Raw genomic sequence first — 1,065,046 nt, 5'->3', positions numbered from 1 at the left:
CAACTAAATTTCGCGCGCTCCTCGAGTTCCTCGAATTTTCTCGATTCGCAAAATTCGCGAAAATTAAGGTCTCGCGAAATTAAAAGGGCAATCCACGTGAGACGACCAAGTGCTTCGGAGCGATAGAGCTGATTGGTGTAGGTGCTAATCTGTTGACCAGATAGATCGCTTTCCAACCCAGATAAGGCGAAGCTCGCGTCATTTCTGCGCTCGGAAATTGCGTACTTCTTGTTTCGGCTCATTTGCATAGCGACATTCAGCGTCGGACATTTCAACACACGTGCGCGTTTAAGAATTTCTTAAACATGGAATGGCTTTCGACAATGAATATCTTCCGTTCTGCTATCCCGTTTTTACGCGAAATCCCTTAATTAAAGAATTAATGAATTTGAGGTAATTAATGAACTCAAAAGCGGCATCTATTTCGTTCCGCTATTTTTTAAACAAAAATTTTGTGACGAATAAGAAAAAAACACCCTGTATATGGATAATGACCAGTGCTATGGTGTTGGTGGATGACCGGCAACAACCTGCAAGAATTGAATGACAACAAGAGATAAACTGATGTTCTGAGGCTGGAACAACATAGAAGGGACACATACACATACACATCTTTCATCGTTGAATGACAAGTTTTCCTGGAGTTGTGCCTCCAGGGTCGACTATGAAACGAAACCCTAAAGCATAAACAGCATATCAGGGGATGGAATTGTTACTGCTAAAAACACCACAAATGAAGCCTGGAACCTAAGATGAAAGAAAAACAAACAAAATATTAGGTATGGGAGATATTCGTTTATAGAAAGTGTATCAAAATGGGCACATTACACAGCCGCGCCGATTTTTCAACATCGGCGGCGGCGGCGGCGGCGCGCCGACAGTTTTGGTACGGCGGCGACGGCGAGGTCCCGACCTCCGGCGGCGGCGCTTCGGCGCGGCGGCGCACACCTCTAAGCTGGCGTAGCCTAGCCTAGCGGTGCGACAACCAGTCCGAACACACGAACAGGCCAACAGCGGATGACAGGCTTCGGAGTATGCGCCTTTATTTGCATTGGCAGTATAGTGTTGATAGTGTGCTTCATCGTAGTAGATGGCCGTTATTTTTATTTCATGCATCAAGCACGGCAAAGGCGGCAAAGCGTGTGGCGACGTATACAAACGGATGTGACCGCTGAATTGGTGAATAACCTAGCACCTAGCCAGGACGGACCTTATCTTTTACTCAGGGCTTTTCCCAGCAAATGAGAACGAATGCACGAATGTGAAAACATTCTAGGATTCTACCCTGCTGCTTCTAGACAATCGGATTGATGGCACACCGTTCGCGGTGAGCCGTCTGTCGGACATCCAACCCACCTTTCTTTCGTGCTCGGTATAAGAACACTAGATGGCGGCACACTGTCAGGAGCGCTAAAATCGGAGAGGGAGAATAAGTCTGAGAGGTGGTAGTGGCGTGGAAAAGCATCGTGCAGGAAAGGTAGACCAGTAGGTTTGTAGTGGATGTGGCTGAAACTTTCTCGTTTCTTTTTTTTTTTGTTTAATTTAATTGCAGTTGTCGCGCGACGTAAAGCCTCGAATTATTTTTTTTATTTCGCGACCTTGACTCTAAGGTATAGTTCTTCTTCGGTAGACATTTACGGCAACAACAGACGGACACAAATTAATAACGAACGTTCATACTTGCGGTTTATTGCGAATATGCTACGCAAGTATGTCAGCGCAGCTCCTAAGTTCCCTTTCTCCCATATTGCACGTGGAGCGACCTCACTACCCCCTCCCCAAATATGAGGGCTACACTTGAAGGTGCACATACTTTCTTGTGCGGACCCATGCCGGTGTACGAGTACGAGCCGGTGTACGCCATAGGATCAATTTTCAATGAAGGAGACTGCAAACACTGCGTGGCAAATGAGATGTAAACGACGAAAATTTGCAATAGGCCGCCATAGGAGCAATTTTCAATGAAGGTAATTGCATAGGCGCGAACTCTGCATGGCAAATGAGACGTAAACTATGGAAATTTGTAATAGGAGCAATTTTCAATGAAGGTGATTGCATTGGCATGAACCCTCTGTGGCAAATGAGACGTAAACTATGGAAATTTGTACTAGACCCCATAGGAGCCATTTTCAATGATTGTGATTGCATTGGCGTGAACCCTACATGGCGAAACGATGGGAATTTGTAATAGACCGCCAAAGGAGCAATTTTCAATGAAGGTGATTACATTGTTGTGAACCGTCCGTGGCAAATGAGACGTAAACTATGGAAATCTGTAATAGACCCCACAGGAGCAATTTTCAATGATGGTGATTGCATTCGCGTGAACCCTGCATGGCGAATGAGATGTAAACGATGAAAATTTGTAATAAACCGCAATAGGAGCAATTTTCAATGAAGATGATTGCATTGGCGTGAACCGTCCGTGGCAAATGAGACGTAAACGATGGAAATTTGCAATAGACTCCATAGGAACAATTTTCAATGATGGCGATTGCATTGGCGTGAACCCTGCATGGCGACTGAGATGTTGACGATGGAAATTTGTAATAGACCGCCATAGGAGCAATTTTCAATTATGGTGATTGCATTGGCGTGAACCCTCCGTGGTAAATGAGACGTAAACTATGGAAATTTGTAATAGACCCCATAGGAGCAATTTTGAATGATGATGATTGCATTGGCGTGAACCCTGCATGGCGAATGAGATGTAAACGATGAAAATTTGTAATAAACCGCCATAGGAGCAATTTTCAATGAAGGTGATTGCATTGTCGTGAACCCTGCATGGCGAATGAGATGTAAACGATGGAAATTTGTAATAGACCGCAATAGGAGCAATTTTCAATGATGATGATTGCACTGGCGTGAACCGTCCGTGGCAAATGAGACGTAAACGATGGAAATTTGCAATAGACTCTATAGGAACAATTTTCAATGATGGTGATTGCATTGGCGTGAACCCTGCATGGCGACTGAGATGTTAACGATGGAAATTTGTAATAGACCGCCATAGGAGCAATTTTCAATGAAGGTGATTGCATTGGCGTGAACCCTCCGTGGCAAATGAGACGTAAACTATGGAAATTTGTAATAGACCCCACAGGAGCAATTTTCAATGATGGTGATTACATAGGCGTGAACCCTGCATGGCAAATGAGCGCCACAGGAGCAATTTTCAATGAAGGTTTTTGCATTGGTGTGAGCCCTGCATTACGTAGTAGCACCATTTGTTGCCGGAACGTTGTGGTAATGTTTTACTCAAACGCTGCAAAAGTGTGGCTAATGTCCTTTTGCAAATATTTTGCAGCACGTTACTGGAAAAAGTTTCTGCAACATTGTGATAGCAGTAACTATGTTTCCCCAACAAAAATACATGAGGCAACATCTCCGTCATGTTTTGTCAATGTGCAATGCAATGCAATGTGCATGTTTTGTCAATGTGTGTGTGTTTGTCAATGCAACATGTGTACACAACACTGCACAAAAATTTACACATTTTTCAACGAGTGGGAAGCCAGACGCATGGCTGACTACGTAAGTACCGTGCCCCTCCCGCCTGGATGGGGAAGAGCTGTATTGTCATCAAGCAGGAGAGCTACCTATGGAGGTACACTCCGCTGGGGAAACCACTTGGGCATCCCACTGGGGTACACACGCAAACACAAACTGTTGGGGTACTTAAGAGTAGTGGGGTGTGAAACACTTACAACGGTGACGATGATGAATCCTTGCAATTAACCCAAGTACCTACAACGAGTCAAGTATAGGCAAAAAAAGCTCCTCACATCCCTTCCTGTGAAGTACCATGTTTTTAAGTCATACGCATGTGCTACGTGGGATATTAACTGAGAGGAATGCACGAGACCTCCTCACTAAGTCTGACACATTACGAATATGTTGCCTGAAATGTCGTATTTTTGTTCCAAGAAACATCGCTGTAACGCTGTCTAAATGTTGCAGAAATACAACGCAAATGTTGCCTCCAAATTGTATTTGTGTTTGAGAAATATGGGTGTAACGCTGTCTCTACGTTGCAGAAACATAACACAAATGTTGTCTCCATATTGCATTCGCGTTGAAGAGAGATGGCTGTGACGCTGTCTCAATGTTGTACAAACATAACGAAAATGTCGCCTCCATATTTTATTTGCATTGAAGGAATGTGGTTGGCACGCTGTCTCAATGTTGCAGCAATTTTCTCCAGCATCGTTGCTGGAAAAAAATTTCAAGGGGACTTTACCCACGTTCGCGCAATGTGTGAGGCAACATTTCCACAACGGTCTTGCATATAACTATATAGGGCACGGTCAGGTGCTTAGATGAGAAATGTTGCTCGAAGGTGGCGGAGGAACTTTCTGACACTGTTCCCTGGCAACACCGGAGAAACATTGCACTGTCACGTTGCAGGAACATCGTAAAATGGACAGTAACGCTGTTGTAAACGAATGTTGCAAAACGTTGCTCCACATTGGACAACATTCGCAATGTTGCTTCAACGTCAATGTGTCCCACTAGGGTCAAGTCCTGCATGACCCGCGACAGGGATGGGCATAAATACATTTTTTGAGTATCTAAATATAAATACAAAATACTTTGTTGAAGAGGGTATTTAGATACTCTTGTTAAATATTTTAAATACCGTAACTACTACTATAGATACTGTGAAGAAGATGTCATTTGGAATTACAGAAATAACGAGGATCATAACAACAAATCAGCAAGGAACAATAGCATTTATTTTCTAGATTATCGTGGCGGTCTTAGTATTATAAGTTTCTCGAAGACACTGCATCTTTTAAGCATCTTCTGTTCGGCCGTACAATCGGATTTGCAAAGGAGAACAGCATCTCCACAGGTGCCGATGAACAAATGTATGTGTATTAAATTCAAAGATGTTTCATACAACACGGTAATCGGGTAATCGCGACGTTGTCCGCAACAACAGTGAAAAACTCGCCATCTAAAATGGCTTGTCGCATTGCGCATGCTAGCGCAAACACGGCATAACTGCGCCCCAAACTTGCCCTTCTTCCCGAAAGGTCAAATGTAGGGAAACTTTAGATATGAGTTAGTATATTCTGTATTAGGAGCATTTAAAAATTCGTGTTTAAATACAATTATAAATACATTTTTCCAGACTGTACTTTATATATAAATACATGCATTTATATTTTAAATAGTATTTTAATTAAAATGTATTTAAATACTGCCCATCCCTGCCCACGAATAACCGCCGACGTCATGCGCAGTTTCGGGAAGCATGATGGCAGTCGAAAAAAAGGAAGGTAGTTTCCCGAATTGGGAGCACGTCTGTGTTTTGCTTACAAGCGCACCCCCCGAACTAATTAGAAGTACCGTCAATACTATTCTGCCAGCGCCAGCCGCCCGGTGGATCGCGCGCTCAACAGGAAATATGTCACGCTTCACGCCCCAACCGCTTGTCGCCTGCTTCGGTGGCTTTCGGAACGCGAAAATCTAGTTGGTCTCCTATGTGCGTCATCGGCGCATGTGTCAAGAACATGAAGAGACCCCCGACAAATCTGAGTTATCGCTGGAGAATGACTCTCAAGGATGTCTTTTGTTTGAAATATGTCCTATCTTTTCCATTCAACGCGCGCGCGCAATTCACGAAAAATAAATAAATGTAGCAGACGACGAAAAGACGATTAAGGCACATCTCGCGACGTAGAGCACGGGCACAGGGTTCGAGATTGAAGACTGATTTGGTCGGTTGGTTGATTAAAGGACTCCTACTGATACCCGTTACAATTTGGTGGCAGCGGTGGGATATGAATACGCCGGCTGCCCAGAGCAATCCCCTTGCTCCCGCCTCGGTCTCCCAGCACCACCCAGTCGTTCTCCCAGCACCGTATGACGGTTCCACAGACTTCCAGGAATGGATTCTACAATTCGACGCGTGCGCCACTGCGAATGCTTGGACTGACCCTCAGCGCACAGCGTTCCTCCCGACATGTCTTCGTGGTAGGGCCTTCCGCGCCTTTACTCATCTTGCTGCCGAAGACAAACCCGACTACGCTTCCCTGAAGAAATCGCTCGCCGCTAAGTGCACGTCACCTGCGACTCGAGATTTGGCGTCTATTAGCTTCCGCAGCCGGACGTTCCTCCCCGGCGAGCCTTTCGACGCATACGCTTATGATCTGTTGGATCTCTTTGCAAAAGCTTATCCAGATGTGCCCAAAGAGGCCGGAGACGCGATGACGCGGGACCAGTTTGTCATCGGGCTTCCGCCGCCGCTACGAGAGAAGGTACTACTGTCGAAGCCTAAGACGCTTGAAGACGCGCTGGAGCTCGCTGTTCGAGTGTCTTCTCTGTGCCACGCTTCAGCCGCTACTGTTTCGGCCACAGAGTCTGCACAGTCTCTACGCCCTACACCCACACTTGAAGCACGTGTGGATGACCTAGCCACCAGACTAGATACCTTGGCTAACAAGGTCGACGATGTCCTTTCAAGATGCTTTAACTGCGGGGCATCCGGCCACTTCGCTCGTGACTGTCCAACCGGCCGCTATGGTAGCCGTCGCTACGGTTATCGGGCATCAGCACGACGGGGAAACTAGAGCGTGTTATCCGCCCTGGCCCTCGGATAACACGGCACGAAGACAACACACGGGCCTCCCCCGCATCACCTCCATTTCATCGACACGTCCCCGACACATCCGGTCCACACATCCCCGACACGTTTCTGTCGTACCCGCAGCATTACGGGCATCCGCTTCCCACTGTGCCGGGCCTTATACAGGGTAATCCGGTGACTATGCTCGTTGATACCGGTTCGGCTGTCACCATCCTGGGATACTCACGGTGGGCCACCCTGCCCGGAGATCGATGCCCAGCTCTGTTGGAGCCCGACGGATACCACCACACTGCCGAGAAGTCGTCCAAGGGAAAATAAACGATATGTTAGACATGGGCGTCATTCGACCCTCTTGTAGCCCGTGGGCCGCCCCGATTGTGCTGGTAAAAAAAAAAGACGGCACTCAAAGATTCTGTGTCGATTACAGACGACTCAACGCTGTAACCTCCAAGGACGCTTTCCCCCTGCCCCGTATTGACGACACGCTTGAGCTCCTCTCCGGTGCAACATGCTTCACCACGCTGGACCTCGCGTCAGGATACTGGCAGGTGGAAATGGATCCTGCATCAAGAGCACACACAGCATTCACGACGCATTATGGGCTGTATGAGTTCGACGTCCTTCCGTTCGGACTCTGCAATGCCCCCGCCACTTTCCAGCGACTCATCCAACAAGTTCTTGCTGACCTCCCCTTCTGCATTTGCTACCTTGATGATATTATCATATTCAGCACGTCAGAAGCCGCGCACCTCGACCATTTGCAGACCGTTCTCCAACGCCTTCGTGCAGCAAATTTGAAGTTAAAGATCTCTAAGTGCCGCTTCTTTTGTGACAAGGTATTGTACCTTGGTCACGAAGTGTCCCGCCACGGGGTGTCCGCTGACCCGGCTAAGATAGAGAAGGTCTTGACGTGGCCCGCCCCTCGCAACATCGCAGACCTCCGCTCTTTCTTAGGGCTGGCGTCCTACTACCGCAAGTTCGTTCCGGGATTCGCTGCTGTAACCGCTCCTCTCAACAGGCTACTCACCAAGGGAACCGCCTTCACTTGGAACGAAAGCTGCGACAACGCCTTTAGTGAGCTCAAGCGTCTCCTGACCTCGCCTCCTGTGTTGGCATATCCAGACTTCACTCTACCCTTCATCCTGGACACCGACGCCAGTGACGCCGGCATCGGTGCAGTTCTTGCCCAAGCTCAGGATGGTGTTGAGAGAGTGATCTCATACGGCAGTCGAGCGTTGACAAAAGCAGAACGCAAGTACAGCGTGACTAGAAAGGAAATGCTTGCTCTCGTTCATTTTACACGGTACTTCCGCCACTACCTTCTCGGCCACGAATTCATTTGTAGAACTGACCATAGTGCCCTCCAGTGGCTTCGTAGCTTCAACGAACCGGAAGGCCAGTTAGCCCGGTGGATAGAATCGTTGGAGGAGTTCGACTTCAAGGTCGTCCACCGTCCGGGCCGGCAGCACTCGAACGCTGATGCGTTGTCGAGGTATCCCACATGGGTCAAATGCAACGCATCCACAGTCAATCACACAACTTTGGCACCCGAGCTCACCCACGAACAACTTCGCGCGGAGCAGCGCACCGATCCCGTACTTGGAAATGTGATCCGCATCTGTTCTCACGAAATTGCCACTACACCCCCGCTTGAACCACCAGTACACTCTCTGCTTAGACACCGAAGGAACCTGCTCCTCAAACATGGTTGCCTCGCTTGGAGCCCTAAAGGAGCCCAAAGGCCAGTTCCTGTATTGCCCGCTTCAATGGTCGCTGACGCACTGCGTAGGGCTCACGACGCCCCCGACGGCGGGCATTTTGGCGTCAGGAAAACGTTGGAGAAGGCCCGCCAGAGGTGGTTCTGGGTCGGCATGAAACATGATGTACAACGGTGGTGCTCCGATTGCATCCTGTGCGCTGCAAGGAAAGGACCTCCGTCGAAACCCCGAGCTCCTCTTGTCACCGAATCGGCCACAAACCCGTTCGAGAGACTCGCTGTCGATATCGTCGGCCCTCTCCCAGAGACTTCGCTAGGATACAAATATATACTTGTCATGAGCGATTACTTTACACGGTGGCCCGAAGCATTTCCGCTACGTACGAAGGAAGCCCGTGAAGTGGCGGACTGTCTAATCACAAATGTGTTCAGTCGGTATGGTTTGCCGTCCGCCCTACATTCCGATCAAGGGCGGTCATTCGAGAGTAACGTCTTTAAGGAAATGTGTTCTGTCCTGGGGATCAACAAAACAAGAACTTCTCCTTACCACCCCCAGTCAGACGGCCTGGTAGAAAGACTCAATCGGACCCTCATTAACGTGCTGAGCCTTTACGTTTGTGATGAAGGGACAGACTGGGACGTGCGGCTACCGCTCGCGCTGATGGCGTATCGTTCGAGCGTCCACGAGTCGACCGGGGTCACTCCGCACTTTCTTCTCTTCGGCAGGGAAATGACCACCACGCAAGACTTACTTTTAGATACCTTCGAGCACGTTCATCGTAGTGATCCACACACCAGGCATCTCCGCAACCTTACCAAGGCACACCGCACCGCGCTAGCCAACGACCAGCGAGCGAAGCAAACCCAGAAATCCTACTACGACCGCCGTGTTTCGGAGTACCTATACGACGTCGGTGACCTGGTCCTACTTCACTCGCCGGCTATTAAGCGAGGGACGTGCCGTAAATTCCACCTGCCGTGGCAGGGACCGTACAAGATCATCGAGAAGCTACCCAATGCAGTGTTCCGTGTCCAAGACCAGCGAAACCAGCGGAAGCGGATCGTTGTCCATCACAACCGCTTAAAGCCGTTAAACACCGGCCGCATGTGGGAGGCACACAGCGCGAACCACGGACATCACAGCGACTACAGCACACCACCTTCCGCGTCGGACGACACGTACGAACACGTCATAAGTTTACCCGCGCACTCGGAGACAGAGGGCGACAGTGTCATCCGCGGAAGCTTGTCCCCTGACTGTAGCTCGTCCTCCGAACGTAGCGTCCAAGTAGCGAACAGACTAGGTCACTCTGTGCAGCCTTTGGACGGCGTTGATGTTTCGCCTACTACGACGTCTGGAGAGGATGGGAAATGCACTAGCCCCGGTGAAACGTCCAGTAGTGAGTCCCCGAGTGGTGACGTCGATGAGTCCCCGTTCAACACAAGAAGTTCAACTGATGACTCTCCAACTAACACACCCTCCGGCGTCCCGTCACCTTCGCCTCCACCTTCTCCAGATGTACCTCGACGCTATAACCTCCGGCCCCGATCGTTGCTTCGCAAACCTGCGCGTTACCTGGATGATGGCAACACACTCTAATTTCCGTGGAGGAACTATTCCTTTTGTCAAAAGGGGGGATAGTGTAGCAGACGACGAAAAGACGATTAAGGCACATCTCGCGACGTAGAGCACGGGCACAGGGTTCGAGATTGAAGACTGATTTGGTCGGTTGGTTGATTAAAGGACTCCTACTGATACCCGTTACATAAATAAATAAATAATATAAATAAAAAAGCATCGTGATACCACCCGAAACGACCCCAACAAGCTGCCTGATGTCATTTTCATCAGTTGCCCAGTCCAATGTTGCACCAAGCCAGTACGCAACGGGGAAGATCGCTTCCTGCTGACGTCACATCTAGCTTCTCTGCCGCGCCGGTAACGGTGAGGTCGCTTCAGTCACCTTTTGGTCGTTAATTCTAACCATCCACTCATACCTCACATGGTGAATGTACTATAGCGGCCAGGAATTCAGCATACGAATATGCATCCAGAGGTTTTGACGGTCTCTTCGAAGCAGTGGCGGATATCCGACGGGGGCAGTTGGGCGATCGCCCCCCCCCCCCCCACTAAAACGTCAGTTTATACATTCCCTTCTCACCTCCCCCACTACGCCCCCCCCTCTCCAAACCGGTGGTCTGGATGCGCCCCTCGTTCCTGAGGGCCCATGCTGAAGGTCAGAGTCAATGCAAGGCTTCAACCTCTGTTCCACTTGCTCGTTATTAGTCGTTACAAAAGCACACGCGGTATCGCGTTGAATAAACAAGACCTCGTTATGCGTATAGGAACTGTTTATGGCATATCTTTTTTCGTGCATGACTTTTTTTTAGAATAGGGACACGAGTGAATCGAATCGTTTCACGAATATTTCATAATGTACCCCTTGAGATAAGGGCAGTGCTGGACACGGTAGGAGTCGTTCAAGACCAGTTCTTTGGCTCCAATTTCGACAGTTGACGGATCCGACATTGTGTACTTCGGCCAGGGCTTTCCTTGTACCATCGGCAACTCTCTAGAGGACAAACACATGGTTAATGTACAAGACTGTACACACCTATCCAAAGCAAAGCAAGAATGGACATTCCTGGACACCATCGGACTTCGATCGTTATTGTGAAGGGGCTCATTATTTCATTCCCCAGATCCCCACCAGCAATGGGGTAGAGTATCGCTTCTGGGGATGAACCTCCCCACTCCCCATCTCAAAATAAAGTAGTTGTTTCTCGAACGACGATTCTCGAAGGTAATATGAGTGATTCCTGAATTGTCTAGGGATCTTTGTACAGCTCCAGTCAAATAATAACACTGAAAAAAGTTCGGTCTCATTTCCGGACCTCATAACAGTCACCCTGGGGCACTGAGGAAATGTTAGGTGAACAATATCCTTGCGTTAAACTAACACAATTTTGTTCAGTTAAGATTTCGTTATGTCCCCAAGGGTTGTTGTAATCGCGCTTGGGAACGAGACCATATTTTTTCAGTGTTATTATTAAAGTTGACAGGAGCTGTACAGTCCCTGCTGTGTGTAGACCCAGTACAGAGCCGACTGAAATTCACACGGAGAAGTTTGACCACCTATATATTCGTACCCCGTCTTTGCAAAGTTGCTGAAAAGGTCTATTGTGCGGCGAGTCAATTCGTGTTCTTGTATTGTGGCCCCAGAGCCTTCCAGAAGTGGAGTGCCAAACACGAAGGCCAGGTCATCGTACTGGGTGGGACCGAACCCTTCCAGCGCCCAGGGCCCAAAGGAAGGCTTGTGCGTCCACACGTACTTGTAGGCAAAACTTCCGTGTTCGGCTAAGTGTGCGGCCAGGTACTGCACACACAAGGCAAAAGTCAGGGTTCAGCGGAAAAGCTGGCGGATTATCCGTACGGCCGCAGTGAATTAGGTTGGGAAATCGATCTGTGTAGGCCAGTAAGATTGAGCAGCTTATCATAGGCACAGAGTGTAAGAGACCTTCTACAAATATTTAACTGATGTTCGAACCTGTACTGGGCAGTTGAAGAAGGCGTCGCCGAAAAGCTCCTTGGCGGCGTCGCCGCCCGAGTTACTGTTCCAGATGGTGTCATTGGCATACTCCTGTCGAGCAGAATCAAACTTCTCCACACCTGCTGCCAGCAGTTCCTCCCTCACGATCAAAGTAATCATTGGTTCGGCGATTATGTTTACACCTTGTCGCAGTCGCAACATGAGAACATGAGTCAGGAAACTGGCTTCGTCCAAGACATTGCCAAGTAAAACCTGCGTACATGTGGTACGTTCTTGTAGCTTGGGACAAAAGTATACGGAACACGGCAATGGCGTATTTCTTTATCGGAAGGGCCCCTGCCTATCAGGAAGAGAACACGGGTAGCAAGTTATCAATTTCTCAGTACGTGTGTCCGCTCCCTGTTTGATGCTAGGGTGTCCAGACACTCCAGTGTTCCATAAACTTTTGTCTCAAGACGTACAGCGCCGTCCCAGCAGAAACTCCCACGCATGTAACGGTTCTATAACAGAGCGGCTAACTAACGCTGTCGGGAAGCATTAGCTCAGTTCGCCGAATTCCAGTAGAATGTTTCCCGCCTGCCCACTTCCATGCCACGTTTTCAGGTGGCTTTAGAACGCAGTTACCACGTCAAGTCACATCATCAGTCACATCAAGCAATAGCTTTCACGCTGCCTAGTACTGTCACGGTAATGTAATAAAATTGAGTCCCGGCTCCGACTAGTATCTCACAACCGGCAGGGACCGCTCCCTCTTATTGCATCGCACAGCACTTTGAATCGTCACACTTCTCAACTTCCCATTATTACCATACCTGCTTGTTTGCTATGGGGGTTGTTCTCAGCAACCGATGAGGGTGCTCTGGCAGGTACTTCGAGTGGAAATAAGGACCGAAGTGAAAAGCCCGGTAGAAGCTGGGCGTCCTATACTCCTCTGTATTCATGTTCCTTAGGCACGCCCATCCAGTACTTGGGCATCCGAGAATGCCGACCAGGTATGACATGGACGTGTTATTCTTCAAGTATACATGCGGACGCGGACCGTGAGAGTGAGTACAAGCACATGATGGCATTGGTATGGCTTCGCATTGACAAGCAGTGATATATTGATAGCGATATCGTCTGCCACACTTGAGTCATCGCAGTCTTGTGTCACCCTGTATAGCAGTGGCGTCACTATAGAGTATGCGTCACCCAGTGGGGGAGCTCAATCCCTCCCTATAATGGATACCTTCTAAGAACAGGCGGTACTTGACACATTGTCATATCACAGGCAGACAAAAAATCACGTGCACGTAGAGGACTGCTCTTGCCGCGGAGAAAGAACTAATTTGGTGCGGAGCGTCACCCCCTTCCATGGAGTCACCCAGTGAGGACTCCACCCCCTATCCCCCTAGTGACGTCACTGCCCTGTGGTCTGATGCCACTACCGCTACAGCAGAGGTGAGTACTACACACACCCTGTACAGCTGGAAAGGCGATCCACTCTGCAGTATTAGCCTTGAAGTGTTCTTCACCCAGTGCTGATGGGGAGACACCATATGGTACCCGATTGACACAGCACCGGACTCGTAGCCATGTAGAACAATGGACGATATGTTGCCTCCAAAAGCCTCTATATTCTCTCGGACCCAGTCCAGCGCCAGCAGCTGGTCGTACAGCGCCAAGTTGCCCGGATTGTCCTCTGTGCCATCTCCTGCAATAGTTAGCCTTCACCATTCCTACTTCATCATCCGTTTGATGGTATCTTAGTCTAGGTTCGACCAGGCGGTAAACGTAACCTTACTAGGGCGTTCACCTGCACCAGGAACTGCACCAGGAACTGCACCCCAGGGAAGCAGCACTATCACGATCCGACCACAGGTGCCGCTGTTTTTCGCTACATCGCTACCGGATCTGCCATTCATATATACGACCACTTCTCGCAACAATTCACCGATCGCCTGCTGCCTATTACTATGCAACCCAAAGTTGCTGGTATGTACGCTGAATGTTGATGGAACGGCAAAGCATTTTGACGACTGTAGAACAGTGAAGTAAATGTGTTTTCGTGGCTAGCACGGCGATTCTGCTGCTGCCACACACGTCCCGTCCTATTAAGTCAGCAAACAGAAAGCCGGCAGCGCCCCTGGTTGATCGCATTTGTTCTTACCCAGAAATCCCAATGCATGAAGTCTGTAGTTGGGCACGACGACGACGATGTCTCCCAGCGCGCTGAGTGGCGTGGCATTGTAATCGTTGTTGGAGCCCCACTTGAAAGCAATGCTGTAGAGGAACACAAGCACGGTCTTGGGATTGGAGCCACGAGAAGGAAGCGACGGTGTCCATACGTTGAGGTACAGGCACTCTTCGGATGTTTCAGCAGACGACTGTGTTTCCTCCTGTAATATAGTAGTACTGTAGTGGCAAGAGAGGAGACAGGGGTGGTGCATGTATTGTTGCTATGTGAACGACGCAAGAGCCAACGGTGACGTCACCTATACTCTTGGAGAGTTCGAAACAGTAGAGTTCTGAGGCTTCTTTGAAAATATCGTCGAAGCGCGTGATGTCTACTGAGGGCATTCATATTTCGCGTAGCGTAGGAGTCTTTGAGTGAGGTTAATTTATAACACGAACTAAATTAAATGTTTTTTTAGTCCATAGTGACAGCTTGAATGCTGATGGAATGTCTGAAATGACTAGAGCTTGCAACTATCGGAAATTTACCGAATCACTAAACTATGTGGCCCCTTCTTGCACTCACCTTCTGGCCAACATTGAGCACGAGAGGTGCCTGGTTACACGAGGGCTTAGCCCTTGTGGCGTCGTGCTGGAGAACTTCGGGAGCCTGCACCGCTTGAGGCTTTCGGAATCGTCGTTGGCCCGACATGTCCGCGCCGAACGGGATACCCATGAATGTGAACACCGGCCGCCCATCGAAGTTTCCTTGGGTGCCCCGGTAGGTACTCCACTTTGCTTCGACCGTTACCCTATTGGAGTCGGATGATAGAAGCAAGTGGTAGAGGAGTGCCAAGAGGGAGATTATTAGAAGGAGGACGACGATCAGGATTTTGCTGAAGTGGAAGAAAACGGGAGTAAATGAATCACTAATGAAACCGGGACGAGCACAGGAGGTTAGAGCAAGCTTTGTTTAAATGCGAGACGAGATATCAACCATCCGTGACAGCGGCGGAGAGAGAGAGGGGGAGAGAGGAAAAGGAAGCCACAATGGCACCGAAATGAGCCTGGGTTCCCGAAGATGGCTCCAAAAGCTATCGCATGACAGAATGCCCAAAGACGCTGCCAGTTATTTGTAACATCACCGAATTTTATACCGGCAATATCTGCAGACATCAGACGTCCCTACGTGGGGTCGCTAGTAGGGAAAAAATACCTGAAGAACACTCTGTGAACATCCTGAAATTCAGCTGTTTTTTTTTTTTTTTTTTTTTTTTTGCGTCGAAGCAGCGTAAAGCGCAAAAGGTGTCTGCAGGTTACATCAAACGTATTATGGTACTGTTCTGCTATACGAGGTCAGATAGCATTATCCGGTGAAAACTAGAGGTACAGTGCTGAACAAAAGTTTACGGAACATGCTCCGACGAATTCCTTCGTTAAAGTGACACGCCACAAGCGGATGGACTTACGGACAGCGAAGGGACCGTACTGACTTGCAAACAGATGACTGGGTCACCTAAATACATGTCTCGAAGTCCGCACGGTCCCATTCGCTGCCAGCGTGCAACTCTGACTCTGGAGCGTGTTCCGTAAGCTTTTGTCCAGCACTGTTCTACAACTGCATAGACAACTTCTAGCGTGGAGTGCGGTAGGCACGACTCTGATCATCAAATGCTACTGATATATTCATTGGTCACACTTGCTCTGCATACCCTGCAAGCGGGGTCGACGTCCCGGCGCCGCTACGCGGAAGGGGCCCAAGATTCTGTAACTTGGTTGTGCTGCCTCTAGGTTGAGAAATGGTTCGCACACGGCTGGAGTCTTCGAAAGCAGCTTGAGCAGCTGACACCCGCTCTAAAGCATCTTCAAGAGAGTCGGAATTGCGTTCCCAGAGTGAGCTGCGGTGGCCCGTTCTGGTGGCTCCACTACGCATGGTTTCGCCCGGTGAGCTAGGACGACGAGATAACCTGCTGCTTCTCCGGGATTTCTTTGTGGAATAAAACGTAGAATTACACGTAACATACGAAGCTGTTGCTTTCACCGTCCTATACCAAGCGCGTTAAAACATCCCTTTGGGCTTGTTGGTGATAGACTTCCATAACGTAAAAGCGCTAAAAACCAGGACGAACACAGACACACACACAACATCGAGCGCTCACTTTCAACAACTTTACTGACATGTCACATGGCAAGTGCTTATATTCATTGCAACAGGAACTCCGAGCGCTCGATGTTGTGTGTGTCTGTGTTCGTCCTGGTTTTAGCGCTTTTACGTTATGGAAGATACCAAGCGCGGCATCTCTAGCAAGTGTGCGCAGGAACTACAGAGTGGCAGAGTACTGTCGCGTGATTGCTGAACTACATGGAACTACGAACATTACATGGTGTAGAGTGAAGAATCCGTTGAAACGCGTTGCTCTCTGCAGGTTTTGCGACATCCTGATTCAGGGGAATGTGACTGACGTCGTGAGATCACGTGTATATTACACGCAAGTTTTTGATAGTGGACTTGGTAATGTTATAAAAACGTGAAGTAGATATAGAAACTGAATGTGAACTTACAACTGAAGGCGGCTCGTCAGTCATTTCAGATGGAGCAGCACGCGTGACTCGACTTGCTTTGCTTGACCTCCTGGAATATACCTCATGGGGCTGTAGAAAAGGGTGAAAGAACAGCTACTTTTACCCAAAGGTTTTCCTTATTTATATTTTATAGCATTGGCATAAAAAATAGTAAATGAGATAACGCGAGACGAAGACCAGAAAATGTACGGACAGGAGATGGCGGCCCGCGAGTCGATTCAGCGGAAGCGCCATGAGCGACTCGACTTGCTTTGCTTGATCTCCTGGAATAAGCCTTCTTGGGCTACAGATGTAATTGAAGCAACGGTAACTTCTACTCCAATAGCTCTACTTTCAATAGCTCTAAGTTCCAACACAACCTGGAAAGAAGAACCGACCTGGAAAGAAGAACGGAATGCGTACTCACAGGTGACGATGTCCCGCCAACAGTTTCACTAGAAGCGGTACGAACGAAATGACTTGACCTCCTAGAAGGGTCCTTCTTGGGCTATAAAAGTATAAAAAATAAATGTTACTTCAACTCAAGTGTATAGGTTACTTATTTTCGCCCAATTACAATTCTGTAACTCTCCCTCGTCAAAAACGCCTACAGAACCGCGTAGAAACGTATTTCTGGTGTCAATGACGTGTCAAATCCATAAGCAGCCGAAACATGTGAACTGTGTGTTGAGGGTAGACAAGCTACCATTAATAAGTCTCAGATCAGCGTGATTAACTCGTTGATCGCAGTGCCTGCCCTTGAGAAAGAAACGGTTCACCCACTCTAGTGTCGGTTCCAGAGTCCATGGTTCGGCGAGTTCTTCTTATGGCTGATGTGCCAGAACAGCTTCCACACTGAAAGAGAATACGAACGAACACTGCTAACACGGGTGGGCTCGTGAATTGGTGACGCCCGAGACCATCGACATTATATTTCTTCTTCTCTGAGGCAGACAACGGCAAGCACTTTCAGAAGCACCTCCACCACAACTGTTTTCTTTCATTTTTTTTCAGATAATAGTTAGTTACTTATTTAAACCGTCACCACAATATGAACACAGGTGTCATCTGACGTATGTATGACGTATGTGCGTGCACATGTGTGTATGTATGTATATGGGTATGCGTGTACGTGTGAGTGGTGGAGAGAATGAAGAGATGTCTAGAAGCGGTTCGAGAGAAGGATGCCATCGTTTGATTGGTGGAAGAAGAAGAAGGAGATCTGCTGCCACGGACCTGTTGCACAGCGCGATATGGAGAAGCTAAACAGACGAGGGCTTCCAATAAACGCAGCTGTACAGATAGGCGTGTGACGGAGTTGATTGTAAAGAGGGCAGAGGAGCACGAAGGGTTGGGCCGTTCTATCCCAGCCACAGTGGGAGCATAGAGGGGACGAAGAGCGACCAGCACAGTGGAGGTAAAAATTTCGGGGTAGTGCCAGGCATCGGGCTCACGTCAACCAGACTTCTTGTCTGTCTTGAGTTGCAGTGGTTAGGGTTCCACGAGAAGGAGGGATGCTCATAGGGGGTCGCTCGGGACAGGCTTGTGGGTCTTCTATACCTGGCAACGGAAGTACGTTCAAGAACAGGGTGGAGATCCAATACATATATATATCGCCAGAGAGGAACATTTTAGCGAGAGTGTCAGTTAAGGGTGAGTTGACGGTGACCAGGAATCCACCTAATGATAATATCGCTAATATGCCGCTGGACAAGATGTACCAAGATTGACAACAAGGACTCTAAGGGCGGCACCAGATCCTAGGAGGACGCAAAAGCAGAAAAGGCGGAAGAGAGATAGTTCGATAGGGGGAGAAGCTTTTCAAAGGAGGAGGGGATTCTCCTGATATTTACTTCTTCTCTGCAAAGTGAAACAAGAAGATCTTTCTTCTTTCGAAAACAGGAGGATGGGACAAAGCGCAATGTTTGACCTCACTTGATCATCTTCTTCTTCCAACACTAACCTTCACCTACCAAGGAAGGTTTTAATGGCGTCACTCATCCTACATCCTCTCATTCGCCCACCCATATCGATGCCTAATACCCCTAGACCGTAATGTGCTTCTTCCTGAGACTCGGGCCGTCATCCATCAACATCAACTTCATTGTGAGATGATGAACGGGAAGTTTCATCGCCAGGGTCGATACTCTACCCCATTGCTGCTGGTGATGCAGGGAATGAAATAATGAGCCCCTTCACAATAAGGATCGAAATCCTATGGTATCCAGAAGGGTCAAGAGAGCTTTGAGGGTGGAGCGTTGGTCATACATCAAGAGATGTCGGTGGTGATGGAGCATGGAACTGCTTGCTGTAGTAGGCCACGCCCAGGCAGGCAACGTCACGACTATCGCAGGGGGCCTCGTACGTCCTGGGACAACTTCACAGGGAACTGTGTCGACATTTGTTGAGGGAAAACACCCAGACAGCATAGCCGGTCACCTCCACGGACCACGGACCTCGGGGGGGGGGGGGGTATGTTTATTGAAAACCCGGGTAACCTCCGCGACCAAGGGAGATTGGCCAAGTGTAAGCTTCTACTACTTCTTCTTCCACCTCAGACGCTAGCCATTATCCATCAAGGGGAGATTGGCCAAGGAGCTAAGAAGGCAAGGCAAGGCAAGGCAAGGTAAGGTAAGGTAAGGTAAGGTAAGCTGTGTGGCGCTATAGTGGCACGAAGTAGAAGGAGGAGGAGCTTCTGTTCTTCATCTTCCTCTTCACAGGTACTGGCAGTGGTCCACAAAGTGAGATTGACCACAGCTATTTACATACTGGGCGCAGTTGTTGTCATTGACATTGTATTATTGTACTATTCTTTCGCACACGCAGCATACTCTTCTGTTATTGTACTGTATTCTTTTTCCTTTAACGGAACGGAAGAGAAACATCATGGGAGGATGGCCCTATACACGCGGAATATTGGCAGCACGGGCAACGAAGAAGAAGAAGAAGAAACGTTCGACGGGTCGGGTTTGACCTGACCAGTGTGTAGCTCTCTGAAAATTTACTTTAGAGGCTTCAAGTCTACAGGCTGCTATAACAATGGTAAATATCGAATATCCTTACGGGCTGTACTATAGCAGTGGGACTGGTGGCTTTTAGAAGTTGGTGAGTGTGTTTAAAAGTGAAATAATGCATGGAAGTGAGAGAAGACCATATACCGAGTCTAAAAATATAGTAATTATAAAATTATATGGTCTGGAACCTTTTTTATATGCATTTCATTAACACCATCTGAAGCACAGAAAAACACGGCCACGCTAAGCCTAACGGCTTCGGATGGGTGATGTTGCGAAAGGTATGAGCCTTGGTTTAGGTCAGGTAAGCGCATTATAGTTAGGTTAGGTCAGGATAGGTTACACAGATCGGGGGGGGGGGGGGGGGTCTGGGCGGAAATCGGCGGAAATAGTTACGTTTTTCTGCAAGGTACAACATTGCAAAAGAATGAACATGGTGGTTTCCGTGGTGTTCGAAGGAATCAACGACCTCAAGAAAAGTGATAGGTCTGTTTGCTAGTAGTTGCAGTAAGCCAGATATCGTCAGTTATCATCTCGATATGCCTCCAATAGTTTATTCACATGACGTCATCCGCAGGAGAGCGCCACTGTCGCTAGCAGATTTGCCGCCATAATGTAGGTCCTCGGGTTTGGATTGCCTAGGACTTTGCACACATCGCATTCACCGTACGTTTGGTGTTTCAAAGTTATTGTACAGTGTGAATACTATTTGCACCACATCAAAGTATTTTTATGTTTTCAACGTTAACCCATTCTGGGCCAATGACTCCTACAGGAATCATAATAAAGTTTCGTCTATCAAGCCTCGCGAACGAAACCGAAACTATTGTTCTCCGTGGCCAAAGCTCGCGGAAGGATAATACTTCATAATTCCACGCATAGACGGCACTGGAGCGTAGTCTTCGTCTTCCTCGGAGCTGATTGGGTCAGCGAAGCGCACGTTTTTTGCATGTGCCCTCGAGGGCCAAAATATCTCTGATTAGGACAGGTAACAGTGATTTTTGTGTGGAATAAAATTTAGGGTTTTGGCCATAAGACTGGACTAGCAGTGAATGCAGTGTGCCTCAATTAGTCGGTTCGTCTATTTTATGGAGGGGAGCACATTTTTTGGCCAATGACTTCCACAGGAATCATATGTCAATTCGCTATAATGAACAGCGCAAAACTTTTGTCATGTATTCCTTATGTCTTGGGAAGCCCAGAAACAAAATTCTGAATTTTTCCCTCGCTGTAAAAAAAAAAAAAAAAAAATCGGCCCAGAATGGGTTAATAGTCCTCTGAACAGCATATGGCAGCGAACGAAAACTGGAACCAAACTTAGAGGGACCTACGGATATCATGGCGGCGATTTCGCCTCTTCGAAGCTAGTGCCCCCTGGAGGGGTGATGTCAGTGAATAAACTCGGGTCGGGCGAAGTTTGGTTCCGTTCGCAGCCACGTGCAATTTACAATACTGACGTTGGAAACATGGAAGCTACTGAGACATCGCACAAATGCTATTCACACAGCAGAAGGACTTAAGAGAAACACCAGATTGACGCTGAATACGATGAGGTTAAACTGTCCTATACACCGTTTTCCCGTGCACGCCGCCATATTGAAGCGCGGCGCCGTCTAGCTGGGGGAGCACGTCGAAAACTGTTTACCGCACAAGCCAGAGAGAAGGAAAGCACACCTGCCGTATGCTTCCTCCCTTGTATCGCTTTCCTCCTTGCTGGAGTGTGCTGCGTACGAAAGCGCTGGGTGTGAGGCTGGCTGGAAAACGGTGTGTAGGATCGCCGTTCCTTAGCTACATGATAATCGTGAGGGCAGAGCTGTTAAAAGTGTTGTGCCAGTCGTCAGGTAAAGGTGCTCATCGGAGCACCGTCCGCCTTCGGCTGAACGATATTTTTCTCAATTGGTTGGACGCAGACACCCCCTGTACAAGAGCTTGAAGTGGTCGGAGTGAGTGACCTGTACGAGGCAGTGCTCGGTACCAGCGTCGCTACTTTGCTGATGCACCCCGTGGATATTGCTCGTACTCGCATCGCCGTGCAGAACGAGACGTGGCGACTGAGGGGTCAGTTCAAGGTCTTGTATCGAGGCAACTTGCAAGCTCTGCTACTCATACGTCGCTACGACGGCTTTCTGAGTCTCTACAAAGGCATCGTGCCGGGTCTCTTGTACTGTCAGGTCACACACGGCGTTCGCCTAGGCTTGTTCCAGGTCAGTGGTCCTATAGTTTGCGGATGAAGCGTGGTCGGGCTGCAGGAATCCGCGGCAAACAGCCGACCGCGTCATATACTTCGTTATATGCTGTCTCTGGCGGTGACCACGGCCCCGATGACAACAGCAATCTCGTCTTAGCTTTGTCCGTGTAACTTATTCGACTATGTGGCTATATGACTATATGGGACTATACGACTATGGGGCGAGCAGGGTTGCAGTGTAGAAGGCATAACAGGGGATGATGTATCATCAGGCATGAAGGACGGCTGGAAGGGCATTCAACAGAGCGTAGAGGTAGAAACTATCTCTTCCACCATATCACGATTAGAATATACCAATGCTGGTGGGGGAGCCTGCGTGCCAGAACCTTTGGCTCGTTGTTGTTCTCCTCTGCGGCGTTTAACATCCCTGGCATATGCCAGTTGAGGTGACACCGCGGCCTATGTCGGCCTGAGAGCACCCTTGGTGGAAACAGGGTCCTCTACCGAGCTCCGAGAGCCTTAAGAATAGCATGAACCAGACGAACTTCGCGAGAGGACCTGTCACGTTTATAAAACCACCCCACCATGTTATGGCTATTCACAGCGACTGTCCTCGATGTCAGTACATAGCTACAACGCGAGCGACTCGTGCTTGCGGTAACAACAGTGTGAGAGAGGGTTGAGACACTGACATGACATGTTTACATTTCGTAGCAAGAAAATACGGCACTTCTAGTGTCGCATCAGGGACTTACAACGTCAGTTTGTAATGTTAACTATCATGGAGATTAGTGGCCACCGATCAATAGCGGATGTTAACTATATAATCACATGCACTGCAATTCGTTCTATGTGCAGTGTTTGCAGGAGTTCAGCTCGTTGTTGTGCCAGCGCGTTTACAGTAAGGCGCTTGTTGCCGTTGGGCTTGACAGACAAACTGCGATAACTGATGGCTCTACATCGCGAGACAACTAGGACCTTTCAGAAACTGCGAGGAGGACTATGCCAAAGAAAAATAAAACTCGTTCCTTCATAACGCCAGATTTACATGACAGAGCTAAAGAATACTGTACCTTGACTATGCACACGTGTTACATGATGACTGATGTATCTTCCGCAGTTTTTTGAGGACTTGGGGCTGACCCTCGATGAGAACTTGGAACCCAGCGTGAACCTAAGTTTTATCTCGGGAGCCGTTTGTGGAGCCGTTGGTTCGTTTCTAGGAAGTCCCCTGAACTTGGCTAAGTGCAAACTTCAGATCAGGTCTTCGCCCGTCATCGCCGTCGGCCATCAGCACGGTTACACCAACACGTTGGGCTGCCTGAGCGGGGTGAGGAATCGAAAACTGCTCTGGTCGAGCCGTGGGAGCAGCGAGAGGTGGGCAAGGGGGGCGTGACCCCCTCCCTGCAGATCCAAGGTCACTTGTGAAAATTGTGCGCTCCTTATTTATAGGATATGTCTTTATCTGAACCTCTGAGCACCCGCACAGCCCACAGCGTACGTCTCCAGGAGAAAAGGTGAAGGGGGACCCCCTCTTGGGGGCGCTGTTTACCCCCCCCCCCCCGGAAAGATCTTGGCAACGGCCATTGATCAAACGTAAATCGGGATTTATGGTCCCCAAAGCAAATAACCGAGGGCAAACAAGCTTCCCTGAACATGAAACGGGCATGGCAGTGCAATGGCACAACAAATGGCACCACATGCTGCTGCTGCTTTAGCTGCAGTAATATGTTGTAGCCCTTCCATCAGCTTGATCGGTTTACATTGGTTTACTGTGCTTTGGGGAACCACGGCCGTTGTTCCTGCAGCAACTAACACATACTGTTTTAGACGTGCGCTGTGAACAGGATAGATACTCGTGAGCTGTCTTCTGCTTAGCAGATTCTTTTCTGTAACTATTTGTTACACGCAATATTAAAAAATTGCTGCATATTTGGGCACTGTGCCCAACACGTTCAAATGCGGTAGCTCGATACAACCATTGTGGTGGTAAACTTCTGTGGTCACGTGGTCTTATAGAGCTTCGGACGGACCTACGCAGTATATTGCAAAAGCAGAACGTGTTCATGAACATTGTCATTGGAATCTCTTCATACGGACGCGCTCAATCTTGGCACCTTATTAATTACAATACCATAAGTTGATTGGTAGCAGCAATGTGGTAAGGCCTCACTACATACCGATATACTAAAGCTGCGTTTACATGAATACGACGCAAGCGTACCGTATCTAGTTGTCGAGTCGGATCCGCCCATGTAAACTGGCCAATTCATTGGGAGAGCGTATTCAGTCCGCTGAACACATGTCACACAGGTGGATCGCGACGGTGGATGCGTTTTCAGAAAGTGCGTGTAAACAGAAGATGCGCATCGAAGATGGAAGAAGAGATGATTATTAGAAGGGCCATTCGCCGCGGGTCGGCTGCGTTGTCTACTACTGCTAGTCGGGTTGACGTGATGGCGATATTAGGGAGTTCCCAGCCACGCTCAGTTTGTGTAGGTCAGTCTACACGGACAGGAGCAGCAGGGCTAAGGGCTTGCACCCGTACAGCAGGGACCATTCTGAAGTATACGCGTGAGAATGTCGCATAGACGCTACGTTTTCGACGTTTTGACTTTCGGTGTTAATGTGGCGGGACACCGGAAAAGGCGCAATCTTCGCCCTGGACCTGTATCCATGTAAACGGTGGCACATAGTGTTTCCGGTTTCGACTCGATTCGATACGCTGCTGTCGAATTCATGTAAACGCGGCATATCTCTAGCTAGAATCTAGCGTTTATCCTAGGCTCCACACCGCTGTTTGTGGAAATACAGCACAAGCTCAAACTCTGTTCTCTCTAACACGTCCAAAGGTCTACCATTCACATGGTCTACGACGTGGCCTGTGGCGCGCCGCAACTGGAAACATCATTCGCGTGGCCATGGGCTCAGGCGTGCAGATGGCCTCCTTTGTCCAGTTCAAACGTATGGCTACCTCGACGGGAAGTGAGGGAACAGATGAACTCTTCGCCGTCGTCGTAGCCTCGCTGGCGTCTAGCGCTGCCAGCGCCCCTTTTAGCTCAGCCCTGGACATGATCAAGACGCGGATGTACCTCCAACCCGTGGACAGGCGGGGTCGAGGCATCTACTATTCCGGCTTCATCGACTGTATTTTGAAGGTGTATCGCAATGATGGACTGCGTAGCTACATGAGGGGATGGTCCGTGGCCTTCACGTATACTTTATTCAATTCTCTCATCACCTTGATTTCGTGGGAGGAACTCAAACGATTCGGTAGCCATGCAAAGAGCACCACCGATCGTTACATGACTGATATATATTACCGGAAATAACTGCGAAGCGCTATTCGTAGAAGTGTCATATCGTATCGCCGACGACTTTACCGAATGAACGAACTCCTGTAGAAAAGCTCCGTCTGCCTAAGCTATCTCGCTATACTTCCATCGCTGAGCCGGTTGGAGCTGCTGAGCGCGCGTGATAGCCTTCGGGGATTTTATCTAGGGGAGCTGCTATTATATGAATTTCAATAAGATTGCAATTAACACTCCCCAATGCGTTATAATTATGCTGTAGTACAGTATAGTATGTCGTATAAGTAGTCTCACAATTTGTCACAGAATACTACAACGTCAGATGCAAGAGTCACAAGCGTAGTCTGTCATAACCACTATGCACCTGCATTAGCATTGTAACATTGTCTATGAATTATGATATTGCAACGAACACTCCCAAAGGTGTTATAATTCTGCCAGTATGGTGTAAATAGTATTTGTCTGGTATGAAATTTGTCACGGTATCCTATAGTGATGTCAGATGCAAAAGAGTCAAAAGCGTAGCCTTTTTATTCAGTTATACCACGGTGGTTATACCTCTAACCGGCAACCACCACCACAACATCATCTAACCGACCATAACGACCATCTATAACTCACGCGCCTTCAGCAGACAAAACCCGAAAAATAGACACTGCCGCCATCGGTATGCACTACGACACAGCCCGACCGTCAATATGCACTTTTAAAACCTGTTTTTTCTCTTTCCGTGCCTATCGACGTTCCTAAAGAAGCCACAAAGCTGCTGCTGCCTAAATAATGTGCACGACAAAAAGAAGATACGACCATGAAGTACATATTTTATGGAAATCGCGCTGAAAATGTAGACGACGCCTGGCGTATGCCCACATCTTTTGTCTTTTGAGGTCCTTCCTCATGCACGGTGTATAGAAATATAATAAATACCGGCGCATCTCATGTTGCTGGTGCGGGCGGAGCGAAAGAGAAGCAGGCTCCACTCGTGTGTTATGGAATGTGGGATAAAGCGCTTCGTTTTTCTTCTTTTTTCTTTCAGATTTTTACCCAACTGGAGGGAAGTATGGGAGCGTTGAGCGTATGTAATATCCTCCGTATAGCAACATTTATCAGATCCAAACTGAGGAATATAGCGAATATAGCCAGGTATGCAGTCCCTTTGACAAACGAGGCACGAGAATTTTCGGTGAGAATCATTACGCGTGAGTTGACCCTTTAGAAGGGATTGCAAAGATCTGTTACGGAGTTTCCGGGAACCCGCATGCTACATATACGGTCGATCCAGGGGTTTATCCAGAATCCCAAGCACGGAGGGGTGTTGGGGGAAAATGGGTGGGGGGTGTCTTTATTATAGTCACGTCATTACAGCTTAACATATCATTAACGACATCTATCTAAAGGTGTTGAGACTTCCGTCCAGCACAACAGTTGTTTGAAGAGTGCGTCTTACGTAATCTCACACTCCCAGACAACGCTGATCCTCGTCAGGCAGCAATTCTCATCATGGAAGACGACGAAAGGAGGAAACTCATCTACGAGTGAGATTCCCATCAAAGACAACGAGGGATACCAAACATCGGAAGAATACGAATCATCAGAAGATGAACATCACGATGAACGAGTTTCACGAATACCAAGTCTTATGAAAACCTGTACGGATAAATCGCTGGTCGATCGGGCGGCCGCTATGTGGCTGAGCGGCAAGGAACCGGTCAGAGCCAGGCCGGGAACTGGAAGAACAAACCGCGCACGTAAGGGTATCTCACTACTAGCACCCTAGCACGTGGGCGATAGTCATCCAAACTCTATCGATAGTATACGTACTATCGATGATTAGGACGACTACTCATTTGATTCCCGATAGTTTTGCTCAAAACTATCGATAGTTTGAGCTATCGATATCCGCTGGACACAGTCGAAAACCCGCTTGCTGCAAAAATGTAGAAGTCGCTGCTCCCAGTTGTATTATCAGTCTTATCATATACTTCTATTTATATTGCACAGTACTGATATTTTTGAAACAGTTGCGGACCGTTAGCATGAAAACAAAAACCGATTACATAAAACAAAGGACCTGTTCCGAAAAATAGACGCTGTCCTTTGTGCTGCTTAAACAAACAAAGCAGAAAGAGATTTCCTGGATTGTTTTGCGCTATGCGTATGGTTAACATTAATCAGATCAGTCGCATACGCTGTCAAACTATCAGTAGTTCGTCACTGTCACGGTAATACGGGTTTGTGAGAATGCCCACTTTATAGCAGTGTAGACGTACAGGGTTTTACCCTATAAAAGTCTACCCGCGCCGACATGCCGTGCTTGCCAATTACTCAATGCAGGCGGCAAATTGTATTGTCTACATATAAAGCTCATAAAGGCATTTAATCATGGTAAATTTCGAAGTGATTGAGCCCAGCAGCGCAAAGTTATAACACAAAAGGTGCGATTGCCAAAACAAGGTCAAAACAACCAAGACGGAGGCGTTGCGAAGCGCAGTAGACACTCTGCTCCCCAGAGAAAGACCTGTCAGCTGTCGCTTTGGCAGAGACGTCTCCGCGTTAGGTTATTTCACTGTCGTTCAGTTAGCAGACGACATCCCATTTGGCTGTCTTCTGCTAGTTACGGCTGCAATTTCCTTCCCCACGTTGCTCATTTCGGGAGCAAAATGCGACAGTCACACGAAAGCGAAATGAAAACCGCAGTTCCACCCGGCTGGCAGCATATGCGATACGCCGCCGTATGGGGAGCAGCGTCTCAACTGCGCCATCTTGACTGTTTTGACTACGGGAATCGCATGCTTCGCGTTATAACTTTGCGCTACAGTGCTCAGTAACTTCGAAATTTACCATGATTGAATGTACTTATACTTTATATGTAGGCAACGGGTAGACTTTTATAGGGTAAGACCCTGTATAATACTCCGATATTTCATATTTCATGAACTTCACAATTTATTTCTTTTGCTTTCTTTCCCCGCCTCCCCGGGAGGAACCAATCAAGAGCGATCGTCGAACTACAACTAGGTAGAAAACAGAGAACTACAGAACTACAGAGAAGGTTTCGTCTCTGACTAAACTATCGATGGTTTGCATGAGCGAAACGCAAATTCAGTTGGTTTCGTTTTTAAACAAAACATGACTAAATTTTTCAATTCTTAGTGAACAAGCTATTTAGAGTTTGCAGGAGCGAAAAGCGAATTCAGAAGGGTTTCTTTTTCAAAAGAAACATGCTAACATTTTCAATTCGCAGTGAGCGAACTATTGATAGTTTGCAGGAGGGGAACGCGAATTCAGAAGGTTTCACTTTCAAAAGAAAGTAAGGAAAGAAAGTAAAGTCCCTTAAGGGATCTTTGGAGGTATATTGAAATAAATAGATAAATAAAAGAAACATGTTGAAATTATAAATTCGGAGTGAACAAAGTATTGGTAGTTTGCAGGAGCGAAACGCGACTTCAGAAGGGTGCGCTGATTGGCTTGGCTCAAGTGACGTGAAGCTCTGTGAAGTGCACCACCTACATGTCGCGATACTATGGATAGTCCGAAAAACTATCGCGATACTATCGAAATTTCGGTTCACTCGATAGTTGGACAGTCGATAATCAAAAACAATCGATAGTATCGCCCATCTCTAGTGCAGGCTTCCGAGCGTCATTTCCCTAACAGAATGGCGTAAATGCGGGCTAGCTGGTGGATAAATTCCATGGGAGGCAAGCCTGAGCGATGGGCAAGACACGTAAAGAAACACAAACACGAAGGCTAAAAAAAAAAGGTCAAAAAGGTCATTTCCCTGGTTCTCAGGGGAACGTTCCGGAAGCCGAGTGCTCCGCGCGCTCTATGTGTTGATCTTTCTTCTGTCGTCTGCATTCTGCCAACATGATGAACGCAGGGAAAATGAAACCGCCATTCTAGCCCGTCGAACGGAGCATACCCCGGGACGTGCGTCACGGGCAGCGTTACTTAGATACAGAAGACCCGCTTATTGCCTCCTCTCCCTCTTTCGGTACGTGGACATATGAAGTCAGAATTCGTCTGCTGCCGCGATTGGTCGTTCTGCAAAACTCGCAAATGATTGCAGCTAACTTCGCAAATTTGAACCTGTAGACTAAACGTGCCACACGCTTTAATTACTCTTGAGGAAAATATGGGACCATGTTGCGCTTTATTTTGCTTCCCCATTTAGTACGGGGGACGTTTAGTCGCAGACGACAGTTGCTGCCCATGAAGCCGCGGTGACTGGTCGGCGAGACGGCTCAACGCTCGCTATTCCTTTGCCTGCCAGTACTTTGTTGGAGTTCCGAGGTTTCTCCGCGGAGCAAGGAAGAGCGCTCCGTCGCGGATCGAGTTGGCCAGACACGAGCAGTGAAACACGCATTCTCCGCCAGGGAGCAAACAAAGCTGCTTCATATCGACTAGTTAAATTCGCCAAAAGTTCAACGGTTCCTTTAAAGCCCAGTATCATTCGCGGATATCCGCAGGGAACTTGCGGGTTCGGATGAAACGTGGACGCTTGTTGTGACCTGCGGGTCGGTTGCGGATGACGCCGGATCAGGAGCGGATTTGGATGCGGTTGTTAATGGAGCGGATTGGCGACGGATAGGATGCGGGTAAACCGCGAGGTTACGCCACCAAATTTTTTCGCACTAGGCACCGACTACAAGGTGGTGGGACCTCTGCCGTCCGGAGTCGAGGTGCGCGTTCCGAGCCCTCGCAATAAACTCGCAATAAACCTTACCAACTCCGTTTGTTGCAAAATCTGTGCTTGGTGCCGTGTATTCTTTCGTGGCAGCTAAGTCTGTGCTTGCTGTTGTGTATCCTTTGGTGGCATCATGGTGGCATCATGTGTGGTCGAAGTTCGGTGACAGCAGTTTTTGTTATCCCTTTTTTTTTTCCTGTTCTATTTTGCAATAAAGTGTATTTCCTGGGAAATTAGCTAGATATATAGAGCCTAGAAGGTGAACCATCTCAGCGTCCCGTGGAAACGCGGATTTTGCGGGTCGGATGCGGATCTCAAAGAGCTCATCCACGCAGGGCTTTAGCTTCCTTTGCTAGTGCCTTTCTACACCAAGAACAACAACATGTCGGCACACCGGACTTCCTTACATACAGAGGTCTCGGAGACACAAACGAAACTGCTCTCCGGCATCTGTGTGCTCTGAACAGACTTGACAATCGATACTTCAAGGAGTACAAGCTGTTGAGCGTGTGACATCAATATTCACATTTGTGCGCGCAGCATTCTCTAGGTGGATCACAATGCTTTTCAAGACATCTGGGGCTGCGGGTTCTTACATTGAAGGCGCCAATGGGCTTTTTATCCAAATTTCTCTTCTTGCCGCCCAACACGCCGCAGCCTAATATATTACTCAAAATACGTGCAAGCGAGACCCTTAAATTTAAAGCTCTGATTATTAGCATGTGAACACCATTATGTTCACTCTTATTGCCGAATCCAGCACGGCATAAATTTGTGGCTATTCATCATTTAGCTACCTCTGCCAATCCGGGGATTTTCCTCGTACCGGTCTCGCGCGAGAATTACAGGCTTTCGTATACGTTCATTCGTATCGTTCATTCCTCTGTATCACTGGCCACTGTTTATGATGCGTAAACCTCTAGCCTCGAAGCCGGAACCGGAAACTCCTTCATACCCTCATTTCCTACCGGGCTGGCTTTCGTCGTGAATAATGCCATGCTCTTGCTTCGTCGCTGCATCCGCGAATGAGGTACGAAGGTCTGAAAAGGAAAGGGAAAATGAAAGGAAAAGGGGATCGAACACGTTTCAGCAGTCGATGGGAAACACAAGTAGGAGAATATCCGTCCTTCGGCACCGGAAGTGGAAAGCAAAGTATGACGCTATATGTCCTTGCTGTTTCCGGTCCTCTTACACGCTGTAGTGTGAAAACATAGCAAAGGCATATTTGCATACCATAACGAAACCATAGCAAAAACCTTACTTTCGTTTGTAGCTCTTACCTAGTCTTGTAGTACAAGTTGTAATACCTGTATGTATATGTATACAATGTAACCCAACTGGAAACTAGTAGCTTGAAAAGACGGCTAAGAAGCAAGCGCGCTGGTGAAGTTGATGCATAAATTTAGGGTTCCGAGTTTTCGGTTTTATTCGAAAAACACCGAAAAACATACGCCGGGTAAATTTTGCCTCATTCGGTTTTAATCGAAAAACACCGAATACAGAACACGACATGACGTGACAGAGATAAATTGCTGCACATGTCCTGCAAGGTGTTGATGCAGAAGAGAAAACCATAGAGAAATACGATGGTCGTGAAAAATGTCTGTTTATTTTTTTTGTTAGCAGTAAAACGCCACCGCAGCGAACGACGCCATGTTTAATTAGCGTCGTGCAGAAATTACATTTTGATTTCTATTCGCCGATAACTGTCAGGTAAACAATGTACACGCAAGGAAAAGCATCGAAAAACGCCGATTTCATGAAAATGAATGAACATTCGAAAAACATACGCCGAATCCGCCCAAAAATAAAAACCGAAAACGCCCCCGGTATTATGGAACACGAAGGGACAGACGTGTTGTGTCTCTGTCCGTGTTGGGTCTGTCCCTTCGTGTTCCCTGTAGTCTCGGGGTTTTACATTATGCACTAATTGCTTATTATTTATTATCACTTCCATAATAACCGTTCTTTGCCCGAGCGCAAACTGCAAATAACAAAGCGCTTATTGCCCCCTCAAGTCCTCAGTGTTGATGTTCATGTATAGCACCACCTTTATGTTCTGCAAATAACTATACATGACGCAAGCCCACCGAACCGCGTAGTATCTGTCAAGCTTAACTTCTGCTGTACGCACACTTCCCAAGATGCTAAGTCTCCCTGTTCCTTTTCTTTTCAGCGTCATGTTGGTGGCAGAAACTGGCACGCTTGAGATTTGCGTATGGACTTACTTGGCCGATATACCCGCTGTAACTTCTTCCCCCGCAGGGAGAAGATATAGCGGCAGCTGCGATTTATTTGTTGTCCCTCGTATTACGCGACTCCTTGCTTTCATATGAAGGGTAAACTTTCAGTGACTTTTTTTTTTGCTTTTTGTCCGAGAGCGCGTGAAAGCATTCTCGTCACAGCTATACTTCAGCTAGTATAGCTTGTATTGCTGATTAGTCCTTAACACGTGCAGTCTAAGAAAAAGGACAAAAAGGAGCAAAACTGGGAGTAATTAGTCACCTAGACTGCAATTACTCCCAATTTTGGTCCCCTGGTCCCGAAATTTACTCCCCAGGACTGCAAATAGCCACTGAATTTCGCAAATGGTGTCGTGTTGGTCGTCGACATCCATATAGGGCATAATTTTCCACCCACACAGAGGAAAAAAAAATAGTTAGCGGTTTTCTTTCTTTCGAAATTATGCCCTATGGATGTCGCAAGATTTTATATCACTCGACATATCACGGTTGACGGTTTGATTCGAAGTATGACGGTTTGATTCGGTTGTTGTTTCTGCGCGACGTATTGGATGTCTTTCGATCACGGTAATTATTTTTATCCGATAAGCTCACTGTAAAACGCGCAGTTTTGCACATAAGGCCTCGTACTGTTGATGACTTCCAAAGATGTGACGACGACCGCGAGTTATAAGACTCACTGAGCCGATGCGATGTACTTAAACTAAGGAGAAATGGGCTACCATGTTGCGGAAGAAGCACCGCATAGTCCACGCTGGCAAAATACGTTCATTGTCTTGGCGTTATGACGACGGAAATATGTCGGTAAGCGGCAAAACGACGTATAAACAAAGTCACATGACATCAAAATGACGTTTTCTATGACGTGCGACCAGGACAAGATGGCAGTTTTGCCAAAAGCACCCGCTTGAGGGTAGTTACAACAATAGCGGGTTTGTGTCACCCCCGTGATCCAAGCAAACAATCGCTAAGTACCAATCCAAGAATGCCGAAAGTTGCAAACGGGATAATGGCACAACCCCCAGTGCCATCTAGAAGTGTACAACGCCAGTTCATTGTCCTGAGCACGTGCAAGCACATCGTAGGTAAGTCAAAAGCATATATATTTCTCGATGACAATCGTATATACACAGCAGACTGTGTGCCCCTTCCTGTGGGCAGACGCTGTGGGTGGTACTACCTTAGGAAGTATAGGGCTCCATTGATAGTATGACTGACGCTGTAAGGCATCTGACGGATAAACGTTGCCTTCTCGATGAAATCTTTTTTCTTTCACGAATACGATGACACAGTGGAGCGTACTCGATGCAGGGTCGACGCTTGGGCGTGCTTCTTTGAGAAGCAGCAGGTCATCCTGGCTTGAAAAGCTGCACTGAAGTTTTCCTGCAAAAGCAAAGTAAGGGTATTTTGCAGGCTTGTCTGTCTCTGTTTCCTTCTACGATATAGTTGTACTCGTTCAACTCGCACAATGGCGCAATACGGTTCTAAAAAAGATATACTAGAAGCAGTCTTGCGCAAGTGATAGGCGCTCGGCTTGGATTAAGCGTTGAGAGGGCCGTTCATGCAAACTCTAGCTACACCGTCAAAGCTGAGGTGATGACAAAACCTTGACGTCTGACGTTTTCCCGGCCGCTCCATATGTAGGTTCCCTTCAAATACGCGTACTAATCTGCTTCTTCTTCTTCTTCCTCTCAAAAATGATGGCCTCAGCGTTGTTGGCACGTCTCGAGCACATCCGTGCGATACCGATGTGCAAAGTTTTGGAACTTGTCTCAGTTGTTGACACTGGGATACGGGGAGATACGGTTAAGTTGAGTACACAATCTTTAGTGAACAACAATACAAGAATTACAGAACGGTTACGATTGTGTAACACGAATTACAGCGGTATAGCTGTTGTGTGTGGATGTGGGCACACTTTATTGCTGATATATGCGCAACTGTTTTAGAGTGACGAGTACCTGTGGTCTGTGGCTCGTGGTCTGTGAAGTGGGTGGGGATGTGTATAGAGCTGGGATTAGGGGGAGAAAAATATTACTAAAATTGGGACAAAAGCCGGACAGGAAAGGCTGAAAAATCGGGACACTTTCCTGGACGACGTACCCATCTCTGAATATGTCAAAACTGCTCGTATTAACTTTAGAATATTTTAACTTGTTTTGCATCGTTGAAACCGACACTGAGGGTCTTGTGATACCGCCACAACGATTTTCCGAGACCTTCCTGTTATGACAGGAAAGTTTCGGACAGGAACAACAGGAAGGTCTCTTCCGCTGTAAAGATATGGCCGTGAGCCACTAAGCTCTGAACTTGGCCGGGATTGGTGTACTATTCTCTCGCCAGATGAATGCCGTAAGCTAAGGAGAAATGGCCGAGGCAGACCACACAATTAAGGACGATACGACATGTAAGCTTCAAACGCCCACAAATTAACGAACTCAAACAATTCAGGGAAAACGCATCTTCTTCATTTTTAGGAGGACCGCAGTGTTTTTGGAGCGCGATGTGGTCAAGTATTGCAACTTGTCCCGTTCTTCAGGTAGCAATACAAGGTTCCCTCTACACTTGATGACAATACACACTTCATAATTGCGACTTGCTCCATCCTCCAGGTAGCAATACAACAATACACACGGAGTCGATCGAGTCCGCGCGCGCGGCTTCCGCTGTGATGCTCAACTGTGTAATGCAACAACATGGGGAACGCACAGCACCATAAACCTGCTCTTTATTGTAGGGCAAGAGCAGTATGCTTTTTTGAAGTCGATATGGTCAGGGATTGCGTAATGGCGGGAGAATTTTCCAGTCTTTGATAAAAATTTATAGAGCTGGCTTGCTGAGCATAGCAATAGGAGGCAAGCAAGCTGGTGTGTACGACCAGCAGCATCTCTCCTTGATTTTGAGTTGCACGTTATAACGCACGGACGGAGGACGAAAGGCTAAAACGACGCAGACAGACTCAAAGGAAAGCCCAGCCATGACCACCAAAGACAGATTTATCGACTCGCGGACACAGGGTCTGAGTCAAACTCTAAGCCAAGTCTGAGCTGGTTGTGGGCCTGTGGGTATGGTGAGCTAGAATGCTGTGGGCAGGGCCGGTGCTAGGGGTGTGCGGGGCCTTAGGCAAAGGCACATCGTGGAGCCTGTTTTGTATGGGCTAATACCCCTGCCACACGGGCAGTTTTCAATGATCACTGAATTCAATGGTCATTGAATACGCGCGTTGCGCCACCAAGCGTATAACGTGCAAATTCGCAAAAAGCACTGGATCCAATGCACCCTGAAAGATCGACACGTTAGGCCCTATATGGCGCTACGCGCGTGTTCAATGACGATTGGTTTCAATGATCATTGAAAAGTGCAGGTGTGGCAAGGGCATAACGTTAAGATGATGGCGGTGGCGTCGAGGAGAAGCATAGCAACGCGCCATTACTCAGAGCTATCACAAAGGACAGAACGGTGACATATTCCTTATCATTTCGTCGTTAGAAACGGGCTTTCGTTCATACGCGGTTATAAAATGACGAAACTGCCCTCTCTTCGAGGCCAATGACGTTTCCTCTGCAGACCTTCCGGAGTTCGGTCTCCTTAGCTACACCCTGCCCTCTTTCCTTCCCCCCGACACTTTATCTCGGTTTCGCAGCAACCAGCATCGCAGAAACAATCCCTTATTTGTGCAGGTAGCCTGCCGTTGCTCTTTAAAATATTTGCTTTAAGTTCTCCCGATATACTTCTTATTGGATTCCGGAGTACCTTCACAGACGACATGCAGCTATGATGCAGCTCTAACAGATGATGTTCTTGCTCTATCATATTGTAGTTTGAACTGTGTATCTTACTTCCCAAGCTTTGCTGCATGCCGGCGAGGAAGATGGCTCGTTTCCGCTCGAAAGAGCCGTTTTTCAGTCAACTTTCTCGGATGATGTGCTCTGTACATGCCCCCAGTTCCACATAATCCCTGCAAGCTAGCTTAAAAAAAATAAGGGAGATACAATGGAAGGGTCGCTTGGCAGAAACACGCTATCTTCCTTTCCCAGCAGAAGAGGAAACGCACTTCATATTTCCAAACGTGTGCGGCTATATCGACCGCCGTGGTATACATTTATATCGTGTATTTGTTGGACCCCCCCATGTAGTGCACTCGAAAACGTGACGTGTACATTGCGCTCGAAACATAAAAGCTTGGAAGGAAGTCCTAGCGTAACAGAATACACCACTTGTACGAGCGGAAGCTGCGAGAAATAATCCAGTATCCTCTCGGACGCTCCACGTGCGATAAGTATAGCTTCTCTCGCCAGGGTGTGAAGACCACTGATTCGTTGCGATTGCGTTTTTCTGACTTTATGCGCCTAACCTTTCTCACCTCTTTTCGCTTTCTTTGGTAACAGAAAGAATGCGCTGCGAATGAAGTGCTGAAACGTGTGCTGCGAATGGCTGAATGAAGTGCGCTTTCTGTAATTTCCACTGGGCTTTCCGCAAACGTTTAGCAGTTCCTTATGAAGTTAGCCCGCGACGCAGGAAATCCATGAGAAGCACTTGCTACATACATGTACTGTGACGGCGACGACAGAGAATACCGGAAGAAAATGGAAATAAAAAAAATCGGGAGGGCCGCAGAACTCGAAGATTCGATATCGTCAGTTTGGAACAGCAGTGTTCCACACGTGTCTGTGGTACGTAGCAGGGGAAGTGAACGTTTAAAAATTCGAGAAATAAGAACGAGGGCGAGGCACAGGAGACAACGAGAGCGGGCAAGAATATAACGGCCCACTTTGTATTCCACGCCCGCAGAAACACGCCACCGGCGACTACTCAAGGGTCTAGAGGGACGAAGAAGAAAAGAAGGAAAGATCGATTCCCACAACGTGGTACAAACTATGCACACGATCTCTACTTCCCGACCTTGAAGGACGGACGGGCGAACGAACGGACAGACACAGATACACTGAAGCAAGCTGTTTAGAGCATGTAAAGGTGGTTACTAGAAGTGAGCGCGGATAAGGTGACAGTATCCGCAACTGCGTTAGTCGAAAATATGTGTATCCGTATCCGCGCGTACATGCTGAGTGTTTCGCACATCCGCGGCCATTGCATTTCTAGGAAAACGTTTGCGCGACAAAAATGTTACGTTGCAAACGTTTTTACTTTTCAGCATACAAACGTTCCCGGGAACATTATGCCATCGGTAGTTGTCCAATAAGAGCAGTCAAAGTCGCAATAGCACACTTCGACGCCATTTTTGATTCACTGCGTGCCCTGGAGCGACGTGCTCTCAATTGTGGCTCTCCCCAGGGGACGTCGGCAGATACAGTAAATCACTAATGCTTATTTGCTGATGATTTGCTTGAACAATGCGGAATCCGCGCGCACCGCTGGTTTTATCCGTACTTTATCCGCGCGGACTTCTGAACGCTTTCTTCCTACCGCAAATAAGTATGCCGCGGGGTTCCCCGAGTATTATCGCGCCTGCGCAAACCTCTAGGCTTGGCTGTTCACGTGTGTAGTCACTATGGTGCCGGTTTGTAACCGGTTTTGAGTTATTGTTCTGTGGTGTGCGAAAATACCAACAATCCACAACGAACGCAAAATATTAAGCAAAATAAAGATACATCGGAAGAGGGAAAAGAATCCCAGAAAACAAAGGAAGTTTTCTATGGGCTAATACCCATGCCACACGGGCAGTTTTCAATGATCATTGAATTCAATGGTCACAGAACACGCGCGTGGCGCCACCAAGCGTGTAACGTGTCAGCTTCGCAGAAAGCATTGGATCCAATGCTCCCTGAAAGGTTGACACGTTACACCCTAGGTGGCGCTACGCGCGTGTTCAATGACGATTGGTTTCAATGATCATTGAAGAGTGCACGTGTGGCAGGGGTATTAACCTTTTAAGATGATTGCGGTGGCGTCGAGGAGAAGCATAGCAACGCGCCATTACTCAAAGCTATCACAAAGGACACAATGTTGACATATTCCTTATCGCTATCGCTTTTGCGTACGTAACGCATAGCGTTGATGGGTCGGCGCACTGTGCGAGGCTCTCTTTCTGTTATGGGCGTGTGCAGAACCATCAACGCTATCCCTTATGTCCGCAAAGGCGATAGCGTACGACGCACTAAAACTCTCTAATGTCAAACGGTTAGAGGCAATTAAAAACGAAACTCTCGTATATCGTCTCGTTTTCAACGAACCTTGCTTGCTCCCACCCACTTAAGATTACGTTCCAAAATAAAGACGCAAGTGCTTCTACACGTGTCTCAGACATGCATGACGCAGATATCGAAGAAACAAATTGCCGAAAGAAGAGGAAGCGAACTCTCTATACCGTTCTCTTCATTTGCGGTAATGGCGCAACGTCAAGAAAACGAGCCCGTTTGCAAATCAGGTTCTTCAGAATGAGAAAAATGAAAGGAACACTGTCTCCCTTTGAGGATGGTACAAAGAAGGAAAACGAGAGCGTTTAAATTTCAATGGCAGCACTTCCTCTTGGCATGATCGTGCTGCTTGTGATACGTATTGATGTTGGTTAGCCAGTGCCAAACGACCGAGAACGTTTGGAAAGACGGATCCGCGTACGCTATACTGAAAGTTGGGGGGGGGGGGGGGGTAAAATATCGTTTTCCCTCCATGGTTCTGCCAGCTGCCTCTTTCAGTTCAATTAACTATACAATTTGTACGATACATATACGTATATACATACGGCATAATTAAGGCAAAAAATAACCGAAGTGCTTGCTCCGGATCTGAACGCGGGAAAACTTTATTCCCGCGCACACGTTTCTGCGCGGTTTATTTTTTCTTGAGGAAAAGTTATACGTGTGCTGCATTGAGCGGTAAGATTTTTAAGTGTGGGGTAGTCTGCTGTCTATTTTTTTATGTTGGGCACGCCCATGAGTTGGATATAACAATTTGTCGGACTTACTGCTGCATATACCTTGTAGTATTTTTTTTTCTACGGAAAGCCAGGATTTTCAATCCAGAATTCGTTGGCTAAATGTTGTTTTAGTTTTCCATTTTTGATGCGAAATGCATTTTAACCATATGAGTGACTGGAGTTCGGAGTTCCTGTTGCGTAACGTGGAATGCATTTTACAGGATGCATTTAACGTGGAATTCATTTAACGGAATTCACTTAACGTAGAATACATTTAACGTGGAATGCAATTGACGGAATGCATTTGACGTGGAATTCGTTTAACGGAATGCATTCAACGTGGAATGTATTAAATCATTTGACGTGGAATTCATTTAACGGAATGCATGCAATGTGGAATGCGTTTAACGTGGAATGCATTTAACGTGGAATGCATTTAACGTGGAATGCATTTAACGTGGAAAGCGTTTAACGTAGAAAGCGTATAACGTAGAAAGCGTATAACGTGGAATGTATTAAATCATTTGACGTGGAATTCATTCAACGGAATGCATGCAATGTGGAATGCATTTAACGTGGAATGCATTAATGCATTTGACAGTGAATTCATTTAACGGAATCCATTTAACATGGAATTCATTTAACAGAATGCATTTAACGGAATGCATTTAACGTGCATTTAATTTTTAATTTAATTGCGTTTAATTTAATTTAAAGTGCATTTAGTTTAATTTAAAGTGCATTTAATTTAATTTAAAGTGCATTTAATGTGGAATGCCTTAATGCATTTGACGTGGAATTCATTAAACGAAATGCGTTTAATGTGGAATGCATTAATGCATTTGACATAGAATGCATTAATACATTTGATGTGGAATTCATTTAACGGAATGCATTTAATGTGGAATGCATTAATGTATTTGACGTGGAATTCATTTAACGGAATGCGTTTAATGTGGAATGCATTAATGTATTTGACGTGGAATTCATTTAACGGAATGCGTTTAATGTGGAATGCACTAATGCATTTGACGTAGAATCCATTTAACGGAATGCATTTAACGTAGAATCCATTTAACGGAATGCATTTAACGTAGAATGCACTTAACGCGGTATGTATTTAACGTGAATTCAAATAACGTGTCAAGGAATGCACCGTGATGCACGTCCGCGGAGAGCACACTTAGTGCGCGCTTTCTTTCAGTTCAGGGCCAACCTTCGTCGATTCGTTCGCTTCTGGTGTAAGGTAAATGCGTATGGGCGCACAAATAATGCATACATAGAGTGGTACAATGACGCTGCAACTACTCACAGAATACGTTCTGCATTCGAGGGATTTTATCTGTAGGACGAAAGGTAGCTCGGTGCAATCTTCGTTACAGTGATGTCGCAAGCTAGCAGACGTTGGCTTTAGAACTCGGGTATAAAAGAACGAGAGCCCCGCCCCTCGTTAGCTCGCGGGCGGTGGAAGCGATTAAGCTCCTGCTAGAGCAAGGCACATAGCTGACCATCTGCCCCGTTCCTTTTCTGCACATGTTTTTCTTCCCTTCTTCTTCTTCTTTTTTCCAGCGCTATCTGGTAGTCCTTCGGCTTCCCGAGCAAACAAAACGGGCTGGAGAGCAGCGGTGGGGACGTGTAGCAACCTTCGCGATATATTCGGCAACAATAACTGCCTTGCGACTAGCGGTGTTTCTCTAAAGGATTGCACAGCCCTTCGTGCCATTATTGATAGTATATGTTTCTCAGCCGAACAAGCAAACGTCCACAGCTATGGCGGTGATACGCGGGATATATAATCCGGGCTCTCAACGTTCCTGGAAAAGCTTCGCGTTACGTTTGCACAGAGTCAACCATGGCTGCAGGGGCGCCGTCACGGAGGAAGGGGCACTTGCACCCCTGCCTTCAGCAAGCAAACATTGCCGTTGCAACGCAATCCCAAATTATGGTTCATTTTTCCTCTCTCTCTCTCTCTCTGCGTACCAGAACGAAGCCAAGACAATGTAGTTGTGGGAGCAGTCGACGCACAGAATCAGATGCAGATCCCGTACCGTGAAAAACACCACTCCATTCATTCTGCCCTGCACCCCCACCCCCTCCCCCTCCGGAAAAAAATCCTGGCGGAGCCCATGCATGGCTGTACAATTGTTATGAAGTTTTACTCACGCTATAGATGGCGTAGATGAAAGGATTGTAGCACGAGTTGCTCATGGCCAACCAGTGGCAGGAAAACCAGATCACGTTGATGTAGCGATACCTGCAAGACGAGTGCAAATGAGTGGTTTAATGAAGGCTATTATTGTATTGACTACAAGGTATTGATTACGAGGTAGCGCCAGGGCCCACCGCTATACACCGAGGCAACTCAACAGCTACAGTCACAGAGGCCTAACCTAACATGCGGACCAGTGGAGAATGTGGTCCGTACTCCGTACATTGAGAGTGAGGCATACGATACGGTGACGGACGCAAGGCAGACGGGGAGGCCGATTCGCATGTTGCGTTAACGTTCTGCGTGCTCGGTTTAAAAATTGAAGGAGCAATGAGGTGACATTTAACATGACTCGAAACGCTGTTTCATCCGTCAAGCTGCGCATCGGGAGCCACCATGCAAAATGTTTTCGCTCTGCAGTATCGTGTCTTTTTTAATTTTTTTGTGCAATCAAATTTACAAAAACAATCTGAGATAGCCCGCTTCGGACGGCCGACACGATCCTCGCCCGACGCAGGGAAGCCCCGTGCCCTTTTTTGCTTGTTTGTTTCTTGGTGGGGTTGGGTGATGTACCGCATTCGCTTTCCGCGCCGGCGACGCCGTTCGGTGTCCGCGATTGGTCCGATTGTGGCAGGTGATTTCTCCTTCCAAGAATGCGCCGTCCATGTTGAGTCCTCTCCATCCAAAACCGGTTTCCTCGGTTGCGAGCTGACTCGACTGCGCGCTGTTCTCCGGCGGAGAAGGGAGATATTGACTAGAGTCACTAAATAAGCTTCGCTTCAGAGTATCGACACTGAGTTCCAAGAGCGAGCACACGCCATCTTGTTTCCGCGCCAGGGCAGCCACGCACACTTCAGAGCCTGGCGTCTTCAGTCTATCGTGCGCGGGTGAAATGTTCCTTTCACTTGCAAGCAGCTCATCGAGGTTGACGTCCTTGACATCCTCAGGTGGACAATACATGGATTATCGCGCAACAATCATACACGCTTCTCTATCCCACAGCGAGCATTATACTACCCGTCTTTGATCCTCAACTGGGGATAATACCGGTGTGGTGCGGAAACAAGATGGCGCTTCTGCACTTCCTTGGACCTCAGCGTCGATACTCTGAAGCGAAGCTTATTTAGTGACCCTTAAGACTGGCGTCCCATTGCTAGGCGACGCAGCCGCGCCGGACCCAATATGGCTGTCTCGCTCGCCGGCGTGGCTCAGTGTCGCTGCTCTGTTCCCTATTTAGCGACTCTATAGGTCTGGTCAGCCTGCTCTGAAGTGGCGGCTCGGTGCGCCCAGGGGAGGGAGAAGATGAGAGGGAAAAGATGATGGCACTAGAGTCACTAAATAGGGAGCAGAGTAGCGACACTGAGCCACGCCGACGAGCGAGACCGCCATCTTGGGTCCGGCGTGGCTGCGTCGCCTAGCAACGGGACGCCAATCTCGCCCTGTTCCGCCGGAGAACAGCGCGCAGTCGAGTCAGCTCGCAACCGAGGAAACCGGTTCTGGATGGAGGGGGCTCAACATGGACGGCGCGTTCTTGGAAGGAGAAACCACGTGACACGATCGGCCCAATCGCGGACACCGAACGGCGGCTCCGGCGCCGAAAAGGAATACGATACTCTGTACCCCATTTAGTGACTGACTCTAGGTGGCTTGTTTCTTCTTAACTCTCGCGTCGCTTATACCTGCTTGAGCTGTGCCGCCCTACGGCACGAGTCACGTGCACAGAGACCAGGTTACGTCACGACGTTTCCTCGTTCTCGATACGCTCTTTTCACGAGTGGACGATTTTTAAAGGTGTGCGGAACAGAAGCCTCGCCTGCACTCTGTAGGTCACCCGCACTCGTATTTCTCTCGCAGGAGCTCACTTTTATTCGGTGCAGAACACGCCGCAGCGAAAGAACAATATAATTTTTGTGCTACTTCGGTGCTCCTTTAAGAGCCTGCAAATGTGCCTCAACTATGCCGCTTTCGACGAGTGTCTTTGCAACACGATTAGTGTACAAGCAACAGCATCCGGGCGCACTGCGTTGTGATACGGAAGCGTCATACGCACGCCTATGCGAAGCAAAGAACTCTTTATGCTTGCGTTTGACCCGCAGGAGTAGACTTGCCCCGAAGTGTAAACAACTTGATCAATCCCCGTGTAAGCCACTTTCCTGACAGCCTCAGCGACCTTTACGTCTATACCATGATGCCACAGAGTACAGAGATGCGTTGCGATGTAGTGAACAACGAGGTGGCTGCTGAATAATACATATTCCTCACGCGACACTATTCATCCAACACATGTACTGGCAGCCAATGGCACTGGAGACTGGCAACCGAAGTCCGCGTTTCTTTTTTTCCCCTCCATACAGTGCCCCTACCTTACTTGCTAAAACAACGATATGGGTTTTTCACGGTGACTGATCACGCTGTATACGTACTCCTTGTATCTCTGATGTAATGAGTACTATCAGAATAGTATCAATACTATAATGAGTGCGGAGGGAGTTATAATTACTGAACGTGCGTAACAGATTTTGATATAACAAAAGAATATAAACGAGTTAGCTTGTACAGAGAATATTACAAAAAAAAAAAAAGTAAGTGTGCCGCGCAGAAAATCAACACTGACCTGCCGCACACTTTCTACAAGGGCTATTCGACTTATTCGACTTATCCATGTTTATGTGCCTGGTACAGTGGAGTAGCCAAGGAAAAGGGTTTCGGGGGTTCAACACCCTCCGCTCCCACATCCAGTAATCGCACCCTTGGTAGTGTGTTTGAGAAAGGGAGACCTGCGTGAAATGCCTCCATGCCTCCATGTAAGGTGCCCATTTTTTCTCCTACATCACTGTCCTTTTAACACTTTTTACAAACGGAAAGTGTGTTTCGATACGGGTGATAAGGTTTGCTTTGGGAAAGAAGAAAAATGTAGGAAGGTTGTTTCTCACTGGTTGATCTCCGGGTAGAGTTCTTGGAGAACGTTGTACGTTTGGTAGGGTAACCAGCAGAAGGCGAATGTTGCTACCACTACGAGGGTCATTTTGGTCACCTACAGAGAAAGGAAACAGCAATAAGGCATATTGTAGTGTCTTTTTCTATTTTTTTGCCAAGCAGTACACTCTATACGGAAAGTTTAGACTGCAACACAAACCTTCAAACGTGAAAAAAAAAAAAAAAAAAAAAACATCTTGAGGCGAGTTCCTTGTCCTCGTGTATGTCTCTCTCTCTACACGGTACGAAACGCGTGCGTGTCACCGTGCTCTTCTTTTTCACCGCGATGCGCCAGGTTGCATGCACATATCGTATTTTTCCGTGTGGGATAACCGCGTATTAACTTGTACTGCTTTTGGCTTAGTGCAAGACAACTTTTATCGCACTGCAGTAAATGTAAATAAATGCATGTAACTAGTTACTCGACCAATAAAGTAACTATAACCGTAACTTAGTTACCATTTTTTACAGATAAACTGTAACTGTAACTCAGTTACTTTTTAGAAGTAACTTACCCAAGACTGCCTGGTACATTATTGGGCAAATGCAGTTCGCGTAAAATCCATGCTTCCAAAGAACCGTATGCCGTGACAGCTAAACATTTTACAAAATCCTCATGGCAGTCAGTTCAACACGTGATCGCGAAAACACATTTTTCAAATGCACTGATATTGCACAAGTACGTAATGTTCACTGTAAACCTGTCCCCGACGAAATGGGATTTCACCCGATGGGTTCGAAACGGTGCAAAACTTTGAAATTCGGAGTAATCTTGATTGATCCCTCATTAGTCACGACATCAAATATTACGTCTTCACGATGTTCGCAGTATGGTGCAACCTGCGCAGGAATAATTCACTCGCAGATTTCTCGCTTTTCTTTTTTCTTTTCTTTTTTTTTTTGTTGGCTCGACTTTACTCGGAATCACGTCGGACAGGGAAAAAGGGGACTGGACTATAAGTCCTTAGCTCCCCATTTAAATCCCCATTTTTCCCCTTCTCTATCACGTCACAGGACATCCATAACTCATATCTCACTAAGCCATTAATCCGCGCTTTTAGTGGCACGTAATAGCGTGTGTCGAAGGCTTATGCAGTTGACGCAGCAAGAAGTGTCCCGGCGACTATATAAGACCGGGGTTTATAGCCAAGCCCCTTCATTAAATGTCGCCGCTGTTGTAATACATACCGCTAATTGCAGGAATACACAGAGTGCTGCTCATTACGAGAACTTTAAGAGAAGAAGCGTAATCAGAAAATCCAAGTTGAAGCAGGAGTTTCAGCCGGGAACAGCAGATATTTTTGAAACAGACACTGATGATGATGATGATGATGATCATGATGACGACGGTAGGAGAAAAAAAAATATGGTGATCTGAGCCCAGACACTGTTCTCTTGTACTCAGCCCTGGACTTTGGCCTTTTATGTGTTAGAGGAAGTAATGTGGAAGACTAAGTAATTCTTATGCTGTGTGGTAGGCAGCACGAACGGAAATATTTTTGACCCAGTTTTATAAAGCAGCACAGCTTACGTTTCATGCCGCTTTTGTTACTTCGGGTGTTTTACTCTCGGGCTTTACTTTACTTTACGGGCTAATTCATTATTCCTGACTGGCAGTGCTCAGGTACAAGGTCCGTCCAGTTGTGCACAGGAAGTAATGGATCAATTTCTGAATGAACACACATACATAGTATATGGGAAGATACGCCAGCTAGTCTGAACCACTTTATCGAAAGCTGCGAGAAAACCGGAGTCCTTCTCGCGTTTAATCCTTCATTTGTCCCCTCTGTGTTGCCTGCAGGTGTTAATTTCCGCAATTCCACCGAAATTTGTAATTCAGTTGATGATAATGATGATTGAAGGAAAAAATTGAGACATTTTAGCATTTACTCATGAACGTAGGTAAGACACCCGGTCACTGGAAAAAAAAAAAAAAGTAAGATGTGATGTGATGTGATGTGATGTGAGAAAAAAAAGTAAGAAAATGGATTCTTCCGAGCAGTTGTTTAAGTTATAAGGGGTTAAGTTACTTATTTAAGTTATTCAAGGCATTATGCCCTTGTCAAGTAGTTGTTTTACTACTTTTAGGTAATTTCCGGCATTGTCACTTGAAGTTGACCTACTATAACCATATTAGGTCCACCAGTGACCAGTTAGATTGACCAGTGATTTTTGCTGCAGGTGACCATGTTGATTGCATCTTTTAACATTTGGAATTAGCCATATTGACGTAAAGTGGCTTCTTCAGGCTTAGATTTGCAAAAGTGTGTGGTATTTAAACGCGCTATTTGTGTAAATGCGGGAAAATACTCTTCTTGTGTGCAGTCTTTACTATCTCCATAATGGCCGGCCTACAATCAGTAATTCCTCGCAAAGTGTCGTTTTCCGTGTATGCAGATGACGTCGCCCTTTGGACAATCGGAAGATCACGCCCAGCCATACAGAACACCGCGGAAAGAAAAGAAAGAAAAATGAAAGCAAAGATAACTCATCGAAGCTCACGGGCCAGGCAAGAACTCATTTGAAGTATAAGGGACCCTTTACATAGTTTGAAGGACTCCTTACGGAAAGGATTGATTGATTGATTTTTAAAAGACAAAAATGGAGATGTTAGTCTTGAGCTACTCGGGACTAACATCTCCATTTTTTACTCCAGCTACTCGGGACTGGCTAGTCCAGGACGCGTTATTGAGAAAAGAGAGGACTACAAAAGAGTTTGCGCCGCAAACATTTCTTTCTCAGAAGATGAGGAATGTTGGGTTTCATCGCCAGGGGGCGATACTCTACCCCGTCGCTGGTGGTGATGTGGGGAATGAAATAATGAGTCCCTTCACAATAAGGATCGAAGTCCTTTACTGCCCCAAAAAGGTCCAAAAAAAGCTTCGAATTTCTAATTTCAGTTCTATACATACCAGCGATTATTATCGAACAACCTAATAAGCACATATATGCGCATTTCATTCAAATAGTTCAGCAGCTGTATTTGAAAGCTGCAGCAGTATTCAGCATTGTGTCGGAAATGCGGTGGATACTGACGACCTTCGTGCGAGGTGTTACTGAATTATTATTGTATTAAAAATTGCTCGTATTAATGGCGCGACGAGGATCTCACAAGTTTATAAAACTGTTTTAACGATGCACAAAAAAAAAAAAAAAAAAAAAAAAAAACGGAAGAGAAAAACGCAACACTATGCATTTTCGTCTGCCATTTCAGTGACAAAGGGGAAGGTCCGACCTCCTCTTCCGAGAGGTGTGGGTACCCAAAGGAAAATTTTCCGTTTCCCTATGCCAGTGAGTACCAACGCCGTTCGGATATACCCAAGCAGCACAGTATCTTAGCCAAATGTTGGCTAGACATTGGCAAAGCTGGGCCTATATTGGCCCGATATTGCCAATAATAATCATCCAATATTGGGCCGGTATAATGTGCTGCTACGGTAGACGTCCTTTTCTTGAAAGGTCTTTATGGTCCCCGCTTCTGTAGTAGCTCCGAGAATTGGGGGGAGGGGGGGATATGTTTATCAAAAATAAAGAAAGGGGGGAAAGGTCAGACAGGCCAAGGCCGAGAAATGCAGAAAAATATAACTGACTGCCAGTGACCGCTTACTCGTTATATTCAGTTATCACGAAAGTGTTATTCCCTGCAGGGTCTATTCATGCGCAGTGAGCCATACATATGTAGAGACACACAAAGACAGGTTTGTCGTACAAATTAGTCCGCGTGGTGAATATACATTTCGAATTCGGGGTCTTATGATTTACTTTTTGCTATTACTGCTCTGCTTCGCCAAAGCCCCGACGCAGGCTGCCCGTAATTTGACATAATTTACAGACCGACAGTGCAGCCGGCTGGAAGGTGCGTGATGGAGCAGTTTCACTAATGAAATTCCCCACTCTCTCCACAGCGCGTTCCGCGGACTTCGCACTCGGCATCGACCGTATGTCCTGTCTGTTCCAGCTCGAAGGTATGTTTCCATTTTCTCTCCTTCTGTATTGACTCTGTGCGTGTAATTCAATGAAGTGCATTCCAATGAAATTCACTTTGCCGGCGAACGGAGTGCGTCTTGTTGGATTAAAACTGGCGAAAGTGGAAATATTTGTCACTCGGTTTTCTTATCCAGAACGTTTATGCAACTTGGTGATGTTTATGTACATGTTTATGCTCCTCTATCGGCTGTTCACGTTATCGCACTTTTACGAGTCCGTGGGTCGACAATGGAGTATTAGAATAGGGTGCGTTCCCGCACACGGCTTACAGTCTTACGCAGTAGGGAGGTTTAGTGTACTGTACGCTATCGCCTCTACGTACGTAAAGGATAGCGTGGTGGTTCCTGCGCACAGCGCGAAGCCCTCGTTATGGTTTGCGCGTGCGCAGAAACACCAATGCTATCCCTTACGTACGCAAAGGCGATAGCGTACGGTACACTAAAACTCTCTATTACGGTTATGATAAAACGCAGAGCAGTTCACTTGTATTCCTCACTGCCAGCCTATACTGCTATTGGTGAGCAACGAAGACTTACCAAAAAAAAAAAAAAAAAGAAAGAAAGGAAAAGAAAAAGAAACAAGCAATGACTCATCTGTTGTAAACATAGTATGCTGTTGATTGTAAACATAGTGAGTAAAAATAGATGGTGTGGTAAACCAATACTTTGTTTTGTCAGTGTGTTCAGTTGTTTGCAGACGACACGCACACGCAGATTCTCGCCGTCCACGAGAGCGACTGTAGCCAGTTTTGGGACCCTACGTTGTTTTCGAAAAGTGGCCCGCGCACCCAAAACATTGGGTTGAAAGCGTAGTGGCGACGACGCTATTTCTTTGGGACCACAAAGCGCTTGAATAAGGCAAAAAGGAGATGTACTTTTCAGTTCGTGAGCAGGCTGTGAAACGCTCATTTGCAAGCAATCATTGCAGACGACAGTTGTTAAGCGAAGTCTGCCGCCGCACTCAATCACAAACGACGTGCATTGGAGAGTTTTAAAATAGGGCCACAAAGCTATTTCCATCACCTATTCTCAAAATCTTTAATGCCTGTCGTCGTCAGGCAGCGGTGAGAGACTTCCACTGTACGGCTGTCATGTGCACTGATTGCGTGAGACCAGACATGTACAAGAAACTCAAAAATGTATTTAAGAAAAGATAATAAATACTAAAGTTATAATGTAATTCAGATAGAGTATAAATACATAAAATTAAAGTAATTAAGATAGAGTACAAAATACTTCAAAAAGTATTTGAAATACAATTAAGATACTATTTACCGTTGAACGCAAAAAGTCACCGGTCACTGGTCAATGCGGCAAGTCGTCGTTATGTCACACGTATCACCAATGAATCATCTAAACCCCGCGCACTACGCTAGCCGCCGCTGTGTGATAGGAGTCATCTAAACACAAGTCCCAAAAAGATGACAAAGAGATACCACATAACTCCACTAAGTATATGTTAGAGTCACTAAATAGGGAGCAGTCAAAGCGAACAAGTATGTATGTTTGTGCGTGCGCGTAAGAAGATGAGACAAGCTGACTCTCCCAGATGCAGTCAATGCGGTGATCTGGAAGATCTAGAGCACCCTCCCCCCCCCCCCTTTTTACTGTTCACACTACCAACCTTTCCGAACTACGCTTTCTGGGTCTCCCAATCAGCCTGGGCTCTCGCCCCCTCTCGTTGTCAAAATTGCTTGTTCCATGGCCGAACACAGCCCATCAACGCTCTTCCCTCAAAGCCCTTCTGACCTTCTTGGACACCGTATGGGACTTATCTCCTCACAGTGAGGCGACTAGTTGTTACATTTCCCCCATTACCACCAGCAATGGGCTAGGGTATCGCTACGTAAAAACAGCGCAGTTCCGTCTCTGCACTGTTTTTACGTATAGTCACATATGTACCAACTTGCCCAAATCTCCGCCTTAACTTAGGGTATCGCCCCTGGCAATGAAACTCCCCAATTATCATAATCAGATAAAGTTGTTGTTGTTGTTTGAGAAAGATAGCTATTAAAATGATATAAATTCCAATGAAAATAAAATTGTGGATGGGACCGCGATGTCCATACCAAATTTCACCGGAGCTCCAATCGCTCGTCATCTTTGCTCAACTGGTCAAGTGAACGAAGATCCAGTCGAAACGAGCTCTGCAAAGCGAGATGCGTTCGATATTTTCTGCTTCGCCGCACGTACTGCAATGGGGCGAATTCACGCGACCGAGAAGTGTGTCCAGTTGAAGACGATGCATAAAAAGATTCAGTTGCACGCGACTTACGGGAATCGACTCCGCACCAACCAAACCGTTTGTGTGCGTGCTCACATACAATTTGACGGATAGTCTCTTGGCTTTCTTCTTAGGATTTGATTCGATATAATTCATTCTCATCCGCGGAAACTTCCACTACGTTTGTTGACAACATTTCAGCGAAGATATCAATCGAGTCACGGTGATGTAAGCTTGTACGTTATGGTTCTCTGTAGAATCATGCCATTAAGGAAATTCCAATAACGGAACTTTGGCATAAAGAAGACAACATTACAGTGTATGGTCGAAAAAAGACAGAGCTTAATATTTCCCAGTTTTCTTCCGCATCATGACACAGCAGGTCAGTACATAACATTGATGCATTCTACAAATAAAGTAAAATATCAGTTTAAATCGTTCCGATTTGGTGTATCGCAAAAATGGAGCTCTTGCGATGACTTCGAATGCCTGTTTTCAGAAACCGCAAACCTTGCGTTCCCGTGGAAGCTGCAGTCAAGAAGAAGCAGGATTATGCAGGACAACAAATGACAAGCAAACGCAAAGGATTTGTAAACAACATTTTTTGAAGGATCGTTCTCGACCCAGTGGCGACTGGCACCCGTCGGGGATTGTTACAAAGATTTATTTGTCAACATTTTCGTTGACTTTTGCTCCATGTCATCTCGAGTATTTTTAACGACGTGTTTTACGATGCGTTTTTTTTGACGTGGTTGTTTTGTTTTGTCAGTATTCTTTTATTTTATTTTGTGAAATTTCGCTGTAGTTTCGCCCTTTAGGTTCGAGCTGTCGTCATGCAAGCGCCCGAACAACAATAAAAGAATGGATCAATAAAAATATGACAGCACGTGATACGCTCCCTAATGTGCAGTTTGTCGTTCCTGGATTTATGTTTTGCGAAGAGTGGTTGTATCCTCAGTACCGTACTGTACCTATATGCGAAGTATACTGCCTTTCTCTCCAGCAGCGCACCACGGTGACGAAACCTGCTGACGTATCAAAACCTGCTCGTACAAACGACGTCTCTCAGTGTCATTCTATTTAGGGTTCCGAGTTTTCGGTTTTAATCGAAAAACACCGAAAAACATACGCCGGGTATATTTTCCCACATTCGGTTTTAATCGAAAAACGCCGAATACAGAGGGAGATTCCAGGACATGACAGAGGTAAGTTGCTGCACATGCCCAGCGAGTTGTTGATGCAGATCAGAGAACCATACAGAAATACGATGGTTGTGAAAAATGTCCGCTTATTTTTTCATTAGCCGTAAAACGCCACCGCAGCGAACAACGCCATGTTGAATGAGCGTAGTGCGGAAATTACACTGATTTCTATTCGCCGATAACTGTCGGGTAAACCATGTACATTCCAGGAAAAACATCGGAAAACGCCGATTTCGTAAAAATCAATGAATGTTGAAAAGCGTACACCGAATCCCCCAAAAATAAAAACCGCAAACACGGAACCCTCTTCTATAATTTATATAGCGAAACACTGAGATCCATGCGGAAGGTCTTACCTCGCATGACCGAGTTGTTCCCTGCGTCTTCTACTCAGTCGGCTACCCAATCAAGAATTCAGTTTAGCATCTGTTATACAACCCTCTTTAAGTGCTTCTTTCACAGGCACTGAACTGAATTCTTAGCAGTCGCAGTCTTAAAAGCGGAGAGGCTCCTTCAAGAAGGCTATAAGGATTCTGTTCTACGAGATGCAAAAGAAACCTCTGAGAGGAAGACTCCTCAATCATTTACGGGCCTTATCTGTAGCAGAACGTAAAAGATGACTCGTATGCTGTAAACGTATTTTTATTCGCGATGCATTAATTTTCGCGAATCGCGCATTCAGTCATTTGCGAAATTATTCGCGAGTACTTAATTTCGCGATTCCAGCGCCGTTTCCTTTCGCGGGACAAACGTCAAGCTTTGTTCGCGAGTACAATTTTGCACGATTTTTTTAGCGGTCGCCAAATTCGCGAAAATTAATACGTCGCGAATCAAAATACGTTTACTATATAAGGTGCTGGAAAACGAAAGCTTGAAAAATAAATTTCTCCAACTGGATCAGGTTTCAGGCTGCGCGAGTTTCTCCAACATGTAGCTTTTACTGAAAACAACCGTACTATGTGCTGCTACAAGGACAGTAATCAGTAAGACAGTAACAGCGCACACTGACATACGCACGCACTGATTACATGCTGTGAAGCTAGTGTTGTACACAGGTCATCGGACGTATGCGAATCGACGCCTGTATAATTTATTATTGTCTTCCTATGATGCTGTTGCAATTCCACTCCACTTGCGACAACTTGGCCACCCTGCTCGGCCCAGTCCTGCACAACCAGAGGGCAGCTACGACTACCCTCTTGAGCTTCCTCCGTGCCACCGGCCTCTCGACCAGCCTCTAAGGCACTTTTGTGTGTGTCTGTGTGTGTGTCTTTCCTTTCTTTCTTTTTCGTTTTCTTTTTATGGAAGGAATAGCAAGTCTGCCTATGCCTGACTAACCTTTCCTCGCTTTTTTATCCAATAAACATACTCCCACTTCAATACACACAACAAGAGGTAAATTGTTCTCAAAGGCGCGACGATGCTAGACACGTGATTTCTTTCCTGTGTGTAGCCCTGTGTCTCACCCGTGCACAACGTGGCATTTCCATTCTCTGCCTTATTAGAGATTTAAAATTATGCATTACAAAGGATGGTGTGAGAAACAAAGAAACGCTAACGATGGGGGGGGGGGGGGGAGGTGACAGCACTCTAGACAACGTCGCGTCTACAGGGTGTCCCAAAAAAACGTGCCATTGAATTATGATTAAAAAACTACACACCTAGAACCTTGCGGTCAACCGCATTTGTTCTTACTAGGTTTTTGCCACCTCCCGATGTAAATGTCGTGTAACGTAAGTTTAATTATGTAAATTTTTGCGAACTGAAGTCCGAAATTTACCGAAAGAGACCTTTACTTTGCAAATTTCCGTGTTTAGTTCGCAAATATTTACATAGTTAGACTTGCGATACATAACATTCGCATCAGGAGGTGGAAAAAACCTACTAAGAACAAATGCCGTTGATCACATGATTCTAGGTTGCGTAGCTTTTTAATTACAATTCAATGACACGTTTTCTGGGGCACCCTGTATAGAGAAAACACAGAAGCACAGGAGCCTTTTAGCATAACATACTATGCCATGTCCACCCGTTCGCATAACACATGGAAGAAGAATCTTACTTTCAAACTTCTCAATTTTTTTCTTTTCCATTCACTCACTCACTCACTCATCCACTATCTCTCGGGATAAAAATAAAGACCAACACAAAGACAGTTCTTTTTCCTTTTTTTTTTTTTCGCTTCATAAGATTGTCCTCGAGCGCTCAAGATAGCTGCTTCGTGTTTTTACTTTTTTGAGCCCATTCAACCGTAACGGGGTAACTAACAGCAACTCAATTATAGTTCAAGCTTCACTGCGCTCCATACGAAAGCTTGAGAGCAGAGGATAAAGTGATATATTTGTCCGACAGACTATGGACGCACTGCACAAAGCCGAACAAGCAAACTGTATGGTGGCGAGTCAGCAGTGATGAAGAGGAGTATTTATTCCGCACGCAAGCCAGTTCGTATATACGGGACGCGTCAGCGACAGCTGGGGTACAGCCGACAAATTTGTCAGCGTTTTTAGAGGTAACCTTTTCTATCTTCGTTACGTAAAGGTCTAGGCGAACACTTACGATGTAAACGAGAACACACGTAGGACACGGACTTCTCGAGCAAAGACTGATGAGGACGTTATATATTGCAGCGGAGCAATCTGGGCTAGTTGGCTACATAGCATGCTGGCGAAGCGCGAAACAGGAACACGGACACGCGGTAATAAATCACTGGACGTATAGCGGTGTACATACAGCAGCACTAAAAGCAAGCACCTGCCGAAGGCAAGCCAGACTCCATTCACAAAATCCCTCCCAATTAACATCAAGGAAAGCGACTCCCAGATCTGATAACTAGATCCCGGATTTTTAGGCACGAAAGAAAAAAAAAAAAAGACTTGTAGCCTTCTTCTAGGCGTCTATAAAAGGCGCTAAAAATCCCGATTGAGACACTAAAAATTATAGGCACTATAAATTGTTAACTTTTTGTTTTCCTATGTAGCTCTGAAAGTGCAAAAACAAAGTGAATAAATCAGTTTCGTAAGAACGATACCGCACAAGGGGGTTGTGACTGGTTTTCGAATCTTTTTGCTGCGCGAAATGCAAAACTTATCCATCCAACTACGGTCACAAGGCTTCTAACCATTGCCACCGGTGCCACGACAATTCGCATAAGGACTTGTCGCGGGTAGCATACTGGCGATATGGGCTTCGAGCATCGGAGGCTTTAGTCTAACGCGCACATTTCTTAGTCGTCGAATTTTTTAAGCTTCGACTTCTAGATTTCGTTTTCGGCATTACCACAGGGCTCGCCACAGTAGGCAAACATGGGGGATCAAGTCTGCTCACACTGGACGCGGCGTCACGTTCGCTCGTGCACCTTCCTGGCACTGACTGCCCGCGAGGAGGGCAGCTTCCTTAGGTTGCCAAACTGTAGAAATTGTACCGGGTCTGTACCCACTTTCGTACGTCACACGCCCTCCCCAGCATTGTACCGTGCGTCAAATTCGTTGTACGAAGAAAAAAAAAAAAAAGAAACTGAAAACCTTCGGGGACTCTTTTAGATGTAAACAGGCAATAGCGCTGCGAGTTCTAGATTGCGACAAAACCGTTACCAAACGTGCCTATATTTTATAATAACGACCCACGAAACACAATGCTGCAAGGAACGGAAGGAACGAGTAAGCGACTGCACCGAGTAACCGCTTTTGAATTCTCAGCTTTCATACCAGTACCTTTGAGATACTCGCTTCTTTTAAGCGATCGATGACTTCAAAAGGACGTGCGACGTATAACCGATATCAATTTTATCTGCACAACGGAGTTTCGCCACCGCTTAAATCCCAGCTTTAGGCATCTATACACCAAGATATGTACAAACGCCGGAATACGCATTCGTGGGCACTATGAAATCGATGAAGGAGATTCCCCAGCACACAATTCGTGCTCTTGTATTGAATAGGCATTTTTAGAGCCACACGAAAAAAGTAGGCATTTGTCTAGGAATCCGGGGCCTACTGATAACAAAACAGATGGGCATCAACAGATATATTCTGATCATGAAGTGGGGAGGTTTTCCACTCTAGGAGTGGAGCGGTACCCCATAGCTAGGGGTCTAATATGAGTGGTGTCAATGATGAGTGATGACGATGATGAGTGATGACGATGAGAGATGACGGGAATGATCGGAGCGGCGATGATCGTGATCGTGATGGTGGGAATGTCCGAGAGCGCTGTTGGGGTCCTTTGAGTCCTTTAGGCCTGTCGCCTAAAAAAAAAGTCAACTACATGACGTATAAGGCCGCCCTGGAGTGGGCCGCGGTATCCCAAGGGCCGAGGATGCTCGACAAGTTGAAGGGGCGGCAAGCCAAGGGTGGCAAGCTGTGACTGCAGTGTACGCTTCTCGTTGACATAGGTCCGACAGCGGAGGAGTATTTGTTCTACGTTGGCAAGTACACCACACTCGTTGCACATAGGGCTAGCCTCACAGCCGAGCTGGTAGCGATAGAACGGAGTGAAGGCCACATTCAGACGTTGCCCGTGGATGAGCGACTTCAGAGGACGAGGAAGCTTTGCAACAGATGGGCAACTTACGCAAGCGTTACCCGATATTGATATATGTTAGGTGCCGCTTCGACTATCTCTCGGCGGGACTTCCTCGCGGTGTCCGAACAGGATCGTTATTTCCTAAGAAAAATAAAATAACAAAATAAATTGGGGGAAAAGAAAGAACGCCCTGTTGGTTGCACGTGTTTTTGTATAACCAGGATTTTTTTCAGCGTCTAAATTGTGGATATTCTCAATAACGATACCATCGCCGAATTCAATAGTAAGCCTCTGAGACTCCGATCTAGGCCCCCTTCTTCAACGTTTCGGTACTCCTATACATGTTCGCAGAGTGCAGCGCGTATTTTTCGAGAAAATGTGACGAAAATGGGAAAGAGCGCGGCATCATGCATTTCCGAATGCAGCAAAAGGATCCGTAATGATTACGTTCTGGCTCTTTGCCCGTTGCCACCAGTGTAGGGGGGCGCTGAATAAATCCATGCTTTGTTGGACTCGGACGCACAAGGAACATATTTCGAAAGTCGTCAGCGAGTAGTAATGAGGTTTTGACTTCTTTGTCTGATCCCTAATGGCGCTGCCAGACGCACGGCCATTCTGCAGCTTCGCTTCGTTCACCAAGAGCCGCATGCGCGAAGGCCACCATCCGCGCCTTATGATGGGTTCATTCAGCTCAGGCGTTGTCACGACATTATCAATGTGTGCACAGGATCAACATGGTTCGAGGTTTATATATTATGTATTATGCATTGACGCATTTCAATTGTTCGCCAGGGCAAAAGACTCGTCCTGTTTGTTTCCTCGTTTTCAGGATTTCTCTTTAATCAGCTTCTACGTGACAACAACAACTTTATTTGATGATGATGACGATGATGAATGGGGAATTTCATCGCCAGGGGCGATACCCTACCTCATTGCTGGTGGTGTGATAGAATAGCTTCTGTGTAACGGTTCTGCAACGCATATGGAAACACGACGTGGAAGCTGTCTCTAAGGCGCCGTGTTTTTTAAATTCTGCGAGTTGTAACTATGCATAAAAATGTCCGCATTACATGCTCGGTGCACTGCGTTTCTACTTTTTCTACCTTATCTGCATGGAGGAGCACGGATAAAACAGGTACATAGCACGAGGCTGAAAACACCAGAACCACCATACAGAGCGATATTTCTTTTTTTCCCCAACCATTCCAACGCATTATCGTGGAGAATCCATCCCACGCGCTTGCAGAAACGTAAGCATTGTTAACGTCGGCGCCATTTGGAGGGCTAATTGCCTTTCGCTGTCAAAGGGAAGAAAGTAATTAGTGTAGGTGTTCCATGTTGCAGTAGCATCGGGTATACGGTAAGGCTACTTTTCCTGAGAATGATACCCATACTTTCGCCACGAAACGTGGCTGTTTCACCACGAAACAACTGACTGAAGAACGCGTACTCGCCCTCTTTGTTACTCATTAGGGGGGATATTTTTATTTAAAAAAGAATGGGAGGAAGGGTTAGTCAGGCGAAGGGCGACTGATTTCGCTTATTTGATCAGGAACCGGAACGGAAATATTTTCACTTATTCTTTCTTCCGCCTCCCCCCCCCTCTCTCTCTCTCTCTCTCTCTCTCTCGGCTCAACCGCCAGGACCGCCAGGGACCGAGACGCCTAGCTTCCATTTTTGTCTCTTCTGATATCGCGGTCTATGCGAGACAGAAAAATCTGTGTGCTGCAGTGCTTGCTTCCATCTTTTCTAAATGAGATGGAGCTGCAGGCGCCCTTAGGGCAGCCACCTTGCTCCAAGTCCTTCGCCCCTTCTTTTTTTCTCTTTTGCCTCTTCTGATCTTTCTGGTTGGCTTCGGGTGAAGCTTCAGCACAGCAAGCTTGAGTGGGTCGTTCCATGCGTCTCCAACACCCTCGGTGCTCGTAAGTGTGTGTGGGGTTGGCCCAGCAACAGTGCTGAACAAAAGTTTACGGAACACACTCTGGAGCATTCCTTCTTCAGAGCGACATGTTAGCAGTGAGTGGCATACCGTACGGACTTACAGACATGTGCCTAGGTAACCCAGTCACTTGTTTGCAAGTCCGTATGGTACCACTCGCTGCAAGCGTGTCGCTCTCAGGATGTACTGCAGCGGACCATGAACGATGACACCGTGCCGTTGTCGTCGCGCGCCATAGCACACGCTCTTCAGTTGTATCGCCCAAGTCCTGAAGTTCATTGATCGATTGATTTGTTGTTTAATGGCGCAACAACAAAAGCCCCGAAGAGAGGCAGTGGGTTCCGAATGTCCGTCCTTCCGGGACATGTCATCACCGTAGAGGGACACACCTTTGATGGGCGGAACCGTTTCGTCACTGCGTTGAAGAGTAGTTTACGCAAGGTTTAGGCGAAATCTCGAAATAGCCTTTGGAACCTGAGCGCAAGTAAACAGTGACATCGAGCTTCGAGACCAGGGGTTCCCATTTCGGTACAGGATCGATCAGATTGAAATTGTATAGGTCGTTATAAGGTGCTTGGTGTATATTTTTCCGAGGACCTATCCCGGGAGTGCCACATATCCCATGTAAAGGTCAAAATATCAAGATGGATATTTTCTTATATAGGACTTTTTCTTATATAGGACTTTTTTTTATATGGGGCTTTTGAACCGTCTGCGTCATTTCTTGCCTTTGAGGGTGAAATTACTTGTATACAATTTACTAATTTATTCTGTCTTGCGCTATTGCCTTTTAGTCTGGGGCACTGGAGCGCTGAGAGACAGTAACTAGTTTACTGACCTTACAGAAACTGGCGGTTCGTATAATAGATGTACCTTACGATGCGCACACACAGCCTTTGTTCACCACTTTCAAGATAATGAAGATAACCAGTATGTACAACTACCATATGTTCAAGTCTTTTCTAGTTGCTACACGACAAAATAATAACGCCATGTTATCCTCGTTTGCGTTACGACACTTGTCACAACGTATACTTGTCACTGTGACAAATGGACAATACCCAGGTTTAGGACTAACTATACGGCCATCAGTCCCTCTCTTATACCCTTCCGTGTGGTTTGAACAGTTTTCATACCCAGAAGGTGTACATCAATGACCTCTCCTTTTCTTCCTTAAGATCGTTGTTTATTTAATTTGATATTCGGGATATAGCGGCTCAATTTCTTGTTACTTTGTACACAATGCCATTATAGTATTCTGTCATGGTTGTGTTAGTTTTAAAGGTCTATTTTTATGTCAAATAGCGTTCCATATTTCGCACTAAAGAGATTATCTTGTGCATTTGCTGCATGCCGTCGCGACGATCATGTTAAAGGGGTAATGCCCTTGTCAATGCAGCCTGGTGCTGCATTTTGGCTTCCCCCTGATTGTGTTTTTCTCTGGAAGTTGCAATAAAGCATAGTTTATGGTATCGTTATCGTATCGTTAATGTCGGCTCGCCCTTGGGGTTCAGTTCTTAATCAACGCACTTTACTCTAAGGGCTCGCATTACATTTACATCACCTGGCATCTCCTCAGAGTAAGGTCGCATGCAAGTTTACACAGCGCGTTACACGGTAAACAATGTCGATGATCGTTTCTTTGACCTTAAGGTGGTTTGATGTTTTTTGGCGCAATAACATCAGAGGTCATAACCTTAAGGTGGTGGCAGGGACAGAAACACAACTACTTGCAAGAACTCGCTCTCTTTTTTGCATTAGCTCCGCGAAGCAACTGTTGCTATGAGCGGCGTACAAGTATGGATGGAGAGAGGACAGCAGGAGGGAGTGGAGGACAGGCGGGGTAGTGTGCGTCCTGGGTCGACTTCGGGGGGGGGGACTGTGCCGACATTCGTCTGAAATCGTTCATCACCTCATCATCAGGACACATCTCATCCTGCCCCATTGTGCCTTGGGGTAGTGGGCCGCACCTTACGGTGCGAATTTCCCCATTCATTATCATTAATTTATTTGTTGTTGTTGTTGTTTCGTCTGGAAAGTCTTCAGAAAACTCAGGGAACAGAACAGAACCTGCTGTAAGGAAGTTCTCCACATCCCTGTATCATGCTTGGATCGAAGCTACGTCTGAGCAAGAATATAGGCGTACATACTTTGGGTAGGAATATTGAACATTCAGCGGGACGTTGCAAAGCCTCTTTATTCGCTGTCCCGCGTACCGGAATTTATATTGCCCTATCGCTTCACTAGCAGAAACAACTGGGTCGGTTGGTATATATTCTTTGCTAGCGACAGGACGAACATACCGCGACTATTCGAGACAATGTGCGACTGTGCGACTATTCGTTTTCTTTCGTGTATTAGTCCCTACGTTCGTCCTGTCGCCCGCTTCACAAGCGACAGAAAGGATGGTTGCCGAGTGCTTGCTTTTTGTTAGCTGTCGCACAGAATAAAGTAAAAGCATAAAAATGGCAAGAGCGAGACAGTGACCCGAATAAAGATCGATGTCTAAGCAACAGCAAATTGCTGTCTTCGGAGTCAAGTGATGACGAAATCCGCGTTGCGGCGAAAGTCTCCATGCAGAAAGAAACTTAAGAGTCTGGCACTGGTTAAGAAAGTGTTTCGGAAGAGGCTCATGAAAGATATTGGCTTACCATCACGTTTCCTAACGAGAAACGTGCTGTGGTTCTGGCGGGGTGCTCCGGTTCAATTTACGGAGTCTTTCCTGGACATTGTTGCAAGCATCACTTTAAGCGGCCTGAAGTAGCGGACCATCAGGTGTAAAAGCCCACACTTTATTTTTCTTTTCTTTTTTTACTATGACAGCTCCTTACCTCCTACTATAGTAGCTATGCTGCACTGCAGCTAGTACCCACCAGTTACTATAGTGTCTGCCCTGCTGTTCCTGTCGTCGCATACTACGGGAAATGTTACCCACACGAAGGGTTGGTTACCGAAAATAATGGCGTTTCGGATTATGTTTCCGGTACGTAAAAAAGTCGTTTCTGTTTCCGTTTCCGAAGCATAATTTCCTTTCTGTTTCTGAGCTATTTTCGTTATTTCCGCTATTTCGGTTTCGTTGAGATTGTTACGTGTGTTCACGACATTACAATGTTCCTTCTATCCTGAGGCGGATTTAAGGGGGAGGGGGGCGGCCGCCCCCCCCCTCCCCCATGACAGACCCTTAAATCCGGCCCTGCTTCTATCGACTCCCGGATCTTGTAGCAACACGGTGTAAACAGACTGACAGTACTGTTGAACGCAAACACTGAGGAGTTAATGCAACGTCCATCAGGGATCTAAATACATTAACTTAAACTAAAATTTTAAAAGAGAGGGAGGAGGAGGGTAACGTTCTGTTAATTCGGTTTCCGTTATCGTTACCAGCCTTGAATTTCGTTTCCGTGTCGATTTCTGGTATTGGAAAGGAAAATAATTGTTCCTATGTTTTCATTCTCGTTTCCTGCAGAATTCAGGTAGTTAACGTTTCCCGTTGCCGCTACAGTTTCCGGTAACCAACCCTGCCCGTACAACTCCCTCATACCATTTGCATTCTGTTCATATGTTTCCATTTTTTTTTTAACATTCAGATCAAATTCAAAACTTTTATTCGTCTTTTGAAGCAGCGCCACGTGTCCTGCTATACGAAGAAACTGTAGCCATACGAATAATTAGTTACCAAAAACAAATTTTCGGACTTCGTATTCTAGTGACATTTCACATAAAATCTATCTAAAATATATTATTATGTCTGTACGATGACTATTAAGCGACTTTTTCTGCCACGTGGAAGTCGCGACAAAATGGTCCTAGAACACGCAAAATATCACGATGGCGCCTAAGCACGACAACAGGACGACGTGCACGAATCCCTCGCTTCAGAGACTCCACTTGTTCATTCTTTTTCGTTTTTTTACATTTTATTGTATTTTATTTGTCGCTTTATAGGCTGCAAGCTTTCCAGCACCCTTCTATCATAAGCAGTTCGGTGACGACAATGGATAGCTTCTCGTAATGCAAACATGTTGACGTACCGACGACGTTTCTCCAACGCTCCTTTCTTACGCGACATCCTCCCGGCATCTCCTCGGCTTCTTTTTATTGCCCAATGCTCATTCCCTTCACTTTCTCACGTCTGACCGCTCATCCGTATAGTATCCTACGATCACAGAGGAAGCTGGAGAGGTCGTTCTATTTCCAGTGTCTCACCCCGGAAGAATTTTTGCACATGTGCTTTGAACGTTTTGGGGAGGATGGGCGATATGAAGCAATCATGTACTTTCGTACATTCAACTTTTCATGCTGAGAGCAGAAAGTGCCGAGTGGTTAGAAAAAGTCGTCCGGATAGCCCGTACGGTATCTGCCACATTACAGTCGTGGGTAAATTACTTTTAAAAAGTAACTGAGTTACAGTTACAGTTAGAGTTACTTTCTTGGTCGAGTAACTAGCTACAGTTACTGAGAGAAAGTAACTTAGTTACGTTACAGTTACTTTTAATAAAAATGATGACTATGAGAGGGTGATACAATTGTTAAAAACATACATTTATTTACATTTACTGAAGTGCGATAAAAGCTGTCTTGCACTAAACCAGAAGCAGTACAAGTTAATACGCGGTTATCCCACACGGAAAAATACGACTTGTGCATGCAACCTGGCGCATCGCGGTGAAAAAGAAAAGCACGGTAACACGCACGCGTTTCGTACCGTGTAGAGAGAGAGAGACATACACAAGGACAAGGAACTCGCCTCAAGATGCTTTTTCAGGTTTGAAGTTTACGTCCTGTTTGCCGAGTACGTCTTATTCCATAGCGTGCACTTTGCAATTAAATTATTCTCGCCCTTCCATGATAAAAACTCGAAGCTTGCTTCATAGAGCGGCCACGGAAGCTTGTCATAGCAACAACCGGCCGGATTAGCCATTGCACTGGTCGGAGCGCAAGTGAGCTGACCGGGGAGTTTCTCTTTGTGCATAATCATTCCCTTGTCCATATCCACAGGAGGCAGGATCCCGTGCAAGGGCAGTGACACTGTTACTCACTATTCACTCACTATTACTATGGCTCACTCCGACCGTCGAGGGTCACTAACTTCAACTAATTTCTGTTCGCAAAGCTGGAATTCCCTGCTTGGTATAGAACCCAAGGCACGGGGCACATACCGATTACGGATAAAAGGAAGGAAGACACTGTTAGGGGGAAGTAGGTGGAAGGTAGGTCGAAAGGAACGGTCATGTATTCGAGTAACTAGTTACATTTTGCAGTCACATTCACAGAAATAGTAACTAGTTACAGTTAAAAGCTACTTCTCTGGAAATGTAACTAGTTACCCCCGAGAGTAACTAGTTACAGTTACAAGTTAAAAGTAATTTAGTTACTACCCAAGACTGTGCAGCCACAATCACGAAATGCAGTTTGCTAACAGCAGCAACAATTTCCCGGCTGCGGTCTGGCGATGAAACCCCCCATTCATTCTCTTAAGAATAAAGTTGTTGTTATTGCAATTTCGCGGAAGCTGCTCCGGGTGTAGAGCTCTGCAGATGAAGATTTAATTTCAAGTTTCAAGGTGCAGGAAATACGCTTCCAAGTGCCTCTCTCAAATTTCGACTTGGGAACTGTTCAGTACTTGCGGAGGTACTTCCTTTTCTTTTTTTCAATTACTTTTCGTGCGCTAGAGGTGTTAAGCGATGTGTCTGTTTCAGCCCTTGTCTTATTGTCTGATCTAAATAAGAAATCGCGTGAAGCCCGCAGCGAGTGTCGCATAAGTACAAGATAAGCTCTTGCGCAACTCTGAACCACTTCAACTCTCCATCTTGCGGCCGTTACGAAACGCCCCTAAAGTCTTAAAGTCTTAAGACTTCAAAAGCTTTAGTTGCGACGTCGGTTGAGAAATCTAGAATTTATGAACTACCACATTTCATTTGCAAATATCGAAGGAGTACATCACATACGATCACAATGCAGTCGCACTGTAAGTTAGAAACGCTCGAAAGGTTACTCCTCCTTCAGTTTACCAACCACAAAGAGATTGCTCTTTTTTGTTGTTGTTGTTGTTTATGCTTTTCTTTTTTTACACAAACACTTATGCGGTTGAAGGTTGGTAAAATAAATCGCAATAAACGTCGGTAGGAGTCATTGCGGTTCTATAATGCCCAAGTAGCCTTTTCTCGTGCCACTTGATTTCACACGAACTTATTCACACACATACACACACTATCTCGGTCCGCACGTATGCATGATATATACCGTTCCAAATAAACTTCTGAAGAGTGACACATGTACAGCTTGGGACAAAAGTTTACACAACACCGGTAGTGTCGCATTTCACACATTGGAGCGGCACCCTAGCAGCAAACAGGCGGGGGACACACATACTGAGAGATGAATAGAATAGCCGGTCACTCGTTTCTTATTCGATCTCTTGCTGATAGCTAGCAGGAGGGTGGCTCCGACGAAGAAATACAACAGTGTTGCGTTCCTTGAACTTTTGTCTCAAGCTGTACCTTCGCTTAGCACCCGCCGAAAAAACATGTACCCCATATACCACGTGTACCAGAAGGAGAGCAAAGGTAATAGGCCCCCGCAAAAGTGGATGATACCAACCTTCCTCTTGTTGCGAGTGATGGTCGCGTCCCGCGTCCTCTCCGCGTTACCAGGCGTCTTGCAGTCTTTCATCGCCCGCCAAATCATCCCGTACGTGTAACTAATAACGCACAGGGGCAAGAAATACTGCAGTCCCACAAGCACGTGATTGTATATCTTCCACGAGAACGGCGGCAGCACCGCATTGATGCAGAACGGCCTGGACACGTCTCCGGACCTTGTGTCGAACACCAAGGTCACACGTAACGCGACAGCGTACGGCAGGGCGACCACGGACGATGCTATCCACACGATGCCGATGAAAACTTTCGCGTTGAACTTTGAACAACACCGCGCTCTCAACGGAGACGTTATGGCGCGGTAGCGGTCAAGCGCTATGGCCGTTAGCGTGAAGATGGACACGTTCACGGAGAGTACCTGGACGAAAGGGCAGAACGCGCACATGAACTCCGGCAACTCCCAGCGTTGTAGGAGAGCCGCTTGGAATTGAAACGGGATAGAAAATAAACCGATGATGACGTCAGCTACGGCGAGGTTGGCAATGAAGAAGTTAGTGACGGTTTTCATTCGCCTGCAAGAGGCCACAATCCACAAGACGATGATGTTCCCGATGACGGAGACGAGGGAGATGAACCCATAGCAGACCGAGAGGAGGACAATGATCTCGACGGGGACCTGGTAGAGTTGACTGTCGAACGGGAGTGATCTGTTGAAGAAGACCGTGAAGTTGACGTCGAGAAGTGCGGCACTGTCGTTGGGATACATCGCGCGCAAGCGAAGGCCGCGCGGCTGTGTGATCCGCGCGGGAGTTTGCCCGCATGTGAGTGCGTGTCAGGGGCGCCGGTTGGACTGCGCGCGCGGAGGTCGAGCATGAGCGCTTGCGCGAGGCTCCGAGTCTTTGGAGTCGCGTTTCCTCCGGGTCGCTCCCGCGCAGAGTAGCTTCAGCGTAATCGCTTTAACCGAGACAATTTATCGCTTTACCTGCCCAGCTACTATCATGAGCGGACTGGGCGCAACAGGTTATTTTGTTGTTATTATCTGGTTGTTCGATAGCCAGCAAACTAATGTTTCCAAAATGATTTTTTGGAGCGAATTTACTTTTGTGCGAAAAATTACGAACATTTTCCGAGAGCAACTCCACGGTTTGATTTATGTTGAAACAGTTTTAGCTTAAAGGAGGCCGCTCGCTCTAAATTTAGGCTACGTCATTGTGAAAGCGAAATGACGGATTTTGAAATAAAAGGCAGTGATCCGAGACCTTCCTACCATATAAATCATCGTCCACTTACAGACAATTTGACTGCGTCGAACTAAAAAAAGAAAAACATTCCCTTGTGGTTGAACGCCGTTGTGCGTCTCTGTGTTTATCAAAACTGGAAAGGGGACACCAAGGTTCTTCTCGGGGCAAGGGGAGGGGAAAGGAACCGTAAAGCGTGCTTCTCCGCGTGCATCAATGTGTTAGGTGAAAGCCACCTTACAACTTTCTGCGTGCGCAGCAGGCACATTGCGCAAATAGGCAAATACTGCTAATAAAAAAAGTTGTTTTACAGCACTGTTCGTTCATATAACTATGTGAGAGTGCATTGTCAGAGTACGCTACTCGGTTAAGTGGGATAATGCACACTACTGCCTTTTATTGTCGCTTCGGAAAGGGGCCAAGTTGCCTGTGTAGTGTAACCAGTGGGTTCTGAGATACAGATTGGAGGATTTATATGTTGCAGTCGCGGGAAAACTCAGACAGCGGCAGGAATCGAACGCGTAACTCTCGATTTCCGATCGAGTGCGCTGATCATTGCGCAACACTGGTACCGTTCCACGGACAGGAAACGCGCTCAGTCCGTTCACATGATGTGTTGAGAATCTACAGCAAGAAGTAATGCCCTGGCACAATATCATAGACTCAATAATTTGGAAATCAAGGGCGTCCCAAAGGAGGTTTTCGATCCTGTTAACATTGTCAAGAAAATAGCACATCAAGTGGGCGTAGAACTTCAACTGACTGACATTGATATATGCCACCGAGTCCCTACGCGGAAACGACATCAATAAACAACAACAACATATGTATTCTGATGATGAAGTGGGGAACGACATCAAGAAAACATCATTATCCGCGTGCTTTCTCGTACAAAAAGAAATGAGCTGCTCCAAAAGCTGCTCCTGCTTTGTGTGTGTGTGCTCCGAAAGTCCAGGAAACATAGACTAACTTGTTCATCTCTGGGTCTAGATGGTGAAGATGCCAAGATCTTTGTAAACGAGCACTTGTCACCAACTAACGAACAGTTAATGGGTGCAGCAGTTACGCACAAGAAAGAAAAAGAACTAGAAGTATCTTTGGACAAACAAAGGCAAAATATAGGTCCGAAAATCTGACGACGCCCCAGTTCTTCGGGTTAAAACAAAAGAAGATATTCTCCTCATGTCATAGCGCAAGATTGGCGAGATTTATTGTCAGAACAGCCCGCAGTGCTTCTGCTTCTTATGTAGATCCGCAAGAGCTAGACCTGAGTCGTCTACATTCTGCCTTTTCGTTTTTTTTTTTTTTTTTGTTTTTTTTTCACATAAACATACGCAGCACAAATAAACCTTATGATGAGTTATTGACTTTAATTGCTTCTTTAGGAAAGAAAGTGACATTTTTTTACCTTTCTGAAACTTTTTTAAATAACGAGACTGAACGATATTACTCATTTTGTGGATATGACCATGACTTTTCCAATCGAACACTAGGTATTCATGGCGGAGTAGGTCTTCTAATTGTCTCCTCTGTACCGTATCAGTTGAGGAACGATCTTTCTTAAGTGGTGACCTTTGAGATTTCACATACCCATTTCAAGAGGGACTCCCTCCTTCACAACCCCATCGACCCCTCATCGACCCCAACTGCACCTACTGCCTCCCATCGAAGATGCCAAGGCCGTCAGAGTCCGTCATCCATCGCCTGCGACTCAACGTCTCGTTCACTGCAGCATTCGTTCATAAGATAGGTTTCGTTGGATCGCCGAACTGTTCAACTTTCGGAACTGTGGAGGACACGGAGCACGTGCTGGTCACCTGCCGACGCTTCGACTCTAGCCGGCGAACACTGAAGAACGCCCTCGCAAAACTTGACAACCGACCATTTAGTGTTGAGAAGGCACTGGGGAGCTGGCCAAGGCAGCACCTAGCAACCTGCGCTGTGTGCACCGACGACCTACCTCAAGGACATACGTGCTGGTATAATCTTTTAATTCATTCAGTGCTTCCACACTTCAAGCGTCCTGGAACAGCTGTTCGCACCAGTGCAACCTACGTTTCCATTTTTTTTCTATTTTTATTCTATTCTATTCCTTCGCAAAGGTACAACTTCTGAAAAAATGTTAAATGTTAAAAATGGTAATTTTGGTAATGGTAAAAAATGGTAAAAATAAAAATGGTAATTTTGGTAATGGTAAAAAATGGTAAAAATAAAAATGGTAAAAAAATGTTAAATGGTAAAAATGTTATTGTGGGTGTCATATATACGTCACCTATGAATGACATTCGGGAATTCACAGAAAAGTTTCTTGAGTGACATTTTGCGAAAACATTATGTCATAATCATGGGTGATATGAATATTAATATACGTAACGTTAATTCATGAAGTGACTATATACATACTTTGCTCGCGAATGGCTTTGATCAATGGATCCAGTTGCCCATTCGCGGTGGCCACACTGGTACTCTAATAGACCACTGTCTCAATGATGATGAATTTCTTGCTGGTATTATCTCGTGTGACATTACAGTTCATGACATTATCTTTGTGAATGAAAATAAGCCGAATCACGTGAAAAAACCATCAGAACGACAGGTCAGCCACCGAAAAGTTTACAAGATTTTATCAGATACTTGTCAACAGTTTAGATAAAACATGTAGGATCGTTTCTCGTTCTAAGCGGCAGTCCATATACGTGAACCCTGTATTACTGTAGGTCTATTACAGTCAATCAAACGTAGATCCAATATGTATAAAAAGGTTCGACAAAACCCCGAGAACACAAATTTAAGAGAGAAATACATAAAATATCGCAAATATGACAACTAAGCTATTGCGAGTAGAAAAGAAGAATTATTTCCATCAGAAATTCCATGAAACATTTTGGGACGCGCGGGAGTCATGGAACCTTGTAAACTGTGCCTTTAAGGGAAAACAAAGCCAACCAGTGAAATATCAACGATAATGGACGATACGTGCACTCGAACAACGAATTGCAAAGTGATAGGTAATGTATTGAACAAATACTTCTTATGTTCCGCTTCTACACAATCAATTGGCGGGGAGATAAGTCAACTTGAAATATTGCCACCTCGGAACATGCATACGTGTTTTCCCTCACACCCTTGGTCCCAGGAGGTCGAATCAGTTATACAGGGATTGAATAACACAAGTGTAGTTGGATACGATAATATAAGTATAGCATTCCTAAAAACAGTTATATCTTCTCCTCTGCCATCAATTATCAACGCGCTGTTTAATGAAGGGACGTCCCCAAGACGAGCTGAAGATTTCCAAAATTGTTCCTGTTTACGAAAAAGGTAATCGACTTCTCCCAGAAACCTACAGACCTATTGCAATTCTTTCTACAGTGAGTAAGGTGTTTGTACGGTTATTATTAACCAGACTAGAGGATTTTTTTTAGAAACAGTCTTTTATCTGATTATCAGACCGGATTCTGGAAAGATAAGTCAACGGAACTAGTGGTACTCTCAATTTGTGAACTTCTGAAAAAGTAATAACAAAACTATTAACTATTGGGATATTTGTGGACTTGCGGAAGGCCTTTGATGTTTTAAACCACTCAATATTGTGTAAGAAACTTGAACGCTACGGTATTAGAGGTAAAGCCCTCAAGCTGCTCACTAATTGTTTACAAAATCGAAAACAGTTCGTGCAAGTTGCTGGCACCTCCTCTTATCCAGGTAATGTTTCCACAGGCATTCCGCAAGGATCAATTCTTGGGCCTTTCTTATTTTTAGCTTATATAAACGACTATTGGTACCATTTCTTGATATGCCGACAATTTTATATGCTGATGACGTTATTTCTTCAAAGCTGTATATTGAGGATTTGTTTCAGAAGGCGAACAGTATATTAGCGAAACTGAGTGCTTGTCTTAACTATAATAAATTGTTAGTGAGCTCATCTAAGTCATCGTACATTATATTTAGACCACCGCAGATCCCCACAATTACATATACTCGGGATGTGCTTCTTGGCTCTGACATCATTCACAGTCGTTCGTCTGTTAAAATATTAGGGGTTCTACTCGATGAGCACTTGCAGTGGCATGAACATATTTCTTACGTCTGTGAAAAAATCTATCCTAGCACTTATGCAATAGCCAAGTTAAAATTTCTTTTCCCCTTGCATACTCTTAGAACAATCTACATATAAGCCAAAGCCATATTTCTCATGGCATACGAAGTTTCGCATTAACATATGAATCCATGCACAATAAAACCGTTGCATGTTGCGCAGAGGAAAGCACTACGTACTATGTTATCACTGCGGAACCACGAGAGCGTTACATTTGCATTTACACTTATGAATATCCCTATACAGGAACTATTCTATTATGAAACTATTTCGTTCCAGGTTATGTACAATTGTATATAAGTTAACACGTAAACTATATCGTGCCATTGTGCTATCGTGCCATTCATAACCTTGACTAAACGTGAAGTTACAGCCTCAATACGAAATTATGGGGGGGGGGGGGCAAAAAAAGGCAAGCAGAAAGGAAAGGTCAGCCAGACAGAAGTCGACTTGTTATTCCTTGTAGAAAAAAGAAAAAAAAAGGAAAGGCGAAAGAAGGCGACAATAACAGAAACAGAAAAGGAAAAAGACGCAAGCGGCACATGGGCAGCAGGGAGGCATGAGTGCGCGATCGCTCAGAGGCAGTCTAGGAGTCCAGAGTTACCCAGGAAGCATATTAGCGGTAATAGCATGGTAACAGCCCATTGCTTCTGCCCTACAGGGCCCAGTAGGCTGGCCAAAGAGAGGTCTCTGTGCCCCAGGGCAGATAGGCGGTGCGTGAGTGCAGCCCGATGAGCGGCATATCTTGGAATTTATGGGCCATATACACTTTGTCTACAAAAAATATACAAACTATGGACATTTTTCATTTCAGTACTTTGCAGTTAAACTATGGAATTCACTGCATGAGTCTATTCAGTGCTCTAAGTCACTATTTATATTTACAAAACAAGTAAGAAATTATTTCAAATCTCAAAGTTGATGATTTGTAAAACCACACGAAATTAGTGTTCTTATTATTACAGCATATCTAGCTCTTGTAGTAAAGCTTGAGATATGTGCAATGTGCGTAAATATGTTCAGTGATAGTACGATGTTTGTGTACCTGCCTTATATGTATTTTTTCTTGTTGTCATGTTGTTATGACGGGGATCAGTGACACGCCGCTGGCGTTTGATCCCTTTCATGTTTTGTCACTGTTCTCAGATTTTATTACTCAACCTGCGAAGTTGGCAATATGTAATGTAAAAAAATAAACAATTTCCTTCCTTTCCTATAAGGTACAGCTCCGGTCAACCTTAATAATAACAATGGAAAAAATGCTGTCTCGTTCACGAACGCAATTACAGCAACCCTTGGGACCATGAGGAAATCTTAATTGAACAGAAATTATCGTGTTAGTCTAACACAACGATTTTGTTCCGCCAGTGTCCCAAGGGTGACTGTTATCCCGCTGAGAAATGAGACAGATTTGTTTTCCAGTGTTATTATTAAGGTTGACCGGAGCTGTACATTCGTGTATCTTACCACTAGAGGCGTGACAATGTTTCCTTCCCAGGAAGCTTCTGAATCTTTCCGTTTCATACAATCAGTGTTGGACCACTTTGGAGAACCGTACAAAGTTAGACGCCCTCAAAAGTGTGGATGCTTCAAGAAGGGGCGTCTTATGATGCAATAAGGCTTCTATTGTTAACCCCGTGCTGTACACTTTGACAAGCCAGACGCTGACCGACGCAGCGAAAGACGACGATTCCCCGGGGGATGATATCTTTCTCCTGCGGCGCTGGTAGGTTTAGAGGAATGTCGTAAAACATCGCTACGACGAGAAATAAAAGCAAGTTTGTGACATCTTAGTTGGAAACAGTTTGTCGTCGTTCCTTCACGACGGCTGCTCGACACCGTGTGGTGTGTCTAGATGTGCTCCATGAGGAACGCAATATTTTTCCGGGAGAAGTTGACGAGAAAAGAAAACACGTTTGCCGCCGTGAAGAAGCACTCGAGGGAATCGACGTCGATACTATTTTTAAGCCTTTCCCTTTTCTTTGTCTCCCAGGCTAGGTTTCTGAGTGTTTTGACCCCACTCGTACGGCACATCGCCATCGCCTTCTTCTGCGTTGAAGGAGCATGGAGGCTCACTGGAGGCGTCACGACTGTCGGCCAATAGCAAGGTGACAGCCTCTCTCTTTTTTTTTTTTTTCCTTTCTTCCTTTCTTTCTCTTTGCGGTTGTATCTGGCGCCGCCCGCCTCGCGTCTCACAGTCGAGTGAGTCGCCCTGTCGCCCTGCTTCCTTTCGCGCCAATAAAAGTGCTCCGCTGACCTGACGTCACGACACGAGAGAAGGAGCTGCGAGAGATCGCAGTTCGAGATCGGCTTTCTCAGACCATGTGGCTGAGCGACGACATTCAAAACACATTCCTTGCACGAATCGATCTACCCCAAACGCACTTATCGTTCCTCCTCTAAAGATGCCACGATCCTCAGAGCCCGTAACTCACCGTCTGAGGCGCAGTCTTTCGCTAGCAGCACTCTTGAAGGGTGCCCCGGAGGGGCTGGACCGCCGGCCGTTCAACGTGGAGAGGGTTCTAGGGCCGGATCAGCAAAGCAGCTAAGGCCGGATCAGCAAAGACAAACCCGCACTTTGCGCCTTTGTGATCTTTCTGATAGACAGAGGTTCTGCTACCGTCTTTGAGACACAAGGCTCAGAATATCCGAAGAGAGTGATTAACGCCCTGATATAACATCCACAAAGTGTTCTCTTTTTTTAAATTCCGTGTAAGCGCTGCGAAGCAACTGTGGCTTTGAGCGGCGTACAGACGTGGACAAAGGACAGCAGGAAGGAGTGGGCGACAGAGGGGTTAGTATGCGTCCTGAACCGACTTCACCAAGAGCTGTGCCGACATTCGCCTGGAAAGACTTCGGAAAACCCATGGAAAACCTCAGACAGCACAGCCGGTGACAGGATTCGAACCCGTGTCACCTCCCAGTCTCGGCGTGCAAAGCGGCCATCGTAACCGCTATGCCACGGGAGCTGGTACGAAGTGTTCTGGAGGTTGTGGTGGTGGTGACGAGACTGGCTTGCCGTTGTTGGCCTCACTTATGTGGGCAGCGTCACGACTGTAGCGAGGTTGAGATGAGATAATATGATATGATAACAGATGTTGTAATGATGACGGCCGAAAGTTAAGACGTAGGCCGGTCACTGCCAGGAATGGTAAGAGGTCTGAGCAAGTGTGTCTGGAGTATGTACCTGGCAGCTCCTTCTTCTCTCTCTCTAGCAGTCTTTGCCGTAGGTTTTTGTCCTAAATTACATAAACTATTACGTGATCTCGCATCATGGAGTCTTCTAAGGTGGAGGACCATCATGCCTTTACGTTGATCCCCCAAGTAGTGGTATAGGAAGAATCAAAAGTCTCACCGTGCTCTTGTATCTTTCGTACGTCTCGTTCTTGTTCGGGGTGCAATGCTCTCCGAATAGTTGGGGTGCTCTCTCAAACGTGCCGCCCATAGGCAGACTGTAGGTCTATAGTAGGCATCCTGTGCCTCTGCTCCTGCGATGCGGAAGAGCAAGACTGACAGGGGTCCTCAAGTACAAAGCGCTTGTGTATCTGTGGCTCTCTCGTCTTGTCCTTGTTAGAAGTAGCGCTCGTGCGATATTTCCTCGTTGCTTATGTACAAAGTTCACCTTGAACCCTGTTTCGACAGTTCCAGATATGACGTCACAACTAGGATAGCACGTGCCAAGCCTGAAAGCAAAACTGAACTTCCAAATTGCCGTTTTACTAACGAAACGAGGGGAACGCGGCGCAGCTTTCATGCGTGCACGTCGTGGTTTATACTTATACGTAATATTCTAACCTTTTTCTAAGTTAAACATATCACAACACAAAGAAGACGGTTGAGAGCATCTAAATTTAAATGAGACGAGACCTTTATGCAGAAGGCTGTACTTCAGGTCAGACTTAAAGAAGCTTTCCAGCCTTCTGCACGGAAGTCTCGTCTCGTCTCATTAAAATTTAGATTATTCTTTCTGCTGTGAATCTCTATTGCCGGATATCACAACGCTCACATGAGCGATGCGAATGACTGGGTATCTACGTCCAAGAATGCAATGACAGTTTTGGCAGTACTTCACGTGACCTGTTCAGGACCTTCTCGTATCCCATTGGAACTAGGTCACATTTATTTTTAGGTTTGTTGGTATAATATATTAAGTAAAGCAGTTGAGTGCAAGGAAAACGGGACAGGGTATACGGCACAAAGCTTGCTCGTATCAGCAAGATACCACTCAACCTAGCTGCACCCATCAGCCCCTATGAAGATCCTGCGCTCCATCATCGGGTTCATCACCTGTCCATAGACTTCCTTTCATCCACTAGGTTGCTCCGGACGGCTAGTGTATTCTCGTGTTTTTATCTTTCCCTCATCATCTTCATATAATGTTCCACGTGCAATGGGATAGGGTACCGCACCGCCGCGTTGGAACACCCCCATCTCGTCGTTAACATCTATTGTTGTTGTTGTTGTTGTTAGCACAAAGCACTCTGAGTACATTGAGTGCTTTGTCCCGTCTACTCCGTCCCTGTTCCGTTTTACTTGCACCAAGTTGTTTTCCCCCTAGAACACTGGACGAGAATGGCATAAAGGAAATGGTGGTGCGCCAACTTAATCCGCACAAAAAACAAAAACAAAAAGTAAATAAATAAAAGTAAATAAAAAAGTAATTTGCACAGGTGTGATCGTTTTTTCTCACACGGCTGGTTCGTGTGTGAGAAGGCACTAGAAAATAAATAAACAAATGAATACATAATATTCACCTGCCGACCCACGGATTCCTGTACGCTCCGCTGCCTTCCTGCCATCGATTTTTTTCCATCAGACACCGCCCCGCTTCCGGACCAACGATTCCGGTATTCCCGATCGAATCTTCGCAACCTAGAGCGCTCTGTGACGGACGACACGACCACGAGCAGCCATCCGCCGATCGGTCGGCCCGCCCGCGCGTGCTGCGAGAAACCTGCGGCGTTCCATATTTCTTCGTTGCACGTAGAGCCCAGTTCGCCTCAGTGGAGAATATGCGGTCATCAGAACGTGAGCAAAACATCGCATAACGTTCCCTTCGATCAATACTGCGTGCGAGAGAAAACCGTAGGAAAACACTCGATGTCGTTTGTGTATACGTGCGACTGGTGTTCCCGCAGCTGAGAACGGTGCCCGCGCCTTTCCCCGGAGCTTAGTCAGTGATGGGCGAAGGTACCTCAAAACTGTACTGAAGTACCAAGTACTTCGCACCTGTTGTACTTTATGTACAGTACAAAAAAGCCGGAGGTAAATACGACGTGGACGTTGTTTTCAGAAGAAAAAAAAAAGAAAGGGTTGAGATCTTTAATCAAGAGAGTAAATCAGGAGAGGGTGGTTGGATGTATGATCAAACATGAAAAAAAGTTTATAGAATGTAGAGTGAGGGCGGTTTATTGCATACCTCTGAAATATGGGCGCGAATATATTGGGCAGACATCACGGTGTATCAACAAGAGATTGAAGGAACATCAATATTCCGTGAATAGGGGATATGGTACGTTGGTAGACCATTTGAGGGTTTGTCAGGGTTGTGTTGCAAAATTGGGAGAAACAAAAACTATCTATAAAGGAAGGAAAATGTGCGCTTTATTGTTCCGTGAAGCGATGGAGATAAAGAAAGCTGGTTTGAAATGTGTCAGCTTGCCGTCAATTCATCTATCGGACCGGGTTCGGCGGTTTCTTGATGGTGATAAAGAACATACTGCTACTGATAGGGAGGAATAACGGGATATTGTAAGAACACGGGATCAGGGAGACCAGTTGGAGGAGGGGCAACCTTGAGACGAAGGCGGATCTAATTACAAGTAGATCAGGATTTAAGCGAATTTGTAAAGACCATGAAGTTTCTTGGTGCGCCAGTAGGTGCAACGTGTCTGTGTCCTGTCTTTTTAGCTCCTCGGCGCCGGGGTATTAGCGCTTTTAATCATGTTCCACCGAACAGCCCAATTTTTAACCCTCACAGGAACTGAAATGTAAAAGTACCGAGAAATGTACTTCAAGTACTTCCCGTCACTAATACCCCTGTCACACGGGCATTTTCGATCCTGCTCGACCGAACCTGCTTGAACCCAATGCAGATCGGATGGTGCTACACGGCCGCTTCCAAGCAGGATCGAACTTTGATCCTGCTTGACTCAAGACAGTTCCCATAACAGGATTGAGAATTTCAAGACGGCTCGACGGCCGCCATTTGCATCCTCGACCCCGGTGAACTGTCATAACTTAAGACGGACATGCGCGCGAAGCTACAAATGATGCTTACATCGATATACGATAAATTACCACTAATATCGCTGTTATATAGGAAACGCGAAATTAATGAGTTCCGTTTATTCATTTGCACAGGTCAACCATTCAATGCGCATTGAAAGTGGCCGTGTAGCAGCGTCAAAACTCGAGCGTGCTCGGGAAGTTCGATGCAGATCGGATTCGAGAAGGATCGAAATGCCCGTGTGACAGGGGTATAAGCTTAGTCTTCGTCTCTGACCAGGTCCCAAGCGAAAGACTTCATTAACCTGCGTTACTCCGTAAACAATTTCTATCAAGGGTCAAAGGCAAGGTGTAATATGTTTAGGAACCACGATAGCAATGGGGTGTGCTTCCTCTGCGGAGGCAGCTTCCCCAGAGGTCTCATGCTTCTACGCGACACGTGTCAGCCTTATAGTGGCCGTCCAGGAGAACATTGGTCGCATTAACAGGCTCGCTACGGCCCCTGTGGTAAACAATATCGGTGACCGAAATGAAAATGGATGTACTGTTTCTGTGGTGCGTGGGCCTCAACCGAAGCGCTCTGCTGACAGCACTGCAACAGGGATGGGCAGTGTTTAAATACGCTGTATTTAAAATACCATTAAAACTATTAATACATGAGTTTATATCTCATATTTAAATATAGTCAAGAAAAATGCGTTTATATTTTATTTAAATGCTGTTTATGAGTATTTATTTGCTGAAATACGTTGTAAACACACGTAAATACATCAAATCCGCATATTCCAAATTGCGCAGCTGCATACTGTCGTGACTGTAGCTTTGCTGAGAGGCTAGAGGTTATTCACCTGGTTTGATGGAGTAGTACAAATTTGGAGGTTTCTTTTAGACATACAAGCTCCAGGACTGATGTCTAGATGTTACAGGACCTTTTGGATGCGCATATATTGTTCTGCAGACCGTCTGGTGAGGTTCGTTTGCTTCACGAACCAAACGTCTCTGATCAGGCAGGTGCTGCAATGACGACGACATAGTCGTCTAATGTAATCATGAAGGAACCTTGTTACTTCATAACGGTCTACATGAATGCTTATTTAAACAGCTGCTCAGTCTAAACTTATCTTAGTTATTTGCTCATTCGGTGTATCTATGAAAGTATTTAGGATATCTAAATACTGTATTTAGGAAGGGAGTTGCCTCAGGACAGAAGCCGCCAATATTTCGAACAGAGACTGTTCTTCTTCTGGGCACCGTCCTCATCATTGGCATGGTATTTAAAGGGTTAGGTGTGACGTGTTTAAAGGTTCATGCGAATTGTGGGTCAACAGCCCTCTGTTCGAAATATCGGCGGCTTCTGTCCTGAGGCAACTCCCTTCCTACATCTCTACCGGTTCGCTGGATTTCTACCCACCTAAATACTGTATTTATATTTCGTGTTTAAATACTGAACATACAAAGTAGTTATACGAAGTATTTAAACAAGTATTTTGCATTTATATTTAAATACATCCAAAATGTATTCACGCCCATGACTGGACTGCAATATGCGACTTGAATGGATGTACGCATTCGTTTAGTTTAGGTTATCCATTTCATATCGTCATTTCAACGTAAGCATTCGATATGAGAGTGCCGTCTCACATCCCCTGCTAGATTTTGCAATCAACGGAGAAACGCTAGCAGGGATGGGCATAAATACATTTCTTGAGTATTTAAATATAAATACAAAATACTTTGTTGAAAGGGGTATTTAAATACTCTTCACAAATAGTTTTCAACACGAGTATTTAAATACGAAATATAAATACCGTGTTTAAATAACGCAACTACTACCATAAATACTGTTAGGAAGATGTCATCTGGAATTACAGAAATAACGACGATCGTAGGAATAAATCAGCAAGGAACAATAGCATTTATATCTTAGATTATCGTGGCGATTTTAATATAAGAAATTTCTCGAAGACTGCTTCTTTTATTCATCTTCTGTTCGACCGTACAATCAGATTCGCAAAGGAGACCAGCTTCTCCACAGGTGCCGATGAACAAATGCTTGTATTAAATTTGACGAAGATGCTTCGTAGAACAATGTAATCGGGTAGTCGCGAGCCATACCGTCTGGCTGACCACTCTAAACCCATAATAAGGAAGGAAGGGTAGTCGCGACCGTTGTCCGCAACAACAGTGAAAAACTCGCCATATAAAATGGCTTGTCGCATGCGCATGCTTGCGCAAACAGGGCATAATTGCGTGCCAAACTCGCCGTTCTTCCCGAAAGGTCAAATGCCGTGCAACTTTAAGATATGAGTCAGTATATTCTGTATTTAAGAGTATCTATAAAGTATTCACAAGAATAAATACCCGAAAATTGGTATTTAAATATAACTATAAATACATTTTCCGAGTCTGTATTTAAATGCAAAATATAAATACGCGTATTTATATTTTAAATAGTATTTTAATTACAATGTATTTAAATACTGGGGCGTAGGGATGTCACGAATTACGTTTCTATGGTAAACACGTCACCTTGCAGCTCAGCAAGAGTGGGCAGTAGTAGTAGTAATGCTTTGTATTATTTATTTTATTTCTCAGTACTACAGCCTCCGTTTTGTGGCCAGGTAGGAGTGGGACTCATACAGAGCGATGAATAAAAAAAATGCATCCATGTATGTATACATACTTATATACATTGGTAAACAATGTGTGCATGATACGTCAAGAATAACACATCAACATCATCAACACAGTAATGCTATCAGCATCAGCGTTTTTGCATAATACTTTCGAGAATGCATCGACAGAGGTTGCGGCAACGACTTCGTCGCGGGCAGTGCGTTCCATTCGGCTATTGTGTGCGGAAATAAAGAATAGTTGAGTCCGTCTACGCGCGCGCTAAACTACTTCCTTTTTTTTTTTAATTGTTAAAGCGCAGACTTCGCTGTAAAAAAGGCTGGACATATAAACTATGATTGCTCCTAACACAATTACTTGCGTACATGTATACAATAGCCTCAAACGATGCGCTCTCCATCGTGTTTGTAAAAAGTGGATTTCCACTTTTGCATACAAGTTCTTAATATGTGTGCTCGGCCCGTACAGACTGAAAATGAAACGTAGTGCGCGGGTCTGGACAGCCTCCATTTTCCTGATATTCTCAACCGTGAAGGGATCCCATACAACATCAGCGTACTCTACCAAGGACCGCGCACATCATTTATAGGCTTGAAGTCTCGTAGTCAAAGCGGCATGTTTTAAATTTCGCTTTAAATAATATAATTTCCCAAAGACAAAACGCGTAACATGGTCAATATGCTGGTTCCATCGTAAATTGTTAGAAATAATGACACCAAGGTACTTAAACGAATTCACTGTAGATAGGTCGTGGCCCCCAATTTGATAATTGTAGTTGAGTATTGTTTTCCTTCTTGTTATATGCGTACACACACACTTCTGGACGTTTAGCTATCCATTTGCCAGGATTCGCATCAAGTGACTATACGCTAAAGAGACATTACGTCTATCGTCCGTCGACTTCGTTTGAACGTCGCATTCACCCCATACTTCCGCCACAAAACTGAGTTACAGTAGCACAATGCTATGCCATTGCTGTAATACTCCAAGTACTCTCCAGCACATTCCCATCGACTGTCAGAAGTATTTCACTGAGCGACGCGTCCTCCAGCGCCAACTTGAAGCCACTGGGACACCCTCACTTGCCCTTCCTCATCTGCTTGGGCCTCCGGTCAATCCTGCGCATCAGCTACGAGCTCTTCGAGCCCTCATCACGTTCTCAGCAGCAACAGGGCTCCTGCGTGAACTCTGAACATTCATCATCATTCACCATCTTCTCCCCCTCAAGCAATGGGATAGGATGCCGCCTCAGCGGCGACACATCCCACTACATCACTATTACTTATTCGTTGTTGTTGTTGTTGTTGAAGAGACTGATTCAATTTTTCTTGATCACATATGAATTTTGGATATCGCAATACAACATGCAGTCATCTGCAAACAACCGACACCGAACAGGGAGGTCTTTACAGATATCATTGATAAAGATAAAAAACAAAAGCGGTCCTAACACAGAGCCCTGAGGCACTCCAGATGCAACCGCTTCGAGTGGAGAATTGCAGCCATTGACTCGCACAAATTATTACCTATTCGTGAGGTTGGAGCGCAGCCACTCCAGTAGATCCGTAGCCGGAAACGTGGCTTCCAATTTATGCATTAGTTCTGAATGACTCACTTTGTCGAACGCTCGAGATAAATCCAGGAAGATTATATCTGTCTGCCTCTGGGCATTTACCTATACAGAAAGATCGTGAACAGCCTCAACGAGTTGCGTGACTGTGGATACACCTTCCATTCATTTCATTTCCTCATAATTTCCTTTGTGGGAGTAGCAGAACTCGTCAAGTGACAAATTCAATATCTTCCGTTGTTTTCTTTCTTTTTTTCCTATAATCGAACTCAAACTCAACACCCTTCCTAAGTCCATGCTGGAAGGAACTGAAAAAAATTTTGCTCCTCAAGCCGTACGCCTCCCGTTTTCAACAAATCAGGGTAAATAACGACATCATTCGAGATGATGGTTGGCTGGGAGCGTGCTATGCAGTGAAGTTCATTTCTAAGAGTGTATAGGAGTAGCAGGCGACGCAACTAGCTCGCAGCCGAACGCCGCTTCCCATAATCCTCTCTTCCTCCCTCGATGCGCATCGTCTGTTTACATGCACAATCTGAATGCGCACCCACCGTGTCGATCCACCTCTGCTTAGTGAATTGAATACGATACGCTGTCCTAGCGAATTGACCCGTTTACATGGGTTGATTCGATTCGACAACTGGATACGATACGCCTGTGTCTTATTCATGTAAACGCGGCTAATAAAGGTCACACACCCTCCTCTAGCAGTCCGGTCACAGCGACCAATATTGTACGAAGGAGGTATTAGAGAGTCTTAGCAGACCGTTGATAACGTGGCTAGCGTCTCATCAACCGGGACCAATCAGTGGATAAGATTCTGAGTCACGCATGAGTGCGATTGGTTCCGATATAGACGATAACGTTATCAACGGTATAATAAAACTCACTATTATTTCGGAATTACGGATACTGTCGTGTAGCCATGTTTCCGTTACAACCACAATGTCCGGGTCAAGGGTTAGCAATAAGGCTTCAATATCAGTTACCTTGTTAAGTATGCTACGAGCGTTCACATTCAGTAATTTAATATTTCTGTAGGAGCTTTGCGATTGCCAGTTTAAGCGGCTACTTCTCCGCTCAGATCCCAAAGGTACTAGCTTATTGTGCTCGCCGCTCCATACGAACAGTTCATCATTTACCTTTAGCTTTGTGAAGGATATTACAATACTAATACTGTAACACTTTAGTATTTGTGTCATGTATTATAATATTCATTCTCAGTATGTATTTGTGTACCTGCGTTCATATACAAAAAAGTTGAAGTGTTTGGTGCAGTACTTACTCATTGGCCGCAAGTCTGACCTACAGAGTTCACCGGTGCACAATTATCTGCAATTTTTCCTGTGTCCCACAGACTCTTGGGTACACACACAAGGTCCCTTGTATTCCCTCACCCCAAATTCTCCCAAAGAAAGTGACCTCAGCACCTCAGGACCAGAGGACACTATAGCTGATCAGAACTGCCGTTTGGGCGTGTTGGTGACTGAGTGGAGGCCCTCCTGCATTCCTTCTAGTTCAGTATCTCTACAAGGATGAGTCATCCCGTTTACAATGCATTTGTCTTCACTCTTGTAAGCAGTTGCACCATGAATGGTGACGCCATTTTAGACATTCCATTTTTCATCGTCCGCATTGAATGTATTCAAGACTCTTCCGCACTGAGAGCAAGATGTCAGAATGTTCTCGAAATTTATCACCGCTACCTCATCGGATCGTTGTGGCTTTTCTCATTTGTCAGCCTTCTTCTATAAGAACGAATAGGCATATACACTATAGAGGACTATCCATTATAATGCTGATTTGTGGGAAGTATTATGTACTTGTATTATGTCAGCAAAAATTATTGTTGTTGTAATTATAATACAAAACGTGAGTTTGAGGGAAACGAAACCACAGGACAGGAAGGACACACGACAGACTCACGATGAGTCTGTCGTTGTGACTCACGCACTTGGGGAATGTGCGTCCTGGGCCGACTTCTAAGGGAACTGTGCCGACATGTGCGCCCGTTTCTGTGGCCCTCGTATATAGTATATCCTAAGAGGCGCGTTCTTCCAACACCACCTAGATAGGGAAAGCCTGCTTACTCGTCACCATGACGTAACAATTAAGAGTCAGCCAATAAGGGTCGTGTTTTCAGCGGCCGTAGCCAATCACGAACGTGCTTTCAGCGGTCGTGGCCATGAAGACCAACCACCGTCGTCTGCGAGTAGTGATTGCACGTCACCGCGTACTAAATGGGAAAACTGGAAAATAAATGGGAAAACTGGAAAATAAATGGGAAAACTGGAAAATAAATGGGAAAACTGGAAAATAAATGGGAAAAAGGTCTCAATCTTTCTCAAAACTGATTTTCTAGAAAGCGTCTTGCAATGTTTGTCTAAATATTTAGGTCTGCATGTTCCATGTGAGCTGCAATCATTTGCGGGTCCTCGAATTCGCAGAACGGTGAATCGCAGGAGCAGACGAATTCGGACTTTATATGTCCTCGTATAGGGCAAGAGGGAGAGAAGGCAATAAACAGGCATTCTTTATCAAGGTGGCGTTGGCTCTTCCCACAACATTAATGAACGTAAACACGACCATTTGGCCTCTCGTTTCACCGAATTCGCCCCCCAACCCCTCGTATACAGCACAGACGTACGCATGCCGTGACGTGACATTTCACACGATAGAATAGAAACCTCATCTATTCTACCCCTGCGTTTTCTGAGCCAACTCCGGTAATCCATCGAAATCCCGCTAGAGTTGTGTTATGATATCGCGAAGACTTGGGTACTTTTAAAGCTTCTCACGTCCATCCTGGTCACTTCCGCAGGCGAATTGATTCCTGCACTCAATTCGCACTTACGTATGATACTTGCGTTGTTCGTCGTTTCTGTCACATTCTGCTGTATACCATCGCTCAACTCCACGTGTATGAAGTAGAACTGATGAAAAATGGTCGGCGTGACCCGAAGCCGCAACGAACTGTCCCTAAGGCAAGAAACGGTCGCACTCAGGAAGTCCGTCGAGCTACGCGAAATATTGTCGTATTCTTGGAAGAATGCGAGAGCTTCAGCGTTGTCAGAAGCTAAAGGGGATGACGTCTGCGTGAAAATAACTTTGGCAGCTAAAAATGGCATCATAAAAATATGGGCAGCTTCGCCTAACGGCGAGCACGAAATCTAAAGGTTCGAAGCCAAAGCAATACGGAGAAGGGAAATGGGATGAGAGCAATGGCCTCCCGCATGGATCAAAATCATGCCCACGTATAGTGCTTTGGCGGTATAGCGTTTTACGATTCCACATTTCGCTCGTAAATCGTAACGTGTATGTTTCAGGGGAAACGTTTCGTCCGGAACGTCGTGTCAGTTGCGTGCCCCGATAAAAGGTGGGTTTCATTGTAAGTAGAAACGCACCCTTCACAAAGCTGCCGTTGTGTGTAGCATATCCCATTGTATACAGGGTGTCCCAGAAAAAACGTGTCATGGAATTATAATTAAAAAAACTACACCACCTAGAGTCATGCGGTCAATGGCATTTGTTCTTACTGGGTTTTTGCCACCTCCCCATGTGACTGTCGTGTAACGTAGGTTTAATTAAGTAAATTTTTGCGAGCTTAATAAGTCGGAAATTTGCCTAGTAAAGGTCACTTTTTTACCCCACCAATGTGAAGAGCGTGTCTAGTTTAGTCAAATTAATGATAATTGACAGGGATGTTCAGGAGCTATCCCATCGGAAAAAATAGCCGAACATCATGCTCTACGGAGGTCGCACAGAATAGCGCACGGTGAATTTTTCAGCGCAATCTTTGTCAGTCCGACGAAAGGAGGTTGGAAACCCAGCCCTCCCCGACATCGCAGAAAGAGATAAAACAGGAACGGCTTATCACGTCCGACTTTCGCTGAGATAATGCTTTCCCTCTCCCAATTTTAGGAACTGTTACTTTTTCTATTATCACTCTGTGGGCTGGCTTCGGAACCTCCTTTCGTCGCACTGAGAGCGATTACGCTCAAAAAGTCATCGCGCGCTATGGTTCGGTGCTCCGAAAAGCATGATATTCGGCTATTTTTTCCGATGGGATAGCTTGTGAATATCACTGCGAGTTATCATGAATTTGAGTGAACTCGGCACGCTCTTCATATTGGTGGGGTAAAAAAGTGACCTATACTTGGCAAATGTCCGAGTTCAGTTCGCAAATATTTACATAATTAAACTTGGAGTACATGACATTCACATTAGGAGGTGGCAAAAACCTAATAAGAACAAATGCTGTTGACCGCATGATTCTAGGTGGCGTAGTTTTTTTATTATAATTCAATGACACGTTTTCTGGGACACCCTGTATATATAGTCCCATTTAATCCAACTGTATATACATATTCCCCACATAGTAAGCGTGGTAGATACGCGTAATCTATTAACGATGGAACTGCAATAAAGGCCTTCGACCTGCGGCTGACGATACGGCTACTCTGGATTGGACAGCGAGATAACACAACAACACGCTTCAATTCTTTCCTATATCCAACACAGCGTACGTCATACGACGTACGCATGATGACGCACGCTGTGTTGGATATAGGAATGAAACGAAGCGTGTTTTTCTTTTATCTCGCTGTCTAACAAAGTAGGCGGTCTGTCAGTTGCAGGTCGAAGGCCTTGACTGCAGTTCCCTCGTTAATAGATTACGCGTATCTGCCATGCTTACTATGTAACAAATATGGTGTAATTCAAAAGTATATACAACTGGATTAAATGGGACTACACTGTGATATGCTACACACAACGGCAGCTTTGAGAAGGGTGCGTTTCTACTTGTACGAGTCCTACATAGCGGTATATCACAAACATTCCAGCAGACGTTCAATGTTGCTGACGCAGACGCTGAATGTTCTCACATGTGGTAGCCATTTCTGTACACATACAAAAAAAAAGTTGCAATAATACGTTGCAGCATGAACTTCTCGGCGAATATTTCAGTATTTTGCCATATCCGCTACTTTTGTGGCTCGAGACCTCGAGCCTCTACAACCTATCCGTTGTCGTGGATCACAGCCAGTGAGCGGGATAAAGATGAGGTTGATGATGATTGATTGATTATTTAAAAGAAAACCAGGGAGAAATTGAACTTGTCTCCTAAAAAGATGGGGTTATTGAGTGCGTGCAGAGTCTTTCCTTTTCGTAGAACCCTAACCTCTGCAGCTCCAGGCACGCGAGCTCGATGCCTGGCGCTACCGTTAAATTTTTACCCTCACCGTGTTGGACGCTCTTTGTCCTCTGTTTGCTCCCATTGTGGCCGGGATGAAACAACTGAACACTTTTTGCTCCTCTGCCCTCATTTTGGCCAACTTCGCCGGAGGTATATCTGCACCCCTTTGCGTTTGTTGGGAGCCCCACTTTCGTTAGCGTCAGTGCTGTCTCTCGGAGCATCCCATACTACGCTCTGTAATAGGCCTGTTGTAGCAGGTCTCGCGTAGTACAGTGTGCTCTCGAACCGCGTCTAGGCACTTTCTCGCTCCTCTCATACATTTTCAGGTACGCACATTCCTACATACATACATACTCACTTGTCCATGCATAGTCGTCATACGTCATATATACAGGGTGTCCCAGCTAAATGCGAATTAGATGAAATCAATTGCAATATAGCATATGCTGAAGGGCACACCTTAGGAGGGCATTAGCGAACTCCTAAGGCAATGTCCCAATTAACTTTCAATAATCAACTTTTTAATTATAAAAGCTACGAAGTTGTCCCAATGAGAACATCTGGTCCCTTGGGTCACCTGATACTGGAGTCGTTTTCAGAACAAAAATCCGTTCGATGAATCGTCCGCAAAACAAAAATCGTGAAGGAACACCATTTTTTTCTTTATTTTGTTCATTGCGCATCTTGGGAGATGCGTCTTTCCTTCACCCCTAATGTGAGAGGGTGAAGGAGGACTGTGCCGGCTCATGCGTCGAAGATGAGCTTGCGGAAACAAAACAAAAACAAATGTATCCGGTGACTTTATCGGAACTGCCCTTATCTTGGGTTACATTTTCTGTTCTCTTTTAATCTTTTTCCAGGACGCATTGGCCAATCTCCCTTGGTGGATAACAGCTAATGACTGAGGAAGAAAACACAAACAAAGAGCAGAAGAAGAAGAAAGCCGATCTCCTCTCATAGCCCTGGCCGATCTCCCTTGGGGCTAATGGCCATTCTCCGCGGGACGAAGAAGAAGAAGAAAGAGACTGTCGCAGGAGCCACACAACGTTCCGAGGATGATACACAGGAAATCGGAATCTAGCAGCGACGAGACTTGGGTACCTCTGGAGACTGCAAAGTCGAACGAGGCGCTGCGTGGCGCTGATCTTCAGATTGTCCTTAGTAACTCCACATCAAGTGGAACAGGGATGCGCCCTAAACCCACGAAGTTGCACATCACCTTAGAGGAAGAAAGCACACCTTCAGCTACGGATAACGACGGTACGCACGAACAGCGGATGGTAGAAGAAAGCCGACCTGCAAGTGCAGCAGGTCGAAAAAGGGTCACGTTTCGAGATTGGTCGTCCATTGTTCCCCGCGATGAAGATGAAACATTACTCACTTCATTCGCAGGAGGTGTACCGTTAGGTCAACTGGATGATACAGAAAGTTTGCCGGGCAACTCCTTCTACGCCAAACTCGAATCCACCATCAACAAGCTGCCAAAGCTGATGGCATCGCTGGAAAGCGATCGTTTCAAAGATGCTTCCAGAAGAAAATCCCGTAGTGCCGCAGGCGAACGGCACCACACTAGGACTGAGACACCTAAGAGGGCGGCTCCTATGGCGGTACGAGCACTAGTTACTGAAGATGCAGCGTCAAGTAGCGACGACTCCTGGACCTCAAGCGATGAATATTACTCAGCTGAACTTTCTAGAGGTCGTCCGGCTACTTCGCGCACAATGTCAAAGGCTTATGCCCCGTATAAGAAAGCTCACCGGTCAGCTGATAAGCAAGTAACATGTCCGGAGTCGCCGGCATTGCGAAAATGGCTTATAGAAGACAGAGAGCTTCCTTACGAAAGCAGCAGCTGGGACAGTCGTGACATCCTTCCGGTACACCTTGTAGATGTTGAAGATGAGACGTCGTCGTCCAGCTGGAGCGAATCACCATCCCTGACCTCTGCATCAGCTTCCGCCTATACCGTTGTGCCTGATGAAGTGTTAAGCGCGATGTCTTCAACGAGCGGGTACTCGCAGACAGAGTCCGACATCCAGCTGCCTCCAAGTACTGTGGAAGAAAGCGACGACGACGAGGATATGTATCCTGAAGTCGGAGACTTCTCACTGAAACGCGGCAAGAGGACGAAGTCCTCAGCAAGACGGCGTCGCGGAACAATCTTGCCAGTCGTACTTGATGATGACGAAATAATGTACTCTCGGATCTTGAAGAAACCACGAGAGACGTACTTGTACTATGTGAAGGAAGTCATCCAAACAGACGTCAATAACAGCAACGTTCAAGATGAAAGGCTGAGTACTCCTGCTACACGTCATCACAGTGCCAGGAAGTCGATAAGTGTGAATGCGACGCCTACAGTTCCCGATAAAGCACTTAATAGGAATGAATGCACGGCTGGAGCAACGGAGAAGTCACAGCTTAAGCTCGCCGTACCTACAATGTCTTGTCCACTCCCCACAACGCTACCTTCAACGCAAGCGTTAAGCTTCCCCAAAGACCCTTCACATGCAGTGGAGCCACTTGAGAACGATGACCACTACAGGGTTCACGCCTCAGATCTTCTACTAGCAGAGAGAGATGGCACGCTCCACTCTTCCGAAGAAAGGGTATTGAACACCTTACGTACCTTCACGGCTTGCAAACTAATCGCGTACCCATCACTTGTGCTGGCTGTCGCTGTCTTAACTATAGGCTTGATTTTTGTCTTTCTTCCTGCGCACCATGAATTGGATCATATTGTCACTGATCGTCGCCAACACTCCAGTAACGACACAAAACCACATGTGGAACCCACACCAACGACGAGTGATGCTCCCACGAAGCTCATCAGCGTTTGTCAGTCAGACCGCTGTCGACGAGACGGGGCTTATATCAAGAACCTGTTATCATGGGATATAGATCCCTGCGAGAACTTTTATCAATTCGTCTGCAATAAATGGAGGAGCACAATACCAGGTCGAGACGATCGTAGCTCTACGAGTGCTTCGGGTGATTTGGTGCATTTTCTCGAGAGCCGACTGTTAGCGCTGTTCAAGCGACCCGGCACCTCGGACGGACTCCAACCAATTAAATTGATTTTTGGCGAATGCATGAACACGGAGCAGCTTGAAATCGATGGATGGAACGATATTCAGGAGCTGCTGTGGCTGGTAAACCTTGATGGGTTCCCTTTCGAGTCCGCGTCCGGGAAGATGCCTTCTATCTGGAAAGTTTCGGCCAGAGTCCTTCGGATGACGGGTACAGAGACATTGCTCAGCGCTCGCACGGATTCCCACCCAATCAAAAGGAACAGCACCATAATCGTAATAGGCCTTCCCCTTATATTGTCTCACCGTCGAAACAACACTGAACAAATAACGCTGATTTACAACGAAAGCGCACAGGCAGCCATCAAAGCACTGAAGCCCCGTAGCAACTCATTCGTGTTATCTAGTAAGATCTCGCATTTTGCTGCGACACTTGAGGCATCAAACATTAACCACACGTTATCTTGCGACTCCAGGGGGCTGCGCACGCTGAAGTCCCACCCTGATCTCAATACCTTCATGTCAGAGATCTTCACAACCGGCGACATTACTGTAGCACATGCGGAAGTGGTACTGGAATGCCGTACTTACATCGAATGGCTTCAAGCCATTCTCCGCCGAACGGCACCAGATGTCATACTCAATTTTATCAGCGTCCGTCTTCTTATTGAAATGTCTGCGTTCTCTGCCAAAGCAGGACAGCCTTTGGTGAACGCATTAGTACAGCAGATGTATGGTAGTCCACGACCACGTCTGCCACGGTGGAAGCTCTGCGTGCGGGTCGCCGAGCGAGCTGCCCCAATGCTCTTTCTGCACGCTGCACGATTGGCACTGAAGTCGGATTTTGCCATGGACTCAATAGAACGTTATGTGAAGGCGCTCGTCGAAAGTTTGATCAAAGCTCTCCGCTACTCACCAATACTAAACGACAATACAAAAGAGGAAGCGGAGCAGTTGTTACGCCAAACGAAAATTCACCTGTTTCAGCCACCGTGGTTTCATGACCAAAGGAGATGGAAGGGATATCTGAGGGAGCTTCCCAGTGTCGTTGAGGGACAAGGACTGCGTTCCTTCTATAAGCTCCGTGGTCATAGCTTTTCAACAGCTTTGCAACAGGACACACCGATGCAATGGCGTGGATCGGCTTTCGACACCGCTTGTCAAGCGAGTGGAAGGATTATCAACATTCCGCCACTGATGTTCAACCTGTCCCTCCTGAACTTCGGAGGCGACGATGCCCTCCAACTCCCGCATTCGGGACCACCGCTCGTGCGTTGCCTCCTTCGTGTACTGTTTGACGGGGCAAACATCAAGAGGAACGCTGCCGAAGAGAACCGCGTGTGGCCCGATTTGGGCCACTCGTATCTGGGAAGCTCAAAGCTTTGCTTCGATCAATATGCCGTCGGAGGTGCAGACTCTATGGTACTGCTGGAATTGTCCGCCTCTCTCAGACCCGTCATCGACCTTTATTTATACGAGAGAAAATTTAAGGTCTATTTCGAGGCGCTGAAAAATTATAGCGCCGAGCACTTGTTTTTCGTGTATTATGCGCTATCGTACTGCGACACTACGTCGACAAGCAGTCAACCGTCTCTTGCGGCTCCTCTGGTCAATGTGCCGCTCTGGAATAGCCAGCTGTTTCAGGAGACCTTTAGGTGCGCCGTGGGTTCTCCTATGAATCCCGCCAAGAAATGCCCGTTGTGGGAAAACGCAGCGCCGCTAATTATAAATAAATAGGTCAATAAATAATGTTCCTGTACTAATATGCTTGTCTCTTCGTGACGCCTCTTTTCGCTTTGTTTCGTTTCATACAACGTGTACTGAGCAGCACTAACAACGAAAGAAGGTAATATTGGCGGTAAACCGCACTATACCTTAACGCTACTACAGGAGTACACAAGGGCACGCTCCAATTTCGAAACCTAATGGCAAGGCAGATGCTGACACTGCACTCGACAAAACTGCAACGACAATACTAAATGAAATTACCGCAACGACACTTTCATTGTATTGATCGGCGCTGCAGTTCGTAGCTGCTAATGTAGACTGCTGTGTCGCGTTTGTGTAATGCAGCACTATTTGCATAATGCAATAACGCTGTTACCCACTTTTCGCTTATCCTTTTCGATGATACAAACTTTTCGAGTATCCCAGCGAAGACAAATGGTTTCGTTGCGGCTGGGCCGTCTTCATGTTGAACAATGGTCCCTACGTTCGTAACATTGTTTACTTCACGGTTTGAAGAGATGGCTTTTAACCGCGCGCCCCCTTTCAAGTCAACGAAATGTGCCATGACTCGGTTTCATCGCTCAGCTCGACGGATCGTTGCCTCCGATCTATGACGGAACCCGTGAAGCAACGAATCATTTTCTTTTATTGGTGGCTACGAAACGAAAGGGGGGGGGGGGAAGCTTGTTTACCGATTTGAGAGCAGTACGTTTCGCTTATTTCGAGGCGTGGTCCTGGAAATTCGGTTTGCTTCTATGGCGTGCGGCGTCGCAAGAAGATATCAAAACTGAAAAGTTACTTCTAATGTGCCTTTTTTCGAAAACGGGTGGCGTACGTTCATTTAGTGACGGGTGAAACGATCAAGAGAAATTTCGCAGCGTCCGCTAATGGATTCTTTCCCAAGTTGACTTCTTTGCGACATGATCTTGATATACTTTGCGGGAGAAACGTGACGTTTTAAGCGGTTATATTTTCAACGAGAAGTTTTAGACGCTCATTAAGACGTCGTGTACTAATGACAGCGGCATGTGGAAGGTTACCTAATACAGTACCTCAACATTGTGACCTACTGCATGCATCTCATTATATTTGGGTGGCACGTAATTTCAGCAGCTTTACGCAAAGCCAGATAGAGTATGCTGTCATTTTCTGCCAAAATTCACGGTATTTGACACCGGAAAATATCCAGAGTTCTGTATAAAACGCTGGTTTCGCCAATTAACTGATTCGCGTCTAGTAACCGATTGCACTTAACCGGTGTGCGACGACCTGAAACCGAGCGCTGATACTAGATCAGGCATTCAAGTCAGTGATTTTTGTAAAACACCTTGTGACACTCATTCAGCTATACTGATTTAGCGTCTGAAACTTATGTCGAAAAGTAATGGAAGACGAACGCTTGAAACGCGAAAGTGCAAGAACAAGAATGCGTCCAAGATTACCACGTGATAACTCAATTAATTTACGATAATAATAATTACGTAACCAGCGTGAAGTTTATCTTCGTCGTATTTCACTTTAGATTACAAATATAATCACGCAGATACAGGAGAGCTAGTGGATGAGGAGCCCCATAGTGAAAAAGTCCGAGCGTGAACAAAAGCACATAGACAACACGAACACAACCAGCTACGTTGCTATTAAAAATGCCGTCTGCCTCGGTTTGTTCGTCTGCGTGTGAATGTGAGCGTGCATGGAAGAAAATGTAAGGGATAATGGGCCAGAGGGAGTGTGTCCTTGTCTTCATGTTAAAGAAAGCGCCATGCCAGCGTAGTCTAATTAGTAGTACACGTAACCGGCACTCATGTAAAATGTACATTTATGTATATATATATATACCTAATAATGTAAATAATGTAATGCATTTATAAAGTAAAAGTATAAGGTGCCCTGGATGAATATTAATTGGAAGCAAAGAAAGGATCTCATGAGGAGATTTGCGTCTATGCCGACGTGTCCTCTGTTAAGTAGTAGTTCCTTAGCTGCGTAATTTGGCTCATTAGCTGAGCAATTACCTGATAGGCTCTGACGCAAGTCTCTTCCTGAGATCCTTGCCTTGCTCCCAATTAGCATTCATGCAGGGCACCTCATATTTTTACTCATGCATTATAAATTTTATTACGCGCGTTATGCTTTCAGTGCGACGTTCTTGCGGGGTTACGCCTTGTGACGCGGCAGCAGTGATACTTGAGACAGTTTGTCGCCTAAGAGCTCACGCGTTCCTACGTAAACGACCGCAGGCTGGAGGTGATCGAATTATGGATCTGCAGGAGGAAAGAAGAGGTATAGGACCAAGATCAATGCGGGAGCAGTTCTTGTGGGTGATGCTTTCTTTCTGATCTTGTTTTTCTTCTCCTACGCGTTCTCGAGGCGAATGCCCCAGGAGGTGGAATCGTTTTCACTTCCGTCTGCCGTTGAGGAGAGTGCATGTTCGACGGCTTTGATTAAGGAATGGCTGCAGATGAAAGGGCGCTCAGCAGCGTTATGGTCGTAGTTCGTCCTTCTATGCTACTAGCACGTTACGCAGCCTTCTTTGATACTGATCGGAATATATTTTATCATACAAGCAACGCAATTAATGTAACTATACCTTCCCTTTACTTTATTACTTTCATAATCGTAACTACTTCAGTTACTTTAGCAAGCAATTTTAACGCGCTCGAAGTTACTTTTAGCATGTTAATTTGGGATTCAACTTCATTTTAAAACTAGGATTATTTTCATAACGTCCGAGGTTTTTAGTAACTCGTGAAAGAAGAACGTAGAGAGTTTAGTCAAGGTCCGCTGAAGAAAGGCATCGCAAAGATAACAAGCCATATTTTGAGATTTATGTGGCATGTATTTCCTCCTTTTTTTTTTTTTATTCTTTACCTTCTCTCTTTTGGGTGTTCACATGTCTGTCATGCGAATGTATATTTCTGTCTATCTGAAACGCTGCCTGATTTGTGCCTGACGGAACGCAGACCACTACACGAATGCCTGTACCTAGTAAAAGAAAGCTTCAATGCTTTATTCTTGTGTTGTCTTCACTCACGAAAGGCAAGATTATCATGACCGCCGCAACGCGGCAGTGTGAGCGATTTGGGGGCATGTTCTAATAGTAGGAGACTCGCCTTCGCATGCCGCACGCACATAAAACATTAATATTTCCCATATTTGTACATTGGTAGCAATGTTCACTGGTACATTTGCACAACGTATCAGATTTGTGCCAGTGGGGTAGAGTATCGCCTGTGGCGACAGGAAAAACGCCACTCATTATAACAGATATATATATATTTTTACATGAGCATTTCCATATCACTGCCGCGTCCCTCGCAAAACAATACCAAATTTACAAGTCAAAATTATATATTGAAACGAATGTCGCTCCGCGTGGCTCAATTACTTTTCACAGTAACTGTAACAATCGAGGAATGTAGAAACTTTGTCAAGTGCGGTCAACACAAGTGATAAAAAGAAGATAAAGGCACTGAAATTACTGTTTATTAGCGTAGAAGCCCAGTAGTCTGCAATTTGTCAGGTACGAAATTGCACTTTTTGCACCTGACTAAATGCGGACTACTGCAAGAAAGGTTGTACGTCGGTAAACATTAGTTTTAGTGTATCTTTTTATCACAGTAACTGAGTTACAATTTTGACTTTTTCGTTGTAACAGTAAGTTACTTTCATGAGCATGTAGTAAAACTATAAAACTCTTTAATGTAACATGTGCGGGTGTACTATTAATGCAACGTTCATTCTACAAATACAGAGTTTAGCCAGACATATCCCGTACATCCGCCTGTGGGAGTCTCCTGTAAAGCGTGCTTTCACTGCACCGTCTCAGTGTTCGCGGGAGAAGCAATATAGCAGTATGTCTCTCTCGCGCACCCAGAGAGCTCAATCTATCGTTTTTTTCTCTCTCAAGTATCATCAGGAAATCCTTTTGGGCAGTGCACGCCAACGCAACAATTGCGAATACGTGATCTTCTAACGACAAATATTGTATTTGCGAATGAATTGCGACTGTTGTGCGACTAAAATTCCGTCGCACAGAATACATTTACCGGTTTTACTCGGCCCACCGGCCCACGCTGCACACTTCTGTTGAGAGACAAAAGCCCTCAGTTTTGAAAAGTTAATCCAGAAACCGGCCACTGGGGCAACGCCATGCACAGCCAATAGCCCATACGCAAAGCAATAACCAAAGCAAATAAGGAAATAATATACACGATGTCCACGCTAAATATAGACGGATTTATATATATATATATATATATATATATATATATATATATAAGCACACACCTTCATGGGAGAAACAAACGCTGCAGCGCTGTAAAAAGCGCGCGCGCGCGCAACAAGAATTACCATCACATTCTCGTTATTTCGGGGCTGTTTCCCCGAGCTATACTGGCCTCAAGTATTCTTTTCAAAACCGCAGCGGCATCCGCGCACCGACATAAAAGGATTTTGCATTCGCGCCGAGCTTCTATCTTCAACAATTCAAAAGTTAATTAATGAAACCTTAATAATACATCGACTTCGGAAGTTGCAGCTGCCTTCATGAAGTGCGGCTTTTTGCGAAGAACGTATTGTCATCGCTTATAAATGCGAAAAAATAATTTCTCCAGATATGAAAAATCTGTCTGTATAGTTAGCGTGGATACCCTCTATAATAAATAATAACAATAATAGTAAATAAATAATTAAAGTAATAACCGCAATATATACTGAACTCACACTTCCGATACGTCATACTTGTCTCATAACGTAAAATGCGAAATTACAAAGTAGCAGTAAATTATGATCGCACGAAGGGTAACCCAGTATATTAGGTTTCGACCAGGAAATAGACTGTTTCTATTCGTGCGTCTTCGATTCACCGTCCAGGCGAAGTAAACGCTGCTACGCTCTTCCTCAGAAGCGACCTTGTAAACGTGTTAAAGATCGTCCGACACGTACAGAAAGGCGATTGGTCACGCGAACCGCAGTTGTCGCGATAGTTACGGTAACAGAAAGCTTTCAGGGATTCGTTTTACTTGTGTACAGTACTTCACTTTCGTGGCTACAAATCGATGGATATAAGAGAAAAGAGTGTGCTATCGGATGCACTCAGCTGCAGAGTGTCCCGTGCGGGGTGCGTTAGCGCTTTTCGCGGACAGGCTTAGTAACCGCGTTCAATTCATCTTCGTTTGTAGCCGTGCTAATGTCGCCAGAGCATGAAAGTTGGCCGTATAGTGCCCTTTGGGGTTCCTCGAAACAGTGAAAGATATGTGTTTCTGCGTTTTCTATACTAGTGTAATTTGTACTGATGTACGGCATGTACGAATGGTGAGTGCGTGCATGCATGCAGTCCATCTGAACATTAAAGGGGTCGCAACACTTTTATTTATTTATTTGACGAGCCATTAATTTTATTTATTTGTAATATGTATTGCACTTCGATAAATGTGTGCCATTATATCGAATTATTTTTCTTCGTGTCGTACTTGGCCAGCTGTAAACATTCGAATACACGTACTCGTCAAACTCTGACGTCAGAAAGAACGGGCGCTACGGCCATTCCCACTGGTAGTTGTAAGCGCGTGACCCCTCTCGCGCTGCTCCACTGGCGGAGTGACGTCACAATGCCGTAAAATTTGGAATGCAGGTTCACATCGATACAAACAATTGTATTTTACATTTATGCAAAGAAATTTGGGACGAAGTGTCACAGCTCCTTCAGCAAACGCGTGGTACAATGGGTTTTGAGACATGTATTTTTATAACCAATTATGCGTAATAGAGAAGCATCCCTGGATAGCCAATCTTCCGACGTGCTCCAAAATCTACACACGAGGAAACACGATGCTTGTGGGAATAACTTAAACGAGTATCGACTAGTCATCCCACGTTATCCCAGATTATCGTAAAAGACTGTTCTTTACAGCGATGTGAACCTGCATTGAACGTTTCACAGCGAAGAGCGTAACAGAAGCGGAGAAAAAGAGCATCGCGAATACCGAAACTCATGCGGCTCTGACATCACAGCCCTCGCCGCCGCCAATGAGGCAGCGCGCTAGAAGTCACGGCGGCCAATAGGAATGGGCGCAGCTCTGAGCTCTGTGACATCTGCGCTTTGCTGGGAGTGTGTTCGGTGGCTCGTATCTCGCTAAGTACGACAGGTAGAAGAGTAATTATTTTTTCCTCGGTATTCTGCCGTTCCAGTACAATGCGTCCATGAGTTAATGTGTCCCAAGCCCTTTAACCAAAATTATTGACTCGCGCTACTCAAATATGAACGAGAACGAACTTGCTCGACTGGAAATTAATAGACTAGACACTGCTATCGCGTCTAACCGTCATTAATAATATGCGCTCCAAAAAGATGTTCTTGCGAATATAATCGCTATAACATTCAACAAATAAAACAAACAGATCAACAGCTACGACGCTGCCTTGTACGCTTCCTTCATAGCTATGTCTCACGTTTCAGCGGATGAATAGGTGCGACACACATACACATGCGTCATTACTCTTGCGTGTTTTCGGCGACATCTTTGGACATAACAATCACAGGATACCGAAGAAAAAGAACCCCCGTGAGCTGTAACACAATCGAGGTCGCGTTTGCAACATTGTAATGTATTAATGTAAATGTATAAATGTATAATCTAAAACTAAAACAACCTTATTTTGATATGATGAATGGCGAGTTTCACCGCCAGGGGCGATACGCCACCCTAGTGCTGATGGTGACGTGGGGAATGACATAATTAGCCCCTTCACACGAATCTCTGAAGCAAGCCATCAAATCCCGCGTCTAGCCGTTTCGGTGCCTTTATGGCATCTCGCTTGGCTTCGCGAGATGTGACCCTGCGACATGCTTCGTCGGTGACTTCCTAATAACAAAGCTCGAATTCTGCGATGAAAGTAGGCATGGAAAGTTTACTGCATGACGGCGCTGAACTTTAAAGGAAAGAGAGGGAAGGAGAAACGAGACACGAGAGAGCAATATAATCTGAAACTGTATGTTTTGAAACTAATCATCTATGTTTTGCACGTGCGCAGAACCAGCAACGTTATCATTTACGTACGCAAACGCGGCTGCGTACGACGCACTCAATCTCACAATTATTGAAACGTTTACAGATCTATTTCAAAAGCAACGGAACAATGCGCATTCTAAATTAGAGCTCTGTCGATTAAAAGAAGGGAATAAAAGCGCAAGACAAAAGTGCTTCTTATGCTAAATGGTACATTACATAATGCACAAATCACCTCTCCCCAGACGTTGCAGTCAAGGTCGGTGTGTGTAATGTACTCGAGAAACATTGGTACAAGCAGTATAGCAGAGGATACTCTACATCATGTCCCGTTTCTTATCCATTTAACACGAGACTCTGTAACGGAGCTTTGAAAGATGCCGTTTGGCTGAATACATTCGTGAAACCGGCACAATGCAACACAAGACGATATCACGAAATATATTTTTGCCACTTGTCGGTCACGTACAATTCTTGTCACTTTAGCCCGTTAAAAACGTCTCGGTATTAGATTTTACCACGAAGCAGAAGTCGTCGTGAATCGCGACCGTATCTCTACTTGCAAATGATTTGGAAACTGGAAACACCGATTTCGGAAGGGGCCCTTCTCATTGAAAAATGGGCGCTATACGGATGCTGAGGATCTGCTCCACTGCATCGCGGCACGGCTCCAAAAAAAGGGGGGGAAACCATTTTTCTCCACATTTACCCCGTGCTCAACGATGTGTGCCTCCGGAGCTGATTTCGTTTTTGTTCTTCGTACCGTCGTCTTCGGAGATTCTTTTCACGTTCCAGTTTCTCCTTCTAAGGAGGAAAATTCGTTCCAAGCAGGGAATCGTATAACAAAGACGGACTCATTTACATTAAAATAAAGATTCAAATAAAGACTAAAAAATGAGTAAATTTGGGAGCAGTGTGCAGCTTCTATAGTCGCGTTCAACGTAAGAAGGAAGAGAAATGTAGTCCGTCAGCTCTAAAAATATTGCAGCGCCGCAGATAGGATGGCTGGGCACAAAGATGTCACTCTCCCTCCTCCGCCAGATAATGTAATCCATCACACCCACTCTGCTTCCGTATTGGCTGTTCAGACTGGCCGCATGACACTAGGCGAGTACTTCTCCTTATCTCCAACGGCGTATGTAGATGACGGACTTAATTTCTTTTCCTTCTCGAAGGTGCATTGAGGTGACCCCCACTTTTTTTTTTTTTTCGTTGTTCTTTTTCGGTGTTCTCCAACGAATAAAATGAGTTCCCGCGAAAGAACGATGAGCGTAGGTGACCTACAGAGCGAGCGCCATAGGGCTCTGTTCCGTGCACCTTTGAAAAATCCTCCTCCTCGTGTAAAGAGCGCATCGCAGAAGGAGAGGACGTCGTGACGTACGCTGCGCTACTCCCCTCACGTGACCAATGACGTACAGCGGGACAGCTCAAGCACGTACAAGCGGCGCGCGTGCGGAGAAGAAACAGGGCGCAGAGCCTTCACCACGTCACGAGCGCATCGTGTCGGCCGTCGGCGGCCGCTTTCTCCGAATGTTTTTTTTTAGTTTGATTGCATAGCTATAACGCATCACAGAAGGAAAATATTTTGCATGGTGACTCCTGGTGGACAGCTTGACAGATGAAGCAGGATTTCGAGCGATGGTAAATGTCACCTCATTGCTCCTTTAAGCTACTATAGTAGCTACAATATAATAGCTATACGACTATAGTCCACAAGGTTGCGGTTACTCCACCATTTTAGTGAGTAAGTGTAAGGAATTGGGTTGGTTGGTACATACTAAAATCGCTAGAATACCCCAGTGCCGGGTAAAAACACTTAAAACAAGGACAAAATGAAGGACACAACAGAAGCGCTGAACTTCAACCAAGTGACGATGTCTTTTATTGATTCTGTTTTAGATATATATACACCCTGTCGGTGACACGGAACGCGCCTAGCCAGTTTTTACCTCATCCGGAAACTTCCGTACACAATCTGGAAGATCGACAGAACGCACGTGTCGCCTATCAATTGTGCCTCCTCGTACAATAAACCTTCCTTTCCGTTGTCATGGGACATTGCTTCCGTATTTTGCATTTTGAAATACGGAAGTAACGTTCCGTGACAAAGGCAAGGGAGGTTTACTGTACAAGGAGGCAGCGTTCCTTCTGTCGATGTTCCAGATTGTGTAAAGATGTTTTCGGATGAGGTAAAAACTGGCTAGGCGGCGTGGGTAGGTTCCAGGCGACAGGGTGTATATGTACTTGTACCGAGTCAATAAAAGAAATCATCACTTGGTTGAAGTTCAGTGCTTGATGTAGTGTCCTTCATTTTGTTCTTGTTTTAAGTGTTAGTTACCCGGCATTCGGGTATTTTAGCGCTTTTAGTCACGTGTCCCTGAAATTTACTCCCCTGCACGGAAACTATAGTCCGAAAGCTAATTTTAGTCGCCAAGAGGACTAAAATTACTCTCTTTTTTTGTTTCTTACTAATGAAATTCGCACGAGGAAAATAAATTCTAACGACGTTAAACGCAATGAAGAAACAAGAAAGTCCGTCTTTTTGGGAAGGCTAAGCAATATCCCGTATGTGCTGGCTCTGCCCACGCCTGTCAGTGCTGGCTGCGCGTGAGGCAGCAAATCCTTCGCCTTTTCTCCTTTCTGTCGTTGGTGCAGTGTAGTCCCACGTTGTAGTGCTTTACTGTGCTGTTCTTATCGTGGCGCGTGTCAGATGCATATCCTTTTCCTCAGCAATGCCAGACGTAGTAACCTTTCTCTTCACGAATTCCCCACAAGATGCCTAACGCGCAGTGTGGCTAATGTTATGGACCTTGAAATACAGTATTCTTGTGGCGTACAAGACGTGGACTATACTGGCACAGTTATTCTATCGTACATGGTACGGAGTCAGTGCTATCCTTTTTGATCATTGTCTCGTCCATTATGTGCGGGGTGTCGAACCGAAAAATTCACGGCTTCGGTTCAGAGATTTCGGTTCGGTACCGAAGCGAAGAAATAACGCTTCAAACCGGTTCGAACCGGTTTATTCGGGTTCAGCGCACTGCAGAAAAAGATGTGCCAACATTTTCTGCTAATAGGCTATAGAGTGCACGGAACAGGATGCAAGCTTTCCCAAGAACCCATTAAATCAAGAGCATTTTGACAGCAAGCATTGATTTATTTAAGGTACGCACGATCAGTTGATGACAACTGGTGACAGCAGAAATGGTGAGAAAATGCTACTAAAAAAATGAGTACATCTTTCATTACGCCAACCAAGGCGGCAAAGAAACGAAAATATGTTCTGTACTACAAAGTAGAGCGGATATAGGTTGATTCAAGTCCAAGATGGATGTAGAACACTGAAGACAATGACACAAGCTTTCTAAGATTAATATGTACTGAGGGGAATCCCAGCTGGGGCCTTAGCCAAACAGAAAGACAGAAAACGCATCACCACAAGGACTACGGGCACCGTGTATGACATTCGCGTGTAGATGGAATTTATTTTGGATAACATTTGCAGCATACGAGGCAGTTTTAACCCTCGACTAGGTGCCCCTCATACTTTTCGTATCATCCTTGTCCGAGCACCTTACGAAATAATAATAATAATAGCAACAACAACTCTGAACCGTTTCCCGAACCTATTCGGAACAGAACTTTTCATTAGTTCATGTTCAGTTCAGTTCAGTTCAGTTCAACACTGTGATGTATAGCGGGCGCTGTGGTCCCTTACTCTAGCGACTGTTGTGCTACGTAAAGCACCGAGGCTCATTGATTTGTTGCCACACTACTTGAGTATACTTGGGAAAATCAGGACAATACGAAGAGATTGATTGGCTGAAAGCGGGCGCGTGATGTACTCCCTGCAAATTGGTGAAACCCGAAACCAAAGCAACGGCCCTGTCACCGACACCCAACGAATAGGCCGTCCATCATCCAATGAGAGACCACTAAAAGAGAGTGTTGTTTTTCTGGCGTTGACATTCGCTCCGTGTGGCACGTGGCTCTTGGCATGATCATAGTTGTCTCGCGACTCCTGGTAGTTCTTTATGTACTTGAAAATGAGGTTCACATGACACGATGTTGCGTATGTAAAGGCTTGGACGTTACAAGCAGCGAATGCTCATATAACCATCGAAATTATAACAAGAAGGGCTGTTTCATGCCTTGGTACCCGCACGTCGTTCAAAGAACAATAGCAAGCCAAGACTGGCCGCTGCAAAAGAAGGAGAAGTAAAAAAGACTGACTTGCTAGGCACAAGCTTTCTCGAGACACTACGTTCCTCGCGGTTGATGGATGGCACGTCCGGGCCTACCAGATCGCTTCGGCATTCTGCCGCGCGGTGCGCAGCGGTCTTGCGCATGCGCTGTACACATTTTTTGGGAAAGGCGGATTACAAACGACTCCAAGTTATGGACAAAGGAGCGATGTAATACCTCACATTTTGCACGCAAAATTCCGCATGCAAAATTCCAAGCAAAAAACTGCGACAACTAGCATAGTCCACCGATAAAAGACAGTTCATCTTCAGCATTTAACGCCCATTGTAGGGCTTCTGAAACAAGGAGACGAACGTTCTTACCCGGGGGCGTGGTCCAGAAGATGAGATGCCGATCTTCCAGGACAGGGAGAAAGGTGCAGGATGGCGGAGTATGCCTCCCGGAACTTCGTTGCCGAAATCACTGAACTAAGATTCTGCTGAAGACATCATGCAGGAGAAGAAGACTGTATGAAATAGTCGCCACGCCGCTTCCTAATCTCAGGCGGCTCAACTGCCTGTTCCGATGTCTCGATCAGCAGATCCATTGAAGCACAATGTCGCGGACAGGTATTATAGCGTTACCCACTCTCCGCTTGACCACATCGAGGACACAACTGCAGATGAGCTGACCACAGTATGGCTGAGGGAGAACACGCTGTCTTCCACGGTTCTTTGAGGGTACGAAGCATCGAAAACAATGCGATCAAAAGTTCACGGGTAAACTGGTAGCCAAAGGTTGCTTTTTCGTGTCAGCTGAACGAAGTGAAGCACCGCGCTGATTAAAGGCTAATCCACACTGCCGCGTTTACGGTTGCGCTTGCGTGTTACGTCTGCGGACAACGAATCACTGCAACGGAACGTCCTTCAAGATAGAACGAAGGTACACGTAAGAAGCCGTACGCAGCCGTAAACGCTGCAATGTGAAGCAGCCTGCCAGCCACCTTCACGCGTTCGAACATTCAGAGGGCGGTATGAAAACGACGATAGAATTTATCAGCCTCAAGGAACGGCACAGAGAATACGGGTCTCTGGTGGCCTTCACTCTTCTACCGATAATGAAGAGATACCATCAGATAAAATGTGGTGGCTCCGGAATTTGAAAAACGGGTGACAGCATTGGGGCTTCTGAGCGTGAACTACGTGCCATGTTCTTCGAGGTGGCCTTACAGGGCAACAAAGATGTTGACAGTATTGCTCTACAGAGGGTAGGCGTTGCATCGTACGCTGTCGCCTCTGCGTACGTAAGGAATAGCGTTGATGGTTCTGCGCATGCGCAAGACACAAGTAGAGCTTTGCGCATTGCTCAGAACAACCACGCTATCCCTTACGTGGTGGGTGGGGTCAGCTCTGGAGTGCGGCTGGGTGCATCCAGAGGAGGGTGAAAGTGGGAAGGAAGAGATGATGGTGGCACAGCAGAGGGAGAGGTGTGCTGACCCTCTTGCTCTGGGATTTGGGTGGTGCAAGAGAACTACCCACCACAGAAAACATTCAAGCATCCCTCAGTAGTCTTCATTGGGATGCTCCCTGTACCATGGTAACTACCAGGATTATTGGCGAAGTAACTCCATCGTGCTATCCTTGCGTACGCAAGGGATATAGCGTTGGTGGTTCTCCGCACTGTCCGAAGCTCTCTTTCTGTTATGGGCGTGCGCAGCCGAATGATCTTTTTTTTTTTAAATTACGTGTTAGCGCCGCGATACAACTGTGGCTATGAGCGGCGTACAGACGTAGACAGATGGAGAGACGACAGCAGGAAGGAGTAGGGGAAAGGAGGGGCTAGTATGCGTCCTGGGCTGACAGTTGTCTGGAACGTCTGCTGGAGAACCCCAGACAGCACAGCTGGTACGGGGATTCGAACTCGCATCACCTCCCAGTCTCGGCTTGGAAAGCGGCCATCCTAACCACTATCATGAAATTAAAAGCGCTAAAACCAGATGAAGAGACAAAGACACGCAGAAAGAGCGTATGTCCCAGTTCGACGTTCTACATGGCGAACCACTATGGCACGGGAGCCGGTGAACGATAAACACCATACTATAAAAAGCCTGAACGTGGGCACACGAAAAAAATACCACACAACATTGACGACTCCAGCAAAACATTTCATTCCCTCACCAAAAAAGGAGGACGAAAAGATCTCAAAGAAATAAGAGAGCAAAAACGGCACAGATAACGCAGTCCTCCTAGCAGGCGCTTCACTCAAAGCCGGCCCGAGGCGAATATCCACCTGGGGCGAACAAACGTGACACCCCCCACCCCCTCCTTCCAGGGCCACGGTCTCAAAATTGTCACATGCCCCCGAAAAAGTTTATCTTCAGAGCTCTAAGGATTCCTTGGGGCTCGGTTTGCTCAACTGAGTTCCTGGGATGTGGCGTCCGGCGCCCCCTCTAAGGAAGGTGCCCGGGGCGGCTGCCCCCCCCCCCCCCCCACTCCTCGGAACGGCTGTGGTTTCAGTTATATAAGAATTGAACAAACAAGTTCTTCAGAACTGAAGAAAACCGCTATAGGCAGAAGCTTTTTGGCTGAGGGTGAGGCCTCAGGCTTTCACCACAAAACTACCTGCAGCGGACTGCTCGTTTTCGAAGTGTGTGAGAAGTTTCTCAAACTCCCGTTTTGTTGCTTTGAGTCGTTTGCGTTGTATTTTTCGTGTGGCCACGCCCAAGCTTTTTATAGTGTGGAGAACCACATATGTGGGCGCCTGTTACCGAGATGTCTCGTGAAAAAAAAAGCTAGCTTCCGTTTTTGATGCCATGGTTCGCGCGATGATCGCGGCCTTCGGTATATCGTGCTGGGCTGATCCCTATTCCCTAGCACGGCTCTGATTCCTAGGGCGCGAAAAGGAGGGCGAACTCCGCGGCGACAACAAGTGGAGGGAGACGAACGCGGCTATGTACGTTGTACTGAGTTGCGATGTTCCCGATCTGGAAATGACATATTCCACCGGATAGAACAAACTGCTGCCCCCCCCCCTCCCCCCCCCGGTCGCTACGGCTCTGCGCATAAGTTATGCCACAAGTAATACCACATCATGTCCCTAGCACATGATTTTTGTTGTTGTTGTTGTTGCTCAAGCTGCTCACTACGCTAATGCTATATGTCATGGTGTGGTTTCTGGGTGTTTTGTAAATTAAGTTGCCCAGTGACAAGACACTGCTGAGCAAAAATATCTTGTATGGTGGCTTTTGATTTAGTGAATGGAGTAGAGATTCAAGCAATGCTAAATGCCATTCCAATGCTCCTTTAAGAATGTTCCTGTCTGGCTTTATGTAGGGGATGTCTCTAGCACTCCTCTAGAGATTATTCGAACTTTTCAGGCTTTTATTCAATACGGAAAATTCTACACGTATGTACACTATTAAGTATCTTTGCCATCAATCACACGACTGCTAAAGCCATATGTACATTTTTCAGTCATACAAAACAAGTAACTTTCTCTCATTTCAAAATCTGGGAGGCATGCAAGATCAAAGCAATTTTTTCTGATGTTTCTTTTTCTTTCTCACAATGGTATTTGGCAGTTACAGTTGGGATAGCTGCACAGAATACCGGGGACAGAAAAAAAAAATCACATCCTCTAGCGCTGTGCCGAACAGCCTGTTCCAGAGGGCATAAACCATTTCGAAGACCTACTCCAGTAGGGGAAGGTTGGCAAAACTGGGCGCTTGGAAGGAAATGTAATAATTTGTCACTCAAAATAAAAACTAAAAAGGTTCAGTTGGTATCATGCAAGCACCGTATTGTTTGCCTTCCTGCATAAAAAAATGTGGCCACCAGATCAAAACGAGGTTCCAATGTGGTGCAGAACAGATGTGTCTTTATCTCATATAAGTAGGGGCCAAAGTGTCTGTAGCCTTCATTGGCTTGTTGTCACCTTTTCCTTTGAATGCAGGCTTTCTGGTCCCTATGGTAACCAAAGATTCGTGCCAGAATGCTACACACCATACAGAGCGTACGCCCTACCTTCTACTGGGAGCAGGCCCATATGCCTCATCACAGCATTTTTACTATGCAAACGTTCTTTGTAGCCATTGTTTCCAGATGTGCGAAGATCACATAAACTCAAACATAGTATTTTAATGCCTACAGCATTAACCTGAGATGGGTAGAAGGTAAAACTACCAATAAATGGCTAGAATGGGATGAAAGTAAGAAAAAAAGCCTTTAAAAAAAGTACTATGCAAGGCACTGATCACATGAGGGACTGAGGCTCGTCACCAAGAGGCTATGGTGTTCATCAGCGTGCTTTTTCTACATAGCACTGTCAGCTACTCGTCATTTTGAGAACTTTTGCGAGATGCTTTGTGGTGTATGTATGTTCTTTTTCCTTTTAGATCTGGGGGCAAAAGTTGTGTTTTATTTGGTTATTATTATTACAGTCAAACTCCTTTACAACGAAACTCAGGGGACAGCAAAAAAAAATTCGCAGTAAAGGTATTTTCGTTAAAAAGGATGTCCATTATTGGACCTATAGGGCTCCAGCGGGACAGCAAAAAAATTTGCTCTAGTGGTATTTTCGTTAAAAAGGTGTTCGCTATAAAGGAGTTTGACTGTATTTCTCTTTTCGCTTGAATGTGAGATAACCCATTATTCACAACTGCAGAGCCTTGAAATGTCCAAGAAGGGTCACTGTCTTCTGCAAGAACTTTGATCAGATTGCAAGTTATGGGCCTGTTTCACGACGTTTGGGGGACATTCTGAACCATATCCCGCAGCCGGAGGTTTTTCCGTACACACGCATATATCGCCTACACTGCAGTTCTGAAAAATCGTGGCGCAAGGATTTCCACAAAAGGGATGACGTTCCCATTCCCGGTACAGTGGTAAGGCGGGAAACATGCTGGACAGGACAGTCTAGTAAGGGCATTCTACACTAGACAAGTACAGGCCTATGGGAGGTCAGTATTAAAGCGAATACGGCATATACTGCAGTCGTGAACAAAGCAAATGCATGTCCCTAGCAAGCTCGTTACTTTGTGCTGAAAGGAAGCTTTTTTGTCTACCTCTTTTTATAAGTCATCTTGGAACATAACAGGTTTGAGCAAACGAAAGAACTTTGACTCAGAATCACATCATTCTGTAAGTACACCCAGATTGTACCGGATAAGCTAAATAGGCCAGTCTGATCATCAATTTCTTTACTCGTTACGCCACTGAGAGTGGATGTGCTTCAGTCGGGAAACATAAAAAAAATGCCACTCTCTACCGGTGTGCTGCCTCGGCACACCACGGGCAGGTCCTCATAGAATATATAGTCACTTCTGTAGTTCTTCCACAAGAGTGAAGCACTCTAGCAGATGGATGTAGTACTGTACTCAATGCCAAATTGTGCACAAACTTGTCGCGCAGGTTGTCTATTAGCTCTTGTAGGAGCACTAGCCACAGGTGTCGCAGTTTTGGACGAAGTTTCCTTCCGAAGAAGAGTAGCTACGGCGCTGCAAAGAAACCTGCTCACCACGCACTTTTGTTCTTAGCATCACGATATCCTGACTGTACGGATGTCTTCGTAACAGTTTTCAACAGCACGTGGGCGGCCGTTCCTGTGTCCGTTCTCGGTCATTTCTCCCGGTTTAGGTTGGTTCTCACCTCCAACATTCTGCAAGCGAAAAAGACAAAGTCGATGAATTAATCCCTCGTGTATCACCACTCAAAATTTGTGCCCAGTATCAAGAGTTCATGGTATGTTCAAACACACTTAATTGTACAGTATCACAGATGTGAATGTGTAGCAGGTGCGTCTTGTATCAATGATTCCAACTCTTACAATTATGCTTACTTCATGTGCTGAAACGGATTGTGAAAATGAGATGCCTACCAAAGGACAACCCCCACTGATTCGTACTGAAAAAGCCAGAGTCTGGCTACAGGGGAAAACCATGGCAAGATACAAATGTTCGAACATACGAAAAGTTTGAGTCTTCTGTGTCTTGTCGTCAGTTTTTCTCATGCCCAGACTGCGGCTCTTTCAGCATGGAGTACCTCCACCAACTGTGCTCACTAAGTTTTGTAACTTGTTACAGGATGTCTCTGAAGCATATTTATGTCCGCTTGTCAATCCTACGCGTTCTCACAGGTTTTGTGACTACACAGAGTTTTTATTCGACGACACTGCTTGTAGAAAATTTGTGGATATAAGGAAACTATATCTGCGATTCCTTTTGCGATGCTCTTAATGGACTACATTTAGCTGTGTTTCAGATACAAGTCGCAAGTTAAATATGGTCTTTCTTCCTTACTTGCATAGTGACTCCATCCTTAAGGTATGTAGGGTTTTCAAACGAAACCCCAGAAGCAGGTACTCTTCTTCTCCATTGCTTCCAATAGAACACAGCAAGCACTCCAACAAGAACCAACAGCAGAGCGGTCACTACCAGGCCAATGGTAATCTGAGCCCCAACCTTCAATCCGCCCACAGAAGCATGCAGAGCACCTGGAATGTGTTTATGAAGCAGATTCAATAGCTGTACCATCCCATATATAGCATTATTTACATATTACTAACCAAATACAGAGAAATCCCCAAAATGCCATAGTATGGCATGGTTGCCAGATACAGTAGGGTTTACAGTTATCTCGTATAGAACCTCTTTATAGTTAGGGCCTGACTTTTTCGGGTTTTATTTTTGGCCAAATCCGGGGGGTAAATATCAGGTGATATTTTTCATTTGGAAATTCGGGTGTATTCGGGTTAAATCCCGTTACGGCATATTCTGTCGTCAGGAATTCGGGTGTATTCCGGTGATTTTTTTTTGTTTAATAAAAATTTGTCTTAACATGGAACGAATGTATAGCAATGTTATCAAACTTTATTTTAATGCATGCTTATGAGTGTGACACGCGACCCAGATGTTTTCGGGTAGATTCGGGTTAGACCCGAATTTTACAGATTTCATTCGGGGGGTAAATATCGGGCGGATACGGGTTTAACCCTAAAAAGTCAGGCCCTATTTATAGTAAAGTTGATAGGACCACTAAAAAACCTTCACTATATCAGTAACTCATGGTTGAAGTTTTATGACATGGGACTGCGGATTAACTTCACTACATCCATATATTCACAATATGCGGGTTCACTATACGTAGAGATTTGGAGAAAATAAAAAATAAGGGATGCATTATGAAAGACAAGGACCAGAAAGAACCATACATAAGTTATACTTAGAGCCTGAAGCTTTAGTTTCTAACCCGATTCTTCCTCAAATTTGCACGCCGAATTGAAGGTTGTCTCTTTTGGGTGAAACCCGATTTTTTACCTGCCAAATTACCCTCACTGAGATGTCTGTAGGAATGTGCACTAACTTGTTTGGCAGCAAATGCATTTACATCACTGTTTGTGCCAAACCAGTACAGTTAGTTTGAGCAACTGAGCAAGGTTTCTCCCCGAATATAACATACTGGAAGTTTTTTCACCCAAATTTGCATGAATTTCGAGCACACATTTATTTACCCAATTTTTACTCCCCTGACTTCAAAAAAAAATATTTCCCAAGAACTTCTATGTATACTGGCTCTATTAGAGCTTCTGTAGAGCTCTACCAAGGCTCTATTTACTGTAAACATATTTTTATTTGCGATGTACTAATTTTCACAAATTTCACGTCTGCTGAAAAATCGCGAAAAATTGTACTCAGAAACACAGCTTGACATTGATCCTGCGGAAGGAAGCAGACCTGGTATCGCGAAATTAAATACTCGCGAATAACTTCCCGAATGCGATTCGCAAAAATTAATACACTGCGAATAAAAATATGTTTACAGTATACTGTGGAGGACCCGATGACCATTTTTGAGGTGGAAATTAGTGTCAGGTACAAACTGTACTCACCGGTAGTTTGGACTATCACTGGTGGTGTGTGTGCACTAAGGCCATAGTGGTTACCAGCCTTGATTGCTATTTCATAAATAAGGCCTTCCTGCAGATCTCCTAAGTGGAAGACTGCACCATTCGTTTGATTCTGCAAGTGCAGAGCCAACATGAGTACTGCTAGATCGTAAGAGGCTGTGAAACACCTCTCAGCGGTCCGGAAATAAATTTTTCGGAACTATACCCACCCTGTTGAGTGCCTGTGACCCGACCGTGCGCCAAATGATTCGGTACCACTGCACTGACTCGGGATTCTTGACTGGAGGATCCCAGTGCACCTCAACGGAGTTTGGTGAAAGCCGGGCCACTCGTACGTTCTGCGGTGGTCCTGGCAGCATGGCTGAAAGAGAGCATATGGGACAATGTATCTGTATGCAATTGAAAGGCACTAACTAGCTGTAATCTTCTGGCACTCTCTGTAGAAGAATGAATGCATCATAGTACACGTAAAATACAAAGGTGAAGAAGTGGTGTGCGTGACCTATGAATTGTGAAAATATGTACCAAATGCAGCGAAACCCGCGTATAACGATATTGACGGTAATCGCGAATTCCATCGTTATACAGGGTACATCGTTAAACGAGGGTTGACCTAAATAGCGCGTCCCAGAAAAGTCGCGCGCCACCCCGCGTGTAGAAAAAGAAAAAGAAACAGATGCTAAAAAAAACGCGAAACTGTGTGACATCGCACTGGCTTGGGAAAACAGCGACCAGAACTCGTGGAGGGAACGGACAACTTCTGGCAACACTACACGTCACCATTCCGCAAGTCGGCTTCACCTAAAGCCTGCGTGCTTTAGGAGAAGCCCGCTTTAGAACACTGTCGCGCGACGCGGGTGGAAAGCACGTGCTGGGCCTTTTGAATCATCTCGCGAATTTGAGCAGCATTGGCCAAATACGGAGACACAAAACCGTTACCACCGACCTCTTTCACTGACAGTATTGGAAAATGAACAGTCGCTGTCTATTTTCTTGCCTCAATTTTTATTTTGGTTTAATTCTTTTGATACGAATTTCGGATGATACGAATTTTTCCCGCTACCCTGTGAGATGCGTATCATCGAGATTGTACTGTATCTTATCGCGGCGATTTTCGCCGCGAGCTTACGCGCACGGGACAGCGTTCAACATCGTTATACGAGTACTCAAACCGCGGTCTCCATCGCTGTGCGCGGGTCGTTTACCCATAGAAACAATGTATATTTTGACGATAAAATCATAAACCATTGTTGTACGAGGTATATCGTTATATGCGATATCGCTATTCGCGGGTCTTACTGCATCAATTCTACAAGGGGAGTTGCATAAAAGAGTTATGCAAATTATAGAATTTTCGGTACTTGCAGATTGTTGCTTATACACGGTGTTGTGCAATGCTTTTCGTAACTGCAGTCCATTACAGTCATACCACATAGGACCCTGTGTTTTCCGGTTTTACCCTAACTGATGATGCAAATTGGAGGTTAAAAACGGGTTTTACCCTAAAACACAGGGCCTTACACATAGATAGCCAGCTACACGGTACAGTGAAATTCTTCACAAGACTAGTTGGGTGTCAACTGAATTTTCTCTTCTGTTTCTCTGTTTCTTTTCTGCACCAAGTCATTGCTTTAGGGCACCATGTGCACTATCACCATACAGAACATCACCTTCAAACATGCTTCACCTGCAGACCACTGCAATCCAAAAGCTGTTGCATCTAATGAGGCTTGGGTGACATAAGAGACCCTAAACTGATATTATCTGTCTGCACTCCTGTTGATGTGCACTAGTCATGCTTGCTTACACCTTCGTGAAATGACTATTGATGATGATGACTATATATTTTACCTTTGCCTTCTTCAAAGCAAGATACAATTTCCTTGGCAGCAGCCAATGCACACTGGCCAGCCTGGATCACGCTCCTACCCACACACCAATGAAGGCAGCTTGAAGGCACTTTTTTGTTTCGGCAACACTTGCGATGATCACTTCCATCTGCAAAACACGTTGTATAGAATTAAATGTCGACAAAGCGTAAAACCAATTCAAAAATAATGTTTTAAGATGTGTAAAGCCCAGAAAAAGTCAGAGATGGTCAACAGACTGGTCCATCTGAATGCTGTTGGTAACTAACCTAGATACCACTATTCAATTTGATTCTTACGTCTTTCCAATCACACATGCACTGCTCAAACCAATCGTTAAACAACATAGTGTTCTCTGTAACCCGCAGTTGACAAAATTTATCCTTTAGGATTACAAGGGCAAGATTAGCAAATTATTTAAAAGCCCATCATATGTGGAGCAAACATTAGTTCCTGGACAGGTTTTTGCTTTTTGTGTTCCATATCTGTTCAAAGTGCCAGCACACAGCAAAAGAACAAGTAACAAGCAAAAGTGGTACATGAAACTTTTAGACTGTAGCTCTCACGCAGAAGTTCTGACAGAGATGTGGCTATAGAATGTGTGTAGCCCACAACTGAATCATGGGCACATGTGTTTGAATTATTTAGTCAACTCACAATGTTACGCTGTCCAAATATGCACTACAAAACAAAATTGCAATGCTGAGTTCACTTTGTCACTAACACTTGCGCACTGTTTGAAAACCGCATGACCAACATTCCTTCAGTGCAGGGGCAGTGGAAGGGTGGTGGGTTACGGGCGTTACTGTAGACCCCTGAACTTGTGAAGGGGCACAAAATTCCCATGGAGTTGAGGCACCAAAGTGTTATTTTAGGTGACGTACACCCTTTTCCATTGCCTTTTTGGGACCCCGGCATGAATGGGACCCCGGTGGGAATCTGGGGTCCCCCCGAATTAAGGACACTGCACCCTTGCTTCAGTGCACACTGCGAATGTCTCACAACAAATGACAAAAGCAATAAAGTAGCTGAGCAAGTCTTCAGCTAGATTAGTTTTTGAGAGCGCCCAAGTGTAAGCACAAGTCACATGCCTAGGATAGCTATGTCTCACCTGCAGCACAGTGCATCAGTTTGTCCAAGTCCTGAATACACTGTGGCCTATTGATGGCGAACTGGATATCGATATCAAAACTGCACGCACTCATACAGTACTTAGAGACGCCCGCGTCTTTGCAGCAACCTAGGATTTAAAAACACTTGTAGTACCACGACACAAATAAATATACGTCTAACGGATATTCACGGTAATTCACTAACTCGAAGTATTCCGTGCAGTACGGTCCATAACAGACAGATCGATGTACGCAGACATTTTTCCATGGTGATTCTCAGCTGTACAGTAGTAAGGTCCAGCATCGTCTTTTGAAACATTGTTTATGAGAAGATAGGAGACGTAACTATGCGGCACCAATGGGTCAGGCATCGACTGCAGCTCGAGACGTTCGGTGGGCCGCAGCGGTTCTCGCATCGAAGTATCCCTGAACCACAGGAACCGTGGCTCAGGGTGGCCAGACACTTCACAGGCCAGTCTTGCTGTGGCTCCATTTTCATAGAAGACTTTCTTCAGTGGGACTACAATGTTTGGACTAGCTGAAAATACAACATCGAAGCCTGATATAGAACCTTTTGTCTCTTTTCTCTCTTCTTCTTTTTTTTTTTTTTGTAAAGAAACAACAACATATGTTGAATATGAATATGTTGGTATTTGTTTGTCATGTTATATCGAAAATTAGGTGATGCACGTATAGCCTATGCAGACATGTTTTATAAGAGAGGGTCCGTAAGAGATGTCGCTCTTCACGGGAACCTGAATGCGCGAGAGATGAAGATGACAATAACGGTGCTGATGAGATTTCAGTCTGGCACTCTGCATTTTTTTACATCATCGAGGGAGCTGGAAATTGTATCTGTCCCCTCTATGTTGTTCCAGCCTCAGAACTTCAGTTTCTCTCTTGTTCAACAGGTGCCGCTTGCGTCGATTTCCGTCGTATGAATGTGTGTATGAGTGAGCAAAAAAAGTGTAAGAGTGAAAGGAGGGTGAGTGAGAGTGAGTGGCTGGTTTGTCGTCCCTTCAGATGACGCACCCCGAAAGTCGCTGGAGAGGCGTGTTAGCTTAGCTCAATTTGGTAGAGCCCTGAACCGGTAATCCAGAAGATGTGGGTTCGATCCCTACAGCTGGCTAACCTTTTCAGTGACTTTCATCTTTCATCGTCTGCTATGCTTCTCTACATGTCAAATAATTTAAACTTCCGCATTCAAATTTTAAAAAGCAAATGACACTAACAAAGCTGAATTATATAGAGAGCCTGAAGTTTTTGGGAGATATTTTTTTCTAAATTCGGGGTAAAAATCGGGTAAATGAACATGTGCACTAAATTCATGCGAATTCGGGTGAAAATACTTCCATTACGCTAAAATCGGGGAGAAATCGGGCTCAGTTATTCAAGCTAACTGTAGCGGTTTGGTACAAACAGCGATGTAACTGCATTTTTCTGCCAAACAAGTAAGTTGGTGCATTCCTACAGACATCCCAGAGAGGGCAAATTTGCCTGCTAAAAATCGGGTTTCACCCTAAAGAGGCAACCTTCAATTCGGGGTGCAAATTCGGGGAAGAATCGGGTAAAACCCTAGAACTTCAGGCTCTAATTATATATTCTGAACTCGACCGAAATTTCAGCCAGCACTTACCAATGATGTGGATATCCATTGAACTGTGCGCACCGTGCCCATACCCGTTGCTTGCAAAGCACGACACCTTTGTCACATTTCGGGACACTCTCGGCACCGTCACGGCAATGTGGTGCTGTGGTAGCTGTGCCATCATCACCCCGTTCACGTAGACCGACACTGTCGGCGTAGGTACGCCCACAGCTATGCACATGACGGTCATGTTGACGCCTTCCATGATTGGTCCAGCAGGTATCACCAACGGCAAATTCACGAATGCCGGTATGGCCGCGTCCGTCCACGCCAGCGCCACCTCTGAAGGCGTGCTGCTCATGTTCTTTGCCATGGCACTCACGGTGAAGGCATATTGGGTGTTGAACGTGAGGTTGTTCACTAGGATCTCGCTGAACTTGGTTGTGATGGTCGACCATTCGCTGGAGGTGACGTTGGTGGTGTTGACTGCGGAAAAGCGGACGACGTAGGCAAGGTTGGCGTCTGCTGGAACATGGAGCGGAGGGAGCCACTTGAGCGCAATGTGGTTCACCGAACTGTGCGTGACTTCGAGGCCGTAAGGCGGACTGATGGTGCCTAGAAACGGAAATGCGCATTAGTTGTTTTCATTGTTTTGCTCATAGTTCCCAAGCATTTACAGTGATCGGGGAAACGGAAACCTGGATAGTCCAAACCTACGCTGCGGTGATATGTACTTTCGGTTAAAAGACCAAACAGAGCTATGCCCGGTGACTGGAAACATAAAAAACTGGCAACAACAAAAACGAGACATACCGTAAACAATCCGAGAATTCTTCCTCACTGACTTTCTTTCCCCCAACAACTGAATAATTTTCCTGAGACACGTCACCCCATCGTGAATAGAGTCCTGTGTTTTTAGGGTAAAACCCGGTAAAATCCGTTTTACCCCGCGATGTGCTTCATCGTCACTTAGGGCCCGAAAAAGGACTTGGCAAAGTGCTAACCACCAATACAGGCACTGGAGGGCATTACGCACTGGACACTCAGCAAAGCTGTTCCACATCTAATGTTCATCTAAAATGCAAGAACATTTTTTTACCAGAAGTTCTACTTTTCTGCTCGATATCACCCGATTTTACCCTGTGTTACGGCTCCTGAAATAAAACCCAATTCTTACCCCCAGATTTTCAAAAATCGTAAAACCCCAAAACGCAGGGCCCAAATTATGAAGTATGCGTACCCCTGCACTTGTGTAAAGGAGTTGGCTCGCAAGTAGATTTTTTTTTACAATCACAACAATGAAGATTATGATAGTATTGACTCTGCCTGTCACAAGTGGTGTATTGCACTTTCATGCTGGCAACACGACGCATGAATGTGAGAAAATGGACCGTGACCAGGTGGCAGCAATGAAAAATACAAAACTTTTACAGTTCAAATAATCTGTTGGCAACTGTATCCCCTGCCCCCTGCTGCCATGTAGCATGACTTATAGCTTCACAATGTTGCCAATAACTGTCTTAGCTATCTGTATGACAAAACCTGGTCTAGACTGCAACAGTTCCTTTAATGTTCTCTGTGTTTTGCCTAAGATATATACCTGCTCTGTTTTCTGCACTAAAAAAAAAGGATGTTTCAGACTTACTTTGAACAGCTCTGTCGTCGACCCCTTTTTCGGGAGTGGAGATCACCAGAATAAGAGAAGGCATGGAAGCTCCTTGCTCGTTCATAGCAACCACGTAGAAACTGTATTTTGCTTTGGGCTTCAATTTGTCGACAATTGACATGGTTGTGGTGACATTGACAACCTGTAACGTCCCCAATGTCCAATAAAACAAAATGAACAAGCGGTAAAAAAAAAAATCAAGGAAGACAACATGTATTTCTATTATTTTTCCTTTCGCATCAAACGCACACAAAAATTCACAAAAATTTGTTGAAGGGGTTTACAACATCATGTTTTAATAGAGGACTCCGTTGGTGGAAAGGTGAAGGGAAGACGTCTTGCTTACCTAGACTCTCATATAATCACCTCGCCAGATGTCACAACTTAACGATAATTTAGACCAAGTGGTATCTCACCTTTGAATATTCTTCAGGATGTGGAGGCACGGAGTCATTAACTTCTTCGTATCTGATTTGGTACTGCTCTACAGACACATTGTTGGATGGGGGAGTCCAAACAAGATGTACCGACGTAGGGGTCACAAATGACAGATGGAACTCCTCCGGTGGTGTAGGTATGATATCTTTCTCTTGTTGCATGCACTGCAGCAAAACATAACAGTCATGCATTTAGAAAATCAGCAAAATATTCATAAAAGATGCCACACGCAGCAAAAAAAAAAAAGTTTCCCAAGCAACCTCACCAGGAGAACAGCACCCAAGTCACGAGAGCAGATGAGTGCTGTGAGGTCATAGCGGTTCAAAGACAACGATCCAGCACAGATAGGCAAGCAGTCTTCTTTAACTCCGTAGCGTTGGCAACATGGACGGTGATCCCTGCCTCCGGAACCACACCGGAGCAAAGTGTGCATGTCATCAATGCACAGGGGGCTTAGGTATTGGAGATCGGTCAGCCTCATCTATAATACAGACACAGGTTGCAGGCGTGCTGAAATACGTGACTGAATCATTATTTGCATACCTTGTAGGAACATAATGGCATGCAAAGATCCTTCACCCCAGCATTGGTACAACAGGCAGTCTCATTGTATCCCGTGTTATTAGTCGGGGGATCCGGGATCACATCTTGAGTCTTGAAAGCAACCCTTTCTGAGCCCTCGCTTGTTCCATATTTGTTTTCAGCTGCAACAAAAACCTCATACCTGAAAGTATAAGATATAGTGGTAGGTATAGCTATAATGAAAGATGAATGATGATGATGATGTGTAATTTTACACGGCCATAAGACACTCAATCCAATCAATGCACAAAGTCGTTTATGAAACAAGTTTGGTTGCTTACGCACGTAATCTGCTAGAGAAGGAATACGTACAGTTCGTACTATCATGCAGAATTTCACCAAGCACATATTATAGTCAAGTAAAACGCTTCTATTATAGTAAGAGGAACAGTAAAACAATACTAACTCAACTCCAGGGTGCAACCTATCCATCAAATATGGAGATTTTACATTCGAGACAGCAAAATAAGGTTCGTAGTCGTCACCAAGGCGTCTGTAGTACAGGGCGTACTTGGTAACTGTTTCCGGAAGCTTCCTGCAAAGAAATTATATGTTTAAATATGTTGCGAATACATTCTCGTGTAATTTTGCTAATTTTGGTTAGTGATAATGCGCAGCCTTGCATCAGCAACACATACTTCGGAGGATTCCACTTCAGAACGGCCCATGTCCTGCTGGCTGAACTGACTGTCAAATCCTGAGGGTTCCCCGGTAGGACTCCATAGTGTTCAAGCAAGCAGCTACCGTAAAAAGGCATGTACTCTAAGCAGCGGAAATGTCTGTAATCCACACGCATCAAGGTGCCTTTGCAGAAGTCCAGGCATGCCTCGGGTAAACCGCGTCTACGACAGCAACTTGTGTGGTCTGAGCCGTCTGCCATGCAGGCAAACGTTACATTGGCCCATGGTGCACAAATCATCACGTCGGTCAGACTGAAAATGGAGAAAGAAATATTGAACCCAATATCAAATTCATACTCGCACAAAAAGCATAAACTAGTATCCTTATCAGGTAGTATTGCAAGCAAATCACACAGATGGCCTGAGAGTTCTAGGGTTGGTAATGTAAAGAACAAAACCTACAGGCCACTAACTTTTGTACACTGACTATTCTGCTGTTTAGTGGATGATGATTATGATGACAGATAGAAGAAATAAAAATGGGGAGGTTGGTCATGACTAAGTCGGACTGACTACCCCAGTACACCTCAAGGGTAACTGCACTAGTTCTTCACAACCCCGAGTACTTATTCCATTAGTACTAATGTGCATGTTATGCTTCACAAATAAGTTGAAGTTGCAGTGCAGTGCAGTGCTACAATGCTACAGTGTGGGTCACATAGTATAATGAAAATAGAGGGAATCACGGAAGTCGTGGGGAATGATAGTATTATAGAATACTTCCTTATGTTCCAGAAACTGAAGCAAAGCTACTTTATCTGTAAACAAGGAGAAATGGCCGATGCAGACCACACAATTGGGGACGACACGGCTTTATCTGGTCTTCTGGGCAATCTTTCAATTTGATGCAAGCTTTTACAGCTCGCAGGTACGTTCCCAGTTTCTAGCTACCTGAGTTGCATACTCCAAAACACATCCAGAGATAACGTCGATGTCCTTACGTGGTCTCATCGGCCCTGCTGGGATCGCACATGGTACGCAGGCACCTCTCTTGTTTGACGCCATTTTTCACGCAGCAAGAACGGATGTCTGGCAACTTCGGCAGCATATCATCGGTGTCGTTTGTTGTGGCGTTTGAAGACGGAATGATGGTCATTTCTGTGTTTAATGTGAGAGTTCGCAAGGCATAGCTTGGCAAGCTGGACCCGTGACGATTTTCGGACGTAACTGTCACTTCGTACATGGTTACTGGCTTTAGACCACGCAGGTGAAATGTTGTTTGATTGGAATCAACCTGAAAGTGTTGAGATGCAAGGTACACAACCAAACTTGAGCCTTCGCAGACAAATCTGTACAGCGCATACTAGACGCAAAGAAGAAACAGAGAGACACAGAACAAGAACGAAAGGAACGGCATGAACAATTTATTTCCCTTTTTTGTTTCGTGTCTCTCGGTTTCTTATTTACGTCTACGATGTACCAGATGTGTGCGCCTTCTCCCTTCTGGAGAGCACGTACCTTTACTGAGAAGGCCTGCATTGTCCCCACCGTTCCCACTTCATCTTTGAATCCCGACTAAAACAGAAAAGAAAAGAAAAGAAAGAGATCATGCCACAGTGATAGCTGCATTTTTATGTTTCATGAGTTTAATGCAGTCAGTTAATGTTGTCAGATGTTATCAGACAGTAATGTTGCCTGATTGATATTATGTGTCAAATATTAAGTCAGCTGCTAGAGTTAACACACAACATAAATAGACCCTGATGTTTTAGGGTTAAACCCGATTTTTCCACGAATTTGCACCCCGAATTGAGGTCTACCTATCTAGGGTTAAACCCGATTTCTACCTGCAAAACTGCACCTAGGCTAGGCACCTCAAGGCATCGACATACTAGTTTCTCACAAAATATGCGACTGGCCCCTTACTTCTGGGACTCTGGATAAACGGTACAGTGAACGTTTATTCTACAATAATGCCCGATTTCTCCCCGAACTCAGTCTGATGGTAATTTTTCTGCCCGAATTTGCATGAATTTTCTACATCAATTTATTGACCCGATTTCTACCCCCCTGAATTTGGAAAAATATAAAACCCGAAAACTTCAGGGTCTAAACATAAAGCACATAAATATAGCAGGCATACATCATTTTTCTTTGACTTCAGTGCAGGATCGAAACTGTCCAGTTCGGTAACGTTTATCCTGAAGTGTGTTATGTCGATCTTCTGACGTGGCAGGGACCATTTAATGAGAAGCTCAGTGGGGGAGAGTGGTTCCACTTCTACTTCTGTAGGAGGCCCGGGTAGTAACTCTAGGAAAGGATGTGGACACAAATTTTTAAAATTCATAGCAAAATAAAGTACATGTTTACCACAGGGGTACATAACGGTGTGTACGCTTACCAACGCCATTTGCAATACATGCAAGCGTGGTCATCGTGTAGTCCATGCAGGTGTAGTGCTCTGCGACTGTGGAGAGGCTGTAGTCTCCAACACAGACTGCTCTGCAAGTCTCGGGTATCTTTTGATCTACGCAACATGGCATATGGTTCCTTCCATCTAGGAATGTAAGAAAATTAATATTGCTGATGAGCGGAGGTTAATTTTTGAGAGTCAAATAAACATGGAATAAATACAGTATCCGATAAGATTGTTGCCTTCGAGCTTTACGAACGCAGCACTTTGAAAATGAGAAAACCACCTCGAAACAGATGGATGAAGTAGATTAAGGGTCAGACATCTCAAGGCAGTGAGTCTTCATGAAGAGTTAGGTCTCCCTCTGGTAAATTTACACCGTAATTCATGAAGACACATTCGAGATGCATTGGTTCTCACGTTGGCTGACCTATCAACAGGACCTCGACAATACAAAATACATTCACAATGTGAAATAAAAAAAAGTGTGAAAACAATTTTTGCCTTGAGTGGGAAAAATAAGATCTCTTGGTTGTACTCTTTATTTTTTTACATTTAGTAATATCCAGCAATTGCATGTCTACTCCCATGAAGAGGTACCCATAAGCCATGCATACTCCATATGTTGGAATGTACTTGAAGCACTAAAACTGTGTCAGTAGAAGATATGCACCTGTTAGGCATTGTGTGAGTATTCCGATGTACTCCAAGCAAGTCCGAGGGCTGTTGTGTCTCCCCGATACTATTCCTTGAAGGGTGCAATAGCCAAAGCATTCCATAGGAATGCCTCTTTCACTGCAACATTCTGAATGAAACAAGCATACAGGACTTAGCCAAACAACATGCTATGCTTTGTGACCGCACACACGTAAAAACTGATACAACAAACTTTGGGAAAGAACCGACATCTCACCCGTGTAATTGTGCGTGAGAAGAAATGGTGTCGGATTGCCATCATCGACAACTGGTGAAAACAGAAATGCACACAATTCATTAAACAAGAAAATCACTGCAAAGCGTATATGTGTACCTGTTAGTAGCCGGGTGATCTTTTGAGGTGGGGTGGTGTTGAGTTCGCAGGTGTATCTACCAGAGTCCGCGGCTACCACTTTGCTGATCCGCAGAACCCAATTGTTATGATCTGTTGGAACATTGACAGTGGAAGGAATGTTACTTGCTTGGATATGTCAAAATTACTGAGTAAATACTTCGAGATGGAGAAAAATATAACTTCCCTATGAGCACACGTATCAGTTACGTACCTGCATTATGTAACACAGCTATACGAGGATCTGCTGCTACTTTAATAGCTCCAGCTGTTAATACACTCCCTTTGTCATCTGCCAATACTCGTCTCCATAGCACCTGATGAAAACGTTTTCATGTTACTTGCATAGTCCATGACACAATCACGAAATCGCGCAACCACAACACTTCCTAGGCTTCAAGTGTGTTAACTGCACTTTCCTTGCAGTGTAAAAAACATGCCACACATGAAGGAATTCTGCATTTGATGCACTTTCCTTGATGCTATTTTTGCTTAGCATATTGTTATTACTAGTACAAAGTCCACTGCATATGACAACAATCACACAAACAAATCCATTCCGTATCTCTACTAATAATTAGTAGCTGCTACCACAGTGGGATATTTGTATGCTAACAGAGATGCCCATAAATATCTATATTACTATTGAGATGGACCGACATTGCAAATCGTTGGCACAAGCTAGGAAGTCATATGTTCTGTTACTCACTGTGTAATTCCCCTGATCTTTGACTACACAATCAATCAATGCGTCTTCTCCTGCTGTTGCAAGCACTGGCTCTAGAGGTGTGTCTTGTAAACTGGGGACTGAAAATACGTTGTTAGTCGGTATTTATTGTAATGCCATCATTTTCAGGAACATTATGGTAAGGTCTATCAAACTTGTGTCAGGCAAGAATAAGTAACATGGGAAACACACTGTCATTGAAACAATAAAGACTGACACTTTATTATACGCTAAAATAGCGCCACAGTAAGCTTCCTCAACTAATTATAAACTTTAAATGTTGTCTCTAAGTTGTTGTTGTTTTTTAAGTTTGCTGATTCTTATCGCTGTTTGTGTTCGTATTGTTTCTTCTTTCAAGTCCATAATCAGCTTTAATGTCAAGCGGAATATTTCCCGGTGGTGCCACAAAATATCCTTCTACAGTCTTTTTCGCGTTTTTGAGAATATCTTCAGCAGAGCACTGCACGGCAACATCATCACGCAATCGCAACGGGACGTTCTCCAATGGCGTGATCATCGGTTCCACATTTGTAGTGTCCACAGCCAATATAGCACTTGCAAAGTTTATTGCTTCTTCAAGTCGCACCACAGCTTCAGCGTTGCTGAAATCAACCAGTGACAAACGTTCCAAAAGTTCTACGGTGTCCTGGTCGAGCTTCACCGGTTCTGCGTCTGCGGTCGCTTGGGCTACTGGCGAGGAGGGCACAGCAGATTTTCCAGTCTCTCTTGCAAGCTTTGATTGCGCAGCAGAAACATGGCGGCCAACCGTGCTGAGGCATCTTCGGAACATTTTGACGATTAAGATTCACTGTTATATAGTAAGTGAGCACACAAAACCACAGAACTTCACAGCACGCTTCAAACACTTTCTGGAGATCAGCTCATGGATCGGCTTGTCTTCGTTTTGCACGGCTCGACCTATGGCTCGACCAGTGGGCTCGACTACGTCTCGGCTTGGATATTCGGCTATTTTAGTCGCTGTGTACAGGGTGGCCAGACAATGAAGTCAGAACATCAGTTCTTTAATGAAGTTGTAGTCGGGACGGTCCGGCGGGTTCTGCTTCCTACCATAGAAAAGTGGATTTGATCTCGGTGTTGCCTCCTGAGCGTTCTTGGAATGCCTTCGTTAAACCCCTACAACAAAATTACAATATATGTCGTGTTGCCATCCTCGCGTTAAATGAAGAGGTTCTCCACTCTACAAGATGCTGAGAAAACATATATTCTAGCATGCTTTCGATCAGAGTGGAACACTTGTAACGTTCAACAAATGTATTCCGCGCTCTTGATTGGACAACAGTTCAGCGCAAGGGGTGATTTCCTTTGACGCCCCCGCGCAGGTTTTGAGTTCGTAAAGAAGGTACTTTACCTGCTGCTCTAATTGGATGTAAAATGAATGTGGCCACCAATAAGGTATGTAGTACGCCGTGCATAGCTGGATCCCACACAATCAATGGTATCAATCTAATGGCATCCGTGACTCGTGTTGTCCTGCCGCGTCGCACCTGCAACAAGAACACACTCCTTAGTGCAACCCAGGCAAATATGATGTGGAAAAAACGTTGCGCAGGCATACAAGCCAAACAGCAAGACAGCTCAAAGTGGAGAAAATGTGAAAGACGATTTTAAAAGACGCGCGCGGCAAAAAGCACTGTAGGGACTTTGAGGGACATTGCATCTGTCGTCTGCTTCGGTTATGGTTTACCCCGGCTGCTGTTGCTGCGCACACTGGAAATGTTGTTGGTCTTCCTCTACCTCCGCCTGTAGCCATCTTGTGGTGGTGGTGGTGGTGGTGGTAGCGATAGGGCTTGCCGTTGTCGGCCTCACGTATGTGGACAACGTCACGACTCACGCCCTGGGGGAATGTGCGTCCTGGGCCGACTTCTAAGGGAACTGTGCCGACATATGTCTGAAAGCGTCTGAGGAAAATCGTATCTTGTAATATGCTTTGAGGCGCTCTAAGTTCCAATGAGCACTTGCGTGCCGCAAACTCTCCTAGAGAGCGTGATGTGGGCAAGCTAACGCTTGTCCCATCCTACAGTTAGCAATACAAACTCTCCTAGAGAGTGTTGTTATCTACAGTTGGCAATACGAGTGTTGTTATCTAGCTTGTAGGACTGTAACGTAAAGTTAGTGTCTGTCCAAAGGGGACTACCTCCATAGGTAGCTCTCCTGCTTGATGACAATACACACTCGGTCTGAAATATTTTGGTTGCTAATGATGCCTGAGAATTTGTTTGTCACCTTCTCCGTTTTCCTGTATCATGGCTCTATATTCCATGTGTGGAAGGCATCGGTGACTACGGCGTTTCTGTGGACTTTTGGGCAAAAGGCAAACAGAAACAAACGAAACAAACCAAAAAGAAAGAAATGGGATTATTCGCGACCCAGACACGGAGAGGGACGTTAGACAGTCGTATATCGCTTCCGAAGTCTCTCACTAAAAGTCAGTGTCCGATGCAACTCAAGCATACGTATGTATTTTGAAATTCAAAAGGGTCCAAAAATATCGCCGCATTATATGTAGTTTTTCATATTTTGCGTCCCAACTCAATTCAACAACCCAACCAATTGAGGTTTCCACGCTTTATGCGCCGTCGACGTGCTACATATATACGCTTCGTTCAAAGTACAATGGCTCGTATATATGGTTCAGTAAAATCACCGAGAAAGCGCCTGTCGGCGGTAATTGGCGGGGGCGCCGCAATTCGCACATTTCTTTGGTAACGTTATTTACCCCGTAGCTTAAAATAGCTCCACCACAGGCTGTCACAAATAAGGGCTGAGCGAAAGTACACATGCCAGGGAATTAAAATAGAAAGAAAGCGAGGCAAAAAAAAAAAGTATAGAAACGGTTCACGCTCGGTTTCTCATGTTGGTCAAACGAAGCCCAGTCCAGTGGCATTGTCATGTGGCAAGGGAGGAAACAGATCGAGCGACAACGGTGTGTGGCCTGCGAGCCATGACTCGGTGGACGCCTGCCATTCTTTGCACGACCGAGTCGTGGGCGGATACCACACACGCATGCCTTGAGTATAGCGTTTGACTGGGTATCAGCGTATCCGCACGAGCGACTTTACCGGGCGAGGTATCGGCAGAGGCGCGAGTATGAAAAGAGCAACCTCAGCAGTAGAGCCCAGGACCAGTAATCCAGAGGACGCGGGTTCGAGTCCTGGAGCTGGAAAACATTTTCAGTGCGTTCTTCCCCCAAAGGAGCAAGATTACTCTCTTTATGGGGGTAAGACCGTTCTGCTGCGCTGCATGATGCGTAGGGGTACCGTAACAGGTGGCATTCGTCCTTGTGATGATTTTGCGCCATCCAAGGAGACAGATATACAGCGCGCGTTATTTATTGCCGTCGAACATTATGTGGATCTCGTCCAGCAACGCCTATGATTACATTTGCCTCGTGGAAGCGTGGGAATTTTAGTAATTACTATATCTATATGCCCATACATCACGTATTGCCACGAGCATGTCGAGGCCTAAAATGTACGCTTCTCCATCAACGCTTATCATGACGGGCGCCATACGTCTCCTGCGCAGGTCCCCATACAGAAGCACATAACCTTATTATATGTTGAGGATAAAATAAAAAACCACCCGTGCGAACCGGACGTTAATTACGGGAACTACCGCGGCAACAGTGCGTATACTTGCCTTGAGATTGTCGCGCTCAGCCCGCGGGAGTTTTCTCGATACTCACCCGAAGGCGAAAGCTTTGGTCAGCGAGTCTGCTGTGGCCACGTCTGGCCTACAGCCAAGGACGCTATTACGTGTTCGGAGCCTGTTGCTCCGTGCACCTTGCAGTGCGCTATATCACTCCGGGACATCGATCCAAAAACCGCTGTCGGTTCCTGGTTACATTGGAGTTTTTTCCTCACGATTTCTGACGATTAATAAATGGGGTTATACCGGTAGCTAAATGAATTAGAGAAAGCTGTCTACTTATACGTGCTGTTAACACGCAACAGCCATGAACCCATTTAACACCAACCCACCAACGCTCTTTTGACATTTTTGGACACCGTAGGACTTCGATCCTTATTGTGAAGGGGCTCATTATTTCATTCCCCGCATCACCACCAGCAATGGGATAGAGTATCGCCTCCGGCGTAAAACTCCCATTCATCATCTCAAAATAAAGTTGTTCCTTTAACATTTGCCTATACCGGTCCGCTGGATCTTCTACCTTTCTATATCGATTAGCTGTTCAAGAATGTTGCCCGATGTCATCCCTATAGGCGTCTCAGTGACATAGGCTATATCTTTAGGGTTTTAAGAGACTGTTTTTGGAGGCTCGTACCGGCTATATCTTTTTAATCGTTTCCCGATACTGTTTCCTGAAAGTAATGCTCGTGGCGGTATAGAGGTTCCCGCGTGTGACAACCATCGTTTCTTCTCTAGTTCTGACCGTTGCCTTCCACCGTACAACGAGAAAACAATCTTCTTCTTCTTCTTTTTTTACGTAGAACTTAGGTCTCCCTGATCTTTAATGGCCTGATGACACATAAGGAACTTCATGTAGCGTATAGGGTTAAATTAATGAAATTGATGCAATCAGTTTAATTGAGTTATTATGATGATTAATACGATGTAATTAATAATTTAACATAGATTAAAAGTCACCGAACTATCTACGTCCAAAACGTCATGGACCTCACCAATGGAGACAGCTCCCATATTTTTCTTTTCTCTTTTTCTTTTTTTTGGTAGAACTCCCCTGCTCGTAAAATGCAGGTAATTGTATTAAAATTTTGCAAGTATGCGTCAGCATCTGGTAGTAACGCAGGCTTGAGTTATTACGTTATTCATCCAGTCTTTCCGACTGCGCCTCTCTGAAGCCCGCCCGCTCCGACAAGGGGGGAGGGGGATATATTTATTAGAACAGATAAAGAAAGGAAAAGGAGGAAAGATTAGCCAAACGGTATGTCGGCTTGCTATTCCGCAAAAAAATAAAAATAAAATAAAAAAACAAGGAGGCTGTGACGACAACGGTTGGGTTTATGAATACATTCACGAGAAATATGAGCGGCCACAAAAGCGCACCGAAACACGCATCGTATATATCAGAGACGCCGAGCACGTTCGGAGTCCTTCTAACCCCACACAAGGCACTTTCTCATGTGCCTCATCTTTCCTATAACCAAGGATGCTTTCGTGCGAAGCATATTAATGAGGTGGCTTTTATTTTATTTTATTTTTTTCTTCTTCCTCTTTCACTTTCTGTCTCGTCATGAAGGGCCAGCAGGTGCAAGAGCTCGATCTGCTCCTATCGGACATGTAACCCTATGGCACGTCCCTCCCCATTTCGTTAGCTTTGCCTTCCGACAAGTGCCCCAGGCTTAAGACCGGTCCTGCTAAATTGTCTCACGATTGCAAGGTAGAGGGTCCAGTGACGGGGTCAATAGAAAGAGCGAGGTAGGTTGAAGGAGGCTTCGAGAACATCAGGATCCGTGGGACAGAAGGTTAGAAAGGTCCATATACACAGAATGAATCTGGTTCTGAAGTGTACCGTACGATATCGTCAGCAAAACTCATCGCCATCGTCAACCGTTCAGAGCCAACATCTTGCGTTCCCATTACTTGGAACGGTATGCATCACCATCAAATAAAGTTGTTGTTGTTGTTGTTGAAACGTTGTTCGAATTCAGAAATACGGAAGCCTTTCTGTGATACTGTGGCCAGGATGGAAGTTGTGAAAGTCAGAGTGGATTAGGGTGAGCCACGTGCTTGTCTGTGCCTTAGGTTGTCCCTAGGTTGCCCTATAGGTCGAAAACCTGTTGGGAAGCTCCGGAAGAAAACATTATGGATTCGATCCCGAGTTACCCCCAGAAAGGGTGGATGTATTTATGTGGTAACTTCGCAATGGTAACACGTAAATAGTGCACGTGCCACGACATGAATCATGTCCACGGCCTGCGCGCACACAAAACTCCTATAGAAAAGGCTGACAGTGAACTTGGCAGGTCACATGGAATTCTGCCAGGTATGCACGAGTCCCCGTATGTTTTTCTTCTCCGATCCCGCAACCAATCGCGCAAGGTCAGACACACATTCTGCGCACTAAATGCTACGTAAGAAGGTACGTGCATACTACTAAGGTAAAGGAGTTCCGTCGGTGTAGTCACAGTGCAGTGATGGGAAGTACTACTTGAAGTACCAAGTGCTCCAGTATTACTTTAACTACATTTCTCAGTACTTGCACTTTACTTAAAGTACATTTCAATTTGTGTACTTTGCACACAAATGCTAGCTAACAGCTTCCCAAAGAAAACAGTCGAAACATAATTACCTCACGTTTTATCACTACCAAGTGTTGAAACGTCCTGAGATACGATCTAAATTTGTAACGTACTTGATGAGTACTTTAAGTACTTTGCAAAGGACTTTGTACTTTACTTTAAGTACATTTGTAGTATGGTACACTGTGGTGTACTTAAAGTACAATTTTGAGGTACTGAGTGCGACACTGTTGTCTGGATCCGCCTGTCAGTAGTTCTGCAGCCCACATTTCCTTGATTGCCCTCGGAAATGTTGTTCCAATATTGTATTTCAAGAAAGGCCATATGCTGCACGTGTTTATTACTAAGAATAAACGAACTTGCAAAACCTGGAGATTCGAGATGCGATAATTAAACCACGTGGTGCTCATTTCAGACAAGCACGTCACAAGTCCGTTACTGGCACGTATAGCATAACGACACGTAACCACGCACACCATAACACGTATAAACACAAACGCTATTATGTCCTCTTTCAGAAAATAAACTTTCTGAACGCCGTAAATTTTGGGGTACCAACTACACAGAAGTGGATGTGCGGAGGATCCAAGGCAAAAAAGAAAAAAAAAAGGGAAAGAAGGTTTTCATATATGAAGAGTTCCCAGGGTGTCAGGAATAGAGAGAAGAACCATTGACATCAAGTAAGCCTTTGACAAACATCCAGTTCCAGCAGCATTGCCCGAGCGCGGCACTGGAGCTAGGCATATACGCATGAGCTCACCCCTGAAGAACAGGCATTTAGCAAAACTCGTTTGTTTGCCTCCACCGTCAACTTACGTCAAAATACCCCCGAGAACAATTTAACCCCTTCTCAGTAATCCGAGCCTTTTCCCTCTCATGTCTCTTTCCTTAATTATACATGCACGCTAAGAAGCGTGGATATAAAAGGACGGTCTTGAGGACAAGCGAGGACGTGAGAGACATGCTTAATTAAGAGGGATAACCGCCACTTGCCCCGCGGCCGCTCAAACCACCGCGACACGTGATTGGCTATGTCATGGAGGTTTGCATGCTCGAAGATGTCCCTCTCATCAGCAGCGAAGCGTTCGGTTGCTACGCGAGCGGGTATGGGACAAGAAAAAAAGACACAGCCAGACTCTGTTCCAAGAGGTTCGAGGAAAGTGAAAGCGCTTTCCCTGTTATTTTTCGTGCATTTCCTCCCAACCTGTTGTCCTTGGTTGCGAAGAGCAGCTTCTGCATGGAAAAGATAAAAGTATCTTGCGAGAATTGGACATTAATGTAAGCAGCACTGCTGTTTTATTCTCTCTCGCGAATACCGACATCCTTGTGTGGAGAGAGTAGCCTTAACCTTCGTGACACGCATCGTGCACAGACGATATATTTGCGCTCTCTTCCGTTATATAATTCAAGGTGAGGGATATGTTTATTGGGACATTCTAAGAATGAAAAAAAAAAAAAAAGAAGAAGAATTTTAGTCATTTTGAGGCGCCAATGCATTGCCACAACCATTAGTGCCTTCAGGTACTAAATGCACGGGGTTTATACGAAGTTTATGAACTGTTTGCGGTGCTGGCAAGTATAAATTTGAAGGTCAGGGGACTAAAATTTGGAGTAACTGCAATCTATAGGGGACTAAAAGCTGCAACTGCTTCCCGATTTCCTACTATTTTTTTTATTGTATAAAAAAAGGTTAGCCAGACTATACGGTCGACTTGATATTCCTTTAAAAACAGAAAAAGAAAAAACATGACGGTGCAAGAATGCGCGCATGGAGAAACCGTTGGTCACTGTTCACTCGCTGTTGGCTGGTCACACAAGTACCCACAGTTCGTTACCCAACATCGGCAAGCAGGTTTTTCGTCACCACCACCAGCACCACCACCACCACAGTTCGCTAGACCTGTGTCAGTTAGAAAGTTCGCAGGAGGGCTGCTGCGACGCCGCCATTTTGTGTAGGGCCCAGTAGGGTTCGCAGCGTAAGGTCAGTATATCCCAAGCGACCAAGAGCGAAGCCTGAGAGTGTCGCGATACGTCCTGCATTTCGCCGACAGTATACGTTGAAGGTAGAGCATGCAGATGCATGGCGCGTGTCAAGCAGGCACATTTCAAACAAAAGGGATGTGGTACGCATCCTCCATAGCTCGCGTGGCTGGGTGATTAGCGTGCTGGCCATGTCACGTCGAGACTGGAAGGTACCCGGGTTCGAATCCTGGTGCCAGCTATGCTGTCTGGGGTTTTCCTCAGACGCTGTCAGACATATGTCGGCAGAGTTCCCTTAGAAGTCGGCCCACGACACACATTCCCCCAGAGCGTTAATCGTGACGTTGCCCACCTCTGTGGGTCCGACATCGGAGCTCTTTCATTAGCACCACCATGCACGTAAGACGCATCGGATCGCATCGAATGCGTAAGACCACCGTTGTAAGACGCGTCCGATGGAGAACAAAAAATGTGAGGTTTCTACTTCATAGCGTTTATGTAGCCATTAACTCGCCATGTTAATCTGAAATCGTCTGTATGCTCAGAATCGATCTCGCTGATCGGAAGCTATCGCTGCTCGTGCCACTGATGTTGCTGAAACACTAGGATTCTTAAAGCATATTTAAGGGGGGAAAAACACTGTAATTACTAAGGGACACCGGTGCTATCTATATTACTATCGAAAGGAATACCGGATGCAGCGCCCTTGATATTGCTGATAACATACGCCATAATACCACCTATTGCGGTACTTCAAGGGTTTTTTTGGCAAATGCTGCACCAATGTCAGCCACATGGATAGTCTATTTTCTTATCCTCATTTTCTTATTACGTGTGGACAAGCATATGGGCTTTAGACGATGTCGATGGCTTAAATGCAAATTCTGTTCCCGGGCTTTTGCTTGATTCCCCTTAAAGATCTCGGGTAGCAGAGTGCTTGCGCGCGAAGTTCTCGCCTTGGGTTCTGCCAGGACCCCTTTATCAGTTCCCTGGTAGCTATTAACATGTTTGAGGCATTTCCATGTCAAGATGAGATATTTGAACTATACATAGTACATGAGCAGAAAGAAAGAAAGAACAAATCGCAGAACAGAAACCAACTGCAGCCTTCAATACGCAAGTTGCATAAAATTAGAAGTGAACAACGGCACGCACGGGGAAAATTACCCCTCGTATCCTTATGAATGAGTCCCTGTGTGAAGTAGTCTGCAGTCATTGCCTTTTCCAGCGCGAAGATGTATGCATTCGGGTCACAATTTTTGGTTCAACAAGACCTGCGAGAAATCCAGCCGGTCAAAGCTAACGACTCTCAAGTGAAACGCTTACATGTGTGTAATGTTGTGGCGGGTGAAACCGGGCGGCGCAGGGCGCCCTTTACAAATTTTGTAAGGTGGTGAAAGGTCGCCCATAGAAAATACGAGACAAGCAGCCACAGAAAAACATCGCGTGTCCCGCATATCACAACTTGGCGGGCTAATGGTACTGTTTCTGTATTATTAGAGAGCCAGTAATAGTAAATCGATGTCTCATGCTCAGGTGTGATAAGCTGCAGGGCCTTTTAGCGTACTTGGGCGTTGTCTCGTTTCATTTCTCCCTGTCATGTACACGGTCAAGGGCGCCGAATTCAGGTGAGGTGAGGTTTAAGTTTTTTTTTATTCCGTGTTAGCGCCGCGAAGCAACTGTGGCTATGTGCGGCGTACAGATGTGGACAGATGGAGAGAGGAATGCAGGAAGGAGTGGGGAACAGAGGGGTTAGCAATATGCGTGCTGGGCCGACTTCAGGGGGAACTGTGCCGACATTCGTCTGAAAAGTCTTCGGAAACCCCAAGGGAAACCCACCATCTCCCAGTATTCAGCACAACCTTGGCGACCTTAACCCGCTCAGCCATGCCGCTGGTGGTTTAGGTTATGTTGGGTTAGGTTGGGGGGGGGGGGGGGGTAGGTGTAGGTTCGTTCTATTCCACGGTTTAACTCTTCATGTTTACAATGAGAGACACCCATTACCTTGTAAGAGCGTGCTACTGCATCACATACATATCGCTTCACACTCCCACAAAGCATTGAGTGGGGGAGGGCGACTCAAATGCTACTTCGTATAGCCTTCTCTCATCACAGGGATCAAAGCACAAACGCCTAATAACTCAATACAATGCCACATACACTGGTCGATTTTTGCTTCCGTTCGTTGAGGTTTATGTCCGTCGAAGCATTCGATGAAAACGTAGCTTGACTGACTGAAACTTAAAGCCCAAGGCCAAATGCTCATGCGGAGTGCGCGAGCACAACGGAGCGTAATGAACAGTGAAGTAACACAATGACAAAGCTATGCCACAACGTTGGCTTTGTCTAAGATCTGTGGCGCTCAAGACGTTGCATGTGCGCAGTTGACTGTCGAAATACATTTTTGCGCAGAAAAAAAATGGGAAACGAATTATGTCATCCAGAATGTTATCGACACCCATTAGCACTTTGTTTACGTCCACAGCTGGCCTTGCGAAGTGCGAATTCAACTACGCAACTACGCGTTTTCGCAAAGTGTCTTCGCAGTCTCCTACTTCCACACGAAAAGGACAAAGCTTTATTGTGGAGAACAATCGAATACACGCTCGAAGGCACTCCATACCTCCAAGTGAAGCAAAGTCACCAAACGGCAGCAGAATCTCACATTCAGGGACAACTTCCCCCTTACGCAACGGGTATTGACATGCTCATGTTGCGCCATAACACAGAAACCCCACAGGATCAACGAGCTTGTTACGCCTATGGATGTTTCGTGAGAGAAATCTTAAATCGTGTCCTTACCTCCGACGTAACGAAATAGCCTTTAGTTTTATTATTTTTCTGCAGGAACTGGGAAATCTCCAAAGTCGTTTGGCGCTTCTGCGCTTAATGTCCTCATCCGCCATCAGGAGGGCTTCATTATGGAGGACATCTCATCCGCAACAATTTCCTCAAACTACGTACCACAAAGAAAAGATTGGTGTCAATCGTGGCATCATTAGCGCCGTGTATTGTGTGTGGGAGTTTCTGAAGCAATAGAGAGAATTCGGCGAAGAGGTCAGTGGTCCCACAAGAAGCGGAAAGGTTACGTAACTTCGACTGTAAGCCCCGACATATTTTTTGTTAGCGCCACGTTTGAAGACACACCGCACCAATCCGTGAATTAGTGGTATAGTGTTAAGACTGACCCAAGACGTACATGACTCACTAATACAGCATATAAAGTCATCGGAAAAAGTATGGTGGTATTGTATATAGGCGACAAGACTTGGTGCTGCCGCTTATATGGATTCAAGTTTCAAGTGCTGGGCACCGTGATTGTTTTACGCAGAAGTTACGTCTTACGTTGTTTACGTGGCTGGCACGTAAGGAATTATATGCAACGTTTTGATGTAAAACATAGCACAGTGTGTCCGAGATCGCAGAACCAGAAAATCTGAAAGCAACAATCGACGTCAACGGGTCCTCCACCCACTTCGTCTCCGGCCGTCAAGGTATGTCGTCTGCGAGAGGTTATTCAGCTGTTTCAGGACTGTCAACCAGTGCCGTAACTTGCCAGTCAAAGTCATCAACCCATTAACACAATTAACGTCACCAATACATCCAAATTCTAGTTTTTATACATCAATCAATCAATCAGTCCAAACCGTCGCGAACATCTCCAGCGGAGAGAGACCCGCCCTTTTTCTGTTTTGTCTGCAGCATCGTGCTAGTACACGTGCAGTTTAAAAGGAACTTTGGAATATTAGTCAGTAATAATAATAATAATAGTAGGCGATTTTCAGCAGCATCATTAGTCAGTACACGCAAATGCACGACCGCAGATTTCAACTTCGAGACACCTTTTGGGAAATGGAACGCATATTGATTCCTAATCCATGAAGTGCACCATCACCACGTCACCCCCAGCAATGGGATAGAGTTTCGCCTCTGGCGATGAAAGTACCCATTCATCATCATAAACAATAAAGTTGTTGTTGCGCCAGAGACTGGAAGGTTTTGTTCTGGCGAGAACGTATGCACGAATATTAATTTCGATGATGCAGCACAAGTCGCTATCCAAGAAATATTTCTTTAAACAAGTAGCCTCAAGCATACGGTGAAGCATGGAGCTTGTATAACGTAAACGTCTAGAGTAGACGATTATTCTAAACAGTTCCTTGGATCACCGAGAATTAGCCGAGGCAGGCCATAAACATAGACAACACAAACACGTAAACCTCCACGTTAGCTCCTTCATCTCCCAGCATGTATAGGCATATTTTCAGTGTGTGCGGATACTATACGGGGCATTATTTTGTGAGAATTGCTGTTTTTTGTAGCAATTATATTTACTATGTATTGCACGTAATTTTCATGCAAATATGCTTGTTTGTTAACTAATCTAGCTGTGCAAGTTGGTTTCCTTTTGCTTTTTGGTCATACTAGCCATAAAGGAAATGTTACCTAAGCATGAAGTGGGTTTATCGACTCCAGATATGCAAAAGAAGAACGTAACATATGAAAGATTCAGTGTTAGCGTCGCGAAGCCACTGATTGATTGATTGATTGATTGATTGATTGATTGAAAGAAAGAAAAAAAAATGCCACTGTTGCACGAGCTACTGTTGCACGAGCGGTGTATATACAGACGTAGACAGATGGAGAGACGACAGCAGGAATGATTGGTTGGGTGAACTACACGAAAAAAAAAAAAAAACCCGAGTATGCCGAAAATACGAGTTCAAAGCTATGCAACGTGAAAAAACAACAACAAAAAAACTGTAATTGATCAGAGATACCTGATCGACCCGTCGTACGAGACACCTGGGTGCAGAACAAAGGATTTGTGAAGAGCATCACCATATTGGTCGGATGTGCTCTATGAGGGTGTCGTGCGACGCAGCGAAGCGAAACGTTCATCAAAACAACGAACGACAGCCCTGTTTGCTTTTTTTGCGGTTGTTGACGCCGACGTAACGACTGGATGCGACAGTTGCATCTGTGGAGAGCGTCCACTCTCGATAAAGGGGGGGGGGGGAGAATATGAATATTTATTAAAGAAAAAGGAAAGATCAGCGAGCTTGCTATTCCAAAAAAGGGAAGGAAGGAAAGAAAGAAAGAAGGAAAGAAAGAGAAAACTGAAAAATCACACATACACGGTCACAACGACCGCTATAGGCAGGCAGACCGCTCCTCTACCCAACGTAACCCCCCCACCCCCCCCCCCCACACACACACACGGTCACAGCGAACTCGTTGGTAGCATTGCGTCCCTCTTTCTTTTACTTTTTGTATATTTCCCTACGTGTTTATTATTTTTTCCTGTGACAATGGCAAGGAAATAGTAATAGTAATGATATAGCTGAAGATCTGAAGCGTCCAGGCGCCGGGCCACCAAAAAGTGCTCTACTTCCGGGATTAGCGAACCTCTCCGTACAACTATTACGCAGGACTTTCTCCGTGCTCCCACTGACAATGAGCTACGACTCCCGATATCTCATCATCACAGCAGCTTTGAAATATAATTTCTCCCTGAGCGTGACAAAAATTGATAAGTGCGAACAGAATGCTGTTCTATCGGGTGCATCCCTTTCTCTGTATTTGTGTTTTCCAAACAGTTTTGCGGGAGACGGTACTTCGTGATCCTTGGGCCGGCTTCCTAAGGTACAGCACTAATAATATGACTCAGGGCACCTGCGAAATACCTAGGAAAAACAGCAGGTAGCACAGCCGACAGTGGACAACCAGACATCATGATAGTTACAACCATGCTTAAGAGTACATTTCTTTAATATATCGCCCGGCAACAGTGATAATAATCGAGTGTCTTAATTTGTGGCGTGTACTTAATCGCCTTGCTTCCGCAAGAAAATAACGTGTTCACTCTGCGCACGCGCTGTACATGGCTTTGCGGTATGTAAAGCCATGTACAGAGCATGTAAAGTACGCTTTTCAGCTGTTTCCTTGCGTACGCAACGTCACTGCGTACGGAGTACTAAAACCCATAATGTTCCCACAAGAAAAGAAAGAGTGTTGTTTTTCGCTTTCCACATTAACAAACTCATTGAAAAAATAAATAAAAAGTTATACTAGGAAAAGTATACGTACGTCATCGATCATTTAAAAAATAATAATAGAAAAAAGACCACAGGAATGTTGCCTAAACACGATTCACACGCCGGCCTGGACAAAACTATCTCCAGCTTGCTTCCTCCTCACAAATAAGAGTAAAACTTCAATAGGTCGCGCCATCGAAGTTCCCAATCTGCGGCCGTCACAGCACACCACGAAGTCCAGATAGGAGCAACGCCGTCGACAGCATGACACGTATGTCGGAGACAATGTATACCTAACGGTTCGGAACAAAGAAAACTAACTACGCGATATGGTGGCCAGGTCACCTCGTGCGGGAAAGTCTTTACAAGTCCGTGCGATCAAGAAGAATAAAGAGATATCAAAATGAGAAGGGGGTCCAGATGGAATCTGCTCGGACAAGGAATATGTGGGTCAGCATCTCCCATAGTCAATCTGCGGAAGATCTAACGTCTTTCGTGTGAGACTCTTAATATGTTTATGTTTACGTAACGGGGTCGCGTGAGGAGAATGAGAAGCCTCGGAGGCCGAGAAGTCGCATAATTTCGTGCCTACAATTGCGCGAATATAGGGTTTACTGTGGGTCCCTGTAGGTCCCCCGCCTTTTTGTAGGTCCCTCGAAGTTATGTTCCCGCATTTCGTTCGTTGCCATATGCTTTTTGGATGACTATTAACGCCGAAAACATTGAAGTTGCTTGGATATGTTACAAATGTTAAGAGTGCGAAATGTTTTTTCTACAGAGGTCGAATGCAACGAGATATTGGACGAGATCAAGTAAGAACCTCTATACCCAGATATCAGTCGGAAAACGAAAACAAGCGAGTCGCCTGAACTGAACCGCCGTGAAATAAAAATTAAGGGCACCGAAATAGCCGAAGCGTGCGGTAACCTCGTACAGTTACACGACACGGTAGCGCCAAGTGCGGATGAGAATTCCACAACACGTATTGTTTGCACGGATTCGTCATGCTGATGCTGCACAGCACACGTGCCACTTCCAGGAACGAAAAAGAGAGAAAAAAAAAAAAAGCGTCATACTTCAAACCCCGTATGAAGTTACTGCGAGCTGTCTATTCTTGTCGTGTCAATAGCGCATGACGTTTCTGTCTATGATCCCGATACGGCTGAAGCCCCGACTCCAGCTTTTAATTCACCACCCATGATTATTGCGAAGGCAGTGCGGGTGAAAGGCAAAAAAGACTGAAGGGCGAAAAAGAGACAGAAATGATCGTGGCAGAAAATGAGTATCAAGACGAGTGTGTAACCCACTTTGAAGAGGTTCTGTGGCTTACATGCGTCCCTCCAAGCAGGCAGGTGCGGAAGTTGTCAGATAAAGGATTCGTGACGGACGGGATGTTAAAGAGCTGCTCAAGTTGAACACCGGAATTGCTCTGCCCAGAATTTACGGCCGCGCAGTAACTTTCACATACAGCGAAATGCGATGCATTTCCGGTGTGCAGCGGGGATCCTTCAAAGTTAGAGGGGGCTTAAAAAATATTTGATGGACAACGTGCACAAGGGAGACTCCTGCAGCGCCCTACTCTACTGGACGAGAGCGGCTGGCTGCGCTTACCACGTGAACCAAAGAGGGAGCTACCCTGAACTATACGTGGGCTGGCTGTGTGAGATTCTCCTTTACGCTTTTTCTATTACGTGTTAGCGCCGCGAAGCAACTGTGGCTATGAGCAGGAAGGACAGCGGGAAAGAGTGGGGGAGTTAGTATGCGTCCTGGGCCGACTTCAGGGGGAACTGTGCCGACATTCGTCTGGAAAGTCTTCGAAAAACGCAGGGAAAACCTCAGACGGCATAGCCGGTGGTGGAATTCGAACCCGTCACCTCCCAGTCTTCAGCACGACCTTGGCTATACCATCAACAAGCGGGACTTTACACTTTTTTTCACCATCGCGCCTCTTGTACAGGGCAAAGTACGGAACACAGTTTTGTTGGACAGTTTTGTTACAAACGAAGGAGCCGCGGATGGTACAATCGAATTTTCGCGTTTGTCACCCTTACAACGACTATAGGGGTGTATTGTGGTTACTCGGCATGCAGCGCACGTATATAACAGGGTGTTCCACTATTTGTGTGTCTCCCGGCGACTTTACATTATAATGGGCGACACGTACCATTATATATGTATAGTAAATGTGGGTCACGCGAGACCATGAGATACATTGAGCGTATATATGCGGCCCGTACGACCGCGTGCATATACTTGTATGCTAATTTCTGCTACGAAAGCCCTTGAAAACAACTTTTCTTTCACCGCTCTGCTTGAGAACTGTGGAAGGGATCAATTCTCAAGCGTGCACGAGCTCGCCAACTTCGTTTGGAGTTAACAAGGCAACAATCTCGCAGCCCGAAGCCGTAGACAGTTACGCGTGTGAAGTCACAGGTTCTGGTATCGTCCAGCAAATTATAATGTGCGTTCAATTTCACGTGCGGCCACCAATACGTCAGAACCTAACGGCTGTATACCGTCGTTCTTTAAGCAGTAACGCTGGCTTCATGCACCACCTGAGCCGTAGACCGTGCAGCCCACCACAATGAGCTTGACCTGCGTCAACTTTTTCTGCTGCCTGTCGCACGCCCAACGACGCATGACTTCTTACATCAAAAGAGAGAAGAAGAAAAAAAAAAGAAAAATAACGAAGTAAAACTAACTCGGACAAGGCTTCTTCTGCGGTATCCCTCCTTTTCAGATCTCCTTGGACCTCTGCCCGTCTTCAAAGCTACCGTCTGCCTCCTCCGCGCGTCACGGTTTATGCACCATTGTGATGCTCACCGTTGCAGCAGACACACCGGAAGCGACAGCATGCTGACATGTCTGTTCGCCGGAAGTATATTTTTCGCCCCAACGCATAGACGGTATGTTATATCGCGTCGTTACCCTGTCCCCACCGAATGGCAGGGCTGGTGATGGTGAAGCCACCATTTCATGCTGTCGTTGTTGCCTTTGTACAACGTAAGAAAGTTGCTCGTTAACATGTTTTTTTTTTTTGCTCCTTCTTCTTCTTCTTACAAACGAAGAAACAAACATCCTCTCTCGAAAGAAACGGGAACGAGGAAGGGGCAGACAAAGAATTGTAGCAATTCTAGTGGCAATTCTGAGTTTGAATAAAATGGGACACCTCGCGATTATGTTGATGAGCCGGGCCCGTCATTTGCATTCGCCCTCCGCATAATCACAATTTTCTGCCGTGCCTCATTCAGAGAGGTATAATACAGTGGATACGCGACGTGGTTCCGAGATAAGGAAATGCATTGTAAAAATAATAATAATAATAAGTCCTCAGTGTGGTAGACTTTCGAGGTATAGATATGGTGAACAAGAACGAGAGACTGAATTAGGACGATTTTTCTGTTCGAAGAGTGAAATAAGCAGGAAAGGCGTGTTTGCTGTTGAAATATAAGTATTGGGTCTTGTACTTCTTTTCTGCGCGCCATATTTAAATTATTATTATTATTCGTAATGCGGCGTCATAAGAAAATTCATTAACATCACCGATGTGGCTGGTTGCGTTGCTGGGATTGTCTCTACTCCAATGCAATACATGCTATACAATAACTATACAATAGCTCCACAATGCTTTACACTAAAGCTTATGTACATAACTGCAAGATTAGATATGCGTAAGGCATGTAGGTATGTGTATGTGCTGATATCGTAGTGTTATTCGAATCACGCATTGGTTATGTGCTTGCAGAGCTTGCCACACCCCAGCTACGATCCTCCATGTCATCGAGGACTCTGACCGGTACACGTGTGAACGCCGGGTGTTTCGACGCCAACTTGAGCTCCTTGACCATAGACCATTCAGCTTGCCCAAAGTACTTGACCCATGGAGCTCCCCTGCGCATCAGTGCCGGACTCTTCGATCCCTTCTTGCTTTCTCGCAAGCCACTGGACTCCACGAAGAGCTCTAAACAGAACTCCGAGCTGTCGTCGCTTCGCGTTCACCATAATTCATCCTCTGAAGTGGGGTGAGGTCCTGTGACTACCACGGGAAAACATCCCATGTCATCATCACTTCTCCTTCATTTATTGTTGTTGTTTGTTTTCGGTTCAAAGTGAATGTTCCGAATGTTCAACTTCAAACGACTGGGAAGAAATGACAAAGAACGTGAGCGAAATTCTGCAAATTACACCTTTTTCTTCGAATATCGCGTGATCCATAAAACTGGCTGACTCAGTACGCGTCGACAAGGAAAAACAAAGTCGAAATATATGTGACTTTCAGAAGAACGCTCCGCCTTCCTATACACATGGAAATGCATTTGTTCCGACGAAGAAACACATAAAGTGAAAGAATAACGACCTTCTTTACAGGAGGTAAATTTCGTGGTGCCGAGAACGAATCTTCTTCATCTGACGCCACAGGGAGTAACTCAAGGTGAAGCGTTTCATCGTAGAACATCGCTGTCTACCTACCATATCATCGTGACAAGGTCGCGGCGCACGGGCGTTGGACTGGGCTTGCGCAAAACAGCCACCGAAAAGAATGCTTCTGTGAAGTGGGAATCTCTGGTCTCGTTGGAAAGGATACAAGGGCACATCTGCCAACTGCCCACTTATACTCGTACGCGGTAATTATGGGAGGAAGGATTCAATGTGCATGCGTCTGATGTTTGTCTGAGTTCTCACGGCACTCGCAAGGTGTTCTTCGACTGCAGTCGTTGGACGTTTTCGAAGTAATTATTTGGCATCAATTTCGTTGTGACACAAAAGCGTTCACGGAGTAGGCGCCGTCGTTCAACTTACACCGAGGATTTTTACTGAACAGAATATTTATTTCGCTTGTTTACGAAATGTTCACAACGCGCGGACTTCTCCACACTGGCGTGCTGGCTTGCGGAGCTCAAGATCGCAAACAAATCGAAGTATACTACACGTGCATAATGAGACCCTAGAAGATGTCAGAGTTCTTAAGTCCCACACACCGAGTGTCACCGGTGTACTTTATCGGTACTTTTCCCAAGCCCGTATTCGACAAACATTTGGTCACACACACACAAAAAAAGGCACTAACTGCAGTCAAAATAAAACGTAATTGAGGAACGACTGTCTCACGTATACATTTAAATTGTGTATATTTGTATGTTGTATTTCCCTTTTGTTGATAACCCGTGCGTTACACAGATACATTAGTATATTATCTAGTACTAGAATACCTCACGATCAAAGTATTACAGTTGTATTTCCTGTATACGTTTTGTATTTTCTGACTTCTGGTAAGTATTCGTATAAAAAACAAAACACGAATCTTGTTGCCCACCCCTGATATTCAGGCAAAGGCCACAAGTCCGCCTCCGAGTGTCCGCTGTATGCCTCTTCCACATAACCCGACTGTATTTTCGAATCGAAACTGCATCTCCGTGCCGCAGGTATGTAGCAAATGACTGGATTGAGTTCAGCGTCTAGAGAAAGTTCCACGGTGTGTTTGCCCGCCAAGCGCACACAATCGAAGTGAGGTCAGTCGCATTCCTAGTTATGAGATGCATATCTCGTGAACCTATCGCATTCGTAATGGTCGTCGGCCTCTTTTAAGGCGGAGCCCATAATCTATATTTTAAGTAGAAACTGACCGGTCACAATGCAAGGACAACAAAGCGTGCTGAGGAAAATGAACGGGCCATCCTTCATCTCGAATGGACGAGGAGAATAGACGAACTGACGTACGTGGTACAGAGATGAGTTGATTGAAAGGAGGCGACACGTGGACGAGATGGATGACAATAGTTCATAATGGCCTCACGTGAATAAATATTAAGGGTATTGTTAACAGCAGGTAGGAAACGTAGAAATGCGTAAGATGATGGGACGTGTAGTGTGCTTAACCACTGGTGTGAGAGATTAGATGAGTGATAGGAAAATTAAGTAGGAATGAGTGATGTACTCCACGAAGCGACTGATGCACTCCCAAGTGCACGGCTGCGCAGCATATACAAGGCCCAGTATTGGACCAGTATTGGGCCAGTATTGAACATATATTGGGCCAGTATTGACAATATTGGTCCAATATTGGGCCAAGATGTTGTGTTGCTTCGGATGCAGCACTGAGCAGAGAAATACTGTAAACGCATTTTTATTCGCGATGTATTAATTTTCGCGAATCGCGCACTCAGTCATTTGCGAAGTCATTCGCGCGTATTCTTTCGTCAAGCTATGTTTGCGAGTACAATTTTTCGCGATTTTCAGCGGTCGCGAAATTCGCGAAAATTAATACATCGCGAATAAAAATACGTTTACAGTACTTCGTTTACCGTGCGTATAGCAACCTATAAATAAAGAAAGAAAAGTCACGTAATAATATAGCGCTGGTAAAAGGACGGGTTTTATCCGAAACAGTGAGGCTACGGTATGGACTGGTCAAGCAATGACTGTGTTTGCGGAAAATACTTAAGTCAAGTAATGGAAACGTAATGGAAAGTAATGGAAACGTTTCGTCCAAAAATCCTTCTTTAGCAGTCAAGCAAGACCTTGCAAACACTTTCTTGTTTCCGCAAAATCCACAAGCATAAGTACAGAGAGCACTTCCGAATTTGCGACACAAATTTGTCGTTTTCTTTCCCTGCCCGTTTATTACGTCATATCACCTCCTTCCTGCGTAGACTGCGCCTCAATGTGGCTTTCACCCCACAATTCAAGTGCATGATCAGATGCTGTTACACGGGCCTCTTTTCCACCTGCGGTGTCGTGGCGAACACCCAGCACATTCTTATGGAATGCGCACTCTACTGTCCGCAAAGGCGGATACTGTGTGATGAGCTCGCCCGCATCAGCAAGAGGCCGCTCAATTTAGCTGCACTCATTGGCCCCTATGAAGATCCTGTGCTCCATCGTCCAGTTCATGGACTTCCTGTCGTCCACTGGATCGCTCCAGACGCTCTAATTCTTTCTCGTATTTTGATCCTTCCTTCATCAACTTCATATAATGTTCCACGTGCAATGGGGTAGGGAACCACAGCACCGCGATGACACACCCCATCTCATCGTCATCATCTATTGTTGTTGTTGTTGCGCTTTCGATGATGATGATGATGATTCGGGTTTTCCTGGCACACGAGCGACGAAGGCCAGAAGCTTCCGATGACGACACACCCTTACAAACGCCTCGTACAATTAAAAGGTGAGGAAGAACTACGTGCACAGGAAAAAGAAATAGCCGTAAGCGGAAGTTTGACAACCTCGCCCTCCTCCAGAGACAAACAGCTGTCAAAGATGACAGCTTCGAAGGAACCAAGTGCGTTCAAACTTCGGCTGCACCACCCTTTATTAAGCAGAACCGGTAGCCTACGAAGTGTGGGATATATACGATGATAAGGATAATGCGCATTCCTACCTAACACACATTTTTTTATATATTCTAAAAATAAAGAAAGAAAAGCGGAACGAACGGAAAGCTATTTCATGAGAAAGAGGTCAGCGACGTCTGTGTTGAGCTGGTCGTAACTCAACGCAACGAATCCATTGTCTTTTCTCGATGGGCGGAACTCAAAGGGGGGCGGCTATCTTACGTGGCGTTACACACCTCGCAAGCTTGCCACCGAATTCAACGCCAATACGTGTACCAGGATACCGGTGTATATCGATGGGTTGCGCAACTTCGCGACTGGACGGAGCTCACCGTTTGAGGAAATTTTGCGAGGTAAAATTTCGAGACGGCGAGAAGGCCATAACTAGGGCTGCGCGAATATTCGTTTTTTTTTTTTTTTTCGAATACCGAAGTGAATAATTGTGCATTCGATTGGAATTCGGAATCTAATATATCGAATTCGGTACTCGAAATTCGAGATGTCTCTTCCAGACCGAATATATTCCCCTATACAGTCAAACTCCTTTATAGCGAACACCTTTTTAACGAAAATTCCACTACAGCAAATTTTTTTTGCGGTCCCGCTGGAGCCCTATAGGTCCAATAATGGACATCCTTTTTAAGGAAGATACCTTTACCGCGAATTTTTTTTGCTGTCCCCTGAGTTTCGTTGTAAAGGAGTTTGACTGTAGTTCCGAAGCGCGTACGCGTAAGGTCGAACACCAAGAGAAGGTACAGAAGTGAGTGTTATTACATATTCTGATCCGCATGTGTATTTGGTTCGTTTATGCAACTTCTCGCTTCGTAACCCGGTTCCATAATGTAACTATTCGCTTCGTATGTACCTACTCGCTATCCGCACAGGCATAGTCATAACACGTGATGATAATCCGTTGTTCAAAATTCTGTTTGAGCCACGCGGCGCAGCACTTCGTGCGAGGCATTGCGAGAAAATATGCACGGAGTACGTGAGACGTCATCCAACTTTTGCATTGCCACTATTTTACGTTTTTTTTTTTTCTTCTTCTTCTTTCGGATGAGAGTCTGATATTAGAGTATCGAATACAAAACTATCAAACTTATACAACGTGTCACAGCTATAACGGTGCAGAGGATTGAGAGTGTCGTGGCCCAGTGCCGTGAAGAGTTCGTATGATTCGCTTCATCTCATTAGGAAGGCATTCGTTACGCGTCACCGCCTTTAAAAGCAGTACGTTGAATACTGTATACTAATTAGACCCGCACGCTTAACAATACTGTCGACGGTGATGATGGGTAGTTTTTATGGCACACAGGCAACTGGGACTACAGTGCATTAAATCTGTGCTTAACATTACTTTCAAGTATTTTTTTTTAACTACACGATCTCAGGTTTCGCGTCAGTCAGTGCATGTTTTTTTTTTTCTTCTTCTAATTGGCGGTACTAGAGCTACAGATAACTAGGGTATGCTTCCATCTCGTTTCAAGGGAATTCCCATATGAAGTTCTTAATTAAAGACGGAAATATTCTCGAGGAAATTTTTCAGCTGGTCAAGTTTCCACAAGCACTGCTCCTCCAGAGCACCGTAGCACATCGCCTACTTTGATATTTTTTCTCCTTCATTTATTTGTTTATTTATTTATTTATTTTGTAGCTTTAGAACGGAATCTATATACTTCGTTTTCGGTATATTCTTTATTCAATCTGCATAACACAAGATTTCTGAATGTCTTCTCACTGCTATCGTAACTGACTGGTTGATTGAGATATAAAAAAATATGGAAATGTGAGACCAGACAAAGTCGGGTCAGGCTACTGCAGTACTCCTGCATAGAAAAGAAAATAGAAAAACCAACCTGAAGATGACTAAGAGGCATAAAGAAAATAAGAAGAAACAAAAAGAACAAGCAGGGTCCACCTGATAAATGAATCCAGTAAATGAAATAAGAGCTCAAATGAACGTAGACTAAATACACCAATGGCGTTCATCACACTGCAGCAGCACATAATATAATACACACAGCATACAATACAGTATATAATCTCTTCTCTCTTTTTTTCTTCTTTTTTGACAACATCAACATCAGGAGCACATATCTTCCTCTTTTGTCTGCTAGGTTGCGTCACGGACATCTCATAGTTCACGTACCATCATACAAAAAAAAATAACATCACGGGGTCATTCATCTCATTACATCACATAGGGTTACATGTCCCTCATTTTAGTGCAGGCGCGCCATGACAATAGTTCGAACGGCCAGGCGCAGCACTGCTGCACACAAGACATAGACAATAGCGAGTCCATTAGTGAGCTGGGATACATACGGGGTTCCGCAGTGCATACACGACACACATATACAATAGTCCGAACGGATGACGGCGGCACAAAATAGCGACTACTGTTCTCTTCTCTTATTTTCCTTCGCTATTTTAACTCTTGGAGGAATGAGGAAACACTATATCTCATTAAAATGCGCCACCCGAAACCGGTCGTCCGATATCGCGCATGTCATGCGAAAAATGTTTGTGATCGGACATACACAATGCAACGACACAGGATCTTTCTGCGCCCCGGAGAGTTCAATAAGTCTTTTATATAACTATATACATGCATATTGGAGCGTACAAGCGATAACGGGTGACCGAATATAGACTCGCCTCGAGCATATGTTGCTGTGCCATATCGCTAAATCAGCAGATATGTCGCCGATATAGGTATCGAGACTCCACCGCCTTATGGGGAGGCGGAAGGAAAGGATGTTGGATGAAGCCACAAGCACCGTACTTATTTCTATCCTATCAAGAGAACGGTAATTATGCATACTGAGAGACACCACTGCATTCCTATACGATCCGTAAAGTCTCGCGAAGTCGCACTTAACATTACGTGATCCTATAATTAAAAATAAAGGATATTACCCTAATAGGTAGTTGTTCGTCAATCAGTCATCATCACGTGGTCGTCAGTCATCGTTCCCCTGTTTCTCGTTGTTCTGCTTTACCCCTCCCTACATGTAGTGTAGTTCTTAAGCACTAGTGAACTTCATAGAGTGAGCTGCAGAATGAGTGCAGTTCTTTTTCTTTTTTCTTTTTTTGCGTATCTTTATATGTTATACGTTGCCAATATGCTCCGCTTTTATTCCTCTGTTTTTGTTGGTACACAGCGTGTCTCAATCAGTTTTTCCCCGAACCAATTCGACTTCTTCGTCCTGTCAGAGAAGTCATAAACGCTTCGCAGCTTCCCAACATCATAGGTCGGGTCCTTCTGAGGTTCTAGAGGATCATCCACCGAACATGGCGCATTTCCAGACTTTTTTCGTGAGTGGGTCATCCGTAGACATCCTCCACCCCACCCCAACAACTGCCACAAAAAAATAAAATAAAAAGTTAAAAAGGAGAAAGCAGGTAATGAAGCAAACATAATCCGTGTCGAATGCTTCCGACTTCCATACATCCATACCAGCACCCTTTTCCCGCCTTTCCTGTCACACTTTCACTCCCGTGTGTCACAACACGCCCTCACTGCGTGATGTCGATGTGTGAGAGCGCAAGTCTTTTCCGCGTTCCGATATTTACATGCAGAGTGGTGCGACTCCGTTTCGTGATGACGGCCTGGTCACGGTGTCGAAAAGAGCTCGCATGAAGTACTAAACAGGATTGCAGACCTTGTTGCGTCCATTGCGAACATGGCAACGCTGTCAGCATTCTGTGAGGTGTATGGTTCGTTGGTATCTTCGTTTATAGGAAACGTCGGCGGAATATGTCGGTGATTAATTCGAGACAGCCACGTGTGGATCCTTCCTAACCCTCCATTTATTTTGCACGTGTGTGGGATTGCATTTTTCTTTTTCAGTATTCTCCCAACTTAATTCCCTACGTTTTTCTTTTTTCATAAGAGTTCCAATCGGTTATATAATTGTCGTTCTGGTATCAAACCTTCTGACGTTAATAACTAAATCTGCATTGATCGGGCTTCGGTGTTTCTATCACTTTGTAAATCGCGATACTGACATCGACTGCGTCACCTCTGAGTACGCAATCTCACACTACACGTTTTTAAAAAAAGAAGCAAGTTGGGGAGTACGTAATTACAACTTCTAGTTCCCTAGATTACAATTACTCCTCAATGTTACTCCCTGACCACTAAATGTACTCCCCAGCACTGCAAACAGTCCCTAAATTTCGAAAAAGTTTTCATGCATCTAGTTTCAAAAAGGAATAATGGTTGTGGCAATGCATAGTCCTCAAAAGGACTACAGTTTCTTTTTTTTTTTTTTTTTAGGGGTGGGGTGCACTGTATACGTAGCAAGAGCTTCTGAACAGGCATGCCCGTTTATCGAAGCATCTGCCTTGGCACTTGAACGACAACAACCACCAAGCAATCCTTGTCAAGTTTCCAAAGATACCTACGCTAGCATCACTTTACGCTCATCAGGCACACATATTGGCAAAAGATTCGAGCGGCAACGAAAACACAGCTGGCTCTATACGTGTATGCAGGACGGTATGGCGTCCCTCTTAGCACAGAGGGTTTATCCTTTGATTTGCTGCCAAACAGATTCAAGGAGTGTGCCCACACGCAGGGGGAAGAAGAAAAAAAAATCACTTAGGCGAGGAAGACTTTAGATGGCGAAGGCCGCCATTTCTGCAAGTTGGACGTCGATTGCATAACAATTGCGGGCTCGTGAAATGACCTCGGAGCGAAGATTCCATCTGACTTCGCGCGAAGCTGAGTAATTGATGCGGAGAAAGGACAGCGAGGCAAAAGGAACGCTCGCGGAGGAGGTTATCGGCAGGATGGGCCGTTCCCGTAATGAGCCGCGAACGTTGACGTAACCCTCGGATGATGCTGGGGACAAAGGAGGGAGACGGTTGCTGAGGCGGGCTACGTGCATGAGAAGAGGATATAACAACAACCGTGTGTTTTTGTGCCAGTGTGGGCAGGGATAGGATAACGGATGAATATGGCGTGTATGAGATGCGGCGAATATGAGAGCGCGCTGCCGTATCTTGTGTTGTTAAATAATGCGCGAAGGTTGCAACATGATGACGCTGCGTGAACAAGGAAACGATTCTCTCCCTTCCTTTTTTTTTAAAATGACAATAACGCGAAGGGCTCCGGATATCTGGGTCAAAACCGGAGGAGTTAATGAAGTGCTTTCCATTGATAATGGCGTTCTCCTTCAACCATAATTATACTTTTAAAAAGCCAACTGTATTTTACGCGGACTTGTAAATTCCGTAGATTGATGATGATAATAACGATAATAAGGACGAGAAAAAAAATTAGCTCTGATCCAGCGACTACGATGGTGCGTAAAATGGCCCTGACTCACTTTTGGCCGCATGTTAGGCTGCCTGAGCAAAATAAGACGGTTCAGTGACAAAATATGCATAGTAAATGTTTTAATTAAGAGAAGAAAAAAAATAACGGCAACTTTGTTTTGATGATGATGACTGCCGTGTTTCACCACCACAAGAGATACGCTTCGACACTGCTCAATGTAATTTGGTGAAAATATAACGACAAGTAATTTTGTCATAGCGACAGGACGAGAGTCCAACTGACTTAGAGACAGTTTGGTCCTGAAAAGTTACTCGTGCGGGCAATGGTGACGGACGTGTTCCAGATTTTCCAAGTCACCACAGTTCCCAGGGGAAACGGCTTACGCGAGCGTAGCCCGCATTCGTGTTGGCTGATTCAGCCAATTAAAAGCTCTTCGGGTGCTAGTTTTGTAGGAAGCCTCTGGTATATATTAACGACAAGGAGAGAGAACCGTTTGACAAAGGTAATCCACCAGACGAAGTGAAAGAGAGCGAGTGTTTATAATGGCAGACTCCAGACAACTCTGCTATCGGTTTGCATGGGACCGTTCGAATTTACGTTCCCTGCGAAGCCGGCCCAGGACGCACGGTCCCCCCCTTGCCCGCCTAAGCGTGGCCGAGTTCCATCATTATCATCATCATCACCACCTTCACCTCCACCACCGCTATAAAAACTTAATTGCACAGAAATAACGCAACGCTTTCAACGCAGAAGACATCGGTTTTTCCTGGGTTTTCCTCAGACGCTGTCAGACATATGTCGGCACAATTCCCTCAGAAGTCGGCCCATGGCGCACATTCCCCCAAAGCGTTATTCGTGACGTTGCCCACCTCTGTGAGGCCGACAACGACGAGACCTTTCAGCGCAGTACCGGTACCAGAAGACATCGGCCAAAGCAAAGCAAAACAAGCCAATGAAAGCCAAGCAAAAGAAAGCCAATGGCACGTCTCTACTCGTCTGGAAAAGCAAAAATTAAGTTGGGCAGAGCACGCTCCGTTTCTACACCCTGAGGCACGAGAGAAAGTCGGTTTCCTCTTGACAGAGAAAAGCTGTGTGTGTGTGTGTGTGTGTGTGAGCTTATGGAGCTGGGAGCAGGAACCAGTTCCACGCTGTCCCACCTATACAAAGTCTTCCTGATTCGCTTGTGTCGTAATCGACATCGTATACTCCTAAAATACAACTCGTGTTGCACCTTCCCGTGTCCGTGTTCTGCTTGTCCGCGATCGTGACTCGTGATGTATAGGGGTTCCATGTAGTTCTGCGGAACCCAAATGAGCCTTTGTCGCTGATCGATTTCACACGCCAGGTGGGAAAGGATGTACAACGAAATGATTCGGAAAGGTTCGCGAGTCAATACGCATAATGGGAGTATTGAGATACATATATTCGTTTTGAAGTATAACACATGATAATTAACAGTATTCAGCCTGGTATTACAACACAAGTCACGTCATCCTGCAGGTGAGCAATGGGACACTGCTTAGCGTGTAGTTAGACCCTCGTGTTTTCGGGATTTATGTTTCTCGAAAATCGGGAGCGCAGATCGGGTTTTATTTCGGGAGATATAAAATCAGGTGAGAATGAGCGATATTCGGTGGAGAAGCAGATTTTCGTGTGTACAATAAAGGTGAGATGCCGAGCGACTGTAACGAATGCACAGTGATTAGCGTCCTCCACTGCCTGCATAGGCGGCTGAATTTACACTCTGACAAGTCCGTTTTCGGGGTTTTTCGGGGTTTACCCCAAGCGGCGATGATAGAAATCAAAGGCAAAAAGATGTTTCATCCGCACCCTACAACACGAGTCGAGGCCCTACAAGTAAGTGCTGCTTGTCGTCAGGCTCAAGTTGCTTCGCGGCGTTAATACGGAAACAAACAAACAACAAATCGTCAGGCACAGCGGTGTCTTCTCTGCATGCATTCGAATGTCGCCGGTTTTGCGGAATAAATCCCTTCGAATACCCGGCATATCACAGAGCCATGTATACAATGTCCGCGTATATTTCTTCATATTATCTCTTCATTTAATTCAATTAATTGAAGACTACGGTAGTCGCTCTCCCCTACTCAGGACGGCACCTTTAGTGCTGTAGCGCTCTTTTCTGGAATGTACTTTTAAATTATTTTCTTAGTAAAAAAAAAACAAAAAAAAAAACACTGTAGCGTTCACAAATGTCACGCTACGTTTTGTCTTCCAGCGAAAGAGCTCTGTTCTTGGATTGAACGTACGTGGCAATGTATGTCGTACTGCAACACGTGCAACGTCATTTTGCCAATTCAAGGTTATGGACACGCCGCAAGGTATGGCGGCATGACTTAATGACCGCTTGTCGTTATGCACGAGTAGGAATAGAATTGCTTCCCCTCGAAGAAAAAAAAACACCGTACAAAACTGTAGCCGCCACCCCGAGCAATACCAGGGATCTTTATAGTTGCTAACCCTATCTGCATCGGTACAGGCCAAACCACGGTCGTGCCACACAACCGGTCATGACGGAAACATTATCCTTTATGTGGTCACAGCAGTCGAGAGAGCTTATTACTATATTATAGCGAGAACAATTTGCGCGTTCAAACAATTACGGTGTGAACCCTGCATATTCCGCAGATATCGTGGAACCCAGATTCAGATTGTCACGAAAGTTCCAGACGGTCGCCCTCATCCGTTATCACGCACGCTCCGTCACGCTTGGCACAAAAAATAAAAATAAATAAATGAAAAACTACCCTCTCTCGCGTAGCGTGACGTACTGTATGTAAATGTTACCTCCTATTATGGTACGGGGCACATATCCTGATACTAGTCACTCCCCCAAAAACGTACAACCGAAGAGCTTATGACGTCGTAGTGGGAGATACTAACTACACCGTAAGATAGCAAAAAAAGACGAAGTAAATTGGAGAGCAATTGCAGCTTCTAGCCCCCTGTCCCCGAAATTTACCCCTCAGACCCTTCAAGCACCCCATATATAGGCTTCGTATAAACTTCCGCGCATTTAGTCTCGAAAAGGAGTAATATTGTTTTGGTTATGCATCTGATCTCCAAAAAGAAACCAAAAACTACTCTCTTTTTTTTGTTTTTTTTTTAATTAGACTGTACGGCTCACGTCAAAGTTAACTTGAACACCTATCCAGCCTGCGAAACGGGAACAGAGCCACCCTGGCAGTGCCTTGCAGAAAACAACGCCTCCACAACGAGGGTCACTCCTCTAAGTGTAAATACATGACCAAAACACCCTCCACCGTTATTTCTACTAAGCAGCACCAGGGTTCGCAGGCCGGAATGGCGTTCAATTTAACTCTGATGCGAACTGTACTAGTGCGCTTTAGGACACCGGAAGGACTCCGCTAAAGCGATACGACAAAGGGTGCTGTCAAATACACGAGCTGCAATGCGATGTCGGTGAGCTGGCTTATCATGAGCTCGGTTCGTTTAATCGAAACCGTTATCGTGAGCACCTTCCGATCTATACTAAAACTCATTACCATGAAGCGTTACTGAAGCCAAAACCTCCATTTTATTTTTCTTAAAATCGAATCAAATCAAATCAAATTAATCGTTACCATGGGTACGAAAAAGAAAAAGGAATTTGCCGAAGCTATACGAAAGAATGGCCTCCTACGCAAAATAAAGTCTGCTTTGATTTCTTCTTCTGTTGACGACAGCGATGAGTGATGAGCCCACGCGGAGGCCTGCCGAAAGCCGATTGCGATCGTCTACCAAATAAAGAAAGAAAGATTGCGTCGGCGGTTTAACGTATGACGACCAATACCCTTAGTCTTCGAAGAATTTTCATTCCGAGGTCGCACGGGCGTTCACGTCTTACCAGATTGTCGTAACGAAATTTTTTGTTTACATGATCTTATCCGGCGTCCAAACACGTGACGATGCTGCGAACAGCATTCTGCGTGCGCAGCAGAGGCGGGTGTACACTGTTATAAATGGCCTTCATTAATGAAGCGCTCTCCGCTGCGCCTCAATTGTTTTGAGAGACTCACTAGTGCCTACACCAGACACGAAATATTTTTTTGAAGATGATCGTTCACTTACGTAATTGGCGTGACGGCATACTCGCGAGTAAATTTGCAAGAACTGGACTGAACGGGAAGAACGGGAATGACGCGATACAAATGTTAATAAACACAGAAAAATAACGATAATTAGCTAAGTTAAACGGCTACGAAATCGTTTTTAACGCACAACAACAACAACATATTGGCTGATCGCGTGGGAGCCAGAAATAGTCGCTCATGCTAGAAACGAAACTACGTCAAAACCAGAATCTCGCTCGAAGTGGCGGCAGAACTTCTTTTTCACCTTATAAAACATCTCACAAAAACGGAAATGCAGACAAGAATAAATTGCTCAATAGACACACTCACCGGATTGTCCAATCTGCGTCAAGCGCACGTTAGATAGTATGCATCCACCAGTAGCAGACGACAACACGAGTGCGCAAGTTCAGAAGCAGCAATTCCTTCAGCACGGACCGCACTTCACAGAACACACCACGGTCTACAAGAATATGTGCGCAAAAAAATCCTTTGAGGTCCTGAAACGGGATCGGTTTCGGCTGTGGCTTGCGTAGTTGAAGCTTGCTTGAGGTCGCACACACCTCTCAACCTGAATGACACAGCGCGTCTACCTGAGTGCGCCGTTGCGTTTGAATTGCTACGGCCGGTTGCTGAGATCCAACGCTTGAGGGGGTTGCGATCAAACGGCGACGGCGGTTGTTGCGGCAGTGGTTTCGCTCTTTCGCGTATGCGCTGGATGCGGTAAGCAGTCTCGCGTACAGACAACAGCGCTACATACGTCCGACGAGAAGGTCGTGGTGAAAGAAACAGGAAGCAGACGGAATCAGCGATACTTGCAGTGTTTTAAAGTCTTCGTTTGCTTGATATAGAAACGAAGTCCATAAAGCATGCACACCGTCCTCGTTAAAGAGTGTATTGGCATCAAAATGGAGGGTCGACCACAGGGGCCGGCTTCCTGTAGCATCTCAAGCAGACTCGAAACACATTCTGAATACCAACTCTCGCCCAGCGACTAGGCTCTTCAAAGATTGCTATACGTGTCAGTTTCGCCATGCAACAGTCCATGAACAGTCCATGCGACAGTTTGCCGGTGTGTTGGCATCAAAATGGAAGGCCGATCACAGGGGCCGGCTTCCTGGAACATCTCAAACAGACAGTTTGTGTGTATTGTCATCAAGCAGGCGAGCTACCTATGGAGGTAGTCCCCTTTGCATGCAGTTTGCTGGTGCCACTGTTCATGTTCCCAAGGATAAAAGGATAAAACGCCACATAACGAGCAATTTTTTAGACGTGTACCACACGTGCAGAACTTACGGTGTGCAAAGTTCGGGAACTCTCCGAGTAGCTATTACATTGTCAGAACGATATAATCTCAAATTCAAATACTGTCGCGTAAAGCTGGAGTTGCTCCGCGGTGGTAGCATCTGTCCAGCTTTGTTACGCAGAACATCTGCATGCAGACAACCAGCTTTTTGTCAGACAATCGACCCCCAGACACTCTCATCACTGTTCTCCCCAGACCGATGAAAAGTATTTTGAGAAAACCTAGCTGGTGATCGACGTAGTACAACGTTGATAATGGAACTGTTTTCACCGTGTTGCGGAAATATACTACTGTCCGTACGTAATTACGAAAGCACAAGTACATCGCACGTCAGTCGCACTGTCGTTGAGTGCGTGGAGATAATGACCATGTATAGTAAGGCTCGCGTGATTCCATTATTCGAGAAAACCTCTATTCAAACGAACTCTACAATGCATCGACAAGCCATAGCCACTTATCGTCTAAGATCACGTTTGACGAGTTAAATACTCGGTATACCGTATACGCCTCATTATAGCGAATTCCGCAACAATACGCTTCAAGCTTAGCACAACCGGGAGGCACACTTCAACAGTAAAGAAAAATGCAAAACAGAAAAATACTTTCCTCGCAGACATTTGATCACCTATCTATAAGCTTGCAAGGCGGCAGGAGATTGCTCAACGTCCATTTCTTTCAGACACTCGTGAGAGCTACCTGTATTTTCACCAATCATCATTACGTTACCAAAGGCGTAATAGCATTTGAGGTCAAAACCCTATAATTGCTCACCTCATACACGCGCTTTCCTTATACTAATTCAAGGTCGTTCCACGGCGTGTTTATGAACAGCAACTCGGATTACAGGTGACATCATGCGAGGTGAGCTTTAATGACCCGGAAACGGTTCTATACGACTGAAAAATAAAAAAAAATACAAAAGCGGCTGCAACCAAGGGAAAGTTCTGTACTTTCCTCCTCAAGACCTGACTCCCTTCTTCGGGGCAGGTTAAGCAGATTGTTGGCTAGATTGTGATTCCACGTGCTCTACCTTTTATGGGACATCTGACTTTGTAGAGGATGCGAAAGCGAAGGGACAGGGATAGCAATGAAGGGACAGGGATAGCAATCCGCCGACATCTTTCCTCCAGATGCCAGATATTTTCAAGCTTGTTAAAGGCATCGTTGGTCACCGCCTTCCGCATAGAGGTCTGTCTGTTGTGAAAGGCCACAGGCGGCGCTCACTTCAGTTGAGACTTTTGCCTAAACCACCCTAAAAACTTCTTTTTTCTTCTTCTTTTTGTCGGGCTGTCCGGGATCTAGTGAAGAGTGTACCTCGAAATAGAGTGATCGCCCCGTTGCAAAGTAAACTACTGTAAATAAACGTTATCTGACTATAAAATGCACATCCGCGCGCGGGAAACTGCCAACGGAGAACCTAGACAAACCTGGACATCGAAATGCAAACACCGACCTTGAACTAACCTAATAACAAACTAACCAGCATGCTGCGCTCCGGCGTGTCCGCCCTGTTAAGCCTCACGGCTGCCAAAATGTGGCTTGGGTTCGCTAATACGACTTGGAGAGACATCGAAACCCGTGAATTTGAGTGGTTAAATAGTGATGTTATGTTCTCTAACACTGCATATCGATCATCTTACGAAGAAGTCCTTGTTTCGAGAACGGGAAATTTGAGATCGGGGATTTCGCGACTGGGAATATCGAGGTCCTAGTGGGCCTCGTGGACACTCCAATCCACCCTGATCCACCAAGGCCGGCGATTCACACGGAAAGTACGAGCTCCTTTCTTTAATAAAGAAAAAAATGCAGGTGATGACTTGAAGGGCGTGCGCCTTCATAAATGACTGCCGTTCTTCTGTTTTCATGCCATCAGTTCCCTCTCTATCATTTCGTGCCATTTTGTGTGTGTACACACACACACAGTGGATGGTGCGAACCGGTTCGGCGGAAAATACCGCGACGACCTTGAATCGCTTTATGATTTTCGTTTTGATATATCCCAGGTGGGAGCTTTCACTTATAGGTCCTCGGTGGAAATCCTCGATAAGGCTGCATCTACCCTTGATGAAGCAATCGCCGGTGTCAGCCGCAGACATCGCCAGAATGGCAGTGTTGTCTAACGCCGTTCAGGGAAGAAAAACCCCGGGAAAGAGACACTTCCTCGAACGTACATGATGTTCCGTGAGCGTTCCTCTCGATGCTCGTATTTGGCGGAAAAACCGGCTGTTCTTTGGATGCACAGTGCGGTAACATTATACAGTCGCGTGTATACAAGCTGACGGCCTGACACCTGCGTCGCTGAGGGCGATTGAAGATTCAGCCCCCTCCCTTACGCCTTGCCGTGGCTGCTATGACAGATAAACAGCAACAAAAGGGAACGAGTACCATAAGGGGATGAAGTATATAGGAGGAGGGTACGAAAAGAGAATCGCGATATATCGATTGCTCTAGCGACGGGTTTGACAGGGGACATCTGGCTTGTTAAGAAAAGCAGTAGGCTGATGTGAAGATACACAGTGTCCATACAAGAAATAAAAGGAAATGAGTTTAGCTGTCGCATCTCCAGGATAAAATGTTCAGAAATATATTCAGAAATAGAGGCATAGTCTAAACGAAGGTGTGGGGTATACGCAATTGCACCTGCCTTCAGTTATTCCATCTGCGTATGGTTGCCACTCTTTGTGTTTCAGGGCCAGTTTCAAGGTGTTTCGAGTCTATGCTGCCTTCGCTATACATTAAAATTATTAGAAGAAATTTATTTCTTGCTTCATGCTTCAATTAACGCATCAGACAGACGTTACAGAGATCAAAATGGAAGCCTGGCCTATTGTTGCGGCTTCCGACGTTTTGACAAGAGCTGATGCCCAAAGAATCCGAGAATACATTATCCTCTACACACTTAGCTTGTTCGCCACTTGATATTAAAGGTTCATCCCATCCAGAGGCAAAGGTGGAGTATATACCAGGAGTGGAGGGGAGCAGCAATATTTTATCGCACTTATATATCGATCCCTTCGGGCTCCTTCACTTTTGTAGGACACCTTACCAACACTCTTGTGCTCGCTTTCCTCGCAGACTAATCCGGTTCTGCCGAAGTAAGCATTTCCCGCGTACATTTGAAATTTTTCAATAGAAGACAGCAGGATGGGTCACAGGAGATTTCTCTACTGGGCAGTAGCAAGCACCGACTCAGTATCTCTTGTTCACCTGTTCGGTTATAGGAACACTTTCAGGCCATGTCGTCGTGAGTTCTACCGCATCAATCGACAAAGACTCGACTATATGCTGGCAAGGGTTAAAACGTTTATAACAGCATCGAGATTGCATTGCCTAAATTGATACACTGCGTTTAAAACTCGAATCCAGCTATCGCACTGTGTGACCAGCTTCGCTGTACTCATTCAACCTTGACCACAGCAGATACACGATGATTGCCTATCTCCACGTGCGACCTCAAGTCCATTGGACGACCTTGTTGAGCAGAAACTTTCCCTACAGCCGCTCTGCTTTCCACTCTTGGGAATTCCCACTGTCAACATGCCCGTACCGATGGATGTCCATTCGCGTGTAACCGTGCGAACATACCGAGAAGCGTAAAGAAGGGAAAGAGTCACACGCGAAAAAAAAAAAAAAAAGAAGAACAAGAAGAAGCCTAATGGCGAATTCCGATGGACTTATACACTACAAGAGTGCAACCCGAGCTCTACGGCTGCTCGAGCCAGTGCAAGTTGCACTGGCTCGGGCGTGCATGTTACACTGGTCGCTTCAATCCACCCAAGCAGCACATCATCTTGGCCCAATATTGGGCCACGATGTTGTGCTGCTTGGGCCATATGCATCGCGTTCATTGGTCGTTCACTGCGCGTGAAGTGTGCCCCAGTCGAACAGTGTTTTATTATTATTATTATAAATGTGACGATGCCCACCCGTGTGTAGCCAGCAACGGCGAGCTATTTCGGCGATAACAACGAAGAGCCAATTCACGTTCGTCGTCGGCGTATGGTTGGCTGCCAGTTCTATCGCGCATCCTATAGTTTCAGGACAGAACGTATCTATGTGACAACTTAAAACAATCTACAATTACGTATTTTAAAAATGCAATGAGAGCTTCAACTTCAAGTTACCGAGTCGCGTGGCTGACTGGTTATAGCGTGCTGATCATGTCACGTCGGGACTGGGAGGCACCAGTTTTCGAATCGGCTGTGCTGTCTGAGGTTTCTTCTGGGTCTTCCTCAGACGCCGTCACACATATATCGGCACGGTTCCCTTAGAAGTCGGCCCAGGACGCACACTCCCCCAGCGCGTTAGTAGTGACGTTGCTCACCACAGTGAGGCCGACCACGGAGAGTTCTTTCAGCACTACCACCTACACCCTTCTGTAAAAAAACGCCCTTTTTCACTGTCTATACTTTTATGTTTCTTTATGTATACTTTTATGTATGTTGTTTTATGTTTCTGCTAAGTATCAAGCAGATTTCCCCAGCAATTCTAAGGTAGTATACTACCAAGCATTGTACACCACTACCACTAGACATTTTCCTGTCCTTCGTCTAGTCTAGTTCTCTGTCTTGTCATTACATCGTAGAACGTGAAGAAAAACAATGTGCAAGTTTCCGGCGATGCAGAATCAAAAATAACCTGAAGAAGTGCAGCCTACTGCACGAAAGTCTTGTTTTTAATGTATATAGTAAACAGCTGATGCTCTTAACCGTCTTTGTTATTTTTGATTGTCATTACATGTACAATAAGGCAATATATATTTATTGAAATGAATGTAATTCAGTGAAACTCAACTACTTTCTATAGTAACTTGTAGTTGTAATTGGGTTACAATTTGTGATTGTAATTTAATTACGTTTATCAAAATGTAGTTTTAATCGTAATTCACTATCATTTGAAAAGTAACTTTGAGAGGTCTGGCGGCATCAACGTCCTTTTCACGTGGGAAGGGGTAGGGAAGGAGGGGATATGTCTTCAAATCCGGCCATTTGGTCTGCCACTAACGTCGGCACTGTTTTGCGTGAAGTCGTCCCAGGGAACGCTATAAACCAGAAAAACACGGCGGAAGCTACGAGCAAGCACCTGGCGGGACTGCAGGTCGAAGGCCTTCCTGTCTCCCGAAAGCTATTGAACCTGATTGGACCAGTGCACGGAATTTTTCAAGGTTGGATACACATGAATTCGTTCCAAGGCCGATCCTGGTAAAAGAGCCATGCGCGACTAACGTTGACACGCTGCCCGATTGCTACACGAAAATAGACCTCTTGGGCAGATTACGATGCGGTGTCTAAGCGCACGCTGTAGGGACATACGTGCTGGACATACTGGACGAAACATGGATCACCCACGTCGCGTTCTCAGTACAGGGACACGAGCAATGGATATAGTGGTGGTCAAATGTCTTTTGTCTGCCTGGAGGATGACGGGATGAGTGCCTATGGATTTCAGAAATTTAAAGTGGGACTCCGCAACAAAATCACCACAACGATTGTGACATAGCAGTAACTCTTGCGGTGTCAGGAACATACATACGAAATATCGTGTTCCCAGAGTGCGCAGATTTTATTCGAACGAATTATTACGAAGTGAACGCTTCGCCTCTGTGAAACAAGAGGGCGCTGAAAGCAACACTGCCGACGTCATCCTGCATGGAAGAATGTAAGCTTCCTAGCAGACGACAATGCCGGGTGACGTCACAGTATCTTCCACCGGGCGAACCGCTGTGCGCTTTGCACGCTGGTTTCGGTTTGGCGAATGTTGTATTCGGTATCAAGGGAGCGGTCCGTGTTCGGCATCATGCTCACTTAATTTTTTTCGAGTCCTTCCGAAGTCTCCCTTTAAGGGAGGGAACGTTATCTCGCTCTCCTCCCCTCGGCCAGAAATTGTTGTAATACTGGACCGGCATTCCACAAACAGATGATGTTTTCCTTGGCTATACAAAGAAGGTTATACGTGTGGGGAGTTCACAATTTCTCACACGCCTGTGCATCGGCTACGCACAATTTTTTTTCTTTTTATGAATTGAAACACGGTAGTCGTCGAAAAAGTCAGACAGCGCTGCAGGACTTTCCATCCTCCTTTTTATGACATAAGTTTGTGTTTATGACACCATGAAGCTCCCGCACCGCTAGTCGCGCTCGGTAGTTCATATGTGTTCGATAGTTCATCGAAAAACCTTGCACAGAAGCAAGCAGAACTCAAACGTGGATAAGAAAAATGTTTAGTAGAACGTTCCAGTGACTTTACATTTTGTCTCGCGACGTAAAACCACGAGCGTAGCGGCAGCGTGATGCCTTTCACCTTCACGCGCTCTAATATACTTCAGTGACACACATGAATGAACTGGTTGCTCCGAAAAGACGACACAACCCAAGCAAGCAATGGCAAATGGCCGGCAGTTGGCATAAAGTTGGATGCCTCTTTGGTCAGCCAACGTTGGCACAACGTTGCATAGCGGTACAGGCAGTACGAGGGATGGCAGCAAGTTGGTCAAAGTGCTTGGGACAAGGTGACCAACGACTAATAGGCCTCTCCCGGTTTGTAAACAAATGACGTCGTAATGTTTGACAGCACCACCAATTTGGTAGAGTTGAACTATGCTCGAAACTAGGGGCGAACGAGGTATAGAGCCCGAAAGCCACGGTCTTGATGGGATTACGATGGTCCCTGAAACGGACGCGACCTTCAGTCCTACTTTTCTTTCAATGGGAGGCAACGAACAAGTTCCCATTCGTGGAACTCAGCCTTGGCCTGCCCGTTTGTCTCGGTTTCAGTCTGCCTACCAACGTCATGATGACGTTTCTCGGGTAGAGGTCAATTTATTGCATGCTCCTGTTTGATCACATACTTCATCCAAAGACCGACACGACCCCATCAGACGTACATATGCTATTTTGATGTCCCCGAAACACTGCGCTGCGCTTAGTACATCACACGAAGAAATAAAAAACTGCACTGGACAGCGCACAAGCTTTGCAATGTATACAATATTTGCCAGTTGCTGTGCGGGATTTACGAGGACTTGAACCATATGCAAGACCTTTGTAAAGTGACCCATTGTAGCATGACCTCACTTTTCAACGCTTCCTGTGGCCTTCGTTAGGCGCTACCCAGGCAAGTAATGGCCAATGATGGGCATAAGATTGGATGGCTCTTGGCCAGCCAATGGACCTTTTTCACATACGCGTCGTATCCTGGCGGCGCTCCAGCGAACTATGCTCGGCGCGCGTCAAAACAAATCAACGTGGGTAGCACAAAGAACCAAAACCGGTCCAGAGTTGGACCGACCACCTCGCGCCGTTCGTGCGGTCTCCCCACCGGTGCCAGCTTTTGTCGTCCCCAGCGCCATCTAGTGAAGACGGACATCGCCCTCTCCGGTGCCTCAAGGTCATACGCATGCGCATAGGTCCATGGCGAAAAAGGTCCATTGTGGTGCAATGTTGCGCCGTGCTAAGCACACACACGCTTGGTAGCTGGTTGGCCGACATACGGGCGCGGCGACCAGAGTACCTGTTCCGTGCAGGTCGTGAGATGTAGAAATGGAAATACACGGCATCACGACTAGCTGCGGCACCCTCCTGCTCAGCCATGCCACCTCATGCATATTTTCCGGGCAAATGTCGCAGTGCAGTGCCCGTTGAAGTCTGCCGAGGATGCACACTAACCCCCTCTGCCCCCACTCCTTCCTGCTGTGTATGTACGCTTCTCGTAGCCACAGTTGCTTCACGGCGCTAACACAGAGTGGACACCTGTCTGGGCATTATGTCCTGGTAAAAGGAATAAAATTAGACCAATAATGTTAGATTTTAGTATAACTTGGCACAATGCAGGCTGGCCAATGCTTGGCAAGTTCTTGGCCAGGGTAGAGATGCGTGCCAAGAAACAAGCTTGTTGGCTGAGCAAGTCTTGTCAGCTTGGTGGCCAAGCCTTGCAAGGCCAGGTCGGACTGCCATGCAAAATCCAAGCATGGCACAATCTCTGAATGTCGCTTTTGCAAGGGTGTACCCACGCGTGCAACATCCCCAAGAATCTTCTAGTGGGAGAAAATGCAACACATTGCTCCCCAGTCAGAAGTTCTGCCACGTGTCAGGTTTTTTTAGCACTCGCATGGTGTCAAAAGATCGAGAGTGGCATACCGTGCATTTAGCGAACAACACGTGGTTTCCCGTCGTCTGCTGTGGGATGTCTCGTAACTGTGCCGTAGGATATTCCCTGCGGTTAGCAGCACACAGAAGTATGTGACGTTGATTTTCGATGTAGCAGAAAGTTTACATTTTCGCGTCTTCCGCAGAAGTAATCTTAGGAACACTCCTCCTGTAAATACACTGTAGTGTGGACCAGAGTACCGCATATTCAGGGAGACTTATGCTCATGTTCAACAGCTCGCTAATAACTGAAGCCCCATAGTGAGAAAACTGTTACAGTGGAAGAGTTTCGTCAATCTTGTAACAAAGCTCAGCATTAGGTTCTAGCTTAACCTGGACCAAAAAGGCCCTGCTGAGGGACACTGACTTTTTCGAATGTTCTTCTGGTGGCCATGAAAATCCGAAACGTTAGATCACAGTATGTTGTGTATTTCACACAATTTGTGAGTAATCGATTCACAGACATCAAGAGAGAGAGAGAGAAAACACCACAGCTCCTCCTAGAAGCAAACACAGGAAACAGTAATGCTTGCTGTACCACGCTACCAAGCACGGAGTTAACATGTCATCCCATCTTTTGACATATATGTGTGTCTGCGAAGAGTGCTTCCTGAACTGGCCATATGAGAACATTACAGACAAAAACTTACACAGCAACAAAAAAGGGCTGTACTACAATCACACGTACGGTAATAAAATAATAGAAAGGGCAACAAATTTATTCACAGACAAATGGGACATATGGCACACCGTAAAATGTCCAGTCGGCCCGACAGTCAATGTGGGGATGGGTGGATGCATGATAAAAACATGTGGTACATGTGGGAACGGCAGACGTGACTCAAGCCTTTTGCTTCTTCCCAGTGCTTTTCCCCCCTTTTGGTGTTCCCTTGGGAGACTGCTTTGGAGTCTGAAACTTCTGCTTTGGCAGGGGACTCTTGGCTGGACTGACGTTCTTGAATGTCTTCGGGGATTTACTTGGACTTGGAGTCTTGGTGGCAGGTCCTCGCTTCTCAGGTGTTTTCGCCTTTGGGCTTTTCCGTCCCTTGCCTACAGGTGTAGCAGGCACCGCTTTTCCCCCTGGAGTGGTGGGGACCTTTTTCCCTGAGGGAGTGGTGGGTACCTTTTTTCCTGCAGGGGTGGTGGGTGCCTTTTTTCCTGCGGGGGTGGTGGGTACCTTTTTCCCTGCTGGGGTGGTGGGTACCTTTTTCCCTGTGGGAGAAGTGCTCGGTGCCTTGGTCACAGACGCTTCCTTTCCAGGCGTTTTGGCCTTCGGTTTTCTCTGTCTCTTAGGTCTTTTGCCAGCTGGGGTAGTCTGACTGCTTTTGACTTTAGGAATATCGGGTACTTTCTCATCCTCGGCCTCAGCGTCCTTTATTTTTTTAACTGCGTTAAATGGCGATGCATAGGTTACATAAAAATTTGAAGACGATTAGTGTAACTCATGTGATGACAATGCACTGGCATTAGACATTTGGCTTACTTCTGATTGAACCCTTGTATGCAATAACGGCAATAGCCAAAAAATCCCAAACACAGAAATGGGGCCCGATCTGCTTGTCCGTTCCATTGACACGCATGCATTTCCCGTCTCTCACCCTCATGTAGTGGGCTAATAAATTGCGATGCTGTCCTAAATTTTCTTTGGCAGGTACATACTGGTATGTAGATGTCCTCGCAGCAAAAATAGTAAAACGGGGAATAAGTCGACTTATCCCCTTATAGCATACTGAGGTTCAATTGCTTCTCATACAGAATGCATGTCCAGACCACACCACACCATGCCACATGTCGAGAGGCGAGGCGCAACTGACGATGGCTCAAGCTTCAGCTACCACATATGTTATATGTTTGTATATATGTATTGGGCCCCAGCGTCCAACACAACAAAATCTGAAGGAAAAGATTTACACTTCAGGAGTTCTTTTACAAAAAATTATTGTTCCACATGAGATATAAGGAGCTCTAACTGCACTTTTGCCTACACCGAAACAAGAAGCTGTTATGTCGTCAAGCGACCATTATTATTATTTCTTTACTCCATGTCCTTTTATTATTTGTCGCATTGTTCTTCTTGGCGTCGAGAGAGAAAAAAAAAAGGAAAAAAAAGAGAGAAACGGTCGCTGTTGGAAATATTGCGACTCCCACTGCGAGGCCCCGCCGTTTGACCTTTCCATATCTTCCTTGGCTGGTTTCGTTTGTGTTGACCCAAAGCCTTTATATCACCCTTCCCCACCCGATCCGCCTTCCTTTGTACGGCTGGTAAACAAGGACGATCGGCCAAAACAAAAAGGAAGGTCCCTGTAACTGGGGATTCTCCACTGACATCATTTTTCTGGGGCTGGTGTAATGTGAAAGAAAACGAAGGGAAAATAGGGGGGGGGAAGGAGTATCTAAAATATATTACTCAAATTTCTGGGTAATAATAAGCAGTGTATGTTGCGACGGAAATTTTGAAAAGTATCTTGCACCAACGCCTCGAAAATGAGTTCGGATATCTGGTAATACTTACTTTCCAGGAATATATTACCCCAAAATGTCATTTTGTGCACGAATAATAGCGGTATTATCAAGGTAAATTGAGTTGGAGAGGCGAATAAGACAAATAGTCCTCACGCAGTTCAATTGTCATTTTCAAATTCCTGGGTATTCAAGGGCTTCAAGGGCTAGTGGGGACCATGCAAACGCCACAAATATGTCACGACATTGGCTTTGTGATGCTGACCACTAGTGTACCACAATCCCCTTCCCAAAAAGTGCTCAGCAACTGAAAAATGTAATGTAAAAAAAGAGGGAGCGAGTGCAGGAATAAAACAGTGCTTCGAGGGATCTTGTCTAGATGAGACAGCATCTGACTTGGCTTGAAAAAAATATTTTTCGAACACCAATTGGTGTGGTTAAATGAAATTCACTTTCAGAACTTGGCGTCGAAATAGCAGTGATAAGTTTGAGACGATAGTATCAAGTAAACATTCATACGCGGACACGCGTGTGAATGTTTACTGTAACTGTATGTAACTGTAGCAAGAGCGAGACAGGAGGTTGTGATATGGTATGGTACTATCCAAAAATTGGTAAACACAAATAAAGACTTACCCCTCACAAAACCGTAACTAAACTGAAGCTTCGTGTCTCCTACCATATGGCATTTGGGATTCTTGATGGCATTCACGAGGGCTTTCCGATTTTTGAAGCTCAGCCTTGCAAACCTGCAAAGGTAGGTTCAAACCCAAAATACACGACCCAATCCCAGAATGCCACAGCATAGTTCCTACGTTACAAAATATACAATGCTGTTACCTGCCGAGCCATTTCATTATTCTCGCGCCGGGAAAGAGAGGCCCCACTTGGTCCCTTTTGAAGCCCTTTGGAAAATTGCGCACATCAATGATATTCTCACGGAACAGGAGTCCTTCATTTTTGTCCACATCAACACGGAATTCGGCCTTGAGAGCTGTACCGTACAGCTTTGTTTTCTCGAGGGCCCCAATCGCAGCCCGAGCGTCTTCAGGTGTTTGATATACTGCAAACACGGCCCTAGAAAAGTGACAACATATGTAGCATGGAACACAAGAATGCATCTACAGGCACAAATGAGTGTGATAAAAAAAAAAAAAAAAAGGAAATGTATCCAGGATGCACAAACAATGAAACCAAAATCCTAATGAAATGCATGACACTCTTCCTCATTGTGCACATCTGGAAGCAGTCCACCACTCCTTCTGTCCTGCTTAAAGATCTGTGACAGTCTGCCCCCCAACTAATGTTAAAAAGCTGCATAAGATGGTGCACCAATTTTAGGGTACAGCACAAGTTTTACTTCAAGGGAGGTGATAGACGTGTTAGACCTGTTGGTGTCTGCCTGACCTGAATTATAGTTCTCATAATCCTAATCTCTGCTCCTCCTGACATATTCCATTCGAGCACTTCCATTGTCCTTTGAGAGGATTATCATCACAGTGCATAGGTGAGTCGTCAAGTTGTATTTTTTCATATTCCACAGTGTTTGTTTGACAAACAGAAAAACGGCATGTGTTAAGTCCCAAACGTCCCCACATCAGCACTGGACAGATGTTTCGGCATTATTGTCAGCAGTGCGCAGGTGGGCGACGTTTGCGAGAGTGGTGTCAGAAGGTCACGTGGAACGTGATGTCCTCCCGTCACGGTGAGAGACCCATCTCTGAAAGTCCAGTGCAAAGCCAGTGAAGCATTCAGAGAAGAGAAGTAGCCGAAGCTCTTTGACTGAACGTTCAACATGTGCTTATATGTCCCAAACGTCGTCACACTTCCCTTAATAGATCACTGCCTCTGAACTGGGCTCTCAGACGTCAGTCTCTCACCCTGACGGAAGGACGTCACATTCCATGTCACCTTCCTGCGCCACTCACTAAAGCGTCGCCCACCTGCGCACTGCTGACAAGGGTCCAATAGGGCCACAACAGCTGCCGAGTGCTGGAGTGGCGACATTTTGGACTTATAAACACATGTGCAGCCAAAGAGTTTTGGCTACTTTCCTTCCTAGAAAAACTGCATCATGGTAGTCAGCATGTCAGAAACAACTCAGTCTCATGGTTCAAAGACTAAAATGGTGGTTAGCTACTTTAACTGGCTAACTGAACAGAATATAGAAGTACTACCTGAGCAAGACAACTAAAAACACGGTCCCAATTGCTTCATCCTCCAATTGGCACTAGTTATATAGAGTACCATGTAAAAAGTATTATGCAGCAGGCAGGACAGCCAGCAATGGTCGAAAACCACTGACCTCACTAGTGGACAGCGAACACTCAGTGTAATCTGTTACTGACAGATGATCAAAATGACACTGTGGAAAGTGGGGAAAGAGGAACTAGGTTATGTTGCGAAGTGGTTCCTCGCCTGCACACAAGTGTAGACTGAGATTTATCCCCGCAAACATACTGTATGCCACCATGCTCTTCGGTGTTCAATCAGTGAGCACCAACTGTTACAACACCATGTGTGGCAATATAAGACTTCCAAGAGTTCCCTAAAGAGCCCAACAAACTTTGTAGCTTTCGCTTCTTCAAGAGCAGGTTTTGTTACCGAGAGCTGTGCCGTACGTCTCCTAGCAACAGCGCATGCCTCAGCACCCCACCCAACATTGCAAAACTGCAAACAGCTCTGGTAAGGACACAGAAGTCAACAATCGATGATCAAGGTTTGCAGGCGCATGGGAGATTGAGAACCACACGTGAATTGCCACGGCATTAATGTGTTAAAAATCTGAAGACGAGATTCAGTCCGTAGTTGCGGTTTAAGGTACTAGGAGTCACAACACCACCAGGTATGGGATAACGTCGGCTACCATACCAAACTGTCTTTCAACCACTTCTAATAGTACAAAAAGAAAGGGTTCTACACAACATGATAAGGCTTCCTTCAAAAGATTAACAATTGCTTCTGCATTTTTCTTGTTTCCAGCGACAAACATTTTCACCCTACTGGAATATAAGTAGGGTTACACATTTTCAATTTTTATTTTTCGGCGGATTCGGCTTATGATTTTCGGTGTTTATTGATTTTCACTAAATCGGCATTTCTCTATGTTTTTCCTGGCCATTTCCCCACGATGCTCATTGAACATGGCGTTGTTAGCTGGGGGAACGTTTTACGGCTAACGAAAACGTAAATGGACATTTTTCACGACCATCATACTTATATGTGGTTTTCTGATCTGCATCAACCTGGGTATTCAAGGGCTAGTGGGGACGATGCAAACGCCACAAATATGCCACGACATTGGTTTTGTGATGCTGACCACTAGTGTATCACAATCCCCTTCCCAAAATGTGCTCAGCAATTGAAAAAATGTGATGTAAAAAAAGAGCGAGAGAGAGGGAGGGAGAGGGAGAGAGATACATACGACAATGGAGACTTTTTTCGTCCATGTACGTTGACAGCTCCTTTGCAAAGCTTCTCGACTTCCTCGAACTTAACAGACTCGTGAAAGTTTGTGAGGCAGAGGGTACGCTTGTCACGCTCTCCTAAGAAGCAACAGAAATAGAGCAATGTTTCACGGTAGACATTGCATATTACGGAAGCACATGTTACAATACGGACCACCAGATAATATACTGTATAAGTGGTTAAATTTGCGGGCTCAATAATTCACGAATTTTTGAGAAGCCAGGATTAGGCTATTATTCGCGGAACCTTAAATTCGCGGTACTCTGGTTCATCGGCCCTGTCTTTTTGGGACCCTCCACCTTGAATTTCCTGGAAGAAGCTAATAAAAGGTATCACAACTGGGTAACTCGTTCAAATTGTCTTCCTTTTGAGAACTTCTGAATGAAAGGGCTGTGATTAGGGGGTCCTACTCAGCTTGCATCTGTGGCATTGCCGAATTGCCTTGTCTCCCGTCATTCTTGTCATCGCATCGCGCAGGTGCGATTGGCACTCGATAGTGATGCGGCAACTTCTACAAAGGCCTATCCGCGTAGCGGAGTGCATACACGCTTGATGGAAGATCCAGGCTTACAAGGAACTGGAATCACGGGACGCCTGCATTCGCGCGGGATTCGTACGTGGAGGCTGGACTACTGTCTCCAGTTGCAGCGGCAAACTGAACACTTTGTGAGGCAATGCAGTCAAATAGCGTAAGAAACCTCGTGTACATAAGTTGCCTCAACATCCTGGATAAAATTTCTTACATATTTCGTTCTCGTATTTTTCTGTCACTGTTTCGAATATTTCGCGGGACTTTAAATTCGCGAAAAAAAGGGGCGTTCGCGAATTATGCGGACAACAGGTCCTCGCGAAAATTACTACTTATACAGTAACAATAAGCACCACAGGAGTATTTAGCACAAAGAAACCCGAAAACGTTAGTACGGCCGACAATGCAACGGTGATTGTGCAAGGCTCTAAGTGGGAAAGGTTTCAGATTATGTGCCTTGCAGGTTATTGAGTTTACCTGTGCCATCACGGAAAAGCATATATAGGGTTGCATATCATGACTTATTCACGATGGAAACTTATGTTCCGAGGCTGGCCTTCTTAGATGTCTTATTCATTCAACTGATACGATACCATGAAATTGGTAAATTGTTATGCAAATTAAGACAAAATCTTGTGACTTTTGAAAAATGGTAAAGCCATGTACTATTGATAAAACTAGAGAAGCCGCACAATGGTATACGTAGATTTCGGAAAATTGTGAAGATCCACGACACAAGAAAATGACGCAGAGGTGAGGACAGGCAGAAGGTCACGCTTGGTTAGACCCTTGGTTTATGTCCTAACTGTGCTCGTATCTGCGTAGTTTTCTTGTGTCATGGAGAAAAGCTTTATTCATCCCTTGGCTGCACAAAAAACTAATATTGGAAAAGAATCTGAAAAGCAAGAATCGAAACATCAGTGGGGAAAAACACAAAAAAAAACTCACTGTAGTCAAAGACCTGCTCTGCTGGAATGTAATCTGTTGGAAGAAGCATTCAGTTAGGTGACAGCAATGGAAGGAACTATGCTTGAACTACACTCTGCATGGTTTCGACTGTTGATACTGCGTTATACAAGCTATTTTCAAAGCAATCGCACACCTTCTAATCGAGCACGCTTAGCTGGAGAAGTCGCGCTTTCTTCAGCCTTTCGCTTGGTTGGAGTCTTTTGTGGCATTTCTCGCTGGCCTTTCGGTGAGGGTGCTATTTGTTCCTCCTCTGAAACAATATAAAAAACGTTACCCCAGAAAGGAATAATGGGAAAAAAGAAAGCCCACCTTCGTTCACACCTTCACCGAGCTCCTGCTCGACTGATCCTTCATCATCATCCAACTCCTCGTCCGCTGCATATAAAAGCGTTTAAAAATGTGAACTCACTAAGCAGTGTTCTTAAGTACAATGTAGTTGCAAAAATTCATGTGAATGTTGAGTGCCATTGCCAATTTTCTTAAACTGCGACGTTCAACGAGCAATTCTCACATCAACCACGTGGGGGATCGAGAAACAGAGCATTAATACCTTCGTCTAATTCCGAGTCGTCCTCGAATTCCAAGTCCTCGTCATCATCTTCGTCCAGTTCAAGATCATCTTCAGCTACGTTCTTCTTGGGTGTCTAGTTAGGGAAAATGCACTGTTTTAGTATCTTGCCTAATTTTCACCACGTGGTCTCGTTATAAACACCGGCATCAACCACTTAAGCAGACTGAAGTGCTTACAGGTACATGTTTCTGTGCTCCACGTGAGGTCTTGTTTCCTCCTTGTGATTTCTTAACCACCATGATCACCAAATACCTAGCTAACAACTACAAGAAAACAGAAATCTACACAGTAGCACTGAACGACGAGGGCAGACACACACAGCTCGTACCGTACTGCGCGCCGCCACCGGTCACTTCGCACTTTTTTTTGCTCTTTTTTGCTTTCTGTTATGGCGGCTACTTTCTGCTGTCGCCGACGTCTGTTAACCGCAGCGCCATTGGCGGTTGAATGAACTTTTAACATTTCCATTTACAAAACTACAGAAAGCAAATGGAAATGTAACCACAATTTAATATTCCTGTAAAAATGTTGTTGTTACTGTTGATTCTACGTACCAAACTGTACCAAACCGAACTGAGATTTCATGTGTCAGATGTGGAGAAATGTACCTTGCGTGTTTTCGATAGAAGCGGACGGTTTCGGTTTTGCTTATCCGCTTCGCTTACTCACGAAGGGCAGCGCTCCTAGTCAAACTGCCCTTAGATGGACGCGTGTTCCTCATATGTCTCCTACTAGCCAAATACATGAGTGGTCGTGGCGAAATCCTGTACGTGCAATCGTGTTTCCGGAAAAATATAGTATGGTAGTGCGGAAAAGTTACAGTAGACAGTTCCTGCTGTTACATCAAGCACAAATAAAATGTTTTCATTATTCAACGAGTTCCGGACTTTAGGGAAAAGGAATCAGTGGATGAACAACTTTATGCAATCAAGAGCACTTGTACGGATTCTTTGGCTACCTGGAAGAGCACAGAGAGAAAAGGAAGAGCGAAATCGCTCTAAGCGGACGATAGATATATCATTTGAAAGGAAAACAGTGATCGAATTGGAACGAGAGATTCTGATTGGCATGCAGCACCGTTATCGCCAAAATCCATGGTGCTAGCTCACTAGCAAGTCACCTACTTACCAGTGAATATTAATGAATGTAAGATATGCTTAATTACCGGTAACTAAATATTTAGGAATGCATGACCACTTTCTTCTTCTAACTTAGTCAATGGCCACCTGTTGTCCACCAAGGGCCAAGATTAAACTACATTACCTATAGATACGAATGATGAAAAACATGGTGATGGAACAGGCAACCAAAATTTATTGTGCAAAGCCCAGACAACATGGAAATGGATGAGTGATAAAAAAAAAAAAAAAAAAGAATCATCCAGAGATGTTGAATGAATGTTTCTTGGGAACAGAATCAAGCCTTCTGCTTTTTCCCTGTGCTTTTTCTACCTTTGGGTGCTCCCTTAGGCGACTGCCTGGGAGTCTGAAACTTCTGTTTTGGCAGGGGACTCTTCGTGGTGCCTACAGGCTGGAACGTTTTGGGACTATTGCTAGAACTTGCAGACTTGGCGACAGCTCCTTGCTTATTGGGTCTTTTGCCCTGCAGACGTCTCTTTCCTTCGCTTGCAGGAGCTGTGGCAACCTTCTTGCCAGTCAGAGGAGTGGGAACTTCCTTTGCCACAGTTTTAAGTTGTCTTTTTCCTTGTACTGCATTAAAATAGAATTCAAAGGTTACTCTAAAGAAAAAAAGTCCTATGTTACATATGGGTGATCACACGTTCTGGACAGACAACTATGACAGGGTATTGGTCCAGGAAAGCAGGGCAGTGTTAGGACTTGTACTAAACATGACATATGTTCCTCAATCAACTGGGGGTGTGGTTGTTTTGTAAAGGTTCACAATTGTATGCAATATCATTGCAGACTAATTTTAAGACTGAAATCCAACCTCTCACATATTTAGGATTGTTGTACTACCGTAGGTGTATACAAGACTAAAATTCTACTGCAGTTACCTACACTAAAGGGAAATGACGTCTGGTTGCTTCATAGTAATCAAGCATGAACTAGGACAAAAACAAAAATACGGCTCAATTGCTGCATTTGGCTCACTCAAGCTGCACTTACACCATTTTATCTAGCCTAGTTACCTCACACCCAGACGCCTAATACAATATAATCAATCCATTCCTTCAATAAAAAGAACAGATCAAACTAGAATAGGGTGCTCCTTCACAAGCGCAAGATTAGGCTGGAATTTTGCACATGACAAATGTATAAAATAGATTATCTATGAAAGAATAGCGGCACCATTAGGGATGGCTCAAATTATCCCTAAGTTCAAATTAATGAGCTGTCATGGTATTGTATTCAGCAATGTAGTGAATATTACATCCAGCTACAATAAGCACCCTTTGGCTTACGAAGTGACATACAACATTCAGAAAAAGCATACATATTGTAACAATCATAAAAAATCGTAAAAGTCCTCACCCTGTGTCTGTTTCTTGAATCGAAAAGCAAACATAAGCTTTGTACCTCCTATTTGATGGCACTGCGGATTCTCGATGGCACTCTTGAGGTCACTTATACTTTCAAACCTCAGCCTTGCCCAGCCAAATCTAAGCAAAGCCAAAGTACATGTTAGAAGGGCCAAATGTCACACCATGGTGTCCACACTGTGGAAAAAACAAAAATACATAGCACTTACTTGGGAAGCCATTTCGCTACTTTCAAACCAGGAAACAGGGCCCTGAGCTCTGACCTCGAGGTAGCCTTCGGAATATTGTGCACATTAAGGGCACGAATATTACGCCCTCCCCTCCTTCTTTGTGGTCCTCCCTCTTTATGCACAGCCGCACAGCACTCAACCTCAAGAGCTTTTCCCTTTAACTTAAATTTCTGGAGTTTCTTGACTGCAGCGTTGGCATCCTGTGGTGTTGGATATGTCACAAAGAGCACCCTATAAAGACAACAGCATATGTAGCGCAGAACACAAAAATTGACCTACACTTGCAAGGGGCAGTAAAAATTACGAAATTGCGCAAGGAACTAAATAAGCATCGCTCCCACTTAATTTTGGAACAAAAATCTGAGAGTCTTTCAAGGACCTTTTTAAGGCTTAGCCATCATTTTGTCTTGGGATCAGTTTATGACCAGGGCTTCAATATTTCGCAAACATATCATTCAGCTACAGGTATCGCGTGTAGAGAAATGTGAAAGGTCTTTATTGTAAAATAGGTCGTAGGACAGAAAGAAATATGTATTAATATCATAATGGAGAGTACAGTTAATTCCTTGATGCTGATCCCTCTTGCAAGGAGTGCGTTAAAGGTAAACACCTGTAGAACCGTGTAAATATGGTATCGATACTGCAAGCTGGGAGAGGTAATGTTGCGAAGTGGTTCCTCGCCAACACACAGGTGTGGACTGAGATATATCCTCGCAAATATACTGTTTGCCACAATGCTACTTGATGTCCAATTTGTGAACGTAAGTGCTGCAGCACGTGTGGCCACTTCACCAAACTCAGTGCCAATGCAGGATGAAGTAACAGCAGCCATAGACCTACAACTTCAATGACTCTGTAGGCCTAATATATTTCTATGCCACGACGTTTGCATGTGACAGTATTCCTCCGACCCCGAGGCAGGACATCTGTCTGCATAGCGTGCATATCAAATAAATTAAAATGGGGTTAAAAATATCAAAATGTATTTAGTTTAGTGTGTCTTCGTGCTTCGAACTTCCTTTACGGCATTATCGGCGGCGGCACAATAACTGATTACATGAAAGCGATGCTGACACGAGAAACTGATTATGGCGAGAAATTTCTGCTGCTTATGTACCAGGCCACGTCAGCCTGTGTGCCTGTATTACTGTGTGCACTTACAAAAACTAACATGCAGTTTGCAAAAGGAGTACGTACGATAATGGACTCTTTCTGCGTCCACGCATCTCGACAGCTCCCCTGCAAACCTTCTCGACGTCCTCAAACTTAACAGAGGTGTGGAAATTCTTGAGGCACAGTGTACGCGTGTCGCGCTCGTCTAAGAAATGAAATAAAATGAAAGCAGTAAAATAAGTGGAAATCTACTGGCAAGGGAACTACTGCAGCTGGTTTAATCCAAGCGCAGGTACCAATAGGGCCAAAACCAAATACATCTATTGCATAAAGCACTTCATATACTGTTCAAATTAAACACCAACAAGCAGGAATTCATACAAACGGTTACAGCGCAAAAGTATTCAGAATGAAGAAGTTGTGTGATCACTAAAGGGGATAATGTGCCTGATGCAGTGCTTTCCTGGGAAGCAAATTCCCTCTTCCCTCATGAGAGAGAGAGTTTCAGGTGTATAGGTGGCTGCGCAATTCACTACATAAATTTTCACTTCCTCGTATGTCTGCCTTTCTGGTAAAGGTCTTCGAAATGTAGGTGATGAACAAAAGACATTGGTGCAAAGGAAATAATAACAATACCTTAACATGGGCAATAGTATGAGAATATGGGAAAGGTAGGGAAAGTGTAAACTTTTAGTGTCTGCTTCATTGGTCTGATAGCCAAGAAATAGCTCGGACCAGGTCGAGAAATTTAGAAATTATTCAGGCATGGGCCAGGTATGCAGTCACTGGACCACACCGGGATGGGTAAATCAGAGGAAAGCCTTGCCTGGGTCTAAGAATGCTGACTGTGCAGTCTAAAGACATCAAGCAGCATGCAATCGGATCAACTACGGTGTGCTTCCGAATAGCAAGCCGTGAATGTGTACTAAGGCGAACTATAGTAGTAACGTAACTTATACTTATCTACTCGAGTTTCCGATATCAATAAATACATTTAGGCTACAGTACTTTTAAAGTTCAATTCCCAAAAGAAAACTGAAGAAACAGCACCAAAGCATCATAGTTGAGAGAACTTACTGTAGTCCAGAACTTGTGAAGCCGGGATATAGTCTGGTGGAAGGAACGTTCTGTTAGGTGACAACAACCAAACAACCCATGACTGCACTAGTCACAGTTCAAGCCTTTGAAGCAAGTGACTTTCAAGACAAGCTCACACCTTCCAGTTTAACACGCTTGGCTCGAGATGGTGTGTTTCCTACAGCCTTTCGCTTGGTTCGGGTCTTTTGTGGCCCTTCTTGCTTGACCTTAGGAGGTGATACTTTTTGCTTGGTGTTGGGAGAAGATGCCACTTCTTCCTCCGCCTCCTCTGCAAATATGCAGAAAAACGTTGTTGCCCACATGGAATAAAGAAAAAAGCCCACCTTCGTCCAAATCTTCATCCTCTTCTTCATCGAGTGATTCTTCTTCATCCAATTCTTTATCTGTTGTAATCAAGAAAAAATAAATAAACAGGGCCACCAAAAAGTGCGAGCAAAATCTCGAGCATTTGCATTTTGTGCAGTGGTGATGTTCAGCCAGCAATGCATACATCAACTGTATGGAGAAAGAAAAGGAGCCTCCAGTACAAACGAGTTCAAAGACAAGGGAATAAACACAACAAACAACACAGGATGAAACCACAAGGCGTGTCCTTCGCATTGTTCCATGCTGTACATTTGTCTGTTCTTTCCTTATCTAAATCCGAAACATTATCACGATAAATGGCACAAATGCAGGCTTGCTCGCGGATAAGCGCCATACTAATGGGTGTTGTATACGTATCTTCGATGTGCTGAATTTTTCCGAGGTTCAACATTGTTTAGTATGGACTTCATACAAACCTTCGTCTAATTCAGAATCGTCTTCAAATTCCAAGTCCTCGTCATCGTCAAATTCGATTACCTCTTGAGCTGCATTCTTTTTTGGTATCTGTATTTAAGAAAAAGGCATGTTAGAATGGTCTCTCGCCTGCAAATGCTTTTGTCCACGTGGTCTCAATGAACACTGACATGCGCGATTTTAAAGCCCTTACAGGTTTCAATGCACCACGTTGGGTCTTGCTTCCTCCTTGTGACTTTCTCCTCACCATGGTTTCAAATCGACGAAGCCTGCCTATGAAACTATGAACGCACTCAATCACTCAACTCAACAACATGCGTTGCAGTCTTCAAGAAGGTTTCGTTTTTGAACTTTTCTACTCAAGTGCTCCTTGCTGCCGCCAGTGGTTGCCGCCGCGCCGCCGCCGCTTCATCGTTTGCTTTATCCTCCTCGCCGCCGCCTGCACTGGCGAATGCCTCTTGATCTCGGATCCATTTGCTGCACTCCATGCTCCTATATCTTTTAGCCCCCTATAGTTCACTGACAGCTTCTCCTAGAAACCTTTTCACACCAGAAAGTGGGGAAACACCTTCCGCATTCAAAAGAGACGAACTCCACTGCCACCGCAGCTGGCTCGAACTCCAGATTCTCACTCGAACTGCACTCAGCATGGGAGAGTTAAGTTCTCTGCGAGGACTAGTCACAACACTAAAGTAAAGTCCCAACCCCACCGCCAGGACATATGGCATGACAATGCGTATTACTGGTGGTGGCGTATTATCCAACCCAGCAGTAGCATGGCCAGAAAAAAATGTTTCGGGAGGGGCTGGGGACTTACATGGGGTTTCCCTCTCCCAAGTGCTATGCCACTGCAACGCAGTATCATGCAGAACACCAGAGAGAGTACTTGCTACATCGTGCGTCAAACATGCGAATCACGTGGCACCACCGGCCTATTTGTCGTAGCGTTTGAAGTCGTGATTGCAAGCAAGTCATGGAGCCAAGATTCTGAGGCTAGCAATGTATATATTTACTTATAACTTATGACGCGGTTATATGATCATAATATTGACCCATTAGCATATAAATAAGAGAGGCATCACCCGCACTGGAAAGCAGGGGACATAGAAGTGATACACCAACGAACTGCTCAAGACCAGACTGCCAGCTCGATCCTTACATCCTTCGAGGATCTCGTGGCAAATCACGTGATCTAGTCGCCCTGGGAGATATTATCCCAACGTGCTCAGGTAATGTCTTTTGAAGATACCTTTTGTAGTCCAGTTCTTCAAGTTCCTTCATGGTGTTGACTAGCGGCTGTGACCGTATCTGCGGCAGCGGTACCAGGGCCAACTCGGCAAATAACATTAAGAATGTCAACACTGCCATGGTAATATGTGGCGATACGCTGGTGTGCGGAGCCGTCAGTGCTGTGGCCGCTGCTCCTCCCAGTCCACCGAAGTAGTATGCGGTGCAGACACCTACGCTCCGCATTACGGTCGGAAACAACTCAGCGGTGTAGATGTGGTTGACGGCCACGGCAACATGTACTGCTCCTCTGGCCAGTACCACAATGATGTTGGTGAAATGCAAGGCAGCAGTGGGATAGTCCACCGTCAACACGGTGCTAGAAAAGCCGATGAATCCCAAGGTTAGAGCCAGCGTAGTCTTTCTGCCCCGTCTGTTTATGGCGTAGTAGCCCAGAACAATGAGCGGCCCCTGAGCAGCTGCACTGGCAACGTCCGCCCACCTTGCTTCCTCTTCTGCGACGGTAGTCATTTTAAGCGCGTAGTAGGAAAACGACACGGAAAACCAGCAGATGAAGAGCAGACTACTGCGGGAACGCAGAACCGGGTTGGTGAACAGAGTGAGCGCCGATATTTTTAAACACTCCGAATTTCTGAGTATGAACATCTTCAGCTTCGAGTACAGCATTCGAACCCTGTCCTGTGGTACTCCATTCATCCTGGCTGCTGAAAGGATCACTTTTTTTGCCTGCCTGAAATTACAGGTTGCGAGCAGCCAGCGCGGGGATTCCTGAACGACGTAAAAGGTGCTGACGAGGAGGCAGGTGATCGCCATGAAAATTGCCTGGAAAACGCGCCACGGTGCGGTAAACACGCTTAGTACAGCGATTAGGATGCCCGCCACGACGACCCCCAGTGATGCAGACACCATGCAATAAAGCGCACGGTGTTCAACGCTTGTCACTTCCAGTAGGAGGATGAATATGGTGACAAAGATGGTACTGGCGCATCCTGACACTATGCAGCGGGCGCAGACGAACAGTACGAAATTGGAAGCAAAACAGGTTCCGAACCCAGAGAGCAGAAGAACGCTGACGGCTATGCAGATGACAGGCCGACGCCCGATCTGATCGGCTGCCATGCCCATAAGTGGCACAGCGATCACAGCGCCCATCGTGTACATGACTGAAGCAAACCATATGAGCCATTCCCTGCTGCACACGAGGTCCCAAGTGCTGATGATGGTAACCGAAGGAGTGTCGTATTCCCATGCCGTGCATGGTATTGATGTCTTATTCAGTGCAAATGGATCGTCGTAGACATTGCAACGACTATAACTGCCGTCCGGTTCTAAAGGGATACCGACGTTCCTCCAGTCGGAAACGCTGAGGTTTTGAGAGAGCGCGGGCCGTTCGCACCAGAAGTCAACGCTGCGTGCAATGAGTTTAAAGGCGAGACCATGGCATTGAAGAACCACCAAAGACAAGACGCTGCAGAAAAGAATCATGCGCTGGAAGCAGCCGTGGCCGTAGATGGTAGTTTGACTGATTTCTTGTTCGTCGAATTCTTCAGCTCGTACACTGGAGACTGTGCTTACGGTACGATGCTGAGAAGTGCGATGGGCTGATCTCCCCGTTGTCTCTTCGCTCATGGGTGACAGATCTGTGGGACCTTTCCAAGCAATAGCAAGCCTTTCGGTCGCTGCTGGTAGAGCTGGTAGAGCTGGTGACGACTGCGACGAACGTGGCGCCCTTTTGTTGGAGGTTGTACTCTGCTTAGACTGGACAGTTGACGCTGATGCGCTGCGTTGTAGGACGTTACCAATACTCCCGTGCAGCGGCTTGGAGGGAAAAGAGCGTGATGGTTCCGAAATCGAACGCTCTGATGTTGGGCGACTGGACGATCTTGATGCCCGCTCAGAGTAACCTTGCGGGCTAAGTACGTTGTGAACATCAGGCAGACTTGGCCGCTTCGATGACATGGAAGAGGAAGGTTTAGTCGCTCGTGATTTTTTTTAACGACTTACACGAGGTACCACTGCGTGCAAGGCACCCGTTGTCATCCTCTTTCTCGTGTTTAACCCGTGGAGTGCAGCTACGGACAAATCTTGTTTGTTTATTTGGCGTTTATTTTTATTGATGCATATGTCTTATAATAGGCCATCAGAGCAGCACAGGTGCTGTTGTCGCAGGCTGATTATACAGCCAGGCAGGCATTCTGCTAATTACCTAATGCGAGATACCAAAATTGGTGTAAGCCTATTTAATGTCACTCCAGTTTTAAATAATCTTGAAACAAACACGTACTTCGATGTATCCGTTGCCGAATTTTGACTGTCCAACGTGCCCAAAACCGAAACCATTCGCCCCAAAGCACGTGGTCCTCAAAGTCCCGCGGTCGAGACGAGTTGGTTTCGGTTTCTTTTTTAAACGGACGGTCGCATCCGGAAATCCATCTACGAAACCGAAACCACTATGTTCGGCATCGGGCGACAACCTACCCGGCTGCGGTTCCCGCGGCGCTCAATATATCGACGCTGTCAACATGCTGCAGACTGCGCGGGTAGCCGGGAGAAAACAAGATTGTGACGCAATCTCCGTTGACCACATGATCTGACGAAGATGCGGGGCATGCCGCTAAAAATAGTGCATTGCGCTGACGAGGAAAAGCCCACGAAGGCGGCTTCTCCCGCACTGCGGCAAGAAGGTACGCGGCCTGACCACTGATCTCGATTGTAAAAGGCTGGATCGCGGATAGGGAGCGCGATCGTGCGGCAACCGGCCGCCATCTTACTGTACCCAAAACAGTCGCCGCAGCGATCATGTCAACTTCTTGCAATTACGGTCGTACCAACCGTACCGGCAATGATACCGGGCCGAAATTTCTACAGGTGAGTCATTCTTTATCAAGGAATAAATAGGCGTCCATTCTGTACATTTATTTGACAATTATGAAGTGTTTTTTTGTCCAAAACCAGCACTGGGTGCAAGTTGTTTGATCGCTCTTCCGAGGTTCAATCGAACCCACTTGCATTTTACCCGCCGGCAAATACAGTTTGAGTGCATAACATGCTGGAGAGAACATGTTACACTACACTGATAGTGGTGTCATCCATATGTGCGAGCACTCGAGCGCTTTTCTGCATGCATTGCTAGCACGGTACCAAGTGTTCTCTACGGAAGCAAGTGCACAGTCATTTCTTTGAACCACCTTCGCGTATAAGTTCAGTATTACGTCATAATAAGACAAAGATAGTCACCCTTTTTCTTGTATTGGTATTATTTTGTGCCTTGGTTTGATTTGTGACAAAGAATTCTACGTAACGGTGGTGTGGTGTGACTTGGATACCGCCTTTGTGTCTGAGCTATGTTGTCAGCTTGTTGCGATAATAATAATTTGTATCTTGTCGTGTTATTTGCAGCAGTGTGGTCCCTCAATACAGGTTTCCTCACGGGGGCTACCCAGAGGATCGTCTGTGTCATCGAGCATCACCTGTGTCATCGAGCATCACCTGTGTCATCGTCTGATGCGATCGAGCTTACAGATAAGTATCATGTTCCTCATTCACGGGTTCCTACTGTACGAGGAGGAACCACCCCAGTGCACGCACTGTGGTGAGCCTGTCTCAATTTTGTACATTCTCTTTACATGTTCACATCATGGAACACATCACTTCAAAGAGCTTTATATACACCTTAGACCCCTTCACCCAGCATTGTGTCTTAGTGATGAAGCTATAATTTCTTTTACAACAGCGTTTAAACGTTGAAATTTTTAAAAGATATCAAGATTGTAAACCCTGTTTTAAACTGATGTTTTAAACATTTATGCGATGCTTTTACTAAACAACATATTTATTTTTAACTAGTTGCAACCTAACAAATGTTCTCTCCTTCACAGCTGCCTCGACATACGCAAGAAATGGGTGCAAAACCTGAGCAGTGCCCACAAACTTCGATCACCGCAGCACCTCCAAAAAGTAAAAGCATATGTGTCACATGAGATTTTTAAAGGTATTCATAGCAGTGATGGCCAGTAGTTAACTACATGTAGTTAAACTACCTGATTGTAGTTAAAAAGTAGTTATCAACTACTTGCAGAAATGTAGTGTGCAACTACTAGTTAAACTACTATTTCGAGTAGTTGGCTACAGTAGTTAGGTTACTGCAGGCGCCAACTACTTCCGATTTTGCCGCAAGCTTTACGGCATGGCTGTGCTTCCGATTTTTACCTTGAGCTACTTGTTTGATGAGAACGGAGGTGCAGAGCAATTGTGCCGTGCATGTGTACTAAATTTTCACTTTTATCACTGCTTGTGATTCATATTTAGGGGTCTTAGAACGCTATAGAATGGGATTGGTGTTGATGGACAACATTAAGTAGTTATAGATGTAGTTAAACTACACTGCAGTAGTTAAAGAAGTAGTTTTAACTACCCTGCCTGAAAAGTAGTTGAACTACTAGTTAAACTACTCCATTGCAAAGTAGTTAGTAGTTATAGTAGAAGTACTTAGTGGCCATCACTGATTCATAGTATATAATACCTTGTATTAACTGTTGTAGATCTAACCCACCTCTACAGTGTACACCCTCAGGAATTAAAACTCGTTGCGGAACTGTGGTCATTGTTTCAGTTACTAGGCATGCACATATATGCTATAAGAAGAAAATTATTTCTTGAGAATGCACTACTGTTGATCAAACTCATGCAGCTGTAGGTTTACCTTCGGCCTCTTGGAACTCTCTGTAGTTGCCTTAGCTGCAGGAGGAGTGTCCTCCAGCATGTAAACTACTTGCAAAAATATTGACGTATTTAAGGTTATGACACAGTTTGAAGGGTTTCAATTCATGAAATTTGCAGTGGCAGGGCCTGCCAGAGTGAAACCTACTGAATATTTATGGTGTCGAAGGGGCGGTTCCTTCAGGACAGGAATATCTTGGATGGGAGCAAAAAGCTTGAAATTAACAAAGTGTTGTTTGCATTACGCAATTTGTAATACACTGAACACATAGGCAGAAAAACAAAAATTTAAAATTCAGCATGTATGAAAATTGGGTGCAACAAATTTACATAGTGTACCTGTACGTTGTCATTTCTGTGATATATATATTGTCATTGCAGGGAGGTCACAAAACAATAAATGTATTGTTTTGTCACTTCCCTGCGCATTCATTGTATCTTGAAATGCGTATATGCCAGAATAAATGCTGAACTTGAAAAATGTATATTTTCTTTATTCATAGAGCATAACATCACTTATCTTTACAAAAGCATATCGTGTTAATCTTTGTCACTCAGAATGCACAACCAAGAAAGCCATCTTCCACTAAACACCACGTTTGACAAGATTCAGTTGGTATCATTTCATACACAGGGAACACCAGGGCTCCAGTTTCAAGCTCCAAATCGTCATGTTGCAGTTGGGAAACCGTACATGTGTAGTGCAAGAGAGCCCTCGCACATGAAAATGTAAGATGGGAGTCACTGTTAATGCAAAGTGACTCCTATGAGAGAGACTGACGCTGAAGAAAAGTGTGCAAACTGCGGAAAGTGCCATAGAGGGTTTTCAGAAATCGTGCCTGGTTTTACAGCAGTGCTACCACATTCCCTTTTAGATGACGATGATAATGATTGGAGTTTCAGATGTGCAGCTGCATTTTTTGCAACGTGCTCCACATAACTAGCATGACAAAGTCAGCAGTGGATGGCAGGCCCCCATCCTTACGCAGCTTTGTTCACGCTGCAGTTCTATTCAGCAAAAGCATGTGAGTACGCGAGAAGGACATTCAATTTCACCTGCAAATAATCAGAGCAAATGAAGGAAGAAGAAAAAAGAAGTGCTGTACTTCAAAAGGATATAAGTCTTGTGTCTCAAGGAGGTGTTACCACTTACTAAATAACTTTATTAAGTTTACATCAACACCTAGATTAACTGGCCTAAGCGTAATCTAATTGCGTGCAGTAATTGTTTGGGATGCTTCGGTGTGTTCATATTTGCGAGGCATTACATCGAAGACACCACTGTCGTTCACTAAAAGACCCTTTCTTGCTTGATATCAATCAAATTAAACGCATACGCCTGTTTGAAACAACGGCTGTGATTCTACGGGGCGATTTCTTTCTACCATGCGGGTATCCCCTCTGGGACCGTTCTTTGTGGAACAATTTTTGTCCAGAACGCAGCACGGGATATTATATACATGGTTGTTGTTAACCTCACATCGTTTCTTATTGAAATATTGGCTGGGAAACGTGCTGTAGTACAATTCCCAGCGCTGCACTGCAGTGACGGTCTAGTTTCGGAATGCAAAACATAACGTTATTAAGAATCGAAATGCAGGGCACCTGCGAAACACTGTTAGGATACATCAGTATACTGGCACCTTACAAAATCGCGTGACGACAAACAATGATCAACGCCTGTAGCGCAATAAATACTCACAATCTCTGTTGCCTCCCATTGTTTCCAATGGGCACACGCAGCGTTTTAGGGCCCACCAACATGGCGGCCCGAATGCGTGCCTCTCTCCCACGAGCCCCTCTCCCATACGCGATCCAGCCTTTATACATAGAGATCAGTGGGCCTGACTGGAAGGCATGCCGCAGCGGGGCTCCCGTTTTTCAACAGGCGAATTTTTCAAGGAAATAAAATGAATTTACTGTCTGCACCTTAGAGCATTGAATTAAAATTACTTTATTGTCCGACATCGGAATAAAATTCGGGATAAGGTTGTGTTCACATGACGTCAACCGAACGCGTTTGCCGCACCATGTGGTGATCACCTTTTTGGCGTTATTTTAACTCCAAAACGCTTCGTCATTGACGTTCGCGCATTTTCTTTTGCGAAAACTACGGTTGCCGCATTGAAAAATCGCGCAGTTTGTCATCGTAGTCTTCCAGTGCCGAGCTACCACGAAAAGTGACCACCAGTGAGAGGAGCTTACGCGCATGCCACGTCACGATGTGACGTTCACAAGAAAATGCGCCATCGAGTGAACCCAAAGTCTGCGTTTCTTGTGTATACGATGTTGATTTCTAAAAAGCTCAGATGTGAGAACGATAAGATTCACGCTGGTGGGTACGGGTCCGCGCCCTCATTGGCTCTTGGTGACGCTATCTCGTTTTTCCAGAAAGGGAATTTCGGCATAGTCTCAACAACCGACGTCTGCTCTTGTCGTGTATTCAGTCGAATAACACTCAAACTACGTCACTGTTTCGCGTAGGATTTTCGACACCGTGGTCAGTGGCCCAGGAGGAATAAAATGACTCTAGTATATTTTCGAAATCGAACCAAGCAGCACAACATCTTGGTCCAATATTGGACCAATATTGGCAACGTCGGCCCAACATTGGTGCAATATTGGGCCAAGATGTTGTGCTGCTTGGGGACAGCAGTCATTTTAACACCCTGTTTTCTTTCTCTAAAACTATGAATTAACAAATTTGCTGAGGTGCGGCGGGTTGTGGAGGCACCAACAAAAGTTATGACTGGTAGAAGCTGTGTTGATGGTCTGCAGTCTCTCCCATCTCCTATGCAGAGCCTCCATTAATAGTGGTACACATTAGCTCAATGTAGCAAAATTTGTAGCAGTGATACCACAGGCAGCCATAACCCTCATTTCTGTGCACAAAACAGGCCAGAAGAGGGAAGGGAGGGTGGTACCAAGAACAAACCCACTTTCATGCAGACAGACATGCAACGGAGTTAAACCTGCCTGACACATTTTTGAGATTGAGAGAATGTTTTAATATCACCTTGTACTGCTATGAGGAAACTTCCCAGTATTTGAAAAATGGAATGCTGTAATGGCTACCATAAAATATTCAAGATTTCATACTATCGTCTTGCATTGTCACACTGGTTCAAACAGCGTTCATGTTTTACCCATGATTAACATGTAAATAGTATGAGTACACAGCAAAAGCCATGAAACTTCTAGTTTTACCAAGCAATCACATGTTTGAAGGATCTCCATGACAGGGAAGAAAATGGCTAATTGCAGCGTTTACACTTTAAATGTGTTCAGCGTCTTTAAGCTAAAGTACCTTCACGTCTGGCATCATGAACTGTTAAGCTAAAATAGCAGTTATATACCCTTTGCATAACACTAGCAAACGTGCCCACTACAGCTTGCTGAATCATTTCGCACCCTTGGAAGGTCATTAAATGTGGCTGGCTCAGGGAATCTGTTAGCAAGGGTTACATGAGAGTTTATCATCTGGGAAAAGGAACAATATACATACTGCTAAAAACGCAGTGGTTTCACCCAGCATAAAAAAAGCACCACATGGCCTACGTGCCAAAGAAGAACTCCGAAACAAAAAAATATTTGCAAGTATCGTTGCTGGACCTTGAAAAATATGCCAAAAAGACACTTTGTTTTCAGCTCAAAAATGTCAACTAACCCATTTAAAATTTAAAAAGACACATGTCTCTATCAAGACATATGCCAGTAGCAACTGAAACATAAATAATAACGAGTGAAACGACACAAAGCCTAAAGTGACTGATTGCCAAGGATCATATTTACACCAACCTCGAATAACAGTATGTATTCTCGCATGCACTATGGACGTATGAAGCTTTTGCACATTGTGCAAGTGCTGCATGGTACAAAGCTTTAGTTGCTCAGTTGAGAATCTCTAGGTAGGCGACTGGAACTTTCCCTCTCTGTAGTCCACGTTCCCCTATCATCCAGTCGGCATCTGGGGTATCTGACTGTGTGATAGTTATAACCTGCAAGATGAATTTCAAAGACTGTAGAAGCCATTCCACCAAGCCTGCTGCAAAATTTTAATAAACAGGTGAGATACAAAACTGTATCTCACCTGTAACTGTGTAGGGTCTGACTTTCTTGGATTAGGCCCTATCGCTCCCAGTTATTCCACCCTGAATCAGTTTGAGAACAATCTGGATTAAACCTGATTTGTCTCCAAACGACGTACCGTGCTGTGTCATGTACATAGAGCCTGAAGTTTTCGCGAAATAATTTTTTTTTCTAAATTCGGGGAGTAAAAATCGGGTAAATAAACAGCATAAACGCTGCAAAATCAGTGCATCTATCCCACGAAGCATCATATGTAGACCCTGAAGTTTTCGGGTTTTATTTTTTTCCAAATTCGGGGGGTACAATTAAGGTCAATCACTTGATGTCAAAAATTCATGCAAATTCGGGCAGAAAAATTACCACCAGACTGAATTTGTGGATAAATCGGGCTCCATTGTCGAACAAACGTTCGTTGTACAGCCTATCCAGAGTATCAGACGTTGAGATCAACCGTGTATTTTGTGAAAAATTAGTATGTCATTGCCGTGAGGTGCCTAGCTTAGGTGCAGTTTTGCGGGTAGAAAACGGGTTTAACCCTAAACCGGTGAACCTAGATTCGGGGTGCAAATTCGGGGAAAAATCGGGTTCAACCCTAAAACTTCAGGGTATAATCATATGTAAAGAAGGTGCTTGTAAGCAGGGCCGGCGATAGGGGAGGGGGCCAGTAAGGCGACCGCCTCAGGACCCCGCGCACGAAGCCATCAACCAGGGACTACTTTTTTTTTTATTAAATATCAAGTGTGCACTTAATCGTGTGAAACAGGCCCTGCGATGTGCCTTTTCCTTCAGGCCACGCACACCCCTAGCACCGGCGCTGCTTGTAAGGTAAAAGCTACCTTCGTAGACAAGCACTACAAACCTCATCAGCTATTAGGGAAAGTTCAGAATTGTCATGAGCGTCGTAGTCGTAGAGTACACGAGCCTTCTTGCGATTCGATGTGGCTGGGGTGATGATGTCACCGCCAGTTGGTGAGGATGGGGAAAACATGCTTTGGAATGCGCTGGAGTTGCCGCCGCTCCCGCCGCCGACAGCTATGGACATGCTACAATGAAAGAACAGAAATAAAAAGAGAAGAGAGTTAATGCTTCTACGTACTTTTGAAAATGTTGCACAATAAGAATGTGAAATTTGTACGCACTAAATATCTAACGGGAAAACACTATTTAATTTCGTAGGGATAAATAAATCTCATAGGGATAAAAAATTTCATAAATATCTAAGGGGGAAACACTATTTTATTTCACTCTCCAATGCTGATCTTCAGGTGACAAAAACCTAAACTATACTATATATAGCGCCTCAAGTTTTAGGGTTTTTGCCTGATTCTTCCCTGAATTTGCACCCCGAATTGAAGGTTGCATCTTTAGGGTGAAACCCGATTTTTACCTGGCAAACTGCCCTCACTGGGATGTCTGTAGGAATGCTCTAACTAACTTGTTTGGCAGAAAAATGCAGTTACATCACCATTTGTACCAAACCGCTACAATTAGTTTGAATAACTGAGCCTGATTTCTCCCCAAATTTAGCATACTGGAAGTTCTTTCACCCGAATTTGTATGAATTTAGTGCACAGGTTTGTTTACCCGATTTTTACCCCCCGAATGTAGGAAAACATATTTCCCAAAAACTTCAGGCTCTAACTATATAGTATGTGCACTATGAAACATTTTGGCAGCTTTTGCTAACTTGCTAACTGTTTCAATTATATACTTCTCTGCATGAAACACGAGAGCTCTCATTTTCTTCCCACTGCCCATAGGCACAGCTGCGCACACAACAACAACAACAACAACAACAGGTGTGCTACCAATCACACTACGCCGACATATTTTGTCGTCTATCAGATCATCGCTTAGGCGTTGGTGAGGCTTAAGTGTTGTGTTTGTCATAACTGTTTGTTCAGCCTCTGCAATTTACTTTACATGTGTTTTGTTTGAATCAGTGGATCTTTCAGCATGCAACTGCATGAAAGTTGCATTTTCTGCACACTATTTCCAGTTGGGTATGGTGTGTTCAGTAGATGAAGCTGTAACTAGCATCAGCGAATATGGTCAGTTTGGTTGACAGGAAAATTACGGTTTAATTACCCGGCTAACTCTTTCTGTAGGTCTGCCATGTATTGCTGGCACTGTGCATAGTACGTCATTTGAGCATCGACGAAGTCACTCAGACACTGAAGATGGTTGGCCTGCGAAGAATTTAAAAATTGTCAAGGTGCACAAAGTAGTACTATGTTTACACATGCTTTCACCCTAAGAAGGGCTTTGTGTGAAAAATATTTTTCGTTCACTAATTAACCTGACTGAAAGAAGAAGGGAGGGGGGAGAGAGAGAGAGAGAGAGAGAGAAAGAAAAAAAAGCTGAGAGGATGGGGGAAGAAATATGAGGAAAGAGCATGAGTGCAGTGCACTGCCCAAGAGTACTTCACCGATCATGTTTCTGTTTCAAAAGCAGCGTTTCTTCACAAGTGATTTGGATGTCCTTGTGCGCGCACATTTTAGGAGTAATGTAGCTTTGGAAGAAGCAGGGAACACCCTCATATAACAGTAAACAGAAACCAACAGTTTCCAACCAACAGTAACAGAAACCAAAAATTGCAGACATGCCAATGGGAGTCTTAGCTACTATGGAACATGTGGTGTGTCTGATACAAGTATATATTTCTCTAGACGAAAACTTGCTTGTTTACCTAGGAAATAAAAGCAGTTCTAGAAGCTCTGTGGTTTGGCTAGTGCAGCACAAACTTTCACCCTTGTACTTGAAATGTTAAATTTTAATGATTTTATGCAGGAAAAACCAGTAACCTTGGTACTGCCAACAATAATAATAAAGTGCCACAACATGCGTTCACAACCATTGCATAGTGCCGTACTCCATTAGAAATAAACAGGGACAGAACAAACATGCAAGTAAGATACAAGAATGACATTCAAAACTTGTGAATGTATCTTATATGGAGCAACCAAGCAATGTTTATCATTCACAATACTAACACAACATTCTCTGTATTTGGTGAAGCGTGAAACGAACATCTTGCCCATTTCAACAAATGCAAAAATTGCAAAACCTTACATGTGTGCTTGAAATGCCCTCTAGAAGCAGCCTTGTGATTTCAGCTTGGCGGTCGAATTCAGCTTGACACATTCGTACATCTTTATCAGCCTTCAATAAATGAAATGGTAGGACTGAGTATTAATAAATGCTGTTCATAAAGTTCTTACACCTCAAAAACAAGCTACAATTCTTTGTTGAAAGGTGGCTACACTCACCGCAATCCTCAGCACCTCACAAAATTTAGCTTGTGTGTACGTACACACAAATATATATATGGGAATACGTGCGTTACTACTTTGCATGCTGTTGCAATAAAAAATTGTCTACTAAATGCTGAATGTACTGTGACATTCGCACAGGAAAGGTGGTGTAGCTTTTACCTGTTGTATTTCTTTCTCTATAACCTCGGGAGAGACTTTTGCAGCCAGTAAGCAGCAGTGGAAGATAACAACATGTGCACGCATATAGTGATATGCAATATTATGAACACTACTACAATTGAACATCCGACAAACTACTACAAACAACATGGCTTCGGAATATGACGTCATACAAAACAGCAGCACCCTCACTTGATGGTCTGTTGACTTTGCTTTGCGTAGTCTGTTTTTTGCTGCATCAAGATCCAGCCTTTTGTTTTCAAGCAGACGGCGTTCTCTCTGAAGACAAACAGAACAGCCAAGTCACCCATTTTAGAAGAAGAAAAGAGTACTTTTGGGGGGAAGTTCACTACAGTGAAGGCCATCTGCAGTCATCCTGCTTATAGTGCGACGACTGTACAGTACTTCTACCTACTTCTATGTTGGGTTCCAATTTTCCCCCATGTAATGAATGCAGCCCCTCAATGGCGCGATGCTTTTGTGCAAAAAATGTGAGTCTTATACGCGAGTAAATAGAGTATTTACAATTAAACATTACAGCAAAACATCAGTTACACATACAGTGAAACAGTCTATGTAACATCACTGTTTTATGCCATCAAAGTTTAACTAGTACATAGTGAACAACTATGCAGCTGTAGTACATTTGACTATGAGTGGTCTTCACTGCAGAAACACAAAACACACACTAGTGGCTGGGGCTGTGAAAATATTTGTATATCTTATATACAGAAGCAAACACTTGCATATTCAATTTGAATTCTGAACCAAACTCAACTTCCGAATTGAATACGGAATTCTATATTCAAATTGGATCAATGTTTGTGCCAAAGTGGATATATCTGATTACCTCCAAGGCCGTACATGTAAGGCCAGAAACAGCACAAGAGAGGTCTATCCGAGCGCTATCTATTTCTGATGTCTATGTCCGTATGCATGCTGTGCAAGCATTTTGTTCGGTCTACAACTATTCAATTCAAATTTAGTTTGGCTGTATAACTACTCTCTCCATATTTGCTTTGGCTACGTATGTATATTTGTTTCATGTTTCCTTTGGTTTCAAAACAACTATTTGCACAGGCCCACTAGGGTTCCCAAAAATGAAAAGGAAACTTAAAAGCCATGAATAAGCACATATGTGTTTCTGAACACGTCTTCCACAGTATGTGCAAACCCTTACTAGGATTGTCTTCATATCGCCTTCGAGGAATTTTGCCAGCGGCTGAGCAAAGTTGGTGTGCACGGACCTTCCAAAATCCCTTTCTGCTCGGCCTAGTCTTTGCTGTGCCTGTCCAACCTTGATCAGGGCGCTGCCTGCAAATGATTATTGGGAACAACTAAGTACAGCACACTGTCAGGTAACAAAATTTACAGAGAAAATATGAAAGTGACATGCTTATCACCGTATGAAGTCCCGGGCCCAAATTCAGTCCCAGCGTCTATCATATCCTGCCCCAACAGCTCAGTATTGTTGTGACGTTCCCTCTTCTTGTCAAGTTTCTCGAATAGGTAGTCTTCCACTCGAACATCTGCAACAAAATATGTAATTTTGAAGAGACAGTGCAGCGACTGACAGCAGGACTGGTTTGCACTTGAATCGTCCACTGATACAGGACGGAGGAAATTATTATTATTTGTTATTATTTTTATATTTATTGTTTTTATAGCAAATTGCTACGACTTGGTCATCATAACTCCTTTTCCAGCAATGAACTGCTGAAAACTGCTTCGTCTCAAAGCAGGCACTATATTCCATCACGCATGGTTACAAAGCTAAGACACTATACAACACCTTACAAATGAACATTTCCAAAATAAGGCAAGTCATATTTTTCTGAATCGATTGTGCACGCACTGCTTAACTCACTTCCCAGACTTTGCGTTTCGTGCCGTAATTACGAGCAGACAGAGTGCTTTGGGGCACTCTCGCATTCTGGAAATCAGCTCTTCAAAACGTATATCGGCTAATAAGCCCACATTTGCTATAACCAGCATGCTTTGAAAACGCAAAAAAAATCCTCACTTGGATTTGGCTGGATAACAGCTTCAGTCTTACTAAGCAATCGCTCCGTCCAAAATTTGGTACGATCTGAGCGCTGTGCCAGAGTCTCAAAGTGGGCATCCAGTTCTGTCCTGTCTGAAGTGCCCAGCTTCTCTTCTGTGTACTTGCAAAAACGATAGACAAAGTAGAGAAAAAGTTAGCATCATCAACATCAGACACTATGTGGCAGTGGTTCCAAAAGCAGATGACCTCCGAGGACAGTGATAATATGCTTGATAAGGCAATTGTTCGCTGATAAAAACTGATGACCATGAAATTAAATCATATCCAATCTACAAACAAACAAACTTTGCAGTGCAAAATCCTTCCAAATCAAAACCTATACATAATTCCACCAGCAAATAAGTATTTGCTTGCTTTTTGTTCTCGCTACAAATCTCCACAGACAAACTAGAAATTTTAGGTTCACAGTGCATGTCACTTTTCGTCGGTGCAGACATGAACTAAAGGTCTACAACACGGCTTGAAGGGAAGGCTATAAGAAGAGAAAGGTGTACTTTAACCAGCATCATCTCAAACTAAAGGACAGTGTGCTTGTATAATTGAGAAAAATGCTGACACTTATTTGCATAGGTAGTTCACCAGTAATTAGCATATTACCTGTGTTGTCCACGATATTGCTCGAAACAAATCCTTTCTAAACTTTTCTAAGCTCATACTGCAGCCACTACAGTAACGTTTCGATGTGCATCGTTGTCCAATATGCGCATAAGGGTGCAACGTTCTATCATAGTGTACATCCTGCTATAAATCATTCTTTGCCTGCACAGGTTCGAAGTCCGCGCGGTTACCCCTGTTTGCACAACATGAACGTGCACACAAACCATTTTACGTGGGGTGACTCATCCCTTATGCACACATGTCGACAGTGGACCAGAGTGCTATAAATGGTGTCTTCAAACGTTCTCTTAGCCGAATCGATGTGTGTTTACTACGTATGCTGTCAAAAGCTACAGCACAAATTCACGCAGATGTTGCTGAATTCTACGCCGCTCTGGCAGATGCTACATACGGTCAGCACCAATAATGCACTGAAGAGAAGCATGCATTACAGATTTTTCGCGACAAGCAGTGGATGTTGTTCAATCAAAATTAACCCAATCATACCTGAATTAAAGTATTTTTACAATTTCCCGCAGCCCATCACGAAGCAATAAGACGCTTCTTGTCTGTATAAGCATTGAATCGAATGGCCTATCATCTCCGACAGAAGGTCACGGGAAATAGCTTGTCGAAACACAAAGAAGAAAGCCCCCTAAAGGTGTCTCTCTCAAAAAAGTAGTTGCGCCGCTATTAAATGTGTTGTTTTTGTCGTAAATCACCTGAACAGCTCGTGTGAAGACCGTAGCAGCTTCAGAAGCGAGGCCCTTGAAAGATTTGACGCTGAAATCCATCGCTAACTAATGCCACAATTGGTGACGAATGCCCGCAGCTTAAGAGTATTTTTCTTGCTTAATTACACATAGCCGAAATCAAAGGAGCCTTTCCGTCCCTCTGGCACACCACTTGACTGATAAATCGCACAAGCAAAACAAAACTACACAAGACACTTTTCTGTTTCTTTTTGTTATCATGGTTGCTGCTTTTCTCAGGCGTTCCCGACAATCTTTGGGAGGGGGGAACACTGTATCAAGGAGATACTAAAATTATGAAATGCAGTGGATTTGAATTTGTATTGTATAGTTTTCGTACCCAAGCTAGAACAAGCAAGGTGATGTCATTATGATACTCAATTCGCATTAAAGGAATTTTCACAGCTTGAGAATCCAGAACTAAACCCGCCATGTCCGATTGTATGCCGCTCTCGTTCATCCATCACCATCGATAATACAGTGTACGCGCCTATGCGGGATGTGGACTCCTGCATTGTACATCGACTATATTCCCGACAAAATGAGATAACGTGAATTAACGTAAATGCTACCTACCTTTCCAACAAACTGAGAGAGGTATGCAAGTGCCCATCGCAGTTTTCTGTATGGAATTCGGATGTTACACTTCCATGCAATTTGACTCGGTGCTTTAATGCAACGCAACAGTGAGAACTGACACATTGCAAAGCACCGGGGTGTAATCCAAGGGATGTTGAAATTTACTCGACGAAAGTTTGATCGTGCGTTACTCTGCTTCATGCACAACATTTTGAGTGTCTGCCTATCTCGCCGCGATTTTGTGTCAAGAGTTTGAAAACACTGCGAAAGCCGTAAAACTGAATGTCTTGTCAAATGATTACCAACGAAACCAACATTAACTATGGCGTACACAGAGTTGTAAAACTTGACACTTGTGCTCTGCCCTGAGCATCTGCTTATACATTTCATTTCCTTGCAGCTATGGAAAGTTCGGATTCCCCCGCACCGGGGAAATCTTGGGAAGCACCCGACAAGTCGTTCTCAAGGGTAATCATTCAAGAAGGCTACAGTTTCAACATGCCCCTGCAAGGCTCAACATGCCGTCTATCCATACTGAGTGACGACGAGAAAATCATTCCTTTGCCAGAAGGACAGGAATTCAAGACTGTGATCATAGGTGACATTAGCTCGGAGATTGAATTTGTGCTTGAACGATGCTTGTGGACTATGAAAGAAGGCGAGATCTGTGATCTCTCGTTTGTTCTTCCGCTCAGAGTTCCTCCACCGTACGTTCCCAGAGCAGATTACCTCATGGATGGCAAGAAGAAAAATAATCCTACTGATCACGCTCCTGAAAGTCCCTCGGGGCCAGGTCAACCCGAGAATGCCTTGCAGGAGGTGTCACCAAATGGGACTGGTGACGCAGAAAGAAAAGAGGACAATGGAAAATCTTACAAAGTGAGGGTGCAGCTAGTGAGCTTCACTCGTGAGCCAGCAATATTTGAAATGAGCATCACTGAGAAGTGGAGAAGGGCTTGCTGGCATCGGGAAAGGGGGGTGACGCTATTCAATGAGAACAAACTCCGTTGGGCTTTCACGCATTTCAGCACGGCATTCAAGTACATTGTGTCACTCGAGCACGACATTCCGGTCGAGGACCAGTCCGAAGAGATTGGAATGGACATAAAGGGCCTGAAGCTAAACTGTTTCCTCAATCTCGCAGCTTGTCAGTTGAAGAATGGAACGTATCATTACGTGGTTGCCAACTGCACGCGAGCTCTGGAGATCGATCCAAGCAGTGCCAAGGCCTTGTACAGGAGGGGGGCAGCACTGATTCAACTGCAGGACTATGAGAGGGCTAAAGCGGACCTGGAGAGAGCGGCCGAGATCCAACCAAAGAATCCCGCGCTCGAGAAACAAATGGCTTTGCTGAAGGAGCGCATGCAGAAACTTGACAAATACTTTGCTACAGCTATGAAAAAAATGTTTGAATGAGTAGGCCAGAGAAAAAGTTAGGCAAATGATTGCCTGTGCAGGTAGAGCAACTACAAACATAAAAGCTTTTTTTCATTTTGCTCATTTTGTTCCATGACCATTGCTTTGCTTATTGCAGTGCAAAATTTTCTCAAGTGAACAAATTTTTGTCTGTTGTAGTCCTCAAACTAGTGGAGGTGATCTGTCTGATAGGTCTTTCGTGGAAGGTGTCCCAGGACAAAATTAGACCACTACAGACCAATAAAACCAGTATTGCAACATTGATAAACACTGGATGCAAGTTCCCAAAATTTGAGGCGTTTTTTTTTAGCTAGCCGATGTAGCTACTGCACTTGATAGTTACATATTTAATGTGCCAATTTGCACAATTCAAAGTTGAAATTAATCTTTGCACAAAAGAAATTGTAGTCTTGCACTTACGGAAAGATTACATTTGGAAATTTGTAGTATTTAAAATTTGAATTTCATGTAACTAGCAAGACTGAATTGTGCAGTATGTTAAAAAAATAGGCTAGTTTATAGTACTAATGTACTCTTTGAGAATCAACATTCATTTGATAAATTTTGCAGTACACACAAACTTCAACATGGTGGTAGTACTTGCTTATGTACTGCTTACATATGTACTGAACTACACAAACATGAGTCCTACATGGACCTTTCCCTTGCAATATCCCTTTTAGTGTTTCACGTAGTTGCAAACCATTTCAGATTCCGCAAGCATTATATGAGTAGTGGAATAGATGCAACACGTTGGTACATAATACAAGTGCATGCTGGGTACAGTAGACACGGGACAAAACACATCTGACGCATACAAGCACTGCCAAGTGCTTGTACGTGCATCACTTGTGTTTGGTCCCATGTCTTCTGCACTTAGCACGGATAAGCATTATTATACGCATAAAAAAAAAGCACACAAGATGGTCAGATACTTCCTGCTGCAGAGATAACGAAAGCAATTCGCTGCAACAGCTGTCAGTATGATCCTGCTGAACTACTGCCACTGCATGTCAGCTTTAGCACTGTTACTTTTCACGGCCTTTGAAGTTTTGCATATTTTTGTAATGCTGCTAGTCAATATAATGTAGTCCAATCCCTTCCACTATAAAAGCAAAGTACGAAACATATAGGAACAAACATTCTATGTCCTCTGCATGGAACAAATTAATTTGCTCGTTCATCCAGCCATAAAGTGGATTTGTGCCTAATACATTTTTTTTAGCAATATGATGCAAAGACGATCAACTGCATTTTAAGTGTAAAAAAAATTCATACTATAGCTATTCAAATGAAAACATTCTTCAAAGTCTGGTTATTGACTACAGCTGCAAGACTACTTACTCATTTTCAAGATTGTGCCTGATTCCCATTGGATGCAGATTTCCAAGCTTGTACAAATTTTTGCTTACATATTGTCTTTCTTTGGAGTAGACTCCACCGTGAGACAGCTTTTGGTCCAAACTTTTATGCACATGGTACTCTGTCTGCATTCCATAACAGTTCACTCTTTATCCAGTACAGTCTCGTGCAAATAAGTAGGTTCAGCCAGCACTCAAAGGTGCACTAAAAATGAATAAACATTTACTCTTGTGCACAGCTAAGTAGAGAGTATAATGTGCACCCTCGCTACAGCAATAAAAAATAAAGGTAATCGAAAACACTTGTCTTGTTATCTCATTTGAGCAGGTGCCCGATGCTGAACTGAGAGTAACTTTTTTTTTTAAACACTGGCGGCCTCCAAATGAAACATGAATGACGACACATGGAAACTATTTTGGTGTGCGGGAATTCTAAATAAATGTTGCGGATGGTCTTCACGTGGGAGCTTGTGTGCTGCCAGCCATTAAGGAAATCTAAAATCTGCTATTACTTAGTGCTTAGCTTAAAATTACGAAAGAGTGACTGCATCAGGAATGCAGTCCCTTAACAATGAGCCGTGCCATGTTGCAACAATGGACAATTCCTGTAATGAACAGTGAATCCCCTACTGCATGCGAGGGTAAAAGGGTACTCTGTATGGAAATGGAGATGACAGGAGATAAATGGTGGAACAAGGATATATTTTGTTAAAAAATATGTACATTGCACCAGAGTTGTCTACTAAAAAAAATTCTGAATTAAAAGCACAAGGACGAGACAATAATACATGACAGAGAAGGGCAGTGCAGTCAAATGTGTGGCAAGATAACGGGACATCATGAGTGAGGGGAAAACGAAAAAGTTCCTCACTGCGGGCTCTGCTTTAACGCACAACTCTCAATCACAAAATACCCTAACCTAACCCTAAAAGGGAACTACTATTAAATGTGATAGTGATAGAAAACTATAAAGGGGTACAACATTTACCTAGATCCAGTTGACCAGCAAGTCCAGAGTGTCAGGGAGAGCTAACCCTTTGAATTTGCCCTTGGCATTCAAAGTTTGTGAAAGTACTGTGCTTGAGAGTCTGTGGAATGAATGATATCTCCAAACCCACATTCTGACCTACATGTTGACTGCTGTGACGGTGCTTGTGAACACACAGTGCGAGTTGAGCACGAAAAGAAGAGAAAAAAAGTTTCCTAAAAATGCAGTATTTACACCTAGACATTACAAACAGTTCACAACAAGACAGGGCTTCATTTTTTCTCCGGTTTGGGATCTTTGTTGCGAAGCACGTTCAGGTTTCCTCTGGTCTGCTTCAGCACCATCTTTGTCTTGTTCACTACAAAGATGGCAGTAAAAAAGGGTTTTATTTCGCATTGTAAAGAACCAACGGGGGTTGAAGAACCAAAGGTAAAGAAACCAAGGGGTAAAGAACCAAAGGTAAAGAAACCAAGGGGTAAAGAACCAACGGTTTCAGACGTAAAAGATACGTACACTGTCTCGATATTGCGCGTTCCATGCCTTCTTTCTTCTCTTTGAAGGTCTACAGAGAGAGAAAGCAATATATCCCTGGCTTAAACTTAACTTAGGAGTGTGATTAATATAGAGGTACATACATAATCTGTATACTGCAACAGAAACAGTGGGTTCCTAATTATTTTGTCCAGAAGCAAGTCTAGCTGTTACAACCAGAGACAAAGACGTACATTCCGAAAGGAGAGCAAAAACATGAAACACAAAAGCAACAGTAGACGAGCATGGATCAATCACATTTTTGTGTTTTCGCTCTCCGTTAGGTATGTATGACAAACAACTAGCCCAACTTTCCTCTCTAGAGTCAAAGACAGCTTGTCATTTACAACACTAGAAAACACTTGGAACTACTCTGTGTAGACTGGGTACAAATTTGCAACTGGATGTACATACAGCCTTGTGTTTGTTTGGTTTTACATTTTAAAAATCTGTTTTTTTTTTTTCAGGAACTGTAAAACAGGGTGAAATCAGGTAATACTGCGTAAAAAAAATTCATGACCATAAGAAAGTGCTGAGAGACATATGTTGGAATCCAGTGCTCTCGCGACTTGAAATGGGACAGCAATCCACAGTAAAGAATGACAAAATCTGGACAGGTTTAATCAAAACCCAATTTTTTCATCCGGTAAAAATTCCAGCATAGCATGCCATAGCAGCAAAACAGATTTTATACCATTTCGAAGGCAGGCTTTAATGTTGTCCATAAATATAATGTGTCCAAAAAAATCACATAAACTTCAGCATAACACTGCAACTGGAGTCCCAATGAATGATAAGCTGCTACGACTAGTGCAGTTAGTAATGGATATATTATGGTAACATATTATAGCTTCAGGCAGTCAGTGATCTGTAGCATTTCTGCAGTATGGGCCCATGGACAGTTAAACGTAATGCAGAAACGTTGGTACATAGTCAACAGACCTGTGGGTGCCTTCTGTTGTTGCCCGAAATAGGAGTCTTATAACTACTACCACAAATACACATCAATTAGCAGAAGCTCTACAAAAACTCACTTAAATTGTAGCCAATATGCACCATAGTTATTATCCTAACTGAGACTATAATCCAAAGGCATCCATCAAATACTCACAGATATTTGATCTAGGGCATTCTGCAGCTCAGTAGACTGCTTGGAGTGCTTCTCACTGAGACTGGTGAGCTCATCTTTTAACTGCTTGTTCTGCAAAGAAAAGTGGAAACAACGTTGCCTTCCAATGCTACAGACTATGGCCAGCCACCGACGAACCTCGTAGCAGCAGCGTTGATGACATTCGTCCTTGGCATCTGGGATGGGAGAAATTGTGAAGCTGCAGATGAGCCGGAAGCTCTCTACCAAGCAGATCCTGATGCTGCGACAGCCAGTCAAGGCATCTTGCAACAGTCCCTTGCTGTTTGAAGCCTGAAAATGTGAGTGAAATGTCAAGCTCACAAGAGAAAGATTCTTTTTGAGGCGTACCTCATCAAACTGTGGTGCGAGCTCCATTAAGACATCCAGCAACTGCTGCACAGTCCCCTCGAGTCGACGTACGAGACAAATGCTCTCGTCTACTCGCTTCTTGAGCAGCTCGTGGTCCATCAGCTCAACAACAGCACACATGCGCATGCCAGTCATTGAAGGTGCAGAGCAGATGGAAGGAAATATGTTCTTAGATGCTGCAACAAAGAAATTGAGTCTTACGATACAAATATGCATAAAGCTATGCTTCAGAGCAACAAACTTCACTTGGACTTTGTACTTCAAAGCGCATCGTTTAACACCAACTTCGGAATCACGCCACGTCACAGGTCATCATTCAACACCACATCATTCTCAATTATGTGCTAGCATGTACTTTCAGATTAGCTGAGAACACTTGAGGGATTAGACACCAGATCAAGGATTTGTGCATGGTTTTCATCTCGAAGGAGCGGTAGAATGCCGTATAAGGTGGTGTGGGACCCATACCTTCTGTCTCTGTGAATGTTTTGTAGCAGATATATTGGGATGTTACAAGATTTTGGGTAATACTTTGCTAACTAAGGGTGTGTGCATGTGTTGGGGGGGGGGGGGGGGGAAGGAAGGTCTAGAAAATCTGTGGATGAGACAAAGGCAGTCAGGATTGTAGAAGAAGAAATGCTCCAGTGACGAGATGGTCATGTGACCAAGAGAAGAGAAGAAAAGGACCCACGACCCAGAACGATGACAGTTTGGGTGCATGCTTGCTTGGGCCTTCTGACCATGAAAAAAAAAAAGGTTTCTTGCTTGAAATGGACCTGGATTCTCGACTATGCCAAACCACCAGGCCTCACTTTGCAGCACAAACAGGCAGACGTTTGTGTGCCAAGACATATAGAAAGAAGAAGAAGAAAACAAAAGGGCAAGATAAAATAAACCCAAGAGGAGTGTGAAGCAAGGCCCAGCTCAACTCACGTGACTCATCCACGAGGTGGTCCAATGCTTCTCCAGCAAAGGTCCAGTTGAGTCTGCCTTTTGCAGAGTTTTCAGGTGCCCCTTGCTGCTGGCACAGTGGACAGGCGCCGACCGCTTCAGGTGCTGACTGAACGGAAGTGACTGACCAGTTCGCACCCATACGATGCTGCCAGTGCTCTTCGAAGCCACCGGCAATGGGAGCAGATTCATTTCCGTCCTCACGTTCTGGCGTTGGATCAGAGTCAATTCCGAGGTCAGGTGATGTGTGGTGTGATCTTGATTGGCACAAGGATCCTCCTTCTTGAATGCTAGGCGCATTGCTGTGGGCTTGGTGACCATCAAGTTCATGAGACGATCGCGGAGGTGACCTGCTGTAACGTCCTGGAAGAAGGCAGTGATGGCAATAATGTCCAGCATTATGAGAAGTAACTATAGAAGAACTGTGCATACAGTACTGACTGGAATTGTGGGGAATAACCTTCACAAGATCGTAATGTTGTCAGCCAAACATGTTTCTCTGCAAAACCAGGTAACCAGGTAAAACTTTTGCACCGCATTCGAGATTTAAAATAATGTTGATACATGGTTTGGATTTTTCGTGACTTTCTTCTTTTATTATTGTTACTTACTATTACTTACTTACTACTACTTCTTACTATTGTTATTGTGCATTTATTCTGTAGACTAGAGATGTGCAAATATTCAAAATTTTGAATATGAAACGAATTACTGATGGTATTCGAATACTATCCGCAATTTACGTCAGGTCACCACTGTCAGTCATGCGTCATGACTGCGGTTGGGATTAGTGTTAAGCGTGGGTGCTTCGGTCGCGGCTAGCACGTAGCACGTCTGATACATCGAATTATGGATATATCGAACCATTTTGCGATCCCCTTCGAGTTTAATATATGTGGGTACATGACAAGTAAAATCGTTCAGGGGGATAGAACTGTACCTAATAGGCTTCGAGAATGCATGTGGTCGTGAAGGGACTTTTCCAGGGAGCTCAATCTGCTGTGATGGCAGACTTGATCTACTTTGGCACGAAGATCCATCACTTGGCTCTGAAGGCTGCATGTTAACGGAACGGATTTTTTGTGTTAGCTCAAACATTCAATCGAGGAAGAAAGAGGTCATGTTAGGCACTCACCTTCTATTCTGATCCTCCAGCTCCTGAAATGCCATCACGTGCTTCCGCTCCAGTCCCCTGTTTGCACCCTGCTGAATGAGAGTTTGCTGCAGATCACGATTTGATACTTCTACCGCTCTCAGCTGGTCAGACTTTGACTCTAGCAACATCTGGAGTTCTCTGTTGGTTGAAACAAGTTGCTGCTGGGTCTCGTTTGAGCAGCTCAACTCCTTCTCCAGCCTCGCACACCTGGTGTCCATTTCTTCTAATTTTGACCTGGTCCCCTGAAGTTCCCTCTTAAGCTCTTCCGCCATTTGTTCAAACTCTTCCGCTCGTTTGGTTGCGTTCCATTCTTTCTCCTGTGCTTCCCTGCATTCAGCTTCCAACTGTTGCTGGTCTGCCCGCAGCTCTTCGGCCTCAGCCTCGAGCTCCTCCACCTGTGTTGTCAGTCTCAGCACTTTTGTGCTCAAATTCTCCGTTTCCTCTTTTAAGGCTGCCTCAGAGCATCGCGATTCCTCCGTTGCCTTACGCAGCAGCTGGACCTCACGCACAACTTGCTGGAGTTTATCTTGCAGGGGAATTTCTTGATTCGTAGAGAGGTTCAGACCACTGTGGTCTGCTTCAACAAGATCTAAGCCTTCCAGTTCCTCGTGCAATGCATCCAGTTTCGAAACAGCTATATCCAACTTTGCTTGCAGCGCAGCATTAGCTTCTTTCAGTGAACGGATTTCATCGAGCTGGTTTTTGTTTTGGACAGAGAGTGGACCAAGCTTCATCACCAGTTCAGAAATCTTATTGCTTGACGATTCAAGTAGCACCTCGTGATCCCTGTGCGTTGCCTCTAGTTTATGAGAGAGCATCATTTTTTCGCTACGCAAGTGATTAATTTCCTCGTGCAGAGCTCTGACGGTACAACTTATTTCCTCAATCTCATTAACACGATCCTTGAGCATGGCTTTGAGCTCGTCCGTTTCATTGTGGCTTCCAGAACCTTTGAGATTCTCTACCTCTTTAGTGGCAAACTCCAGCTGGATATTCTTCTCCTGAAGATCTGCAGTAAGTTCGGCATACTGTGCCTGCAGTTTTTTCAAGACTGCCTCGAGCTCGCAGGCACGATGCGACTTTTCTTCGTTCTCTTTCTGAAGCCTGAGGTTCCAGTCTTGAACTTCGCGCAGCGTAGCCTGCAGGTGAGTATCAAATCCAGTGCTGGGCATTGTACCGTACTGCTTGAAGCTCTCTTCCAGCTTGGAATGAGCATCGTGCAGCGTTTGTAGCTCCTTGTGACTCTCAAGAAGTTCTTTTTCAAGCTGGAGCTTCGCTGCCTGCTCATTGGCGATTGCCCGTTTCAGGATCTCCTCTCTTCGCTCTTTGCATTCAAGTTCTTTACTATACTGTTGAAGCTTTTGGGCAGCTTCTGCTTCAGGACTGCTTGCACTGGTCGATACCATTTCAGTTTTGATTATACTTCCAGATTCTGAAGAAAAGACAGAGGACAAATTACTATTAAACTACGTTACTTATAGGGCCTTGTGCTTTGAGGTAAAGCTCGGTTTTGCTCCCTGATTTGCATCATTGTCCCTTGGGGTAAATCCAGAAAAAACCTCCAAAATCGAACTTGGCAAAGTGCCAATTCAGCTACTGAATCAAGACCCGGAGGATGCTGAGCGTTACATATCCAGCATGGCTGTTCTGCATCACATTTCATCTAAAGCGTGGGAAGCACTTTATTTCACCTGAAAATGGCTTTTTCACCCAATATTGCTTGATTTTACACTGCTTTTTTACGGCTGCTGAAACAAAACCCAATTTCCAAAGAACATAAAACTCGAAAACACAAGGCCCTATACCGCAAGTCAAGGCAAAAAATCACAAGGAGCAAGATGTACTAGAAGGAAAGAAAAAAAAAACGGGCAGTAACACCCTTCCACATTTTCGAGTGTTGGAAGAATACCTCTTCCTCGTCATGCCTGTGCCTGAAGTATGTAATTTTTCGATGTGTCAAGAACAACAAGACAGATGCTACCTACCAACACGCTCTGTCAAGATTTCTCGAAGCAGTTCGTTATTGATGACTGTCTCCTCCAACTTGAATTGTAGCTTTCTCATGGTTTGAATGTGCGCGTCAATGAGCTCCGATGAGGGAAGCTGCACTTGTTCGACAGACTCCTGAAGCAGAAAATTAATAAAGCAGAAGTTGCACAATCAAATGGTACGGAATGTAAAGAGTGTACTACTACAGCGATTGTGACACATGCATGCTATCTGGGCCAGTAGCAACGAAGCTGTTTCTTGCCCCCATTCTCCAATGCATGCCACGCCATGCAAATTTCTAAACTGTGCTTTCACAGCTTTGAAGTGATATGAGGAGAACCAACCCGAGAAGTGTCAGAGTTGCCGTAGTCCAACATTTTCTGGCACAGTTCCTTATGTGAGGTGAGCACATCTTCCAACTTTGCACTGCACCCTTGCATTCGACGCAAGAGCTTTTCCAACCTCCGGAGCTGGCAGCGGGCTGATTGTGGAGTTTTCTTGCTTCGGCCTGTGTCAAAGAGCATCAGTAAACTGTAACTTTTGGAGGCTTCTTATATAACCACCGTATACACCACCACATCATATAACCACTACTATACTACTAGTTATTATGATTACATCCATAAATGCAAGATCTACATAGTAGTAGTCCCGCACCAACTGAGATAGTAATCGGAGAATCATTTAAGAGAAAGAACTGGCAGGTGTACAAGCGCCAGCGAGCTAAAATGTGGAGTGGTTGACGTGTTGGTACAATCTTGTAAAGAACCAAATTAGCTCAAATTTCTAGCCTAGGCCATTATTTCTACCTCTTTAGTGTCACTTGTTTATGTTTATTTGACTCTCTAGTGCTTGTATGAATGCCAATGCCCTTATCCTCTTTCCTTAAACATATTTTGCTATTTTAATATATACTACTGTCTGAAGCCAGTTTACTTTGATTTGATATGTTTCATCGCCATCTGAAGTTAGCTTTTTAATATCACATACCATATACTCATATAGCAGCACTCATATTTGCTTTATAAAAGCTGCCCTTATACAGCACAGTTGCATATTTAGCAAAAGCAAAAGGTATAAGTTGCAGGTCAGTTCAAACAAGACAGAGCATCAGCAGTGAGGTACAACTGGTTACTTTATATGATATATCAACTTATAATGCCTCACCAAGAGCCTCTTTCTTGAATGGCATGACCTGTCCATGACCTGGGTTCTCAGTCAACAAATGATGAAACAAATGCCAAAAACACTACTAGAGGCACGACTAACTTGTACTACAGTAGTTTAATTCATGCACACAAGAGCCCTCTAGACTGTTACATGTGCAATAAACAAACACATGCACTAATATTTCATCAATGAATTAAACAAAGCATGTGGAAAAACAAAGAAACAAAAACAAAAAAAGCACACTGCCGGATAGTGATTAGCTTGCTTACATAGTACCTGCTTATTCAATATCTATCATATACTAATACGGTAGTTCCTAGATTGTAATGGGCGCTCAAATTTACAAGAACCAATCCGAGCATAACATTCTTTACGTAATAGTTAACGTAAGTGTCTTTGGTTCTACGAAACCCCAACAAGTACGGTTTTCACAAACTCTCACAGTGGATCAGCGACTTTTGGTTTTGTACCTCCTGCATCTCCTACTATGTGTGTCCCTTGTTATAACTTAATACACGGAAACTGGTGGCAATGTTTAGTGAGTCCTGCACAGTTTGAAAATGATAGAATCAATGCACAGTTAATTCTCCAAAGCAGAAGAATTAAGGTGACTATTCTCACTTTCTTCTTCGAGCGGCAATAACTCGTAGAAATACGGTTACATTAGTGAACTGCAACACTCCATTACGTAAGCTCCTCCCTCTAACCAAACCATGGCTTTCAAGCCATGCCTGACCAATTCTTGTTTATTACTGATTCTCAAACTCAAGTTCATATTGCCCATTTCATCCCAATGCCAGCTTCCATGTTGTCTGCTACTCATAGTCTCAAACAAATCTTGCAGTGAAGCCTAATTATACAAGCTAAATTACCTGGGATATGTTTACATTTATTAATATTATGCACCTGCATATTCCTCTGTAGGCTTCCAATGAATGCCAGGTGTAATAAAAAAAAAAACTCGAATTAAATAAATAAAAAAGAACGAAAGATGACATGCACCAGCTAACTACAGTGCACAGCAGCCATTCACAGGAATGCTTTGTGTCATCATGCAGGGTGCCTTTTACCAGACTCTGTGCTCCGCCAAGATGCGTCCCTTGTTGGAATGCCTTTCCGCTCCGTTTCACTCTCTTCTTCTCTCTCAGTCCTCGTCACTCCTCCGCTCGCCTTTCTAGGAGTCTTTGGCGACCTCCGCAGGTGCTTGCTCCAACCGCTACACGAAATACCTCCCATCCTCTGTTCGGATACGCTCCTGTCGGGCTCCGACCAAATGTCGGAATCTGACGAATAACACTGGAACCTTCCAATGGATGGAAGAACACTCTCTTTGCCCTCCGCGACTCTCTTTCGACAAGCGGGCGTCGACGACGACGACGACTCGTCCGCGTCCTCGTCTTCAGCGTGAGCTGTATCCGTCAAAGTTCGGCTTGCCGGCGGGGGCTGCTTCCCCGAAGCGTCGAGCTGTGCATCCGGCTCTGAAACTTTGTTTTGCAACGATTTCTTTTCCCAGGTGCTGCGAAAGTACACATTTTCTGGTAGCCCACGTTCGTTGAGGAGCAAGAGTATGTCGTCACTATCGCTCGCTTGTACGACCACAACCTGGTCCTGGTAGCGCCATGAGGCATCAGTGGCGTCATCGTCGTCGTAGTGGGAAGCTGGGGTACCAGGATGCTTCCTGGACTGTGGAGATGGAGGAGAGAGTAACGTACCTTCGGAAGTGTTGGGTGCGTGGGAGGCGCCACTGGTGTCTTTGTTCAGGCGCTTGGACAGCTCGAAGATCTCTTCTTGTTGCTGTTCCACTTGGTCACGAAGCCTGAAAAGATACAATGGGAGACACACGTTACATTCTTTAATTAATTAATTGCAGAAATAAATTAATAACAGAAATAAAAATAATTAATAATTATTAATAATAATAAGAGAAATTAAGTAATTATATTTAGAGCCTGAAGTTTTACGGTTTAACCCGATTCTTCCCTGATTTTGCACACCGAATTGAAGGTTCCTCTCTTTAGGGTGAAACCCGATTTTTACCCAGCAAATTTCCCTCGCTGAGACATCTGTACGAATGCACACTAACTTGTTTGGCAGCAAACGCAGTTACATCACCATTTGTACCGAAGCGGTTCAGTTTGTTTGAGTAACTGAGTCCGATTTCTCCCCAAATTTAGCATACTGGAAGTCTTTTCACCCTAATTTGCATTAATTTAGAGCACATGTTTATTTACCCGATTTTTACTCCCCCAAATTTAGAAAAAAATATTTCCCGAAAACTTCAGGCCGTAATTATGTTATATTCTTTTTTACATTGAAAACAAAGTATAAGAGTGAAATGAACATACCTAGCGAGCTCCTCTTCCATGAAGACCACATCTTCATCCTGTGGTGGTATGTCTTTGGGGTCAAACTTCTTTGTAGTTTTTTTCTCGCTGACACTTTCACTGTAACAGACGAAATTAAGCCCTCGATGAAATAACCATATATAAATGTTAAGTAAGCTCTCAGTAATGCCAAAAACACTTACACTTTAGCGGGTGCAGATGACTGCAATTCTTTCTGGGCAGAGGCCTTGAAGACAGAGTGTTCACTCAGTATACTTCCAGTATCCGACCCACCTAATAAAGCAAAAGCATACTGTGATGCACATACAATAATGATTGAGTCACTTAGGTGTATGCAAGACATTACCCACCAAGGATACTCTGGGACACAGACAGAGAGAAGTCTCGACTGTCTGCCACCAGTTGGCGCATGCGAGCAACTGTGTCTGGTGGCAAAGAGATAGATCCAAAAGCTCCAGATTCATCAAACTGAAGCAGCTGTTCCAAGAAAGCAGCAAGCTCTTCTAGTCTGCACAGCAGCACAGTGGAAGCCTCTTGCATGTCCTGCACCTGCTGTTCTAAAGCCTCACAGCGTGCCTGCAGTGCCTTCGCCTTTGGCTCAGCTGCAGGGGGCGCTTGCGACTTCTGTCAATTATGAGAAATTAGAGTCAATTTTAAAATGGATAAGAAACCCCAGTGCGGGGTAACACTTAGGAAGGACGACACAAACACAGAACTGACTGACAAACGAAGAGCTTATTCAATGCAATGACAAGTGCCTATACCCCTTTCTCTATCTCCATCTTCTTTTGATGCAACTGCTATCTGCAATTTTTGATATGTAGGGCCTCCTGATATAATAACACTCTAATCTTCCTGCTTTTGTACAGAATCGTTCTCTCTTTGAAAATTGGTTCACAATCTCTGCATTGTCTGAGATGTTCTGCTAACCTACTATACATTAATCCTTTTTTTTGGGGGGGCATTACGTTCCTTTCATCTTTAGAGTCAATTCGCTCAGCAGACTGAAGTGACACACAGCATAGAAAGCGGGTACCTCGGAATGCTCATGGGGCACAGCCGATGTCCCACGTCCCAGCTGCCGTTCGAGGTCCTCAATTCGAAGTACCAGGAAAAAGATTTCTTCCTGCAGCTCAAAGACGTTTTCCGACAATCCAAACTCAGACATCTTCTGGTTGGTCAGCTGCTTGCGCCATCGCCTATTGGCAGATTTGTTCGGGCTACCCTCGGGGACAGGACGATTTTGGTCGATCTCAATCAGTGGCTTGTTGCTATCTGTCATTCTGACTGAAAAGGACTCCTTCAAAGATTTCTGTAGGAACTTCACCTAGAATGAGAAACAGGCTCAGGCAGTGTGATACAGCTATGGCTGTTACTGAGAAATATACGGTGATACACTCACCTGAGCCCGAGATTTGTTGAGTTCATTTCTCAACTGCTCAAGCTCTTCAGCTGCCGCAGCATCTTCAGTCTGTTGACCAACATCCTAAAAATACACACAGATGGCCGTTATGTTCAATAAGCTATCACAGTGAAGGATGCAGTCAAAAGTTTACAAATCACAATCTACCTTAGCAAATTCAATCGCCATGTTGCATCGTATCTGTTATGTCACAGTTTGCTACATATGAACACAAAAAGTGAAGAAGTTACCACAGATTATGACTAGAGCCTGAAGTTTTAGGGTTTTACCCGATTCTTCCCCGAATCTTCACCCCGAATTGAAGGTTGCCTCTTTAGGGTGAAACCCGATTTTTAACAGGCAAATTGCCCTCTCTGGGATGTCTGTAGGAATGTACCAACTTACTTGTTTGGCAGAAAAATGCAGTTACATCACCGTTTGTACCAAACCGCTACAGTTAGTTTGAATAACTGAGCCCGATTTCTCCCAGATTTTAGCGTAATGGAAGTTTTTTCACCCGAATTCGCATGAACTTAGTGCACATGTTCATTTACCAGATTTTTACCCCCCCCAATTTAGAAAAAAATATTTCCCGAAAATTTCAGGCTCTAATTATGACATGTAAGCATCAGTCCTGTACCATCTCAATCCATGTTTCATATAGGGCCGTGTGTTTGCGGGTTATGTTTTTTTTTTTGAAGTTGGGGAGTAAAAAAACTGGTTTTATTTCAGGAGCTGTAAAAACACTGTAAAATCGATGGAAAAGCAGATGGACAATAGAAAGAAAAACGCGTCTCGCATTTTAGATGAACATGAGATGCAGAACAGCTGTGCTGGGTGTCCAGTGCTTAGCATTCTCTAGTGCTCGTATTGGTGGCTGAATTGGTAAAAACTGGTTTTACCCTAAAACACATGGCCCTACTCGTACTGCATTTTGGAAAGACATTTTTTTCTCTCTATGTGATTTGGAAGTATCAAAATTTATGAGAAGCATAAACCAGCCATCTGCCTCTCAACACCGTTCCTTCGAGACCCATGTTCCCGGTCGTATTGAAATTCCCTGTTGATTCCTCACTTTCCAGGTTGGTAGATGCCCTGTTAGAGGCATTCTGAGGTAGCAAGTTACTCACCTTAGCATGAACAGCTTCCCTGCAGGCCCCAGGTTCAGGGGAAGGCACAGCACTTTCGGGAACTGGCACAAGCCTTCCCGATTCATCTACCATGTACACGAGCTCCTCAATGCTGGCGCTCTTCTTATCACACCTGTCCTGTTTCTCACCTGTAGACACGCTCATAGTATCCACTTCGCCATGCAAGAAATTAACACACTCCAAGACAGGGGCCAGCTCTCTCAAAATTTCTTCCTTGAGATCTGAAAACTCCGTTCCCACTCCCTGCTCGCTGCTCTTCACTTTCGTTATGGCTGCTATTGAATCCAATAAGCGTTCCCGGAGAACCTTGTTCTCCCTCAACTGGGCCATTTCTTTCTCTTGAACTGCATGGCTCTGAGAGAGCTCACTGCCATTGCTTCTGATCTTTTGAAGGAACGAGTCAAGATGTGCAAGCAAATCTCTGACATGCCATCCACTAGATGATTCTGCTGTCGGCTCAATTGATAACACAGTGAGTATCTCCTGCAGCTTTTCCGAGACTGCTGGATCCAGCTGATCACCTCCGCATATCTGCAAGTTTCTGATTTTGTTGTCAGTCCCTCCCCTGGTGGCAACCGTGCTGCCACTACTCTCACACAAACCGTCCTCTGACCTCGTCACGAGGGCAAACCCTCTTTCGCAAACGTGCTGAAGCGTTGACTTGAGCTCTCTCACAAAGTTGAGCCGCAGCTCGCTCGAGCACTCCGCTTGTGGCACCGTAGGCGCCTTCACCTCCGGTAGAACTTCAGCATCTTGACTCGCTTTGCACAATATTTCGTAGAACTCACTGAGCTCTTCTATCAGGTCTCTATCTATTGGTAGCAATTTTGAGGACGAGCCCCTGTCGAGGGCGTCAAGGCTCTCGGTATCGGGTTTTGCAGAGTCTTGAGGTTTCTGAATGGAGGCTTCTCCGGCGGACAGTTCAATTAGGTTGAACGATCCTGCCTCTTTAGGGTCTTCCTGGTGATGAGGAGACTTGAGGGTCGTAGGGTCCAGAAGACTGCATTCGCTCGGAGAGGCAATCGCGGAGTAGTGAGCCTCGACGTCTGCTCCATTGAGTTTAGTCTGAAGCACTTCAATGTGTTCATCTTTCTGTCTCATAGAGTGGATGAGTTCTTGGAAAGATTTCTCAGTGTCAAATGCTGCCCTGTTGCGTTCAGTCAACAGCTCCTACGAATGTTAAAAAAGTGTCTCCTATAGAGTTTTTTTTAGGATGCCGCGCCAAATTTTGCAAGCGCAGACTTACTTCGATGAAGTTGTCCTTTTCGTGGAGGGCAGCATGAAGGGAGTTGCACTCTCTTTCCAGAGCAGACTGACGAGTCTTCAAGGTCTGTACTTCCTAGAAAGATGGTATTTGGCAACTGTACCATTTATGGAAGCATAAATGAAATGAACAAAAAAAGAAGTACGTTCTGACAATGTTGAACACAAGATGTACATTCTGAAATCGCACTTCCAACGGATTTCATAAATATGCAATCTCTGTTTGAGTACAGACTGGCTGGCTGAGCAACACAAATGAAAAATATAGTGGAAGTCAATTAGTAAATGAGGCTATAGTTTTATAATCAGTTGTTTTATCATACTGGAAGAATCTTAAAATTCTTTATATAGGGTATAAAAGGACAGTAAAAATGAATGGAAAGTTTACCTGGCCAAGAACAAAAATTATAATTGTGGAGAAGTCACCTTTACTACTGGATTAGAAAACCTTGCTTGGAAGTTTTATAACACATGTACTTTCTGCTTTTGACGAAGACCTACCACACTCAGGAAAGTCCATAATGGTTAACACACACACAAAGGCTGGTTCTCAATTTAGCAACCAGTGAAAAAAATACAGTCCTAAGCATGCAGCGAGACGACAATTAGCAAGCTTCGCTAAAGCTTCTTTTTATTCCTGGAGTGGTTGAATTCCTGAAGCTCAGTGTCATACAAATGACCGTTATGATTGCGACCATTCCAAATAATTTTTTAAACAATAACCAGTATCCTCAGTTCTTAGTGCTTTACTATTTCCCAACATTAAGCTGTAGGAGGATGGTATAGCCATTCAGTCGGGACCAATGCTTGCTTTCACAAGCACTCAGTGCTAAAAGTGGAGTTACAATAACGGGGTTAGGAAGTACATATAGGGAGAAGCAGTTGTACAAGCAACGAACAGTAATATTTTCTGTTTCATTTTTGAAATATGTCATAGCAGACAGCACTATAATGTACAAGTTTTGAGAAACAGCGTCTCCACCTGCACATTTTCCTGCAGCTGGTGGACCCTGTTCTGCAGGGTCTCTAGAAGCTTGTCCTTCTCCGCACATATCCTCATGTGCACCTGCGTGGACCTTTCCATTTCGCCCTCAAGGTCGCCGCACTGTTCCTGGCTCGCTCTCAGGGCAGACTTCAACCGAGACATTTCGGTGTCCATGCTCTGTAACACGTTTGCTTAACATGAAAACACATGATGCTCTTTCTCAAACATTGAGCTCTCAATTTTGTCCTCTGTCTGACCTCAATAGCAGCTTCTTTCATTTTGAGTTCAGCTTCCAAGCTGCAAACTTGTTCTTTTAATGCTGACATGGCGACAGATGACACAGGAGAAGCATCTGATGAGTTCTTCTTTCGGTTTGTGATCTTACAGAACAACAGAGTCAGACAACAAACTGTCAATAGCGAAAATTTGTACGTGTAATTGGCATTGCAAGAAAAATGATTTGAGGGTCACAAATTATCCCTCCTATAAGGTACATCAGCAATCAAAGTTGTGCTTTGCTTCTCCCCATACTTGCTTGCCCTGATGAACAACATTTTTTTTTTGTAGTTGTTACGTGTTTTCTGGTTTCCAATTTTTGTGGAAACATTGTGAAAGGTACTGCATTTGTGATTGAAATGGTGTGTTGTGGACATGGGCTTTCTAATTAACACAAAAAACGTTAACCTTCCTTGTCAAATTCTTGAGTTCAATTAAGCTAATTAGACTAATTAATGAGGTGCACTCTTAGATAAAATGGTTAAAAGCGAGCTGGTGGCTAAGATCCATGACGAAAACCCGAGACTGGGAAAAAGACGAAAAACAGACGACACAACACAAAGTGGAGCTGTGTTTGAGACTTAGTGTTGTGTCGTCTGTTTTTCGTCTTTTTCCCAGTCTCGGGTTTTCGTCATGGCACTCATAGAGAACACCTGTTGGAGTGGCAAAAACCTCCACAAGTGTCGTGCACAAAGTTTCCCATTTTTAGCTCACATAGATTTATTTTAATAATTAGGGGCCACTCTCATGTGCACACCCTGTATGCATATTGTAAAACATGCGTCCAGGAGCAGACAGATCTGCAGATAATCTCATCTGAGTGAGACAAACTTTTCAAATCAATCAAACATAAATACGTAACGATAATATTCAAGTTGCACAGTAAATTTAAGCCGTTCATGCACGGAAAGTGAAGCACATATATACGTATCTGATGGTCCCACAACAAATACTGTTACAACACCGCACTGAAATGGTTTACTCACGAAACTGAAGTCGTGCCTGAATTGGTCCCTTGCGGCAACAGCGCTATCTACATCAGAGCTGGCAAGCGATCTGTCTAGGCGTTCCAGAAAGGTGTCTGTTAGGGGCTGAGTAGAGGAAAGCACGGACATCTGCGATTCCAGCTTTGCGATGGCCTTGTCTTTCTTTACAACTTGCACCGTCAAACCCTGAATTGCTATGTTACGCTTGTCGATTTCCTTGCGCATGCCAGGGATATCGCGTTCTTCCAGTTCTCCTAAGCGCTTTCGTAATGCCTGCATGGAGGATTTCAAGAATATGACATGTCTGGTAGGGATTAATACAGAAGGTAAAGAGCATGTTGGTTGTCACTAAACATGGTGAAACACAGTGGAAACATAAGGGGAAGACACAGACAGTGTTCGCTGAACGTTGTCCATTCCTTTACCATGTTTATATTTTGAACATTTATAGCAAATTCTTTTATAACAAATGTAGTGGTACAGCAAAATCGTTTTCTGGGCTGTACTGGTAAATGTACAAAGTTCAGCAGCAGAACAGTCAACGATTTACCGTAATTTGGAGTTTTGAGTTTCCGCCAGGATCAAATTAACAGAAGTTTACTGTATGAGTGATCTCCTCGACTTTAGGAGACAGAGAAATTGAGTGTACGTTGCAAAGGCCCAGGAAGAAATGTGGACCTTAGGTTGCAAATGGAGATGGTAGCAATGGGGTAAACATCGAAATAACTTCAATAGCAGGCACAACAAGATATGCCCCTAATATATTATTGTCCATGTCATTTTTTTAAATCAAGAAACCAGTGGACTGCTTCAGCTTGCTCTCATGTTCAGCTGTTCAGCATGTTCAGGCTGAACACTAGGAATAGCGGCGGAAGAGGTCCTCTGACTCTTAAATATGACACGGTGCGGCATCACCTTCTGGCCTAGCATCACGTATATTCATGAAAAATGGAGATGTATCGATTTCATTCCAAGTGTGACTGGTTATGATACGCTTCGGTCACATTCATGTAAATGTGGGTATTGCCAGTAAGGGTACAATTTGGAAAGTAATGCGAAAAGTTTTGCCCAATGAAACGGAGTGTAAGCATCAAAGTAACCGAATTCACCACAACCACTGACTACCTGCAACACAGGTCCACCATACCTTCATGTCTTGTTCAAGCTGTTTCTTCTGTTGCTCCAGTTCTGATATCATGTTTGCCATCTTTTGGTGGTCCTTATTTGCTCCTTCAGCAAGAAGCGCTTTCTGCGTAAAATACGGACACTGAGACACCCTTGATGCTTGGCGTAACTATATAATTACATCTACACAAATAATTAAGAAGAATAACTCCTGATGGCACACACACACACCTTTAGCATGACACCGTGGAATGATTGGTACCACAATGTGGCGCTAATTTGCATTAGCACAACAGAGGATAGCATAGGACAGGAGACTACTTGCATCGTCTCGTTTGCATGGATCATCAAATGATGTCAGATTCCAAAAGACCAGAAAATTACAAAATAGCGAAACACTATCGGGATGCATTAGCATTCAGTTGAAAATTTGCATTTTAATTGTAGGAAATTTAAGAATGTTTATCTACACATTCCTGGAAATATCAGGTCATGAACAAGCTTGATCATTTAATGTTTCAGAAGTGTTCAAAAATGTGTGTGCACCCTTTGTATTACAGGTTCTTACAGTTTGCAAAGTGAAAAGTTCCTTCTCTGCAGCAAGCTTTTCTTCAGTAAGTTTTTCAATAGCTTCATGTTGTTGTTCGATTGTCACCCTATGGAAGAGAAAAGTAACGACAACATGGAACTAGGATGGGGGACTAGCAAACGTCACAGCTGTTAATGTTGCAACAGGCATTAAACGTACAATAAAAAATTAGGGTGGGGAGTGTATTGGTGTATTATATCACAGTTGCGGGGTAAGTCGTTACTCTAACAAGCTACTTTTTTCAACAACTTTAAACTTAACTTGTTGCTTTTCAACACCAGTAACTTCTGGGGGAACTAATTCGTTTTTTAGCTGACTTCTTCAAAGGAACTTGGGGTGACTTCGAAGTTCCTTTTGTTTGATTCTGGTCCACAAACATCTGGTCCACAGACCTCCCTCTCTAATGAGATGACAGCGCGTCTGTCTCTGCTCCCCCGTTGTTGCGTGGTGAACGCTACAAATTCTGTTTCGACCGTAAGTTAGGAGGCTCGGGTGACATCCAGCATAGCAACGAGCAATGTATTTAGAATGACAGAGGGCACTGTGTAGCAAGATTAAAACTTGGTGCGGATCAACGAGATGTGTGTGGAGGACAACCCCACCTAAACCTAACCTCCAATGCCTGCTTCATGCGCCGTTGAAGGACCTTATTAGGAGATATCATCAAACGCCTCCCAATAGTAATACATAAAGGCACACTTCCCTTCGTCATATCAATTCAATGTTTGTCTCTCATGGGTGAGTTTTGCTATACACAGAAGTATAACAAATGTGTACAGCACTTACCAGTTTTTTTGTATGAGAGCATTTCGCTTGTCGACCTCGTTGACTAATGTCTTCATGTCATTTTGAACTTGTTGTACCTAAAGGAAGTGTTGCTTTGATCAACATCACAGCCCTGCTCAAGAGTTTGTTGCGAGCCTCAAGACAAAAGAGGTGTGACATACGAATGCTTCATATTCTCCTCCAGTGCTGACAGAACAGTGCCTGCCTTTCCCTTGTTCCAGGAAAAACATCCGCAGCCTCAAGTGAAGGTTCTCTTTCCTCAATACGTTCAGTTGCTAGAGCAGGGAGGAGTAATGTAAGCGACTCCATCAAACAGACTTGCAAATTATGCAACACTGTGTGCAAAATGTGTGCATTATCATTTGTGAGTAGCAGAACAAACGAACTACCTGTTCATAGTCCCTCATAGTCCTAACCTTGGCTGGCATCATCAGTCCAAAGCTCCCTAGAGTGAGACACAAGTTACAAATTGCTTTTCACATGTCACACACACACACAAAGGAAGAAGTGATTCAACGTACTGTCTTTCACTCTCAGGTCTACATCATTCATGGATGAGTCAGCATCAGTTCTGAAAGACGTAACAGTGCAAAAGCTATGACCACCGTTCAGCATTAATTCTACAAAATACGAAACACTGTTAGGTGAGAAAATGAGCATTCAGCCATTTTCACTTTTTTTTTCTCCCTTAGGAACTGGAAATAACAGAAAGTAGCTACTGGTTCAAAGTTACCCAGCTGTGCATGGGAATAAACGGTACTCAGGGTTTTACTGAACAAGAGGAACACTTCTGTATTACGTGCACTATATCCTTAGAGGAACAGCATTCACTACGCATCTATCTATGGTGTAGTCAGAGACTCACATGCAGTGGTGTCAGTGTCAACTTTACGCAAAAGTCTCCAGTACCTGCTCTGCATTGCTGATACAGCATCAATGCACGATGATCTTAGGCACGCCTCAAACCCGAACAGGATCACCACAGGACCGCATGTAATCCGCTATCTTCGGTGAGGGTGGTCGAATATGCTATGTCGCGCAACAGATATGGCTTCACTCAGCTTCGGTGAGACCCGTGGAACGCGATGAGCTGATTGTGCAATTAACAAGCGCAGTGAAAAAAACAACAAACAAGATCATCTGACACTAGGGAAAATATGTTCACCATATTACGCGTTAGGTCTCAGTCTATGTCCAGTCCCCTCGTTCGAGCGAACACGTCAACACCTACTGACTTCCTCGCGGGGTTCCGCCAAAACGAGTCCTGTTTGTTTTCCTTTGGAGCAAATAAAGTGAACGGGAAACAACGAATGATGTCAGGGTTAGCACGCACGCACGGCGATCTATTTCTGCACAACGATATGAGACGTATATCGCAATTTCAGAGGCCCACATAATGACGGTTCAACAGCTTGCACAAGTATCTCCGTACAAATACAAGAGCCCGTTGCCGAATACACAGCACTATCTCCGAGGACTTCATGACGACATTTCCCCCCAAGTCGCATTTAAGCAGACGCGATGAGTTTAGTTTCGGAAGATGCGGAGCAGCCGGAGATGGATGTGGATGGATATCATACCTTGCGGCTTACCGTTTCCGGGCATCTTCTGCGCACGCGCAGAAACAATTTCTGCTCGTCTGTTTCGATCACAGTTTCATATTCCATTTTCACTTAAAATAAGTGAGGTGCTAACAACAAAAAACAAAAACTCGCTCTCGAACATGATAAAATATAAATCTGCAAATGGTTTAGGTACCCGTGGAGGTAAACGCGTTGGTACAATAGCGATTGGGCGGAACGGTGTTACTCAATGAACCAGTTTAAATATCGTGGTTCAGATTTCCTTTTTCCTTTTCTTATTGGAATGCAGAAGCCTGGAAAGCTCGTCTCTGGGACGCAAGTGCGACACTCTGGAGTGGCTGCACTGCGTCGCGCATCACGTTACATCATGGTAAAGAAACTACACGGATGACTACGATAACCATATGCAATATGACAGCATGAGGCCACTTACCAACCAGCAAGGCTGCACTACAACTTCGATCTTCAAACGACAGGGTTTTCGTTCCCCACATAGGATTGTGAACCTTATAGTACGGTGGCCTCCGCAGAATCAGAAAACCCTCCCATGTTTACGTTGTGTGGCTCACTGCAGGACATTTAACAGCAGACCCACCGAGTAAAGGAAGGTAAATGCCCCTCCATAAGTACGAGGAGGGGGGCACAGTGCTCACTGCAACACCTACAGGTATTCGCAGAGCCAGCTAAATGCCATGCACGGTGCTGTCTCCTCCATGGTATATGTTCCTTAATTCGGAACGAATTCATAATAGAGCATGCTTCATTATAACGCAGCACAGTCGTAAGTTAAGCAGACAAGTCTGAAAATGTAAACATCTGTGACATAGCACAGGGAACGTGGCAATAAAGAACTGAAATGAATGGCAATCACATACGAAATGCCTCCTCGAACTGACCCTAAATCTTCGGCGCTGGAAATAAGATTCTCGCGCTTAATTTGTTTCCATATTGTTCTATGACTCACACTGAGAATGTCAACCACACAATGAGGATTTTCACTATTTAACAAACGGAAAGCAATGCTGATATTTTCGTCGGGTATGTGGGCGCCGTCAACGGCTAACGGTCAACAGTTGAAAATGCAGTGTAAAAAGAACAGTCCACACTTACAAGTTGCTGGGGTCCAGGAATGAGCTCTCTTCTAGGACTGACGCATCCATATTCAAGCTTTGTTGTAGTTCACCAATTTCACAACATGTCACATCACACATAAACCGACATCCAACTGTTCAAAATTCCGCTGGATTTATTATGAAGCATTATAATACTGAAACAGCACAAAACGAAATGAAGCAGGAGCAATATACTAGAAAATACATATAATTCACGTAAATTATAATTATTTAGTACGCAAATAAACTGATCAAGACAAAATTACTCTAACTTTGTATTTTCAACGTGCCACGTTGAACAAATATCCGTCAGTTTGTCTCGGGTTTTTACAAATCCAACATGGAAGCGCCCATGTGCGCAGTGAGTTCTGTGTTTGCCTTTTCGCTTTAATGCAGTCATAATCGCTGTGTACATTTCTCACCCGAGCTGTTTTTATGCTACATTTTCATCAAACTGCGTAAATGTCGTCTACAATAATAGCCGCAGGACTGGCTCTTGCTGCCGTTGGTTTTACAGGCAGATACGTATTGCGGTCTTCTAGGGCATGGACGAAGACCTTTCAGGAGCACATGAAAGCATTCCCTACAGCAGACACGTTAGTCGGTTCAAAATACTATAAAGGTGGATTTGAAATGAAGATGAGTAAGCGAGAGGCTGGTCTCATTCTGGGCATCAGCCCATCGGCGAGCAAGTTGAAATTGAAAGAGGCGCATCGAAGAATTATGCTTCTGAACCATCCGGACCGTGGAGGTTCACCTTATCTTGCTGCCAAGATAAACGAAGCGAAGGACCTGCTAGAAGGTGGAAAGACCAGGTAGACAAAGCAGAAGCCCTCCGTGTGACGATCGAAGTAGAAAAGGATTGATTTGCCAAGAGTTCTGTTGTTTCTGGGACCTTCCGAATAGCTTGTGTACAGAAAGCTCTCCACGTTCACACTGTCACGGAATTGAAGCGAAGCAGCGAAAACATTACAACGGTTCACTTTGTGAAGACAGAAGGTCAGAGAAGTGTGAAGGCAGTTCCTTGGCCCCAGGCTCAGGGCATTATAGCACGCCTCAGCAAAATGAGGAAGTTCCATCCATGGAATGTTAGCCCTTTTGTCTTGTGCAGCACTAGGTCTTGGACTCTGGTGAGAGGTGGACACAACGTGGATAGTACTTAATCATTTTGAGCATTAAAATATGATTTAGTTTAGCTTAGTTTAGTTTAGTCTGCTTCTTGAGTGGTATTGTGGAGCTGGTCGAGTATTCAAGGCATTTCCCTTGAATGAAAGCGGATCTGCATTTGAAATAGTGTGAAAGAATTTACCAATATTACTTATGCAAACATTGGATTCATCTCCTTGAGAATGACAACATATACGTGGAACTACAATACTAATACACGATGATGTACATAAATGTCCCACGTATATGTATGCCCTCATTTTCAAGAAAATAAATCGTATGTCTGTGTTACACCAGCTTGCTTTCCTAATTCTTCTATCTGCATTACTTACCTCATAATGCATCAGTGGGCTATGGTCATCAAAAGCTACAAGCACTTCCTCGTGCTACACCAGAAATGGTAGAACAATCCACTTATGTGGCCTCAGTGCAGAAGCATAGCAGATATGAAAACACTAAAAAATATTGAGCAAATGAAACTGTGTAGTGTTCACTGAAGAGCCAGTATCCCCTAGCTCAATGGGGACTATATAACTCTCTGTGATTCTGTCATGCCTGGGCATATTTATCAAGTGCTATGCAACCGCAAACAGAGAGAGTGTATTGGCATCAAATGGAAGGCCGGCCACAGGGGCAACCGCAAACTCTGAGACAACCGGACAGGACGAGCCCTGCCCTAATTTTGAATAATAAGTTTAGTCTGGTAGAAACGTGGCTGAAGCTAACACAGGTGGTGGCTCCGGGGCCACGACTGGGAGGAAAAGCTTGCCTGCATGGCAGGGTTGCATGTCTAGCTTTGTGAACAGTGTCATGTGGTTTTGCACTACGTATCTACTCAGCAACTTGCGCTTGTCCCTTCCGTGTGATTATGTGCTCGTGCTTCTCATTGGTGTCACTTAAAGGGACGACTTCACGAGGATTCGACAAAAATGAGGTGAACATCATACCGAACACAAACCACCCTCTCGTTACCGAATGCCACATTTGCATTCATTTTGTGTCAGTAATTAATTCGTAAGTGATGACTGCAGCAAACCGAAACCAAAATGCGAAGAGCAGGAAACAACACCATACAACGGCAGTTCGCCAGGAAGAAGATTCCCTGACATCGCCCAGCATTGTCCTCTGCTTCCAAGCCTGCATTCTTTCTCCCTTGCCGGTTGACAGATGATGTCAGCAGCGTGTAAGGGACTTTAGCAGCGTATTGCTTGCAGCGCCCTCTCGCTTTACAGAGGCGAAGCGCTCGCCTGGTAATAATTCGTTTGAGTAAAATGTGCGCAGTTTTGGAACGAGATATTTCGTACAGATGTTCCTGACATCTCAAAGATTACAGATATATCACGAACTTTGTGGTGATTTTGTTCCAGAGTACCATTTTAAGCCAATGAACTGTCACCAGCTAGCTTTGTTTCGTATGTTGGTGCAATGGACCTTTTTCACAACGCTTCTGCGCATGCTCTGTGACCCAGACGGCGCCTTAAAAGGTTCCCTACATATTCAATAGGTGGCGCCTGCTGTAGCTCTGCTGTCTGCATGCCGCCCTCTTACTCCTCCGTTCAGGGAGTGACGTCACCCCGCCGCAGCTTCTGCGGCCGCGGAAGCAGCGCTGATCTTTAAAATTTGTTCATTTAATATCTAAACACTTTTTTAGACGAAAGAATTAGCCGGATATATTGTCAGCCAATGTCCAACATAGTGGTGACGAGGAGAGCACCTGCCGCTCCTTTTCCGTTTCCACTTCCCTCGTTTTCTGGAATACTCTACTCAATTTCAGTTTGCGCATCAAACTGCGCACATATCGGTAAGAAACATCGAAACACCGGCCCAGTCGCCGACACCGAACGGCGGATCCAGCACAAAAATGAATGCGATACTCTGTACCCTTATAGACCTCTCCCTGTTTGTAAACAAATGACGTCATAGTGGTCGGCAGTGCCACCAGTTTGGTAGAGTTGAACTACGCTCGAAGCTAGAGGCGAACAAGGTCGCACTCAAGAGCCGCGGTCTTGAGGGGATTATGATGGTCTCTGAAAGGCAGGCGACCTTCGGTCCTACTTTTCTTTTAATAGGAAGAGGCAGCGATCAAGTGCCCGTTCGCGCAGCCCAGTCCTCCCCTTCCAATTTGTTTCGGTTTCAGTCTGTCTACCAACGTCAAGATGACGTTTCCCGGATAGCGCACCAGGAGAAATACTGCAGCGCCACCGTGCGCCATCAGTAGGGGAGCGCACTTTCTGCTGCAGCGTAGTGTCATATACGGCCAACAGCCAATTCGGAAGCAGGGTGAGTATGATAGATTACATTATCTGGCGCAGGGAGAGAGCGTGACGTCTCTGCGTCCAGCCATCCTATCTGCGGCGCAGTAATATTTTGCAGGCTGACGGGCTAGATCCCCCCCCCCCCCCCCCTCTTAACATGGCTATATACATGCGTTGCAGAAGATTGATGTGTAGAATACTGGCTGCACATTTCGTTGTATCATATCTGAAGTGTTGCTTATCTTTGTTGTTTGAAACGCCAAATAGACCTCTACCGGAGAAACGACATCATGACGTTGGTAGACAGACTGAAACCGAAACAAATCGGAAGGGGAGGGCTGGGTTCCACGAATGGGCACTTGCTCGCTGCCTCCTTTTGAAAGAAAAGTAGGACCGAAGGTCGCGTCCCTTTCAGGGCCCAGCGTAATCCCCTCAGGGCCGTGGCTTTCGTGCGCGACCTTGTTGGCCCCTAGCTTCTAGCGTAGTTCAGGTCTACCAAATTGGTGGCGCTGTCGAACACTATGACATCACTTGTTTACAAATAGGGAGAGGTCCATTGACCGCCCTGAAACGGAACATTTCTCACAGCAAAAGATCGCGATTTCAAAGCGCGTGCAAAACCAAACATGCACGAAGTGTCACGAAAACTAAACATTGCCTTAAGAAAAGTGCGTGCGAAGTATTTGTTAAAGTAACGTACTTCTTTAGGGGGCAGGCGTTCCCTGACGAACTCCTCTTGCTTGTCCTTTCAACCAGGATTTATAAACTATTGCTTTGCTCCAATAGGGCGAAACTAAAATTTCAGGCCGGAAGTTCGAAGTCCCAGCATGCCGAGGGCCACCTCTCAACTTGAAAGCACTTGAAAGCCTTCCATTCACTAATGGAATTTAAAGTGCGCCGCAAAAAGCGACCGTGCCCGACAGTGGTGGTGAACAGTACGATCCTCTGAACTTGCGCTGATGTCATATTGTCAGCGCTCGCTGACTGGTTTTGATAAATATCGTCTGCTAGTCAGCTGTTCAGGGCTCTGAAGCAGCATTGCCCCCGGGGAAACTCCGGCGGGACAATGAAATCCTCCATGCGCACGGTTACCCTTTCACTCCCGAATCGCCCCGAGGTTTATGGACTACAAAAGGAGAAAGCCCTCACGACAAAAAGAAAAAGACAGGCGCTGGTGGTGGTGGTGGTGGTGGTGGTGGTGGTGGTGATAGGGCTTGCCGTTGTCGGCCTCACGTATGTGAGACAGGCGCTGACCTCGACTGTATACGACTAACCAGCGAACAGGAACGCGCTGACATTATGCCGTCATCGGTCACGTGCGCACCGTCCTTCTCCTCCTCGTTACACTCCGCGGAGCGAGTCGAGAGTGAACGCGCGCGGCTGTATTGTAAGTTTTGCATAAAAGTTTGCAAAAAAATTGCATACGTCAAAACCGTTTGTGCTATTCGGCAAATTGACGCACATACTTTTATCCGCCGTCTTAAACTGAAAATATTTTTGATGACCCTCTGCATGGTAAGGTTTGCCTCACGGTTACGTCAGGAAAACGTCACGCGGTAAATGTTTTTTTTTTTTCTGTTTTGTTGGACAGCTACCACCATGTAGGAGACTGCTAGGAACAGACACCAAGTGACCTTTATACAAAAATATACCATATGAATTATCATGTAAAATACATATCCTGCACTTAGATTATCGGTTACTTTTGTTTTCATTGAAATTCCTTCGTTAATAAGACATACATTTGCCCCTTTCGTGGCCTTGCTGCAGGTGTCCTGCAGAGTGACGATTCCAGCGCAACACTAAAAACTTACACAACACAAGCTCTGACAAAAAAAAAAAAAGAAAAACTGTTCAGTGTTCACTGGAACATCGCTTTCCACAGAGTACAAAGATGAAAAGTAACACATCTTGTACACTGGCATTCGATTTGTGCAACTCAAAAACCAACTTCGTTGGCATCAGAAGTCCACTGTGCTCTTCTCGGGCATTTGTTGCAGAGAGAGAATGGCTTTGGGTAGAAGAACGAAGTGTAATACTAGCATGCTTGAGCCTTCCCATTTTGACATCCCTGGTTGTCTGCCTCAAGTTCCACATTTCCAAATGAAGGATTGTATTTTCCAGTGCCCTTCTCTTCATCCGCATGAGATGTATTCTTCTTGAATATTTCTGAAATAAGCAGACATTCTCATGAGTGCAATGACCAACGTGAACACAATTGATCTGGTGTAATGAGCCAAGACGAATGTATTCGGTGGTCAGTTTATTTATTTATTTATGACATTTATAGTTCCCGTCGTCTGCTATGCTATGTGCGCACTACGTCACTCACGACATTTTCTCAACATTGTAGTGCCATGCGAACGATCAACGTTAGAAGCTGCTGAACTTCCGCCCCATGAACACTCTCCTTTTTTACGTCTTACGTTTCTTTCCACAAGAATATTTCGTTGGCGTTTCGCTCCTGTGCATACACGCTTAGTGGCTATAAGATGATAGCCTATCCAAGCCGAGAATGCGAGGTGACCCCTGTTTACTCCGGTTCCATGCTGCCATATCGGTAGGAGCAGCACAGCTACAAGTTGCGCTGGCAACAACACACGCCTAGTATATATTTTCAGTGAGGTTTCGGAATCGTTCGATCTGTGCTAGACGGTCCCTGCAGTGAAATCACAGTTAGGATTGCTTGGTCTCCTTAATTTTCAACCATGCAGTCTATCAACAGAGATCACACAAGGTATTTTAGCCGAATGTTGTCGTGTCACTGCGCAATTCGATTTACAAAAACGTTTCGAAGGATCAGCCTTGTACGGAGCGACCCGATCTGCTTGCATGACGTATGAAGAATACAATGTGACGTAGGAGTGGCGTAGTGAGCAGGCGTCAGAGATTGGCACTCCCATATAGTGAAGCCCTACAGGGAAATGCGTACCTTTGAGATCACTTGAAGATTGATCTATGGTAGGAGTGTCAGCAAACACTGCCTCATCCTTGCACTTGGAGCATAATCTTTTAACTATGTTGTAGATACTGCTGACAACGAAGCAAAAGATCACCATGCTGATGCCATATAATAACGGGAACGTGAGCGCAGCCTTTTGAAGCTGAAAAAGTAATACATAGTAATGACCACGCATTCTGTACAGTTCAGAAGGGGAGCAGCACGTAAACTCCATCATAGAGTAAGCTGTTTTATTTCTGGTTACATGACCACTCCTGCATTGAATTATGGAAAGGAACTTCTAAAGGGTCAACTTTCATTCGTTTTGAAACATTGGGCTACGTTCACACGCACCAACTTTGCCCCCCCCCCATCACCCCACGCCAATTCAATCGTTGGATATCGGCCGACCGAGGAGCGAAAATGATCTGACTAGTTAGTGCCTCTGGCCAATCACCGCCGAGGAGAACACGTGACACCTCTCTTCCGTCTCCGCTTTCCTCTTCGGTCGTCTGCTTCCATAATCGCCTCTCAAACTGTGCACATACGCATAAGAAACAACTTTTACAATAATATGTACTGAAATAATGAGGTATTCGGCGATATTTCAATGAAAAATCGCGTATGTTGGTGAAAAATGCGATATGAAATTGTTCATGGACGTTAATGCGTGTGAGCAAGAGCAAGTATACGCCGGCGGTATAGAATGTCCACCATGATAAGTTGGTCGGGGCTTTGTCCAGAAAGTTGGCCGTTGTACACGTTAAGGGTAAGCTGACTTACAGAATTTCAATATTGATGAAATGTTTGCTGTGAAGATCTTCGCAAACTACGAGGAAGAAAAGCTGTTAGTCTCTGCTTAGTTCGCGACGTAGGAATCGCAGTATGGCAGCTGCCATCGAGCTTATTGAGGGAAAGGAGCGTAAACAATGGTAAACGTAACTTGCAATCTTTGTCTCGAATCGGTGGCAGACAAAAAAAAAAAAAAAAAAAGAAGTAGTAGTGGAAGAAAGCTAACAGTGACGGCATTGCAGCGAAAACGTTTACTATAAAGTCGAATTATAAATAATTTGGCTGCGAATTTAATTGAAGTAGTTTCACGGTGATTGTGAGCAAAGAACGCGACGTCTTGCCACGTCATGGTAGCAGGTGCGGAAAACAGAGTTGTATGAAATGCATACCTCGAAGGTGAAGGAAAGTGCTATGACAGTAATGGCTGTGCCAATATTTTGCACACCAGACTCTATGGCGATGGTGCGTCGTACTGGGTCTGGCCTGCCTAGAACCCAACTGAAGGCGTAGCCCACTAGCATGCCCGCTGCTGGGAGAAGTGCGACGGCCAGATACAGGGACCGCGGTGCGGACCTGAAGATGTCCGGGAAGATGAACACCTCCATAGTTTGGGCTGTCACAATCAATAGGAAGCCCAAGATGCTCCCCGCCTGCGATTGGTAGGTCCATTATGAGCAAGTACAATACTTCACCTTCTAATTGTTGGGTGATCCAGAATCACGGTCATTTTTACTTTTGCTGTTTGGTTAATTTTGCTTTGAGGCACTAATTGCCTCAAATTATATTCAATATTAGCGTCGTCAAGTGGTCAATACAACGGTCAATAACACAGAGTCTCGCTGATGTCGAACACCTGATATCATTCCGACTGTATAATCGGTATCGGTGCCGATAAGATCCTACGATATCCAAAAGTACCTCTACGGAGAACGAAGCTCTAAAATCTTCCCGCGAGCCCTGCTCAGAATATAACCATAAAGTAAATGTGAACCGAAAAATCAGTCTTGGGTACTAACTAAGTTACAAGTAACTGTAACTAGGTACTTTCCCGCGAACGTATCTTGTAACTGTAACTAGTTACTTTTCCGCAAAAGTATCTTGTAACTGTAACTAGTTACTTTTACGCGAAAGTATATTGCAACTATTTGAAATGTATGCGTAAAAAATGGATGCCGAAAAATCGGCGGCTATAATAGAAAGGACTATATGGAGGGGAGAGCAGCTTGGTAGGAGGACACTGAGAACGCCAACAATTTAATTTTCTTTGTGGGAGTGTTCCACGTCTACATCAACCATCTTGAATCACTGATCAAAGTGTTACAGAGGAAGACTTTTTCCTCAACCACCTCCACCACCATCACCAATAAGTGACGGCACTGCGCGCTCTTGTCGACTTCCTCACCGCTTCGAACCTTAGCTCAGACGGTAACGTGCTGGCTTGGTGAGCTGCAGCTGAAGATCCCGGGTTCGATCCCGGTCGAGGGCGGTAGCAATGTGGGGGAGGTTTCCGGCGCACGTCAAAAGAACCCCAGGTGGTCAAAATTACCTGCAGTCCTACCCTGCGGAGCGTGCAACCATGTCGCCGCACTGCGCAGACAAACCTTACGTGTAACCATCACAGTACCATTACCATTATTACCTGCTTGACACTCTGTGACAACTTATGTGACACTGTGTTCGGGCGGTGCCTAAGGTAGCCCCCTTTCCTTTTCCCCTTTTTTTTCTTTTATGCTTTCTTCTGCTTGACCCACTCTACCTCTCTTTCCTGTTTGTCTACCTCTTTCCGGAGTATAGCCAGCCCCGAATGGGTCGCCGACTAACATCTCCATATTTTTCTTTCGTTTCCAATTCCAATTCCTGGACTAGCAGCTCCGCACCGCGATATTTCCCGCATTCCACCGGAAAAACGAGGTGTGTAGGAAAAACGGAAATGTGTTCGACATGAAGTGAGAAGGCGCAGACAAGCTGGTGCATACTGAAGGCTGGAACCGGAGACACGGAAGAAAAAGAATTTTCTCTGACAGAGAAAAAAATCTCCAGAGAACAGTCTTCGGTCGGAGAAAATTCTTTTTCTTCTGTGCCTCCGGTTCCAGCCTTTGGAAATGTGATGCTCCGGAGAAAAAGTGCAGTCGGGTACAGGCACCTTCGCGCCATATGCACGAGTATAATTCGGAGTTTTTCGGAGCGTGCCGAATTACAAAAAAAAAAAAAAAAAATCTGCGGCTGTTTTTCGGCAAATTTCGAAAACGCGGAACCCTGTAACATAACTATGCTTGGACAGTAGAAGTGCTCAAACAATTTTCTCTGGAGTGAGATTTATTAGTTTCCCTTTACCTCAAAAGTAACTGGAACGTCACCAAGTTACTTTAACGTGGTACACTGCAGCTGCAACTAATTTCAAAAAGATTAACAGTAATTCAGTTATTTGCGCAGACTAACTAACTATAGTTACTTTTTTCAGTAAATTACCCGTGACTTCCACAAATAATAATTGGGAGTGCAGGCTCGCACTTAAGGTAAGCCAGCGTATATACAAAGTATATACATATACTTTCCTAATATATATATATACCATATAGCCATATATATGTGGCTACATGCTGCACGTGCCGCAGGGTACACATTAAAACACGTGATTCAAGGCATGGGCGCCGCCATTGGTGCTGCCACCCCGTGGTAGTCACAGGAACTGTGCACGTGTGGACTGCCGTTTGCAGAGTTCTTTCACTGTCCTGTATGTGTGTGTGTTCATTCATTCAGCACTCCTCACGTGGACAACTGTGCATATCGCGCGCGGAAGCAAAAGCAATCTTCTGTTTCCTTATTGATCCTTGGAACATTGATACACTACTCAGATCATTGCCGGATGACTAGTTCTATAGAATGTTGACGTTATCGTCAGTCATACTCATTAAAGACGGCGGCCACCAGTATTCATCCCAACGGGAAGAGGCGATTTCGGCAGTCCAGCCCTATTGTGTCGTCGCTGGGAACGAGGCTAAGGAGCGCACGGAGACTGGTGGTTTGAGAGTAACACGACAAGTTCTACGGTACTGGAAGCAACGTTTACCTCCCCCGCACTGTTTCCGTCTTCGGCAAGGATCTAAGCCGCGATCTTGAGTCCAGTAAACAATAACTGAGTAGTTTGCATGTCCTTGTGGGGACTCTCGGGCCGCAACTTACCTTGGTGATGTAGGGTGCAGGCCTGGGGAACTTCCAGTTGAACAGCATTCCGAAGCAGGCAGGAATGCTGACGATAAATAGACTCGTGGCGATCTTCACGTACGGAACGACGACACTACCTGTATCGATGAACTGCCCATAGAACAGAATGTTGAGTGGCATCATTGCCATAGCCAGGATGGTCGAGGATACCGTCATCACGATACTGGCAGAGAAAAAGACAAAACGTGTTGCCGTTGACTTTTTTTTTCTTTTTTTTTTCGAGGCGCTGAATAGTACATATACTACATCTCTATAGAACCATATTGCTGATATATATATATATATTTTATTTCGTGTTAGTCCCGCAAAGCAACTGAGCGGCGTATACTTGGAGAAAGGACAGCAGGAAGGAGTGGGGGACAGAAGGGTTAGTATGCGTCCTGGGCCGACTTCTGGGGAAACTGGGCCGACATTCGTTTGGAAAGTCTTCGGAAAGTGCACGGAAAACCTCAGACAGCACAGCAAGTGGTAGGACTCGAACCCACCACCTACCAGTCTTCAGCACGACCTTGGCTACCACCAACGAGCCAGACACCGTAGAGTCACTAAATAGGGGTCCCCTATATGACCCTATTTAGTGACTCTAGGACTCCTTAACCCGCTCGGCCAAGCCGCTGGTCATTGCTCATATAATAACTCGAGCAAGGCCGAGGCGCAAAACTGGTAACGTACGCTTGGGCAACAGACTGGAAGTACACGGAACACGTGCTGGTCAACCGCCGACGCTTCGACTCTAGTCGGCAAACGCTGAAGAACGCCCTTGCTAAAGTTGACAACCGACCTTTTTAGTGTCGAGAAGGTACTGGGGAATCTGGCCAAAACAGCACCAACAACCTGCGCTGTGTGCCCTGGCGAACTATGTCAAGGACATAAGTGCTGAAGTAATCCTTTAAATCACTCAATGCTTTCACACATCAAGCGCCATGGAACAGCTGGTCACACCGGCGCAACCTACGTTTCCATTCCTTTATTTCATGCTTCTAATCTTATCTAATCTAATCTGCAGCTTCTGAGGCTGTTAGGAGTTACTATGTTGCCGCGCTCCTGCTCCCCCAAGCAGCACAATGTACCGAAAGTCGAGTGCAATAGGGGTGGACGGGTAGGTGGAAGGCCTTGAACAGACTCGTCAAACTGAACAACATTGATAAGCCACATACCGTCCACCCCTATTGCACTCGACGTTCAGTACATTGTGCTGCTTGGGCAGTATTCTCCAAACAACAGCTTATAATGCTACACTTCTGTTATCTGCCATCACGAGTCACGATCATAGCTCGGCGCGATCATGATCGCGGCAGCCTTGCCAGTGCTTCGTGATCACACTCATGATCGCGATCATCAGACTTTGATAAGGCATTGCGATCATGATTGCGCCGAGCTATGGTCACGATAGCACGATGGGCACTGGAGCCGCGTTCGAGGTTTGCCCGAATAGGTATCGATGCAGGTGGCGCTGGCAGCGTTTGATCCTAAATATACGTACCCGATTGTGTTCGTTTATCAGAGATGCATTTGACTTTTGCCCTCATTTCGCTGCACGGCCACTGTTTTAAAGAGTGAATTGGATAGGGCTGAGAGCGTACAAATTAATTTCGTAGACTGAAGGAAGAGCACTAGGTTGAGAGCGGCCGATATTTCGCTCAGAGGCTGTTCCTCTATACTGGGCATCGTGCTCATCATTGGCAAGTGTATATAAAGGGTCGGGGATTAAAGGCTAAAAAAGTGTAGGGAGTCAACTCTTTGCTTTGACGAAGCTCCCGTCGAGCTGAGGCATTTTGCTTTAGTCTCCTTCGCCGGATCACGGGATTTTCCACTCCACTGGTCGAAATTAATTTCGTAGCTTTTCAACGCATCTTTGAACTTTTAATTTACTTGTTCGGTCTCACGACAAAAAACGAAAACAAAAAGGGTTTTTTGAATAACAAAAAATAATGGTTGATTGACCGTTTATCTGAAGCGTCGAATGGGGAGTATGTTCACCCGTCGCATGGAAGCAGTTATGCGCGGTCCGTAGATAGTGTGATGTTGAAACTGAACTGACACAGCAGTACTCAGGGAATGCACAAGAATGTGTATGGGAAATGTTCACCTTCGTACGCGCCTGTCAAAAGATGGGCAGCTTTGGTACAATCATGTTATGAAGCCATTTGGAAGATGGACCCACAAGAATGTCGTCCAGTTGAAGAGCTATGCATGTAAACCCCGTACATTGTTTTGACCATCCTATACTTTCGAAAATACGAGCTCGGAATTAACTTCGGACGATGACAGCAGAGCGGAATATATCCCGATAACTCGAATATCCCGGTTTCGGATAACTCTATCCCACTAATAATCACATCTATAGCGCACGCGCGTGAGCCTCTACGGCGAAGGTGAACAGGCGGAAGCTAGCATTAAAATAAGCTGACGTTGCACAGACCATATAGCAGCAGCACAGTCATTAATGGGGTGTTTTCACATGACGTCTGTCGTTCTTTCTCCTGATTTGTTGAAAACGGGAGTCTTACCCCTTTTTTGGGACACTTGTGCAGTTCATACTTGTCACAAAAATGGCGTAACCCTCCAGTTTCCAACAAATCAGGGGAGAGAACGAGGTCATTCGAGATGATGGTTGGCTAGGAGCGTGTTATGCGGTCAAGTTCAGTTTTAAGAGTGTAGTGGAGGTCACTTTCTCGGCGCAGCTGCAGAGATTATCTAGCACTTGTACGAAAACGAAGCCTTGAATGGTGTTTTGAAATCCGGTCGCGTCCGTACCCTTCTTTTATCCCGAAGACCACTTCGTTAACGTCGTTCTCACATTTTCTTTTGTGAAAGCTATGGTTGTCGCATTGAAAAGTAGCGCATTATAGTTTGTCATCTTTCAATGCCGCTAGCACGAAAAGTGACCACCACTGGGAGGAGCTTATGAGCATACCATGTCACAATGTGACGTAGGTGAAAACTCCCTATGCAATATCTACGCATCCGCAGCCAATCGTACACCATGCCGCAGCGAGATCCGGGACCGGACGGGAAGTCTTCAGCGTAAGTTCGCCGACGTATGCCCTTGAACGGAAGCGAACGGTCTTCTCGGTGCTACATGCAATACGCTACACAACACCCGATTGCCACAAGCTTTCCTTCCTTGATCCGAGGGTTTCGTGATGGTTACATAGATAGAGTCGCTCTGTAGACTTGTCTAGAGGGTGATGATGCATGCAGAAACACTTGTTACACGCTGTCCCCTAATGATGAAGAACAGCGAGGAGCCATTAGGTTGGTCGACGTTCTCCGTGCACGTTAGTGTCACGCATGGACGGGTGCAAAGCGTAACAAGCTTAATGAATGCCTTCATAATGACAATGTTCATGTTCCCCTTGCGTGATATCTCTCATTCCTATGTTCGATGTGTGTCCACCCCTTTCCAACCCCTATCTTATAGCCAGTGTTGCCAGTATAGCCAGTATAGCCGTATCTTATAGCCAGTTTGAAGAGCTTGGCTTCAGAAGTACTATACGTTTCGTAATACATGCATGCGAAGGCACATTACGAAGTGCTTCAGGTTGGTAAGTAGGTTTATATCAGTCCAACGAGATCCATAATCAGTTCTGAATTCTGAAGGGTCCATACAGCACCTAAGATGAATGATTTTGGATGACACGGTGAATTGTATATGGTCTGGCCGCTTGCTTTGCGTAGAATTCTTGCTAGTTCACGCGTTAACAGTAAATTGCCCATAATGACGATTATACCAAAGTTTGGATACATCAATGCGCTCTTCTTTATCACTACCCGTACCATCCGCCTTCATGCAGCATACTGCTTAAGAACAGCTCCCAAAAGCCATACACAGTTCTGCATTGCAATTGTAATGATGCTCTCTAAAAAATGTGGCAAATTGTCACAAGTAATGATCCCGAAAACAAACGATAAACATATTAATTAGATTAATGTCATTCAATTAAACGAATTAAACGAAATTAAACAAGTGGAACGAATGAAATAAATGCCGTAGCTTTATAGACGATCCTCTGTTTATACATATGCAACGTCACGAGAAGACCGGTTCGAGGTTATATTTTGCTGTGGCGGGCAAGAAGCGGGAAGAACGCGTCGGCTGATATGCTGATAAGGCTGGCAGTTCCCCACCAGCATGCTTTGCGCGGTGGCGTTACGTAATCGATGACGTGTGGGATCATCGTTGGCGGGAGTTTGTCGTCACGTGGTCCTATGAGGCTACTGACGGACCTACACGGTGGTTGGCCGACTATCTTTTAAGGCTGTCGCTTTATAATATCGCTTTAAAAGATAGCCGACTTCGAAGCTTTTGTTCTAGTAGATCGGAACGCGCTTACGATAACCGTTCCGAAAATATGATAAGCCAATCGCCCTGTTTTTTAGAAGTGGGATGACATTACATTGCTAAGCCCTGGTTTGACAACCTCCTCTATCGTAACGTTTCGGTTTCGCTGTTGTATGGCACAATATGATAAAGGAAGTTATCAAATCCAGGCATGTTTTCAGAACCGTTATCGTGAGTACCTTCCGACCTAGGAGATCGGGAGGTGCGCACAATAGCGGTTACGAAAAGGCGATAAGTCAATCACCTTATTCCTTTGTCTCGGCCCTTATCACGTTGGTGAGCTTTGACTTGACAGCTTTCTTGATCGTAGCGTTTTTGTGGAGTGCTTCTGATTCGCTAAGAGTACCCATTCACTCAATTCGGTGAAGTAGAATTGCTTACCTCAGTGGAACGTCCCCGTCGCAAAAGTAGGCAAAGATATTAGACGTTGCTCCGCCTGGAGAACAGGAGAGGATGAGCATACCCACGGCGTACAGGCCGTCCAGCTTCAAAACGCTGAGCAGCGCAAAGGAGATGAGAGGCAGGAGGATGAATTGGCTCAGCATGCCCACTAGGATGCTCATGGGTCGTTTCAGGTGGTGCCAGAGCTGCACATGCGCATGCTCTTTGGTGACAAAAGCTGGACAGGGCGACGGATTATTTGAAACCAAGTCACGTTACGTTACTACGGGTGTACAGGTTTTGCAGGCGTCTGCAGTACAACTGCATGTGTGTATGCAACCGGGAATAAGGATGCGAATATTCACGGGGGTAAACAAGCTCAAAATCCATGCAAAGAACTTATGCCTTCATGTAAAGTACGTTAATATGAACGTGTTTTTGTATGTATCGGTTAACCTAATGAAACTATAATACGCAAGAGAGAGAGAGAGAGAGAGGGGGGGGGGCTGCCGCATGATAGGTTAAGTACGAAAAAGAACAATTCTATCCATATCACTTTAAAAAGGAAAAGCAGGGAAAAGTCAGAAAGCCAGTGGTGGTGGTGATGGTGAAATGGCATGCCGTTGTCGGCCTCACGTATGTGGGCAACGTCACGACTGACGCCCTGGGGGAATGTGCGTCCTGGGCCGACTTCTAAGGGAACTGTGCCGACATATGTCTGGGAGCGTCTGAGGAAAACCCAGGAAAAACCCCAGACAGCACAGCCGGCACCGGGATTCAAACCGGGGTACCTCCCAGTACCAGACCAGTACCAGGTACCAGAAAGCCAGTCTGGTTGCTGTCCCGGTATACGTGACCGTATATAAGCGCTCATTCCGATGAACGTGACGTGTTTTTGCGTCCGTGCCGAAGGAACGCGAAAACCGCCACACACGTGTGAATGAAGAACGTTTCCGAGCATCCAATGCACTTGCACCCGAGCACTCGCATGTCTTTTCCTCAACGTGCCATGCGGTAAGTTTCTTGGGACGGGCACGTGTCAAAAATTAAAACAAGAAGGAAAATACCGACTGTATGAACAATACTATAGCCATAGAAAAAAAAAAAGAAAAACGGTAGAGAGTTTTTAGTTAAGGCGTACGCCAATTGTCTTTCATACACAGTACTAAAACTTCCTTTCGCTTTGTAACGGCCCTAAAGGCTCCTTTCAACATAGAAAGAAGATGGCACGACAACGCTGTCATCACAATAGGCACATGTTTACCAGTTCTTTACAATGAAATCATATCGAGCTCGTCTCTGACGTGTCCCGGGCTGCTTATCGTTCACCTGAAGCGATCCTTCGCTCCCGACTGTATATGCAGAGGACACACTGTAGTAGTAGGGACAAATTCAACTGGTTGTTGTAATATAGAAAATCCGTTCCGTTCGCTGTTCGTTAGTTCAACCCGGCTGTTCTATTGCTCAACCCGCACCGCGTCACGCTACCTTGCGCCGCACCCGCAAAATTTGCGATAGAACACTGCTCGTTCCCCCGAAACGACCTCCTATTTTGTTTTCAACTGGTGTTCCCTTCCCTTCTGTTTGTATATATTTCTTGTTTGTGAAGTAAAATTTTCAGCTGTGTTTGAGACTTCGTGTTGTGTCTGTCCCTTCGTGTTTCCTAGTCTCGAGGTTTTTTACATTATGCATCATCTTCACCAGCTCGCTTGCTTCCTAGCCACTTTTTTCATTAGAAGACCGGATTGATAAGGGTTGTGAAAATGCGATATGCCCATCGGGCTATTCTATTTCTCTGAAGTGGATGATGTCACATTGCTTAGCCTGGATTCGACAGCTTCTTTGTTCGTATGTTTTTCGTTGCATGCTTCTGATCTCCTAAAAGTCGCTACTTGCACGTATTAGCTTACTCTACTCAAGTTACTCTAGCTTAAATACATTTGGTAGCAACTTGGTGATATCTGAGCATAGCGTTGCGTCTCCGCACGAGCGCTGAGTATGCAGCCCATAAACAAATTCTAAAATACCTTTTGAGGTTGAACAACAACGAACAACAACTACTACTTTACTTTTAAGATGAGGAATGCATGGGGAGTTAAGGCTGAGTGCTTAGCATTCCACATAATTACTTTTTTTGCCTGGGACTCAGTAACTTAATTTAAACACATTTTCTGAGTATTTTGCATGAACTTTCGGAAGAATCATGCGATGGAGCTTTGTTGCTACTATACATAGATTCACGCGCAAAAGCAAGCAAATGCCGAAGATTCACATGTATATACGGAGCATAACGATATGGGATCGGCCATGACGATGAAATTCCCCGATCCTCGTCATTATAATAAAGCTGTTGTTGCATAATGTAAAACCCCGAGGCTAGGGAACACGAAGGGACAGACACAACACGAAGTCTTCGGAGACTGCTGTCCCTTCGTGTTCCCTAGCCTCGGGGTTTTACATTATGCATCACCTTCACCAGCTCGCTTGCTTCCTAGCCATTTTCTCAAAGCCGTTGTTGCTGTATTGTTATGGGTACATTGAACCTTCAGAAGTTTCTTGTTACAAACACACTTCACGAGACGTTTCCACACAGGAATTACGCAGAACTTCGCAAATCGCAGGCAAATTATACGTTCAAATTGGCACACCAGCCGCACGTCTCACAACAAAGCGCCACTTGTGCAACTGCGAGCGTCTATGCATGCAGTTGTGTGCCAGGCTGCACCGTTTCACCTCGAATTGTTATCGTGGCAATTTACCAGGTGCGGCACGGACCTAAACGTGTCGACACAATGGTACGGTGAAGTGCAAGCGTGGTCAACGGAACCCCGTCAATGTTGCTTTAAGACAAGGATAACGCTGGTAATAATTCGCGGCTCTATACGTCGCGTGACTTTAGGAAGACGCATCGCAATTGGGGGCACAGTAGTTAAGATATTATAAGCGACCTTGGTTACGGAGTTTTTTGTTGGTTGTGGTGGTGTCGTCTGTTCGAAAGGCCTTCAGGGAGTTCCGGCTAACTATTTGCTTCGTCTTCTTCGTCGTTTGTTGTATTTCTCGGACATAGTACAGCTCGGGTCAACCTTAATAATAACACCGGAAAAAATGTGGTCTAGTTCCCGAGCGTGATTACAGCAACCCTTGGGTCCATCAGGAAATCTTAATTGAACAAAATTATTCTGTTAGTTTTACGCAAGGATTTTGTTCACTTAATATACCCCTAGTGCCCCAAGGGTGGCTCTTATTGCGCTTGGAAACGAGATCGAATTTTTTCCAGTGTTATCGTTAAGGTTGACCGGAGCTGTACCAGTGCATAAATAGTATCAACACTGATTTTCTTCTCGTACTTTGCTATCCCTCATTGCCATAAGATATGCACGTTTTTAGTTAAGGGTAGGGGAAGTATAGTGCCAAGAGTCGAACATCTCTACGGATTTCTGTAGATTCATCATTTCGTCGTACTAGCTTAGAAGAGACTCCAGCTGAGCCTGTGTTGTTCATTATTATAAACGGTGCTTTGTAACGGTGCATTTGGTGTCGTCGACGCTCCGCGCAATCTGTGCGCCCTTATTTGGCATGTGGGAAACAAGGTGCACCGCAGTTATTACACACGGGTCGCTTGTTGGTCGAAAGGCTCGCCTTTAAATGTGTCATGACACTTTGATATGTGTGGGACATTACATCACGCATTTATTGTACTGCACGCCGGTGCCACCGAGGGAAAAGGAATTATCTTTCTACGTGTCGTAGCTGGCTGGTATAGAGATGTAAGATAAGATACTGTAGTAAAAAGAATTCAAAGAGGAGCGATTGGATGAGGAAATAGGCAGAGGCCTACCAGTGTTGTCAGCGGAGCAAAACAGCCTGAAGCTACAACTTTTTTTACGGATAAGAAAAAAAAATCCACCAGTCACATTCAACCGTAATTTGCAAGGTTTCGGTTTCGTTTTCGGTTCAGAGGTTGCGGTTTCATATTCGCACGCGGTACGACCATGTCGGTACAGGCGTACCATACAAGAACAATACGTTCAATTTATGAGCTACATGCCAGTGCAGGCGCGATTAATCATTATCATTAGTCATACACACCGACTGCAAGAGGGCATGAGCCCCCCCCCCCCCCCCGAACTTTTCCAAAAGGGGGGGGGGGGCAAGGCCTCCTCCCAGTAGTCTACCCAGCCGATACTCATGCTGAACGTTTCGAAGGACATCTTAAGAATCGCGTGCCTCATGCGAGTGAACACGAAAACCCCATATTTTGTAAGGAAAATTTTCCTAATAACAGTGAATTGCAGGCAGTCTACCCGATCTATGTGCATGAATGTGGGGGAGGGGTACCCAGTAGCCTAAAGAGTTTGCACTAGAAGGGGATACTGTGCCCCAGCTCCCTTCCTATAGATCGAAGTCGCCCAGCTTATATGTCCTCAGTCCTATCCCTGCATCATGCATACAGCGCACTCACGGGGGACGAACGACATGGGAAACTATAATACGCATATTTTGTATATTACTTTGGCCCGTCGAAGTGAATTACCAACGTGGAGATATCTACATCCAATGCCGTTCTCCGGTTGAGCACGGGTGATAAGAGGATATATAAAGCACCAACACTGGTCGCGGGATTAGTAGTGCACCGTCAGCAGCTGTAACGGCCGTTCACTTGTACCGTCGCGAGACTGAGGATAAACATGCCTATTTCCTCCTTTCCTTTTGCTCTGGACCCTGTCCTAGATCTCTGCGTCGGCGAGAGACAAATCCTTGAACAAACTTCGGCGGCGAATTCTGACGTCAGAGAAGCCGGAGCCTCAACTATTCTTATTGGTGGTCACTTGACCTTTCCCGCACCCTCAGCAGGATGTGGAAGATGGTCCAAGGTAGACAAGGTTAAGGACAGCACCACAGGCGTTTTCAGTCCAAGGTTTAAAATGGAAATGAATGACACTCCTCGTGCCATCAAAGTCGAACCAACAAACCAGTAATAGTGGTCTTTTTTGTCCGGCAGTTTCTGTCTCTTGTATCGCACCGTTGGTAACACAGTCCCACCGATGGGCTTAGCTTAGTTCTATAGTCGCGTTCAAATTAAGAAGGTAAAGAAATATAGTCCGTCAGCTCTCAAAAATATTACTGCGCCACAAATAGGATGTCTGGACACGGAGAGGTCACGCTCTCTCGATGCGCCAACAGTATTGGATGCTATGACTGGCCGCGTGGCACTGCCCTGCGGCAGAAAGTGCTCTCCGGATTCAGGTTCAGGCTCGCTTAACCACTTTCAAAACAAGACGGGCACCTTGAGGTACCACAGGCGAAGAGTAAAACGCACTAGTGAAAGAAAAAGCACAAACAGGTCCCCGGATGCTGGCGCTGCAGTATTTCTTCTCCAGCGCTATTGCTTCTCCTCATCTCTAACGCCGTATGTAGATGATGCCGGACTAGATTTCTTCCCTTCCTTAAGTTAAACTTAAACATGAGTATAGGCGCCGTGCGCGAGAGTTTTCTTTCGATGTCAGCGCCCCCTTGCGGAAAAACGTGGTGCGAACGCTTGGTACCAGTTCGTTATATACATTGATTTTTTTATAAATTCTGCGTTAACGCCGTGAAGTAACTGTGGCTATGAGCGGCGTATAGACGTGGACAGATGGAGAGAGGGCAGCAGGAAGGAGTGGGGTGACAGGGGGGTTAGTATGAGTCCTGGGCCGACTTCAAAGGGAACTGTGCCGACATTCGTCTGGAAAGTCTGCCGGAAAACCCAGGGAAAACTTCAGGGTGCGGGGATTCGAACCCGCGTCACCTCCTAGTCTCGGCGTGGAAAGTGATCATGCTTACCACTATGCCACGTTAGCTTGGTGTAGATCAACTACTCCGTGACTTCGTACTTCTTAAATTAGAAACTAGTCATTTTTTTTTACAGGCGGGTTGCGAGGCCTGGCTCACATACTGTAGGAAATGCGCGTGCAACGACTGGACGGCTAATTACCTAAATTTCATTCATTAACTTTTTAATATGTTGTTGTGGAAATTGCGAGACAGCAGAATCGAAGTCAAACCGTATTTGAATCCACGTACCCTCTTTTTTTACAGCGGTAGCTGTTACCGGGAAGGTATCGGGGAAATCGCTGTGGCTGTCACAAAACCGTCCTCTTCTTCTCTGTCTCCTTCTGTTTCCTTCTTCTGTCTGTTGACTGTCGGTTTCGGTGATGCAAAACAAGTTAAAATAACCGAAAGCTAATAAAAGCAGTTTTGACATACTCAGAAGTGGGTACGTCTTACCAAAAAGTGCCCGATTTTGCGGCGTTTCCTGTCCCGCTTTTGTCCCGCTTTTAGTAATATTTTTGTCCCGCTAATCCCAGCTCTACACATCACCACTCACTTCACAGATCACAAGGCAGTACTCGTCACTCTAAAGTAGTTGTGCATACATCAGTAATAAAAGTGTCAACATCCCCGCGCAACAGCTACTGCTGAAATTCGCGTTACGCAATCGCAACCGTCCTGGACCTTTTTTTTTGAAAAAAGTCCAGAAATGAGCACGTACTTTGAGATAAATAAATAAATAAATATAAATGAACAATAATTTCTTATGCAAATTAGCAGAAACTAGAACTACGCATTTCTCGAACGCAGAAACAACATCGCTTCGATTTATCGGGACCGGAGATCGGTACATTTGGGACCACCAAATCAACGCCTGCACCAATCAGCTCCATCGCTACAAAACACGCGGCGCTCCGACGCGAGCGGCCTTCAGTGCTCGAGAAGTTTGGAGATTTATATCTCAAAGTACATGCAGGGTATTTAAAAAAATAGGGTAGAATTAAACAATGATAATATAATTACATAAGTTCAGTAGTTACATACGCTTTCCGACAGGATGTCTGCCAAGCCGTATGACCCACCTGCGAAAACCGTACTTCGGTGGCTCTCATAGTTTTAACTTTTTTTTTTTTTTTAATAGAAGAGGTCATGGGAGGCCTGAGATATGAAGAAGTCATGCAAAGGAAGGTTGTCACCTGTGGACTGGTGGTGTCTACAAAAAACATACAGGACGGTTACGACTGTGAAACGCGAATTTCAGCGGTAGCTGTTGGGTGTGGGTGTTGACACTTTTGTTGCTGAGAGTGACGAGTGTTGCCTTGTAATCTGTGAAGTGAGTGGTGATGTGTATAGAGCTGGGATTAGCGGGACAAAAGCGGGAAAGGAAACATTGAAAAATCGGAACACTTTCCGAGGCAACGTACCCATCAGTGAGTATATGTCAAAACTACTTTGTTTATCTCTACTTGTTTTGCATCACCGAAACCGCCTGTCAACAGACAGAAGAAGACAGGGAAGAAGAAGAAGAAGAGAAGAAGCGGAGGGGGGGGGAGGGATATGTTTCGTTAAGAAAAAAAAGGAAGGAAAGTTTAGCCATGCAAAGAGCCAGCTTGCTATTCCGAAAAAAAAGGAAAAAGGGGGGAAGGGGAAAAAGAAAAAGCATGAAAAAGAAGAAGGGGGAATCGAAAGAAAGGAAGGAAAGAAAAAGAAAAACGGGGGAAAGAAAAAAAAAGGGGGGAGTTTTGTGATACAGCCACAGCGATTGCCCCAGACCTTCCCGTTAACAGCTAGCGCTGTAAAAAAAAAAAAAAAGAAAAAAAAGAGAAGAGAAAGGAAAGGAAAACGCTCTATACAGAGAAACAATATCTTGGGAGCATAAAGGTATGAGACGCGTAGGCTGCTAGGAAATTCGGTAGGATTCCGAAGCCTTTTAGCCCGCTGTGGCACCTCAGACGTATGAGGCGATCCTTTTCGAACAACGAGTTTTCTTTAAAGTACCCACCTCCATGACCTTGATATGACATCCCATGGAAAACATGATGCTGACGAGAATTCCCAGCACTAGACCGTCGTGAACTTTCTTCAGGAGAGGTATTTCACCAGCTGTTGTGCTGTTCGTCCAATTCGCCGCGTGCACCGTGTAGTTCTCCGTTTCATTAAAAGACGCCATCTTCGCCTGATATTACGATTGACCGAAGTTGCTGCCGATAATATGCAGCGTACACTGGGCCTTCACAAGGAGCCGCTACAGAGCATTATCTTTCATCCGAGGAAACGTGACCTGAGGAGAGCAAAATGACGTGATAGCAATAATACAAAAGTACTTCATAGAAACGCTTACCAGAACAATGCGCTCGGGAACCCTTCTGGCGTATCGTGCGTCTGGAGAGCGTATTGACCTAAAGAGATGCTCAATCACCTTTTGGACACCTCAAAGATAGTCAACGCAAGTAACACGCCCATACGATAAAGAACGTGTTTTGAGAAATGCATTTCTTGTGGCAAGATTTGTTAGCTAAGGAGATTATAATTGAACCTCTGTATTGAATAAGGGAATAAGTCTGAATCACACGTGCAGTGCATGGTCCACTTTCAAATACAATATTGACACAACGCTTTCAAGCGCAACAGAGGCAATATGGGACGGCGAAGTACTAACCGGCGATTTTAGCTAACCGTGTCCCCAACAGCACCTGCCAAAGAAAATTTAAAACCGTATTGCTGTGGATTGGCCCGTTCCAGGAGGGTAAGTCCTGGTGTCAATCTTTGATCGTTGATCTTGTGTTGTGTATGTTACGTGTGTGTTGTGCTTGTTGTATAGTACCATGTGAAATCCGTCTAATAAATCTCTCCCACACACAAAACCTAGTAAGAACAAATGCCGTTGACCGCATGATTCTAGGTGTTGTTGTTTTTATTATAATTCAATGACCCGTTTTCAGGGAGACCCTCTATAAATAAATAAATAGTAATATTAATAATAATCATTATTATTATTATATATAATGTACAAGTAAGCCTGTGGAAGCTCTCTGGCAGCACGTGAGATATATGTTCGTATGTTAAGTGTGTCACAATCCCATGGACGGCCGTTTCGACCTCGTTGGATCTCATATATACAGCGCGTGTGCACATCGGTCTCATCTGTGCTGATGAGACCCAACAAGGTCGAAACGACCGTCCACAGCTGGGATTGTGGCACGCTTGACATATACACATCGATGGAAATTTGTGTGCTGAGGCTGGAACGCCGAAGACACAAAGCCCCAAGTGCCTAAGATCACTGAATGAAGAAAGAGTAGGAAGTCACTGGAAAGGTTAGCCAGTTGCAGAACTCAAACATATAGTAAACGTATAGTATATATGTAGTATAAACAAGCAAACACAATTCTAATTCTTTAGAAACATTTAACCAAACATATAAAATAGTGAGACTCAGCATAGGCATATATATAAACCAAGAGCTCATTATGCGTTCATATAAAACTATATAATCAACATGCAGCCCTGGTTAACGCATATAAATGTGGTAGCGTCCAGCAGAGAGTGGTGTTATAAGCAAATTTTTACAAGGGCCAATTTATTACATTGCAGTAATCTATGTTGTGAAACTTTCGTCGGGTGCTGTTTATTTGTCATGCACTCAAGGATATCTGTATGAATATTATATATAAAAAAGGGATAAATAACGCAAGTCTGTGTACAGCACTTATTTGTTGCTAATGTTACCACAAAACGGCCGGAGGACCTACAGTTGTATGCGATCAAAGTTCCAGTCAACGCACGACTTCGTGACAAAGGACCTGACCTCGGTTGTCGCCTCACAGTACATTTTCTGCACTAAACGGTATGCATAGATTTCGTTTGCGTGAAGAATACAGAGACTCTTAAAATAAGTCTCAGTATGATCGTATTTTGATAATCCATTTATAAATCCAATCATACGTTTTTGTAGTAGTAAAAGCTTTTGCCATTTTTTTCCTGATTCACTGCACCATACTATAGCACACAATAAACCAACCTCAAATCAACAATTGCAGAGTAAAGACAATGCTTCACAAAACTGGGCAGACAGGGACTAAATCTTTGCAACAATACTATTTCTCTTGATAACTCAATACGCAGGCAATCGACATGATAATTCCAGGTTGCATTTTTGGTGAAGACATATACCAAAAAACTTAATCTGTATATAACTCATTTCAAAGCGACACCATCGAAGCGCAAAGCAGGTTAATATGCCACTGTTTTATTAGGCAGACGAAGTATCATGTATTTGTTTTGTTCTTTTACGTTCAGACGGCGGTGATTTGACGACAACTATTTGCCTTAACATCCAAATTTCCAGCACAGGTTCACGCTTTTCTGTTTTGAAATCGTGAAATTCGGAACGCCATCACTAACTTTAAATAAAGTTGTTGTTTCGGAACGCCAACCTTTTGGTATTGATATCGGTTGCTCAAAATAGAAGAAGAAGAAGAAGAAGAAAAAAAAAAAAGAAACATAGCTTCATTTCACGCAACTCTCTTGATCAGACGCCTTGGCAGCTCAAAGCAGTTGGTACCCATCCCAAAATTAAATAAAGGCCTACGTACCTACGTAGAGAAAATTGCATCCTTTTCAAGTCCCGCTGCCAACGCTGTCACGCTAGCAAGTCATACCGCCAACGCTGTGATGAGGAAGTGGCACACATGAATCGTATTCAGTGTGGCCTTCGTATCCGTTACTGCTTCGGAAATCGTACCTTCCAGCAAAGTGGCCGATGGCCAATGCACTCGCCTTGCGCCTCCTCGCCCGTCTTTGTCTCTCTCTCTCTCTCTCTCTAAAATGATAATAGGATGCAGACGATGGTTCAGAATGGGCGTCACGTGGTCTCTGCACGCAGCGTGGTGGGATACCGGCTCAATGTCGGTGATTTTGCTGTGCAGGATATGAGCTATTTTGAGGGTGAATTACGTGGTTATTTGGATGCCGTGACACGAATTTAGCTCTCTCGCGAGGCTGACGTGTTTGCGTAAGTTCGTGATAACTGGTTGGTTCACTTTTGAAGCAAAGCCACGAATTCTTATACGCATGCACATAACTGATCTTCTTGTGTTTCCTCACGCATGGTCTACAGTCACAAAATGTTGAACGCAACACATGCCGAGGTCGTAGTAATATTGCTAGGACTAACTACCGAGGTAGGATCGCGAGGTCATGTTGTTTAACCTGTGAAAATCGACTGCCTGTGGACATGGTGCCAAACGGTGTGCTGATCGCCTCTACATTTTTTTTTTCTTGGCGGGAGTGGGGGGGGGGGGGGGTGCATCTCGGGCCTAGCACCTAGCAGTCCCTATCTAACAGTTTATATACATATTGACGGAAGAAAAAATAAAACGAACTTCCAAACATTAATGATCATGATCTGGTGTTTTGCGGCGCAGCCCTACACGAAGACTCGTAGTACTGAGATCGACTGACGAAAGAAGGATCGGATGTTTTTCCGTTATCGATACTAAATACTGATAAACAACACCGGGATGAACATATCAGACAAGCAATCAGTCCCTTATAGCTGAGGCTTTTGCGAACACAAACGATAAAACACACACACACACACTCACATAACATTGTGCCTTACGCGCGCTCTCATGTCTAAAACTCTCTAAATCTAAAACTCTCGTTAGAGAGTTTTAGATTTAGAAACTCTCTTTAGAGAGTTTTAGTGCATCGCACACACTCACATAACATTGTGCCTTACGCGCACTCTCATGTCTAAAACTCTCTAAAGAGAGTTTTAGTGCATCGTACGCTACCGCCTTTGCGTACATAAGGGACAGCGTTTGTGGTTCTGCGCACTGCGCGAAGCCCTCTTTATGTTTTGCGCGCGCGCAGAACCACCAACGCTATATCTTACGTACAAAAAGACGATAACCGTACGGTACGCAAGAACTTACTCTTCTCATGCTCAGCGAAACGGTTATCTTCCGGTGGTGTACCACGGATGCAGTTCAGATTGAGTAGACCCGACGCCCTTGAATAAACATTGGCTTATCGCGATCAGTTGTGGAAGTACACAATAAAAACAGAACTGCACCGCACAGCACTCTGTGTGCCAGCTATTGCCACAGATGATAGGGTTATCACTTGTGGTTCGATGAGAGAGGGAGGCGTACGCCGTGCTATGCAGTGAAGTTCAGTCTTTTTCGTGTACTTCACCCGCGTCAAAGTCACGAGAAGCTCACTTTGAAACGAAAAATGATATCCATTCTCACAATGGCGTGACAACACGTCGAGGAGAATTGCGAGGAGAAAGTGCTAATGTGACGCTCTTGGACTTCAGCGCAGAGCCGGCGCCTACGGGAGGGGCAGGGGGGGAAATGCCCCCCCCCTCCCCAGACGTCCGCCGAGGGGGCGCAAAAATGATGGCCGAATTACTGGGAGTTCACGGTGTCTGGCGGCTCACAAACCGATGACAGTGGAGGAAATGGAAATGAAAAAGAAAAATATGGAGATGTTAGCCCCGACCCAGCCAGGACTGGCTACTCCACTGGATCATAAAATGCACGCTGTTCTAAACCAACGTGTACGTATGTGGCGCATGAAGTAAAAATTTTCGTTCTATCGACCCACATTGACAGCCTACAATTTGTAGCTTTCGCCTGTATACCACCTTCTCAGGATGTTTTGCTATTGCATGCTACTCGCGCCGCGGCCACCACTACTATTGTTTCGGAATACAACCATCGTCGCAACCAGACGGCGTCTCGGCGGCGCCTGGACGATTGCACTCTTCAGTCTGGCATTGCACAACAATAAATTCGCGTCTGCCTGTCTCACTGTCAAGTGCTGCTGCTCCTACTACTGTACTTTGGCACGTGGTTAACGCATTGTGTACAAGCCTGTCATTTCAATAGAATCGAATATATCAAAGGTTCCATGGATGCCGTATGGCACGCTTTTCATTCGCTCCGTTGTGCCGTGTTTCGTTTCGGGGCGTCATGTGCTAGGGATCACCCACAGAACGCACGGCCAAAGAAGTTTGTGGTACGGGCGGGGGGGGGGGGGGAGGGCGCAAATCTCTGAGTGTTCCCCCAGGACCAAAAAGCAGACGCCGGCCCTGCTTCAGCGTCGACAATAGGACTCGTAAAAACTGCGTTTCGTCTGAAACAACAACAACAACAAATACACTAATGATGATAATTTTCTCGTCTAAGATAAGTGGTGATCTTTGGGTTTGTTGGTGATACACAAAGTAACCGAGAAGTGGTCACCGAAGAGACACAAGGGACTAGCACAACATATGTTGGATGTAGCGCTTGTCCCTTGTCTGCCTGTATACGACCTTCCCTCTTCGGCGAGCCCTTCTCGGTTACAAGTGGTAATTTTCGCGAGTCTCGCGAATATCGAGCGAGGTACTGTTTATGATGGCAGGAAAGTAGATAAAAATTGCGAATACAGTCCAGCGAAACATTCCCCAAACGTCCCGCCTATAGCGAATTCGCGAGTTATGGAGCGCGCGAAATTAAAGTGTCCACTGCGCACTAAATATTATATTTATTTTACTTCTTATTATAAATTACTTAGTCGCAACTCACCCATCCATTTTTTTTCTATCCGTCATCATCATCATCGTATAATAAATAAAACCTCGCTCAAAACCTCTGCGCGCAAAATATAAAATGCCGTCGCGCTTTCCATGAATTTTAAAAAGAAACGGTAAAACTTCATACAGCGCACGTCTCCGCACTCTGCTCCACGTTAGAAGACTGTCCAGAAGCTGCGATGAGGGAACGGAAATTCACCTTGGAGGAGCATTGTTGTCAGATCCTCTCTTAGACTGGGCCACCCCGTGATGCTATATGCTTCTCAAAACCAGAAATTAATTATACAATACTTCAGCGTCACATAGTGAAGCAATCTTTCGTTTGTATGCTCCCGAAAGATTGCTTCACACTATACTGTATACAGTACACCTCTACTGTATACAGTATACAGTAGTATACCTATACTGTGTACAGTATACAGTAGGATTCCTATACTGTGTACAGTATACAGTAGGATACCTATATTGTATACATTATACCTATACCATATACCGCACTATACCTGTACAGTATAGTGTGAGACATATCGGGAACGCAGTGACGTAAATTCTGCGCCCTTTAGTCCGTGGTGGCACTTTGCACTGTGTGAAACCATAACCTTACCTTTTCCCGCTCCTTCACGAGAAGAAATCCTTCCTGTCTCCGCACCATTCACACCTAAAGTAACCTCGCAGCGGTGTCAAGGACGTGTCGGACGCAGTCACGAAGAAAAGTGTGGCGGTGATTTTGAAACTAATGTTTAGTTGCTGCTCTCAACGCGTGGATACGCACGGTTAGGCAAGGATGTCGGGGCGCCTGTGCTGCTGGGAGGCAATGGTCGCCGAAGTCGCAGCGAGGGGAAGCCTCTTAGAGCATTGGAAGAATAAAAATAAATAAAACAGAAACACGTCAATAGGAAACTAGGAGGGAGATGATTCTTACGTCATTTAGTCAGGAAATAAATAACGCGTCACCTTGCGTTCATTGCCCCGCACGGACTGCTGTCCTTCGTCGTGTACTAGGATCACGTGACTTAGATGCAGCACGTCCGTTTTCTTTTGAGTTTTCAGCATGGTTGCTGAGACGATCGCCGAAAATCCGTTGTTATTGGTGCTGTGCGAATGTTAGAATTTTTTCAAAAACCGAAACTAGTAATTGCGTATTAGATTCGAATTCCGAATCGAATATGTTCGCATCCCAGCTTCTTCCAAACAGAATATTTTCGAATAGTTCCCAACCTGCGCTCGCAAGCCCAAAAAACGCCAGGAAGGAGGGTACAAAATCAACAACAACAACTACATGACTGATTATAGGATGAGGTGATTCACCGCAACAATTGCTGTACCATACCTCAGTGCGTGTGGGTTAGTATATGAGTGGGATGACGGTGGAAAAGGTGAGACATGCACACTCGCGCACACACATGAGTGCTGCTTCACGGAAGATCCGTATGCGCACTTCCAGTTACATAACTATTCGCTTCATGTTCGCTTGGGTTCTAAAATTACTATTCGCACAGCCCTTGTTGTTATACAGGAAGCAACACTGCCATTGCACTTAAAAACACAGGGCGTTAACTACGAAGCTCATGCAAATTTCTTTTAATTGACTTGATAAGTTGAGAATCATTACAGACGCAAACCGTGTTGCCTGTTGCGCTCCGAGCACGGCATCAAATGGACATGCCTCCCCCGAAGTCGCACTTTTGATACTGCGTTTGGGAGAGGGTAACGAGGGTGAAATCCTCTTCCCCCATGTAAAGTACCCATAGAACCACTCGCCTTGCTAGAGAAGAACGTATAGCTTGGTAACTTGTAACTTGACTCAGTACTTTTGCGCTGTGGTGACCTTCAGAGGAACTCGTTTCTTTTTCAGGTAACTTTACCAAAATAACTTAAGCTAAGTTCCAAGTTACTTTTAATTCGCTTTTCACTCACATCCACTTATTTTCTTGCTTTCTCTCCGGTTCTTTCATGGCATTTTATGCCATAAAACGTGATATTCAATCAATGACAGTATTCTATTCAGGAAGTAAGGACCGCTGCCATTGAAATGAAGCTGAACCATTGTGCGCCCACAGCGACTAAGATGCAAAGCGTTCAAATTGTTGGGCATAAACGAAAACGATCTAAGCATGTTGCACTCCTCCGCAGGCAACTCAAGGTCGAACTCAACTGCTCACGCGCCCAGCACCTGTGTGGTGCTATTTTGTGTACGAAGTAACCTGAGAGTAACTCTTTCCTTTTTTAAAGTAACTCTGTAACTGCGAGTTACATTTCAGTCTGAAGAACTTCGCTATTAACTTATTTACGGGTAACTTCTCGATCTATGGAAAATACGGCCGCCGTTTCCGAAGTGTTAAGGCAAAATGCATTGAAGACAACTATTCGTCAGAAAATATGACAATGCTGAAGGCGTATGTTTAAGATTTATTTTTGTCTATTTGTTTATTTATCGAAAGCGAAGTAGAAATGTCTACGGTACGGGCTCAATCTCGTTTGCTAGTAAAACACTTAATTAGCACAGAGCAACATGCATCGATAGACACATTGAGCCCATATGCCCAGCAATTCGGGACAAAACGTAAAGCGGGCTTCACCTGAAACTGACTCGCTAGAAGCCATGTAATAGGAATGGAAAAAACTCGTGCAGCACGTTCCGTTGATACCGCTTTGCATTGGTTCGCTAATGGAACATTGCCTGTGTCATAGCGAAACATTTGATCCGAGTTTCGTTGGCGATTATTGGAGTCCTCGAGGTTCGGTTTTGGTTCCAAATTTCCAACCCGTAAAGGAGGCTTCACGCGATGCATTGAAGCGCTGGTTCAAGCCCCCGACCTGGTGAGTTAACATAAATTCACCATGCATTTTGCAAGAAACGCGTGAGTTGACTGTTTCGTACGGATTCTCAAACATCGTACAGGAAGACAAGTCCGCAGATTTGTTGCGCACGCAAAAAACAGGCATCTTGCTGTCGCGAGACTGTCGCACGCAGCTTGTGAGCAAGTTGGCCAGTGGAGCGCAGGCAAGGAATATCGCGATAAACAAGTACAGAGGGCGATATTAGTTGATTTCTTTTGCCTCCTAAGAGGTTGGGACTAAACGTAAAGCAGATATCACCAACCTACCGCCGTGGGATGCGCGCATTGAAAATTGAAGACCGCTTTAGACTCATTGCGACATTGTTGCTCTTATGGTGATGCTTTTTAATACAGATTTGTGGCTGAATTTTGCGAGGCTCCTTTGAAGTTCCCAGCTTTTCGGCTCGACTTGTTGAGGAAGCTACAGTTGGGTGCCCGAGCGTGGGGTTCCACTGTACGCTTCAGCATGAACTTGGCATGCTCCAAATCCTGCTTGCGTGAATTTGAAGTACGAAACAGATCCAGCTGCTCCTACAACACTAAGTCCTGGATAAGCTGTGAAAATGACAAGGTAAATCAGATAAGAAGAGGACGTTCTGAAGGTAATGATAACATCCCAGCCAAAAACATCTGTTTCCAATGTCCCGAACGCACAGAACAGCCTCGCCACCTTTAATGTTCTCTAGGATTCGTCCCTGAAACAGCTGATTTATGCGCATATTTGCGCATGTATGACGTTTTGCTGACTACGGCCGTTTCGGGTCGTTTTTCCTTTGGTTGGTTGGTAACATGTAATACCCAACATTTATTTGTGTCCTTCGTCATCCATTGTCCATCCACCCATCTCATTTTGTACAAGCCTAACATTCGGCTGCTGCACATAAATGAAATGAAAAGAATAGAAAAGAAACGAAAGGAGGAAAGCATTTCAGACATAGTGTGCCTAACTGGTGCAACAAGCGGAAGACCAACTGTCCAGCACCGGAGCAGAATCCATAAAAGTGAAGCACAACTCCCTTTGTTGGGTGTTTTTTTGATTGCGTGTTAGCACCGCGAAGCAACTGTGGCTATGAGCGGCGTACAGATGTGGACAGACGGAGAGAGGACAGCAGGAAGGAGTGGGGGACAGGGGGATTAGTATGCGTCCTGGGCCGACTTCAGGGGGAACTGTGCCGACATTCGTCTGGAAAGTCTTCGGAAAACCCAGGGAAAACCTCAGACAGCACAGCCGGCGGTAGGATTCGAACCCACCACCTCCGAGTCTACAGCACGACCTTGGCCGCCTTAGACGCCTTAGCCCACTCGGCCATGCCGCTGGTCCCTTTGTTGGGTGTGACGGTCATCAGAGTCCAGCGCACACTTGCACTTCTCGCACTTATTTGGTGCACTTCTTCGCTGAAGCATCTCCCTGCACAAGGCTGACATCAATACCTTTTACAGCACCCTGCTGTGTGCTGTCAAGAGGCTCCAGGAGCTCATAAAACGTGTCGTAACCTAAGCACGTCATCTTTACTTCAGCAGTAAGATATCAATGAGAAAACATACAACTCGACGGTGCAGTTATCGCTTATCGGTACTTCCTAGACACATAAGTGGGAAGCTACGCTGCCAAAGACATGCCAAAATCGCACAATATCTTGTCCTCAGGTTGATCGAACCACAGTCCGCAGCACACGGCTCAGGCAATTTAAACTATTGTTTGCCAGTCATTGTTTGCACGAGTTGCTCTTCAAGTTGTTTGCATTGTCGTGAGAGTACGGAATTGCTTTTGCGTAGAGAGCTTCCAATCGCGCAGAACGTTCTCGCCAGAACGGTGTCTGTGCAGGACGTCGGCGACGAACGCCCTGCTGTGTCATTCCAAGATAGATAACCAACACGGCGATAACTATGGTTCCCTCCGAGGAGGCGTTCCCGTAGCCCGCTCTCATTCTGTTGTTATTTTGATTTCGTCATACAGATCCCCTACCGCAGCCAACCGAAATCTTCCGTACGTACGGAAAGAAAAATTGGACTTAAGCTGGATTCACACATGCGTTTTTTGAGCGCGTTTCGCGTTCGCGGCGCCGCGAAACGCGAGCCGCGGAGCGTTTCCGGCCGCTTTTCGAGAACCGCTCCGTGCTGCAGCTTAGGAGGGAAGAAACGCGAACGCTTTTCATCCAGCCAATCGGAGCGCTCGGAGGGGTGGAGGTGGCTTCTCTTTGGCGCCGGCGGGCAACGGCGGGCCTCCCGATACCGCGCTGGGATCTTTTGTCATTTGTACGTGTGTGTGTCTTTGGTGCTGCCGCAGGAGTAAATTCATTGTCAGCAATAGCTGTTTGGTGTCTGAGCTGTCAACGATGAGCTGGGAATTTGCGCAAACCACGGAATCGACGAAAATAATTAAGACTTGTGTGTGACCGCGTGTTGGTCGTCGGTAGATAAATACGTGTCTCGCTTCTTCTGCCGTTCTTTCTCTGCTATTGTGTCACGTCTGTCATTCCAACGATTGATGATTCCAGCAGAAATGCTTCACTATAACTATAAAATGGATAACATGCTTCACAATGTAAATTTTGAGGAAGGGAGCTGGAAGTGTCTGTACGATCTTCACGTAGCAACAACAACGAAGCGCGTTTCCAGGATGGCGGCTCGGCTATGTGTGACAGACAGGCCCCTCTCAGCGGCGCCGCGAACGCTGAGGCGGCGCCGCTTTTGAAACACATGTGTGAATGAGCCGGCGTATATATGCCCTTTCTTCTCCTCTTTTCATAATCGAAGTGTATGTGCTGTTCTTGGGGTGCTCCCTAAACGAATTTGTATGTGAAGGAGGCGTGAGCGACTGAATGCTTTCGCTCCTCGGTATATTTTCTTTATTATACATACTATGCGTGATTAAAGTCGGGAGTCCGCTTTCAAACTGTCACGCCAACACGAAGCTACGACGAACGTCGAACGACAACGCCGAACGCCGAACGTCGCACGGAACTCGAGGCAAACAGTGTAGTGACACCTTCGAAGGACATAGGGCAACTGTGGCAAATGTTGCGGTCTACGTTTATCAACTGACTTTGACCCTATCCCCCATTTCTTGGTTCAACTTCTTGTACTTCTCTGTCTCAATGATCCGCAACTGGACTGACTGCGAAAGTCAACGTGGACAGAACGTCGCATCCAGAATCTGAACCGAAAATATCATTTTTGTTCCGACGTTCTTCACATATCTTCTTTGTGCTGCATAGGTCATCCTTCTGGCATTGAAGCTTGATCTTCCTTGTCATTTTCGCAGCTTATTCAGCACTTGGTGTTGTAGGAGTAGTTACATCTGTTTCGTATTTCAAGTTCACGCAAGTGGTATTTCGAGCACGCGAAACCATTGTCTCGTCTCGTCTACTTGTGCTTTGTGTCTCTGTCCCGACCACCTCCTCCAAGCTCAAAGAAATCATACCCTCCACACTCTTAACTATGTTATTTATGATCAGTGGCATCCTCACAGGGGAGGAAAGAGGGTTTCGGGTGCTCAAACCCCTTTAACTTGTCGTACCTTTGGTAGTGCATTTGGGAAAGGGGAAAAAAAGGCAGTACCTCTCTCCCATGTAAAGTTCGCGCTGCACGCGATTTTTGCAAAAGAGCCCCCACACTGGGGCACCCAAGTGTACCGTCCTCAACAAGTCGAGCTGAAAAGCTCGGGACTTCAAAGGAGCCTCACAGAATTCAGCCACAAATGTACATTTAAAAGCATCACCATAAGAAACACAACACACTGCTATCCAATGAAGGGCAGTGGCAGCAAAACGTACTACACGCGCTCTTCGATTTTCAACGCGCGCATCCCACGGCGGCAGGTTGATGGTATGTGCCTTATATTTAGTTCCTCTTAGGAGGCAAAAGAAATCAACTAATATCGCCTTCTGTGCTGGATTACCACAATATTCTTTGCCTGCGTGCCACTGGCCAATTTTCCCACAAGCTGCGTCCATCGAAGCAAGAGTGTCGCGACACCAAGATATATTTTTTTATTTTTTGCATGCGGGAAAAATCTGATGCGAACTTGTCTTCCTGTTTACAACAATATTCCTTGCGTGCGCGCCACTGGCCAATTTTCTCACAAGCTGCGTGCATGATATGCGGGAAACTCAACAGGGGAGCCGTCTTTAACATTCACAAGCTTTCATGTATAGTAGTCTACATTCCTTCAGGTGAAGAAATGTAGGCAACTACACCAAAGCTTGTTAATATTAAACAAGGTTTCATTGTTGGATTTCCTGCATATCATTACTATTCTGGATGCTGGTTGCTTTCTTCACTTTCATAAGCTGCGTGCATGGAAGAAGGAGTCTCGCGACAGGAATATATTTATTTTATTTTATTTATTTATTTATTTTTGCATGCACGACAAAACTGCGAACGTCTTCCTGTACGGTGTTTGAGAAGCCGTACAGAACAGTCATCTCACGCGTTTCTTGCAAAATGCATGGTGCAGTTACGTTAGCACACCAGGCCGTGGGCTTGAACCAACGCTTCAGTGCATCGCGTGAAGCCTCCTTTACCGGTGGGAAATTTGGAACCAAAATGGAACCGCGAAGACCCCATATTCGCCAACGAAACTTAAACGAAATGTTTCCCTATGACACAGGCAACGCCCCACTAGCTTTTCTTTTTATTTATTTTATTCCTCTTTCATTTACTTTTCTTTTTTCTTTGCGGAATAGCCAGCCGATGTCCCGTTTGGCTGACTTTTGCCTCCTTTTTTTCTCCTTTGGTCTAACAAATATACCCCTCTCCCCCACTAGCGAACGTATGCAAAGCGGTATCTACAGAACATACTGCACGCGATTTTCTATTCCTAATACGTGGCTTCTACGGGATCAGAGCCTCTCACGTGAAGCCTGCCTTACGTTTTGTCCCGGATTGTTGCGCATAATAGACGGGTGCGCGGAATATATAGCCTTTTATCTTCCTGAAAAAGCGGTTGCTATTTTGTCTCTATAGCGCCGAAGAATTCCAAAGCTCGGCAACAAACTCGGTCGATACAAAAAGCGCCTGTTGACGAAGAAGCTCTCGTTTTGTTTTTCATTATATCTCTCGAACATAGCATTACTAAACGGAAAGTTCCTTGTTGAGACTGAATGGATCGGCCGGATACGCCGTTCACCAACGAGATCATGAAGCAGCAACAAGCTTATTCAATTTACGAAAGAGCTCAATGGAGTAAGCTCGACTGCTCCAAACGTTGTTGGTCTCGGAGATTCTTTCTGTATAGTTTAAACGAACATTCAAGGTATTATGTGCACGTGTTACCCCACGGAGTAACACGGTACACCTAAATGTGATTGGACGTCGTAAGATATGCCAAGGGAAATTTTGAAGTTTTAAATTGTAGCATTTCTATGTATATTTCATCAGCTTGCTTTACATGAGCTATATATGATGAGTAGAATACCTTTCTTATAACACGGAACACATGTACAAACAAACGTGATAATTGGTGATATTCCCTACGTGAAATTGTGTGAACGTGATATGATAGGATATGTACCCCACGTAATATCCGTTGATTTTAGTGACTGAAGTATAGAAAACTTACGAAAATAGGAAATTTTGTTTGTTTTGAAACAGGGGGCCTTCGGGAGGTCGGGGAATATCGCAACTGGAGGTATCGAGGGCCCGGTGAAAGAAGCCATTATTTTTTTCTTGTACAGGTTGGGACAAAAGTTTACGAAACACGCGAATGGCGCACTTTTTCTTCGTTGCGACACCATAGCGGCCCCCGGAAGCAGGTGAGTTCATTGTCTCGGAAAGGTGGAAGGGTACGCTGTTAGCGACACACAGCGGTAGCTTCCCTCCCAGTGACACCCAAGCAACACCGGAACTACCACTGTGTGTCGCTAACAGTGAACCCTTCCATCCCTCCGAAAAACAGTGAACTCACCCGCTTCCGGCAGCCGATGGTAATCAAGGGTAGCGCACCGAAGACAAAGTACGTCGCTCGCGTTTTCCGTAAACTTTTGTTCCAACCTGATGTACGTACTTTTTTTTTTAATTTTCGCTGTTAGCGCAGCGAAGCAATTGTGGCTATGAGCGGCGTACAGACGTGGACAGATGGAGAGAGGACAGCAGGAAGGAGCGGGGGACAGGGGGGGTTAGTGTGCGTCCTGGGCCGACTTCAGGAGGAACTGTGCCGACATTCGTCTCGAAAGTCTTCGGAAAACCCAGGGAAAACCTCAGACAACACAGCCGGTGACAGGATTCGAACCCGTGTCACGTCCCAGTCTCGGCGTGGAAAGCGATCATCCTAACCATATGCCACGGGAGCTGGTCCTGTACATACTAATGCCCCTGCAAGTCGTAGACATCACCTGCAAGACTTCATCCGTGCTATATACATAGTCAGATTTCCGGAGTCATGATGTTTGCATAAAAATAGAAAATATTAGTACTGCCTGCACAATCCCATTGCGTGCGTAAGTACCGCGTGTACACTTCGTCCGCCCCAAACGTTGCTTTGCGCGCGTGCGCAGTGTGAGCATGACATTTTCTAGCGTACGCAACGTGATTGCGCACGTTACTAGAACACTCTACCATATCCTTGGTAGCGTGTATGTATGCGCGCTGTACGCGCTCCAACGAACCCAACGTTACAAATTCGGCATATAGTTACCTTTTAGGTTATTAGTCCAGTTTTTGGTCCGCGCTGTATGTAGTATTCTAGCAGGCGAGCGACGACTACAACGCGGTAGATTCCATGTCTTGCGTGCGCTTCAGCAGCTGCGGTTGACGCGCTGTGGGAGCAACGTGCTAGGGCTTCAAGGGCGAGGAGACCCCCGGCGTTCGTATTAACCTTGGTTCCACCGCCTGCGAATGCTGCACGTGTCCACCGCCTCCACTCAATAGCGTTTCCGCTTATTGGATGCCGTGTTGATGATAACGTATCCGGAACCACGATAAGGTCACCCCTCGGTGTTGTTTCCGTGGTTTGAAGTTTCAGTTTGGCAGCTTCCTTTATCGTATCGTTTTCCTGTTGCCCTTTCGACCTCCAGTTCTCCAACCCAGTTCCGATCTCTTGTCTTAAATGCTATAGCATTTATGAGCGGACCCACCGAGTTTTCTTGAGGTTGCGTGTGTCGCAGCGTATAAGCGCTGCACTCATTGGCTGCTGCTTGGAGATCACGTGTGGTGATGACGCCGAAACGTTCCCCGGGCGATATATGCGAGTTTTGGCAAACCGTTACTACAGTTATCGTTGCCATCGGAGCCAATCGCACCAAGCAGCGCAATGTACTGAAAGTCGAGTGCAATAGGGATGGGTGGGTAGGGGGAAGGCCTTGAACAGACTCGTGAAACTAAGCAACATTGATAAGACACATGCGGTCCACTCCCAGTGCACTCGACTTTCAGTACATTGTGTTGCTTGGGCCAGTCGTATGTGACTCAGAATCTTATCCACTGATTGCTTCCGTTTGATACGGTTCGACGCAAGCCACGTTATCAACGGTCTGCTAAAACTCAGTTGTAAACGTGGCCACGAAAACGAAACGTGGAAAAACTCCCTCGCAGGGGCCGTTAAATTGGTTGAATCAAGACCCATTAGATTATAACGACCATGTCATTGGCATCCCTCCCCAGCGCCGCATTTGGAAGCTAGTGGCGTCGCTACTCATCGGCTCGGTTATTGCTTCCTCAATTTCTGTAGCACTTTGTACTTGAGCTTACCTTAGTGTTTCTGTACATGCGGTGGATGTCCCCGGCACGGGAGATGATTCTTTCTAAAGTTGATTATCGTCATCATTCTGCGCGTTTTCATAAGAGCTGTTGCTGTCGTCTGCTACGGTAGTCGTACCTCCGCTTCTGCGCGTCCAAAATTCAAATTTCCATTGTCCAATCATGATGCAGATCTCGCGGGCCGATGAGTAGCGCCCCTAGCGGATCGTAAGGACGGGCTCCTCATAGGGGATGCCGATTATGACGTGGTCGTTATAATCTAGTCGGTCGTGGGTTGAATACGGCAGCGCCAGCAGCGCGAAGGAGAGAGAGAAAAAAACTAGCAGATATGATGCATTACAGCGGCATCAAATCAACGACAGCGACAGAACTCTTTATGTGCTCGTGACGTCTCCTTCGAAGTGAAGCGGTGAAGCCACACGCGCATTGGTAGACACTCTTCGTCATAGAAATCATAAAGGGAGAGGCTAGAAGAAAAGCTGGGAGAGAGGGTGATGGGGGAGAGCAAGGGAGCTGTACGAAGGCGAGACCTTCTCTAAGTGTCGAAGTCCGGGAGGCGCCATGATCGAGATTCTGGATTGGGCCACAGCCTATCCACCCGTGAAGGCCAGGCGCATTCGGCACCCTGGTATCCAGTCCAATGCAAGTCGTGCTTCCTTGCGCCATTCGTAATACGCTAGGCCTACAGTATCTATCGTGTCGACTCGCTTGTTGAGATGCCCCTCCTTGGCTGGCTTAGTTTCTAGTTTATAATGAGAGTTCTATGCTCTTCGTCAAGGCTGATGCGGCTCTCCTTTCATCCTGTTGGAGACATCGCGGTTGCAAGTGGTCAACGAGAAACGAGATAACAGATCTGTCTTTGTAAAATAACTCGTGATATCTGTTATCTCGTTTCGTCGCTTTATCTCGCTGGGTTTTCGGCGATGCGACGTACGGGACAGTATCCTTCACGAAATTGAGCCCTTAACGGCTGTCGCTGTAAAACAAGAGACAAGACGCAGCAGAAGGATTGGCCCCTTTCACAACAGCAACATTACGTAGAGCAGACAGGGGACCGTGCACGGTTCAACTATACGGCAAATTGCCTGTAAGCAAATTATGATGTTTGTTGTTCGCTAACTCGTACGTTGCTTGTGTTCTCTCGGACTGCGGCTGTGGTCAGATAGGTGGGCCTGGGAACCACGTGGGATTTTGGGGTGGAAATTCTTACACGTGTTTAAGCGCGGCTACAAAACCGTCATGAGAGAGGGCCCGCTTTCGGATGTCACACCGCGGACGCAACGACGCCGCAAGCAGTTGTCGGTGGACGAACTTCTCCAGTTCAAACGTAAGCGTGTCGAGGAACAGAGACAACTGCGTGCGAGGGAGACTTCAGACCAACACAAAAGCGGGTTTTAGTAAAATGCGACAAGTTGAGCGGACGAGAATGTCTCGTGAAAACGATGAAGAGCATCAACTTCCTCTACTGTGCAAACAGGACGCACGCCAGCTACCTATCCTAGCGCAGTTTCTTTCCATCATGTCTGCCTACTACTCTGGAGATTTCCGAAAACATGGTGCAGCGGGCTATAGGGTCAATGACAACATGTGGGCCCTTAACGTGCAGAGCCTCAATGCACACGTTACCGACGTAACGACTGACACGGTACTGGCCAGAGTGCAACGTCTTCGCCCTCTCGGAGACCTGCAGCACCTACCATCAACCTGCCTCAACATATGGAACATATGGAAGGCTTGTGATGCGTTTGCCTTGCCAACCGAGAAGACAACCGAAGTGCCGGTGCCGCCACCTACTCGAGAAATGACGAAATTATCTTAGCAACAAAGATAGTCGTTCTTAAAGTATAGACAAGGTATAACACACCCTAGCCGCTGCAGAAGAAGTTGGTGACGTGTGGTATGCGTCGTAGAGAAGGGGGGAATGATGTTTTGGGGACACTCGCATGCAACCGAAACCCACCGGCTACATGACAACAACAACAACAACAACAACAACAACAACAACAACAGTGAAGACCGCGAAGTCTTACGGTGTCCAAACAAGGTCAGAAGAGCTTTGAGCGCAGAGCGTTCGTGGGCTGGATTCGGCCATGGACCAAGCAATTTTGAGAGAGAGAGAGAGAGAGAGGGAGAGAGAGTCCAGCTGATGAAGAGAACCGGAAAGTGTGGTTCGGGAAGGTTGGTAGTGTGAGCAATGAAGAAGAATGTCCCACGCCACGGTAATGCCAGTGAGCTGTAAAAGCCACGTTGAGCCGCGTCCGATGAACTAATGCACCGTCTTGACGAAAGGTGTTTCGTGGCACCCGTAAAGCGAGGTTGGATCAACTATTGAGTTGGCTATACCAGTTTTCTATTAAAGGGGCACTAAAATGCAAAAACAAGTTCATTTCAAATGACGTACTTGCTATCGTAATTCAAAACTTTGATTCCGTTACGGTGCTACAATCGAAATTATACCGGACTCTTTCTTGCTGCGGCGCTAAGCAGTGAATGTCGTCTCACCCCGCAAGCAGTTCCATCACCACCTCGGAGGTGGTGGGTTCGAATCCTACCATTGGCTGTGCTGCCCGAGGTTTTCCCTGGGTTTTCTGGCAGACCTTCTAGACTAATGTCCAAAACTTACCAGACGGTACAGTCTCATAACGTCGACCAAGGACGCACACTAACCCCCTACCCTTCTTGCTGTCCTCTCTGCATGACTGGACTCTGCTCATAGCCACAGTTGCTTTGTAGCGAAAAAAAAAAAAAGTAATGAAAAGAAAGCGTTCTTGCTTGTTGCAGCCAGTCTGATCCTACTATTTTTTATGTGTCACTTTAACCCTGTCACAGAAAAAATACTGGACAAACCGAAAAATAAAAAAAAGCGAAAGAAGGAAAGTATCGGCAAAAAAAAAAAAAAAATAAAATCAAATAAAAACCATTCGAGCAACGTGCACGGGCACTGCAAGTTCTGGTGCGGTTCATTCGTGCCGCTACACTTGCGGACCACATGTGGCGGCTGTAATCTGGCAGCGGACCCAATGGGCTCACAGTGGAAGCTATGCCGTGGTTGAACTTAGCTGGGTATATGCGTGCCATGCGTATTCTAATGCTCAGCGTAACGTGTGCGTATCTGGAGGCGCTGCAGCGCTCACTTACCGTTGTCGAGATCACGTTAGTGGGTGACGTCATGATTTGTGCGAAGAGAATAGATGCTCGTGGTAAATTACTGAACTCTATAGGGCATGCTAAAAAAATTAAAAGAGTGTAATTTTAGTCCACTTGGCCTGGGACTACCCAGATGCATCGCCACAACCGATAGTTAGAGGTGAGCACGGATAAGATAGATAATATCCGCACTCGTACGGTACCCGCGCATGTAAGATCCGCGACCGCATCCGCAGTGACTATTAGCAGTAAAAAGTTCACATAACAAATGTTATCTTACAAAGGTTTTTCACTTTTCGGCATGCAAGCCAAGGTCATTAGGTCATCCAGAATTGTCCAGTAAAATGCCAGTTAAAGGGATGGCAATGCAAAGTATGACGCACTCCGACACCATTTTGGATTCTTTGTGTCAATTGTGGCTCCACCTGGGGGACGTCTACTAAGACACTAATGCCTATTTGCGGCTAAAATGAATATCCGCGTGGATTTCGAAACGTTACATTTCTATCCGCAAACCACGATATAGCACGGATATCCGCCCGGATCCACGGGTATAACAGCACCCGCCGCACACCTGTACCGATAGTCTCTTTCAGTGCTAAGTCCACGGAAGCGAAATTTGAACCGGCGTTTCTGCCCTTTTTTCTTTGTTTTTGTTCAGGATATTGCTTCACGGAGGCCTCACGGATGAGGCACACTACTGAACAACCTGAAGAAGTGCAGCCTCTTGCACGAAATTTCTCGTTCGAATAAACCTTAATTGCTCCTAACCGTTTTAATATCACGTTTCTGATTCCCTCATCGCTTGGCTCCTTGACAACGATGACCCACCATGTCATGTGTGTGTGTGTCCTTGATCGTGTGTGTTTTCTTTTTGTTTCCCATTTCGACGTACTGAACATATCGAAGACACATGAACCACTGAATAAATTGAAACCACATTTATGTCACCGTTTTTTTTAGTAACAACAAAAAGCATGGTACACTGAACAAGTTTTTTTTTAATTATTTCTCTCTGTTTTACACTAAAAGCCACGGAACGCATTCCACAGAAGCACACGGCGGTCACCAGACCTCGAATTTGCGTAACTGCCAAATGTCATGGCACTCCTTGTCAATATTGCTAACATTACACTATAGCAGGTTTAAACTCAACACTGTACAATGACAACAATCAAGAAACAAAAGGTTGCACGAGAAGCTCTGTGAGAGTGATCATTAGGGACCCTGGAAAGGCTTCATTCAATGGGGACTGAAAAAAAAAAAAAAAAGAAAAAAGAAAGAAAAGAGAGAAGGCGCTGAGAGTAACAATTTCCAAAAACTTTCATGGTGTTTGTCTTCCCATGCACACTGCATCAGCAAATATGTCAACTCCTGCGTTGGTCTATATCATTGCTTTGGATAGGAAGTGCGTTTTAACACGTACCGGATGTAAAACAACATGATGATAGCCGTGGGTATATATTTCAATATACATAACACACGTTTCTCATATTTACATGGTAATATCTACATACAAAAATAAATAAATATTTTGTATTTTATTCTTATGCATATTACACTGTGTTCACAATGAAATACACCATAGCCACAGCGGTAAATGTGCACCAAATAATAACCCAGGTGACCAAGAAACGAACCAACGAAACACATGCATAGCGATTGCACACATGAAAGCAACCCAAAGAAAAAGAAGAAGAAAAGAAAAAGAAACTGTACATGTTCCGTTTCACTTCGTTCCGTCTTTACCAACAATTCTGCTATGACGAGTGTTTCTTTTTTTGATCTACTCTAAAGGTTTCTTCGCTTTCATGTAAAGCGTGGTATATTGTCAAAAATGAGATCTGCAGCATTATCTAATACTTTCAACATCGATAACGTTTTTCTACTTATCTTCAAAGGTACTACCAGCTCGTCGAGGAATCACCGTTAATACTGTACAATGGGGGTCGAACTTTCCTGTACAAGCAATATCGAAATACTACGGACTAATTTAGACAACAGCTCCGAGGATCAGCGTCCTGTATACAACAGTATAAAGCATATACAACTTCGGTCTCTGCATATACATATATTTATATAACACATATATGTATGTATAGATAACATAGCTTTCTTTCTTATGCCGTCATGTTGGATCGTGTATTCACATAACACCACGAAGACTCTTACCCACTTTCGGATTGTGTCCGTCTGTGTTCACGCACACTTAAAACGCATATACTTGAGCAAGTATAAATGTTTTACTATAGCAAGAAATGAAGCAGGTCATTTGAACGTTGACATTCACATTCATGGTAACCTACATAGCACACACATGCTATGTGTATATGCAACATCCAGTATACTTTTCATTGGTATGCTACTGCTTGGCAAAGAGTGTTCTTTGGTACGTAGTAATGTGCATATTTCATGTTACGTCTCCTGAAAAAATCGTAAAAAATTGCATTTCATGAAGATTCTCTGGGAGTACCTTGGGTTATGAGATGCCATTTTGTACTGAAATAATAGTGATTCCGTCAAATAGATTTGGAATGAGGCTGAGAGGGGTTTTTAAAAGACACAACAATCAAATGTAATGTGCAATATTTTTACGTCAAGTTAAGCATGCAAAGGACAAAGCAGAATGGGTGCTAAAAAAAGTTTCATTCTGTTGGGTTCTAGTAGTTAGAGCAAAATAAGATGCACATATGTGTTTACATAGCAGTAGGGCTGTGTGCTTGTATCGATAGCATGAAACAGCCATCCGTTGCCAAGAACGGCTGACAAAAAAGAAAGAAAAGGAGTAAGATAAAACTAAGGAAAATCCGGGAAGCTCTTTCGAAATCGGCTAGTCACATGTGATAAGTGCTCGAAATAAACTGAGTGTGCTGATTATTTGATAAACCGGGCATAGCTGGTGATGAAGTGAGATTGCAAATATTTCATGGTCAGCTTTCGAAACCCGCTAGGGGTGGGGGGCAAAGAATATTAAAGCGAGTACTTTCCATGTCTATCCCAGACGTAGTGCGCGATTTACCATCCTCGAAACGGATACAAGTTTATGCGTCGGTCCGGTTCACGAATGGAGGCATCACATTTGTCACGGCGTACGGTCACGCACGGGAGGTGGTGATACGATAAACGCCATTTGCTTCTTATGCAGGATACAGCCGTTTGAAAATAAAGCCGTTAGGGTATTTCGTTAGGACACACTCGCAATTATTTTCTGCTGGTGACACAATGAAAGAGAATGAAATTCTACGTTGGCTTAAAGGAGTTCTGCACAGAGAGACCTTAACTCTTCTAACGTTGTGTGAAGGTATTTTGCCCCTGGACGAGAGCCGCCGATATTTCGAACTGTTCGAAATATCGGCGGCTCCCGTCCTGAGGCGAATTCCCTCCATACTTCCTTACCGGTTCGGTGGATTTCTACCCGTCTATCTTCTATTGTCTAAGGTCTATCATGTTTGCGTGAACTCAAAGCTCATAGCCCGCCACTATTGCTTTCTGTGCTTGTTACACAACACAGGAATTAACTGCGTTTAACCGTTCGGTTTTCGTTTCGCTGATGCAAGAGAAGCTCCGTTTTCGTGTGTATGATGACGTCATCCCTCAATGCCAGTCGCCCGGGGAAGTGAGGGTAGCAGGGCTGCAAGGCCATTTCGCGGGAGAATGTCGCGCAGTCGCAGTCGCAGCGGAGCCAAATAGCCGGATGTGGCCGAATGCGAAGACAGCAGCTTCCGTTCGCTCGAAAATGAGCGATTACGTCACAGAATAGGTTACTTACAGTGGAGAAGCCAGCGAGTTTTTACATAAGGTGGGAATGCACATGGGGATCGTTTTAAAATATGTTTGCGTCTACTAAATGGTCAATGAAAAGATGGCTAAGAAGCAAGCGAGCTGGTGAAGTTGACGCAGAATCTAAAAGCCCGACTAGAGAACACGAAGGGACAGACACAACATGAAGTCTCAAACACAGCTGAAAATTGTACTTCACAGACTATAAATATATACCTACAGACAGTAGGAAAAACAAACAGTTGAGGTCACAGTGTCAGTGACCCAACCGTAACTTTCGGTCCGCTCTTAAGCAGACTGCTCGTTCTCCCGAATTGATCTCTTATTTTGTCCTCAACTGTGTCTTTTCCCTTCTCTCTGTGTGTATATACTTGTGGTCCGTGAAGTGAAGTTTTCAGCTGTGTTTGACACTTCGTGTTGTGTCTGTCACTTCGTGTTCTCTAGTCTCGGAGGGAGTATGTTTATTAAGGAAAAAAGAAAGGAAAGGTTAGCCAGGCAAAGACCCGGCTTGCTATTCCAAAAAAAGAAAGAAAGGAAGAAGAAGGAAAGAAAGGAAAGTCGTTTTTTGCATTATTTGCAGAGTCGTTCTCCTTCGGGGACTTTATCAGATGCATACAACAGACACACTGTTTTTCGGACTGTGCAAAACTCCTTTAAAATTTGCAAAAATTTAACTAAATTCTTGGTTGCTTGGTTGAGTGCATTCTTTAACGAAAGGAAACGTGGTCTTGGGACATTAATGTTATGCAGCTACAGTACCTCCCCATCGTTTACGGGATAAAATATTTGGCTATACCTCTTGGACTTGCTACAGCCGTGTTATCGTACTGCAACCGCCCATCTTCCTTTATCTACATACTTGCACCGTATGTTTCCTAAGCAGCCGACAACAGAAAAGGGAAGCGGAGAAGATTGACGAGGCACGCGAGGAATTACGCAGACAGACTCGTGGAAGTGCACCTGTCTGAACTTTGTTTCTTCCGTGCCTTGGCGTGCAGGCAAGACCGAGTGCCAAGGTATATATACATACTGTATACGAAAGCGATGTTCTCCTAACGCAGTTTCTCTCCCTCTCTGCGCATACAGTATGGCGCTGCCAATATGAACGTACGGGAGACTATTTGGAAGGCAGGGTAAACCTGGTGGAACTTGTATTCCGCCGTGGTGATACCAACAATGACGTGCTTTGATGAACGATGGGAGCTCTGTGTGTGGGAAAGTTTCCATGGGGCATAATACTGTCTGACACATCGTAGCGTGTGTGTATACCGCATATGAGGGTGTACATGGTGTATATACGTGCGGGGACATGAGGAAATGTCTTATGACAGTGGGTGATGGTCGGATATCTATAGAAAGCCTGCTGTTCTACGCCTGATTTTCAATATACGATGGAAAGTACGCAAATCGGAGAAAAATGGTCCAACACTATTCGACTTCATAGCGTAGTACACGGCTAACTGCGTTGAGAAAAAAATATTTACTCTTTTACGTCGCGTCATGTGATCTTTGAACGTATAACGTACTAACACTTGTTTCTTTTTTTTTTTTCGCTGTATGCGAGAGTAATTATGTACTCCGTTTTTTTGTATATTTTTTGTTACTAGCCATTACTTTTTTTTTGCTAAATTTTGCTCAATGAGCCAGTAATTGTTGGACCAGTTTGCTCCTGTTCTGGTCACTGTCGCGGTGTACTGTCCGCGATGGTACGACACGAAGCATATGCAAAAAGCGGCGGTATCAGAGTCGAAGCGTCGAAGGGCGACATTGGGCTATTAAGCTAGACGAAAAATCGTCGACATTTGTGTGCATATACGCATAGCGACATTTGCGTGCCGAGATTCCTCCCCTATTGGAAAAAGGGAGAGGGAAGTATGGTCCACCTCGAAAATCGGGGAGGGGGAGGGTTCGCGTACGTCAATAGTGAGTTTTAGTATATCGTACACTGTCGCCTTTGCGTACGTAAGGGATAGCGTGGTGGTTCTGCGCAATGCGCATGCCCTGTTGATGTATTGCGCGTGCGCAGCAGGACAAAACGCTACCCCTTGCGTACGCAAAGGCGATAGCGTATGACCATACTAAAACTCACTATTATCCCGTAACCGGTGGCTAAGGGCTACCGTTGTGTGAAGGCAGGAGTCTCTCTTTGCAAAGTAGGTTTAACAGGCAAAGTTTAGAAGTAGTAAGCCATACACTTGGCTGACCACTCTCACCACATATCGAGCTAGCAAGCAAGGCTGTAGTGGGATGTTATCTAGGAAGCTATGCCACTCAAACTGATGAACACTGATACCAGTTCCACATAATCGCGGACAGTACACAGCGATGCAGTGCAGACGGGCTCGTTTTTTTTTTAACCACTACCGTTATCTACTATGCATTAAAATGTCAGATTGGCGTGATTGACGCTGTGATGGTTGATATGTTGGCAATAAGGCATTCATGTTTCCAACTCTTCCCCGTTGCAAACTAAGCCAGGAAGTACACAACTCTATTCTCAAAAAGCAGCACAGACATTGACAGGTATTTGGAGCCAGAACACTTTGTTGCAGTGAGTTCAGGAAGTACATCACAGGGAAGGAAGATTAAGGCTCTTGACAACAAACTTTCAGTCAGGAACGATAAACAACTATCATAAACATGGACAGACAAAGAGCGTGTATTAAATCTAGCATGTTCAATCAAAGTCGCTTCCTGGAAGTTCCATCCTTGTAAAGAAAGCCTGTTGCTTAGCTACTACATGATGTAGGATCAAAGTCTAGTAGATATAATATTCTTTTAATGAACTAACCCATTCGTAAACTGCGATATGGGACACCGTCCTGTGACTCAATACAAGCGGGAAGCCGAGGAAGAGCAATATCAGTCGTGCACTGCAGCACAAGGAACCATTGTGAAGGAATGCGCTATACAGGTCTTCCACGCGCATCAGTTTTTGAATGGACGCAGACACTTAAGGAACACGCGTACAGGGTTAGAAGAAAAAGAAAGATAACCAAATAGTTTCAGCACCTTTATATTAAATAAATAACGCGGCGGTCTTGAGATTACTGCTCTCCAACATTTAAAAAGCTACCGTATATAGCAGGAGAAGCTCTAATTTGTACTTGGGCATGGCATTAAAAGGAACAGATGGCACGAAAACAAAACTTTCGCATTCCAAAACGTACGCCAACGTGATGCACACCAAGACAATACGAAAAGACATTTAGACTTCCGGTATATATTTTCATCATCGACTACGTTTCATTCACCTTGCACGCGAGCCTCCTTACTCTTTTCGTGCATGTGGGCCTATGAGCACGCAGATGATTTTTTCTTTTAACTTCGAGCCCGCTTTACGTCACAAACGAAAGTAAAGTAAAGTAAAGAACACCCCATTTCTCTGCGTAGAAATTCTGCGAGAGTTTCAGTGGTATATGGCTGAACGATTTAAGATGAGCACATTTCTTTGACCGGCGCATTCTGCATGTCGGAGAGAAACGATGGCGCAACAACGAGGCGCGCGCGCACACATGTTTTACAGGTTATTGTGCGGACTGGGCGGTGGGCTAGAGCCTACGCTCTTGCCCAGACCCGAGTCCGAGCTCGCAGAGTGTGTGTGGTCCTTGTGGAGCCCTCCGCGCTTGGGCGAAGCAGACCGGCAGCTTGGCAACAGAAGCGGTGCTTGAGGAACAGGCGATGCGGTGGCGCTACGGCTTGGTCGAGGGTCCGGTCGAAGACGACTGCCCTCCTGTTCGAGGGCAAGCATGTAGGGCAAATAGGGCGAGGGTGTTAGTGGTGTTAGACTAACGGGAGGGAAATTTAGGGCAATCAACCGAGTTATCCCTTGTGAAAAATTAATTTTCGAAAGTCACGAGTTTTTATTTTCATGCAACTAACAGCGAACTACAATCCGTTTGAAGTGACACTGCCGGAATAAGTCTCGTGCGTTCAGAATCTTAACGGAATTTACAGTGTACATGTAGGTTTATTCGTTTCGCGTAAATTATTTTGTTTACTTTTATAGTTCTGCTACCAACAGCCAGGTTTCCTCGCGCAACGCAAAGGACAGGGTCGCTGCGTCAGATGTGCGATTTTATTCTCGCATTCGCTACTTGTTTACATTTTATGTTTCCTTGTTTACATTTACCTTGGAACTTATGCCACTACAATCTCCGTGTCTCACATTGTAGTCTCCCAAAATATTGTTTCTCTATGTGAAGTGGAAGTATCATAAAATTAGTTTCTAATTGTGGGACGTATGACGTTATAAGGGTGTGCAATCTGCAACGCGTCGAGCAACACTCCGTCTCCTCATCACAGCTGCCTGCAGTCTTGCAACGTAGGGCAAGGGCGGAGACGTTCGCGCTTTTGCTAGAAGAGAGACGCCAGTGCTCCCGATGACTTCAGCTACTCGTTCAGAAGTTCGTAGGAGCGTACAACGTTCACTGAAGGCATTTATATTTGACGTATACTGTGTCTATGGTCAAAATGACGGTCAAAATAACTATATTTGTTTCTTTTTTTTGGAGGGGGGGGGGGTCGTAGTGGCACTTTAATGCGAGGAAACCAGGGACTCTCTGCTTACAGGGACCGAGGGCGACTTTGCAGCCTTAACCGGAAACATGCGTTATATATTAGCGTGCAGTTCGAGCATTATTGTGTTAGCTACCTGAAAGCCAGGTGAGAGGAAGGCGGATCCAAAAGACGGGGCAGTGAGCAGAGGCTGAGGCGACGGGAGAGAAGGCGTTGGCACTCGCCGTTCGCAGGGGGAATTGCCCGTGAGGCAGCTGAAGGAAATGCGGTAGATACGAAGTGGCTTCGCACCGTCGTTCGACCCCGTGCTGCCAGTAGCTGCAAAAGAGCTCAACATATTCTGCATATTTTCTAAGCAACATACACCAGCTTATTTGCTCGCATAATTAGTGCACCTTTTTACCTAAAAATGTGGGGCCATGGAGGGCGTGCGTCAATTATGTGAGGGAAAACTCAACACTGAAAGAGCACTACACGTTTTCCCTCTTATTAATTAGCTTTCCCTCTTTTTCTCTTGTCTTTTGTTATTTGTAGCTTTTGTACCTACGTGTATGGATACATGTAGTGTCATTCAAAGGAAAATTAATGAAGTCTAAACTACAGTTCTGTACTTTTTGGCTCCTGCAAGTGACTTGCAGTAACTCGCTCCGTAGATGTAGGAGCCAACCTAATTTTTATTACGGTATTTTCCAGTGTATAACGCGCGCGGTATACAGTAAAAAAGTGCTCTGAAGAGCTCCTGAACGTTATCTAACGGTGCGCGTTATACATGGAAATGTTTTCCTGCAGTGTTCTTTCTCAGGTCGGTGACGTACAAATTCTAGCCTCTTCCAGGCTGGGCCGTGACTTTCTCCCAAATCTCTTAGGGTCAGTTGACAAAACCGGCAAAATGGCAATTCATTTCAGAAGGCCTGCGTGATTCAGAAGGGACGCGATACCGAAAGCAGAGAGGCGACTGAAGTATACCATATTACACTGACTCTGTTGCATCGGAGTTTAACGTCCTTGACTACATGTGCTTCAAATAATGCATATGCATGTATGATACACCGCCTTGGTTTATTGTGTACACTGGTGGCAGCACAGAAGCTTGTAGCAACATTGCGGTGCGCGTTATACATGGAACTTTTTTTTTCAAATTCGGCCCGTTTTTAGGGGTGCGCGTTATACACCGGAAAATACGGTACTACACGCCTAACCTAACCATTGTCTATGCACGACCATTTGCAACAACCTGCCGTTGTTTGAAAGTACGACACACGACTCTTACAGTGCGGTGAGGAAGGTGGAGATACGCTGGGGTCCCGTTCCATCCGGTCCTCCTTCACCCGTTCCTTGCGCACTTGGAAAAATTCCGGTGCTGTGCTCACGAAGAAAATGTCGCTCTGAAACATTGACTCTAACGTTACACACATCACTGGAAGTGGAAAAAAGGAAGGCGGGAAAAAGGAAGGGGGAAAAGTAAGGGGAAAGGAAGGGGGAAAGGTAGGAGATAATAGGAGAGGGAAAAGAAGGGGGAAAAGGAGGGGGAAAAGGGAGAGGGAAAAGGAAGGGGGGAAAAGGAATGTGCCGTACCTTGGAGGTAATGAGCTTCAGTTTTGGCATCACCATGTTGTGCACTAGGTTGCCGTTGATGATGAGGCGGATTTCTATGCTGTCATACGTGAATGCCATGATGTACGGGAACACGCACACTAGTGACAGGAAGAAACGGGATTTAAGGGATTCATTTTTTTGTAGCCGCGCATTTGCAGTACTCACCGATATTCTCTGGAATCGCATTCCATTGGAAATCGAACTCTGTCGTATTCTCATCGCTCAGCTTTTGAAAATGTGTTGTGTCTAGAGAGAGAGAGGATGAAAAACGTGAGCATATAATTTCTCATAATTTCCACAGTGTACAAATGCACCTGAATATGAAAACTTTGGGCCTTCAGAATAACAATGCGGCACTGAGCAAGCTTAGGGACGTGGTTAGCTATAAACGAGCTGTGAAATGCCCCTGTATGAAGTTTTCGTGTTTTGGTTACGGCGTGTTGGGCAACCAATAACATGAGCTCTTGCAAAGGAACGACGAAGGTAGCTGACCTGCAGCGCGTGAGAGATGCCTCTGACCTACACACCCTCTAGAAACCCTCCAATCTTTCAAAGAGTGTGCAGGTGAACGAGAGAAGCGCACGTCACTTCGTGACGTTCACGGTCCCGACGCGAGGGCCAATCAGATGACCCGTGACTTTGCCCGGCTCGGCCGAAGCGCCGTAGCAGTGGCAGACGAATTTTTAGTAGCCAACGGGAGCTTACGACTGCTCATAGGTTCGCTGAAGTCACACAAAGAGATCAGGCCGGGCCCATACGTCTGCCTCATGAATGAAACGGGGTTACGAACCATGTTAAATGTCACTTGCTTGCTTATTTCAGATTGCAGGGAAGGGGGGGGGGGGGGTTAAGGTAGGCAAACTGAAAGGGGACGCTGTCGGAAAACACGTCTAATGCACCTCTCAGACGGTATTCTAAATGATAGTTAACATCAAAGGCCGTTCCAATTTGAAATGACCTCTATGGAGTAGCTCCTCTCAGACGAGCCGTTAAGGAGCACCTTGTTGCCGGCTTCTGACGCCATCTAGTTCATTGTTTCCTTCTGTGCCTCCCGCACTACAGTTGTCATCTTACCAGAACCTTGCCACCGTGGTTATAATTTAGATCCGGACTCCTTTTGTCACGTTTAAATGTTTCTTTCATATTTCACTTGAGCGTTGTTGCGTGTTAGCATCGCGAAGCAACTGTGGCTATGAGCGCACTTGAGCGTTGTGAGAAGCCATGTGGTCGGGTGCTGTTGTCGAGAGTACTCCGGTTTGAATCGTAAAGGCCGTTGGGGAGCGCCGTTGGGGAGCGCCGCTGGGGAGCTCCGTTGGGCGTAAAGGGAGATTTTAAAAAAGGTCTTTTATGCTGTCGTCTGACAGGGTTGTCAAAGGTCATTTATCGGAAAGGCCTTTATTCCCCAAAGGGTATTATACTGAATCAGTCCCTGTATGTGTAGTATGTGTGCCGCGTAAATGTCAATTTTTCGTTCATGCACATGTAAATAGAGGCGGTAGTGTATAGCGTACGATTGTAGCATAGGAGAAGCTCTGCCTCGTCGTCTTCGTAGATATCGACCGCCGCCACGAGATGCACTTTGGCGGCATCGACAGCGTGCAGCCTACTCGATTCGCCAGTCTTCTCGTTAACGAGGTCGAATTGATGCCGGTATCCCACACAGATGTGGTTGTCGCCGCAGGCAGAAGGGCTGTCCACGAGGGTCACGACCACCGGAGCTTCCGCAACCATTATCTCCTAGCGTACACAGAAACGATATTTGTCAGTGCAAAACCACAATCTACTAGATTATAGCGACCACGTCATAATCGGCAACCCCTATGTCAAGAGCCCGTCCACACGGTCCGCTATAGGATCGCTGCACATCGGCCGCGCGAGATCTACATCGTGATTGGACAATGGAAATTTGAATTTTGAACCAATGAGAGAGAGAGAGAGAGAGAGAGAGAGAGAGAGAGAGAGAGAGAGGGAAATAGAGAAATAAACCGGCATCCAAATTTGAAGCCACACTGGATGGCGCCATGTTGGCCTCACCTTGCCTTGTTCGCAAATGGCGGACATTGGGGACTCGTGCGGTGTAAGTCTTTCCGCGCGTACGCTTCGAACTTCCGTGGCGTTCATTGGTTCCGTAATGCCGCCAGCGATTTAAGGAACCGGCTTTATAGCGAACTCAGCTGGTTGCTTTAGCGCAGAAAAAGTTGCACTGGCTCGAGCGTGCGCGTCCCACGGCCGCTTGAACCCACTCGCGTTTCATTGGTCCTTCGGTTCACTCTTCGTCCGTTTTTGCCTTGAACGAAGGAGTGCGAGAGGTAAACGCCGGGCGGTTGCGCGCTCTATGTATCTCTACCTCGTTGTTTTGAACGCGGATGAGGACGTATGGCTACCGTAGCAGACGATAACAACAGCTCTTATGAAAACGCGTAGAATGATGATGATAATAAACTTTAGAAAGAAGTATATCCCGTGGGGCAACCACAGCTTGTAAAATGCTAAGGTAAGCTGAAGTACAAAGTATCGTAGAAATTGAGAAAGTAATAACCGGGCCGATGAGCAGCGCCACCGCTAGCCTCCAAATGCGGCGCTGGGAAGGGGTCCATATGACATGGTCGCTATGATACAGTAGGTCGTGGTGCTAAATCACACCAAATGCGGACGTAACAGCGGATACTTCTTGCTATTATTGGCTATTGCTATGGCTATTATCCCTATTGGCTTCACACTAGTGAAGCCAAAATCTCCATTTTATATTTTCTTAAAATCAAATCAAGTCAATCAATTGCTATTTACCCGAACAAACTGAAAACCGTCAACCGTGTCCGTGTCGGAAGCGGCGCACCACGTGGTCCAAGCGGCCGAATGCCGCCACTGCAAAACCAGCAGCTTCCGGCCTACGGCCACGACCATGCGAAGGTGACTGCCTCCGGGACGGCTTATTCCATAGATGTGACAGCCTGTGCACATTCGTGAGGGCCCAGTGAATATGCAGCAGGGGAAACACAGAAAATTCACATTGAAGGCACTCGTGAAAGCAGAAAGTGCTTAAAGGGAGAATTTGCTCTCTAAGCATGAAATCCATTGATATTTCTTCACGCGGGTAGTTGATTCCCTTGATTTGCCGAGTCCCTTTCTCACTTTTCTCTAGGTCACGTGATAGGGTCACAAATATTCTTCTTCGCCGTCACTTCGCTAATTCGAGCTACAATTTATTATCGGCATTATAAATAACTGGAATCCGCAAGAGGTTTGGAATTCGCGCGCACAATGGCGTATGCGCGACGTCAGTGTGACGACATGTGGGCGTTCCCTTTGCGCCTGGTCACGTTCGCTCCTGTTGCAACAACTTCACAACTTTATTTTGATGATGATGATGATGACTGTTGGGATGTTCCACTGGTCTTGCAGCAGAATTTTTTGCGTCACGCTGAGGAGAATACATGGGGAGGTGGCGTGGAAGAGTGATCACGTGATCGTCCTCGCGAGCACGTCACGCGAGCCGATGGGGAGATTCTCCCGCTAGCTCCTCCACGCACGTGCGGGTTCACTTCCAGCTATCAGGAGAAAGTTCGAATAAATGGAAATATGTCGATTTCGAGCGCAGTGACTCTCAGAACAGTAGTTCGGAGTCATATGCTTCAGCCAGGAGATAGTTATTTCAACATCGTCAGCGCGCGCATATAGTCTTTAAAAATAGGAAGCCTTTGTTTTGCAAACGGACAGGAATATCATAGAAAACGCGAATTACGGTACATATAAAAGCGGAAGGTAGGTATATGCGGAACAATTTGCCAAGGTGACGTAACCTCACGTGCCTAAAAAAAAAGGGGGGGGGGGTAAAACTCGGTCGGGCTGGTAACTCATAATTAAAATAGACCTGACATACCTTTCGTGCGCTCCAGTTTATGCTCCCTGAGATCAGATCTGTTTCGAACGCCATTGTTGGCTTCACCTTCAAAGTCAGTTAGCCGGAATACATGTATTCTGCTGTCTCTTCCTGTAAATCGAAAGGAAACACCGTGCGAATCGTTAACGCACTGTTGAAATGAAACACGTCACCATCTGTGATGTACAGACAGATCACGTACCTCTGTCTGTCCTGAATAATAGTATGCCGTGAGCTTCAACAACGCTGATCTGTCTCACTGGAACTGTCTTGTCCAGCACTAGCCTGTGGGCAAGACCTTCTTCAACCAGATACGTTCCCGACTCTGTTCCCAGGATCAGCTTGTTGTCACCTGCATCACGTGAGGTGAGGCGCGGCGGGCAGAGTAAAACACATAAAATAATTAATGCGAACAGTAAAACAATTTAACAATTCAAATAATAATAAAAAAAACATTAAGTGCGAAATGTAATGTTTGTGAAACGGCGGAAGTACAAACGCACCCCAAGAATCTCCGCAGACAATTTCGTACGGAAAGTCTGGATAGAAACATTGAGGCTCCCAGGGCTGGAAATAGTAGATTTATTAGTGGGAAACAAGCGACGAGGCGACAATGAGAAAGGCATCATAAAAGGCATCTTACTTCACGCTTGAAAAGACTCGTCGTGGCTAAGCTGGTAGGAGCATCTCCTTTTACTATGGTGTCTAGTTTCAGAGCCTGAAAAGGAGTTTGAGAAACAGTCATCCTTTAATCGCTCCCCCAAAACTTGCTGTTTCCCACAGCACGGTGGAGAGAACGTGAAAAAGTCGTCAAAATACAGCGTCATAATGGAAGAAGTAAAGCGTGCTTCACTGCAGGAAGACGCATACTGTGGCAGAGTACCCTTTACAGGTGACACAATGCCAGTTGGTGTCTCGTTGTTCCTACACTCTTAAAAATGAACTTCACCGCATCGCACGCTCCTAGCCAACCATCACCTCGAATGATACCGTTATCTGTCCTGATTTGTTGGAAACGGGAGGCGTACGCCTTTTCTGTGACACTTATGCTGTTCATAATTGTCACAGAAAAGGCGTACGCCTTCCGTTTTCAACAAATCAGGGCAGATAACGATATCATTCGAGGTGATGGTTGGCTAGGAGCGTGCTATGCGGTGAAGTTCATTTTTAAGAGTGTACGTGTCGCACTTTGCGGCGGCTCATTACGTTCATTACGTTCGTAACTCACAAGTGAAGACATTAATTTTTTTTTGAATACCATGCTCATGGACACACATGGTCACGTGATAGGCATCACAAATATTTTTTTTTTTCGCCGTCACTTCTGAACATGAACCAACAGCGTCCTTGCAAACGTAAGTGGGATAACCATCCCGTTTCTGCATGGCCGACCGACAAGACAAACTACGTGTCGTTTTCCTAATTCTCCTCCCATTATGTGTGTCGCTGCCGCCACTACAAAGCGGTTTGTTCAGTGGCGTCGTTCCCTCCAGAGGGCACTAGCTTCGCAAAGGCGAGACCGCCACCATGACGTACGTCCAGCCAAGTTTGGTTTCGAAAGAACGGTGAATGCGATGAGGGATGCGCGGCGGCAACTCCGCTAGCGACAGTGGCGCTCTCCCTTCGAGTGACGCCATAGATATAAACGCTACACATATAGCGTTGAATAAGTGGTCTGATGTTCAACCTTAACTATAGGCTTCTTTTCAGCTCTCTGCTAATGGAGCGGAAGTGCAGGGAAACCCACTCTATTTTGTAACATTATAACGTGAAACGTTGCATGCGGGAATTGAACTTGCACGTTGAACTGACGCAAGAACGGCATCTCACGTTGCGCTTTAAAACAGTCCGAATTTTCGTACACGGTTCAAGAATGCAGGGTTTCTTCCAAACAGGAAATCCACGTACGCATTATACTATCGAATATTCTTTGACGGTCCTACAGGAAAGACACTCGGCACGAAGTTCGCTATGAAAACGAAGTCACAAGCGTGCAATTATGCCAACGGACAAAGAGCGCAGAGAGGCCGAAATGCAATACGCAGCACATGCAGGAAACCACGAAATGAAAACACTCTATCGTGTCAGCCGGAATGTCACATATATGATAGCAGACGTGACCAGCATACACACTGCCGCCTTGCTGCTCGAAATCTGTAGTAAGAAAGATAAAGGACAAGAAAGTTCTCTTTCTCCAAAGCGGATTTTCTAAGCAAACACATTCCAAGAACAAATAGTACGGGCACTTTATCGCGAAAAGAGAGAAACAGATCACAATGCCGAACACGATAGAAGAAGGGGGCACACGAAGAGCCGAGCTTACAGCCCGTGTATTCGTTTAAATAAAGGTTCTCTGCTATAGCTTAGAATGGTTGGGAGACGCGGAGCGTATGTGGATAGACTTACACTTCGCAAGGATTTTGTTCCGGGACGAACATGGATTTGGAGCACGTGTGGCTTTTTTAATTCTTGGTCTTTTAAGATCGCTGCACACGGGCGTGAAGTATTAAGCGGAGAGATGGCAAAGTCCGAGACGAGAGTTCAATGAATATAGACATTGATAGTATGAAGCGGAATGGAACAGGAAAACGAAGCAACGACCCAGAAAAGTTTAGGCAAGCGAAACCGATTGAGAAAGAGAACAGGAAGGAGCATTATTGTAAATGAAAACATTAATAAAAAAAACGTAATTTTTTTAAAAGCCGAAAATATATATACGTTATCTCCTATCTCCTAATTTAAACCTAACCTAACTTAAACTGTCTGACTGCATCTTGTTGGTGCTGCAGCCCGCTAAAAGCGCTTTTGTTGATAGCGCGTTAGCTGCGTGTTTTCGTCTTCTTGTCTTCACTTTTCTAGGACGTGTTTCTAGTACGACGCTTATTTCCTAAGCGTATCTATATAAAGGGGCTATATCAACAGCCGAATGTATGAGTGAAATCGCCTGATAGCAAACTTTTTTTTTTTTTTGCTCTTCGGTTGACGAAGGCTTCGACAACAATTTTTCACGCTGTCTCTTGGCCAGCTACCGTTCTACCTATCTCAGCAAAATAGTGCTACAAAACTCGGCATTTCCTAGTGCACTGCGCACAGCCACTGTACCCCAACATCTGCCCAAGAATGATGCACGTGACATAAAGCACGTTACGAAGCTCAACTCAAATGATCATGCTTCATTACAAACTAAGATACGTAGTGCCGAGTGCGGATAACGTTGTGGCGATGTATAATATTATGGACGCCAATTGGAAGGATCTATTTATTTTGGCGGGAGAAGCAGCCATAAAAGACGGCTTGCTATTCCTTATTGTTCCGAAAGTAGCCAAAGTCAGTCACCGCCGACCCACACGCGATGTCACTGGCTGCTGAGGAGAGCGTTATCCCGCGATGGACACTAATGCTTATTTGCGGATCTCACGGCTCGTTAGGTTTTTATCCGCACACCCGGACGTCGCGCGGATTCGCGGATGTAGCCGCACCCGCGCATACCTCTAAATATTAATGGATGTGTCAACGTACGGACCTTTCGAATAACGAAGTGAATAATTGTAGTGTATATATTTGTATTGAATTTTATAGTCTGGTATGGAAGCGATCAACACCAGATACTATATTCGAATACCTCTGAAGCTGCATTCAGAAATTCCATAACGCCAGTAGAGAGGGTGGGTATTAAACAATTCAACAGTTGAAGAAGCCTGAGCTTGAGCACTAGGAAAAACGACAAACATGGGAGCTCGCCATGTGTGTCTCTGTTGTTCATCCTGTAGAGCCCAAGCTCAGGCTTCTTCAACAATATAATTTATTCACCAGCTTGCCTGCGCTTATGCTGCAGTATAAAACTGAGCTATATCTATATAAATAGCTCAGTATATATGAGCTATATGTATAGCTGAGCTATAAAACTATTACGCTGTAGTATAAAACTAAAACCGCGAACGGTTCTGCCGGTGCCCAATCAGAAGATCCTACTCAGTGTCACACCCTCGTCGCATTGGCCCTCTTCGAAATCGTTCGCGAGCCGGTTGAGTGAAAACGTCTCACTACAACCCTCTAAGGCAAGTGCACAAAAACAAAGTTTATTCAGGTTATTATTTAAAGCTCAGCTCTCGTCAGTCTTTCCTTCAACTTGACAAAACAGAAAAAAAAAAGAAAAGAGAAAAAGTGAAGAATAAAAAAGAAAAGAGAGTCCCTTCCCAGATGTGCAGTACGCTTATATCCCTTTCGCAGGAACGCAAACACCCCACCTTTCTGCTCTCGAACATCAAAACCGTCGCTGCCCTTCCCTGCAGCGCCAGCTTATCAGGCGCGGGTTTCCTTGTTTGTTATCGAGTCCCGACAGCTTATGCAACTATTCACTTCGTATTCGACTCAGTTTTCACATTACTATTAGTGCTGGGCTATAACGAACGCTTCTTTGTTCAGGTGTTAGATGTTTTAGGCGTAATCCCACCTGTCCAATGCGGACGAATTCCACCTGCCTCGCCTCTTCTTTCCTCCGAGAACCTCGTGGTGTCTCAGGTAGAACGTCGCTGAACGCCCGGCGATTGAGCATCGTCTGCGAGGTATACCGAGTGTTAAGCTTTCCAACACACGTGAGAGAGAAAGAGAAAAAGAGAAAAAGTCTTCCTTACCCCTCTACTGTCAGCCATGTGCTCATTGTAGAGGTCCTTTATGAGCATGTCCAAAGTCCTTTCTCTCTTTTGGGCAAATATGGGTGTGTTGAAGGCAGCTTTCTCGCCGTTGATGACTGTAAAGATAGATTAGCGACGTATCTAATGAGCATCTCGTTAGAAATAAAGCGCAGCATCTAGCTCTCAAATGAAGGCAGCGAAGTTAATCAAGTTAATTTCCGGGGTTAATTAACCGCCGTCGTTGTTCCGTTATTCGGTGGCCCCTCCTTCAATGGATACTGGGAGAGAAAAAGAACCTCTACGACATGCGCTTTGCGAAGTATTCTGCAGCGGTGTTTTCGTCAGCCTGTCCGCGTATTTTTTCTGAATGAAGTTTCCAGAGAGAGAGAGAGAAAAAACGAGCTCAGAATGAATAAACGAAACGACGTGTTGTTTGTCGAGCAACCTTGAAACGGATGGGGGTAGGTGGTCTCTTCTGGAATGAGCGAGCAATGTGATAGGTTCAATATTTAAACGGCTTTCCACAACGAAAACAACATGAATTAGCCCAGGCAGGCTTCATACACGGGCGACGCAAACACGTAAGCTTCTAACGCCCACAATCAATGAAAGCAAACAACTGAGGAAAAATTTCATTTGGCTTTCAACGATTTTGGTTTTTTGGTCTCAGTGGACCGAAGGACATCTATGATGTAAAAAGTACTATTATTAGAAAGAAGAAAAGAGAAGTAAGACGTAAATAAGTAAGAAGTAAGCAAGAAGTAAAGAAGTAAAGAAGTAAGCAAGAAGTAAATAAGTAAGAAGTAAATGTAAAAGGCAGTATTAGAAGAAAGAGAAAAAAAGAAGACATCACGGCGACATTTAGCGACTCCTATTTTTAAGGTACAGACGACTTGAGGCATAACGTCATTGATTACGTAAGGCCGCCGCGCAAAGCATGCCGGTGGGCACTATCAGCTTTATCAGCCTATCAACCGAGGGTTTTTTCCCGCTTCTTGCCTACCACAGGAAAATATAACCTCGCAGCAGCCTTCTCGTGACGTCACATATTCGTAAACAGAGGCTCGTCTACAGACGACCTGAGTCCCTACGTCATCGATTACGTAACGCCGCCGCGCTAATATGACCTATCAGTATCGCCTAGCACCCTTATCAGACGACGCGTTCTTCCCGCTTCTTGCCCACCACAGGAAAATATAACCTCGAACCGATCTTCTCGTGACGTCACATGTTTGTAAACAGAGGGCCGTCTACATCGTAGAGGTGTTAAAGGAGCACTGAAGTGCAAAAATTTATTTCCGCTGAACAAAATATGCCGTTACTTTGACAGCAATGCAAAAGGGAGATTCATCCGTCGCGTCATTAGTGATCAAAGCCGAAGGGAACGAAGGGAACCACAATTTCACGCTTTCCTTCTTTCCTTCTCGAGATGCGCGACACAGCGGTTCGGGTAGGGTATCCTATCATCACGGGAAATCGTTTGCAGATATGCAATCCAATCCAATCCAATCCAATCCAATCCAATGGGAGGCCGCACTGTATTGGGCGCGTTAAACAGGCTCTTGAGCGCTCTTTCCCGGGTTCTCATGGGAACGTACCCTTGGTGTCTCCACTTAACGGTGCTTTTTTGAGCCCATCCGGAAGCAGGGGAGCATGCGCGTGCGCGCCACATATAGAGCCAAAAGCGGTACCGCTTTTCCCTAGCATGATACAAGGGGCGCGCAGGGTGCACCCGGGAACGTACACCGGAAGTTACTTTAGATCCCGGGAAAGAGGGAACGTTCACGAAGCACCAACTTAACGCGCCCATTGTCGCGCCTCTCGAGTAAGAGAGAACAGGAAAGGCGTAGATTGCGGCCTCTTTCGCACACTTATACAGGGTGTTTGCTCTAACGTGTCCAGAAATTACAGGTAAAGCGAGTGATAAAAGAAAAGCAAGTGGTACTTTTCTGCTACTTCAGTAAGAAACAGGTACTGCTTCACTAGTAGCACCTGTTTCTTAGTCAAGTAGCTGAAAAGTAGCGCTCGTTTCTCTTTTATCGCTCGCTTTAAATAAAATTTCTGGACACGTTAGAGCAAACACCCAGTATAACCAACGAACCGACGAATGTTCCTCCTGTATTGCTGAACGGCATCGCGCGATGAGGATCTTTGCAATTGAGTGTCCCTTTAACGAAGCTCTAACATTCACGTCTGGTAATGGAGTAAAGTATCACCTGTGGCGATGGAACACACCAATCATCATCAACATCATCATCAAAATTTTGTTAGACAAGCTTTGTTGATCAAAATAATGTTTTTGCTTGGTCTAGCATCTGGCTGCACCGGTAGAGGAATTCAGATAAAAGCGTTCGCATGTGCCCGTAAGTTACGTATATAAGCATCAGCCAAATGGAAAGAACGACATTATTCCGTTGTTTCTTTTTAATTTTTAGATGACCTCGTTACAGTACTTACTTGACGTTGTGGTATTTTCCATTTGCGCGCTAATCCACCTCGAAAGACTCAAGTCCCAAAATCACTCGGCTTATCGTCCCTTAGGACGCAAATGGCTTGTAACATTTTTCGAGTGCTTAGTTCTCATTTTCTAAAACACAAATTTCTATCGCGAGTGGGAGTCATTAAGAAAAAAAAAAAAAAAAGACACTACGACTGCCACGTGCCCAGTTAAAAGAAAAGGAATACGCAAAAAGTAATAAAACTAATGTGTCACTAATGGACTTTATGGTATTGAATCCCGAGAAAACGTCATTTGCCGGAGAAAATGCACTCGACGAGACGATTAGGCGACCAAAAGAAAGAAAGAAGAGACGGTGAAGATAGAAGAGAAACCACAACACCGTTTCTATATATTATTTTTCTAACAAGAAGGAAAAAAAAAATCTCTCCGTTACTCTATAGAAGAGGGAAGTTCTTTTTCTTGGATATTTAGAAGCAGATCGCGGTTTCCGGCGTTTTGGAAGGCGAGGGGGACCGAAATCCAATTTCGAGGTAGGATTGGCGAGTGTTTGAAAGTGAACATTCGAGAGTTCAGCATTTCTTTGCAGTTTTCATGAAAATGTGAAGTGGCTACGTACACTAAGCGCGTATGAATTGAACTGAAGTAGGAGCGTTTCGGGCAGTCTATGTACTATTTAGGCAGCTGAGGCCTTCGCTGCTGGCTTCGCTTGGCTGGTGAAAGTTACAACGTTTACACTTTTTTTCTTCCTAATCTATGTCTAAGGTAATCTCTGAGGCCTTCGCGATGAATTCTGTGCAAAGCGCGGCACGTCAGAGTAAAAGTGTGCGGTAATTCCGAACTTCATTTCTAAGGCATGATGACGTTAAAAGGCTTTTAATCTTAACGTTGGTAACGTATCAGAAGCTAGCAAGCGTGGTCACTCTATAGGATGCCCTATTCAGAGATTCTAGAAAATCACACACAAAAATAATGAATGATGCGGTATTGAGTTTGTCTCATCAGGACCAGCTCCAATACACCATAACCCAGTTAAACTTATCTCATCTTATCACAAGATCCGGGCATTGCATAGGACCGTTCCTCGTAGTTCCTCTTCTAAAATGGTCATCATGGTCCAAGGTTAATTGAACCTCTGTATACAATAAGGGGGTAGGTCGACTCATACTCTTTTTACTATTTTTGCTGCAATGCCATCTACATACCAGTATGTATCTGCCAAAGAAAAATATAGCAATTTATTGGCCCGCTACCGGAGGGTAAGAAACGGGAAATGCATGTGTGTCAATGGGACGGACAATGAGATCAGGCCCCTTTTCTCGGTTCGGGATTTTTGGACGTATCCCCTTGTTGCATACAGAGGTCCAATTATTCGCCGTGAACCACATATCCATTAGCAAATTCAACAATCACGCTGAAATTGCACCCTGCGTACGTGTAGCACACCTTGTACGCGAAAAGGCTTAAACAGTTCCTTCAGGTTACGTCTGATTCATTAGTGCAACTAAATGCCAATTGGTTACGAGAGGTACTTACGCTTGACGAGAAGGAACTCCCTGAACTCCTGGTGGTTGTGGAACACCGGAGGACAAGGCAAGGTTGGACCAAAAAGCGGAACGGATTCCTCAGAGAAGACAGAAAGTCTGTAAAAGATCGCTCATTTGGAATGTGGACCTCATGCAACGTGCTACCCTTCCTACCTGTACGCATCCTCTTCCCGGATGTAGGATATTACGGCGAAAATATCTTCGAACCGGTCAAGGCAAAAACAACAATGGAAACATTGCAGCGGAGATGAGCATAACTGGGGCACGGCTGCGAGTGCCATGTGCATAAAAACACTCGCACTTTACATATATGTCCGTACATGTGCTTAATGTGTATCCGGTTCGGACACACAACTATTCGCTTCGGCGTTAAAATGACTGTAACTTACTGTAAACTTATTTTTATTCGCGATGTATTAATTTTCGCGAATCGCGCATTCAGTTATTATTTGCGAAGTTATTCGCGAGTATCTAATTTCACGATTCCAGAGCCTGTTTTATTTCGCGGGAGAATCGCTAGGCTGTATTCGCGAGCACAATTTTTCGCGATCTTTTAGCGGTCACGAAATTCGCGAAAATTAAAACATCGCGAATAAAAATATGTGTAGAGCATTATAAACTTCGGTTTCGCCTCGAGGACCACAGCTACAGTTCCAGTTCTTTCTGCAGCTAAAGATATTACATATTTTGTTCATCGCGTTCATGTTATGTACAGCTCTGAATAAGATAAACGAAAATAACATGGTCAGAAAAGGATACGAGTGAACTGAGACTTGATCATAGATGGCTTGAAGTTGCAGTGATCCTCATAGCTTCCGTTTAGAAAAATAATATTCACAATGTCGTTTCCTATATGCCGCTTCCTTTCAACCTGAACCAGAAGAAGAAATAAGAGTTACACAAGGGCAACGAGAGGCCAAATAAATTAAAAATGCTCACCTGTTGCTTGTTATCTTTGGAGTATGGCAACAATGTGGACACGTGGAAGATAATCTCATGACCCTCGTATATTGTGTACATCGAGTGTCTACCCGTCATATCACCTTAGTGAGAAACACACCCACTGATAAGAACTGTGCTTGGCTAACAAAGAGAAGTCACATGAACGTGAACATGATTCACACCTTTGACATCGAGGCCTCCTCTGTATTTGTCCCATCCTTTGAGCCGGACCTTCTCGCCTAAGAGGTTGATAAACCTGTCGAATTCTCGGCTCCCAGTCTCTGCAAGCCAAGATGGAAACTTAGTTCTATGTCAGATGGCCTCATGCACTCTAAGAAAAAAAAAGGAGTAATTTTAATCCTTTTAGGGAATAAATGCATTGCCACAAAGAAATTGTCAGTTCGGGGAGTAACTGCACGGCACTAAATAAATGTCACAGAGTGGGGACCTCATTCACGCTCTGTTCTAATAGTCCTAGGTACATAATTCGTGTGCATGAATGAAGGTACTTTGAATTAAACTGTCAACCGTGATATGTCCAGTTACATACAATCTTGCGACACGCATAGCGCACAATTTCGCATAGAAAGAACCTCTAACTATTTTTTCCTCTGTGTGGATGGAAAATTGCTAAGTTGGCTAAGTTACGCAGCCTTATTCCATCAAATTCACGGAGAACACGTATTTACGTAGTCTGTTGCATTCTGGCGATCATTTGCGAAGTTCAGTGACTATTTGCAGTCCTGGGGACTAAATTTCGGGGTTAGGGGACTAAAATAGGGAGTAATTGCAAAGTAGGGGACTAAAATGGGGAGTAATTGCAATGTAGGGGACCAGAAGCTGCAATTACTCCCGTTTTACTGCTTATTTTTTTCTTACAGTGATGGAACAAGGAAGGCGTCGTGACCATGGTTACATTTAAAAGAGTTGGGCTAAACAATATTTTTATCAAAGATGGTGAGCATTTGAAATCATCAGATGTTAAAATTAAGCACGTACTAAATACTAGATGAATACTGGGAGAATGCCTGCATGTACTCACCGTTACTGAACATTTCGTCGTCCGTTGCCTGTCCGGCTTCGGCGTAGAGTATGCCAAATTTGAAGTTTACGGAGCCCTGAAACGGTATTCGACGTTGTAACAGATCATTTTCCTCTCCTTCTAAGTAGCATTATTGCTAGTTAAACAGGAACTGTTAAAATTATGAATTAGTTATGTGGAAGATAAAATTCACATTTCGTGAGCCCACTTCAGATATCCTTACCTCCTGTTCTTCCAACAGGAGCAGGTCCTGAAAACGAAAAGGAACCAATTGCAGCAACAACTTCCTCATATCCTTCCTTATATCCTTTGCGGATTTTAGACATAAAAATCTGCAAGGAACTATTGTACCATTTTAGATTTGCTACTTTCATAGCTAATTTAAAATCGCAAAACAGCATAAAAACGTATGTCGCCACGACAGATTTTCACATTCTTCAGCCCCAGACATTTATCACTCAACTGTTCATTAAAGGAACTGTAAAGCGTGATGGTGATGTGATCAAGAAAACTGTAATGCAAATCTGTAGTAACTATGTACTCTTCTGAAAGCTCGTAACTCGGATACTTCAAATACGTAACAACTCTGCTGTACGTTGAGCATTTTTTCAGAAATTTCGAAGATTGCTGCGCCAAGAAAAACTTGCGGACTCCCAAGACCCGCCAACTTTGAGGCGAATCGCGCGCCATCTATTAAAAACGAAGGCAACTAAGCGAGCCATCTGGTAGGTCGTGGCGTTTCGTTGCCAAATGTGCACGGTTTGTGCATCACGAAACACAAGAACGTAAACCAGACGCCCGTAGAAATCGCTTGGATGGGTAATAGCGGAGCAGCAGACAACAGCGAGACGCGGAGAGAGAGAGAGAAAGGCCAACAGATGGCGCTCGTCGCGCACACCTTTCTCAAAGGGATTCAAACTTCTAAAAAGTTGCTGTTCTTCTTCAAAATAGGTCTAATATATATAATAATTAGGGACCTGTCTCGAATGCATTACTTAGTACATCAATATCACGTGATATCTTGTCCGCCAATCCGGGATCGACTCGTACTTTGTCGTCGTCGAACGTAGAAGGTCGTCATCGTTCAGTTTTTATAAGTGTTCAAAATTAATTAGCGCGAAAAGTATGAATCACTTTACAGTTCCTTTAAAGAATGCACACGCTTCCGTACCAATCAATGAACTAAAGCTGGAGTATGAGACACGGACGCAGAACACACGAGAAGACACTTGCTCCACCATCAACTGATTTATTTGTAAAGCGAACGTTATTACAAAAATTTATTTGTAAAGCAAGCTCCAGTTTTAATTCAGTCACGTACCAACAGGCCCATTCCGCCATTTTGGGGGTACCAATCAAGTTTAGCTGCTCCGGTGTGAGTTTCCGGGCTGGAGAAATTCGCTGGCATCTCATTCCCCCATTTGATCAGTGCAACTCGGTACAAACAAAGTCGCGGCAGACGCGAGGGGATTGGAAGGACGGCAACCTTACCTTCTGGATATCCGGCGAGAAGATTTCCTTGGGGCCCTTTTCCAGTCGGTCCAGAGTTTCAAAATTACTGCGAAGCGGAAACAGTTGGTCGAATGAAAAATGGATGCAGTCACGCCTGCGCGGAGGCACACTGCACTATCGCGTATCCGTCGTCTGGCCTTCCGGGCTACTAAATTCAATTCTTAGCTTACACTCTTAAATAAAAAAGGGTGTACTTTCACTCCTTTTTCTTGCCACACATATATCACTCCCTTTTGGAGAGTACAGTTCAGTAAGGAGTCTCCTCTTTAGGGGGTGGGGTTACGCTCTAACTCCCTACTGGAGAGTAAGATTACTCTCCGGTAGGGAATAAGGGAGTAATGTTACTCCGTTGAGGGAGTGAGGTGACTCCTTTTTAAGAGTATTTGTACTATCAAAAAGGGAGTGATATATGTGGCAAGAAAAAGGAGCTAAAGTACACCTTTTTTTAAGGGTGTACAAGCTTTCCTTTTTTCGGGATTTGCGTGCCTCCGGAGAAATGTTTCATGTGGGAGCCTATTTAAAAGTGGGGCGCTCGAAGCACGCCCTTTAAAGAAGTCTTTTGAAGGTAACAGGGTGCTTCTTACAATGCTGCCTTTTGACATCCTAATTGCGCGTACAAGGTATTGAAAGGAAAGTAGGGGTGGCTTAAAAGCGCAACCATTCTAGTGCGGCAGCGGACGTTTTCATTCAGTATTTAAGCAAGTGAATAGAGATGTCTTCAGGGACATTTAAGCAGATTTTAAATGTATAAAATAGAGAGCAAATTATCTTCCTTCATATCTGGCGAAAAATCATTACTTTTTCGCTGCGCTGAGTGGTACTCACTAGTGTTTCGTGCTTATTGATATGTATCTATATGTATGTACCGCAAAGAAAGGGGAATTCGAGCAGTCACGGATTATGTATTCGTAGTTATACATGCAGCTGTACTTCATTAAGGCAGACTACCTGAGTTACTGCGACTTAGTCGAAGAAGCAGTAATGTAAACAGAATCTTGATGTCTCGTACAAAAAATATTCACAGAAAATAAATTGGATATGAAACGTTTTCGAAGCACTGCCCCAACGACACAAGGTTGTCCTATGGATATCTGTGATATGTCCGAAACCGGATATTCGGATATCCTATGGATAATGCGCGTCGTCCGTAATATGTACGATCAGAGGTCCAAGTGAGAGAAACAAGGAGTCCGCAGAGATGTCCGACGGATATCCGCAGGGACGATGTGGTGACGAGGGATTTTTTATGTGCGCGGTCGACCATGGAGGCTCTCGTGTGCAGCACACACGAACCAATTCGGCATTCCCAGGAATATTCGTGCAGGACGTTATACGGATATTGTATCGTCATCCGCATTGGATGTCAGAAGGATATCTATCGGACGTGCGAATCCCACCATGGACGTTAGGACATTAGTCATACATCCACGGGATATTCGGTGTTGTTGGGGAGTATACGTTGTCAAGGCGTGAAACGCAAAACTCTTAGGAAAACCCGCGTTAAAAAAAAAAAAAAAAAATGTCCGTTTCCTGTCTACGTCTGCTGTGCGCGTTCTGTATATTTTGTTTCCTACAAGAACGACCGAGAGAAAAGACGAACGCCACGACACTTGGAGCGAACGGTCGAGGATCAGCAAAATCGCGTGGTGGGATTAGCCACCAAGCTTCACTGAGCACAATGCGTCACCCATTGGGAACGCAAGCGCTTGAAGGCAAAGCCAACAAACCGTTGGGAGTGAGTGCCACTCGTCACAGCGGAAGAGGCCCTGGATGAGCCCACGACATTTTGAACTATAAGCCTCGCGCCATTCTGCGCTATTACCGGCTGCCAAAGCCTTCGGAATCAGAGAGTCGCTCGTTCGTGCCATATTGAAGGAAAACAGTTTGCGAGGAGAACGCATAACACGAACGGGAATGGCTTACTGAACTTCGCGGGGATTGGAGTGCACGCGGGAACTTCTGGCAACATCTAAATATGACTCGGCGTCGTTGAACAACAGTACTCCAGTTCGATGGGCACATAATGGTCGTTTGCGTTGATTCTAGGTCGTATTTGAACTGTTAGCGGTTTCTTTTGTTTTCCTTCCCTCTTCATCCTTTCATGTGAACTTTTTTGGAGTGGGGTAGAGTCCTGCACCAAACGCAGGGGAAGCATCCCACATCATCATCATCATCCATTCATCTATGTTGTTGTTGTTGAAAATGAATCAAACACCAGGTGTATGTACGTGACAACAACCGGCGGCATGTACGAGCGGGTAAGAGCATGCGCTCGTTGGTGGGAGCCAAGGTCGTGCCGAAGACCGGGAGGTGGTGGGTTCGAATCCTACCATCAGCGTGTGCTGTCCGAGGTTTTCGTTGGGTTTTCCGGCAGACTTTCCAGACCAATGTTGGCACAGTTCCCCCTGAAGTCGGCCCAGGACACACAATAACCCCTCCTGTCCCCCACTCCCTCCTGTTGCCGTCTCTCCATCTGTCCACGTATGTACTCCGCTAACAGCCACAGTTGCTTCGCGGCGCTAACACAGAATCAAACAAATAGACGCGACAAGAATTTGATTTGGCGGGCAATTCAAACGTCCTGTGCGGCGGGGTATCAGGTCGTCGGTATCTCAACTGGAGCCGATGAAGTGCCGATGATACGTCGTTGAAACGTCGTCGTGTTTTTAGAGCTGTGCGCATTTTCGCTAGCCTTGTTGCAGTGACAGGAACAGTTATGTATAGCCTATGCCGTGCAAAGTAAAAGGTGCAATAAATGGTAAACTGGACATTAAATGCGTTCACGGAGCTCCAGAAAGTGAAGCAAAGGATTGAATGTGAAGAAGTTGTAAGACGTCGCAGTAAAATGCGTGAGCAAAAAGAGATGGTGTAAAAAAAAAAGGCTTTTGCGGCACCTATTCTGCGTAGATCTTTTTCATGGATGCAACCTTCTTCTACGATTCTGGACTATTCCTGAAATTAAACGGCACTCTCGTCTTTGGATTTATCACAGCCACAAATGTCCAATGCTTTCCGAAAGGTAGTTTAAATTGCAGCTAGCAGGAGTATACTTCCACCTTTTTCTTTTTCGTCTAATCTAATATAATTAGGAGTACACCGAGGAATAGTTGCCTGTAGACAGAGCACATTTGCCGGGAGTCGACTTCGATAAGGTTACGTGGACAACGACGCCGAATCATCATGCAACCATCGACCTATCTTCGTCACGCCTATTGGCGCTTCGCGCATTCATATTTTCACGAGCACACCGTGGTCTATCCGTCGGCACTGTAATCCATCACGAGTTGCACTATCGGTAACATTTGAGTTGAGACACACAGACAACAACACAATGATTTTTCCGTCTTCCTGTGTGTGTCTGATGGAATGATGGATCGCGTTCTTTATCATATGATGGAAAGCAAAGGTTCTAAGACAGGAACACACAAACATATTGAAATATTGCTGTCGTAAAAAAAAAATCGTATTGTGGCAGTGATTCGCCCCGCACCATTTGATTGCCGGTCAAGTGCTCTAACAACAACAACAACAACAACAACAACAACAAATGAAGGAGAAGTGATGATGACATGGGATGTTTCCCCATGGTAGCCACTGGACCTTACCCCACTTCACAGAGGTTACTATGAGAGGATGAATTAATGGTGAGCGTGAAGGCGACGGCAACATGCTCTAAACATTACGCTACACTGGCTTTTTTCAATGACTTCCGCATACGGTTTTCATTATTTCTCCTCAGCGGAGGCAAGTGTTGGTCAAAAAGCTAGCGTACAATCGCTAACAGTAGCAAATCGTTTCATGGGATGCTTTCCGGACGAGTATCTGATTCGTTTTTTTTTTTTTTTTTGTATCTGGGGTATCTGGTAAGCCGACGTGGCAATGCCGACCAACCTGATTTGCATCCTCACACGTGGCTGTACAAACGGGAAAACTGAAAAATGTCCACACATCACTGTGAGCGTCAGATAAGCGGTGTAGCTATCTGTTCTTATACATTCTCGAATGAGGGTGGTACCGTATGGCTAAACGGCAGTCCGTTGCAAGCACTGGGAAAGCGAAATCAACTATAAGAAAAAGAGAGAAGAGAGTCGATAAAGAACTCTCGTACGGGTGGGAGGATGATGAGCGACACCTTAAAAGGTCTCGCGTGGAACGGCAGCCAACGCTGTCGGCACTCTGCACTTAGCCCGCGAACCTTTTTCACGTAAGTCGTACATTGTGCGAGCTTTCATCCATCATTTGACTAACAGTCTCATGCCTCCTGCGTTACCTTCTATTGTGTGCTCTCAAAGGTTAAGTGCTGAACGTTTCTGCTTCGCTAGGAAAACTCAAATGTCAGTTCTCATTATGTAATGAGAGAATGTAAAACGACGTTGCTTCCTTAATCGCAAGTGTTCAGTTTATTTATTTCTTATGTCGTCCGCGTCGAACAGTGAGAATGCCCCGTTAGTTTAGTTTCAGTTACATTTTTTTCCCCATTTTCCGTGTAAATGTTGACTTACCTAAGGATGGACTTCACAGTTAAAGGCTTGCTAGGCGTGTGGGACAGGCATATCTTCTGTGCTCCCTGTGAGACCGAAATGAGGTGTTGGAACAAACGGAGCAAACGAGAGGTAGAAACACACCCACAAGGGGGGAGGGGAGGGGGTAAAAATAATGCGACATGCCTACGGGGATGACCCGTTATTCAACATCGTTTGGAAATGGAAAGCATCGAAATGACAGAAGATGATGGGAGAGAAAAAAAGGTTTCGTACCGTCTTCTTCCACAGAATGGCCCTGTACTGCTGGAGACCCTGTGTGTTGGAATCCGTCAGGACCACAGACAAGAAGAACGGTGTCTTTTCACAGTCAGCACCCACGTAGTTTTGGTGCACTGCAGGAAATACACGAGGCGGAAAATTAATTGGCAGCACTTAGACTCTCAAGGTTATCATGCAGGTCGTTACATAGAAGGAACAACAACAACATAAATGAATGGATGATGATGATGATGTGGGATCATGTGGGATGTTGTGGGATCATGTGGGATGTTGTGGGATGTTGCGGGATGTGGTGGGATAGGAGGAATCGGAAGATCTCGTTATGGTTTTTGCATCAAAGTGGTATCTCGCTTCCCCAGCAGTCCTGAATTCAATAAAGAAATCAGCGACATCAAAAGCATAAACACATTTAATTCATCCCCCCCCCCTCTTTTTTCTGGCTCTATTGTTCCACCCACAAACGCGTTTTGGAGTAGCCAGTCCTGACTGCATGGGTTGGGACTAACCTCTCCATATTTTTCTTTCATTTCCAATCCAATCCAATGCGATCCGTAAACGCAGACCTAAGACGTACAGCTCCCGTCAACCTTAATAATAACACTGGACAAAAATTCGATCTCCTTCCGATTGCGATAAAAGCCACCCTGGGGGCTCTGCACTTGCGTTGAAACTAACACAATAAATTTGTTCAATTAAGATTTCCTCATGCCCCCAGGGGTTGCTGTAATCGCGCTCGCGAGCGAGACGATATTTTTTTCGGTGTCATTACTAATGTTGACGTGAGATGTACAAAGTAACAGAAGGTAAGTGGAAGGTAAGGTAAGTAAGTAAGGAAACAACGTGGTGTGTTGATGAAATCGACAAAGTACAGCGAGTCTCTGTGTCCAGTTCGTTTTGTCCGTGCCCTTTGTCGTTCCGCCTGCTCAAGGGAATATTGCGTGTTTCACCTAATAAGGTGTTATGTTTTTTTTTTAAATTAAATCATTGAGTTCTACAAAAGCCTTTTTTTTTGTAGTTCCACTGCAATCAAACCATGTTGATAAATCAATAATAACTCGCCGTGTTTCTGACAACATAACCTCGCCAAACACTGCACGCAACGCGAACACGCAAATTAGAGCCCCCAAACGATGACAGAAATATTCCATACGCAACGGCGGTTCAGTGAACGCATCCTCCATTACGTACTGTATCAACGCAGACGACACCGTGTATCCTGTCGTCCCCCCCCCCCCCTCGACACGTAATTTCTACGAAGTACGTGCGTCGGCAATTTCGGGGTGTCTCTCGTCGGGAAACCCTAGAGATGGAAGCTGTTAGCAGATGACAAGAGGCGGGGGCAGCACCTGCGACGGACGTCCCGTGATTGCGATGGATGAACTTACGTCTGACATCGTAAAGACAGACCCCCGACGAGAAAAAGGCATCGAGAGGCAGACGCTTTCATTGATCTCCTATCGTGGCTGGGGTAGTGCAGATGGGATGGGTATCGATTCCCAGTGGGTAGATCGACGGTTATTCATGCAGGACCGGACTGACTGCTCGAGATAGGACTTCCTTTCCTGGTGATGCCCGTCTCTCCTCGTCCTTATTTGCAGTCGGAACTGCCGAAATCACGGCAACGCCAATGGAGTTTCCGATATATGCTGTACGACCTTCTTTTTCTTATTCCTTTTTTTTTTGTGGTAATGTGGTCGTTCTACAGATATCGTTCTCGTGGAATCACTCCTTTCCTCGGTTTCATCTTTCTCAGTAAAGAGGAGCTTATTCTATCTATTATCAACGAAGCAATCATGTGCGATATCAGCGATATAGGGCAATGCCCTCGTAATGTCAGTGCTTGTTCTGCTCCCGAAATAGCATGCATTTGTGGATTTAACCTTTCCTTTTTTTCTTTTTTTTTAGCAAGACCTTTTGACCATTGTGGTCCTAATGGACGGGGGAAAGAAGCCGAAAAAGGAAATGGCAGATGCTCTGTGCACACTCAGCGTGCTGACAAACGGTCATCATTTTCGATTTTTGATGCGGCTCTTACCGTATACTGTGATTTGCCGCACATGATGTTCCGAACGAAAATGAAACGTGAATGTGCGGAGAGAGTGTGAAGAGGATTTATTATGGAGGTCGTACCTTTGTTTGCCGCACTACCGCTCAGCACAGAAGGCTGTACGTATCTGTGCCCACCCAAGAAAAACACTGAACGTTTCCCTTTCGTAAAACTGAAATAGTAGCCAACAGCAAAATGCTCCTTTTCGCTCGCCAGGCAGAAAAGCCATATAAGAAGGTCATTACGAGAAATGGAGCGCAAAGTAACGGCTGCAATAGCATTAAAGGGACGATCGCATCCGTGCCAGCCGATTTCGAAACTATCGTGTCATTTTATTCCTCCTGGAACACTGACCACAATATCGAAAATCCAACGCGAAATAGTGAAGCAGTTTGACTTGTTATTCGACGAAATACAAGACAAGAGCAGACGCTGAATGTTGAGAGTATGCCGGAATTCCCTCTCCGGAAGAACGCGAATACGTCACTCCCCCCAAAACCAATGAGGTGCGCGAGCTTGAGAAAAGGAATGCCGCGGCCGTGCGCGCGTTTCACCGCCTCTGAGCGCCCGCCCTTTCACGCCTCCTCTTAGGGAGTGACGTCACGCTGACGGAGCTTCTGCAGCCACCGAAGAAGCGCCGATCTTTAAAATTCGTTCATTTAATATCTAAGCACTTTCTAAGAAGAAAAAGAATATAAAAAAAGAAAGAGAAAAGGTTGCAGGTAGATTGTCGGCCGACGCCGAACGTAGTGGTATCGGTTTCATAAGTGCGTTTTCCGGATGGGTTTTCCGTCCTTTACTGAGCCAGAGTACGTGTGGGAATTAGCTCCTTGTTCGCTCAGAAATAAGAAAAGTGACCTCAGGTGAGGAACATATCTTGATCTATTTCTACAATAGCTACGCCTGTGAAAGCAAGCTTGTCGTACGACGTTATCTAGCTCTCTCGGCCAGTCATTGGAATGTTGTAGTCATTCTACCGTGACCGAAGCGGATGTTGGGGTGTTAGATAACGGGGAAGTTTACTGATATAGCGCCAATATTTACTGTGTCTTTATCGGACGCTGCACAAAGAAATGTCACTCACACAGCGGATCAATAATAAACCTCTACTCGAGAAACGTCATCATGACGTTGGTAGACAGACTGACACCGAAACAGATCGGAAGGGGAGAGCTGGGTTCCACGAATAAGCACTTGTTCGCTGCCTCCTACTGAAAGAAAAGTAGGACCGAAGGTCGCGTTCCTTTCAGGGACCATCGTAATCCCTTCAAGACCGTGGCTTTCGGCCGCGACCTTGTTGGCCCCATAGCGTCGAGCATAGTTCAACTCTACCAAACCGGTGGCGCTGTCGAAAACTATGACGTCATTTTTTTACAAATAGGGAGTGGTCTACTGTATGCACATTTCCTTGCATGTGTGCATGCTCCGCAAGGTGTCACTCTTACTAAGTACTCCGCAGTGCCGTGTATTAAAAGGGAGTCTGGCCATTAAAGGAACCTGCCAATACCTGACGCTCCACCCACGTTTTGAGGTATCCAGCCAATCACAGGCCGAAATACAGTTCCCTATTATTACAGGCCATCCAGTACTTCCACCTCACCCTTATTTACTCAATGCCGTCTGCATGGAGAGAGGCATGTCGGGAAGGCTCAGAACTGCAGAAATGGTTATAGCGATGAATATAGAAATGAAATAGCGATTGAGCATCGTAGTGCAAAGTTCTAACGCAAAATGTACGGATCCCGCGATACAATCAAGATCCACATCCCCCGAACATCCGAACTTTTTCTTTATCACTTCACCATCACAATCAAGATGGAGGTATTGCGAAGAGAAGTTAAGAAGGTAAGTATGTACACTCTTAGAAATGAACTTCACCGCATAGCACGCTCCTATAGCTAACCATAATCTCGAATGATATCGTTATATACCCGTATTTGTTGAAAATGGGATGCGTATACGCCTTTTTTCTGACACTTATGAACAGCATAAGTTTCACAAAAAAAGGCGTACGTCTCACGTTTTCAACAAATCAGGGGGGGGGGATATATTTATTAGACGAAAAGGAAAAAACCGGGGAAAGGCCAGCCAAACGGGACGTCGGCTTGCTATTCCAGAAATAAGAAATCATAATAAAAAAATAAAAATAAATAAAAAAATTAAGAAATAAGAAATAAAGAAAAAGAAAAAGAATTAGGAAATACCGAAAAACTAACAAATGATGAAAGAAGGATGAGGTAGATTAAAGACAAAGATGAAAAAAAAAGATGGCTAACAATCGGTGAAAGAATGATGATACAAATCAGGGGAGATAATGGTATCATTCGAGATTATGGTTGGCTATAGGAGCGTGCTATGCGGTGAAGTTCATTTTTAAGAGTGAACATACGGAGACGTACACGTTCCGTGTGCGTAAGAGGGTCCCTGTAGTACATGTAGTGCGCATTACAATGTCAAGCGCAGAACATATCGCGTACTGCTTGCGACACACTTGTCAGAAATCTCGAGCCGCTCCGGCTGTGCCGCCAGTGTAGAGCTGGGGCTCTCAGGGGGAAGCCGGTACGCTGTACACAGGCGCAGACAGAGTACGGACAATGCTATATGCGGCAGGGTGATTATATTGTAACCGCCTACAGTGTAGTAACTAGCCTCCGCTTGCATTTTACTCTTTTGGCAGGCGACGCAGCCGATAAAGGATATCTGCAGAGGGACCGCGAGATTTCAGACAAATGTATAGCAAGCTTCAAAGCTTTCGTTCCTAGAACACTACAAAGAAGCTATATGCGGCACGTACTGTGCTAGAAGAAAGAGCGCACTCGTTCGAGCTTCGTGAGAAATAAAAAGGCGAAACGTTACATGACGGTAAGAATACGGAGATACACATTGTTGATCTCCACTTTTTTCTTTTCCCAATCAATCAATCACTCAATCAAAGTTCCGAAGGATACCATTGCCTGTCAGCGTTAGACTCAAATGATTGTAAGACTGACCTGAAAACAGCCTCGAACAATTCTACTTTATGCGAAAGGCTGCACGCCGACCCAAGTTTATGCAGTGTGGGACCTCCTATACTAACTCCGACACCTATCACGGTTTAAGTCGCCTTAGAGACGGATCGATGTCGGAACCAAGTTTCTTCATAAACTTGCCTTAGTAACCTTTATGTCACGCGTGATGAGCGGCTTAGTTACGATGTCAGCTTCCTTTGAACTGGAAGTCGAATTTTCGAAGCCGAAATAATCGCGTTAAAGGATGCTTACACTCGGAGCATGCAAACGAGCTTATTGTATAGGAGTGTCGTGTGGACGTAAGAAAAGCATGAAGAGTTATGTTGTCGCGGAGTAAGTGGAAGTATAAGTCACATTTCTGATGTCACGCAAATAAACTAAGAACATTTCGCCCGTGCAAAAAGAGACCGAAAATTATATTTTAAAGGAGCACTGAAGCGCAAAAATTTCTCCTCGCCGAATGAAAGACGGCAGTGCAAAAGGAACAGGACTTCTCCGTTGCGCCGTTGATTAGACAACACGCTAAATCAATCTTTACAGACTTTACTGACAGTTTACTAACTGTCATTTAGTAGAAAAGACCTTTTGTGTCCGTGTCGCATGGCAGTGGAACTTGTCTCTAGCAATTACTGGCATTTCCGGCAAACGGAGCCCGCTAACGGCCTTTAGAGCATAAGCGGCGTAGCCTCGTTGGCAGAGCGCTCGCATGTACCTTCGAACCATTAGATGGCTTACGGTTTGGGCGGAAACGATCTCCGTTTGTATTTTGCTTGTGCTCGACGTTCGCTTGGCTTTATTCGTTGTTTTACATTCCCGTAGACATTATTTCCCAACAAATTGTAACTATTCTTTGCTTGTATTTACAAATAATTGTGTTTCATAACCTTTGCGTGTGTCTGTTCTCGTCGTCCCTTATAGTTTCAGGTTCTCTACCATCATGTACTTGTCCATCTTGAACGTCACGGATGACCCAGCTGTGAATTACGCAATTACTGATCGTTAAAATATAACTATTATAAAATATGATATATATATATATATTAATAATATTAGTATATTATAATATATATAATATGATATAAAATATAATATTGGTGACAACATTTTGAAAATTTAGGAGGTGCTACCCAGCAACTCTCGGGCCGCGTCAAGCTGCACACCAGCAGCTTTTTGCCTGGCCTCCCCACCAATTTGTTTGGGAAATAAGGAATTGAATTGAATTGAATTAAACTTTCGCCTTCTTTATGATAAACAACAAAAACAAAATAACACATCGGCAAAGTAACGTATCAGCAGTGACCCCCTTTTTGCTGAGCGTTGGAATGTGCAATCTACCCCTCATCGCGGCCCCGAGCTTGGATCTCCTTTCACGGTCACCACACGCAATCATAATAAAGGCCGCCGACAGGGCTATCTAAGACTTCCAGTGGCATGTCCTTTTCTGCTTCGTTTTGCTCTATTGCGTGGAACCCATAATGGCTTTCACCCCCGACAGCCGCTTTCGCAAATAGCTTTGTGCAGCTTTGATTTCGTCACTGGTGTCGCGCGCTAGGGAAACCATTAGCCAAGCAGCGTAAGGCGATCTGCTCGTTAACCGCAACTCCTTTGGCGAACTCCTTTCGGTGGGCCAGGCTCAGCAATGACCGTCCGGGGGGGGGGGGGGCGGGAGAACCAATAATGGGGCTATACGCTCCACTTGGCACCGAGGTGAGACTTGCGTCGTTGCCAGCTATAACAAGAGTCATGAAACTGGATGAAGTTGGAATCCTGGCCCATGAAAAGCCCAGCCCAACGCAACTTACGCTGGGAAACGTTTAGCTTTTTTTTTTAAATCGTTTGTTTCCCGGCAAGGTTTTTTTTATCGCTTTGAAAGTTTTCTTTATGTATGTCGTGGCCTCCAGTCGGGATCAGTACTGCTGAACATGTTCTGTGGGCGGGTTTGTAGCTAAGGCAGGTTTCGTGCTGCAACTGCTGAAACGCTGAAAGGTACCTCACGTACCGATAGACACTCTGTTATACAGATATATATATATATATATATAAAGAAACTTCTTTTCGCTAAACCATACACAAGGAGCGACAGCAAGTTAAACTTCACCAGGACAGACAAGATGTAGCCGCTTATTTCTTGTTCAACTCGAACAAGCTGCGCAGTATTTTCTATGCATAGTCGCCAGAATGGATATTGCGATCATAGTTTCTCGTTAGCGTATGCACCAAACGCTCCTGTCTTTCCAAACCAAGTTAAAGTGGTCAATTCCTATCGACCCGTCTCCTTCCCGTGCTGTCTTGCAAAACTCAGACAGCTTGCTGCTCAGAACCTTATGCCACCCGAGGGACAAAGCCGTCCCTTAAATGACCCGCATTAGAGCGCGCACTTAAGTGGAGTGGACACACTACTGAACTTCGTCTCCGACGTCGGTCTTGCCACAAGGTGCAAAAAGGGGACCGCGGCGGTGTCCGCCTACACCAGGTGTGCATTGGACTCCGTGTTTATTAGCACGCTGGTGCAGGCGCTTTCGCAGTGATCGTTTCCTCAGAGCGCTACTGGAAACGACACTCAGCTCGCACACACATCAGACATTTTGCTTTCCCAGAGATGTGTCCTCAGTCTCGTCAGAACCGACAGGTCTTCCGAGGTCCTTACCGAGTACTTTACCGGAACTAAACCGTAGTGTTTATGCCGACGACATGTCCATGAACAGTGCACAGCACAGCCGGCATTCAAAACCAGGTTTACAGAAGACCTTCACATTCACAGACCTTTTGGACAGCTTTTTTTTAAAGGGACAGTCGCATCTGGAAACCCATCTATGAAATTGATACCACTATGCAGAGGCTGCGGCGGCGTGACGTCACTCCCTAAGAGGAGGAGTGAGAGGGCGGTGCTCAGATGAGACAGGCGCCGTCCAGACGCCCGGTAACTCTATGAGACACCCGCACGGCCGCGGCATTCCCTTTCTCAAGATCTCGCCTCCCATTGGTTGTTAGGAAGTGACGTTTCCTCGTTTTTCCAGAGAGGGAGTTCCGGCATACTCTCAACATCCGGCGTCTGCTCTTGTCATGTATTCCATCGAATATCAGTCAAACTATGCCTCTGTTTCGCGTAGGGTTTTCGAAACCTTGGTCAGTCGTCCACGGGGAATAAAGTGACACTATAGTTTCGAAATGGACTGGAAGGGATGCGAGCGTCACTTTAAGGCGGTCTCACTTCTTAAGAAAGTCTGTGGGGGATTTTTGTTCGCAGGGTTCTCGTAAACCTCGCTAAATTTCTGCACGGAACAAGTGGAGGCGTGTTCCCCTCTAGTTTATCTAGGGAATGACGTATTTTTGAAGGCCTCACGCGATCTATACGGATTTTTGGTTAATTAAAGTTTGCTAAATTTTCAATGCATGAGAGTCTACGGGAGATGCAACAAAATCGCTTCTCTCGGCACGCACGCCCGCCCGCGATATTTGGGCCAAAATGATTTCATTCCCTACAGTAACAGTCCGAGAGTTGATTGCAATCAACAAATTCGAGAAGGTTACTGCAGTTTTCCACATCCCTGCGAATGAAAATAATGGCTTTGTCGTTTGCTAGCATGTTTTGCACGCTCTCGCCCATTAGTTACTTCCTTCAAGCGGGCGAGGGAAGTAAAGCCAAGAAAAGAATTTTGCGACTGTGCAGCCAACTCTCTCCGGAAGCGAACGTTCATAAGACCGCATGAGTCCGCCTTAAGAAATAAAATGTCGAGTGCTTGTACGAACAACACCCCACCCCATGCGCACCACGCAAGCACAACCCATTCGACAGTCTACGAGCTCGGTGCGATACAGGCAACCTTTTTTTCCCTGGTATTTTTGTCGGAGGCACGGTTATGGGGGAAAACATTTTGGTAGTATTATGGGAAATGTTATACTTACGTTTTCCAAGGAAGTACTTGAAATACCACCGTGTTTGGTACTCAGGATTTTCAAGTACAGGTGTACTAGGCGACCCGAAAAGCTGCACGAAAGGTAACATAGTAGTCAGCATGATTAAATCAACACATTTATCACCGGCCAGCGAAGCTTCTACCAACGCAGCCCCGGTGCAACAAAAGATGAGACGAAAGATTAGCTTAATTGATAGCGTAGATAGCGCGACATATAACCCGTTGGTATCCTTTGCTGTGTACAGCGTGAATGCGACAAGAGGACTATTGTTGTCCACGGTTGACTTTCAGAGCAACAGCGTTAGTAGTCTCCCTTCCCTCGGTAGACGGGAGGTTTTTTTTTTTTTTTACTATCATTCGGACACTTGTTTTTCCCCTGTGAACTTCCCTTTCAGAGCGATAAATTCGGTAGCTGCGAATTCTGGATGAACGCTTAAACGCTTGTTCGATAATGCTAAAACGACGTTTAATGGTTAATTACGAGCGTTTCATTATTCTCGTTACCCATTGAGGCTGACATTCACCAGATTACGAGATAACGCCACAATTCACGACGTAACAACTGTAATCATGAGCGATGCCGCAGTGGCTGGCCGGCGGATTAATTTTGCCCATCTGAGCGTCCCTCAGTAGCGTAGTCGAAATCTCAGCACTCGACACACCGTATTTGTGATCCCTCGCGGAAAGCTGGGCAACTTGCACCGTGAGACCCAAGTTGCCCATGGCGTGTCAACCTTAGGATCATTAGACAAGAGCAATCATGCCGCCGTCCGGAAGGTAGATCGATCGGAAAACATCAGATTCCGATAGAAAGACAGAGCGCCATACACACCAACAAACTGAAACGGTGCAGTACCTCGTGACCTGGCGTAATAACTATAAATTGGATATTATATACAGCTAGGTAGTAGGGAATGCACTCGAGGTCTGGTGCTCTGTCACGTGTGTTCCGCTCTGCACTGCCGATATTCGCGGTGTAGCGAGGGAGACCGGGTACAATAGAATACAATAGTAGTAGAAAGAAAAAAAAATGTGTTGGCATTAAATCTTGTAAACCCTTTGGGAATTCCCCTTCACAACGTTACACAACCCTTCACTCAAGCCTACACAACGCTAACGCAAGACAGCATCCTCAGCTAAACGAGCCTTTCGGGTTTCTTCCGATTCAGCTTGGCCGGCGCCGTCTCGCAGTCAAGCTTCTCTCGCTGCCGCTCCTCCGCACAGCTTTCATAACCCATTGCGCGTCCAGACAGACACGTCTGAACCTGTCGACCACCGCAGCCGCACTGCACTGCACTGCTGGTTGCCCGCGCCGCGCTATCCACGCGCCCTCTCCCTTTCTCCTTCCCTCTGCACTCATCGCGCATGCGCGCCGAGCCGGGGCTACAGACAGACCACGCCGCGAGCCTTGCGTACCGAGGACTTTAATGCTAACGCGTTCAAATATGGATACACTGGTGTTAAAACTCGCCAACATGGGTGGTTCTAGAACTACCCGTTAAACGCGACGCGCGTTGTACTAGTGTAACATGCACATCACTCTAGCCGTTGTATAAGCTGTTCTATACTACAGCAGCGCAGGGGAATTCGCTATTAGATGCGGTCGTGTACGACGCCGAAATATCTTATTTGCACGATCGTAAAGTGACCAGCAGGCAGCTGAGAAATTGCGTAATATTCGACATCTGTTACAAACTGCAGTTTCTGTTACAATATATACTGCAGTTTTCTTTCTCTCTCTTGACACCTGTTTTCCAGCATTCTAATCCGCAATACGAAGATGTCTGGGAGCCGATATAACATCAAGGTTCCAGCAAATGAGGTCTTAACGAGGTATTCAACACATTTCAGCTTATCGGTCTCATGGGATAATGAGCCATCCCGTTTATGGCTCATGGCATGGCAGGCACACGTTACTCAACGTATACGTGAGCAGAAAAAAAAAGAAAAAGAAAAATGGCCTCGCGGCTAATTTTTCTATCATCATGAATACTCCTGCTAATGAACGATAACCCAGAGGCTGCAAGAACCGCGCTATTTCTGTCGGCATACGGATACAGTCAATTCAAAGAAAAGGAAATGAGCACTGCGACAGAAATTTGTTTCAAGATGGGTTTATGATTTCACGTTTGGAAAGAGGAATTTGAGTAAACCTTTACTACCGAGGCAGCCGACTACGTTTTCCGCAATCTTCGAAGACAATCTTTGCACCTCAATTTATATTCATCGCGAGCAAACAGTAAGCAAGCAAGCGTCCACAACAACAAATACAGGTCATATACAGCCCACATGAATAACACGAAACGGAAGAGCAAATCGTATACGCAGGCAGACTGAGTCAATATGCAAACTAACTACTGTGTGGTTCTATACACTGCAGCTACACCAGCTACGAGGAACTGCTATTCTAGTGCAGCGGACCATGCAGAATAACGCTTTAGGTTTTGTGCTCGTGCAAGTGTTGCCACACTCCCTTTCCATCATCCTGCGACTTCTGAAAAACATGTTTTGAGCGCTTGACAGTAAAGCACCTTTTCATATTGCAAGATTTATGCGCGACGACAATGTCAGCTCCACGGTGAATAATGACTTCTCTGTGCAACGCCATAGGCGGAATTCCTGTTCGCATACTGGTTACAGAAGAAAAAAAAACAAAAAAACATCCGTTTAATTCAACTTGTAGTTGCCGGGGAGTAACAATCATAATATAAATTTCGATTTATGTTAAGCCTTCTTCTTTGTTTTTTTTTTTAGGAAAGGGAATTTTTATAGGTATTTAAGGCACTTAAAAAGTGCAAATAAAGAGTAGTGAAAGCAACGCTTGCATTGAATCAGTACTCCATGGTTCAGTAAGAGATGTAAAATAGATAGGCCTGTGGCTTATACACAGAGGTAATATGACTCATAAAATACTTTTTTTTTCTTTTTCTTTTCCGTTAAGCGAGCCAACTTTGCAAGTGGGCAACACTGTGCACGCTAGCAACAGAGACAGGTGACTTTACTTTGAGGGCTTCTTCCGTCGGAACTCGACTGAGACGGTTCACGGGGCACTTGCAGAGAGTAGAGGAAGCATAAAGGAAACAAAGAAATGGAATACACAGTCACACCCTCTCTTCACCAACCTTTCACAGAGCCTGTACAACATAATGAATTTCCGCGCATCTAACGCGAAACGCTTGCACAGAATATTCGCGTGACGTATGTCCGACGCTCATTACAAGTTCGCAAACACCATCCGTGCAAACGCTACCACATGGATTGCAAGCATGGAACGGGACCAAGTGTCAACATACGAGCTGTTTGTTCGTCATTAGCATTCATCGATGCGTTAGCGGAGGTTTGTTTACGATGGACTAACATAGTATGATTGGGAAGCGAAAATTTCTACATTTCCTTTTAGATACTAGACGAGAAACACGGAGGCTTTAGAGGGCGTCGGGAAGAGGTCACGTGATTGCAAAAACTATATAACTGCGTGTATGGCCGGTACTTGCTGACAGCAGATACTTGCAGCCACATATTGTAAACCTCAAAACCACCTGAATGGAATAGAGTTGCAGGCGCCCTCAGGGCAGTCACCCGGCTCCAGGTCTTTCCTCCTTCCTTCATCCCCTTCCCTTTTTGTTTTTTTAGCAGTTCATTACTACTACTTGCCACTGATTACTGCTACTAATTACCACAGGCCAGCATCCAAGAACTTTTTCATATTTCGAAATTTTGCGTCTCTCAAACAATCAACCTCATCGTCATTTTTTTTTCTTCTTGCTTTCATCATCGTCGTCGAAAGGTGTTAGTTTGGTTTGTTGGGCGTTTAGAGGAGACGTGAGCCTGAACTAGCTGGCTCACTCACGATTGGATGTGTTGGGAAGTCGGTGTTGTAGAATACTGCACGTCATTGTTTCGTTGGACACGGCATTTGGACTGTAATAGGCGGCGAGATGGCGATCGTTCCTGGTGTTCTCTTTGTTGACATACTTGCGTAAATTATCTTTTCAGATGGAACAAGAGGGGGGTGAGCTAAACGGAACTAGAAAATTCCACAACGAGACGCTTCTAGAAATGACTACGGCAAGAACGTAAGCAAAAAAAAAAAAAAAAGAAGAAGTAAGATCTATAACCTGCTCGTTCGCTTGGTCATTGTTATCATCGTACGTTCGTCCTGACGCGTCGTGTCCTTTTCCCATAACGCGAGGCACACGTGCGGCCAGCAGAAATATCGCCAACACTCCCTTGGCCTGTTCTCTAGCAGAAAAAAAAAAGGAAAAGAAAGAGAGAAGAAAGAAAGGTAGACTACAAGGTAAACTACAGCGTGATGTATGTTGTACTCTTTACGACGACGCAACACCAAATAATGGTTTCATTACAGGTTGTAAACTGAGAGTAAATACATTCTGACAAAGCCACTTGAAAATTAGCACACAAAGTGGGTTCCACCCGAACGTCAATCTAGCTATTCAAGCGAAAAGGAAGAAAACGAGGGTAAAATTCTCTCATAGCCTAATTCTCCGGGGAGCCGCCGTCCACCATGATATCCTGTTCCACGCCCACTCAGCCCACACAGTGACGACAGTTTTCAATCAGTTTTAAAAAGACGCAAATTCTTCCAATTTTCTACTCAAGTTTTCCCCCAGAGAACGCGCGCAGTCCACAGAGCCTATAATGTCGGAAAAAAAAAAAATCGGTCAGGGATAACGTTGCACGTTTCCAGGCCTGGTGTGTCGCAATCACGAGCAAAGGAAGAAAAAATAAAAATTCTGCATGATAAACAGTGCTTGATTCGCTCTTTCATGCGCATGCGGCTGTATGGCACGGCTCTGTGCCGTGAAGTGTTCCCGCATGATAAGGCAACGCACCTTAGTCAAAACAAAGAGCTTATATGTAATTTGCGAGCGAATGCTTATTAAAAGGGTTAAAGGGGGCGAAAAGAAAGCTGACGTTGTGCGGAGAATAATCGGAGCTCATACCCGGCGTGATTGGAAGCGCGAAAATTACGAGGGTTGGAATATTAAGTGAGATGCGGGTTACGAAAACGATTATTGCGCATAGAGTTTTCGCGCTTTTATATTTGTCAGAGGGGAATTGTTAGGAGCGAGTTTATGGAAAGATTACGTGGAATAAGTAATGGGAAGTTAATCGGATGACGATCGTTAATGGCAGCAATGTTTTTCAACATATCATGTATTTCTTTTTTTTTTTTTTTGCGTATAATTGCTTCCTCTTTATTTTTGCAAAGACGGAGGGCCAATCGACGTCGGTGCTACGCGCGACTAGTGTGTTGCTATTACTCTAAGGTTGTGTGCCGTTTCTTCCCACGTTGGACTCTATGATACCCCTATGAGGTATTTACTGGACACACATCGTAACCTTATGTGCTACTTTGTAGTGTGTGTAGTGTTTGATATGTTGCAGGACCATCGTTGCAACACTCACAGTATTATGCTGTCCTAATATTTTTTTATATGTATGTAGTGTAGCTAGCTTCCTATGCATGTCTGTATGCTAGATTGGAACGTTATATATGTACTCTAGGGGACACGGTTGTCTAAAATCAGCACTCTGTCGTTTATCTCATCTCAAATCTCCAGGTGTCGCAAGGCCATCTCTTTCGAGTAATAAACAAACACACGCAGCAAATGGTCCACTTTCAAATACAATATTGGCACAACGCTTTCAAGTGCAACCGAGGTAATATGGGACGGCGAAGTACTGGCAGGCGAGTTTAGCTAACCGTGTCCACAGCAGTATATACACGTATTTGTATTTTTACTTTTTGTGTGTACGTGTAAATATAATAACAATAATAACAGTAACGACCATTACTATTAATTTTCAAGCGAGCGTTTGGCTCGCAGTATACAACTATCCTCTTGGGACAAAGCTCAAGTTTCACGTTTTTCGCCTCCGCTCATCTCACTGTCGTTTTATGGGAAAACTGACATGTCGCGATACCTGGTTCAGTCAGATATTTCAAGGATATTGCAAGGCGCGTCTCAGAAATCACAAGTAGAGCTAGGAAACCTGTAAACAATCAAATGGGTGTCCACCTACCTCTTCTTTGTCGGAGCGCTCCCCAGTCTCGACCCGAAATCTTCGGACAATGTTTTCAGAGTCTCCGTCACAGGACGCCAGCTGCAACGAAGAACCAACATAAGCAACAAAGAACCAACCAAGAACCAACGAAGAACCAACATAAAAATCAATAATTTTTTTACCATAAAAGTAGGATGCCAGCGAGCAGCCGATACAGGAGGGGGGGGGGGGTTATGACGTTGAATAAGAATAATAACAATAATAATAATAAGAAGAAGAAAGAAGGAAGTGAGGTGGTCATGATGTGGAGATGATGACATTCCTTGAGATTGACGAAGACAACGACGAACTTGTCCGGCTGTTGCTTCTTGTTCGTCGTTTTCTTTCTTCAGTCTCAAGGATTGTCATCAGCCCATCATCTCCAAATCAAGCATTGCTTGCCATTAACAACTATCATAGGGCGATATGGACATGGTTTTAGTGCAGAGGAAGGGCAGAGAGACAGCAGTAGTCCGCACAGGATATATAGTGGCACAAATGGGGCCCATGGAATTAGGTGACGGTTTTGAATGTCAATAAATTGCACTGTAACCGATAACCACGTTAAAAGAAAAGTGGAGTGGGAAGTCAATACCTGAACGCTGATTAGGCAAGGAAGAAACCTTGTGTAGATAGGAAGTAAAAGATTTATAGCATTTAGGCGCTTCAGAATCTTGGAAAACAGACTGATCGTGTGATATTGGATCAGATTATAGACGTCCGTAAAGATATCAGAAAGAAATTGGTCTTCAGACATTCCCCATTCCATAATAATACGGAGAAAGTGGCTCCATCTACCTGGACGGGGCTAGTTCACGCCCACGGCTCAAGCGACGTTATCGTCCAGATGCTGCTCTACGAGTATGTAGTTTGCTAACATTCGTTCAAGTTAACAAAGTACTGCGGAAAAGTAGCGCACAGTGAATGGCATATTAAGCATACAAATACTTACTTCATACAAATGCACTATAGTGTACAGTAGTTCCCAGAGAGAGATAGAAAGAAAACAGGTATTGACGCTGAGTGGAACGGCGCGAGTGTGTTACGGACGTTACGTGGCGCAGGATAAGTGCTGAGACATGTACCCCTCCACTGGTCATCATGTAGCAAAAGCGCGCTCTGTGTTGAAAGTTACCATGAAAACCACGTACGTGACGCGGGCGCTTAATCCCTGTAGTAAAATGCACGGGGCGCACCTAAAAGTCATGGTGCTTCAAAAGGGACAACGAGTAAACAAAAATAACTTAATCGTAACGTTTCACAGTTGAGCGTACACTCCAGCGACACATTCTTACAACAATATTTAACAGGTTTCTCGCCCCCCATGTACCCCACGCCTCCCTGCTGTCCTCTCTCCATCTATCCACTTCTATACGCCGCTCATAGCCACAGTTGCTTCGCGGCGCTAACGTGCAATCAAAAAGACAAAAAAAAGAAAGGTTTCTCGCACCGAAATAGAGGGAGGTGGTGGTCGTGGTCGTGGTGGCGGTGGTGGGGTGACGCCGATATAGCTTGCCGTTGTTGGTCGCACACGAGTGGGCGTAAATGGAGTTTTGATACGTAGAAACCACACTGACGAATAGCAGAAGCGTATTTTCGCGGAAAAATGGAAATCGCAGGTCGGTTTCTTTTTATTTATTTTTTTTTCGTCTGCGTCGCATGAGTGTGAGGCGAAATATAATCTGCTACGAGTATGTGGCTATTGCTTCTAGTCTTCTCCTTTCGCAGATCAGCATTCGATTTAACATGATCTCAGTTTTTCATTTTTGAATGAATCTAAGTTAGAACAAAACTGAATTGAAAAGATAAACGCCAACGTGTTTCAGCCTTGTTCAACTACAGCAAGGCGTTGGTGTTCCTAACGAAGATGATTTTTTTTTTACTGCCTTTCAAGCAGTCCCTCCAAGTCAATGAGCTTATTTTGGTGCTTTAATCCCAGTCTCAGCCACCGGAAATTACGCGCAGCGCGGGAGTATACTCCCGTTGCGAGAAAATTTTGAACAGACACGGCGCGAGAAAGGCAGTGTCAGAATTTGAAGTGTACTAAAATAGTGAGGCAGCCAAGGAACACGGAAATACGGGATGTCACCGTATGACAGCCGATAGAAAAAGAAGTGTCTAGACGGTGGATTACCCGTTGTGGCATCCCATCCCCAAAAAGGATTGTGTCCTTGGCAAAGTACACCTGCTGCAGACAACGAACGGGAACAAAGGGTTCCGGGCAGACGGCTGCGAGCGTCCACCCTTTATAAGACGGACCCAAGGTCGGCAGCAGGCAGCTTGCGCTTGGACTTCGTCGGAGAAGCCGGTTCAATGCTCATTCTCATCCTCATGTTGTATTCTCTGTTTTTCCTGTGCATAAATGTTGTTTGTTGTTGCCCAGTTGCAATCACCTCCTTCCTCATCATAAGGGAAACTTCACTGGCGCAGTCGGCAGGATTGCAACATTCACCATCATCGGCGGCGCAGACACGTGCAGCACGGAAGCGGACGGTACAGCGGGAGAGAGGACGAGTCAAAGCAACATCTTTGTGAGAAGCTTTGGGAGCTACGGCTCGAAGGAACAGCATCTTCGGAGCGGCATCTGTGCTGGAAGCTTCGAAGGAGAAAATTGTGTAAGACGGCACCTAAGTGGGAGGTCTTACGTGAGCTGCGGCTGGGAAGCGGCACCTAAGTGGGAGGCTTCAAGAGCTACAGTGAGACGGAGTGGCACCTAAGTGGGAGGCTCCGAGGACCACGGTCACCAGGCACAACACGTCACGGAAGACAACAAAGCAGGTAGGACTCGGTTCCGTTTTCTCTGAGGTCCACCATGTCTGTAACAACAAGGTCAGGGGATAAAAAGGTCCAGACTCCCGCAGAAGTTGTTGTAGACGAAAGTGGGACTAAAAGTGGTCAAAAAGAAACGGATGTCAGGATAAAGGAGAAAGAAATGGAACTCCATGCGTTGCAGCTTCAAATTGAGCTGGAGAAGCTAAAGTTAGCGCGAGTGCAAGCGGGTGACGTGGCTGACGTACGCACGAACGGGACGCGGCTAGGGGAATACGCGAAGGAACTGCGTGCCGCATTGGCGCCCATGCCGACGTCCGACGCCATGGTGCCCGCATGGTTTAAGAACGCAGATACGTTGTTCGAGGCACTCCAAATTCCTGAGGCGGTTCGAGGTACGATCATCTTGCCTTTTCTCAATGAGAAAGTTAGAACGTTTGTCGCTAGTCAGTCGGATGGAAGCATAATGCTTTATAGGGAGCTAAAGGAGGTTGTCTTGAAAGAGCTCAAACTGACAGCGAATGAGTATAAGAGGCGTTTCAACACGGCTAGGAAGAGCGACGGAGAGTCATGGAACCAATTTGCGACGACACTAGAGACGTTTTTCGCATATTATGTACAGAGCCGACAAATAGAAACAATGGGCGACCTGAAACAGTTAGTCACTGCAGACAGAATGAAACAAGTAATGTCAGATGACATGCGTAGTTACATTGTCCAGAACGAAACCAACTCTTGGCTAAGACCTAAAGAAATCGCAGAACTCGCGGAAAACTATGAAGAGAGCCGTCTGAGCCATAGGGCATCAAAGCGAGAAAATGCGGCGCCAGTTAAGAGTGTAAGTGAGCGAGAAATGAATCCAGCTAGCACTGCGGTGAACAAACCGAACAAAGGAGACCGGAAACCTGTGAAATGTTTCAATTGTGGCGGTGTGGGTCACATGATGAGGGACTGCCCGCAGCCGAAGCGTAGGAAAGCGCATGAAAGGGCAGCAGAAATCAAGGAAGATGCGTCGAAGCTCGTCGCTAGGGTATCGTGGTTAACTCCGACAGAACCAGATTACGCGAGTAACAGGACAGAAACAAAGGTTGTACACCTTGCGATTGGCAACAGTGCTATCGAGGCGCGGATAGACTCGGGCGCAGATATTACGGTAATCAGGCCGGACCACCTTCCAGAGGATTATGTATCAGACAGTAGTGGCACGGTCAAGTTGAGGGGCGCATTCGGTCCTGCGATCACGGCAGATTTGGTGTATGTCCCACTCAGTCTAATGGGAAGGCAGGGAAACGTGAACCAACAAGTGATCACGCTATGTGCGGTTACTGAGCAGTTGACAAAAGGTGTCGGCGCGCTGTTAACCCCCGAGGACTATGAAGAGCTCAGTAAACTAGAGAAAGAACAAGAAAGCGACGCGCAAGAAATTGTAAACCTGGAACAGGAAGCAGAGGCGGAGTGCGTGAGAGAACCCAATGTCGTTGGCTGCATAGAACTGGAAGAGGAATATGAGGACGAGGCAGGTACAGTTGCCGTTGTGACAGTCGAAGCTGAAGAAAGTAAGGATGTAGGGCAAGCATGCTCCGATTTTAGGACAGAGCAAAAGAGCGACCCCACATTAGCGGACGTCTGGGCACAGGGAAAAGTCGGGACCCATGGAATAGTGATCGAGGACGATCTACTGTTCCACTTAGATGAAATTAATGGCCGGAAGGAGAAACAGCTAGTACTCCCCAAGTCACGAAGGGAGGAGGTGCTGCGCCTTGCGCATGACATGCCATGCGGAGGGCATTTTGCAGAAAGAAAAACGAAACAGCGCATTCGATGCGGGTTGTATTGGCCATCAATGACAGCTGACATAAAATCCTATTGCCAGAGTTGTCATTCCTGTCAGGTGTCATCTATTCCGAGAGCAAATGATCGAGTCCCAATCACACCGCTAACGAGGCCGCAAGTGCCCTTTCAAATAGTCTACATGGATTGTATTGGGCCATTAGAACCTCCTTCCTCACGAGGCCATCGCTATGCTCTTTGTGTAATTGACCTGTGTACACGGTGGGCTGAGGTGGTACCGCTACGGACGCTTACGGCGAAAATGACCTGTCAGGCACTCGTAGATATCTTCGCGCGATATGGAACTCCTGAGATGATATGCTCAGATCAAGGTACAAACTTCGTAGCGAAAGTGACCGTGGAACTCCACAAATGTCTAGGCATAGAAGTACGGTTCTCCACGCCCGAACACCCTCAAAGCAACGGGATCGTTGAGCGCTGGAACGGCACGTTTAAGTCAATGCTAAGACATGTGATTGCCACCCATAAAAGAGAATGGGATCGCTACATACCTTGCCTATTATGGGCCTACCGTGAGGTACCACATGACGTAACGGGAATGTCTCCCTTTGAACTGATGTACGGGCGGAGCCCAAATGGCCCCTTAAGCATCTTACAGAAATCATGGACAGGGCAGTGGACGCCGCCGGACGGTCTAAACACGTCGCCCACACAATACCTAAGGGAATTGCGGGACAGAATGGTAGAAGCCGCGCGTGTCGTAGACGAAAGGTCAGAACGGGTCCAAAGACAGTACACAGAACGGTACAACCTCAGGACTAAAGATAAAACGTTCGAGGTCGGGGATGAAGTGCTTATCCTAGAGACAGGGCTCACCGGAAAAATGACGCCGAAATGGCTCGGGCCGATGAAAGTGAAAGAAAGACGTCGCGAAAACAGTTATGTTATTCAGCAACCGGATGGTACTGAGAAATGGGTACACGCGAATAGGCTTAGACGCTATTATGCTAGGATCAACAGTGTCGGGGTGATATTCGACAACGACGATGAGTTCGGAGAAGTATTAAGCACCCCGAATGTGAAACACACGAAGGTAGGCATAGATGTGAAAAACATTGAGAGTGCGCATCTCAACCCCAATCAGAGCGAAAGGTTAAGACAGGTTGTCGGGAAGTTCGCCCAATGTTTCTCAGAGAAACCGGGCAGATGCAGGGTGGGTTCGCATAAGATAACTTTGATGCCTGGCCAGAAACCTAAGCCTACGTATCCGTACAAGGTGCCTATCGCGCTTAGAGACGAAGTGGAGCGGCAGATAGAGCAACTTCTCGAGTGGGACTTCATATACCCAACAGAGAGTGTATACGCGCACCCTATAGTATGCGTCGCGAAACGGGATGGGTCCGTCCGAATGTGTATCGATTATAGGCAATTGAACACATTCACGGAACCTGATAGTTTTCCCATGGAGAACACCACTGAACTATTGTACGAGGTAGCTAAAGCGCGTTACATCACCACTCTGGATCTAACGCGTGGGTACTGGCAGATTGCACTTGATAAGGAATCTCAGAGGCTGTCGGCTTTTGCGTCCCCGCGCGGTCTCTATGCCTGGAAGGTCATGCCATATGGGTTGAGGAACTCCGCGGCGACGTTTCAGCGCGTCATGAACGAAGTCCTCCGGAAACATAGGGGTTATGCAACGGCCTATATTGACGATGTGGCCGTGTATTCGGAAACCTGGGAGGCACACCTCGAGCACCTCGAAAACGTTCTAGAGACAATTGCGGAGGTCGGGTTGGTGATTAATCCGTCGAAGTGCAACTTTGCTCAACCGAGTGTTAAATACCTCGGACATGTTGTAGGATCGGGCACGCACTCACCGGATCCGGAGAGAGTAAAGGCAATACTGAATCTAGAGCCGCCTAAGACTAAAACGGAATTGCGCAGTGCCCTCGGGTTATGCAACTACTATCGGGACTACATCCCTCACTACTCAGAAGTGGTTCGACCACTTACGAATCTGACTAACAAAAGGGTGCCGAATAATATACCTTGGGACAAGGAAGCGGACAACGCGTTCCGCAAAATGAAAACGGCGCTCGCGACGGTCCCGAAGCTGGCGGCACCCGACCCAAACAGGGGGTATGTACTAGCCACCGATGCGTCTGAGCAAGCTGTCGGGGCGTGTCTCTCCCAGACAGTAGACAGCAAAGATGTGCCGATCGCATTTCTCAGCAAAAAGCTCACGCCGACACGATCACGATGGTCGACGATAGAACGTGAAGCGTATGCGATCGTGTGGGCATTGAGTCGTCTGGACACGTGGTTGTTTGGGGCCAAAACCAAGGTGTTAACTGACCACAACCCTCTCACGTATCTGTGTGGCTCAGCATCCTCGAGTGCACGTTTAACACGTTGGGCGCTTGCCTTGCAAAAATACGATATTGAGATCGTACATATTCGGGGCAAATTGAATAAGTGTGCCGATGCATTGTCCAGGTTAAACGCTACTTCCGAAGGAGCGATTGGGCCAACTTAGAGGGTACATACATTGTTGTATATAATGGTAAATTGCCGGTATAGCAAATAGTCTGTGAAATGGCCTGGTGGGCCTTAGAACGTACTGGACTGGGTCCTATCCTGTGTGTGCTGTGAATGTGGCTCCGCTGCGACAGACGTTGCAAGCGGTGCAGTGTGACAAATTCTGGATTTTTGTGGATTTTTAATGTCCCGCGACATCAAGTGTCTAGTGACATTCTTGGCAGGGAGGTGTCAGAATTTGAAGTGTACTAAAATAGTGAGGCAGCCAAGGAACACGGAAATACGGGATGTCACCGTATGACAGCCGATAGAAAAAGAAGTGTCTAGACGGTGGATTACCCGTTGTGGCATCCCATCCCCAAAAAGGATTGTGTCCTTGGCAAAGTACACCTGCTGCAGACAACGAACGGGAACAAAGGGTTCCGGGCAGACGGCTGCGAGCGTCCACCCTTTATAAGACGGACCCAAGGTCGGCAGCAGGCAGCTTGCGCTTGGACTTCGTCGGAGAAGCCGGTTCAATGCTCATTCTCATCCTCATGTTGTATTCTCTGTTTTTCCTGTGCATAAATGTTGTTTGTTGTTGCCCAGTTGCAATCACCTCCTTCCTCATCATAAGGGAAACTTCACTGGCAGAAAGGAAGCATGCTGACGAGGAAATTCAAGAACGATACTGTTCTGTATACTGAAGTGCGTAGATGGAGCCAGTATTGTATTTTTTCCACAGTCTTCGCCAAGATAAGACTGCAAGGGCGAATAATCTTACTTATAGTTAGTATAACGACGGTATAACGCTGCTTCCGTCACTATATATACAGAGTGTGATAATGGTTAATTGGAGACCTACGCCTCCAAATATGTTGGTGTTAATGAAAATGATGTTCACCTTTATTACGGCTTTCGTTTGTTTCTTTCGAGAATCGATGGATGCTGGGCAATCGCACGTGCTAACAATCAGACGCGAATAAACAGAGAAATCACGGCTACACGCAAAGGACTACCATTTGGAGCACGCCTTCATAAACGTTACTCTTTCAAACGTTTTACATTGAAAAAAATGATCAGAACCTTTCGCGCGGTAAATACGTTTTTGAACCCATCCTTCTTCATTGTTCCTTCACTATTAATGTCTACCGGTCTTGGGTCATAATACATAACCCATGAACTGCGCCTAATCTCTATTTGATTTGAAAAACGAAGCATCACAAATACATGGCACATGTTCGCTTGTGTACATGTCTTCAAAGGCGCCTGGAAAGCAGCTAGGTTGTCCCGTACAGGATCACCAAGACAAATGGTGCGGATTCTTCTATCGATGAGTCAGCCACGTCAATAACTTAGTCGATTGATCGGTAACACGCGGCAAGCTGAAGGCACTCGTGCAGTTGCGTTATGCTTCAGACAAATATGCCCTCAAGGGTCGCGGAATTGTCGAAGCGTGATAGGGAAGGTTTATCCCCGTTTCAATAGCCCGGTTTCTCTTTTCTAATCGTTCGGCGGGTGTCAGGATATTCGGCGAAGCTTTACTGCCACCTCACTGTAACTTATGGAAATATTTCAAAGTCGTCAATCCACAGTTTCTATTATAAAAAAATATCGGGAAATATTCGGATCTTCTCATTAAGCTATTGTTTGGAAAGGATACCCTGACCCTTGAGAGGGGGAAACTCACGTTTTATCGTCAAATATCGTCGCGTACAATTTATATAGCTCACGATGTAGTTTGACATTAGGTTAGCGCAACGAACACATGTGCAATACGGAACGCACTCGGTGTATGCTGCGCCAGTACGGCGCGTATTGCGCGGCTAATCTTTTCGCGAAAACTCAGGAAGGCCATGCGACCGTTCATCTTTGCCCACCTGCTATGAGAAGCTCATACTGGTTCCCAGAATACGTCCCTCATCTGTCATATAGGACTAGGGAAAGCCAACCGGGATGACTGAGATGAGGAAAGTCTACAGAGTTAGGTAAATAACGGCTGCAGATTGGGAACCCTGCGGTTCCTATAGCTGCGGTTTCTATGGACACGGATGTCTTTCGCGCTTCTGAGGAATGCAAACGAATTTGCTCGCAGTGCGTATAATGTTTTCAGGCAACTTTTGCGGCGTGTGTATAGCATTATATTGTTAGATAATACTGTAGACGGCAATAATAGGACAACACTACTGCTTATGCTACGTTCACACTACATCATCGAAAGCCGCAAACGCGGTGAACTCATTCGCCGCTTTTACAGCATTCGCGACCTTCTCGTTCAGGCTGTGTTCCGAACGCCGGGAATGCCGGCACTACTGTACTCCGCTACAAGCACTGATACGTTTCATTCTTCGAACTGTACTCAAGCTCCACACGTGTAATACGTAAAATGTCGTTGTGATAAATCAGAATCAAATACGTATTTATTGCGTTTTATACAGCAACCTGTAAAGCGACGCCCGATTCGAACAGCAGACGACGTGCATCTACAACTCACACACGTGGTGGTGGTGGTGGTGGTGATGGTGATGGTGAAAGGGCTTGCCGTTGTCGGCCTCACGTATGTGGGCAACGTCACGACTCACGCCCTGGGGAAATGTGCGTCCTGGGCCGACTTCTAGGGGAACTGTGCCGACATATGTCTGAAAGCGTCTGAGGAAAACCCAGGAAAAACCCCAGACAGCACAGCCGGCACCGGGATTCGAACCCGGGTACCTCCCAGTCTCGACATGACACGGCTAGCTCACACACGTCGTTGACACACGCCTCAACACAGTCGACACACTTATACTTCCTCGTCTTCTTTCAGCGGCCGCTATGATGCGGTCTTCATATCTATGTTTCCGCTCCTCTTGCGTTTGCTGTCGTGGAACATTTAGCGCTACCTTGGAGTCTTCATTAGAATATCGTAGACCAGGTTACGCATCCGCCATGTTTGCTGTCATGCCGCTGTTCTCCCGTACCAGCAGTACCAGCATTCTCGCTCACGGAGCGCGCTCATTGGTCCAGACTCGCGTCTTTCCCGGCACTCCCGTCAAAAGTAGAAGCAATGTCTACTCTCGCGCTGCGGCTTTCGGCACCTTCGCGGCGCCCGCGGGATTCACGGATTGCTGTGGGAACGTGACAAGTTCACCGGCATCTCCGTCGTTCGCGACATTCGCGGCGTTCACTGACGTAGTGTGAACGTAGCATTAGACTAATACCTGAAAGGGGATGCTGCTATGCTATCGCTTTGCCATCTTTTTGGAACAGCATTCTAGGTGCGGAACAACATTGTGTCCCGGTCTAGAAATACGGAACAGCTTGACTGTGAAACACTTGGAAAAAAAAAAAAAGAAGAAGAAAATGAGACGTTTGCCTACTCCAACTTATTATATTTAGAAACGTTTGTCCAAATTTACCCTCACCATGTGGTGACGAGGGGCACGACGAGGGGCACGACCAAGGGCAAGGCAAAAAGTTGTCCTATATTGTGGCAGGGCCCCAACCCAATGCGTGTCTACGAGCATGTGTAACATGTCTCCATATATGTCGATTCGCTGTAACGGTTCCGTTAGAGGCGTAAGTCTGGCTACTTCTTACTGCGTTACTCTTCACCGTGACATCCATAATCAATAGTTGCGAATTGTGTTGATCGCGTACGCGGCATGGTGAATACCACCACATAATGTTTTTATTGAATTTTATTTTTGTTTTCATTTCGTTATGCAAGCGGGTGTAATATATTTGTTGCGAACATGTCTCCCGGCTTCTGGTCTATTTTCATAATATTTATTAGAAAAAACCCAGAAAACCGTGTTCCGAAGAACGCACCCATGCTAGGGCAATAAATCTAAAGCATAACAACAATGAAATCTGAGCTGCTCGTGTTCAGTTATCTATTTTTCGCTGCAGACGAAACCTGTACGATTAAAGACCTCTTTAGAATGAAAGCCCGCGGAAGAAACGTGACATTCCCTGGATGTCGAACCCTCTCGAATCCGCTTCCAAGCCTCGTTATAAACGTCTTCGTTGCGAGGAACATGCATACGTAACGAAGTGCAGCGCACTGCTTTCGTTACCGTTCAAGCGCCGCAGAACGTGCCCTATACAGAGCAATCCAATTTGTGTTTCGTACAAATGTGTCTGATAACGAAGGGCCGAGATTAGATTTTCCCATCGACAAAGGCACTGGAGTGAAATAAGGTACGGAAACGTAAGACATCAGAACGAAGACATGCCCACACGTCACAACTGAGTCGGGCATATTACTTCGTATGCAACGTCAAACTGCTACGTGAAGCTCCACAGTCCATTCGAAGGTCTTAATGTAGTTTCTGAGGACGGTGATTGTACTTGAGCTTCGAACCATGTCAGCGAACATGGACCCGGTCATGATAAACACTAAGTGACAGTCTCTCACTCAAGTTTCACGTTATTTCTATTGGCTCTTGGGACGTGTTAATTAATTTAGTTTAGCAAAAAGAAAAAGAAAAGAAGACACCATCGCAGAAGGTGCACCTTGTTTCTTTCCCCATTAGCCAACAGGAGACTCGCGCGAATGCTAACGTGTTCTTACTCTATTCGGTTCATTATTTCCCTAACGCATTTTACGCGTCAGACCTTAGATTGTCTGTGACCTTTCAATTACCCGTGTCAAAATGCCGATCCCACATACGAGAACGTACTATAGGTTTGCCTTTGAGCGGCGGCCTCATGCTGCTCGCTATCTGAACGTTCCTCCATGTTAATGGTGCGATTAGTCTCTGTAAAAGGCCTCGTTGAGGAGTCTACATTTTTTTACCGTGCTCCCTTTACTGCCATAATGGGCTTTGAAGTTTCAGGTTTAATGACGTATGCCTGAATGGAATCTCTTTGTTTTCCGCTTCTGCAACGTTGCTAAAACGTCCTTACGGACGTCTAACCTAAAGACCAAGCAAACGATTATCGCTCTGTGAAAACGAGGCACTGAGAAATAATGAAGCACTAAGGCAAACACTGGTCTATCATTGGGATATCAATGTCTTAACTGGAAGCTACTAAGAACAATCGGTTTTTTGCGATGTTGATAGCATTTTGTTTACATTACCATTCCCTTATGTTTCATTTTATTATCCGAACTTCGTCTGCGTGTATGTCGTAACCTTGTTTCACACACAATCCGGCAGCAATTCTCTAGCAAAAACGAGAACTCAGATCCGGCTGAACAAACGTGGCAGTATACATACTTTGCCTTCCCCAAATTACTTTGTCTCCTTCTTTCCTATAGCTACACTTCTAGCTTCTCTCCGCAAGACCTCGATGGCGTCGGGTACTGTGTTTGCTCTGCCGGTTTGTTTCCATGGCAAGTATCCGTGTATTCATACGAATGACATTCCTACGAAATATTTTAGTGAAAGAAAAAGCAAAAAAAAAAAAAAACACTGCCCAGATGGCAGAAGCTCCGCCGCGTGTTACGCTGAGCATTCGCACTGTGCCGGAAAATCGGGGGTGGTGTATACTGCGCACTAGCAGACGACACCGTCTATTCCTGTCGTCTGCTACGGAATATCTTGTGACTGAGCCGCCGGATATTCTTCACTGTTGGCATGACTGTTGGCACATGACGCCGAACGCTCGCGCTTAGGTGGGAACAGAAAGTTACGACGTTTTTCGCATCTGCCACTGGAGTATTCTGAGGAATGTCGCTTGTGTGAATATGTTAATACTATTGGATTTTGAAGAATCAGACTCATGGTGGCGCATAGGGTTTCCTCGCAGGTCTGGTACGTTTCCGTCTCTGAGAACGGCCCTTGCAAAAAAGAGAGAAAAAGGTAAAGGGAAAAGGAAAGTAGAGTGAAGTTGACGTACGTTTACTGGAGAAAGTTCATTCAGTATAGACACAAGGGTTGCAATAAAATGAGGTCTCTTTGCCTAGCGCGAAGTATCCTTATTCCGTAATCACGCTCGCGAAAATTGATAGTTCAGGCTACAATCATAAAGCACCACCGAGAGTCACGTACCCTAAAGGAAAACCTTGCGAGAAAGTAAGAAAATCACTTCATTCCTACGAACGGCGAGAAATCACCAGTGGAAACACCCTCGAATGTTATACGTTTTCAAAGGCCCTTTTCACATGCCATTCCTCTAAAGCAAGCGATCGTCTCTTCTCTATGACATCGTCCGTTGCTCGAAGGAAAGACTCGAAGAGTAGGAAATGTTGACGACGGATGCCACCATCCTATACGAGCGTAAATAAAAGAAAGAAAGAGAAAAAAAAGAAAACGAAGGGAAACGCTTGAAAGAAGATCGTGCCAGAATTGGAAATGAGGCTGCGATGGTGGAAGTTTACCCTTCCTCGAGCTTCACTTTTATGGTGGCGTTTCCACAGCAAATGATGTCGCTCAAAAGGCACGCATTTTCTTCGCTGTATTTGTGCTGCCATGCAGCTGCGCTCTTTCAAATAGACCCCTTTTTTGATTGCGCGTTAACGCCGCGAAGCAACTGTGGCCATGAGCGGCGCGTACAGATGTGGACAGACGGAGAGAGGACAGCAGGAAGGAGTGGGGGGACAGGGAGGATTAGGATGCGTCCTAGGCTGACTTCAGGGGGTACTGTGCCAACATTCGTCTGGAAAGTATTCGGAAATCCCAGGAAAAACCTCAGGCATTAGGGTTCGAACCTCGGCATTAGGATTCGAACCCACCACCTCCGAGTCTACAGCACGACCTTGGTTACCACCAACGAACGGACGCCTTAGCGCACTCGGCCATGCCGCTGGTTTTCAAATAGATCTGACACTTTCTCAGATATAACGACATGAACTGCGGAAAGTGCTTTCAGTAAAAAAAAAAAAAAAAAAAAAAAAATATTAATAATAATTAGCTTTTTCCGCACCACGTAATTCGTCTCTTGCAGTTATAATTCTTCTTTTTTTTTTTTTTTTTCACAAACTCTTCGACATGTTCTCATCGTTTTCTCCGTAAGTTACGCCCCTTGGTAACAAATCGATAAACTACATGATGTCACTTATGAACTACTTTCAGAAACTAAACTCGAAAGTAACCAAAGTAACACACCGCGACAGACAATAAGTGGCGGCGACAGTAGCATCCGGCCATGTCAAGTCCTCTGCGCTTTTCTGTCCCAACTCCCACCCACGAGAGTGGTGAATAAAGTTTATTATTATTATTATTATTATTATTATATTAATAATATAATTAATATTATTATATTAATAATAATAATAATAATAATAATTATTATTATTATTATTATTATTATTATCATGATCTCGCTGAGATTCAGGAGTTCGGAAACAATGACGAAAAAGACGAGGAAACAGCGAACAGCGACCTGAAGACAAGTTCCATGTGCTGTTGCTGCATGCCATGCATTCACTAAACAACAACAACTAGACAATGGTGATAACACGGGGCGTTACACTGCGGTATTCACACACACACACACACATATACACACAAAAGGCGCAAACCGAGATCGCAAAGGAACACTCCACATTGACGGACAGCAAGTAAGTGGTCATGTAAGTTGGCAATAGCGGACTGGGATTGCATTCTCTCACATCCAGCGGAGAAACAAATCGAGAAATGCCGAGTCATTGTCAGACAGATTGAAGCACAATATAAAGTGCAGATTCTTGTTTTCATTCTGCTCGACCCGTTCGGCGAGAAAGCCTTTGAGACACAACTTGAGCCCAACTTGCGCTGGAAATACTTGGCTTTGTCCTCCATCGATTGCTTTAAACAAAAGTGGCTGTCGCGAAAGAGCCTCTAGGAAACGAACTCGGATACGCTCCGGATAAAGGATCTAACAAAAGAGAGATAGGGGAATATAAAGGTGGACAAAATCCCGCGAAAGGAGGCTGCCGTTTGCGGAATCGTCCTCGAGCGCTGCGTTAATTAAGAGCCAAAAAGGCAGTAAACACCATGATAAACGGCCCGAAGAAACCATCGTTCTTCTTCCAACGAAAGGCTGCGTACATGCAATACATATAAGAATGAAAAGAAGCGAAACCATCGGTAATACTACGGCAGTAATATGTATGCGTTTGGAGGTGGGGGGGAGCCGAACGCTTGTAAACAAAAGAGTGCCTCCGATTCGTGAGGGGAGCTATTTCGGGAACTTGATGACGTGGGTGTTTGCTTTGCGCAAGTATTTGGGAAATGGGACTATGTTTACAGATGTTTTATTCCGTCCCCATATAGCTTTGTGTTACTCTGTCGCTTGCGCGGGGAGGGGGGTTCTGCCATCGGCGAGTGGGTGTGTGTGTGTGTGTGGGGGGGGGGGGGGGGTGCTTAGCTGTCTCTATTGCTGACTCCCTTTCACTGACAGAGGTCCGTGTGATGTACACAGGCAATTTCGAAAAGCTACTACGGGGTGCTGGGCATTACAATACAATACCCCTGGCTTCAATTTAAACTGCCACTATGGAATCAATCTCGTGTCTTTAGAATCTTATCGAATTTGTGCACTTACAGTTCACGTGTAGCACACTGTATATTCTTCCAACCCGATCCCGTCGAGACTCCATCAGGAATTCTAATGGTCCATCAGAATATTTTGATGGACCATCAAGCCAACTTGACGGAAAGAAATGACACTGACAGTGCCTTCCTAAGTGAGCTTTTCGGACTTAAGTTCTGCGGAGTTTTTAGTTTTTTGCTTCGGTGTTTGCTGTTCAAAACGCCGCGCGCATTGTCCATTATGAAAAGTCCGGGAATCAAAAACAAGAAGAACAAGAGAAAATAAAATGTGTTATGACAGCGGTTGAAAAAAAAAAAAAGAAGATAGGAAAAGGCAGTAAAAAAGAAGAGAAGAAAGAGGAGCTCTACTAAAAACGTGCGTTTCGTGTTGTGGAGCTCCCAGCAAGCCAATACACCCTAAGGTCCTAATGGTCCCATCAGACCGCTAAACCGATAGTCCTATTGGAAGTGTCTGAAATTACGGCTCTGGTGGATTTTTCGATCGGGTCAAGATATCGTTCCCCCGTGTGATGCGAAATATGATAAAATTAGTGTCTAGTTTTGGGAAGTATGACGCCATAGTGTGGCGCAACGTGCACCCGTCTAGCTTCATTACTTCTCCGAGGCACACTTCCGTCTCCAAACTACAGTAAACTGATCGCGGTCTTTCAACGCATAGGGGGGGGGGGGGGGGGGAGCGGAGACCGGGAAGGTGAGCGCGCTGTTGCAAGAAGACAGACGGCAGAACGCTCGATGACGTCACCTGCCCTTGAAGAATCCGAAACTTGGGAATTTTGCGAGTTCTTTTGGAAAATTCGTGAAAACTTGATGTCGCTTTTGTTTTGGTTGATTTACAATACGTAATAAATTAAATGTTTCTTTTTTTAGACCGTAATGGGAATGACACTCTCTAAACAGATACAGGAGAAAGACTTACTAAGAAGGTCAGATAACTCTCACACATGATGGTGGGTGGCGTACTTACTTACATCATATCATAACTGAGTTGCGCAGAGCAGAAAATGGCGGCCGCGCATAACAGTCTCATGAAACGTAAGGACATGAACACAATACCACATTATGCCTATTCATGTCAAAGAAATAGAGAAATGAAGGTTAGGGTGATAACAATCAATTGTGATGGTGTAACACATTTGCAGTAACCCCGCACGACAAAAAAAAAAAAAAAAAAAGAAAATAAGAGATGGCATTGCAAAAGAATAGATTAGTGTTTCGTTCTCTAAACCTAATGACCGAGACCTTGCAGAAGTGATCGCTTCTTACTCTGTACCTAAGAGCGCAAGGCTGAGGCACTATTTACTGGACGTCCTAGCTGTCCAAGAACGGCCTGCCTGGTTCGGTGTGTATAGCCATTCGATCGAACAGCTATTTGTATAGGCTTAGTATGACCCCGATAAATTGCTATTACACTTAATGATACCGTTAGTCAGGAACGGATTACATCCACATAAGAAGGCAGGAGACGCTCGAACTAATGGGCTGTGATGGTCGGTCAGACCTTTCTAATTAAAGCTGCAATTAGCGTGAATTCCTGGGCGTCATCAGTCCGAACATCGCGGGTTGTTGGAAATTGCATTGTACGTTTACATTCTGTCTCGTACCACCTGCCGTACGGTACCAGTTGTGCGTAGCAGGTGCTTTCTCGTCAATAACGGGAATACGGCCCTTTCCTACGCGCCCTAAGGAGTTGAGGAAACGTATATACGGCGCAGACGCTGGCAGTCTTTGTACGGTACTTGCCCACAGTGATAAACGGAATGCAAAATTCGGACGCGTTGCGCAAACATGAGATCACTCGTCCTCTATGACAAAATTACTTTGTCCGTTGTTAAATCCAACCCACTAACGCTCACCCATAAAACACGTCTATCTGTCAAGCTTGACTACAAGGCGCAGAAATTTGGTCAACAATTTGCTGTGCAACGCTCGCAGAAATACAACATAACCAAATTCGGAATCCACTTGCAAATCGTGTGGCAGATCCCAAAAAGTAAAAAGGAAGAAGAAGAAGAAGAAGAAAATAACTGTCTTACAACTGTTCGTATAGGAAACACCTTTACTGTAAAATATTAACAACTGTTTGTGTGACACTTCATGAATTCCGGCGCGATGTGTTTTAGAGTGAGGTATGCGCAAGAAATGGCGTTTAATCGATAAATTTTACACGTGTTCTACGCGCTTTATCCTGCAGTTCAGCAAAATGTCGCTTCGCAGACGATATAATTATGCGTCTTTCAGAACTGTCGTCTGCTTCGTCGTCGGCCGCCTGTCGCGAAGTCAGACTCGCTCGAATATGGAAACACGTCGTACGTATAAAACCATTTTTTTTCTCTCTCTCTTTCTCTATAATTGCATTTTCTCGCAGCGCGTGGCATCGGAGAAAGTGTAGAAGCAAATTTCGAGTATTCGTTCGTGTCCCGTTGAAGAGCGCTGCCAGCTGCTCGCATTTTGAACGTTCCCACATCCAGCAACGGTTTCGGAATTCAGATATGACTTGTGCGCAGCGATACGTGTGGTCACAAATGTTATGAGCTTGCCATACAAGCACAGTTCAATGCACAACCGCCTCCTGCTTGGGGTTTCCGAACGTCGAAATGCAAGCATATTCCTGAGCCGCCTTGCTCTTGATCTTCAACTTGTATACGTCATTGGTGCTTTGTACATAGTAGTGCGGAGTAGCGGTGCCAACCTCAGGAGATTGCAGGTCGTGTCACCATGCACGCGGAAGAATGGTTGCCTAGTGTTGCGACGCACCGCACAACGTATGGTGTCATGTCACCGACAACTACTCTTTCGCGGGAAGTTGTTTCACGAAACAGTTTCCACTCCGTTCTGTTTGGTATACCCGCAGCGAAGACGGCACGTTATGTAACCGGGCGCCCATGTGCGGAGGCGGACCCGAAGGGCAGAGAGCTCCCTGTTTTCTGCGTATGTAGGTCAGAAAAGTTTTCAGACGAACCGATCTCTGGAAGCAGCATGGAACAGGAATTTTGTTGTTGTTCCCTGACCCCTGTCTGACTGCCTCCGGCACGAATGATCCGGACCCAGGATCACAACTCTAGTTAGACAGTCGTATTGCCAACTGTAGGACGGGAAAAGCGAAAACTTGCCCACATCACACTTCAAAAATAGTACAGCGTTCGCCCTAAAAACGAAAAGCAGGATCAACTACTGCTGGGCAGTTAGAGAGTCGCTGTGAATAGACCTCGTATTGCCAACTGTAGGATGGGACAAGACAAGCCTAAGCTTTCCCACATCACGAAGCGCCACCTGTGGCACGAAGGGCACGCAAGGGCTCACGGGAACTTGGAGGACATTAGAGGGGTACAAGACGGCCTGAAGCGGAGGTAGAGGAAGAGCAACAACATTCCCGCTGTGCGCAGCAGCAGCGTGAGCTGGGGAAACCATAACCGAAGTAGACGACGGAGCACTGTATCTCAAAGTTCCCATATGCTGCTTTGCGCCGCGCACTTGGTGGCGCGCGCATCTTTGTAAAATCGTCTGTTGTTCAGAAGCTCAATGTACTCTTGGGAGAAGCTTACCATTTCGACGGAGCCATAGTGGCGTCTGCTGAAGACCCCTCTCCTTGCAGCAAGGTCAGTCGATGAGGAACTGTGAAAGAAGAAATAAAAAAAAGGTCAACTCGTGTTTCGACTACGTCTATTGTGAGAGCGCAGTATGTCTAACATTCGCTATTCCCCGCCAAACGCTCCAAATGCCTCTCCGTGTTTTTTGAATGTGGGGTCAACGCACACGTTATGGCGTATTGCAAATGGCCACGATTTCGTCAGCTGAGACGTTTTATAGTACAAATTAAAGAAGAGACAGAAATTGAAATTAGTACTCTGTTTTTCTTTACTCTTGAAACAGAGATTCGCCGCATAGCACGCTCCTAGCTGACCATCATCCAGAATGTCGCCGTTCTCTTTACCTCATTCGCTAAAAAACAGGTTGCGTACGTCTTTTTATGACACTTGCACATCTTTGAAGACAATGACCATCGCACATGTGCGTAGCGCCATCTGGCGTGTAACGTGTGAACCCGTTGGGGAACATTGGCTCCAATACTCACTCAGAGGTTGACACGTTACACGCTAGGTGGCGCTACAAGCACGTCGAATGTTTCAACGATAATTGAAGACTGCCCATGTGATAAGTGTAGGTGACGAGGTTGCGTGAATTCTCGAACAAGGCAAACGACCCTCGCTTATCACAAATCAGGCTATCATTCTGTTCAGTGGTTACCCGCCCTCAGCGTGTTACGTGGTGAAGTTTCGTTTCACAAAGGATGCATTAGCTATATTTTTTTTTTCCCTGCGCGATAATCACGGTGATACTATGCTCCCAAAATATAATTTGGAGCAATGTTTGGAGCATCGAAATATGCATTATGAAGCACTTCACAGGGGAACACAGATGTAACTTGTCGGAGTACTTCAGTACTAGTACGACCAACAACAACAACTTTATTTTTGACCTCGGAGAGTGGGGAGTTTAATCGCCACAGGCGATACTCTACCCCATTGCTGGTGGGAATGGGGGGAATAAAATAACGAGCCCCTTCACAATAACGATCGAAGTCCGATGGTGTCCAGAAATGTCAGAAGAGCTTTGAGCGCAGAGCGTTGCTGGGCTGGATTGGGCCAGGGACCAAGCAATTTCGATAGGGAGAAAGGGCGAGAGTCCAGCTGACGAAGAGACTCGGAGAGTGTGGTTCGGGAAGGTTGGTAGTGAGGGCAATGAAGAAGAATATGCTCCAGATCCTCAAGAGCACCACAGTGGCAGCAGGCGGGAGAGTCAACTTGTCTCAAACGGTAACGCCACTGAGCTGTAAAGGCCACATCGAGGCGCATTCGGTGGATTAATGCAGCATCTTGACGAGAGGTGTTTCGTGGCATGCGGAAAGCGAGCGTTGGATCAACTCTGCTCAACATAGAGGGGGGAAGAATGTCGGTTGTCCGTTGGCGGGAAGCCAGGGGTGTCACTAGGCGTCGCAGAATTGAGTGGCGGTCTCCTTGTACGGTGTAGTTGAACGGTGTAGTACGACAAAGCCTTGCTTTGGCTTCGCATAACCTCAAACGTCTCCATTTCCCTTCCAGCAGGCACACTTATAGGTCCCGCTTTGTAACTGCTGTGCGGCAATTGCCGTTTGAAATAAAATCACGTGGAATTACGCTTGGAGAAGATTCTCAGCAGCACAGGAACGCACCCGGAGATGACTGATGACGAAGTGAGATTACTTCGTGGGACCGCGTTACGCGCGAAAAAGTTTCGCGCCAGAGTGTGCTCACGCCTGGTTACAATGCGAAACTTCCCGATGCGAAAAAAAAAAAAAAAAAGAAGGAAAGGAAAAAGTAAGGAAACAGAAAAAAAAAAAAAAAACGTCGACATAGAGGTGGCTGGATGCGTTTCATGCGAATTTCCCAATTTTCTGGCGGAACAAAGCTACGCGCGATCCGACCGATGCATGTGTGCTTGAAGTTGCGAGAACGTAATCTGCACAACCGTTGCAAACGGAAAGCTCCAATTTGCGACCTGCATTCTAGTGCACAACACTCGTTACCTGCAAATCGGCAACTTCTCGCCGCCAGGTTTAGAGCAGTTTGGCGCAATATCGCAGATTTCTATCGGGATGGCGCAATAAATCTCATTTGGCGTAAAACGGCGCATTCTGCGCAGGAGATGGAATCACTGGCTGTTCCAACTTCGAATTTTTCCCACAGCCGTTCATAGCTTGTCGGTGAGGCGATCTTGGAATAATTGATGCATTAGCGTCGCATGCGGCGTATTACCGGTATCAGATGCGCTGTTTCGTATCCCGGTCTCATTATGGATTGCACCGCATGTCCCACGCCCGTGTACCTCTTCAATGACTGAGGCCGCAAACGCAGTCACGATGACAACGCTCAACCGAAACTTGCGGTGGGAGGGAAGATAAGAGGGACAGCGTATGTGGGGCCACGTTTCCAAGCGTAATTCAGCGAGACGAACGTGATCGAAGCGCAGGTATTGCCCTCGAGCAGGTCCTGTCGTTTCCGGCGCTCGTTCGTGGTACGCTGAATGTGAGCGCGGCATATTATAGAGCATGATCGGGCTGCGAGCGAAAGAAAGAAAGAAAGAAGGAAAATTACCCTTAGCAGAGGTCTCGAAAGGGATATGCGGCCTCTGACTCTGTATACCTGTTTTCGCTTGAGAGACAGAGATAGAGAAAGAAAGCAATTCATACCAGAGTGCGCATAAAATGTCTTATACCTGACAGAGGTACCTGCCTGTCAAGGTTCACCGAAATGACGTATATCAAGCTCCCGGTAATTTTATGTTCCTACCAGAAACTCAAATAGAACTTGGTGCACCAAACACACTATAGAAGTTTGAAAGATACTGCACGCACGCACGCACACGTCGACGACGACTTTGATCGGACACGTGAAAACAAATACCGATGAATCGAAAGTGAGAAAAATGAATAAATAATAGACAGAATCGCTGCGAGGAAAATCTAGATTTTCGAGACTGTTGCTCGCGGTAAACATTTCCGGCGAATCTTCGTATTATTGTGAACACAAGCACTGCGTACTTTCGAGAAGAGAAATAGGGAACGAGAAAGGGGGCGAAGAAGGAAATTACACTTAGCAGATGTCTCGAAACTGATCTGTGATCTCTGTATACCTCTTTTTGCTTGAGAGACAGAGATAGAGAATGTATATACAGATGTTTTACAGAGGCAATATTGCAGAATGCAGCACGGGAGGATATGTTAGCCGTTTTTGTTTTCCTAAGCGATCTTGAGTAGCCGGCTCTCGTAATGCATGCCTCTTGCTCCATTGTTTTCTTTGCTTATCAACACAACTCGTACTGGGTGTTACATGCGCAATGGAGGAGGGGATATGTTTATTAAGAAAAAAAAAAAAGGAAAGTAAAAGCCTAGGTAAAGAGCCGGCGCGCTAAAGAAAACGTAATAAAGAAGACGTAAAAAAAACGGAAAAGAAGAAAACGAAAGAAAGAAAGAAAGAAACACTATGACAACGTCACGTGCAGTTCATTTTAGGGATGGAGGGACATATTGTGTGAGGTATAGACTACTTTATAAAAGCGATAAAAATACACATGGCGCACACAACGAATTAAAATTTAACAACAGACATTGACGTTTCGGAGCCTATGCAGATCACTTCATCAGAATGAAGCAGGAGGCGGTTACCCGGTACTATTTTTACCCCGGTATTTTTACCCCGGTACTATTTTTTACCCCGGTTTAATTCGTTGTGTACGTCGTGTGTATTTTTATCGCTCTTATAAACATGTGTGTTCCCGGCGTTTATTCAATCTTCAGTATAGACTACTATGCGCACATTCTTTCAAATGCGTATCGTACAAGGCAGAATGACAAAGAAGAATAATTATCCTAATACATCTAGTAGCTGACGATGTACTGAAAGGAAAATAATAATATTCGACGCGGTGCCAGTACAGGTCATTCGAACAATGGCTATTAAGTGGGACAATGCACCGGTAAATGTTTCCAAGAACAACAACAACAAATAATGATGCTGTAGGGTGTGTCGCCGCTGAAGCTGCGGTAGCCTATGCCATTGCCCATGGGTTGCAATGAATGATGTGAGGGTACGTGGAATGTACAGGGATAATAGTGCGAGGGATTCATGTTCTAAATGTTCCCGAATACTTCGGTGTATTAATTTATAAGCACTTGCACAGTGGTTAACACTTCAACCTGCATCTTTCCAATAGGCGCGTTTACATGACAGCGATAAAAGTCAACTGGACGAGACAAGCCGAGATATCCTCGGCATGTAAACCGGCGTACATCCACTTAAAATAGAAGTCGACACAAGCCGCTACAATGATGTGGTTCAGACGACAGCTGTCCACTGAAACTGGTCATGCAACTTTTCCAGCAGGTTCCCCTAAACTTCAGTCAAGCGCTGTGCGACAGTCCCAGCCGACTGTCATGTAAACCCTCGCCATCCGACGTTGGCGATTGGTCGACTGGGGCTTTCAGTCGATATATCAGTCCACGTAAACGCAGTTTATTGTCTAGTTATCTTACCGCAGTTCCGTTTTGCACCGCAACAATTTTGCGGTTCTTTTTCAGTTTCGTGACAGCTAATCCTTCCTGAAACTCAGAAGACTTTACGAAAGTCGCACCTTCACGTTCGCGGAACGCTGTACAGCGTCGATTAAGTGCGGTTGTGCTGAGCAAGGTATCCGAGAGGGCCGCGAAGGATTTTCGATCCACGGCCGTACATCTCGACGCAGTCTTATTCCTGGGGCTCTCAACCCGATCGAAGTGAAATACCGGCTGCAGGGTTGGGAGGAGCGTTCAAACAAACGGCGCAAAGTAATCGATGGATCTTTCTTGTGCACCACTTTCTCCCCTCCTTCTCCGCATCATCACCTTTTATTCATCGCTGGTGGTTTTCATGTGTCGAATGGAAGTCATCGTTCGGATGCGAAGGAGTAATACTATATTGCACCGAGGAATAGCATGCCCAGCAGTAAGCGAAGCAATTCGAAAGAGGAGGTAGCGTGAACGCGCGCGTTCTCGGCGTTAAATGGGAGCTCTCTGCCGAGCGAGTCTGCATAATTTGTGAGTTGCGTTAAATATTACAGTGTGTTGAGTAGGTGCGAAAGTAAGCGAATCCAAGTTAATTGCGTTGTAGAGGTACGACAGATTATTACAGTGGAGAATCCCCGCGTCGGCCAAGTGCGCTCATTTCCAAGCGCGTGCGCTTCTCGGGAGCGAATTTAAGCGAATAGACCTCTCCCTGTTTGTAAATAAATTACGTCATAGTGTTCAACAGCGCCACCAGTTTGGTAGAGTTGAACTACGCTCAAAGCTAGGGGGGCGAACAAGGTCGCTACCGAAAGCTACGGTCTTGAGGGGATTACGAAGGTCCCTGAAAAGGACGCGACCTTCGGTCCTACTTTTCTTTCAATAGGAGGCAGCGAACAAGTGCCCATTCGTGGAACCCAGCCATCCCCTTCCGATTTGTTTCGGTGTCAGTCTGTCTACCAGCGTCATGATGGCGTTTCTCGGGTGGAGGTCTATTTGATGGGATGTGGATGGCGAGTCTACGAGAGAGAATATGATGTCCAGTAGGACTGTGGAGATTTTCTAATGATTTTGCAACCGCTACGCGAAACTGAGTTGTAGACATAGCTCCATTTTGTTTACTTTTTTTACCAACCCAAATTGCCAGTTGTAGACATACGAAGTTGCTTCGTTTCGTATCAGTCGAATAAAAAACGTCATCTGCATTTGGAGCTTAATATAGTTCTTCTCGTCTGAGAAATGTCGTTCCCCCGAAAGGTCTTTTTTTTTTTGCTGGTTAGTGCACATTTAGGCTGTCAGAGTTATTATGAAAGATATCTTTATTCGTAGACGTGCGCAGAATGCTGGAAGAAAAAAGGGAAGCGACTATACTTCGTCGGCGCGCGCAGAACCACATTAGACACAAAAAATAACAACGAACCAAGTTGTATGACCTGTACTACTTAACTAAATAAGTCTAACATACAGTAACAGATGTCGGCGGCCGGTTACGAAATTTGTTCGCGACGAACGTTCCAGCGCATGTCAGAAATAACGCACGCGCCATTCATCACACAAACTCAGCGCAACGCGGACGTGATCAGTCCCTACGTCACCCCCCCCCCCCCTTTTGCGGACGTGATTTCAAGACCATATTTTTTTATTGTTTTCGAAATCATAAAATACGAGCACTATATTAATGTAACCCAGAAAACGAACCAAATAGTGAGTGTATATACATGGAAAAATCGCAATTCCACCCACGGTTCGCGTTGCAGTTCTTTTACTATATAGAAAAATTATTCTGTAAAGAATCGCGACATTCACCAATTCTATTCTTGAGGTCTTTTGCAACCATTAATCTTGTCCGTAAAGAAGAAGTACTCTCTGACAACGGACATGAACAATCGGGAACGTCTTAGTCGTCCGCAATTTCAACTACACATTCAGGGAGAGGAGAATGTGGAACTACACAGCGTGCAATTTAAGCGTATATAGCATGCCGAGCCGAACCAGTCTCCGGGGTCGCTTCGTAAGATTAGACACTCGGGGGGAAAAACCTTTCGAGGATAGTATTACTGCTGCATTCACCGGCCGCAATCTTACCTCGTTCGATTGGGTTGCTTGGGGATTTCGAAAGTTTGCAATTTCGTGAGATCAAAGACCATGATCCGCACGAGTAAAATACACAGTATGACTTCTCGGGAAGCAGAGTTCGGCGGTTTCTTAGAGAAGAATATGCTCCATCAATCCTTATGAGGTCCAAGGAGAATGGAGGAACGTTGTTATGCGATATAACGACAGTCTTGTTATTATTATTATTGTTGTTGTTGTTGTTGTAGACCTTTGTTCGCCGTGTACGCGACGCAAGATGAATGTTAGAGAAAGCATACTGTTTTGGGAACATAATGTGACGTTCATCGACAATTCCTATTTTAGGATTAGGTGCTGTGAGAGAGCGGACAATTTGGTTTGTTGTTGAAGTCTTGAAGACATCACAAGGACTGCTAAGATGCAGGTTAAAATTTTGAGTAGTGTAAAATAAAGGGGACACTTGAGGCGGATTCACGCGACCTAGTTACGTTCGCTTCTGGCGGGGGATGGCGGCACCGTCGGAAAATTGTTTTCTGTGTTCGGCTTTCCTCCCGTGCGCTAAGGAAGTTTCGCTGTTTACAAACAGAAGGCACAACCGGAAGCTGTCTAGGGTTCTCAGAGTCAGCGGCTACATGTGGCGCCACGCCCGTCACTCATTTGAGTTAAACCCTTTCACTATTTGTAAACAGTGAAAGGGTTTAACTGAAATGAGTGACACGGCGTGGCGCCACATGTAGCTGCTGACGATGGGAACCCTAGCAAGCTACCGGTTGTTCCTTCTGTTTGTAAACAACGAAATGGTGGGTGTCAGCGTGCATAACATGCTAGCAAACGACAAAACCATTATTTTCATACGCAGGGATCTGGAAAACTGCAGTAAGTCTGTCGAATTCGTTGATTGCAATCAATTCCTAGGCTGTTACTGTAGCGAATGACGTCATTTTGGCCCAGATATCGCGGCCGTGCGTGCCGAGCACGACCTACTAGATTATAACGACCACGTCACAATCAGAAAACCCTATGAGGAGCCTGTCCGCACGATCCGCCAGGGGCGCTACTGATCGGCACAACACGATTGGACGATGGAAATTTGAATTCTGAACGCGCAGAAGCGTGCGTACGACTACCGTAGCAGACGACAGCGATAGCCCCTATGAAAACGCGTAGAATGATGATGATAATCAACCTCAGAATGAAACATCTGTGGAACGTCCACCGCTTGTACAGAAATACTAAGGTAAGCTGAAGTACAAAGTATTGTAGAAGTTGAGGAAGCAATAACTGGGGCGATTAGAAGCGCCACCGCTACCTTCCAAAAATGCGGCGCATAGAAGGGGTGCGCCTGACATGGTCGTTATAATCTAGTAGGTCGTGGTGCCGAGGGAAGGGATTTTACTTAAGTTCCCCCCCAAAAAAGAAAAGAAAATCAGTGAATCAAAAATGTGTCATTAATCTAGATTGTCTAGAACTTCCCTAGAACTCATTCAGCATTTAGCATTCCCTAAAACTCGAGAGGAACACGCCTGTACCTTCTTTCTTAAGAACTTGCTTAAGAAGTGAGTCCGTCTGTAAAATAAGAAAACAAAGAAACGCAAGCAGTTGGTGTCGAACCTACCATGGCTTTGACCTAGCTACAAACAGAAATAAAATTGCTGAGGCAGCCACCACGAAGGGACTTCTAGCCTCGAGGTGTTCGTTTCCCCTCGGTGGTACTCGCCTCAGCAATTAGTCCTCCTTTTGTAAATTAGGTTGTCCCTCCACAGTCCCCACATACATACCACTGTATGCCCCACGCATGCAAGCTAAAACCCAGCTTGAACCAGTGCGTGAATGTTATATATATATAGGTCCAGGAAAGTACAAAAAGAAAACAAAAATCAAACGGCCACGAGGTTTTACAGTTGTGGAAGGAAAAAGGCGCGGACAACAGATTTTAGGGAAGTTATTAGGAACACTAGTTTATTTTATAGGGAGAAATTAAAAGTTAAATGAAAGAGTGTCGACATTTCGACAGTGACACAGTCTTCATCAGGACAAAAGCTGCACAGCGGTTACAGATTGCTTAAATAGGTTTGGTACATGACGTCATAATCGGTACAAGTGCGCCACGCTAATCTGTTGTCCGTGCCTTTTCCCTTCCACACACATATATATATCCTAAACCACACAAAAAAGACAGTTGAACGCTGTCCTTGAAAACCACCGCCCGCATCTCAGATTTCTGAGCAAAGCACGTCTTCAAACTCCCACGAAAAGACAGTAAGAGGGCGTGCGCCGTTAGAAAAGTAAAAGGGCCAAAGGAACACTGTCTTGAACGTCTATAAATAACCCGAAAAAGCTGATGCGGCTTGTCTGTCAGGGAGCGGCGCTTCTTGTTGGCCCCATAGGAGAGCATTAATATCAACCGCCTCTGCTTCCATAGACAGACGGACAGTAGAAAAAAAAAAGACATTAAAACAGATGGCGAAACGCAACGAGGATTGAAAGCAATCAAATAATATGGAAGAAGAAAAGGAACCTCCTTCTAAACATTGACCACTTTTCGTCAGCGACATACCGGACAAAAGACAGAGTCGGTGAAAGGACAGGGCAGAGAAATTATGCAGCTGAGGCACTCCTGCGACTAATAGCAACAAAAATAATACAAAAGAGGACATGAGGGTGAAACGCCTAAACTATAGTGATGAGGAGAACAGACGTACACACAGACGAAGTCCCAAAGTTTGAGACTTTGTCTGTTCGCGTCTAGTCTCGGGGGGGGGGGGGGGGGGTTTACAAGCCATCATGTATTCTAGTCACGAGCTCGTTTGCATTTAGCAATTCTCTCAGAAAATGAGAGTCGAATGCGATGGATAAAGACCGCGTAAAGAACGTAAATATTTTGGCGGGTTTAAAACTCTGACGGCGTCGAGGAAAGAGGAAAATTACACCTGCTAAATAGTAATACGAGAGCGGAGGCTGTTTGTTTTTACTTTAAATTTCGTGTTAGGGCCGCGAAGCAACTGTGGCTATGAGCGGCGTTCAGAGAGAAGACAGCAGGAAGGAGTGCGGTGACAAGAAAGGGGGGGTTAGTATTCGTCCTGGGCCGACTTCAAGGGGAACTGTGCCGACATTCGTAGGGGAAGTCTGCCGAAAAATGCAGGAAAAACCCCCAGACAGCGCAGCCGGTGCGGGGATTCGATCCTGCGTCACCTCCGAGTCTCGGCGTGGTAAGCACTAACCACGCCTAACCACTACGCCACGGGATAGGTAATAGGGAATGGTAAGTGCTTTGCGCTTAATATGCGAGTCGATGCAGGAATAAAGATCTAGCTTTGACCGATGGAACGGTGCGACTGATCACAACTTCCACAGTCGATTGCTGATTGGATTGGATTGGATTGGATTGGATTTGAGTTAAGAGCGATTGTGGCTCCGCAAGCGTCGACATAAGCTGGAAGTGTGACGAAGCCGGCTATATACTCCAGCTCACTTAGCTCACTTGTACCACTAAGGGGTAGTTAATAACACAGACCATCAATTGGGTTGATGGGGTTGATTATGATGTAACGAAAGCATAACGAATAAACCGATGAAATATGATTATGAAATGGTTAAAGCAGCACATGGGCGTGCAAGATTTCAATAGGACACCGCTATGGTTCAGTGTTCTATGTTCCGGAAATATTTTACCACAGTCCCGAACCCCAATCCAATCCCTTTACCTGGGTGTCCCACAGTCCGAGTGTACTAGGAACACACAAAGGCCGGGAGGATATGTTTATTAAAAAAAATAAAAGGAAAGGTTAGCCAGGCTGGCTGTTCAGTGCTGCCAACTCCGACTGCATTTAGCTGTAACTATACATATCCCCCTAATGTTGCGGTTCGCGAATTTAAAACGGTCCAGTCTGTATCGGCGAACTTAACTTCGAGTCAACTTAAGTGCACACGCATTTAGCCATCATCATTTTGAATGATACCATTATCTGCCCCGATTTGTTGAAAACGGGAGGCGTACGCCTTTTTTGTGACAATTATGAACGGCATAAGTGTCATAAAAAAAGGCGTACGCCTCCAGTTTTTAACAAATCGGCGTAGATAACGATACCATTCGAGATGATGGTTTGCTATAGGAGCGTGCTCTGCGGTGAAGTTCATTTTTAAGAGTGTAGGTGGTAATTATAGAAGTTACCACCTTTTCACAGTGCAGCATGTAGTTTCCTCCTTACCTCCGTGGACACTCCCACAGGCAAGGAGAGAGTGCCGACAGCTATATATAGCTGTCGGCACTCTCTCCTTCTCAGAGAACGACGGTTTTGAACATGCTGAACAAAATTGTCGAGCTGCCCGTTAAAGGCTCAAATCTCCACATTTTCTCTTATGATGATGATGATGATGATCACCATCATCATCATCTCTGATAGGCTTATGGCTTTGTTACTTTTGTGTCTTTCTACGGATGCCTACTAATTTCCTCCTGCCTTCCGAGGAACATTATTGAACGTTTGTTTCCCCTTGTGTAGGAGCAGTTCACTAAATAATTCCGAGCGTTCGTGCGGCTCAGCGTGTATACTGGCTCTCAACATGCTGTCGTTCATTGCAACCGGCTTCCCGACAAAATAAGGCACAGTCATCTCACCATCGTCAAGAAACCCGTTAACAGAAGCAATGTGGGCGAGGGTACATTCGTGCGACAGGGTTCCGCCTAGCACAGGGTCACAAGACGGATAGGCACTTCATTATTTAGAACGGGAGCGACGTCGGACGTATCTGACGTTGCAGAGGCATTAGCCATTCAATGCATTTACGCATGCCTTATTAAGGAAGGCAGCCCTTCCATTATTGAGTATTCTGTCTCGAAGAGAGAGTATGAGGGCAAAGGCGTATGCGGTAAAAAAGTATACGGAGCATTATGGAACGAGTTACACCTGGTACTTTTTTTCAAATGCAGAAGCTTTGGCTTCGATCGATGCATTCGCAGCATAGTGGAGCACGACAAGAAGCTTGAAATTTGGTGCACGTCGTGGATTGAACTAAAAAATAATACGCGTGTCATGCTTTCGCGTGACGCATAAAATAGTGTAACAATATAAGTACCAGGCAACAAGAACTAACAACTACATGTCATGACGATGAGTGAGGAAATTTACCACAGCACCTAATTTATTAGTGCCAGATGCAAATCATAAGGATTCCTAAGACTCGCTTTATTCGACGAGGCGTTTCTTACGAGAGCGGAGCGACTGCAACTTTCCAGTACCTTCCCATTGGCAGCTGTGAGCGTACGGTATCAAGCGATTCAGCGTATCCGAAGATTTTGTTGCACTATACGTAAGCTGCTGTTTTTGTTGCCAGATTATATTGAAAGCGAGGCTAGTCAAGCTGCTGCTTGCAACAGCTTTTTTTCTCGCCCTACATGTATGCGTTTTTATACCTTTGTCAGTCAATAAGCTCAAACTGAAACTGAAACTCAAAATACGGGCAACGATAGAACCATTCCGGAGCCGCTTCGAGCAGACCCCATCTTGTACATTTGCGACGTGGTCGAAATGTCGAATGATTGCGAAATTCACTCTGTACATACATATTACATATACGCGCAAGTCGAAGTGACGACCGCGCAAGAAAAAAAAAGGAAAAAAAGTAGGACTCCTTGCGCGGCTTTGATCGCGACAAAGAACTCGGCCCCAAAGCAGAACATGGCGGCACGTGTGATGCTGGACTCCCCGCCAGCGAAAGCGAATATATAGTCTGAGAGGCTGCCAACATTATTAATGTTTCTTTTGTAGACACACAGAGCGGGGAGCAGAATGCGATATGGAGACCGCCTGGTTGCTGCCTATATAGCGTTAGCATGTACTCGAGTGCTCGCTCCATGGAGTGCGCACCCAATTTAGAAGTGTGGGAACAGCTGCAAGAGCTTCGACTGGACACCAGCCTCGCCTGCAGATTCCGGGCACGCAACGGGCTCCGAGACTGGAGCACGCACGAGCTCGCACATCCGTTCTTTTCAGCGGTGCGGCCACTGCGCGCGCCGTGCATCATGTGCGTCACACGGGGAACGCGACACGAAATTGCGGGAACCTGATATTATTCCCAAGAGGAATGGTAGCTTAATTGACTACGGAGGAAGAAAAGAGACAACGTTTCCAACGGTAATTACTTGCTGGAACAGAACAGGAAACGGTGTGCTATGGACTACGCGATGATACCGAAGATGCCGCTTAGGCCGGTTTCATATACGACAGTTTGTGTCGTCCGTCGACTTCAAGAATAGAACAATAAAGGCAATCGAGCTCTGTAGGTTCCAATGGGTCAAGTTTAGGCTCCGTTAAAAACATGGATGAAAAATACGCCCGTGTGAAACCGTCCTTAAGCGAAGAGCATGTCCCAAGCAGCACATCTTGGCCCATTATCGGCTGAACACTGGCAATACCGGCCCAATATTGGATCAGTATTGCCGATATATAGCCAATATTATCAATCTTGGACCAGTATTGCCGATATATAGCCAATATTATCAATCTTGGACCAGTATTGCCGATATATAGCCAATATCATCAATCTTGGACCAGTATTGCCTACATATGGCCAATATTGGACCAATATATTTTGCTGCTTGGGCGTCTAAAGCAGGGGAATTCGTTTCATTCTGTGATTACACAAAGTGGCGTGCAAACGTGCTCATCCCGGTGCGCGCCGATACCAAAATCATAACCACAAAGCCGATGACATGTCCTATATGGAACTGCCTCCAGATCCAGATATCCAAGCCAATGACGATTTAAAGTATAATTCCCATTATTATAGCGCATGACATATTCGAGACGCAGTAGCATTCGCCATAGACGACCCTCTGTTTACAAACATGTGACGTCTGGAGAAGACCAGTTCGAGCTTATATTTTGCTGTGGTGGGCAAGAAGCAAGAAAACCGCGTCGGCTGATAAAGCTGATAGTGTCCACCAGCATGCTTTGCGCGGCGGCGTTACGTAATCAATGACGTTGGGGTGCGGGTCGTCTATCGACAACACACCAATGGCTTACACGTGTGTTGGGAGAGAGATCCTACACTGTTAAAGTAGAACTTCACCACATAGCACGCTCTTAGCCAACCACCATACCGATATGATATCATTCTGTGTCATGATTTGTTCAAAACAGGGGGAGGAGCCTATCTGGGACAAGCATAATTTGTCCGAGATAGGCGCCTCCTCCCATTTTCCGTAGATAAGGACACATAATGATGTCATTCGGAATGACGGTTGGCTAGGAGCGTGCTATGTGGTGAATTCTGTGAAGTCGGCCCAGGACGCACATTTCCCCAGGGCGTGAGTCGTGACGTTGCCCACATACGTGAGGCCGACAACGGCAAGCCCTATCACCATCACCACCACCACCTGTTTTAACAGTGTACTGAAGAGGATAAGTACCCATCGACGTGCACAGAAAAGCATTCGCAGTGAATCCAATCCGCGCGCCACTTTGATCGCCAAAAAAAAAAAAAAAAAGAAGAAAGAGAAAAGAAAGAAAGAACGAAAGACGTGACACGCCCACGAATCCTTTGCAGCAAGACGTCGCCCATAAACGCGAGCCTTCTCCAAAGCATACCCGCCGTCGAGGCATCTAATCGTGTATCTCAATATAAGGAAGGACAGTTAAACAGAAACGAAACCAAGATAGCGCTGATAGAGTGTCGGAGCGAGCAGAAACGTGGAGCGCGTCGAATAACAGAGACAGCTGGTTTGCGGCACCGTTGACACTTCCCCGCTGCTATACCTCAGATATCGCATTCCACTCCGTGCCCGATTTGCGAGGCTGTCGCGCCTGGCTTGGCCGCTATAGCCATATCTCGGCGCGGCGCTGAAATTAATAACGTTTCGTCACAGTTATTACAGCCGTTGGGAGAGATTTCATGCGATGGCACGATTGCATGAGCGTTTTGTTGACAGCACACGTACACCCTCTTTTCGGTTCGTTTTTCCTTCCCTGGATCAATTATATGCACTTTTTAGTTGTTGTTGTTGTCAGATGCATGATGGCGAATAGCAGCAAGAAGACAAGGACATAGGTAGAGGTAGACAGGACAACTGCAGAGTCTCAACTGAGGTTTAATGAAAGAAAACAGCATCTTAAAATACCTATACCAACCAAATACATATTCCAACTACCCCGAATTGTTCCTTTAAGATGCTGTTTTTTCTGATTAAACCTCATTTGATTTTGATTTGATTTGATTTGACTTTACTGGCGCAAGGATATCAAAGATCATGCTGCGCCGAATAATTTTGTTGAGTTACTCTACATTAGGTCCACTTCAGTCAGGTATTTGCATTATCAGAGACTATGAATTTCCTATGCCCATTGTCAGATCTGAGACTGTGTATGTTCTCATCATGCTGCAGAGCCCACATCATTTGAGAGTCCGCAGTCGTCCCGTCTACTTCTGCCTATGCCCTTGTCTTCTTGCTGCTATTCGCCATCACGAACCTATACCAACTACCCCGGATTATTCCCACTGTCAGATGCACCTTGCCCTTCTTACCTCAGTGTGTTGTACGGTTTTTACGTAATATTAATAGGGCTGTGCGAATATTCAGATACAGAAACGAATATCGAAATCTGTATTCGAATTTCGAATTGAACCAATGGTGTTGCTTTATACGAACATCGGTGCGCATGTATTACGGACATTTACAGTGTGGGGCAGTATGACACATGCTGCATATCCGTAGAATTGCTGCATATGTCCTGTGACGTAGCGCAGCCAGTGGAGGAAAGCTCAATTGTTGTGCTTGTGCAATTCAATTCAATTGTATTTCATCTTTACGATGTTATGATGAAAAAAAAGCTGTAGGACAGCTTGACAAGTCCCATCCCCAAAGTTTACACTTGGAACTAGCACAATAAGAAAGAAGAAACAAGAAACAACGCCCGGTTATCATACGCTCTGCTCATAAAAAAACACGTTATCACAATCCATGCCATTTCAAAGAATCTATTTAAGATAAATGCTAGACTGTACGAGAATGATTGTTGGCCATAATTTCTACGTAAACGCCGAAGCCTCGATTTTTGTTTTTGACACTTCATTCTCATATCTCACATCTAATGTTTTTCGCGTGTAATGGGGTAGTGTACTGATCTCCAGCAGTGAATCACCCTATGTCATAGTCACGACTTATTTCAGTTGTTCGGTTCGGTTGTTTGTAACTATTATTACTATTCACTTTGTATTCCCTTTGGTTACACAATTATTCGCTTCGCATTTCCCTCGAATATGTAACTATTCGTCTATAGTATACTTACTATAGTTAGTTAGTTTGTCGTTACTATATCGCCTAGAGTAACTATAGTTACTACTCGCACAGCCATACCAAGTTTATCCGCAGCATCGTCTTCGAGGCACCTGTTGCCCATGATGTAATAAATGAAGCAGGTACACACCTAGCAAGTTAGTATGTAGATTCATATTATGTCTCCTATGCAGCCTTTTGTTTTGGTTTTCTCGACGGTGCTGATTTCGTAAGGTGCAGTGACTTCAACAGATATTTGCGCACGCTCAAAGAAGAATGAAATGTACAGGCGTCACAAGTTGCCGCTGTGCAGTCGTTGCCGTTAAAACTCAAAGACGGGTTCCCAATGGCGCAAGAGTGCTCGACAGAGAAAGAGAGAGAGAGAGAGAGAGAGACAAGGACGCACGCCCTTAATTGACTTTCGGCAACCGACAGACTGTGCGCATTTTGGGAATTGAAGTCGTTCGTGCTCTTCGAACTGTGTTCGGGTCTGTGACGCTAACTGTGGAACCTTGAGTCTACTTCGTGCAATGTTTGCCCCCCTTAGGAGGATCCGTATTACTTACTGGTCGCGAAACAGCTCCCCGGGCCGCCGTCAAGATATTTTAGAGATAAGGCGCCGAGTGAAGCCGACTATTTTATGAATTGATTGATTGAAAAAAGAAAGAAAGAAAGAAAGAGAGAGAGAGAAGGAAGGAAAGAAGGAAGGAAGGAAAGAAAGAAAGAAAGACAGAAAGACAGACAGACAGACAGAAAGTGGAGATGTCAGTCCAAAAGCACTCGAGAGTGGCTACACTCCAGGACGCGTTAATTAGTGTTCACTATTCTATAGATTCATTAAGAGGATTATCAGTTGACTTGTGAGTCGCTTTTAATTTCCCTGTATGCCACATAACACAGATACCACCGAAATCGGGGCAGCCGCCTGTATTGTAAATGAAAAAAGAACAAATAATACAATGCGGTATGCGGGTACAAGACAATTCCCACAAAAAAATCGAAGACATGGTTGTCGCTCTCGCCCTGAATTCTTATTTTATATGTTTTATTTCGTGGTAGTGCCGCAAACACTCCCCCCCCCCTCCCCCCAACAAAACTTTACCGAGCAGTGTGGAGATGGGTGGGTACATGTTTATTAAGAACGAAAAAAAGGACAGGAAAGGTTAGCCAGGCAAAGCGGCGGCTTGCTATTCCAAAAAAAGAAGGGGAGCAAGGAAAAAGACAAAAAAAAAAACGGAAAAGAAAAAGAATGAAAGAAAGGAAAAAGAAAGGAAGAAAAAAAGAGACACTATGTAGTACAACGTCACATGCAGTTCACGAGTCCAGCCCAGCAGTGTGGGCTACTCATTGTGCCAATGAGCTATCATCGATTGGCCGGTCCCTAATTTTATCTCCTCCCGAGGGAGGCGCTGGCAGTCATTTCTTTGTGGGCGACTGCTTGTCGAAGCGATGCACGCAGCTGAACAAATGTTTCCTATTCGTCAGGTGACGAAGGCACGCGACGCTGGCAGCAGGTGCACAGACGGGCGAAGTAACGGGCACGAAAGGTTAATGGGATGGTTAATGATCGGGAACGCAAGTGGAGATAGCTGGACAGTATAGGATTGGGTTAGGCGGAGCTTCAACGTGTCAGACAGCACTTCTAGAAAAAGAGGGCATTCATTCTGCTGATAAATGCTGAAGGCTGATTGAGATGGAAAATATACGAAAGTTTGCATGCAGTTCAGAGGCAGTAGCCGGCCTTGAATAAGGAGACGGGTGAAGTCTCTTTTAGTTGCACGTGCAAAGTTGCAGTATGTCAGTGTAGCGACGGCTGCCAAGGAGCCTCGAATGCCCCTGCTTGCGATACAGTGTATAGGGCTGCTTTGGAATCCGTATAGATCACCCAGGTGCGGGGTTGAAAGTGACGCTCCAATAGCTTTTCGTGAAAAAGAGAATAGCGTAGAGCTCCGCACAGGTGGATGACGTGCGGTGCGAAAGCTTATACCCGCAAGACAGGGACTCCTCTGGTACAAAAAGGGTTAAAAATTGGGCTGTTCGGTTTTCTAGAATCATGATTAAAAGCGTTAAAACCCCAGTGCCGGGGAGCTAAAAAGACAGACACAGACACATTGCACTGCAATATGTCTGTGTCTGTCTTTTTAGCTCCCCGGCAATGGCGTTCTAACGCTTTTAATCATGATCCTCTGGTACGACGAAAGCGGAGGATGAACCTTCTTGAGTGGAAGGCCCGTCGGTGAAGACAGCAGAATGAGTTGTGTATACCGCGTCCATCATTTCTAGTGTAGCTTGCCTCAAAACAGAAACTGGGGCTTCCTTTTTTCTTGTTTTTGATCCCGGGGACAGAGGTCGCGATTGCCTGTGGGAGTGTCCACAGAGGTAAGGAGGAAACTACATGCTGCACTGTGAAACGAGAGAGGTGTTGATGCACTTCACGGACACATACGGAGACTTTGCTGTTTCTTCGCATCTTTCTGAAACATCCAGTGAAGTAGAGAAAATGATAAGTCGAGGCGTGAAAATGAAAAGAAAATAGCGGTCGCGTGCACATACGTCACATGATTGTTGAGGCCATCATGCTTTGTACAGTGCCCCTTTGTTTACATTTAGATCCACAAAGAGCGACATTGGAAGTACATGCATGTACGGTGCTGCCTGCGGTTGCGACGACGGGAATGATCCTAGTGATGTAGAAGTACAGCTGACGACGCGGAATAACAGACACATGTATTTTACATATGAACGTTAATCCAGCAGACCAATACGTCTATCTGCGATACGAAAGAAAGCATTACGTAATACGTAACAGGGGAATCTCTCGAACCGCTCTCAGGTTGTAAACATTAATAATCATGTATCTCCTTCTGCAACGACTAATCAAAGTCCCTTTTAGTCAAAGTCAGTTTTAAGTCAAAGTCAGTTTCAATGTTGAAGTACAAAGTTTCTTTTAGTCGAAGTCAAGTTTTATCAAAGTCCCTTATCTTAGGTCCCCCATTATATCTAACCTACAAAAATTATCTCCCTATATCCGTCTGTCACTCAAAATGCATTCTGTATGCTGATGACGCCATGATTTACTTATCTCAAAAACATATTGAATCATTGCATCACTTACAGCCGACCTAGTCAATGTAGCGAACTGGTGCACTAACAATAGTAAGACAAGTAAGACTTGTAACAGTGAGAAAATTGAGTTAATCGTATTTCACAGTCCTCAAAAGAAAATACTGACGATGCCCAGCTTCATATTAAGTGATCATGTTGTAACACATACGGACCATGTTACTTTCTTGGGTATAAAAATCAGTCGTTATCTCAACTTCTCCCCACACATTTCTCGTATCTCTCGTTGTATATCAGGGAAGGACAGTTTCTATCGCAATCGACCCAATCCCGAACACACGGACTTATCGCTAAGGGAGAACAGAGATACCGCAGCGTCGAAGCCCAGCTCCAAAAGAAGGGAACGAAGACGCAAGGGAAGGCAGGTCCTGGGACCAGGGATCGTAAGGATAAGGAGCAGCAACCCCTTCAGCGCTGAGCCCCGCGGAAAATCGATCCCCTCAGGCGGAGGACGGGGTGAACGGTTTATCCAGTCTGGCCCTTCAAAGGAAAAATGGATTTTCGGCAAAGTCCTCGGAAAGACTTAGCGTTGTGGCGGAGAGTTTCCGTAATTAAATGAACTCTTCCGTACAGAAGACAAATAAAGGATAGAAATGCCTGCGGTGCGGCTTCTAGCGGGGACGTTGCCACAGTGTTTGTGCCTCATCGACGGTCTTTATCGACGGTCACGTGTCGTTCGCAGATTAATTTCGAATCAGTGCGCCATATTGCGTAACAGTAAAACACATATGATGGTAAAAATAATACGATAAAAGAAGGTGGAGCGCAAGTAACATTTTTTTTTGTTGGTGGGGGGGGGGGGATGCGTTTATTAAGAAAGAAAAAAGAGAAAAGGAAAGGTCAGCCAGACGGAGGTCGGCTTGCTATTCCAAAAAAAAGGAAGGGGAAGAGAAGAAAAGGGAAAGAAAAGGAAGGAAAGGAGAGGAAAAGAAAAAGAAGAAACAAACAAACATCTTGGGTTGCACAGAGTCGCGACACGAGAACTGTGTTCCGTTCCTGAACGCATACACAGAAAAAGTCCGGGGAGCTTCCTATCACACAGAAAAATAACCGGTCCTCGAGAGTTCTTCATGGTGCAAGAACCTTTCTCTGAACCTTCCCTATTCGAGAATGAAGAAATGGCTAAGGATCTCCTACTTTTGAAGGTGAAAAATACGGGCAAGCGGAATAACTTCAAACGGTTCTTTCTCGAGCGGTTATTTTTCTGTGTGTAATGAAGATGACGAGGTTTTGTGAATATCATCTGATCAGGCCTCCTCGTGGTAAAGTTGTTCATGCATTTGCTGTGCAGGTTCCTCTTACTTAAGTGGAAGTGTTTATGTTTACCCTTAGCAAGAAGGGCGGTCACGTCCTGTGACCATACCTCGGCAAAACTGACTCATCCGTGCTCCCTCGTGCTCAGTGTGGCGAATCAACTGAGCATGAGTGAGCAAACTGAGAGCTGAGAAGGGAGTGAGTGAGCATGAGTGAGCAAGAGCTGAGAATGGAGTGAGTGAGCATGAGTGAGCAACCGGAGAGCTTAGAGGGAAGTAAGCGAACATGAGTGAGCAAACTGAGAGCTGAGAGGGGAGTGAGCGAACATGAGTGAGCAAACGGAGAGCTGAGAGGGGAGTGAGCGAACATGAGTGAGCAAGAGCTGAGAGGGGAGTGAGCGAGCATGAATGAGCAAGAGCTGAGAGGAGAGTGAGCGAGCATGAATGAGCAAGAGCTGAGAGGAGAGTGAGCGAGCATGACAGAGCAAAGGGAGAGTTGAGCAGAGAGTGAGCGCGCATGAGTGAGCAAACGTAGAGCCCAGACAGCACAGCCCGCACCGGGGTTCGAACTCAGATACCTCTCAGTCTCGACGTGACATGGCCAGCACGCTAGCCACTACGTCACTGCGAATCGTGTCCTCGTATACTCACACCTCATAGGTGTTGTGTTCCTTCTCTAAATGAGGCTCATTAGAAAGAGGAGCGCGATGTTACGTCTGACTAAATTTTTAATAAGGCACTTCCACAAAGCGATCAATGTTTGACTATAGCGAGGTAATGCAACTAGATATGCGGTCGTAGGTGGCAATTAGCCGGACAGTAATCGCGCAAGATCGATGATACGACACTCGAACGTTGCTCGCATACCTTTATCGTCCAGTGGACAGGAAAATTGGTCCGGCAACGCTATGCTGAGAGCTTCGCTATGTAGCAACATCGAAGCGTTTCTCTGCGCGCTACAGGAACAGAAAAATAGCGACGATAACCTCAGTTTAACTGTTTCTTGATGGGCTGGACTCTCAAGATTCAAAAATCGCACGTAGCAGTTGTCGCGAAGTGGTATGCGTAGTAATATACTAATGTAAACCTGAAAGCGGCAGAGGATGTCGTTCGAATGCTGCAATGCTGGAAATCGTGTACGTATACACGTTTATCGTATCGTACGTATTTGCCATAATTGCCGTAATCGTGCGTAATTGCCACAAAAATTACGTACGCCCCCCCCCCCTCCCCCCCCCCCCCCGTCTTCATCAAATCAAGGGAAAGAACATTGTCACTCGCAATGACGGTTGGCTAGGAGCGTGCTATGAAGTTCACTTACAACGGAAAGCCGGTCTCGTCACCACCACCACCACCATCATTTTAGAGTGTATAGCTCCTAGTCGTCCATATGGGACAAAATGCAGACCGGTACAAACAAAAGTTTATATAATTCTGTAAAACTTTTTCACCGCGGCAGCCACTGTCGAGTGCATTCCACGCTTTAAAACACAACTTTAAAACACTGTGAACCGTGTAACAGTGTAAACAGTGCTGTGGAATATATATTTCCACAATCTTTACTGAATTTCTCCGTAACAACTTTCAGCCGCTTTTTCGTTTTAAAAAAATTGTTACCCCAACGTCTGCCCGTCTATACGAAACGAATGCTATAAGACTTTTTTTGCCCCACATTTCGAGGTGGCATCAGTCATTTCTGAAAGCATCTTATTTTAACGGATCGTAATACGTTTATATATATATATATAAATGCCGACACTAACAGTACATACGTATAAAACTGAGAAGAAAAAAAAAAAAAACATTCGTCACGCCCTTGTTACTTCCGTTACCGTTATTTACGAGGTTGCCTTCGTCAATCTGCGTTAATGTTGTCTTGAAACTCTCGTAAGGAGTGCGTTACGAGAGAGCTTTCGCTTGTGTCAGCGATGGTGTTGAAGAGGCATCAATGTCGAGGCTAGAGGTGGCGCTAGCCATCTGCCCGTTTGATCATTAATTCTTGAATTGCTATATATACTCAAGCTTACTTTAGAATTTTCATACAATCGGTGTGTATCGGGTGAGACATGGGTTCTTGCAAAAATAGTACATTGATTATATCATCATTTCACGCGTCTTAATGGGTTTCGATGTTTCGAAATGCGCCTCCCGTTGCTGTCGTCTGCTACCACTGTGTGTCGTCTGCGCTATCGTCTGCTGTCGTCTATGTGTCGTCTGCTACCGCTTCTGCGACTTCTTCGCGTTCAAAATTCGAATTTTCCATCTCCAATCAGGAAAAAGGTCTAGCGTGCCGATGCATGGCGCACCAAACGGGTCGTGCGGACGGATTCTGCATGTGAGTTGCTCTTTACGACATGGTCGTTATAATCTAATACAGGTTGTGGGCTGGATACATCCTCATAGGGTGTCTCAATACGAACTCCCTCTGTATAGGGTGAAGACAACCGCGTCGTCTGCTACTAATTTCCGCCATCTTGACTCCCACGCATAGCTCGCGATGCGCTCACGAAAATGTATATAGCTACACGCTTAGCGACACACTCCATTTTGGAGTTGAGTAAATACGTAGCAGAGGAGGTTTGAAAGAGTTGGTGAAAACAGTACACAGCATTCATGCACGGTAAGCGTGGGCGTCAACATGGCGGCTTTGCGGCATTCGCTTCTACAAAGGGTGACTCCACCCCACATCCTTATGATACGTTGCGCCGCCTAGCGATGAAACAGATCAAAGTATAGATGATATCTTGCAATGTTTAACTGCATATTCGCTAAAGAATATGCAAGCTTATGTGCACGTTGGTTTGAAACAGCATACTGAGCGCGACCAAAGCAACCCGCATGTTCTACAGAGAGTTGAAGCGTATCACGTTCGAGATTGAATATGGTATGCGGTCGTGGCTAGATCGCAAGATCCAATAGAGATCGTGTACGTACTTATTGTGAATCCAAGTTTTTCTGGGGATCGAATTATATGTATGATTATATGTATTTTCCTTCAGGAGAGTTCATTAAGCCGGGCGATTATTACGTAAGCTGCACGAATCTGTAAACACCAAAGGTGATGCGCACTTGCCATTTACCGTTGTAGATGGTTCCCTGTATATATATATAAATATATATATATAATATATATATATATATAAAGACTCCATTTTAATGATGATGAATGGGGAGTTTCATAGCCAGGGGCGATATTCCACCCCATTGCTGGCGGTAATGTGGCGGTATTCAGTCGCCTCACAGTGGGAAAGTCCTGCGGTGTCCAAAAAGCTCAGAAATGCTTTTACGGCAGGGCGTTGGTCGGCTGGAACAAAATAGCAACAGATAAATCATGGTTATGGCACGGGGTAATTCACCGCTGGAGAGCAGTACCCTACCCCATTACACGTGGAACATTTCTTTACTTATTCATTTCCATCGGGTGGATGGGAACCGAGGCAAAAAAAAAACACAAAAAAAACATATAAGATAATGAAGTTAAATGAGCCGTGTAGAAGTCGTTTTAGAAACAATTAAGCTGTTCTCTGCTGGCTGTGCTAAGCCGCGAACAAAAGAAGTTGAAGGGGAAAAAATACAGAGCATGATGGATTGGCTGGGGGATATATTAGAACAAAGGAAAAAAAAGGGAGGAAATGTCAGCCAAACGGGACGTTGGCTTGCTTTTCCGCAAAAAAAGTAATAATAAATAAAAGGAGAATAAAATAAATAAAAAGAGAAAAAGGAATTAGGAAATAAAGGTAGGATAAAGTAACAACGGTGAAAGAAGGATGAGATGGATTAAAGAAGAAGAAAAAAAAAAGACTTAAAAAACAAATGAGGTTGATGCGTTGAGGGTGAGAGTGGGGCACTGAAGAATGAGATGGCATGACTTGGATTGGCTGGATTTGGCCATCGACCAAGCAATTTTGAGACGGTGAAAGGGCGCGAGTACAGCCGATTTAGAGACACTGAAAGTGTGTGGCTGTGAAAGGTTGGTAGTGCGGGCAATGGAGGAGGATGTGTTCGAGATCTTCAACCTGCTTCAACTTTCACTTAGGGATCATTACCGTTATATTTAAAATTTATTTAAAGTACGCGCGCTCCAAAGGCGCTCTGATAGGCTCGCGCGAGAGCTCGTGGCGACTCACGGGCCGAAGGCGGGCTTTCAGACACATGTCGGCACAGTTCCCTTAGAAGTCGGCCCAGCACGCACATTCCCCCAGGGCGTCAGTCGTGACGTTGCCCACCTCTGTGAGGCCGACAACGGCGAGCCCTTTCACCACGTCCCCATTTCTTCTTGTCGTCGTCACCACCACCACCACCATCATCATCATCACCTTCATCACCGTCATCATAATTATCAGTAAAACGTTCGAATGCTCAATAAGAACGACAATAACGGAATAACCTCTAGCGCATCTCCTGTGCGTCAATCGAACGCGCGACAGTTGTACTCTCGCTTGCCTTGCCTCTGCACACAATGACGCGGTGTCGCAAAACCAGCAAACATTGCACCCCCCCCCCCCCAAAAAAAAAGAAGAAGATTCGATTGGACAGAGAATCAATCGCGTTTCGCGCAATGACAAGCCATCACCAATTTCGTTAGCTCGCAATATCGGAAATCAATAGGCACCAGACGCATCCTTTCAAGCGGTCATGCAATAACCTCATACGTGTCAGAGACAAAGGCCGCGACGACAAAAGGAGGCGGAAATTGGCCAAAGAACGGCCTTAGAGCGGAACATCGTGTCCCTTCTCCTGCGGGATCAAGAACGATAAATGAGCGACGTCAGGCAAGACAGCCTTTATGATGTGCAATCAATATAAAAAGGTGCAACACCAAGAACAAATAAGGATGAGCCGCACAAACTGTCATCCCATGTCTGTACATAACCGACGCGCATTTCTTCTTTGCGGGACTTCCTCTTCAAATAGACGAGACACTAAAGTTTAGAAAGGAGAAACACCAGCTGCATCTCGGCGTCAACTGACGTTCCTAAAAATGCGTCACGGTGTCACCATATCTCGGATGATAGCGGTAGAGTTAGTTTTTATTATGATGCCCCGCACGATGTCGATCATAAAATTAAAAGTATAAAGAAAGCATGCCTTATTTTGAATAAGACGAATTGTCGGCTGTTATGGATTTTTTTAAATTTTCTTTTTCGCTGTTCATGCTTGGTTCTGACATGTGACAGAAACTCAGTGGCGCAGGATTTTGTTGTGGATAGATAGCTGGATGTCTGTGAAAGAAGATAAAAAAAGGTTTGGGCGCTGGTAAGTCTGAGATGGTGCTACTGATATACGGGGCTAGAATTTGAACCGAACGAAATGCGATCGATTTTACGGCTGTATCGAGCGGAGAGTAGCTTCCGTTTATTACCTTCTCGTATTGTAAATACGGGAACAGCCCGTATTAGAGAGCTCTAAGGACGCTGTACTGATGAAGATGTTATCGCTTGCCCGACATTGACTCAATGCTGGTATTCTACTGACAGTGACAATTTTAGTGTGCATAAAACCGCTTTCTACTGCACAGCACAATGCGATGTGATAAATTTGAGTTTTCTCGAACCGGGGGGGGGGGGGGGGCAATAATGTTTAACAGAAAAAAAAAGAGGAAAATGTCAACCAGGCTGACGCCGGCTTGCTATTACACAAATAAAAAATTCAGATAAAAGAAACGTAACATGAACATTAAAATCCGGCTCGCAAATACGTTAACTGACCATGTTATTCATAGATTATATATATATATTATTACTTATACTTTAGTTAGTGAGTGGGCCGCATCGACATCATAGTGTTTAACGGAATTAGAAAATGACGTGAGGCACGAGCTTCGTCAGTAATATAATTCGAGACTTGAATGCCACTAGACGATAATGTAATTTTGCTTTCCCGTGTGGCTAAGTACTCTGCCTTGTTATCTAGCTTGTAGGAGTGTAACGTAAAGTTAGTGTCTGTCCAAAGGGGACTACTTCCATAGGTAGCTCTCCTGCTTGATGACAATACACACACTCTGCCTTCACACCTCTCACCCATCGCACTGTAATCAACAAAAAGTAGGAGTTCCTTGATGTTCAACGAGTGTCATTTCAAGAATTTTTCCTACCTCGCGCGTCTGTGGCAATGGAACCTTCTCTCCTACTCTCTCACCTCAATCATCGACCGTGAGTTAGTGTTATTACGCATTATTACCCACGTACTTCTGTTCCCACAGGTTGCGTCATAAACCGACTTCCCCCCACCCCCATAATGCTTAACGGCCCTGGGGGTATATAAATATAAAAATATAAAATAAAGCCGACCCTCGAATTACAAATTTTCTCGTTTTATGAACGGTGCCCACTGGGACAAGACACTTCCCTACCTCATTCCAAACCTCCATTTATGAACGATTTTTCCACGATCGTTAACCGCTTATAGATCGAGGGTTGACTGTATATAAATAATATTGATCAGAAAGTCTGCAACGGACATCGTATAAATACACACAAAAAGAAAAGAAACAGTTACTTCAAACCGGGATTTGAGCGCTCTTGAACGTAACCGTAAAAAAAAAATATCTCCCCTTTCTCTTTTTCTTTTTTGTCTGTACCGTACTCGTATTTGAAAGTATAACAGGACGTGGTGTTGGACACTTACGTCAGCTCCTTACAGCGCTACCTAACGTCAACTCTCATGTTCTGCCCGTGGGAAGAACCACCAACGCTATCGCTTACGTACGCTATGACATTTGCTTACGTAAGGGATAGCGTGACAGTTCTGCGCAATGCGCGAAGATCTCTGTGTTTTGCGCGTGCGCCGATCCCTTACGTACGCAAATGCGATAGCGTACGATGCCCTATAACTCTCCATTAACTTGGAACCCGTGCAACGATTTTTTTTCTTTCTTTCTTTCGTTGAACAGAGAATAGATTACAATAACTCATTCTGGAAGAACCACACGGTAAACACAAACACCGAACACCACATATAGGCCGAGATTAAAGTGCCACTAACGACTAAAGAAATATATATTTTGTTTCGCGTTATAAATCGTCACGCCACTTCGCACCTCGAACAGAACAGGTGACGTCATTGAGAGTTTTAGTTTAGTTTATCATGTACCGGCAGACTTACTATTCCTTAAAAAAAGAAAGGAGAAAGAATATACGCATTTGTATTCTGCGTGACGCACTCATGTGACGCACACGTGCGCGAACAGCAATAGTGAGTTGTTGTAGTACACCACGCTAGCGCCGTTGCGTACGCAAGGAATAGCGTGGTGGGTCTGCGCACGCGCAAAACATAAAGAGTGATTCGCGCACTCCGCAGAACTATCACACTATCCCTTACGTACGCAAAGGCTCCAGCGTATACGATGCACTCACTCTTTCATAAGGGCAGACACAACCCTTCTTTCTCCGTCCCCCGCATAGCAGTGTATATAGAAACCGTTTCGCACGAAATGTTGCGTCGTGGGATAAGGCAAACTTTCCGTTTGGAGCATCTTGATTGGCTGAAAATCACAGACGCCGTACAACACACTCGAAAAAAAAAAAAAAAAACACAAACCGAGTGCTCAACGAAATTAGAGGAACTTTCCTCAGCCGCGTAATTAAATTTTTCACGTTCGCTTTCTGTAGCTGCTGGCTGCGATGCAAAAACCTTCCCGCCTATATCGAGGCAGGCACTTTATTCTGCTGTCAGATGATATCCCACCCGCTTTCCATGCGAACAAAAGCGCTAACAGAATCAACTTGCAATGCGATAACGCAGAAAGCCGCCGTTCCGTTAACGAGTCACGCATGCTTGTTTCACTGCACTTTCCTTCTTGTTCATATACGAATGCGCAGAGAAGCGTTGATAGGATCCCGCTTATGGGGTTTCAACTGCGATACTGAAAAGATTCTGGATAGGATCACAACTTCATTACTGAACTGTTGGCGAAACAAAGAAAAACAAGAACAGATTCGAAAAACGTTTTCTTTGTCTTAATGAAAAAAGAGTGTCCTGCGGCCCTATACTGTGAAGGCTTACGTCTTTTCGCTTTTCGATAGGAGTTTTACACCATAAACTTTCCCATGATATACACTTTCGGGGGTATTCGTGAACGCCCTACACAAGGGTGCTCATGTGGACACCCTTTCACAAAGGGGTGTTATATCGAAAAAACACCTTGGGGTTTTTCCGCAACATATGGGGAGATATACTAATAATAATTGGAGCAGAATTACACGCGACGTGCTATATCAGACCACCTGGGGTTCCTGAGGTGCGAAAGGAAATCTCCTCAGTCGGGATCGAACGATCTTGAGATCGGCAACAACAACAACAACAACAAATAAGTTAATGACAATGAATGGGGAAATTCGCCACTTGAGGTGCGGCCCACTACCCCAAGGCAAACCAACACGTTACCTCTCCAAAACCTGTATGTGGATGCCAGTGATTATAGGATACGTATTTAGGTGCTACCGGCGAATTGGTACCAAATTACCAGGGAAATAGCGTGTAAGAAGGGCAGCACAGGTGAACTGGTGCATCGTAATCCACTGGAACAATCGTGGGAATTCAGACACCCGCAGTCAGCGCTTTCATAGGGTGTTTTTAGCGTGTGTTCGTCATGTATACCCATTTTACACTCATAGGGCACCCTCGTAGTTCTCGTAAAAATAAAGCAACAACGTAAACTGTCCGAGTATCAAGCCAGCGTGTCAATGAGTCGTGAGTGGCAATCTGCCAATGTGTTGCAGCGTGTATTCATTTATTTCCTGCTGGTCGAACCTGGCACTTGTCCGCAATTTTCACCGTTCGGTTGGTAACACATAGTAGATACGATCAACGTTTTGCACAACAAAAGCCAGTTCTGAAGTAAGAAAGTCAAATTCTGTATATAGACAGCAAAGAACCAATTGTTTCTGTTTGTTTCCCCCTGTCTTTTTCTTTCTCTCTTTTCTACTCCCTTCCCATTTCCCCATCATCATTTTTCGCTATACGTATTTTTCTTTTGTGTTATGTCAAGTGTATACGTACACCCGTAGTGTCTTTAAGTGAGCACGTGCCATCGAGCAGCTGGTCTCCATGTATATGGAGCCAATTTTCTCATTTTTTCTTATATCAATCAATTAATCAATCAATGAAGAAAATAGCCTCAGCTTTATGAAAGAACGTCGCGCTTTCTCGACATTTACAGATATAAACAGTTCAAGAAAAGTGAATTTATCGTGAAAACCCACTTCATATGACGTTAGTAACAGTCAAATCGTTATCGTCTAACCCGTCCAAAATGTTTGCGTCTGTGTTATACTTTCCTCCGTTATCCCGGACAATGGAGAATTCCAACGTGTCAGCAACACTTCAAAGCGATTGCACATATTTTTACACGCAGCAGTCGCAATACAGAGGGCACGGATACGTGCGGAATTCGTTTTGACCGTACCACGCGGACGCCGGTTGAAAACATCGACAGTTACGAATATGGAAATTCAACACACGAGGCGGCGTCGTGCACTTTTCATATAAATTATGCATGCGAAAGCCACAGCGCCAAAGAATATTAGGCAGATCGCGTATTGATTCGTAAAGCAGACGCCCTCAAAAATAGAGAGAGAGAGAGAGAGAGGAAAAAAGAGAGAACAGAAACGGCACCGTGCTGACTACATCATCGGGTGGCCTGTTTGTCAAACAAAGCAAAGCAAAGTAAAGCAATGTTGCGGTGGACGCCCGATTTCATCACTTTGTATCCACACAGTGTCTTAAAAAGAAGAAAAAAAGGATATTGACCCTAGAAACCGTGCAGACTTCAGAATCGTTTGGAAAACGTTTGTTTGTTTTTCTCTTTTTTTTTTCTCTATTGTCCCACCCACAAACGCGTTTTGGAGTAGCCAGGCCTGACTGGATCGGGCTAACATCTCCATATTTTTCTTTCATTTCCAATGCAATGCAATCCAAGATGATGCCACTGCATTTTTACGTACAGGGGTACGTTATATGCTAAAAGGAGCTGCCGACAGTTTTTAAGATTATTTGCATCGGGCCCGTAAGTTATGTGTAGATGTCAAATGCTAAATTGCATCCAACAGAGAGCGTCGGTTGTAATTTTTTAAACATGGAAGACGAACACATCAGATTTCGGTTATACGGTGACGTATGCATGAGCTCACGCAGCGCCACCTATAGAAGATACGGAAGGCCTGCTTAATGCCTCCTCTCACTCCTTCGCACGTAGCATTTCAAGTCAGGATGTCAGTCAATCACTGCAGACGACTTCAAACACAGGCTTTCTATGGCTACCGGCGACTGATTGCGGTTCGCCTCCACAGATAAAGCCGCCGAAAGCAAGATCCTGATTCGCGGGCTATTAATTATTACGTCACGTCGTTTACGCGACCGGACATTGTTCGTATGTGGTGTTCGCTCTCGCGCTTGAACCCCCCATCGAGATCGCAGTGGTTGAGGACTGTTTTGAGACAACGGTGCAACGTAACCAACGAGTTCCGTCACGTATCGGCGTCTTGTTTGCCCGGCAGAACAGGAAGCGGAAGTTACTGACAATGACGTCGCGGCAGCGAAAGTGTGTAGTTGGTTGCGAATCTAATTTAAATATTTTGCGGGGTGACTCTGAGGATCACGAGAAACCTCATGACAACGGGTTGCTTCGCTGTGACCGGATCCGGACTGAACACTGTAGACCTATTTCGGTTTCTGCACTGGTGGTCACCTGGAGGGAGCGGGATGCAACTGTGATGAGATCGCTCTTTCCCTGTAGAAAACGCAGTGAGAGCAAAGTTTACGGGGCTGTTTCTTTTTTCCTAAAAGGGGAGTGGTGCAAGAAAATGAAAAGCCACAGTCAAGCCGAGATCGAGTCAAACACTGCGTAAGCCACAACACAGTGTCTCGGCTGTCGACCACAGTCAACGCAATACACCTGTAGTTCTAATGTATAAAACTCACAAGGCAAACGTGTACACGGATTGTTCGTACAGTGAACTGAGGGACCACTGGAGCCACGGCGCGACTTCACTCGTGAATTCGATATTTATATTGCGTATTTATATATTGCGTATTTACGGCTTTGAAGATGCAGACATCGAAAAGCACATTGGACAGCGATACGGCCAAGAAAATTCTTCCCTGTCGAGTTTCGATGTCACGGTCACGCGATTTGGGCCGCACTTCTATGAAAGGATGGAAACATGGCGAGACCAATTGCATCAGGATGTTGTTTCAAAGTGCAAGTTTCATTATCCCTCAGAGGTCCACGGAAGAGACAATTACTAATCTTGTATCCCATTGTGTGTGAGTCACCCCGCATCCATCCAACATTTCACCATCGGCATTATCTGATTATCGGGGATGATTCACGTGCGTTATCGAAATGTTAATTCAAGACGCGTGTCAAACGGGCCGATAGCTACGTCCATCACGCGGCAGTGATTGAAATTTTAGTCATTCCTTCCTTAAAATTACGTGTTAGCGCCGCGAAGCAACTGTGGATGTGAGCGGCGTACGAACGAGGACAGGCGGAGAGAGGACAGCAGGAAGGAGTGGTAGGCAGGGGAGGTTAGTACGCGTCCTGTACCGACATTCGTCTAGAAAGGCCATCTTAAACCACGATGCCATACACTCAAAGAAAAAAAGGAGTACTTTTACTCCTTTTGGGGACTAAATGCATTGCCACAAAAAATAGTCCCTTTCGGGAGTAAATGCATGGGAGTAAATGAATGTCACAGAGTAGAGACTGCATTTAACGCGCTGTTTTGAGAGTCCCAGGTACATAATTCGTGTGCATGCATGAAAATATGTTGAAGCAAACCGTCAACCGTGGTATACCGAGTTATATAAAATCTTGCGCCATACATAGGGCGCAGTTTGCGAAGAAAGATGCGCTAACTGTTTCTTACTCTGTGTGGCTGGAAAATTGCTGTGTTGGCTGAGTTATACAGCCTTATGCCATCAGACTGACCAAGGGCACATATTTACGTAGACTGTTGCATTCAGAAGACAATTCGCGAAGTTCAGTGGCAATTTGCAGTCCAGGGGAGTAAATGTCGGGACTAAATGCCGGGTTTGGGGAGTAAAATGGGGAGTAATTGCAGTCCAGGGGGAGTATAAGCTGCAATTACTCCCCGTTTTCCTCCTTGTTTTCTTAGAGTGCACGGGAGCTTTTCTTTTTTCTTTTTTCATTTTTATTGTGGTTCATGGTGCTACGTACAAGAATGACATGAGCGAAGTCACGGGGGCTGGTCAATCATATCGTGGTTATTGATACTCAAGTTAGGCCAAATGAAACACACGGGTATTGAAGTTCTTCCACTCCGTAAACTGCAGTAAATATACTACTACATTGTACGTACCCCAGGATGCCGACCACTGGTTCCTATTTCATTCCATTGATCTATACGAAGTTTGTGCGCGATAGACATATCGTTTCGCGGTAGAGAAACCGTAGGACTCGCGTGATTTTCATTCAGGGCTCAGCTTATAGTGGACGACGATTGTTTCACAAACATGAAGTCACCTTGAGAAGCGGGCCCAGGGTCAACATTTTTACGGGACCTCAGTGGTCCGAGCTGTCTACGCTGGGCATACTTTCGTCTTTCGTCTTTCTTTGTCACAATTGGAATCGTTCCAGGAAACGCACTCGGAATCGCGGAGATGATCTCAGTCACGAATACACATGCAGGGTTATGAGGGCGCCACTTTTATGACTGTACAATTCATGACGGACAGAATAAACCGGAAGTGATGACGATGACAGAGAAAAGCAAACATAGAAACAAGAAATTATCAACAGCTCAGGAATCAAAAATAGCACCACTCCGTTCGGCATAGCTCACCTGACGAGTCATAATCTGTAGCTACGGTTCACCAGAACAGCAATCATCTGTGACTAAGAATTGACGTAAACTCTATAAGCTTTGTGACAAAAGATGAACGAGAAAGAAGTGCAGCGTGAGCACTCACCAATAAAGTGCCTTCAGCAGGATTTGTAGTGGCATCAACGAAATTTCTGACGCAATGGAGTGAGTACGATTCTCCATGTGCACACATGAAACACGTCAGGGGATCGTCACTCTTTTAGATTCCTGTTATTGAACAAGTTACGTTGTCCTTACTGGTGCGCTTTATATGGGCTTCGATAAGGTTTGTCAGATAACACCTGACGCGGCGTCTTATCTGCCACCGGTGCCCAGAGGGCATTGTTGGTATCCAGGGGAGAAAATGTACGAGGAGACAAACAAGTATGCTGCTCAAACGAAGTTAATGTGGAAAGGGGAGCTTGCTATTGAGCTGTGCCTCCCGACTTTGTCGTATATTGTGTCCAGGCACTTGTACTCGGCAGTAATGCAACCATTACCGGCTCATTTATCGACGCGTACCGACCTGCACGGGCCCCGGTACACACTGACGTCCATGCGTCAAGCAAGGCCGTTCAAAAGCAAAATGAGTTGGTCCCAGTGATTTATCCAGCCCCCCGTACACCCCCCTCACCCCCCCCCCCCCAATGTTCAGTGACAGCTCCTAACTTTTTCACATGTGTACCCCCTACAGGGGGTGCCCTTGCGATTTCAGCTTTAGACACATGTCGGTAAATGTAATGGCGTAACAATAATAATGACCCCCCCCCATTTTTTCCAACACCCTACATGCTTCGGATTCTGGATAAACCACTCGTTGATCCGTACGGTCGGTCCATAAGATCACACACACAATATATGTATGTGTTATTCACACCAATAGTCTGTGGGCAACAAATTGAAAGGGCGCAATCGGGCTGCTGTACGTTACACATTCGGATGGATTCATGACGTACAAGTGCAAACCAGGGAACAAGGACACACACAACATTTCGGTGGAACAACGTTATTTGGTATAGAGCCAACACTTGCTTGAGTGTAAGGAACACACATACAAAAGTCATCTTTGTATTTGTATACCTGTTTTTAAGACCCAGAGGTGTGGCACCCCTTTCGGAACGGTAGCACACCCCTCTGCTTGAGGAAAGTTGATTAACAGACCGTTGATAATGTGGCTTTCGAAGTAGCGGTGGCGGGACCGGCTTGCCGTTGTCGAAGTGCCATATCTACCGCACCCGGTCAACGAATGAGATTCTTAGTCACGCACGCAACCGTTGGTCATGACAACTTCCCGGAGACATTACCAACAGCCTATTAATAACACTCACACACACACAGACACTCGCTTTATCATATCCCATCGCATCACATCACGTCAACACCTTAAGCAAAGTTAGCCGATGCCGTCTATGACAAATGACGTCAAAAAAACACCACCACTGTTTCCCCATTGTTTCCCGAAACCCTCTACGCACTGTATTCGTCGATTACAGGCACCTCGCATAAAAGGTCACTTAAGCACGTGGGGGTCCGCATGAGATGTCGGTTTGCTGTGTGCATTCTGGGGAAAGAATTCGTGTTATGGCACGCACAGCGGTGTCAAAGCATATAGCACAGTATGATGGCTCTTTGAAAAGACAGATGTAATGGCAGCTCATCCAGGAAGATGTCGGGGACACTTTTACGGCGGCGGGGCGAGAGGTTTGTTTATGCGGTATTGGGCTAGAGGCTCCGCTGTAACTATGCGGTTGTGATCCCAGTTCGAGTCTCTCGCGGTTCGCGTTAGATAAGCCATCGTGATATAAGTGGTTTTACGTGCTTGCTGCTGAATGCAAGAGCTTAAGGAAATGGTACGCACTTTCAGAGCGATTTGGGGAAAATGATGCGGTTGTATAGGTTGGGGATAATCTGGCGACAGTTCTTGTGAAAAAAATAAAATAAATAAAAACAAATATAAATTCGCACGTTAATGTCACTAACTGTTCGAACTGTAATGTCAGCAGTGTAGATAAAAGAAATGTGCAGTGATATTTTATAGCATGATACATTCGGGTATTATCGGGTTATTATGTTTTGATTTCTGCCCAGCAAGCCGTCCGCTGTTAAAGGGCATATATTAGGGTGCATGCTGCATATAGTGGGATATGCATAGTGCATATATTGGTCAAACATAGCTATCTCGCGATTTATAGGAACCAGCACCCACATGTTGTGACGTCAAATCACACATTCATATAAACTGCTAGTAAATAGTGCACGTGATGCAACCTGACACGTGATTGGAATCCGCGGAGAAACCGCGTTTAACCCGAATTGGTCATAAACTGATTCGGGAGGAAATAATCGGGCGGAATATGGGATTAACCCGAAAAAGCCAAACCCTAGATGTAATGGATGCCGCACTGAACTACCGTTGGCTCCAAACGCTCTATTTTTATCGTGTAAGTTTCCCGGACAACAACGCCCCGGGCTTAATTCCTCTCCTACCTGTTTGCCTTCTTTTTGCTAACGCGGGAATCCGGGGATTCCCCTTGATCTAATTAACGTTTTCCGCTCGGTTCAGGTTCCCACAACAATGGCTAACCTTCTCCCCTGATACACGCACCTCTTTCTCACTCACATTATGCGAGGCGTTTCTCTCTATACTGCGCTCGATGCTAACACCAATACCGACAGGCCCCATTGCAGGAAATGTAATTAGGTTATGCTTAATTGCGTTTCGCCCAGCAGCTTCACGGCCTAGTCAGAAGTGACTGATTGATATGTGGTGGGCCCGTATTTACGCCAGAGTGCCGTGATGAAATTATAGGTAATGCAACATTATCGACGCTTTATCCTTTATCACTAGCCGTCGGACGGCACGTAGCGTCGTCGATCGGTTGCAGCAATGGTGTCGATATGCGTATTTTTTTTTTAATTCCGTGTTAGTGCCGCGAAGCAACTGTGACTGTGAGCGGCGTACAGATGTGGACGGATGGAGAGAGGACAGCAGGAAGGAGTGGGAGGCAGGGGGGGTTAGCATGCGTCCTGGGCCGACTTCATGGGGGAACTGCGCCGACATTCGTCTGGAAAGTATTCGGGAAAACCCAGGGAAAACCTCGTACGGCACAGCCGGTGGCAGGATTCGAACCCACCACCTCGCAGTCTTCAGCACGACCTTGGCTACCACCAACGATCGTGGGACGCCTTAATCCGCTCGGTCGCTGGTCGATATATGTGTGTGCGAACTGAGGGGGGCATTAATCACGCAGGCGCGGGAGGTACGTGATCTGTACGGCTAGGAAGGCATTGCACATTTTTATCATAACTCTGCTCGGTATGAGGTCAAAAAATCGCGGGCAATCGCCGACCCTGCTTTCCGAAAGCGTCTTCTTCCCCGGGCCATATAAAAGAAGAGGAGACTGTATTCTAACGCAATACCAATGTATTCAGAGTCGGGGGGGGGGGGGGGGATTTATTGGCAGAAAAAGAAAAAAGAAAAAGAAAGTGGAAAGGTCAGCACGCCGGCTTGCTATTCCCTAACAAAACAAAAACAAAGCAAAAAAGGAAAATATAAACTAAAAAGAAAAAGAACTGACAAAAAGACAAATCAATAAATGGACAAATAAAAACAAGAAAGAAAAAGACACTCGGCTCACAGGGAGCTCAGGAGGCCCGTATCGGAAAGGAGGGGGGGGGGGGGGTTATGTAAAGGGGCGAGTGTCGTTCCGAATTTAGAAATTTTCGAACTGGGAAATTCGCATTCTGTACGTGAATGGTTATCGGACACCCTGCAGACATATTACTGCGTGGATATCATGAAATGTCGAGCGCTGATAGGTGGGAGCGACCGAACGAAAACGAATAATGGATTTCGTATTCCCGTTTCAAAATTGACCTCGCCTACCGATTGCGAGGTCAAACAAACCGTGGCTAAGCCGTTTTATTGAAGATCCTTTTTCAAAAAGGGTTCTTTGTGTACGACGACGAGTAAGGGGAAAGTATATATAACCCAACCTAACGCTTTGTACATCTGGTCGGGTTCTCTCTTCCTCCACGAATATCATCTCAAAATAGATAAAAGATAAGGCAGACGGCTTCCGATATATTTGTTCCTGCCACCATTTATGAAATCACGCGGCCGAGGAGCCTTGATCGATACAGCATATCTCGGCAAAAGTATATTTGCTCAAGGCGCTTCGTCCCGTCTCTCGCTGATAAATTCTAAATATCCCCAGGAAATCGATTGAAGGGTATCCCAAAACAAAAAAGTCGGCCAGATGAGCACACACACTTTTCCAATACGTTATACGTTACCTCCTTTTTATATATTGTTTTAATAGATACACCCCCCACAACCAACCCAGGGCACACCTCCACAATGCCTGCTTAAGCTTGTACAAGATAGTCACCAAAAGCATTTAAGTTACTGAGTACCGGGCAAAAAAAAAAAAAAAAAAACTAATTGAGGTAAAACTAAAACAGGTAAAACTAAACAAATATCCCCAGCACTAAATACCCAAGCTCAAAAAGTATTTAAGTTTGAGTATAAATAGATACCTTGACGTCATCGTTGGAATTCGTTAGCAAAGAAATACGAAGAGCGTGAAGTTAAAATGGCATTGCGAAAAAGCGTTTTATTAGCTCGCAGGAACAACTGCTTTTCAAAATTACTTGACTGACTTAGGCAGAAACCCGTCACAGTATCTATGAGAAAAAGTTGTGCCATCACAACTACTTCGGGGGAGCAAGTAGCTTGTCCCTTAGAACACACCATTTTGGAGTAAAACTTATACCCTCCAGGGGGGATTCCACTTTACTCCATTTCCCACCGGGAGTAACAATGACAACAGTTACAGGCATCGTGCTAACACCATGAAACGGGTTTATGCCAGTACCTCTGCAGCTGCTTCGGAGTCCTGTCTGAAATTTCTGAGTTTCGAATATCTGTGTATCCGCTTATAAGCAGTTCGTCGTGTAGGCTACATACTCGATGAGAATGGGAAAAGTTGTGCGCGAAAGAGAAAGGTCATGGTAGTGTACAAAAGGTAGGGGTGCGATACCTTCTTCTAGGAAATTTGAGTAGCCCCACGAACTACTCTGCAAAAAAAAAAAAAAAAAAAAGGCATCCGAGCTTCCCTCAGCAACCCTCATTGGGAAGCGCTCCCGAACCCGGTAAACTCAGGGATTAGCATGCGACGTAATTAGTGTGTCAAAAGGTAACATATCACGATATGTCCTCTCCTAATGGTGACACCACCATCATCTGAGAGTCTTAATGCAAAACCATGGAATATATAGCAAAAATGATACTATACATATGTATGGCTGCACTGCATATAGCACACAAGTTGAAAGTCACCGTACTAGAAGGAGAGTGATGTCACACATCACTTGTTCATTAAAATTTGAAGGGCAAGAGGAAGTACCTATTTGCAGTGATGGAGTTATATGGTACATGCAGGAAGAAATAGTGAAATAGGGAGTAAGCGACTGAGAGGGGGAGTGAAAATGGAGTAAGAGTGGGAAGCTACTCCCCCGTTACACATTTTTTTGTCAGTGCTTGGCTCGGCTATGAAATGAATCGACATGGAATCCAACATGATGGGAATTCGGTTCGATGACCGGAGGATCTTTTCATCTTTCTTTTTCCTTCCATTTCAGGTCTGGTGACGAATTCAATATCTTCCGTTTATATATATATATATATATATATATAATCAAACTCGAACTCAATGATGGAAATTGATATTCTGAGGCTGGAACATCGCTTTCATCATGGAATCAGGCTTTCATCAAAGGCTTTCAATGGAACAGGCTTTCATCATGGAATCCAAGCCGGCATCAGCCTGGTTGACATTTCCTCTTTTCGTTCTATTAAACATACCCCCCTCCCCCGCCCACACACATAAAAACACACGCACTCGTTGACTTCCATTCTACGGTCGATGCCCAAGCACTCCGACGAACCTCTATAACCTGCGTTAATTATCTCCAACGAGGCACACCAATTACATCTCCGATTACTGGAACCCACGGGGGTGTAACTTCAAACAGAGCGGTACCAGTCATGGCGTCTCAAAGCTCGTATAAGACGTTGTGTCGAAAAAGTGCAATCGAGTCACGAGTCGAGTCGTCCATAGCGGAACGTACGATCCACAGGTCTTCGCTCCATAGGGATACCTCATCAACAACCAGAGCTTTATAAGTTACACAGAGGAGGTAATTAAGCTCCAGTTAAATGGCTCAGCGAAATTTAGCTGTAGGAAAAGTTACCGAAATCGAAACGTACAAAAACGTCGAAAACGTCGAAAGTTAGTTACTCACGGAATATAGTTGAAGTAGTCTTGAGTTAGTTCAGGCGATGTTTGTTTAAAGAGGCTAGATGCTACAACGTATCCAACGACATATTTGAAAATAACACTGCTCACGGCAGAACTTCATAGTTTACACAACGAACTAGATTACACAAATATGCATGTCAACAATGAAACTTGTTATGCAGGCGAGAAACACCTGAACAAACACAAGTCGCTTCATGGCACTTGACGTGGTACTCATCAGTAACAACAAACACTACATGAATGACGATGAGATGAGGTGTTTCACGGCAACAATTGCGGTACCACACCACGATAAATATTAAAAAATCAACATGATACGCTGGGTATGACGGATGTTCACATACCTTATTCGAGCATATGATTTAATTAAATGAATGCTCAAACCAGCGCAAGACCACTAGCTATATAAGCAAAATGAAAAACCGTTTTCCTGAGTTGCTTGAATTCATGGAAAACCCTCGCAGTAGAAAAACCTGTGCCTGTCGAAAGTGAACAGTACTGGCGACAAAATTTACGACAGAATCGTTTAAACCACAGGCGAAAGTAACTGTCCCTCGAGTGCAAGTTACAGATGAAATATAATTAAATTACAGTTACTCATTTTCGAAAGTAATTATGCAAAATAATTAATTACAGTGACTCAATCACACGTGAATGATTATTTCACCGCCCTGACGACATTTTATTGCATTGCTCGTAGTCGTTGGGTTCAGCCAGCAGTGCGCTCGATTGGTTTCTCATACCGAAACATACAACAGACGGTCCCTCCTCTGACGTGACATCTTAACATAAAGTGCACAGCCACTGCTTACGTAAGCCAATGCTGGACACCTGGATCAGTATAGGGGTGGAGTGAGGATAACAGGTGTTTTTGACAGGTCGACATGTGCCACAGAGCGGACTGAGTTCAGAAAAGTTATACGCAAAAGTGTGAGATGGGGGGTTATATCATGCGGCACGAAGGCGGGTCTAGCCCACGGAGAACTGGAACGCAGTATGCGGTGTAACTAAGTATTCCGTGCTGCGGCGAACGGTATATGGAGCCAGTTACCGTGTAGGTGTAGTTCCAAGTCTTTACAGGGCCACGTCACGTCACACGATTGTGCGGTACGCTTGAGAATGTACAGTCACCACGCAGTACCCACAGTACCCACGCAGTACCCACAGTACCCACGCAACAAAAATAATTAATTTCACAAAACGGCAAACGGCTCTCAATAAAAATTTAATAGCATTTCAAAAAGAGTTTCGCCAAGAATTTATCGTCAACGATGGCCCGATAACGTTACCGTATTTTCACGCATTTGACACAATTCCCAAAGATGTAGCCAGCTTTTATACTTGCCCACACCAGCGATGAGAAACAAACATGTCATCGTCATCATTCAATTCCTGTAATCGTCATCACCTTTTTGTTGTCGTTCCTCTGACCACACTTCGGAGAAGAACAGTCTCTGTACGAAATATCGGAGGGTCCCATCTTGAGGATCCTGCCTCAACGTTCGTATATTATTGCGGATTGAGGTGTAACTGCCAGTGAACTATGCAGTTGAAGCATATAAAATGCACAATTTTCTTTCGAGGCTCTTTGAATAAATACGGAAGAAGAAATGATAATAGAGATGACACGAGACGGAGTTCTGCGCCCGAGGACACAAAGTCATACAAGTATAATGGCACCAACTGAGATAAGGAAACAAACCTAGGAATCAAGTACAGTAATACGAAATAAGCGAAATGCCCAGTGGAGGGAATGGATGGGGGCAAAAATTTCGTGACGATATAGGGCCTCAAGAGGGCCGTTACTCTGTGTCCATAAGAAAGGATTTCGTTTCCTTTTCTTCTTCTTTTAAAGTGCCGTATTAATGACCAAAAAAGGGCTCGCCGCATCAAAACTCCAGTTTCGGATCGGCCATAAACGAGATATAGTAGGACGACTTTAACGCTTCGTAATACGCTACACTCGTTATTCTTTAAAAAAAAAAGTGTCTGAGCGCTTTAAGGCGTTTGCCGCGTGGCAGCATTTTAAGTAGCATTGCTCGCACTGCCGGGGAGACACTTAATTCGGCGTCGAGCAGTCTCACAAATCGCACCGAGGATTAGGAAAGTTTACGGCGTACTCGACGTTGAGAACCCTCGTGCGAGCTTTCCCCCCCGAGATATAATGTGAAAGTGACGTCTCCAGATGCGATACAGATGTGATACTCCAGATGAAGCATTTGCACGCGCTGTATGCGTTCAGGGACTTAAGACTCGGAACGTTGGATAGAAGCAAGGAAAATTCACCTACCGCACTACATGCACCTTTGAGGCACCTATCGTGTCCTGTTGAACGGTATACTGTAAACGTATTTTTGTTCGCGATGTATGAATTTTTGCGAATCGCGCATTTAGTCATTTGCGAAGTTATTCGCGAGCATTTAATTTCGCGATTCCAGGACCTATACTTCCTTCCGCAGGATAAACGTCAAGCTGTGTTCGCGAGCACAATTTTTCGCGATTTTTTAGCGGTCGCGAAATTCGCGAAAATTAATAAATCGCGAATAAAAATACTATTACACTAATCCTGAAAGGATGCCGAGGTACTAAATGCGGACATGCCTTTCTAGCATGCGAGGTTGGTGATTCTTTCACAGCGAAACTTCCTCCATTCCGGAAGTGGTCGTTCCGGGGTCTGCGATGTCTGTCCACCGGAAGCAGAATCGTTTTGTTCAAAATGTTGTTTTATTACGCGCTACAGGGGTGGTATGGAACATGTAAGGAGGAGAACAAGGAGGAGGAGGAAGAGGTGAGTTTGGAAGAACAGGCTGGGGAATAAACACGTTTTACCGAACTTGCCTGCATGTATATAACGCACGTGAAGTGCGACAAAACGGGCGAAGATATATATATTTGGTGATCGACATCGCTCCGACATTTTCTCACGCATTCGTGACATTAGCACCGCCACCACCACAACAAATAAATAATGATGTAGTGGGATGTTTCGCCCCACATGCACCACAGCACCATATGTAAGGTGCTTTCGAGCTAAATTCTTTGTCATATATAGCAGAGAGGAAATCGTTGGCGCTAGAGAGAGAGAGAGAGAGAGAGAGAGAGAGCACAAAGAAATGCGGCGAATAAATAATATCTGAGTACCGTGGATCTGTTTCTGAAGGTTTGCTGCATACTGAACAAAAAAAAAAAACAGATAGAGAGAGATGAGAAAGAAGAAGAGAAAACAGTGTTCATCGTACGTATTCAGCAAGCGTCGTATCTTCAATTCTATGATTGAGAAGGCTCTGTTTCTTTTGTGTACCTTTTTCCGTCAATGGGGCCTGGAAACTGATTGTACCTGGTTCAATCAGTGGCACGCGGAACGAGGTATACAATTTTCTGTTCTTTACAACATACGTAAAAGGGATGTTCTTCGAAATAAACAACAATTTTGTTTTCTCAGGCTCAAATGAAAGGTGAACTAACAGCGATAGAAAAGGCGTTTGCAAGCCCGTATGAGCCAGTGTTTTAAATGAAACACACTTTCCTGAAAACGTGTTTTCTACAGAATGTCTCCTTCGAAATGGTGCTTTTTGAAGAATAAACCATTTAGAAGGGCGTTTTACCTGGCAGCCTTCTGCATGGCGCTAAACGTACACCGCAAAGGTGTGCCATATGGGTGAACACACTTACACCTGAAAGGCGTAACAAATTACTATGTCATGATTGCGTCACAGGTTGCCGTTGCTGCTCTCATAATGAAACACGGAACTAGAGCACTGTACGGCCTCCAGCCTTGCCCAAGGCTGGGTAAAGCTTTCTTTCGGTGGGCCTGGGTCGAGCTCAGGTTTTACACTGACGGGCCTATACATCGGGCTTGTGTTACGCCAGTGTTAGTTAGCCACGGTCAACGTTTATAGCCCGCTGCTGTGGAGTTGACGGGCCGGGAGAAATTCCTCGGGCTCGGGCTCGGGCTCGGGCTCGGGTAAGGAAACCTAGAAATCCTTCGGACTCGAGCCAGCAGAAACAGGTAGGGAACCATTGGGGCTGGCACCGATGGGTAAATCAAAAGAAAGCTTAGCTCGCAGGGACCCGGGCAATAAAAAAATCGTGCAGTGTTCTACAGAGAACAACCAACGATCATAAAAGCCGTGCAACTCGTGCAGCCTGCTGTATACTTATCAACGCGTTCACCTGCATGATTAAACGAGAGGCATTGAAACATAGGGTGTCTACGTCACTTCAGCTATGGCACGTTATATATATATATATATATATATATATATATATGCATTACCATAAGGAAAAAAACAACAACAAACCACCAACCATTATTATGCGCCATCGAAAGAAGCGAGGAAAGATAACTAACGAATAAAGAACGCCCCAGAATCCTGGATAACGACGGGCACAACAATGCAGGCCAGCGTTATAAGTGACCGATATAGAAGTTGTGCTTTTTGTCCATTGTATGCATAATGGTGGCGAGCATCTTCCAAGAACTCCCGCGCCCGCCGAGCACACAGCCTCGGTCGTTGAGTACGGGGCACACGCACATGGCCCTTGCTTACGGGTACGTCCCCGAAAATGACTGTTCTGGGACTGCAAAACCATCAGAGCACGCCCCCGTGATCGTTAAAAACGAATTCTCGGAGCATGCAGGGAGCGCGGACTCGTGAAAAGTCGAGTCACGCAAGCTGGCGCAGAAAATGCAACGGTGCAAGAAGAGCAATAACATCGGAAAGCAAATGCAACATTTATGAGACAGGTCGGAGGGCAGTAATAAGGTTACTTACTTATTGAGGTGTCCACCAACTTCATAGATGTTCTTGGAAAACGGTAATGACAACCGCGACCTCAGTAATCCTGATAAAGAAAAAGTACTGCCTCTCCTCTCTTGTGGGGCTCCACTGAAACACCGCAACAGTAAACAAAGACCGTCTAATTGAAAAATATAGGAGGCTCTCTCCCCTGGAAAGGTCCGCGATGTATCGGTCGGAGAATTAACTTAGGTGACGTTTAATCTAAGTCGGTCTACTTTGTTAACAACTAAACATAATTTCATTAATGTAAGCCTACCCGAAAGAGAACGTCACACGGAATTTGTGTCAGCCACGTAAAAACGACGAAAGCTCTACACCAAAAATGGCACACATCTATACGGTGCAGGAAATTAGCTTTTTAAATATCGCATTGCTTTTGATTCTAATAGATATGCTCATTTTCGCTTCGCTCGCGATATAAACTCACGTGTAAACGCGCAGACTGTTTGTTTTTTCTTCCATTTTTGTTTTTCACTCGCAGAAAGTATGAAAGACCTTCTGATTTTTAAAATATATATTTTGAATACGTCTATAAAGTCATCTACCAGCGGCATGGTCGCGGGAGTCTCGTGGGCGTCCCGCCCGATGGCCGCTCGTTGGGCGTCCTGCTCGTTGCTTCGCGGCGCTAACACGAAATAAAAAAAAAGTTATCCGTCATGCTGACACGAAGATCTTAGCAGGCTCCCAGTGTGCACATGCACTGACCTCATGGTGGCGACCTCCGATACAAGGACTTGCAGCACCGGACCTTTAAAGCACCTCCCTTGGTGCGATGCACGTCGGGAAGTCTGCTATGCATACAAAGAAGTTATTTGTCGAAGGGCTCGGAAAGAATCGGGAAGAAGTAAGAAATCCGCGACGGTTACAAAACTACCATCTGCAGCCATTGATCAGGGTGAATGTTTGCGAGACTGCACCGCGATTATTTAATTAGACGGATTCCCTCTCGTCGCTTGCACGCGAGGGACAAAGATCCGCTGAACAATAAAGATTTCCTTTTCATCTGGCCTCCGCGCACAAATTCTACCCACAGAAGGTAAAAAGAGCCACTGAATAGGATACACGCTTTACGCAATACACAAGACGGCGCCTGTTTACCGCACTGTTCGAGCCTGAGCTGTTTGACTGAAAAATTCCTCTGCTGGGACAAATGTTCTTTATGAAGCCTGAATACGAGAGCATAAAATGTTGCAGTAAGCGGAAAATAGAGCTCTTGCGACGGAGGACAGGAGACGACAGAGCCGTGATTTTCTTTTTATGAAACGAACGTGGATCGACGTTCTTTTACCTGCATGGGCGTCGAAAGAGCGAAACTATTTATGGTTATCCAGTCCCGTCCAATCCAGTGCGGGAAATGACGGCGAAAATCGAGAGGAAACGTCTGGCGGTAGAGGTCGCGCGTGTGTATAATAATAATTATGGCTGTGCGAATATAGGGATTTTTACTGTACCGAAGCGGATAATTGCATATTTCATTCGAATTGAGAATCCAGCACGGAATTCGATATTCGAATTCTGCCGATATTTGAATTTTGAATCGAATATGGAATTCGATATTCGAATTCCGCCGATATTCGAATTTTGAATGGAATTTTGAAGCGAACATGGAATTCGATATTCGAATTCCGCCGACATTCGAATTTTAAATCGAACATGGAATTCGATATTCGAATTTTGAATCGAACATGGAATTTGACATTCGAATTCCGCCGATATTCGAATTTTGAATCACACATGGAATTCGATATTCGAATTTGGAATCGAACATGGAATTCGATATTCGTATACGGAATTCGATATTTGAATAGAAACGGTGTCTCTTCTAAACCGAATTTTTCGAGCAGCTCCGAAGCAGCACTCGTAAGCCCAAAAACGCCACAAGGTGTAGTAGTAATTCTTGATAATATTTTCAGAGTGGCAGGGGTGTTTTGTAGCATCTTTGTTGTAACGCTTCGCAAATATCAAACTCATCAATCAGAAACTCGGCGCCGAATGAACTTTCCAAAGGTACAGCTGAGCGTCTCTTCCGGCGGCATTCACGTGTTTGTGTCTCACACGTGGTTTCACAGGAATTACTTGGGGGGAAAAAAGTATCCCTTTTCAAGATGTGAGTTATACAATCTGACGCTTCTGAAGTGTAGCGGAATACAAGCATGAGGAATAATTTGCGCACGCAATTTTAGCGGCACGTTCTTGTGGAGCTTTTCATAGTCACGATTTATTTGTTGTTGATGCTGTTGTTTTCTTACGCCTACTGCACGTAGTAGTGGTTCATTTATCGGTTTGTGTTGGATGAGATAGGAACAAAACTACAAAAGCAGCATGAGTAAGACACATTCCGGCCAGCTATATTCCGTCAAATAACAATAAAAACAGCAAGGGAAGAAGCAGAGAAGCAAGAGAAAGAAAGATTGGACAGCGAAAATGAATGCATGCAGATCATGGAAAGCACACATTTCAGCAAGGTTCGCAATAAAGTGCAGACTGAATTGTCTTTTAAACTTTTCCATGCATCCACAGGCAGATGGACTTACGTGTACTTTTGGGATACGGAATACTTTTATTCGTGATGAAATACATAGGTCGTTAATTAAAAAGTGGGAGGGAAACCGAATACATGATGGATGAACATCTAAAAGGAAAAAAAAAAGAAAAGAAAAGTTCCATAACCCGCCGGCTGCCTCTGTACAGGAACAATATACGCCACTCAATATTCCATTGTCCGCACTGCCTTTGTACGGCTCTGATAGTTGACATTCAATCTCTGACGTCTTATAACTCAACAAAGAATCGGAACTTGACACCATCGTGTGCTTCGACAAAACGACTAATTGCCGGCTGCTCAACGAGCACTGCCGGTCTTTATCTGATAAAAAGTATGGAACATCAGCGAACTGGAAATCCTATGCTTTCAGGTCAGAAAAAGAGCTTCATGACTGGTCCGCGATAACAACAATTGATTTTGAAATTCAAGAAGGCAAGGCCAGATTTCCGAACAACACAAGAGAAGATGTCGTTACCGAGACCCGAGTATGACAGAGCATGTTTATGGTCACGTGTAGGGTGTCATGCACACATTATTCCTTATTGTTCCTGCGTTCGGATCAGCTTCCTCAAACGACGTAATGGTGCGCATGAATGATGTCGGCACGCACATCGTATTTACGCGGGATATTTCTGTAGGGTCGTCCCTTATCAGACGATATATGAGCTTGAGAGACGCAGCGAATTGTATGATCATATGCGAACGGTGCTTAGGTCTGAGAGCGTTCGTATAATTCTCGTCTTTATTCAGGTTCGCAGACGTGCCTGTTCAATAATGAAGCTGAATGACACCGTGTCGAAATGTTCTATTAAGATGCTGTGAGATATTGTCAGACTTAAAATCGGTAAAACAGTGCAATAATACTAAAAACGACTGTTTCTGGTATTATTAGACAATGGTTCTTAGTATTAGTGCACTGCTTTACCGATTTCAATGATGAGTACCCACCAGGCCTAAGTTGCTGCATTATTGTCAGATATCGCGAGACGAGGCAAGTGTCAAAAAGACACGTGCAACAATTTTATTATTTATTATTTATTGATTTATATATTGATATATTTTATTGATATTATTATTATATTTTATTATTTATTATTTAAATGATGGTGAGTGGGGATCTTCAACGTCAGGGGCGATACCGTGGTGAGATGGAATATTGAGTCACCTCAAAGTGAGGACCGAAATCCTATACAGTGTCCAAAAACTTTAGAAGAGCTTCTAGGGCAGAGCGTAGGTGGGCTTGATTTGACCAACCAATTTTGACATAGCAAGAAGGCGAGAGTCCAGCTGATTTAGAGACACTGAAAGTGTAGATAGGAAAGGTTGGTATAATGCGGACAGTGAAGAAGGATGTGCTTTAGATCTTCCAAATCACCGCAATGGCGGCATTTAAAAGATTCAATTTGCCGCAAGCGGTAACGACACTGAGCTGTAAAACCCATATTGATTTTTTTTTAAATTCTGTGTTACTGCCGCGAAGTAACTGTGCCTATGAGCCGCGTACAGTTGTGGGCAGATGGAGAGAGGGCAGCAGGCAGGGGTTAATACGCGTCAAGGGACGGCTTCAGGGGCAACCGTGCAGACATTGGTCTGGAAAGTCTTCAAGAAATCCAGTGAAAACCTCAGACCGTGTCCGTGTCAGGGTTTCGAAGCAACTATGGCTTTGATCGTCGTACAGGTGTGGACACATGGAGAGAGGACAGCAGGAAGGAGTGGGGGACAAGGGGGTTAGTATGCGTCCTGGGCCGACTTCAGGGGGAACTGTGCAAATATTCGTCTGGCACGTCTTCAGAAAACCCAGGGAAAACCTAAGACAGCACAGCCAGCGCAAGGGCCCAAACCCAGCACCTCCCAGTCTTTAGCACGACCATGGCTATAGCACCAACCGCTCGGCCGTGCCGCTGCTAAAAGCCACATTGAATCACATCCGACGAATTAATGCAGCGCGAAATTGTTCCGTTCGCGTATCGACGTACATTTATTCAGCGACCGACGTCTGCTCCTAGCAGATTTATGCCTCCTTCCAGTGCGACGAAGCGTCGGAGCAAAGGGTCCCGGGAAGAAAGAATCCGGCAGGTTGCCGAATAAGACTCCCGCGCTAAACGCTGTAGATCACGCCGTGTTCACCACTGTTACCAAGGCGTGCGGCACGTCTTAGGTTCCTCAGGTTTGCGCCTGCAATCCGCTAAATGAAGCAATTAGGAAGGCCTGCCGCGGCGGTCCCAAATTGAGCACCCGAACAGGCGAACGGATGCGAAGAAAGAACCGCTCGTTACAGTCAGCTGCAACAAAGAGTGAAACGCTCTGAGACGTGCTTTTTTTCTCCTTGCGTGGCGGAAAACAAAAAAATGCTGATAGGTGGATCCAATTTGGCGGCTCCTTTAATTGGGTGCAAACAGCACCCTTGTTGCGCCCGCAGCTGTTAGCGAAGTGTGCGAGGGTGCAGTTATTCTTGGGCAGCAAGGGAGAGGAATGTTTGAAGAAACACTGGTCGACGTGTGGTAAAAAGGGGGCCACAGTTTACGTGACTATATAAACAATTGCAGTGGTGGCTGTTACTTTGTGTAAAGCGGACTGTTGGTGGACATGCCAGCGTTGTGCGGTGTTACAATGTTTTCCAGCAAAGCAAACTTTCGAGCAGTAAATGAGCTGAAACACACAGAGACGTGTGTCTCGTTTCTCGCTGTGTGTGTGTTTTTTTAGCGCTTTTAGTACAAGCTGAATATCCAACATGCCCAGTTTCGACGTCTAAGGCAAACCTTGTGCTCGAAATAACTGCATTCATTCGTGAAAGAACTGATGTTCTGAGGCTGGAACAACATAGAAGGGACAAATACATACAAGGCCTCAATTTGCCTAAGAAATTAACGATGAAAGATGAAAGTCACTGAAAAGGTTAGCCAGCTGTAGGACTCGAACCCACATCTTCTGGATTGCCGGACTTGCTGGATTGCCAATCCAGAAGATGTGGGTTCGAGTACTACAGCTGGTTAACCTTTTCAGTGACTTTCATCTTTCATCGTTGCATTCATTCGATTGTTTTGGATTGGAATTGATGTACATGTACCAACTACCCCACCTGCTACGCTTGTGTATAGCATACGTGCACCTTGTAATGTCACCATGTCACTCTCGTTCTCTCTTTAAATCGTCTCAAATGCGTAGTTCGTGCTTGAGATAAGTTATGTGAACCATTAACATCTGATTTCTACGTCACACTCGGGCACCCGCAGTCTTGAACACATCAGGCACACTCGCACAGCTTCACAGACAGGTGTCAATGGTTCGTTATTACTATTATATGGTGGTATTACTATTATATGGTGGTATTACTATTTATAGCCATACGTTGCTCTCTTCTTAGAAAAGTTACATGCCTGTTCATTTTACTGCGTAACAAAATGCGCACATTATTACGGCTGAAACACACACACACACACACACACAAAAGAAAAAAAAGGAAAAGGAAGGAATAACGCTGTAGGAGAAACATGCTCGCATCCCAATACTATTCTCCACATTAGGACCATCAGTAACATCAATCGTCAGGTGGTTCCACAGAGACCCACTTCAGTTTGTATACAGGAGGGCGCATCTGCGCATGCGCATAGAACAGACGTGGCTGGTAGAAAAAGGGTAGTAGGAAACCGCATGGTATGTACGGCGTATTTGGCCTTTCTGTGCAGCACATGCAATAGCTACACCACTTTGCAGCATGCCTTTAATAGCGGCCGAAAACGCACAGTGACTTGATGATTGCGCGATTTTTACCCACCAAAAGAACCCACCAAACAGCAGCGCCGCCGCATCGCTATGACGTCACGCATTGAAGTGAGTGCATAGCTGTAACAAGAGTCTCAACTCAGAACTCAGAAAAGCTAATGCATAAACAGGCACCCCGCCCAAAAGTCAACGCTTAATGGCACATTCGCTGAAACAGGTCAGGTTTGCAGCCTGGCATGGGTTCATCAGAATACGTATAAAAGGCCCACGTTTTAGCAAACATTTACCGCGTGCTCATTAGCGCAACTGCAGTCAGGTATGGCAAGTTCTAAATTAGCCTGATCGTTAAGTGATAGATTATTAAGGCTTCAGCGCATATTGCCAGAACCAGACAGACACCCACGTCAGCAGCAGGTGCTGTAAAACGAGGTAGAAATTACGTTGTGTCTCCTTCCAATACGTGTTCCTGATTACCTGCATGCACACGTTTTCTGACAGAGTACCGTATTTCGGGTGGCGAATCAAGTGTGAGTTGGTTACATATGTATAGTCACCCCAAGGAAATCTTCATAATTATTAGTTTAGACGATCTTCACCAAGACAGGTGCGCCGTTAGAGTACCATCACATGTGGTTGTCACTCAGCGCACGAAATATTATTGTAGCGCCTTAATTGTTTGACGGCACAAGCAGCTTTCACAGCGCGTTATGTAATACAGATAGAACACTATGGTTTTAAACTGCTCTGCTTCTAATGGTGGAGGTTTACAAGTCCGCAGCGCGAGCACCCGTGTTGCATAAGGGCATCGCCTGTTGCTGCAAAGCAAAGCCTGCCCAAAATTCAGCGGATATTCCAATGCCTATCCCAAGGAATAACAACAAGGGTACATAAAAGATTGAAATAGGCTTGAGTCGTGTTTGCTATTTGTTCCTGTCTCAGAACTTTCAATCAGATACGACAGAGCCTGGGAATAGATGTTTAGGCGATACGCTTGAACTGTTAAAGAGTTTTTATGCATATGTGTAGTTCAAGGTTTTTTTTTGGGCATAAGGGCTACTTTTTTAAAGAGTTATGCTTCATACTATCCTTAGAAAGCTAAGCCCAGCGCTGCTATCTGTCCCCGTTCGTTAGCGCACTTTAAAGCAAAGATAAAGATTGTGATTGCAATTTTGTTTGCACTATATGAATGCGAGTGAGGCAAGAGGCGAAAACCCTGTAGGCTTGCGTATCTAACATATCAATAACTTACATATAAGGTATACAGTATTGCATATAATATATAAGATATATTAAACTACGTCTATAAGATATTGCATATCTGATGAGCTACCGTTGTCACAAAGCAGTCCCTATCACAGTATACAGTAGGATCTACGATTATCTGCTCCAATGACAGCTCATATCGCGGTTGAAAGGGTCAGACGACTTACCCCTGCGCGTAGCATGCCTGTACGGTGAGCCGATCTCCAGGACCCGTAGCTGAACATCTTCGACCCAGTGTTACAGCGCGGGCGACTGCAGGTGGACTCCGCGCTATCAGCGGAGGCAGGCGGTCAACGCAAAGCGACCGTGACCTATCGCGCTTCGGTGGCATGGTCACTTTCACACTGGGCACTGCCGACGCAGCTGACAACCCAAGTCGAAGTGGTAGCTTCTTGCGCCGTTCCATCGTCGAGTCCTTGATATTAGGTTTTTTCTCGTGTCTTCTCTGTCTTCAACGCTCTCACTTATTATTTAACTGATAACGCACTAATAGCGTAAAATACGATAGTGAACCAAACACGATACCCAGAATCTTTCGCTATGAAGGGCAGCACAAGACATGATTCACGAAGGAAGTTACGATAGTTTTTGTACGGGGTCGTCAGCGGTATACAGTGAGCTCCTTGCGGGGACAACGTTGAGTGGAGAGAGTTAGTTTTCACGAGACAACGGCGTGATTCTGCATGGACAGAGGATGTCTTTGAGCAGAAATGGTCGATTCGGATCGTGACGGTATTGTGACGGAGTGATATGGAAGCCTGTAGAGCACAGTCTCGAGGCAGGATTACTTGCGTGAAATGTCAAAAAGGCGGCAAAGTGATATGTTGGTGGACAGTGGATGGAAGTAGCGAGTGTTATCTTAATCAGAAGACGATATACTGGTGAGCATCGTTTCGTTTTAGTGAAAAGGAGTACTCTACGTGTTCGAAAGGACGAACCTACACGATATTATCACGGATATTATCACGTACGGGCACGAGATAGAAAGCTGAACTTCTTTAAAAAAATTGTATTTATCGACTAGCTTTGCGCGAGAGACGCGCTTGCATATACTTGTTCTTTGGGTATAAAAATAAGGAGAAAGCGATAGAGCACACAGTACGGACTGGCTAAGGTCACGTTCGGTAGAAAAAAACGGCAATGGAATACGCAGAGCGCGAAACCCGTTCGTATCTAAACGTCTACCACAAGATATGTTGACAAGTTTGAACGCGAATTATTTCTGTTGTTTTGCTTCTAAGGTACGTCTGCTAGCTAAGCGCGCTGAAGGTTTGATCACACGTTGAAACACTATTTGAGACACGGGAGGGGTTAAAAGGTCTATCACGTCGTGCTAGGAAGTACCGGTTCGAATCGGAAGCGAAACTGCATGCACCACATGACTCACGAAGCAGTAGGTAACAGAGCAGTGCGCGTGACGCTGTCTCGTCGATCACAATCAAAAGACACAGGTTTCATACGGGTGTCCCGAACGGAGGCTACGGCACATGTAGAAAGCGCGTGAAAAGAACAGAAGAAGCCGCGGACTGCTTCGGCTGCAACAGACACACACATAACCAGCGTCCGCGCGAGGGCGCTCTGCGGCCCCGAATGAGAGAGCAGACGACAGAGCTGCGCGGGCCGCGCTCACTGCGCAAGGCACGCGAAAAGGGGAAGTGACGCAGCTGTGACGCAGTACACGGTATCTTCCTGTGCTCGCGATTGGCCACTGGTTGCTTGTGGGGGTTCAATATTGGAACGCTACAAGGGGCATTTGCTCTTAGCTTGCAGATTAGGTTCGATGCTTTCTTTTGTCCATCCTTTTCTCCGCGATGACTGACAGGTGCGTCAGATACCTTTTGTCGCACAAGTGCTGTCGTCACCCGTCCGTGTGTCAGAGCATTCCTTCATCATCTTGCTTCACATAATGGTGATGATGATAAAGAAGAAAAAATGGGGACGTAAAGTTGATGCTAGCCGGCGCCTTGTCCCCTCTTCCCATGTAATATTTTTTCTCTCTCTCACTGTGTGTTTATTCTTCGCTCCCACCTTTGTCGCTCGTATTGGGCACCTTTTTGTAGCCTATGTAAGTAGCATTTTCAGGAATACACCAGGTCAAGACCAGTGAAAGACTGAAAAAAAAAAAAAAAAAAAGGGTGCGCATGCCGAGGAATGCTGTGCAAAACGACAGCGACGGTGCATACACCAATACGACGACGACGACGACGACGATCGGAGACGATAGCAAATCGCTGTCGTTTTGCACAGCATTTCCCGGCAGGCTTTGCGGTGGTTTGTTCCAAGCCAAACGGCTAACGTATCAGAGCAAATATAACTTGTGCAGAGCGTCGTACATTTACGGAACTGCGAGAAGATTTAGAGCGTGTTGGTTAAGTAACGTGGTGATGAACGCAAGGAAAACACGGACGGTCAGAGGACGAGCAACAAAAACACAAATTTACAGACGTTTCAGCATTTGGCCGTTTGGACGTTCTTGTGTCATTTACAACACAGTGCGTTTGTGCTCATTTAGCGGCGTTTCTCTCAGTTTCTAAACATCAGTTTCTCTCCCATTACACATTATCCCGTCCGCGTAATAGGTGAATGACTTGTGAAAGATGACGAACACGAGTAGAGCAGAATGACGTAGAAATCGTTCTTTAAAACGAGGAAAGCAGATTCCGTATTGTGTTTGACGCTTGAACTTTATGTGAGAATGACAAACATTATGACAAAGGCAGCAGAAAGCTATATTTGTCAACGAAATGCAGGTTGTAGGACATATAATTCATTGACATTGATGGAAGAAAGAAAAGCAGAAATGCAAAAGCCTTGGTTGGGAAAGCCTGTCCCCTCAATTAGTTCATGTAGAATTTTTGTTTCTGGTATTTCCGTTCATCGCTCTTACACAGGAAGGCAAAAGAAAGAAGCTCAGAAATGAAAGAAAAAATACAAGCGCTCGAACCTGACAATGGAAAATACTCGTGCAGCACTTTAAGATAACCATCACACAAATACGTCATAGTTAACGATATTAGATAAAATCTTACAGCATCATCATGGCCAATATATTTTATCTTCGCTCATGAAGGCTTTGCGAGGTTCTAGTAAATATACATATATAAAAAAAGACGTGCCCTCCCTGATTAACGAGCCGCTCTCCTCTTTATCGTGTCACGGCAGGATGGGTCACGTGATAAGGTGAGCTTAAGTATGGAAGTATGAGGGGCTAAAATGTGAAAACATATGATCTTCATTTTTATCCTACTTACAACGTTGAACCGCACTTTAGGTCACCTTCGATAGGGGGTCACCATAACGTTATTGTCTGTACCGCCAATCAACTTTTTTTTTTACTTCCGCGTTGGCGCCCCGAAGCAACTGTGGCAATGAGCGGCGTACAGATGTGGACAGATGGAGGGAGGACAGCAGGAAGGAGTGGGAGACAGGGTGGATTAGTATGCGTCCTGGGCCGACTTCAAGGGGCACTGTGCCGAAATTCGTCTAGAAGGCCCCCGGAAAACCCAGGGAAAACCTCAGACAGCACAGCCGGTGGTAGGATTCGAAACCACCGCCTCCCAGTCTTCAGCACGACCTTGGCTACGACTATACCCACTCAACTATATACTCAGCTCAGCTATGCACTGTACACTCAACTATATACTCAACCATACCCACATTTTGGTTCAGGTGTGTGAGGTTTAATGACAACAGGTTGGAGAGCACGGAAAAATCCCGAGCTTCATCAGCAAGATGGGCAGGTGACTATATGTGATGAATGACACGGGTGACGATTTGACGATGCCGCAGGCTCCGTTATTTCGGATATTTAGTGAGTGGCCTCAAGGATACGCCTTGGTGTGCCCGAACTACAATCTTGGCACTTCGAAGGAGGAAAGGCAGAAATAAGGCTCTCCCAGATAAAAGAAAGAAAAAAAGAAAAAGTAAAAGAGAGAGAGAGAGAGAGAGAGAGAGAGAGAGAGAAATGAAAGAGAAGTCACACGGCAAACTAAATGTCATTCCCAGCGAATGACAGTCGCACCGAATGTAATTCGTTTGTCATACATCGAGCTACACGAGGAAACGATGTCATTCGCAAATGATGGTAGTGTCGATAATTAAGACACCATCAGGGCCGAACATATGAAGCATTATACAGGTACATTAGTTATATTTTTATTTCTTTTGCTCGAGACTAGCGAAACATTGGATTATTTCACAAAATCGTTGCTTTTTTCCAAGACACTATAATTGGCTAAGTACCGCAAGCAAAGACAACTAAGAAGCCTATCTGCACCGCACTTGGCAACGTGGCGATTGGGAACGAGAGTAGTTCTCCGAAAAACAGTGTTTGGCCTTCCTTTTCGTAAACAAGTGAAATAAATATTCTATTCAACTTAGCCAACTTAGCAATTTTCTACCGACACAGAGTATAAGAAACAGTTCTTCGCAAATTGTGCCCTCTATGTATGTCGCAAAATTTTATTTAACTCGATATATCACGGTTGACGGTTTGATTCAAAGTATACTCAGGCATGCACACGAATCATGCACCTGGGACTCTTAGAACAGAGCGTGAAAATGCAGCCCACACTCTGTGACATTCATTTACTCCCGCGCATTTAGTCCCGAAAGGGTCTAATTTTTGTTGCAGTGCATTTAGTCTCCAAAAGGAGTAAAATTACTGCTTTTTTTATCTTAGAGTGTACGATAGGGGTATAACTTGAACGTCACGTCGCAATGCTTCAAAGTAAAAAAAAAGTTCCCCAGAGGGAAAGTTCCGCAACCCCTACGGGTATTGTTTTCCCAAAATACGCCCCTCGTCAGAGCTGTGCATATTCAATTAGCGCGGGCTTAACGAGACCAGCATACAAGGTACGCGATGCCGACCAACACATGGAGTGCACGCCTTGGATCTTTGAGTGACTCTGAACCAATCCAATCTCTGTCCAGGAAAACCTAATTAAGTCTCGTATTAGGCTTAACCGAAAGCTCATCGAGCGGGTGCTATTACGGAAAAGTCCGACGTTGTCCGCATGACCGGACTTTAGAGAGGAAAGATAATAGAAGATCGAAAAGGAGAAATCCGCTTTCTCGATCCTCAGTCCATCGAGCTGTATAGTCGTTGAGGACAAGAGTACCTCTCAATCGCATTTGGCGAGAGCTGAGAACTTACTTTCAAAAGATGGCGCCAGCATCGCGTCGCTCTGGAGGTATCTCAGTGCTATAGTCATGTTGATTGCGTGGCTTAGAGCGACAAGCCGGCAGACGTCGACTGGTTTTGATGTCAGAGTTGTGTTGAACTGGGGGATTACGCGTTACCGTTAACCTTATAGACCTTGTCACGTTACTCTCAAACCACCAGTCTCGGTGCGCTCCTTAGCCCCGTTCCCAGCGACGACACAACAGGGGTGGACTGCCACTGGGATGAATACTGGTGCCCGCAGTCTTTAATGAGTATGACTGACGATAACGTAACATTCCATATAACTAGTCATCCGGTAAACATCTGAGTAGCGTATCAGCGTTCGAAGGATCAAGGAAAAAGAAGATTGCTTGCTTTCGCGTGCGATATGCACAGTTGTTCACGTGAGGAGTGCTGGCCGATGCGATATCTTACCGGTTCCCGAGCGGGAAAAAATGAACGGGGACGAAATGAACACGAACGGACACGAAAATGAACCTGCGTTCGACTGAGATAAAGGAAAATTTAGGGCCGTTCTGAGATATGATAAAACGCAATCTGCGAGCTTTGTCCGGAATCGGTATATACGGCCTGGATGGAAAAATCCGAAATGACGTCAGGGCTGTCAGATGATCGTCTAAAAAACTGAATTGAATTGAATTTATTCCCAGCAACGCACTGGTGGACTATGGTACAAAAGGCCATCAGGCCTAACAAGGTCAGAATCCCCCCAAAATATTTTTAGTCAATTACCAGTAATTGTACGAGTAAATATTGTCCACGTTGACCCTTAGTTTAAAAAACAAACAAAAAGAAATAGTGTGACAGTGTTTTCGGATGTAGAAGCGACGCCATCTTGTGGAAAAAAGAAGAATCGGCTAAGAAATAGTTGTCGAGGTGCCCAATTTCGGACATATATTAACAGTCCCCGTATGTGTCTGTGTGGTACTTCATCCTACGTTTGAGGACTACCTGCTTTTATTCAGACATCATTATTATGCGCGCTTCATGTTGCTCGCACTCTCTGATTAGTTCGGTTATATGAAAGAAAACCGATGGCGTTGTGCAGAAAGTCACGTGAACAGTTGCCATTAATTTTCCGACTCGTGTTGACCTATAGCTCATCATTTGACATCTACGCGTTACCCCCATCACGAACAGAGAACACGTTGCTACACTGGTGAAACTTATGAGACGTACATAAAATGAAATGAAAACACGTAAACGATCCCTCGAACTTTGTCTTTCAGGCCGGCTATCGCATCGGCCCCTCCTTCACATCAAGTGTTGTACCCTGCTGCTGTAATAACATCACGGCTTCACCGATGGTTTTGCAATTTAACGCAAATAAATGCTTAAGAAAACACAACTACATTCAAAGAAAACAAATATCGCGATGGTAGATGTTTTGACACGACTGTGTTCGTGCTCGGCATTTTTAATGTCCCATATCGCATCCGTATTTCAGGGGGCATATCGCATTCTGTCCTCCTGTTCCAGGCCATCAATTGCCTTTGTTTCAAAGAGAGGAGTACTTTCTGGGTGCGGATGGCAATACGTTTGTTGTTCCGTTCTTTTCAACAAAATGCCCGTTAACGGATAAAATTGTTCCCATTGGTAAATACAACTGTATCAACGTGTATGACTCTAGTATGCAGTAACCCTAACTGGGATCCACATCTCCATTTTTAATGGAGATTATCATCATCATCATCATCAACAACAACAACATCAACATCAACACCTAACACCCACCAATACGCCATTTTCGATAGTAAGGCATTCTCACGCGGCCCAAGACGCGAGCAGTTAAAACAGAATTAGTGTCCAGGCATTTTGTAGCGTTGCATTATAAAAAAAAATGTTGCTTGCAAATTCTGAACTCGTAATGAATTCATTTTTGTAAACGTAAGGCAGACATCGTGTGGTCCATTTTCACACGTGAGTACCAGAGATGTGCTGTAATTACTTTTTTAGTATTTTAACTATAACTGCTAACTACTATGTCAAATTGTAGTTTAACTACTAGTGTAATTACATAACAGCCGCACTAGTTAAAAGTACTTTGCAACCACTTCGTTGTAGTTGGTTTACTCTGGTACGTATCTTGTGCGCGTCGTTATATGATCGCTTAGCCGTAGAAATAGCGCGTGAGTGCGTGGGGAGCGAGAAGATAGTGAACTCGCAACAATCATAGCACAGCACTAGCCCCTCCATACAATACTGATGTAGTGATATGTCAGGCAATGATAAAGTCACGACCTCAAATCTGACGACGGAGGGGCCGTAAGTTTTTTTGAATGTAATCTGTGTGTCGATCGTTACGTATTCTGATTAACACAAAGGGCGTACTTTCTGCTCATGTGCGGTAGCATTTCTGTACGCAAACTTGACAATGAATCTCTCCATTCTGCGCCTAACTAGTCTAATTCGACCAATGCTCCGACAGCCAATGGTCCTGTTCCAACACGTTGGATACTGTCCTGATTCCTGACTCCCCGTCGAAAAAAATAAAAAAATTGCGACGTAGTTTCTAATAAGTGGTTTCTAACTAATTTTTAGCTACCATGCGGTAGTTTAACTACAAGCAGTTAACTACTGCACATCCCCGGTGAAAACGTACCACACCCACACTTACATCCGGTACCCCCTAGACGCCTCTCATTTTAGATGTTGAAAGGTGCCTGCACAGCGCATTATAAAACGAAATGTTCCTGATCCTCTGACATATACGGTTGCGTCAAATTTGATAAAGGCATGTAGCACGATAGTAACAGAGACTGGAATGCTCACCTACGCGGGCATGTTCCTGATGTGAAGCGTCGTGTTTTATATAAAAACACCGTTGCAATGTGGAATTCAGTGCTACGAAGACAATTCGTAGAACTTTCACCCCTCCCCTCCTCCACTCCCCAATTTAAGTACCGAATTGGATACTGTTACATCAGCCTATGCTCCAAATGTGGCGTCGTGGCGAACATTGAGCACGTCCGAACAGAATGTGAGCTTTACGAAACGGAGAGGCGGCAACTCTGTGCTCAGTTGAATACTGCTAGCAGACCGGCATTGAACCTGGCTGCAATTATTGGCCCATGCCAGAACCACGTGCAACGCCGTTGATGTCTTCAAACGTTCTTGGAGTTCTTCGTGACTACCGGTTTGCTCCAGATGCTGTAGTATCATGCTCTGTATCCCAATGACCATTGGTGCTTCTTTCGCGTTTTTTTTCTCTCTCTCTCTCTCTCGTTTCTTTCTTGCTCTTCCGTTTGATCGGCGTAGCGCAGCCTGCGGAGGACATCTCAGTTGTTGTATATAACTTTACCTTCATTCTCATATCTCACGTCTGATGTTTCGCGTTTAATGGGATAGTGTACTGCTCTCCAGCGGTGAATCACCCCATTTCATAGTCACGATTTATTTGTTGTTGCAGTCTGTACGACGATTGCGAGGGAGCAGGACAACGTAAAAGGCTCGATTGAATAAAGTTTTGCATTGCCAAACCACCAGGTCAATAACGGACTAACGAGAATAAGACATCGCGAAGCCATGATATGCTGGTTTCCCGCCTGCTGCCATCATCTTTGCTCTGTGACCCTACCGACATTCTATATTAAAGACATCTTTCCCCTTCTCCAGTCCCCCATGTCGCAAGTAACGAACATACACCGTCCGCTAAAGGTGAAGGGCAGCCTCGGTTTTGTAGCTTCTTTTTTTGTTACTACTGCTTTCGTGGCGTTACGAAGTCAGACGGAGAGGAAATATCACTCCCGCCATCGTCACCTCTACCTGGGGAGGCTTACCGAGCGGGTGATTGATACGGTTGCTAGTGGTAATGAAGTGTGCCCCACCACATCATATACGGGACCAGCAATCCTTTTGCGTTGAAGAGGGAGCCACTGGTATAGCACTTGTTTATTTATCTCTGTTTCTGATATTCTCGGTGGGGCGTATATGTGTGTGCATGGAGCGTACCGATGAGCACGGGTATATTTGATGGATTGCTTCTGCCACTGCTCTCCTGCAAGCAGGAAAATAGGAACGGAGTTGATTGAATGGTGTTGTGTGTCCTTTTGGGCTTACGGGAAGGGGCGCTTGTCCACGCAGCATTGTGTTTGTTCACCAGCAAAACACCCCATATGTGGCTCTAGACGTACCCTTATACTCTTTGAAATACATTCATTGAATAACTAACAAGTATCTAATTATCAACAAGTAACAGCAGAGGGAAGTGAAGAAAACAGCCAGCGTCCAGAACAGTAATGGCATGCAGAAAATCCAATAGTGAAGCAAATCAGTTTTAAATAATTTTAAGTAATTAACAAGTAATTAAGTTTTTCCGTTTCATCTTCAGCTTCCCATTTTCCAATTTCACAAATGGAGGGACAGTAGACAAAAAGTGAAAAGACTTCCACTTGACAAAGCTTTGGCCCCTACCATATAAGACACTTTCACTTTTCTTTTGAAGAAGAGGTATATTAATAGATTAGTAAACTCATTACTGACCGAATTATTCCAAGCATTTTTAACACCCAAGAAGGTTTTCTAGTAAGCGCCACAATTTGTGTATCATTTAATAAGTACATAAAGCATCAATAAAGCCATCAATTAATGAAGCGCTGGCGTAATGGATTAGCGCACATGACTGGTAATCAATGAATAAAACTATCTAATAAAAATAAAACTGAATTATTAATTTTTACCTTCACCGCATAATAGAAAATTATTCGGGGGCTAAACTTGGACTGGCTGGTGTTCCACGTCTAAAACCCGTAATCTAGTGTAGTCCGGTATTGAGGGATACACTGAATTCCGCAGATTTTTTAAAAATTATAGCTCTTTCGCCACGTTGGCTATCATGTAGATCGTGCTCCTTTATTTTCAATTAACTATTATTCATACGTTATTAATTTCTGCCAGTCAAAGAAAAAGTGTCATTTTGACATGAGAGTAATTTAAATTAAGATGTTATAATACTGTTTTATGTAGACTTCTCAAAGCGCTGCTCACCGAAGGACGTTCGAGGTTGCGGTCGGACATGCCAACGTCAGACAGCTCCACCTGCAACTGCGAACGGCAACGCAGCTGGCAGGTAAGATCAATACATCTTTTTCTCCTGCGTAGCGAGAGAGAGAGAGAGAGAGAGAGAGAGCAGACTAGAGAGAAAGAGTGACGACAAGAGTCCTCTGCCACCTAGAGGTCGATAACTAAAGCTCTAGTTCGCTTCGTGTCCAGTAGGGGGCCCTGGGTGTCCGAGCACTACGTACAGCGGGAAGCCGATTGAGACACGCAGAGTGGAAGATCGTAATCTGCACATGTGCGAACAATGACAACGATTAAATGATGAACGACGATGTGCACATGTGCGAACTCAAAATAGATGCGCGAAAAAATTTCAGGGTGTACAGTCTCTATTGTTTTAGTGTATTGCATACTGTTTATTCGCTGCGGAGACGTGACACATATATATATGTCACGTCATATACGTATATATGTATGTATATGTACATACGTATACGTATCTAGTAATATGTGCTGCCGGCTTTATTTCAATTACATTACTCCATCTAAATTCGCCATAAACTTACAGAAGAACCTCATTTCAGAGCTGCCTGTACATCGTGCTTTGCCACACAAAGCGACATGATGAGGCAAAGCCGACTCTACGAACACTACGACATGCGCTGTCATATCCACTGCGCTAAGGAACTGCTCGCTTTTTTTAAAATCCCTTTCACACTGCGCAGAATACAGTTCCGCGTTGCTTTATGTTGTCACCGTGCAACCATCAGCTGAAGTATAACACTTCCTGTGTAATCGGGGGGAAAATGTACGAAAGCTGACGTTGTCAGAAAATGACAAAAAACTTCAAAAGTCTTGATTTTCGATGTATTTATAATATATTCTGGTTTTGAAAGTTTGCTTTCGATTGGAGCTTGCTGTTTATGTTTTCTTTTTATTAAGGTGAAATATGAAGATGCGCAGGGTGAATGAAGGTGGGGAACGGAACTCAATTTATTATTGTTCCTTGAGAGAACCAAACTTAACCGCACCGATCTTGTACATGATTCGCTAACTTCTGGTGGATGTTTATGACAAAGGAGTGAAGTCCCTTAAAGGGGTGGTGACGCTTTGATAGGTGTAAACGCTTGATATGTGTAGTTTATTGCATCATGCATGCAATTTAACTACATGCCACATTATTCTTATAGGTGTCGCTATTGGCAAGATACACACCCTCAACGAAACTTCAGCATCACGCTTCCACTCCGACACCGGAGGAGCCTCAGCCTTTCCTACTGGTTCTCGAAAGCACGTGACCTCGCCCGCTGCCACCTCATTGGCGGGGATACCTGCCGTGATATGAGAGCCGGAGGAGGTTCAGTATTCACAGTGCTGATTTTCAGCGCTCTATCACCCTATCTGCTGTACAGTTTTGGGCGCAAGTGCACTCCGACGCATGTAGCCGCCTCTCATATTTATCCTGGATAGCATGGGAGCGAAGCGTCACAACTAGGGTGACAGCGCCGAAACGGAAACACTCGCTTTCTTTCCACGCATCTGAAAAAACACGTCTACCCTTTTCGTTTTTTTTTTTTTTTTTTTGTAAGCGCAGCATCAGCTCCACATCACCGACACGATTTCCCATTGAAACAAGGGATGCGAAAAACGCGGGCGAGGAAATTGTGCGCCTCGTGCAACTCGTGTAAGAACGACGAGGCGTTTCCGCGAAATCAATAACCCTCCGGGATCTTGGTAGGCCTAGCATAATCGGAGGCAGCGGAGAGATGCGTCCCGAGACATGCAAATTGGCCGGTCATTATGACTGAGACGCTGACTTCAAAGTTCCTCTCAAGTCGAGACAAAAGGTTCCCTAGCGGTCCATAAATGCGGAGATAGGGTAGGCGATAACGTCTCGCTTAACTCATCCACTGCAAAATGGAGAGTACCTCAATGACTTGCAAATGAGGGACCCCCTTCAAAAAAGAGCTTCTCGTCGTGGTATGATTGTCTCTTCGAAGAAAGCGATGATGACACGGATTCTCTGAAAGCACGGGGAGCTTCCTTTTCGCACGGTGCTTGGTCTTGACTGCGATGTTGCAGTCAGTTTCATGGGACTAGTCATTAGTACAGGTTGCTAGGAAACGTACACTGGGAGTTTGGCTCTCAAGTCTTGTCTTCTACAGATGTGCGAGCGGTGTAGAGATGTGGAATAATTTCGTGGTATGTATTGGGTGATAACCAGTTCCATTTGCACTTTGGTTGCAATTAGGTAAATTTCTGCTTCAGCTAAAAGCTACACAACAAAACATTATAAGGAGGGAGCGAAACGTTCAGGAAGCTGCGAAGACTCAATGAATGCACCCAAGAAGGTTTTTCTTAAAATACTTCTTTTAAAAATTCGTTGTTAGCGCCGCGAAGCAGCTGTGGCTATGAGCGGCGTATAGACGTGGACAGATGGAGAGAGGACAGCAGGAAGGAGTGGGGGACAGGAGTGTTGGTATGCGTCCTGGGCCGACGTCAGGTGGAACTGTGCCGACATTCGTCCTGAAAGTCTTTGGAAAACCCAGGGAAAACCTCAGACAGCACAGCCGGTGGTAGGATTCGAACCTACCACCTTTCTTACAAGTGACACACGATTTTTTGACACATCTGGGTTTTCCGAAGACTTTCCAGGCGAATGTCGGCACAGTACCCCGTGAAGTCGGCCCAAGACGCATACTAACCCCCTTGTCCCCCACTCTTCTCCTGCTGTCCTCTCTCCACCTGTCCACATCTGTACGCCGCTCATAGTCAAAGTTGCTTCGCGGCGCTAACACAGAACTAAAAAAAGACACACTTCACTTAATACTTATCACTTAATACGTATCACTTAATACGTATCACTTAATACTTATCACTTAATACGTATCACTTAATACTTATCACTTAATACTTATCACTTAATACTTATCACTTAATATCGTATCACTTAATACTTATCACTTAATACTTATCACTTAATACGTATCACTTAATACTTAATCGATCTAATTCGCGTTGTTCACCGGAAATGTACCGACCGGAATCTTTCTGTCTTTCCTAATTTGATGCATCCTCAATGGATTATCGGTAATTTTTAACCGTCGATTTTTTGATTAAATAGGATTAAAGGTGGTGTTTTCTACTTTTTACCACGCAGACAACGTGACGCGTGAAACGCCACTCATATCAATCTAACCCAATCAGAGTACGCAACGACATCGCTATCGGTTATTGCCTCCGATGATCCTTTCTTTCTTTCTTTCTTTCTTTTTTCTTAGTAAATATATACCCCCCTTTTTTTACCGTCCATAAGTATGGCAGTCATGCAGGAGCGTTTATGTGTTATCCGCGCGATATCGTGAAGTGGTAATATTGAGCACTGTCCGCCATATTGGTTATGTTGGAAGCGGACGAGAAACGATATAGCGAGTCGGGGCTAGGACCTGTAATGAAGCCGGGGCTGACCTTTCCCCCGTTTTTGTTTTCCTTTTCGTCTAATAAATATATCCCCCTCCCGGGGCCGCCATCATGGACATTGACACATAGCGACACATCATAGTGGGCAGGTTGGAATTCGTCGTTAGATAATCCTGCTTATATGTATCACCTTATGAAACTCTATGTTCGTTTCTCTTATCGAGTTGCTTGCGAGGGAATAGCAAGAGATGCACGTGACACGTAACAACAAAGATATCACACGCAAAAAAGGAAAAAATGCCGACCCGGTATTAGCCGTATCATAGAGGAATATTGACTGTGCATTATTTTGTAGCGGGGAGAGGGTGGGGGACTGAAAGAAAACGGCGTGTTTTCACGTATTTCAGATGTAATGATGTATGAAGAACTCGTTAATGCATGCTCATTGTAACGATGTTTTTGTTTCTTCTTCTTCTATTTAATGTCGGTAATCCAGCGCCGTATTCAACACCAAGATGTACGCAGAGCACAGTTTCTCGGCCCTTGTCAGAAACGTATTCTTCTGGCTAGCCGGAAGGAAACATAAAATTATGCATTTCCGCTCTCTTTGTAAGATCAACATCAGGATATCCTTAAAATATTGCAGCAGTCAAAGACGAAGGCGACGAAGACTGTCCCGTGCTTAAGTTCATTACACTGATTTGTTGCCTATGTGTCTCCTATGTAATACAGGGTGTTAGAAGTCGGCCCAGGACGCACATTCCCCCAGGGCGTGAGTCGTGACGTTGCCCACATACGTGAGGCCGACAACGGCAAGCCCTATCACCACCACCACCACCACCACCACCAGGGTGTTCAACAGGGCTTTCAGACATATGTCGGCACAGTTCCCTTAGAAGTCGGCCCAGGACGCACATTCCCCCAGGGCGTGAGTCGTGACGTTGCCCACATACGTGAGGCCGACAACGGCAAGCCCTATCACCACCACCACAACCACCATCAGGGTGTTCAAAATTAAGCTTTCACTAGCACTTTATAAATAGGCGAACAAAAGAAAAAGTGGTGCTATTTTTTCTGTTCCTTGACTAAGAAACAGGTGCTACATAATTAGCAGCACCTGTTTCTTACACAAGTAGCGTAAAGTTATCGTCCGGTTTCCCTGTCATCGCTGTGTTTGCGTAGCGCTCGTGAAAGCTTAATTTTGAACGCCCTGTATAATGGACGAAACAGCTGACATTCGTCCGGAAAGTCTCCGGAAAAACCCAGGGTAAACCTCAGACAGCGCAACCGGTGACAGGGTTCGAACCCGCGTCACCTCCTAGTCTCGGCGTGGAAAGCGATCATCCTAACCACTATGCCATGGGAGCTGGTCGTACCGCTTCGTAAGCAGACCTTTTGCCTGCTTACCAGACCTCAAAAGTAAGCACGACGCGGAGACGCAAAAAAAAAGAAGAAAAAAAAAAGAGGCATCGTTCCTAGTACATAAGGATGACAATAATCTTAAGGTCTTCATAGTCTTAGTGTTAGCACACAAAAACAAAAAAACAACAAAAAAAACTACAGTAGAATATAGTTTTCCAGACAAGCGTGGACGAAATAGCAGGCTCACACATAAATGAATGCCACACATAAAAACATCACATAAAATGGCTTTCCAGCAATACTGGAAAAAGTACACAAGACGAAGCTATACTACAGAATGGGCTGCGTGTTTGTGTGTACGTTTACAGGAAAGGAAATATTGCGAAGTAGTGTCTATGCAGTGAATTCCACAGAGAAACCTTGAAGGAATTGGTGCGGGAGTCAAAGAGGTCGACATGGGAATGGACGGTATATATTTGTGGCTCACTGAATTCCTGACACGGGGTTAAGTGGTGCGTAGTGGGACGTACACAAAATATTCGGGTGCGTCGTGACTTTAGTAGGGATCACAGTACGATATTGACCTAGTAGGGAAGACGTGTCCACAACACTATGTGTGATCTTGTATAGCAGAACATAACGTAATGGAGAAGACTGCGTATAAAAAGTGGCTTGATATGGAGGAATGACAGTATATATACACTCTAAATAAAATGTGCTTTCGCAAGAGGAAGTTGGGAATACTATGTAGGAATTCCTTCTGTACAGCTTCAGTAAGTGAGGTGCCAGTACTGGGAAGGGAATTCCACACTGTTGAGGCATAGTCCAGCCGTGGAAGGACATATGAGCGATAGAGGTGAAGAAAAAAACATCCGAATAGAGAAAACTTTGCAGATGTATGTAAGTAAACCAAGGAGTTTCAAAGTAACAAGGAACATGAAAGCACAGCCGGGAATCAAAGCTGCCGCCGAGATCTTTGATAACAGTGGCACGGGCAACTGGACCAGGGCAAAAGTACGCGCTGTATAGTATGTTCGCTTTGCGCGTATAAGCAACACAATTAAATGTTTTTTTAAATTTATGGATACTCAAAAATCCCTGTAATGGGCGACACTTTCCGTTTTAGAAGTGTTAATCATCAGCCCATTTCTTGCGCACCAACCTCCAACGGATGATATATCTTCCGTTATATAACTTGGAAGTTTACGAACGCCTTCAGGAGCACTAATTTCTTTAAATATTTTAACGTCATCGGCGCACTGAAGCACATGAGAGGGTTCATATGCATCACTAAGTCATTTACAAAGATATTGAAAAGCAGGGGTCCAGGTATTGAACGCTGAGGTACGCCCGATGGAGGACAGTATGGGGAGGATGAAGAGCGTTGTATCTTATCTACAGGCTGTAAGAATGTAAGAGAAGACACGGCCGTGCGCATCGCTGACTGCGTGCTAAGTGAAGGAACGAGAAGCAGCGCGAGCGTCGCTGCAGCCAGCTGCACCAGACACCAAGAGGAAGATGAAGATGATGAGTGTGACGTGATTATCAGCCGGGGTGAACTTATGGCAACAACACAGGCAACGTCTGTTGTTTAGAAAGGAACGAAAGAAAGAGATAAGGTCGTTCCCCACGCCAAAGGTTTTCAGCTTCCGCAGTAAGATTGGGTGGTCTAATGAGATCAAAAGCTTTATAAATGTCAAAATATACGGCATCCACTTGTTCTCGTGTAGAAACAGAGGGCGCTACAATGGCCATAAATGATCCAAGATTGGTAACGGTAAATCTTCTCGGTACGAAGCCGTGCCGTTGTTGAGATATTTGTCGTTTAAGAAATAATGCGTGCATAATAATAATAATAATAGAGGTCGAGCTTTGTGACGTTGTGAAGAACTGCGTCAAAACTTATGCGTCTTACAGTTTATTTAGTAGCGTAATGCAGTCGCATAACGGATGCATCTCATCCCGGTTAGCTCACACAGCATTTGTCATTCCGGTAGAGCGCGTCCAAATACTCCTTAAATGTTTGAAGCGCGCAAACCGAATCAGCACGTAGCCCCAGCGGTTGCTCAAGGCCTGTAGAAACAGACCATGCCTTGGTGCATTTCGTAGTATATCGATAGCGTCAGTGTACAGGGTTGTTGTTCTTGTTTTAATTTGGTGTTCACGCCGCGATGCAACTGTGGCTATAAGCGGCAATGTGTATAGGGTTGACGTGCAAGTAGTTATTTGTACCACATTTCAAGTAACCGGATAACGTTCGAGTGTGTTTCCACTGTCAACGACGCCTGTAGTAGAGATGAATCTAAGAGTGATTACGTTGGCCGTAGCCCGCGTTTCAAGCAAAATATAAAGTGTGTGCTAGTATAACGGGATGATTTTCTGTCTCAACGCGCGTTCCGTATAGAAAAATAGAACATGTGAGAAACACAAAATCCTTCGTTTCTCTTTTTAGGAAACTTCAGCGCAACGATCCAAGCGATCATGCTGTCCCGTTAAAGCCAATGTTAGGCAGTAGCCATAGAAGATATTTATGTAAAACTTCGTGCAAGTCCATTAGTGAAATCATGAAGAAAAACACGTAATTTTATCCACACATGTTTTTTTTTAACATGCTTGTATATTTAACACCCAAACAGGATAATTTCGTGGCAGTTTCTTTATTTAACCTTACCCAAAAGGCTGAGCACTTTCAGCATGTTATTCTATTATCCTCCATGACAGCGAATGTCTTCCCATGTAGCATGATGCTAAAGCAAAGAAATTCCCCGTTACACGAACCTGTATAAACAGTACATGATTTTAAGTGTTCCCAACACTGTTTTCTTCTTTCTTTTTCTTTTTCTTAATCAATCATTCAATCAATCCCAACACTTTGTGCAAGCATAGATGACCGTATAACGTGAAAAGAAGGGGAGAAAAATGTGCACCAAAAACATCCAAATGTCGACACCGGATCCAGTGCGTGGGGGGTGGAATAAGGCTAGGGTGCAGTCTTTTTCCCAATAAATGAACCGTCGAAGATTAATCGACATGCAATGCAAATAGCGGCCACTGGATTTGGCTGTGGATGGCTGTGGATGGATGCAGATTTTTCCGCAATGCCAGTTCTTGTTGAGAAGCCATGACGCGACAAGGCCCGTGCTCTGCTTTCGGATGCCCACAGTGGAGAAACAGGAACGGAGGAGCATAGACTGTCCAGTCACAGCATCCAATAATAGCCAAAGCAGCAAGACAGCGCAGCCAATAAACGACTGCCCAGTCACAGGCGATGCAAGGCGCAGGCTTCAGCAAGCCGTGGAGCAGCAAGCCCACAGGCGCGGCTGACCACCCCAAACTCGTGGAGATAGTGCATCCCTGTGCCAACCTCCAGGGTAGGAAACCCGTCCAGGGATCTCTGCTCAGCTTCATGAAGGCCGTCGACATTAAATGGTGGATGTAAGACCATAAAGCTAATAAGCAAATAAATTAATGGGCCTCACTCTCCCTCTCACTTCCCTTTCTTCATGCACGCCTTTCGCAGCAAGACGTGCCCGTCATAATTCACTTACTCCGTCACTCCGCCTTACAACACCATGACATCGACATTTTCGCTCCTTCTCGTGATTTTCTTACTAGTATTAGTGCCATTGTTTCTATTTAACTTCGTTTTTTTCACCGTTAACCTTGTTGGCTTTTTGTATATTTTACTGTCTTTGTTCACATGTATAACCTTGTGTGGTGCACCAATTAGTAGACCCTAGTGGTTGTTTTTGGGTACCATAACAAAAATAAAGTTATTATTATTATTATTATTATAATGCACTTGACTGTTTCATACACGCTTACACGCAACTAACCTTGTCACGATGAAAGTCTAGCCTGAAAATTTCATATTATGTTTGAGTGTATGAATGTTTGTATTCTTATCTGTTTGAATCGCAAAGTAATATCATCGTACTAACAGGATCTTATATCCGTCTCAGAACTCTGCTTTCTCTCTATTTTTTCCATCTTCATCTGTTTCGGTTCCTTTGTACGAACGCCGCACTCTATTTCCGAAACATTCGATTCACATGCCATAAGTGTAGCGAGAGAATTCAAGAAAAATAGCGAAAGAAAGCAGACGACATAAACACCACGGGAACAAAAACAGCCCATGACGCGTACGAGATATTCGCGAAAGCCTGCTGTTCCGACAAACCAGGAAAGAGGAAAATGGCGCTCAGTTTTCTACTTCTTCATTGCAAATCTTCCCTGAAAGTCATAACAGAGACAGAAACAAAAAAAAGTTCAGCGAGAATCTCCCACAGAAATTACACAGACAGGAAATACAGAGAGATAAACGGAAAACAAGAAAAGGAACGATTTAAATCACGCGAGACAGCGCGCGAGCTCAATCCCTTCTTCCCTTGCTTCAATAATAACCATCTAACAATGGAAGAAGCCATTGGCGCGAGATTAAAAACTGGGACCGAGTGGGAATAACGGTCCCGTACACCCACGCACACTTCGACAACTTTCTCTTTGATGTCTTCTCTGCATTTCAAGAACGGAGCGAAGGGGGAACGCGAAATGAACGATAAAATACACACAAAAAAAGAAAAAGTATCACCAATGTAACTGTGACTGAGCCAGTCATCTAGAATAATAAGATAGGAGAAGCCGATAAAATCGGGATCGAAGCGAAGCAATTTTGGGGGAGACCAACCTTAATTTCGGTTCTGATCACTCAGACTCGCCAGAGAAGGGCGGCGACAGAAAAGAGGAAGAAAATAGTGTCTAAAAATGACTCGCGTCAAACAACTCGTACAATTCTTTTCTCGCAAGTTTTGAGTCAGGTTGCTTTCGTTTCGCGGTTCAGGCGAAACAGCGAGGATTTTTTTTTTACTGGTTGGTTTAACCGAGAAGGTGCAGCACGCGCAACAGACAGCTAGAAGTACGAATGCTTTGCTGGCAACTAAGACGCTTAGCAACGCCCCGATCACCTTGCATAGTTACGTCTAGGTCCAACCATCGTAGAAACGTGCTTTCGTTACTTTTACAGTGGTACAGAGACAACAAACTCCGGTGCACAGCAATACATGTGGAGTTGCTCTTATCTCGGTTTTCACGAGGTCGTTGTATGTACCCTGGCAACCCTTTGAGAAACAAACCCCGACTAAATGAAAGTGGCTTAAATGGAGCGCTATGCCTGAAAACGAAAATACAGGAGGAACAAAGGTAGTTATTTATCCCTTCTACAAAAGCGTGCATTCAAAATGTAGATATGAGCAATTCCTCTTGCACAGATTGTTCTCTTCAAACACAAGTTCCTTTACTTGCCGGTATTGTTACCATAAATTGTCATCTTTTTTTTTCATCATTCTCATTCTTTTTGGTCCGTAATTGCACAAATGCGAATCGCACAATGGAGTGCGGAACACAATACTGCAATGCTGTGCAGTTCGATGAAGTCGGAAAGGAAATTTACAAAGGCGCCGTTTAGAATAGCTTTTCAGATATGCAGAGGAAATGTATCGTCTGGAGCGCTGTGATTTGTACCTCTCTTTTGGCCTCCATAGAATCCACTCTCATTAATGATCAATACCGCTCGCAGGTTTCGTTCAGGTATGATTTGCCATGCACGCTTGTGCCGTCAATCAAAGTTCACAATTCAGGTATCAAAAATTCATATTTCAGGCGTCGTGTTAAGAATCAAGCGGCACCTATCGATGCCCACTGAGGCGAAATAGAAATGACATAGCAGAGGGCCTTGGCTGTCTTCTGCTGGGTCAGTGCCCTATAGTTTCCGGGCCTTAACTTGGTGCTACCTTCGCTGCGTTCAAGAACATAAAGCGACCGAAGACTACAGGCATCTTCACCTCTCGTTTAGTTGAATAGCCACTATATATTCCGCAACTTGGAGCTAAACGGGTCCGGAATGACTTCGCTGAATGTCAGCGCCACCGCAGGCAGGGACGAGTTCAACGCTAACAGCAAAGTTCGATGACGTCAAGACCTGTTCCACTTAATCATAAACTTTACACCTATTTGTTCGCCTCGGATGGGATACCTGCCACAGTGAGGAACGGATTTCCAGAGCACCGACAGAGTTCTCGTCTGCTTTAGAAGTTAGTTGCGGCCCTTGATAGTGTTTTAGAGCGATCAAAAAGATTGCGTATGTCAGAAATCGTGTCACTTTATGAGAAAATGGAATCACAACGTGTTCCTACCATAAAAGAACAAAACACGTCTTTGTATCGAGCGTGACTATAAAAAAATTCGTGAACAATCCAGAAGGTTACGCATAGACCTATACTCATATACTTATCATAGATAGGTAGATAGAGATAGATATTGTTATATATATATCACATCATTTGTTTAAGTCATGCATAGAAACTGTGAAGTCACAGGCGAAGTTAACTATTCCCTTGTCCTCCAGGTGGCGGCGCGCTCTACAGCCTTTCTCCACAGGCAGAGGGAAAGAGAGAAACAGAAAACATAAGCGGGAATATTGCTGCAGAACTTAGTGACGCTTCACGAATCACAGACTACGGACGGACAAGCAGACGAGAACAAAAACACGAACAGTGATCGCAAGATCAATCTGGTTCGGACTCACGAACAACTTTGAGAAAACAACCCTGACCAGGTGCGCGAAAAGGCGGCATAGTAGTCTAAGAACAACACGGCCAGTATTACTGAAAGCTCAAGAAGCGCTGAGGGGAGAAAAAAAAAAAAAAACAACAGAGAGATTGGTATTGAGCGCTAGGTGGCACTGCAAAGAAAAACTCCAGCAAGGGTGAGGAGAAAGAAAAACAGTCATTTTGGAAGCAACAAAGTGCCCACACCACTTGGTTAAGGTTGACAGATTGTTGAACGAAAGATGAGAGATTGATGGACCCACGGCCAAGGACCTTTTCTCTGCCACTCAACCTTGAATCTTTGGATAGCACGCTGGGCCAACTATGTAGTCTCTGCTCGCTTCACATCCTGCAAATGAATGATAAGCAGGAACGCTGCGCTTAAGAACGCGTGTCGATATTCACTCGGTTGGACATCGTCTTCCAAGGTGGCAGGGTGCGCGCGTGTTGTGATGTGCGCGGGGGCGCGGTTCCTATCAATCGAGCACTGTGGCTGCGCGCATCTGTTTTCTTCTAAGCGCCCGCACGCGTCAGCTGCACGTTTTGCAATATGCCACACTGACAGTTATGCCGATATCCTCTAGCAGAGGTTATTAGATCGCGCTACGCGCTTCCGCGTCAACTTTCGTGATGCAATTTGTTTGGTGGGTGGATGGATATTTGAAGAAAATATGGATATGGTAGTTGTTGATCCGTCTACTCCATGATAGTTACAGCTAAAGCTGAACGCTCCCCGACCGCTACAGATTGCGGAAGAAATGAAGGAAAACGCAAAGTGCGAACGAGGAAGACAACAGAGAAGGTAATGAAAGACTGGAATTACTGTCGCACGAGCGCGCGAGAATGGAGTGACGGAACGAAAATGCAAAGCAACGTGATGAGCTCGACAGTTCTGCACCGAGGTACCTAAGCTCTAGAACTTTGTGTCCGCGTCCTACTTTTGTTGAATTAGCTAGCAACGCGAACGAAGTACCACCAGCAAGCACAGAGCCTTCGGGATCGATACGCCATCACAATGGAATGTCGTTCTAACAACGACATAACTGACACCAGTGCAGAGATACTGAATGTTTAATGTTCCTCGATCGAGGAGCCGTGGTGGTGCGTATAGAATAGGCATATCACACAGACGTTGTATTTCCCATAGGCGCCATCAGCACCAAAAAGGACCAATCTATCAGAAGCGTTATTTTTTCTTTAGGTACTGAACGGTGATAACGTCAAGAGTCTGAAATTCAGCAGGCTTTAAATATGTACAGACGATTATATATAAGATGACATTTATTTATTGATACCCTCAAGGTAAAGCACTACAGAGGGGAGTGGTGAACACATAGAATATACGCTAAAAACATGTTAGTGTCCATGCTAAGTATAGTGCCCCAGTAAGATGGTTCTAATCCACACTTGTATAAGGTATAAACGAAGAAAAAATCTGCGTTTGTCCTGCAATGGGGGATGCCAGCTTTGTAATGATGGTCAATACGAGATGAAGTATACGATGTTCTTTTTATTTTTTTTACATTCTGTGTCAGCGCCGCGAAGCAACTGTGCCTATGAGCGGCGTACAAACGTGTACAGATGGAGAGAGGACAGCAGGAAGGAGTGGGGGACAGAGGGGTTAGTATGCGTCCTGGGTCGACTTCAGGGGAAACTGTGCCGACATTCGTCTGGAAGGTCTTCGGAAAACCCAGGGAAAACCTCAGACGGCACAGTCGGTGACAGGATTCGAACCCACGTCACCTCCCAGTCTCGGCGTGGAAAGCGATGGGGGTATTAGAAGCTGTTGCTTTCGGACAGCGTTGTGAAAGGATGTGGAGTAGAAAAGACACAGCCTGCGGTGTTTGCGGCATAAAGCTAGTGGTTCTAATGATAATGAGGATTTCATGGATGAGGTGCTCGCTGTTCGATGAAAGTTGGGAAGAATAAATCGAGCCGCGCGGTTCTCAACGTTTTCTAGCTGATCAATTAGCGAGGTATGACTCGGACCCCAGATGGCAGAGGCGTGTTCTAATTTTGGTCGGAGTAATGTCTTGAAGAGGCGGAGCTTTAAGTCCATAGGGGCCACATAGGACTTTCGTCTGATGTAACCAAGTGTGCGAGAAACATTAGCAACATTAGGGTGTACACGTCCTTTTCCTTTTTTTTTAATTCTTACTTTGACGGTATTATTACGCGAACGGGGTACTTTGGTGTCTCTGAATGGTTATTAAATATATTCTGATCAGCTATGACCCTAGTATGCAACAGATAAGAGATTGTGCAATGCTCCTTCGATTATGTAAAGGAAAAAAGCACTTTTCAGAACGAGACTAGCGTGTGTGCGTCTGCAGCTGACTGATCCTTATGCGGTCTTCCTCGCATGCAGAGCATGTGCACCATTGGCTGCAGCGAGGAAGATAAACTATCATACTGGTTGCTTGATTGGTTGGTGGCGGTGTTCTGCAGGGAGACCGCTCGGTTGGAGCATGGTTAAAACTCTAACGTGGCCGACCACGGCGAGCAGCTTCACCACCAACATCACCACCGTCACTACAACCACCCGCCACCACAACAGCGCTTCCAGCTAGACATACGAGGTAAATACGAGGCGAATAATTATAAAATCAAATCGAATATGAGGCAAATAGTTGTATAACCGGGCCGGATATGTATGCAACACATGTACAAATGTAAACACTGTCCAGCATGTACACGCGATATATTCATACGGATCAGGATCATAGGATGCGGATCATACGAATTAAGTAGCGCTCAGTTTCTTTTATGCCCTCTCTTATTGCGCGCTTTTTTTTTTTTCGCATTACGCAGCTTTGGAACTAATCGAATATCTTCGGTTTGGAAGAAACACATATTCGATTCGAAATTCGAATATAGAATTTCGTATTCGATTCGGAAATCGAACGAAAACGGAAGCTCTCGCTTCGGTATTCGAAAAATTAGAATATAATTCGCACAGGCCTACTTCCCATCAACCAGCAGTGACGTTCTCTTATCAAGCGGTCTGCCTGTCTATATGGCGGCACGTTGCTCGACGGAGAAGGATCATGTCTCCTGGGCCTACTTCACGGGGAACTTTGGCGACATTTGCCCTTATAGCGGCTGAAGGAAAAACAGGAGAAAACACCCACAGAGCAGCGAAAAAAGAAAAAAAGAGGACACTACTGGCTCTCCATCTGCCTAATCTCACTCTCTTTCTCTCGCATAACGCCTTACTGGTATGCGTCGAGCTCCTCTCCTATCACGGAGCCCCTATCACGTTTTCCGACATGTTTGTGGCGCCTCAGCGAGGCAGTTCCGTTCAATTATGCGGGTTGCTCATTTCAGGCCCATAATTAGTCTAAACAAGGAAAGTTGCACCACCATGGCTGGTCGCGTACAATAAATACAGAGAATAATAGAGGGAAGGAGCGAGAAGTGAAACGAAAATGGGAGCGTTTCGCACTTTCCGAACCCTAGACGAAGAAGAAGCGGAACAGGACAAAACTGGAACAGGATGTGCAAACCAGTAACAGACAGGAACAAATTAAGGATCGAGAAAATTGTACGAGCTACTATACCGCATGTAGTATATGGCACACAGCGTGCACAGTCTTGATTGGTATTGTTAATATCTTGTTATAAATTTTATTGTTTAATAAAAGCCTTGCATACCTCACGACATAAAGTATCATGGAAATTCTGGAACAAGCGAAACGAAATGAAATGAAATTCCAACAGCCGAACAGGCCAAATCGCAACCGTATATCTCTGTATACTATATACCATGGATATATTTGCAACGTATGTGTTCCATTCGGTGTTCCACAACCGTCATAATGAGATTGCAATATTGTCATTCTGTTTATCGAAAGTAAACGCTTCGTTGCGTGATGAAGCTCATTTCCGCACGAACGCAACACAACACCCAGAGCCTATCGGATTTTCAAAAGAGCTCGTCTTTGGAATCAGTTCCGCATGCATCAGTTCTAGCGATCCAATCAAAGATACTGGTATTTACATAGTCCACCAAAAAGAAATTATGCGCTGCATTTCAGAGAAATTGCTTGTGGCGCGCCTGCTTCTGTATCGCGTGTTATCTCCGTAGATTTTTTCTTCCACATGTCTCGCACTCGAATGTATACGCGCGAACCAATTTGCCCGTCTCCGTGTTTTCCTTTAAAAATACCTCTTCGTCCACATTTTCTTCTTCTTCTGCAGTCTTTTCGAAAGGCGTCTTATAGGGATTGGAAAAAGCCCGACGGATCACGCATGTGGATTTTTTGAAGTTTTTATCATATACAGCTGCATCGCAGTTTGAATAGGACGATGTTACATACAGAGTGTGTTTGCTTCCTCGTCTTCCGGACGTTTCTTTGCGTGCATCTAATTTTATTTTTGTAATATAACCAAACTCGAGAAACAAAACAAGAAAGGAAAGCGAAAGGCAGCATCGTTTTCAATGCGCGCAATATCGTTTGCTAAGGACGGAGTCGTGCGCCGTGCGTTTTAGAACCGACATCATCCGCCGACACCATAGCAAGAGGGGTGCATTCATTAACGGGGACATGTTTTCCAGGGATATGTTGATCTGAAATTACGGCGGAGAGTTCAGTGCGAGTAAATGCATGAGGTTCGACTAATTCCTTTTGGAACTGTTTACAAAGCTGCCTGACGGTATATACTCGGGCGCGTTCTGTGTCGCTGCAGCTCAATGTTCTATTCTGTTCAAAACACACATAGTATTCCATAATAGCTTGGTCTAAATACAGGGCGTGTGCAGGTACACTTAAGTGGCATTTTCACACGTAACTCCTTGTCTACTTAACTGACGAACTTCCGGTAGCGCACCACGGCGTATTTATGCGTGCGAAGGCTACAGAAAAATCGTGGAACTCAATCAGCATCAAACTAAATAAATAAATAAATAAATAAACAAACAGGGCAATGAAAACATCGACTTCTATGCATTAGAATAGGGCAACATGGCGGTCTCAGGAAAGTTGTGTGCAGGTACCGCTAGGGGCACTACCGATGAGCATCCATATGGACAATTGATATGGGACATCATTTCAGTTTCTGCACCGACAGTTCCCCTAGCGGTGCCTGAATACAACACTCCTGAGACTGCCATGTTGCCCTATTCTAACGCACGGAAGCCGATGTATTCGTCACTCTGTTTATTTTTTTACGGCGAGTATGACTTACACGATTTTTCTGTAGTTTTCGCACGCATAAATTGGCCATGGTGCGCCACCGGAAGTTTGTCAGTGAAGCAGACAACGAGTTACGTGTGAAAATGCCACTTAGGTTTATCTGCACACACACACTTAACAGAAAACCGTTAGTGATACAAACGTTAATAGAGTGCCTTAGTTTAGTACAAAAATATGTTTGGCGTTGTCCTCTAAGGTTTAAAATAATCAGAAAAATAGATACAAAGTTTTGTCATACTTCGAATGTAGACGTTGACACCGCACCAGAGTGCACGAAGTGAAAAGAAATAAAACAATCATTAAAAAGTAAAGTAAATAAAAATGAAAACAAATAGGATTGTAAACGCTTGCACACACAAATGCATATTTACCGAGATGGTGTTATGGAATCGTGTCACGTTTTTTTGTTTGCTGATAGCTATTGCGGCGTTCCATGGACAACGACTAAGTCATCAAGCTAGGGACACACAAATAAGTTTCAGTGCTATCGGCAGAACAACATCTCCTCCACACTCTCATCGTAACGCGACAAAAAAAAAAAAATTAAGATATATACTTTCATCCTCGTACATTTCAGTATCATGTGTGCTATTCTGCTGTTAATGTCATTACAGACACAATTCTGCGAATCTAAAAGATGCTGAGTAGACTAGAGTATATACGCTGCTTGCTTTGCACCATGCTTGTAAACAGTATTGATCCTCTCTTAGGTCCAGGGTGCGCGAGAAAAACATCAAAGATCAACACATATAGCGACAGGAACTATGACACCAGCAGCATCTAGCATGCATAGGGCGTGTAGTACCTTCAGTTGTACCGCTGTACGGCTTCAGTTGTACCGCTTTAGTACCGATGAATGTTCCCGTGCCATCATTCGGTGAAGTAAGGTATTAGTGCCGAAGCGAAAAGTAGCCAGCTGGCATTCCTGAGAGTACCTTCAGTGTTGACTTCACCTGATTTTGCCGCGACGCCGGTGGCTGAGGCTGTGTTCCTGCACAGAGGATAGGATTCGTACCGACTCAAAGTAGTTTCAGGAAAACCTAGCCAAGAGTCGGTACAAATCGTATCCAGTGTACGTATAGGCTCCATCTTCGCGCTGCTCCACTTGCAAGGTTACACAGGATATCCGAGAGAGAGAGAGGGCCCAAGGAGTCAAATTGGAGAAGAGGTAGGGGGGGGGGGTATGCAAAGTTAACACAGAAGTTGTTTGGGGAAGACTATCTCGACACGGTTTAACCGAATGCCATTTTAGTGACATGATCTTTACGTTCTGAGAATCGTTGCAGCATGCGAAAGGAATATGTGCATACGTTTAGTCACATAACATTAAACGGCAGCTCAAGCAGTCTCTTTTGCCATTCTGAGTTCAGCTAACGAAGTTCAGTCGACGTTAATAATATGTGCTGTTGTGGAGAGCGAGACAAAAAAAAAAAAAAAAAAGAAAGAGAAAACGGAGGGAATATTAAATTTCGTCATGCTTTGTATTTTCTACGAATAAAAGCTGTTTGTAGTTTTTAGGATGTTCCACGAGAGGATGTCACTAAATTCAAAAAAAAAAAAAAAAAAAAGGTTTTACTTAAAAAATATAAAACTACTTGGAATACACTCATACAGACTTTTGCTACAGATTGAGGCCGTTATTGCATTCGTGGTGCGCATTAATTAAGCTAATTTGCATAATTAACCGCGCAAAGTTGCCAAACAAAGGCAGCATTTTTCTTCCTGAATTCGGAAGCATATGGCCATAACACACTGTTCCAACCAAAATCTCGGAGTTTTTCAAAAAAATTTTTCGACAAAAATTTGACAGCCGAAAATCAGTCGCTGGGTGAAGCGCGCTCGCTGATACGTTTGCGGAACTGTTGGCACCGTCCAAATAACCTCCCTCCTATGCAAGAAGAAAAGAAACCACGCCACAATCACACCTTTCGCCTTTATCAACGTGTCCGTCATCAGCTGCCAGCCACTGATAATGACGGGCTGCGCGACAAGGCCCTCGATCGGAATCAAGCTGTGTCGCTTCCTTTCGACTTCGCCTCGATAAAGGCAGAGCCAAGGGTTCCGCAAACGCAAATTTCACAAGGAATGCTTCGCTCAGCGACTAATTTTCGGCTGTCAAATTCTTGGATGTTCTCGTGGAACACCCTGTATATGCGCTGACTAACACAACTAAACTTCACTGCTCTGTTTCGTCCTCATTCCCTATTCCTTCACAAGCCACGCATTTTCTCTGTCGTTTTACCTGCAAAAGAATGGATTGCCGCCGACGCCAACACATTTACACAACGGCGACGCTTTCGTTCGAGGACTCTGCTTTTAAAAACGTGCCATGTGCAAGGACGCTGACATCGGAAAAAAATCCTACGTGCTTAAGGGGTCAAACAGCGGAACGGATGGCACAGCTCACAACAAAAACAAACGAGACAAAAGCTAGAGTTAAACATAACCCAGCTTTTGAAGAAGGAAAGGCGCTGTTGAACGTGAGGTGGACGGACGACGATAACTAGAAGCGTCAGATAAAGTGGCGCAGCCCATGGCGCCATTGCAGCCGTGCACATAGTGCGCGGTTCTTCTTCCTCGCTGATGATACGCATAACAGTTGCATCCCATTTTGGAGAGGCATAAAAGCATTGCGATGCATGCCGCTTGCATAGCAATGAGCGTGCTCTTTTGTTTCTGGCTTAATTCCCCTTCGCTCTGGCGCTGCAAACATTTTCAGTTGGATTGTGCCGAGCGCTTCTCGCGTTGATTCTTATGTGACGCTATGTGCAGAATGGTGACGCCTGGAGGAGATGAGAGGCACTGAATACGAAGCGCTGTTTCATATGCTCTCATCGATCATAAACAGGGGTGTGCAGATGTGAAGATAGCCAAGAAACATAATGATTGGCTCATTCAAGCAAAGGCTTTACACGTTGGAGTGCAGTTTTTGTTTTCTCCTTACGCTGTATTGCAGATGGTTGCAGTTCTTTTTCCTTGTCTGTGTAGTGTTTCGAGCTTTTCCATCATGAACGGTTTTCGATGTAATGCACGTATGGTCATAAAACAGTCTACAGCAACGTCTCCAGTGCATTTTTTTTTTTACTAAACCAGGTAACAGGTTACCATGAGAATAGCTGCACAGTAATGATGAGATTTTTTTAATATCTTCAATAATGACACGCGCCATGCCACAATACAGTAACGGCGCACTCGCTCTTTTCTCTCCCCCCCCCCCCCCCCCCTCCGAATCACAGCTTTCTCCTACTATGTAATAGACAAGAATTAGAAGCGAGTGTATTCCGAGTGCACTGCTAGCACAACCGTTGGCCTGAATTTGCCGAAGACAGGTAACTCAAAATAACCACCTGGTATTATCAAATTTAAGTGAAAGGGCGCGGACTATCACACATAACAATCTAGATGCGAGATCGCTGTACCGGCTTAACCCACGTCGGGTGAAAGAACACGAATATCTTGCAAGTACTTAGCGAGAATACACGAAAAGGGCGATACTCAGGTAGTCCATTGCAGCGCGCATGCTCAGTACACGCGGAGCTACAACTTTAATGATTACGCGCAAGAGGCTTCAGCAGGATCTATATGTAACCAAGGGAAACCACACAGGCGAAAGACACTTTCTAATTTATGGCGAGCGAACCCGATGCAAGATCATCCTCCTCTATGTGGTCTCTCGAGGTCGGTGTCTGCTTCGGCGCAGGGTTATGCAGGATGATATAATACTTCGTCGCTTCTGATCAATGGGCTTTGATTCGTTTTACGCCATTACAAAAGTTTCTCCATCTCTTAATTAGGTCTGCCTATTTTTTATTGTAATTGCCAATCAATACAAAAAATAGTGGCGTAGAATCTGTAGTGGCGTAGAATCAGTAGAGTGGCCAGCGTCAAAGACACTGCAGTGTTCAGCACCGTTCTTGTCGAAGCTTTTGTAGATGAGATGGTGTTCCTCTATACATGGTGTTCAAAATTAAGCTTTCACGAGCGCTACGCAAACACAGCGATGACAGGAAACCGGATGATAACCTTACGCTACTTGTATAAGAAACAGGTGCTGCTAATTATGTAGCACCTGTTTCTTACTCAAGGAACGTCAAAAATAGCACCATTTTTCTTTTGTTCACCTATTTATAAAGTGCTAGTGAAAGCTTAATTTTGAACACCCTATATAGGTCCTGATGGACGGTGCAGGCAGCTACTTATCGTCTGGAGTCTTTTATCACCAATTAAGTTTATGTGTCGAGTTCTCTTTTGCGTCCAGCGTGGGCACGACATGAGAGAGAGAGAGAAAAAAAAGAGAGGCGAAAAGCAGAAATAGAGTTCAAATATCAGAAGCCATCGCGAGCACTTTAACACAGAACATAAACTCGAATGTAACAGCAAACGAGACACACAGGAAATCAAAAACAAACAAACAAACAAGACCACAAACATCAGACAAGGTAAACAATGAAACGATGGCTAAGAAGCAAGCGAGCTGGCGAAGTTGATGCATAATGTAAAACCCCGAGACTAGGGAACACGAACGGACATACACAACAAAGACGAAGAAGAGAAAATGAACATTACACACAATTCTTTTTCCTGCACGCTAAGCAGGATCAACTTGCTTTCTTTCTCTTTGTCTATGGAATTGTTTCAACGAAACAACCAGTACCAACAATGTGATTAAATCACAGATAGATTTGAAAAGAAGAGACGCAAGAAGAAGCGAACACATTCTCTCTCGAATCTCCTGGATCCTTTTTCAAAGTAAGGACGCAGACAAGCACCCAATTTAGGGACAGTTTCACCGCCGCGCTGTTTCACTGCAGTGCTGTGGAGCGTTAATCGTACCGTCATGAGATAACGAATACGGAACGACGGGCAACAAAAGCGCGCCATTCTTCCCGCGGAAGTACATCAGTGGGTGGGTGCCATATGGACGCAACCAGCTGTTCGCTTCTCATGCGAGCGATAAAGCGGCCGTTTCCAACACGTTCAACCGGAGAACGTGTGCTGGCGGGTCCCGCTTGCCTGGTTCGCGACGCTTTCAGTCGTGCCTCTGATATGGAAGCTGTTTCGTTGCTGATCAATACGTCTTTTGTGAACGAGGATTCGTGTTTATTGACCGATTGACCGATTGACAGGAGTGGCCAAACTGGACTTTGGGAAGACGTCTAACGCTATAGTCGTGTTCAACGTCAGAACGGCACGTTTGAGTCCTGCCCTATACGCGTGTTCCTATTGGCTGCAATGCCTACTCGCGTCTCGCGCCACACTACGTGGCGACAAGTAGTGCGCCATGCAGTGCGCGGACACCGGTGGTTGTGGTTGTGGTGCTAATGAAAGAGCTCGCCGTTGTCGGCTTCACAGAGGGCAACAGAGGGCAACTAGTCGTGGGCAACTTCACGACTAACGCTCTGAGGAAATGTGCGTCCTGGGCAGACTTCTAAGAGAACTGTGCCGACATCTGCCTGACAGCACCTGTCTGAGGAAAGCCCAGGAAAGCCCTCAGACAGCACAACCGGCACCGGAATTCGAACCCGGGTACCTCCCAGTCTCGACGTGATATGGCCAGCATGCCATGTCACGTCGAGACTGGGAGGTACCCGGGTTCGAATCCCGGTGCTGTCTGTGCTGTCAGGGGTTTTTCCTTGGTTTTCCTCAGACACGGAAACCGGAACTATAGGTTGTGTTCGTTTACTGAGCTCATCCTATGTCATCGACTGCAGCGTCCCGTCATCGAGAGAAGAGTCGCTGGGAGTCAACTCTCGAGCGCCCTGGCGTTGAATTCTCGAACTTTAGAACGGGAGTCGCTACCACGGGGATGCATGAGAGCAGCGCCGCGGTATTTTCGTCCGCCAGGGGTCGACTCTCTCAACCTTCGAGTTTCCCGAGTCCAATAAACGAACAAAATCGTAGGTAAACAAGTGCGCACGTGCAGTTATAACCTCGGATCCGCGCGGATTTCTGCGCAATATCCTCATTTGAAGATTGAAATATAACGTCTCGATAACCGCGCGGATAAAGTACGGATAAAACTCCGCGCCTATGCGGTGGCCGCGAACATCCGCATTCTGTCTGCAAATCAGCACTAGTGTCTCAGCCGACGTCCACTGGGAAGCGCGATAATTGAGAGCACGGTAGGGTGCCTGAATACTAGCTCCCTCTGTGTACGGTGGAGTCACCCTTTGTAAAAAGGAATGCTGCAAAGCAGCCATATTGACTCCCACGCTTACCATGCATGAATGCTGTGTACCGATTTCACCAACTTTGTCGGACCTTATCTGCTACGTATTTAGTCAACTCTAAGATGTAGTGCGTCGCTAGCGTATAGCTACACTATAGCGCCATGTGCGGATATACTCGATAACCGCGCGAATTTCCGGGTGAGGATAAACCTATTCCAACTAGCGCAGTTGTGGATGCGGTCGCGGATACTATACGTATGCGGATACTGCCAATCGTCTCCCGCGCTCACGTCTTATAGGAGCGGTGCAGCTGCAGTGTAATCTATCCAGGCGCAGATATCCTATTAGAGCTGACGTACTACACTTCGTGGTAGAGCACGCGGGAGGGGGGGGGGGATATATGTTTATTGTGAAAACAAAAAAAAAAAAAAACGAGAGAGGGGAAGGTTAGCCTGCTCTATGGCGGCTTGCTATTCCCAGCAAATTCCCGTGTTTCTATGCTGCTCATAATCGTCTCCACGTGTAATCCGAAGTGATTCTTAAAAACAGCAAATGCGGCACCGCTGGAAGGGAAATGGCGACGTTTGCCGATTTGAAAAAGATGCCCGCGCGCCACCAATCGCGCGGGGCAAAGCAGCATGGGAACTCTGGGGGACGCCGCTACGTCGTCTGCTGCTGCGCACACCGGGAATGTTGTTGTTGTTCTTCTACCTCCGCCTCTGGTCGTCTCGTAATGCTCTGAGGTCCGGCTTCATCAACTCAGGTGAAGATTTACAGTGAGATTTGAAGCGTGATGCCAATACACAGCCAATACAGGGGGTGATGACAATACACAGCGTGATGTGGGCAAGCTTACGCTTGTCCCATCCTACAGTTGGCAATACGAGATTAACGTAACTAAAGGGTGTTATTGTCACTGAAATTTTCATCACGTCAGCAACTAAAGTTTGTAAAAATAATTAAGTGCTAACTTCAAGTTTTAGCAACCCTTAATCTCGGATCAAAGTTAACCAGCGTTGGTGAAACCGACCCTAAGACGCTCTAGGTTCCCATGAGCCCTTGCGTGCTACAGGTGGCGCTTGCTTGCATAATTGTATGCGCAAAAGTGTTCGAAAAGGCCTATTTTCCGTGAGGCAAAAATTGCTCCAAATCGCGTCGTTGGAGTAGCGTCACTGTACTCCGCCGCAAGGACACTGACAGCAAAACGTTAATAATAACACTTGAGTGAGCATCTATTGGGAAAGCATGATGAGAATGATTGCGTAAGCATCTACAGCTGTTGCTGTCGTACTTACATGCCCAATTTATACGGGGGTAGACGCCATGCTGCTGCCAGCTATCCGTCTTCAGGAATAGGGTGACTGGCATAAAACTATGGCCTCACGGGCTTTCTCTCTCTTTTTTTTTTTGTTACCAAGGTAAATCTAACAATATTGATAGTCACATGCGTACATCCGTCTTGACCAGCGGCGCTCTCTACAAATGCGCCGGAATCACTGAACACTCTCGAGCTGTGGAAGATGACACAGGACAGAAACTCACCTGTAAAGAAACAAAAACAGAAAAAAAGAGATGTTAGGCACGTCGTAATATCGACGAGTTCTGCTCGTTCTCGAGCGAACAGTTTGCGAGTACGATTACACGTTAACGTTTCACTAGAAATGTTTTACCAGCTGCGAACGAATGCTTCAATGAACTATATACGGAATGAACTGCAACGGTACCCTTTCAGCCTGGGTCGTCGAACCAGAACGTGATGACCAGTGAGGGCGAATAAGATGGCATTTTTCAACTGAACCACACAATACATCAATACAGAGAGCTCGCTGAACTATTTTGGAGTGAAGGAAGAAAAACTGTGCATTGCGCGCGACCTTGCATAAAAGCGTGTCGCAGCTGCTAGGGTTTGAAAACAAAAGCGGGTCAGCACGCGTCACCGTTCAACCTTGCTCCATCAACCTGATGGGTTATAGAAGATATATGTACGAAGCCCAATTCCTAAAGGTTGGTTGATATTGCTTCGTTCACGTTTGCGCTAACGCGTTGCACGCGCGTACGGCGGAAGTCATCTGCTGAATCGAATACGAGAAGTGGGCGCTGTTACGCTAGCGAGCAGAGAAGCGGAGATTTCATTGGAGGAACGCAAGGGCGTAAGAACGTAAAAATGTGAACGGGGCGACGTGGGCGAAAGCGTCAGCCCGTTGTGTGAGGAAACGCCCGTAAACGCAAACCGCTGCATGCAGCTGTTTGCAAGCTTAAACGCAGCAATGTGAACCAACCTCTAAAGTTGCTAAGCGCAGTCGCTTGACTTCCTTGCTTTACGTGAACGGGATAATAGTGAGTTTTAGTATAACGTCACCTTTGCGTACGTGGGATACGCTATCCCTTACGTACGCAAAGGCGACACCATACGTTATTTCGCAGTAGAAGCTTGGAAGCTAGAAGAAGAGAATATGCAGAAAAGAAGGCGAAGAGATGGAATAGAAGAAGGAAGAAGTTACAATGGCGCCAACATCGACAGCTGTGTAGGTCCGTTCGTAAGAGTTGTTTCACGTGGCCTGTCACGTGCCACCGCCACGTGATCGCCAGGCTGTGTTTGCGGTGCGCTGAAACAGCGTAACCGCCGCAAGAAAATATGCAAAAATTAAGCGATTTAACAAAACGTTAAAAGGCTTTAAATAAAAACGTAACAGCCTTTCCCTAATAACAGTTCCCCAATAACTCGCTAAAAATTGCCAAACAAGGACGGACCTACACGGAACTACCGCATTTAAACGCGTTTGTAACAGTGCCAAAAGATGCAGCCCATTTTATTCACGTGAAATATTTTTTGAATGGTTTCAGTGTGGAGGGGAGGATGTGCTTAAAGATGATAAAAAAAAAGGAAACGGAAAGGTTAGCCACGATGAAGCCTTGCTATTTCCAAAGGCAATGACAAACAAATAAAAAGGAATAAGTGGAAAGAGAGACACAGAAAATTATGGAGAAATACAGAAAAAGAGCTCCTTCACTAATCGCTGTGCGCTGGCAACCATGTAGGAGGTATCAGAGAGTGGGTTCAGAGAGCAGGTCGCAACGTTGAGTCGTGTCGATCTGCTCGGTTCCTGTCAAAAGCATGCGCACACTGGAAGTATACTGGAAGCAGAATTGCCGAAGAAGAAGAAGAAGAAAAAGAAAACAGTGAAGAAAACGAACTTTGAGAAAACGCGGCGTTTCTTGACCACCAAAATCAGGCAAGAGATACCGGGGAAAGAAGACGGCGAATACAAAAATTTAGGAGAAGCAAAATGATCTCTACGCGCGTTATAATACTGGTAAAAATAAGATAAGCCCACCGGGTGTGATGTTTACGATAGCAGAGCTCTCTCAAGTCGACACGAATACGAGACACCCCCAGATACGGAGCAAGAGATACATAGAACAGGGTAGGCCATAAACTTGGTTAGGGCTTCCGTTCCGATGTACACTTCCCATTTATTCAATTTGGGGTTTTAACCGAGTGCTCGGAAGCTGAGCTGACGTTCCACGAGGCAGGCAGTTGCAGCGCCATTATTCTTCGGTATTCGCACTTTCTCTCTCACTTGTTTTTCTGCGTAAAATTCCGACGAAGAAAGGCATTCTATGCTTGCGCGCTTACACTCCAACATTGTAATTTATTTATTTATTTATTTGTTTATTTATGTATTTAAACATACTGTTGTCCCCAAGAGTCTGTTACAGGGACGGAACATAAAGGTAAAGCACAAAGACACAACTGTCAACAGAAAGAATGTATACCTTGTAGCATACAATTGGGTAATGGACAACATTCTGAACAGAATCAAGTACACAACACCTGGCGACAGTTCATTGCAAAAGAATTGAGTGCACGTATACAGTAACGAAATTACATCAAGTGGACTATTGTTTGAGAGCAGTGACAAAAGCGTTCATTATTTCCTGTCCAGAGCCGTTCCAGTCAATTATGGTTCTAGGAAAAAATATTTGAATGTCGCATTGTTATTATGAGCAAAGTGCTTAAAGGACACAGAATGAAAGCTTCGCAGTTGTCGTGGGAGGTTTGGAACGAGATACTTGTTCTTGTGAAAGTTGAACGCGTTGTTTAGTGCGGGCACGTTTGAACTCCTTTACAGAAAGGGACGCATAACGCAAAAGGCGTTGCACGTGACGTGTCACACGGCAAAGGAGAATCTCCTTTTACGAAGTGGCACTTTTGGGAAGTTGAGATCGGCAATCTCCCTTTCATCTGTAAAGGCGTATGGCGTAGTCCAGAGCGCAGGGCGATACGAAGCCAATACTCTCGAACGAAGGCTAGACCGTGTTTTCATTTTTCAAATCCTCGAAGTCTGCGTGCAGATATTGCAGCTGCAGTACGTATTTTGAATTCATTGGTCGTATTGTTATCTAGCTACCTTACTGTTATATCTTTCGGTATATTTTTCAAACGAATCACCAAAAGAAGTGAATTCATGCGCCAGTAGGGCTAAAAATGAAGCGTAACGCATTTTTTTGTACACTTTCTAGTCTTGTCATGAGATGCCTATGACGAACTTTACAGAATTCAGTCATGGTGCAGTTTCTGCAGATGCCCAGGATTTGAACCATCAGTGAATTCTGCAAAGTGCATCATTTAAAATTTGATTCATTATCGGAGTTCATTTCTTTGTATAACAGACAGTCGTCTGCAATTAAGCGTATGGTAATAGGGAGGTCGGCCACGAGATCATTGATAAGGACTTGGAAGAAAAAAAAAAAGGAGAAGAGGTCCCAGGACAGGTCGTTGTAGTACACTAGACTTCACTTGGACAGTGGCATATTTGATATTCTTAATTTCAATAAACTGAGTATGCCGAGATAAGTAATCGTGAAACCACTTACATAATGAGGGTGACTTTAGTATGGCCCTGAGTTCGATCATGAGTTTTGAATGTCAGAATTTGTCAAAAGCCCTGGAGAAATCCTGGAACACTAATACCCCAGCCACACGGGCACGAAAAATTACATTAATTAAGTGCGTAATGAGTTAAGTCTTACTGTCATTCGCGCCGTGCTCTACGGAGATATTTAATGGCATTCGTCTGAATGACATTTTCCGGGTAATGAGATCGCGACAACTCACTCGTCCTAGAAATGCGTACCAATCGCACCCATTGTCTGAGCATGAAAGCAATTTAAAACTTCCATAAAGCTACTCTGTACTGCGCAAACGCGCAATTATTTTATGAATTACACGAAAACAAGCATTATTTTCGGCAAAATGCTTGGCGTTGATAACTATTGCTTTTTTGTCTATTTGCATTTGGCGTAGACTGCCACCCGGCAGGCAATATGACAACAGCTTTCCGGCATAGTACAGACCATCGATTATGAAATAAAGCCAATTTTCCTATTTTGTGGGGTATTATGGGTAGTTTCAATCTCTTTGACCACGTCTACGCTCTTCAAGTATCGCTTCTCTTCATCTTCTCTTCCCCTTCTTCTACCCTTCATCTAATCTTCTCTTCTTCTCTTCAAGTATCGCTTCTCTTGCTCGGCAAGTGGGAGACCCGCATCGACATTATCGCGTTTAATGTGGTTCTAATCTGACGTGTAGCACGACTATCGTAAGAAATGACATTCGGGACCCGACTGAGATTACACGCTAATGCCAGTTTTTCCGCCCGTGTGGCACGGCTAACAACAACAACCACTATGTCATTTTGAGATGATGAATGGGAAGTTTCATCGTCAGGAACGATACTCTACCCCACTGCGGGTGGTGATGTGGGAAATGAAATAATGAATCACTTCACAATAACGGCCGAAGTCACAGCTGTAAGTCAATCTGTTAAGGTGTTTGTTGTAATTTAACGAGAAAGATAGGTCGTGAGTTGCCTCGGTAAGCTAGGTAACCGTAGCTAAACTAAGCGGAACCTGTGTTGAAAAGGGGAGAGGTTTTGAAAGTAACTGAGGCTAATTAAAGGTTAATTAAATGAACATACATGTAGTAATTCAAAGTGTCGAACCGTAAGTCAAGTATAGACCGGAAGTGGACAACCCGAAGTCAGGTTAGACCGGAAGTGAATACCGGAAGTGGTCAACCGGAAGTCGGGTATGCACCGGAAGTGGATACCCGGATGTCAAGTATAGACCGGAAAAGGCGCTTAAGAATAACGCATTTCTGTGGCATTTACCGCTAAATCGCCACTGAATTTTTTTTACTCTAGCTATGTTCCCCAACAGAGCGGTGACGACATCTGCGGAGTGCGCTGTTAGCGCCCTCAAGTGGCGACGCGCTCGCAGCGGTGTACCCGACACAATGGCTAATGCTTCTATTCATCGGAGATAATCCGTATAATAGGGCCTTCATGATAAACAACACCCAAATTTTTGCCCCACTTTACCGCCCCGGTAAGAACTTAGCTGTTTTCTGGTGTGCGCGATAACTCAAAGCGGGGGGATATGTTTTATGACGATAAAAAAAAATAAGGAAGGGAAAGGTTAGCCATGATGGAGGCTTGCTATTCCCAAAAGCAAAGAGAAACAAACAAAGAAGAAGAAGAGAAACAGAGACACAGCAAGTTATGGGCTACCTCAAAGAAGACACGGCCCTCTTCGTTTAATCCACCGTCAGATGTGACAGAAGCCCAGCACTATTATTCATTCATTAACCGCTCCCTTACGCTGGACCCAAGCCACCTGACCAACCTATCCTGAAACTGGAGACGCTCGACACTTATCTTCGAAAAGTTTCTTACCGTTATTTTTTTTTATGCCCGACAATAAATGAGACTGTGACTGTATCTGCAGTCCAATTCATTTGTAAGCACCGATACACCGGAAGAACTCTTCCTTATACTTTGAGGGGAACCTCTTCGATCGAGCAGGAGCAAAAAGACGAGAAAGAAATCTTTCTCTCGCTGACAGATTCCCTTGGGTAACTGTGCAGCCGAAAAGTGGAAAGCAGAGTCCCTTTATTTTAATCGAGGAAGCCAAATTAAAATAGCGGGATTATGCCTTTCCATATTTCTAACGTGTTATGCCTCTTTTTATCTTTAATGTTTCTTTTTTTTTATCTGAAAAAGAGTTCTTTCTGATAATAGACGGAGCCAGTAAAATGGATGGCGCTGACAACTCGCCTGCCCTCCCAAGCGATTTCAATCAAACGACGAACCTAAAATTAGACGGCAGTAAAAAAATTTCGGCGCGTGCGCATATGCGTGTATAAACATTGGATGGTAAAAAGGAATGAGAGTGATTTATTTCGTCTGCGCTCTTATAGCTCTTCAAATAAAGAAGAAACGATACCCGCATGAGCGCCGCTGATATCAGTTACGGTTAAAATATGAATCTCTGAAGAGGAGAGGAATGTCATTTGGATGTCGGACACAGGAAGATAACTTTTATGCCTACGTGATAATAGTTCCTGGCTTTACGTCGCCTGGCAACCGCGACCTTATACCTATACGTACAAGGAGAATGAACCAACTTCGATATACTGTGTATAGAGTGTCGCACACTAAAATATTTGCGAATTCGGGCTCAATACAAATAAACGGATAGTCCTGGAATTCTATAAAATGTGTTATTGACAAGGGCAAAGCAAGGAGAACACGCCACTACTTCTGTTTAGACGATATTTTACGCCGTCTCTGAGCGTTATGCGAACAAACGTTCTTTATTGTCTTTCACAGAAGTGATTCCCTCTTAAGACTTAGCTGCACTTCGATGAACTGGGCTAGTTTGTACACTCCAAGGAAAAAGGAGTACTTTTACTCCTTTTGGGAACTAAATGCATTGCCACAAAAATTAGTCCCTTTCGGGGGTAAATGCACGGAAGTAAATTAATGTCACAGAGTGGAGACTGCATTTCACGCTCCGTTCTAAGAGTCCCAGGCACATAATTCGTGCAAGTGCAGTCTCGTGCACGAAAGTCTTGTTACCATGTGTAAATAAATAAGTTCCTGCTACCGTTCACTCTTTGTTTTTTTCGTTAGAGTGTGCGTACTATAAAGTGCCGTGCGAAACCGCGGTAATCGTCGGGACTGTTTCGTAGCCTCCGATAATTTCTCTTCACGCAATACTACTAATCAGCGAGAAATAGATATGAAATTCCTTAAACCGTTGACGAGATTTAAATTGTTAAGTGGCATGCACAACATCAGCATCGTGACACAGTTCTGCCACATGTGCTAAGGGCCTAATAAGGACCGGCACGGCTCAGTCGTTCTGATTGACTGCATTCTTAGAGTGGAATATACGAGTGTAACGTAGCATTTCAAAGAAAATAAAATGAACACGGGAGAGGAATACTGAGGCACGGAAGGCGGCATCCGCTCAAATCCGAAGGACTATTATTCTAACTAGACATCTCAAGGGCGCGTCTTTGCGAAGAGAGATTCCCAAACGGCGTCGTCGTTTCCGAAGCAACTAAACAACAAACTGAGAAAAAGAAAGGTGACCGAATCGGCGAGCTATCACAAATGCGTCCACATATATACAGTGATGCTATAGGAATTTCGAAACGCATAAACTTTCGCACTGCACAGGAATAATGTGGGGTTGTGCAGTTAGTCAGGGGCAAGTATGCTCGCTTCTTTTGTTACATTTGACGCCCGTGAACAACTTCTGCGTCACGTTGTATGCTGTCACGCCTGGCCAATGCCACACCTTCTAAAGACAACCACATGTCACCGTCATAATCTATTTCTTGTTGTTGCTGCTCGCAGAGATATGCCGATCGGTTCTGCCGTAAAATATTACGGATAAATCCTTCCATGAAAACCGCCGCTCGCGTGGATGCCGACTGCTTCCAACAAACTTTCCGCCCTTTCCGCACTTTTTACCAAAATTGCCACATACTGTTATGCGCAATCTCGAGACCTAGTGAAAATAGAGCTTCGGGGCACATTTCGATGCATTCGAAAGCACCATGCCACAACAATACCTCGCACAACAATACGCAGTGAAATCCGCGCGGTGCGTCTCCCCGGACGAGTGTGTGAGACAGCCCAACTTTTCGAACAGCTCTGCGCGCATTGTGTCCCGGACCGTACAGAGTTGCTATACAAAACTCCAAGGGTGCGATGGGCGCTTAAATTGTGGCACTATTTCACATCGATAGAGGGGATCGATGTCGCCGTGTGCTTAGCGGTGCTGACACCTGCTGTCGAACTGGTTCTGCTGTGCGTCGCTAGGCTTCTACGATAAATTCCACGGAGACGTGCGTGCTTCTGAGATGTTCAGCTTCACCAGGAAGTTGCGTTACAGGATGAGAATACCAAGAGCATCAGTTTATAAAATGCGGATATACACCTCTACTGAATCCACCCTATGAACTCCCACGGTTTGGGTGTTAATAGCTGTGCCTAAAGAAATGTTCCGCAGCTTTCCTGACACCAGCGCAAGAAGGTTACTGTTGAGATACAGAGTATGACCATCTTTCGTGTGTGGTTTTCTAATGCGTTAGCGTTTGAAGCGGCGTTTCAAGGAAAAGTGTCGGTGTCGATCCGGTGAAAACGTGGGGAGGGAAGTACGGCGCGTGAGAGAGAGGAGGAGAGCAGCGAAGAGTTGAGAGTAAGGAAAAGTAGGTCCGGAGCGAAAACCAATGTACGCGCGCCGCGGAGGGTGACGTCACGTAGAGGAGCACGTCTGTGGAAGCGGTCTTGGCAGCGCGCCAGATACACGGGCGTGTCTGAACTTGCGGGTGTGAAGGCGCGTATGGGCTGAATTTTTTTTAAACCTTCCTTTTGAGCGGCGTAGCGCAGCCAGTGGAGGACAGCTCAATTGTTGTGCGTGCACATAACATTAGCTACATTCTCATATCTCACATATAATGTTTCGCGTGTAATGGGCTAGTGTACTGCTGTCCAGTGGCGAATCACCCCATTTATAGTCACGATTTATTTGTTGTTGTTGTTGTTATTGTTGACCACGCGTCTTGTGTTCAAATCTACATAATGTACACACCTCATTTCACACTACTCTTGTGTACGTATATCATGAACCGCATCAAAATGGGTTTAAAAGAAGTAAAGAACAGCGGCATGGCCGAGGGAGTGAAAGCGCCCGGTCGTTGGTGGTAGCCAAGGTCATGCTGAAGACTGGGAGGTGGTAGGAAGAGAATCCTACCACCGGCTGTACAGTCTGAGGTTTTCCCTGGATTTTCAGGCAGAGTTTCCAGACGAATGGCAGCACAGTTCCCTCCGAAGCTGTCCCAGGACGCACACACTGACCCCCTTGTCCTCCACGCCTTCATACTGTTCGCTCTCCATGTGTCCACGTCTGTACGCCGCTCATAGCCCCAGTTGCTTAGCGGTCGTAGGACTACAACAAACGAACAGCTCTCCAAGTAGCAGACCCTTTGGCAGAAAAGCAATCACCGAGGTGGAAAGAAGAAGAACGCGCCCGTCCTGTTCGCCTCGTCTTTGTCCGTGTCTTTTCGGCATGTTTTTCAGTATGTCCTCGGTAGCTCAGTCGTGCTGGATTGCTGAGCTCAATATGGCTGGTACGATCCCGGCCGAGGGCGGTAGCAATAAGGGGGGGGGGGAGGTTTCCGGCGCACGACAGAACAATCTCAGGTGGTCCAAATTATCCGCAGTCTTACCCTGCGGCACGTGCAACATGTCGCCCCACTGCGCAGACAAACCTTACGCGTAACATCACGGTACCATTACCATTATTAGCAAAGTAATGTTCAAACCGCACCCGAAAGGAGGCAAAAACATCCCTGAACGTAATCGCCAGAACAAGAGATTAATAATTCGCGAGTGCTTTAATTAAAAGCCTAAGTACCTTAATTAACGAGTGCTTAACATGAAGACTGCTTGTGCCGCACAGGCCTCGCATGCTTTCTAATGTCCCGTTTACGTACCCATCGACGGAAGTATCTGTGCTGTTTAATTTCGCATTAGGACTCAACAGACATCAAAATCGTGCAGCGCTCCCAAATGCTTTGTGGAAATCTGCTCATTTTCACGTCACGCAAACATCCCGAAATCCTTGATATACGAAAAGTACACAGAATGAACAGCCTCGAGAGGGAGAGAGAGAGAAGAAAGAACGCAACCGGGAAAAGATATTTAGATTAGTCTTACACTTTAAGCAGCTCGCCGCACCACCTGGTAGGATTCACCAATGCATAGCCCGCAGGTGCACGCGGTTACGAGCATAGCGCACGCGGTACTTGCACGCGCAGACTTTCCTCCTCCCTCTCCACACTAAGCACACGTCGTCTGAAGGATCAGGAACGGAAAGTCGCCTTTGAGTTTGAGTGTTGTGTTTTACTTCCTGCTTTCAGTAATACTTTAACCGTTCGCAAGACAATTCACCTGGCAGCTTGATGGTAAGAAGTACAGTAAATACAACTCTGATAACAACAAGGATTTTTTGAGTTACGGATGGAGTTCTGATTTAAAAAGACAATCCGCACACGATATGTCGTATAACTATGAGTAATAGAGCGTCCCGAAAAGAAATCGCTGTCACAGTGACTGGTGACATAGCAAAATATACAAATCTGTTTCCGTGAATGTCGAGCCGTGTTGTAATAAATTAGGCCCTTGCGCCAGAACACAAAATTTGCGATTCTTAATATCGCGACAACGTTCTTTCTCTTGTTCTTCTTCTTATTCTGGTACGTCGTTATGCGAAGTATCTCTTACATAGATGATGCTGTATAGATGGTGGCACGCGTCGTATACTTCGTCCTGACAAAGCAGACGCGGCACACTCATCATCCCATTTGTCTCGCAGAGCGCATATACCGGCCCACGCGGGGAGGTCATCTCTTCCGCTTACACACAGTGCATGGAGACGGACTCTCGGGCAAATAGAAATATACGCGCAAGCACTCGCAGCATCTATCCCTAGAGACAAAAGGCGAAGTGTTTGGGCAGGTATCTTCCCATTCCGGCGAGAGAGGTGCCCGCGCAATAGGACAAGAAGCTGAATGGAGACCAGTCAGGGCGAATTTCCAGATCGCTTCATTCTACTGCCTGTCACTTTTGCTTTGGCACACTTTCTGGAAGCGAAAGGGAACAGTTATTCCTCATTCTGTCAGTCACTTCTCTTTGCGTTCATACTCAGTGTCAGACTACTGTGAAAAAAAAAAAAAAAAGAAAAGAGAAAAAAAGGAATAAGAACAAGAGAAGTGTTCAGGAAAAAGCATGAGGACGAGAGCCGCCGATATTTCGATCAGCTTCTGTTCATTTCATTTTCTGTTCAACATTTCCCTGATCTTCTACCTTTCTCAAGAGAAGTTATATTCACGGGCAGTAACGGGTAAAAGTTTTAGGTTCCGTAAGCTTCATTACGGAGTTTTAGTAAACCGTTTTTGCATCTCCGATACGATACCCGCTACGGCGTTGGTCTGATGGCGCATGCGGGATGCTAGCGGAGCTTCGCTAGCGTATCGCCGGTACGGATCTCCTCGAGGAATAGCGTACCGTGTTATCGGAGAGTCGCGCGGGTTGCGGGGCTCCGCGAAAAGAAGAAGAAGAACAACAACAAGAAGAAGAAGACGAGGCCAGCAAGATGGTTGTGCGGACTACGACCTACTAGATTATAACGACCATGTCATAGGCACCCCTTCCCAGCGCCGCATTTGGAAGATAGCGGTGGCGCTACTCATCGGCCCCGTTATTGCTTCCTCAATTTCTGCAATACTTTGTACTTCGGCTTTCCTTAGTTTTTTTTTTTTTGTACAAGTAGTGGATGTCCCACGAGAGATGCTTCTTTCTAAAGTTGATTATCATCATCATTCTACATCATTCTACATGTTTTCATGGGAGCTGTTGCTGTCGTCTGCTACGGTAGTCGTACGTCCGCTTCTGCGAGTTCTATTGTCCATTGTGTCCATATTTCCATTGTCCAATCATGACGTAGATCTCGCGCGCCGATGAGTAGCGCCCCTAGCGGATCGTGCGGATGGGCTCCTCATAGGGGCTGCCGATTATGACATGGTCGTTACAATCTAGTAGGTCGTGGTGCGGACTCCCGTAGCATTTTTATGCTGCTCAAGGTGATTGCGAGTAATCCTTCGTGGATGCAACGAAATGTATTGCAATGACCGAACTCCTCAACAGCGTAACATCGAAACGCTTTAACGTGTCAGGGTGTGTTCGGGATTTGCCATGCGGGAGCGCTACGACGTGAATTAACCGTACCGTCTCAATCCACGGTGTATTAAAACGTCAACAGCGTCAGTCTCGCGTATCGTGGTATCGTTTCGGATTATCGTACCGTGTACCGTACCGGAACGTTGCAGAGTAGTTTACTAAAACTCACTATTACCTTCGTCAAACTGTGCGATGCTCAGCTCCCCCGACGAAAATAGATTGCTGCGCTGACACGACGTGCGAGACCACCGCTATGAGTGGTGAGATGTTTTCGGGATCGTGGTTATGAATAGGTCGGCTTTTTGATGTTTTACTTTTTGTGCATGTTATTTTGCGCGTATAACGGTGAACGAGTTGGAAAAAACAAAACAAAACAAAACTCAGTGGCAAGAAAAAAATTATTTTAGGACACCAGATTTAAACACTGTGTGGGGACACAATTTCTCAAGGAGCAAAAATGTGAAATAACGGCTCAACGTTGTTGCAAATGAAAGCGAATCAGTGAGAGAGTGTGTGAAATATCACAGCAAAGCTCTTGTCGTAAATGACAAATACTGCGACGTCGAGCTGGCACACCATGAAGTTTTTGGCAGGTGGAGTTCCTGTAAAGGGTACTTCCTTACAACATGGAATATAATGAGGAGAAGCGTCCTTCAGTAGCAGACACGCAGGTACGTACGCACGCACGCACGGGCGTACGCGCGACGCGGGTATCTGCCTTCTAGATCAAACGAGCCTGCTACTTGAATATGACGAAATCCTTACGAGTTCCACCAAGTACAAGCATCTTTGGATAGACCGTAACCATGGAAACGAGGCGCCTTCAGTCTCTCAAGCATGCGATCCAGCTCTACAGTTAATGTAATGGGAGAAGCAAAAGAGGGGGGGGGGGGGGGGTGGAGACGCAGACCTTGAATTCTTGAGTCATTGCAGTAAACTTTTATCTTCAACCTTTTAATGCAAATGACACGACTCGCTTTCTGTATATCAGCTCATGGGGCTCGAGTTCCGCATCAGCCAGTGCCAATATAGCGGGAAAACACCGCTAACGTAGACCCGACGGAAAGGGAAAAAAACACAACAAAACAGGAACAAGTTTAGCGGAGCAAAAAAGAAATATCCGATGTTGCAGGGCCAATCTTCTTCCCGGATAGTCTGGAAGCGATTTATCAAAATCACTTCTCACCGTGCAGTTTTCTTCGGGGAAAAGAATAAAAAAATAAATAAATGGACGAGAAAGGTTGCGCGCAATTTCTCGACGTATCTGAACAATTTTGTCTTCGTAATGTGTGATATTACCTAAAGCAAGCTGGATAAAACTTTCGATCAATCTAGCTAGTCCTTGAGGACGACTGACAATAGCGTCAGTAGGACAGTTTTGCGGCGATCTTGGTGGTTGGATGGGGCGAGATAACTCTCACCAGGTCAACCTCTTGACGGAGCTTCACAAGTTGGGCACAGACGTGACAAAGCTGTTACTATCACGACTTATATATATGCAGAGGGAATAACATAACCTTATGCTGCAATATTGAAAATGTTCTACATCTGTAGCCACCTGCTTTGAGCGCTACACATTAATAACGCTACGCGATCGTTCGTTGAAAAACCTCCGAATTCAGCTATCCTGCCTTTCCGTGCTTATCCTTGTTGCGTGGTTCTCAAGTGTGTATCATAACGTTGTTCTGTGTGCTTATATGCGTCCAAACTATATGTCAGCCGTGTCCCTGTAGTAGCAGCAGCAATCGTGGAAACGATCAATACGGTGTAAGAAGTGTGGTGTCACGCTCACTACGAACGACAGCAAATATATTTAGATGGTACGCAGGTATCACGTAAAATACCACTCATGTCCGTCTGCCTCTTTCATATGTGCATGAATCATTTTACCTATTTATCGTTTCTTTTTAAATTCCGTGTTAACGCAGCGAAGCAACTGTGTTTCTATGAGCGGCGTACAGACATGTACAGATGGAGAGAGGACAGCAGGAAGGAGAGGGTGATGGGGGGGTTGAGTATGCGTCCGGGGCCGACTTCAGGGAGAACTCTGCCGCCATTCGTCTAGAAAGACTGCCGGAAAGCGCAGAAAGAACCCTAGACAGCAAAGCCGGTGCGAGTCTCGGCGTGGAAAGCGGTCATCCTAATCTCGATGCGATGCGATGCGATGCGATGCGATGCCACGATGGTCGTTCTCGCGTCGTGTTCGGAAGTACAATCCAGAGTACCATATAACAACGGCACACTCTTCCGCGATGAAAGTACTCACGATGTTTCTTATTTCCTTCGCCTTTTACGAGCAAATATCGAGCGTTATTCCTTGTTAGTTGTCCTTGTTGGTTGTTATTCCTTCATTACTGCTCTTACCTAATCACTTAAGCCTTTCGCTAAATCGCAAGCAAGAACCTGGCGTAAACACGCCCGTGCGCACCATAATCAGCACTAGACATTCCTGTCGTCCCAGTTTTACGAAGCACAAAAAAACTAAGCGAAACGAGCGAGTCGTTCGCAAGACATTTTCGTGGCTTTAACGAGTCCTTTTGAAAAAAACAAACTCGGCAACAAGCATTTTCTACTAACGCTGCCTCCGCGATTGCTGGGTTTATTTTTCTTACTGAAGTTCGGGCGTCTTCGGAACAGGGGACTTGTCTGACAATAGAGCACTAATCCGCCATGGGCATCCTCCAATTAGAGAAGGTACTAATCCTCCGGGAAACTGGGATTAACGGCGCACGGGGACGGCGATGCACTTGCCACGATTAGAGCGAAACGGCGGGCAGAAGCTATGTTTCCCTCTAAGCCCAATTTATTCCTGTGGCGCATTTTCCGTTCGCTCAGTGAACGAGGACCGACGGGGCACCGGTGGTTCCGTTATGGTGAGTAAGAAAAAGAAAAAGTGTTGTGTAACTGGGAAGTATTTTTGTACGTGTACGCCGTAATATTTTTTTTGTTGGTGCGATATCACTGTCATCTTAGTTCTACACCTTGTTTCCTGGGAATGGGATTAGGATCGTATGTTGGCGTGCAAGTGTCGCTGGAATAGGCCCGTTCGGTTCAAGTTTGGAGGAACGATGCTAACGCTGCTCTCTCTAGTGGCGTAGCCGCGTGGGGGGCTAGGGGGGGCTCAAACACCCCGGCCTCTACCTACCACGGGCCGACCCACGCAGATCGTGCAAATCGCGAAAGTTCTTGCTGTTTCTGGCGTCTATCTGTTACAGGCAACAAGCAAAATCAAGCATTTCGTTAACGACTGAACGATTCCAGGCATTTTATAAAATGCCGGGTCCGACCAGGCATTTCACGAAATGCCTAAAAAAAGCCAGGCATTTCGTCAAATGCCTGTTCGCGTCGGGCATTTAGGAAAATGCCGAAATCCGCGAGTCGTCAGGCCGAACGAAGCAGACCTTTTTTCTGCTTTCTTTGTACGAAACTAAAAGGTGGACGCTGCATATGGTTGGTCTTTATAGCAAGAACAGCACTCAGTCTTTTGGCTGTCTTTGACCCCTGTGAGAAAATTACGCCATCGCCAGTGTCTTAAGTGTACATCGTACAGGCAAAATGCCATGAAAACCAGGCAATCGCAGTAACCTCACCTAACCTGCCACAAAACTAACCTAAGACATCATAAACGAGGTTAGTTCAGAATATTGGTTAAGTTTGGTTGGTGCGGCTGTGGTACCTTGCATCGCCCACCAACTTCATCTTGAAACGGGTTTGAGGAGGCGAGGCTATTTCATCAAAGATAGAATGAGAGAATCAGATAAAGCGTTACTCTGTCAACCCTGGGACACCATAATCACAAATCCAGCTGATGGAAAGGGCCCGGGTACACTGCTTTAACAATAGGAGTTAGCGTGTTGTCTAATGTTGCCGAAGACACGTCGTAAACCACACTTTATTTCATTTTGAGTACATGCATTTTGCGTCATTTCGTTGCAACTCACATTCTTCCGCTGGAAGAACACGCTTGATCAGATTTCTTTTCTGGAAATTTGCGGGAGTCAAATCACTTTCAACATCTTGAACTTTATTGATCACGTAAAACATCCGCAAAATTTTAGGCGAGCAAAGTATGGCAAACATCGCAGCACCGCGTGTATCAGCACACTCTTTATACTTGGGAGAGTTGACGAAAGTCGCCGCGCGCGGCCCTGTAGGCAGGCGAACTGGCTCCCCTCTGGCCGAGCCGAACTGGCCTATAACATTATGGTATCATCTAATCCAACTACGGTAATGAAAAATAAATCTAATGTCAGACCGCATGATTTTTTAATTATGGAAGTCACCTGTCGTTCGTCTCACTCAAAGCCAACATCATAATCTTAGTCTCTTTTTCTTTTTTGTTTCTCAAGCGTATTCAATGTATTAGGTAATGTCGTGTTAGCTGAGATGATATGGCTGTTGCCAAACTAAGCACTGTGATTGCGTAGGCTGCGACAGCGATGTGGAGTCATGGTACAAAAAGGGCATTAGACGTCCGGGATGAGGCACTGCGCGTGCACATTCACACCAAATAAAAGAGGGAGAGAAAAAAAAAACATCTTGGTATGCTTGCCCATTCCCACATACTTGAACTTTCAGGGATTACAGCCCTTGTGTAAAGATATTACATCAACTTGTACATAGTTCGTCGGGGCAGTGCTTCGCCAAAGCGCAAAGGTTCAGTCAAATTGCAAAGTTCCATTGCAGCCAAACGAAAGGAAAGGAAGTTCTTGTCGAGAAACAAAAAAAAAGCTCTTTGATCCATTCATACGGTAGAAAGCAATGGGGGGTATGGAATTGAAAGGGGCGTAATCTGTATCAGCGCTCAAACTTCTAATTAAAGTCGCGATACAGACCCCTTGCAAAGGAAGCACCGCGAGGTAAATATGGCATAAATAATGAACAGGAACGCGGCCTTCCGATTGTGCAAGAATCCCGTGTTTTCGTTCTCTTAAAGCAGCGTTTCGGCGGATGCAATACGCCGCCGTCAAACATCAGCACATCCAAAGTTGCAACATCAGCTTAGTATTGAACTTGCCTTGACTTCGCTGCTATCGGATAATACGCAGCGGGTAACAGTCCTTTCTCTCCGAAAGGTGCGCGCAATTGTGACTTCATTCTTTCTGTCTTTCAGCTGTACGCCGATTATGTTCTTATTTTACACTTTTCATCTGGGAACACGCAGAAAAATATATGGAATAACGATTCAGTGCCGACAGTACACAGAATACGCAAACATGATATGTCAACATAAATGCTAGCAAGGACCATGCCTATACAAGCACATGCTGATAACTATGACCATCCCTTGGGCACACAGAATGGCCGGCCTATGCAAGCAGCAGCCTTCGGAAAACTTTACACTTCGCACCACTGAATCTGAATGAAGCATCCTGCCATCCAGCGTGAACACACACACACACCTCTGGGGCACGGATACTCTGTCGTCCCCTCGGCGGGTCAACAAGTACAAAAGAAAACAAGTACAAAGATAATGCGGGGGAATAAAATAGGGTTCTCTAGCTGGGCCACGACACACCGTGAACATACCGCTGTCACATACCGCCATTACAGTATGCACAACTACGAAGCAAATTACAGCCGCGTGGAGCGCTGTCCCATATTTCTCCCCTGGAATCTGAGAGAGAGAGGATAAGAGAGAGAGAGAGAGAGAGAGGATGGTAATTATATGGAAAGGCTGTATCCATTTCTGGCACTTGGAGCGAGAGAATGCAGCACGGTTTCCACTAATGGAACATCTCTGTGTGTCTCCTATGTCCTGTATGAAAGTCATGGCATTCCCAGATGAAACTAGCCGAATTTACATAGCTGCTTCCGGATACATACATGTCTTGAGTGCCCCGGTAAATTACTGAGTCGCAACTACTTTAACTGGAAGCTTCGCGTCGTCTCAAAATTATTTTTCGTGCAGCGTACTCCACCGGTAGTATATAGTACAGGGTGTCTCTTTTTCAGTCGTTACGGATTTATAGCTATGAGAGCAGCGTAGATACCGCTTAGATGCCGCTTGTGCAGGTGGGCTATACGGCCAGGTGGAGATTTTCCCGTAGAGGGTGTACTTGCTGCTTTCACTAGGGGATTTCGATCAAAAGTGGGACAACAGAGTGGGAGACAATCCTCGACTTAGTTACTGTAACTCCCCTGCAAAAATGGCATCCATGCTCGTGGCCTTTTTATAAAACTTCAAACGAGTTAAAAAATAGACCCTGTATTTTGTCAGTAATGCATATACAGTAGAAAGCGTCAGTTATGGGTTATGGACAAGCATGAAGTTTTCATTACCCGTGCTGGTGTGCTCTTCTGATTTTCATTACCACACAATGCTCATCTGCTGGTACTTCTCGTGAAAGTAACTTATTCGCGCATCGTATTCCTTGAACGGATAGTTTTTAACTTATCAACTTATCTTGAACGGATAGTATCTAAATATCTTGTAACAGTGAAGATAAAATGCAATTACGTAGATTGAAACCGCGGATCCGGCAAATTACCGCCTTGCAATCTACAAAGACGATCGGCAGATAGTCTTTTATTCTGTTAGATACGGTGCAGATAGAGTCACTAAATAAGCTTCGCTTCAGAGTATCGACATTGAGTTCCAAGAGTGAGCATGCGCCCTCTTCTTTCCGCGCCACGGTAGCCACGCGCACGCGCACTTCAGCGCACGATGCCATCTATCGTGCGCGGGGGAAATGTTCCTTTCTCTTGCAAGCAGCTCATCAAGGTTGACGGTCTTGAGCTCACCTTGACATCCGCGGGTCGCTCTGGTGGACAATACATGGATTATCGCACAACAATCGTACAGCTTCTCTATCCCAATGCGAGCATTATGTTAGCCGTCTTTGATCCTCAACTGGGGATAATACCGGTGTGGTGCGGAAACTGGAGTCACTAAATAAGCTTCGCTTCAGAGTATCGACACTGAGTTCCAAGAGCGAGCATGCGCCATCTTGTTTCCGCGCCACGGTAGCCACGCGCACTTTAGGGCACGATGCCATCTATCGTGCGCGGGTGAAATGTTCCTTTCTCTTCAAAGCAGCTCATGAAGATTGACGGTCTCGAGCTCACCTTGACATCCTCGGGACGCTCTGGTGGACAATACATGGATTATCGTACAACACACGATACAACACACGCTTCTCCATCCCACAGCGAGCATTATGTTAGCCGTCTTTCATCCTCAACTGGGAGTGGTACAGGTGTGGTGCGGAAACAAGATGGCGCTTCTGCTCTCGCTTGGACCACAGTGTCGATACTCTAGGAAGCGAAGCTTATTTGGTGACTCTAGGTGCAGAGGTCGTCGGGCCCCTGTAGTGTGCGTCCCACTTAGTTCCATGAAGGTTTCTTATTATTAGCTAGGTATTTCCTCTTCCCTGGTCGATGTTAGAAACCTGTATTTATGAATTTGCTCAGTGTTCTTATCCATACTCTTTGCGTGTAAGCTGTAGCTGTCTTCTATTCGTTGAAAACGGAAGATAGTTCAACCTTACAGGAGAAACGTCATCGCCCCCTTCTAATTGAAGCAGCTATCCCAGCGTCAAGTTTCAGTCACATTTTTTCTCCGTATTTTAGTGGACGGACCGATACATACGTATGAAGGCATGTACACGCAATGTTCGATGAAACTTGTCACACAAATAAGTTTTTTAACCTGCTTTTGTTATCTAGCAAAAAACAGCTATAATAGATCAGGTTCAGTCTTTCAGGAAAAAAAAATATCGCGCTCCAGATTGAAAGAGAGAGAGAAAAAAAAAACGAAAACGACATACAATGGCGAGCAGATGGCTCTTGCGAATCGCGGAATTAAGTGTCCTAGATCCCTGAAATGACATTAAGAGAGTTCAATGGCTATATACCTGCTGAGAGAAAGCTTGCTACGGGAAACACACGAAACAAAAGATACAGCGGACAATACGCCAACTGCCCATGTGGTGCAGCGTGAACCTGCGAACCGCAAATGGCGTGTACAGCTGTCGAAGACTCAACGACAACAACAAAAAAAGAACGAGGCAGTATTGATATTGCGTGTCATAGCACTGCCATTAGCGCGACAAAAAAAATAGAGAAAAAATCATAATTGTTGGACCGTAGAGCGGCGACGGGTCTTCACGTACATAGCATAGCAATGGGTCAATGGACGCAACTTGGACCATGCATGACTGTGGCGGCATGACAACGAAATCCGCTAATGCCAGTCAACGAAAAAAAGACGCTTGGCATTTCCACTGAAACATTGACAACATCACTTCAATTTCGAAGAGGTTCAAAGCCCCCTTGAAGCTTTATTGTTTCTACGTATGTTTCCTTGCTAGCGAAAGTAGCGGTAGCTTTCAAGGAGCATGGAAAGGAAATTGGGATCCGAAGCCCTGGGACGCGCAATCTTGGGGCGCAAGAGAGTTCTCAATCTAGCGGATCAGAAAAGCACCTTCTTCCCCCGCCTGCCAGTCTTGCACGTCATCTCACCCTCTCTCTCTCTCTTTTATTTTTGCCTTTGTATTTGGCTCCTCCCGTCCCGCGTGTGATGCAGGTAAGCATCAGACGCGAGACTCGGCAACCAATAAAAGTGCTCGGATGATATAACGTCACAACACGCCATAAGGAGCTGGGAGAGTTCGCCGCCGCTGCTGGCATTCTTGTAAGCTAAATTTCCACATTCCCAGAGGGCCTTCTTCGCGCGTTATGATGAGAGAGAGAGAGAGAGAGAAAGACATGTAATATGACGCACACGCGGAGCCAGAGCACGTTTGTTTATTTAATAAATTAACTCCAATCCGAGCGGTGAACGCTCGCTTTCGCATTGAGCAAGCGCGTGCGCCCGGTGCCCCGCAGGCGGTCCCAACTGAGCCAACGTGCCAGTTCGTTCTGTTGCGAGTATTCAAACGAGGGTCATTGTGCCGAATCGAACCGAAGCGAAAATGAGGGGAGGTGATGGTAATGACGGGAGAGTGATCCGAGTTTGAGCCGTCATTCTCGCGTTGCAGGTGTTGAGCGAGACTGCACAGTCTGTGTGGTGTCTAGTTTGCGTTTTTTTCGATTTAACGATTTTCCAGCAGCGTTAATCCTTCATATATCGAGAGTTGAGTGTAGTACCCAAAAGGACAAAAAGTACTCCCTTTTCCCCTCAAAGTTGAAGATCCAGCGATCCGGTGAAGGAAGAAGGAAAACGAGTGTCTCAGTCCTGTAGCCGCCGCTATTTCAAATAGACACCGCTTTTCTACTGGAAACTGGGACAGCTCTTCTACCTAGTAGAAGTAGTCTCTGTTCGAAATATCGGGCGGCTCTTGACCTGCTTTAATCTTTTTTTTTTTTTCATGCCTGTTTGTTTTCAGCGGTAGCTGTTAACCGGGAAGGTATCGGGAAATCGCTGTGGTTGTATCACAAAACCCTCCTCTTTCTTTTCCTTTCCTTTCTTTTTGTTTCTTGTTTTCTTTCCCTTTCCTTTCTTTTTGTTTCTCTTTTCTTTTCCTTCCCTTTCGTTCTGTTTCTTGTTTTCTTTCCCTTTCCTTTCTTTCTGTTGCTTTTTGTTTTTCTTTCTTTCCTCTGTTTCGATCCCCCTTTTTCTTTTTCCTTCCTTCTCTTTTTCGTTTGCCCCTTCCCCCCTTTTTTTTTCGGAATAGCAAGCCGGCTCTTTGCCCGGCTAACCTTTCCTTTCCTTTTTTCTTAATAAACATATCCCCCCCCCTCCGCTTCTTCTCTCTTCTTCTTCTCTTTCTCCTTCTGTCTTCCTCTCCTGTCTGTTGACTGTCGGTTTTGGGTGATGCAAAGCAATCTAAAGCTAATAAAAGCAGTTTTGACGAACTCAGAGATGGGTACGTCGTCCAGGAAAGTGTCCCGATTTTGGGGCGTTTCCTGCCCCACTTTTGTCCCGATTTCAGGAATATTTTTGTCCCGCTAATCCCAGCTCCACACATCACCACGCACTTCACAGATCACTCGTTACTCTAAAGTAGTTGTGCATATATCAGTGTCATATATAAAAGTATCAACAGCCACACGCAACAGCTACCACTGAAATTGTAACCGTCCTGTACGATCGTACGTCCAGAATCGTACGACCTGTATTTCTTTCCTTTCCGACACAACAAAAACAACCTGTATTTCAATTATTTTCGCTGCGCTGGCACATCGCAGTTCGGCTAATACCAAAAATATTCTGTCGGGAAGTGATAAGGCAACCTTTCCCCTCTCGCTTCTTTCCTGATTCAATCCTGTACCTTCGACGTGTGCGTTCAGATCGTTCGCCCCCCCCCCTCCCCCTTCTCATCCGGGCGAGTGCATCAAAACAAGGGAAGAACCGAAAAGTAAAGAAGGGAATTAATCGCTCTCGCAGAGAAAATGGGACATTTGCAGCCGTCACGCGATAATGTCTCCCTTATGACATCATTGAGCATTTCCTGGGGCAACGCAATTTTGCGGGTGGCAGAGGGACCGACCCCTCCCCGGATCAGGACGGAAATCGCAGTTCGCCGCCACCGGCTCTAATGTGTGAGACGTGTGGAGAAACTTTGGTGCTCCTGGGGAAATCAAGGGAGGAAGGGAACAAATAGGAAAGGAAGAAAAGCGGTGAGGAGAAAGGACTTGGATACTGAGATAAGGCTTGGTGTCGAACGGAGGCAAATACTGCGTGAAATCAGGGTGCTGAATGAAACTGAAGTGCGGTAGAAAAAAATGAGACTCAATTAACGATAAAATAGTAAGGAAGCCCTTTCGGTGGGTTGCCGCTTCCGCATCGTCAACCCACACCCGCAAGTTCGAATTCCTCGCGTTCACACTAGCATGCACTAAATAGTGGAACACTTCGTAAAGCAAATTTGCGTACGGTAGTTCAGAGAAGAGTCACTATCCCATTACCAAGCTGCGTGAATGCGTACAGGTGGCGGACAGAGCATTTTGGCTTTGACTTTTTGCTCATTGTAACTTTTTTTTTTCTGTGTTTGTAACGGATCCTGATCCATGTCACACATATCTTTATTTACAATTTAATAAGTATTATTAAAATTTTACTCGTTATATTTATTATTTATAATTTATTTTTCTATTGTTATTACTTCTTTACCTTAGTAGCAGCCAGCATCAATGTTGATGGAGCGTACATATTCATGCTTCTCCGTTTTCTTGTACTTCCGTTTCATAATAATAATAATAATAAATAAATAATAATTACGATAAAAACGAATAAAATGATTCAAGTTATTGTACAATACCAAAGAGTGTTAAACAAAGCTAAACTAACTAACGGCTCTGCACAACTAACGCTAATTTTTAACCAGCATGTAGCAAGCTCCATGGAACAGAACATGTTAAAAACATTTTCAATTCATTTGATGTCGATGTTGAAAAAAAAAAAAGGGAGAGATTGAATTTATCACACGACAAATTCGGCTACTCCCATAAACAGACCCACCCTCTTGTCAGGTGGCCAAATATCCTGTACTTTTACGGGGTGAAAGTTTCGGTTGTCCAATCGGTCGAGGGCATATTTCATAGTGGCCCTTTGAGATGCATATCTGGAACAGTGCACGAGAATGTGCTCAGTGTCTTCCACGGTTGCACAAAATGTACAGTTCACTGCATGAGCCGTATCTCAAAACGTATCTCAAAGTTGCTTACGCGCGTAAACAGGAGAAGAAAAAAAAAATTGCGCATCATTGATATTTTAAGGAAGATCGGTGTTCATATACTCAGGACGCGGGAAGACAATCTCAAAACAAAGGTAAGAACAGACACTTGCCTCAAGCTACGAAGGTGAACACCGAACGAAAAAGCGTCAAGGAAAAATGGCTGCAGAAAAGCGGCAATAAGTCAAAATGACATAACGCGCGACACAAAACAATCGCCCTAAAATCTTGAGAGATGGTTGCATTAGGGAGAAAGAGAGAGAGTGTGTGTGAGTGAGTGAAGGGCAAACAAAGGGGATTCTGGTAAGTCATAAATGAAAAAACACACCAGAAACCCTCGTTAAATGGAGACAGACGGTCGAAGGAATGGACATTGCTTACGCTACCATGGTGATAAGCGTTTCGAGCCACATATCGCAACGGGGTTCACCGGAAGCCAACGGAATAATGACACACGCCTGAATTAAGATCCCTCAGCGCTAGGCTTGGTGCACTGATAAGGGTGGCGATGCCAGACAGTTTTGTGCTTCCATTTCTGGGGAAAGAGCAGTTGCCCTCACTGGAGAGACTGGTTCTGGAATGTTTCTTTGTCGTCGACAATAAACTTTCGCAAATCCATGCTTAGCTTACTCGACTGTTTGAAAACTTGATAAGCTGCTTTCGAGATATATTCAGCTGTTTAACAAGAAAGTACAGTAGCACGAATAGAAATACGATTCACAAAATCTCAGTCATAAGACAAAACCAAACAACAACAATAAATAAATAAATGATGAATGAAGAAATTTGCCACTTAATTTATAACTCACTGTCCCAGGGCAAATAATGAGGTGAATGGTGAATCCAAGTCCTTGCCATGACATGATACATGACATAACACACATCCATGCACGACATTACCGCGCCGTGTAACAGACACAGCAGGAGCCCAATAGTCAACCTGAACCTGTGGACCAATGAACCTGTCAAGAACGGATAATGTCATTGCAGAAGGCGTGAGAGTCACTATAAAAGTCAATTTCTATACAATTTCTTTCTATTTTTACCTTTTCATCTTTTCAGTTTTCTTTCTCCTTTTATTCATTTCCTTTGTGGGAGTAGCAGAATTCGGCAGGTGACGAATTCAATATCTTCCGGGTTTTTTTCTATATTTTCAAACTCAAACTCCGGGAGTGAAAAGAGGAATGCTCGACAGTGCTGCATCATGTCGGGCCAGTGACGCTGCACTGATGCCAAAGTGGATAGAACAAGGATTTGTAACCGTTATGCAAACTTGACCGCATGCTTGACTTTGTAAGCTGTAAAGGTAGCTCTGCCACTACTTGGTCGTATTATGCAGTGAAGCGAACTTGACAAGGCCCACGTTTATCATATTAACGGGAGATCGGATAGCCAGTTTTTCTTTTTCTTTTCCTTGACTTCGGTGGCGCAAGCTTTGCAACCGATAAATACACAAAGCGAAACAAAGCCAGAACGTTGCTGCATCATCCCGGTGAGGCTCCAAAAGCACAAAACACCCGCGGCATAATCCCGGAGCAAATGTTTCCGCATGTCGTAAACTCTGCATGAGTTATAACTGGAAGCCGTCTCTTTTAACGAACTCCACTCCTCTTGCGCAGCTTCATTTCCAGCCGACCTTAACAACAAACCATTCACGGAACTCTCATAACCCCCCCCCGCATTGATAAGCGCAATGACGCAATGACGTTGCGCACACGCCCATGCAGCTCTCCGAATCCCAACATAAGAATAAAACGCGTACGAAGCCTATATGCCTATGATCTCCCCCATACAGCCAGAACCACACGCCATTTGCAGAACGCACTGTATTCACGAAAAGCATTCCGAACAGCACCTCATCAAAACGTCTACATGTGGGCCTGCTAACGTAAGCCTCGCGTGTGCGATTCCCTCTACATCAGGGCCACTCTATCCCCGAGCAGAACATAATTATCGTCCTGCTGAGTTTGGAGCTGCTTTGCGAAGCCCTTCGACAGGTGAAGCGGGTAGGAGTTATTCGCGTTTTCTAATGTGGTCGAAGGGAAAAAAAAAAAAAAAAAACAGCGCATGAGAAGCTCGAGGCAAGTAAGTACGCATGAGGCGATATCGTTAGTTTAATGTCACGGGTTCGCGAGGCTGCCGAATCATGTGAGGCTGAACGCGGCATTTTGCGGGCTTAAATGGTATCGTTGAGATCAGTTTTCCGTGCCTACGTCAGATTAGAGCTATAGAGTGCGTGCTGACTGCTTTACATTCACTGTTATTTGTTTGTCTGTTTTTCTCTCGTTGGTTAGGGTAATCTAGTAGTTGATAGACAATGCTAAAACATTTTCTTCTTTTTTTTTTAGAATGCGTTGGGGAAGTACAATGTTCCACAGAAGTGATGCCCTTGCTGTTTCCGTCGACAGTCTAATTTGAAATTATGTTTATTTGTTATTCTGCAATATTTCCGCCAGCAAGGGGAACAGCCGTCAGGAGACATTAAGTTACAATCCTCCCCGCATATTAATCTTCTACAACGGCACAGACAACAATCAGGACACTTAAAAGTGCTACAAACACATTCTGGCATAGACTTGCGGGATGCTTTGTAGGACAAGTTTTAGCCTTTTAGGGATAACGTCTTGTACAGTGACTTTTTGATAAGATGTCATCAGAACAGGAAAATCTTCTCTGCGTTTACAAAACGAAGAAGACAACTTCAGTGAGTTGTAACAGTGTACCTGATTTCTACCGCCGACATTTCTGCTCAGTACCATTAGTCAACTATTAGTGCAGCGTACCAGAGTTGAAACAGTCTGAGAACAGACTAAAAAAGTGAGCGGGCACCATTTCACACTCAGGAAGAGAAGTAAAATGAATAAGAAAAGAAGAAGAAAAAGGGGGAATGATAGTTCCACGAGAGTAGAACGGTCTACTCAAAATTAGCGTCGGTGGCCAAAATACTTAAACGGTCAGAGATTGGTCACAAAAAATTAGGACCTGCTAGTCTGCTATGGGTTCATGAGGCTCGCATTTCTTTACCAACGACGTGAAGTCTGCACAGCCACTGGCGCTACTGAAGTGCTTTTAAGCAATCCTAACAATCTGTACGGACGTTAACTATCACATCGGCACGAGGTCCAGCAAAGCAGCGGAGAAAACATTGTTTTTACGTAGTGGCAGGAAGTGAAAATACAGTAGGTGAAGTTTAGCTCACAATGTACAAGGTTGCATAAACGTGACGTGATGATAAATGCATCGTGATTCGTATATTAGGAATGCTTCGAGATACGCCCAGTTGACATTTTCAAAGTTAAATAAAACCCATTTTCTGCGTGGAGTCCAGTGATATCTTCAACATGCCGCGAACAACTGCGAAACAACGCCGTTCGTAGCTTACGACTGGCACATGTGCGTGCCGCTTGGAAAGCTACTGCTTTTATTGCTGCTTGAATATATCCGTTGCAGAAACAACTGGTTAGAAAGTAGACCAAATAGAGACAGAGCAAGTCTACGCAAAATCAAGAATACTCCACGGAACGGCATTCCAACATCGAGCAGACCATATATTTCGCAAGCGTACGTTTTGTTCCCGGTAATATCATTTCACCGTATCTCTGTCTAGCAGCTCCGGAAAGGTACGTTATGAAAAACTTTACGGAACACTAGAGACCAAGAGATATGTGGTAGCATTAGAATTTTTACCTTGCATGTCGGTGACTTATGCCGCTACTCAGACAGGCACTCAGGTTTATTTAAATGCAGATCTGCATGGTGGGCGGCTTATTTATTTATTTCTACATACTACAGCCTCAGTGGAGGCAATAGCGCACACGCACGACGTAACTCTGCCGAACAGGAAAACGGCAGTAAAAACGAGGGGAAATAATAAAACGTAACCATTCCGCACGGAGATACATAAAAGACACACAGAATATGGCGCGTTAGAACTATACACTGGCGTCACGCATACTTCTGCAACACATACGCCGTTGGTGCTGTTTTAGCATACAACGTTTCGAATTTATCAGGAACTTCCTGACTACAATGCTGTTCGGGTAACCGTGTATTCACACGAGCGACATCTTCACCGAATGTTCTAGTGGAAGAAAAAGCGAAAACACTGCTCACACAGCCGAAATTTCGTCACGTGTTATGTTGAGCATTCACACGATGCGGAATATCGGGAGCGGCGTACTGCGCATTTAGCAGACGACACCGTCAGCGTGTTTTCCTGTCGTCTGCTACGGAATATCTTGTGGCTGTGTAGCAAGATATTCCCCACCGTTAGCAGTGTACGTGAAGACACGACAGTATAGAAAACTATGACGCTCTTCGCATCTTCCGCTTCTGGGGGATGTCGCGCGTGTGAATACACGGTTATATACATTCTTCATCCTCAACATTCTATATACAACTTAAAAGTCGAATATTACTCTTCCCGCTCTGTCACTGACACTGTTTTCCACATCTGTTAACTCTCTTCTAAACGCAACTCAGAGCACGCGCACACGATCATCACTTACGTCCCGCCCAAACTACAAATTCTCACGCGACGGTACGCCCTCCTCTTCAAGGCTTGTTTTCTTTTTTATTATTATTATTATTATTCACGAGAGCCCTCAGGCAGACGCGACTACTTGAGTAACGTGAGAAACGGGATTGTTTTCCGAGACAATCGTAGGCGCAAAGAATTTTTTTTTCGTTGAGAAACGCTGGCAGCAGCTCAACACGACGCTGAGCGTTACCTGAGCCATCAGTTTCCGGAGAGATGCTGCGGAAGCTTTCTCGAAAATTACTGCCACCCGCGTTGCAGGGTCTCCGCGTGAAATATGGCTGCCACTTACACTAGAGCGCATCTTCTGTTCGCTAAAGCTCCTTCGGAGCTCCACAGCGTAGCGCAACCTCTTATTCAAAAGCGGGTGCACGACGATCCTATAGGACTGCGTTCTGCGCAGCGAGATATTTCATGTGGTCGAGGACTCGAGCGTGCGGTGGTCGAGACGGGATTTGCAACGGCTAAATGTATTATGGTACGAAGGAAGGCTCTCCATAATTTTCGCCCCTGTATTTTTTAAAGGGAGAGCCTGGAGCTCTCGACTGATTTTCACGTAAAAGTTGTATTCGAGTGTAAGTTTATGCGCAGATGTTGATTCGGTGTCAAAATTTCGTCCAGTTGAGCGGCGTGGGTCGTGAGACGAACAAGAAAGATCGAGAGAGGCTCTCTCCGTTTCAGTGTTCCGCGGGATTTTGAGCGTAGGATTTTCTCTGGCGAGTTTTAATTTAATTTAAATAATTCGTTTCCTTTTGCTATATAAATTAATATGTTAATAACTAAAATTATGCTAATGTGGTTAATTTATTCCTATATAAACCACAATAACGATCGGAAAGACGTAAATTCTACGTCACGCGTACCTGATGCGTACGGACTCAATGCGGATCCGGCGCTGCTACACGGACACGGTCGAGGAGGATCGAACTCCGACGATCCTGCTTAACTCAATGTAGTTCCTGAAACGGGATTGAGATTCTCGAGACGATTTGAAGACTGCCATTGGCATCCGCCTGTCGACAAGCCAACCTTTCAATACCCATTGACTTGGACCATGCAGGAGCGTAGGAGCGTGCATGGATGCAAGAATGACAGAAGCAGTAATAGAAGTGGTTTACTTCCACATACAAGTGATTTTGGGCAGCCGGTATACCTCCGTTGCAGGAGCTAACATGTCCACATTTTTCTTACGTCGCCTTACCTTATACCTATAGGGTACCACCCCTTTCGGTTTTTAATTTAGGGTGGATTTGGCGCATGTTTTTTCGCATTTATTTATTTTCACGAAATCAGCGTTTTCCGATGATTTTTCTGGCGTATACATGGTTTACCCTGCAGTTATGGGCGAATATAAATAGCAGCGTGATTTCAAAACTGTGCGTCTCAGCGCAGTCTTAAAACCAATACAAGATTATATAGCCTCTGTGAGACATCACAGAAGGAACACTTTATTGCTCCGCATCGAAGTGGTGGTACTTAAATCGTGAAAGCAGAGCTCATTTCAGCTCATTAAAATAGATTCGGGCGTACTTACCCAGATTCTTGTCCGCTGCACACGTTCAATTTGACGTGTGCAGCGATTAATCCCCCTAATACTCCTCCCCCTAATAATTTTTTAATCGGCGTTTTTCGGTTAAAACCGAAAACGCGGACCACAACTTATAGTACCTTACCTCACCTATAGAGTTGGCTGACACGACAACAGTTACACGTGGCGACGAGGACATGTATAGTGCTTCACACGGTTGACACAGCGTTCGTCTCTATTACCCGACAGCTGGCTATCGCTTAGTAACGGGGCAGAGTGCATATAACGGAGCACGTTTATAAATTCCTCGGTGGAAGCAGCTCTCGTCAAGGGTCGATACGGGGAATAGGCTTACCACGGTGCGTGACTGAGCTTCGGTTGTCCCGCTTAAAATAATTGGGACCCGTGCTTCGTGGCCGCTCCCACCTATTACGGCCCAACAAGCGTCTTCTTCAAAAGCCTATTTCGAAAATACACACACACGTGCTCACGTGGAAAGGACCGCGTCGTTAGCATCCTCGAAAGTCGTCCGGAAACGGCCGACGGGTGCTCATTTATAGTAACGGGGGAAATTGAACTCACTTTGAGTCCGGTTGGAAATCTCGTGTACGAGTGAAATACGTTCCGCCGCATTCGGAGCAGAGCTGATTTGAAACAGGCACGCGACTTTTCGCGACTTTTTCTCACTTTTTGTGTGACTAAATCCGGCTCTGTCATATTATGCGGCCTATAGTGCTTACACTTCCGCACATTTTTCAGTAACTTCATAAACCAGCTCGCGTGACCGAGTGGTTGGCGTGCTGGCCACGTCACGTCGAGACTGGGAGGTACCCGGGTTCGAATCCCGGTGCCGGCTGTGCTGTTTGCCGTTGTTCCTGGGTTTTCCTCAGACGCTGTCAAACATATGTCGGCACAGTTCCCTTAGAAGTCGGCCCAGGACGCACATTCCCCTGTTGCCCACCGCTGTGAAATGTTTCAGCAGTATACCACCAGTAACTTCACGGAGAATCGCGTCCGTCATATGTCACGCTTTGAAATTTATTATTTATTTATTTTTTATTTATTTTGTGTGTGTGTATGCCTCATGTTTTTCATTGTCATCCCACTTATATATTATCCCACATGCACTGTGGTATGGTACCGCAATTGTTGCGGTGAAACACTTCATCTCATCGTCATTGATGTAGTGTTGTTGTTGTTTGAAATTTATAGCAGTGAGAGGCATATGTGGCTTGAATGAATTGATCACGATACAGCGACGCAGATAAAATCATTATTAAATTCTGCTTGTGACATTTCTTACTCGCTCGTCAGTAACATGAGTTATCCGCTGTTTCATATCCAATCCTCCTGCGGCATTTCTGGTCGCCGCGAAATAGGGGAATCATGAGGGTCACTCTGCAGAGCAGAGTGGAAATTGTCCAAAATTGTTGGGGGAAATTTATTCCACTTGAAGTTCCGCACCGACCGAATCACTGCTTATTTCTATTTGGCTCTGCGTTGTACAGAAGCTCATGACTAATGGAACAGATGAACCTTGCATTCTCATTGCGACTCCTGGTTTACGTAACAGGTACGAACAGCGTCTACGCGCCGCAAGGGACGGGAAAGGGAATCGACCGAACTTCGTGAAAGAAACTAAACTTCGCGGGAGTCCTTTAACACGGCACCAAAAATGACAGACTCTCATTATATACTCAGCTATTCACTCTTAAAAATAAGGGGCATGTTGCAACTCCTTCTTTTGGGTGTAAACCCTTGCCACATATATCACTCCCTTTAGAGTGTGCAATTACTCTGAAAAAGGAGTCTCCTCACTCCCTTCAGGGAGTGAGAAGACTCGTTAACTCCTTACTGGAGAGTTATAGTACTCTCCAAAGGTAGTGATATATGTGGCAAGGGTGTACTCCCAAAAAAAAGGAGTTACAACACGCCCTTTTTTTAAGAGTGTACAAAAAGCAACCAACTCACGAGAACCCCTGTTCACCCAAAGTAACTGGTGCAAGTGATGTGGAGTTGCGGGCCTCACATTAGTGAGGCCAAAATCTCCCTTTTATTTTTTCCTTAAAACCAAACCAAACGAAACCTGCTCTCCCCCCTTCCCCTCCCTGCCTTTTCCCTCTCCCCCGAGCAACATGCCACCAGCATAGGCACGCAGACCGCTCGTCTATCCAACGTTACCCCCTCCCCCTTCCCGAGAACCAAACAGCCTTAAAGCACACCACATGTGGATCTTGTACGGTCCTGGTGCGGGAACTTTCCATGCGTCCAAACAACTTGCTTTGTGTCAAGAAATGGAATTCACCATTTGCTTATAATGCAAAGCGCTCACAACAACAACAACAACAACATTTAAATGTTGAATGATGATGTCTTTCCTCGTAGATGTAGTTTTCCCGTTTGGGCTCCGAGACCCTACTTCAGCGCATATGGGTTGATACGATTTGATGAGTTAGCATGACACGCACGCGAAAGAACAATGAAAGAAGGAAGTCACTGAAAAGGTTAGCCAGCTGTAGGACTCGAATAGTTAGCTCGAATAGTCAGCTTAGTTAGCTAACTAGTTAGCTCGAATAGTTAGCGCTAGCTAAGCTAACACACCTCTCCAACGTTGTTGCAAGTCGTTGGAGAGGCCTGTTAGCTTAGCTCAAGTGGTAGAGCCCAGGACCGGAAATCCAGAAGATGCGGGTTCGAGTCTTAGATATGGCTAACCTTTCCAGTGACTGCCGTCTTTCATTGTTCTTAGGCACTTGAGGCTTTGTGTGTTGTCCTTTCTTCTGTGTTCCAGCCTCAGAACATCACTTTACAACGCGCGCGAATGTTGCTGAGTAAAGGCTTAGAGGTCGTCCAGTAGGCCCGTGTCCGTTAGAAGAGTCATAAGTGATCGAAGAGCTCATCGCTACCCCGAAATCTAGCCTAGATACATAAAAAAAATCCTAAAAATGCTGATAGTCATGCTAATGCGCCTATATCTGAGGTTCTTGCCGGCCGTGCCCATTCGCTGTGGGGATACCAACACATAGTGCGGAAGATAGACGCTGAAAGCGAGTCCATTAGTGGGGATCAGACTTAGTCCGTAATGACGTTCCTCTTCTGGGATATCGCCGCTCTGCCTTAATGGCTACACTTGTTTCTAGTGAATGACCGAAACAGGCATACGGGCAGGTCCCCTTCCTGTGTTTGGCTAGAGCGAGCGAGGTAGCTCCATAAGAAAGAAAACGACAAAGTTTGTTTTGTTTTCGTTTGTTTGTCTGTAAAAAAAACGAGAAACTGATCTCGTTTCCCGACATGTTCTGCTGCTCCTGAAACGACAAAGTTATCTAGCGAGCTGGTAAGGCGAGCATAGTAAATCCTTGTTATAACGAAGTTAACGGGCCCGAAAAAATTCGATATAAGTGATAATTCGATAAAACAGGAGGTGTAACATAGACCAGGACGGTATAGCCTCTGAAGTGCGCGGTAAGTATAGGCGCCTTAAAACAAGCATTCGATCAAACGAACAAACATTGGTGCTGAGCTTATTGGCACCCTCTTAATTTGTGTAATAAAACAAAAATGAAGACACGAAGAGAAAGACGTAACCTGGGGTTGCCGTACACTCCAAAAACAGAATCTCACCGTACAACGAAGCGCATGCAGAACCCACAGCCATTCGGAATAGTACTGTTCTTTCCCTTGAGTTTTTGAAAAAAGGAGGCGTACGCCCCGCTCTCTGCTTCAATTCCCGCTCTCAGAATTGATAACCGCGTCATTCGGCGCAGTGGTTGGCGCTAAGCGCGTTCTCAGGGTGTCTACCAAACGGCAGCCTTCAAATTCCCTGACTTTTCCAGGTTTTCACTGACTATTTCAAGCGAATTCCCTAACAAAAACAAAAGGGAACTTGGTGCCTGCTCATACGTTTTGATACCAGATCCAACATAAAACCGACCATTTATTAAGTATTAGTGAGGCTACCCTACTTTTCTGCGTCAGAGCTTGTCATACTGGTGAACTGCTACTCGCAGTAACGTTGCTGCGGCATCGCCTCTCAACCACCGTTCGGCACTCGCGATTCGCCGCGCATCATCACGACACTTGCCTGCGATTTTCCCTGACTTCAGCTGCTTTTTAGCCAAATTCCCTGACAATTCCCTGACTTTTCCAGTCACATCAACAACAACAACAACAATAAATGAAGAAGTGATGATGACATGGGATGTTTCCCCGTGGTAGCCACAGGACACTACCCCATTTCACAGTGGTTAATATGAGAGGATGAATTATGGTGAGAAGGAAGCCTTGAAGAGCTCTAAACAGAACTCCGACCAGTCACATCAAAATTCCCTGACTATTCCCTGTTTTCCAGGTTTTCCAGGTTTTCCAGGTTGGTAGACACCCTGGTTCTGCGGTGATACCTTTTGCCGGTTTTCACCACCACTGCATTTTCCCCAGACGCTGTTAGACATACGTCGGCACAGTTCCCTTAGAAGTCGGCCCGGGACGCACATTCCCCAGAGCGTTAGTCGTGAGTGACGTTGTCCACCTTTGTGAGGCCGACAATGGCAAGCTCTCACTAGCAGCGGCACCACCACTGCATTTAGAGTGCACGGCTTCGCACTAAGCGGGGTCTCTTCGAATAATCCGGCAAGAAACGCACGCATTTCGGCCGGGACAGCCTATAACTTCATATAAGGTGATAATTTAAAAAAAACGATTTCTTTATAACGAGGTTTTAGATAGGTTAACACGATTTCTTGAGGTTTTCACATAAAGTCACGTAGAAGCTACTTGTATGCGTATCTTCTTACACCGTTCACACTATAGCGGACGCCCACTTTCTTAAACTGCCATAAACTTCAATGTGCTCGAACTCCCTATCCGGGATACATCTCACGTTAATCTGCGCGGTACGCAGAAGCCAGAAAGAGTAACGGTGACAAATGAGCTGCATGCACGCCTCATTTATCTTTTTTTTTCTTTTTTACTTACCTACCTACCTCATCTATCACGATTACTGACGCTTTAAAAGCCACAGGTGACCTGCTATTTGACTCTGCTCACCGTAAGACATCTCACGTGGTGTCGTTTCACACACACACACACACACTCACAAGAAAGAAAAAAAAAGAAGAACGAAACCATTACCTGGAACCGTCGCTCACTGAAATCATCTTTGCGAACTGCGCGCCCGCAAAAGATTAACGTGCACCGTTGTGAAACCGCAGACTTCTTGACATCTAATCTTCGGAAGACCGCGAGATATGATCCTTCCTCTCGGTGGACCTCCTAGCAGGAGGGATAATTTTAGGTCGGCATTATTGCTTAGGACGTTCTGATGAGGCGCGAAATTGACATTTCTTGATGTAACGAGCGGCATGACATACCGTGATGGAAAGTGACTGTTCTGTTTCAATCTTTCACGTCATGCCATGTTATTCTTTTTCTATCTCTTTCTTTCATAGCAAAATTTTCTTCTTCCTCTTTCAGACATTTCCTTCGGACATGATTGATTAATTGATTGGTAAGAGGACGTGACATGACGTGCACCTCTGGTGCACCTATTGCCTCGTGAAAGACTGGCGTGGTGATAAATTGCGTTAGACAATTAAAGTTCGCTCGAGAGACTGCTCGTCGTGAAAAGCTTCGTGAAGAGGAGGAGATCCTTCAATATAGGTCGGTACTTTCTTGGAAATTCATTCGACATCACGGTGGGCCTCACACGCCATCACATCACATCAATATCACAACCCGTCACTGGACGTCAATTTCAAAACCTATCAATCGGCTTCAACTTCAAAACCCATAATTTGTCATCAACTTTAAAAGCCATCACATCAGCATCACATCACATCACATTATTCTCACGGCGGCTAATCATGGACGGACGCACACCGTGGTCATCAAGCGTGAATTTGCCGAACGATGTTCCCTGCTGTTCATACGTGGTTGTGAACATTGTCCCTATGTGAAAAATGAATCATGAGCATGCGTGCAACATAGTTATGTAAATGCCCCTACGTTTCTCCGGATAACCAGGCCAGTCGCGTAAGCGCGGCAACACCTGTTTTGCTCCACCGATTTGAGTTTGAGATATGTTTTGGAGGGAAATTTCAAAAAAAAAAAAAACTGAAATTCACAATGAACGGACTGGGTGCAAAGTTGAGCGGAGGAGCAGGGTGCGTATCCTAATTACGCATATTTGAATACCAAATGATGCGAGGATTCATTTGGAGGAGAATGCACATACCCTAGGGGGTTTACGAACTCTCGAAATTGCCAGTTCGATTAGTTCAGGGGTGGCAAGCGTCGTTACAACGCGCCCAGAAATTGCACAAAATTCCTGTGGGCGTGCCACCGCCTGTATGTACCATAGAGTTTACCACTGCGAGCTGACCTCAGCGTGAAGAGCACTTTTTTTTTTGCAAAATATAGAAAGGCTCATGCATCTGTACAGCACTCGCCATGAATGCTGCGCGAATTTGAACCATACTGTTTGGTTACACTGTGTAAGACACTTCTTTTCTTCTTTTTTATGTTAGCGTCGCGAAGCACCTGTCGTTATTAGCGGCGTACAGACGAAACCAGATGGAGACAGTACCGCAGAAAGGAGTGGGGGACAGGGGGTTAGTATGCGTTGTTAGCCGACTACAGGGGAACTGTGCCGAGAGTCGTCTGGAAACTCTGCCGTGAAACCAGGAAAAACACCAACAGCACAGCCGGTGTGGGGATTCAAATCTGTATGAGTCACAGCGAGGTGAGTCTTGCAGAGATAATTCAACAGTGTAATAATAGCTAGGGAGCAAGCGAGCTGGCGTCCGTGGATGGTCACGTGGCGGAGAAGTCACGTGACACTGATCGAAAGAGGGGAAAATAGGAGAGATGTCTTCTCCCTCCTTTGTGTTTTCTCGAAGGTCGGAGCGGTCGGATGATATGTCACGTGGGCCTCCGCTAACGGAGTGCAAAAAAGTGATCCCCACGGAGGATGCGAAGGGCAACAACGTTGCCAGATGAGAGCCAGGCGCTCCGACGGAGCCTAACGTGACGTCACAGTTCCCAAAAATAAAAATTAATTTTCTCTAGCTATCGCGTCACGTAGAGCCGAAATATTTTGCAGGAATGTAAAGTGAGACAAGAAGATTTCAGTAACGTAACTTTGGTTAGATTCTGAAGACACGAGATTTAGTTCGTAGTGGCACCTTAAGCAATGATGGCAATTACGATAGATAAGAATAAGAATTTTTTTTTCTTTTAAAATCAATCAATCAATCAAGAATAAATGGCGTTACAAAACGGCGTTTTCTCAAAATGTTTCTTCTATTTATAAACACCTCCTGCGAAACTTCTTCGAAAATTAAACAAATTAGCCTCAAACATGTGCCAGAACCAAAATGGCCTCCGCCGCATCGCCGAGAACGCGAAGTCCTCACACGCTGTCAACGAGAGTAATGACATGTTTTTTGGCACAATGTCACACTGTACTAAAATAAAATAAACACGTTGTTGTTGTTGTTGAAAATGCGCGTTTAAAAATACTGCCGTGTCGTGGCCCCACGCTTTTTGTCAATATTTATGCCTGCGCCGCAAAGCCTGCCGTCGAGGCTACACACTCGGTCAGACGAAAAGAAGTGAATTGAATTTGGGGAACTCACTAAATAGTTAGCGCACTTACTCCCGAGTGTCACTAAAAGATGTCGTGTAACAGCACACGAATGACACTAAGTGCAAGTGTCACTCGTTGAAAGTGACACTAAATTAGTCCGTCTGACAGGGGTACAAGTCTACTAATCGAAGCTATTAGCGAGTAGTCCGCACTATAACCACATGTTATCTCCTTTCATTATAAAACGATAATCCCATGACGAAGATGGAGGGACGACGTACAAGCTCAACCTGACGTGCATCGAGAAACAGATGTTCCTGCGGCGGAAAACAGAAATAGATAAATGTAATCGCGCCCGCCTTTTGCAATGAAAGTAAATGGGTAGTCAAGCCGCACAACGAAGAAGTCTGGCCACTGAAAATAAACCGCACACTGCGTATGCACGCAAAGAGCTGGTTGAGCCAAGATTATGTGGATAACCCAGCAAACTAGCCCTTCACAAGCTAGCGTATAAATTCTTCCAACTTCCTAACACATCCGTCTTCCGCAAAGCCTCTGCAGCGGATTTAGCCGCGTTATAGAATTAGGGTTCAGGGTTTCGGAGTTTATTTTTTGACATATTCGGAGAGTTGCTTTTCCGTGTTTACTACTTTACAACTTTTTACTACAATTTCTTATTTTGGATTTTTGGAAGATTTCTTTCAACTGAGTTAATACCTAAAATGCAGAAAGAAAGTGGCGGCTGGCTGTTCAGCAAAAACATACTCATAGAAAGAATGAGAAAGTGCCTTGCAAAAATGCTTAGTGTTACGCGGTGGGACTTTGCGTTCCCTTGTTCACTTTGAAAGAAAGGGAAAGCATGATTCACAGGAAAGAAGAGAGTAAGGAAAACCTTAGGCGGTAGACTACTTCCAAATATAGACATGGAAAATGGTCGAAATGGCCGAAAAACGTCTTCGTGTCGAGTATAGACTCACTAAATGGGGTGCCTGGCACCCCTGGCACTCCCCTGGTCGAAGGGCATGGGTGGAGTTCAATCGTATATCACAAGTGTGCTTCGAGGGTTGCATTGGATAAAATGAGCCACGTTTCCTTCTCGCGGGGCGCTCGTATATCCCGCCATGGGAAACAATCTCAACACAAAAGGGGACGACCACACCTGAAGGAACTACTTTTCTTGCCGAACTCTCGGTTGCTAGAGCTACGAAAAAACGGAGCTTTGCTGATAAAACCGAATTGTTTGAAGTTTTACTGGCGTAATGTTTTTTTAGGATTTTTTCCAGAAAACCTAATTATAGATCATAGTTAACCCCCCCCCCCCCCCCTGTAGACACTTTTAACCATTTCTCTTCCTTGCTGTTCTCTTTGTTCTCTAATCCAGATTTGAGTCAGCATTTGCATACGTGTTATTTCCATGTGCTATTTTTTGTTTCCTTTTTCTGCCTTCTCTCTCAGCTTCCTTTGTTTTGTTGCTTCTTTCATTCAAAGTGCGGAGTGAAATTAATGTGCAATCACTTACGTTTGGGTGTTATTACTTTGCTTCAATACTGATTGTATTTCAAATGATGTGTGATCTTTTCATGTTCACTGGTACATCTTGATGTGCTTCCACTGGCTGCATTATGTTGGTCCATGTACCTCGTCAGGCCTGGGCCTTTTGTACATGGACCAAATTTCTGTACCGCAGAAATCGTAATAAATTGAAATTGAAATGCAGCGTAAGGCAAGACGTTTGCAAAAAAAAAAAAGAAAGAAGAAGAATCAAAAGACGTGCATGGTTACCCGTTTAAGCCGTTCTGAAAACACAGTGTTGCAACGTTCATTTTAAACAAGCTTTAAACCTTCAGAGAAAAAGTAGCCGAACTAACGAGGTTGTGTCAATTGAGAAAAAGACAGGGGGCTGAGAAGCGCTAAGAGAGTGTCCCTTTTTATCTGGTTTCGTGTTCTTCTCTTCTTCTTCTTCTTCGCTGTTTTCGTTTAGTATATTTGAACTTTTGGGTCGTTCAGTTGACATATAGCTGAAGCAGAACGCAGACAAGGACAAGAAGCATTGGGACAAGGCACGTACGTGGGAGGCAAGAGGAAACTATAGAGATTAAGCGAGTCCTTGTATACGAAAGGAAGACAACATATACTAAAACGAAGCAGTCAGGGACTTTCTACGGCTTACATTCTGCACTTACGCGGGGAAAAAGCACATGGATTCACTTCACTGCCCGACTGGCAGTGAAAGACCGCACAAAGGCATGATAGGAAACGCAGCTGTGTGTGTTCAAAATGAATTTGCAATGGTACGAGTCCCATGTAGACCAAAAAGAGGCTTTCAGTAAACGACTGACGAGTCCATAGACGCACGTACAGCAATCAAGCACTGTATGAAACAACATATTATAGACCACAGTACAAAGGCATTTAATGCGATTCTGCAGATGATACTATGGTGAATAGTTTATTGATATTTACTATACTGATACAAGGACGAACATTTGAGGAATATTTTTACATGACATATGGATGCCGCGCTTCTGCTGAGCTTCCTTTTGAGTTTCTGAGTTTCTGCATGAACTGACTTATGAATGAGTAACTACCAGCCCACAACAGAACGTTTATGTGATTATCTACTCAGAAGCATACGTTAGCGTGCTTAAAACCAAGCTTAATTACATGTAATTTCACTTTGGAACATAAAGAATATATGTATTTATTTTTTTACTCGAGGCAAACCCGAATAAGGCCCATATTTATCTTGTATTTCATATTTTGAATGCTCCAAAGGCCCTTGTTTAAAGGGCGATTAAAGAAGAAGCTTATCGGAGGAAAATCAATATTCTGACGCTAGGAAAGTGGAAGCCTGTGTCGGTTAATTAAAAGTGCATTAAGGCACAGTGCATGAAATCTTCGCTCGAAATATTTGGGGAACCAAACAGCTGCTGGTAGCTTAATTTTGGCTAGACAGCTGCGGCGTTCCACTAAGATCTCGTACTGCATGTCACACCAAAAAGTATAGAGCGAAGAGGGTGGCAGCTCACGTGTGTTCCTAAGTTTGTCTGTATTTAATACTGATACGATGGAGTATGAAGTACGCACAATACATGAGAGGTGCTGTAACAAACTGTCGGGACCACGGTGGCGTCTTTCAGTATTTTGCTCTATCTATCTCGTACTGTGATCTTTTCAAATATGCGCATTTCCTAAACGTAAACTCAGGTAGCCTGCTAATGCAATAGTATCATTTAATAATAACAATTAGAGTAATTTAGATTCACACGTAACGAGAGTCATCCTGCATGCGTGTAGAAACATGCTGCACATGACGCAGGGTAGAACTCCGGATAACTTCGACCACCTGAGGTTAAAGTGCGACTCCACCAGAAAATCACTACAAAGGCTGTGGTAAATATCATCCCTCCAAAACTGCGCATATTTTATTCAAACGAATTTACTACGAAGCCTGCCCCATTTTTTTTCTTTATCACATCACATCACGAAGCAGGCGCGCCGCCTTTGTGAAACGAGATGCTTGTGAAAGCAACACTGGGCTCGACATCTCCGGTCACCTTTTCAGGGCGCTGCTTCTTTTGTCCTGCCCGTGTTTTGGGAGCAAAAGCAACCGTTTTCTAAAGCGTAATTGTTTCTGTCCCGTTGACATCAACACTATAATAGTTGGGTCAATATGTCGCGTAAATAGTTACGGCAACAGGTCTCGCTACACGACGTAAACGGCGACGACTCCAAGCAGACGACACCGCGGTCAGTACGCTGGTGACGTTACCCGCCTCGGAGGAGCTTTGGTTTCGGTTTCGGTTTGCAATTGTCATCATTTACGAATTCATTACTCCCGCGAAATGATGAAACTGTGCTTTTTGTTTTTCGGACTCTTGCGAAGTTCTGCTTTAGCGTGCACTGAAAATATCGGACACACGGAGCTGGGAGCAAAGTTTACCTGCCACACATTACTACTGCCCTCAGCCGGGATCGAATATGCGAGCTTGAGCTCAGTAAGCCAGCTCGCTACCGACTCATGTAGCAGACTTTGTTTTACAAGTTTACTTACATGCTATGTACACTTATACGTGTACACGGCTCACAGGCTCGTACGCAAAATGCAGCAATAGAAATCTGCAGGAATATCTTCCCAGACTATCCCTAAACACACCTAACACATCTCACGTGCATGCTGATAATTCGCATCGCTACATATAATCAAACTTTGAATTCGACGTTGCTGTGTTCGCTTTATAGTTTTTGTAGACATGTATGTGATCCGCAGTGCAACAACACCATACTAGCATGTAAACGCTTTTTAACAACGGCTTGGATAGTTTGTTGAGCGAGTGAGCTATAACCTTTCAAACACTTTACAACGCTACCGCTATTTCCGATAAGCAGTACAATCACCCACCACATCAGTACAATGTTCCAACTACGGCGGCCGTATGTAAATCTGTCCGTACGACCTCTCGCATCATTCCCCGTATACCACCTCCAGTCCACAAGCCTATAGGCTACACTGTATGCTTCTCACCAGCACCCTAACGATGTAGCCGGTCGGCAATTGTTTGAATTGCTCACACGACGTGGGAGTCATGCGCTAACAGCCGGAGGTCGTCGGGGCCCCGCTCATCTGGGCCTCTCAGCGGATAGTCGAAATTGGAGGAGGCGAAATTGCCGCCCCGATAACTGCAGATACACCCAGAATGTCCTGCTTCGCAGTGAATGCGATTTCCTCTCTCTCTCTATCTCTCTCCTCCCCTCCCCCTCTTCTTTTCCCGCAGTGCAATTACCTAAAGTCTCCCGTGTTCGGGTCGTCGAGTAAAACGGTGCGGTAGAAGTTTTGCGAAAGTTTCGTGAGGGCTAATTTGCAATCGAGAAACCGTGTAAGATCGTGGCTCTTTAAGCGTCCTTTTTTTTGCCGTGATGCGCATCTATACAGGCTATGTGTCCAAGATCCAAGGCTATGTGTCCAAGAAGAAATAAATACATACAGGACAAAAATCAGCGGTATATGGACCCGTTTGGTGGTGCTGCGTTGTTGGAAGTACACCCTTCACGCACATCAGTAGTGTGTTTTAGAGCATCGTACGCTATCGCCTTTAAGCATGAAGAGAGCTTCGCGCATTGCGCAGAACGACCACGCATTCACGCTTACGAATGCAAAGGCGATAGAGTACGATACACTAAAACTCTCTAATGTAATAATAATAATAATAATTCGGGGCTTTACGTGGCGATACAACTGCGAGCATGAGCGACGCCACAGTGATCGGGCCTGTGGATTAATTTTGCCCACCTGAGGGTTCTCTTAACGTGCGGCGAAATCTCGGCACACGGTACACCACATTTAACGTCCCTCGCGGAAGAGGGAGCGTCTGAGCAATTATCTTGTACCCTTCCACCAATTTGCCACCGTCCTCGGCCGAGTTTGAACTCGCGAACTTGGGGTCAGCAGGCGGACACGCTATCGACTGAGCCACCGAGGGTGGCTCTCTAATGTCGGCCCCGTTGCTCGGTTAATTCGATGTTAATGCGTCGGCATTGTGCGGAGCTCAGAATTCCGTGGAAAGAAAGTTTGGCCTATACTATTTTCACTGTGGACTCAGATTCCTGTTGGATGCATGGGTACTTCATGAAACACGAGTGCAGTTCCTACAGCTAGCTCCCACGTCATATGAAAGCAGAAACATAATTTTACGATATGATCTTCGCAAAAAAAATAATAAAAATAAAAACTATCAATTTTCTATAAAGCTAGCTGCATAAGCAATGCAACAACAACAACAACTTATTTTTAAAATTATAAATGGAGAGTTTCATCGCCGCGGGCGATACTCTACCCCATTAACGAATGCAACAACTCAGGGAAAAGAGGCTTAAGGAAAAGTTGAGGTTTACATGTTTGTGTCGTCCCTAAGTGTGGTGTGCCTCGGCCAAATCTCGTTGTCTATCCCATTGCTGACGGTGATGTGGGGAATGAAATCATGAGCCCCTCCACAATAATGTTCGAAGCCCTATGGTGTCCAAAAATGTAAAAAGAGCTTCGAGGGCACAGCGTTGGTGGGCTGGATGTGGCCAGGGACGAAGCAATTTTTAGAGAGACGGGGGGCGAGAGGGTTAAGAGACCCGGAGAGTGCGGTTCGGGAAGGTTGGTAGTGTAGGCAATGAAGAATCGCGGTGACAGCATCTGTGAGAGTCAACTTGTCTCAAGCGGTAACGCCACTGAGCTGTAAAAGCCACATCGAGTCGCATTCGATGAATTAATGCAGCATCTTGAGGAGGGGTGTTTCGTCGCCTGCGGAAAGCGAGCTCTGGATCAACTCTTCTCAGCATAGATGGGGGAAGAATGTCGGTTGTCCATTGGCCGGAAGCCAGGGGTGTCACGAGGCGTCGAAGAATGGAACGACGGCTGCTTCTGCTGCGCTGTCGGCCTGTTCATGGGTTCCAGCCCATTGTGGTGTCGTAAGCAATACAAAAGCCTGTATCGCATGTACAATATTGACATTGCATTCACAACTTTCACGTAAAATTTTCGCAAGAATATAGTGCCAGATGGCATTCCAGCCGACGCAGTTTCCAACTATCAAGCGTTCTAAAATATGCCGGGAGTACTTTGATGTTACGCAATGTACCGGCAGGCATAACATTCTGCCCCTACTCACGTCTGCAATGCGAGCAGTTCGCACCCAGTTTGTCGTGCAGACTTTGGTGCGCGGCAGCTCTTTCATTACGTTGCGTTTCGTGCCTGCGGTAAAAGTCGAGTAAACATCTCGGAAGTCGACCTGCAGGGACAATAATAGTCTACTGAATCCGCGCTGCAGTAGCTGTACAAACAAAGGACGCTTTTCGAGGAACAGCCGAATGCTTGGTCGCTGTAGGATGATGAAATATGGAGACGACTACTGGTATGGCGGGCTATGGCGGGCATTCTAGGTTACTATAACTACTGGAGATGACTGTCGAGGTAAACGAGTGGTCGGTCTGTCTAGACTTGGCGTCACGTGGCACGGGGGAGAGGGAAGAGGGAGGAGGAGGTGAAGGAGAAACAAAAGTATAGCGTTCCAACCGCCTTCGTTCCAGTATCGACTAGGTCTCCTAAGAGACGCTGTGTCTTAAACTAATTAACACAACTCTTAGGCAAGCGCTACTGGTGCAGGTCTCAAGCGCTGCGCAAGGCTTTTGTTGTCACGGCATGCGATATGACGACGATAATGCGAAACCTCGAGGGATAGCGATCGCCTCTCAAAGACTATCAGCGCTATCGTGGAACGTTCACAGAGCTTGTCACTCTCCGGAGAGCTTCAGTGCTATACTCTGTAACCCATACTCTAACACTGCCAGGCACAAAGTCAGTTTACGCGGCTCGAAAGGTCCTCAACTAATCTCCTTTTTTCTTCAGCTCACCGCCATCATCAATAGGCCTTTTTGAAATGTGATGTGGGCAAGTTTTCACAAATGCAAGCGCCACCTATGGCACGCAAGGGCTCATGGGAACTTTAACCGTCTTACGGTCGTCGGGGCAGTATCGCCATGTCTTGGCATCGAGGCGGAAGTCCAGGGGCAGTACCGCTTGCGTTGCTGTTCAGGGAAGATATTTTCTTTCACCGTCTTACAGCATTACGAGACGGCTAGAGGCGGAGGTAGAAGAAGAACAACAACATTCCCGATGTGCGCAGCAGGAGCGTCAGCCGGGGTAAACCACAACCGAAGCAGACAACGTAGCAGTGTAGTTCCCATGCTGCTTTGCGCCGCGCGCTTGGTGGGGCGCGCATCTTTTTTCAAATTGGCTATTGTTAACTGATGGTCATGATGGTAGTGCTGAAAGAGTTCGCCGTCGTCGGCATCACAGAGATTAGCAACGTCACAACTCACGCTCTGGGGGGAATAAGAGAACAAACTTCTAAGGGAACTGTACCGACATATGTCTGACAGCGTCTGAGGAAAACCCAGGGAAAGAAACCCAGACAGCACAGCCGGCACCGGGATTCGAACCCGTGCACCTCCCAGTCTCTACGAGGGCCAGACGGGTAACCACTCAACCACGCGAGCTGGTCAATTGTTCACTATGGTTGATAACGCGCCCTTGGGGAAACCGTACTTACCGGAACCTACCAACGGATAAGATAGTTGGTCACACAGCGTTGTGATTGGTTCCGGTAGGTGCGATACCGTCACGCTGTCATTACCCTTCCCCACCCCCCTGTCATTCTTTGTAAAGATCGACTGTTGTCTCATCTACTACAACCCAAAGCTGGACCAATTCTTTGCGACAGGGGAATAGTTCGGTTCTGCTGACACCTTGTCATAGGTACAGCAAGATTAGCGGCCTTCGTAAAACTTCTCAACTGACGAAATACTTTTACAAATACTTTTACAACACCGACGCTTACATTGCTTGATTTACCTCGCACTTACAGTAACTGTAAATCAGCTCAGCTGGTGAATGCTAGCGACGAATAAATCACGCTGTCCCGATTCCAAAGTTCAAAAAAGGGAACCAGCGAAAAGAGCCGTTTTGAAAAGCGCGGATTCAACGTCGCCATCGCAACAGACGACATCCGCAACCTCACACGCTGACACCTTTCATATTGCACATATTGCAAACAGCGAAAGCGAAACTAAAGCACTTCCTTTCCTATTACACGCAGAAATAGACTTCCTCCCATCCGTGGCAATTTCTGCTGACTCGTAATTGAACCACATATTGGCAGCATTCGTTTAGCACGACAATGGACTTTTTCTTTCTTAGGGCATAGTGGGGTGTACATTTTTTTTTTCTATTCTTTCCATACCTTTCATTCTTTTTCCTTTCCCTTCCTCATCTGTTGAGCGAAAAGCGTGATCAGAAAACATCATTCGGCAGCCGAGACAGTGTTCGTCGTTTGGTTTTGTTTTCTTTCTTTCTTTCTAGTGTGTGCGCGTAGGAGTCGCCGTCGGAGTGCCGTCTCGTTATAGGAACGTTTCTTACAGAGCGGAGCGGAGCACAGTGTGTGCTAGTTCAGCCGAACGAAAAGGGAGGGTCATTGAGCGTGATTGCAAATCAGTACGTTTGTTATTCTTGTTAAATTGCTGCCCTTACTGTTAAAATTCTTGTTAAATGTCTATGCAAATAGAAGAGCGATAGCAGCCGTCACATAGAAGCGTGGCGTTCGGAGTTCTTTCGCTTGTAGTGACTCCTCGCAGAATGACATGTTCTGAATGTGCTCCAGGATAAAATCTCCTGGAGGAACGGATGCGCACACCCTCAGCACATCCGACCAATGTTATCCTCTTTTATTTTATGACCTCACGCTTAGAAGTGAACTTGCGTCAGAACAAACGGAGGGGCGGGGGAGACATAGTTGGAATTAGAGCGGGCTTTACGTCGTGGTTCTCCAATACAAGTCAGACAGAAAGTTCATAACATAATTATATACGGCAGTATACCACATTCTGCATTTGCTGCTCTCTGTGCAAAGAAAGAACTATTTTACTAACCGTTAAGCTGGAAGAATTGGCAACCTCATGGTGATTCGCCTAAAGCACTAACAAAAAAAAAACTTAGTAATATAAAAGCGAAATGGTTGACTCTTGAATACATCCATAACTTAAAAACCCGAGACTAGGGGACAAAAAAACGACAAACACAGATGTTTGTCGTTTTTTGTCCCCTAGTCTCGGGTTTTTAAGTTATGGATCTATACCACCAGCTCGCTTGCTACCTTTCTATCCTCTCGTTCTTGAATACAGTAATGAGTGAACAACAGACGAATATGGCGTTAAGCTTTAACAATTTCCCAACAGAAACTACCTGCTTATAGTGCTGGCCAACGCTGCAGCGATAACATTGTGCTAGATTTCCTGTTTCCAAGAGCGTATCCAACTTGGCGATGTCATATTTGCGTTTGTACTAACGGTACACGCTACAAATGATGTTAACAAAAGACACCAAATTTTCCTCCTACTGTGGCAGACTATTTACGTCCTCCCCAAATCTGGCGTGCTTAGATGCCGGAGGCAAACAACGCGAGCTCGCGTGCACATTTTCCTGCTTTTTTTTGTCTTCATCCCAACAGTAAACAATGAGGCGAAGCGAGCGTTGAGTTACGCCCTTCACCTTTCACGCGTCTGCCGAGCTTACTTCTGCACGCTGAAGTTCCCGTACTATACTTCCGTGTTGGCCCAACCCTTCTTCGTGCGGAAAACACGAGGATAACGAGGGCTTTGAGGCTCAACGACGATATCCGTGGCAGATCCTAACATACTAGACAAGGGTGAAGCAGGTTGGTGACAGGGAGCACTGGATCTAGCGCTCTTTGAGAAGTTGACACGGCTCCACGCCCGGTGTAGTGTAGCTGCGTGCATGCACGATGGTCACTGATTTCAATATTCGTGGAAGACTGCCCGCGTGACAGGTGTATATGTGTGCTGTCTGCGCAGCTCCCCAGTTTCCCCCTCTCCAACACTGCTTGTGAAGCGATCTCATTGATCCCCGTTCCAAATAAGGTGTTAACATTTCGAGGCTTTAAGCGCACGTGGTCTCTTCTGTGGACCCGTGCCGCTCCTTATTGCTGCCTTATGATTGGACAGGCGCTTCGTCACGTGGTTTTTCCAAACTCCACCCTCTCCCCTGCGCGGAGACAAACGACAAACTGTCGTAACGCATTGTAACGCAGAACCAACAACTGGTTGATGTTGATTTTGCCATGCGTTGTCCCACGTCAAAGGAAATATGTGCCCTGACTGATAATAGGATGAGGACGCTACCGATGTGTAACGTGTGTGTAGCGTATGTGTAGCACAGTGCACAAAGCCAAATGTGCGTGGAACTAAAGTGGTTTTCTTTTTGCTCGCCCGTGGTAGCTTTTCCCTGCGCGAGTCGGATGCCTTCGGCCTTCGGGTGCTTGGTTGGTGGCTTCTCCTGCATACACTGCGTTAGTGCAGCGAAAGCACGCTTCGAAGGAGACCGACATACACGGGCGGACACATGCTTTATCTCACTTCGAAACAATATCACAGAAAACTAAGATTTATTGATTTCTGTCTACCAATGAGGATCAATTTCAAGAGGGAAGCGGGAAGTGCTGAGGCGGAAAGTTTATTGCGCAGTTCTCCAGCAGTCGTGAAGATCCACTTCAATAAACATGCGAGAACGATCCATACAATTTCTTAATTCTCTCCAGCTTCGAAATGAGGAACGACTGCCAAATACAGGGGAAAGATTCCGAAAGCCCGCGTGTATTAGTGCTCTCGTAATTATTCAATCTCGCTTTGTATTGAGCAAGTAAGTTACGCGGAGAGAAGACAGTGACAAAGAGAAAGGACAATTACAAACAAGGATTGAGAGAGGGAGGATATTTAGGCTGCTGTTCGTTGTTTCGGAGTTTGTAGCGAACAAAGACTTACCGTATTTTGCGGACCCAGTTGTTTCATATGCATTACGCGACTGGCTCTGAAAAGCTCCTCGTGTCGCGCAACGCAATTCTCCGTCTCGCAGCGTTCCAAACAGAACAACGCTTTATGTTAATGAATATGATCGGGGTGTTTCAACAGAGAGACGACGACGATAAGCTGGCTCGCAATAAGTAAACAGAAACGCTGACGCTGTGCCGCATCGCTGCATGATGACGGTGTAGAGCGATACCGCGTGTGATCAATGTTCTAAAGAGACCAGATTGATAACAGAACAGCAGAATTGCGCACGGTGGATAGCAACAAACAAACACAACACAAAACAAGCCTCAATGCCTTAGAGCATGAACAGTAGAAATATGGTAGCCGCCGCTGTTTGGCATTTTCGACGAACGCCATATTTCTACAGAATTGCGCAAGTGCAGGCGGGGATAAACAATAGTTCGTTATGTAGATTTCGGGGCGCACCCGTTTAGACAAACACATACGCTTGCGAACAACGTTCCTTTTCGCGCCCAACACAAAAATCCCCACCGAAACAACGGACGATCGCGACGAACCCGTTGGTCACCCACCCACGTTCTTTCTTTCTATCTACCTCCCTTTCTTATTACACTCTCGCTCTCCTCCTCTTTCCCTCACGTTCCTTTATGCTGGAAACGAAGAATGTTCTAAACGCACGAACACATAACGCATAGCCAGTTCCTTCACTGCAACAAAGACTATTTTTTCTGTGCTCATAAAGCTCAGACAAAAGCAGTCCCTTCTCTCCTCCACATTCCTGTCTGTCAACACTTTCCTCTCTCTCTCTCTCTCTCACCCACTCCTCCCCGCGCAAACTTCCTCCCACCCAAGTATCGGTTCCGCAATCTCATCGTAACCACAGGGGATCTTTGCCTCCGCATCGATTAGGCATTGCGACGCGTCTCGCCTCTCATTGATTCACAATTTCTCTCGTGTTGTCCCTCTTCTTTTCGTTTTTTTTTATTCCCCTTTCACCCTCTCTTTCACCTTCCCTTTCCCCTCTTGGACGAACACGTTTGTCTGTCCATAAAGCTACGCCCCCCCGAGCCGCCGTCTCTTTTAATTTAACGCCATACCATCACTTTTTTCGAGGCGGCACGTAAAAAAGTACGTATACTTTCGTCGCGGTCATTTCTGCGCGTGCGCTCTTTGTCCGTCCGCCGTTATTATGAGAGACGCCAGATATTCTCCGCTCAGCCATTGGCGTGCGCCATGGGATGGCACTTTGACTTCGTATATCCGCCGCGACAGTAAACAGAAATTTACGTTCATGCGGGTGCTTGGCGGGAAGAACGCAGTTAAGATCCTTCGCGTGTAACGGCTGCGTGATGTGTTTTAACGGAGGTTTTATGTATCGGGGCTGCCACGGCACGGTTGATGATTTTCTGGAATGGCGGAGTTGTTAGTGTTATAGGGGAGGTGGGCGCAGCATTATGAGAGTGAAGTAAGTAAAGATTCTCGTAAGAGTGCGTAATTGCGTTTTTCTTTTTCTTCTTTTGTCTCTTGTTGGGTCTGCTGGTGTGAGTGAGAAAGAATGAGAAAAATAAATAAAAATAAAAATACGTTCACACAGGAACGTTTTCGCCAAAGGGAGAATAAGGAAGGCGAAGGAAATAGATAATTTATTGGACACTGAGGGGAGGCTTAAATGAAACGGAAAACATGGGAGATAATGAAGCGGGATGTGAGTGTAAAAGGCTCGTCCGCTAAAATATTAGCAGGCTAGCGGAGAAGGGGGGGGGAATATATATTTATTGAAAGGAAAGGTCTGCCAGACCAAGGTCGGCATGATATTCCATTAAAAAAAAAACAAAGAATAAATAGAAGCGGAGAAGGCTCGTCAGCTAAAATATTAGGTTTTGCCGACAAGGGGAAATATAAAAACGTAAGCGATGTAAGGGAAGCGGAAAAAATGAACTGGAACAGTCGGCCTGCGTTGAGTGTGAAGAAGCCTCCAAGAAAAAAAAAAAAAAAAAGAAACGGAGTAAAATGTTTTTTTTTTCTTCTTTTACCAACCAATCAACTGATCAATCGGAGTTAAATGATGACTAATTGCAGCTTCCAGTTCTCTAGATTGGAATACTGGCCATTTTAGTCCACTTCCATGCATTCATTTTCAAAAGGGACAAACAGTAGTTGTGCCAATGGGTGTAATCCACAAAATGACTAGTATAGCTCCCTTTTGTTGTCTTGTTTGTCTTTCGGTTTCTTGTTTTCCTTCTGAGTGACAGGGGGGAAATGGATTGTATACCATGGTATATACCATGTATACCATGGCTGTAGACGTATGGGTACTGAGGCTGTGTCTGAATTTCACCGGTCCAAACAGTTCACCAACAACCAGCGATGGTCCAATTTTTGAGAAACGATAATGGGAGACAAGTCCTTCTAAAATCGATAGAACCCCAAAGTGCTGGGTAAAACCTGCCCAGATTTTATCATTGTTCAACTTGAGGCCCTTTTGCGGTAAAATGCTGCGACCGATAATACAGGATGCTGACCCGTTTCGAGGCGTGCTTACCTCGTGCCACGTCGCACGCTGCCACGCATCCCGGGATACACAATCACTGTGACAGCAAAATTAATGGCAGTCTACTAAGCTGCGTCACAGGCAAGTTTTTACTTGACTCAAACGGACGACTTGAGCCCCTGCGTCATCGATGACGTTTCGCCGCCGAGCAAAGCATGCTGGTATTGGCATTATCAGCTTTATCAGCCTATCAATCGACGCATTTTTCCCGCTTCTTGCCCACCACAGCTAAACATATCCTCGAACCTCGTGACGTCGCATGTTAGTCGTCTATCCAAAGCAAACTGAACCTGCGCCAATCACTAAATTGCGCTGACGACTTGTTCATCACAATTCACCGTTAGAATAGCGACTCTATCATCTCAAAATAACCGAAATAATTAAACGACTACTATTCCGACATTAATTCCAGGTCCCCTGTCCACATAAGTGAGATGAATGCTGTTCCACAAAGGATGACGCCAACAACCGAGATTCGGCTCAGCTGCACTGAAGGTTTCGCCGCCGGCCGCTCTTTAAATATGCATAGGATGGAATGAGACAGTAGAGATCTCAATTTACATTATCCTGGCCTTAATTTTCCGCGCCGAGACGAGCGAAGGAGTAGCATAAAATATTGATATCTGTTTAACGATGCTAGCATAGCCAACCGTTGTGGTCGGGTCTTCGTTGCTCAGGTTCGCTTTCAAGCTGTCATGAATTATTTCGAGAGGACCTTAAGGATAGTAGCAAATTCTGGGGAAACAATGACATGCTCTATTTGCCTTTTTTTTACAACTTTAGCATGTCTACACGCAAGTCCTTTTGTGTCGTCCATTCTTCTTTGCTACCCAAGCTCAGGCTCTTTAACAGTATGGATGAGTGTTGAAACAAGAATATTTCCTGCTTCAGACACAACTTACTTTCTTATAGACAGTGCGCGCAAAGATGAGTGACACTAACGCTCCCGTGCTGCCTCCTCGCGTCCCACAGTGTCTTGCCTTAGCACATACCGACACTCTTGCAGTACATGTAGAGTGTTTCCATTCGATATGACTTAGCATTTTTTTTAGTTTCATTTTTATCCTGGAAGGCCATGGGTATAACCTTTCCTTTTTTAATCATCATTAAAGATCCCCCCCCCCCCTTTTCCGGAAGCTGCCATCGCTATGTTCTACCGACGAAGTGGTCGTTACGATTATTTCGAGTTAAATAGCTGGAAAGGGGCTCATTACTTGTTCGAAAGAGTATTGCACGACGCACATAAGGTATGTTGCAATGAAAAATTCGCACAGAAATGAAAGGGGACTCGCTGTTATTCGCCGACGGTTTTCATATTCTGATGGGATACGTCGGAGTTTTCGTACATGAATAAAGGAGGCGTTCTCTGTTTTGAGTATCGTTTCATTTTTCATTTTCATTTTCACTTCATTTTATCTCATTTCATACAGAAATGAGGTTCAGGTACAAAAGGCAAAGCCTGACGTGGTACCTGAACCATCAGCAGTCGGTAGCGCCTGTTACGTTTAACGTTTAATGTTTCGTTTCACCACGTAGGTAATCTGCATACCCCAGAGCATGTATCTTCCTGTGTCGGAGATTTCCGGCGCACGTCAAAAGTAGCCCAGGTGGTCCAAATTATGGGGAGTCCTACCCTGCGGCACGTGCAACATGTCTCCATACTGCGCAGATAAACCTTACGTGGAACATCACGATACCATTATTATTATTATTATTATTATTAGAAATTTGTCTCGCAGAACATGCGCAGTGACGAAATATCTCGAACAACAACAACCTGTGACACCGAAGGAATCGTTGTGAATAAAACCTTTGCAGGTCACAACCATGAACCACAATGAATGATGAATGGGAAAATTTATCACCTGAGTTGTGGCCCTCTACTCTGATGCCGACGGGACTGCACGACATGTAAAGTGACAACATCGAACAGCCTCGTATGCCTTCTTCTAGCTACGGCTCCGTTGAGTTTACTTTTGTGTTCTTTCTTTCTTTCTTTCTTTTTTTTTTTTTTTTTTCAATTTCCACTACCATTCCTATGGGCTCAAGAACAAGAGGGATCACGTTGCGGCACCCGTGGTGAAACAACTTGCGCTATAGACGTGACGCAGTGCCGATACTCTGCGCACACCGCAGTATTCACAGATCGGTCCACCAACTTTCAATGCTCCACTGCTGCCTTTAGTATTCCGGCTGCGTCATCGTGCCACGCACACAGTCTGTCGCACCGCACATCCTCCACGTCTGCAGAGTTCATGCCGTTTTGTTCTCCCTCAAGCACATTCAATCCGCCGATATCAGCAGCTTGTTGATATACGGTATAGTCGAATACATGGGTATTCGTGGATCGCTGGCGCCAGTGGTTGTGGAAATACTTCGGGAGTCTTGAGATGAGCGGCCCCTCTGTCTACTGCAGTGGATACCTGCACACTGCGGCGTCCGCGGGAATGAAGAGGCTGACGGGGCTGCGGCAACTGCGTACCATTCCTGATCAAGCATGGGGATTGTCTTCCCTAAAGGCGACGGGCGAACCTTCCTCGATGACGTGGTGAGGCCTCTCGCGCATGCGCAATGGTCTCGTGACATATCATCAAGAACTCTGATGCAAGAAGTGGATCCTGACCTATGTTTCCTCATGCCCTCTCGTGTGCTTCGCTATTTTGCATCGCTGATCCATAGTCTCCGTCTCGGGGTCGCGTTCACCCGCCATTTCAAGCATCTGCTCGACCGCTCCGACTTCGTGGTCTGCTTTCGCTGTGCCGTTTTGGCAGATATCAAGCACGTGCTACTCGACCGCCATCTTTACAACTCCCAAAGAGCAGCAATTCAGTATCGCCTGCAATCGATCGCTGCCGCACCATTCACATTGGCAACCATCCTCCGCTCGTGGTCTAGCATGATCCAACATCGTCGTGTTCTGCAGTGTTGCCTTATCTTTCTCCGTGAAACCGGTCTCCTCTCTATCTTATATACGATGTGCCAGCGTACCCCTGTGTGCTGTGTGTTTTTGTGTGCAGTGTTCAGGACAAACGTTTTGTTGATGTTCTCACCGCCCCTAATGTTGACTCACCGACTCCGCTGACTCCCGACCACTCACTTCAGCGTCATTTGTCGTCTCATCATCATGTCACATCTCATTCGGTCCATTGTGCCTTGGGCTAGTGGCCGCACTTCGTGTGACGAATTTTCCCATTCATCCCGATTTCATTGATTCACCGTAAGTGTTGCTCTCCGAAATACGATATATGCCGAGGCTTCTTTCCTTCCAACAAGCAGCTGTCCAATGCTGGTGTGGCGACGTTTGGGACTTATAAACATATGTTCAACGTGCAGCCAAAGAGCCTATGCTATTTTTCTTCACTTTCGTACAGCAGTTCGTTCGGAGCGCACATCAAGCAGAGTAACTCTGCATTCTGTTATTAAAAAAAAGTTAGACCATCTCTATCTCATTCCAAACTGGTGCCACAGTTTATATGGCCTTTAGCACACAGTTAAATGATTTATCATCAAAATGTCTAGCTTAGGAAGCTCGCTAAATGGTCAATGATAACACGCAACAGCTTCGATAGAGGGACCACGACGAGATACTCAAACAACAACAACAAATAACTAATGTGATGTTATTCTCAAAACCACTGCGAGCATCTTTACATTCAGCATTGTGGAGCATGAAGCGAAGATTGGTTGGAAGGACGAAGATATTGTCTGAAAAAGACGACAAAAAAAAGTCGACTGCTGCGGCTCGATCGCTTAGAGCGCGAAGCCAGACGTGACGTCAGAAGCAGTAATCTTCCCCACTGGCGGACTGACTTGGAATAACCAAACGATGCGAGTTACGTTAGGCCGCACCGGGCTACTTTTGCGCATGAACTGCGCCTGCGTGGATGGCAATATGGGAAAAATTCCATGCGTTTCAGATAATAGTCATCCTACAGAACCATTCTCCGCCGGGAACTCAAAATTTTCGACAATCAATTCATGATCCCCTTTAATGAGTAATGGATGTGTGGTTTGTTATATCAGACCGAGGGAAAAAGTGGTCGGTTCAGTATATAGAAGTTAGCGAACTCTCCATAAACAATGGTCTCTCCTGAAAACGTAAATAACAGAAACCTCAAGACGCGCTTGAAAGTAGCTGCTAGAGCGGAACTTTCGAGTTTAGAACCAACGTATCTCCAGGTTTCATTTATGGTTTATTTATTTTACGTTACCCTTAGACATCCACCTCATCCTTACAACACGCTCAAGGGGCGCTTCTGAAGGCAAGAAACCTCAAAGGAGCACCGCTCTCCCTCTCACATTACTCCATCTTGCAAAAACCGATATTCATTTTCCCTTTGCACAAAAGATAACCGCGTCATCCTCTTCGCTTTGTCTCTGTGAGCCGCCCTTCTAGCCCTTCCTGGTTGAACGCGTCGCGCTGAACCTCTTGATCCCTTAGATATAAAACGCGTACGCGCGCGCAGCAGGGTACGTCCATATTCTCGTGGGGGAAATGGCCATCGTCGTATTATTTCTCCGGGCAGGCACGTTGGTGGTCCTTCATTTCGAACCGTGATAAGCCCTACTGTGCAAACACAAAGGGAAGAGACAGCCAGTCCCTGGAGGGGTGGCGACGAGGGTTCCCATCTTTACGAGATGGCATGCGATGGGCGGCTCAGATTGTGGAATTGCAAGAACGGGCATGACTGACCACTGAGCAGGGAATTGCCCGGGGATAAGACGTGCAGATATGACGGACGGGTTGAAGAGATTGCTTTGTTTCCCTCCACGGCTGACCATAGGGGTGCGGTTCTTCTGCCATGGATGCGCCGGTTGTCTTTTGCGAACTTCAAGACGAATGTGGAAGCTCTCTGTGGGCATGGGAGGGGGGTATGAGAACGTCAAAGGTTTTGCTTCCTCGTTTTATTATTTCGTATTACCAGCGTATAGCTTTAGCGTGCATAGAAAGCTGTGGGAAGAGCCAAGAAGTTGAGGGACGAGAGCAGTCAATAATGCGAACAGAGACAGTTCTTCTGGGCGCCGTCCTCATTGTGATTTAAAAAGTTATGGATGACGTGTTAAAAGATTCATGGGTATTATAGGTCGACAGCATGCGTGAATGGGGAAACTACAACTACGTTTTTACAGCTGAAGTGAACAGAGCCTGCGTTCTTAAAGTGCGTTGTATTATCTTTCCTTCTGCCCATGTTCATGTTCTTTTTTGTTATTCCGTGTCAGCGCCACGAAGCAACTGTGGCTATGAGCGCCGTACAGATGTGGACAGATGGAGAGAGGAGAGCAGGAAGGAGTGGGGGAACAGGGGGAGTTAGTATGCGTCCTGGGCCGACTACAGGGGGGAACTGTGCCGAGTTTTGTCTGGAAAGTCTTCGGAAAACCCAGGGAAAACCTCAGACAGCGCAGTGTGGTAGGATTCGAACCCACCACCTGCCAGTCTTCAGCACGACCTTGGCTATCATGCACTAACGAACGGGACGCCTTAACCCGCTCGGCCATGACGCTGGTCCATATTTATGTATCACAATAGTTATCTTCATGGTTCCATAATATAACATTATATAATAATAATACGATATGATATTGTATTATTTATTTATTATTCTTTTATTTTGTCACCTCGTCCGTCTTTTCCTTTTGTATTCATCCAATGTCACTCTAAGTGAGTACTGCGCATCTTTTCTGTTGTATATTGGTTGTATACATCTGTTTAAATATTTTTTCTGTTTGTTTTTATTATTATTATTATTATTTTTACATGCTTGGCTTGCTTGTTGTTTTCCTTGTTTATCTCTTGCCCCTCCGTTGTGTAATACCCCCTTGCAGGTCCCCATCGTATGGAAATAAATAAATATTAATATACATATGCTATAAAGCCCAGTTACAGCTCGCAAGATACCGCTTTTAGCCTGAAAACAACTATAGATAGCAGCATACTACGTCGTCCTCCCCGTTTGGGGAACTAGCACAGCGTGCAAGCAATGAAGGCGTGAAATAGAGCAGAAGTCCCCTTTCCTTGTTCCTCTCCCGATTCTGAAGCTGGGATGGGAGTGCACAATGAAGTGATCGAAGCAGGCATGCCGTTGGTCAATAATTTAATTTCTGGTTCGATCGCCGGATTCTCTGAAAGGACGAGCGTGCGAGAATGGAGCTCCCACTCCCGGTCTTTGCTGGCAAATCCCCCTGGCTTGTCGAAGGTCATGTTGCGACGGTCCTTCACGCGTCATACACCGGATTTGTGGGGAGCGGAGAAAATTTGTTCTTGGCTCTGGAGATGTCGACAAGAGCGGTGGGCCCGGTAAAGTGCGTGGGTTTAGATGGCGTCGCAAAATAGCGCGTAAGAGTGGGCGCGTAAAAGCGTATATTTTCGCGAATTTCGCGATCGAACTTTTTTTTTTTTTTTTGCGAAATTAAGGTTCCGCGATATATAGCCAGCCGGAAGGAAAAAGTATGGGCACTGGAATTCGCGACGATACGAGTTCCACAAAGACAAATTGACTTATTTGACGGCCTTTATTCTCACATTTTCTTCTTGTCAAATATTTCTATAATTGAAACGTCACTTCAACATCAGTAGTTTTACTCGCATAGCGTGTAACTTGGCATTGCAGATACCTGCTTACACGAAACGAGCATGTATGTCATTGTTACGGGATTTGAGTTCACGGTAAGCCTCTGTAAGCCAGCCGGTATGTATAAAGGCCGGATAATTCTTGGTGTTTATTGTAGGCTGTGTCATGATCCCACGACCTCCCCCAATTCCGCGATTTCCGCTTACACATGAATTCGCGAAATTATAAGGTCACGGGAAATATTCCCGAAAGGCGCTCCGACACAAATTCGCGAATTATCAAGAGCGCGAAATTAACGGCTTTTACAGTAACACCACTGTCACACTGGCAAATTGAATGGCATTCCCAGCGAATGACAGTCGCGCCGAATGTAATTCGTTCACACTGCACCGAGCTACACGAAAAAGCCGAACGGCATTCGCGAATGATGTCACTGTCGATAATTAAAACACCAGGGCCGAACATATGCTACAGGTACAGCTGTTATACAGGTACAGCTTGCGACATACTTGCTGAAATCCACAGCTTGCGGTTTATCTTGTCTGAAATCTACAGCTGTTGGAAGCATGTTTCTTCCGACTAATATACACATACAGCATGCTACCCAGTATGTGTGTATTAATCGAAACAAACAATCTTGCAATGCCTGGAGATTCCAGACCGCATAAACCGATTACAGACAAGTATGTCGCAAGCTCTATATCAGTTATATTTTTGTTTCTTTTTTCTCGAAACTAGCGAAACATTAGATTATTTCACAAAAACGTTGCGTTTTCGACGGCGCTTAGTTGGCTAAGTGTCACAAACCGAGACCAATAAGAAGTCTATCTTGGCACTTGGCTTAACACTTGGCAACATGGCGGCTGGGAACGACGGTGGTTCTCCGGAAAACTGTGTTAAGCCTTCCTTCCTTCGTGTCAAAAATTATAAGTTCGTGATGAAATATTTGAGTACAATTTTTCATTTGTTTTTGATTTCTCCAAGCGGTTTACCGTTGTTGCTTTAGGTACCTCTGTATTGCGAGGGCACGCAGTCTGTGCGAGAGGGAAAAGCGAATGAGTTCCCCGAACTCATTCGCATGTATTGCCATTTGGTTTCACCGTGTGACATGAAACGAATGTCATTCAGCGCGAATGTCATTCACTAGGAATGACATTCAATTTGCCGTGTGACAGGGAGTATTACATATGTTATACACTTGTTTGAAGAAATGACAATGGGCACCTTCGAAGAGTGTGATGTTTTTCTATAAATTCAGTGTTAGCGCCGCGAAGCAACTGTGGCTATGGGCGGAGTACAGACGTGGACAGATGGAAAGAGGACAGCAGGAAGGAGTGCAGCACCCCGAAAGCGTCGCCATCTTTAGCCTTGTCCGAATAGTACGGGAGACGTCAAAGAACGAAGACACACTATTCAACGCCACCTACATGCAAGAGGCCTGCTTAAAGGAGCAACGAGGTGACGTTTACCGTGGCTCGAAACCGTGTTTCATTCGTCAAGCTGTCCATGAGGGTGCAGTGTATTATACGTATAACTGCGCAATCAAATTTACAAACACAATCGGAGAAAGCAGCGACCGACACGATCCTCGCGTGACGTTGGGAAGTCCCCGTGCATTTTTTCTTTGTTTCCTTCTTCTCAGCTCGCACGCCGCTCATGCCTGCTTGAGCTGTGTCGCTCTACATCACGAGTCACGTGCCCGGGGACCACGTTACGTCACGACGTTCCCTCGTTCTCTGATACGCTCTGATACGGAACAGAGGTCTCGCGCGCGCTCTGTTGGCCACCTGCACTCGTCGTTCTTTCGCAGGAGCTCAAGGAGCTCAAACAACAACAAAAAGAGCGCTATCAGTGCTCCTTTAATGCCTCCGCTCACTCCTTCGCCACATGGACACGTGAAGTCGGGATGTCGTCTGTTTCATCCAGTCGCCGCAGACGATTCCAAACACACGCTTCCAGTGGCTCGCAGTGGCTGCCCATACGGCTGATAGCGGCTCTTCTTCGTATAGCTACGGCCGCTGGAAACACGGTTGTGTTTGGCGGACTTTTAATGGCTACGTCATGTAATTTACGTGACCGGGCTTTGTTTATCAAGATGGTCGTTGGCACATCACAAAGTCTGTCGCGATGCAGACTTCGTGATGTACGCTACCGGTGCTGCATTGGTGGCGCGTTCATCAACAGAGAGTCTCAAAGCAGACGACACTGTCTTCTGCACATCGTCTGCAAACTGAAGATGGGTGATGCTTCAGGGGGTGGTGCCTAAACAATGCAGACAATGCGAATTCGCATTGATCATATTACTCAAATATTTAGCTAGTAAGACATATACGTGTATTTACAATCCAAAGCAAAACTGCTAATGAGAGCTCAACCAATTCCACCTGAATACAGTCCAGAGGCCGGGAGTAGACATGTTTAATAAATTCAGCGCACCGGCAAGCAACACAGTAAACAACATAAGACTTGACGTTTTCGGGTACCATACGGGTCCCATCATCAATACCATCTAGATAGAGAAAGCCTGCCTATTCGACGTCGTGACGTAACAACTAAGAGTCAGCCAATCAGGACCGTGTTTTCAACGGCGGCAGCCAATCACGAACGTGCTTTCAGCAGTCGTGGCCATGAAGACGAACCACCGTCGTCTGCGAGTAGCGATTGAACGTCCCCGCGTGCTAAATGGAAAACTTGGAAATAAAGTGTAAAACGGTCCCATATCTTTCTCAAGACTGATTTTCTGGAAAGCGTGTTTCACTTTTTGTCTACAGATGCGGGTCTACAGGTTCCACCAAGTTAGCTGCAATCATTTGCGAGTTCTTGAATTTGCAGAACGGCGATTCGCAGTAGCATTATATGTCCTGACTTTATATGTCCACGTAGCGAAGGAAGGAGAGGAGGAAATAAGCAGGCCTTCCGCATCCAGGTGGCATTGCCTCAACACGCTTTTAATCCAAGGTTTAAAAAAATGGCAAATATTTGCGAGCTACTTCTGGGTACATAAAAACGATGTCAGAAAAAACAAAAACAAAAAAGAACGGAATGCCATGTCGCAAATGGGTGCTGCGCTCATCTCAACCTGCACGGCTTATTTCAGTTCACCTGCATGGTCTCATGAATTAGTGCAATTAGTGCGTCTCTGCTTTCTAGGTCGTTAAAGATGACGTGATGTTTTTTTTTTCCTCCATGAACCGCAGGTAATTAAAGGGCGACAACATATGTTTTCTTTAATGCAAAAAAAAAAACACCTTTTTTTTTTCTTTAGATGCGGCTGCCGGTAATGCACGAGGAAGCTCTTCTGAAGCGGACGTTACGCCCTGCAGTGATTAAAGTTGCCCTTTATACTGCACTTCATCGTGACAACGCGTTTGCCATCCGGTAAGTTATTGAAAATGTGCGTACAGCCTCACAAGTCTCAGCGTGCGAATCTCCGAACACAGTGGTTGATGATGATGATGATGATTCAGCTTCTTAAAAACCACACACACACACAGTGGTGCACCAGATGAAAACGTGCAGGGTTGTTGTGATGACGCTTGCTTAGGGTTTCTGTGGTGCCATGCACCGAACCAGACAGTCAGTAAAACTGACAGTAAGTAAAAAGCTGTTTGCAGCCAAACGGAATTTAAGCGGTACGGTTCTGTAGCATTGTTAAACGAGATGTCTATGCTATAGCGTCGGGTCTCAACCACAGTTTGTGTGCATGCACGGCTTTGGAATTGCGGTTTATTAACTTTCCTTCCGAATGCTAATATTACTGAAGTTTTTCTCTGGGTTAAAACTTCACCTCGAAACAACAGCGCGCGTGGCATATGAGGAATTGCGCTGTCAGTTGCTTGCTATATCACGTGTCTCTGCGGGACATGTCAGAAAACCTCCGGAGCAAGTTATAGTGTGGGCCGCAAGCAGACACTATGTGATTTCTACCGGAGCTCGGTATACCTAGCCGCACGAGAAAAAAACTACGCAACTGAAGCACACGGACAAAACTAAAAACGACCTAACTAGGCAACACAGACACTTCTCCAAAGCCTCCTTACCAGGCGTCCTACGTCTCCAACTGAAAATCCTAAGGAAGCAGAAGTACTACCGCAGAACTTCCTCGTACTATACAATAATAACGCTTGCCTCGAGTAAATCCCCCTTTTTTTTTCTTTTGCGCCTCTATACAAATTCTCGGTATACAAAGTCCCGAGCCCCCCATAACAGACGCAAATTACATATAGAACCTAAACACAGAGGCCTCGAAAGCTCCGGTGCTTCCCCTGCAAACGCGCCTGCCTCGCAATTCGCGCTCCACCTGTAAAAATGCGCCTTTTGTTCGAAGGATCTATTGGAGCAGCTATACGTTAGCTCATTCTGCAGTCGGAATGTGTTTCGCGAATATCTCTTTTTGGAAGCAGCAAAACGTATCCGTTGTGTTCAGACTCGAAGAGAGAAAACACTATCTCAGAGTATGCTTAAGAAGTGCATGAACAAGCAAGGCAGTTTATTCATGGCGGCTTACCTCAAAAGCAGACCTTTTTTTTCCTCCCCTTTTACGCATCGTACAGGGTAAACACAGCAGAAAAGGATGGAGAGAGAAAAAAAAAAGAGTCTCGAAACGGTGGGATGAACTCACCTGAAAAGAAGGAAAGGAAATTGTATTAGAATGAATATTCGCGAGGCACCGCAATAGAACACGCAAGCCTCGCCCATCCATCGACTAAAAAATGATAGCGAGCATGTGAAGAGATAATAAATAAGTGCGCGACGAGCAAAGTTGGTACGGACTAAGAAATCCTGAAGAGAGGCGCGAGCAGAACTGCGTGGGAGTGTGAACATCTGATGAGTATGGCGCGGATGAGAAAAATGGAAGATTTAACGGGAAAAATAAGGTAGGAGGAGCTGTAGCATGCATGTGTCCGTTTTACCAGCTTTCTTATTGTTTCGAAGTCTTTCGAAAAAGGTGCACCGCAGGTTGAAAAGAAAAAGAAAAAAAAAAGCTAGTTGCGGTATATGTTTGACGATGGTATGTTTTGATTTCGTGATGAGTTGTCGTGATTACTATTTGATATTATGCAGGGCTGACGGCGAGAGCAGTGGACCGAATTATAGGTTACGAAATTCCATGGAGCTCGTGGGATGAATAGAGAAACTGCGGTCTACGTGAACTGGCGTAAAATGGTCTATGACACAAGTAGACATACGATCTACTTTACATGCACAACACGCGTACAATCTTCGTTTACTTTGTTCCTACAGCCTCATCCATCTTCTCTATACTAGCCTACACCGTCGTTTTGATAGCATTAAGAAAGCAGGACGATAATGCCCACACCCAAGAATTTCAAAGAGTCGGGCTTAAACGTTTTCTCTGAACAGTGTCATCAAAACGGGAGCGGGTGATGAAATGCGAGCGGCCTGGATGATTCAATGCCATGCCTGAGGCCTCCCATGGGCCTTCCTAATGTCGGGCGAATGACGTCTCCATTCATTCGTTCAATAAAGGCCAATGTAGACGCCTCTAGCGCCAACACAAAAGAACACTGACCGCGTAAACTGCGGCACAAGCCTGTGGAACTCTTCAGATGCGAAAGGCAGCATATATACGTAAACAACGAGAATTGGTCGAGGCTTGACCACAATTACGCGGGGAAAGCAGATACGTACACGCTATTTCACGTTACGGGTTGGTGGATTCTGGTTGTGTTTCCACTTAGTTATTTAATAACGTTTGGTAAGATAATTTATGACTCGTTGTTGATGAGACAGCAATGGTTGACCAAAGCAGAACGAAGGATGTCGACCAAGCAGCAGGGTTGGGGTGAAACACCACATGTTATATTCATAATGTACTCGTTGTTGTTGTTGTTGTTGACGAAAACAGATCTGATGTTTCTTGCTCTTAGCACCGCACACTTGAAACGACAAAGAAAAGAGATAAAGAGACTACGGAGTGCCAACGAAAAAATGCAACGGGACTCCAGGCTATATTATTAATCATGCCATCAGTTATCGCGCGACGTAAAGTCACAAATTATTATTACTATTAATCGCGCCTAATATAACTATATCAGTAATTGGAAGGATGACTGAAAGGGGCGCAAAGTCGCAATCATAGCACATGACAGAACGTCCCATGAGTCTTTGACGTTGAAAATATGGCACGCGAAACAGACATTGTACTTTCTCAGGACGTTGAGATAACCAGTAGTACTGCAACTACACTTCCATTCTTTCACCTGCGATCATTTTCGCACGCATAAACCGCTCCGCGCAGGAGCAACGCGAAGGTATAAGCCTCACTGATCCGCATGCCCTGTAGAGCCACGAAAAACCAAGCACGCGGCGTGAGGGGATGCCCTGAAATATTCAAGACATCATGCAACGCCTTGAAAGTTTCATGCGACACCCTGCGGAGGCGAATGGAATTTCCCACAAGACGAGGGGAAGAATTGTTTCAAAACCCTATTACGCGGTGAATGCTCGCCCGAGAACGACCTTCCCTGTAGATGCGGCAATTTCGGGCTCCGACTGCTTTAAGCACCTCATTGCTCCAGGAAGGACAGTGTTATGAAAACGGAGACGAACAAAGTTTGTGCCAAACGGGCGTTTCGCGCAATATGACAACTGTTAAGGTATCTTTAGATGGGTTTTAGAGCGCAGGTGTACAATAATCGCTCCGCGTGTGCTCCTGTCAAATGATGGCTTAAAGAGGGGGGATATCCCGTCCAAGCGGGGATAGGCAGAGGAACAAACGTAATGATGACTGTAACCTTGCGCTCTAAAAAGCTTCTAAAGGTACATCGCGGTCATTATAATATTACGTAGAACGTCTGCTTCACACCAACTTTTCCTCATTTAATGTTACGTGTTGACGTGAAGAGACATTAAAGGATCAAGCTGGCAAGCTGTCCACCAGGAGTCATCATGCAAAGTAGTTTCGCTCTGCGGTGCTTTAAAGCCGCTTACAAAAAACGGACGGAGAAAGCACCCGCCGACGGCCGACACGATGCTCTCGTGATGTGGTGAAGGCTCCGTGCCTTTTTTCTTTTTTCCTTCGCAGCTCACGCGCCGCTGATACATGCTTGAGCTGTGCCGCTGTGCGTCACTGGTCACGTGAGGGGAGTAGCATACGTCACGGCGTCCTCTCTTTCTGCGATTAGCTCTTTTTAGGAGGAAAATGATTTTCCAAAGGTGTGCGGAAGAGAACCGTCGCGCTTGCTCTGTAGGTCACCTACGCTCATCGTTCTTTCGCGAGAATTCATTTTATTCGTCGAACACTCTGCATAAAAAAAAAAGAACTAATGTCCCCTCATTCTGTGTGACTGTGAAAACTAGGACTGTGCTTGACTTCCCAAGCTTGAAAACGACTAATTGTATATTCGACTCGAATTCTGAGTCGAATGTGAAATTCTATATTCCAATCTCGAACAGAAGCTAAGTCTATTCCAAACCGAATCTATTCGAATCCCTCCGAAGCTGCACTCAGCTAGCCCAATAAACGCCAAAAGAGAGTTCAACAACAACAACAAACCAAAGACAAAACAAACGTACAAACAAACGAAGTATAACAACAACAAACCAAACAATAAATGATGGAAATAAGCGATGATGACATGGGATAAAACTAAGATATATATAGAGAGAGTGTGTGTGTGTTTCGATAGGCCACTTACGCACCTGTTCGCTTCGGTTTTAAAATTACAATTTGCACAGTCACAGCCAAAACATCATAGTCGTTATAAGCAAAGGTATATGAGTTCCTGTGGTTATAGCCTTGGGCGTGTTTTGTAGTCGTTAGAACAGTGCGTTACAGCGTGTTCCTTATCTCGTGTTATTTTCTGCCTCACGAGCGAAGACGATGTCCCTTTGTTCTCCGTTGTCCGCTCAGCGCAGGTTTCGAAAGACTGGGTACCGCCGAGCTCCTTACTCCTGTCTGCCCATTAGCGTAATTATGTGCTGCCATGTGCTCTCAACTTTATCCACTCCGTCGGCTCACCTCTGACGAAGATGATGATGATAGGAGCAAGAAAAGATTGGGGCATAAGCTTTCGCGGCAGCGCCCTCTAGCAGCGCAGCTCTAGTGTCACTGTAGCAGTACTATTTTGCTACGTGTGTTGGGTAATTATTTAAGCCAGCCTTCGCACGCAAACATGAATATAGAGACGACTTCTCAGCTTTTGTTCACGAGTTCATATTCTGTTCACATTCACAAGTTTAATCAAACGAATTGATGAGTAAGTGACTGACGGTATTAATTAGTTTTCTACGAGTCTTTTAATCTATCCCGTCGCCTAAAAAGAATAATAATAACAGTCATCATAAGTCATCCAGGATGTGCTACGCTGTAACTGCTGCAACAGTTAAGTGTTATTAAGCTAGGAGCGGCGATTGCGAAATGCGTCCATGCAATAATGCTATACTTCTGACAGGTAGAAAGTTCTCTACATCATATAAGCTAAATCAGTGTGACCTCTTCATGCCGCTCACGGACATTTGTTAGAGAAAGAGATTAATTAGTTTTCCTAGTTGGCGGCAAGAGGAGGAGGGACATTTACAAACATTTACATTGTTTCTTTAGGCAAAATATGAAGTCGGTTCAGCAATATAGCTCATTATTATGGAGACATTTCAACTGAATTGATGACACACACAATGAACCAGTCTTTATATTCTCGTAAGACTCCGAGAAGTGTTATTAGTTCGAAGCGAATCTTTTTTCTTTCTTTCTTCTACTGGCTCGTTTCATCATATCTGAATAATCTTCGCGTCTATGACCGGTGCGAATGGCACAATTCTTCCCGTCTCTCCATACACGTATCGCATTCTCTCAATTTTATCAACAGAATCTCCCATGTTCCCCTACCACATAGTAGGAAAATCGTTATCTTGCCCGATTTTATATGCTTTTCACAGGGGGTGACATAAATGCGCCATTTTTGTAACTACCCTCAAGCGGGTGCTTTTCGCAAAACCGCCATCTTGTCCTGGTCGCACGTCATAGGAAACGTCATTTTGAGGTCATGTGACTTTGTTTACATGTCGATATAGCACTTGCCGACATATTCCCTTCGGCATAAAGGCAAGAGATGATTAATTTATTATTATTATTAGATTATTAATAGCGTGAGGAAGATCACCGATCGCAATCATCCCCATCGCTCTGACAATTCGCGCGAGATCGCGCCCAATTCATTCTGGTCTCGGCCTCCATCCTTCCCGGCTGCTATTAAAAACCCTACCTCCATTGGCAACACCTGTCTCGGGTTTCTGCCCAACTATAGATTATTAACTAAATTATTAATTTATTAACTAACTAACTACCAGCGTAAACTATACAGTGCTTCTTCTGAGACATGGTAGCCCATTTCTCGTTAGTCTAAGTACATCGCACCGGCTCAGTGTGTCATAATGCCCGGTCGTCATCGCATCTTTGGAAGTCGTCATCAGTACGAGGCCCTATATGTACAAAACTGCGCGTTCAATGCGAGATTATCGGATAAAAATAATTAATAATAATCGGATAATCGGATAAAAATATCGGGGTGCAAAGACGTCCAAAACGGTGCACACAAACTGTAAACGCTTTGTTTACAAAACGAATTTTCTTCCGGTCACGGGCGCGGCCATCATTAAGGTCACGTGCGCGATGACGTTTGCTGTGACGCGCGACCAGGACCTGTCCAGAATGCATTGCGTTCGCCCAGCGCGCTTTCGTCTATGGAGCTATACATCGGATGTCACCCCCGTGACGCCTTACTCTGGGCTTACTCTTGCTCTTCAAAATTGCTTGGTCCCTGCCCAAATCCAGCCCACCAACGCTCTCCCTCAAAGCTCTTCTCACATTTTTTGGACACCATAAGGCTTCGATCCTTATTGTGAAGGGGCTCATTATTTCATTCCCCGTATCTCCACACGCAATGGGGTAGAGCATCGCCCATGGCGATGAAACTCCCCATTCATCATCATAAAATAAAGTTGTTGTTCTTCTTCTTTTGTGCATCTTGTTCGTGCTTCCATTTTGTTTTTTGTTTTTTTGTTTTTTTCGTTTCTTCCGTTTGGTTTCTTCCGAATCTTTTCGATGCAATCGAATATTTTCCGACTTCTTTTTTTTTTTTTTTCTATTTGCTTCCTAAAACGACGTCGCCCTCATCCTGGGTTGGTTAAATATTCAGTGTCATTGCTAAGTCAATTAACAAGTTTAGAAGTGCACGCAGAGCATTTATAACGTTACAAAACCTTAATTCGCCGGAACGTGAGGATTTTACCCCGAATTTTTTTGCGCGCTCTCATCAATTAAGAGATGAGCGAGGCGGAGACAACTGAGTTTATCCATATTTCATGGCGCGCTCGCAACTCATTCTGAGGGACGTAAAATAAAGAATCATCCGGCAAGACACTAATCATCCTTACGGCAGAAAAGTGCGAATTATATAGAAACGCAGCTATCGTTTGTTCTCTTGTGCTGGAGAGTAACCGCACGCGAGGCAGGAGCGAGGTGGTGGAACTGCACACTTTTCAATACAGCACGGCGAAAGCAATGAAGAAACGGCTACGAACGGGGTGTGCAATTACCGTAATGGTTTGAACGTAATGGGTGTATGCTAATTTTAGAATTTTGCGTACAATTATATTTTTCTTCCTCAAAGTTTCGGGCGCAGATGATGTGAAAGGAAATATCCATAAGAAAGGAAAGTATGGGTTAAATAGTGCGCGGTATTAAAATGGCAAATTCTCGTCTAGCAAATTGATGGTTGTGTTCTGGGCGTTATTTTTTTCTACGGGATGAGCTAGTCAAGCCCACCTCTTTCCGCCTATTGGGCCGATATACAGGGAACGCAATTTAAGTCTATACGGACCGATTAGGGGAAAATTGCGCGCGTATAAATAATTCCGCGTTCATTTTTTTTTAACATTCGTACTTTATACTCCAGCACCTAAAGGTTCTTTACGCTTGAGGTAACTAGAGTGTATCGATATGTCCTCCCTTTAAAGTGTGATTTGTCACCTTTCATGGGTTTCAAATATGCGCACCCACATTTCTAAAGCGGATCCGCACGCGTCACAGCATTTATCTTAGCGAAATTCGATCACGTACAATTTATAGCATATTATAGTACGAATCTTGTTATTGCACGAGACATTGTTCTTTTGTTTCTCTTTTGTTTTCTTCACGACAATAACACCACATTGTTCTATAGTTACACCAATGAGATAGAGAGAGAATAGAGAGATAAACAGGCAGCCATATTTGAAGCCCCCCTGAATGGCACCATGGTGACCTCATCTTGCAAATGACCTTGTTTGCAAATGGCGGACGTAGGGGACTCATGCCGTGAGTCTCATTGCGCGCGTACGTTTCGAAATCTTTATCGGCCGCTTCAATCCAACGTGCGTCGAGCGCTCGCGTGGTCCCTCGGTTCGTTCTTCGTTCGTTTTTGCCTTGAACGAAGGAGTGCGAGAGGTCTCATTGAAGCTTCAAAGTTCAAGGAGAAACGCCGGGCGGTTGCGCGCTCCGTGTATCTCTATCTGAGACCTACCCTCAAAAGCTGCTGTGCGAAACACGCTACGACTTGGCGTTTGTCTAAAGATTACACGCTACAAAAATTACCGACGGTGGCTGAAACATTCCAATGCTACACCCCACTTTATACTCTATATAATACCAATTTTTCAAACCCAGCAGCCTCGTAAAACCTGTCTACTAGTCACCGACCAGCACCGAAATGAAGGCGCAGGACGCAGAAACGCTAGCATTGCGTAAACGTTGCCATTTCGCCAATTTCATCCACGATAAGCGCACATTCCCATGCGGCCACGGGTGGTTATTCTTGTCGGCATCGTCCTAATGGACCTTCTCTCGCAATGACGCCATTGCGCTAATGCAACCAACCGCGTTGCTGCTTCGTTGATGCCGTTTGCATATTAAACATATGAGTGTTGCAGCGTCATCCAGTCCACATGGGAGCCCACCAGTTTAGAACTTAATGCGCCACGGAACACCTCAGACTGAATACGTTACAGCGGTGACCATGGTCGGTCCGTGGATTAATCTTGTCCACCTGAGGATTCTCAGCAGACGCACGCACAGCATTTAACGCCCCTCACGGAGGACCGGCGTGCCTGAGCAACTTGTACCCCGTCACCAAGTTGTTGGCATCCTCGGCCTGGATCGAACCCACAACCTCGAGATCAGTATATAGGCGGACACGCCACCGACTGATCCACGGACGCCGGTGACATTCGTTTATGGCTGGAAACTGCTAATTTACATAATAGCGCGGAGACGAAGCAAGCCACGAGTTCACTTCGATGTCCCCTAACTTTGCTGTACACCTGCGACCCGCTTACCAGACCCTCCACACTCAGCAATTTCCCTTCTCTCCGTTTAATAAGTGTACGCGTCGTCACAGTAATACTGTGTGTATTGACATCAAGTGGGTATTGCCGTCACAGTAATACTGTGTGTATTGACATCAAGTGTGCATTGCCGTCATAGTAATATTGTGTGTATTGCCGTCCCGGTAATACTGTGTGTATTGTCATCAAGTGTGTATTGCCGTCGCTGTAATACCAGCGCGGTCTCGTTGTGTACCAACAGCACATTCCTATAACAGTGCATGTCAAACCAAGTTTGCATTATAGAGTCGCTATAAGAAACCCATTCGTTTTTTATCCGCTACGGATTTTAAAAAAAGACATTTTTGCGGGCTGGTTACGCGGCAAGGCGGACGTCCCGTGGGAAAGAGCATGTAACTACTGGACAATTAATTACCTAAAATGCCTTAATTAACTTTTTAAATTAGATGTTTACGCCAAAAATGCAAGACAGCGGAATTGGAGGCGTCTATTATTTGAATCCACTCCCCTTCTCAAAAATCTTGAAACGACCACCTACTTTGAGATACAAATCTCCGAACTCCGGTATGCAAATGAGGCGAAACCACTGTTTGCAGTCAGTGTTTTTTTTTAATCTGTAACGGATAAAAAAAGCACCCAGTATAAGGGTCAGTTCCCACATATAGCGATTTGCTACACAGCGCTAGAAAACAGCGCTATGTTTTCCTCCTCTCACTGCTGCGAACTGCTATAAAACAGCGCTCGTCGAAGTAGAGCCCCCGTCAACGTTTCCAGCGCTAAGTCTGCGTTAACCGATCGGGAGCTTCTTTCAGCTGTGACGTCGCAGAAGGTAGGGTTTGTTTCGCTTCCGTCCACTCGAAGCAGCAAGGCGGGAAGGCGACGACGATGATGTGGTGGTGGTGATGGCGAGAGGGCTGACGATGACGTGAAAATGGCCACGAGGTTCATCAGTCAATGCACGACAATCACAGCATCAAAAGTGTCACCCGCCATGGTGCTAAGGGTACCCGACGCGTACAGTAAACAACCACGGTAGTGCATCACGTCGCAACGAGATTTCCCGTGACCCGAGCAGGATAGCGAGCTATGTGCTCGGTTGTATGTGAGAACGGCAAGCGGAAAAACAGCGCTAGGTTCCGAGCGCTATTTTCTAGCGCTATAGAGCGAAGAGCTGCATGTGGGAACTGTTACGTTGGAACTTCTAGTCCGAGGGTTTTCTTTTTCTCTTTTTTTTTACTTCCACGTTAGCCCCTCGAAAAACACTCCGATCACCACAATAATCGCAACAAAGTTTGTGCTGTTGTTATGCCAATACAAGGTCGATGACGATATATCCTCGCTTCGTTGCTCTTACACAGAGGGAACTATAGGAACTATTCCATAAGACGACAGAAGAAACGCAACCAACTTCATTCCTTCATCTGGTAAGACGGGCACGGGAGAGGGTAATGTTAAAGTGACGTTATACTGCCTTGCGGTCGTTTATAGCGCACGCTGGAGGCGATGAAAGCAATTTCCACCAAGCACGGGATGCCCGGCAACAACGGGCCAGCGTTGCAATGGTCTCTGTCTTGAAATTGCATGACGTTGTAAAAGCTGGCAATTTCCAGAGCCTTGAAACGCACAGGCCAATGGCTGAGAGAAATCGGTGCGTCCGCAAAAACACATAGAGGATGATGTACTGTTGTTCTTTCCCGTCGCATATTGCTTCGTATGATGCGCGTTCATAAGTTTTGCCATTACGTAAACGGCATAAGCATGCCTGGATGGCACGCGAAAGGGTTAAAAATAGAAAGGGAAAAGGGCCGCTGTAAAATGAACGGAAATATTTCCCTTTGAATCACCGCGTTCAATATTGCGAAGTATCATTGTGCCTGAAATGCCGTTTCCTTTCGGAGAAAAGCAGTTTTTACTGACGCATGAAGAAGAAAAAAGTCTAGAGGGTTATCAAGTCGCGAGGGTGTTTTCTTCAAAGCTGCACTGTACTGAAATATGTAATAAGCCGTCAGTGGGCTAGTATGCCATCCGTGTATATATCAGGATGGATCGGCTTGGCAAAAAAAAAGAAAAAGAATAGAAAGATAAAAATAAACTGGAATGTACATCTAACGGGAACAGAAAAAAGAAAAACACGGAGATGTGGTATCCGTGTTCGTGCACATGACGTGCGAAGAATGGCGACGTTGCTTGACTGATTGATCCCGCATATTTGGCACCGGATCTTTTGTTATGTCGATTCTGAAATTCTAGCACGAAAAACTCTGAGGGTTTGTACTGTGTGGCCAATTTCAACTGACACGGCTGGAAGTGACTCAAGGATAAGTTGATTGCATTCGACAAGAAACCGTAACTGTATTACATTTTAGTTTCAGTAGACTTTTTTTTTTACTCTGTCGTTCCCTACATCACCACCAGTAACTCTGGACCAGTACCTAACTGGACTCACTAACTCTGTCGTTACTGGGTCCCACTAGTCTCTTCAACAACCGGAAACAATTTGTCGCGTTAATGTTGACCGTATGCCCCAGCACCTCTGTTTTCTTTCACAACCTCGTTTTCACGAGTTTCTTTGCGGCCATGCCACATACTTTTTATGTACCTAACATCTGCAAACGTGACCGGTCTGGTTCTGTCAAACGTTGATTGATTCACTTCTCCTCTAACTGTGACATTTTATTTGGTTCTCCTTCCACTCTTCTATCAGCAGTGGCGCCGGGACGTAACGGCTCAATCTCTCGTGTATTCGGTAGACCCAAATTTGTTGTTTTCTTTCCCTGCCCGTTTATTACGCTATTTTACCTACCTCCTGCGTAGACTCCGATTCAATGTGACTTTCACCCCATAATTCAAGTGCATGATCAGATGCTGTGCAACAAGCCTCCGCTCCATTTGCGGTGTCGTGGCGAGCACCCAGCACATTCTTATGGAATGTGCACTCTACTGCCCGCAAAGGCGGACACTGTATGATGAGCTTGCCCGTTCAAGAGGCCGCTCAATTTAGCCGAACTCATTGGCCCCTATGAAAATCCCTGTGCTCCATCCTGGGGTTCTTCACATGTTCATGGACTTCCTGTCGTCCACTGGATTGCTCTAGACGCTTTAATTCTGTCCCGTATTTTCATCCTTTCTTTATCATCTCCATATAATGTTCCACGTGCAATGGGGTAGGGTACCGCACCACCGCTGTGAAACACCCCATCTCATCGTCATCATCTATTGTTGTTGTTGTTGTTGTTCTATCAGCACTTCTTTCCCTTCCCCCTCGAGTCACCGAATTTTGTAAAGTGCAAGCAGCTTGCTTTGTTGCTTGAGCTGCAATGCTATTTTGGGGCCTTAACTTAGGGTTCTTTGTTTTCGGATTAAACACGATTTTTCACCATAGTCCCCCCCCCCCCCCCCCCGAACAAGTTTTCGGGAATTCGGCTACAACCCGGTATCTACCCGAAATCCTTGGAGTCCTTCAAGTTGTCGTTCTAGGTAAACCGCCGGAAAAGTGAATCATTATAACAGCAAAGAGAACCATTTGTGACAACTTATTTGTCCTTCTTTTATAACCCCTTCTGCAGGAGTCAATGGCGAGCGTTTGTGGAGCTCGGGCAAGTGTTTGAATGCCACAATCATTCACTGCCCTAGTTCCAAGCGGAAATATAAAGGTTCTTGTTTCTCGTCCCACACTCTTAGAGATGAACTTCACCGCATGGCATGCTCCTAGCCAACCATCATCTATCGTTATCTGGCCTGATTTGTTGAAAACGGGACGCGTACGCCTTTTTGTGACACTTATGCTGTCATAATTGTCATGAAAAAGTAGTACGCCTCCCATTTTCAACAAATCTGGGGGCTTAATCGTTTCACACGTTCAACTTAACGGCACGAGACAGCTGAACGAGTCGTTCAGGCTAACGAAACGAGCAACTTTATCGATGCTTTGCGTGGTCGCAATCTCTGCTCCTCGTGAAGCTTCTTCTTTGTGGTTATTTTGCACGTTGCGAGTGCTCACGTGTTGTGATGTCATCGCATTGAGCGAAGAGCAGGCTGGCAGCGAGGCTGCATCTTCGCTGACCAATAGGACTGTTTCATTTATTCCGATAGCTCGCATTCTCGTGCTCTCATACATGCTCATTGCGTTCCAATGTTCGTTCCCAGGCTCGTTCGTCATCTTCTTTTTCTTCCCGTCTCAATATATGGCTCGCTAGTCGTGTGAAAATAATTAACAAACATGTACATCACTGTAAGGATAATCGTCGAGCTACACGCAAAAAAATGTAAATCATTTTCATACCCTGACGATGGTGTCGGGTAAGAATTGTCTTAAGTATGATACGAGAACTAGTGTGTGCTGAGTTCTAGTTCACGTGGGAGTCCGAGACCAGAAAGGAAAGACGTAGTGGTATCAGAAGTATCAAAAGAAGAAAGAGGAGGAGGCCGCCCGTTCTCCTCAACGTGTACACTTACTTCATTAACTTTATGTAACTTTTTCTTCAAGCATGGAAGTACAACGCGCAACCTTACAGTCAGGCTTCATAAACAGTGCGAACAGCATTTCTTCCCGGACGGAACAACTTTACAAAATCTATCTTGTCCAGTTGAAAGGCATCCTGACGCCTAAAATAAAATAAATTCGCAGTGCAACAGTTTTCTAGTGAGCTTGAACAGAACGTCAGTGAACTGTTTTAATTCCATGTTAGCAGCGCGAAGCAAGAGAATGTTATGAAACTATTCAAGACAATCGACCTCAGAAAATCCACAGAATCCTTTGCTCTTCCTTTCATTGCTACATCAACACTATGTCCGCAATGTACTATTAAAGAGACACGACTATATGCATCCATTTCGCCTTTGTTGTTCATCACAACACCCGTAGCTATCAAGACGGATTGAAGTACACGGTCACAAGTCCTCACAAACGGTGCGGAGAGCTTTTCTTGGCGGACGGAAGAACTTTACAGAATCTGTCTCGTCCAGTTGAAAGGCATCCTGACGCCGTCACGACCATGGGGCACAGTTAGCTGCTTGTGTGGTCGCCCAAGCGAAGAATCACTCCGCCATCTTTCTTGGGCAGCTTCAACGTCAGCGTGTCGTTACGAATAACGAAACGAAGAAACATATCGACGCCCTGCTGTGGCACAATCCCTGCTCCTCGTTTAGCTTCTTCGTTGAGGCTATCGTGCTCGTAACGAGCCGTTACGTGTTGTGATGTCACCGCCCTGAACCAACTACAGCTGCCAACGAGGCTGTAATCTTGTCGACCAATGAGGTTGTTTAATTTTGTTTGGATTGCTCGCATGGTTTGTCTATGGTTTGTCTATGGCTTGTCGTTGTCACTTCTTCGTCTTCTTTCTCGTCTTCATCTGCATCTTCTCGAGAATATCTGACAGCCCTCATGTAACCACTGGTGTAAATACGATGAAAGGGGGAACATGTCATTTTGTACACAGTCGTGGAGCAATACATGTTCGTTTCTGCAGAAATTCCGTTTCTGCAAATCTCCAAATGAAGATGTTTCACATTCTAACGAGTGGGTAGACCCACTCGTTAGGCAAACGATCTAATTTGATCGTAACTGGACCGAGAGATTACGCCCCTGTCACTTTAACGAAAAAAGCGCGTCATACACCACGTGCTCGAGGTCCCGAGTGCCTCGCGCCTCGTTAGATCATGAGCCATGTAGGCAATGAAGCCTGTGAGCACGTGAACACATTCGTTAGGCAGACGACACCGTCGGTCGTTGCGCGAGCAAGAGATTACGCCTTTGTCCCGTTAACGAAAAAAGCGCGTCACGCGTCACGTGAAACGTGTCACGTGTTCGTGTTAACGAGAGCTCCGCCCCTCGTTGGCTCGCGAACGATGGAAGTGATTAAGCCCCCAGGGCAGATAACGATATCATTCGAGATGATGGTTGGCTAGAAGCGTGCTATGCGGTGTAGTTCACACGCATACTCTATAGTGTTCACAGATGGCTCCATTGACCACCGTTCCGAGAGCGCTACCAGTGCGTACTACATCCCCTCAACGAACATGGCCTGCGAAGGGAAATCAGTTCGTTACCCTATCTCATCTACGACGGCCGAACTCCTGGCCTCGTTACACGCAGCTGCTGCGGTTCAAATCACTGGTATAACTAAGGCCGTTTTGCTTACGGACTCCAGAAGTGCCCTCTGTAACGTGATGAACCCCATGTGTGGTAGCATCCTAGCCCGCTGTATAAGGAGGTCGTGTGCCCAGCATAGGCTAACCGGAGGTGAGCTTACTCTTCAATGGATCCTGTCTCATGTCGGCATCAGAGGCGACGAACGAGCGGACCAGCTAGCATCCTCAGCACACCACAGCTGCAGCCCATCTTTACCAGTTCCGACCGACACCGACAGGCACATGGCCGTCAAACAGCTAGTTGAAGTGCGTCATCCTGGCATACAGGACATCATGCAGAATCATCGATCCTCTCTTCCCACGAAAGATCTTCCCCGTGTTATGCAAACAATGCTCCATCGGTTACGCACGGGATCTGCGTTCACGAACTCGCAGCTGTTCAAGATCGGCTGCAGGGAGGACTCCAGTTGAGGTCACTGTAATCATCCGGAGACCGTCGCACTTATCCTGACAGAATGCCGTGCATACCATACTATGCGGGAAACTCACTTTCCCCACGCCAGGCCTGGCATAATGACGGACGTCCTCTTCCGCGAAGGTTCTTATGCAGAACGACTTTCAAAAACTCGCGGCCTCGTGCGCTTTCTTCAAGAAACGGGCCCCACGAAAAGACCACTCTAGCGCACCTCTCATCTACAGTGTGCCTCCATCCCGTCATTATCGGTCATCCTGCCTATGCCTCACTTCGGAATCGTCAACTCTCCTCTCCCCCTCTTTCTTTTTTTTTTTTTGACTACAGTCGTGACGATGCCCACTTGAGCGCGGCCAACAACGGCAAGCTACCTCGCCCCCCCCCCCCCCACTCATTTTTCAGAGTGCAGTGTCACAGCAGTGGCTTGTTTCATATGCCTTTTGTTGCACACGAAAATTCCCCGATGACATATCAAACAGAGACCGTAGTTCCCGATTTCTCGCCGATTTCTCGTGTGTAAATAGCAGTCGATTCTCCTCCTCCCACCCGCCGGATTTGAAAAATCATAAAACTCAAAAACTAAGAACCCTACCTTCACTATACTCCCGAGTAGTTACGTCTCTGGGGTGTTCATATGTTGTGTAACTTCTGTATTCCGGATAGCCGCAACCTTCTGCTCTTAGGGCTGAGCAGCCATATCTCTGGAAGGTGTACACCGATACGAAGGCCCTCATGGCCCTTCTTCGGGGGGATGGAGGAATGGGGAAATATTAAAGTTTATGAAATGAAAAAGGCAAGGTCAACCAGACAAAGGACAGCTTGCTATTTCTAAACATAGAAGAGTACAAATAAAGAAGAAAAAGCAGATAATGTGCAGTAAAAAAGAATGTTCACATGGCATTCAGGGCTGAATGGAAAAGCATTAAGCATGCTCAATATCAATATTAGAGTGGTGGACACTGCAAAAGATAATAGAGTCTTCGATTCGATTCGTTTTTTTTTTTTTCGTTCTGTTCGCGCTCCGAGGAACTTCATACATAGTCTATGAGTCCAGCCCATTTTGGTTTCTGCTTGAATTTGTCTGGAAATCTCGTCTACAATAGTTTGCACCCTTCGTTAATTTATATTCTCTTTACTAGAAAGAGACGGGACCTGTATGAAAGGACGACAGCTTCATTGTGTATTCATCAGCTGAGTATCAACCCAGTAAAAATGAAAACAACACATTGTGAATAAATTTGTACCCTGACTTTTGCCACGAGGGGATTAGTTTTGAAAGCACATTCCGTGAATTGTCCAGGGGTCTCTTCGACTCAACATTTTGGTTCGTCACCGGTAATCACGGCAAGTAGGTGTTTTACGGCGCACTTAGTTATTTGCTTTTCTTTTTCAGAGCGATATGCCTGCCCTACATTACCATATACGCACGCGCATGCTAAAGAAGAGATTAAAAGAGCCCGACATACAGGGCCCGTACGCGGGACTATCGACGAAATTGGTCAGGAGATATTTTAGTTGCAAATTCATAGAGAATCAAAATAGCAGCGCGGGCTACGAGTGTTGAGAGTAAAAATGTTCCGCGTCACGGGTTAAAGCAAAGAGCAATATATATGCAAATTAAAGTTCATCTCCTGATTCCGGAATAATTCGTTTTTCACGGCGCCACTAGCGATAACCCGCTCCGCTCGACAAGAACCCTTTCTTTTTGCCCTATATGTCGCGTTTGGTTTATGGTGACGATCCGAACCCTATTTTGATCGTCCTTTTTCTGCTGGGGGCTTCCCGTAACTATAGGGCCTATTACCCGGCATCGTGAGATATGACGTGGGGCTCAGGAAAGAGGTCAAAGAGCGAGCGCCACGTTTTGTATCGTCCGGAAGGTACTGGACAGCTGTGCAAACGTTGTACAGTTCAGGCGAATATACAGGCTGTTCGCGCTAACTGTGTACATTTTTAGTTAGCATAATTAAAAATTAATTGTAATTAATTCGCGAAATATTATCGGTTACAACGACAATAGCGTCCTCCTGGAGCGTTGCGCATATTAGTTTTCGCGGGTAAACTTCCGTAAAAGTTCGGCGCAAAGACAAATATCTGTTCTCTTCGATGCGCTGGTGCCGTTGCCATTTTCGGAAGAGGGATCGAGCCAGGAAATGGCCCAGGAAGACGTCAGGTTATTGGAGGCCATTTTTGTCGTTCCCCCCAAAATGCCTTCTTCCCTTCGTCAAAATACCTGAGAAGAAAGGACCCGAACGCAAATGGTCCCAAATAGTTTGTTCGCTGCGATATCTGTCAAAAAAATTAAGTCGGAACATCCAGTGCACCACCGCCCAAAAGGATGAGGTATTTAATGGGTGCTGTGTTGGATGCCATCAATGTGGGGTAGAATTACCACCATACTTAACACGGATAGCTATGGAATACCCCGTGTTTGCCTCCAAAACACCGGAGGTGTATTTTTGTAATTACTAGGGCCTCCAATTAATTTAGACACTAAAAACTATGGAAATAGGTGTTAGTGTGCTCTTACGGGGCTAAGTACAAACTACTGAAACTTTGCAACAACAGTAGACGATGGTTGGTTTAATACAAGACTCTCAACAACTTACAGATGCCAAGTGACCCCGTGAACAACAACAGAGTGCGTAATAAAACACAAAACATAACAGGCAGTAACCCTGGAACAACCACTAACCGTTGGAAATCACTGCAGTGAGCACTACCCTCGGTTACATATACAGCAATAGGTGGGAAATTAGGCCCTCAAAAACAGCAAAATAGGTAATAAAATACAAAAATAGGCGCGTTAATCTGGTACATTTTTTCGCTTTGTTGGTGTTTGAGAATGTTCCGTCCAGGAAAAGAGTCTACGGTACCGTATAAGCTTTAAGTTGTGGTACACGAATGCTAAGGCGGCCTAGAACCACACGATATTGAATACTACTGTTAGTTCTCCGTCCTCGATGATCTCGTAAGGCCAAGAAAGGCAAAATCTTTTGATCAAATACACACGAAGCCCTTCTAGCTCGTCTTCCCAACGTTACGCCCCTCCCCCCCAAATCTTTCTAGCAAACCACGGTACTGAAGGAAACCAAACGGAAAAAAGAAAAAGAATAGAACAAAAGGCGCAAACACGCAGAAACGAAAAGCAAATTGCAGCACGCAGTACTGGGCCGATTTATTCGACGCAATAAACTCTGCAACGCACACGCATACACACACACACATGAACGCATATATACAGATGAACAACGATAACATACACCTCCCATGCCACACACACACGTGAGTACACACATGAACACACAAACTGAAGGGTGGTGCCGCCATCGACCCCGGAATCCTTCTTCCTCGGGCGCGAACAGCTGTCGCTGCAGGACACCCGTTACAGATGCCCGTGTAGTACGTACTAGCAGGAAAATGGGGACATTGCGCCTACGTTGCGCGATCGCCAGCTACGATCCCCCATATCATCGAGGACTGTGAGCGGTACACATGTGAACGCCGGGTACTTCGACGCCAACTTGAACTCCTCGACCACAGACCATTCAGCTTGTCCAAAGTACTTGGCCCATGGAGCTCCCCTGAACATCAGTGCCGGGCTCTTCGCTCCCTTTTTGTTTTCATGCAGGCCACTGGACTCCTTGAAGAGCTCTAAACAGAACTCCGACCTGTCGTTGCTTCCTTCTCACCATAATTCATCCTCTCATATTAACCACTGTGAAATGGGGTAGTGTCCTGTGGCTACCACGGGGAAACATCCCATGTCACCATCACTTCTCCTTCATTCATTGTTGTTGTTGTTGCGCGATCGCAACATCCCATGTCATCATCACTTCTTCATTTATTGTTGTTGTTGTTGTTGCGCGATCTCCTTACAGCGGGCGGACCACAGCGTCTGGGCCCCACAGGCGGTGATGAGGTCGCTGATTAGGTGGACTGACCGTCTACGGTCGAGGGGCACTGGGCACATTACATTCGTGTGACGCCGAACAAGCTGCCAGAAAACCCTCGCAATGTGGCACTGAAACAACACGTGCGTGTTGGTCTCCACGCAGTCGCAATACGGGCACAGGGTAGTCGAGGTCACATTCTATGAGTGAAGGCGGTCTCGCGTTGGGAGAATGCCCCACGCGAAGCTCCACAGGATGTCATGGAGTCATGTCAGGAAGTCAAGAACAAATATTCCTTGTCCACGCGATGGATGATGCTTGCCGCGAACGGCTAGCCCATTCGTCATTCGTACGCACTGCGTTCCACAAGACTGACTGTGACATCTGGGCGGGAGTAACTGAACTCGGCACTACAGAAGGAGCGAGCCGCATCAATTGCTGGCAGTAGGTATGGACAGCTGCATGGAAGCGAAGCGGCGATCGCGCTGCTGGATCGGACGGACAGTGTGACAGTAGTGAGACATGTTGAAGTAATGGGCCAATCCAGTAACTCAGGAGTACACGAGACGGCGAGGGTGCGCCCGAAAGAAGTCGCGGGACAGTCTTCAGGGCAATCCCGCGGTTCATAAGGCCGACATTCGGTACGGCCAGTCCGCCCCGCGCGACAATGACAGCGACAGGAAAATGTGAGCCACGGGCCTATAACGTTTCTTCCGCCACAGGAAGGACATGATGATGGTGTGGAGCCTGGTCACCACTGCGTGTGGCGCGATTGACACGTGGCTCAAATGCCATATACGCCCACAAAAGACGATCCGCACGAGGTAGGCCCTTTCAAGATACGAAACCTCATGGGCATCTGCAGCTTCGCATGTCAAGGTGATGGTCTGCAAGGCGCTCGTCCAGTTAGCTTTCGTAGGCCCCCTCCTGCGAAAGACCACTCCCAATATTTTCAGTGATGGAACACAAGGAAAGGGAAGATGTGCGAACGAACCACTAGGTCCTAAGGGCATTAGCTGAGACTTTCTCAAGTTCAGCATCCCACCTGAAAATGCTGCATAGGCATTGTAGAGCCGTAGGGTTTCGGTCACAGAGGACGAATCACGAAGAAGAACCGTAACATCGTCGGCGTACGCCGCCACCTTCCACGAACCGGACATTGGTAGAGGTTGTTCATGAATGTTCACGTTCGTGTCAATACTCCACAGGATCAATTGATAAGGTGAACAAAGCGGGAGAAAGCGAACAGCCTTGCCTAACTCCCCTGGCCACCGGAAACTGCTGTGAAAACCAGCACAGCATGTATGCAGGCGGCTACGGTGATTGTTACATAGCCGACCGATTGTGTTGCATATCCACTGGGGGAAATGATACGCCTGAAGCACAGTAAGCAGGTATTGGTGCTAGACACGGTCAAAGGTTTTTGCTTGATCGAATGATAAAAAACAGCCAGTATGAGACTGAAAGGCGCACTCGCACTTCCAAAAAGGCCTGTTATGGCATCTAAAAAAAGTTCAAAAAGTCTACAATTCAATAGAGGCGATAAAAAGGCAGACAACCCCCAGAATGTCATATCATACATACAGGAAAGTCATTACATACAGGAAACATGAAAGAAGTATTTTTCCTTATCGCGGCCCCACCCCGCGCCTGTAGAATTCCTCGAAGTACGACAGCACAGATTGGCAGTTAGAACTGCAGAAAAAAGGGAATAATATTGAGAGGCAAAGAATGCACACCATGACGAAAATGCCGTACACGTATAGCTGATATACGTATTCGCTCAAACACGCATTACAGCTATCATGAGCAAATTAAAACGGCGATCTCTGTTGTAGCGGTGTTCACATCAGCTCCATATATAGAACTCCACTTCAGACCTTCCAGGGTTTTTTGGCTAAACAAGCTATTATTCACGTTCCATCAAACAAAACGTTCCATGCACACATTTATGACCCACTTCTGAAGGCAGAGAAAGGCCAGTAAAGTGACGTTTGCTGGAGTACATTTAAAAGCAATTTAGGTACGTATTACTTTCGTCCTTATGCGATGTACCAATACCAGGAGGCCTTTTTTATACGAATGCGAGGGTAAATGGGCCGAGAAACTGTCACAAACACGTAAGGCTTACTCTCTCTCTATACTAAGGTCAACGGACAAAATTGATGATGCTCGTTACAGCTCCTCTTTGGTATTACAGTGTTGCGATCGCTGTGCCCGAGGCATCGTGAAACAGTGCTTATCGCAAGATCTCTCGTTGGACGGGAACTGCTGCGATCTATCCATGATGGCATCTATCCCTGATGGCATGGTAGAGGTAACATCGGCCGGTATGCAGTCCGTTATTGTACAGGCTGGGACAAAAGTTTACGGGACACGCGAGAGTCGTACTTTTTCTTCGGTGCGACACCCTAGCGGCAGCCGGAAGCGGGTGAGTTCACTGTTTCGAAGGGATGGAAGGGTGCGCTGTTAGGCGACACACAGTGATAGTTCTGGTGCCGCTTGGTTGCACAGGGGTGGCATGCAATGTATTGCTCCGTAGAAGAAAGCAGGGGAATGAGCGTGTAGTATATTTCTATTGTCAGGAAAAACTCACGTGACCTCTAGCGTCAGGCCAATCGTTGGACGGCGGTTGAGAAGCTTTCTTGCTTTGCTTTTTTCTGTCTCCCTGGGTGACCTGTGACGCTGGCGGTGCTTTCCCCTTTCCTCCTCCCCCGCTTTTGGCGGTTCTGGGTGGGTGTGCATTTTCGTTCGCGTCGAGTGAAATAAACAAAATGCGGAAGCGTTGGCTGTTTCTGTTACACAAACTGCTTTATTTTTCGAGATAGATATTTCCAAATCACAAACTGCAGTCTGCTGTAGTTGTGCAAAACACGAACATGATATGAACATTGTTTCTGAAGTTCGAATGATATGCCAAAGCAACTTTGCATTCATTGATAGCTGATATCTCACGTGGAAGGTTTCACAGTAGAACAACAGTATATTGGCTGCACAGGCACACACATTCATATATCCGGCATGACAGAGAACATGTCCATATCCCATTGCTGCTTGTGTAGGCGCCTGGTTGACCCGCCACAAAGGAACTTCTGCAGCTACTATGCCGAAAGATGATGCTCCAACCACTCTGAGTGGCTTATCCATTCTACTGTATCCATGCAGATGCTATTCTGAAGCAGATATGGGTTGAGTGCTTATTATAATTATTTTAATCCGATAATCACGCAGTAAAACGCGCAGTTGTGCATATAAGGTCTCGTACGGTTGACGACTTCCAAAGATGTGATGACCACCGCGCGTTAAGACTCACTGAGCCGATGCGATGTACTTACACTAAGGAGAAATGGGCTACCATGTCGCGGAAGGAGCATAGTTTACGCTGGCAACATAAGTTCACCACTTGGCGTTATGACGACGGAAATATGTCGGTAAGCGGAAAAACGACATGCAAACAAAGTCACGTGACCTCAAAATGACGTTTTCTATGACGTGCGATCAGGACAAGATGGCAGTTTTGTCAAAAGCACCCGCTTGAGGGTAGTTGTGTCACCCTTGTGCTTTGATGTGCCTGGGAAGTGGAATCTACCGCTGTGTGTCGCTAACAGCGGCCCCTTCGGAACAGTGAACTCACCCGCTTCCGACGGCCGCTACGGTGTCGCACCGAGGAAAAAGTACGTCACTCGCGTGTTCAGTAAACTTCGCCAACCTGTACCTCCTGCGTCTATAAAAAGCACTATAACTGAATGTAAACTAATCTCCAGCCACTCTTTCACGAGGCCTGCTCGCTTTTGCAAATGACACTTTTCGCGGTTGGTCTCGCATGGCGCTGTTGTTTCTAAAGTTATTCTCGAATAGGCATGTCGTAATTATGCTTAATCATCTGTACGATGCCGCTGCTGCGCAATGTAACGCAACACGCCTTGGAAGCATGTCTATGCAGATCGGCAATTTGTCTTTCCACGCGTGCCTGGAGGGACGCTTCGCCACGTGACCTCTCCGCACTTTACCAACCGCACCTCCTCTCATGCGCCGAGACACACTGTAATAGTGCATAGCAGACATATAATGAGCGTGGCATTGCTCCTTTCTGTAACACGTTTTTATTCAATGCATCTTGTCTGGTTCTTTATAGTGTTGCTTGTTCGTGATCACCTTGCGGTACACCTCAAGCTCTCGTGAAAAACCGTAATCAGGAAAACCCTGAAACGAATGTAAAATAAAAGTGACCGTATAAACATGTGGTTATTGCTTGGGTGAGCGTCAACAAAGGTGCGGTATATAACTCTAGAGTCTATATTACTCCAAGTCCAAACACGGCATACACAAACTAAATGGCGAGATTTCGAGATGAGAGTCCGCACATGACATATCGATTCTCCTTTTTTTTTTTTTTTTTACTTTAGCCTTCTCCTTATCTATTTTTGTCGCTCTCTTCTCGTCACCCCTGGATCCATCTTCGATGTGGACAGCCTGCGTCACACCTGTCATGACACGAGGCGCACGCCAAGATGTCCCTCCGCCACTTTCTTCCCATTTCTCTACACATATTTCTCTGCAGTACACATATACCCATCTGTATCTCTTCGTGCATTACCTCACTGCGCTTCTTCTTCTGTTTCTTTTGCTGCTGTTCCTTTGCCGAGAGCTGTATATGCGCTGGGATAGAAAGCGAATGGATGTAAGTTTGAGTGAAATGCTGTGCTGGCAGGTACAGAACGGCGACGGGAAAGCTATCTTCCGATGTATGCTTAGTGGTCGCATATCGGCGCTTGCTTAGAACCTGTCGAATTCCCGGATATGGATCCCCGTTATAACACGTTGCTTTCACGGTTTTCGATATGATCCTGGTTTCCCCTTTTGCGGCAAAAAGAAAGTTTAATATATTCTGGCTGACGTTTGGCGCCTAGGGAATATAGCTCTCGGCAGTAAACAGATTAGAGGGAGCGCGCAGAAAGTATGCGTATATTAAATGAACCTCGGCACTGCATCTATTCAATCTTCTATTCGCCCATGTATTTCCACTCGGCGTGACATGGCAAATGGCAGCGTAATATATAGGCATTGATGAAAGGGCCTGATCGTGCTTTCCTTGTACCTGACGTATATCACCTATGAGATAAGACTAGCCAAGGAACTGCGAGGTGCGCTTTCCTGTCGTGTCCATTGTATCACATGCGCGGGCACGGAGGAGAGTTGTATACCCGAAGACGTGCGCCGTATTACTACAGTGTGGTACCCAAACTATAGCGTAGCACAGAGGAGACGGTACAATTTGTGTCACATTACGCAATTCAGCGTCCATTTTTGTGCATTCTAAGAAAATTCTCACCATTTAGTTCACTGAACCTAGAAGTTAATAGTCTCTAAACTTCGCATAAGTCCAGTGACTCCACATAGTCTCACATAGACTAAATATAAGTTTAACTGGGTTATGGTATATTGGAGCTAGATGGTAGCCCTAAGAGCGCCTGCAGCTCCAGGTCTTACGCGTTAAAATATGATAATTGGGAGGGATGGAATTTAGAAGCGGTCTTTTATACTGCACTTTTTCTTGCTGGCGCAAGATTGGACCGCACATCACGCGCAAAAAAAAAAAAAAAATCGAAGTAAAGCGAACAACAACAAATAAATATTGATTATGACATGTAGCTACTACATGTAGCTCAGACAGTGCCTTGCATAAATTTTGTAATTTACTCTGTCCTCATGTTTCGATATATGATTGAAACGCTTGATGTCAGACTTTGGCGTGTACAGACGACCACGTCGAGACGGCGTGAGTCGTCCGACAAGGCCGAGAAATGTGAACGATCATTTGCTACACTCCTGGGGAATCACTAAATGAATGGTGGAACGAATCGATTCTTTCACGAATAATTTAGAAATCGTAATTAGAGCAACTACCATTATTGGATCAACGTGACGGAACAAGTACAGCCTTTCTCCAGAAACTTTTTACAGGCGTGACTTTTTAGAGACCCCACGCGAGATCCCTATCACGTCTGCATCAAGATGGGGGGGGGGGGGGGGGTAAATTGGGATGAAACGGAACCCAAGGAAGGTTCTGCGAATCCACGAATCTCGAATCTTCCGAATCCTTCAAGAGTCGAAAAAGCCACGGGAAGAAAAACCCTTCAACAGAGAAGTGTTTTGAAGTGGAATTTGATATGTTTGTATAATGAAAAACAACCATATTTCACTTTCAGGAGAAAACATACCCATATACATCATAAATGCAATTATCGACTACAGGAAATACATAAACTCTCGAGTCTGAATTCTTTCCATAAACTAAGAAACAACCAAAAGGTAAACCATGTTACTGTTGAACTTGTAATATCAGTTCTGAGCTCCGGAGGCGGCAGTTTAAAAAAAAAGAAAGAAACAAACGTGGTTGGCGGATTAGAAAGATTCGATTCACAGTTTTGGGCACTGCGATTTGGAATCCCGAATATCAAATCCCTGCCTAGGATTGGAGTATTCGAAGATTCGGTTGGCCCATCCCTGGTACGCAATGTCTCAAGTCCAACAGTTGGCAGCTTTCTCATGTCTCAAGTCTAATCGTTTGCACCTTTCTCGCTGGCCCTATTGTCATGCGGATAACTATGCAATCAGTTTACATATCCATACAGGTATTACCGAAAAGAAGGAAGGCTGTTCTTTCGGCAAAGTTTTATTTTCGCACTTGAGAGTTGAGACGTACCCCAGGGCGGTTAATCCAGAGAAAGCAACGTTAGTTCGTTACTTGGCTCAGCAGGCGCGTGTCACAAAAATCGATAGTTGAGAGGGAGCGACGCTTTGTAGTGCACCGATTCATTGTCGCGATTGATTCGTCTTCGGAAGAGCGGTAGCTTCTCTCGGGAGTTAAATGTCTTCACGATGATTAGAGAAAGCGAACAGGTTTAGATGAAGCCCCGAGGACACTACGGGTACCTCATCGACCCGAGACACGTTTCGAAATAAACATAAGGGCTGTCCTAAAAACTACCCAGCATTATTTCAGTCGTGAGTAAGAAAAAGTGTTGTTCGCGACGAGAAGCAATTCGTCAAGTATCGGATACCGGATAGTTTTAGTGTACTGTACGCTATCGCCTTTGCGTACGTAAGGGCTAGCGTTGGTCGTTCTGCGCACGCGCAAGCCATAAAGAGAGCTTCGCGCAGTGCGCAGAACTACCACGCTAAACCTTACGCAACTAATGTTTCCGGAAGCAATACAGAAATGGGAAGCCACCCAATGCCAGCTGTTACCTGCAGCATTTGCCGAGCGGGTTAAAAAGGAGCATGGAAGTGACGTTTAACATGACGCGATACCCTGAACACGAGAGAACTGATGTTTTGAGGCTGGAACAACATAGAAAGGACGTGTGAAGATTCAGAAGATGTGGGTTCGAGTCCTGCAGCTGGCTAACCTTTTCAGTGACTTCCATCTTTCATCGAAACCCTGCTTCATCTGTAAAAGCTGCCCCATGCAAAGTATTTTCGCTCTGCTGTGCATTATCACTGCGCACTAAAATTTACAAAAGACAGTCGGAGAAAGCAGTCGCGGACGAGAAGACACGAGCCCCGCGTGGCGTAGAAACTGCTCAGGGCATTTTTTCTTCTTCTGTTTTCGTTTCGGCTCACGCGCCGCTTATACATGCTTGAGCTGTGGCATTGGACGTCACTGGTCACGTGCCGGAGCCCGTGATACGTCACGACGTCTTCTGCTTCGCCGATGCGCTCTTTGGATGTGGAGAGGGTTTTTGAAAGGTGCGCGGAACAGAGCATTGCGCGCGCTCTGAACCTGCGCTCATCGTTCTTTCGCAGGAACTCATTTTATTCGTTCAAGAAGACGTCGCAGCGGAAAAAAAAAAAAAAAATATATATATATATTTTGGGGGGTCACTTCCATGCTCGTTTCGTTGGTCTTAGCCAGGGTCGTGCGGAAGACTGGGAGGTGGTAGATTCGAACCCTACCAACCGGCTGTGCTGTCTGAGGTTTTCCCTGGCTTTTCCGAATAATTTCCAGACGCACGTCCGCACAGTTCCTCCTGAAGTCGGCCCATGACGCGTACTAACCTCCCTGTCCCCCAATCCTTCCTGCTATCCTTTTCTTAATCTGTCCCCGTATGTACTCCGCTCATAGCCGCAGTTGCTACGCGGCGCTAACACAAATGACAGCTGTCATATCAAATGACCTGCATGAGCCCCGTGTGCGGGTGGGACCCGTTATTTTCCTAGCTTTACTTTGTTTTTTGTTTTTTTTTTCTGATCCTGCTTCACAATCTGGAAACATAACTTTAGTGTCATTTAGCAAATGTGCCCACTCGGAATTAGTTTGAGCGCGCTGTCCCGTTCATTTTAACCACATCGTACTGAAACGAAACTCAAATCCCCCAGAACATGATTTTCAATCCCCTTTTACAATGACGACGATAATAGACGACGGTATACCACAGTACACTTATACACAGTGTTGGTTAAGATATTCACACGCAAAGGAGTAAATGGGAAAGAAACAGGAGGAGCAAGTAGCGGTTTGTCGTGTTATCACAGGTGCTTGAGAACGAAAAGCCACCGAACGTCCATTAGCTGTGTTTCATCGAGGAAACGTTGGAGTGTTTTCAAAGCTACCGTTCGGTGATGATGCGATGGCTGAAGACACAGGATTCGCATGATGACAAAGGGACGATGTGTCCTGTACTACCACACCAAACCATCTCACTCGAATCCCCTCTCCCAGGGCAGTCTGCCACAATGCGGCCTTACATAACGCCGGACGACAGAATTGCACTATAGGTTGTTAACACAATGGACCAGCTCCCGTTGCATAGTCGTTAGGATGGTCGCTTTCCACGCCGAGACTGGGAGTTGACACGGGTTTGAATCCTGTCACAGTCTGTGCCGTCTGAGGTTTTCCCAAAAGTTTTCCAGACGAAAGGCAGCACAGTTTAGCCCTGAAGTCGCCCCAGGACGCATACTAACTCCCTCTCCCACACTCATTCCTACTGTTCTCTCTCCATCCGCCCACGTCTATATACGGCACTCATAGCCACAGATGCTTTGCGGCGCTAACACAGAGATTAAAAAAAAATGTTAACAGAATGCAAACATCCGCTATTGAAATTCACCATATCTCTAGTGCTTTGTAGACAAACTGCAGCACACTACCAATATCGGGTAATTCGCGGTCCCACTGCCCATGCTAAATCTAATCAGCGACTCCAGGACAAGGGCTATAGACCAGTTTATTCACGCCTCAAACAAAGCCGTGTAAACGCGCGCAGTGTAGCAGACCGCGGAAGCCAGACGACATCCCACGCGCAGTTCTTGTTTGAGAATCGATTGTTGAACGACGCATGTCCAGCGCAGCGTTTGTTTCGCGTCCGAGTCCCTTTCCTCCTAAACAAAGTACCTTTTCATTCTGTGGCGCGGCCGCTGCTGTTGCGGACGGCTGCAGTGTGTCTAAGTGTGATTTATTGCGCGAATCCCAACCGAGCTGGCCTCTCGCAACGGCTTACATGTCACGAGCAGCGTGGCCCCTCAATCGAGGCCAAATTGAAGAAGGTTTCTCCTGAAAAGTTCGAATCGAGCGTGCCTCGCGAGGCTATACGATTACTTTGATCCGCCTCTTTCCTTCGCTGCTCACGCGAGTGCACTGAAAACCCGACCGCCCCTACATCTCTCGCTTCGCTGCAGTTGTTATACACGAAACATTAATATAAGCGATGCCTCCGCTGTGTTAGCGACGAGGAGGCTTCGAAGTATATTTTTGCAAGATACTACGAGCGTGGTTCAGTAAATAACCTTAAAAATATAATCTTATGCTTGCTATTCTTGCGGGTGGTAGTGCACTTCTTCTACTCTGTACGTTGTGTTTTGCAACCTCCACGTGGCACGTGCAGGCACGTGCAAGCACGTACGCGACAACTGGCCAAAAATGGCCGCACCGCTACAGGATTGCACGACGAAGGAGCAACAGTCAATCATCCGACATGTTCGACAGTCAGTCGTGCGCAACATTACACTGACATTTCACTGATGGGAGTGTCACAGACTGTGACACTAGAAACGAGAGGCATACGCCTGTTTTGTGACAATTATGAACAGCATAAGTGCCACGAAAAAGGCGTACGCCTCCCGTTTTCAACAAATCAGGGCTGATAACGATATCATTCGAGATGATGGTTGGCTAGGAGCGTGCTATGCGGTGAAGTTCATTTTTAAGAGCGTAGGAGGACAGCAAGCAGGTGAGCAAGTGAGGGGAGAGGGACGCCCTATGCGCAAGTGCCGCTTAGACGGTTTTCGATTAGAGCCAACCGCATAAACATGTTCCTTTGACCATAAGCGGACAGGCATGGTGAGTTTCACGTTACCACGGGAAACACGCTGTGTACGCTCCTTGTAAGCAGACACGTTAGGTCATTTCTTGATCTCCTGATACCTGATCTGGAACAGCACGTGGAAGCGGTAAGGAAGAGGATGCACAGACACACATATATATTTTATTTATTTATTTTTACATATACATTGGATGATGCTGAGACGGGCGATTCGCCGCCGTTGTAGCGGTACACTGTCCCATTGCTTTTGGGAACGGATGAGGGGATGATGATGGAAATGGTACTTTTAAAGATCTATCGCCAGAAGAGGAATTGCAATCGCAAGATTCAGAAACAGAGTCGTAGCACTGGAGGTGCCGGTTGGCCTGCCACCACGCGACGACAGTATGTTTCTGCGCATGAGAGAAAGAAAAGGTGGGTGGTGGTGGTGAAAGGGCACGCCGTGGGCTCGCAGAAAAGGTGGGAGAAAACATTTGACAAACGTCTGTCCACTTAGAAAGCAGCAATAAGGGGGTTTTTTGCAGACGGGCTACAACACTATGGTGAAAAAGGTGAAGCAACGTGGACCTCACGTGCAGTTGTTATGGTACACTCTTAAAAATGAACTTCACCGCATAGCACGCTCCTAGCCAACCATCATCTCGACTGATATCGCTATCTGCCCTGATTTGTTGAAAACGGGAGGCGTACGCCATTTTTGTGACACTTATGCTGTTCATAATTGTCACAGAAAAGGCGTACGCCCCCCGTTTTCCACAAATCAGGGCAGGTAACGATATCATTCGAGATAATGGTTGGCTAGGAGCATGCTATGCGGTGAAGTTCATTTTTAAGAGTGTATACCTGATTGAGAGCGATCCAATGAGGCCGTTCTACACTCTTAAAAATGAACTTCACCGCATAGCACGCTCCTAGTCAACCATAATCTCGAATGATATCGTTATCTGCCCTGATTGGCTGAAAACGGGAGGCCTACGCCTTTTTGTGACAATTATGAACATCATAGGAGTCACAAAAAAGGCGTAGGCCTCCCGTTTTCAGCCAATCAGGGCAGATAACGAGATCGTTCGAGATTATGGTTGACTAGGAGTGTGCTATGCGGTGAAGTTCATTTCTAAGAGTGTACGTGCACGAGGTGAAAGGGAAAAGCTGAGGGACTGCGCGAAAGGCCGACCTACTTTCACTGCGTCGGGCGTCACGAAGGCGTCACTGGATCAAATTAAGTGCCACCAAACGGATTCGAATTTATCTGTCTGGTTCCGTTAGCACGTAGTCGTAAACACAGAGTTCATGCCAGCCACATGAAGATCAGGATTACAACGGATTCCTCTCAATGAGCTCAACCGTACTCTGCAAAGAATGATCATTTGCCGTGGTCAGATACAGACTCTCTGACTATGCCAGAAGAGCAGGTCTAAGAACAAAGATCTTCCGCAAGCACCACGATATACCCCCGAAGCAAGATATACCTTCGAAGGAAGCGCAGCCACCACCGCAGTGCGTCCCCAAAGGTATGAACGAGGGCAGTGAATGACGCCACTATAAGGTGCATCACGAAGTCTGCGGAATGTAGAACAAGGAGATGAACATGAACGGATGTGCCATCGTATTTCATAAGATGCCATGAATTTGCCTCATCATCGAAGGTCCCACCACTTTTTTGTTGTTGTTGTTGCTGTTGTCGTTGTTGAATTCTCGCATGGACCATCTCCCGTGGCATAGTGATTAGGATGACCGCTTTCCACACCGAGACTGGGAGGTGTTCGAATCCCCCGCAGCTGCTGTGCTGCCTTAGAGTTTCCCTGCGTTTTCCGGCAGATTTTCCAGATCAATGGTGGCACAGTTCCCCTGAAGTCAGCCCAGGACGCGTACTAACACCCCCCTGTCTCCCACTCCTTCCGTCCTCTCTCCAACTGTCCACGTCTGTACGCCGCTCATAGCCACAGTTGCTTCGCGGCGCTACCGCAAAAGCTTCTCACATTGAGAATATGCGAGGTTTCGTAAAATATACGCTTATTTATTATACACGCTTTACCGGTACCTGGACACAAGGGTTGCGGAGTTGTCACTCCGGGGTTGGAATGATTCCGGAATTATTCCAGATTTATCAGAGCCCGGAATGGAATTGGAATGGAATGGTCTGGGCGCCCCGGTGACTGCTGGGCTAGCCAGTACGGTTACCGGGTACCGGTCCCTTTTCTTTTACTGATGGAATTAACGGAATGGAATGGGGTCGCCAAGCCCACTCCAGGAGTGGGAATTGGCCATTTTTTTTACCTTTTGACCTTTGGCCGGTCAAAACTTTGACTTTTGAATTGACCTTTGCATTCCGAGGAATTTAAAGGAATGGAATTATCACAAATCTCCATTCCTCGGAATGCAATTGGAATGGAATTGGTGGCCCCATTCGGCAACCCTGCTGCAACACGCGTGCAGCATTAAAATGCTGCACGGACGAAAACCGAAGGGCACCGACATTTTCCACACCGCGGTAGACATGCAATACAATGTGGAAACGGGGAGGTTGGCGATGAATGAAGCAAGCCATCAATTTGCCTTCAACATTTCCGGAAATTGCAATCACTCGATTGCGTTCCAGGTCGCAGCCAGTACAACGTTAATGGGCGGAAACACGTCAGAACAAATCGCGTTCCAGTTTGACAGGTACGAATAAATGGCAGCATTAATGCACGCTTGCACATAGACACACGTGTTCCCTTGTTCTGGCCCCCGTATACACGCCTTCTGAACATGTCCTCGTTTCGTTCTAGTTTACGATAAAAGAATAGCCACATAATGAATGCGTTCGCGCGTATATACGTTAGCTGACACGCACGAAAAGCTCTGCGACATTTTAAAATGGACTCAGTTCAAACGCTTTCATGACGAAACACCGATGCTCGCGGCAATTTAGAATGCCACATTTCCGTGACGTGGGTTGTGAGTAACAGTTGATCCGTCTTAATCTGATCAAAGCGCATTTAATCTCGTTGCAATGCAGAATAAAACCTCTTGCGAAGCATTTAGAAAAAAAACTTTATTTATTCATTAACACGCAGTAGTTGTTGTTTAACACGTACTTCACCACGCAAACTTAATTATCCCACTCCACGTCTTTCGCGCCAGGAGCGGACATATTTCAGCTCGCGGCACTGTTCTTCAGCCCTATTTTCCTGTTTCCAGTACGCCGTTACCCCTCCTTTCTCTACGGCTTCTACGTCGTGGTTAATACAATTTAGAGTACTGCATAATGCATGGGCTGTAAAGTAGCTGTTGGGCTACCTAAATGTCACGCAGACGGTGAATTCGCATCAAGTGAAAGAACTGTCTTAAAACGAGAGAAATCACTCTTTCGCTTGTCGGTCTCACAGCTGTATCGTACGTACTTTGTTCCGAAAGTGCCATTCTCATGCTGCCAACAGTTGCGCTCAGCCAGCCCATACAGAACAATTCATTGTTTACTAGCATTTTCAGAGTGGTTCACCAGCCGCATTGTTGTCTCACGTAGCACTCGTTCATTGTGGTTCTGGTTGCAACAAAGTGTCGAAGCACGAGGAGAACTCAGACAGTAGAGAGTTTTAGCAGACCGTTGATAACGTGGCTAGCGTCGAACCGTATCAACCGGAACCAATCAGTGGACTAGATTCTGAGTCACGCACCACTGCGATTGGTTCCGATAGGTACGATAACCTTATCAACGGTATACTAAAACTCACTAGTGACTGCTGGACGTGTCGCGTACCATTTACTTAATTTTTGTACAGAAGAGACCTACTCTGGCCAAAATGTCGTGCAGCTATATTATTATTATTATTATAAGTATTTATGTAGTAGAGTATGGGTGAGAGTAGTGGAGTATTAATATCGCCCATCACGAGGGTTTAAACGCGGCATTCAGTGCGGCATTACCAAAAGCGAATACTCGTTAAAAATACATCGAGCTAGTCCAACATGGTAACCTGTCCCGTTTTTATTTTCTGACACAAGTATGATTATTATAGTATCCCAGCCTATTCCTAAATCCCCCTAACATCTATGTATGCACATGTCAAATTGGCTTGGGCTTAGAGTAATTGCCTTCTGAGAACTGTCTCATATCGCACTGAACAACAACAACATAGATGAATGGATGATGATGATGTTATCGCACTGAAAGGGACTCTATACATTTGTGTAATGCATAGTTGGTCCATCGCACCATGCCACCACCATTCAGGATTTCATTGATTTTGTTGCTTATGGTCCATCTCCTAATCAAATGACAATGAGAGCATAGGTGTTACTAAAAAGGAAAAACAATAACAGGGATGTTTGTAATGATTCAGACAGCTGCCTGGCACGTCAGTACTGAACCCTAGCTGGGAACAGCAAGCCGCCAAAGCGCAGGCTAACCTTTCCCTCTTCTTTTTTTTTTTCAGATGATGTAATGTAAGCATATGACAAACATATTATTATGTTTATTAGCTGTTCGTTATTAGCATACTTGTATGTACTAAAAGTGTTCTATGTACTAGCCCTCCACAGTGCTTTGGTTGGCAACCTTGATGCAGTCAATAGTTGCATATTCTATTCTGTGTACTTTGTTCTTGTTCTCCTACAGCTTGCTTGTGCCCCTCCGTTATGTAGTACCCTCACTGGCCTTTGACGTATAAAAAAGGAAAGAAGTACCCCGCCCTCTCGCCAGACATTACAGGTTTTTCAAAGGAGAGTTCTTTTTTGTTTTGTTTTTCTTTTGTTTTGTTTTTTCGCCAGCTGCCTGCTACCATTGTGCATTGTGTAAAGAAGAAGCAGCACAAACGCCCTTAAGGAATGCTGCGCAAATTCTGCAATACCAGCAATGCGACGTAGCCAACCGTTATTCGTTAGAGATCTTTAGAAATAAATCTGGATCCAGCAACAGAATCTAGCCAGCGCTCGAGCTAACTCTCCGGAAGCGCTGTCTTCCTGCATCATGCGCTTTCAGAGCACCAGCAAAACATATTCCCGAATCCTCGTTAACCACGAGTTCCTCGACTTTGTGTCGATTCATCACAACGTTCTTCCATTAATTAGGCGGGATTATCTCTGCCTGCGTAAGATGATGCAGCGCCATCTAATGTTGCTCACTTCCCATACTTATATATCCTCCGATGAGGGTACGTTGCAAGAGGGAATGCGCGTTTTTCTTAGCTGTATTATATTCAAACGAGCAGCCACCTTCGCTGCAGTGCCTTCCGATGTAATTAATAGAGCAGGGAAGCATGCAATTTGCCTTTCTTGCAGCGTTCCGAGAGTGAGGAAGCTTGCGACGGGGGAACACGCCGGTTCGAAGATTTTCCTGCAGTGGTGTCGTACATGTACTATATAGCGCTCATATTCTCAGACTATACCACATATGTTGTACCCATCCATTTGGATGGGAGAGTGGTTTTAGTTCGTTTCCATGTCTATCCTTCTGCAGAAAGGGAAAATAGAGGTCAGCAACCACCATACCATACCATATTGTGGTACCATATGACTCAAAACTGCTTTTTGTAGGGCATGCATATCACTCTAGATCTTTTCACACCTTTAAAGGTGTAAAATTTTGTAGGGCGTGCATATCACTCTAGATCTTTTCACACCTTTAAAGGTGTAAAATGGGTGCATGTAGCAGTACTGCACCCTTTTTACACACCACAGGTCTCGTTTCGCAGTTTTTAAGGGTGTGATACAGGGCGAATCTAGGGTGAATTTGGATGTCCAATATCAATTTATTCTTGCTGCATAGAAAACAAATCAAACATTGAAAACATAATTAAGGCACATGATGTGGATTGCGGCATATTTGTCACATGTGTTCTTCCTGACCAGGGCCTCTTGCACTTACTGCACGCGGTTTTACTTGCTGCTACACGAAAGGTTAGTCAGGCGTAGGCGTAGGTGATTTACACCCTTTTACGCCCTTTGAGATGTCACCGTGTAAGGCATACATCCTTTAAGGTGTAAGCGGTGTAAAGTGTCAAACACTGATAGGTAAATAAGCTATTTGCTTTCATTATACGCATCGATAATGGCAGATTTCGTCAATCTATAGAATGAGTAACATTACCCTTTGGGGAACTACATGCATTGCAGGAACGATTAGTCCGTTTCGGGACGAAATGCACGAGAGTTTATGCGAAGTTTAGGGACTGTTTGGAGCGCTGGGGAGTAAATTTAGTGGTCAGGGAACTAAACTGGAGACTACTTACAGTATAGGGAACTACAAGCTATAATTTATCCCCAATTTATTTATTTGTTTGTTTGTTTTTTCCTTAGAGTGTGTATGCCGTGGTGGTTTCCTGCGTTGCACTCCTGAAATATCCATCCATTGCATAACACTGCCTGATTTTCAACAGTTTTCCATCATTTATTGTTGTTGTTGTTGTTACTTCTTGTACCGCCACAGCGGCAGCGAATCGCCCACCTCATCATCATCCAATGATGATGTTGATGTCGTCGAAAAAATAATAGGGGGAGGGTGAATTCGTCACACGACAATCCAATCATCCAATGTATGTGTCTGTGTGTGCGTTGCTTCTTGCGACATCCTGCACCGCGTCACTCGGTAATATCTTGAAGACACTGCATTCGTTAAATATAATACGGCAGTGACGGTACAGCAACATACTCACTAAAACGGTACACCTTACGCCGTAATTAATTGTCATCAATATTTTCCATCAGGGCAGTAATATGTTTGAAACGCGATGAAACGCCATCCTGCAGTACTTCAGTAGAAGATCATCAATCGTTCGTCCACATTATGAATCACAAGTAATTAAACTTTCTCTGTTTATGCCCCCTATGACGCGTGAAACATTAGTGTTCAGTTGCTAAATGGCATTTAAAGGTGATGACGATTACGATTACCATTACAATATCTTGATGCAATAGCGACTATCACTGTCATCTAAAGGATGAGTACAATATTACGATCCGAGTATGCCGCGTGCGCCGCCATGGAGAAAAAGCTGAATCGTTTTCAGTGGAAAGTGAAAACGAAAGTGGAAAGTGAAAACGTGATAGGCTACGGCACTTTCGACCAACAAGAAGCTCGGTTAGCGCCATCAACGCCACAACTAAAACCACTGCCGTCGCTCCATTTGGAGCGCAACCAAGCGCAGAAAGCATCCGTCGCTTGAACCGCTATAGAACGCATCCTTTATGGTGCGTTCTACGCGGCCCCTTTCAGAGTTCAAAGTGGCAATTCTACAAGGACTGGGAAGAGATCTATAGTGGCATATTTCCTGGAATAGAACGCTATTCGCGAATGGCGAAATAAGAGGAGCCCTTCTACTCTCGCTCCTCCAGATATTGACTGAGTTATGACTCTCGTTATTGCTGCCAATCACTTGTTGTCGTTCAGGGCTTGCTTGTAGACTCGTTAAAGCGAAAGCTTTATAGAGTCAGCAAACGTGGCTTTTTGGGACCAACGACCACGTGACGTTGTCACGTGGTATGGTCACTGCCTGCTCCATTCAGTTAACCGCATTTGGACCGCGTGTGGCACAATGCCCAATGATTACGCCAAGGAAATGTGTGGATCTGCCAACATTACTTGCCACAGGCTGTGTACCGAGGATGTCAACACCGATTAATACGACATTGTCGCTTTCTGATATGGATCAGTAATTTATACACACTTACAGGTCTCCCCCCCCCCCTCCTTCCCACACCCGGTAGCTGTTCCTACAGGGTGTGCCAGAAAACGTGTTATTGAATTATAATAAAAAAACTACGCCATCTAGAATCATGCGGTCAACAGCATTTGTTCTTATTAGGTTTTTGCCACCTCCTACTGTGAATGTCATGTACTCCAAGTTTAATTATGTAAATATTTGCGAACTGAAACGTAGGGTGTCTGAGGCAAGACAATGTGTAGTTGCGGGCGCAGTTGACCCACCACCACCCCAAACATTCTGCCCTGCCCCCCCTCCCTGGAAAAAAATCATCGCGGCGCTCCTGGCTACAAACTTTTTATATTATAGCGACCATGTTATAACGGGCAAACCCAATGAGGAACCCGTCCGCACGATCCGCTAGGGACGCTACTCATTGGCCTGTGAGATCCGCATCATGATTGGACGGTGGAAATTTGAATTTTGAACGTGCAGAAGCTGCCGCACGATTACCGTAGCAGACGACAGCAACAGTTCCTATGAAAACGCGTAGAATGATGATGGTAATCAACTTTAAAAGGAAGCATCTCTCGTGGGACATCCACCGCTTGTACAAAAATACTAAGGTAAGCTAAAGTACAGAGTACTGTAGAAATTGAGGAAGATATAACCGGGCCGATGAGTAGCGCCACCGCTAGCCTCCAAATGCGGCGCTCGGAAGGGCGCCGTATTCCCGCACGACATGGTCGATATAATCTAGTAGGCCGTGCCTGAGCCCCTACGTCATTGATTACGTAACGCCGCCGCGCAAAGCATGCTGGTGGGCACTATCACCTTTATCAGCCGACGTGCTTTTCCCGCTTCTCGCCCACCACAGCAAAATATAACCTCGAACCGGTCTTCTCGTGACGTGGCATATTACCAAACAGGGGGTCATCTATAAATTAGCATTGTCTCGCGACGTCAAACCCCGAATTATCAAATTATCAACATTAGCGAATTTTAGTAGATCAGAAGGTATCCGCGATAACAGCATCTAAAACATGATAAGCCCTTTGCCTGATTCCTTTGAAGTGGATGACATCACGTTGCTGACCTTTGATCTGACAGTTTCCGCTATCGCTATCGATTCACTAAGACTGTCCACTAACGCTGCTTAGAACTAAAATGGACACGATAAAAACGATAATTTCGTTCGCTCAGTGACTACACAAAACGATAATTTTCTGTTTCTAGTTCATTCAGGTGTGTCTGTCAAAAAATAGGCCACTGATGCAAAACTAAGGAGCGATTTCGTCGATAAGAAGAAATTTCACGTGCCCAACTATCCCCCATCATGACGTAACATATTCAACGGCGCCCATGTCTCTCATTATCGACGAATAAGTACGAAATAATATTCTCCGGAGGAATAGAGCCATCCCCCATGTGGCCTCGAGCGCAAGCATACGTAATCTAGCAGGCCCTGTTCTCCACATACAATCATTGACTCTTTCATCGTTTATTCAATGTACCGTGCGGGATCTTGAAATGCAAGCGCTCCACGATGCCTTTTCCCCCCCTGCTTGATCAGCAGAAAAAGTTCCTCCTTTCGAATAAAGGCAGGCTGTGAAGTCAAAGACGGTACCGATAGCGTGGAAATCGCATCGTTGTGGGGTACACGCGGAAAAGAGGTCGTTTTGTGCACCGCCGAGTATATGGCGAGTGAATGCAAGGCAGGGGAAAAAAAGGGGCAGACGAAAAAAAAAGTCAAAGCCGTACTGGATGCGGATGAAAAACATCGATTTTTCGAAGTGCGTTCTGCAGGGTACGATCGTGCAGGACTATATGTCTCTCTCGGGATCTCATAGGGGGCAAATACCCCACGCTTTCCACGTTGCCACGCGCAGATGAATGTGTCTCTTGCGGAATACGCCGTTGGTCCGCGTCATTGATTTCGTGTTTGAGACGACCCGGCTAAAGAGCACAAGAGGACTCCTACATCAGAAGGAAAGCAGGTGTCGACGGACACGTAAGGATTCTGTATTTACGAACACCGTTTTCTTCGAACGTCTAGCACTCAGGGAATACTTAACGAAGTTTATGATGTTCGCTTTTGGTATGTCAAGAAATGTTCGCATCCCATCCGCTGGTTCATCACAAAGAGCAGGCCAGCCTCTTCACGCAAGGCGACAAGTCCATCTTTCAACCCTTAAAAAATTTAAACTGATTAAAATCTGTCCTCATGGAATGAAAGTTGGAATGAAATATACCGGAATCTCAAAATGCGAGAAACCCTGCAAGAGGCGGCAATCACTTCGTTTCTTTCTTCCCGACTATATGCTACATTGCATCCACCGCAGCTTGCCTTCTATGATACATGCATAATTTCTTCCATGATGATATTATTCATTTATATCTTGAAAATGAAAACAAAATCGAAAAACATGGCGGCGCAGACGATTTACATCTTCATTTCATCGCAATACATATCTTCATGCACCTTCCGTTTTCTAGCTTTCCACCTCCACAAACCATTATATATAGTCCACGGCTCAATGGCATAGAACGGATATTGCACATACAGACCACTACGCGAGACGCATCTCGCGACGAGTGCTTTTGCCGAAAGCGCTGCAACGTATTCCAAGTCACGTTTTTTGTTGCCATCCTTCCTCCAGAGGAGGAGACTTCAAAATGGGGTACCTCATCAGGAGCACTCACAAATCATACACACGACGGAGTGCTGCCGAGGCAAGGCACCGGTGTATCTGGCCTCAATTCGTTTTGCGCGAATCAATAGAATAAATTAGGAGGGGAGGATGGAAGAAGAAGCCGGCGCTGTCTGCCCTAAAAAAATGGCTGAAGCCCCCGCCTTTCAGTTCATCATTATGTTATTTTGAATGTTGTTCGCGTCGGTTGAGCAAAATCGTTTGGAGAGGAACGGAATGGGATTTCTTGCGCGCAACGGCGGCAAAATGAAATTGAGTCATTCCGTGTGTCACTCAGGAGGTTGGGGGCTGTCTGTGTCGCTATACAAATTATTATCTCGTTGATTTTGGAGCAATTTCTGTGGGATTTTGGTCTTGAACTGGTCGTCGTTGCGCTTTCAATCTATCTGACACAGCAGCCTATTCACTGTGCTATATATATCATGTTGCATACTGAGTACAGAACACTGTCTCGTGAAGAGCAGCTAGCTAGCAAAAGAAAAGCTCCTAACCAGTAACATCACATCAGCCGGTCTGGAAAGACGTCATCCAACGATCGGACACAGCTCAAGAACAAGGCAGAGCACAGTCGACGACGATATTCGAATGAATAGAAATCGTAGAGGGTTTAAAATTGGACTGTTTGGTGTGACATTAAAGTCGATAAAAAAAAAACAGAGCAAGGCGAAGCTTGTATATAGATTGAATAACGCGTCCTGGAGTAGCCAGTCCCGAGTGGCTCGAGACTGTATTTTTTCAAATCAATCAATCAATCAATTAATAGACAACACAAGACACAACAGAAGTCAGTGCTGTGTCTTGTGTTGTCTTTCAAGTGTCGCCCTGCACTGTTTTTTTTTATATCGGTTTTACAGAAATCGTTTAGCTGAAATGAGAGAGGTGCGTTCAACAACGCAACGTCGAGTATCGTTACTCGACGTCACGTCGACGGTAAGTGACGTCGAGTTACGTCACAGTTCCTGAAAATTGAATCGTGCTTCGGGGGAAAGACTGATGGCACTGTTAAGCCCTCTTCAATAATCCCCAGCATCCTCAGTTGGTTGAGCAGCGAAGTCACCAGTGGCGTGTGCAATATTGATCCATTGCTCTGCTCGTAACGCGGGAAGAGACAAAGACGAAGGACAAATGAGAACAAAGCCAGAACAGACAGAACGTATGGGAAGGCAGCGAAAATTGACATTGATGCGCGGTTATCGTCCAGCTTCCATCCTCGCTTTGGCACCGCGAACGGCTTAATGCCCCTATCTCGACGCAACAGCAAACAAGGGCTTACCGCCATCGCACCTGCGATATCAATCACCTTCGCGCCTTCCTCTGCCGCAGCTGCTATGGCTCTTGCTTCTGCCGCTGCTGGATAATTGCTGTTCCAGCGGCAATACACATACATACATAAAAGGGTAATGATTTGCGCCCGCAAGAGATGATGCTTTGCATTATTTTGCTGTCATTTCCTATCACTTCTCCATCATTTATTGTTGTTGTTGTTCCTATGGTAGCTGCGAGTGAGGCAGGTCAATGCGACATGATGGTAAGAGGCGGACGGAATGATGCACAGTGACGGCGGCCATTAGGCATATTAAGTCGTCGCTAAAATTAAAGGAACTCCGTGAGACAGGTTGCTTTAGGGGGGAAAAGGAGCAACTGAGGAGTAATTACAGCTGTGGATGCGAGCCCGTATATAAAAATAAGAAAGTAATGAGATTTTCAAAAGATCTGCACACACGCACCGTAGTTGAAACAAAAACGATAACACACTTAGAGGGCAAGCGACACGCTCTCCATATTGTCTCTCGTTTTTCCACGAAACTAAACCAAAGCATGCGTATATATTGCAGGCAACTTTATAGTTGCCTGTATTATATACGCATCCAAACTCTACGCGAAATTTATGTAGACTTTTTGCAATTCTGGGGACTAAATTTCATGGTCAGGAACTACGTTGTAATTGTAATCTAGGGAAGTAAAAGCTGTAATTGCTCCTCAATTTAGTTATTTTCCTTCCTATATAGAGTATATATGCATCTCTTTGTCATCTCTCTCTCTCTCTCTCTCTCTCTCTCTCTTTGCACTCTCATCTGCAAGTCTGTTTCAGCTTGAAACGGTCTTCAAACCGCCCTTGAAACGACCAGTGAGGCGTATTAGGGTTACGCGGAACGCTGAACTCGCGTACGTATTTTCTACTACGTTCTAACCTTGTCGCAGCCCTTGTACTCTCTTTTGGCAATCCTTTGCCTATGACGTGCCTTGGTGCAATAATTTAGGCATGTCAAAGTTTAGGGAGGGCCTCGGCTGTTTATGGGCACATAAAAACAAAATAATAAATAAGACCCATTATTTCGACCAGTATATGGCGTTGTCCGACAGTGTTGGGAGATTCGTTGCCTGTCGTGGATAGGACTCTAGCTCAACGCGGTCATTAGGTTCCACCTGTATATCAGTGCGCACAGAACACTCTGTAAGGATCACACTATACTTTTAGGCTCCCCCTTATGTGAATGACCCAATATGTTTAATTTTTCTTTCTACTGCGATCAATTCATCAGCCCGAAGTTACCGTAAGAAAATACGGCAAATTTTCTCGTGTCGCTGCGACCGAGATCTTCGTAATATGACTGGGCTCCCGTATTCCAAAAACATCGAAGCCTCCCCCCCCCTCTCAAATTGAAAAACGAATCTACACAATCTAATACACAAACATCTAAAACAAACTCCCTTCGTCTTGGTTAGCATGCATGCGCATAAAGCAAAGTTTAAAATAAAGGAGCAATACTTATTACGCGTCACAACGCTGTCATGAACACAGCCTATAATCCTCAAGGCAAGGAGATCTCGAATAAGTTGCGTAATACACGAGGGATTTATTCTGCGGAGCTTAACTCGAAGGTTACATTCAATCAAAATTTGCACAACCAGCGCTGCATAAAACGCCGGGATATGCGACTCTCACTGAGCCTGTCATTAGCGCGAAAATTTCTATCCACAAGGCGCGACATGAGCATAAAACATGTAGATGATGATGATGATGATGGGTAGAAGAAAAAATGAAAAAAATAAAAAACATGCAGAGCAGGAGGCATTAACGAGTAATTTTGTTCTCCTAGTCTCGGCATCCCATATCTTCATCAAGCAAGATGAAATTAAGCTTCTACAGTATAACGTAACCTGCACTACTTTGAAGGCGTCGCCCTATGCATATGTTCTTAACATCACGCGATAATGAATTAGCACACTCATTCATTTGGAGTCAGTCGAGTAGTCGTTTGAAGAAGACTACTTATACGATCACCATTATAACTTTTTTTTTTCGACTCCCTTCGATGGGAGTACTAACGATACGCTATCAAATAATGCAACAGACAGTGATAGCGACTGGAGCAACTCCAAATTAGAAGGATTATGTTCATTCTTTTCTGGCAAAGATACCCAAGCACGCTGTAATTATCGAAATTGGGGGTTCTCAGGAGCTTCGACAAAATTTTCCTGCTTTCTTTGCTTATGCGACGAGCCGAGAAAGCAAGTGCAGCTGCCGTAATAAATCCATGTCGTCGTACCTTCAGCGACATCGTGCCTTGCGCGACTTCCACGCAATGAGCACTGTGGCAAGGAACAGCTGAGTCACGCGTGCGCGCTGCCACACTGATTTTTTGACACCGTTAGGATTTAATAAACACAAACGTAAAAAAAAACAGCAAATTTCGAATGAACGTACGAGCAATCGCGAACTCCAATGTACATTACATGTTCGACTATGTCCAGCTAAGATGGGCTACGTACAATGTAATATATTACCGCATTGGTAGCACGCTAGCTTACTGAGCTGAAGATCGCGGGTTCAACCCCGGCCGAGCCCTGTAGCCATGTGGGGCCAGGTAAACATTGCTCCCAGCATCGCATATCGGCGACTTTCGGCGCACATTACCCCGCGGCATATATGCAGCGTGTCGCCACACACAGGAAAGCTCACTCACCTTACGCGTATGCCGATCAATTACCGATCAATCAATCAAGATTGATTGATCAGTAACAGAATAAGAAGAAAAAAAAAACGTGTATACTTACTCCCCATTATTATGGATAATTGATGGCCGCGTTTCTCCGATGAGCTCGTGAGTTTAGGTTTAGCTGTTGCAAAAGATGTTGATGTTCGCGAAAAAGATAAATAAATTAATAATAATAGGGAGAGATTGAATTCGTAGTAAAAGAACAATACGTATTCCGTATTTGTTGTAACTAATGGAAATCAATACAATGCACGCGGAAATAGCCCAAATATCGCAAAAAAACAACAAAAAAAAAACAAAAACAAAAAAAACAGTGGACTCGTCAGTTTTTGTTGCACTTAATGTCGTCACGATATGAGTGGAACATTACGAAGTATGTAACGTATGGAGCCTGTGCCCCGCAAGTAAAAGCAAAGCACTACTATATTGTTACCGACTACTACTCGTTATTTAGCAGATTGAAGCGAAAGTCTGATTGTCGAGAGCCGCCGATATTTCGAACACTGCACTGGATATTTGGAACACTGGAAGAACTGCCTCTGTTCGAAATATCGGCGGCTTCAGACCTGAGGCTTTCAACTTCGAACTACCTTCACCGGATCGCTGTAACTCCCTCTTTATTTCGAGGTTAGGTTTAATAATGTCAGGTTAGGTCGGGTTCGAGCCTGCGAGGCGAGGCACACACAACCCATTATCCGCCGCTATGCTTTACTTGGCCCATGCATTACAAATAACCATACTGCGCGTTGGGAGACATCGGTTAAAAGGAACCCACAAAGGCCGCACAAGAGCGCTCACTTCTCAATGATTTTTGTTTTTAAGAATACGCCGCAAAGGCCTGAACCTCGCGTAAAAAAAACAAAAAGGAACCAAAAAAACATTGCGACTAAGCGATAAAGAATAACGGGGCTAATGGAAGACCGTCAGTGGGAAATAAGTGCCCAGTGAACCGAAGGAATAATCCCCACAAAGAAGCTCTAATGCAAAGCCTGTGTCGCAGGGTCCTGCGCAAAGACGGGGACAAATACGCTCCTATGAACGTAAAGGAACGCTCCATATTGTGTGGGCGCGTAAGAAGAAACGCAAAAAAAAAAAGAAGGAAGCGGGGACGGGGGGAGCATATATGTTTATCATGAAAATAAAATGAAGATTTAAAAAAAAAAATGTCTTCCCGATTTTTTTTTAAATCTTCCCGGGAAGAACATCGCAAATGGTACTGCAATGGTACTGGTCGGAAAACCGACCGTTTTATAGGCCGCGCATTCAAAGACATGCAAATAAGACCAAAGAAGTGCAGTACATATGCCGCTGCACACTGCAGTAAATATGCTGCCTAATGCGAGAGCGCAAAATTTGTTCACGAGGCGGGTGTATGTTTATTCGAAGAAACAGCAAAAGCTCAAAGCGCAATGGGGCAGTGTACCGCCATAACGGCGGAGAATGACCCACCACATCATCATCCCATTTATGTGCGCGTGTCAATGTTATTAATAATAATTCGGGGCTTTACTTCGCTTATTAGTTATTTCGCGCTTATTGTACCTAATTTGAAACTACCTCTCGGGACGAATATTTTGTTGTATCCTTCCTCATAACGCGACTTTTAGACTGTACTTTTAGATCTTCCACTTGAAATACGTATGAGTATGTATGTAACAGCTTGACGTTTTGGAATGCACAGGGGCGTACATAGCGATTCGATTTGTAAACTAACTGAGATGCGGACAACACTGGTAGGGAAACAGAAAGTAAAAGAAAAAGCTATTTTTTGTTTGCTTTCGTGTTAGCGCCGCGAACCAACTGTGGCTATGAGCGCCGCACAGACATGAACAGAAGGTATTTTACTGCTTGCGGTATTGAGAGGAAGTGACTATATACTACCGTTGCCACACCTTATTATACTGCACTTGTATCATTCCTTGGCAACCGGTCTTTCAACTTTAAACATGCACGTACATATTCGCATATGTGTTCAAAAAGTTAAAGCGAAAGGTCGAATCGGCCCAGATGGCGCGAATAATGGATGCCGGTTTTACGTTGCATACGGTTCGATCTATTTTGTCCTGCACAATATTCAATTACTAAGTAGTTTGTTAGTTCGTTGCCCTCCCTATTCTCGCTGTTCCCGGGTCATTTATTTCTTATTTGCATCTACGTAGTACTTATGTCTGTAGATGTGTCATATCTCATAAGCGTAATTTTACTCGCTAGTGATATACGAGACTTTGGAGCTCGGGTTCACCTTTTCACCTTTCACCTTTCAAAGGTTTTCACCTTTAGCATTCAAACTCTGCCACGTCACTTTCTCCGCATGTAATACGAAATTTTCTTTATAATGACTGAGAAAAAGGAACTCTTGAAGGAGTGCCATCGAAACTTTGAGCTAAAACTATTGAGCTAAAAACCCCAAGCAATTGCCGATATTGATTTTCACCTCGTACGACGTTTAAGGAAAGGAAGAAAAGGCCAGGACGAAATATGTGGGCCCACTTGTTAGAGTTGTGGATGCACGCCAAGTCAGCGCAAACAAAGGCTTTATGGAAACATTTCATTCGTTTCCCGAAGCTCGCCAGAGCACGCCATCTTTCGAGAATTTTTCAAATGTTTGCCGACATTCACTTTAGCCGTCTTTGCGTACACAAAAATAGCTTTTGTTTTACCGTTCTGCGCGACACACCTTTCGCAATTATCGCCTTGTGCTCGCGCGGACGGTTGCAGATCAAGCATGTGCGTACCGAACGTTCCTAGCAATAAATCATTCGAAATGGGTTGCGAGAAATCAGCTGCAGCTTGAATACAGAATGAGCGTGAAATGGCACGCGTCTGCTTGCTTTTGCACGGCAAGATTTCGACGCTAAGATCTCGGTGCCGAAATTCTTCGCGGCAAAAAGAACGAAAAATGTACGATTGCTATACCACCATGTTTGAAAGGATAGACTTTATAGCTCGCGTTAGAGACAGTTGAATCTCTCTAGAACCTATGCCGTACATCTTACTTCTAATGGTACGTTTTCTACGCAATTGTATGCGCTGAGGGAGCTTCTGTTTAGGATATTTAATATAACCAAGTAAACTTGTGTAGTACAAGTTCAATATAGTTCCATAATAATGTAGCACAAACTAATTACACAAAATGCTTACACAAGAGAAGTCACACTCTAAGACAAGCTAAAACAAGTGTAATATTCCCAAAGAATCCCACAAAAGAACGCCACTAAGGGAGCCAGTGGCAATTCAAGGAGACACGGCCGCGGCGGACACTAATGTACCGTGTCGACCATCTTCGGAGGGAGCTTCTTTCAAAACTCCTTATAGATTCGAATACACGTAGTACGCTCCCGCCACTAATGTAGTTTTGAGCATGTCTGCACACATCTGAGCGGCGACAATAACAACAACACAACAACAAATCAGTAAAGGTGATGATGACGATGTAGTGTAACTGAGCGATCTGCTTAAGGTGGCTCCACATCGCGATAGGATACAACTCGTTTTAAAACTGTCCTCCTTCTCTTCGTGTTTTCTCATTTCTTACATCGATTCCTCTGCATGCTTCAGAGCACCACGCACGTGCCATAACCTCGACTGTCAATAATGACAAATAGGTATATAAGGTTGACCTACGAAAATACGTAAAGCAACTGGTGGTCGTCAGTTTCTCCCTCACGTTAGTTGTACACAGCAGCTTCTTCTATCATTGTATCAGTAGCACGACAATAGTGTTTGCTCCTCTTTCCGCTAGAGCATCAGTATATACTGTCTTTGATGCATGCCGCAAAGAGAGAGAGAGAGAAAGAGAGAGAGAGTCTTTGACATGTCATCCGGTGGAGGAGCGATACGCAATGAACACAAAGAATGATCCAGTGATGATAGCCTCCAGGCACAGACAGAAAAAAAGAGAAAGAAAATATACAGTATACACTCTGGAGGTATCGCGGCGTATTTCTACGCATTTGTATCCCCACTCCATTAGCTGAAGTATGTCAACAGAATGGGTCGGAGTTGCAGCCGAACCTGCAGGAGGCGAGGGCGCTATCAGTTGAAAGTGGATGTTACAAAAAGCGATGGACATGGTAATGTACACATAGCTCTGTAGGTGTGCTGTCATTTTCTTTTTGTGTATGTGTAGGGTAGAGTAGTTTGCGTATAAAAAACGGAGGATAAATGATAAGGTCAAAATTGCGAGTTCGTTTCGTATAGGGATCGGGGGCGCATGATTGCAGTATTGTTGGAATAAGTCGTGGTAGTTCGTACATATGTTTGGTGACGAAAGGGTCATAACACAAGGACCAGGGTTAAGAAGAAAAAAGTGAGGCACAACGACTTAAAATAGATACTGTAAGAGCCTAGAAAAAAAAATAGAAAAAAAAAACGCGGCGGAGTCCTGCCAATTGTCATAATCTGGTTTGGCTCGACCATAAATGTGAGCAGACCACATTTAAAACCCCAGAACGAGGATACAACGTTTTTACATACATTATGCAGGGTATACATTACATCGTCATTTCATTATTTATTTATTTATTTGAAACATACGGTTAGCCCAAAGTGGAGCTGTAACGGCGCAGGTGGCAGAAATACAAGGTAATGCAGTGCACAATTCCAGAAGACAAGGGACCGGATGTTAGATAATTAACAACCCCAACAGACAATAAAATGAGAAAATTAATGCATATGCAGTGCTATACAGTAATAGGGTGCTGACTCCGAAAACCAAAAATCAATAGATAAAAAATGTAGGTGAACAATAGAGTAAACAACGCATTACATGCAAGGTATCATAGCATATCAGTAAACCGAGACAAGAGTCATTGTACAGTTTCAGCAGAAGTGATTTCTAAAGGAAGCTGGTTCCAATCCCTAGTGGTTCGTGGAAAGAACGAGTAACGGAGACATTCAGATCGAAAGTTCCATTCTGTTAAGGTTTCTTCATTGATGTGTCATCAATCAAAATAAAGCTGCTGCTGTTACATTTTTTGCTCTAAAATCATTCGTCACCACAAGCAAGAAAGAAGCGAAAAGTTCATCTGTGGAAAGTAAATGAACTCAAGCATCTCGTACGTAACGTCCTCCAGACGCACGTTAAATATAGGGCATACACGACCTCCTTCATTGATTGGGATTAGGTGTATACGTGACCTACAATAGGGGCCACGATACGCCTGAGTGACGGGCCAATCAGCCAAGGCTATGGAACTGCACAATCGCATCGCGTGGTATCAACACCAGCGAAAGGCCTGTGTATGAGGTATACTACTAATAGACGAGTTTTCACGTTATCAATTCTTTTGTGTGGCATCCCACATGCATATGGTTGATTTCTGGTCTCTGGACGTAATCGAGAGAAATCGCCATGGCCAGCAAAAGTCTCAGAGTTACTGGGACGCAGGGAAACACCTACCTATAGCACTACATCATCAAGCCTCTGCAGTTCTGAACGGATCGTATAATTCCAGAACGTCTATTGGACGCTGTAATTAAGGGGGGGATGGGAAACGAAACGTGTAGAGATCAGTGTTTGAACGCTGGTTTAATGGCTATCCCAACTCACAAAGCTGGGAAGCGGAGAACTGGGAAAATGTAATTTGAGCAGTTACTTACGTAATTAGATAATTAGGTTAATAAAATATCCTGAACAGCTTGGAATGGGGTTAATTCGTTACAGCAGTTGAGAGAGAGAGGGAGAGAGAGAGAGAGAAGAAAAAAGGACAACAAAATAAAATGAAAGCGCAAAGGAACGCAGCTCGAATGCGGGTTAGAAGCCCGCATATGTCTCTCAAAGGAGAGAGAGAGAAATACATGATGACGATGATATGGGGATGACTTCCGCTCATTGAGCAGGATAGAGGGATCTATCATGTATTCGTTTTCGCAGAATCACCACCTAGCTTATACATATAGGGTTGATACTTCGTTTCACCGCAACTGAGGGTTTGCCTTCACTTGCTATTAGCCACAGTCTGGTAATTAGCTATTAAAGACAGATTAACCCCCCCATATGTGTTCAACTTTTTTTAACCGGTTCATCCTGATGGCGTTCTGCAGTTTTCGCAGAGAAAAGACGCTGCGACATCTCAAACAGCAAGACCCCACCCATACACGCTCCATGTACCTTAATGCTAAACCGCACGGTTCCCGCACAGCATTCGGACATACCGAGAGTGTCCGTTTTGCAGACGTCCAGCACAGATACTGGCAAAAGCACGAAAAATGCTTCAGCAGCTTTTTTCCTGTTGTTTCGCGTGTGCTCTAATGATGTCGTTTCACGACTGGAGAATGTGCAGTCCATGCATGCCGATTCCAGAAATGTCGCTATGCCTGTCGTCTGAGCTTTCAGAAATTCCGAGCAACTATTACAGTGTCTCAATTTGCTCTTCCACGTCAGCGTTCCAAGCAGTTGTGCTCTAACGCAGTATAACGTGATCTTTCACGCAGGAAGGCTGACAACACTGTTCTAAGAGCGAGTTATGTTTCTTGGAAGAAGTTACAAAACAATTCCAAAGAATGTCAGACATAATGCCTTGCGTCTTGCATCATGAACGACAGAACAGAAAAAGTGTCGTGTTGACAGATCCAATGATTGTCTCGTTCACCTTTGATATTATACATGGCGATCAGAAAATAATCGTGAAAGTGTTATACGTTTCCTACGAAAGAGGTGAGTCTGAGTAGTTCTTAGAAAGAGCGCATGTTGCCTGTTAGCAAGTGAGTATCGTGGTAGGTATAGTTTGGCCGCCGAGAAGGCCATTGTCTGCGTGGAGCACTTATACACTTTGCTTCGTGTCATGCTGTTCTCGCTACGGATCACTAACACCCCTGAGACTTAATAAGCCTTCTGCATACAAAAAATGCAGCACTGCACGCAGTTCAACTTTGGTGCAAAGCCAAATTACACCTGCCATGTTTGACGTCCTAGACACACACGGCGGACATCAGTTTAGTAGCTTAGGACGTTGTTTAGTAAAACTTATAACACTTTACTGGTTATCCCCTGATGGTACCTTCTATGTCAGCCTTAGTCTCCGATACCTGAAGAGCAGTCAAAACAACAAGAACAAAAACAATAGGTGATGACGATGAGGTGGGTTTGTTTCAACGCGGTTGTGCGGCACTTTACCCCCATTGCACGTGGAACATTATATGAAGATGATGAAGGAAGGATGAAAATACGATTCAGTCACGATGCTATTGAGAGCATGGTAAAAACAAAATGATAATTTCGCTAAATTCACGGATTTGCTTAAGGAAATTACTACTACAGTAATTTCCCGAAGCAAATCACCGAATTTATGTTCTTCTCTTTATTGGCCCCATGCTGTCGCCGACATCGTGGCTGCTCTACTGGTACCAGCGAGTAAGACTGATATAAAACGCGACGATGATCACATCATTGTCAACAGGATGCTTTCTCCGTTGTAATACCGAAGGCATCATCTAATCAGTCAATAATACAGCTCTTTCGAGAGTTACTCTAAAGACGCAGGCACGAGATCCGCAGCACAAACGCTTCAGCAGGAACGCACGCGCTTCGTGAAAGACAGCCACAGGGCATATTCCTTCTTTGACTTCTTGCGCGCACACACACACACACAGACGCTAAGCTATGCGTTTCATTTACCGTCCGTTCAGTCTCCATTGCTCATTCCTCCATGTACTTGCGTTCATTTTAGCGCTCGCGGACGGCAACCATCCGCCCATGCAGATGGATGAGGGAGAATATCGGAAGGTAACGGATAATTACAGCTTCTAAGACCCGGGATGAAAGGAACAAGTCTTTGCTGCCGTTTGCTTCGCAGTAGCACCACGACTTGATATTACGCAAACACCGTCCTTTATGTATTTTCTCTCTCTCGCAAGGAACGTGCTGCGTGCAAGTCCGCTACACGGGCTTTGGCTTGCATCCTGCTCGTGTGTGCGTGTTTCCATTCAGTTCGGCATTTGGAAAACCACGCAGAATGCTTCAGGCCAGGACAGCCTACGCGGAGGTTACATATCCAAATGAGGAGACATGAGTAATTTGTACGTCGTCTTGTCTGTCTTCTTACCAGACGAATAGATGTGTATAGGGTAAGTGGTGCCACTCCAACGTGGGACCTGCCAAAGGGAGGGCATGGTTTGCTAAGTATTTCCCAACACTGTGATGGCTTCAGTCCGCCGCGTTGCATCGTTATGGCTAGGCACACTGCCTGAAAGTGTACGCTACTCAATTGGAATAAATTTGAGGTTTTCCCGTTTAACTACGTGATTTAAAAGGAAGACTGAGAGTCGACGATTGTTTTTGTCCACTGACATGCCTGTTCTATTAAATACTTCCGGATTTACGTTAAATATACAACAATAAGAACAAATACATGATGTGACGATGAATGGGGAAGTCTGCGCGCTAAATATAATTCCAACCAGAGGACCTGAATTAAGGCAATCTTCCACTATCCGTCTCTCAAAATTTGTCACCATATATTGTTAAGCGTACTTCTGTTATCGTAAATTCTTCTGCTATACTCTTTTTTTTTTTTTTTCACGTTATTTATAGCCTGAGACTAACGCGACTGTTAGCACACGGAACAACGCAGGTCAACGTCGCCACTGTGATAGCGTTAACGATAGTGCGTATTCGCGCACCTCATCAAACTAGGAAATATCATGTGACATATGTACCTCATGGTAGAGATGAAAATACCCCCAGCGAACACACGGGAGCTCTGTTCTATCCTCTCAATGAGAGTAAAAAATAAAAATAAAAAACTTCGTCCTGGTGGCGCTCTATGGCCAAAGTTGCCTTTGCGCCATTAAAATCATAATCATCATCACTTCGTTCTGGAAGGGACACCAGGGAAGTACTATTCTAAACGGGAAAAGCCCTCGCGTCCTCACTGCGTTGCTTCTCCCCCCCCCCCCCCCTCCTTTTTTTTTTGTGTGTGATCGTTTTGGCCTACATCGTGTGTTATCGAGGAGGACATTTGCGTGCTTTTTTTTAAAAAAACTTCTTTTTAGCGCGAAGAGTTTCGAGGATCGAAATTGGCGGAACATCGTGCACTCACCTTCCGAAATCGAAGTTTAACGGCACGGAATTGGCGAGCCGCAACGGCTCCTTGAGCATGCTGTTGAGAGAAAACCCAGTTTGACGAGGTTTCTTGTGCTGTCTACGCACGTGCGCGGTAAACACTCGCCGGAGGCGACTTTCCTTGTTGACCCCATGCCCCACTGAGGAGTCCCCAGTTCCTTCTTGGGACCCCGTCGATGCCAGTTCGTCCCTCTGAAGTTGCACCAAGTCTAGCGCCGAACCACCGGCGCCGTGGTAGCGGCGTAGCATCACTCAGCAAATCTCTCGGGAGCCGCACGCAGCACCGCGCGAATCACATAGGTAGCGGCAAAACGGCCAGGCAGAAGCGACCATCGCGTTACGCATCGTCGTCGCGCTTGTTCTGCGTTCGAAAAACGCCGGCGCGGAAGAAGTGTCACGTGGTGACTCGGCCTGATGGGCGCACGCGTGCGCGCTCACGTGACCTCGCGGGCGCGCGCCGTCACGCGCGTGCGCTCCGAATTTGCTCGCTATTTATTTGGTGTGGGTGTGTCTGCGTGGTGCTGGAGTACTACTAGTACTCGTGGAGTTCTGAAATGGTCTCTCGACCCAAAGCCTCTGGCCGTGTCGCGGAATTGCTGTTTATTTATGAAATAGCGAATTAATGAACTAATGTGTCGGGGAGTTGCGATCGCGAGGATGTGTGAAACAAAAATAATAAGAAAATAAATTTTAAAAAATCGCAACTCGTAAGATTTGCAGTTGGGAAGTGTGAAGGAAGATGCCCAAAAATAACGAGGGGGGGGGATATGTTTATTATGAAAAAAGAAAGGAAAGGTCAGCCAGACGGAGGTCGGCTTGCTATTCCAAAAAAAAAGGAGAAAGGGGGAAGAAAAGAAAAGAGAAAGAAAGACGACAAGGAAAGGAAAAGAAAAGGAGAAGGAAAAGGGGAAAAGAAAAGGAGAAGAAGAAAAGAAAGGAGAAGACAAATAACGAATTACTAATTGAACTTACAGTAAACAAAACAACCACATATTAATTAAAGTCAAACAGTACCTTTTTCGTGTTCTTTCTCTCTTTGTTTGTCGATAACATTAGGATCGCAAAAGAAATATGTTTCAAAATATTATTTGCTATAGAAAACCGCTGTTTCATCATTCCGAACATCAGGGTATCCATATAGAGAGAAGGAAATATTGTAACGGAGAAGTGAGACCGGTAGCAAAATGCGGCACCGCCCGAGCTCACAATTCACGCCCACCACCCGCATTGGCGTCGGGGGTCAACAACCAGCAGCCGAATATATTATTGTTGACATAGCGCGCATGCATGCGTATTATCTCTGGCGATGTATTGTGAAAAGTTCACTTCAAATTACACCAGCATCGCAATCCTAAATGCAATTTCGAACGTATAATCTGTGTGCTCTCTTTAACAAGAGATTAAAGAGATCCAGAGGTGGATGAACGATACATATATATACATATTTTTTTCTTTCAAGTGAGGCCGTAGGGCCCGTATCCTCGGAAACGTACAAACGTCGCTGTACTACCTTGTCAACAAAGAACGTCAGTTTACGTTAGAACGTCTTAGTTTGGTTTGCTGTTTAGAAAAAAATAAAATGGAGGATCGAACGCAATCGTACGTTTCACGAAAATTAATGTTTTTAATTAACGAAAGTTTTTTATTCCTCTAGCACATCACGAAAATTAATGTGGTAGATTCCATATATACCTATGTTTCTTTTTTTTTTTTCAAGCAATCAATGTGGTTGTTAATATAAACATCAACTAACACGCTCGTATCGAATATTAGCAGTTGTGCTTATCGCCAGGAATGATCACCACCAGCCACGACGGATTCGGGGAACTTATTCAACTGTCAGAAAAAGAAATGAAAAGAAAATTTATAGAATTAGAATTCCAGGAGAAACAGATGGAAGAATGTGAGATACCTGGAAAATGAAATATATGCAAAGAACACCCGAGAAGATGGGATGTGTTATTCCACGTTTCGTCTTCCCTGAGAAATTGGAAGGCGCGGGCTTTTTACTCTTTATTATAGCAATCGAAACAGAGGAAAACATAGGCTTATCCCGTACAATAAAAGAGTGTGTTATTAGGGAGGTAGCTTAGGCAGGGAGGTATAGACTTGCAGGTCGCGCGACTTCAACCCAGAAAGAGGCCTGCAAGGAACTCGATGCATCAGGATATCGTCATGGTCTATCAGATGGAGAAGGGAGCTCTTCACAGAACCTGGTAATACTATCCGCATACAAGGTCATGTCATCCAAAGCACTTTTAAATTGGTATACTAAAGGTCACATACTGCGTTCTATTGCAGCGTGGCTTTGATGACATTGGTATTAAATGTCCACGGCTTGTGTAGATTTCCCTCCGCGCCCACGCCCAGGTCTCCTTGTTCTTCGTCGTGGGCGTCGTATAGGTTTTACCATCACTGTTTTTTTTTTTTTTTTCTTTCTTGGTATCATTTAGCCCTCATCTGTGGATCGAAGACTTGCCCGGAAAGGCATCGTTCCAGTCAAAGGCTTGCTGGAAACCGCATTTCAACTACGTATAGGTGTGACGTGTCAACCCTAAAAGCACAAGTGAGCATTTCACTGTGGACTTCAAACTGTCGTTAAATGCACTGTGGAGGGAGACCTACTCGCACGGGAACTTTCTCCAGGGTCACAGGGGTCCCTTATTGTTATCTGTATAGTGGTTCCCAACACCACATTTGCCTTGAAATCCTTAGTCGTGACTCGTGGGATGATGATGATGGCTGTCCCAGTTCCAAACCTTCGCATTTTTGACTTTTATGAAAAAGCGGAAGGAAAGAATCCTGCGTGCAACGTGCGTTTTGAGTTCGAACCACGTTTAGTTGCACAATGGGGTAAGATATACTCTCCCCCAGCAGTGAAACAATCCGCGTCATCGTCACTACTGTAAACGTATTTTTATTCGCGATGAATTAATTTTCGCGAATCGCGCATCCAGTCATTTGCGAAATTATTCGCGAGTATTTAATTTCGCGATTCCAGGGCTACTTCCGTTAGCGGTATAAACATCAAGCTCTGTTCGCGAGTGCAATTTTTCGCGATTTTTCAGCGGTCGCGAAATTCGCGAAAATTAATACATCGCGAATAAACATACGTTTACAGTATTTATCTTACAGCGTCAGCTGTTAGGGGGCAGACTCTGCCGAGATCTCGTAGACGCCCGCAGAAGATGCACGGGCGTCACGTGACCCTTCGTGCGAAAGGATATAACACGCGAAAAGATGACGTCGACGTCGTCGCCTGGCGACCAATCTGCTACTGCCACAGACGACAACGACATGCCAGCCAGTCAGTTCTGCCGGCATCGTCTAGGGGACGTTCCATCACAACCGGCCGGGACTCGTGTGGAGGGAGACCATCTCCTCTATACAGTTGATCGGTGTGTGTGATCGCCTGTGATCGCCACTGCATTATAACCACCATCAAACATTGATTCGCACACAGCTGAATTTGAAAATCGCGTTACAATTTTTTTTTTTTTTTTTTTTTTTTGTATTATCACCGTGCCCTTCATCTAGAAAACACTGCGAACTTTCCTAATGACTGCTGCAAACAGCCTTCACGTAGTGGTAACCACTAACGGATCCAGACAAGGACACTGGAAACAAAAATCTTCCTCGCAAAGACATGGTCGCGAAGACGCGCGCGTGCACACCGCCGCGAAGCAACTGTGGCTATGCGTACAGTCGTGGTGTACGTATGTGTGGCGTACAGACGTGGGCAGATGGAGAGAGGACAGCAGGAATGAGTGGGAGACAGGGGGGTTAGTGTGCGTCCTGGGCGGACTTCAGGGGGAACTGTGCCGACATTCGTCTGGAAAGTCTTCGGAAAACCCAGGGAAAACCTCAGACAGCACAACCGGTGACAGGATTCGAACCCGTGTCACCTCCCAGCCTCGGCGTGGAAATGCAATCATCGTAGCCACTATGCCACGGGAGATGGTCACGGGAGCTGGTCTTCCAGTTTCAAAATCAACATTTGCCTCACACGTCTTTTTAACTGCTCAGTCGCACACCTCATTTCATCATCATCATCATCACGTATCGTCGTCGTTCAGCCATATCTGAAAAGCAGGCGCAAGTAACCGGCATGATTAACGTGTTATCCAAGGTGCGCAGCAATTTCTCAATGTCCCTTCGGAGCAATTTATTTTCATTGCACTAAGTTGACGGACATAAACGGGATGAACTGAAAATAGCGCGATCTTCGACTGTGTTGACTTCCTACTGCTTCCGCCTTCCTGACGAACGACGAGTACGAAAAAGTAAATGGACGGGCGTGGGGGCAGCGTCCCGAAGTGAAGCCCGACGTTGTTGACCGGTTCTAGTCTGCGCTTCCAAGTATTAGATTCCTGTAGATGGATCACTTTCCCGACAGTTTAGTGGAAAATTAGGAAATGAAACCTATCCCCGCGTGTTATATTTCCTGGAACGAGCGCCCACGACACACCGTGTGTGGCTGAAAAGCACTCAGTTATTGGAGGTGCGAAAGACAAACTGTATCAGAAAATGAGGTCTTCTATTTCATGCGGTTGAAAGTTTTCCGTGCGCACAGCTTCTCGTATATACAGCGCATCGTTCATGATTTAATTATTATTGTTGTTGTTGTTGCTGGCAAGCAATGGCGGCGATTTGCTGCTGGCTGGCTGCGATTTACCGTGTGCCCTGGAACATTCAGACATTCATGGAAATGACGCAGCTGATGCTGCAGCTCCAGCAGCAAGTGGTGCGATCAGTTCGTCGGGCATATACTGGCTCTGACGTGAGGCTAAAGGGCTAAAGCTCGTCGCTTCATATGAGCAAGAGAATGAGCAGATGTGTGTGCAGAGTTGCCGGACAGATCCGGACATGTCCGTCGTGGTATACCTGCATCGCTTTCCCGATTCACGGACGGAGCTGCCTCATAATGCTTTATTTATTTATTTATTTTTATTATTACTATTATTTTTTTTTTTTCAGAATGTCTCGTGCATGGCCGAATTCTACACATCATATGGAGAGCAGCCTCCACAGACTGTTCTGATGTGTGCGGCGTTGTGAAGGTATGTGGAGCACATACTGCTGAGCTGCGGACGTCTCTGAAGACAGTTCTTACCTACAGGTGGAGTTGATAACACCGGTGGACTGGGCTTCTAGTGTCGTCAGAGCATTCGTGCCCGCTCGGAAGATCGTTAATACACAAAGCAAATAATATTGGCCCCGAAACGGAGCCCTGTGGTACTCCTATAGATATAGATCGAGGCTGGGATATAGCATTGTTGAGTTTGACTACTTGTGTACCTTAAGACAGGTAACTGTTGAAAAACTGTAGGGCGTGACAACGGAAGCCATACCACTCCATTTTTGTTAACAGCATTTCGTGGTCCACAGTACCGAAGTCTTTTTTAAAGTCTATAAAGATGACACCAACCAAAAGGTTATTGTTTAACGCGTTGTTAATAAATTCCGTGGCAGTTACCACAGCTGAAGAAGTGGATCACCTAGCGCGAAAGCCATGTTGTTCTTTTCGTTCCCCCTTTTCTTCTCATTTTATTTTCTTTCCCCCCTTTTGGAATAGCAAGCCGACCTCCGTCTGGCTGACCTTTCCCTTTCTTTTTTTCTTAATAAACATATCCCCCTCCCCTCTATGTTGCGCGGAACTTTTCTAAAAAGGAATTCATCCTGAGAAGTTTTTCACACATTGTGTTAATTACGGATAGCACAGAGATAGGTCTGTGATTTCTTTAATCATTTCGATCATCACTCTCATAAATAGTAACAACCTTGGCGCTTTTTAATATATCAGGATACTGGCCTACGTCGATAGAATGGTTATACAGACGAGTTAATGTGTCACCGAGAACGTCAAAATTGTTACTTATGACAGTAACGGGAATGCCATCATTGCCATAAGAGACAGAGATTTCAGGCCTTTTACAACAGCATATCCTCATCAGAGGTAAAAAGAAATTGAGTCAAAATGTTACGTATTTTGCCAATCCTACTAGAGGAGAGCAGGAGCACACTCGGCGTTAAGTTTAGCATCAGGTCATGACCAACATCTGTAAAATACTGATTAAACTTCTCGACTAAGCATACATGATCATCGGGGACTATCCGTCGCACATTACGTTTTAAAGCTGAATTAATTACGGACCAAGTTTGCTTAATATTACCAGAACTTCTCAAGATAAGGTTTGAGTAGTATTGTATCTTTCGAATTCTGATTTCGGTTGTTGCCAAATTACGGTATTTTCTGAATTGCGAACGGTAGTATACGTTATGGTTGTGTTTCTTACACTTAGAGTACCAATACGATTTCTGCTTTAATATACTGAAAATCGTCGATGACGCCCAAGGACCGGTTGTTCAAACTATAGGTGCTGCGGAGTATAACTAGACAGATTAATAACTGATCGTAGTTTATCCAGAAACATAGTGAACTCTTCTTTTACGTCAACGGCATGTATCACTGCCCAGTTGGCTTGCATTAAATTATCGCGTAAGAGAGGTAAGAAAATTCGAGGAGGTTTTAAATTTTGTGCACTACGTTCAGGGGAACTTTCTAGCCTGGCGAATACGGCACAGTGGTCAGTTACCCCAATATCGCGCACACCAGCCTCGATGAGTCTGATTCTTTATAAGAACGTGATCTAGTAGCGTGGCACATGTGTCACATATTCTAGCAGACAGTTGAATAACATTATGAAGACCGAATGATTCAAGTAGCTGAGTGTAAAGTGGACACGGTTTTAGCAAATCAATGTTAAAGCCCACGCCACACGAAGAGATGATTTTTCAAGCGTAACAGAGAATAAGAGATTGCGTCACTGACGCAGTACGGGATACGTAACGCTATGCATTCTCTGTAACCCGACGATGATATAGCATATGGCTTGCTAGGAATTCATCAAAAGTATCGACAGACGTCGGCACTAATTGCAGAAAACTGAGCCCACCGCTGGAAACGGACATGAGAATTAAAGCGCTCCAATTTGTCCGGACGTAGAACACGAATTGCGCATTACGGCGAAAATATCAACGTCGAGAGTTTAATCCATTTAATGAGCAAGCCGGCGGATGGTTCGCGCAAAATCCCTAGAATATATTCCGGACCTGGACCCGTATATAGTGGGCGGCTGGCTGGCTTTTCTCTCTTTACATTATCTGTGTGCTTTACGTGTACAGGAGGAAGTTGAAGGAACCGTGATCATCGCTATAGAGTCGGGAGAAAAATTCGTGGTACTTGTGCAGGAAAGTTAGTAATGAGAGGATTTTGCGAGGGTTGTCCTAGACAAAAAAACGTGTCGGTTCCTTTTTGCTCCTGAGTTCCCACTGGGAGATGGTGGGTTCGGATCTTACCGAAGACTTTCCAGTCGAATGTCGGCACGGTTCTCCTGAAGTCGGCCCAGGACGCATACTAACCACGCTGTCCCCTCACCCCTTCCTGCCCTTCTCTCTCTCCATCTATCCATATCTGCACACCGCTCATACCCACACTTGCTTCGCAGCGCTAACACTGAATTAAGAAACAAAAAAAAAAACTACTCCCATACAATGATCTCGGTGCTTTGTTTTCAGTTTACGCGTGCAACAAATTAACAGCGGGTGTCACAGAGGCTTCGGGAGTGAGAGATATAGAAATGTTCCTGCTCGATTGTTTTTGTTTTTTTTAATAAAAATCGATGAAGGGAGTTATAAGGAGGATGAGGAGTCTTCTTTTTATATATTCGACCCAAAGTTTCGACAATTGATGGATGCAAGAAGGTTTCACTGTGACTCATTGACGCTTTTCATAACACGTTCTCTGGAATTCTGGCCTATTCTTCACGTGCCAATCACCCGATTATTTTATCAACGAAGGAAGTGCGGACCAATTAACCGAACCAACGGCGGGGGATTGTTCCAACCCGGCGCTCAACAACAGTACACCGCTTGCGCTCGCATTAACGCACTTGCGCACATCAACTGAGTCGCGCATAGCTGAGTCGTTTAGTCTGCAGAATTGCAAGTACGGGAGGAAGGGATTTTTGAAAAAAACTGAAGGGGGGTTCATTGTAACATCTCACTGCCGGCATGTGCTTAAAGCTGAAAAACCAAAGCCCTCCCCCCTATAGGGGTGCACTGGAAAGAAAGGCAGGGGAGGGTGCCGCCAAACATTTGGGTTTGGGGGGTGTTAGGGGTTGTAGGAGGGGGAGGGGTCCGGATATACCACTGACATAGTGATCTCGCGATGTGAAGTCACGAATTATGTGTTCTCATGACAGTAATATCTGGTACGATCCGAAGTTACAGACTGTTTCAGTCGAGAATAATTTATTAACATAGTTATGTAATTACCCAAGTAAAGTAACTGACCAAATGATTGTTTGTAGTGGAGCGACAATATGTGACAGATAGTATACCGATAAAACGGCATTTGAGAAATTTCAATTCAACGAGTTCAAGTTCTCGTCTTTGGTTTCCTTACAAACAAAAACAAACAAACAGTATTTGAGAACCGCGCTATAAAAAACCGTCGGTCTCACGTGATTGAAGTTACTTTGAGCGCCATGCATGTAAATTAATAGAGGCCAATAATAGTTATCAATGGGCAGTTGATTCGGCATTAAGCTTAGCAGAATTCGTCTGGTGACGAATTCAATAGCTTCCGTTTTTTTTTTTTCGGTTTTTTTTTTTTCTATAATCAAACTCAAACTCGACTCAAGCTTATACGGTGACATTAACTCGACAGGGAGCATATAGGGAGCGTATGAGAAGTAGGATTGTACCTGCCGCTGGTACTATAGTACCAAACTGGAGAGTTTCGCGTCTGGTCTGCTAACCACTCCCTGTCCCCCTCCCCCAGAGCCAACTTCACAGGAACTGAGGACTACACTCTCGAATCGATAAATAGTGTAACGCTACCTGTAACTCCGACGTGGGGTGACTGTGTATCTCGTACAGCTTGCGGCAAAAGTTTACGGAACACGCGAGCGGCGTACTTTTTCGGGCGGTGCGACACCCTAACGCAGGGGCCGCGGGCCGCTTGCGGCCCAGCTGCGCTACAGTTGCAGCCTGGCGCAGACCGAGCGCACAACGAAAATCCCGATGTTTAGCTGGGCGAATTCCTAAAGCAAAACTGCGCTCTCTGTGGTTGCCTTTCCCGCGCTTAAAATTAACAAAAGGTGTTTGTCGTATTCTCTTAACCATAACTTTGTGAGCACAACAAGCAAGCTTACGGTATTAGTTGCACTTGTGGAATGGTCAGTTTGTCATTCAACAGCGATTAATAATTTCGGCAGGTTAATTTAGACTTATTTTAGAATGGGTTCAAATCTCATCTGCGGTCCCTGAAAAAAAAGTCGACGAGGAGGAGAGGGGGGTGAAATATGGCACCGACCCCTGCCCTAGCGGCTGGCGGAAACAGGTGAGTTCACTGTTTCGAAGGGTGGAAGGGTGCGCCGTTAGCGACGCACGGCGGTAGCTTCCACTCTGCAGGCACATCCAAGCGATACCGGAACTACCGCTGTGTGTCGCTAACAGCGCACCCTTCCACCCCTCCGAAATAGTGAACTCGCCCGCTTCCGCCAGCCGCTAAGGTGTCGCGGCGAAGAAAAAGTACGCCACTCGCTTTTGTTCCAAGCTGTACCACCTCTTTGCACGCTCCTTGCACAATGAATGGAATCTCGTCGCACGAAACGGATTAACATGTAACACTCGTCATGCACTTCTTCACGAATGGTAACACCCGTCGCGGCAGGGTGGGATAAAGGGTAACTCTGCTTCATTACCATACAAACAGAAGCAACTCATCACACAGATACAAATACAACGATACGACCGTCTCCGGAAAGATTACTTGCCCTAATGGAGTCGCTCTTGCTTGCAACCTCCATCACTGTGTTTGTGCCGACTTCTTCTGCGATGCTTCTATTATGCGGTTTATTTACCTGTGTCTACTGTATCAACGTATACCTACTTGTATCGGAGACAGGAAGGTCTTCAAAGCAAAAGCGTTCGAGCGAATGAAGTGCTGTCGATGGCGCATATTCGTTATGACAAAAGGGGTTGGCGCAGGGATTTTTTCTAGTGGACACGGTAGAAGTGGCGGTGTAAAAGAAGTCAACACTGGAGAAAGAAAGTATTTTAGAAATATGCAAATGAAAGAGAGAAAAAAAAAGGAAGATATTTTGCGCGGCTTCAAGGGAGGGTACGATAACAAACAGTGACCCAGTACTGGTGAGTTTTCCCCTTCGCTTCAACATCCAATTTAAAAAGGCAGTGTCATAAATAACAACAACAACAAATAAGTTAATGACAATGAATGGGGAAATTCGCCACTTGAGGTGCGGCCCACTACCCCAAGGCACAATGGGGCAGGATGTGATGTGTCCTGATGATGAGGTGATGAACGATGCTAAATAGGGATAGTCAGTGGAGTCAGTATGACATCAGAACGGTAGGCAAAACCACAGCACACAAAAATACTACACACACAGCACACAGGTACGCAGGCAGATCATAGGGTAGACAGGAGACCAGTGTCCCGCTGAAAAATCTTGAAATACGTCATAAATAAGTCGAAATATGTTATCCAGGTTTTCACGTGTTACCTGTCTGAGTTGAAGGACGGACGAATCGGGAAAGGTGAATGACGTAATCCTCTCATTATGAGGCCATTAGATTGGGATTCCTACATCAGGGATCAAGCGTGCTTAAGCGGGGATCGATTGGACAGCGAAGTTTTGGCGTACACTTTATATTGGACTTCGGCAAGCCGGTTTTTCGTCACCACCACCACCACCACATTGGAGACTTTCAATTTAACTATTTAATTTACAATTTAACTCGGTAAGGTTTCACTAATAAGTGAAATATTAAGTTCATTACCTTATTTTCTTAATTAATCTATTGTTGTTAAAATTGATGTGACTGCTTGTAGAGGTCCAGGTTCCTCGACAGGGATCCTAATCCCTTTTGCACCTGGCCCTCATTTCCCTTGGAAATAAATAAATCGGAAATGGGAAATGGCAATTTAATTAATTTAACCCCGCACCAAACTGTAGCGCCAAGGCGTTAAGTGAAATTTCTTAAATGTCAGTCACATAAAAGATCGGAAAGAAAAGAAAATGACGGACTTTGTGGCCTACCGCGTACACATTGGCGTTTAAAGTGTTCAGCAACACTTTGAACGCCAATACAAACTCCTCTGCAGTACACTACGCGTCGAATACATGCGCACTTTGCCCAAGGGTAATGGACAAACTACACTGTTAAAAATGAACTTCACCGCATAGCACGCTCCTAGCCAACCATCATCTCGAATGATACCGTTATCTGCCCTGATTTGTTGAAAACGGGAGGCGTACGCCTTTTCTGTGACAATTATGATCAGCATAAGTGTCACATTAACACACACACACATAACACAGCATAAGTGTGACACTTATGCTGATCATAATTGTCACAGAAAAGGCGTACGCCTCCCGTTTTCAACAAATCAGGGCAGATAACGATATCATTCGCGATGATGGTAGGCTTGGAGCGTGCTATGCGGTGAAGTTCATTTTGAAGAGTGTATCTTGCACAACGGTTGCTCGGCCTAAATCCCATAACATTTCTCTTCTCTTTTTTTTTAACTTTGCATTAAACATACCCCCCCCCCCCCGCGCCCCATAACCATATTACGAACCTCATCCCCCCAACCCTCGCTTCGTATACAGGGCGACCCGTGTTGACTTCCATGCACGTCCCTACCATTCGCCCACACTCGCCAAGTCATCTAATTTGAAAATTTGAGACCCGACAATAGGTATCCCTTTGGAGAGCCCATTTGTTCGAGATGCAGTTCTATGGCGCTCCATTCTTAATGAGGTAATAGCAGGATGTTTGCTCGCGCGCTGCTGGAACGCGATTAGTTTACCTGTGCAGACGGCCGGAGACACTCGACGACCGACGACTCACGTCAATCTACGCCCGGTGGGGGCTTACGCAAGGGTGACGCTAAAGCCCGCGCAGGAGCTGCGCCTCTATGCGCTGCAATATTTGCGAAGCGGCCAGGATCATGTTAAGGAACTTTGCGGGGGGAGAGAGAGAGTCGGATTGACAAGTTAGGACTGCTTCACGCGATTTTAAGTGTATCCTCCGTTGTTTGGAGTTTAAATTGCAGGCTAGCGTAGAGAGTTGAAATAACGGCACACAGAATGAGGATACTGTACAAGCTAGGCCTACGTGTATTACACCAGCCCTGAAAGCTGCCAAGAACAAGCTGTAGAACACATCCTTCACAGGTGTCAGAAATACGTTGACGCTCGAAGGGCATTAGAGACAAGCCTCTCTCGTGTGGACTCCCGAGCCGTCGACATCACGAAACTGTTAGGTCCTCCGTCGTCCGACAAGGCGCTAAGGGCACTTGAAGACTTTTTGCATGCAACCGGGCTTATGGACATCCTATGACACGCTGAATGTGTGATGTGTCTTGTGTGTGCCCCCGGCGATTCCAACATTTTACTCTCACTTGGGCGCAGCTCTTGAACTTTTGAACTACATGTTGAACTCCATTATCATCTCTGTTCTTCTCTGGACGTCATCCCTGTGTGTTTTCATCATCTCATCATCTGTTTGAGCTTTCTGTATTGAAGGTACTGGGGTAGCCAGTTTGACTTCGTCGAAACTCACATCCCCATTTTTGCTTTATTCACATCACATCACATTACATCACATCACCTTACTTCGCCACACTTAGTTCGCCACACTGCCACGTTGGCGCAAAAGGCCGTTAAGCAGAGTACGATTCGCTACGGGAAATAGTTATGGTGTACCTCCCTCCACCCGCCACAATTACATGCTGCAGTTTCTCCTCAAAAAGTTTCATTCATTGTGTACACCATCTATGTCTAATTCGTTGCCGCTGCGCCTGCTAATAAACGTAATTTAGGAAAATGAGTACACAATCTTCTGTGGCTCATCTCATGAAGTCAGCAACAGAACGTAATTTGTGCTGAAATTTGAGGAAGAATGCTAATTCAATTCATTTATTAGCACCCAAAAATCCCTGTAGAGGGCGTTACATGGATGGAGTGGGGTATAACAGGCGTAAGAAACAATATACACAGTGGCTAACTAACAACAACATAAACAAGCTGCAGAAACAGAAGCTATAAGATGATGGTTGATATTGTGAGTTGCTTTTGAATGAATCATGTAGTCATGGCAACTATGGAATCGCGGAAGCCCCCTTGTTATTTAACCAATCACGACAACAACAACGGAATCGCGGAAGCTGGAAAGGTCGATAATGGTAGCGACATTAGGTGGAAGGTTATTCCATTCAATGAGTGTTTTAGGAAAAAAATGAATTTGTGAAAGAAGGCTTGTTTCACTTAAGAAGTAATAAGTTGCACTAGTCTGAAGTAAGTTATATACTGTCATGTTATATACGTTCATGTGACGGCGGATGATCATAGCCTACATCCCCATTTTTTTCTTTCAATCATCATCATCGTCGTCATCATCATCATCATCATAGACGACGACGCCAACCGTCCTTATCACACTTTATCTGTTGCGTGCTCGCATGAACATTCACATATTTTTATTGCTATTGTTTTTTTTCACTTATTTCTACAACTGGATTTTTTTTAAAAACGTGTACTGTAAAACACTATTTGGTTACTCTTAACCATATTATAACATTTTACCTTCGTTGCTAGCCAAAGAAATCGGTCATTCTCGGCTATATAGCGAGCGCCCTTGTGGCTGCTAAGTGAACTAAGCCTTTATTTTTTCCTTTTTTTTTTTTGTAATGGGAGCATCGTGAAGCTTTCATACCTGGTGTAATACGTGCAGGCGTCGGTAGAAGGAACAAAGGGAGTTTGTAAAGAAAAGTCTTTATCGGATCAAGAGTGAGGATGCCGACGGCTGACAGATTCGGAAATTGCTTCTGCACATTGGCTGCGTCTTGTTAAATAGTCAAGCGCCCACCACACGTACGCAAACAACACCGCCCAGAAACAAAGCCCGGTCGCTCAAACAACGTGGGGTAGTCATTAAGGGTCCGTCAATCAAGACCGTATTTCAGCAGCCGTAGCCGCCATGAACCTCACGTACAGCCACTTGTATCCACAGAAAGCCTGTATTCGCAACGGTCTGCAGCGATTGGCTGGATGCGGCTCTATATATGTATACACGTAGCGAGGGGGGAAGAGGAGGCTTGCATTAAGGAAGCTTTCTTTACCTATAGGTGGCGTTGGCGTAAAGGAGGAGTCTCTATAAATAGAAACCTTTAGAGAACCATAAGTGCCGTTCGATTCCGACTCCGCATCGCTGTCAGCTAATCAGAACGAGGCCCGCTCAGTCGGGGGCTGATACATTTTACCGACCAACGGCTCCCTAAGCGTGAAATGGAGCCTCTTTCCGAATCCGTCTCGCGAAGTCAATATGGCGGCCCGACAATGCAAAACCACCGTTTCGGGAATCTCACGCATTACACGCAAGCGCACAACGGTGAAGGATTACTTATTCGGCATTTGTGAAGGGAAAGATATAAAGAAGCAGTCAAACACCTAAACGGACGGAATGTCACAGTGGCTAATTCAATTCCTCCATTAGCTCACAGGTGCCGCCACGTCGGCCTATCCGGAATCGCAATATGGGAAGGCACCCATTTCGCGAATTCAGCTGGTCCTTATCGTGCAGAAAATGTTGCACTGGCTCGAGTGTACATGTCGCACGGCCGCCTCAATCCCATGCGCGTCGCGTTTCACCGGGGTCCTTCTGTTCGTTCTTCGTTCGCTTTTTAGGCCGAACCCACACTGGTACAGTGCTGAACAAAAGGGCCAACTCATGGCCAAACTGCAAACCATCCCACCTGCTGATGAATCTGCCCTCGGCGAGATCGAAGGCTCCATCAAACTACTCGAAATTAAGGGCCAGCAATTACGAGATTTTGACACAGCCATCTAGTCTGCCATCAGTGATGAGGCATTCGAAGATGAGTGCCATGGTAGTTGCTTTGATAGTTGTCGCGTCCCCTTTCTGTAACACTTGTTATTGTCTTACTCCCCCTCCCCACTCTGTTTTTATGAATAGGAAGCTGGCCTTCTTATATAGCAATCTTTCGTATTTCATAAAAAAAATCCATTAGTACCATAAAATCGACTATCATAAAGATCTATTTATTTGCCAGGAAAAGTCGACCAGAGATAAAAGGGTCACTATTCCTTAGTACTGTGCTGGACAAAAGTTTACGGAGCATGCGCCGGCGCATTTCTTCCTCGGAGTGATAGGCAAGCAGCTAATGGGACCGTATGGGCTTAGACATATGCTAGGTTAACTCAGTCGCCTGTTTGCAAGTTCGTACGGTACCATTCGCGGCTGGCATGTCACTCTGAAGACGGAATCGCGCTAGAGCGTGTTCCGTAAACTTTTGCCCAGCACGGTACACTACACTACGCTGCACGAAAACCACGGGCTGACCCTATTTACGAGACCTATTGGGAGTGGGAGTGGGGGTGCGCTTACGATTCTCTCAACGTCTCTTAATGACGTCATACTCTCTCTGACGTCATACTCGATGCTGGTCGTTACCACTTGAACTATGCACCGTCGAAGGGGCGGCAGTCTGGGATGGCCGTGCAATGACGTCAGCGTTCAATTACGTCACAGGTAGATAACGGAGACACGTGTGGGTTTCGTGGCAAAGGAAGAGTCCAAAAGCCACTGGTGATAATGTGTACCAGCACATGAAACACGTTAAAAACGGTTCCTAAGCCTGGATGGCGCAGAGAAGCCAGTAAATCCACAACGCCTTCAGGTGAAACGTTGCTGCAGAAAAGTACTTCCTGCGGGGCAAGTGATTAACAGCTCGAGGAAAAAGTGAAGGCGCAAGGCTTCCAAGAACCTTCCTGTGTACTGTTAAGTCTCTGTCGGTAAATCCGAGGCGGCAGAGCTAGGAGGGAAACAGGATCAACAAGCGCAAAGCAAAAAGAAATGAAAATGTGAAAGTACGGCCAAAGAAAAGTTAAGGCTGTGAGGCAGCGCAGGGGATGTCAAAGCGCGTTAAATTGTTAACAACGTATTGGAGGCAGATTGAGAATGGAAAGCGGAAGGGAAGCGTAAACAGGCGATTTAAAGGAGAAGTCCGCTCACTTTTGAAAGTCACACAAACGGTATGATACGTTTTACACAGTACGGGTTTGGCATAATGAATTGAACCGAATTGAGAGAAAGGGAGAAATTGAACATGTCACCCGACGTATTCTGCTACTCTTCGGACTGAACCTAAAAGGTCTCCAAGCGAGATATTTCTTGAATGAGAGTACTGGTAATATTCTTGAAATTATTTTACGTTTTGGGCGTTTGTTTTTATCCGAATGAAACCATCCGTGGATAACACGTCACAGAACGTCACAGAACATACGTCACAGAACATGTGTTAATGTGAGCACCCCAACAGAAAAACTTGTTGTCCACTTCGTCGCTGTCACCATCCTGCTGACGTCACTAGTGTGGCGGAGACAGGAAGCGTGGCTTGTCGAACGATGTCCCGGTGTCATTGCTGCGTTTTATTTTACATAATAATTACGTTTCGCTCATGCGAACTCATTTGGCATTCTGAAAAGAAGTAAAGCAGTAAGCAAAATTTGGCAAAGAACAAGGTTTTAGCGTCTGAAAAGCAAAACGGTCCTTCGTACGAGTGCCCTGCGAATATTCGAATTTTTCGAATATCGAAGCGAATACTTATATGTTCGATTCGGATTCCGAACCGAATACGAATTTCGGCATTCGAATTGCGAATCGAATCGAATGCCTCTTCCGTATGGAATATATACGAATAGTTGCCGTAAAAAAGGCCACTCAAGAACAAACAAATAATCTACAGCAAACCCGCTGCAGGGACACTGTTGTAGGTGCACTATATAGTAGATTCGTCCTATCACGTTCCTCAAGTCAAAACGAGGTGGCGCAGTACTCTCTTTCGTCCTCGCATGCACCACCTTCTCAATGCATACTGACAGAGACTTGTCGCTTGTACACCGCGGCAAATTAAAATATATCTGTTCTCTGCTAACGTTTTTACATTATTTCCTAACTCCGTCTATGTGTACAAAGCGTTCCATTTTGCAGATGTTCGCTTCGTATTCGCTTTAGTTTTCATACCACTATTCGCACGGGTCTAGTTCGTACAAGAGTCATTCGATTTCTTGCGCATATTTAACAAGTAGTCAAAATTCAACATTTGAAGTATTCTCTCAGGCATCCAGTCCGCACAGCAGACACGGCTCTAAAATACGTGCCACATAATGCGCAAATGTATTAGCTTCGCGCCGCGAGAAACGTAGACATGACGTCTTATTCCTGCACCAGATGAAATAATAACTTCTGCAAAATTAATCCAGCGCTCGCCCTTTGCTTGCACTGTAACTTAGTTCTCGTTCCATCAGTGCCTTCCTCCGTGTTCTTTTCTCGTTATGTATAACAGTGAGACGGGCAGAGGGCCGTGTAATTATACGAGCCTCCGGCGATTAATTCACCACGTACCCTAAGAGAAAGTTGTACCAACGCGATCGATGTACAGCGTCGTGACGCGTCGGTGACACAAGGGTGTGCTCTCCACCTTTCGTCGCGCAATTTATTTGCGCCCTGGAATTCTAATTAGGGACCCCTCCGAAGAAAATTCCGTGCGTATTGCTAAATCAGATTCATTAATTTAACGTCTCAGCCTTCAGGGCATCACTCAGCTATACTGCTGAAGTCCGTAGATTGCTTATACCCGTTCTTTAAAGTGAACTGTAAAACCTTGCGAGGGCTTCGAAGGTCGTATACACTTCGAGTAGTGGCATTCCAAAAGCACAATATGGGAAATTCTTACGTTTCGAATGGGACGTTTTATGCACGGAGTGAAGTTTAAGCGTCGTAGAAATTAGAGGGGCTGCTGCTTAATATGAGATCGCGGGGGCGCTAGAATAACATGAGCCGGCGCGGAGATTCATGGAGGTTTAAGGGATAAATGGCAACAAATTTTGCTGCGCAGAGACTTCTATTGCTTGACGCTGGACAGTTTGTCGAAGGACTTATGTACATACTTGCTATATACTCTGATATGCAAATTCGTAGTTTAAAGGGGCACTAAAATGCAAAAACAACTTACTCTCAAATGAACGTCCGTGTTTCAGTTCGTACAATTCAAACAAAATTAGTTCACACAATGCTACCGTTTAGAAGAAAAACGCGATGAAGTGCACAGTACTGTCTTTCGCGGCAACGAATGGAATCCCCGGGAGGCAGAGTTTGCGGCATCCAATGAGACAGCAGGAGAAGCGCGCGCATGCCTATCACGTGCGTGTGGATTTGGAACGGGTCCGATCGTAGTGTTCCGTCCACTCAGGCATGATGCGCACTGCTGCATTTTCCAATACCCATTCACTGGATTGTAGCCCACGACAGTTCTCCGCGAATGTTCCACTGACAACGTCTTCACGTCCTTCCGACAACGACGCCAGTCCGCTTCGCAACGCGAATCATGTTTTTCACCGGGGCTTCTGCATGGTGTGGCACGCGCGTGCACGCGCAGCATGGACTAAAAAAACCGATGCACGAGCTGAAACGACACTCTCTACTTAGCGTCGAAGCAAGAAAGAGTCCGGTATAACTTTGATTGTAGCTTCGTTACGCAATCAAAGTTTTGAATTATGACAATAAGTACGAAATTAACATAGCGTGTAATGTAATTTGAAGTGAACTTGTTTTTGCATTTTAGTGCTCCTTTAACAGAAAACGTCCGACTCGGAGACTGTCACAAGCTAGTATGCCGAACAAAAGAAAAAAGAAAAAACTGCGGTTCCGATTTCTGGTCAACGTAGCGTGCCTAATCAACCCGCGTAATTGGCTTATAGGCGACTCTTGCGCGATGAAGGTCTAAAAATATACACAGTCCAGTCCAATTCAAGCACTCCGGAGAAATTATCCTTAATAAGCCTTTTCTAATTCTAATTTAATCTACCCTTAATAAGGACGAGGGGGGATATGAAGATTTATTAACGAAAAAAAAAAACAGGAAAGGTCAGCCAGATCATAAGGACGAGCCTGCGTGCAGAGCCTGCCTGCACTTCATCATATGAAGTCAATGCCCTATTACGAGCAGTGTTGTGCGTATCGCCGTTACAAGTAACGCCGTTACAGTAATCGATACTTTTTCAGTATTGGAGTGCGTATCGCGATACTTTTTTAAATCTGTACCGGAAGAGTATTTCCGTTACAAACTTATGGCAACGCGATCTCTGTATCGTTACCGATACCGATACTTTTTAGTGCCCCACCCTTTCTTCACCGACCATATTTCTTACACAGTAAATTTATTTACGCCCCTATGAGTGTAAAATGAGTGTTAGATAACTCACACCCTTATGGGTGTAAATGCTACACCTCAATAATGGGTGTAACGGGGGTGTGACATGTTGCACCCAAAAGAAGGGTGCTTATTGGGTGTATTGACCCAAAAAACGAAAAAAGAAGGCTTGCTCCCGAAATTCACGGAACACTAGTTCCATTGATGCAGTGCAACCTGCATTTGCAAGTGTAAACATCTTAACTCTTAGGGCATTTTTAACTCCGTGCTAGCGCCGCGAAGCAACTGTGGGCATGAATGGCGTACAGGCGTGGACAGATGGAGAGAGGACAGTAGGAAGGAGTGGGGAACAGGGGGGTTAGTGTGCGTCATCTGCCGACTTCAGGGAGAACTGACATTCGTTGGGTAAGCCTTCGGAAAACCCAGACGGTGACAGGATTCGAACCCGTGTCACCGGCGTGGAAAGCGATGATCTTAACCCCTATGCCACGGGAAGTGGTCGCTTAAAGTTTAGCTAGCTCTGCACTCCAAGAGCTTAGAAAGGCTTTGCAAGCTAAGCCAAGTGCTTCCGCTTTAACCAAGTCGACACTTCAACACCAGCCTGCCTTCGACATTTGCAAGCCCAGTTGAAGGCTGCTGCTGCTGCTGCTGCCGAACTTCCCTTGTTTGTTCCTAACTGTTCGTAATCTTTGGTTGCTTCTACTTTTTCTTTTCGTATATTAATTTCACAATCACTCACAGTAATTAGCCCTTTAATTACATATATACATGTATTTTAATTTCAATGTCACCCGCGCCAGTAAACCTTCCAGCTAGGGGGTCAAGCCCCTGTCACCCATTTTCAAGTTTAGTCCTGCTGAAGGCAGCGGTGACTGCCAAAACGACGACCCCTAATTTTGACTACAGATGTCCTACAGTTGGCAATACGACTGTAAATCTGTTTCGAGTAATTCCCATAATTCCCATTTAATTTTGTTGATGCAATAAAAGTAGCAGTTGTTGTTAATCCTTATACAGCTTCCCAGGTCCTCCGTTACTTATGGTCTATATCTTTTCGCATCCATCTGTATGTACCAAGTTATCTGTACACACACATAAGAAGTTATATATATATTGCAAATATTCTCGCAATGAAAAAGAAAACTACAGGAGCTTTGAGCATTGTGCGGCATACACCCCTGTTGCACTGATATGAGTGCTCCAAAATTTAGCATGGTGTGTAACATAAGCGTGATCGGGGTGTATTGGTACATTACTCCCCTTTTACACCAACACGGGTGCTTAGTTGAGTGTAGTATAAGTGTAATTCAGGTGTGTCCTCATAGTACACCCTTTTCACACAGGGAAGGGCGTAAAAAAATTTACTGTGTACTCTTATTTATTGTCAATTGTCCGCCTAGCCCTCGACAAGAAGCCTGTGGACACGCCTACGTGCTTCGTAACCGGAATTATGGAATTATACCAAACACAAGTTCAATGTTTTTCTTTGAAACTGGAGGAAATAACCACGCTGTGTTCAACAGAAGAGTTGGGGTCCACGAACAGAGGTCAAGTCTTTGACAGCGCGTTCTGGATTCCACTGCTAAGCTGCCGTGTCGCACTGAGTCACGCTCACATGTACTGTGACATTGTTAACTTCGAATAGGATTCCTTGGTCATTGGACTCCACGGTATGCGTGGGCCTGGCACTAACGTAATTGTCATATCGGCTTCCGTCAGCTGCCGACGAGAACACGGCCTGCAAGGATGGCAAAAGACGACTTCGAGAACCAGCTATTGATAAAAGTCAAGCAAAGTGTCCGAATTACATAATAAATATGCTGTCCTTTTACGGCAAAACTGTTCACGTAAGCGATATTTTTATGTCGCATCATCTTCGTATTTCAAACAGAAGTATCGCGTTACCTTTTTTAGTAACGGTAGCGGTACTCAGTTACTTTAAAAAAGAAGTATCGATATCGGTATTTCGATACTTTTTACTCAAGTCACGAATATCGGTATCGCGATACCATATTTCGGTAGCGGGTACAACATTGATTACGAGTGCATTGAATTGCATTGTACAGTGCTGGACAAAAGTTTACAGAACACGGTCCGGCGCATTATTGACTCAGAGTGACACGCCAGCAGCGAATGCTACCGTACGAACTTACAGACACAGACACCTGTTTGCAAGTCCGTATGGACCCATTCGCTCTGTCACTCTGAGGAAGGAATGCGCCGGAGCATGTTCCGTAAACTTTTGTGCAGCACTGCACTGTTGAATAGTAAGCCTTTTTCTCTGGTTGGCTTTTCCTGGCAAATAAATAGATCTTTATGATAGTCGATTTTATGGTAATGGATTTTTTTATGAAATACGAAAGATTGCTATATAAGAAGGCCAGCTTGCTATTCATAAAAACAGAGGGGGGAGGGGGAGTAAGAGAAGAACAAGTGTTACAGAAACGGGAAGGCGATAACTAGAAAGGCGTAACCATCTATCTTTACTCGAAGACGACCAAAACGGAACTCGAAAAAACGAGCTCGCACTCTAAGGAAAAAAAAGCTGTGAAAAGGTGATAACTTCTATAGTTACCACCTACACTCTTAAAAATGAACTTCACCGCATAGCACGCTCCTAGCCAACCATCATCTCAAATGATATCGTTATCTGCCCTGATTTGTTGAAAACGGGAGGCGTACGCCTTTTGTGACAATTATGAACAGCATAAGTGTCACAAAAAAGGCATACGCCTCCCGTTTTCGACAAATCAGGGCAGATAACGATATCATTTGAGATGATGGTTGGCTAGGAGCGTGCTATGTGGTGAAGTTCATTTTTAAGAGTGTAGGTCAACATAGCGTCTGATAAAGGGTGTAAAAGGGTGGTAAAAGCAATTATCATATATCAAAGTTGCTACAAAAAGGCGTACGCCCCCTTCGCTCACTCACCGAATCAGAAGCGGTAACCCTATCATTCGTAGGTACAGCAAGTAGAACTTTGCAACCTTTTAGGCACAACCGTATGCGACATCTATTACCTCCAAAAAAGGTGGAACTGCTCCACCCCTTTTTTCTAAGCGTGCGAAATCTGCGCCCATGTCCCCCTTAAACGTCGTCGTTTTCTAACACAAGTGCCTACAATTTAACTATACGGCTCTGTAGCCTTGGGCTCCTCTTAGTTTCTCATTACAGAAGAGGTCTCAATGCAAGCCGAGCTGGGAATTCAAGCACTGCACTTTATGTCAACAGTAAACGCACATACTAAAGGGTCTTGGTGAACGACTCGCTCCGCAAACAGGCTAATTCGGGCAAAACTCACAGAATTGCAGTCAGAGGGTCCTCAGGGATCTCCGGAAGGCGGTAGATAGCTTAGAATAATCCCAGAGCGACCTCTGTACAACTACAGCAAAGTGTTCGATACATTGAGGGGATAATTAATCTTGCTATCTTTCCCCACTTAGAGCGTCGAGCGCATCGTTCCTAGCCGTTGTTGTCTTCTTGCTGCAAGAGCGTCGCTCGCTGATCCTCTATGGAACCCCTTGATGGTCATTATACTGAAGGTACCGTGCAAGGCTTAGCCGCAAAATGGGGGGTACACACACGCTCAATTTCGTTTAATGAAAACAAATAATCGCGTTCGACTGCCACAAACGTTTCCTAGTAGCTGCCAGTCTACAAGAAGAATAAAGTATACGGCTACAATCTTCAACTTTCACAAAGAGATCGTTATCGTTATATTTCAAGTTCGCGCGCTCCAAAGCGGCTCGCAAGAGCTCGTGGCGAATCACGGACCGAAGTAATGCATTTAACTCGCGACAAGCGTATGGGATAGCGACAAGTTGAAGATCGCGGGCCACGCATTCAACTACAATTACTAAGAACGAAATTCAAATTCAAGGACCCGAAATTTGTACTTTGAATAGCTTTTTAGTATTATTTTATAGTATCTGTTGTACAGCTGCACTACCTAAACCTTTCTCAACCTAACCGTTCTCACCTAAAACGTTCTGCCTGGTAACTGCAAGTGCCCTACCAATGGAAGAGAAAAAACACTTATCATGCTGCAATATTCAATTACATTGAGAGCCTTTAATGCATTTTTGAAACATAATTTAGATTAGCCCCATTGTTGCAGATATTTTAACAACACATCTTACTCAAAGGCATATTCATTTGTTGCTGAAATACATGCGTGGGGCCCATTGTACTACATTTTATGGCGTATCCACGAGCAACAATCTCTGGTGTCTCCTCTTTTGAGTTCTTCGTATTTAACCAATGTCAAGGCAATTATCGTTACGCAGCGAATTTCCGCTGCTCTAAGCGTTTAGCAAACTCAACAGGAGCATGCTCCTAAGGACAATGCGTGGCATGCACAGCGAAGGAACGCGCACCCTGTCAAGGCGTCAAAGTTTGGAACACGCTTCCCTTACGGTCAGGTCTTCCTGGTGTCCTGTCACCGATACGCAGACACCTTCAGACACTGTCGCGAAACCTATTAAGCCTTAAACACTGGAGACTCGGGCACAATTTAAATTCAGCGAAGCGTCCTAAAAATTGAGCAAAACTACCGAATCTGCATGCTACAAGAACTTCATTCCTACGCAGAGCATGTACGCTGCAAGTTTTGCGCGGATTTCAGCGAGACAGATTTCGAGCACCAGCGAAATTTTCTGCCCGAGATGCTGCAGCTAACGGGATGAAGCGTTTCAGGCAGAAACATGCAGGGCGCTCACGGAAAGGGGAAAATAAATACAGTATTCGGGAACGCAAGAAAAAGAAACACTGCCGAGCAGTTTGAGAGACAAGCGCAACATAAAATTTGTAAAACCAGGCATGGGTGAAATAACGACGTTTGGATGCAATAACGGGTCCTCCGTTCTGCGAGCTTTTTTTTTGTTTGCACATCTCAACGTATAATGTTTGAGTGTTAGCTTAAGCCAGGTAACTTGATTTTGTTTGTACGTTTGAGTGAGCTTGAATGAGGGCGCGACCCTAGGAAAGGGAGTCAACAAGATTAGGGACATTGATTAAATAATGCAGGGACGCTGTCGTGATGGGATGGCTTAATGAATGTATTATGTGCTCTAGCGTATACGGGTGCCGTGGGCACGCTGTCCGTGCCGCGGGGTCTTTTATAGGTAGATGTCCTTGTTTATCGGACGCGACGGGTATTGTGAGAATACCGTGTTTCTGAGCTAGTGATACTGATGGCAATAAATATTTTTCTTATCCCGCAGGGAGCAGTAGAGACGAAACTGTACCGCTTCATCAATCTATCGCAAGCTGGCTTTCCTTGCGTCTGCGCCTCAAATACTGGTCAGGATGTTGTTTATTACTCTAGATACTACAAGGTGGACATAACTACATTAAGACACACACAATCGGATAAACCTAGAGAAACGAGTAAACATTGCACGACCACGCGAGATAGATGCAGAGAGACATAACGGGTAGACCAGCGGCACAAGGACTCTACTTCACCTAGCACCATCAATTGTGCCTCTAAGTGCACCACAACATACTTGTGTAACGACCACATCACACGTATGCTGCGACTTTGGGCGACGGCCCTGAGCCTGTTGCGCCACAACACGAAGCGGGCAAAAGATACCACTAACAACAAAAACCTGTCGGAGACGCGCCTCTCCATGCGGCGCCTAAAGGCGAAAACCCGACTAACAACAAGACCAAAATGTCTTAGCAACGACGCACTCTTCAAGAACGTACAGGGTCGTTTCCACAGAGCGGCAGTTGGTACACAAGGAGCTGCTGGTCACACTCCTACGTCTTAGACGGTCTTGCTGTTAAAGGAAAATTTATTAGACTCAAGAACGGAATAAGAACTGCTACTTCACACGTTAGTTGACGTACACCTTACATACACATATGCTTACAACCACTCTAGATCCACTACTTCACACTTCCTTACATATATACATACAAACATACATACAGTACTCCCTAAGACCACCACCCTAGATGTCTGCGATTATGTACAGTATGGAATGCAGTACATAATAATTAGGAATATATACACAGGTGCAGAGTATTTACAGGCCAAATAACAGCACGTGAATGACGTTCATGGGGGCGCACCAGAGACGGTCACACACCCATTGTGATACAAGATTGAGGGGTGATGACACCATTTGCGCGCGAACCCCTGCACACCTAAAGCGAGTAGTTCGTGCTGTAACACTTTGGTGAGCAAAACGCGCACGTTGCGAACCAACAAGAAGATAGGCGTCGTCCTCTGACGTCGGGCCACAGCAGAACAACGAGCTTTCCACAGCACAGAAGCACCACAAGCGGTGAGCAATACACTTAGCCGATGTGGCCACCTACGGTCGAACTGTACAGGACACAAGATGCGTGTGGACCGCCTGACTAGGCTCCAGAACGTACGAGCAACGTGACACTCGAAGATGACATGCTGGTTAGTCTCCTGGTGCGTACAGTATGGACAAATGTCTGACGTTGTTACATTCCACGTGTGGAGACGATCACGAGTAGGCTGGATTCCCCAGGCAAAGCTCCACATGACGTCCCGTAGAAATCCAGGCAGAGAGGCGCATACAGTTGCCCACGATATGTTTGCCGCATGCTCCATTCGTCTTCGCACACCGTCACATGTTGTGACACTGTTCTGTAGCACCTTCTTTGCCATGGAAGAGGCTGAAGCAGATGCCAAGCTGCGGACGGGGACAATGGACGACAGTTTTTGGTGATATGCGCGAACGGCTGCATGGAAACGCTGAGGTACCACTGCTGCTGGCGGATCAACGGCCACGTGCAGGAATTCACTCAGAAACGGCGCCATCCAGTAGGTTAGCAATACCTTAGAAGGGGTGTCATCGACGCTAAAGAGACTTCGTAAGGTCGTACTCAGGGCGATTCCACGGTTCATAAGACCGAAGTCTGGCAAATTCACGCCGCCAACAGATTCGTCAAATGACAACACTGCACGTGCTATAGGCCCTCTTCGTTTCTTCCAAAAGAAAGAAAGAAAACATGAATGAATCCGGACCACAACTGCTTGTGGGGCTATTGAGATGTGGCTCAGATGCCACAAACGGCCTGATAAAATACACCGGAGAAGGTACGTTCGCTCCCGGTAAGAAAGTTCGTAGGGCGAGGCAGCTTCACATTTTGCTCGCAGCTCTTCAAGGGCCCTTGTCCAATTGTCAGCCGTAGGCCCACGATTGTCAAACACAACACCGAGTATCTTCAGCGAAGTGGCGTGCTGGAAGGGGAGAGACAGGTACTGCGCAGGATTCCCGAGGGGCATGAGCCTGGTCTTCTGGTAGTTCAGGGCACCCCCAGACACCGCAGCATAGGACTCGTACACACGCAATGCTTCGAATGCAGAGTCAACATCACGTAGAAGAACCGTTACATCATCAGCGTAGGCAGTCACCTTCCACTCGCCTGATTGTGGGAGAGGGAAACCACGGATCCCCGAATTCGTGTCAATGTTCCAGAGGAATGGGTCAATTACTAGGGTAAACAAAGCAGGCGAAAGAGGGCAGCCTTGACGCACTCCTCTTGAAACAGGGAATTCTCTCGAAAACCTTTGCAAGATGTACAAGGAACCACGATGGTTGCGGTAAAGGTGTTTGATTGCATTGCAGATCCATTCAGGGAAGCCATATGTCTCAAGCACAGTGAACATGTAACAATGGGCCACACGGTCAAACGCCTTCTTCTGGTCAAGTGACAATAGGGACCCATCCGATATTCGCATGGACACGTAGGGTAGCATATCTCTCAAACCTGATAGTGTATCATACATTGTTCGCCCTGGTACAGTGCAGGTCTGGGAATGGTGCACCACAGAAGGAAGAACGCTCTGAATTCGACAGGACAAGATAGATGTGACAAGCTTATAGTCGCAGTTCAGAAGCGTTATTGGACGCCAGTTTTCGGGATTGGCCAAATCACCACAGTTCTTTGGGAGCAGCACTATGTGCCCGGAGCCAAACGATTCTGGCAACGGAGCACCATCCGAAAGCAGAAAACTCCGAAAAGCAGAGGATCTCCTCGATTTTCTCCAGAACGAAGTTGAAAGGAGAGAAAAGGCGGGAATATCTAGCCAGGATGGAGGAGCTGTGAAATGAAGAGGGAGTCAGATAAGCCGTCCCAGTGGGCTAGTACTCCAAACGGGTTCTGAGACGGTCTTTTGTATAGGGAAGACTCCCCCACGCAGCTTTTCATAAAAATTCACGCACCATCTCTGGAAGACAAACTGAACCAATGTCTCTCCAAGTTAAGCCCAACTGAGACAAATTATTGCTACGTTCTTCAACAACATTGAGTAACTCACAAATTCGCGACACAGCAGTGGTCTCGGTCGCGACATTTGGCGCTTGGTCCTTCACCCCCTTAAACAGACCTACCACAACACGGTAGAAACACGAAGGCGAAACAGAGGTGGGATACATATTACCGAAACCCCTACGTACAAGGGTCCTCCGAAAGTGTCCCAACCAGAACAAAGCTAACACTCGAGCAGAGTGCTGGACGTCATCGAGAGTTCTCAAGACGGCACGCAAGGCGAGTAAGGCAAATACTATCTAGAAAATAGAACATGGCAAAGTGAGTCAAAGTCATAGATGTTAGTTGCGGCGGCGTTTTCTTATACCCGATTATCGCGAACTCTGTTATTCTTCCGAGTTTCAGGTGCGGCTAAAACTGAAATCTTCAATGTTTTCCTGAGGTTGCTGCAGACGACGTTCTGCATTCTGTTGCAGTGACCAGCGGGAGGACAGAAATATGAAAAGATCGCCATGATGGCAATAGCGCTGTTTGCCACAACAGTTTGAGGATAAGGGAGTAACGATTTGGCATGCCCTTAAAGGAGTAATGAGTAGCGCAGGGAGGCATTTGCCTGTAAATGCCTATAAACGCTTAAATGCGACATTTTCGTAATTGCTTGTCTTTTTATCGACTCCATTGAATTGTAGCCTTTTTAAACATCTTTAGACTCTATAACAACCTTTTTTTTAGAGACGTGTGCGCGAGTGTGGCTTTGAGGCTCGTGCTGAGTGCTGCATTTTGCTTTTCGTTTCTGCGTGTTTGCGCCCTTTGTTCCTTTTTTGCGTTTGGTTACCTTCAGTACCTCGGTTTGCTTGAAGAGGTTCATGTACATTTGATCAAAATATCTTGGCCTCTCTGGGCCTTTCAGGATCCTGGAGGCCGCGTCAGCATTCGTGTACCAGACGTCAAAGCCTGTATGGTACCGTAGCCTTTAGACGAGCAAGTTTTCCTTGATGGAGCATTCTGAAACACGCCAACAAAGCCAAAGAGCGTACCAGATTGACGTGCCTATTTTTGCATTTTTGAGGGCCTAAATGCCTCCCTATTTCCATCGTTTTTAGTGCCCAAAATTTCGGACCCTAGTAATGAGGTGACATTTAGCAGGGCTCGAAATCCTGTTTACTTCCTCACCCTCTCCATCAGGAGCCACCATGCAAAATATTTTAGCTCTGCAGTATATTATTATAACTGCGCAGTCAATTTTACAAAAATAGTCGGAGCGAGCAGCCGCGGACGGCCGACACGATCCTCGCGTAACGTAAGGGAAGTCGCCGTGCCCTTTTCCTTTGTTTCATTCTTCTTCAGCTCACGCGCCGCTGATACCTGCTTCGGCTGTGCCGTTCTACGCCAGGAGTCACGTGCCGCGGGACCGCGTTACGTCAAGACGTTTCCTCGTTCTCCGATACGCACTCTGAACGAGTGGAGGATGTTCTAATCGTGTGCAGTAAAAGTCCCTGCAAACCTATGCTGTGACAACACTCGTCGACGTGACGTAACAACTGCAGTCAGCAGATCGTCTGCTTAGCGTGGGCAAAACAGCAACCAACTGGAGCGATTGGAGTGATCGTTTTCATCCAAAGTGGGCATGCCGCAAAGCCGTGTATCCTTCGGGTACACAACTCGATGGGGAAATGGTGGCGAAATCACTTTTAATCAGTTTCACGCGCAACGGCGAAAGAAGAAATCGTTTGGTTGTGAATCGCTTTAGTGTGTTGGAATCGTTTTGATCAATTAAACGGAAAGATCCCTCGACATCGCCTTTGTGAGATTCCCTCACGATACCTGTGTACAAATAAACGATGCTAACAACAATCGGCGCACGGTTTCAAATCAGCGCTGTTTTCAGAAACGCCCCGATCAAACAGCTCACCTAAAGTGAGGTAATTGTGTGCTTCCATTGACTTGTACGCTCGCACAGTATCAGCAGTGAAATGACTCGGCGAAAATAGTAGATAAACCGCAGTGCGATAGTGATCGGCGGCATGTTTTGTGGCTGGGCTGTCCAGTTGTCGATGTGCATCGTAAAGGGATTGTCATTTTGTATACCGTTCATAAACAACTTCGTCTTGTAGTAATACCTGTCTTATTCCATGAGAGCTCTAAATTATATCGGGTATTGTGGAAAGAGACAGTCGAGAGCGGTGTAGCATGCAACACAGCCGATGTCGCACTTGCGGAAAGCATTCACACGGCTGCGTTCAGTGTGTTTTGCCGACACCACCCGCGCATGCGCAGATGGCGCAGCTTGTTTGTAAACGGTAAACTGGTCTATCCGTAAGGATACATTTCTAACTCCGCGACGTGTTCACGTTCGACGACTCGACGTTTCATTTCGAAATTGGATGTATTTTTAGAGCCTGAAGTTTTAGGGTATAACCCGATTCTTCCACGAATTTGCTCCCCGAATTAAAGGTTGCCTCTTTAGGGTGAAACCCGGTTTTTACCCAGCAAATTGCCCTCACTGAATTGTCTGTAGCAATGCACACTAGATTTTATAGCAGGAAACACAAATTACATCACCGTTTGTAACAAACCTGGGGGCTTAATCGCTTCATCGTCGTTACGGTCGTTACAAGCTAACGAGTGGCGGGAAATTCAAAAAGGCGGGCGGGAAATTTAAAAAGGTGGGCACGTGATAAAACACGTGCACGGCGTTCTTCGCGCGATACGTGAAGGCCGTGGTACACGTCACGCGCAATGTGTCACGTGCCCACCTTTTTGAATTTCTCGCCACTCGTTAGCTTGTAACCACCGTAACGACGATGAAGCGATTAAGCCCCCAGTGCAATTCGTTAGAGTAATAGAGCCCGATTTCTCCCTAAATTTAACATATTGGAAGCTTTTCGACCCGAATTCACATGAATTTAGAGCACATTTTTATTCCCCCGATTTTTACCTCCCGAATTCGGAAAAAAAATATTTCCCGAAAACTTCAGACTCTATGTATTTTTATTTAATGTCTAACCCACGTCCGACTCGCTACCCACTCCGGACGCAAGGGTGACCATCCTTACCCTCTACCCACACAATACCAAAAAATATGGACCCGCACCCGCAGTGCGGCTTACTCGCGTGTACCTGCGGATCATGCAGGACTATATTGGAATTCAAGAAATGCGGCTACATCGCAAAATGTAACAACAATTAGAAGTTACAGTGGGACGTACGTTACGTTACGTACCGGGAGTCCTTTATCGGACGTAGCCACATTTCCGGTAGACAAGGAGGTCGATAAGTAGGGGAAACACACGGAATGAAAGATCGGCACTCGATATTGGCGGAAACGCTTCAGGGCTGAATTGAATTGGATTGAATTGAATTGAGAGGTAAGAATAGTTTGTGTGGGGCTGTCAATACCAGAGATGTGCTGCAACTACTTTTTAGTAGTTCAACTATAACTACTAACTAGTGCGTCGAATTGTAGTTTAACTACTAGCGTAAGTACATCACAGCCGCGCTAGTTAAAACTACTTTGCAACTACTAGGATGCAGTTGTTTAACTACATTTGTAACTACTATGTTTCTGCACGTCGTTGTATCTATTATCGCTTAGACGTAAAAATAGCGCGTGGGCGCATGGGGAGCTAGAAGTCATGTGAGCTCCCACACTCGGAAAAATAAGAGCACAGCACGCGCCCCTCCATACGCCCATATCCTCGTCATCATGTATCTCTCTCTCTCTCCCTCCATACAATACTGATGTATAGTAATACCTCATGCAATGATACGTGCATGGCCTCCTATCTGACGACGGAGGGGGCATACACTCTTAAAAATGAACTTCACCTCATAGCACGCTCCTAGCCAACCATTATCTCGAATGATATCGTTATCTGCCCTGATTTGTTGAAAACGGGGGGCGTACGCCATTTCTGTGACACTTATGCTGTTCATAATTGTCACAGAAAAGGCGTACGCCCCGTGTTTTCAACAAATCAGGGCAGGTAACGATATCATTCGAGATAATGGTTGGCTAGGAGCGTGCTATGCGGTGAAGTTCATTTTTAAGAGTGTAGGCTAGTATAGTACGTACCTTGCATTTTTTGTATACTGGAACTGGAGAAGGTAAATGACATCGTTTTGTTTCTAAAGGACGGCGACCGTGTGGCACACTAGTCTGAGATTTTTCAGCAGTCAGGCTTTGTGATATTTTGAACTTTTCGTAGTCAAGTGAAATAAATATTCTATTCAGCTTTTTGAATGTGATGTGTGTGTCGATCGTTAAGTACCCTGATTAACACGAAATACGTAATTTCTGCTCATGTGCATCTGAAACAGAAAATGATGCCAGTGCGCTATGTGCAATGAGTGCCCTCTTTATTGCGATACTTCTGCACGCTTTGCTTGCGAGTGTTTGCATGCGCGTGATGCGCAAGATGAATTGTCGCTATTAAGCACAAAGAAAGAAGGCCGTGAAGCACAGGGAAGACTAAGTAAAAAAAAAAGCGAAGTAGTTGTAGGCCCCTTGTAACCTAACTACTGTAGTTAATGACGATTAACCGGTTAGAAGCATGAATAATTTAATTGCAAGACTGTCGTGCAGTAGTGTGCTCTTCTTCAGCCGAGTCAGTCACCTGAAGAAGTGCAGACTACTGCACGAAAGTCTTGTAATTAAATTATTCATGCTTCTAACCGGTTAATCGTCATTCTTTTTACCTTATCTGGAGGGCTTGTCATTCACTTTTTATCTCCGCGCACTGTAGTTAACTACAAAAAATAAGTTTAACTAGTAGCTGTAACTACCCCTTTTGAAACTAGTTTCTAACTACTTTTTAACTACCATGCAGAGGTTTAACTTCAAGTAGTTAACTACTGCACATCCCTGGTCAATACACTGGTTGGGTTGCTGCAAGAATATACTTGTGCATACTTTTAGCAGCGAGCTTTGCACGATGTTGGCACCACCGTCTGCCATTTCGAGATTTTTCTTTCGTTCATCCAGTCCAGACGAATGCAATCAAATCGGATGTCACCAATGGCTGTTCGACGAGGGCCACTTTCCCTCCTTTTTTTAAATAATAAACATATGTCCCCCCAGGACAAGGGGCAGGAGTGGGATGTGGGGGCGATCCGCACTCACTCTACATCTTTCAAGGAATGCATGTCCAGGTTCAGAGTCGGGAAGGCCTAATCCCTTTTACAACAGGGTCGACACCAGTCAATGTTGAAAGTTAAGGAAAATGTCCAGATGAACGACCGACTGCAGTGCTTCCCGCCACACACTTTCACATCAAGGTACTTCTGGATTGCGCGGTTGGATAATGGGAAGGGACAAGAAAGAAGGGTACATCACACTGCAGAAGAAAGAGCGGAAAAAAATAACACAGCGCTGCTGGCGCTCCGACCGTGGCGCCATCCAAGGAAGCGCGGTGGAGTCTGATAGAGATGCAACGAAGTTAGCCGATGAGGCGCTAGGCGGCGCCACGGTGCCTGATGCGCGTGTGACAGTGTTTAATTGTCCATGTTCCGCGTTCTTCTTCTTTCTTTTCTTTTTTTCTTTTTCGCAGTTCTGCGCATAACACAAACAGAAAAATGGAACATCTCAAAAACGCGCAAAAATTTAGTGCCTCTAAAGCGTGCTTTCCCTGTGGCGATCAGGCGTGATGCAGTGAAGCCAACTACGGTGCGTAAGAGGGGTGCGCGGCTAACATTGACAGTCACCGCTTCCGCACAGTGTCCACACTTGTGGAAGAGGGCCGTTACATCCGTGTTTTATTAGTGCAGATTTCGAAACGCTCAATATTATCTCATTAGACAGAATGTCGCGGCAACGGCGCGGAATGTCGGACCCGCGTCAACTGCACCCGCATGACAGCTCTAGTTTGATAAGGAGCGGCGCATCTTTTAGCGAGTACGTAATACCCGATAATCCGCAACTCGCCAGATAAGAAATCGACTTAAAGGAGGTACTTGTGCGGACTGTAGCGACGAAGATTCGGACGACGCAAGTCTCGAACCAGTGCCTTTACCAAGTGCATCTGATGTAGCATCGGCACTGGACGTGACGGCGCGCTATTTTTCTTCTGAGGCAAATGCGGACGCTGCGCTTGAACTTGTGCACAAATTGCAAGCGATGCTAACAGTGTCTCGCTCCAGGAAACGGCTGCGAGCGCGCGAATTACTACTTTCAACCCTAACTTGCTCCATAATTTGTGTAAGCACATTTTTGTGAACATAATGCGAGTCCTGTATTTCATTCAAAGTCGCACGGCCGGCGGTTTTCTTCTCCGTAACGCGGATAGTGGCAGAGTTTGGCAGCAGTAACGATCTGAATTATGCCAAAATCATTTTAGTGCTGCGTCATAAAGTGAAAGCGGTACTGCGAACGTATGACACGGGCGCAAGATACGTCGCACTCTAGTGGTGTTGGAGTCAATTCACGCGAGTTCCACATAAAAAAAAAATTCACTACAACGCACACAACGAAAAGTTACGCCTGTGACGACATGGCGCGGAACACAGACCAATACGACACAACACACACACACACAACCGCGTGTGTCGTGTCGTCTGTGTTCCGCGCCATGTCGTCCCTCGATAATAATCAAGTCGCTCGCATCAGCGCTCTCTACCTGTACTTGGTGCCCTTTGAAATGTGATCTTATAAAAAACGGCTAAAAAAGCTGTAACCTAGTAGAGAGGTAGGAAATGAAGAAACGGTCAAAAGCCACGTGCTTCCGCCTTTGTTTTCGCTATAGGGCTGTTGTAGCGAAGTTTGCACAGCGCAATTTCGGACCCAAGCGGCCACGGATCCAAACAGTAGGGAGTTTCATCAGCGGGTTCTTCGTAGTGTCTCAAGCGGTATGGCGTCAATGACTGCTACAAAACCTGTAGGAAACCCACAGAAAAAGCTGTGCAGCTTGCCAAGTGCGAACAACTCGAGACCATGTATTTCAATGATCCGCGTCGTCTGCTAAACTCTCGCGTATTGCATATTTTGGGGCGCTGATGTTGCTGATTCCTCGCACCACCTGGAGACTGTTCATTGTGTTCCGTTAGTTCTTTACGACGAGAAATTTGAACGAGTGAATGAATGAACGAACTTGATTTCCATAGTCACCGTTAGCGAAATGTGTTGTTCTCTTTTAACCTAACATTACCTTATCCACCGTGAAACCCTTGTAAAGTATTGTGGAAATCAAGCACCACAACCTTGTTGATTCTCTGCTCTGCGGGAAAAAAACGCTTTAATGCATTTTTTTACACCACTACCCCGTAAAAGTGGCAGTTTACTCCGCTTGGCTGATTACCATAAATATTGAATTTGAAAATAGCAGAAGCATTATGGTTAGACGCACTGCAGCAAGAAGACAATGACTTATTTTTCCTTACAGTCAAATCAAATCAAGAACCACTGCGCAGACTCTCAACTATAGCCCTGTTCACTTCATTCTGGGTCATTGTCTTCTTGGTGCAGTGCGTGGAATCATGACCAACAACCCCCGGAGTGTTCCTATAGTGCATTAGGGTTAGATTCAGTACCAAACAAACAAACAAAAATTACCGGTCGGTTACGATTGTGTAATGTGAATTTCAGCGGTAGCTGTTGTGTGTGGATGTTGCCATTTTTATATATGACACTGATATATGCGCAACTACTTTAGAGTGACGAGTACTGCCTTGTAATCTGTGAAGTGAGTGATGATGTGTAGAGCTGGGATTAGCTGCACAAAATATTACTCAAATCTGGCAAAAGCAGGACAGGAAACGCTGAAAAATCGGGACACTTTCGGGGACAAAGTTCCCATCACTGAGTATGTCAAAACTGCTTTTATTAGCTTTCGATTATTTTAACTTGTTTAGCATCACCGAAACCGACAGTCAACAGACAGAAGAAGAAGACAGAAGGAGACTGGGAAGAAGATAGAACAAGCGGAGAGTTCTGCGATACAATCACAGCGATTTCCCGATACCTTCCCGTTAACAGCTCCCGCTGTAGAAAGCAACGATTAATCCCAAATTTATCCCTGGCTTCCGTATCGTTCCCACCTCCGTGACGCGAAAACACCCAGGAGAAGATTTAGCCTGATGCTGCTACTTTCGTTTAAACCGCATTATTTCTTATCTGCCGTATGTGTCCGAGGTCATATAGTGCATTTATTGCCATCTTACTTTCCTGCCTTGGCGCATTGCTTGTCAACCTAATGGCTGTAACTTTGTGCCTTCATTGAATTGCAAATGGCTCTCTGCCATTTACGGCACGCGCGGCATAAATGTACGGTTCGCTATTGAATCCAATGTAATCCAAAGTCATCGTAATAAAAGGCGATACCGCCTTCCTGCCTCATTAAGAATTACGCAATGATGTAACGAAGCGTATCGATTCTTCTTCTTTCAGCACTCCCTTCCTTGGTCTCTTCCAGCTTTTCACATTGTGTGCTCATTTCTTTAGGCGCAGTAGCCGTTTTAATCTTTTCCCCTCGACCCTTACAGTATTTCTTTTCTGTGGTTCCGCGATCAACTTTTTCATTTTCTCTTTTTTTCTTTTTTGCCTCGCACTTCGATTTTGGAGCCCACTTTTGCTTTTTCCTTCCTACGGGGTCGATCCGTTGAGCTGCTCCAGGAAGTAATACATCAGGAAAGCTAAACGGAAAGGCCCTCCTCTCCGCGGTCTCCCCTATGCCTTCTCGTATTTGCCAGAGCTTCTATTTTCGCTTTCTTTTACCTTTTTTCTTTTTTACCATACGATGAAGCCCCCTGAATTTGTATCGGACGAAAGAAACCTTGTCGAGTCCAGCTCTAACTGTACTTGATGCCTGATTTGCGAGCTATTCAACTGAAGTCCAGGGTATCTACAACCCAGTAACGCTTCGATATTGCGAGAACGAATGTTCGTAAGGTAGAGGGATGTGTATCAGATGAAGCAGGGAGCAGAACTTTGCATTCCTGGCCTAAAAAAAAAAGCCTGATGAATCTATCGAGAGCGATAGATTCATCCGCAGGCCAGTGCGGAGTCATACATAGTAGACAGTTTTAGTTAGTATTGTGTTCGAGCCTCTTCCGCATCTCGCGCGCGATGACCTTGCGGCACGCAATCTGAGCCCACCGGAGAGAGATTTTGTTGTGTCTTACAAAGCGCAAATGGCTACTGCACCATCTGGTAAAGATGGTACTTCGGCGCTCAAACGAGCAAAGTTACCGCCAGAGACGCGCAGAAACCACGCAAAGCACTTTTCCAGCTGCACGCGCTCTTTCAAGATTAGCGGAGCGCACGCGACGTCTGGTGGTTTTGTGTTCGGCGCGTGCGCAGAGTGCCCCCGCTATTTCCTTGCGTACGCAAAGCTCCCGACTTTACGCTATACTAAAACTCTGTTTTGCACACGGAGTTGTTTCGGTGGCTGTCGCCAGGAGCTGGCTTATCGTTTCCTCGCAGTTTTCAACCACACTTTCCACCAATGGGGAGCATAGCTTATTCTTCTCCTGACGTCCTTCTATATGTTTATTTTAAATAAATAAATAAGTCAATAAATAAATAAATAACTTTACATTTGAAACGGTAAAACCGAAACGAACACTATGCACTATGAGATGCTTTAAACGATGCATAACCCAAACTCAAAGCACCCTCAGGAAAAATCAATTAATGCAGAGAAAACGCTGCTTATTCTCTTAAGAAAGAATTCATCCTTTTTGGGATGTGAATAGCCCTCGGCTTTCATGCGCCTTCCATCTTCCATCCAAAAGCCGTATCGCTCCAGGAGTTCTCATCGCTTTAACGATTACCTTTACAACGAACACCCATTTTTGCTACATCCGGGAAGATCAATACCTGACTGAAGAACAAATTTCTTTTTGCTCACCCTGCTGTATAAAGTTTTGACGTTCGGTATGCTTTCGAAAGGCAAACATTTGCTTCACGGGATCCAATGGAATGCTTGTTGGCAGAGGCAAAGTAGTTATCAAAAGAAAAAAAAAATCTGTGTACAGTATCTCCTAACGGACCTACGCGTTTGCAAAGATGGGCATGGGCATGGCATGTATGGAAACATCGACATCAAACATGTAGCACATATTGCCTGCTGCTCATCGCGAACAAAGCCCCTTTTGTTATACGGTTGGAGGTAGTAGAAGAGGGTGGGATGCCGTCTTTGGCCGAGGAAGCCGTGATGTGCTTGTATTTCATGTGTGGTTGTAACCTTGCGATTCAGGTAGTTTCCAAAGGAATATGGAAGTTGTAATATCGAACTTATATAACTTATAGCTATAATAACTTATATAACTTTTAGCCTTTCCTTTATAACGTCGCCATCACCTTTGACAGGAGTGTAATATGCTACCCACCGTACCTTTAAAGGGACAAAAAATGCCCTATAAAATTTATCTTCGTAATTCGTGATTTATAAACGAAAGAAATTTTAATTAGGGCTTTCGTCTCCTTCTCAAGAAGCGCGACCATTTGGAGCGGGCTCTCATTGGTCTTCGCATTGTCCAATCGTCGCGGGAGGCCGTTTGAGGAGACCAATCCGAGGACTCCCCGCATTGTAGCGCTTCTTGAGGAGTAGAGAGAGGGGGGGAAGCCTAGCGCTTCTTGGGCTCCCAGTGTTCAGCACGGACTCGGCTACCACCATCGAGCGGGACGCCTTAACCCTCTCGGCCATGCCGCTGGTCCGTTCCTTTTGCATTAGTGTAAGAGTAACGGCATTCTTCATGACGCGAGCGAGAAATTTCGCCCTTTAGTGTCCCATTAAATTTGATCTGGCACGCTGCACGCCTTGCTAGCGGGGCTCTTGCCTTGCTGATGAGCAGCACTATACACTGAAGACCGTCGTGGGCATTCAGCTGGACGAGTGCCGGTTGTTAGCTATGGCCGCTGTGCGCGCTGCTTCAACTGATCTCTTTTTACACTTTAAAGGAGTGCAGAGGGCCATCCAAAGTATTTTGAGTTTAAAACATCTGATGAAAGTATACACGTGAATTTACCGAACAGCACAAAAGGTTTTGATGCCCCCCCCCCCCCAATGCAGTTTCTTTTCTTTTGTTTTTCAGAAAAAAAGAAAAGAAAACGCAGACAAACACATGCGCGCTCGTGCACTCTCAACTCGCCTCATGGCGTGTAATGAGGATGAAAAAGACTAACGTCATACCGTCTGCGCGGCCAGTCGAGGTCAGCTCGTGTATTTTTCTTTTTTTTTTTTTTTTTTGCGAGTGAGGGCTTTCACCTTTTGTAGTCGGTAAACCTGTTCCCTAGGGGGGGTATATGTTTATGAAGAAAAAAAAAAGAAAGGAAAAGTTAGCCATGCAAAGAGCCGGCTTGCTATCCCAAAAAGGAAAAGGGGGAAAAGAAAATGGAAACGAAAAAGAAGGACAAGGAAAGAAAGCCCTAGGGGGAGATTCGGAATTGAAACGGTCTCTCTGTGTGCAATATGCTTCTTCAGAGCCCTGAACAGCTGAATAGCAGACGATACTCGGAACCAATCAGCGAGCGCGGACTGCGTAGCGTGAGCTCAAGGTACTGGCAAGGCTGGTACTGCCCTCCACCACCGTTACGCACGGTCGCTTTTATCGGCGTACTTTAAATTCAATTTCTACGATAATTATGACGCTGTGGGGTGAATTACTTCTCATTGTGCATTTTACTGGCCTACTTAACAGTTTTACCGAAAGAAAACAACAGGGTGTTAAAATGACTTCTGTGCTACTCTAAGGAACGTGAACTCATATGACTTTTACGACTTTGTTCACTGACATTCCCCGGTCATCAGGGTTCCATGTAATACATGGGAGGTGGATATAGTGTCACTATATTAACCGATCAACTCATCACTAACCAGTCTGTACTGGTGTAGTGGGCCACATATGAAATGGCAAACTTCCTCACTCACCGTCACTACAAGTAATTGTTGCTGCTGTTGTTGCTTCTACTTTGCCGAACTCATGTTGAAAGCGCTAAAATTGGACAGAACGAAATACGCACACGAAGCGCAAACAGCTTATTCACAGAAGCTGCAGAGACCAAGCCAACAAATAGCGTATCTAATTTTCACGTCTGCTTTTTCGTCAACGGTAAGATCGGCACTGTTACAGTCTGAACCACACATTGTCGATAACGGTGGTTTTAGCCGCTGCAGTATCTATACCTTCATTGCAAAACTAGCGTCAGTGTTGAAGCATTAGTGACAGGTCGGAGTGATGAAGGTCTTCTTTGACTTTGTCCATGTCCTTTCGCGTTTGGTAGATATGAACTACTGTATATCAACTATCAATCTGCTAATCTAATCGTGTTTTGTCTTATCACGAATTTTCGGAACGATCCCGAATATTGAGATGTCTCGCAGCTCTCCACAGTCCTATCTTATATATCTGATGATGACGTCACGAAGCAATCCGACGTCAAACAAAGCGAGCTTCCGAAACGACTTCAGAGCGAAGCCAATATCCTCGGGACGTCGAATTCGCCCCTCTTTTCGATGTACCGGCGGCCCAAGACAAATAGCCTTTTCTTGCTAGGCAACGCTATAAACTCAATAATCCTTCTTTCTTTGCCATGGAGAACTGTCCCGAAGAAAGATGATAAAATGAGCTTGCTCACTGAGAAGTAAAGGATGACACTTTGCATCCCCTATGGACCGACGTGTTGTTCACCCCGCGGTACAGGCTACACGAAATCGATCGAAACTATCATCACCCTCTAACACCAGTAGAAACAATAGATTGGTATTCCACGCTTGTAGCGCCAATTTCAGTGGGTTCTGCTGTCGAGTCTATATCGCTCGCCCGACGACGATGTATTTGTGGGCACACGACACGCAGGATTACAAAGTGTTCCATTCGCGAGTTATATTGACATGGGAGAATGCGGCTACAAAAGCTGCGACTACTTGTTTAGGTGTCAAAAAACAACCCATTGGTATGTACAGAGTGTTTTGGAGTTGTGTTGAGTAAATGCAGCAACATTATCGTGCGACCTCGAAGATTTTGGGTATTTTGTGGGGAAATAAAAATTGGGAGAGGCAGAGAAAGAAAGAAATGACGAAATAAGTACATGGATATCGGGTGAGTTCACCCTAGGCCCATGATATACATCAGCTCACCGACTGCTTTGAGAAGTGTGGTTCTGAACAACAGCAACAACAATAGACGATAATGATGAAGGATACCGCGGTGGTGCGGTATCCTACCCCATTGCACGTGGAACACTATATGAAGATGATGAAGGATGGATGAAAATACGCGAAAAAATTAAAGCGTCTGGAGCAATCCAGTGGACGACAGGAAGTCCGTGAAGAACCCGACGATGGAGCACAGTATCTTCATAGGGGGCAATGAGTGCGGCCTAGTTGAGCGGTCTCGTGCTGATACGGGCAAGCTCATCACCCAGTATCCGCCTTTGCGGGCAGTAGAGTGCACATTCAATGAGAGTGTGCTGGGCGCTCGACACGACACCGTTCTGAGTCGTAAAGGGCTGTGAATGTAATACTGAATGTAATAATGTGAATGTAATACACTACAAGTACACATAACTGCACACACTGACGTAGCCAGGGGGGCGGGTCCCCCCACCCCAGTAACCTGAACCGCAGAGCTGTATATAGACGGAGACACCACGTTATTTCCTCTTCACATGCTGTAGTCATACCTTTTTTTGGCATTGCGAAACGAGCACACAAAGCAATGCATTTCGGCACATTAGTACCGCCTCAGAGATTGTCCTGGCCGTCGTGCTGCGATCGCAGCAATCGTAATGCAATTCTCTTGCGCAACAATCACTGCGAAATCACGCTCATATCATGCTGAAACCATGCTGATATTTTCAAGCTCACCTAAGTTTCAGTAAAAAAAAAACTTCCTTCCAATCCCCGTCGCCACATGCATGCCGAATATCGTACGACGCAGCAGATCGTATCCCCTTTCACAGTCCTGCAAAACATTGCAACGCACTTTCTAAACCGAGTGAGCGCTACCAGATCGATGTAGCCACAACAATTGTGTGTCCCTAGATCTACGGATAGCCGACTTCAATTAGCTACGGCAATCCTCGACGCCAGCAGCGGCGCACGCCGAACAACGCGCGAGAAATCTTCCACCTGGTGGCTGTGGCTGCTACCACCGGCCGCAACCCATTGCATGCGTTGCCAATTGCGAAGCATGTCGTGACTGCGCGGCAACACGTTTAAAACCTACACAATTGATTGGAAGAGTATGTGCGGGTGTACCTCTGGTGGGAAGCAGATTATTAAGCTATGGGTACACAGGGTTCGTCCCAGAAACATTAAGGCGATAATGATGATTGATGATTGAGGTTTTACGGCGCACAAGCAACTAAGTCTATAAACGTGAAGAATGAAGTGGGATAAAATCAATGCTGAACAAAGTGGAGACATGGTACATAGGCTGCTAGTATGAAGGGGAAAAAAAGAAAAGAGAAGGTCCAGTCAAATGTCGAGTTTCGAGCCCGTGTCGCATGCCAGTAACCGCGGAAGACGGTTATCCATCCAGTAAGCTACATAAAGATGGTCATGATCTCCCAGCGATTTACCGTATTTTCCGGTGTATAACGCGAACTCATGTATAACGCGCACCCCTAAAAACGGGCCGAATTTGAAAAAAAGTTCTATGTATAACGCGCACCGCAATGTTGCTACAAGCTTCTGTACTGCCACCACGATACACAGTAAACCAAGGCGGTGTATAATATATATGCATATGCTTTATTTGAAACATATTTAGTTTCGCGTGCCTTCTCAATGACGCAAGACTTCTGAAATGAATTCAGGATTATTGACTGCTCAATAGCGTCCTTAACCAGCATAATTAATTTTTATGAAGTCCAGTGCCTTTTCGCCGGCTTTGTCAACTGACCCTAAGAGATTTGTGAGAAACTCACAGCACACCCTGGAAGAGAGGCTAGAATTTGTACGACATCTACCAGAAAAGGAACTCAGAAGGAAAACATTTCCGTGTATAACGCGCACCGGAGTCACACTGGTTATACACGTGCTCCAAACATGTACGACAACATGTCTTAAATCGTGTATGGCGTATGTACGGTATAATGCTCGGTCACAGTGGTTATACAATTCTTGTTTGACAGCATCGTTTGGTCCAAACGCTTGTATGATTATACATAGTCTCGAACATGTGTTGTTCAAACATCGGTCACACTGGTTATACAACTTAACTGGAGGAACAGTGGGAGTGGCTTAAACCCTGATGTATGAAACACGTCAGTGTCACAGTAACCAACCGAGGTCTATATATACTTTCCATTCGCCGGCACCGCGATTCAAAATGTACGAAGACGACGAAGGCTGGGCTGCACTTGCTGATTTTCGATTGTCGCATGCTCCATGTACGCAGGCAAAGAACCCGCCATTTTGAACGTACGTGCTGCACAATGTCGCTGACACTGACTTATAACTTACTCGTGCAAAATAACTCACGCGCATCACGATGTCGTTGACACTGACTCGTGCAAACGAAGAACTTTCCTGTCGAATACGCCCGTTTGTTTTTCGGCAGTGCCCAAATACATGGTCGTGTGTTTGACAACATGTTGTCAAACATAGCCAGAGCGCTTGTTTGTATGACGACACGGTCACACTGGTTATACATACGTGTTATAAAACATATTTTGCCGGTGTATAAGTAGTGTCACCACCACTTTTTTACTGTATAACGCGCGCATTATACTGGAAAATACCGGAAAATACGGTAAACCATTTCAACGACCAACGATAAACCTTAGCTAGATATGGATCCTTACACCAGTGCAGGCGCAGTAAGGAATTTCAACAATGTCGAGCGAAAGATTGGGAGACAGGCCCAGCTTCGACGCGTCAGGAAAAACGGGGATGGGGCATTTCGTCGAGCGCTGTTCTGTGTAAAGAACCCGAAAGACATGCGCCCGAAGCATTTTTGCCTGACTTCAAACATAGCCGCGGGCCATTATCACTGGTTCTGAAAGCAGGTCCGATGCGTCCAAAGTCCGCATAACGAGCTACGCCTCTACACTCGCCGCGCGGCAAAAGAATGTTCGCAAACAAGCTGTGGCGTTGTAGCGCGTAATTAACCCTAATACCGCGCTCTCCCTTTCCTGGGCTTTCTCTGGGTGGGTTCCCAAATTCCAACCGAAGTAGCTAGCCAGGGCAAGATTAGCCACGTTCTTATTTGGTGGTTGCTACTGATACTTCGGTTGTTACATAAAAAGTAAAATATGTTATACTATGAAGCAAAAACTTATCAATGGTGAACATAAAAGTTGGGTCGACGGAGTCTGGGGCGTCTTGCTTGCTGGCTTCCTGAGTGATAGGGACCGGCCTCCCTCAGGTGGCTAACATGATGACGGTATCAGAAAAAAATTGATGTAGTTGAGAAAGAAACACGCGAAGGTGTAACTACTTAATGCGCGACGATGTGAAATGCATGGACAGCGTATCTTCCCTAAAACATTTCCGAATTCACTGCGTTAAATGCGCATTCCCGAACAGGCCTTTTCGGCCTTTCAACCGATATACCGTGTGCGAACAGCCCACGCGAAGCGACAGCGGCATCGCACACTTATTACTGATGCAACATGGCGTTGCATACTTTGCAACAACAACAACAACAAATAACTGATGACGATGTAGTGGGATGTTTCGCCGCTGAGGAGGCACCTTGTCCCATTGCTTGAGGGGGAGAAGATTTTGAATGATGATGAATGTATACTTTGCGACAGTACGACATATATTATCAATGCTGCGTTTAAGTTCCTTCATGTTTCTCTGTGTCCCGTCTCACCTCATCTCACCTCGTTCACATCATGTGGTGAATTTCCGATTTCATCATCATTAATTTATCTGTTGTTGTGTCCCATCCATGCTACAAGTACAAACGACGAATGGCTTAACGTACTTACTGTGCTCAACAGCGCGACTCTGCCTCTGTTGTTGTCTTACTTTGCTCGTACTGTTTAGAGCCGCGTTTTACACAGTTTCATGTTCCCAGTGAACGAAAAGAAGCCAAATTAACTCAAAAAGTCACGACGAATACAACAATTCAAGCCGTTCTAGACCCTTATTTATCTTTGGCCTAACCCACTATTCTTCAAGCTGTGCCACAGAAGTGGCTCACTGCGGCGTCTTGATATCTCTTCGCGAGCTGCTAAGCTAAGTGTCCTTTGAAACCTCGCAGCTTACGGCACATAAACGTTCTTGAACGGGAAGCCCAGAAAAGAAGTACGACCGTGAAGGAGACAAAAGAACAGCTTCGAATGAAGAAGCGTATTTCGTGTCCTTTTAAGCATGTTAAGTAGATGGGTCTCCGCGGCCTTAGAGGGGCGGCGATGTTCTTTGAGGGGAAGCTCCTTTTCATGGCCTTTCAAAGATGCCTGAATGAGAGTTCGATATTCCGGATCGCTAAGGAAAATCGTTTTGAATAACGGCGCGGCGCAGTCTAGCCAAGCCAAAGAATGGGCTCCATCTTTTGTGAGAGTCTTGGCCCGTTGTCGCAAAAGCAGTGCGCGCTTTTGTTTAATACGCTCCGAGATGGTGGGGGAGTTTCTCTTCTCTGCGTCGCGAAAGATGCCGACCATGAAAGTCCAAATGGGTAACGACGCAGTTGGGACAATGCCCGGTTTGGTGGAGCGTCATGGAAATCAGAGGGTATACTATCTTTATCGATCTGCTTTCGCGATGATGTTTCGAAAACGTTGCGTACATCCATCGTCGAATACTTTGAACCTTGAGAGCAATGCAGAATTTTGTCTTGGAAGGACGTTTAAAGAAAATTATGGAGGTAGTAGTTCCACAAATGTGGACCCGTGTTCTCCGTAGGAGTTGACTGCTCAGAAATTTTTGTCTTGGTGTTCTGTACAGAAATGGCTTTTCTAAGGTTCTTTCTCAGGCTTTTTTTTTTAAGTATCGCTAGCGTTTTTTTAAGTATCGGTATCGGTAGTATCGTTCGTTGACTAGATTTTGTAGCTTTTATTTTCCGCCAAATTCAGAGAGATTTAAGCTGTTGGAATGATAATGAATGGCTTCAGGAAACACCTATATTATACTATTTTGCTACAGTCCAATATTATTTTGTGACGAAGAAAGATGAAAGTCACTGAAAAGGTTAGCCAGCTGTAGGACTCGAACCCACATCTTCTGGATTACCGGTCCAGGGCTCTACCAATTGAGCTAAGCTAACACGCCTTCTCAGCGACTTCCAGGGTGCGTCATCTGAAGGGACAAACCAGTCACTCTCTCTCACTCATCCTCCTTTCACTCTTACATTTTTGCACACTCATACACAACATTCATACGACAGGGTATTATTTTGTGCTTAGTTTTCATGTACGCGTGCTTAAATTTATGCACACGTTTAAATATAATACTGGAGGTAATTTGGAATTAAGTCGAATCCGTCGAGTGAATAATTCAATATGTCCTTTTGTTTTGTAAAACTCAGTCTGATGGAAGGATTGCAGGAGCTCGTGCCGAGTAGTTTGAGTGTAAATCATGAATATAAGCAATAGAGGTACGTAGGCAACAGACTAAAATATTTACATCTGTGGATTCTTTTAACAGTCAGTCGGATGTAGGATACGATTGGAGGAACAAAGAAACAATTTAACAATTGAGGGCCTCGCTGTCACTTTATGCATGCTGTATTTGCAATTTTCCTGGTACTACCTCGAATTATTCTCACAGTCCCGACGAAGAAAGTCTCAGTAACCGAACCGATAGCGCAAAAATAGTGCTAGTTTCATTCTACCTTTCGCGTGAGTGCACCACTCTACCATATTTCTCGTGTTATGCCATGCCATGTCTAACGCCAACGAGGAGAGCGCTCCCATTCCAATCCATACTTCACGACCTAGAAGCTTTGGGGGGGAAGATGCATCCTTATATTGGGGTCCTTCCCACTTCACTCGTCCTGTCTTCAATGTCGATGTCATATATTATTATTGGAGAGGAAGAGAGAGAGGCCGCCCTGTCTCGCCAAATGCGCCTTCGGTGTTTTCCCACCACTCGTGCGCTGAAGACACCGATTCCGTTTCTCGACGCTGTCGTCAGACTGAATAATATCTACGCGTCACAAGGATAAAGAGAGAGAGAGAGAGAGAGAGAGAAAGCAAACGACGAAGAGCACCAGTGCATGTGCGAGTGGGTCTCCTCTGTTTCGATCGAAGGGACTTGCACCAGATGAGTCTACGTGGTTAAGTAGCGCATCGTTCGATTTGAATTGTTTATTTACATGGTGCTGCTACGCCGCGAAGACTCGCTGCGAACTCGCGGTTCACTCGCGGCGAACATTGCCATTCTGTTGGGAAGGTTAATGAACAGTTCTGAGCAGTACCGTTTTCATGTGTGAAGGACGGACGCACACAATACGGCAATGGTAAGATCCCTGGTGATCCCTCATACCTAGGACACTCCGAAACTATTTCAGAAAACGAAGTCACGAAACTTGCGTTGTAAGCTATGACGCCATTTTCGTTCTTACAGAAGATTTTTGTTTAAGTATAGAAATGTGTGATTCCTTGATAGACGGCAGATGGAGCTACTTTCGTTTAGATATCACTTATACAGATATACAGATATACACACGTATGGACAAGAATGAGGTTTCCATATACCAGCCGCGTAGAGCATTCAATTACTAAATCAGAATCAATATTCAAGATATCAATATATTCAATATTCAAGAATCAATATTCAATCGGAAAATCAATACTCTATACGTAAGGTCCGCTTCGATCGCAATGCCTGTCCACTGTTGCAGCAACGCAACAAATGCTGATAAAGCGCAGATACATAGGCAAACGGTGTAGAAAGCCATTGACCTGTGCGGGGAGACAAATTATCCTGTGTCACAGATAACCGTCTTTACACACATGTTACCTACCTACTCTGCCCTTACACACTATTTATGTTAGCCTATTTACTACTGGTTTAAATAATGCTCACGTCGTGCGTTCAGCTCTACAAAAAACTGTAGCCGATGATACTGCGAACCCAGAACTTGTTTCCAAAGGCATCACCGAACAGCTTACACGTTCAAAACAAGACCTTCTAACGCACCCCCGAATAAAAATGGGGATACGCAAAAAAAGGTTTCCTCTCGATAGCATTTCCGTCTCTTCTCTCCCTACATGCAGTGCACGCAGTATCAGATGTCTACATTTGAATAATGTATTTCTGATCGCCTTCCGCGTTCGCAAAACCCGCGATGTTGAACATCCTTTCAGCTTGCTTCTTTCCCGCATCCCTGTTTTGCTTTCTGGACTTCTATCTTGTTTTTCCACCCCGCATAAAAATACTTATCCCATTCCACGTCAGTCTGCTCTTCGGATTTGCCTACGCAGCTCTCTTGGACAAGCTTTCTTTGTTGTCTGGCTTTTCGTTTCTTCTTATCAATCGAATCTCTTCGTTAAATTGTGAAGGATGACGGCAGCGTCAGAAACCCAATTCAGCTTCGTTAGGTCGCCTATCGCTATGACGCGGGAAACCTCGTTATCTGCAACGGAATCTTCTGCCTGTACCGAAACATTCGTTTCTGAGAGGGCAGAAAGCGGAAATGGGGAATCCATACTGTTTTGTAAACCCATTGTTTCGTCTGTGCGTGCTGATCGAATTTCGGATGTGGGGAGAGTGGGGAGATATAAATAATATTAGAATTATTGTGATAGCGAGGGGAACGTTTTTGTAGAGGAGAACAGCACTGGCGACGGCAGATAAGCTTCCGCGGCTGTTTCTGCAGATTATAGTCGTTATCACTGCGGTCGCACTGTGTAGTAGCGTAACGTGATAGGGTTTATTTTTCGCGGAATTTATCTTGATTCTAGCGAGTTTTAGTATATCCAAAGGTGTTCGCACGGTAACGGTTCCGAAAGCATGATAAGCCAATTGCCTTAAGGCAATTAAAATTAAACAATTGTTTCTTTGAAGCGGGTGATATCACACTGCTAAGCTTGGATTTGATAACTTCCTTTATCGTATCCTTTATGTGGAGTTATTCCCATATACCAAAGGAAATGATTTTTTTTATAATTTAGCCCTTGGCACAATTAAAGTTGTCGTGCTAAGTGAACAAATTAAGTAAAATATGAAAATTAATTCTGGCGTCTGAAATCATGACCTATGTACTATACTACTGACCTGGACATACGGCAATCGCCTATGGGAGAGGCGGGTCACGGGTAAGTTACTCAAGTGGCCGCTAGAAGCGCCACTTAGCACTATTGGGGAGAGGAAATGACATATTATCATCATCATTGCCACCGTCGTTCGTCGGCTGCTGCTTGCTATGCACGCCTTATACCCTCTTCGTCGTCATAGAGATAATACGGGATGACCCGTTCATCGTCAACATGCCTCCGACCCACCATACATTGCCGCGGTCTCGGCAGATCACGTGATAACGAATAGTGCTAGCTAGCGCCAAATCCCATACCGAAGCGGCGACCGCCAGAACTACTACCCCGGTGCTGGGAGGCTTGGAGCATGTCCAGGTCTCTAGTATAGCAGTTAGTCCCGCCTGAAATTCCCCCAGAAGTCAATCCAATCCAATTCAATTCAATATTCGAAGAAGGCTTTCACAGAATCGTACCGAATTGGTGTCGTTGCATTCTGTGTGCCTCACACTGTACTCTCCGAAAATATTGTCTTGCTACTATATGACGCGGAAGCGTCGTAAAATGTTGAGTTCTGACGTAAACGTGACGTATGCATGACGTATGTATGTGAAGTATGACGTAAGTATGACGTCATGGGGTGCCCAATCTACCAAGGCATCTGGCAACATCGCTCCTCAATGGTCGATTTCCGTCTCCTCACCACAGCTGCTGGCAGCCTTCCAGGGTGGGGTGGAGAGCGGACACGCTAGCTGTTGTTAGGAGACAGAGGCCAGAGCCAACACCACCTAAAGACAGAGCCTGAGCGCTTGAGCGACGTGGCGTAACAATTAAGAGTCCGCCAATCACGACGTTGCTTTCAGCGGCCGTAGCTATGGAAACGAGCCACCATCAGCCGCATGGGAAGCCACTGGTAGCCATAGAAAGCCTGTGTTTCAAAATCATCTGCGGCGATTGGCTGACATCTTCGCTGGCTGCGGCGATTGGCGAACTTTATATGTCTACGTGCGAAGGAGTGAGAGGAGGCATTAAGCAGGTCTTCTGTATCAATGTGGTTGCCAGAGCTGCCGGTGAGGTCACCTACTCTTACAGAACCTGAAACTATTTAGTTTCCTTTTTTGGGGGGGAGGGGGGAGTTGTTGGAGTCGTTGAGCGAGATTGATTTATAATACGAAACAAAATAACAATTTTTCTTTCTTGTTTAGTTTTGTGGCGGCACTTGAGAGGAAGGGAGTTAGAGAGTGAGTGTGCATATTCTCCGGATCATCTACACACTCACACACCGTCAGAAAAGAGCGTGCAGACGGAACGTCGTTCATTAGTTGCACCTTGTTCGTGCCAACTAAGCGCACCCGACACGTCAGCTACATTTACTCGTGGTAAACTATATATTAAACAGTGAGAATATGCAGTGAAAAAGTGATATATTACGACTGCAAACGCGTTAAATCCTTTCGAAACTTTCACGTCGCGAATGAGAGGTGTTTGTGCGTCAAAAAGTGCACTCTGTCATCAGCTAATGGCAGGCGCACAGTGGGAGGGCAGACATTTCAAAGGCATTCATCGCGTTAAACTTGTTCAATGACGTTAAAAGCAGGGGGACATTTGGCTCGTTTTATGCAGTTATCCCGCGCGTTTCCTTTCTGTTTTTCTTTAGTGAGCTCTAGAGAAAATGTTATTGTGGAATTGTGCGCGACACTTTGTGTTTTGTGCCAAACCGCTTCGTGACAGCGATGGACGCCTGAAGGAAACTGTTAGCGTGTATGATGCAACTGCACGCACCAGGGCACTCTAGTGATGCTTATGGGCTCTCTAACAGTCTGGGCTGTTGGTAGCCTATGCTCATTAGTTACTGTCGTTAATGATTGGAGGACATATATGGTACTCTAAGCTGCTTGCATGCTTCTTCCTTGCATTATTTCTTACGCAATAGGTGGATAACGCGGGACGGGTATGAAGTTTCGTGTTTTCGTTCCCTATCAGAATCTGCTTGGTTGTCATTAGTGCGGGTACCATATTTCTACATTAGCGTGTACCATCCCGTCTGAATAATGCCAGCATTAGCAGATGACTCCTGACACTTTTGTATGAGATGTCTCTGTAGGCTGCCTAAAAGCAGTTTATACAGCTGTCTAAGTGAGTAAGCAACAGCATAATAATAACACATAGTAAGAACACATAATGCTTCTGGGACACCATTCGTATGAAAGGCCCATGAGCACTGTCGCTCGTGCAAATTTCGAGCAAAAATACAAGCCGAGGTTAGAAAACTGAATAAAATCCCCGTTGTCATGCTGACAGATAGAAGAGAAAAAAAGAAAAAGAAAGGAGGAAATTCCCCGCTATCATTCGCTTCTATTGGTTGGTCTCTGCGGAGCATTTTTTGAGGACAGTGCCAGATGTGCACGCCTCTGTTACGTTCTCGGCATTATGGTGTTCCCCCTGATTTCATCTGTGGCTTAAATATCCCCTCAGTGCTTTGAAAATTTGATGCTGGCTACCCATTAAAGCTGCGTGTAGACCTCGCAGCGGCTGTGCACTAAACGCACGAATGAAACTGCGAAACGGGAAGAAAGTCGTCTCAGCATGGCTACGTCTTTTCACTTATCCTTTTGTTTCACTTTTCGTTTGCCTTTCACTCCTTCGTTATAACCTGCTTCACGTACTTCGCATGAGTAACCTTATAGGTTACCCTAATACGTTATGTGAAAGTTATGCCATTAAGTTATGCCAAGAAAGTTATGCCAAAGAATGTTATGCCACAAAGTTATGGAACTCGTTACCTGCATCCGTTGTTCGCTTTTCAGATGCACAATCATTCAAAACTGCGGTTAGCTCATATCCCGCCAACATGCCATCTTGATGTACTACCTTACTTTTTGTTGTTGTTTTGTTTTGTTCGTACTTTTGTTGTTGGACACTGCCCCCTGAAATTACTGTGTCTAATCCTTACTGAAAACTATTATGTATTTGTTACTGTTTCGTTTGTTATATCATGTTCACCCATCTAATGCCTCCAGTCCCTTGGGTATATCACAATAAATAAATAAATAATGTTTAGTAGAGAACTTATCATGCGATTAGTGTTCTAGGTACCGCAGCTCCCGGTTGAGTTTCTTTCTGCCGATACCGAACCGTACACTAAGAAAAAATCACCGTTATTTTTACGGTATACCGTGCGCAAAATGTACGGTCACACCACCGTTGTCTGAGAATCTCTATCGGTGCTTTTTATGAGGGGAGTGTTTAGTGTGAGCAGCATTATGGAGCACGCTATATTACACACATAGTATTTACTTTCTCACATTCCGATGTTTATACACATCTCGCAGGCACCGATCACAGATCAACTAACATGGCAATCAGGCTATCAGTGACACAGCAAACGGTATTTCACAGTGGTAAAAAAATGAGCAGATTTTTGAGCGAAGCAGAAAAGAAATCAAAATTAGAAAATTTCTACCTTGCACACTTCTTGAATAGCATCTCCAACCGCGTACCTTGAACTAAAACTAAAATGCACGTAAAGTCGTTATGGGTAATTCGTACTACATGCACCATTATCGGTTTGTTTTGAGCTCCTACACATTACTTTGTAACATCGCAAACACTAAGCTTATTCTCAACAACAACAACAACAACAACAACAACAACAACAACGGATACATGATGATACACAAAGGGAGGCTAAAAAAATGAGAGAATGGAAAGAAGCCGCAACATGGTCCCGTTGGAACTCATCGATAAAGGCTCACTGACCATCAGCCCTTTGGTAAATATATCCACGTCAAACTCAAACTCCCATGACTTTCAAATAGAGCTTCTCTCCAATCCCCATCGACAGGAAGCAAACCACAAAGCCGACCGCAGAAAAAGAAAGAAGAAAAAAAAAGAGCGAAAAGATTGTGATGCAGAATCCGTATTGTTGTGTTGGCCCTCTGTCAGCCGATCATTTATTCCACGTACTGAGTACAAGTCGGATGTGAATGTCGTATTCTTTCCTGGGTCTAACCATTACATCCGAGAGTCGCGTCGGCACAAAAGCCCATGCCGCGATTTCCGTTTCAGCTGCCGTCACTCTATGAGCGCCATAAAAACAGGAATTCCTTTTATCTCTGTTTGGATTTCGTTCTAACAATGGCTTTAAGATCCGGATTGCAATGACTCCGAGACAGCCTTTTTGGGGCTATGTAGAGATTACGTCACGATGCATTTTTGGCGATTGCATCGCCACAATGACAGTACATTCCAAATGCGGCATTTCTTTCCATGTACCGCATAGATCGGAAACAGGTTCCTTTGGACAAAACTTATTGGAACCGGTTCGTGGGCAACGTATCGGAATTAGTGTTTCCAAATACCCAGGAGTATACGAGGGTAGACCTTGCCATAAAAAGCTGGATGTGGTGAGGGAATGTTTTCCGATCACCATCGAGCGTACAGTACTGTGTCCCGCGGTGTGCGATTACTGGGATGAAGAATGAGCAAGTGTTGCAGACAATGTGAGTAGACCTTTCATCACTGTCAAAGATTCCATTAATAACATATCGTATGAAGAATAGAGCGAGAACACTCGCTACTGTACCGGTATGCCTTATTCGTATATGAAGGCAAGATCGCAACAAGGCACACATACAGCAATTCCAGCTTCAGTATTCGTTTGCATAGATTTGTTGCTAAATGTAGTGCACATGTAATCAACTGTTCAACTTCCCTGAAAGAGCCGGTCGGAGATATTGATTAGTGGCTTCTCCTGCATACACTGTGCACGTGCAGTGAAAGCACGCTTTACAGGCGCTGCCACGGAGGTGTAGCGGGACGCACGTGTTGTCCGACTTTGAAATCAATTGAGAGGAAAGACTGATGATGATGATGCTGATGATGATGATGATTAATTTTCTCGCTATTTGTGAATTGAGTTCCACATTAAAAATGGAATTAGTTGCGATTTTATAACATTCAAATAAATGGCGAAGCGGATGAGACTTCACACAAGTTTCGCGTTGAAGTGCGTCTTCTAAGTAGAGGAAAACCCTCCCGCTGAGATTCATCTGAGGACAATGTACGACATGCAGAAACGCACGTCGTGAAACAAAGTGCAGAAGAACTGAAGTTTATAACGCGAAGTTCGAGTGCCGAAGACAGCTCCGGCAGATGTCTGCTTCGGTGACTTCTTCACCGCCTTGGCGCAGTAATGTCAGGTGATTACCGGAGAACAGTTCTCTTCACCTCCCATTTTTTGCAACAAATAAACTTCACCAAATTCATTCACTTCAAGTGAGGTGACGCAATAACTCAACTACTTACCACCGGCGAACTGCTCCGAGTCTCCACTAAGCCAGTTAGCCCCTGGCTCACTAATCCTCGATACAGCTACTTTCCGAGTAAGACACGCCCGATTTTAAATCGAGCGGACGCATTCTTTAGGGCAGCTATCAGGTGTGTGCAACCCACCGGCCCGAACCAACACGCCCTTCGCCTTTTAAGCAGCTGCCACTCCTAGGTCCACACTATACGGCTGCCAACACAAGGCAGAGAATACAGAGCGGGGGGATGTCGTCGCCCGAGGAGTCATTTGCCAGGTTGCAGCCCGCGATTTACCGGGATTTCATCTCCGTGTCGCGGCTGTGTAAACAGCCAAGATTCCTGAAGATGAATCCCCAAGGAGGAGACGGCAATGCTGGGCTCACGAGATAGTGGACTCGCCGACACAGGTTAGCAAAGCGGAACATTTCACAGCTTGAGCCATTGTTGACAGAGCGCTGCAGAGCGCGAATCATGCGTCCTAAACATGTTCGTAGTCTCTCAGAAGAAAAAAAAAAACAAAACAAAAAAACGAGAAAGAGAAGCGTAGGTTGAGTTTGAGTCTGAATGTAAAAAAAAAAGAGGAAGAAATTGAATTCGTCACCTGACGCGCTTCTGCTACTTCCATAAACAACCGCTAAATGGATGAACCCCACAGAAAGGGAAACGAAAAATGAAAAGGTAAAAACGTAAAGATAAAGAAACGTAGGTGTTATGTGACTGAAGATACAGAATGGGTTTTTGAATGATCGCCATGCGAGCCCCGTAGAACCTAAGCAAGGCTTTCCAGCTCTGGTAAATTCTGTATCAGTGTGTGTAACAAGGAAATAACCTAGCTAGGTGGCACAAGAGTCGAACGTAATGCTGAAGACGCACGCGAAAATTGTGACACACACACACACACACACACACAGTCAAAAGAGGTACCTCTTTTGTCCTGACGAAGACAGTGCTACTGTCGAAACGTCGACCGTTCCTTTAAACGTTTCATAGCATATTATAATCTATGTGATAAATTACCCATTAAATAAATTAGTTTTTGTTAACTTTCCTGTAATCTGTCGTCCACGGAAAAAATTAGCAGGAGTTAGCATTTTTCCCTTATACACTTGACTGGCTTTGCACTGGGCTTTCAGAGATGTCTTAGGACACCCTGACGGGAGGCATCACGTGTCACGTGACCTTCTGACACACACACACAAACATACACACATACATATATATATATACATACATATATACATGACTAAAAAATGGAAGTGGTTACCAGGAATATTGGCGTCATGTTTTACAGCTAAAGCGTGAGATACGGTAATTTTCAAGTGTACACTCCGGATTTACTTGCGGCCTCATTCTTCCACATCATATGCTCCGTAATATTGTACTCTATACTCAAAGCGAGCAACGGAAGCAGATGGAAAATAATAAAAGAATGCAAAGTAGCCACACAAAATAGTCGTTGTACTTGAGTGATTTCTTATATTCGTAGCAGGACGTTATACGGATATGCACTGCTGGCCATTCTGTAAGACAAACAAAAAAGCTTGGGCTGCTCGAAAACAAGACACTTTAAAGGACGTTTGTAATGTAACCTCCCAGAGTATTGACACAACAGGCACACACCGACACAGCTCGTGCTCCGCCTGAAGACGCGCTACAGAGAACACAACGCAACTATCGTTCGGCTACCTTCACCACTGTAGAGTGCATACTCTTGAACTGCGTCTCACAATAGCGCCACTAGCTGGCTCTTCTGTATATTCTACGAAAGCTAACCAATCATAGCTGAACACTTGTATCGATTAATTTCTAGAAACGAACTCCACATGCACCTTCCTAGGGCGTGCCGAGTCAGTCCCAAGCAGTACAATATCACGGCCCAATGCCGGGCCGAGATATTGCATTGCTTGGGGCGTATCTGTTCGGAGCGACGGTCGAACGAAGAAAGGACGCACGCATAAGATATGAATGTGACGTCTTTCGCACGGGATGATGCACTCTGAACGTTACGTTTTCATAACGACCCTTTCGGACTGCTATAAAAGCTGCTCGATGACAAAAAGATGCGCATCGCCTACATGAGTGCTTCAGGAACGCATGCAGAGCATGGCTCGCGGCATTGTCTAATGCTTCCTATCTAAAGGAGCTTCCAGAAAAGCATTACTTTCATCGTTTGTCCGTTACATGCTTCAATTACATTCGCGTTAAACTGCGTGCACGATGGGGGGGAATACATCCAAGAACGTTCCCACTGATGAAGTTTCGAAGCGAGTTATTAAAGCAGCGAAGGGACCATAACGAAACAAACTCGAGCAAAGAAACAATTCGCCAGACATTCCCCTCTTCGCCATCCGCTCGCAGAAGCGTATAAAGTTTATAATTTACGCACGCTCGCCATGCTCAACGGTTCCAAAACAATTTTCCGGCCTCGGTGAGCCAGTCAGAGCCCAGGACCTGCGGGAAGTTAAGTCGTGCAGCGATAAATCTTGGAAGCTAAAGGAAGCGCAGCAGCAGCAGCGCGTCGTCGCACGGTTAACGTTTCCGCGACTCTGTTCGTGACAGGCAATAAATATTCGACGGTGGGCGTTGCTCTTATTTGTTCCTGCCTGTGGCCTCTTGCGAAGGCTGCCGATCACGATACCATTGTCGGATTTTTTTTTGCTGTTGTTGTCGCGTTAAGAGAACATACAACGTCCAGCCGTGCTCAAGGTGAACGCGCGTGTCTTGTCGGTGATATAGCGAGCAATTTTTCTTCACCGTGCTGGCGTGTAGATGTAATAATTAGGTAGAATGAGAAGAGAATACTTGAAGGCGTAAGGGGAGACGGTGGCATTGTTGTCGGGAGGTAAGGAAGGAAGGAGGGAAGGAGGGAAACACGGATGTAGAGCTGTCACTGTTCCTGGGATATGCGTATATACTCGATCGCGCGCGAGACTCCCGTGTCGTAAAAGCGTGCGTGACAAGGACGAGGTGACGATTGACGCGGTAGGAGGACAAGGTTGTTTTCGTCGCATGATTTGATTGATTGGAATTGAAATCGGGGGTGATGACGAGTTCGCACACGTGGCCAATGGCACGTTACTTATTTCAGTGTTTCGTTGCGAAGTGGAATACGTCACAGTGACGACGTGAGAAATCATGCTTGGCCAAAGCTGTAAAAAAAGACTCCCAGCAATACTTTTCGTTTCAATGGGAATCGCAAAAAAGTTCAAATCTAGATTAAGAACACAACAGGGACTCGTTTCGGAAACAACTATTTCCACTTCTATTGCCCGATCATCCATTCGACCTCAAACGTGTAAGGACACAAATGTGTTACTCATTCTGTTACGACAGTTTCGCTTCAGAAGCATCAATGCTGTTCCAAATCGCCCACCTGCCCAAATCGCCCACCACATCGTGTCTATGTATCTGAAAGAAAACTTGTTTCGCGAGTGTTGCTTCTTTCCTGCACCTCTTATCGCAGACGCGATGCTACCTAGCATTTGGCAGACGGCGTGGCCTCACACCTGTCCTCCTCCCCCAAAAAACGATTGGTCGTGATTGCGTCTATTTGCAGGAGGTTGTGTTCAGCTGCCCGGTTCGGAAGTCCACTCGTTTCTGGCTGCAGAGCAACCAATTGGAAGTGAGCAAATGGCATTACGTCGTTAAGGAAACAGGTCCTACAAATTTAATGTGACTCCTTCGCGATCAGAAAGGATCATGAGCAGGAAAAGGATAGTAAGAGAGAAGAATGAAACGAAAAGGAGATAGTTCGAGTGGAAGAGGATCTACTAACGGGTGTCATTCGTTTAGATTTCAGAGAGACATGCCGGATTAGTGAGGGTTGCTAACGTTGACTGCGTATAGGTCCGGTGCCTGTATGCTGTGTCATCTTGTAATGCATGCTCAACGGTTCCAAAACACATAGTTGTTTAACACATGTTTGTTTAAGATTATGGGAATTGATGTTCTTAGGCTGGAACACATAGAAAGGACAAATACATACAAAGCCTCAAGTGCCTACGAAATTAATGATGAAAGAAGAGGGGCTACAGCTAGCTAACCTTTTCAGTGACTTCCCAAGCAGCACAATGTACTGAAAGTCGAGTGCAATAGGGGTGGTCGGTATTCGTCTTATCAGAGTACTTCAGTTTCACGAGCCTGTTCAAGGCCATCCACCTACCCGTCCACCCCTATTGCACTCGACTTTCAGTACATTTTGCTGCTTGGGTTCCTTCTTTCATCAGCTCAGTTTGAGTTTGATTATCGAAAAAGGAAAAAAACGGAAGATATTGAAGTCGTCACCTGACGAATTCTGCTACTCCCACAAAGGAAATGAAATGAATGAAAGTAGAAAGAAAACTTTTATTTCATCAGTGTTTGTTCGCTCTCGCTCTTGAAGCGTTCATAATCTTGGATTGGAATGGAAAAGAAAGAAAAATAAGGAGAGGTTAGTCCCGCGTTCATAATCTTCCTCACGCTTAATCTGATCATCTTTGCACGTTGACGCCAGCTGTGTCAACAACAACAACCACAGATAAGTGATGATGATGTAGTGGGATGTTTCGCCGCTGAGGGAGCTCCCTATCCCATTGCTTAAGGGGGAAAAGATAGAACGGAGCCAACAACAACAACAAATAAGTTAATGACAATGAATGGGGAAATTCGCCACTTGAGGTGCGGCCCACTACCCCAAGGCACAATGGGGCAGGATGTGATGTGAACGGAGCCAAGCGAAGACATCCCCCACCTAATGCTGTTTGTCAATATAGTATTGCTTTCCTGCAACAGTGGGTCTCATATATTACAATCGCCCTTATAGACAAGACGTTTCCAAAGGGCCATAACAATACCAATCAGCCAGATTTTCAAAAACTTGCATCATCTCCGCCGAATAGACTTACTGATTTATTTGCATTTCTTTCGCAGACTTTTTTTCTCTCTCACTCGCTCTTTCCGTACCGGATCTCTCAAATCACTTAACCTAATTTATGCAGACATATAATAGTTCGCTGCAGCCGAAGCGAAAGCAGACAGGAAAACATATCCACGGCTCGCAGCAAAAGACCATGCCGTCTGTCGATATGGTACGCGACTGAAAGCCACCGATGCGTGCGGGGAAAATATTTCAGTCTGGGCGGAATTGTGCGAGATTTGACTTCGACGCAACGTTACAGACGACGAAACGATAAACAACGCGAGTGGGACGTTGTCGAAATTTCCTTTATACATTGAAACGGCCGTCTTCCGGGGTATGCAGCTTCACGGAATGTTTCGAAAACGCCAACATTTATACTGCCTTAAAAAGAAAAGATGCCAATTCTTGATTTCGGTTTGGTGCATCAGCGCCAGTACTGTCCGTTATACAATAAATAAGTATGCCGGCTGCGTTATCCTTGCATTTTTGTACCGTGGCACGCAGGCATGCCATGGTCAGACGATTGGGTATGCGCTTACATAACCTTTCTTATTTTTTTTATTAGCTGTTAGCGCCGCGAAGCAACTGTGGCTATGGGCGGTGTACAGATGTGTACAGATGGAGAGAAGACAGCAGGAAGGAGCGAGGGACAGGGGGGTTAGTACGCGTCTTGGGCAGACTCCTTTCGTATTCATTCGAATGCTACTTGGGTAGGCTAGAAAGATGCGGTAGAGCGGCAATAAAGGTCAAGCGAGCGGTAACTGATATAAGCCAGCAGTGAGCGAATATAATTGCTTGTTTAGAACGCGTGATACAGCGCAGAGCAGAAGAAGAAAATTCACAAAGGAGTGGAGAGTAGCAGCCCGCAACACGCCTCTGGTAACTCTGGGGAAACTATAGAACCACATTACTTAGAGGTAGGTGGTAAACGTGTAATTCAAAATAACGGCCTGCAATATGCGCAATAAATGAAGGATATAGCTATAATACCGAGTAGCAAAAAGATGTTGCACCAACAGCAACGTGTGTAAACGTTCTCCTAACGGCAAAAGATTGCACGAATAGCTAGTTCTAAATGCTTGCAGTCAATACACACCCAAGTGTTCTAATATACCCGCAGAGGGGCAGGAACTGCGCACCCTTTCCATTAACGTACGATAAGAATGTGATCTTCACGGAATAAATGGTTTCATTGAATGCTTTCATGGCGGGACGCAGCGCGTGGATACTTAATGATGGCGGAAGAACACTTATTGAACGGGGCCTGTTGCGGTTCCGGCGCTTTATCACTGCAAAGCGCTCTGGGGGAAACCGCACGTGAATAAAATCGTGGCTGTAGAAACCACAGTCGTTGCAGTTTTCCCTGGGGCGCGTCGAGTCTCACTGTTGTCACGATCTCATTGGTTTATTCAATGAGCCATCTGTGCTAGATGAGCACGGCAAAGCGGGCGAGTGGGAGCACGGCGACAACTAAGACGAAACACGAGGACAACAAGGATAGGGTGACTGCTTTTCGTTGTCCCCGTGAAACACGACGACGACGGCGACAGCCTCGTTACCGTACTGCTGTCAGTGCTAGATACATAACTCGACTCTATATACTGCACTTTTCGCATGGCGCATCTACTGGAATAGAGAGGACTGAATCGGGACTAAACCTAACATCACGAACAGGGTTCGACTTCCATTCATATCCCATAGGGGCACACATTGCAAAACAACAACAACAACAAATAAATCATGACTATGGCCTGGGGTGATCCACCGCTTGAGAACAGTACACTACCCCATTACACGCGAAACATGAGATGTGAAATATGAAAATGAAGTTATGTGCAAGTACAACTCTTGAACTCCCCTCCACTGGCTGCGCAGCACTACGTTACACAAAAGGAACAAAGAAACACATGAAAGAAGCGCCAATAGTCCGAGAGATGCAGGGGAGGACCCTACAGCGTCTGGAGCAAACCGGTAGCCAAGAGGAACTCCAAGAACATCAGAAGACCTCGACGGTGTTGCACATGGCTCTGACATGGGCCAAGAATTGCAGCCACATTGCACAAGATAGTCAAGTCAGTATAGTCAAGTACATAGCCAAGGTTGTAGATAAGTCAAAACATGTTACATGTCAATGTAATTAAGACACGTAGATATGAGCAGATATTCGAGATACATTTGGTGGGCACACAGGGCAGTACCGGTCTATAGCCGTCACGCGTAACTACTTAAGGCGGACTCTCTTCTTAAGAAGTTTATGGGGAATTTTTGTTCGCAGGGTTCTCGTAAACCCAGCTAAATTTCTACACGAAACAGGTACATGCCTGTTCCCCTCGTGTTTATTTAGGGAATGACATATTTTTGAAGGCCTGACGCGATCCACTGACTTTTGGCGAATTAAAGTTTGTCAAATTTTCAATACATGAGAGTCTATGGGAGATGCAACAGAATCGCTTCTCTCGGCACGCCCGCCCGCGATATTTTGGGCCAAAATGATGTCATTCCCGACATTAGCAGTCGGAAAATTGATTGCAATCAACAAATTCAACACGCTTATACTGCAGTTTTACGGATCCCTGCGAATGAAAATAATGGCTTTGTCTTTTGCTATCATGTACTGCACGCTGGCGCAGACTACATTACTTCCTTAGAGCGCGGGAGGAAAGCAAAGCGAAGAAAACAATTTTGGGACGATGCAGCCAACTCCCTCCGGAAGCGAACGTTAACTAGACCGCATGAGTCCGCCTTAAGGTTGAGAATGCCGCCGGTGTGAGAGCTCCTACTCAACAAAGACGAACAAGTACCGTAGCAACACATTAGTGAGGGCGGCTCGTGAAACACAGTGGCGTCCTGCAACATAACCAGTCGTACACGCTTTTAAGTGCACCTGTGCAAGCTAGTTCGATATGACCTACACGCTACTCACAGACCAGTTCGTGAACCAAATCAACCATTTGTTATAAGGCGGTTGAGTTGAGTGTTGCCTCGTGTTTCTTGAATAGAATATTCACCCGTTTTTTTCACCCATATTACCCGTTTTTTTTACCCGTATTTCACCCGTTTACGAAATGCTCAAAATATCACGAAGCCTGACTGCCGAAAAATCTCAGACCAGTGTGCCACACGGCCGCCGTCCCCCAGAAACAAAACGACGTCATTTACCTTCTCCAGTTTCGTGTTTCCTTGACGGTCGTGAGCAACCTTGGCAACCATTCCCACGGGGCAACTTTTTCGAGCAATTATGAGCAATTTTCCAGATGCTGGTAGTCGGCCGACACCGGCAACCCCCAGCAACTCGAGTTGCTCGAAATGGCTCGGAATCGCTCCCGGATCGAAAAGGTGGTGCTGGTGAAAGGGCACATAGGTGGGCAACGCCACGACTGACGCCCTGGGGGACTGTGCGTCCTGGGCCGACTTCTAAGGGAACTGTGCCGACATATGTCTGAAAGCGACCGACCGAAAAAAAGTTGCTCACACACCGGCCAATCAGCGAGGGGAGCATTGCCACGGGACTCGCAATGGCGTGGTGAATTTCGTTCGTGAGTTATGGGTTGAAATCCTGCAGGTGCAGCGGAGATATAGATTTTTTTTTTTTTTTACCAACGTCACACAAACATGGCAACAGTGATTTTTTGAAGATTTCTTGATCATTTGGCGTAATAAACTGACTAAAATTTGATGTATAGCAGCTAAAGAAAAGACGCCACCAGTTGGATTCGAACCCACATCCTCCGTCCGCCACATGGTTGCTTGTGGGTGGGGCTAGCGATTTTGCTATACGTGTGAACGTGGTCTCGAAACTGCTCAGTAGACGTTGGTTCGCGCTGCAGGAAGAAGTTGCCACGTGTGAACAAATCTCCCGTGTATATAGCCCCGTGTTTCAAACAACTCATCCCGCCCAGAACAACAACAACCTCATCCCCAGGACATCTCGTTCTGAGTGCCGTTCCTGCAACGCATCAAGCTTTGGCATCGACAGCTGCTGCCAGGATTCAACCATGCAGGAGCAGTCTTGATGACCGCAGGAGCGTAAATCTCTTGCTGCCTCGGGACTATCGGCCGCCAGATGTCTCTGAAAGACAGTTAACTGCACACTCCTCGCGAGCTAGACACGCATTGTGCAGATCCTTTCTTCGGCTTGAGTGCTACCGCAAATGACTGTGCGCTCGACGGACCACGGCTCGCTGACGCTCCGTTGATCATATGGACGGCGAAAGGTGCTCCCCCTGCTTTGCATGGTACCCCCCGTGCGACTGTGCACGTTGGAGCATCCCTATTAAGTAGCAATTAACTAGCCTTAGCCGTATAGTAGCCGTAGTAGTAGTAGGCCTAGCCTTAGTAGCCTTTGACTATTAAGTAACACTTGATCGGGACAAATTAGCTACAGTGTGCTCACGGAAGTGGGGATACCTAGTGCACTGACAAGATATTGTTTATGATGGCAATTGATGTTGTGAGGCTGGAAAGACCATGTATGTATTTGTCCTTTCTATGTTGTTCCAGCCTCAGAGCATCAATTGCCATCATGTTCAACTGATGCCGCTTGCGTCGATCCCTCCGTATGAATGTGTGTATGAGTAAGAGAACATGTAATAGTGAAAGTGGGATGACTGAGAGGGTGGTTGGTTTGTCCCTACAGATGACGCACCTGTTAGAGTGGGTTAGCTTAGCTCAATTGGTAGAGCCCTGGACCGGTAATCCAGAAGATGTGGGTTCGAATCCTACAGCTGGCTAACCTTTTCAGTGTCTTCCTTCTTTCATCAAGATATTGTTGTCTGAGGAATCTAAACGGAATCTCGTTGTCTGAGGTCCAGCGGCTTCAATTATCCACAGACACAATACTTACTTTTGTTGTTACTTAAAAGGGTTGCGACAGGTCATCCCAGGTTATCGCAGATAACCGTAAAAGACGGTTCTTTGCACCGATATGAACCTGCAGTGAAAGTTTCACAGCGATGAGGGTAATAGAAGCTGAGAAAAGGGGCACCACGAATACCGAAACAGATGCGACTCTGACATCACAGCCCTCGCCGCCGCCAGTGACGCAGCGCATGAGAAGTCACGCGCTTACGACTGCCAATGGGAATGGGCATAGCTATCAGAGCTCTGTGACGTCTGTGCTTCGCTTGTGAGTGTGCTCCAGGGCTTATATCTCGCTAACTGCGACACGTTGAACAATATCTTTCTTCTTCTTTTTTTTTTTTTTTAGTATTCTGGCATACAGTACAATGAGTACATGATGTAATGGAGCACATGCTTGAAAGTGTCCCAACCCCTTTAAAACTGTCGGTTACGCATTCCACCACCAGTGGGTGACTAACGGAGCTAACCTACACGACGAAGATTACGTTAAGAAAGTGTTCATGGACAAACCTACCAATCGAGAACGGTGTGCAAAACAAAGTGCGAAAAACATTCCAAGGACCATCCATCACAAACGAAAGCAGATGCTAGACGCGTCTGTAGGCAGGGAAGCTGACACGGTTCTTCCATATATTCGAAACGACATCGATCGCGTGAAGTGAGCAAATGTACTCGGGGGGGTTATGTTTAATGGTGGCGAAAAAAAAGGAGACTTTGGCCTGGAATACAGTATGCTGTCTCCTTTCCTGTTTTCCTTTCATTTATGAGTCTGTCGAGCATTACGAGCAAACTTGCGCATTAACATGTCATGTCCCTGTTATCCTCGTTACGGCTTCCAGGCAGTCTCATGAAATTTCAAAGCGCGTTCTGGCACGAGCTGTCATCTGAAAGATTTAGTAGCCGTGTGCGAGACTAAACATGCTACTAAACTACTTGCGCTCATTGCCAGAGATACTTTCTGCTTCCCTTGATACGAAATGCCGGCCCACGAAATATATATATCTCTTCGACGTTACGACCGCCTACAGCCTCACAATTTATCCATGCGTCATCCGCCGTACTTCCTCGCGATGCGAATCCGCTGCGCAGTAAATAACCCTAAATTTTTAATCGTCTTCCGAATGACGCGCACATATGATAAACGCGCGCCGCGCACCTTCTATACCTTCTATATAGGGACGTTGTTCATCCGTCGCAGTGGTATTGTGTCCGTTAGCGCTAAGGGCAGAGTTCGTACAATAGGGCACCCAATGGAATTTCGAGGGTATAATTTAAACGAAGTTGAGTCGAAAGGGAATAATCTTGCGACCTTAGAAGGGGTGTGACACCCTGATATGTTTTCATATGTCGATCAGTTAGGTTGTTCGTTACATGACCCGTTCATTGTGCTGTACGCTAGAGTAATTAAAAGGGGTGTGAAATCCCCGACGAATTAACGAGAACGAATTGATTGATTGATTATAAAAAGAAAAAAAGGAATGGAAAGGAAATAGGAACGGAGGTTCATATCGATGCAAGTTGATAAGTAAATTAAAAATATATGAAGAAATTGAATTTGACACCCGACCAATTCTGCAACTCAAAAAAAAAAAAAGAAAAGAAAAGAACGGAAAGGAAAAGGAAATAAATAAAGGGAAGAAGAGAGACCCCCACGTCATAACACACGCACCAACGAAAAAGTCTCGGAGTCACCATCATATACAAACCGATAACACGTGCGCAGCACCAACGACAGCGCAATAGCAACAACAAACACACGGTACTGCGTCAACAATCACATCACACACCGACAGTGTACAGAACCTGTTCCTTTTTTTGATAATACTTACTTACTAATAAACGAATTCCAAAGAACACTGTGCGATGCAAATAATTGTGCGTCAAGTAATTGTGTATCTATTTAAGACGAAGTGTCGTCACAACCCTTTTTAAGTAAAACGCAAATAATTATTCAAGTATTCACGCATCACGGGAGAGGTCATCTTAACATTGTAAAACGATCTGTATATTTCCACAATAAGTCTCGCGAACACGAATAGATCTCAAACGTTTCAAAAATTTCCCTTCGGAACCTGATCAACCAGGAACAAAGGAAAGAGAGAACTCTCTAAGCCATTTTCAAACTTTCAAAACACTAGTATATCTCTATCGCTCTCCAAAAAAAGAAGAATGAGAAGAAACATCATAATTTCGCTCCCCCCCCCTCCCCAAGAAGAAGCTATTGTAAGGCCGGTTAAACTTTAAAAAAAGCGCACTATAAGAATTCCCTGAGGGTTCCTCGGATACACATCCAGAAATCAAAGATTCTCAAAGGCTTTGCGAGGGGTACCCCTCGTCCTAACGGCGTCCGTGGGGTCCATCCGGGCCCAAAGTGCTCCTAGCTTACCTCGGTAAACGTCGGAAGCGCGCGGCCTTCAATGGGTCTCTTGTGATCTATAAGAGGCAGTCGAGGCGAAAGCTGGCCTCCGCTAACCGAATATTACGCTGCGTGGGCGTGATACAGGGGCACGTACAGGGACGGTCTGTTCCCACTGGAAAGGTAAATCTTGCGGAAAAATCTCCAACAGGTGGGAGGAAGTGTATTTTGGTACTTCGTTATCAACCACCGGGGCATTGCACGTCATGTTACACCAGCGTAATTGATGTGCGCCGCTGAATTCGAGAAAAATAGCTCGCACGTCATCGCATTACTGTATAATGTGCAGTTGATATATAATATTATGGCTAGTATTTTGACCTGTAGTATATTGAGGTCTGTTCTTTTATATATATACATATACATCGCTATTTGAGCAGCGTGGCCTACGACTATTCGTCACGAGCAAGGTAGTTTGGATTTAATCCACATGAATTTTATCTGGTGTGCGTTTTTAAGTTTTATCCACACAATTTTATCCGGATATTTTAGAGATTTTCTCCAGACGGGATGTGAAAGCCAATCTGAATTCAATTTTACACGGGAAACTCCCGGTTTATTTTCTTGTAGTGTTGGCTGTTTGGAAAAGTCCAGGTACGCGCAACATTAGCTTTAACTGTTTTTGTAACTGTTTCAGATTTAACTTTTTCCCGCTTTCTTCTACATCTGCCCACTGAGGGAGAGACTTTCTTTCCCTTCCTGGAGGTACTGTAACTGAAGTGCGCCGAAACACGACAGCTAATCCAAGCGTGTAGAATCCGCACCATTCAATCAAGCGTGCATCGATCTCCACGTTTCGGAAAACAGTAGAAACTGATACAATGTTGCTGGGACAGGGAGTTCTGTAAACAGAAACTATGAGAGGTCACCCGAAATCAAGAACAGCAAAGCGCATTTGTTTTTACTCTGTGTCACATTTCTAGCGTTGTATATATTCGCTAAAACTATACAAAAATCCGGGTTTTATCAAAAAAATCCCACTGGAGACGATCTTCTTAAGAATACCCTGATATTTTTTGAACCCTGCTCACGAGAGAGGAACGCTCATGAACGGCGCCACCTTAATTTTCTTTAACCAGCGCTACCATCCTGTACGTGACGTCGGTTGCATGGGACGGTGTCCCTAAGCGACTTGTGCCTTGCCACCAAGCTGCGGTGGGGTCCACGGCCGCGCTCTATCCTACCTTGCGAGGTGAGAGAGCAACCAAACTGAGCAGGTGTTGTGTCGGTATGTACAGCCTCGCCCTTACCTTGTTCCCTATTGGCTCCAATAACTAGCTGCATCACTCCTCTACGTTGTGACAGGTATAGTGCGCAGAGAACGAAACCTACATGACTCCCACAGGCGGTGGCACCCGGTGCGGCGCTGCAGTATAAACCGGCGCATGTATTAAAAGGGAGTCTGGCCATTAATGGGACCTGCCTATACTTGAGGCTTCACCAACTTTTTTGAGGTATCTAGCCAATCACAGGTCGAAAAACAGTTGTCTATTATTACGTCCATACGGTACTTATACCTCTCCCTTCTTTACTGGGTGCCACCATTTTGGAGAAAATTTATGGATTTGGATTGGAACGGATATCACTGGTGACGGACGAAAACGACGATTTTGCGCCTATTTTTATCAACATGCCTCTGAACGGAGAGAGGCATGTTGGGAAGGGTCAGAATTGCAGAAATGGTTGCTCGCAGAAATCATTGACCAGGAGAGCGGTAGGACCACTTCTTCGTAGTAGACAGCTGCCGGTATGAACTTGTAAATCTTTAAACTTTTAATGCGCAAATATGTATGTATAAATAAAATTCAACGATATAATGCAAAATCTTACGTCTGAGGTACGTCTTTTTTGCTATTTTCTTGGGACCGCGGACTTAACTAGGACTAACGTTAGCAGGGAAACATCTCATTTCACATAAATAATGATGGCGGAAGAAAGTGAAGCGGGTTTCGCTGATGCGTACATGAGGATATATACTCACAATAGGAAATTAAAGTAGTTTGAGAAAGTTTTTTTGTCACGAAATCTCCGCTCCGAGAACCTCCGCCCCATTTTGGAGAAATTTTATTGTCATGGCGCCCCCCCCCCCCCCCCCATGGAAAACGGCACCCAGTTTGATTGACAAGTCCAGCCTCTTTTTTAGGCTCCTTGTAATGGCTGGACTCTCTTTTAATACACGGCACTGATCCGGCGGAGTAACCAGGTGTTATCCGACGGAGTATTCACCCTTTCACTGTTTACAAACAGAACGCACAACCGGAAGTTGTCTTGGGTTCCCAGCGTCGGCGGCTACATGGCGGCACGCCGCGTCACTGATTTCAGTTAAACCCTTTCAGTGTTTACAAATACACAGTGAAAGTGTTTGCTCAAACAAGTGACAGGACGTGGTGCCACAGGCAACCACTTACGCTGGGAACCCTGGACAACTTCCGCTTCTGTTTCTGTTTTTCTGTTTCTTCTGTTGTGGGACAACTTATGTCTTTTGCTCGTAAACAGTGAAAGGGTGAACAGGCTCGCGGAGTAACTCTGGCAGGGTTGACTGGCTACATTTCGTGCCGTCCTTACGTTGAACACGAGTCACATATCTATGCATGTGAGTGCGCGTCGAGAGTAACCACAAATATAGCCTTGCCACGCTTTTCGCAGCTGACCTAAAACGCCTTAGCAGGAAATAGCACCGAATATCTGCATAGGGAATGTATATTATATGCAGCGCACGTGCGGCTCAATTGGTGAAAGAGTCCCACATCCTTGAATTTCGTTCTTATGCGCACCGTATGTAGAGCAGGAAACTGGAGAGCCACAAGCCACGCCGCGAACGAGAGGAGAGAAGCCTGCATATTCTTTACGGTCTCCAGCGGGGAATATAAAATGGATGAAGCTTGAGGAAAAAAATGAGTGGAGATGCAAGATCACGTTTCTCAATTTACCCTTCCCCTCTACCTTCTTCCGCTGTCACTTGAAGCCTCCGCCCGTCTGCACTGCTGAATAAGTGCGTTCTAAACTCAGGTGCGCGTTGCTCTTCGCATTGCAAAAACATGCTCGAAAATTTAAATATTTATCGGGACCGGCTTTCGTCGCATCCACCACTCTCACTGAAGTGTGGAATGTAAACCATTTCGGCTCGCATTTTGATACTTTGCTAGGTATTGAAATATTTGTGGAGAACGCGCTGATATGTTAAATCATCTCACGCGGTGGAGCAGCTACGTAGGTAGGCCGCTATTCGACATCAAAATCGCGGGTTCGTTCCCAGCCGAGGACAATAGCAATGTGGAGGGGACTGAATCATTGCTCCCAGTACCGCGTGTACGTAGGAGCGATTTCATCATAGAACAACAGGGTGATCGTGATTATCCACAGTCCTACACTGCGGCCTGTTGCCCCACATATACGTGGTCTGACCCATCTCACGTGTAAAGCTACTCGAAATTATCGTTGCGTATAATGTTATTTATGTGTATGGAAAATGTGAGCGACAGAGGTTTGTCTGAAGCGCTTCCAACGAATGTCACAACCGTAGGCAATAGATCTGCAGGTCTACCTGTAGATAGCAGGAAACCTGCTTCTCCACTTTCAGTTTACACTTTCGTGCACCGGATAGCACGACTCAAGCGGGTTACCCGATACCGCATCACATGCTTCACGTCACCTGATAGATCACCAGGGTGCCCGCTGCCGAAAGCGCCTGCCGATTTGTTTAGCCTTGTCCTTTTTTGTTCGTGTGCTCTTGTTATATCGTAACCCGGGTACCCTTGCTGAATCAGTCGAGTTCTGGACGCCGACTCATAAAGACGCAAGTGTGGCGTCTTTTCTGTAGCAGTGGATTGGTTCCACTCAGTGTGAATGTCGTGAGACTAAATAAACCAGTTATCCAGTTTGACGATGCGTCGCTTTGCTCCTCCTGGACGACAACAGGTTAAAAACGTTTACGACAAAGCTTGTGTTCCTCGATACAAGAAAGAAGCAGGAGGAACTAGCTGCTCGCGGAGCATCAACTTTGAGCGTTGTTCAAGAACAGGGGCGCATTTGCTGCAGAGAGCAAGAAAAGGCTGCTCCTGGTGCGGAGCAGCACCGTAAGTGTCACCCAGTTTAAAAAAAAAAAGACCCTAAGGCGCCAAAAGAGCACTAGTAAAGACAAGTGTACAAAGGAATGAAAACCACTCCGGCAACAGAGACGTCCTCTGCACTAGCAGACTTCATCTTCTTGTAAACAACTGTTCTGCACTATCGCCAAGTGCTTATCCCGAACATCGCTTCATCAAAATCCGAGTACAGGGGTACACTTTATCAGGTAAACATACCGATGAAAAGACGGATAGGATAACATAAAAAACAGAAAACTGAACATCAAAGAGAGTTTACCACGTCTGCGTTGATAGTGCGCAACGGTATATGCCCTACGGAGCTCGATAAATAGAGTGGATGTGAAGAAAGCTAAACAACAACAATTCGCACACCTGAAAGAGTCTCGAACGTCCATTTTGAGAGATCGGAACAAGCATCACTTCAAAAAATCACAGTCGTCACCGCTGAATCGAGCTCAGATTTTAACACAGGCGTGGGACGAAATAGGAAAGAAAAAAAAAAAGAAGAAGAAGAAATACAACCTACAGCTATAAAATGTGTGGCAAATTAACTTTAATGTCGGCTGCACTGACGTACAAATGCTAAATACCACAGTTACTGCGCGAGTTAGTTAAAATACGCGAAGAGCGGTCTGACCGGAATATTCGAAAGCGTATAAAATGTTGCGCTCAACATATTCGCATCTCGCATAAAAAGACACTTCCACGGTTTTCTGCTTCTCACGTAATTTGTTGCAGTCGCTTTTCGTGCATTTCCTGGCAAGGCAGCGCTGGTGCCAACGATCAGCGCACAACAATATTCATTCGAACCGTGCTATAAAATTATGTTCTGTAGCGCATATTTATTATGCAACACCATCACGCTGGTGTATCGACGCAGACAAATGTCAACGTAACCTTGACCCACTAGTGTCACTCTTGGATTGAGTATGACCCTCCTTCGTGTTTGTCGGAATTAGTGATGTCACGAACTTTTCGCAAACCTGGGGTTCGACCAACTTTCGGATTTGAGGACAGATTCGCGATGGTTCGTAGCCTTGGGCTTTCTAATCAAAAGTTGCAAATATTGCTATTGATATAGCTTTTATATTTCATAAAATTGAGTTTGTAATCGAATGTTAAGAATACACAGCACGCGCAGGAAAATTTGAAAGATGTTTATACGACGTCCTTGTTCCACAGCGCCAAAACGGGTGGGTAGGGCGGGGGGGGGGGGGGTATATGTTTATTCACACAAAGGAGATGTCAGCCAGGCAAGTGCCGGCTTGCTACTCCTTAAAAAAAAAGAAAGAGAAAGAGGAAAAAACAGGTGCGGGAGAAGCCGCGATGGGAACGATGTGCTGCGGGCGGTGAGGCTTGCTGGGTGGGTAGGAATAACATGTTTTCCAGGTTTTTCATCCGACTTACAGAAAGTCAAATAATCTGATTTTCGTTTACTAAATACAGTTACAGCGCCATATTAAAGACATAACACAAACACATGACAGCTTCTCGAAGCCGAAGATATGTGCTTCCATATTCGGAAACAAAGAAGTCACGCATGCGAGATGCAATCCAACCTTCGCGAACTCTTTTGGAATTTCCCGAACGAAAGTTCGAATTTCGCGAAATGCGAATTTGAACCTCGACAGGTTCGTGACATCACTAGTCACTATGACAACAGTATGCAATGATTACGGTTCTGTCCTGCGTGCATACACCACAACTAAGACTGCCTAATATCAACAATTACTCGGTGTTTATCCGAACATGGGACCAGGAACGTGTTGCGCCAATCTCGTGTTTCTGAAGGCGGCAGTCAATAGAATCTGCATGCTAGAACATCATACCTTTATCGTTTCGTCGTCATGGCAACGTTAAGCAGAACGCCTTGACACTTACCTGAAAAATAGAAAGAAGCGATAAATTTAAAAACAAACTTAAAAAAAGAAAACGAATAAAATAGCGCCGTACACCGCTTCTTTTTTCAAGCACAGGCAGATTCTTGTCACCTCGCAATATTTACAAGCACAAACAATATTATTCACAATAACGGAACACGGAACGCTAAAATAATTAAAGGCGCGGCGTGCGGCAGCCGTCGTAATCGACCAGAGCGCCGTGTCACACGTGCGAAGGAAAATTAAATTTCTAGAACGAGTAAGATCCAGACACCGTTCGATGTTGCTCCTTTCCACCTTTCCAACCTTTTCATTCCTCGCATATACGGGGAAGACGCGCGGAATCAGCGACGCGGAATACTGAGCGGAATCTTTAAAAAATGCAATAGCATCAAGGCAGTAACGCAGAGAACCACCGTACCCCCCCCCCCTCCCCCCCCTAGGGAGCACGCAGAATGCGTAGAATATTAACGCAGGGAAGACGTTAAGTTAAACACAACGCGAGAATGCTTTTAATAATGAACTGTAGCTGCTTTCAAATTTTTGTTACACTTTCGGGTGACTTCAACCATAAAGCAATATACTCCGTGTCAATGGCTGTGAAGCGAAAAAAACGTGACATTGTAATACGTTCCCAGCTTATGCGAACATTGGCGACGAGGTGTCGCTACCGAATACGAGGCCTGAGCTTGGGCGAACACTGGGAGACAAAAGACAAACACCAAGCAGCTCAGGCCAGCAAATCCTATTAGGTATCAGTAGCTTTTCTATTCCGCTTCCAGACATGTGCGCCTGTTAAGCGTGCTCTGCCGCACGAATATGCAGAACGTGGGAAAGCCACCTTTACGTTTCGTCGCCGCCGCTTCGTTTCTTTTTTGAGCTTCAGCTGTGTTCACTTTGTTGAGATGTCCTTGCATTACGCTGACGCGGTCCTCCAATTTCTTCACGCACGCTGCAACTGTAGACGAATAACAATGACGTCATTACTGTATAGTGCCCCTTCGTCATTTTTGCTGCGCCAACGCATCGCGTTAGTCGTGAGCGAGTCCTTTTTTGGGCTTCGACTCAACGTACAGTACCTATTTTAGGACTAAAAATATAGGTAAAAGTTTAATAACCTAGTATTATAGACTGTGACAAAGAAGTAGAGAATGTAGATACACGTATGGCGCTGTTCTGTGCTATGGCTCACAGACTGCGCTGCCTTTCTCCTCACCGCTGGTTTTATGCTAAAACACCACGGACATAGTCCCTGGGACATAGAGAGGACACAAAACGAGACAAAGCAGCGCTCCTCTATCAACAACTTTTATTGGACAGAAATGACCGGCTCAAACACCCCCGATCATGACGTAAGCAACTGTTCTACACTACCCCCAAGCGCTTATCCCGAACCCTCCTCTACCAAAATTCGAACCCAGAGAGGGATACACTGTATCAGGTCAGCAGATGATGAACAGAGTAACATGAAGAAAAAAAAAAGAGAGAGAGAGAAATGTGGACATTCTTTATTTATGTTTCTTTTTCTTGGGGGCGGGGGGATGTTAGGAGTAACAGAACACGTCGGGAGAAGAGTTCAAGTTCTCCTTTTTTACAAACAAACAAACAGAGGTGGACATCAAAGAAACTACGACGACGTTGATGATGGGAACAACATGGAAGCCGAGTGAAGAAGGAGACACAACACAGAAGAGAGCTCACCTTGTGAGCGTTGATAATGCCCATGCGCGCTTAATGATGATGTGTGTAGGTTAATAATAACAACATGCGACCGTGCTTTTATTGGTCTAGGGATTGGTAAGTGATGTCATGACAGGGGTATTTGTACCGGTCCTGGCTATAGAATAAACGCTGTGACAGAGGAACAGTAATGGTTCATGGGCTATGAAGGGAACAAGGACACATCTACTTAGGTGTTTCCCCTTGACAGAGGCACGCTCGTGTCAAGTTCATGTGTCGCTGTTCCCTTCATACGCCATCACCAAAAGTAACTGGCTCGCATCACTGCACTCAGAGGAGCAGCTAGTTTGTGTCTTTCCGTGTTCGGTTCGCGTCTCGTTCATTCGTGCAAGATGCAATGCTAGCGACAACCCTGGCCGTATTTGTTGATACTAGAAGACCTGCAGCTCCATTGCCCTGCGCTTTTCGAACAACGTTTCCTGTACAACGTGAAACTTACGTTTCGCATATACAATATACTGCGAAAAAAAACACACACAAAACACACACACAAAATAAGCGGTTAAAGAAGAGGGACGCTACACAAGACATCCGTATTCACCCAGACAACACCAGGTGTTTCCACGCATAGAAAACGGGCACTCGAGAGATATCCCAGCAAACCCACTCGCGATACAACCATCCATGATTGTCTCACTTTCTTGTAGCGCAACATGGGCTATCCAGCTGATTGAATGCGATCGCCTTATATAGTGACGCGGATGACCGCGACCACAGGTGCGGCATTCAGCGAACGCTCTCATAACGTCCGCAATGATAGCTCAGAAAGAAAAAAAAAAAAAAAAGGCTCGGCCACGCCAGCGTTTTATCCCTCCTTTCTTTTTCTCAGACCTGTGAGATCAGCGAGTGAGGCGATGAAATACCGCCTTCCAGGCACCTTCTTCTGTAATTTAATCACACGCGTGGAAGGCCGTTTTTCCAGCGTTGGCCTGTTGGCGCGTCCCTCCTTTCCCTATTTCGCCTGCGAAATAGTTGGCAAAGCCCCTACTTGCATACCAGGGCACGCTCCTGTATTGCGATATCGTCCAACATGAACAAGGATTGTGTTGCGTTCTCGGTACGGCATAATGCTTCAGTTTGTGTACTCTGCGCATAAGAAGCATAATCGACTTATTCCATTTGGAAAGTGAATAACAGGAGGTTGAACGCAATGTCCATGTTTTCCTGCTTTCGATATAGGATTCGTTAAATATTTGTTGAAGAAGGTTCACGGGTGTTCTTGTGAGCTACAAAACTCGGAAGACGAATTCCCCTCCCCCCCCCCTCTCTCTCTTTTTGTTTCTGTGTATAATATAAACTAAAAACAACAATTAAATTGTGAATCAGCGCTTACCATGGAGCATTTCAGCTGGGTCGAATACAAATCTAAACTGTCTTTCGTTCTTGGAAACTCAATTCCTTCGTAGTTGACTTGTGTCGGTTTGTTCTGCGTTCTAACGTTACAATTTTAGTGCCTTGTTCTACGCCATCAGAATAAGGCACACACTACATTTTGTCCGTAAGAAATTTCAGGTACGCCATGAACGCCGTTGGTATTCGTCTACGCAACTGCTCTATGTCATTGCAAAATAACATATTAACATATGTTATATGTTAATATGTTATTGTTATATGTTGTATATGTAACATATTGTATATGTTAAATTATTAAACTTAATATGTTATATGCAAAAGTACGTACGTAGTACGTACGTAGTACGTATTAAGTACGTAGCACGACTAAAATAATTTTAGGCCCTACACTCCTCAAGAACACAAGCGACGAATACAATAGGAAACGAAGGAACGAACATCGATACAGCAGCTGTGGAAAGCAGCCTGAGAACAACGAAGCAACGAAAACTTTTTTTTTAAGTTCCGTGTTAGCGCCGCGAAGCAACTGTGGCTATAAGCGGCGTACAGACGTGGACAGATGAAGAGAGGGGGACAGACAGGGGGTTAGTATGCGTCCTGGGCCGACTTCAGGGGGAACTGTGCCAACACTCGTCTGAAAAGTCTTCAAAAAACTCAGGGAAAACCTCAGACAGCACAGCCGATGACAGGATTCGAACCCGTGTCACCTCCCAGTCTCGGCGTGGAAAGCGATCATCCTAACCACTATGCCACGGGAGCTGGTGCAACGAAAACTAACCCGAAGAGGCATCCACACCACAAATTCTATCCTCAGATGATACCTATTTCTCGTTGCTAAGGCCAAGGGAGGCTGCTACGGCATTTTCCTACCCGCTGAAGATGGAATGCAGATCACTTTGAGAGCAAACTGTTAATTAACGTTTCGCAATCCTTTGCAACATGGGCATATGCCCGAATGTAGGAATATGTCGGAACCCTCAAAACAATGCTCCGCATCGCGAAGTGAGTGGAAACCTCGGAAGCTATCTCCTCGATGAGATTAATTCCATTAGCCGACAAGGAGTGAACATTTCGCAAGATGCATCCCAAATATATAATTAGAGCAGAAAAGCTGCCGCCTGGAACGTTAATTCAAAGTGGCGTCCTGTAAAGCGGCGATTTATTTCCAAGACAGCCGCTGGGGTGACACATGGCAGCTACCACCCGCACTGCCTGGATTTTTTGCGATGTCGATGTGAAACATTACCTGGCGCAGAACCTTGAAGGAACTATAATAACTTTATTTGAATAATGACAAGTTGGGAGTTTCACCGCCACGGGCGATACTCTACCCCACTGCTGGAGGTAATGTGGTGAAGTTGCCTCACAGTGAGGACCGAAGTCCTACGGTGTCCAAAACAGTTTAGAAATGCTTTTAGGGCAGAGCGTTGCTGGGCTGGTCTTGGCAATGGACTAATGCAATTTTGACATAGTTTATCTTTCTTCGAAACTGCTTCTCATGTTCAAACGTACTACATATCTACACTAGACATGCTGAAGAGGCTCGTATATACTGAAGGCGTATATATATATATATATATATATATATATATATATATAAGACTGAATCCGTTTGCACGGTTCCGGTCACGTCTTCCCTCGAACATGGGCCTTGCTTGAAATGTAAGGAAATGTTGAGGATTTGCATGTTTTCCATTCTTTTTTCCCCTGGGTATGCCTCACTTCCAACAGTAAATATCTGCACGTTTTGGGGTCGTATGAATGCTATCGTACCAATTTTACAGTGCATAAAATCGCATACTTTTCAGGTTAGTGCATGTGTGAATTTATGCTGCATGTTTCTGCATAAATGCATACTACGACCGCCAGGACATACGGAAAGTTTAATAAAAACCTTGCGCGTTCGCTCGGCAGTACATCTGAGTCTCAGAAATATTTCAAGTGCTAGTGTACAGAAAGAGGAGAGCGATGGCAGCGGGAGATAGTGTTAGTGCAGGTCCTGGGCCATCTTCAATACATTGTGACTTATTTCAGTGAAGGTGACCCTGAAAAAAAACCACATATACTTCCTCATGAAACTTTCGGTTGGGCAACGCGGGCGGCTATGCAGCTTCAATACATTGTGACTTATTCGAGTGGAGGTGACCCTGAAAAAAACCTAATATACTTCCTCATTAAACTTTCGGCTGGGCAACGCTGGAGACTATGCAGCGCAGCGAGATCAGAGGACTGACCGAGACCTGAGGGTGGCATACGTGTGTGCTGGGTACATCCGGATATAAATGTGCAAATCCTACAGGATGGACCCCAAGCAACCCAACACCTTGACCCAATATTGGCCCAATATCGGGTCAATATATTGTGTTGCTTGGGACGGTACGGCTGTCTTCCGCACGGACTGCGAGAATTGCGCTAAGCTCCTGAAGCCACGAGCAATATTAAAAGGAGCTTCTCCGCTTACAAGCTGATCCTCATACAAGACAAACATCAAAGCTTCAGTACGGTAACTTGGAGCGCTACAACGCAGTGTATTGAATCCGCAACCTCAGGTACGAACTGACAGAGTGTTACCTTTCATTTCCTAGCTATTTCTCATTCGCGTCGAGGGGATAGTAGCCTGAGGAGATAATGCATTCGTGTGAAAATAAACGTGCTTCGAAAGTTGATGTTGCATGTTTCACTGCGTGTGTGAACGTTGCATAACTGCATGCATGTCTCACGGATTTTTAGTGTATATATCCGCTGTCTGTTGATTATACTCTACCTGGTCGAACACGTAGCTTTTTTTTTATTCTTCTTCTTTGTTTTTCAAGATTAGCTTCTATAGGTCATCCGCTCGATGAACAAGGCGCGGATAAACGTTCGTTTAGAATCCACACAATCCGCATACAATTTATACAACAAGTCTCCCTATGATATAGGGACTATAATATATGTGTATAACATAGGGTGTGATGTGCGTAGCCAGTACCCATGTTAACAGAGCCTACATCTTCCATGTTTCTTTTTTTCTTCTTCTTTTTCCAGTTCAATTTAATATGCGCATTCTAACCAGGATGACAGTGCCACAAACGGTTTAGGTGTCAAGGGAGGGTGCCTTTAGTCATACGTGTGCTTCATTAAATAATGTGTTTAACGAGGTGAATGTGTTATTCACGTGTAATTTATTTCAGAGTTAACGACCATTCAAGATGCTCCGCTTATGCAGTGATGTATTCAAGAACAACGACAACTACTAACTACTGCATGAATTACAATGGGATGGTATCCAAGTATCTGTATTCAATACACAGAATGTAAGATACATGTGGGAGTACGGTAATACTCGTAGAGAGTCAAATGATGTGCTCCGGACGGCATAACGTTTCCATTTTCCCGCAAAAGCCACACAAAAAGTGCGAAAATAGACATTGTATGCAGATGAGTACACGAGAACAAGCTGTCTGTTTATTAAAATGGTCGGAAAGAAAGATAGTGAAATATGGACTAAATAATCCATGGTATTACTTTTACCGCGACGTCACCCATCCCAATAATGATCTTCATACACGGAACCCACAGAGGTATTACGAAATACGCTCAACACACTTTATGTACTGGTTTCATGGCTAGTTGCCTCGGTAAGATATGTTAATGTGATTAAGGTGGTCACAGGCATGCTGCTCCACAATAATGGATGCGCGAGTGAAACAAAGCATAGGATGCAACCGTAAATGAAACAATGAAGTCACTGAAAAGGTTGGCCAGCAGTAGGACACGAACCTAACACTTTTTTTTTTTTTTCAAAGACTTCCAAGGGTGCGTCATTTGAAGGGACAAACACGTCCAAAGTAAAAAAAGGCAAAAGAAAAGCCAGGAAAGAAACAACAAACACAACAACAATCAGTAGACAAGTTTTGGGTCTCTAGAACTGGGACATTTAGGAAACTGCGGCTATCGACAGTTTCATAACATATTTTATTTTTATGTTACTCATAAATGAGACTGTACAAATTTAGCCGAAATCGCCTTTCTTATAGTTCAAAGTATAGCCTCCGTCTTCGTACTATCATTCACACACACACACGCCTGAAAGAAGGATCCTTCAATGGAGGAGAACGTGATATCTTGCCTAGACGTTACGTACTCCGTGCTGTTCTGCCGGGTAACTGAATCTCGCAACTTTGTTGTTGTCCTTACGGAGAATACGTCCTGTTTGCTTTTCGTTCTTGCCGGCCATGTGTGGATTGATTGTCATTGCAAATGTAACCGGAGAGCCCTCCCGCAACCCTTGCGCACAAACCAACGCCGGTAACCCGATAGAACAGGGCCTGCGCGTTGGCCGAAACAGCAAGAAAAGGAAGCAACATAATTCATGCGCTCTCTTCTGTCAAGGCAACAGCACGCGTCGTTGTGACTAAATGAATGTACCGCGGGAACTTCGTGTTACTAATAATCGGACGCGTGGAAACTTGGATGTGATTGTTATATATTTTTTGTAGTTTGTGTCGCGAGTAATCGTAGACAGATCGTTCAAGTACGTTAAGCGATGGGAAAAGAAAAAAAAAAACAATTGAGATGATGCAGGGAACAATTTGAAAGTGTACAAGGAGTATCGTTGAAATTGGCGAAAGAGGGGAATGGAACGGGAAAATTACATGCTAAAAACCGAACTTTACAGCCTAACACGACCCTTGCCAACCATCATTTATTGAAAACGGCAGGCGTACGCCTTTTTGTGACACTTGTGCACTCATGTTAGCTGTCACAAGAAAAACGTACGCCCCGGGCATTGTTGGCCCTCAGCGTGTTACACTCGAGCTCCCTTTTAAGAGTGTAACGCGAAAGAAGTGGCAAAAGAAAGAGTAGTCCGTCCAACTCCAACTTCAAAGAGTAGAAGAACACGTGCACCAAAGAGCAACTGAGGCGCATTTGAAGAATGGTTGCGAAGAAGGTGAAACGGTTAACTAACGACAGTCTTCTTTCCTCGATCTTGGATAAAACCATCGATGATGATGCTCTAAGAGGATTGCGAACTACGTTAGTAACAAGAGACTTATGTAATGTGTAATATTCACGCTCTCTATGCACCTCGTGTAATATTTAGAAGATTCGAAATACTAGAGAAGAGAATGAAAAGGTCGCTGGTTTCAAAACGCCTCGAATTCTCTTGAGCCCTTACGAAATTGAACCGCGCCATGGAAATGATCGTTGGAGCGTGTTACTCAAACAAAGGATACGGCAAAACCCATTAGACGCGCGCGGAGTGCATAAGCTGCCCATACCCGTATTCCTCTAATGTCATTTTACTCCAGAGCAATATTCTCAAAGATAATCGGATTACGGAGGCCGAATAATGTACGCTATCTGAAGTGCTATTGTATCCCCCAGGCGTTCATCCCTCTGATAAAGCCGCGAGCAGATCTCGTAGTTCAGCGTAGATAACAGACGTGGATGTCAAGGGTCAAAATAATGTGCCGCTACTGCATAACAGATGGCGTCCTTGTGCGTATACATACCGTTTTCACTGCTTCCCGTTTGGTGCCAAAACGACATCCGGTTTCACAGCAAACACGCTCTGCGCCATCCACTGTGGCGATTGATATACAGTTGATTTACTGATACATTGATATACTGATTTGAGGAGAGAGAATGTCGTATACACCTTTTTGTACCAATTCGAGCCCTTTCACAAGCACCACCACCGCCACCTTTTGTGGCAATTCAAATTATCACAAAAAGGCGTACGCCTCCAGTTTCCAACAAATTAGGAAAGCGAAAGATATATTTCTGCATAGCAGCTGGTTCCAAGCGTCCTTAGTCGCGGAAGGACCGGAAGCCTTCGTGGCACCGGAAGTTGTGGCGGGGGTTTATGTTTACCCGCGAATGTCATGTATAGAATTGTTGAACTCACGTAAGACTGTTCTTTGAACCAGTTAAAAAATACAGACGCTTTGAGAGAATTTTCAAAGGATTGGATTGAATTGGATTGGACAAAAGAAAGAAAAATATGGAGCGGTTAGTCCCGACCCAGTCACAACTGGCTACTCCAAAACGCGTTTGTGGGTGAAAAAAATAGAGCCAGAAAAAAGAGAAGAACAAACAAACAAAAACAGGAAAGGGGTAGAGTAGGTGAAGCAGAAGAATTCATGGTGTGTGTGTGTGTCTGTGGGGGGTTTGTGCTGTGTGTGTGTGTCTGTGGGGGTTTGTGGTGTGTGTGTGTGTGTGTGTGTGTGTGTGAATGTTTTTTAAGAATAGCAAGCCAAGTATTGGCTGACCTCTCTCAACACTTAAAGAGCACATTTAGTCAAGCTTCATGTCACAGCATTGGTCAGCATGCTTAACTCTTTTAGCAAGGTCATCACGTGTGACATTTAATGTAAGCAATTTCTTTCAGCGTCACGCTATCACTCCCTTTGCGTTTCCAAACACCACCACACAGCATAGATCATCGCCGCACGAAAAAGATAAAGGAAAGTAATTTACGCCTCATATTACGTAATGTCCCTTCGTTAATTCGGACGCCTTATCAGGGCAAACTTCCCTCGATGATGATACACCCCCTTTCTGCATCCTGCTAGCGAGTACTGAACAGCACAAATCCCAATATGGGAAAGAATATTTGGCACCGTTCCACCATCTCGCTTCCTTCTATCAACCCAGTAGCCCGCATGAATGCCGTGAGACAGCCGGACTGAAGGCCTTGTTTATTTAACTTTACGAATAATACATGTTGTGTGTTGCTGCACATGCGCTAAAGCTTTAATGCCAGCTGTGCCAGTCGCGCAGTGAACATTGTTGGGGACCGTCTTTTAACTGATGCGGAAGGTTCGCTTTGTGACTGGTTCAGTACACATAGGAAGTGACGTACCCTTTGTCATGAAGACAGACTAGACAGAGTCCGACGACGTCAACTCTCTAGGTATGCGTTAAATATGCATTTGGATGAGCATGCCGCTGGGACTGTCGTTCTTTTTTCGTCCCCCCCCCCTCTCTAATGGATTGTAGTGGTCGCTCTCAGAAATAGTATTTTTATTATATGTCTTTTTCTGTCTGTGTGGCCCAGTGCTTGTGTGTTGTACCGCTGGTGTCTGCGCAGGAACATTCATTTTTCGAGACCATGTCGGTGAGGCTATGAATCAGGTGGTCAGGATTCCAGCCTCACTGCCTTCGAATACTCATCAAGAATGATAATATCAGTTAGCGAATGTGTATTGTCGTTACGTGAGTATTCCGTTCCCCAACAGTTCTCAACAACAACTAATTTACGATGGCGATGGCACGAGCTATTTCATCCCCGGGGTACAGCACCCTACCCCATTACATGTGAGGCATTAGATGAGTGATATGAGAATGAAGTGGAAACGAGCTAGTAGTCCACAAAACAACAGAAGTGCGTGCAGGTGGCTGTGCAGTACAACAACAACAACAACAAAAAAAGAAGAACAAGAAGAAGAAGGAGAGAGAAATATGAAAAACGGAGCAACGGTTCTCAAAGCTTCGCCGCCAACAGTACAACGACGAAGCAATACAAATGAATACAAGAACAGCTACGTAGATGAAGTGTACATGAGCGCTTGTGCATTTCGCACCTAACCACACGAAAAATTGTGAATAGTGTATAATTTAATAGGGAGTGACTTTTTCAGGTTAAACCCGATTCCGCCAGATTATTCTCCCCGAACTGACCTCCGACCAATTCGGGTTCAACTCGATTTCTCCCCGAATTCCAGTCACTATGAAATCCTCAAGTGACGTTTCCACTGAAGACGAACAAACGTCGCCACGTGTTAACACATGTAAGAATGGGTCACTTACGTTCCCAGCAATACACCCATGTGTGTCAACATTGTCTATGCCTTCGGGGATTACCGCTGGAAGGTCATGATCCCGCAAAAAACAACAACAACAACAAAAAAAAGAGAGATTAGGAAAGGACTCAATAGACAAGAGGAGAAACAAAAACACCCGAATGCACAATTATCGCCCGATTTCTCCCCGAATTACAGATTTAAAAATAGCGCCCGATTTTTACCCCCCGAATCTGAGAAAGGCATGTAACCCGAAAAAGTCACTCCCTATGTATAAATGTGTAAACAATACCGTGAACTGTGTGTGCACCTCGTGTGATCACAATGTTGAATAAATTTCACCACAACTGACCTGCTAACATAGCTAGCACCATATTATTTCTCACGAACGCGAAAGATGTTCCGAGCCCCAAGCGAGAACTACTTTTTAAGATGTGTATCTCCCTCCATAGAAGAGCACCGCCTAAACTGTTTTCATTCCATCACGCCACACAAACAGCGACTGTTAATTGAGGAGATCATCCATAAACGCCCACGCGTCAACCACCCCAGTGTATCACACAGCTTTCCCCGCAAGCAAACCGAAACATAGTAGCCGAACAGCGTGAGCGCCATGACGAATGTAGCGCAACCTTTCGTAGCTGGTCATCCGAAGCTGTAAACGAAGCTGCAGATAGCGACATATTTCTTCGTGCGGAAATGCGTCTGTTTATCAGCCGGACTTCCATGGGGAAAAAAAAAAAAAAAAAACGGGTGGCAGCCTGGCGGATAAGTGACTTCCGGCATAACCTGGCCGATATTAAGGGAGAACGTGATCGCATCGCAGTTTGTGTCTCTTGGGGTAAAGTGAGAGGGAAAAGTTCGTATAGAGAGGGACGAAAGGGGAATACAACGTACGTCGTTATACCCGGCAGGCGGTTTATGAGGTGGAACGTTAAAGACAGCGATGTTGCAGGTCACCGAGATAAAAGCGACACAAGGGCATCTGTGACGCAGGCAAGATTGGAAGGCAAAATTGAAGAAATTCACCGCCTTCGAATGCCGCGAATGACTTCGCATAAGCAGGGCGCAACGACATAACGTGAGTAAAGGGGAAGATTTGAGTTCAGTGGCACTCGTCGAAGGACAATAACAATAACAACAACAAAAAAGGTGGGCTACGCACGCGAAATATCTAGCCATGCATATAGTCATGTTCAACAACGGTGTTGTGTTGCTTGATATGTGATGGGAGCATAGGTGGGGAAGTTACTTTTATTTTGTAGTGCACTACCGTTACTCACTACTTTTTCAAAGAGTAACGCGTTACGTTATTCGTTACTATCGCAGTAGTAGGTAACGCGTTACTAACGCCATTACTTCTGAAAAGTAATGCTGTTACTTTTGCATTACTTCACCAGCTGTCCTCATAATATGTACCATTTGTTGTTGAGTCACATAAGTGCATTCCGCAAATCAATACCAGCAATGTTGAGCACAAACAAGGGTCACGCATGACCACAACTTACATGTACGATTTATTGCAACGCAGAATTAGTTGATGTTCAAATTTTTAATCTTCGCTTGTTTGGCTGAGAGAACGCCTAATCACAATGAGTGCTTCTTGTCAAGGTTGATAGAGACGGTGACCTTTTATCTCACACAGTACAAATCCAAACAGCCAATCCCTTGGTATTTTGTTACTTGTTCAGAGGGTAGAGGCTATTTTTCTGTCGCTTTTGCCCTATTCGTCCGAAAAATACCAGAGGGAGTGAAAAAATTGAGGTGATAAACAAAGGTGATATCTCAACCACCGTAGGTCAATGATCATTCGTTTGCGTGGGTGCTGACATGACACTCTTGTCATTGTTGAAGATGAATAGAAAAAATCTGGGATTTTCCCGGATTCTGCAGGCACGGTACTCGCTCAAGCTTTCAAGTTTAGACGATGAAGCAATGTTCCCGAACTCGCAGTAACGCATAACGCCGTTACGCGTTAGTTAGTAAAAATGTAATGACGTTACGTTACTCATTACTTTTCTCCCAAATGTAATGCGTTACCATATTTCACTACTCGAATGTAACGCGTTACAGGTAACGCACTACTTTGTAACACGTTACTCCCCACCTATGGATGGGAGGCACGCACCGTCAGCTTCACGACACACTCTTTACTCCGATAATCACGATAATCCCCTTGGTTGCCAGCACAACAATCGGGCCAGACTGTATGCACGTACATCGTTCATAGGTGATATCATGAATTGTGGATAATACAGTGGCATGGGTAATATATATGTGACCCGAAGAAATTGCATGTGCAACGTTTGAAATATTATCTCGTCTTCTGGGTGGCTCAACATTGGAAGAAAAAGAGGAATACGTTCTTACGTCGGACATGAATAGGCCACGGCCGTGAATAGGCTATACCTACAGTAAATGGGCGCCTCATATCTGTGTGTATCCCGCGAGCGTCACGAGACGGGATATAAATCTAGTTCGAGGAAGACCATTCATAAACACAGTATCGTTCAATTTGATCGCAAGTCAATAGAATTATACCGGCGCCCTAATTCGTACCATGCAACTCGCTCGCAATATCAGTCTTCATAGATTGTTTCTGTTTGTAGTTAACACTGTAGTGACGTGATTTTATCTAAGCGTTGAGTCCGATGTGGATGAGCGAAGTCCACGGAAGGAAGTTGGTCCTTTCAGCGTCAGTCACGTAAGTGTTGACGATAGATACTCAAATCCCGGTTATTATCTCGTGGGGGAACATGAGACAGAGAGAATCGCTGTGCAGATTGGCATTGAAACGCGATATCATTTATATGCACATCGTGGGCATCCTTCGACGATGGACAGTAGAGGCCTGTGGACGCTGAATAGCTGATATACTCGGCAACCACTAGCTTGTCTATGCCTCTGACGAAGACACAATCTGTAACACATCCCGTACGCTCTGTGGGAATTTTATCATCACTGGCTAGATGCAAATCGAAGACTTCCTTCAAAACGTCCGCGAACCAGTTGTTCTGAGGCTTCTTTGTTTGGCCAGAAAGTTTGGCTAGAAGGAACCTCTTGGTCTAGTCTTGTCACGATGAGGGTGGGGGAATTCTTGTAGTCCCCTTCTACGACACGTACGTCACCAATTTCGTCTGCAGCGGCCCCTAGCAGCACAATGTACTGAAAGTCGAGTGCAATAGGGGTGGACGGGTAGGTGGAAGGCCTTGAACAGAGTCGTGGAGCTAAAGAACATTGATAAGACACATACCGTCCACCCCTATTGCACTCGACTTTCAATACATTGTGCTGCTTGGGGCTAGGGCATGTTCTACCTTGTCGACTTCGAGAGTGACTGTCCTGATCGCTAAGATAGTATCGTCCTCGAGGTGTTAAACGCAGCAAAAATGTACAAGGGACAGAGAGACAAGAAGATCGCACTACACTACCGGGTATACCTCTAGTATGACATACCAGCGACCCCGCTTCAAAACCCATAGTTTCGTCATTTCACGAGTATAGATGGCGACACCGGCACTACGGTTGTCTTCTCGCTTGGCATGGGAAACGCTACAAGGTTTAGCGAAACCTAGTAACTGCCGGAAATATGGCAGTCATCGAAAAAGCCAGACAGCGGCCAACTGTTCTCTTCCCAGACAACTTGGGGCTTGTATTGTGTTTGTCCCTTTGTATGTTCCAGCCTCAGAACAATAACTTTCCATCATATTGCCGTTACTGCTTGTTGACTAGAATGCCAACTGCAAGTGTTTTGAACATATATCTCTTAACTTCTATTAGGGGGAATGCGGGGGAATGAGGCAGTCAACCTCAATTTCAAAAACCGTTTTAAAAGATTTCGCCACCGTAACTTCGTAGCATGTCAACAGAAAAAGGAGAAGTGATGCACGCGGCGGTAACGTATTGCTCTGTTGCAGCGCGCAAAGACGCGTGTTAGGCCCGTTTCTAAGGCATAAATTTTGCACGAGTTCTGCTTCAAGCGTTCATCTTGGCAGATATCTTTTCGGAAGAAAGAAGGAAGTCACTGAAAAGGTTAGCCAGCTGTAGGACTCGAACTCCCACCTTTCATTGTTCTTGTTGGAGGAAAATTTAATATAACGTGGTAATGCATACAAGTGTGAATAGGACAATTAGTAGGCAGTTGAGGCTTGTGTGTTGTGTTGTCCTTTCTTTTGTGTTCCATAGCCTCGGAACATCAATTTCCATCTTTCCGGATGTTTCCCTCATAAATCATGACGGATATTGAACAAGTAACAACCTTTGTACATCCGTTTTGCGTTCCTCAAATGAGACTGCTTACTACTTACTATTTGTGCGAAGCTCTAGGGGGAAAGTGCACGAACCGGATTCGGGGAAAACTGGCCGCAAGACGTTGAGAAATTCGCCCCTGGTGTTGTTAACCCTCCAAGTAGATATCAAAGATTTCGTTTAACTTCAGGTAAAAATATGACTCAAGCATGTTCGAATGGATTAATTTGCAGCTATAGTGCCGAACAGCTGGAAGCAGCCGTCAAATGTGTCGGACATGGCGGCGCCATACACGCTGCCGCTATAGGAAGTTCCGCATCCCATCACCAGCCCTTCGAAGGAGGCTGAAAACAGTGAAAACAGGTAAGACCGGTGTACCGCGGGTTGTGATGGAAGGCCTCCATCTACAAGCGTCGTTCAAGGTTGACAGAGACTTTTGTTCGAGAAAAATCAGTGAGTAAATGCAATTGAATAAAGCTTCCGGAGGACGAAGAGCAATCCTTCTCGGGTCAGCAGCACGTGCAGCTGCGGCAGCTATTATGGCAGCGAGCAGTGTGTCTGTAGCTGTGGAACAGCGATGCATGATCAAGTTCCTCGTGAAGGGGAACGTTAAACCAGCTGAGATTTTGCAGAGATTACAGGAACAATAACAAACGATGTCAAGGGGAAGAGCCGCCGAATGGTGGAGACAGCTTGGCGAAGGACGTGGTATGGCGATGAATGAATCACGTGAACACGTTCGTCCGACTGCAGTCACGCCAGTGACCATCGCAGGCGTTGTGCAAGCCATCCTGGAGAACCCGCGAGTAACAGTTCGGGACATTGCAGTCCAGCGTAATATTAGTGTCGGCAGTGTGGAGACAATCATTCACGAGCACTTACTGCTCCGCAAAAATCTGTGCAAGATGCGTTCCCCGAGATCTCACTTGTGACCAGAAGGGAGAGCGCATGGCAGCTGCTAAACCGGTTTCAGTCCGAGGTTTCAATCAAATTTTTGCAATCGATCAACAAATGTGATGAAACCTGGATACATCATTTCACCCCAGAGACAAAAAGGAGCAGCATGGGATGGCGACATAACGCTTCCCCGTAGCCAAAGAAACCCAAGGTGCAGCAGTCTGCTGGGAAGTCCATGGGAACTATCTTCTGGGAAATGCGGTTTGTCATCCGTGTGGACTTCTTGAAGCAAGGGGTTGCGATCAGAGCCCAGTACTACACGTTGATAAAATGTGCCGTGCGAAACGCAAAGAAATACCTGGGATGTTATCCGTAAGGGTCATTCTTCTTCGTGACAATGTACGACCTCACACGACGAATTTGACGGGAGCAACCCCGGCCGAAATGCACTTGAGAGGTTTTGCCCCATGCCCCTTACAGCACAGATTTAGACCCAAGCGATTACCATTTCTTTGGGCCCCTTAAAGAGCACCTTGGAGGAAAGAAGTTCCACACAGATGAAGTCCTCCAGAAAGATGTCCTGCAGTGGCAGTACGACTGCAGCCCACATCTTTCTGCGCCGAAGGCATCACAGAGTTGCCACAGCGATGGCACCAGTGTCTAGATGCGCACGGTTAATACTTTGAAAAACCGTTTCCCATTGCATTTAAATGAATAAAACTCTCGGTCTACCTTGAACGACCCTTGTCCTTACTCAGCCTCTGCCCTCATCTACTTCCTACATCGAGGTACACGTGGGCCTGACAAGTGAGTGAAGGACTAAAGCTAGTCACTGGTCTGAGTGGACAGATCACAGCCGTTACTCATTCTATTTGACGAACCTCTGTCGTTGTGATGTATTGTAAAACTGAACCACGGGCACTCACAGGTGACATTGGACACGAGAACGAAGTGCTCCTTGTTCGGCACGTTCCGAGTTACTAGAAAATGCCGGTTTTCACCAACACGGAACTAGGTGAGTAACACGGCTTATGAGATTGTAGAACAATTGGGGCTGTGTCCTGCACGAATCCTGCAGACTCTATGGGGATATGTGTGCGGGCTATAGCAGGAAGCGAAAGAGTGAATTTGTGTGTCGAAGGTTCGCCCGATAGCAAAGGGGGGCATTACCCCATCATCCGGGCGCTTTCCCACAAAGCACGCGGCAATTTTTCAGGGTTGCTTGTTGTTACTAATAAAATATTACGATTCCATTGTCCAGATAATTCGACTACCAGAAGGCAGAAGACACTAATTTGAATTTTTGTCTCTGTACATCTGCGTCTTGCTTCTATAAAAATTATTCTTCGAAAACGTGGGCGCAATCCCCCGACTTAGCCTATATGAATTGGCACACGTTTTTTTTTCTTCTTTTTTTTGTATCGAATATTTCACTGCCGTATCGCTTGTCGCGAAGACCGCTCTACCTCCGACAAGCCGAGCTTGTTAGCAGGTGGCTCTCAACTATAAATTTCACATTGCGAGGAAGTGAAGCAATCACGGAATTATCATGTCGCTGTTGTGTAAGAGCGGTGTTAACCGGATAAAAATAACCCCGTATTGAGATAAACCGATTAAGCCCAGTCCTGGAAAATCCCTTACGCGTGCCCCTCTATTACTTTCTAACACCTACACGTATACACAGCATGTATTATGCATATATTCTGCGATATCGTGTCGCTTAAAATACTCTCTTTCGTCCAATACCCCCAATTTGCAATCGAGCTGCGAAACGAGTCAGAAACGCGAAGAAAAAAAAAAAAAAAAAAAAAACAAAGATTCAGTCGGAGTTCGTTCAGCCGAACAGCGCATTTCAGCGCTCCCATACATCCAACGTGTTAATTAGATAGAAAATTACAGCTGGCACATTTGACGAGATAATCCCCGTAGACGTTATGCAGACCACTTTTCCAGAAGCGCTCAGTTGGCAGGCTTGTACTACGTGTGGCCTGCTTGATGTGAAGCTGTGTTCCGACGCGTGCCTGTAGCGCCAATATGCAAATGGCACGGGTACAATTTGGAACATGCGGCTGGGCACGAGGCTGAATAGCTACGTCATCAGTTGTGCTAACCAATTAGAGCGTGAACCGTGCGAAGATCACGCCTCATTTCGACCAAGGAAGCAGTGATGGATGCACGAATCGGTAGAGAGCAGATGAAGTGGCAAAAGTAAAACGGAAGCAACATACGATGAAGGCGCTCGCTCGTACACGGTGTTACAGTTAGATTTACCACCCTGATGGTCAAGTAATATCCAGGAAGTGTGAACGTTTGGGTATATCATGCGAATAACGACACCGAAACTGGTGCGATTGGAAATGAGGTGGAAAATCTCTGCCATTCGCGCGTGATTCTCCGGCCTTTCGGGATAATGTTTCTCCTAGGCAAGTTTTTCAGACCGTTTGGATGAGAGAAAGTTTGTGACTGACATATATTATAAGCTTGAAAACTTTCCTGCAGCACGTCGCTGAGCAATATTAGCATTACTTATAACGTCATGCAGAAAGCATAAGGGTCTATGCGGTTTTCCCATGGGCACTTGATATGTCGGCTGAAGTTAGTTTCGAAATACGATGGAAATTGATGTTCTGAGGCTGGAACACAGAAGAAAGGACAACACAACACACAAGGCTCAAGTGCCTAAGAGCAATGAAAGGATCGCGAAACCTTGCTCCTTGAAACCTTTTCAGTGACTTCCTTCTTTCATAGTTTCGAAAGATATGTTAAAACAGTGTCGTGTGCAACTGTTCACTACGCCCTAAATCTATCCAGAAACAACGACTTGGTGGTCATTTTGTTTTCGTTTTGAAGCCATGTTTCTCGGCTCATTTTTCCCTCCTCGGTTCCAGGAGCCGACATCTCCTGATGTTTTCGTTTGTTTATTTGCTTTACCTCACCAGCCCAAACAACAAGAGAAGCAGAAATAAGTTTCAGAGGGCCTATCTTGAATATTTTCTTTGTGACACCTCGCAGCGAGCAGCATATCTGAGCTTGCGAACGCAAAATCGAACATTTCAATATATTCAAAGTACAGGACCAGCTTTCGCGGCAAAGTGGTTAGGATGACCGCTTTCCATCCACGCCGAGACTGGCAGGTGACACCGGTGCGAAGCTAAGGTTTTCCCATGGGTTTTCCGAAGACTTTCCACACGAATGTCGGCACAGTTCCCCCTGAAGTCTGCCTAGGACGCATAGTAACCCCCTGTCCTCCTTCCTGCTGTTCTGGACACCGCCTGTTCTGTTCTGTACGTCTGGACACCGCTGATGGAGAGAGGACAGCAGGAAGGAGTGAGGGACAGGGGGGGTTAGTATGCGTCCTGGGCCGACTTCAGGGGGAACTGTGTCGACATTCGTCTTCGGAAAACCTCAGACAGCATAGCCGGTGGTAGGATTCGAACCCACCACCTCCCAGTTTTTAGCACGACCTTGGCTACCACCAACGAGAGGGACGCTCGGCCATGCCGCTGGTATCCTGTATTGCATAGTGCGAAAGCCTTTATGCAGGAATTTACGTAACGCTGAATATGCTATGCGAGTAGGTCAACGGTCCGCGCAGCTCTCCAGTTTCCCACTCTCCCCTATTGCCCGTGGAGCGACCTCAATGGTCCCTCTCTCCAAATAAGGGGAGAGGCATTTAAAGGTTTGAGGCGCACGTGGTTTCTTTTGTGAGCCCATGCCGGGTCTACGAATCCCCCCTTTATTGTTGACTTGTGATTGGACAAACACTTGGTCACGTGGTTTCTCCAATCTTTGCCCTCCCTCCTGCGTGGGGACTAACTGTCGTAGCGCGTTGGTGAACGGAATAAGGTTGCGATGTAGGTTCGACGTACTGGAAATTATTGGGAAAGACGTTCCAACAGCGGAAATCGACTCCAGTACTAAGGGAGAATGAGGGTGTCGAGAAAGCGCCATGGTAAAGCGTCATGCCATGCGCCTAATGGTTTGATCAATATAGGACATCGGTCTGACACCAGTTGACATCGCTCTCAAAACTCAATTGTAGCAGGCCTCGATCAGTTCGAGATATCGGCGGTTCCGGACCTGAGACTTTTGCTTCTGCTTACCTTCTATGATTCTTTACGGCGTGACAGAACTCTCAAAGTTAAAATTTGAGCAAGCTATTTTCATTCTTGCTTAAAATCGATTTTCAAAAATCGGGTGCTGGGATGAAAGGACGAGAGGCAGCCTCTCGTCCTTTCTTCGAACACTGACACTACTACCTATTACGCTGAAGTGCTGTGTCACCTCAGACGGCACGCATTATTTCTTGCAATTTATACGCGCTGCATACGGAAAACGTGTAATCTAGTGATATAAGAACTCAAAACAGGCATCTTCCATCAGTACTTAACGACCCCTGGCGTCATTATCTAAAGTTTCCGACGCAGTAGACATTTACGAGCACAGGGGCCTTATCGAAATCCTCCAGGCCCTCTTGTTCACCATCACAGATTTGTATAACAGGGTCACAAAAACGCTGGAGCTTCCTCCTTGCTCCAGTTATCCTATAAAGTCTGCGCCGCATGAACCTTAGAGAGCGGCAATACAGAGAGGACAAAGAAAACAAGTCATCGATGATGGGTAACCGAAAGTCGCGTCCCGCGTCCTTTACAGTGTCTCCTTAGTAAATACAACCTGTTTATACTGAGTGCAGACATTATAAAGTGTTTTATTCATGGATTGGTCCCAGCGCACAGTATAAATCAAAAGACTTTTGAGAGGAGAAGTATAACCTCTGCCACAGAGGGAGTGTTGCGCCAAACCTCTACTACCGCCCTCTGCTGAGTAATGCAGTTTCAACTGCAGCGTGTCTCACAATTAAATTGCTACAGCAAGGAAAATACAGACGTCGCTTAATCTTGCATGAGTAACAAAGGAGTACAGGTGTGTTTATGCAAATGTTGAGTGGAGTAGAGTTTGAATGTGAAAGAAAAATAAATAAATAAATAAAAAGAGAGACATTGAAATGTATACACACTTCCCCTTCTTTCTACTTGCGAATATTTTCTACGTACGAACACCTTATGTGCATTCTATGGCTGAGCGTCTGCTGCATGTGCCTCCAGCGATTCAGACATTGTAAACTCACTTGGTTGAAACTTTCGAACTACATGTTGAACTCCATCACTTTAACTCGTTCATCTGTTTGTATTATCTGTGTGTAATACCCTATAGTCAGACATAGATGGGTAGAAATCCAGCGAACCGGTAGAATGTAGGAAGGGAGTTGCTCAGGACAGAAGCCGCCGATATTTCGAACAGGGAATGTTCTTCTTCTTTGGCCCAGAAGAAGAACAGTCTCTGTTCGAAATATCGGCGGCTTCTGTCCTGAGGCAACTCCCTCCCTATAGTCAGACAGCATTTCAAATGTCATTTGCGAGAAATGGCCTTCGGCCTCTCAAATGACCTTTGTTCAATGACCAAAGGTCATTTTTTGCAAATGAAAATTCCCCGAAGTTCTTCGAGCATGCCGGTCTGACAGGGGTAGAGTTGTGGGGTAGCCAGTTCGACTTCGTCGCAGCAGACTTTCTCATTTTTTCTTCTCCTTCTTTATAACATCACTGTCACGGTCCCTTCAGTTCGTACGCTACATGTATGTCATGAACAGTGAGTCTTAGTGCAACGACCGCTATTGCCTTGCGCACGTAAGGGATAGAGCATACGACGCACTAAAAACGGACTAATGACCGCCAGGGTACGGCTGTATAAGATTTCGTTTGTGATTTGAAAAACCGTCGATTCTACAACTATGGAGTATTTTCGCACATACTATGGTGTAATTTAAAACCTGCTCGCATCATATCCTTTGAAAGCACGGAAGAAGAATAAAGCAGGCGGTTGGTTTGCTGTAGTTGCAACCTGTAAACTGAGAGATCTTTCTCATGCTACACGTGTAGTCTCTTTTATCGGTTACGTCCTGACTTAGCTGACATATAAAAAAAGGCGGCACGGTTTTGATATGCAAACTATGCAAACTGACAAAAGGGGATATGCTCTTTCGTGCAACGTCAATATGTGCATAATGACAGAAGATAAAAGGGGATGTATTTGCTACCTATCGAGGCACTACATCCCCCCAAGACAAGTGTAAACAATTGTTCAGCGTATATGAATATTGAATGACTCTGCATAGGAGCATGCATTCAGAGCTCAGAGTTTTCAAACTGACACCGTTACAAACTTTGACGACGTGCTTCGAGCTGTACTGATCAACGATGCGTCGGCTTGCCTCCCGTTGTTGTGTGTAAACCTATTTCCCTTTTCCTTCCCTTTTTCGGTTTCTTATTTGGAGTCAGTATCAATTGTTAATGGGTACAGGAAACTCGCTGCTTTGTTGTGTCGTTCTAGCAAGTCGTCTCTTCCACGTGTGTGCACATTTCCGGTGCCGAACACCATGTTGTACAACCCCGACAAGCACAATGTTTTTCCGACCAGAATGACACAGTTCGGCTGGAGTGAAGCGGTCACATTGCGTGATGAATTATTACATATTAATGGAACGTATTGGCGTTTGGAAGCACATAATCGTAATAAGACTTTGGCCGCAGCGACCCGACCCGACCCGGGCCCATGACGGTTCTTGAGCTCTGTTCACGCACACGGAAATGTCAAGGTTAACATAGGTTATACGAGAGAGCAAGACAGAAAGACTGCTCCGACCACCACCACGGCTTTCAGACATGAGTCCCGCCATGTGTAATGCACATCATTCCTATTGCACGTGTAACAGCTGTAGAACTTTCTTACCGTGTCCAGGGAACCACTGTTCTGGCACTGGGCATGTCCAGGCTACAGCTTCGCTTGTCGTCCTTCAACTGAACTTTGATCAACATTGGATTGCTCAGTCCACCGCTGCTCGAGCTCTTCGACGGAGACGAAATCAAAAACAGGGGGCGTCCTGATCGCTTGGGCAACATAGCTGTACACAACACTCTGCTCAACGCAGCAGAAAGGACTTTGAAGACACTTCTGGCACTTCGACGCTACTCAAAAGCAGTGTCCGCGTCTCCTACTTGGCAGCTGCCACTCACAGTCCTCATGCGCAGTCCATTGCCGACGAACAAAAAATAAAAAAACACCACAGTGTCCACTCGGTAGTCGACGTTTCGAATGTTCGCCGCAAAAACTTCGCTATTGTGCAAAGCGAAGTTCACGCACTGTTCACGCAAGCTAATTGTTTGGCCAACAACACACAGGGTCTACAACGACTGCTACCTCTGAAGCACACAATGTATTACTCTTTTAAGCTAGAGGAGATACGTCTGCTGCGAAAGCTCCGGTGGTCATTAGTATTGTGATTGAAAGACCATTTCCTCCGGCATGCCCTATACAATGCTACATAAACAACAGCTACGTTCATTTGAGGAGCCTAAGGTTGTTCGGCTCGTGCAAGGCGATTCATATTGTGGTGTGCGTTTACATTTTCTACGGGGGAAGCGAGTGTTCTAGTGGTCCCTGACAGGGTTATTTACCCCTGTTGTACTTTGTAGCCTCCTTTTACATGCCATCTATGGAAGATATAGATCTGCAATTCTACGTAGAGGGCTCACAGTGCGCTACCTTATATTGAGGGAGATCAGTCAAAAATGAAGCATTGGCACGATGCCTTAACTATAAGGCGTGCAATCTATACGGGGCCTTAACTATAGTGCGTGCAATCCATCTTCAAGCAGAACGCAATATCGTCATACCTTCCATATTTAGTCCTGGTCTGAATGATGAGCTGCCCTGTACCGCTTTTTGCTCGTAGGGTTGTGTCAGCGCTATGCCCAGTACCTCATGTATACCGTGTCTACTATATAACAATATCACAAAGTGCGTCGTATCTTTGGTATCGATTATAGTGATAATAGCGATCTTATCTGCACTAGTCCGATGCTGACGAGACAACGAACGTCAAACCATCTTTTTTTTTTTGTTATGATCCACATGGAAAAGCGACTTTCGCATTAAAATTCAGCCCTGGAAAAGTATGCCTTTCTCCTATACTTTGACATCGAGCTCAAACACAGCAAATGCAGCGTTTCGGAAACCGTTAGGGCTAGAAATGGATTCTGTCAAGCCGAAAGAAAAAAAGGAAGGAGCTATACAGATAACAAGCGACAGTAATTCAGCCTGGATGCTCTTTCTCTTTCCGGTTTTTGTTCGAGGTTTCTGAAATTACCCTCAATTTATCTCGGAGAATAAAAGACCTTTAAGAGAAAGCGCAACGGACAGAACGGATGAGAAAATCAGAATATGAATGCGCGTCTGAATTTGCACGTAAATTTGAATTTGAATTTGAATGAAAAGAGATGCACGTGCGATATTTCTCGCCCACTTTCTTTCTTTTCCCTTATATTATTTTAGTCAGAATCACATCAGTTACCTTATCTATACACCTCCCCTCCTTTGGATTTCTTGCCGCACTAACGAAGACAAGTCGTCGTGTCGCGAGAGCCTCCGTCAATTCCAGCTACAATATTTGCGCGTTAATATGCCCGCAGGGAATATCCGCCAAAGATATATGTCGTTCTTAATGGCGCCGAGCTGCTAACTTCTTCCGTGTCCGAAGTCCTAATTGCCGACAGTCCTGGTAATTGCAAATTCGACTAATGGGTAGGTTTTCCTCCAGACGGCGTTCGTCTAAATGAGATCGACTTCTCCTATTTAGCTTCTTGTTTGTTTTGTTTTCCTTTCTTCCTTTCGTTTTTGGTAAGACGTCTGTCTCTACTTGCGACTTTCTACGACGTCTCTGCAAACAGGCGTTCTGAAGAAGAACCGTGTAATGAACCTCGTGCTATTTGCGAACAATAGAATGACAACTAGAAATATGTTATGCGGCGGCTGCGATCCGACGCATTAAGTAACACGCAGGAGAACGTTGGCAGTTACGCGTGGCATTATAGACGGCGTTAGTGCAACGTACAATTTCCTTGTGCGCGCACCTGCAGTCTCCAGAAAACTATACCGTCTGCCACCTGCAGTAAGCTCTTTATATACGCTAAAGTGCTGTCTTACAATGCATCAGCCAGAAACGGTAAGGAATACTATCCTGCGTGCGCCAATCGTGCAGCTTCCAACTGAGCGACATTAGTAATCATTCCTGTTTAGGGCCCAAACTACAACAACGCACTTTAGGAACATATGTCTACATCGCCTCAAAGAGAACACACACTCTCTCTCTCTTTTTCAACGCTGAATAGTCCTACGGGCTACACAACGAAACCAATCTATAATTTCGTCCGTACTTACATCTAACCTAAACTAACATGGAACATCGAACCACGTTTCACAGGGGGCGTAACCGGAGTTCCAGAATGCGTTCGCCGCTTCCTGACACACAGCCAAGTCGGAACGTCAAGGGTCCGTCCGTCGGTTTGACGAGAAGCGCTGAAACAAGGCACTCACATCACTTCCTGCAGCCCGGAGTAGCGCATTTTTGGGTGATGAAGCACAAGACAGAGAGGTGAGTGGCGCCCTGCGCGTCCGAGGCGCCGACAGAGGAACTGGGCACGACTTGACAGAAGGGCTTTTTCGTTTGGGAACCTGGTCGTGCACATCGATCGGAAGGGGAGCGCGCGCTGCGCCTCCGTGCGGAGCTAGGGAAACGAGGGAGAGGGTTCCACCACGAAGTTGAAGTCCCGCATCTGTGCTCGCGCTCGGGGCTGGAAGACCGCGTGGGTTGTGTCCGCGCGGGAGGAGAAAGGAGGACGTGGGATGCGACTCTTTCGTTTTAGTTTGTGCGAGCGTGGAATTCTAAAGGAAGCAGCACGTGTCGAAGCACTCCAATATAACGGCGCGGTTATCGAAAATATGATGCGAACAATTGAAAGAAGAAAATGAGCCCAGGAAAAACGGGTACTAAGCTGTGGTGTTTCTTCTGTATTTTTTGATAATTTTCTGTATCCCAGCTGTTTTCTTTTGTTTGCTTGAAAGCATTAGGGAATAGCAAGCCCACACCGTGGCTAACCTTTCCCTTCCCTTTTTTCTTACTTTGCATTAAACATATTCCCCCCCCCCATATGTAGTGGTACACGCTAAAAAAGAAAAAAAAGAGAGTAAATAATGGGGAGTAATTACAACGTTCTAGTTCCCTAAGTTGCAATTAGACACCATACACACGTGACAGGACTTGTCAAGCCGTCTTAATACAGCTTTTTTCGCACCTCGTTGTACCAACCTTACTATATAGCGTACAATGTATGTTAGATAGAAATAAATAAAAAATGTTAGTCCCCTGTCACACAAATTTACACCCCCAGCACTACAAACAGTCCCTAAACTTCGCACACACTTCCGCGCAATTATAGTCCCCTACGGGTTGTGCGACGCATTTAGGCTGCAGACATTTGGAGAGAGGGAGAAACAGAAGAATGCGCTGATAACGAGGTTATCCACGCCGTTTTTCTGTTGACATAACAGTACGCAACACATTAAATGTAGCATTTTAAGATAGCTTAACCTCCCACACTGAGTTGCACGAAGATGGAACACCCCAAAGAACACCGCCTTCTCGAAAGCGTGGGACTTTGGGACTTCGCCTGTGACTTCATGGAACGTGGGAATTCGCCAATTGTGTTCCCTCATCTATGTAACCTAATTTCCGCATATCGATGCACTGCTTTCGTGCACGCAGACAGTATTGTAACCGCGGGCCTTGTAAGTACAGCTTTGCGTGATTACGTAAATCAGCGAGAGCTGGCACCTCCAGATGCCCTGACGTGACTCACACAAAACGCAGAAACGTCCGCCAGGCCCGACGGCCTAATATTGGGAGCTATTCAGTTCTCTGCAGCATTTATGACCTGCGGGCGATCCAAAGGCCACAGTGCTGGCACGAACGCGAGAGTTAGTACAAGAGGAACGATGAAAACGTGCTTCAGCTGAAGAGGCACTAGACATCTCATTTAATTAGATTTATTTTTCTTTTATTTTTCTTTTAATCAATCAATCAACCAGCACCATAAAGGAACGTGGCTCATGATATACGTATGTGTAATTTCTGAGCTAGAAGGTTCAGTAGTTAAGGCACGGCTAAACAACGCTCACTATTCATGAAGTGCTATCCGTGTCACTGGCACTTTCAATTAATCAACCTCACAAAGCTGCTAGCGAGACCAGAAATCCTCAGGTTTGATGTCTAGTACGATACAATTAACACTTCCACTTTTCCCTGAACCCGCTTAATTTGAGGCCATACGATGCGGCGGCAACAAACTTCATCTCTGCTTCGTGTCGTGAGTAACATACAAAATAATCTGGTTTACGTGCATTTTTTTTTTTTTGCATTGACATTTTCTGCACAAATAACCACCGTGTCATTTCTAATAACAATAATAAGGGCACGACAGCCTAAGGCAGCACATCCTCGCTCCGGTTGCCTCTAGCGGACTGTCAGAATAGAAACGCGGTGGTATAGTCTGGCTGACGTTTCCCTCTCGTATAATAATAAGCATACCCCATACAAACGCGATTGCTACTTGTGTTATGTCTTTTAATAGATTGTCCTTAAATCATTAGTTAATATGTAAATTAACACGGAACAAGCACAAACTTTGAATAACACGCCACCCACAGCTGTAGCTTAAACGAATAAATTGCGGCTTCTAAGCCCGCCGCAGAACACTGGCTGAAAAATACGAGTATATGTCAAGCACTGCATGTAGCGCTAACAGCACTACATATTACATGTAGCGCTTAATTTATATGTCGTTACAGTAGGGGGCTATCCACAAAAAAAAAGAGAGAGACGAAAAGAAAATAAAGCAACAACCACAAAGAAAAAAACAACAGAAAGATTCAAAAATTTACGTATGCATAACAGACATGGCAGTTTCAACAGGAAAGCAACAGACGGATTTTCTTTCTCTCTCTTTTTTTTTAACATGAGTTAACACCCGATACTGTTCTATTTGCGAAAGGTTGTCGGAAGGAATGAGCGCTTGAAGACGTCTGTCCGAAACAATCAGACAAACGAGCACGATTAAACCAAAACGAAATGTATGTAATTTGAAAAGATAATTCATCTTTTCAAATTTTAAAAATAAATTTTATTGCTAGTGGCCGCCTACGAATTGGTAATTTGTCCCATCCCAAAAGTGTCTTCAGTTCGGTTAGACTCATCACCAAGCATTCCCGTCTCGAGACCACTTGTCTCGTCGATCCCTTTCGCGGGAGCCCGTGTTTGGTCTCGCCCTCCTTTCTTGGTTCCTTTGATAGATCAGGCTCCCAATGTGTAGGGACAAGGCGCGCAATCAGCGTGGCGGAGTCACTTTTACTAAACACTCATTTCCATGGTTTCCTTCCAACTCTCCAGTGATTCGCACCAGTGCAGTCCTGACTATCCCAACAATTTTCCTTTTCTCCTCTAATCTAATCTATGTCCCTGCAAACTTTTCTTATCAGTAGTATCTGTAGCAGCAGCAGCGTACGCAACCTTTAATCGCAGTTAGAGAATAGAGAGTAGGAAGTGTTACTAGACCGCTACCGGTAGGATACCGCGTTTATCGCCTATCAGCAGATAAGATTCTGAGTCACGCTCTGTGTCATTGGTTCCGGTTGGCATGGTAATTTGACGGTGACGTTACCAAGGGTATACTAAAACTATCTGGTATTAGCAGACCGTTGATAACATCACCGGGAAGATACCGTGCCAACCGGAACCAATGGCAGCGTTCCTGACTCAGAATCTTATCACTTGATTGGGTGCGGTAGACACGGTACGTCCAGGAGCCATGTTATCACGTCTACTAACATAACTTTACTATTAGTGAGTTTTAGTGTATCGGACGCTATCCCTTTTGTACGGAAGCGATAGTGTACATGCACTAAAATTCTCTATTGTCTGCACAGGTTCAACGAGACAGACATGAAAGAATGCACGTTTTTTCGACTTAGAAGGCACATACAAGGCACAGTGCAAGATTTTCGAGCCCAAGTTCAGGAGGACAGAGAATGTCATTCCAAGACCTGTTTCTTGTCACCTTCAAGGAGTACACTGTTTATGGTTAAGTACAAACAGTAAACATATTCGTCAATCATTAAGGGTAGTTGGAAAACAGTAAAATGTAGTCTCATTTTCTCCCTTTATTAATTTCGTAGATATTGTAGCATACTTCACAGGGTATAATGTTACTGGTTTTATCTTTTCCTTTTTGGTAGTGGGCTAACTGATGTGTGGTATCCCGTACGGCTTGCCTTTTCCAACTTTAGAGGTTGCTAAAGCGCAGGGCGCTAATAAAAGAGCTAAGGGTCTATGCGCTATAGCTCGATATAAAAGTGCTCATACAACACTCGCTCTGCAGCCATTTCCTTTCAGAGGTCTCAACAATAAAGTCCACGGCGCAGAAATACATCATGCGCTGTTTCTCCGGAAGAGCTCCATTCGTCATCGCTCACACACAAAATGACTGAAGACTCTGACCTTCAAACCGAGAAAGTTCGTGAGGTCGCGCACAAAGACGAGTTGCTCGCGGAAAGAAAGTACGAAGAGGACAAAATGAACAGTGTATCGCCTCTTTCGCCTGATGACACAGTAACCGTTCGGTCTCGCGTAGGACGTGACATCGCGATAAAAGGAACCCAGAAGAAAATACGCTAGATGCACATAGCCTCCGCGAGACCACTCGTCCGTTTCTTCCGTGTGTTCTGGTCATGTGGAATTTATTGATCATGTGGGAGGATGGTCGTCGCACAGCGCTGAAAAGGGGCGAGCCGGTCACAAGACCCGTAGAATGTTGCGCGTCGTATCAATTAAGTTAAAATCTGGGCAGGTTGGTAATTCATTTTAAAATCGATCAAATCCCAGTGCTGACTATAAGGTCGCAATCATGCAGGGCCGGCGAGAGGGTGGGGCAGCCGGGGACGGCGCCCCTTGGCCCGCGAGACCCAACGGGCCTTTCGTAATCATACAAAGAAATACTTGGGCTGTGTTATCGAGACGTGAGGAGGGGGCCCGGGCATGACCCATCCTCCCGGTGTGTGTGTGTGGGGGGGGGGGGTAACGTTGGGTAGACGAGCGGTCTGCCTGTCTCTGCTGGCGGCATGGTGCTCGGGGGAGAGGGAGGGAGGGAGGGGAAGGGGAGAACAGTTACATTAGTTGCTGCTAGACATCATGTGTTCCTATAGTCGCCCTTGTGAGTCGACGACCTTGAAAAAGGTCCAGAAGAGCCTCTTGGATGAGCTTCCGACGATGAAGGTTGCCCACGAGGATAGACAATCTCCTCGAGTTCAGGCTTGCCAGTGGGCAGCACAGCTTGCTGCAGCCTGCGTCTTGCATCCGATGTGGCTGGGCACCCACCCGTTTCCCCACAGTGTGGGCATCCAGGGTTCGGGGTACGGCCGAGCTTGAAGACGTGGGCGCGTGTGTAGGCACTGCGAGCACGGATGCGGAGAAGGAGGGAAGCCTCGGCCCTGGATTAGGCCACCAGTAGCACAGGATGGTGGTGGTGCAGATCCGTCTCTCGTGCGCTTGTCAGGGTGCAGCATCCACACATACCCCTAATTGATTTCCAGCAACAGAAATTGCTGCCATTGCTGCAGCATTGTCAGCCCCTGGGCCCGTATATTTCTCTCGCCGGCCCTGCAGTCATACTTACATAGTAGCTTACCCAGCACTGGGGTTTTATGAATTTTAATGTGAACTACTGTCACAGCAACTGGAAGGACAATTTCGGTGCAGGGTGGAGGAGGGGGGGGGGGGTGACGTAGGGGTTCGAGCCGTCTGCCTGCGGTAATTCATTCAGGGACACAGGCACACGAGCGTTCAACATTTCAGCATGATTGATTGATTTTTAAAAGAAAAAAATGGAGATGTTAGTCTCGAGCCACTCGGGACTGATTACTCCAGAGTACGCGTTATTAAGAAAAGAGAGGGAAACTACACAAAACTCGACGCTTTGAAACGGAATGGAAACAGAATAAATGAGAACATCACCACCTAGCCTGGCACCAAAAGCGAAATCTCAATACACAAAAACAAAGAGCGTCACAATGTGTCAGAGAGGTCCGTCGAGACCAGAAATTGCACAAGGGCGCGCATGGCAGGTATGAGCTGATTTGCTGGCCACCACCCAAGAACCTTTTCGGTGGAGTATGGCCGATTATCCAGGCGGAACAGGGACGACACAAGGGTACAACGGTGTGCACTGTACCTCGGGCAGCCTTGGTGTATATGATCCACGTCCTCAACTATGTACATCCCGTTTGTTTCTTTGATTCACAGTAAAAGCGGTTGAAAGTGTGCGACATCGTCTGTCTCGTCTTTTGTGTATTGCGTCGCAACTGTCAGCAGTATGTACCAACGTGCCCGGTCCTTGTTACAATGTTTTACACTATGGACCGGATATCGACTTTCTGATACTTTACATCTTTCCTCAAAATCTCCGACCGCCTTCCTTCGTCCCCCCTTGCAACCAGGGTTACTAACAATCTTCTGTTGCATAGCCTTCCCTCCTTACTTCATCAGTTACAATTCGAGACACTTAGTCGACTGCACAGGTCGATGCATTCATTGCTTTTCCATATCGTGTTTGTCGTTACTTTCTTTACGGAATAGCAAGCCGACGTCCCGTTTGGCTGACCTTTCCCCAGTTTTTTTCTCTTTCGTCTAATAAATATATCCCCCCCCCCCCCCCATATCGTGTTAGATCATATTTGCTGCTATGAGAACGTGCGCGAACGGACGCAGAGTTTACGGATGATGTAACGCAAAGGAAACCCGAGAAGAGGCATGCGGTTGCACACATGAGGGAAAAACGAAGCAGTCAGACAGTAATGGGAAATGTATCATTAGTGACTTCTGTCGCTGTGTAAATCCGCTGCGGAGCTCACAATAATGAATGTTTCATTCCAGCTCCCCACATAACTAAAAAAGTTGAGATTGCTATGCCGTCGAGAGAATGGTACTGCTCAACATTGTTAATAAAGTGACGCGACAAGAATTTTGCACAAATCGAGTTTGTTTGCCGAGAGCAAAGAGCGGCACCGCTTGTGCAATAGCGCGCGACACGTGGAAACGATCGTGCATTTTTAAGGTTGTGACGTCGTCGACTGAAAGCATTGCCGGCTCACAGCAGACACATTCGCTCGCATGTGGGCGACCACGTTACTAGTGCATAAGATAGTTCTAAAACACACATAATGAGACATGCATGTAGCATACTAGATTATGCATAGAAGGGGTTTCACATAACGTGATAAAAAATCGTATTAAAAACCGACTTGACTGAACATTTGGGTTCAGCCTTTTTTTTTTTTTGTTGTTGTTGTTGTTCGCGGGGGAGGTTTTGCCAGTACTTCCGAGCACTTTTATCAAATTTAATTCGAGAGAAATGTGATTCTTCCCAGTTCATCTCAGATATTTGCCCTGTCAACCTCAAGCGTTTTTTTTTTTTTTTTTTCAGAAGGTAAGGTTGAACCTGAAGGTTGAAACAGAAGGTACACATCGGATTTATCACACTGCATTGCAAAATCATATTTTAAAAGAATGCGAAAACAGTCGTCGTTTCAATTTAATTTCATCTTTACGATGTGGAGATGGGAAAAAAAAAGTTGCGGGTCAGATTGACAAGTCCCCATCCCCAAAGTTTACACTTCGAACCAGCACAGACAGTAATAATAAGAACTAATGCCCAGTTATCATACACACTACACACTTAAAACACATAACCACAATTACAGATGTGACTGCATCCCGTGACAATGTGATGGTTCAACCTTAATGTCAATTTCAAAGAATCTAAGATAAAAGCTGTACGAGAGTGATTGTTGACCGTAATTTGCGCGTAAACGCGGAAGCTTCCATTTTTGCGGAACGTTACATGGGAAATCTTTTGCCTGTACCGTAAAAAAGAAAATTTTGGCATTTTTGTACAGACATATTAAGCGATTGTTATATATATTTTAACACACTTACAAGATTACACTTTTTAAAATAAGCATGCTTTCACAGAGACACAATAACTAGCATTGACCACGTTACGAATTTTCTTATTTTGCATGAGATCAAGAGACTAAAATAATACACAGTCCAGCTTGTTGAAACGTCGTCAAGAAAATAGAAGTCTTTTCATGATCATTCCATCATTCAGCCGCTGCTTTCATTGTGTTCGCTCCTCTCTAGTTTCCAATAGAATAGCAAGACGACCTCGTGTTTGGATGACCTTTTTGTTGTCTTTTGGGGCTCATTATTTCATTCCCCACATCACCATCAGCAATTGGGGTAGAGTATCGCCCCTGACGATGAAACTTCCCATTCACCATCTTAGAAATAAAGTTGTTATTGTTGTTTTGTCCTAATAATTCGATTTTTTTTGTGTTTGAACATAAATTCCTCTCACGCATCGTTGCGTTTTATTGGCTATCCTTTCAGCAGCACACGATTACCTGCATTTCAATTTGTATATGCATAAAACAACACGGTGTTCAATGCACCGAGTCAAATATGTTCACCTCTTTCTTTCTTTCTTTTGCGTTCTCAAACTCCGTTCTTTATGTCTCAACAAGGGGTCTGCAGTCCTGTGACAGAATAGTACATGGATCCCTCTTCTAATGCCTGCGCTGAATCATGTCATGGCTGACCCTGTACGTTTCCGAAAGCGAAACCTGCGGCCAATATATGCAAATCAGAAAGAGTGACAGCGAACGAAATTCCAAGTGCGGCTTCAAGAAAGCGCAATTGTACGTGTCTGCGAGCAGATGCACCGTGAATACAAAATTTGAAGTATAGCAGTCTTAAATAAACATCGCAGCTGCAGCGAGAACAGGGCTACAGACTCGGAAGATGGATATACACACTCCAAGGGTATATGTGGAGTATATTGTAAAGGTGATCCATGGGGGAACTTCATAGTTTCAGGAAGCTCCGTTCAGACTTCCGTGAACGTTCGTCTCGCTGATATGCTTTCCTTTCGGTACTGGTGACGTATTCGCTTGTACTGCAAATATGATATTGGCGTAATGTTTTCTTGCACGTTTCCTTTTTGTTGCGCGCAAACAGAGGAGAAGAACGATCGAAAGGATCGTCTGTGTCTTAGAAAAATGGGAGGAGTCTAAAGCCAAACGAGACGGTTTAAAATCCCTTTTTTTTTTTTATATCACTTCACATCGCATCACTGTTTTGAAATATGGCAGTCGTCGAGCAAACCAGACAGCGGCGGAATATCGAACCGCGCACCTCTCAGAACAGTTACTTTCGATCCAGGAAGCGGTTTTCTTCGACCTGCTAATGTGAAATAGACAGGGGGTGGGGATATATTTATTAGAACAGAGAGCGGGAAAAAAAAACGAGAAAAGGACAGCCAAACGGTATGTCGGCTTGCTATTCTGCAAAAAAAAGAAAAAGAACAGGAAATAAAGTAAAAATACAATAAAATAGACAGATGATAATTTCGTGGCTTTACTTCGCAAGACAGCTATGATTATCAGCGACGATACAGCGGTCGGCCGGTCCTTTCGGATTACTGTCAATGCGACGGTATCCTTAATTCCATTAGGCGAAATTTTAAGGGCACCTTTCAGTGCAGTAGACTGGCCGTAGTGCGGAAACGAGCCGCAACCATGTCGTTTTTTATTTTTTCGTTTTTTTTTTCTGCGTTAACATTCTTCAGAGGATTGGATTGGATTGGATATAAAAGGAAAATATGGAGAAGTTCGTCCCGACCCAGTCAGGACTGGCTACTCCAAAACGAGTTTGTGGGTGGAACAACTGAACCAGAAAAAAGAGAAAAACAAAGAAACAACATTTTTCAGAGGCATTTAGTTGTTTCAATACGTGGTCTTAATCGTCAGTACAATGAAAAGTCAAACGCAAGCCACGTGGACTGCTGAATTCGGCCACGGCCGCGCGCCGGCCGAGCAGCGTTGTATAATTCGTGCCAGTAGGACGAACCACGTACGCGTTCGACAACCCTGTGCACCCATCATGGCTTTCGGAAGAATCCCGTTTTCCATCAATATACCTCTCTTTTTACGAATACCTCCTTTTTTCTTCTTCTTCTTCCTTTGCATATTCATAGTGCAAGAAAACCTTGAGCCTGAGCTTCCCCGGCTAGCCTCCAATCCTCTCAGTCCTCTCTTTTTTATATGTTGTATATTTTTATGTTCCTTTCCCCGCATCACCCCCAGCAACGGGGTAGGGTACCGCCCCTGGCGGTGAAATTCCCCATTCATCACCTCACGGTAAAGTTGTTGTTGTTTTATGTTCCCTATGCTTTCTACGTATGCATATTTCTCCTGACTACATATTCGCAAAGACCGCGTATACAGGCTGTTTGCTCTAACGTGTCCAGAAATTATATTTAAAGCGAGCGATAAAAGAAAAGCAAGTGGTACCTCTCTGCTACTTGAGTAAGAAACAGGTACTGCTTCACTAGTAGCATCTGTTTCTTAGTCAAGTAGCTGCAAAGTAGCGCACGTTTCTCTCTTATCGCTCGCTTTAAATACAATTTCTGGACACGTTAGAGCAAACACCCTGTATAGAATGGCAAGCCACCGTAGTGCAGGCTAACCTCGATCTCCCTTTTTTTTTTTCTCTCATTCTTCTTTTTATTTTTTTTTCATAATAATCATATATCCCTCCAGCGTATACGTATCGCGATCCGTATCTTCCCAACTCGAAGCGAATTGCTTCCGAAGAGCTATCTTTTTCATTCGCGGCAGCGCCGGAAGCAGTGAAACGGAAACACGTTTATTTGTATAACACCGAGGCGTGTTAATTTGAATGGAATACACCTTCTGAATTCAACTCTTGTGAGTATAGGAAGGTATAGCAGTCGCGCGGGAAGCTGTATCCTTTAATGAAACTGAGGACGACTCTTTCTTCAGTAACGTTATGATTTTAGCGCAAGCGTGAAAGGCGGGGTGATATTTCGAAAAGGCGCGCTATACGCTTGCTCGAAGTCACGCACCACACACGCACCTCACTATAGGGGCGGCACTATGCCACCTCTTGGTGGGGATCCTTTTTGTTTTGGTTTCGTTTCTGTTATTTACAGGACAAACTGTGATACTGGAATGAAAATCCAGCTTACTTAGAGCACATGTGTCGTTTACATCACGCATTATCCAGGAAAGATCATCGCTGGACAGCCTCTTACACGTGCAGTGCCTTGATACGCACTGCAATGTGCGAATACTGCCCAGGAATATCTCCACGACACGGTTGGTTCAGTGAACACCAGGGGGGGGGGGGGGGGGGGGGGGGGGGGGCTACTCCCAAACTTCTTGGCGCCAGTGCTTTCATACGTGATTGAAGGGGAGAATGAACTCGTATGAACCTTATGAAACTATCGTATTGCATTGATAGTCGCTATTGCGTTGCTCAATACGGACTTCCTGAACGACTGGCGACATTATAGGCACCAGTCCTATATACATCTAAGCCCCAGCCGAACTGAACATCGCAAAATGCAATGATATAACTTTATTTTCTCGTTCTTTTTTGTTTTTTGTTTGTTTCGCTCACACCATCCATTCATGATGTATACGCGCGCTGGGGCAAGCAGGACGCAATAACGTGGTACGTTTTATGCTGTTGCGCAATTAAATACGGAGTTTCCTTTTGTTTTAGTTCAGTGTTAGCACCGCGAAGCAACTGCGGCTATGAGCGGCGTACAGATGTGGACAGATGGAGGGAGGACAGCAGGAAGGAGTAGTGGATAGGGGGGTTAGTATGCGTCCTGGACAGACTTCAACGGGAACTGCGCCGACATTCGTCTGGAAAGTCTTCGGAAAACCCAGGGAAAACCTCAGACAGCGCAGCGTGCGGTAGGATTCGAACCCACCACCTCCCAGTCTTCTGCACGACCTTGGCTACCACCAATAAGCGGGAGGCCATGCCGCTGGCAATACAAAGTTTCGTGGCAAAAGGTTCAGTCAACAGCGCGCGGCAAGCTTAAGCGTGATTATAAGTTAATGGTGTGTTAGATGGCAATTTAATATGACGTGGTATTAACATGCACACAAGGGTGACAACGCCAAAGCCCGACATCGTGCTGCCCCCTATGGTATATCCGCCCCGCAGGCTGTGGCAAGAACACTGCCGTCGGTGGCCTGACCACCTGCGATCGAAAGTCACGGGGCAGGGGATGTTGGTGCGCCGCCGAACAAATTGCCCCAAATTTCTTGCGCTGTGGCAACATTTCGTTGAGTCTGGGGAGATATACGTAGGCACGAACACAGACGAATATGTCCGTCCTTGCGTGTATCTGCAGAGACCCAGCATGGAAATGTTACCAGCAACTAACTTATGATCGAGTGGAAGTTTGCTGCTATAAATTACACATTATCACTTTCATTTTCCAACGGGACTTCGTATTTAATTGCGCAACATAAACTGTAGCATGTTATTACATCTTTTCCTGCTTGCCGCAACGTACATCATCAGAAATCACCGTATTGCCGAATCTGCTACATCCCTCGTAACATTTAATGCACACGCTATGCCGAAGAGCTTTTTCTTCATAACACACCCTCTATATAATCTTGCTCTGTTGTGGCGCGGCGCGAAATGAGAGGTTTTTATCGTGGATTTTATAATTGGGTTGTGCAATCATGGTACGGAGGGAAAGAAAAGCACTCGGAAAATAAAATGAAGTGCCGTACCCGGCGCTTTTGTTGTAAGGTTCCGCGATTTCTCTAAAGCGACGTGCTACTCCCGTTTTTGTGGTAAGAAATATATGGAAACGATGCACGAAGTACTTTTTAAATGGAAACGTGGAGATATAAAAAATAAAAAGTCCTCCTTTGAGGCTAAGATGATGTTAATTTCTCGGCGTAAATGTGGGGACGGAAAGGAACGATACCAAACGAACTGTAATTACGAACAAAGGGAAGGCACGCATAAAGAAAGGACGGAAAAAGGAGGGGGTTGCACACGGAGTATATTGCGATTTATGCGTCCGTTGGCTTTGAATGTACAGTAATGAGGCGAAATGAACCGTGTGGGGTGCGTCCATATAGTCTTACCGACAATATGCAGGCTGTTTTTGTTTTTAATAAAAACGCAGTGACAATTGAGAACAGCATATATGCCGGAAAGTAGTTCTGAGGCTGAACATACAAAACAGGCAAACACAAAACAAGCCTGAAGTTGCCTGGGAATATGAACAGTTGCCATCGAAAAAGCCGGGCAGCCATATTTCAACTGAGTGTATACATGCCGTCATTGTGGGTTGTACAGCAAGGCGGACATTTTCTGGAACAGAGCGTATAACTACTGCATGACTAATAACCTAAAATTCATTAGGTAACTTTCTTTAACTTACGACTTTTAATTTAAGACTCCCGAAATATGTATCGCCTAATTTTGCTATGCAAATAAGCCGAAACAAATACAAAATAAAAAAGCGCGCGCGCGCATCGAGAGCGCATGGCCATTGCTACTAACGCGACTAACGCCCTTGGAGAATGTGCGTCCTGGGTCGACTTCTAAGCGAAATGTGCAGAAATATGTCGGAAACTATCTCAGGAAAACCAGGAAAAATCCCAGACAGCACGGCCGGCACCGGGTGTCGAACCCGTGTACTTCCCAGTCGTGACGTAACATATGGCCAGCGCTCGCAAAGCGGTGGTGGTGGTGGTGGTGATGTTGAAAGGGCTTGCCGTTGTCGGCCTCACGTATGTGGGCAACGTCACGACTGACGCCCTGGGGAAATGTGCGCCCTGGGCCGACTTCTAGGGGAACTGTGCCGCAAAGCGGTTGATCTGGCCAACAGGTCAGCAGCTACTCCAATCATTTCCATCGCTGAAAATCACGTGGCCCTCTGACGTAGTTTGAGCGCTGTCTTCCTTGCGCTCCTGGTGCGTGCGGCTTCGGTTTCGGCTCATTTGTTTGTTTGTTTGTTTGTTTGTTTGTTTATTTATTTCTTAGTGATCTGCAAAAGGTTCGCATACGTTCATCTGCATACGTTCAGATTTGCATAGCAAACATCAGCGGTCGATATCTCAACACATGTACACGCTTCAGGCATTCTTTCCGAAAAAAAAAAATTAAATAAATAAAAATCACATTTATTGTGCTCTCACTGCTCTCGTAGCTTTTTTAATAAACACCTGAAAATAATTTTATTTAAAAAAGGTATCCTTTATTTTCGGTGATGTAAAAAACACACATGAACGCATGAACGCAAAAAAAGCATGAACGAGGCTATAGCTTCCTTTGTTGAAATATGAATGACGTTAGCGTTATAACCGCATCCCTTTATGATGCCGAGCTAGCTCTTGCTATGGTGGTTAAAATCCGGCGCTCGTAAAAGAAAGGGTCGTTCACTCCAGTTCTCGTAATTGGAAGAGGAAAGAAGACACAGATAGGAGCACAAAAAGGCCGCAGATACGGGTACCTCAGATATCATCTTACGTTAAAGTGCCGCGCTCATAAAGAGGGGACCGATCACATCAGTCGTTCGTAGTTGTAAGAGGAAAGATAGACATCAAGAACGAAAGAAGGCGGACACGGACCCCACAAATCATATATCCATCGTGACAGTATACACACACCAACCTGGTGTCGGTTCACTTAAAAATATTGGGCGATTGTGACCTCGCGCACGTTCGAGAGAGAGAAGCGAAAAGTGGAGACGCTAGCTGCTCCAAAACACTCGGTATATGTGTTAAGCGAAGACTCGAATGATTTTCTCGAGATATTGTGAGCGTTGAGACATTAAATGATTGGCCGCAACACCATTACACTTCAGAAAGCGTACCGGCGCGCAAAGTGAGGGTTGTCTTTACTGGTTTCGCCAATCCCCCATCACCTTTTCCACGTTGAATGGTCGACGGTCCAGCCTATTCAGGGCACTTCTTCAGGGACTTTCGATCAGACCTGAAGCTTACAGTATACATCAGTTAGGCGGTCCGCGTCCTCCGGTATTCAATAAGTTTGACAACGACGAGTGGTTCATCGAAAGGACTACGAGGTGCAAATCGTGCTTCCTTTCTCCGTGTCCTTTCCCTAAGTATACGCATTTTGGTTCGCAGGATTTTTTTGAACTGCGAATTTCGGATAACAGCAACGAGCAAATCACTCGACAAAGGTGGGGCCCTAACGGCAGCACTCTGCAAAGCGCGGCTGAGTGTGCGCGCTCCTCACAGATTAAAGTAAACATATCCGTCAGCGAAGTATCGGGATAAGGGATCGAACTTAGACGGGTATCGATGTTCCAAAAAGTTCAGTTTCCAGGATTCAAGATGAGGACACGATACGTGAATTAAATAGAAAGCATATCGACCGTCGGGTTGGAAACGTGAGCTCGCACCGTTCTTGAAAAGAATAATAATACAGAGAATAAACAAAGCAAAAAAGACAATAGAGGATTCATTATTGACAGAAACGACAACGCGGTTCTTCCGCTTTTTCAGCCGGGTCGATGGAAGCTTACCGCGGGCATCGGATTGCCAGATTTCGACTGGTGCTTTGAAGTTACCTCAGCAAGCACGAAGCAAATAGATATGAGAGTAACAGCATCGCATGTATTACACTAATGAGTTGACGATCGGTTAACAACAGTAGATACCACGATAGCATCGTTGACATTGCTGCAGTAGTCATTTGCAGTCAGATGAGCAAAGCTACTTCTGTTCTGATGGAACGTTTAAACCGTTCAAACTGATCGTGAACTCTTCTAGCTATACGGCTACTGCCTTTCAGATTGGAATTGGATAGGATTTGTAGCGCACTAGAATCCGCTATCAGTCAACTTTCGGAGCGAAATATATTCAGAGAAGTCTACTTCGACAGAGATTTCGTAGGTCATTTGAATGCTGATAACGATGGGCCAGATGTGGCTGCCACCAGCGTGAGACGCATCGGATACGAAGAAGTGCATGAGAAAATGGCGACTTAGGCCCATATGCAATTTCTCAAAGTGGATAGCGTGACTCCCCTACAGTGCATCTTTCCACAGCAAATGAAAGCTAACCGCTGCAGCGCCAGATTTGATTAGATTAGGGTCAGAAAAGAAAAATATGGGGATGGTGCACAGCCAGACATTATCGTTCTTGACGAAAAAAGATGAAACACTAGGCAGTTTTAGCACACCGTTGGTAAAGTTATCGCGCCTATCGGAGCCAATCGCAGTCGTGTGTGACTCAGAATCTTATCCACTGATTGGTTCCGGTTGATACGGTTCGACGCAAGCGACGCTATCAGCGGTTTGCTAAAACTCTCTACTGGCTTGACACAACAGGCAACAAAATTTACTTGTAACGTTTCGACGCCTATGCGGGCGTCTTCATCAGACAAACGCAAAACAAAATAGTACAGATCCGAGATCATGCCTTCGTCATGTGGGATCGGACCTGTACTATTTTGTTTTCCGTTTGTCTGATGAGGACGCCCGCATAGGCGTCGAAACGTTACAAGCAAATTTCGTTCCCTGTTGTGTCAAGCCAGTGGTTCATCTTTTTTCGTCACGATCTCTCCTGGCTTTCGGTCTATCTTCAACATTACCGTTCTTCAAGGAAGGCCACAGTGACCATGGCCTATACCATAGCGTTGTTGTCCCAATGAGGACCCAGTCATTAATGGAATTGCTGGCCTAACGACGACGGCTCCCAGGCAGAATCCTTGCGTGTGGCGTCAAATGTATCTAGCGAGCCGAGCGTCATATCTATGCAAATGAGAGACTCGTCGAACCGTATTCTGTGGGGGGGCTCGAGAGAATGCATTTGGAAAATTATTAGAGCGGCGGTCGTCCCCCGCGGCGGCAATCTCAAGCGTAAGCTACGAACACATGGGCCATATCGTACGAAAATTCAACAGCGGTATTTGTCGTAATCTCGCCAGAGGTTGCGCTGGCATCGCATACAAGCACCGTATCGCCATTTTTCTTGTTCCCCGTGCCTTCTTTGTGAACTTGTGCAGGCTCTACCGAGGTTTTACCAGCGGCATATGGCCGAGCGGGTTAAGGCGTCGCCCTCGTTAGTGTTACCCAAGGACGTGCTGAAGACTGGGAGGTGGTGGGTTCGAATCTTATACCACCGGCTATGCTGTCTGAGGTTTTCCCTGGATTTTCCGAAGACTTTGCAGACGAATGTCGGCACAGTTCCCCCTGAAGTCGGTCCAGGACGCATACTAACCCCCCCTGTCCCCCACCCCTTCCTACTGTCCTCTCTGCATCTATCTACATCTGTACGGCGCTCATGGCCACAGTTGCTTCGCGGCGCCACTCGGGTTACTCGTATAGCCTAAAATCATTCCAGTATCTTGCTAACGGATTGCACAAGAACCAATATGATGCTTTAGTTTTACTTTTGGAAGTCTGCTATATCTTGTATAGGAAGGGTGACCTAACCCTTGTGAAGTAAGTTAAGGGGACAATAGCCACACGTTGAAAAGCTTTACGGACGATTATATACCATTACAGGGCTGTACTATAGGAGCCATGCTGACATTTTTACTAATGGCAGTGGTGGCTCGAATGTTGCACACAGCGCAGTATGCAACGCGCATAAGCGGACCTTGACGTGTACTGCCGGGCCCCTTCCTTTAATCTCAATGCTCAATTGTCCTCAATTGTGATCTCAATTCTCAATTGTTACACGTGACGCCACTCCCATGTATGTGGGCAGTGAAAGCAGACCTGAGAGAAGAGTAGAGGAGGAAGACCTCTTCCTGCCCTCAACTGCGTGTGCGCAAAGTAAACTCGATGCAGCCGAAGTATGATTCCAATAACGCTGATACCGAGATTAATGTTGTTGGTAACATTTCCCCGAATCTGCGGGACACAAAAGACAGACAAAAACGGACGAGACTCGTCTCATCCTACACCTTAATGAAGAAAGAAAAAAGAGAGAGAGTAATTTTATTCCTTTAGGGGACTAAATGCACTGCTGCAAAAATTATTCCCTTTAGGGAGTAAATGCACCGGAGTACATCAATGTGCGGACTGCATTTCACGCTCTGTTCTAAGAGTGACAGGTAAATGATTCATGTGCATGAAAGGAAATACTTGGAATTAAAACATCAACCGTGATATGTCGAGTTGCATAAAATCTTGTGATAGAGCACAATTTCGCACGAAAGAACCTCTGACTGCTTTTTTCCCTTGTGTGAGTGGGAAATTGCTATGTCAGCTAAGTTATATAGCCTTACTCCATCAAATTCACAAGGCATATTTACGTAGGCTGTTGCATTCAGGAGACCATTAGCGCTAGACTATACTAGCCTGCTATACAACATAGCCTACACCAGTTTGCTTGCATTTAGTTTCTTTGTTCTAGAATAATGAACTGGGAAGACTTTCAATTTCAGAAGCGTTATTCGTAGTATCTCGAAAGCAAGAATATGCGTGCCTTCATCTGCTTACGTATGCCTCCGCTCGCAGAGCACAGGAATAATCAAAACTTGCGTTTGGTGAGTTATTGCTACCTTACTTCTCTGTCACCCATCGCCCACGAATGCTTTCTAAAGCGCGCCGTTTGTGACGGGACCTCGATATTCCCGGTTGCGAAATCCCCGATCTGGGAATTCCCGTTCTCGAAACAAGGAAAATCAATGAGAATGCTCGATTGCTTCGAAAGATGGTATCCCGTGTTTAAAGACACGGTATCACCACTTAACCACCCAAATTCACGGGTTTTCGATGTCTGTCTAAGTCGTTTCAGCGAACGAAAGTCAAAATTTTAGTGGCCGTTACGCTCAGCAGAGCAGACACGACGGAACACCACGTTTGTTAGTTTATTATTAGGTTAGTCCAAGTTCGGCGTTCGCATTTCGATGTCCATGTTAGTCCAAGTTTGCCGTTGGCAGTTTCCCGGGCGCGTATGTGCATTTTATAGTCAGATAACGTTTATTTCCAGTAGTTTATTTTGCAGCGGGGATTTAGATCACTTTATTTCGAGGTACAGCCGTTTGTGACAACCGAGCCTTCTTGTTTCCAGGCTACTGAGCTGCTCGCGCTGTTTTGAAGCTAGCGAGACCTTACAGAAGCGAATAGAAGAACTTTGGTTTGGTAGATCGATTCTGTGGCCGATATTTTGATAAGAACAGCCTTATCATTTACAAATGACACTTTCGGTTGCGGTGGTTTATTGTATTGTTATCTTCTAGAAGTTATATATTTTACGATGCTCTCCGGGATCTTGCAACGCTACCGTCCTCATCCTTTCGTTCACAATGAAGATAGAACTCATCCAAGATAAAGAAGTCCATGATGTAACTAAACGAACCACGTTATATTTATAGAGCCCGACATATAGCCCGATATATATATCGCATATCCATAACCAACAAACCAACCAACCATAACCAACAAATTATGGCAAGTCATGAGTCCGACGTAACATTCGCTCATCGCCGCTCGCGTTGCACGCCGACAGCCAACGTTCGCTACGCCAACGCTTCCTCATCGTACCGGGATCATAGCCTGACACGAATCGGCGCAGCGCAACGAAAACAGCACCGGGGATTGTCACATTTCGTAGCGGGAAAACAGTCATGTCTGCACCCGCGTACTGGAATCCGACTAAAGACAATCCGTGTTCCCATCATTGGCATTGTTATGTTTGTATTATTGTAATACGTTTGGTACCCCCAAACATGGACACTCAAATGATTAAGAAAGTCGCACGTCTTCGCTGCTGTTCTCCTTCTTTTGGATGTTTGTATAGTCCCTCAGTCGTGTATTACATAGGCACGGATGTTCCTTAACAGCTTCGATGAAAAGCTCAATGGGCGACGCCATGTTGAGAAATGCTCGCTGGCCACCGCCAGATGTAGAGCATTATTCTACTCCCCCGACGACGTTTGGCGTAGTAGCGCGTTGACGCTTTGCCGCGCTTTGCCGCGTGTCGTCGAACTATGAACTCACCAGCGACAGCTCGCGATGCTCGGTGGTACGCCGCGCGTAGTTACGCCCCGTTCCGTCTGACTCTAAACCAGCCTTTACTCTAGAGGCAACGGTAAGAACATTTACCCGTCTGCCTGCGCGCAATGCTCACAGCACTCTCGCCAAGTACGTCACGAACAAATAGCAACAAATAGCAAGAAACCCGAGTCAGAGAGGCGCACGAAACAACGCCGCCTCTTTGTTCCTCTAGCCGGTCCCTAGGGGGACGCAGAGAATTATTTGGGGGAAGACCGAACAACTGCACACAACAGCATCAAACTAAACCAGCTACGTCCACCCAGCCGAGGAAACAAGAAAGAAAAGAAAAGAAGGAAATTAAAGAAAAAAGGTAGTCCGCTTTTTCGCTATATTTAATTAGACTTCCGCTTAGAGCTCGAATTGTCTCGACACAAACTTTGGCACATCCGAATGGGAAACGGAGAGCGTTCCGTCGCCGTCTTGTTTGTGCATAGTGGGGACCGCTGGGTCGTTATCTGATTAGGTTCCGACCCATTAGGCCGCCGACCCAAATGTCTTCGCCCTTTCGCGGTGCAGAAAGAGCACCGCAGCCAATGCTTGGTGTCCCTCTAAGCAGAAAGCACACCAAGGAAAAAGAGGAAAAAGTTTATGTCGACTGCTTTTCGCTGCTTCGAGTTTGGGGAACGCATGTTGGACCCTTTCAAGGCAGTCAGGAGGAAAGGGTCTCTTCTTCCGTGCATGGTTTGCACAACCGAATATGGATCGGATGTTAAACGCTGATATATGCGTGTTTTGCAGCCAGACGTCTTGGTATCATAGCTGTTTATATGATAGTTGAGAAGTATATGCTCGTTTCGTTTCATGCATGGGGATATTTTTGTGAGACCGGAGGGGGGGGGGGGTAGAAAAGGGTTATGAAGGTTTATGGAGCCCACTATACGTGCATTCTGTAGTTTGGTTTACGCGTCGTAGTAAGTTCAATATTCAGACATGATAAGAGCGACGCTTTGGGGATGCCAATTACAATTAAAAAGGCAGTAAGGCATGAGATTTGAAGTTCTGAGAAGATCAAACTGGCGCCTCATAGCTCAAATGGTTTGTTTGGACGCATTGGTGCACTGTAACGTGAGTGCTTTAGGGTTAAGTCTATACACACTAGTTAGTCACGATATACGTTGGGCATTAATAAATTATGGACGGCGTGTCGGTTTTGCGGTCAATAACCTGTGCAAAACGTAAAAAAGAGTTGAGACCCATACAAGAAGATATCCAGATGTCTACCCAAACCTGTCAAGATTGGCCCACTCGAACTCAAAGGGGCGAGCATGTTACATGCCGACTAAAACACGCCGAGACAGGGAAGAACAAGGGACAGCCAACAAGTTGGTGGGGACTTGCTTTTCTTCTCGAGTTTGTTCTCAGCCACTTGAAGTGTTTGCTAAAACTCATTTAACTTCGGAACAACCACAACAACAACATAGATGAATGAATAATGATGATGTGGGATGTTTCCCTGCGTTGAGTGCAGGACCCTACCCCACTTCAAAAAGGTTCACATGAAAGGATGAAAGGGAAGGAAAACAAAAGAAACACCTACAGTTCTTGAAGCAGGCCGGTGGCCCCCAGAAAGGAAAGGAAAGCGCGAAGTGCACGGCACTGATGTGCAGGGTTACTCCATGGGCCGAGAACTTTGCAGATGTTGAATAGCCTCTGATGCAGCAGTTCAGGTTGACATTTAAAGGCCCGTCGCTCGCATACGTACTGGCTACTGTTGTCTATACACAGCGTCTAGTTGTACACAGCGCCGTGTTGCTGTGGCCCAGCCTGTACCGGAGTGCAGGGGTGTATGCAACGCTAAGTCGTAAACGACGCACAAGAGACGTAAAGAGGCGAGGGAAACCGCCTGGCATTTCAAATAATACAGTTGGGTCCACAGCATACAGAAGCGACCACCGGGTGACGTCATGACACCATTCCTTATGGGCCCAGGGCGACGTCAACGCGGACAAGAGGGAGCGTCTATCCCCGTTCGAAAATATACTGCTGAGCGGCTATGGTGGGCCGCAGGAGCTTCCCGATCCGCTACTTCATTGCCTCTTATTCCAATGTGGCTAGGGGACCCATTGGAGGGTCAGCCGGTGGCCCCGGTCTTCTAAACCTTGACCGTCGTCAAGATGCTCACTATCACCGGAGCCAAGGAGCCACGGATGCCCATGTTGTCTATGCGCTGCAGCGCTGCCCGCGAATCTGTGTAAACCACCCAGAACTTCGGAAGCTTCATATAAGTCCAACGAAAAGTTGGATTTATATGAAGCGAAGGAACGCGCGAAGGAACGCGCGAAGGAACTTCAGACGATGTCTAGCATAGGGATGCTTAAGGAACGTTAGAGCCAATATAGGGTCGTTAATCAGTGCTCTGTTGTGCCTCCTTCATTATGAGCCACGCTCTTCTAGAGAGAGAGAGAGAAATACATGATGACGATGATATGGGGATGACCACGCTCTTCTAAAATTGGCAGTCGCAATGTAGAACGGATTTTTAGAGAGTCATCGAAGTACCGAATTGAGCGCCACCCCCGCGTCGTTCTAAAACCAAGCCCATATTCGACTTCCGATTCACTCCGAAGTCATTCCCCGTATAGTTATGCCTGACGTGCCTCAAAATATGCACCGGGGGACGCCTCGAAGCCCGTCTTCTCCGAAGCATCATTTGACTTCATAAACACGAACACACTCCGTCTTTCTGGCGACAAAAAGAGATCGCAGAGCTTCCAGAGCAGAGAGACGAATATATTCCGCAGGGCGCCTTCTTTTATAGTGGTGTAGAGTTCGGAACAGAACAGGTATCGGACCTAAAATGCTGCGAATAGAAATTGGAAACTGCAGGGGAATATTGAAACGAGAGTGAAGCTTGTCAGGCAGAAAAGACGTGTGTACATATGTTTAAAGAGAGGACTGCAAGAAAATACCCGTATACTGTTTGCCTAGTATCAAAACGAATCACTCAGCACGAAAGCTGCAGCAACATTTGCGCGACACTTCCAGTATGCTGCATTCTTCTTTATGAAAATCGTCTTTCTTATAACTTCCGTTTCTCTTCTATTACTGGAAACTACTCTCTTTGCGCGATTTCAACTCAACATATTCGAAAACGTTAGAGCTTGTACACGCACGCATATTACAAAACAGTGTGATAAACTGAAATGTGTCACAGGACTTGCCACTGCTGCGCAATTTTTTTTTTTCATTCCGTAGTAGCACTGCGAAGCAACTGTGGATATGCGCGGTGTACAGACGTGGACAAATGGAGAGAGGATAGCAGGAAGGAGGGGGATGTGATGTGTTGTGATAGAAAAGGAAAAAAAAATGGGGGTTCAAGTCACGACAAAATCAGACTGGCTACCCCAGACCACATAGCCGCAGTTAGTTGGAGGGGGAGACAGGGCGGAAGCATATAACATGTCGGTACGTCCGAAAGCTCTTGAACACCCTATCTGCTAAGGGGATATACGGAGAGTCCACTTGTGAACCTGTCCCACAAACATCCTGGTGGAGGATTATATACCCCTGCGTCTGACTCATCAGTGCGACTGACGGTACGTTTAAGAAACGAAGTCAGGATAATTAATAGCGGGTGCATACATGACCGTTGTAAGCAACGAACAACAACAACTTTTGCAGGCACCTTCGTCACATCCTATCATTATCAGGTCACCGATCTTCTTTACTCCGTGTTTAAATCCCGCGAACGTTTATTTCAGGCAATACAATGCATTGACCTCGAATTATGCATCTCGACTGCAATACAGCGCAGTCCAGCACAGTTTTTGTCGCTGTATATATGCATATAGGCATGCTCTTTCCGAAACTATATTACCTTCCTCGCTGCTTCTGCATTTTAACACTCTCTGTTGACTCGAGAGCGACAACGTCCCAGGTACTATTACCAAACGCAAGCCATACGACCAAACACACCCATCCAAACACAGACGATCCTGAAATTCGGTGCTCCGTTGTGCGGTGGCCCGTTACTTCTTAAATTAAGAACGGCATTCACGCCAGGTTGTGCCAACCGCCCTCAAAGTTTTCAACTGTAACACGTCTCATTCATTACGCCCCCCCCCCTCCTGCCCTCCTCCAGCTTTCTCTAACGATATTCGACGGCGCCCTTGGATCAAGTGCACAACAGGGACCTCGAAATGTTCCCTTGCGTTTTCAATAACGCCCTTTCCGCGAGTCGCTATTGAAAGGAGACGTGAGCCCACATATTTTCTTTTTTTTTTTCCCCAGTAAACCATTAAACACATTCAGATAGGCCGGTTAGAGCTTATCAGTGTATTTCCTCCTGTTGATTGATGGCCCTTGGTGCGATCCGAGTAATTACATAATCAATAGAGCCTATCTCAGAGCGGGGCTTCATCTTCTACCTAGTTTAAGGGGGCTAGAAATACACGCAGACTCGTGGGCCGTAATTAGAAGATGGGCGGAGATAATCAATTGTGGTTTCCGAGTTTCCCAGGTTTCGTACCGCGCGCTGCTAAGAAATTTACAGTGCGCGTGGGATGCATGGATTGGGAATTATCTTCGCTGGAGGGAGAATGAACGCCGTATGTGTACGCTGCGCTAACAAGCAGGGCTGCACGTAAAGGGGCTTCGATGCCTGTAGAGCATAAGGCGGACCTCGGCTAGTGGAGATGACGCGAGGCAATTGACTAAGGCAGAAATCTTCTAGCAGAACCTCACCGCATAGCACGCTTGCCTCAAACCCTTATGACGTGTCGACAAGAAATGCGCTTGATGTGCCATGCGAATTCATAAAACGGCATTTATTTTATTGCGTATTCTACATAGATCAACACACACACACACACACACACAAATAGAGATACGATGATGAGATGGGGCTGATGCCGGCCAGCAGGCTGGGCGCTGCCCCAGTGCCACTTGTACGTGATGAGAGATGATGATGGATAGGATAAGGGGTCCGGTAATCAAAGCAGGGTGGAGAGGCCCATAGATCAACCTTGCTGAATCGTAATCGAAATCTTAATTTAGTCAATACTGCAAAAATGTACTCAAAGCGGGACTGTGAGGGCAAGCCCTCAAAGGAGCACTGAAACGCTCAGTACACAAAATAGTACTGTAATGTCGTCAGCGAACATTACGCGCTTCTAGGAATGTTCGATATAACCCGCAATACTTGATAGTTTCGGATTCTCCAACAGTAGGTGACGTGACTGACGTCATCGATAGCTTTATAGCGTATACCCCCTACCAACAGTGGGCGCACCTTCCCCCTCTCCGCTTCACGTTTGGAAGCCTGTTAGCAGCTCTGGTGAAGAGACGGATATCGCCCTTGAAGGAACAATGTTGCCAGACGCCTGGGTAAATTGGGTTCCTCATGATGTCATCCTTTTTCAAAGCTAGACATTACTATTTGATATTGAGGGCACGCCATGTAGTACGCAGTGGTACATGAACAAGCCTCACTGCAATAAATAAATAAATAAATAAATAAAATATTCAAAACGTAGTCTCTTTAACATTTGGTGGGAGCTATTTACCCTTTCTCTTGCCTTGTCTTGAACTTGCTTTTCGCAGGCATAAGCGCTCCGTCGGTTCTACGGCAATACTGACCTACAATTTAGATTTACGCAAGAGAAAACACATTTCTTGGTTTGAAACAAACGTACATTCTCGTTTGCTTACGAGAAAAAAAGTTCCTTTAGTGACACGCTATTGCTTGAAAACAATGTTATGGCGGCTTCAATGGCCGTTTTCCATATGTTATTGCAAACAGTCCCGCGGTTCCAAATCGCGTGTGTACGAATACAAGAGCGTCACTGCCGTTTCAGCTTTTTTCTCTTACTTTCGAAGCTTCGAAAGTATTTCTGCCATGAAACCGAGAAACAAGAAAAGCTGCAAGAAAGCACACGCAAAGAAACTGAAGGGAGCGTAGCGGATGCTTGGCATCCAGCATCGTGGTTAGATTTGCAACAACGCCGCCTACACAGCTTTCGAATGCAAAAGTGATGGTGGCAGAAAATATGGTTTCATTTCGTGTATTTACTTCCGCCCTTTCGTGTCATTTCTTCTTCTTCCTCCTTTTTCGTGTAAAGCTGTACATACGCCGTCGACAAAGACGTATTGCTGTACGAGGGACCAAGAGCAAAAAAGGAAACTTGTAGTCGTTTTTATTGTAGCGGTCGTTTGGGGCGGAAAAAGGGGGAAAAAAAGTGCCACATGTATAGCCCTTTGTGTTCCACAAATCGATGTGAGCGCCTCGGAAAAGCAGTTGCCGAAATCCTGAAATTCCCGTTGAGTTGATGATGAAAGGCAGCCAGTCGCTGATCGATGTCGTTATACACGTATGGAATCCTTTCGAAAGTGTATTATGCGGCATTAAAGTGCCACTTCGGATTCGGAAAACAGCGTTTCCTTTATTTAGTCCATGAAAAGAAGGCGTCTCAAGGATACGCGAAATTTCAATCGTGTTTACGAACGCTGTGCATTTCTGTAAATTTTTGAAGATCTGCTGATCGAGCCTCCACAAGTTTCAATGTCGCAACGAGCGAGTGACGTAACCACAAACCCACAAACTGCAATGATGTCATGTTCCGGAGAGAGGGCATTCGTCTCCTAGCAGTGACACCGGGGTCCGGGGAGGGTAACGTGGTGGAGAAGTGAGGTGAGGCTGATCCGAACAAGGGAAACTGGGAGAGATGTCTTCTCCCTCCTTTGTGTTTTCTACAAGGCCGGAGCGGTTGGACGGTACGTCACGTGGGGCTCCGCTACCGAAGTGCAAAAAGTGAGCCCCCGAAAGACTCCAAGGGCAACAACGTTGCCAGATGAGAGCGGGGCGCTCTGTCTGAGCGTAACATGACGTCACAGTTCTCAAAAATAAAAACCAAATTAGTCTAGCATTCGCGTCACGTAGAGCCAAAATATTTTGCAGGAACGTAAAGTGAGGCAGGAAGATTTCAGTAACGGTGGGATTATGAAGACACGAGATTTAGTTCGTAGTAGCATTTTAATGTATCGTTTCACTCAAGAGGCCTCATACTCTAGTCAGATGGCACAACCTAAGGCCTTAAACGTTACGGCCGTAAGGAAAGGCTGGAGCTGTGTGGAGGCCGTATTCAGTAGCACGCCATCAGACAGCAACGCCTTGGCCAATTGTAACCATGGAGCTGGTTGCTTGCTTTGTCTACTATGATAACATACGCTACTTCTTTCGGGTGAAGCTTTTCACCTTCTCCTCTACTTGCTGCTCCGTTTCTTGAACTACCATGTTCCCAATTGACTCATCGGCAATCTGTTTGTAAACAAGACCATTGCTGTTGCCATCACCATCGCTGTCATCATCGTAAGGCCTTAAATGCCATCACTCGTCAAGTCATGCTTTCATGGAGGTAAAGGTGTTTTGACGTATTCGTTCGTGACGTATGTTACCATCGTCCGAACATGCTCTCGGCTAAAAAGCAAGAAAGAAGAAAGCGGCACATATCCGGCTCCCGTTAGGTGAGCACCCATATTCTGCCGTTCTAGTTAAACGGTGAAGGAAAATAATATTCGTGCAGCTTCGTCGCTGAACTGCTCAAAGGCTGTCTGGATTGTCTCAATAATGAAGCATCTTACGTAACAGTATGCAGATTAGGAATCAGAAAAGACATGCATCACCGTATGAGCAAGCAGTTCTACCTGGACTTGACAATAGGATTAACCGCAACGTCATTTAATGCTACTTCCAAAGAATTGCTCCTAAGGCATTTCAGCGACGGAGAAATGACAGCTTGCATTGCATGGTGGCTCTTTGAAAGCCCCATCATCATCCCTTCATCCTCCCCCAACGCGAAATAGGGCAGTGTACCGCCTCAGCGGCGGTGAATCGCCCAGCCCATTACCATCCAATGTATGTGTGTGTGTGTGTGGCAGGATATAAAGCAGAAAAGGATTTCAAATGTCACGCTGAAAGTACACACACTGAGGGAAAAAGAAAGGATAAACTGAGTAATTTGTATTTGTAGTCTCTGTGTTCTCAGTGTACGGTTTGGTCATATAGGAGATGCATGTTATTCTGCCTACCTGAAGATCTTGTCCACAGATGAGATGCATGATAAGCATAGATGCGCGCCGTTGCCATTGATTTTGTGTCTGAGAGCTGTCCACTGAAGAAAGACAACATTAGAAAATAGAAGAGAAGAGAACAAAATAGAAATAGAAAAAAATTGGAAACATTAGAAAACTATCGCTCCTGCACGAAGCCTCTCGTGTACTGCTTGTAGGGTATCGAACCGAAACTATTTTCGTTCCGGTTTTTGTACCGGTTCGAGGAAAACCTTTTAGATCAGGAGTAAAAAAATAAAAAATAAAGTAACGGTTCATTCCGGTTCGAACCGGTTCCGACCCTGACGTCAGCACAGGCGCCACCTATGATATTCTTTGTGAACTGGTTTCGGATCGCTCCATGCACGTGGTCACGATCGAAGCGGACCCAGGGGTCATGGAGGGGTGTGTGGGAGACTTTTATTATATTTTTGTAGTTGTTTTTGTTGTTGTATCCGCGACTTTCATTGAGCTGAACACGAGCACGAGACAGATTTGTGAGTGGGGATTTTGGCTTCTTAGCTACACACTGTCTTCTAGTCAGCCTCACACCCAGCGCTTCTGCAGCCTGCCCAAGCCAGCAAGCAGGAAAACGATATCAGGGAGGAAGCATAACGGCCCGTGTGCTTTCCTTCTCTCTGGCTTGGGCGGTAAACAGTTTTCCCCAGGTTAGACGGCGCTGCGCTTTCAATATGGCGGCGTCCACGGGAAAACCGTGTTATACACCGTTTTCCTGTGGACTACATTCAGTAACATATACCATATAGAAGGTGGTTATGTGGCCTTGCTGCACGTTGCAAGTCCACTGAGGGCATGTGAATGTAAGCCTGGTTTCAAGATGATACACGTCACACTGCTTTTCGATACGTATACCTTCGAGTACCAGATGCCCCAACTTTCCATTTTAACCGAAAATCTTTGACTCTTTTTCAGGTTTGCTCCGGAACGGAAAAGAAAATTAAGGTTAATTCCGGTTGGGCAATTCCGGTTTGCTCAAAATATTTTTTTTTTTCGGTTGTCGATTTCCGGTTCTGTTAGACACACTGACTGCTTGCGACATACTTCTGTGAAATCGACAGCTCGCTATTTATCCAGTCTCAAATCGGCAGGTGTTGTTTCTCCCGACTAATAGGCTCGGACGTTATGCTACCCGCCCCCAAACGCAATAATGGTACAGCTCCTTCGGGGGCGGCCAAGCCAATACGGGATGCTGTGCCTTTGAATGAATACTTCAGACAAGTGTGTCGCAAGCAGTACATTAACAGGCTTTATAGTGTCCCCCGAGCATAGGTACGTGAAGCATAAGTACTGCGTATTTGCCTTCGTAGTCGTCATCAATCGAGGATTAATTTCCTTTTTGCGGAGGACACCGGAGGTCTCACTTCGAGACGGGTGGTGTATTATGGTTCCCTTCAATCTGCCAAGAAATTCACACTAAGAATACAGATAGCAAAAAAAAAACGTAACCCGTACCTTGCAAATGGCATAACAGACATGCTTTGACAGGCTACATCGCTTTCGCATTTCTTCCGCTAAGAGAGAGACGAGTGAACCTCCGGTAAATGCACCGGTAAGAAATACAAACTCCCTCACTTGCGCATAACAGACATGCTTTGATAGGTTACATCGCGCTTTCGCATTTCTTCTGCTAAAGGAGAGATGAGTAAACCTTACGGCAAATGTGCCCTTTGAGACAATGTTCGTAAATTGTCTCTGTAAAACAACCTTCCATCAAGTGGCATTCGGACATGTTCGAGAAGGGACTATGTCCATGTCCAATGCGCGCAGTCCAATGGTGGACATTCCGGGGTTCCAGTCATGACTACTCTTTTCTTTCAACTCCAATTTCATTTAATTGAAGTAAGATGTATCAGTTTTGTTCTTTTGCACACAAGTAACGCCCACATCGCATTAAACTTCGTGAACGCGTCTAAAATATAGTCCTGATGAACGAAAAAGCGAAATGAGGTGGAGTTAGTTGTTTAGTTCCTATTTCTATTGAATTTGATCGTGAATCCGTTTTTTATCGCTTGCAGTATTTTCTTGAACTGCCGTGAGCAGTGTCGTGGAGTGCTGCCTTCTGTATGTGAACATGTCCATTATAGCGTCAATCAGGACATGACTGAAGATAGACATATATATATATATATGTCTGCGTAATTAACGGGAATAACCCTATAGATAAGAGTTCTAGTTAGACAGTAAATGAAATGAAGCGTTTGCTCAAATTTGGGTACAAATTTGTTATACTTTGTTATATTATACTCTAGCACAATCAAAAAACCAACACTGAAACTTCCTAAGTTTAATAAATACAAGCTTTCGCGCGGGGGTGGGGCGACCGCCTCATCAGGTACGTATCATCGTACTTAAAGAAGCGTTGTCCCCCACGCGAAATTAAACTTAGGAAGCGTCAGTATTTTTTTATTTTTTATTGTGCTACATTTCATTTCGGACATCACTCCACTTATTCACTGACCATATGTTTTACTGGTACAGTAGAAACATTGGAACGCGTACCAACAGTACTGTTGTGGTGGTGGCTGACAGCACTTTCGGTAATACCGTATCTAAAACAGTTTTCGCCGCTTTTGGAGTCGCTTCGAGATATACGTATATCTTATATATATAGCAGCGCATATATTCTTCATGTCATGAACATATGACACCTATTGATTATGGTAAGCTAACTACATAAAGAAACTTCATCTCAAATTTTTATCTTCCTATCTACTTCACGTTCATTTCTATCGCTGCGAAAGAAGATCGCCACCGGACAGTTAATTAATGAGGTTGATAAATGGTTCGGCTATTAATTAAGACTGGTATTTGTGTGCCCTTCGAAAGTACCCGGTCACTAACCTTACGGAAACTTACGCACTATACCACGGTGTATCGACGCGAGTGCCAATGCTTTACCTGCAAAAATACTCCAAAAGCCGGGAGACGACATAACTGGACAAAAAAGTAGAGAACTCTGACTTAACATAACAAAATAACAAGTTTTACTCAGACGTTTCGTCCGTCATGCGACGGACATCATCAGTGCCAAACTGGATGAGAGGTTATACAACCGGTCCCTATTTAAGGAGATAGCGACTTAAATAGCGACCGGTTGTATAATCTCTCATCCAGTTTGGCACTGATGATGTCCGTCGCATGACGGACGAAACGTCTGAGTAAAACTTGTTATTTTATTATGTTAACTCGGAGTTCTCTACTTTTCTGTCCAATGCTTTACCTATAGGTCCGTAATATAGTGATACTGCCTTTATGAACCACAAAAGCAATCAAAAGCTACTGAGTGCAACTAACTTGGAACTAACCTCGCACATGTGACCCCCTACGCATTATAGTGGAATCGCTCATCTTCGCGGTTAATGTGAGTTAGTCCTCCCCTTGAAGAAGCTGCGGCTTGGAATCACTCGACGGAATCCCCCCCCCCCCCCCTTTGTTCCAATAGTGGCCCGATGCCAAATCCACGCACTCGCATTACACTCGGATGAGCCAGCGTTACCGAGACGCGGTGTTCTTGAAGAGATATGCAAATGGCGCGAAGGGAAGCGGACATGGTGGCGGCCAACCGCCTGCCAAAGGGGTACCCAATCCGCAATTAGGCAGCCTTTTCGTCTAATTGAGCCAGACTTCACGGCAGCCGAACGCGATTAGAAAAATAATCTAATTGCCTGGCACAAATGGGTGTGGCGGCCGCGCACGCCTGTGGAGCCATGCGGAAGGAAGATGGGAGAAAAACAGTGCTGGACAGGGGAGAGAAGCACTGGTGGGACGTTTCTCAGTTATAGCTGTTCATAACACGGAGTCGTTACAGTTAATGCGTGTAGTAGTAGTAGTAGCAGTAGCAGTAGTAGTAAGTGACGTGCAATTGGGCTAGGCGTCGTTTCTCTGGAGAGAAGCAGCGGTGACACAAATGGTTCTAGGTTTGCGCGAAACTTGCTGCGATGTTCTTTTTTACTGGGCTGCCGGGAATGGTTCATGCCTAAACTGGAAAGTCAGCATCTTTTCTTCGTGTATTTGCTTCATAAATCATCACCTGCAATACCGTTTGTCACTCATGGACGTTTGTGCTTACGAAAAGAAGCCTCCTTAATTGAATCTGCACAAGACATTATCCGATCTTAGCTGTCGCAGCACGTGTTTTTTCAGCTGACGGGCCCGAAGCCCGTGTTATTTCACTATTTCAAAGAGGGGGGGGGGGATATGTTTAATGCTGATAGCAAACAAAAAAGTGGAGGAAAGGTTAGCCACGATGTAGGCTTGCTATTCCCAAAAGCAAACAAAAAAGAACAATATTTCAAAGCACGAAATACTACGCTCCACGTTTCACTGCTTATGATGACCCATCTACTTTTCACCGTGTTTTTCGACGGGTAGTACATAAAGTATTTATGTATCTAGTCGTCTCCTAGCTCTGCTTATAACATGGCTACTATTTGAAGTGCTCCCTCGGTTCCTGAATAATAAGTGCAGCCTCCTTGCAAAAGGGCACGTGAACAGGGTTCCTAAAATATTTGTTTCGGAGAAAAGTGTCTGCCCTGACGTATAAGAACCAGCGCGCAGCAGGCTTTTCAGAGCTGCAAGTCACATTATCAGACATGTGCAACTTACCTGAGGTAATGGTCAAGTGAATTGAGAATATGAGATAATCACACTCGCAATTTGAACAATTGCCTGGCGATGTCGATCACGTGCATGTTGACCGTACGACAATGAACAAGTAAACAAAAACCTATTTCCTGGGGCTACCGCCATCTTGTAGATGAAAAAGGAACCAATTACAAAACACGCTAATTCGTATTCTTCCATTTATGTTCTTTAATACAACAAAAATACACTCACAACCACATAGTTAGCACGTTGCAAATATGTTATTGGTGCAAGTGATGTGACGTTGCGGGCCTCACACTAGTGAAGCTGGCATCTGCATTTTATTTGTCCTTCAAATCAATCAATCAATCAATCAAATCATGTTTAACCTCCTAGTCCCACATAAAACTTACTAAACGTACCATGGTATTTGATAAATAAAATATTTCATCTACCATCGACCTCAACAGATAATGAAACAAACAGATGTTCTGCAGAAGACACTCTCGAACCAGTGCCACATGCAAAACACACTCAACAAAACACGAAACAACAAGCGAGCCCTTCCTGCCAAGTCCATGTTTGTTCTTGCACTCTTACTCGAAGGTTGGACGCTAGTCTGGATAACCTGGCATAAAATAGTTTCGATGGTTCTCAACAGGGACTAGTTATGACAGAGCCAAACACTTTCTGCGCCACCACTCCAACGAAACCCACTCATTCGCTCTGAGATCAACAAAGTGTGCCAATAAAGGCAAGCATAAATGGAGCTCTCTTACTTCGACAACGCTATTTGCTCTTCCAAGTGGCTCGATGGATGGGCCAGCAACGTACAAACAGACCAGAGTGCTCACAAAGAGACTGTGAGGGAGCATGCAGCACTTTATCCCAGAGCATGCGGACTATATCGTGAAACGAGGTCAACGCTTGTCATCCGGACCGCAAGCGAGAATAGAGGCTGACTCATACGGGCTTCGGTTGCGCTTGCGTGTTACGTCCGCTGACGGCCAATCATTGCAACGGAACATCCTTCCGGATGGAACGAAGGTTCACACTGTCACGTTTACGCTTGCGGCTACGGGTTACGGGCGCTTACGGTGGGGGTTGCCATGACGACGAAGAGACGGCGCCCGCAAGATCGTTTCCGCAAGGAGTTGAGGCAACTTCAACTTTTCTCCCGCAAGCTCCGTAACCGTAAGCGCACTGGCCAATAGGATGGCAGAAAAGTTCGGATGCCGGGCATGCGTTTTGTCTGCTTGCAAAGATGGCGGAAACATTGCATGTCTTAGAAGCTCTTATTCTCCAAGTTGAGGAGTTTCCCTGGCTGTACAATAGCAAAAGAAGCGACTACAAGGATGTCACGAAAAAAGAAAACTCATGGATGACAATTAGCATAGCAGTGTGTCTGTCAGGTGATATCGTTACTCAATGAATCTGTCCGAAGTAGCGAGTTGTACGTTGCACTGTCGACGATGGCGTTAAGTTAAGAACATTAACAGTTAAGAACATCGTCAAGGAATAGCTGATTGTCTCCCAAAGATTCCAAAGATTGTCTTCCAAAAAAAAAAGAACAGCCTGAAGGCAGACGATCTTCCCCAATCTCACCAACTCTCATAAGGTAAGCGCAATGACTTTATTAGGAATATAATTGTCTTATGGTGTGCATCTTTCATTTTTTTAGCTCACTCTGCGAAACACAAATAAGTATGCACAACATACTGCATAATATGGGTTACAAATAAGCTAGTTTCCGTCATACAATGAGTTGCAAAACTATAGTGTGTGCGTATTGATAGCAGTTCCAAAGTGTATTTATCGTTCCGAACAGATAAACAAAGCGGTCTTTTGGAACAGGAATACGAAAATATGTCGGAAACGCAACGAGATATCGCCATGGTCATTGCACTCCAAATGTACCGCCAACTTTGCTTTAAGGTTGGTTGGTTGGTTGGTTGGCTGGTTTCAAGAAAAACTCCAACATCACTTGCAGCAGGTACTTTGGTGGGAAATCTCCCGTAATAATAATGCCAATGAGGATGAAGAAGATGATGATTATTATTATTATTGGTAGTGGTGATTCCGACAGAAAACAATTGCACACACGCTGAGATGTCACAGACCGCGCAAACACGCAACACGCAAACAGTCGAACAGTAAAACCCAGAACCCAAACGCAGGCGAAGCATTTCTGGCAAGATAGAATTACCGTAGTTTACGCAGGTTGCCGAACGCGATCTAGTTATTTTCTCATCATCAAATACGTTACACTGTAGGTCCGTAATGAAGAAATAATATTATTCGGAAGTCAGTGTACATGCCAACGTGCTCATTAATGCTGTTTGCACACTTGCTTGATGGCGGTATACACGGGCGATTAACTTTAAAGCAATTGATTGTTTACAGCGTTGGACAGGCTTAGGGACAAGGCACTCTTTTTGTTTCTTTCTGTAAGTGCTTCATTACGGAGGTAATGGCACACGGGTAGATCCTTGCTGAGGAACTCATACTCCCGGAGAAGGCGCATTAGACGTTGTCTTTCGTATAGTCAAACGCTTTGTATAAGACAAGCGATGGCAATGAAACTCCCACACGTCATCATTCAAATAAAGCTGTTGTTTTTGCTAGAGAAGCCGTCGTGTGGCTGTGTGAAGCACGGGCTAGGCAACAACAGCAACTTCTAATTCCTGTGAAACCTACGCATTGAGGCGGTATGGCAACGCGACATCACGAAACTGTTAGGTCCTCCGTCGTCCGACAAGGCGCTGAGGGCACTTGAAGGCTTCCTGCATACAACCGAGCTTATGGACATCCCATGACACGCTGAATGTGTGCTGTGTGTGCCCCCAGCGATTCCGACATTTTACACTCACTTACTTCATCGAAACTTTTGAACTACATGTTGAACTTCATTATCATCTCTGTTCTTCTCTGGTCATCATCTCTTTGTTTTCTCATCATCTCATCATCTGTTTGTTCTGTTTGTGTGTAAGTGTTCTGGGGTAGCCAGTTCGATGCAGTTGGTTCGAACGTCACGTCACATCCCCATTTGTTTCTTTATCACATCACATCACATCACATCAACAGCACTGAGAAGGCTGTCTATTCTTCTTGCAGGCGTTGGCCCTGGCGAAAGCATTAGCAAACATTATGCCACTCGTTTGATCTTTTTACCACCTGGTGACTACTTATTGATGGCTCGGATAAATGGTCGCTTATGACGGCAGTTGTGCCAGGGAAAACCGCAGGGAAAACTGATGATGACCGCAGGGACCGCAGGGAAAACCGCAGGGAAAATTGATCAGTCCGTCAGTAGCAAGCAGACGGACATGTTTGATATTGGGATTCGTGGATATCATAAACAAATTTTTTTCTGGAAAACAGGTGTTCGAAACATTTTTTTGCTTTTAAATTCTCTTGCTTTAATTACCTCTAGCTACCTTTAATTACTCTTAATTGCCTTCAACTACTTTAGTTCCATGTCATTTACATTTACACTCTTATATCCCCTTTACATCTCCACTTATACCTGTGCCTCTGTGAAGGTTAACCATCTCTCTCTCTCTCTCTCTCACGCACACAGACGGACGGAGGGACGGACAGAGAACACGGAGTCTTGATGTTGTGCGCTGATGCAAAGTAAACAAGGCAAACAGGCCAGATGCGTATATCTGTGACTGAAATGTTATCCGGAAGCTCAGAGGAGATTAGGAAGATTGATGCTGTAATTATTTTAAAAAAATTTTTTTGAAAGTTTCCTTGACTAATTTTCTTTTATTTTTGGTCAGTGTTCTATAACGATAAATCTCAGATTTCGAATTCAAAATTTGACCAGCCGCCCTTCCGCAGCCAAAACTCACGATCTTAAAGATCGCACAACTTCTATACCACAAGAGAATTATCGGAAGCGACTGACATGAGCAGAATAAAGAGCGACCGAATGACATCACAGCTCTTCTTGCCTATTCTCTCTGAACACAATATGCACGCTAAGGAAGAAAACTCCAGGGCTACTTAACGTACAGCTCCTTTTGCCGTAGTTATTGAAGTCCTTTGATTTGATCTATTGTTACCCTTGCCTAGTAAATAAAATTGAGAATAGCACAAGAACCCGCGGTACATTCGATGACACGAAACCACAAATACCCCCAAAACGCAATACGTATCCATTTGCAAACTGATTTGGAACAGCGTACGCTAGACACGCGTCGTACATCAAAATCCGGTTCCATCGAGGCTGGCGCTCCGACAAAAGGAAGCTGGAGTGCGTTTGTGCAGACCCTGGAGATTATCAAAAATTGTGCACAAGAGTCAACCCAAAGAAATATAAATGAATGCGCATAGGAATAAGAATCCTCAAATGTTTAGAGATGGACCTCGGAGCTCACCACAGAGGGAGTAGCAGATGATCTGCGCGATACTCCACAAGGGAAATCAAAGCGCCTCGGCGAAAGGCTTTGAAATACCCGGAGGCGGAAATCAATTTGAATATGATTTCTCTTTGAGAGCAACGGATGTAGTAGGCGCCAGAGAACCGACGACGTTGTCATTGTGCCAAGCTAATAGAATGAAGAACGCATATGAAATATCGTTGGACCTAAGAGAACAATGAATTGGGCCTAAGCACATCTTAAGAGCGACTAAGATACTTTGTATTTCTTTTTTTCATTTTTTTTTTTCACCGGATGTGATGCACGGGGACTGTGATGGAGAACTGTTATTTTTGTTAGATGTAACTTTTTACTTGGAGCTTCTGTGTGTTGAAATGAACACGACTGAATTCTATTAAGTACATCGATCCATTTCCGCTTGAAGGTGGTGGAATGATGTGACGTCCTGTTCATTGGAGCAGTGAACTTTATTACCAGATGCCAATGTTTAGATGGCGGCGCTATACTTAGTAAGTGAATGAGTAAGTAAGTGAGTGAGTCAGTGAGTGACCTTCACTCGGCGCTCTGAAGATCAGGGATTTCATAAACTGGGAGCCGTGCTAATCGGTCTAGGAACTGTCGTGAATTATGTCTGATCATGGGCGCCAGAATATTGGATGATGCGCATGAAATAGCATCCGTGTAGTTTTTTTTAATCACCCCATGTCATAGTCACGATTTATTTGTTGTTGTAATTTCTTGTCTATTGTCTTCTTCATTTCACCCTCCTTTTGTTCTGCACAGGACAAATAATTATTCCCTAAACGACCCGTCATTTCGCCTGATCCTCATAGCACTCATCTGGTGCTTCACATGTAATGAGGGGGGGGGGGGGATCTATTTATTTTCACAGGAAAGGTCAGCCAGAAAGGACGGCTTGCTATTCCTTATTAAATGATTCGTTAGTACGTAGACATGTAACGGGGTAGGGTATATTTCTCCCCAGCTGTGAAACGGCCCATGTCATCGTCACCATTTACTTATATATAAAAAAAATTTCATTGTTATTATTAATATCATTTATCGTTATTATTATTTATTGTTGCTCTTCTAGTGGTTCACAAAACGACGGTAGGCCTAAGTCGGGTGCTCCCAGAGCAATACCGCGCCAGTGCTTTGAGGTGAAGACAGCTAACAAAGCGTTTGGGCACCCAATTGCATCCTCAACGTCATATGTCTGCATCTCTGTAGACAGCCACCCGTTCAGTAACATTTCGGGTACCTGCTCGGAGCAATACTACATCAAAAAATTTGAGTAGGAGGAGGGAAAGCACACTCTGCACTGTCCGCGAAGTTTTGGGGGTACAACCTACTTTGGTGACTTTCGTGGTATTAATTGCTTTAATGGGTTGTCGACTTTGACTGGCAAGCTGCAGATCTTGCCGACAGTTCTAAAACAGCCGAAGAACCTCTCGCGGAGGACGCTGACCGCGTTGAAGATCGAGCGTGTTCGAGAACGCTGGGACTAAAATTGGTGGAGGAGCCGTGGACGTTGAAGGTTGCGGCGCAAATTTTCTGGCTCTATATGCTCCCGGACACGCTATGCTCCGTAGCGCCAAAACGTTACGCGAAATTTCTTAAGTCAGTCACATCACGACCGTGACAGCATAAACTATCGGAAGCGATCGTAAATTCCACGTAAAATAAATAAAAACATGGACAACGGATGCAACATTTGAATACAGGAACCGCACTACTTATACAGAGCCCGAGTGTTTCCAAAAGGAAAGTGGACAGAGACAGCGCTCTTGTCACATCCTCTCAATGTCTGTGGAAGTTAGACCGTATAGTGTGAAGCTGGACCAGTTTTTCAATCGATGTGAGAGGCGGGCAGCTTGCTCAAAAGATAGAGATCCCAGCTCACAGTACACAGTTCTTCCATATCCTATATATCTCGCCCTGGACCTTTATTCCGAAAAACGAACCACAATGAAAGCAGCCTGTGGGAAAATGCCGCTACGACACAGAGCATCACACGGCTGACCATCCAAGTGGGAAACATCAAAACGACATCCATATATAACTGTGTGTGGCAGTTTTCTCCAAGAAATTGACATGGATCGATGAAAGCAGAAAAAACGATATGATGTCTTTACCGCGGTCCTGCTGTATTGATAACGTCGCGGAACTTCCATCGCAAAGAAACCAATATATCAACTGTGGACGAGACACGAGTAGGTTGCACAATGCTGTTTTGATTTCGCTAGGATTCAGGTCCCAGTATAATGGGCTGTAATGTCGCTCCAATACCTCGACACAATGCCACCAAAAGGTTCGAACAGAGAGGGAAAGCAAATTACTTTTTTTCTGATTGAACGTCAATGTGGGGGATAACAGGAAAACGCCGAAGCTTAATAAACATTTATCATTCACCAATAATGTATATCACTACCGGGGTTGTGCGTGCATAGAGATTGACTCACACGTGTTTTTCTTGTGAGCACGGTTGTCAGAAGACAGGTCGACAACTTTGACAGCTTACGTGGTAGATCTGTTTCCATCGGCGCTCTTCATCAACAGCTACCGGACGGTCGGACGGCATATCGATATCTCTGATATGTCATGTCATCTCACATATCTCTTCGTCTCACGATTTCTAATAGCACTATCCTTCCACACGAAGCCAATATCATCGTGTCAATTTCCACATCCAATCTCTCAATGGGCATTATCAGTCGAGAACGATTATGTTGAGGAAAGTCCGACGTAGGCAGACAAACCTTACGGGTAACATCACGGGACCATTATTATTTGAAAGTCCGACACGTTGTTTTCTCATCCACTTTATCAGCTAGAACGTGGGTTACGAATGCAGTGGACAATGGAACGGAACGAGAATAACGTAACGAACGCTCAGTACGGATCACTTGTCAGCAAGGAAAACGAAGGTACTTCTCAGGGTTCTCCATGTGTTTTATATCCCAATCAATCAATCAGTCACTGCGTTTAAACTGGACACCACATTCTTATTTTATTATTCACTCCATAGTCCCGTACCGTGAAGCGCAAAAAGAAAAAAAAAAGGATAGTTCCAGTGTTGGCGCACTACTTGTCACACGACTAGAGTGTTGCGGCTAGCTATTCCGGCCAATAGGAACAAGAGTAGGCCGGGGCTTAAAGGTGCCGTTCTCGGCTTGGACGCGACCATATAGCAAAGTAAGGCTGTCGTATACCACATTTTTGCAGGACGGCGTCCGTCTCACGCGCAGAACAGAATATCACTCCCCTCATGCGATGACGCTTCCTCTGAACTGCTCTACACTCTTAAAAATGAACTTCACCTCATAGCATGCTCCTAGCCAACCACAATCTCGAATGATATCGTTATCTGACCTGATTTGTTGAAAACGGGAGGCGTACGCCTTTTTTGTGACAATTATGAGAGAGTTTTGTGAGAGTTTTCCTCAGACGCTTTCAGACATATGCCGGCACAGTTCCCCTAGAAGTCGGCCCAGGACACACATTTCCCCAGGGCGTCAGTCGTGATGTTGCCCACATATGTGAGGCCGACAACGGCAAGCCCTTTCACCATCACCACTACCACCACCACCATCATTTTTAAGAGTGTAGAATGGCGACACCATCTCCGTTTTTTCTGTACCTGTCGTTCGTGCTACACGTCCACAACATAAACTATGTGAAACTAAAATAGTACACATCAAGCGGTTTCCAAATCCGGAGTAACCTTTCAAACACACGCGTGCCAAACGGCGCCGTTGCTCCCATGCCATCAACGAACACAATATCGTCATGTCTGAATGAAGCGGATAATGAAATGCCGTAAGGCGAACACTTTCGTTGCAGGTATTACGAGCAGCACTCTCGTTTCGTGAATGCCATAAAATGTTTTAACAACGTGGTTTCTTTCAAACACGAGGCCCTGTCCTATTTCCGGTTCCGAATCGAATAACAGCGGGCCAGTGCAGAGTTAAGGTGAACGGTAATCTTTATGCGAGTCGTAAACGTTGTACGGCATAGAGGGTGTTTTAAATAAAGGACACTTCGCGTCCAGTAGTAGGTGAGATAAGTTAGAGACAAAACGTCGCGTCGTAAACCACGGGTTTTATTATGATTTGACTTTCCGCTTTTCTATCTTATTTTCTATCTGGGATTAGTAAAACAGAGAAGGCGTCAGTCGGGTTTTACATTCTTGACAAGTGCGTAGCTCAGGGTGCCGCACAAAGTTTTGCACACTTCGTTCGCGGCGATGTTCTGAAGAATTGCCTGCGGCAGTAAAGCTAGTAGTAAACGTCCATTGCCATTCAAGGTAATCAGGAATCTCGACCGGATCGCGGAGGTAACAAATATTAGAGGCTATATCAGATATTTCACGAGGCAGGGAACTGTTGTCCATTTGTCAACAACATTTTATTTTACCCCACCACGACTGCATAAGCCTCCCCGCTGTCTGTGGGACCATCATGTTGACTATTAAACTGTTAAGAAAGCTTACCACTACGTTGCTGATTATTGTGGTATTAACGTAAACGTATTTTGACCAAAAACGTGCAGAGCGCAGCGCAAAAGAGCACTGCGGAGAAATCATCTTTCAGGGACACTTCATGTGGTACGAGACACACTTCTGCTGCGTCAAATATTTATTTTCACTTTATTGCTGCCGTCCACTTTCATAAAGGATGTGTAGCGGCCTTCAGTAAATGCGACCTTGTGGCACGACGCAGGGCACGTGATAAGTTGACGCCTGCAAGTGCGTGTCAAGTAGTAACGGCAATTTAGCTGTAAGAAAAATCACGGGACGGTTACGACTCGTGCAACGCGAAATTCAGCGTCAGCTGTGCGTAGGGTGAAATGAGGCCGGATGAAAGTGTGTAGACAAACTTATTTAAGCGTGATGGGTGTTGATTTGTGGCCGCTGAAACGGTTGGCGAGGTGAGTGGTGTCCTGAACGACGGGGCTGTTCTGGAACGCCAAGTCTATGCATGAGCCATGTCTATATAGTTGTGGAAGTAAAGCAGTCCCATGTCTATACTGTGGGAGGTACTGCGGGGTCTTGCCGCTGACGATGCTTCACTTCCGCCTCGACAGCTCGTACTACGGGATCTTGACGCAGTTCGCGCTTCGCTGCTGCTGCCTCGGCGGCACGAAAAATTTACGGCTTTACAATGGGGCTTTACGGCGGTAGTCAATGGGGTGAATACATATATGTACATATCATTTACCTGTTTTTTTTTGCTTGTTTAATGGCTTTTTCTCCCCATTATAATTCACTGGCTTGCACTGTGACATTGAGGAGTGCTCAGTCACCTTCCCAGGTGTATATCGCTCGCTGAGCGACCCCTGGTTTGCCAATCCCGAACGATGCGCAGCTACCCAGGGCTGACGAGCCGCAAACACGGCGAAACACGTGTCCTCTGGTGCTGTCGCATCGTTCCAGGAGTAATTATATACTCATGGAACGGGAGGGTGACCTGGGAGGGTGACTGAGCACTCTTCAATGCCACGCGAATGCAATGAATACGCGTCTGCGAAGATGCGCAATGAACAAAATAAAGAAAAAAAATGGCGTTCCTTCACTAATTTTTTGCGGGCGATCTATCGAACGGATTTTTGTTCTGAAAACGGCTATGATATCAGGTGACCGAAAGGAACAGATGTTCTCATTGGGACAACTTTGTCGCTTTTATAATTAACAAGTTATTTAATGAAAGTTAATTAAGACATTGCCTTTGGACTTTGCTAATGCCCTTCTAGGGAGTGCCTTTCAGCATATGCTATATTGCAATTGATTTCATGTTGGAAAAAGCGTTATATATATTTTTTAAAAATATGTTCACAGTTAGCGGTGGACACCCTGTATATATATATATATATATATATATATATATATATATGTGTGTGTGTGTGTGTGTGTGTGTGTGTGTGTGTGTGTGTGTGTGTGTGTGTGTGTGTGTATGTATGTATGTATGTATATATTTGCATTCTGAAAGCATAGAAACCCCTTTCGAAACCCCATTCATCATCTAGTAAAAAAGTTGTAGCGCATCGGTGTGTCTCTTACTTCTCATACTTGTCTTCGTCTTGCAGCGCTCTTTTCATCATGTTCGTGTACCAACAAGCCCACATTTCTTCACTGTTCAAGTTGTTGCCCTCTCGTATACCTTGGGAGGGGGGGGGGGTCTTCAGGCGAATCCAATCTCTTGAAACAAATCTCTGACGTCGGACTAAGTTGCTAACGCAATGAAAGCATTCCCTGGCATCACTCTCGCATTTGCTCACCATCCTCACTCCAGATCACAGGTACCTTGCTAACTAATAGCAGCGCATTAATTACCCAACAGAATGTGTGTCGCCGCCTTCATAACCGCATTCCAGACGGAACAAACGCGAAACATTCCTGGCACAATACTCTTACAGACTGTCGCTGAAGCCTCAAAGAAATAGGTGTAAAACACCTCCGTCTGAGGGATAAAAGGAGAAACACTTCACGTGCAACGCATCCCTTCATACGTCATACTCAGCGTACTTCGCGACACATTAGTGGCCCTAATGAGTCGCGAAAGCCTGGCAACACTGAATAATCGCGCTTTCCCAAACGCAGACGACATCTACTCTCGTTCTCGGCGAACCTCAAGCAGAATGTAATCACGACGTGTGATACTCGTCTAAGTACACACACAAAAAAAAAAAAAAAAACAGACGACGAAAAAAGCAAAAGACACGAGAGAAAGACAGACAAGAAGAAAAAAAAAAAACGGGTCGTAATAACGAACCCTGGATACCTGGTTTTACAACGGGTCGTCTTCTGTACGGTACGGTCTCTCCACATGTAATTGCTGGTAGTTGCCTCCCGGCCGCCGTAATTATCATTTCTCACGGACTGTGTCCCGAATTCCGCGTCGCAATATGGCTCTGGATCTGAACGGAAGTGGAGAGCGAGAAGGGCATCATTTGGGCTTCATTCCACGGATCATGAGGACGAGACATTCTTAGAAAGAAAACCATGTGTGCGCGAAGTGGGATTAATGTAGAAAGGAGAACAAGAAAGAAACAGCCACTTCTGAGGCCAAGTTTATGAGTCAAGAATGAATTTGTCTTCATGTCTGAAGAAAACTTTCGCGCGGCAATAAGCGAAGCACGCGGATGTTGTGGGTAGTAGTAGAAAAAGTGTGTTCGGATACTAAATGGAATCGATAACTGCAAGTGTGTATCTGACTCGTGTGACCCTCTAATGTCTTAATTATGTATACGCTAGATGCGCTAATGACGTCGTAGCTAATGAAATACCATTACAACTGCTGTTGAAGTGGAGTTTCTAATGATGATTTTCCCTTTTTGCTAAAGTTACTTGGGTGAAATATACCCAGCATAAACAGACGACGTTAACGTTACGTTAGAGGAGCATCTTAACTATAAGAATTTCAAATTAACGGACTTCGCTGACATACAATCTCGCCCTCAAAATCTCCATGACAAGGGATATAGAACGATGGTATGATTTCTTGATGAGGGTCAGAACATTATCTCACACACACATTTAATGCACACGCAGTTTTGCTCTGCAATTGTTGTGCAAGCAGCATGTCGAAGTTACGGCGCTAACGTTTCCCTCTGTGACATCAGAGGACTGCAGTTCACTTTGCAATCGCAAGGTGGCGTAGGCCGCAAGACACTCCCGACTATATTGCCTCTTTCTTTGCGCATCCAGCCTGGTCGATAACGGCTCCGTCAGCCCCACACTTCTACAGCGCACGACAGGAACATGCTTGAGGATGCTACTGACAGATGGCAGCTCTGTAGCTGGCTCTACAGGTTGTTCTCCCGCATTTAAAGGGGCAGTGCAAGGGGCCCCTCCATATCGAGAAGAATCAGGGGGTAGCGCAAAAGAAACGGCACACGGTGCTCAAAAAATGCGACACAGCTCAGACACTCGGCCGAAGTACGCTTCGGGACCCGTCAACCAATCGCTGTAGCATTCGTCGAGTTACCATTGCCATTGACGCCGTAAACACACATAGCCGACATTTTCATCCTAGGTTTACCACCGTCACAAAGCATAGCTGCGTCATTGGAAGTTAGACATAGCTTTTTTTTTTTTTTTTGGCAGCTAATTTCTGCTTTTAGTACCGCGAAATTATAGGCGACACGCATGGCTTCAGAATACTCGGAGACGAATATTACTTTGTACAGCAACGCGTGCGATATGCATTGTTACCAACAGCGCCCCCACAGCGCGCATGAAAAGTAGTGAACAAGAATAAACCTCTACCCGAGAGACGTCATCATGACGTTGGTAGACAGACTGAAACCGAAACAAAATCAGAATGGGAGGGCGGGGTTCCACGAATGGACATTCCTTCGCTGCCTTTCACGGTCGCGATCTTCTTCGCCCCTAGATTCCAGCGTAGTTCAACTCTACCAAACTGGTGGCGCTGCCGAACACTATGACGTCATTTATTTACAAACAGGGAGAGGTCTGTTGACGGCTCTTGTGTTACATTATGTAACTCTACAGGTTCTGCTGTTCCAGAGAGGCAAACACTCGGCTTACCTTCTGGGGTTGAAGAGATCGAAGTCGTCCTCGTCGCTGTCGACGCTGAGGGAGATGGGCCAGGACGTCTGCAAGAGCGACTCACGGATAAGAGAGTTCCAACTGAAGGCACGAGTGTCGTAGGTGTTCTCGGAGCGGGTCAATCGTCTGCGCCGCACCTGGCGGATGTTCAACAACATTGCGCCTTGCCAGCTACTACTACTACTCAGACTACTGCTAGTGCTGCTGCTACTACTGGTACTGGCGGCGGCCTCGACGAGAGACGGCTTGGAACTCTTGCGCGGATGTCAGAGCCACGACACGGAGGGTTGCCGTTCCCGCCACACCTGCGCACCTCCTGCAAATTGTTCGAAAGCATATTTATATATATATATATATATATATATATATATATTTATTTATTTATATACATTCCTCAAGGGCCCTACAAGGGCGTTACATGAGGGGGAGCAAAAACGACAACATGGCAACTTAACATGACAACCATATCATGACATAGGAAACATAGTAACATTGACCAAATAAACATAAACACCAACATGAAACAGGAACATATGAAAAATATTGTCTATATAAACAACTAAACATGAATACGCAACTATGGTATGCATATTAGACACCGATGTACATGCATAGTGAGCGTTTGAATGTGACATGTTCTGTGATCGTGACCAAGGACTGTGGAAGGCCATTGCATTCAAATAATATTCCATATCAACCCTTTACGTCTATAAATAAATCGTTGCAAATATAAATAATGGTATCTATCGAGCGTCTAATATGATGTCATACAATAACAAAACGCACACAAAAGCGCGAAAAGAAATGAAGATGAAGCATCACGACAAACCACATTGGCAATTTAGTATCCAGACCAAACACTCCGGACCAAATCTCGTGTCTTCAGAATTATATCGGAATTCCTCCATTGCAATCCCGACATGCTCCGTCGCTGTACTTTGCCAAAATATTTCTGTATTTGACTCAGTATGAAGTATCATAAAATTAACTTATATTAACATATTAATTTATCGAGTGCTAACTTCTTTTTCCTCAGCTTGTGACTAAGCGCATTTTCTTCATTACGTATTCTGCATCATTTATTTCACCTTTTTTAATGAAGTGCATTTTCTCCATTATAGTTTGCATTGTAGTTCCTGTAAAGAAGCGTACTCTGCATTACCAGTGTAGTCTTGCTTTGAATCGTAATAGAGCCACGTGTCCCTCCTCCGTTATGTAACGCCCTCAAGGGCCTTTACCGTATTATCAAATAAATTAAACAGACTGAATAAATATAGTTATGAGAAGCATGAGAAGTCGTAGGTTGCGCGATCTACCACGCGTGCGGCAACAACGCTCTTCACCACAGCTGCTCGCAGCCTTCCAACGTGAGACGGAGAGCGGCGATCCGAAAGGTGCGCGCGCTGCTGCAAGGAGGCAGTCGCGCCAGCGCCCGCGGTGACGTCACACACCCATGAAAAACCCGAAACTATGAAGTTCTGATGCGGGTTCTTTCGAAAATTCTTAAAAGCGCGTAATGTTATATTTGGCATGCTGCGTCTTTGAGCTCGGTTGATCTATACAAAACAAACAATATCTCGCTTATCTTATACAAGCTTATCTCGCTTTCTACACTATAGCAGAACTGCTTCATACACTAATTATCCTGCTCCCGAAACAAGCCGTTTAACAACACTCCCGATCACCACAACGTGCAAGAAACCCGATGACTGCGGTCTTCAATTACAATCGCACAACAGCCAAAGTGATGCATGAACTGCCGTCAAAATAGTCCAGCCCACGACCGCACCAATGGTACGAAAAAAGTAGAGATAAAGGAAAGCGAAAGAAAACACGATGCACCCAATGGCTTCTATTGAACGCAGCTACCCGACCTCTGATTAATAGCGGCTCCATTGAGTCTCATGATGGAGACGACGTGGTTTCGACAGCCTGGAAACGTACACCCAGAGCATTTTCTCCGCAACCCTCAAGTTAACAGAAAAGACGTCGTGCACAGACCAGCGTTGATGAATCAAAGCGCTCGACAGTCGTGCCCTGTGCACACGAGGACAACAAACTCTTCTGCTTTGTGACAGTGGAGCACCAAGACAAGCGATGTACTCTGTGCGCGTCGCTCTCCACCGTGGCCCAGCAATGCTCGTAAAGTTATCACCGGGAAGCGTTTTTCTGCTGTTTTCGCTGTCGCGATGATACCGTACCTAAAACGTTCGCTGTTAGGAAAGGGACGTTTTGATAGTATCGCATTACCTGTCAATGTTATCCACAAGAAATAAAAATTAGGGGGCTCTCTCCATTGGAGAAGTCCACGAGCTTTTGGGCATAGAATTTACTTTGTGACTTTTCATTTTTACTCGGATTTTATTTTATCTACTAAATTTATTAATAACTTAAAAGCAGATTAATTATATTAATTTAATTAAGCTAAGCCTACACTAAACCGTGACCCCAATACATTACACGAAATGTCTTAGCTGTCAGCCGACGTAAACTCTGCGTCGAAGAAAGTCAAGTGCTCGATAAAGTTCCCCGAAGATAAACACGATTGGGCCCAATAATTTTCGGGCGAATAAGCTTTTAGAATATTTTTGCGACACGTTAGGTGAGACACCCTGCGTGTGATGCGGGACCTTTGGAAACCAGATATGCAATGAAAACATATTCGCTGTGGAGGAAGATAAAATATGGAGTATATAGAACACAAGTAGCTTTGGCATACATTGACTTTCTTTCGCGACTACTCCATTTTGTTTGTATCCATAACAAAGTGGCTGACACGATCCGAAGTGCATCTCTCTCGTTGCGGAGTTTTCGTTGTGCCCTGTTTCATGATACGAAGAGGAAACGTGTGAGAGCATTCTACTTTATTGACTTTTATTTGTTCGCAGATCTCTGGAATACGTTCAGTCTTCTTCCCTTGTCTTATGTAGGAACGTTACTTGTTTGTCGTCGTAGCGCCGCGAAGCAACTGTGGCTATGTGTGGCTATGCTGTGGCTATGTGTGCAACGGTGTCCAGACGTGGACAGATGGAGAGAGGACAGCAGGGAGGAGTGGGGCACAGGGGTGTTAGTACGCGTCCTGGGCAGACTTCAGGGGGAACTGTGCCGACATTCGTATGGAAAGTCTTCGCAAAACCCAGGGAACACCTCTCACAGCACAGCCGATGGTAGGATTCGAACCTACCACCTCCCAGTCTCGGCTTGGAAAGCGATCATCCCAACCACTATGCCACGGGAGCTGGTAATGTTACTTCCCGTTGTATGTGACGTTCCTTAATCATTTTGCTCAAGTTTTATCGCCCTTATTTCCTCGCCTTCTGTCATGATTTTACATTACAGGTGGCTTTCATGTATCGGCTACCAAACGTAGTCTTTTTGTTACGTGTGACAAACAACTTTTAACAAATGATGAATGACGACTCAAGTGTAAACGACGCCCCATCAGAAATTTGGCGGTGCTCCAGGAGGGATCCTCCAACATAGGAACATAACAAAGGTTGCAGACAAGATGTTTGGTACTACTCACTGTCAAAACGACATGTCGGCAACCTCCTATTCAGAATCCTTCCCTCGCACATCCCTTTTTAACATGCTTGAGCAGCTGACATTTTACAACGAGCACGACCATTTCGCTGCATGCGATTTCAGAACGAAAGAGCAGTCCTTTCTGACATCCCTTCGCCGAGACGTCTCTGCCCCCTTTCATGAATATTTTTGCGTACCCCTACCACGCCCAGACAGAGAAGAAGAAGAAGAACAAGAAGGAAAAAAATCCAATATTGCTAATCTTTACAGGAGGACGGAAAAAGAATAAGAAACAATCGAAGCCACCGGTTTCCGCGTCTTAACAACACATGAATGCACCTGCATTTCGTGTCATGCTGTACTACTGCACACCTATATACACTTTTTTCTCATTTCGTCGTTATTTATTTATTTTTATTTTATTTTATTTTATTTTTCAGCGAAGTTTTGCTCCAGATGATGGTACGTCCCGATCACCCTTCTCATCCATGCTCCGGATGCGAATCAACGTAGCGCACTGACGCACAACGTAGCGACGCAGAGAAACCGAAAATCATTCCTCCGACTACGTAGCGGCGGAAGCAAAGAAATCCCTCTTTGAGACCATGCGAAAAAACTAGAAAAGACACAAATGGCTAAGTCTCAGCTACGGCTAAAATATATAAAATGTACTTTTAAGATGTGCGCGCTCTCTTCTGTGCAGCGAAATGGAATGAAGGAAAATCGCTGTTATAGAAAAAAGAAGAAAAAGAAACGGAAAAAGAGAGGAAAGCAGAATTTTGGGGGAGACGTCTTCAAGTAAATGGGACGTATTGATTGGGATGTCTCTCCAAGCGCAAAAAACGAAAGAAAAAAAAAAGGTACAGCGGTGCCTGTGTGTTGGCAGGAATGTCAGTTTTTCTCGGGTGAAATCACGACGCACTGTTTGCTGTGTAAGCGCAGGGAAAACGGTAATAAGAGCTGTCGTGGAGGAATTAGTCGAGTACGGTACAATCCAATCACCAGAGAGAGGCAATCACTTAATTGCGGGATATTTTTTGGGAATCATTGCGGCAGCTTCGCTTGAAGTTGCTACATTTCTATGCGAGTGCGTGCAGCGCAAATTTAGGATACTGTCGGTGTGCCGGAAAAATAGTAAAAAAATGTGTAAAAAAAATGCCTATGGTGACACATACACAGCCGGCAACTCGCATGTCGGTAGTTTTCGTGTTAGCGCCGCGAAGTAAACTGTGGCTATGAGCGGTGTACAGATGTGGACAGATGGAGAGAGGGCATCAGGAAGGAGTGGGAGACAGGGGGGGTTGGTATGGGTCCTGGGCTGACTTCAGGGGGAACTGTGCCGACATTCGTCCGGAAACTCTTCGGAAAACCGAGGAAAAACCTCAGACAGCCGGTGGTAGGATTCGAACCCACCAACCTCCCAGTCTTCAGCATGACCTTGGCTACCGCCAACGAGCGGGAGAGAGAGAGAAAGAGAGAGAGAGAGACGGCACTACATCGCGAAGCGGGGGCGTCGTGCAAAGGCTGGTAGCGAATCGCAGGAGCCTTCCACGGATGAGTGGGCGGTCTCAATTGTAGGACTTAAGTTGTCACTGACTATATAGGCAACTTTGGCCACCTATGAAAACACTGAAACGCACGACAGAATTTGCTAGCACCTCCGAAACTGCGTCCCCTGGGAATTCATACACGACCCCGACCAACACCACGTAAACCAACCCCCGTACATGCGTTACTAACTTGCGGCACAAAATTGTACAACCATGTCGATAGGTACAAAACGATAGGCACCTTACGGTTCATAATTCTTCGTGCTGCGGTTAAATCTAAAAGCACAAAGCAGGATATGTTCTGTCGTTTGGCTAACAGGAACCGCCTCAGCTGGTGATGCCTTACTATTGAATAACGGGACTCTGCCTGGAGTCCGAGAAGGGATGTGACGTTGTCCTCGCTCGCACTTCTCCTTTGATCGAACCCAGTTTGGTGTCTGCACAAACTGCGAGGCTCGCGTGTGCCGTTAGGAGAAGAGGCTCGTTATCCGTGTGCATGAAAGACCTGTCGACAACAAATGTCGGTAAAACCGATAACGTTCCAATTAGATTGGGTTTCCTATGTTGCGCCAGGTTCATTTGTGTTACCCCTTTCCCCTATATAGTTTCCTATAGTCCTCTCCTAGAGAGTATCACTGTGTTTATAGTCGTGGCTCCTGTACATCATTAAATTATCCTGCTTGTCTGAGCGGGGGGTCCCCGAAATCAACCATTAAGAATAAACGTTTAAGAATAAAACATTCAATAATAATCCGCCTAAAAAATACACGGTTAAAAATATATCTCCTAAAAGAAACCGCTTACTATCCCCGCTTAGAGATCACCGTTTCATAATCCACCATCAAAAGAAACTGTTTCAAAATCCCCTCACCATCTAGCACGGAGACGGACTGATTGCAATTTACGCCGGGTTATATCATGTTATGTTAGGCTAGTTTAGTTTGGTTTCGGTTAGTTTGGGATAGTTTAGACTAGTTTGGTCCTGTGAGGTTAGGTTAAGCCCCTTGCTTGCAGTTCACCTTAATTTGGGCCATACCACCTGACTCTAGCAACTGTAGGGTGGATTTGGGGGGATTCTGAAACGATTTATTTTTAACGATATATTCTTAACTGTGGATTCCTTATCGTTTATATTTAAACGGGGATATTTCAGCGATTATTTTTAAGCGTATATTCTGGGAGATATATTTTTAACAGTGGGTACTTACGCGTTTATTTTTGAAAGATTATTTTTAATGGTTTCAAACGGGATACAGCCCCCCGCTTCACAAACGCGATTCCTCCAAAAGTTGGACCATCGTTTCGCTGCCCCTTTAACGCAAACAGCTATACGAAGGTCGCGTCGTTCACGGTTTTCTCTTGACGATCGAATTCCGATGATTATCGCGAGGGTGAGTGATCGACGTCTAAAAACGCGAAACCTTAAACTTGGCAAACGGCCGTTATTTCGCAAAGTGTGCACGCCCCCTGCAGTTTCGTCCCGAAATCCTGGAGCGTCTCAGGGTGGCGGCTGGTTCCAGTCGCGTCAGCTCCTATTACATTTTTTTCTCGTGATGCAGAGAATACGTATCTCCCGTTTCTCTTGTCAAGATTCCTTACTGCCTGTTTTTCTTTAGCCCCGGAAAACAAACAGACAGACAATTCGATCGTCATTCGATACTTAGACACGCGTGTTGATCAGCGCCTTTTTTTTCTTCTTCTTCTTCTTCTTCTTTTCTGCTTTCGTTTCAGTTCGAACAGAATGTCGCGTACAAAGTATCGCGTTCGCAGAATTCCAGCGCAGACGGTCCTTCCCACGTGGTGTTCTGTATGCATTGGTGGAGCGACAGTGATGTTTACAGTGCATACTGTGTGCATCTATAATCCGCATAAGCGGAGCAAGGGCTGTACATGCGATTGTTACAGCACTTGTCTACTGTTTGTACGGCTAATGGGAAATATCGTGAACGATAACATAGGGCCAGGGATTTTATTCATTTGCCTATAAATGCATATAAAGGCCTCAATGCGACATTTTCTGGGCTGTCTGCCCTATCGACTATATGGAACTGTGGCCTTTTCTTTTTTTGAACTGTGGGGTGAAAGTGCGAGTGCGCCTTTCCGGCTCATGTGGTGTGCGGCATTTTGCGTCTTTTGTTAGTTTCTTTTTTTTTTGCGTTTGATTTCCTTCAGTACCTTGCATGGTTTGCTAGAAGGGTTTATGTATATTGAATCAGAAGATGTGTCCTTTCTTGTCCTTTCAAGATCATCTAGGGCGGAGAACTAAAAGTGTTTATTCAATATGACTTGGTTCTAGGCCGCCTCAGCATTCATGTACCGCAAGTCAAAGCTTGTACTGTACCGTAGCCTTTAAATGAGTACGTTACCCTGGATGGAGCAGAGCGTACCAAATTGACGTGTCTGCTTTTGCATTTTATTGCCTATTTTGGTATTTTTTGGTATTTTTGAGGGCCTAAATGCCTGCCTATTTCCATCGTGTTTAGTGCCTAAATTTCCGTGCCCTAAGTCGATTAAGAAAGCGCAGGAGACAGCGACAAAAGACCGGGGGAAATAATAGCGAGTGATCTCCATGAAACTTTCGAAGATGTTCCAAGTTGAAAAGCCTATACTGATGTACAATGTGTGTGCGCCAAACTGTTCAGTCAGCCTCATCGTCATTGTGTTAAGCAAACAGTGGCGCTGCTGTATGCATATAGGCGCGCGCCACGCGCTGATGTACGTTCCTCATCGTACGCAGTCACTCATGGATGATGGATCCTTGCATTAGCTCATTCGACCCTTCAACACCCAAATTGTTAGGTATATCTACTTATTTATTTTCACTGTATGTATCACTGACGCTTAACTACATCTTCACCCCTTTGCCCCCGGTCTATCTTGCCTCACAAATGTTACATCTTTGTAACGGGAAAAAAAGCCAACGATGTTGTGTCAAAGACACCCGAGGAGGAATGCCTTCCTACTTCGTTGTTTTCCCTTTTTATTCTCCGGAAACACACTTCAACGTCGTCCGTGACAATCGTTTCTTCGAAACTGGACGTAATGAGCAGGAACGGCTCGAGTAAGCACACGCAGCGAAATTTACGGAACATTGCCGCGGTGTCTTTTCAAGTCCCTGGATCACTCTTCTCCCATTAAGGTCGCGGATTAAATCAGGGTGTCGCTGAGAAAGGGAAAGACGACGCTGCCGCTTCTAGTACCAGCTTCTAGTGCCATCTTCGAGCAACACAGCCCACGAGTAACCTACCCTTCACTCTCATGGAGTTGGACGCTGCCCTATGTACTGTGTTGGGGACACGGTTGTCTAAAATCTCCGACTCGTGGCCGTGGCCAGTTCGCGCGTTCGGATGCTCGCTCCTCAGTCAAATGACTCTCGCCCAATCAGCGCAAAGGAAACTGACGCCAGTTTTTTAGACCAATGAGCATCCAAATATTTATACATATATTGCGCAGCCAATCAGAGATCGTTAGCGTACGCGCGCCGGTGGCGACATTATTTTGGAGGCGGTGCGTTTCGCTTTAGAGCCGGCGGCTGCCGTGGCCGAACAGTCCCCTATCGGCGATGTCGCGCACAAAGGAACTATACCATTACAATCTCCGAGGGGAGGCCAGGCGGCCAGGCAGCGCCGCCTGTCGGGAGAGATTACCATCGCATTCTCGGCGTCGTCTGTTAGGGAGAGCAGTTCGGCGCGGCCTCCCCTCGGGGAGGGTATTGGTATAGTTCTTTCGTGCGCGACATCGCCGATAGGGAATCACTTCGCCACGTGCGGGAAATTTTAGTCAACCGTGTCCCCAACCGTACATCACCACAACGTACCTCCCCAGGGGCACTTCAACAGCACTTCAACATTTTCCCCATGCGGGGCGACTGCGTCTCTTATGCATCTTCAATGACAGCTGGCGGCAGGGGCGATTCCCAGAGGAATGGAAAAGCGCGATGGTGGTCACCCTGCTCAAGCCTTGCCAATCTCCTCACCACCTGGATTCCTTCCGGCCGATAACCCTTACCAGCTGTGCGGAGGCAAACCTTGGAACGAATGGTTCTCCACAGACTCCGCTGGCGCATAGAGAGTACCTGCTTTTCCCCGGAAACAATGATGGGCTTTCGCCCAGGCTGGTCGTCACTTGATAGTGTCTTTACTCTGGTCAACGAGGAGCGACAGGCTCTGGCGAACGGCTTCGTGTCCGCCGCGGTTTTCCCGAACGTCAAAAGGGCTCATGACAGTGTCCAGCATAACGCGTACTGTTTCATATACCGTTCACCGAGCAGTCCCGCAGGGTAGCGTACTCAGCCTCATCATTCTGTCCTCCCTCCCAGCACAGCTGCCCAGCCACACCCACATTACACTTTATGAGGACGATATTTGTATTTGGAACTTTGCTGTTCGTCGCGATGCGCTCCAACTTAGTCTGCAAGTCTTCGTGGACACAATCACCCAATATCTCGCCGACCGCGGCTTCACTATCTCACCCGCCAAGACTGTAGCTATGGCCTTTTCACGGAATTCATTCCACAAGTAGCCACTATCCCTTGCTGGTTCGCCTCCTTACTTTTGTCGCACTCTGCCATTTCCTTGGCTTTACCGTTGGCCGAGGCTCGACATGGTCTCCCGACGTGAAAACGCTTGTTACTCAACCTGCCGGCCTGGTCAACGTCCTCAAGCGTGTCGTAGGTGAGTCCAGGGGCCCGTCCTGCCGTGACCTCAACCGAGTCCATACAGCTCTTCTTTTGGGCACGCGACAATACAGCCTCCCTATCCTCTATGGAATCAGCCCTACCCAAGACCGAGAGCTTCTCAGCCTCCAAGCCCGCAGTCTCCTTGTCTGCCTATAGGGGTCCCTCAAACAACGGAGACCTACTCCGTCCTCGCAGAAGTAAGGGAACACGCTATTCCCATTCTACGGGACTCAGCCACCGTATGCGTATACTCCCGCTGTATGACCCACCCTTCTCCAGATTGCAGTAAGCTACCCTGCATGCACCTTTAGTACTGCCATTGGCCGTCTCACAGTCTATCTCCGGCCCACGACACCTACTTCCTCCTTTGTGCCGGCTATGTGGACCCTTTGGGTGCCTCTTCATTCACCCTATACCATCCCGGACATTCCCCGAAAACACGCAATGTCTCCTCGGCTTGGCACATCCAAACTCTACCTAGCTGGCTTGCCACCTGAGAAGTCCTGGATTGCCCTCACTGACAGCAGGTCGTCCCCCCTCCTCCTCCTCCTGTCTTCCCCAACCAACCTCATACATGATCCACTCAGCATGATCATCCTGACATACAATCGGTTCTGCGTCAATGGTGATGTTCTTTCTCTCCAACGGATCCCCGGACATGCGGCCCGGTAACTCCTCGCACTCGTCACAAGGAATCGCTCCTTTACCGCCTCCGTCTCAACGTCGCCCACACCACAGTGCTTCTCTTCAACATGGGTCAGACCAGCACTCCCCTCTTCACCAGCTGTGGCGTGGTGGCTGATATCTCCCACTGCATCCTACACTGTCAGCAATACCTTCTCCACCGTAACGCCCTCTGCCGCCGTGTCTTCCAACTTGGCCACTGCACCCTCACACTGGCTACCTTACTGTCCCGTTCCCCTGCCTATACCCCGAGTGGGCTGTGACCACTGCCCTTTCGCCGCTTTCTCCAAGCTTCTGGCCATATGGACACCCAGTAATTGCCTGACTGCCCTGTGAACACTCTTTGACTGTGCATGATATTGTTTCCTTCTTTCTTTTTTTGAACAGCGAGCCGACCTGTGTCTTGCTGACCTTTCCTTTTGCGTTTAATAAACTTTCATGTCCGCCTCGCAAGTATACAAACGCTCAAAAACTGGTTAAGTTCCAAAGAGTCAATTTAACCTCCCCTTAACGTTCCAACGAGGGCATCAGTGACACAGCAACCAGTACAGGCATCCAAAATTCACGGCACATGACCTTACTAACCGCAAATATTCTCTCACGGCCCGGAACAAGAGCGTGAACCCGCGCTTGTCACTACAGCGTATCACGCACGTATATGACTTAACATATTCTATTCCGCACAAAATCCGTGCATAATACATCGGTGCCCCCGAAGCGAATTAAATTTTTCCACTCATGCATGTTTAAAGTGGGAGACTCCATATGAGACTCCAACGGCGATGCCCGTATCGCTACCGTTAATCTGAGTTCCCAAAGTATGCTACATATCAAGGGAATAAGAACCCACGGGAAAAGCTGCTTTGCACCGATATAAGGCTTCACTCTCCCGTTCTGTCGGCGAGGCTCGTAAACTGCATTATGTATCCGCCAGGCCTTCTTTCCCTAGCTAATGCAGCTTCACGCCAGGAGCACGACCGACGTTAGCGCCCTTTCGCGGATTCTGCGATAAATAATACTGTGCGAACAAAATGAAAGCGCTCGGCAGAAAGCATCTTCTCCAAGAGAACTCGACGAGTGGTTGGCGGATAACCGCTGGGAGGTTTAGCGGATCGCAATCGCTGTACGAAAACGATACGGTGAAGGAAACTATCAAACGAGAGTCCCTTTCACTGTTTACAGACAGATGGCACAACCGGAAGTTGTGTAGGGTTCCCAGCGTCAGCGGCTACATGTGCCGCAACGCCCTGTCACTCATTCGAGTTAAACCCTTTCACTATTTGTAAACAGTGAAAGGGTTTAACTGAAATGAGTAACACGGCGTGGCGCCACATGTAGCCGATGGGAACCCTAGACAACTTCCGGTTGTGCCTTCTGTTTGGTAACAGTGAAAGGGTGAAAGGGCGCAATGCCACCTCAAATGAGTAGCGTGATCGATCGCCTGTGGGGGGGGGGGATATATTTATTAGTACAAAGAAAAAAAGGAGGAAAGGTCAGCCAAACGATACGTCGGCTTGCTATTCCGCAAGAAAACAAGTCGCTTTTTATCTCTTACAAATCTCTAATAAAGAAAGGGCTAACATTTCCTTGAGTTTGAGCAACACACTATACGAAGAGGACAACACAAGGCTCCTGTGTCTTGCGTTGTCCTCTTCGTTTTGTGTGTTCCTCAAGCTCAAGAAAATGTTACCTCTTTCTACAGTACACCAGCTCGCTTGCACCATTCTGCCGCGAAACATCCCACTACATATTCACTTATTTGTTGTTGTTGTTGTTGCACCTGTGGTGGCCATCGATGATGACGACGATTTGCCCCTGCTACCACGCTCTACTGCGCTGGTTCATCAGTTCTACCGGGACCGTCCTAGCGTGAGGCCACGTCCATCTGCCCGCTGGGACATTGCATCATCGCCGGACAGGACACGTGTGGAGGTAGACCACCTCCTCTACATATTGTGACCCGGACGAAGAACACCATGTTCGGAGTAATTCAGCCTCTTACCATCCCAAATATCGAAAACCACCGCCACCATTAAGCATCAATTCGGCCCACCTCACCACCGCCAAACCCAGTGCAGACAGCAGTCGATGGGGCTATACGGCACAACTCGCGAGTCCCCGAGCACGTCGTTCCACCGGAAGCTCGTAATAGGAGGCCACAATCTTCTCGCTCTGACCCGACACCCTTCAGCTTCGACGCCCAGTACCGGTTGTGGTACGCCATGGTCCCTCGCACTTCGCCAGGCCTCCACGTACATCGTGATGGTACTCCCCGGAACTACCAGCGGCACCTGGTCGAGCAACGCGCTCCCTTACCGCATCGGCAAGCCGCTGGTCACTCGCTCTGACGACGCGTCAGCTCGGCAACGCTTGAACACGCTTGTGACTATGGCTCACGTCGCCCCTACCGCACACGCCCCGCCTCCCTTCGCCACCCTCCTCGACGATCCAGTACTCGTGGCCCACCAGCGACTGCCAAGTGACCGCTCATTCTAGCGCCATGCCTCTTGTCGCCGCGTCTCTCTACTCGCTCCATGTCTGAAGGGGCAGTACCGTGGTGGCCATCGATGATGACGACGATGTGCGCCTGCTGCCACGCTCTACTGCGCTGGCTCATTAGTTCTACCGGCGCCGTCCTAGCGTAAGGCCAAGTCCATCTGCCCGCTGGGACATCGCATCATCGCGCGGAAGAAGACCACCTCCTCTACACGCAATTCTAATTTGTTCTATCGAAATCCCTCATGTTTCCGTCAAATAGAAGATGGATGGGATAGGCAAATAGAATTTTGAAATGCACGCACGCACACACAGAACCATTCAAACTCAAATCATCAAGTGAAATGGGTAGTTATTGTTTGCTATGCTAATCGAAAATATAGTAAAGTTAATCAAAAAAACAGTAAAGTTAATCGAAAGTTGAACTGAAATTGATCCTCTCTGAACAGAATCAAAATGATAAGTATAAAGGTAATTAAAATACGAACACACCGCTGAGGGCTATGTCCCAATAGAACTGGAAATCAGCCGACCTCTTCGTCAAGCAAAATCATGAGCCCTGTTTTCAGGTAGTTTCTCATTAAAAATCGTGCTTCATGTCGTAAACATGGCGTACCACTTCAATTTTGTTAATCAAGCTTCCAGACTCTCGAATGGTTCTGAAATCTCAAAAGATGTCTAAAGTTCTGGCGAATCAAAGTTCTCAAACTCAGCATGTAAGACGAAAGGAATAACATTGCAGAGACTTTTTCATGTTGGAACATTCCGAACGCTGGAAAGCAATATAGGACCCTATAATCAGCGCCGACATCATCTTCCACCCAGAGTGGATATGGAGCTTATTCTTTTTTTACTCTCTTCTTTCCTTTACTTTTATTTTGCGTTTCTCTTTACTGGACATAGAAGAATTCAGACGGACAGCATATAAGAATAGCATGTTTCTCTACGAGAACGCCCATATCGGTAAAGTTTACAGCCCGTACGGCGCAATCGAAAAGGGTGATGCCCTTTTCCAATATAAAGAGGGCCTACCTGCGAAGATAATTTTGCCGGCAACAACACTCTCTCATGTGAACTGTCAGGATGGTGAACGTGCCTTTGTGAAGCGTTGCTCATATCTGTTGGCACTTGCGCATTTGAAAGGAACGAACCTTTGCCGTCTCTAACATCAACAACAACAACATATATATTCCGATGATGAAGTGGGGAGGTTTTCCGTCTCTAACAGGTGTAGGTCCATCAAGTGGAATCGCGTTCGGTTAGGTTATGTGGTGTGTTATGATACTCAGTACTCATTAGCGAAACAGGCGTAATAAGTTTGAGTTTGATTAAAGAAAAAAAAAGGAAGATATAGAATTCGTCACCTGACGAATTCTGCTACTCCCACAAAGGAAATGAAATGAATGAAAGGTGAAAGAAAACTGTAAAGATGAAAAGGTAAAAATAGAAAAGCATCACCCCTCCAAGTCACCGAACTGTACGTGCACATGACTGTACGTGACAGGCTACATCCCCTAGAAGTGAACCGACTTGCAAGAAACTAACAGGAACGGGGAACTCGACGACACATGCCTAGAATGCGGTCCTAAAATACAGATTCCATCTCACTGCTCACTATGAAGTTGACAAGCGCTGCTAACGCCGTGTATCTCCGAGGTATCGCCGAGGTCTCTCTTGTTACGTTCCCATACACCCATACACCCTGACTATATCGAAGGTTCTATTGTCCAAGCCGGCTAGAGCAGACTTCAACGTTGCTCTCAGGGATGTATATCTTGTGCATTGCATAACGATGTGTTCCGTGTTTTCCACAGATGCACACACTGGACAGTTTGCTGAACTAGCCTTGCCGACTTTATGGGAGAAACTGTTGACCATACGGAACGTTAAGGCGAAACCGATGCAAAAGTGTTTGTATAGGTCGCGGTATGTTGGACGGAACACGGAATTTCAGCTCCGGGTCAATCTGGTGAAGCAAGGATGACCGCCTGTCGACTTGTAACCATTACCTTCTGCATATGTCTTCTGTCAAAAATTTTAACATGTGCTTCACATTTGACCTGGAATATGTCACCGTGTGTTCCGTTGATGATAGGTGCGCTATATCTCACCTGCGGCTCCATTACCCCGTATGCGAACGTGTCCAGGAATCCACTGAAGCAGTATGGCGTGGCCAGTATGCGTCAAGAATGTCCCGTACTATTGGTGCCATACAGTCACAGGCGTAATGTTCCCGCGCTCCGCGCAGTTTACATCACATAGGAAGCGGTAAACAGCATATGCATAGGCTCTCTTTAAAAAGTAGCACAGAAGTCATTTTTAACATCCAGTTTTCTTCCTATAAAACTGTTAAGTATAGGCCAGTAAGATGCACCATGCGAAGTAATTTACACCACGGAGTCATAATTATCGCAGAAATTGAATTTAAAATACGCCGCAAAAAGCGACCCTGCGCAACGGTGGTGAAGTGCAGTACCAGCCTGTGATCTGCCTGGAACCTCGCGCTGACGCTATAAGGAGAACGCTCGCTGATTGACCTAGAGAAATGTTGTCTGCTACTCCGCTGTCGTCTGCTACTCGGCTGTTCGGGGTTCTGATGAAGCCTTTCTCCTTGCTCGGTAATGCTTCGGCCGCTCCTCCAATCCCCAATTCTCCGGGAAAACTGGCAAAACAGGTTTACGGCGGCAAAGGGACAAGGCGCTGACCCCCACTGACCGGCAAACCAGAACGAGTCTCCTTATGCCGTCATCGGTGACGTGCCATCATACCTCCTCATCTCGTTATAGCTGGAGTGGCGAGTTAAGGGTGAAGGCGCGGAGCTATGTTTATGTGAGTTTTTTTCTGGGAAACAAATTGCACATATCAAAACCTTTCGCGCTATTCGGTATAATGACACACACACTTTCATCAGATGTCTTAATCTGAAATTTTTTTGGATGGGCCTCTGTACTCCTTTAATGACCTACACAACCAGTAAAAACTAAAAGGAGAAAAGAGATAAACGAAACAACAACAAAAAAGCGAGAAGAAACGATAAATCAGGTAGAGACGAAGGGGGCCATCTACACATCCCTCTATCGCACAGAACGCCTTTCCAACCGCTGAAACGTGATTAAACTTCGTCAAGAATTCATCTCCCTTGTATGTTTCGCCTGCGTTTCCTTCTCTACTAGCCAACATGAAGAGGATGAAATATTCATGGCAGCAGGAAAAGGCCACTAAGGGATGCTGCAAAATAACCACGGAGCCGAAACGAAATGGAAAAATTATGCGCCGCCTCTGCAGGCCGTTTCAGGACTGCTCGGAATAAACGAAAGAATGGAAAGGACGTGTTGCTGCAGACCCTCATCTTACTGCTACGCATAAGCCTCCAGCTACGACCGTCGGTTACGGCTTCATGGACTGGCGTTCTCGTGTTTAGTGACATCAGTCGGCCGGTTAAGGTTAGTGTTCGACTGTGGAATTCAATCGTACCAGAACAACAAGAAGGCACAGAATGCAGGCTATAACTGGTGGACCATAATAAACACGAATACCACGTGTCACGGGTACACACAAGGACTGCACAATGTAATCTGTTGTGTCATCCCCGTATGTTCCTGTGTCTCCGGATTTTTGTTTCTATATTGTTGTATCAAGTTGTGTTACAGCGCTTTGCTGTCCTCGGATAGGGGTGTCCTATATCAGTTTCATATACGTTGAATCCTTTCATTCGTCTTATGTTCTTCAATTTTTTTAGGTCTGACGTCTCTCTCCTGATATGGAGGTCAACGGCATCAGAGAGCTTCATCGACGTCATCAACCTCATCAGCTACATCTTGGAGTCAACATCCATCACCAGCGAGCAAGTAAAATCCATCTCACACTGGATCGTGCCATGTGTCCCATACGTGGGATCGTTCTCCGTTTGCGACTTCCTCTCCTGATAATGCCTTTGAAAAACTCGGAGAACAGGAAGATGAGACCAACGAGATCAATACAACGTAAACAATACATTGATCAAATGATTTCAGCGAGATGAAGCCGATGAAGACTGGACATGCTCGTTGGGTGCAAGGTCGAACAAAAAATGTATGGGGCTGTCCGTAATCGATTGACAATTAATAATTAAATTAATTGCATTACTTTAATTATTGAACCCTACACCAAACCGTGCATCAGCAACACAAACGATCGGAAACACGTAAATTTTATGCGAAAGCAAACAAAAGCGGAATCACGTTTAACGGAGGCACCAACGTACAGGACTGCACTAGATTTACCATCCCACACATCCGCGCTTGAATATCCCTTCGAATTAGAAGATCAGGGGAATTTCGCCTTCCCAATCACCTTTCACTACACATACTGTTCTTTCTCCAGCGCGGACCAAGCGCAAATACACACTCAACAAGCAAGCCAGGGCCCAATACGTTCCATATTTATGGTTTTAATTAAATTCCTGCGCCGGAGAAACATTTTTTCGCTTTTCTCATCGTTGCCCCTTTCTTTCGAAACCACCGACAGAGATAACCGATTACGGACGAGTATGCGAACTATGTCCCGCTCTCGTCCAATGGGAAGGACCTGTCGCCCCTCAAATGAAGGGATGGTCCAGACGCAAAAAAGTTGGACGAAGAAGAGAAAATCGTCCATCGGAGAGCATAATTAGGGTTTTCGGATGCTAAGATGCCAGCGCTATTCGCCCGTCGTTCGGGTAATGGGTTCGCATTCTGCAGTATCGCTTTCATCTTGCTCGCTTGGCACATTTCCAAAGCGCCGCAGCTTTTGCAGGCAATGTTTGTGGCTCTCTTTATCCCGGCAACCAATTTAGCCTAACGAAGCGAATCAATGGATGGGATTATAAATGACCGTTTCCACTGGATACGATAAGCCTTTGGTGTGAGCCATGCGTTCGTGCGCTGATATCGATTTGGTGGCGGAAATTGCGCACAAAAGTCACGAATTAAATCTGCCTTCGTTGAGACTCACTGTCGTCTGCAAAAGTTACGAGGAAGAGATATGGATATAGGATGAAGTGAAATGAGGTAAGCACAAGTCCTCGGTTGGCTGTGCTGTGCCGAACAGTTGAGGTTGAAACGGAGAAAAAAAAAAAATCACCGAAAGGTGCACCAAGGGTCATTGAAAAAAAAATTGAAGGGACGGTTACGCAATTGTAACGCGTCTTTCAGCGTCAGCTGTGTGTGAATCAATATTTATTGGTTCTTATGATACAATGGTTGAAATGGTTCATCATATCATACAATGTCTATCGGCAAGTCCGGTCTCTCCGCACTGTCATGTTCTCCTATTCTTTTTTTCAAATGTTTTATCTTACGAGTATGAGTTAAACGGCTTTGTATTGCTGGTTGAATTACACTCTGCGGGGGTCACGTGACGTCACGTTTTCTGCGGACGCCGACCACGAGATCTCGTTGGAGTTGAGTCTGCCCTTAACAGCTGATACGCTGTATAACAGTGAACTCCATAAACAGGAACTCCATAATCATTTGCCCGCCTCCTCAGTTGCAAACGTTTTGTGTCCCACATTCGAGTGAAGGATTCACCCTTCCTTTGATACAGATCCGAGACCGCCATCACTCTCACGCCATGTGCTATCTCCTGCTTCCTGTACCGCGTCTACCAGGAACAGAGAGACAGGGCCGCATCATTTCTTTTGTGGAGTTCATTAGCGCCTCCTTCATCTTTCATGGACGTTATCTTTCCCCATCCGCACCATTGCGCTAGCATGCTTCTCCCATATACAGCTCCTTTCTTGTGGCAGTCTCTGTCAAGCGGGTGTCTACGAGGCTTCACATGGACTCCTGTTTCTGTCGGGAGTGGAATACGGCATAGATGGCCTGGAAGAATGCATGTAAAATATCTCAACAACAATGTTGTGTATCGCTGGGGTTCAACGGAGCTACCGTAGCACTTATGTGGCACTTCTGCAGCGCTAACAGACGCTGTGACGCCTCTGAACAGAGCTAAACGAAGCGTTCATTAAGTGTTCAGTTTTCTTGTGAATCTGAGAGCCTCCAAGACGGACCAGTCGCGAAATTTCACAATGGAAGGATTCGATGTGGCTCCCACATTGTAGCAGACGCCCTTTCTCCAGCCAATAAAAGTGCTCGCATCAGACGACGTCACACACGCTAGCAAAGAGTGGAAAGAGTTCACCGCCGCTGCGCGCGTTATTACAAATTAATTCTCGCAGGAAATACGTGCCCAGAAAGGGAAATATATCATGTGGTATTTTCTGAAGATACGATGGTCGAACCGAAAGTATTGAACGTTTTTTTCTTCGTTTTTTTTTTTCTTTGCGAGCCATTCCCTAACGACAAACGACGGGGACTGCGGGTCTTCGATGGCGCCAGCTGTTTTGTTACACTTAACAGTCTTGTGACGTCACATTTTGCATCACTTGACGTGACCACTAGCATTCCTAGCAACATGGCCGACAACGATATGTCGTTTCGTCAGCGTGGCGCATGCCATCGAATTTCTCATTAAAGAAGAAATACTCGCTGCAGAAATTCGCCAGAGATTTCAGCGTGCTTACGGATGTTCGCACAAGTTTCGTGCGTTTATTCGGGACGATTATTCGAAACGTCATCCTCGTGCGTAACAACGCTCACCCGCACGCCGCTCGCCTTACGTCAGTAGCAATTGCGAAGATGGGGTGGGAAGTTCTTGCACACCCACCTTCCACGCCCGATCTGGCATCCTTCGACTACCACCTGTTCGGATTTGTGGACGATCAGCTGCGCGGACAACATTACGAGAAAACGGAGGCAATGCAAAAAAGCAGTGTGTCAATGTCTTCGGATGGCTGGGACGAATTTCTACAGCAGGGGAATTGTCAAGCTTCCAGAACTCTGGGTCAAATGTGTACACATAAGTGGCGATTATGTAAAAAATAATAATAATGAAAAGACTATAGATTAAAATGGTGCATATTGTTTGACAGTAATAAAGAATGATGATTTACAAAAAACAAAAATAACGACTTTCGGTACGACATAAGGATGTCCGCGCTAACGGTGGTTCTTCCAGTATAATTAACGTTTACCTGCGAGCTGTGATATTTAGAGTCTGTATTTGAGCATACTTAAGCATCGTACAAGCAGCGAGCAAATATGTTGCACAAGTCATTCAAGGGCCACCTGTCATAGTTAGCATGTTAACATGCGCATGATATCAACAGCGACTCACATTGCGGGATACAGTCCGACACGATAGCCCTGCAAGCAACAAGCAACAGGAGGTAGAGTGAATTTTGTCAAGATTGCCGAGTTTCAAAGACGTCCCAGATGGACGCCAGCGTCCCAGAGAATGCTCTGTAAGAGTGCAAGATTTCGGAATTCAACGAGATCCCTTGTACGTAGACTGATGGACGCCTTGAATACCGACCTCATTTACTTCCTTAATTGCCAAGTGAGAGCTACGATAGTAATTATTCCAAAGTAATTAGTGCTTCTACTGCATGCTCAGCTCTGCTTCACCGAAACTCGGGTACAAACCCAGAAGTGTTGTGCGATGGACACTGTTTCTTTTTATCATTTTTACGTGGGAGTTTTAATGAATCCTGAAAAGCTTTCACTGCTCACACGCACGCACAAATAAACAGGAAACACTGTTTTACAAAAAGAAGACAGAAGGAATGGAAATGTCTCGCATGTGGCTCCACTGACTTAGGCCAGATTACTTCGAACCTTCGTTCGTCGTTAATCTTGTCGCTCTGTCTCATTCTTTTGAGGCCGATCTGCACCTGGTACCTTTAGCGTTTAATACCTTTTTTTGTGTGTGTTCATGGAATAGGGAGCGGGGGCTCGGTCAACGACATCGCACTCACTGTCAGTCTCTCTTTCCCTCTGCCCGCGACGGATATCCGTGGAGATTCCTACGACGGTAGTGGCTGTATCGTGCCGTGTGAGGCAATACGTCTGAAGCAGCACGGTCGCATTGAAAATGAAGCATGCACCAACGTATAACTTCTTCTGCACATAATCATTTTGTTGAGCATTGATCGAAGCTACTCGCAATTTTTTCGGATCGCTCTTTTCTTTTATAGCGACAGCTGTATATGCAGATTTGAGCATCCAGGAGATATCGCTTTCTCCTATCTTCGTTTCTGGCATGTTGTGCCTTCTGTTCTTCGCTCATTTGGGATCTTCTTTCTCGTTCCGCTTCGACATGTCGAGCCTTGTCTTCTACACTCATTTGGGCTCTTCTACGCTGGTCTGTGCTTGTCGTGCCCTCTCCTCTTCGGTCCACCGGGCTCTCCTTTCTCGTTTCGCCGCTGCAAGTCGCTGTCGCTGTATTTCAGCGACAGCTTTTCAGGACCAAAGGTGGCGCAGCTACTCTGAATTGTTTTCTAGGTAGTTTCTCTTGCTTCTTTTCTGTCTCTCTTTTATTCAGATATCATCACACGCTCGCTATATGCAACCGAAATAAGGATAATAAATATAGCGAAATAAAACAGAAGGAAGCGAAATAACGTGCTTGAACAAGCAACAGAGCCTATAGCACGAAGCCAAAACGTATGTAACCTGCTCCAACACAGCACGTTCCTTGTTGTCCTACGTGTCTCACTGTGTGTACCCAAAATATTGCTGTGTTGCGTTGTGACGCGGGAGTATAGTAAGATTAATTAATTAAGTTTGATTAATTTTGAGAAGTATGACGTCAGAGGGTGTCCAATCTGTCACACGTATGGCAAGATTGCTCCTCTCGAAGATCGATTTTCGTCTCCTCACCCTGCCGGCAGCTGCTGGTAGCCTTCCAACGTATGACGGAGAGCGGAGACGCGACCTTTTCCAAGCCGACGGAGGCGGCTAGAGCTCCCAGTGACGCTGCTTACTCTTGGAGAATATGGAATTGTGCGCGTTCTTTAGAAGATTCCTGGAAGTGCTTAACGTTCGCTGACTTCATTTATAGTCTGCCAACTGAGGCTTTCAGCGAGATTGAGTTATAATGCGTATATTTTTTTATTATTTCGTTTATTTTTGAACAAGCAGCACGTCATTCTCCATTCCGCATTACGACTGCTAAAGGAACAACAACAACAATTCGCACCATCGACGCAGATAAAAAGAAAATATTCAAAAATTTTGTGTCACAGAGAATTGGTTCCCGCTTTCCGACGGATTTCTTACGGCTGGCATAACTCCCGATCTTTTGTTCGACGACAGCGGCGGCTGAGAAACACGGATGTAGCGTGATGGAATACCACAGAGGTAACACGCTCCTTCTTCGGTCATGTCGGAGAACAAAAAAGAAAGAAAAATTCAGAAGAATGGAGGGAGCAGAATGGAATTTGCCACGCCTCGTCGTTTTCATCCGCGTCCAAATACCGGAGGCAGTGACGGATGCGTTTTTTTTTTCTTCTTCTTTTGGCGGGGGGATTTTGATAAAAGGGTATGCCGAATGAATCCAGCATGGCGATTTTCGCAGACCTGCAACTGTTGTGCTAAAAATGGTAGGCTGTGGCAGACAGAACAGGAGACCAAGTAAACAGAAGCTGTTTAATCGGGGTGTCGTTATGTCTGGCTGTCCAGCCGAATGTGTAGCACGCTCGTTGGACGCGCGTGTTGGATGGTGCTATTTTCGCACGTCTACGGTACGTTCGGGTCGTGGAATATGTGGCAGAAGGTAATTTCCGAGGCAATGGGCTGGATAGCTTTTCCTCAACTGAACTAAACTTCACCGCGCGCGCGACGATGAAAAGAAACTTCTCCTTATGCCCTTTTCCGTAGGTGCAGCTGCACGCCATTATCATAATTTATTCTTTGTTTCAGATCAAACTCAGCATTCCTCGAATAGTCCACAACAAACATCACTGGATATCTCGTATCCTAAAATCAAATTGAGTTAACTTTTGAACGTTGTACTTCGCTTAACGAAGGCCGCGAAGTCGGAAAATAAAAAGCTAATAAATTTTGACACTCTGGACAACGGCCATCTTGTGGTTAATAGTTATTGTGGGCCACCACGGGTCAGTCCGTTGCAGCGGAAAAAAATGTGTTGGGAACGACGCTCCTTGGCCGCATACCACTGGTAAGCCGTAATGAAGAATTTAGTAGGCAGTAGCGGCAGAACACACGACTGGCTCATTCACTAGAAAGTTTTAGCACATCGTACGCTATCGCCTTTGCGTACGTAAGAGATAGCGTCGGTGATTCTGCGCAAGCGCAAAACATAAAGAGAGCTATCCCTCACGTACGCAAAGGCGATAGCGTACCACCACGCACTAAAACTCTCCGTTATGTCAGTGGGTTTTAAAAGGTAACGAAGGAATCCAACGCGGAAAACACAACTGGCAGATAACCTGACTCACAGATCCCGATTCTGCAACACCGCACGCATATGGCACCCTCCCCAAGCAGAGTGAGAGAGATATGGGAAGAGAGGCTGTAAAGAAGGAAGACAGACAAGGCGTACCTTATCATTCCACCTCCCCACACACACACACACACACACACACACAATCCTGCGACACAACACGAAGAAGCAACTTCCTTCTCGTCCCAACCTCTCCCGGCCACCGACGCGGATTCCTCCGTTGCTATTATTCGCGACTCTTTCGCCAACAGGGGACGATCTCGAACGCATCTACTCCCTGGAACAGCCATAAACTTTGAGTTCCTTGCTCTCTCACCAGCGCATCAGGATACAACTGGAACTCCCCCTATCGGAGACACCCTTTGGGGATATAAAACAGCTCCGGAAAATTCAGACGCTTAGCTGCGCGATTTATGAAGACAATCGACTCTGAATTATATACGTATCGGTACTGGGCGAAGCGCCGTGCTGAAAGATACAAAAAGACAAAGTTGGGGAAGTGTCCGTTGTCTCCCGAGCGAATTGCCTTCTCGGCTTTTCATCTTTGCCGACTCTCTAGGAGCACTTACCGTATCAAGTGATGTTACGGTGTAAGAGGGTAGCCGAAAGATTGGATTTAAGTGGAGGCATGTATAAAAGACAGTTTCTTCAGCTTGGGAATTTGTCCTTTCTGCAGGTTCCCGCCTTTGATCAACACGTGACGAAATCTGAGAATACGTTTTGACGTTTCATATTGAGACCGCCGGTGCATTTTTGATTTTCAACGGGGTAGGGGGCAAAAGCAAAATGTGCGCGTGCTCACAATTGAATTGTTCTCTGCAGTAATGATGAAAGTAGAAAGTTTCACCTTGGCGAAATAAGAAAAAAACAGGGAAGAAAGAGAACTTTTCTCAAGTATGCAGTTTCTTGCACCAATTTTCCATTGCGGCAGTGCACGGTTTTTACATATGTAAAATGGTTCTATATTTACAGATTGAAATGCCTCTTGTGTCGATTCTTTTCTCTCTCTCTTTTGTTGTTCAAATTCGTTGAGCATAAAAGGATTATGCGAGCGAGGTGAGTGTAAACTTGACGTAGTCGACATATCCCCGAGTTTGGGGTGAAGAGAAAGGCACGAACAAACAAACTTGCAGCTGGGGACAAGACTGTCCTGTCCCGTGTTGTACGTTGTTGTACGTGTTGTACGCATGTCTTCGCCCCAAACTCAGGGATATGTCGACTACATGACGTAGGCAACCCATTAAATTGTTTCCGCGAAGTGATCATTGCATATAGTAAGAATTTTTATTTATATCCCATAATCTTATCTGCCCTCTCGTATACGTTTTCTTCCGACATCCGGCGTACTGTATTCACGCATGGGAGGACTCCGGAATAAACAATACGCAACATGCGATGGAACGCATTCTAAAACTTCTTCGCTAAATCGCTGACGTTGCCAATTCTTTCGCTTTTTCCTCCTTCCACTACGCAGTGTCGTTACACATAAACAAACTCGGTCGAGAACTTCATCTTTTTATTCGGGAGCTTCTTGAATGACTATGGCTGTTGAAACCAAATGCCGTCGGCTCAAGTCTCTCTAATCTCCGTGAAGTTTATATCGGCTGAGAGATTATCCTTCCGAGAGGACTAAATTTAGGCGACTTCCTATCCACTGTCATTCAGTACCCTTTCAGGTTTTTGCGGCCCCAGTGAACGTGCACTTCAGTGGTTGTCTTCGTGTGAATGCGAGGTATACACTGGTACACTCACCTTCTTGTTGAGTTTTCCGCTGTTCACTCATAATGAATCACTTTTCGGACAGACCCTGCACAGAGATAGACAACAGTACAGTTACAAATGAATACTCGTAACGTCTAAACACATGAGCACAAAAAATGTGTACCATATACAGCGTTGTTAAATAAGAAAAGCGTCTTTCACATCCTTTTTAAGTACTGGGTACGGATGAAACGTACAGACAGCGTGTTTTCGATGTCAATAAAAATATCCCCTTCTGCGATATCGATGTTAACGATATCCATCACTGATGATGATGATGATGAGAACAAGAAAAAAAATGAGAACGTAATAACGACGACCACAATGTAGTAATATGAACTAGAATGCCTAAACTAAGATTTTATTTGTAGCGCATGCATGGAAATCTAGAAATACGCAAGAAGAATGTATTTAAGAAGATGGATGTTATATGAAAAACAGCATCAATAAAACATTCCGTATGCTTTCATTTCATTTCAGTGATTCAGTTTAGATTGTACCAGACAGATAATGCTAAAAAAATAAAGCGCGTTCAAAAGGTTCGTAACATACTCGTACAACATAAAATTTAGTTGAACGATCTTCCTTACTTATATGGATAAATTTTTATTCGTATATAGCTTTCGTTTGTCGTAAACACACTGTGTTACGTATTCTATGCATCTTTTGTAGCACCACTGGAAACAGAAACATAGCAGTCGAAAGCCACGTGCATTCCCATCGGAAGCTGTAAGCACACCATGTTTGGACAACTCACTCAGCGTACCCTGCGCTAAAAACGGAACATCGTATCGAAGCACGCCAGTTCGCGGGTCTGTTGAAATGTCCCTCGCATCTGGCACCGCACGCACAAATGTATTTCCTCTTGCAAATCTATTCACTGCTCTGCTGAACGAGTCGATACCACATATGGCGGAAAGTTGAACAGGTAATGTTTACCGGTACGAGAAAAATTACGAAATAAAAACTCTGCGAATAGGGCTTTAATAGACACACGCGAACAGCGGCGAAGTATTTAAATATTTCATGAGGGAAAAAAGTTGCTTGTTAGGCGCTGATTCGGAACGTTGAATACAATTGCCAGTTTCTAACGATATTTCTACTTACACTCATTAACCCTAAATTTCCTACGTGTCGCGGAAGCATTATTTGACAGAAAATGTAGACCGAATGTAGACCGAAAGCCTGTAGCTCATCCACCGAGACCGGTCACCGCAAAGTGCAAACTGTACATTACATACTGTAAAGGGTGCTTCTCCTACGACTTGCCTGCGTAAGGTGAAAGCCACGTGTCCCGTTTATGTCAATCCTGTAAAGCGAGCTTCACCTAGCGCTTGCAAGCGTAACGTGAAGCTGACTTATAAAATGGCGATGCTAACAGAAACGAGATGTGCAAGAATAAAGAAAAACGCGTAAGAAAGGTAAAGGTGTGTGCCGATAGGTTACGTCCGCGTATCCGCCCGGATATATGCACAAGCATCCTGGGTTGCGGATCGAAATAAAACGTTTTGAAATCCGCGCCGATAAAACAGCGGATGTCCACAATTTGTTGGCAAATAAGCATTAGTGTCTCTGCTGACATCCCGTAAGGGTATATACTGATTGCAATTGAGAGCACGCCGTCAATTCAAAATGGTGTCGAAGTGTGCCATCCCATCCACTGCTGTGCCTTGCACTGCTATTATTGGACAGTTGTGGATGACATAGCATTCCTGAGGAGGTTTGCATTGTTGAAAGGTAAAAACGTTTTGTAGCACGCACAGCTTTCGTCATAGAGGCATTTTCCTTCCAAATGCAATGTCCGCGGATGCACGGGTATACTCAATACCCGCGGATGCGCACACTATTTCAGCAAGCGCGGATACGGATACTGTCAATCGTGTCCGAGCGCATCTCGTGATCTTGGCTTGATCAATATGGATGTTAGCTACTCCGTAGCGCTTAATGTAGCATGCTATGGTAACATATATATACAGTGAACCCTCGTTAATATGACCCCCGATAGTCTGACATACAGGCTTTACGACCATACACCTGGGGCACAATGCAGTGAAACCTCTGCAAATTCCCCCGTTAATATGACAATTCCGCATTATGACCAAAATTTTCGGGAACGACCATGGTCATAATAACGAGGGTTCACTGTATATATATATTAAAAGTTGAAATAAACGAATGCGGTTGAACACGAAAAATAAAGATATTCAATAAGGATCAGAAATGAAGACAGTGCTTCTACGGAACAAGGAATAAAATGGGAACTTTATTAAAAACTAAGAGGGGGTATTCGACGTTTCGACAGCAGCGCTGTGTTCAACAGGAACTTTTCAACAGGAACTGTCTTCAACTTCCTGTTGAAGACAGCGCTGCTGTCGAAACGTCCAATACCCCCTCTTAGTTTTTAATAAAGTTCCCATTTTGTTCCTTGTCCCGTAGAAGCACTGTCTCCACTTCTGATCCTTATTGAATATCTATATAGTATATATATATATATTTGTAAGTCAAACGTCGCCATGTCAGTACTGTATATATATATTCGGTTGATATCTGACTGTTCCTTAAACTTCCTAAGTAAAGTTCCTAAACTTCACATCACTTGCTGCACGGCACGGTCTATCTAATCTATCTAATTTTCTTCGCTTGTGGACATATCAGAAACTGGAGTAGTTTCATTTTTTATGAAATAATATCTCCAAATAAGCTTCACAGTGCCTCCATCTAGTGGGTAACGTACGTTCTCATTAGTTATCTTTATAATATTGTGCGTGTGCGAGAGTAATTTTATATGCGAGTAGCGGGTCCCAGACTCAACATGGACGCGTGATTTTTAAGCAGCTGTTTATATCGGCCTAGGTACCTCCCTGAAATCGAAGAAGAGTCACCAAGTACATGCTGCACCTTCCGAGTTACCTCAGCATTTTTCGAAGCGCAAAGCAAAATGTGCTCGTGTGTAAACGTTGGGAGGAAACTTTCCCGTGATCAGGTATGTTATTCATAACTACGAGGGCTAAACCACGACCTACTATATTATAACGACCATGTCATAATCGGCAACCCCTATGAGGAGCCCGTCCGCACGATCCGCTAGGGGCGCTACTCATCGGCCCGCGAGCTCTACGTCATGATTGGGCAATGGAAATTTGAATCGTGAACCCTCAGAAGCGGGCGTACGACTACCATACCAGAGAGAGCGAGAGAGAGAGAGAGCGAGAGAGAGAGACACACACACACACACACATACATACATACATAAGATGATGACGAGGTGGGCGGTGAATAGCAGACGACAGCAACAGCTCCTATGAAAACGTGTAGAATGATGATGATAATCAACTTTAGAAAGAAGCATCTCTCGTGGGACATCCACCGCTTGTACAAAGAAACTAAGGAAAGCCGAAGTACAAAGTATTGCAGAAATTGAGGAATCAATAACCGGACGGATGAGTAGCGCCACCGCTACCTTCCAAATGCGGCGCTGGGAAGGGATGCCTTGCCTATGACATGGTCGTTGTAATCTAGTAGATCGTGGACTGAACAGCCTGTAATCAACGCAATAAAATCCTCGTATTCGCTTTTTTGCCGCCATGATGCAACGCGGCGGAGGTGTTATAGTGAACAGCTTCGGCGTTGTTGGTCGTCACAACTGTGGGATGCAACGTAGTAACAGACTGCGCACTGCGAAAGCCAATTGCACACAATCCGGTTTTTCGAGACATCTGCAGTATAGTTTTGCATAATTCCGTTAACCGCACTTGAGGGGGTCTGTCTTCGTTCCTCTTTACATTGGCTCACGTCAATCTGTGAATAGAAGATCGTTTCGATTCGATACCTCAAGATCTCTTGGGACTCTTTATCATTCGGGAAGAGATGGAAATAAGGCGACGTCCGCGTGGGTGCTATTGTTCCACAGATCGATTGGACGCTGCCAAGACAATTCTTTTGTACGCGCACTGAGGCCATGTGCTTCGGGGCTGCAGAGAGAAGAATTCCGCAGGATGTGGATAAACTTTTCGAGTCAGACTTTGGTCACGATTGCTTTGAACGACACACTCAATAACTGTCTTTTCTCGGTTGCATCGTGAGGATTGCGCTGAACAGCAAAACTCTCGGCTTGAAGGGTGGGGGAGGGGGTGGGATATGTTTAATGCTAAAAAAGAAAGGTTAGCCATGGTGTACGCTTGCTATTCCCAAAAGCAAACAAGCAAACAAAAGGAAGGTCTAAAAAGCGGCGGTTAAGTGGTTTCATTGCCTTCTGACGATAGACAATGGCATATAGGGACGATGACCTACTTCTTTTCCTTACTTCTTTTTCCTTTCTGCACTTTACCAGACCTTTCTGTTACTGTGATGTTCCGTCACATCATGACCATGCTACCATATGTCGTTGTGTGTCGATATTCAATTATGTTTGTTAGCGTCAGTTCAGGGTGTCACCTCTGCGGGTACCCACGCGAGTGTATCCTTTGTTCGGGAATTTGTCGGTAGTTCGGGAGGTACCGTCACAGTACCTCGCATAAGTAGGCTCTCTCCCACGTACCTCCTCTTCCTGTTCCCACAGTCACCCAGCACAGGTGGTGCTAAACAAGATTTCGCCCGGTTACGCTGGTACGTTGCTCTGTACGTTTATGTCTCAGAATCCCTTACAGCTCTTCCTACGCTTAATCATTCGAAAGAGAAACGCACATAAAATATCGTGGAACCAGATCATCTCTTGACGCTGAGCGTCTCTAATCCCAGTCATCAAGCGCTGAGGTTTGCGAAGAGTGGCGACATCGTTATGTTAAAGGGATATATTTACAGGGCCCACCAACGTCGACAGCGTTGTATGTCCGTCCATAACAGGTGTGGAGAGAGAAGGAAAATAGAAGAAGAAGAAGAACAACAACAATATAGACGAATGGATGATGATGATGATGTGGGATGTTTCCCTGCGTTGAGTGCAGGATCCTACCCTATTCCAAAAAGGTTCACATGAAAGGATGACGAGGGAAGGACATCCCTACAGTTCGTGAAGGAGGCCGGTGGCCCTCAGAAAGGAAAGAAAAGCGCCAAGTGCACGGCACACATGTCCAGCGTTACTCCATGGCCCTAGAACTTTGCAGATGTTGAATGGCCTCTGATCCAGCATTTCAAGTTGACATTTAAAGGCCCGTCGCTCGCGTACGTACTGGCTCCAGTCTTCTAGAATATGTGTGCGCCGCGTTGCTGTGAGAAGAGAAGAGGAAGAGGAAAGAGAAGAAGGCTCCATAAAGCTGCCGCATTTAATTGCATTCGACACAATGCGCAAAGCTTGAGCCAATTTTTGAGTGATTGCTTACTGAGTGATAGGACCAACGACCGTGTATGTCCGTCTGAAAGCTTTATAGGGACATGTGACGTCGCGTGACACAAGACAGTTCCGCCAACGACGCCCCTTATGGGGCTACCGTATATAAACGCGTTTTGCGCGTATCTTACATGAAGCGCAACGAGCACAGAGAAGGTCAATCCTCCAACGTGAGGGGCTCAGGTAAATAAGCTGTAGGCGTCTGCTAGACACGCGAGGAGGATTAAAATCCGGCACGAAGCTAACTCCTGGTTTCGCATTCGTCGTCCTCGGTTAACTAATTCCCTGCACTCCATTATGGGATAAAGTCGTCTCGCTTAAGCCCTTTCCCCAGCGTAACTTCAACAATGGGACGCGAATAATGGGAAAAGGGTATCGCAATAATAGGCTTATGACGAGTGTGATTTCGTTTCCGTCGGAATATTTTATCCCGTTATCGACCGTCAGCTAAATCTGCTGGGGAGAACAGATGGCTTGCAAGTAACGGATGTGTTTAGAACTTCTGAACTATTACATCTCTTAGAGCATCGCCGCGCATAGAAGTATACAGTGAGTAGCGCCTACATGTGTGCTCTTAACGGGGTTGGGACACTTTTATGGTTGAGGGAGGGGGGAATATGTTTATTAAGAAAAAAGTAAGGAAAGGTCCGCCAGACGGAGGTCGGCTTGCTATTCAAAAAAAAAAAAATTTGAAAATGGGGGAAGAAAAGAAAAGGATTCATTGATGTTCATTACATCATGGACGCATTGTATTGCACGGCAGAATACTGAGAAAATAAACTATGTGTCGTACTAGACCTCCACCCGAGAAACGTCGTCATGACGTTGATAGGCAGACTGAAACCGAAACAAATCGGAAGGGGAGGGCTGGGTGCCACGAATGGCCACTTGTTCGCTGCCTCCTATTGAAAGAAAAGTAGGACCGAAGGTCACATCCCTTGCAGGGACCATCGTAACCCCCTCAAGACCGTGGCTTTCGGGCGCGATCCTGTTCGCCTTTAGCTTCGAGCGTAGTTCAACTCTACCAAATTGGTGGCGCTGTCGAACACTATGACGTCATTTGTTTACAAACAAGGAGGGATCTCTTAGTGAGATACAAGACCTCGAACACACTCCCGAGCAAAGTGCAGACGTCACATAGCTCAGAGTCCCGTCTATTCCCATTGGCAGCCCTAAGTACGTGACTTGTCGTGCGCTGCCTCACTGGCGGCAGCAATGGCTGCGATGTCAGAGCCGCATGAGTTCTTTGCAAAATCCGGCTAGCCAACAACGGCAAGCCGGTTTCGCCACCACCACCACGGCATGACTTTCTATTACCCTCCTGGCTGTGAAACTTTCAATGGAGGTTCACATTGGTGGAATGCACCGCCTTTACGTTTGCCTGGGATAACATGGGATGACCTGTCCCAACTCGTTTAACGTTCAATAAGTTTCCCGCCTGCACAGTAACCCATTCTCATACGACAATGCTGGGGACTACGTGTAGCGCGCAACGTCGCACGTGCACACGTGTGCAACCAGCGCTACAGAATGCAGCAAAAAGGCGCTACTTCAATGTCTACAATGCAGAGCTTAAGTTGAGTTCGGTTTAGTACCTTCTTAGCAACAACAGGGCTCCTGCGTGTACCCTGAACAATCATCATCATTCACCCTCTTCTCCCCTTCAAGCAATGGGATAGGGTGCCACCTCAGCGGCGAAACATCCCACTACATCCTCATTACTTATTTGTTGTTGTTGTTGTTAGTTTATATGGGCGCCAATTTCCACCCGTCGTTCAGCCATCGTTTTGTTGCCCAGTCTGAACACATTTAAAGTAGATACGAACTTGTAGGCAACGCATTCCTTGAGTATGAGGTCAAATATATGTGAAGATTTTTCTCCATACTCAATTAGTACTACGTTGCTTACGAGTCCGTTGCACAAGCCTGCTTGCCCTCCAACGTGCGTGTTCAACGCAGATATAAAGATAACGAATTATGTTTGATACAATGGGTATGCGTCGGACTCTCTACTGTGCTCAGATAACTGATGATGCAAAGGGAAATTAATGAATTCGTTCCTGCACAGGTTCCGAGCCGCCTTTAACATCAACGGCGCATCCTCATGCGATGTTGTTTACTTCGTTTTCAAGACGAGTGAAAGTATGCACATACTGGACAAGAAGAGCAGCAACGGAGCGAGGCAGCGCGGAGTGAAAGTGATTAGTCACGCGTATTACTACGTAGAATCCCGCCTCCGAAACGGCCAATTTATCTCCGTACTCTATCATTATAGAACGACCGATGTGCTCTCCCATTCCAACCAGTCAAAGTTATATATTGATGAAAAAAAGAAATCAAACAAATTGGTCCTTAAACCAGATTTAGTGTTGCCTATTAATGTTAGTGTTAGCAGCCTAGTAATCGTTGTTTCTCTCCCTCCCTTTCATTAGCCTGCCTTCTAATAAACCATACACTGGAGAACCTCAAGCAGAAAATGAGTGCAGTAAGTATTCTTCGGCGCACACTCCGCTGTTTGAACACGGTACTGAACAGACGATAAAACTGAACTAGTACCGGAGGCAGTCTTTTATTATATTCCAACGTTCAGCATCCTCTCAGCAATTACCCTACGTGGTTCTGTTTCTACACGTATGTATATATATAAAAAAACATCTATACGTAAGTACCTGCAGACACAAGCACGTCCGTAGAAACGCGGACGGACGGAGTTTGGAGTTATATATATGTATCTTCGTCACTGTGATGTCTTGTGGTTTTACTGAAGTTTAATTTTGTGAGTTCTTCCTACAATGTTTGATAGTGTGTACCCATACTAATGTCCGACAACGAGTCTCCTCATATGGACGGACGGACGGACGGACGGACGGACGAACGAACGAACGAACGAACGAACGAACGAACGAATAGAAACGGATAGAGATGATAGTTCCACAGCAACAAAAAAATCGTGACTATGACCTGATAGTTCCACAAATATTTGTTCCATTCACTGTTCTGTTCTCTTCACTGACTCAACATCTACGCTGCAAGCAATTGAAAATTCTGGTATACAAGCCTCTTCCGCACCGTTGGTTATGGATGTGTTAATGGCTTACAAACTTGTCTACGAAGCAGGGCACAGGCTCGTTCTCCAATGGGTTCCAGCCCATTGCGGTGTTGAAGGCAATGAACAGGCTGACAGTGCCACCGAAGCAGCCCTCTCGTCTCGGAGACGGACGCGTATTGCACTGCTGAGAGGAAATCGTCGGTCCCTACTTCGACGCCTCGTGGCTCCTCTGGCTACCCGCCAAAGGACCGCCGACATTCTACGCCCTGCCATGCTGAGCAGAGTTGATCCAGCACTCGCTTTCCGCATGCCTCCACATGTCTCTCGTCAAGATGCCGCTATAGTTCATCGAATGCGCCTCGACGTGGTCTTCACAGCACAGTGGCGCTACCGCTTGAGACAAGTTGCCTGCAGCCACTGCGGTGCTGTTGAAGATCTAGAGCCCATTCTTCTCCATTGCCCACACTACTAACCTTCCCGAACCGTACTCTCCGCATCCCTCAACGAGCTATAGACTCCCGCCCCCTCTCTCTCACAAAATTCCTTGGTCCCTGGCCACATCCAGCACACCAACGCTCTGCCCTCAAGACTCTCTTCGCCTTTCTAGACACCGCGGGACTTCGATCCTTATTGTGAAGGGGCTCATTATTTCATTCCCCGCATCACCACCAGCAATGGGGTAGAGCATCGCCCCCCACGAAGAAACTCCCCAACCACCATCCCGTGATAAAGTTGTAATAAAGTATATACCATTTATAAAGTATAGAGAGGGGACCTGCAAATAAAAGCGAGTGAGTAAGCTGCGTAAGCAGGTGGTGAAAGAAACAGATGGGTGAGTTAAGTAAGTGGGTACAGAGAGGTGTGGATAGGGTCATCGTGAGGGCGCGCGGCGCGCGCATCACCTTAACTAAGACTCATCACCTTAATTAAGAGCATAGCAGAGCTCTCATCTTTTTCGACGTTTCTTTTTAACCTTTACTAGACCTGGAGTAGCCTGTTATATATATATATGTTATATATGTTACATTATCATTACAATAAAATAGTAATGTATTAGGTAGTTATATCTAGGTAAAGAACAGCGTACCTCTACACACAAACTCGATCAGCACAGAATCCCGGCAAATATAGAGCCGGTGGGGAGCAACCACTGCCAGGGGAGTATTACTGAATTCCATCCATCCCGAGTTCTACACCAGATTGAAGTCGGAATGACAATTATAGATGTGTGTGTTGTGGTGGGGGGAGGGGTGGTGGTGCAATGTGTGCATTGAAAAAAGAGAGGAAGGAAAGGCCATTCAGGCATAGGCCGACTTCCTATTCATTAAAAAAAAAGAAAACAAAAACCACGCACACAAAAAAAGGGGGCCTTATAGGTTGGTCGAGAGGGTTGGCCTCTGTAATCGTAGCTGGCTGCTCCGGCTCGCACCTGGCACGCATGGTGCGTGTTTCTGTTCATATCGCGCTGCATAAAACTCTGCATGGCCACGCACCGTGAAAAAACACGCCTGTCAAACCGCACGGGGCGCCAATCCCGCTGCAGCGTACACAGCGGGCTTGGCGTACGTGCTTTACGGCAACATTCTCCTCTCCTTCCTGTTCCTCTGCGTTCCTTTGTAATTGATTTGCATTTGGTAAAATGGACCCTCACGATCGAAAGTTGTTGTTCCTTCTGCAGCTTTTTCGTAAGAGCGGCCATTGTTAAAAAGGAAGTGGGATGTTAGATCAGAACCAGAATCGACGTCCTGCGCCGTGATTGGTTGCTATGAATGCCCGTGAACTGACTGCTACGCGAAATATCAAGCCTGCTCTGATACAGTGAATCACGCTGCATAAAATGTATAAACGCATAAAATCTCGCGCTGGGCGTGAAAACTCAGCTTTTACGCAAGAAAAACGCATTTTTTTCCTTTTCCTTTCACTCTCTCTCTCTTTTTTTTTATCTTCCATATAGTAACAGTTCTTAAATGAACAAGGACAATGCGCACTGGACAGCATTTTGCGCGCAAAATGGTTCCAAGTTCACCGTCAATGATGGAATAAATCCGTACCACTGGCTCGTCAATGCGTGTAGCAGATTTAGTAGGTTCGACTTAATACTGCCCTGCAAGTATTCACGCCCGCGAGATCCCCGCAGACAACTACCTTCCCTATTTCCGCCAGTACGCACTTACTTAGGCCGCATCTACCGCCACTGAAAGAACATTGTGGTCGATATGTATTGAACGCTCCAACACCATCACTCACCCTGCAACTCAATTAAGCTTCAGAGGAACTCTTTCACCTTCAGGTACGTTCCAATCCATGCACCCCAGAGAAGCTGAAAGCCTCCGTGAGGGAAGGTTTCACCGCCCGAGTGCGATACAGAAATGTCAGGCTTGCTCGCTGTCGCGGCATACGCCTAAATCTCGAGTTTCGAGCCCGGTTGAATAACGGCACGACTTGGTATAGCTTAATAATGTACGAGTACATGCCCATTAGCGTACGCTGATGGGATTGTAGGTCGCATCCTGTGTAAATTCTATAGAGCGGGGAGTATGAAAAGGAGGTACGGTACGTTACGCGGCGCTGCAGACGACACCAGAGACTTGGCTCCGAAAGTAGCCAAAAGTAGCCAATTTCTCTTGTATGTTGCCAATTCTGTAGTCAGTGGTGTGCAGGCATCATATATCAAATGAAGGGCTCTTTAACGAGGACTAGAACGCCAGCACACACACAAAAAACAGTCCGAAGGACATCGTATCGACTGAGAGAAGGCCCGATCGTCGTGGGAAACACAAATGAACGCAATGTGCGTACTTTGGCATTATGTGGTGCACTATGAAAATTACCCCGATTTGAGTGCACAGGAGTCTTAAACGTAACGCGAAGAAGTATAAGAAGTATCCACAAATTTAACCAGAAGATTGCCAAGTCCCCATTGCACAAATTTCGGCCCCACGGCAATCAGAAAGGAGTCAGTTAGGAGCAAAGCACCTAAATCTGGCAACCCTGTCCAGCGGCTAACGCCTCCATGTTGGAACCCCGGTACAGTCTGTGCTGTCCAAATGTTTTCCCTGTGATTTTCCGCGGACGCTACATTGCAATGCCAGCGCAGTTTCCTGTGAAGTTGGCCCTGGATGCACGATCCCCCGAATGCCATAATATCGGCAGGCAGCCTACCTGGCAATAAAACGCAACCGACCAAACTAAGCAGGATTTGATACTGAAGTTCGTAAAAAACATGCTGGTATAGTCCAGCAAATAACTCAGGCGAGCAGTGTAGCTGTATTATATACGCTCCTTGTACTGCTTTGAATTCTATAAACCATTTCGCATTGTACAACCGATTGTCCACCGTTCGTGCATTATGTTAATTCTCCTGAGCTACACACAGACTGATACGTGTCAAAGCATTCGATATGCCTGCCCACATTGTATCACACATTGTAGCCCACGCAACGCTCTGCTTGTGAATGAATTTCTTTATTTCCTTTGATTGTAAGTAGCTCTATAATTCTTAAGTTCTGTGCGGTAGAAATTATAGCATGGAAATGGTACACAGCTTTACCCGATATACTAGTAACCGTAATTATCATGTACATTTTCTCGTACGTATGATGTAAGGCATTCTTCCTGTTAAAACACTCATTTGGCTGCCTCTTCAATATGGGCATGGTGCGACTGAGTTGTAACTATTGGTCCAAACAGTGGTTCCAGCACCGTGTGTCGGAGATTTCCGGCACATGTTAAAAGAACCCTGGGTGGCCAAAATTAACTGCAGTCCTGCCCTGCAGCATGTACCCATACAACTGTGGGTATTACTCAGCTTGCGTGTAAATCTACTCCCTATCATTATAGGCCCAAATACGAATGCGGAGGCTAATGTGCTTTTCAATTTGCGTCTTGTAATTACTGTCCACTAATGCCTTTCGCAAGCCCTACACAATAAGTTCGTAATAAACTCATCCTCTGGCAAGATAAACTTCTTAGCGACATAACAAAAGGTGGAAAATCCGGCGATCTTTGGTGAAGGGAGATTGAGGTACCGATATGTCGAGAAGTATACGGTCACAACGGCACGTACGGTTATATCAATACAGCACGGGTACCTGATACGTAACAAACCTTGGACGAAAAAAAAAATGCAGCAGAAATCGCTGTGCGGATTGTCATTGAAATGCGATAGCATTTAAGCGCTCATCGCTGCCCAAGCAGCACAATGTACTGAAAGTCGAGTGCAATAGGGGTGGACGGTATGTGTCTTATCAATGTTCTTTAGTTTCTCGAGTCTGTTCAAGGCCTTCCACCTACCCGTCCACCCCTATTGCACTCGACTTTCAGTACATTTTGCTGCTTGGGTGGCATTCTCCGACGATGGACACAAGAGACTTGTGAAGACTGAAGTAGCTGACGTCCTTGGCTACCACTAGCTTGTGCATGCTCCTGACGAAGAGACAATCGATAACACTTCCCTGTGCGGGTTGTGGTAATTTATCCTCACTGACTAGTCGAAGCCTACTATGCCATGACAATCATGGGCATGTTGTGGTCTTTCAATTTTTCTACGAAGGTGTTGCTTGAAGAGTAACTGCAGGGACTGGCTAGAAGGAACTTGTTGATCTTGCCTTTATGGGACCCCGGCGCAGTGTATACACCACGATGAGGGTGGGGGCATCCATGCATAGTGCACCTGTACACGCACAGGTGCGGTAACTTCGCCAATCATACTGGCGATTACCGTGGTACAGAAACAGAATGCACCCCGGTGAAGGCTACTGAGGGAGGCTCGTGTGTTTTCTGCAGTGGGTAATTCGCGGCTACCCTATATTCCCAGATCAGTAGGGACAGCCTAGCCTTCCCTCTCCCGTACTACCACCACATTTCCCTTTTTTTTCTCCCTTCCCTCTACTCCCTTGCTTGGCTGCGCCGAGCCGCCACCCACGGGCGGGCTGACCGTACCTCCCTCAAACATCATTCCCCCGTCTCTACGACACGTAAGTCACCAACTTCGACTGCAGCAACTAGGGCGTGTCCTACCTTATTGTCTACTTTGAGCGTGACTCTCTTGGTTGCTAAGATAGTTTCGTCATTTCCCGAGTAGGTGGCGACACCGAAATCTCAGCTGTCTTCTCTCTTCGTGGGGGAAACGCATCGCAATCCTTCCAATGTCGCGGTAAGTTGGTCTAGGTCTCCAGGAGGGCGGGCGGGGACATTGCCTCCATGTTTGTCGTTGTCCTTGGCCCGCTGCACCATCTTTCAGAAATCTCGAGACTAGTAGGTAGATTTTGTTCTTGTTTCTTGTCTAGCTCGTAGCTCCCTTGTATTGTAGATGAAGTTGGTGCAGTTTGTCATTTTCGTAAGATACTCCCGCCCGCTAAAGAAGTGGGGACGACGAGGGGGGGGGGGGGGGGGAGACGAGCGATCTTCCTGCTTAGGCTGCCAGCACGTTACTCGGGGAGACGGTAGTGGGATGGGATGGAAGGGAAGGAGATGACTGTTAAATTATATGCTGGTAAGCACAATCTCCTGGAGTTGAGGCGCTCAGATGTGCTGGTGGGCTCCATAGCTCACTGCAAGTCTGCGTCTTGCATCCGTCTTGTATCGCCCGCTTAGCTTGTCGAATTTTGGACTTTGGACAAACGCGCTTTGCGTTGGTCTGAAGTCTCCCTCTTACACAGACACACTTACGCTTGAACTGGAGAAGTTCCTCCGTCGACAACTGCTTGCGCCGGCGTGCGTGGCGTCGGGACGTCCACGGTGTGACATCTGAACGCGCGCCTCTCTCATGGCGGTTTTATATCAGCGCTCGAACACGTATGGGAAATTCCACCTCAAAATCACATACCGACCTGTCTGACCACAGCCGCTGCCCTAGAGAACACAGCAGCGTACGAGTTAACGAAGAGCAAATATGTTTATTTGCTTACATGAAATTCTGCCGTGCTTGAGCTAAGTACTGTCCTCTGTCTGCTCTGTGCACTGCTGCTGTTGTGAATGGGCCACTCCTTCAGCTTCGTCTTGTCTCTTCTTTTTCTCTCTGCTTCGTATACTGTTGGCACTGCCGCATTTAACGGCTTCCTCCCCCCCCCCCCCCCCTTCGTCACTGCGAGGGAGTTTTTCTAGTTTTTCCACGTTTCGAGGCCACGTTTGTTATCGCCTGGGAACACTTCGGCGCTATCACAACACACGTGGTCTCCAAGCAGCAGCCAATGAGTGCAGGTGTTACGCGGCAACATACCTTGCCTCAAGAAAACGCCGTGGGTTCGTACATAAATGCTATCGCATTTAAAAGAAAAGGTTCAACAGGGATAAGCAGAGCACTAACCAGGATTTATGTGGACATTACCCCCTACGACTACCGCGGAAGACATGGGAGTCGTCTTTCCACACTCCCCTTTATCGGCAAAGACTTCCCTGCGTTCTCTTAATGTTGGTCCTGCAGTGCTCCAATTTAAAACGAAAAGGAAGCCATTTGGCGGCCGCCGTTGGAAGAACCTGACGCAGTTAACGACATCGCCGGCGGCAGTCATCTGATGCGATGAAAGAAATTATTACAGACCCCCAGAGACCGGTGATTGCGTCAGTCTATGAATCTGTCTTCCTGTCCTGCAGTAACATACAGTGTGTTATAGGAAACAAAAAAATGATTGATGTTTCTCTCTTTTTCTTTTTTTTTTACCACGAAGGTATTATTCCGCCTATAGGTGCTGTGAACACGGTATCCTTCAGTTTGGCTGTAAGATGGCCCGCATCATGTCCCAAAGCAACGTCACGCATGAGCAGAGCGTGAGCAAAATATAAATGTGATATCTGCAGCATGTCTGGCTACCATTACCATTTATTCACATCACATCACATCACATCACGCGTCTCACAGAAAGTAAATACGGCAGAAATAACAATGAGCTGATACAAACTATTCCAGCCATTTTCTTTGGGGTCATCGTCTGCGAAATATTTATGAGCGCGTGATGCGCATCATTCTTTCCTTCTTTTTTCTTTTTTTTTATTCCGCGTTAGTGCCGCGAAGCAACTGTGGCTATGAGAGGCCTACAGATGGAGAGAGAGGACAGCAGTGGGGGACATGGGGGTGGGGGGTTAATATGCGTCCCGGACTGACTTCAGGGGGAACTGTGCTGACATTCGTCTGAAAAGTCATCGGAAAACCCAGGGAAAACCTCAGACAGCACAGCCGGCGGTAAGATTGGAACCCACAACGTCCAAGTCTTCAGCACGGCCTTGGCTACCACTGGTCACATAATTCTAACTTGTAATTCGGCCTACGTGGACGTCTCCGCGAGTGGTGGTGGTGGTGGAGGAGGAATAGGGGGGGAGGAGGAGGAGGGGGAGGAGGGGAGGAGGAGGAGGAGGGGAGAGTGGTGGTGGGAATAGGGCTCGCCGTTGTCGACCTCACATTTGTGTGTCCATGGGAATGTGCGTCCTTGGCCGACTTCTAAGGGACATATGTGCCGACATATGTCCGAAAGCGTATGAGGAAAACCTAGGAAAAACCCGAGACAGCACAGCCGGCACCGGGATTTGAACCGGGGTACCTCCCAGTCTCGGCGTGACATGGCCAGCACGCTAACCATAGGAGGTGTCGCAAGGAGTGGAGGAGTGGCACTTGCTTCATTCTTTTATAACGTGAGGGTAGGCTACCACAGCGAACGTGCTTAAGCTTCGCGGTTGTGATAATGGTGATGTGATAAAGAAAAACTGGGAAACAGTGGGGAAGTTATGAAATTTGAGTATTCATAGTGCATTGATTAGCAGTATATATAGGATACGGCGCGAAACAACTCAAACGTGAAATGTAATGCAGAACTGTTTATACACTGCATTGGGATGTCCACTTCCGCCTGTGCAGAAGTAATGCAACTCCAACATCAGCATTTACCACAAAAGTAAGAAGCGTCCTTCGGGGCCAGAAGATACCAGAGGAAGCACAAGCTGCGGAAACGGAACTACGGTTGCCAAATAACCAATAATACAGTTAACCAATTACACTACGTTGGCGACTGCTTTCCCTGCTTTCAAACGGCGTACCAAGAGGCCTCGTTCAACTAACGGGACGCGCAATCACACTCAGCAGCTGTTCATATAGGCACCTTGGGGCTAATGTGTTGTGTTTGCCTCTTTGCGCGTTTCAGCCTCACAAAAGTTACTCTCCATCCTGCACACATTCTTAAGTTAAGCTTTAGCGTCAACACCACAGAAATCACTGTACTTCTAAACGCCCGGCACTGAGACTCGGTATCACTCTCTTATATACCAATCCCTTTGGGGTGCGACTCTGACGGCAGGTCGTTGTAGTTAATTCAGCAATGTCACGGACATGTCAACGATTGATACTCCTAAAATAATCAGTCCACGACTAGAGGGTGATTAGGACAAGCCCGTGTTTACAAAAGCAATCCATTAAAGGATCGACTTAAGCGCTTACCAACATCCATTATTAAAGAAACAACAGTACGTTCCTTTCGCGGGGCTACAGATCCACATCTCGAACCAAGGACGGGCAATCGGGAATGAGATCCCGCCGCACGCGGTTAGTATCCAAGTTGTTGTGTGGCTCGGAATTCGATTTACTCCTCCTTAATGCTACGAAAGTCGTATCCAATAACAAATTACCCCGGAAGCGTCTCTGCGGATATATATATAACGCATTTAGTGGACCAAAAATGATCCGGCACAATAACGACATTTCCTACTTAATTTACCCTGCCGACAGAGTGGCACCGCAGACTCGTTCGTGTACAGCGTGTATATACTACCCAGATGGTAAACATCGGTCGCAACAGGAGTTTTGCCGAGTCTGCACTGATAGACGCAGTGCATCGTGCTAATGTGCAACCTAATGGAAATTGGAAGCGTCATGTACGTATGTATATCCTAAAGGATCTGTAGCACATTCTTCTCCATTGTCCCCACTATTAACCTTCCAGAACCGCACACCTCCCGATCTTTTAATCAGCTGGACTCTTGCCATCCTTCACCCCCCCCCTCTCTCTCTCTCTCTCAAAATTGCTTGATCCCTGCAGGGATCAAGCAATTGGCCATGGCAAGCAATTGGCCATGGCCAAATTCAAGACAAGGCTCTGTCCTCAAAGCTTCTTTGACCTTTCTGGATACCATAGCACTTCGATCCTTATTGTGATTTATTATTTCGATCATTCCCCACATCACCACCAGCAATGGAGTGGAGTATCGCCCCCTGGCGACGAAACTCTCCATTCATCATCTCACAATAAAGTTGTTGTTGTTGCTAAACGTGCGCCGCCACCCTTTGGAATTTATCTGTATATAAAAAATATGTGTTGTCTCTCGAAGTCTGCCGTTGAGACATCCGCTGAGGAGGAGTGTACCGTCCATTGCCCCTCAACAACAACAACAACAATAAATGGAGAAGTGATGATGACATGGGATGTTTCCCCGTGGTAGCCACAGGACACTACCCCATTTCACAGTGCCCCATTGCCCCTCAAAGAATGATGAAGTATAGTAAAAACACACCCATCCATTGAAATGAGGCAGTCGTCGAAAAAGCCAGACAGCGGCTGATTTTAACCATGCACCTCCCGATTGCCGATCTCGTGCGCTGCAGTCGAGAGGTGCATGGTTCAAATCCCACCGATGTCTGCCTTTTTTCGACGACCGCCATATTCCAATGAAGCCTGTGTTCGTCTGGCATGTGCGTTTCAACCCCAGAACCGTTACTTTCTATCAAGTTTATAACCATAAATTTTTTTTTATAAATTTTCCTTTTAGTCTAGTATAATCTACAATGTTCCCTCAGGTTCACAGCAATTGAAGCGCAGCACCCGAGCCACTATAATCTGTGTTCGCACGTTACATCGAGTGCTTTAATTAATGCTTTCTTAAGAAGCAACACGCGAACAGCATATAGAGCACACGGCAGACTAGCGTCATCCCGATATATCACATGCCGGAGAGAGTACAAATCATTAAATACTAATGCCACTAAAATACTACCTCGTGAAGTGCCAGCCACAAATACCGTTGAGTCTTAGGCGGTTTGAGCGGTAATGTCACACGTTTCTTTCTATGAAAGAAATGTGATCTCACGCAGGATAATACGCGACACACACACACACACACACACACACACATACACTGTCTGGTCCCTCGTTTGTGACAAGTGTTCCCTCTAGTTTGGGATGTTTGTCTCCCGTACGTCAACTACTAGATTTTCTCCCCCCCCTCTTTTTTTTCTCTCACCCTTTTTCAAGTAACTGCGGCTAAAAGGTCTGGGATATAATCTGACTTCGTTGTGACAAATGTTCTCCCTTTTCACACATCGGATCACATAATACGCGACACGCGTGTGTATTCAATTAAACTGAGCGCTACCCCGTAATCTTGCACCGAAGCACAAAGCGACGATTATTTCCTTTGCGGAATAGCAAGCAGACGTTCCGTTTGTCTGACCTTTGCTTCTCTTCTCCCCCCTTTCCTTTCGTCTCCTAATAAATATATTCCCCCCGCACATATACATCATACACAAACCGACGCAGCACTCCATGTGTACCGTTTCACCAGAAGAATGCACCGCCACTACATCGCCATTTACATCGCTCAGCCTCCATTATTCCCGAATGACTTCACCGACTCCTCTCGTTATGCCGTATTGTTTTTCATCCAGTTTCTCATGATTTCCAGAACGCCGTATTTTTCGTATTCTGGCTGCGCAACAAAAATGAACTGAAATACGCGCAACAGCGGCGCAGAAATCTAACTGCCGAACTTGCTCGTATGTTTGCGAAAGTGCGCTCTGCGTTTTCACCCTTAATATACACCGCTTTTTAAAAAAGAAAGTAAAAAAACATACAGAAACACTCATGCACAGGAAGCGTGCCTCTGAAGAAGACAACACAATGAAGAGCTCGATAGAGAACTTGAAAAGCGTTGATGCCGGAACACAGTAGAAAGACGTGAAAGGCGAGTTCATCGAGAGGGAGAGAGAGAGAAAAAAAAACTCTTTTTAAATAGGCCGCAGCAAAACTTCTCCTACATGTTGGCGTCCTTTCTGCTCGACGTTCTTTTGGAGATTGAAGATGTAGGGCACAAGCAAGAAAGACGATATTCAGGCTGATGCGGTACCAACTTCGAAGGAGAACGATGCATGTGAAACGAGCGCGCACACTTGGGAGAACGAAATAAATGTGCACAAACTTCGACTGAAAGTGCGACACTAGCTGTTCGTTTGAAATACTTTGTTGTTTACAAACCCTCGTCTGTAGCAGCGCCGTCTTCTGTGCAGAAGAGATGCTATAAGTTGAGGAGGCCATACGTGGAGAACGGAAGCCATCTCAGCATAATCCTGCATAACATTCGGGTCTCTTCGATTCTAATTCCGAAACAAATATGGAATTCAAAATTCGAATTTCGAAACGAAGCGATGTCTCTTCCACACATAATGCAGAAACGCTGTACGTCCGTATATGTGCTGTATGTATGTTCCATATTCACTTTGGTTATATAACTATTCTCTTTGTATTTGCTTGGGGTACTCGTTTCGGTTTTAAATTACTATTCGCGTAGCCTTGCTTTTTTTTATGTATTTCGCTAGGACGATGTCACTTCGAAACCAGTATAGCTTCAATTTCCAAATCATATTGCGGCATTTCATTCAACTACGCAGTCGCCCTAGTGCTTCCGAATGTGCACCGCAATACCATGACCGTCGACACTTTACTTCGCACACAAAGTTGCAGAAATTACTCAGAAAGAATCCCCACATTGACCAAGTTCCTTTCAGGGGCTTAATATCACATTACATACCCTTGCGCCGCGAAAGTACAAAAGCAAGAACGCTCCACGCAGGTGGACCGATGCATCGGGACGACAGCTGAAGTAAAAGACGTTCGCTCAAGACAGGTCTATTGTACATCCCAACAGGGCTTCATTTTACTTATTTACGGAGGCAACTTTTCGAGCAAATACGGGGAACTCATATATTGAACGGGGCCCGCGTTTCTTTCTTTTGTCTTCCTTTTCTGTCCTCCTGAAAACTTCTCCACGGTAGCCTATGCCTCTCATAGCATCCCTGACAGATAGTGTCCCGCAAGATCGTAATGCAATTCGGAGCGATGAAAGCTCAATCGCAAAAGGAAAGAAGAAGAGAAGGGTAAGTGAGGCTATAGCGTATATTGAGAGATCGATTTCCAGTGAATGTCAGCAGCCAGGATATGGGTAGATTGACAGGGCGGGTAGAAGTCGTATCCGCTGTCCTGGAACTGAATCGTGGCTTTGTTTGCGCTGTGTCTCGCATATGCGCGGTCGGCCCACCTATTGTCAACCACCCACAATGCGGGAAATTTCATTGGAGAGCTAGTGCAGCGAAACGCCGAGCGGCTTACAACGGATGACGGTAACACAGTTCGCACTGAGATGGAAACAGCATGCTAGAGAGCACGGTCTATACGGTATATAATGTAGTATTGGTCGCCTGATAGAATACGAATGATTACGTAGGAAACATGGCAATGAAAACAAAAATAACAATAATGGAAAATCGACATTCGAACACCGAATCATCATAAAGTACTTTACAGCTGTACTTCTTACTTCACTTTTATGAGGAAATTAAAGACAACAGCGTGTAAGTCTCGGTGATTGGACTTCGACGATGGTGATGGGCAGAAGAAAAAAAAAATGGGGAGCTGAGTCACGACTAAATCGGTCTGGAGGGAAAAAAGGACAAGGGGAATGGAGGCAAGAAGGAGCGCTTCGTCGGTGAAAAGTCACAATCAAACAGAGAGTCAAGCACTGTGTGAGTCACAACATAGCAGTGTTGTACCCGCTACCCGAAAAAGGTTGGTAATACTGATACGCGCTACCTGAGAAAAAAGTAACGAAATCCCGATATCATGACACATTCCTAAAGGTAGCGGAATACCGCTACGCGATGCTTCATGCGCTACTTTAAAGTAGTGGTAGCGGTAGCGCTCAAAGATTGCGCTACCGCAAATTTGCAACGGAAGTACTTCTTTCGTTACCAATTTAAAAAAAAAAGTAGCGCGATCTCTACTCCGCTACCGAAAAAAGTAAAGGATACAGAATAGCGCCGCTACTAGTAACAGCGCTACGTACAACACTGCAACATAGTGTCACGGTTGTCGATCACAATCAACGCAATAGTCCCATAGTTCTAACGTATAGAAGTCACAAGTTACAAGACACTAATCAACTTGGTTTACTCAAGAAACCGCAGCAGAGCCTGCAATGCGATCGCTTGGTGGTAGTGGACTTCGATGAGATTGACTGGACAGCAGTGCAATTCCTGAATTTGCCCGAATTAATTGGAACTAGCGAGGTACTTTAGGAAAAAGAAAAGAAAACTTATTAGGGCAAGAGCAGCCTCTCAAGAGTGCCAAAGTAGCAGTTCCGAATCGTGAAGCTAAAACGCAACGGCCAGTGAACATTCAAACGCGGTCTATGTTTGAGCCACGAATAAAGTGCGCACTAAATTAGGTTAGTAACTTCAAGCACGCAGTTGCAATAAATTAGAAGTTTTAAGGAATCAATTTTGCAATGCGGACCCATCAGCAGTGAAAATTTTTGTACAGTCCAAGTGCCCCATTGAAAGGCAAAATTATGGTGAAGGCCCTGCTGCTAAAAATGGTGGCGCAATTTCACAACGCTATCATGTGAGAAGTTCCGAATGCAAAATTTGCGGAGATACCGTTGGGGTACACTAAACCGTGACGCCAAAAACTTATATGAACAACAACATATATATTCTGATGATGAAGTGGGGAGGTTTTCCACTCTAGGAGTGGAACGCTACCCCATAGCTAGGGGGTCCAATATGAGTGGTGACAATAATGAGTGACGACGATGAGAGATGACGGGAATGATCGGAGCGGCGATAGCGATGCTGAACGTGGTCGTGAAGGTGGGAATGTCCGAGAGCGCTGCTGGGGCCATAATTAGTCCTTTAGGCGTGTCGCCTCAAAGAAGCCAACCATAATGACGTAAGGCCGCCCTGGAGTGGGCCGCGGTGTCCCAAGGGCCGAGGATGGTCGACAAGTTGAAGGGGCGGCAGCCAAGGGTGGCAAACTGTGACTGCAGTGTACGCCTCTCGTTGATATAGGTCCGGCAAGTTACACGAAATTTCTTGAGCATCACCCTCATAAACGATAGGAGACAAGGGAATTCTGCGTTACAAGGAATGAGCGGAAGTCATCCCCCTATCATCGTCATCACTCGTCATCGTATCTCTCTCTCTCTTTCTCTCTCTACGTTGAAAGGAAGGTAAAAAGGAAAAACGGTAAGAGAGGGGGGTACCACCCTCAACAGGGTTGCGGAAGGTTGCGGAAGGGTCCGTTTTGGTTGACGTGAAGCACTTCCATAACCCCCTCTATCAATCGTGCACTTGCAATACTTCGCTTCTAATCGCTGCCAATATCGGGGGAATGCGATACGGCACGTTCGCTCCCAATTACTCCAATGAACCCCCCCTTCTCCTGCTCGCTAGCGAGTCAAATGGTATGCCGTTTCCGCAGCCAATCAGAATGCGAAAGAGGACAAGCTGTCTTCTCTGGGAAGATTAATCCCAGTATCCAATCTGGCTAAGCGGCTGAGCTGTTCCTCGTGCAACGCTTTCCCGTGTACAAAAAGACTCGTTGGGGCGCGCTAAAACCCGCGAGATAGAAGGCTTTGGGTTTAAGGATCCCGGGTACCTGCATGATGGAATGGACAGCGAGCGATCACCGACTGGACAGTTGGGATCTCGAAGCACAGGTGATTACGTACGGCGGTATTAGTGTGTCCGTGCATGCAATGCAGGGTGGGTGTAACGATTGAAGAGATTGCACGTCACTGTGTAGGAGGCGAGCGAACTCAATTGGGCGTATACCGCTGCAGTAGGTAGCGTGCCTCCAGCATGAGGAATGCACTGCGCGGGATGAATATGACACCAGTCTTATTTCGAAACATATATATGATGTTCTACACAAGACGAGCGTATTCACAATATCGGCGAATGACGGAGATAGTGTCCTTAGACGTTTCGGATCGGGAGGCTATACACGGGCATTTTACCTCAGATGTACCCTACACTGTTAAAACAGAACTTCACCGCATAGCACGCTCCTAGCCAACCGTCATTCCGAGTGATATCATTCTGTGCATTGATTTGTTGAAAATGAGAGGAGGCGCCTATCTGGGACAGATTATCTTGTCCCAGATAGGCGCCTCCCCCCTGTTTTGAACAAACCATGACACAGAATGACACCATTCGGTATGATGGTTGGTCAGGAGCGTGTTATGTGGTGAAGTTCTGTTTTAACAGTGTAGGCTGGTACATAAAAGTGTACATAAAAGACTCTAGTGTCCAGTTTGGAGACCATGCAGTCTGCATGCTTCAGCATTCAGGTTGAGTTATCGTTGATGTTATTTTACTATCAAGACTAGCGTTAAATAAACGTTCACATTACGAACGCAACTCGTACGCAACGAGTGCTGACTTGGAAGAAATGGAAAGATATAATAATATCCTCTTTCGAAGAAGAGCTCTCGTCTTAGACCCCCCCCCCTCCCTTTTTTTTATCTCTCTCTCTCTCTTCTAGATCTGGAGCAACTTATCCTGCGGTGAGCGGGACCACATCTCCATATTTTTTCTCCTACCATCATCATCATCATCATCATCCTCTTGCGACTACTACATAAATATAAACGACGGCGAAAGATGTATATTTGCAATATTTCAGAAGTTCTGTTCAGTTATTATAGATGACTTCATGCCACAGACAAGTCACATACAGGATTCACGATGCGTCCGTTCATCATAAATCTTACCCTATACGAACTACTTGTGAATTGAAACTTTCAGAGGTTGTCAACATAACTGAATAGACGCGAACAAATGTTCTAGACGTATGGGAAAACGCGTGTGACGCGATAAGACAACGCTAAATGTGTTTCGGTGCTTCGGCGGTGAAACACCTCAACCCATCGTCATACATGTAGTTGTTGTTGTTGTTGTAACGCCAAATATTATGCGTGCGTTTATGACGAAGATAAGCCGATATTGATGGAACACAAGTATTAACGAACAAAGGATATTAAGTCGCAAATCCTACGTTTATTGGCGTTGCATGCTACTCTGCTGTTAATTCTCAGCAACCGATTGCACCTCCGCCATTGTGTTCAACCCTAATCCCCCCCCCCCTCTCTGGCTACCTTACTGGGTCCCGTTCTTCAGCCGACCCAGTGGGCCGTCACCACTGCGCTCCTCCACTTTCTCCACGCTTCGAACCTTGTCAACGCCTTGTGATTGTGTGACCGTGTGTGTGATTTTTCAGTTATAGTTTTGTGCGTTCTTCATTTTTCTTTTCGTTTTCTTCTTTTCTTCTTTCTCTATTCTTTTTTTTTTTTTTTTTGAATAGCAAGCTGACCTCTGTCTCGCTGGCCTTTCCTTTTTTCCTTAATAAACATATCCCCCCTCTCTTCCTTTATTATTTTTTTTGTCTTTCTTCTTTTTGGTCTTCTTACGGCAGTGAAAATTACAAATACCACCTTCGGCTTCTTTTCTCCTCACTCACTGAAATGGGCTGCAAGTTCTAATCGCGCGTTACAATTAACTCGATAAAACCACTTCTGATCTTACAACGAGGAACTTCGATGCTGCTTAAATAGAGGCAACCGTCTACGCTCGCTTCTCGGATTCCAGTTACCGCTATACGGAATTAATCCTACACTTGTGAGCTTGCTAGAGCACACTTGGATTACATCGACTACACGTCTAGATCCACAAAATATCCCATCGCGCCTGTTCACGAAAATTTGCGTTCAGCAAAGGGAACACGGATGACGTATTGAAGAAGAAACCGGAGTACCGCATAATCCACCAAATTGACGACGACATCTTGAAGAGCGAATGGCGGTGAGATGATCCCCACAGCGCGCCTCATCCATCACGAGTCACTATTTATAACAGCAAACGCGCTCTCTATTTTATCGAAATATGCCGAAAATGCAGGCACGGGTCAACGGCGGTCAAAATCCGTTCGCACCCCGGAGGTTCAAATATCTTCGAGATTAATCATTGATCCGTGCGCGGGGTTGCGGGTAAACACCATGGCTGTTCTGTCATCGACATCCTTGCTGCGAGTTCTAACAAAACAAAAAGGAGATGATCAAAAGAAGGACAAGTTCCCGTGGCTGGGGGGGGGGGGGGGGGGGGGGGGGGGGGTATTATTTGACGTTGTTAGAAAAAAGAATGAAGGGAAAGGTTAGCCACGACGTAGGCTTGCTATTCCCAAAAGCAAACACACAAAAGGGAGATAAAGCAGCAGACACAGAAAATCAAGAAATACAGGAAAAGACAACTCATTCACTAATCGTTGTGGAGGCAGTCATATAGGTCCCGTGGAGTGGTTAGGATCACTGCTTACCACGCCGAGGCTGGGAGGTGAGGGGCGGGTTCGCATCCCCCTCACCGGCTGTGCTGTCTGAGGGTTTCTCTGGGTTTTTCGGCAGACCTTCCGAACGCATGTCGGCACAGTTCGCCCTGAAGTCGGCCCAGCACGCATACTAACCCCCTGCCCCCCCCCACTCCTTCCTGCTGTCCTCTCTCCATCTCACCTTGTCTGTCCGCCGCTCATAAACACAGTTGCTTCGCGGCGCTAACACAGAATTTAAAAAAAATCAAAAGAAGGTAACCCACGTCCTCGATGCCCCGGGGCATGTCATTCGTGTCTTCAACCTCACTGTTACGGAATAACAAATTTATTTTCCTCAATCAGCTGATAAAGATGACAAGTAAAACCGCAGGCGGAGCATTCGGGATCGGTGTCAGCGTTAACCTTTGTCAAGTGTCCCTGTCAGCGATTGCAACATGTGCACAAAAGCCTGCTTCTTCCTGTCGGCGGTGATGTCATCCTCCCTTTCTGGCAACCAACGCCATTTAGAGTAAACAAAGTTTAATAGCCTAAATGACGTGACGCAGTCATTAAGGGCTCGCCAATCCGCCAGTCAAGCTTCAAGGTGAGATTAAGCTGCATTTAAATGAACGCTGGAACACCGGAAGAGCACGTGAGACGGGACGTGAGAAGGCAAGCTTCAGGCACTGTACTCAGACTTGTCATAGTTGTTGTACTCAGACTTGCGATATCACCGACCCGTTTTCAGTCACTAGGGGAGTATGCCAGTAATGCCCGTTGTCTCCTATGCTTTTTAAATGCGAAAGACAAGAGGGGTGTGGAAGAGAAATGCTGATGCGTGGAAGTTCTTTATTTTTTGGTCATTAACTAGATGTTGCGCAAGAACTGCCCTTACTCCAAATAGCACGAACGATATCGAAAACGGAGCTAAGGCTACAGTGATGAAAGCTGCATAACGCATAATACCATAGCAAGACCGAAAGCCTCGGCATACATATTTTTATTTCCTCTTCCCGCTCACATAGACAACATTTACGTGTACCTTCAGACCCCGCTTGGTACTCCTTGACTCCATTAATCCAAGACGCTCGTTGCAGCATCGCTCCCAATTTACTGCTGTCCTGCGTGCCGCCTTGCTTAACCAGGATTAATGCTGTTTGCGGCGTTAACAACTTCCGAGGCTACATCCAGGACTGAGACTTGGAACATACATAAAAATGACATCTAAATTATCCGACCATCTACTTCGCTATAGGAATGACTGGTACGCCAAATTGCAAGGTTTGGTACCCCGGAAGAGAGGGAGCACTTATTGCCATACTGTAGGCGCATCAGATCTTCCTGACGATGTCGGAAGTGTGTGATAGATATGCTGGACATCCATTGAAGGAAGTTATCCTTCCAGGATGTTTATACATCCTGGAAAAAGTTACGGGGGAACTCAACAAATCTGAAGAGACAACCTGCGCGTTGTGCCTTGGTGCACTTTCTCGACGATAAAAAGGTTGCGTAATCTAAGAAGATGCGTTTATGAAGCATGCGTGAGGCGTGGCTGTCTGGGTGTAGACAGAGGGCCCTTAATACTTTGTGGAGATGCTGCAGGCTCTACAGCAGAGGAAGGCTGGGGCAAGCGAGTAGGGCAGGCCAGAGAGTACTTTGGCAACGGTCGTGACCCGACGAATGGTATAGCACCGTGCACGGGGAGCATCCTGGGGTGTCCTGGTCGTCCGGGCACGGTTGTGTGCCAACTTGCAGACACTTCATTTTCAGGGCTCTTGAGAATGGCACTCACAAGGCCAATGCACCGGCGTCCAGTGTGCGTCCCGGGCCGACTTCAGGGGGATCTGTGCCGACATTCGTCCGGAAGGTCTGCCCTCAGACAGCACAGCCGGTGGTAGGAATCGAACCCACCACCTCCCAGTCTTCAGCACGACCTTGGCTACCACAAACCAGCGGTACGCCTTAACCCACTCGGCCTCGCTGCTGGTCCTGATTAGAGAGAGTCCGCGGAGAATTTAAGTAGCTGTATGCCGCACTAATGTCGTGTTGGATGACTGGCCTGACTGGGGCGTGGCGCGATTAGTATAGCCTCCTCACATGGAGCACAAAACAAGTGACTGTTGTTGGGGGACGACCAGAGAGGGCTGGGCGCGGGTTACACATACGAACAATTATCCTCCGTCATGCTCTCTTTGCCGTGCGGTACATGGTACAGTGTACACGCTGCGCATGTTACATTCTCTCGCACTTCCTGATGCCTCTTTTCTAATGAGTTTTTTCCTCATAATTATAGGTAACTACGCAACATTCTACGTTAGCAATAGACAAACAGCCCCAGTGAAACTTGTTTATTGTGTCAGTCCGCGCACTGACACTTTGTGTAGTGGATTGAGATGGATGAGGCACGCGCTCTGCGCATGCATCAGCTGCTGTGCCGTTCCAGTACCGTAGTTCCGGATTGATACCAGTCGAATAAACATGGTTAGTTGACCACATTCGGGCTTGGTTCACTATTACACTACGGTGTTGCTTCACGTGGCTTGTTTTATATATTTGCGTATGCTGCGGTTACAACAAGTGTCCTGTGACCATCTGTGACTGTGACCCTCTGATGTGGCGAGAGGACATTAACATATATAGAGCATAAACCTTCTTTATTTGTACTCACTCCAAAGGATATTAACTTATGGACGGCTTATAAGTTTTAAAAGAGGTGCTTTCTTGAAATGGATGAAGATGGTGGTTCGCCAGTCAGTCGAACATTGAGGAGATTCCTCAGTGGCTTCCGTAGTGCTTCGAGCACACGCTACAGTCCTCAACTCGCACCACCGGCTGTGCTGTCTGAGTTAGTTAGTTAGTTAATAAATTAGTAAAATAAAGTAAACCTTGGAGCTTTCAGCAACCCACCATGGGTGCTACCTGCTCCATTGCAAGAGCTGTATAGCTATTAAACCCTCTGAATCACGCTCAAAACGTTTTCCCTGCGTTTTCCGAAGACTTTCCAGACGAATATCGGCACAGTTCCCCTGAAGTCGACCCAGGACGCATACTAACCCCCCCGTCCACCCCTCCTTCCTGCTGTCTTCTCTCCATCTGTCCACATTTCTACGCTGCTTGTCGCCACGATTACTTCGCGATTCCAACACAGAATAAATTAAAAACATTCCTCAGCGCGGCTCTTGCGTGAAGCCCTGTCAAAGCTGCTTAGAACGCGACTGAGGAACTTCCTCAACACTAGTGCAAGTGGGCCCAGCTGGATCAGAAGCTCAGTCGGTAGCGTGTTGGCTTGTGGAGATTTGCGTTAAAGAACCCCAGGTGGTCGAAATTATCCCCCGCCCTATACGCTCAGGCACGTGCAGGATGTAGGCGGACACACCTTTCGTGTAAATCGAACCCCGATTATTATCAGGTATGTGGAAACGTGGAAGTTCTGTAAAGGACGATATCCTTTGAAAGGACTGCTACATTCATAGTGTTAAACTGCTCGGAACATTATGCGACAGAACTGCGAGATAACGACACTTCTCTTGACATGTGCGTAATTCGTGAACAGCTGGTTGAACGCTGCCCACCAGATGCAAGGCCTTCGTGTTCTTGCGCTCCACAAGACTGGCGACAGAGTAAAGTACCCACCCATCCCTTCATTTTGTCCAAGAAAGCTATGGGGCAGTGTATACCGCCACAACGACGAGGAATCGCCCATCTCATCATCTAACATACAGGGTGGCCCACCAACCATGACAGAAATTCGTGGTAAATAACGTAGGCAACGGAAAGACATGCGGTCAATGATTTTTTTTTCTGACAGGAACATTTTTTCACATATTGGTACCATTTTTTATTTAATGTCAATTGATAGAAATTTAAATTCTTGAATTGAACTTCGAAATTTCCCAATTCAACCTAACGTTATCTTTGCGGAAATGGGTTCCTCGTGGTCATTTTACTCAGTATTTACTCCGTATACACCTGTAACGCAACGACAGTTGCTGAAATAAATTGGCCGAAAATCCGCAAAAATGAGTCCTTGGCTCCACCTGTTTTTTGTTCATTCGAGAAATTAAATTTCCATCAATTGATATGAAATAAAAATGGTATGTGCCAAATGTTCCTGGCAGAAAAAAAAAATCCCTGGACCGCATGTCTCTCCGTTGCCTAAATTATTTATTATGAATTTCTATCACGGTTGGTGGACCACCCGGTATATGCGTATGTGTGCGAACGCCTGTATGTGACGCCCTATTCTTACACTTCTATTTTGGTTTTCCTGCAAATCTTCGAACAAAAAATCACAGTGAAAAAGCAAAAGAAAAGGACGCTTGCTAGCACCTCGTATTTCGTATTTTATTCGATTTTCATTTCGATTTCGATTATTTCGATTTTCATGGGCTTAGTCGTGGCTCAGCTTCCCGTGCCAGCAGGCGTCCTCGCACGGGAAGCTGAGCCACGACTAAGCCCATGAAAATCGAGAAAATACGAGGAGACGAAGTTGGGAGTCCAGGTTGCGAAGCTCTCTCTCTCATGGTAGACCCATATTATCCTTAGATTTCATTTGCTTACGTGTGTGTGTGTGTTGCAGGGTGGTTGATATTGTCCTCGTACACGATTTACACGCGAAACTATACACTAGGTAAACAAAAATAGTAACAAACAAACAACTATTCCCACTGTTATGACGCATCGCACCGTATTAACCTGAGCAGTTACCACCCCATCGAGTTCACCCCCCCCCCCCCCGCCCCCCACGCTGCCAAATGCAATGCCGCAAAGTCAGCAACGAGCACATCACCCTGCTACATTAGTGCCGGTTAAGAGACTCTCAAGAGCATCCACTTACGGGAGGCGAGCTGCAGACAGTGCAGAGAGTCAATGGCTTGGAGTGCAGGCGAGGAATCAACAAGAAATCTCCGACGTCGTCAAGTCCGGCCAATAAATCCGGCGACGCATCGGAGCACAGCGAGCGGCGGCCACAGCGCGTACCGTCTCGGCCAAAGCATGCCTCTTGAAAAACTCCGCAAAAGCCCACTTGGACGTCTCCCCGTTGGGGAACTGCGCTCCCGCCATTGGCTCCTGGAAGGGCGCATGAGCAGACCCTAGAGCGGAGCTCGTTGCCCCGCAAAGCGCGCGCTTGCGTTTAAATTTACAACCAGCGCTGCAGCATTTGGCACTGTTGCACGGGGACACGTTGAGGGCCCCCAGATCAAGTCGCTGCTGTATCTGGGTTAAGTGACGTCATGTCATGGAACATTAATGTCGATTTTTGTATTGCAGCACAATCATGTCGCACATAGCTGCAAATCACTAATAACATGCTTTTGGGGGGTGGGTTACTTATACACTGCGATATTTTCGACTTTCGACTTCTTTTTAAAGAAGTGCTTGACGGAATCAAGCATTAACAAAGCCGTAAGAATTACTATGCTGCCCCTCAAAGTATGGAATATACCGTAGTGTTCCACCGGAATGAGGTACAAGACACGCAGGTTGAGCGGAAATTTACGTAAAGAAGCAGTGCATATTACGTCAATTAAACTTTACACTGTAAAGAACCTGTTTTTTAGCCACAAAATGCAGCGACCACGTGCTCATTTACTCCCTAGCACTGCAAATACTCCTCCCTCGCCTCGTGAATGTCGCATAAACTTCCTATATTTAATCCGTAAGGGACTAATGGTCCTAACAATGCATCTAGTCCCCGAAGAGATTCAAATTATTCCTGTTTTTCTCAGAGTGTAGGTGAAACAGGGATATGGGTTCTGTTAGAGTGCATCATCTAGGACCTGTCGTAGTTTGAAATGTTGCGGGCAGTCTATGTTTTATAGCAGCGAGGTCACACGATTATAATAGCACTAAATATTTCCGAATTCGACCAATAACGTTGCAGCTAGAGCGGTGCAGTATATATCGCAGCGTTATTCGCTATCAGTAAAGAATATCGTTAGGATGTTCCAAAGAAAACCTTTCCATTTGATCTATTACGGCAAGGGCTTCGTGTTTTTGTATTCCTTCCGGCATTGTCATCTTCCTCATCCTCATCCCGATCTCGTTGCATCATCAACAATATCCTCACAGTTACGAAAGCATTTAAGCTGTGAGGAGGAAACCATTGGAACGGACATATTATAGTGCACTCCCACACAGGTACCTAGGATGCCCAAGAAGAAATAATTGGAATAACTTTACTTTATGATGATGAATGGGTACTCATCGATGAAACTCCCCATTGCTGGTGGTAAAAAATTTCGCTGAAGACTTTTACTTTTCTTTTGAATATCATTTCATTTGTGTGCTTAGATTCATCGGATCTAAAACATCGGACATATTATGTCCACTATAATTAATTAAACTTGACGTTGGGAGGCGACTTCAATTTCTCCTCTTTTTTTCTTTCTTACAAACAAACTAAACTTCATGAGTAGCACACGTGCAAGTATAGTCGTTGCCTGCGCATATCTGTTGCCCGAATCACAAGGAGGGCTTCGTAAACTAAATTTATTTCGAACATGTGCTAATAGACAGCGTTTGCTTCAAAACCGTTCTGTGGTTCCAACGATTTCCGCGCCCCTTCATTAATTAATTGACATTGGGAAATTGACATCCATTCCTTTCTGGTCTTACACAAAAATCAAGCGAGGAATATTTTCGAAAAAGTTAATATCCCCAAAAATATTGTGTCGCTTGAACCAATTCCAGCGGCATCAACTACGCACTATCGATTTCGCCATCATGTTCTTCCCGAGGTAACCTCAGCAAAGAAAAGAAAACGAAAAAAGGTGCCATTGAAAAAAAAAAATATATGAGTACGATGTTCATATTCCTTCGCTTGCAACAAATGTTTAGAATAGCCAAGCTCTCCGGGCAAAGATGCGGGTTATTTTACCAACCTTACACCGTCACATAACCCAGAATCTCGCATGAAGGGGATTAAAGCTTACAGTCTTTAGGAAGATATAGGTAACCGAAGAATATAATCCCCGAAAATTGTGAACGGTTTTCAGCAGCGGCAGGGCTTACACTGAACAGTGAGTCATCGAAGCGAAGCGAGGCGAAACCTTGTTGTGCCTCTATTTGTTCTTCGTCTTTTTATCGTTCAGCTTGGGTCCGCGTGGTTTTGAACGACAATGTTACTATGCTACGCCTCCATATTTAATCTGCAGATCTACGTATGGTTCACAAATTCTACAGACTCGAAAAGAAGCTCATGATTTATTTCTTTTTTGCGATGATTGCTTCCTGATCTTGTACATTATACGGGCAATACGCATGCAACTATCGATGATTTAAGTTTATATACACTATTGAAAATGATGATGGTGGTGATGGTGGTGGTGGTGATGGCGAAAGGACTCGCCATTGTTGGCCTCACAGAGGTGGGCAACGTCACGACTGACGCCCCGGGGAATATGCGTCTTGGGCAGACTTCTAAGGGAACTGAGCCGACATATGCCTGTCCTTGAAAATGAACTTCACCACATAGCACGCTCCTAGCCAACCGTCATCCCGTGTGACATCCTTCTTTCCCTCCGATTTGCTGAAAACAGGGGGCGTACGCCATTTTTGTGGCATTATGCAGTTCATAATTGCCACAAAAATGGCGTACGCCCCCTTTTTTCATTAAATAAAGGGAGAGAACGTTGTCATTCGAGATTATATATGTTTGTAGGGTATATACAGAGAGGACATATACAGGGTGTTTGCTATAACGTGTACAGAAATTTTATTTAAAGCGAACTATAAAAGAGAAACGAGCGCTACTTTTCAGCTACTTGACTAAGATGCTACTTGACTACTATGCTTGAGACAGATGCTACTAGTGAAGCAGTACCTGTTTCTTACTCAAGTAGCAGAAATGTACCACTTGCTTTTCTTTTATCGCTCGCTTTAAATAAAATTTCCGGACACGTTAGACCAACCCCCTGTATTTTTACTTTCCTATCCAACGAAACCAAAACAACGTCTTCTTTTTCACCGTCTCCCTGTTTTTCACACACACTCTCTCTCTCTCTTCGTGTGCATTGTTGAATGCCGTATCTTGCGCAACGAATCTACTCGCACTTTAAAAAAACCAATAGAAAGCCCGTTCGCGACCGAGCGATCAATTCCCCCCCACCTCCTCTTTTTGTCCCTGATATCCTCCTCGAAAAAACATCAGCCCACGCTTTTAGCCTATTGTTTCGGCAATAGAGCCGCATAGTCCTCGATCCAGCTATTCTTTCTGCTGGTTATAGAGCACTTTCACGAGCGACTCACTCCATCAGATTACCCACGGCTATCAGCAGACGGGTCACGTCCACAAACACACAAGCGCACGCCTTGTCTACAGCTAACAAGCTGGAGCGTCATAAAAGCCCACTAAAAAGTGCTCAATGCGTTTTTATGCCCCGCACGAGAACGACATTTGCATGCAAGTTGCCCCGATTATGCCGATGGAACCGTCATTCCATGACCTTCCAGCTGTATCCCTGTCGAAGGATAATTCCGTTCACAACCCCCCGTGCAGGCCTATGTGCTTCCGCTGCAGGAGGTCTGCGAGCCAGAACAAGGTTTTGCGGGAGATTCCAGCCTGGAAGAGCGCATGTAATATGTACTGTGCTGGCATCTTCCAACCGACCTCCCGTTAACGTGGCCTTGCTCCGATAAGCGCCCGACTGGCGGCGAGCATCGCAATCAGTACACGATATGACCCATGTTCTTTCGAGGGGTGGCAGGATGTTGACATGTTGTCGCTTCTTGTCAACACGTGTGGAAACAGATTTGACAAAGAAACTCGGCAAGGTCGTCCCGAAGATTGCCCCGTTTTTTGTTTTTTGTCGAGTATGTTTCCACACGTGTTGACAACAAGCGACAGCGTGTCAATATCCTGCCACCCCCCCGAAAGAACATGGGATACACCTGAAACTGATTGCGATGTTCGCCGCTAGTCGGGCGCTTGTCGGAGCGAGGTCGTGGAAAACCGGAGATTCGTTGGAGATTGGTTCGAAGTAGCGAGCACTGTACGTATGACCGACACCGACGACACCGTACGCTTCCTTCACGTCCAGGAAATATTGTCACCAGTATCATCCGATAACGTTTCGCATCTTCAACGGCCGAGGCTGGATGATCAAGGGCAGGATCTATCGAGCTGTGGTGACGCAGGAAACCGGTCAGTTCTTGAGGGTGGAATTTGTGACTCTTAAAGTCACCACTTCTGATGGAAACGTTGGCTGGGTACTCTTCTGGGTACTATGGTATGGTACCATGCGGTACTATGCGAAGCGGTATGAGGTTCCCCATAATCGGCGCAATTCGGCTTTAGACGGGCCGTGCATCCGCCCAAAGTCTATGGCCCAGAGCAGATCTCGCAACACGGCAGGGGCCAACGGCAAGCGCATGAGATGGCAAAACTTTGAAAAGGGAACCGGTGCGTAGTTCGTTCCACATACTCCTGTACTTTAATGAAGGTCAGTATGTGAGTGTGTGGATGACGGACGCGGCACTAGTATACGCTGAAAGACAATACACTGTCAATAGTAACGACATGGTTACCTCATTCAAGGCCAGCTGTTCCATCATTTTTAGTACTCTCTCTCTTCCTCCTTCATCATCCTGCGTAGTCTCCACCCCAATGTGGCTTTCACCCCACAATTCAAGTGCACGGTCAGATGCTGTGACACAATGCTGGGTGTGTGACACACACCCAGCGCACTATTGCGGTTTACACTGTATCCGAAAAGGCGATACTGTGTGATGAGCTTGCCCGTATCAGCAAGAGACCGCTCAACTTAGCTGCACTCATTGGCCCCTATGAAGATCCTGTGCTCCATCGTCGGGTTCTTCACCTGTTCATGGACCTCCTGCCGTCCACTGGATTGCTCCAGACCCTTTAATTCTTTCTCGTATTTTCATCCTTCCTTCATCATCTTATATAATGTTCCACGTACAATGAGGTAAGGTACCACATCACCGCGGTGAAACATCCTATCTCATCGTCATCATCTATTGTTGTTGTTGTTGTCCCTCATCATCTCCGAGATATATGGCGATAAAAGGGAGCTATTCGATATGTTTCATACGGAGTGTTCTGCTAGCGCAAACATAATGGAATTCGTAATGTGACGTCCTTTTGCAACGTTCTCGCAAATTCAAAAGCATCCTTAAAAAAATGCTTGGCTAAACTATCATTCTGTGAACGATGCTTACGGCAACATGTGCTACGCAGTGCGAGTTCCACGTTCAACCTTCTTTGGTGCCCCGTGATAGAATATCATCCGCATTATTGCTCAATATATTAATGCCGTGACTTACGCTTCGTCGGACAACGAAGGCGTATCACACCGCCCTCTAGTGTTGCTATGCGCAAAGTACATTCTCATCTTTGGTGACAATACACACAGAGTGAAGGAATAACTCACTTATGCGACACAGAAGACATTCCCATGGCGATCACCATCTTCATTTAGGGGACATGAAAGTGCCCACAGAGCGGACTCAAATTACTTGCCACCATAAGTCTCGCGCGCCTGTTTAGCATCCACGATAATGAACTGCGCGCACCAAAATATTCCCACAAAAGAGAGAGAGAGAGAGAACAAAAAGAAGAGAAACTACATGACAGAAAAGAACCACAGAAAATTATAGCATAAAGACACAACGCCAGTAATATCCCGCGAGCATCAGACTTTATTCAGCGAGGTTAAGTGTGAAAAATGCTACCACCAGGGAGCGCGCATATGAAAGGCGAGGAAGAATGGAGAAATTATGCGGCCGGAGTGCTGCTACCTACTTCTTGTTGTTCTATTTGTCTCGTGTAGCATAGGGCTCGCACCCCCCCCAAGTTCACTGTCGGTTTCCGTGTATGGCTGGAAAAAGCCCTACTGGGTCAAATGCTCCGGGGAGTGCAGTTGCCTTCACTTCTTGGTGGCAATTTGCGCGTTGCAAATGGCTAGAAAGAAAAGAGATGCGCCCGCTCTCTTCCCACGGCATACAACGACAAACATATACACTCTCAGAACCGAACTTCACCGCATAGCACGTTCTCCGCCAACCATTACCACGAATTACTGCTTACCACGGGTTACTGCTTCTGATTCGAGGAGCGAGAGGGGCGTACGCCTTTTTGTAACAAGTTGGATATATAAGAATTGCTACAAAAAAGCGCACGCCCCCCCCCTCTCTCTCTCTCTCTGTCTCTCTCTCTCTCTTCAAATCAGAAGCGATTACCCTATCGTTCCTGCCAGTGGTCGGCGCACAACGTGGTGTAAAGGTTAAACTTGCGAACCGACGAAAATGCCTGTTTTAACAGAACGGTTAACCGTACTCGGAAACCGTACTACGGAAAAACCGTTACTCCCTTTCAATTCGAACCACACGAAGATGGTGAAGATCGGCGTCGTACACAGCTTGGTGAGGGCATGCGTTGTTAAGAGTTGTCAACATCGAGTCGAGGCTAGCCTGAGGGAACAGCTGCTAAGACTTTCGAGGGCAGGGTACCCGGTTGATTTTACCAGAGGAGTGGTCAGGCGTCTTCTGAAGGGTTCAAGGGGCCCCGGTACAGTCCGGGAGGATCGGCCCGAGAAGACGGTGGTGATCCCGTATGTGCATGGAGCAACGCACCGGCTGGTAAAAGTGTCTCAAAAACAGGGCATCAATGTTGTACCCAGTGTCAGGAGCAAGCTGAGTTCATTGCCGGGATGGGTCGCGGCAGAGGGTGCCAGTCAGACTTGCGGGGTAAAACATAGGAACAGATTTGTGGAGTGTTGCGCGGGTGTAGTGTACTCCATACCAACGTCCTGCGGTCGAGAGTATGTAGGAGAAACCTCTAGATGTTTGAATGACCGGATTCGAGAGCATCGAAACAAGGTGGACAAAAAAGATGAAGAGGGATCTCGGCTTGCAGGCCACGTCGTTTATTGTCGGTGTCAACCCCAGTACAGCCAGACAAAAGTCTTGTACAGTGCTGGACAAAAGTTTACCGAACGCGCGAGCGATGTATTTTCTCCTCGGTGCGACACCCTGGCGGCGGGCGGAAGCGGGCTCGTTCATTCGTTCAGAGGGAGGAAAGGAGTGCGCCGGTAGCGACACCAATGCAAAACGCTTCGCCGGCACGTTCAAGCGATACCGAAACTACCGCAGTGTGTCGCAACCAGCGCACTCGCCCATTCCTCTGAACGAGTGAACTGGCCCGCTTCCGCTCGCCGCTAGGGTGTCGCACGGAGGAGAAAATACACCGCTCGCGCGTTCCGTGAACTTTTGTCCAGCACTGTACAGATCTAAAGACGTTCATGTGCGGCATGTGTTAGAGACAAAAACGATAATGCAACTTAAAGATAAGTGCGTCAGTGCAGCGACGGCGACCCTGACAGAGAAACAACGACATCTTATCAACTCCGGACGGGTGTTCTGAAGGGCTGTATCGTCGATGATTGGCGGTAAAGTCGTTGATTGGCTGTTGACGCAGTGTGCGGCATTCAGGTATGGAAGAAGAGGGGGAGGATACGGATGAGAAGATTGTATTTGGGTTCATGTTCTGCTCATTCCAGTAAAAGTGGTTGAAAGTGTGTCCGTGTGTCCATATTCTTGTCGCTACAAATGGGATGGCGGTGCCTGTTTTATTTCCGCCATGTTTGTACGCTAAGTTATCGCCATAGTGTCCGTCATTGCAACTTCGAGCGACAGAGGGATTAGCTTAGACTTGAACCTGGCTGCCGGAATCCGTAGCGGGCGGACCGGCCAGACTGTCTCGTCGAGTTGTAAGTTTGTTCCTGTAGATATTGTCGTTGTACGGTAAATAAACAAATTATTGTTGAGTATCCCGGACGTCGTTTTCCTGGGTTGCCGAGCAAGCAGAGGGAAACGAGGAAAACAACCACCACAACTCTACTCGTGGTATGCGGTGTAGTTCTATCCCAAGCAGCACAATGTACTGCAAGTCGAGAGCAATAGGGGTGGCCGGTATGTGTCTTATCAATGTTCTTTAGTTTCACGAGTCTGTTCAAGGCCTTCCACCTACCCGTCCACCCCTATCGCACTGGACTTTCAGTACATTGTGCTGCTTGGGATTCTGAGAGTGTACTTACGTGCAACGCGCGAACTCTGGCCTTGAGCACGTGGTGACAACATACGAAAGCCGGTCGGATAAACCACTATCTTGGGGTTGGTACACGCTACCAATTCATTCTGCGAGGCCGGTATACACACAAAGATAGAGTGCTGTACTCACACTGCCACGCATTACTATAAAAAGTAGCCCTACTCTGTACTAGCCGATAAAGCATGTCAAAACTCCATCGAAAGCGAAAACAAATTGGAATACGTACTACTCCGGCGTTCATCGCAGAGTTCCCAGATTCCCATAGGTCTCATACATACACTTCCAAGATGTTCGTTGGCCCGTACACGATATAACGAGGCACTTATGCCATCACTCGTGCTCTTGAAAAGTCTCAGTTTTCTCATTGTTAGAGAACCCCGCGCAGGAGAAATCACTATAAGGAAACATTACTACTCGCATATTTAAAAACAAACACATCTCTGCATACCAGTAAAGACGCCCGAAAAAGGGCGTACCACTGACGGTCAAACCCATGTCAAAACTCTCATTATGCAGTCCCCAAAAGGCATAACATGATTCCATCAACTGTACTTAATAGGAAATGCAACAAGTGCACTGCGAGAGCGCGGAGAAGAGGGGGGGGATGGAAGCGCAACAGGGTTAGCTTTTCTTGCTGTTCGTCTGGCAGGAGCAGCTATGAAGTTTTCGCGTGTCAAGAGAGCGGCGAACGTGCTTTCATCGAGTAGTAGAAGCTAATTGCGTTAGTTCCTGCCGGCGGTGGGAAAGCTATGCCATCCTGAAGGAAAGAACTGTGGGAGTAGCTGCAGGGTTTTTTCTTTCTTTCTTTCTTTCTTCTCTCTTTTTTTTTTTTTCGTACGTTGGATAATGTGCAGACCTGGGAAAAGACGAGGTGTGACGACGCGAAGGCGTTTCTTGTTCGTAAGTAAAGAGTTCGCAGTTGATGTGGTTACGCGCGCAAATACGACACACTTACAGGTCAGAAAAATTGAAAGCATGACAGCTTCACATTGTGTTTCTTGTGAACTTGAAGTGTTCAACGTAAAAGGAGAAGAAAGAAGCCTTGGGACAACGAAAAGAGAACTCGTTGCATACTGAAGCAATGCCCGTACCAGTTATATACGTAAAATACACTCGTCATACCGCACTGCGTCCATAAAGCCCACTACATGGAACACATTGGTAAATCTCCTAGCGTCAAGGCACTAATTCTTCATAATTTAGAGTCGTATTACACCGCCCTCTACTGTTGCTATACGCAAAGTACATTCTCATCTTTGGTGACAATACACACAGAGTGAAGGAATAACTCACTTATGCGACACAGAAGACATTCCCATGGCGTTCACCATCTTCATTTAGGGGACATGAAAGTGAAACCTGAACCTGAAAACAAGCATAGAGTACGCCCGGAACACCGCAAGAATTGTCCTGGACCCTCATCGATCTTAAAGATGAGAAGCGCGTGCGGTGCTCTCCAAAATTCCTCTTATGCAAACTTAAGCTATGCCGGTCAGGAGAACAGGCGCCGCTCTGAATATTTTATTAACCGCAGTGAAACGCAGTCATCGGCACAGATCCGGCACGTGTGTTTCTGTGGTTGCATCACGTAAGGATTGACGAGACACGAATGTCACTGAAGTCACCGCGAGTGCGAACAGAGCTTGGCAGTTAAATGTTGTATGAAGCACGATTAATTACCGTATTTTCCGGTGTATAATGCGCACTCATGTGTAACGCGCACCCCTAAAAACGGGCCGAATTTGAGAAATTTTCTATGTATAACGCGCACCGCAATGGTGCTACAAGCTTCTGTACTGCTACCAGCCAGTATACACAATAAACCAAAGCGGTGTATCATATATTCATATGCTATATTTGAAACACATTTAGTCAAATCCGTTAAACTCCGGTGCAACATCGTCGGTGTCATAGTATACTTCATTCTCCTCTCTGCCTTCCGTTTCGCGTCCCTTCCCAATCACGCCATTCTTCTGAAATGAATTCAAGATTATTGACTGCTGAATAGCATCCTTAAGCAGCATCACTAACCTTTATGAAGTCCTGTACCCTTCAGACGGTTTTGCGGACTGACCCTAAGAGATATAAGAGACCCTGGGAGAAAGCCACAACACACTCTGGAAGAGGCTAGAATTTGTACGCCACCGACCTGAGAAGGAACTCTGAAGGAAAATATTTCCGTGTATAACGCGCACCGTTAGATAACGCGCAGGACCTCTTCAGAATGCTTTTTTACTGTATAGCGCGCGTTATACACAGGAAAACACGGTAAATTGTTTATGAACACTGTATCGTAATTCGTAAGCAGGCAACCAAAGTAGCGGATGCACAAGCCTGTAAAGCGTGCTTTGACTGCAACCATACTTTTGATGTGGCAAAGCGTACTTTACACTTGCAGGAAAGGCATGCCATACCCGAGGACAGCCACGCTTTACTCGATCATTGTTATAGGTGTGTGTAATTCGTCTGAATAGTCAAGAGGCTCAATTGTTTCTCCCACAATCCGTCGCATTATTTTGAATTTTGCTAACACTTACATGTCCCTTACTGTAACAGCCTGACCACTCCTCCCCACACTCGTACTTTCAGGTGTACAATCAATATTACAAACGAGGGTTGTAAATATGCTTATAGCACATTTTTTTGTAATATGCAAAAACATTCCTGTAAACTCCATCGAATTAATCCAATTAACGGCCGCTAGAGAATTTCTTAGATTTCATTTTTGTAACTTGATAAACAACATAACCTTTGATTACGCGTTGAAACCGTATCGGGACACACAGGGACCTCACCAGATGACGCTGCCTCATTTTTTGAAGGTAAGCTTGCGTGACAGTTTATCTTCGAACCCTATTTCTTTGTTAAATTTACATTGATGAGAGAAGAATCATTGCATTTAGACATGACGAAAGCCCGGCGCCACAGAGTTCGTTGACCTCAAGACAACACAACCGCAATGAAAGAGATACTGGCAACATGATAGCGGACTTGGCCATTCTCTCAACAGCTTAAAAATAAACGGAAAATACCATGTTTCAAGTTACGATTACAATAGTAGCATGAAACCACATTTTTCTCCTACTTATGCGTCCTTCAAACAGGGTGTGCAACCGTGTGTTTGTCGTAACAACAACTATCCGATTCGCCTTACCTCTTGATTATTTTAGTTTTTAGATATCAACATAGTTTGTCGTGTTTCTTGTTTTCTCTTCTCATGATACTGCTGCGTGTTTGTTGCATGTTATATAGACTGTATTGACAATGCGTCTGATGCTGTTTGGGCTAATACTAAGGCATCCAAACAACTCAGGGTCAACTTACGTGTCCCTGTCCTCCCTAACTGTGGTCTGCCTGGGCCAATTCTCGTTGTTCATGCAATACTAAGGCCCCTGAGACCGTTCTTGGGTACTAATGAAACATTATTATTATTACTTCAGCAGACTAAATCGTTAAGGAAGATTCTCAAATTGCGGTAACACATGCTCATCGTGTGTCTTCCCACTCTACGCACCATATGAGTCCACTACAGAGTGCCCTAGTTACCGAGTTCCTTTATATATGGCTCTTGTCTTGAGAAAGACCCTGCTAGTGTTTTTATAGCACAACCTCACCCTCCACACAATGCAAAAGCTAAATGGATGTAAATCCTCATCAATCACTTCAATATTGGCTTCAACACTTTGAAGCTGTCAAAACAAAAGGGTTGAAGCCGGAAGTACCGCAGGAATAAATTTAGACACTCAATAGCAACCCAGTGGAAGAAAATGTTCCACTGTGTTTTTGCCTATTAAAGCAAGGAATACCACCGTGTCGAGCACGCACAGTAAAATTAACACATGAAAGCCAGGTTAATTTTTTTTTTTAAATATACTCAACAGTCGCGCAGGTTCAACCCGGAGTTACGTTCAATTACCGCGCGAGTGCGCGGTTGATATATTGCAGGTGTCGCCGAAGCTCCTTTGTCAGAATTAGTGTGCTTTCAGCGGTCAAGATGCGCTGTCCGCCTTGCTTGTTCACACGCCACTCGCTGCGAGGCTTCATTTCTCTTCGTTCTTCCTCGCCCACCTGAGTTTCCCCGGGAAACAGGTATCGCTATTTGACCACGGGGGTCTGACACCCGCAGTTTCTTCCTCGGTCCATTTATTTATTCATGGGGGCCAGTTGTGCTCAGCCTGATGGACTAGTCCACGTTGCGCTATACGGTATATGAACGGGAATATGTGCGACGCCTAAATAAAAACGAAGTAGGAAAATTGATGCATTTTCTCGACGGGTGATTATGGAGAGATTTGCTTTCCGCGGAGAGATGTCACGTGTTTACTACTACCAATGGGAATTACCGCAGCTGTCAGTCCTCTAACGTCAGAGCTTGACGAGTACGTGTCTTCCAGGGCTTATATCTGGCCAAGCACGGCACATAGAAAAATAATTATTTTTACCTCAATAGTAATGCGTGCAGTATAATGTGTGGATGATGTAATGAACCACATCCATCAAAGTGTCACAACCACTTCAACGAAGTTTTTTATGACTATGTGATTACACACGGCGGAAAATCCGGGAATTTCAGAGGTGAAACGAACACGGAACGTAGCAGAGTACATTTCAGTACCGAAGTCATTCAGCAACATGTTGAACGTCTACGTTTTATGATGCACCTCTATACCACCAGACATGCAGCGAGAACACGCGTGAACTCTCCGTTGTTTGAAATACGTATTCTCCTCGCTGCGTCTGTTGAAAGAGCTACTCGTTGCGAACGTGTCCTCTAGGTATTCTACACGGCACGCGTTTTTTGCAGTGACATGTTCGTATGTAAAGCTACACCAATTCCGCCTATCGTGCGTTTGCTCTTATAAAGGAAGTTCCATATCGTAATCCACTGTAGAGCTTACGAAGTCCCCTTTAACAGAATATCCAGCGACTGCGTGTCACTACAGTTGCCTATTGGAAGCAGCCTTGGAAGCGGCTCTTTAAAGAGTGTAGTATCAAATCATCAAATCAGAAAGAAAGAATACTATCGAATACTTCCTTACTTTCTTTTGTAAATAGTGTCATTCCATTCAGGCGTTCAGCCAAGAAGCAGTCTTAGCCGGGTGGAAAGTCAAATACATGGGATGCGAAAACGAAGACTGAATGTGGCTTGGTGCCAGGGTACAAGTGACTTACACACGCAGTCCTATGCGAGGAACATTAAGTACGGTGTGCCATATGCCGAGATTTCGGCCCTCGCTAAATAACCGTCACGTGAGCAGAATTAGTCCACAGACTGGCGGACGTAACGCCACGAGTCGCTAAGACTGATCTGTGGTTGTTGAAAGTATAGGGCGGCATGGATTCGCGAAAATTAAACCAGTATGTCCAGGAACACAGGCAGAAATGCCTTGAGCAAACATTCTTTTTTTATTTATTCATTCCGTGCTAGCGCCGAGAAGCAACTGTGGCTATGAGCGGCGTACAGATGTGGACAGATGGAGAGAGGACAGCAGGCAGGAGTGGGGGGACAGGGGGGTTAGTATGCGTCCTGGGTCGCCTTCCGGGGGAACTGTACCGACATTCGTCTGGAAAGTCTTCGGGAAAACCCAGGGAAGACCTCGCACAGCACAGTCAGTGGTAGGATTCGAACCCACCACCTCCCAGTCTTCAGCACGACCTTGGCTACCACCAAGAAGCAGGCCGCTCGGCCATGCCGCTGGTCAAACATTCTTGGGACAGGCTTGGGTCCAAGAACTGGGGTGCGCGAGCTCCTCCTAATGGCGACCGAACCGGTACAGAATCAGTAATATGTAGTGGACTGAGCGTCTGAAGCGAAGTCAGTCACGAAGAGCTAATCGAACAGTCCGTGTTGCTCTCTACCTTCCTCTCTCTCCCCCACTCACTCACTTTCTCTCTCTCTCTCTCTTTCTCTTTTCCGCTGCTGTTGCGCAACATAGGATTTTCGACGGCGATATATAATATATGTACGACTTTCGAGCTCCCGCTCCCCATTTCCATACGAATATGACTTGGCGAGTTCAGACGGTTACATAATAACAGTGTGCGAAATATATAACCGCGTGAAGATACAGAGAAGGCGGCAGAGCTTTAAATGTGGGCTCACGGACGATAGACGGGCAATCGAGAAGGAAAGCGCTTATCTAAGAGCGGGCAGGCGTTTTCCAATTTCCAGGGCACGCTAAAGTTTGTGTATACGGCTTCCCACGGTTGGGAAGCGAAAAAGCTATTGCGAAAGAAAGAAAAAGTAGTTGTTTATGTATAAACTTTGTGGGGACCCGGAATGAGCTCGAGCTTACGAAGTGACCGGCTTCGGCGTCTCGGCGACAACAGAAAAAGTACAGTGCTATATGCTATAGTAAGTCCCCTGAGCACAACTATTACAGTACTCGAGCCTTCGGGATTATTCATGTATGTAAAAGTGGCTTCTAGCACAGAAAGGCAAGATGTCGCGGCACAAACTCAGCTATCCTGATCGTAATAAAGTATGGATTACCGCAGATGGACATGCCCAGCACAGTCTAAGCTCCCTCAGAGTAGAATTTTAAACTGATGGCACTTTGCATGGGAGAGTGAGTTGCTCCGAAAGTGCATAAATTTTCCATAAATTCCGAAAAAGGAATGAAAAGAGTCGAAGTTGATGCCGAGGACTTTCTCTCTCTCTCTCTCTGATCTTTTCTGATTGTTTCGTGTCACAATCCGTCTTGGAACTCCTTGAGGTGGAACAATGCCAACATGTGTCTGGAAGTTCTACCGGAATGGGAATACATCGCTCAGCACAACCGGTCGTAGAATACGAACCCACCACCTGCCAGTGCCTGAGCAAGACTCTAGAGTTACCACAAATGCAAATTGTCGTTAACATATCCGGAGAAGAGACTAAAAACGTGGTGACCTATGTCAACACAGCAGTCCATACGAACACTCCACCAACATCTCAACGGTACCGGTATACCGTAACCTTGTCCCTTCAAATCCCCATAATCTGATCCCTCACACACACACAATGGCTCTCACAGGAAGCTCTCCAACGAAACCCTATTGACTGGTGTTTGATTTTTCGAGACAACATTTTCCCATCAGCCAGCGGCATGTCCACATCTAAGGCGACGATCTGAGTGTTCGCGCGAACCACGCGCGAAGAAAGCAAATATATGGACCTCTTTCCAGTGGACGTGCACTGCGTAAGCAACACTAGCAGCAGATTCGTTGCTCGGAGGTGAATATTCTATGAGGCGTAACGTTAGAGCCAATGAAAGGCAAAAATGCCAACCTTCGCAGGGAAGATGCCTTTACTGAAGAGGGCACGCCTTGGAGTAAACACATGTAAACGGAGACGCGACGAAATATTAGACATGCCCCGCCTAATTCAGTCTCCTCTGCGTTCACTACTGAATGTCCTGTGGGGTTAGTCTGTACGTGGAAGCAACTGGCCGGAGCAGCGGAAGTACATTGTGCACAATGACCTGTAAGCGTGCGCCTAGACTGAAATAAACTTAAATGAAACTGCAGAGTATCTACCTCCCAAAGTGATCAATTGTCAGTTTTTTTTTTTAATTTCTTGCTCATTACGTATAGCGGCTGGTTGTCCCTTAGGTTACTGGGCAGGGTAAGCGACTGGGAAACGATCCATGTCCACAAAGACGTAGCCGTTTTGACATGGGAGACCATAACCTCAAGACTATGCCACCACGTGCATAAAAAAATGACGTTTCTGCGGCTTGGACTCATACAAGCAAGCAGCAAGCAAGCACTCATACATCCAAACTGGATAGGTACTGGATGGGTAGCACAGGGTACAAGGGGTACCCTAGACCAGAGGGTGGTGAGCAGCACAGACCACCGGGTGTCCTGGGGAATCGATGATAACCTGATGACAGCATATAAAAGGTACGAACAAGTGGAAAATGACACGGCACTTTGACACGTTTCTGACATTTCACTTTATGTTTCACAAATAGGGCACACATTTTATGTTTTACGTCTAGGACGATTTTGTCAAAACTTTATCGTGTACAATGTTGCCCAAAGTGCCCAATGAAGGTAGATTTTTGGGTACTTTATTTGCGCGTGTGACTTACGTCGCTTAACACTGCCTCACCCCAGTTTCCCACAGAAATATCTAGTCGTGATCGATAATGAATATACCGCTAAATCCCTCCTTATGAGAACCAGAGAGCAAGATATTTGACTCCATACATCTGAGATGGACAGACGTTTCGCGTCAAATTATTCCAAATGAACGGCTCTTCCATTCAGCTTAATGTTGAAGTAACTGTAGAATGGCTGGTCGTAAGAATGGATGCATCATTAGTTGCGCCACAGAAAGGAGGCATCCACGAAAAGGGACACCCAAGAAGAGGCCTTTCCTGCTCCATTTTACGATAAACATGTTGTGGCCTATCCACGATGGGATAAGTCAACATGACTCCAGCAGTTCAAACCACGACCTACTAGATTATAACGATCACGTCATAGGCACCCCGCCCCAGCGCCGATATTTGGAAGCTATAGCGGTGGCGCTACTCATCGGCCCTGTTATTGCTTCCTCAATTTCTGCAATACTTTGTGCACTAGCTTACTTTAGTATTTTTGTACAAGCCGTGGTTGTCCCACGGGAGATGCTTCTTTCTAAAGTTGATCATCATCATCATTCTACGCGTTTTCATGGGAGCTGTTGCTGTCGTCTGCTACGGTAGTCGTACGTCTGCTTCTGCGCGTTCAAAATTCAAATTTCCATTGTCCAATCATGAGGTGGATCTCGAGTAGCGCCCCTAGCGGATCGTGCGGACGGGCTCCTCGTGGGGTTTGCCGATTATGACACGGTCGTTATAATCTAGTAGGTCGTGGTTAAAGCACGTTCCATCTGGCACTCTCAGTTGGCATCTTGGCGTCATGAGAGCAACGTGCTGAACGTCGTGGCTTTTCTTTATTGATACACTACAGGTCCTTGTGGTACTCCATCGATCCAAATTCGTCGTTTTCACTTCCAGGCCGTTTGCCCCGCTGTCTCTCTTTCCTTATGCACAGACTTCGCCTCAATCTGGCTTTCACTCCGCGATACACCGATTAGGGTACACGTCCTACAAGTAGGGTTCGAAATCCCGAGCCGTTTTTACAATCCCGGGATTTCGGGATTTCGAAATGTGGTTGTGTTAGTACGTACCAACCTGCTAACGCGCGGGCCGTAACTAGCTTTTATAGATCCTTACAAATTTCGAAACAAAACCGTAATTAAATGGCATTTTCCCCAAAACCAGGATAAATTAATCAGAAGATACCGCTAACTATAGTAGTGTTCAACTTAAGAAGGAAATCTAGAACGTCAGCTCTCAAAATATTACTGCGCCGCAGATATAGGATGGCTGGGCACAGAGACGTCACTCTCCTTCCTCCGCCAGATGATGTAATCCATCACACTCACTCTGCTTCCGTATTGGTTGTTAAGACTAGCCGCATGACACTACGCGAGCCCACCCCCATGGTGGCGCTGGAGTATTTCTTCTGGCGCGCTACTATGTCCCTTTATCTCCAATGGCGTATGTAGATGACGAACTAGATTTCTTTTCCTTCTTAAGTTGAACACGACTATAGCTCCTCTGTTAAACGACCTACAAAGCGGTTCGTGTCCAGTCTCCGGAGCCGAAGGGCTGCCATTCAGGAGTCAGTATCATTCCTTGCCACATTCAATTCGACCATCTCCGCATTCCTTCGTCTCTCCTCTCGAAAAGGAAACAAAAAAGAAGGAGAGAGAGAGAGTGAGGGAGAAAAGAACAACGACGAGGAAGCCATTCTGTTACCGTAGAAGAAGTGCGACGTGCGCATCCAAAGCATGCCTGTTCCTCCCCCCCCCCCCCGACACTTACGCGATGGTAGCGTAACCGTCTTAGGATCGTGCCCTGCCTTCCAATGGTTCGTGTGTATTCACGTCCCGATATCGTCGCCCTCTACACTCTTGATCTGAGAGCCCGTGGTCTGTCTCGGGATCACCGGCAAACGCCCGGTTACCGGCAGACTATTTGTTTCTCTCCTGCACCATATGGATACGAGGTAGCAGAGGAGATTTCCAAGATCGAAGCGGAAAACACTATTTGTTCGCGTCTAGGTTGCGATGGTGCTTCTACCTCGTCGTCGTCTGGATTTTCGTGGAGGTAGCTGGAACCTATTATATTTCCAGTGAAATGACGATCCAAAGCCCGGTCTTGTAGCTGGGACCTAAAGAATCTGGGTATTCTATCTGGTACCGAAAAGAATTTTTCAGCTACATATTTTTTTTTTTTTATTGCGGGATCCAATAGGTTAAGCAATTTTTCTAGGGCTGAGTATTTCTCTCTGCTGAGTGTTTTTTCTCCGTTGTATCAGATCGGCGGGCCTATAGGGTGTTTTCACGTGACGTCAAACGAACCCCTTTGGCCGCCATGGTGTTGGTCGCTTTTTCCGCGCAGCTGCCGAGATTATCCAGCATTTGCTCGAAAACGAAGCCTTGAATGGTGTTTTGAAATCCGGTTGCGTCCGCACCCTTCTTGTATCCCGAAGACACTTCGTCATTGTCGTTCTCACATTTTCTGTTATGAAAACTGGTTGTCGCATTGAAAAATAGCGCCGTTTGTCATTTTTCAATGCCGCTAGCAGGAAAAGTGGCCATCAGTGGGAGGAGCTCACGAGCATGCCACGTCACTGCCACGTCACAATGTGACGTAGGTAAAAGCTCCCTATGCCAAGAACATGACGGATGGTATAAATGAAAAATGACGAAATGTGCCGCCGCTCCCATCATATGTCACACACGACACGCAGCACACTGTGCACTGTGTTCGAATATGGCCGGACCAGCTCCCGTGGCATAGTGGTTAAGATGATCGCTTTCTACGCTGAGATTGGGGGGGTGACACGGGTTCGAATCCTGTCACCGGCTGTACTGTCTGAGGCTTTCCCTGGGTTTTCCGAAGGCCTTCCAGACGAATGTCGGCGCAGTTCCCTGTGAAGTCGGCCCAGGACACGTACTAACCCCCCCTGTCCCCCACTCCTTCCTGCTGTCCTCTCTCCAACTGTCCACGTCTGTACGCCGCTCATAGCCACAGTTTCTTCGCGGCGCTAACACGAAGTTAAATAAAAAGAATCTGGCCGGACACTTCGTAAAATGGCTAAACGGTGAGGCTCGACAACTACGTAGTACGATCTGGGCATTAAACTACCTTAAAATACAGCGGATGTGCAGTAAATAATTTCCGTTGTCGTTTTGCGTCGACAAGAGAGGGTCAGGGCTGGTATGCGTAAGACGTTATTTAAAAAATAAAAAGAAGAAAGAAAGAGTTCGTCATTTCCTGGTGCAACACTTCTCGTTTTAATATGAAGTTAAAGGAGCGCTGAGGTCGCCTTTTTTTTCTTTTCTTTTTTTTTTTTGCAGCACAGTATGTGTGTGTGAATAAAATGAGCACATAAGGCTGAGCACATGAGCACAGTGTGAATAAAATGAGCTACTGCGAAAGAACGATGAGCGCGGGCGACCTACAGAGCGAGCGCGAGGACTCTATTCCGCACACCTTTAAAAATTCCACTCCTCGTGAAAAGAGCGCATGGCAGAACGAGAGGGCGTCGTGACGTCACACGGTCCCCGGCACGTGACTCGACACGTACAGCGGTACAGACGAAACACGTATAAGCCGCGCCTGAGCTGAGACGAAAGAACCCAGGCAGCACAATGTACTGAAAGTCGAGTGCAGTGGGGGTGGAGGCGTAGGTGGAAGGCCCTGAACAGAACCGTGAAACTAAAGAACATTGATAAGACACATACCGTCAATCCCCATTGCACTCGACTTTCTGTACATTGTGCTGCTTGAGAAACAAAGAAGGAAAAAAAGGCACGGGACCTTTTCCACGTCACGCGAGGCTCGTGTCGACAGTCCCCGGTGGCTTTCTCCGACAGTTCTTTTCTATTTTTTATTTTATTTTTTGTTATTTTGATTGCGCAGTTATAATGCACTGCAGAGCGAAAATATGTTGCTCCTGAGGGACAGCTTGACAGATACGGGAGGGTTTCGAGCCGCGTTAAATGACACCTCATGGCGCCTTTGAATCGGCTAATGAACTGATAGATGCTGTGTGGAGCAAGAGAATTCCGTCGATAAAAGGCGCGGCACAAGCTCTATTATCTGAATCGGGCTATAGCTATTCATCAGCACGTTGCAGCTGCAGAAATGTAGATGTGAAAACGACACCACCCAAGCCTAGCTGACGAGTGGCTCCAACGCGCCTTCCATGTCTTAATTTTAAAAGATATAATCAATTTTTGCTTCCTCCAATATGCTAGCCCACGATATGCTCAACCGACGCAGAGCATATACGCGTTGCGCATACCTGCATTGCGCGCCCTTGTGCAATTTCTCGTCTCGACGGACCTCTTTGACACTTTGTGACGCCCTTTGTTTTGTGCATTGAGATTTCGCACGTGGACTCTCCTACACTGTTGCTTTTAGTGCCATGTTTTGTGGTGATGTTTTCATCCATTCCGTTTCAAAGTGTATAGATTTGTGTAGTTTCTCCTTCTTTTCTGAATAACGCGTCCCGGGGTAGCCAGTCCCGAGTGGCTCGGGACTAACATCTCCATTTTTTCTTTTACAAATCAAATCAAATACGCGTTGCCCATCATGCTCTTGTTTTTCTTCTTCTTCTCAACTAACTGGGTGGGAGTTGGAACTTGGTGGCTGCCCAAAAGGGCGCCTGCAGCTCCATTTCTTGTGAGTTTTGCCAATATGGCAGTGACTATCATACGTGACACTCTGTAGTGAGCATCACATATACTATTGTGTCTTGTTTACAACTTGTTGTTCTTCAGTAGCGGCTGGATATGCCACTATTCTTCAAGAATGCACAGAAGGCTTTCATTGCCTTGTCTTGTGGTTGAGGGCTGGGCCAAGGTCCAAGAATCTTGTAGAAGCTGAATGGGCGGTTGTCAACTTTTTCCAGTGTCGTTTGAAGTTTTCTTCTGTGTTTCTCAAACACTGGGCAATGCATTATGACGTGATGCGTATCTTCAGGGACGTTGCAAATTCTGCAGAGTGGGGAGTTTGCTATCTTCATTCTGTGAAGTGTTTTTCTTGTATATAGCTGTCCCGTCGTGCTCCATGATGGAAAGGTGGTGAGCGAAAGAAGATTATCGATACCACCAGTGTTGTGAACTTGGATTTTCAACGGGACCTCAGCAGTAGGTTTTATATGCATACAGTATGTGTATTACGACTACTTGATTTCTGGGTGCAGATATTAGCACTTGTATATGTTGCATTTGTATGCTGTATGGTAATTGTATGTCTCAGTGCTTTTCCTTAATACTTCATTGTAACTGCAAGTTTTAATTTTCATGTCCTCCTTGTATTTTGTTATTACCTGTCGCTATTTTCGTTTATCCTGTTTATTTGCCTTATTTTTACCTTATTTTTATTTTTACCTTATTTTGCTTATTTTTATTTGCAAAGGGACGGAGGCCTACTCAAGCTCCTTGGAGCTTATTCGCCTCATGCCTCCACGATTACAGTGGGAAATAAACGTACTACTACTACCTGACTTTTATTCGTTTTTTCTTCCTTCTCGACAGATCATAATTCACAAACCTGTACAGCGACCATAATATGATATGAACATCGAGGTACAGTGAAACTTCTCATTATGGACACCTCTCATTGACGGGTACTATTGTAGGCAACTGGATTTCCCCTGGCAAGGAACGTACAAAAGGAAACAAACGCACGTCCAAAACGTACAAAAGGACAAAAGGAACGTACGAAACACGAAAGTACAGCCAAAGTCAGCAACTAGTCATTACAGACTAAAGGGGTGCCCTCAAAGCTCTTTTGACCTTTTTCGACACCACACGACTTCGACCCTTATTGTGACGGGGCTCGTTACTTCATTCACATCACCACCAGCAACTGGGTAGAGTGTCACCCCCTGGCGATGAAGCTCCCCATTAATCATCTTAAAATACGGTTGTTTAAAGGGATTCTAACCTCGAGGGCAAACCACTGTCACCATATCCCAGCAACTCGACTACACGGAGGAGAAAGTACTAAAACGCAGCAGAGAGAGCCACAGGTTGCGACGGGAGAAAAGACCGGGTCCATTAAGACGCTGAACTCAATCAACTTCATCCGTGTAACAAACTTCCGCAAAAGCAGCTGGGCACAAGGTAAAGGACATTGGGGGTGGCTCCTCAACCCCTCGAAACTTTTCAAGGCGTCAGATTACGATGTCGATCCATCAAAATCAACAGCCTGATGGGAAGTGGTTGTCCCTTGACGCAAACACTCCACCACATCGATCGTGGGCACTTAAAAGGAATTGACAACAATAAAAAAAAAAAAAAGCGAGAAACTGCATCCCATTTTGTTCAGCTCGCTCGGGATTCAAATTTCTCCGTGACAACGATTAATCACTCTAACGATAAGAGAGAAGGTAAGCTTCCACCGCATGCCAGGTAATCTCATCCCACTTTTACATACTGTTGTTACTCTTTCTCTTTTTTTCTTTTTTTCCGCGTTCGCACCTGCTTCTAAATACTCTGAGAGGACCGGCATTTTTCGTAATGAACTCTCGAGGTTGTTTCGCATCACCACGGAATAGATATTTCGCGACACAGGCGATATAACGATATAAGTCTGAGCAGACCTGTAAAACTTTATGAAAGTTATCGAATCACAGTTACAATTACCAAATCACAATTGTAACTTAATTACAGCTACAGTTACTCTGGAATGTAGTTGAATTACACAGAGTTCCATAATTTTAATACATAACTTACATAACACATTACTCAGTACAAATGGGGACATATTTATTGAAGGCAGAAATGACTAGTCAACTACTACGACTAGAAATCTATAAAACGGCAAGAACAAAAAAGAAAAAAGTGAAAGAAAGAAAACAGGTGACCTGGTGCTTTCGGACTTTCATAATTAAAACCCTGAAATCGCAGCAAAGCAAGACGGACACAGCATATCTATACTCGAAATTATGCTCAACAGAAACATAAAAACATGTCTGAACTGATACTGCAACGGTTGGAACCGGCCTTAAGAAAAACCGTGGACATTGCGAAAACAAATTCACAAATGACATGCATCCCAAATCACATGCAAATTATTCCAAAAGTTGCTCCAATGGAATTACAATTACAGTACACAGTTGATGGCGATGGTGATGTGATAAGTTACAGATACACAGTGTGGAAAGTACTCGTGGAATTAATTAATTAAAGCACATAAGGGTCGTAGTTAATCACTTTACAGGTCTGAGTCAAGGTTATGTCCATCAGACGAGCATAGGAAACGAGTTGTTGCAGTGGTGTGGCCAGAGGGGGGTACGGTGGTTAACCCCCCCCCCCCCCGAAAACGTACCGTTGCCAGTAGCAGTCCCGAGTAGTTTTGGACTAATAAATCAATCAAGCATGTGAACAGTCGCCGTGCGATGCACAGAAGGAATATGATACAGGAACGGGGCCGGTTGGCGCCCAATTCGAAATTATCCCCAGTTAGGTTTTCAGTCCATTTGTAAGAGACACAAACGCTGCTAGTTAGTAAATGCTCCGGGACTAGAACAACTACATGAATGAGGTGATTCATGATTCATGAATGAGGTGGTTCTCATGATCGTTTAAGTATGCCTGAACAAATGAACTCCTGTCAGTTGAGAGTATGCTGATATGTTTGTCTCCTTGTTTTAACCGCCCTTCGTCCCGTCTGAGTGCTGCAGTGTGGCGACATGAGGTGCTTCACCGCAACAATTGCGCTACCATACCTCAGTGCATGTGGGTTAATATACGAGTGGGATGACGAAAGTGATTAGGCATACACACTCGCACACACACACATGGCACACGCAAATGGGATATCACACACGCGGGCGTTTCGTAACAGACGGGGATAGCAGTTCATCCGGTCGGCCACCGGAGATGTAGTGCTGTGAACTCCGGGAACTAAAACAGATGCATACGGAAACTGAAACAGGGACCAAGAAAACATTGCACGCCCGGGATTCGTCCGTGCCTGGATGGTTATCCAGCTGCGTATGCTAAATATGATACGCACTTATTTATAGTTATCCATTATGCGCCAAGAAGGTACCAACAGTGCCGTTTCTCACGCCGTACGGAGTTCAGAAATAGATAAGATACCAGCACACCACCGCGCAACGAAGTGCACGAAGTTAGCGCAAAGTATATGAAGCTGTATGCCTAATTCAGCGTTGCTGCAGCTCTTCCCGAATGCCTATAATACAGTACGACAAGAAATGCGCCTGAATCCTTAATACGTGACACAACGGAATACGCGGGAAAGTTAGAAGTTCAATAAGGACTTTCATAATTACATAAGGAGACTCGCGCGTATGTTCGTGCAGTATACAGAGAGAAGAGATCCAAGGCGGCAGGCGCATATTATTGCAGTCATTTCAGTACGTGCACACGACCAGTCCGAATTCACACAACAGCCTCACGTCATCGTCGCTATGTGTGTTTGTGTGCGTGCGATACATTAACGCCATAAGAACTCACACTTCCAGCTGTATCTTTCCAGTCCGTAAAAGCTGTGCCACGACTGCAGTTGGGACTGTTGTAACGGTTAAAGCCAGCAACTCGTCGATGGCTTCTGAGAACGACAGCCGTATCGCTCTGCGAATACCGGAAGTGAGACTACGCTTCGGTTTATCAACCCTCCTCGGCACTTATCTGCAAGACAGCTATCTCACGCGCAGGCCACACTCTCACCATCGCCTATCTCCCCTCTCCCCCAAGCACCTGGTGCGCTTATCACAGTGACGAGACATTCGGTTACGGTTCACAACGCAGATTACACCAGACGGGTGCAGTATACTACACATCTGTCCAGACGATAGCGTGCGGGCAAACGCAATGCGTTCTGGACTGCATTCAAAGCATACCTCATTGCAAACGTCAGCATATACGTGACCATAAAAATGGCGGCATCCATGATAAGCGGCCGAAGCGTTCGTAAACAACGCGACCAATGTGCCTCTCTTCCTTCGACCACAGTACTGCACTAAAACACGTAGATTTTCGAACGATGCCTCGTGCTCCTAACCACTCCTAAAGATGTGATAGTAACACCGCCGTTAGGACTCACTCAGCCGACGCGATGCACTTATATTTTTTTTATCCCGCGTTAGCGCCGCGAAGCAACTGTTGCTATGAGCTGGGTACAGACGTGGACAGATGGAGAGAGGACAGCAGGAAGGAGTGGTTTTTTTTATGCGTTCTGGACCGACTTCAGCGGGAACTGTGCCGACATTCATCTGGAAAGTCTGCCGGAAAAACCACGGAAAACCTCAGACAGCACAGCCGGTTGTAGAATTCGAACCCACCACACAATAATCATGTCGCGCAAGAAGCACCGTTTAAATTACAATGGCCAGAATCTTTATCTCTCGGTTTTATGCTGATGAAAATACGCCGGCAAGCTCTAGAACGGAACATAAAAAAAGTGATATGTACCTCAAAATGACGCTGACAATGACGTTTGACAGGACAAGATGATGCATTTGCCACAGGCGCGGTTACAAAAATAAATAAATAAATAAATAAAGCCAGATGTAGAGATTTCCCTACATACAAACCACTGAACACCATGAATATAATATCCCCTAAAAGCCACTGCGCCCTTCTGCAACATTCTCATCGTAACGGCACGCTTGAAAACGTGAGCTGAAATCCCTCGAATAAACATAAATCCTACGCGTCGCTATTATAAACGCGCCCGCACAGTTAGCGTCAGAACCAGAGCAGGAATCCTTCTACCGCAGACAGATACTCGCATTGCTCGGCGCTGCAAGGACGAAACAAAAGGTTTTTACAAAGCGTATCTTGCCAGAAAGGCAAGCCAGCTACAACTCGATTTCCAGAGGGCGCGCCCCATCTATCTTTCTTTTTATCTTCCCCTCTACATGTTCCTTCAAATGGTGAAAAACAAACGCTTCCATGGCACGGAGGAATAAAACGAACGTTTGCGCAATGGAATTTGCGAACACATTTCTTTTTCGGGTCTTTTCCGAAGCTGCATTTGGTTGCACGCGCTGTATATTATGATGCGAGCGGAGCAAAAAATGTGGAGCCGAAAAATAAGACTGATTCGAGGCTGCCAAATAGAAACCCTCGTACGCCACGTGAGTATGTGTGGTCGGAATGCTAAACATGTTGAGGGATACTTGCCATTTCTCTTCTTATCTCTTGCCTATTTCGAAAGAGGAATTCTGGAATTCCGCAGGTGCAATACGGCGCTCTGAGAACTGTGTAAGAAGTATTGAAAGCAGAGTATCGAATCGAACCGGAACTAAATCGTTTCACTTCTTTGTTCTTTTTTCTCGGAACTGAACCCATACTTTACCGCAATCATGAAACTGAACATGAACCGGAACTTATGAAAAATACTGCTTCGAACTTGTTCGACAAAAGGTCCTGAGAAGGTCGACGTCCCACGGCTATAGCCCATTGGGACAGGACGTCATGCTCAACTATACAGATGAAGCCGAAGCGGTCTCTTCTGGCCAGGTCAGCACCACATACCTGGTGCGAACGAGAGGGTGCATAAATGTGAAATAAGCGTAGCAAATCAGTGGAGTTGAAGACAGAATGAATGGGTGCGTACAGGCAAATACAGCCTTTAAAAGTTATACGGTGTGATAAGGTTAGCAACTCAAGTTTCTTCACGATGTGCTCGTAATTGTAGTACACTCCAATACTAATATGTCGTTCATAAAGCTTATAGAAATGAAGCGACGTTGAACATATGTTCAATATCGTCAGAAAGAGTCTTGTTTGTACTGTTCCAAGCGAAAGAGGCAAATTCCAGGATGGGGAGCACAACAGCAAAGAATAAGCGAAACAAGCACATTGGTTGGACAAATGACCTTGTGATGCGTGAGATGATACCCAGTTTGCGCTGAACTTATTATACTAGTCATATACCAAGATCTCGAGCAACGGAATATCGTCTTATATGGAGCCCTTCGTTATGGCATGCCACGCGCCATCGTACTCTTCATTCCTCGCCACTCCATGTATAGCCATTCCCGTTTCTGACGGGATTTGGAGAGAGCTCCGAATAAGACAAGTGACTGCGTTAAGTTGCATCCATTGCAACATCGCTGACGTATAGTATAGGCACTGTACCAACCTTGGAAACCACTATAATAAAGTAAAACCCTATGTAAAATAAAAATTAACCATTTTTCCAATTAGCTTTGATATCGGGTGTCGTGAGAGGGAATTTCGATTTGTAATGCCATAACTCCTCCGAAACTCAGCTTCTTTCCGTCATTTCTCCAATCTTTTCACTCGTTGATTTTGAGGGCAACTCTCTGCAATAACACAAAGCCACAGGTATACATATTCTAATGAGACATGATGAGACAGGCACTGGCCTTACGAAGAAATTGTTATAACAAGAGCACACGATCACCATCACTTACATAACCACAGGTGATTCACGCAATAAGCTTAAGACATATTATTAAAACAACACACTAGATACGATAGACATCAGTTAAGACACAATACCGTCTGGAAACAAATCTGTGCAAGAGATATCAATAATGTCCCGTATTGCGATACGTTGTTTTATGGGTTTTGATTTGATATGGAATTGACTGGCGCAAGGACAACGTCTGTTTTTATGGGAAATGGAAGAAAATGTGGTGAACACTATCACTGGTTGAATGCTGTATGTGAGAAAACCCGTGCAGTGAGAAGGGACATGGTTTGCACGAAAATTCGCGCACTAATAGATACAAAGGAAAGCATGCGCTAGATCCTATTACTTTAATTACTAAAAATAATTAAATTATCCTACATGTGCACCACCATCACCGTTAACGCAAATATATTTAGCTTGCGTCTGGTTTCAGTCAGCCTCTGTACCCGATCTCTGATTACACCAAGGGCATCCCAATTACGCGTCCTTATTATTTTTTTCTTCTTTTCTGTTGTTATGGTGTCTCTTTTTTCTTTCATTACTTCCTTTTTTTCCTTTTTCTTTCTTCTTTTCCGTTTTTTTTTGTTCTATTCCTCTTCTTCTTTGGAATAGCAAGCTGGCTTTTTGCCTGGCTGACCTTTCCTTTTCTTTATTTTAGATAAACATATCCCCCCGCCCCCCACAATATCGCGTCGTCTATTTCAACGCTTCCAACCACCACTAGTAACCCTACCACCGTCCACGGAAACAACACGGATCAGGCCGGAGTATTCCCCTGGCAGCTATCGTAGACAACGGGGCTGTTTGCCGTAGTCTCCACGGCGGAAGCTACTACAGCCTCTACCCAGGGAGTTCGCGCAATTAATCTGCACTGAATCAACAGCCAGAAGGCCTTCCTTCCCTTCCTCCGTGTGTACCTAACGCATACGCATTTCACTTCAGTCGTCGAACCTCGACGTCATGGTATATGAAGCGCGTCAGTGTCGTCCCGGGTTGGACTGTTGTCACGTGTTCTGGTCGGTTGACACTAATAGCAATTAGCATCACTTGGTTTTGTGTGATTCTGAAGGAGTAAACAGCTAGATGTTGTGACGGCGACACGTCGTGATCCGATATTAGGCCAGAGAAGTGAATCCAGCTGCATGAGTTGTCCTCTAACAGCGAAGATTTCCTTGATCTAAGTCTGTACCAACAACAGGCCTCTCCAACCTGCTTTGATCACCTGAATCCTCATCTCCATTATCATCTCTCACTATCTATAAATGACACTGGGGCAGCGCCCAGCCCGCTGGCCGGCATCAGCCCCATCTCATCATCATCATCATCTATGTATGTATGTATGTGCGTGCGTGCGCGTGTGCGTGTGCGCGCGCGAACAACGACGCAAATATACAGTGTGGAAAATGTCTTACCGTTTAAAAGATTTTCAAATCGATATTCTGACAAATTGCACGATTTCGGAGTCGCATTCCAAATTGCGAGACTGTATTGTCCGTATGCAGCATTCGCTACGATCACACACACAAACAATATGTCCCCTCGCATCGCATTTCTTTGCCGTTCCACCAATCACAGTTGCGTATCTCCGAAGCATGTCCCCTTCCCCCCAACATCACAACTCAATCAATCAAATGGCAGACGTCAACTACTGAAACTCGTTTCGCAATGCCACTTGCGTTTAGTGTATACGCGAAGCTTACCATCAATTAGCATTACTTTTCACCCTCAGGAGACGAGCTTAAGATTTGAAGAACAATGAGGCGTACAAGACTGCTGGCTATTATCGATTCCGGAGGCAACGATCGTCGAATGAGTGTTTGCTTTTCCACATTTCCATCTCGGAAGTTGGAACACAGCCCGGCCCTTTCTATTCTTCGCCGTCGGTGGACGCCAGTATATATAGCTCCAGATTCCGAGGCGACGGATCGATGAGAGAACAAACGTCACCACTCCTGTTGAATGTGGTCGATCACGTGACTTTAGGATTCTTCCTGCCACCCCCATCGTCTCGGAAGAAAAAAAAAAAGGAGAGGGAAGAAGGGAGCGAGCAATCCTTCCCACAGAAAGCATTACGTAATACCGGAACGGATTTGCTTTATTATCGCTGTGCGTTTCCGCCTGCAAATGAACAAATCCCCGGCATGTCTCAAAAACGTAAACATGTATGCATCTGTGCGTACTGGAGGAAGTTGCCGGCCGCCTCCATTTGGTTTTTGCTGTCTGAACGTGAGTGTAACGCGTAAACATGGAGGGAAGGTGGTTGGCTGGTTGGTTGCCTGGTTGATAGCAAACGCACGTTCTGGGTACGTCAACTAGCATGAGTGCTTTCGTTATCGTAAGCTTAATAAGGCTGTGGAGAGCGTGTAGTTTGCTTGCATAGTTCACTTGAGAAGACTTTTTACGCCGTCGCAGCACGAATTCCGGAACCAGCGAGGGAATCACGGCACTCAGAAGAATATGTGTTGCCGTTCGGCCAGAAACGTCTTTTTACTGCACTCCAGTTTATTCTCTCTCTCTCTCTCTCTCTGTTTCTTCTTTCAACTTTTTGATGCAACTTGGCAGCAACATCAGAATGTTATTAGGACGCTGCTTCCTTCCATTCTTCATTCAACTGTGCCGTTGTTAAAAACGGAAAAGAAAGAAAGAACTTTGCGGACTTTACTGTCTTGTTTCGTTGACAATCCTTCCCGCTGCCAGCGCTAAGTGTTTTTTTCAGGCATAGAGAAGCGTGGGCTCCTTTTCAGCTACTTCTTTTTTTTTTTTTTCCGAAACTCGAGTTCAAGAAAAATGCGTACGACTGCGCTCGGGAGCACCGAAACCATCCTTCGACACACTGCCGCTGTTTACAGCTGTACTTATTATTTACCTCTGTTTCTTTATTCTTCCAGACGAATGTTGACACTGTTCCTTTTGAAGTCGGCCCAGGACGCATATGACCTCTCTGTACACGTCTGTTCGCCGCACATAGTCACAGTTGCTTCGCGGCGCTAACACGGAGCGAAAAAACAAAAAACAAAAAAAACTTCATTACTCATCTTTACATGGTGCTCTATACTGAGATACATATCCTCGAGCTGACTCTTCTCAAGCCGAATCGATCCGCTGCGCCCAGCCTCTCCCGTTGGAGGAGACATACCAGCTTTCCCTAAGGAGACATACCTCATTTACACCGACGCTCACCGCGACGGCGGCATCGCCTCCAATTTTCGTGAATGTCTCGAGCAACATAAGCTGCTCGACTGGTTTTGCTTAATCAATTCAACGTCCAAAGAAAAATAAAATATAAACGAGTGCGTTATCGTTCGCGCCAATCCTTCAGAAAAAAAAAAAGTTATCTCTCGGGGAAACTTATCCTCCAAAAAGGAATCAAGGCCCGCGTGGCTCCTATGGGTAAAAATATCTGCATAATCTAAAACGAGGTTGGGCGTTTTTGACACGGTCGCCTCGCAATTAATTTTCGTCCTCCGTGTGGCGAGAACTTTAATCGGGCAATTAATCAGCGTCTTTCTTTTTTTTTTTCGGAAACAGCGCGAAAAATAGTTCGATAAAATAAAACGGGCGATGAATATAAGAAGCACGTTCGAAATTAATTGTTCCTATCCCCTTGCGTAAACATTCGTCTTTCTTGTTTGGTTTTACGGAGCGTCCTGAACGAGGCTTTAATTACAAACACAGGAAACGACGCGGCCTCGAGTCAAAAGCAAAACTGCGCTACTTGCATATCCCTTCTTTGTTCTAAAAGTGAACGTTTTGTAGTTTTCTCGATGAAGAGATAAGCCCCGCATTCTGACGAGTGTTACGTAATAAGAAAAAAAAAAGTTTGCGTTAACTTTTTGGCGCTGATAATGTGAACATCATCACTTCATAAGCAATCATCGAAGACAGTAACGCGTGGCATGGACCCGCAGGATGACATCGTTATGGATGCAATGCTGGTGAATGCGGCTTCTGCTACACGACGAGGAAGCCCGACTATTATTTGTTGACTTTACGTCGCGAGACCATTATGATTATGAGCGACGCACCAGTGGGCGCTCTGATGATTAATTTTGCCCACCAAAGCTCAGCACAGGCCCACACCTTATTTAACGTCCCCACACATCACCCACACACCACGTCATCGTCCCATTCATGTGTGTGTGTGTGTATGTGTGTGTCCCTCGCGGAAACGTGTCGAGTGTGTCTAAGCAGCTTGTACAACTGATAGGGCACCTCTTAAGTGGACACACCTCTAACTGGTCCACTGGGGGCCCGTGCAATTACTTGTGGCTACAATTTCTGGTGTGTACAAAATACGAGACGAATAGTAGTAGACGGCATACCGTATAAGCTGTGTTAATTGGACGTTGCTACCGCATATTCGCTACTCACTCTCCCTCCCTCCTTCTTTTTTTTTTCTTTTTTTTTCGAGGCGGAGTAACGGTGCCGCTACGACTTACACCCCTGACACGCGGGCACGTTTGAACTCATTTCCACTAGGGGTCCTTTACATCCTTCGCGAAAGGAGTTCGTGCCGGTGTCACACGGCAAAAGGGAACTCCTTTTGGTGTTTCGTTTGAAAAATATACCCAGAGATGTCGCGCTAGATGTTTCCATTAGAACCAGCCTACACGTACGACATAGTAATAGTAAACGTAACAATACGACCAACGGATTCGAAATACGTACTGCAACGCAATATCTGCACGCAGACTTCGGGTACTTGAAAAATGAAAACACGGTCTAGCCTTCGTTCGAGAGTATTGTCGCCGTATCGCCCTTCTTTCGAAGCTACGACGCTACGCCATACGCCTTTACAGATGAAAAGGAGATCGCCGACCTCAGCTTCCCAAGAGGACCGCTTCGTAAAAGGAGATTCTCCTTTCCCGTGTGTCACGCCACGCAACGTCTTTCCGTTAGGTGTCCACTTGTGTAAAGGAGTTCAAACGCGCCCTTGTGTCAGGGGTAATAATCTGGTAGCGGGGAAAAAAAAGCACACAAGCTAAACATTTGGATAGCGCCAGCATTTCTTCTGCCACGGCCATATTCGGGGAGAAGAAAGCCTGATACAGCGAGAGTGAGAGGGAGAAAGAAAAGTAGTAATTTGGTAATAGTAAAAAGCTATAGAAAGCTATCGCTTCACTAATGAACATTCCAATTGGCGACTCGCGTGTTCTACAAACGCGTTTTGGAGTAGCCAGTCCTGACTGGGTCGGGACTAACCTCTCCATATTTCTCTTTCTTATCCAATTCAATCGAATCCAATCCAAAATATATATTCCAATGCTACTCAAGGAAAGATATGAAATGCTTCGCACCGCCAACGAAGTCCCTTGCTCTTGCAGCAGTTTCTTGATTCTTCAGACAAACTACCGCATGCCAGAGAACGTCGTGCAACAAAGACGCACTGGACACAATTTCGACATCCCATCGCGTCCCACTTTCCCGAGTCCGCTACTTTGAAAAGCAAGGGCAACAGAGCGAAAGAAAGAGCATGCGCGCGGGAGATTTTCATCAAAATTCGTAATGAGTATGCTTCATCGCGCATTACGGCGAAAGAGCGATGGCGCGAGATTCCCATTAATGCACACCGGGTTACAAGGAGAGGAAAATCGTTAGCGTGAGAAATCACTTCTAGGAGCATCTGGGAGCAGCGAGAGGTGAGGCCAGAGGAGATGCGATGTAGCACATGATTAGCTCACATTAAGATTCACTGCGGTTCAGGTGCGCGAGATTATGGTAAAATTTGGGCCCCCGAGCAGTTTCCGAATAACCTTCAGGCAAACGAGTTGCGTGTAATACAGAGGCACACGCATGGGCCTGGCATATACAAGATACTCAAAAGCAAGGAAAGTAACAACAACAACAACAGATAAATTAATTATGATGAATGGGGAAATTCGCCACATGAGGCGTGGCCCTCTACCCCAAGGCACAATCGACGGAATGAGATGTGACCTGATGATGAGACGATGAGCGACAAAAGTAACAAACTAGAGTACTATGTACTCAAACTTGAAAGTATTAGAGTACAACACTAAATAGTCATGCAAGTAACTCGTTGCTTTCAAGATACTATGCAGTAACGATTTGTGAAAGAGGACGGCGGTGAAATGCATGCATGGTAAGTGTCATAGCGCCCAACAAAAACACACCAAGTTCATCTCTTCCTCGACCTCCCTGTGCCCCGAAAAAAAAATGATAATGAATGCAAAGAAGCATCTTAGGAGCAACTTAAGAAATCAGTAAAAGTTAGTCGCAACAACTATTTAAATTAAGATACAAAATACTGACTTCTAAAAGTAGTTGTACGATACCAAGCTACAATAAAGTTTTTAAGATACAGTAACTGGAGCGGCGTTATACGTATACAAGCCTGGAATGAATATATCATTTCGAAGCTCAACAAGCATGGATGTTCCGCGATGAAGCTATTTGTTCGCCTGCTCTACAAAACTAACATCAGCCCCAATGCGACAGTCAATTAAGTGAAAGATACCCGCCGACTTTGACGCGTCCCTGTTGTCTGCACTTAACGTAGCCCTCATTGGAGAGTCGCGTATGATGGCTCCAGAGGAGACATGCACTAGAATTTTCAATCGCCACACTATCTTTCAGAATGGTCGAAAGCTCGTAAATAATCTCCTCGAGGAAAGCATTTGCATCCAACTTGCCGGGGCCGTAAATCGTGTCTGTTTTTTTTTCTGTCCCTATGATTACTTGGCAGAGTACTGACTAAATTGATGCACTTCGACCTTTGTCAATAACACTTCAACAGTGTTGCGCGCGATATCCCAGCTCGACGCAGCAGTGAGTAAGTGGCCGTGTATTGAGACAACGCATGAGCATTGCCTGGGAGTCTTAAGCAATGTTTTTGCACATTTAGGGAGACTGGTATAGAGCAAGACGGTTCGGCATTACTCGTAGAAGTGAGGAGCTGAATCACGTTATGCGTGGGAGATGCCCAGCTGATAGACGCACACGCCGTGATACACGTAACAAATGCGCTGTTAGTGAAAGAATCCAGAGTAGTATTTCTCCCTGGTTTTCTTTTAAATAATCAATCAATCAATCCAGAGTAGTATTCAGAGCTGTGGGACGGCAACCATCCTCGGCCCTTGGTCTACACAGATCGACCATCGCCAAGCTCTTGAGTACTTCCAGATTTTTCTCCGGGACACCGGTCTCCTGTCTACCCTACGATGTGCCTGCGTACGTGTGTGCTGTGAGTGTGTTTTTGTGTGTCTTTTTTTTTTTTCAACCACCTTGTTGATGTCTCACTGACTCCACTGACTATCGACCCCTTTTCAGCGTCGTTCATCACCTCATCACTAGGACACATCTCATCCTGCCCGTTGTGCCTTGGGGTAGTGGGCCGCTCCTCATGTGGCGAATTTCCCCATTCATCATCATTAATTTATCTGTTGTTGTTGTTGTTGGATGGATACAACCTTCTAGGATTCTCTGTGCACGATCTCAGGGTAATTGTGAATAGTGGATAACTGTGGACATCTAGTGAACATGTGGATAGTGGATTTCTGAATAGCGAACATGTGAATAGTGAATAGCGAACTTGCGAGTAGAGCACATGCGAAGTAGATTTGAGGAGGGGGGGGGGTGAGAATTTATGTTAGGAGTAGCAGAACAAGTCGGGAGACGAGTTCAATTTCTCCTCGTTTTTTTTTTCTTTTTCTTACAAACAAGCAAACAAACAACACGGAGTACTCTCAACGGCGCTAATGCCGTGAGTGCTGTTACCACTGTCGGCTCTTTTAGTGACATTCAACATGCTTGGAGAGTCATATTTAACTTACCTGAAGTTCTCATGATTTCGATGACTGTGCTATGAGAATCACCTGTGAAAGCAGACGACTTGCATATTGTCAAATACAGAGTTCAGAAAGCACTTGTCACAGCATTGAACGCTCGCAATACATGAAGCACAGTTTACCAAACTGTTTATAATGTTAAACGGTGAACGGTACATATGCTAAACGGATAAAAATCGACGGGCACAACGACACGAGTGGAGTCCGAGTCGCCTCACCATTTGCATCTGGCTGGCCTCATTGGCTGCTTCCGTTCTATACTTCAGTTATTGACATAATCAAAAACAATAAAACATTTCTAATTTTTGGAAACTTTTGAATCGTGGTAAATTTCGTGCCGATTCAACATCACAATCCAAAGTTATTACAACCCAAAACCTCCGAATTCCTATGGGAAAACAATCAAGGTGGAAGCCATGTTGGGTAAACTCTTGTAGGCAGCTACCTTGTATACCCAGGAATAACTCGTCTTTATTTTGTTTTCTTTTTCTGTTCGTCGGCACACACGCGAGCACAAAACCAGCCGCCGCGTAGTTTCGTATTCGGAAGCATCGTTCTATCGTTCATATCCTGACCGCACGCTACCCTGCAGTGCTCCCTACTCCGTTCCGCGCCGGGACAGTAACTGAAATCGCCGAGTGTTTTCATTCCACGCCTGAGGTGACATCTAGGGGACGTGGCCCCAGGACCAGGAAAGCAGTGGTCTATATTAGGACAACAATCCTGTCCGTGCGGCAAAGAAAGCTGGGAAAGATGCAGCAGTCTACATATAGTCTATAGTGTGCTAACCACTACCCTACGCTGGTACGCCTTGCCGACGACTTATCAAGGGATATCATTCAACGAACGAGACACGTACTCACTCCCTCTCTCCCCCACGTGTTTTCTTTCCAGTTGTTTTTACATTCAGTTATACTTTTACAACAGTTGCTTTCCATCAGCCGCCTGTAACAACGCTATTTTTGCTTATACCTAATTATTACCCGTTGCCTCTGTATTACGCTAAGTGCACTCAAAATTAACAGCGCGTGTCCTTTCAATAGTGTATAGTTCGACCTCCCTGTGCAAGAGCCAGCGAAGTATGCCCAGCGTTCCCTGGGGTCTTTCTGACGAGGGATCCATGCAAATGTGCGAGGTCTAGCGGTGGAATGGCCTGTCGTATACAAGTGCCGCACTGCAGCAGGGCTTTGCGGATATGAATACGAGGCGTCGAACTCACCTCAAGGGACGTCGGCTGCGCTGCACAGCTTCGGCTTTTCCATCAATGTCAAATCTCACGCGAAGAGGATATACGCCGAGTTCTCAAGAAAGTTGGGAAAGTACGCCTGGGTCATTGAAGCCGAAGGTAGGAACGAGATTCTGACCAGTGAGGCGCCTGGGTTGCACTTTTTCCAAGTGCATGAAACACTGATGTTTTATTTTTTTTTAGGTCGGACGTCGAGCATGTTCTTCGAACAGCGAAGTTACGTTATTGATATTTAATGTTTACGTTTTATGTTTGTTTAATGTTGTTCCTTATTTGTTATTATTTAGTTTGTTACTGTTATTTTTGTTTCGTTTTTATTTCTATTTAAATATAATATCTTACATTTATCTTTCAGTTGACCAGGCGGAATATTGACAGTTTTATGCTGTGCTCGGATTCATCACGCCTACGAAGGTTTGGAAAATTTACGGCATCCGACATACCATCTATACACGTACTATCTACCGTATTGCAGTTTGCATGCTCCGTACACAAGCTGCAGATTGTTGATATTTTGAATGCGTTGCAACCTCATGTCTGAGACAATAAAAAAGACTGCTTACACCTATAGCTGGAATTCAAAAGGGATTCATCGTAGTATCCGCAATTTCATTCTGAGCAAACAATCGGTATATTAAAGGAAAGAGATAGACGAAGCTAAACGTATATATACGACACAGGACAGGTGCACCGATACCGCAAAGAGCCCAAGAAAACGGACTAACAGGTAGCCTGTGTGTCCGCCCTCTCGATTGAATGACCAAGCGGTCGATATTCGGGAAACTCATTTACAGGTGCGGTATCCGGGGTGGGTGCAACAGTTGGCTCTTTCCCCTCGCTGCTGCGCCTATCTTGCTTCTTCCGTATAGAGGTGCACCTGTTGCTTTTCCCAATTTATTACAAACTGGCCGCACGTGTGAACGAATACCAATGCTGTGTACGGATACGTTATTTTATTTCGCTGAAACATATACGGCAGTCACCGAAAAACCCAGACAGCGGAGGGATTTGGACCACGCATCTCTCGATTACCGCTAGAGCGCCTTGACCAATAGACCTCTTCCTGTTTGTAAACAAATGACGTCGTAGTGCTCGACAGCGCCACCAATTTGGTAGACCTGAATTACGCTCAAAGCTAGGGTTGAACAAGGTCGCGCCCGAAAGCCACGCTTGAGGGGATTACGAGTGTCTCTGAAAGTGACGCCACCTCGGTCCTACTTTTCCTTCAATAGGAAGCAGCGAGCAAGTGCTCATTCGTGGAACCCAGCCCCTTCCGATTTGTTTCGGTTTCAGCCTGTCTACCAACGTCATGATGACGTTTCTCAGGTAGAGGTCTATTCGACCACGCTGCCATCTGTTTCCGACGACTTGCCTGAAAGCCTTACATTCATTCATTACATTCAGCCTTACATTGATTCACGTGACACGCACTCACTCTCATCATACTCTCTCCTTACATTTCTTCTCATTCACACACACACACATACATGCGACATACATACATACATACATACATACATACGTATGTATGTACGTATGTGTTACTGCCATATTTCAACTGTTCGTGTCCCCAGGCAGCTTGTGTCGTGTTTGTCTATGTTCCAGCCTCAAAACGGTAGAGGATTCTACAAAGATGCGCGCGCCACCGAGCGCGCGGCGCGAAGCATCAGGGGAACTCTGAGCGACACTGCTCCGTCGTCTGCTTCGGTTGTGGTTTACCCCGGCTGACGCTGGTGCTGCGCACACCAGGAATGTTGTTGTTCTTATATGGCCGCCTCTGGTCGTCTCGTAATGCTTTGAGGCGCTGTAAGTTACCGTGAGCCCTTGCGTGGCACAGGTGGCGCTTGATGACAATACAAGGTGGCGCATACTTTTAAAATTACTCACGCCTATAAGGTACCCTCTCCACTACGATAGGTTTGTGAATCGCGCTTACGGCGCTGTCGTACGTGCGTCGCACGCTACGACGTCTTAGCGCATCTTAGCGTAACTTACGATCGCGTTTGTGAATCCGACCCCAGGAGCGCATACCTTTTTAGAAAGCGCCACCTGTTGAACGCAAGGGCTCATGGGAACTAGAAGGACAGCAAGAAGAACAACAGCAACACTCCCGGTGTGCGCAGCAGAGCGTCAGCCGGGTCATAGAACTCTCATAATAACTAGAAATCAAGCCAATGAAGGGGGGCATCTCAACATGGGAGCCGCCATGATCGATACGTTAGGCCTAGCGTGTTACGAACGGTGTCTCCTACGAGTTCCGTGCGCCGTTTTTTCATGTCGCAGCACAAGGTGTAAACCGTACGACACTCGTTCCCTACGGAATAAGACACAATTCAAGCGCACACGTGAGAGCAGACAAAACAAACACACTTCACACACATAGCACACGGAGCCCAGAGGAAGCAAGCACGACTTTCGTTGGATTGGATACCATGGTGCCGAACGCGCCTGGTCTTTACACGTGGAAAGGCGGTGTCCGAATCCGGCCGAATCCAAAATCTCGATCATGGCGCCTCCCGTGCTTGGACATTGGTAGAGGGTCTCGCCTCCGTACAACTTATTTGCTCTCCCCCATTACTCTCTCTCCCAGCTTTTCTTCTAGCCTCTCTTTTTATGATTTCTATGGCCGGAATAAACCATAACCGAAGCAGACGACAGAGCAGTGTCCCTCAAAGTTCCCATGCTGCTTTGCGCCGCGCGCTTGGTGGCGCGCGCATCTTTTTGAAATCGTCTAAAGCGGCAAATCAATGCCGAAAAGGGAAAAACGACGGACTCAGGATTTTCAGTATGGAGTTTCTCAACCAGCTCGCCTGCATTTATGCCACATAAGCGGAAATAAAGAGGACAGTTAGGTTGACCTTCGGCTAACAATTTCTGCTTTTCTAGGCCTGCCTATTGTCTCGGAATAGGACGCAAAAGCAAAAAACACTCCGTGCATTCAGTAACTTCGATATCGTAACCGTTGCAATCGGCTATGCCAGGTGAATACACAAGGAAAAGACCTCCCAGCACAAAACTTCGTCTAGTGATGTGATGTGATGTGATAGAAGAAGAAAAAAATGGGAATTTAAGTCGTATAGTGAAAGACATAGCCATACCTTATATCGTTACACGTTCAAGCATAAATATGTAACCGTATGCAGACTTCTCCTTTCGCACTCTAAGTGTAATAGACATAATATAAGTATAAGCATATAATGTAATGTAAGTATGTAATGTAATGTATAAGCATATAATGTAAGTACAGTAAGCATAAATACGTAACCGTATGCAGTTTTCTCCTTTCGCATCTAAATAAGTGCGTCATATGAAACGCCTCGGAGATTCCTGTCAGATTCCTTGGAAGAAAATGGACGTCCATGGTCGCGGCGGAGCTTCTGTTCTGGTTGTTCCGTGTTCCGTACGCCGCTGCAATTTTCGTCAGCTATCAATTTTCTCGCCAGACGTTGCTTCGTATCCCCAGCTCATATCGCCGACTGCAAAAAAATGCAGCCTAAAGATCATTAACCGCAGCTTCCGTCCACAACGTACCTACCATTTCTCTTTGTGTCGTCCGTGAAGTTTATAGTCCGCAGAGGTACCATTAATCAAAGCTCGAGAAGTTCGAATCGCCGTACAGGTATAAGACACTCTTTTTCCACTTTGCGGCAAGCAAATGTAGATTCGTAGGCCTTAGAAACAGCGGTTGCGTGTCTTTGTTCTCTCATTTAGGGGACCGCAGTGAAACTGAATTGCTCACCACGAATTTTTCACGGGACATTTCGTGCGCGTGGGCTGTCACGCTCTTTCAAATGGACATGCGAGAAAAAAACTGGACACGCGAGGAAAAACAAAAAAAAGAACACGATTTGATTAGCATAAGAACAATATCGCAAAAGGCGCGCCAGATGGAAGGATGCCGCGGGCATCTTTTGACCTGTTTATTTATTGCAGGAAAACCTACAGCTCCACAACTGTGGCCTTGCGTAGGGGAGAGAGGACAATGTACAATCTATTACAAAAGGAGAGAGAGAAAAGACATGCACAGTACAAGATATCACTCGAATGTCACAAACTAATTAATGAACAAGAGAAAATGATACACTAAATGACCAGGAAAATACAGATATCACTCAGAACGAGAGGGAAGACAGCCTTCTGAGCAAGTCTGTTAAGCTCATCAGCTATCATAAGCGAGCATTAGGTGTAGGAGCAAGATTCTAAAAAAATCCTGGGCATGCTTTTTTTTAACTGAAGAGTGTGTTTTAAATGAAGTTTTCGGTGACGTCACAGCTCTTGAATGAACGTCTGCGGAAAGCTCGCTTGCAGCGCTCAAAAAACAGATATCCATATCCAGTGTCCATATGTGTCATTGCGAAATTGCTATGGCTTATCTCGAAAACATTGAAGCACACATACTAGTAGGAGTTGGGTTGTAATAAAGAAGGGTCTCACGTTCTTCTCTTCCCCTAAATTTATTCATATATCTATCTTTGTATTCTCATGTGCATTACTCGTGTAACGCTACCCAAAATGCTTGCAATGCAATTTGCCACTGCAAAAGTTGCTAACTACAAGCTGTGATGACTGCGACAACGTGTCACAAGCATTCCCGGAACACCACTAGGCCGAACTTAACAGCTCTTCAGGAAACTCGAGACTCACCCTCTGCCGCGCAATTCTTGCTCCCCCCCCCCCCCCAACTCCAGTATAACACGCGCTGCCGACCCTTCAACATGTATTATTTAAAAGGGAGATTCAACTGCTTGAGCAAGGATTCTCATATGCAAAGCAGTGGTGCCGCTGTGCTCTGCCTTTGTGGAACCAGCATTTCCCGTCGAAGCCGTACAGCTCCATTGGGGATGACGCTGTCGCTTTGACGAGACAACACAAGGGCCTTGCAGCCATTGAAAAGGGGAATATTTGCGAACAAAGGTTTCTCAACGTGCCAGCGGGTGTCTCCTTTATCTGGCGGTTTACAATCAAGCACACGGTCTTCCGCTCGCACATACTGTAAAACGCTTTAACGTCGAGGCCCCAATCTTTCCCTTAGTCGAATACAGGACACACACGTTTGCGGCCACTAAATATAGCGAATAGACGATATTTAAAAGATGCGCGCGCCACCAAGCGCGCGGCGCAAAGCAGCATGGGAACTTTGAGGGACACTGCTCTGTCGTCTGCTTCGGTTATGGTTTACCCCGGCTGACGCTGCTGTTGCGTACACCGGGAATGTTGTTCTTCTTCTACCTCCGCCTCGAGCAGTCTCGTAATGCTGTAAGATGCTCTAAGTTCCCATGAGCCCTTGCGTGTCACAGGTAGCGCTTGCTTTTCTAAAAATGTCTACGTCTAAGAGGTGGCGCTTTATTTTTGAAGCGTGATGTGAGCAAGCTTACGCTTGTCCCATTATACAGTTCGCAATACAAGGTAAGGTCACAATGCTGTAAGACGCTGTAAGTTCCCATGAGCCTTGCGTGTCACAGGTAGCGCTTGCTTTTCTAAAAATGTCTAGGTCTAAGAGGTGACGCTTTATTTTTGAAGCGTGATGTGAGCAAGCTTACGCTTGTCCCATTCTACAGTTGGCAATACAAGGTAAGGTCGTAATGCTGTAAGACGCTCTAAGTTCCCATGAGCCCTTGCGTGCTCCAGGTGGCGCTTTATTTTTGATGCGTGATATGGGCAAGTTTACGCTTGTCCTGTCCTACAGTTGGCAATACGGGGTCTATTCGTGGCTTGGTGGCCTTACTTCGTGATAAGCATGGACTTGCGCTTGTCCCATCCTACAGCTGGCAACACGACCGCCTTTGATAAACACGACATTGCACGGCCCTGTGCTGTAATGCTGCTCAAATACCTACCAGTACGTGATTTTTAGTGAACAATCTTCGCTAAAACGGTTCGAAAAAGGTGTGGCGGCTGACCAATGGGAAAGGGAACTCACTCAGAGCCTAATCACCTGGTTGGGCAAAGCAAACCGTTGGCGAACCGTTTCAGTGAAAACGATTCACAACTCGCTGATCGATTCCAGTAGTGTTTTCGAAATGCCAAATAAGTTTTCGCGCGCGTGCGTATAAATTTCCGATAAGTAAGGGCTTGCGAATATTAATGGTCTTATAGTATCTTTTTACAGTGCGGAATGTTTATCGGATTCTGTGAATTCCAAGTGGGGGCTACGACCCGCGGGGTGTTATCCCAATCGATTCCCAATCAACACCCAGATCCTTCTCGTCCTTGCTGGGACAACCAACGGCTGCTTGCCCACTCCATAAGTGCACATGAGTGCAATTTTTCATCATCCTGCACGTAAAAGCAATTCGACAAACACCTTGCTGTAGAAGTAACGTTTTCCGACACATAAAACCCTAACGTTTTCACGTGTGAGGCACATTTAGTACCTCACTCTTGTACTCCATCTCAGAATTTACCGCCCTAGCAACCAGTTTCAACGACGTATCTCACTCTTCGTTAACAGCCACCACCACAACACAACCGCCGCCTGATTGTTTTGTTGGCGATTCGTCGGTGCGCTGCAGATGCTACAGCGCTCTCCAACCCTAAGCATTGCAACGTTGTTAAAACCAGAGTGCGGGTCATTAACAGACCTCCATTTACTGCAGATGCACTTGCGCGCAGAGTTAGAATGGAGCGGCCTCCAGCTACCGTTCGAGCCCTCCTCATTCCGTATGCGTCCACGAGAGCTACCGTAGGCTCGGGGGAGCTTAATGGAAGACGACGGCGGACACTGTCTGTCTCCTTTCAACCAGCTTTCTCTTTCCACTCCTTGTCCAGGGTCTTAGGCCTTCGAAAGTGCTTGCGTTCACCGACGAGGATTTCACACCGTGCGCGATGAAGTCTTCATGAAAAACAGAATACATGCTCTTCGTCGGAATTTCGTCACCCACTATTAACGGGTCTCTGTTACCGAAAGATGTTTTGGAAAAATTTCTGTAGAAGCTGGTTCGTGGGCCTCCTGCGCGTGAAGTTAAAAAAAATCGCAGTCGTTTTGTCAATGCAGGTTTGTTCTTTCACTGAATCGCTTGACTGCGAAAGAGCCCAGGCAACCACCTTGCGATTTATCCAGACTCCCCCACACCACCTTACCACCCCCTCAATTTTTTTTTATATTAGGCAAGATTTCGTCAAGGAGCATAAAAATACATGGGAGTATATCCTGCATGTGGTGACCCCCCCCCCCCCCCTCAACCCTATCGAATTTTACCCAAATAAACCTCCCCTTACTTACCCCTTACTTAAATCATCGAACTACGACAACATCTCACCTCCAACACTCACCGCTCCTGACCGCTTGAGGGAAGCAATCATTCCACAAATATCCATAACCTCCTTTACATCACCAGCCACTCCAAAAAAGATACTGACACCAACAGAGCGAGCTTCGTGCGCCATTACCCCGTAGCCGCAACAGGTGTCTGCGACCGCCTGAATTATCACCCCATACCTGTTCCCAACAAGCCGTAACTAACCATATGCGCTGGAAGTTTCAATTAGATGCCTTTTTCGGCGTCCCACATTGCATCCCTTTCCTTATATGCTTCATTTCCTCGGAGTCTTGGACTGCACAACGCTAACGCGATCGACGCAACGCTTGCTAATGGCGGAGTCGTTAGCGAAGACTGCGTCCGGAACATTACCCATATGCTGCGCTTCGCGGCGCTTCCAACGTTAGGGGCTCGGCTCTTGTGTTTGCTTGATTTCCCTTTTTCTTTGTATACTTTCTGCTCGGATTGTGTGCGATGTCGTGGACACACGATGTGATTACGGCTTAGGATATGGCGAAAGGGTGAAAATCTGGGTGAGGCAAGATGTCTGCAAAATAGGAGTAATCAAACCTCTCTTAAATTACTCCGCAACACATGGTTCAATGTTTCCTGCCTCTCTTGAAGGAAAAACCTTGCGGGTTAGAAATTTACGGCGCATCTTAGTGACACTGTGAGGCCCACCAGTACTTCGCTCAGTACCTGTTCGAATTATCGGCGGTTCCATATCTGTGGGCTTTTGCTTCAATCTATATGTTTTACTGTACATTTCATCAGTCTTGGAATACAATGCATGCACAATGCATAGAGTTCTTTGCATATCTATAACGCAGGATTAAAGTAGAGGGGTGCATCCGGATCGACAGAGATCTCCAATTCGAAGGTATCTTCGTTGAGAACTTGCGGAGCCTCGAGCTGGGAACTCGACTCGCCCTCGATGCCCAACTCTTCCAGTTCTTCAAAGTAGCCATCCACGCGTTCCGGGTAGTTGGGAATCCATTGGGCCTCAGGCAAAAAGGCTCGGCCTGGAACCTGCACGCCGAGAGCACAGACACCGAAAGCTGTCTACTATATACTACATATTATGACCTCACACGCTCACAGAGCTCACTTATCTGTGAAGCTACTCGTACTTAAGTACACACGTAGGTGATGATGTTCCTCTGCATGATCGACGGAATGACTGGGATGTGCTGGGGAGCTTCCCAACTGTTGATAGAACTCATGTATAGGGGAACACCACCTCCTCCGCACACAGAACGTCGCCATTCATGCGTTTTTTCCTTTTTCTTTCTTTTTTGTATGCGTTAGCATTAGAAGCCCTCTTGAAAAAAAGCCAGCGTCGTAGCGGGAGTGGTTGTGGTGTCCGTGTACAGCTGTGTGAGCGGATATGTAGTAGATGTAGATAGATGAGTATAAAGGTATATGTAATAGATATATGTTACATATATTAGCAATAAACCTCTACCTGGCAAACGTCATCATGGCGTTGGTAGACAGACCGAAACAGATCAGAAGGGGAGAGCTGGGTTCCACGAATGGGCAATAGACCTCTCCCTGTTTGTAAACAAATGACGTCATAGTGTTCGACAGCGCCACCGGTTTGGTAGAGTTGAACTATGCTCGAAGCTAATGGGGCGAACAAGGTCGCGCACGAAAACCAGGGATTTGAGGGGACTATGATGATACCTGAAAGGGACGCGACCTTCGGTCCTACTTTTCTTTCAATAGGAGGCCGCGAACAATAAACCTCACCAACAGGGAGAGGTCTATTACGAATGGGCATTGTAAAAACACACGCTGTTGCCTAGTCGGCCCGCAGTATGACGCCTGTGTGTATGACGCAGTATGACGCCCAGTCACGTGACTCAAAGGCTCAAAGGCTGCGCGGGACGTTTCATGGAGTGTCACCTCTATGTTCTGCAGGATGGCTGCGCACGCGCCAATGGGCACCTGCAGGAGAGCCACGCCGCCAATGATCCAGGCCAGGGCTTCGTACTCCTGTGGAAAGTCGTAGTCGAAGAACCGATGGGGAACGAAATTAGACACCCGGTGGAGGTAGAAAGCCTAAACAAACACACACACAATTATTGCGCTCACTTTAATGACACCGGCGATTTTGTGTCACGCTTGGTGCAAAAGTGATGTGAGCGAAGGTTACTCTCGATAATGATTGACGTACTCTATGGTACTTACTGCTAGCACGCTGGGGCAGATAACAAGCCAGCAAAATCTGAAGTAGACGTTGGGCTTGTAACCCAGCATAAACTGGACATCGTAGGTGAATCGTTTAAGTCCTGCGTGCAAACACAAGAAACCCCGTCGTCAGCACATATACAGTCGCTATGATTACTGGGCACTAACAGAATTACTGGGTAGTAATTGTCCTGCACGAAGTTAGAGGGCACAGTAACTTCCCCAGGTGTGCTTGACCGCCATACCTAAAGCTAAATAACTAGTACAAAGCTCGGTGAACGTCATCATAGTCCTTCGTTCCAACCTCCATTGTTTGTAATTTTCGGATTACATTCCTGATGAAAATATACTATTTTCTCAATAGGGAGTGATAGGTATGCTACCAGTGTGCACCAGAAGCCCAGTCACACAGGAACTACCACCGTCATGTCACCCCTCCACCATTGTACGAGCGCGAAGTATGTGGCATTAGCTTACCGTACAACCAGGCAAAGAGACACACTTCCGCCATTGCTGTGAAGTGAGACAAGATGGCGGAGACGGCGTGCTCTTGCAGAAGCTCCAGCACATAAGGGCCAGCCTGAACACAACTTGAACACTCAGCAAACTGCTTCCCAAAATTAGTTATCGGTATTTGTTCAGTAACGTTCAGTGTTTGGACGTCAAAAATTTAAGCTGAAGCACTCGCGCGTGAACATTATGAACCATATGTATCAGACTGCGGTTTGCTTTCGAGGCTTTTGCTTTCTATAGAATAGAGAAACATATCGTCGCTTGACGTGGTCTACGTCTATAAGGTCTACGTCATAGCGTCTGCTACGGTAATAGGCCGTTCCAAGAACACTGTGCTTCACGTGACCCGAATGAACAGAGCTTGAAGGTATGCACCTGGGTGATCATAGGTAAACCAGCCAAGCATATGGATATGCAAACCATGAACACCGCCTGGCTCATATTCACTCGTATCGATGGGAACAGGTCTTCAGCGCAGGTGACAACTGTGCCCACATTGCCCATCTACAAACCCAACATCCATAAGACGGTGGACAAGGAGAACAGTCGAAAGACTTGCCGCTTCGTCGATAGACATAAGATATAAAGCCATGAAGAAGACACCGGTCCACAAGTTTGACAAGGGCAAGTGCACCACAAGTTGCGGGACGATATAATATGGAAATACCAGGGCTAAAAATAACAAAGCAGAACTGTAGCTCCTCCGAGGAAAGTTCCACTGCACTTACGGTGTGATGGAAAATCCTGGACGCACTGGCCAAGGTATCTGGCCAGAGTCCCGCAGCCGCCAAGGAACACCAAGCAGCTGAGAATATTCGAAAGGGTCATGAACAACGGCATTAACACATAGGCTCTGTAAGAAAAGATAACAATTTTTTGTGCGTCGTCTCAAGTAATCCCCTTACTTTCAACGCTATGGCTCTCAAGCTATCGGTTTGAGAGTACTTAAACCCGACAAGTATGAAATCAACGCCTACAAGGCACACTCTTGCAATGTCGAAAACGCGACTAACCTGTAGATCGCCGTCGAGTCAAACGAATTATATGAGGCCAAGCAGTAGAGTTTTCCCATTCCTATGTTAAAGCCGTTTAAAATGTAGTAGGTTGCATCACTCCATGCCTAGTGAAAAGAATCGTGTTTTTGTATAACGACAGGTATTCTCAGCCCCGGCCATCTTACCTCGACGGTCCGCAAGTGTTGCCATCGTGGAGTGAGAAGCTCGAGTACACTTTCTCGTCCGTCCGGTAGAAACATCATTTGCGTTGCCAGCAGCACAAGTGCTACAAATGGCACTGCTGCCAGCCCTGGGGCTACCTACAGGCAACAAGGTTGGTGAGCGTGCCTGTGTTTTACACTGCGCGGGATTATCTGCAGTGGCTCCTGTACTGCCTCAAGTATAATGCTCACGGGATCACGCGGGATGGATCAGGGCGACGCAGTGGTTGGTAGCACTGGCCATAGGAATGCTTTCAAGTGTCGCTTGGGTCGGGTAACTCAATAAAAGCATTCTTGACCATTACGAAGCCCGTCAGCATTACAGGAAGTAAAAGAACCAATTCATGTAAGGCTGACCGGCTTTGCAAAGAACCACTTCAACCACAAATGTGGGCAGACTCACTTTATGTATAAATCACACCCAATTATTTATTATAGCCAATTATACTTCATTGTTTGCCTCTGGACAGCCTGTACATTGTTACGATCCTCGTAGTCATGGTTCTCGTGGACTCACAAGCACGGTCCGAAGCGACAAAGCACAAAACCGCCCTGCACGAGGGCCGATCACCACATCATTCTCTTCTGTTCATACTAGCTGCGTTTACATGGACAGATACGTCGAACAGAAGCCCCCAGATGGCTGATCGTTAAGGTCGACTGGCGACAGTTTACGTGGCTGTCGACTAAGGCGCCATAGAGCTCTGCAAGATTCAGTTGATTGACGCTCGACTGAGGGTGCCTCATTTTTTTAATTGTAACCTTGAAATTTAGATACATTACCGTGTTGACTTAAACCGGTTTACATGCAGAGGATAGATCGACTTCTTCAGTAGAGTCGACTTGTGTCGCCTTCATGTGAACGGAGCACTGAAGCCTACGATTCTCCTTGGCCATCATCATTCTGTCCTCACTAAAAATCGTCCAGAGCTCTAGTAAAACCTGGTCCATAGTACTCTGAGGGGGGGGGGGGGGAGCAATCGCAACAACATACAGGACATCGCGAATGCTGGCGACGTCAATATAGACCCCGTTCGGTATCTCGTGTAAATAGGTGCACTCGGTTTGCAATGCAGGCTAAGCGACTACCCGAACGCAGACCTTTGCTCTCGTATCGTGTCTACAGGTCGCTAGTAGTTATGTCGTACGCTCTTAGAGATTGATAACAACAACGCTTAACATTGGCGAATACAAACCTTTCCAACTGTGGGTACGCCACTTGAGGTGCACACGAAGATGAAAAACCAAGAGAAGAGGTAGCAGACAAGGAGCTGCCAACGAATGCCTCCAAAATCATCGATGCCAGTGGAAATCTTCAGCATGCCGTTTCTGAAACCATCCAATGACGTCGTTCGCAAAACAGGAACGGGATTGGCGGAAACGAGAGACTACGTAGACACAGCTCAATTTAGTCGATTTAATTGCTGGGATTGAGCTGGTATCTGTCTTCCTTCCTCTTGCTCGCCCAAGCTCAGCCTTTTCCCATCATTCAGTTTATCCGTCAGCGTTGCTGCCTCTATGATATTTTATCCGTTATCGGTACATGCACAACAAAGCCGGCCCCCGTATGTATACCATCCGTCCTGTCCATCCAATCGCCACAAACGACTTCACACACAGGCTTTCCGTGGTTACCAGTGTCTGTCCATGCGGCTCATGACGACCCTGTGACGTCACGAGACGTGTGTCAAGTTTACAAACATGTGACGCCACGAGAAGACCGGGTTGAGGTTATATTTTGCTGTGGCGGTCAAGAAGCGGGAAAAACGCCTCGGCTCATAGTGCGCACCAGCATGCTTTGCGCGGCGACGTAACGTATTGACGTAAGGCTGAAGGTCCTCCGGATGAATAATTCGTAAACAGATGGCTCTAACGAAAAGACCTGATTTTTAGAGTAATTAATTGGTTTTGGTTTTCATATTTCTTGCGCGGAACAGCGTACCAATGCCCTCTTTCGCTCAGCTGTGCTGCTGCCAACGTATTCATCCGCCTGGTTCACGCACGGGGAGGGAAGATAAGGAACCGCCGCAGAGCATGCCTTTATCGTGATGACGAATGCACCGAAGAGTCTCTTCTGGCTTCCTTATTATCTTCCGTCACCCCCGCGTGTGAACCAGGCAGATGAACGCGTAATTGGTAGCTGGACAGCTCAGCGAAAGTGCGTATTGGTACGCTGCTTCGCGCAATAAATATGAAAATATGTAAACCGAAACCAATTAATTACTCTAAAAACCACAAGTGTCGAAGAGGGGTAACACTGAAAAGGTAGGAGTTTTATTTAATTTATGAGCATATACAAAAGGGCTGCTCACTGTACAGTGTGTAAGAAAACTTTTCGATAGCGCCACCTGTTTACGAATTATCCAGCTACCTTCGTGAAACACCGGTATAGCGGTCGCCAGGCACAGTCAGGAATGGCAGACTCGTGGTTTCGATTAAGCGATCAGGCCCAGTTTATCGAGGTGGCGTTGACTGTGGACGTTTGAGATTCCATGTTACTATATCCTGCACTCGGTATAGGTATTCTATATGTACTAGCAATGCTTTGGTCTGTAATAGGGGAACTCACAGGAAGTATGAGAGCTCTGAACCATGCTCCTTCCGTGTGCAGAGGTGAGACGTGCCGTTATAGTATGCCTCGGCCGAAATCTTGAGTTTTTTTCCGCACACTTCGATGACGGTCGTGTTCTTGGACAAGCTGAAATCCTTGCCCACGTTGGAGTCGTACAGGCGATGTCTCTCCGCGTTGCAAAATCGCTGCGTATTTAACATCCAAACACATGACTACCCGGCCGCTAATGCCTCGAATCTGTTGTACAGTGCCACCTTGAAGCTAGTCCTGAGAAGAGGACCTTCGCTGCTACGCGGCCTGTCACATTATGTGGCATCACTTACGGTAACAGTGATGTTGGTAACAGCGCAGTTCAGGACGTTGGCACCCCACCAGGGGAAGCATCGTGTCCAAGGAAGCTCTCTCTGGAAGGCCTGCAGGAAGTAGTAGAACACGTAGCTGTCCAGGATCACCTGGTATATGGCCACCACGAAGGTCTTCAACAGCATAGCCATTCCCACACCTGCAACGGGTAAGAAAGCAACACTGGATACTTTGCCTTCATGAAACCCGCTTTCAATTTGTGATACACTGGAACACCAGCACGCAAGCGAAACCATTGTTGAAATGAAGGTTGCAAATAGCGTTCCTGAAGTCTTCCGCGCATGTCTTTCGCTCTAGCACCTACAGAAAGTCCGCAAACACCTCACCTCATGTTACCTAGGCTACAAAGTTGACCCTCTAATTGCCCCGACTATTACCTGGGAGATATATGCATGTCGCGAATGCTCGCCATATGATTGTTCAAATGTTTTCGCGGATTATGATTGGATGTGGGAAGGTCTGTCTCAAGCTCCCATAAAAGTCATCTGTAATCCTCGTCGTTCCGAATTCGAATATTTGTGCTGGGAACGCTAAACGGTAAACAGGGTTGCCCCCGTCGTTTTTGAGACGCATGTTCGAAAATACGTGGGACATCATCTGATGAAGTATACGGTACGAGGCCACTATTCTATGTCACGGACGATGACCGCTGCTTCTAAGAGCATCGCCCAGGCGTCAATCCAAGCTAATGAACCTACCTTTTCCAACTGGTACGCACGTCCACACTTCAAGACATCCCTTGCCTCTGAACTGGCCAACGAGAAACTCGAGTGCTACCATGGGAACACCCACCGTCACAAGGATCACCGTATACGGAACCAGGAAACACACTAGAGCCGAAAGAGAAAGTATTCAAAACTATGCGTACACAATACTTAGTATAAGAGCCTTCCTCCCTCACCTCCTCCGTGTTTGAGCACTAGCAAAGGAAAGAGGACCAAGGTTTGGTAGCTGACGGCGAAGCAGACACAGATGTAGAGGAAGGGCCTCTCGGAGGGAAAATACTGCTTCTCCGCCTCTTCTCCTTCTCCTGCTTCAGCTTCCGCTGCTGAACTGGACATTCTCCGCTAGCAGCTATAAAGAAAAAAAATAACTCACTTTGCACTTTGTGAATGGAACACAGTTGGTCACGCTGTGATACTGATAGGCATCTCTTTGGCGCACGTTGCTTCCACGGTAATAATGGGTGATTCCATTCATGTGCACCGAATCGAGATCATATAGTCCCGAGTTTTGTTCAGTGTCCCTTACGTTTAGGGGCATGCCACGTTGAGCTTGTATGAGTGATCACAGCAGATTATAACTTAACCGTAAACGTAAACTGCACTTCTGAATAGTATAGTTTATCCAGAACCGCAAGCTCGGGAGGGAAGGGGGGCAGGGATGTAAAACAATTGGCGGTGCACTTTGTAGCAGTACACTTTGGTACACTTTGTAACTTCGTAACGTCCGAGTAATGTACGCCATCTCACATCCGAAGGGCAATGTCATCGCTCATTTTGAACACTTCGAACAACGTATGGACTGGAACAGAGTAAATCACGTATTTCGAAAGCAAACGGGCACTTACGGTAGTTCAAGTAGAATTTGCCAATAGTATGGCTCTGCCGTTGGACAGTTGGAGGAAATCGATAACAAAGGAGACCGTGGGCCGGTATCCTTCTTCGTATGCTGGCACGCACTGGCGTGCACACGAGACACCGTCTTCTTCTATTTGAACATCTAAGTTGAACATGTCGCGCATGTGTATAGAGCGGTGGGTTTTGTGGCATAGCTAAAACACACCACCGTAAAGTCATTTTGCAGGGCCCGTTTGCCCTTCGAGTCACCGTGCGCCCACCTCTAGACAGCTTGTTCACCGTCACATCTGCATTGCGCTTGCTTCGTACACGATGACACTGAAGGGCTATATAGACCTTCTCACAGCGTTCCAAACACCGTTTGGAGCTCTAGCGCTTACATTTTGATCCAAAGGACGCTTCCCCACCTAGGGCTTAATATTTTCGTCCCGTTTCACCGAGCACTGCACTCCTGTTTGCGCGTCTAGCTCCAGACTCCCCAGCCTGTCTGAAGAGATTGTACGCATTTCAAAGAATGTGTTCCACGTTATGTACTGTCCTTTCTGCTTGCTGTGCAGCTGTATCATATGGTCTGTATAGTAACCTATCGACTGTACGGATACTACGCAATTGATACTGCAACAACAACAACAACAACAAATAACTAATGATGATGTAGTAGGATGTTTCGCCGCTGAGGCGGTACCCTATCCCATTGCATGAGGGGAAGAAGATGGTGAATGATGATGAATGTTCAGAATATTGCAGTCAATTAGACAAGCATACATTTTCTTAGTACCTATTGTGTTGCACTTCTGCAGCATTCGTGTACACTGACGTGTGCACTATTTCTTTTTGTTCGTATTTTTTTTTTTTTTTTTTTTTTTTTTTTTTACTGAAGGCAAACATCCACAAGCTCACGTTATGTCCTGGAACGTTTAGTGAATTTTGCTGAGTCGACTGGCAGATTTGCTTGTTCTTGTAAATGCTTACTGAGTAGAACGCACATCGCTTCAGGCTTCAACCGCTTTCACAGCCACAAGACGGGTTTTACTGTAGAGGACCGTTGCCGACCGAGTACGACCGTTGCGAGTTATCAGCAACAAAATAAATACATAAACAGTCACCCATCGACAGTCGTGACATGTATCACAAATTCCTAACGAACTGTGACAACCGAATATCTCGTTCGCTTTTTACCGTTTTTATTTTTTCTCCTTGCGCGAGGCAACCGGTGTGAGCAAGGAAAATTACATTTTGCCTCCGCAGACTTTCGAGCAACTTCTAAAACGAAACACAGGAAAGATCTCTCGGAACTGCGCTTGGGAATTCAAGCATGCCAACTGATAATGTGAGCTACTGCCGAAAGCAAAAGACATGGTCCTGAAAGCTACGCGTGTGTAGTATACGTTATGGGGTTTGTAAACCTCGTAAGGCTTATAGCGTACCCCCATGAGTCCAAACGTGTTCGATGGACGCAGTGCCCGAGGACACCTTAGTAAGCGTCCGTAGTGCGATGAACGTGCTCTTTTTTTTCTAGCTCGTTTCATTTGAGCAAACCATTTGTAAAGGCAGACTGCAGATAAAGTTTAGCAAAAAGACCGATCGCCTAAACGTCCATAAACGTCCAAGCATAAGCGTTCAAGCATAAATGTCCAAGCGTGCCATAGCGTGAGGTGACTGTTTTTAGTTTGAGTGGCAAATCACATGTACATTTAATTCCAGAGGCAAATTGAGTTCGACGCCGGGGAATCCCTGGACACAGGATAGGATGTCGTTTTTCTTCTGACTGAGGGATGCCAAATAGACGCCTATGGTCACACCTATAGGTTACCCCAATAATAAGGGACACTCTGAAATAAATTTCCCGCAGGTTTGGTAGTAGGGACTGAAAGTCATCTCAAGGGAATCCTGCCTACAGAAATGAAAGGCACCGGAATTGCCTGTCCCGAGATATCAGACAATAAACTGAAGCCAGCCATACGTGCTAAGAAAGGATGGACTTTGGATGTTACCACCTACCAGAACGTTATTCAACCGGCATTTTCTACCCCATCTTCTTTCATCTTTTTTTCTTTGTTAGATATCCCTGATTATTCCCTGCTTCTGAGCTCATAAAGTGCATCCCGTCCTCTTCCAGGCACATAAAAAGGTGACAGTACGAGGGATTGAGCATACAGGAGCGATGATTGCAACTGGTACAAATTAATGATTGCTTGATTCCGGTCTGAGGAAATTAGGAGCTGCCAGAACAAGCTTAGCAGTCATTACAATCTCGTTAGGCAGTGAGAACAGCGCTGAGCACATAATTTTACCGGCTGTTTCTGTCATGCACATCTGTTCTCCTCTAACCGGCTCTAACCACTTCTGGCATCCTCCGTTGCCTGACAAACGACGCAATATGCTTGCGTTTGCGATCTCCTTTCATCTTGTTAGCGTTCACAGCGTCTCTTGATTTCTTTTTTTCGTAATTTCGAAAATAACTGGGGCGGAATAACAAACCCTCTCCACGACAGTCAAAGCTACCGTTTTGATTTGCGTGTTCCAGGGACGAACAATATGCTTCATATTTGCTTCCTTTATGACTCCCGAGTAGGGCAGGTCACGTGAAAGGGGTGCACCACGTGATCCTAGCGTAGCTAGCCGGTCGGTAGGTTTGGGAACGCGTATGTTACACTCTCATCGATTAAGCATGGATGGGAAGCGGCTTTTTATGGAGATCATCGGTGGGAAGACGTTATGAACGGCATACAGGATGGCTACGTCTGTCTAAAAATCGCATAACACGATAGAGCCAACAACAATCCAATCCCAATTGAAAATGTCGCAGCAAGATTCAGTAAAAACACGCAATCGCGATTCTTTTCCAGCAGCTTTCGAAGCCTGAATACAGCACAACAATACAGCACTACGCGAACATTGCTTGGACGGCTTGTGCGTACGGAATATAAAGGAAATAAAGCACAAAATGCACGACTGAACTAGAAAGAAAAGTAACGCTCACTTTGGCAACTACGGAAGTGAATCTCGCTGATAATGGTATGGATGCTCGTTTCGGTTTCGAAAACCAAGTTACAAAACGGCCATTCAAACAACTCCGCCAGTTTGCTTGCTTTCGAACGGTGTTATGATGGGCCATCCCGCGGCTCGGTGCCTCTGAAGGGATCAGCTATTTCCACGCTACGTTGGATCAGTTTCGTTTCAAAGTTTCCCGGGAAAAAAAAGGAGTCCATAACAAGCCAGAAAGTGCATATACAAATGAAAAAAATAGCTGAAGCTCTATGGCCGCACGTGAAGGACATTCGTCGAACGCCGTTTTTCATCGAATCGGTGGCCGTCGCTTTTTCTTGCGGCAACGTATGAAATATGTAAAAGGCTCTCCTGGCCTAACCTTAGTCAGTTTCCCCGACGTGTGAAATACGTATATAGGGCTCTCCTGACATAACCTTGGTCAGGTGTCGATGAAACGTAGTTCGACGAAAAGGCATTCGATGAAATGGCGTTCGATGAAATGGCGTTCGATGAAATGGGCGGACACACTCCCTGCCCTGCGCCGGCGAATCCAAACTGGGACGAAATGACCGTCCGCAGCTGGGATACCACGATCAACTTATGATCTTGTGATAATAAGGAACCACAATACTCTCCTTACCCTGCAGCTGTTACCTTCGAGCGACCTGAAACCTTCCTTAAAGGGACGGTCGCATCTGTTTCAGTCGATTTCGATACTACAGTGTCATTGTATTCCTCCTGCATCATTGACCATGGTATCGAAAATCCCACGCGAAATAGTGGCTCCGTTTGACTGTCATTCGACGGAATACATGACAAGAGCAGACGCCGGATGTTGAGAGTATGCCCGGAAGTCCCTCTCTGGAAAAACGAGAAAACGTCACTCCCGGAGAACCAATGAGGGCACGACCTTACAAATGCCGCAGCCGAGCGGGCGGGGCGTCTGGACGGCGCCCTTCCGGTGTTCGCCCATTTCATCGAACGCCGTATTATCGAACGCCATTTCATCGAACACTGTTTCATCGACGCCTGACCATGGTTAGGTCAGGAGAGCCCTATATACGTATTTCACGCGTTCGCAAGAAAAAGCAGCGGCCACCGATTCGATGACACGTTTCGACGAAATGGCGTTGCACTTTTCGTCGAAAAAGTTTGCCAGGTAGATTGTCGGCCGATGCCGAACATGGTCTTTGTTTCATAGATGAATTTCCGGATGCGATCGTCCCTTTAATCCATTCAATCAACTTAACGTCATGGCCGGCATACATTAAAGGAACTATATCACATCCGGAAAGGTTCGTGAGATCGATACGGTAATGTTCGGCATGGTTTCACAGTCTACTTGGCCAAGTTCCTCTTCCGAAAACAGCTCACTTATTATAAGTAAACGAGTTTTAAAGATTCTCACTCCGTCTGCAGTGTTGTGGCTCCACATCGCCACATCCACCATAAAATGGGCATCAAAGCTACAGAACGGTCCCTCTTCGCCATATTGGGCATCCCGAGTTACCCGGCCGGAGATTTTCCCTCCGACCAGCGAATTTCTTCCATTCTCTGAAGAAAGGTAAAATGAGGACAGCTTCCCGGAATCCCTCATGGCTACCAACCCCTTTCCCACGGCGCATCGGCTATTTTATCGGGCACCTGAAGCCTGTCTCTGTCTGTACATTATGTAAATACACGTCGTCTCTCTCGTCAACCGGCCTCTGCCTTGTGTTCTTTGCCTACCGTTGTGGGGATCGGCCAGCTACCAACCCCTCGTCTCGCAACAGCAGCTAAACCACTGGCATACCTGCCAACTTGGGAACGTCCAAATTAGGGAGATTTCAAAAGCGGGGTGGGGGTAGGAGAAAGCCGTTGTTGGGTGGCTTTTATTTGCGTACGTAACAGGAACAGTAGGCAAAAGTTTTGCAGCAACAGACTTTGCCCTCTCCAAGAAACTATTTGGGTGTCAAGCTGTGACAAGGCTATGACACGTTCTCAAAAGAACGTGAGGACACAAACCTGTCTCTGTTGTCTTTGCGGGGTACGCAAGGTCGAAACAGCTAGTGCAAAAGCACCTTTGTCGCCCGAAAATATGGAGGAAATGCCCGGAAACTAGAAGTAATAGAACTAGAACCATGGCCAGAACCCCTGAACTCCGTAACACAGAAGCGGCAGCGATGCCGATGGCAATTGGGCTGGTATTGGATTAACGTTTTCGTCTGTGTGCCCAGCGAAAAAGCAGGCGTTGGAGATATAGAGAGGGAAACTGCATTTTCCGGGAGATTTGCTTCTCGGCCGTACAATCGTACAAACCGGTACGAATCCGGGAGTCTCCCGGATGAATCGGGAGAGTTGGCGGGTATGAACCAGAATGACGTAAGCCGGTCACACGAATGGGAGCGAAGCGCAGGTGGTTGTTTCCGGGGTCGCCTGCTTCGCGTTCGCACCGCAATCTACTGAGTGAAGTCGGCCCAGGACGCATACTAACCCCCCTGTCCCCCCACTCCTTCCTGCTGTCCTCTCTCCGTCTGTCCACATCTGTACGCCGCTCATAGCCACAGTTGCTTCGCGGCGCTAACACGCAATCAAAAAAAAATATACTGAGTGAAAAGATATCGGTAAATACGCCGGCTTTCGCTTACCTGTGTGAGTGCTGACTGACATGGCCATGTTCCGAGGGGCACGCTCTTGGCTGTACAAACACGTACGGCGCTAACCAGAAACAGCATATTCCACGAGCCGATCTCAGGCTTCTCCGCGACCTATACCGACGCCATCACTCCCGCCCGGCGGCCGGACGCCGAGGTCTCTCTGTCGCTCCCTGATTGGACTTGTCAGCGCCGAGGGGCGCTCACTGATTGGCCTTGTCCAGGTGACGTTTACAGAGAGGGAATTCCGGAATGCTCTCAACATCCGTCGTCTGCTGTTGCCATGCGTTACATCAAATTACACAGAAACAGCAACCAATTCGCGTCGGATTTTCGGGGTCATTATTCGTGATGAACGAGGAGTAAAATGGCACTGTAGTTTCAGAATCGACCGCGACGGATGCGACAGTCCCTTTAAAATGTCAACCTGACGTTGTCCACCAGATGGCCTGCGTATAACCTCTCTCAAGTCCACATGTTCCCCACTTGACAGTGGTTGCACCCTGCGGTAGACTACACCTCCTGGCAAGTGCAGCAGAACACAGTGTACACAAGGCACCTTTAACGTTTACTTGCGTACAACGATTGCCTTACATGTGCGAGAGAGCTGATGTGCTCTCAGAAAATACAAGCATGTGCATATACAAGGAATGTAACATTCTCCTCTGGCAGCAAACTAAGATTTGAAGGTGCTGTCTCCTTAATGACAAATAAAAGTAGAAATATGCAGCTAGAGGTATCTTGTTGCTTTCATCATTGTGTCTACAGCTGCATGATGCACAAGAAAATCTTTCTGGAGCGTATGCACCAGTTTTCACAATATTACCACTTCCCACCCTCACGGGCTACGCTGTATTATTTGCCCCTAGATCAAAAGTGTGACGTGCATAATATCCATCAATACCACATCATTTCCAGTAAAATAAAAAAAACTCCTCCTGGATTTCTTTTGTCATGGGAAATTATAGCCTGTTAATTACAAGGCACTGCAACAAACACATACAAGTTATATACCAGCATCCTAGGTATAAAAAAGTGCGCCATGACTAAGACCCCTGGTTTTCTCCTGCGGCAAATTCAAAATTCTGCGGCACTGACTCGTAAATTCCGCGATTTTCTGCGGCAAGCAGTCAATGGCTGCTTGAAATGGGAAACACTTTATTTTCTTGGATAATGTGGGAACAAAAATATTTTATAAAATTACAGATTGAAAGCACTGTTGTGGCTCAGCATTACATACATGATATCTTTGTGTTCTCCTCTGACAAAAACAGAGGTCTGTCACCTGCAATCATTTTATACCTGCTGAAAGATCTTTCAGCATCTACAGAGTTTATAGGAACGTTATAGGAAGACGCTTACAATAGATGCCCTGTGGAAGTTACTGGACACCCTTTTTGTTTCTCGGCTGTAGGCATTATTTAAGGGTATTTAAAGGCAGACTCGCAGACATCAAATCAAAGTCGCCCACTGCCACCGCTAAGCTGCACACGGGAGGGACGCCGCCCCTTCCTCAGGCAAAGTATGCACAATAAACTTGGGTTAACGTTATCTTCAGCTAAACTAAAATCTGTCTGTGCTGGTCCTGCAGCATGGGCAGTTTCGTAAAGCAGGCTTCATCTCAAGGAGGGAAGCTTCAGGTGAAGCCCACTTTAGGGAGGTGTCTTTCATATTCGGCGAATAGTCCGATATTCGGAAATCTAAATATTGGGTATTCGATTCGCGAATGAAATACTTCGCGTGATTGATATTTGATTCAAATTCGAGAACTCGAATATCCGCACACCCCTAAAAATAAGGAATTCCGTGAAATTCCGTGCCAAACGAAGGATTCCGCGACATTTCGCGGAATCGCCGAAAACCCGGGGCGTTAGTCATGACTCAAACTGTACAAAGCTTGTCAACGTACTGGCCTTATGAGATTATTCTCTTTCGTTAAATTGTGATACAGGTTATCATTACCATTAGCAGTCAACAGGAGGCCTTGGGAAAAAAATGCAAAAAGTCTACATAAAAATGTGCATGGTGCATGAGTGTAAAACCATTTCGCCAGCTGGTTGTGATCTTACTGTTTGTCTCATACTTTCCTAGGCTATGATTCAAATTGGGAAAGCAAAAGTGATTATTTCCAGAAATAACTCACACCTGCATCATTTACCCACATCCCCAACCTACGCATCTATTTCATCTTCCTGAATATCATTGCCTAGATTAATAACAGGTGTTGGAGGATGGAAAGGTATTATTTTCACCGTAAATCACACTGCCATTTCGGTAGCTGTATGCAAGAAGTTACGCACAACTGATTAACCAGGACGTAACTGCCTGCTTAGAATTACAAGATGCCTTTTCGAGTGGGTGCTCCTCTACAACTTCCTCGGGGTTCATCCCACCTCTGACCTCTGTCCTTGTCGACAATCTCAACGTTCCAAATTTCCACTGGCTCGAACTCCCAGCATTATAAACTTTCATCGTTTCAAACTAATAGTTTTCAAACACCCAGTGTTTCAAACTCTCTAACAAGTGACTAGAGTACGTTCACATGTATCATTAAGGCTCAGAAGCAAAACATGTGTGCACGTGCATGATTATAAAAAGCTATGGCTAGGTCAAAAAAATTATTATATGACAAAAATACACTTGGACACCTCTACCCTATACAGCAGCAACTTGAGCTAAGGCAAGGGAGAAATTCAGTTGAAATCATTCATTGTCGCATGCTCTATGCAGTGGTATCAATATAGCTCATGTACACAAAATATAACATTTGCGTACAGCATCGCATTGTAAAGAGGACAATATTCACACAAACTGTGCATCCCAAATGTACCACACAGTGTTGATGTCTTTGCAATGTACACACTTGCAGCACACATAAAAATGAGCTGGCACCACATGAATGCAAAAAGGTATAAATTTTGAATCTTAAAAATTATGTCAACGATGTGCTGGAAGCTACACCAAAATGAATCATAGTCATGAAATGTCTTGCAAAGAGACTGCTAGGCGCTTAGCTTCTGGCAATACATAACGAGTAAATAGGGCCTTGTGTTTTAAGGTTAAACCCAGTAAAATCCGTTTTTACCTGATTTGCATAACCGTCACTTAGGGTAAAACTTGAAACCCCACGAAAATTGACTTGGCAAAGTGCCAATTCAGCCATCAATATGAGCACAGGAGAATGCTAAGCACTGCACTTACAGCACAGCTATTCCACATCTTGTGTTCATGTAGAATGCGAGAAGCTCTCGTTTTTTATTTTCCACCCGATATCACCCGATTTTACCCTGTTTTACAGCTTCTGAAATAAGACCTGACTTTTACATCTCCCCTCCCCCACTCCCTGATTTTCAGAAAACATAAAACCCCACACAACGTGCTATGAGTAAAGCACAAAGAGCAAACTTGACATACACGCCATGAAACATGTTCCAGGCATCCTGACATAAACCACACACTGTGACGCACTGCAGTAGACGTCCCGGCAAAAGGTTATGGAACACCACAGCGACATATTTCTTGATCGGAGCGACACCCTAGTAGCGAACAGGAGTAGACACGATCACTGAGAGGTGCAAGAGATACCCAGTCACCTGCCTGTAAATCTATCTGCTCCCGTTTGCTGCAAAGGTATCACTGCAGGTATCATTTATGCGAGACTCCCGTGTTCCGTAAACTTTTGTCGCAACCTGTACATACTGTAGATTGTAGAACCTGCTGTATAGCATTTTTTAGTACGGAGGCTACCTCTGGAAGTAATGGAGTGAGCTGCAATGTAAAGCACACTGTAACTACAACACGCTGTCAAGCCCTTATACCCCTGTCGCACGGGCAGTCTTCAATTATCATTGAAATCAACAGGCATTGAACATGTCATGCATGAACATGTAAACATCTAGTGTGTAATGTGTAAACTTTGCAGGAAGCATTAGATCCAAGGCTCCCTCGCAGGTTTCCACGTTACAAGCTTGGTGGCGCTAGGCGCACGTTCAGTGTAGGGAGCCTACATACGTGTATGTAGGATCCCTAGTTCAGTGGCCATTCGTTTCAATGATCATTGGATACTGCACGTGTAACAGTGGTATTATCTTGCTTGAAAATGAGTGTAGGTTTCACTGAAGACCCCAAATTATAGAATTGCAAACTTCTGTAACAACTTCCCATAAATGATGTGTAGGATTGTTCAATGCCCTGCTTATTCACAAGCAGTCTGCTGGAGTGGCGTGCAAAATATTTTCATTAAACAGTGTCGTACCACTGCACAATTCAATTTACAAAATCACCCTGAAGAATCACAAATGCATGAGAGTGGCAAAATCTTAAAAGCTCTACCCTATCCTGCTGTTGTAATGCCAAAGGAAGATGAGCATCTCGTCTGCCACTAAAGATTTGTCTGCTACGGACGTGGTGCTCCAGCAAGCCGGTCAACATAACACCACCCGATTGGCAGGGCCCTCCTCATTACAAGCGTGTCACCTCACTTGGATGGACTACAGGGAAGTGAAGCAGATTCTAGTGTGTGTGTGTGCTGATTAAAGGCCTCTGGCACATGCTACAGGTTAGCTACACTGATACTTCTTGTGTAAGGACTCCATATTTGGCATACAACTCACTGCTACCAAAAGCAGAAAGTTTGTGCAGGAAGCGTGCACAGCTCCTTTAACTGACAAGCCATCTAGCGGAGAATTACTTTGGAAGAAAATTACCTGATGCAACACGTCCTGGGCAGCTTTTAGACCCATAATACTGAAGAAACCGGGAACGGTCAGAAATCCTCAAGGAACATTGTCAACCCCTTCCACAGCAAGAATTCTAATCCAGCTTATGAGAGAGATGCAACATGCTGAGCTTACTCACTGGAAATGTAGAAATTAATGAATGTGTCCTTCGACATGTATATATAACATAAAGTCGACACAGATATAAAATGAACATTTTCTTACTATCAAAACACTAATCCTAATAATTTGCGATTTTTAAAAAGTATCCTTTTAATGATACAACAAATAAAAAGTATTTTCGAGGAAAGCAACTGGAACAAATTTATTAGCTTCGGTGAATCAGGTTAATACCAAAGCCGTTACGTTAAGTTTTAGCTTTAGATATACTGGTACTAGCTTTGCAGCATGGCACTAAGAAATTCTTTAATACCCATACATAACGATTTGGAATAAAGCTCAGCAATTTTTACGCAGCTTTCGGTCCTGTTGCATATCCAGGCTACAATGCTACTTGTAAACACAGCTATACATCAGCAAAATCTATGGGCAAAGTTGCTGAACATGTCGCCTGAGCTCTCAAGAAAATTAATATACCTATACGCCACAATTTGCCACGCCCCTGCAATGTTCCAATGTTTAAAACATCACCAGCTAGTTTACGACATTAGCCAGACTATAAAATATATTATGCACTATCAACTATATTTCCTGCGTTCACAGAGATATATACTGTATGTACATGTATCCCAATTCATAGCACATCTATCATTTTTAATGACACCCTGCGTAATAGAGGCATTCTCTGTGCCTAACTAAGCAATCTAGGCTAGACACCATATCTGCATTAACAACTTGTAGAATCCATGAGATGCTATTACAGCATCAAAGCCACTTGTTATCCAACTTCTACACAGTCCAGCAAAGTCAAATAAATAGAAATACATTTATACAAAAATGCAACTGTAAATGCTGCACGATGAAGTCTGATGACATTAATAAATGCTGTATTCAAAAGAAAAATCTTGCAAATAAATTGATACTGTTTGTGACATGAAGGACACGATCGACGCCACCATAGCTTTGATGGGGAATGCATTAGAAGGCCACTTCATGAGTTCCGCACAATGATAGGCACTGAAATGTAACAACGTATGATCAGTAAGTACCAACGAAATAGGCAAATGTCCTTGCACGGAGACAAGCAAATATACGCAGGTTTCACGTCCTTAAACTGTCACTACGGACTTGAAGTCTTGTATCCTCAGAATCCTACAAAATGGTATGTCATTGCAGTCTACGTGTCCCAAATTATTGTTTCTCTGCGTGACGTCGAAGTATCATAAAATCAACTTAGGGTTTTAAGAGGCCCGGTGTGCCGAATCTACCAACGCGTCTGGCAACAGTGCTCTTCGAAGGTCAATCTCCTCCTCCTCACCGCAGCTGTTGGCTGTCGTTCGACTGGGAATGGAGAGTGGAGACACACGCTGTTGCTAGGAGGCAAACTCCGGAGCTCCCAATGATGGAATCAGCTCTCGCAGAACCTAAACCTAGTTTATGAAGTTTTGCAGGTTCTTTCAAAAATTTGTGGAAGAGCGTGGTGTTCGCTGACGGCATTTACGTTTTGAGTACTGCATCTTTGAGCGAAGTTGATGTGTGATACGAAATAAGATAAATATAATTTTTGTTAGTCTGTAGTGGCACTTTAAAGGAGTGTGGGAGGACTCGGGAAAGAAAAAAAATTCAGAAGGAATAAAAATGGGGTTAACATATTTTCCGGTGTATAATGCACTGAGCTCTGCGCGGGCTCCGACCCGGCTCGCGGGCCGCGCATCTTCCTTGCTCTGTGCTCTGAGGAGAGCCTGGGCCAACGAAATATGCCAGCACCTTGGGCCGGGCCCGGGTAAACACAGCTAATTCTGTACAATGCAGGACGATTACAGTGAAACCCGCGTATAACGATATTGACGGTAATCGCGAATTCCATCGTTATACGGGGTACATCGCTAAACGAGCGCTGACCTAAATAGTGCGTCCCCTAAAAGTCGCGCGCCACCCTGCGTGTAGCAAACGAAAAAAAAAATATAAAAAAAATAAAAACGCGAAGCTGTGTGACATCGCAGTGGCTTGGGACAACAGCGATCAGAACTCGTGGAGAGAACCAGACAACATCGCAGGACAACTTCTGGCAACACTACACGTCACCATTCCGCAAGTCGGCTTCACCTAACGCCTGCGTGCTCTAGGAGAAGCTCGCTTTAGAACGCTGTCGGCAAAATGGGTTGACGGTAAAATCATGAACCATCGTTTTACGAGGGATATCGTTATACGCGATCTCGCTATCCGCGGGTTTTACTGTAGTTCATATGATCACGTGCTTGCGTCATTCCTGCGCACATGTTTGCAAAAACAAACGAAGGACGGTGCATTATGTGTATGGTTTGACCCTCTAGAACCTTCTCAAGGCCACTTTGCGTTGCTCATGGCTCTTCACATCTTTCACAATCAGGCTCGCAGAGCTTGGTGAGAAGCGTAGCGATTGGAAGCGGGAGTCCTCGAACATCCTCTACCTCCACAAAAGCTTGTAGTGTAACGATGACGCGCTTGTACACTTTGGCTTTGCGCTGTTGCGGTGTTAAACTGCCAGTTATAGTATGTTCTCTTCATAAATTTACTAGTAAATTTGTTTGGTTTGCGCTAGAAAGGCATAAGTTCACAGCTGGAGATGCCATGCCAAGGCACTCTTCACTGAGTAACCGCGCTCTACTAACAGGGTCACTTGGCCGAGCCACATACAAACAGGAAGGCCTGGATCATTTTTTTACGTGCAGGGCCGGGTCGCGAAGAAAAAGTCGGCCTGTGCAGATAGCACACCTCCCCTAAAATTTGCAGAAATTAGAAAACGTTCGATGTATAACGCGCACCGAGGGATAGCACACACCACAGTCCCCTTAGATCTCAACGGTGTACTGCTGCACAAAGACGTGCTGCCCATAGTGCAATGTTTCGTACACTTTACAGTTTGACTTATTTGGACCTTTGATTAGCACCTGGCTATTCCAATGTCTGACTACACTCTTCTTGCATCAACATAGCTTCCACATACTCTTGTCCTCCAGGTTCACGCCTTGCTTTCATCCCTCACGGAATGTGAATTTTGCTTCGTTTAATGATTTATGTCGTGAATTACAAACCCAAAGTGATCACTAATGCCTGATAGAACTCCCATTACCAGTAACACCATACATTATAGTGGTATGTAGCACTATAGAACCTCCTTTTAATAGTCAGTGGATTATTATTGACATTTGAATGTGCTGTTGGCCTTCGAATGATTTGTCGTATTGGTCCGTAGCTCAAACCTCAGCTCCAAAAAGTGCAATATCTAGCAATCTGGAGACGGTATATTGAAGCAAAAGCCATCGGCCAGTATCTGCCAATAGTTTGAATACAGGTTATTATTCTACAGGTGCCCAGTAGAAGAACCGGTGGCACATGACCTGAGGCTTTCGGTTCTATACCTCCTCAGTTACTTCAAAGGACAAGTAAGTTGAAGGTCCTTACCAAATATAATTAGCATGACGACAAGTATGATCACAGCAAGTATGATTTTCACCTGCATGGAAACAAATTTTGTAATAAATGTATCAATGTCACAAACTCGTACAGTGTGCACAATAGGCAGTGTTCTCAGTTTACGGAGCGGGGAAAGCGGAAATAGTACAGTAATGATGGTACAGATATACAGGGTGTTCACCTGACGTGATAAAAAATTTGTACGAAAGAATCTACTTGTCTGAATATTATGCGGTCATTTTACACCTTACATTTTTTTATGAAGCAGAAAGCACATGCCAGATTTATCCCATTCCATTGCAAAATACATTCACTACATACTAAGCCACATACTCATACTAAGCCTCATACTCATACTAAGCCTCATACTAAGCCACTACGATGGTAATAGCCTAACCACTCCTAATCCAAAAACACTCTAAGCAGCTAGTTTGCTGTGGGAAGTCTCTGGCCCCTGAACTTCCTGCAGTCACCGCCTGTGGCTTACACAACAAAGCAGTGCCTCAGGACCAAATCTGTGAAGATAGCAACTCACCTTCATATTACGCCACCACATTCGGCTCTGCATCTTTTTTGCAGTTGAGCGAAACTGATCAGCATGAGTGGCCAGTGCATCTAAAACACACAAAAAAAATAATAATAAGAAGAAGAAGAACCCCGTGTGAGAACCCGAATCAGCTGCACTTTGTACATTACGTTCTGACAAAGGGGACCTGCCTATACCTGAGGCTCCACCCACTTTTTGAGGTATCTAGCCAATCACAGGTCGAAATAGAGTTGCCTATATTAGTACATCCATCCAGTACTTATACCTCACCCTTATTTACTGGGCGCCACCATTTTGGGAAAACTCGACTGATTCGGATTGAAACGCATATCACTAGTGACAGACCAAAATGACGGATTTTGCGCCCAGTTTTACCAACGCCATCTGCATGGAGAGAGGCATGTTGGGAAGGGTCAGAATTGCTGAAATGGTTGCTGGCAGAAGTGATTGGCCAGGAGAGCGGTACAACCGCTTCTTCGTAGCAAACGACGGCCGGTATGAAGTTTTAAATCATATAATGTCAGTAGATTGAGCAAAGATGTATCTATAAATAAAATGCAATTATATAATGCAAAATCCTACGTATAAGGGTTGTCCTTCTTGGTATCACGGTCTTAACTAGGCCTAACGTTAGCGACGAAACATCCCATTTTCGCGGAAATAATGATTGCGGAGCGAAAGCTGAAGTTGATTTTGCAGATGCGTACATGAGGATATATACTCGCAGTATGAAATTAAGGTAGTCTGTGAAAATTTTTTGTCACAAAATCTCGGCTTCGCCGTTCCAAACACCGTCCTCCATCTTGGAGAAAATCCGGTGTCATGGCAGCTCCCATGGAAAACGGTACCCAATGAAACGCGCCCAAGTTTGATTGATAGATTGTGTCTCTTTTTTTAGGCTCCTCCTAATGGCCAGACTCCCTTTGGCATACACGGCAGTGACTGTCCCTCATACTAAGTCGCTTTTATTAAATATATACGTTGCAGACGATCAGCACCAGATGACGCGCGTAGCGTTGCTCACAGTGTTCTTTTGAATACTTTAGCTCGAAGGCGCACGTGACGCACTATTCAGACGCACCCCCCGTGAAGCAGTAAGGAAATGTTAGGTGAAGACCCTCAGTACGAGAGCCGCCAAAAAAGGCCCAGAAGACAAGTTTGTTCTATAAATATGCTGTGTGTACGGAACAGAGGTGTTGATACAGCTAGACATCTGTTCACTATGGGACATGACAAATGAGAGTTTTGAGCCACGTCACTTTCTTCTTCCTTCATGACAGCATGCGGGAGCCATGTAAAATGTGTTTGGTCTGCCGGTGTTCTGAATATTTGCTTGCTTGGCTTTTACACGTTAGCATTTCATGTGGTTACAATAACGCAAATGTATTAACACACATGTGTAACATGAATTATCATCACATGACACACGGTATCATATCTCATGTTGCGAGACACATCATGTGGCTTATGTCTTTGTGTCGTCCATGTTTGTAGCCTGCCTCAGCTACTTCTCATTGTTTATGTCTTATTCATTTGTATCGGACAGCACTTCTGCATATTCAATATTTTTCTTGTATGTCGCACAACACTGCAAATTCCAATTCTAGAAGAGAAGTAAATGTACATACATGTACGTACATTTGCTGAGATGCTTTCATATTGTTTTAGATCTTACCAGAAACTAGATGAACTCACATTTATTCTTCCACTCAAGGTAACGCACATTTTTAGGGGGAAGTGTGAAGGAGAGATAGAGTCTCACGCAGCATGAAAATATAGTGCATTCAATATAGGCCTGGCCGTTCACACGAAGAAGATGGCTGCACCTTGTGGTTGACTACATGCAAGAAGACCATAAACAGCATGTCATCCACACCTGATTTGTCTCCCAAATCTTCCAGTCTCTCTCCCCTCTCCATAATTTTCTCTATGTTGCCTTTCATGATATCAGAGACTTCATCCACTTGGAACTGTACCCTACGAAAGGATAGCACGGCATTGAGCACACACCGAGAAAAAGAAGAAACTTAACTCAATAGAAAACGGTGCTTCAAGAATGAGTGAGTTGCCACTGATGTGTCATTAATACCATGTTTACAGGATTGAATGAACAGCTCTTCTCAAGACAAATGTTTTCAAGTCCCATATACAGATGTCTAGCCACAACACTGATATTATCTTACATGTCCCACTATACTGCGGTCAAGTTTTTCTTATGTTCGCCTCCTTTTTCATTTAATACACTGTGAAGCACGTCCACCGTTTTTGAAGCTACACTTTAAGAGAGTGAAACGTGTTGTACACCCCTTTCACACAGAACAAGCATTAGTCCCCTATCCAGCTGCTCAGACAAAGTAAGTACAAGAAATTCACCAACAAACTGTCCGCTTGATGAATAAATAACTGAAGTAAACTTAAAAAAAAAAAGGAGCTCATGCTCGCAAAGAGCAGTTGGGTGATGAAGAGCTGGTTCATGACTACAAAAGGATGGTACCCAAGCAAGGAGAGAAGCAACACCGTAACACCAAATTGGAGAAATGTGCACAACTGTGTTGGTGCATGACTGTGTCATGGTGATATGCAAACTATTGCCAGCTGGTGTCAAGAAAGCAGACTCAGATGATCACAAAAAGGAATCCCAACACTCATGCACTGCTGTTGACCGTACATCGGCACCGGGTGGCATTCACCATTATCGCGGGTCATTTGGCCTGGACGGCCTCGAACAGTATCAAGTCCAGTGGTAATGAACTTGATGGCGGAGAACAAGAGGCAAGCTAATCTCACTGATGGTGTTGATGTGAAGCGGAGCATCAACAGCCATGCTGCGTTTGCAGACAATTTTCGGGTCTTGGAGGCACAAATCAGCAGGCTACCATTTGTCACAATCTTGGGAAGCTAACAGAGGTGTAGAGAAGTTCCGAATCAGAGCGGATACCAGGCTTTAATATCAGCTTACTGATATTTTGCCATCTTCTTCACGTATTTAGTATTTGCACGATAATCTGTATCATGAAAAAAAAGCATATTACCTTCGCAGCTTCTTGTCCTGAACGTTGAGTGTTTTGTTACTTGCAGATGGTCCCCTATGGGAGCATAGAAAGTCTCTTGTAACATATTGGTACATGCATTGGAGAATAACACACCGTTCCTCAGACATGTTAAACATTTGTTTCATCTTACTTGAGGAAAAAGTCATCGTCGTCTTCCTCACCAAGCAATTTTTCCTACATTAACCAAAAAAAGAACGGGGGAAGTAGACAACACCAACATCATGCATTACAGCAACCAATTTTGCTGTGCTACAGTAGAGAAAACTGCTTACCCGCTCGGCGTCATGGGATTCAGACACATCCTCCTCAGAGAGGTACCTCCTGAACTTGGGTGGCATGGTCACCGGGCCTTGCCAATAAAACAAATAACCACAATCAGCTTAATAAAGTGATTCCCTTTTTCTTTCCATCTTTTACGTATAAAGAGAGCACAGTGCAAACTTTTCTCGTTTTCACGATTCCTTCCTGTGCTAGCAACACTTCGTTTGCCGTTCAACCGTAAGTATAAGAGGGCACAGTCTTTCCTTACGGTCGATCCTGTGCCCAATACCTTCGTTAACAGCACTGTTACATGGCACCGCGCCGACATCAACATGATACATGTAAATCAACGTAACTTCTAGGCAAATAAAATAATCCATGTTATACCTCTTTGGAAAGTAGAGTTGGAAGGCAGCTGATCTGAATTTGCAGTCAAAACATGGACTTGTCAGCAGAATCCGCAGTGACGTTGGTGTTACATCTTCATCCGTATGTGGCTTGCACCACCTTACCTCAGAGCAAAGAGACGGTTCACATGAGCAGGTATACGATAATGTCGTGTCACTGACTCTAAATAATAGGTTCAAGTGAATGCACGAAAGAGAAAATCAGTGTAATTTCAACACCCACCTATGTGGCGGCACCAAATCGAGTATTTGCTGGATTGGATTGGCTGGTCATACGTTTTAGACACGAGGTTTTAGACGTAGCCATATAATACAATGTTGCTCGATGAGGCAAGCAGGTCCATGTCGAATGCTTGAACGTGACAAACACGGGACAGGAAATTGTTGTCTGTTGTTTATTTCCCTGCCTCGGGTTGCATCTTTGTCATCATGAACCAGCTTGTCTACGCCCTATCTCTGTTGTCGGGACGAAATTGATATGGTAGTTCCCATTAGTGTGCTGCATGCGCGTTCCTGCAGGCACTGTATTTCCGTATTTCCCATTTGTGCAGCACGACCTCTAAATAATTTTCGGCGTTTGTGCCGTTTCAGAACAAGATTGTGAGAACATGGCACAACCAGTACAACTGCTAGTATTGGCTAGTATAATGCAAGTTGCTGGACAGACTCAAGACTGCTCACGATTCAAGATATGGCTAATTTGGCCAAAAGCGACATGACGTAGGGAAGAAGTCGGCGCTGTTCTGCTTCACCACTTCCTGACTTTGCGCCAAGCTCCTGTTTACCGTCAAAGACAGGTCTTTATACCTGGTCACGCCCCTCGACAACATTCAGAAACCAAATCCTATACCCCCACATTTGAAGACACTCCGTGTCACCTGATAAGAAACCCAAGGTGAATTTACCATTGTGTTGCTCGTTTGCACGATGGACGGACTCCGATATTTGTGTTTGCCGAGGTTCCCGCTTGGGCGCGCGTGGACTTCTCCGAGGAACCTCGAAGCACAAGACATACGAGCGTCATTGCTTCCCAGTCTCATGTGCTGGCATGTCTATGCTGGAAGTCATTGCCTCAGATGATAAATCGAGCGTTACCCCGTCGGAGGTGGCTGACACACTCTCAAGTTACTATATAATATACTTTGTGCAATCTGCGAACGCTAGTTGTGGGAACCGTCGTGAAGATTGTGACTACTTAGGGCCTGTTACAGAGGTGCCCATGCATTTTAAAACATGTGGGTATCATCGGATGCAATGCCAGATGTGCAAGAAATCTGTTCTTCGAAAATATATCAATCACAGTGTGGTAGCCAGAAAATATTGTGGGTGGGGGGGGGGAATGTCAAGGAGTACCATCCCTAGCTATGCTCATCTGTGCTCATGTGATGCCATAGGTGTCCATAGCACACCTCGTGGCTCGACGTGCAAAACATTCTACCCGCGTTAGTGACAGACATCAAGGACAGAAGCTGGTATCGGTGAAGGCCTCCCCATTTATTGCTAAACGCTACACCAGAAGAGTCGACGGATACACAAATGAGTCTTTCACACTTTCGTAAGATACGTCGTGCTTTTAGTAATATTCGCAGTGGGATTGATAAATATGTCGAAATTCTGAATTATCCTAATTCCTCCACCCTTCTTGCCGCTATTTTTCCCAGTTCCATCACTGATGGTGTAAGACACAGACGCGGGCGATGTCTTCTTTCCATGTTTAACTCTCTGCCTGCTCGGCATCAGCATTCCTTCTTGGAGGGAAAGTAATTGAGCTGTCATGGCATAATCGTCTTTCGACTTCACCTCCAGTACCGTCGTCAGTAATGGTACACCCTCGTCTTTCGTGTCCTGGACGAATGAAGGGACCGTGGTTGATGCAAGATTTTCCTCTGTGCCGTTTGCTTGAACAGCGCCCGTTATGGCGAACTCTTCAACTGTCTCATCTGAAACGTCACCTGATTCAGACTCGTCTCGATACGTAGCTGAAATGGTTGTCCCACTTGCAGGAATTGTTTCGTTGGTGGCAGGAAGCAAAGTTGTAACGCTTTCTGTTCCTCTATGTGCAAGCGCAAAGTCGACTGCTGTCGTTGTCGGTGTTGTTCGAGTCTCTGACATGAAAAATTGAACTGTGGCTAGCGTGGGCTGTTCGGGGCCTGAACTTGACGCAGTGCGGTAGACTGCAGACTCTGTTCGATATTCTCCAGTTTCCGCAGCATGTGACACTGTGGATATCGCTGCCGCCGCTTCAGCTTCTGTATCTTCTGGTAGCTGTGCTCGGTGCACGTCTTCAAAGGTCTCTGTGACGCTGTCTGCAACTGTCGACTGTGTTAGGAGTTCGTCTTCCTTGCTGTATATAACCTTTTCGGGAACCACAGCAGTGCTTGCGTAGTTCTCTGCTGACGTCATTGTGGATGTGCTTTTCTCAAGAGCCATTGAAAATTTTGGAGCATCTGAGCTGTTGTGCATCCATGAACCGTGGTGATGCCCGGTTTTACTTAGAAGCTTGTTCTCTAACTGAGATTCGTCGTCAATGGGAGCAGTTGGATTCAGTGATGACTCAGTAATCGTTGATTGACTTTCGGGGTCGTCTTTTGTAGCGATGTTGGCCACTGTTGAAAAAGGAGCCTCAAAATGGAGTGTTGTCTGTGGTTCCCTTTCGTACGTGGCAGCGCTGGATTCCGTGGCGCTTTCACTTGCAGGTGCGGTACTTGAAGCCATTGTGAGCTGGTCATTAGCCATGTGAACTGCTAGGGTTTCATTTAAGTTAGGGGTGTTACTGAAGGCAGGCGGGTTTTCCGTGTCATACACGATGCTGGAGAGGGTGGAATACTCTTGCTGCACGACATCAAACTTGCTCGCGTAAGTTGTTGTTTGGAAGAATGGTTCTGTCACATTCGTCGATGAATGCGTTGCTTCCGGTAACTGTGTCGTCGTTGTTGGCTTCGAGCTTTGGGAAAGGATAAATGAACAGGAAAGGATTATGTTAGCGCCATAAGCATTTTTTCCAAATGAACGAAAATTAATTAACCTAATTTGTGTTCATGCCGTCAAGAATTTTCACGAATTACCAACTACCTTTTAGTTGCGTGAACACCACTCTGCACAAACGACAAAACACGGGACGTAAATTTTCTTTACTCCCTAGCCTTGCGTCTGACGACAGGACAACAACAATCACACTCCTGATGTCATTCCGATATTGACAATTGCGACATGGATTGAATTGGATTGGATTGGATTGAATATAAAAGAAAAATAAGGAGAGGCTAGTCCCGACCAAGTCAGGACTAATTGCGACATAATTAGGGGGATCTAGTCCATTTTTGCAGTGTCTTGCATCTCAGCCAAAGCGTTAGACAGGAACTAGCTTCTGAAATCGGTTTCTGTACGCGTTATATTTTTTTGTGCATGTAAATTTTATGTAACTCATAGTTAATTAAAGCTCTGCTGATTTCTTGGTTATTATTCGTCTGCAATTGCCCTAAAGACTTTTTTTTTTTTTCAGTCTTTCACGAATTATGAGGAAAAGTTGGTATGCTGAGATTGCTTTCCCGACGTTTACGTACGGGTGTTTCGGGAGCTTTGCATGTCCACACTAGACACAAGACACAGAATCAGAAAAAGAAAAAAGAGAAGCAGGATTATTCAAGTCAAATACTTGTGGTATCATTTCTTACGTCGAGAGGGAAAAGCCATAGCATAGCAGCAGCGGGAGCCATAGCGAGTACATCGTCAGGGCAGTCTACGAGGATATAAAGGCAAAGAGCATCATATGAGATGGAGTGCTACAAATAACCCAAGTAGCACAATGTACTGACACTGCGAGTGCAGAGTGTTGGACAGGTATAAGATTGTTCATTTTGTGGGCAACTCTGCCAAATGAAGCACTGATAAGACATACGACAGCCATCCCCCTACCTGAACTTTCAGATATTGTGCTGTTTAGGAAGACCTATATATACAGGATGCTTCACGTAGGACCGACCAGAATTTTTATAAAGAAACTATATGAGAGCAGCATAGATGTTATTGTTGCAGTTGAGTTCTACGGCCAGGCGGACATCCTCTCGAAAAAAGTCTGCAACTACGAGATGACTAATTACCTAAAATTCATTAAATAACTTTTTAATTAGGGGATTTCGTGCAAAAGCAAGATGGCAGATTGAGAGACTATCCTAGTTGCAAGCCGTTTCACGTTTAACAGATCCTGAAGCCCGCACGTGCGTTAGAATATCCATCCCCGAATTTTGATACACAAATGACCCGAAACCGCGGCAACCGGGAACGCAGGCAGTACAACGCTCATTTCATGTCAGAGGGTCACGTGATTTGGAGCGGTGAAGATAATTGGAGCAGGTGCCGCTCAGCTTGCCAGATAAAGCGCTTCCCAGTTTTTCGGTTCCGGCTCATTCATACATCAATATTCTGGCATGAATATGCTTTACAGATGTATGATCATATACATACATACATTACATATATATCAGCAGAAACAAAAGAGCTCCGTTAATTTTCCTTGTCTGTATTTTTTAAACGTATATTTGACTGTGACAAGCGTAGTGAAAAAAAAAAAAAAAAACAATCATCGCAAAATGAGATACACTGATTTGTATCTACAGCGTTCGCTAGCTTCAACAGCAGCATACAATCTACGAACGTTGAATACATTGGCCATTATTACGCACAGTTTTCCTAATATGCCTAACATTTGAAAGCGGAATAGGCAAGAGTAGACGAGATGGGCCAGAGAAGGCATGCATGCGCATAAAAACAGGTATGAGACCGTGACATAAGAAAAAAAAAAACATGACATACCCGTTTTTATGTACTTGGTTGTTCCTGGTAAAAAAAAGGACAACGATGCGCATGCGAACCTAAACTCAGCGGAGGTTTTCCTATAATTAAAGTACAGTTGGAAGTAGCGCTCAGTGTCTGTCTGTGTCTGTGCCTCTGTCTCGTCTATTCGCGCCTAATTCAATTTCAAATCGCAGCAGTCTATATATGCCTAACGTTTGATTTTTCACTGTGCCACGCAAGAGGCACAGTTTTTTTTTCTTTTCTTTTTACCAATAAATCAATGTTACGATTACTGGGTAGGACGGGACATTACGATCATCTCTTAATCTGCTCAGATTAAGCTAAGCGTGAAAACAAACCGCCAGTGCGACAGTAACTTTGTTCCATCGCCGGCGAAGGAGAACGTTTCGTAAAGCAATGTTCGAAACATCTATGCATAACGCGAGAACAGGAGAAATCCAATAGTGAAAAATCTGCAATGCGTTAGTTAAACACTAGACGATGCAAAAAGTACCTACCTGTGTTCACCAGTCTAGTACCGAGGTGCAACTGAAGAGCAGTGAGAATCGGACGGCGAGGCGTCTCCAGCCATTAGGGAACCCTTTTACATTCAGCAATCAAAGGGTCTCCCCTCTTCAAAGACCACAGACGCAGTGGCACAAAGCAACACCGTGACCTTCACATGCCAACGTGAAATGGGCTTGGGGCTTTCAAGACGTCTAACAAATCCTTACGATACCTATCTGTATAGGTGGCCCATTCATGCGGCAGACACGGTGGCGTGTGGCCTCCCAGTTTCGTGGAAATGGAAACAAGGCAGAGGGAATGTGCATGGACGCGCTTCTACACAATTAGTATTCGAAAGTGAAACTGCCAATCATCTGAAAGACGACAGGAGAGGAAAAACTTTTTTGTCAACTGCCGTCTTTCAGATCATTGGTCGGACGTTGGTCTTAATTGTTCTTTGGTGTCTTGGACTTACTCTCCCCCCCACCCCGACAAACCCATGCTCCATATGGGTTACGCACAGGGTCTGCGTCCACAAACTCGCAACTATATGCAAGTTCGGCTCTATAGGGATGATGTGGTCACTGTCATCAGCATGAAACCATAAAACATATATCCTGAAAGAATGCCCCGCATAGACCATTATATGCGGGAAACCTACGTTGCACACTCATGGACTGGCACATTGGCGGACATCCTATACCCGGCCATTAAGTTGCCCAAGAAATTGACGTTGCGCCCTTTTTTGTTTTTTGCTATATAGTCATAACGATGCCCACTCGCCAATCTCGACATTATCCCCCCCTCCCTTAATTGCTCGTTCAGCCACTGCAGCTTATGCGAAACTGTTGCTAGTGAATGACGATTAATACTGCTAAGGCGACAACAGAAGCGTCCTGAGAACAGGCAAACGAAAAGGACTTGATGGAAAGCAGCTTCTCTGTGGATGGAATACACAAACTGACAAAAATAAAACGCAGACCTGAATGAGGAACATAAAAAATCGAAATATGGCAGTCGTCAAAAAGCCAGACAGCGACGAGAATCGAACTTGTTAATTGCCGGCCAAGTGCAGTAACCGACTTATGCGGCAACACTGGAACGCTGAACACAGAAGCACGGCAGTGTGTTGTAACTAGCCGGTAAGCAGTTTATTAATCTAGAATTTAGTAGCAGGTCTAAGCCATCGCCTCTACAGAAGCTAGCGGTGTGAATCAACGCTGCATTCAAGAATTGCTGTTTGATAGCTTTGTACCGTGCTCTTGCCTTCATGAACGGGGAGTTTCCAATCAGCCTATTGTAAAAACAATGTATAGTCGATGAAGGTATATACTGCACAGGTACAAACATGTGAAGTTATAGTCACACTGTGTTGGGGGACGGTACAGGGGGGTCGGGAGAGTCCCCAAGTTTGTCTCCCCCTTTCTACCTCTGCGATTAAGGAACACGATAGAGAACATGTAATGAAACAGAAGTGGAGATTGAGATATATTTGTTATCTACGGCCATGACAAAACTGCTGTTAGGTTTCCTCCAATTCCATTTTATGCCTCTTGCAATGCCCTTTTAAGACACATGTCGACTTTCTTGACAAGCAATGCGACACAGTTTATTCGAACATAGCAGTTTCCGATGAATCGATAATGGATATGTCCGACATCTACGGCACACAATGTTGCTAAAACCTATAATGCACACTTTCTAAGCTAAACGCTATATACAGGTCCCAAAGTTAGCCATGGTCGATATGAAGATAAAATTCGTTTCGGTTGAATCAGTAGTGTACCATCAGCCCTCGCCAGGTGGATATTTGCGGTGATAATGGTCACAAGACTGATGCATGAGAACGCTGTCCATCCTGCTGCCCCCAGACCATTCGAGCTTGACACAAGGAAACAGAGCTTGAAACTCTCGGACAAATTTGTACGAACAGCGTGACCTCTCAAGTCGCACTAACCGCAAACCGGGACTGCTTTGACATAAATACGTAAGGCCTATCTCTGTCACGTGTGCCTGTACCAGACACACCACCGTTAGGGTCGGCAGAACATGTTGTTGGAGGGACAGCAAATAGGAATCATCAACGTTCGTGTTCCCCACGTAGAGTTCTTCGAGGTGTTGCAGGTATTGGAAGCACTGAAAGCTCTTTACGTCGAACTGAGTGCCTTCGACGTCGATGACACGCAATGCGGGACTACCCATAGCAATTTGCTGCATACTGATGCTCGAGTTTAGAAATGGACACCCTTCTAGGTACAGTTCTTGCAGGTGTGGCATTGATGGCCAAGAGATTGAAGACCCTTGTGTCTTTGCCTTCTCATCGTTGACGAAGAAGCAACTTCCGAGGTCCAAGATGACTAGGTTGATGAGAGTCTTCGCACGGGTTGTGGATACTAGAAGAGTCTTGATGTCGATGACGCTGCCTCGGAGGCTTAGAAACTTGAGACGGGGCGGAAAGTCTTCCAGTTTCACTCGCCGCTTACGGTGAGGAGCTAGGAAGTTGAAATTTTCCAGGATGAGGCTACGAAGGTTCGGGCAGATCTTTCGTACGCGGCGAACTGTCTTGGAAACCATGATTGTCTTCGATGATTGGGTGAGGTTGAGTAGCTTGAGATTGTGACCTGGTAAAATTCTGTGTATTTTTAAGAAGTCCTTGACAGTCATTGATGTAATGCCGTAGGAGGCGGTGTGAGGAATCACCATTGACTGTGGTACGGTGATGGCTGCCCCAGAGACCTGACGAACAAAGTTAAGATAAAATTGTACAATTTCGTTTGTTCGCAGGCGATAATATGTATACGAAAATGTCTGCATAAACTGCGACGAACTGATCCAGGAAATAAGAACTTAGAGCACTATGTGCCGAAAGTCAATAAAAACCTAACGCACATACAATTGGCCTTGTGATCGGATTTATCTGCAAAGGAGGGAACCTTTGAAGTCATCGCAATTTATATATGCTTTCTCACGCCGGACTTAATAAACTGCACATAACTATACGTTGCATATTGCTGGAACCACCAATGACGTCATCAAAAAGCTGACAATTGCAAAAGCAACTCGGAGTTCCCTTGCTATTCGTATGGGCGAATGCACATTGGACAATTTGTGCACAAGTTCCCCGATATTCGTTACATCAATCAAGTATAGTTCTGAAAACAGTACTGACGACAGCGACAGCAGAGTCTCTATAATTCCTCAGAGAGTTTAAACAGAACTATACAACGAGGTCAGTGCGCCAAGAGAACTTACATGACTGCGTGGCGTTCCATCTCTTTCTATGTGATTCCCACTGTAAATTTCCTTGCGCTTTCTGTTGTCTTTGTCTTTCCGCCGGCCGAGGAAGCCCTTTACCACGGATACTATGCTTGCTTGCAGCACGGTGACAACAGGAGTAGTAGTCATGGCATAAACTTCTCTAACTTAACTACATCTGAAACCTAATACAGATTCCCTGCTGGAAACAGCGGGTGCTGACATGTTTTATTGTCCCAGACCCGAATAGTCCGTTATTCTGTCTCGTAGTATATAGGCGGAGCTTCTCTTCAGTGTCGTCCGCTTATTGGCTACGAGCTGCACCGTTACACGCGGTTCAATAACGTAAGGTTTGTTTATCTGGAAGGCCAACTGCGGAGTATCAGTTTGTAAGAAATGTGCTGCCATCTAAACTTACATCGTCGACGCCGCAATTTCAGATAATCCGACTGATAGCAAATCGTAGACATCGAAGGTCCCGTTCTTATCGAATTTCACTGGGTGATATACAGAAGACCGTCACGGTCGGATTCACGTGATTACAACATTCTGTACACACAAAAAAAAAGAAAAGAAAAAAGAAAATAAACACATCGTTGGCATCCGGGTTTTTTTTTAAACAATGGCTGGAAGCTGCTGGTTCAAACGTGGAAGATGCAAGCATTCTGATAAAGTCCGAGCCGAGGAAGGTTGTATATATTTCGACTCCCCTATACAACGTCATTATTTTTATTATTATATGGCACTTGTTGCATCGTCAGTATGTACTCGCCAAGGAATACCCGTGTACCCTCAAATTATGAAATAGTCTTGAGCTGCATTGTACAAAGTGGTTTTATTCAAGAATAAAACTGTTATTCTGCGCAGACCATGGGAGCGAGTGTAGGCATTTCATCGGCGAATAAGTTGTGGCGATGTCATTACGCGGAGACTGTCATATTCAGGCAAATGTCATTAAATCTCTCCGTGTGGCACCGCACGAATAACATTAAGACGCAAGAAATTCAGCACTTAATGTAATTTTTCGTGCTCACGTGTGGGAGGGGTACAGGTTCGATAGATAGACAGGTAGATGTATAGAACAGAAGCAAACAAAGGGAGACGTATAGGTCACAGAAGTTTGCCATTATGTGGGTTTCTTCGCAAGTTATTCCACTCATTAATTAATCAACCACTTCATCAATGACTAGGAAGACACATTCAATGATTCATTAATCAACTGCGACGTTCCATTCATTTCTCACTCATGAAAGAACGAAGAAATAAGACATCCCGCGCCGCGATATGCATCCGGCGATAACACGGACTGTAACGGGGAGAACACGACATGTGGAAGTCGTAAGGACATTGCTATAGTAAAGCCTCGTTCCCCAAGACAACTACGATCGTTGTATAGTTGTTTGGCATGGCGTTCTCCTCGAATTTGCATCGCATCTTCGTTGTGGGACCCGTGGTGAAATTGACTAGCAACGTTTTCCATGGCCATGAACACGCATCAAGTAAAAATTCACTGAGGCGCAAATATATTATTGGTGCCTTACTTGTTTGCATGCGCTATTTCATTATCATCATCATCCAAACTGCTTTGTACTGGTCTTTCGACACAGCTTCGTGGGACGAAGCTGTGACATCCAGCTCGTGCCTGGAAGTTGTTTACCGAGAATTTCGTCCTTGGGGGGGGGGGGGGGGGGGGGGGGGGGGGGGGGGGCTCCGCAAGGAGGTGTCTTTACATGCTTTTGACGAAATATTGCGCAATCTCACAAAATTATAGGGTGGTCTCCTGCAGATTTTTTTGGGTGGGGGTGTTAGGGGTGTAGGGGGTCTGGATAAACCACTGCCTGGAAGACTGACGTATATCAAGGAAAGAAGGACAGAGCGGAGGTGCACTGCACAGGAGTGTAAAGTGTCTGCAATGAAATCAAACTCAAGAAAAAGGCGTCTGCAATCCATCTTGCTCTGGGATTGGGCGTTTCCACAGGGCTGCCCAAAGCAAGGAATGTCTCACCGTTCCTCGGTATAGTCTTTACCAGCTCCCTATATACCGTAGCAACTCCTTTTATATACGGCGAAGGTATCCCACCCTAAACAACCAGACGTGGTTAAAGAAGAGTGACCAGCGTCCTTCTGCGAGAGATCAGCGTTCCACGGTGTCAGCATCACATGTTGGGACTTCAGTGCGGATATATTATTTTAACGGTTCACAATAAATCCAAATAAGCGACTGTTATGCACACCGTGCGAAGTGTAACTTTGATGTCGGTCAAGAGAACAAGCGCACCAACCCGTGGTCTTCAACCTACAATGTGGCATCTGAAGGTCGTGTTCTGTCTAGACATTGCTATGGGAACAGAACAGACGCGACTGATCAATATCAATGCTCCCACCGCCGTTGTGACGCAAGTGAGTTTCAGTGTATCGTACGCTGTCGCCTTTGCGTACGTGGTGGTTCTGGGCAGTACGCAAAGCTCAGTTTATGTCTTGTGCGTGCGCAGTACTACCAACGCTATCTATTACGTACGTAAAGACTATAGCTCACGATATACTAAAGACCACTAATCGAGAGTTTTAGTGCACCGTATCGCCTTTACCTATACGTAAGGGACAGCGTTGGTGGTACTGCGCACGCACAAAACATAAAGAAAGCTTCGGACATTGCGCAGAACCATCCCTATACGTAGGCAAGGGCGATAGCGCACGATGCCCTAAAACATAAAACTCACCAATTTCTTTCGTTGGCCTATACGGGTGTTTGTTCACGCCTGTCTGGAGAATTTAATCTTGTCAGTTGTCACTGACTGTGGTAGAGATAAACGGATCGGGAGCCGCGGGACTTCTTGCACGCGATCCGATAAAAAGTCTGCGTGTGCGAGACGTATTTGGTGACGGTGCCTAAATTGTGGTGTACGCCACCATGTAAAAAATTAAGAGAGCACATGTATGGGACACTATAAATACAAGGATGCTACTGTGAAGCGCATCTCTGGTCACTGACCTTCACCCTTCTTACTGGTGGACGGGTGTCAGCCCGATACCACCTTGGTACGCGATACTGCTGCGAAAGTTTGAAGTAATCGGAGCATTGTCGCATGCATGCAGTACAGAAGCGTGTTGTGAGTTGGGAAATGGGTAACAGATATCAGAAAACGGTCACAGGCGCCATTATCGGTCGTATACTGCACGCGTTGGACGAAGAAGAAGGGGAAGGTATCATCGCCGTCGCTTGCTGTCTCGCCCTGCCTCTCACCTTCTACCCTCACCCAGTCGGCCACTCTTTATCCCCTGCATGCCCCCGCAGTGATCAGGACGAGACCGTTGAACACTGCCTAATGCGCTGTAGCTTTTACATTAGTCTTCGAGAACCATATACGTCTCGCTCTCAGTCTGCTGGGAGTTCCCGTGTCCCTGTCAGTCCTCCTTTCGTTTGGAGCCTCTCACACATCTGGTTGGGATAGATAACAACAACAACAACAACAACTTTATTTTGACTTTGGAGAGTGGGGAGGTTCATCACCAGAGGCGATACTCTACCCCATTGCTGGTGGGAATGGGGGGAATAAAATAACGAGCCTCTTCACAATAACGATCGAAGTCCGATGGTGTCCAGAAATGTCAAAAGAGCTTTGAGCGCAGAGCGTTGCTGGGATGGATTTGGCCAGGGACCAAGCAATTTCGGTAGGGAGAAGGGGCTAGAGTCCAGTTGACGAAGAGACTCGGAGAGTGCGGTTCGGGAAAGTTGGTAGTGGGGGGCAATCGAGAAGAATATGCTCCAGATCCTCAAGAGCACCACAGCGGCAGGGATAGATATGTGGCACTGTGCCATTGGTGTTTCCTTTCCGGGTCGCGCCGCTTCTAGCCCACCTTGCAGCATCCCATATCCACCCACAATCACCCCTGCATCATCATCCATTGAGTACTATCGAGCGTACATATACACCCCCATATACACCTCCATCACCTAAACCATCACACTCTCCGTCCAGATTGTGATGTCCATATTGTGAGAGCTTTATTGGGTAGGTCAGATCGCCAGGGACGCTGACCAGCAAAAGCGATCGAATCTCGCGCCGCGGGCTACAGGCCACCACTCAACGATAGCGATGCGTCTGCATCTCATTCAGTCTCACAATATCATAGTCAGGTCATAGACATAGTCTAGTTAGTTAATTCCAGAGCCCTGGCCAACCTCCCTTGATGCTAGTGGCTATTCTCCATGGAAAGAAGAAGAAGAATGTACATCCCGAACGTACATCCTGAAGAAGAAGAAGAGCGTTTTCTTCGTGCATTCAACTGCGGTCTGTTCACGCCCGTGTGTCATAGCTCGTTAGCAACAATTTGACTGGCGATGGGCAAGTCTCACGTGGCAACCGACGCTCTGTTAGGCAGGTAGGTCATCTCTTCCTATTTCATCTAGAATAAGTCCCGAAAAAGAAAACTCCGTAACATTTCAGGAAAGTACCGGGCGGACGGCGTTCTCGTACCCTGCGATGCGTATTTGTATTCGGACTGGTTATGATTTCACTCGCACTGGGGGTCACGCTGATAGTGCAGAAAGTTTCATGGACAGGTATGTGGAAACGTCACATCTGCTGGTTTTCTCTTTTGTGAACTCTCATTACCTGCATCAGAGCGAAGAGAGCACCCTCGCTTCGTCCCGTCCTAACGATCAACTAACTGCTCCCAGGGATGGGAGTATTTAAATACATTGTAATTAAACTGGCATTTAAAATATAAATACACGTATTTTTATTTTGTATAATAATACAGACTCGAAATTAAAACTCTTAAATACAGACTCGAAAAATCCGTTTATAATGATATTTAAATAACCAATTCCTCGGTATTTATCTTGGTAAGTACTTTATAGATACTCTTAAATAGCTAATATACTGATTCATATCTTACCAGCGCTCCGACCTTTCGGTACGAAGGGCAAAGCAGAGTTTGGACCGCCGCGCAGTTATACCCTTTCGCAAGCACACACATGCGACAAATCAGTTTAGATGACCAGGTTTCCACTGTCGCGGACGGCGGTCGGGACTACCTTGTTGTACGAAGCATCTTCATCAATTAATTCAAGCCTTGCTTCATCGGCACCTGTGGAAATGTGTTCTCCTTTGCGAATCTGATTCTACGGCCGAACAGAATTAAGATACCTAGAAGATGCAGTCTTCGAGAAGCTTCTAATATTAATCATCATAATTATATAATAGCAAATAAGTGCTATTGCTCGTTGCTGATTTGTTGTTATGATCATTATTATTTCGGTTATTCCAAATGATACAGCATCTCTTCTCCACAGCATTTACGTAGTAGTTGTGGTATTTAAATACTGTATTTACGAGGGGCGTTCAAGTCAAACCGGGACTTTCACTCTCCTGAGTGTACAAATGGCACCCGCTACTTCTTTTTCATCATTTTCACACGCGACAGGCCTCCGCGTTCACCATGTAGTGGTCCAAAGTTTGTGCAAAACAGAAGACACGTGCTAGACAAGATGGCTGACAACGAGGTGAGCGCGCACATCGAACAGCGAATTGTCATGAAGTTTCTCGTGAATGAAGGCGTAGAGTCATCTGAAATTCACAGAAGACTTCAGGCTCAGTATGGCCACGATACACTTAGCCTCAGCAAAGCGTTTGAGTGGTGCAAACGGTTCCGAGACGGCCGTACATCAGTGCAGGACGATCCCGGCCAGGGCGGCTCGGAGCCCAGTGTTAGAGTTCCTGAGAACATGAGAACTTGTGAAGCGCCTGATCCTCAAGGACCGATGGATAAGATGTCTCGAACTGGCTCGAAAGACGGACCTTTCTGTAGGAACGTTGAACACTATCATTCATGAACACCTCCAGTTTCGGAAAGCCGGGACTCATCACCAAAGGAGTCCTCCTCCTACAGGACAATGCACGCCCGCATACCGCACATCTCACGACACGCACCTTACAAAAACATGGCTGGGAGTTGCTGCCACATCCCCCTTACAGTCCAGACCTCGCCCCCAGCGATTTCCATCTCTTCGGGCCACTGAAGGCGTTCCTTGGGGGCCGCAACTTCAGCTGCGACGACGAGGTCAAGAATGCGGTCCGATCGTGGCTGCTACGCGTCGGTAAGGATTTCTACGCTGCTGGCATCCAAGCCCTCGTGAAACGCTGAGACAAGTGCATTAGTGCCAGCTGGAGATTGCGTTAAAAAACTAATTTCTCGCCTGTAAGTTCATTTTACTTTTGCGAAAAATGAAAAGTCCCGGTTTGACTTGAACGCCCCTCGTATATTTTTAGTTAAATACTATTTAAATACCTCTTTCAACAAAGTATTTCGTAATTATATTTAAATACTCAAAAATGTATTTATGCCCATCCCTGACCTCATCCTCACCTATGACCTCACATATGACTTCGCCTATACCCTTAGGGCATATTTACACACACGTTTGAGAAACTTAAAACATATTCTATGTAACCACCTTTTCCCGAAGAGTGATTATCTGATGTGACTTGCAGTCAGGGGCGGCGCAACGTCCTGAATTAAGGGGGAGCGAGATCCCATGCGGCGCTCCTTTCCACACCTCACCGCCACCACTAATTGATACCCGGGTCCCAAAAAGGCAAATGAAATGGGTTTACAGCATTTTATTCGCATGCGGCACCTGAGATAACGCTTTGGCGCCTCACATCTATGGGAATTTTAGCGCCCCCTTCACAAATTCAGGGAGTCTACAGTAACCCCTGTAACCCACTCCTCCGCTGCCTCTGCTTGCAATGATGTGAAGGTAGATCAATATGTAGATCAATGGATGAAAGCCAGCGTTCCGCGATCGCCATTAAAGGTTTGATTCGTGCGCGGCACTCGAACTAGCATTGTTAACGGGCAGCCTTGAAAATGTTAAAACCAGGAACTTATATGCAGCTTGCATCACACGGTAATCCATGAATATCACTTTTACATAGCAAGTGACAGTCAAAATCGTTTACCGTATGCACAAACTGACTATCTAAAGACGACTGCAATAGACTTCTCACTGTTTGTAAACAAATGGCGTCATAGTGTTTGACAGCGCCACCAATTTGGTACACCTGAACTACGCTCGAGTCTAGTGGCGAACAAGGTCGCGCCCGAAAGCCACGATCTTGAGGGGGTTACGATGGTCCCTGAAAGGGGCGCGGCCTTCGGTCCAACTTTTATTTCAGTAGGAGGCAGCGAACAAGTGCCCATTCGTGGAACCCAGCCATCCCCTACCGATTTGTTTCGGTTTCAATCTATCTACCAACGTCATGATGACGTTTCTCGGGTAGAGGTCTATTATTGGAAGTAAAGTCAGTCATTACTGTCGCGAAAATCTTAACAGCATCTGTCCCTCCAAAGGTCATATGGAGCTTGGAATCCCGCTTTTCTTTATTTTCCACAACATGTCTCACGATGCCAGAATCGAAGCTGTATTTTATATACCGGGTGTCCACGCTAAGTGTGAACAGATTTTTTAAAAATATATCAATCACTTTTTCCGAGATGAAATCAATTGCAATATAGCATATGCTGAAGGGCGCTCCCTAGAGGGGCATTAACAGACTCCTAAGGCAATGTCTTAATTAACTTTCAATAATTAACTTTTTAATTATAAAAACTACGAAGTTGCTCCAATGAGAACATCTGATCTCTTCGGTCACCAGATACCAAAACCGTTTTCAGAACAAAAATCCGTTCGGTAGATCGTCCGCAAAAAATTCGTGAAGGAACGCCATTTTTTTCTTTCTTTGGTTTATTGCGCATCTTCAAAGAAGCGGCTTTCCTTTACCCCCAGTGTGAGACAGTGAAAGAGCACAGTGCCGCCTCATGCGTCGAAGATTAGCTTTAACTTGCAGAAACAAAACAAAAACACAAATCTATCGGGTGACTCTACACTCTTAGAAATGAACTTCCCCGCATAGCACGCTCCTAGCCAACCATCATCTCGAATGATATCATTATCTGTCCTGATTTGCTGAAAACGGGAGGTGTACGCCATTTTTGTGACAATTATGAACCGCATAAGTGTCACAAAAAAGGCGTACGCCTACCGTTTTGAACAAATCAGGGCACATAGCGATATCATTCGAGTTGATTGTTGGCTAGGAGCGTGCTATGCGGTGAAGTTCATTTTTAAGAGTGTATCGCGACTGCCCTTATCTTGGGCTGCATTTTCTGTTTTCTTTTAATCTTTTTCCAGCACGCAAGAGGCGATAGTGTGCTCTTTCATCCTCTCGTATTGGGGGCGAAGGAAAGACGCGTCTCTAGAGATGCGCAATGAATAAAATAAAGAAAAAAATGGCGTTCCTTCACGAATTTTTCGCGGACGATCTATCTAACGGATTTTTGTTCTGAAAACGGCTTTGGTATCTGGTGACCGAAGAGATCAGATGTTCTCATTGGAGCAACTTCGTAGCTTTTATAATTAAAAAGTTAATTATTGAAAGTTAATTAAGACATTGCCTTAGGTGTCTGTTAATGCCCCCCTAGGGAGTGCCCTTCAGCATATGCTATATTGCAATTGATTTCATCTCGAAAAAAGTGATTGATATATTTTTTAAAAATCTGTTCACACTTAGCGTGGACACCCTGTATATACAGTACCCAAGGAGGGCCCATCCCATTTCTTCTGCAGAAAGTGTGGCATGTAGAGAAATCTATGAACAAAAAGCGAAATGAATCGTGTCTTTTAATTAGCTGGACTCTCGCCCCCTCTCCCTCTATCAAAATTTTGCTTGGTCTATGGCCAAAACCAGCTGCGTGGCTGTAACTCTAACAGAAAGTTAGAGTTGAAAGAAGGGACGATTTCCCACTGTTGGGGCATTGGCGAATAAAGCCTATCATATCCAACCTTGTTTCGCAAATGACAGGTACGAAAGCGTCGGGGAACCACTCATCGCACATCAGACCAGTGACGGAGGCGATCGGCGCCGTGGAACAGCAGCGTCGTGTTGCCACAGATGTGAGCGAGCAGAAACTGGACGTTCAGGACCTCCCTTCACTTCAAAGCGTTGTAAGTTTTTCAAGAAGTTATGTGCACGTGCGCTTTTGTGCCGGTCTCGTACTCTTCCCACTCGACTGCTTCGAGAACTGAACAGCAAAAGAGTAGGATTTCAGTATTCGGCTTCGATTTCGGTTCTGTAGTCATGAGGTGATCAGGCGAACAGTGTATTTCAACAGTGGGCTGTATAGCTTGTAATACATCTCGAGAAAAGCGACGAATATTAGAAATAATTTGCTACTGCTACGTTACTAAAGCGATAGCTTTATACGGTCAAACACATTGCAGACCGTGGCTTTATATGACCACGTGACAGTGCCACCACCACAGTATAACAATGAAAACAAATTAAGCGATTTCAATTTCACAAAATGTTGCAGGCCAGGCTTTCACTAAACATTTAACAGCATTTCAAAGCGGTTTTCGTCAAAAAGATTCCGCCATTCCGCCAACGATGTATAGTATCGTACCACATAACATAAACCTACAGCATTTAAAAGCGCACGATGACCAAAAATGCAGCCGACGTTTCGTTACTGATCTCGATGTTTATAATCATACACGATTTCTTTTTTAAAAAAAAAGGTCACCTTTGATACATTTCTTGAAAAAAGTGTAGGCATGTTGTTGAATAGTGGTCTTGACATGTGATCCTCAGTCAGAGCTGCTTGAGTTGTATCTACATTTTGCCCTTTTGACGCAATCTACAGCCACTCGCACGTGCACAGAACAGAATCGCAGAACCAGAAGCGGAGGCTCAACAGATGGTTCAAAGCAGCTCATCGACACTTGCACAGTCTTCGAGCATGTCGAGTTCAACGATGCACACGGCGACAAGTTCCACAGGACACGCTATGAGCAGTTCATCGACACTTGCGCAGTCTTCGAGCACGGCGAGTTCAACGATGAGCCCGGCGACAAGTTCCACAGGACACGCTATGAGTAGTTCATCGACACTTGCACAGTCTTCGAGCATGGCGAGTTCAACGACGCACACGGCGACAAGTTCCACAGGACACGCTATGAGCAGTTCATCGACACTTGCACAGTCTTCGAGCATAACGAGTTCAACGATGAGCCCGGCGACAAGTTCCACAGGACACGCTATGAGCAGTTCATCGACACTTGCACAGTCTTCGAGCATGGCGAGTTCAACGATGAGCCCGGCGACAAGTTCCACAGGACAAGCTAAGAGCAGTACGGAATTTCGGTACATCCTAATTTATTACTCCTCACACTCCTTGAGGCATATAACCTAGTGAATGCCTCCAGCGAAACTCGTCTATCCACGTGAAGCACGTGGACAGGCGTGGCGGGAGTGTTTGTTACAGCTGTATTTTATAGTGGCAGACTGTCCTGGTAACGCGCACACTAGTGACCGACTACTATGCACACATGTATCAGGCACGAGTTCTGGTTCAACAAGTCAACCAATGTCTTCAAGTTCTGGTTCGACTTCCGTCGAAGCTGAAACGGACACTTCAGGCACGAGCAGCATCGGTACTACTAGCTCCGGATCTACAGGCCGTACTACAGGCAGTGCTAGCCACGGTTCGAGTACTTCAAGTGGTGGTAAGGCAGCACGGACCTTGCAGTATAATCGCATGCAACAAATAGCAACTTTAGGAAGATATACTTCATTTCATTTCATCAACAGTTACTATGTCTACTTCGATGTCCGACGCCTACGAAACAGAGACGAGCACGATGTCAATGAGCAGCACGACCGCTGGTTCACAAATGTCTAGCAGTGCTAGCCACAGTGCCTCACAGGCTGGTAAGGCTATCACAAACTTTTTTTTTTCATCGCGCTTGCAACGCGCGAACTGACTATATCATCTCCATTTCATCAACAGGCACTACTTTCATGTCGACTAAAACAGGTGAGACAGAGAGTATAAGCGCAACGACTTCTGGATCCCGTACAACGGACGGGAAACTAAGCAGTACTAACCAGTATGCTAGTACATAGAAGGCTGGTAACGTTAGAATGCTTTACAAGGGCCGTTCAACGTTGACCGAGAATCTTGCTCGAGAAAAGTCAGTGTAATTGAAATTGAATGTGAGTAAAATTCTGCTCAGGAGTGCGGCACATGCAGCACGCGCAACAGTACGCGTGCAGCAGCGGCAGCTATCTTGGCGACGGGCAGTGTCTGTAGCTGTGGAACAGCAATGCATAATCAAGATCTTTGTGAAGGAGAACGTCAAACCAGCTATGATTTTGCAAATATTACAGGCACAGCATTAGGAACAAACTATGTCACGGAGGAGAGTACCAATGGTGAAGCACGTGATATGATGATGAATGAACCACGTGGACACGGTTCGTCCGACTCAAGTCACGCCAGTGAACATCGCACACGTTGAGTAAGCCACCCTCCAGAACCGGCGAGTTCGAGACATTGCAGTCCAGCGTAATAATAGTATCGGCAGTGCGGAGACATCATTCAAAAGCACTTGCTGTTCCGCAAAGTCTGCGCGAGGTTGGCCACCCGGCACCCCACTTGTGATCAGAAGGGGAGCGCGCATGGCAGTCCTTGAGCAGCTCCTGAGCAAGTCTCAGTTCGAGGGGGACGAGTTTTGCTTTGTCATGAAACCTGGATGTGACAATTCACCCCAGAGACAAGAAGCAGCAGCAGCATGAAATGACAACATAAGGCTTCCTTGCCGCCAAAGAAAAGCGAAATTTATCAGTCTGCTGGGAGGTCCATGGGAAACGCTTTTTAGGACATGCGGGATGTCATCCATGTGGACTTCTTGGAGCAAGGGGTCGCGATTAATGCCCCGTCCTACTCGGCGTTGATAAAGGCAGCCGTATACGAAATGCAATTCCCAAGAAAAGTTCTGGGATATTGTGTGGAAGGGTCATTCTTCGCCATGACAACGCCAGCCCTCGCACGGCAAATTTGGTGGTAGCAACCCCGGTCGGAAGGTTTTGCTCAATGACTCTTTTAGCATTTTTTTTGTCTGGGGGGCCCCTTGAAGAGACCATTGGAGGAAAGACGTTCCACACAGATGAAGCACCCGAGAACGATGTCCTGCAGTAGCTACGACAGCAGCCCACTTCCCTCTATACGCCAAAGGCATCAAAGAGTTGCCATAGCGATGGTGCCGGTGTCTATATGCGCACGGTGAATAGTTTGAAAAACTGACGTAGCCTGGTGCTTCCCGAATTTTTCATTGCATACAAAATAAGTATCGGTCAACCTTGAACAACCCTTGTACAACAATGTGGTTCCGACACACGAGCGATCTGCCGAGTGTCTCAGTTAAATCCCCGGGCTGAATAATTCGCGAACGGGTACATCAATGGAAGAACTTTCTTTTTTACAAGTATCTGTCCGATACCACCTACAACCCACGCACCGTGCGAATGAGTGCGAGGGGCTCATTATTTAAATAAAAATCCAAATGAGTTTCGTGAAAAACATGACTTCTAAAGCAGGGCGCCGTCGGCATTAAAAAGGGTACTACCCCTTTTGGGACCTTCGGTGGGCACACTTGAAAGAAAAATCTGCCACCGAAGCGGGTCATTTGTTCCAGTAACTAATTGGTTGCGTTTTCAAATTTTTGTAGCGGCTGGTCGTAGTGAAGCGCAAAAGGACGCTCTTCCACTTCTTGAGCTTACTTAGCAATTAGAAGTGCTGAAGAAAAAATGGAAAGCATGTGATATCAAGGTACTATGTGATTAACTGTGTTTCGTACGTGCGATCATAACAGAGAAAGCGCGCATATCCGTCAGATAAGCGGGGTGAGGACTGGCGTAGCTTGTATGACGCTGTTACTTTTTCTTCGGCACTCTCCGTTGCGAAGTAAGCTCAAGAATACGTAATTTATTGGTGGATAAGGGAATGGAAGAGCGTCCTTTTGCGCTTCACCGCTACCAGCCGTGACAAAAATATGTAAACCGAAACCAATAAATTACTGCAACAAATGACCCTCTTTGGGGCAGATTTTTCTCTAAAAGGTGTCCACTGAAGGTCCCAAAAGGGGTAGTATCCATTTTTATGCCGATGGCGCCCTGCTTTAGAAGTCATGTTTTTCACGAAACTCATTTGAATGTTTATTTAAATAATGAGTCCCTCGCACTCATTCACACGGCGCGCGGCTTGTAGGTGGTATCGGACAGATACTTGTAAAAAAGAAAGTTCTTCGATTGTTGCACCCATTCGCGAATTATTTAGCCACGAATTTGTAGCTGAGACACCCTGTATATGAATTCCATTTATGCAGCTCCTGGTTTGGGGATAAAAGCATATAGAAGCAGTACATGTCAGTATGCCAACACATCAATGCGGGATATCACGACAACACAAAATCTAGTGCTCAGGAGTAGAACTGAATTACGTAAACTATTTAACTTTCATTTCATTTTCAATTCTTGCTTTCTATTTGACCCCCGACGACTGCGGCTACGACAGGTGCGACAGACATGAGTTCTACGACTGATACTTCTGAAACTGAGAACGAAAGTGAAACCACAAGCAGTTCTTCACAGACTCGTAAGAAAATTCCTATGCAACAGATAGAGTAACAGAGTTGCATCGCGTGCACTGACTGTGCAACTTTCATTTCATGAACTTCTCTTTCGATTTCTGGCGACAACGAGACAGGTGCTTCAGGCACGGGCCACATGAGTTCAACTGGTTCAATGTCAGTGACACAGCACAGTGAAAGTACAAGCAGCCATGGTGCCAAAACTTCATCGTACGGTAAGACAATCCAAGCTTTATGTACAGCGAATCGCCGTATTGCACGTCCGTGTACTTCTAGAAGACCTGTCACTTCTAACCAGGCGCGGATTCAGGGTTTTTCTGAGAGGGGGGGGGGGGTCCAGCCTTGGCCAGCATGGTAGATACAGGATCTAGTTCAATTAAACACTGTGTGAAGATGGAAATTGAAGAGGGGTTCAGAACATCCTGACCCCCCCCCCCCCTCTAGGTCCGCCCCTGCTTCTGACTCGATGTCAGATTACGGAGACGGAACTTGGAGTACTACTTCAGGAAGGCGTAAGACTGCTATGAATTCTGGCCGAAGAAAGCTTTAGCATTACCCAATGGGGTAAAAGTACTCCAAATGTCTCAAAGCGCTCAGCTCTTGATCAGGAAACGCAACCAGACAATTAGACTGTACATGATGGAAAGTAATTGCTCTGAGGCTGGAACATACAAAGGGACAAACACAACATAAGCCTCAAGTTGCTTGGGAACATGAACAGTTGAAATATGGCGTTCCAAAAAAAGCCAGGCAGCGGCGTGATTTGATTTGGACCTCTCGACACAAGTGAAGTCACTGGATTGGGGAAAGGAACGCTATCCTTTCCCTTTCTCGTCTCAACCTTGGAGCAATAATGGCGGCCGCTGCATGTGTTGGTAGGTATGCTGCGGCTGCAATTGTTGGTCAAAGGTAGCGGCGGCCCAATCGAGTGACCTTAGACACAAGCAGAGCCGTTTACAGAGAGTTCGGCCATTCTCCGACTATCCTTGCGTTTGCTGATTTGTTAGCTTCGCGCGCCATGGCAGAAGCTTCGCTCTGGGAAAGAAACGGGCCTAGACGGGAAAGAAACTGGCCCAGCGGAGAGACCACTCTAGTGCACCTCTCACCTACAGTGTGCTTCCGTCCCATCAGTATCGGTCATCCTGCCTCTACATCACTTTGAAGTCCTCAACTCTCCTCTCCCACTTTCTTTTTTTTTTGTTGGCTATAGTCGTGACGATGCCCACTTGAGTGCGGCCAACAACGGCAAGCTACCTCGACACCCCCCCCCCCCCTCGCGGCAGGGGCGAAATAACGGTAGCTACACTCCTGTCTAAGCCTCGTTCAGCAGTTGGTTAGATGGGTGCGCTATGGCAGAAGTCTTCCGGCAGACGAAATAACGGTAGCTACACTCCTGTCTAAGCCCCGTTCAGCAGTTGTTTAGAATGGTGCGCTATGGCAGAAACCTTGCGGCAGGCGAAATAACGATAGCTACACTCCTGTCTAAGCCTCGTTCAGCAGTTGGTTAGATTGGTGCGCCATGGCTCAAGCCTTGCGGCAGGCGAAATAACGGTAGCTACACTCCTGTCTATGCCTCGTTCAGTAGTTGGTTAGATTGGTGCGCCATGGCAGAAGCCTCGCGGCAGGCGAAATAACGGTAGCTACACTCCTGTCTAAGCCTCGTTCAGCAGTTGGTTAGATTGGTGCGCCATGGCTGAAGCCTTGCGGCAGGCGAAATAACGGTAGCTACACTCCTGTCTAAGCCTCGTTCTGCAGTTGGTTAGATTTGTGCGTCATGGCTGAAGCCTCGCGGCAGGCGAAATAACGGTAGCTACACTCCTGTCTAAGCCTCGTTCAGCACTTGGTTAGATGGGTGCGCCATGGCTGAAGCCTTGCGGCAGGCGAAATAACGGTAGCTACACTCCTGTCTAAGCCTCGTTCAGCAGTTGGTTAGATTGGTGCGCCATGGCAGAAGCCTTGCGGCAGGGGGAATAAAGGTAGCTTCACTCCTGTCTAAGCCTCGTACAGCAGTTGATTAGATTGGTGTGCCATGGCACGTTCGTGATTGGCTACGGCCGTTGAAAACACGATCCTGATTGGCTGACTCTTAATTGTTACGTCACGTCGACGAGCACGCGGGCTTTCTTTATCTAGGTGGTGTTGGCCCGACGAGGGAAGTCGTTGAGACGTGACCTCACATGACGCGCTTCATGACGTGCATTATTTGAGCTGTTCGTAATTAGAGTGTATTCATGGTGACATCTTCAACCGGACAAGGTTTTAGGGGTATAGGATCAAGCAGGCGTAATAGTGCCACAACGAAATCATAGAGTTTGTGACTGTCCCATCTCTACGCGTGTCTCGCTATTCTCGCCCATTATTATACAGTTCTGACTCGTTAATATGGACCCCGTTGATATGGACAACTCGAATTATGGACGATTTTTGTGAGGACCAAACGTTTTCTATGCATTTTCGTCTCGTATGGCAACTCGCTTCTCGGACCATGGACGGTCCAGCAAGGTACAAACCATATGGAATCCATGTATTTTCGTTTCGTTATTACGTACGGTATCGGTATGGAGGGCAAGCCTGTCCACGCATTGTACAGGATAATTTTTGAAAGTCGGACGTTCCGTTGTACAAAGGGAGTTATGCCCAATCCTTCATCCCTTAAAAAAAAAAAAAACTATAAAAGGAAAGGGGGTTGTTTGTAGTCCTGAAAGGCCTGGAAAATCCTGTATGGCGTCATCACTGTTCCATGTACGTCCATGGGCGATTGATCCTGGTGAAAGAAGTTGTGCCCTTAGTTCAACATCGTGCAGTCGCTCGACATCTTACAAGAACAGATGCGGTACAGTTGTCAAGACAAGTTCTCAAGTTCTGGGATCGACGACTTCAGCAACGCCAATCCGACTGTCACATCTGCTATGGCTCAAGCGGGACTACAAACGGCTCTTCAATAAACCTCTATCCGAGAAACGTCGGTGACGTTGGTAGATCGACTGAAACCGAAACAAATCAGAAGGGGGGGGGGTTGCATGAATGGGCACTTGTTCGCTGCCTGCTAGGGCTGGAGGCCGCGTCCCTTTCTAGGGCAATCGTAATCCCGTCGAGACCGTGGCTATCGGGCGCGACCTTGTTCGCGCCTAGTTCTGAGCATAGTTCAACTCTACCAAACTGGTGGCGCTATCGAACAATGTGACATCATTCGTTTACAAGCAGGGAGAGGTCTATTCTTTTGAGGACAACGGTGATGAGCAGCAGGCTCTACGTGTTGCCGACGCTTTGCTACACTTGTGCAAACAAGGATACCTGCAAGCAGGCACTAATTTGGGAGTTTTATCAATAAACCCTCGTAACGTTTTTGTTGTTTCCTTGGTATTCGATAATATCGACGATTCGCTTTATGGACGATTTTTGGTCAGGGACGAAACTGTCCATATTAACGAGGGACGACTGTAATGTTAGTTTCTAGCTTGAAGAAGCATGACGTCGTGAGGCACTCAATCTACCGATGCGTCTGGCAGCAACGCGTGTCTATTGTGCGCGCTGTTGCCAGGAGACAGAGGCTAGGGCTCGCGCTGACGTCATCTAACCTAGTCTAATCCGAAACTATGTCGCATCCCGTGTTCTTCCGAAATTTCCTGGAAGCCTATAACGTCTACTGACGACGGCAGTTTTATTTGGCAGACCTACAGCGAGGTTGATTTAAAATGCGAAGTAAGATGTATTTTTTAGTCCGTAGTTGAACGTAAGCACTTTCAAATTTGACAGAACAAAATGTGGTCATAGCGGAGCGGCACTGGATTGCACGGTGCAATGAGCAGAGGTGGGCTACGCAGCATAGGTTGCGCGACCTTCTTCCGTCACGTTGTAGTGGCTCGAACCAGCATTTAATGCGCGGCATGTAGCATTCCTATACTGCGAAATGGCAGAATGTTGGCACCCTCTGGCTCAGCTTATACATGTAAAACTACTCCATACTCTCATATTTAGTGTCAAGTAGCATGAGTTCCATTCTTCGAACAGCTACATAATTAATAATTGGGTGTTTACGTCGTGAGACAACTCAGAAACAGCTACATCCATTTTGCTGTTTACAGCCTCGGGAATATCGACCACTGGTAAAGGTTCCATGACTCCGAGCATGACTTCAATGACTCCAAGCATGATGACGATGTCTCCGAGCATGATGTCGATGTCTCCGAGCATGATGACGATGTCCCCAAGCACGATGTCGATGTCTCCGAGCATGATGTCGATGTCTCCGAGCATGATGTCGATGTCCCCGAGCATGATGTCGATGTCCCCAAGCACGATGTCGATGTCTCCGAAAATGATGACGATGTCTCCGAGCATGATGTCCATGTCTCCGAGCATGACTACGATGCCTCCGAGCATGATGACGATGTCTACGGGCATGATGACGATGTCTCCGAGGATGATGACGATGTCCCCAAGCACGATGTCGATGTCTCCGAAAATGATGACGATGTCTCCGAGCATGATGTCCATGTCTCCGAGCATGACTACGATGCCTCCGAGCATGATGACGATGTCTACGAGCATGATGACGATGTCTCCGAGGATGATGACGATGTCTCCGAGCATGATGTCGATGTCTCCGAGCATGATGACGATGTCTCCGAGGATGATGACGATGTCTCCGAGGATGATGTCGATGTCACCGAGCATGATGTCGATGTCCCCGAGCATGATGTCGATGTCCCCGAGCATGAGATCGATGTCTCCGAGCATGATGTCGATGTCCCCGAGCATGAGATCGATGTCCCCGAGCATGATGTCGATGTCCCCGAGCATGAGATCGATGTCCCCGAGCATGATGTCGATGTCCCCGAGCATGATGTCGATGTCACCGAGCATGATGTCGATGTCACCGAGCATGATGTCGATGTCACCGAGCATGATGTCGATGTCCCCGAGCACAATGTCGATGTCCCCGAGCATGATGTCGATGTCCCCGAGCATGAGATCGATGTCTCCGAGCATGATGTCGATGTCCCCGAGCATGAGATCGATGTCCACGAGCATGATGTCGATGTCCCCGAGCATGATGTCGATGTCCCCGAGCATGATGTCGATGTCCCCGAGCATGATGTCGATGTCCCCGAGCATGATGTCGATGTCCCCGAGCATGATGTCGATGTCCCCGAGCATGAGATCGATGTCCACGAGCATGAGATCGATGTCCCCGAGCATGTCATCGATGACTCCGGGCATGACATCGATGACTCCGGGCATGACATCGATGTCTCCGAGCATGGCATCTATGTCTCCGGGCAGTACTCCGTCGTCTTCCGGACTAACGGTGAGTATATCGAACCGTAATTGAAGCACGGTTACAGTCCTGTTTTTTACATGTTTTAGACAGCTTCTCCCGGCTCAACCGCGACTATCCTCCCCCTGTCAGCTGATTACGAACTGTGCAACACGCCATTTTGTGTTGTTCAAGGTAAGTCTCACAAGCTTAGCCTATAGAGCCTATAGCTGGTCTATTTTGATCCCATAATGATGGATAAAAATACCGTTCGGTTATGTTTGGTAGTAAACAACAACGACGATGATTGGCTTATTCAGCTAATTGTTTATTTATTTATTTATCACCAGTGGCGATATTAGTACTATTCCCCGTTGCTTGGAAGTAAAGTCCAAGGTACTCTGAATTGTTAAAAAGATGCACGGTTTTAATGGTGAAGAAAAGTATGGCATTGAGTTCCGCAGCTGTGGATGAGGTTTGGTGCGACAGGCGACGTCCTTCCACTACGCCTTCGGACGGGATGACGAATGCTGAGGCGAACTTGCCATTGCGGGATGCGACATCGCTGTATGCTGCGGCAAAGGCAGAAAACTTCGCGTCTACCATAGCATAAAAATGGTCTCGAAGGACTTGAGGGGGAACCTGATCTCTTCGTTCCTGGAGGTCCGGAAGACGTACGAGGGTGGGTGGCACAGGCAGAGACCACGGGGCGTCTGGCGGTGTGGCGTCCTTAGCTGTGAAGCCAGTGAGAGCCTGTCGCGTCCACTGTGCTACACGATCGAAAGCACTTTCAGGACGGTATCGAATTTTCCTGATTCGTGGGTCTCGGGGAATGTGCGCACGCAAACTTAGGAAGTGGCGAGCCGTTTCACGCTCACGGAGAACCTCCACCCGGAGTTCACCAACTTTAGCCAGGACTTGCAGTGTTTCAGCCATTCTTGGAACGCCAAGGCAGCGACGAAGGCTTCGGGCAAACAGTGACCGAAGGGTATTTAATGACGTTGTGAAAATCCTGTCCAAGATTGGAAGGGTGTAAAGCACAGTCGCCCTCACCAAAGCATGCCTCTACCTCGGTCCGAGTAGAGGCATGCTTTAATGTAGCGTTATCGCTGCATTTTGGTCTCAAGGTGCCTAATGTGGCGACCCCAGCGCAGGTCCGAGTCCAGGACCACACCAAGGAAGCGATGGGAACGTACAGGATCGAGCTTTTTTGCACCAACCCAAAGACGGAAATTTCCCATAGTCTTACAAGTGAATGGGAGCTGGACGCTGGACGGGCGAAAGGTCCATCCCAAGTCGCGTGAGCTGCAGGTGGACGTTATTACAGGTGGAGGTGGCAAGCAGAGCCTCTCTAAATGAGCAATCTAAATGAGCAATGCTAAGATAAGCGTAAGATAATCAAAGATAAGCATAGAAGGCGTTGGTGGCCAAGGTGGTTGAGAGAAACCGCCTTGCGGGCTTTCCTTGGCTGTACCAGGCACAATCCCTAACTGCTGGCTGTAGACAATGCGTGAACTTTCAACCGAGTAATGAGCAATGACATTATGCATTACATGGCCAAAATATAACTGCATTACATTACTCATTAGGCATCTGCAAAATGCAACGCATTACACCCCATATCTCTGTTTGCATCCTTTTTATATATGCGAATATTGCAGGCGCCATGCTCGCCAAATCCTTCAGTTCGTGCTGCGATCCTTGCGAGAACTTCTACGGTTACGTGTGCAATAGCATGTGGCCACAGGCTACTAGCACCATGAGTTACACGGATTCCGACAGCAAGCTATCGATGGAAATTGAGAATAAACTAAAGCAAACGTTGGACGGTAAGTTACCGGCTTGTTTCCCGGCTTCCCCATTGCTGCCCCCAGCTTCGATTCCGTTCTCTCTCTTCATCAGGGCCCCTCACTGGTCCTGCATCACCTCTCGACAACTTCTGGACTTCCTGCAAGGCCACCCCGCGTAAGGCCGCCGCTCTATAGTCTTCATGTTCACTGCTTTTGGTGTCGTGCTTGTAAATGTGGCAACATATAGACAGAAAGACACACGGCCTGCTTGTACGCACAGATTCAGCATACTCCATTTACTCTTTCGGTTGCCTCTATAGTCTTTATCATCGACACTAACCTACGGTCACTTTCGCCTCCTCAGTGTAATCGACGGAGACGACGGAGAATACACCATATTTTATGTTCGAAAAAGAAAAAAAAAAGACATCTCTAGCCTCTGAACCGTTTAAACAGTTATAGTTTAATTTTTTCGCATCTTTTTCGTGGTGCCATTTTTTGTACGCGGAGGCAGAGGCAAATTTATAGCATCTGCATCGTGCGCATTTGGAGATAGGGGAAGTTTAATTAGTCCTATCTTCCGAAAGCAAACGTACCTTTTGTTAAATATTGGCTGCACGTAGAGTGATGAAATTCGACACACGTTATGCTAGTGTCATTATGAAAAAGCAGCAGAGCAAGGGGATTTGCAATGTGTGCTGCAGATTGCGCGTAGCAGCACCATATCCGAAACACTGCATAAAATTGAACCAATTCCAATTACCCATCTAATGATAACTCGTGAAAAAATTATTTTTCACCAAATTCGCTCTGTTGTTATTTTTGCGCATAAAGGTGGAAAAGAGCAAACACTGGAGAACAGCGCTTTTGTGACCAAACTAGCATGCATTGCTGCAACGATATGTCAGTAAACTGAATGAGAAATGTAATATGTTAAAGTTTGAGCCCAACAACAACAAAAAGAGCCCTAAAAATTTTTTTTCTAAGGAAGTTTCGGAATAGTGGCGCCATTTTTAAATGCGGGATCATTTGCTGCCGAGGCAGAACCCGCTATAAAACGAAAACGAAACGTCGCACGAAAACGAAACTTCGCGTAGTGACAGGGCATGATCAATGGAACAGCCAGCGTGCAAAATATAAAATAATCGATTTTTTTTAGCTCGCCTACAATGTGTTCTCCTGTGTCTATAATGTCTACAATCGTCTACAATGTCTACAATAGGTCTACGTGTCTACAATGTGTTAACATGGCTCATAGTCCCCCTTCTTCGTCTTGTTTTGGTTTTGCTTTGTGGTCAACACTCAAGAGTGTAGTGTAGCGTGTCAACAACAATAACTTTATTTTGGCGACCACCTTACCACTATGTACATTGAAAAGCTTCCGTTCTCGTGTTGCAGGCGTTCTTCAACGTTTAGACATGCAGTCCGTATTCTTGTCCCTGGGTTTTTCTTGCTGTTTGAAAAAAAGCTTAACAGCCGACATCATCCTCAGCACAGTCGGCACAGTCATGCACAATCTGCCGATTTCACCGTTGGTGACCTTGGAGATGTATCGCGACCCTTCTGGATCAAAACAGGACATGCTATCCGTAAATACATTCGCATCGCCATAGGTGAAGTGCGCGCACAATGTACAGCTACATCTATTTCGTCGCATGTGTAGCTGGATGATCCTGACCCATTAGTAAGTCGGAAGATGGTAGAGAAGGACAAAGCCGGCGTACAAGCGGAGCTCGCAAAAAAGGCCTGCGAGTACCTGAACGGCTTGGTTGGAAAAAAAGACCAGACCCTGTGCAGCAGCATCGCTAAAGTCGGCATTATGATTGCGGAGGTAAGCAATCCCTTAGATACAGGCCAGTTCCTTCAAGCTTCCTGACACAATGTTGTTGCTAAGCGTATACTGTGCCGATAGTACCCGGACAGTGGCTATGTGTCACGATGACTTCTGTTCACCCTTGAAGCGCCGGGCCGCGCTATGGACTGTGTCGGAGGTCTTCTGTCGGTTAGGTTTTGACAAACACGTAACAACCTCGCAAGCATAAACTTCGAAACCCGAAGTTCCTCCGCACTGTTGGAAATTAACTTAGCCGTCACTGACATTAATACCATGTTACGCCGTTAATTAATGTTAACGCTCTTAATTGCCTTATCAGAATATATTAAAACTATGTTTCAGGCAAGTACACTGAACAATCACCCAGTCCAAAGGGCGGAGAAGTACGAAGAGGTGCTGTACTCCCAACTGGCCTTTCTTGCCCCCGTAAGACGTCACGTATTAACCAGCCGTCTCTCTATACAGACCGTGTCTTAACGTTGTTAGATGGACTTGCGGAGGTGGTGTTGTGGTCCTCGGTTGTTGAAAGCAGTTGGCTCATGATCTCCAGCCTGCGTGATGTATTCACACAATTCCTTCTGCTTTTCTTTACAGCTTTTAAACAAAACTTCGAATTCTACTCTGCTAGGCAACACTAAAATTTTACTCAAGTCTCCCTCCTACATCAAAGACGTGATACCTGACTTGCTGAAAACTAATCCGTGAGAATGCTTTTTGTTCTTCCGTGCTAGTCAACGAAAACGATTTCATTCAAACGAAGACTGAATCTCGGGTTATAACCCCGTTTGCAGAGATGGCGTGTATCACTACGTTGGTTTTCACATGATGGTGTTCATGGCACCCTTCCTCGGTCTGGACACTCTCCTGGACCGGACGCTGTTCGCGCTGACAGGAAGACCGTGGGGAGCTCCTCCCAAATGGAGGGTCTGTCTCCATCTGGCCAACAAACTACTGCCCAGTTTGTTGATGACGTCTTATCAGAAGCACCTGGAAAATGCCACGCATTTCAAGGAGATCTGGGTAAGTCCGGGACTACATGATAGCCCCATAGGGTTTGATTTCAACAGAATCTGAACGGAACATTTCCATAATTTCGTTTCGTTTCATTTTATTGACTTGTCAATAGACGGCCTAAGAGCTTAAATGCATCGCCGCTATAGTTGTGAAGTGCTAAACGCCGTGTTCCCTACACCCACCCCCGAGTAATTGAACCCCTGTATGCAATAAGGGGACAAGTCGAAACATCCCAAAAGGAGAAACGGGGCCTGATCTGATTGCCCGTCCCATGTTGACACGCATGCATTTCCCATCCTGTAGCGGGCCAATAAATTGCAATACGGTCCTAAATTTACTTTGGCAGGTACATACTGGTATGTAGATGTCATTGCAGCAAAAATAGTAAAAAGAGGATAAGTCGACTTTTGTCCCCTTATTGCATACAGAGGTTCAGTTATAGCAACGCTTATACCGACTGGCACGTCGTGCGGCACGGTAGCAAGAGAGGAGATGCAGGAAGAGTGAAGGCGCATCTCTCATGCATTACGAGTACAAAGCGTTGTCAAGTCTGAGCCCACTTAACCATGAAGGCCAAGGAAAGGCATTTTCCTGGCCATTCATAGATGGCGGCCGCCAGCAGATGGCTGCGCATGCGCGTACGCGTTCTCGGATACGGTCCACGGTCCAGTTATGATAGGATCAGTTTCCTGAGTGGTGCTGTCGCTATTGCTACGCTCTGCCGATAACTCTACAGACTGTACAAGCTGTTAGTTCCGGAGCCTGTGTGACATTTTCTCCCGCTTGCTCAGGGGGTTCTGGCTCCTCGAACGTCTGAATTTTAAACATCTGTGGACCGTTAACTGTGTGATCAGCAGGGGCGGATCCAGGGAAGATCCTCGGGGGGGGGGGGCACTAAAAAAAAGAGAGAAAGCGGGGGGGGGGTCGCCATGTAGCAGGAAAATTCGCCGTGCGGCAGGAAAATCTGCCGGAATGGGGGGTAGTGGTATGTCTCGGGGTGGGGGGCCCGGGCCCCCAGGGCCCCCCCCCTGGATCCGCCCCTGGTGATCAGTCTCCGCATACGGCTGTGTCGCAGATCTAGTCGTTGTCACTGGGATTGGCCTACAGATCGCCGGCCCAAGATGATGCTGCAGACGCTCTCAGAGCAAGCGCGGGTATATATCCTCAACATTGGCTGACAGCCGACAATCCAACAACACCACATGGGGCTCTTGTTCGTTTTCCCTGGTGTTCCGAAGGCATGGCACGCACCCGGAATATCGGAGCTAGTTTAAGCTTTGGAGTTACACTTCGGCTTTACAAGAATGAGTTGTAATCCAAAATGCGTTATTGACGTAGAAGCAGGGGAGAACGGGGACAGTAGTCACAGTTTTTACTTCTGACTTTGCTGTGACGAAACTACGTTCGTTAGGCTGATGAAACCAACGCTGGATTTTAGTGCGATCTTTTGGCTACACAACGCACTTATTAAACTAAAGCTGGCTTCCAAAATAATTTATAAAAGAGATATGCGCGGAAGTCGTCAAGTGTGACAATACGCCCCAGTAGCTGGGCAGGTCGTCACAGGGGCTGGTGCAGGGTTTCTCAGCTACATTTTCTCCTAATCTTTATTGTAGAGTTGTATACCGAATGAAATACCATAGGAAGTACACGTGGAAAACGAACAAACAGAGCAGAGAAGAACTCCACGTCTGTCCTGGCTGTAAAGGATTCATGCACGGTAGCCATTACTGGCTGGTAGACCTGCATTGTAAATCTAAAAAGCGGCACTAAGTTATTACACTATCTCTAAGATGTACCAAAAAAGTTGCTGAAGCACTTTTGAGCGGATATAGTTGACTACCACCAGCAATGACTTTGCCTCAGCGGCTGACTTAACTGGACTTAACTGTGAGGCGTATTCCGCTGAAAATTCGTGTAAATATTTCCGAAAGATGAATAGACATTATGAACTCGTGCATTGTTTAGAGTTTTAGTGTGTGTCGTGCAAAATTTGAAAATAGCAAAAACAAAAAATTTTGCTTACTCGTGACAGAAACAAGCCTTGTGCTGTGGGCACCTTGTCATACTTTCTATGACAACGAAAGTTTCTTCAGTTAGTGTTTGCTCGTGCCTCTAACAAACAGCGTGAAAATGGCTCAGCTGACAACTGACCCGTGTGACAACTCTCCCCTACTGTCAAATGGTGCAATTAGTCCGGCATAGCTCAGGCCGGTATCTTGCGACGAAACAGTAAATACTTATTTAGATTATAATTTAAAAAATCTAGTTCGCCTGCCCCCCTTCTAGAAAGCAGGAAGAAATGAGAAGTGTGCAAGCGAGCTGGTGGGTAAAATACAGACAACGAACACTATACAAACGAGACTCGTTTGTGTAGTGTCCGTGTCTGTTCTGCGTGTCCGTATCCGTGTCCGTGTCTCTCTAGTGTCCGTTTTTTCTGTATTTTTCTTCGTTCCTTAAACTCGAGGAAATGGTGCTTCATAGAAAGCAGCTTCTACGGGTACGTTCCTCGAGGTCGTGCTGGCGCGGTCACGGGTTTCCTCCTCTCCCCTAACATAAGTTGAGAACCCCTGGGCTAGAGTATCACTCCTGGCGATAAAACGGCCCAATAATCATAGGTTTGTTGTTGTTGTTGTTGTTTTTAGTATTAACATCAATGATTCTGACGATAACTATTCGTTGTATTTAGGTGGATGTGATGGCGGAACAGGTGCGCTCTGCTTTCCTTGACCAGGTTCCGAAAGCTGGATTTTTGGATGAGTGGACCAAAAATATCGTGGCATTTAAGGTACTACTTGACAGTTAATAGCGTGCGTCATTACAAGAAATTGCAGAAACATGGAAAGGGAGCAGTTTGTTCCTATCGACGAATCCAGAAGAGCATGAGAGAAAATATTTTTGGTGTGCCTACTTCTAATGGACCTCTTTCACACCTTTTCGACCTTTTTGGACCATTTCGTATCCTAGCGGCTGTCCAGAGAAACACGATCGGCGCGCGCCTAGCACAGCCGGCGCCATATTGGCGCCATCTATTGAACACGTAGGGAACCCTCTTCCATTCACGTATCTAAATACTTTTTGTAGTAGCTAGTACTCTACTCAAATACTTCTGGCAGCTCAGTATTTAGTACTCTACTCAATTACTTTTTCGGGGAGTATTTAGTAACGTCTTTCGTACATCGATGGTCTGGACATAGTCAAACCTCGATATAACGAAACGCTATACAACGAAATTCGCGGTACAGCGAAATAACCGGCATTCCCTGCAACAAATGGCTGCCATATTTCATCCGGCTCGACACAACTAAATATTCGGTACAAGGAAAGTAATTATGTTTCCTGCGAGTTTCGTTATATCGAGGTTCAACTGGGTTTTACCTAGAAGCATTTTCTATCAAGTATTGTTTATAATATTTATTTCACAAACATTTTTGCGTCTTTCCAGCTGAAGAATGCTCACTTGTATTCTTTCGTGCCTCTGCGCCTGTCAACTACTGACGAGGCCACCAGCTATTCTGCCGCGGTACTATTTGCTATATCGGGAACGCACGCGTTCTACAGGCACACATTCTCTTGCAGCTGAACACTGCAGTGCCCTTTAAGAATGCTCCTCTGGAGTATTTCAAGGGGATCAGCAAATACGTTGCGATGGACTGGTCAAGGAGCGACCGTCGACGCTTTTATCACCAAAGGTAGTATGTGCTGCCAGTAGTGGTACATGTAGATTCTGGGATGTACACATACCAGTAAATATTCTCAGCACTAAACCTATCACCTGCGCTTGAAAACAGATAAATAGTACATTGGGGGAGCAATTGCACCTTCTGGTCCCACGTAGCCATTGCAGTCAGATGAAGAAAAGAAATAAGAGTTGCAACGAAGAAAAAACGTCAGTGGCGATTTAGTGGTAAATGCGAGAGAAATGCGTTAGCATTAAGCGCCTTTTCCGGTTCATACTTGGCTTCCGGGTATCCACTTCCGGTTTAAACCCAACTTCCGGTTGTCCACTTCCCGCGTATACATGACTTCCGGTATCTACCTCCGGTCTGTACTTGACTTCTCGTTCGACACTTCAAACTACAGTATGAAAGTCAATTTAATTAACTTTTAGTTAGCCTCAATTACTTTCTATTACCCTGTAGTTACCCTTTAATTAGCGAAGTTAACCGCAGGTTACCTGAGGTAATCTTGAATTTCAATTAATTCCCCTTAATTACGCTTACTTGCTTTAATTACTCTCAATTCCCTTTAACAGCCGTTATTCACATTTATTTACATTTAATTACCTCTAATTACCTTTAATTACGCTTACCTCTTACTCTTCGACTACTTCAATTTCAAATCGCTTACCTCCATTTACATTTACCTTCCATATCCCCTTTGCATGTTCACTTATACCTGTGCCTCGGTGAGGCTTCAACATCTCATGCACGGAGACACACACACACATACAGCTTTTTTCTATTTTGACACTCCTAATGCTAACGCATTCAAATGCAATGAAGCGGTATTAAAGGTCAACGCGATCTTCTTGCAGTCACTGGAAGCCGAAGGACAATAACAATGTTTTTGGTGCTCTTTCTATCAAAGGAACTGCATCATAACATAGTGGTTAGGATGACCGCTTTCCACGAGACGGGGGAGGTGACACGGCTTCGTATCCTGTCGTCGGCTAGTCGAGCACGCTATGCGGTGAAGTTCATTTTTAAGAGTGTCGGTTTTCCGAAGACTTTCAGACGAATGTCGGCACAGTTCTTCCTGAAGTCGGCCCAGGACGCATACTACCCCCCCCCTTGTCCCCCATTCCTTCCTGCCGTTCCTCGTTCAATCTGTCCACGCCTGTACTCCGCTCATAGCCACAGTTGCTTCGCGACGCTAACACGAAATAAATAAAAAAAGATACGCATGTGGCTATTAGTTTGTATGTCGAAAGTTCTATTCCTCGTTTCTCGAACTGCGGCACCTTGACGTGAGCGACGGATAATTCAATTGTGTTCCTAATGTTGCAGATGGAGGGGATCAATATTTGATACGAACTGCGAATACATCGTGTCTGAGAAGGCCGTATGTAAGTTATCGTCACACAGGATCCCCACAACTCGTGCGGACTGGGTCTTTTATTATTACAGATATACCGCTGGGACTCTTTGACATTTCTATACCCACGACCGCCAAAGAAAAGTAATTCAACTGTCGCTTACTGAAGCTTCGTAACCATTGCTTGTAACATTTTTCTTCTTCTTCTTCTTTCTCGCTCTCTTATAGCATATTCCACATTCCGAGAGTAGCACCGAGAATATCTGAGTGCATGTTCAAGGCAGCTTTCGATGGTGGGTGCATTTCATTGTATTCTTTCGTTCTGACATGGTGTATAACCATGCTCAGCCTAAGAACGGCGCCCTTAAGCCCTGCCCTCAGCTTGTTGCTATTGGCTGCAATAGCTAGCCGCGCCACAAGTATCCGGCGGAATAATCCTGTTGGGGTTCAAGGTCTACATTTCGTGCCGTTCTTAGGTCGAACACGAGTACTCGCCGCTCCAACTGGCTGTTCATCATCTAGCGTACCCACTAGAAGCACTCGATGAATGACAACAGCCGGCCGATATGTTTCGCGGTGACCCTAACCGATGCCGAAACTTCCCCTCGTATGCGGCGGAGTTTCCCGGTTTACAGGACTTTGACGTCAACGAGAGCTGCCCAGTTCCGCAGGGCTAAAATACTGCGAAGAACATTCAATGCGGAGAAGGCAGACACAAAAAGGATACTGTCCCGCAGGAGCTGCGTAAACGAGAACAACGACGAAGGCGGGAAACGACACGCGACTTATGTTGTTTGTACAATTCTTGAAGCGTGCCTCGTGGAAGAAGGCATGAAGAAGCACGTTGATTCATAGGCAAGTCCTTCTTTTCTCCTCCATCTTGAGGACGACGAGAGCGCTTCTACGGGTAGTTGGAGAGGCGAATACTATAACTGGGGCCGGGCTCTTCACTTGTCCTCTTGTTCCATGTGCACGTCCATAACTTAACGGAAAATTGTAACATTCGGGCACAGCTTTCATATCCCGTTACATCCGCAGATGACTTTTATTATACCAACGCGTACACGTGGACGAAGCTTTCCCAGGACGAATACCAACAGAAGGTCAACTGCTTCGGTCAACAAATGGGTTTAAATGTAAGGACGACGATATCCGCTCCCTCAGTATAGACACTGACCTTCATCTGCGCCTCTGTACTCGAACAGGACACGTGGAAAATTGCAGCAAGGATTGGAGAGAACGCTGCCGTTGCGGTTTCCTATCAGGTAAGTGAGGTAGCCGCGTCTTCAACCGAGGAAATAGCTTGTGTGCACTGTTCAGCAGAGAGTTCACCGCTGTCAGAAACAGTCTGCACAATGGTAAAGCTCAATCGGCTTAGCCAGAAAAATAGTTCGGGAGGGGTTCTATGGGGACTTTACGTGAGAGAAGAGGATTTCCCCTCGTTTCCCTTTCCCAAATGCACTACCAAGGCACGATTTCGGGAGGGCTTCGAAGCCCCTGAGCCCTCCTCTGGCTACGCCAATAGTAAAGGTCCTCGTGCATTGCAGGTTTATGCGGACCAGTTGTTTACGCTCCGGTACTTCAACAGAGATTACCGGTTGCCTGGGCTCGAAAATGTCACTGCGAGCCAGCTTTTCTTCATCAACTACGCCAGGGTAATGTTTGCTCAGATCAATCACGTACAAGAGCGCCTTTCAAAGTTTAACCTTATGGCTAACCTTCCATTTCTTAGTCCCTCGAAGGGACTAACAAGTGGAAGGTTAGCTATAGGCCACCAGATTCACATTCACAAGATTCACATGATGGTTCACGCGATTCGGTTACAGGCGAGAAAGGTGTGTGCCCCGCGGGTTTACCGTTCAGTTTTCAAATTTGCTGGATTGTTTTTCAAACTGAATTGTTCTTTTCAATACTACAGGATGTAGCTCATACTTGTGTTGTTTAGTTCTCACGTGATTTCTCTTTAGTGCAAGGGGGCACTGTTTTGACTGCAGCTTCATGGACGTTTGCGTAATTGCCCTTGCGACGTAAAGCCACAAATAATCTTACCGTTTGCAGGGATACTGCCGGAACACTCCTGCCGATCGGGTTGAAGCGGACATGCTCATGAAAAGGTGCGCCTTTGACGTATAATATCAAAAACGACATGACAGACCGATAGTGCGCATGTGGACGTTGCGTAGCGCCCCGATACGTTGTGATATTAATGGAGCAGTGAGGTAACTCCTATATTTATTTATTTATTTTTTGAGGGGGGAGGGGCTGCGACGTGTTCCGCGACATATGAACTACAAGGCAAGTGACTTGCAGCGCGCGCGCAAGGGCACATCGTAACGTCAGCAGAGTCCCTGGAAGGGTGATCGTGACAACGTACGCCGGCGCACATCTAGCGGTTTCTGCCAGCACCTCCTAGGTAACAGAAGGCCTGCACCCTACGCAGTGGTTTATCCCGATTCCCAAAGCACGGAGGGAGGGGGGGCCTAATTTTCAGGCCCGTGCCTGGCCCAGGCCCGGCTGCTACGGCCCGCACCCGGCCCGGGCCCGACGTCTTCTGTAGATTTCCAGCCCGCGCCCGGCCCAGGCTCGACTCCGCCGGCCCGGGCCCAGCCCGTACCCGACTGTTTCCATGCTCAGGCCCGGTCCCAGCCCGCCTCTGCTCTATGTGCTCTCGAGGCCCGGAGGCGTATTTAGATTTACTAGCAGCGAGGAAAAGGACGCAGCTAATGGTAGAGAGTGAGGAGGTGCCCGGGCCCGTGCAGTGCTCTAGACTGTGACGACGTACACCGGCGCACCTCTAGCGGTTATAAGAAAGAAAAAGGCACGGGTATAGGGAGGAAGCTGCCGACATCACGACTTTGCTTCCTCCGTGTGCTTTTGTAAATTTGAGTGCGCACTGACAATATACCGCACAGCGAAAATATTTCGCATGGTGGCTTGACAGCATGACGAATGACACGTCCAGCTCCTTTAAAAGTTCACTGGGGGCACATGGACACATTTGTTGATACCTTCTGTCCAGGCCGGGTTCCAATCCGTATATTTTACCAGCATTCTGTTAAAATGAATGCTTTGTGTCTCTTGCAGCGTGAATGTCCCTCTGATGAACAGCGATGAATTCCACGCAGCCTTCAACTGCACTCAGAAGTCTGGAATGCGTCCCGCAGTCATGTGCCGCGTCTGGGGCTGATCTTCGTTTTTTAAGCGCTCATCGTGTACAAGAAAGCTTAGGGTCCCGTGGGTTTTTGCAAAGAGTAATTGCTTCCGTCATGAATATAAAAATTACGTATGGATGTAAAGTCACGCTTCCACGCTGGATGCGATATAGATTTGACCAGATAACGTTTCAGAACAATGTGGGTACTTCAAAAATTATTTGTATTTATGATAAAATTTATCACGCATCAGTGGGATGTCACGCATGGAGCATCCTGCAATAAATTGTTTTACGCATACAAATGTTGCCTCTTGTTGGTGTTGAGATGAGGACAGTAAGTCACCGACGGACACACATCACAGAAACGGATATATCGTCAAATATACTTGCCATTGTCTAATATCTGGCAGGCTACACACAATGCACTGAAAGGACAACGCTAGTGCACCAATTGTAGTGCCTGTACAAAATAGTGAGTTTTAGTGCATTGTATGCCGTGTCGCCTTTGCGTACGTAGGGGATAGAGCGATGGTTCTGCGCACTGCGCGAAGCTGTCTTTATGGTTTGCGCGTGTGTAGAGCCACCAACGCTATCCCTTACGTACGCAAAGACGATAGCGTACGGTACACTAAAACTCTTTCATGTGTTCGCCAAAAGTACTGTTAGCTATAGTACCGAAAGTATAGTACCGATATGAAGGCAATCAGCGGTGACAGCTCTCTCTCTCTCTCTCTCTCTCTCTCTCTCTCTCTCTCTCTCTCTCCTGGTAAAACCCAATCGCCTCATATTCCTGTCTTTTGTGCTATATGTACTATATAAGTTGGCCAAAGTGCACAATGTGGTTCTTCCTGTGTCGCCTACAAGTGACAACAACTGAGGACAGTTGCGAATAGAAAGGGTATTAGGTCCAAGCGAAAAATGCAAGTTGTGTGCTCCATGAACCCTGGAGAAAACCGGAGACGTGACAGCGCCACCACGCAGCGTGATGGTGGCGATGAAAGAGCTCGCCGTTGTCGCCCTCACAGAGGTGGGCAACGTGACGACGGAGTGACGTCGTAGTGACGTGACGTAGTGTCATGCGGCCAGTCTTGAAAGCCAACAGGGAATCCGAGTGCGTATGACGTTATCTGGCGCAGGAGGGAGCGTGACCTCGCTGTTTCTAGCCATCCTATCTGAGGCGCAGCGATATTTTGGGTGTTGACGGACTAGACTGATTTTCCTCCTTAAATTGAACACGACTATAGATAGCAGCATGTATAGAAGGAGAAACATGTGTGATGTGTGATAATATGTAGCTCTACGCGTGCGGGAACTAGGTTTTCTGCAATGGGCGGAACGAAAAACGAAGAAGCAGCACGCGAAACAGCACGCTTGTTCGTTCCGTTCTCGAGCGACCAATGCCGAGCTCCTCACGCCTTTGATCACGCATACTACGATCACACAGTCAGCGATTATCTCCTCGGCCCAAGCAGTCCAAGATACGCAGTAAGTAATGGCAGGGATACTATGAGCCAAGTGAAATAATGATAGAGCATGACTACGCAAAGCGTTCTTTACAGTCTTTGAAAGCGCAACCAGAGCCACGAAAGAACACCCTATCCTCATAGGAAGCAAGCAAGCAGCTGTCGACAGCACGATACGGCTTTCTCCCTGTTCTTGTGCTGGGCGCACTGGCATTGCTACCGCACGCTATCGAACCAACAGGTATAGGCCTGTCTATCGTTACTGGGACACATTCTGAAAACTAACCTTCATGCAAGCTAGGAGCCTGCAGGCTGAGGCTCAAGTGCGCTTGCGCGATAGTTCAGGAAGTACCTCAGTGGCGTGCTCAGTAGCTTCGGTAGTGCTTCGGGCATGGGCATAGAGCTAATATAGCTAAGGCTACTGAAGATGGCGCGGAGGAATTTCCTAGGCGTTCGTGTAAGCGGGACTAACTCTGCCATACGTTTATTCAGTCTGGATCAAAACGGCGTGTTGAGGCATGACATGAAGTATTCCTTCTAGATTCCCTCTATTATTCATCCTGCTCATCTCATATCCATGATGACATTATTCTGGACCAGAGCACCTACAATGTTAGTGCTTGCAATGCTTCATACTGCAACGCGGACAGGAGGGAAAATTACGGTAGCTACGGATTCCACAAGTACGTAAGGTATCCTTAATGTGTGCGACGATAAATTTCATTTTGGGGCTGAAATTTTACTCTTTCAGCCTCGTCTCCAACGGACATTATGACCGTGAACGTTTCTTATATTGAGACTACTACTATTTCGGCTACGTTCAGTACAACGACAGGTATGCAAACTACGGCGACTGGTATGACAACGAATGCAGGAACAACTTCGCCAAGTATGACGAGTGTTTCACCAGTCAACAGAACTGGTAGTTCAACAGATATGACATCAAGCATGATGATGTCTGCATCATGGAGTGCAACGGGTGGTGCAACAGGAACTGCAACGGGTAGTGCAACAGGAACTGCAAGGGGAACTGCAACGGGTACTCCAATGGGAACTGGAACGGGTACTCCAATAGGAACTGGAACGGGTACACCAATGGGAACTGGAACGGGAACTCCAATGGGAACTGGAACGGGTACTCCAATGGGAACTGGAACGGGTACTCCAATGGGAAATGGAACGGGCACTCCAATGGGAAATGGAACGAGTACTCCAATGGGACATGGAACAGGTTCTCCAATGGGAACAGAAACTGGTATGACAACAGCCTACTCATCTAGCATATCGTCAAGCACGCCGTGTGATCTGTCACCAAACTGTTCAGGAGGTGCGTATACCTACAAATAAAATAGAACATCAGTTATGTTTGCGGTATTAGGTTCTATAGCGTTATAGAGCAGGGGTACGGTAGGACAAGTAAGTACTCCAACGTGTCGTCCCAGCATCCCATAAGACATGGATAAAGCAATCCAAAGTCAATTTCCAAGTAGTGGATTCAGCTGGTCGTTTTGATGATGATTTGTATTTGTGATGAGCTGGTCGTCGTAGTGGCTTGAGCGTGCGTGACCCACGTCTGTCGAGTTTCATTGGTGGTCCTGTTCGATCTTCGTTCGTTTGCAGGCTGAACCCACACTGGTATACTACACTGCGCTTTTCGCGTGGTTTCGCAGGATATCTATTAAGAGCATATATTTCTGTTTGCAGGTTTTGACATCATCAATGTTACGATATTTGATGACAACCTCACCATGTCTACACCAGACGTCAGCGTGACAACCCTTACACCGTTTTATACTTCGATTGACCCAGTACGTATATGTCAACCGGAAAATGATGATAAAAAACACCAGAACTAAACGAAATACACACGTTTGTTTACCTTTTTCTTTCAGAACAACGCTATGCCAGGTATACATGTTCCTTACTCTATTAAAGTCAACGTACGCAGTTACGTTAAAACTACGTAATTTCTCGTCCGTCAGAAAGCAAGCCATACCCTACAGATTATGAAGTCTGCAATACATCTTTCTGCGTCGCTGAAGGCAAGTATCGTAACACAGCAATTTTAATGTTGAACAGAGCCAGTCAGTTTACCTCGTTCGGCATAACTTCGAGAAACGTTGATGTCGATAATGTTGATGTTGACGAGAAACGTATCACTCGTTTACCCGACAGTGTTTACCCGATGAGTGACCGCTTCCTTGGTAATGCAAGGCAAGTAACGTGGTTACAATTTCAGGTACCGCGCTGAATAATTCCTTCAGTTCATGCTGCGAGCCTTGTGAAAATTTTTACGGTTATGTCTGCCGGGAAGGCTGGCCAATCATTACAAGCCCGAACTACGTAGAAGACGAAGACCATACGGGTTATGACACCATACTTGCTCGAGGTATTGAGACGAAAATAAGACAAGTGTTAGATGGTAAGTGTACGAGGGCTGTACATTACGATGGAACCTCTGTCAGGATAAAAATGGTACCTGTCTTCGTATGGATATGACCTAGAAGTATTGCGCACTTTGCATTGCCTTTAAGGCATTGCTCCCTCTTGATGGATGAGAGCTTACAGAGGCATGAGATAAGCGCAGTCAGCCAGTACCTACTCAGTCGGTGAACACTGGTCCATCTTCATTATTGTGCTGGTTGTAGCATGCTTATGATTTTTTTTCTTGCTTTCGTGTTAGCGCCGCGAAGCAGCTGTAGCTATGAGCGGCGTACAGATGTGGACAGTTGGAGAGAGGACAGCAGGAAGGAGTAGGGTGACAGGGGGGTTAGTATGCGTCCTGGGCCGACTTCAGAGGGAATTGCGCCGACATTCATCTTGAAAGTCTTCGGAAAACCCAGGGAAACACAGTCGCAAAACACAGTCGGTGGTAGGATTCGAACCCACCACCTCCCAGTCTTCGGCACATCCTTGGCTACCACCAACGAGCAGGATTCCTTATCCCGTTCGGCTATACCGCTGGTCATGCGTCGTTGATCAATAACATTATTTCGTATGTGAGCTGAGCTGGTGTCAAGATGCACTGCATATACTCGCCCGCGACGGTACGATATAGAAAATTTCCCAATTATTAGTATTATGTCACAGCGCATGACTACAGACATATGACCCCGCATGACTACAGACCAGAATTGAAGGCCTTGATAGAATTTGTGCGACTACGAGTAAGCAAGCAAAGTAAGTAAAGTAAGCAAGTTTTACATGCATTGCAGCTACGACGCAAGGATATCCCTCTCCACTGCAGTCTCTATGGAGCTCGTGCAAGGCGAAGATACGTAAGCAGTCGTATTTTGCCTGTACCCAATGATGTGAGAATGAGGTTGACCTCATTCGTCCTGTATTTGAATCATGCGGGACGTATGCAACAGTTGGTGGAGAAGTCTTCACGTAACCACTTTTTCATACCGCCTGGTGGGTGCTCTTTCCGTGAAAGCAAGCATCACTCAAACAACAACCAAGCCACCTTGAGTTCGCGCGTGGTGTTATATAAATTCGATGCCCAGCTATCATAAGTACGATTCTTAGCCTCCCATCCGGATAGAAGGGGAACGGGGATAATGAAGGCTCGCTGCATAAGACAGAACGATAGTAGTATCAGCCACGCGTCTGTCGAGTTATCGACGAAAGAACTGCACTCAAGCAGCACAATGTAATGAAAGAGGAGTGCAAGAGGGGTGGACGGAATGTGTCTTATCAATCCTCTTTAGATTCACGAGAGTGCTCAAGGGATTCCACCTACTCGTCCACCCCTATTGCACTTGTCTTTCAGTACATTGTGCTGCCTGGGATAGAAAGAGAACAGTAGAGGTCGTCAATATCTGGCTATGAAAATGTGCAAAACAAATTCAGTTGCTAAAAATCGTTTGTGTCGTGCTTGTTCCATTGTCCTGTTTTTTGTTTTTGTTTTGTTTTTTTTGTGTGTGTGTGTGTGTGTTTTACGGTATATCAGTTCGTGATTCGTGAATCGTTTATCGAATAACGAAAAAATCAGATCTTCATCCTGGAAAAACGGAGACAAGCAGAACATCTGATACTAAGTCAACCCTGTATTCATAAGTGATGACCGCCTTGCTTCTCTCCCTGAAGAAACCCCACCGACCGCAGAGATACAGCGCATACTAACATCTCTGGGCTGCAACCCTATCTGGACCCAACTAACTGCGGACGACGTCTTGGAAACGGTGGGGAACATCATGAACAGAATGGACATTTCACCTTTGCTTTTCTTCGAGATTGACAGAGACCCGAGCAGTAACAAGTGGATTCTGAGCGTAAGTGATATGCTCTACTCCGGAAGTAAATTCGAACTCTAGTGCAGAAACTCGTCTCATCTTCAGTTGGCTGGACCAGATGTCCTCATCAGCACTCAGCGTGTGGAAAATGACAGAACGGCAGCAATAACCGAGTTTACAAACCTGGCCTGTCTTTACTTTCGCCTGACTCACGGAACGACTGATCAAGACCTATGCGAAGGAGTGGCCGAAATTGCAGTGACGATAGCCGAGGCAAGCGTAAAGCCAGTTTGAACGCTCAATCGCCGAATCGCCGAATTTTGATTCGCAAGCTGAAGCACCGCGTATAATATCGGCATATACATAGATGACGGTACTTTCCAGCACACTGCATTCGCAGCGTGACTCAATCTGAAACCGTACTGATGCATGTCGAAAATAAGTCAGCCAACCTTGCTCTGCCCGAGCTCACAGCAGTGTACCAGCTAATCCACAACACAAAGGCAATGTGTGTCACAGACAGAATGGCAATGTGTCACAGTTGCACTACCAGTAAGCAGAACTCATATACACATTTAATTTTTTTCAAACCACGACCAGTCATACAGGCACCGTTCTGCGTGCGCTCCTTCTCCACTTGTGTTTCTCACTTGGTTCATTTTTACTGCTCAAGTGTAAAGGGAAATGTTGGGCGCTTGCTTAATCACATATTAGTCCCATAGAGCTACACCATAGGCCTACTCCATTCCTGCTTCATTCGTCCGCGTGGCACCTCCTCTCTGAAAAGCAGACGCCGCAGCGCGTGCGTGGGGCGCTAGCCGCGGCGCTCACAAGGACAACTGCGCTTCAACGTGTTAAAAAAGACACTGAAAGCATACTTACTATACGTCCTGGTTTGACTGCTAGGTGAAAATTTGCGAAATTCATTATATGCAGATCAATGTGTCCTCGTTCGGGGATTGAGAGGCACTTGAACTCTGATGCTGACTTCTTTTATATCCGAACCGTTTTGTTGAGAACCCGCTACCGCTATTATTTGCTTCGAGATTCGGTTCGGTTCCGACAAAAATATACGGTTCGGGTACGGTTCTCGGTTCGTGTTCGGGTTCGGTTCGACACCCTGGTCTGTAGGATGGATAACCAACAGGTGGTTTTTTGTGAGGCAGCGATTGTCTTGGCTTTCACCACTTAGTCGTGCCGTGTATCTTCCTCTTGTGATTCGTCATTTTTGCATAATTATATTTTATAATTTTTTTTTCTAGACCAGTACCTTAAAAAAGCACCCAGTTTTCAAGGCGGAGAACTACCAAATCTTCCATTACTGGCAGCTCCAACATATCCACAAAGTAAGCACACCGCCACAGTGGTTCATATCCGTTAAAACCTTTGGTGTTGGAGAAAGCCACTTGTACAGTTGTGAAGAAATGTGAAACTGGGTTGTAAAAAAATTTGCAGGCGATCACAGAAGGTGTTGCGATTCTCACTGGCAGCTGAAAATCGCACAAATTGTTTGTGTGTGTGTATTTTGGCTTTAATTAGACCTGAATATAGTTGAGTTACTGTTAGAGTTACTTCCCTAGAATATATTGGAGTCATATATCGGATATAAATAGCGAGCGTCGTGCGATTGATGAATCTCCCGTGAGATAAGGCAGAACGACGGTTTCGAGCGTTTTCGTTAATTTATACACCTTTTGTAATTTCACATTTTTTCATTTAGGTATACCGGTCATAACCACAGTTGCTCCGGCGCATTTAGGCATAAATTTCTTTCAAATTGTAATCACGAGAGAACAAATACACGTTTCACGACCGCAAATTTCGTACGAAAAAAACGCGTTAGAAACGAAAAATTATTTCACTTCGGTTCACTCACAAATTTCCGTAGCACTGTTATGGCTGACCTCATGCAAGTGCCCTTGAAGAACATTTTGACCACGAGGCTCGCACGTCAACTGGTGTGCAAAGAATGATTGTTTCAGAATGGTGTACGAAAACTGTTTAGCGCTGCATATATTGATATAGACCTCAACATTTGTACATGGGGCAATATACACAAATCGCGCCCCGTTCGTTGAAAAGGGATTACGAAAGCAATTACACAAGTGCTAGAAAAACTGCTACCTCTAGGAATGGAGTGCGTTCTACGAAATACCATTGGTGTTACGCAGCTCATGAATACAGTTATGGGGCCAAGCTTTGCTTTCACCGCGACGACTCGAATACTGGTGAAACTACCTTCCTTCGTGAACGTGACTCTAAAGCAGCTACTCTCAACACCGTAAGTACAATGAACACTGCCCAGGGGGCTTAATCGCTTCATCGTAGTTACGGTCGTTACTAGCCACGAAAGGCGGGAAAAGGTGGGCACGTGATAAAACACGTGCACGGCGCTCTTCGCGCGATACATGAAGGCCGTGGTACACGTCACGCGCAATGTGTCACGTGCCCACCTGTTTGAATGTCCCGGCACTCGTTAGCTTGTAACGACCGTAACGACGATGAAGTGATTAAGCCCCCAGATAAGTTTCTCTGACTGCCCTGACAAATGACGTAAAGGAAAAATGAGTGTTGTGCATGCTTTCAGCTTTACCATGTTTTCATTGGGATACATTTAGAGCACTTGTTTACTGTGTACAGGGAACACGTTTACAACTACTTGGCATTTCACATGGTGGTGTTCATGGCTCCTTTCCTGGGTATTAATGAGCTTCTACCTACAACCTTGTTCACCCTCAGTGGTAGAAAGTGGAGAAAACCTGCCAAGTGGAGAGTTTGTGTGCATCTGATCAACAAGCTTCTGCCCACACTAGTGACACACACATTCTCGAGTCCATTGGCGGGTGCCAAAGGGTTCTACGAACTTATGGTGATATTTTAATTCATTCAAAATATATCGCACTGTTTTTGACATTGTGAGAAAGGATGCCACGGAATATGCAAGATTGCATTGAACCCCCATCAGCTAAAGCTGAAAAGCACATGTAGCGCGAAACCCACGTAGAACAATGCAGTGATATGTTAATGCACGGTTCGTGACATGCGGAGTGTTAATATTCATCAAAAAGACTATTGATCAGCGCCGCCCAGCGTATAGCACGTCAACCAAGCAGGGAGCATTGCCAGCGCTCCTAATTTGGTAGACGAACTACGCTGGAAGCTATAGGGGCGAACAAGGCCGCGCCGAAAGCCAGTATCTTGAGGGGATTACAATGGTCCCTGAAAGGGGCGCGACCCTTGGTCCTACTTTTCTTTCAATAGGAGGCTGCGAACACGTGCCCATTTGTGGTACCCTGCCCTCCCCTTCCGAATTGTTTCGGTTTCAGTCTGTCAACCAACGTCATGACGTTTTTCGGGTAGAGGTCTAGGAGGCAGCGAACAAGTGCCCATTCGTGGAACCCTGCCCTCCCCTTCCGAATTGTTTCGGTTTCGGTTTCGGTTTGTCTAGCAACGTTATGATGACGTTTCTCGGGCAGAGGTCTATTTACAAATCAACCCTTTTCATGCACATCATTCTTTAACACAGGGTGACGTTATGGCCGAAGAAATCCGTGCTGCTTTCCTGGAGTCCATTCCCGATATCAGATTTCTCGACCTGTGGAGCAGAAATATTGTTTTGACGAAGGTATTGTGCTGTACAATCACTGTAGCACAGGAGGAGTCTCCCATATACGTGTACCTTTCCTGCCCATGTACCCATACCCACATATACCCATGTATACCTTTCCTGCCAGGTCAAGAACATACAAGTCTACACGTTCTTCCCTTTACGGCTCTCAACCACCGGACAAGTCGTCGCTTACGAGAGCGAAGTGAGGAAACTGTTTAGTTGCTCTTGTGTCATAAAACGCCAAGTCATCATCATCGTCATCATCATCGTCAGAAAATTTTAATTGCAATGAATGAGTGCCATATTAAGATTGGTCTAACCTCAATCTATGCGCGGGCAACCTACTGGGTCTTTCCACACGAATTTCGGCCCAGTTCCCCCTGACGTCTGCCCAGGACGCATACTCACCCCCACCCCCCTGTCCCCCACTCCTCTCTTCATCTGTCCACATCTGTACACCGCTCATATAGCCACAGTTGAATCGAGGCGCTAACACGGAATAAAAAGAAAACGCTACTGTGTATTACGGTTTGTGTGTTTGGTGAAAATAAAGCAGACAGGGCGTCCTGGTGCGTGTCCAAACCACAAGGTTATCAAACGGAACAAAGCGAAAATAACTCCACGATTGGCTTGTTGTGATAGTGAACCCCCTACTCCTTCGACATGGCAAATATTAGTCAACAATTTTATTTATTGGTATTTTTATGGTGCCCATGAACAGCAGTTGCCTAGGTGATGGTGCGCCCCAAAATTGAAACACAACCAACAACGTAATAGAAACAAGCAAAGGTAATAGTTGCAAATCTAGAACATAGGAGATGCTCAGGCACTGAAATGCAGAGTCTGAAATAGTGGTGAATGAGGAATCGCAACATTAGTCAAGAGATGATCATACTAGCGTCGTAATAGTAGACAAAAAAGATCGCAAAAGTTCGTAAAAATGTCCAAATCGTACTCACGAGAGATATTATTAAAATTAGCCATAAGAAGTGATAAAGGACAGCTACCACAATGCCTGTCGACTCGAAACACGTATGAAAATCTTAGCATCTTAGCTGGGGCGTTAAAAGGAACGAGGGAAGTAAGTGCTAGGCAATCTTATCTAGAATGGAATACATTCTATAGAAAAACGTCAGAAGTCGTCGACACCTACGACAAAGACAATGGAAGTAAACATAACGCAGTTGCATAGCAAAAGAATTGTTTCATTGTGGCAGTGTCGACTTACCGTATATAGCACCGTCCCGAAGACTATTACCGTCCGATAAGGACTATTGGCTGCACAGCCTTGTTCATATTATGTGTGTGTTCAGCGTTTACATGCTTATGCGTGGGGAAGAATGAGAATGTTTCTTATTTTCAGGTAGGTGCCGCAGTGCCAGATTACCGCAACAACTCTCTGGCATACTTTTTAGACGTCAGCCAGTATGTCGCCGGCTCGTGGAAACAAGAAGGCCGACTGCGTTATTTTCATAAGAGGTGTGTGAAAACATTTTCGCTCTCGGTACCAACCAACCGCACGCAACCATAATCGCAGCACGTGTTTCGCAGTCAGGTATGATCAATATTGGTGAAAATTTGTTACCGCCACGTTGTTGCGATTTAATTAGACAGGAGGGCGCTCGAGGGATGATCACTTTTTTGTTTCTTTTCTAAGGGAAATAAAAGTTTTTGTAGTAGTAGTACGTTTGTGAAGCACTCTTAACCAAATACGTAACCAAATTTTACGTAACCAAAATAAAGTTTTAGTTTACTAACTCTCTATGAAGTGCTTTCATTACAGTGGCTTGTGTAACATTGAAAGAAACTGAAAATTTGAAGTTCAGCATGCTCTTTTACACTCGTATTCTAGTACGTTTTAATATTGCATGGCGTCGGTATATCATATAAGAGTGCATAGCGAAATGTTATACTCCTGTATCGAACTGGTTAAAAGCGCACACCGAGCGCATGTTTCGCCCTTCCCTTTTAGCGCTTTTAACGAGTTCGGTAATCTAACCACATGCCCAAAAAGCGACTATAAAAGTACTCTTCTAACTGGCAACGCTATCGGTATATCGGTAGATTTCGTTCTTAACGAAACCATTGGATAAGATTTGCATTACAGACTCGTGCACGGACTTTCTTAATTCCAGGTGGAGACGATCTATTTTTGATACCAAGTGCGAATACATATTTTCCGACAATGCCATAAGTAAGTACTTGTGCTGATAGTATCAATAACTAACACTCAGCGTCCCGTTGTACTGCAACTTCATTTCAGTTCTTCCTGTGGGTTTATTCGACTTCGCTATACCCACATCAGCAAGAGAGAAGTAAGATGTAACAAATGTCAGAACCATTTAAAACTTCCTCTCGTTTTTTCTTTTTTCAGGATGTTTCATATCCCAAGAATTGGCCCTCGGATAACGGAATGTTTATTTCAAGTAGCGTTCGAATCTGGTTCGTTTGACGTCTGCATGGGAAATACAAAGTCCAGAATGTGCGCAACTACTTCTTTTACTTCTCATACTTGTTTTACAGCTAGCTATTATAACCCAGACGAGCTTTTATGGACAGAAGATTCAAGGAGCCGTTATCAAGACACACTTGACTGCTTTGCAAAACAATACAGCTACGAAAAATATGTAAGAAAAAATATATTTACCTCGATATATTCACCGTGATTTTTTCATGACTTTTTGAACAGCAATTATCTGAACTCTACACGGCTGCTCAGGACAATGCTGCGATCCTCGTGTCTTATAAAGTAAGTTGAAGGTGGTTGAAACAAAACCGAAACTACTCACTCACTCACTCTGAATGTGACGTCTGCTTTTAACTTCAGGTATTTTTCGATCAGTTATTTACTATCAGATATTTCAATAAAGATTATCAGCTCCAAGGGCTGACAAACGTTACTGCGAGACAGCTGTTCTTCATCTACTACGCACGGGTACGATCATTTGGAACGTTCGCCGCCACAGTATTTTAATGTCTACCACATTCACTTTGCTTACTCTTTATCGTAGGGATTCTGTCGAATAGGGAACCAAAAAGTGAAAACTGAGCATGAAAACAGGTAAGCGAGCTACGGTTCGAAACAAACGCCTGCTTCAGGTCACTCTGAGCATATATCGTTATCTGCTACACCTGCAAATTTACGCGGGAATGTTGTGCAGTCTGCTTTTCTTTCAGGGTGAACATACCTCTGATGAACAGCAACGAATTTGCTGAAGCATTCGGATGCCCCGTCTCGTCCGAAATGAACCCTGTTGAGAAATGTTATATTTGGGAATAGCTATAAAGTGCTATATAGTGGGAATAGCTATAAGAGTTTTCGTATACACTGTTCCGCGCTGTCAACTATAAGATCTCTTTCGATATCTAGTGCTAATAAATGCGCTATCGAATATGCTCTCATGCCTCTTACGCGTACGTCCACTCGTGAACTAATAGTGAGAGAGGGGCGACACAGGAACTTCTCTTGGCGCTAGTGTGAGGAAAACCTGGGCAGCGTTTCACATTGACGTACGTCACCTCTGTTCATATTCAGTAGGCAGATGAGGACAGGGACTATCACAGCGTACTGCATGTAATCCTGCCAAATATTCTTTTTCCGGCACCGGAGCTGGTCTACTGCGGCGCTGCCAACAGTAGTTGTCCATCGTTCACAAGCACCGTGCCGTCACTGAAGTCTTCCTGAACCGATACGGCTCACAGTCCACAAGCAACCTCGTGACTGTCCTTCCACGTCAGGGTTGCGTAGTTGGAATGATTCCGGAATCATTCCTGTTTTATAGCGCCTGGAATGGAATATGGGAGTGGGAGTGCGTTGCGTGATTGTGAGTTCAACTCGCCGACGCAAAATTTAGCCATCCGGGTACCGAAAAGTAACCATACGTGACACTGTGGCTACCGAAGTAGCTACCATGCCGTGAACGTATTTTATTTTAGGAGCACTACGTAACACATGAAGAAATCGAAGTGAAATGTAGAAAGAAATCCATAGAAGACAACCGAGAGACACGGACACAGAAGACTCCACACGCAAGACAACGTCTCCTGTGTCCGTGTCTCTCGGTTGTCTTCCTGGATCTACACCAGCTAGCCTGCACTGTTTCCCATGTTTCTTGTAGAAACAATCCTGGAGCATGTGTACCCACCTACAAAGAATTCTCATTGACTAGATAAGATTCACACACAACTTTTCACACACTGACTAGTGACTAAGTTTTCATGTCATGCGTGCCTCCGGTGCAATGAAGGACGAAGGTGCAACGCCTGACGCCCGAAGATCAAACTTGCCTCAGTCCTCGTTCCATTTCTCAAGTGCGTTCTTGTGTGTAAGTTTACAGGAGGGAATGGGTTATATAAAATTAGAAGGATGAGGCTCGAAAACGGTGTACCCCGATTCTTCGATTCTTTAAAAACACCTGTTTTCGATAACCGTGAACTTCATTTCTTGACGATTTTTTTGCCGAACTTAATGTTGCCAAAAAGTAGCCAGTCAAAATTTTGGCAGATCTGCTGCCGAAATCATCTGTCTAGAACTGAGGCGACGCACCTGGTATACGCAGGTGGCCGGGTGAAGAAGAGGTGTACGAAGGCAGCTATAACAATACGCGCATGGAGACAGCGTGGCTGCCGCTAGCAGACTTTCCTTTGCTTCATTCATATTGCCTTATTTATTCTTTCTGGAATTGAAGGATGGAATTGAATTGGAATGCCAAGCCGTTCCAGGAATGGGAATTGACCAATGCTCTCTACTCCGAGGAATAGAGAGGAATGGAATTAGCACATATATCCATTCCTCGGAATTGAATGGGCTACCTAATTCCGCAACCCTGTTCCACGTACATCCGATAGCATCATGCCGTACCAATGACAGCACCCATTCACCCCTTGTATTGAACCTTACTTCGTATCGCTAGATGCCACGTGTGGGGATACAGTTAACCAGCAAAGAACTTCAGTTTCATATGTGCGAGATTCACGGACCCAGGAATATGGCCTGCCTGTATCGAGGCGACATTCATAAGCGAGTTGTGCAAACGAATGCTACTAAGCAGACGCGATATGCAAGTACCAGTTCCGTCAGAAACACGAGCATCGCAATTCCGCAACACGCAGAGTACAGCCTGAGGTAACACCAACAGCAGTTCACTTGCGACGTTGCAACGTGTTCTGTCGCCTGCCTCATGTGAGCACACTGATGATCAATGATTCCATCGTCCTTCAATGCCCAGCCAGTTTCAAATATTCTAGACAAAAGCTTCCCATACTGGACCTTCCAGGGAAAATCTTTCCTCACCGGCGTGGAGTCCATCACCGTGCTGTACACATCCTTACTGGTCGCAACGTTACTTTCGAATCCCATCATATCGCACGGTCCCATCTCAGAGCCGATGTAAAAGTGCGTCTTGCGCGCAACTAACTCCATGCAGCTCACGTTTTCTGGTTTGATCGTTTCCGCGTATAATGCCCTCCCCAAGACACCCAATGTGTTGCTCTTATTCCTGGACTGTTCCAGTAAGGACTCAACGTAGGATGTCTCATCAACACAGGGCAAAAGCCGCCCTGACACAACTGCAGCTTCGAGCTCATCAATGGTGTATTCTGCTCTCCAACGCACGCCAACGCTCACGCTAGACGTGAGCAAGCTCTGGAAGTAGATAGATAGTGAGAAAGATGCCAAGTTCCAGGACGCGACAATGATTCGGCTCTTTGTGCACATTCTCTTCCGCAGGGAAGCAGAAAGTTGGAGTAGGCAAGCGATAAGAAATAATAATACATCCGAAACTCTCTTTGAAAGGCTAACGCGATGGTCTCTATCAGTCAGACAAAGCACCGCTAGACAGGCCGCGACAGACAGAAGAAGCGACAAGATGTGGGTCTGAAACGTCCGGAAGAACAGCCCGAGCGCCGATTCGGTATGCATTATCTTGGGCGTGAAAAAGAGGGTTTGAGCGTAATGTAACACGCTGGGAAAACAAACGACAGCGAACCGTTCTTCCGTGTAGATGATGCTGACGAACATTATGTCAACTAACTTACCGGTGAGGTAAGGTAACCAGTCACCGCGAATCACCTGTGTGCTATGCGTAGAGACGTTTAAAAGGTGCAACGCGTCGACGATAATATCTTGGTCGGGAATGGTGCAAAAGTTCTCTATGGTGTCGTGGTTAGCATACTCGCATCCAAGAGTGAGGCTCTGATGCGCCATGTCGGTCCAAGATTGGCGTTTCCACGCCGTTGACGTGTAGGGCCATGCCATTTCGATCAAGGTCTGGTGCTTCACCGTCGTTAACAGTTCTTCGCTGCTCAAAGTCCGGCGTTGATTGCAATTCCGATAGGTATCAGCAGAGTAATTTACGATGTTGTGGCCGGTTGTCTCATTCTTACCCACGACAATCAGAGCGCACGGAAGGTAGGTCAGCTCGTCGATGCTTCTCACGTCGTATCCACCTTCAGAATGGATTATCCAAGTGACGAGTGGAAGGTATGGAACTTCCATTTCGATTCGAAAGAGTAAATCGTGGTTCACAATGGCACTCGGCAATAAGACAGCCGCTCTGACGCTGGAGTTGCCTTCCCTTTTCAATGTGTCAATAAAAGCACTCCAATGGCCACACCTGGTGTAAGTTGCGAAGGACGCGTTATAAATCCATTGTTCAGCTTCAAAATTATCCAAGCAGATTGTATAAACTGATGTATCCCCGCTTATCCAGTGTCGAAGGATGTTCATCAGCGAAATGCTGGACTGCATGTTGCTCTCGACGTGCAGTAGCAAACAGGTTATTAGGGCAGCGTAAAGCACACGGCTCATTTTTGGACGCAGCCGTGCCGGCGCTGGTATATACCTCAAAAGGATCCAACAATGTCAAAGATGGATTTCAACGCAAGCGCTTCGCATGAAACATGCATGACAACAAGTCGATGCCAGACACTATTCAAATGCGAAAGAGATCGCACAATTTCGCGAGGGTTTCGAAATGTCTGGTTATAAAAGATGCAAACGTCAATTCCTGCACTCGAAGTGCTAAACATTGCTGAAGTCGGAAGCAGGATGCAAGAAAACTGGTGGAATCTTGGCAGAGGAAACATGACCTCGAGCCTGAGGGCAACGAGACTGGACGAAGGAGCGCACACGAACTACGCGAGTCGAAGTCAAGTCGAGTCGTTCATGTTTTTTTTTTTTTTTTTCTGAACATTACAATGCAGCAAAGAGTCACATAGCTACGTACATACTGCGGTGTAAAGTAGTACGGGTCAATGCATAACACTAGATGTTGAATTCCAAAAACATTCAGCATATGAACCTAATTACGCAGATGTCACCTCGCACCATAGAGAAAGAGTGCCCAACACTGTAGTGTAGTTGCTTCTATATTTTATCTTGTCACCAATTCTTCTTTTCCAACATATTAAAATCGACGGCTATCAGCAGAGTGTCTGTTGAGAAAGACAGATTTTCACGTGCAGTTCTTACACTGAGGAAGAAGACGAACGTGCAATTCACTCGCGTTCCACGAGCTTATCGACCTACGGACGTTGTGAGCGTATTGCTCGAATGCCTGCCACAGCATCGTCGAAGATATTGCCAACGTACAAGATGCGCACTGAGCAGAGGAGGTACGTAAGCATGAGGACGTCTATATACGTTCACGCCTGCCCTTGTGTGCTGTGCTTTTACCAATTCCTACCACGCAGGCCTATAAATTTAGCGTATACATAGGGTTGCGTTGCAAGTTTTTCTTTCTGCGCACAATTTCAGTGACTTTCCACTGTCGGAAGTCGGACGCCGGCAATTTCTGCGCTATGGAGTTGCGTTCGTACTGGTTCTTGGATCACTAGTGCTGGGAGCTGTCTTGGTCGTACAGAAGAGCTACCTCGTAGGTAAATGGAGACACGCAATCAAAACCACTAAGTTCAGCTCGCATTAGAGTTAACTTGAACGCCATTCGGGCCTGCGAACCCTGGTGGTGCTTTGCAGAAATAACGGTGGGCTCTCTCAGGGTCGCGCTCTTCCTGTTTCGCAGGCAGCTTCAGGTGAACTTTGACGCGGGCTGTACGGCATTGTAGCATATTGTATGGCATGATCCCGTTCTGGCGGTAACCACTCGACACGGCTCACCCATGAAACTTTTATCGTCCATGACCTTTGTTCTTCGTTTGTTTATTTTTTCGTTAAGACAGTAGGGAACGTTACGGAGAAGCCACCTGGTGAAGATCTTGGATTATACAAACTGTTATTGCGACTTTCGTCCCTTTGTGCTATCTCTTGCCTTTACTTGTGGTGGAATTGTGTCGCGCCTTATGTCATCAAAATCGAGTAAAAGATAAAAATACGTAAATGATGACGTAGAGATGTAAAATTATGAAAGCTGAAATATGCAACACCAACCCGCCATATGCTTCGTTATTCATACGAGGTTGGATCAAATATAAACGAGTTTATTTGTAGTAAGAAATAAACCAAGTGTGCATTATACATTATCAGCGTTGTGTCAGCAGCCAGTTGCGCACAAACTCTTCTACCGCGTCGTCGTCGAATCGTTGGCCTCCCAGTGCTTCTTTTAGTTGCCCAAGCAGGTGAAAGTCACAAGGCGATAAGTCACGGCTACAGGGAGGGTGTTCCAGTGGCGTCCAGTCCATTTCCCTTAATCTTGCACAAGCGACGGCTGCAGTGTACGGTCTGGCGTTGTCATGGAGGAGAATTGCTTTGCGTGTTGGTGGGTCACGCGTTTTGCTGCCATAAGCAACTTTGACCTCACTCAAAGGTTCACAGTAATATGCAGCGTTGATGGTGCAAGAAATCAATCTAAAAAAAACAGTCCCCCTCCCCCAGAAAAAAGAAAAAGTTGCAAGCACCTAGGCACCTAGCCAGCTGACAGCCGAGGCTTTGCTTTGCCAGGGGCTTTCGTTTCCAACCTCGTCACGGTCTTATGCAGGGCAAACTCCTTATGCCAAATGCCAAATTCCTTATGCCAGGCTAACACATGCGGCCTTGACAGTGTTCCCAAACTGTGCCGTCAATCTGTGCAGAATTTCGGTTGGTTTCACATCCTCACGAGCAAGAAACTTTATAATACGTTGCGCAATGGGCGGGTGTACCTCTTTCTCAACATCGTATGACGGACCCCTGGGGAACGGTAGGCTCCTCACGTAACTACTGACCCACCTACCAACCACGTGCGCAAGCGGCAGCGCCAATTGATGGAACGCGCTCTACAGCAATGGATATACTATAGCAATGGGAGTGATTTCCGCCATCTTTAGTCGGGCAGTCTCATGCCCGCACCGCGTAGTGCGTGCGTGGGGGGGGGCACCCCCCAGGCCCCCCACAATCTGTGCAACCTAGCCTGACCTAACCTAACTAAAATGCGCTTATCTGACCTAACCCAAGGTTCATACCTTTCGCAAGATCTACCCATCCAAAGTCGTTAGGCTTAGCGTGGCCGTGTTTTTCTGTGGTTCAGATGGTGTTAATGAAATGCATATAAAAAAGGTTCCAGACCACAAAATTTTATAATTCTTATGTTTTTAGACTCTGTATATGGTCTTCTCTCACTTCCATGCATTATTTCACTTTTCAACACTCACCAACTTTTAAAAACCACCAGTCCTACTGCTATCGTACAGCAGTCTCGTTTATATTTGATCTACCCTCGTAGACTTTAAGTTATATATTCTACTCAAGTTCTTGTGCACATTCTAGATACGACTGTAAGCAACCAGACTGTGCACATCAGCCGCATATCAGAGAGCTCCACTGGAGCGCCGATGGCAGCAGATCTAGACGCCTTAAATCTCAGCATGGTGGAGTTGGGAGAACAGCTGTTTCAAGGATCTACTGTAAGTCTGTAAATTTAATGCCGTATGTAGTTCCGTATCTGGACCAGTCCGTACCTTAAAGCCGAAATACGTGTCGCGCATGTACATACACATCTCTTTTGTTGTCTCACATATTAACCTAAAGGTGCAGGGTCACCGTTTACTTTTTCTACGTGCTACAACATTGTCAAATTTTACCGTAAGAAATTTCCCGTGTGAAACTCTGAAAACCTTCAGAGGGGTAAAGTGGCCTTTTGCTGGAACTGCCATCATGAGCGACGCCACCGTGGTCGGGTCTGTGGATTCATTTTGCCCACCTGAGGGTTCCGTGCGCCGAAACCTCGGTACACGGCCCACCACGTTTAACGTCCCTCGCGGAAGAGGGCGCGTCTGAGCAATTATTTTGTACCCTTCCACCATGTTGCCACCGTCCTCGGCCGGGTTGGAACCCGCGACCTTTGGATGAGCGGGCGGACACGTCACCGACTGAGCCACCGAGACCGGCGAGTGAAAATATGGGACATGAGGGACATGGGACCTATTAGATTATAGCGACCGTGTCATACGGACCACTTCCCAGCGCCGCGTTTGGAGACTAGCGGTGGCGCTACTCATCGGCCCAGTTATTGCTTCCTTAATTTCTATAGTACTCTGTACTTTAGCTTACCTTAGTATTTTTGTACAAGCGGTGGATGTCCCACGACAGATGCTTCCTTGATTATCGTCATCATTCTACACGTTTTCATAGGAACCGTTGCTGTCGTCTGCTACGCTATTCGTGCGTTCGCTCCTGCGCGTTCACAATTAAAATTTTCATCGTCCGATCATGATGCAGATCTCGCGGGCCGCTGAATAGCGCCCCTAGCGGATCGTGTGGATGGGCTTCTCATTGGGTTTGCCGATTATGATATGGTCGCTATAATCTAGTAGGTCGTGGTTCGAACACTATGTAACAACCGGTGTTAACCTGTTGACAACGCGCATTCGACATATTCGGTATATTGCGCAAATATATTCTAGTTCACTATATTGATTCTGCTGACCAATGTGGATTTTTAGCAAAGCAATAGTCACACCTTCAGCAGGCTCGAAAGGCGCGTCGTTAAATGCTGAGGATCACTTGTTGCTGCCGAGATATTGTCAGCTCCCCAGACGCAGAATTTCCTCGCTCTTGCGTTGCAAAATGCGCTTGTTTGTACGCACATGCCTATGTACATGTTCACATTTAACACAGTAAGAGTTCAAGGAAGTAGCGCCTATCTGACACAAAGTCTGGCTTTATCTGCAGGAGCTCCCACGGCTCAAAGGAGGACAACTTCATGACTTAGCATGGATGGCTCGTCAACAGCCAGTTTCCTCATCCAGTGAGAGCACCAGCGTTTCCTCATCCAGTGAAAGCACCAGCGTTTCCTCGACCAGTGAAAGCACCAGCGTTTCCTCGACCAGTGAAAGCACCAGCGTTTCCTCGACCAGTGAAAGCACGAGCGTCTCCTCGACCAGTGAAAGCACGAGCGTCTCCTCGACCAGTGAAAGCACGAGCGTCTCCTCGACCAGTGAAAGCACGAGCGTCTCCTCGACCAGTGAAAGCACGAGCGTCTCCTCGACCAGTGAAAGCACGAGCGTCTCCTCGACCAGTGAAAGCACGAGCGTCTCCTCGACCAGTGAAAGCACGAGCGTCTCCTCGACCAGTGAAAGCACGAGCGTCTCCTCGACCAGTGAAAGCACGAGCGTCTCCTCGACCAGTGAAAGCACGAGCGTCTCCTCGACCAGTGAAAGCACGAGCGTCTCCTCGACCAGTGGGAGCACGAGCGTCGCCTCTACCAGTGGGAGCACGAGCGTCGCCTCTACCAGTGGGAGCACGAGCGTCGCCTCTACCAGTGGGAGCACGAGCGTCGCCTCTACCAGTGGGAGCACGAGCGTCGCCTCTACCAGTGGGAGCACGAGCGTCGCCTCTACCAGTGGGAGCACGAGCGTCGCCTCTACAAGTGGGAGCACGAGCATCGCCTCTACAAGTGGGAGCACGAGCATCGCCTCTACAAGTGGGAGCACGAGCATCGCCTCAACGAGCGTCGCCTCAACGAGTGGGAGCACAAGCATCTCCTCAACGAGTGCGAGTACGAGCGTCTTGTCATCGACTAGAAGCACGAGCCTCGCCTCAACGAGTGGGAGCAGCAGCGTTTCCGGAACGTCTGCGAAGAGCACAGTTTCCGGGACGACTGGGAAGAGCACACCTTCCGGCTCAACGGGAATGAGCACACCTTCCGGGACTACCGGCAAGAGCACACCTTCCGGCTCGACGGGGAAGAGCACACCTTCCGGCTCGACGGGTATAAGCACACCTTCCGGCTCGACGGGTATGAGCACACCTTCCGGCCTGACGGGTATGAGCACACCTTCCGGCTCGACCGGAATGAGCACAGTTTCCCGGACGACCGGAATGAGCACAGTTTCCCGCACGACCGGGATGAGCACTGCTTCCGGACATACCGGGATGAGCACTGCTTCCGGACATACCGGGATGAGCACTGCTTCCGGAAATACCGGTATGAGCACTGCTTCCGGAAATACCGGTATGAGCACTGCTTCCGGAAAGACCGGCATGAGCACTGCTTCCGGAAAGACCGGTATGAGCACTGCTTCCGGAAAGACCGGTATGAGCACTGCTTCAGGAAAGACCGGTATGAGCACTGCTTCAGGAAATACCGGTATGAGCACTGCTTCCGGAAAGACCGGTATGAGCACTGCTTCAGGAAAGACCGGCATGAGCACTGCTTCAGGAAAGACCGGTATGAGCACTGCTTCAGGAAAGACCGGTATGAGCACTGCTTCAGGAAAGACCGGTATGAGCACTGCTTCAGGAAAGACCGGTATGAGCACTGCTTCCGGAAAGACCGGTATGAGCACCGCTTCCGGAAAGACCGGTATGAGCACTGCTTCCGGAAAGATCGGTATGAGCACTGCTTCCGGAAAGACCGGTATGAGCACTGCTTCCGGAAAGACCGGCATGAGCACTGCTTCCGGAAAGACCGGTATGAGCACTCCTTCCTGGACGACTGGGATGAGCACAGCTTCCGGAACAAGTGAAAGGAGCAGCGCTTCCCCAGCTAGTCAAAGCACCGGTGCCAGTACTTTTTCTCCCGGAAGTAGCGCAAGCGCTTCCACAGGAGTGTTCACTATCCCTTCCTCCACAGGAGGTACCGCTGGTCCCTCAGCACCGGGCAGCACCGCAAGTCGTTCATCTCAGGGCGGTACCGCTAGTCTTTCATCTCGAGGCGGTACCGCTAGTCTTTCATCTCGAGGCGGTACCGCTAGTCCTTCATCTCGAGGCGGTACCGCTAGTCCTTCATCTCGAGGCGGTACCGCTAGTCCTTCATCTCGAGGTGGTACCGCTAGTCCTTCATCTCGAGGCGGTACCGCTAGTCCTTCATCTCCAGGCGGTACCACTCCCGGCAGTTCAGCTAGCCCTTCGCCTCATGGTGGTACTGCTGGTCCTTCAGTTTTGACACAGGAGAGTACTAGTAGCTCTCCGAGCACGCCTGCTATTGCAAATGGCTCGAGCAAAACCGCTAGTCCAGCTTCTGACGAATATGAAAATGTAACTGCAAACCCAACAAGCGATACCAGTTATACGATTTCGTCAACAGAAGAGTACGAAAACATATCTGAAATTCCTACAACAAACCATACTGGTTATACAATACTTCAAAGCTCAAGTACTGCAACTGGAAGTAGTGCCATTGGCCCTACTACAAATGCTAGTGCAGCATGGCCTACTACTACGTGGAGTTCGGAATGGACCAGCGCCACAGGTACGAGTGCTTGGATTTTTGACAAAACCACTAACCAGAACGTTATAGCTTCAGCTTTTTCAAGCACAACGTCCGGTCCTCCGGCTTCCGCCAGTACCAGCATGGCAAGCGGGGTCACAGGAATGACATCGATGTCTACAGGCATCACGGTATGTTGCTACGCTTCGCACAATGAGTAGTATGCGTCATGCTCTGGAAGGGTCTCTTCGTGCTGCACGAGGTAGCCACAGTAGCGCTCGTTAACGTCCACGTCTACAAGCAGTCTATGCGATAATGCTGTATTGGTTCGTAAAAATGTCAGATCAATGCCACCAGGCCCATAACACAAGCAGTGATATTATATTGAAAGAAAAGAAAAGAAACTCAAGTTAGGTGCAGCACTCAGCGACACCTATACTTCAAGGCTCCTTCAACATGAAAGCCATCCGAGTTGATTCTCTACCATATGAACTAAGGGGTATCCACGAAATGCTACCCGTGCTTTGCCGTATATTAAGGATTAATTAGAAAATTCCGCTGAACATTATGTTGATGACCCGGCAATTGGAAGTAGTCGGATCGACGATCATTTAGCCACGTTCTACCACTTGTAGAAGTTGTCAAAGAACCAGCATGAAGTGCCCTTCTAGTCAATCTCAACCCCGACCGAAAGAAAAATAAAAGTGCGCTTAGATGGATATCCATAGGGAACGTAATTTCGACACGTTGAAGGTGGTTTAGTGCAGCGTAGTTGATGAAGGAATTGTTTCAGCCAGGGGCCTCCAAGCCGTTTCCGACTGATTTCGAGTTGTGCAACACGTCCTTCTGCCTTGGTGAAGGTAAGTGCTGCAGCAACAGGGTGTTTGCTGTTTTTGGAATCACCCACTTACTTTCGTGTAGGGTCGAAACTAGCAGACACCTTTAATTCGTCTGACGATCCCTGCAATAATTTTTACGGCTATGTATGCGACAAAATGTGGGGCAACACAAGTAATTTACTGGATTCTGACACGATGCTCTCGATGGAGATCGAAAGCAAAATAAAAGCTGTCCTGGAAGGTGGGTTGCCGTCTGCTTGCCGAACTGTAGTTTCATCAAACGCTGTTTCTTCTCAGGTTCCCTTACAATAGGTGGTACTTTATCGCCTCTAGTAAACCTGTGGAGCTCGTGCAAGTCATCGACAAGTACGTTCCTGTTGCTTTTTGGTCGTGCAATTCGAGGCCACAATGCTGTTTGTCTTGCCCGTGCCCACGAGCATGTACTACGTACTTGCTACCGTTAAATAGTATCAGCTCCTCGAGGTGTATCTCATCCCAAATCTCTCCAGTATGTTGCAAGCGTATTTATTTCGAGTAACAAACACGTGCAGCGTATGGTCCCTCTTTAAATACGATGTTGGAACATTTTCCAAGGCAACCAAGGCAATATGGGCTGCAGAACTACTGACAGGCGGTTCCAGAACAACTCTGTCGCAAGCAGTACTGGCTCGTGGCACATGTCCTGTCTCCATTTATCTCTGATCACCGGCAACATTCCGCAGGTACCCCACCACCATCGAACATGTCAGCCATATTTTCGTCCTTGGGATTCGACTGTTCTAGAACACAAGTGACGTCAGACATCGTCCTGGATACAGTCGCGGAGGTAATGGGCAAACTTGGCGTAGCACCCCTGATCGTGTTTGAAATGCATCCAGATCCCACTAACTATGCGCTGCGCACAGTCTCCGTAAGTAATCGTCTCCCTACATACATCTCATTTCTTACCGAAATTATTTACCCGTTATTTAGTTGGACGAGCCAAATATCCTGTTAAGTCGGAAGATGATCAAAAAAGACAAAATTGCAGCTAAAGCAGAGTTCACGAAAAAGGTCTGCTTGTATGTGCGGCTTACGAAAGGAAAGCCTGACTCAACTCTTTGCGGACAGATAGCCGATGTTGGCCTCATGGTAGCGGAGGTAGGTACTCTTTCCCTAAAGTTCGAATTCGAACGAATTCTGCTACATTGATAACGCCTTACCCCAGGGAAGCACACTGCATGTCCACCCAGCACGAAGAGCACAAGACTATGAATACGTTATGTACTATCAAATAGCGCTTCTGAAACAGGTAAGAGACTGAATAATGTATCATATGGAGGGCATCGAAACACGCTTGATCATGGCTGAATAGCTGAATTCAACCAAGCATATGCCAGCATGACGCAAGGAGGTGGTATGCATTGGCTGGAAATGACCGTAAGGGAGACGTAGGGGGAGTATATGCTCGCTGTATTCAATCCTGCTGATGAAATACACCTAAAACTTATCAAAGAATGTGTCTTGCTGCCAGAAATGTTGTCGCTATAACGTCGCCAACTGGTTGAAGGTTCGATTAACACGGATGTGATAGAGCAATTTCCATGCCTTACTCCTGATGCCTCACATAACGAGCTAGAACAACCAATTCACCAATGCCGGTATTCTCGCAGCTTATCAGCAGTGTCGTGACCTATCCCATTCTCACCTCCACGTCGAAAGTGTTTCTAAAGTCGCCTTACTACATTAACACCACGTTGATTCACTTGTTGACGTCCAGCCCGTAAGTATCCATTGCTACACCGCACTGCCTTTTGTACAACGACAACAAGAACGTACATGACCTATGCACGCTCTCTCTTTAACAGGATTCCTCTGTATCATTACGTGGGCTTTCATATGATGGTGTTCATGGCACCCTTCCTTGGAGTTCGAGAACTGTTTGATGTCACTCTGTTCACCTTGACAGGAAGACATTGGAGCTCGCCTCCTAAATGGAGGGTTTGCCTCCACTTGACCAACGAACTTCTGCCCGGTATTATGACCGCGGCTTTCCAAAAGCCATTGCAGGATGCTCAACAGTTCAAAAAGCTTTGGGTAAGTATGGCCTGGTCACTTTAGGTCGCCTGTATGAACGGTAAAAGGTAGCATCTTTATTCGATATGTAAACCTATTCGATTTGTAAAACCATTGCCATTTTTCAAAGACTGTCCGTGCACAATAACGGTGCACAATAAGATGCACAATTATTGCACAATCAACAAACAATGGATGCATGAACAAACACCGTAGCCCACTTCCGAATTGTTTGTCCCCTCTTTTCAATAAATAACCGACGGGTACTTGAAGCCCACGAATAGGCTGAAAACACCAATGGCTTACAAATCGAATAAGGATGTCTACTATGGCCCCTGGACTGCCTGGTAAAAAGCAGGGGAAATCGTTTCTTTTGCGTTCTCTTCATGCTGTTTGTGGGAGTTCGCCATGGTTGATATACCGCATCCTTGGCTTGTTGGTATAAACACACCTTGTGGAGATCAGAGCCATAGGAACACGGACAGTACAATTGGCATACACACGCGCACACACACACACAGCTCCGGACTGCTCGTGTTGGAGGGCCACGTGGTCGCCATGATCTCACGACTTCGTATTTGTACTGGTTTCTTCGTGTTGCAGAGCAAACTTGTTGACAGTGGAGCTAGGGTGTGTGTCAGCTTTGTACCATTCATGTTAGTACGACTCCTCGGGAATTCAGTCCACCGTGTCTAACAGTAGGGGTCTCCAAGACGTTTGTCTGAAACATATAGCACTTGCCTTTCTTGGTAAGCCTTGGCTTAAGCCAACACTGAGGTTGTCTACCACTGCGTACAGGCTGACGTGATGGCCGAACAGGTGCGGAGCGCCTTTATAGACAAAATTCCCAGCGCATCGTTCCTTGATGAGTGGACCCAATCCATCGTCACTGCTAAGGTACATGCGCTACAGATATACCGTTCTTCACCGTATGTAACACGCATATTTTTTTTTTTTTTCACCAGCTGAAAACCACTCGTATCTATACTTACTTCCCTATGCACATGGCAACTGGCAGCAATGTTCAAGGATACGTCAACACGGTGAGTCCTCTTCGTGTTCTATGATCTCAAATTTTAAGACTCCTCCTTTACAGTTAAACAACGCAGTGCCGTTCCGTAATGATGCGTTAGATTATTTCCTGCGAATCACCAAGTACGTCGCAAACGCCTGGAAACGAAAGGCGGCACTCTATCACAACGGAAGGTAAGGTTTTGAATCGTATACCACGCAACGAGAGGCCACAAGGTGCCGAAGCCAACGGTACTTCTCAGTGAAACGTGGTTTAATATTTATCTACGTGGGTGAAAACGACCTACTAAATAGAATCATAGGCACCCCTTCCCAGCGCCGCATTTGGAGGGTAGCGGTGGCGCTACTCATCGGCCCGTTTATTGCTTCCTCAATTGCTATAATACCTTTTGTATTTCAGCCAACCTTTAAGATTTTTGAAGAAGCGTTTGCACGACTTCATGCGAGCTTTCATGTGAACTGTTCCGACACAACGAGGAGTTCGAGAAACGCTGACTTGGCGTTCACGGCCATCACTATCACTCTCACTATCACTATAGGCATGCGGGACCATACCATAGAATGTACTTTCAGAAAGTACCTTTGTACGTTTCAGGTGGAGAGGTTCCATATTCGATACAGATTGTGAATATATTGTATTGGACCAGGCTATCTGTGAGTTGCTCAGTCTATTATCAACCCTAACGCAGCAGAGTAAAGTAAATTTTTCGTTACAGATATACCGGTGGGATTATTCGATATTTCCATACCCACTTCAATGAAAGAAAAGTAAATGGGCACCGATGTTCTCTTGAGTATTTCACTTTGCGCTCACGTTCGATTTCAGTATGTTCCACATACCAAGAATAGCACCGCGGATTGCAGCATGTATTTTTGAAGCAACATTTGAAGGTGGTAAGTTCATATTTGGGTCATATCTCTGGAACATTATTTACCTATAGAGCCTCTTGCGCCTCACAACAGAGTAATCGCCAGTCCCTGTAAGTAGCGTGCATACATGCGATTTCTCTTAGTAACTCTTATCTGTTAGTGTACTGTTTTCTGAGGAGCTATCGATAAACAAAACACGTTGCTCCACGACCAACACTGATGGCTCAACAAAAAATGAACTTGCAACAACAGGCATGACACGTCGTGCTTAGACCACTAATCTGTCGAACTCTGCTTGCCATGCAGGCTGTGGCGTCGGACTTTTGACGGCATTGATCATTTATGACGAATTCGTGTGATCATTTTTCAGATCCAGTGTTATCATTTTCGTGTTCCAGCCTCAGAACATCAGCAGTCATGTTCGCTAGGCCAAAGTGAAGGAATCCCGAATGTTCGCGTGGCGCTTTCCGAGCGCCCGGAATTTCCCATCTAGCACTTTTTTCGCCCGGCCGCTTTCCGACCGGGCAGCGCGTTGCCCCACTTTATCCGGTGTCGTCACATCCGCACTGCAAGGGTGACGACGGCCCGCATTGGCCCGCACATCAGAGTTCCCGTGGGTTAGCAGACGACGAAACCCGATGAAGAACGATCGCGATGTCCCCTAGCGTGATCCAAGCGGCTAAATCCGCTAGATTCCTGGCACTGCGTGTTCGGGTGGGAACGGTCACGTGATCCAGCGCGGGCAATTTCCGAGCGATTTCCGAGCGCTGGGCCGTGTTGCCATGAAATGATCACCCGAATTCGCCATTAGTGCATTACGCAGTGAAATGTACGCGCGTCTTTTTTTTTCGCAGCTGGTTATTACTATCACCGTGAATTTTCGTGGACAAAGTCCAGTTACGACGGCTACCAGCAAAAGGTCGACTGCTTGGGCAAGCAGTACGACAAACAGAAAAATGTAATTAATGCTTTTAAGATGCATCGAAGTGTTAATTCACGGGTCCTTTATTCTTTTTCTTTTTTAGGAAACATCGGGAATGTATTTGCGCGTAGCGGATAATGCAGCGATTTCAGTTTCCTACAAGGCAAGCTCATGGCCACGTCTCGTGAGCCACTCATTGTTTGATAAGCAATGTACTGCTGAATAGCTTAGCGCTCTTGACTTGTATAGCATGCATATCTAGGCTTCTTTTCGCTGTGACGACACGTCTGATCATCGCAGGTTTTACAGCAACTGTTTCTTCTGCAGGTTTTTGAAGAGCAACTATTTACTGTTCGCTACTTCGAGAAAGACTACCGTTTACCCGGGCTGGAAAACACAACTTCGAGGCAACTGTTCTTCATAAACTATGCACGGGTAACGATTTCCTTGCAATACGTACAGCCTTAAGCAAGAAGTCGTTCTTTTAATGAACTGTCACGTACGCTCGGCTGTGGCACACAGATGCAATTAAGCCCCGGGGTTACGTCAACATATGTGTCTATCTTGCAATGAACCTAGTGATCAAGCTCCTTGAGCCATAGAACAAATCAGTTTTGTTGAGCACGAATGCTGTGTTTCCTAGTTTTCTTAACTACCCTTATTTCATAGTTGCCAGAGCTACCGGTAGTAGAAAGTAACTATTAAGGGTTCACTAAGTCCAGTAGTTAATAACCAGTGACCTCGACTCATATTTCTTAACATGTTTGCAGGGTTATTGCCAGAGTCCTCCAGCTGACCCAGATGAGTCAATGCTTGTTCAGAGAAGGTGAATATGTTTACATCGAATATGTCCAGATGACTTCCAGATAGTCCGGTCCACAGTCCTAGGCCTCCCGTGGACGGAAATAGGTGGTGGTGTTCTTGTGGACTTAATAGTAGTATATGGCGTGGCCTGACCTGATCTGGAAAGCCATTGAAGAATTTTTCCTTTTTTGGAGGGGGACCAAAAGGGGAACTGTCCAAGGAGAGTGATTAAACACCTGACCATGTACTATTTCAAGAGCGTTGGAAGCAGCATGTTTTTTTGAGTGATGCTTCTGAAAACCGCTTGAAATGACCTACCCCCTCACAGGTCATTGTGAGCAAGGAAATCTGCATACCCTCGACTATGTTACGTAGAATTTTTTTTAAATCCTACTTCTCACCACCACTAGAAGTGTAGATAATGGAGCCAAGGCAGCAGCAAAACAAGTCATGAAGCTCGGATATGTCCTTCATATCAACGAATGAATGTTCTAGAACTTGCCTTGGTAGTTGTGCCACACCATCAGCTGCATTGATTTCTTTTCACTATTTTCTAGCGTGAACATTCCTCTGATGAACAGCTTGGAGTTCAACGAAGCCTTCAACTGTCAGCCGAAGTCCGGCATGAACCCTGACGTTAAGTGTCAAATCTGGAACTAACTGGAACAAAGACTTGTACAGACAATCATCTACATTTAACTTTTGCGTGTGTCACTTGTTGTTATGCACTCACTGTATCAGCTTTGGAACGCGAGCACTGACGAGAAGCGAAATATATCGAATGTATGCAGTTATCGTGGTTATTCAACGTGATTTCTTTCCTGGCTCCGATAAACATCACGCGTAGCGATGGGTTATCACCCAGCAGTTGCTGGTTGTCATCCTCGACGTACATCGTTATAGATAGTGGCAGCAACAACTGGTCGTGATGCCATCATGCACTCACTGAAAACAATCAACCCAGAAGAGCCCGGTGCAAGTGTGACGCTGTATAAAGGACAGAGCTATAGCTGTTCAGCATATTAGCATGAAGGACAAACGTTCCGAGGAGGCAAAATATTCTTTAGGTTCCGGAAAAAGTGTCTGGAGGGCGTCAATGGTTTCATTCGGACACCGTATCGCAGTCAATGAGATATCAGCAACGTGACTCAGGCACTCCAAAGGAATCTCGCGATTGACATGTTTTCGGAAACTGTTGCAAGTTGTTACAAAGACGTTGGCACGTGAACAGTGGTAAACTTCGTTACGTTCTCAAAATACCGATAGGAGGGCGTATCATGTGAGCGAGCCGTCACGTAGCCAGGTCGTGCGGCCTGTCTTCTCAGGGACTGCTTGATCAACGGAACGGGTTTGAAGTGTCAATTCTTTCGAATTTTAAATCTCACTACTTTGCTCATTTAACATCGACCCAAAATTCAATTCATTTTTTATTTCACCAATCAGGGGTGGAGGCACGGACAAAAAGCTGTAAAGTACAGCTTGACGATGGTCCGGCCACACGGCGCTGGAGTATTTTCTAAATACTGTGTCCCCTAAGGGAATGTTTTATTTGCCACATGAACAGGTCACAGAGCGTAATTTGCCACCAAAGTTTCCACAGTCACTGTAGCCGTGACAAGCTATATACTGTAAGGTCATTTATAGCACTCGACAAGGAGTAAACAGCAACATGTGAACGTACACACGGCATTGTATGCAAATCACCTCCTTCAAACCTTTCCATGACATGACTAGCTCATTGTCATCTGCAGAATCAACGTTTGCCCTGCAGCGAATTCTAACAATTATCGAACCACAGTCCACCGGTCCACAGCCAAGAGCTATACTATGAACCGTGCGATAAGGCAAGGCCGGCGTGCTTCGTCATGTGAAGCATGAGTGACGATTTTGCGTCTATCGAACGCATTGTCTTTGCCTATCTTTCTCCCTAAGAGGCAGACCTTACGCACCATTATTATTGTTCTCCCTACTTCACATCGTATGGTCATCGTATGGTATAATGTATATGGAACATATATTTATTTATTTCTAATACGTCAAGAGCCCGAAGGCCTTATACATAACGGAGGTGGGCACACGGTAAGATATAGAAAAAATCAAGAACGCAGTACATGATGAAACAGATATTTGGCAAGATTTGACGTGCTTTTTGTTGTTCTGCATCTTGTCAAATATCTGTTGTCAATGTACTCTGTTCTTGATTTTTTCTATATATAGGTTATATAGCCCTTTGTAGAGTAACTAAATAGCCCTTTCCTCACTCGTTGAAATGACAACGTTACTGTTTACTCTGGTGTGGTCCTTGCAACTCAGTGAGTATTTGCAATATAGGTGCGACATGCATTCCAAGCTGTTCATCAGTGATATGCACTTTTTCTTGATGTCTTTACCACCATCTCGCTGTCTCAGGACAGTAACAGGAGATGCACAGATTGGTGTGCGATGATAAAACGGCTGGTTTGCTTAGTTGTCAGGTAGCTCGCAGTAGCAAGCCAGCTTGTCTAGCTGACCTCTCCTTAAATTTCCCATAATGAAACGAAAAAAAAACGGCTGGCTCCCCCATGATAAGCTAACAGTAGGTGCTGTTCATTTGCACGCTTCTGTCGTGAAACTCAGGCCTCGAAAAATAGCGAGATGACCGCTCTTCCAAATTATAATGGTGCCGTGATGTTACACGTAACGCTCGTCCGTCTATACAGTATGGCGACACGTTGCACGTGCCGCAGGGTAGGGCTGCGGATAATTACGACCACCTGGGGTTCTTTTGACGTGCGCGCCGGGAATCTCCGACACACGATGTTTGAAGCAATGTTTTCCTATACCCCACATTGCTTATTGTCCTGGGCCCGATGTGAACTCGCGATCTTGAGCTCAGCAAGCCAACACGTTACCGCTGAGGCTACCGAGAATAACGATGCCGCTAATTAAAGAGCCATCCTCATAAGCTGAATTTTAATCGGTTCTGATACTACGGGCGACCTGTGATGGTGCACTCACACGATACCGAAACGTTGAAAATGAAAATCGCGACATAGTGGATATGATTTATATTTGATTAATTGAGCCGAAACGAGAGGAATGGCACTCCAGTCGTCGTTTCGACTTTGTTGTGCTGGGACCATTCTATGATGGAATTCATAGTATAGAAACTCTAACATACATGCTTCATTGACTGACATAAGCCCCACTGATTATAGATTCGTTGATTATATGTTACGACATGTTATAGCAAGATAATAGGACTGATGAATTCCACCTCACAGTGTATGACATTGTGGTGACTGTGCTCCCTCTGCCTCCTCATCCTTCGGAATGAAGGTTCGGAGGTTCCCAAGCAATGTTTATTATCTTTATTATTGGCAGCAACATGAGAAAATGTCAACTAACCAGCATATACTTTTTTCAATTTTCAATTTTCAAACCTTGCGCCGGGGCCGTTTTCTCCACATCTTCAGGAGAGGTATTCCTGAGAATTGCCATCTCCCTCCCTCCCTTCGGAAAAAGATCATCCCGGTATTTTGTGGCGTCAGCACGAGAATGAAGATTATTCTCTAGTCTGGAAACCTAGCACACCAAAGCAATGTATACTGTACCCTTCAGTCATATTTCAAATTAGTTATCCATTCCCGTCCTTCATCTCTCTTTATACTTCCACTTGGGAGGCCTGTTATCATCCACTGCGATAATTTCGAGACTCTAAATCCACGCTAATGCCACCCTAGCGCGCCAATTTCTCAGCAGAGTTTTGAAAAGACCACGTGACCACTGACACTTTTACACATATGCTTGTTTCCCGAACCACGCTCGATAGGTTACACTTGAAACCGGACAGCACGTGATCGTCAGCTCTACCGACAGAAAAATCGTGCAGCATGTGATAGCTTTAAGTGGATGAAATCTTTTTTAATGTAGACACATGAACTCAATGAGATCAGAAGTCTCGTTAGATAAATCTTTCCTTTTGTGAGTTTTTATCTTGGGACTCATTATCTCATCTTTCCTTTACGCCTTTCGCGACTTTGCGAGCGACCAAAAAGGCAGAGACAGTGTTGTAGAAACGTTTCTAAAAGCTTTTAACCGAAAATCTAACCCTTACAAAAAGGCATTACAATCACTGAAATCTACCAGCCAAGACATATTTCATGCAAACCGAAGAATTCCTCGCGACACTATATGCGATATTAAAAATGCGTGGGGTGTCCCATAGAGACTGCAGGCCGCCGTGCCTGATTACGACAGAGATTGCCACCAAGTTTTGACGTCACCTCAATGACCGATTACAGGTGAGGAAACACAAATATATGCGACTATTTGTTCAAGGCAACTGTGTCTCAGCATTGTTCAGCATTTTACGTGTGGACTATATCAGTCAGACGATAGATAGTAACGCATAGTGGCTTGTGTGCTCTTATATTTAATATTCTCTGCCGGTCACATTGCTATGTACAATACAATTAAGTTTACTACAACCTGGAAAACCAAATTGTGTGCATGTCGCAAGGAGATTTGAAGAGCGATATTGTTTTATCGCAATCTGTCCCGTCAGTGCCATACGCACTCTGCTGTTTTGTGGGGTCGTCCTGAAGAAGAGTGGAGACAGGTCAAAGCCTGGGATGGAGAGGAAGCGTTGTCCAAGTTAAAAGAAACGTTAAGCACCACACTAGGAATAAAATGAGTAATTTTAGCCCTTTTGGGGAGCAAAGGTATTGCCACAAAAATTAGACCCTTCCGGGAGTAAATGAAGAGGACTAAATTAATGCCACAGAGATATAGGGCACAATTTCGTACTATTTTTTTCTTCTGTGTGGGTGGAAAATTGCTCAAGTTGTACAGCCTTATTCTACCGAATTCACGAAGAGCACATATTTACGTATATATAGACTGCTGCATTCAGGAGACCATTTGCGAAGTTCAGTGACTATTTGCAGTCCTGGGTAGTAAATGTCTGGGGTTAGGGGACAAATATGGGGACTAATTGCTGTCTAGGGGACTAGAAGCTGCAATTACTTCCCATTTTATTCCTTTCTTCTCCTTCTTTTCTTGGAGCGCACTGGTGTAGGTATATGCTGTAACTACGTGTAAGTGTAGTCTACGCTCCGTTATGCTGGTATATGTAGCGTCAATCCAACCTGGACTACATTCAGGTAAAATTATAGAGGAACTTCGAAGTTTACATCGCGCCCGAATGTCACTGTATCGCCAATGTCTTCTTCCGATGACCTAGTAGGCCGAACGATGTGCAGACGGAAGTACACCACGCATCGTCAACTATTCCATAATAAATAGACATGCCGCTCCTTCGCTATGGGACCCCTGTATTTTCACGTACTTCGTCTTGGCCTCTTCGATGAACAGGGGCTCTGATAACGCATAATATACGTAAGCTAGTAAAGACAAATATCCCTGAGACACATGACTGTCTCATTAGTTCATCGAATGCGCCATGATATGGCTTTTACAGCGCAGTGGCGTTACCGCTTGAGACAAGTTGACTCTCTCCAATGCTGTCACTGCAGTGGTGTAGAAGATCTAGAGCACATTCTTCTCCGTTGCCCACACCTTCGCTTCACGAGCTGGACTCTCGCCATCTCTCTCTCTCACAAAACTGCTTAGTCCTTGGCCACATCCAGGCCACCAACGCTCTGCCATCAAATCTCTCTTGACCTTTCGGGATACCATATAGAACTTCTATTCTTATTATGGAGGGGCTCATTATTTCATTCCCCGCATCACTATACCAGCAATGGGGTAGAGTATTGCCCCTGGCGATGAAACTTCCCATTCATCATCTAGCAATAAAGTTGCTTGCTGTTGAAGCATGATTTGTCTGTGGCATCACTTCTTCCCAAGCGGAACGAAGTTCAAATGCACGTTGGCTAGGAAAAACCCTTTTACTGGACGCCCACCCCTGCGCTCTCGCATTTTCGCTACATTGTATTGCTTGGGTATTTTCCCTTTCTGTTGCCGTTGTCCACGAGCCAGACACGCCTCCTTTCGCTCCACTCCAGACACTCCTAGTCGCTACACTGATAACGCAAAGGGTCCGTGCTACCCTGCAGTGTTGTACTTCCGTTGCCGATATGATGGTATCGCGATACCGATACTCGTTACTTGAGTAAAAAATAGCGAAATACCGGCATCGATACTTGCGTTTTAAGCAAACGGAGTACCACTACTTTTACGCAAAAAAGTAACACGATACTTTACCCTGTAACTTTGCTGAACATAAGAAGTCGCGTGATATCTGCAACATTGAAATCTCGCTTGTGGGTGTGGGGGGGGGGGGGGGGGGGGGTATGTTTATTAAAGATAGAGTGCACTTCTGGGCACTCTATTTGTATAATGTTCAGCGAATTGGGAGAAGACGCTTTTGCAACAGAAACGCAGAATATTTAAAGCTTGGACACTTGGACTGAATTTTAGCAATAGCTGGCACAAGAAGTTTTCGTCTGTGATATACTAGTGCGATTTCCTGTGAGCGTGTCTGCACACACACTGAACGGATGTTCTTCAGAAGCACTATAGAGGGAACTGCTGTGTTCACTTTTTTTGAAGACACGTTGAACGTTCGAAAAGCTGTCCTTGTAACTGCTCCGCGCTACGTACCGGTAACGATGCGGGGATCTCGTTACGATAAATGTGTAACTTTAATACTTTTCCGATACCGATTTAAGAAAGCATCGCGATCCGCTCTTCGATACCGAAGAAAGCCCCGATTATATGGCAACGGCGTTCCTTTTAACGGTGTTACGTACAACATTGCTTCTCGGACACCCTGCTAGCCGAAGCCTGTCTGCTGGCTGACCTGCTGGACCGTGGAATTCGCTTAATTTTGTTAAGTGCTTAACTCATGAAACGACTAAGACATGATGGTGTGCCGTATTCCGTGCCGCGCACTGGTAAATAAAATAGTTCGCTGCAGAAAAATGCGCGCATGTGCGAAAAATGTGTGTATATGCACATGAATCGTCGAGCCCGTTTCACAATGTTCTCAATACGGTGACAAGCTATGTTTGAATGATGCACTGTTAACCGCGCAATAATGTGCAAAGTTTTTGTTGTTGTTGTTGTTTTTACATAATTTTTGGGCATTCTGTGTTAGAAAAGACCGTGATGTACAGAACATGCCATATTCTTTCAGAGTAAGGCCCGTTCTGCAGACATAAACAATCTCGAACATTTGCAAGCATTCTGTTGTACATTCCTAAAACTAACAGAGGCTAGAAAAACGTCGTTACTTTGAGTCGAGACACCTCACCCGTGATGATTAACATTAAGTACTATGCATTGTTAAACTAAATATTAAATTACATTAAATGTTCAATACGTGATGTCCGCCATTCAATAGACATCATCATATATTTCACAACTATGATCACGAGCGACGCCACACTGTGAATTAATTTAATCAATAAACTGACGATTATCTTAATGTGCACTGAGATACCAACGCACGGCATATACACCGTATTTCACGTCCCTCGCGGAAGATGGCATGTGCCGTTCAATGTTCCGTTGTTGTGAAATGCACAAGGTATCAGCCGCATGTTGTTGTACCTTGGCGGAACGGTTGTAACGTCATTCCTGCGCTGTCCATAAACGCAAAATAAAACACGGCATGATGATGATGATTCAAAGTTTAATGATGCCAAACAAGAGATGACAAAGCATCATTTGCCAGGATGTTGTTTATGTAGCCACAGAAAGCTTTTTTCTCTATCTAATACCCGTCTGTATCAGTGGCATCATAAACGCTCAACTAGGTCTTCGCCGTAGATAAAGTTATAGGACTCATCCGGAAAATAACTGACGTAAGACGTGTCTATATCACGTGCTGCGTCATTACAACAACTGTACGAATAATACAGAAACTAATAATTCCATTTTTGATTCCAATTCCGCATGATTCTATATTGCAATTTCGAATCCAGAAGCCATGTCTCCTCCAAACAAAATACGTTCATGCTATTACAGTAGTTTCGAAGCTGCATTCGTACTGAGCTTAAAATTGCCAGAATGGAAGATATAAAACAAAGTGAGTGATGCTTTATACGGAGAACCGCGTATGATGCACATATGATGTTTAGTTCGGTTCTATACGCTTCGTATTCGCTTCGGTTTTAAACGGCATATTCATTACCGACAGACAGCTGAACTAACAGTAATAATAATTGGAAGTAGATTTACACGTAAGGAGAGTCCGCTCGCCATTGTGACCACCACGTGGCTACATGCTAATGCTATACGTGTCCCATGGTGGTGGGACTGCGGATAATTTCGACAACCTGGGTATCGTGCGCCGGAAATCTCCACATGCAGTATTCCGGAATTTGTCCTCACAGACAACGATGGACAGAGGAGCTATACTGAAGACGCTCAAGTTTTTGTGTCCGAGCCTAACAGTCCCTTTCCCTCGTCATCTTCAGCGCTTTACAAGCAACTGTTTCCAGCAAACGCTTTGTAATGTTTCGAAATGAACATGCGCGAACTCTGTTCCATCTAGACATCACTATCTATTTAGTAATAGCCGGAGGGGGGGGGGGGGGGAATGCGGAAGAAAGGAGACCTGTGTTCCTAGTTATTAGTGTATAGAGATGGGTGGGATATTTGTAACAGAGCCAACTTGATAAAGTGAGTCTACAAAACAGGAGGCTAGTGTTGTCTTTGCATGACCTCATTTATGCGAGACGACGGGTGTATACGGTTGCTCCTGTTTTTCTGCTCCTACAATAGACTGTGAAGTAAGACCCGAGACATTACAATGGACATTACAATAGACATTATTTCCTTCGTGCTGGTATGAATGAGGTTTAAAAACTATCGTGACTTTTAAAAGTCCAATAAGCACGTTCTCCTCTCTGTATGTCATCCCATTAGGTAGATAATTTCAAATAGAGATATCCTTGTAGTATTGCAATGGGATTTGTGTTTGGATTCGTTACAGAGAGTTGTATATACTCACGTTATGCCCTTGATCGTACTTTTGCATTTACTTTGTGCGTGCATATATCGCGGAGGTAGACACTAGTACCCGTATACTTGTTTTTGAAAAGAATACTTAGTATTATTAACAAGCAAAACTTGATTCTGAGGTATTATAATACGTAATAATTAGAGATGGGACGAATCTAGAATTTTCCGAATACAAATCCGAATCCAAGGAAGGTTTTGCGAATCCACGAATCTTACGAATCTCGAATTTCCGAATTCTTTCTTTAAAAAGTTTAAAAATCCATGGGGGAAAAACACTTCTACTGAAAAGTATTTTGGAGCAGAATTTGATATACTTGTTTAACGAAACACACATTAAATAATAGTTCACTTTTAGGAGAAAACATACCTATAGACTTCTTCATAAATGTATAGTATGTTATTAACATGTTGCTCATCGACTACAGGAAATACATAAACTCTCGAGTCTAAATTGTTTCCATTAAAGCTAAGAAACCATAGCAATAGCAAAACCATGGTACTTTTAAACCTTTAAACTTGTAATGTAAGAGTTTCTGTCTGAATTCTTTCAGTCCAGAGCAAAGTAAACAAACAAACAAACAAACAAGAAAACACAAGCCGTCCAATCAGGCTTTCGGCGGACTCCGGATGCGCCAATTTTAAACAGGAAGAAACAAACATGGTTGGTATAGAGATTAGAAAGATCCGATTCGCGGTTTTGGACACTGGGATTAAGATTCCTGAATCTCGAATCCCTGCCTAGGATTCAAGGATTCGCGGATTCGGTTGGCTCATCCCTCATAACAATAATGCTTCTGTGTATTGCCGTTGTATCACTGCATTACAAATACAGTGGCATTCAACACGTGGGTTATCAAGAAAGAAATTAAGCAGGAATATGAGCATGAATGCATGAGAGACATTCGGTAGGTGCGACTTAGGAACTCGCAGTGAGTATTACACCTTCTAGATTAGGGTATGTTGGGCCAAGATGAGACACGGGGCAAGACGCGGCATTTTTTGCTGGACGCCGCCTGGCTCAGAGACTCGTTGCTACATGCGCTTGAAACTCTACTCATATGTGGTTCTGCACGTCCCCTTAATTGCACGTGAGAATTGTCCGGATTGATGCATGCATTGAAGAGAAAAAAAAAGGTTACTTGTATACCAAGAACGTAGGGAGGCACCCGTCAAAAAAGCGCAATTTTCTGTAGTCCTTTTTCTTGTCATCTGTGCAGCAGCGTTTCGCAGGCTTATTCTGCCAATGTAAGTGCACATCCTATTTCTTTATTAATTCATCTAGATATATGCAAAATATGGACACGTTTGGTTATCCGGTGTTGAACAGTAAAATTAATAGGATGATATGCACGGTGTAAGGCACGACAATTTAATCTAATATAAATTTGGTGCAATTTAAATTTAATGTATTTTAGAAACTGATAAGTCAACTATTAGGTGGCCTTACGCTTGTTCCTCACACATTTCTTTTTTGAATGTGGGCTAGGATTTTCCAGCAAATTTTCCTCCTGTCTCATAGATTATTTCGAGCAAAGCAGAAGCGGCGCAAAAGCGAGCGACCAGCGACGCGTCAAACTGGCGGTGCCTTGTTTGCAAAGCACGGTTTAGCAAAATAGCACCGGGTTCTGTGTCGTTTTTTTGCACATCATGTGGGCAGTGGTCTCAGGGGGTTGTGTAGGAGCCCACGGGCTTCACTTTGTCTGATTGGATTGCAAAAAAAATAATTTGTATAGTTCATTACCACGGCGTGTCTCATCTTGCCCCACGCGCTGTCTCGTCTTGCCCCGAGGGTTGGGACAAGATGAGACAATCTGCATTTCTTGTTCTGTGTTTATTTTAGACCGGCTATGTCGGTTCTGTATTTACAGGTCAGAAGCTCTATACCACCGAGAATGTGCCTATGGCTAGTTCTTTTTCTTTTTTTTTTAAGCACGGAAAAATAAAAATTTCATACTCAGTTGCAAATTTCTGTCTCATCTTGCCCCGCATTACCCTATATGACTCATGTTAATTTTGTGGACTGCGCACATATACAAATACGTTCAGAGATTGGGTATTATAACAGAGATAAATTATTACAGAACTAGTATCATAATACAAAACTGTTAAAGTTACTGCCGACTCCTGATATTTGTTTCGGCAGCTCTTAGTTCATACTTTTCTTTAACGACTGTGTCGACTTTCGTCGCACCGCACAATTTTCAGACGTTGCTACAAAATATAAAGACGCCGTAAAGTCCACCAAGGAGATATACAGTCACAATCTGCTGTCACGCTCATCAAGGCCGACAACCTCTTTCCTATAAACCTGTTCGACATAACCAACTGGTCACTAGTAGTATAACTGCATATCGGCAGCTGAAATATGTTACTCGGAGCAAAACTGAGCGACGGTGTTACTGAGCATTTACGACAATGTGGCGTAATAATGAGCGAAAGTTGACAGATCATGCACCCGACCGACCTCGGCTAATTGCGGCGGAGCACATGCAAGGTACGTGATGACGATTGTTAAGGCGAGGGTGAAGTACTCAGGGGCTATTTCCTCTCGAACGAGCTGATACGGACACAACGTAAAAAGAGTCGTTGCCCGTCGTCACACACGCGCACCACGCCTGAGTCCTCGTAGACGACTTCGAGGTACCGCTCTGTGCTGATCACAGTATCGACATCCTTGAAACGATCATCATGATCAACTGTGTTGCATACCAGTACTTGGTGAGTCGTCATTTGTAAATTTTCTTCCAATAAAACTGAGCTTGTTTGAGATGAGATGACAGGACGGCGCAGACATCGGATTTTCCCGTTTTGTTTCTCTCGCGGCACAATCGTACGTATATCCCCAAAGTGGAACAAAGGCTCAAGGCTTCTGACTGGAATCACTTGTGCTTTAGTTTAGGAAACTTACACGGGTTCACTTCGCTTTTTCTTTCTTTATTTGTTTGTTTCTTACACTGCAGTACGCGAAACTTGGCGCTGATACTTTCATTTCTAATTTTCTTCATACAAATATTCAATAAAACGCAGTTACATTTCACTAGTACATTTTTAAATTTTTAAGTAATTTTAAACAAGAAACCACGTTTTTCCAACGCGTTAGCCCACTATATTTTTCACGTCGCCATTCCCCAAAACCTGTTTACAGCCAAAACGACTCATCGGAAGACGAATGATATTTATTTATTTATTATTTATTTATTTTGTTTACTGTTTGTGTCCATAAAAGAGAAATTTATCTCCTTCGTGACGGAGACACAACATTGTTGAAGGCTAAAGGAGATTGTTGAAGGTTGTAGCAAAAAGAAGGTACCATTCATCATGTATCTAATTGATTATACCTATATGTACCAGTTAAGTGCGCTGACCGTATTATGCTACGCTGGCACTTCAAAGTGTACAGCCGCTCTTGCCGCTGTGTGCTAATTGGAGTGATTTCAATATAACGGAGTCAGTGAGAACCGGCATGCCGCTCAATGTGGATGTGGTTGTGGATTTTGAGTGGCCTGTCTGCACACAGAAGTGCTACCGCTCAAAAACTTGGAGCGTATATTTGCCACTTCCTGAAACAATGAAAGCGCTACTGGTTCGTAACAAGCCCATGAAAAAACAAACAAAAGAACTTGGCTTTCTCTGTTGTTTGACAAACGTAAGAGTAGCCGTGGTAGGAAGAGCTGCACAGCTTGTTCGGGTGAGGCTTGCACTTCTTATGTCAGTATTTCATGTTGTTTTGGGACTTTACTTGTGTATGGAGCAACTACAGCTGTTATGTTGCAACATTCAAGGCAAGTGGCTTACGTTTCATTGCACAAGCCTCCTTGTGTACTCCTCGTATAAGGTTACGCTTATATTTTCATTCTTTTTTTCGACGAAAGCATTGATGGCGGACATCAAGACTGACTAGAGTGAAAAAAAAAAAAAAAGAGGGAGGAAGAGAGAAGCATGAACTAACACGTTTCATCGTATCGAGGTAATTGAAAGGGATCGAAGCTCTCGGAAGTTCCTGGAAATGTAGAGGGATTTCACAACTTTACAACAGCTTTTAGGCTGTTAACGTCTCAGCTCTGTCAGCTCGCTTTGACATCATCGGAAAAGAAATACAAGTAGTAGACGTCAAAAAAGCAAACGAAGTGTCAAGCTAGTTACGTTCGCTTACTAGGCCTTCGCATTTTGACAGCACCTGTTTCACGAACAGACCTGCGCGTGTCGAAGTTGCATAGGTGCATATATACCTGAAGCTTAGGCCGGATTCACAAGACCGTTCGTCGTCCGTGTGCTTCAAAAACAGAACCTAAGGGCAATCGATCCCCATAGGTTCCAATGGGTCCGTTTTGCCTCCGTTAAAAACACGGACGCGAAAAACGTTCGTGTGAAACCGGCCTTACACGCTCTCTTGGCTTTGCACAACAGCCTCGCACATTGCACGAGTTGTTGTCTCTCGAAAGTCGTCTGCCTTGACTTCGTTTCTTTCGGTTCTTGTTCGCGTTTCCTGTTGATGCGAAACCCTGTTCTCGTGACTGGAAAATGACGGGTCACGTCAGCTTTACTTTATTGGGGCAGAGTCTAGTGGGCTGATGCCACTGCAGACAATTCCACCTTATCACGGAGATTACATTGTGTGGAACGCGACGGCTTTCCCATGAAGTCCTCGGACTGCGTTCAAGGGTAGCACGTCAAGTGCGTTTGTTTTGTTTTATTATCATTATTTACTTGTTTGTTTGTATGTGCTCGTTTTCTTGACGCACTCCTACGCGCTCATGACGCACAACACAATATCATATACCATACCAGGGCGCGCATCTTTTTAGCGCCGCGAAGCAACTGCAGCTTTTTTTAATAGGTACATATTTTTTTGCGTGTTAGCGCCGCGAAGAAACTGGGCTATGAGCGGCGTACAGACGTGGACAGATGGAGAGAGGACAGCAGGAAGGAGTGGGAGGACAGGGGGTTAGTATGCGTCCTGGGTCGACTTCAGGGGGAACTGTGCCGACATTCGTAAGGAAAGTCTTCGGAAAACCTTAGACAGCACAGCCGGTGGTAGGATTCGAACCCTCCACCTCCCAGTCTTCAGCGCGACCTTAGCTACCACCAACGAGCGGCCTACCTCGGCAATGCCGCTGGTATAAGTACATATGTACCTTTCTGAATACACACCATTTTTACCACTCCTTCAAAGGATGTTACTTGTACTTCCGTAGCGTAAGCGTATCGTAATAAGCGTGTGGTTGAGAAAAATAGGAATTTATCAAAATCAAAGTTTATCTATCAAAGGAGTTTATCAAAAGCGTAGAGCTGAGTTCGAATCACGAGCGACAGGGTCCCCTGAGTTAGGGTGGGGGCGAAGATGATGTATCTTCTTCCCCACAATATGTATTGTAGGTTTAACCTCGCAGTACAAAATATTTCGTACACCGTCAACAGGGTACGACTCCTCGAGTTAGAATTTCAGAATGTGTTGGCCATATAAGGGATTCCATTATTTTTATTGTATGAAGCTACGTGCATCTTGCCTACCACATACTACCTGTCGTACCAAAATTCGCAGAAATATACTTTATTTTATTTAACTTTACTTTCGTTGTCAGATAGGTACCGGCGTAGACTCCGCGTTTCTGCGAATTTTTAGAGGAGAGCGACAGTGTGCTATACTACTGGAGATCCACGCATTTTCCAATGTAAGGAACAGAAAATTAACTCTCATATGCCACACTCCCTATCGAGTGAAGTGTTAGTGTGCTGGTAACTGTTTTCCTTTTCTACTAAAGCCTCACGTCACGTCACGTAAAGTCACGTTGAATCGAAGTTCCACGAGCCTGGGCTGGAATATGTGCACCATAACGGATTGCACAACTACGTAGTCACATTGTAGTCACGATTTTTTTTTCGTAGGTTTCTCTGGCATAAATTATTCACTGTGTGCCAGCGGAAGTCTGTCTGTCAAGTATAGCGGCACGCGCGAAAATGTGACTGCTCTTTTACAGCACCCACCCTGTATATATACGTGTACTCTCACATAACTATGCTTTCGTATATATCTGTTTGCATACTGCTTCTTCTAGCAAGGTAGACGGGTACTCTTTGCGTTTCTATTGTATATTGAGCAGTTTGAATTGATACGATAAAGCCTGCCACATCTATGCGCTCAAATTTGCATTACATTGCTCCACTATAGACTCGCATGTTGAGATAAAAGACATGGCCGGACGATTCAATTCGAATCCACGGTCGCGAGCAGCTACCCGTATCGTCGTTAAAGACGTCCATTCGCAACCACAGTTTCCGCCTTTCGCAACATGTGCATAAAGACCCAGCTCGCGTGACTCCCATTAAGCGACTGATAGCGGAACTGTATAGCCAGGAAGAAAGTTTGCGACTCTCGCTGCCTCTCACGAGGCGTGTGTCGTAGCATAGTGAGTTTTCGGAAGAATACGATGCGTAGCGCAGGGCCTCGTTTTCGTGCGTCCGCGACCAATGTAAGTAACTTTCCCGCGACATTTCAAAAACGTGCATAAACGTTTAGCGGCAAAAGGGCGAAGCATGCTTTCACGTACGTGCCAGTAGTTGCATATTAAAATGCTGGCTGGCGGCAAAAGTGCAAGGACACGAAGTCCCTTATGAGCTAACATGCGTGTCTATAGGATTCGACTTGACCAGTACAAATTTAGTCCCCGAATTTAGACCAATTTAGTCGCCCGCAAATGACATTGCTATTGCCCGTTTTTGTTTTTTTGTTGAAGAGTTGCGTGCGCGTTCGTTTTCATCGACACTCCAGAATCTTTGGATAGAGTCGACATAAGCTATAGACTTGTGTGTCTCGCAATATCCTCTACGTAAAGCCCCGATTATGAATTATGATGCAATATCCTCTGATGCCCATCCTTAATCAGCTTGCACCATGATAGGATCAGATATGTCGTCAAGGGGCAGGTTTTGTACGTCGGCACGAGTGTCCTTGACAAGCAAAGATAATGGAGGAAAGGCACGCGTGGGAAAATTTCGCGTTGACAGGCTGCACGCACGTAGCAGTTACTGAAATGACGGCTGTAACAGGAACCAACCGGAATGGAGAAGGCGGTTAACACGAAGAAAATATCTGGTTTACGAGAGAGGGTCACACTTGAAAGTAAAATAGGCCCCCAGAGTGGGGCAAAACGTTTTACCCTTACCACTCGTTCTTTCAGAGACCAAAAAGAACACTTTTAAAAATCAAGTTTAGTTTTTAAAATGCAAAATAGCCTGTACGATATGGATTTCTTGCAATACATACAGGTAAAAATTAACTGGAAGCAACAAGATAAAACTAGAGGCTCTAGAGAGTTTTCGTGCCCATTGGAAGGTGTCCCCGATAACGACTAAAAAAGGAAGCTTTAGGAAAACGTAAATGTTTCACAGTAACGTTACAGAAAACATGATAAGTCAATCTCTGGATTCCTTTGGAATGGCTGATATTACGTAGCTGATATCTGATTGACTGAGACCGATACTGAATCGGAGGGCGCTTACGATTTCTTAATTATCCCCAATGATTAGGAAGTTTTAGTGTGTCGGAAAGCATTCAGGATAACCATTCTGAAAACCATGATAAGTCAATCAGTCTTAATCTATAGAGTTGCGGGCATTTCTTTATTTTCTTTTTCTTTTGTTCTTTTTTTTGCATTTTTATGTTTGGTCAAATTCGGATACTTTCGGTATTTTAAGACGTTTGCACAAAGAATACATGCCAGCCATAATACTCCCAAGGACTCATACAAGGAGGACAGCTCCACCACATAGCACGCTCCTAGCCAACCATCAACTCGAATGATATAGCTATGTGCCCTGATTTGTTCAAAACGGTAGGCGTACGCCTTTTTTGTGACACTTATGCTGTTCATAATTGTCACAAAAATGGCGTACGCCCTCGTTTTTAGCAAATCAGGGCAGATAACGATATCATTCGACATGAGGGTTGGCTAGGAGCGTGCTATGCGGTGAAGTTCATTTCTAAGAGTGCACGTCACATCGTGGCGGCGTAGCAGTGACGTGGCATGCGCGCCACTGGTGATCACTTTTCGTGCTATCGGCATTGAAAGATGACAAACTGCGCTATTTTTCAATGCGACAACCATAGTTTTCATAAAAGAAAATGTGAGAACGACAATGACGAAGTGTCTTCGGGATACGGACGCGACCGGATTTCAAAACACCATTCAAGGCTTCGTTTTCGAGCAAATGCTAGATAATCTCGGCAGCTGCGCCGAAAAAGTGGCCACCAGCATAGTGGCCACCAGCATAGTGGCCAAACGCGTTCGTTTGACGTCATGTGGAAACACCTTATCGGACATTGAGAACAGGAAGAATTTCCTTTCCTTTGTTGGAGGGTTCCAGGAATACTTGAAACCCCTCGACTCACTGATAAAAGTGTTACAGGGAAATGATTTCCCCTGCATTCGAGGCTAGTGGCTCACCAGGGTCGTACTTCCTGCTTTCCACCCAGAAACTATGTTTAAGAAACTATACACTGAAATGTGATACCCCGAAGGAAAAAAATTCAATCCGGTACCCGGCATTTTCGGCATGTTGTATCATACCCAAGAGTATAATTCGGAGTTTTTCGGAATATGCCGAATTTCCAGAAAAATATTCGGCATGTGTTTTTCGGCATTTCTCGGCAAATGTCGAAAACGCGGTACCCTAGTTATTGGTTATCTGTAGGCTTCCTACTTCTCGGAAAAACCGGGTCAGAAGTGGTATCCTCCTTCAGGGTCTCTGGACACTTGAATGGCCCTACTAGTACACACACTTGTCCCTTCTTGAGCAACGAGAAGAGCTGGGCCTGTTGGTACAAGATCATAACTTTAACGCACTACGGAGACAAGGACGGAGAGAGATACACAATACATAGGCGCACTTTCAGCAAAGATGGCAAGGCAGGGGCCACGGTAGGGTGGCTCCAGTTAGCATTTAAGCAGTTTGTGTATTTTTCAATAAACGTTTGTTGGAAGTGTGCCTATGTGTTGTGTATCTCTCTCTGTCCTTGTCTCTGTAGCGCTTTAAAGTTATTGTCCCTTCTGTTCTGTGTACCCCCAGAGCAGTTCTGAACCTCTCAGCTTGCGGAATAGCCTCTACTAGTGCGTGCAATCTTGGACATTCTGGGTTTTCCCGTATCTAGCGTGAACGTAGAACGTAGAACGTAGGAAAGAAAGATCAAGAATGACTGCTGAAAATTTGTACTTCTGTCGTTGCATTATCTCTGCGATGACTGCTCCGAAATACTCTGAAATCGGCGCCGCTTTTAATCCCCCGAAAAACTCCGAATTTTTTAAACGTTGCAAACTCCGATAAACACCCTCCGAATTTTCCAAAATCAAAAACTCCGAATTTCGGAAAGGTTGAAAACTCCGGTAAACACCTTTCGAATTGTCCAAAATCAAAAACTCTGAAAACTCAGAACCCCAGTTATCTGGCACACTGGTGTGGGTGCTATGTACGGAAGCACAGAGTAAAACGAGGGCAGCGCAGCTGAGCACGAAACAGCGAAACGAAACTAGGCTGCACCAGCTGGCGATGGTAAAATTATAGACAGGGACTCCTACGCTTCCAAACAGTCACGACAGTCAACGACCTCAGTGCCTCGGAAAGTTTTTGGGGTCACCTGTTCGCTCTCCGGGTCACAAGTGTAGGCAGATAGCCGCTGCCACCTTATCAGTGCAAACAATCCTGGCACAGATGATGCGTTGGCGAGTGCCGGGCTTTATCAGTCGTAAACCCGTGCTCAGACGGACTTTTTTGTTGTTGAGGCTGATGCACGCAAAAGCACCCACATATCATTGATCAAGTTGCGGTCTCAACCGATGCTTTCTTTTTTAGTTCCGCGTTAGCGCCGCGAAGCAGCTGTGGCTATGAGCGGTGTACAGACGTGGACAGATGGAGAGAGGACAGCAGGAAGGAAGGGGGGAGGGTTAGTATGCGTCCTGGGCCGATTTCGTGTTTAATTGCCTCAGCTCTACAGATAGCTTGGCACGGACGGCCACGCTCCCCGGCGGGCAACGTCACCATTATCTCAGGGGGCGGGGGGGGGGACGTGCGTCTTGGGCCGCCTTCACAGGGAACTGTGCCGATATTTATCGTACAGCCGTCTGAGGAAAATCCACGGAAAACTATTAAGACTGTACAGTCGGCGGACGGATTCGAACCCGGGTTACCACCAAGTCTCGGCGTGGAACCCGAACCTCCCGAACTTGCCAAAGTGCAATTTCAGCAACTAATGCTGGCACTGCGCAATCAGTACAGCCGCTCGGCATCTCGTGTTCACCTGAAGTGAAGTGCCTCTTCGTCCTCTTTATTTTTTTTTGTTTTCTCCCGAAAATTTGCTTCTTCGCCCGGCACTGCCCTACTTAATCATATTTCGCAGCTCCTGAAATAAATCCGGATTTTTGCCCCCAAATTTTCAAAGTACATAAAATCCGAAAAGGTTGTCGCTTTTCTCCGTTTCATAAAATTGAGTTCACTCTTCCGCGGTGTCTGTGTCTCTCGAATATAATTTTCTGTGTCGCGCGTACTTCTCTAACGGGCTTTCAATACTGTGGACCGAATTGGGCTCTCAAGGCTGTATCGGTCAGGATGTGAAGGTCCCGCACATCCTCATTCTCAGCCTCGTCGCCGCCAACACGAAATCTTCCATCCTGTCGCGTGAGATTTCGTATTGATGGGTCGGTTCTTTTTTTTTAATTCCGTGTTAGCACCGCGAAGCAACTGCGGCTCTAGCGGCGCACATACGTGAACAGATGGAGAGAGGACAACAATAGGGAGTGGGGGACAGGGGGAGGGATTAGTATGCGTCCGGGGGACGCCGCCGATTTGCTGTGAAGGTTGGCCACCCTGTCCGCACCGCAGTGTTACGCGCATTCTTGAGAAGGAGAGAAGATGGAGATCGTAAATTACTGTTCCCTTTTGCGCACCCGAAGAATCTCGTTCCTTTTATATTGCTGTAAAGGTAACGGCGTCTTTCGTTCCGCGATGAAAAATTTTGGCGCGTAGGTGCCACTTTTAAGGGGTGTTTCACGAAAAATGAGCCATAGTTTTAAAAAAAAAAGGTCCATCACACACCAAAAAGACGGACTGCATAGTGTTACCAGTGGTGTCAGGATACTCAAACTATTTTTGTTTTGTAATTAATGAATTAATTAAATGAAATTAATTAATCCGTTTTTTTTTATTATTATTATTATTATTATAAGGATTAGACCCGAATTGTCAATGAGAAAGTTGTAGCGCGCGATACGACGACACGAAACCAGTTGATTGCAACTTTCGAGTCCTGGCGTCAGCACCTTTTTCCTGACTTATTTGATTTCTTCGATTATACAGTATTTTCGTCAGTATTTTCGTCAGCTGCTTCAGTGCTCCTATTTCTATCCCGTCTACAATGTCCCGTCCACGGTGGTCCAGTCGTGCAATTTCAAATTTCATCTAAACAATTTCATCAACCCCCTACCGCTAGGAAGGGTTCAAACCCACCTATACTGCAAATAGAGACAATTATAGATATCTTTGGAATGTTATCCGGTGTTATCTTATATACGTCCATAACGCCGTATTGGGGTAGGGTCTAGGTTGCAGTATGTATTGCGATTGTATGTATTATGTTGTGTACTGGTTATGTCGTCGATTACGTATTGCCGTCTTCCACATTTTTTTCTAAACACACACACGAATACACACATACTGAAACAGGCGGCATATGTGACGTATACTGCCTAGTTCGTGTGTATGTTATCTATACACAGCAGGCTCTGCAGGCAGCCTTCGTCTGGTTTCCTTTTTCGTGTAGGTTGGTGCGTCGCTTTCTCACCATAAACTTCGAGAAATTGGTTAGAACTACTTCAGATATACTAAATACTGAGATAATCACTGAAGATGTAAAGTTGATAGACACTGTCGCTATTTTTATATTGGTTAATATAATTAATATAATATAATATGATTGGTTAGACACGACGTCTTCGCAGACATCGCTCGAAATCCTGCCTCGTCTGGTTCAGGTTAAGGCCCAAGAACGCCCAATCCCTTTTAAAACACTGTCAAGCTGTCCACCAGGAGTCACCTTGCAACTGTGTATTTTAACTATATTTTCACTAAGTCCGTCTCGCGCCAGCAAATCCTTGTTTCGTTTTCAGGAAACGCGCTCGTTCCCATAGTAACACTTCCGTGGTGGCGCCACAGTACTTCCTGTCATACAAACGACTGGTTGCGTTGCTCGTTGCCGTCTGTCTGCTTGGCACTTGCCATCTCTGCGGCAGCCTTTCGCCGGTAAAGTAAACTGGTTGGCAAAAATAAGGCACATCTCGCCGGTTATCCTCGAGTGTTTCGGTTCCTATTTCAACGAACGTAAGCCGCGCAGCTATATCTTTTGCTTCTCATTCCCATGGTGAAGTGCTCCGATTCCAAGCCATAATAATAGCAATGCCGAATTTGAGCTACGGTGGTGACACGGTAAGTCTAAATTAGCCGACCGACAAATGTGATGATTTTATACCTGACTAACGTGTCCAGTATACACATCTTTGTGTGCTTCACGGCGCTTCACAGCGCTTCATCCAGATATGCGTTTGACCGTCGGGTTCGCACCACCTGACATCGATCGCTACAGCTTGAAACCGAAAAAAATGATGTTCAACCTGGTTGGTTTACGATTCTAAGCCAGTCTGTATCTAGTAGGATCGTTGCCTGGAAACGGAATCTCATATGTGACAGCCACAGCTGGCAAGATCCACGTATCACGGGATTATGTGATATTTTCCGATGTCGTGTTTGTGCTGTGTAAGCACCACATAATTCCGGTTCTTGGATTCGTGGAAACCCGACGTTCATCGCCTCCAGTATCAGTCTTTTGCACTCTCACTTGCTTTCATAGTTGAGGGAACCCGTACAAGATTGTCGTGTAGACACCTCATTATGGCATAGAGCATGATGGTGACTGTTATAGTTACTTCTAACGTTTCGCAGGTATAAAAGTAAGACGTACACATAGACGTCAATCTTGACTGCATACATCTGAGATACCGCATCGCGCTGGTATTCCAAGAAACAAATCTCGGAGGCTGTGACCTAAATTTGAGCTATTATCCATTTCCAGGGAGACAGGTGAATGTCCCAGCACTCTCACTCTCGGTTGTGCCGCATTTCGTATTTGCGCAAGCCTTTCGTGTCAGACTGTTTCTGCATATTACGAGAGTGACACAGCATACAAATTCAGTGACTGTTACAAATGATATGCAGGAGCAGGTGATTCGTACAAAATGAGCAATGGTCAAAAGTCTGCATTACGTCTAATATATTTAATAGAAATAATTTGAAAATTTACCTTACCTTACCTACCAACCTGTCAACCTACCTTATGTATATTTGTACTATTGGCACAAGTATAAAGGGCGATGTACCCTCGATGGAAACATTTTCATTCATCTTAAAAATAGGTTCATCTATGTTGTACGTCACGAAGAAGTACAAATCTGAGATACATAGTCATCAGTGCGCTAGAATTGAAGTAGGACACATTTTCTTCTCTGTTTTGAAGGCTCTTTCTGGAGGTGCTAATTTGCGCACATTTTTGTTTTTACGTACGTGCATGCCATTCGCCGAGCATTTAGCGGGGTATTCCGATTAATTTATCTTTTACACAAGGCACATAGGCTTCACATGAATTCAAATGCAGTGCTTTTTATTGCGGAAAAAAAATGCAGTATGCATAGATGGACAACTAGAGTCCCGTCTTGGGTTAAACATGTTGCAGCAACGCCAAGACAAAACAGCAGCCGCTGCACTGTTTGTGTCTGCCCTAGTCTGCGTCACATTACTTCAACATAAACCACTGAACAACTGAACCAATACACTTGACACCTCGCACATCTGTTTTGCATTAGACACATGAACTTGTCTGCCGTGTACTTGCCAACACTAATATAATTTTTGGTTGATTTATGTTTGATAATAAATGGTCATGTTTTCTTCCTTCCCCCTTTTCGTCTCGCTAGGCGAAAGATGTTCCCGCACGTGGTCATCAGGAGATGAATAACTCCTTTCAAAAAAATGATGCGGTAATAAAACTTGGTCATGCATTTTTGGCATTTTGCATCCCTCCTCCATAACAAGAGACTCCCCCTGCTACTCAACCTTGCGCTATGGCTTTGCTTATTTTTTGCCGCTAATCTACATTTGTAGATTAGTACTGTAGTACTAATAGAGTAGTAATTCAACAGAATGTAGAACTGTAGTGGTAGTGGCCTTTGCCCTTGCTAACAATTCCCCAGCGCCCTTTTCCTAACCCTCGACACATCTGCTACGTAGCCTGCTTGTTTAGGTTAGCCTGCTTGTTTAGGTTAGCAACAGAGTGAGCTTGGTGCATGTATTGTACTCATCCTTGCATGGTACGAAGTACCTTGTTGTACTCATTTTTGACACTTAGTTGTACAGCCAGCTGATATAATATGGCATCCTTATTTCTTTCATGCATTAACTCACCCTTCTGCCTATATCTCCTGAATGTTTCTGCTGTTGTAGTAATACATGGCTGGCATAATAGATGGCTTTTGCTCAGATTTAAAATATTCTGCCTGAACATTTGCGCTTGCTATGAATCGAAATAGTTACACATTCTTTTTAACGCATCAATATTGTTTTCAAGTAGATGAAATATAGCGTGCACAATTTTGCATGGCTCACGTTCATATTGTGATGTGTGTATTGTAGTTGTAATAATGTTGTCCACGGTTTCAGAATCATGTGGCCACAAATGTAGTATTTCAAGACCACCATGTGAGCAGGGACAAGCGTGGTCAGATCATTGGCCAGAAAGGAGGTTTCAGAGGTTGCACCATCTGGTTCACAGGTATCGAAATGGAATGCCATTTCTTACCCCCTCTTGCTGTGTGTGTGTGTATCTTACGTTGAATGTAATATGGAAAAGTTCGAACATTTTACTACAATCTACCTAACTAGATCAGCTTGTTGCACTTGTTGCAGGGCTTTCAGGTGCTGGCAAAACAACAGTGTCTTTTGGCGTAGAAGAGTACCTTTGTGTACATGGCATTCCTGCTTATGCGCTCGACGGAGACAACATTAGGCATGGCCTCAACAAGAACCTCGGCTTCTCGTCGCAAGACCGTGAAGAAAACATCCGAAGAGTTGCAGAAGTTGCAAAGCTGTTTGCTGACAGTGGTGTTGTTTGCCTCACCAGCTTTATCAGCCCCTTTGCCAAGGTGACAAGATTTAGAACATAGCAGGAGCAGGCAAGCTAGCTGGTGTTGAATTGATATTAACATTGCCTCGAGTTTGAGGGAAAACACAGGACGAGATGAACAGATAGACTCACGAACCAGCAATGAATTTTTCATTGTTTCATTGCTGGTTCGTAAGGCTATCTGTTCATCTCGTCTTGTGTTTTCCCTCAAACTCGAGGCAATGTTAATATCAAGATTTAGTACATGAGACTCGAAATAGATTGACGGTTACATTGTACGAATTACACTGACAAGGATTTTTTTGGTTTTTTTGTTAACGTACAGGATCGTGTGATGGCACGGGAAATTCACGAGCAGGCTGGGCTGATGTTCATTGAATGTTTTGTAGACACTCCATTAGAGGTGTGCGAACGTCGCGATATCAAAGGCCTATACAAGAAGGCGAGAGCTGGACAGATCAAAGGTAAATTGATGTCAGACTGTACGGTCATTTTGGATTTGGAGCTCATTGTACTAACATGTCCCATGTTCATGTAGGCTTCACTGGGATTGACATGCCCTATGAAGCACCTCAAAAACCTGACCTCACTATCAAGGCAGGAAAGGATCCTATCAAAGAATGTGTGCAGCAGGTCATAGCGCTACTCCGAGAAAAGGTGCGCACCGTGTTCCATATCATTCAGGGTGATTATTTTGAATTGGTACAATGTGTTAGATGTGCTGCATTTGACTGTACAGTATCAGGGGGGGGAATGCAATAAGATTAGACACTTCTGCTCTCAGTTTTTTGAAAATTGGGAGATAAACGTTGGGTTTCGTAACAGGAGCAGTAAAATGGGGTAAAATTGGGTGATATCGAATGGAAGGTTAAGATAGAATTAACACGAGGTGCCAAGTAACTTTGGCGAACGCCACAAATCATTTTCAGGGTTTTTTAGGTCTTACCGTGATTTTCCGTGTATAACATGCACCCGTTGGTTTTTGCCCTAACGAAAAATGTTTTTGTGTATAACACGCACCCTACATGCTGCTTGTGTTGCATGCAGCAATTATGCAGCATTTATGCAGCAATTATGTCGCATGCAGCATTAGTGTTAGAGGCACAAACTCAATAATCGAAGCAGAAAACTCACCATACACACTTTGGCCTCACCTCCAGCAATGGTCACTACGACTGGCCAGCAATACACCAATCACAGCTGTATGTACCATGACACCCTATTGTTCATGATCTACGTCACGCTTTGTCGGGGCGCAGCCTGATATAGTGCAAAATCGGTCAGACAGAATTCAAGGATTTAGGTCAATTGCATGCCTTCGGGAACACTGGTGTCGTCACCCCCATGTGTGATACAAGGTGACTGTCAGTCCTATGCGGAAATGTATGGATGTATAGCACGCATTCATAGATAATATGCACAGCCTATTTTTTCAGCCCTTTTTTGTGCATAATAATATGCACGTTATACACAGAAAATTACGGTACCCCAACTGACGATCGTTCAAATCGAGGGGAGGGGGAATAAAAACTGGTTTTCCCAGGTTTTACACAAAAATACGAGGCTAAAAAAAAAAGGCTCTTGGTAGGCTAGGCTATATTGCCGGTATGTTCTGTACAAACTGAAAGCTCTATCTATAGTTACGTTCAACCTAAGAAAGTTACAGTGGGTGGTGCCTCTTTTTCGCTATGCATTTAACCACCAGAAGTATCTGGAGAATAAAAATAATAAATAATAATAAGTAATGTAATAAATAATTAATAATAAATAATGTAATAAGAGAATAAAGTCCTGCTTCAGCACTGGAGATGACATTTTTAGGTTGAACACAACTACAGTGCTTCCTATTGTTAAACCTGATTTTAAGTGCTGGTAATGTCGACTGACTTGCGCGCATCTCCCTTGTTGTAGGGTGTCGTGCCAGCCACTGTTGTTGACTGTGTGAAGGAATTGTTTGTCCCAGAAGAGCGGCTTTCATCCGTTCTGACCGAAGTAAAGAACCTGCCCACTTTGAACATTGGCACAGTGGACTTACAGTGGCTTCAGATTCTGTCAGAAGGGTGGGCCACACCACTAAATGGGTTCATGAGAGAAAAGGAGTTCCTGCAGAGCCAGCACTTCGGTTGCGTGTTTCAAGGTAAGGACAAGGTAGACATTTCAAGCAGGTAGACATCGGACTCAGAGGTAGACAGAGGTAGACATGAATTGGGTGCATATTCTGTAACTGGTTTCTGCTGCATAGTGTTGATGTTTAAAACACACGCAGCATTTGTTTACTCATGCTATTCATTGTTTATTTGTTGTTTACTCATTGTTGTCGAAATGCTGCGAGCAAGAATAATGCTAATATAGAGGTACAGAGGCAAGAATCCTTCCAGTGAGAAAGATCTCTGCCATAGCAATTTGAAATGCCCTAACCAGTATTGTACATTTCAACTTCAAAAGGTGGTGTTGCAAATCAGCCAATCCCAATTGTCTTGGCGGTCGAAACTGAGGACAAAGAGCGCCTCGAAAATGCGCCTGCCATTGCTCTACGGCACAACAACAAAGTATATGGCGTCCTACGCCAACCAGAGTTCTACCGGCACCGAAAAGAAGAAAGATGCTGCAGACAGTTTGGAACAAACAACCCCGGTCATCCATACGTAAAGGTGAAGAAAGCTTTATGTGCATTCCTTTCACCCAGCTTGCTCTACTCCTTGCTTCAAAACACTACTTACCATTTACCCCGCATGATAACCTATCAAGTATCTCTGCCTAACAGATGTTTTTTTTTACGTGACATCCGTAATCATTGGTTAAGGTTTCGTATTACTGAATTTTTCGCAGATTTTCATTTCTCTCTTTCATCTCATCAGATGATCCATGAAAGTGGAGACTGGTTGGTGGGCGGTGACATCGAAGTTCTCGAGAGAATTTTCTGGAACGACGGACTCGACGAGTACCGGAAAACACCGCGGGAGCTTCGAAGGGCATTCTCCAAGATGGGAGTAAGTGTAGCTTCCACCAGTTCTACCACACCTTTATGGGACATGTTGTATCATGTGAGTATTGCAGGCTGATGCAGTGTTTGCATTTCAACTTCGAAACCCAGTCCATAATGGACACGCCCTTCTCATGCAAGACACTCGAAGGCGTCTCAATGCAAAAGGATATCAAAAGCCAGTCCTACTGCTGCACCCCCTCGGTATGATTAGTTGGTAATTGCTAAGTCCACAATGTCTCAGTGAGATTGTAATGCACAACTTGGACATAACGTTCCTCATGGTAACGTCCTTTCCAGGTGGCTGGACGAAGGATGATGATGTTCCCCTCCCAGTTCGGATGAGGCAACATAAGGCAGTTCTAGAAAGTGGAGTTCTCGATCCTAAGTTGACCATACTGGCCATTTTTCCATCGCCGATGATGTATGCTGGTCCTACAGAGGTACAAGTTGGCCATGTTGATACTGACATTTTTCTCACTCGTTAGGTCTTCTCATTTTCCAAATGGAGAGTGAACTGTTTCTTCCATGCTTCAAACTTGAATTAGCTTGATCCATCTTCCTCACAAATGAATCTTTTTGGATGTGTGCTCATATGACATCAACTGTATTCGTAGCAACTGAAATGATGGGTGAAGCGAAATACTTTGAACTTGCCAAAATGCAAGGAGTAGTCTATGTATTTTAAGCTACAATCCGCAGAACATCACTGCATATCTTAACTAAACTGCAGCTGGGGTTTTCCCATGTAGCAGCTGTAGAACATGGGAATGGAGCTAGAAATGGGGGGCACGGTAGCCTAGCCTCGACCACCCTCACAGTGGGAATTTGTAGGTTGCGCAGTTAACCAGTATTTCTGGCACATCACATTTTGATTATGTTGGCTTTGCCAGGCACCAAGTAAGATTTTTTTTTTAATATACTTGTAACAGGTGCAGTGGCATGCAAAGGCACGCATGGTTTGTGGAAGCAACTTCTACATTGTGGGAAGAGATCCCGCTGGTATCCCTCACCCTGACAAGAAGGAAGATCTTTACGACCCAACTCATGGATCTCGGGTATGGTAGAAACCTTATTTAACAATGCTTGATTGTTTCCCTTAGTAAAAAAATATTATGAGGTTGTTGCTTAATGTAAAGTACATATTCCATACTGCTAGCACCTTAGCCAAATGGAAAAGTATATCATACACCCTCTAAAAACAAAACAACTTCCTTTACATTTTGAAATATCCCTTTAGGAAGTTGAAAGCCAAGTAAGGATACGTGCAGTCTTATGTGGGCTCTTTATGATTATTATTATCTTATCTCATCTTGGGGAAAAATTGCAGGTGTTGTCCATGGCACCAGGACTGACCCAACTTGAAATCATCCCCTTCAAAGTGGCTGCTTACGACAAGACAAAGAAGAAGATGGCTATGTTCGAACCAGACCGCAAGGAAGACTTTGAATTTATCTCGGGGACAAAGATGCGTGCACTGGCTGCGAAAGGCGAAAACCCGCCTGCAGGTTTCATGGAGCCTGCAGCATGGAAGGTTCTCTCAGATTACTATCAATCTCTAGGAAAGTGAAAACAATATTTTTAAGTTATGGTTCAAACTTCTGTTATGTTTTGTTTGTCAAAGCTTTTATGCCAGCCTTACGTGGAGTTTCTATTGAAAATATGTATCCGATAAATCTACACGGAAAGAGTTTGCACAAGGAGAGACGTCTGAACGCTGCAACAAAGTCTCAGGTTCATGGTGCTTGATTCAGTCAAATATATCGCGTTTTGCAGAATACCATAGTCACTCCTTTCACGTGTTGGGACCAAGACCTGTGGAAGTTTCATGTACGTTGTATTTCTGACTGATTTTAATACAACAAACCTGGCCTAGGTGAATTATATGCAGCGTTTCATGCACTATACTTGTTAGGCCAGTAATGAAGTAGCATGCAGCAACATTTTAGGTATTTACACGGTTCACAGATAGCATTATTTGCTATGCTGTCAAATGTTTGTATAAAGTATTTTGTACACAGTGAGAACATGTGCAATTTGTTTCAAACTGTGAGCTGAGAAGCTGTTTTGTTTAAATGCTCTACATTATTTTTGTTAATAAAACTATATATTTAAATCATAAGCCTGCTGCTTCATTATTGTAGCCCTTCAGGGCATCAAAATGTATTGTGCGATCACAGTGGGGTTCCAAGAATCCCAGCCTGTTGAAATTCAAGGATGTTTGGGCTATGAAAGCAGCACAGACTCTATTCCAGCCAGCGAACATTCTGTCAGAGTTTTCAAGGTTTTCTTTTATCCTATTCCTTTAAAAAACTGTGCAAGCAACACTGATACCATTCATTCCCGCATGCATTCTTGCAGGCGGGTTATGTGGCTAGGCAGACGTCCTGTGGGAAAGCGTATGTAACTACTTAACGACTAATTACCTAAATTTCTTGGATTAACGTTTTAAGCACACGCTTTCTACCAGGCAGCAGAATTTGGAGGTAATTTTGAATCCACGCTCTCGTTCACAAATCCTGAAACGAACACATACTTTGATATTTAAATCGCCAATTTTTGATATGCAAATGAGCCGAAACCAGAACTACGCACTTCCCGAGCACAGAAACGGCATTACCTGCGGCTCATCTGGTGGTAGTGTTGACACTCGCCGTAGTCAGCCACGCTCAGGCGGGCAAACTCGCGACTATAGCAGGGGGATTATGTGTCCAGGGCCGACTTCGCAGGAACGGAAGACGACTTATCTAGACTTATCTGGTTCGGAAAACGGTGGTGGTGGTGAAAGGGTGAAAGGGCTCTCCATTGTCGGCCTCACAGAGGTGGGCAACGTCACGACTGACGCCCTGGGGGAATGTGCGTCCTGGGCAGACTTCTAAGGGAACTGTGCCGACGTATGTCTGAAACCGTCTGAGGGAAACCCAGGTAAAACCCCAGACAGCACAGCCGGCACCGGGATTCGAACCCGGGTACATCCCAGTCTCGATGTCGTGTCGACGCCGTGTCGACGTCCAGTGTCGTCGGGAAACGGTGGTGGTGGTGATGGTGAAAGGGCTTGCCGTTGTCGGCCTCACGTATGTGGGCACGTCGGGAAACGGTGCATCTGCCCATCAGATCAGCGTCTACTCCAATCAGCTCCATCGCTACAAAACACGTGGCCCTTCGACGCGAACGCCCCTCGCTCCTTGAGCGCTCGAGAAGTGCGTGGTTTCGGCTCACGTGCATAGCAAAATTTAGCGATTTATATCTCAAAGTGCGTGCTCGTTTCAGATTTCGTAATTAAAAAAGATGGGCTGAAATTCTGCTATCTAGCATTTTCCCGAAAACGTCTAATTAATAAGTTAAATGACGTATTTTAGGTAATTATAGTCGTCCAGTAGTCACATTCGTTTTCCGACAGGTTGCCCGCATGGCCGCATAACCCACCCGTGAAAACCGCATCTGGGTAGCTGTCATAGTTTCGTTACAAAAATTCATGTACCAAATCATATTGGATCGGTCGCATCCGCTCCAGTCATGGAGGAAAGAAGAAAAGGAGGCGCCCCAACGGCTCTTCGACAGAAGAGAGAGAGAGGGGGTCTCATGAGTCTTTAGAGATTACTCCGCACGAAACCCTGGCCAATCGCCCTGTGTGGCTGGTGGCCACTGTTCCTAGTGGTGGAAGAAGAAGAAGAGAGAAGCATGGGGCAGGTGACGTGAGGATAGGAGGTGAACTGTAGCTTCTTTGGAGGGTCACGTTACCTGAATAGCCCAATGGTCCATGGTTCCAGTTGATTTCGAAACTATAGTGGCGTAGTTTGACTTTTATTCAACGGAATGACTGACAAGAGCAGATGCCGGATGTTGAGAGTATGCCGGAATTCCCTCTCAGGAAAAACTTCAAAACGTCACCCCCTAAGAACCAATGAGGGCGCGACCTTGAGAAAGGAATGCCGCGACCATGCGGGCGTTTCATAAAGTAACAGGGCGTCTTAACGGCGCCTTTCCTTCTCCGTGCGCCACGATCTCACTCCTCCGCTAAGGGAATGACATCACGCCGCGGAAGCAGGCGTTGATCTTCAAAATTCGGTAATTTAATACCTAAACACTTTTTGAGGAAAAATTTGCCGGGTAAATTGTCGGCCGATATGCCGAACATAGTGGTATCAGTTTCATAGATAGGTTTCCGGATGCGACCGATCCCTTCATATGATAAAAAAAAAGCATCCAATATGTCTAGATGAAGAATTAGCTAAAATTAATTTTTGAAACAGATATTAAATAAACGGAAATTGTATGAAACAGAATAGACCTCTACCCGAGAAATGTCATCGTGACGTTGGTAGACAGACTGAAACCGAAACAAATCGGAATGGGAGGGCTGGGTTCCACGTATGGATACTTGTTGCCTGGCTCGTATTGAAAGAAAACTAGGGCCGAAGGTCCCGTCCCTTTAATGGACCATCGTAATCCCCCCCGCCCCCCAACCCCAAGACCGTGGCTTTCTGGCGTGGCCTTGTTCGCCCTTAGCTTCCAGCATAGTTCACCTCTACCAAATTGGTGGCGCAGTTGAACACTATGACGTCATTTGTTTACAAACAGGAAGAAATCTATTGGAGCCAGTCACTATTGAAAGCCTGAAACGGGCACATACTTCACCCATCAATAACGAAACTTTGCTATGCAAAAATGAGCCGAAACCCAGGCGCCTCAAAAGCGCAGGAAGGACACCTTACGCGTCGGTTTATCTGGGAGCCAGTCACTATTGAAAGCCTGAAACGGGCACATACTTCACCCATCAATAACGAAACTTTGCTATGCAAAAATGAGCCGAAACCCAGGCGCCTCAAAAGCGCAGGAAGGACACCTTATGCGTCGGTTTATCTGGCCAGCAGATTAGCGCGTACTTGAGCTCCATCGCCCCATAGCACGTGGCCTCCCTTCTTCGTGCGCTCGCGACGCGCTTGGTTCCGGTTTCGGCTCATTTCGGTTTCGGTATCGGCACGTACTGTACTTTGGTACGTGCTCATTTCAGGAGTTTGGAAACAGAGGATGGCTTTAAATAATGACTTGCTTCGCCGAAGACATCTGATTAAAGGGTTATTTTAGGAATTTTACGTAGTTAGTCATCTTGTAGTTCCATAGCAGCATACCATCGCAAGAAAAGTGTTATGGTACTGCCTGGTGTCTTATCATTTCTAACAGTCATGAATCTATCTTAGTGCATCCCATATTCGCGAATCCCCTTTATCCCGTCTCCAGTTCACAAAAGGAGGGTAGCAGCGGCATGGCCGAGGGGGTTAAGGCGTCCGCTCGTTGAATTCGACTGCGCTGTCTTAGGTTTTCCCTGCGTTTTCCGGAGACTTTCCACACGAATGTCGGTACGGTTCCCCTTGAAGTCGGTGCAGGACGCATACTAATTCCCTTTCCCCGCTCCTTCCTGCTGCCGTCTCTCCATCTGTCCACGTCTGTACGCTGCTCATGGCCACAGTTGCTTCGCGGCGCTGACATCGTATAAAAAGGATAGCCACCTTACAATTCTTCTTCTTCTATCCTCACACTTTCTGGTCTTGATCCGCGAATGGAGCTTGGCCAAAGAACTCCCTTGCAAAAGAGACCGACTGCATAGGACATCAACATCAACGTTTGCGCACGATATAAGCGCGCGCATTTTCTTCGAACTATTCTAGCAGGCGGTTACATTCTCCTCACTGTGTCGGAGATGGCCGAAACGGACCACAACCAAAGCCCGGTGCCAGAAACTACGAACAGAGGCCCCCGATTATCTAAGGGAATCATCGTAGCAGCCGTCTCAGTGTTCGTTGTGCTTCTAATTGCGGTGGGTGTTGCCTTCGCTGTCAAGAACTTGCACCGCCCAAGGTTCCACGGCGAGTTTCAGGCGGCCCACCTGTTCTCCTGGCAGCGGCAAAGATCTGGTTTCATCTACACCTGTACGTCAGAACATTGCTTAAAGGAAGGGGAGCAGCTTCAGAAGCACGTCGCCTGGACACTCGACCCGTGCGACGACTTTTACGACTACGTCTGTAGCAGCACGAAGCCCGCATCGTCGGTGCGCAAGTCCGCGGTTCAGCATTTCCTTCGAGAAGTACACCACGTCATACGCAAATTCGAGAAGCTTGGTTGGCTAAGACGTACAAGGCTCACCAAAATGGTGACGGCCTTCTACAGAGCTTGCAAGTTCAGCGAGCGCAGCGAGGCCTCCATGCAAGAGCAGATCGAGCAGGCGCTGGGCCTTCTGAAGATCTCCGGCCCTGGCAGCAGCACGGAGGAAGGCTTAGCAATGCTGGCAAAGGTGCTTCAAGTCTTCCCCTTCGTGCACGTATCCGTGTCAACGAAAGCGAGAAGCCAGAAGGAATGCATCGTGCTGAGAAGACCGCAGAGTTTCGACGGCGATAACATCTTTTATATTCCGCATGTGTTCTCTAAGGCTTACTTCGAGTTCGTACGAAGGCTGGTGGGAACCGAAGACGCCGCTCGTAATGTGAAGGAAATCGAGTCTTCACTTAAACGGTATCAGGGACTGCGAAGTGAGGGATTCCAGAAGCTCTCTGAATACGAGCCGACAACTGCTGGCGAGCTCAAGTCGGATGTTATTGACTGGAACAAATTCCTGAGTGGGCTCGTTGAGTCACTGGCAAGTGACTCCTGCGTCGTCATTAGGTCACCAGATTACTTCAGCCACCTTGGAAAAGTACTGAACAAGTTCAAGATCGAACAGTTGAACGACTACTTGAAATACAAGGCGATTCTTCACCTCTTACCTTTTGTCAAACTAGCTGAGGCTGGAAGCTCAGCGCCTGAGAATTTCACCGAGGACGTGTGTTCGTTGACAACGTACAGGTTGTACAACTACATTTTTGTGCACCATTTTAACTCAACCGTCAGGCTGGATGTCATCACCAGCGCAGGCATGAAGGAAGCCATAGTCCGTAATTCGTATCGGTGAGTATCAGTGACAAGTTTTCACCTCACAATGATACGAAAATGACTTTTCTGGGTAAAACCAGACCCCCTCCCTCAAGGTTCCTCCTCAATTACATTGGAATTAACCACCCCACTGCACCAAAGAGCCGAAGTTTCATCAGAACCAAAAGGGCGCTCGGCAAAAACACTTGCAGCTGCCAGATTTTTATCTGAATTTTTGTCGGCAACGCGTGTGTCTGCTATTGCGCGACTTTAGTGCTTTGCTACAAGAAGGTGCGACTTCACTATGCCGATCGGCTCTCCCCGCTGTGCTTTGTCTATGGCTCACCATGGCGATCGGCATACTGAGGACTTACCTTAAAGCCTTGAGAAATTTGCCCTGACGAACGGTTATCGACTGATTAATTGATTATTTCAGAAGCGTCTTGGACTCTGCAGTCGAAGTTCCCACCAGCACGGTCAACACCATTGAAGATGAGATCATGTCTATTGCACCCAACTACTTCAGCCTGATGGACAACGTCGACGCCTACTACACGGTCAACGCGCCAGAACTGAACTCCAAGCAAATCCTCCTCTCTTACGTGAAGACAAAGCTCGCTCAGGCATCAAACTACGTGAAAGTAATCCTTAAGTCTGGTGACACCATCCACGACACCAACTTGGAACTAAGGTGCCACTTTGACCCAGACACCACCATTCTCACTGTTCCTCTCTCCATCGCTCCTCTTGTGCTCAAGGGACGAGAGTTCTTCTTGGAGTCCTCAACAGTTGGCTTTGTAATGACGCGATTCCTGTATCATGTCTTTCAGGAAAAGCTCATGTTCAACTCAGAGGCTGACTCGGAAAGCCTTCAGAACATCAAGTCCTGTCTGGAGCACCAATACAGTTCGATCGAAGTCCCTAGCTTGAACAAGACACTAGATGGGCAGAGAACGCTAAGGGAGAACGTGGCGGATAATGTAGCGGTTAACGTGCTTCATCGGGCTTACAGGACGTCGTTACTGTTCTACATAACGACGATGGACGCTCTGGGTTTTCAAAACGTGTTCCTGCACTTCCAGAACCTCCCGAGCGTCAGTTCGGAGCAGCTTTTCTATCTAATGTTTGGACAGTCCTTCTGTGATCCGGATGAGGACACTAATAAGGTTGTCGACGAAGCGCCCTGGGTCCCAGCTAAATACAGAGTGAACGTTCCGCTTAGTAACTACGAGCCTTTTGCGAAAGCGTTTGAGTGTCAGCAAGGGACGAGGATGAATCCAAAGAAGAAGTGTCACGCTTTCTAACAGTCCGGGGTATTGCTGTTATTTGGTTGAAATAAACGGGTCCTGTTAGTTCCGCTAAGCAAAATGCTGCCTTTCAGGTCTGCTCAACCGTGTGAGTATAGTCACCACAAACCATCTATCCCCTTGTTTTCACAAAAACTATGTAAAGCTGGAGCACGCTTACAAGGACAGAGAATGTCTTGTCTTTTGGAACTGCTTGCAGAGAAGGCCACTGAATGCAAGGGAAGGAGAAGATTGTGTGTCTGCTATGATGAGGTCACTATATAGAAATCCTCTATTTCACGTTCAAAGTATTTGATCATCTTCACAGGTCCTCTATGGCCTCCACCCTTCGTATAAGGGCAAGAACTAGATCACCTGGGGCAGCGCTGGGAACCCCTCTTCTAGGGCTCGCGTCGGGTGAAGTTTTACTGACTTTCCCGCTGTCACCGTTCCCCCTCAACTTTTTCTTCTTCCCATGGAAAATGGCCATTAGCATTTCTTCCCTTCGGTGTCCTCGTTGCCATCTGAATGAGTAGTCACCATAAACAATCTATCGCCTTTGTTTTCACTCAGACTATGTAAAGCAAAAACGGGATGAGACCAGAGATAACTTTTTTCCCGTCTGCTCTCGCTATTCATCTTGCCGAAACACCTTCTTGATCACCGCTTTCGTGCGGAAGCTATTCCCCTCATGCTTTCTACCATCCTCTCGTTTGGTCGTCCTTCGGGGCGCTGCCTATCCCACACCATCCTTTTCTCAATCATCTCTTACATATCATCTACTCAGAGGTTTTCATACGCCGTTTCACCATCGCCGGTTAAGTGTTAAACCGAGATCAAGGGGTCTCTTCACTTTGAATTAAAATTTTGCTTCGTCAACGTCGCATAGACGTGGTGGACATATGCGACGTGTGCGACCTTTGTTGGACGTACCTGGGATATTTCTGGTTTACTGGGTCTGATATGTCCGATTCTCGTGATTAAATCGAAGTGCATGCCAACGAGCTATGCACCACTCTTTTGAAGAAGAGGAAAAAGAACGTCCATCCTTGCCTATTCCATTTTCCTCCTCCTCCTCTCATATATAGCTAGCGTTCAGGAAAATCCACGCCTATGACCCTCATCTGGTACTGGCCAATCGCCCTTAGTGGATAACGGCCATTTCCCCGAGGATGAAGAAGAAGAAGAAGATTTTCGTTCCACGTGATAGCCCTGCGTCTTCTGACCAAGGCACTTGTAGTCTTGGTATACCATGAGTCGTAACCGCAAACATTCAAGGTAAGTAGTGTATCGTGAAAGTTGTAATAATAGGAATCAAAATAGAAATAACCCTCGCCGAGCCCATTTATATATGTCCCGCTCTGCGTTGTAGCAACCTTCGATGTCAAGGTAGAACCATCCTGACATACGCGCTTGTGATCATTCTGACTTTCGTTCTGCTGCTGCTTGAAAATGGTTTGCACTGGCCAGGTATGTACCAAAGAGGTATTTATGAAGTGCTTAGTCCCAACGTGCTCCAGCACGGGTATCTGCACTTCCAGAAGGTACTTCGTGCTGAGGTATAGGCACTTACTAGTTCACCACCTCAGCTCTCCACATGTCCCAACTTTTCTTATAGGATGTATGAGGGATGGCAGCTATTCACATCTGTTTAGTAGGTTGATACCATCATGCGGAAGTGTGTGTGTGTGTGGGGGGGGGGGGTTCCTCGGACGATGTATCGTACACGTTCCTCCAGTGCACACTTATATCCGTGCCGAAAGCCAGTTCGATTCGGAGTGAGGACTGACTGGAGCAGGAGGATTCGTTGGTGAAGACTGTCACAGTAAGCGACAAGCAGATAACGTTGCTTCACACCAATCTCTTGTGGCAAAAACCGTTCAATACCCTCTTGTAGGATGACAAATTTTGAGAGGAAAGATATACGCAACATGCTGGCGTCTGCTGTATATAGTAGAAGCATTTCAGACCATGTACGCATTTTCCCCACATTTCTCATGACAAGGTGACATTGCTGAGCTTATTCATGCATAAGCATCTGAGGATACGTGTCCTCCTTAGTGAGCACTATAAAGTCAATCGATATCCACCTTAGGCTGCGGCGGTTAATTTGCTAGTTGGTTTTCCCCTTTCTTGTTGAGTTCAAGTTTGAATGTTAAAAAAAATAATAAGGCGTTCCCCTCATGCTTTCTCGTGATTGCGCGTGTCGCATTCACACGTGCATCTCGCAGTTCCGGATACTACAGCCAAGCAAGCACAAAGCTCCAGTCTGCGGTGCCGTAAGAATTGCACGTCATCCACGTCATTCACGCTCTTGCCGGAGAGCGCTGTAAGTACATTTATTCTCGAGATGAACAAACGCAGCCGGTCATCATTTTTAACGCATGCGTTGACTGAGAAAATTTCGGTTATCTGGAATGACAAAGGACGGTCTAATCATAGTGTCGAACACGAACAGATCGTCTTGGTAGTACGTACTACTTTTTCTCTGAATATGCACGATGTCTATTTATATACAATCTGGCGATTACCCATAGGCGGTTCCTGAGAGCCATTGCCCGCGTAGCAGCTGAGTATAACTCGCATGCAAACTTACATGAGCGTCATCCTCTGCTGTCCTTTAAAAGATATGGTCCATTCTGTTAGCTGGTGCTCGTGAGACGCCTGTGCTCGGGAGAGCCATGGAAGTGTTTTTTTGTGTGTTTTTTTTTTATTCGGTGTTAGCGCCGCGAAGCAACGTGGCCATGAGTGGGAAGGAGAGGGGGACAGGGGAATTACCATGCGTCCTGGGCCTGAGGAGGTGGGGGGACTGTGCCGGCATTCGCGTGGAATGTCTTCTGAAAACTCAGGGAAAACCTCGGACAGCACAGCCGGTGATAGAATTCGAAGCCACTCATATCCACAGCTGCTTCGCGGCGCTAACACAGAATAGAAAAAAAAAAAATGACGGCAGCGTCCTATCTGCGAGCGCGAGCACTATCTACGTATAGCCACATGACGACAGGCAAATCGCAAAACAAATGTCGTCCAGTTTTTGTTTGCCTCTTCTCTCTCTCTCTCTCTTGAGTGACAATAATAATAATAATAATTCGGGGCTTTACGTTGCGAGACAACTGTGATAATGAGCGACGCCACAGTGGTCGGGTCTGTGGATTAATTCTGCCCAGCTGAGTGTCCTTAATGTGCGCCGAAATCTCTACACACTGCACACCACATTTAACGTCTCTCGCGGCGTGTCTGAGCAACTTGTTCCCTCCCACCAAGCTGCCACCGTCCTCGGCCAGGTTTGAACCCGCGATCTTTGGATCAGCAGGCGGGCACGCTACCGACTGAGCCACCGAGGCCGGCGAGTGACAATAATATGGAACAGTGTTTTTGAGAGGTGTCATACGGTCCCTTCTGCTGGCCCCCCACCCACAAATTTGTAAAGTCAGCATTCGTTGTGGGGTGCATGATGATGTACGAGCGAGCTCGACCTCTGCGCCATAAGGGCGGGCTCCTGAGATGATATGCATCACCAAGGGCTAATACTGTTGATGGTATATCATTTTCTTGAGCTTCATGTGGTGGTAGGGACGTGAACACAAGACACAAGGAGATAGGGCTAGACTCACTATAGACGTACTGGTTCTTAGAGCATTCCACGTACTCCACCAGTATAGGAAAACTTGAATGCAACAGATGGTCTCTCGTAAGACTGCTGTTTTATCTTTGCACGGTATACACTGTACAAAACAATACTAGAGAACTGGAGGAAGAATTGGTGGGCCGCTCGTCTGCTCAATACTGACTGGAGGAGCATTAGCTATAGTCGTGTTCAACTTATAAGAAGGGGAAAAAATCTAGTCCGTCCTAGCTCTCAAAATATTACTGCGCCGCAGAGAGTATGGCTGAGCACAGAAACGTCACTCTCCCTCCTCCGCCAGATAATGTAATGCATCACATTCACCCTGCTTCCGTAGTGGCTGTTAACACTGGCCGCATGACACTACGCGAGTCCTCCCCCCATGGTGGTACTGCACTATTTCTCGAGGCGCGCTATTGTGTCTTCTACTGCGCACGTAGATTACTGACTAGATTTCTTCTCCTTCTTAAATTGAACACGACTATAGTCTAGTTGCTTCTGCGTCAAAAAAGAAAAAAAACATTACCCTAACAACGTTTGCATTCGGTCTGATACTTTTTATACCACCACCATGGATATTTGATTCACGTGAGTTTTCGGTATACTCGCGGAGCAATAGGTGCCTGCTTTGTTCTCTCTTGCCATAGATGCCCGAAGACTCTACCAGGAGCAGCAACTTGAGCGCCGGAATGGAAGCCCAACTACTACAGGTCGTTGTAACGACACCTTCTAGTACCAGCAGTGCAGGAACCATGACGGGTAGTACACCTACACAACCTACAGCAACCACGGTATCGGGCACTTCCTCAACATCGGGTTCCAGCTCTTCAGTGAGTGGCCAAACGGGTATGTATTTATTAGGCATGGGACGAATCCAGGATTTTGCGAATCAGAATCCAAGCAGGGTACTGCAGAGTCTTCCGAATCTCGGATCTTTCGAATCCTTTCTTTAAAAAGTTCAAAAAAAAAAAAAAAAGAAATGAAAAACCCTTCTACTGAAAAGTGTTTTGAAGCAGGATTTGATAACAGATTAAATAATAGCCCACTTGGAGGAGAAAGCATACTCATGTACTTTTTCTTAAATGGCATTTATTTAACATGTTGTTCATTGACTACAGGAAATACATTACTCTCGAGTCTGAATTATTTCCATGAAGCTAAGAAACTATCGAAAGTAAAACTATGTTACTTTTAAACTTGTAATCTAGAGTTCCTACCTGAACTCTTTCAGGGCAGAGCAGTGTAAACAAACAAGAAAACGCAACTGAAAGTTTTACATTAATGCAGATTTTTGTTCAAAAACACCTGCATTTTCACCTGACCAGGGGATATCCTACTGCGCTTTTTAAAAGCTATGACACACGATATGCTGAAGAGTCCTTATGACATTACTGTCGATGGCAGTGGGATCAGGAACTTTTTAGGCCAATCAAGCTTTCGGCGGACTCCGGAGGCGGCAATTTTAAATAAATAAAAAAGCACAAACGTGGTAGCTGGATTCGAAAGATTTGTTTGGGTGCTGGGATTCGGATTCCAGAATCTGGAATAGCAGGACGGGTGCCGTATCAAACATACCAACTTCAATATCGACAGGGACTGTTTCCTCATCGTCGGGTTCCAGCCTTTCGACGGGTTTGTATCCGTGATAAGCGATTAATATTACGAGTAGGATTATCTACATTAACTTCTTTGACAGACACCATGGCAACAGGTGCAACGTCGTCCTCGGGTTCCAGCCCTTCAACAAGTGATAAAACTGGTGTGTATCTGTAGTAAGCAGTTCTTAAACGGAGTAGTATTATCTACATCAACTTCTAACTTTACAGACACCGCTGTAACAGGTACAATGTCGTCCTTGGGCTCCAGCTCTTCAACGAGTGATAAAACGGGTGTGTATTAGTAAGCAGTTCATGGTATCATTATCTACATCAACTTCTAACTTGACAGACACCGCTGTAACAGGTACAATGTCGTCCATGGGCTCCAGCTCTTCAATGAGTGATAAAACGGGTGTGTATTAGTAAGCAGTTCATGACGGAGTATCATTATCTACATCAACTTCTAACTTGACAGACACCGCTGTAACAAGTACAATGTCGTCCATGGGCTCCAGCTCTTCAATGAGTGATAAAACGGGTGTGTATTAGTAAGCAGTTCATGACGGAGTATCATTATCTACATCAACTTCTAACTTGACAGATACCACTGTAACAGGTACAATGTCGTCCTCGGGTTCCAGCCCTTCAACGAGTTATAAAACGGGTGTGTATCTGTAGTAACCAGTTCATGAAGTAGCGTTATCTACATCAACTTCTTACTTAACAGACACCACGGTGACATGGTCTGCTTCGCCCTCGGGTTCCAGCTCTTCGGTGGGTACGTATCTGCAGCAAACAAGGAACATAATGGACAACGAATAGTGCGCCATCTTTGCTACATCCACCAGAAACCATATCCCTGAATTTCGGCACAAGTAAACTCCTACAGGTCCACTGCACACAAAAGTCCACCTTCGAGTTAGAACGTATAGTGCGCTCGCATGCTTCAAGCTACCTGTTATACACCGATCACGCTGATCAAAAGATCGTGAAACATATCTCGATAAGCGTTTCCCTAAATCGCTTATGACGTCTTTCTTTTTTCCTTTTTTTTTTTTTTTGACGTTAAGTGAGGACGGAGCAAACGACGTCACCGTCGCTCTTTAGCCAACCACTTGCAGAATCTAGTAGACGGGATTGTTAAAATGGCGCGCGCTGCGATTTCCTTTGTGCTTCATCAGTGGTTTGTGCGGATCATGTACAGATCAGGCTTTGATATTGCAATTGCAATGTGCTCCCTAAAGTCGATAATTGATTGAAAGATATCTGTTAATTCCCTAACTGAGGAAAAATACGGTTTCCTAGTAGTAACCCCGTCGAGTAATCCAACGACAAAAGTAAAACCATCGTAACGGAACTCTCCAGTTTATAAAAATTTGTTGCAGGTAAAAAGAAACACCCTGTATAAGGTAAACACGCGAAATATGCGCGTTGACGAAACACGCGATCGAGTTGGCTTCCCCACCCTTCCTCTTCTCGGATTCCCCACTCAACGTGTGGACTACATTCTCCGCTGGCGGAAAGATACACCTCCATGTTGTTGTCATGTTGTCGGGGCATAGAACTTGTAGTGGCCACACATGGGCCGAATGAATTTCTTCCCCTTGGTACAGGAACAACGGATAACTCGTCTTTTGTCTACGTCAACTACTCTGTCATCGAAACAGTCACCGCGCCGTCATCGTCGACAGACGGGTACGATATCTTTTCTCTGATCGTAAATGACACCGGCACATGGTCGTCGAGCACCGGAACGGCCGGTTACACAAATGCCAGTCCCCCAGATACTCACAGTGCCGAGTCCACTTCGGTCAGCAGCGCTACGAGCGCCACCGCTGCGTTCGGAAGCGTAACTCACACCGCCGGCACCCTGCCCACAATGTATAACGAAAGTTCAACTGTGACGCTGCTACCTGCTACTCTCCCACCTACTCGGGTAAGATTGAAGTGTGACGAAACAGGAACAGAGCTACGCGTAAGAGAGCAGTGGGATGCAACACAGTGCGCTCACTTTCGAAGTTGGCGTGGTCAAAACGCGGACAGTGCAGTTTTCGTGTCTTGAAACTCCATTAGGCTGCACTAGGTTCTCTTCTGTACGCACACACGGGCGGTAATCAGTGGTGTTTGTGGTTTTTTGGGGTTCAAAACACCCCTGAAATCGTAGTTAAGGTAGTGCATTTGGGAGAGGGAAACGAGGGGAGATCCTCCTCCCAATGTAAGTCCCCATAAATGTAAGTCCCCATAAAGTCCCTCCTAAAATATTTTTTTCTGGCTACGCCACTGGCGGTGATGCATTATGCTAGTGCGAACTATGTCACTGCGAGCTATGGCGCCCGTCGCCTAGCAACTGCGTGCGCCTTCTCGGTCTCCACTCGACCTCCAAGGCGCATTGTTGCCAGACACGTGGGCTGATTGCGCCACCCAACGACGTCATACCTCTCAAAACTAGAAATTCTCTCAAAACTAGACATGTGATACTTACGCGTCGCATAAAGAAACAATATTTTGGGAGAATACAGTGTGAGACACTGAAATCGCAATGACATAAGCTCTGTACGATTCTGTAGGCTCGAGATTTACGGCCGTATTCTTGAACGATCCTCAACTCTACTCCAGTGAGTGAAGGAAAGAAGTGCTCCTCCACTGGAGGAGACACTGGGGTTCAAAGAAACACTGGGCCGTGTTTTTAAACGATACACGGTTCGACCCTCTGCATCTACTCGAGGTGTTCCTCGAGCTTGGCTCGAAACGTCCACTGGACGGAGGAAATCCTTCGCGCTTCCCTCAGGTACTATACGGTAGCACAGGCGTGTCCTTCAAGCCCGATGGCTCCTCCAAGTGTGGCGTGTAGTCTAGAGGAGAAGCTTTGAGTGGACGGTCGTGTCGAGTATGGCCCTTAGTCAGTAGTGGCACTTTAACGCTACAATAGTGACAGTTCTTAGAATGGTATGGAGGTACTGCCTTCATAGTTTCCTTCTTGGATCTCTTTTACTACAGTAGTCAGTCTGTTTTTCCCGCACAGCCAGCTCGATTTCCCGGAGGCAAACCATACCCTGCAGACTTCGAGGTTTGCAACACACCATTCTGCATCGCGGAAGGTGAGGTCTTCCCTTCGGCGTCCCGTGCGAGAGAGTCACACACGTGCCTTTTGCAGGAGCAGCGCTTTATCGATCTCTATCTTTTCCGCACGACCCCTGCGACAACTTCTACATTTACGCCTGTAGCAAGCTTGTAGTAGCGGCGACGCCAGGCGCTCAGCGTGAAGATGCCGACAGCTTGTTGGAACTGGAAATAGAAGAAAAAGTACGGAATGTCCTGAACGGTGCGTGAAATCCTACCATGTACGACGCTTGCAGTCGATTCAATAGAGAGCCGTAAAAGAGAGAAAAAAATTTAAGATGATGAATTGGGAGTTTCATGGCCAGAGGTGATATTTTGTACCCCATTGCTGGTGCTGATGTGGAGAACGAAATTATGAGCCCCTTCAATAAGGGTCGAAGCCCAAGCGCAGAGTGCTGGTGGGCTGGATTCGGTCAGGGACCAAGCGATTCTGATAGGGAGAAGCTGCATGTATAAAATGTATTGAGCAACGAATGTGCTTGTGCACTCGTCAAGAGCTGACGCTAAAAAATGTTTCTCGTTTCCTTCACTGCGACTACCGCCCCATTTCAAACTACCAAACAAATAACTACTTTTTGCACGATGTTAGCAGGATGTTTGCAGGGTGTACTGCACGTATGCTGAACATTTGATGCACATAAACGTTCCCTCTCGTGCAGGAACAGCAACGCAAATACCACTTCCGGTCCTGCTTCTCTGGAAAGGCTGTGTGGCACAAAACAGTGAGTCTCATTCAATCCAACAGGGCTCAGCCATGTCTGCAGATGTATTTTTTTTTAAATCCCCATTCCGCAATTTATGTAGCGCCTCCAACGCCCGCGAATCTGGAACAGATCTTCAAGAAGCTGGGCTTTGACCCTTTCCTTAAGTTGATCACGGCGGATGTGGTGCTGAACACAGTGGCCGACGTGATGACTAAATTAAGCATCGCGCCTCTGGTTTCCTTCGAGATAAATCGAGATCCAGCCGATAATTCCAGGTGGATTATAGCTGTAAGTTCTCTCTTGTGCATGGCCAGGCAAGTGTATAGCGTAGTAAGTGTAACCAATTTCTGACACGCAGTTGGACGAGCCCGACATTCTCGTAACGCCCGAACAGGTGAATATGCAGAATCAACCGAAGACCAAGACACATTTAGTCCAGAAGGGCTGCGTGTTTATCAAGATGTTGTATGGACAGCCCGTTCAGACTATTTGCGACCATATTGCCGATACTGCTATACAAATAGCTCAGGTAAGGAACAGAATATGGTTCGGGACGGAGCTCGACGCAGTGTGGTCCTGAATACAGTCTTTGGTTTCGAGCCATATTTCACATGTTTTCGTAAAGCGATAGAAAAGAACAGCAAAAAAAAAAAGGTGATCAGAAGAGTACATCCTACCATGCGTGAGAAGTGAATGGCTACCAGCATCTCTTAATGTTCTCGATGAACGTGAATATGCAAAATTCCGCTAAATAACACAAAATCATTGCTTGTTCCAGGCTCATACAGGGGACCAACACCCAGCTGTCAGAGCTAAGGGATATCAAGTCGTACCCTACTCTCACGTGGGACTCTTGCATCCAGTACGAAACCGCCACGTTTTGTTTTCCTTCGCGGTCAAAATAGATTCTTAAATTCAGAACCCAGAAACTCAGGCTGAAAATCAGCTTCTTGTCACAAGTCACGCTGTGAAAGTAAAGCCTTTTGGTCACAGAGCCAAAATGATGCGTATGGATCATGATAAGTATCCAGGGCCTTATCTTGGAGGTCAAAGCCTCACTTATTCAGAATTAGTATTAAGAACCAGCCCTCTTCAGGAACTTTTCAGGCCCTTGTAGTATAGTGTTTAGAGAGTTCGCGTGAAGAACAGGAGGAACTTTTGCCTTTGGAATGTAACGTCAACGAAAGTTCGCATTTTCAAGGAGTCAGCTGGCGGGTTGGCGTAGGTTAGCGGAAGTTTACCAATATCAATAAGACTTCCGCAGCTTCCGATGTAGATGCACAACCCTATACTGAAAACACGCACGTGGAGTTAGCGCTTATGGTTGCCATTTTTACTTTAGCTCATATCCAAGATGGTCGATCCCTATCTATTCCCACTTACTGGAAATGCACGAGTCCTATTAAAGTCTCCGAAGTATTTGAAGACGACGCTGCCTGATATGCTGACGACATCACCGTGAGTTCCACTGTCACAAACAGTAGACGTGGAATTGTACCTCTTCGGTGTAATATTGTTGACACCCATGAAGCGTTTGCTGAAACAACTTCACTTCACTATGCCCTGTTGTTCCCTGTTCCCACGTTTAGGATCTCGCTGTACATTTACGTGGGCCTTCACATGATGGTTGCCATGGCAGCGTTTGTGGGGGCGGATGACCTTCTGGATCTTTCCTTGATGGTCTCGACCGGTAAAACTTGGAATAGTTTTCCTAAATGGAGGGTCTGCCTTCACCTTGTCAACAAGCTGTTACCCATATTGACTGCTATGACGTATGAGGTGCCATTCAGAAACGCCACCCACTTCGACAAACTTATGGTAAACAGAAGTATTAAAAATAGTCAAAAATTCCTTTCTCCTTCTTATGCTCTGAATAACATTACACAAGGCTTTTACATTATGGAGAACATTACACAACACTTGTTTGCAGGGCGACATCATGGCGGAGGATGTGAGAAGTGTATTCCTGGAGCATCTACCCTCTGCATGGTTTCTTGATGCGTGGTCAAGGAACGCTATCCAAATGAAGGTACGTCTAGTGCACAGAGCAGGTCAAGACTGGACGACGTGTCGTCATACTTTCTACCTTTCCAGCTCAAGCATACGCAGATCTATGCGTTCTTTCCCCTGCACATATCGTCTGCTGCCAACATTGCCTTATACATGAACCAGGTAATAAGAACTCTTCCATGTCCACTATTAGGGTGTCAGTACGCTAACCACTAAGCTGCCTGTTCTGTGCGTATACCAATATTATGGGTGCAGTCTACGCTTCAATTCTCCCCATAACTGTGAATTTTGAAGGCTGCAGTTCGTATGTTGAGCTCGACAAGGAAGGAACGTGTTACAATATTCATGGAAACTTTTCTTGTGACTTGTCGTTAGCTGTGCGTAGTCTTCTAATTCGGAGTTCTCGGAAGGTTATTCGTGCTATAAAATACGATAAGAGTTTGTCCGATCTTCCCTTGCGCTAAAAATTTGATTTTTTGACGCCTTCAAATTAGTGTGTATGAACTCTGAACTTACGTTTTTAAAGTTCCCCCGTGAGGAACAAAATAGAAAAATGCAAGCGAGCTGGTATGTAGATGAAGCGAACATTTCCTCGACTCTGAGGATGGAACGAGGGATAGCTTGTCCTCAGACTCAAGGACGTGTTCGTGTAATCCCTTTGTGAGCACATGAAATACAATTATTGGTCGTACGCTGTTTTCAGTAAGTTGTGCATTGCCCCTAGACGTCCCCCCACGTACCGAAACGTATTTCCACCGAACCTTCGCTACATCGGAACGTGCTCACACGAAAACGTCCGTGCACCGAAATGCCCGATCCCCAGCTGCTGCATAATTTGATGTGATTACGGAATGTTTAGTTATTACCACCTCATATCAGGTGTCCTGCGGGACGGTCTCGTTATTCCTAGGAATTCCAGCTTCAAAATGTTCAAATTCTCTTCCAAGCACAAGCAGGCGCACAAGAGACCATCGGTCCCGTTAGGGCGCGCAGGCGTCAAATTTGCTGCGCGATCTCGCGGCCCGAGTGGTTTGACACCAATCATATCACGATTTCGCTCTTCAAAGCCTTCAGACAGACAAATTTGGATTTTTATTTTTTTTTTAGAATGTTTCTAGATAGCTTCGTGTTTACTGATCAGTGACTCCTGTTTTCCCTTAGATTGTCTCATCTGTACCTAAAAATCCGGATGCTCTATTGTATTTCTTATCAATGAGTCAGTACGTCGTATCGACAGGAAGAGACCCGAACAGCTTTCGAAATTTTCAGAGAAGGTAACCGGATCCATTGCTCTCTACGCACGTCGCACTGCGAGACACTTTATCTATTATTTATTGCTTACAGGTGGAAAGGCTCAGTATTTGATACAATATGCAGATATGTCCTATCAGAAAATGTCATTAGTAAGTCATACTAGCGAAGTGGTTAATTTGAAACACTCATGAGTATTTTCTCTCAGTGATTCCTGTCGGAATGTTCAACACGACTATCCCAACATCGGCAAAAGAGAAGTACTGATCATTCCTTACTTTCACGTATCGCATTATCCGACGAATCGAATTATCCGATAACGTTGTTAAGAATGTAACTCAGCTGTGATACACACAAGATAGTGGCAATTCACAGATGTGTATTTTTCAACAATGTGCTTTGCAGAATATTTCACATTCCAAGAATTGCACCAAGAATTGCACAATGTTTGTTTAAAGCCGTCTTCGAAAGCGGTAGGTTACAATTATGTTCCAGGCAGAACTGTACAATGCCCTTACTGTGCCGTGCGATACGTACAATATGTTGTACAATGTCCACATGCAATTCGTAGAATGAAAAAAAAAAACGCATAGGTTTAAATCATCAAGCGTTGTCTGCACCTACTCAAGGACATGTAAATATTGGCAAATTAGCCGCAGCATCTAGGCATGTTTACTATTATGAAATTGCTTTGAAGTGGCCTACTTGTTGGCATATACTGTAAAAAACAGCTGCAGAACTGGCTAACTATACATGCTAACAAGGCCTGAGGAGGGAGTATTGGTCACACTGTAGACCATTAGCGCAGGAATTGAAGGACACTTGACACCCCCCAGTGGTGCTTAGAAAGTGATTTTTGCACTTTCTGTGTGCAGCTGCCTTTTACAATCCCAATGAAGTTTTGTGGACGGACTATTCCCGAGAAGGTTTCAAATTAAAGCTAAGATGCTTTGGTAGACAATACAAATACGAAGCATATGTAAGTATCTTTGCTGTACAGATGGCTCTTGTCTGTTTCTTCTTTGTCCCACTGTTTATACACGATTAATAGGAAATCTCCGAGATATACTCAAGTATCGAAGATAACGCGGCCGTTAAGGTTGCCTTTCAGGTAAGCGTATCCAAATGTCTTTCCGCACGAAAGATAACTGTGTATTGTCGCAGGTCTTTATGGACAATGTATTTACCGTTAAATACTTCAATAAGGACTACCAGTTGACTGGTCTCCTTGGAGTAACATCCAGGCAGCTTTTCTTCATATATTACGCGCAGGTAATGAATTATTTGAAACTTCCGAGTGACGTTGCAAGTTGCCAGATGACTTGCTGGGACGTAAGTTTCGTTAGTTGACGTAGTTGACGCTGAACGTTGTGTGGGAAGCTTCTCGGATTGATCCGTGGAGGCGTTGTCACGGTTGTGTAACGTGTAATGGAAATCGTCCAGTTGGTGTTGAGATAAATTGCTGGGAAGCAAACTATGGGAGAAGAACGGTGCGCATTTCTGAGCGCTATCCAAGCGTTGGCTGGACGTGTGTAGGGAAGAGTAACAGGCGACGAGTGAAAAGGTTTGTGAAACAGGTAGTGCGCTTGGAGATTACGGCCGAGAGCTGACTTGAAAGCGGTGACACACACATAAAGCCTGCGTTTCAAAACACTCTGCGGCGATTGGCTGACATCTTGGATGGCTGCAGCGATGGACGGACCTTATGTATGTCTACGTGCGAAGGAATGAGAGGAGGCATTAAGCAAACCTTCTGTATAGGTGGCTTTGCCTGAAGACATCGGGTTTGTGTTAGTTTATTGGACCCAAGCAACTCGAGAGTCGAGGAATCAGCTCTTGTGTCAATACAACGACGCGGCTCTTGTGACGGGAAGCGCATGGCAGCGACTCCCCTTGGTGCGGGTCGGTGGAGTCTGTGACGTACGATGACGTCACGACGTGGGTCGCGCGAGTTAAATAAACGAAGTCAACCTGAATTTAGTTCGTAGTGCCACTTCAAGCACGGTAAATCATTGTACAATTTTGACGCGTTCGGTGTATTTACTTTCAGAGCTATTGCAAAACACCTCCCGCAGATGCGATGGCAAGGAAGCGCATGGAGGATAGGTAATGGAAGGATGGAAGGAATAAGGTTGAGCTGAGCTACAATTCGCATCTGGTGTCTTTTTCAGAGTGAACATTCCTTTGAAGAACAGCAGAGACTTCTCAGAGTCCTTCGACTGCCCTTTGGGTTCGGGAATGAATCCGCTAGAAAAATGTCACGCGTGGGACATCTAGACTGGCTGGGTCTCTCATACTCTGATGCTGGAATCAAAAATGTATTAAATATAATTGACGTAACTATAAGCCCCGTGAATAAGAGCGAAAGATGGCCCGTGAAATAAACTAGTGATTGTGTGTTTACGTAAATACAAAACGTGGCGTTATTTTCGTTCGTTTCCGTCAGTTGACTCTTTGCGCCTGTGTAAAATCTGACGTAAAAGTGGGTTCAGTTGCCAATACAGCTCAGCGGTGACGAATCGTTGTCCTGTAAAGCGTGCTTTGCCTACAGTACACCGCAGTTATGCGCAGAAGCCTGCCATGTGGCTCTGTGTGTGTCAGATCTGGAAAACACTTTATACGGGTTACGTTACCGGGAACGGACCTTCCACCGTTGGCTGTGGTCTCGGTTATCCGGAATTCGTTATCCGGATAAGTACGGGGACCAATGTTTGAGAACGCTTATCCAGAAATGTGTCAACGGCCTCTGTCCTTGGCATGTGCTGTGTTCGCATTGTTCCCCCCCCAAAAAGGGTCACATCTCACCGGGGCCTTCTGTACCGTTTGGCTCGCCCTTCCTCGAGAAGTCACTCCTTTCTGACGTGTGCGGACACACAGTAGAGATGGTAGGCGAGAAGCACACGAGTTGTTCTGTATCCACCGTGCACAAGAAATCCATACGTGAACCTCGAATGTCCATGCCTTCCGAAAGTATCTCCAGTCTCTTGGACTATGGCAAGGCCAAAAAGACCCTGGACATTGATTCGAGGAAGTCCACCATCTGCGACATCATTCCGGATAAAGAGAAGAGGCGCTCCAGCGAACCTACAGCTGGGTGACGCAGCTGGTGCCTTTTTGATGTATTTTTTATGTAAAGAACACCAGAAGCGATATTTTCATTGTGTTTTTTGTTTTGTTTTTCTGGAGCAATAAGGAGTTCTCCTAAATTTTCGGACTTCCTGGAGATTTGGTAGATTTGGCTTATCCGGAAATTCTTTATTCTGAGGAAAACTGACTACTCCCGAGATGTCCGGATAAGCGGGACACACCTGTAGATAGATAGCCACGGTTAACGTGGTTAATGGTGCGGTATGTCGTCGCGTTTAGGGAGACTGTGTACCGAAAAATTCAACTGAAACAACGTATTTACTTTGTTCACTTTCGTTGCGTTCTATGTGTCGCGCGCAGTGTGCCTGGGTTTGAAAGGAGGAGCCCTGTCGTGTACTGCTCATGCGTAACATGTGCTGGTAAACGTGTTCGCACTGTCGCACAACTGCCTTGTGTTGTAACAGAATGTTCGTGTTAGCGCCGCGGAGCAACTGTGGCTATGAAAGCTATGTGGCTATGAGAAGCACCTGTACTAACCGATCGGATGAAGACTTAATCTAGTGTTGGATAGTTGAGCGAAAGATTACGCTACTATTATACGCTACTCCGCGCAAGAAATATGTAAACCGAAACCAATTAATTGAAAAAATCAGTAAGTGTCGACGCGGTTTTCTCTTCTTTTTTTTTTCTGAAGTATGTTTTGCTGAAGGTCCCCGTATACGTAAAATAGAGGTTCCGAAAGTATCCTAAGTAAAATTTAAAAGTTAGGATTTTTATTTAATTAATGAGCGTATGAAAATGAGCAGTTCACTGCTCAGTTCTTTGCCGATGTCTCAAGGACCATCGATAGCGCCACCTGTTCACGAGTTATTCAGCCGTGAAACACCCGGTATCACAGGGATGACATAAATCCGCCATTTTTGTAACTACCCTCAAGCGGGTGCCTTTTGCAAAGCCGCCACGTTCTGCTGGTCACACGTCATCGAAAACGTAATTTTGAGGTCACGTGACTTTGTTTACATGTCGTTTTATAGCGCTTGCCGAGACATTCCCGTCGGCGTAAAGCCAAGAGATGAAAGTATTTTACCAGCGTAAACCGTACGGTGCTTCTTCCGCGACATGGTAGCCCATTTTCCCTAGTTTAAGTAGATCGCATCGGCTCAGTGCGTCATAAGGCCGAATCGTCATCGTATCATCATCATCATCATCGGATAAAAATAATTACCGGTGTCGGAAGACGTCAAAAACTGTGCACAGAAACAGTAAACGCTTTGTTTTCAAACGATTTCGCCGTAGAACACGGGCGCAACCATCTTTAAGGTCACGTGCGCCTTGACGTTTGCTGTGACGTGCGACCAAGGCCTGTCCAGAATGCATTGCGTTCGCTCGGCACGCTTTCGTCTATGGAGCAATGCATTGGATGACACCCCTGTACACCCGGCATACTATATAGGAGGCTATATGTCGAGAAGCTTCTGGAGGTCTGGCCAGGTGATGCCATCGCCGTTGGTATTGTCTTGGTCGAGTGAAGCGTCGAATTTCCGAATTTATTTCCGCCCAAGTCTAGTTATCCTTATTTATATATTACACAATCTGTCTGTACAATCTTATTTTATATTATAAAAAAACTTGTCTGTATTAGAAAGTTCCGTCGGTTCCTTAATGAACTGTATCGGATACCTCGATGACAGGTGGACAACAAAGAAACTTCTCACGCTACCTCGCGTGTGCTCGCTCATCACAACGTGCGTAATCCGAACGGGGTGATCGTGCCACATCATACGCTATTGCTTCTTCGATGCAGCCGCAGCAGCGCAGAATATCAAGGGAATCCTGGTTCCCGATGGACTCACAAGATGTTCCTGGAGCGTTGAGTGATACACGCGCTCCAGCAACCAAGCTTTCACTCCGACGCTTTTCGAACGAATATTCGTATAAATATCCGTCTGATGAACCATCCCGTGCTTCGCCATTACAAGCTCCGCAAGCGAATGTTGAAGCCAGTCCACAGCACACCGAACCAGTGACGAAGGCCGAGCTGAGGCCAAGGGGAATTTCTTTCGACAAGTCTGCTACACCACCAATTCTAGCCGTGCTGCACGCTCCATCTCTAGGCAGAGAACCGGTCCTACCACATGCCATCGAAAGACTCGCCGTAGAAGGTCCCTTGCGTAAGCCACAGGCGCAGTCTCGCGAAGAATCCATGGTAAGTGGAAGGGTGTCGGCACAACTTAGCAGGGTGACAGTCTCCGAGTTGCACCTGGATGAGCTGGGCGAATACGACGACATTAGCCAAGCTGCTATCTACGGCCATGGCTGTTACCAGCGGATGATCCTCGTCTGCAGCTTCTTGTCCTTGCTCGTTCTTCGATGCCACAGCCTCAGCTTTAAGATCATCGCACGCAACGTCGACTACTGGTGCGCACGACCCGCTATCTTCCAAAACCTTAACATAACGGAGTGGAAGAGCCTCGCTCTTCCACCAACGTCAGATGGAGGTTATAGCCGGTGCGAAGTCTACGACAACCCGCTTGGACAGAACCGTACTCCAGTTCCTTGCACAGCCTGGCATTACGAGACAGATTCCCAAACCATCATCACTACCTGGGACCTCGTGTGTAACAGAAAATGGCTGTTAACAGTTGCCGCGCTAATGTACGTGATGGGAGCAGTGATCGCGGTCCCGACCCTAGGTATGGCTGCAGATCAAATTGGACGGCGTCCAGTCACGTGCATTGCAGTAGCTATCCTCTTGGTGGCTGGCTTTGGAGCCTGCTTTGCTTCAAGCATTACAGTCTTCATATGCGCTCGCTGTGTGGTGTCGGGATCTACAAGTTCAGTCTTTGTCACTGTCTTCGTCCTGCTTTTCGAAGTGACCTCTGCGAGGTACCGGACACTCTACGGCATAATGACGATATCACTGGGGGTTATCTTGTCCAGAATCCTGTTCAGCACCCTGAGCGAATTTGACATGGATTGGCGATTAACCCAAATAATAATCATGGGAGTGACATCAGTGCTTGTCATCACCTTCTACGTCATCGAAGAATCTCCGCGTTGGCTTCTGGGATGTTGCAATTTTAAGAGGGCAGAAAAGGCTGTGCTTTGGGCAGCGAAGATGAACGGAGAGCCGCTTGACGTCGTCAAGAGGAAATTCAACAAGCTGAAGCACGCAATTCTTCTGAAGGAAGAATGCGTATCGCCGCTTGCGTTAACACCTGTTTTTCTGTTCACCTGCCCCCTTGTGCGCACCCGCTGCTTCATGATACTCGTCTGCTGGTTCATTGTAATGTTCTCCTTCAGCGGATTAGGAATCACTAACGTCGTCGAACCGGAGTCCCGCTGGGCGAAATTTGCAACCGCTGTGATACCGGTACCGTTAAGCGTAATGATCTATTATGCGATAAACCGTCTTGGACGAAGGAACACTCTCGTTTTAGCCTTCGGTTTTGAGGGCGTCGCGTGCACCGCTTTAATTGTTAGCTATCCCTCTAGTCTGCTGGTGATCGCCAACTGCATCTTGGTGACCGCCAGAGCAGCAGCATATATTGCCGTGACTGTTACCTACATCTACACTGTCGAGCTTTTTCCTACAGTATTACGCAGCGTTGGCGTTTGCACGGCGTACTTTTGTGGCCAGGTGGGCGTCGTAGCAGCTACGATTTTGATGTCCCCTCACCACGTGATTCCTGGTCAGATTGGAATGGCTGTGTTAGCGTTCCTAGCACTGCTGGCCGAGCTGACTCTACAGCAGCTGCCCGAAACTAATTCACGACCGTTGATCAACACGATCAGGCAGTTTGAAGAAGCTGATTACAAGAAATTCTTGCAGGAAACTCTGCCAGTAGACATTGGAAAGGGGTCCCGTCTAGATGGCTCAAAGATGTCTCGAACCTTTTAATCACATCGGAAGGAGTCAGCAGGACACTATGCTAAGTCCTAGGGCATTTGATACGAACTAATAATAAACTGATTATATTGTTGATTATATTACGTCGTGACCTAAACTATCAGCACATCCTTTGGAACCGAGTGACAGTGACTAGGTAAAAAGCGTTAAACGTGCTCTGTCGGTTACGATTTAGCATGTAATGCTAAAGAGACGTTACACTACTGTATAGGCTACGATATGACAATAAACCATTAAAGGTCTGTGCTTTAAAGGGACCTGTCCAGTGTATTTCAAAACTACGGTGACATTCTATTCCTTCTGGACCACCGACCACGGGATCAAAAACCCAACGCGCAAATAGTGGCATAGTTGGAATACATGACAAGAGCAGACACCGGATGACAGAACGTCACTGCCTAAGAACCAATGACGGTGCGACCTTGAGAAAAGGAACGTGCAGGAGAGCACGGCGTCTCAGGTCCCCCAAACTCACCTCGGAAAAGCGTGGAACGAAGAAGGCCGCCACTAGATACCCCACTGTTGCCGTTCCGGATCACTTCAGCGCGCTAAGTTTAGCGGCAAAATGTTTTTGTTGTTTCTGCGAATGAATCTAGCCTCTATATGTCCAAATAAAACGCGTATAACAACTTTCTGTGTGGTGTTTCACGTTTTGGTTCCGTTTTTAAACGTGTTGAGCGATCGGAAGGATCTAGTGCACGGCTGCGTGCATCACATAGCGTACCCGTCGTACCAGGCGCCGCCACTGGCGCCGCAGGCGCAGTCATCCATTTCTCCTTCGGTGACTTGGCCTGGCTTGGACTGTGCTTCAACTGGATCTTTAGCGCGCTACAATCAAACGCAAGCCAACGTCTGGTAACAATGGGGTATCTAAGGGCGGCCTCCGGCATTGCACGCATCGGGATAGGAACAAATACATGGGAAAATGGCGACCTTGGGGGACCTGCGGCGTCTGGACGGTGCCTTTCCTCCTCTCTCACTCTCTCTTGTGCCGCGCTCCCGCTCTTTCCGCTTAGTGAGTGACGTCACGCCGCCGGAGCTCCTGCGGCCGCGGAAGCAGCATTATAAATTCGTTTATTTAATATCTAAGCGCTTTTCGGACAACAAAATTAGCCGGGTAGATTGTCGTCCGGTGCCGAACATTGTGGCTTCGGTTCTGCAAATTCTATTCAACACAGCGTCGTCGTTTCTGAGATAAACAAGAAAAACAAACGGCCAGGTTTCGGTTTGAAGATCACGTATACCAACGCCACCTAGACACAAGAAGCCTCTCTCACTCCTTCGCACGTAGACACACAAAGTCAGGATATCAGCCAATCGCCGCAGACGATGTCAAACACGGGCTTGCTGTGGCTAGACATGCGGCTCACGGTGGCTCGTCTCCATGGCTACGGCCGTTGAAAGCACGGTTGTGATTGGCGGAATCTTAACTCCAACGTCACGGGCTCTGTTTCTAAGTGGTGGTACGTAAGCACGAGCTACCGCGCTTTTGCATGTGTGCGGGTTTGCAAGTGTGCGACCGAAATAAAGGTGACTGAGGACCGTATTGTATATCTTTGTTTACTATTTTTCTGTTACTGTACAACAACAACAACAACTTTATTGCGAGATAACGAATGCAACGTGACTGTTCCGTTACTGTACTCTCCGCTGTCAATGTATCAATAATAATAATAATATCTAATAATATAATAATAATATAATTTTGTCTATGTATCGTTTACATTATTGTTGCAAGTTTCGAATCGGTGGCTTGATAGCTCGGATGAACAGAAATCGGAACTTACTCACAGTGACGTCACGGAAGCGAATATGCTGGCTATAAAATTCAATTATAAATAATCTCGACGCGAACTGAACGGGAATGTTTTTTGCTCGGTGATCCCGAACACCAGAAGAATGCACGTTAGGACGACTGTTTAGCATTGGATCCGTATTGTCCTGTCGGTGGAGGACAGGACTGTCCGAAACGCCACAGCATCTATGATGCCGGTGTTATACGACACAGGTATGTACTACTCGGGACTCGTATGCAACCTTAAATTTAGTTGTGTGCAGGGCCAAGCTTCAGTAGGTCACTCCTGCCCTACATGTAAGCATGCATTAGGTGTCAGGAGACCATTGTGGTCGGACTCGCCTTACTTGTACATCTATACTTCTAATTAGGGTAAGGCAGGGCAAGATGAGACACGGGGCAAGACGCGACATGTTTTGTTTGAGAACCGTCGTGATTGGCGCATCGCTTCGATAGAAAAAAAAATCGAAAAAAAGAAACGAATTTGTGTTCATTACCGTGGCGTTGTGTTCATTGAACTGCAAAAAGTAATTTGTGTTGACTACCACGGCGTGTCTCATCTTGCTCCACGTGTTGTCTCGCCCTGCCCCGAGGGTTGGAGCAAGATGAGACAATCTGCATTTTTGAATTTGTTGTTCTATCTCTACCTTAAACCGGCCACGTGCGTTTTATATTTACAAGGCAAGAGCTCTATACCCCTGACAACACGCCTGTGGCTAGTATTTAAAAAAAAACAGGAAAAATAAAAATATATTCAATTGCAAATTTGTGTCTCATCTTGCCCCACCTTACGCTATTTATCAGGAGACAAATCGGAAAGCACTTGCACGAACTGCTGTGCAATAACGTGCAAAGCGTACTATTATTACCACGAAAATGAAAATAATATTGTTCTGTTTTCCGTGACTGCCCAGCAGTAGGGACATCGTCATTCTGTGGTAAATTGCCATAAAAGGAAAGATGTACGTTGCAGAGGAACCATATCGGAGGCAAGTGCATGCGTTTTATTTTTCAGCACTATTCTTCACACAATTGACTTTCTTTATAGAATTGTCTGTGTCTCCGTAGCCCCCAGATGTGCACAATAATGCGCTTTCCACAACGCAAGTTCTTCATCCCGCTGCTTGTGTTATTTCTGGGAGCCACTCAGCTTCACCGTGCCGGTTCACTGCCAGGTACATATTTTTACCGTATTAGGTATATTTGACCTAGTACCCGAAAGAGTACCAGGTCAAAGCGACAATATTCATTCCTGTTCGCCGTGGTCCAGCGTGAATCATTCAAGTTGCGTTGAAGTGCCGCATATTTTACTGAAGAAGCACTTCCTCATGGAAGAACGTAAGAATGTTGTTATTGTTGTTCCGTTGCGAGTCATTGATGAAGAGAGTGGCAAACTACTTACAGTCTGCCTTTCCCGCTTTGCAATTTACGTCCTCATTATGTGCTCGGAAACACATTATTACATACGGTGCAAGACAACAAACAGTATTACATACTGTGCATGACAAGAAACACATTATCACATACGGTGCAGGACAACAGGCATACCACTACATACGGTGCAGGACAACGAACAGTATTGCATACTGTGCGGGACAACAAACATTACTACATACTGTGCAAGACAATAAACACATTATTAGATATGGTGCAGGACAACAAACACATTACTACATACGGTGCAGGACAACAAACCGATGAGTCTCACGCTTCCTGCTGAACGAAATGCTTGCTTTAGACGGCATATGACTAGACGGCACTAGAAAGTCTAATTGCTGTATCACGGGACATCTTATCTTACCTCGTTCTAATTAGAACGAGATTTCGTTAGCCTCAAGAGAGTTTTCGTTTTTCAGCTGCAAGCACGGCACCTGATAACGAAAATCACTATCGGAGTAGTCATGATATAACCTTGTACCCGCACCGACTGCGTCCCCATAGTGTAAGTACGTCCACGTTGTTTTATTTATTTATTTTTACCAAGGCGTTTGGTGAGTTCGGAAGAACGTCACCGTTACGCCGCTGTATAGCATGTACGATACTCTTGGCGTGGCATGCAAAATTTCCGGTTTTGATTGGGTTTTTAATACGATCTCTGTTCACAGATGTTTCAGTTATCTCAGGAGACGCTTGGCGAATACGAGGATGCTAGGGAGTACACAGAGGAACCGAACTTGAGCCTCGGTGAGAAAGCCTTCAAGATTACGTAGTCATTGCGAGCTATTGAGTCCGTCTGTCCTTTGGGGTATCTCACCGGAAGGGGGGTGCACAAGAACAGGCACGTAACTGATGCATATGTTATGGATGTATTTCGAAAGTCAATAACGAAGCTGAAACCTACCAATCAAGAATCTCACGTTCTAAGAGAAACTTCACAATGACGTGGTTCGTTGCAGATATTACGGAAACCGTTGCTCTCACCGTGACAACCTCACCAACTACCGAAGAAGCGGAGAAGTCAACGAGGCCTTCTACCAAGGGTACTAGTGGAGCACCAGTATTCCATAAGGGTACGACAAAAGCAAGAAACTCGAAAAGGTCTACCTCAAGGAGTTCCACGGTATCCGATGACGTCACCCAGGTAACGATAGACGCTTCCTGCCATGCGCGCAAACAAATACTTCTATGTTATAAATTTACAGCGAATGATTGCCAAGAGACACGGTAATTGCACACGGTCGTATACTGCGACCGTATTGGTTGAATTCATGTTTGTGCAGATACATTCGAGTTCTCGTTTTTGCAGGGCGGATTCCACAGCCTACGGAATTCGAGTTGTGCAACACTACATTCTGTGCCGCCGAAGGTGGATATTGTTGGTTTTTTTTGCTAATATTATACTAAGTAGGGATGTGCTAACCGATTCCGCGAATCCTAGGCAGGGATTCGAGATTCGGGAATCCTAGTACCAGTGGCGTAGCGACAGGGGGGCTAGGGGGGGCTCGAGCCCCACCTACCTGCCACCGACCGACCCACACAAATCGTGCAAATCCGAGGAGAACATAATACAGGGTGTTCAAAATTAAGCTTTCACGAGCGCTACGCAAACACAGCGATGACAGGAAACCGGATGATAACTTTACGCTACTTGTGTAAGAAACAGGTGCTGCTAATTATGTAGCACCTGTTTCTTACTCAAGGAACAGAAAAATAGCACCAGTTTTGCTTTTGTTCGCCTATTTATAAAGTGCTAGTGAAAGCTTAATTTTGAACACCCTGTATATGGGGGGGGGGGGGGGGGACCGGTGTGGCGATCGGGAACGTTCTTGCAGGTCATGGCGTCTATCTAAGGCACTCTTGAATGGTTTTCAAAGTATGAGATTTTCAAAACACTACAAATCTCGTTATGACACCCTATTGTAACCGTATTGTGAATGTCCAAACAAACTATATTGCTTCTTTCTTTTTCTTTTTTTCATCCGCCGTTTGCAGTGTGCACAGCATGTGTGTGTTGTCGCACACAGGATCAGCGCGGGGAAGTGGGGCAAGTTTTCGTATCGAGCCCCCTCTACCTTGGAGGTCTGGCTACGTCACTGCCTTAGTGCCCAAAACGGCGAATGGGATCTTTCGGATCCACCAACCACGTTTGTTCCTTTCTTTTTCAAATTGGCGCCTCCGGAGTCCGCCGAAAGCTTCATTGACCGACGGGTGTTTTCTTGTTTGTATGTTTGTTTACGTTGCTCTGGACTGAAAGAGTTCAGGCAGGAGCTGTTACAGTACAAGTTCAAAAGTTCAAATATGGTTTTGCCTTTGATTGTTGCTTTAGCTTTATGGAAGTAATTCAGGCTCGCGAATTTATGCATTTCTTGTTATCGATGAACAATATGTTAAATAAATCAAATATCTGGGAATATTTTCTCCCGAAACTGAACTATTATGTTTGTTTGTTTTTCATTAAACCAATGTGTCATATTCTGCTTCAAAACACTTTTCAGTATATGTTTTTTTTTTCTTAGTTTTTTAAACTTTTTTAAAGGAAGGATTCGAAAGATTCGAGATTCGTAAGATTCGTGGATTCGCAGAACCTTCGTTGGATTCGGATCCGGATTCAGATTCGCAGAGCCTTCGTTGGATTCGGATCCGGATTCGCAAAATTCTGGATTCGTCCCATCTGTAATACAAAGTTACTTAAATTTATTTCCTATAGGGAAGAAACTTGCGGTCTCCTTCAGCCGCTGCTGTCACCCCTGCACAAATTTCTACGGCTATGTCTGCACGAAGGGTTGGGACTTCGCGAATGAAGACCACGACTACACTGACTCTGACAGTGTGTTGTCTAGAACAATTGAATTGAGGCTGAAGGCTGTATTAGACAGTAAGTAATTTGATTTGTTCGCTCGCGACAGATGAAGTCTAAAAGTGCGGGTGTTTAACCGCGTAATTTAACGAAGTGCACACAAGATGTATGCAGACGCTATATGCTACAGAGATACAGAGGCTCTAAAAAAAGGTTCGAAAGGACAAAAAAAAATGGCATTACCTGAAAGAGCAAAAAATCAGCGAATAATTGACACCAAGATCAACAAGGAATGTGAGACTTAACCTGAGTCAACCTGCTCATCGTAACTTTCGCCACTTTTGTGCTTTTCACAAGATGGTATCTTCAGCCTTAGCAACGTCGTTTCTTCTGTACTCCGTGAAGTGTTTTGCGAAGTGTGACATAAACCGACATATAAAAAAAAAAAAAAGTTTCTAGAGCCCATTTTCGCATAAGTCTCGCGTTTTTCGATTCCGTATGTAACGCTCTTTCGATCGCACGCAGTATTTAACACCCACAATTGCGTGTAGGGAACTATACACCCCGGATATGCTGTACGTTCCGCGTATGTTTTTACAGACCCAGTGAAAGAGACGCCAGCACCTCTCGTCAGCCTTTGGAATGCTTGCAAGCATCCAACAAGTAAGAGTGATGCATCTACTTGACGCAGCGATGATTGTAGCCACTGATAAGCCTCACCCCCGCGAAATTAAATGGGCACTAAATGCACTAAAAAACAACATACTCTCAAATATAAAGTACGTGTTTCAAATAGTATAATCCAAGCAAAATTAGTTGACACAGCGCTACGGTTCAGAAGAAAATGCAATGAAAACAGAGTCGTCTCTCGCGGCAACGAATGCTATCCCCAGGATGGCTAAGATTGGCGATATCATGAGACAGCAGGAGAAGCGCGCGCAAACACCGATGCACTACACTCTTAAAAATGAACTTCACTGCATAGCACCCTCCTAGCCAACCATAATCTCGAATGATATCGTTATCTGCCCTGATTTGTTGAAAACGGGAGGCGTACGCCTTTTTTGTGACCCTTATGCTGTTCATAATTGTCACAAAAAAGGCGTACGCCTACCGTTTTCAACAAATCAGGGCAGATAACGATATCATTCGAGATTATGTTTGGCTAGGAGCGTGCTATGCGGTGAAGTTCATTCTTAAGAGTGTAGATGAAGCGTCGTTCACATGCTTAGCGTCGAAGCAAGAAAGAGTACGGTACAATCTTATTGTAGCTTCGTAACGGAATCCAAGTTTGGAATTATGATGGCAAGTACGAAATTAACATTGCGTGTAACGTATAATTTGCAGTGAACTTGTTTTCGCATTTTAGTGCCTCTTTAAACACTCAACTGCTATGCGGTGCAGACATCACTTCATGGGGCTTGATGACTCTGTTGGATGAACTTTAGAAACGCATCGTACGTATTTTTGTTATTTGTTTCCAGAACCGCCATCTGTATCGGACATGCAGAAGATAATGGCCTCCGTAGGATACGACCCGCTCCGGACGCCAGTTATACCCGACAGCGTCTTGCAAACAGCTGCCGATGTCATGAACAAGATTAACATCGCACCGCTCGTTTTTATCCAAGTCAACAAGGACCCAAGAAATAATTCAAAATGGATGATAGTAGTAAGCGTTCGCAGGTGCCTGTAATGTCGTGGAGAATATGATATGCGATAGTATTAGGTATGAACGTGTTTGTATGGTTGCAGTTGGATGAACCAACGGTCCTGGTACGCGCAGACGACGCTGTGGCAAAGGAAAGCCAAATACACGAAATGCTCTCCAGGCTGGCTTGCGTTTATGTCTCCCTGACCTGCGGGCACCCCAGCAACACCGACACGTGCTTTGAACTGGCTTCTATAATAATTGAAATGGCAAAGGTAACGCGATTATAAAGGCAGATATTACATTGGGTTGGAGGTAACGCATGATACGCCGCCACGTCATTTGTTGTAGCTGGACTCATGGTTGTTATTTTATTCCACACAGTATACTGTGTGTACTGTCACGTATTGTATATATATTGTATGTCACGTATATCCACACAGTATACTGTCACGTATTGAAGCTGTGAAGTTGACGATAAGGTGCGACTATAGTCGCACCTTATCGTGAACTTCACAGCTTCAATACGTGAATGAGAGGGCATAATGTTTACGAGGTGCATGTTGACATCGCTCATTCTTTCTGCATTTAGGAAAGCACACTCCACGTTCACAGAAGGGGTACCAAGTTTCAAATCGTACCCTATTCCAAGTTGGGGTATTTGCACCACGTAAGTGCGAAAAGAAATATCCAGACAGCATGTTGGGTGTTTCCGGGTTCTTGCACCAAATTAAGACGACATTTTACATATTGAACGTGTATTTTACAATGATAGTTCAGCGCATAGCGTGCAGTGAAGACACTTTGCTCTCAGTCAGACAGTTGCTCGATCACACATATCTGCGCTTTCCAGTTCATTGCGACCGTAATGGGTACCACACATCCTCTCGATGCCAAAAAAACTGAGCTTTTGGTAAAATCACCGCACTTCGTGAAAAGCCATCTCGAAAGACTTCTCCTCACAAAAGCGTGAGTTACCGAGCGATGTGAAGGACACGAGTTTTACCCGTTCTGCATATATATCTCGTTACTTCAGGAATGCTCTCTACAAATATATGGGATTCCACATCATGGTTCACTTAGCTCCCTTTCTGGGAATAGACGAGCTTCTGCCCACGTCACTGTTCGCTTTGAGTGGTAAAATGTGGCGAAACCCTCCCAAGTGGAGAGTGTGCCTTCACCTATTGAACCACGTTTTGCCAGTTTTAGTGACGAAAGCGTACGAGGCGCCGTTTCAGAATGCAACGGGCTTCGATGAGCTGACGGTAAGCTAACGCCTATGTTACGCTAAGTTACACCTATGTCCACACGAACGGTCTCTTTCCTTTATTCAAGGGTTCCATGCTGGCGGATCAGATTCACAGCGTCTTTATGGAGATGCTTCCTAATGATTGGTTGGTTGACACGTCGACGAGAAAGAGGGTATGCCACCGATACCATCTCGCAGCGCGCACTGCACTGTCGAAATTTCTGACGCATGCGCAACAATATATGTACCCTAGTTATGGACATCTTTACCACTCTATAACAATCCAGAAGGAAAACCTAGTCATTGAGGATTTTGATTTGAACGCCAATGGAAATTGTGATTCATGCAAAGACGTGTTTATCTCAGCGTCAGACGGTATATTAAATGAGGAAATGACAATGCTGTACAATCAATTCGAAAAAAAATAAAAATAAGGAGGGTTCTCTCTATGACGGAGGGGTCCGCTTAATCGATGTATTCTATCTTATTATATTAAATGCATTAATTTAAGTATGATTGCCTTCCATACCAAGACTAGGACGCCGGATCAAATCCCAGCACCGGCTGCGCCACTTGAGGTTTCCCTGGGTTTCCCGGCAAACTTTCCAGAGAAATGTCAGCGCAGTGCCCACTGTAGTCGGCCAAGGAAAAAGAAAATGATTTTGGTTTCCCCGGATATCGAACCCACTCTATCCAACGACGGCGTATTAATAGAGCAGCGGGTTTAGAGCACGTGTAGAATCTATTGAACTTCGAGATTAGCGTTTTGTGGCATGCGTTCCCCGGCTCTTCTGACGTTTTGTTTTAAATTCCCGTCTGCTGATTTCTCTTGCTTCTCCCTTTCGCCTTAGATGAAAAATCTCAACCTATACACTTTCTTTCCCCTGCGTCTGTCAACGACCGAAGAAGTTCGAACATTTTCTAATCAGGTAATAGTCTTGTCACTATGTGGAACCCATTTTGCAATGCTTTTAAGCTGAGCAACCATTTCTTGTAGGTTCGGAAACTAGATATAGTCTTCGTCTTGGAGATATACATGGCTTCTTTTTCGCTACGTAGATCGCGGCGGCTGTTCCGCCCGAGCATAACAGGCTCGAGTATTTCTTGGACATGTGCCAATATACGGCCGGCTATTGGAAAACACCGGGGTACCTGAACTTCTATCACCACAGGTGCGTATTCAGCAACATTGATTATTAAAAAGAAAAACAGAGCTGGGTACACTGCTCCCAGCCCAACGCCCCACGTATCGGGTGCACTAAATGAAATCGAACTTGTGTTGAACTGACTGACCTGTGACGGCCCTCTGCGGTCCATTACAGGCGAAATAATTTATAAGATGGCTGGATTATGGTTGATTTGTATGCAGTTAGCCGTTTACCAACGCACATGCTGCTTTATTGCCAATATGTATACAATATGTATGGGCAATATACCAATGAGGCTCGTGCAGATGACGTCACGCGCAGCCTTTGAGCGCCCTTGAGCCACGTGACTCGGGAAAACATGGGGATGCGTCACAGGCGTCACACCGCGTGCCGAATGAGCCAATAGCTTGTGTTTTGCAATATACGCTGGTAATTGCATGCACACTGCAACAACTCACTGCAGTAACTCCGGTGCGGCAATATGTTTTCCCGAGTCACGTGACCAAACGTGACGTCACTGCACAAGCCTCATTATAGCGAAAACAGAGCCGCCACAGAGGCCCACTATTAGTGACTAAACGAACGAGAATGTTATCGCGTATCTCTTGCCTCACAGTGACTTCTCGTTTTCTTTCCATGTAGGTGGTCGCGATCAGTCTTTGACACGAGATGCGAATACGTCTTGTCAGATAATGCAGTCAGTAAGTATCGGCTACCCTGTATCGGTGGAGAAGGCGATATCCTTCTTGGACGTGCGACCTGTGGCCTTTCTATAAGTACACATTCTTTCTTCTGCTCTAGTTGTTCCAATCGGGCTCTTTAATACTTCAGTTCCCACATCGACGAAAGAAAAGTAAGAATATCGCACCATCGAACGGAGTTTTCTTTTTTCGAAAACCATGTTTCGTGTATGGTATATAGGCGAACATTTTCAATCTCGTGCAGAATGTTCCACCTTCCTATGATCGCACCACGAATAGCCAAGTGTCTCTTCGAAGCAGCATTCCAGAGTCGTACGTCATGAGTTTGAAACAAACAACACTGTTTTCGGGCGGATTTCGATCGATCGATTTTTGCATCTTCTTCTTTTGCAGTTGCATTCTCTAATCCGGAAAAGCTAAAGTGGACTCGACGTTCCGAAAAACTGTACCGACAGAAGTTGATATGCTTTTCAAAGCAGTATAAACATGTGCATAATGTAAGTCGAGGTTCTTTTTACCAAACCCGAACGTGAAAGTCTTCAAAGCTAATATGCCCATTGCCCACATGTGAAGCTATATAACAGTGTTTACTCAAATACAGGAGATATCCCAGCTGTATTCCAGCGCAGAAGATAATGCTGCTCTTGCCCTGGCATTTGAAGTAAGCCCATTGGTCTGGCAGTTCGTCGTTCGGATATATATTATCGTATATTTTTCTCGTTTTCACAGGTATACGAAGACCATTTATTTGCTAACAGATATTTCGATCTGGATTACAGACTGGAGGGTTTGGCCAATGTTACTTCGAGACAACTCTTCTTCATTCTTTATGCTCGGGTAACTTTGCAATACCTCTATATCTGAAGCACTCGCCGCGTCCTAACATTCACAGTTCATGAATCTTGCAATGCGAGAAAATTTGTTTCAGGACGTCAATTTTGCTTCAGGACGGGCGTTAGGTTACGGGGACAGTGCAGGCGTTATAAATAATTCGTCATCTAGGACCAAACTTTTATTGTGGATGGATGTAAAATGCAAAATAAATCAAAACTAATAACTATCACAAGCACATGGCACCACGCAAGCATCAGACTGGTGCTGCAAAGCTAAGGACTGTTATAGGGTTCGCTCCCTTTCAGCCGCCTGATTATGAAAGGCGAGGTTTGCCACCACAGAGTCCTGCCTGTCATGTGTTGCGTTCTTGGTGCTCACTGCAAGCGAAAGTCGTATTTTCCCCTTTCAGAGTCTTTGTGAAGTTATACCTCCGGGCACAACGGCGAGGGCTGACCGAGAAAACAGGTACAGGAATGGTATAGAATTAGAGGTTCTTCTCATCGGACGGTTCTTTTTCTTTTTCTAGGGTAAACATTCCGTTGAAGAATCATCCAGAGTTTGCCGACGCTTTCAACTGCCCTCTGGATTCGGAGATGAACCCAACACACAAGTGTCGCTTATGGGAATAAATGATTCGATGCAATTGTTGATGAGTTATGTGTTGCACGTGACACGGCGACGAAACTGGTTCGAGCGTAGCATGCCGGAGCTTACTCTCCTTTCACTAAGGTACTGCTGTCGGCACAATTTCGCCGCCTCCACCTTTGCACTGCGTATCCTTTCAAGCCGCATCGGTGCAATAACTAGGAACCCGTATCCGTACTCGACTAAACGGTGTTCTCACTGTCACGAACAGAAAGGTATATGCTAGACGTACTGTAGCCTAACTTCTAATGTTTCCACGTAGGGTAAGGTGGGGCAAGATGAGACACGGGCAAGACTCGACAAGACGCGTTGCTCCATGCCCTTGAAACTTTACTCATATAGGTTGCTCTGCATGTCTGCTTTATTGCACGTGAGAATTGTCCGGATTGGTGTATGCGTTGAGAGAAAAAAAATCGGTTACTTCTGCTGGGAATGTAAAGACCGGGTGCTGTGGTCTTGTTGCACATCATGTGGGCGGTGGGACCAAGGGGGTTGTGTAGGGGGCGGGCTTGAGTTTGAATTGCAAAAACCAATTTGTATATTTAATTTCCACGGCGTGTCTCATCTTGCCTTTGAATTTCTTATATGTTTATTTTAGACCGGCTACGTCAGTTCTACTTTTACAGGTCAGAAGCACCTACACCCCTGAGAATGTGCCTATGGCTAGTTTTTACATTCAATTGCAAATTTGTCTCACCTTGCCCAACCTTTATATATAATCTTTATATTTCGAACAACGAAAGCACAAGTCTTGAAATGTTTCACTATGTAAAACGCGTATACAACCCGTGACTAGACGATCAACGTTACCATAACATGGCGAATATTGTGCTTCAGAAGCAGGCAAGAGACTCCTGTAAAAATGCACCATTCTACACGACCTACACCTATACGTGGTTTGCGTCCGCTTTCCGACGCCCCTCCTAGCAAAAGTCAGCTGCATTTAATGTCCTCTCTAGGTATACAGTGTACGCAGCAGCGTTGGCGTTCTTGCACCGCTGTGTACACTTGCATATATTCAAATACTATAGTAGTACTACGAAAAACAGCATTACACGACGCAATGAGTAACGAAAATCCAGCTGATCTCAGCCAGAGCTCCCTTTGGATGAACTGGGTTGCGCTGAAGGGAGCTCCACTTGTCTGTGCATGCTGTGGTAACGAACAACCAGAGTAGTCAGTATGTAGGCCTGCAATTAACAGCGAAGACCTTCCAAGAAGCTCTCAACTATTATTTCCCGACGGTCTCACCCTAGCAGATATATTGGCAAGTTCGTAAGCAGAGGTGAAGAGCGTCGAAACCATCTGAAATGAAACCATGAAGCATGAACCACAACAGTGGAGGCTTAACATGGTGCATCACTTACAGTATTTGTAATAGCTTTCGCGTTGTCCTGCATGCTCTGAAAGATGTTTAGATAGGGTTGCTCATGTAAGAAGCCTTTCGCTTGTCGATATTTAGTAGCGAGCGACAAATACGTCACTTGCCCCGTGATTCGCAACGGATCTCCGGAGCGAAGGTCAATCATAACGTTCATATCAAATGGTATTCAATGACCAAAATGACATTCACGAACGGTCGACTGACGTTTAGAGCCAATAGAAGAAAGATTATTATCATTTTAGTCCCCTGGCACGAAATTTACACCCCAGTACTTTTGGTCCCCAAACTTCGCATAGACTTCGTGAATTGTGGCAACGCATCGAATCTCCCAAATGACAACATTTTCTTTTCTTACTGTCACAGCTGTTCAGGATAAAAAATAGGACAAACGACAACTGGTACTTCAGTTGGTTTGAATAAGAGATGTGTGTAATGTAATGTAAGGAATGTTCATAATAATTACATTAAATGATATTACGGTAGTAATAAATTGGACGTCAAAAATCAGCCGAAGCAGCCCGTTCAAGAGCGTGCAGCACCTACAATACGATTATTCAGGTCGCGAGTTCACCCGCCGAGGACGGTGGCAACTTGGTGGGAGGGTACAACCCAAGCAGCACAACACCTTGGCCCAATATTGTACCAATATTAAGTCAGTATTGCCAATATTGGGACAAGATGTTGTGCTGCTTGGAAAGTTGCTCAGACTCGACTACAGTATTGCCAATATTGGTCCAATATTGGGACAAGATGTTGTGCTGCTTGGAAAGTTGCTCAGACTCGACTGCAGTATTGCCAATATTGGTCCAATATTGGGACAAGATGTTGTGCTGCTTGGAAAGTTGCTCAGACTCGACTGCAGTATTGCCAATATTGGTCCAATATTGGGACAAGATGTTGTGCTGCTTGGAAAGTTGCTCAGACTCGACTGCAGTATTGCCAATATTGGTCCAATATTGGGACAAGATGTTGTGCTGCTTGGAAAGTTGCTCAGACTCGACTGCGGTATTGCCAATATTGGTCCAATATTGGGACAAGATGTTGTGCTGCTTGGAAAGTTGCTCAGACTCGACTGCAGTATTGCCAATATTGGGACAAGATGTTGTGCTGCTTGGAAAGTTGCTCAGACTCGACTGCAGTATTGCCAATATTGGCCCAATATTGGGACAAGATGTTGTGCTGCTTGGAAAGTTGCTCAGACTCGACTGCAGTGTGTCGAGATTTCGGCGCACGTTACAGAACCCTCAGGTGGGCAAAATCAATCTACAGTCCCGACCACTGCGGCGTCGCTCATGCTCGCAGTTGTCTCGCGACGCACAGTCCCAAATTATTATTATTACTATTCAGGTAAGGCGACAACGAACTACGTGACGGCTTACTTCCTCTCTGAGCACGCCCAGAAATTCAGTAGTGGTATAAAATGACGTGTAAGCGTCAAACGAGGACAGGACTACCAGCCAGTCGATGCAGATTATCAGCAAGTACTTGAGGCCCTGCATAAAATGAATACCCTATCGTCAGACGAAAGCGTTCCTCGCGGAAGCTGGCACATCCGTAAACAGTCTCACCCTCTCGAGGGCAAGGAAAAGAGCAGGAAACAAAATGACACTGGTGGCGAACCGCAGGATGGGTACAATGCTTTCAATGGGATTTTCTGAAAGAAAAAGCAATCGGCAAGAAAGGTGAGGTTAACGCGCGGAGTCAATAACTCACCTAGAGCTTCATTCTGACGAAGCATTACTGCATCTCTGCAAGACGCATAAAGACGAACCGCGCTCTGAATCTTGCAAAAGAGAGAATCGATGCCCACATAGGTTAACGTCTACTTTGCGCAGACCTACTCACGGGTAACTTAGTCAAGACTACTTGTCACGCACGGCGATACGAGGATCATGCCCGTTTGAACTTTTCGTTCAATAAATGTATCGGCAACAACTTACGAAAAAAGCCACAAAGAACAGCTTGAGCGTGAGCTTGATCCTTGTCTTTGACAGCGCCATGTCGAATCTTCTTATGATTGTTTCCTTCGCTGCACGTTCTTAGCGATTTCTTCTTTGTTGCGAAAACGCCACAAACCGGGCATACAACGATGCAAACTGAGAAACAGGTTTAGGTACGTTGAGGGGGAACATCTCCCAGTAGAACTTCCCTTATTATATGCTTCCTGTCGCTGATTCCTTAGTTCTACACTGAAACCTTTACTGAACCTGTACAACCCGCAGTAGGAACGGACACTGTATATGAAATTGGATAGGTGTATCAGGATTACAGGATACAGAATAAAAATACAGCTTCGAAGCTCGTCTACTTTGCAATGTACACCAGTCCTGGAAGAAGCGGACACCCCCGACGGAGAACACGGACGCGAGTCGAAACGCGATGAAAATATAGGTTCGTAGTCCGTCTGCTTCGCAATGTACGTCCATTGGCGTACGAAGAGAGACTGCCGATGCTCGAAAGATGCATGAGCAAGTAGAATTATAAGGCCGCTTACTGTCGCCTGCTTTGCAATGCACTTCAGTCATGGGAGGAACGAACAATGCTGACGAGGTCGGACAGAAGGTGTATCAGGATTGAAGTGGAATTAAAGTTTCGCTTCGTATGTCGTCTGCTTTGAAATGCACGTCGGTACCAAAAGCAACGGACATTGCGAACAGGGTTAGATAGAGAACGGATGATAGTCGAAGCACCATGAAAATTCAGGTTCGTAGTTCGTCCACTTTGCAATGCACGTCCATCACGATACGAACAGACACCGCTGACGTAGCTCGAAACAGGGTGTATGGTGATTGAAGGAGAGCAGAAAAGAAGCTCCGAAGCTCGACTGCTCTGCAATGCATACATCGGCCACGGAGGTAACGGGCGCTGCCAGCAGAGTTGGGTACAGGATGCATCTGAACTATAACAGCCTCAAAATATCACTTCGGAGGTCGTCTGCTTTGCAATGCACGCCAGTCGTGCTGGAAGGAAGGACACTGCTGACAATGTCAGATGAAAGGTGTGTCAGGATTTAAAATTCCGCTCCATAGGCGGTCTGTTCTCAAATGGACGTCGGTAGGTGGAAGGTACGGACATTGCAGATCGAATTGGACAGAACACTAGCTAGGCGGGTCTAAGTGCTACAAAAAAATTCAAGTTTTGTATTTCGTCCACTTTGCAATGGCTTCGCAAGTGGTCTGCTTTGCAATGCACGTCAGTCGAGCGGGGAACGAACCCTGCCGAATTGTGACGAAGTCAGATGGAAGGTGTGTCAGGATTTAAAATTCCGCTTCATAGGTGGTCTGTTCTCAAATGGACGCACTATGCGTATTTTTTTGTATCGGTATTGTATTTCTTTGTGCAAGTTTTTGTATTTCGATACTGATCGGCAGCCGTGGAGGAACCTGGCACAGCAGGCGGAATTGGATACAAGATATGCATCCGAACTGAAGCAATACACCGCTACGCAATCATCTGCTTTGCATTTACGTCAGTCAGTCGAAGCCCAGACACTGGCAACGATACTGGAAAGATGTGTCAGGATCGGAGTAGAATTCCGGTGAAGTTCCGTTGAATACGCCTATGGAACGCGTGACACGTGTCCGAACTAGCCCGAGTGCGAAGCGCATCTGCCGACGGCCGAGCGCAAACACTGTAGGAAGGTGATGTAGACTCGCTCCGTACATCACTGTATGGACGACAATATATCAAGCACAAATTCACTGTTATGCCTGAAAGTTTTTAATCGCACGCCTATTTTAGCAAGTGCATATTTGGTATGATGCAGGTTTTCCTGTATTGGTGGACTACGCTAGATTTACCAGCTATGTTGCCAGCATTGGTGATACAGGGTGCCACAGTGCTGCAATATTGTGCAATAAGACTTTACTATAAATATCAAAATAATCTGGAGGCTCTGTGGCCTACTATACAAAGTACAAAATACCCAACACCATTATATTACACCCACACAATCCCACACTATTATATAGTAGCTTTGCATTGGAAACATATTCCTAACCCTGTACATCACGTACGCGATATGACTATGTTCGTGAGAAGTAGCAACAGCTTGTCTCACAGACCCTGCATGCTTTTTTTGTCCATTCTTTGCGAAGAGATTAATGCGTAATGACCAGATGAAAAACATGCGTGCCTGACTAGAATGTGAGCCTTACGGTCACACTATGACATTCGCGCCAACTTTAGAGATCCCTTCCAATTCTTCCTGAACGCATGCATCCAATAAAATCGAGTCTCGCAATGGGGATCCGGAAATGTTTGCCACAACAGGCATATCTGTTTTGCAGACGTTTTCACGTGGGAGCACAGCTACTCCTTCCAGTGACTGCTGGGGACCTTCATGCCGTGGCAGCTGGTCTCCAACTCTCGGGGATGGCTTTTTGTACCTGCATGGGTACATTTAGGTGCATTAAGTACATGTAAGACATTGTTTTTCTTTTTTTGCCTTGCACAGGGTCAGAGCCGAAAAAGGTAGTCCTGTGACCTACAAACAAAATGTTAGGGTCTCACTCCCAAACACAGAATAGTTAATTTCTTTTAGCTTGATGCCATCTGCACCCTTCTGTAGGTGCAGTGATGCGTAATATGGTGAAGATGATAACTATAGGTTTTCTACAGCCTTCATGAAGGACAAAACGTGTCCTCATTGCAGTGATCTTGCATTGTGTAGGTTGCGCGCACAACATTGTAGTTCGCGAGAAGCTTGCAGCAATACCTGCATCGTTTTGAAGTAAACTACAAGGTGGCTGCTGAAATCACTACACTGTCTCTCAAGTGAAATACCTTAGAGTGACCTTCTGAGGTAGCTGTCCCATTTTAACTTCTCTTGCTGTTCAAAGCATAATCGTACTGTCACCATAGGGCTGTGCACGGCAGTTCAGAAGACTGCAGCTTAGCTTGATGCCAGAGAACTGAAGACATCTATGAAACATCACTAGGCGAAGAGATTTCTGTCCATTTAGGTATTTCGTTTCAAACAGAGGGCTTCTGATTACGCAGTCTTGTGGCTAACTGATAGCACTCATCTCAAACTGGAGTCAAAACAGGAAGTAATATTCCAGTCCAGAATTTCGAAACAAAATTCAACCAAGAAGCATGCCATACATACAGGTAGAGCAGCAGGGAAGAGGTCACCACAGAAACAGAGGAAAGTGCCATTGCAGCGGCCCCCATCCAGGGCATGAGGGCGACTCCCAGAGGCATGAACACACCTTGGTGCAGATAAGTATAACACATGCAGACCATAGAAACGGGACTCAACTCCCGTACATCCGATTGTCAGGTGAGCAGTCTTACCTGCAGCCAGTGGTATTCCTATCAAGTTATAGACGCTCGCAAGAAAGAAATTTATCCTTATCCTCCTGACAGTCTTTCGCGACAGGTCCACGGCAGCCACAACATCGTACAGATTGTTCTGGAAGCAATTTTCAATTCTGCTCTTTAGTATTCACCGCACGGGTCCCACTCGGTGCTTCATTACCCAGATCAGCACTAGGTCCGCAGACTCAACTGCCACATCTGTCCCATTTGAGAAGGCAATGCCCACATCTGCACGGACTAGTGCAGGGGAATCGTTGATTCCGTCTCCAACCATTGCCACCCTCTGGCCTCCTTTTTGCAGCTCCTGTATTTTATCTGCCTTGTGCGACGGTAAGACTTCTGCAAAGATCTCTCCAATTCCAACCTACGTCGCAAGAATCATGCATTATCATTAGAGCCTCAAGTTTTAGGGGTTTACCCGATTCTTCCCCGAATTTGCACCCCGAATTAAAGGTTGCCTCCTTAGGGTGAAACCCGATTTTTACCCGGCAAATTGCCCTCACCGGGATGTCTGTAGGAATGCACTAACTTACTTGTTTGGCAGAAAAATGCAGTTACATCACCGTTTGTACCAAACCGCTACAGTTAGTTTGAATAACTGAGCCCGATTTCTCCCCAAATTTAGCGTACTGGAAGTTTTTCCACCCGAATTTGCATGAATTTAGTGCACACGTTTATTTACCCGATTTTTACCCCCCGCATTTCTAAAAAAATATTTCCCAAAACTTCAGGCTCTAATTATCATTAGGGCCTTACTTTTTCGGGTTATATTTTGCTTCAAAAATTCAGGTGTAATCGGGTTGAACTGAACCTGATTCAACCCAATTCTGGCTGAATCGGATAGAATCGGATATGAATCCTCGGTGTACTCGGCATAATACACGCAACAAACTATTAGGCACAGTGTATCCATATTTAGTCCATGCATCTAAGAGGCACCGGCGGCATGGCCGAGTGGGCTAAGGCGTCCCGCTCGTTGGTGGTAGCCAAGGTCGTGCTGTAGACTGGGAGGTGGTGGGTTCGAATCCTACCGCCGGCTCTGCTGTCCGAGGTTTTCACTGGGTTTTCCGAAGACTTTCCGGACGAATGTCGGCACAGTTTCCCCCTGAAGTCGGCCCAGGATGCATACTAACTCCCCCTGTCCCCTCACTCCTTCCTGCTGTCCTCTCTCCATCTGTCCACGTCTGTACGCCGCTCATAGCCACAGCTGCTTCGCGGCACTCAATCAAACATTCATCAATCAATAACATGCAACCAAAAAAAAAATCTAAGAGGCAGCAGGGTATATGTTTCGACAGTTTGTATGAGCATTATTTATGCATTTACAACACAGTTTCTAAAGTTCTGTGTTGTTGCGATGACTTCTGACCCCCCTGGTTCAGCATTTTTCGGGGAAATATTGAGTTACACCCTGTTTTTGCGTATTTGAACAGGAGGTAAATATCCGGCATAATCGGGTTTAACCCTAAAAAATCAGGCCCTAATTATCATCTTATTGCAGCAACAGAGACAGTGGAGGCACCCTTGGTCCAGTGCGTTAAAGATCCAGTGGTAAAACTGTTTTGTTGGGCATCACTCCCTAAATCAAAGTGGGATATTTATAATAATGCTCTGTATCTCAGAAAGTGCTTCAGAAATACAGTGAAACCCGCGTATAACGATATTAACGGTAATCGCGAATTCCATCGTTATACGGGGTACATAGTTTACGAGGGCTGACCTAAATAGCGCGTCCCCGCGTGTAGCAAAAAAGAAAGAAAAAGAAAAAAAGAAACAGATGCTAAAAAAAAAAAAAAAAACGCGAAGCTTTGTGACATCGCAGTGGCTTGGGAAAACAGCGATCAGAACTCGTGGAGGGAACCAGACAACATAGCAGGACAACTTCTGGCAACACTACACGTCACCATTCCGCAAGTCGGCTTCACCTAACGCCTGCGTGCTTTAGGAGAAGCTCGCTTTAGAACACTGTCGCGCAACTCGCGGGTGGAACGCACGTGCTAGGCCTTTTGAATCACCTCGCGAATTTGAGCAGCATTGGCCAAATATGGAGACATAAAAGCGTTACCACCTACCTCTTTCACTGACAGTATTGGAAAATGAACAGTCTTGCCTCAATTTTTATTTTGGTTTAATTCTTTTGATGTGAATTTCGGATGATACAAATTTTTTCCGCTACCCCGTGAGATTCGTAGTATCGAGACTCTACTGTATCTTATCGCGGCGAAAATCGCCGCGTGGTTACGCGCACGGGACAGCGTCCAACATCGTTATACGAGTACTCGGAACCCCGGTCTCCATCGCTATACGCGGGTCGTTTCCCCATAGACGGTAAAATCATGAACCATCGTTTTACGAGGGATATCGTTATACGCGATATCGTTATCCGCGGGTTTTACTACATTATATCAATATCATGTGAAAACGACACCAATATCAGACAAAAATGGTGAATGCTGTCATGAATGCCAAGAGAAAATGCACAGCATCTCATGTACAGGGTTCTTGCAGGAAGTGATACTGTGGTGTGATCAGTGGCCTTCAAGTCACATTCTCACTGACCCTGCAAGACATGCGCTGCACATCTGTCCAGTCACCCACAATGTCCAGCAGTCTGCCGCATTATCACACCCATAACAGTTGTCATAGCACAGCGCAAAGTCTGTTTTAGGCACTTTGAAATCACTTGCCCACATACACTGAAAGTTTGATCATGTGAATAATTTTTCGTACGAGCCTATCTGGAAATTGCTAACAGCATGCACTCATCATGAAAGATAAGATATGTGGAATACATTTAGAGTGAATATTTCCGCTGTCTTATTACCTGTTTGCCAATTGCCTGAGCAGTCTGCCTGTTGTCACCTGTCAGTAAGACAAGCTTGAAACCCATTTGCTGTAATGATTGCACCGTGGCTATTGCTTCAGGTTTCAACGTATCCGATACTGCAAGTGCTCCTAAAAGGGAACCTAGAATGGGCAGTCTTAATTGACGATCAAGATCGAAGCTGCAACTTTATGCATGTACATTCAAAAGTCAATGCAACAAACTTGCACACTGTACAGATGTGTTCTGTTTGTGTACAGGTGTTCGGGTAAACCCAGAATGCAGCAATTTTGCTACCTACTTTGCATAAACCCCAAGTGGATAAATCCCAATGAAACAAAACCTGTTGCTGTTTGTAGAAGGATAGAAAATCCAGCAAACTGGAAAGGAAATGTGAAGGGAGGTGCCTCAGGACAACAGCCATCGATATTTCGAAGAGAGACTGGTCTTGGTGCCTGTTGCCCAGAAGTCATCTTCTCTGTTTGATATATCTGCAGCGCTCGTCCTGAGGCACTTCCCTTCACTGTTGCTGCACAGTATGACATATTTACACAAAGATATCAAGGTACATGCATTACTGACAACACCAGCACTGCAATTCTACCCAATCAACGCCGTCATATCTACGTTCTGCACTTACCATCAACAGAGCAGAATACTGCTGTATGACCTAGTCTCTCCTTCTCGGCCATAATGGCATTTATTGCAGTAGGAATGCCGACAGAATTCTGCTTCATCCACTCTCGGTTGCCGATGGCAACCCTGAATATGTCTGCATCTGCATTCAATAGAAATGTCACACAGAAGACACAAATGAATGCGAGTCTGATAGATGCAGCAAAGTATGACTACGGTCCCTACAAACCTTTTTCGTCCTTATTGGTAACTCCAGCCTTCAACGAGAGACTCTGTATTTGTACTGGTGGTAATTGGTGCCCCGACATTTTGTCAGTGTAGTCTTTCACAAGGTTACCAACACCAGTGACAGTGCACGAGAGTCCAAAGCCAGATACAGCCACAAATTCCTCGCATGTGCCCAAAACACTGGCGTTAAACATCTTAAACGAAACAGCAACAAAGAGCCATGAAGATCTGTATAATGTACCACAGTAAAAGTGATTAGAATGTAAAGTGAATGGGAGTGCCAAGTTATGGCAAACTTCACAGGGGCCACGGCAAAGTGTAATAGAGCATCGTCTAGGGCAGAGGTTCCCAAACCTTGCCACCCCCGCTGCCCACAAAAATATAGACGTCCATCCCCCTTCGCGACCCCCCCTCCCCCGTTTCCATCACCGTGATGCCGGACGTCTTCTGATCTCAGCACATTAACGTTAGCAAAAACGACGATACACGGACATTTTATTGCAGCTACATCCAGAGCGAGTTCTCGGGGCAAAAAAGTCTTGCACAACTGCATGCTTCGCTCACCGACAACGCACGCGGTTTTAGGCTTAGGTTTTTGGCGACCGCTCTAATTCGAGAAGATGCCACTGCGCGGTGCACCGTGAAGGCAGGGCATCCATGCATGCCGCGACAGACACAGACGCTGTGGCCTTTAGTGGGAGTGAGGGGACCTCACGACATAGATTTTGGCCCTCGTGCTCAAGTGAAAGTGAGGCTGTGTGATTCATCGAAAGCATCACATACCCCGCATGCAAGCGCATTTATGAGAAACCTCCGGGTCTGCTGCCACGGGCTCCCTGGTAACGCAGAATAGTGGGCATGCGTGGCATTTTTTCTTAACTTTGGGGAACAGTTGGGGAACAGTTGTTAACAGTTGGGGAACCACTGATCTAGGGGACTACAGCAGCTTGGTGTAAAAAAAAAAAAATTATTTATGGAAATAAGATACATCTTACAATGTTACTGTTCTTGCACGGAGTGTTGGAACTAGTTTTATTGCCATAATGGTAAGCACAAACCTGCCTCGCAAAACTGCAAATAGCATTTGCGATGGGGTGCTCGCTGCTGGCCTCCGCTGTGCCGACAATGGCCATGAACTTTGCAATAGATGCCGATGTGATTTGCTCCATAAGACCCACATAAACCAAAGATGGTGTGCCTTGAGTTATTGTCCCGGTTTTGTCAAAGGCAAAGCACTTCACCTTTATAAAGGAGAAAGAAAGGGGGTAACTAGGTAACTCTAGAAAGAAAAATATGATTCGCTGATGTCTAATTTCTTGTCCTTTATCTATGCTGCAGTGCATTTTACCTTGCACATCATCTCCAAGGGCTCAGCTCCTTTGATAAGAATCCCATTTGTTGCGCCAACCCCAGTGCCCACCATGACGGCTGTTGGTGTTGCGAGACCCAGGGCACATGGGCACGCAATGGAAAGCACTGTTAGAGCACACTGGAACGCAAATTGCACTATCACCTCTGTCTGTGACATTCTGCTAGTCTGGAATGAACAGTGAAACACAATGGCTTGCATGAACAAACATTATTCTTTTTTTTTGTTCTGTTTTTAAAGGGGACAGTGAACAACTTGAAATACCATTCCATAGTAAGTGTAGATCAGGTCAGCTCTCCGGAAGCCCACAATAAGCCATGCCACCAAGGTCAATACTGACAGGCAAACTACCACAGGTACGAAGTAGCCCGCAATTGTATCGGCTAGCTGCTGTATAGGAGCCTACAGAAAGAGGAATTCAAAGGCACACATGTATAGATGAATATGCATTGCAGTTTATGGGGATTGAAAACTGATATACATTCATGTCCCACTAGTCCATGCACATAACAGGAAACTGCTTTTAACGACTGGCAGCAAAACTAAGTGTCTACAGCTTGGTACATGTGTCTGGGTAGCACGTCGCAGAGGTGGGAATTTGCACAATCCAGTGTTAGTGTTATTCTAATCTGTTTATCAGGAAAGGAGTCAACTAGCCTCCTTTGTACTAGAATCTGTGGGCTTCTGTGCATCTCGGAGCAAAAACCAGATGCTGCTCATAGTGATGTCATGGGAGATCAAATGCTGTCAACAACATTCAATTATAAATAATTGGCTGGGAGTTTTAAAGGAATACTTTAAGCGTAACAAACCATTCCACAGTATTTTTATTAGGTTTCATTTTTTTTTATTAGTTCTGCTCTGCTGTTAACCCAGAAACCGATTACTAACTACTATTGACTATCCACATGAGAAGGATAAGTGGTTTATGACTGTACCCTTACAGTACCTTTGACGTTTGAGCATCTTCAACTAATCGGACGATTTGAGCCAACGTGGTATCCTTTCCCACATGGGTTGCTCTGACATGCAGTACACCATTTTCGTTGATTGAGCCAGCCAGAACCATGGAGTCCAACTCCTTCAATACCGGCAGAGATTCCCCCGTTATATGTGCCTCATTCACGCTCGACATTCCAAAGACCACGCGTCCATCAACAGGTATTTTTTCTCCAGGGATTACCTGTTAGATAACATATATAGGCACTATTACAATCATGTATTCAAGCAGAACTGTAAATCGGGCCAGTTGGTTTACATCAAGCGTGTAGGTTTTTGGCAGAGCTACACAATGTAATAATGTGTAATAAACACAGTTGTTAGAAGGCGGCCGTGTGTTGTGATCGTCTTTTCGAGTCTATGCAAAAACTCAACATGCTTGAGTATTATAGTCACTTAGATCTAAGCCCATAGCGAACAGCAAGTTACGAAATTTTAACAATCTCTTCACATGGGCAAATGAACGTAACGATCTTTGATAACGGGTAGTAGTATTGTACTAAAGGTTATTTGTGTAGTTAAATGTAATAATAAGATATTATAAAAATCTCCCTCAGCACGTGAAATATTTTTCCGAGGTTGAACACACACTGTAGTATTGTGCGTTTTAATACAGTACATACCTTGAGAATATCACCTCGCTGGATAAGGTTGATATCGATGCACGTCTCAGAATCCACCTCTCCTTTCTCATTTAAGGTAAGCAATGTTGCCTCTGTGGCTTGCAGCCCCATCAATTTACTCAGTGCATTGGACGTATACCTCTGTGAACAAAAAGAGAACATGCAAATTCCATGTACCAGATCATAGCAGAACCGTGTCTAATAAATAGTGTTTGAAAGCAAAGCAACACTTACTTTTGCAAGATGCTCCATCCAGCGACCTAGGCAAAGGAATACCACCAGCATAGGTACAGTGTCGAAGAAAGTCATAGGGCTATGGTCTGCTTGACTTATTATGAAATAAATTAAGATGCAGACACTGTACAAATATGACACACTGGTAGCAAGTGAAACAAGGACATCCATATTAGCCATTCCATGGGACAGGGACTTGATGGCAGGCAGGTAGAAGTGGCGTCCTCCGATAAACTGGAAGGGGGGCAAAACAGTGTACGGATATAGTAGTGCAGGATATATTACTAACAGAGTGTGTGCGGTACACCTGTGGTACAAATTAACATTTTGTGGTTTTCTCTCGCAAAATTGGGCAGAAAGTTGTACTGATGATATGACATTTGCATGGACATGATATGTTGTATGTGACACACTGCACACACTGTACCAAGGACTGTTGGCTGGTGATGAGCACTTAAAATAAATATTCTATTCTATTGTATGTGATTATGGGAGCTTACCCAAAGTTTTAGTACAAGGTTCAGTATTGGTAAATCGTAAAATAGAGGCAAGTCACCTGAACTGGTGTAGCAAACGCAAACAGAAGTAAATTTTCCAGTGATAGTCCTGGAATGATGCAACATGCCTCCTCCATGTCAATGGACATAAAATAGATCATGGTTACCATCGTAGGAACACCAAAGACCAGTGAAATTAGGAATGCACATTTCCATCTGGAAAAGAAACAGGAAGAAAGGACTAAAGACAGCCCTGCTACAGCTGCACAATGTACCACATTACCCCATGTTTCTCAGCATGTGTGCTGGCAAGAAAAAACACTTCGAGACCTGCAAACTGGTCTGGTGGCACACGATGACGCATTTAGGCGATCAGAACCAGGAAACAAAATCCTGATAACAAAACTCTGCATGACAAAATATTAGCCATGCTGACTTCAGACGTGTCTAGTACCTAAGACGTCTGCTTGGGCTTGTTGGTAGGTAATTTTACTTTACTTTTAAAAGTGCTAATACACACGAGAGCCAACGGATCATGGCACAAGTAGTGCACTTGTGCCGTCGTTCATCCGTCCTCATGTATTTAAGTGGTTTTAAGTAAATTAGGTGTCTAGTGTATTTGTTCCAAACTCCTATGTTGGAGGCATTGGGGGACTCTATTCCAAGTGAATCTCAATTGCGCGTTTCGTCATAGAATACAGAACACACCAGAAATATACTGTTCAATTGTCTCTCCATAAAAATTATGCATATTGCAATACTGTATATGCATGCAAATTTTTATGCAGGTGGATCCTTGTTTTTTTTGTTGTTTTTTTCTTTCACTTTTGTATGTAGCCAGGAGGTATGCAGGGCTTTATAAGTGAACTGGACCAGTAATACGGACTAATGGAGACTCACTCCAGGAAACACAAATCAACAGTGTCTGACACAAAACGTTTTGAAGTAGATAGCTTGCGCTATTTGCGTAGGTGTAGGGTTTGTGCTCTTCTGAGGGCTTGTCTTCAAGAAAGCCTACTTCTGTGTGCATAGTGCTACAGCATGCAGTCTGTTGCATCACTGCAGTTAAGGACTTACTTTTGAATCTCTGCTGCATGTGTCAGATGGTCAACATCTGTCTTGTTGACAGAGGCTGGGAAAGCCTCAAATCCCATGTCCTATAAGTGCAATGAAAGAACTAAAGGCACATAGTCAGCTTCAGCTAACTTTCACATTAATATATCATGCAATCAAAGCTGTCCACCTAGGGCAACACAGAAAGGAGAAAAGCATATTTGTGGAACAGCCTTCAGCAGACTAAAGCATTAATCTAAATCTAAATCATCACCAACCAATATATCTCTCACATTTCATGTAACGCGAGTCACAGGAACACGAGCATGTAAAAAAGCTGATGACCTGCATTACCTCTATAATTCGAATGATGTCTCTTGGACCAGTGATTTCAGGGTCAAACATAAAGTGTCCTCTCTGCGTCGCAAGAGCGATTGTCGCTTTTATGACTCCTTGGTGCCTCAGTACTGCTGACTCAATAGAACTCACACAAGATGCACAAGTCATGCCACGTATCTGCAGGTAATACGAAAAGCAATGCGTGAGAGCCCGAGCATCAAGGTATGGAAATTGCAGCGGTGCAAGCTGCAGTACGGAGCAGTATAATCGTAACTTGCATTAAGCTCTGCTTCCCCTTGCTGAGATTCAATATCTTCAATAACTGTCGCAGTGTAACCCAAGTCCGTGGTCGCATCCGCGAGCTGCTGTGGCGTTACCAGCCGAGGATTGTACTTCACTTCCGCTTTCTCGGCTAGCAAGGCTATCAAGGCCTGAGCTACACCTACAAGCAAAGATACAGAAACCTCCATGGACACGCAATAGAACATCACAACTATATCTTGTTTGGGCCACCAGAAGTACCTATACTACCAAACTATGAATTTTTGAAGGATATCCGATAAACTAACCGTTCACTTTGAGGAGGTTCTTTTCCACAGCCGACACACACGAAGCGCAGGTCATGCCTCGAACGTGAAGGTAACACTTTGCCAAGGGTTCTTCTCCAATGTCAGCGTTTCTCAGCGATATACGTGAGGCGCTTAACGATGCTGGCGAGAGTTTACAAACTGCAATTAAAGTGTGCACGAATGTAGAGCTGCAGGACATTTTACAAAACCCCTTACCGTCTGCAGGTTTTTCCGACACCCGGGTGCTCGAAGGAGAAGGCAACAATAAGGGCGTAGCCTCAGTCATGTCTAAGTCAATCTTTTCTTTAACCCAGCATTCGAACCCCATGTCTTCTATAAATGCCTCTATCTGTTTTGTCGTTAGAAGCGACGCAACAAAGACGACTGCAGCTGTGCCATCCTTCAAGGACACTTTGACCCCTTCGATGCCGTTCTCCCGCGATAGCGCATTTTCTATGGTTTTCACGCAGGAATCGCACGTCATTCCGCGAATTCCAAAAAGCACGGAGCTTAGATCGGGAGGGCCCTGTTCTTCGAGGAGGGTAGCAACATACCCCGTGCTGTTCACGTAACGACACAGGTCGCCGGCCGTGATTTCGTAGCGATAAAATTCTACGTAAGCTTTCTTCTCTTCGAGAGACACCGACACCGACACGACTCCAGGCTTGCGGGTCAGAATGCGATTGATCGACTCCACGCAGAGGTTACAGGCAATTCCTTCCACCGAGAGGGTCGCATATGAAGGCTGTATGGCATTGGGTAGCGTTACCACAAAGCCGAGGTCGTTGATGACATTCTGTATCGTCACGGGGTCAGTCTGAGTCGTCTCGAAAGTAACGTTGGCCCTACCCTCCTCGAGGGAAACGTCAACGCGGAGCACTCCGTGTATCTCAGTGACGTTATCTTTGACTTTGCGGACACATTCATTGCACATCATGCCACCGATAAGGAGAGTGATGTCCTCAAAGCTGGGTCTAGCGCTTTTGAGCCTGGCCGTGAAGCCACAGTCAATGACCGCACGGAGGATCTCACGCAGTGCGATCTCGCTGGTGTCGTATTGCACCACTGCCGTATTTTCCTGGAGACACACCTGCAGGAAGAAATGACGGGTTTCGGGTAATAAAATACTCAAGAAGCAAGACGCAGCAAATGATGCATGACACACTACTATACAACTCAATGTTGTGCCCAATGCATAAAAGCGGAGCAGCGGAACAATGGACGGGTAGGTTGCTTTTCCTGTTGGGAACATGATACCCTCCTTACATAACAGGCCATGGTTCCAGTCACATGTACGTACGTCTTGTATTGCAACGTGTTGGGGGCCAATCGTGCGAGGAAATTTCCTGGACAATATTCAGGATGAGGGATTCTCTTACCACGAAAGAGGGTGCTAGTAGGGAATCGGAGTTGAATTAATACATAATCATTCGTCTGCATATTCGAAAAACACTAATATATTTGCGCAGCAATAATGTTAATGCCGCCACCGCGACCAGAAATTCAGTTCTGCCAAACTCTGCTAGACACATACATGAGATAGACCTCTTGCTGAGGAAAAAGGAAGGTGCGAATGGTATACTTACATTGATAGATACAACGCCTACTAACTGTGATACCCTGGCTTCTATTATTTTAACGCAGACCGGGCATGTCATACCCTCCAGGGTGATGACTTCTGTCCGCAGATGTCCAGGCATTGTGCACTACTGGGAAAATGAAAGAACACGTTTTCGAAGGCTGCTATATGTAGTTCGAACAGGCATATACCCTATTGAGTCACATTCACATCCGTTTTCAAGTTCTGTGAGAACATGAAGAAGTCGGGAAACGTTAAGTTTTACTAGTTTGTATGCAACTGCCCTGTTCACTTCACAATATATGCATCATAACCTCTCGCGAGCATTTTCTACGTGCAATCAGTCATGCATGGAGATGCGCCCACGAGCACCGGCTTGCAAATTATCCGCATCATGCTCGCGCGTGGCAAGTTTCTACGTGTGTGTCACTCTGTTCCACATATATAATATTGCGTAGCCGTCTTTGCCATCGCGATTATAACAGCAAACTCACCAAATATCGCTGCGGTGGGCTTTATGTCTTGAAACGAAACTAACGGGAACATACGCTGGGAGCTTTGGATTCGGATTATGCCCCGTTCCTGGCTGCCTCCTCAAAAAGTATCCACAGTGTTGCCAGGACGACTGAGTGTTTGGAATAAAAACCATATGGTACAATTAATGCAACACCCTCCACCTCCAGTAGGACAGTACAGCTTCTGTATGTGCTTATTTATGTAAACTCGTGGATAATTTGTAGGTTGATTTTTTTCTTTTTTGCACTTGAGCACTTCGTTCCTCGAAAATATTGGTTATTTATCTGTCCACACCCAGGGCATCTGTCACCCCTAGTTACGTACACCCCCCACACCGTGGTTACGTCGAGAACAAATTTTGAAAGCACCCACAAAAATTCATAGCCTGCGCGATCTTCTGACAGACACTTCAGGACCTCCTGGAGTAGGGTGACGTCAACGTGAGCTCTGGTATCCGTCACCTAGCAACAGCGCGCGTACCTTCCCTGTCTCCGCCCAACGTTGGAAGACTGCTCGCTCCTGTGGCTGTGATCAAGGCAGAAAATTGGGTTTGTTGGTAAACTAGAATTATGAAAAAGAACTGTAGCCACGAGGGGATATCCGCTACACGTGATTGACGAAGTGTTTCTAGGGCCGCCTCTGTTGTTATTCTCTTTCAATATGTGTACAGATTGTCAAGAAAAAGCTGTTGTTAGTGGAGCAGTTGTGTGACTACTTCGTACCCATAACAGTTCCAGTAAATGTTGTATTGAGAAAAAATAAAGCTCTTTATGACCGACATGAACATGAATTACTGTGCTCCACATCATAGGCGGAGAGTTTTCAATCTGCCGGAGGGGGCCGGGGCACAACGTCCCCCCTCTTCAAACATAGAGGTCTGACAGGGTGTTGGGAATTCCGTGTTGCGAGATTGTGAGGCAAAGTTTTAAAGAACTTTCATGATGACTAACATGAAAGACGCGTTTCTTAGGATATCCCTCGAAACTTTCATCATGAGTGTCAACTGGGTAGACTTCCCGGGGGGGCCTGACCCCCCCAACCCCTGTAGCCAGCGCCTATGCTCCAAATGACAGGCATACAGGTCTTGCGCTGATCGGGCGAGTCTGAAACTTCACAAAAATTTTATTTATTATTGGTATTCAAAAGTGAAAGTTTCATTTAGAATAACTTGAGTAGTTTACTAGGGATCTGTAGAAATATATACTGTAATAGCAAATGCTAGATGCCGAGCATCGTCTCACTCCCACAGAACAAAAAAAAAAAGGCATGTCGATGTTGCACTGAACAAACCAATGTTTGAGCGTACAGGAACAACAGCTGGCAATCGTGGCAACACGAAAGAGACAAGGACAAACGCTTGCTTCAACACGTTTCAAGTCAGCCAATATGTTCTACATCTTCTTGCACAGCTGCCTTTCGTTAGGTGTATGTAGCCATCCTTCCCATTTGTCTTCAGGACGCTAAATGATTATATGGTTAGAAACTGTTATTGTAGGGCAGTAAATGTTATGTAACACAACACAAAATGTTCCATCCCTGCTCCCCTGAAAAATATGTGGTAAAAAAAAAAATTGCAGCCAGCATGAGATGGATTACCGAAAATGGTTGTTCTATTTAACAAATGTACAGGTACATTATTAAAAACATGTTAGTATTATATTAGCAGTAGTAAAATATTGCTCTAAATGTGGCAATCTACATAAATACTAGATCACAGTGAAATGTACCAGCCACCTCATTACAGATAGAAATTCTGGGACAATACAAGTATGTACAAATGGAGAGGGTAATCATTGTAAGCATCGGTTATTACTCCTACAGGACACACATCACAACCAGTAGACACAAAACCAAACATGAATACATCTGACTGTTATTGGAAATAATAGATATGTGCAATTTTTGTGTCTTATACAAGAACAGAAAGTTTACTGTTTCTGCACGAAAACCCTTAACAGTCAGTCACACCATATAACAAATTTCCATCACTGTTTGTGATTTCATCTGTGCAAGCATATTCACCAACTTAAGTTGATTGGTTAACTTGCTTGTAGCATGGTACACCACGCAGTGGAAATTGACAATTTCCAATACTCAAATTAATTTAGGAAGATCAACCAATTAGTGCATTGACTGCAGCTGGCACATCACAGGAACACTGAGATAAATGTTTTGACAAAGTTACACTTCTGACTTTTTTTCTGTGGTATTTATACTATACTAGAACTTTAGAAAGAAATTAGAAGAATTTACTGAGAAAATTTTAGCCAGTGACACACTACTCGACAAGACATACTCAAAAGTGAAAACAGCATTAAGAAATTTGATTGAGCTCATTTGACACCATCCCATACGTACAATGCACTGCAATAACTACATATATCTAAATTTTGCACTGCAGTACATGTGCAAGTTGGGTGGTGAAGCTTCAGATCAGAGCTTGACCATGGCAATGGAAACAGAACCCCAAATGAGATGCAGGATGAAGCCCCATTATATCAAAACCATTGAAATAGATGTTTATTCACACTGAGTTTCAACTAAAACTCATTGAGAACAATATAATTATCTTCAATTTCTATGAAGTATCGTCATGCACATTCAATTACAAGAACCGTTATCAAGAATCACAGAAACACACTGCAGCAGATTCCAATACTTCAGCGTTCCAGCAAAAAGACAACATCATCCAAAACTTAACGGCTTTTATATGCAGCCGATTGCACTATACGCACAACCTTCAGCTTCTTCAACTTTGTACCGGTTCCCAGCAGGTGAGTGACAGCCTCACCGGGGAAAAAGAAAGGACAGCGGAACCACTAACCAAAATGTAAATGAGAAGAACCTCAAATAAAGTAAGTAAACTCACCCACCACCTAGATCATACTGCTCTTGAGCATTCATTAATTCAACACCAAACTAAGTACACATAGAGCTCTGCAATCTACTATATAATAAAATATATTCAGCCCTGTGATGGCTAAGCACGTAAACCTGACTGAGCATGCTTTGTAAGTACCAGAGCACCACTGAGCTATGACACAAATGAAGAGCATACAGATTAAAAATATCTAATGAGGAGACACAGAAATAAAACTAAATGAAAGACTGCCTGAAACCTTTTGTTTCTTGTTAAAGCAAGATGGCTGCCAATATTAAAAGAAGCCGCTAAAGGTAATGCGAATGAGGAATATGAGCACATCTTTCAAACCGCAAACTACCCATGAGGCAAGGGCTTATGCTTGTGTTACACTCCAGCATTTAACTTTGTAACAAATAATAGCTTATTGTTGTTGTTGTTGCTTTTTTGTAATTCATTAACAAGCACGTGAAGAGTGCAAACATACGTCCCCATCACATCCAAGGAAAAGAGAGATAACATCGTGACTGTCTAACAGAAACGTTGTGCTTCATGTTTTGTCAAAAGTGTTGGAAAGTTTAGCCTTTGATACTTATGGGGGATAATTAGGTACCCAAACTGTGTAACGTCTACACTAACAGTAGCACTATAACACACACAACCAAAGGTACCCTTGAAATCAGATTGTATTGTTTTTATGTGCTCAAGTCTGGACTTAGTGCTTCCATCACACCGGACAAAACACAATCTATTTTTTTTTTTTTAATTTGATAGTTTTCCTCGATTGAAGCAAAGTTTAAATGTGTGAAGAATTAAAAGGACAACGTAAGAAGAAAGTTATGGCAACACATATTATAGTAGTAATTACATTTGTTCGTCAAAGTATCAAAGAACACATACCGGAACCATGCACCAGCAACGACAGTGGAAACAAAGACTGTGCATATGTTTCACTGTCAATGGTGTTCACAATTTCTAGACGTTTTTGTTCACTTACTTACTTCCGCAAAAGAGCGACACCTAATTCTGGTATTGCACGTTGATGTGGCACCGAGTAACCTTGACGGAAAAGCATTCACGATTGCATCCTTTTCTCCTTCCTTGTTCAGCATGCTACGTTCACTGGGACGGTGCATGAACCGAAACTTATTGCTTGGAGATCATAACTAGCATATAAAGCAGTGTCAAAATCTGGGCAGGTTGGTACACACTTTAAAATCGATAAACCCCCAGCGCTGGGTAAAAACAACTCAAACGAGGGCACACAGAAAACAGAAACACACACATCACATTCAATCAACTTCAACCGAATGTGATGTTGCGTGTTAGTGGGATATTTAAAGATACCGTTTTAGAAAAAAAGTAATCTTGGTTGAAGATTAGAGCGTATGGTGTGCCCGTTTCAGTCGTCACTATGTCCTCGTTTGAGCTGCTTTTACCCTTACTTTACCTTTACTTTAGAATATGAAGTGAAAAGCACATTTTCGTTATAGTTTTGAATGTTAAATAGAAAGTGATTAACTGTTTTTTAATATATTTTTTTCCCCAAGGGCTGTTGCTATTATGCATTCGGTATGAATTCATATTATGGGTAGTGTGTCTCACTTCATGTGTGACAGACTTCATCTGTAAACAGAAGTAAGTTAAAAAAATATTTTCTTCCAGCAACACAACTAGCATGAGAAATATTAAGGACTCTCCAGTAAGAGAGACACAAGCCTCTAATGCCAAATTTTTAACACCTAAAGAGACTCATTAAGAATGTAGCTACCAGTTGCTTGAAGGTCACAAACAGGGTGGTGCAAAAAGGTAAAATTGTGGCTAAAAATAGTCAAGCAAATTATCTATGTACACACAATATATTATTAGCACAATGCACGTTAGCATGTTTGGAATGCTTGCTGTTATTCTCGTCGCGGGGAACGACTCGGAACTGGTTCTTGTGGATTACTACAAATTGCGTCTCGTACTGTACCCATTTAGTGGGACTGTCGCGACACTGTTTGTTTAGATACATGTACATCAAAGTAAACGTTTATCCCAATCATAGCGTAAGGAACCAGGATTAGGGGGTAAACTGAATTGCATAACAGTTGTGAAGAGAGATTACTTCAGATGGTACATTATGGATGCATTGAGCACTCATGAACTAAGACCTGTCAGCACATTCTAATGTGCTTAGCTGCATTAGCTACACCTTAGCTACATTACACCTTACACATTACACCTTAGCTACATTACATTCACAGCTCAAAAAACTTTTCTCTGCGTTACTCATAAACAAAGACTGCAGCTCTTAGCCCATGTACACCCATAATTGGTGCAGTCAAGGCACTTCCAGGTTTGTGCAGCTGCCACACATCGTTTGTTACGCCAACTCTAGACAGAATTAAATGCGGACGGGGCGCGCACTGGTGTATTGGCACAATACAATACAATGAGCTGCCAAGGGTGCGCCTTTCATTCTTAGCACGCTTGAGCCTGACACTCATTCGTAGGATGTTATTATCTTGAGATGCTTGAAAATATCTCTGCAAGGGAAGTCTTCCATGAACAAGCCCAACAACTGGTTATACTCTTTGATTACATAATTGCACAATGCCATGTGGGAACCCTCTAGAAGGTTCTGTGCGGTACAACTCCTCAAAGGCCAAATAAACTGCACAACTACAGCTATCCTACAATACGTTCATTGCCATAATTGAATAATCCTGTGGCAATGCTTTCAGATGGTGTATCCCGTACATCTCCGCTTGTCGGTGCAATATTATGATCGCTGCAATGCATGGAGTTGTGTACTTCACCACAGAAAGTGATGTGGAGTACCAGAGAAGGCACCAAAGTGTCACGGCATGAGTGGAGAACTTGGAAGATCCCCCCCCCCACCTAGAAGCACAGTTCCGTGATGCTGCATTTTGTGAGGGGCTTGAAGCGCAGGTGCTCCTCTATGAACTGACAGGGGCAGCGCGCGAGCTGACAATGTCGAGGAGGTATGGGTGGAATGGGCCCATCTTCGAGACCATCCGGATGCACTGGCATGTTGAGCTCCAGGCGTTTCCGCACAAATTCCTTCACCCATCGCTGACTGTAGCGTAGGAGGAGTTTTTCGGCGTATTTCTGGGGACACAAAACAACGTGACTTATTTCCGCTCTTTGCTTGTCGTAAGGTACACAAGATAGGGTTTCGCCGTGCTTCGGAACAAGTCAACTCCGCGAACGAACTTCAACACGTCTGTGAGCAACTTTGGTGGATGCATGACAGCTCCAAGCCACACCGTAGCTCCCCCAAGGTTCAAACTGTTGCTTCTACGCTAATCATGTTGCGAAAACACTCGTTGGAGACAACATACTTAGAGCGCATTTGCATGCATTAGAATGAAGAACTGGGCTAGTTGGTACTTGTTTTTTTTTTTCTTAATAAACATACCCCCACCCCCATGGTTCATTTGGCTTTCTACCGTCCAAATGAATACATTCACATTCTTTCTAAAGAAAAAGAATATTCATGCTAACAAAACAGATAAATCAGCTTCCTCATCTGCTAGCATCAGTCATTTTCTTATAAGCACTACTCTCAATGGGGCTAACTTTTCTGCCAGCAGAGGTGAATCTCTCTGTCTGTAGCTCTTATGTTGTCTCTGAGCACATGTACATTTAGTCGAGTTGATAGCAAATTGTGAGGCCATAGGGGCGGCCTATCAGAAGGTCCCTATCTGAAGGGAGGTCATTCTGAAGTTACCCAAAATCCTCGATTTCAAAGGAAGGCACTGCACTACTCTGCAGCAAAGCCTTGAGACTGGGGATGACTCATTAAAGCAATCTGCTGATCAGCGTTTCTGTCACAACATTCCCCATTCTTATTCACAAAAGTGCCCAAAAGTAGGTGATTTTTGCCTATGCAAAATTGCGCAGGTATCTAAATTTTAGTGCAGTGCTGTTGTGAACGCCCGCAATGTCCACAACGGGTGTCGGTGGGTCACAGGAACACTCCACTCTACAAGGGTAAATCGGACATTGGACATTTAAATAATAGCGCGTAAATGGCAAAGATACCTCCTTCTGCGATATGCGAGTCGTTGAGCTGCTCCCCGTGATGATGATGTCTGATGTGTCTATGTCCATTCGAGATCTCTGGACGGGGTATGCAGCTGCTCCCCCGTTCTGCTGGGTAAAATAGAGGGTAAACAATCTTACAGCTTCCCATGCAAATGTCCGAAGTTTGACAGCCGATCTGTCCTTACGTAAGCCTAACCAAGGAGTACCGTATTTACTCGCGTAATTTGCGCACTTTTTCCCCCCAAAAAATAGTCAGGAGAGTTGGGGGTGCGCAAACTGCGCGGAAACGTCCGTTACGATATTCAAACGACGCAAAATATCAAAAGTTTAGTATGCCGTTCATAGGGGCTCTCGGCAGGGACGATAATGACGTTATCACTGCATTGCGCAAGCGCGAAAGAAGTACCCAGATACCGCACAATCCTGACGGTCGGGAGGCAAAATGCCGGCTCACTACCACTCATATGCCGGTGCGAAATACGTCGAGACGCTGCTGGAAGACGCCGTTAGACGCACTTGACAACCAAAAGCACACTGTGTTCGCTAACTTTGTCATGTTTGTGCTGTAAGGTTTGTCATAGCGTGTTTATCCAGCGTTTCTTTCCGCATTTTGTACTTCGAGCGACAGTATCATCCATCACATCAATGGACCACCACCCGAAATTGAACCTCTGTATGCAATTAGGGGAATAAGTCGATTTATCCCCTTTTTGCAATTTTTGCTGCAATGACATCTACATAACAGTATATACCTACCAAAGAAAATTTAGGACCGTATTGCAATCTAATGGCCTGCTACAGGAGGGTAAGAAACGGGAAATGCATGTGTGTCAATGAGACGGACAATCAGATCAGGCCTTTTTTCTCAGTTTGGGATTTTTCGACTTATCCCCTTATTGCATACAGAGGTTCAATTGTACGCAAATCAAACAAAAGCACTGCGTTAACTTCGGTAGCACTGACGGCGTTGAGATAAGCAATCGCGACGGTCGCTGAGACGCGCCAGATATCCGCGCGCGAAAACACGGGTGTGCGCAAATTACGCGATTTTTTGTTTTCTTGTCATTTTTAGTGCTAAACTAGGGGTGCGCCAATTATGCGATGGCCAAAATAAGCGAGTAAATACGGTACAATCATAACTAATTAGAAGGTAGCAGAAATAATATATGTTGGAAATAATTTTGTACATACTGAACTAGCGTCTCCTCCAGCCAGAGCACTGTCCTGGCGGTCCTGACCTTCTAACATTTCGTACAGGTATCGCTAAAGAACAGAGGGAACCACTGTGTAAGTCCAAAGCACCTGTCAAAGAATTTTAAAAGTGTTCCAGAAAGAGACGCGCGTACTCACTATGCATGGCCCAACATCGAAATAAACAAAAATGAGCTTTCTGTTTGTCAAGAAATACAACCAACCTGGGAACATAATGAGAAGCTACATATGAAGCCTCGTATTAATGCTTGACACACAAAGTGTCTTTAGAACACTAAGCATGTCTCAAACAACAATTAATCGTTTTTTTTATATATAGCACAATAAAAGGATACATGAACTTTGTGGCAGGATATTTTCCCACGGTCATCCAGTCCAACAAGGATCTTATGGCGGAAGAAGAGATTGTTTATGCTAGCCATGCACTGCTCCAGCATGTGAAGAAGCTAACAGAAAGCAGGCAAAATAATAAGCGTCACATTCGACGATACAACCGGCACCTAGTGCACCATAAAGAGGAATAAAATGTGTGGACAAAGTGGCCACATTGAGATAACGAAAGTTCTATACCTTGAACTTAAGCCACATGCACACGAATATTCCCAGGGCATTGACGACCAGCCAGACAACGCCGCCACCAAACAGGGCCAGGCCTCTCACACCAGAGAAGAGTAGACAGAGCAGAATGAAGAAGCCCAATAAGACCCAGGCGAGCAGCAATCGCTTGTAGCACACGTTGTACAGGTTGAAGCGCACATCGTGCACCATGACTTGCATGGCACTGACATAGTCTTCAACGGTCAGCTACAAAGTACATTCAAATATAGTAGCATTAAGGGTGCAAGATTCTTTGGAGGTTACAATGGTCAAAACAAACGACACAAATGAACAAATATAGAAATGTCTTGTAGAGGACACCTTATGTTGAATTTGTGTGGTGAATTTGGAGAAACATAGTGTGGTTGCTAGACCATGAGCAAATGCATTTTATAGTTAACATCTGACAACAGCACATGTTTATGTGGTGGTGGTAGTGGTGATGAGACCAGCTTGCTGTTGCTGGCCTCACTTATGTGGGAAGCGTCACGCAGGGCGCACTGCAGGAGTCAATTCGGAAGGTGTGGGGCTCAAAAGTGGATGACACCTCGAGTATGTCATATTGGCCCAATATTGGCAACGTAGGCCCAATATTGGGCCAATATGTTGTACTGCTTCGGATCATTATCAATTCAAAGGGCGAAACCCACTTGGTAAATACTTCTAATTATCTGCACGCCCCCACTGCAGAAGGTTAGCAGTGCCACACTACCAACCTTCCAGAACCACACTCTCAGGGTCTCTTAATCAGCTGGACTCTCGCCCCCTCTTTGTCAAAATTGCTTGGTCCGTGGCCAAATACGGCCCACCAATGCTCTGCCCTCGGAGCACTTCTGACCGTTTTGGACAACGTAGGACTTCGGCCCACATTGTGCGGCAACTTCACCACATTACCACCACCAATGGGGTTGAGAGTCACCCCCGCCGATGAATCTCCCCAATCATAATCACAAAATAAAGTTGCTGTTGTTGTTTGCATTGCAAGTGTCTTTTCTTGATCATTTTGTCATCTGGAAATGCTCCAGAATTAGTACTTTGGGATCACAGCACAGATACCAGAACAATGTACGTAGTAATCATGTTTGCACGTTCTCTGTTGTGTTGTTGCATGCCAGCATTGTGAAGCTGAGTGCTAGCTCTGAGCTGATCATCTCTAGTGCTAAGTGACTAGATGTGTCAGCTTGCCTTTGACCACATGAATTCAGCATTAAGGGATGATGCCCTTATCCACCTACATATTGCCAAAGCCATTCAACGCCCATCTATAAAATGCTATTTTTACGAAACGCTACTATGGAAAACAAGAAAAGATGCTCACAGTGAGACCAGTTGCCATGAGTTCTTCTGGAACTAGCTCCGGCTTGAACTCTGCCTTGGTCACCCAGGCACAACCCTTATTTGTAGGTAGAACGTTGACAATAATGTCACCATTATCTGTAATTAAAAAAAAAAAGAAAAGACGAAAGAAAGAAAGATACTATGACTATATTAGTTGTTCATCATCTGACTCGATAACTGAATCATTAGAGCCTGAAGTTTTAGGGTTTTACCCGATTCTTCCCCGAATTTGCACCCCGAATTGAAGGTTGCCTCTTTAGGGTGAAACCCGATTTTTACCAGGCAAATTGCCCTCTCTGGGATGTCTGTAGGAATGCACCAACTTACTTGTTTGGCAGAAAAATGTAGTTACATCACTGTTTGCACCAAACCGCTACAGTTAGTTTGAATAACTGAGCCCGATTTCTCCCCCTGATTTTAGCGCAATGGAAGTTTTTTCACCCAAATTCGCACGAATTTAGTGCACACGTTTATTTACCCGATTTTTATCCCCCGAATTTAGAAAAAAATATTTCCCGAAAACTTCAGGCTCTATGAATCATTAATTCTTTACCAGTGCAGCCAAAATGCGAATGTACCAAAGGGCTAAAATTGCCAACATTTAGTAATTTGTTGGCACTTTCCTTTTTTTGTAGTCCCAAATAAGAATGTCCACTTACTGAAACCAGTCGTTGATGTGACCCGAGCCGAGAGCCGTTCACTGAGAGGCACTGCTGTGGGTTCCGTCCATTCGGGACTTCGAGAAGGCACGTGATTATTATTGTCTGTTCCCGACGGAAGACGTGGCTTGAGCCGTGCAGGGGCTAGAGGATGCAGAGGTCCACCGCTTGGGGGCGCTGATGACGTAAACGTTACCGGTGGTCGCGGCGGAGGTAAGGGCTGAGACTGCTGCGCACTTAGGTCTGGACGCGGCTCGGCACTTGGGGCTGGTGCATGAAGAAAGGAAGGAAGGAAGAAAGATTGCAAATTAATAATTATCGACGATGTTCTGCTCTTTTCTACGAAGCCACATGTTCCCACTCTGTTGCTGAAATACAGACAAACTCTGTGGGGAGTTTCATCACCAGGACTCTGTGTGCAGAGTTCAATGAAACTCTTGAAGTTCACATAATTTTAGTTTGGCTCCTCGACCATAAAGGTAATCAAATGTGGATGCCTAATGACAAACAATCTATATTTAAAATGCATAAATAATATGTATAACACGTATTCCCAGAAGCAAATATCCGTGGAACATTATCATAGAACAATTTTCTTAGAATTAGTAGTCTGTTGTAACTAAGATAGCTAATACGAAAAAATGTGTTGGCACTAGGTCTGTAACCCAGACCTGGGGAGTGCTGGTGTCCTACCTATTAGAGCTCCCAGACACAACTATCTGGTATTTGTGTAGTTACTTTCGATATTGCCTTTGCCTTATGTGTCAATGTATCAGTGAGTGGGGATCATGTAAGAGAGAACGGGTACAGTGTGCATAAATTGTCTGTCTGGTACTTGAGGTACTGTAGTGGACAGCAAGGCCATGCCACTGTGGCATAATTAGTAGTACACTAGACCAGAAATTGAAGAGGTTCAGGTGTGAGCACTGGTACTGACACATTGGCAGATTGTCATTTTTAAGAATCAACTTAGTGACATATTGAATAACTATAACCGGCTTTACAGTGTCGGATGTTAAACGTCTGTATTCTATCCACCAGCATAGGTAGCCCTGGCTACTTTGTCCTCTTGTGCTCTTTAATGCCCTTAAATACAAAATAATTAAAACTATGGTGTTCCACAAAATATTTTTATTTTATTTTATATAAATTTTATGAAACAAATGAAGGCTACAGGCAGCAGTAGGGGCTCATTCTGTAAGTAATACTGTGAAGAATTTAAATATAATCCATGCCGAAGAACCCACGAGACGAGGGACACGGAAAAAAGGGGACAAACACAACGTGTTTGTCTTGTGTCTGTCATCTGTTCTTCAGTATGGGTCTATATCACAGCTCGCTTGCTTCCTAACTATTCTATCCGTTAAATATAATATTTTCTTAGGAAATGTTTGTTTATCTTTAACACCTATCTGTTGTCCCAAGTTAGAACAAATTCAAAGCATAGCATAAATACGAAAAGCATTCATGAACTTCATGCAAATGTGTTATCGTCACTTTATCTGGCTTCAAAGGAAAGGATTAGACGAGACTGAACCTAAACCTGTGTGACACCCTGTACGTGACATACACTAAATGGAGCCAAGCCCGACGACTCTGTTGCTAACTTACGTGATCTGAGAGGAGATTCTGCTTTTGAGTGCAGTGGCCTGTCCACTTGTATTGACTGAGATAATTCCAGTGTGGGTGCATCTGACGAGTCCTCTTCAAACTTCACCCACGACGTCTTTGTAGATTCTGATGGGGAGAGAGATCTTTCCGAAGTCTTATCCTCCGAAGGATGGACAGCTTCAGGTGTGACTTCGGTGTGCTCAGCGGGTGCAGACATCGTGATAGCTACAGCTGTCAAATTGTAAATAAAGCCGTTAGATTTTGTGTCGTTATGTCGTTAAAGAATTCCCGCAGCATCGATAAGCAGTTGCGACATCCCTAGAAAATGCACCTAGCCCCACACATCAGCAACACGGGAACTGACAGGTAACCTGACACTCACTGACGAAGTCTGATAGTGTGTCATAACATCGGTACCTACGTTTACAACGCATTAGTCAAGTGCGAATGGCGTCAGTCACTCAGTAAATATTTCGCAAAAGCCGTGTGACTGTCACGGCAGTAGCGACTCAAATTCGCTGATTAGTTGGGGAAATAGCAGGAAGCATGACTTTAAACGTGGCTAATATTTGGGGGCACGTATGAAGGACAACGCCGTCACATCATCAAAAGCGTAAGGTATAGAGCGGTGTTTCGACTTCTCTGGACTACACATTGTGGAGTTTGGTGTTTATGAGCGTTCCAACAAGCAGACACGGGCCCAGAAATACTAGAAGACGCACAAAAAAGACCATATATACCTGCTGGTTCAGATTATCCTGGAGAAAATCATGTTTCCACGATGCAATATGTAACAGGTATCTTTACGACTTTACGACCAAACCCCCTCCCAGGCGCAAGTTCAACACACGTCTGGGCTGTAGTTTAGTAACGCTCCCACAGTGCACGGATGGGCGTAGATTTAGCAGGAGTACGGTAAGGTCATTGTTGCCAGACGACACTTGTGAATACGGACGTCCAGTGGATGTTACGAAATAATATCGGCTTTATGTCATTGTTGCCAGACGACACGCGTGAATACGGACCATACGGACATTAAAAGCAGGCTACGAAATGAATATCTGCTTTTGAAAGGCAGAACAGGGTTATTAGAAGAGTTAAAGCTCCTAGGGCCAACTGTGATGTAAAACAGAAAACTGCTTGCCAAGCAAGAACTTTACTATGAGACATAGGCGTATTTTGAGCGTAGATTTCTGGAATACAGCATTTAATATTGAAATGTGCACAAAAATACTGGAAATCGTTAGCAGAGGCACAAATGAATAAGAGGAAAAGTGATGTTTTACATGGGGAGTCTTAACAACAAAGGTCACATTCTGTACGTTATTCTACGTTGAATGTTCACGCATCACAAATGTCACGTCAAATTACACATACATATATATGTATATATATATATATATGAAATACGTTAGGACTACAATATCCGTTGTGACTAGGTCAGCTGAATACGTATTCCATGTGCGAAGAGAGCCCACATATATACTTAGCATCCGTCATGACTGAGGTTAGGTTAGGTCTGGCGAATACGTATTCTATGTGTCGAGAGGGCCCATATATACTATATGCATCCGTCGTGACTGAGGTTAGGTTAGGTCTGGCCAATACGTATTCCATGTGTCGAGAGGGCCCATATATACTGTGCATCCGTCGTGACTGAGGTTAGGTTAGGTCTGGCGAATACGTATTCCATGTGTCGAGAGGGCCCATATATATACTGTGCATCCGTCGTGACTGAGGTTAGGTTAGATCAGCTGAATACATATTCCATGTGTCGAGAGGGCCCATGTAGACTGTGCATCCGTCGTGACTGAGGTTAGGTTAGTTCTGGCGAATACGTATTCCATGTGTCGAGAGGGCCCATATATACTGTGCATCCATCGTGACTGAGGTTAGGTTAGGTCTGGCCAATACGTATTCCATGTGTCGAGAGGGCCCATATATACTGTGCATCTGTCGTGACTGAGGTTAGGTTAGGTCTGGCGAATACGTATTCCATGTGTCGAGAGGGCCCATATATACTGTGCATCCGTCGTGACTGAGGTTAGGTTAGGTCTGGCGAATACGTATTCCATGTGTCGAGAGGGCCCATGTAGACTGCGCATCCGTCGTGACTGAGGTTAGGTTAGGTCTGGCGAATACGTATTCCATGTGTCGAGAGGGCCCATATATACTGTGCATCCGTCGTGACTGAGGTTAGGTTAGGTCTGGCGAATACGTATTCCATGTGTCGAGAGAGCCCATATATACTGTGCATCCGTCGTGACTGAGGTTAGGTTAGGTCTGGCGAATACGTATTCCATGTGTCGAGAGAGCCCATATATACTGTGCATCCGTCGTGACTGAGGTTAGGTTAGGTCTGGCGAATACGTATTCCATGTGTCGAGAGGGCCCATATATACTGTGCATCCGTCGTGACTGAGGTTAGGTTAGGTCTGGCGAATACGTATTCCATGTGTCGAGAGGGCCCATATATACTGTGCATCTGTCGTGACTGAGGTTAGGTTAGGTCTGTCGAATACGTATTCCATGTGTCGAGAGGGCCCATATATACTGTGCATCCGTCGTGACTGAGGTTAGGTTAGGTCTGGCGAATATGTATTCCATGTGTCGAGAGGGCCCATGTAGACTGCGCATCCGTCGTGACTGAGGTTAGGTTAGATCAGCTGAATACATATTCCATGTGTCGAGAGGGCCCATGTAGACTGTGCATCCGTCGTGACTGAGGTTAGGTTACATCAGGGGAATATGTATCTCATGTATCGAGAGGGCTCTATTGATGATTGAGGGATTCATGAGGGCTTGTCATGATTCGGCACCAAACACTGCGAGTGTATCCAGTCGTTTGTGTGTCCTTCAGGATGTGGCCCAACTTGAACAAGTTCGTGTTTGTGGTTTTGGAATCACGCACTTGCGAAGTGTCGTGCTTGCGGTGTTCGGCGACATCGCGAGATTGGTGTTTCATCACGGTTTCTGCCTAATGTTATGCGTTATTTGTAATAAATTTACGTTTTAGTTACATGAAAAAGGTTAAAAAGTCAAAGAATTGAGTTTTATACTTTTGTGTTTGTGTCATATTTTGGTTGCATTGTGATGGTGGCGCTGAAGTAGTGGGATGGGGGTTGGATATAGATCGCGGTAATTATCCGTTGTCGAAAGAGGTAATTTCGTATCAAAATTCACAAATTTTGCAAATAGGTAACAATTTTTGGCCTGTAAAATAGTAAAATTGCATGTAGAGACCGGACGCATATCGGTTTTCCGTGTTTTTCATGATTTTTGTCTTCGTAGAAGCCGCGGTATCGTTACTAAACTATATCCCACGTCTGTTGCCCAAGTTATTAGTGTCCCACTTCCTTTTGTAAATCGGAGCGGCAGCATGTTACGTTTCGACACTGACGGATAAACCAAACTTCGTGTCAACAAGTGAGAAACAGAACAACAAGAAAGAACGAATTTGAAGGGCAAATAACAGCAGACGAGTAGCGAATATTTCAGCCCTGAGGAAGGTGCGCCGCTTAGCAACCATGAACCGGCCATATCAGGAAATGGTTCTGGAATATCCAATCCAATCCCTTATACACTTATTTTTTTTTCTCGATGCACAAGTTTTTGCCATGTGGGCAGACACCTTCTTGATACTAGTAATCTCTATATTTACTGCATTACTGGGAGAAGGTATGCTGGCACAGAGATATTGCTGATGTTGTTGTACATGATTCCTTTCCATAAATTAATGGATCTCATCGAACAGGATTAACATGGCTCATGGTCTACAGGACAGAAAAGTACCAAAAACTGAAAGCAGAGGTTGAGAAACAAAGCAAGCGATGTAAGTCTTTATTAGTTAATCGTCTTACATGAAACTGAGCACAAGGAATAAGAAATGGAACAAACATAAGAGTACTTAGGCACGCAGAGACACGGCACGTTTGATGTGCATTGATCATATATGTGCCCAAGATAAAATCTGGGTAGTCTGGGTACCATCGAAGTAGAATTCACACAATTCCTTGTATGAGGAATGAACAATAACCACACTAATTTCGTTGGTGTAGTGGAGAAAAAAAAGGAAGCTCATGGCGAGTCCGTGGACAGACAGCAAAAGAAGAAAATTGGTAAATTTATTCAATTCTGAGCGACTGTCAGTAGTCTTAACACCTCCTTTTTTTTCCCTCATCCATCTTTTTCCCTTTCCATCCACAGAGCGAGAGGAGGAGAAGCTCAAGAACAACAACAGAGATCTATCCATGGCAAGTTTCAGAAGGCTAGCTTGTACTCTTACCTACCTGTACCTAACAGCATACAAACTAATTTTCAGGTGAAAATGAAGTCCATGTTTGCCATAGGCTTTGCTTTTACTGCTCTCCTCAGCATGTTCAACTCAATGTGAGTAACGGAATGTGACTTCTACATGACAAGGTTGTAATACATGATGGCTACAAGAGATGTTGAGGCCCAATTTCTCGTGCTGCAATGCTGGGAACTGTGGCTATTCAAGTTCTTATGCGCGTTTCCCCAACGCAACTATTAATGGCAGCTTCATGCATTTCCTTCAGTTTTGATGGAAGAGTTGTGGCCAAATTGCCATTCGTTCCAATCTCATGGATCCAGGGCCTCTCCCACCGCAACTTGCCTGGAGACGATTACACAGACTGTTCCTTTATCTTCCTCTACATCCTCTGTACGATGTCCATCAGACAGGTGAGCTAATCCATGTAGCAGGAATTGAGCCTGCCTTTTTAACGCTAGATATTTGTTCTTACATTACAGAACACCCAGAAATTGCTTGGCTTTGCACCATCAAGAACTGCCAGTAAACAGAGCGGCACACTTTTCTCACCAGGGCCACAGCCGATTAAGTGAACGAACACCTTGTAAAAAGCTTCACATCCTTTTGTCTATACATTGTCTCTCTTCAGATCCACCATCTTCAAAAATGCTTTTCTCTGCGTCAGTTCTGCATATCTCGCTTCTTGTGTGTACAGATATCACAACAGGTAGACGTTTTATTACAAAATGTTTGCAATGCAGTCGGAAAAAAATGTGTATGGCGTGAGGAACTATGCGAGTTAAAAGGTTAACGGGTAGTGAGTGTAACAAGGTTGTGCCCTGGTGCTTGCAATCTTTCGACGCCAATACCTATGGGACAGAATTCTAAACCTGATGAAGTGCAGATTCTGCATGAAAGCTCATTAATTAAACCTAGATGCTCCTAACCGTCTGGATTTTATTCTGACTACCAGAATTCTAAACAAGAAAAGAACAGTACAGTTTGTTTCCTAGACAGGTACATAAACATGGCATCATGGGAATTAAAGTGATACAGTGAAAATATCCACTAGCAATAAACCCTATCACAGAAGCTGACACACTGCACTTGACCTAGCAAACTCTTGGCGTTTCCAAAAACTCTTTCATACGATCTGCCGCTCTAAGACAGGATCATTGTGGACAATCCGGTCCAAGCCAAACCGTTCCAAGTCAATGGTAACATATTTCCCATCCAGTATTATCTCCATGATTGCCCTACCAACACCTGGAGCCATCTGGATGCCATGACCGCTAAAGCCTGTTGCAAAGTACACGTTGTTATAATACGGATGACGACCAACGAGTGCATTCTGGTCCAGAGTGTTGTAGTCGTAAAATCCTGCCCAAGCACTCCTGATCTGGATGGCGGAAAAGGAAAATAAAAAATGACGGGGGATGAGATAAATTTTGCAGGCTTCTACCCAACCGTACAGGGGTAGAGCGCTGCACGGGCTGCATTCTTAGGCCCAGCCGGCACAGGCCATTCCATGCCGGCGTATGCCCGACATTAACCCGACCTTTTATTTATTTACCCGACCCAAGCCCGAAGAATTTATAGGTTTCCCGGCCCAGGCCTTGCCCGAGCCCAAGAAATTTATAGGCTACCTGGCCCACCCCAGTGTAGCGGGCTGTAAAAGTTGACCGTGACTAAGTAACAATAAAAAGGCTATAAGGCAATAAAAATGCTTTACCCAGCCCAAGCGCTGGGAGAGCCTGAGCCCATGCAGTGCTCTATACAAGGGCATACTTGTGCAATGACCATACCTTGATTGATTCAAATGCAGGGATACGCTCTGCAAGCGATGGCCATACTGCTTTGTCGAAAAAAGAATAGTCCACATCTAGGTCTCCAATATCGGGTTCCTCTTGCTGCAAGAGAGGAACAACCAGTAAAAAATATTTCCAGCACTAGGGGTGACCAATGTTACTATCTAATTAACCTCGAGAGGCGATTTTCCACAGACGTAGTGTCCCGCCATTCCCTCCCGACGGCAGTATACGCCATCTGGTCCGACAACCAGGGGAAAATTAAAGCCAGGCCCGTCCCCGCAGTGAAACACGTACACGTAACGTTTCCTTCAAGAAGAAAGGATAAGGGGGTAAACACTTGGTTTTCTGGATTTCCTATTGATTAAAAAGTACTACCTTGGTTCAACTGGAAGTGGACGTTCTAGCAAACCATCTCCACCCCCAATCCTCAACATCCTAGCAACCTCTGCCGAGTGGGGCCCTGCAGCTACGATAAGGATGGCAAACTGAAGTTCCTGTGTTTCTCCATTTGGCAGCTTTACCTAGAACACGCATGTAGGAAATCATCAAATTCAAGATACAGATCTATTGGTTTTATCAATTTATTTCAGCTGTGACACACACATTTTAGGCAAGCAAAAAATTGCAAGAAAAATCTGACATGTCTAACACTGGGTGTGTGTAACAAAAGTAGTTCAAGTTAAATAGTGCTCCGTAAGTAATTGCATAGAGCAACAACGTTTAAGTTTTTGGAAATGGTACGTATCCATTCATACCAGTGTCTTTATTCCAACTATTTGGCTTAAGGCTTGGCTTATCACTCCTTTTTTTTTTTTTTCGTGAACAATGCATGAACAGTGTACTGCATTTACTCACATAATTTGCGCACCTTTTCTCTCTTTTTGCGCGGGAAGGTTCGTAACGATATTCAAACAATGCAAAATTTCAAAATTTTACTATGCCAGTCATATAGGCTGTCAGTACAGCTGATAGTGACGTTATCACTGCATTGTGCAAGCGCGAAAGAAGTACCCAAATACCGCCAACTGTCGGGAGGCAAAATGCCGACCTACTACCGCTCATATGCCGGTGAAATACGTCGAGACACCGCTAGTCGCACTGGACAAACGAAAGCACGATATGTTCGCAATCTTTGTCATGTTGTGCTGTAAGGCATGTCATAACATGTTTGTCCAGTGTTTCTTTTTGCGTTTTGCAGCTCGAGTGACAGTATCATCCATAGCGTCAGTGGACAGTCACCCAAAAGTGTGCGCAAATCAATAGCACCGCAATAACTTCTGTAGCACTAACGGCATTGCGAGGAGCAATCGCCACGGTCAATGAGACGCCTGTGCCAGATATCCGGGTGAAAACGTGGGTGCCAAATTATGCGAGTTTTGTTTTCTGGTCAACTAGGGGTGCGCAAATTATGCACAATATATGGCACAAAATATGCGAGTAACTACGGTATTTCATTGACAACTTACGTATGCATGGTTCACTGGCCTATAGCTGTCTGGACCATGCATCGCTACGTCTGGAGGCACTTGAGGTATCTTAAAGCCGACAAGCTCTGCATTCAGGTACCGAGCTCCCAAGGACACTGCCTTACGGCGAAAAGCTGTCAGCAGTGACCAGGGGTCGAACCAGCCTTCATTGTCTAGCCCTAAAGGAAGATTAGTGTTCAATGGCAGCTAACGAAAGGGAAGGAGGTTGAAGCTGCGTAACTACTGAACTGTGTGTGATGCACCTGTAAATACCTGTTGGATTTCAAATGTGTCACACTCACCATGTGAGGCAAGTGCAATGCCTTCTGTGTTTAACCAGGGAAACTTCTGCTTTAGCTTATCAGGCTTTAGTAGCTCCACTCTTGCACCTAGTGACCTACAACACAACCGATGATGATGATGATGTGTAACGTATATGGCTAAAAAACACAAGCAAGCACGATAGATGTGACCACAGAGATGAATGTAATCAGAGCCTGAAGTTTTAGGGTTTAACCCAGTTTTTCCCTAAATTTGCACCCCGAATTGAAGATTGCCTCTTCAGGGTGAAACTGGATTTTTACCTGGCAAACTGTCCTCACTGAGAAGTCTGTAGGAATGCACACTAACATGTTTGGCAGCCAATGCAGTTACATCACCATTTGTACTGGTCTTGTTACCATGTGTAAATAAATAAGTTGCTGCTACCGTTTAATATCACTCTTTGATCTACTCATCACCGGCAACTTGACATCGCCTATTTTTCTGCCTTCAAATCAGTACAGTTAGTTTGAGTAACTGAGCCCGATTTCTCCCCGAATTTAGCATACTGGTAGTTTTTTTCAACCGAATTCGCATGAATTTAGAGCCCATGTTTATTTACCTGATTTCTACCCCCCGAATTTAGAAAAAAATATTTCCCGAGAACTTCAGGCTCTAAATGTAATGAAAAAAGTATGTCGCAGACCTTGGAAATTTGCTCCGTACAGCAGCCACAAAATAACACCACTGTAGTAATAGTGAATTACTGGTGCCCAAGCAATGCGGAACAAAGATAAAAATACAAAGCCTGAGAAGATATCCATGAGAACAGTGCTATTGTTTCATATCTATGTTCACCCTGATACTGTCTTGTTTTGTTTTGCATTGTCTCTCTTGTCCGTGTATTCTTACTGCTGGTTTTAATCTTCAAACTACAATGTACCAACAGGTCAAACTTCACACTATTCTCGTTTTGCATGTGTACTACATTATTCATTCCTGCTCCTTCTGAATATGGGACTGCAGCTTTCAAAATGCTGACCCCAATTCACTTACTCTTGCATGGCATGATTTTCTTGCATTGGCTGTACTCCATTCTCAGAAGCAAGAAATAGATAGCCATGGGGTTGAAACTGGATGTCTGGTGGGTCAAAATCTAAACACAAGAGAGTGATATGAGCTACAATGTATAAGAACATAAACTATGTTGTAAACTTATTACATAACTATAATAAGTATTCATAAATACTAGTAAATATTAATAATCACAACTCAAATAATACACTCTAAAAAAAATTTGCAAAAACACCCTGAGCCTGTACCACATTTGAACTGTTGACAAAAGTTTTCAAAGAGTTACAAGAATATGAAAGTATGCAGGCTTCTACTGGAGCAATGCAGTGCTTTGCTCCTCCCTTGGCTTCACTTCAGGCTTGGGTTCACAATATTGTTTTGGCTTCTCTTTGAGAACAGATGGTAATAACGCTGAAATTTCTGTTGGAGTAACGAAGCAAAATCAGTAGTTGGGTAGCTTCGTACATCTTGGAACACGATTTCTGAACAATTTCTCGTAAGTATTAGGCTTTGTGGTCTTTGCTCTATGGGAATTACGCTTTTGCAGACCCATGCTGCGAACTGCGGCCTTATCGAAAGGAAAAGTTTGCTACCCAGTACACTAAGGTTCTTCTTCACATTCCGTAAAAATTCTGCACTGAACATTGAGAGCTGGATGTTCTCTGGTAGAGAAAATTGCTGTCGTATCCCGCCAACGGAGAGTACGGAGGAAGCTCTTGTGTACTGGAAAGAGATGTGTTTGTCAGATGCAAAGTAACTTGTAAAGCTTACTTCATGTGGTTGTATAAGGAAATGAGAAGCATGTAAATATCTTACTGTGAGATCTCTCTCAAGCACATTCAATGTGAAACTCTCTGGTGCACGCTGCTTCAGCCAATAAGCAATTGATGAACCCATAATGCCTCCACCAACCACCAGAATGTCAACTTCCTTCGGGAAGGGTGGTTCCGGAATGTCTTTTGATCGTGGCTTCAAGTAGCCTTTGAATTCTTCCTTGAAGATGTTAAATACTTTGCGCCCCGGTGATATACCGGGAGTGCCAATCGTTGGCTTGCCATCAAATTCATCATGAGGTGTGGTGCTGTCGTCGTCTTTGCTATCCTTGCTGCTGCACTTCAAGGATGTCACTGACAGAAGTCGTAAAGACACACGAGTAGGGACTCTACATCCCCACATGTTCAGAAAAGGCAACATCATCGTAATATACAGGGCAATCAGTCAGGGGACAGCCTATGTATCACTTTCCTTGGAGATGGTTTTCGTCGAAAGCTGTAGTAGTCATTCGCCACAAAGCAACATATGTTAATCACGTATGTACACTGGGAAAGAGTCTCATATCTACAATTTTTGCACGCAGTCACACTTGAGTGAGTCGCAATGAACACGTTTTGGTATGAACGTCCTGTGGCCTTAGTTCACGGACCCATGTGATGAATGAGATTATGAACACATTATAGACCAGATTGAAGCACCAACAGTGCCAACAGCACACATTATAAATGCACACATTATAAACCAGATTGAAGCGCCAACAGTGCCAGCAGCACGCGGTGATGTCGCAACCTGGTCGCAACGTTTCCGACCGACGCTTTACCTTTACTTCCAGTAGCAGACGACACTGTATCGGCCTTCTTTAAATAATGTTGTCTCACCGTGAACAAAATTACATATACAAAACACCATTAAATTTCCAAGCTTGGATTGCTGAGCGATTTCTCAACGATTAGACACACAGACCAATGAGTACAAGATTTTTCATTTTTCCTTTCGTAGCGTATACCTGATAGCGACTAGCAACAATGATGACACGTCATCTTGGTTTTTGTTTTGCTTTTTAACTGGCACGTCATTGCCGGTGGTGAAGTCAAACGATGTCCGTGTGGTAGTTCTTCTGTATTTTGTACCAAGTTGTAACTCTCGAGGGACAGTTTGTCACCCGTAATATTTTTCACGATGGTTTTGTTGACAATGATTGCGAGGGTGTCTGATGGTTTGCCCTTGTCAGCTTCTGTTCAAGATGAGCAGCAGGTAGGGAACGTTGAATAATATTAATGTGAAACCCACAGTGTCCCTTATTACAACCTCTTACGAGTATTACGTTGGAACTTCGATCTAAGAAAATGACCTGAGCGCTCGAGGCTTAAGCTAAGCTGCTAATAGCCTGCTAATACAGTAGCCTTATAGCTAATAACCTGGTAGATACGCAAAATGGTAGCACGATACACAAAGTGCCGCTGTTCACTTGCAGTTGAAACCAAGCACCACAGATTACCAAAACCAAGCCAAAAGACTTTTCAAGACACTAAATGATCAGTCCCTCGAAAAGGCAACGATTGAGACTGGACCTTACAACTTCCAGTACGTATCAGGTGAATACTGCATTGCATAAGTGTACATAGATGTTCTTTTGCAGCTATCTCATTGAAAAGGGAGTCTGTTACCTGGTGCTCACAGAGAAGTCTTTCTCGAAGAGACTGGCATTCTCTTTCCTTGAAGACATTCAGGGGGAATTTAACTCCCAGTACGGGTCAAAAGTAGCAACAGTAAATAGACCTTACGGGTGCATAGAGTTTGGTAAGTGCTAATATATGGGTACCAAATATTCAGTGTACCTGGCAAGCTTCTTGTTCTTTGCCCGATAGACAACTACATCCAGAAGACAAAGAAGAATTACATGGATTCCAGAGCTCGAAGAAACCTTTCCAACTTGAACTCTGAGCTCCAGGATGTGCAATGGATAATGGTGCAGAATATTGACGATGTCCTTCAAAGAGGATCTGTAATCTCAGGCATGTCTCTTATATGGAACTTGTCAGTGGCAAGAGCATCTAAAGTAGCAGGGTGCACATGCATATTTTGCCTGGTATAGTTTTGTGGTATACTTTGCAGGTTTTGCCTATTGGTATACTTTGCCTGGTATATTTTGCAGATTTGATGAGTACAACGTTCCCTTCCAGAGTTGGACAGCAAAGCGAGTAACCTGTCTCTTCTATCCCAGAAGTACAAGAAGGATGCCAGATACCTCAACTTGAGGTCAACATATGCAAAGTTGGCAGCTGTAGCTGTAATTGTGTTTGTAGGTTTCCTGTACTTCTACATATTTTGAAGACCTTCCATTAGTGACGCTGGTTCTGCACGAGCATTACAGCCTTTGGTTACGGACTGCAGCATTTTACTGGACTGTACCATAACCTGTAAATATGGTTTCTATTAAAATATGCTTTTGTATATCTACTATTGTGAAGCAAGTGACATAGACCTGAGTCATGAGAGTACAGGAATGCCACCTGGAATCACTTTCGTCAAGGTTGCGTGACCTGCAAAATATTCTGTTAACTATAGTTTGCATTGGCAAGCAAAGCTCCAACTTCGAAGCAAAATTCTGAAACTTGAACCAGGAAATCCACATGAAAGCAAAGCTGTTGAGAAAGCTAGGGCTGTGTGAATATTCGGATTTTTCGAATGCCAAAGCGAAGGATTGCATGTTTGACTTGAATTCTGCAGTCGAATATGGAATGCTATACAGTGTATTCTAATAGTTGCGAGATGTGCTCATAAGTTCAAAAACGCATAAGAGAGGACACAAAACAAGCTGCTCCTTCATGCGAGGGCCCGTATGCATATATTGCGTATGTATACTGTATATCAGTATACGTGCTGTACATGCGATCGGTTATGTAACTATTCTCTTTGGTTTTAAAACTGCTATGTGCACAGCCCTTGAGAAAGCAGGTCTGGTTCATAACCGGTCTGTAAAAAAAAATCGTGGGTGGCTCTCAAAATGAAATATGTAGAAATTTGCTCCACACATTGCAGATAGGGGGAGGAGGAGGAGACAATAGACTTTTCCATGCCTGTCTGATACTCCTACTTTTCCAGGCATGTTGAAAGTAATACTGTGTAGCTCTTCTATTTTTATTGGTAGTGTAGCTCTCTAACAGGCATGTGTGGCTCTTAGAAGCATAAATGTTTCTGAACATCAAGTAAATACACATGACTGGAATGACTCTGGACTTGCATTGCAGAACTATAACCTTCCAGGTATTACATTACATAGCTTACACCATCTTGTATAATGGCAGTTGAAGATTGGGCACTGAGAGGCTTATGGTTGTGTTTGCTCATCCTTCAATGTTTAATTGCCTCATGTGCTATTAAGTTACCTTTTGAAAGTTGCAATTTTTAATAAGATTTGGTATATTTGCCCTCAGGTTCAGGGGATAATTTCATACAGGAAAGTGGCATGAGCCAACACACACAGTTCATCAAGACAATACATTCTAGTTTGCAAGCACCACATCCCACATTGATACTCACAGGTATAGCTCGGATCCTCTTGTGCATGGGAAAAAAGAGCTGTACTCCAAAATTGCGCAGTCATTTACATAGCCTGTGCACAGCTGAAAGGGTCATTAAAATGCAAGAACAACTTGCTCTTAAATGAAAGTCTGTGTTTCAATTAGTGTAATGCAAGCGAAATTGGTTCACACAGTGCTACCGTTTAGAAGAAAAACGCAATGAGAACAGAGCAGTCTTTGATGGCAACGAATGGGATCCCCAGGAGGCAAAGATTGGCGGCATTCAATGAGACAGCAGCAGAAGTGCGCGCATACCCATCGTGGGCATGTGGATTTCGAACCGGTCCGACCGTAGTGTTCCGTATATGTGTGGCATGATGCACACTGCTGCATTTTTCAATACAGATTCACTAAATTGTAGCCCACAACAGTTCTCACGAATGTTCCACTGACAACACTTATCTTCACGTCCTTTGGACAGCGACGACAGTCCGCTTCACAGCGCAGACTGTTTTGCGCCGAGACTGCTCCATGGTGTGGCATGCGCAGCATAGACTAAAAACACCGATGTACGAGCTGAAACTACATTCACTGCTTAGCGCCAAAGCAAAAAAGTGTCTGGTAGCTCCGTAATGGAATCAAAGTTTTCAATTTTGATAAGTACAAAATTAACATAGCATGTAACATAGTTAGGGAGTGACTTTTTCGGGTTAAATGCCTTTCTCAGATTCGGGGGGGGGGGGGGGGGTAAAAATCGGGCGCTATTTTTAAATCTGTAATTCAGGGAGAAATCGGGCGATAATTGTGTTCAGTGTTCAATAATTGTGCCTTCGGGTGTTATCGGGTATTTTTGTTTCTCCTCTTGTCTATTAAGTCCTTTCCTAATCTCTCTTTTTTGTTCTTTTGTTGTTGTTTTTGCGAGATCGTGACCTTCCAGCGGTAATCCTCGAAGGCACAGACAGTGTTGACACACCTGGGTGTATTGCTTGGAAAGTAAGTGACCCATTCTTACATGTGTTACATGTGGCGACCTTTGTTAGTCTTCAGTGGAAACGTCACTTGAGGATTTAATAGTGACTGGAATTCAGGGAGAAATCTGGTTTAACCCGAATTGGTCGGAGGTCAGTTCAGGGGGGAATAACTGGGTGGAATCGGGTTTAACCCGAAAAAGTCACTCCCTAAACATAGTTTGAAGTGAACCTGTTTTTGCATGTTAGTGCCCCTTTAATGGCACACAAGTCCCGTGCAAGCACTGCATGGCAGGTATCAGTACCTACTAAGCGGTACATACGGCTGTCATTTTGCCAACGACCAGTGTTCTTACGCAGCTCTCGTAGTAGTATGTCACACCACAAGCAAAACGATCTGGATACCCCTTTGTAAAAGATCATTTTATTTACACAAAGCACAGACTGTTCAAAAGCAGTGGCTGACATATCTTTTTGCACTACCAAGGGTTGTTTGAAAGAAAAAAAAAGAAAAAAAATGGGGGATGGGGACAGGGGAGAAAGGCAATTACAGTCACATGGCATACTTTCTGGTCCACTCCCTCGCTAACTCATTGTACTTCTCTCTATCAGTCTTGTAGATCTTTGCAATTTCTGGGACCAAAGGGTCGTCTGGATTGGGGTCACACAGCAACGAGCAGATAGACAGCAGAACTGCACCAGAGACAACGAGACAACATTAGAATACACGTCTGTCGCAGTAAAATGTCCTAAGGTCACTTCAGAGTGTCGGTTTGAGGAGGCAAAGTGCCGGTGTCTACAGGGGTAGGAGGGTCCAATTGCCTGTCCGAAAGCGCATTGCCGAAAACACATTTTTGGGGAAGGGTAGAAGCCGCTTTAGAATAACAGATAGACAGTCTAGAATATTGGGGGAGGGGGCACACTTGTCCCCCGCGGATACAAAAAGTAGGTGCCGACACTGAGTAGGTGTCAGCCACGCTACGTTATCTGTTTATCAGTCACCAGTGATTAAATTCGATAATGAGGCCGTCAAAACTGTGTTGAAATATGTCTCTCACAATAAGCAACTTTTGTTTGACATTCAGCAAGGAGGTATTTTTGCTCTTCAGTGTCCCTTTAACGTGTGGGAGTTATGTTAGTGTCACGGCTAATACAGCCCTACCAACACTTTACTCACGCACTACTTGTATTGCATCGTTCCTTGTTTGTTTATGCCCGACCATGCGCGTGCATTGCAAGGACACTTTTCAGCAAAGTTCCCAAAACACTGTTCGCTCCTGAGGACGAGGTGCACTGGCAAGTGCTTAATCAATCTCGTACCTTTAGATATTGTGAGTGCTGGAGACCACTGTGACCTCAAAATATCCAGGCAGATGCTACCATTACTGTTGATGTTTGGATGATAAATTCGTGTTGTAAAGGCCACCTGCAAATAAAGGGGAAAAAAATGTAAAAATCATTTTTACTGGTCACTATTGGGGACAATAACTACATGTACATAACGCATTGTGAGGCAGCATCATATGGAGGGCTGTTATTCGATTCGAGCATGTAATAACTTCGATAGAACCAGCCAAGCGTGGAAACAGTCCACCAAAGCTGAGCTCCTACAGGTGTCTGCCTAAATGCACACATTTGCGAGACATTTGCATGTTCTATTAACATAACCACAAAACCAGGAGGGCAGAAATTAGTCCATCAACAGCTGGGTGTTTCAGTGGACAAGCCACTAGTGTTTGCAACGTTCTTTACAACAAACGAAAGCCAGTGTGCGCTCAACAACATGTCCTGTGTGCGATTCTTGAAATATTCAGTCTGTTTTGCCTTTAAGACCTGCACCGCTTCTTTGTGTAGTTCGAAATGTCTTTTGTTCTAAAGGAGTATGATTGTACTTAAGGAAAGATTGGCCAATATTGGATAGGTCACAATCTGTCAGCAGGAACATTTGGCTGTCCTGCCTCTGCAAAGTGACCTGCATGAATACCGACATTCCCGAAACAGTGAGGGACATACCATAGTGTACCCCCATACTGCATTCACTCTGACAGATTCAGTATGACAAGTTCCTTACCTTGGGTGGTTTGAAAGGGTAATCTGTGGGGAAATGGATTGTGAGGAAGAACACTCCACCTTGGTATGGACTGTCAGGCTGCATGGATAAGATGGATTAAATGTCACGAGTGCAATACAGTAAGGTAAGCTTGAGCACTGCTAAATTCAAGGCATGTAGAACATAATAATAATAATAATAAACTTTACCAGCAGACCAAAAGCTATTGCATGTTCTGCACCCAAAGTTCCAAGGCAAGCCTTGTACTATGCAGTTCTAGTGTTTTTGCATTGAGGAATGTCAAAACATGACTACAATGTTTCAGAACGGCTAATACAAATTACAGTTCCAAAACGAAAGCCTGGTCCAATTGTCACACAACAAACGACATGCATGGAGTGCTGACATTACATTACACACTGCCACCACCAGCCAAAGCTACAGAGAAAAGTTTACATCGCGTGTTTATTATGCGCTAGACTGTTGTGCAAAAAATATAAGTGCCTCCCAGCTCTGAACGGCTAGTACAGAGTCAGGATTTGCATCACTTAGGAAATGGCGATTTCCATAGCATTGCAATGCCAGCTTCCAGAGTTAAAGGTGAAAAGAAAAACCCTTCACAGGGTAATAAACTTTAAGCGAAAATAGCTAGACAATGCAACTAAAGCTAGATTGGAAAAGCAGTTGGCACTATAGAAGTCTTTATATATCTTTGTGTATTACATAGCCACCAAACCCCTATAGATGGCCAAAAGCTTGTTTGCGAACCTTTGAAAGATCCACACAAGAAAAAAACTTACCGGTCCCATTATTGTGGCTTGCCAGTGGAACACTGAAATAACAGAAGAGCATTTGTCACCACTGCTCCACGTTTTAATGTACGTTTTTATATACTTACAGTCATCACCTACTGGTCCAGCAGAACACTGTGCTGGTGGATCTCTTCCCAGGTCCTGCAACTCCTGCATGGAAATAAGAGAAACAAATGAACGACTAACAGTGCACCACGTGATGAAGGAAATTGCCTTGCAGTAGTCCCAGATTAGAAAGCATGCATTGGAAAGAGCAGCATGAGAATGCAGCCTGCACTCGGCTGAACAAAAATATCGAGCAACAGTTGCTTTACTTGTTTTAAAACGCTCTGCAATGATGGATATTTCATTCTCTTGTATGTAGTGTGCACACCATTATGTTTGGTGATACAAGTAGTCATTGTACAGGTGACATACAAGTATGTCGAACTGCTAGACAGAGGTTTCAGAGAAAAAAGAAAATATGCTACAAAAAAGGATCAATGAAGGAATCTATATAGGAAGGTTATGGACATTCATTGAGGTACATGCAAGAGCATGCTGAGTGCCTAACAGTTTCACAGTGGTGCTGCATTAAAACTGACCACGAATGGATGAACCAAAAACCTTCGCGACATACCTCTCAATTAGAGCACAAACATTATTGGCAGGGCCCCCCTAATTGTACATGTAATGTGTGACCACATGTTTTACATGAATGAATCACGCATCCATAATTGGACAATGATTGCAATAGCTGTTAATACAAAGCTGAAATGAATGAATTCCAGACACTAATTTCTGCAGGGATTTCTGGGGCCATTTAACATTGCTGGGGTATTTCACTTGTTCGAGTAATGTACGCAACGAAGAGAATTCAGATACTTCCTGGCTGCAAACGCATGCACCGATAACAAAGCGCAAACATGATATTGCAACATACACGCCCAGGTGATCAACGGAAATTACTGATGAGAAGGTTACCTTTTCAGATGCATAAAGTCGCGCACAGAGTGAGTGTGTGAAATGTGCCTCTTTCTATAACCTCCTAGGGATCCCACACAGCAGCTGAGCAACATGTATGAGTAATGTCTACTTCCATGTGCATGAGTGCCCACACCGGACGGCAGTAATGTTTCGTGATAATGGTCACAATTCAAGCGGTTTTCTGACTGCAGAAACTACAGGGGTTGATGACAAACGACCTTGCTAGTATAATGAAATGTTTACGCTTTGAAGATGACATCCAGTGAGTATAAAACACAGAAGAACAAGACACACTTGAAGGCTTTTATGACGTTTCATCCTAAACCAGGGAAGCAAGGGAATGAGCTCGGTGGCCGTGACGACTGTCTACAAGTATTACACGCAACACTGAAACAAGCTCTCGGTATGGCTTCTGGCACGTTTCACAAACTGTATCAAACAGTCTCCCCCAGAACCCCATATGACGCGCTTAATGCCGCTTTACATTCATCCAACGCCGGTGTAAAGGTAAGCCTATAACCAACTAACTACCCCGTAATCTCAGCGCATGACTGAGCTGAATGCTCCCCACGGTTACTCACTAAATGTTGTAAAAGTTCCGTATGTTTTGTGTCGATATTTTCAAATAGATGATTGTTACCTTATTGATCCTTTTCAAAGCCATGACAGTAAGCCTACACCTCCAAAGAGCGACAGACAGCTAAACAATCGTGTACAGCGAGCAGCGCCAGCGCAGTCTGTGCAGCCTTGCGCGTCTTACCGGAACGACCAGTTATTGGAGTGTTCAGAAAAGCACGATTATACATTTATTATTTAAACTCAAGTAAATCTAAATTTATAACATCTCGTAGAATATACTTATTTAAAATTTAATTTAATTTTGTGGTTACTGTTCCAAGTAACATCGGGTTTTAACTGTTGCGTTGCGCCAGCAGCAGCCAACAATTTTGCGCAATTCGCGTTTGCGGCGCTGTTCGAGGTTGTTGCCCCGGTTACACCTGTATCGCTGTTGTGAAGTCGTGTCTTGGTTGACTTCTTATCATTTCTTCCTTACGCACATTTGGCATTGTATATCGGTAGCTACACCTCAGCACCTAGCATCAAGACAAAAATGTGTAAGTGACACAGCAGAATGCCGTCATTGCTTCTCATCTCAAACCGAGGGAAGCACGCATCCATGTGATGCCATTCATGATTTCAGCTGAGGTGATCCACTTGCAACATTACTACTATGATATGTCCCAATTTTTCATGTGTTAGACACACGTGCATGGCAAAGATTTCAGCCTGCTTGGAATACGTACAGCTTTGAGTACTCAACTGGTGTACAGCAAGGATTTAGCAAAGACATTAACTTCCATGGAACTTTTATGTTCTTTTAGCTCTGAGAGACAACATGACGACCTACGGGCCATGGGTTGGTGCCGTCGTTGCTATTGGCGTTGGTTACCTTGTTGTGAGGTCCTTGAAGAAGAAAAATTCAGGAGTGGTCAACCTTAGTGTTGATAAGGGCAACCCGAAAATCGTGACTTCAGTCGACATTGAAGACCTTGGAAACAAAGCAGTATTCTGTCGTTGCTGGAGGTCGAAAAAGGTACTCGAGACTTGTGTAGCTATTTCGCGCATAGCTTGGATGAGAACCAAAGTAATGAGTAAATTATGGGCATACAAAAGATTTATAATTGTATGTACTGTGCAATTACTACAGAGATTTTTTTTTTTTCACAGTTCCCATATTGTGACGGTTCTCACAACAAGCACAACGATGAATGTGGAGACAACGTTGGTCCGCTTATTGTAAAACGCAAGGAAGCCTAAGATGTGAACTAGAAGTATTTAGTTTTATTGTCATTGGCTATAGAATAAATAGTTTGATTTCTATGCTATGTACTAGTTTGTATTTTGTCAGCAACAGTATTTCTACTCCACGTGCAGCAAACGTGCACGTGCTGGTAAATGGAGACACATAGGTCCCTGGAAGAAGTGTTACAAAACAGAGTGAAATTTATTTTGTCGTAAAGGAAGTGATGGGCCTTTACTTATAATCTACAAACCAAAAGGACGTCAAAGTCATCTATACTAAACACAAGTGTGTTACACTTTACCAAGTAACAGTTTTCGGTTAGCTCAAAACCTATGGGAACCTGCTGAATGAAATTTGGAATATAGCACGGCTTACAATTTATTATGGCTCTAATGCAATCTACTTGATGGGTCCTGCCCCTTTAATGTGGCACTTGAAATGTTCTAAGATATGCGGCGGAATTCTGTTCAGGTTCGAGCAGGGTGAATACATGAAACTGTAACGGGGTGTGCGAGGGAAAGGAAGAAGAGAGAATTTGGTGGTTTCCGCCCTACAAAAATTAGGATTTCTTCAACACACACTTCAATTCTCTTACCCTGAGGTGAAATTGCTCACATTTAAGTCATTCATTTGACCAAAACTGCAATTTGCATCATTCATATCCATGGAACCTTTGTCTAGTGTTGTTAACAGGATGAGAAGGAAGACTACAATGAGGCGATGCAGAAAAAGAAGTAGAAAGCGCATGCTGTTTGCAGCGTTACTGTTTGTATCCTTGCATCTCCCCCCCCCCCTTATGTAATGCCTTTCCAGGCACTTAAGGAAATAAAAATGAAATGATTGATTGCAAAATGCAGAACCCTGCTGTAAAGGCAATTTTGAAAAACTACAAGATGTAAATTGTACATGATTTTCTTCCGTTCGCTGTTATTGTTTTCAATGAAGCTTGTATGTACATATCAGTATACCAAACACATCCTGGAGATTTAAATTAATAAAATATAACAATAAGCAACACAAATATCATTGCATAACTGATGAAAGCTGTCCCCTGACTGTATTTATAAGGTTGACCAAAAGTGATATCAGGAGACGTAATCCAGCTAAAACATACCTAAACACATAGATCCATTCTCTCGCTCATGTTGCTCCCACTCGTCAAGTTCGAACATCACAAGTGCGGTGGATCAAACCTGCGCAAGGTAAGGTGACTGCACGCTCACTTCACGGTGAAAGGGCATCTCATTTCTGTCGATGAACTGAATGATGATACGGATGATGACAATGGCGCTACAAGCAGACAATGACTGTACACACTTTTACGCTCCACCACATACACATCATGCTTTCTTGCCGGGCTTCAGAGGCTTTTTAGGCGGCGACCACCTCAGACTGGTAATGTCTACCTGAAGCCGGGGCTTTTTATATTGGGTGCTCTTGAGATGCTCTTCAACCAACTTAGGCGTGACACAGATCACGTGCTGTCCTTTCCAGTACTTCACCATGTTGAGGCTCTGAAGGGTTGAAATGATGTCGTTCTGCGTTATGCTTGTCATTTGGCTGCAAGGTAAATAGTGGGGAGGCTTTAAGGGGGAGTCGAAAGTGAAAAAAACTCGTCTATCGCTGCTGGATTCACCTGAGGTCCTTGATGGACAAAGTGCCACGGAAATCTCGTAAAATTTCGAGTAAGACCCAGGACCAGTAGCTTCTGTAGCTCAGTTTGCCGAGATCAGACAGGGGTTTCTCGGGTGATCCTACTGCCCCTTCCAACTTGGACAGTTCGTAGCCTGATAAAAAATGAAAACGAAGAAAAAAAAAGGAGATTCGAGTGGGCATGCAATAATAGACAGCTTTTAGTGACTACAAGCAGAAGCTTCAGTGATCGAGGGAAGTAAAAAAAAAACTCAGAAAGATTATTTTATGTTAGAAATATGAAATAGCTTCAGTTCTGAAATTTGCATTACATACCTCTATATAATGGATTAAATTTAATTTTGCCCAGGACACTTTGTAGCTATAGAATGTCCCTGATGTTTATAAAACCCTATTGTGTTGTATGGTGCTCCATTTCTTATGCTATAGGATGTACGATGGCAAGAAGGGAGTGGTGGTTTCGGCAATAGCTGGGGTATTATATAATAGTATCGCACTAAAAGGAAATCAACAACAAAATTATGTTGGTGGTGGCCCCCAAGATTGACTGCAGCTAGACAGCGTTAACATGGATAAAGTGCTTTGGCCCAGGAGGGTTGATAGCATTATATATATATAGAGATAAACAAAACTTAAGCTGATTTGGATACTTCTTTGCAAAGTTCCCAGTGTGAAGGAACCACAGAACTGCATACTGCACATGTAGCTCCTCCATGGCTCAACTGGCTTAATGAGACAGTGTACACAAGCTACAGGAACTTGAAAATATGGAAGTACGAGCTCCACAAATCACAAATACCATAAATATAACAAATACCTTATGAATAAATATATAATGTTGTAATAAGAACATGAGAATGTCAGGTCCACAGAGGTCGTACTTACTAAAGGCAATGAGGAACTTCCCATACCCTTTCCTTTGGTAAGGAGGCAAAGTGAGAATACAAGCAACATTGTTGCCATCTGGAGATTCCTTTTCCTTCGAGAAATACCCCACAAGATGAGAACCGTGCTTGTCAACCTCACAGAGAACGTAAAAGATGAAAGGTTCCACATCAAAGTACAGAGTTTTGTGGTCAAGGAACAGTTTTGCAAGCAGACACAGATTCTGGCAATAGATCTGAAAAAAAAAAAAAAAGTAAAGGGTAAAAAAAAAGGCAATCTGAAAACATTACAGCCTGAAGCCATTATCCGTTTGTGTGGTAGGTCATCAAGGCTTACCCACCTTGTGATCCTTCCCATCCACCTCCCACAGTGAGACGGTCCCTCTCCTGTAGATTTCCTTCCCTGGTGGCTGCCTCCAAGTGCATTCACTCTATATGACAATAGAGCGTATACTATGTGAACAGTGAGCATTGACATACAGCTAGGGGTGCAAAAATTTCAGAAATTTGGATATAGATAAATACCTATCGAAATAAAAACATTGATAAGCATGAGTTAAAATATTGATATAGATCAATATGAGAAAGAAAAATGTCAATAAAACTGATTTAAAAATTGATTCAAGATATCAATAGTTTACCAGCATGTACAGGGTTCGCCAAGATAAACTTCGGGGTTTGTAACGTTTGTAACATATTGGAACAGTGTCGGAAAGCCAAAGTAGATGTTACAAGACGTATTACGCCCCAAAATTTTATGTCAGTAATGCCGCTTGGTCTGTTTCTCTGCAGGCAAATCGTGAAAATTAAAAAATCTCCGCTCCCTAGACGGCTATACCTGTGTTTCAGCTTTAATCCGTCAGATGACGAAACGGTCGAACGCGGCGTTGCAGAGTACGATTCTGCGTTCAGTTCCACTTGTTCAGATTTCAATGTCGCCTGCAACACCGCGTTCGACCGTTTCGCCTTCTGTCGGAAAGGAGCTGAAACACAGGTATAGCCGGCTAGGCGGCAGCGGTTTTCTAATTTTTAACGATTTATCCACAGAGGAACGGACCAAGTGACAGTATCGACATAAAATTTTGGGGCATAATACATCCTCTAACATCTACTTTAGCCTCCCGACACTGTTCTTATTTGTTTTATCTTTGTTACAAACCCCGAAGTTTATCTTGGCGAACCCTGTATATCTGCAAGAAACTTACTGATATTCTATCGATACTGCTCGGTATTCAATAAAATATCACCATTTACAAATATTCATAACACCGGTTAGGAAGGCTGCTGATCATATTGGTAGAAATATCAACATCGTTCCATCTCTGCGCACAATGCACAGGCGCCAAGATGCACAACATGTCTATTTTTCATCTCCATCATTTGTTTGCACAGCGCCTGTGACATTTTTCTCAGCTTGAGGCACTTAATGCTTCACCAACAGATGCCTAATTGCATGCACCCTGCTTTCTACTGAGAAAATACCATTCACATATTGTCCATACCTGATGGTACCTATACGTCTTCTCCAACCTCATATATTTGAGACAATATTCACAGATCCATAACTTTGTGACTTTGCCATACTCTTCAGGAAACGGGGAGAAGTACCAGGCATCGATTTCGTATTTTCCAAATTGGATGCGGTCCACGTACTTCACTTTGGTGATCTAAATCATTGGGTAAAATGCGTGATTCAACAAATTTTGTCGCGATTTGGTGACAGGGACAAGTTGTACGTACTGCCTCGTGTTCTTTTTCAAGTGCTGCTGTTGTGGGATCCATTTCAGCGTATGTCTAAACAAGCAGAGAAACGAGATCAATGAGATGAGATCGAATGAGATCAACCTCAGTTTGGGACAAGACATTCAAGTGCAGTCTCGTGAACACAATATGAAGTATTGTACCTTCTGTATGTGATTGATCTCATCGTGTCTTCGCTTTTGATTTCGAGTTATCTTTCTGTCAGACTGCTCTATACAATCTCCTTGAGACAAAGGGTTCTTTATATCATCTTTGTGCGACGATGACAAGTTGAATCTGTCCTTGTCGACCCATTCGTCCAGCCGACGGTTGTCTGGGAAAGCGTAGAACGGCTTAGTACAGTAAAATTGCAAGAAGCTGCTGTCTCCGGAACGGTTGACGGTGATTGATTATTGATTGATTATGTGTTTAATGGAGCGGTTGACGGAGCAACTTACATCCTTCGTAGTGGACGTAGTACTCCCATTTCCCCACGTCTTGGTCACATGGACGAACTTGTATAATTTCCGCAGGATCTGGGTACATACGTCCAAAATCAGCGTACTGTGGCACAGCTTTGAGATACGAAAATCGACATTTTACTTACGCCATGTGTCGTCGCACCGACGAACCATGTAGTGCTCCCCTATCACTAATGTTCCTTCGAGGATATTTTCGGAATTCTCGCGAATTCGGTTTCTTTCTTGCGCGCTATAGCTCTTGGCGTCGTTACTTTCCAATTTGTAATGTGTTGAGTCCTTCTCCGTGGAGTCCTGATTCCTGTTGAATTCTGTCATAGTGATGGAAGCGATACTTCGTCAAAGAAAAATACTAATTCACCAAAATACAGTCAACAGAATCACAGACTACGCATTTATGCAATCACGTTCGTACAAAAAAACAAACAGTCAAAATAAAGTGCCGCCAGCGTTGCTTACTGCATTTTTCCGTTGGGCTCTTTATGGCGGCCTTGGCCCTTGTCGCATTTGATTTATTGTTTTCCTCAAGAATTTTATTTTGGTTCTCTTTCATTTTGCAATGAATTGTTCATACAAATAAGGCACTACTGATATATCTTAAGCGTCACAAGCATAAAACGCTCGGAGGTGCCGCAGGTACGGCAGTGCGGTGTAGCAGGTGTGGCACTTTTGTGTTTGTTTTCTATTGTAAAAGCATGTGTAAGAGAGACAAACAAGACGATCAAATGAGATTAATATGACGACCTTTAGTGGGTCTTGTGAGTTGGTTCGATCGCTTTTGTAGCAGTAAGACGCAGCACGACATGGCACCGTTCAATCCAGCGCTGCAGCCGGAGATACTGCGTGCATTTCAGAAGGATGAACAGCACATCACTGTGCTTCAAAAGCAAGTGTCCGAAGTTTCCCGTTTGATTTTCGGTATTCCATGGTGGATTCGCTGGAAGTCTGACGTTGAAGCGCTTTCAAAGTTACTCTATTTTCTTGCGACAACTTTGAGTGGCCTACAAACACTCGGTGAAGAGTATGTTCACGTGCTGCAAGTGACATCGTCTCTGAATGAGATACCATCGTTTGTGCAGAGACTTGCGGCAGCTTTGCTTCAGACTTTTGGGAGTCGTATTGTGGGTAAAATCGTAAACTCTGCGCGGACAGCGGGATGTGACCACAATAGTACACTCGAAAACGCTTTCGAAAAGTTTTCACGATTGCATCTCACGCTTTTCTACCTGTTTGGCGCTTACTATACGCCTGCAAAACGGATAACCGGAATTAGGCACGTTTTGCTTAGAAAATGGATGGCTAATGCCAATGGTTCTTATTACTACAAAATACTTGGGTGGCTGTCATTAGCAGAGCTTGCAGTTTCTATTGCCTGTGACCTAAGAGCAGTAAAATTACGACAGGCTTCCTGCAACTCTCCTACAACAAAAGTTTCCACAAAGTATGGTTGCTCTATGTGCATGGGCCCAACAAAGGACACAACCTTGATACCGTGTGGACATGTTTACTGCTGGTTTTGCATCGCAGAATGGTTAAGCACGAACCCAGGTTGCCCACTTTGCCGAACAGCCTGTAAACCGCAAGAGATGTGTGTTCTTAATAATGTGAAGTAACTGCACGTACTCTGTTACTGTTATCCAGTGTTGTTGGTATATGAGTGGGAGGCACAGTTGCATATCGAAATATTTATTTTTTATATTGTAAAAGTGAACACAGGGGTGTAAATAAAGGGGAAAAATGCATAAATAAAGCAAATTTGAAATTAAAGCTTCTCTACAAATGTGCTAGTAGTCAGTTCTATTGTTTTATTGACTTACACAGTCCATATAATTTATCACTTCATACTTTGGTGGTTCTACATGATCTACAGTAACACCTGTCTGTCACAAAAGCATGATAGCTGCTTCACTTTTATCAAGCAAGTTTCAACTGCTACTACCTACTATCTCTCTTGTGAGACTGGTCAATGGACCACAACAACACACAACACGTATTATGTACAGGAACGGTATTTACAACCAGGGGCGACTATATTACATCGACTACGGAATGTCCACGGATATGTCTGACTAGAACCCTACTGCTGCCTTAGGTATCTCCTGTTGATCTGAGGGAAGTGTAGCAGGTCTGGCAGACTCTCACCGGCTTTAATATCCGTAACCGGCTTATCTCCGATTCGAAGCGGCTACACCTAGAAGAAAAGAAAAAGGTAGTAGAGTAGTGGACATCTTTGTCATGGTTAGGTACGCCATATGTACACAAACATCAATCACTTTTATGTGAATCGGCAAAGTGCATACAAACAGTGCCCTACTGTCAAAAACAGGTCTGACCTAGCGACATTTCATGACGAGCAATGTGACAACATCAGAGATAGCTCTCATCCTGGAGCTTATCCATCAGCTTGCTCCACTCCATTGCTCGCTTTTATGCCATTCATCTCAACACATCTCATTCCAATGTGCCTCAGCTGTTTTTGTGGTATCCTGTTTAATCATTGGAGAGGCTTGGGTGGCATAAAAAAGTTGGTCATTTGTCACCTCTCAAAACTAGGGATGTTCGAATACTGTACAAGTACAGTGAACCCTCGTTATTATGAACATGGTCGTTCCCAAAAATTTTGGTCTTAACGTGGAACCGTCATATTAACAGGGGGATTTGCCGAAGGTTTCACTGCATTGGTCCCCAGGAATGTGGTCGTAAAGCGCGTATGTCAGATTATAGGGGGTCATATTAATGAGGGTTCACCGTAGTAATTTTCGCAAAATTCGCGAGCGCTCTTTTCTTCGCGAATTTGAAGTTCCGCGAAATATTTGAACCAATGACAGAAAAATACGGGAACGAAATATGTAAGAAATTTTACCCAGGATGCTGAGGCAACTTATGTACGCGGTTTCTTACGCTATTACGCTGCGTTGAATGCCAATCGTACCTGCTTTATGCGGTGACAGGAATGACGGGGGACAGGGCAATTCGGCAATGACCCAGATACCAACCGAATAAGGACCCCCCTAATCTCAGGCCTCTCAGTCAGAAGGGCTCAAAAGGAAGACAAATGCAGCTGGTTATTGCCCAGTTGTGATACCTTTTGTTAACTTCTTCCTGGATTTTCAAGGTGGAGGGCCCCTAAGACGCCTGGTGCAGGGTCAACGTATTGCGGTAGCGCAAATTCAATTTTCCGCGAATAATTGTCCGATCCTGGCCCCTCACAAATTCGCGAATTACTGAGCCCGCAAATTTAACCACCTATACAGTATTCAGCATTGTGAATACAAACAGAATGTTTTCAGTATTCATATTCAATTCGATTGGACAATTCTATACTCGTGGCTTTCGCATAAATAGAGTACCTTTGAATATTCGAGTCTTTCTGAGTGCACACGGTTGTGGTTGTTTTAGGCACCTGTGACAACTGAATTGTGAAATTGTGTGAAATTCTGAAAGTTGGCAGTGTCTGGTGAGGATGAAAGCAAGCGGTCTCGTTTGTACGAGTTTAAGAGTGTTGTACCTCTGTGGACCTTTCGGAACTCACCTCGAGCAGAAAAGCTGGCCACAGTTGCGGCAGTGATGTCTCCTTTCTGAGAAGGAGAAACGTACTCCACATGCAAGACAACTGTCCCCTCCTTCATCGCGCACCCAGTGGTCTGCGATTGCTCGTCCCGGATGTTCCGTCACGCTCCACGTAAAAATCCGACCCCGTGCATCACCCACGTACACAGTCTTGTGATCCCTAGAGGTTGAGATAATTGTAATTCAGGAGGTTGACCTTCGTCCCAATATCAGTAGAGCCTGAAGTTTTCGGGAAATATTTTTTCTAAATTCAGGGGGTAAAAACCGGGTAAATAAACGTGTGCACTAAATTCATGCGAATTCGGGTGAAAAAAACTTCCAGTATGCTAAATTCGGGGTGAAATCAGGCTCAGTTACTCAACTAACTGTAGTGGTTTGGTACAAATGGTGATGTAACTGAATTTTTCTGCCAAACAAGTAAATTAATGCATTCCTACAGACATCCCAGTGAGGGCAATTTGCCAGGTAAAAATCGGGTTTCACCCTAAAGAGGCGACCTTCAATTCAGGGTGCAAATTTGGGGAAGAATCGGGTAAAACCCTAAAACTTCATGCTCTAAATATCAGCCATCAACTGAGTGGCAATGGACTTCCTCACTGAGACACTCTCAGACACTCACTTAGAAACAGCCAGCGCAGTTACTGCCGCTGGTTCGGTGTTGTCTTTCCTGTCGAACGCAGTGTGCATTGTCAGTTTGCTTCGAAACACAAGTTGGCAGGTCCACCTGAAGCCTACGACGAAACCAAAAAAATATTACGCTGTAATGTGCGTCACAATTTCGCAAACCGTATTTGAACCACGAGCGAGCGGCACCGACCTTCTCTGAGGACGTTTCTTCGCCATCCTGCACGTCTCATCTCTGCGTGTTTGTCGGCATCCACGACATCCGCTTCTGTTATCATCACAAATGAATCCGTCAGTGAGTTTTCAGATTTGCTCATCCTCAGTGTGGCCGACTTGGCGTCATCTGGACTCTCCTGAGAGTCTTTTGAGTGTTGCGGAATTGTTAGCGTGGATTTTGTAACCTGCACAATAAACGGATAAGCAGCCTGACAATTGTGAACTGTTTACAGAGAATGCGCACATACATCTACTGAGATAAACCCTGCATTAGTGGCACACATGGAATATGGCTCTTACACTGATCATTAGTCTGCACATTTAACTGACAAAACTTATAACGATTGAAGCGAAAGGGGAACTGAATAGACGTGGATCAATGGACAAGACACGGATCAAACATAGGACAAAATTGGGTTGTATAGTTTGCTTCAGTATGATGTACCAACTGGCCCAGTCTTCCATCCTTTTCAATTTTATTATAATGATTGCTCATCTGTTTCAGTCGATACACAGTACTCTCATATTATCATGCAAAATCACCTAAAAAGGGCATGCAGTTTGTTTGTGCAATATAATTTCACCTGAGTTGAAGCTTTTCCTTGCCACACACACTCTGTCATGATCGTACCGAGAAGGGAGCAAGTGGGGTTGTGACCCCCCCCCCCCCCCCCCCCCCTGGAGCTTCAAGGTCACTTGTGAAATTTGTGCACTCCTTATTCATATGTAATATAATAATAATAATTCAGGGCTTTACATTGGGGCTTACGTTGATCACATTATCACCTAAAACATGCTTTATTAAATCCATGACATCACAAAAGATTTAGGTTGCTTGGTTGCTGCCAAAGATTATGAATAACTTAGCTGTGTGTGCAGCTCCCCAGTTTCCCTTTTTCCCCTATTACCCATGGAGGGACCTCAGTGGTCCCTCTCCCAAATAAGGGGGCAAAATTTCTGGTGATCCATGCCACTTTATGAATATACCTCCTTATTGCTGCCTTGTGAGTGGACAGACACATCGTTACCCATAATTTACGTAGCCTAGTTTACGTATTCTTTTCACGTATTCATTTCCCTAGGATGCACAACGACAAAAGCATACCTGGTGTTCTTCAAGAGCAGCTTTAGGATTCTGAGTATTGAGCAGACCAACAACAGTTTGTGAATGCTGCAGCAGCGACGGGCGGCGTTCATCTTGTCTCCATTTAGCGTTTGCAGTGGATGCAGACGGTGGAGACGTTCGACCTTTGCCAAAGCTCTTCACAGAGTCAGCTGAATGAAGTTGACAAGAAAAGAAAGGGAAATCCATGAGCCCCCAAAAACCATCGCGTACACATATCTATGGAGCAGACAAACATTGTGAACATCTCACCATCCTCATCCGACAAGGAGCTCTCTGAGTCACACTTGACGAGCACAGAAGGTGCACCCTGTACCCGGAAGCTGTCTACGTCTTCTGTGTCTACGGCACTCAATTTGCGCACTATTTTTTCTTTCATTGTCTCTTGTTGATCGGGTGACCCAGGGTTTGAAATATGCGCATTGGAAGGTGCCTTCTCTGGGGAGGTCACATCTGCAGGTGCTAGAGAGCTTGTCTCCTTCTTGTCCTCTACAGGTATCTGGATGTAATCTGCTGACCACATCTGAGAAATGAGAAGAGTTGTTGAAGCACTGCAACAAGGGCTTTGCGAATATTCAAAGCGTTTCATAACTGGATATAATAGCGTATTTTATATTCGCCACGAATAAGTTTTGGCAAGTGTTTCAAATATATCTGAGTTATCGAATAGCTGTCGTGAGTTGTGACACGGTATACACTGGTCAGTTTTAGTCTTCACGAGCTAAATTTAGTGGATTTTCAATTCCAATGTGCGCCACACTGAAATTAAAATAAACTAATACAAGCAGAGGAAAATCCAGGATTTTCATGAGAGGGGGGGGTCCTGCCTTGAACAGCATGCTATTACTCTACGAAGGTCAATTTAAACTCTATGTAACGACTGAAATTGAGGGGGTGGGTCAGGACATCTGACCCCCATCCACCCCTGAATACAAGTGGATTTTATTAAATCTGCAACCCCTACAGCAACATGCTTTTTTCTATGGTTTCTTTACTTAGTTTGTACGTTAGGAGATTGTGCACCATGCATGCTTTCTTTTGTGGTTGCCTGAGAATGCCTTTCACAGTGAAAGCTAAAAGTTGCTGTACAACGAAAAACTGCTAATATAAGCGAATAAAGGCATTAGCACAAAGTAAAGCATGCAGCAACACCATGCAAAATGGTTAATGAAGACTTTCACTTCATTTCAGTCTCTTACCCTGACAACTCCATCGCTCGACCCAGTCATAATGACATTTTGGTTGTCCCATTCGTTGAGCTGAGAAAATGCTACGCAGAGGATTTGCTGCAGGCGATCGCTGCGTCCAGTGGCTGTGTTAACGCTGGCAACCTCTTGGCCGTTGATGGTCCACAGCGTGATGGATGTTCCAGCACACGTAGCTATGTCTCCCTAGATGCGAACGCAGTAATCAGGGCTGCCCAAATGTCCCGCCGTAAAACACATATCTACACATGGTGCTACATAGCAGGGATGGGCATAAATACGCGTTTCGGGTATTTAAATATAAATACAAAATACTACATGTTTTCATGTATTTAAATACTGCCTATAAATACTTTATGATGAAAGTAATTAAATACAAAATACAAATACGTTAAGACAGTATTTAAATACTGTAACTACTTCCGTAAATACTTTGAGGCGTCTAGGCACATTATTCTTTTAAATTAGTGTAACGTCTAACCAAGATACCCTTCATTGCTGGAGGCTAACAATGTGGAACTCGACAGAAGCACACAGATACGGGAGGATAAGATATGTGTATTTAAGTGCATTTTAAATATAAATACACCTAAAACGGTATTTAAATATAAATATAAATACATTTTTCTTGCCTGTATTTAAATACATGTGTTTATATTTTAAATACTATTTTAAATACAATGTATTTAAATACTGCCCATCCCTGCTACATAGTATGTCAAAGCTCTTAAAAAAAAAAAAAGTGTTTCAAACCGAGGTTTCATGTTTACCATGAGGTCGTTGATGGCGACAGCAGCCACAGGAGCAGAGTGACCTCGCAGTTGACGCACTATTACTAAACGGCTGAGGTCCCATACGATACAGGTGTAGTCTCTGGAGCCACTAACTATAATGTTGTAGGGCCTGGAAGCTGCAAGGCACGTGACGGGCTCAGTGTGGCCATGCAGGTTGCGCTTCAGGGTCAGTTTCTTCTTGTCATAATGCCACACCGTCACCACCTGAGCATAGGAACAAAATTTGGAAAAGAAAAGACTGTTATAGGCGGTAAAATTAAGATTTATGACGACATACATTCAAAATTTAGAGTAAAAAAAGCTTTTCTAGTTATACTCTAATGACATTGAATTTACTGCACAATTTTATTGGATAATCTTCTAACAGCCACGCTGGACAGGAGACTTGCATTACATTGACTTCGGTTGACTAAATTCTTTCTTTCCTAACTTTGATCGCAACCAAAGGTTCTGGCAGAGGCACCCATATGTATCTCAGGGTAAAAAATTTTGCTAACTCACGCATGGGGGCAGTCCACATCGGATATTACGATCTGATCAAATGTGCACACAACAACATTACACTATGCACGGCAGCAAAACAGTTGGTTGCTACGATCTTACAGGGAGGGGGGGAGGGAAGAAAAAAGAAAGCCAAAATCTCACCTGGAAAGCACCAAACTACCTGTTTGTATAACAAGTGCCCAGAAAGATCAGGGCATAGTCCAATACATGTTGCGCTGTAGGTAGAGTGCTGGACAAGAGTTTACGGAACATGCTCCGGAGTATTCCTTCTTCAGAGTGTCACGCTAGCAGCGAATTGGACCGTACGGCCTTGCAGACATGTGCCTAGGTAACCCATTCACCTGTTTGCAAGTCCGTACGATACCATTCGCTGCTAGCTTGTCTCTCCGAGGAAGCAACGCACCGGAGCGTGTTCCGTAAACTTTTGTCCAGCACTGTATGCCTCGTGAATGTGACAACTTATAGCTAGGGCCTGACTTCTTCGGTTTAAACCCATGTCCGCCCGATATTTACCCCCCGAACGAAACCTGTAAAATTCGGGTTTAATCCGAATCTACCCGAAAACATCCGGGTCGCGTGGCACGCTCGTTAGCGTGCATTAAAATAAAGTTTGTTAACATTAGTTTCGTGTTAAGAAAAATTTTTATAAAAAAAAAAAATCATCCGAATACACCTGAATTCCTGACGACAGAATATGCCGTAACGGGATTTAACACGAATACACCCGAATTTTCCAATGAAAAATATCACCCGATATTTACCCCCTGAATTTGGCCAAAAATAAAACCCGAAAAAGTCAGGCCCTACTTATAGCCAGCATACTTACCGAACTTGTACCAGCAGTGATGATGATTTTACTGTCAGGACATGAACAACAAAGAATCTCTCCAGAAGGCACATCTTCCCACACGAAGGAAGCACGGTCATTTTCGTATGGGCCAATTCGAAGGCTGTAGTCCGCAAATCCCCATGCCACGTAGCGATTGTACAGTGGTCCAATGAGAACTTTGTTCTGCTCCACGGCTAAGACTGACTTCTCGTGCTGAATGATTTGCCCAACGGGGCCCTTCAGCTCTGTGAATGTCAGAGCATCCCGAATTATCGAGAGAAGTACTCCCAACAAAATGTGCGTAATACCATGACTGCATCATTTTGTCACAAATTAATAGAGCCTGCAGTTTTTGGGATTTTTTTTTTTTTTTCTAAGTTCGGGGGGTTAAAAATCGGGCAAATAAACATGTGCTCTAAATTCATGCGAATTCGGGTGAATAAACTTGCAGTATACTAAATTCGGGGAGAAATCAGGCTCAGTTACTCAAACTAACTGTACTGGTTTGAAGGCAGAAAAATTGGCGATGTCAAGTTGCCGGTGACGAGTAGACAAAAGAGTGATATTAAACGGTAGGAGCAACTTATTTATTTACACACGGTAACGAGACTTTCGTGCACGAGACTGCACTTCTTCAGGTTGTTCTTCGAGACTGCACCTGAAGAAGTGCAGTCTCGTGCACGAAAGTCTTGTTACCATGTGTAAATAAATAAGTTGCTCCTACCGTTTAATATCACTCTTTGATGTACTGGTTTGGTACAAATGGTGATGTAACAGCATTTGCTGCCAAACAAGTTAGTGTTTATTCCTACTGACGTCTCGGTGAGGGCAATTTGCCGGGTAAAAATCGGGTTTCACCCTAAAGGGGCAACCTGCGATTCGGGGTGCAAATTCGGGGAAGAATCGGGTTAAACCCTAAAACTTCAGGCTCTACAAATGAAGCAGAGGTCAATAAATAGAAAGAAAACTCGGGACAAAATAGAAAGTTCAAATCAAAGCTCAAACAGGGACTTCTGTGGATGTGTTTATTAGGACACATGTAGCTTCTCATCACTTACTTGTGGTGTGTTATCATTTTCAATAGTTAAACCATCAATGAATCAATAACTTTTGCATACACTGTGCATCAAAAGAAAATCTGGTGCCCCTTGTACTGTGCTAGTCCATGTTCAGTGTTTAACAGCATCTAGATGTAAACCAGTATGTAAACCAGTATGTAAACCAGCATCAGTATGTAAACCACACATCAGAATAAAAATTTGCAAGGATCCATAATTTCCAATTCAATTTGCTATTATTTGTAAAACTTCAATATTAGCACATCACTAGAAAAAATTACACCAAGGTGTATATTGAGTGCTGCTAGTGAATTTCACACTCAAAGAAGGATTGCGAACGTTGAGTTAGAACTTACCCTTGATTGGATGAAGGGATGGTTTTAAATTATCGAGGTTATGAAAAAAGAGCTTGTCATGGCAGTAACTTAAACCTGGCATAATTGGTCCAGGATCAACCACGCTTGTCCGGTTGGTCAACTTTTTCGCAGGGTGGGGTTTCTTGAATAGCTACAACGAAGCAATGACTGGTCTCAGTCCTTGTGAAGATTGCAAATCCATCCATACATAGTAAAAATACGTAGCACAAACATTTTTATATCTACTTACATTCCGTAGTGTCTACACTTTACTTTCGCAAACGAGAGTTATTAGCAAACGTTTGTGGGACATTGTGTTATCTGATACAGGTATAAAGTATCGGTGCTTGAAGTGGACTCATGTTTCGCTTTGGGGTGGACATGTGTGTGAGATGTGAAAGACAGGTTCACGTTCAATGGAGCATTCAAGCCAGAGCAAGACTCTAAAATGGCCTTGGAATTTTTCAGCATTTTTTAGATTAAAATTTTTGAGCTTTTGAAACACATACAAGTAGTACAACATACTACACCAAGCATCATTTTATTTCACTATGAAGGCAGCATTTTACTCTTCGCAGCTGACGGAACCTCATACCATCTCAGATTGTGCATACAACCAAGGTCCCATACAGTGAACATCCAGAATTTATTCAGGCACACATAAAATAACTTGAATGTCTGTGCACAGGGGCTGCTTCCCCAAGTATTTTGCCATCCTTGCTTGCCCACACCAGTTAACATGTTCAATTAGTTCATTATCACATCTATCAGATCCTATTTTACAATACAGTGTGAACATACCTGCTTAGGGATTTGTCCAAAGTTGTTGATGAAACCAATGGTGGCATTTTTCTTGAGAGGGTCATCAATGTTGTAAATGTCAACATTTCCCTCATAAAACAAATGGTGAAAGACATTGACGGCCTCAACTGCCGGTGGCCCTTGCTGCTTGTACCCAAAGATGAGATCAATCCATTCGTGCAGGTGCGCGCTCACATAATCGCTTTCCAGTGCCTGTGAAAATATGATAGGACACTGTAGGAGTGCATAGTTTGCCACATAAAGACTGTGCTAATACTTAAGATCTCACCATTCTGTGTACTCGTATGAATTCTCTTGGGTCTCCCTTTGCCCAGGCTGGCAGAACAATGTTGTCAAGTTGAACACCATTTTGTTTAGCGCCTGAAGTGAAACAGAAGCAATTACGTGCTTATTCATTTGACCAATCAGTGCCAAATTGAAACAATGACAAAAATGGTAAAATGGAAACATGGGCCTGTTGCTACTGCGTGCCTTGAGTGGAATTAGGAACACACACACAAAATACACACACTTCTTCTTCACACTGTCTAATCCCTGTGCCACACGGGCAGAAAAAATGACATCAGCGTGTGATGCCGTCGGGTCCCGAATGCCATTTCTTACGACAGTCGCGCTACACGTCAGATTGGACTGACATATAAACGCGATGACGTCGGCCTCCCACTAGCCACGTAAGAGATGCAGTACTTGAAGAGCGTAAAAGTGCTGAAAGATATTGAAAATGCCCATAATATTCCACAAGAAAGAGAAAATTTGCTTTATTTCATAATCGATGGTCTGTACTATGTCGGGAAAACTGTGGTCATCTTGCATGTCGGGTGGCTGTCTACGCCAAAAGCAAATAGTATGCAAAAAAGAAATCGTTAACAACGCCGGAGATTTTGGCAAATTTAATGCTTGGTTTCGTGTAATTTAAATAAAATAATTGCGCGGTGCACAGCACAGAGTGGCTTTATGAAAGTTTTAAATTGCTCTTGCGCTCAGACAATTGTGGTGATCTCATTACTCAGAAACTATCATTCAGAGGAATGCCATTAAATATCTCCGTACAGCACCGAATGAATGACATTAACAATTAACTCATTACTCACTCAATGTCATTTTTCGTGCCCGCGTGGCAGAGGTATAAGTCTGCGCTTAGCTCCACTCAGAAATGCCCAAAACAGTACAAAGCTCTGAAGCCACATAAGCTTGCTACACACCCAAGTCAAACCTATTGCTATTCAACAGAAACTCTGGCAAGTAGAAGAACTCTGGAATGAGCTCCTTCACGTCGGCCATGTTGTGTTTGGAAGCAGACAGCCAGGCATCCTTGATGCTGTGGAACATCCGATCAGCGAGGTCGAAATGACCACCCTGTGTGTGTGGGGGGGGCAATGTGTCATCAAACTGCTCAAAGTTATACCAATTAAACGTACGGTACCTGGAGTCTCAAGAAGTGCTGCGTAAAAGGTTCCATGCGAACGAGGTACGAAGCAACTATCATTGCAGATGAGTAAAACGTACCATAGTGGTATGGCGGCGTTTCACCTGAAGATGAACATATTCCCAACGAGTAAGAAATCGTGTCGTTTCTTAGGATGAACAATTCATGAACAGTTGTAAGGTGAATATTCAACACGAACCGTGAGGATCATCCCACTCTCGATATCGCTTTTTGAACTGTTCCAAGCGATCGCTAGTCTGCGCTCCCATGGGTTTGCTGAAGTCCCGAAATGTTGCAGAGTCATTCAAGTCCAGCTCCTGTATGACAATAACAGACAAATAAGGTATTGTGCAAACAACGGAGCTTTTAAATGGGAGCAGCAAGAAAAATGGTGGTCGATGTAACACGAATAAATCATGTTCTTCATTCATTGCAGATGAATAGCCAAATATGAGTGATTACCTGAAATGCAGGTACTATTCATAGTTAATCAAAATGTAATAATATGCTAGAAACAGTACAGTTTTTCATAGGATTATCTACATTCGTATTATGCACAATGAATTTCCATGCTGCAGATACAGCAGCAAATGCTCTACTGCAATGGTCTAGTGCAGTTACAGTCAACTGTGATGGTTAGCAAGCCTCCCGAAGTATTTTCCTGAAACATATTCACTGCTCTTCGTGGCTTCATATATATTTTATACTCAAGGAGACTGCAAATGAAATACACTACAAAGTAAGATGAATATGAATAACAGTTTGTTTTCCAAATGTATGAACATGCCAGATATATAAGAGAAAGGACAAAAAGAAAGGTATCAAAATGAAGAATTTGCAGCTATTCGTCCCTAAGCACTGAGTCAAAGCAGATGTGGAAACGTAAACCGCCAAATAATTATATCGCAATAACATAGCAGTGAAATACTCGCCTCAGAGTCATAATCAGCAAGTACCCATGGAAAAACAGGGTACTGCATGAGGTCATTGTAGGATCTCCCTGCTAATGTGTTCAAGTGCATCAGGTACTGGAAGTTGCTAATTTCTCCCCTCTAAAAGCAAACAGAATAAACTGTGTCACATCTCTAAGTACATGATAAAAAGCAGCTTCAACAAACCAGCTAATAATACTTACAAGCCATCTTTGAGTAACTGACGTTTCTCCTATCAGGTTGCTCAGCAAGCTTGCACTGGAAATAGATGCTTCTAATTAAGAGTCTCAACACTGAAATGGATCTCAAGTCAGACAGAATGTTCATGCTTGTAAAACAAGGGACCTGCAATGCTCAGAGCATCTTTAGGGAATACAAGACAACAGGTATTAATTAGTATAAATAAGTCACAAAACCTAATTCATGTGATTAACATCGTCAAGCACCAATTAGAAAGCTGTGGTACATGCTGCTGAGACAACCCAAACCTCCCTGTCCTGAAGGAGGTATCCAGTTGAAAGAAGAACCTTTGATAACACTACATACCCAGACTCAACGTTGGCACCTCTACGTTGTCCCGCCAGGGACTCTTGGGCACTATCTGTTATTGCTGTGGCTACAGCCAAAAACCGAGCGTAGACTTTGTTGCGTACTTTGCGAGGAAACACCAAGAGGTAGTTCCGCCCATCAGCAGAGAACACTTCTAAGGCAATCGGCTACATTGTGAGGAGAAGAAACAGAGAATGCTTAGTTGAAAACAGTCACTAAGATCATCTATTAATTCTTGGCAGAGTAGTCTTCTAATTTCTCGCAAAAATTAACATTTATGGGTCTTGTCACAACCAGTATTCTTCAAGCCCATAGTGAGGATCTTGCAAATACAATTCACTCTTTTATTCAAGTTCTGGAGGAGAACCCTTAGAAATAACTGTAGAGCACAACAGAGCACAAAAGTTGTAAATTTTGCAGTAAAATTATTTGCACATATCAAATATCACAAATCACAATTTTCACTACAGCATCACATACGGGAAAGTGGCCCATATGACATACGGGAGTGTCATTATTTTGTGTTTAAAAAAAAAATTGTGGGATGGCTGTTATGGTTGGTAAGCCATCATGCATTCACTGATCGTGGCTCTGACGTGCAGAAGAACTCTAGATGACTAACTTTTGAAGCAATGTGGCCTGCACATTTTTCCTGTTTCGTGGTGGTGTGCCCCCTTTCCCTTTCTTTCTTCCATCCCCAGCCTCAGACGAAGAAAACTACACAACTGTAGGGCCGGCACTATGTTCGCTTCACCTGCTCCGTCCTTTTATTTTTGCACTTCCCTTCAACAAGGCGACTTATATGCAACCTAAACAATGTGCACCATGGACTGTGCCTAAGGACATTACAAGTATGCAAACTGTTAATGCCTTACTTGCAGAAGGTAACGGCGCTTGTGGACGTCTCTGATGTCATCATAAGAAAACTTGCTACATCTATAAAGGGACCAAAAATACAACAGGACATGAGCAACATCCAAGGCATGGAAGGCTAGGAATGAAACACTGTGATACTCACATTCGTTTCTGGTGTTTATTCTTTGGCGAAGAGTTTGGAATAATAGGATCATGCATGCTGCAAAAGAACACAAAGTTAAGTTAAGCGTTGGATTGGGTCTCTCATAAACATGACTGGCTACCCTGTTCTCATAATGGATTAAGAAGCAACTTTAGGAAACAGCATTACAGCAGGCAAACCACAATCAGGAATTCAAATGAGACAGCTGCATGTAATTAGGCATTCACTGTGCCGGTTTTCTTCTGTCTACATTCTTCGTGCTCCACTGATATAAATCATACACTACTAGCCCAACTGCGTCAATTTAAAACACCACAGAAGGGGACAATACAAATCTTTGTCCCTCATTTACAGTAAAACTTTCTTGTAAAACTTACTTAGTAACTTACTAACTAAACTTACTCTTGTAAGTAAAACAGTAAGTAAACCAAGTAAATAAGCAAGTAAAATACATAGTAAGTAAGTAAAGTAATTTAGTTACTTAGTAAGTAAAACTTACTTGGCAGGCAACGAATCAATATCTCTGATCTCCCTCGTCTTCAACAAAGTGAACCCATCTACGACGTAGAAATATTCTTTTCCAAATAGCAGCAGCCCTTCATAAGTATCCAAGCCTTGGACTCTAGCACAGCGAAACATGTGCGTAATCTAAAAGGAAAAGTTTAAAAAGTGTATGTCACCAACCCAAGAATGTTGTATCCCGAGAACAACACAACAAGAATAAGAGCACGGTAATTTAGTGAACATTGCAATGTTTTGCTCCTGCAGTGTGACGTAATAGTGGAGATGATTGGGCACACGCTAACACTACAGGTATTTCTGCTACAAATGTGCTACCACTAGTATATAAAATGAAAGTAAACAAATGAGTACCTTCTCGCCCTCTTCTAGTAGCCGCAGAACACACTGGTTGTCTGGTGTGTCATCTTTCCGTGAGTATTCTTGCTCAGAAGCATCTGATGATGGGTCTATACTCTCATTATCGTCATCCTGCTCGCTGACACTGCGGTTCACTTGCAGTTTTGAGTGCAAGCCTTGAAAACCTGAAAAAGCAATGTATTTCTGTAGCAGCACTTCCTGAAACTTGAAAACAATGTTGCAGATTTGTAGTTCCTCACAGACGTAGTGCGTTGCAGGCAAATTCCTGTACAGCATAGAATGTCTATGGTAAACCTGCACATACGTGGTAAAATACCATACACATTGGGCCCTGTGTTTTAGGGTAAAACCTGGTAAATCCCGTTTTTACCCCCCAATTTGCACCATCGTCACTTAGGGTAAAACCCTCCCCCAAAAAAACAAAAACAAAAACAACCCGAAAACTAACTTGGCAATGTGCAAGTTCAGCCGCCAATACAGGCACTGCCGAATGCTACACACTGCACATTCAGCATGGCTGTTTCGTACCTTGTGTTAATCTAAAGTGCAAGAAGATTTTACACTGTTTTACAGCTCTTGAAATAAAACCCCATTTTTACCCACCCCCCCGATTTTCGAAAAACATAAAACCTGAAAACACGGGGCCCTACATATACGCAGTGGGTACTCCTACGGGAATGGACAAAGGTTAAGTGGCACCATCAATAATGAATACACTAAGCACTCTATTGCACATAGTGTGGCCACGGAGCACCAGAAGCGCATCCTCACCTCGGAACGCCGACTTACCTAAATTAAGTATCGAAATAAGTAAAGCGTTGGGTTTAAACTAAGCTAGCAAACCCTACCAAACCATATGTCAGCAGCACTGCACACAGTAAATTAGTAGATACAATCAACGCTTCTACCACAACTGTCTGTGTCTATGATGCCATGGAGGTACTTGCCAATTTCTCGTTCCTCTGTGTTATCTCCATCTTGTGACCACTCTTCTGACACGACAGAGGCCACATCTGGAGAATAGGAGTCACTCTCCACCAAGCTGTCAGGTCTCCAGTGCTTATAGTACTCCCTGCTGTCGAAGCTAGTAGCAACTTTGTACTTGAGAGCTCGCTAAAATGAAAACAAGCACTATGCTACCCTATGTCGCCGCATTTGTTGTCACAATTGTAAAGTGGGAAATGAAAGGACGCACCCAAACCATATTTTGTTCACCAAACGCTAATTAGCACTCACGTTATCGCCTCCGTCTGCCTCAGGTCTGTATGGGTAGTGGATGTAAAAGAGGTCATTCTTTACCATTTTTTTACGCATGCGACAGGGACCAGCTGCAAAGAGAAGATTTCACTATGACGCTGTTTCCTACTTTGTCTTTAACACAAGTGCTGCACTCTTCTCCCTGATATTCATGCTCATACACCTAATACGTTAGATACGCTATATATTATATAGAGAGCCTGAAGTTTTTGGGAAATATTTTTTTCTAAATTCGGGGAGTAAAAATCGGGTAAACGAACATGTGGTCTAACTTCATGCAAATTCAGGTGGAAAACTTCCAGTATGGTAAATTCGGGGGGAAATCGGGCTCAGTTACTCAAACTAACTGAACTGGTTGGGAAGAAATGGTGATATAACTGCGTTTGCTGACAAACAAGTTAGTGTACATTCCTACAGACGTCTCAGTGAGGGCAACTTGCCGGGTAAAAATCGGGTTTGACCCTAAAGAGGTGACCTTTCGTTCGGGGTGCAAATTCGGGGAAGAATCGGGTTAAACCTAAAGCTTCAGGCTCTAATTATATATAGTTATATTTGTATTATATATTTATCATATATTATATAGAGATACGTTAGATAATACACCTCACACGTTAGATTAGAAAACACAAGATCACAACCTACGCAGTGAACAGATTTGCCCTGTCACATGTTTTTCAGCTTGCAACTCTTACCTCTGGGTACAGTCGTGTTATCCATACTGATACCGGCGCACTTTTTGAGCATGTATTGAACCCTGCTATATTCATGGTACCATCCCTTGGCCTACTTCGAACTTTAGTAAAACAAGTTAGCTTTATTGCGGACAAATGCAACTTGAAATTCAGGATGTGTTATTTTATGGCAAATTGGAAAATAATATATTTTTCAAGGGAAAAATGATGAGACAGAAGGGGTCAAAACGTCACACATCCATAGGTTTCTGGTATATAGCAGCGCAGGACACACATGAGGACATAGATACTTACCCTCTGTCATGTCCAGCATCCATTTGTCTAGTGGTGAACCAACAGGTGATCCCCACAAGCCTCTCTCCTGAGTCAACTCTGACTCCATCTGAAGCCAGTCTTCAAACACATCTTTTTGAAGATGTAGTTGATTCTAAACAAAGAGCAATAAACCTGGAAGAAACTTGGCAAACAGTGCACACAGGGGCAAGGCTACCTGCTGATGTCGTTTCACTTGCAGGTCAACCAACTCCTGCACAATCGAGATGTGTACTTGAGTCCACATGTCTACCTCCTGCCATATTAGAGGTTAAAATAAGTTAAATTTCTGTATGCTGTACTCAGCGGTGAGGAGCTCGACTGCAAGGTAAAAATCATGTCCGCAGCAAAGGCTGAACAGTTCACCTGGAATGTGAGATTGCTCAGCGGAACACGTGTTGTTTGCTCTCGCTTGATCTTGCGGCTAGCCAGTCGTGTCAGCCCTCCCGTTACCTTCTGCAGTTTCTGTTTGTCAGGGAGGAGGTGGAATCCACACGTTAATGCGGACCGCACATGGTAAGTCTGCCAATTCCCTTGAAACAATGCAAGGGTGACATCACCTGACTGACAGTCTGTATTTGCGTCTGCACCACCTCCTTCGTGTAACCACTGCGACGTTCCATGTCGAGGAAGTTCATCCACGAACGACAGGACGTCTCGTGCAGCACATTCCACAACGACTGCAAGTCGGGTATCTGACCCGAGCTGCCTTCTGCAGAAGGCAGGGTGACCTTGCAGAGCTCTTCTAGAACCTGTATGCATACACACAGGTAAGATTACAACTGATAAATTCTGTCCTTATCCGGTACTATCCTTAATGGTACTGTCTAACACGAACACAGCTTAGATGAAGAACAGCTCGACAAGCAGATCGATAGAATCATAATCGGATATAAAATAATGCGGCAACATTATAGCAAGATGAGTAGAGCCTGCAATATCATGCAACAATTGACACCCTTTACTTTGCAGAAAAAATATTAGTGAATTTAACTGCCTTTCTGCTGCGAAAATTTAGTAAGCTTAATCTTAGGCTCAGTCGTACTGAGGTTGTCCAAGTATTTAAAGAGATTGAAACATTTATTTTACTGAAAAACAAACTTTCGGACGGAGTCCGTCCTTCCGTCCGTCCGAAAGCTTGTTTTTCAGTAAAATAAATGTTTCAATCTCTTTAAATACTTATTTTATTAGCTTGCGAGTGCTAGACTTCTCCCATTTTTGCCTGAGGTTGTCCAGGTGCGAAAGACCTGCACTTTACACTGAGCCGCAGAATGTTGACTTAAGTTCAGCCGGTGAGCACGAGGGCTTCGACAGAATTCCACAAGCAAGTTTATCGTCACTCCAGTTGGCTTCTTGGCGCTCATATTGCTGCACATGATGTCCACATCGCTGCACTTCACTACAAGTTGATGTTACTCTGCATCCATGCCTTCAGCAACAATGCCGCACGGCGCCAGCAGTGAAGCAGTGAAGTATCACTAGCTTAACACACTTGAAGATGTGCGACGTGCATTTTTATCAATAATGCTCCCTCATTTCACCCTTTCCTTCATCCCTCCTTTCTCTTCATATTTTGTGGTTTTCACATAGCAGCGTTCAGTGATTCTATATTCAGTGACACTTTTTTATGGAGCCTTCTTGGCAAAATTTTCGCTGCTTGATAAAGTGAGTAGGGTTACATATACAGTCAACCCTCGATTTATGAACCTTCGATTTATGAATTCACTCATTTTATGAACACGAGCACGGGGAACCAAACTTTTTCCATTCATTTTTCCCTCGTTTTATGAACCTCGATATTCGAATAATGAACAGAATTTCTGGGAACCAACTAGGAGTTGCCCAGCGTTTTTGCCCTCAATTTATGAACGGATCGTTCCGAGGTCAACAGAAACCTTCAAAGGGATAATTCCGTGGTCTTATGAACGACGCCTGAACGGACAAAACGTTTTCCAGGTATTGCACCCTCGGTTCTTAACCAATCGAAATCGGAACAACAAACGGGTTTTCCGGGGTCGCACAAGGTGCGACCAAGTGTTCCTGACCTCAGTTGATGAATAAGGTGGTCCCTGTCACCCGGAGATTAATAAACGGAGGTTAAAAATCCCGGAGGAAATCCGAGACCAGTCCAGTGCGAATGTGGTGACATCTCTTCTTTCCAAGATTGACACAGCGGAAGGCATGGTCCAAAGCAAAATTAAACAATCTAGTATTGCATAATAAAAAGAGTGTGAATGCGCTAACGTCTGTTCTTTGTGAGATTGATACAGCAGAAGGCATGGTCAAAAGCAAAATATATGTCATTATAAACACAATCCCAACACGGAAATACTGTTCCATTTGCTCGATAGTACTCAGTTAACTGAATCTTCGATTTATGAATCCTTCGATTTATGAACGATTTCTCGGGGAACCGAGGGTGTTCATGAATCAAGGGTTGACTGTATACATATATTTATGTTCAACTTTTCATGCCTCTCACCTGCTTTTTGGCTAGGTACACTATCTCCCACACTTTGCAAGCCGCTGCTGCGACCAGCAGTGTGCCCTCTTCCGATGATGACAGCGCTCTATTGTCTGTAGCATTGCGGCTACGGTCAGAGAATGAAGCAGGGTTGATGTGCCATGTGGTACGCCTTACAGTCTCCATGCTGCGTTATAGTTCAAACAGACACGGAGCTTTATTAGACATGTGTTGGAAAATCTGCGCCTCTTGAAGAAGTGTTTTTGAGCAATTCCTGTCAGATTCCTGGGCTGTTATTTTTGACCACAGGAAATAACTGGGGTATTGTATTCCACCTTCACTGCAGCGCTAAATAGCTAGACAATGTTAATATGACTACAATACCAATATCTTTCAAAAGCTGACGAAGCAAACAACAGCACAGCTTTCTAGCCTAGTAATTGCATGAATAATTGTACCAACACCTAGAGCCAGAGCGTTGAACCAAAACGTTTTTCGGTTTGTTTCGAGTTCGGGTCCGGCCAAAAAAGTTTGGTTATATATATATATATATCGGTTCAATTAACTGGTTCACAGGCTGTAAACCGGTTCGGAACCAGTTCGGGGTTCTAATGTGCTACAAAATTATAGGAAGCCACTAAAAATGATACAAGATCTCTTAGTTACGTTTTTTATGCATTTATTTCTGTTTTTCGACCAACAGGACCCCCTTTCTTCCCTTCCCCGAGCAACGTGCCGCCAATCTAGGCAGGCAGACTGCTTGAATCCCCACGTCACCCCCACCACACACCAACACGAATAGAACCAGGATCCCGAACCGGTAACCGAAGTTTTTATATCGGTTCGGTTCCGGTTCATCTCCAAAATGGTGCTAGTAATTACAGTTCAGTTCCGGCTCAGTTCAAGCTAAAAATTACGGTTAATTCCAGTTTTCGGTTTCAGTTTCGGTTCGACGCTCTGCCTAGAGCAGACCACTGTGCATACCTAATCTGAGCATCAGCTGTGAGCTGAAGCAAGCAGTAGCAAAGACATGGGATGAAGTCTGCCTCACAGTTGGCAGTTGTCACCATAAGTGAGCGATGGATGATCATTTTTTGCAAACACTCCAACTTGGTCATCTGATCTGGAACACAAAGTGTGATGTGTGTAATGCCACACCTTTGCAATTATACCATCCAAGCTAAGAGAATAAGTTCCCTTTCTTGCATTACAGTTGCAATGCTTACCAGCAACAGATTCTGTTGGACGTGACAAAATGAACAGCAACGCTCTGTTGAGGCTCTTGTACATGCTTTCTGCTTGTATGTTTAAGCCTGAAAATATATCGAGAGCGATGACAGAGATTAGCATACTAAACATCACAACATTTTGAAAATCAGGTGCTATCTTGGGTTAACTAGAAAACGTGGTGGAATTGGTTGACATAACTTTATTTGCGCTTTTCCTACCCCTCTATCATCCCACACAATTATCCACAGGGTGTGTGCATGGAAGCAGAAGAGTCAGATCACGGGCGTAGCCACGGGTGGGTTAGGGGGTTCAACCCCCCCCCCCCCCCGAATTGTACCTTTGGTACATTTTGTGCATTTGGGAGAGGGAAACACCTCCTCCCCCATGTTAAGTCTCCATAGACCCCCCCCCCCCCCCCCACCCCCCCAAATTTTTGATCTGGTCTGGCTACCATGCTGAGTCAGATCTTTAGCAGCTCCAAATCTCACCCCCAGCACTACCAAAGTGAGCCGTATTAGAAGAAAAATTCGAAATTGCCAAGTAGGAACAGGGTTCAACTATAGTCTTACAGGTCAGGAGGTAAATTCAAGCAAGGTAAATTCAGCATTTACTCAAAATCTCTAGTCACAATACAAGTCAACATAATATTAATTATAAAAGTACACTTAAATCTGGGGCATCAACACAAGACAAGTGACTTGAGAATGAGACAAGAGTACGTGGACAGACAAGTTGCGTGTATCCTGCCAACCTTTGCGTTTGACCTGGCTAAGCAGCTTGATTATGAAGTCCAGGACCTCGTGTGGATCTCTTGTGTAGACACCTGCAAGCAAATTCAATTTCACATTTGTATCAGAGATTAGAGCAGAGGAAGCCTGGAGATTGGTGTCTCATACCCTGCCATAATTTGTCCACAAGACATGAAGTCAAGTAGAAAACATTTGGTGCAATGTTAGAATATTTTCCACCAGCAGCAATGGGTAGTGCAGCCTGCTCGCCGAGAAATACATCAGCAGCAAGGAGGTGTTCCATAACAGACGAAAGTATCTCAGTTATAAACTCCTTCTGTTGATTCAGTGTTGCCTGTGATGGGAAGGCCTGTTAAAGAAGAGGGCATTTCACAAAAAATCCTGTTTTAAGAGGTCAGTAAATAAAAAAAAAGTAAAAGATTGAGCCTAATAGTTCCAGCTACTATTCGCATGGCAAAAAACAGCAATACCATAATTTCCGGTGCATAACGCACGTGTTATGCAGTTCAATTTGGCCTCCGGGCCACCCATGCACGTTTTACGGGTATTACGGGTCCATGTTATACATAGAGCCTGACTTTTTTGGGTTTTATTTTTGGCCAAATTCGGGGGGTAAATATAGGGTGATATTTTTCATTTGAAAATTTGGGTGTATTCAGGTTAAATCCCGTTACAGTATATTCTGTCGTCAGGAATTCGGGTGTATTCGGGTGATTTTTTTTTGTTTAATAAAAATTTGTCTTAACATGGAACTAATGTTTTGCAATGTTATCAAACTTTATTTTAATGCACTCTTATGAGTGTGCCACACGACCCGGATGTTTTCGGGTAGATTCGGGTTAAACCCGAATTTTACAGATTTCGTTCGGGGGGTAAATATCGGGCGGATACGGGTTTAACCCTAAAAAGTCAGGCCCTCGTTATACATGGTATTTTCAGTCGTGGCAGCAAGCTATTCATAGATTGTGAGTTGGAATTCTGACGAGGATTCCAACAATTTCCTGTGTATAATGCACATGTCACGCAGTGGAATTTGGCCACTGGGCCACCCATGCCCGTTTTACGGGTATTACGGGACCATGTTATACGTGGTATTTTCAGTCGTGGCAGCAAGCTTTCATTCATAGGTTTTGAGTTGGAATTCCAATTAGGATTCCAACAACTCGGTGACAAGGTACTGCTCACGACACAGTCACAGTTGTCTGAAAACGCCGATCAGTGAATCCGCAGCCTGCGTTTTATAGGTCGCCCTCCAAAATGTTATGTCGATATTGTATTTAAGGGTAGACCACATGGTGCACATTACTCGAAACGAATGGTCATGTAACACCTGGAGATTTAGAATGGGATTAACAGCAGGACGCTAATTTCAGACAACCGTGTCGCGAGCAGTACAAAGGGCTTAGACACGTAGTCTTCCGCAACCGATGTTAAATACGGTGTGCTGAGACTTTGGCGTACAGTAAGCTGTGGCACCGTTCATGGCCATAGACTGTATGTAGTTGTCTTGCAGGGTCAAGTCACGAGTTGTAACGAATTATTACCGTGCAAATCCCAACACAAGTTTCCTTGTTTTCTGAGCATAAGCTCAGACTGGCTGAGCCTTGTGCGATATTACACGCCGGTGCACATTCTATGTGGTACTTTTATCTTAAAACTCGAATTTAAAATCTTAAAAGATGCGTTATGTGTGGTGTGCATTATTGGCAGAAAATTACAGTAGTCAAATGTAGGATAAAGCATGGAAGGAGTGCATTACAGAACGGTTGTTGCAACGTTACTCAAGCAAACACATTTCTACCACTGCAGAAAACAAAAGAAAGAGTCCCCACTAATATTTACAGACAACAGCATCACACGTGATGCAGACCTTTCTGTCCCAGTTTATGTGGGTTAGCTTACAAAATTTTAATTTCGATCTGCATTCCTTTGCACCATCCTCACCCACGTATGTTTCTCATTATCTGGATTTGGAAGCAACGAAGTATCTCGGATTTGGAGGACAGCCTGCTTACATCTAGCACGAGGTCAGTGACGGGCGGCTGCTTTGTGGGGAATGCCAAGGATAGACTGTCCACGATGATGACCCTCAGAAAATCCATTATGTACTTGCGAGCAGGGTGTTTAGAGAGACCGCAGCTGCCATCAACGTTATCAGTCGATGAAAGAATCTGGAGGAAAAAATGTTTCATGGCAAAGACCGCATATCAACATTTTAACATCAGGCACTGACGTACAGCTGGGTACCCTTTCATGTAAGAATTTGCTTATCTTAGAGCCTTGTATTTTCTGGTTAGACCTGATAAAACCCAAGGAAACTCATGAACGAACTTGCAAAACTCCAAATACTGCCACCAATATGGGCTCTGGAGAATGCTAAGCACTGCATATTAAGCACAGCTTGTCATCTAGTGCTAATCTGAAATCCTAGAAGCACATTTTTTTCACTTAAATATAATCATTATTTTCCACCCATTATCGCCTGATTTTACCCTTTTTTTATAGCCCCACAAATAAAAAAACAAACTTTTTCGTCCCCTCAATTTTCAAAAAACATAAAACCTGAAAATACAAGGTACACTACTTAATCTACACCACACATTTGTTTATGTTACGTAGTTGTAAAGTGATATACTGAGCCCAAAAACATGGTGCCAACCTGAAAGTCACCCATGGGGGAATGTGTTTCCTGCACTCCATTCCAGATGGGAAAAAGTGTAGCTGTCAGAGCACACAAGATGTCTGATCCCATACAGACAGTTGCAAAATCTGCTCTGTTGTGGTACAGGTACATTAGGAACTGTACCATGGTGACAGGGTGGTCGTCTACGCAAGCCTCTTTCCCTGCAGGCTGAAAGAGGAATACGGTGCAAAATAAGCTACAACACCTGCAATACAAAGAAGAAAAGACTTCAACAATAACTCGGTAACAGTCACCAACCTGGTTGAGAACTGTGCGCACCATTGCCAGTAGCACGACAACCAGTTCAGAGTTTATATCCCCCTGGGTCGTGACAGACTGTCCTGGGGGTACCCCAAAGACGAACGACCAGATGTTGTCCAAGGAAAACTGTTTACCGAAGAACGAAAATGCACGTCAATGCTGACTGCCCAGAAACTATGGCAGAAATCATCACATTAAGGGCCCGTCAAGAGCATGTTAAAGGGACGGTCTCGTACTCTCGTGTACTCAAGTGCTAACCTGCATGCCGCACGGAATCCGTGACACTGGACGTGCCATGAGCATGGCAAGGAGAAGAAAGTGCACATCAGCAATGGCTACATGCTGGCACATAAGCCACTGCAGCTGCTGAAATCCGGGTACTTGGTACACTTCTGCTTTGATACTTCCGCTACCCAGCTTGCTGTTAGCCGCAGCCACGTTAAAGCCTGTATTGAGGAGGGCAAGTTACGTTGTGTGCCTTCATAATCAATTGCATCAAGTCCAGTCAAAGAAGTAGTATAAAGTAGAAGTCTGAAGTATAAACGGTGCATGCGAAACATGTTGCTGCATTTCATTGCTAATTTATGCGGGTATTTTTTAAATATTTATTTATATAATACTGCCAGCCCTTGCCAGGTCGAAGCAGGGAGGTATAAGATAATAAGAGAAAAATATAGAGATGGGACGAATCCAGAATTTTACGAATATGAATCAGAGTCAAAGGAAGGTCTGCGAATCCACGAATCTTAAGAATCTCGAATCTTTCTATAAAAAAAGAGTTTAAAAAGCCTGAAAAAAAAAACTTCTACTGAAAAGTGTTTTGAAGCAGAATATGATACATTTATTTAATGAAAAACAAATTAAATAATAGTGCAGTTTCAGGAGAAAATATACCCATATAGGTCTTCTTAAACGTAATTTATCTAACATGTTGTTCAACAACTATACAAGAAATACATAAGCTCTCGAGTCTGAATTATTTCCATAAACTAAGCAACTACATGTATATAAAACAAAATCGTGTTACTTTAAAACTTGTAATGTAACTGTTCCTGCCTGAACTCTTTCAGTCTAGAGTTAAATATTAGTTACAGTTCTAACAACAGAGGACAAAATCCAAAAATTTACATCTATAAGGTATAGGTATACATATATGTATATAAGGTATTGGTATAGGTGCGCATTCATATATATAAGGTATAGATAATGAGGGGAAAAAAGCCATTAAAGAAACAAGGTAAATGACGCTAGACGTGTTTGAAATTCAAAATTACAGATTAAGATGGCTTCTATACTCAGATTCTATACAGACACTCATGGAACGATGCGACAGCACCAGAGGACACGTGTTTCACCGTATAGATATATTAAGGTATTCTTTAGCTTTACACTAACTGTTACAAAACTATTACACAATTATAGACCTGTACAATTTTGTTCTACTTTAGTTAATATATTTGGCTTACGATATGCCCTTCTCAACTAGCCGCATGAATGAATTGTGACAAAAAAGCGACTGCTGTCAAATGAAACATTCACAAAATTTAGGGTGGCTCTCTTTGTTTGAGATGACTGTGAGGCTTTGTGCGTAGAATTTACTTTGGTGATTTTTAAACTCATTAATTGAATAATCAATCATTAAAATAAATTAATGGCATTTTACGTTACTATTTAATCCTACACCAAACCGTAATGTCACTTGAAATTTCTTAACTGTCAGCCCCATAAAGGATCGGAAAGATGTAAATTCTACATCAAAACAGTACCTAGAAAAACAGTTGTCCGCTGCTGAAGAACTAGGTCCGTCTCGGTCAGCCAGCCGCCATTGGAGGATGCTTCACGGAACTTCTGCATGAGTGGGGGGTGGCTGAGGAGGACGGTGAGCAATTGCAGAGCAAGCACAATGGTAGTGGGGTGCAAGTGCCCCTGCAGGAAGAGGAGGAACCAATCGAAACCGAGGACGTGCGCCAGCTCCTCACAAAACCTGCACAAAAACAACAACTTTCTTTCACATGACCCCAAGAAAGATCATCATGAACAAAGCAAACACACAGGTAGCACATGTCTTCCATCTTGGGTTGTAAATGTTCATCATACAGGAATAAAATGTGATCTGTCCTTTCAGCATCGCATGGCAGATGTAACAGGCATTATGTCGGTACTGTGCTTTATGTAGACGCATGATCAGACACAGGTGTGCATGCACCGCAAGCATTGCCTGGCAGCACATGTGGTGGCTGACCTAATTCTTACATTAACCCTGTTCCACGGCTATGTGACAAGATAAACGGATATCCGTCAAAGTTGCACGACACAGGTGTTACTTCAAGAGCATCACCGACCTGTGAGTGCACATTTGAAATGACAGATATTGCAGTAATGGCATGATTATGTAAGGGCTTGCGCTCCAAGGGAAAGAGAAAAAATGATGTGATTCTAATGTAGCAAGCCTTATTTCAATATGTTGGGTACCTTTGCCATTATGTGACAGACATCTATGGTACTTTACTATCAGTGATAATATTACTACTGCAAGAGTGCTGTGAAAGGAAGAAATCTCCATTTTCCTTCAGGTAAGTTAGCAGCAGGGCTAGGGTATATTTTTGTTACGCATGTTGCTTGAGGGTTCCTTTTTATTCTTAGTGTAGCACATCTGTTGTTTGTAGCAGAGTTGCATTACAGATTTGTGTCAATAGCAGATTTCAACTTTGACTCTCACACAAACCAATGTCAAACACGTTAAACATATACAGTATCATAAGTCCCAGGGTTTACAAATTCCTTCCTTTTTGTTATACTCAGGGAGAAGTAAATATATTAACAGACAGTTTCTTCAGTCAAACAGACTATTTAATTTTCCCCTTAGGCTAACAGTGACACATGGGTAGAGCCTTGTGTTTCAGGGTTAAGCTCGGTACAACCTGCTTTTACTTCACCATTTGCATCTTCTTAACTTGGTGCAAAATCGGAAGATCCCTGAAAATGAACTTGCCAAAATGCAGTCGGACACCAATACCAGCACTGCACATTCATAGAGCCTGAAGTTTTTGGGAAATATTTTTTTCTAAATTTGGTGGGTAAAAATCGGGTAAATAAACATTTGCACTAAATTTATGCGAATTCGGGTGAAAAACTTCCAGTATGCTAAATTCGGAGAGAAATCGGGCTCAGTTCCTCAAACTAACTGTGTGGTTTGCTGCCAAACAAGTAAGTTTGTCCATTCGTACAGACGAGGGCAATTTGCCGGGTAAAAATCGGGTTTCACCCTAAAGAGGCAACCTTCAATTCGGGGTGCAGAATTCGGGAAAGAATCGGGTAAAACCCGAAAACTTCAGGCTCCGCATGTTCATCACAACCGCTCAGCATCTCATGTTTGTCTGCAACACGAGACATGCTCCGTATATTTATTTTCCACCCAATATATACCTACATAACCCGATTTTATCCTACTTTACAACTCCAAAAATAAAACCCGATTTTTGCTCCTTGATTTTCGAAAAACATAAAGTCCAAGAACAAAAGGAGTCTACATGTGCATTGACACTGATGTAGATGTGATACATGTAATGACGTTCAGAGAACAAGGCCCCCCATATCACCTTTTACAGCACTTACATAGTGTTCACAGGCTTTGTGCTCTGGCAGATCATCAGATGCAGTATATGAAGGCACCGGTTCCTCAAGCACACATAGTGAATGAGAAGTGCAGTATCATCCATGGACCCTGTGTTATGTTAAGAAGAAAAAGAAAGCATGGAAACAATTGCTTGGTATAGGTACTTCCAATCACCTTCTAAGCATTTCAGGGCTACTACAATGATCACAATTTTGTCAATGTGAATTTTATAAAACATTTGTCAGTAGTACTGGTACGATACAGCGGTACGAATGTGATGACCTTGAATGTGGCTAGCGTTTGTGGGTGTATGTCTAGGTGGGACAAATCTCCAATGGGATGTGAAGCAACGCTACTCCTCCGAAAATCATGTACATATTTGTGGTGCCTGTATTTACTTTGGCTGAACCCAAAATCAATTGCATTTGTAAACATTTACTGTTCACAGGGCCTTAGAAACATTAATGTCTATGTATCTGTCACAATGGAAGGAGAGCATCACATGTTGTTACCTGCATTTTCTGAAGCATCCATCTCTCTCTTTAAATTCAAATGCTTTTCAGAAATGGAAGAACTTGGCAGGGTAGACACCATGAACTGTCCAAACCTTAAGAGGGAATGGCATTTCCATAAGTACAATGGCAACTACCATCTTACATTGTGAAGAAATACATACTACACAGAAGGTCAAATAAGCCTCAGACTGACTCAGCATGCAGGTCCAGCAAACCACCCAGAAGGGTTCGCATCTTAAAAGCTACACTGATGTTGCAATTTCTTGCTTATTACAGCAACCCTCCTTTTCTAAACAAAGTACCAATGTCTGTGTACTTTGCTTGTAGTGAAAGTCACCAAACCACAACATACAATGCCTTTCACACAGTTGACAACAACACAAAGTATGCATGGATTAACAACTTGAAACAACCAATAACAGCTGTCACTTAGGAAAAGAAGACCTACCGGAGTACGTCTCCGGATCTGTTCGTGTTCTGGAGAAGTGTCTTGAGCAAATTACAGAGCAGACGGATGGTCGACGTGCTCAGACTTGGTTCACGCAGCATCATCAAGAGCCGAGTGATGATTTCCATCTCCCGTAAGATTTTCAGGTTTGCCTTTTGCTCACTGTAAAGTGCACATCCATTCACAAGGTGATGATAACTGCATTAGTAAACTGACACGGTCCCACAAAAGGGCAACAATCCTAACCTGGACTCTGTGATCAGCTCATGAAAGTGCTCGTAAAGGGACTTTTGCAAGTCACCGGGAGCATCTCGCCACACCTGAGCGCAAAATAAACACCCACCATGGTTACAAAAGTCGGTATTCAACAGCATATAAGTTGTGGGTAAGACCCTTTTCTAAATTCGGGGGGATAAAAATCGGGTAAATAAATGTGCGCACTAAATTCATGCGAATTCGGGCGAATAAAACTGCCGGTATGCTAAATTCGGGGAGAAATCGGACTCAGTTACTCAAACTAACTGTTGTGGTTTCGTACAAACGGTGATGCAACTGCATTTGCTGCCAAAAAAGCAAGTTAATGCATTCCTACAGACATCCCAGTGAGGGGAATTTGTCGGGTAAAAATCGGGTTTCACCCTAAAGGGTGAACCTTCAATTCGGGGTGCAAATTCGGGGAAGAATCGGTTAAAACCCTAAAACTTCAGGCTCTAGTAACGCATCAGTTACGAGGGCACACAACGTGTGTACGACAGCAGGTCTAAGAAAAAAAATTACCTCGAGATTGCAAAGCAAGTCCTCGAATGCGGTCATGTTTGGGATGACCGTTGTCTCGCGGCCGCTGTCCACGGTGCCCACAAGGGAGAAGGCAAGATGCAGTATGTGGCTGTTCAGTAAAGAGCTCTTCTTTTTCAGGAGCATGGCCAGAGTCTAAGAGAACGTTATTTTCAGATTTATCGTACAATTAAAGTTGAAATTCGAGCAACCTCACCTGGTAGCCCTTTGTACGGTCCATCTCCTGCTGCGCGGCACGGTTGCTTCGTACCACACATACCAGCGCCTTTACCGTGGCGTAGAGTCCCTCAACATCCTGAGCCATGGCCACAAGCCCCAGGAGAACTGCCACACCACCAATGTTTTCCAAGGTCAGGGCCACAGGTCGCGGAATGAAGGTCCGTGCTCCTGGTGAGCATTAAACATGTACGTGGTTTCTCTTGTGAAGAAATAGGCTTGGGAAGTGGGTATTGGAAATGAGGGGACAGATGTTTTGGGATGTCTCATAACTGTTCTCAACAACTGGTATATTGACCTAAGAGGCTGATGTTCTCATTTGATCTCAAATACGACTTGCATGTTCTCATGACGTTGTAAACAATCTAAGGAGACTAGACAACAAGCTCACCTAGATATCCGATCAGAACACCTCCAATGCAACGAGCAGGTCCACTCAAATGAGCAGCAGAGTTGTGAAGGATTCGAATCGGAGTTGCATTTTCGTGAGATGACATCCCAAGCTAGAGATTTTGAAAAAGGATACAAATACCAAATTATTGGCACATCACTTATAATTCAGAACATTCAGTCTAACCACACGTGCTAACTTACCATCTTGGCGATGGATTTACAGTCTGTCTTACTGTACACTCTTCTAATTTTGGCAAGGGTCATGACAGAAACTGCAGTTGCATTCAGACCAAAGACTACTTTTTCTTCATTCACCATTGGAGATAATGGTTCAGTGCCTGAGGCAGAAAGGGACTCTACTTAGTACAAAATGCGTAACAATTCAAAACTGATTTTTTCAAGCAGTGTGCTCTGTGGTATTTCAGGGTACCAGAATTTTACAGCGACAGCTGTTAATGGGAAAGTATCGGGACTTTCCCATTACCCCACCCTTGGTTTCGGTTTCGGTGATGCAAAACAAGTTAAAATAATCTAAAGCTAATAAAAGCAGTTTTGACATACTCAGAAATGGGTACGTTGTCCCAGAAAGTGTCCCAATTTTTCAGCGTTTCCTGTCCCACTTTTGCCCCGATTTTAGTCATATTGTTTTCCTGCTAATCCCAGCTCTACACATTGCCCACTCGCTTCACAGGTCACAAGACAGTCCTCGTCACTCTAAAGTAGTTGTGCATATAGTATCAGCAATAAAAGTGTCAACATCCGCACACAACAGCTACGGCTGAAACTCACGTTACACAATCGTAACCGTCCTGTAATTTGTTCCTGCTTGTGCAGTAGGTTACAAGTAGGGCCTGACTTTTTCGGGTTTTATTTTTGGCCAAATTCGGGGGGTAAATATCGGGCGATATTTTTCATTGGAAAATTCGGGTGTATTCGGGTTAAATCCCGTTACGGCATATTCTGTCGTCAGGAATTCGGGTGTATTCGGGTGATTTTTTATTGTTTAATAAAAATTTGTCTTAACGTGGAACTAATGTTTAGCAATGTTATCAAACTTTATTTTAATGCACGCTTATGAGTGTGCCACGTGACCCGGATGTTTTCGGGTAGATTCGGGTTAAACCCGAATTTTACAGATTTCGTTCGGGGGGTACATATCGGGCGGATACGGGTTTAACCCTAAAAAGTCAGGCCCTAGTTACAAGTGCAGTTACAGCATTCAAAGCTGCTGTCTTTACCGTTCTTGACATCACGCTACTAGCGTGTTAATGCTAGTGCAAAATCGGAAAGACACCATCAGAACCTCACCAGTCAGCACCGCTGCCTGCATGCTCCCTACATAGCTGGGCCCAAGGGAGTAAACTTGGTGGACGACTTGTGGTGAAGTGACATCCTCCAGTAGGTGGCATGGGCCTTGCTTCCAGACTAGACGTGAAGGATGTCGAAACTGTGGAGGTGTGCCGATGAAGCCATACACGGAAGACGCTGTTGTCAGGTTGGCTGCACCTCCACCAGGATTTTGAGAGATATAATTGATCTAAACAGCAAAGAAAAACAAGGTGAATTATTTATAATGCTCACATCAAAGGACATGATGGAAAGTAACTAAGTGTGGAAGACACAGTCCCATTACTCCGTCCTTTTTAATATCGAGCGTTAGCAATGTTCCTGTGATACTGCCACAACATGGTCCCCACAACATTGTACCAGCAACCTTGCTGCAACGTTCCGTCACAGTTGCATTGGAAACATTGTTGCAGAAGCAAACCAACAATGTCTCCAGAACATAACCTCTGCAGCATTGCTTCAACACTGAGAAAATGATGTTGTAGTAATGTTGCGTTTGGTTGTGAAACATTGCTGCAACACAACGACATTACAGCAACATTGCAGCAACATGGCTGCAACACTTCTGCAAGTTTCTGTTTTGACTGGGCTAGGTCTTTTTAGTTTCCAATTGTGGTGAACTGCACTGTCGTTATTCTGTTTACCTTTTGTGTTGAGACGTGTTGACCATCGATGTAGAGAGAGACAGAGCTGTTTTTGAGGACAGCCCTGTTGAGCACAACCACCACATGATGCCACTGGCCTTCCTGTAGTAGCTCGGGAGTCCATATACGAACACAGCCTTCCTCTCGGACTTCAGGTTCCCAATCTGCACCGGCTTGGCAAGAGCACAGCACAGCATCAGTGTCATGTGCAACCACATAGCATCAAATATTGGGGTGCGTGCAAATAATCGAGTACACAAATCGAATATCCAATATACAGTTTTCCGAATATTCGAATATTCTCCGAATATGAACGACGACACCCCAAAAGTGGGCTTCACCTGATGCTTCTCTGAATGAGGTGAAGCCTGCTTTATGAAGTTGCCAGTGCTGCAGGACCAGCACAGGCGGACCTGTGTTTAGCTTAAGATAACGTTAGCACAGGGTGATTACACTAAAGCCATGGGCTACAAATAGCAAACTTTTAATGCAAAAGGCACATACTGTAAAATTTACGCAAACATTAATTATTCGATTCGGTATTCGGCATTTTTTCTCCCATTCGATTCGAGATTCGGTCCGACTTCAAATATTCGGATTCGCACACCCCTGTCAGAAATATATGACGTCCCCCCTCTGGGTCAATATATGGTGTTTTATGGGATTTTTTCCCCCACAGAGACGGAGGGAGAAGAGGAATTGTGGCGTGCTTAGTAGCATGCTTCTAAGTGGAATGAATCTTTGGCCAGGTGAGACGTCGTCATCAGTTTTTTGTAACATACATACTACAACACCTGTATGCTGTGTTTTGAAAGATGCATTTCATTTTTATTCCAAATTAAAATGGGATACCTGTCAGCACACTTATTACACACACATGCAAGTAGTCAAAACAGAAATAGGCTTACTGATGTTAGGTAGTGGTATCTCCTGTGTGGAGATAAGAAGGGCCTTGTCACGTGACGAAAGCTGTATGACCAAGCAGACAAGGTGGTCATCCCGGCCATGCAAGTTTCGCACGAGGGTGAGCAAACGAACTGAGTGCGGGTCCTCATGAGAATCACTGAATTTTTCTACGCTGATCCACGTCGAGAAGGACAGTCCAGGTTGCGGTGGAAACATACGGTCTCCTGGAAAACGTACATCCAAACACTGTGACTGTACTGCAAAGGCAAAAGAATGTATAAGTAGAGCCTGAAGTTTTAGGGTTTAACCTGATTCTTCCCTGAATTTGCACCCCGAATTGAGGGTTGCCTCTTTAGGGTGAGACCCATTTTTGACCTGGCAAATTGCCCTCACTGAGACGTCTGTAGGAATGCACACTAACTTGTTTCGCAGCAAACGCAGTTACATCACCATTTGTACCGAAACAGTTCCCAATAGGAACAATCCGGGATCTGTCCTTGTCCTGTCCCTGTCCTTGTCTTCTTGCTGCTATTCTTCATCACGAACCAGTTCAGTTAGTTTTCGTAACTGAGCCTGATCTCTCCCCGAATTTAGCGTACTGGAAGTTTTTCCACCCGAATTTGCATGAATTTAGAGCACATGTGTATTTACCCGATTTTTACTCCCCGAACTTAGAAAAAAATATTTCCCGAAAACCTCAGGCTCTATCAGTGTATAAGCTAAGCTTATATTCGCTACTGAGCTCACCATTGCCAATTCCGCCAATGACATTGTCAGGCGCGCCACCCACCATGCTCACTCCTACCATCGGTGGTCCAGAGACGCTCTGTGGTGCCACACTGCACAGGTAGAGGCAACTGAAGCCCTCGGGGGCCATTTCAAATTCAACGAAGGGAGGAGTGATAAGCGTTCCATGTAGGCGGCAATCTCGTGGTGTTGTCATGGAAACCAGGGTCTTGATACGAGTAAGGGGGACGGGACCACCATCCCTTTGGTTAGCTGGCCGGTTAAAAGGCTTGGCGAGTGTTTTACTGTTACTGTTTTCAGTACTGGCAAAAGTGGTGCAGCAGAGAGGAGACCCCAGACGTAGGAATGTTCTGGAAAGAAGAACACAAAATTTGTATAAATATTCACCACATTCGAAATCAAGCAACTCAAGAAAAAGGTGCTGACTCCAGGATTACAACCTGGACCTTCTGACCCTTCTGGGGCCTTTGTAGCCTGCCTCGGTTAATTTCTCGTTCTTTACGTTGTTCACAACATATTCCACATTCACTATCGCGGCTGTACCACGTCAATATGAAAATAGTAAAGCTGTGTGAATGGTAAAATTTTCATTGCGAATAGTTTACGAATATTTCACTTGCACTGCGAATCAAAACCGAATAATTTCTTCAGCTGGCAAATCAAATTCGAGTAACCAGTAAAGGCCCAATTTGAATAATTTCGAATACCTCATGGTGAAATATTTTGCGGTGTTGTGCTCATTCGATGATGTTCTGCTCCAAACTTGTGAGCCCCAGCATAACATGTCGTGAGAGAAGGGTCCCTCTGTGTTGTGTATGGTAGATTGAGTTAGTGGGATTAGTTGAGAGCTAGTCAACATGTTCCATGCAGCCTGCTTTGTGCGCATCTCCTCAGTTCTGTGTTTACATTGTGAATTTCCTGTACTTTTTTTAGAAACTGCACATATTTCAGTCTGTTACTGAACATAACCCTGAAAGCTGGGTGTACATTTACTGGAACATGCAGTGTCCAGAGTACAGTGTTGACCATGAGGCAACAGAAGTTGTAAACTTTAGTGACAGAATATTATAAACCGTGTAAAGCGGGCATCGCCTAGCACTTGAGTGTAATGAGGTGAAGCCGACTTGCAGACTGTAGCTGCACATCAAAACAATGGCGGTAACGTGAAGTGGGCTTCACCTAACTCTTGAATGTAACGAGGCGAAGCACACTTGCAGAATGTCGATAACGATACCCCGCTTCAGTACTATTCGAAAATTTCGAATACTCGAATAAATCGCATTCGAATAGCATCAGAAATTTCGGATATTCACGCAGCTCTAGAAAATAGCATTCACGTTACCTTAGATCCCGAGGTTCCAGTGCTTGTGCCGCCAGTCGTTCCAACATGTACTGAAGGGGAATGTGCAATGGGTGTGTTTCATCTTCCAGACCAGCTTTGCACTTTGTGAGCAGTTCACCTGGAAGGCCTGCTTCACACATCACTTGTTGGTTACGTTCTGAACGCACCAAGGAACGCAGTACTTCGGCAAGATACAGCTGCAGTGTCACTTCCATCTAAAGAACATAGGAGGGGTCTATGTGTATAGAGTAAAACTCGAAAATGCAAAGTTACGACATACACAAATACAAAATAAATAATAACTAGAGCCTGAAGTTTTAGGGTTTAACCCAATTTTCCCCCGAATGTGCACCCCAAATTGAAGGTTGCCTCTTTATGGTGAAATCTGATTTTTACGCAGCAAATTGCCCTCACTGAGACGTCTGTAGGAAAGCACACCAACCTGTTTGACAGCAAACGCAGTTACACTATCGTTTGTGCCAAACCAGTACAGTTAGTCTGAGTAGCTGAGCGATTTCTCCCCGAATGTTTTTCCACCCGAATTCACAAGAATTTAGAGCGCATGTTTATTTACCCGATTTTTACCCCCCGAATTTAGAAAAAACATATTTCCCAAAATCTTCAGGCTCTAATAGTAACACAGTCTGCCAACATAAAAAAAATCTGCAACATTGTTTAACATGATGGCATCTGTTTCATAGTGGTATGTGGTGGCTAGTGCGAACTGGTACAACCAGTATTTCAAATAACATTTAGAACCGTAGACTCATTGCTACTATATAAACATCTTAAGACCTTGAGGGACGCGTTCTACCTGTGGTTCTTCTCCATTCTCAATAGAAGGAATGAGGTGCATCATGGCAACCACAACCCCTGGATGAACAATGAGTGGATCTGGAGATGGTGGAGAGAGGTTGAGGGTGGCCAAACCAGGCTTTTTGTTTCCGGGGCTGCCCTTTGTAGAGTCTGTCTTTTTGTTTGCTTCGCTTGGCTGCACTGCACAGTGCAACGTTTGAGGACACGTCATCAACCTGGTTGCTGCAATTGGCCTGCAAAATGTCAGAGAAACAAAAAAAGAGAAACATGTTGATTAATGGTACGTAGATAACCAGATTTTATCCCAAAGGTTCTTCCTACATCAGACATTAAGCACAGAGAATCGTACATTTATGTTGCATATCTATATACAGGGTGTGTGCAGAAAAACATGACCCGCATTTTTACATGTAACTCGTTGTCTACTTAACCGAGGAACTTCCGGTGACGCACGACGCCGTATTTATGCGTGCGAAAGCTACAAAAAAATCCTGGAAGCCATACTCAGTGTAAAAAAATAAACAGAGCGCGAAAACATGGGCTTCCATGCATTAGAATAGGGCGGTCATGACAGTGCACTGTAGTGCATTTCCGTCTCATGAGAATTATGTGCAGGCACCGCTAGGGGTACTGCCGATGAGCATCCATGTGGGCAGGACATGGTTTCCATTTATGCACCGATAGCTCCCCTAGCGGTACTTGAACACAACTCTCCTACGTGCACCATGTTGCCCTTTCACATACACCCTGTTGTCCACCATGTTGCCCTATTCTGATGCACGGAAGCTGACGTTTTCGTTGTTCCGTTTATTTTTTAAGCTGGGTATGGCTTCCACAATTTTTCTACAGATTTCGCACGCATAAATGTGCCATCGTGCGCCACCGGAAGTTCGTTAGTTAGGTAGGCAACAAGCTATGTGCCTAAATGCGGGTCATGTTTTTCTGCACACACCCTGTACATGTGTTTCATCCGTTTGAGAGGTTTCACCAATGAGAAACCTCACAGACACAGCCCATGATGCTCCCTCTCATAGAGGAACAATACGTAGAACAATCAATACCTTCAAAGTGATACACTAGAACCTATAATTCCATGAAGGTCAAATTTTATGATGCTACTTCTACTATCACTTACTTGTCAAAAGAATCCAATGCCATATCATACAAAAGTCGCATCACCATGACAGCTGACACAAGACGTGCTGGAATGTTGTTCAAATCCAAACTGAAAGCAATAACACACAAAGCAAACATTCACTAACAGTAGTAAAGAAAAAAGTGTAACTGTGTAGCTTTACCTGCAGCCGTCACTCTGTCCCAAAAAGACCGAATGAAAGACATTCTCTTCTGTGGGTGAGAATGCAGTTTCACCTTGTGGAGATACATCAGTTACATTCGTGAAGCAACCGAGGAGTCTCACTGTATCTGCCAGGCTGGTTTGGCATATCTGAAATTTGAAGCAACATGAACATGTTGCTCAAAACGCACACGGCACAGACGGCACGGCATGACGCACGTTACAACTGCAGCTTAAAATACTGTAGAACCCTATTATTTCGCATCCCCTCAATTTCCGAATTGCCATTTTTGTTAATTTAAGGAGCACGCGAAATTTTTGGGTTTTGCAAGTTTCGGAAACTTCCCAATAACCGGGGATGTTCTTCTAGGGCAAGGTGCAAAGGGCTGTTGTCCGGTCAACTAGACAACCGAGATAAACGTGGAGCTCCTTGTCCCTGGATGGCATTTGTACTTCCTGATGACCAGGGGTAGCATTCTAGGGCATGGTGCAAAGGGACGTTGTTGTCCTCGTCCCTGGTTTCCTGTCCCTGTGTCTTATTATCTGGCGCTTCGACATACTTCCAACAAATGGAGGTCAACGATCCACGTTTTCAATGGATGGAGCATAATTAGGGAGTGACTTTTTCGGGTTAAACCCGCTTACGCCCAGTTATTCCCTCCCGAACTGACCTCCGACCAATTCGGGTTAAACCCGATTTCTCCCCGAATTCCAGTCACTATGAAATCCTCAATTGACATTTCCACTGAAGACGAACAAAGGTCGCCACGTGTGTCAGCAATACACCCATGTGTGTCCACACTGTGTATGCCTTCGGGGATTACCGCTGGAAGGTCACGATCTCGCAAAAACAACAACAACAACGAAAGAACAAAAAACAGAGATTAGGAAAGGACTTAATAAACAAGAGGAGAAACACAAACACCCGATAACACCCGAAGGCACAATTATCGCCCGATTTCTCCCCGAATTACAGATTTAAAAATAGCGCCCGATTTTTACCCCCCCCCCGAGTCTGAGAAAGGCATTTAACCTGAAAAAGTCACTCCCTAAGTATAATCGGCGATCTGGAGTGTTAAGAAGCATTTGCGAATACTAGTGGTTGCGAATATATTGACTGCACCCAATTCGCAAAATAATAGGGCTCTACAGCAGGTTACTTCACCATGCTTGTTCAGACACAAATATAAGAAAAAGACAAAAAAACATTAAATATAGCCATACCTCGGTTGCAAAAAACTTTGCATTTGCTGGCTCGTATCGCATGGCCACTGTCATGGTCCCAAACACGGTACGCAGTAAGGAAACAATCTGTCTCTTTTCAACTGCGATAGAAACGAGACAAAAATATTTGACCACTCATTCATTTTGCAACAGAGTTGAATTTGTGCAGTACTAATTGTGGAAAACCTAGAACACAGTGCATATTTCGACAGTAATTTGGGGTTTATCTGGTGTAAGAGAAAGTTTGTCGAAAGTGGGGCCATTATGTTGGAGATAGACAACACATAGTTTTAGGCACAAGCATTTTAGGTGGTTTACGCTGTGAAGAACAGAAAACGCGACAATTAGGTGCAGACAACTTGCCTGTGTTCCAGGGTTCTTTAGGGGGATCTGCCAAACATCCTTCCATCGAAACCAGAACCGACATCACATACACAAAGCCTCCAACTTTACGGAACACGGTTCGCGTTCGGTGACTCTCTCGAAGAACAAACAGGAGTGACTGCATCGAATAGTAGAAAAGAGAGAAAACAGGCAAGAGCCAATGTTAAAGTGTCTGGTTCCATCAAAACAACATTCGTGACACATTTCTCAACTGGAATCTAACATTTTCACTTGGTTCCCCCAATGTATGTAGATCTCTGAAATTTTGAAAAGTTAATTCATGCGATGCTACATATTTTATTGATGCACATGCTGACCTTTAAAATGTGGTTTTTCAGGTCAAGGGCGAGGGGCATGGCAGTGTGCATGAGGCCGAGAAGGGTACCCATGTCGTCATCGCCACCGCTACTGAGCACGAGCTGCTGCACAATTCCCAGAGCTTGCTGCCGACATAACCGATACGGCACAAGGTTGTGTGAACACCTGGCCCCTCCGCATTCTCGGAACACACCTGTTCGAAACGCAAGAAAAATGTAGTAGTATTATGCACCATGGTGGAGAAATACAGCCCGAATGGCAAAGTACATGGTCCTCAGTACTTTACAATCCCTCTCACTGGTATTGTTTTGCACATGGCTTTATTTATTTATTTATTTATTAGTGCCCACCAACAGCAATAATCCAATCCTTTGCTCAGGCTACAGCTAAAGACAGCAGGAAAACATGAGAATTTTACTAACTTGCATTATTGGAATTTCCGTTGAGAAGTGCAGTCAGGATTTCCATCACAAGGCATCCCATCTGCTGTTGCTCTTCTGGTATAGAGACTTTAACTATATATATATATGTAAAAAGGAGGCATCCCAGGACACCAGATAAGCGTAAAAGAAAAGCATTAGCCAGACAGTGATATTACACACTTCAACCTATATTACTCTGTATGTTGATGACACTGCAGCTACACAAAAGTGTGTTCCATAACAGTCAATAAAAATGCCCACCTAAATGGTGCAAAGAATGAAAAGCTGAGGAGGCAATCTTTTGGGTTGTGCCACAAAATACTTCAAGAGGTATACAAGAGGTACAAAGGCATGCGGTTCAAGTTTTGGGACAAGTGTCTATAGTTTCTTGCGCTAGGTGAACATAATTAACTGCTTGCGAAAGAATGTGGCCAAAGGAAGGATAGACAGCTATATTTTTTAAATAAGATGCAGTTTTAATTTATTTAAAGTTTTTTTTTTATGTTTTACAGTAGTATAGTTCTTTGCTCAGATAGAACACCAGACATCAGGAAGAAACGAGGGGGTCATACCGACTGGCTCTCCCTCGCCATCAGGAAAAGCTTCCTTGAGAACAGTGGCATAACGATGTAAACAGGTAACAAGAACTTCGAGTAGGCCTACTTCTCTGTACACATCTTTAAACACAGCATTGAACTGCAACACGTTGGCTAGTGTGCGTAAGCAGATAATGGAACAAGACACTGAGCTGAAAAGTAAACAGGATAAGAAACAGTTAGAGAGCAACCTTACGATGTAAATTAGCTCCATTCCATACCTATTTGTCTTCAGAAGTATGCTGAGACTGATAAGTTCTTTGCATGGCACAAATTTCAATTCAATGACAATGAATTCTAACAGTCTGAAGAACTTCTCCTGTAAAGTAAAAGATATGCAGATGAATTCCAGCACAGCACCTATGTGCTACCGGTAAAACACCGACCAACATATGACAAGATAATGATAGACATAAACACAGCTATCACGAACCTGGACATTCTGAATCATTGTCTATGTCAAACAGTCAAAACACCCTTCTGAAAATACCCCTTAATAAATGCATAGGCACATTATGTGCTTGTGCTGAAGTGCCATTGTGAGATGTTTAATATAAATGAAATCAAATGGCTTGGCAACCACCTGGAAGCACAAATCATTCTTATAAAAAAAGTTATCGCAGTACTTGCCTGAATCTCAGCCGTTTTGAGATGAATTTTTTCTGAAAAATGTGATAAGGGATGGCTGGACTCCAAGATGAAGTAATTTGCTTTGTCTGAGTGATAGATGGTGCTGATTGCATCCAAAAGTAGAGATGACAAGTGCGTCGTTTGGGCCTGCATTTTAAAGTGCCAACTCAGAACTGTACATCACAAATAAGTAGAGCCTGAAGTTTTCGGGAAATATTTTTTCCTAAATTCGGGGGGTAAACATCAGGCAAATAAACATGCGCGCTAAATTCATGCGAATTCGGGTGAAAAAAACTTCCAGTATGCTAAATTCGGGAAGAAATCGGGCTGAGTTACTCAAACTAACGGTACTGGTTTGGTACAAACAGTGATCTAACTGCATTTGCTGCCAAGCAAGTATGTTAATGCATTCCTACAGACATCCCAGTGAGGGAAATTTGCTGGGTAAAAATCGGGTTTCACCCTAAAGGGTGAACCTCCAATTCGTGGTGCAAATTCGGGAAGAATCGGGTAAAACCCTAAAACTTCAGGCTCTACAAGCATCAAGCTTTCCACTTGTGAGATTTCTACCTTCGGGAAAACAGTCTGGAGCACTTGGAATGCCTGAATGTTCCGCACACTTGTACCTGTAGGGAGACAATCCTTCTGACAGAAGCCAGATCACTTCCCTAGCGACAAACCTTTTCCAGATGGCTGTGGCAGTGTGAACCCTGGAATCTGAAACAGGGAGCCCGTGCTTGCTTGGCTAGGCTTCAACTCAAAGTAACCGCAGGTAGTTAAAGACGTCATCAACACTGCCAGATTCCTCAGTGCTTCACATGCCTCTTGTGAAGGATTTTGTTCCAACCTATTAAGAATATGTAAGTACTGTGTAAGAAATGTAAGTAATCGTGTATATTGGTGTAGTGTGCAGGTGAACAAATTTCCCAAAGAGATACCCTGCTACTTAGCACCTCCTGAAGTTGATAAATGAACCACTGCGCTCAGGGGCAGATCCAGGGCAGAGGCAGTTGGGCGATCGCCTCCCCCAAAATCATTAGGTTAAACATTAGGTTCCCCCCAAAAGTTTGGGCATGGATATGAGAAGAATGTTTTACAGGGCAACCATTGATTGATTGATTGATTGAAAAAATAAAAATATGTGAACTACAGATGCTTTCTTCAGTTTTATAAATGTAACAAATATTTCACTTCTTTATCGGTAATAATTTCTTCCAGTGTATCAAATGTATTGAACTTTCCCCCAACCCTAATAACATCCACTGCAAATGCTTTGCACCACATTTCAAGCAAAGTTTGCAGAAACTGCCTAATGATATTCCCGCATCTCACTTACTACAAGATAATTTCCTCATTGTTCCCAGTTGATCCGGATAAAACTTAAAAAAGTAGTGGCGAGCTAGTGGACGTTCATACTAGATAAGGAAACTGGAGCTTGATGCGCCTATTCTAGTATTCCCAGATAAGCTGACTTTGTGAAATCTGCTAGCCGGACTACTAAAACAGTAAACATGTGCCATTGAATTGTTCACGTACTGACCTTAAAAGAAACTCGGAGAGGAACACGTAGCCTTGACAGGACCGAAAGTCGTCAAGAAGCACTTGTGACACCTCACTGGAATCTTTTAGGAAGCAAAATATTGTGACAAACATCTCCACCACTTCCAGTGGGGAGAGCTCCTGGACACGCTGAACGTTTTCCACACAAAGTGAGACACAACCTTTGCCTGAAACAGTAGGCAGACCAACATCTCAATGAATAACGCTGTGGTAGAAATATAAAGAAAACATGGCCAAGCCAAAAGCCACACCGAAAAATTACGGTTTAGTTAGCCGTGTAATTCTAGGCAGGCATCACGTACTGTGAATGTAGTTTACAACGGGAGACGTGAGTCCGTGACGTGAGAGAGTCATCAGAACTTCGGACGCGCTCTTGCGCCACACGTTGTTGTAGGGGGGACACCACGTGGTGATGGCGCTGAAAAGCAGTGTGAGGTCGTCCTTCCGAGCAAGTTCTTCCGCCGGAGCAGCATGACTGCAGAGTCTCACCAGAACCTGTACAACGGAAAAATGTTTGATATATAGAGCCTGAAGTTTCAGGGTTTTACCCGATTCTTCCCCGAAATAGCACCCTGAATTGAAGGTTCACCCTTTAGGGTGAAACCCGATTTTTACCCGGCAAATTCCCCTCACTGGGATGTCCGTAGGAATGCATTAACTTGCTTTTTTGGCAGCAAATGCAGTTACATCACCATTTGTACCAAACCACTACAATTAGTTTAAGTAACCGAGCCCGAATTTAGCATACGGGGAGTTTTTTCACCCAAATTCCCATGAATTTAGTGCACATGTTTATTTACCCGATTTTTAGCCCCCGAATTTAGAAAAAAATATTTCCCGAAAACTTCAGACTCTATTGATATATTGGTGTCATGGCTCTCAGGCTGAAAGAGCAGTAAAGCAGACGGAGAGCTAACTTTCCTTGCGTCAATTACTAAGCTATGTTAAGGGAAGTGCCTCAGGACGAGGCGGCTCTCGTCCTGAGGCGCTTCCCTTACCGGTTCACTGAATTACTAAGCTGCGTTTTCCTACAACGAAAAGCTGCAGTGATGAGTGCAGCTTTCACAGGAGGCATTTCAATCTCAACACAGTAAAATGCCGTCACTCCCCATTATGCGAGTCATCTGAGATCCATTAGAAAAAGAATGCCTCTTCACTGTTGTGAAAACCTGCTTAAATAGTAAATTTAGTTTCTTTCCAAAAATTTGGTGGCCCCTTCTGTTGGAGAGGTCAGCAATGTTTTGGCCATAGAGTTTACATGGGTGACTCTCCATTGAGTTTTTCTAAACTGGCTGGAAATAAATTAGCCATATGTCAATTATTTAATTTTATTATATAAATCAGCTAATAAATATTTCAAAATTAAATACACCAAATTAATATAATTAATTTAACCCCGCAGCAACCCGAAACCCCAGAACATTTACACGAAATTTCGTAAGTGGCATAAATCTGCGCGTAAGCGATTGGAAAGACAAACTCTAGGTAAAAAAAATTAAAAGAATAAAGACGGTTAAGAGCATCAACTGTTTACTATATACATTAAAAACAAGACCTTCGTGCAGTAGGCTGCACTTCACCTGAAGAAGTGCAGCCTACTGCACGAAAGTCTTGTTTTTAATGTATATAGTAAACAGTTGATGCTCGTAACCGTCTTTATTATTTTTGATCCTGCATCGCCGGAAACTTGTACATTGTTTTTCTTCACGTTTTAAAACAAATTAAGCAGAGGTGAAAATGAGATGGACCTACCTGTACAAACACCTTCTGGAGCAAAATCCGCCTCTCCCGCGCGGTGAACTCACAATGCGGCTCCAAGTGGTCCGGCTGCTTGAGCTCAGGTAGATCGAAGAAGAGGTACAGGCACTTGACCAGGGTGGAGGGAAGGGCACTGGAGGTCATCACCTCCACCAGCTGGGGACCCCCGGAGGCTAGCAGGTTGATACTGGTGAGCAGCATCCAGCCACGGCTTTGCTCCTCTGTGCTCTCAATCTCCAGAAATTTGGCTATCGCACTGCTCGCGCTCTCTGCATGCACAAATTAAAAACAAAATATACCGCAATTACTTTCTTGTTGCATCATTTCATGACATTAATTTTGTAATGTCTACAGGAGGGTGTCGCCGCTGTCAGATGTACTTGTGGTAAACTGTGTCATCATTCTATTGTTCAAAGTACCATAACAGGGTTTTTGTTTTCAATCTATGAAATATAAGTAGTCTGTCGTTTCACGGTGTTAGGGGAGAAAACAAATCTTGAGAGGAAAATCTACCCTTCGCACAAAGACAACCTACTCACCTGACGTAACACAACAGCATGCAGTGCGTGTGTTTGACTTATATTTTCTGTTCTATTTTGCTGCCTGCGAGAGGCAACGATTTACTTCCACGAAGCCATAAAATGCCTGGCAGGTCATGGTGAAGTTAAATTTGCATTTTCAGGTTGTCTTCTGCATACATTTTACGTATTTCTCTCAGTCAGACGACAATGTCGAAGGGCTCATTAGATCGAAGTCATTAGATTTGCTTTTGCTGTCCTTGTTTGCAAATATTTCGTGGCCAGATCGCTCTCCCACCTGGACATCAAACACAACACCAGAATTTCCTAACTGTGTGCGTGCAATCAGGACAGGTGGCAACCCTAGTCATACCAGCGTCCATTTTGCTGAGGTACAGTGGCAAAATTTTTCATCTGCAACTCACTCACAATTTTTAGATTGCACGCGAGAACATTTTATTTACCTGCACTTTGATTATTTACGTATTTTTTATTATATATTGTATTTATTTGTTTACCTGTACTTTGATTAGATGCCCGTCGCCTGATCTCTGACACCATGAGCTTTGACACAAGCTTTGAAAAGGCAAGAACATCACTGAATTTGTCCACAATGTCAGGTGCTGGGCTGTTTTCGAAGACCTGAAACATAAGAACGTCAAACTCCATGCACGGCATGATGTATCGAGCAGAAGGTGCTGTAGTGCACAAAGTGGTAAAGATTAAACACCTTGCAGAATAGAGGCAACATGTTGTAGAGCCTCTGTTCCTGTTCTTGCTGCGTAAGGGGATGACCAGGGTGTGTCAACTCCGCAAATAGCTTGTGCATGTGCATGAGGCCCAGGGCTGTGTGCTGAGAGGAGCTCTGAGAGCTTCCCTCTTCAGTAGCTCCACCCCCTCGGCCACCTCCTTGGTGGCCCCCCACCAGGAGCTTGCGCATGATATTCATATCTGACAAAAGAAGCAAGAATCGTAAAACTTGTTTCCGTTCTACGACACATAACATTTAAAATCTCAATTAATGGCCATCAACGAGCAAGAGAGTATTACGATGACTTTTACCCGTAAAAAGAAAAAATGTGCTCAAGTACAATTACACGATCAATGACGGTAGTCCTGTCCAGGCTAGGCAGTTCAAGTGCTTACGCTTGATGTTCAGCGAAGACCTCAGTTGGAACAAACATATCAATAACGTACTCACCAAGGCTAACACGAAGCTGTGTTCTTTATCAAGAACACTTAGAGATGCTAATTCTAATACCAAATTAATTGCGGATAAGGCGCTCTGGTATGCTCAGTGCTGGAATATGGTTCTGTTGTTTGGTTTCCGGCATCAATCACAAAACTCGAGTTGGAGCAGACTCAGCACAAAGCAATACGCTTTAATAAAGTACCAATTTAGACCTGTTGGTCACACATGACAAAATCGCTAAAACCAGTGCTAAAAACACAAAGGACGAAACAGTAATTGGAGTGCGTCCGTCCTGTTTCGTCCTTTGTGTTTTTAGCACTGGTTTTAGCGATTTTATCAATGCACTTTATTTTTAACAAATATTCATGCAATGATTCACTGTCACAACTGCGATCAGCGGAAGTTCCCACACCATTTTATCGAGTGCTAGATCAACGACTGAAAACTCTCCTGCTAATTTTGAATAATCAAACATGTATTAATCCATCGTTATATATTAATTTTTCAAACAAGGTAGCTTTTGAAATAAGCATAACAAACACACTAATCAGTATTGTTTCCACTCTAACTGTTTAAGGGATTCTTTCTTCCTGGCAGCAATCCAAAGTTGGAATAGCCTCCCACAACAAGCTGTTGCATCCGACACGCCGTTTCAAAATTTGCAGACAGTGTTTTTGTACTGTGCATTGTACTTGCCACTCCTTCTATGGTGTCGTAAGATGCTAGAAGTATTCTAAATAAATAAAATCTGTGCAACCCTCATTTGAGATGAACCAATCCGACAGTGTACGATATTTTTAATTCTAGCCAGGGTTCTAGCCAGGACCAGAGTTCAAGGAGGTGCCACGCAGGCCATCATAAATACTACTGGACAAAAAGCAGGTTGCAACTGCTGTGCAAGTACTGTTTTAAAAGCAAAATCGCCCTAGTTTTGACAAGAGGGCAAATAGCTAAAGTTTCCTCTGAATGCGATCCTGATTCCAATATTTACATATATAGCAGCATTTTCAAAGAAAGACAGAAAACAAAGTGGAATAGCGCTAGCACAATTGTATCCACTGGTTTCTTGCTTTTCACTGACCACATTGTACTGTCATTGGTTCAAACAAAACCTGGAAATTGCCAAAGTAGTATCAAAATATGATCCACATGTATACCAAGGCTCTGTCCAGATTTCCTTGCTTCCTGCAGAGTCTATATTCAGTCCAGAGGAAATGTAGTCTCTTGATTTGAACAGATGGTGAGCACACTGACACAACTTTTCATTTCTTGCACATTAATTATTATATATTATAATGTTATTTCACTGAGCCTGCATATCAAATATCAGATAATGTGCCGCATTGTTTTTCAATGCACACATAAGAGACGGAAACTGATTAAAAGGCTCCAGAAGCGTGCTTAAAGCGTGGCAAAGGATTCGCGCATATGTATAGACTGCTCAGTTGTATACAAACTACAAACAACAATTCAGGATTGTTGGTATTGGCATGCTCTATACAAAGTTTCTTCCCCGCAGTCTTTTCTCGACTTTTCGGAACGTAAAACGGAGAAGTTATCAATCAATGCTTCCTCGAACTACTGTAACACGTCTTATAAATGGAAAGAGCAGCAGTGCGAACACATGTTACATCAACCCGAGCAAGGTAATGTTACGTCACGATTGCGTAGGCAAATGCAGATCAGCATCAAAACTGTGAAACAAAACTTCTGTGGTAATTTACAACAAACCTATTTATATTTGCTTGTGTGTTTGCATCCTGTCCGGAAATGGTATATAGAACCACAGTGTCATATAACATAGCCGTCTAATCAATCATGCCATGCAATGTATCTGAAACTTAGTAACCTGTTCCATGTGTGAAACCTTTCCGTGGTGACATTCCTGTTCTGATTTTCTCAGAAACAAGTTAATAGTTGTTAATGGTGTGTTGAATGCCCAACATGGCACCTAGCTTCGCGAAGCAGCATCGATCTCGACTTCAAGATCAATGGTATCCGTGGTCAAAATCCAGTTAGCACTCACGAAAAGCGGTACTTTGACCACTAAACAGGAAATGAACTTACTAAATTCAGCTGTAGCTGCGCTGGAGCTACGAGAGTAGCTCTACATTTCAGCACTACCTGCACGTCACACAAGAGAAGCACATCACGAAGTCGATGGCACAGTTGTGAAAAGTGAAGGATGGCTAAGAAGGCGCGCCGTGTCTGCATATCCCATGATTGACTGGCGTCTTGATGTTTTCCACAAAACTCACTGCATCATATAAATGCCATGGGATAAAGATCACTGCGATATTTTGTAGAAACACGGGTTACTCCCAGCAAACACCACTCCGCTGGCCGCACACCCTGCAAAACGGTTGGTGGCGCCGCGGCGCTAGCTAGCGCTGCTAGCGCTAGCGCTCAGGAGCGCTATGGCGCTATGCCAATTTCAATGTTGCTCAAGTTTTCGGAAATCTCGTTACATTTGGTCATGACGGACCCTGTGGTTAGGCTTCCACTTTGATGCCAATACAATACATCTCAAAACAGTTCACTCTGTACTGGAGATACATCATAACTGGAAGACTTGAGGCGAGAGCAGTACTATTTCTGAAGCTTGTTGTGGGCAAGCATTGCGCGTGTCCCATCCTACAAACGTGTTGAGCTAAGATCACGGGTTCAATCCCAGCGGAGGACGGTAGCAGTGTGGGGGAGGCGGGGAGGTAAATAACATTGTTTCCAGCTCCGTGTGTGTCAGAGATTTTCGGCGCGCGTAACCTGCAATTACATCAGCAGTCCTACAAGGCACGTGCAACATGTCACCACACATACAGGCAGACAAAATACGCGTATGGTGTCGCGTTAGATGGTCTTGCCTGGCTCATTCGCGTAGCGTATAAGTTACGCCCGCAACATCCATTACGTTCACGTCAACCAACCCCCCCCCCCCCCCCAAAAAAAAGGAAAGATCTGGGTGCAAAGAGAACAGATAAATAACAGCAGTGAGCATGTTACATATTTTGGTATTCCAGCTGCAGTGGTCAAATCACCATTGTAGCTTTGACTTGAGACTTTGTCCATGTGTTTGTTTCATACTTCCCCAGTCTCAGGGGATTTTTAATAGCATGAATTGTAGCTATGTTGCGTACTGCTGCAGACACCCTTATCTTGACTGAGAGGTGGGCTCTAGTTTGTGGTTCCCAGCATTCCACACAATCTCTATGTGAAAGCACTACTACACTCAGCTTATCACAACACTAAGTTGCATTTGACACATGGATCATGCTTATCAGGATCTCCTCCTAATTTGATCGCATGATCTGAATGTAGCTGCTGCAAACCTAGTGGTGGCTTGTAAAGCTAGAAGCAGAAAGACAAGACACATGAAGCACAGAGCCAAGATCAGTCATTGGAAATCATTTATTCCTTTGTTTTGTGTGGCACAGTCAGTGTTGCAATGACAAATGATTCATTCACTAGGCTGAAGTTTACAACTCATACTCAACATGAATGTGTGAACGTTAGAGGACTTTGTACAACATAAAACGAGGAAGGTATGAAAATGAAGCTCTCGTGCAGTTTTGTAGAAGCAGCCACTTCAGAAAGAGGTGTAGTTGTTCCCACCAATCATAGACCCTGCCCCGTACGTTCCCGAGCCCATACTGCCAATTCCAGTGCTGTAGTAGCTGTTCCCAGCTCCACCGCTGCCACCTGCAATAACGGATGAAATTATAGACTTTACGTTCTGAATTCTAATGCACTTTCGTTACTCTAATGTATAGCAGCTACTCGTTTTCGTAGTTAGCTTCAATGAGACCTGTATTAAAAAGAGCACAATTCAGGGTCTGTTAAATGTTAATGTGGGTCAAATGTGGGTCATGATCACACTGTACCTGAAAACATTTGGCTCACACTACTACTAAATTGATACAAAAATTGATAACAGTGGTGGTCCACCTCAATTTCCTATTAGAAGAGAGTGCTAATAGCGGGTTGAACTCCAATGAGTGCATGGTGAATCAAAGCCTGAAGTTCTAGGGTTTAACCAGATTTTTACCTGGCAAATTGCCCTCACTGAGACAGCCGTAGGAATGCGCACTAAGTTAAATGCAGTAACATCACCATTTGTACCAAACCAGTACAGTTAGTTTGAGAAACTGAGAACGATTCCTCCCCGAATTTAGCATACTGGAAGTATTTCCACCCGAATTCGCATGAATTTACAGCACGTTTATTTACCCGATTTTTACCCCAAAATTTAGAAAAAAATACTTCCCGTTAACCTCTGGCTCTATGAATCATGCACGGTGCAATTATGAGATCAAAGGGCAGCATACAATCAGAAACTGCTGTAGAGTAGTTCCGTATAAAAATTCATCATCAACGAAAGGAACTAATATGCATGTGTGTAGTTTAAATTTTTTTTAAAATTACCTCCCAGAAGACCATACATTCGACACTCACATCCAATATCATTTTCACTGGCTTAGTTCTTTGGACCTGGTTGCATTAACGCAGCAACAAGATTGCACTGAACACATACTGCCCACGCTTTCTAGACAAATTCTAGCTTGTTAAGAGCCAAACCAAGGCGCTGCACGCTGTGCCACAGCAGGTGAAACAAGGCATAGGTCACTTGCCTCCGTAACGGCCGGCACCAAATCCTGTGCCTCCAGGTGCCATTGTTCCAGAGAAGCCCCCAGAAGCGGCAGGACCAGACCCAATGGGCCCTACTCCGTTGCCAAAACCGCCCCCACCTCCGTTGTTGCTGCCACCACCCATACCACTTGGAGTGGAGTTCAGGAAGAGTTCAATGTACCGGTGTTCTGCAGAAAGAGTACTCGTACATCCTCTCGTGCCTCACAATGGCGAGAGCAGGTTCGGGGACAATACTTACGCATGTGTGCTTTATCTTTGCTCATAGCCTTGACAGCTTCTTCGTGGGTCGCGAACTCAACGTCGCACTCACCAGATGGTCGACCACTGTCCTCGTAAATAAGGTGCACGTGAACTGGGTTCATGGGACGGAAAAACTGAAAAGGATTTCAGAACAGGCGGCGATTGAAACGTTGAATGCGCTACTGCACACACCATCGTGTTGGTTACAACTAGAGCCTGAAGGTTTCGGGAAATATTTTTTTCTAAATTCGGGGGGTAAAAATAGGGTAAATAAACATGCACACTAAATTCGTGCGAATTCCGGTGAAAAAACTTCCAGTAGGCTAAATTCGGGGGGAAATCGGGCTCAGTTACTCACAGTAACTGTGGTGGTTTGGTACAAACGGTGATGTAACTGCATTTGCTGCCAAACAAGTAAGTTAGTGCATTCCTACAGACATCCAAGCGAGAGCAATTTGCCAGGCAAAAATCGGGTTTCACCCTAAAGAGGCAACCTTCAATTCGGGGTGCAAATTCGGGGAAGAATCGGGTAAAACCCTAAAACTTCAGGCTCTAGTTACGACTAGTTGCCACGCACACACTGAAAAATGCATCCACGTAGCCATCTGTGTGAAACATTCACAACTTTGAAACTAAAAAGATAATGCAAATGTTAAAAAATGTTTGTCCTCAAGTAACAGAGCAAGCTCCGTCGGCAGCTCGCATAAAAGGTACAGGAAAACAGTATCAATGTTGCACACTTGCGATCTTGAGTGGAAGATAGAATGCCAGTCAAGGTGTCTGCGTGTGCCAAATCATTATTCACTTCAAGGCATTCACCATACTCACTTCAAATATGTCCTGCTCAGTGGCTCGGAATGGCAACCCACGCATGTGAACAAAATGACCAGTAGCGGCGTAGCGTGCACCGCCTCCGTTTCCTCCATCAAATCCACCACCACCGAATCGGCTGCCCATAGGCCCACGTCCTGAAAGGAAGTCACCAACAACTGAATGACCACTTTGCAAATGCATGCTGCATACTTAAAGCCCCGTGTTTTCGGGCTTTGGTTTTGTTTAAAAATTGGGGGGTGAAAACCAGGTTTTATTTCAGGAGCTGTGAAACGGCGTAAAATCAGGCGGAAAAAATATATCTTAGAGTGTGAAAAAACAAAACAAAACATTTCACACATTTTAGATGAACATGACATGCAGAACCACTGCGCAGATTGTCCAGTGCTTAGCGTACACTGCCTGTATTGGTGGCTGAATTGGCACTTTTTCCCTCCAAGTTCATTTTCAGGTTTTACACTACATGATGATGCAAAACCAGGGGGGGTAGAAACGGGTTTTATCCTAAAACACAGGGCCCCACACATACTCCGATAACAATAATAGTACTATGTAGTAAAAAAAAAGATAGAAATTGAACTGCTCTGAAATGTAAAGTGTCAACACAACCAGAAGTGACCGTTCAAAATTGTAAGCTGTGCCACCTACCAAGATGACAACAAAATTAGTGTTTTGTAAGCCCTGTTGCTCAGGGAGTGAAAAGCACAATTTGGCAAGCTGGGTAATAAGGTATTGCAGTGCAAACGCTAATGACATGCGCGCTGCTCGTACAATCAGAAAGTGAAATGAGAATTCCACGGAGCGGCTGTTCCTCGTCTGACCGACAACTCGCGCCTCACTGTGGTCACCTGTGCTTTGTTGCAGCAATTCCACAGAAAAAACACTTCACTTCATGCTGAGGTGCACGGCGGGGTGAAGCGACAAAAGCAAAGCGCAGATGCATCAACTTACCGAAGTCGCCAAAGTTGTCGTCATCAACGAATCCTGAAAAAAAGAAAGAGAAAAAACAATGTAAGTGAGCACAGTGAACACACTTATGCAGCACAAGTGAAGCAAAAAAGGCCTAGAGCACAAGAGGTGAAGGAGCAAGAAGGAGAGAGACGCACCCCTGAAGGTACGTGCTCCTCCTCGACCCATAGCGTAGCGCGACGGGCCGCCAAATCTGTCACCTCGGTCGTAGGGACCTGGCCGTGCAGAGCCCATCGGCCTCATCATCTTGGGCATTGTCGAGCCCACCACGGAGCGAATTTCCTGAAGACTGCTCTTAAATATTTCTATGTACCTATAAAAGGAACACGGTCAATTCAGTTTTTTTCTTTTATGTCCAATACCATGGAAAGTTATTGTACATTATAATGGACGTCAGGCATTTAGGACATACAAGTAGCAATCAGTTCAGCGTGCTCTGACAACGACCTACGAGATTATAACGACCACGTCATAATCGGCAACCCCTATGAAGAGCCCGTCTGCATGATCCGCTACGCATCGGCCCGCGACATCTACATGATGACTGGACAATGGAAATTTGAATTTCGAATGCGCAGATGCTGACACACGATTACTGTAGCAGACGACAGCAACGACTCCTATGAAAACGCGTAGAACGATGATGATAATCAACTTTAGAAACAAGCATCTCCCGTGGGATGTCCACTGCTTGTGCAAAAATACTAAGGTAAGCTGAAGTACAAAGTATTGTAGAAATTTAGTAAGCAATAACCAAGCTGATGAGTAGCGCCACCACTAGCTTCCAAATGCGGCACTGGGAAAGGGTCCCTGTGACATGGTCGTTATAGTCTAGTAGTTCGTGGCTCTGACTTTGATAATGAAATATTAAAAAAAATATAGAATGGAATGAAAAGGAACATATTCTGGGCTTGCATCAATTAGCAAGGGCTTCATGGACCTACTGCACATTACACGAGTATGTCTGAAACACAATAGCCGATTGTCTTGGTTGTTTGATAGCAAGACACGTATCCCACAAAATCTTCAAATGCCATCGTTATTACTTCATCCAGAATGATTATGCAGCCATACTGTTTAAACCAAGTTAATGAGCAAATGTCTTGAAATTCAGGCCCCTACATCAGTTAAATCCAAAACTGATGGCAAAATGAGTCTAGCAGCACTGTTGTACTGTAATTACTTATGCCAATCTGTTTTAACAATAACAAAGTATCAGCAAGTTATTTTTAGAATGATGCTGCGTTGTGTAGTCTACATCAGTTGCCCTGCTTGGATAAATAAAACTGGATTGATGAAATCTAAACAAAGCATGTCGGCTCATAGCAACTCATAAGCAACATAGTTTACATATCGGCTACTTGGAGCTAAGGTTCTGTAGTTTAGAGTTTGTGCTTTGCCTGAACCGTAAGGCAAGGCTACATTTGTTGACAATGTATATCAAATGTATGTAAAAAAAAAAAATATATCAAGACATCTGCATGACTAACTACTAAACTGCAAACATGGGCTAACTCAAGCAGAGAGGTTCTGCACAGTGTATTGGAGGAAGAATTGTATTCCAGTGCATGTGTGTGTCAATAATGCAGAAATGAGGTAACATGCATCAAAATGCTTTCCTAGCAGAACTAAGGCTAGAATGATTACATGTTTTACAAAAGCTGCAAACTGGGAAAGTTGCTGTTGCAAATCTTATTTGTTCTGGACCAAATTCTGAGACATGAAACCCTACTTGTAGCTACACATGCAAACACTACATACGCTGTGTTTCCTCAATTCACTGGGAAAGAAGAAGAATTAAAAAAAAAAGATATCTTGGTAAGAACTCAACTAAGTATGACTGTAAAACAAAATGTGATCTGTTTGAAGTGTTCCTTATATCTATACTCACAAAGATCTTATACAAAGACGTACAATTTGCTGCGGAAGGCTAGCTGCCAGTCGTTACACAAAAATAAGGAGTGCAGCTATCAAGCACAAAGCACTTCTCAAGCACCATGCTGCTGGTCAAGGAATACTGTGCTTGGCTCATGCTCAATATGAACAACCCTCCCCCCACTTTTTGTTTTGCAGCCCGTACCAACACAAACTAAGGTGGCTTGAAAAGTGCTTTGAAATGACACATCAAAAGAGACAAAGAGGATTGCCCAAACGAGTCCACCGCCTGGTAGCACTCTTCTCCCACCTGTGCCCAATTTTTTCCTTGTGTTTCCCCATCGCCTTTTCAGCTATATCCCGTGAGGCAAACTGCACAAAAGCCTCCCCAGTGCTCCTCCCCTGGTAGTCCGTAGGAAGTGTAATCCCATTGGGGACAATCTCCAACCCTTCCATCATCCAACCCAGCAGAGAAAAATGAGACAAACAGATACAGTCAGCGCTCTCCCAAACCACTCATGAATAATAAAACACTACAACATGTTAAGGAGCAAATACTACAGCAGCAAAATCGGTAAGCGTTCACTGGAGACAATCCACGTGCTGGGGCACGAACACCCGTCCGAGCACTCTGGCCAACCAGCACAATTTATTTTGAAGTTTATTTATTTATTTAGGATTTATCCGAAGCTTCACCAGCCTGCTACCACACAGTGTGGCTCATCATTTTCGTTCTGCTGTCGTCTACGTGCTACAACACGGAAACTGTCCCCACGCGCCACACTGTCTCTGTATCGTAAGGCACGAACGAGGTCTACATGCTTAAGTCCTAAAAAATTTGCGTCCACAAGAGGGACAGAAATGAAAACATCTTCCATGGTTCAACAGCTAGTCATATTCAACAGAAGTCATATTCTCCTGCCATTACAAACATTTAAAGTTAAGTAAAGAACAAAATGAAGTGAAGTATAGCAAGTGAGACGCCTGAATGGCCCCCGAAGTATAAACTTACGAACATTTTACACAAATTAAGAACTTCTACTTAGCAAAGCACTAACACCACTACGCTACAGTACAATGGTCCGTAAAACAAATGATGTCTTAATCCAATACCTGAGAAGAACTGTGCAATTTCTTCCTTGGAACAACCAAAAGGCAGTCCTCTCAACCTAATACAACCATCATTCAGAGAATCTTGTTGATGAGCTCCACTGCGCTTTACCACCCAGTCCATTTCGCTGGGCTTTGATCTGAATACTGAAAGCATTTCACATTCACACATGCTGTAAGCAAACTCGTGTTTTGCACCCGTACAGCAAAAACAGCAATATGGTTACTAATGCTACATTATGCGACCACCTACCCTCTATGTATCTGTGACCCATGTGCTGATTGTTTTGCTGCAAACCTACTTCTACATCTTGTTCACTCTCCAGCTCAATGTATGCTTCTCCGCTTGGCCTGCCTTCTCTGGAGAGGGTCATATGTATGCCATTCAGGCCCCCTTTGATGTTGCATTCTGTTATGAAGACACAAACACAAATTCTGCAGTGTGATGCTACAAAATCCGACCACCGGCAACGCGCGCCATTTATAAGACAAGAAGAATAAAGGGTGACATGCTGTTGACACAGCTTTGGCGCGGTGACAGGCGTCCGAGCTTCCTTACTTGAAAAGAAATTCTGGATTTCTTCTTTGGTTGTGGACCATGGCAGCCCTCGAACACGCAGAACAAATCCCTCAGCTTCGTCATTGCCCCCAGACATGGCGTGCTCTGAAATCAAAGCGATTCGTCAGTGTTAGCATTGGCCTTGCCACCGGCATGATAATTCTGACCGGCCCAACTTCTAATATAAAATGGAGCTTGGCTGCTTACATAGAAATTCAGCCTAGATCTCGTAAACATTCAACAAGGTATTACACGAGCAAGAGAATGAACTCGCCAACAGTGTGCAAATGAAAAGGTGGGAAAATCGAGATACGCAGTAGGCAAGAGTTTACTATGTCAGAACCTTTGAGTCGTATGCCCAACGCAATGTTCAAAACAGCGCACTTCGCGTATTCCGATACCAAGCAAAATACTGCCGGTCAAAATTTACAAAACTTGCTTGTGTAGAAAAAGAAAATTAGTCGTTAAGCTTGGCCAGCTCTGCGGACATAAGCCTAACTTCACCTCACCGTTCGACTCGAACCTGCATTACAAAGTAACACACTGCTGCTTAGCGTTCTAGGCTCTTGTATTACAACACCGCTGAGTAGTAATCAAGATAGGATAGAAAAACCATACGTATTACAAAGGGGATTTAAAATAACTTACATGGTTATAATGGCGCCTACGATGCCGAAAAACAAAGATAATGGACGGCGATGGCGACAAGCTTCGATTCGATCTCGCAGAATCTCGTCTTTTTCGAGCGCTTCACTCGAAAGCGCGGGCGCGCTTCCCGCTTCAGCGTGCCGTGCGCATTGTCGTCTGCCACTGTTATGCGTCCCCAAGTACATGGTAACCCTTATGTTAAATCAAATTTATCAGAAAATGTCAATGTCTGCCACTTCTTCATTACACGTGTGCGCAGCACGTACACGGGAGGATCGAGACTGTCGTTGCCTCTGTTTTTGTATTTTGTACGTGCACACAACTAATGAACGCCCGGTAAGATATGCTGAACGTTTCTCTTTCTACCTCCTTCAGGGCTGAACACCCTTCAGGGCTTTGTAAACCAAAGTCTAGAAAAAAGTTAGTCAGTAAAGAAGTAGAGAACACAGCATATACTAACGACGTATGACCGAATTGACGGCTATCTAGCACATTATCAAGGACAATTACTCAAAATCTCAATTAAGTGATAAAAACAAGTCCACACTGACCTCCATTCCATACAATTGCATCATTGTTACTCTGAAAAGGTTCAACACATGTGGTACTGTGGTACATCAAGCACGACACATTTAACACATTCACACATTTGTATCACACACAATTTATTTAAAATGTCATGATATTCGATTCATTCACAAAAATAGTGTAATCACTCGTGCTTTCAAGCAAAATGACGTTCTCCATTTGTTTGCTAAACATTACTCAATGTACAAGCTGTATAAAACGTCTCGCGTGAAAACTCGAGACACAAGTGCAAGGACGGTGTCTTTGCAGGTATAGAAACTAACAGACAAACAAAATCAGAGAGTTTGGGCACATTCATCTGTAGACGCTACTAAATGCTAATTCTAAAGAGCACAGACTTTTATCGACTTTGTGCATTTTCTCAGTGCAGGAGCAAAATGTGTCATAATAGCAGCAGCAAGTATGTGTTTCAGTGTGGACAATCCCACTTCCCAGGGCAAAATTTAAAGCGTACACTGCAAACTTTCCGAGTACTTCAGCATTTTTACTGCATATGTGATTTGTCTCTTTTTGTTGCAATTTCCTTGAGTGTGAAGTCACCTGCACCCAGCATTTAGCCTAAGAACAGCACGAAGCTAGCTGTTGCAACCAATAGGAACAGCTTAGGAATAGGAAAAAAAATTTTCCCTGAATATATTTGTGAGGTGACAGAACAAGAATCAAGACTGCCACTTGTTGAATGAATAAATTACTAAAAGTGTCACAGTGGTGTTTACCTCTAATGTTAACCAGATTATAAAAAGCAGTTTCAGGAAGAGAACGGTTTCTTTGTGCGAGTACATAATGGAGAGAAAAGAGAATTTTGCAGAACGATGCATACACACAAAAACGAGCTTGTCAGGATCATATCCGTAAGTGCAAAAGCAGGTAGGAATTACTAATTATGATAAAAAGAAATCACAGAAATAAGGAACTCAACGGGGAGAAATAGCCTCAGGCAGCCGGTAATGAAAGCAGTCGTCTTGCATTTCACATGAGCCTGTAGTGTGTGCTTATTTCTGCCATATTATGATTATTCAAACAAGTTATTTACCAAACAGGCTAGCGTACCACTTCATGTGATGGACACCTGATGTTGCCACCAAGCTGTAAGTTGAATGGGTGAGCTGTTACAGGAATATTCTCTCGAATAGACTCTTCTCTTATTTCGAATTGTTGCATGAAGTAAATTAATCTGCAGTGAACACACTACTCTTGCTTGTGATATGGTAGAAGAAGGCAAGATGTGCATGTGCTTGCTTATGTTCATGCTTCAGTACATGTTGAGAGATCACAGGCAGCAGATAAAGAGGCAGTTTGTGATAATGGAAGATAATTATAGCTAAAACGAGGAGCATCGTAAGGACATTGTGCCAGCCTTACACAAATGGCATCACAGCATTTGGAGCTCTGAGTAATTTTATTCTGTACAAGCAAGTAACACTGCCATGTGATGACTGAATCGTGTGTGTACGCAGAGGCTATAAAAGATTCTCGTCCATTTTGTCAGTACGCTGTTGGTTCAACAGCAGATACAGAGCTACAGCATTAAAAACAGCAACATAGGGCAGGTAAGCATCGGGTAAAATTAAATACAAACTCAAGTTTGGTACAACAGAACAACAGCTGGCACTTCGGTGTTGTCCAGTCCGTACAACTGTACACAGCAACATAAGAAGGAAGCTGCACAGTTTTTTCTTTTCCACGTGAGCTACAGCTTCCTTATTAGTTTGCGGCTACTAAGTACATGGGTGCTATCCACGCCGGATGGCCACCCCATAAATATACACAAGTCAGCGCGACGGATTGCTGTCCTTGTCCCGATCTTTGCTCGTGAGCTTCTCAATGAGCTCCTGAAGAGGAACCAGTTCACGGCGGTCTATAAGGCCAAATTCCTGGACAAAGAAGATGAAATGTTTGAAGCTCGTGTTGAGATGAGCTTCTTCTCCTAACTGGACCACTTCAGGGAAATGCTGGTGGTAGATGTGTGCGTAAACGCGGAACAGGCGCTTCAGGATTGTCTTTGCAATCGAGAAGAAATTCTTGGGAAATGGCACACCTGGTAGACAAGAGAAGAAAAGAAATTTAGCTACTAAAAGCGACGGAAATAGACAGGCAATTAGACCCTCAAAAACGGCAAAATAGGCAATAAAATACAAAAAAAAAAAGGAACGTTAATCTTTGCTGGTGCTTCAGAATGCCCCATCCAGGAAAAAAGGCTATATAACCATACAAGCTTTCACTTCTTGCATACGAATGCTGAGGTGGCCTAGAAACATGCGATATTGAACTTTATTTTTAGTTCTACGCCCTCGAAGATCTCAAAAAGCCAAGAAAGGCAAAATCTTCATCAAATCGTCATCAAATCAAACATACATGAAGCCCTTTCTAGCAAACCAAGGGAAAAAAAAATATACAAGAAAGGACAAAAGGCACAAACAAGCAGAAGCGAAAAGCAATATGCAACACACAGCATGAGATTGAAAGGCGCACTCGCACTTGCACCTCTAAAACAGGCTGTTATGGCATCTAAAACTCTTCAAAAAGGCTACATACAATTCAATGAAGTCGATAAAAGGGCAGGCAACCCCCAAAATGTCACATTTATGCGTTCATAGGCATTTATAGGCAAATGCCTAAAATTCCGGGCCCTATTGATGAGTAACATAGTTTTTGTTTTAATGCGAATTTAAAGTGCTAATTAGCCTCACACAGGTAGATCAATACATTTCCTACAAATGGTTGCTTCGAGAAAAGGTTTTTCCAGAACAGAACCAGTACAAGGTTTCAAAATATGGATTTCGCATATTTGCCGCCTCTTGGCATGGTATCTTCCCGGGGACAACTTGTAAGCGTCGCTTCAAAGGGACTTGGGGGGGGTATTTTCATACACAGTTCACAAAAAAAGCGTGTGCCCCACTTCATCTCCACGGTTATTCCATTAGAGCCACCAGTGCAATGGAAAGCACTACGTGGTGGACTTTGCTCTCAAAGCCATTGCTCTACTTCCTGTTTTGCATAATAATCGGGTGAGTTCTGGTTGAGGCGTGGCAGACAATTATGGAAAAGGATGTGATTTCAAACAGAGTTGTGATTAAGTTATGATTTATTTAAGTTACCTATCTTGGAAGGGAAGAGTGTTTCATCATCCAGCTGGTCTTGTACCCACGTCATGAGGTAGTCGATGTACTTAGGAGCTGAACACTTGATGGGCTTTTTGACAGTCTGGCCGTCAGCCCAGTGGTACTCGTACTTGGGACCGGCAGACATCACAGAACACGTGTCTTCTGTGCAGAATTCAGTGATTGTGCCATACAGCATGTTGATCTGATTGAAGAAATCTACAGCTGCAGAAAGAAACAACACATGTATGGTGGGTCATATGGTATAGGTACAGTCAACCTGACCTCACTCATTACGTATAGTACTGTCCCCATACTCTTCAATCTACCTACTTCCTACCTGCTTTAGAAGTCTATGCTCCGAAACTAAGGCAGTGGCATATTTGTTCACATTTACAACCGTGCAAGTCACCTATTGCAGCACATTTATAGCATCCTTAGTCATAGCTAACACTCTGAGCAGATTTTTGTTGCGTGTACAAACAACATCTTACATTCGGTCAACAATGTCAACACAGGGTTTCATTATACAACTGCACGATGAATACAAATCCTAAATATGTCAATGAGAGCTCAAAATTTTGCACAATCTAATTGCACACGCAGCAGACATGGTGAGTAATCACAACCCAGAAGTCCTTTACTAAACGCAGTCACAGAGAAACACAAAATATGCGTGCAATGTCAGCAAGCACGAAGATGGCTGTAGGAATATGACGCTCATTTTAGTGTGGTGTGTAGTAAAATATACCACAATGGCATTGCACTAGCATGGGTGTGAACTGCAATTTAAAAAAATACAAAATCAGCACACTTACTATTCACAGCGACCCACTCGTTCAGGTCTTCACCCTCTGGTAACATCACAGCCAATCGAAGATTACCACTGCCTAAAGTTGCTGCCGCCTGCTTCATTAAATCATATTGGTGCGTGCCCTCTGGGATATTTTTCTTGGGCTTGAATGTCTTTGATGACCGTCCCCCGCTACAAGAAAAAAAAAACAAAAAAAAAACGTAGTTTTATGTTTGTGGCCTGTGAACTGCGACGCAGGAAGACATCCTTTTCCGAGAACTTCCTGCCTCACGTGCTTTCATAAAAACGGAATGTTTCAAGTTTAATAAACGTTTAATGTTTAATAAACATTATGTCTGTACGCTGTTTGGCAGCGGAAGCTGGAACGTAAACTATCACGCTGTATATGTGAGCTTCCAAAGTAAAGTAAAAACAGAACATAGCTCAACTTGGAATTGCTGGTACTTGAATGCAACGCGAATACACCCTTTTGCACGTAATAAGGGATACAAACGAAGGGCACACAGAAGCATCGATATATTAGATTTTGTACATGCGTGGAGACAAAAAAATTCATTTTATTTTGCGTGTGAGCGAGACAGGTGTAGAGGCAGGAAACCATAAATTTATCAGTAATTATAGAGTTTCATTGTTAGTGCACCTGCCTGGCACAGAATATGAAAGTTGTTCACAAAAAAACACAGCAATGCGTGAACCGAAATGTTGTTGCTAGAAGAGAAACTTTCGGACGAAATTAAGTTAGCTGATAATTGGGCTGACTAAGCCTATTGAGTGAATGACAGCGAACGCAGACGACTGAATCTGATGTTTAAGTCAACGAATCGCGCAGATCAGCAACACGTACAATAATAAGCGACAAATGATGTGATTACGATTGGGATACTTACAAAAGGAAGCTCATTTTGGGCTTATTTGTACTTCCAGCACGGGAGAAAGTACTACCCGGAAGTTAACATGTTGCTTCAGAGCAACTTCCGGAAGCCGAGTTAAGGCGGCACAATAAATATTGCTCGGACCTTTTTGAAAGAAACTTGCGATAACTTTCTTTTCAAATGCCAACAACGAATAATGCCGTGGTCATGCGTTCTCATTTCCAAAGAGGGACTGCTTATTTCAAAATTATGACGCCAGGTGGCACGTAGCGCGCGTGAGCGAGATGATGGGTGCACTTATGTGGCTACTCTGATGTTGAACTGCAAGCAAGCACAAGTGCTCTTGTGCTTGTCTTCGTGTCCCGTGTCTCTCGGTTATTCGTTCCTTCATCAATTTAGAAAAAGACAACGTAAGCATATTCGGGGTCATCGAAACCCATCCCAGGGAGAGTGAACGACCGCCCTGTATCCCAAGCTATGTGTGGGAAGTATAGGATGTCGGGAGAACGAAAAGGGGGAGGGGTAGCAATGCTTGTGCAAAAGGACCTCGGGCTAAAAAAGGGCACTGTTGGAATGTAAAGAACATATTTGGTTAGATCTGCAGGCTCCCACCTGGAGATCGAAAGCAATAGTCTTAGGTGGGGTCTACGTATCTACAGGTAAGAAAAAGAATGCAGCAGAGAAAGAACGCAACACTGTTCGAGTGTCTGTCGAAGAACGTTAGAGACCTCGGTCAGGATCACGAAATGGAGGATATGAACGCACATATCAATGATTTAGACGGCCGTACAGACCACACAGGCAGGATGCTCAGATTTTTGTGAAAAGCATGGGCTTCTCATGGTGAACAGTGAGCACTACCGCGAAGTGCGAGGGAGAAATTACATGGGAAGTTTAGGAAGGACCTTTTTCGGAACGGCTTATGCGCAAGACCTTGAGGCGCCGGAGAGGGTTATCTCTGTCGTCATTAGATGGCGCAGTATAGGGACGACTAGGGAAAAGACTTGATGAATCAACCAATTTGTAGCTTTATTTTTACTTTAACAGGCTAGGTGGCGTATGCTACCGCCCGATGCAAAGGGAAGGCCGCTATCCATCCATCCATCCATCCATCCATCCTAGAGCCACTAAATAAGCTTCGCTTCAGAGTATCGACACTGAGGTCCAAGGGAGAGTAAGAGCGCCATCTTGTTTCCGCACCACGCCGGTATCATCCCCAGTTGAAGGCGGCTAACATAATCAAAGGCGGCTAACGTAATGCTCTCTGTGGGATAGAGAAACGTGTGTCATTGTTGCGCGATAATCCATGTATTGTCAACCGGAGCGACCCGAGGATGTCAAGCTGAGCTCAAGGCCGTCAAATGGTGCTTACAAACGAAAGGAACATTTCACCCGCGCACGATAGATGGCATCGTGCGCTAAAGTGCGCGTGCGCGTGGGTAGCGTGGCGCGAAAACAAGATGGCGCATGCTCGCTCCTGGAACTCAGTGTCGATACTCTGAAGCGTAGCTTATTTAGTGACTCTAGGGACGACAGAAGTGAGACCAGTGGAGAGGCCGCACGAACGGCGCGAGCTCGTCGGTCCCGCTCTGGACCGGTTTTGACGCGCTCCGAACGTGGTTCGCTGGAGAGCCGCTAGGATAAGACGCGTATGTGAAGGTCGAGGAGGATGGGACAACAAATCAAGGGAGTGATCACAAAAGGGTAATGTTGTACTTCCATGATCAGTGAGATCGAGTAAAGAAAGGTAAATGGTTGGACCACTTGAGTGACATGGAATGTGAAGAAATCGCAAAAATTATGGAAAATGATATATCAGAGAAGGGAAGCGAGGAAATGCCGTATGAATAGTTTATGGATCTATTGGGGAGCGGAATCGAGGGAGTCAGTGGGAGCCAAGCAGAAACATAAGGGGGACCAGAGAAGGTCAAAAGAGGAATGGCGGGATGGGTACGAGAAGCCATACACCAAAGAAAAGGAGCAGCAAGAGAGTATAGGAAAGCTAAAGGGACGACCTCTTCGTCAGGCGAGACTGAAGAAAAGTGGGCGCAAACATGGCGGCACGTGACATCTCGAACCGACGCCCTTTTCAAATTCATGTGCTACGTTTGTCTGTAAGGAACCCTTGGGTTCGTATATCCTCCAGAAATACTTATGCCCCCTCCCACCGCCACGCGCAGACTCGTCCACGGAGAAAGGCAAAACCAATAGACATACAGGCCAGCTGCTGGACAAACTCCACAGTAACAGTGACAAGTAATAGTAACCCCCAACAACACCCGAATCCGATAGAGGCACTTAGCCTCATCAGCGCTCTCCGAATTCTTCAGTTGCAAGGCGCGATTTCAATTTCCCTTCCATTGACTGTCCCTGATCATGTTTTGCGTTTGGCAGTGAGGCCAATGGCGTATCCAAGCGGGCGGGGGTGTGGGCGGTTGGGCGACCCCCCCCCTAAAAAAACGCTAGGTTACACATTAGTTTTCCTCCTCTCCCCCATTTACGGGCAGAACCCCCTCCCCCCCCCAAAAAAAAAGCGAGAGTCTGGATCCCCCCCATGACTGAGGTTGATACGTGCCATGCATGGACGCCCGATCAAAACCGATTGTTTGCATCTCTGCAGTGATTGCACTCATACAGGTCCGGAGACGACAACCGCATGCTTCATCACTGCACTAAGGTATCGCTTGACCACCTTTTTCTTTTTTCGATCACACCACCAACCAACACCTGTTGCACCGACAGAATCCGGGTTAAAGCGATCAGTCATTCGACAGTCACGCGAGACAAGTCTGTGCAAAACTTACCCTAGTCCATTGATGAGTATAGCTTCATAGAGTCACTAAGTAGGGAGTAGAGTAGCGACACTGAGCCACGTCGGCGAGCGAGCCCGCCATTTTGAGTCCGGCGCGGCTGCGTCGCCTAGCAACGGGACGCCCATCTCCCCATTCGCCGGAGAACGCGCGCAGTCGAGCCAGCCCGCAACTCTCGCAACCCAGGAAACCGGTTTTTTGGATGGAGGGGACTCAACATGGACGGCGCGTTCTTGGAAGAAGAAACCACGTGACACGATCGGCCCAATCGCGGACATCGAACGGCGGCTCCGGCGCGGAAAACGAATGCAATACTCTGTACCCCGATTTAGTGACTCTAGGCTTGGACAGCGAAGGAACACGGCACACAGATGAGAGAGCTCAAACCAGCAATCGACTTATTGTCATCTTGTTTATCGTCGTCCTATCACGTTTTAGTTTATTTGCCTTGAACAGTATTCCAGCTTCATATCAATTTTGTAGATCTCCTTGCGATAAATTTTACAGCAGCGCAAGCCATGGAAACGTCGCTTCACAAACTACATGATGACTTACACTTAGCAATCTCGCTCCCAGTCGTTCACGTGTTGGCCAGGCGATACCCTGTGCTGAAGTAGAAGGAGACAGCACGTATCCTCGTCAGAGATCATTTATGTCAATCAATCGAATCCGACTTCGACGTGTCTGATTAACCATGAATGCTCCGCCAGCTTTTGAGTCGTTCCTGCTCTTTGACGGTGAGAAAAAGGTGAGCATCGAAAGGGACCGGAAGGTGCCGAATGCCGCAATCTTTACAATTAACAAGGAAGATCATACGCTGGCCAACATGATCAGAGCCCAACTTCTGAAGGATCCTTGCGTCGTATTTGCTGGATACAAGCTACCCCACCCCCTGGAACACAAGTTCGTCATTAGGGTGCAGACCACACCGGACAGCTCGCCTCAAGAGGCGTTTTCCAATGCCATCACCGATCTTATCAGTGAGCTATCTCTTCTGGAAGAACGGTTCAAGGAAGCCATCTTCGCTGCGCGGGATGCTGCGCTAATTGACTGATAGGGCACGATGCTGAAGGTGTCTATGAAAGGACAAGATCGTCCTTTCTCTTTTGTGGTGTTATGCCGTAGCTGGCATTAAAGTGCCGTTATCAAAAGCTTTGTTGGTGGTATCATTTACTCGGTGTATTGAAAAACATTGCGGATTTCTGTTGTAATAATCAGAGGATCCCCCAAAAAGAGTTTATCTTGGCCGAGAAGAAGGAAGGGCAAATGCTTCTCCATGCGTCAGCCCGTGATATTATACGCCCCCCCCCCCCTCTTCGGCTTAGTGATGTTCGGATAGGTCCATCTGAGTTATGAACGGTGTAATCTCAAACCTGTGAGTGTTTGCAAGTACTGGGGTACCTGGCACACAGTACCACGGTAATTCCAACGTTCTCGGCTAGGACCGTCTCGGAGTCTCCTAATATGCAAGTACTATTATTACTATCCACATCCTATATTGCTACACGGTGTTAGCTCGAATCATGCAGGGCAACAGACATGCCTGCTAAGTAATAGAAGGCGTTTTGTCCTCTTCTCGCCCCGGACCTGTTCCGATAGCGCTACAGGACGCGCCTGCCAGCTCACGATACTCCGATGAGACATTCCGGTGGCCAAAAGGCCTGCTATATGTTGTGGTTTCGTAGTTTATTACATATATTTACTTTGTGGTACGGACTGGCGCGTTAAACATCCATCGTTTGTTAGCCACTGTGTTGCTCGCGTCTTGAACCTTTTTAACGAAAACGGGTAGGAACGGGGAAGGTAAAACGGGTTTCTTAATAACGCGTCCTGAGTAGCCAGTCCCGAGTGACTCGAGACTAGCATCTCCATTTTTTTTCTGTTAAAAATCAATCAATCAATCAAAACGGGTAGGAACATTTTATTAAAATTAACATGAACAAGGCTTTCGTGCAGAGCCTGCACTTCATCCTATAGACCTCTCCCTGTTTGTAAACAAATGACGTTAATAGTGTTCGACAGCGTCACCAATTTGGTGGAGCTGAACTACGCTCAAAACTAGGGGTGTACAAGGTCGCGCCCGAAAATAAGCCATGCACAGTCTTGAGGGGATTACGATGGTCCATGAAAGGGACGCGACCTTCGGTCCTACTTTTCTTCTTCCGATTTGTTTCGGTTTCAGTCTGTCTACCAACGTCATGATGACGTTTCTCGGGTAGAGGTCTGTTAGGCTTGATAATTATAATTTGACTGCAGATGAGCTGAATAACATGGATGCTTGTTCAATGTAGCACCGATGTCACATTAGGTAAATGTAGGTGGCCTTATTCGGATACTTTTGCAATAAGTCTTATAATAAGTAATAATAAGTAAATAAGTTTTCTGTATATACCCAAGCAGCACACTGTACTGAAAGTCGAGTGCAATAGGGGTGGACGTATGTGTCTTATCAATGTTCTTTAGTTTCGAGTCTGCTCAAGGCCTTCCACCTACCCGTCCACCCCTATTGCACTCGACTTTCAGTACATTGTGCTGCTTGGGTATACCGGGTGTTTCAGGAAGGTCCACCAGCTGAATAATTCGTAAACAGGCGGCGCCATCGAGAAACTTTTCGGTGAGCTTCCCTGAGACATCGCGGCCAAAAACTGAGCAGAGAGCGGCTCATTAATGAAATAAAACTGCTGTTACATTTTACTTCGGACGCTTCCGGAACCTCTGATTTACCGATCGGGGACATTCAGGTGAAAACTGTGCGGAAACTATTCCATGAAAAGACCCGCGTCGTCATTTAGTGACTTTTTTCGAGTAATTAAGTAATTGGTTTCGGTTTACATATTTCTTGTGCGGAGCAGCGTACCAATGCGCTCTTTCGCTTAGTTCTCGATCGGCGGTGACGGAAGGTAAGGAAAAGACAGGGGGATGTTCGATTAGGCCTGCACTCCCTGAACCAGTTCCGTGCGGTGCAGAGCCAGTTCCGAACTAGCGCAGCACTAGGCCACCTCCAGTTTAACGGTGCAACACTAGTGCCGCCGCGAAACGAATATCGAAGTGCAGCGGTAGTGCAAGCCTTCTGCTCTCCGCGAGTCTTAACACCGCTACGGATTGTAAGAACGCGTGTGACATTTCAATCACATGTGCATTGCTGCTTTTTAATTTCGAACGCAATGAACTGTTCAACAATTCTGCAAACAGCCATGGAACTTGTGGATTCTGACAGCGAGGACGAAGAATTCCACGACCTGCATGGTAACAGTGATAGCGTTGAATCTTCTGCGAACTGCCAGGAACCGTGTACCAATGTACACCGAAACTGTAGTGAATCGTCATTTCGACTTCGAATTCAAACGTCTCTTCCGGCTCTCTCGGGATACGTTCGAGAATTTACATGAACTATTATTTGCCTTGTGTCGTCTGCTGCCACCGCCGTTGAACTGACACCTGCGGGAGTGCAGAGTTTCCTTACACTAGGGCTACACTTGGCGTGCACTGGTTTGAAACGAACGAGACGGTGCAGGGGGCGCTCGGCTCTGCTGGCGAAACGAACGGGCGAGTGCAGCACCACCGGAACTGGTTCAGGCAGTGCAGGCGTAATCGAACGTACCTACAGGAGAGGCACTTCGGTCATAATCACGATAGAGGCGGTTGTCTGCGGCTGTTCCTTATCTTCCGTCACCCCCTGTGTGAACCAGGCGGATGAACACGTAATTGGCAGCCGGATAGCTGAGCGAAAGAGCGCATTGATACGCTGCTCCGCGCAAGAAATTTGTAAATCGAAACCAATTAATTAGGTACTCTAAAAATCACTAAGTGTCGGCGCGTTTTTTTTTTTTGCTTTTTTTTTTCTGGAACATTTTTTCCTGAAGGTTGCCGTCGGTAAAACAGAGATTCCAAAAGCGTAAAATTTAGAAGATGAGCTTTATTTAATTAATAAGCGTATGCAAATGAGCCGCTCCGATGTCTCCTGGATGCTCACTGAAAAGAAAGCCTTTCGACAGCGCCACCTGTTTGCGAATTATTCAACCGGGGAACCTCGTGAAACACCCGGTACACATACATATACGTGTATATGTATACTATATGTATGTATTCTCCGTTACATGTATTTTCCCAATGCAGGTATCCACGCGCAATAGAAATGCATTGAAGTGAAATGTCGTTCTGGTTGTTTCGCCACACACGTGTCGTTTCAAAACGGAGTTCCAGATAGAAGAGAAAACAGATTGGTCTTCTCTAACGGACACGCCGTTTGTCAGCCCAAAACAGCCGCTTTACTTTCGAAGCTTCTCTTGTCCTTTATTGCGTTTGTGGAGAAAGCGCTTATTGAATTTTAGCGTTTTGGGAAAACGCAGCCGGAAATGGGGCTTCAGACTCTTTTTTTGTCTTCTGATTGTAGAAAGACGGCGTCTTGATTCTCCAGGCTGTGCTAGCTGCGATATCTTCTTATTCTGTCTCCTATGTGTACCCTTGTGATGTGCGAATGTTTGTGCAGTGCGTGCTGATCCGAAGTGATGAATAGTATATGAAAGTGGAGGTAACGTACTGAGAAAGATAGCTTTAAAGGGAAAGTTCACTTCCCGATATCGTTGGAATGAATGTGTTTAGCAGGAGCATTTATCTCCAAATAACTCTCCTGCGAGCCCTTGCGCTCGTGTCTGGCAGAGTTATTCGTATTTTGTGGCGACAGTCGGCAGCAGAGCACCACGTACGGGGAGGAGTAACCGGATAATCTTCTCATCGGCACGCGTTCCTCTCCCAGACCTTCTCCTCACGCATTCTCTGCGGCAGGAGAGAACGAAGTCACGCGCCAAGGCAACGCCCACATTTCCTCACCTTGACGTCACGTATACGTCTCCCTGCGCGCGAATTTCAAATCGTGCGGGCTCCAATGATTTATAATGCCGATAATACAACATAGAGCTCGAGCCAGCGAAAAGTGGGACAAGGATTCGATAAATAAAGGGATACAAATATCTATGAATTGATGTTTGCAGAGAACTATCCCTCTAACCAGTTGGTTCTTCGCGAGAGAGACAGTCGCAGTGCCTCAACGGAGATGTATTTATATTGTGTTCCTCGATGCAGTGCATAGCTTATCTAAGTAATACCCATGCATTGAAACGAACGGCCATTGCAGTGCCATGTATTAAAAGGGAGTCTGGCCATTAGGAGGAGCCTAAAAAAGACGCTCGACCTATCAATCAAACTTGGGCGCATTTCATTGGTTGCCGCTTTAAATGGGGGCCACAATGACACCAACATTTCTCCAAAATGGAGGATGGTGCTTGGAACGGCGAAGCGGAGATTTCGTGACAATTTTTTTTCCATAAACTACTCTAATTTTATCCTGTGAATATATACATCCTCTTGTAACTAGCTGCAAAATCGGCTTCAACTTTCGCTCCGCCATCATTATTTACGCGAAAATGACATGTTTCGCCGCTACCGTTTGGCCCATCTCATCGTCATCATCTATTGTTGTTGTTGTTGGCCCAGTGAAGACCGCGATCTCAAGAAAATAGCACGAAAGACTCCACTGCTGCGTAAGATTTTGCATTACATTGAATTTTATTTATGCATACATCTTTGTGCATTTTTTATTCCATCTACTTACGTTACGTGATTAAAAGTTCATACGGGCAGCCGTATATGTTACGCGGTGGCGGTGATGGTGGATCTCCTGAAAGAGCTCGCTGTCGTCGGCCTCACAGAGGTGGGCAACGTCACGACTAACGCTCTGGGGGAATGTGCGTCCTGGGCCGACTTCTAAGGGAACTGTGCCGACATATGTCTGTTACGAAGAAGTGGTTCTGCCGCTCTCCTGGCCAATCACTTCTGCCAGCAACAATTTCTGCGCGTCTGAGTCTCCCCAACATGCCTGTCTCCATGCAGATGGCGTTGATAAAAGTGGGCGCAAAATCCGACATTTAAGTCTGTCACCGGTGATATCCGTTTCAATCCAAACCAATCCAGTTTCTCCAAAATGGTGGCACCCACAAAATAAGGGTGAGGTATAAGTACTGGGTGGCCTGTAATCATGGAGGATAAAAGAAAAGGAGGCGCCCCAACGGCTCTTCGACGGAAGAGAGAAGCGTGGGGCAAGTGACGTGAGGATAGGAGATGAGCGGTAGCTTCTTTAGAGCCACGCGGAGGTCACGTTACGTGAATAGCCCAATGAGGTCGCTTTGCACACGCCACTTTGGGGGCCACTTCGGCGCGCTACCATCACACCTCTCCAAGTATTCCGAAACTACGCGTTCACTCTTAGAAATGAACTTCACCGCATAGCACACTCCTAGCCAACCATCATCCCGAATGACAACGTTCTCGCCCCTGATTTGTTGAAAACGGGAGGCGGAGCCTATTCTGTGCCGTGCATAATGGCACAAAATAGGCTCCGCCTCCCGTTTTCAACAAATCTAGAGCAGGAACGTTGTCATTCGGGATTATGGTTGGCTAGGAGCGTGCTATGTGGTGAAGTTCATTTTTAAGAGTGTTGGGGGCTCCCATAGAGATGTATGCATGGATGCATGTAACCGAAACCGGAAAGCGAGCGATGATGTCACTGGACTGGCCCCCAATCTCGGCTTCACTTCTCAGAGCAATAGGGGCTCCTCCTCTCTTTCCTTCCTCCATGCCTGTAATAATAGGGAACTGTATTTCGACCTGTGTGATTGGCTAGATACCTCAAAAAGTGTGTGGAGCCTCAGGTATATGCAGGTCCCATTAATGACCAGACTACCCCTCTTAATACACGGCAATGGGCAATTGAATCGCGTACAGCGCCACAATGCGTATATAACTCAAACTCATCAAATTCTCAAATAGCATGCAATGTTCCCTGCAGGTTGACACGTTACACACTAGATGGCACTACGCGAATGTTCAATAGCGATTGTAGGTTGCCCGTCTTTGAGGGGTGTAACATTCAACACTAGCATTGCCGGTTCAAACTGCTTTGGAATGAATTTAGATTTCAGAGCGATTCACTGTCGTGCTCTCTAAAGCCCGGGAAAGGTGAACAGCTTACTTTCAGTTTATACGCGTTTTTTGCTGCCTGTTCGAAGGAAAGTGGATAACTCCCTTATTCCGGCCCTTTTTATTTCCGTATAGGAGGACAGTGGTGGCTTTGTGAGCGTGAAACCTGACACACGCCGAAAGGGCTTGGGTATACAACGAATCAGGTTAGCCATGATGAAATTTGACTGAACCCCGAGACAAGGAAAACACAGACAGAGAAATCACAAACAGATTCTCGTCTGTCTCGGGGTTCAGTAAAATTTCATCATGTATCACCAGTTAGCTTGCATTTTGACACTTATTCAAGTTAGCCATGTTTGACATCCACAGTGTACGTCTTGGCATTGCTCTGTTGTTAAACTTTTTTTTTTACTGGTTTGTGTTTCCAGAGAACTGTTATTGTATGTAACTCAAACGTCGCCATGCCAGTCCTGGACAGCTGTTTCGGCCTTGTTGGGCCTCATCAACAGGCCGCAGGCAGGCAACGTTTGAGTGGATGGCGTCAGAAGGTCACGAACTGTTTGACGCCATCCACTCAAACGTTGCCTGCCTGCGTCCTGTTGATGAGGCCCAACAAGGCCGAAACAGCTGTCCAGGACTGGCATGGCGACGTTTGAGTTACAAACATATGCTATACGTGCAGCCAAAGAGCTCCGGCTATTTTTCTTTATTTTGTTATTGTATGTGTTATTTTTGAGTCGTACATCAGAATTGAAGGAATACGTGAAAAACCGCTTTACTCAGGTGTCAGAAGGACCACAACGGTTATTCGATAATTTCCGAGACGTCATCCGGTCGTTTCTGGAAGTTCTTTCGTGGGCAGTGCTGTGCGGTCACGTCTAACTGCGTGAGGTCTTCATGATCTGAGGTCGCAAAGGTGTCCAGCATATAGAGCTGGCCACTTGCCACAAATCTAAAATAAGGTCTTAAAAAGAGGAGGATCTCGTCGTATAATGGCTCATCTATGCTATAAGTCAGAATACGAGATACAACAACACGTTAATCTGAAGGCATCCCTTTACAAGCGCTAAAACTGCACACAGAGAGCTCTCGACGGAGTGTCGCTGCGAAATCGACTTATAGGGGGCGACACCGTCACTTTTCTATAGGGCGGAGAACACGCCGGCCGATGTTCGGAGTTGATGGTTCTTTTATGCTCCACCTACTGCACTGAACGCGGAATAAACGTGTAAAAAGCAAACGACGCGAGGAAGCTATCCACACTGCGGTAGTTCATCGTTTCTCCGCAGCGCGCCGACACCGTTCGATCGCGGAGGGATGTCGGCTTCAGTTGGGCACCAACAGGCCCAAAGAACTCATTTAACCTGTTCAGTGTGGCTTGCTGTGATTTATGAATTACGTCGCATCTAACGGTATCAAGTTATCTCACGACAAACGTGTCGTGGCAGTCACTCTTGACGGACGTTTTGCAAAATCTCTCTGAGTGTGCGAGCATAATCCGGAATGGCGTTACCTGTACTGAGCACCAGGGGGCGACCGTCCCCCGTCCCCTTGGGACTGCTGCTCCCATTAGTAGTGATTACTTCTCTATACCCGGTGGAGACTTCGAAACAAGATATGCCTTGGATTAGCGCTGCACCGGATTAAGTCCGTTCCCAATCCAGAATTTTGCTTCCCGACCTTCGTTCATTTATTGCCTAGTCATAAGTCTGGAAGAGGATTGTTTGTGCGTTCAAGTTGGATTGGATGGCACAGGGAGACGATTATCCTGCAGGAAGGGCATGTGTTTGGAGATTGGGCTTACGGATGAACGCCCATCAAACGGACGTTCAGGGGGAGGTTCCTGTATAGCTATTGCGTGATGAGGATTACTGGAGCTTTTAGAAATATGTAAAGAAAAGACTTGGGTATTGTTCTTTGCTCGTTTCGTCGAGAAGGAGGGCACATATATTGACACATCTTGACATTTGTCTTGTTTTCTGTTTTAATTTGTGCCGTTATAGAGCAGTGTAAAGGTTAATACTCCAACAAGGAGTACCAATATGCCTGAACACTCTTAATTCGGTACTTGTGCAGTGATACTACTGAGATTATTGAAGAGCGCTTGAGTCAGTTACACGCCTCCGGATGGTGTATTGTCTTTATATTGTACCACGAGTTGCTACTGACCGTATCTGAACCGTGTTACTTAGCGCGAAAGTGTAATATAGGCGGCGACAGCATTCACTGACTCACTACCGCATCACCGTCTATACAGGCGTATAGATTGTCTGACCGCGTCCCAGAGTACTTCTTTCATCCTTATTAGGACCTGATGAGCAGGATTATTGACTGGAAACCCTTCAAGCTGTGGCGTAGAGCCTGATCATTCATGCCAGTGCGGACGGCAGAGCAAATGACAATAAAAAAGTTAATAAGAATCGAAGTTCTCCGCTGGCACCGCATGATATGGGTTTATAAACCCATATAACCCATATAGATAATAAACCCATACGTAGCAAATTATAACCCAAAGGTCGCCATGCTGGCACCATAATTTTGTTTGACAAGGGGAGCTAAGTTATGCCGTGTAAGTTACTTAGGCAACGTCACGACTAATGCTCTGGGATAATGTGCGTCCTGGGCCGACTTCTAAGGGGAACTAAAGAGAAGTTACTCAAACTCAGCTGATGACTGCCTGCACAGCGACTAGTGAAGGATAATAAGAAGAGTTTGCATACTAACTGGTGTATGATTAGGAAGGTGCAAAAACCGAGAGACGCGGACAAATAGACACATGTGAATGCCTGTCTCTTTCTGTATGTCTCTATAGTTTTCTGTTTTTTTTATTGTTTTCTGTTTCTGTTTTTTGGAATAGCAAGCCTCTGGTATGGCTAACCTCCCCCCCCCCACTTTTTTTTTTCCCCGATTAAACATATCCTCCCCAGCGAACCAGTGAGGATATTTCGAACAGAGACTGTTCGAAATATCGGCGGCTCTCGTACTCAGACTTATTTAGACCTGGTTGCGTTTCTCCCTGTTGTCCTGCTGACTTCAGTGCGTTAAGAGATGGCATCGAAACTCTATTGTCGTGCAATGCTTACCAAACCTTCCTTCCAACGCTTCCTCTGTGCCGCGCCCACCCTTTAGACCTGTGTATATACCGCCACGTACCCTCCTAATGTACGATTATAACACGGTCATAGCGTATAACATCCCGAACCAGCCGTAACGTCCATAAACGTTATAAACAAGCCATTCCAACACCCAGCTAAACGCGTTGTTTACCCCCCAAAGCGCAGCCATAGTGTCGGGCGGGACGGACATAAAAGCTGTCCACACGTCCCCAGGAAAGCTAATTGAAAAGGCACGAATGCATCGTCCCTTCTTTAAAATGGACACGGGAGCCTCGTAAATTGCCCTCCGGGGACCCACAAGGAGGTCCACTAATGTTTTCACGCTCCCATCGCTGCATGCCTCGCTGCACGTGTTATTGTAATCTTTCTAGAACAAAGGCACAACGGCCAGATGGTGGCCGCATGGAGGACCTATGTGATTGGTTGGACGTCCGTATGTGTATGGTGGAGTGTATACGGCTGACAGGAAATATATGCTGAACGCTCAGGAAACAGCAACGGAAGTGATTGATGCGGGTACGGTGGCGTTAGGATATATTGTAATCGTTTTCTGCGCTGTTATTGTATAGGACGGAAGCGTTTTTGGTAGAAAGTGAGACTGTCTGTGGGTGATAAAGTGCCTACTGAGGGCTAACTTTAGGACAACGGGATAAAATTTCCCGCTGGAGTAGAATAGCTTGGGTTAGTCTATAGACTAGATTAAAAAGAAACGAAAGAAATATGTTGTTGTTAGTATTCAGTTAGATGTTCAACAAATTGAAATTTTATTTATATCTCGGTTTGTCTGTGAAGATTTGTTCTTACTAGTTTACTGCTCGTTGCTGTACGCCTCCTACTTGTATTTTCCAACACACAACCTTACTACAGAAATACAGTTGAACCCTGCAGTTGAACTGTCTCCTGCATAAAATACTACGTTTCTTACTGAGACAGTGCTATCGCACGACTATATAGTAATGCAAAAATAAATAAAATAGCAAACTTTCAGCGTGCTATCAACAAAGGATATTCATTGCAAAGCGTTTGGTGCTTCGGAGTAAACCGGAGGAAGTGTTGTGAAATTCACAGTGTGATGACAGAACAGTGAGAAAAGAAACACACATGAGTTTCACCACATAGCACGCTCCTAACCAACCATCATCCCGAACGACAACGTCCTCGCCTCTGATTTGTTGAAAACGGGAGGAGGAGCCTATTTTGTATCAATATGCACGTGCATAAAGGTACAAAATAGGCTCCTCCTCCCGTTTTCAACAAATCAGGGGCGAGAACGTTGTCAATCTGGATGATGGTTGGCTAGGATCGTGCTATGTGGTGAAACTCATTTTTAAGAGTGCAAGGCAGAACGATGTTTATCGTCCATGTTCTATACATTTCAGTCGCATCAGGAACTCTGTCAAGACGCGTTGGAACATGAAACAATGATTGGCAGGAAATTCTGTGCGCAAAACCATAAAACGCACATAGGGGACTCGCATTCCCCCCCCCCCCTTTTCTCTGCTGTAGACCCCATGCTTTCTCTTGAAATTCCTCCACGACTACTGCGCCCTTTTACTGCGCTCTTCCACCGCATGAGGCTGAACGTTGCCCGGCTCCACCTCGTCTTCCTTTTGCCCCACTTGTGGAGTGCACGGCGACCTCTGCCACGACATCCTGGCTTGTGGGAAGCATCACCAAGAGCGTGCACTCATGGAAATTGCTATGCAACGCATTGACAAATGGCCGTACAACCTCGCGAAGATTCTTGGACAGTGGTCGAACGCTGCCCACCAGATGCAAGGCATTCGTGTTCTTGCGTAGTTCTCTCGAGGTTTGGCGACGGACCTCTAAAAGTGCTCCCGTCATCATCATCAGGTGGTGGTGGTGATGGTGAAAGGGCTTGCCGTTGTCGGCCTCACGTATATATGGACAACGTCACGACTGACGCCCTGGGGAAATGTGCGTCCTGGGCCGACTTCTAGGGGAACTGTGCCGACATATGTCTGAAAGCATCTGAGGAAAACCCAGGAAAAACCCCACACGGCACAGCCGGCACCGGGATTCGAACCCGGGTACCTCCCAGTCTCGACGTGACATGGTCAGCACGCTAACCACTGAGCCACGGGAGCTGGTCGACATCATCGTCATCATCCCTTCACCCGTTCCCAATCAATGAGTAACAGGGCAGCGTACCGCCACAGCGGAGGTGAATCGCTCACCTCATCATCATCCAATCTATGTGTGTGTGTGTGTCACATTTATAGCAACGAAAGCAATAACACCGGACAGCGACACGATACTCTTGAGCCGCACGCTCTGGATGCGAGCTTCGGAAGCTGAACGCGCCCTCCCAGCTCGTTGCATATAGGACCGTTGGTACATCATTCTTCTAGGCACTCTAACACGAAGGGATCAATGGCAGCCATCTTGGCTGACAACAAGCGCCACGTTCGAGCTCCATACCGAGTACAACAGCAAACACAACGCTCCGTTCCACTCATGACAGCAACCCAATTAAGATATGGAACTGACAGGGGACCTGGAACAGAGCATTGTTGGAACACACGACTGCAACAAATACACCAGCAGGGGGAAAACAATGTCTCTTTTTGGCTGGATATATTTAGTAGAATGCGGCCCGGCAACCCTGGAAGTGACTGGCAGTATAGAATGCCTCTCGGGAGAGAACCTAAAAAAAAGCGTGCTTCATTAATTAAGTAATTAACGGGCGAGAACGAGCGATCGTGCTGTCACTATGGGTGGGAGAGGGACCAAAAAGAAAAAAGAAGAAAAAAAAGCAGGGAAGGAGGAGGTCTCTATTGCACGCGATGAATTTTATGCAGTGACTTTTGCAGGCGCGTCAGAAAAAATAATTAAAGAAAAAAAAAGTCGATATACGTACCTGTATTGAAAAGTTATTTGCCTTGTTTCTTCTAGCTTGCGTGGTAGTGTCAGGGCTCTGTTTTGCTTTATACTCTAGCTAAAAAGGGGTGTTGCCTTGAAGACACGTATGTGTGTTCAGCGCTCGGGAAAGCGCGTGCGTTTGTGGCAATTGTTGCGTCGTGCGTATACGTTGCATCTTACTCGCAAACTGCAGGAAAGTTGGTCGATGATGACGTTGATGATGATAGAAAGAAAAGGAGGTGCAGGCTGCACTTAGTGTGGAACCGGCTATTCTAAAGCGATAATGTAAGAACATATGGCTAGTACAATCTTAAAATGATGTCTCCTTCTTCGTGATATTAGAAAACGATATGAATGAGATTTTAATGGCAGTTTGGTGATTTTTTTACTTTTCTAGCTATTTCTGTGATATCCGAAAGTTTCCAGTCGTAGCCTTTCGAAACAATACATCGGTAAAGAGGCAAAACTACATGACGCATGGCTTGGAAAATGCCTGCTGATCCCGAGGTTGTGGGTTCGAACCCGTCCGAGGGCGCCAGCAACTTGTTGGCGG

At 45.3% G+C, this 1,065,046-nt stretch overlaps 40 protein-coding genes and 1 long non-coding RNA gene across 76 annotated transcripts; 17 read left to right on the top strand and 24 right to left on the bottom strand.

Moving 5' to 3' along the window:
• Positions 1–10,677: 10,677 nt before the first annotated feature.
• LOC135367913 (acetylcholinesterase-1-like) lies at positions 10,678–17,494 on the bottom strand. Of its 2 annotated transcripts, none has more exons than XM_064601011.1 (11): positions 17,366–17,494; positions 17,010–17,090; positions 16,583–16,672; positions 15,733–16,007; positions 14,607–14,916; positions 14,016–14,244; positions 13,324–13,559; positions 12,679–12,879; positions 11,864–12,118; positions 11,466–11,692; positions 10,678–10,888 (listed from the first exon to the last, which is right to left on the bottom strand). In XM_064601011.1, exons 1-11 carry the CDS (start codon positions 17,387–17,389, stop codon positions 10,735–10,737), a joined length of 2,082 nt encoding a protein of 693 aa, XP_064457081.1. In that variant the 5' UTR covers positions 17,390–17,494; the 3' UTR covers positions 10,678–10,734. The 2 variants fall into 2 exon arrangements, with proteins under 2 accessions (XP_064457081.1, XP_064457082.1); XM_064601012.1 differs by having other exon boundaries at positions 13,324–13,547.
• Positions 17,495–19,505: 2,011 nt separating this feature from the next.
• Positions 19,506–25,607, top strand: LOC135367911 (solute carrier family 25 member 35-like). The gene is made up of 4 exons (XM_064601010.1): positions 19,506–19,624; positions 21,507–21,800; positions 22,905–23,114; positions 24,637–25,607. The coding sequence occupies exons 1-4, from the start codon at positions 19,622–19,624 to the stop codon at positions 25,114–25,116; spliced, it is 987 nt and encodes a 328-aa protein (XP_064457080.1). The 5' UTR covers positions 19,506–19,621; the 3' UTR covers positions 25,117–25,607.
• A 7,504-nt stretch (positions 25,608–33,111) lies between these two features.
• Positions 33,112–102,571, bottom strand: LOC135367910 (neuromedin-K receptor-like). 2 transcript variants are annotated; one of them, XM_064601008.1, is made up of 4 exons: positions 101,860–102,571; positions 44,042–44,142; positions 41,063–41,153; positions 33,112–33,408 (listed from the first exon to the last, which is right to left on the bottom strand). In XM_064601008.1, the coding sequence occupies exons 2-4, from the start codon at positions 44,131–44,133 to the stop codon at positions 33,298–33,300; spliced, it is 294 nt and encodes a 97-aa protein (XP_064457078.1). In that variant the 5' UTR covers positions 44,134–44,142; positions 101,860–102,571; the 3' UTR covers positions 33,112–33,297. The 2 variants fall into 2 exon arrangements, with proteins under 2 accessions (XP_064457078.1, XP_064457079.1); XM_064601009.1 differs by lacking the exon at positions 101,860–102,571 and adding an exon at positions 101,525–101,600.
• LOC135369461 (neuropeptide Y receptor type 2-like) lies at positions 54,469–65,355 on the bottom strand. Its single transcript, XM_064603049.1, has 3 exons — positions 64,560–65,355; positions 55,986–56,044; positions 54,469–54,478 (listed from the first exon to the last, which is right to left on the bottom strand). Exons 1-3 carry the CDS (start codon positions 65,322–65,324, stop codon positions 54,469–54,471), a joined length of 834 nt encoding a protein of 277 aa, XP_064459119.1. The 5' UTR covers positions 65,325–65,355.
• Positions 102,572–104,835: 2,264 nt separating the features above from the next.
• LOC135368697 (Ig-like and fibronectin type-III domain-containing protein 1) lies at positions 104,836–153,091 on the bottom strand. Its single transcript, XM_064602149.1, has 25 exons — positions 152,746–153,091; positions 122,810–122,945; positions 121,423–121,520; positions 120,928–121,030; positions 120,696–120,806; positions 120,579–120,629; positions 120,339–120,470; positions 119,654–119,809; positions 119,396–119,562; positions 118,771–118,827; positions 118,254–118,546; positions 117,271–117,564; positions 117,039–117,167; positions 116,594–116,774; positions 116,316–116,531; positions 116,029–116,214; positions 115,592–115,754; positions 113,995–114,561; positions 112,564–112,896; positions 112,358–112,486; positions 111,230–111,376; positions 109,588–109,739; positions 109,361–109,490; positions 107,772–107,965; positions 104,836–107,131 (listed from the first exon to the last, which is right to left on the bottom strand). Exons 2-25 carry the CDS (start codon positions 122,871–122,873, stop codon positions 107,012–107,014), a joined length of 4,173 nt encoding a protein of 1,390 aa, XP_064458219.1. The 5' UTR covers positions 122,874–122,945; positions 152,746–153,091; the 3' UTR covers positions 104,836–107,011.
• Positions 153,092–162,558: 9,467 nt separating this feature from the next.
• LOC135368696 (muscle M-line assembly protein unc-89-like) lies at positions 162,559–170,231 on the bottom strand. Its single transcript, XM_064602148.1, has 9 exons — positions 170,039–170,231; positions 169,842–169,935; positions 169,601–169,666; positions 169,425–169,541; positions 169,271–169,303; positions 167,750–167,870; positions 165,166–165,402; positions 164,962–165,074; positions 162,559–163,251 (listed from the first exon to the last, which is right to left on the bottom strand). The coding sequence occupies exons 1-9, from the start codon at positions 170,099–170,101 to the stop codon at positions 162,707–162,709; spliced, it is 1,389 nt and encodes a 462-aa protein (XP_064458218.1). The 5' UTR covers positions 170,102–170,231; the 3' UTR covers positions 162,559–162,706.
• Positions 170,232–171,156: 925 nt separating this feature from the next.
• On the bottom strand, positions 171,157–175,882 carry LOC135368694 (nucleolin-like). The gene is made up of 9 exons (XM_064602145.1): positions 175,780–175,882; positions 175,589–175,676; positions 175,130–175,189; positions 174,925–175,074; positions 174,786–174,818; positions 173,793–173,913; positions 172,575–172,826; positions 172,358–172,485; positions 171,157–171,571 (listed from the first exon to the last, which is right to left on the bottom strand). The coding sequence occupies exons 1-9, from the start codon at positions 175,834–175,836 to the stop codon at positions 171,279–171,281; spliced, it is 1,182 nt and encodes a 393-aa protein (XP_064458215.1). The 5' UTR covers positions 175,837–175,882; the 3' UTR covers positions 171,157–171,278.
• On the bottom strand, positions 175,781–185,224 carry LOC135368693 (solute carrier family 22 member 7-like). Its single transcript, XM_064602144.1, has 2 exons — positions 183,398–185,224; positions 175,781–179,527 (listed from the first exon to the last, which is right to left on the bottom strand). Exon 2 carries the CDS (start codon positions 178,791–178,793, stop codon positions 176,742–176,744), a length of 2,052 nt encoding a protein of 683 aa, XP_064458214.1. The 5' UTR covers positions 178,794–179,527; positions 183,398–185,224; the 3' UTR covers positions 175,781–176,741.
• Positions 185,225–185,352: 128 nt separating this feature from the next.
• Positions 185,353–192,701, bottom strand: LOC135368695 (endophilin-B1-like). Of its 2 annotated transcripts, none has more exons than XM_064602146.1 (9): positions 192,461–192,701; positions 191,100–191,241; positions 190,480–190,605; positions 190,257–190,390; positions 189,269–189,355; positions 188,715–188,804; positions 187,731–187,831; positions 186,502–186,685; positions 185,353–185,551 (listed from the first exon to the last, which is right to left on the bottom strand). In XM_064602146.1, the coding sequence occupies exons 1-9, from the start codon at positions 192,530–192,532 to the stop codon at positions 185,444–185,446; spliced, it is 1,044 nt and encodes a 347-aa protein (XP_064458216.1). In that variant the 5' UTR covers positions 192,533–192,701; the 3' UTR covers positions 185,353–185,443. The 2 variants fall into 2 exon arrangements, with proteins under 2 accessions (XP_064458216.1, XP_064458217.1); XM_064602147.1 differs by lacking the exon at positions 192,461–192,701 and adding an exon at positions 191,739–191,832.
• A 209-nt stretch (positions 192,702–192,910) lies between these two features.
• Positions 192,911–194,569, top strand: LOC135368691 (uncharacterized). Its single transcript, XM_064602143.1, has 2 exons — positions 192,911–193,087; positions 193,470–194,569. Exon 2 carries the CDS (start codon positions 193,472–193,474, stop codon positions 194,483–194,485), a length of 1,014 nt encoding a protein of 337 aa, XP_064458213.1. The 5' UTR covers positions 192,911–193,087; positions 193,470–193,471; the 3' UTR covers positions 194,486–194,569.
• Positions 194,570–196,531: 1,962 nt separating this feature from the next.
• LOC135368690 (golgin subfamily A member 4-like) lies at positions 196,532–217,865 on the bottom strand. Of its 2 annotated transcripts, none has more exons than XM_064602141.1 (28): positions 217,731–217,865; positions 215,559–215,608; positions 215,427–215,482; positions 215,199–215,312; positions 215,038–215,114; positions 214,231–214,318; positions 213,685–213,786; positions 212,538–212,810; positions 211,533–211,655; positions 211,273–211,452; positions 210,274–210,366; positions 209,007–210,197; positions 207,877–207,960; positions 207,511–207,801; positions 206,825–207,098; positions 206,657–206,747; positions 206,475–206,573; positions 205,842–205,945; positions 203,304–203,467; positions 202,956–203,094; positions 200,950–202,402; positions 200,755–200,870; positions 199,797–200,177; positions 198,843–199,039; positions 198,633–198,785; positions 198,477–198,566; positions 197,348–197,396; positions 196,532–197,192 (listed from the first exon to the last, which is right to left on the bottom strand). In XM_064602141.1, exons 1-28 carry the CDS (start codon positions 217,829–217,831, stop codon positions 197,107–197,109), a joined length of 6,219 nt encoding a protein of 2,072 aa, XP_064458211.1. In that variant the 5' UTR covers positions 217,832–217,865; the 3' UTR covers positions 196,532–197,106. The 2 variants fall into 2 exon arrangements, with proteins under 2 accessions (XP_064458211.1, XP_064458212.1); XM_064602142.1 differs by lacking the exon at positions 217,731–217,865 and adding an exon at positions 215,947–216,581.
• A 329-nt stretch (positions 217,866–218,194) lies between these two features.
• Positions 218,195–218,551, top strand: LOC135369459 (mitochondrial import inner membrane translocase subunit TIM14-like). Its single transcript, XM_064603048.1, has one exon. The coding sequence runs from the start codon at positions 218,195–218,197 to the stop codon at positions 218,549–218,551; it is 357 nt and encodes a 118-aa protein (XP_064459118.1).
• Positions 218,552–222,771: 4,220 nt separating this feature from the next.
• Positions 222,772–256,066, bottom strand: LOC135368689 (ileal sodium/bile acid cotransporter-like). Of its 4 annotated transcripts, XM_064602137.1 has the most exons (10): positions 255,715–256,066; positions 243,394–243,471; positions 243,245–243,318; positions 240,991–241,048; positions 240,652–240,930; positions 232,839–233,044; positions 228,071–228,275; positions 225,277–225,537; positions 224,087–224,258; positions 222,772–223,323 (listed from the first exon to the last, which is right to left on the bottom strand). In XM_064602137.1, exons 5-10 carry the CDS (start codon positions 240,817–240,819, stop codon positions 223,193–223,195), a joined length of 1,143 nt encoding a protein of 380 aa, XP_064458207.1. In that variant the 5' UTR covers positions 240,820–240,930; positions 240,991–241,048; positions 243,245–243,318; positions 243,394–243,471; positions 255,715–256,066; the 3' UTR covers positions 222,772–223,192. The 4 variants fall into 4 exon arrangements, with proteins under 4 accessions (XP_064458207.1, XP_064458208.1, XP_064458209.1 ...); XM_064602138.1 differs by having other exon boundaries at positions 243,249–243,471; XM_064602139.1 differs by lacking the exons at positions 243,245–243,318; positions 243,394–243,471.
• Positions 256,067–260,848: 4,782 nt separating this feature from the next.
• On the bottom strand, positions 260,849–747,906 carry LOC135368686 (GTPase-activating Rap/Ran-GAP domain-like protein 3). 7 transcript variants are annotated; one of them, XM_064602133.1, is made up of 30 exons: positions 747,821–747,906; positions 692,432–692,486; positions 667,403–667,739; positions 324,720–324,789; positions 305,615–305,695; positions 302,569–302,616; positions 299,556–299,637; positions 290,589–290,707; positions 290,334–290,398; positions 285,811–285,877; positions 284,543–284,569; positions 284,320–284,395; positions 283,460–283,558; positions 283,275–283,378; positions 283,095–283,206; positions 282,489–282,534; positions 282,325–282,431; positions 278,331–278,446; positions 278,150–278,254; positions 274,340–274,414; positions 274,200–274,263; positions 273,899–274,048; positions 273,697–273,807; positions 272,604–272,767; positions 271,328–271,553; positions 269,982–270,062; positions 269,796–269,914; positions 269,491–269,605; positions 268,357–268,538; positions 260,849–267,435 (listed from the first exon to the last, which is right to left on the bottom strand). In XM_064602133.1, the coding sequence occupies exons 3-30, from the start codon at positions 667,579–667,581 to the stop codon at positions 267,223–267,225; spliced, it is 3,003 nt and encodes a 1,000-aa protein (XP_064458203.1). In that variant the 5' UTR covers positions 667,582–667,739; positions 692,432–692,486; positions 747,821–747,906; the 3' UTR covers positions 260,849–267,222. The 7 variants fall into 7 exon arrangements, with proteins under 7 accessions (XP_064458203.1, XP_064458204.1, XP_064458205.1 ...); XM_064602134.1 differs by lacking the exon at positions 747,821–747,906 and adding an exon at positions 723,043–723,168; XM_064602135.1 differs by lacking the exons at positions 667,403–667,739; positions 692,432–692,486; positions 747,821–747,906 and adding an exon at positions 619,716–622,488.
• On the top strand, positions 608,776–626,526 carry LOC135368688 (uncharacterized). Of its 3 annotated transcripts, XR_010414850.1 has the most exons (6): positions 611,666–611,816; positions 612,266–612,395; positions 613,858–613,944; positions 622,246–622,416; positions 625,803–625,956; positions 626,255–626,526. It is a non-coding gene; the product is annotated as an uncharacterized LOC135368688 (long non-coding RNA). The 3 variants fall into 3 exon arrangements; XR_010414851.1 differs by lacking the exons at positions 611,666–611,816; positions 626,255–626,526 and adding an exon at positions 608,776–608,865 and having other exon boundaries at positions 625,803–626,032; XR_010414849.1 differs by lacking the exon at positions 626,255–626,526 and having other exon boundaries at positions 625,803–626,032.
• Positions 747,907–767,814: 19,908 nt separating the features above from the next.
• Positions 767,815–775,596, bottom strand: LOC135367909 (sodium-dependent proline transporter-like). 2 transcript variants are annotated; one of them, XM_064601006.1, is made up of 15 exons: positions 775,493–775,596; positions 774,824–774,996; positions 774,621–774,752; positions 773,883–774,061; positions 773,557–773,744; positions 772,184–772,316; positions 770,952–771,086; positions 770,785–770,891; positions 770,500–770,624; positions 770,331–770,443; positions 770,147–770,275; positions 769,736–769,838; positions 769,259–769,359; positions 768,974–769,129; positions 767,815–768,094 (listed from the first exon to the last, which is right to left on the bottom strand). In XM_064601006.1, the coding sequence occupies exons 2-15, from the start codon at positions 774,981–774,983 to the stop codon at positions 767,885–767,887; spliced, it is 1,971 nt and encodes a 656-aa protein (XP_064457076.1). In that variant the 5' UTR covers positions 774,984–774,996; positions 775,493–775,596; the 3' UTR covers positions 767,815–767,884. The 2 variants fall into 2 exon arrangements, with proteins under 2 accessions (XP_064457076.1, XP_064457077.1); XM_064601007.1 differs by having other exon boundaries at positions 770,500–770,576.
• A 6,077-nt stretch (positions 775,597–781,673) lies between these two features.
• On the bottom strand, positions 781,674–793,985 carry LOC135368685 (vesicle-associated membrane protein 4-like). Its single transcript, XM_064602129.1, has 9 exons — positions 793,912–793,985; positions 793,669–793,788; positions 793,293–793,369; positions 793,151–793,194; positions 793,000–793,053; positions 791,844–791,944; positions 789,956–790,035; positions 789,409–789,460; positions 781,674–786,981 (listed from the first exon to the last, which is right to left on the bottom strand). The coding sequence occupies exons 3-9, from the start codon at positions 793,356–793,358 to the stop codon at positions 786,956–786,958; spliced, it is 423 nt and encodes a 140-aa protein (XP_064458199.1). The 5' UTR covers positions 793,359–793,369; positions 793,669–793,788; positions 793,912–793,985; the 3' UTR covers positions 781,674–786,955.
• Positions 793,986–795,157: 1,172 nt separating this feature from the next.
• LOC135367908 (mucin-2-like) lies at positions 795,158–799,148 on the bottom strand. The gene is made up of 3 exons (XM_064601004.1): positions 799,001–799,148; positions 797,363–797,427; positions 795,158–796,632 (listed from the first exon to the last, which is right to left on the bottom strand). The coding sequence occupies exons 2-3, from the start codon at positions 797,413–797,415 to the stop codon at positions 795,234–795,236; spliced, it is 1,452 nt and encodes a 483-aa protein (XP_064457074.1). The 5' UTR covers positions 797,416–797,427; positions 799,001–799,148; the 3' UTR covers positions 795,158–795,233.
• A 1,428-nt stretch (positions 799,149–800,576) lies between these two features.
• Positions 800,577–802,575, bottom strand: LOC135367907 (uncharacterized). Its single transcript, XM_064601003.1, has 2 exons — positions 802,242–802,575; positions 800,577–801,725 (listed from the first exon to the last, which is right to left on the bottom strand). Exons 1-2 carry the CDS (start codon positions 802,392–802,394, stop codon positions 800,778–800,780), a joined length of 1,101 nt encoding a protein of 366 aa, XP_064457073.1. The 5' UTR covers positions 802,395–802,575; the 3' UTR covers positions 800,577–800,777.
• A 3,937-nt stretch (positions 802,576–806,512) lies between these two features.
• On the top strand, positions 806,513–833,914 carry LOC135368684 (serine-rich adhesin for platelets-like). Its single transcript, XM_064602128.1, has 29 exons — positions 806,513–806,627; positions 806,693–806,808; positions 811,115–811,257; positions 811,956–812,442; positions 812,650–812,817; positions 812,903–813,022; positions 813,102–813,128; positions 815,667–815,747; positions 815,859–815,957; positions 819,828–821,053; positions 821,113–821,197; positions 822,664–822,831; positions 822,905–822,967; positions 824,191–824,381; positions 824,456–824,623; positions 824,969–825,052; positions 825,221–825,327; positions 825,418–825,646; positions 828,330–828,428; positions 829,086–829,163; positions 829,220–829,332; positions 830,650–830,708; positions 830,770–830,821; positions 830,906–830,970; positions 831,716–831,813; positions 831,883–831,942; positions 832,225–832,332; positions 832,736–832,791; positions 833,762–833,914. The coding sequence occupies exons 1-29, from the start codon at positions 806,587–806,589 to the stop codon at positions 833,862–833,864; spliced, it is 4,494 nt and encodes a 1,497-aa protein (XP_064458198.1). The 5' UTR covers positions 806,513–806,586; the 3' UTR covers positions 833,865–833,914.
• Positions 833,915–835,178: 1,264 nt separating this feature from the next.
• On the top strand, positions 835,179–846,445 carry LOC135368682 (neprilysin-1-like). 2 transcript variants are annotated; one of them, XM_064602127.1, is made up of 25 exons: positions 835,179–835,316; positions 835,391–835,535; positions 835,836–835,977; positions 836,046–836,621; positions 836,999–837,102; positions 837,187–837,202; positions 837,277–837,336; positions 837,534–837,716; positions 838,510–838,572; positions 839,384–839,568; positions 839,635–839,802; positions 840,792–840,875; positions 841,701–841,810; positions 842,269–842,398; positions 843,056–843,154; positions 843,264–843,341; positions 844,503–844,618; positions 845,275–845,333; positions 845,403–845,454; positions 845,514–845,581; positions 845,663–845,766; positions 845,829–845,888; positions 845,967–846,074; positions 846,151–846,200; positions 846,317–846,445. In XM_064602127.1, exons 3-25 carry the CDS (start codon positions 835,872–835,874, stop codon positions 846,417–846,419), a joined length of 2,682 nt encoding a protein of 893 aa, XP_064458197.1. In that variant the 5' UTR covers positions 835,179–835,316; positions 835,391–835,535; positions 835,836–835,871; the 3' UTR covers positions 846,420–846,445. The 2 variants fall into 2 exon arrangements, with proteins under 2 accessions (XP_064458197.1, XP_064458196.1); XM_064602126.1 differs by having other exon boundaries at positions 842,170–842,398.
• Positions 846,446–850,630: 4,185 nt separating this feature from the next.
• On the top strand, positions 850,631–864,036 carry LOC135368681 (mucin-22-like). Of its 3 annotated transcripts, none has more exons than XM_064602124.1 (24): positions 850,631–850,753; positions 850,896–851,017; positions 852,840–852,976; positions 854,244–856,764; positions 856,813–856,913; positions 857,516–857,582; positions 857,644–857,802; positions 857,859–857,927; positions 858,284–858,471; positions 858,534–858,701; positions 858,769–858,852; positions 859,214–859,323; positions 859,409–859,637; positions 860,415–860,513; positions 860,582–860,659; positions 860,713–860,822; positions 861,244–861,302; positions 861,365–861,416; positions 861,475–861,539; positions 862,373–862,476; positions 862,544–862,603; positions 862,768–862,875; positions 863,211–863,266; positions 863,802–864,036. In XM_064602124.1, the coding sequence occupies exons 1-24, from the start codon at positions 850,692–850,694 to the stop codon at positions 863,902–863,904; spliced, it is 4,911 nt and encodes a 1,636-aa protein (XP_064458194.1). In that variant the 5' UTR covers positions 850,631–850,691; the 3' UTR covers positions 863,905–864,036. The 3 variants fall into 3 exon arrangements, with proteins under 3 accessions (XP_064458194.1, XP_064458193.1, XP_064458195.1); XM_064602123.1 differs by having other exon boundaries at positions 861,475–861,542; XM_064602125.1 differs by lacking the exons at positions 862,544–862,603; positions 862,768–862,875; positions 863,211–863,266; positions 863,802–864,036 and having other exon boundaries at positions 861,475–861,542; positions 861,612–862,465.
• A 10,754-nt stretch (positions 864,037–874,790) lies between these two features.
• LOC135368679 (bifunctional 3'-phosphoadenosine 5'-phosphosulfate synthase-like) lies at positions 874,791–892,539 on the top strand. 6 transcript variants are annotated; one of them, XM_064602118.1, is made up of 14 exons: positions 874,791–874,935; positions 886,230–886,292; positions 886,972–887,083; positions 887,218–887,453; positions 887,760–887,898; positions 887,973–888,091; positions 889,346–889,571; positions 889,880–890,085; positions 890,293–890,424; positions 890,492–890,621; positions 890,718–890,860; positions 891,350–891,475; positions 891,658–891,672; positions 891,748–892,539. In XM_064602118.1, exons 1-14 carry the CDS (start codon positions 874,906–874,908, stop codon positions 891,985–891,987), a joined length of 1,917 nt encoding a protein of 638 aa, XP_064458188.1. In that variant the 5' UTR covers positions 874,791–874,905; the 3' UTR covers positions 891,988–892,539. The 6 variants fall into 6 exon arrangements, with proteins under 6 accessions (XP_064458188.1, XP_064458191.1, XP_064458187.1 ...); XM_064602117.1 differs by lacking the exon at positions 874,791–874,935 and adding an exon at positions 884,431–884,688; XM_064602121.1 differs by lacking the exon at positions 886,230–886,292.
• A 3,521-nt stretch (positions 892,540–896,060) lies between these two features.
• LOC135367906 (neprilysin-1-like) lies at positions 896,061–898,685 on the top strand. Its single transcript, XM_064601002.1, has 2 exons — positions 896,061–897,359; positions 897,760–898,685. Exons 1-2 carry the CDS (start codon positions 896,119–896,121, stop codon positions 898,625–898,627), a joined length of 2,109 nt encoding a protein of 702 aa, XP_064457072.1. The 5' UTR covers positions 896,061–896,118; the 3' UTR covers positions 898,628–898,685.
• A 1,120-nt stretch (positions 898,686–899,805) lies between these two features.
• Positions 899,806–913,346, top strand: LOC135368678 (endothelin-converting enzyme 1-like). 3 transcript variants are annotated; one of them, XM_064602115.1, is made up of 31 exons: positions 899,806–899,887; positions 899,982–900,079; positions 900,841–900,938; positions 902,882–903,080; positions 903,828–903,866; positions 903,931–903,993; positions 904,061–904,123; positions 904,182–904,244; positions 904,308–904,370; positions 904,434–904,496; positions 904,560–904,610; positions 905,446–905,768; positions 906,855–906,930; positions 906,987–907,154; positions 907,612–907,674; positions 907,757–907,944; positions 908,015–908,185; positions 908,435–908,518; positions 908,999–909,114; positions 909,246–909,474; positions 909,587–909,685; positions 909,751–909,828; positions 910,828–910,940; positions 911,011–911,069; positions 911,126–911,177; positions 911,323–911,390; positions 911,793–911,896; positions 911,969–912,028; positions 912,082–912,189; positions 912,968–913,023; positions 913,089–913,346. In XM_064602115.1, the coding sequence occupies exons 1-31, from the start codon at positions 899,862–899,864 to the stop codon at positions 913,192–913,194; spliced, it is 3,147 nt and encodes a 1,048-aa protein (XP_064458185.1). In that variant the 5' UTR covers positions 899,806–899,861; the 3' UTR covers positions 913,195–913,346. The 3 variants fall into 3 exon arrangements, with proteins under 3 accessions (XP_064458185.1, XP_064458184.1, XP_064458186.1); XM_064602114.1 differs by having other exon boundaries at positions 911,969–912,034; XM_064602116.1 differs by lacking the exons at positions 911,323–911,390; positions 911,969–912,028; positions 912,082–912,189; positions 912,968–913,023; positions 913,089–913,346 and having other exon boundaries at positions 911,793–911,894.
• Positions 913,347–915,732: 2,386 nt separating this feature from the next.
• On the top strand, positions 915,733–917,944 carry LOC135367904 (solute carrier family 22 member 7-like). The gene has a single exon (XM_064601001.1). It carries the CDS (start codon positions 915,803–915,805, stop codon positions 917,903–917,905), a length of 2,103 nt encoding a protein of 700 aa, XP_064457071.1. The 5' UTR covers positions 915,733–915,802; the 3' UTR covers positions 917,906–917,944.
• A 2,817-nt stretch (positions 917,945–920,761) lies between these two features.
• On the top strand, positions 920,762–930,174 carry LOC135367903 (neprilysin-21-like). Of its 2 annotated transcripts, XM_064600999.1 has the most exons (24): positions 920,762–920,884; positions 921,566–921,651; positions 921,815–921,893; positions 922,106–922,290; positions 922,352–922,373; positions 922,456–922,515; positions 923,857–924,024; positions 924,547–924,609; positions 925,431–925,618; positions 925,702–925,872; positions 926,190–926,267; positions 926,451–926,566; positions 926,634–926,862; positions 926,933–927,019; positions 927,698–927,775; positions 927,906–928,018; positions 928,637–928,695; positions 928,796–928,847; positions 928,940–929,007; positions 929,089–929,192; positions 929,297–929,356; positions 929,425–929,532; positions 929,939–929,994; positions 930,056–930,174. In XM_064600999.1, exons 1-24 carry the CDS (start codon positions 920,785–920,787, stop codon positions 930,156–930,158), a joined length of 2,433 nt encoding a protein of 810 aa, XP_064457069.1. In that variant the 5' UTR covers positions 920,762–920,784; the 3' UTR covers positions 930,159–930,174. The 2 variants fall into 2 exon arrangements, with proteins under 2 accessions (XP_064457069.1, XP_064457070.1); XM_064601000.1 differs by lacking the exon at positions 927,698–927,775.
• Positions 930,175–930,873: 699 nt separating this feature from the next.
• LOC135368677 (uncharacterized) lies at positions 930,874–933,713 on the bottom strand. Its single transcript, XM_064602113.1, has 7 exons — positions 933,499–933,713; positions 933,272–933,341; positions 933,127–933,212; positions 932,938–933,051; positions 931,542–931,577; positions 931,426–931,479; positions 930,874–931,364 (listed from the first exon to the last, which is right to left on the bottom strand). Exons 1-7 carry the CDS (start codon positions 933,556–933,558, stop codon positions 931,263–931,265), a joined length of 522 nt encoding a protein of 173 aa, XP_064458183.1. The 5' UTR covers positions 933,559–933,713; the 3' UTR covers positions 930,874–931,262.
• Positions 933,714–935,407: 1,694 nt separating this feature from the next.
• Positions 935,408–948,431, bottom strand: LOC135368675 (copper-transporting ATPase 2-like). 4 transcript variants are annotated; one of them, XM_064602111.1, is made up of 22 exons: positions 948,325–948,431; positions 947,838–947,960; positions 946,468–947,341; positions 946,252–946,410; positions 945,961–946,124; positions 945,698–945,859; positions 945,368–945,447; positions 944,350–944,506; positions 943,794–944,027; positions 943,560–943,700; positions 942,887–943,120; positions 942,202–942,339; positions 941,917–942,105; positions 941,627–941,809; positions 940,570–940,762; positions 940,345–940,482; positions 940,006–940,209; positions 939,705–939,847; positions 937,041–937,244; positions 936,857–936,974; positions 936,669–936,771; positions 935,408–935,946 (listed from the first exon to the last, which is right to left on the bottom strand). In XM_064602111.1, the coding sequence occupies exons 2-22, from the start codon at positions 947,949–947,951 to the stop codon at positions 935,718–935,720; spliced, it is 4,161 nt and encodes a 1,386-aa protein (XP_064458181.1). In that variant the 5' UTR covers positions 947,952–947,960; positions 948,325–948,431; the 3' UTR covers positions 935,408–935,717. The 4 variants fall into 4 exon arrangements, with proteins under 4 accessions (XP_064458181.1, XP_064458179.1, XP_064458180.1 ...); XM_064602109.1 differs by having other exon boundaries at positions 946,252–947,341; XM_064602110.1 differs by lacking the exon at positions 948,325–948,431 and adding an exon at positions 948,022–948,249 and having other exon boundaries at positions 946,252–947,341.
• Positions 948,432–949,938: 1,507 nt separating this feature from the next.
• LOC135368672 (transmembrane protein 268-like) lies at positions 949,939–961,534 on the bottom strand. 2 transcript variants are annotated; one of them, XM_064602105.1, is made up of 10 exons: positions 961,420–961,534; positions 960,680–960,910; positions 959,069–959,335; positions 958,390–958,505; positions 957,045–957,278; positions 956,810–956,920; positions 956,613–956,648; positions 956,454–956,525; positions 955,260–955,370; positions 949,939–954,323 (listed from the first exon to the last, which is right to left on the bottom strand). In XM_064602105.1, exons 2-10 carry the CDS (start codon positions 960,894–960,896, stop codon positions 954,093–954,095), a joined length of 1,395 nt encoding a protein of 464 aa, XP_064458175.1. In that variant the 5' UTR covers positions 960,897–960,910; positions 961,420–961,534; the 3' UTR covers positions 949,939–954,092. The 2 variants fall into 2 exon arrangements, with proteins under 2 accessions (XP_064458175.1, XP_064458176.1); XM_064602106.1 differs by having other exon boundaries at positions 955,260–955,367.
• Positions 961,535–964,248: 2,714 nt separating this feature from the next.
• On the top strand, positions 964,249–965,636 carry LOC135368673 (calcium load-activated calcium channel-like). Its single transcript, XM_064602107.1, has 7 exons — positions 964,249–964,357; positions 964,434–964,511; positions 964,738–964,797; positions 964,886–964,932; positions 965,001–965,068; positions 965,239–965,383; positions 965,453–965,636. The coding sequence occupies exons 1-7, from the start codon at positions 964,297–964,299 to the stop codon at positions 965,543–965,545; spliced, it is 552 nt and encodes a 183-aa protein (XP_064458177.1). The 5' UTR covers positions 964,249–964,296; the 3' UTR covers positions 965,546–965,636.
• A 253-nt stretch (positions 965,637–965,889) lies between these two features.
• LOC135368671 (FAD-dependent oxidoreductase domain-containing protein 1-like) lies at positions 965,890–971,158 on the bottom strand. The gene is made up of 9 exons (XM_064602104.1): positions 970,381–971,158; positions 970,158–970,287; positions 969,547–969,646; positions 968,532–968,626; positions 968,230–968,408; positions 967,139–967,284; positions 966,934–967,069; positions 966,758–966,862; positions 965,890–966,351 (listed from the first exon to the last, which is right to left on the bottom strand). The coding sequence occupies exons 1-9, from the start codon at positions 970,759–970,761 to the stop codon at positions 966,097–966,099; spliced, it is 1,527 nt and encodes a 508-aa protein (XP_064458174.1). The 5' UTR covers positions 970,762–971,158; the 3' UTR covers positions 965,890–966,096.
• Positions 971,159–971,374: 216 nt separating this feature from the next.
• On the top strand, positions 971,375–972,798 carry LOC135368674 (vesicle-trafficking protein SEC22b-like). The gene is made up of 5 exons (XM_064602108.1): positions 971,375–971,592; positions 971,813–971,922; positions 971,978–972,138; positions 972,207–972,353; positions 972,522–972,798. Exons 1-5 carry the CDS (start codon positions 971,518–971,520, stop codon positions 972,668–972,670), a joined length of 642 nt encoding a protein of 213 aa, XP_064458178.1. The 5' UTR covers positions 971,375–971,517; the 3' UTR covers positions 972,671–972,798.
• Positions 972,799–975,232: 2,434 nt separating this feature from the next.
• LOC135368668 (ubiquitin-conjugating enzyme E2-17 kDa) lies at positions 975,233–979,409 on the bottom strand. Its single transcript, XM_064602102.1, has 6 exons — positions 979,299–979,409; positions 977,779–977,842; positions 977,681–977,712; positions 976,902–976,979; positions 976,151–976,256; positions 975,233–975,523 (listed from the first exon to the last, which is right to left on the bottom strand). The coding sequence occupies exons 1-6, from the start codon at positions 979,320–979,322 to the stop codon at positions 975,384–975,386; spliced, it is 444 nt and encodes a 147-aa protein (XP_064458172.1). The 5' UTR covers positions 979,323–979,409; the 3' UTR covers positions 975,233–975,383.
• A 165-nt stretch (positions 979,410–979,574) lies between these two features.
• Positions 979,575–980,539, top strand: LOC135368669 (CDGSH iron-sulfur domain-containing protein 1-like). Its single transcript, XM_064602103.1, has 3 exons — positions 979,575–979,773; positions 980,041–980,252; positions 980,387–980,539. Exons 1-3 carry the CDS (start codon positions 979,770–979,772, stop codon positions 980,474–980,476), a joined length of 306 nt encoding a protein of 101 aa, XP_064458173.1. The 5' UTR covers positions 979,575–979,769; the 3' UTR covers positions 980,477–980,539.
• A 99-nt stretch (positions 980,540–980,638) lies between these two features.
• On the bottom strand, positions 980,639–985,672 carry LOC135368667 (histone acetyltransferase KAT8-like). 2 transcript variants are annotated; one of them, XM_064602100.1, is made up of 9 exons: positions 985,347–985,672; positions 985,198–985,275; positions 984,904–985,073; positions 984,740–984,793; positions 984,502–984,666; positions 983,341–983,430; positions 983,001–983,235; positions 982,099–982,249; positions 980,639–982,022 (listed from the first exon to the last, which is right to left on the bottom strand). In XM_064602100.1, the coding sequence occupies exons 1-9, from the start codon at positions 985,534–985,536 to the stop codon at positions 981,803–981,805; spliced, it is 1,353 nt and encodes a 450-aa protein (XP_064458170.1). In that variant the 5' UTR covers positions 985,537–985,672; the 3' UTR covers positions 980,639–981,802. The 2 variants fall into 2 exon arrangements, with proteins under 2 accessions (XP_064458170.1, XP_064458171.1); XM_064602101.1 differs by having other exon boundaries at positions 981,932–982,045.
• Positions 985,673–985,897: 225 nt separating this feature from the next.
• On the top strand, positions 985,898–987,001 carry LOC135368666 (peroxisome assembly protein 10-A-like). The gene has a single exon (XM_064602099.1). The coding sequence runs from the start codon at positions 986,022–986,024 to the stop codon at positions 986,829–986,831; it is 810 nt and encodes a 269-aa protein (XP_064458169.1). The 5' UTR covers positions 985,898–986,021; the 3' UTR covers positions 986,832–987,001.
• Positions 986,889–1,034,841, bottom strand: LOC135368665 (WD repeat and FYVE domain-containing protein 3-like). Of its 2 annotated transcripts, none has more exons than XM_064602097.1 (69): positions 1,034,523–1,034,841; positions 1,031,994–1,032,214; positions 1,031,782–1,031,905; positions 1,030,740–1,031,014; positions 1,029,290–1,029,482; positions 1,028,968–1,029,154; positions 1,028,108–1,028,274; positions 1,027,998–1,028,053; positions 1,027,428–1,027,574; positions 1,027,019–1,027,116; positions 1,026,774–1,026,949; positions 1,026,202–1,026,294; positions 1,025,779–1,025,972; positions 1,025,441–1,025,579; positions 1,025,078–1,025,178; positions 1,023,855–1,024,003; positions 1,023,692–1,023,781; positions 1,022,555–1,022,789; positions 1,021,741–1,021,955; positions 1,020,399–1,020,748; positions 1,019,654–1,019,875; positions 1,018,746–1,018,918; positions 1,018,063–1,018,291; positions 1,016,956–1,017,092; positions 1,016,753–1,016,864; positions 1,016,342–1,016,532; positions 1,016,128–1,016,280; positions 1,015,597–1,015,670; positions 1,015,351–1,015,512; positions 1,014,900–1,014,994; positions 1,014,387–1,014,495; positions 1,012,538–1,012,755; positions 1,011,030–1,011,217; positions 1,010,769–1,010,897; positions 1,010,487–1,010,678; positions 1,009,843–1,009,998; positions 1,007,975–1,008,176; positions 1,007,830–1,007,901; positions 1,007,075–1,007,161; positions 1,006,833–1,006,971; positions 1,005,867–1,006,035; positions 1,003,945–1,004,136; positions 1,003,751–1,003,849; positions 1,003,563–1,003,640; positions 1,003,367–1,003,499; positions 1,002,360–1,002,451; positions 1,002,071–1,002,236; positions 1,001,118–1,001,287; positions 1,000,744–1,000,892; positions 1,000,245–1,000,301; positions 1,000,102–1,000,162; positions 999,224–999,393; positions 998,881–998,935; positions 998,678–998,797; positions 997,945–998,062; positions 997,743–997,849; positions 997,522–997,675; positions 996,588–996,679; positions 996,299–996,511; positions 995,498–995,648; positions 994,081–994,328; positions 992,727–992,954; positions 991,951–992,142; positions 991,004–991,274; positions 990,734–990,903; positions 989,606–989,813; positions 989,408–989,519; positions 988,751–988,948; positions 986,889–987,409 (listed from the first exon to the last, which is right to left on the bottom strand). In XM_064602097.1, the coding sequence occupies exons 2-69, from the start codon at positions 1,032,210–1,032,212 to the stop codon at positions 987,307–987,309; spliced, it is 10,524 nt and encodes a 3,507-aa protein (XP_064458167.1). In that variant the 5' UTR covers positions 1,032,213–1,032,214; positions 1,034,523–1,034,841; the 3' UTR covers positions 986,889–987,306. The 2 variants fall into 2 exon arrangements, with proteins under 2 accessions (XP_064458167.1, XP_064458168.1); XM_064602098.1 differs by having other exon boundaries at positions 1,018,746–1,018,909.
• Positions 1,034,842–1,035,842: 1,001 nt separating this feature from the next.
• Positions 1,035,843–1,043,436, bottom strand: LOC135368662 (heterogeneous nuclear ribonucleoprotein F-like). 2 transcript variants are annotated; one of them, XM_064602092.1, is made up of 11 exons: positions 1,043,332–1,043,436; positions 1,042,684–1,042,788; positions 1,042,378–1,042,533; positions 1,042,128–1,042,271; positions 1,041,325–1,041,463; positions 1,039,277–1,039,452; positions 1,039,122–1,039,154; positions 1,038,168–1,038,307; positions 1,037,338–1,037,473; positions 1,037,081–1,037,266; positions 1,035,843–1,036,151 (listed from the first exon to the last, which is right to left on the bottom strand). In XM_064602092.1, the coding sequence occupies exons 2-11, from the start codon at positions 1,042,778–1,042,780 to the stop codon at positions 1,036,039–1,036,041; spliced, it is 1,320 nt and encodes a 439-aa protein (XP_064458162.1). In that variant the 5' UTR covers positions 1,042,781–1,042,788; positions 1,043,332–1,043,436; the 3' UTR covers positions 1,035,843–1,036,038. The 2 variants fall into 2 exon arrangements, with proteins under 2 accessions (XP_064458162.1, XP_064458163.1); XM_064602093.1 differs by lacking the exon at positions 1,043,332–1,043,436 and adding an exon at positions 1,042,891–1,042,910.
• A 539-nt stretch (positions 1,043,437–1,043,975) lies between these two features.
• LOC135368663 (MOB kinase activator 1B) lies at positions 1,043,976–1,048,921 on the bottom strand. 2 transcript variants are annotated; one of them, XM_064602094.1, is made up of 4 exons: positions 1,048,722–1,048,921; positions 1,047,839–1,048,005; positions 1,047,018–1,047,245; positions 1,043,976–1,045,957 (listed from the first exon to the last, which is right to left on the bottom strand). In XM_064602094.1, exons 1-4 carry the CDS (start codon positions 1,048,733–1,048,735, stop codon positions 1,045,692–1,045,694), a joined length of 675 nt encoding a protein of 224 aa, XP_064458164.1. In that variant the 5' UTR covers positions 1,048,736–1,048,921; the 3' UTR covers positions 1,043,976–1,045,691. The 2 variants fall into 2 exon arrangements, with proteins under 2 accessions (XP_064458164.1, XP_064458165.1); XM_064602095.1 differs by lacking the exon at positions 1,048,722–1,048,921 and adding an exon at positions 1,048,679–1,048,696.
• Positions 1,048,922–1,052,210: 3,289 nt separating this feature from the next.
• LOC135369458 (DNA-directed RNA polymerase II subunit RPB11-a-like) lies at positions 1,052,211–1,052,570 on the top strand. The gene has a single exon (XM_064603047.1). The coding sequence runs from the start codon at positions 1,052,211–1,052,213 to the stop codon at positions 1,052,568–1,052,570; it is 360 nt and encodes a 119-aa protein (XP_064459117.1).
• The last annotated feature ends 12,476 nt before the right edge of the window (positions 1,052,571–1,065,046 follow it).

Source organism: Ornithodoros turicata, chromosome 9 (assembly GCF_037126465.1).
Source record: "Ornithodoros turicata isolate Travis chromosome 9, ASM3712646v1, whole genome shotgun sequence".
Classification (NCBI taxonomy): Eukaryota; Metazoa; Arthropoda; class Arachnida; order Ixodida; family Argasidae; genus Ornithodoros; species Ornithodoros turicata.
This window is presented reverse-complemented; position numbering and strand designations above follow the sequence as displayed.

Coding starts and splice junctions, on each gene's coding strand:
- LOC135368690 (XM_064602141.1), bottom strand. CDS start 217,831: ATGTGTGATGTGACATGTTGTGAAATTGGTGAACTACAACAAAGCTTG. Junction 214,319..215,037: donor GCTCTCATACAAAAAAACTG/GTAAGTGCTGTA, acceptor TCTCTTCCATAG/GGTGACAATCGAACAACAAC. Junction 198,786..198,842: donor TCGCACCACAGTTTGATGAG/GTACGCCTCAAA, acceptor TCACATTTTCAG/GCTTCAAACAGCAAGGGACT.
- LOC135367909 (XM_064601006.1), bottom strand. CDS start 774,983: ATGTCCAGTTCAGCAGCGGAAGCTGAAGCAGGAGAAGGAGAAGAGGCG. Junction 770,625..770,784: donor GACTCGACGGCGATCTACAG/GTTAGTCGCGTT, acceptor CTTTTCTTACAG/AGCCTATGTGTTAATGCCGT. Junction 769,130..769,258: donor TCTGCCCCAGCGTGCTAGCA/GTAAGTACCATA, acceptor GTGTTTGTTTAG/GCTTTCTACCTCCACCGGGT.
- LOC135369459 (XM_064603048.1), top strand. CDS start 218,195: ATGTCGTCTACAATAATAGCCGCAGGACTGGCTCTTGCTGCCGTTGGT.
- LOC135368697 (XM_064602149.1), bottom strand. CDS start 122,873: ATGCACGGCGTACTACATACCTTATTGGTGGCCACATTCATTTTACAT. Junction 121,031..121,422: donor AAGATCAGGGGAATTACACA/GTGAGTAACAGA, acceptor CGTTTTCATCAG/GTGCTATGGAGACGAGTATT. Junction 119,563..119,653: donor ATGTATTGCAAATGGCGTTG/GTAAGCGTACAC, acceptor ATCCTTTCCTAG/AGTTACTACCCGGGCCTCCT.
- LOC135367906 (XM_064601002.1), top strand. CDS start 896,119: ATGGCCGAAACGGACCACAACCAAAGCCCGGTGCCAGAAACTACGAAC. Junction 897,360..897,759: donor ATAGTCCGTAATTCGTATCG/GTGAGTATCAGT, acceptor TGATTATTTCAG/AAGCGTCTTGGACTCTGCAG.
- LOC135367903 (XM_064600999.1), top strand. CDS start 920,785: ATGTGCACAATAATGCGCTTTCCACAACGCAAGTTCTTCATCCCGCTG. Junction 921,652..921,814: donor ACCGACTGCGTCCCCATAGT/GTAAGTACGTCC, acceptor CTCTGTTCACAG/ATGTTTCAGTTATCTCAGGA. Junction 928,019..928,636: donor CTGAACTTCTATCACCACAG/GTGCGTATTCAG, acceptor CTTTCCATGTAG/GTGGTCGCGATCAGTCTTTG.
- LOC135368668 (XM_064602102.1), bottom strand. CDS start 979,322: ATGGCTTTGAAAAGGATCAATAAG. Junction 977,843..979,298: donor CTTTGAAAAGGATCAATAAG/GTAACAATCATC, acceptor ATTTCCATGCAG/GAGTTGCAGGACCTGGGAAG. Junction 977,713..977,778: donor TGGACCAGTAGGTGATGACT/GTAAGTATATAA, acceptor CTGTTATTTCAG/TGTTCCACTGGCAAGCCACA.
- LOC135368669 (XM_064602103.1), top strand. Junction 980,253..980,386: donor GTTGCTGGAGGTCGAAAAAG/GTACTCGAGACT, acceptor TTTTTTTCACAG/TTCCCATATTGTGACGGTTC.
- LOC135368663 (XM_064602094.1), bottom strand. Junction 1,047,246..1,047,838: donor CGAGTGGGTCGCTGTGAATA/GTAAGTGTGCTG, acceptor TTCTTTCTGCAG/CTGTAGATTTCTTCAATCAG. Junction 1,045,958..1,047,017: donor ACTCTTCCCTTCCAAGATAG/GTAACTTAAATA, acceptor CTTGTCTACCAG/GTGTGCCATTTCCCAAGAAT.
- LOC135369458 (XM_064603047.1), top strand. CDS start 1,052,211: ATGAATGCTCCGCCAGCTTTTGAGTCGTTCCTGCTCTTTGACGGTGAG.
- LOC135368679 (XM_064602118.1), top strand. CDS start 874,906: ATGATCAACTGTGTTGCATACCAGTACTTG. Junction 887,899..887,972: donor GAGAGCTGGACAGATCAAAG/GTAAATTGATGT, acceptor ATGTTCATGTAG/GCTTCACTGGGATTGACATG. Junction 890,861..891,349: donor TGTATGCTGGTCCTACAGAG/GTACAAGTTGGC, acceptor TACTTGTAACAG/GTGCAGTGGCATGCAAAGGC.
- LOC135368685 (XM_064602129.1), bottom strand. CDS start 793,358: ATGCCACCCAAGTTCAGGAGGTACCTCTCTGAGGAGGATGTGTCTGAA. Junction 793,054..793,150: donor GACGATGACTTTTTCCTCAA/GTAAGATGAAAC, acceptor ATGCTCCCATAG/GGGACCATCTGCAAGTAACA. Junction 786,982..789,408: donor CGTCATGCTAATTATATTTG/GTAAGGACCTTC, acceptor GTTACATTTCAG/TGCCTATCATTGTGCGGAAC.
- LOC135367907 (XM_064601003.1), bottom strand. CDS start 802,394: ATGACTACTACTCCTGTTGTCACCGTGCTGCAAGCAAGCATAGTATCC. Junction 801,726..802,241: donor ATGGAACGCCACGCAGTCAT/GTAAGTTCTCTT, acceptor TTTGTTCGTCAG/GTCTCTGGGGCAGCCATCAC.
- LOC135368684 (XM_064602128.1), top strand. CDS start 806,587: ATGGGCAAGTCTCACGTGGCAACCGACGCTCTGTTAGGCAG. Junction 821,198..822,663: donor GCCATTTTGTGTTGTTCAAG/GTAAGTCTCACA, acceptor CGAATATTGCAG/GCGCCATGCTCGCCAAATCC. Junction 825,053..825,220: donor AACTGGCCTTTCTTGCCCCC/GTAAGACGTCAC, acceptor TTTTCTTTACAG/CTTTTAAACAAAACTTCGAA.
- LOC135368689 (XM_064602138.1), bottom strand. CDS start 240,819: ATGGCGTCTTTTAATGAAACGGAGAACTACACGGTGCACGCGGCGAAT. Junction 233,045..240,651: donor GTCATATCAAGGTCATGGAG/GTGGGTACTTTA, acceptor GCGCATGTGCAG/CTCTGGCACCACCTGAAACG. Junction 228,276..232,838: donor GACGGGGACGTTCCACTGAG/GTAAGCAATTCT, acceptor TTTCTCTGCCAG/TATCGTGATGACGGTATCCT.
- LOC135368667 (XM_064602100.1), bottom strand. CDS start 985,536: ATGACAGAATTCAACAGGAATCAGGACTCCACGGAGAAGGACTCAACA. Junction 983,431..984,501: donor AGACGTATAGGTACCATCAG/GTATGGACAATA, acceptor ATTGTCATATAG/AGTGAATGCACTTGGAGGCA. Junction 983,236..983,340: donor TGGATGGGAAGGATCACAAG/GTGGGTAAGCCT, acceptor TTTTTTTTTCAG/ATCTATTGCCAGAATCTGTG.
- LOC135367911 (XM_064601010.1), top strand. Junction 21,801..22,904: donor TTCGCCTAGGCTTGTTCCAG/GTCAGTGGTCCT, acceptor TATCTTCCGCAG/TTTTTTGAGGACTTGGGGCT. Junction 23,115..24,636: donor CGTTGGGCTGCCTGAGCGGG/GTGAGGAATCGA, acceptor ACACGTCCAAAG/GTCTACCATTCACATGGTCT.
- LOC135368673 (XM_064602107.1), top strand. CDS start 964,297: ATGTGGGCAGACACCTTCTTGATACTAGTAATCTCTATATTTACTGCA. Junction 964,512..964,737: donor TGAGAAACAAAGCAAGCGAT/GTAAGTCTTTAT, acceptor TCGTTGGTGTAG/TGGAGAAAAAAAAGGAAGCT. Junction 965,069..965,238: donor CTCAGCATGTTCAACTCAAT/GTGAGTAACGGA, acceptor CATTTCCTTCAG/TTTTGATGGAAGAGTTGTGG.
- LOC135367908 (XM_064601004.1), bottom strand. CDS start 797,415: ATGTACTCGCTATGGCTCCCGCTGCTGCTATGCTATGGCTTTTCCCTC. Junction 796,633..797,362: donor TATGGCTTTTCCCTCTCGAC/GTAAGAAATGAT, acceptor CCTTTCCCAAAG/CTCGAAGCCAACAACGACGA.
- LOC135368677 (XM_064602113.1), bottom strand. CDS start 933,558: ATGGCGCTGTCAAAGACAAGGATCAAGCTCACGCTCAAGCTGTTCTTT. Junction 933,052..933,126: donor TTTTCCTTGCCCTCGAGAGG/GTGAGACTGTTT, acceptor CATTTTATGCAG/GGCCTCAAGTACTTGCTGAT. Junction 931,480..931,541: donor CGAAAGCTATTACAAATACT/GTAAGTGATGCA, acceptor GTTTCATTTCAG/ATGGTTTCGACGCTCTTCAC.
- LOC135368672 (XM_064602105.1), bottom strand. CDS start 960,896: ATGTCTGCACCCGCTGAGCACACCGAAGTCACACCTGAAGCTGTCCAT. Junction 956,649..956,809: donor TATCCTGCCACAAAGTTCAT/GTATCCTTTTAT, acceptor ACAAACAGAAAG/CTCATTTTTGTTTATTTCGA. Junction 955,371..956,453: donor CTGGAGGAGACGCTAGTTCA/GTATGTACAAAA, acceptor TATTTTACCCAG/CAGAACGGGGGAGCAGCTGC.
- LOC135368694 (XM_064602145.1), bottom strand. CDS start 175,836: ATGGTGAGGAGAAAGTCACAAGGAGGAAGCAAGACCCAACGTGGTGCA. Junction 175,075..175,129: donor GGATGAAGATTTGGACGAAG/GTGGGCTTTTTT, acceptor GCATATTTGCAG/AGGAGGCGGAGGAAGAAGTG. Junction 173,914..174,785: donor TTCACAAGTTCTGGACTACA/GTAAGTTCTCTC, acceptor TTCATTTCTTAG/ACGAGCGCGACACGCGTACA.
- LOC135368681 (XM_064602123.1), top strand. CDS start 850,692: ATGCCTGCCACAGCATCGTCGAAGATATTGCCAACGTACAAGATGCGC. Junction 857,803..857,858: donor AATAAAAGCTGTCCTGGAAG/GTGGGTTGCCGT, acceptor GTTTCTTCTCAG/GTTCCCTTACAATAGGTGGT. Junction 859,638..860,414: donor AACAGTTCAAAAAGCTTTGG/GTAAGTATGGCC, acceptor CACTGCGTACAG/GCTGACGTGATGGCCGAACA.
- LOC135368693 (XM_064602144.1), bottom strand. CDS start 178,793: ATGTCATCGAAGCGGCCAAGTCTGCCTGATGTTCACAACGTACTTAGC.
- LOC135368666 (XM_064602099.1), top strand. CDS start 986,022: ATGGCACCGTTCAATCCAGCGCTGCAGCCGGAGATACTGCGTGCATTT.
- LOC135368695 (XM_064602146.1), bottom strand. CDS start 192,532: ATGGATTTCAGCGTCAAATCTTTCAAGGGCCTCGCTTCTGAAGCTGCT. Junction 190,606..191,099: donor TGTTATCCAGCCAAATCCAA/GTGAGGATTTTT, acceptor ATTTTGTTGCAG/ATGTTCGAGTGGAAGACTAC. Junction 187,832..188,714: donor AGGGCATTTCAAGCACACAT/GTAAGGTTTTGC, acceptor AATTCTTCGCAG/GCCAACCATCTTCAGTGTCT.
- LOC135367910 (XM_064601008.1), bottom strand. CDS start 44,133: ATGACCCTCGTAGTGGTAGCAACATTCGCCTTCTGCTGGTTACCCTAC. Junction 41,154..44,041: donor CTCTACCCGGAGATCAACCA/GTGAGAAACAAC, acceptor CTCGTCTTGCAG/GTATCGCTACATCAACGTGA. Junction 33,409..41,062: donor TCATCTACGCCATCTATAGC/GTGAGTAAAACT, acceptor TTGCTTTTGCAG/GAAAACTTCAGTGCAGCTTT.
- LOC135368674 (XM_064602108.1), top strand. CDS start 971,518: ATGGTTTTGTTGACAATGATTGCGAGGGTGTCTGATGGTTTGCCCTTG. Junction 971,593..971,812: donor CTGTTCAAGATGAGCAGCAG/GTAGGGAACGTT, acceptor GTTCACTTGCAG/TTGAAACCAAGCACCACAGA. Junction 972,354..972,521: donor AAGAGGATCTGTAATCTCAG/GCATGTCTCTTA, acceptor GTTCCCTTCCAG/AGTTGGACAGCAAAGCGAGT.
- LOC135367913 (XM_064601011.1), bottom strand. CDS start 17,389: ATGGACTCTGGAACCGACACTAGA. Junction 16,008..16,582: donor CTGACGAGCCGCCTTCAGTT/GTAAGTTCACAT, acceptor TATTCCACAAAG/AAATCCCGGAGAAGCAGCAG. Junction 10,889..11,465: donor AGCAACTTTGCAAAGACGGG/GTACGAATATAT, acceptor TTTGTCCTCTAG/AGAGTTGCCGATGGTACAAG.
- LOC135368696 (XM_064602148.1), bottom strand. CDS start 170,101: ATGGTGGTTAAGAAATCACAAGGAGGAAACAAGACCTCACGTGGAGCA. Junction 169,667..169,841: donor CGACTCGGAATTAGACGAAG/GTATTAATGCTC, acceptor TTTTATATGCAG/CGGACGAGGAGTTGGATGAT. Junction 163,252..164,961: donor TAGTTACGGTTTTGTGAGGG/GTAAGTCTTTAT, acceptor CATTTAACGCAG/TTAAAAAAATAAAGGACGCT.
- LOC135368682 (XM_064602126.1), top strand. CDS start 835,872: ATGATGACATTATTCTGGACCAGAGCACCTACAATGTTAGTGCTTGCA. Junction 837,717..838,509: donor AATAAGACAAGTGTTAGATG/GTAAGTGTACGA, acceptor CATGCATTGCAG/CTACGACGCAAGGATATCCC. Junction 839,803..840,791: donor TTGCAGTGACGATAGCCGAG/GCAAGCGTAAAG, acceptor TTTTTTTTCTAG/ACCAGTACCTTAAAAAAGCA.
- LOC135368665 (XM_064602097.1), bottom strand. CDS start 1,032,212: ATGAATATCATGCGCAAGCTCCTGGTGGGGGGCCACCAAGGAGGTGGC. Junction 1,007,902..1,007,974: donor TGTGGACAAATTATGGCAGG/GTATGAGACACC, acceptor ATTTGCTTGCAG/GTGTCTACACAAGAGATCCA. Junction 997,676..997,742: donor AGCACTTCTTGAGACTCCAG/GTACCGTACGTT, acceptor CCACACACACAG/GGTGGTCATTTCGACCTCGC.
- LOC135368691 (XM_064602143.1), top strand. CDS start 193,472: ATGGAAAGTTCGGATTCCCCCGCACCGGGGAAATCTTGGGAAGCACCC.
- LOC135368686 (XM_064602130.1), bottom strand. CDS start 525,031: ATGCTACGCCGCTACCACGGCGCCGGTGGTTCGGCGCTAGACTTGGTG. Junction 285,878..290,333: donor ACTGTGAAGTCCATCCTTAG/GTAAGTCAACAT, acceptor TCCGCTTCGCAG/TAATTTTGAAACTCTGGACC. Junction 283,559..284,319: donor CGACGAAATGTTCAGTAACG/GTGAGTACATGC, acceptor CTTGGCTTGCAG/AGACTGGGAGCCGAGAATTC.
- LOC135368671 (XM_064602104.1), bottom strand. CDS start 970,761: ATGATGTTGCCTTTTCTGAACATGTGGGGATGTAGAGTCCCTACTCGT. Junction 966,863..966,933: donor GTGGAAAATCGCCTCTCGAG/GTTAATTAGATA, acceptor CCTCTCTTGCAG/CAAGAGGAACCCGATATTGG. Junction 966,352..966,757: donor CTGCATTTGAATCAATCAAG/GTATGGTCATTG, acceptor TCCGCCATCCAG/ATCAGGAGTGCTTGGGCAGG.
- LOC135368675 (XM_064602109.1), bottom strand. CDS start 947,951: ATGCCTGGACATCTGCGGACAGAAGTCATCACCCTGGAGGGTATGACA. Junction 943,701..943,793: donor GGATGGAGCATCTTGCAAAA/GTAAGTGTTGCT, acceptor TTTTGTTCACAG/AGGTATACGTCCAATGCACT. Junction 940,763..941,626: donor TTTGCAGTTTTGCGAGGCAG/GTTTGTGCTTAC, acceptor GTTTCGTTTAAG/ATGTTTAACGCCAGTGTTTT.
- LOC135369461 (XM_064603049.1), bottom strand. CDS start 65,324: ATGTATCCCAACGACAGTGCCGCACTTCTCGACGTCAACTTCACGGTC. Junction 56,045..64,559: donor TCACTCGCAACAAGAGGAAG/GTTGGTATCATC, acceptor TCTGTTGCAAAG/CTTCCTCGTCCTCTGAAGTC.
- LOC135367904 (XM_064601001.1), top strand. CDS start 915,803: ATGCAGCCGCAGCAGCGCAGAATATCAAGGGAATCCTGGTTCCCGATG.
- LOC135368662 (XM_064602092.1), bottom strand. CDS start 1,042,780: ATGTCTGGGGGCAATGACGAAGCTGAGGGATTTGTTCTGCGTGTTCGA. Junction 1,042,534..1,042,683: donor AATCCAGAATTTCTTTTCAA/GTAAGGAAGCTC, acceptor TCTTCATAACAG/AATGCAACATCAAAGGGGGC. Junction 1,039,155..1,039,276: donor AGGAGCACGTACCTTCAGGG/GTGCGTCTCTCT, acceptor TCTTTTTTTCAG/GATTCGTTGATGACGACAAC.
- LOC135368678 (XM_064602114.1), top strand. CDS start 899,862: ATGAGTCGTAACCGCAAACATTCAAG. Junction 900,939..902,881: donor CGCTCTTGCCGGAGAGCGCT/GTAAGTACATTT, acceptor CTCTTGCCATAG/ATGCCCGAAGACTCTACCAG. Junction 907,155..907,611: donor AGTACGGAATGTCCTGAACG/GTGCGTGAAATC, acceptor CCTCTCGTGCAG/GAACAGCAACGCAAATACCA.